Source organism: Vulpes vulpes, chromosome 12 (genome assembly GCF_048418805.1).
Source record: "Vulpes vulpes isolate BD-2025 chromosome 12, VulVul3, whole genome shotgun sequence".
NCBI lineage: Eukaryota > Metazoa > Chordata > Mammalia > Carnivora > Canidae > Vulpes > Vulpes vulpes.
The window spans coordinates 35,846,875-36,832,477 of record NC_132791.1 but is presented as its reverse complement, the minus strand read 5'-3'; the positions used below and the strand labels follow the sequence as shown (position 1 = coordinate 36,832,477).

Here is a 985,603-nt window from a genome sequence, read left to right as displayed (position 1 = left end):
TCCAGTGATTCTTACATGTATCCTATCAAACCTCAGCCTCTAACAGGACTCAATGGAGGTAAAAAATCCAAAAGGTACCTACAGTCTCCTAAACTTGTAGATGATAAGAGTTGTAGATGATAAAGGGCTGCTTACACAAATAACACTTCCAGTTCTCATTCTAGCCATTCAGAATCAGACTGCCCAGAGAAGGGCCTAGGAAGGTGTATCTCCCACCAGAAAGGCTTAGAGAACAGTCTACTAAGGTGCTTCTAAAACTCACATGTGTCAGAATCACCCGGAGCTCGTTAAAACAGATGCCAGTGCCCTCCCTGCCCACAGAGGTCTGGGATGGACCCTGGGAATTTTCATTTCTATTAAGTTCCTGGTTCCTGGATCACATTTGGAGTAGTACTGGTCCACTAGAAAAAACTTAAGAGCCAGCCACTTCCTGATATTTAGGCCTTTGGTATTGAGAATAATGACAAAACATAGATGCATTCATCAGTTATTTTCCCCAGTGAAATTGTTCTTTGTGCTCATTCACTGAACAGAACTTTCTGTGGAGAAGGATGGCTGGTGGGAAGTTCAGGCATTTTGCTGCAGACCTAAGAAGTCCCATTTCATTTGTGTGAAAGTAGCTGGATAAACATGCCCTGGAGAGCCCGTGTCAGCTTTTTTCATAAGCTTCCCAAGTGGTTCTCAGATTCAGGCAAGTTTGGGGAGTGCTAGCCCCTGTAAAAATGTTTTAAATATGAAACCAGCTGGGTTTTTTTTTTTTGAGACATTCACATTTATCTGTTGTTAGGTAAATTTGATGTGTGCATTTCCCCTATCACTCACAGTGGTGTTGCAAATCCACATAAGCTGATCATAGAAAAGACACACTGGGTCTGAGTCTGCACTGACTTGGAATTTCCACATTCTTCCTGGTCATTCTTTCATGATTTGCTGCTCACTTCATGTCTTGTGAGGGAGTTGGAGAAAGGTATGTCTACCTTGAGACACAACTATCTCAGTTGGAATTAATGTCAGATCTCATGCTTTTCTTATTTAGATAGGTGAGTTACACATGTCAGTACCTATCAGAATGACCAAGAGGTGCCACCTGGGTGTCTCAGTGGTTGAGCATCTGCCTTTGGCTCAGGTCATAGGGTGGTGGGATCCTATAGGTGGTGGCTCAATGGTTGAGCATCTGCCCCACAGGGAGTCTGCTTCTCCCTCTGCCTATGTCTCTGCCTCTCTCTGTGTGTCTCTCATGAATAAATAAATAAAATCTTAAAAAAAAAAAATAACCAAGAGGTGCACAATGAAATGCAGAGTCTTGTGTCCTGACACCAGAGATTCTGGTTCAGTTGTCTAGAGTGGGGCACAATATCTACAGGCATAAATGGCATCCTGCCCCACACCACTGTTGTTCTGCAGGCAGTCTTCGGGCCACATTCTAAGAAATCCCAGGTCAGACTTGGAACCCTTAGATTTGTGAGTGCCATGAAAGAGATTCAGTTAGTAGACATGGGTTGACGGCTAAGAAGGGAAGAGGAAGAATGAGCTTACTCTCACCTTGTAGTGCTAAGGTGTCCCAATGAAAAGAGTTGAAAATATTGCAGAACACACAGATCAATTCCTGAGCACTAAGCACCTTTTCTCTTGCCTTGGTTTTTCTTTATAGGAACAGCAAGGGATCTGAATTTATTATGTAGGAAAGAGATGGGAGGATGGACTTAACATACCCAGTCACAGAGATTTTGATGCCATCTGATTAGCATATGTTTTCTGTTCTTTTTTCCTTAGTTTCCTCCCCCAAAGTAGTTTCATGGGACCTAGACTGCCCTCTGCTGGCCAATAATAATAATAATAATAATTAAAATTAAAAATTAAAAAAAAGTGATGTATATTTTAACCAGTTAAAAATCTGACAAATTTCTGATAGTTTTTTATCATTATGCATAAACAGAGCTTAAGTTCCCCTCTTACCAATGGCATAATGCTTAAGCAACTGATCTTTTTTTCAAAGTTTTTTTTTTTTTTTTCAAGATTTTATTTCTTCATGAGGGACAGAGAGAGGGGCAGAGACACAGGCAGAGGGAGAAGCAGGCTCCATGCAGGGAGCCTGACGTGGAACTCGATCCCGAGACCCCAGGATCACGCCCTGGGCTGAAGGCGGCACTAAACTGCTGAGCCACCCAGGCTGCCCGCAACTGATCTTTTAATGAGTGAGTCATCTGGGACACATCTGAGTCACACACATCACATTGATACCCAGTGAAATAATGTGTAGATGATCTTCAGGAAGGGAATAGAGTTTCAGCTCTTCCAACAAAAAGCATGGTTGGGAGATCACACGTCATAGTTACCCACCTAGGACACGACTGGCCATTTACAGTGGCCACATACTTGTAGTATAGGAACAACACTATAGTCTCATGGCACCTTTCTGAGGCTAAAGGCTGGAAAGAAGTAGGTCACAGCATTTCACTTGGACAGTCACCTTCAAGAAATGCCATCTTTAGAGACAATAATTAAAGTTGCAAAGTATAGTAAAGCAGCTTTACTGAAGCATGATCTACCTAAAGTATAAAATTTAAGACATTTTGGTTAAGTGGAAAAGCTAATAGTTTAATTGATAAATGGTACTGCATAATTGGCCACTGTCTGGAAAAAATATCCCATCTAACATGCTCACCTCTGTGAATCTTCTCACCTCTTCCTTAATATTATGCCAAGCAGCTTCGGCATCCCCACCTCGTTTACTCTAGGCTATCATCACATCCAAGCTGCAAGGAGCTATCCCAGTGACATCTTAGGGTGGCTCTAGGTGTTGATGCTGAGTCACAGGAGGGTCCTCCTATGCCAACAAATGCTCCCCTTTTCCAGCCTTATTTTTGCACACCTGTTTCAGCACTCCTGAGATCACTCCCAGGAGTCTTCCCCTAATTCCGGCCAGTGCATGCTAGCCTCCTCTTTTCTCAGTGTGTAGACTGTTGCTCCCAGAGTAGGAGCTGCATTCTTCTACTGTCAGTCTGCTGAGCTATGACACTGCTTATCAGCCCAGTGGCAGTGAGAAGCAGCAGGCAGCGCTCAAGAAGCAGTAGTAGCCTTGGGTGACAGTCTTTGCAGGGTCTCCGAGCAGGGGAAGTGGAGAGAGGATTGACTGCTTTCAGATGGGATGACTTAGGGGGACCTGGAAGTTCAGGATTCTGAGCCTTGTCCACCGAGATGGCTCCACCCCAATTCTCTGGGCCCCACTTTTCCTGACTTTGACATAATGAAATTATCAAGACTGTTTAATTTTCTTTTTGACTTTGCCTCCTTGATGGATTTTGAGCTTGATTTCCAGCACAGTATACCCTATAGCTGCAAGAGATACAGATCTCCTAAATGCTGCCCTGGAGTCTCTCTGGTTCTCACAGTTTATGGTTGGCAAACCTGGAGCTATCTTTTTTTTTTTTTTTCAGGATATTCAAAACAGTTGCCAAAGCCAGTGAATGTCACAATCCTCATAATTACCATTTCCCTATACTGCTCAAGTGCCACTCTTCACCTGCACCTAATCCTAATCCCCAACAGATAAGAACTCATTGTGGTGCTCTGTCCCTCAATGACCACTGTAAACGGGGTCCTTGCCTTCGGACTTGTGGGTAATCAACTCCAAAATCCCATTCTGAAATTTCGTGTTCTAGGGCCATTTCCGGTACTAGCTTTCTTAGCCTGATACCAACAACAGGAAGAACCTGGGACAAAGACTTACATGTAGGTAGGTTTTTTTGTTTGTTTTTGTTTTTTGTTTTTGAGAACTGTGATCCCAATAAGCAGGAAATTAGGAAAGAAAAGCAGAAAAAACCAGTGCAAAGGTATATTACCCAGGTGTCCTCCTGCTTGGCAACTAGTGCTTGAGCCTGCTGGAATCAGCCAATGAGAAATACTCATTTGGGGAATAAAAGAGGGAAATGCTTATCTATTGGCTCCTGTCCCCTACACTTCTGGGTTTTGCAGGGCCAGATGCAAAAGTGAGTTTACAGGAAGTGAGAGGCAGCCTTCACTGAAAGGTGAGTCTCTGTCCACTTGATCTGTGCAAAGGCAGCCAAAGCTTGCATGGAAGTAGATGCTGTGTTTTGGCTAGAATTAAGAAGTAGGACCAGGAGGATTTTGAAGTGGTGTGCGCTCTGCCCACCCTCACTCCCTATGTAGCTTCTGCTCAATCCATTTCTTATCTCTCCTGAGGTCTTGCAACTGTTATTATATTCAAGAGATATTTATCACATCACGTTAAGCCTCGTACCCGGAGGCAGTGTATTCCTGCTCACATCTTGTGAGCCCAGGCCAGGTTCTTAAGCCTCCCTCACCCCCTTTGCAGAGGCAAAGCTTCTTCCTAAGTAGCTTCTTCACCTGACTTGGACAGTCCTTAGATGAGGCTAAGGATTATATATCACCCTAGTTTTGTTCAAAATGGCATTACCCATACTGATATTGTTTCCATTAATCTTGTTTTGTATGACATCCTGGAGGAGCACTGGAACATTTCTGTCTCATGCTGTCATTCTTATACTGGAATTCTGACACTGATTCTTTTAATCACAAGGCAATGGAAATGTCAGGTCCTTAAGTGAGAGAGGAGTCTAAAGGTTGCACTCTTTCCAGGTTACTTCCACATGGGGCCAAACACTATACAGACTCAAATGGTGTCAATTTTAGCCCCTGCTGAAGGCAGAATGTTTCTGTTGTTTCCATAGTCCTGTCTCCAAAGCTGGAGGTGGCTTACCCAGTGAGGATTGAAGACTGAGAAGAGCTCTGTCTACACACACAGCCCAGCCTCTGTGGTGGCCACAAGGCAAGCATTCCCTGGGTGAGGGAGGACCTGTTCTGACACATTATTTTCCCTCAGGGCAGAAAATCTCAGCTCATGGTGGTATCTTATTGCAGCTCTTATCTCATTTATGGCAGATCTCTCCCTGTGCTTTTATAAAAACATAGAACCAAGCAAGCACAATTTCTAACCAAAGAGGGACATTTTAACACTTTGTTCCTTGCATTACTGTATATGAGTGGCTGTTTCCTAGGAAAAGACTCAAGTGCTTCAAGTATCTTGTTTAAAAATCCATTGCAATAGTGTTAATCTCTCCTGCTTTGCAGGAAGAAGGATTTTCCAAGTGTTTCCCATAGCCACTGACATATATGACTGCAGTCAATCCATGCAACAAACCCAAGAGAAAGGCAGTGGTAGTCTTACATATAAAAGAACTGAGGCTCAGAATTCTAACTCAAGTTTTTCTGTATCTAAAACTCAGTCTCTCCTAGCACCATGCACACAGCTTTTCAAATAACTGGTATTTTGTGGATGAGGGACACAAGTTTCCAAGTCCAAAGCACATGACTGCCCCCCCACACCACTTACTAGCTTCATTATGTTGAATAGATTTCTTAAATACCCTGTGCCTCAGTTTCTTTGTTTGTAACATGAGCATATAATATTACCTACTTCATCTGTGTGATAGATGGTTGAGGACTGAATGAATTTACATAGTGAAGTTTTTTTCTTTTTCATAGTGAAGTATTTAAAATAGTGTTTAGCACGGGGCGCCTGGTGGCTCAGTCGGTTAAGCATCTGTCTGCCTTCTGTTCAGTTTGTGCTTGCTCTCAGGGTCCTGGGATGGAGCCCCATGTTGGGCTCCCTGCTCAGAGGGGAACCTGCTTCTCTCTCTCCTTCTGCCCCTTCCTCCCACCACTTGTGGTTGCACTCTCTCTCTCAAATCAATAAATAAAATCTTTTAAAAAATTAAAAATAGTGCTTGAGAGTGGGCATACCATATAGTTTAATAAAATCAAACCAAAGTTCTCAGATTCTAGGACTAGAATCAGTTCTTCTGACTTTTTCTCCAAAGTCTTCCTCTATGAAACATTTCTGAAATGGTAAAGTTGATGGAAAAATGAATTGTATTTTCCAAATGCTCAATGCATCTCTTTTTATAACATGAAACAGTGACATTTGGTTATTTTAAGACTGCATCCAATTTAGAATAATTCAAATGCATTCACTAAGAGACTATTTATTGTTCGTGCCAGAGAGAGAGCAGGAGATCATAAGTTTGGAGCCAACAGGGCTTTAAAGAATGGAGGTGGCAAGGTTGGGGAGATCAGATACGTGAAGGCTGAGCAGGCAGGACAAGACATGTTCTGTGAGGCTTTGGAATGATTATAGCTCATGCTTGTTCTACACAATTATAGTAGTAAAATGCTTGATTGCAAATGACAGTAACCTAATATGTACTAAAACAAAAACAAAAAAAGAAATTAATTTGTACATGTAATTGGTAAGTTCAAGGACACACTTCAGGCAGGACTAGATCTAGGAGCTCAAGCAATGTCATTGGGGTTTATCACTTTCTCTCTATCTTAAATTTCTCAGCTCTTATTTCTACTCCTATTTAAATGTTGCCTTTATTCTATCCTGCCATGAAAAACTCTTGGCACATTGTGGGAAGATGATTGCTGACAGAGCCAAGTATTTATCCTTCCAGGAAGAGGCGTCCTTTCTTTCCAGTATCTAAGTAGAAAAATCCAATAGAAGAACTCTGGCCTTACTTGGATCTTGTTCACTGTTAGACCAGTCACTGTGGTCTAATGACTATGATTAGGTGGATAGAGTCCCATGAGTGTCCTAGCCACAGTCCTTGCCATCCCTTGTGGAGTGGGAGAGGCAAGGCTCTGCATCAGAGATTAAACAATTCTCCAACTGAGGAAAATGCTGGCCAAACAAAACCCCATAGTTTTTTAAAGTACTATAATGAACTTATGGATCTAAACATATTTAATGTTTCAGCCATTAAAGTTATCCTTACTGATACTCAAATTGCCCACATTTTAGCCATTTGGAATCCCATCAGCTTGGCTTCTGAGTCCTTTTGGTGTAACTCTAGGATTCTCTGCTAGCATCCTTGCTTTCTGGGAAGTAATGTACAGGCTCATCCGGTAGGTTCCTTGCCCCAGCACTGAAATTGGCCATTGCCTTTAAGGAATCCTGGTTCCTTTGAGCAGGAGATAGAATATCAACACTATAGCCTAGGTGGCTGGGAGTTATTTTATCTTCTGAATTAACAAGAATGCCAAGTTATTCAATTACAATTTACATAAGTAATATGTAGACTCTGATAATTACTAATTATGTGAAAAGGCTCTACAGATTTTTATAAATTTTGTAGGGTATATTAGTTAGGGTTCTCCAGAGAAACAGAACCCAATAGTTTATCCATCCATTCATATTTATATATATATATAAAATACAAAATATATGTATATATAAATACTATATATATATATATATATATATATATATAAAGGAGATTTTTTTATGAGGAATTAGCTTATGTGATTATGGAGGCTGAGAAGTCCCACAATCTGCTGTCTGCAAGCTGGAGACCTAGGAAAGTCAGTGATGTAGTTCTAGTCTAAATCTGAAGGACTCAAAACCAGGAAAACTGATATTGTAGATCCCTGTCCAAGGAAAGGAGAAGACTGATGTCCCAGCTTGAGCAGATAGGCAGGAAGGAGGTGAATCCTACTTCCTCTGCTTTTTGTTCTAGTCAGGCCCTCAGCGGATTAGATGATGCCCATCCACAGTGGGGAGGGTAGGCTACTATAAAGAATCCACAGATTCGAATGTTGCTCTCATCCAGAAACACCCTTGCACACACACCAGAAATAATGTTTAATCTGGTCAGGTGGCCCAGGCAAGTTGACACATAAAATTGACATCATAGAGAGTATGTTTGACAATATGAGTATGTTCACATAGTTTTGTGGAATGCCCCCTAATGATCTAAGGAAGGTCCTCAGGGACTTCTTCAAAACACAGGCCGTTATCCTACAAGAGGGCTGAAGTTGAGGTAATGATGAGAGACCTATGGGGCTGCTGAATTGGTGGGACATGTTAAATGAACAGAGAAATTGAACCATGCTTTCAAATATAAGCCTAGAATTGAAGTCATTGGGCCTGATGCTCAGATTTCAGGCATTGATTGGTATGAGCAAGCTATTTCTCAGATGGGCAGCCCTATGTAATAGGCCTCAGGAGGACTGGCACTTAGGATTTATTGATTTAACAATGGTTCAACATTCACTCAAGTAATTTGGGATGCCAGCTGGTGGGAAACTGTCACACAAGCTGAAAAGACCCTATCATCTGGTCTGTATGGTTATTGTGTAGGTGAGCTATATAGGAAGCTAAATTTTAATCTCAGTGTGCTTAATCTGAGTTCAGTCAGTTATTGATTCTAAATTCAGATTCACCATGCTGTGATGACCTGATGCAATAATTTCCACCTTAGGGCCATTCCTACCAGGAGGTCGAAATACACCTTTGTGCTGGCCAAGTTCTCTTTTCCCTGGACATTGCAAGAGATTGTTCAAGTTGTACAAAGAGCAAGACTCGTCTTTATTAAATGATCATACCCCCTCCTCCCGTTTTCTCTTAAAGATATGGCATTTTATGTGCTTTCTAATGCAGGTCAACTAGAGGACTCTGGAATCTTTAACTGGGGAATCCTAGGTCTGGCACTAAGCATTTGTCCAATCTTATCACAGTTTCATTAAGTTGGCAGAAGGGACGGGCATGAATCCCATACATGATGGCTCCACCCTCATGATCTAATGACATCCCCAAGGCCCCCCACCTCCTAATATTATTACATTGAAAGTTGGGATTTCAGCCTATGATTTTGGTGGGGGACACAAACATTCAATCCATAATAATGTCCATTTTACAGCTTAGGAAACTGAGACCCAGACAGATTAAGTTAATTGAATGAACATTATGTGCCAGAAACTGTGCTAAGCATTTTACTTGGATTATTTTCCATACTTCCTCATGATGACCTGATGGTTTAAGACCTAGTGGTAATCCCCATTTTTTGTACGAGAAATCTGAGGCCTAGAGATTTGACAGACCATGCAACAGTGAATAGCAGAGTTAGACTTTGAACTACAGAGAGTTCAACTCTTTTTGAAGGGCCTTTTTTCCTTGGGCTTGATTAGCCTCTTGAAGCTTATCTCCCACGTAGCATTATATAAGCTGTAAGTTGTGTTTGGGAGGAGAGGACATCATCTTAAGAAGCCATATAAAACAATGGCTTCAGGAGAAAGAAAGGAAGAATGGCACCTGTTCTGCCTTTGCCCCTGGCCCAGGCAGTGTCCTCAGCTCCCTCTGTGGTTGGGAGCTCTTCCAAGGGAGGCTGAGAGGGCCACGCGGAGAACCCCAGTTCTAGGTTCAAGCCTCATGGGTGGTTTCCATGCAACAAATCCTTTCAAAACCCATAACCCAGAAAGGCTGCACTGCTTCTTGGTTCTGACAGCCTACTATTATTCCAGTAGCAATTTGTAACTGAGTATGTTTTTTTTTAATTTTTATTTATTTATGATAGAGAGAGAGAGAGAGAGGCAGAGACACAGGCAGAGGGAGAAGCAGGCTCCATGCACCGGGAGCCCAACGTGGGACTCGATCCCGGGTCTCCAGGATCGCGCCCTGGGCCAAAGGCAGGCGCCAAACCGCTGCGCCACCCAGGGATCCCACTGAGTATGTTTTTAAAAGAAGTCTTCTTTTCTCCTCCTCCTCCTCCTCCTCCTCCTCCTCCTCCTCCTCCTCCTCCTCCTCCTCTTCTTCCTTCCTTCTTCTTCCTTCTTCCTTCTTTCTTCTTTCTTCTTTCTTCTTCTTCCTTAGTGTTAAGGCATCTATAAATTAGGGGAGCCCAAACTGAGCATCAGGGAGGCATTGTGGAAAGACCACTGATGGAAGTCTCCATCAGATGGAAGGACCCCACATGTCACTTCTTTTTTCTTTGATCTTGGTTTCCTCATCCAAAATGATGTGTTAGGCTAGAGTTCCCGTCAGAACCTCTGGCTGTGGTCCTGAGATCACCTATAGCTACTCTATGGGTGAGAGGCAGCCCTGAGGGTGGCTTACTGAGACGTAGGTCAGTGCCCTTCAAGTTTTCCTTTGAGGCTTCCAAACCACAACTTCCGTCCTTTTGTAACCATTTCTTTCACTGGGAGGCTCATGCTGGCTGGTTCTCCCCATTTTTATTGTTCCTTTCTGCCATTCACCACCCACCTCAGTCACTGATGATGTTGAGAGGTAGCTTAGAGACTTCCTTGCCACAATGTCATTGTCATCCTCATTACCTTCACTGTCTGCATAATAGCTAGTCAACTTCCTAGGCTCTTGATCTCTGGTATTTTCATCTCCACAACCACAACTCAGACTGCAGTAGCCTGTCTCTGCTTCCATTCCATGGTCCCTCACTCTAACCAACCTCTAGCCAATACCCTTTGTTTTCCTGACGTATCTCTGGCAGCTTCCCATCCTATCCTGCCCCACGATTCATCCACTTGTGTGTTTTCTTCTTTCCCCCCTAAATTTGCCAACCATGCTGGAGAAAATCACACAGTAATGTGGATGTGTGCCATAACAATGTGTTTTCTAACTCCAGCCAAGGACTTAACGTTGCCCAGCAATACTTCTGTGTTCTCCTCCCCTTCCTCATGCCAGCTGTTTTGGACTCGTATGACAATCCTTAGTGCACCTGTCCCTCCCCTATGCCATCTCAATCACTTTCAGTAGATGCCCTCTCCTGTACGCTGGAAAATTCCTAAATTCCAGTCCTCCCCCCACCTGCCAACTTGGAAATTTCCTGTGAAAGAGATTTTCTCCTCTTGTGAAGGATTCATTTCTCCACTTGAAAGTTGGATTCTATCCCCTGTGACAGAATAACTTCCTGTGATATTAATTTGTGCTTGTTTTATGTTGCTTCCCTATCCCCACTCCCACCACTCTACCTTAGAGATATTTTATGGTCAGGTGAAAAAAAAGAGGTTGCAGGAGGTCCTGTTCTCTGCAGATACCCAAGCTTATTGAAAGGAGGAAGGTAGAGAAGGTTATATCCTGTAAAGGCAGGAAAAGGGGAGACTTATTTTCTGCACATCCAAAGGAGTGCAGAGATGGAGAAGAGAGAGAAATCCCTGCCAGTAATGGGGACTCAGTGGCAGTATGTGGGGAATATTGGGTTGTCTATGTGATAAATCTAAGAATGTTGACCACTGGCTCCTGGGCTCCAAGTCTACTTCAAAGCACATTGAGCCCCGTAGTCCTGAAAGGTGAGCATCTCTGTGCTTTCTGCTAACCACTGTCATTAACCAGAGAGGCCATCCAGATGTTTTGATGCTGTGCTAGGACCCTTGCATGATTTGAGGGAGGTGAGAGAGCCCCAGTATTGACTGGGGCTGAATTTTTTGCCAAAGAGTTAATTTGCTAAGGATCTATGAACTGAGTTGGTTTGCAAGTTTATGCCTCAACTCCCCTCTCAGACCTCAAGGACCTCACTCCCTCAATTATTGCCTCTCTCCCCTCTCTCATACCTCTGCTGCACCTCCTCTGCTGCTTCCTTTCCCTCAACATGTAAGCACATTCAGACCTCCCTCATCTTGAGAAGATTCCCTTCCCTGGTCCCCATGCCTTCCCTAACTATCTTTCCAACTCTGTCCTTCTTTTCATAGGCACCTTCTTGAAATAAAGGTCTACTTGGATCAGATCCATTTCATTCCTTCCACTATGCTGACTCTGGCTTCTTCACTCAGCACTCTATGGAACCACTCTGGCTAAGGTTACCAACGGTATCCTTTTTTGACCCTATTTCCACTTGCATCCTCTGTAGTAGGAAGTTGCCTTCTGGAACCTTCCTGTTTCTTTGTCATTTGTGACACTTCATTCTCTTTGCTTTCTTCCTTTGGTGTTGCCTAGAATCAGTGTAACTTTTCTTCCTATCTGTCTTAGAATGTTGGTCATCACAAGGCCCTTCCCTGATTCTCTTACCTCCCATGCATGCTCTATATATGCTCCAAAAAGAGTGACCACTTCTATAGCCATGGCTTCAATGACCATGTCCACGTGGATATGTCAAAAATATTTATCTTAAATCCAGATTTTTCTGAGCTTCAGATACAAAATTCAGTGGATTCCTGGACTCTACTTTGCTCCTCAGACCTAGAGAATTAATCACTTTCATCCCATCCTTGATGTGTTCCCTCTCCTAAATTCTATATACCAAAGAGTGACCTATTCATCTATTTTATTTTCCAAGCCCCAAAGTTGGAATTCACTCTTGACTCCTCCCTTCAGCTCATCTTCTAGCTTCCCCGATGAATGATCATATCCTGTCCATTTTATTTTCTAAATATTTTTTAATACCTCCCTTATATTCCATTCCTAGCAGCTCAGAGATTAGACCCTAATATCTACCTCCTTTTCCCATTCACACTTAAACTTTTGCAAGTATTTCAGTTGGCCTTCTGGCCCCTTATCTTATCCTCTCCTATTAATTATTTGCTTGTGATCAGTGTGATCTTTCTGAAATGCAAATTTTATTGTGTTACAGCCTTCCTAACACCTTCCACTATTCCTCAAGTCACAGAGTAGGGTTATATCAATGAGCATACTTTGGGTATAAATAACAGGGTATGTAACTAAGAATGGCTTAAGTCATAAAGGTTATTTTTTTTCCTTTCATTATAAGTCCAGAGATGTGTGGTCCCAGGGGTGGTTCAACAGCTCTGTAATGTCATGCTTACTGCTGGTGATATCACCATTCGTAACCACTAGATGGCTGCCACAGCTCTGACAATCACACTTTTAGAAGACAACTTCAACACACAGATTGAGAGCCCCGTGCTCTCTTCCTGAGTGTCTCTTATTTTATCATGAAATGAATGATATATTCCAGTACATGATCCCTTTCATCTCATTGGCCAGGATTGGGTCACATGGCCATGTCTGACCATAGAGAAGTTAGAAATGTCAGCATCTGGTACTTTCTACCAGCAAAGGAAAACAGACGAGGTTGGCTGGTAAGTAGACAACCAATAGTAACTGTCACAGCTTTCAACTCCTGGAGTCCTTAAATATGTTCTCTCTTACCTTTATACCTCTGTACATGTGGCTCCATCATCTGGAATATAACTCTGCATGTTCACACTACCCCCTTCATCTGGCTAATTCCCACCCCTTTACAAACTTCAGTTTAGGAATCACCCCACACCCCTGCATGATGGATTATATGCACATCTTGTATTCTAGATTACATTTACTTTACCTTGTTGTAATTCCAAATTTTGGTTCCTCCTAGTAATCTGCAAGCCCCTGAAAACAGTGACTGAACAGGACTTTCCCTCTATTATAGCCACAGTCCATTTTCTTTGATGAGACAGAAATATTTTTTAATAATCTCATTTATGAGTTTAAATATAAAGCTGCTACCTCTATGATTTTTCACCCCCTCCCCCATGGTTTTGTTAGCTGCCAGTAGCCAGTAGAGGGCACCCTGGCCTTTGACTAAAGTTCTCTTTTGTGATGCTTGGATTCCTTTAGAATTAAGCTTGCTTTTATTTGTTTTATTTTTATTTTTATTTTTATTTTCCCCCAAAGAGGGACTGATTTTGAGTTTCTTGATCAAAAGACTGAAATCATGCATTAGTCATCTAAACCTACATTTTATTTGCAGAATAAAATGGGCATATAGCCCATATGTCTAGGACATTCAGAATAAGGACATACCTTCAACTTACCTTCTGAAGTTTATTGCCAAAGTGATGCACATTCTAAATTCCCCTCCTTAGGCAGAGTTGACACAGCTGTTGAGTTCTTGACAGTAGCTGAAGTGGTCTGAAGAGCATAATATGGTGTCTTGAAAATGTACTAATCATTCACCAGATCCAAAGGCTGCTCCAGCCCCTCACGTTGTGGGAAATCACTTAGGCTGGGTTAACCTACAGTGATTTTGATAAGTTGCAAGAGTAAAGGTAAATGTTATTTCAGGACTGGGGCAGGGGTGGGATGAGCCTAGGTTAGGAAGTGAGAATAGTGTATCATTCATTCAGTCAGTCAGTTTTTCCTAATATTTGAGAAACTTAATAAATATTTGAGAAACTACCATGTGCCTGACATTATTTCAGTCACAGGGATATAGCAGTAAATGAAATAGATTAAGCGCTCCACCTCAGGGAGTTTACATTCCAAGAAGGGAGATAAACAAATAAACAAATGCATAACAAAGTATCAGGGAAAAAAATCTCATGGAAAAAAATCAATTAAGCATGCTAAAGGGTTAGAAAGAGGGAGAAGGTGCTATTTAGGTATATGCCATGGAGGAAAGAACATTCTAGACAGACGATTCAGCAAGTGCCACCACCCCAGTGCAGGAGAGTGCCTGATGTATGCAAGGGATTGAAGAGGCCAAAGGGGCTGGGACAGGGTTTCAAAGGGAAGGTGGTAGGAGATAGGTCTGAAAAGCAGCAGGGAGGGGCAAGGAGGTTTGGGACAGTTGAGAATTTCTCAGAGTGATGAGAAACCATGGGAGCAGAGAGACCAGCCAGGAGGTTATTGCAGAGTCCAGGACAGAGGGTCAGTGGCTGGACCATGGTGGCAGTGGCAGAGGTGGCATGCAGTGGTCAAATTAGGAAGTATTTGAAAGATTTTAAAGATAGAGTTTCTGGGATTGACAATGGATTGATTCCATAAAGGGTGTATATAAGAGAGAGAGTGTTTGGTCAAATCCAGGGTCTCATTTTTATCTTTCTTTTTTGAGGATGCAGTTTAAACCAAGGTCAAACCAGTCATCTATCTTCAACTCTTCTAACTCTTTAACAGCAAGCTTAGCACCAGACAACTGTTGTTTATGCTACTGTTAACAGTGAGGACCTCTGATTTCAGATAACAAGACCATGGCATGGGGACTTCCTTCATTGTTCTATAATTGATGGCAGTCTTTTGGTCAGGTTTGGATAATCTGTAAGATGTAACACTAGAGGTCTTACCTTGAATGCTTCTGTTCACACCCTGCCCCCCCGAAAACACACTCTTTTCTACTCTTTTATCTGGAATGCAGCATTTCAGTTTGTTAGCTGAAGCAAGCCACTTTGGAAAGGTTCATCCCTATAACCCAAGAAAGAGCATTTTCTATCCCCTCCTAGAAAGTACACTGGAATCTCAGTATGGCATTGTCATGATCTCAAGACAGGTTGGCAGAGAGCCTTGGTCAGGACTGATTATACTTTTGGGTCCTGTGCCTGTAATTCAGGGAGCTGCCACCAAGTGGCGCCCACAACGTCTAACAGGGTGGGCCTCCTCAGGCACCTGTAACACAGGAATAGAAAGGGCAAAATTCAGTCTCTCAATCTCTTTCAATCTCTCTCCCCCCCCCCCCCCAACCAAAGAACTTGCAGTTTATAGAAATGAACCTCATTAAAAACTATACTCAATAACTTGGAAAAAATAATAGCATAGTAACTCACAATGAAAATACCTGTCTTTCATACGCTTACCAATCTCTCCTCTGCTGCTCACTGCCTGTTTTAGATCCCTCCTGCTCAAGCCTCCCCTATTCTCACCAGAGCCTCCCAAAGGCATCCCTGCCACTCGCCAGCCATACCCGTTTATTCTTTTACCCCACAGTGATCTCTCCAAATTATTAGTTTGATCAAATCACTTCCTCCCTAAAAATGTTGCTCCCCTTGTCTATAAAATAAGCCCTGGGCTTTTAAGTCCTTCCTAATCTGGACCAAATTTACCTGTACCTTTGATCTTCTCCTACCCCATCGTTTTGACTCTGTTCTATTGATACTGGCCACGCTTGGATTCCTTTAGTAAGATTAGGACGTAAATTCAAGCCTTTGATTTTCTCTGTACTGTTCCTTTGCCTTGAATGCTCTTTCCTTTTTCCCTGAAAACTCCATATTGATCTTCCAGTGCTTGGCTCAAAGCACCTCCTCTAGAAGACTTTACACAGCTAGCTCCCTCCCGACAGATCCTCTCAGTGCTGTCATAGCATTTTTTAAAACCTCATGTGACTTTATTACAGTGCAGAAGCTAACAACCAAAGTCAGTATTTGTTAGGAGATTTCTGTGTGCAAGGGACTCCATGAAACCCTTTTCCCTGGGATCCCTGGGTGGCGCAGCGGTTTGGCGCCTGCCTTTGGCCCAGGGCGCGATCCTGGAGACCCCGGATCGAATCCCACATCAGGCTCCCGGTGCATGGAGCCTGCTTCTTCCTCCGCCTGTGTCTCTGCCTCTCTCTCTCTCTCTCTCTGTGACTATCATAAAAAGTTAAAAAAAAAAAAAAAAAAGAAACCCTTTTCCCTGACAATAAAATGAATATATGTCTCCCATATGAGACCGCTTGAGCATCAAGTTTTGTTTACATCCTGTAACCTCTCAGTCTTTAGTAATATATCAGAGATGCTTATAGTAGATATAGTATATATAATATATAGTAGATACTTACGAGGTGTCCATTGATAAGAGACTGAAAGAGATTTTGGTTTTGACCTTGTTGGTTCTCAAGCACCTCCTGATAATTGTAAGAATACTGGTAAGATTTTATATGAGTCACTATTAAAATTCTGAGAAGACTAAAATATGCCCCTTTGCACTGGGATGAGGTTCGGGGGAGCCTCATTCCCCATTGGCTACACCACAGTTTACTGCAGAGGGAAAACCAACTCACTCCTCGCTCATATTAAGAGCATTTCCAGTTTCTTGGCATTGATTTTAGATCCAACATGTTTTGGGTAAGAAGATGAAATGTAATCGAGTTACTCAGTGTGTTGTGAGGGCATATTTGCATGTATGCTAAATAAATAGCTCAATTATTTTCCCTTCTCTTTCTCCCTTGTGCAATTTAAAATGTTTTAAGGAGTTCAGGTATAAAAATAGAGTACAAGTAAAAAAGTTTTTCTTCACTCTGAAAAGTTGCAAGGGATGCTAGGAGTTTTTATTCAGTTTGTTGGAATTAAGAATGTCACAAATATAGGGAATTATGTGGATTCAGCTTTCTTTTTAAGCTTCTTTGGACCCAGAAGGATCAAACATCTGCAAACACCTGCTTTTTCTTGTAACTGCAGGGGAAAGTAGCTAATCTAAATTCCTACCATGGGAACTCTAGGATGTGAAGGAATAATTTTTCTATTATGAGAAAAAGTAAAAAAAAAAAAAAAGGAGATACTTACATGACAGGCTGATTGATAAATGTGTAGTCAGGCCCTTAGAAACCTGGATTAAGACTCTTAAACAGGGACGCCTGGGTGGCTCAGCAGTTGAGCATCTGTCTTTGGCTCAAGGTGTGATCCTCAGTCCTAGGCTGAGTCCTGCATTGGGCTCCCTGCAGGAAGCCTGCTTCTCCCTCTGCTTTTGTCTCTGCCTCTCTCTCTTTGTCTCTCATGAATAAATACATAAAATCTTTTTTTAAAAGACTCTTAAACAATGTAGGGAGACCAAAATTAATGCCTGTGAAAGGGTGGGAAACATTTACCCTTCTTCTGTTCTAGGTTCTTTGGCTGGTCTAATCATGAAATTGATATAAGATTAACTGATATAAGAAAAACAAGTACATTTCATAGCCTAGGAGCCACATCAAACTATGACAGTGGTAGTAGTCCAGGAATACAAAAGGAAAGGCCTTTTGAGAGGACTTGTTTGGAAAACAAACGTTGCCCTGTTATGCAAGATTATCTCTGGCAATAGCTCTCTTCCTGGTGCAGGCCCCTTTTCCAAAGTAAATTGAGGAGTTGAGTGGGAAGTAAAGAATTTTCCTTGGATCTGCTAGGTTTTGGTTGCCTCTAGCTCAAAATAATGCTCAAGCCAAAATGACAGATTTTGGGGTGACAAATTCTGCTCCACATCACCTGCCTCTGGGATGAGTGCCTCGATATGAGGAGAGCGATAGCAGTATAGCCTAGCACAGGGCCAGAGGGGAATGTTTAGTATAAAAACTAGGCCATACCATTCAAATGTCCTCCAAACAGAACCCAGGAATCTTGGACCTAAACTTCTCAAGACAGGAGACTAAAAATACTAGCAGGCCATGTTCCTGTCCAGGAGCCTAACAAGGACCCACAAATATCCATGTGAAATTAAGCTTTTCCCATCAATTCCAGAATCTGTAGAATCGATAGCAGCTACCAAAGGAAGCCGCTATTTGGCAAGCAAAGAGTACCCCTAGTGGTGGTGGGAGCACCTCAGAGGCCACTGCAAGGGAAGTGAAACATATGACCAACCTGGGAAGAGAAAAACTTCAGGAGACTTGGATTTCCACTCATTTTACTGGATGTGCAAGGGAAGCTGCAGTTAGGTTCCTCATTTAGGGATTAAGGAAGCATAAGAAATGTAGAAAAACACAAAACACTGAAAAAATCATCTTTAAGGTGTACAGCCCAGCCATTATCAATAGACATGATGGGGTTCATAGCGACTAAGCTGGTGTGTGTGTGCACTGAGGGGAAGTGTAGCTAAGCTTTTCACTACAGTTCTTGCTATGGTGTCCTATAATTTATTGTCTGCATGTCTGTCTCTCTTGCCAGATTATGAACTATTTGGGAGAAAGAAGCAAACATTATTTTTGTACCTCTAGAACCTAACCAAGAATTTAGACTGGTGGTTGATTAACAAATCTTAGTGAGGGGCATCTGGGTGGCAGAGTCGGTTAAGCACCCAACTCTTGGTTTCTGCTCCAGTTGGGATCTCTGGGTTGTGTCTGTGATCAGTGACGAGTCTGCTTGAGATTATCTGCCTCTGTTCCTCTCCCCACTTGCATATTCTCTATCAAATAAATAAATAAAATCTTAATAAATAAAATCTTAAAACGAAAACCAAAAAAATCTTGAATGAATCAATGAGTGCATGAATGAGGACATGGTTTGGCTCTCTCTGCCCCTGAAGTCTGACTCCACATGCAGCTTTTGTTGCCAAAGTGGGTCTTTGAGCTCTCCAAGCAAAGAAGTTCCCTGGGGCCAAACGGGAATTTCAGGGAAGACTTTTACTGGGGCTTATGCTCCAGGACCAGGGAGATAGGACAAAAGAAAGGGTCCTTCAGGCAGACTCCCCAGGCAAATGCCAGAGAAAGTTTTAAAAGAAGCTAAAGCAGGAAGGGAGTAACTTCTAGTTATATAGGGGCAAGGAGAGACACAGAAAGTTGTGCAGGCAAATGCAGTAGACAGTATGCTTCATCATGCATGGCATGTCTCCTTAGCATGTTGAATCTCCATCCTGGGTGTGATTTTTAGTAATATAATGGAGGAAAAGGTCAGTGCTGGGTTCCACCTTGGTACAGACTGGTTTGTCTGGGTCTTAGCATCTTTGTAGTCAAGTTTCTCCTTTGGTAAGCATTCTGCTTCTGCATTCCTGCAAGATAGGCTATTCCAGGGGCATAGGGTTTCTGCTGTCAAAGAATGAGGGGTTTCATGGTCAGGGCTGAAGGGACCAGAGTTCAGTCACTGCTGTATCTCAGTTCTAAAAAGTATTTCTGTAAAAGCTGAGAACGTTTACCACTAGCAGAGTCTTTTACACCTTAAAGGTGCAGGATTGAAAAACAATTGCTTATCTGTGCAGGTGGAGCTGGAAAAGACTGATTTATGATTGACAGGTCCTTTTGATGGGCAGAAGACAAAGACTTTTTTGACATGTGCCTTCAGATCCTTTCTGAAGGCAGCCCAGCCTCCTATGATGGAAGGACCAAAGCACCACTCACCTCTAATTCAACATTTTTATACAACAGTTCATGTGATTTTCAGGCTCTGGGAATGGAAGTGCCAAAGGTTGCTGAGGAGGAATGCATGTATGGCAACCCTGCAACAGCTTCCCTTGTGGAACCATGCATATCTATATGAAGTTCAGTATAGGTTAAGTAGGTTAACAATATATTTTTATTTTGTTTGTTTGCCTTGCTTTATTATAAGCTTGTTATCAACATTATTATCATCATCACCATCATCACTACCATCAAAACACGGGTGAGGGCAATTTAGGTTTCAAATAAGCAAAACATAAATTCAGGCAAGCCTATAAGCCTATTCAAGAACAGTTAGTAGAGGTAGTTTACACTCTTGAACCCAATCTCTGTGAGGATAGACATCAAATGGAGAGCTTGGGAGAGGTATCTTTTCATGATGAACATTTTAGTCTTTCATGAGGAACTCGGACACAGCTAGCCCTATGGATCAGCTATGGAGACTCCCTGAATGGGACCTCTGTTAGCAAAAAACCCACTCTTGTTTCTGGGACAATTATAAATTAGTTGACAAGTTTCTGTGATTCCCAAATGATGAGAACATTTTATCATGCTGCAGTTATTTTAGCCTGTGCTAGGGTAGAATTGTTTCCGTCCACAGCTGGTTTTCAGCACTTCACAATTCCCTACTCTGCTAAATTGCTTTATAAGTAATTAGATTTGAATGATTTAATTATGGTCATTACGATTTCTGTAAGGTTTGCAAGTCTCTAACATTTAAGCTTCTACAAGACATTGTGACACTTGCATCTCATAGAAGGAGATGAATAGGTATCTGGGTGGCCCAGGGAGCTTAGAATCTGTCTTACCCCAGCCTCTTTCCTCTGGAACTGGAAGGAGAACAGGATGAATAGAGGCAGAGGGCCTGCTGGGGCCTAACCTGTTTTCTGAGTTGACCAGCTTGCAGACTCAGATGGTTTCTCTCACCTGGAGTGTGCTGGCCTAAAGTTCAGCTCCCAGCAGAAGGGAGACATCCTGGGTTCCATTTTTTTCTTCAGTTCAAGGCAAGCCCAAGGAAGTGTCCCAAAAACAGAAGGGGCCAAATGCTGCAGGCAGCTTTGTAAGTAGGAGGTTATTGTTTACCTGAAGGAGCCTGTTGAGTCAGATCACCAGGCCACCAGTGTGGTGGAGCTAACAACAACAAAAAAGGAAGCATATGCTGCCACCAGAAAACAATACCCCAAAACTATGGCTTCCTATAAAGCCTTTTCATAAGAATCATATTGTCCCTGGATTTATTCTTCTGTAAACAGAGAAATGATGTGTATCATTAAATCAGTTCTGTCCAAAGTTAGTGTTATATTAATGATAGACCTTATAGTCTTTGGACTAAATCTGCTTTGTAGGAATCAAATAATTATATGGAAACATTCAAATGCTGTCTCAGTTATTGAAGCAGTGAACATGTGTTAAACATGTTTTTTTTTTTTTTTTTTTTTACTGTGGCTGTGCAAATCTGGCTAGTTATTGTAAACACCTGGGGAGCTTTCAGTTGGGCCCTTAGAAATCTGTATTTTTCAAAGTTAGCAGGCCTTTGCTGTGACTATGTCATGCTGCCTCTGTAAATAGGTGTTTTGTTTATGTTCCTAATTTAAGCACTTTTTTCTGTGTTTTTCTTCTAAATCCCAACTATTCTTTAGGCCCAGTTCATGTCTCTTATATCTGATGAGACCTTCTCTGAGTACCTGATTGAGCAAAGTGCTCTATTATCTGAATACTTACGGAATCAATTTCCCATCTTCCATCATTCATCATCCTTTGAGGTCTGTAAATCTGGTTCCCTCAGATCTGGGGACAATCAAGTGTAAAACTCTTTAAGATCTCCAAGAGATTAATGGCCATACAAATAGATGTTCAATATACATTTACTACTTTTTTAAAAAACAGAATTCTAAACCTAAATTGATTAATGTGAAACACTTCAGCTTTGAGGTTACTTAGAAATTTGCTAAGGAGAACATGAAATTACTGTGAAATTAGTGGTCTAAGTGGCAGTGGTGGGGATTCTTTTACAAAAGAAGCTTTCTAAGCCTAAGGCTGGGTAACACTAAAAGGGATTGGAGGCTCTTTCTGTGCAGATCTCAAAGGTAAGCCAGGCTTTAGGGTAGCTAAATAGATTAAGGGGCTGAATGAGAAGGTCCATATTTAGATTCTTACATGAAGTAGTGCAGTACAGGCAGTCTTCCCTTGCATGGCTCCAATATGCATAAATTTCAGTTACCAAAATTTAGTTAAATAACACCAGTCCTGCAAAAATATTTAAAAATTACCATAGTGTACTAAGTAATTGCAAAATAATTTACCATTCTGTCCAGGTGACAAATAACTATGTAAATAACATGCACATCATGATCAGTAACCAATCATGTCATGTATTTCAAAGTCTGCCAATGATTTGTCAATACACACCTGGTTTTCAGTTTGCACAGGCAGCAAAGCATATAGTTATGTTGCTTCCTCATCTCCCTGTGATAAACCCACATGACATTTAATAAAAATGGATAATTAAGAGGGATTTGACCAACAAAAATGAAAGGGCAACAAAGAAATAAAAAATGATAACCCTAGCAGTGAAATTTGAATCCCAACACAAATGGAGCCACAGAAGGATTATTGACTGTGGGAAGGTTGACACCGCTGAGAGATTTTAAATGGGCAGCTGTAAGAACTTAAGAAAGATGAAATTATGGATCTAAATTAAGAAAAGTGTTTATGATGTAAAGGATGAAAATACCCCCAGAGGAAATGGGGATATCTGGTAAAAAAAAAAAATTCACATTAAAGGAGCTCTCAGAAATATTTCTTGGAAGTAGGTCCTGTACAGAAAGGAATATGACAATTCATCAAACATATGAATGATGATTGCTCTATATCCTAAATTACATGATGAAAAGGAGAAGGCAGATACTGTTCAAACTGCCCTTAACAGATTTTTTTTTTTATAAACAAATACAACATTTTAATTTTCAAGGGGCAGCCCGGGGGGCTCAGCGGTTTAGTGCCACCTTCAGCCCAGGGCCTGATCCTGGAGACCCAGGATCGAGTCCCATGTCGGGCTCCCTGCATGGAGCCTGCTTCTCCATCTGCCTGTGTCTCTGCCTCTCTCTCTCTCTCTCTCTCTCATGAATAAATAAAAAAAAATCTGTAATTTTCAGCATTCCTGATGTTTTATATTACAATGTACTAAATAAATATTAGTTTTACTATTTCTTTTCATTTCCCTATCCACTTATAACCAGTAATAATACATTTTTTAATATTTTGTTAAATTCTTTAAAGGTCACAGAACAATTGTAATTTTTTCATTGATTACTAAGATTGCTTTGCATGCTTTCAGCTTATATGGTGATTTTTATAGTCCTGCACTGCCATGTAAAGTGAGTGAACAGTAAACTACCTGATTAAGTCAAAGTAGACTGTTATACATGAAGAATGCTTATTGTAATATCTAGAGAAAACACTAAAAAGAAAGGCACATTAAAATGGTACAGCCAAAAAGCTAATAGCTAAAAGGGATAATTTAGAAAACTCAAAAGGGAAAGTAAAGTTTTCTTTACTTATATCTTTGCTCTTTCCAATGTTCTTTCTTCCTTATTGATACCCCAAGATTCCTTCCTTTATCATTTCTTCCTGTTTAAAGAAGGGACTCATGGTTTGTTGCAGATGGGTGAAGGCTGAAGTCCAAGTTCCCTAGTTGACCTCCAGTGACATTTGGTGGGGGTGATTCCCTGTTAACTGCTGGGTGAGGTGGAAGCAGAGGACCCCTACTATATATGCCTCCACTTATAGCACCCTGGTACCTGTCATTAGTTTTGAGGTCTCTAGTCTGCCTGCCTTTTGTTCTATACCTTTTAAAGTCTTATTTTGTTTCTTTTATATGTAATATTAAAGATCTTTAGCTGTACTTAACATAAGAATAGGGAAAAGTATGTCTACTCCATCTTTGTAGATATGGAAATCTTAGAAAATATTTTAATGCAATGTAATGAAAACACACTTATCAAACTTTGTGAGGTGCATCTAAAATAGTACTTAGACATATATAACTCTAAAAACTTATATTAGGAAATAAAAATGATCTACAAGTGGTGATCTAAATCTCCACCTTAGAAAGCTAGAATAAACAGGGTAAATTAAATCTAAGTAAAGAGTAAAAGGAAATAAAGATAAAAGCATAACAACTGAACTAGAGAACAAAGCAATAGAAGAATTCATTGAAATCAACAGCTTCTTCTTTGACAACAAGTTCAGCAAAATTGATGAAACCTCCAGTTAGACAATGGATGAAAAAAAGAAAAAAAGACGCAATTTACCAGTACTGTCAGTTCTGCTATAACACTTGTTTCAAAATGTGATTTTTTTTCAATGCAATTGATACACTAAGGAGCACTTTGAGCATAATGCACTTTCACAGTTATTTGTGTGTCATTTTTCTCATAGTAAACAGTAGGTGAATGCAGAAAATTGCACCTAGCTGAACCCCAAGGTACCTAGGAATACATAAAATGCACATGTGTGTACATTTCAAACAGCTACCAAAGCTACCTCATTTCACCACATGTGTGATAAGCCATACCATCCACATCTGGAGTTAAAGGTTTTGGTCCAATTTTAGATAACTCTCACTTCATAATAACCCACCAGCTCCAATCCTTCTGATGCCCACTTCCACAAGCAAGCTTCAGATCTTTTCTCAATGTAAAGTGGCATATGTGTTATAATATTTATGTGTTTCTTTTTTTAATTTTTTATTTGTTTAGAGAGAGAATGAATTCATGAGCAGGAAGAGGAGCACAGAGAGAGAAAGAGAGAGAGAGAGAGAGCATCTCTAGCAGACTCTGGTGCTAAGTGCAGAGTCCAATGCAGGGCTCAATTTCATGACCCTGAAATCATGACCTGAGCTGAAACCAGTAGTTGGATGCTTACCCAACTGATCCTCCCAGATGCCCCTATTTGTGTATTTCTTAACTATTTCACAAATATACAACTGCTACTGTTTTTAATAAGCTCCTGACATTTTTTGTTGTTATGTTTCACTGACAAAGTTCTTAAATGTTGTACCCCATCCCTATTCTCCCCCATAAGCCTCATGGATTTTACTATTTAATTTTGCATAGCATAGTAGTTTTTAAGAATATATATGTAGCATTATAGAAAAACTGACTTTACTGGATATTTTACTGAATAATGAAATTTAATGCTTCAGGTAGCACAATCAGACATTATGTGCTTTCTGATATGTTGCAATTATACAGCATCACCTATGAAGACTTCTTACGAACAATCTTGAACCTAAAACTACTCAAGGCTTTAGATCTAACTTCCAGTGTAAAGAAAAACAGAGAACAGAGAATAAAGTTATATGACACCATGAAGAAACAGATAAATGCAAAATGTTTACGGTCACATGATTGGCTTAGTCTGATTAAATTCTTTGGAGAAATCAAGTATAAAATATGTATTTGGTATAATTGGGGTAATTTGTTAGAGAAAGGGTATTATGTGATATTTTGCAGTTATTAATTTTAAGAGCAATAACATTATTACCATTAAAACACAAAATATCCTTATTTGGGGGATATAGAAGCTTAAGTATTTAGAAGTGAGGTGTCCTGATGTTTGTAATTCTTTTAAAATACTTCAGCAATATATATATGTGTGTGTGTGTGTGTGTGTGTGTGTGTGTATATATATATGGAAATACATATGAAAATATAAAGTAAATATGGCAAAATGTTATGGGCAATTGTTAGACTAATCTTTTTACTTTTTGCACATTTGACACTTTTCATGTTTTAAAATTGTATAATTTTACAAAACTGACATGTAAGAGGAATTAAAGTATTTTTCACCTACTCATTTTATAGAAACTTCATGACTTTAGGGATCCCGCTGGATGTCAAGGTTAATATATCTTGCCTGCACCAAGTAGACACAGTCCATTCTCTCATTGCTCTTGTGTCTTCTGTTATAAAAAGTACTCAGCTCAGGCAGCCTGTGCCCATCTTTGGGATTCCTTGCATTCCTTCAGGATATAAGATTCCCATTGTATTCCCTTGTCTGGCCCCACAAGAGAAATACAGCATAACTTTCTCTCTCTTCCTTGGATTTTTTTCCTTTGAAAAAAAGGAACAATCAGATCAGAGCAAAATCTGAAAAAGTAAATGGAGTAGTGTTTAATAGTCACCAGGAGAAGAGATAATGTTCTAGAAGTCTGGGATTTAGAATAAAAGTCCTTTATGCCTGTAGCAAAGACTTTAACACTGATGAGCAGATCAAGGGGGAAGGCAGAGCCTGAAGAATGATTCCAAAATGTGTGTGCCTGCATTCTGCTTTCAGACAAAACCAGGCACAGCTCCTCTCTCTCTTCCAACTCCTTGACAACTAGGAGCTGTTGAATCTGAGCCAGGCCTGAAGGAAATAGATACCTGAGCGTACCAGACACAGGGGAACAGCTCATGTGCATGCCGTTGTAGCGATTATAGAGAAATCTCAGAGATAAAGGGCATGGGGGACAGAGAACCAGAAGAAAAGTTAAAGGTATTTAGGGATGATTACAGGAATTTTCTTTTTTGTATTTTTCTCTCTTTTAAATTTCATTGGAAGAGGTGATTAACTGTAGTGCATCCAGAAATAGTTTAAGCTAAACATAGCATAGCTGGCAGAGGCTGTTATAAAATAGAACTTGGGTGTGGGAATGATGCCTCTTGTAATCCTTCCCCTGGGTAAAGCCATGTCAATGCCATGAACTCAAACCAAGGTCAACCTTGAGAATAGAGTGTAAGATCTCATCTCTTTAATTCAGGGGGGAAAAGTTCATTCTTATGGGTATGCAAACTAAGTTAGAGGGCCCTTTTGTTTAATAACCATACCTTTTTAAGAAGTGAAAGAGACTGCTGTTAAGATTTAGTTCAGATTCCTGATTTTATGGTGAGAACTATAGAAATTAATTACCCAGGCTCACATAGCTAGTTAGTGGTAGAGGGTAAAACTATAAATTTAGAGCTCTTCTCCCCTATAGTATGTTGTTTCTCCCCATTTAGGATTCCCTTTCCACTGGATTATGACTAAACATAAACATAAGTAGAGTGTGATTAGAACTCAGATGAGACTGTATACTGGCCTAATCAAAACCTTGTAAAACTTTGGTTAGGTGCTTGGAAGTGGGGAGAAGACTACAGTTGGAAAGATATAATCTGCAAATTAATCAGTCTCTAGTTAGAGGCAGATATTGCCTTTTAGGTGGTATAATCTCAGGGGATGCTCAGAGAAGATTCCAGGGGTGCATTCAAGAAGGGCATTGAATCTGTGGATGCCTATGTGGAAGTAGAGAACAAGTATTTCTTGTAGGAGTTATGGAATTAGACCAAAAACCATTAGGAAATAGGAAATATGGCTCTGGACGCATACTAGAAATATTGGAGGAAATCTGATAAGACTAGAAGAAATATTTCTTCATATTAAAAGAAATCTTTCCAGCCTCTGCCTTACTTCAGTCCATTGTACAGGGGATTCCACAAAACATTTTTTTCCCCAATAGAAACTACATAGACAATTCTCTCTATTGTCTCTCTCTCTCTCTCCCTCCTTCCCTCTCTCTCTCCCTTCCGCCCTCCCTCCCTCCCTCCCTGCCTATCTATTTAGCTAGCTAGCTAACTAGCTAGCTAGCTATCTGGTACTGTTTATCTTCCAGGAATAAGTTTCCATCTGCTTGCGCTCATTTTCAAAGTAACATCTCTTCTCCTGGTGTCTACAAAGTAGGATACTAGCTTTCTATATGTCTGTCTATCTATTCTTAAAAAACAAAACAAAAAAAACTTTTATTTTGAAATACTTTTGGATATGCAGAAAGTTTGCAAAAATATGGTGAAGAATTTCCAAATATCCTTTACCCAGATTGCCAGCCTGTTAACATTTTACTGATTTGATTTATCTTTCTCTCTTTTGGAATCATTGGAAAGTACAATGAAGATATAATGCCTCTTTATGCCTAAATTCTTCAATGTGTATATCTTGAAACAAGAGTATTCTTTTACATAATCACAGTACTGTTATCAAAACCAGGAAACTAACACTCATACAGCTATCATCTAATCTATAGATATTCACATTTCATCAGTAGTCACACTAATGCGCTTCTGGCAAAAGGAAAATACAGTTTTCTGGCTTAGGACCAATCTAGTTTCACATGATGCATTTGGTTGTCATATATCTATAGTTTCCTTTAAGTTACTTGGTCTTTTTCATGACCATAGACATGTTTGAAGATTACTGGCCAGTTAATTTGTAGAATGTCTTTCAGGTTTGGTTTATCTGCTTTTTCCCCATGGTTAGATTCAGGTTATACCTTTTGGAAGTATTACCATAGAAATAGTGATGTATTTTTTCTCAGTATATCATCTCAAAAGGCAAAAAGCCTAAAACAATTATTGCCAAATATAATTATTTTCAAGTTCCATCATCCCTTCCCCATTTGTTCCCATAATTTCTTCCATATCTATTGGTTTCCACTGCAATAAAGAGACTTCTTTCTCATGTATATAGTTATGTATTTACAAGTATGATCCTATGGATTCTTACTGTATTCTGTGGGTTAGAATCTGTACTATCAATATTTATTTCAAGGCTGAAATTGTCCCAGGTTGAGTCTCTTTAAACTGGCCCCTAATTTTTTTGACATGTCCCCATATTCTTTTTGCACATCTTTACTTTCTGACCCAGCAAGATGTTCCCACTTGATCTTGTACTTTTTTAGCTCCAAGCTTACAATCAGCCACTTCTTCAAAGAAACCTGATTTCTTTCAGTGGAGAATTGTATTCAGAATCTAAGATTTGACTGTTTGTTTGTACTGGGAAGTCCCAAATGACACTTTTATAGGCTTTGCTTTTAACATCTCACTTCTAGGGAAGTTGCTGGGCTTTTCTGCTCCATAAGGCTCAGGATCCACTTTCCCCATCTCAGCTCTAGTGCTGTTTATCTTCTAGAAGGAAGCTTCCTTCTGTTTATACTCACTTTCACAGTAACATCTCTTGTCCTGTTGTCTACAAAGTTAGATGAAAGCTCCCCAGAGCTTTTTCAAGAAGGGCTTTTTTTTTTTTTTTTTTTTTTTTTACAGCCAAGTCCGACAACAATCATGTATTCTGAACCAAAACCTAAGAAATTGCCAGCTTAAAATGCTTGTGGGTAGAAGGTAGAATGGAACAAGGTAATTGAACTCAAGGAAGTCCTAGAAATTGTATTCATCAACAAATACAAAAACCTCACTTTTCTTTTTTACATGGGAACACAGACGAGAAGGAACAAAATTGGTACTATAAGAGGAGTTTAACATTTTCAAATACTTCTCATGTACCTATAGCCTGTTACCTTGGTCTATGTTTCCCAAACATTTTTCTGAGAAGATTTAGGGAATTCCTCTGCCTCTTATGCCTCTTTAATTCCTGGTAGTAAAACCCATAAGTTTTTCTCTCTTTCTCATCCTGGACATCTCAGAGCTGAATTAGGCCCTTGTCAAAGCATATGCTCTCCATACAAATTCTGAAATACTCTAAATATCAATCTTCAAAAAAAAGACCAAATACAGTGAGTGATGGTAGACAGAAAAAGTAACTAACATAACAGATATGTTTTATTTTCTCAGTTTTGAAAGTTTTCTCTGGCCAAGTCTGGCATTTTTATTATGTCTTAAAATTGTGCTTTGTTATCATTTCAGTTGAAAGCATATGTCTTTGTTTAACAATTTGTGTTAGTTGATGCTGGTTGTGTATCCTGAAACGTCTTCTTTGAGTGATAGCAGTTTTTATGAAACTCAGAAACTGGCCTTTCCTAATGCAGTGGAAACAGAAGCATAAAGAAGGCTTGTCAGAGCTGACTCCCAGCTCAGGGCTTGGGTTAATTTTAATCATAGCAAGCTATGCATCTTGTGTACTGTGTCCATTGCTGCCTTTAGCCTATATGGTAATTTTGCACAAATTAGAAGGTGCCTCGAAGGTCTCATACTCACAAGTAATTAGTTGGTCACTTCAACTCACAACTCATTAGCCAGAATTAGACATGTGACTTCACCCAACCACAAAGCAGTCAGGAAGTGTTGTCTCATTCACCATGTTCCCAGAAGCAGGGAGAACAGGGGATATTTGGCAATAAGACCAATGACAACTAAATGCTTCACTATTGGTTGTGATTAACCTATAGTTAATAAGCAATATTTTACTTTATTAGTGGTGGGTAAAATAGTAATGTTTCTGACAACATGTAGCCTTAGATTCTATGATAGCTTTTATGGATAGTAGTATGAGACTATTATTAGGATTTCTTCCTAGCTCACCATCACAAAGGCATTAAAAAATCCAAGTCTTGGTTCATAAGAACACTCATAGCCAATAAACTAATCCGGAAGCTCACAGAATATCTTTGTGGGAGCTGCTGTACCAAAGCTCTACCGTTTTCAGGTGCATAAAAGGAGCTATCCTTGGCCATCCCTGGTGTTCCATTGCTTGTGTTCCATCCTCTCTCTTTGTCCTGGATTCTTCTCCCATTTGTGGGCATTTTATGTGTTGCCTAGGCCCAGAGTGCCTGCCTTTCTGAGTCCTGGTGGTCCTGTGTTTCTTGCCATGATGCTGCTTCCCCTGAGACCCCGGCCACCTTGCCATGTCCACTGGAGTTAACTAGCCCTGTTTTAGGCAGGAACTGCTCTGAGGCCAAGGCTTAGGATCTGAGATCTGGGTATGACTGCCTATTATCTTACCCTGAGCCATAGTAGTGCTTGGAGGTAGCTCCTCCGGCTGTCTGCAACCCAAGCCAGGGCTGGTATCTGAGCCCTAATGCTGGTTTCCCATCTGGCTAGTTCCCAGGAATACTACAACTGGACTGTCCAATCTATTTTGTTCTAGTTGCAAATATCCTCCCTAGCCAACAAAATGTCCTGTTCTGGAATACCATGTGGTGACGCTGCAGAGACTGTGGCTATTAATGAGATTTCTCCCAGACTATTAATGAGCTTCTCCAATGGGAGAGAACCCAGGAGAGAAAGGCTGTTCCTATTGCCTGTGAAGCTTTAAACACTCTGCAAGGCTTAGCACTTGCCTTACAAACAAACCACTTACTCTCTCTGCAGCCCCATGGCAAACATTCCTATTCTTGCACGGTAGACTCCAGCCACACTAAGCTGCCTGAAACTTCCCACTTTCCAATATGCCAGGCTCTCTTTGAACTCAGGTCTTGCACCATCTTTTGTTTAGAGACTGTGTTACATCTTGCTCTATCCAGCTGATTTTTTATACATTCTCCAATGTAAGGCCAAAGGCTCCCACTTCTTGACACCATCTCTTACTTCTGTAGCCTTTCCCACCTTCCCTTTCTTCCAAAACCCCACTGAATTTCAGCCATACCCATGTCAATCTAATCATTGCAGTTGTATCTATCTTTTTTGCTGCGAGCTCATTGAAGTCAAGGGCCATGACCTTGCATTTCTGTGTATCTGGTCTGTAGCACAAAACCTGGAACATTAGAAAGCTCAGTAAATGTTAAATGGCTGTGGATCTGTGCTTTTGATGGAGAGAATAGGCATGCACCCTTGAAGGCTCCAACAGGGCCCTCTCAGTGGGAGTGGCAGGTAACCCCAAACCTAACACTGAACAAATGAGAGCAGGAAGAGGACCATGTTATCTATTTCAGCTTTTCTGAAGCTAGTGAGGAGGGAGGAAAGATGGGGCTCTTTTCAGGTACCATTGTATGCTAAGAAGCACTGAGGCTGATAAGATAAAAGCCTCAGCCTAGAGGAAACACTTGAGGGGCCCATGGTGCAGCCACAACTTCACTCTGGAACACCAGCTGCCCACTGGAAATATCCCAGACGCCTAACTTTGGGATGCCCAAAGCTGGATTCATCACTACCCCCCACTTCCTGGACTTTCTCCTTGGTAGGGGTCCTACCACACTCCCAGATGCTGCCAGAGCTAGGTATCTAGGTATCATTCATGGTGCCTCTCATGACCTTATGTCCCACATCGGGCCTATCACCAACACCTGTCGGTATTTTCACCCAAATGTCTTTGGGGTTCCACTTTTTTTTTTTAAAGATTTTATTTATTAGAGAGAGAGAAAGAGAGAGAGAGAGAGGCAGAGACACAGGCAGAAGGAGAAGCAGGCTCCATGCAGGGAGCCTGATGTGGGATTTGATCCCTGGTCTCCAGGATCATGCCCTGGGCTGAAGGTGGCACTAAACCGCTAAGCCACTGGGGCTGCCCTCCACTTGGTTTTAATTGCATCTTCTTATCTCTACTCCATTGGCACTGTCTTAATTCAGGCAACAATCCCTCCCAGACTTCAAACTGATCTTTCTGCCTTTAGTGTTAGCACAATGCTGCTAGGTGCTTCTCTCTCTCTTTTGAAAACTTTGGAAGCTACTTATTGTGGGCAGGATAAAATCTTATTTCCTTGGCATGAGATAGTTACCTATTGTGATCTGGCCTCTTCCTCAACATCAAGCTTTATTAGTTCAGATTCTTCAGCTGCACGTGGCAGAAAATCCTGATGCAAAGGACTTAAATTGCTGATCTCCTAAGTGGCAGACAGACGTCTAGAGTTTGTGCAAGATGACCCATTGGAGTATGAGAAAAAATACCACAACTTCTTAAAAGTAAGAAATCAAAGTTTGCTAATGTATTTTTTAAAGATTTTATTTATTTATTTATTCATGAGAGACACAGAGAGAGAGAGGCAGAGGGAGAAGCAGGCTCCATGCAGAGAGCCGGATATGGGACTCGATATGGGACTCAATCCTGGGTCTCCAGGATCACACCCTGGGCTGAAGGCAGGTGCTAAACCACTGAGCCACCCAGGGATCCCCAAAGTTTGCTTATATTTTAAATAAGAATTGACAATGGTTGTTTCGCTAAGTCTTTATGATGCACAGTAGCAATGAAATCTCCCATAGATCTAAGAGCCTTAAAGAAGAGAATCCAAACTGAGAAAGAATTGACCAAGTTCAGTCACATGTGCCTGGTTTGGTGAATTTATACTATCTGCATTTTGGGGGGGATGGTGGGATAGATAATTTTATTTTTAATTTTCTTATTAAAGTATAATTTATAAGACACCATAGGTTAGTTTTGCCTTTTATAGAACTTCTAGACTAATGGAATTAAATAGAATACACTCGTCTGTATTTATCTTTTTTTTTTTTTTACTTACCATAATGCTTTTGGGATTCATGCATGATATCATGAATTGGTATATGCTTGAAAATTTGTTTTCCAAAATGTTTATATTATTTTTTACTCTCACTAGTGGTCTGTGAGAGTTCAGGTAGCTCCATATTCTCACCAACATTTGGTGTCACTTTATTCAATCTAGTGAGATAGTTTTCCATTAGGGTTTACATTTGCATTTCTCTGCTGACTAATGATGTTAATTACCTTTCATATGCTCTTTAGCTATCTGTATATCTGCTTTCATGAAGTATCTTTTTAAGTATTTTATCCATTAAAATTTTTTTGATTGACTTTTGTTATTAACTTGTAGGAGTTCTTTATATAAACTACATAGAAGTACTTTATTAGATATACTTACTATAATTATTTTCTTCTAGTATGTAACTTGCCTTTACATTCTGTTATTAGTGGCATTGGGTAAGCAGAAGTTTTTCTTTAATTTTGGTAAAATAGGATTTATATATTTTTTCTTGTGAGGTTAATACTTTCCATATTCCATCTAAGAAACCTTCCCTGATTGTGAGGATACTCTCTTATACTTTATTCCAGTATAGAATGAGAGTGAAAAAGGCACATAACCTCTTAGTATTATTATGAAATCAATTTTAAGTTTATAGGTTCACTGAAAGGGTGTCAGAGGCCCTTAGTGGTAGCCAGACCACACTCTGAGAACCTATACTCTATATCTTTACTGATTTTTTGAGTCTACCCCTTCTATCAAGAGTATGAACATCTACAACTCTGTCAGATTTTACTCTATACATTTTAAAGCTCAATTATTTTGTGCATGCAAATTTAGTATTTTTATTTTTCCCAATGAATTGGCTCTTTGAATGTTTATCACTGCCAATACACTTTGTTTTGAGGTCTAATTTGTCTGATATTCAGTCTAGCTTTTAAAAAATATATAAATAATAATTGCATGGTATATCCTTTGTCATCCTTTTAACCTATCTATGGCTTCATATTGTTTTTATTAATCAAAGTATTTATTTATTTATTTCAAGTTTTTATTTAAATTCTAGTTATTTAACATACATGAATTCAGTTCAGGTATAGAATTTAGTGATTCATCACTTACATATAACACCCACTACTTATCAAAACAAGTGCTCTCCCTAATACTCATCACCCATTTAGTCCATTTTTAGCTTTTTAAAAAACACAGAAATAATAGAATTACATAGTATATCTTTTTTTCACCCTTTTAACTTATCTGTGGCTTCATTTTGAAGTACATTTCTTATAGGTAGCATATAGTTGTTCTTGTCCTCTTTTAACTATGACAATCACTTTAAATTTTTTAAATTAGAATGTTTAGTCGATTCACATTTAATGTAATTATTGACATGGTTTGGTTGAAGTCCAATGTCTTGCTATTTGTTTTATTTGTCCTGTTTTTGGTTTACTTTTCTTCCTTTTCTGATTTCCTTTGGATTAGTTGAATATTGTTTTGTGTTTTATTTTATATGCTTAGTTAAATTTTAATTATACCTCTTTGTTTTATTTTGTAGTGATTGCTTTAGGGATTAAAGTAGTCATCCCATCTCATAGTCTACCATGAACTAATGTATTTACCATTTCATATACAATTAAGGATCCTTAATTGCATATTTCCATTTATCTCTTTCTTTCGTGTAATTGTGGTCTTACATTTTACTTTTACATATGTTATAAACCACACACTGCATTGCTTTGGTTTGTACTTTATACATATAATTATGTGAACCTTTTTGACCTTACAGACACAGATTCATCTTCAGGTCAGGAATATTTCCTTCTATGGCTTATTTAATTGTGTTTAATGATGGCCTCAACTGCACTTCTGGGACTCTCATATTTCTCAATTTGCCTCAGTATACTAACCCTTTTACATTTTACCTCATGGCTTTCATCTTTTTGTATTGTAGCTCAGTTTTTGAAAATATTTCTTCCATTCATCTGCCTTGTGATTTGAATCTCAGCAATGATTTCTTTGTCAGTTTATTTATTGCCTGTATTCATCTAAATCATGTATTTCAGTGCTGAGAGCCATCTTTTAATTGTCCTTGAATCTCTATAATAACTAGTCTTCCTGTTCAGTTTGCTATCAGCCTTCTCCAGCAACTCTGTTTCACTAGAGGCTAGTTCAGAATGTTCTACTTGTTCTCTGCCCACTGACTGTTAGGCACCCTCATATAAAATTGTTATTTGATTTAATAGTTGTCTCACTTAGGCTCAGGTTCAGCTGTTGATGCATTTTAAGTGGGACCATCTCATTAACAAGGGAAAGCTTGGTGGTCTCTGTTCCTTTGAGCCAATAGCAGAACTTTATCATCCTCTGTGAGATGGCAGCACCAGGAAGAACCTTTGTGTTTCTCAGCCAACTTGGGGTCTCCTACCTTAAGAGTATAGAGAAGAAAGTTTACTTTTTCATCTACTAAGCATCTCAGGGGCAGGGAGCCCAAACCCACTAATGTGGATCTAGTTGCCCTTCTCTTGGTAGTGTTATTGGAATGAGAGATGGGGGTGCATAAATCTCAGGGATTAAGTTCTACTTCTGTATCCATATATTCTGATCTTTGATCTTAAGGGCTTCAACTTTATTTCTAGGTTCTTACCGGCTCAGGCGGAGGAAGTCCTGTATGCTTATTGAGCTCCATCTTCACCGTTAACTGCAGCCATTATAGTACTTATTGCATAATGCAGGAGAAGTAGCTAGGTTGGAATGAAAGGAGTCAGGACATATTCAAGCTACCATTCTTTCTGAATTTTCTACCCTAGAGACTATTGTTAAGCTGAAGAAAACTGACCACAGAGGTCACCAAGGTAACCATTATGTTCTCCATTGAGTGATATGTGAAGCAGTGTGATATAAGGGGAGACTTTGTAGTCATCCAGCCCTTGGTTGGAATCCCAGCTGTGCTACATACTCATAGTGTGCAAGTTACTTTTGGTTCATTAGCCTCATTTTTCCCTTCTATAAAATAAGAAAGATGAGAATTCTTTTTTTTTTAATTTATTTATTTATGATAGTCACAGAGGGAGAGAGAGAGAGAGAGGCAGAGACACAGGCAGAGGGAGAAGCAGGCTCCATGCACAGGGAGCCCGACATGGGATTCGATCCCGGGTCTCCAGGATTGCGCCCTGGGCCAAAGGCAGGCGCTAAACCACTGCGCCACCCAGGGATCCGGAGAATTCTTTTATAGAATTGCTGACTTTAAATGAACTAATCCATGTAAAGCTTCTCTTACGTGCAGGTATAGGGGTCTTGTAGGTTCCCTTCCTCCTTTTCCTTATTTTCCAGCTCATAGACATGTCTCATAGCCCAGAACAAGGATACCAAGAGGATTTCAGTTCCAGCCCAAGTTTTCCTATTTTAACATTTTCCCAGTTGTGTAGCTATGTAACGCTACACATGTTCTTGTAAACAGAAGTTCACCACACCCAGGATATCCTGAAACAAGAAGACTTGATGTCTTGCATAAGAAGTGTGATTTGAAGTAGAGAAAGAATATTTCCCAAAGCCTTGGGGTGAGCTCTGGATATAGCCTGGGTAATGTAACATGTAAAAGATAAACTGAGTCTGGTCAGGGGAAGAGTAAAGGCAAATGAAAGATGAATTGGGATTGGTAAAAGGATAGTGACAAGGATAGGGAAGGAGAGGAGAGGGAATGGAATCAAGGCAAAAAGTGTGGAGCTGTGCTGCCTTCCTTTTGCATATGCCTCACAGCGAGACAGTGTACAGCACCTGCCCCAGATGCATAGCATACAGGCAGAAAAGGCTACCAGTTAATGGTAACTTTCCTGTAACCAATAAGCCCATCAGACCATTAACATGCCCTGCATTCCTGAAGAACCCAAAAAGGCAACCTGCAAACTAACTGGTAATACACTCTACCCAGGGCCTCTCGACATTGTCCCAAATATTCTTATTCTGCCCTGCTCCCTATCTAGTCTTATGCTATCACTTCTGCTCCTCACCATTGTGCTCATTGACTGAATTTAGTTTCCATGGCTTGGCTCTAATGTTTGCTGAGGAGGCTTAAAAGTCATCTCTCCCATTAGCTCCCGGTGGTAACCCCATTCCAGCTTTAGTACCTGCTCTTAGAATGGAGGTTGACTATCAGTCTGGCCACTAAACTAAATTTTCCTTTCTAGTGTGCTTGATTATATCTCTTCTGTCCTTCCATGATTTAAAAATGTCCTTGTTTTAAAGTCTAATTTTTCCAATAGATAATTCCTTGCTGTCTACACAATCACCAGTATGATAATGATTACATTAGCAGTCTATTGATCACTTACATGTACTATTCATTATTTATAGCACTTAGAAAAGATCGTATTCTCCTATATAATCAGCAGCAGTTGTTCAGTCAGATTAGCTAATCAGTGTAAGTGAATGAAAAGAAGTCAGAATGTAGATAGAAGATGAAAAAGAAGCTGCAAGAGAAGACTGACAATTTGTGTCTTCAGGGAAGTCAGGGTTATTAGGTAAGAAAACCAGCTAGATGTTCACCACAATTAAGTTTCTTTTACATAATATTTTGCTTAGAGAAGGAAAAATTGAGATCTGGGGAAAGTCTCTTCTTTAACCATCTTCTGTTTATTAAAATACAAACAGTTCTTCTAGCTAAGAGACTAGTTCTACCAAGTTTCAAGCTGTCCAAAATATATTTTGTCTTAAAATCAACTTGTGTACTCCAAATTAATAACCTAACTTTCCACCTTAAGAAACTAGGAAAAAAGAGTGAATTAAAATCAAAGCAAATAGAAAGTAGGAAGTTAAGGATTAGAATAAATATCAATGAAATGAAAAACAAAAAAATAGACAAAATCAATGAAAACAAAAGTTGATTCTTTGAGAAAATCAACAAAATTACAATGTCATCTAGACCAGTGCTTCTAAACCAGGTTGATTTTTCTCCACAGGGCACACTTATCAATATCCAGAAAAATTTTAATTGTTATACCTTGGGTGTATATGCCCATGTGTGCATGCTATTGGCATCTCCTGGGTGGGTAGAGGCCAGAGATGCTGCTAAACATTCTACAGTGCATGACAGCTCTCTTTATGATAGAAATTTGGCCCAAATATCAATAGTGCTGAGGTTGAGAAACCAGGAAAAAAAGTTAAGTCACAAATTACCAAAATCAGGAATCAAAGAGGAGGCATCAGTACCAACTTTACAGAAATTAAAAGGATTACAAAGGCATTCTATAAAAAAAAAATTAAAAAAAACTTATGCTAACAAATTAGGCAATTTAGAATAGGAAGATTTATAGAAAGACAAAAATTAATGAAACTGACTGAAGAAGAAATAGAAAATCTGGGTAGACCTATTACAAATAATGAATTGGACTAGTAATTGAAAATTTTCCCTTAAAGAAAAGCCTAGGCCCAGATGTCTTTACTTATGAATTCTATAAAATATTCAAAGAAAAAAATACCAATTCTTCAAAACTTTTCCATAAATTATAAGAGAGAACACTTCCCAAATAATTCCAAAAGCCTAGTATTACCCTAATACCAAAGCCAGAAGAAGACATCACAGGAAAACAATAGACCAATATCCCTCATGAATCTAAATGCAAAAGACCTCAACACAATGAATCCATCTACATATAAAAATGATTATATACCATGACCAAGCAGTATTTCTTCCAGGAATATAAGGTTGGCTTAATATCTCAAAAGCAATGTAATATCATATTAGTTGAATAATATGTGTAAAGGTCAAAGCCCATACAATCATCTCAATAGATGATAGATGATTATAAAAAGCATTTGATAAAATCTAACACCCATTTGTGATAAAAACTTTCAATAAACTAGAAATAGAAAATGTTCTCAACTTGGTAAAGGAGTCTACAAAAACATCTATAGCTTGCATCATACTTAATGGTGAGAGATTGACTGCTTCCCCCTCTAACTTGGAAGGGAAACCACATATTGTATGATCCCATTTGTATAAAATGTCCAAAGATGTAGATCTATAGAGACACAAAATGGATTTATGTTTGCCTCTGGTGGAAATGGGGAATGACTGCAAATGGACACAAGGAATCTCTATGGGGTGATGAAAATATTCCAAATCCGGGGTGTGGTAATGGTTTCATAACTTTGTAAATTTACTAAAATTTAGATATTTGTATAATTAATATGGGTGTATTTTATGGTATCTATGTTATATTCAACAAAACTCTTAAGATATCACCATGTGGCTGTGGTGTATGTGCATACATGTGAGTGAGAACAATCATCTAAATTTCTGAGGGCTTGGGCCCTAGTCCTGGCCTGATAACTAATTAGCTGTCTCTCCTTAGAAAAATTATGTTATCACTCCAAATCTCAGTTTCTTTATCTGTAAACTGAAGGGGCAAGGATATTTGATGTCTAAGGCTTCTCCACTTCTTCTGACATTGTGCACATCTGTGTGCTTTCAGGTGAATTGCGGCTCATAGGCCAGGTAACCAAGGAAGAGATAGTAGGCTTCAGAAAAAAAAATGTTTCTCTGCTTTAGAGTGTAGGAAACTATTAGGATGGGAGCTGTTGGAGCTCAATTAGGGCTAGGTTACACCTTCACCATGGAGTGAGAACAGAGTAAGTAAGTGACTGGTTCAAGCCAAACCAGCTAGCTACTTAAGCAGCCTGGCCAGGATGAGAATCCATGTTACTAAGTCAATTTCCTTTCCCAAAGAAAAGCTGTCCTTTTATATATCTTTTACTAGGAGTTGGGGGAGGGTAATTTTGGAGGATGAGTAGGCAAGAAAGGACTCTCAGGTGCCTGTACATGTGGTTTATATCTTCATGCAGGTAGATGTGAGGCCAGGTCTGAGTCTGGGTCTGAGGATGGTGGGAAGGGTGTTGCTGTATATATGTCCAATATCTTCCTTACACACTGGTTAACACATACCTCCTTCTTCTACCATCGTTTTCCACTTGTCTCCCTGCCACTGTAAACATTAACTTCCAAGAAAACCTCTATTCATTATTCAACTGATATTTTATTCCTATAAAAGTCAAACAAAAAAGTTATCATATAAAAGTCAGAGTATAAAAAATTAAAAAAAAAAAAAGTCAGAGTATAGTAAACTCCCTGTAAATTCATGGCCTGATTTCATGGGTCCCACCCTGCTTTGTTTCTGGCTGTGAGCATGTGGGCCAGGTTCATTTCTCTCTCCTCTTTCACTGTTTACTGCTTTCCCATTGCTCCTCACCTCCAGGCTAGATCCCAGAGCATGAATTGGGGTGCCAATCTGTGTGCCACCTTGTAGCTGTGTTGTAGGTTAATTTCCTTAAATTGAGAGAATTTGGAATAAAAACTCTACTATTCATGACTAATGGTAAGAATAGCTGCCATTTACTAAGCATTGTGTGTCAAGCAGAATGTGAAGCCCTCTGTACGCATTAAAGCATCTACTTCTCAAAATAGCCTCATGGGACAGGCACTGTTATCTCCTCCTCCTGGTGAAATAACCCAAAGCTCAGAGAAGTTAAGTAGAGTGTTCAGGATCACATGAAATAAGTGATTGAGACCACCCAATCAGTCAGTCTGTTTCTAGAACTGAGCTCTTAATGTAACCAGTGCACCATCCTGCCCCTGAATTCTGTCCCACCCCAATCCAGTGTTATCCTTATGTTCAAATTCCTCTTCCATACCACTGTCAGCAAGCCATCCATCTTAAGCATGGCAAGGAATTCACTATCAGGGCATCTATTCTATACTGGTATAGCTTTCAGCTCCTTACACCGTTTATCCTAAACTTCCACACAAACATGTTATGACCACAAGACTGCCTTTCAAAATGAAAACAAACAAAAATCAAACAAAGAATCATGTCCCTTTGCCCCTTGAGTGTCCCTCCCCCTCAATGCTCCCAGTTCTTGATCAGTCTCTAAGTGATATGGTTTTGCCTCTCTCTTCTACCTGGATTTCTCTCTTTTGGACATGACCTAGGTCATCTCTACCCCCTCTTAAAATATGGTGTAGAATGTATAGCACAGAAAGAAATAATAACAATCACTTCCTCTCTCCAGTTTCTATGTTTTTCTGCTGCTGCTAAACCTTGCTTAGTTTTTAGTTGTCACATTATTTGGTTAATTACTTCAGGAAATCCGTTTTCATCTGTACATAGTTCAAATAAAATAGATTTAGACATTACAGCTAAGTACTTGGTTTGAGCTTCAAGAAATACTTGTTAAATGACCTTATGTATTCATTTCATCTAATTTCAGACTAATTGATTTCCTCTATGTCTACTTAAGCTTCCTGATAATTTTATTCCTTGATCTGATAATCCAGATTTGGCCAAAGGTTTTTTCTGGTCCTTTTAAAAAACTGTCCTTTCCCTTAGGGGAAGAAGAAACAAATAGACTTTCCTTGCTATGGAGCGTCTGGCTGAGCCGTGTGGCTGAGCTGAAGGGGATGAATCTTCTATGCTCATTCCTCTCCTGACTGATTGCCAAGCTGCATATTTGACCCAAGAAAATGTCGAGGAACTCTGCCCACTCCAAGTTTAGCCTTGATCTTGTTGAGCAGTAAGAATGTCTCTGTGTCAATGGCTAAAATTACCTAGTCATGCTATCTACTCCTGGCCTGCATTTTCCATCATCTGTTTATTTGTAGTGGGATCAGATCATCTTCCAAAGTGGGTCAAAACAGATAGATTCAACCCTACCCCCTGTTGAGGCATAATAATTTTCTAAATCTGCCTGGGGATTCAAATTGGTTCTGGATGCTTTCCTGTCACTTGGGTGGAGGGCTTGTCCCTAGCATTAATATTGATGGAAATAGAAATTATTGCTATCTATACAGTTTTTAACTGGCACTTAAAGTTGACTTTTAAAGTCCCACAAAGATTTAAAAAAATAAGAAGAAGGAAAATGCTTGCCAATTTCTGCAGTTCTTGAAGCACTCAAGCAGTAGGACATCTATGATGCCCTTAAATTGTAGGAACATTTCCCCAGCCAGGCCTCTGCCCTGTAATTCTACCTGAAAGCAACTTAATCTCTGTTTGAAGTTGTTGCCTTCTTCCTAAGGACCTACACAGAAGGTGATTCAGTGAGATGAAATCTGAGCTGGGCCTGGCATGCCTGATTTTTAACACATGTCTAAAGCATGTATTTAGCTGTCACGGAGAGATCTGACAGTTTATGGGAGAGGTGCTATGTACAAAGGACCAGCAGTGGGTATTCCCAGCACACACCCACTCAGAACATGTTGTGATCTGAGCTTCCCCTTTCCCCAGAGCCAAACACAACCTATGTAATAAGAAACAACCCCATTTACAAGACACCAGAATGAGCCATAACCATAGTTTTCTTTTGGGGTTTCCTACGAGGATATTGATACATGTAGAAACAAGTAACCATAAGCAAGTTTGCTCACCAAAAGTAGGTTTTTCCTTCTTGGACTAAAATAATGTAAGGGATATTTGATTGTAGTCGTTGCCACAGATTCTGGAACCAACCAAATTTCTTAGCATGGGGATCTCTCATTTATTGGGCTGTTTCTAGGTTTGGCTCCTAAGACTCTTCCTCTTATCACTGTTGAACACCTAATATGCATCCTCTAAACACAGGTCATTGTACTTGACTATCTTTTTCAGTCTTCACAAATACTATGTGAAGTAGGCACTATTAGCCTCTTTTAGAGGTGGCAAAAATGAAGCTCAGAGAAGATAAATCTGCTCCAAAGCCACACAGCTAGTGTGTTGGAGAGCTGACAAAGTAGCAAAGAGGTCAACAGAACCTAAGGCTTTCATCTCTAAAACCTATATGCTATAACCACTATGACCTAGTGCCTCTATTGGACCTTCTCAGGCCTGCTTCCTATACTGCCCCAGCCATCTGTCATCAAAATTAGGTGTTAAAACTATCCTTAATCATCTACTGCTTCCTCCAGGGAAATGAATTGTCGCCTAGAAAGAAATCCTACCATTTTCTCTGAGAAAGGATAAGCCCTGTAGGTAAGAGATGCTCACCCCAGTCACCAGCCACCCCACCCAGGTTCTAGCCAGCCTTCTAGAGAACCCCAGCCCCAGCCTACTATCTGACCACAGCAGCATGGAGAGGCCCCAAGTGAATGCTGCTCATCTGAGTCCATCAAACCTAGAACCATGAGAAAGAAAACCAAATTATTGTGTTAAACCACAGTGTTGGGAAGTTTGTTATACTGCCGAAAATAACCAGAATACTTTTATTAGTGAGTTATGTTCTCCCTAATTCACTTAATATCTCGTACGTAGTACCTAGTCCTAAAGCAGAAATATCTCCAACCTCCCCTAAACAAAAATAAGCCAAAAAGTTTCCAAACCCAGAAAGGATCACTGGCTACTCAATTAAATTTTGTTGTCACTAGGTTGAAGGGCAGTGAATGATTGGAGCTTTAAAAAAAATTCCTTATCAGCCTTTCACTCCCATGTTGTGACATAACACAACAGAGCAAGTCTGCTGGGGAAAGGGTGGAGAGTGAGGACTCAATTACTGTTTGTGTAGTTCATTCTTGACACTTATACTTATGACTTGTCCAGCGTGCTTTTGAATTTGATTTTTCTTGTTTTTTTTTTAGATTTTATTTATTATTTATTTATTTATTTATTTATTTATTTATTCATTCATTCATTCATTCATTCATTCATTCATAAGATACACACAGAGAGAGAGAGAGGCAGAGACATAGGCAGAGGGAGAAGCAGGCTCCATGCAGGGAGCCAGATGTGGGACTCGATCCCAGGACTCCAGGATCACACCCTGGGCCCAAGGCAGCTGCTAAAATGCTGTGCCACCCAGGCATCTCTGAATTTGATTTTTCAAATGAATTACTGGGACTGCTAGAGAATACTTCACATCCTGAAGAATGGTAGGATGTACATTCTCTGAATACCAGATGTGTCAGTAGTAGACAGAAATATGAGTGGGGAATCTTATTTTCAAATACTTCCTGTGCTCTAGGAACTATCCATGAATATCTCATTTGATTCTTATTCAAATACCTAAGAGAGTTGCATTTCTCCTCATTTTATAGATAGGAAAACTGATTTGGAGAGACTGTACTTTGAAGGTAACTGGAAGAGCCAGGACTTGAACCTCAGTCTGATTCTGATGTCTGTTCTCTTCTCACTCATTAGAGTCAGATACACAGAGCCCACCCACCCAATGTGATGTCACTATAGATGTCAAAGCAATAAGAAGGGGATAGCTGCCTCCTCCTCCTCCTCTCTGAGGCAGGGGCCATTCTGTGACTTCCCTCTGGGAGTGCATGGTCATCATTGAACCAAATGTGTGCTGCCTGGATATGCCCTTGTGCTACGCTCTGTTCTTCCCTCTATCCAGGTCCAGAATGCCAAGTTCCTGCCCCCAGGGTGGTGGTGTGGGGAGTGGGGAACACTAGTACCTGACAGTGCTGGTGCTCCCTGGAGTGGACATCACTCAGGCTACTGGCTCCTGGGATACCATCATGTTCCCAGGGGTTTGGTCATTCAGAGCACAGCCCTAGATGACCTCTTTTCATTCACAAAGAAAACAGAGGCCTTTGTGTATGAAGGTCCTGGTCTATATGGTGCTACTAATCTCTTTCCCCTCTTACTCCACCATATGTTCACACATCATAGAAAAGTCCTGGTCACACCTTACATGGACAGTCCTATACTTGTCATTATTTATAACTCTGTAACTGGACTAGAATTTCTTACAGTGCCCCTCTTTTACTCCAATGGTGACATACACTTCTTTTGCTACTTCAAGATAACTTACTTATGAGTTTTAAATATATCAATCCTAAATTTAACTCTTTCAATTCAAATTTAAATTCTTGGTAGCTTTCCTGGGCCAGGGGAGATGCAGCTGTCCATGTGTTGTCCTTCCTTCTTTACTCCCATTGCTCTGCCTTCCCATGCTCCCAGGCCTTGCCTGTGGCCCCTGTGCTTTTTGCACCCTCTGCTGAAGCATCTGTGGCTGGTGTAGTGTATGAATCTCCTCTTGGACCCCACTCCACCCCTGCCCAGCAACACCTCTTCTCAGTAACTCCGAGGCTCATGTTTTCTTTCATCAGCTTCTCCTGATTGCCCTTGCACCCTGAACCACCCAATGTTCTAGCTGGTATAGTGCTCCTTTTTACCATGAAAGATGAGGCAATCATTAGTGCTGTTCACCAAATATCTCTGAGTTATTCTTTCTGGGCCCCCTTTGAGTAGCTGGAGCCATAGGGTTCATTTGACCGACTAGCCAAAATGATCTGAGTCAAGGTAAACATTTAATTGTCTGGGCAAGAGCCTCCCAAATGCTCTTTCCTCTGCCAGGCCAACTAGCTATATCTAAGATGCTTATTGCCAAAGAGCTGACCTCCCTGCCAACTAGTGATGGTGTGTAGTGTGCTCAAAAATATGCAAATTTGGGGGGCCGCCTCACTGTCTCAGTTGATAAAGCTTGTAACTCTTGATTTCAGGATTGTGAGTTTGAGCCCCATGTTGGGGATAGAGTTTACTTAATAAAAAATTTAAAGAAATATAAAAATTTGCTAAGTTTCCTAAATTTTAAGGGCTGTTTGCTATAGGATTTTTTTTTCCACATTTTTTTCCATGCCCTACTGGAGGCCAGGAATACTTATGGAGTGGGGGGAGGGGAGCTATTTCAGGCCCTCCCTGTCTAATATACCATTGCTATTGCCACATTTTCTCTACTCTGGCTGCCCCATGGTGAATGAGGCACCCTGTGAAGTACTACAGTTCTCTAAGCCTATCTGGGTATTTGTGTCCTGTCTCCATCTGCTTGCTGGTTTTTGCCCTTGAGGTGAGGGGTGAGGCACGGAACAGGCCCACCCTTGGGATCTCCTCTCTTAATCTCTTTGAGGTTTCCTTTCAGCCAAGAAGAGGTTTCAACTCCTTCCTGGGCAATGAGAAAATTAACTTTGACATCACATTCTGCCTCCTTCCTATGGCTTCCTCCAGCCACCCTATGGCTGATTTTATAGGCCTGTGCTCTCATCTTCCAGACCTGCCTTGAATCTTCCAGCCCTGGCTTTTTTCTTTCAACAAACCGCAGCTCTTACATATCAGAAACACTCAGCTTTCACACATGCCTTACCAGGGACTTGAGGAACTCTGATTTGAAACTGAACATTGAGTTTTTCACTGAGGACTGTGGGTATAGAAAGCCATTTATAGGCAGGTAGAAGAAGATAAATAAAACAGATGTTTTAAAAATAAATCATTTGACATTGCAACTTCCTGCCCCACATCTGCACACTCACACCTGGCTCTCTTTTCCTATCATCAGAACTCTGGTCCCAGTCTGGCCTTGCCTCTCATTCATTCTCTTCCTGTGTCAGTAATGTCTCCTTTTTTACTGGCTCTGTATTCTCAACATTTAACCATCTCTATGTTTTCCCTGTTAAATTAAAAGAAGAGGTCATTAGACTGAGGTGCTTCTAATGACTTAGCATCCTATACAGCAAACCAAACCTAAGCCTGTAATGTCTCAAGGTTAAGAAATCAAAACCTTAAGACAAATGCTAACAGCTAAGGACTCTTTCCCAAATAAGGCAACTCCTTAAGCTTTGGCCAATCAAATAATTTCCTTGCTTTGCTTCTGTGTTTTCTCTATAAAAGTCTTGCCTCTAGCTCCTGCCTGTGGAACATTCTTAACCACTTTCGGCTAGTCACTGCCCAATTTGAATAGACTTTTTGCTTAAATAAACTCTTAAAATTCTTAATATACTTCAGTTTATCTTTTAACATCCCCATCAAAAAAAACTTACAAACAAAAAACTCAACAAAATTCCTGCCTAATTGTATGTCCATTTCTATCTTTATCCTGCATGGCATTTTTGAAAGAAGAGCATATTCATCATCTATTACTCCCAACTCCTTCCATTTTGGCTTTTGAATCCAGTGGGCATGTCTCCCTTGACCTCTCTCCCAGCAGGATTTGCTCATTTGACTTGTGGCCTCTTAAAGCTCTCTCCTCCCCTGGCTTCTTAAAGCTCTCTCCTCCTCTGGCCTAGGCTCTAGTGGGTTTCCTTCTACTTTGACCATTTGTCAGCCTCCCTAGTGAGCTCCTCCACCTCTGTACATACTTTTGAGGTTGCTGTTGCCTCGGTTCCAGTGGCTCTCTTTACTACTTGCATCTTCCTCCAAGGACTTAGAGACCACCAGACATGTACTTTGCATCTGCCTTCTGACCTTTAGAATTTCTTCTTTGCTTTCCTGGAAACTGGTGCTTAGACACATGCCTCTTTAGCCTTCTGATTGAAAGCGGGTTGAAGGCAGGGTACTCCTTGTCTGGGGAGTTCTGCACCCTCTCTTTGCTCCATAAATGATGATAGGGTGTGCTGGCATAGGTTTTCCATGCTCTGGGAGACCTCTCTTTGCCCAAGCATACCTTTTTTTCATCCCACAGTTTGTCGAAGGAATAAATGTAGAATCTCTTTCATTGTCCACTCCTTGATGGTAACAACCCTGCTGTTTCCCACGATAACTTGAAAGTTCTCTAGTCCAACAAGCACAAGATGTTTTGCTCTGAGGTCTCAAGCATTTCTTTCAGAGACAATTGCAGAATTTTCCTGTGGGGAAGAGAGTTGGGATAGAATACAGCCTCAGTGAGGCCTTGTCATTTGGGCCATGGCAGCCTCTGTGTTGGGTAAGGATTATTCTTAACAGCATTAGCCCTAGCCTCAAAACCTTTGCACTAGCAGTTTCCTTTGCCAGGCACACTCTTTCCTTCCCTTCTTCACTTTCTGTAGGGTTCTGCTCAAGGATCACAATCACACAACCCTGTGTTACCTAGCACCCCTTCATCACTCTCTAGCCCCTTATCTGACAATCCCCATTTTTTCCTTAGCAGATATCATCATCTAACACCTTTTAATCTATTTGTCTATTACCCTTCTCTTTCTGCTAGAATGTAACCTCCACCAGGGCAGGGATTTTTACACCTTTGTTCAGATGCTGTATTCCCAGCATCTCAGACAAGGCCTGGAATACTCAGTCCATGTTTGTTGAGTAGATGATTGAATGAAGGAATGACTGAATGAATCATGACATTTTCCATGAGAATAGGTAATTTTAGGCAGATTTTAAACTGCCCTAGATAAACCAAGCCAGAAATCTGGGATGCAACTTTGTTTTTCCTTTCCCCAACATTCAGTATTGTTCACTTAGTTCTACCTACTGGATATCTCTGAATGCATCCCCAAATCTCTGTCCTTACCCCAGCCCACATCCACATCATCCTTCAGCAGGTGACAGCCACAGCAGTCTCCTGCATTTTTTCCCTGACTTTAGGTCCTCACACTCCAAATCATCCTTCCCACTGTAGCTAGCATAGGGTATTGCTGACACACAAAGCTGCTAATGGAACTCCCTGGATTAAAAGACTTCAAAGCCTTCTCATTTCCTCCAGAGTCACCCCAATCTCTTTTGTGTAGCATACACTGCTCTCAAAATCTGACTTCCCTGCAAGCTGGTGTAGACACTCTGGAAAACAGTATGGAAGTTCCTCAAAAGATTGAAAATAGAGCTACCCTACAACCCAGAATTGCACTACTGGGCATTTACCCCAAAGATACAAATGTGGGATCTGAAGGGGCACCTGCACCCCAATGTTTATAGCAGCAATGTCCACAAGAGCCAAACTATGGAAAAGCCCATATGTCCATCGACTGATGAATGGATAAAGAAGATGTGGTATATATATTCAATGGACTACTACTCAGCCATCAAAAAAAAAAAAAAGAAATCTTGCCATTTCCAATGGTGAAGATGGAACTAGATGATATTATACTACATGAAATAAATCAATCAGAGAAAGACAATTATGTGATCTCACTCATGGAATTTAAGAAACAAAACGAGGATCATAGGGAAAGAGAGGAAAAAAATAAAACAAGATGAAGTCAGAGAGGGAGACAGACCATAAGAGACTCTTAAATCATAGGAAACAAACTGAGGGGTGCAGGGATGGTGGTATGGGGTAACTGGATGATGGTCATTAAGGAGGACATGTGATGTAATGAGCACTAGGTGTTATATAAGACTAATGAGTCACTGACCTCTACCTCTGAAATCAGTAATACATTAGAAGTTAATTAATTGAATTTAAATTAAAAACTGAAAAAGATCTTACTTCCATTGAGCTCTGCAGCCTTATCTCTAATAGATTCTCCCCTGGGCTCACCACTGGCTTTGCAATTCTCCACACCCACCCAACCCCCTTTCTTAACCAGGACTTTGGAGAGGGAAGTGTGCAGTGTGAGGGGGCCCTCTAACCTGAGAGTCTTCACAGACTCCAAACCAAACACAAATCATGCAGCTTCTGCTTCTTCCCTCTTCGTCCCTCTTCTGCATTCAAAGAGGGCCAACTGTTTCCTTTTGCCAGTGATGTAGTTATAACACTCCATTTTAATTATCAGCCTATTAGTCTTTCTCATCCATCAGACGTGAATTCCTGTAGACCAGGTCTTTTTATGTATACTTTGTATGCACAGCCTCAGAGGGGGCTTGCTTAGAGGAGAGGCTGGCTGAAAAGATCACGAATCAACATAATTTTAACAAACACATTCATGTCGTTTAAATAAATTGAAGGGGAAATGCACTAATCTTCAAAAGTGAAGGAAATCCAAGTTATTTTAAAATAACTCATCTTACTAATTAAACACATTCATATTTAACATTCCACCCTCTCCAGAGTATGCAATGTTATTGACAGTCTTATTTTATATTTGTGTACATACCTGCCTTTAAAAGTGACTATTTCCAGTACAGAGTGCAGAAAAATATAACTCAGCATCTTGAGAGCAATCATCAGAATAATGCACAAACATTTACATGTGGGCCTTTGAAAACTGAAGTGTGTTTAGCGTGTTGCTGGTGCAGGTGCAGGGCCAGTGGGGCAGCCCTTTCTCTGGGCTACCTCCCCAGCATCTCTCCTTCCTGCCCTGGGGTTGACGGTACTTAGAAACGGAAGTGGTTATACAGTCTCCAAGGTCTATTTAATCTTTGGCCTAGTTTTTGAATTTGCCAAAAAGGAGGCCAATTAGTTCCAGGTGTGATGCTGGGGTCTCTGATGTGGAACTTCCCTATTGGGAAGTTGGCTCACACCTGCCTACAAATGGCTTCCAACATCATTAGCAAGCTTCTCTCTTGCCTATGGGCTGGGAAGCGAATTCTGTTCACTGGTTTCATTTCAGAGTCAGTGTCCCATATCTCCTTGAGAATCAAGTATGCATTTGGTAATGTTCCTTTCAGAATGTGAGAATTCGATGATCTTTAGGTCTTACAAGTCATAAGCAAGAAATGATCCTTTGAAAGATTAGATCTCAAAGCACACTTTTATTGAAGGAAAGCATTTCCCTTTAACTAGCTAAAAAAAAAAAAGACATCTGTGTTGATAAAGCCACCCTTGCCCCCTCATTCACAGTATGGCTCTTTTTGCCCAAATGGGTGATTTGTCCCCAGAGAGAATGATGTAACAATTTCTTTCTCCATGAAGGAGCATAAAGTAAAAACCATGCTGAATTTCACATGCTGTAAAAACCCCTTGTTTAATGCTTCCCAGTGTAGAATGCTCATCTTATACACTCCGCAGTGTTCCCAATTATAGTGTTCCTTTTTCCAGCCCCTGGGAAAACCAATTTTACTATTAGTCGTATATACTTATGGATCCATGTTTTCATTCTCAACCAAGATTCATGGCAAATTCTCTCTCTCTCTCTCTCTCTATATATATATATATATATAGATAGATAGATAGATAGATAGGTAGGTAGATAACATTGTTCATTCTTCAAAAAGTTCCCTGTAGTATCAAATGTAACATGAAAATCATGGGGGTAAGAAGGCAGCCCCAACTCCCTAAATGCCTGTGGCTTACTTGGTTCATTTCCCCAACTCCTGCCAGGCCCTTAGTCCCTATGGTTTAAAAAGAGACCTGTGACCTCAGACTTGACCTTTGGGGAGATTTTCCCCACCCAGATATAAAGAGCATCTATGAGCAAAGCTTGAGGAAATGTGTTTAGGAGGTCGGACAGCTATGCCCCAAGAAATAAACTCTCATTCTCATGTCATATATAAAAGCAATGAACAATTTAGCGTTGATTAAGAAGTATTGGCATTCTATAGCATATGCAATGCACGTTTCAAAATGGAAGCAAGGGAGGCACCTTATTTGTAGCACTAGAGTCTAACTTAAGAATCAGGTGCATTTAAGAGCAGAATCATGGGGCAGTATATTTTCTGCTCCGTGAGGATCACAATTATTAACCAGGTACCACATTTTTATAAATATATAGATGAACTCCAAAGACCATATCCTTATGAGAGCTCTAGTAAAACTAGAATATTTTCATAGCATCAACAAGGAACAATGTAACTATAAACCACATTCTTAGAGTCTATCTGGGGCGTTTACTCTGGGCATCAAATTTTCTAAAATTCCCTAAGATCATTATATGAAGCATGCTTCTAATAAAGTAACCCCTAACCTTTAGAATGGAGGATAATATAAAACATAAAACAGTATGGCAATATTTGTGAAAGGAAAGATCCCCCTTAAGAGAGAGATTTTTAAAAAGGTAGCCCATAATATTGGTGATAGTTTGCTAAATAAAATATATGAATTCCTGTTTCAAGATTAAATTTATTTAGGAAAGTTGGTGTTTGGTCCTTTGTAAATGTTAGATGACAATAGTCCTGAGTGATATGCTAAAATTCTTTTGCCTGGAAGTTACTGAGAGTTTAAAGGCATTTGACATAGATTATCAATATAGCTCTGAACCTACAGGAAATTCTAGGAAGAATGGATCAGAAATAATGAGGAGACAATTGCTATGCCATTGTTCTTCCAAACTCTTCATATATAATTTAGCCACTTACTATTGGATAAATGATGTTCAGAAAAGACTTAATATCTGTGGGAAGATACATTTCAACAGTCTTCCTTCCAACTACAGAAGTCCTTCATTCAGTTAGTAGTAGTTAGTGATTTTGGAAACTTGGCACTCTGGTTATTTAATATCAAGGAAAAGAGTAAGACCTATATCATGGGAGGTTGCCAGTGTTTATGTCACAACTATATAATTACACATATCACACTCAGATTCTTTTGGAACAAGGTGGAACATTGGCACAATTTGATAAAATACTCAGGCATAATTGAGCAAAGATTTTTGTTTCAAAGTAAAATCGGTTTTCAGAAAACCTCTGATGAGGTTTCTATATTTGTACTTATTTATAAGGTTTGTTTACTTATGAGATTTTTTTCTCTTATAATCTTTCCTACTTTAGCTGAATTTAAAAGGACATTACTTGTTTGGGAAATGTGATATGCTCTAGTGATACCCTATATTCCCTATACTCGCGTATGGAAATACAGAAAATGTCCGCAGTAGTTAAGCAGGAAGATCTGTCATCTGGGGCATATAAGCCCTCCATGGATGATTTTGGACACACATGTATTTGAGCAGATGTTCTCTTCATTTTAAATGGTTTTATGATTAATGTTCCAGTAGAAGGCAAAGGTGTTTTCAAAATTTTATACACATTGGATGAGTCATCTTGCACGCATCATGTATGTATACCTTTAAGTCTCAGGAAAGACCTGGAAATTATTTGATTTATCCTGCATCATGTACCTTTGTTAGTCTAGAAGAATTTCCTCAAGTTCAATTCAGACCTGCAATTGCCTTTTTTATTTCTTTCCTTTTATTAACATATTTCCTTTATCCCTTTTGCTGTTTTGTTGTCTTTTCTTCCTTTTGCCTTCTCTCTGATTGGGAGTCTGTCTGGCTGTGGTATCCCACTAGCCACAAATCCTCCTGTTGGCCTACTCAAATATCTTGCTCACTCCCCTGTCCAATATTTCATACCCTTCCCAGCATTCTCTTGGTCTGGAAAAGCACTTGGCTTATTGGAGACCAAGACAAAGTGTGTTTGTCTTTGTTTTGGAAGTAAATGGAAGACAGTCTTCCAACAAATCAGTCTCATTCCCAACCTCTTTGTCTCCAGCTATGAGCATCTCCTTTCCAAAACTGAAAATAATAGCCTGTAACCCGACAGGTAAGGTACCCTCTAGGTTCAGATCGCAGAGTTTTTGAATTCAGCATTAATAAACCAAAGCAGTAGTTTTGAGTTATTAACCAGTGCGTTTTCTCCAAACCTTCCTTTAGGTATTCTTCCCCCTTTCTTTTTTTTTTTTTTTCTTCCCCCTTTCCATCACTTCCATTCAACAAGCAGATAACCTTAGAGGAGGGATGCAGTGGGGCTAAAAGCTTTCCTGGCTATGAAGTCCAGACACCTAAGCCCATTAACCAGTTTATGCTAGATGCCTCAGACAGGAAGAGCATCATTCAGGAGTCGCACATGGTAACTTTACTGATATCTGCCTCAAGAAACAGTGGCGTCCTTCCTCCTAGTGTCCCTAGATAAGAAAGTATTGCCAGGAATTAGAGTGGGGCTGGTGACAGAGGAATGTTACTACCAGAGGTCTGGAGTTTCCTGATCTATTCTCAGGGCTGGGAGCCGGAGGGAACTCAGCTCTTGCATTATTGTTTCCCTGTATTTAGCTTCATGTCTATATCAGAGCATGCTAGGTGTTCTCTAAAGGCCCACCTGGCCTGGTTTCCTATTTCTGAGTATGGTCACAGGGAGCTGCCAAAATACCAGAGAGGGAATTGTTCCTTGAAGCTTTTAGGCAGAAAGCACCATGATGGCCAGCCTCACTGACGGCTGTGTGCCTCAAACATGGAGTGAGAGAAGAGGAGAAAGCCACCGGACTATGTGGGCCATGTGGACATGAACACAGGCTGCCTCAGGACAACTAGCATAGAGAGATGCATTGAGGATGAGATGTTCCACCCCTCCATACAAATACCTCCTCTATTAGTTGGCATGTGTTCCTCACATTATGGGAGCCTGGGAAATACATTAAATTTTGTTTAAAAGTTTAAGAACTTTTAAAAGAATTTCTGAGTAGTAGATGAGATATATACTTATTATGTTCATACTTGCATTTTGTTGCAATTTTACAACAGTGATTTTAATTTATAAAAGTGACAAATTCTTATGATAAAAAATTATACACACTCACAAAAAGAAACAAACCAAAACACCATCCCATAGAGATAACCGATATTGAATGAATCTCATTGCAGGTATATTCTATAGGTAATCACAGATAAAAGGATGAATAAATAGATACATAGAAATTCTTTTATTAAAATGGAATCAAACTACATATGCTATATTTAAATAAGAAGGATTATACTTAATTTTACTTGAATTTAATACAACAAAAATGATAGTGAAGCAAAACTGAAGAATTGCTGTACTTCACATGATTGTTTCTTTACCACATGATGATACTAGTTCATATAAGATTACTTGAAAGTTAAGAGGGAAAACAGGGGATCCCTGGGTGGCTGCTCAGTTTAATGCCTGCCTTCGGCCCAGGGTGTGGTCCTGGAGTCCCGGGGATCGAGTCCCACATCGGGCTCCCTGCATGGAGCCTGCTTCTCCTTCTGCCTGTGACTCTGCCTCTCTCTCTGTGTGTGTGCCTCTGCCTCTCTCTCTCTCTGTGTCTCCCATGAATAAATAAATAAATAAATAAATAAATAAATAAATAAATAAATAAATAAATAAATAAATATTTTTTTTAAAAAAGAGAAAACAGGAGTTTTAAATCACTACGTTTTGTTTATAACAACAGCTTTAAAAAAAAAAGATTTTATTCATTCATGAGAGGCACACAGAGAGCAGAGATATAGGCAGAGGGGAAAGCAGGCTCCCAGTAGGGAGCTAGATGTGGGACTTGATCACTGGACTCCAGGATCACAACCTGAGGCAAAGGCAGACATTCAACCACTGACCCACTCAGGCGTCCCCTATAATGACAGCTTTTGATTTTATAAAGTATCACTTGTCTCCCTGATAGAAAACCTCAGATTAGTGTTTTTATACTTCTTCCCACTCTACCTCCCCCAGTTCCACATTTAGTTAAAATCTAGTTTCAGTGACTTTGGGCTTGGCCATGTAACCTGTTTTGGTCAATATACTGTGATAGAACATGACATTCGCCTCTTCTAAGCCTAAAGTTCTTTTTTTTTTTTAATATTTTATTTAGTTGTTTTAGAGAGAGAATGTGTTCACATGTGGAATAGGGGGAGGGGCAGAGAGAGACAGAGGGGGATTTCAGACAGACTCCCTGCTGACCATGGAGCCCCACGCATGTTCAATCCCAGGACTCTGAGATCAAGACCTGAGCAGAAATCAAGAGTTGGACACTTAACTGGCTGAGCCACCCAGGTGCCCCTAAGCCAAGGATTTTAAAGGGAATATGTGCTTTGGCTTGAGACACCTTCTTCAGCCCTCCACATGCAAATGGCATGTGTTCAGGAGGGGCTGCCCCATCAGTGGGGTTTCAGCAAGGAGAGAACATGTGGAGATGGATCCAGCAGAGCTGCAGCTCAGCTCCCACCCTTACCTCATGCAACTGAGATATAAACGTTTGTTAATGTAAGCCCATGGGATACTGAGTTGGTATGTTACAGCATCAAAAGCAGTAACTAATTTTTAAAAATTTTATATATTTATATTCTATCCTATAAACACAATTACTTCAATTATTAGTTTCAATGTAATATTTAAATAGTTTAATGTTAAAAAATAAATAAATAGTTTAATGTTAATTACCAATTCTATTACTAAGGCTCCTCTATTTCTGCATGATTTGTTTTGATTCATCTCTCAATTCACCTCAATTTCATCATCAAGTAGTTTCTTTCTAAAAGAGTTCATGATTACCATAGTTTGTGAATTTTTTCAAGTTTGTGGATACTTTCTTGTGGCTCTTCTCTACTCAAATACCAATTTAGCTGGGTATAATATTCTCATACTACAATTTCTTTACCTTAGAGTTTTGACAATAAATGTCAAAAGAAAACAGTAAGTTAAATGATGCGATAAAAGCATTCCAAGGCCAGGCTGATATTTGTTTCCCTATAAGTAACTTCACACTTCATTTGAAGTTCAGCTAAAAAAACAGGGTCTGTCTCTATGTGGATCTTTATATATCAAGGTTTTTAGATTCTTTTCTATTTCCAGGTTTTACATTTTATGGAAACTCCTTTATTATTGCTTGAATAGTTTTTTCTGTTTCATTTGTTGGATTCTCTACTTCCTATTATGTACATAATGGATCATTTCCTTTTTTTAAGCTTTAATTTATAAAAATTGTGGTAAAAAGGGGGATCCCTCGGTGACTCAGCGGTTTAGCGCCTGCCTTTGGCTCAGGGTGTGATCCCGGAGTCCTGGGATCAAGTCCCGCGTCAGGCTCCTGGCATGGAGCCTGCTTCTCCCTCTGCCTGTGTCTCTGCCTCTCTCTCTATGTCTATCATGAACAAATAAATAAATAAATCTTTTAAAAAAATTGTGGTAAAATATGCATAACAGAAAATTTAGCCTTTTATTCATTTTTAAAAAGATTGTATTTATTCATTTGAGAGATAGAGTAGAGAGACCATGATCAGGAGGTAAGGGAAAAGGGAGAGAGAGAAGCAGACACTCCACTGAGCAGGGAGCCTGAAGTGGGGCTCCATCCCAGGACCCTGAGATTATGACTTGAGCTAAGGGTAGAAGCTTAACTGACTGAGCCACCCAGGCACCCCACCTTTTATCCATTTTTAAGTGTACAGGTCAGTGGCATTAAGTTCATCCACATTGTCATACTAACATAAACACTCCAGTTCCAGAATTTTTTCATCTTGCAAAAGTACAACTCTCTACCGATTAAAAAATGACTCCATACTCCCTCTTCCTCCTACCCCTAGCAACTACCATTCTACTTTGTCTCTGTGATTATGACAACTCTAGGTACCCCATATAAGCAGACTCATACAGTATCTGTCCTTTTGTGACTGGCTACTTTCACTTAGCATAATGTCCTCAATGTGTCATGTGTCACAATTTCCTTCTTTTTTTTTTTAAGGCTTAATAATTAATTGTATATATCACAGCTTGTTTATTTGTCTATTTTGTCTCTGTGAATATGACAACCCTAGGTACCCCATATAAGCAGACTCATACAATATCTGTCCTTTTGTGACTGGCTTCTTTCACTTAGCATAATGTTCTCAATGTGTCATGTGTCACAATTTCCTTCTTTTTTAAGGCTGAATAATTGATTGTATGTATCACAGTTTGTTTATTGATAAACACTGATAAATACTTTGATTGCTTCCACCTTTTGGTCTTTGTGAATAATGATGCTCTTAACACAAATATCTATCAACATAAGCATTCTTTTACACCAATATCTGTTCAAGTCTCTGCCTTCATTTTTTGGGGGGTATATACCCATGAGTGGAATTGCTGGGTCATATAGTAATTCTAATTTTTTTGAGAATTTGCCATGCCATTCTCCATACCAGCGTGGCCATTTTACACTCCCACTAAGAATTAACAATGATTTCAATTTTTCCATACCCCTGTCAACACTTGCTGTTTTCTGGATTTGTTTGTTTGCTTGTTTTTAGACTATGAAGTGGTGAAGCATTCTTGACCTTTTTCTATGTGTATAGCATCTCTTTATTTGCTCTAACTTCGTTTTCATTTTCATCTACATTCATTGTGATGACTTCAAATCTTTCTTTCAAATTAATGAATTCAGCCACATCTGTTTTTTTCTTTGCTCTTATTTACTTGTAGGATATATTATGCTCTTGTTTTGATAATCCATTAGTCTCATTAGCTTGGCAGCATGCATTCCCAACACATTCGATAGTTTTACCATCTTTCTTTATTGAATTCAGATTTTTAAAAAATATATTAACAATTTTAACAAATTTCCAAGGAGTATCATTCTGGTTTTTTGGGACAAATTTTCTTTGAGACCAAGTTCATCATCTGTCTTTTGCCTGCTCTTTTCCTTCATTTCTTTCTCTTTTCTTTTTTTCCTTCTGGTATATGTGTAGAGTTGCCATGCCACTTCTCCTCTTTATATGTAATGTTTAATGTAGGCATCTCTAATCAGTCTTCTCTTTCTGCTGAAAGATAAGTACACACTCCTCACCATCTTCCCTTTTTTTCTGTCTACTTTTCTTCTTCTCTCAGCTGCAGTGAGGGATAAGGTGGCTTTCTGTTCATTTTTCTGTAGACTAAAGCATTGTAGGAGGGAGGAAAAAATGAGCTGGATGCAATCTTTGTCAAAGGACTTGAATTGTCTCTGTTTTAAGAGTCCATTAAGTGCCATGTAATAGCACCCATTTCTTCAGGAATATACCCCACTCCCATCCCTTTGGATTGTTCCCCCAGTGAACTCAGATCCCAAGCAGGACCTTTCACTTGGGAGTTGGGTCCTTAGGGCATGTAGGAGCTTTAAGTCTTTCCCTAGATTTTCCCTTGAGCTGCTTATTCTCTCATAATCTGCCTCTGTTGAAATTGGAATATATTTCTAAGAAGTACAGAATTTTGTCAATACTTCTTTTCTTTAGTATACTTTCTGGAAGGGTGGGGTTAGAAAACCACAAGGGATCTTTTGTTGTCTTTTTTGGCCTGACATTTTCTTAACATTCATATCATGAAGCTTAACTTCTTTTCTTTTTTGGCTGTTTTTATTTATTAATTTTAATGCATTTTGTTAAATACTATAAGATAAAGATCTTGTAATTAGGATTTGTCTCTATCTTTTCCTGAAATTTAATATATCATTTGAATTTCTGTTCCAGGGCCAAAGTGCCTCACCTGCATTCTAAGGAGAAGCAAGTTGCAGCTCATTAGCATCAAGAGGATGCTTATTAGAGCTTTTGTCAGCTACGCTGGCCTAACTTACACTGTTCACCTGCTGTGAATTTCAGAGAACCTTACACCCTCTCTACCAATGGATCATGAGAGGGGCTTGTTTTCATTTCAAATGCTGACATCTTGCACTTGATGTGGACTTTAAGAGGACCTTTTGTCCTCACCGATATCTGAAACCTCAGTTTTCTACTGACTTTTATTGACGGGGAGACTTGATGAGCAGGTGAGGATGGGAAGCAGGTGAGCCTCAGGAACAGTTATTTAGCTACATGGCAGCTGCCCCCTGGGAGGCTGGGCAGCAGGAAGAGAACCATGGCAGGGGATGTGGTGGGAAGGAAGACAAGCTAGATTCTCTGCTGGCCCCAGTTCTGTTTTGTTTGCTCAAGAGCCTTCTCTTCCTCTCTCAAGAGCCTTCTCTTCCTCTCTCAAGAGCCTTCTCTTCCTCTCGTATATACATCTGCTGTTTTTGCCCTCCTCTTACCCCCAATTCCAGAATCTTCAGTTCTGCTCAGTCCAGGTCCCATTCCATGAGAAGCTTGCATGCAGTATGTATACAGCACAACTCTTTTGAACACTATTGCATGTTACATTTGTATGTGATTATATACCCATTTTTATCAATTATTTTAACCACTTAACATGACTTATCTTAGTCTCTTGAACATTCCATGATGTTTGGATCTATAGGTCTTGTAAACAAGAAAATAAGAAAGTGCTTTTGATTCACAAAAGGTCACAACATTTAGTATGTGTCACAAGACCTTATTCACTTACAACTAAAATATCACAAGTGCCAAAGAGCACCAACATTTTCACACTGATCCAGAATGAAATGTTAAAAATCTTTTCTAATACGTGAGAAAAATTATACTGTACCTGAGTGATCTACCATGTCTGAAATATCTACACCTTTGGGGATCAAATAATTGAATTTGGAACATGCTGTAAAGGACTCAGAGTCCTAAAAATTCACATTGAGTCCTGGGAAAGGAAACAATCTCAGATCCCACATGGCTTGCTCTGCTGGTGCTGTCTGGGGCTTGCCAGACGGGTACCCATCAGACCAGGTCTTCTGGGATTGCCTTTCAGAGATCCCTTCATCACTTTACTTGACTGCAGTTTGAGACTCTCCCCTGGTTGACCTGGATGACTGCACAGGCAATATTGTGTTAAGTTTTACCCCCTAAAGATTGATTCTGCCAAGAACTTGAATTTCAGTGGCATTCTTCTCTCTCTGTGATAGGAAATCTAGAGGTCCCTGATTGGTGCTTGGGGCCAGTACAAAACAAGGGCTTTGGGTATTTAGCCACTCCCTTGTCCTCTGTTATTTTTTGAGAATTCTCCCAGGCAGATCTGGTGACATGGTCAGATTTTCATGGACGACCTAGTCACACATGATCATTTTTTTTTTTTTTAACTTATGATAGTCACAGAGAGAGAGAGAGAGGCAGAGACATAGGCAGAGGGAGAAGCAGGCTCCATGCACCGGGAGCCCGACGTGGGATTCGATCCTGGGTCTCCAGGATCGCGCCCTGGGCTAAAGGCAGGCACTAAACCGCTGCGCCACCCAGGGATCCCGATCATTTTGTATCTAAGGCTCTCTTAAAGGATAGTTTTGTGTCATGCCAGATACCATCAACAAGATTGTGACTCTGAATAAATGATTCCTGAAAAAAAAATTCCATGCCCTGTTGGTGTCCTCAGTAAGTGAGTAGCTCATTCCATCATGGGTAATATTTCCAGGGAAATATATTTTATGAGAGGGGATGGAGTGGGATAAGGTCAAGGTCTGAAGTCTGGACCCATTCTTCCTTTGATTCTAATAAGAATTGTAAGCATAATGAAATAACCCAAATCCCAAGCCAGGATTTCAGCCTGATGAGTAGGGTTTATGGGAGGATTAATTTAAAATAATGCATGCAAAGTATATAACATAGTTTCTGACACATACTAAATGTTCAATAATAAAAATAAACAAGGGTTTTTGGAAAGTTACTGTAATAAATGCATGTGTCTGTATGTTCAAATATATTTGTTACTTTAACCATTTGAATAAGTTAACCAATATGAAATGTGTAGAATATTTCCTAAACCAACGATGGAGGCTTGCATTTTTTTCAGCAATTTATAGATCACAGAGCTACCATCAGACAAGCCAAGGTTTGAACACAAGTGTGTCAGAGTTGGACACCAGTGTTCTAATTCTCCAAGTACCACCATTTCACTACTTATTTACTTGCTGAGCTATTCCACAGGCTGTCATAGGTTCTCCTCCACTCCAAGGGGTTTTGATGTTGACTATAAACCTAAATGCTTATTTTCTTTGTCTTATTTATTCCTCTTGACAGCGCAGTAAGGCAACTACTAATATTCTCATTTTACAGTCAGAGAAAGAGAGGTTCAGGGAAATTAAATCACACAACTCATAAGTGGCAGACCAGAATTGGCCAGGAATGTAACGCCAAAGTCCTTCATCTTCTTTTGACCTTGTCATACCATGCCCACACAATCATCACCAACCCACCAACGTGGAAACCTCTCCCTTGTGGAGCAGGATGGATAGCTACCAGGGTGAGGCCACCCCAACAGCCCCAGCTTCCTGGTCATGCATATGTTGGAGTCTAATTGAAGGGGAAGAGGACCAACCAGTGAGTCAGTGGTTTGGCTTTCTCAGGAAGCCTGCCTTTGACCCTCTGCTCCAGCCCATCCCTACTGAGATCCTGAGGCCTAACAGCCTCATAGCTGGAGGTGGGGCCGGCCTGCAATGGTCTGATGGATGATATTTGTTACAGTTCTAACAGTGGGTGTTATTGTTTTAGCACTTCATCTATTTCTCCTTAGATGGCGGGTGCTGAAGGTTTTTATCCTTGTCTTTTGGTTAACCTCTAATAAAGAGGAAGTTAACAAGCACCAAACACGTTTGGAAGAATTTCAAACCCAGTTAAGTGTGTACTGTAGTATGGTTTGATTTGTGGGAGAGGCATAATAAGGAATTCAGAATAAATCATATCTAACATGAAACCAGTGACTAAATTTAGATGCTTAACACCATGGAATGTGTAGTTGCCCACCCAGGAACACAGCTATCCCTGCAAATTCTTACCGTCTGCCAGAACTGCCTCATTCTCCAGATGTTCATTGACATCCCAGAAGTTTTTTTCCTCTAGAACCATGAAAGCAATAATCACCATTTGGGTTCCCATCCCTCCTTATTTGCTAAGAGAATTGTGTTACCTAAGGTGCTGCTGTCTACTCCTTGGTAAAAATGTTCTGTCTCAATGCAAAATAAATCCTCTGTCTCTGCACACTCTCATTTTCACCAGGCCCTGGGGAAAGGTTCACAGACCTGGTCTCAGCCTTAGTTTCAAGAGCTGTGTGTCAGTTCTAGTCCTCCTGTTTGTGCACTAAGTTGTTTCTTACCTTCTCCCTCCCCTGCCATGAGCCTATATGTTGGGTTCACCGGAAAGAAGGAATAGAACACTCAGCTGCTGCAGAGCTCCTATGTCCTCCAATCACTTTCTCCAACAACTGAGCAGTATGGAGGCTTTGTCAGTGTTCTTGTGGTCCTCTCTACTGCATTTTCTTTTTTTTTTTTCCTCTACTGCATTTTCAACAAATATCTATTAGACTCTTATTGTATGATATTGCCTTAAACTATTTTAATTTGGGGCTACTATCAACTTTTTCTTTATTTCCCTTCCAGATTGAAATTCTGCTCTTTTGTGTTCACGTTCTTGGCAGTCTCTGGCTTACCTACTGACTACACGTTTCCTCTCATTTGCTGGCTTATCACGTTAGCTCATTTTCAGTGAGTGTTTTGCTTCTCTGTATCTTCTTACTGAGGATGAAAGATGGTTTTCTAAAGTTTCCTTCTGGTTGCTATAATCATTTTCAAATTGTGGTTCCATCCTGTAAATCCTCAGAGTTAGGACTCCTCTCTACCCCACTTTTTTTTTTTTTTTTTTTTTGGTCTGGCAGGTGTATAGGCCTGATGTTAGTATTTTTCCCCTTTTCTTATTTTTAAAGGAGATGCAAAATTTTCCAAAAAGGAAGTTTGTGTTTTGTTTTTATCTTATCCTTCAAATGAGAGGCTGAACAGAATGTTAACATGCATAGCTTCTAGACCCACTCTAGGCTGAGAAATCTAAAGTGCTCCTGTGACGTTGACATTTCCTCACACCTCATTCCCACCACCAAACACTGACCCTGATGGAAATCCTAAAAGGCTGTAATTCCTAGTATGTGCTGCTGCTGGGACTGCTCCTGGGAAGCAACCTCAACTACGGTGATTTGCTTTGGGATGCTGCATCATCTGTGCTTTTTCTGGCATTCCCTTCTGTGACTGGATATAGGAAACAGATCTGAGCCAGGATGAAGAGGGGACAGAGGATGGCACCAGACCTCTGAGAGCATCCCCCACATAGAGAGATGGCCTCAGTTACCTGGTTAGCACATATAGTGCATCATTTCTGAGCCAGGGATCAGATATTGAGAGGGGGCAGGGACTTCTTACCCACTTCCCATCTGCTTTTCAGGGTAGAAGGGGAGGAGCAGCTCTGTTTCAGTGGTTATAGCACAGGAAATCATGAATTGTGTTTTTAATCCCATTTTGCCAGTCTTGCCATGAATGGAGATTGATCCAAGAATCTGAAAAAAAAGTTGTTCAGTTTCTGTTTTAGTGATGGCCTGGGTTTGTATTTTTTCTACATTAAAGACATGAGTATTTTATTGAATTGTTGGGAGAGGCTGAATAAGGGCCTTTAAGCCAAATGCCATTTTAAACCCAACTGTCCCCCAGTCTTCACTTCTTAAAAGTAAAAAAAGCCCTTTAGTCCAAAATATGGTTATGTTGATATCCTTGTAGATAACACATCATGTACCTGACAGGAAAGAAAGGTCTATTCAGTTGGGAGCAGTTCTCTAAGACAGGGAGGCTTCTAATTGAGGAATAGTTTTCCCATAACAAAGTTTCTCATTGTCTAGGGCAATGGCATTGACAGAAAGACTACATTGATGAAACCATCTGATCTTTTAACCCATTCACCCTATGTGGAGAGATTCTGTAAATTATAATGGTCTAATAGCAGAGCTTAGAAACACCTGAATGAGAAAGCCACACAACCCTGAGAGCAGATTGTGTTCTCCCCACTCAGGGGTCAGTTACCGTGGGATGCCGACCAATTTCCCTGTCTCCCCTGGGGATCAGCCCTGCAGATCATTTTAAGCATGTGCATCCAGCCCTCGATGACTTCATTACCAGGGGACACTTCCCACATGTGGGATGGGAGGAGGAGTACCTTCCTCCAGTCACTGGGATGTTGACAGAGTTGGGGCTTTGCTGCATGGGAACAGCGTGTGGACAAATGTTTGGCACTGGAACCAGGCTTGGACTCCAACACTGGAACTGCTGGAACCCAGCGACATCCTCGAGCCAAAACTGCAGAGTCCTCACAGCTTGCTTTACAAAACCCAAATTTAACAAGTGTCAGTCTAGACTCTGTTTGATGGACTGCCCTGCATACTGGTGATTTCACTTCAGGGCCTCAGGATGTGTTCGGGTGGGTGGAATAGAAAGATAGTGTGTGATTGCATTTGTTTCTGTTATCCTGCTACGTTTTCACCAGAACTCAGGGGCTCTGAGCCTGGTCATCTGTAGTTTTAGTAGAACAGTATAGCTGAGAGGCAAGATCAAATCAAAAGTATAAAATATCTTTAAAAGTCTTTTTGCTGAGGCCACAGACTGGTTTTTTAATGTGTTAATTAGAGGTTGGAGTGTGCTAATGAGAAGCTGGTGGCCATCTGTCTGTCTGTTCACGGGTGCTCTGTCACCTACACAGCTCTCAGTAGAGAATTACCTGTGAGAGAATGCTAATTAGACCTCAACAGGGTTGGTGTTGAGATTGTGTGGCCAATAATTGAAGCAATGTTCTCACAGAAATGATCGTTAAGAGCAAAAATATGTATGCTTGTATCTGTACATGTATATGGATTCTAAAAATACAGCTTGCTTTCCGTTATACAGAGCCTGGTTGTCAACTTTGTGAACTGCCTAAGAGTTTGTCATTTTCCTATATTTTTCTGTCTTATATCCATGTTATGTCTCTGCTCTACATTGAGAACAAGGAAGAGAAGGGAAGCCCTGCACTTGAGTTCCTGAGTTGATTGCTAGCAATGAGAATCTCTAGCCCTAACCAGGAGTTAAGTCCTCAAATGTATTTAGAAGCCTTCCATCTCCCAGGAGGCTGGAGTCTGTACTGATAGGATGGGGAACATAAGAGGCATAGAATCCTGTCTTATACATGTTATTCCTGACTGGAAACAACCAGGTTACTTCAGGTTAGGTCTAGAATTATCTCTGATGTTATTTGAATTCTCTGGTAAGATTTAGAGTCTTGGTTGGTTTCAAAATCTTGAGGCCATGCTTGACCAACTATCAAAGGTCAGCATTTTCTGTGGTAACAACTTCCAAATCTTAATTAGTTACTACAATAAATACTCACTTCTTATAGTTCTGTACATCAGCTCCAGATCTGCTGGTTTGACTGGACTTAGCTGGAATTGCCTCAAGGCTACAGGTTGAGTTCATATCTGCTCCATATATTTTCTCATTCTACAATCCAGGCTGATGGGGCAACTACTGTCTGTGACATTATGGAGGAGAGCTGAAGATCAGAAGGTGTGAGAGAAAACACCCCTCCTAGAAGCCTCTGCTCTAAACTGTCACATTGACACTTTCATTAAAATTCCATTGGTCAAAGCAATTAATTCACAAGGCCAAGTCCAAGGTCAATGAGATGGAGATGTATACTCTGCCTAGTAGGAAATATGGGCAAGTCACATGAAAAGTGAGTATTATGTTATTACAGGGACAGAACAAAAAGTTGAAAACATAATTCTGTCCTACCATACCAACTGTATATTAAGGGCCTAAAAAAATTTCAGAATTCACACCGAGTTTACTGAATGTTCTTAATTCATAGATAATATATTAACAGTACAATACTTCTCTCAATCATGGTCTCATTTAACTTAATTTTACCGGAGAGCTAGAAGAGTTCTTCTGTTATTCCTCACCCTCAACTTGATCTATCAGATTATGTATGTGCACTAGAAGACATATTCATTAGATTACAGAAGATTTATTATTTCTTCTCTTCAACAGTGTGTAATGGAAGTAGTTGGGATATGTTTTCATAAAAACATGAGTTTCAATCCAACTTAGGAACTAAATAACTGAGAGTGATCTTGGGCAATTTATTAAGCTTCTCCAGTCTTCATTTTTCTCACATGGAGAACACAGTAACTCCTTCACTGAATTGCTATGTAGATGAAATGAAATGACATATAAATTACTTATGTCTCTCGTAAAGATTCATTTCCTTTCCATTCTCCTAAATCTCATCCACCATCCAAGATAAATTTTAAACCCTGATGCCTTCCCTAAGTCCCTTTAGATTTCTCTGAATTAAATGAGCTCCTTCTCCTTTGAACTTCTATAGCTCTTAAGGGAGTGATCCATAAACTACTCCTGCATTTGTGAATGGATTTGAGGAAGTTCATGGACTGTTGTCCTCTCCTTTGGAATCAATGTGAAATTATGTGTGTATGAACTATATGCATATTTCTGGGGAGAAACAGAATAGCCTTTACCTGAACTTCAAAGTGCTGCTGGACCTGGGAGAGGTTCTGACCCATTGATACTAGATGAACTGGATAGGTCAACCATCATGATATATCATCTTGTATGCTGCTTATTGCTTCATGCTATTAGTGGTCCTTCCTTATCTTAATTACGAGCTTCTTGACAGTGAACAAACATATTTTCCCTGGTTTATGTATCTTCTGCAACTCATAGTACAAGCTGAATACTTGGTGAGAATTCAAGAAATATTTGTTGATTAATTACTTAGGTGAGAGTTTAATAAATACCACCACTGTGACTAATAGGGTGAATCCAAAATGTCAAACATTTAACAACAGTGCTTTCAGCATGCAGAGAAAAAATAAATTAAAAACAAAAGCAAACAAAAAACTCCGATGGTGGCAGAATTAGTCTATGAACTCATTTTGCCATGTGAAACGTTGTATCAGGTGTGATTGAAACACATCTCCTTACTTCATTTCCCAGAAGAAATGTGGAAGATCTTGATAATTATGAGGGTGTCTACAGGTTATTGCTGATAGAGGGAGGCCGTTGGAGAACTTGACAGTATGTTGGAATGTAACAAGTCCTATTAGAAAACTCCTAGCTCTCTTTGCAAAAAGAGTTTCTCCTGATCCATAGGTTGATGCTTAGATCCAAATATAATCTGAAGACAGGAAGAAAAGAAGAAATAAAGATAAATGAACTTGCTGAGTTTTTTCTTCCTTGCCTGGGAAGCAAAACAAATATAGGCTTGAGATCATTAACCAGAAACATAAGCACCATCTAAAGATATTTCTCAGAAATTGAATTTCTAAACATTTAAGAAATTTTACCCCATTGGAAGTACAGGGTAGGCTTGGGGGAGAAAGAAAGACTAGGAAATTCTTTACAGAAGATGCAAGCACATTGTCAAAAGTCAAGGAGCTCTTGCTGGTCCTCTGATTTCTTCTTATTGGTTATGACTTCACCAGTTCAAGTCTTTGATTCCCCAAGATTTGCACAATAATTTTAGGGGACATCATTGTCAAGTGCAGCGTGGCCATAGAATTCACAAGACACACTCCCTACATAAAAATTCACAAGCATACATTTTCGCAAGTCAATCCTCTAACACTTTCAGAAGGCCAGATTCCGTATGCCTAGCAACAATTCTATTTTTTGTGTGTTTTATCCTCCTTCTCAGCTTCCTTGCTAGGCTTTAGGGAATTAGCAGGACTTACCACCAATTGAATTGCAGAACTTTTTGGCCCATAGTAAAGCTTGCTATCATCAGGTATGTAAAATCTTGCCCAGTGTAGTCAGAAGTTAAAACCAAACCATCATAAACCTGCAGGACTTATGACCCTGAAAGCCCTGGGGGAATTTCCTGGACCAGACCTCAATGGAACCTTGCCCAAAACCCCAAATGGGAAATATATATGAACTGATTCCGTGCAGTGTGAAGGCTGAGGCAGCAGCAGAATGCTTTTATAGACTGATACAATGATAGATTAGTACACATTTAATCTTAGGCTAGGGGTTTGGAGGAGTCAGTCTTCCTCAGCCCCTCCTCTCTCTCCATTAATGTCCTGAGCATGGGTTTAATGGTAATGGGCATTTTTCTTTTGTGACACAATTATTCTATATTTAAGCCAATTAGAAAGTCATTCCATTAGGAAAAGAAGTGTCAGTGGGACACCACTGTGTAGTGTGAGGAAGATTTGTTACAGAATTGTAAATTTCTAGTTTAAGTGGGATTAGAGAAAAAAGAGAGATCATGAGTAGTTTACTAGTTATTTGATAACAAAAATAACTTACTACATTTAAAAGTATATAGATATCATTGACTTTAAGGAAGCCTGCTTACATACAAATTTTCAGAACCAATTAATCAGGGACTATCGTTTACATTACAAAATTTCTTTGCATTTTTGCTTAGGTTTCTATAAAGGGTAAGTTTCCTGGTTACATTTAATACTTGTTTGATTTGCAAACACCTAATAGATATATTGCTTTTCAACAATCAACATATTGTGAAAAGCAAGATGCTTTGCAAAAGTATTAGGACAAAAAGATGCCATGTTGAAAAATAGTTAGGATGTAAACACAGTGTTTTTGGCTACAGTTTATGAGTAAGACAGGAATTATAGGCTGTCTTGAGAAAAGCTGTAGAAACAGACCCATGTGGTTGAGCCTGTCAGTCTGATGTCTGGGGTGTACACATAATGAGGTATTTTGATCATGAAAATGATGTAGTTGCACATCCTAAACAGAAAATCCAGATAACAGCAAAGCTGTAGGGTTTAGCCCTCTTTGTTAGATTTCTTATCAGATTCTACATTCCATTTGAGCTTAAGCAAAAAACCAAAGCAAAAATTTTTTAAATTACAAGTCCTGAAGGAATATTAGATACTTCCTTTAGATAAAGAAATTGTCTCTAACAATGAAGGGTTCCTTGCAATTTGATATCTCTGAGACTTCCAACACACCCTTACCTTGACTTCCAGATATTTTAAATTATCTGACATTTCAAAGGCTCCAAAGAGGGGCAGTTGTAGCAGAAGACTTCTATGTCCTATTCCCATGATAATGGAATGGGAAGTAAATATATTTACATGTATAGTGATCCTGAAAGAAGAACTAGAAGCAGTGTAATTTTCTCCCCAAGGCATTGGGAAATTGCCCAGGGATCTCTCTTAATAGAGAGGTTGGTTACCTCAAGCCTTGCAATTTCCCTGATGTTTTCTTCTGGGACTTTTCTTCTCATCACTGAAAAATGCCCTGGAAGGTATTAGGGGTATGGAAAAAAACAAAAAACACCAAGCATCTAGGATTTGGAACTGTTTTGTTGTTAGAATGACAGTGAGAGTTCAGGGCTCCCTATTTACTTCAGAGTACAGACCCAGATTTCAGCTGCTTCTGGCTGTGTCCAAGATCTCCAATTACTTGGGCTATGGTGCCCTGTAAAACTTAGGTACAACTGGTTTGAACCCCATGAAATGTACAGTGGTATATCTGGTGTATTTTCTAACATATCTGGAAGTTCTTGATGATGATGATGATAAATAGTGATGGAGGCGGTAGTGGTGAGTAGGGGTGTGTGTGGCAGTGGTGGCAGTGGTTATGGCAGTGATGCTTTCTCTTAGTAAGCTCTGATTCTGAATTTGTATGTGCAGTGAAGTCTCTGAGCCATCTTGGATTTTCCTTCTGTTTCTTGAAAGCACCATATCATCACACAGTGCACAATTCCAATCCCTGCTTATCTAAGGTGCATTAACTCAGGACTGTGCATGGCAGTTTTCACTAAAGGTTTGGGACTAAGATTGAATGATATAAAAATCGAAAATGGAAACTTTATATTCTTCCTCTTAAAGTATTGTGGCAATTCCTAGGACGTTCACCTCCCCGGTGTTGCTCTCTGTCTCCAACTCAATCTTTGTTGTTCCCTCTCCTCTCCAGGTCATTTACTCATTCACTTTCCCTTCAATTCCTATTCATGTTTATATAGAGATCAGTTTAACTCACTCAGTTACCACCTTAGTTTTTCTTTAACTTCATTCCCCCCAAATCCATTAAGCTTGAACAAAGATGGTTCTTTTCCTCAAAGGAATTCTTTTATTTAGCGAGAGTTAAATAACTCTCTCCCCAGTGATGACATCCTCTATTAAAGTACCACAAGATAGCTTTAATCCATCACAAACATCCTTACTTTCACAAAGGGTAGGCTTTAAAAGTCTGTTATGGGTCCATTTGTTCCTAAGTCCTTCATGATTAAGGATCAAACTTTAAAACCAGGCATATTGTGTGTGTGTGTGTGTGTGTGTGTGTGTGTGCGCGCGCGCGCGCGTGTGTGCGCGTGCTACTATGTGTCCTTTTGGGCATCTTTTTGAAAAAGTAAACCACTTTTAACCATACTGAACTCCTATTGTAGCATGACCACCCTCCATTTACACTCAGTCTCACTTTACCCCATGACCTCTGCAAGTGATATCAGCAATACCTTAGCAACACAGTATTCACACAGACAGCCTTATCAACACTCACTCTGATGTCGTGCAAACTTGAATGGGCCTAGGAACAACGGAATCATAGGAAACATTGAGACACAAAAGGTTTGTGCAACAGACTTTCATAGTTAGATTCTTCGACACCCTCCTAGCCGTCTCCTGAATTAATATTAGGTTAACAGACTTTTGATGTTAAGACTAAATATTCCATTGATCACTTTCACTTGTCTCTTGATGACTGCTGCCCTTTGCTTATCCCCAAAGGGGATAACATTGTGTGATTTTCACTTTGTGTGATTTGCTCTTTGTCCTTCAAAATTGATCCAATAATGAATGACTCATCCCATGAATCTCTGGACATTTGTCATCTTGCCACTTTCAATTTTTTTTTAACTTTTGATTTTTGTTTTCATTGTCATCATAATCTTTTATTAGTGGTACTTTTAAAGTTCTAAATGCTTTTTGTACCCATCAGAAATTACACACTTATCAGCAATAATAGAAATAGAAGAAACCAAAGGTTGACAGAGCCTAAAATGACCAACAGGACCAATGACAGCATCTGCAGTGGCAGGCAGAGTTTGTAGTCTTTTGTTTTAGGGGATCACTTTGATTATGATATGGACATATACAAATTGAAAGTTTGTAAGTAGATTATGTCTGCATGTCTGTCTTGCTATCAAGCAGTCCCTGGAGGCTGGGTGAGTGATAGTGCCTGTCAGCCTGTGATACATAATTACCATGTCTAGTTTCCTTCTATTCTAATATGGACTCAATAATCTTATGCCTCAGTGTAGCTAGTCTGTTTCTCAAGGACCTCACCCTCAGGAGCTGGCAAAGGTCATGTCTGTCTTTCTTTGTTCATGGGTCTTTATCATTGTGAGGAAGTCTTCCTCACTCTTTCTTCAGAGTGGGGAGTGTGAAGAGGGGGTGGAGTGAGCATTATCAATATTTCTGCTGAAGTTCCATTCACTGTCCTTGTCTGGATGCCCTCAAGCACACAACTTTCCTGGTGGCCAAATTCCTCATGCCAGACTTTCCAAGTAAGATTTCCAGATTAACTTCTTCATTGTGGTCCTTGCTAAAATGATATGAATTAATATCAGGATTTGCAAATGCAGTTTTCCCTCTATTCCTCTCTATACAAGCCAGTCCCTGGTAGTAAAATAGATTCTATTGATTCAGTGAAAGCTTTGCTACTCCTCTGCTTCTCCATTACAGGGAATCACAAGGAGGGTGGAGAGGGTCTGAGTAGAGGAGCTAGATGTGGTCCTAGAGCCAAACCTTGGCTTGGACTGCTTGATATACTCAAAGACCTCAAAAGAGCTCTGCTCCACTAATTTTATAGGATTTTGCCCTATAACTTAACCCAAAAGATGCCAAGACTTTACAATAAATGGTTACCCTGGCAACTCAGGGAAACCCAGGATAAACCCAAAGTATGAAATCATTGTTTAGAATGTCCCTGGCCTACTCTTTCTAATTCTTGGTTAACGTTTTTTGGACAGGCTCTCTGTTGCTGAGGAGGAGGCCTGAAACTATACATGCTTCATAAACAGATGAGAACTCAAACTGCTTCGGAGGGGACCCAGCCTAACAGGCAGTGGGCCCTGCTTTGAAATTCATCAAAGTGCTTCATTTTGCTTTAATTCCATACCAAATCAAATGCAAACCTCTGCCTGTCTCTCTTATAAACTCTCAATCTGATACCAACTAGCAGTCTCTGCTCAATTGTTTTTTTCCTGAATATCTTGGTTTTGTTTTTGTTTGGTTGGTTTTTTTCTGAGAGAGAGACAGAGACAAAGAGAAATAGAGAGAGAGAGAGAGAGAGAGAGAGAGAGAGAGAAGCAGAGGGAGAGAGACAATCCCAAACAGGCTCCATATGCAGCATGGAGCCTGATGCAGGGCTCTATCTCACAACCCTGAGAACATGACCTGAACTGACATCAACAGTTGGATACTCAACTGACTGAGCCACCCAGGCACCCCTGTGTTCTTAAGTTTTAAAGATGTCACATGCACATTTGTTAGACCCATTTTGTTCTAGGAGTTATTATCCAGCAGCACCTAATACAAAAAACAAAGAAAATATATTAAATTGTTTGAGGTCATGATCAAGATTAATGTTTCTGTGGCATATATTTTCCACCCTTTTATATTAAGATTTATTTCTTATTTGTAGACAATAATACTTGCTCTTGCTTTTTTGTTCATTATGAAAATCTCTGTATTTATTGTAGCTTGTACTGTTCACACTTAAGATGATTATTGGTCTAGTTGGATTTAAGTTAACCATTTTGGTATTTGTTTTTATTTATCTTTGTTCTTTGTTTTTCTTTTTTTCTTTCCTTCTTTTGGACTTACTGAGAATTTTTCATGATATCATTTTATGGCTGTTATTGGCTTAAAAGCTTGTTTAGGTAGACCTTGTTGATTTACAGTACTTCTTAACTTTTCACACTCTATTTAAAAACGTTATAGCATTTCTTGTATAATGAAAGGAACTTATAACAAGCTATATTAACTTCTATCATCCTGTCCCATTTGGCAATTGTGTTCATACATGTTTAAATCTATACATTGTTATTATTTTTGCTTTAAACATACATAATGTTATTAATTCCATAATACACTGTTGCTAGTTCTTCATTATCTCTTAAATAAAACAAAAGTGGAAAACTTTAAAATATTTATCTATATTTTTATCATTGGTGGTGTGCTTCATTCCTTTGTAAAAATCACAGTTTCTATCTCTTTCATTTTCTTTTGCTCTAAAGGAACTTTAACAAATCATGTAATGCTGAAATGAACTTCTCTCTGAAATTTTGATTCTCTAAAAAATCTTGATTTTCCTTCATTTTTGAAAGTTGTTTTCCTGGATTTAGAATTTTAGGTTGATAGGCTCTCCTGCCCAAAAAAGAAGGTTTTCTTTTAGCACTTTGCAGATGTTCCATTGTTTTGTGGCTCATGTGGCTAAAGGACAAGAAATCTATTTCTTACCCTAGTTCTATTAAGTGATGTGTCTTCAAAAATTTGATTATTGTGCGCCTTGATAAGGTTTATTTTTTTTCTCTCTCTCTCTCTCTTTTTGAAAGATCCACCTTTGGGTTGAGCTTTGTGTATCATCAAATTTTTAAAATTTTAGCAGTTATACCTTCTAAAATGTTTATTCTGTCATTTCTGTCTTTTCTGGGACTCCAAATATGCATATGTTAGGCCACTTGCTATTGTCTCACAGATCACTGAAACATTCATTTGTTGGTCTGTTTCTATAGAAAATTTTTATCTTGGTTAAATGTATATTTTCCTCCATGCAATGTCTAATATTTTTTTTGTTATATTGCTGGACTTTGGGAGTATTATATCATCAACGGTCTAGATTTCATTGTCATCCTTTAAAGTATTAGCTTTTCTTCTGGTGTTTAGTTCAGTTTGTTATTCATTTTGATCCTCTTGAGACTTTTGAAAACTTTCCTTAAGGTGGTTCTAGAGTATCGTATACTTTAGGAATATTTTAACACCTAGGATGTAGCCTTTCTTGGGTTTCTACTGAGTACCCGAAGTTATAAAACAAGACTCATCACCTTGTATAGTTAGAAATAGAACACCTTCCAGCCCTGTGGGAGCTCTGTGAACCAGTCTGTCCATAGCTCCTGCAGTGCAGCTTCCCTAGAGGACTGCATTTTTACCCTAGGCATGCAGATATTATTATTCAGCAGAGACTCAGGTGTATCCATATGAAGATCTCTGATGCTGTTTTTCCACTTCTAGAACTTTGCCCTGTTGCTTCTGGTCACCTCAGTCTTCCAGAAGTCAGATTTCTGTTTTCTGTATTTAGCAAATCTGCCATGCTCTGCTTGGGACTGTAGTATGCCTTTTGGCAGAAAGCAAGCGTGATTTTAAGAGTCATCTCTTTTGTTTCTCATCAATCAGGGAGCAGAATCCTGATGTGCCTATTGACCCAGGACTGAAAACAGCTGTTTCATTCCCCACCCCTCACCCTCATCTTGTTTTCTAGCTATCTATTTGGGGAAAGTAAATCAAAGCTTTGCCACTTCTTCATAGTTGGAAGCAGACCTCAAATATGTCTTTTTACAGTTAGATTTCTTGAATCAAGACCTGAAAAAGGTTCACATATTACCTATAGAGGTTTTGTCTGTAAAAATCTCTTGTGCTCTGACTCATTCCCTCTTTTTCTTTTAATGCCATTTATTTCTTAGATAAACTGGATAGTTGTACTTTGAAATTCTGGATTTGACTGATTTCTTCTTAGTATTATCATTTAACTTGTCTCTGCTTCTGGAGAACTATAGTTAGATATAGAGAGTCAATGATTCAGGTGAAAATTTTTAGGCAATAATACTTCATCGGTATATGTATACTCCTAACATATTACATCATGAAGCAAATGGTATCTGGCATTCCAACTTTCAGTAATGCTTCGATTGATCATTGCATTCACATATCACCAGTCCAATCCCCATTATAAATTCTACCAATCAAAATGTTCCCTTTTAACTAATAGTTTTGGTTTTGGGCATTTGACATTATTTCATTAGGATCATATATCATATTTTTTAAATTCTATCATTCGTTCTACATTTAATTAGCTAGAATTCTATAGTAAGTACTTCTCAATGAAGTGTCTAAATGTCCTGCCATTTTAAAGAGCATAATGTTGGAATTTGGCAAGGAGAATTTGTAGAAAAAAGGCAAATATGGTATTGTATAAACCAAACTATTGTTAATTTTAGTAACATTTTGGTAGTTAGGATGGATTTTGAGCGGGCATATTCAAAGGAAATAATATAATTTTTCCATTTTTGCTTGTCACCAGGTATGATAACTTTAGTGACTCTGAAGATGACCTTGGAGGTAATACCAACCTACAGTTGCATGTTTTAAAAGTCTATTTAAAGGTATAAAAAGATATAAAAATAAAATAAAAAATTATAAGTATAAAAAGAATGGTTCTGCGAACTGGAAGAGACCTCAGAGAGCACTTACTCTATTCCTCTACTCTTGTTGATGCAGAAAATGAAGCTTGGAAAGGCTAAATGAAATAGAATAAAGTAGTGGCAAAGCAAAAGCTCTGAGATCATGATACACCTGTGTTTGTTTCTTGACTTCATTGCTGACTACCTATTTAAATTTAATGATGTCGTTTAACCTTTCAGGTTTTTATCTTCTTCATTTGGATCAGAAGGAATGGGCTTGAAAATTAGCTAATGAAGTCTTGAAATCTTAGACAACTGTAACAACAAAACTGTCACTTAAAATGTACTTAACAGGAGTGCCTGCGAGTCAGTTGAGACACTGACTCTTGATTTCTGTTCAGGTCTAATCTCAGGATCCTGGGATCCAGCCCTATGTTGGGCACACTCACCATGGAGTCTGCTTATCCCTCTCCCTCCCTTTGTTTTCACTCTCTCTCTCTCTTTCTCTGAAATAAGTCAGTAAATACAATCTTAAAATAAAATAAAATAAAACAAGATAAAATAAAATAAAATAAAATGTATTTAACAGACATTTGCTGAGAGTTTGTGTTGTACCAGGCACTATGTTCCATACTAGAAATATAATTTTTGTGGGAGGTAGAAAAATGAGCCCCAAGGATGTTCATATCTTAATCCTCAGATCTTATGAATATGTTACCTTACAAGGCCAAAGAGACTTTGCAGCTGTGAATGAGCCCTGGCTATCGAGGTATCCAAGTCGGCCTAGTGTAGGCACAGTGTCCTTCATATAACATGCAAAGGGAAGGTAAGGGAGTTGGAATCAGAGAGGGAGATGTGATGATGGAGGCAAAGGTTGAAGTGATATGGTCATGAGCAAAGAAATGCAGGTAAATTCTAGAAGCTGGAAAAGACAAGGAACAGATTCTCCCGTAGAGCTAGCAGAAGGAATACACCTTTGTCAACCCCATGATTTTAGTCCTGTAAAATCTATTTCTGACTCTTACTCCCAGAACTGTGATATAATAGATTTGTTTGCTTTAAGCCACTAAGTTTGTGGTTATTTGGTATAGCAGCAATAGGAAACGAATATAACTTTAAAGAACACAGTCCCTATCTTCAGGGACACTGTTATTACTGCTTAATCATTTCAGTTGGCTGATGTTAATCATTCTTAGTTTAGTTTTCTTTGTGCTACCTTGTTATTTCCCGATTACCAGCTGTCAGTACATCACCATCATGACTTATTACTATCACGTTCTATTACCTGACACCACACTTGTGATTTGGGGGGTTAGCATAAGGTGAATTACCGTGTTGCTACTGGCTTCAACCTCTCTCTGAGCAAGTTGTAAAAGTTTGTAAAAGTTACAAGTTTGACATACTAATTATATTTTTGAATATGCATTAAGATAAGACCATATCCACAAAAATAATTCTTTTACATGCCTCCTTCCCCTAACTTACTTTAGAAACCATCAATGATGCCCATAAGTATCTTGGGAAACTTCGCCATACTCCATTCAGCATTTAGGAGAATTTTCAGTTGGGGACTGTTAGCCTGTTTCAATGAGGCGTCGGTTAAGTAACATGACCATGAAACAGCATAGCAGTGATGGTGGAAAGATTCCAGGAACTTGGTTCCTTGCTGATCTATGATGTTATTAAGCATCAGTCTTTAATAAAGTCTCCTGAGAGCTAGTAGATATGTGTAATTTGGAAAAGGAGCATAGTTTCTTGAACTGTTTTGAACACTCCCTCACATGGTCAGTCCCTCTCAGTGACTGCTTACTAATACTTTTCTTGAATGAAGAACATTTAAAAAGAACTTTTTTTTTTTTAAAGAGATCTTATGTCAGCTTCAAACTCCTGGAATTTGGTGTTGATTTAGGTAAATTTGCCAAACTCTTGCATGTCCTAAGTAGAATGATGAACTAGAGACTGAGAAAGACACAACCCAATTGAACATATGACATGGTTCCTCCAGATTGTCTGTAGTTGCAGGAGTGAACTAGAACAGTGGACGGGGGCTCTCTATTGCAACGTCAGCAATTACACAGCTGATCAGACCAGGCAAAACTGAATCTGGCATGCCTTGGAGGGCTGCAGTTTTCATATTTTTTCCCCTCCATTTGGGGTAGGAGAACTTGTTAAAAAAAAAAAAACAGTGGTAACACTCAATACTATGACTTAAAACATAGTATAACATGCATGAGATACTATTTCAATGGTTTTACATATTAGTATTTGCATATTAATTTATTTAATTCTTACAATAACCCCACAAGGTAGATTACAATATTTCCTCCATTTTATAGCTGAGGAAAAGATTTTGAAGGGCTGAGTAACTTGTCAGTGACAGAGCTGGCACATGAGCCTGGTCAGTCTGGCTTGAGGGACTCTGTGTTTAGCTGTTCAGTTGTCAACATTGCAGCCCTAAAAGACAAATCTTCTGGGCCTAAAATTAGTTTTTGCTAGGCCAGATGATATATTTAGCCTCCAATTAATTGTTTAATGTTTTATTACATATATAATGCATGAAATAAATACCTCTGTACAACCATTCATTCATTCATTCATTCAAAGAAAGTAAAAGCCCCTCTTAGATATCATTTTATAATCCTGAACTACTTCTCCCTTTTCTAGGGGTAGCTATTATATCCAATTTTGTGTCTATTCTTCCATCCATTGATACCTAGGCCTAAGATGGGCCAATCATCTCATACACAACTACTAATATAATTTCTCCATTCCTGGGGTAGCAACTCATAATCCCTTCCAGCTAATGCATTCAGAAGTCATGTCACAGGGCTAAGGCTGTTGGAATCCATTATCTCCTAGTGTTCTTTATTCCTAAGTCCAAATTAGCTTTGACAAATGATTAGCTAATGATCTCTTTAACCACCATATTGAAAAGAATAAAGTAGAAATGTTAAATATATAGTCAATCTTTGTATACTTTAACAGCAAACATAGACGTATAGGTTGAGGTTAAGGGCTCTATTGCTGTGAGTAGTCATAAGGTTCTGGTTGGTATTTTGGCTTTAAAGGAAATTGTACATTAAAAGAACATTCTAGAAGGCAGCTCTTAGAAACTTTTCAGATTTGTAATGAAAATATTAAGCAATCAATTGCTTTTTCAGAGAACTTGACTTTTTTCTTTTGAAGTACTTTCATATCTTCCTTGAAATGTATTTGCTTTAGCTTAGCCTCTCTTGAGAAGTACTATAATGTAGATTCTAAAGCCATCATTTTCTCCGTATTAATAGCTTGGAAAGTCACTAATCGTTTTACTATCTTAGGATTGAATCAATAAAACCTCAGTATTCTTCTAGGGAATCTGTGGTTTATTCTAGGTATCTACTTAGAAAGAAGGAAGAACTGACGGGCATTGGAGGGTCTACCTCCCCTGCTGTGTGGGTTCACTAAGGACTTCATGTGTATAAGGCTAATAAATCAAAGGTGGAAATGGGATGAACACTTAACAAAGACAGAACATTCAAGTTTGAAGGACTTTCTAACTGTAAATGAAAATGTGGAAGCATGACTCAAGCTGGCTAAAATATACAGCTGAATGTGATTATTTTATTAATTATCTATAGCTGCTTAAATATGACACCATATATTTATTGAGGAAGTAGTTTATAAGATAAAAACTCAGATTTAAAAAAACTATAATTCAGGCATTACAATTCTGGACTTCAAGTTATATTACAAAGCTGTAGCAATCAAAACAGTGTGGTACTAGCACAAGAAGAGACACATAGTTCTCTTGTAGTTCAGTGGAACAGAATAGAAAATCCAGAAATAAACTCACAATTACATGGTCAATTAATCTTCAACAGAGCAGGAAAGAACATCCACAAAAAAAAAGACCATTTCCTCAACAAATGGTGTTGGGAAAACTGCACAGCTGCATACAAAAGAATGAAACTGGTAAACTTTCTTAGACCATACACAGAAATAAATTCAAAAGGGATGGAGGACCTAAATGTGAGCCCCAAAACCATAAAAATCCTACAGTACTTAGGCAGTAATTTCTTTGACATCAGCCATAGCAACTTCTTTCTAGATATGTCTCCCGAGGCAAGGGAAACAAAAGCAGAAACAAACTATTGGGATACACAAAAATGCAAAGCTCTTGCACAGTGAAGGAAACAATCAACATAACTAAAAGGCAAGTTATGGAGTGGGAGAAGATATTTGCAAATGCCATATATGATAAAGAGTTGGCATTCAAAATATATAAAGAACTTACAGAACCCAACATTCAAAAAACAAATAATCCAATTAAAAATGGGCAGAGGATGTGAATAGATAATTTCCAAAGAAGACATACAGATGGCCAACAGACATGTGAAAAGATGCTCATCATCCCTTATCATCAGGGAAATGCAAGTCAAAACTACAATAAGATATCACCTCATACCTGTCAGAATGGCTAAAATCAACAATACAAGAAACAACAGGTGTTGGTGAGGATGTGGAGAAAAAGGAACCCTCTTGCACTGTTGGTGGGAATCCAAACTGGCGCAGCCACTGTGGACAGCAGTATGGAGGTTCCTTAAAAAGTTAAAAATAGAACTATGCTATGATCCAGTAATCTCACTACTGGGTATTTACCCAAAGAATACGAAAATACTAATTCAAAGGGATACATGTTCTCCTAAATTTATAGCAGCACTATTTATAACAGCTAAGATAGGGAAGCAGCCCAAGTGTCCATTGATTGATGAATGGATAAAGAAGAGGTGATATATATATAATGGAATGTTATTCAAATATAAAAAAGAATGAAATGTTGCCATTTGCAATGACATGGATGGAGTTAGAAAGTATAATGCTAAGTGAAGTAAGTCAGTTTGAGAAAGACAAATACCATTTGATTTCACTCATATGTAGAATTTAAGAAAGAAAACAAAGGGGAAAATGTAGAGAGGCAAACCAAGAAACAAGCTCTGAACTATGGAGAACAAACTGATGGTTACCAGAGAAGTGGAGGTTGGGGGGCATGGGGGAAATAGGTGATGGGAATTAAGGAGTGTACTTTTTTTTTTTAACTTATTCATGAGAAACACAGAGAGAAAGAGAGGCAGAGACACAGGCAGAGAGAAAAGCAGGCAGAGGGAGAAGCAGGCTCCATGCAGGGAGCTCGACGTGGGACTCTATCCCGGGTCTCCAGGATCACACCCTGGGCTGAAGGTGGCACTAAACTGCTGAGCCACCTGGATGCCCAAGGAGCATACTTGTGATGAGCACCAGGTGATTAAAATAAGAACTTAAATAAATAATTTAAAAAGTTATTTTCCAGTAGCCTGTGGAATCTGCAAGTTAACCAAAAAGATGAAGATAGCACTTCAATATAATTTTGTGGGTTTTTTTGTTTTTGTTTTTGTTTTTTTTTGGGAGAGAGTGTGCATGTGCATGCATAAGTTGGGGTGAGGGGCAGAAGGAGAGAGAAAGAGAATCCTAAGGATCCACCTGCAGTTGATCTCATGACCCTGACTTGAGCTGCTTACCTGACTGAGCCACTTAGGTACCCCCGCTTGAATATAATTTTTAAAATTTACTCAGATCATTTTCTATTCTGATCCAGAAGTGTTTATATACATAAAATAGCGTGTTACAACCACTAAAAGAAAAAAAAATCCCAGAGTGTCCCCTAACACAGATGGTGCCACATAACTCTGTAATGAAGGGTAATGTTGTAGGATAAAGTGTTGGTCTAAGTACTCTTGTTTGTTTTCCCACGAGGACAGAATGAATATGGAATGTATGTAACATTATTATAAGACCACATGTGCTGCAGTGACTTGGCGCAAGGCAGCTGGCTTACAGGTGCTCTGGCAAGTTGTGCCGGGAAGGCTTTTTTTCCTTTTGTATTTCTAATATCGTGTGCATGAAATGATTTTATTATTAGTGTTGTGGCGGGGGGTGTGCACGTACCCATGGTGGGGTAGATACTGCAGGCATTCCCCCTGGGCTGAGCAGTTTATCTTTGAATGGAGTTTCCAGAAACAGGTGACAAACTGTTCTTTTTTTTTTTTTTTTTTCTTAAGAGGATCCTTTGTTGTGAATCATGTCAGAGATTGTTAGCTGGAGCAGCTCTCTTTTCCTTTGCATCAAAATTGAGAAAAGAAAGCTTAAGGACAAAATGCGCCCCAAAAATTACCTCAGAAAAGCCAGCTTCAGCAGTGGAGCACTAGTAAGATCATTTGGACCAAGGCAAGTGGGCCAGAAAAGATTAGCAAAAACTTGTATAAACAAAGAGGTAATTATTACACATTCTTAATAACGGTTAATCCAGAAGTGTCCCAGTGTTTGTTTTTGAATCAGATGTACACAGCTTCTGCTGCTGGAATGCAATCAGCCTGCAGCAAAGAGGTCCTGTACCAAGAGAGCCCAATGTGAACTATGTGGGAATGTAGAAGGCATTTGCCTTACCTACATGCCTCACCGCTTTGTCGGGAATGCATCTACTTGGAACATGGTCATCTAAGGGCGGTTCTTTTAGCTCATGAAATAAAGAGAGGAAGGAGTAAAAAAAAAAAAAAAAATAGCCACCCACACAACTGTGCTGAAATAAAACTGTTCTTCGTTAGATTCTGACCATTCCCCATTGTGCATTCTCGTTGGATGATGTAAAGTCGTTCGGGTGTGGGAAGCCATACCATGAAGCACAGGAAATGGTTTAAATCTTGGAAATGTTTTTAAGGTTAAATAAATGGGGAAATGACTATAGTTAAAGTTGCCAGCCACTTCAGAGTAATTTTTACTGGCAGGAATTTGTTGATTGTCAGTGTTCCTTTGAAAACATACACAACCAAGTTATCCTGGAATGGTTTGCTCCCTGGGTATAGGTTATGCTTTTTAAAGAGGCTGTGGTCAGTTCATTGATTTCTCTCAGACTCAACGCAGACTTAGGCAGCCTTCTGGGAATCAATCAGTGAGGATTAGATAGATCTTACTGATCTAATATTATGATTGGGATTTCTAGATGGATGATAATAAGCAAATGAATGTTTTAGGAGTTTTTGATAACTAACTATTGCTGCCTTCAGTCAAACCAATAGGGGCACCTGGGTGCCTCAGTAGTTAAGCATGCAAGTCTTGATTTTGGCTCAGGTCATGATCTCAGGGTCTTGGGATCAAGCCCCACGATGTGGTCCGCACTCAGCAGAGTCTGCTGGGGAGTCTCTCTCTCTTTCTCTGCCCCTTCCCCAGCACACATGTGTGTGAACTCTTTCTCTCTCAAATAAATAGGTAAATCTTTAAAAAAATACTTTAAAAAACTCCAATAGACACATATCTAAGCTGCTTTGATGGAGATGTTATACCAATTCCATCAGCTGCTAGATATGATGACTGCAAGGAAATAATGGGATGTGGGTCCTGATGACAAAATACGAATTTAAAGCAAGACTGAAAGTGAAGCTTATTGGTTAAAAATGCCTGAGTATTTGTAGCCAATAAGCTGTACTGTTCTGTAAGAAGTAGGGCAGCCCTGGTGGCCCAGCAGTTTAGCATTGCCTTCAGCCCAGGGTGTGATCCTGGAGACCCGGGATCGAGTCCCACATCGGGCTCCCTGCATGGAGCCTGCTTCTCCCTCTGGCTGTGTCTCTGCCTCTCTTTCTCTGTATCTGTCATGAATAAATAAATAAAATTTTTGAAAAAAAAAAGTAAAAGAAGTAGTAAAAATGCTTATTTCGCCTAAAACTAGCAGTTTATATGCAATCCTCATGATCTCCACAAAGATCTGGGAAAACCAGGCTTCTTGCCTTCTTGTTCTCTTTTGTCTCTGCAATTTCCTGACATTTGACTGCTTGATCTCCAAAAAATAATAATAATAATAATAAGGCAAAGGAATTAATTTCAAGGTACCCTTTTGTCATAGGTCAGAATCTTAGCCAATATTCTGTACATGTGATTCTTATGGTTTATGGCTCATATCGTATACAATTATAACTACATGTCAATGTTTCTCTTAGCCCCACTCATGTATTAATTCCTTAGGACACTCTGTCCTATTCAACTCTATTTCCAGTACCTAGAAGATTGCCTGATAAATAGCAAGCTCTTAATTCATGATTTTGGATAACTAAGTGAATAATAAAAGGTCATATATTTTTAACTATGGCTGAATAATTATGTCAATCCACTACTATGTCTAAATAACTTTAAAAACAGTTTTATTGAGATATAATTCACATGTAATAAAATTTACCTTTTAAAAATATACAATTCAGTGATTTTTAGTATATTTGCAATGTTGTGCCACTATCACTACTCTCTAAATTTAGAGTATTTTCATCATCTCAAATAGAAGTCGTCTACCCATTAGCATTTGTTTTCCATACCCACCTCCCTTTAGGCCCTAGCAACCACTGGTTTACTTTCTGTCTCTGTGGATTTGCTATTCTGGATATTTTATATAATTAGAATCATATGATATGTGGGTTTTTTTTGTGTCATGTTCCTTCCAGTTAGTATAATGTTTTCAAGGTTTATCCATGCTGTACCATGAATCAATATTTCATTTCTTTTTATGGCTGAATAATAACCATTGTATGGATATATCCATTCATCAGTTCATGGACATTTTGGTTGTTTCTATTTTGTGGCCATTATGAATAATGCTGCTATAAACATTCATGTCCAAATTTTGTGTGGACATATATTTTCAGTTCTCTTGGGTATATACCTAGTAATTCCAGTAATTACTGGGTCAAACGGTAGCTCTATCTTTAACTTTTGGAGGAACTGCTAAAGTGCTTTCCAAAGTGACTGCACCATTTTACAATCCCATAATATATGAAGAATCAAAATTTCCCCCATTCTCACCAATACTTGGTATTATCTGTCTTTTCTTTTAGCCACCATACTATATGAAGTGGTATCTCATTGTGTGTGTGTGTGTGTGTGTGTGTGTGTGTTTAAAATATTTCATTTATTTTAGAGAGAGAGAGAGAGAGGGAGCCAGGGGAGGAGCAGAGGGAGAGTGCAGAGCCCTTGCGGGGCTTGATCCCCTGACCCTGAGATCATAACTTGAGCCAAAAATCAGGAGTCAGATGCTTAACCAACTGAGTCACCTAGGTGCCCTTCTCATTGTGGTTTTGATTTGCATTTCTCTGGTGACTAATGATGTTGAGCATCTTCTTATGTACTTAATGACTATTTGTATATCTTCTTTGGAGAGATATCTACTAAAATCTTTTGCCCATTTTTAAATTGGGTTTTTCCTCCTTTTATTGTTTAGTTTTGAGAGTTCTTTATGAGATAAATGAATTCTTGATGAGATAAATGATTTAAAAATGTTTTCTCTCAATCTTTGGGTTTTCTTTTCACTCTTTTTGATGGTGCCCTTTGAAACACATAAGTTTCTAATTTTGATGAAGTCCAATGTATCTGTTTTTTTCCTTTGGCTGCCTATGCCATATATAGGAAACTGGTATCTAATTCGAGGTCACAAAGTCATATGTATTTTCTTCTAAGACTTGTGTAGGGGATCCCTGAGTGGCGCAGCGGTTTGGCGCCTGCCTTTGGCCCAGGGCGCGATCCTGGAGACCCGGGATCGAATCCCACGTCAGGCTCCCGGTGCATGGAGCCTGCTTCTCCCTCTGCCTGTGTCTCTGCCTCTCTCTCTCCTTCTCTCTGTGTGTGTGACTATCATAAATAAATAAAAATTTAAAAAAAAGACTTGTGTAGACTTATCTCTTAAGTTTAGGTTTTAATACATTTTGAGTTAATTTTTGTATATGGCATGAGACAGGAGTCTATTCCTTTGCATGTGGTTATTCAGTTGTCCAAGTATACTTTTAGCATATAGTGAATGTATAGTGAATGTATAGCAGTAGTTGAGTGGTGTTTGAGAACACAATAAGGTCTCAGTAACTCAGATTATGCTATAATTAAAACTAATGATAATTTGGATATTGACTTTTTGTGTTAGTTATAAAGAAATGCTTTACCAAGAAAATTATTAATAAACAATGTTAGTATACTTAGGACATTCTACTGAAAATCCAATAATAGCATCCATTCACTCTCAGATGTTATCTATAACATTTATGTTTTTATTTTAAAAATTATCGAACATCTTGGTTTAGTTGGGCTCTTTGAATTGCAAAGAACAGAAATGTTTACCATTAATGTAAAAAGAAAAGGAGTTTGCTAGCATGAATCTGCAAAGCTATCAGAATGCAAGTCTGGTGGCCATATTCTTAAGAGGGCTCTTTGTTACTTAGTTCAAGTTTGAGAAAGAAGGGCAGCCTTTTAGTACAATGTAGGAAGGAGATTAGCTTCTCTTGGTGGAATGTCCTGTTTTTCTTTAGATATCTCATTCTGAGACTAGAGTGCCTTAATGCCTGTCCTTTCTCTCCATCCTCAGGAATAAAATCATTCCTATTCTAGCAATGGAAATGGAGCACAGAGGACTTACATCTTAGAAGATGTGTACTTCATGGGAAGGATAAGTGCTGACAAAGACCAACAATTATGAAGAGACCCCAAGGGAGAAGCTCTCTACCCTGCTTAAAGAGTGGCCATATAGGATAACCTGAGAGGCTGGAATTAGAGTCCCCTGTTGTAGAAAGAATAGAAGCATCAGATCTGACTTCTCCCTACCTTTCCAACTCTGTATGGGTTCAGCATCATTTGATGCTGGAGTAAGAAATCACTAGTAGAGTTTTGGGGTGTTTGTATGTGTCTACCTGACCTGACCTGTTTTTTATGCCATACAGAGATATGGAAAGAAGCCAGGAGGGAGAGAGGTGATGTACTTTCCTTATTCCATCAGGCTTGATGCTTCTTCCATCAGTGGGGCATGCCAACCAATTAGTCAGGCCTTTTCTTTTTCTGACTGTTCTTCCTGCCCTCCACATTCCTTATCTCTGAGTTAAGGGGCGCTATGCCTGATTACACTAAGACCTATGGGGAATTGACCACTTTCCTTGTGGCTTGCATGTCTGTTTCTCACTAAACTGCTTTAGCTTCTTCTTGCTTCTGACTTTGCCTCCTTACCATCTCAATGCAATTTCTCTGATTCATAGATTCTGCATACTTATGGTTATCAATTTTTCAAAACAACTTGGCATAAACCCTGTCATCCTTGATGCTGCTTCATAGTCCCTGTGCTTTCTCTGAACGTCAGTTCCCATGGCTCATTTCCAATTCCTGCAAGAGGGAATGAGGTTGGACCAGCTCAGCCTTTCACATGAGATGACCTCATGTGTGTCTGACCAGCTTTCAGATTGTTTGTCTTTGGCTCTCTACCTTACCTGTAATGGCTGGGTCTTAGACTCATGTGACTTATAGTTGGCCATCTAAAGGCCAGAGAAGAGGATGGCCCATCTAGGAGAACCTGTGAAAATGGAAAGCCCTATGATTTTTTTTTAGATTTTTTATTTATTTATGAGAGACAGAGAGAGAGAGAGAGAGAGAGAGAGAGAGAGAGGCAAAGACACAGGCAGAGAGAGAAGCAGGCTCCAAGCAGGGAGCCTGATGTGGAACTTGATCCCAGGTCTCCAGAATCACACCCTGGACTGCAGGCGGCGCTAAACCACTGTGCCACCGGGGCTGCCCAAGCCCTATGATTTTTAAATCCAAAAACTGCCTACTATGGTATGGAAAACAAATATATGTAACTTCTGGGTAAGTATATAAAAACAAATGTAGATATGTTCCATTCTTTTAAAATAATAATTGACAAAAACCCCAGTAACCTGCTCATTCAAATTCAAACATTTCACAAATTCTCCAATTAGTTAATAAGATTCTTATATTTTTAGGAACTTAGGTATTTTAACCAACCAAATTCTGTAATATTATAAAAGAACCGAGTCTCTGTGTTTTTACAATTTTCTCTAATATTCCTCTTTTTTTTTCTTTTTCTTTTTTAATTTTTATTTATTTATGATAGTCACAGAGAGAGAGAGAGAGAGAGAGAGGCAGAGACATAGGCAGAGGGAGAACCAGGCTCCATGCACCGGGAGCCTGATGTGGGATTCGATCCCGAGTCTCCAGGATCGCGCCCTGGGCCAAAGGCAAGCGCCAAACCACTGCGCCACCCAGGGATCCCCTTTCTCTAATATTCCTATATAAGGACTCATTTTTTTCTGCCCCCACCCATTATGAAGTTCTTTTTTTTTTTTTTAGATTATTTATTTATTTATTCATGAGAGACACAGGCAGAGGGAGAAGCAGGCTCCATGCAGGGAGCCCGATGTGGGACTCGATCCCAGGTCTCCAGGATGACGCTCTGGGCCGAAGGCAGTGCTAAACTTCTGAGCCACCTGGGCTGCCCATGAAATTGTTTTAGAGGTCAAAGAATGTTATAGGCTGAATTGTGGCTCCCATCCCCTAATTCATGTGTTGGGGGTGTTCATACAGTCAGTTTTATTTTTGTTCCAGTGCTCATGAAATGACATTATTTAAGCATTTATTTACATGTTTTTGGCAATCCCTTTTCCCCTTTTACAATATAAACTCCATGAGGAGAGGACTTAACTGTCTTGGTCACTGCCGTCCTTGTAGGCACATAGCAAACAAATAAATATTTACTGAGTGAATGAATTGATAATGAAATCATTTTGGTACACCTTTATGAATGAGAACCTGGGATATTTTTTCCCTAAATATTAACACTTGACCCAGCTGATTATTCTTTTCTTCTCATGATGCTTTCTATATTTGGCTTTTAGAAGGCCCACGTGCTTTTAATTTAACCTTCTATCTTAAGGGTTGCTCCATCACCATCTCCCTTCCTAGGCCGCCTTTTTTTCTGGATATAAAGGTTGGAGCTTCAGGTCTCCAGTTCCCCATCTCTTCTGACAGAAGATGCAATATTGAATAGTGTTTAAGTGTGGAGATTCTTGAACCAGATTGTCTGCGTTCTAGCTCCACTATTTAAATAGAAGAATGAAGAATCCCTGGGTGGCTCAGCAGTTTAGGGCCTGCCTTCTGCCTAGGGCGTGATCCTGGAGTCCTGGGATCCAGTCCCACATCAGGCTCCCTGCATGAAGCCTGCTTCTCCCTCTGCCTGTGTCTCTGCCTCTCTCTGTGTGAATAAATAAATAAAATCTCATGAATAAATAAATAAAATCTTTAAAAATAAATAAATAAATAGCAGAATGAGTTTGGACAGGTGGATTAACCTATCAGTGTCCTGATTTGTGAAATGAGGATTGTAGGTACTTCAAAGCATTGCTGTGGTAGTTAAATGAGTAATATATGTAAAGTACTTAGAATGGTGCCTGGCACATAGAATGCACTTGGCAAATATTAGATACAGTTATTTTTTGTATTAATATCAATTTTTCTCATCCATAATCTCTCTGTAGGTGATTTTATCCAATCCCATGGCTTTAATAGCCCTGAACTGCCTCTCAGCTCCAAACTCGTCATAGAGACTACTGTGTAATAAGCAAGATTCTATAGATGGCCCCTAAGGCTCCTTTCCCTTGGTGTATACATCCTGTGTAATCTCCTCCCCTTGCATGTGGGGGGATCCTGTGAATATGATATATCACTCATTTTATTGGGATACTAATCAGTAACCTTGAGATAATCAAAAGGGAGATTATCTTGCGTGGGTCAGACCTAATCAGGTGAGCCTTTCAAAAAAGGTGAGGCATCAGAGAGATGCATTTCTGCTGGCCTAGAATACAGCAAACAATTACGATGTGAACTGCCCATGGGAGCATACAGCAAGGAACTGAGAGCAGCCACCAGTTGCTAAGAGCAATCCCTGTCTGACAGCCAGCAAGAAAACGAGGACCTCAGTAATACAGCTGCAAGGAAATGAATTCTGCCAACAACCAGTGAGCTTGGAAGAGGATCCCAAGCCTCAGATGAGAATCACAGCCCTGGCCGTCACCTTTATTTCATCCTGGTTGAGACCCTAAGCAAATGGCCCTGCTAGCCCATAATTGGAATTCTAATTTACAGAAAGTGAGAGATAATAAATGGGTGTTGTTTTAAGCTGCTAGATTTGTGACACAGTAATAGAAAACACATATACCAACTGCCAAGTTTACTTCTCTATGTCAATGTGGAGGAAGAATCTCACACTTCCCATATCCAAAAAGAACTTTTGACTTCTTTCCACTATTCTACATTTTCCTTCCCTCCTCTCAGTAAGTTGCTCAGGCCTAAAAACTAGAATGATCCTTGATGCCTCTCCTTCCTTCAGACTGCACAGACAGTATGTTCGCAAATCCTCTAGGTTCTGCCATCAACATGCAACCTATGTCGGACCACTTGTCACTGCCTCCCCTACAGTCATCTCCATCCAAGCCACCTCCATCTTGTGCCTGGATTTCCACAGTAGCATCTAGCTGCACTCCTCATTCCACGCAGTTAACTCTATCACTGAAGCCACAGTGAGTGTTTTAACGTAAATCAGGCCATGTCCCTCTGTGGGATGCACCCAGGGCTTGTCATGACACTCAGAATAAAATCCAGATTCCTCACCATGAGCTCAAGGGCCTGCATGGTTTGGTGCCTCTGATATCATTTCCCACCAATATCCTCTTTCCTCATTGTGCTCCAGCTACATTGGCCTTTTTGCTTTTCCATTATGATGCCAAACAAGGTTGCATTCCAGGACCTTTATAATTGTTTTTTTCCCTTTGCCTGGAACATTCTGCCCCATATCTTCCATGACTCCTTCCCTCATTTCATTAGGTTTCTGCCCAAATGTTACCTCCTCTGGCAGTCATCCCTGATTGTTCTATCTAAAATAGCCACCCCCTCCCCCTGCTATTACTTCCTATTTGTCTTCATTCCACTTAGTACTCCTGGCATTGTTATACATGGTATGTTCTCTATTTGTTAGTTTATTTGTTTATTGCCTATCTCCAGTGTTAGAATATAAGTTTCATCACAGCAAGGACTTTGACTTGATCACCACTCAATCCTTAGGCCTTATAGCAGTGTCTGACAAACATGAAGTAGGCATTTAAATAACCTTTAATGAATTAAGAGCATAGAGATATATTTGATAAATTTACCTTACAAACAGAATTGAAACTTTTACCTAAGAAAGTCCTGATCATGACAGTTGTTAAAAATAGGCATTGAGGAAACATTTCTTATTAAATTCAGAAATATTTGTGCTACCAAATTATATAATATTTTAGAGAAGTTTAATGCTATTGAAATAATACATGATATTGCTGATGTCATTTTTGCTGATGCAAGGTTATGAGGGTTGAATTCTAAGAGATAATGTCCTCATTATGTCCTCTTTTTTTTGGGGGGGGGGCCAAGGAAGAAGTGACTTTGGTAATCCAAATGCTGACATCAAAATTCTAGATCTGATCAAGACAGACATGAAAATGGGCCACTAATAAGACCATATCCTAGGTAAAATACAAACCACTTTACTAATCAATGGCAAACAGAGCTAGAAAATATACAAAATATATGTGATGTGGAAAATGGAGTTATTCCGAGCTCATCTCATATTTTAGATATCTGGACAGATCACAATTTCATAGTTTCTACACAACAAATAGATGCCATTATGATGAAGTTTGAGATGTTGGAAAGTTTTTCCCAAGATCAAAAGGACTTCAGTGATCCAAGATGTATCAGTGTTTAAGGCCAAATTTCCAGGTTTGGAATGATCAGTTCCTACACAGAGACATCCTCATCCTCTTTCTTCCCTTTCACAATGCAGCTGGTTTTAAAAGTTTATCAAAAATAGTCTCCACTAGGCTAATACTGAGTTAGCTTTTCTACAATGTAGTATATGGCACACTGATCATGAAGAAAGCCAGTACAATTTGGTGTTCTCTTTTCCATCTATATCTTAGGTTTCTACTCTTTCAAAACTATTATGTGTTCAAATAATGCACTTGTTTCTTTTTCCCTAGCATGTCATCTCCTTGCCAACTTAAGACTTTTTAAACCATGTAAATATCTCTTAATTTATGAAAGAAAAGTTTAATTGTTATTTATAATGTAATGTAATTTAGAATTTAGAATCAAGCAAATCAAATTCAACTTCCTTTGAAATCATCCTCAAAAGAAAAGAAATAAATGCAATACTTTCCTAAAGCTTTAAAATAGATATGAAAATATTTACTATTTACTAAAAAGGCCCTTTTTTGAACTCTAGTCAAGTATGGAAGTATGCTGTGAATTAAAAATCTGATCTGATAAAATGACACATAAATATTTTAGCAGGAATTTTGGTCCTAATGCCCAGGAGATGGCTGTAAATCTGCCTGCAATACAAAGCTCTCTCAAGTTTGACAACTTCAGAGAGCCAACTATTTGGGTATTAAAAACTCCTGCCCAGATTACTGTTAATGCTAATCCTGATGGAATTACTTAATAAGTATGATTTTTATCCCTTTTATAATGTCATAGCTGTATGACTGTTATATTACATGTCTTCACTTTGACTGGATTCTGGCTTTTTCTGTTGTGAATATGGATAGAAATTATGGTCTGTTTCTCATGAAGGTAGGTTTAGTTCTAGTAGAATGAACATTATAAAAGAATTATTTCTTTTCAGTGAATGTCAGTGTTATGCCCATGATCTAAAAAAAGAAATCGTAAATTTTATTTACAGAGACAGGGCAATATTTTTATTTTTAAGATAAAAAAAATCCATGTTGACCAGAAATAGTTCAAATAATCAAAGCTTCAGTTAACAAAGTGGTTAAGAGATGAGGGGTATCTGAGAACTTTCTAAATTGCACTGAAATCACACAATAGCTGTTGCCCTGGAGGTGGTGAGAGGGGGACAGACTTCCAGGAGCTAACAGGCTGGGATGAAATGTTCACAGACCAACAGAACATTAGCAACGACTCTCCCCTCATCACCCACCTTCCCACTCATTTCATGGATGAATAAAGAGCTATTCTTCATTCTGTCTCACTATTTGTAACAACATATGCTTCATTAGGTCACAGGTTAATAACCACATTAAAATACATGATACAATGAGCTACAGCAATAGTAATCTGCAGGGTTTAAATGGAGTCATTGGATTAAATGCCTCAGCACCTCCGTGCTTCCCTATTATTTTCTCATTAATTTTCATACTACTCCTGTCAGGGGTGGAAGCTATGATATCCATCAAGCAAATAAAGACATTGATGCAAGGAGAGAGCTGACCGTTACAAAAAAGTCCAGGTAGGAAAATGGCAGCAGACTCCAGATTTAAAGACTCTCTATTACTAGATCCACAATGGCACAATTGAACTTCACATTAAAAATAAGTACCTTTCCCTGAATAGAAACAGAACAGGCACTCTGGGCTTATGTTGGCTTCTTTTAAAAGAAGAAACTTTGTTTTGTTTTGTTTTTCACAGGGGACCTGAAAAGCCTTCATTGGAATTTGCTTTTTAATTACGTAAAATGTTCATTTTTATATTTTAAATGTGCACAGTTGGGCACCTTAGCAGTCAATTTATATGGTTAGAGCAGCACTATATGCATGTGTGGTCATCCAGGCCCTCATCCTCACACCTGGGCACCAATCCTACTGACCTCGGCACACAGAGCCCCTTACCACTCCTCCAGCAACTCCTAAGTTGTTTCTGACCTCAAGACCTGTCACTGATGCTTGCTTGCAAAATGCCACATCTTAACTAACAAAATTGGCCATTAAGACTCTCTACTAACTCTCTTTTTCTACCCTTTGCTCTCATTCATTCAATCATTTATTCATTCAGTGAATATTCATGGTTATCCACATATATGAGGCAATATTTTAGCCTTGTTATATAAACGATCACCTTTCATCCTCAGAGGAACTCACATTTAGTAAAGGGAGAGTAAAGAATTATTTAACAACTAAAGAGGTGAAATAATGCATTGGGGGTATAATGAGGGGACTGTAATTATATAAATAAAAAAAAGAAGTAGATTATTATATTGAAAGAGATTTTTAATATTGAAAGGAAAAAAGGATTTGGAAAAAGATTTAGCTGTAAGGGGCAAGCCTGGTTGGCTCAGTGGTTTAGCGCCTCCTTCAGCCCAGGGTGTGATCCTGGAGCCCCAGGATGGAGACCCGGGATCCCACACCCGGGCTCCCTGCATGGAGCCTGCTTCTCCCTCTGCCTGTGTCTCTGCCCCTCTGTCTCTCTGTGTCTCTCATGAATAAATAAATAAAATCTTAAAAAAAAAAAGATTTAGCTGTAAGGCTGTTTACCACAGGCTTATTTATTTCAGAACTTAAAAATATCATACGCCACTCTCCTAGTATGGGAAATAGGTTAAATAATTATGGGACGTTCACAGGTTGGGATATTAGGTAGTTTGAGTGGAATACTCCTAACCTCTTTCCAGTCTCTCTAGGAGTGAGACAGAATGTTTTCCCACCACTACTTCCTGGTTCTCCACCAGGTGCAATGCATGGAGTGTCTGATGATGGACTCACATGGAAGCTCTTCCTGCCCCGGGAGAGCCTTTCACAATGCTCCTTTCTCCTTCCTGCCCATGAGCTTTCTAGGAGGTGTAGTCTTTGATTGGTAGAGATGCACTTAAGAGGAACCAAACATAGACTATTATCCTTCCCACAAAAAGTAAAACCACTTGGAACAAGGATGGCTCCTCAATGTTGTGTTTGGAATAGGCTTTAGAGTGGACTGACAGTGAAAAACAGTGAAAAGGGATTCTTTCACAGAGCCTCAGGTAGGCATAGCATATTATTCTTCCATCAAGCTCCATCCATCTTGTAAGTGGAAATTCTTTTTTTTTAATATCTGATAGTACTGTTTTTCACTAGAGTTGTTGGTTTTCATCCTTTTTTTTTTTTCCTTCTGAATCATCATAGATATTTTAGGGAGAAGTTTAGAAAAGCCTTTTCAGGGATACATGCCATGAGTATTTAAAACCCACTGTTTTATTTGGCTTGTACAATTTTTAAAAATTCTTTCAGGCTGGACACCGATTCTCCACTTTGCCATAGGTTCTATCTACCACTTCCTAGTATCTGAAAATGGCTTGTTCACTTATTTAAATTCCCTTCCTGGCCATTGAAGCTATCAGTGTTTGCCCCTCTAGTTTTATAGGTATAAATGAAGTGGGAAAATAAAAACCCAACAACAGTCAGTCACCTGGACAGGTATTATGCTGCTATCAGGGATTTCTAACATTTCTGACTTAGAAGTCAGTAGGAGCCAATAATAACTTCATACAAGGAACCCTTAAGGAATCCTAGAATTTTCCATTCATTCCTATGTACAGGGAGGGAACTTCTTTTGTAGACCTGTAAAGTCTATCTTTAGTCCTTGAAAGGGAGAAAGGAATGTGAGGCCTAACAAAATTGATGTATATGAAAGGACTAGGAAATGCAAGCTATAAGGAGTGACACGTAATGGGAATTTTGCCAAGTAATAAAGCAATTGCCTTTCAAGCCAGGCACAGGGCCCAAATCAACTAGCTGAATCCTTCATGGTTCAGATCCTCTTCATTTTCTCTTTAACTCTCCATCTTGCTAGTCAACTCTGATGTTTTCCAAACATTTAGAAACTGGAATGTAATCCCAGAAAGTGAGGGATTTCCTCTGGGCAGCCACCCTGATCCTGGAAAGAAACAAGATTTCAGATTCCACACCCTCTTCCTGGAAAGCCCATTTCAGATTCCTTTCTGATAAGCCTTGGGGAATGCAGATGACATTAGGGAAGACCTAGACCTTCCCATCATTCACTGGAATCCCAAACAGTGAACCCTGCTGGTCTCATTTGGGAGAATTCTTAGATTGAACTATTTGGGGAGGTATAGAAGTATCTATGATCTATATTGACCAGATAACCCATTTTTTATTCAAATTGCTCATCTCTTTTGTTTCAAAAATATTAAAACACAGAAGGGAGACTCTGCTGCCTGGCAATATACAGTTTTAACAAGCACATCAGATGATTCTGCTGGAGATGATCCCCAGACCACATCTTGAGAAGCAATAAGACTTTATTAACCTGAAATGTATCTGCAAACTTTCCACTATGAACTTGCAATTATCCTTGATTACCAGGGCCCCAGGTAATATAAATCTGTTAATAGTTCAGAATTCTCCTTTTAGCCATCGATTCTAACAACTTCCCAAATCTCTACATCCTGACAGAATTTCTTCACTTGAACAATGAAGACAAGCATCAATTGGATAATCAATCCAAGTTCACTACTGAGATCAAGTTAGAATTCTTTAGGTGTTAAAGTTTCAAGGTCACAAAAATTTGAAAAGGAAAAATCAGTTTATTGAAACGACTTAATCTGGGGTTTCATCAATGGAAAAAGAACACAGGAAAGTAATTGGGAATGTAAGCTTATTTGTTATAAGAAAAGAAGAACAACAAAGAAATATATTACCTCTAATGAAGTTTAAGGAATGTAGTGGATTATGTAAAGATCACTTACAGCAATGGAAACGTAGAGTTGGTAAATTGAACAGTATTTCAAGATCATGTATATATACTTCTGTGAAATTTGTATCAATTATGCTAAATAAAACTGCATCCTAGATATACATATATTAAAAGAGTATAAAAATTGCCCTTATCAAGGTTAACAAAGGCTAGAGTTTTGACTATACATGATATTAATATAGTAAGTTATAATTACACATTTCTTTGTAGATTTTGGTAAGTTTGTGTATTAATTTTGTTTCATATCTTAAGGATCAAGGTTAAGAGGAAAATGGAACCCTGTTAAAAAAAGTATGTGGAAATATTTAGAAAAGTGCAAATGTTGCATAAATGAACAAATTCCTGAGATAATTTACAACTTTTACCCTTTTATGTTTCCCTGTAAGCTTTGTACTTTATTTTCTCAAATAAGTCTAGAATTCATTTAAGATGACTGTTAGTAAGGAGCTTTATAATCTCCAGTGAGACTATCACAGACTTTGAAAAGATTCCATATATGGCTCCATCAGTTACTAAAGTAATGTGCCCTTGTTTGCACAACCAATACTATAATTGGCACAGGTAGCTCTGGGAACACGTTCGTGTACTCTGAGTAGCAGTATCTGAGACACAAGGGTCACAGGAGATGCTGTTTGCTCTGTATCTTTTTCCACAAATTTATTATTGTTATTAATTATTATTATATTATTTTCCTTTTTAGAAAGGATGGAATTAGGCACAAATAGCATTTATTCCTGAAGTAAAGTTGTTACATGTTAAAGTTAAATAAATTAAGGTTAGACCTTTAATCCTCAACTTTCTTCTCTAGATTTTAACATTATTTTCACATAATGGTACATAATAGAAAAGCTTAAAAGCAAAAATGAAGGGGTGCCTGGGTGGCTCAGTCAGTTGAGCGTCTGCCTTTGGCAGGTCATGATCTCGGGGTCCTGGGATCAAGCCCCACTTTGGGCTCCCTGCTCGGCGAGGAGTCTGCTCCTCTGTTTCCCTCTGTGCACTCTCTTTCTCTCTCTCTCTCTCTCTCTCAAATAAAGAAATAAAATCTTTAAAAAAAGGCAAAAATGAAATTTAGTCTCATTTTCTTCCCCAGCCTAAAGGCACTTAAAAATTTAGATTGATCACATTTTTGTGATTTACTTCCTAATCAATTTACTTTCTTACACAACTAAATGGTTACAGCTAGTCTTTATCTTCTAGGGTTTTACAATTTTCTGAATTCTTGTGCTTCTTTTCTCTCTCCATTTGCCTCCATCCATCCATTCCTTAAATGAATGTGAAAAATTACCTACTCTGTGCCAAACACTCTGAGCACTGGGGATGCAGGGTGAGAAGATACAACTTTTGTTCTCCTGGGGGCTTACAGCCTAGTGGGGGTAAAAGAAGTAAACAATTGCAATATGGTATGTGATGGGCACAGTGATAGGGACAGCATAGCAGGGGAGGTATGAGTTGAGTGGGAGGGGAAGGAGGTCAAATAAGGTTTTTTGGAGAATATCCATTTGGTGATTGTTCATCTAGGACCATTTCAGTCTTGTTTTGTTTTGGTTTACTTCAAGTTTTTATGTACAACTCAATGGTCAACTAATCTTTGACAAAGCAGGAAAGAATATCCAATGGGAAATAAGTCTCCTCAAAAAAATGGTGTTGGGAAAACTGGAAAGCAACATGCAAAAGAATGAAACTGGACCACTTTCATACACCATACACAAAAATAAATTCAAAATGGATGAAAGACCTAAATGTGAGACAGGAAACTGTTAAACTTACAGAAGAGAACCCAGGCAGCAACTTCTTTGATATCGGCCATACCAAATTCTTACTAGACATGTCTCCAGAGGCCGAGGAGGCATCAGTCTTTTACTCCAAATAGCATCATTTCTTGCACTTTATAATGATAGTTTTTTGAAAGGTCTGTTGACCTTCTGGTAAGATTTCTCACATAATCCAGCCACCAAACTTATTTATCTTAAACAGCTATTGTGTTAAGCCATGGAGATTTAGGGCTTTATCTGTTACATCCCTTGCTTGATCCATATTCAGCCACTGAGGCTGAACCCTCTGGAAATCATGGATGAGGTCAAAGAGACTTGCCCCTCCCTCTATTACCTGCTCTTTGCTCAGAGTAAGAATTTGCATTTCTTATTTAAGTTACTTTATCTAAACTTCAATTCTGAATTTTCTCCCATGTCCCTTTTTCTGTCCTGACTTATCTCTGAAAAGTTTAAATACAATTTAAAGGGGAAAATACATGTTCAGGAAATTTTGCTATGAGAGATAGACACTATAAATCACAATTATAGCTTCCTTTATCAGTTATATTACTGTATCATTTTCTGCTAAGAGCTACGGGCTCATAAACCTGAGGGCATGTGTGGTAAAATTAGATGAGGCAGGATAAAAAACAATTATGGAGCTTTTCTGAATTTTGTCAAGGCCTGTAATAGTTTGTCTATGCAATTAGCCCGATTTCCCCTCAATATGGGCACTGTAATTTATTAGATTTCATGACTGCTTGAAAGTTGAGAGCCAAATCTGTGGCTGTGGCTCTTATGGAATCTGAATTTATATTAATTTCATCTTTGGCTCTGCTTTAAGGCCATATTCTTTTTGTTGTTGTTGTTTCCTATCTAATTTTCTTTCCAAATGGAAATATCTTTATTGTTTAATTATGAAGTCAATTCATACTTCAAGTAACAACATTCAACTAACATCAAAAAGCAAAGTAGAACCCGAAATATCCCAATGATTCTACCTTGACCCTTATTCCTCCAGAGTGTGAATGTTCTCACTACCTTTAATTAGATATCTTGACATTTTGTTTAAACAAATATCTTCATAGGCTGTCTTAAATTCTTCTGGAGCTCAGCAGTGTGCCCACTGTTAAAAAGAAACAACAGGCCTTAAATAGAGTCACTTTTGCTAAGTCCCATTCAGCAAACTAAGACATAGTGCCTAACCTATATTGTAGTTTCACCCTCTCACAGGAATATAACCTTTTACTAGTCAATCTAGAATTACCTGATGAGATAATTACTAGTGAAATAATCTACCTCACAGGCCCTTACTTTTCCTTAAAAGAAAGTGGCTTTGCCTGAAATAATCTACTCTTTGCTGTAACTTCTTCACCCCACCTCGTACTGCCTATAAAAGCCTTCCTTATTGTACAGCTCCTTGGAGATCCTTGGAGCTCCTTTCTATCTGTTAAAATGAGTTGTTGCATGATTCATGAATCATTAAACAAAGCCAATCAATTAAATGTTCAAATTCTGTTGAATTTGGTTTTTAACACCTCTAAATAATGAATAAGGATGCTTGTAGTAGTGCTTTCCAATCTACAGAGCACTTTCGAAAGCTTTAGTTCATTTGATCTTATAAGCAAATCAGCTGTATCTTCTAAAATATGCTTATTTTATTATTGCCAAAAGTCTCATTGATTTGACAGAATTTCATTTTCTTGCCAGTTTTTTTTTTTTTTTTTTTTTTTTTTTTTTTTGGCCAGTGTATCCAATTCAGAAAAAACTATGTCATTCTTCAAACTTTATGTTCCCATTCTCTCCAGTGGGTAGTGACATCATTGGTACTTGCATCTTAGAAGGACAACATAAGAATACATAGGACAGTAGAACAGTTAAAAATATATCAGTTGTTAATTGGATGTCAAAAGTAACAATTGTTTTCAAATTCTGTTTCATATAACAATTCATTTTACTTATGATTCTATGAGGCCTATTTTTACTAAGTTGTTAATGAAAAGCAAACAAAAATCATGTGCTCCCATGTGTTTTTTCCTCCATGTGTGATTTTTTCGAAACTAGCCAGAGACTGTTGATTTTCTGATTTCTTTTTCTAGCAAAACTGCAGGGGATTGTGTCCACATATATACCAATATTCCTTTCAGAATAAATCAAACGTAGGTAGGACTTACAGTGCTGCCTTTTATTGATACCTCTAGAGAAACGGAGGATAACATTTTAGTTCAAAAGAAAGAGGTCCATTTTCCTTTTGCTTGAACACTGATTCCAAATAAAAAAAGAAAAAGTGGTTAAAATAAGCAGAAACACTTGATATCCAGTCATAGGCAACAACAGAAAAGTGGAGTGTTGCTTAGGTACATAGATGACAGTCTTTTGCTTTTGTTAAATTGGGTAAGGCAATTTTATGACATGGAAACCCAGCTCCTGGGACTTATTCTGGAATTCTTGTGACATAGTCAAGAAACTTCAGATGCTGAGTTTTGAGTAAGTACTATACTTTACCCACCAGCTTTCTAGTGTACCTAGTGTGCCTGGGGGCAGAGAGAACATGAATAGCTATGTTGCTGGATGATGTCATAATGAAGCAAAACATACAAAACACACAGAATCCTCAGGTTTAAAAATGGTATCCTTTTATACAAGAACAAACCCTTAAAACAAAATGTTGCATTAGCTGACTGAGAACTATCTACTGAACCACTATTACTTTCTGTATAATAGTTTAAATGATATGTCAGAGCACACCATATCAGCATTTGAGAGAAATAAGGTTTCTGATCACTGACATACTCTGATGGGACTTTATGAAGCTAGTCCAAAATACAAAATACAAAATTCCTGTTTGCTCCTCACAGTGTTCATCGATGTGGTTTGCATTAGAATAAGTATTCACTGAAGTTTATCAAACAGTTGAGGGTCTGCCTTGTGGTAGTTGTTGAGGATAAAAACTGACCGTGACAGATACCGTGCTTACAAAGGGCTACTGAAATAATGAAGGACAAGTATTTTGGAGATACACACTTCTTTCATAAATGTATTTTGTGAAACTTGTGACTCCTGAAAGAACAGGGATGATATACTTTACTACCTCTGCGTATTTTCATAATAGCTAGTACAAAATGGAAACTGAATGTTATTGTTGATAGACCCTACTGAATTAGGGAAGAATTGTTGCCAAGTTCAGGTAAACTACTTTTAGTTTTTTGAAGGTCTCTGGAGAAGGTGGACGGAGTTAATGTCTATTTCTAAAAGTAACTTTCTGATTCCTTTATAATCTCTGTTGTCGTTTGCTGTGTTATTTGGACAGATCCTTCAACACATGCAGAAAGAATGACAATTTTTTGAAAAGGCTGTTATTATATAAGATTTTCTGCGTGATAGAACCACACCCAACAGGCCTCACCCAGTGGAGCTTATATATGTTCGTAGCCTTAGGAATGTTCAGTGTGTTAGATTCGGCCCCTGTTGGGCCGTCATATGACGCAAACGGTGACTCTGAAATGAAGCCATAATATATGGTTTAACCTCTTAACAGTTTGTGATGTCATTTTTTTATGTGGTAAGAAAAACAAATGCTGTCACATTTTATATTTGAGACTCCCGCAAGCCAACATCAGGAGATTAAGTACGCGCATTACTAACACACTATCATGGACTCAGTGTAAATGGATGCCAGGACAGCCCTGCAACCTCAGGCACTCCTCAGTAAGTCAGTGTTACAGAACGGAAAGATAAGTCTGCCGATAAGTCATAACCCTCCTGGGATTCTGTGTTTTCCCCTCAGAAGGAAGCAGAGGTAATTTAAAATATTTTGATCTGGACGTTAATTCACATAACTATGTTTATCTGGTTTCAGCTAATCTTTATGCTTTTAATTTAAAAATCCACAAACACAGTAGCTAAAAAGAAAGAAAAATCTGTATGTTCCTGTAAAAGACAAAATTAGACCGGAGATTAAATTAGGGTGGCGAATAAGTAAAACTGCTGGTTTCCAGTGTTTACTTTCTTGAAATATGGTTTTGAGTCATTTCTGTGAGATATAAACATACTACTTTATGTTTCCTATCATTTTTTTATTATGCACATAATTTAACAGTTTGTAATAGTTGAAGCCACATGTCTCTATGGACTGGAATATTGTTGAAACAGCTTCACTCAAGTGAGGAAACTTTTAACTGTATAATTCAGGTATGTATATTTTCTTTGAACAAAGTGTGTGACATTCAACTTGTCAAAAATGAACATTTTGCTTGACTGAACAGCTTTGCTCTGTGTTTTGCTTGTCTACCGAGGCAAATAAAGGCTGACAAGAAGGGCATTTCCAGCTAGTGAAATAACAAGGAGGGAATGAGGCACGATTTGAGCCAGTTATCAGAAAATTCCTTTCTTGCTGAACATTTTATAATGTACACGATATACTAACTAGAAATAATTTAGATAAATTGTAACTCTGGGTAATAGAATGTGCACTGCCCCCTTTCTACTGCTTCTAAGTATTTAGTAAAAAATGGAGTTTGTGTTCGAGTAGATATTCTGTATCTATCATTTAAATTATTTACTTTTTGTTTTCTTCTTATTGGGGAAACTTCAAGGTGATGATGAGAAACATAATTGGCTCTGTACCAAACTTTATTATATTTTTTAGAAGAATGAAGTATAGTTGGAAAGCTCTATCTATTCAAGAATTATATGGCCTATGGATTTTTTAAAAGACTTTTTATTTATTTATTCATGAGAGACACAGAGAGAAAGAGGCAGAGACACAGGCAGAGGGAGAAGCAGGCTCCATGCAGGGAGCCTGATGTGGGACTCGATTCTGGGACTCCAGGATCACGCCCTGGGCCGAAGGCAGGCGCTAAACTGCTGAGCCACCCAGGGATCCCCAGCCTATGGATTTTTATCTGGAGTTTGCCTAGGAATTTACCTGATTAGGCAGCCTCCCATCTGTTAGTGAATTTTGTTCATTTACTTAACCAGGCTTTTTTCTTAGTGGAAAAGGAAAGACACATTTTGGTCAGTTAATCACACTACTAAAAATGTAATTACAAATTAGAATAAATTCTCTGAAGGAAAGTAACAGAGATATATGAGTGCATATAAATAAGGACTCCAATGAAGATGTGGGATTAATAATGAGGTAACTAGAATGAGTGATGGGGAAGGAAAGGGACAGCCCCTACAAAAATTTCATTCTTGGGAGTACTATACCAATATCTGAGAAATAGCCAAGAAGGAAAGAAAGATTGGCCATGCCTTATGGTTTTGTGAGGGCAAGTAGGAAGAGGACCTGAAAACGTTCATTGGCTCTACCCTCTTGGAAGTAACTGGTGACTGGAGCAGGTTCTATATCTGTACAGTGATGGTGGCTGAATTTTGACTGGAATGGTTTGGGGATTAAATAGAAAGGGAAGAATAAACTGTATAAATAAAACCTTCAATAAGTAAGGTCATGGAGAAAAGTATGGGGTGGTTGGAGAGTGAATATATTTTTTGTTATACATGGCAGAGGCTGCACCATATTTAAAGATAGGATATAGTTTTCAGGGCATTGTTGAATATACCACAGAGAGAATGGAAAATTTAGAGTAAGTTTCCTTACTAGATGAAGGCAAGCGGGGAATGAGACCAAGGCACTATGGAGGGATTGGCCTCAGAAAGGAAACAGAGGTACACAAAATGGTTATGGATATATGTAGGTCCTGTGGAAAAGGGTAAAAGTAGAAGTTTTTCCTATTTGACTGATTTGGTTCTCTCTGAGAAGCTAGAGTTCTGCATATCTGTTGAAAAGGAGAGATATAAAGAAGGAGCTGGGTGGAAGTCTGGAAAAAGGAGAAAGTTTGAAATAGTCATTGTAAAAAGCTGGATAGTACCAGAGTGAATGGTCCAGGTAGTGTTGAGCCTAATGAGGTTGGTGAGATGATGCTATGGTGCTTATCTGTCCTATTCTGTGGCTCTCGCTTGCAAGGTTTGGCTTCTGTAGGGCAGGCACTGAGAAAGCAGATAACTAAGTTTGTTTTGAGTTGTGATGTGAAGAAAAGACCAAAAGGTAAGAGAGCAGAGAGGATTGGAAAGTGTTTTGGAGAGGCTAAGTTCTGGGGGAAAAGTATGCTGGATAAAAAGTTACAGGAACAAAGAGAGGGCCAAAGAAGGAAATAGGACATAGCGAGCAGTCAATGGAGTAGGAGTCCCACTTAAGTCAATAGGTAGACTACAGTGAGTCCCAGAATCATGGATTCTAGTGTTCCAATGGGATGGTTCTTTGAGAGTTCTGACTGGTGATGCCAAAACTCATCTTTTGCTGCAGGTCCCAGATGAAAAGGCTTGTGGCCCAGAGCGGAGGCTCTGGCAAGACTAGAGCCAGGGTGAGATGAAGAGCCATTGGTGGTAACTGGGGTCTTCTGATACCCTGTGCAGATTCTAATACCTGAGGGATGTGACAGTTCTCAGGCCTTTTGTTACAGTGAGGTCATTAAGATGTTAAGTAAAGACATCTGTTTTAAAACATCCTCCCTATGTTTTACGCAGTATCAAGGAAATTTGATCTTCAGTGGATAATGATTCACTCAGTTATTTCTTATACTATCAGTGATATTGGTTGGAAAGTAGTTCAAGAATCTATAGATTTCTGGGGCACCTGGGTGGCTCAGTTGTTTAAGCATCTGCCTTCAGTCCTGCTTCCAGCCTCCTCCCCTCCCCCCATCGTGATCTCTGTCACTATCTCTGTCAGATAAAATTTTTTAAAAAAATCTTAAAAAAAGGGAACTTATAGATTTTTAAGCAAATGATGAACAGTCAAGGAAATGAGTATTTGTTAACATTTGAGTCTAGTGTCAAGGATCTGGAGTCAAATCTCTGATATGGAGATGCTCTATGGAAGTGCCTTCTTCATATATAGAACGAATAATGCTTTCCTTCTCTTGTGTGGCTTTCCAAACACTAACTTTGTTCTCCGGTAGCCGGAGTGCATTTCTAGTAATGGAAGATTTCATACTTGGTGGGCAGTTTTCAGCAGCATTGTCTTAGCTGGTCTCCCTCCTTTCGGGCTTACTACCCTCTTTTTATCTTACACTTAACTGCCCCATTACTTTAAATTCCTGTTTAAATAGAGGCACCCCCCCCCCCTTTTTTTTTACCACATTGAAATGGGAATACATTTGTATGCTTCTCAAATGAGACATTTGGACAAGTCACTTAACTTTTCTGGGCCTTAGTTTCTTTACCTATTTAAAAATAAAAATATGTGTATTGAATTAGATGGCCAAGTTCTTTGGGATTTGGGTACATAGTTGGGCTAGAGTGACCTTCTAATGTTGAAAATTCTGTTACTTTATACCTCTCTAGGTCTGGCCCTAATCCTGATAGTATAGTCATTGAGTTACAGGATTCCTGTATGTCCAGTAGGAATATATGCACCTATCTGGAGGGCTGTTTAAAGATTTAATTCAGTTAATGCCACACGGTACACCAATGTGGGTTCCCTTTTATCTTCCAGCCTGGTGCTTTACCTTCTCCCACCCCACTATGTTAGGCCCACCAGCACACTAAGCAAAGCTTTGTCTTTTTCTGCTTAACCTGTGACTCAAATATCTTAGTAAGACAAACCACTTGCAATCCTCCACAGAACACTTTCCTCTCTCCAGCCTCCGCCTGTTTGTTCCTTTTATGTGTTTGGTAACTTGCTTTTAAAATATCTTACCCCTTCCTCCTTACCAACTGAAGTTGAAAATCTGGCCTACAACCCTTCAAACAAATTTTAAGGTTCTGAACTTCAGGCTTTGACTTTCTGGGATTCTAAGTTCAGAGAAAGATTTTTTTTTTTTCCACTTCTGATTTTCTCGAGAACTCAAATACACAAATAATGAGTACACAGATGAATTCTGAGAAGCAGCTCCTTGACTCTATACCAGGAAAAAGAAAATCATCCTATTCTGGACGCAAACCCTCACGCTGGCACATTTTGAACATTCACTTCCTATAGGCATTTCTGCCCTGACTATGCCTGTCGTGGTCAGCAGACAGTTTGCGTCCAGTCTGTTTATGCAATTAAAATGGGCAAGATCCAAATCTGTCTGGGTCACCGATGGGCTACAGCGCTTAAGCACTGTTGGCTTTAAGAATACGTGGCTTGAATGAATGGTTGCTAGGCAGGATGGCGGCGTCTTCATTTAATGCTGGGCTCATCCCAATGCGCGCACGTGGGAACTTCACAAAAGTTGTTTCACGAGCGCTGCGCTGAAGCCTCTTATCGCCGAGTTTACTGAAGTGGGGCCAGCTCCCCGCCTCTGTTAGCTTCACTGCCAAGGTTCGAGAGGGGTGGAGTGGCCTGCAAGACGGTTGGGAGAAGGGTGGGGGATTTGCTTTCTCATAAATATGCTTTGGGAGCCCGGCCCCCCCGGGGCGCCAGGTTTTCGGGAAGAAACGGACCCGGGTCCCAATGGCAAAGAACTGCAAAGGGCACGACGTTTGCTTTCTGTTACACAGAGAGCCCGGGGACCCCAAGTCTGACGCATAAGGGCACGGCCCCAGCAAGCCACTGGCACGAGACAAGCGGTCGCGGTCGCGGTCGCGGACTCAACCCATTTCTTGGGCTCCGTCCGGGTGACACTGGCTCTGGGTTCCCTGCGTCCCAACCCAGCCGTCGTGGGTCCCCGCCGCCTTCCAGCGAAGTCCTGTTCCCCCAGACCCAGGGCCCGCAACCAGGTCTCCAGGGCAGACTCGCCCTGCGTGCGCCGGGGCCGCGGCTCCGCGGACCACACCGCCCGGTCCGGGGCAGCGCGCCGCGCCGCGCGGGTTAGCGAGTCCGAAGCATCGGCCTCCGCGGCCCCCGAGGCCGGTCCAGGCACCGCGCGCAGGGACGGCCCCGGGGACTCGTTCGGGGAAGCGCCCGCGCCCGGGGGGAGCGTCTCCTTCCCGGTCCAGCGCCCTCCCAGGGCGGGCGGCGCCCCAGGTGTGCGGTGCTGGCCCTCCCTTGGAAGCGGATAAATACACAGAAGCCAGCGCGTAGCCCGCTCCGGTTTCCCGAAAGGCGCACGCAGTCGCGGCCCGCGCGGCCGGTGCCTGCTCCCGCCTCTGCCGGGCGGACACAGGAGGGGAGGAGCAGGAGCCGGAGGGGGTGCCGGGGGGGTGGGAGCGCGGACCGTCCCGAGCCAAGACAAGCAGCACATTCACAAATAACGCCCCCACCCCCAGCGCACGCTCCCATTCAAAGCAGCGGGGCTCGGCGGCCGCGGGGCGGCTCAGAGGACGCGCGGCCGAGCCCGGCGCAGCCCTGCCCCGCGGCGCACGCCCCAGGCCGCCCCGCCGCCGCCGCCCCGGCCCCGGCCGAGCCCTGCAGCCCGCGCGGGAGGCGCTGCCGCTTGCGGGGAGGGGTCTGGCCCGGACTCCCCTCCCGGCCGGCCGGGGGACCATGGCGCGGCTGGCTGCGCCCCGGCGCTCGAGGCTCCTGGCTCGCATCCTCGGCGGCACCTGGTGTCTGCTCTACGTCGCGGGACAGGTGAGGCAGCGCGCGCCGGGCGTCCCTCCCCCTCCTAGGACCTTCCTTCCAGCCGCCTGGAGCCGCGGGCCGGCCCCCGCGCGGACAGGTGGCACCGGGCTGGGGCTGGGGCTGGGGCTGGGGCTCGGGCTCCGGGGGCCGGGCCCGGCGTGCGGCTCGCGCCCGGGTCCTGCCCCCCGCGGGGCAGAGTCGGCGACCCCGCACCTCCTCCGCTCGGTCCTTAGCCGAGACCCTCCGTCCCGGTGGAGGCTCGGCCCCCGGGAACCTCCTCCTCGCTTCCGTCCTCCCCGGGACCCGGTGAACTTGTGACATCCGCGTCCTAGGGCCACCTGCGTCCGCGAGTCGGGGGCGGAGCGCGGTCAGGTGTGCAGACGCCGGCCCGGGGCTCCGGGAGCCTGGGCGCGGGAGGGAAGGAGGCTCCGGGCGGCGCCCTGGGCCTCGTGCTCGCCACGCCCCCTCCGGTGCTCCTGGGGGTTTTCCTCGAGCTAGAAGGGTGCAGCAGTTGGGGCGTTCTCCGGAGCGGGTGGCTCCGGCCCGGCCCGGCCCGGCCCCGGCCCCGAGGCGGAGCAGCAGGGCCCTGGGAGAGCGTGTGATTCACCGTCGGCTTGACTGTGGTTTATGACTGCAAGAGCCCTGGGGGGGCGGGGAGATGCTCAGGGAAGGGGCCGGGGCCCCGCAAACCTCCGATGCCTGTGATGTCTCTGGCATTAACACCTCCCAGAGTCTGTAGCTTTTGATTAAAACTCACGATTTAGGCAGTTTGTACATAATTTAGCCTACACAGATTCGCTTTTCACCCGACTCCTTGGGTAATTCTGGGAAGATGCCCAAACACTCTTGGCCGGAATAATGACCAGACAGCCTCCCTTTCCTCTGTTTTGCTTATGGAGACTTGTCCAAATCGGGGGATTTCCTCCCCTCCTCCCCTCGCTTTTACTTCACGTTTTGAAACTTGTTTCCCGATATCTCTTAATGGTCATCTTGACGGTGGTGGTGAGCTTTGAGAGGCTGAGCGAGGCCCAGGTTGAGAAGGGCCTGGAGCCGGGGTGAAGCCGAGAGCGGGGAACACGAGAATAAGCGATAGAAATTTTCAACAAGGAACACCTGCCTAGATTGGAGTGGGAAAGACCATTGCCAAAGCTCGTCTTAATTATTAGCAAGTTTCATTTCCAGAATACTTTGCTCCCTGGCAAAGCTTCTCAGAGGTGGCTGCACGTTAGGATCGCCCAAGGGAGCTCTTGAAACTCCCTGTGCTAGGGCCACACCCCAGCTGGATTACATCAGAATCCTCCAGCCCTTCGGCGGAGGGGGTGAAGGCCAGCGTCAGAATTTATGGAGCTCCCAGGTGATTCCATTGTGCAGCTGGGTTGAAAACCACTGTGTAAAAATGACCTGCCTCACAGTGACCTGTTTCGACAGAATCATGACCCCAGAAGGGAATTCAAAGGAGAACAGTAAAGGGCCTAAGAGAAGCTAAGGAGAGAGTCTTAACATCTAGCATCCAGTCCTGGCTGGGTCCTTGTGTCATTTTGGCCAAGGCTCTTAACCTTCCATTTCCTCATCTGCAGAAGGAGGGTGTCAGTGTATGTTCTCCAAGGTACTTCCAGCCTCAACAGCACCAGGCAGGTTGACAGCTAAGCCAAACCAGGGCAGAAAGCCTCAGTCTTATTTCTAAGTAATCACGGGGGTTAGTAGTTTTACCTTTATCCTTGAGATTTTGCTGACACATCTGATATTTGAATCCAGAAAAGATGCTAAAGAAGATGCTAAGACACATACTGTAGGATTTGTGTGTGTGTGTTGTTTTCTACTTCTTCACATCATTCATTCAGTGCCTCTTGATGTTCGGGACAAACTGATTTTTCCCTAGCATTACATACTTGTTCTTCCTTTTCCACTTCTCAACCAACTTTCTTCTGTATAAAGATGATAAAAGCAGATTTGAGCCTTTGGTGTGAGTTGGAAGTGGTTTATTGTTTAATTCCAAGTGAGTTTTTCTTGTTCCATTCGGCAGGGCTGCTCTCCACATGTGAGAAGCCTGACTAAACTTGTCAGAGAAGGGATAGAAAAAGAGTTTAAAGTGGTAGCTGGGTTCGGTGTCCTGGTGGAATGCAACACACCGTGGAGTTAATGCAGGCGACGGGCAGAAGCAGCTAGCTCATCTTGCAACATGGCTTAATGTCCTCATCTAAACACACGGGCATTATTTCTAATCACTGAATTAAGTAGACCAGAAACTTGAGGTTATTTAATATCAAGGAGAAATCATTCTATAAACCACAGCCAGTGCCAAATGATTTGAACATTGTTTGGAATGTATACATCGTTTAAACTGTGTTTAAATCAAAGCCCTCAGTACAGGAAAGTATGACTATCAGAGTTATCAGACCTCTGTGTGGATATTGTAGCCCTAGTAGAAGGAGGGTCTGTGTTCAAGAGCTTCTGACTCCCTAAGCTGAATTACACCTGAGCTATTTTTCCCAAAAGTCCAGAGAACAATCCTAATGCAAATAAAAATTTTGATTAAAAATTTGTAACACCAGCATTTCTCCTTTTTTTCCTCACTGAATTTCTGCTTTCAGTGGTTATTTTCCTTTGCTTCTGTTCTGACTGAATTACTCTCCTAACTTGCAAGATTCTTTTCTTTCCTGTGCAGTTGGAAGGCAGCTCACTCTAGGCTCTTATGAAACTGATTATTTTATTGATATCAATTTCATTTCATCCGTTGAACCCAAGTTCATCCCTTTGCTCAAACTGCTCCCAGGTAAGGAAGTAGATAATTAATGGTTTAAACCTGTGGAGGTTATCAACTGCTTAATGATTTCTGCAACCCATCTGTAGCAATCCACTGTAAAAATAAACAAAGTTATTGGACAGGGTTGTGGCTAGGTCAGCACAAATACATTACTATTGCTTAAAAATGTCACTTAGTACAAATTCATGTTCTTTTGATGGCATATCGGCAATAGCCCATTCATACGTTAAAATCGAATATTTTCATTTACTATGATATTCTAAATTGCATCGTTCTTAGGAATTGAGTAATGAAGCAAATAGTTCCAGGATGGCTGGAAAGAATTCATGCCTTTATGGGCACCTGATTTTCAACTAAAGATCTTAAAGAAAAGACTTTCTTGTATCTTTTATTATCCTCTTGTCGTTCTTGCTCTTGTATTATTTTTATTTGCATTTTTACCACGATGATTCTGTATGGTTAAAGAAAAAACAATTATGGGCTCATAGGAAAACACATCAAATTCTTGTTCTACTCTTTCTCCTCACCTCAGATCTCATGGCCCCCAAATAGCCTTTTTTTTTTGTTTTATTTTGAGTTATAATTGACATACAGTAAACTACATATACTTAAAGTATGCACTTTGAAGTTTCAATTTATATACATCCATGACACCATCACCCCAAAGTGTCCCGGTTACCCTTTGCAATCCTTCTGTGCTACCCTTCCTTGCACCCAACATCACTAAACAAACCTCAATGTGCTTTGTTTTAATATGGATTGGTTTGCATTTTCTAGAATTTTATGCCAATGTCACTATATAGTAGGTACCCCCACTTTTTTGATCTGGCTTTTTTGTACTCAGCCTAATTATTAGGAGATTCCCCTTGCTGTCGCATGTATCAGTAATCTGTTCCTAAGTAGTAGTAGGTTGCGTGTGTATATACCATAGTTTGTTGTCCATCAGCTTTCACCTACATTTGGGCAATGTGTTTCCAATTTTTGGCTGTCACATAAAGTTGCTGTGAAGATTTGTATGCAAGTCTTTGTGTGGATGTGTGGTTTTCTCTGTCTTGGGTAAATACCTAGGAATGGTACGGCTGAATCATTGGTAGGTGTATGTTTAAGTTTTTAAGAAAATGTCCACTTTGCAGGAGGTTGTACCATTTTCAGCTCTTACTAGCAGTATGTGCGAGTTCCAGTTTCTCTGCATTCTTGCCAACACCTGGTGAGGTCAGTCTTTTAGCTATGCAAGTGAGTACAGTATAGCTGGGGTTTTAATTTGTAGTTCCTTAATGATAAATGCTAATGAACATTTTCTCCTGGGTTTATTTAAAAATCCATATGTATTCTCTGGCAAAATTTCCATTCAGATATTTCACCCATTCCTTCCTGTGTTGTTTTCTGACCGGATTTTGAGAATGCTTATATATATCATGACTATCAGTCCTTTAATCAGATGTATCATTTGCAGATACTCTCTCCCAGTTTGTGGGCTTGTCTTCATTTTCTTGACTGTGTTTTTTTTGATGGGCAGAAGTTCTAATTTTGATGACTCTGAAGTTATTGAATTGTTTCTTGGTAGATTGTATGTTTCCTCTTGTTTTATTTATTTTTTAAAAAAGATTTTATTTATTTATGTGTGAGAGACAGAGAGAGAGAGAGAGGCAGAGACACAGGCAGAGGGAGAAGCAGGCTCCATGCAGGGAGCCTGACATGGGACTCGATCCAGGGTCTCCAGGATCCCACCCTGGGCTGAAGGTGGTGCTAAACCACTGAGCCACCAGGGCTGCCCTGTTTCTTCTTGTTTTAAAGAAATATTTGCCTAACTCAAGATCACAGAAGTTTTCTCCTAGAAGTTCTGTGGTTTTATGTGTTACATTAAATCTGCATTCCATTTGGAGTTAATCTTTCTATGTGGTATAAGATGAGGACCTAAGTTCATTTTTTGCCTATGGATGTTCAGTTGTTCTAGCATTTCTTTAAAAAGTTATTTATTTTTAGAGAGAGAGAGAGATAGAATGCACAGATGGGGACTGGTAGAGGGAGAGAATCTCAAGCAGACTCCCAGTGGAACCAAGGCAGGGCTTGGTTTCACTACCCTGAGATCATGACCTGAGTAGAAATCAAGAGTCAGATGCTAACCTGACTGAGCCACTCGGTACCCCTCTAGCATGAGTTTTTTTTTGTTTTTTCCAAAGACTTTCCTTTCTCCACTGAATTGCCTTTGCAATTCTCTGGAAAATCATTTGTCCATAGTCTATCTTTTGGATTCTCTATTGTAGGGAACTATATGTTTCTTGCCATGCCAGTTACACACTATCTTTAATACTGTAGCTTTACCATAAGTCTTGAACTGAGAAAGCATGATTCTTCCAACTTTGTCTTTCATTCTCAAGGATGTTAGGATGTTGACTTGGCTACTCCATATGAATTTTAGAATCAACTTGCCAATTAAAAAATACATGCAGGGATTTCATTTGGGGTGTTCTAAGCTATAGATCTATTATGAGAGAATTAGCCTCCTAACAATTTGAATTTTATGATCTTTATCTTTTTCAGTCTTTAATTTCTCTAAGCAATATCTGGTAGTTTTCTGTATACAGGTCTTACATATTTTTGTCAAAATATAATAAGTATTTAACATTTTTGATACTCTTTTAAATTTCACTGTTTTTAAGAAATTGTGTCTGGTTATTTCTTGTTAGTATATAAAAACAAGTGATTTTTGCATAATCTGCAACATTATCAAACCTGCTTATTAGTTACAGTAGCTTTTTGTTATATCCCATCAGATTTTCTGCACATATGACTGTGTCATAGAAATAAAAACCATTCTTCCTTACCAATCTGGATATTTTAAATTTCTTGTTTATTAACACCGATTAGAACACTGATTGCCTTTTCCTAATTTTAGGGAAAAATTGATATTTTACCATTAATTATGATGTTTGGTATATGTTTTTTTGTAGATGCCCTTTATCAGGTTGGTGGAGGTTCATTTTATTCTTCCTTTGCTGAGAGTTTTTATTAGAAATGAATGTTGGATTTTTGTCAAATGCTTTTTCTGGATCTAATTAGCACGTGAATTTTCCTTTGTCATTTGTTAATATGGTGAATTACATTGATTTTTCAGATGTTAACCACCTTGTATTTCTGGGAAAACTGTTTGGTGATTAATATATTAATCCTCATTAAAAATATCATTAAGGGCGCCTGGGTAGCTCAGTCGGTCAAGTTTCCGACTCTTGATTTCAGCTCAGATTGTGATCTCAGGGTCATGAGATCCAGCCCCATGTCTGGCTCCACATTCAGCAAGAATCTGCTTGGGATTCTCTTTCTCCCTCTTGCTCTGTTCCTCCCTCACACCTCTCTCTCTTGCCATCTCTAAGAAAAAAGAAAAAGATTATAAAAAATAAACAGAGATGCCTGGGTGGCTCAGTTGGTTAAGCAACTGACTTGTGATTTTGGCTCATGCTATTACCTCAGGGTGGTGAGATTGAGGCTTGAGTTTGGCTCCATGCTCAGTAGTAGAGTCTGCTTAAGATTCTCTCCCTCTCCCTCTGCCCCTCCCAGCCCTGTTCAATCTCTCCCTCTCGCTCTTAAAAAAAAAACAAAATAGAATTCTTTAGACTCAATTTACTAAATTTTGATTCAAAATTTTGCATCCATGTCCATGAAGCATACTAGTCTGTAGTTATCTTGTGATGTCTTTGTTTTTAGTATTAGTATAATGCTAGCCTCACAGAATAATTTGGGAAATTTTCCTCCTTCGGTTTTCTGGAAGAGTTGTGGCTGATTTCTTCATTAAAGTTTTGTAGAATTCAACAGTGAAGCCATCTGGATTTGGAGTTGGCTTAGTATAAAGATTAACTATGAATTTAAATTCTTGAATAGACAGAGAGCTCTCCAGGTAATCTATTTTATCCTGAGTTAGCTTTGGTAGTTTGTGTTTTTCATGAGTTTTTCTTTCATCTAAGTTGTTGAATTAATTGGCATAAAGTAGTTCATAATGCTTCCTTATTATTTCTAAGATATTATTAGAACATGGAGTTATATCCTCTATTATTCTTGATAATGGGTATTCTTTCTTTTGTTCAATCTTAGTGATTTATTAATTTTATAGATGTCTTAACCAGCTTTAGTTTCATAGATTTTCTCCATCGTTTTCTATTTTACTCCTTTCTTCTGTCATCTTTATTCTTTCTTCCATTTTGTATTTTGTTTGGTCCTATTTTTCTAATTTTGAAGGCAGATTCTAGGGTGATTGACAGGAGGCTTTTTATGTTTTTAAATATAGGTGTTTAGTGATCTAAATTTTTCCTTGGTGGTGTTTTATTGACATACCATACATTTGTTTTCATTTTTCTTTTGCTCCAAATATTTTCTAACTTCCCTTTGTTTTTTAAAAGACGTTTAATTTATTTATTCATGAGAGGCACAGAGAGAGAGAGAGAGGCAGAGACATAGGCAGAGGGAGAAGCCGGCTCCATGCAGGGAGCCTGACATGGGACTCGATCATGGGACTCCAGGATCACGCCCTGAGCCAAAGTCTCAACCGCTGAGCCACCCAGGTGTCCCTCTAACTTCTCTTTGATGTCTTCTTTGACTATAGATATTTTTAAATGAGTGGCTTAGTTTCTAAATATTTGGAGATGTTCCAGATATCATTGTTAATGATTTCTAATTTCAGTGTGTTCAGAGAACGCACTTGAAATAACTTGAATCTTTTTAGGTTTATTGAGAGCTGTTTTATGGCCTAGAGTATGACCTGTCTTGGTAAATGTTCTGTGTGTATTCATAGAGAAATAATCTTTCTATATATTTGTATCTTCTAAGTTTTCCTAGTCGGTTTGGATGTTGTTGGGTGGACTGCTCTATAAATGTCAATTAGATCCAGTTGGTTAGAAATATATTCTGTATATTTACTGATTTTTATATATTTAGTGTATCAGTTATTTAGAGAGGGATATTACAATCTCCCTCTGCTATTGTAGATTTGTCTATTTCTTCTTGTGGTTCTATCAGTTTTTCTTTTATTTATCTGACAGTTATTATTAGGTACATAAACATTTAGAATTATTATGTCTTTTTGGTGAATTGACCTCTTTTTCATTAATAAATGACCTCTCTATCCCTAGTAATAGCCTATGCTCTAAAATCCGCTTTGCTTTGTCTTTATTAGTATTAGATAATTGTTTTTAATTCTTTGAGATTTTTCACATGATAATTACCTCCATAGTCCTTATACCTTTACTGTGATTTTCCATATTCCATTAGATTTCCATTATGATATGATTTCTTAATTCTCTTTTGTATTATACTTTCACCATTCTTTCATGATCTTTTGTCACATTTTACATTTTATTAATATGACACTGAGTCAGTATTAATGAGCTAGAATGATCAGTACAGTATTAATGGTCAGTACTAATGGTCAGTGGCCAAGTAGTATATTATTATTTTTTCTAGTACATTTCGTATTTTAAAATCCAGATTTATTGAAGGACACCTGGGTGGCTCAGTGGTTGAACATCTGCCATTGGCTCAGGGCATGATCCCGGGGTCCTGGGATCGAGTCCCACATGCGGCTCCCCACAGGGAACCTGCTTCTTCCTCTGGCTATGTCTCTGCCTCTCTCTCTGTGTTTCTCATGAAGAAATAAATAAAATCTTGTTTTTAAAAATCCAGATTTATTGAGCTATATAATTCACATATCACATGATTCACCTATTTAAAGTGCACATATCATGCAATTCATGCAGATTTTTAAATTATATCGACAGATGTGCAACTGTTAACTGAGTCAATTTTAGAAATTCTTGTCCACTAAAAAGAAACTTTGTACCTTTAAATTATCACACCTCTACTTTCTGCCCACCTCCTCCAGCCTCAAGCAACCAATAATCTATTTTCTTTCTTTGTAGATTTCCTTACTCTGGATTTTCATATGAATGAAATCATATAGTATGTAAGCTTTTGAGATTGGCTTCTTTCACTTAGCATGCTTTCACTGTTTATCCAAGTGGTACCATATATCCTTATTTTATTCCTTTAGAGCTGAAAAAATTCTGTTGTATAGATAGATATACCATATTTTGTTTATCCATTTGTCTGTGGATAGACATTTGGGTTGTCTCTACCTTTAGGCTATTATGGGTAATGCTGCTGTGACAATACATGTGGAAGTTTTTGTATGGATATGTTTTCATTTCTCTTAGAAAAATATTGGGCAGCCTGGGTGGCTCTGCGGTTTAGTGCTACAGGGTGTGACCTGGAGACCTAGGATCGAGTCCCACGTCAGGCTCCCTGCATGGAGCCTGCTTCTCCCTCTGCCTGTGTCTCTACCTCTCTCTCTCTGTGTCGCTCATGAACAAATAAATAAAATCTTAAAAAAGAAAAATATTTTAGGCTTTGTAGGCACTCTGTCTGTCAGAACCTCTGCCTCTGTAGCCTGAAAGCAGCAATAGACAATATAAATGAATGAACTTGTGTTCCAGTAAACTATTTACCAGAACAGACAGTAGGCCAGATTTGGACCATGGGCCATGCATGGTTTGCCAGCTACTGAACCAAAGTTTCATGATGCTATGCCTTGGTGTGGGCTATTTAAATTCACCATTCTTGAATAAATCAATGCCCTTTTTGGAGAACATTTGTTTTCATATTTCTTTGATGAGTCCTTTTTTTTTTTTAAGATTTTATTTATTCATGAGAGAAACAGAGAGAGAGGGAGGGAGAGAGGCAGAGGGAGAAGCAGGCTCCATGCAGGGAGCCTGATGTGGGACTCGATCCCGGGACTCCAGGATCACGCCCTGGGCTGAAGGCAGGTGCTAAACCGCTGAGCCTCCCAGGGATCCCCCACTTTGATAATTTCTTTACTGGCACCTGAGGTGTTTACTTTTTGTGAAACTCCTGTTATTAAACCTTCTGGATCAACCATCTATCTTTTAAAAATCTTTTCTCTTGTCTTTATTATTTTTTTATACTTTTTTTTGTAGTGGATTTTTAAGTTTACAAAATACGTTTTTTATACTTAAAAAAAGATTTTATTTATTTATTTGAGTGAGAGAGATAGCACACATGAGCCAGGGAAGAGGTATCAAGACTAGAACTGAAGGCAGATGCTTAACTGACTGAGCCACCCAGGTACCCCCCCCCCCTTTTTTACACTTTTGAAAGATTTTCTCATATTTATTTTTCAACAGAGTTGTCTTTAGGTAAGGTTTCAACCAGTATTTGTACTTGTAGCCAAAGCTTCACCCCCCACACACACTTTTTTGCAGGACCAGATGCCTCCAAGTCTAAAGCCTTTCTGGAGTTTTACAGGCCAAGTGGTCTTGCTTCTCATCACTGTATCCCTTTGCAAGCAGAATTCTGCTAAGTCAGTTACAATTCTTCCACAAATTTTCCATATTCCAAAATTTATTGGCATCTTTTATCTGCTGTTGTCTCCTTTCCAGTTCTCTTGTCATCTTTATTTATTTATTGTTATTTTAGCGGACATTTGGGAGAGAATAGAGAAAATATGGTGTTCAATCTACCATGTTGAGCTGAAAGTTAGTGCTATTTTTCTTCTTTCATTCTTTCTATTTTCCTGTCCTGATCCATCTCTACACACCATTAAAACTCATTCTAGTTATTGGACGCACTTTTTAGAGACTCATAGATTTCCCACCATATATAAAACTTTGGTCAGTTTTACAAAAAAGATGGTGGACCTGAGGTCTAAAGACCCAGGTTCTAGTTCCTGGATTTACTGTCTATGCAGCGAGGAGTCAGACTTCTTCAGGAAAGGAAATGAGTGCTTACTGACTGCCTGCTAGTTGTTAAATGTGGTAATATGTACTTTCTCCATTCTCATGCTTCTCTTTTCGTTTTTAATCTTTCAATGGACTTACTGTCCATTTTCTGCTTAAATATATACAGCCAAACCTATTTGCTCACAAAGACAGCACAGAAATATTTTATTGTCTTACAAATTTTGATGTTTGGAGACAGTTTTATGAGAAAACACAGAGCTACCATGCTGTGAAGATCTGGCCCTAAAATATCACGTGTGGTATTAAAATGTGTTCTCTAAGGTATAATTGGGCTTGGTCTCTTTTGTGGTGGAGTATGGAGATGGGGTGAAGCAAATGGGGAAATCATGTTCAATAGTTAGTAATACCCTATCAGCTTTAATATTTGGTTTGACATGGGGATGAGCTCTAGAACATTATACATTTTAAAAAATGTGTGTGTGTGTGTGTGGGAGGATGGAATGGGTGGTATCAGGGCTACATACTTGTTTTTGGCTCTGCTCTTGGCTATGGGGTTATATAGCCAGAAGAAGACTTAGGAAGTCTTTAGTATTGTAGGTCACAAACTTTATCATGCATTAGTCACCAAAGATCACCAGACTAGAGCTGTGCAGCTAAAAGCCTGGAAGCTTTAAAATGCAGATTCCTGGGCCCCACTCTCAGATTCTCATGCAGTAGGTGAAAGATAGGTCCTAAGAGTCTGCTTTTGTGAGGTACCCCTTCCCCCTGACACGTATACCCATAGAAGTTTCGGATATAGTTGGACCAAAAGCCATATTTTGGAAGACACTGATTTGGTCTCTCCTATTTACAGAAGAGAGAAATAAGGTCCCAGGAAGTCGAGCGACATGCCCAGTTTATTAGTGGGAGCACTGGGAGTGGACCACACATCTCATGACTGTTTGTGGTGATTTTCCCACCGGAGCATACACTATTATTTTAGAGTCTAGTTACATCATGAACTAAAGATATGAACCACCAGCTTGAAGTGTCTTTATTTGTAGTAACCTCAGTTTTTTATAAATGGTTTTCAGATGTTTGGGAATAGCTCTGGGTCTCTGTCACTCTGCCTGCAGGGAGGAATGATTGGGGGTGGGGGTGGAGGGAAACCCTCCATCCTTACCCCCGCACGTAACCTGCTGGAAGCTGGCTTCTGTGTCTTTTCTCCTCGAGTCTCATGCCCCTGGAAGATTAACAGATACTTATTTAGAAAATCGTCCACAGCATCCAGGAACTTGACACTTGATGAAAGGGAGAGTACGTGCTGCTGAACACCTTCTCTACCCAAGTGTGATGTAGCAACTGTTGCTACATTCTTGGAGGAGAGGAAGGAAATGTTTCATGTGCCTATTATTTAGGATGTTCTTCCCATCTCTATCACAAACCAGCCAAACAAAATATACACATACTCTGCACTGAGTCATGCAGAGTCTATGATGTAGTACTATGTGTGGAAAAGAAAGAAGTTTTCTTCACTGCTAATAGTCATTGTCAAACATCTTGTACATTTCATGAAGAGTACTAATTGTGTATTTTCTTTCAGAAATCAGTTACAGAGAAATAAAGGGGTTTTTTAAACTACTAAAGAATATTTGTTGATATAATCTGAAATTCAGATTCTCAAATTCTCCTGTTCCTTATAAAATTGTGTATTATTCCAAATGGGCTAGATTTTGCCATGGTAACAAACAACCCCCAAATCATAGGGACTTAACATAGGAAAGGTGTATTTCCCCTTCAGGCTTCAAATTCCTTGTGGATTGTCAGGAGGGTTTGGTACTTGGGATCCACACTGGAGGCAGCATGCTTCCTTAGCCCCCAGGGCAGGGAAAGAAGTGAATTGCTCTGCTTTCCCCTGGCAGCCAAATGCTTCCAACTCAGAGTGACTACATATCACTTCTGCTCACATTTTATTAGCCAATTCAAATTAAAGAGGGTTGATAATGTAATGTTGCCATGAACCCAGACTTTGGGACTACCAAGATGCCTAGATGTTTGTTTCCTGACAGAAGTTTTCTAAAATCACTGCTTAAAATTACCTTGACTTATTCACTAACATTTGAAAAAATTTAGATGTGTAAAATGCATGTTGACAAATTTACACCTTAACCATTTTTAATTATACAGTTCAATAGTGTTAAAATGCATTCACATTGTAATGCAACCCATCGCCAGAACTCTTGCAAAATAGTTCTGCAAAATAAACTCTATACCCCTTATATAACAACTCCCTACTCCCATCCCCCCTGTCACCCATACTATTCGTTTCCGTCTATGAATTTGACTACTGTCGGGTCCTTATACAGGTGGGATCATAACAGTATCTTTCTTCTTGTGATTGGCTTCTTTCTCTTAGTGTGATGCCCTCAAAGTTCATACCTGTTGATGTATGTGTCAGAATGCCCTTTTTAAGGCTGAATAATAGGCCATTTTACAAATGTAGCACATTCTGTTTATCCAGTCATCTATCAGTGGGCCCTTGGGTTGGTTCCACATTTGACCATTGCAAATAGTGCCACTATGAATATTGGTGTTCCATTTTGTTTTACACAGGCTTCTTTTTTCTGTATAAAAGAGAAGCAGCATCTTCTTCAGACTTGTAGTTTGCTATTCAGACCAGTTAACAGGTATTTTAATTTAGAATAATGTTCTCATTTTGAGAATCTTTTGCCAGTGGTCACAAAAAAAGGTAAGCAAACTTTGACTACCCCCTAAGTGTTTAACTGAGTCAACAGATTAATGGATTCTTGTATTTGGTCTTGTATGTAATCTGCAAATCCTGACAGTTTTCAAGATAGGTGACAGCATAAGGCTAGGACATTATTTTTCCTCTGAAAAATCTAGGAACACGGCAGAAAATTACATTTCATTTCTTTTTGTATATCTGACTCAAATACTGTGTGTAGTGTGGTCAATATGAGTCATCATGTAAAATGTAGCCATGCAAACAAGTTGCATGTACAGCACAGTGTGTGCAGGGGCAGAGTAGAATTTTGGGAACAGTGCTGAAAGAAAAAGCAGTAGAATAGGATCCAAACTTTGCATACTAATTGCTAATGCATGGTTTTGGACACACTAGTTACAGAGCCTTTCTGAGTTTCATTTTCTTTTTGAATCTCTACAATGGAGAGCTTGGATTACATGATCTTAGTGGGTTAATACCAATTAACTGTAACTTCTAAAATGAATAGCAGTTTCTAAACTTTTCTAATATGACTTTTTAGCACAAAAATATTAACTCTGATTGAGTTTTTAGAAATGAACATCAAGTTGTGGCACTCTCTTGCTTAACACCTTCAGCCGATTCCTGTTGGCTTTGGATCAGTGTTTCTGAGACTTTTTTATTATTGTCTCTCTTTTTAGACATTTTAAAATACTTCCTCTTATTCCCCCACTACCCCCATAAAAATTTAATACCACGCGTAAACTGTTTACACGTGCTGTGACACTTTGAAGGGACTCGTTGTATTGTCTTCAAACTGTTCCTATCAGGAAGTATCCTCTTCTCCCCCATTCCCAGAATTCCCCAATTTTTCATCCACTTGGCATTATCACCCCCATTGAGAATATATGCTTTAGACTAAGATTGAAAATCCTTACTAGTCGTCCAGGCCTGGCAAGATCCATCCCCTGCATAGTTCCCAGCGTGTCTCTCCTTCCCTCCCCCCACCTCCCCTCCACTTCCCCTTGCTTACTACTATCTGGCTACTGGCCTCCTTTAAGTTCTACAAGGGCATCAAGCTTGTTGCTACTTAAGGGCCTTTGCACAGTTCTCTTTGCTGGAGGGCTCTTTATTTTTAATTAATTAATTTACACTCATCCATCTGTTCTTCAGCTACATGTCCCTTCCCCTGAAGAACCTGTCCCTCCACTCTCCCTGCCCCAGTCTGTTAGGTCTCTTTTGTGACTCTTTCATGATGCCCTATTTGTTTCAAGCACTTATAATTTGTAATGATGTACTTACTTTTATTTTTATTGTGTGTCTGTCATCCCAGTATATAGTAAGCTTGAGGCCGTAGACTGACTTACTTTCCTTCGTATATGTCACATCTAGTTCAGTGCCTGGAATAGCTGAAAACAGTCAGTGAAGGGTTTTTCAGGAAAATATACAGTGAGGAAAAAACACCTCTGAACTTGGTATTGCTTTTTACATGAGCGTATACACTCCTGTTGAGTGTCCTTACGAAAATGAGAAATAAAATGAATGCATACCTTATTAATCACAGCAGCACCCACGTATGTGTACCAGTTAAAGAAATATTAACTGCTGTAACAGTAAAATCCTGAAATCTTGGTGTTTTGACAAAATAGTGCTTTTTTTGTTGTTCACATAAAATCCAGTTGGCAGGGCTGAAAGGTGCGTGGGGGGTGGGTGTTGCAAGCAGTCATCCAGGGATTGCTCTGATGTAGCCTGTGCTGTCTTTAATGTGTGGCTTTCAAGGTCACCCTGACACCTATGACCAGGTGACCGAGGGGGAAGAGAATGTTGAGAACTGCATGGGAGGTTTTCTTGGGGTAATCTTAGGAGTGGAATGTATCACTTCTGCCCACGTCCATTTTTTGTGTTCCTGACGAGACTCAAACCTCCAGGAGGACCCCTATCCCTATGATCCCACCAAAGAATCCAGTCAGTCATGTGGCTGTACCCCCTAGCCAGGGAGGCTGGGGGTGGGGAGGACAACTGTGAACTTGGGACGTAACACAAGCTGGCCTTTGCCACAGTGCCCTTGGAAAGTCACACATGTGCAAGTGTGTAGTAGATGTCTAGACGTGTGTGGGTTTATAAATCATTGTCAGTAACTTAGAGGTCTTGGGAGTCTGAGACTCGGAGAATGGGAACCACGAAAAATAGGAGTATGTGAGTTTTATTTTGGAGGTTTCTCCCCTATAATTTTCAAAATTAGAAGATTAGATATGATGGACTGGGGAGGGAAAGGGGGAAATGGGCTATGAATTAGAAATGCACTGTATATAATAAACTGAACCAAATTTATCGCCATGCCACAACCAACCTTCCCAGGCTCTCTTGCCCAGCTGTGTTTGTGATAGTGCAGATTAGCATCTTGTCAGCTGAATGTCAGCCCGGGTGGGGTCCAGGCTGGCAGCTGGCAGCATTGGCCTTCATGAAATGGAGCCTTTTTGCCAGTGGACTGTTTTCAGTTCCTCAGTCACCTGGTAAGTCCTATTTCTTTTGATGACCTACAAATAAAAACGAGTTCTCCATTCCATGGGGCTGTTAATCAAATAGTGTCTGTTTGTTTAAAGAAAAAAAAAAAGGCCTATTGCATGTCTGGTTCATAAGACTACAAGGCGGTTGTAATTGATCTATGAAATCGTGATCCTATACTTTTCTCTGGGCCAGAGCTGACCCAGCCGTCCTGCAGGTGTCCAGTTCTAACCCACGCCATGTGATGGGAGCAGAAATATGAGCCTGGGCATTTCTCTACTGCACGGTTTGTGAGCCTCTCTCAACTGCTGTCCTTGGCAGAAAGGAAGAAAGAAAACAAGGATGAATGAATGGAGAGCTTGGGTGACTAGGAGGGCCACAGTGTGACTCCTGTTTGGTTGTACTAGGGAGCTCTGGAGACTTGTTCTCTTTTCCACTTCTGTCATCTATTGACCTCTGTCATCTACCTTTAGAGAAGCTGGGAGGAAGAGCAGCATTTGGAGGCTTACATCTTAAATTCTAAAATTTCAAACAAGTTATTTGGTGAATTGAATGTTTTTTAACAAGTGTAAACATTTTCCACCTCGTGCTTCTTTCAGTTCTTGTGTTTTTCCGTTTGTATCTGATATAGACTCAGATCAGTGTTGTCCTGCTTTCCCTCCCTTCCTTCCTTCCTTCCGAGAATGAGAGCAAGCATGAGAGAGTGTGCTCGTGTGTGAGAGAGCAGGGGAGGGGCAGAGGGAGCAGGAGAGAGAGAGAGTCCCAAGCAGGCTCCATGCCGAGGGGGAGCCCAAGTAGGCTTGATCCCATGACCCCGAGACCATGACCTGAGTGGAAATCGAGAGTCAGTCATTCAACCAACTGAGCCCCCAAGGCGCCCCTGTTGTCCTGTTTTCTGAGCTTCCGATGAAGCTAGAAAGTGTTGAATTGACATTATCAGAAAGTTGGGGGCAGCGGCGAACATTACCACTGAAGCAGGCCAGTAAGGTCACACTGGCATCTTTCCTGCTGCGTCAGTAGGATTACTAAAGAGGTTTGTGCTGAGGTTCCACTCAGGACCAGAGCTGGACAGGTGGCCTCCCAAGGCCAAGGTTTCACAGCTTGGTAAAACTTCACAGTGGTACTGACATGCCACGAAGTGGTGGCCACTCATTCCTCCTGGGTTTTACCCCAAATGGTCTCATTTAGAGCAAGGTAGCCGTGTAGAAGCTGGGTGGAAATGGCTCTATGGGATCCCGGCAACCACAGGAGTCTTGCAGTTACGTCTAATTTGAATCTGCCTGTGAAGAGCCTTAAGCGTCCCTGTGTTTGGGAACATGCCCTTCCCTGCTGGATTTTGTTCTAGGTCATCCCGCGAGTAGAAGATGACTGTTCAGAGGAATGCTCATTGAGTGGGAATTTGGGAGCCTGTCAGCCAACCATGAGCTCAAGCAGTTCTCTTTCCCTGCAGCTGGACTTGATTATGTCTTTAGCTGCCACTGTTAATGAGGCAAGCGCAGCATCTGCCGGGAGCTGGGCTGGCACTTCCAGGGCCGTCTGCCACCTTCCCATCAGTTGCTGCAAAGAGTGTCCAGGGTGTGGAGCAGATAAACCTGAATATTGGGCGTGTGATTCTTTGAAGCTGTTTTTGAGGGGGGAATAGAAAATGACTGAACTTGACATTGAGTGGCTTGCCAGCGACAGTGTATACCTCTTATAATTTTTGTGTACTGGTTGCTTTTGTTTCAGTTAGGAGGTTTTCGTAGGGGTAAGCTTGGTTTTGGTTGAAGGCATGGAAGATTCTAGCTCTGATTTTTACAGGTGCCTCCTATGTAAAGTCACTAGTTTCTTGGGTGATTTCTGAAGCTGGGACAGATGACACCAAATTATGTCATTCATTTTATAAGTCTGTTCTGTGTTTGGTGGATTTACTTCATTCATTTGGTAAGTCTGTTCTGTGTTTGGTGGGTTCCCTTTCACGCAGGCTATTCCAGAAAATGTTTGCATTTTGAATACAGCAATGTAAGTGGTCAGGTCATCATAACTAAAATACTCTCCATGTTGTTTTTTTTTTAAACAAATATAAAGTACTAGCTTTTTGGAATTTACTCAAGAATCCCTAATCTGAATAACTCCTTTTGTTTTGTGACCTGACATAGGATCGTTTCAAAACCCATTTCTTCAAGGGGCTTGACTTCTTATTTTCTGGATTTGATTGACTTTTTTTTTTTTTTTCAGATCAAACTCGATTGTTAAAATCTTCAAGAACTAAGTCCTATTGTGCATCTTGTTTCTTTCCAAAGTGCCCAATCTAGCATCAAGCCTAGTAAACCCTCCAGAGATTAAGTTATCAGTATATTTTGGCTGCTATAATAAATTACCACAAACTAAGTTGCTTAAGAAAACAAGAGAAATGGGGATCCTTGGGTGGCTCAGCGGTTTAGCGCCTGCCTTTGGCCCAGGGTGTGATTCTGGAGTCCCAGGATCGAGACCCACATCAGGCTTCCTGCATGGAGCCTGCTTCTCCCTCTGCCTGTGTCTCTGCCTCTCTCTCTCTGTGTCTCTCATGAATAAATAAATAAAATATTAAAAAAAAAAGAAAACAAGAGAAATTTATACCCTCACATCTTTAGAGACAGTAAACCCAAAATCAGGGTGTCAGCAGGCCTTGTTCCCCCCAGAGACACCAGGGAACAATCTGTTCCTTGCCTCCTCTGGCTTCTGGTTGCTGGCATTCTGTGGTATTCCTTGGCTTGTGGCTGCATCACTCCAGTACCTGTCTCTGTCTTTATACCATCTTCTTTGCACATGTCAAGCTGCTTTCTGCCTCTCTTGTGATGGCATAGTCTTCTCATCTCAAAATCTGTAACTTAACTACATATCTGCAAAGACTCTTTCTCTCATCCCTGGGCATGACATATCTTTGGGAGCCATTATCGGTCTATGACACCCTTGGATGGTTTCTGGATGATCTTGTGGCCACTCATTGGATCTTCATCAAAAGCACTTCACCTCAAGGATATCTGCTTCTGTTTTATTTTTGATGAACTGTTTGCTTTAAGTCATTTCTGTTTCATATCATCTTGTTCTTTATTCTTTAAGATATTATTTACAGTGAAAATTACTTTCCCTGCAGTAAGAATGGCTATGACCTTGACAGTCTGTGCCATTAATGATGAGTCTTACATGCTCTTTGGGACTGAGGACAAGGCATTGTAACTATCATCACTGAAACTAATGAAAAGCTGGGTGTGGTGGCCAGAGCAGGGTTATTGTGGATTTGTTAGTTAGATAGCATCAAAGTCTTGGCATTAACAATAAATTTAATAATTTCCATAATCTCAGTGTCAAGGATTTTACTTTCTAAGCTTTACTCCTATCTTTTGAATTTGGTTCCTCTAGAATACCTGATGTCATAATTCTTCAACTCTACTGAGACTTGTAAGCGCTTACTCCTACCACCCTTTCACTGTACCTCATTCACCTGACTTACCTCCCGGGCCAGCTCCGATGCTTTGCCAATCATCATTACAACCCCCTCAGTTTCTTTCTCCTCCCTTGATGCACTCACTTGACTAAACCTTCCCCCAAGTTCATTGTACCTATGCAGCTGGGTGTGGTCATTTCAAAGGGCCAGCAATTATACTATATTCCCCTTATCTATCCACTCTCCCACTCCCTCAAATTGACATTTTGCTGCTTTTCTCTTATCAAACCTCTCACAATATCTTCCTTCTCCCCACTTATAGCTTCTTTAATTGGGAAAATAAAAGCCATCCGAAGAAAATTTCCACATTTCTCCACCCACTTGCATCTAGTTGACATACTTTACCTTCTCTTCATTTGCAATGGGTAAACCATCCATTCTCCTAACAAAAGCCAGTCTTTCCAACTGATGTCCCAGATCTCATCCCCATTTGCCTATTCAAAGATACTGCTCTAATTATCTGCTTTTCTGCATCCGATTTCTCTTGTTCCTTCTCCTTTTTTCTTATATGCTAGACTTTTCCCACCAGCCCATAGACTTCCTGTTACTTCCGCTGTACTTAAAGCTTTCTCTTTATGTGATTTGCACCTTCATTTACCACTCCTTTCTCCACTTTTCTGTACATTAAAACACAAATGATCGCTTCCTCTTCCTGTGAAGCCTTTTACCACTTGGCCTCCAGAACAACACATTCTCCTTTTCTTCTTCCTATGGGTTTATTCCTCTTCTGTTTCCCTGCTTCTCCAGGATCAGGGAAACTCTTTTCTTTCCACATTCACTTCTTGGCAATCTTAATCAGTATCATGGCTTTAATTGCAAATTAGATTCCGATATCCAGATTTGTACCTGTAGCATACAACTTTCCTAACCTTCATCCTCCTCTATTCACCACCTACTTAGCATTCCTACTTGAATATTTAATAGGCATCTCAAACATAACATGTAAAACTGAGCTTCTGATCCCCCTCCCCACAAAAAAATAAATAATAAAGCAAAATATGCTACTTCCCCCATAGACATTCCCATCTTATTGGAAGCTAACTCAATCCTGTCATTTTCTCAGGTTAAAAACATTGGGGTTGTTTTTGACTCTTCTATTTCTGTCACACTGCACACTCACTAGTAATGTTCTGAGCTCCTTGTTTTATAAGTACAGAAGAAAGTCACTTCTTAAATCTTCAACATCACCATCTTGGTTCAAATGATCTCCTATTTGCCTGAATTATTGGGAAAGTGCTGGCCACATCATCTCAGCTTATGCTTACCTACCTTAGTCTCTTCCCTGTACAGCACCCACTGATCCTGTTAGACCAGGTCAGATACTCCTCTACTTAATACCTTCCAATGCCCTCCTGTCTCCCTGAGAGCAAGTGCTAATGCTTTAAAATGGGTTGTAATGGCCTCGACATCTGACTACCTCTCTAATCCTCTCATACCAGTTTCCTCCATCCTTACTGTTCTCCAGCCACATTGGTCATCATGTAACCATCATCATTCCTGCTCCTCAACATGGGAGGCATCTTCTATCTCAAGGCTTTGAATTTTTACGTGTTTATAAAAACAAGATGAATATATTGTCTTTATGCTCATTTTTACTTCCTTGGTTTGGGAACAAATATGAATGTGTAGGTGGTTTTTCTAAGGTAGTTTTTCTAATTTTTTTCTTGCGATTTGCTAAATTAAAAAAATACTTTGAAATGAATTGACATCTGAGACTCTTGTGTTCTATATAATTTTTACAGACTTATCTTTCCCCTTTGCAACAAAATAGTTGAAATTCTCATTGTCTTGTGCATTTTTGAAAATCACTGTGACTCACTTCTCAATTATGATTGTTTTATCTTTAACTCTGTGGGGTATCTCCCACACTCCTTGGCACCATAGAAATAGCAGAAAAAGATAGAAGGCACCCCTAAGTTAATAGAAGTTCACAGATGACAGGGGACATGTTAATGACCAAGTCTTCTCTCATCCAGAGCCTGCGAGGGAAAGAACACAGGCTGGGTGGTGACTCAACCACATAACTAGCATTATGACCACAGACAAACCCCATAACCTCTGTGAGTCTTTACCTTCCATATCTGTAAAGAGAAAGGGGCTGAACCAAAGGGATTGATCTCTGAGGGCTTTTTTAGTCCTAACAATCTGTGCATGTAGGCAAGAGTACCACTCAGGTCATAAATACCTGTTAAATTATATTGAGGTCTCTCCCCTTTCATACCTGCTCTTTGCCAGCTTTTATGTTAAAATTTTCCACCAAACAGGAACACCAGAGGCAAAGGACTTCCAGGCAGGTACCACCCTTTCTGATTGCCAAATGTCTCCCCAACCCAACCACTGCCTGCATGGATGGGCTTTTGCTAGAAATTGGCCAGCTTTAGTCCCCTTCTACAAATAAACTTTAAAGTACTCGCTTGAAGAGTGAGGAGCTGCCAGTGGTACTGGCAGTGAGTTTTATAATTATTTTTTGATGTTTTCCATGTGACTTTTGGTCTGAGGGCAGAGTGTTTGGTTGGGCTGTATTGATGGTTTTCCTATGGTCATGGTTTACACCTGCTGGCCATACAGGAAACTGTCGTAGGAGAGCTCCTTGTTCCTCTGGCCCTCTCCTAGCCTCGGGACATACTGACTTCCATGTCTGCAGCTGTAACCATTGCCAACCTGTCCATCATTATTTGTGTGTCACCCGTGGCTGCTGCTGAGGAGAGGCTTGGACTACTCAGCTTAAACAACCTGAATCCAGCCTTGGAAGGCATTTTTCCTACCATGATGTTGAAGATAGTGATGAAGGGTAACCAAGGGTAACCACATTGCTGTGAGCCAAGGTCTGGGTTGGCCTTATCTTTAATACTCACAACTGCTCCTCCAGGAGTGGCTTTAGATCCAGGTTGGGAAAGATGAAAGTGACCTAGGTGTTAATTAGCAAGCAGTAAAAGGTTGAGCTAAATTGGAACTCAGACCTTTCTGACTTCAAAGTGCATGTTCTCTCTTCTACTCTATCCTGCCTCTTAAATGTAGGTGGTGCTAAACTAAGATCCCTTATAGTTAATTTTGATGGGTTGACCAGGAGTCCAGATCTTTTATTGTGTATCAGTTCTCTTATGGGGGGAAAAAAGGAATTCTTATTTTTAAACAAACTTAGAAACTTTGGCAATATTAATCCTTTGTGTGTTGGGGGAATTGTTTTACTTGTTGATTTAGGTTCCATTGTTTGATCATTATTCACGCACATCTTCTAATAAAAGATGAAGATAATTGAAGTTAGTTGAGAATTCGCCTACTAAAATTGTTGGCTGTATTATATTTCCTCATCTCTTTCTTGCTTAAGATAAAAAACATCACCCCTCCCAACAAAATCATATAACTAGAAATTAGGAGAAGAGGGAGACTCTAATGCTTTCTTTTAAAACACATGGATCTTGAGATTTGAATAAAAGTGATAATATTTTACAATTCCTATCTGTTTAATTGTGACAAAGTACACCTGCTTGCTTTTAAGAAAAAAAGTAATAGAAGTTTAAGGAGGGAGGAAAGTGACGTGGACACCCGATAACTCTTCTCCAGTGATATTCTGATGAGTTAAGCATAAATGAATCAGAAACAGATGGATTTTTTTCCCCTTAAAATACACATGGGTTTAAAAACCAAGGGAAAATATGCTTGGAAAAAAATGTTCTTTGTTAAAGCCTAAATGTTTGAAATATAATTTAAAATTTTCATAGGATCCAGCAAGTAGTTGTGTGCACTCATCTCTAATTGAGATGGGGTGTGTGCATAAGTTGAGCATTTAAACTATTCTGTGGAGCTGCTGTCAGGGAGGCATAACAGTCCTGTAAAATGACATAAGGCACAAGGGCCTTATGTGCAAACTCGTTTCACATGGCTTCTTGGGTATTGAGTAACATGAATTTCATGTAATTTGATTCTTGAAAATTTCATAAGGTTTACCTCAACCTTTGTGTGTGAAAGTGGAAACAGTTTCAAAGGGATATATCCAGGTGCTGTGCTGGGCATCTTTACTCCCCATCCTTCTGCCAAGAGTGGAGTGTCATCTCCATGACCTTGTGCTCAACTGATTCTCCTTTACTTTCTTTGGTCATTGTTTCAGGTTTGATTGAGGCCAGTATTCCCTATAATTTGTTCTAGCTGCAGGTGTTCCTATGGATGTGGACTTAACTTTGACTTTACTGCAATCTGGCAAACTTCTGACTAGCAAGAGATGAGTTCTAGAAGAGATCACCCAGTCATCTTTCTTTGTCCAGGTCCTTCGTTGTTGACTGGAGTACTTGTGGGATCTTTGAGGAACTGTGGTAATGGTGACTTTTGAGAGCACACTTTTCCAAATTATGAAGCTATTTATCCCAAAGAGATGCACTACCTTCTCCTAATATTTCGGTTGGGTATATTACCCCTGTCCTAAGTTAGACATGGAGAAGACCCATGTTTTGGCAATTCATTAAGCTACTTTTCTGCCTAATGCCTCTGCTCCTGTTAGGAGGAAAAATATCCCTTACACTTCCACCTATGCTTGCTCCACACTGAACTCCCTAACATCTTTCCTTTCCTTTCTCACAAAAACCATCAGTTCCCACTTTTACTCTCCATTTTTATGGCTTGGTATCTCTGTATGTAATTTAGTCATCTGATTTCACAAAGACTGCCTTATTTTCCTTCAGTATTTAGAAAATTCTACAATTCCAAACCATTTTTGCTTCTTACATGGTCCATTCCCTTTTGCTGGCAAACTATTTCTTTCAGCATAAGTATTTCTTAATCTTGCAAAGACTTTCTTCATTAGATATAGTTTTTAACTCTTATAGTCAACATCTAGTTTTCAATTAGTTTCTTTGGTTCTTTTCAAACTAGTCTCTTCTTGGGTCCCTATTCATGACTTTCCTTACTTGTGATTATGTTCTGTACCATCCTCAATGTCTAAAATATCTTTTCACCTCATCAATGTCTTCATCTCACTCAAAAATCTTCAAGATTCTCTTTAAAAATAGAGATATTTGGCTGATAACAATGATGTATGACTTCTGATATATAAAATTCCACCTCAAGGGAAGCTGTGTTCATTTAATGAAAGAATGATTATAATGATTGTGATGAATCTAGCTGGGATTTCTATTTTTTCAGCTGGTTTTTAATGTTCTGCATCATTTACTTACGTAAAGCCCATGTATTGAACATACGCCATATTCTCATTAAGCACTGGGGATACAAAGATGAATAATATCTTACCTGGAAAGCACATAATTGGAAGAAGACAGGCATGTATAAGTTATAGTACAGTAGACTATATACTTTGAGGTTTAACTGAATCCTGTGGGCTCATGAACGAGGGAGTCATAAAGTCAGTTCAGGAAAGGGATGGTGTGAGTGATAAAGTGACATCAGACTCGAGTCTTCTTGGCTGAGGGAAGAATGTGGAGAATGAGGGTATTGATAGAGAAGAGCATTTCCAAGGCATGAGAAGTGTGAGGTGCGGGTGGGGGTAAGAATAAAACAGTAAGTGTAGTTAAATTGTAGACTGTGGTAAGACCAAAAACAGGACATAATACAGACTGGCAGATTAGACCAGATTTGTGAAAAATCTTTGCACAGTGGTAGGGAGTTTGATGTTAACCTAGGGTTATTGGTGGTTGTTTCATGCTTGTGTATGTGTGTATGTGTGTGTGTGTTTCAGCATGATGAAATGATTTCTTTTTAAGGTTTAACCCTTAGACCCTTGTGGAGGAAGGATTTGGGTAGGGAAAAGATCATTTGGGGAAATGAGTTAGCTTAAGTTTCCCAAGGATGTGGTGAGAGAAAATGAAGGCTTGAGCAGAGGCTGTGGCAGTAGGATGGAAAAGAAGGACAAACTCCATGAACAGAATTTGGTAGCAAACTGAATTCAGGGCCAGATATAGTGGGAGAAACAGCTGATGACTCTCACCTGCACAGCTTGGATGGATGGCAGTAGAGTTTAGTGAGACTGGCTTTTCTTCCTGTATCCCTATTTGGAGCAGGTAGGTAATTTAATTGTTGAGTTGGAATTGGCTGGGAGGCATCAAGTAGAGCTGCCTCGTAGGCATTTGGAGATGTGAGGTGGGTGCCAAAGAGGGAGGTGGCAATAGAAATAGCAACCTGCCATCTCCTTAGACTTCCACGGCCTGCAAAAGGTACTTTGTATATACAGTTGACCCTTGAATAAAACATGGGGTTTATGGGTACTGGCTCCCTTTCCCCCATTGTCAAAAATCCACATATAACTTTTGACTATCCCAAAACTTAATCACTACTAGCCTACTGTTGACTGGTAGCCTTACTGAAAACAATTACCACATATTTTGTATGCTATATGTATTGTATACTGTATTTTTACAATAAATTAGAAAAAGTGATTAAGAAAATCATAGGAGAAAATACATTTACAGCACTTCACTGAATCCATATAAGTGGGCCATGTAAGTGGACCCACAGCAGCTCAAACCCGTGTTGTTCAAGCTCACCTTGACACTTAAAGTTCTCTAGGACAGCACTGTTGATACTCACATTACTCTCTTCTCTTAGCCATTTTCACATTTTCTTGACAAATTGTTCCATTATTTTCTCCTCTGTGGCTCTAGATTTTGATGTTGATCTCTTTTGTAAAAAATAAGAGTTATTATTTTTGGCTTCAACTTCAGACCTTTTGGAGTGATAACAATTGAATTTCTTTATTCTATTTTCAAGTTGCAGTTCTTTGGCCAACCATGTCTTTGTATCATAAAAAGAGGAACCCAAGTGTACTTCTCTTGGCTTAGACATTATAAGCAGGTGATTTTGCAGCTGTTGTCTCTTGGAAATCATCCTGCTCTTCTCCTTATCTCATTGGGCAAAATGGAAACTCTCAAAGTCCGTGATTTTTAATTTGTAGTTATAGAAATTCCTGGTTTGATTTCCAACTAAAACAGCCAGTGTGGTAGTCAGAAAGTGTTACTTAAAAAGGCTTTAAGCATTAATCTAGTTTTTGAATACTTGTAATTTATTCCGTGATTGAAGAGACTTTACATGCAATTTCAGTATTGAATCAATACATTTTCTTAGTTGATGCAATCAACAGGGAGAATATCAAGCATATGTCAGACTTCATTTTTCAAAGATACTGAGATTTCAAGATAGATTCAGGAGTAATATCAATAACTAGTATGTATAATAATATGCAAATGTTTGTTTATTTAAAATATATTGGCTATGGATATTGTATGGTTCTACCCACCTATATGAGGTATATAATAGATAAATTCATAGATATGGGAAAACATAAGTTACTAAGGGGTGAGAGGAATGTAGAGTTGCTATTTAATGGATACTGAGTTTTTGTTTGGGATGATGGAAAAGTTGTGAAAATGAACAGTGATGATGGCTGCACAACACGGTGAATATACTTAGTGACATTGATTGTGCACTTAAAAATATTGCCTTTTCACAAATGGCAAGATCCCATCCTTTTTTATGGCTGAGTAATATTCCATTTCACACACACATATGCACATATTCACACACACATATGCACACACGCACACTCAACCACACCTTAACATGGTTGGACACAGAGGGCATTATGCTAAGTGAAATAAGTCAGACAAAGACAAATACTATATGATTTTACTTATATGTGGAATCTAAAGAACAAAACATAAAGAAACAAAAAAATGACCCTTAAATACAGAGAACTATGGAGTTACCAGAAGGAGGGCAAGTGGGGGAATAAGTGAAATAGATAAGGGGTAGATTAAGAGGTACAAACTTCCAATTACAAAATAAACGTTACAGAAATGAAAAGTATAGCATAGAGAATATAGTCAATAATATTGCAATGTTGTATGGCGACTGATGGTGACTACATTTACCATGGTGATTACTAAATAATGTACAGAATTATTGAATCAATATGTTGTATACCTGCAACTAATTATATTAATTATACTTCAGTAAAAAAAGTCTTGCATTCTCTAGATAAAGTATAAATATATATCATAAAATTGCTGACTGAGTGTAGCACAACTTATTCATCAAATTGGTATAATATCTAAGTTATTTGTTGATACTTAAGAAAATTATCAATATGATCTTCTGTTTAGTATATGATGTCTTAGTCTGAACTCTGATGTGACACAGGATACCTCATCAAACTCTTCCAAGTTCTCCATTAAAGCAGTGGTCAGTTAGGTGCCTGTCACTGGTGCTTTGTTACAACTGAATGATGACTGGTTGACATGCACCTAGAAGCCAGTCCTTCCCACATGGCCTGGAAACAATGATTACTCTGACTTCCATGGATAATGTTACTACCAACCCACCCTTGGTTACCCTTTACAGACACTGAGGCACACATGTCCTTGTGCGGCCACCTCCAAGACATTTCAGCAGCCAATGGAAGTGACTCACGTCTGTGCTGGCACCATTCCAAGGCCCATTACCTGCTCTATGGCTGGCATAGTTAGGTAGCTTATAATCTCAATGAAGGATGTCTTTTTACCAATTGGAATCGAAGTCTTTTACTATGTTTACCACCAGTATATGTGATCGCAATGTCAACTTTGGTTATTCACTTACAAGATGTTTTATATAAGAGAGTTTATAAGAATAATGTTCACTGAGTCGATTATAATGGTTTATTTCTTAGAGCTTAACATATTTTTCCTGGACTTGATCTAGATGGCAAGTTGAAGTCTTGGGTTTTGGGTAGTTCAGAGGTATTGCTATTGGTTTGGAGATGAGATAGAAGATTATTATCTCATAATGGGTTAATGCAGAGATTTTTTTTTTCGTAAATAATCTTTCTCTGAACCTCTTGGGAAGATAGTGGCAAGATTGCTTTTTAAATCATTTGGCTGTTTTATTTGGACATAGATGCACTTATTTTGCCTCTTCTTTCTTTGAACCACTTCAGAAATATGAAAACTGTGACAGCTCCTCAGATCATTCTTTAGAGACCTTCATCATGGTTCTAGAAATATGGCTTCTTGTTTGTGCTGTTTTGCATTAAACTTCATTAGCGTCCTTTAGAAAATCTGCTTCTACCACAGAAAACTTTTATGTGTGTTTATAATTCTTAGTACTGAAAGATGAGCTCAGTGTATATGTGAACAAGGAGAATGGAATGAAGTAGCGTCACTAATTTATTAAGTACTTGTTCAAATCAATTGTGACAGCCAAATCAACATGGCCCAGTTAATAGTACTTACCATCTATTGAGTCAGGTATGTTAGGCTTTTTACATAAATTCTTGCCAGAGTGATTATAAAACTTAGTATTCAAGTAGATGAACTTGTGTGAGAGTGGGCAGTGAAGAGTAAAATGATAGATTTCTCTGAAACACAGTAGTCAGCAGGTTGGCTTTATTATATATAAAATGGTATTTAAAAATATTTTTAAAACCTAAGAAAGAAAACTCATATTATTTCATATTAACTTAAAATTTTTAAATTTCTGTTGATTCTCTGAGTAGTAGAACAATTATCCAAGTAACATATGTACACAACTTAATTACATTGACATTTATTTCTCCAATATTGTTAGTATTCTTCTAAAGATTATTTATTTTTAAAAACATTTTATTTATTTATTCATGAGAGACACACAGAGAGAGACAGAGACATAGGCAGAGGGAGAAGCAGGCTCCCTCTGGGGAGCCTGATGCAGGACTTGATCCCAGGACCTTAGGAGCCAAAGGCAGACGCTCAACCACTAAGCCACCCAGGGGTCCCTGAAGATTACATTTTTTTTTAAAGATTTATTTATTTATTTATGATAGACATAGAGAGAGAGAGATGCAGAGACACAGGCAGAGGGAGAAGCAGGCTCCATGCAGGGAGCCTGATGCGGGACTTGATCCTGGGACTCCAGGATCGCGCCCCGGGCCAAAGGCAGGCGCTAAACCACTGAGCCACCCAGGGATCCCCAAGATTACATTTTTAAAGTATAGTTTTTATATAGAAATAGTTACCTCTAAACTTCTTTCAATTTGCATTTTTAATTAATAAATTTCAAATGACGGTCTCCTTCAAATGTGTCTTCTCTGTAGACCTTATTATTTTTGATAAAAAAATTTTTGAAAAAAAATTTTGCCAATTTATACACAGGTACCTGGTAAGTCAGAGAACATTCTAGTAAGTAGAATATATTCCCAATATTATATTTTTAAATAATTAGATGTAAAATTATTTTAACCTGAATGAGCTTATCCTCCTTGAGTCTCCATCTAGAAGACTTTTCTTTCACAAATATGTTTACAAAACTAAATTCATCAAATACTTTGCCACTATGATCCTTTTTAATATTTTGTTAAATTTAAGTGCTGTGAAATTTGTCTCATGCTCTTCTTTTCATTCTATTTAATGTAAAATTTCCAACTAAAGATAGCAATTCTGGGACGCCTGGGTGGCTTAGTCCGTTAAGCATCTGCCTTCTGCTCAGGTCATGATCCCAGGGTCCTTGGGTCAAGCCCTGCATCAGACTCCCTGCTCAGTAGAGAGCCTGCTTCTCTCTCTCCCTCTGCTGCATCCCCCGCCCTGTCCCCACTTGTGCTCTCTCTGTCAAATAAAGAAAATCTTTTAAAAAATAAAGATGGCAATTCTGGATTCCTTCAAAGGTATGTTCTCACTAGTGAAACTAATTCAAAGTACAATTAGAGAGTTTCAAATTAAATCTTGCACACTATCTGAGGTCTCATTTAATTAGTTCAGTTGCTTCCTTTCTTTTGTAGGAATTAATTTTAATGTCTTCCTGTTTAAAAGCTTTGCTTTTGGAATAGCACTTTGTTCAAAGCTTCAAAAACCTAACTCTTGGTATTTCATTTATACTTTTATTACTTCATTAAAGATTTCTAATGGATTTTTAGCAGAATGCAATAAAATTTAGAGAGTTTGTTTTCAATAATAGGTCAATACCATTGTAAGAAACTAAGGTTGACTTTATGAAGGGTCAATACCATATGTAAGAAACTAAGGTTGACTTTATGAGTTTTCTAAAATCTGATTAATGTTTGAGAGCAAGGAGAAAAGACCTACTACCATGTGGAAGTGTGTGTAAGCAACATCAGCTTTGCCACTAAAATTTTGTTTCTAGTTGCTTTGACTGTGTGTGTGTGTATACATAAACTATATAGTTAAATAGTTTATAGTTACTTAACTATAAAACTGTATACATATGTATATTATTAGACAGTTACATATAACTTTTGGGTTACTTTATAAATATAGCTATACATGTGTGTATGTATATATATATGTGTGTGTATGTATATATATGTGTTTGTGTATGCATGTATATTATAAAATATACATAAAATATATATGTATGTTAAAATAAAAATTGTTAGGCATTGTCCTTGTAACACACATGCATATACATACACACACTTGGTAATTTTGTAAATTACATCTATTTTGATTGGTTGACTATAACAGTTGGGCACTATTTTATTTTATTTTTATATTTTTTGAGACTGAGAGCACACATGAGGGTGGAGGGTCAGAGGGAGAGGGAGAGGGAGAGGGAGAGGGAGAGAGAGAATCTTAAGCAGGCTCTATGCTTAGCACAGAGCCCAGTGGCCATGCTCGATATCATAACTCTTGAGATCCTGACCTGAGCTGTAATCAAGAGTTAGAAACTTAACTGACTGAACCACCCAGGTGCCCCAGGACACAATTTTAAATCATTTCAAGTATATTTCTGCTCTATGTTTTTTAATTTTCTGAGAACATTTTTTGCCAGTACGCTCTGCTCTACTTAATTTGTGTTTATATTTACATCATGAAAATAAATACTTTCATTTTCAATGATGACCTTTGAACTGAGTTTGCCCTGCATAACAATGATATACACTATTATCAGCTGTTTCACTTAAGACAGAGTAAACTTCCCAAAGCTTCTTTCCCAGAAAGTATTTGAGGAATCCAGTATATGAGACCTTCTCTTAACTGACTTCTCTGAAGTATTTTGACAGTGATCACTTAACTGCTTGCAAATCAAAGCCAATAAGCGGAGCATTTAGTTAATTATATTGCTTTGTTTTTCTTTTGTGCACAAAAAAGACATTTGTGCAGTCAATGTGCAGAAATAAATGAGTAGAGAAACAGCTATTTTGCTTCAAAGTTATATATTACAGAGCCATGTATAAACACTTTATGTAGCTGCACACGCTGTACCATCATCTTCAGGTACCATCTTGGGAAAATAATTTTTGAAATAGAAGAAAGTCCGTGGTATTTTGATAGGGATTGCATTAAACGTGTAAATTGCCCTGGGTAACATTGACATTTTTACAATATTAATTCTGCCAATCAATGAGCATGGAATATTTTTCCATCTCTTTGCGTCTTCCTCAATTTCTTTCAGAAGTGTTCTATAGTTTTTAGGGTATAGATCTTTTACCTCTTTGGTTAGGTTTATTCCTAGGTATCTTATGCTTTTGGGTGCAATTGTAAATGGGATTGACTCCTTAGTTTCTCTTTCTTCAGTCTCATTGTTAGTGTATAGAAATGGACTTTCTTCAGAGAGTTAGAACAAATTATTTTAAGATTTGTGTGGAATCAGAAAAGACCCCAAATAGCCAGGGGAATTTTAAAAAAGAAAACCATAGCTGGAGGCATCACAATGCCAGATTTCAGGTTGTACTACAAAGCTGTGGTCATCAAGACAGTGTGGTACTGGCACAAAAACAGACACATAGATCAATGGAACAGAATAGAGACCCCAGAAGTGGACCCTGAAATGTATGGTCATCTAATATTCGATAAAGGAGGAAAGACTATCCATTGGAAGAAAGACAGTCTCTTCAATAAATGGTGTTGGGAAAATTGGACATCCACATGCAGAAGAATGAAACTGGACCACTCTCTTTCACCATACACAAAGATAAACTCAAAATGGATGAGAGATCTAAATGTGAGACAAGAGTCCATCAAAATCCTAGAAGAGAACACAGGCAACACCCTTTTTGAACTTGGCCACAGTAACTTCTTGCAAGATACATCCATGAAGGCAAAAGAAACAAAAGCAAAAATGAACTATTGGGACTTCATCAAGATAAGAAGCTTTTGCACAGCAAAGGATACAGTCAGCAAAACTAAAAGACAACCTACAGAATGGGAGAAGATATTTGCAAATGACATATCAGATAAAGGGCTAGTTTCCAAAATCTATAAAGAACTTATTAAACTCAACACCAAAGAAACAAACAATCCAATCATGAAATGGGCCAAAGACATGAAGAGAAATCTCACAGAGGAAGACATGGACATGGCCAACATGCACATGAGAAAATGCTCTGCATCACTTGCCATCAGGGAAATACAAATCAAAACCACAATGAGATACCACCTCACACCAGTGAGAATTGGGAAAATTAACAAGGCAGGAAACAACAAATGTTGGAGAGGATGCGGAGAAAAGGGAACCCTCTTACACTGTTGGTGGGAATGTGAACTGGTGCAGCCACTCTGGAAAACTGTGTGGAGGTTCCTCAAAGAGTTAAAAATAGACCTGCCCTACGACCCAGCAATTGCACTGTTGGGGATTTACCCCAAAGATTCAGATGCAATGAAATGCCGGGACACCTGCACCCCGATGTTTCTAGCAGCAATGGCCACAATAGCCAAACTGTGGAAGGAGCCTCGGTGTCCATCGAAAGATGAATGGATAAAGAAGATGTGGTTTATGTATACAATGGAATATTACTCAGCAATTAGAAACGACAAATACCCACCATTTGCTTCAACGTGGATGGAACTGGAGGGTATTATGCTGAGTGAAATAAGTCAATCGGAGAAGGACAAACAGTGTATGTTCTCATTCATTTGGGGAATATAAATAATAGTGAAAGGGAATATAAAGGAAGGGAAAAGAAATGTTGGGAAATATCAGGAAGGGAGACAGAACATAAAGACTCCTAACTCTGGGAAACGAACTAGGGGTGGTGGAAGGGGAGGAGGGCGGGTGTTGGAGGGGAATGGGTGACAGGCACTGAGGCAGACACTTGACGGGATGAGCACTGGGTGTTTTTCTGTATGTTGGTAAATTGAACACCAATAAAAATTAATTAAAAAAAAAGAAATAGATGTTGATGCTGTTGAGACACATTGAGATCTCTGGTGTTCACGTGGTCAAACGTTCATCATGGTGGTAAAGGTTGAAAAACATTCTGTTCCATTTACTTATTCATACTCAGTTGCATTTTGAAATGCAACCTCTGTACTTTGTTTCTTACTGTGTGTTTTTATTTTTTTTGAGCTCAGTGCTGTCAAAAGGATTCATCTCAATATTACAAAATATTACCAAAAAATTAAATAGTTGCAGCTTTCTACTACAATAAGTGATGAAACCACTATAACCAGAGTATTCAGACTACCCTCAGTGTGCTCACTAGTTCTTAGAACCACTCAGCCTTTATATCCTATACATAGTTCATCAAGTGGTTGGCTGGAATAGCAGTGTAGAGTACTCCCACCATCATTTGAGTGCAGGAGTAGCTGTCCCAACCGAATGGTATTAGGGAGTGCCATGGATACTGTCCTTATAAGTGAAGTATAATTTGTGTCAAGACAAGAAAGCATCTAGAAAACAGGATCAGTTGAATAGTGGGTGACTCTAGATTTAACCCTGCATTACAGTGAGAACTCTTTTTTTTAAAGCAGCTTTATTGAGGTATAATTGACAAATAAACTGTACATGTTTCAAGAATGTACAGATAGAATTGATATATTTTTATACATGTGCACATGTGACATTATCATCACAATCAAGATAATGATCATATTCATCACTACCTAGAAGTTTTTTTGTACCCCTTTGTAATCTCTCTCTGTTGACCCTCCCACCTTTCCCCACTCTGTTTGAGGCAACCACGTTGATCTGCTTTCTGTAACCATAGATTAGTTTGCATTTTTTAGGGTCTCATAAAAATGGAATCCTGCAATATACTTTTTTTTCATTCAGTGTAATTTTAAGATTCACCCTTGTTACATGTATCATTACTTCATTCCTTTTTATTGCATAGGAGTATTCCATAGTATGGATATATCACAATATGTTTAACTTTTCACCTGTTAATGGGCATCCGTGTTGTTTCCAATTTTTGTTTATTTTAAGTAGAATAGTGAGAATTCTTGACTGCACAAATGTCTCACATATTAGTAGATAAGACCATGGCAGAAACTTGAAGTACAATGTGGTCTATATTAGAAGACTGCAATATTAGAAGATACTAGAAACTAGTTAAACAATTTTGGCTTAATTATTTAATTTATTTATTTTAAGATTTATTTATTTTAGAGAAAGAGGAAGAAAGAGAGGGCAAAGAGTAGGGGCAGAGGGAGAGAGAAAGAGACAATCTCATTCAGACCCCCCACTGAGCATGCAGCCCTATGTGGGTCAGAGTTGTGAGATTAAGCCTGGAGCTAAAGTCAAGAGTTGGATGCTTAACCAACTGAGCCACTCAGATGCCCCAATTTTGGTTTAATTTAATGTAAATGTTAATAAAAATATTTTAAAAACAAAAACAGCACTAATAGTAGGACAGATGCAAAACTGGATGGTGTACCAGGACATTAGGTGTAGACCATGACTGTAATGTAATCCTCTACGAGGTTGGTTCTATTACCCATATTTATCATGGGAGGAAACTGAGGCTCAGGCTGTGGAAGCATTTTATGCAGGATCATATAGCTAGTTAGGTACATATGTATGATTCTGAATTTTTATCCCACCATAAATCACTGTCATTTTAGTATCTGAGGACCTTAAGTATACCATGAAAGGGTACAATGTCAAGGAATCCGATACTTGCATTAAATGTTTAAAAGGCACATACATGTGGAGCCATTATATTGAGTATAAGATGGTTGCATAAGAGGTTATATTATGACCACTGTTCTAAAGAGGGCTTCAGGATGCTGAGAGCAGGTGGTAAAAGTGGGGAACATGTTGTACTAGGGCCAGAGAGGGCAACTCCTAGTCAAGTTCTAGTGTAAGCAAGCTCAGTGAGGGGATAGAAGGGATGGAGGTGTTTGCCATAATGTCTTTCCCAGTAGGAATGGAAAGGCAGGTTAGTGGGTCAAGGAAAAATTAATTAGATAATTTCTACCATTAAGCAGGGCTTTGAACGAGAGTGAAAGTCTTTATTTATAGTTCAATGGGGAAGACATCCCAGGGCCCTAAGAAGAGGGCTGACTGTTGTTTCTGTGTTTCCTTTTCATTAATCAAGTATTGTAACTGTCTAAGACCCTTATTCATTGTTTGGAATCCAGCCACTCCAAACCTAGTTCTCAGGAGCATGGGCAAATGATATGTTTCTGTCGTACTCCTCTTGGGCAGGAAAATTGTAACCTGAGGACTCAGTCACCTCTCTTCTCTCTTGCTCTCTCTTTTTTAAAAGATTTTATTTTTTATTAGAGAGAGAGAGAGAGAGAACAAGTAGGGAGAGGGAGAACCAGGTTCCCCTTGAGCAGGGAGCCCGATGTGGGACTTGATCCCAAGACCCTGAGATCATGACCTGAGCTAAAGGCAAATTCTTCACCACCTGAGCCACCCAGGCATCCCTCATCTCTCTTCTCTAGGCCTGACGTGCTTGGTGTCCAAATATGTCCTGCGCAGTCTGCAGTAGCACTCCCAGCCAGTGTGTGGCATTAGTCTGTGCAGAGATGGCCACATGGGTTGTCAAGTTTCTGACGTGATTCCCTGAAGTGGTTCTGACAGGTCACCATGCCTTGTTTTGACACCATAAAAACAATGACTACCCCCAATTTTGTTACATGCTACCATCATGTTTGTGTTGGATTTTTTTTTTTTGGAGACACTCTAAAAATCAGAAAAGGAAAACAATGGCATATATAATGCTATAAAAGATACTTCTGTACCTTTCACCTAGAATGAATGTGCATTATATTTTGTCACATTTCTTCTCACTTTATGAAAATATTATACATTACAGATAGCAATAAAGTCCTCCTGGAATCTTTTTTTCCCAATCCTATTTCCATTCTTTCCTAGGGACACCTGCTACCATGAATTTCATCAGTTCCCTCATCCCTCTTTTTATACTTTTAATGACATATATACAGTTGGATGTATTTTAAAATTCTAAACATTTATATAAATTATATATATTACACTTCATGAAGCAATTTGTAACTATTTTGTGCCACACTATGCTTTGTGATCTAATCATATTGATGCATGGAGATCTAGTCATGAATTTTAATCACTGTTAAATATTTCCATTCTATGAATATATCAGAGTTTATGCATTTCTGTTGATAAACATTTGGTTTATATCCATCAGAGTCACAACAGAAAAGAGATGGCTGCACTCGTGCTGGGTAATTGAGGACAATTTAATAAAGGATTTGTTTACAACTCTGTGGGCAACATTTTAGAATCCAACAAGGGAGGGTACAGTATCCTGCAATAGCAGAAGTGCACTATGACCACCTGATGCATGACACAAAGCTGTTGTTCCGAGAGAGAGAGAGAGAGAGAGAGAGCTGTTGACAGAGGCCTGACATGAGCTGTATCCTTTATAGAGATGCAGCCACATGTTTCCTTGTGATCCCTCACAAAAAGGGATGCATTCTCTTTTATTCCTCTGAATTCTTGTTGGGATTCCCCATTCTCACAACTGGAAGAGAAAGGGCCAATGGACTCATTGCTGTAGTCCTTGAAGATTAACTTCTCACAATAGGACATCATGGAGAAGGTGGATTCTGGATCTAGGAGGGTAAAGAGGAGATACAGAACACACTTTTGTTTCATATAATTTGCTACTGCACACAGTGCTTCAGGGGCCATCTTTGTCCTGCATCCATACCCACCTGTCTAGAGTTTCTCCAAGGTGTACGTATAGCAATGGAGTTCCTTAGTCTTAAGAAATGAAGATTTTCATTTCATGCGTATTGCCATCTTTTTTTTTTTCTCCTAAATAGTTGTATTTTCATCAGCTCTGCACAGGAATTCCTTTTTCCATGCCCTCACTGGCACTTGGCATTTTATTTTTGACAGAATGGTGAGTTTGAAATGGTGTCAGAATATGGATTTTGAACATACCTTTTCTGGTTATCTGCGAGGTTGATTACCTTTGCTTATTTTTATTAGATATTTGAGTTTCTTTTTCTGCGTTCTACTATTCATATATATTGCCCATTTTTCTACTGAGTTGTTAGTTCTCATTGATCTGTAAGAATTCTTTATGTAATATGGATTCTAATCCTTCCCTTCTTATATATGTTGCAAATATCTCCTCCGAATATGTGGCTTATCTTATAATTTCCTTTATGATCTTCTAATATTTTGCATTTTATAAAGTTATTCATGTTTTTCATGTTAAATATTCAATTTTTTCTGTGTTAAATTTTAGTTTCTGTTTATGAACAATTTTCTGACCCCAATATCATTTATTTTTATTAAAGTTTTGCTTTTACTTGTAGGTCTTTAACCCATTTGGAATTTCTTTTTGTTTCCTGTGAGAGAGACATCTAACTTACTCTTTTCCCATTGAAAATTCAACTGCTCCAATATAATTTACTGACTAATCTATCTTTTTTTTTTCTATTTATGATGCCTTCTCTCTCATACTGTTTCTCTTACAAGTATAGGATTTTGTCTGGGGTTTCTATTCTACTGCATTATTCTTTTTGAATATTCCTGCATAGATACAACCATATTTTAATTACTACAATTTAGGGGCACCTGGGTGGCTCAGTTGGTTAAGCATCTGCCTTCCTTCGGTTCAGGTCATGATCTCAGGGTCCTGGGATTGGGCCTCACATTGGGCTCCTTGCTCATTGGGGAGTCTGCTTCTCCCTCTGCCCATCCCCCTGCTCATTCTTTCTCTCTCTCACAAAAAATTAATTACTACAATTTAACATGTTATATTAAAGACATTCTTCAGAATGTCTTCACTGTGTTCAAACCTCGGTTCTTTTGCATGAATTTAATTATCAATTTGTCAATTTTCATAACATTTTTGATTGGAATTATGCCAATTACCTACATTAATTTGTGTAGAAATAAAATCTTTATGATAGTAAATCATCCCATTCTTGAATTTGGTTATTTCTCCATTTAAGATCTTCCATGCCATTTGATCAAGTTTTGTAATTTTCTCAGAAAGGCTTGCACATCTTTGGTTGGATTTCTTCCTAATTGCCTCATTCTTAATTCCTGGTTATTATTGAGAATGAGCTTTTTTTTTCTGTTATATTTTCTAATTGGTCATTTTCAGTGTGAAGGAATGTTATGAAATTACCATGGAGAAATGTTATGCATTTCATTTATTACTTTTGTATCAGATTATGTTATTCTTTGCTTAAAGTCTTCCACAGGCTTTCCATCTGAGTTAGTGTAACATCCAAAGTCATTATGGTGACTTGTACAGATCCACTGTGATCTGGTCTCATGACCCCTTTTTGGGTTTATCTCCTTAGCTCCCCTATTCCTTTTATGAATCTATATACTATAACATCCTCTGCCTCCTCATTTTCTCCTTTACTATACTTTATTTTTCTTCTTAGGTCTTATTGCTAACTGGAATTTTGTTATTTCTTGGTTCTCTTCCTACTTCCCCACACTATAAGTCACCTCCACAACAATGCAGACTTTGCTTTACCTTCTGCTGTTTCTTCAGTATCTAGAACAGTGCTGACACACGATAAGCTCTTAATAAATACTTGGTGAATGAGTGAATACATGAATCCAGTAACTTTGCTGAATTCTCCATTAGAAAAATCAAAGACGAAGTACTAGAAATCTGACAGTCTACAAGTCACAACAGTATTGAAAGAGATGTACCTTATTGTGCCTTTCTTCCCAGGACCCTGATGTGAGTGCACATAATTGGCTAACAGAACACCTTAGTGGACACATGTTACTTCAACATCTTCTCTGAAGCCTTTGAACCTTCTTGTGTACCCCGGCCCTTCTTCCCATAGACTGAGCTGCCTTCCCTCAACACACTAGAAGAACATCCCTGGTGAACTTCAGTGTTTCCCCTAAATGTATATTCAGGGCCTCCACATCTGCTTTGATTGTACCCTTTGTAACACCGAGCTGCATGGCGATTTGGCCAATAAACTACAGCTGCGCTTAGGAGAAAGCTTGGTCACTACGTCCATGGAATTTCAGGTTGTTTTTGCTGCTCCTATTGATGGTTGGCAGTACATTTGTCACAAGGCACACAAATGCCTTTGTCCATTCCTTCATTTATTCATCCTATAACCTTTGATTGAACAAAGGGCATACTTAAGGCACTCTATAGGTTGTGTAGATTGTATGGTAACTGTGGTACACCCCCGACTCTTGGGCAGTTCATACGCTTACTGGAAATATTTAAAAAGTGTGTTCAGGGAAACCAGAGAAGAAGAGTAATTCTTCCTACCTGGAAGAATCTTGGGAGAGTTCACAGAAAAGGCAACAATGGAGCTTGGTCTTGCTTGTTAAAAGTTAAGTAAAATTTCCAAGAAGAGAATGAAAAACTATCTTTATAAAAGCAAAGTGTTTTTGATCTAGAATTTCACTTATAGCAATTTGTCCTACTGATGTACATGTGCACAAAGATTTACTTCATTGAATATTGTTCATAAAATCAAAATAATGAAAACTATTTAAATGTCCATTATGGTGGCACATGATGTAATGAGCACTGGATGTTATATACAACTGATGAATCACTGAACTCTACCTCTGAAACTAACAATACATTGTATATTAATTGAATTTAAATAAAATAAAATTTGAAAAAGAAAAACATCAAACTAAAGCAGTGCCTGGCTGGCCCAGTTTGTAGAACATGCAATTCTTAATCTTGGGGTCTTAAATTTGAGCCCCATGTTGGGTGTAGAAATTACTTAAAAATAAAATCTTTTAAAAATGTACTATAAATTGTACAGTTTTTCATTTATGCATAAAAATTTGCATGACATTTAATTATGATTTTATTTTTATGAAATATACCTTACAAAGATTTCTCAAAGGAAAAAAATGTCCATATGAGACTGGTATAATAGTGAATTTCAACAATATTAAGTAAATCTGTCTGCACTGATTTAGGAAGATAGAACATTGAATTTGAAAACACAACTCTTAAGTCTTAGAATAACACATGAAAGGAACATGATATGCTTATATGTGCATAGAAAAATTCTGGAAGGATACTGTTTTAGTTATCTATTGTTGCAAAACAAACCACTCCAAAGCTTAGTGGTTCCAAACAACCAAGGTTTTATGCTCTTGACTTTGTGCATGAAAAATTTGGGCAAGATTAACCTAGGAAGGCTTCCTGCTTCTCCAGTTAACTGGGGTCTCCCTTTGAGGTAGAGTGAATGGCTGGAGTTGGCTGGATGGCTTGAAGGGGACATCTGTCTGGATGTTGATTGGGTTTCTTGGTTCATTTCCACATTACATCCATATTTAATATGACTTCTTAACTCACAAGTCTGGTGTCTAGGCCAGGGTAGTTGGAAGATCAAGGGCTAGCCAGAGGAGTCACTCTCTGTCCCCTCCCATCTCTCCCCAAGGGGCATCTTCCTGTAGGAAGCATTGGCTTCCTCACAGCCTGGCAATCTCAGAGCAGGAAGGCTTCTAATAAGGCAGCTGGCTTCTCCCACAGTGAGCATTCTGAAAGGCCCAGATGGAAGCTGCAAGGATGCCTGTAACCTGGCCTTGGAAGTTCCAGAACATTACTTCTGCCACATTCTAGTCTTAATGCAAGTCACTAAAACCAGCCCAAATTCTAAAAATGGGAAGCCACCTCTCAATGGTAGATGAGCAAAGAATTTTCATCTGTCATTAATTGATCATAAATCTATTTCTTTTTAAAGATTTTATTTATTTATTTGAGAGAGGGAGAGAGTGTGTGCATGCACACATGAGTCGGGGGGAGGGGCAGAGGGAGAGGGAGATGCAGGGCAATGCCAGGCTCCATGTGGAGCTCCATACAGGGCTTGATTCCAGGACCGTGGAATCATCACCTGAGCTGAAGGCAGACACTTAAAGGACTGAGCCACCCAGGTACTCCAATCTTAAATCTGTTTTTAAGGTAGGTTAAAGATAGTCTTTATTTTGGTTTCTATATCTAAATTCAGTTATATGAGATGTTTGTTAATAGTAATTGCCTCTGGAGAGGGGCTCAAGGGTATGGAGTATTAGGGAGACTTATATTTTATTGTATATTTTTTTTTCAGAATGGTTTAATCTGAAAAAAAAATCATTGTATCTGTATGACATTTTTAATTAGAAATCAGCCCCCAAACATAGTCCTTCATAACAAGCTCAGAAGGCATAGAATTGTACTGTACTCAGCTTTTTAAATCATCCCTCAGTGTGCCCATGAAGCATTTGCTCTCTTGCACAAATAAAAGGGTTAGATCCTGAGAAGAGAGGAAGTAGAGGACCAGAGTTTTAGTCTAAGTTAATAACTTTAAGTTCTAGATGGTGGGGGGGGAGGGGAGGGAATTGAACACAGGTCTGTTTAGGGTTTTCACTGAAAGTGGAAATCACTCTGTACAGGAGAGGTTCATGTTTCCCCTAAACTTCCTGACTTCCCATTCCTTCTAGTTTAGCCGTTTGATGGTGCTGGACCTGGAATCTGTCATGCCCAAGGTGAAAAGGTCCTGGGCTGCTTTTGAACTTCTGAGCCCCCTTAGGGAGTAGAAAGAGCATCCAGCCAGCAAGACAGGGGCTAGGTGCAAATGGGTGTGAGCTCAGTTCAAAATAATAAAGACAAAGGTAACAGACAGTCAGAGAAAGATTTAATCCACCACCTTGCATGTCCGTGCCATGACTTTCTCCTCATAATGTGGAAGAGCCCACCGCTCAGACTGAGAGGTCTGTTTCCTGGGTCCTCTAGTGTTTGGTAACCTTTCAGGCTGTGGAGTGACCGAAGTGTCTCCTCCTTTCCTGAGACGTGGAGTAAGGGACTCTTTTGGCTCTACTGTCAGCAAAAGGAAAGGAAGACTTTTGCTTTTTTAATTTGCTTGGTTTGCTGAGACATGACTCTTAAAAAAATTCCAAATTTAGGATTGTGGTCATAATGGCTTTTGGGCTTCTAATTTCATGTTTCTTCATTCGATTTTTATTTTAAGAAATATATTTTTTTAAATTTTTGAAAGCTTTCAAAGGAGAAAAGAATTTTTTAAGTATTGGATGAAGTTCTTATAAATGACAACCAATACCATGGAAAAATCTGAATATTTCATTTTTTAAAAATCTCAATAGGCACAGTTATGCGTGAGACTAGAATTATGTAAATCAAATATTTTATTGGATAGAAAGTAGCATTTTTCATGAACCCATTTTACCTTTAGTGTTTTTTTTTTTTTTTTTTAAGATTTTATTTATTCTTGAGAGACACAGAGAAAGAGGCAGGATCCCTGCTGGGAGTCTGATCCAGGACTCAATCCTAGAACTCCAGGGTCATGACCTGGGTCAAAGGCAGACACTCAACCACAGAGCCACCTGGGTGCCCCACCTTTTAGTGCTTTTTGAAGAGATTATAATACTTTCCTTGGAGACACATGCCATCAGTGTTTTGCAGAGAGTTGACCCAGGTCTTAAAATCAATTATCCCATGTATAAAAAAAATGGCTTGAACAAAGAATTCTGATCTCATTCGTTTGTTGGGCTATGCTGCTTGGTATAAATAGTGTTGGTAGTAATAAACTATTGATAGTATTGATGGTAATATAGATTATTGGTAGTGTTGTATAATTGGCAATATTGTTGGTGCTGTGCTCTTCTCCATACAAAACAATTAGAAACTCTAGTGAGGTTTTATATGAGTTTGGCAAAAGAAAAAAAAAAAGATTTGAAAATAATAAAGAAAGTTTCAGAGGCACCTGGGCAGCTAGTTGTTAAGCATCTGCCTTTGGCTCAGGGCATGATCCCAGGATCCTGGGATTGAGTTCTGCATTGGGCTCCCTGCAAGGAAGCTGCTTCTCCCTCTGCCTATGTCTCTGTCTCTTTCTGTGTCTCTCATGAATAAATAAATAAAATCTTAAAAAAAAACAAAACAACAAAGTTTCAGAGTAAAGCAACTTATTCATGAGAAACAGTTCACTATAACAGTTTCAGTGGGCTTAGGTGCTGGCAGGCTTGCGTGATTGCAGGATGATTTCATGTCGTGCTCCCCTTCTCTGTTGGGACTGCCCAAAGCCTTCTCTGTGTTGCCAATTGCAGATGTTCTTTCCTTGGCTTGAATTGGAAAGTTCAGTATGGAGTTCGCTCTTTTTCTCTTTTCATTAACTTGCAACAATTAAAATCATCCTGCTTAGGTGCCTCTTACTAGTTACCACTAACACGCATGCTAATATGGCATGGCGATCAGATCAGATCATCTGGAACATATCTCGTATTTTTCTAGATTTTCATGAGAATGAAAACAGAATATATATCTATATCTATAGCTCTATATTTTAAATATATGAAAATAAATGTTCCAGAAGAACTCACAGACCCAAACACCATCACTGAGAAATACTATTGGAGAATTAGAGCCTAGAGGAGCCCACTATTATCTCCTTAGAATTCTATCCTCTGTCCCTTTCTGCCTTCCAGATACTCCTGGGGCTTCTTCTCTTTAATCCCCACCTGTTATTACTGCTGAACAGCCTGTTTTTGATACCAGTGGACTCTGACAGATATGGCCACCAGGACAAGGCTTCAAGGCTTCCATGTTGGCCTTCCAGATTTTTGGGCTTCTGACACCTTCATCCTCAAGCTGTCTCCTCATCTCTACTTCTCCAGCTACTGCTCTCTTGCCAGCCTAATTTTTATCTCTCCAGAGGTCAACCTCCAAAGGTAGGGGAAGCCAGAACTGTGATCTGGCTTTTGTTCCCCATTATAATAAGTTGATTAGTGTCCCGTCAAATTCATGTCCACCTGGAACCTCAGAATGTGACCTTACTTGGCAATGTGATTAAGATGAGACCATTCTGAATTGGAGGTTGACTGGTGTCTATAAGAAGAGGGAAAGACCATGTGAAGAAGGGGGCAGAGATGGGAGCAATGTAGCTACAAGCCAAGGCACCCCAACCACTGAGAATCACCAGAAGCTAGGAAGAGGCAAGGAAAGATCTCTCTCCACCCTCAACCCCCAGATTTCTTCAGAGGGAGCATGGCCCTGGCCACACCTTGATTTTGGAGCTTCTAGCTTCTAAGACTGTGACAGGAATACACTTCCATTGTTTTAAACCTCTCAGTGGGTGGTACTTATGGCCGCCATGGGAAATGAATACACCCACCTACCAAAAACACACTGATCTTACCCTTTATCTGCCTTTCCACTAGCTGGTTTGCTCTTTAGTCTTCCTTCTAAATGCCTCTTCCTTTGTTTTTCCTTTTTGTGTCTTGAGGCCTTTGGCCTCTTCCTAGTTAACACCACTATTTCAGAAGGGATGGGTAAGTTTTAGCGGTGGAGTACAGGCAGGCCATCATATCACACAAAACCCTCTTCCTAGTGCCTAAGAACAGCCCCACAGACAATACAGCTGCGATAAATGGTGTTAAGAGATCTGTTTTTCCATTAGACACTCAGATGAGATAATGGGGAAAAGAAGCAACTTGTAGAAACATTCCCTCTATCTTGGGAAATGCAGTCTTGTTTATTAAAGGCTCAAGTTTTGTGAGCAAGTTTATCACATTAATTTCTGTTACAGGAAGATTATTTTAGCTGATGTTTTTCTTCCAAGTAAAATTCATGGAGTGCTAACAATGTCTTAGGCTGGGTTTGGAGCCAAAATAATTTGCTTATCCTTAGATGAAGAATGGCTCATTAATTGGGCATTGGACAAAATGTTCTTTTCCTCTGTTTGTCCTTAATTACATTAATTAGCTGCAATTTTTGTGGCATTGTATGTTTTGTGCGTAACACATTCCAGGCGAGTTCAAGTAAGGTGACTTAAAAATTGGATTTGTATATCAAAACCCAAAACCCAAATCAGACCAAAACCCACATCTCTCCCATGCCAATGAAAAGGAAAGTAAGCCTTAAAAATTACATCTGAGCACATGTGAGATCTTGGCTGATATAAACAATATGTACTATTATAGAAAAGATAGCCCCGTTAAATTCCATGGGAAATTTGGGCTTGTCATGATTCTGGGCAGAAGTTGAGAAAACCCATATCAGCTTGGTATTAAAACTGTCATATTTAAAATCAGAGCTAAATCAAATTCTGAGTAGGCAGAAATGTAATTTTTTTTAAGTTTTACCAGAACCCTAAAAGTATGGAGTGGATTACCTTACAAATATTTTTCTGAATCAATTATCTTTCCTTAAATTATTCTAAAGTTTTCTGTCTGTAGGAATATTAACTCAAAAAAAATTACTCTTTGGGGGTTACCTGAGAGGCTCAGTGGTTGAACAGTGGACTCTTGCTTTCAGCTCATGTCATGATCTCAGGGTGGTTGGGTTGAGCCCCAAGTCAGGCTCCACGTTCAGCAGGGAGTCTGCTTGTCATTCTTTCCTTTTCCCTCTACTTCTGCTCCTTCCTGCTATCACTTTAAAATAAATAAATAAATCTTAAAAAAAATTACTCCTATCATACTTATAATTTCAAATGCCAACAAAAATTCTGTATGTGGTTTAAAATGTAAAAACCTTGAAAGGACTTCTAAATATCTTGAATGTGTTTAAGTTCTCAAAGAAGGTAAAGGAAAGTTGACTTTGTGCCTAGGGTTTTGCTGAACAGCATTTAGACTTTTGGCTATATGATTAATGTCATTTTTCATTTAGTGTAAGCCTTAATGTCATACTTTTCCCTTCATCTGCTGCCTTCAGGGTCTGCTACTTTTGGCTTTTCTGTATGATTATTTAATGAATGCTGTAGAAATAGATGATAGTGGTAACCCTTCTTTCCCCACCAACACCTTCACGGAGTATTTGAAATATATGACAGTCCTGGTAAATTTTTAATCTGACCTGTTTTCCTTTCTTATATTTTCCTCTTTCTTCTACCCTGACCCCTGCTTCCTGTTTAAGAGTGCAATGTTCTCAGTTTGATTTTCCAAGTCTGATCTGACTTAACCCATAAAATGGGTCTTTATGACCATCTGCTCACAGTGGTTTGGGTCCTGCTTATCTTTCGGCTCTATCTCAAGAGTCACTGAAAAGAAGTGTAGCATATTTGTTAGGGTGAAGTTCAGCTGTGATAGAGTACCCAAAGTATTACAGTGCCTTAAACAAGATGTAAAAATACATTTCTTTTCCTTATCAAGCATTGATGGTCCAGGCTGGTTTCTGGCTTCATGGTTCCTGGCTCCCTCTTTTTTGAATCTCCGTTGTATTGTCTTCAACACAGTTTTTAGGTTTGGTCCAGGATGGCTGCTCCTATTCCATTGTCATGGCTACTTTCAGTCCAGCAAGAAGGGACACAGGGATAAAGGAAGGCTTGCCCTTTCCATGAAGGACACTTGTGGGAAGCTGTATGTATCAATTGGCTTGCATCTTATTGGTCCAAACCTAGTCATATGGACATGCCTAACTGAGGGAGATATGGAAATGGGGTCTTTATTCCAGGTAGCTATTTGGCCAGCTAGGGACTTGGGATTCTATTACTGAGGAAGAAGGAGAGAAAGAATACCAAGGAATAAGCTGCAGTCTTGGTCACTGTTACAGAAAGAAAAGTCAAGATGCTTTAGGGAAGGTCTCAGACTCTGCCACTGACTATGCAACTTTCTCTCAGACCCCCTCTGGGTCTCAGTTTCTAATCATCACTTATTTTGTAAACATTAATTGATTTTTGCTTTGTGCACAGCACCATACTCAGTATGGAGTGGATAGGGAAGCACCTTGCACGGTGATTGGCATGTGGTAAATGCTCAACTAACAGGAGCTATGTTGGGTTTCTGTACTGTTCATGCTTTTCGTTTCCTGATCCTAATTTAACATGATTATAGTTCACTTGTACAAGTATTCACTAAGTGAATATCATTCTGGAAATGAATAGTTCAGTCAGGACAGAAAGTGGTTTTAAAGTGAAACACCATTTTATTCTTTACATTTTTTATTTAAAAAACTTTACTTTTCCCTTGTATGTTCTAATAGCCTTGGAAACATACTTTTCAGGCAACTTAGCATAATGCACCAAAGGGACTTTGGCCTCATTTGGTTCCTTTTTATTTATTTTATTTATTTTTTAAGATTTTATTTAAATTGGAGTTAGTTAATATATAGTATATTATTAGTTTCAGGGGTGGAATTTAGTGATTCATCAGTTGCATATAACATCCAGTGCTCATTATATCAAGTGCCCTCCTTAATGCACATCACCCAGTTACCCCAACCCCCCTCTCCTCCAGGTACCCTCCATTTTTTCTGTATGATAAAGAGTCTCTATGGCTTGCCTCTGTTTTTATCTTATTTTATTTTTCCTTCTATTCCCCTATGTTCATCTGTTTTGTTTCTTAAATTCCACATATGAGTGAAATCATATGGTATTTGTCTTTTTCTGATGAACTTATTTTGCTTAACATAATACCATCTAGTTCTATTCATGTCATTGCAAATGGCAAGATTTCATTATTTTGATGGCTGAGTAGTATCCTATTGTGTATGTACACACACACACCATTTTATCCATTCATCTGTTGATGGACATCTGGGCCCTTCCCATAGTTTGGCTACTGTGGACATTGCTTCCATAAACATTGGGGTGCATGTGCCCCTTTGAATAGCTATTATTGTATCCTTTGATAAATATCTAGTAATGCAATTGCTGGGTCATCGGGTAGCTTTATTTCTAACATGTTTTGAAGAACCTCCATACTGTTTTCCAGAGTGGTGGCACCAGTTTGCATTACCATCAACAATGCGACAGGGTTCCTCTTTCTCTGCATCCACACTAAAATCTGTTATTTCCTGTGTTGTACATTTTAACCATTCTGACCAGTGTGACGTGGTATCTCATTGTGGTTTTGATTTGTATTTCCCTGGTGAGTGATGTTGAACATTTTTTCATGTGTCTGTTGACCATTTGTATATTAAATTGTTCTAAGTATATATATAGGCTCTGCTAATTTTCACTATGTGAACTTGGACAAGTTTTCAATTTCTCTGAGCTTGTTTTTTTATCTTTCTGATAGGTATAATAACCATTCGTGAATTTTCAACTACTTATAAGGAGATGTTGAAGGATGGTGGTGCTACACTTGTCACTCTCTTCTTTTTGGTGCGACAGTTCTTCAATGATTGCATGCAGTTGCCTTATTCGATTTCAGCTTCAGATGCATTTTGCTCTCAAGCATCCTTTACCTTTGTGTGAAGTACCAGTGGTAGAAAGGAGATGCTTTGGGAACTTACTATACTGGCCTGTGACCCTTTAATCTGGAGGCTAGCCCATTCTGGCCAATTCCAGTGTCAGGGAGCTGTAGGGTGGAGCAGCATTCGTGTGGTTGCCTGGCTCTAGCCCATCCTGAGAACTCCATGAATCTGGGTTCCTTTTCAGGACTTTGGGGACAAAAGATAGAATTCCCATGTTAATGCTAGAAACAAAGTAACTCATTTTTTTTTAAAGACATGGGGGATTTTATTTTTTATTTTATTTTTTTAAATTTTTATTTATTTATGATAGTCACACATTGAGAGAGAAAGAGAGGCGGAGACATAGGCAGAGGGAGAAGCAGGCTCCATGCACCGGGAGCCCAATGTGGGATTCGATTCCAGGTCTCCAGGATCGTGCCCTGGGCCAAAGGCAGGCGCTAAACCGCTGCGCCACCCAGGGATCCCAAAGTAATTCATTTTTATACAGAACTTTATCATGTAAGGACATGTCTCCTTGCAGCAGGGAGATTGATTATGCTTACTATACAGATGACAAAAATTGAGTTTTGTAGAGGCTGAGCTAGCCAGAGATCACAAAACAACTGAAGGACAGAGCTGGGGATTGAATCCAGGTGTCCTAATTCCCAGGTCCCTTTTTATTAGGTGTGTCTTGATCTTCTCCTGGCAGACCAGATTGGGAACTACAACCCAGGCAAGGTCTTACCAGCCTCAGGGGATACCTGAAGGCCTGTCATGAGACCACACTCTAGGACTGGGAGGGTAAGGAAAGCTTGACCTAGAAATGTACTCTTCACTATGAATTTGCTTCACAGTGTATATCACAGGATACTTTCTGAATACTTTCCTGTCAGTCTTTTTTTTTTTAAGATTTTATTTATTCATTCATTAGAGACAGAGAGAGAGAGAGAGAGAGACTGACTGAGAGAGAGGCAGAGACACAGGCAGAGGGAGAAGCAGGCTTCCTGCAAGGAGCCTGATATGGGACTTGATCCTGGATCCCGGCTCACACCCTGAGCTGAAGGCGGATGCTCAACCACTGAGCCACCCAGCTGTCCCTCCTGTCAATCTATTTACATTTTTCATCCTGATCATTTGTTCGCTATCAAGTGTTAAGATCTTTATAGAAGTAAACCCTGGTTAGAGTGAGTTTTCTGACATCTCCTGTATCAGTACTATGCTTTACCTTATATATCCAGAATTAGAGCCAAAATCCAGGACCAGCTTAATGTGTGTAAAGAAAACCTCCTATATAGCATGATATCTGAATCATTAATGAGTGTAATTGTTACAGAGTGTGAAAATATGAGATCCTGGCAAAAGCAATACTTAATGTTCAGAGATTTCAAGTTCTAGATCTGTTTGTGATCTTTGTAGAGTTTCCTTGGACCAACTACATAATTTTCTCCATATGATATTTTTAAAAAATTTTGATATTAAAAAGTGATTCCTGATATCATTGTATATTTTTCTAAATTTCAAGTATGTTTTCATCTATTTTTCTTAAGAATTTTTTTTTCCTTTGAAGACAACCATGCACAGCATGTCGTTATTTCATTGGTTCAGCAGTGACGTCATACTCTAAGTACACATCCTTGTTGCCAAGTTTCCTGGTGAAGTAATTGTCAGTTGGTATTTCAGAACCCACATCAATAGAAACTATTTCTCATGATGTCACCCTGCATCAGGGCAGGGGTCCAGAAGATAGGATTCCCTTTGACCTTCAGGGCCCAGAACTGTGCAATTAGCTACCTTTTGGCAAACTGCCCTTGAGATAAGTACATGAGGTTAAGAGGTCTGTTTGAACAGTCCCATTAATGTACTTTTTAATTTTTTATTTATGATGATTTTTCCAATTCTATCCAGCTCCCTTTCTGAGGCTGTTTTTTTTTCCTCCTTTTTATTATGGAAAATTTCAAACATACAAAAGTCAAACATATAAGAGAGATTACTATGAAAATCCATATGCCTCTGCATTGATTCTGCAAACAACATTGTACTGTGTTTGCTTTGTCACATTTATTCATTCATCCCTCTATATGGGTGGAGTTTTTAAGCATCACTAGATATAGAAGAAGGCTAGCTGTAGACTATAGATATTTGGAAGTTTTAGGGGAAAATTAGAGCATAGCTATGAGTCCTCCAAGAAGATAGTTTATTACAGAAAGAGTAACTTAATACTCTTTAAGTTAATAATAGTAATTATTATTAATTAATAATATTATATAATAAAGATTATATAATACAATTGTTATAATTAACAATATAATACAGTTATTGTTAATTATATATTATATTAATTATTATAACAATATAATGCAATTATTATAATTATTGTTGAAGTAATATGGCAGCAGTATTGTTGACATCAGTGTACTCTCATGTCTGCATGTTGTTGACTACAAAGGGATAGACATTCAATTCAGGAAGCAAAGTTCTGATGGCTTCCTGCTTTCTAATGAGTCACTTCATTATGTAACATCAAGTAGTTCAGACTGAGATCCAAATTGAAGGACACTAAAACTGTTATGGCTCTTTATCCCTCTAGCCTAACAGAAATCTTTGTTGAAAGATTCCCAGGAATAACAGAATTCTATACCCTGTCTGTTCATTTTCCTACTTAAAAGCCAAATTAAAAAAAATCCTCAAGGATGACTTGCATAGTCATGCTGGCTCTCACTTTTCAATTCCCTTTCATGATATTTAGCTGTGCCTTTGACATCAAATAGATTCCTGTCCCACAAATTAATAGTCTTTAGTTTACTAAAACTAAAAACTAGTCAAACGTACACCATAAAAATGAGTCAAACTTTTACAAAGCATGAAAAAAAAATTGAAAAGTGAGAAAAGCATGTCCCTTCAACCACCCCGGTCTTTGAGAATTGATGAAGTTTACAAGGTTTGTTATTAGTGATACATTATGCATGGAAAAATAGCTTTCTGGGTAGTAAAAGTATTCTGTTGGTATCTTAATGTAACACTATATGCTCTGGGTGGCTTTAGTTAAAAATGGCTGCTGTCTTGTTTAGAAAATGTCATCACTGTGGGGTGCCTGGGTAGGTCAGTTGGTTGAGCATTTGACTCTCAACTCTTGATTTGGGCTCCAGTTGTGATCTCAGGATCATGGGATGGAGCCCTGCCTCTGGCTCGGTACTCCCTCTGGGAGTCGGCTTGGGATTTTCTCTCCCTATCTCTCTGCCCTTCCCCCTGCTTATACCAGCTGTTTATCTCTCTCTCAAAAATAAAGAAAGAAAGAAAGAAAGAAAGAAAGAAAGAAAGAAAGAAAGAAAGAAAGAAAAGAAAAGAAAGAGTGAGTCATCATTGTGTAGATTCTTTGCCTTTAAAACTCTTTATTTCCTGTAATCATATATTCTTCAAACTCTGAAAAGAATATTCCAATTGCATGATTCCATTTATATAACATTCTTGATAAGATCATAGAGGTAGAGAACTGATTAATGATTTCAGGACGCTAGCAAGAGGGAAAGAGGCAGGAGGTGGGTAGAGTTATAAAGAAGACAACACAAGTGATCCTGTATGGTGATGAAACTCTTCTGTTTATTGACTGTAGTGGTAGATACATGAACATACAGGACAATATTGCACAGAACTAAACAAATGAGCACCTGGGTGGCTCAGTGATTGAACATCTGCCTTTGTCTTAGGTTGTGATCCTGGGGTCCTGGGATGGAGTCTCCCCTCTAAGCCCTGTCTTGGGTTCCCTGCTCAGCCAGGAATCTGCTTGTCTCCCCCTCCTTCTGCTCCTCCCCACTCACATTCTCTCCCTCTCTCTCAAATGAATAAACAAATCTTAAAAAAATGGAGGGGAGGGGACACCTGGGTGGTGCAGTGGTTAAGCATCTGCCTTTGGCCCAGATTGTGATCCAGGGGTCCTGGAATTGAGTCCCACATCAGGTTCCTTGCAGGGAGCTGGCTTCTCCCTCTGCCTATGTCTCTGCACTTCTCCATGTCTCTCATGAATAGGTAAATAAAATCTATTTAAAAAAAAAAAAAAAGAACTAAACACATATATACACCCAAGTGAATGTAAGTGCACCTATGGAGATCTGAATAAAATAGGTATATCATATCCTGGTTATGCTACACTTGATCTTAGCCAAAAGGCCAAGAAGCAATAATATGCTGGTTATGATATTGTACTATTGTTATGTATACTATTGTACTATTTGTTCCCATTAAGATAAACTGTTTGAAGGGCATATGGGATGTCTCTATTATTTCTTACAATTGCATATAAATCTATAATGATCTAAAAATAAGTGTAAGAACTTTTATTCAATGACTCCTTTGGGAGAAATAATTTTGTTAAAAACAGAATTCACACGTTCATGTCATCTAGCTTTTCTTCCATCAAGAATTTTTACAATTACAATAACATATATTGGAGAACTTGGAAGTGAATTGAAATCACAATAAAGTGAAACTTAATTTTAAAAAATCTCATTGTAATTTTTATTTCTATTTTCTGATGTATATTTCTGTAGGACAGGCTCAGTTTCTTCCTTATGAACAGTACACAGAAGAATATGATTTTATACCAGAATAGAAGTGAACAATTTATTAGAAAGAAGAAATATGATACAACTAAAATCTAGCATATTTTATACTTTGTTCTCTAGAGAATATACTTACATTAAAGAGCAATTTATTATAGACCATAAAGGCATGCATATTGATTTCTCATTGATTAAATGCTGAATATTTGGTATTGTGGAATAAAAAATATTCCATCAATGTTAATTACTAACTGATGTGCTGGGTATAGACTGATTTTTTAAAAAATTAAAACAATCACACCACTTATTATTTAAAATTCATCTAATCATTGGAGACAAAGCAAACCAACTGAATCCTGGTAAAGATTGCTATGGTGTCCTTAAGGAAAATTCCATTAGACATAATTAATTCAAGTATTCAAGGTTTTGACAGTTTCTACAACTAAAATTATTTTCATAATTTCAGTTGAGTGGGGCTTGAAAAATTGGTTCTGTAAGAGTTGGAGGCCCCAAGGGTATGCAAGTACCCATCCAAGTGCATGTGGTTGACTGCTTCTCCAGGCTGCAGGAATGCTAGATAGCTTTGGTCCTTAGAGGAACCAATTCAATACCCTAGAAGTCAAGCCAAGCAGCTTTTTTTTTTTTTTTAATTTTTGCTTATGACTGCACAACTATTAGCCAAGGATTGCTGCCTGTCCAGTCATTGTATCTTCTTTGTTCTTCTCCTGCCAAATTCTGAACAAGTGAAAAGAAGCAAATTGATTTCCTCTTACTGAGTACCAATTTAGTGGAACAAAAGCTATTTGTTGTATTGTTGTAGCACTAGTTTAAAGTATACATATTTTAGGAATGCAGAAGCCCATCAACAATTTGTAGGATAGTTCCAGATAACATGGGCTCAGGAGAGCTTCTGAATATATGAAATGAGCACCTCAAGGCACAGTTCCTGCTTTAGCAAACAAATCTGTTGGGAAAACAGAGAAGGAATGAATGATTATAAACATTGCTGCATTGGAATGCTATGATGGAAGACGTATGTTGTTTATTTACTGATTTGCTAATTTTTTGTTTTAATCTTTTACTATAAAACAAAACACAGACACAAAAAAAATCACAGAAATTAAATATATAGCTTAATGAATTATAAGGTGAAAACTATCCAAGTCAAGAAATAGAACTGTTTCCATGAGCCACATGAGGCACAAACCCTTCCCTTTGGTAATAACCTGGATTCTGCCTTTTGTAGTAATTTTTTACTCCTTGTGTTTTACCATCAAAATATGATTGTGCAAATGTGAACCCATAGATAACATGGTTTAGTCCTGCACTTTATAAAATAAGATATGCCTTTTGGTTTTCTTCTCTAATCTATAAATCCACCCATCCCCCACCTCACTCTTTCTTTTGCTTTCATTTTTCCATCATAGAATGAGGGCTGTTTGACCAGTAGAGTTATCTATGCCCAAGTTTTGTTGATTCCCCACTCATACATAGTGAAGTTTGATATGGTCCTCTGTCCTTGATATTTCTGCAAACTGTCTATTATCCTAGAGACTGGATGAGACTCTGGTTCTAGGTTTTGGCAAGACTTTATCACTTGTAGCATACACTGTCTTGTCTTTTTTTGTGACTTTAGCAAATGATACTTAATGCTTATATCTCTTTATCCATTGAAGGCTGAAATGGTGATATTCTAATTCTAGCATTTCTTTTCAATTATTAGTTGGATTACATTTTATTTTATTTTTTAAGATGTTATTTATTTATTCATGAGGGATAAAGAGAGAGAGAGTGGCAGAGACATAGGCAGAGGGAGAATCAGGCTCCCTGTAGGGAGCCCAATGTGGGACTCAATCCCAGGATCCTTCGGATCATGACCTGAGCCAAAGGCAGATGATCAACCACTGACACCCACGTGCCCCAGTTGGATTACATTTTTTTTTAATTTTTATTTATTTATGATAGTCACACAGAGAGAGAGAGGCAGAGACACAGGCAGAGGGAGAAGCAGGCTCCATGTACCGGGAGCCGGACGTGGGATTCGATCCCGGGTCTCCAGGATCGCGCCCTGGGCCAAAGGCAGGCGCCAAACCGCTGCGCCACCCAGGGATCCCGTGGATTACATTTTAAAGAGATATTTCCTCTTGTCTTTTTTGATCATGTAGTAGTACAGTTCCTGTAAAAAAAAAAAAAAAAGTGCTTAGTATTTCCTTTTATTTAGCAGTTACCAAGATAATGACTTAGTTTTCAATTATCCTTTGGAAGTGACCAATATTTTAAAATTTCATTATGAACTCATGGATTCAAAGGTAGATGGTGTTGGTCCATTGGAGTTTTTATTATTGAAATTAAGATTGACTTAATTGAGATACTTCTCCAAAAGCCATGATTACTTTTTGTGAGAATGGTATTTCAGGACCATAATATGGGCCCTAAAGAAAGCTTATTGCTATGAGGTTAATCATTGTCTCTGGACTTTCAGTAGACGTAGATGGGAAATTAACAAAAACATAGGTATGAATTCATTCCTAGATTTGGAATTTCTGGGAATTCGTGGTATATTCCCCTTTATAGTTCTTGATGTGTGTGTGTGTTTGTATGCCATATTCTTTCCAGATAACTTATACTAACCTGTATTTATACTGTTACATTATTTATAATTTTATGATTAATTTAACTCTTTTTTGCCAATCTGATTTGCAATGGTTTGCTGTTCTATGTTCTTAATTTAGATTCATTTCTAAGTTCCTTAGTATAATTGTAATTGTAATTGCTTAAAGATGGGCAATAATAGTAATAATAACAACAATAACTACTAACATATCTTGATCAACTACTGTGAGTCACTCTACATAGCATTTACACTAAGTCTTCAAAGCAACCCAAATTAGATAGGTACCTGTTTGACTTTTTAAATGATGAAAATGGGATGTAGGATGTTAAGTACTTCCAATTAATCTATAATTGAATTTTTAGTTTTTAATTTTTAAATTTTAGTTTTCTTATCATACTCTACCTGATTTAGTTTACTTTTTTTTTTAAGTCTGCTTTTTCTTTCTTTACACAGGTCTTTTTTATGTCCTATTGAGGATATAAACTGTTTTTATGAAATATTCTTTTGGTTCCTTTAGCAAAAATGTTTTAAATGTATACACTTTTCTATATTTTCTCCAAATATTGTCTAACGTTCCTTATTTTGCCCAGGTTGTTTTTTTTCTTTGTTTTTTCACCCTGGGACAATAAAAGAAATCTATTCAGACTTGGTATTTGCCAACAGACTGGATATGTAGCTTGCTCTTGGCCTTGCTCACTGACTACTTGTGAGTCGTCAGATCTCATTTTCTGTTACACAGCTAGAGGGCAAGTTGCTATGCACTGCTCTTACTGCAGATATTGTTGAACATTTGTATAATATAGCTTCAGTTGTTGAGGAGGAATCTTCTCTTACTCTCCAGTTCTCTGAAACAGAACTGATTAATTACATCAAAGATTACACATCTTAGTATATATTGGGTTCATCATATCTGTGTCCTCCACCATCTCATGGTACTACACATCTTGATTCCACACTTCCCACTTTGCTGCTAGTGGTTCTTTGTGTGTGTGTGTGTGTGTGTGTGTGTGTGTGTGTGTGTGTGTGTGGCCCATGTGTGGTCTATGTATGTGTTTTCTTCCTGAGTATTGCAGTTTCCATATACATGTTGGAAGAGAAGAACTGACAGGATGGTATGAGAACAGCATGCTGGACCTTACAGATTTCTTATTCATGCTATAAAGGTATGGCTGCCCAACCTTCTGGTTAGTTCAAATGCTAGGTCTTCCACGAAAGGCTAGGCAAAACAGGACAGATGAAACTAAATCCCTACATCCCTTCAGATAGGCAAGTGTACTTTGTTTCAGCTGGTAAAGCAGACATGGGCTACTGAAACTTGATTCTTTGCTTACCTCTATTGGTAATGTAGTTCACAGAATTTTTTCCCATATTCTCACATTGTGTTCTTTTCATTTACTAGAGCTGGTTTGTGTCTGGATTTTCATAGAGATTTTAGTATAGTATTAGTATTGGAAGGGCTGTGTTACACACGAGCTAGCACCATGCCATTTTCAAACCAACATCCATAAATGAATTTTGATTAGTGGTTATTTTTGGAAGACTTCTACCATGTTGACCGTCCTTCATTGAGGTTTCAAACATAATTTCTTTAAATGCAGAATAATGTATATGTAACTCAGAGACATTTTATATAGGATTTTGTCTGCCCTATGTACTCTTAGTGCTGACTTTTAATTGCACTGACTCTTAAGATATTTTTTATGTAATTCACCATTTGTTTCTTTTGAAGCCTCTTTCTGAATTCTGCTTAAGGAATTCTGCATGATAAAGCTCTGTTCCTCCTCTGATAGCCTCATGATTAAATTATACTACCTACTGCTTAGAATTTTTTCTTTCCGTGTATATATAATTGTAATATAGAACAAATAGAACAGAAATGGAGTGTTTAAGTACACTTCCAGGTAAAATCAAATTTCTCCTTTATACTGGGAGAGTAAGCTTTAAGGAAAGAGGAAGGGACGTGTGATATTAGAGAATGATATTTTGGGGGAAATTTTTATCTTTCCTCAGCAAGGAATAAAATGTTTTTCTGGAATACTAAATGAGAATGAGTTATAAGCAAGGAAGATCTGAGATAGAGGAGGCCAATTTTGCCTTCATGAGGTACCTGGTTTCAGACACATCGTTCAGCCATATGTTAATAAACAACAAGGAATCATAGTAAATCAACACCCTTGGAAAGATTTAAGGTTTTATGCAGTAATAATCTCTCCTTTCCACATCTTACCTTTTTATCCAGAGCTAAAAACTGTACATGAAATTCTCTCATTAAATACTGTTTATTGTATAAAAAGGAGATCACAAGAAATATGTGAGGTAGAAATGAGGAAGAAAACCTAGTTGTAGATTAAAAACATATGTCTTATCTACCCATGAAGTTATTCATAGTGCTTTTAATAAGTTGTATGTAGTTAATTTTTGAAGTCTAATATTTGTAACTTAACGGTGAAGTAGAAAATGATGTTCTAAAGGAAGAAGTTATTTTAGCTATAAGCAAACTTTTGTTTATGTTAAGAATCTATATTGCTTGCTATATTAAAAAGTCTGTAATAAGGGCACCTGGGTGGCTTATTTGGTTAAGCGTCTGCTTTCAGACACTTTCAGCTCAGGTCATGATCTCAGGGTCCTGGATCCAGCCCCACATCGGGCTCCCTGCTCAGTGGGCAGTCTACTTCTCCCTCTGCTCCTGCCCTGGTCATGTTCTCTCTCTCTCTCTCTCTCTCTCTCTCTCAAATAGATAAATAAAATCTTTAAAAAATTAAAAATGCATAATAAAATTCTTAATAAAGGTAAAATTATGAAAATAATTCATATAGCACAACACTAACATGAAAAGATATGATGCTCGGTGCCTGGGTGGCTCAGTCAGTTAAGCATCTGCCTTCAGCTTAGATCATGATCTCAGGGTCCTGGGATCAAGTTCTGCATCAGGCTCCCTACTCAATGGAGAGCCTGCTTCTCCCTCTGCTGCTTCCCCTGCTTGTGCTCTCCCGCTCTCTCATGCTTACTCTTTCTCTCTCAAATAAAAAAAATATCCTTAAAAAAAAGAAAAGATATGATGCTGTCTATCAGTATATAAAGTTATATATATGTATATATATATATAACCAGTATATATAGCATATATATGTATATACACATATAACTATGTGTGTGTGTGTATATATATATATATATACACACACACACATATATACACATACATATACATATACTTCACCTCATGGACAGTTTACATAATTTCAGATAGAATTTGGTCAGGACCCAAGGTTTATTTTTTTTTTTAAATAAGGCACAATCACATAAACTTTTGTGTGTGCACCTTTTAAAAGATAAAATGATAGAGTAGTCATATCATATTATGTTGTATTACACTACTGTAAAGTACTTGGAATAGATATACACCTACTTAAAATAGAAGATTATTGTTTTTTTATTTCCACCAATGTCCTCTTTAATGCCCTCTATTTAGAAATGTTATGTAAATTCAAGGACTTACTTAGAGTATCCACAGAATGACTATACATAATAAAAAAACACAGCTCTCTTATTTGTATAATGAAATGAAGGCTTAGGGGAGCATGTGAAAACAAAGGAATATAACTGGGATTTTCATATAGACTGTATGTAAGAGTGTGTGTGTGTGTGTGTATGGCTTCATATAAAAAATTCAGTGACTTGGCATTATCCTATGTGACATTTTACTAATAAATGTTAAGTCCTCTTGGAAATTTATTTTCTTGGCCACAAGGAGGGCAATGTTAAAGGAAGACATTTTTGCCACATTTCTCTCCTATGTTCTGGAAGTGGTTTACATGCAGGGTCAATGACACAGCAACATATTTCTTAGGATCAGTCAGGAGAGGCTGTATTTTAGTTGCTGATTTATATCCATAGGTTCTAAGGCCCACTAAGGTTTAACTTGGTTTCAGTATCAAATGTCCCTGTGTCTGGTACTGGTGGCTCATTCTTTTAAAATATAAATTTAAGTACTTCCTTTTTACCTACCTATCTATCTGCCTACCTAATGAAAAAATTGGGACAGGTATGGATCACTGAGTGAGTAACCTAACCCTGAACTTCTGGGCTGACCACTTTCCTCAGCTTTCATTTCTTGGCTGATCTTCTAATTGTGTAGTCAGAGGCCTGTTGTACATTTCCACTTGGGTTTCAGGAATGATTTTTCTTATTTAATGTGATTTCATTGTCTTTGCCCAGCTCCCATTTTTTGTTTTAGACCATCAGTATTTCCTACTTCAATTTATATTTTACTATCTATCCAGTTACTTCAACAAACATCATGGGAGCTATCTTAGACTCTTGCTACATGAACCCATTATTTCCTACGAACAAGACCTCAAAGCCATCTCCTCCATTCTACTCTGACTGCGTTGTTGGCTGTTTTTCTGAACAGGATGCTATCCTCTTCACCTGGCCAATTACTCACACCTATGTAAATAATTATTCACACCCATTTTCCTGTTTAAAACTCACGTATAACTGACCACTGTCCTCAGGGTAGCTATGGAGGACAGACCTCATGGTGAACTTTCCCTCATGCTTTAATTTTATGCCTCGGTGATTCTGAGCCATGTGGGTGTTGAAGCTACCATACCGACCGCCTTCTGTGCCAATGCTGTTTCCAATGAACAGAATGACAGTCCCCTTCTCTACATGATGTGCTCTTTCTCACCCTTCAAGTTTCAGCTCCTGTGTCTTCTACAGGATGTTGTCGCTGGTTCCCCTCCCTTCCACCACTTAGATTGGATGAGGTGCTTCTGTATTCCACTGACACCATGTGCACTCACCTGAGTGTACCTCTGGCATTGCATTTGCCAAAAATTATCTGCTTATGTGTCTTCCCCATGATACTCCATGCTTCTCGAGGGTTGGAATCAGGTCTAATGCATTTTGTACAGCTCCTGGAGCATAGAAAACGATTAATTTTTTTAAAAAAGATTTTATTTATTTATTCATGAAACACACAGAGAGGCAGAGACATAGGCAGAGGGTTCCCTGCAGGGAGCCTGATGTGGGACTTGATTCCCAGACCCTGGGATCACGTCCTGAGCTGGAGGCAGATGCTCAATCACTGAGCCACCCAGGCATCCCTAGAAAATGATGAATTGAATTATATATACAATTATTAGTATGCCATGCTTTGATTAATAGATGTTTTCTTGAATATTTATATGTTTACTGTTTATTTATTATTTGTTTATTAACTTTTTTTTTCTTCGAGAGAGCATGCTTGATCTCACAACCCTGAGATTCATGAGTTGGAGGCTTAACCAACTGAGCCCCCAGGTGCCTGTCTTTGCTGTTTAGTAATTTTGCTTAGTGATACATGTATATCTTTTTACACATATGTACATATACATATAAATAAATAATTCTGTTTGTATATCAAGACTTTGATTTTTGAAATATGGCCTTAAGGCTGTTTGTTTTGTGAAAGGAAATTAGGTATAAGAAAATTAAATGTACCATCAGAACACTATTTTCCTCAATTGATTTTTTGGGGGGATGGGGTAAAGATACAAAAAATGTAGTCAAACAAACTGCCGAGTATCATTTTAACATTAAAACAACCTCTTTTCTGAAGCCAGCTTGTGGCTTTGAAGAATTATTCCTTGTCTTCTCATCTAAGAGCAAATTTCTTAGGATCTCCAAACTAGTGAATAGTTATGTGCCTTAAGTTTGTTTGGCTTGCTAACCTCCAAATGCCCGATACCTATCAATGCTCATTTACCTCTAATTTTAAATGGGCTTTTAAATCTAAGATACACATGGTCTTAGCCAATTAGAGGTCTGAGGAGTCTTAGAATTGGTCTATCATTAAATTAACCAATGAGTATGAAATTTAAAAAGAAAAATCCTTAATCCATAAAATAGCTGTGGTGTAAGTGGAAAGGTAAACATGTTCAGTATATGACTTTATTTATTAGAGTAATTTTTTCCATGTCAACAGCTGTTTTTAAAGTGTGGCCAAATTTAAGTAGCTCTACAAATTTCAATGGGGCTTTTATTCAATTTTATTTTCTAAAATTTACTTATGTCTTAGTGATTTTTCTGCCTGCATACTTAACTATGCCTATCCAAACGATAATTTGAACTACTTAAATGTGACCACCAATCAGGAGAAAGTCATCTTTTTTGTTTCTTACTTCATGGGGAAAGAAAACTAATTGAATGAGTATTCTTGGCACATCTTCCTTCTGGGATTTTAATCAGAATTAGATTAGACCTTCTCCCTAAACCCTCCATATCTCTATTCCATATTTTCGATCTTTCCATTTCTGTGTGCCACATTGTGGAGAATATTTGTTTTTCCTTTTCTATCTTTCAATACACTAATTCTTCTGTCACCAAACACAGCCACTGGATTTTAATTTTGGTAGTTAGATCTTTCATTTCTAGTACTTCCACTTGACTCTCTTTCTTTTTTTTCCAAATCATCCATGTCACTTCTTAGGCTCCCCAATTCCCTGGAGATCTTTTCAAGCTTGTCATTTACTTCATTGAACGTGGTGCTCATAGTTACTTTGGTAATTTTAGTATCTAAAGTCTGTACAGCTACAGAGTTCTTTCTGTTTGTTGTTTATGCTCGTTCTTGCTCATGTGGCCTTGTTTCCTGTGTTCCGCATTAATTTTCACTGCTTGCTTGCCATCAACCTTGGAAATTGCTGGTGTGAGCCAACTTTATGGTCTAGGATGAATGTGCCCTTCTTCAGAGGGGCTTTGCATTTTCTTCTACCAGCCACCTGAGGGCGCTCTCTTGTAAAAGCACCTACATATGGTTGAGTTGTTCTGATCCACTTAGGCTACCAGCACTCCTGGTGCAGATCTCCTCCACGGCCAGTTTGTGACCACACACGCTTAGATACAGGCTTTATGTCCGCTTTCTTCTCCTGTCCTGCCTAGCACTAGGCCATCTTTCTCTTTAGTCCCTGGAGGCAGACAGGAGTGGAGTGGGGTTTGGTTTTGCCTGAGGATGTAGCTACTGGGGCACTTATAAATCAGTGTGTAGACCTTCCGCAATGAGTTGGCGTGGGCTTCTAAGGGTCAAGAAGCAAAGGCTAAAGGGTGAAGTATTAGTGCACGCCCTGGGGGCAGAGGTGGCCAGATGCTTTTAAGAGAAAAAGCACACTACTTGCTTATATCTTTCCTATACTTATGATTGTACACTGTCAGTGCTAGTCAGCTTTTGGTGAATACATGTTCACCATCAATGTAGCATGGCCTGATATTAATTTTGTGATAAAGCCGTGAAAATCATACAGCAGTCAAGTAATTTAAACATCTAATTAGAGTTGTGGCCCTGCCAGACATGAAGACTATGAACAGAAGTTTAGGATAGGATAGGATAGGATAGGATCATGACTCAACTCAAATGGCAGAATCCGTTAACGTGTGGCCTGCTGACAAACCATTCCATTTGTAGGGAATAAAAGATTTAAAGGAACTCATCTGTGGAAATTTCAGGGTCATTCAGCCTCATGGCCACTCCTTAAAGCTCCTTCAGAATAAGCAGTGTCAGGGAATTGCCATTTGCCACTGAAATAGTAAAGCCAGTTCTTGGTATAATTACTTCCTTCGAACAGATTCTCAATTCTGGCTGTGTATTTCTATCATTTGAATAACTTTGGAGAAAACAAAACAAAACACCTCATTCTCCAGAGATTCTAAGTGGGTGAGAATGAAGCTAGGCTTCAATTTTATTTTTTTCTTTAAAGACTCCTTGGTGATTTTATTTATTTTTTATTATTATTTTTAAAGATTTTATTTATTCATGGGAGACAGAGAGAGAGAGAGACAGAGACACAGGCAGAGGGAAAAGCAGGCTCCATGCAGGGAGCCTAACATGGGATTCGATCCCTGGTCTCCAGGATCAAGCCCTGGGCTGAAGGCGGCGCTAAACAGCTGAGCAACCCCACCCCCACCTCCCCACCCCCCACCCCCCCGCCCAGGTCCTGGGCTGCCCTCCTTGGTGATAGCCAGGGGTGAGAATCTCTTCCTTAGGGAATATGCAGGTCCTTTAACCCTTAAAAGTTTAATATTGAATATAAGGAAAACAAATACATTGTATTAAAATTTTGCATTGTATTTGAGAATAAGCTCTGTATTCTCAATGTAGTTAGTGTTTAAGGCTTTTGTTAATGTTCAAGAGGATTTGATGTTATTTAATTGACTATTTGTGATTCCATTTTAAAATGCGTAATTAGGGTACCCCACGTCGGGCTCCCTGCATGGAGCCTGCTTCTCCCTCTGCCTGTGTCTCTGCCTCTTTCTTTCTGTGTCTCTCATGAATAAATAAATAAAATATTTAAAATAAAATGTGTAATTAGTTTTAGGATTTGGGATCTTGAAATGTAATAAGGCAATCTGGCTAAATTTATAGACATAATTGGACTATTAAAAGAGCTTGAGAGAGAGACCATATTTATGTCTGAATAGATTTATTAGGATTAATAACCAAGGAACATTTTGTTTGTTATTCAGACTTTGAAGTTTTTTAAAAAGAAAATCCCACATATTAAATTTTAAAATGTAGTTTGAAATGTTTATGGGGCTTAATAGTTTAATTTCATACATGAGACCAAATATCAATTAAATTTTCTCTTGAAGGTGATTTTAAATACATATTATTTGGTTTCTAAATAGATAATGCAATTTCTAAGTTTAATTGCTTGGGGAATACTAGAATTTTTAATTTGTAATTTTAGTTGATTGAATACTTTCAAAGTAGTCACAGGGTATTTTTTTTTTTTAATTTTCAAGAACAATTCTTAACAATACCAAAAACTTACTTTGACAATTGTAATTTTTCTGTTTTCTTCCCAAAATAAAGTTTTTTTTTTCCTATGTATAAAAGTGACACACAATTCAGAGTGCAGTAAGAGGCAAGGAATGAAGGGAAACACATTCGTAGCCTCAGTCTGAGGTGGTTAGTTTGACATATCCTTTCTAACAACTGGCTGGCTAACAGATGAGTTTAACTAATCTACGTATCTTTATCTTTCTGTCATCTATCTATTAATATTTGACTAAATGGGATGATTTTATATGTGCTCCTTTATAACCTTTTTACTTTGACAGTCTCTTTTGACTGCTTGTTCTTTTAACTTTTAACTATAAGGATTGCATTGTATTCATTATAGGGATTTACTATAGTTTATATGAGCAGTGTACCAATTAATAATGTCATTTTCCAACTTTTCTATTATAAATATAACTGTGAGGGACATACTTGAGTTTTTACTTTTAGGCCAGTGTTGACTATTTCCAGAGGAATCATTTCTAGAAGAGCAAATTGCTCTGAGTTATGAATCTTGGGACGTATTACCAAATTGCTCTCTAGATGATCCCCAGGCCTGCAGGATTCAGAGAAATGCACCAGTTCTTCTGAGAGAAGTTGAGCATTTTCTTTTGAAATGACTTAGTGGCTATACTCTAGTTCTGAGTTAGGTTGATAGTAGGGGAAGAGTTTGAATGTCTGGATCAAAATCCTAGCCTTCATGTACCCCAGCTACCTTTGATATTTTAATTGTCACTTAAATTCTCAATTTTCTCATTTTGTAAGAGAAGATAATATTTATCTTAAATCAATTCCAAGAGGGAATGGCTGTGTGAAAGTAGTAGATTGGAGCCTAACACACAGGAAGAGCTCAGTATATATAAATTTTCTCTCTACTTGGGTATGAACAATTGGAACTCAGTTGGTCCCTCCTAGTATCATCACTCTTTGAATTATATAAGAGATGGGGCACAATTTAATTGTTCAGCTCCTGCTAGAGACTTCACTCTGACATCTCTTTTTGAGTAACTGATGTTTAATAAAATTTTCGATAGAATGAAGTGGTCATCCTGTTTAGTATGGAAGCTTCTTGTACGTTTTTCATGATTGAAATACATTTTCACAACATTAAAACTTCCTTTGAAGAGATCACTAGCATTGCCATTTAAAATAGTTACAACAATGTGTCTTTTTGTATCCATATCATAAAATTTAAGTGGACGGATTTACTCTTAGGGAAAATAAAATCTTGATGAACACTGTATACTTCCAAGTATTGTTCAAAGAGGTATCTGGGCTGAGAAATAAAGGTGAGAATTAGCTTTCAATATACAAAACAGGGAGAAAATGATGCAAAAACATTTGCCTTATTGAGTTTGAGGAGATGCAACTTAGTGAAAAGAATTTTTCCTCTGAATGAGCAACATTGCATAAATTAGGTAATTATACATGGGATCCTTCAATCCCTAATTATCACTTAGGAAGCAAACTTAGAAATCATCTAGTTCAATTCCTTCATTTTACAAATGAGCAAGATGAGATCCAGGAAGGCCTTGACATATATTTTATTTCTTTCAAAAGAAATCTCTGGGGATTTTGTTTGAGTGCATTGCAGACACATGCTCATATTCTGCAAGAGGAAGCTGATACCTGGAGAATCTGAAATGAATTGGCAGTGACAAACAAGGATCCAGGCTAGGGACTCTTACACCAGTTTTCCTCTAACACTGGTCAACATGCATGCTGAATAGGCAGGAATAATAAAGGCTTTATTTCTCAGCCTGAAACTTTTCTTTTTTAAAAAAAAATTTTTTAATTTATTTATGATAATCACACACAGAGAAAGAGAGAGAGAGAGGCAGAGACACAGGCAGAGGGAGAAGCAGGCTCCATGCACCTGGAGCCCGACGTGGGATTCGATCCCGGGTCTCCAGGATCGCACCCTGGGCCAAAGGCAGGCGCCAAACCGCTGCGCCACCCAGGGATCCCTGAGCCTGAAATTTTTCAATATGAGAAGGAAAACTCAAAATCAATTCAAGTGGGAAAGCAATTGGCCAACAAATAACGAATGCATTGTTTGCAGACAGTTTTGTTGATCCTTGGACATTTCTACGAGGCTCTTGGAGTTCATGAGCGCAGAGAGATTTTTAGGGATGTAGTTTAAGGAATATTAGGATGCTGGTCCCATATTCCCAGTATTTCTACCCCAGGTGACTTGGCCATTAGAAGACACGCGTTTCTCTCACTGCCCAGCTGCACTGACTACAGATTCAGCAGTACCCTTTCTGAAATGGTGCAAGTCCAGGAACTATAGGAGGAAAAATCAAAAGAATAGTCCTGAGTATGTATGTGAGTGAAAAACAGTGGACAGAGGTGGACAACTTGATGTGAACAAATATCAGAAAGACTCTTATTGTGTAAATCCATGTTTTGGGGTCTTCTCCATTCTCTGTCCCCTGTGCTTGTCAGGGGTAAGACACCCACCCCCAGGGAAGACTGTATTGAATTGAAAGAGACTGGATCAGGGGATCCTTTTGACATTCTGCTCACTGCCCTTAAGGAAGCTGGAGGTGTCAGGTAAGCCCTCCCGTTTGCCCCCACCACAAACCCAAACTGAGAGTAGGCATGCAGCACAATAACTTGCTTCAAACGCCAGGTGTGTATGCAGTACTGGTATTTGGCCTTAAAAAAATTTATTACAGATGTCTGGGATTGAAGACTGTTGACTAGGTGCAAACATTACCTCATACTCCATTTGACACTAGCACAGTTGAGGGGGGGCAGATTATAAAGGTAAATAAAAATGTGCTAAAATGTAAACGTATGCTATTTCTTCAGCAAATTGGGTTTTCTTGTTATAACCATTTCAGAGTTTTATGAGTCAGATAATAGAAATCCTGAAATTAGGTACAGATTTTCAGCTTGTTAGGGGAACAGTTCCCACTAATCCTTTGAATATTTGATCCTCACAGTCTCTCTCATGGTCTTAGGGAGAATGGCTTCTTTAATGTCATGTCTCTTTTAGAGCTTTCAATCTCTGTAAATTTTACTGAGGAACCAATGATTGACTGTCTTTTTGCACGGAAAGATCTAAAGTGATGGCAGTAGTGAGCACACTTGGCACTTAACAGAGATTGGTGTTTTTGTCATTGCACTCTTGTCGATTTTTCCCATCCTCATGGTCGGTTCCCAGATGGTAAGCACCATATCACACTTGTTTTGGAGGACCAAGGAGGCAGAACACAGCAAACAATAGAAGCCATTCGATGACTATCAGTAACAAAATGGGGCTAAGGGGAATTAAATGCCATAGCAATCTGACCTCAATGTCATATTACATAGGTTGAGAAATGACATGCACATCTGATCTGTATTGGCTAAAGCCAGGAGGATTTAAAGGAAATATTTGGTTTTTTATTTTATTTATTTTTTTAAAGATTTTATTTATTTATTCAAGAGATTCACACAGAGAGAGGCAGAGACATAGGCAGAGGGAGAAGCAGGGTCCATGCAGGGAGCCCGACATGGGACTCAATCCCAGGACCCCGGGATCATGACCTGAGCCAAAGGTGGATGCTCAACCACTGAGCCACCCAGGCACCCCAAAAGAAATATTTATGAATGAAGGAATATTTGGATCATTTTGAACTGGTAGAATTATTAGCATGTTTGCAATGGGTTACTAAGCAGCCTTTTTAAAGGGCTGGAGAGGAGAAGCCTATCTTGGCTAATGAAATGACCTGAAGTGTGCCTGTAGAAACATCTACTAATGAAAGAATTGATTAACCCTGAAATCCTTGTCTAAGTCTGCCAGCAACATGTAGTGGTGGTTCCAAATGTCCTGACTTTGCTTTGGAGCTGTTGAAAACTTTGCTTGTCTCCCTTTCAAACATCAGTAGAATCAAGTTCCCTAAATGTGTTGCTTGACTGGCTGGAGTCGAGTGTGGACTCAGTCGTCAGGAGTTGAGGCAGTGGCTCTTGAAAGAGCTCTTGTATTCTTGTTAATCTTTCTGGGACAACCCAGGATATGCATCCTTGTCTTTGCTGAGACCCCCTCCTCGGGATCCCAGCCTGCTTCTGCCTCTTTCTTTCAGTTACACAGGTTATGACAAATATATTTTGGTTTACTAAAAGAGTAATTGCAAAAATCACTCATATTTCAGTTTGTGGTTTGTCATTTTGCATTGCCCGATGTTGACCACCGCTGTCACTATTCTGACATTTATGGCTCTGTTTCATCTTGGAAACCATGTGTGGTTATAACCAGGAGTTGGCAGTCACAAGAAAAGAGTAAAGTGAAGCTAGATTGGCATTGTTTCATTCTTAGAGATTCCTTTCAGAAGGTGACATAAGAAATACTAAATAGAGAAGTCTGACATGTTCAAGCCTGTTTACGGTGTGACCTGATTCTGAGTTCATATGCTGTACTGCAGTGACATCATTGTTGAAGTCACAAATATAACACTGGGTTTCAAAGATTAACCTTCAAAATTATTCTTTCCCACAATGAGCAGTAACCAGTTAATGCAGAATTAGAGATCAGATGGCTCCTATGTGAATAGCTCATAAGTATCTCTTTTTATTTATTTATTTTTTTTGCTCATAAGTATCTCTAGGGGTTATTATACTGATGTGAAAAATCACAAGTGTTCACACCATTCCATGTTTTATTAGTTACATAATTCTTTTATAAAATCCCTTATCGGTCTTTTAAAAAATCAATTTATTGGAGGTGGTGGCCAAGAGTACCATCATTTTTGAGTAAAAATGTCTGACTTCACCTGCCAAGAGTAGCCAATCTGCTATTAGGTCTGTTAATGATTTAACTTTCTTCTGCTGATGTCAGCATGAGTGTGTTACTGCTTTCAATTATCAGTTAGATCTCTGCTCTTGACAGAGGAGAATATACATAGATAATATATGTTAGAAAATGATTTTGTTTTTCATTATGAATTATGACTTTATATGAATCATGGTAAAAGTTTTATTTTGGTCTACTTCATTGTTTCTTAATTTTTTTTCATATTTCCCTCCAAGGAGCTTATTTTTAGACACTATTCTCTCTAATGGCTCTCCTTGTCCTACATGAAATTAAATACTAAGAATAAAAATATTTTGTTGCATAGGGTTTTATATACAGTCCCATGACTGAATTTTCACCCTCTTGGGAGTGAGGCACTCACTGAAAATGGATGGTTTATTTGAAATGAGCTTAGGTATAATAAAGGAATTTTAAAAATTTTCTTATTCCTTATGAAACAATTTTTTAGTGCAGAAAAATCAGAATGCAAAGCAAAAAGAATAAACTTATCCAATCAGATAGCCATTGATAACATTGATGTACATACTTGCAAATCCTTATCTTGATATGTTGTGTATCTTAGACAAACAAAAACACTGTACCGTATATAGTGTTTTTAAACTTGTTTTATTCATTTAATATTCTGTAAATATCATTTTTAGGCCAGAAGTAGACTAATACAATATCATTTTTACTGACTTCATGTTACATTGATTTGTCATAATTTATTTAATCAACACCCTATTGTTTGACATTATAGTGGTCTTAAAAATCATTGCATGATTGAAAATCATTTAAAAAGTCTCTACACTTTTCTTGTAACTAAAACATTTTGCACATTAATCCCTTAACATTTTTCAGAAGGAGAATTAAAAGCCATGTACACCACAGAACCTTTTTGTAAGAGTCTTATACCAGTTTCCATTCCTACCAGCAGTAATTGGGGTTATTCATTTTCCAACAATTTAAACAACAAAAAGTATTATGACTTTTTAAAATATTTCTTTTTTTGATGTGTACAACCACTGATTTTAGTAAGTTTTCCTTTATTTCTAGGAAGGATGGTTTGTATGTTTTTCATATATTGACTGCCCATCTCTATTTTGTTAGCCTTTTTCTTTTTTTCTTAAGATTTTATTTATTTGAGAGAGAGAGAGAGCAAGCATAAGAGAGAACAAGCAGTAGAGAGGGAGAAGCAGGCCACTCATGGAGCAGGGAGCCCAATGTGGGGCTCGATTCCAGGACTCTGGGATCATGATTTGAGCCAAAGGCAGCTGCCTAACTGACTGAGTCACCTGGGTGCCCCTTGTTAGCCTTTTTTGAACTTAAAATATTAGCATCTGATTTTTTCCTCAGCTTTGTACAAGGTCAGTGTAAAAAGAAAAGCAGTGACTGGATATAAGTTTACATTATGGCAAAACAAATATTTGTATTTAAGATATTGACTTGCTAAGTCAAAAGTGGTAGTATTTAAACAGAGTCTTTTTGGGGACAGGAGAAGATTAAGGGGATCAAGCAGGAACAACCTATACATTTAGGGTTTAGTAAAATAAGTGATCTTTCACTAAGGCGAAGATATCTTGTAAATTGCTTACATGGAACAGAGAGCCATGTATCTATCTGTAAGCCTACTTATGTGACAGGGTTGACCTTTTGAGAAACAGTTGTTTTGGTACTTGTAGTTGACCATTTATGTAGTTTAATCCACATTATTGATTCTTGCAAGTTTACATACTTCATCACTGAGATTTTTGGACTTCTTTCTTTTTTTTTTTTTTTTTTGTTCTCTTTATTGATTCAATGAATTAGATCAGCCCATTGCCACAAAATAGTAACTAATTTATGCTAAGACTCTCGGTGGCCATGAACATTACTCCAGAGGAATTTCAAGATCTGGGATTCTTTCCCACTTTTCTGACAGTAGATTTTTCTTTCAAAATATGTCATTGCATATATTTTATTGGCTTCACCTGAGCTGACGTCATTATACTTAACTTACTGTTCACATTTAATTAATTACTAAGCCCTATTTTCAACAAGAAGAAGAACCCAGAAACCAGATGATTCCTTTTTTCATTTCCATGACTTATTTATTTTAATAGCTGGAAATTTCTGCCTCTTACTCCCCAGTTCACCCATTCTCCTCCCCTTTGGCAACCACCAGTTTGTCCTCTATATTTGAGTGTATTGCTCTTTTTGTTGTTGTTGATTTGTTTTTGTTTTTTAGATTCTACATATAAGTGAAATCATATGTACTTGTCTTTGGCTTATTTTACTTAGCCACACATATTGCCATGAATAGCAAGATTTCATTCTTTTTTTATGGGTGAGTTATTCTATTGTGTGTATATACACCACATCTTTACTCATCCATCAATGGGCACTTGGGCTGTTTCCATATCTTGGCTATTGTAGATAACACTGTAATAAAAATAGGTGTGCATGTATCTTTCTAAAATTTTTAAAAAGATTTATTTATTAGAGTGAGAGCATGACAGCACAAGTAAGGCGGGGGGGGGGGTGGTAAGAGGGAGAATCAGATTCCCCACTGAGCAGAGAGCCCAATGCAGAGCCCAATCCCAGGACGCGGGAATCATGACCTGAGCTGAAGGAAGATGCTTGACTGAGCCACCCAAGCACCTCTGTATCTTTCTAAATTAGTGTTTTCATTTTCTTCAGATAAATACCTATTTGGGTATTTGGGTGTATGGTATGTTACTTCTACTTTTAGTTTTCTGAGGCAACTCTGTGCTGTTTTCCATAGTTGGCTGCACCAATTTCCATTTCTACCAGTAGTGCATGTAAGAATCCCCTTTTCTCTCCATCTTGCCAACACTTGTTATTTCTTGTCTGTTTTCAATGACAAAAAGAACTCAAAAAGCCAGATGATTTTTTTAAATGAAATATGAAGAAATGACCCCAAATTATTTCTTATTTCTAAGCTGAGCTATGTCTCTGGATAAGACCATTTGTTTGTTTGATGTTTTGAAATGATATGTCCTCAAAGGACTGATCATTGTAGTATTTTTGTTCAAAACCATGACATCGGTTCTCTGCCCTTTGGCATATGAGATAGTGACTGCTACCTCAACATTAGCAGGTAGCAAGGTTATAGGTAGATAGATACAGTCCCTTTATGGTTAGGACTCTTTTATCAAAACTCCCAGTAATAAAGTAGATGATAATACTATAAAAACAAGAATACATTAACTTTGGTTAGAAAATCCCACATCCTTTTGTGAAGACTTGATACTAAAATCTAATACAGGATAGAGTCAAACGTTGTATGGAATTCACATGTGGTTAGATGCTGCACTAGGAGTGGGTTGAGTACATTTATCTTCACAATAATATTATCACCCTTATTTAAAATGTGAGGGAATCAAATTCCCCATGACCTTGACCTCCTGACCAGTCTGGAAGCAGTGTCTATGTTCCTGCAATCCTTTGCCCTTTCCAGGATGATATATGTAAATGGACAGAAATACAATATTCATATAAAGCAGTGATAAACACAACATAGTTATATATATCAGCAGGTGTGTCTGAGAAGTGCCTGGAGAAAGGATTCTAAGTATCTGACTGGTTCAGGGACAATAGAGGAAGCACCTCAGGAGCCAGTGAGTTAACTGGTCCCAAACTGCAAACAGTTAACTGCTATTGTTAACTCAGTCCCAAATACCTTAACCTTTTGAAAAAGCCAGTCTTCTAAGGGGTGAATGGTCATGGCAAAGCTCCTGTCGCCCAGATCCCTCTCCAGGCAGCTCCTGTTTGAGTAACTCTAATTTGCCCTGTAGTGCCTGAGACCCTTAAAAGAGAACACGAAAGGCAACCTGGAAAACCTTGATTTCTGCGATTAGGGTTTCACTCTGTACAAAAGCTGGGAAAGCCTTCGTCAGCTCCTGGGTTTTATGATCGCCTTACCCCCAACCCTGCCCCCGCTTTACACATGCATCCGTGTGTGACTTTTGCTAGTTAGCTTCACATCATGTCATAGTCTGAACTTGGGCTGTGCTGGAAGGGAAGAACACTTTACATTCATTAAGTCTTCCTCCACCAGGTGCTTTCATATTTGGGTACTCCTCAGATTTTGTGGTTAGACTGTTTCACATGCTTGTCTGCCTTTCATCCAACTTCCTTTACTAAGTGAAAAGTAGTCTAATGAATTATTTGACTAACTCATGAACGTTTCTTGCTTCCTCTTTGGAGGTGCTTCTCTGGGAGCACAGACAGGTCTCTGTATCCCCAGTACTCTGCCACCATCTCTTTGCTCTCTTCCCCCTTGCCCCTTATCTCCTTTGGGATGGAGACCCTCAACCACCAAGAGCCCCATGCTTGATCTCTTTCTCCAGGAGAGGTCAAAACATGTGTTGCCTTTCTCTGCCCAGCTTCCTGTCCCACTTGATGTGGATTCTTACCCTTTCTGTGGTATGACACACTACTTGCTCATGGGACATGAGAGTGGGCATTGCAGACAACAAGGAAGATCCCCTTCCTACACATTCAACTTTCCTTGGTTACATAGCAGACCACTGTCTGGAGAGATTGAGGGGAGAGCAGAGTTCATGGCTGGAATGGGCACCTTTCTAGAGGCCATCATCCTATGAAAGTTTATCCCTACTTGCTACATTGTCTACAATTCTCATGTTTTAGAAGTAGGTGCTTTCTAATATATTGTTGATTGTAAACTATATTTAATGCCATTCATATTGTTTAATCTCTGCTATCCCTTTTGTTCTAGATGATTTTAAAAATTTCACCAATGATGGTTTTGTTAACTTTGTTTCTTTCCAGAAAAATATTTGTACTTGGTCTCTTTAACCTGTGGGAAAAACATGTTAGTATCCCATCTCTTATGAGGTAGAGGATGGAGAGATCACACAACTAGGGAGTAAAAATGAGATTAAAAACCAGGTTTGTGTAATTTCTAAAACCGTACGTGGTGCATTATCCATGCTGCTTTCCCCGATTATCAATGACCCTTTATTGAATTTGAAAATCAAACTGAATGGAAAATGGTAAATGTGGAGAGAAAAATATTAATTTATGTGAATTCATATATGATGTGTAGTTTACTAAGTGAATAGCCAATTTATGTGTTATAAGTAATCTATCCCAAAGCTGTATTCAAAAGATGAGAGAGGCAAATAATACACTCTTACCAGCATGGGATCTAGTTCTCTAGAGATTTACATGGCAGCTCTTCATTGAAGAGAAGAAGGATCATAAAAACACTGGTAGGTTATCTCGTCGGGTGGAGTTGTAAGAATTATGAAATCATTCAGAAGGGTGTAGCACCATCTGGCCTTTTATGAAGTTTGGGAAAGTGTGACATTCACTCCTATTCAACATGTGAAATTACATATTTTGTCATGACTATTTCTTTCATTTTTAAGATTTTTCTCACTGTGTGTTTTCTAGAATAAATGGATATTTATTGTGAAAGTAATTTCTGAAAGTCATGCCTTTCAGATTGCCCATAAATCACATAATAGGAGGCTGTCACAGCTCACAGAATTCTATTCAAATAGAAATTCTTTGGCTATTGGGAATGTGCTTACCTTAGTGTCTGTTGGTCGTAAATTTCCATTTTTGGGTAACCTCTTCCAATCTAATGTAAACTGGTAAGGTTCTGTCATTTTCAGAGATCTCAATGTGGTCACCATTATCCTTGATCTTAGTTACTTTTCTTTCTTTTTTTTTAATTTTTATTTATTTATGATAGTCACACACACACAGAGAGAGAGAGAGAGGCAGAGACATAGGCAGAGGGAGAAGCAGGCTCCATGCACCGGGAGCCCGACTTGGGATTCGATCCTGGGTCTCCAGGATCGCGCCCTGGGCCAAAGGCAGGCGCTAAACCGCTGCGCCACCCAGGGATCCCTTAGTTACTTTTCTTGCAGAAATTACATGGGTATGCTTGTTAATGGTATTAAGTTGGAGTGTGGTTGATCCCTGAAGTTTTTCTAAATCAGAATGCAATTTGGATCTCACTTTTATTATTGAAATTGACTATTACATTCTGCAAATTTTTGTTTGTTTTCTTTAGCATTTTGAAATTTGCAATTGTCTTTTTTTTTTTTTTTTAGATTTTGTTTATTTATTCATGAGAGACACAGAGTGAGAGGCAGAGACATAGGCAGAGGGTGAAGCAGGCTCCTTGAGGGGAACCTGAAGTGGGACTTGATCCTGGAACTCCGGGACCATGCCCTGAGCCAAACTCAGACATTCAACCACTGAGCCACCCAGGCGTCCCCAAATTTGCAGTTGTCTTGAACTTCATGACTAAAATTGTGCACTCATATCTTGTGGAATTTGGCTACCCCTTTGTTGAAGAATGGATACATCTAAGATATTCCTTAAGATCTGAGTCTCCACACTGATAGGAGTCATACTTCTTTTTTTTAAATTTTTATTTATTTATGATAGTCGGGGGGGGGGGGGGGCAGAGACATAGGCAGAGGGAGAAGCAGGCTCCATGCAGCGGGACCCCAACGTGGGACTTGATCCCAGGTCTCCAGGATCACCCCCTGGGCCAAAGGCAGGCGCCAAACCGCTGCGCCACCCAGGGATCCCCAGGAGTCATACTTCTTTGTCTTACTCACCTTTGTCTATTTCTTGAGATATCAGAGGTCTTCAGAAACTAAAGTTTGACTTTTTTAAAGACCCATAATACTACTTTCTGTGCTTCTTCTCATTATAGATTATTTTCCACCTTAGCAGAAATATCCCTTTAAAAAATTGTCATTGTATATAGTTGGTGTAAGTGATACTCAAAATATTTAGCCACTATTAGGGACACAAAATCTCTGGCCAGCTATAAGGGACATGGCTGTAAACAGCTGCGGTGGCTGTGTCCGTGTGCTCTGATTGAGTGACTGCTGGTGGGGGATATTTGTCAAGCATGTGTCTTGAATAACTTTGTCTTTTTGCTTTTTACTAACTGCACAGTATCATAGATCATAGAAAATGTTGACAGAGAGACCATTGCTATCATCGTTTAAAATGACACAGATGAAAGAGCAATTAGAAAATCACTTCCATGTCCTTTTCATGTGGACCTGTAATCATTAGATAGTTCAGCACAATTCAGAGATTTTTGGTGTATCCAATTCTACTCTTGTTTCATCTTCTGCAAATGCAGCATACTTCACAAATATTAATTCCTAGCACTTGTACATAAAGTATGAGTTAACTGCTCTATTTAAGATAAAGTTAACAAAGCAGGGAGATTAAATCTAAGTGCTGTCAGGTCAGTGGTAAACCCAGGATAAAGATTCAAAAGAAACATTTCATTTATAATCCTGATTTTTCATGTTCCTCTGAAGTCCAGACATGGGCTCTTCTAGGTAGACAGAAATGTTTATTTAAATATTTTAAAGTGATTTATTAAGATAGATGTGTCAGTATTTTCTGTATGTACGTGAGATCCTTGAGAGATTATACAAAAAGGAAATAGATGAGAACTCACCCTTTGTGGAACCAAAATTCCCTTTAGCTGAAAGCAGGCTTGGAGAAAGACATTTTGCTGTTTTTAAAGAGGCATGTAATCTCTATATTTATTTTCTTTCTTATACCGGAGACCCCTTCTCATAGTCAGTGTGTTGCTTAGCATCGCCTATGGGATTGTGAACTTTTTCCCCTTCATTTACTTCCTTACATAACAGAGAAAGGGAGGTGGAAGTTAGGGGCTAGTGATATCTTTTCCTTTAGCTGCAGTTTATATATATATATATGTATATATATATATACATATATATATTTATATATATTTATATTTATATATTTATATAAATAAATATAAGAGAGAGAGTTTATATATGTATGTATATGTGTGTGTGTATATATATATATATATATATATATATATATATATATATATATGCCTTTTCTTCATTAAGCAGCAGGACTCAGCTTCTTTCCAACACTTTCTTTCTGAAGGGCAAAAAAAGGGGAGTTGAGAACTACTGACAGAATGATTGCATCATTATCTGTTAGGACTGACAAAGGCATGGGAAATCAAATATTTTTAAAAAGATTTTATTTAGGGGCACCTTGGTGGCTCAGTGGTTGAGCCTCTGCCTTTAGCTCAGTTCATAATCCTGGGGTCCTGGGATTAAGTCCTGTGTCAGGCTCCCCACAGGGAGCCTGCTTCTTCCTCTGCCTATGTCTGCCTCTCTCTGTGTGTCTCATGAATAAATAAATATAATCTAAAAAGAAAAATTTATTTATTTATTTGAGAGAGGCAGGGGAGAGGAGCAGAGGGAGAGAGAGAATCCTCAAGCAGACTCCCCACTGAGCGCAGAGCTGGTTGGGGTTGCAGGGCTGTATCTCAAGACCCCAATACCATGACCTGAGCCAAAACCAAGAGTCAGATGCTTAACTGACTGAGCCACCCTGGTACCCCGGGAAATCCTATTTCTAATGGAAATAGGAAAATACTCACTTTGTGTAACTCAAATAACTGAGTATTTGCTTTGACCAGATGGATGCTAAGAAAAAAATCCTGCATTCTCTCTGCTGACAAAAGAAAGGCAGCCAGAGAAATGTAAAGCAGATAGGTTGAAGTGAAGAGTTAAAATGAACCTAAAGCCTCAATAAGAAGGAACTCATATTTTTGCCCAAAAGGAAGTTAAGTGCTTACATGTTCTAGTAGTGTCAGAAAAACCCTTTCATTTTAGGTTAATTTGAAATAGTTTGGCCTGCAGGAATGAAAAGACTGAAGATAAAATTTTAAGTAACTTTGGCTTTATTATTTTAAAGGTCATAGTAATTTGTTCTAATTCTAACCTTCTATTCTGCTAATTCCTTGTCACATTGTTTCATCAGAGAAAGTGTGCAAGAAAAGGCTTGCCAAGATGACTTCACTTAATAGAAGAGATACATTCAAAATCAGTAGTATGTGTATATGACAGGAGTTAGGATGCTAGCAACCTAAACATACTATACTAGGTAGGGCATATGGATGGAAGTGCTGGTTTGGGAATCAGATGATCCAGGTTTAAAGCCTGGCTCTCTCCTACCCCAGTGGACTTTAAACCCTGACTTTGCCTACCTCTGCCTCTTTTCCTCATCTCTAAATTGAAACAGTATGTGTACCAAAGGCACAGGGGTGGGGTGAGGACTAAAGTAATAAAAGTGCCTCAGAATAGTGGCCCAGCCCACAGCTGGCATTGCTCTAGCAATGTCACTTGTAACTACTGAGTTAGTATTATTCTTCTTATACTGCTAATAATTCTTATCTGTTCCTTTCTCCTGGGCAAACTTCTGGCTCATCTCTATTAAGTGATCACAATTTAAATTTCCAGTGTCCAGAGTGTGTTTCAGGGTATTTAAAAAAAAAAAAAAATCCTTTGCAAGCTTCCTGTTCTGCTCTGTCCCAACCAACAACCTGCCCAGGAGCCCCTCCCTCCACCCCCACACCCAGCCTTCATTAAAGGACCTGGCAAAGGATTAATAATGACAAGTACAGACCTTGACTTGTTTTTCATTTGATGGCTTTTGCTTCCCTGGCTCACAAGCGAAGATGTTAGACAAGATGGGTTTGGGGATAGCAGAGACCCTTTTAGTCAGGGGTGAAGATGATACTGATTGCGCCCCAATGTTATTTTCAGGTAAAGTAACTGCCTCTTTTGTTACTTGTTCAGAATGTGAGCAGAGCTGGAGATAAAACACAGGGATCCCTGGGCAAGGCGCAGTGCTTTCCTGGAGAACTTTACAACACACTGCACCGCAGTTTTGAAAGGTCATCATGGTGCTACTTAATATTCTTAATGTACTGGGTTTTGTTTTCTGTATTGAATCCCAAAGTGCTTTCAGCTGCTTGCTAGCTGCCAGCCCTTCCCCTGTCCACCCCCTCCACCCCCCTTCCCTGCCCGCCCCCCCCCCCCCCCGAATTTTCTACATTTTCTATTCCTTTCCCTCTCTCTCTCTCCCCCACCCATCTCCTCTACTTTCCCCTTCTAGGTCTTTATGCTCCACATCTCATTCCCTACTCCCTTCTTGCTACTACTCCCTGTTTTTGTTTTTGTTTTTTTTATGGAGACTGCAGTGATTCTGCAGTGTAAGCCCACAGTGGGTAATGCACATTTACTTTTGCCTTTCTTTTTGGTAACAAGCCAGAGAAAAATGGTGAGTATCCCCTTATTTACAAATAATATACACGTAATTCCATTTAATTGGAAATAGTTGAGGCTACTTTCTCAAGTAGCCTCCTTGCTACTTCAGATAAAGAACCTACCCAAGCTTTCCTCTGAGCAGGCATTTTGCCTAAAAATTGACTCTTTGATAGTGAGTCTCAGGGCAGTGTACATTCCAAGGTGCCATTAGCCTTTAGTGTGTGTGTCGAAAAGTAGCATAGAGATTTGGATGCATCCCAATCAGTTAGAGTCTAGCTGAAACTTGTACCAAGTATAAAAGAAAAAAATTAAATCAAGCCAACTGGTCTAAAAATAGATTCCCCAAGTAGAATTTGAAGTTTTTCATTAAGGACCTTTCTTGCATTTTGATATTAACTATAGCAAATTAGAGTGTTGGTTCCAAGTTTATAGAGCCCAGTTATCTTGTTGAACAAAGAATGGACTGACATTGGTTGTGATGAAGCAGTATTATGTCATATATATGGTGAGGGAATACATATGTATCCTATTATAAATCAGAACACTTGTCCCTCCTAAATATTCTAGCCAGGAAATTAATTCACTGGAAATCTTATTTACACATATGTTGGTAATGTTTATTACTTGTTCATTCTGTGTAAATGGCTCTACTTTTATTAAAGACAAGTATCTATATGAAAAGAAAAGTATTTCTCAGCAGACCTCTCAGCTCAGCGATGCCTGTACTTCACTGAAAATTATGAACAAGTGCTGGCTCTTGAATTAACACATGATTGTTTTGCACAGATGAAGAAAAAGTGCTAATATGTAACCTGAAGGGTTTTTTAAAGATCATACATGCAATATGTGATATATTCTAGCATTTCACAAATGGTGGTCAGTATTTTAAGAAAACATATTTTCCATGAAAATGGAGGCCCATGGAAAAATCACATCCTTCATACTGGATCTCTTGCCTTTCATTAAACTCTTGTATCTGATATGTCATTTGCAAATATCTTCTCCCATTTTGTAGGTTGTCTTTTAGTTTTGTTGACTGTTTCTTTTGCTGTGCAGAAGCTTTTTATCTTGAGGGTGGCAGAACATGAGAGACACCTAACTCTGGGGAACGAGCAAGGGGTGATGGAAAGGGGAGGTGGGTGGGGGGTTGGGTGACTGGGTGACAGGCACTGAGGGGGGCACTTGACGGGATGAGCACTGGGTGTTATACTATATGTTGGCAAATCAAACTCCAATTAAAAAATATACAAAAAAATAAACTTTTAAAAATCTTTAAAAAAATAATACTTAAGCTCCTGATGATTCAAATTAGCTACTACCTCCAACTATCTCCTACTGAAAATGCCATGCTGAAACCTTTGGCTTAATGTTACCTGGAGACACTGGTACCACTGTATATCTTCCCTTAAGAAAAACAAAAATAATATTCACCAATATAATAAAAAGTTGGGTCATTTTCCATTAATGAAAATTGGACCTTTTAGCCATCTCAGCTAGTCTTAGCCTTTTCCTTATTAAAAAGTTTCTTTAAGGGATCCCTGGGTGGCGCAGCGGTTTGGCGCCTGCCTTTGGCCCAGGGCGTGATCCTGGAGACCCGGGATCGAATCCCACGTCGGGCTCCCGGTGTATGGAGCCTGCTTCTCCCTCTGCCTGTGTCTCTGCCTCTCTCTCTCTCTGTATGACTATCATAAATAAATAAAAAAAAAATTTAAAAAAAAGTTTCTTTAAAAAGCCAATTTAACCCAATAAGTAGAAACAGACGTGTTAAAAGAATACGTATTTAACATATGCACATATGCTCACAAATATATGACCACATATGTACACACATATGTATGCTTGTGGAAATTCGAGCACCAAGTCATTTATTAATGGAAACCAATGCCTTCAGGGAAGACAAAGCATAGTACTAAGACAGAAACTAGTAAAAATGAGAAAAGTTGAAAAAAATATGATTAACATACACATGTAAAAAATGATAAAGGAGTCAGGGGACTGGGTAGCATAGCTAGGTACACAGGGGAAAGGCTGAAGAAACCGTAAGTAGCTGGTCATGAAAGTAACCCCAGGCTGTAGGTCTGTGATATCAAAGAACGTGTAGGAATGGTAATAGGCTCACAGATAAAGCTAAATTGATGGAGAGGCCTTTCTAGAAAGAAAGAAGGAAGTGAAGTGAGGATTCCTGGCTTCTGTATGTTGGGAAGATTTCCACAGCATTAGAGTGGTATAGCTATATATTTTTCCTTTTAATAATCGGATATTACCAGGTCATCTGGGGAAGGAAATGCTTCAGAAAAGCAAGTGGTAATGAGGGGGAAAGTCTTAGAAAGTCAGACTGTGGAATGGGTTGGTGGGTTCTTTATTAGTATTTAATTTCCTGTCTGGGAGGTAGGTTTCTGACTTTGTATCTTACAAGTGAGGTGACCTATCAGGCTCTTTGCTGTGACGTCTGCTGCTTTCCTGCCTGTTTTATCTCCTGGATGCCTAGAATAATCTGAGAAAAGACAACAGAGAGCAAGCATATGTTCAATACAAAGGCCCCATGAAATCTGTGAGCCTGCTGTGCATCAAGTCGATGTAATTCATTTATTTTTTTAAAGTGGTGATGATACGCTCTTTCCTCTGGATGACAAATTACAGAGCACATCTGAAAAGCCCTCTCTTTGGGGAAAACATTCTGCTGCTTTTTTATTCCTTGCATAGCATCTTTATTATGTATGATGAATAAAGAAAAGCAACATTGACTGAAGATCCCTAAAAAGAAAAAAAAAAGATATAAGAACTAGATTTGAATATATGATTATAATAATACACATACTGTATAGATAGTATTAAACTAGGAGAAGCAGTCCTTTGAAAGTGTTTTATAACTGTCTAAAATATGAATTATAGCTAGGTCTTAGTGTCTTGTCATTGTGTTGGGGTCAGAGTCTAGAACTGGTTAAGTCTATTGTAGCAGAGGCCACCAGGAAAGTTTCTGTCTATAGAATTTAATAGGGTAGCTGCTAATTCTTATTCCTCCCTAAGAAATACAACAAGAAAATAGCTTTACTTTTCTCAAAGAATACTTTTACTAGTTATTACAAACACTTTTGTTAGTCCTTGTAGTATCTTTATTATCCTTGCAATGGCTTTACCACTGATGTTTTAATATTATGATTATGATGTATTGATATTTGTCTTCAAGCCACCCAGCATCTTTATCGTCTTTGATTTCTTAGTGTCCTCCCTAGCCATTTCAGATACTTTGCCTGTCTCCTAAAAACCCCTTGTGTTCTTCCCTGCACATAATTATCTCCTTCTCTAATAAAAATCCAAGTCACCCAGACTGGCCACCCTTCTCTGCTCTTTTCTTTAGGTTCATCTATCTCTTCCATGAACTCAGAACCAAAGGGGAAGGGTGTCTCCTGCCTGAGCCAAGTCCCTTTGTCACCCACCACTTAGATGCTCTTTCTTCCTGCCCCAGTGGTCTTCCTATGTTCATTGTCTTTGTAGAGAATGTACTTCCTCCCAAAACTCCATGCTCATAGGAATTTATAGGTCCCTTTTAAGTCGGGAAAAACATTCGTTTGATTCAAATATTCATTTGTCATCATTCAGTGAGAATTTGTTGAATGCCTATGTATCACTTAGTGCTGGGTGTTTGTGAGTAACTGAAACATCTGGTTATCTTGAATAAAGAAGGAATATATTGGAAGTCTCTGAGGTAACCATAAAATGGATGGAAATGTTGAAGGATCTAGCTTGGAGATGACATAGGCCAGAGCAATTCAGGAGAATCCAGGTGGCAAAGACTATAGACAAATCACTTCCTGGATGAATTAACTTTAACCACCCTCAGCCTCTGTATCACTCTTCCCCAAATTTAAATTTTAAGGAGTGAGTGTCTGATTGATTTGAGACCCAGTGCCATCCATAGAATTGGAAAGATCTAGAAAATCTGGACTGACAGTCTCCCTGGGGTTGCATCCAGTGTGGGAGGAGTAGTTGTAAGGTGCTGTTCCTGGGAGAAAGAGAACGGGTATCAGGCAAAAATAATAGTTTATCACTGTCCCCACCAACATGTTAGGCAGCCACCATGCGAGCCTTGAGAATGGTTAAGTAAAGGAAAGCTAACACTTATGGAAAGGAAAATAATGATACAAATGGTAGAATGAATATCAATTTGTAATGATGAGTCAAACGTGAACAGATGTACACATACCACAAGGTATATAAGGGAAACAGTCCTTTTTCAAAGACGAAAAACTATAACTGCCAAAACATGAAATATGGCTAATCACACTGTCTTGTCCCAGTGAGAAGACAAGAGACTGGAGCCAGTCCAAGTTGAACAAGTTCCCGTGCTCAAGAGCATATGGGTAGTGGGGAGTCTAATGGAGGAAGAAGTAATTTTGAGACAATATAGAAAGCTGTTGATATGGGGACATAGAGAAGGTAGACCTAACCATAGGGTGGGCTGTTTCTGTGGTAGACAGGATGGTGCAGGGGTGACAAGGGCATTCTAGGAAGAGAGACCAGCTGGAGGACAAAAGCAACATGAGCATAAAACATATGTGGTGACATTGTGGAAAAGGAATTTGAGGGAGAGAGTCAGAGGTGGGTCTGTAAGGCACCGTTAGAGCTGTTGAGGAACACATTAGAGAGGGCCAGTAGCAGGAATGGAAAATGCCTGCAGGTTTAACAGGGAGGAAGCCAGAGGTGAGGTGGGAAAGGGTGGTGAATAGAACAGGGCGGGAGGAACCCTGGTATGGTGCCAAGGAGGGAACTAGAGGTTCATGGGAAGGGAGTGAAGGAGGCTACTGTGGAGAGAGATGGAGAGAAAGGAGCAAAGACAGATGGACTCAGAGCTGATGAGGACTGAGCAGTGATGTCTGTACTTTTACCTGCTGCAGGGTCAAGGTTGGTAGAGAGGGAGAGACTGAGCATACATAGGGGGGAGGGGTGGGTAAAGATCAGAATAGCAGGGAGGAATGTTGACCTAACATGGAGGGGATGGCTTGTCTTTGGATGCTGGAGCTCGGGACATAGGGATGGGTGTCCATATACCGAAGTCTGTGGCTGGGGGGGTGGGGGGAGGGTTGATGAGGACATTAGGGGAGGCTTTTGTGGATAGCCGCAAGAGAACACGAGGCAAACTTGGGAATTAAGAAAACCTAGGGTCCAGTTTTGGTCCCAAATCATAAAAGCCCAGTGACCTCTGGAAAATTACCTAGCCATTCCAAGCCTCAGTTTTTCCATTTATAGAAGAAAGGTGTTGAAGACCCTACCCCTAAATGAAAACACTGAGTATTGTCACTGATGCCCAATAAGGACTTCATAATGGTATCTATTAGTAGTCGTATAAGTTTGTACAAACATAGTCTTTAATGGATTACTTTATAATACACACGATCCCCTGATTTGGAGTTGAGTCTAGAGCCAGTGGGCCCCAGATCTGCTACTTATCTGCTGTGTGACCTTGGGGATGATAGTATTTACATCATAGGGTTATTGTAAGGATCAAATAAATTAATGTATATGAAACACTCAGTGACAGTTCTGTTATTGGTATTCTGATTTTTATTTAAGTTCCAAAACTACCCTTCAGTGTATATTGTCATCTGCATTTTGTAAGAGACAGCCTCAAAGTGCAGAAGAGTTAAATGGCTTACCCAGGGCTAGATATCTAACAAATGGCAGAGTGGGCCTAGCACCCAGATTCCCTGGCTTTCCACATTTTATACACAAGGCATTAACTATGACTTGTGACCCACCACCTACCTTCAACCTTTAGTACCTGCTCACTCATACTCATGATTGTTCATCATCATATACTCAGTCAGTTCTTGACCATTAGCTTCCAGGCTCCTCTATGGGGCCAGTCAACCAACTTTTTGTTCTGCCTTTGTGACCTGCTGCTGAAGCTCCAGCTCTTGACAGTCTGCATGCAGAAGAGATCCAAGGGTAAATATAAATTTGATTTGCCCAAGAGTTTTTCTACAAGTACACAATGGAGGTCGCAAATATTTAAGAGAGAGAAAGGATCCCATAATGCCTACTAAATGTCAACTATGTTTCTGTGAATGCAGTGAAAGATATCTGGCCAGTTCCAAAGATGCCGCTCATCTGCGCATGCTCTACCAATACATTGCTGCATTTCTTTCTCATCAGTACAGTCAGTTGTTTTACTGAAGTTCAATTCAGCACATTGGAATCACCCAAAGACTTGCCATTTGGATTGTAATATGGATGCTTGATGATAAATGTCTGACCCTGTTTCTGTTGTAGCAAGTCTGATGGGAATCGCAGTTCCAAACGTTCTCTAACATCGTGACCTTTCTTTGATGTGTCTTGGTGTGGCAGACAGATGTATTTAAGCATCAAATCCAAAGTATTTCAGACTACCCTTGTTCTTCGTAACAGGATTAGGAGACAGGATGGGCCTTCTGCACAATCCAGCTTTACCATATAAAAGAAAACATATATAAAAAGCAGATTCTCCATATTTAGAAACGAGGTTCTTTGGGGTCAGGTTTTATTTAATTTAAATACACTTAGGCTTTCCATTCAAAATGTATTTCCACTTCATGGACTTAACGAGTCAAACATTAGAGATTGAAAGGAGAATTCCAATAGTATTTTAAAACAATTAAGCTGCAGAATGTCAATATTTGGACACCTAAAAAGAAAATATTTCTTTTAATGAGTGTTAATGTAATCATTAATATACCAAAGAAAGGGTTCATAGAGACCATTGAATTCACTAATGTCTTAAAGAAGGGCAGTTTTAGTTCAACTGCTGAAGAAATGTTTTATTTCAGCTAGGAATAAAAGGATTTTATATACAAATCAAATGGTTTTACAAGATGGGAAGGATCTGGAGGGAGCAAAAAAAGAAAACCCTAAGCATCAGAAGTGTTAAACAGGGGATGTGCAGGCAGGAGGAGGAGAGGAAGATGGGGAAGAAGGTGCTCTCTAGGGGGGCTTCATTTTGGATCCTCTGCTGCTCCTGCAGGCGGCTCATTGGAAGCTGCTTCTGCAAGCAGAAAAGGATCCCTTACAGATAGCCAGGGCCACCTGACACATGGATGTGACCCTCACAAAACACAGAGCAAGTGAAGGCACAAAATGATGGGGGAACAGAGCAGGGGACCTGCTTCACGCCAAGAAGACAGCAGAAAGATGCACAGAAGTGAACCACATGAGTGCCACACAGAAAGTTTCTATTACGCTCAGTTATCTCAAACCCATAGGACAGGTGTCAGTTTTAAGCCAAATTTAGTAACCTGGAAGCTTAGAATTTTTCAACATCGCCTCTATCACCAGTGGGAATTTCAATGTTCATCCATCTCAGAGGGGCTGTGGAATGATCCTTCTGATAGATTCTGTGGTATAACAAAGGATAAGAATCTGGAAAAGTTACATTTTCTTGGGAAACGAGTGTCATTTGTTACGAGAAGACATACTGAGACAATAGGGTTTACAAACGTGTTGACTAAAGAAAAACAACTAAGTAGGAACCTGGGTGCCCAAGAAGTGAAGAGATGCAAAAATGTAACCCATTATCTGAAAAGATTTAGTGAACCCATTCATTTACCTAGCAGATATTTCCAAAGCACCTACTACGTGCTAAGCACAGTGCTGGGCTCTTTACATACTATGGCAAGTAAGGTGCTTGCTGACTTCGTGGAGGGTTCAGACCAACAGGCAAGTGTTGGCTGTGAACTTTGCTCTGTGCTCTCATGGAAAATCACACTATAACGAGACAGAGGGCAAGAGTACCTAACTGAGCTTACAGTGCATCGCGTAGGCGTCATAGGAGATGTGTGGCACTTCAGTGATCACTGAAGGAGAAAAGATAGGCAAGCACAAACACACCTAGAAGGCTGACTAGGACATGGAGGATGCCCAAAGGACCGCCCAGCTCAGTGGGGGAGTGGGCAGGAAAGGTAGCCAAAGGATGAGAGTACCTACTGTGAGCCACGTGCTTTCCATACGTTATCCTATTTAATCTTCAACATGACAGATTTTGCCTTCATTTTACAGATGAATAAAAGAGAACTGCAAGGAGAATAAGTGGGCCAAGGACATGCAGCTTCGTACCCACCCCATCTAGAATCCAGCTTCAACCACTGCTGTTCCTTCTGCCTTTGCATTTCCTGCAGATTTAAAGCAAAATAACCTTTTCCCCAAAGATGGCTATTTAAACCACAGACCAAATAGGTCTTTAGCTTTAATAATACCAGATCTTTTCTGTGGAAAGGTTTCATGTCTAGTACATAGTCACTCAACAAATGAGTGATAGGTATATGGAGTGTACGGTCTAAGGAACAAAATGACAAGAGTATACTGGAAGGTAAGGTCTTTGTTCCCTTGGATCTTCAGGGTAGCACTTAACTTTGAAGTGCATTTATTAAATCCACACCACACTACCTTTTCTTGTACTCATAATGAATGTGGAATTCATTGTTTCTTTCTTTCTTCATCTTTGGGCTCTAGGACTTTTTGGGGTTATAGTTAGTTTTCTATTGGTCTGTGTCTTCTACGAGTTGTAAAATCCATCTTGCTTGTAGAGTGTGCGAGATCATGCATTTGTAAATTCCTAGTCCTACTGTAAACTACACACTACTTGTAAAGTGCACTCCATATATATCAGTTGAGTGCAGTGGTGAGGTGGTAAATGTTGAACAACCAGTTCTCAGGGGAAAGAAATTGCTAATCTGTAGTGTTTGCTGATTCCCATAGTGTAAATGCTCCCCTGATTTCAAGCTAGTAATATGATGTGACTGACTGAAGACCCCAAGGAACTGTGTCAGAGGTTTGCAGTGTCTGATTTTTCCCACCGTTCATGCATGCTAGACGTCAAGAACCTCAGCCGCTTACTGGTGTAATAAGATAATTAGCAAGTGCTGTGTTTTGAGTACTGGCTGTCATTAAGGTCAATATAATTTATTTAATTGCAAATTTATATAACTTAATTTGTAATAATGGGTGTGTTTACCAGTTGGCTCACAGAATTCCTGAGCATGTAACAATTGGCCCTTCTGAGCAGATGGCAGCTGGCTCCAGCACACCACTGAATCCTAAGTGTCTAAGGCAAGAACCTCTTTGTGCTCATCACTGTGTTTGCAGTGCTTAGTATATGTCCTGGAATGCAAAAGATGTTTGGATCATCAATAAATGATGAATAATAATAATAAAAGAAGAATATATGCAAGTATAAAACCAAGTTGCTATTGCAATGTGAAATAGACCTTAGATGTATCACATATCCTCTCTTGGTCTCAGCTTCTTCATCTGGAAGATGATTTTGACTGACCTTAGTCTCCCCCCAGCTCTCATGTTCTACATGTTCTAATGGCCAGAAGCAAATTCTGTGCTTGTGCCAACTGTTTTCTTACCTGCATGCTTATATTGTGATGACATTGTAACTACCTCATTTAGGACTTGAGCCCTAAGTGAATGAGAGGTTCAGAACTTTATCTTGAATAGAGATGAAGACTACTTAATTTGCTTCTGTCTACTACTGAATCATTAGAACATTTGTCTAGATTTGCTTTAGCAGGGCATTGTCGTGTGCTCTTACATGTTTGGATTTAATGAAAAAAATCTGACTGATAGAAAAAAGAAAAACAGAAGGTCCTCACTTTCAGATGTTTAATAAAGCTTAAATGCTAATGTTCTGGAGTTATGAGCTTATTTTAAATTTTTTTAAATTAAAAAAAATTTAATTCAATTAATTTATATAATTTATTAGTGGTTTCAGAGGTAGACATCAGTGATTCATCAATTTAAGATAAAACCCAATTTTCATTATATCATGTGCCCTCCTTAATGTCCATCACCCATTTACTGAGCTTAAGGTTAATTTTGCTAAGCATTTACTTTGAAGGGGAGATCCTTTATTTTTTTATTTTTTTGTATATTTTTTTATTGGAGTTCAATTTGCCAACATATAGCATAACACCCAGTGCTCATCCCGTCAAGTGCCCCCCTCAGTGCCCATCACCCAGTCACCCCAACCCCCTAAAGGGGAGATCCTAATAAACACTAAGGATAAAGCCTTTACCATAGTTTAAGTCATTTAAGTCAGAAACTCATCTGATCCTAGAGCCCTTTTTCTCTATAAAACACACTAACAGTTCATGGGATACTGGTGCTCCGTGAAACCCATTTTGGAACATGCTGTTCTTGATGCTTCTCTGATAACTCGCCATGAATTGGAGCAGAAACAAATGGTTTTATTACTTGTTTATATATGTTGAATAATTTACAATTTCAAAGTTTCACGTGTTCCGTGATTAATTTAGAATTCTACTTTTCCAGGTGTTATCCTACCAAATCCATGAACCTGATCTGTAGTAAAAAAAACAAAAATTATGGTGTATTAGAGTAACCTCAAAGTGAATGTAGAAAGACTAAGACCTTTACCTCTTCCAGATTTCCTGAAGACATCCAGTAGTATTTGCCACCCCATTTACCTTATTTATAAAATGAGGCAGGCAGATTAGGTATGCCCCAGCGTGTAAGATGTGTATGTTAGCCATGTCACCAGTGCTCAGGGAACCCTGGCAATGAGGAGGATTCTGGTATAAAACTTTAAATACATTCAGAGAAGTAAGGGGGTGAGGTAGGGGGTGGGGTGGTGGTGGACGAGAGAGGAGTTTAATTAATCTAAATGTTCCAAAGTTTGAATGTTGACACACTAAACCACACTTAGGTCCAAGAGAACATAAAAAAAAAAAATTTCCCCTGGAGAATAGACTTGATTTACATGGGACTTCTTTCATTAAATTCAGTGAAGCCTGCAAAACTTGCTAATGAAGGAAAATTATGAAGTATTCTGGCTCAATTTCCTTACTCTTTCCATAATAATTTGGCCCCAGACCATCTCACATAGACCCTAAGGTAATCAGGTTTCAAAGAAATTAGCCCTTCATTCTTTAGCTTAAAATTCAAAGAAGTCTGTTTTGCTCTTATCAGAAAGATTATGAAGATATTTACAACTGGGTTGGTACTTTTACTGCAATGTAAGACATGTAGGTTATGTTAGACATGAGCTTTTGGCATATTTTTAGAATATATGCAGATATCTCCATAGAAATCTTCAATGCCTCTCTGAGGCATTACTGAATCTGTCAATTCTTAGGAAATAGGTCTCAAACAGATGTTTCATAGTAAGGTGGGATGGAGGAAGGAAGGAATGGCTGAATAAGTCTTTGCTGCTCAAGAATTTGGGATTTTCATGTTGCGCCTCCAATTTATCCTGTACTTTGTAGTCTGAGTGATCGATATTAATATGCAAATCTGATTAAAACTTTCTTTGAATCCCTTTAAAGCAGTCCCAATGCTCTTAGCATAAGATACAAACTCCAGCTGGGAAGCCCAACATACTTCCCATTCAAGAGGAGAGCTGCCACTCTCCTCTTGAATAAGTTAGGATGGGCTTTACTTTGGTTTTTAGTTATTCCATGGTATCACACAACTCTCAGGAGTTTAGCACAACACAGATTACTCAGGTACCAAGAACAGCTCAGGTAAGCGGCAAGGATTTGCTCATTGTGATTCACTTAGAGACTCAGGGACTCGGGCTACCTGGGCATCTCCACTGAATATTGCTGGTTGTTCCATTAGAGGAAAAAAGAGCCCTGGAGTCCCACGTCAGCGACTAGGTGCTCTGACCCTGAAGTGACACTTATGCTCACAACTCATGGCCATAACTAGTTGTAGGGTCTCATCCAGTCACAAGAGGAAGAGAGGGGTTAGAGACTGCTGAGCAGTACGAATGACTGCCACCAGCTTGAGATTTGTTGTTGACTCTCCTTTACAGATCTATACTCCAGATGTCATTAAAACCTCATCCATTTAGCTCTTCACACCCTTCATCATGTCACTAGATGTTCACCCAGGCAGTTCTTTCATTCATTCCTCTCTCTTCCTTCCTCCTCCTCCACATCGCACTGAGGCTCAGAATATTCTTCCCTTCTGTGCTTCCTCTTCCCTCTTCCTTTATAACTCAGTTTTTCCATTGTTTCATTCAGGAGGCTTCTCTCTGCACTGCACAAAGCTGGCTTATCAGTCCTTTCTCTGATCTCTAACACAAACTGTAACACATTGTATTGTACATGTGTATTTATCCATCTCTGTCTTGGATATGGGTAAATAAGCATTTCTAATTCACTGCTGTACTCCAAGTACCTTGTACAGTGCCTGGCAGAGAGTCAGTGAATAAGTACTTAATTAGTATTTGCTATTTGAGTGAATTAGTTACAAGAGATTCTTTATAGTGAAGAACTTAGCATTGCTATGGATACGAGAAATTTCTTATACTCTAGTTTTTAGACTTTCATTTAGTTAAAAAAAATGAGCCAACTCTAGGCTAGTTGGTGTATTTGATGAGGACAATTCAGAAAATGAATTTTAGATTTTTAAGTGGCTGAGAATATAACTAGCTGCTAAAGCTAGTGGTATCATGAATGAGGTTGAAAGGCAGCATGTGAGGGGCACCTGGGTGGCACAGTTGGTTGAGTGTCTGCCTTTGGCTCAGGTTGTGATCCCGGGGTCCTGAGATCGAGTCCCACATCGGGCTCCTGGCATGGAGCCTGCTTCTCCCTCTGCCTGTGTTTCTGCCTCTCTCTCTGTGTGTCTTTCATGAATAAGTTATTTAAAAAAAAATGCAGCCTGTAGGACGGAGTTAAAATTCAAAGTTAAGTATTCTAACTTACTAGACCCTTAAGAACATAAAGTCACTAAACAGTTCTGCTTGTTCTTAGAATCCAGTCTTGCAAATATAACTCCTCAACACAAATGTGTCAGCTTGCTTTAAATACATTATTTTCATTCTCTGAAAACTGAAAATAGAGGAAGAGATAGTAGAAACTTTTCCTGCTTTTCATTGTGCAATCTTCAAAAGAAACTTTCAACCTTTGCATCAGTCACATGGGAAATTTAAACTTAAAGTAAGAATAATTTTATTCCTCATTCCACAATTGATGGTGTGTGGTGAAGAACCCAAGGGGGCAGTTGAGAACACCAGTCTCTGTACATTGGCCTAGTCTTCAAACTCTGCCCCACAGTTTGCCAAGTTTCTCAGATGAAGCTCAAGCAATTCTAAGAATTAACACAATTGTTAAGGCAGATTCTTAAGGTTTAAGCATTAGGGATTAGCACTGAGCCTATGTAGAAAAATTGCCAGAAAACCAAGAGAATAATAGCATATAAGCAGAAAGAAAGTTTTCGTACCACACACAAACATACACACACAGACACTCATGCACACAAGCATGCATGCACACACGCACATACATACACTCACAATTATTTACATATATATTATATGCCTTAAAGTCTGAGGAGAAAAAAAAACAAAAAGTCTGAGGAGATTGTTACTAGAACATTAAACACCAGGGAAAATAATTTCATGGCTAAAGAATACATCCAAAGAAGGATTCAGAAACAGTCTAATTCTGGAAAATACTTGACTCAGACTGTGAGGACCTGTACTGATTTTCTTCAGAGCCGGAACTGGGAGAGATTAATTGTGAACCACAGTAAATAAACTGTGAGGCCAAAACTTAACATCTGCTGAAGGATAGGTGTCAATTCCATGGGATGCTTGGGATGAGAAAACCCTTGAGTATCTTCAAGGCTGCTTCTCTGCTTTCTCAGCCCAGGGAACATGTGCAACCTCAACAGGGTGGGAGAGCTGGCTTAGCCAACAAGGACTCCCAGGCTGAGATTTGTTCCATTTGGTCAGCATAATCCTAGACCTAAGGGGATTCTTTTTTTTTTTTTTAAGATTTTATTTATTTATTCATGAAAGAGACAGAGAGAGAGGCAGAGACACAGGCAGAGGGAGAAGCAGGTCCCATGCAGGGAGCCTGACGTGGGATTCTATCCCCAGTCTCTAGGATCATGCCCTGGGCCAAAGGCAGGCACTAAACCACTGAGTTACCCGGGCTGCCCTTGCTCATGAATCTTATGTGATTGTTGTATCTTGATATATAGTTACTTTGTATACCATATTTGTTTAGATGATTTTATAATTTCTGTAGGTAGTCAGTTTCTTTAAGACATGGAACATGTGTGGAATGACAACTAAATTTATTAATAACCTAGTGTCAGGTATTTTAGGAATGGTAAACAAATGTAAGAATAATAATGAAAAAAACTATTCCAAAAATGATATGAAAGTGCTGAGAAGTTCTCAATACTTTCTGGATAGCCTAGAACTAATGTTTGATGTTGGGACAAAACAGAAGTCCGAAAAGATCTTTCCCAATGATGAGGTTAAGTTGAAGGTAGTTTGGGAGCTGATGTTTATGAAAAATAATAGCTAACTTTTGTTTGAGTTATTGTCACAATATAATCATCAAATCAGTCAAATATTATCTAAGAATTTTAACAGAAAAATGTTTAACAACTTATATAACCTCTTACTGAGCCAGGGAGTGGTAGAGGCAAATAACTGTTATGCCCAGCGTGGTCAGAATGGTGTAGTTACTCCTTGCAAAGGGTGAAGGTCACTCTCATGCCCTTGAGAAAGAGTGGAAGATGGCAGGTTGGAATTTAAGTTCTCAGAACTAGGAAAGGCAGGTCTATGTGAAGTCACTGGCTCTGCCTTCTTCCTCTCTTAACTCTTTTGCTAGATAGGTCCTGAACCTGTCAGAGTTCAGGGCCTAACTGAAGTTTTCAGATAGAGAATGTACATGATAAGCAGCTAAGATTCAGTGTTTCAGAGCTCACAGGAGTAGTAAAGGTCACTGAGCCTAACTCTTTCATTTTACAGATGGGAAATCTAAGGCCAAAAGGGGTTCTGTGACTTGCCCAAGCTCACACAGCATGTGAGTAACACAAAAGCCAGACTCTTGACTTCCAGCCCAGTATATTTTCCATGACACGACACATGAGTCATCTGAAGAAAGGAGCCTAGAATTACAAGGGTGGGGTGCAATTGAAGAGAGATTTAGGTATGTAGCTTTGGCAGAGTGTGCTCCCTTTAAGACAAAGGAGTTATTCTGGAGAAAATGTCCCCAGTGTTAACATTTAGAAATCTGAAATACCCATTGGGATCCTCAGCTGTCAGGGCAAGAAGGTTCCTTTCTAAAAAAAAAAAAAAAAAAAAAAAAAAAAAAAAACGGAGAGAAAAACCAAAGGGCTACTAAAGATTGCAAGGGTTCTTGTGGGACCACAGTCACAAAAGCTGGCCTTGGTTTGTCACAGAGAACCTCACCATGGAAGGGTGACCTGCAGGCCTCTGTGGTTAGTAAGAAGGGTGGCTTTGGGAAGGGTAGTACGTTCTAACAGATGGCTCCCATCTGACCACCAAGTCAGAATGACTTTTATGAAAAGGCTGCTGCTTTCCAGGGTTTCTGACATGTGCATTCCAAACAGGATCAAGAACATCTGGAGAACTTGGAACCAGAAATGCACTTAGGTCATGGCCTCTAGGCAAAGAATCAGCAAACTGAGTCACCAAAGCCTCTCTTTCATGAAGCATTAGCTGAGGGTCTGGAAGTGGTGCTTAGGCGATCCCATGTCAGTAGAGCTCAAGTCTCATATGTGAACATTGCTTTCCAACTAAGGAATTTAAAAGTGGGAAGAAAGAGATCAGTCATAGATTTATAGGGGATGTTGGGACAGGTGGCAAAAGACCTGAGCCCTGAGCCCTTACAAATGTCTGTGGTGGGTATTAGGAGGAGAGGTGTGGGGGTATGAATTTCTTCCAAGAGACTTCTGAGATATTTTGATCCTCCATAGCATCTTCCACGGTTGATGGACTAAATGCTGTGAAGTGAGGGCTTTGTTTTTCTTGCTGTTCCATGTCTTTTCTGTGCCCAGGAAGAAAAGAAAAAAGAATGACAGAAACCCAATGTACATAGTAAAAATTTTCCCCTGAAATGGCATTTGCAGTAAAGGACCTTTCCAGTTAGGACTTGGAAAGAGAGTTCTCTTTCTTTCTGAGCTGTCTACCACCACCATCATCTACCCACACAGTTATCATCTTAGCTCATATACTTTGCAATTTTCCATTTTCTTGTTTCTGTCACTCTTAGATTCTAAGTACTTTACGGGTTTTATTACATGATCCCTTCAGCCCCTGGAATTGTACTTATTGAAAGACCAGAATCAATGATATTAATACATCAATAACTGCCAGTGATGGTTATAATTATAATAACAATTGTATGTGTGCAGCATTCTGTATGTGGCTTACAAAACACTTTCACATATATTGTATCATTTCAAAATTTGAAAGATTGTTGTCAAAATTTGTTGAGATTGGATGGTTTCCTTTGGGAAAATTGAACCTCCAACAGAGGCACTTGTCCTTGGGCTCTCAACTAATATCTGATGGAAATTTGATTCTAGCCCAGGTCTTCTGACTCCAAACCAGATACTTTTTTGATGATTTTTTTAAAAAAAGATTTTATTTATTTATGAGAGAGAGAGAGAGCCAGGCAGAGACGCAGGAAGAGGGAGAAGCAGACTCCATGCAGGGAACCTGATGTGGGACTCAGTCCCAGGTCTCCAGGATCATGCCCTGGGCTGAAGGCAGCGCTAAACCACTGAGCCACCTGGGATGCCCTACTTTTTTGATGATTAAGAGGATATCTTGATTTCCAAACTATGTGTTCAGAGAATTGACTGACCAAAGTTGTTGGTTTTATACATCATGAGAAGTGGGGGTATGTACAGCCTTGCCTTCAGTATTTATGCAAAATTTCAGAGCAACAAGGTTTTGTAAATTTTTAAATGAAGCAGCTTTATAATGGTAAAGACTAACTCAAAATCAAACCAACCCCCCCCCCAAAGTCAAAGGGACTCTAAAGCCTTAAATATGGAAATTCATGAGTAAAAAATTAGGTTTTTGGTCCCTGTTTTTGGTGACCAAACAGTATATCTTTATTAAGATCACTTAACTTTGATTTTCCCATCTGAAAAATGATGGAGTTGAACCAAATGGTGCATCTGTCAATTCCTGTCTTAGTCTCTATGGGCTGCTGTAACAAAATACTGTACACTGGATGGTTTAAACAACAAAAATTATTTCTCATAGTTTTAGAGGCCAGGAAGTCTAAGATCAAGGTGCCAGCACATTTGGTGTCTGGTGAAGACTATGGTTCACAGATTTTTATCTTCTCACTGTGTTACCACTTGGAAAGGGCAAAAAAGCTCTATGGGGTCTCTATTATAAGGGCACTAGTCCCACACATGAGGGTTCCACCCTCCTGACCTAATCACTTCCTAGAAGCTAAAGGTGTACCTCCTAAAACCACCATCATTTTAGAGGGTAGTATTTCAACATACAAATTTTGGAGGACACAAACGTTCAGTCCATAACACCATGACAAAATTCCATGTTTCGGCTATACAAATTAAAAGAGTTGGAAGGTAAGCATTTAATTATAGCTGTTCTAAACATAGTACTCATTTCTAGTTGGGGAACTTATCTTGAGCACAGAGGTATTCAGATGCTGTTAATTAGGATTCAAGAGATAAAGTTCACCATATACAAAACAGTTAAGAATTAGAAGCTAAGATTTGAAAGGTCACTTTTCATCAGTCCATATCTATGAGAAAATCAAGTAACTGGAAGACATGTTCCTCAAGGGTTTGAAATATATGCCCCTAGAGAGTTTTCTCAGGCCACCTTCCACAGATTACCATCAGGCAAGGGCACGGTCAAGCTCATTTGGTAAAACTGCATAGAGGATTATATTCTAAAAATAGGAAGTTTATTAAATACATTTCTTCATATCCTATTTATGCTATTGCCCCTCCTCGACCCAGGACCTGTGCCTGCAGGGCTATGCACACTTCCACTTCAGAGTCACTTCAAGGATGCCATTTCTCAGCAGGACCAGTGCTCTGCTGGTGAGTTGTGGGGCTAATAAATCACATGCAAAACCTGAAATCCAATGCTATGTGGAAATTAAGTGCTATTTCAGTAACCTCATAGGATGGATTCACAGTCATATCAAAGCATAATTTGGGAATGGAAGCCTTGCTTATAAAGGAAATGTTAAGCATAGCAGTGGCTCTTGTTCACTCCCAGAATTTCCTACAGGGCATCTATTTAAATTCTCTAGTGAGAGAGCTCAGAACCTAGAATTATTCCATCAGTAAAGTATTAAAATGGTCTACTGGAAATGAATTCGTGATTCATTCAAAGCTCAACAGTTTTAGTGCAAACTAGGTATTTGTGAAAGGCCCAGAAAATTGTAGGCTGAAATCTTAATGCAACCATCTCTGCATGTAAAGTCTTTTAAACTGTAGGTTTCAAAGCAAAGCTGTGAATGCTGAAGGACCATTTGGATCAGTGGAAATTCCTTGCAGAGGACTAACTAGCAGGGAGGCCAAGGCAGTGGAGGCTGATGATGGCTTGGGTCTGAATCATCCAGAATGGCATCAGCTGTTGCACCCAAACACACAGAACCGTTTACTCAGTTTCAGAATCATTTCAAGGAGTCTATGGAGCTTTTGAAAAATTAGCCACTCAGAAGGGCCTTCCCTTCTCTGTTATATTTTTAATGACTAAAATCTGAGTGGAGTGAACGTAAAGAAAACCCATGATAAAATTAATCTAGAGTGTAGACATCAGGAACAGTCTGTAGATGGTAATGGAAATAATATCAATAGTAACATAAGCAGCATACATTGAATATTTACTTCACTGCAGAATGTATGCTGAGATGCTACTCATTTCTTATGACATCCTTATGGGAGTGGGTATTAATATTCTGATGTTATAGAATTAAGGAAGTGAGCCTGGGAGAAGAGAAGCAGCATGCTCCAGGAAATATGCCAGTGAGCTCAACAGTCAGTATTGGAACCCAGATGTGTCTATGCTCATGTTCTCTCTCTTACTTGCTGGGAAAAGTCTAACCAAAGGCTGATAAACAACATGGAGGAAGTTGAGAAATGAAATCCATGATGATCTCATTTCATATGATGATGGAAATTAAATTAAATTCTAGCTTCTAGCAATTAATAGCCCTCTTTTCCTGATATTCCTGCCGCTACCTTGGGGTCTCTCAAAGCTTGGCTATTAACCATGGAGCAGAAACTTTTTGATACTAGAGCATATTTTATTAAGTGCCATTTATTCCAAACTGCTGGTGGCCCAAGGACTGTGACACTCATTTGGCATTACTGTGGGCCTCACTATGACACAGCAAGGTGGGTAGTATTCCGTTTTGCAGTTGATAAAAAACGTTTCAGACAATTTAAGTAATATTCCTAATATTCTGGACTCATAAAGTGCTGGGATGGCATAAGAGCTGAGGGCTGCTTGACTCTGACAATCTTCCCATGGGACATGACCTGTGTTTCTCAACCTACTATTTGAAACAGCTAAGACTTGAAAAAATAGAAATGTCTGGGTCTCTCCCCAGACCAGATAAAAATATCAGGATGAGGGATGACCTGGGCCTCAGTATTTCCCAAAAGCTCCTCAAAGGATTCTAATAAGTGGTCAAGATTGAGAACTATCTGCATCACTGATTAAGCTAGTTTATGGGATATAATAATCTCTTTAAACAGCACAATGACTGAATGATTAGTTTGGGTTTTTGTTTGTTTGTTTTAACTATAATAGATCTCTTCTGCATAGCCTTATATGCCAGGTAAATGGTATCTGATAGCTGATATTATCTGTTAATCTTTTAAGGATTTGAATAGGAATTTTCCTGGTATGAGGTGAACCTAAGAAGGAGAGTCAGAAGAGGTACAGCAAATGTCTGTCCATCCTGAGAGCTGCTTCATTCTTCTAGTAGATAAATGGAATGAGTAACCGTTGTGTTCGGGACTTATGTCTGTGAATACCAGAGTACCCAGTCCCCAGGAAGTCTTATAAGAGCCTTAGGTGGACTGAGAAGAAAAGTCTTGTCATTGTCCTGAACTTGCATCAGTGGGTCTGTACTCTTGATGTAATAAAAACAGGTAATTCTTGTCATAGTTTCCAGTATCAGTCTTCCTTCTGCAAAGCGATGGTCGGCATGGCATGACATGAACCCTGTTTTACTTGGGACTTATACAATGATGAAATGAAGGATCCTATGGGTAGATAATTTCTCCCAGCAACATTTGCAAGGTCCGTAACTAAAGAGACTCTACGGTTAACGTATTTCTTCTATTCCTTCCTACCCTGACCTCCTTCTCAACTCTAGACAACTCTAGTAAATGATTTTTAAAATTTTTGGATAAAACTGTTCTAGAAGAGACTCAGCTGTGTTTTTAAAGATTCCCTGAGGTGATTCTTTCAAGTCCCCAAAAGGTGTCATGTTAAAAAAAAAAAGTACCTAATGATTTGTGTTAGCAATTGGGATGTTAAATTTACTTCAGATTGGTAGATGGCTAGCAGAATGTGTTCTAAGTTTAAGTTGTCAGTGCTCTGTGTCAAGTTTAAAATTAGTATATTCAAACTGTGGAAGCTGGCTTTATAGGAGAATTTGTGACTGAAATGATAAAAATATTTTAAAAAATATGAATACATTGAAAGAGATAACAATGGTGTATATTTGCATACTTGTTGGATGGCAGATACTTAGCATGCTCCCATGTCCCTGAAGGACATTCCTAATTGATCATGATACGTTATCTTCTCTTTCTCTGGTTAGGCACAGACATGCACTCAGAAACATTCTCAGCACAGTAACCTATGCAGCAACTATCAATAGATCAGATTGGCCCTGTAGATAAGACCTATTAGAGCAAGTTATAGTTTGCAAATAATATTCATGCTTGTTACCTTGTTAATGTTGCTGTTCGCAAAGTTTAAAGCCCTATAGGATACAAGATGCAGGTGATTGTATAAAAGATGATAGGGCTCCTATATTCCTTTTGAATGATAGTAAATACTGCAATCTGTTTTGTTTCTTGTTTTTGTTTGTTTGTTTGAATATGCTTTCATGTTCCTAAATCCAGCAGGGGGAGTATCCTGCTTTCCTAGACTCTGCTTTTAACACCTGCTTTGTTTCAGTGCTGACAGTTTATTTTATAATCCCCCCAGATTGGAGGAGCCCATTGAGAAAAATCACATTAGGCCTTCGATCTTCAAGGGAATTAGAGCTCAGTTTCTGCACAACTGATAGAGTCCTATCTGTGGTACTTCTTGCTCTTCTCTTCCATTTGGCAACAAAGCCACATGGGCTGCAAGCATTTTCTGTTGGAAGTTCTATCTTTATAATTGAACATGAAATCATGATCAGATTTTCTTTTGTGTCTAGAAGGTCATGTGATCTCTCTGGGTACTAGATAAGCTTCAACTTTAGTAATTATATCCATCCTCCCAAATTCCAACTTGGTTTATATGGTTCTCTTTTTTCCTTTCCCCCCATTAAAGGAAAGATTGTGGCATTCCTGATAGGAGCAGGGTGCCTTTTCCTAGCATGTGGAGTAACGTCCCTTTGCTAATTGGCATCACACTTGTTAGATCAGTGCATAGGTTATGCATGCTTTATAATACATTACGAATACCAATATTTGTTGCCCTCAAAATTGTGCCTTACTGTCAGTGGTTCATGGGCTAAATATAGCCTATGACCTCTCTTTGTACAGCTCTCGAGCTAAGAATGGGGTCAGCATTTTTAAAACATTGTAAAACAACTGCTACAACAACAAAACCCAAACTACATACATAAACAAGAATATGCAGCACAGACTGCAAAGTCTACAATGTTTTGTAACTTGCCTTTTTACATAATAATTTTGCTGAGATCTGCTTAAGATGATTATAATAATAGTGATAGTATGAATGAAAACCCACTATCTAGTGCTTACTATGTAATGTCTTAAGTATTCTTCATGTTTAACTCAGTTAATCTTCATGGAGACCCTGTGAGATAGTGTGGTAGGAATACTGTAAGACTGTAAAAGGAATGTTGTAAGCCCAATAGTCCCTGCCTCTGCCATTCTTACTCTTGTGTGAACCCTTCCTCTTATGTATGGGCTGTATTTAGAGACATTTCTTTTTTATTTTTTATTTTTTTTTTATTTTATTTATGATAGTCACAGAGAGAGAAAGAGAGGCAGAGACACAGGCAGAGGGAGAAGCAGGCTCCATGCACCAGGAGCCTGATGTGGGATTCGATCCCGGGTCTCCAGGATCACGCCCTGGGCCAAAGGCAGGCGCCAAACCGCTGCGCCACCCAGGGATCCCCTGTATTTAGAGACATTTCTAATGAATAGCTATTTCCTTCTAACAGAATATAGCATGGGATATAAACTATGATGATGGGATATTACTGAGATTAGATTATAAAAGACTATAGCATCCTCCTTGGATTTTCTCTTGGGCTCTCACACCCTTCCTTTCTCTCCCTTTCTTTACCCATTCCTTCCCTCTTCTTCTTTTCCTTCTGAGGGTTGCCATGGAAGAAGCCAGATGCCATGTAGAGATGCTCATGTAGTAAGCCACCGAAGCCTACCGATTAAGCTCATGTGTGAACCAGGAAGCAAATCCCTCCACCCCAACTGAGCCTTCAGATGAGACCACAACCTCAGCCAACAACTTGCCTGAGAGACCTTATGAGAGATGTTGAGCCAGGGGCAGTCACCTATGCTGCATCCAGATTCCTGACCCATAGAAACTGAGAAAATAGATACTGTTTAAAGTCCTGAGTTTTGGGGTAAGCTGTTAGGTATTGACAGGTAAATACAGATGCTGGCAACTGGAAGTGGAGCTTTGCCATGCCAAATACATAAAATGTGGAGTGGTTTTGGAACCAGATAGTGGGCAGAAGCTAGAGAGGATGTAAGATTTTTAGGAGGACATTAATGAAAGCTTAAAGTACCTTGAACACATTATTCATAGAACTGGGGGCTTTAATGGCCCTGAGGGTGAGAAATTGCAGGCAAGTGAAGAATATAAGAGAAGGGGGGATCTTTCTCAGTGGCAGAAAGATTAGCAACACAGTGGCCTATAGTTATTTGGAAAATAGAAAGTGGGGCTAATGAACTGGCTGATTTACATGCAAAGTGTTGAAGATGCCACCTCATTTCTTCTTCCTAATAACAGTAACCTGTGAGAGGAAAGAGACTGAGGCATAAACAAAAAGAAATCAGGCCTTGGTGGTTTTGAAAATTATTTTCTGTGAGTGATGAATGATGCTAAAATAAATAGCTTCTAAGCAAAGATCAAGTGGAGGGTATTGTCAGGGAAACATAATCTAAAGATGAAGTTGAGGGTGTGACTGTAAACCTGTTCTTAAAAACTCAGAAAGATACTGTGTGCCTCAGTGTACTAGTTAGCCATACAAAAGGCTCTTTGAGGCAGTAAAAGGTGTATCCCGCATGTCCTCCTTATTACACAGCAGACCTCTGGGAAATTTAAGGCTGTTGTTTCTCAGACACCTCAGCAGTAACCCAGAAGGACAATTTGGAAGAGATCCATAATGTGGCTTTTGTTTAATGGAGTGAACTCCAGTAGATTCATAGAAGACTCACTAAGGCCTTATAAACTGTTCCATAGGCAGACACATGAAGGCTTGAAAGAAGGGGAGCAAGGACAGGGCAGAAGGAAGATATGCCTTTGTACACTAGGAATTCTACTGTCAGGAAGCGGACTGGGAGAGCTGTTCAGCTGCAAACACATGCTACTTTTCATTAATAAAAGGAAAGATGACTCAGAGAACAGAGCCATAAGCCCAGAGGATGTAGTTTAGAGCCATGGAGAATTATTCTCAGGCCTTAAGACCTAACCAAGGAGCTTTCAACATTTTCCTGGCTAGATTATAAATTTCCTATGGACTGTGACTCTGTTGTACCTCCTGTTCACCCCCATGTGAATTGGGAATGTGTATAGTGGTCAACCTATGCTGTCTCACTACTGTATTTTAGGTATGTATAGGAAGAGGAAAATTTCAGTTTCACAAGTCTAGATTCTTTATTTGAAGAGCTATACTCAGGAACTACATGTGTGGAGAGTCATCTGCAAATGGACCTGACTTCCATCCCAAGATTCTGGACTTGTGCTGTAATTGGATGAAACTTTTAGGGGCCTTGGAAGAGGTGAATCTATTTTCTGTGTAAAAGGGATGTGACTCACTGAGGGGAGTCAAACAGAAGACTGTGATAGGCAGCTTCTAAGAGTGTCCACATCTACTGACATTCATGTCCTTGAGTGCAAACAAGATTTAGTGACTCATTTTTAACAAATAGACTGATGCAGACGTGATGGGATGTGACTTCCAATCACAAGTTATAAAAAAGATTGTGGCTGCTCTCCTGGATGTTCTCCTCTTACTGTCTTTTGTGTTGCTTGCTCTGGGAAAGCCAGCTAGGGTGAGGAGCCCTGTATAGAGGGTGACACCTGCCAGCAACCATGTGAGTGAGTCTAGAAGGAGATCCCCCCCACCCCCGGTCAGGTAAGCCTTCAGATGAGAGCATATCCCAGGCCAACAATTTGACTGCTGAGAGACCATGAGCTGGAGGCCAAGCTAACCACAACTGGATTTCTAACAAAAATAAACTGTGAGATAATAAATGTTTGTTTAAATTGCTGAATTTTGGGGTAATTTGTTACATACCAATAAATAACTAATACAGATAGGTACAGCTATTATCCACATTTTATGGAAGAAATTGAGATATAGAAACCTATTCAGTGCCGTACCACTAATGAGGAATGGAGCTCAGATTTGAACTGAGGCAGTCTGGATCCAGATTCTGCAGATCTTTGTTTGAATTACAAAGATCATAAAGAGACTGAAGTAAAATGGATGAGAATGTACATTTCTTGAATGAGTGAATGGGGTTTGTAAGCATTAAGGGTCTCTTTGCTGGTGTGGGTATATGGGTTTTATAAGCACACATATGCACAGATATATTCACAATTAACATCTTTGGAAAGTATGGATGGTGCCTTCCGGGGACCTTATTGTCAGGTGGTACTGGGTACAAGCATGTATTTGTAAAAGAGTTCTTTTTCTGTCAAGTAGTATTGACTGAAAATCCCGACTAGCATTCTCCAGCAACCTGGGAATTCCTGAAACAGTCTTTGGTCTCAAGTACTCAACATTTAGGGAAAATGTGTGGGAGTAAGGTTAAAATCATGAAATAAGTCCTATAGCTGAGTTTCCCCTTCCATTAATATTTATAACATTGTACACATTATGAGAAAGATGTGGGTTTCAAACCACTTATTTAAGTAACTTTGGCACAAGGAAAGGATGGTTGTTGTGATGTTGCATGACCTGCTTAGAAAAAGAAACCATGGCATTATTCACTTTTGTGTTTAGAACCTTTAAAATATTTTATTAGTAGACTTTATTTATTTTTAAAGATTTATTTATTTATCTTAGAGAGAGAGACACACACACAAGTGAGCCGGTGTGTGTGTGTGTGTGGAGAGAGAGAGAGAGAGAGAGAGAGAGAGAGAGAGAGAGAATCCTGAAGCAGACTTCATCTGATGCAGGGCTGGATCCTAGGATCCTGAGATTATAACCTGAGCTGAAGTCAAGAGTCAGACACCTAACTGATTGAGGCATTCAGGCGCCCCTCGACTTTATTTTTTAAAGCAGTTTTATATTCACAGCAAAAATTAAGGTACAAAGATTTCCTTTATATTCTCTGACTCCCTCCCCCACTACACATGCATAGCCTCCAACTAATACCTCTTAAAAGTGAAGTCGAATCACCAAGTTCTCACTGAGAAACCTCCAATGGTGCCATCACATATACATAATACAGTCAGTTCATCAGGTATTAATATGCCTGGGACACATATATTCTCTTTGGTTCCAGGGCTGCAATAAACTGCCAGGTGATAACTTCATTTTGAAGAATTTAACAAACCTCGCTATTTTTATTTGTACTTTCTGTGTGTTGCCTTTTTGTGTGCAAAATGCCACCAGGAGACAAGATTTTGGAGACACAGCTCAGTAAATAGTGACACCTTTACTTCTTCTAACAGGGCTGGGGTGGGGATAGCAAGGTTTAAGGACATGGAGTAAGGGGGCATATGGCTCTCAGTGATAGAAGGCTGTTCCTTTCAGACTTCTGTGTTATTTTAAAGACCTCTTTCAGTTGTCAGCCTGTTTTCTTTAGCTCCTTAGACTAAGTGTTGACTGACAGAACGGGCATCTTGAAATGTTATGTCCACCTCGTTGTTGCTTCTGAGATGTCATTTTTGTTTGCTTGGTGATCAACTACTAGTGAAAGAGTGAGCAAAGCATCAATGACTTTGAACTTACTGGAGCTGTCACTTTTCTAAATCCATGATGATGTCAAAGAGAAAAAGATCGGTGCTCCTGTGGTATAACTTCAACCCAGCTTTTCTTCTCAAAATGCCTAGTGATCAGGGGATGGATCCAGTGCCACTCAAAAAGGGGTCTGTATACTGGTAGGGTCCATTTCACCTGTGAGCTTATTAAAACTATAAATGCCCAAGCCCTCTCCAAGTCTCTTTCATTAGTCAGGATCTCCAGGGCCAGGCCCAGCAAGCTGTGCTTTAATTGGTGATTCCTATACATACCAAAGTTTGAGAAGCAAGCTTGTAAGACTGAACTATAGGTTTGATTAACATTGTCACAGTTTTCTGAAAGCTGAAATCCAGGTTTCCCCTGCTCCCTAAAAATAGAGCTTTCATATGAAACCTTTCATAAACTGAAGTGGTATAAAGTGAAGCATATCCACTGCTTTCTGAAAGTTTGCATTACCACTTTGCTTTTACAAAAGGTTTATATTAGTATGGTAATGGCTTTTTTCATAAAAGTAAAAATCTTCTTTGGATTTCTTTTGTTTGGCAAAAGCAAGTGCTAATATAGGTCTTTCGTAAAAGCAAAGTGATGTAACAAGAAGCTTGGGAAAGCAGGGGGTACCTATATAACTTTTTCAGCTCTTCTGGCAAGAGTTACTTTGTTTACGGTAAATTTTTTTCTTAACACCCCTTTTTTCTTCTGTTCAGTAGTGATATTTGAAATGCAGTTTGCAAGGGATCATTTAAAAAGATGGAAAAAGCCTCAATGGAACAAATTTATTCTCCTAGAACTCTTTTTCTTGGTAGACCCTCCTGTAAATTTTGGCTGTTAGAGATTAATTTTCCTTTTCATTACACAAATGCGGCTAACTTCACTAATTGTAACAACTTCAGAAGTTAAATTTGTGTTAGAACTGAAATGTCTATCCCTAAATCCTTTCTTTACAAAACAAGTGATTGTTGTCATGGTTCCATGGGACAAACATAAACTTTCAGTGTCACTAGAAAACAATTATTAGCAAGCTCTAATAACCATTTATTATAGATAAAAAGTTATTTAGTTATATAACTTCTCAGATGACGTTCTTTAAAAGAAGATTAAGAGATATTCATCTATCTGGGGACTTCTCATTAATTGTCAGTTGAACTGTGCCAGGAAATTATCCTGCCATTTATATACTATTTTAAGTTTATTGCAGATGTAGAGCTTCATATTAAGGCTGGAACATTCTTAATCTTTCCTGTCTCTTCAGAACAAGAAGATAATAAACATTTCTGACAAACTGTAATCAGGAACTTGCTTGTTAGTTAATGAGCAGGTCAGAGGTGGTCATCGGGGACAGTCCTGAAGAATGTTCATAATGAGGACTGATTGGCTTAGACCTACAGCTCCATAAAAGTGGTGATAAAAGGCATGGTGTGGGTGCAAGGGGAGGGATGGGGAGATTAAAGAGAGGAGGGCTCTTCATGGCCTCGATGAGTCACAGTACTCACTCTTTCCTTGTTTTGCTCTCCTAGTGTTTCAGAGAGTCTAGGTTGCACCTAAACCATCCATCCTGCACTGATCACTAACTTGGTTAGGCTTGGTTTAGCACCTTCTCAGTGGCCCTGCAGGAAAGACCACCATAAACTAGCAGGAAAGAATAGAGATCAGATTTGGGCTTGGGTACTGACCTCTACCTTGGAGTAGGGGAAGTTAGAAGTATTGGAGCAGCTGGCCAGGAGCCATGTGGCAGCAAGGAACTCGCAGGAGGCAAGAGATTTTGTTCTGTGTCTCCTTTCCATTATCAATCTTGTGACTGATAACCGATGCTTTGTTCTTTAACAGAGGTGGGTACCACATACCATCTTTGCCTGCTACTGCCACCATATCCCCCCTTCTAGCTCACTACAGTGGGTAGGGATCATAAATGCTTCAATAATTCTTGCTTCTCTTACCTCGTCCTCCTCATTGTAGCATGAGGAAAACATTTTTTTAGTTGAAGAAGAATGTTTGTGTGATTAAGGCTGCATATGTCCTGAATCTGATTTTTATGTGTCATATAAGGTGAATTTCAGTATATTACATAGAAACAGACCCTTAATTACTAAGGCGTTCCATAAAGCAAAAGGAATTTTAGAAAAGCTAGCAACCGTTGTAACCAAAATATACATAGAAACATGATTTATACATATATGCTAAATTATTTCCCATTGTAAACACGAACCAGAATCGTCTCCTCTATTCATATGTACTCTGAAAATATTTTTTGAGCAGCTACTATTTGACTATTTTGATCCTGGCACTACCTTGCATGATTTGGCCCCTGTCCCTGTTGGTAAGTAGACATTGATCAAGGTCACCAGCCAGCTCATTGTCCTTCTCCCCAGCCTCTTCTCCCTTTTTTTGTTCCCCTTCCCTGGTCCTCTTTCCCTTCTCCCTCTCTCTTATGTTCTTAACATTTTTCATGTAGCTGAGTTACTCAATGGTATGTCTGGTTAAGTCATTCTAAAATGACTGCTTTCTGAAACTACTACTAACATTCATGGATTTCTAGATCTCTGTCAGGATAATTTACTATGTGTAGATAAAGACAGTGATTTACCTAGCCCAGTGGATTTCAAATTGTGGAATGCACTGGAACCACCTGGAGCGCTTGTTAAATCAGAGATTGCTGGGTCCCACTCCCTGAGTACCTGCTTAGTAGGTCTAGGGAAGGCCTCATGAATTTGCCTTTTGAATAACGCGCCAGCCGATACTGATGCTACCAGTCCTGGAACCACACTTTGTAAACTACTGACTTATGACATTATCTTAGGACAGTTTGTTAATGTGTCTCTTTTTGTGAAATAATTAAAGAAGAAAAGCTTGTGGTAGGACATTTTCTGGGGAATGAAAGACCAGATGGGGTTAAGAACCCTAAGATCTTTCACTTTCTCCAGACTGCCCTTAATCTCCAGGAAATGCCCTGTATCTGGCTCATTAACACTTAAATTTACATTCCTGTTGTTGGAGCCAGGGTAGCTGTTAGCTAAGGAATTTTATTTTCACTGGTGGGAATGGAGTAGTATTACTGTATATCTTCTCTTCAGATTTCTCCTGCTGGGTAGATTGTGTCCATCTGTGCATAATATTCCAGTTCAGGATACTTGTGTACTTGTTCTTTTTTGTTTGTTTGTTTGTTTGTTTTTGTGTGTGTGTACTTGTTCTGTTTCTTTGTGTAAAAATTCCAAATAACTGCTCATATGCCTCTTCGAAGGCTGTTTAATCTTTGGCAATGAAAGCAAACGGGAAATTTGCTAAATGATCTGGGCATTCAAATATACAGTAATGTAGAGACTTTAGGAGAAAGTAGTTGGTAAAATTTAATTGTTAAAGATAGCTCAACTTATTAAATGGTCATATTCAGGACCATAATAGCCAATAGCCAATAATAGATCTCTCCATTCTCCATTTGAGCCCTTCACCAAGGACATTCACTAATTACTTTACAAAATTAGTGAATGATATTCCAGATTGAGTTGGTATACTCTTCTCTTGAGTTAGGCCATGGTTTGGTAGCAAGATAGATTTACTCTTATGGTACCACATCAAAGGTAAGAAATGACCTGCTAGGGGCACCTGGTGGTATAGTTGTACAGTTAAGCATCTGACTCTTGGTTTTAGTTCAGGTCATGATCTTAAGATCTGGAGGTAGAGCCCTGCATCAGGCTCCATGCTCAGCATGTGGAGTCTATTTAAGATTCTCTCTCCCTCTGCCCCTCCCCACTGCACGCTGTCTCTCTCAAATCATCAATCAATCTAAAAAAAAAAAAAAAAAAAAGAAAGAAAGAAAAAAGAAATGACTTGCTCAAGTTTGCTAAATGCCATAAGTGTAATTTTGGCATATCATTCACACTTCCTTTCAAAGCTCTTTTAATTGTCTAAAGTCTACTTCAAATAGAGATATTATTGTATGAAAAAAATGAGATTTTAAGGAAGAAATGTTTCTTGCCTGTTGCCTGGATATAAGGCTAGAAGTATGACTCTAACTGAAATAGAAATGGAAAAAAATCTCTCAATGTGGTGTCTCCATCTTGAACTTTGAGACAGCCAGGTTTCATATATAGTCCACAGTTAGCTCTTAGCCTCACCATCCATTGACCTTAGTTTCAACTTTGCTCTTTGTATAGGAATAAACATCTACCATTTGTACCTCTTGAGTATACCCATTAGCCCAAGTTCCATTAAGGAGAGAGGCTGTCTTTAACATATGGTCTGTATTCCCTATGTAACATAACAAAATAAACACTCAATATGATTGTATTGGTTGGTTTCATCTTTTTATTTCAACTGAGATAATCATAAACTCTTGCTCTCTAACTCATGTTTTGTTTGTGTTCGCACTCCTTGTATTTTCCCTCCTTCCTTTCCTCTCTGAGTTAGAGGATAGAAACCAAAGCTAGCAACTCCTACTTGAACTTGAAGAATCTGTTTCTAGTAGTTTATATCTTTCCTGCTGCTTCAGTTGTTTCCTTATTGCCCTTCTCCCCCCCCACCCCTACCCTGCCCCGCCATTAACATACTTTTCTCTCTCCCTTCTTGAAAAACCACAGAAACTTTTTTTTGAATCTCTAACCCTTTGAGTGAACACTCTTATTTTTACCCTTTTTACTATCAACCTTCTGGAAAAAACAGCCACCCATCTCTTAGGACCTTGCATTGACTTCCTGACCCTTTTGCATCTCAGCGTCTGCCACATAGATCTACTGAATCTACTCTTTGAGAACATTACTCTTGACTTTCTGATTCCCAAACCATACCCTTTTAAGACATCCCCTGTCTCTCTTCATGCTCTCCTCTCTTGTCTTATCTGTCACAGAGCCGTCTCTAGTCCTGTTTTGAATTATCCTATCTCTATAGACCTTTCCATCTTTGAGTCATTGTCACCTAATCTTTCTGTTATTTAAATGTGGATATGCTCCAAGCTTCTTGTCCTATCCACTTCTACTATTTGCTTTCCACTTTCTTTCTTCTATTTGTTTCATTTGCTCACATGATTCAACTTTCACTTTTATACAAGTAACTCCTGCACCTTTATTTCAGTCTCACAATTTTTGACCAAGCTCCTGACCTATGTTTCTGTCTGGCCCCTGGGAATATATGTTTGGGTTTCTCACTTGGATTTTTATTTTATTTTATTTTTATATTTTATTTTATTTATTTTATTTTATTATTTTATTTTATTTATTTTATTTTATTTTATGAGGGAAAGAGAGAGGAAGGGAAGGAGAGAGGAGGGGCTAAGGGAGAGGGAGAGGAAGAGGATCTTAAGCAGGGGCGACACCCAGCACAGAGTCCAATGTGCAGCTCCATTTCACCACCCTTAGATCATGACCTGAGCTGAAACCAAGAGTCGGACCCTTAACTAACTGAGCCACCCAGGAGCCCCTCACCTGGACTTTAAGCATATATAAATATAAACTCATCAGTTTCTTTTCCTTTTCTCAAATAAATTTTTCTTTTGATTTCTATACATTCGTGAAGAAAGCCATGTTTCCTTGAGTGACTTTACCTTGAAACATCAGGATCATCTCTGACAATTTCCTCTTCTTCATCTAAATTATCAAGTCCTGATAGTTTTTCTTCCATCACTTCATTTTCACTTGTAGTCTCTCTACCCTGGCTCTGTCTGTCCTTAACTCATACTTGAACTATTGCTACCAAGATTGCACAGATCAGTTTGTTTCTGTTTTTCTTTATTTTCTAACCATTTGCACCATCCTGGTGACTTCTCATTTTATTTTAATAAAACAACACAAAAGTTGTAATCTTTGCTGCTCTAAAAATCTCAGTCTTTCCTCATGTCCTAACAAGTACATTTCAAACTCTTTGGCCTGGTAATCAGAATGTTCTAGTCAACTTGACTGTCCTATGATACCTAGTCTATATTCTGTGTTCCAGCTAGGTACTCTATTATTGCTTCAGGTTTGATCACAGAGACTTGTTGATTTTCCTAGACTATATAGGATGTTTCTTTTAGGTATTTACTGTGATTAAAATTATTTTAATAATTAAAACCATTAATATTTTATCAAAGAAAAAATTATGTTTAAGTTAACATGGTAATAAATAAAGGACTATAAAAAAAAAAGAGGGTTTTTAAAATCTCAAAGCTCTTCTTATAGTTCCAAGTTTCCTAGCTTTGACAGGGAGAGGAAAAATGGTATGTTTCAATTGAGCAGGGCCTATCTTTTCCTTTTGATAGTCAAGTGGAGTAGCAGAAAGGCCAGATTATGTCCCTGTACTATAGGGATTGCAGCGGTGGGGAGGCGGTATGGGGAGGAAATGTAGTAGCATAAGTTATCCCAGGAAAAGCAGGCCATTTATTTTGTCTGAAATATCCAGTTACTTGTATGATTTACTTTCTCACCATGTTGTCAAGTCTGTTTAAATGGTCACCTTCTGTGGACACCTGGGTGGCTCAGTTGGTTAAGCATCTGCCTTCAGCTCAGGTCATGATCCCAGGTTCCTGGGATTGAGTCCAACATCAGGCTCCCTGCTCCATGGGAGCAGCCTCTCCCTCTGCCTCTGCCTCTCATTCTGTCTCTCATGAATAAATAAAATCTTAAAAAAAATGGTCACCTTCTCAATGAGGCCCATCTTTGTCATTTTATTTAAAATTATAACCTTTTCCCTTGGGTACTTCTATTTCCCCTTTACCTTGCCTATTTTTGTTTACCCCATCCATCTCCCCACCTTCTAACATTCCTTAGAGTTTTTTAATTATGTTCATTGTCTGCTATCCCTGCTGGTATTTAAGCTTTATGAGGAGAGGTGTTATTGACTGTTTTCTTATGATAATGATCTTCGGATAATGTCTGACACATAGTAGGTGATTAGTAAATATGTGTTGAATCAAAGAAGTTAAATTATTCAACAAATAACCTTTGTCATGCTGAGTACAGGCTAAGAACTGGCTCTGATTATGGGGACCTACAGTGGAAAACAAAACAGAGTTGGTCCTTGCCCTGATCTAACCTTAGAGCCTAGTTAAAAAAGCCTATGCCAATATTACAATGAAATAGGTGAGTGTTTTGCTTTGAGAACATTGAGCTGCACAAGGGACATTTTGCAGGATGCTATTAAAGCTTCCTTGAACGGATGAGGACCAAGCTGAGAACTGAGGAGATTATGAGTTGACCAAGTAAAGAATGAGAAGGAAGAGGTTTTTTCCATCATATTTAAACATTATTAGTTCAAGGAACTGCAAGTAGTCAAATGGCTAGCCTATAGAAAGTGGAAGGCTGGGATCCCTGGGTGGCTCAGTGGTTTAGCGCCTGCCTTCACCCCAGGGCATGATCCTGGTGTCCCGGGATCGAGTCCCACATCAGGCTCCCTGCATGGAGCCTGCTTCTCCCTCTGTCTGGGTCTCTACTTGTCTCTCTCTCTGTATCTCTCATGAATAAATAAATAAAATCTTAAAAAAAAAAAAAGAAAGTGGAAGGCTGATATTGGGAAAGACAAGCAGGTAAGAGGTTAGAGAGGTCTTTTTAAATTGTTCTAAGGAGTTCACACTTTTCCCAAAGGCCAGTGGTCTCTCTCAGTACACACTCCATTAGCTTGTGTAATAGGATGGATTTCAGAGTATGAATGTCTTCCAGTTGATTTTGCTCTTCAATGGATTGGAAAAATACTTTGTAAAGAAGCATGTATTTGGACAGAGTATAATAGGTATAATATCACACTTTTATTTTTAGTATTTGTGGCTATAGAGCAGTCACAATTCTGACTATGGAATGTTTGGTTTGGCATTAGCCAACAGCTTGTTGTTTAAATGATACTCACATTTTGCCTAACACAGCACAGCACAGTTTAATGTTATTCTCCAGAGTAATCAGATTAGTGACACATATTGGGAAAGGAAAGAAAATAGTTTTAGGAGGTATTAGATATCTTTCTTAGTAAAACCTATTGCGATATAGGTCTCCTGTAATTAATATGTGTTAAAATCCTGCTTTCAGTATATAGGCCAAAGCCCAGATCATGTTATTGACATGGGTAGAGATTTGCCTTAAACTTTCTCTTAATGCTCTCCCTGTAGTTCCTTTCTTCTTTTAGAGTTCCGTATGTACACATTAATGTCCTGCAACTTTCTAGAGGACACTCTACCCCTGTTATTATGTGGCATTATTGGTGGTTCACCTAACCAGTCTCTGCTCTTTACCACCAACAGCCTCACAATTTACTCCTCCCTGTCTTATTTCTTTTGGATCTTCCTAGGTGATTTGTTAATTAATCTCTAATAATGCTCATTCATTCTGCTACATTTATGCTTACTAGCTCTCTTAGAAGTATTTGCATTATAGATGATGGAGGTATTAAATCCATTCGTACTCATGAAACAAGCTTCGGTGCTGCTGAGTTGGAGAAATCTTGTTCTAAGGCAAAAAAAAAAAAAAAAAAAAGAATGCACGGTGGGACTTGTATTCCCTTTAACTTGATCCTTACATGTCTGATACTTGGTCTATTTCTAAAGCCTGTTGGTTTTATCTTGATGATAAAACTTCACAAGACCTTTACTGTCTCCTGTTTGTTGACAGACTGCTCCATTTGGGGTGAAGCTGCTTAGTAGCATAGAGTAAAACATTAGTGCTATAGGTAGAGGAGCTCTGGTTCCTAATAGTCACAAAAACTGGTAAGTTGCCTAACTTATTGGAGGCTTGTTTATTTTTCCTCCTTTTCTAAAATGTACTTCTTCCATAACATATTAGATAAGTTTTAAATGATTATCAGGGTATTTCAAAACTACAAAGTGTACACAAATAGGAGACGGTATTTAAATACTTCCTTTTAGAGTTCCAAGGTTTTATTTGTATGTGATTTAGGGTGGCCGTTCAAATGAAGAATTCCAGCTTATTGCAACTCAAATACTGATGCATAAAATTTTAAAGGCTTATATTTTTATTTATTTAGTTAGAACTCACAGTTATAACTTCTTACTTGCCTGAAGTAAAATTGTTCCATATAAGAGAAATATATCTTCTCTGAATAGAATGTACAGAAATAGCATTTGAAGATTTATTACAGAAAGAAAACAAATGGTGCACAATTAAAATAGGCATGTTCTCCAGGAAAAATGTCTCTAGCAGGCCTCAAAATGCTGACTCTACTTTTGGATTTGTCTGGTCTGGCATATATACCAAGAATCTAAAGTATTTTAGGGTGATGCAATCTTTTATTTTAGTGATCATGATATGTGAAATCAAAGGGCACTTGGGAGAGTGTGATTCAAAACCTGGCCCAACAAGAGGCGGTATCCATGGGTGTTTGTGACCTGGCCTGACCCAACTGCTGGGCTGCTGCCATCATGGCCATTAATTATGCCCATCCATTACTGGAAGTGTCAGGCACACCTCTGTCATCAGGTAGACTTTCTGCTCATGCTACTTGTCTCTGTGAGACTTGGTTGTTCATTCCAGGGTGGCTATTAATGGGACAGCAGCTTGGGGACGTTTCAAAATGGAATTTTTGTCTGTTGCCCCTCTGGGCCTCTGGGGATCTTAGAATAGTCCATTCTCCCCATACTCCAAAGCCAAAACCAAAATCAAAACCAAAGCAGTTCCTGCCAGAATTTCAATTAATTAGGAAATCAAGAAGGCCTTAATCTCCTTGAAAGATCAATGTGGAAAGAAAGACTTTTTCACTTAAAATAAGTCTGATTTCAAAAGTATTAAATACATTGGTAATCATAATAGCTTTCAACTAATGGCAATTTAATATCTTATCTCAACCTGTAACTTTGATATCTTGCCTACAGGATTTCAAAGAGGGATGGAGAAAAGAGAAAGAGAAATCAACTGAATGAAGTAGCATGACCTGGAGGAAAGTAGCTTAGAGTCTGCTTGACTTGGGTTTGAATCTCAGCTCCACTGGTTCCTAGCTATCTGACTTTTACACTAATTTTTGACGTGGATTTTGATTTAGATAATGAACAGAAAACCCTAACTAGGTGCAAAATACATGTTTGTTCCACTTTTTGCAAAGGAATAAAAACATTATTGGAGAGACCATTGCTTAAATTTTCCTAATGCCATAAGTTCTCTCATGGCTAAAGGTCAGATTTGGCAGCAATTGCAAACTGACAAAGCTGTGAATTCCTAACATAAGTAAGTTAAAAAAAATGGATGGATCATCTGTTACAAAAGTCCTATAGTTCTCTTCAGAGGAGTAGCAAAGCACTAACCCTAGGGCCTAACCAGCTATTTGTGAAAAGAAAATGGAATCCCAGGACCTCAGGGATCACAGCAACAAGAAAAAGCTAGCACCAGCTAAGACAGAACTTCACAGAAAAAATATGACACTAAATTGTCTGGGTCATTATTTTAGGAACAAACTGTGTTGCTAAGTCAACAAAATGACTATTCAGAAGACTGAATTATGTTTGGCATATATATTTTATAATGTAATACCACGACGTGATTAAGATTTGGAGACATAAATAGTTATCTTTACTTATCTAGAAAAATCACCATGTGGAACATCACATTGACAGATTAATGGGATATTACTATAGTTTATTCTTATGAAGAATAATATCTTCCTATGTGTTATTTTAAAAAAATAACTTCTTCCTCAAAGAATTGTAATAAGTCAAGAGAGTCTTCTAATAATTTTGGTGGGTTCAAGAATTAGCATGAGTATATTATTATTTTATGAACTTTTCTTGTTATGAGATGGAGTTTCTTTCTGTAGAACAAACATTTCACACAAGGAGCTTTTATTCTTACAATGCATTGAGTGAACTAACCGAGTTAGTTTCCAAGGTTTTTACTGATGGGAATTTAAAAAATTTAGACTGGGAAAACTGTCAAGTTAACCCTGTGGAGACATGCATACATAAACACCTCTCCTTGAAACTTGATTGTTTCATCCCATTTCTCCTAATGACTGCCGTAGATCGAAGGGTGGTGTTAAAATTAGGATTTTACGATGCCCATTTATAAAAAAAAATTAACATTGTTCCTGAGTCAACTAAAGATTTGAGAAGGAAAGCAGGTTGATTCTGTGGATGTTTATATAGTAAACTAGCTAATCAGATGTTTGAATCTGATTTGTCTCCCTCCTTGGCATGTGGAAATAGGCAATTTTCCTTTTTAGGCATATGCTACTATACATTGCTATGACAAAATATACATGTAAAGGGTAGGGTTACCCTATATCCTTGTTTCCCCAGGACAGACATGATTTATGTCATATGTCTTGCTATTCTGTCTGGTTTCACACGTATCTTTTATTTTTTAACTAAGTGATATCATTAATGTCATATTGAAAATAAACCACGTTGTTCTACCACAGTCTCATTCAGTTGTGCATGAGATGCATTTGCAGTGAACAGTTTAAATTGTGATTAAGTGTGAGAGCCCACTGGTGATAACCTGCTTCTTTTCCCCAGTCCTTTCCAGAAGCAAGGTAAGTAACAGCTCACTTTCAAAAGCTGCAGGCTTTCTGATAAAAAATAAGCGCTTTTAGACCTCAGTAGATAGGGAGAGTTAACTACTCATGGCCTTAAGTTGTGATGGAAGAAGTTCTTGTTACTGGCAGCACTGCTGGCCACATGGTGTTCCAGCTTGCTGGGCTGCAGCCCTAGCCACAAGTATGCAGGGCCAGTGGGAAACAGTAATTATACATTAGGGTTACATGAAATAGGTGTGGGGAAATAGAAGTTGAGCAGTCCTGTCATGACGCATATAGAGACAAATCTGAGTACTTCATTTACTGTCTGGTACCATCTATACACCCATGTGTTTGTTTTACCCAGGTAGTGAGCATTTTTTTCAGAGTTATCAGAGCTAGCTAGCTCTTACAAGCCAAGTTGTTCACTATTTTCAACTGTTACTAGTTTCTTTCTGGAAGCCAGGTGAAATAGGAAATAATTTGGGGGAGATTATGTTTATGAAAGTCTGGAGATTTCATTTCTCTTTAGTGCCCAATAAGATATCCTGAAAGTCTGAGGTTTGGTTCAAGTTCTCATTTGTGCTACTGTTTTGTAACACTTTTATTAAAAATATTACAATAAACCCATTTTGACCCTAATGAGTTTTAAGTGTACAGTAATGAAAATATCCATTTCTCAAACAATTGATAATGGGAAACATAGAGAACGCTTATTGACATATACTGTCCACTAGGGGGGCTGTAGTGATATTAGTAACTATGAAACCAGATGGAAATCTAAAGGAGCATCAGGAGCTATTTCAGAAGCTATTGATTATGTTAAAGAGATTGTATGTGAAGAAGATGATTTAGCACAGAGCTTCAGAAAGTGCTCTTAACATCACTCTTCCCCTTCTTTGAGAATAAATGGCTGTTTCCCTGAGTTAATTTAACTCATTTATTTCAAATTATCTTATGCAAAAAGTAAAGCAAGAAGGGTTGTTAATGCATTGATTTTGTTAACAGGAGAAGAGTTTTGCAAATATTAAGTGGTGTAAATTTTATATCAGTGTCATCAGCTGCTTCAAATAGAAAAATTAAGCTAATTTCAATAATGTCTTGATTATTTCCATTCAATTTATGGAATAATGGTAAATATTTGAAGCTTAATTTTGTTGAAGATGAAACACTTGACAATAATGTAAGTGCTAAGGTAGATTCTGTTAAAATTCAAACGTGATGTGAGATTATTTGTTTTTTGCCATAATGATACAATTATACATGTTGGTAGAGGACCGAATCATCTTTAAAATGGCCTTGTTAAATTAAGCCTATAGAGCAAAAATTACTTGGAATTAGTTGGGGTGCATGCAAGTCATCAGTATGTCAAAACAAGCTGGTATTTTACCAATTGTGAAATTTGCCAAATTGACATCAGAATTACAACTTTCAAAATTTGTAAATATTTTGTGTGTACAGAGTTAGGATAATTGATATACAAAGTCAACTTTGATGTTGAATATAAGGACAGAACAAAACACTTCAGTGTGGTCATACATCCTTTTTCTCTTGGCTGTCCACATACCAGATATTAGGAATGTTTAAAACTTTGAAGAATCTCTGCATATCAACTTTAGTGTTTTATAATCACTTCGAATTTTTTTATAATGGACTATTTTAAATTTTGGTTATATGTTGTTTAAAATTAGTTGGATAAAGTCTTTGATAAAATTATTTAAGAAATAAAATGCTAAACTTTTTACCTCCACAGCTTTTAGTAATTGCAACTACTGGGGGAGAAAAGCTGGCAACCAGTAAAAAGTTGAAATTTATTTCTCCCTAAATATGGAAGGTACTGAACAAATTAAACCATGAAATCTTAAATGATATGCAAATTATAGACCACAGAAATAGTTACAGTTCATTTGCAGAAGTCTACCAAGCTTGATTTAGGAAAAATTGCTTAATATAGCAAATACTAGAAATATTAGGATTCTAATTCTGCCTGAATTTAGCAAAATCAATAAATTTCTACCAGCGGAAACTAACGAAGAACATTGCTTAGTGTTCATTATGTGCCAGTGACTTTTCATGGACAATCTCATTAAATCTTTATGATAGCTCTCTGAGATGGGTTAAAATGAGCTCTTTTCTGGTTGAAGACATACAGGGTAGAGTAGTCAAATGACTTGTTCAAGATCATTAGTAATATATGGGATCTGAAACCAGATATGCTTGATAAGAAAGTACCACCCTTCACTTACTATGCTCTACTGCTTCTGTGTATTTGGATCATATTAAAGAAAGACCTTACAATCCCAGTGGCTCATTGTTATAGCTTTTATTTAGTTTATGTTTCTGCACACCAATTGAAGTGGAAAGTTATATTTTGCGAATATTAAACTCATGAAATCCTGGAGTTTATTTATACTCAGTTGTTAAAGGGGTAAATAGTAAGATATCCTTAAAAGTATTGCAGCTCGGGGGAGCCTGGATGGCTCGGTCAGTTGGGGTTTGCCTTCAGCTCAGGTCATGATCTCAGGCTCCTGGGACTGAGCTCTGCACCTCTGGCTCCCTGCTTAGTGGGGAGTCTGCTTCTCCCTCTCCCTCTGTGCCCCTCACCCTGCTCATGTTCTTTTTCTCTCCCAAATAAATAAAATATTTTTAAAAAGAGTATAATAGCCCAGTTTAAGCCATGGTTAGTATGTAATACAGAGGGTGAGATTGTGAGATGATATCCTTCCAAGTTTGTGGTGATCAAGACTTCCACAGGAAAACCCCACCAGGAACCAGTGGAAATGTTTTGTGGTAGGGAGTGATAAAGCTAATTAAATAAGGATTTTTTTCTGCAAGGCAAAAATTAGGGGGAAAGCAAGCCACGAAACAACAACATGTGCAGTCTAGAAAACCTGATTGGCTGAAACAGTGTGATATAGACCAATCTTTTAAAAATATATCATGGGGGCAGCCTGGGTGGCTCCGCCTTTAGCACCGCCTTCAGCCCCCGCCGTGACCCTGGAGTCCCTGGAGTCCCTGGATCTAGTCCCAACTCAGGCTCCCTGCATGGAGACTGCTTCTCCCTCTGCCTGTGTCTCTGCCTCTCTCTCTCTCTCTCTCTCTGTTTCTCTCATGAATAAATAAATAAAATCTTAAAAAAATCAATCTATCATATATATACATATATATGTATATATATATATGTATATATATATATATATAATCTATCTCATGGGCAGCCTGGTGGCTCAGCGGTTTAGCGCCGCCTTAAGCCCAGGGCCTGATCCTGGAGACCCGGGATGGAGTCCCACGTCAGGCTCCCTGCATGGAGCCTGCTTCTCCTTCTGCCTTTGTCTCTGTCTCTCTCTCTGTCTCTGTGTCTCTCATGAATAAATAAATAAAATAAATCACATATCACAATTACGTGGGACTCTTAAAATAGTACATATTCATATGCCCCACAGAAAAGGACTGTATCTGAATTTCTCTGTCAGTGGGATTCATGCATGTTAAGAGCTTGAAGGTGATTAGGAATCACCAGGGTTAGGAATGACTAGGCTAGAATATTCTCAAGCAATAGGAAGCTGCTGCACTTGGTTAGTTGGGAAAAAATTACCCCAGGGAAGTAGTTTTTTTAAAAAAAATATTTAATTTATTTATTCATGATAGACACAGAGAGAGAGAGAGAGAGAGAGAGAGAGAGAGGCAGAGACACAGGCAGAGGGAGAAGCAGGCTCCATGCCGGGAGCCCGACATGGGACTCGATCCCAAGACTCCAGGACCACGCCCTGAGCCAAAGGCAGGCGCCAAACCACCGAGCCACCCAGGGATCCCCAGTAGTTGAGTTCTTTTTTTTTTTTTTAATTTTTATTTATTTATGATAGGCACACAGTGAGAGAGAGAGAGAGGCAGAGACACAGGCAGAGGGAGAAGCAGGCTCCATGTACCGGGAGCCCGATGTGGGATTTGATCCCGGGTCTCCAGGATCGCGCCCTGGGCCAAAGGCAGGCGCCAAACCACTGCGCCACCCAGGGATCCCAGTAGTTGAGTTCTTTAAAAAAAAATTGTGTCTAGATTTTTGGGATAATTACAACTGTAGAGTCTTTCTGGACTAGCTAGGTGGTTCAAGTTATTCTACCTCTTGTGCTAGGGCAAGTGAAGATAATTTGGATAAATAAGAATAATTCCAGATTTTAGTGAATTTTCCTAAAGTACATATTAAGATGATAGATAAGGAAAGAATATCATTTTTTAAAGATTTTATTTATTTATGAGAGACAGAGAGAGAGGCAGAGACACAGGCAGAGGGAGAAGCAGACTCCACACAGGGAGCCTGATGTGGAACTCCATTCTGGGTTGTGGGATCACGCCCTGAGCCAAAGGCAGACGCTCAACCGCTGAGCCACCCAGGCATCCCAAGAATATCATTTATTGATGATGAACAATTTTCCTGATATCAATACTGAGTAACCTGATGGTTATCTGTTTCCTTAGTCCTCCTTCATCCAGTTTCCTTTTTTTTTTTTTAAGATTTTATTTATTTATTTATTCATGAAAGACACACAGAGAGAAAGGCAGAGATGTAGGCAGAGGGAGAAGCAGGCTCCAGGCAAGGAGCCTGATGTGGGAATTGATCCCAAGACCGCATGATCATGCCCTGAGCCAGGGGCAGGTGCTCAACTGCTGAGCCATCCAGGCATCCCTTCATCCAGTTTCTAGTTAATTTTTATAACTGTATTATGCCTATTCTTATGTAATGTACCCTTCCACCCCCACTATAATTTACTTTTTATCATTTCCTACTTTTGTCACCCTTGGGAACCATTGCTGTCATCATGACCAACAACAAATATTTATTTGGCACCTGCTATGTGTAGGCTAGTGCATGAAGTATAAAAATAAGTCCAAGTCATTTCCTGTAGAGAAAGGACTTTGATCTAGTTTTGTAATAGAGGACATTCACCGAGACCAAGTGCCAAGTGGCTAAGGATCAAACAAATGGTCAAAAAAAGTAATTGCAAAGGCATAATTTGTGGGCAGATGCTACATGGAGTAGCTGGAGCTCAAGTTGGGTCTTAAAGGAAATATCAAGACTTGAGTTGTTAGAAATGAAGAGGGCTTCCAGCAAAGACCCAGAGGCAGTGAAGTTGATGGTTCTCTATGAAATAATGAATAGTCCAGGTGGTAGCATGGCTTTTTTTGTTTCTCTTTAGCCCTTCTGAGCTAGAATATTAGGAGTAGGCTTTATAACTTTTGACCTCTGTTTTGGTTCAGAAAACAATATTAATAATTTATTTAGCTGATTGTATTGCCTTTTTATTCCTCCACTACTTCCTTCACATCTTATTACCAAGTTATGAAAAGATTAGAAGTCAGGGAAGATGGATAAATTTGATTTTAAAATGCCAAGGCAAATCAGGGTGTTCAGTGATATTTCAACAGGTCCTAGAATCCTAGAAGCAGAGCTTGGAAGGGTCCTTTAAGAATATGAATCAGTCCCTTCATTTTACATTATCTGGATCCATCTAAGTCATCTCTGAAAATTATTAGCAGAGTCATACCTGGAATAGGGACCGACTGGCTCCCATTTCAAAACTCTTTCCTCTGAAGTGTGCCTTTCCCCAACTATGCAATATGAGGAAGTTATATTCCTTTCTTCAATTGTCAAACTAATTCAAAAGAGTAATCTGAAAGATTCCACCTCATTTTTACTTGTTACATTTCATTCTTGCTCTTGAATGTAAAGCAGCGGCAAACAGAGGTAGGGGGCCTGCTGTGTGAAGAACCCTGGGCTTTACTACAGGCTCTTCTGCCTTCTGCTGGCTGACAGCACCCGACACAAGTTCTGAGATCTCTGTGGGCCTCAGCTTCTCAATTGCAAAGAAAGAAGATTCTATTAGAAGTGCACTAACGTGCTGACTCTATGTGCTCTGAATTTCTTTTTTTTTTTTTCACGTTGGAAGTGTCACTTGCCAGAAAGTTGGATTGTGTCATGACTGAGTATATGTAGTTTGAATTGCAAGATTTATTCTCTTGCTAAATGTATACTGATGTGGTAGGTTATTCTACTTGTCAAGTGTTTCTTAAATCAGCAGTTGGAGTTGGCATTAGTGAATGGGCACCGATGACTGTAGCTCGAGTCTTAGCACAAAGAAAGTGATTTTGTCTTCTTTTGCTGACTCTAGGCAAATTCAGCAAGAAAGAAAAAATCTGCAGAGATGGTTTTGACGAAAACTTGGCATTTTGCTTTAACTCTGTCCACAAAGATACCCATTCATGATTAATGAATGCTTATTAAATTAGATGAATGGGGAGGTCCCAGAGGGAATTTCATTGCCCAAATACAAAAGCATTGCCCTTCCATAGAAATTCTCACGTATAGTGACAGGTCACAGCTTTCTGCAGTGAATTTAACTCTACTTTACCCTCATACATTGTAGTCCTCATTTTTTCATGGATCAGGCTATCTGTTACTGTTTTTAAACCTCACATTATTTTCTTCAGGTTGCCTAGGACTTTCCTACCCTCGGTTCTGACATGTTTCTGGGACCTATTTTTTTTAGATGCTCACCTGGCCTCTTAATTTTCTGTGTGATATTGACTTAAGTAAATTCAAATATGTTAGCATTCTCATCTCATGCAACAGTTTTGGAGATTAAAAAGTCCCTATTCTGAAGAGAAGAGAACAAGAAAAAAAAAAAAAGAGCTAGATTTCAGAGAAGCCATTTGTAATTAAAATGTAGACCATTAAAATCTCAGGGGAAAAAGATCTGTCATAGCCATTGTGGGGAGAGTCATCTTGTTCCTGGATGAGGGTTCCTGGATAATTTTCTCCCTGTGTTCAATTCCATCAAAACTAAACCACCAAGGATTTTTAGGGAAATGGCAAGTTGAGGCTAAATTATGGTAAGCGTATATCCTAAAAGAAATGTATCAGTTAAGATAAAGCTTTGGCTTCTGTGATGAAGAGACTCTAAAACAATAGTGAGTTATCTAAGATGACCATTTCTTTATGTCTTACATAAGAGTCTGGGTATATGGTCCCAGACTTCTGTGGTGGTGCTTCAATCTTGAGGGACACAAGGTTGTTTTGTTTTTTATCTTGTTGCTGTGCTATCCTCAATGCATGGCTTTCACCTAGTGGTTCAAATGAATGTTCCTGCCCAGGTCATCACATACACATTTCAGTCAGCAGGAAAAAGAAAAAGAGGTAGGCAAGCTCTTTATTGTTAAGGATATGACCCATAAGTTGCACTAGCACTTCTATTCTCATCCAGTTGACTAGAACCTAGTGGCATGGTCACATCTTGCTGGAAGGGAGGCTAGGATATATAGTCTTCGGCTTGGTGGCAGTGTGCACAGCTAAAAGTTGTTAGCATGGTAGAAAAGAATAACTGCAGTCTCTATCACAGGAAATAAGATTTATTGAAGACCTATTTTCTGCACTTAACTATTTACATAAATAATATTGATAAAAACAGTAATAACAGCAATAAAATCTACCATTTACAAAACTGTACCACTTCATTACTTCTATGTTACTTCATTACTTCTATGTATCTAATCTTCCAACAACTCTACAAGTTAAGCAGTTAGAAGCGAACAGGTTCAGAGAAGGAAATCACTGTACTCCAAAATGCATAGCTAAAACGTCTTTGGAATTGTAGATAAATTCTCTGATTCCTGGAGATCTCAGAAGGCCAAGATAAAAAGGTTGAGTTTTCTTTGGTAGGATATCCAGTAATTGAAGAAAACTTGATGAAACTTAAATCAGAAATGTGTTTGGAGGTCAAAGTGGATGGCAAAGTGGAGGGATGGAAGGCAGGGAAATGGCTTAGCAGCTATGTAGGATCATGCGCCCTTAGACCAAACTGACAAGGGTGGGGGATCCCTGGGTGGCGCAGCGGTTTAGTGCCTGCCTTTGGCCCAGGGCGCGATCCTGGAGACCCGGGATCGAATCACACATCGGGCTCCCGGTGCATGGAGCCTGCTTCTCCCTCTGCCTATGTCTCTGCCTCTCTCTCTCTCTCTCCCTCTCTCTCTCTCTCTCTGTGTGTGTGTGTGTGTGTGACTATCATAAATAAATAAAAATTAAAAAAAAAACTGACAAGGGTGAAAATAAGAATGCTGGACATCTGTGGGGATGTTACTAGGGGACATTGTAGGTGCCACACAGAAGACAGACACTACACCAGCTACCTGAACGAGAGAATTTCATATGAGAAGTGTTAGCGAGGAATGAATGAAACTACTAATTAGGTAGCAAAAAAGGGTGAAAAGCAAGGTCTAATATAGTGGTCCCCAACCCAGGATGGGTCTGCCCATCCCCCCATAGGTTTGGTAATGCCAGGAGACGTTCTTCACTGTGGGAACTTGTGGAGAGGAATCATTGGCATCTTGCGTGTAGAGGTAGGAAATGCTGCTGCACATCTTAAAATGTACAGGAAGAACCTCAATGACAAAGAAGAATCTTCCCTTAAGTGTCAGTGTTGCTGAGGTTGAGAAGCCCAGCTTTATTTATTTTATTTTTTAAAAATATTTTATCCATCTATTCATGAGAGACACACAGAGAGAGGCAGAGACATAGGGAGAGGGAGAAGCAGGTTCCCTGCAGGGAGCCCAGTGTGGGACTCAATCCCAGGACCCCAGGATCATGATCTGAGCCAAAGACAGACGCTCAACTACTGAGCCACCCAAGGTGCCCCAAAAAAACCTGCTTTAAGGTATGGAGCAGTTGTGACTACAGAAAGCAGCTACTAGACCATCCCCATGGCTTTAGAAATAAAGGGAAGTGAGTGGCATTATTGAAATTTAGGAGAAAGGGCCTTTTGGTTCTGACATAGACCCCTGAGGAGGTTGGGCACAGGTCAGCTGATGCTCATGGCCTGAAGGCAGAGGGGGTAGGGGGGAATGAGTCTAAGTGCTTGAGAAAATGCAAACTGGATCCAGCTGAACAGAGAGACAGAGTAGGCATATTGGTATATAATCAGATGGGTGGGGCGCAGGAAAAGAGGGATGAAAATGGCTTTGAGGTCTCATGCACAATCTTACTCATACTTAGAGAAGTATTGCCCCAGCCACTGGATTTGGTAAAAAAAGACGACTTCAGTTTTTAGATTCTTGACCTCCATGTGGAATCATCCAGCAGGTCATAGGTGGACTTTGGAGGGTAAGGCATGGACATAAAGGCATGGGTCCTCCCCTGGAGGTCAGACATGAAGCCCTGAAAGGAGATGAGATCAGCAAGGGAGAAACAGTGGGCATTGGACACATAATTGTCAGACTTGACCCATTTGGGAACGAGGCTGGGATGCAAACCCACCATGCCCCTGGCATCATTACCTTGGAAGTGTTTTTAGATTTTTTATCTGGAGAAGTTGCATCTCTGATAATGATTTTTCTTTTGTATCATTATATTTACCAGGCCATTAGTGGCTTTTGTCTCTGGGCTCTTCTTGAACAAAAATTTAATTTTTCATCCACTCACTTTTTGTTTGTAGCCTACCCATACTCTTTTTTATAACCCCACTCTGCCCATGTTTCCTTTATTTAAAAATGTGTAAATACTCAAATTTCATGATGACTTTTATTTTTTAAAGATTTATTTATTTATTTTAGAGAGAGAGAGAGAGAGAGAGAGCAAGCATGCATGTGAGTGGGGGGAAGGGCTGAAGGAGAGGATCTCAAGCTGACTCCCCTCTGAGTATAGAGCCTGAAGTGGAGCTCCGTCTCACAACCTATGAGATCTTGACCTGAGCCAAAACCAAGAGTCAGATGCTTAATCAACTGGGCCACCTAGGTGCCCCTCATGATGATTTTTATAATTAAGCTTCTTCATTTTACAAGGGGATAAAAAATAAGTGAATTTCCAATTGGTTTTATGCACACTGTAACTACCATATACTGGAACAGAGAAAAGATATTAAGTAAAAACTAAGGAAATTTGAACAAATATGGACAGTAATTAATAATGTATGGATATTGATTTCTTAAGTGTAACAAATATACTAATATAAGATGTTAATAATAGAAATTCAATATGGGGTCTATGGCAACTCTGTACTAGCTTCACAATTTTTCTGTAAATAAAAATAATCTAAAATAAACTTTTCTAGTTTATTTAGAAAAGGAGATTTTATTAATGGTTAAGGCTAGAAAAACAGAAAAGTGTCTCTAGCAGACATGAATAAATAAATGAATAAAATCTTAAAAAAAAGTAAAGATGGCTTCTCTTCTTTCTTTGGACATTGGTGTGTCTAGATATAATGAATAGAACTACACAATTATTTTATATCTGTGTGGGGATCTTGCTAATGATAAAACCATCATATAGAGAAGGGCAGAGCCAAGAGTCACAAAGAGAGAAAATTAAAGCCTCAGGAAACTATACCTGAAGCCTCCTATTTTCAGACTTCTTATTTTCTGGAACAAAAATGTCTTTATTTTTTCCTTTATAAAGAAATATTTAATTAATTAATTTAGAGTGAGTGACCAGGAAGAAGGGCAGAGGAAGAGAGAGGATCTTCAGCAGACTTCGTGCTGGGCATGGAGCTGACACTGGGCTCCAACTCATGACGCTGAGAACATGACATGAGCCAAAATCAACAGTCAGATGCTCAACTGCTGAGCCATCCAGGCATCCTCAAAATGTCTTTATTTTATAAGGCACTTGACTTGGGAGGCTCTGTCACTTGCAGGCAAAAGAAGCGCAACAGATACATTATCAATGTTTACATATTTCTCAACAGAAAATTTAATGGTCTCAGGCAGCCAGTGGAAAATTTTAGATTGAATTTTCTCATAGCCTAGTATGACACTGAATAAAAATTAAATCGTAAGGAGTTAAAATCTCATTATATATAAGATATATATAGGAAGTATAAAATATTCTTAAATTATTAAAATGAAGGTGAAATAGTCTCTTAAGCATTAACTAGTAGATTTTGATAGAACAAATACTTTAAGTTTACTTTTCAATTTCCTGATAAGTGGGTAATCCTTTCTGAAAGCAAGTATAGAGTTTAGTAAACTGCTTGAGTTTCATGTATCTTTATCAAATTATTGAATCCTTGAGTTGGGAGTCAATAATCTGCCACCTTCCAAAAGTGACTTTATGATAAGAATTCTCTTACAAGGAGAATAAAAAAAATTTATTGTCGAAAAATTCTAGCATTAATTCAGGTGACAAATCTTAAAAGGATATAGTTGCTTCCACATTAGAGAATCTTCTTATTTCCTCAAAATAAGGCCTCTGAAATAATACTGGATCTTTATGTTTTAACTCAGATTGTTGCAAAAAATGCTCTGGAAAGTCTAAACTTTCATATATCTAAGTGCTAATTTTCAGGCCAATTTTACCATTTATTTTGATGTTCAGACTGATTGCTTTCTATTACTGATGGTATTGATACTATTTACTGATTTGATTTAATTACTGATTTTATTGGTGTGAACTTTTTGTGATGTGTCAAACCTATTGAGGCCCAGAGGAAGATCTAAAGAGATGTTGTCACAGGTGACATAGGTCAGGAGCCTGACTCACCTCCATATAAGGGGAGGGAGTGGTGAAGGCTATGTTATCATAGCAAAATGATTGGGGTACAATGTTTGCATGTCAAAGAGCTTCCTTTAGTAAGATAAGAAAATTGTTTTATAATCCTGGTGTTGGTAATATGATCATTACCAATATGATATGTCATTATTTTCTATACATTGAAACTTCACTGCTTTTAAAAGTCATTCTAGGGGCACCTGGGTGGCTCAGTCGGTTAAGCATCTGACTCTTGGTTTCAGCTCAGATCATGATCGCCAGGTCATGGGATCAAGTCCCACATTGGGCTCTATGCTCAGTGCAGAGTCTGCTTCAAATTCTTTTATCCTGTCCCTCTGCTCCTCCTGCCCACACTGTCTCAAATAAGTAAAATCTTTAAAAAAATCATTCTAATTAGTGAAATCACTTTATTGAATCCCTTAAATATCCAGACTATAAAGACTGGTGATCATTTACTCTAGGTTGGAAGCTGCTGGATCACAGGGAGGAATTCATCAATGAAGAGAAGGGCAGAAATACTTGGAACATCTGGCTAGTGGTAGATCCCAAAGAACTATTCCAGTGGCACGTGTCAGTTTGGGCTACTTGGCTTCTGCTCCAGAATTGGGTTCTCTCCAGACAGTGAAAAAGATAAAAGGATACAACCTTTGGAGTGTCTTTTATACACAGGGAACTTCTGGATTAAATTGTCTTTCCTCATTACAATTAGGCTATTCATTTTATATTTTCTATTTAAATGGTATATCCTATATCCCTATCAAGTTAATATCCATGACACAAATGACATAAATAAAAGAGATGAGAAAAGGTTCTTGAAATTTTTGGAAAGAAGAGAGACTTTGTCAGGATTTTGATTCACATCTATATTCTAAGATAGCTACTCTCTTCCTCTCCCTGTTGGTTTGTTTACTATACCTTGTCTGCCTCACCAGATCCTGGGTGGGCCTCAGGAGATTTTTCTCAAACCTCTTTCGTTGACTGTATCTGTTGATATAGGGAAGCATCATGGAATAGTATAGTCATTTCCAATTTTTCTTTTAACAACCTTTGTCTAAATATCTTATGAGGTAGTTGAAGATATAAACAGATGAACATATCCTATGTTTAGAACAGGCAGAGTGCAAGTGACGTCACCTCCATCTTCTGAAAATCATTGTCATACTTGGTCATTAGAGCCAGGGAATTGGTCAGTCAATAAATATTTAATAATGACATTTGCAGACATGGCCTTTGCCTGTCCATTGCTTTCAGTCTGGATCAGAAAGCAGGTACTAAATACACAGGCACACAAGTGAATACATAAAGTCACCCCGAGATAAATGCCCTGAAGAAAAGAAGATGCTGAGCAAGACACTAGCAGGTACTTACTTTAGATTGAATGGACGGGTAAGGCTTCTCTGAGGCAGTGACATTTAAGCTTGACATAAAAGGACGAGTACAAGTTATGGAAAGATGGGGAGAGAATGTTCCACTCAGAGGACCCAATGTGTGCAAAGTGCCTGAGGGAGACAAATTTAGTGGTCTTAAGAGATTTGGAGTCAGAGGGGCTTGGTTTAGACTTCCGGTTCTGGGTCTGTGTTCAGCAGCTCTTGGGACTTCCATTGAGTTGTCAGCCTTCTTTGTGTCTCAGTTGCTTCAGCAGAAACGTGGAGGGGCCTCCTTGCAAGGTTGTTCTAGGGATTAAAGATGACTCCATAAGCCATTGTGCTCAGTGGGAGCTGTATTAAGCATAGCCACTGTCATCATTAGTTATTAGTTTACTTTTTGAGCAGCCTTTTTATGTTGTTTTTTAGTTAATCCAATTGTGTTTTGTACTAAGGGGCTTGGGGTGGGCGTCACATATTGGAAGTCATTACCAGAAATCTTCTGTACATGTAGAAAACTCTTAGCCCCAACTGAAGTAAAGTAATCTTCACCACCCTGTTGTGCTCCCATCTTTTTCAGAACTTACAGGTTTGAACATGGCAATCTAATTTTGAAATGGGTTATCTTTCTTCAAGCTCTAGCCCTTTGGTTTCTTCCATCTTTCGAGTAAATTTTAGGGAATCTTTTTATTTCTTTGATTCTTGCCTTGATAGTACTGGTGCAAAACCAAAACCCATAAAGTTAGGGGAACACCAAATATACAGTGCTATTCTTGCACTTCTGTGTGGAAGTGACATCTCAGAGCTCAAGGACTGTTGCCTGGGTGTGCAGGCTCACCTTCATGGAGAAGGGCCTTCGAGGGGTGGCAATTGTGCCTGGGGTCAGCACCTTTCTGATGAGCATAGTGTTGACTCTAGATTTTGTACTAGAACGTACAATGAGATGAAGAGGGCAGGAGAGGGAGGAGACATCTATTTCATTGTGCCTGATATTGCCCTTTTTTCCCCCCTCAGAAGTCCTCTTGGGAATTAGAATTTTTCATGCTCTTTCATTAAAGAGGTGAATTTGTTTCCAGAAAGTATAAGAAAATTGGCTCAGCATGTTTCATGTGTGACACTGTCTCAATTTTTAAAAACATGGGCTATTTTCTGATTTTATGAAAAGTTATATATGTAAATAATCACACAATATACCCTTCTTGTCAGTGAGTCTTGTCTCGTTCTGAATATAGTTTTTTGAATATTGCTTGTCTTTTTTGTTACCAAGAAAGAACAAAACAAAATAGAAACCGTGAAAGCCATTATGATTATCCATCATTCCCATGCTACATTCATTTATTAGTTCTTTGAACAAATATTTACTGAGCACTTAACGATATATGAGGCTCATGCAATCTTCAAGGATAAAACACCGGAAAAAAAAAAAAAAAAGGATAAAACACCGGCAAGACTCTGTTTTCTCTGGTCTGTGTCTTGCAAGCCATAACAATTATCAGACAGGGTTTTTTGAAGTGCAGGTGTCTTTTATTTTTTCTTTAACTGTTGATGTTCAGCTGTCACTGTTTATGACATGTTAGTCAACATTCTGATGGTGTTAAAAGTGTGGAATGAGGGCACACCACTTTCTTTTTTCATAATGTTCCAATAGCCTGTATATCTCTAGACATGAAAGGACAGAGATATTTATTTATAATGGAAATTATTTGTCCACATCTTTTCCACAGTGTATTTTTCTGATTATGCAAGGTACATCTTATCTATAAATGTACATGCATAGACATTGTATATATGTACATACACATGCATTGTAGAAAATTGAGAAACTATGGAAAAACCTAGGTAATAAAATTACCTGCAAGCCTATATCTAGCAGATAACCTCTGTTAATATTTTAGATTATGGTATGACATGTTTTATTCTATATATATGTGGTATATGGGTGTTGGGGAGTGGAAGTAATATTTTTTGAGTCTTATATTCTAGGTGCTATTATGCTAGGTATATACATTTTCTCATTGAATTACAACTGCCCTTGGAGGTGGGGAAACAGTGTTTTGTCCAATTTACAGATAAGGGGGCTTTGACTCACCCATGGTCTCTCAGCTATTAAGAGGTGGGGTTGCATGCACACAAAGATTATTTTTAAAAACCCTTTCTATCAGAGTTGTTTATTATCCAGATAGTTCATATGTATCTAGATACTTGGTAGGATGAGGATAAAATTAGAAATTGACATTGTTGGGGCGCCTGGGTGGTTCAGTCGGTTGAGCCTCAGACTCTTGATTTTAACTCATGATCTCAGAGGTTGTAAGATTGAACCCTGAGTCAGTCTCCACTCTGGGCATGGAGCCTGCTTGGGATCCTCTCCCTCTCTCTTTGCCCCTCACCTCCCACACGTGCGCATGCACTCTCTTTTTCCAAAAGAAAAAAGAAGAGAGAAAAAGAAATGGACATCATTCTCATTGAGGGTAGGGGGCGATAGGGGGATCTGTTTTGTAAGATGTGAAGTTTTTTCTTTCCTTCCTTTTATTTAAAGAAGCACTTAAAAAAAAAAAAAAAAAAAAAAAAACCAAATCCTTCTGTAATATAAATGAACTGGCCCAACTATTTATTTGGAACTTCTTACGAAGTACTGAAAGACATTTATTTTGACTTAAGGGCATGTGCCTGGTCCCACCTGGCTGTGCTGGAGAGAAGGGAGTGGATTTCTGGCAGGTGAGGCACCATACCCCAGTGGGGTGGCCTGTGACTCTTTGAGGCCTCAGATGCTACATCGTGCATCCTTCGAATGGATTCTAGTGTGCACATGGTCTCCACTGGGCAGCTTTCCTTAAAAAGCAGGGAAAAATGACAGGACTTGACCAAGATGCTAAACTAGTAACAGTGTCCTTTTGGTACCTCTGCATTGTCAGTTTACTTAAAAGTAGTTGTGTAGGTATTCTTGCAAACTTGAGTTGTAAAATAGAAATCTCTGGGCCTCACAATCTTGGGCCAGATTTATTCGTTCTGTTTTCGAAGCACTTGCTTATAACCGTCCTTCTTGTGTTACCTCTCCTGCATGTGGTGAACGCTGCCACACCCCAGTGAAAGGAAGTGTGTAAAAGTAGGGTCAATCTCGTTGAGCTTTTGTGGATTAAAGTTTTCTCATGGAAACTATAAAGGCTCATCTAAAAACCCTTCTATAAACTATAAAATAAGCCCCTAAGACCTACTTGAATGTCTATACATTAAATGCTTAATGTAGGTACAAAGACCAAAGTGATTTTTGCTTTTCTAGGGTTTCCTTCTGAAACTCCACCAAGTCTTTCAAAGTTACAACCACAAGGAATTCTAGATGCATGTTTCATCTGGATGTCACCTAATCGTTGTGGTGTTGTGTCTCAGAGCACGCTGTGCCTAAAATCACTGAACCTACACGTGCCTCTGGCAGTTTAGAATATTTATGATAGGGAACAATAACAAGGTAAATTAGGATGGAGCTCTGGCTTGGGTTTTAAATTTCCTAGATTTTACAAGTCCAAGCATTCTTTTGCCATCCTGACAAGGTTTAATACTCAAGATACGAGCTTGAAGCCCTAGTGAGGGTAATCAGATATTAACTGGGCTTTCATGTTTAGTTCCTGCAGAGTTTAAAAATATACTCGTTAATTTGAATTGCTACTATTGCAACATGCAGTTTTTGAAAATTTTACTGTCTGAGTGATTAACCAGATAATGATGGCAAAAGTACTTTCCCAGTATCGGCTACACAGACCGTAGGCCTCTGCTGTACATTCTCCCCTGTAAAGGTGAAAGGGGCCTTAGGAACTGGCGGATATTTAGAGTGGTGACATTATTTCCCTGTCACCAAAAGCAAAACCCTTTCTCATCCTTTGCCCTTCTCCTAAAATACCAATATCATAAAATGGTCTCTTAAAAAGTTTTTTTTTTCCCCAAAGATATGAAATGTTGATATGGAAGGAGAATTTTTCAGGAGGAAATCTGAATATTTGCCATTATGACCATGGGGACAGACTCGGGTCCAGTGAGGGCATGCCTGGCTGGCTGATAGCTTCTTTCAGACCTTGACCCTGACATTGGCTCCAGCAGAGCTGCCTACAGCAGTGTAGAGGTTAATGTCAGCCGTAGCTCGTAGCTCGCTGTGGAAAGCAGATGAGTAATCCCACCTTCGGAGGGTGACACTTCCTCACACATTCTCAGTATAAACAACTCGCAGGCAGCAGGGTATTTGTTGGCAAGGTACATTTCTGTGGGAGGTAGGGAGCAAAAGAAGAGGCAATAAAAAGAGACTTAGATAGTTGAAAACTACAAATCTCAACATGGCAAGCAGTTCAGAGCATGGTAGCTGGCCAAGAGGAGGAATTTTAAGTGCACAAACACACGTCTAATCTCTGAGACCCTCCAGGTGGATCTGCAGTGGGGGAAATGTCCTGCTGCATTTCACCTAGCACATTCTCTAGACCCCACAGAGGAACCCCTCTGGGTTTCTTCCCAGCCTTTCTGCTTGTGCTGTCATCCCTAGCTCTTTCTCCAGTGTCTCTTCTTTTCCTTTCATTTGTCTCCCTGCACATTCTTCTTGGAAGACCAGAGACTAACCTAAATATAACATTTCTTTTTGATGTGCACGATTGCCCCTTTCATCAACCAGGACTCTCATAACAGCTTAAGGGGCATCTGGAAATAGCCAGCGAGGCTTCACATTGTCTTTGTGGAGGAGAACTTTTATGGCTGTTAAAGGAGAGACCCCCAAACCCTACCCATCACCCCCCAGTAGGCAGGTAGTGGCTTCTAGAGAGCAGTCTTTCTGAGATCTGCAGAGATCATAATAGACTTTGAATTCTCCACATAAGAAATGACTCTGTGCTTACTTTTCTTGATGCACAGTATTGAATCAGATGGTTTTCCCCCCTCATCATGGGAAATCTATTAGAAGTATCATAATAGGGGACTTAACTATTTCCGTGTCTAAGCCAAATTTGGGAAATTGGTTATATGGTGCTAGTCTAAGGAATGGTTTCACAGAGATCGTAAATGAATGGATTTTTTTTTAAGTGCAAAAATCATGCAATGTTCACCCAACATCATTGCTAGAAGCGTGTTTCTAGGATGCCTCTGAAGATCCAGGGAGAATGGGCTCCAGGTGCATTTATAAATTTCCTTACCCAAGCTGATGGGGATTTGTGACTCAAGTAAGTGTTAAAATGAGGGAGAATTCATATAAGTGAATTCAGTACCTAGTTTCTGGACAGATCAGTGAGTGTGATCTTTTCAAAATGGTCTGTGGACTTTGGGTCATCCAGACCCAGTCTGTAATCATGCTTTGCCACCACCACCATGTTCTCTGAGCTCTAGTCCTACCTGCTGGACCCACCAAGTCCCTCTCTACCTCAGATCCTTTACACATGCCTTTCCCTCTGGCCCTGAAGGTCTTCCTAGAAACTCTTGATCTACTGAAATTTTCATCACTCCTGAGTACTGAGTTTTAATGTCATTTTTTTTCAGGCTGGCCATCTTCTTTGAGTCCCTAGTCTTATTTACCGTCCTCACATTATCCATCGTAATTGCCTACAGTATTTCTTTTTTAGAACACTTACCTCAACCATGAATGCATGGCCATCTGGATGGTTATTTTTCATTGCCTCCTTGGCTTGGCTAGAGTGTAAGTTATAAGAGCAAGGAAACCTCCTCTTCATCCTTGCTCATCATTGTGTCTTCAGCACTTAGCACAGAGTATGGTACATAGAAGTATCTAAATAAATATTCTCTGAATGAATGGATAGAAAAATGGATAGGTAAAAGAATGGCTGGTTGGGAGAATAGATAAATGGAAGAGAGGTTGAAAGAATACAAGTGCTTAAAATAGTAACCTAGAAATTTTTTGTTTGTTTGTTTCTACCTAATTATTAGTCTGACTTCAGTCACCGTAATTAAAAATCAGGAGATAAGCCCTCTCAACCCTAAATGGATCATCTGTCTTCTGGGAGGCTAAAAAAAAGCATTTCTACAAAAAGAAGAGACCAAATGGACATTGTCTTCCTGGGAGTCTTGTTTAATATCTAACAGCCCTATTCACTTTAGTCATTGTTCAATCATAAGATTAACCATTGAAGAGAAAATAATGTGTCTCATTGGTATATATGCCATTCGTTGTATTTTCAAAAGTAATGCTCCAATATTGCAAATATTCTGAACATGCTCCTCTTTCAATGAATTTAACTATAAATGAGGATTTTGAAATGAATGGACTTTTACTGGTGTAACATAAATGCTGGCATTGCTTACTTAAGGAAAACTATGTAAAATCCCACACCTTTGACCCATGAAATGGGTCTCACTGATTCTTTCCAAAGCAGAGAACTTGCTTTGTCTTTATGTGGGGCATGCACAGAGAGGCTATATTAAAATATTTTTGTCTGTACATCTATTGTATTTCTACACCATTTTATTTTATGAATAAGCCAAGGAGGAACGTTTGCCTCTCGTAAATCTTTTACAAGAACAATTCCAGCAAAAGAAACCGCAGATGTAACTGCCAGTTTTAAATTTCTAACAAATTACTCTGCCAGCCCCACGTGAGCTTCCAAGTTGAAAGCTTGCAATACTTGGAAATTTTATGGAGATTCCTGCATTTTAGCTTTGGGATGAACTTTGCCAATGATAAACTCATGTTCTTATTTAAACCTAAGGAATCATAGTGTTTAATGTTTACTTAAGACTAACCTCTGCTACTTTGTCCCTGTCTCCTATCTTGCCCTCCTTTGCTCCCTGTCTTCAAAAATATCCCCAGTTTTCCATTAGATTTGGTGCTTCATTGGCTTGGAGGGTATCACAAACACAAACTTTTTTTTTTTTTTTTTTTTTTTACAAACACAAACTTTTGATGTCAGAAGTCACATTCATCACATAGTCTCCCCTGAGTAAATTAATTATCCTCCTGGACTGTTTGCTCCTTGCACAGAGAGGATGCATGTCACCTTTGTAACTCTCAGTGCTGTACAGTGACTGGTGTCTTGAGGATCCTTAGTTACTGTTTGTAGAATTAAGCTAAACTGAGTATCTTTTTGTTGTTGTTATTTATGATACTAATTTTATGTCCCCTCTTTCATAAACATTTCAAAATGTATATAAACCTGCCACCTCTTAATACAGGGGGTTGGGTGATATGGAAGCAAGCATGTTCAAACCTAGTGACATTATGAAGTATATGGCGTATGTTACAATATGACTTGTGATATGACTTTAATAAGCTTTAGTGGAACATAGAATATTTTTCTCATGGACACTGATAAAGAAGTGAATAGTTTTATACAGAGACACATATGAACATGACATTAGGTTCAAGGACTCTGTATAAAAGCAAATACAAGGTCGACTCTTGAATGATTGCTCTTGACCTTGTAAAATCTTACTGAGGGATATTTGTGTATCCCGTTTTTTATACTTTCTAAGCTATAAAAGTGGGTTTCTACCTCACCTCATTAAATTTTGAAATATTACAGTTTGGAATTAAATAAAAATACAGAATTTGGCTTGATTTTTCAGCCTGTATTATAAATCTTTCTTTGGTACCATTTTAAGTTCTCTTTATGTGTGTTTTTTCCTCCTAACTCAAAAGTCCTTAACAAACCTTTCTTTTTAAAGAAAAGTTCAATTTTATTTATTGAATAAGTAATACAGTCACATGGCACAAAATACTATATAATAAGTCTTTTTTCCTCTGATCCCCGCCACCCAGTTTAGCTCCTTGGAATTAATCGCTATTGACTGTGACTTATGTATCTTTTCCAGCGTTAGTTTATATTTACCTATGCTTACATATACACACATGTGTTTTGTATGTGTGTGTTTACATACATGTGTGTGTATTTTTTTTAATGCAAGTGGTGGCTTACTGTATACCTTACTCTGCACCTGTTTTCACTTTAGAGTATATGTTCAATCCTTTAACCTGGGTCAAATATTTGTGTTACAGTGACTTTCCATTTGTGGGTTCATGTGAATGTCTGATGCAGGTTTGTTCAGTTACTGTTGTACGCAATTCACATAATCTGTAAAATGACCCTATGGACTAAGCCACGTGCAATATTTTGCTTTCTTTATTTCAAAAATGGATAAGACTCTGGCTTCTGTCCATTGAGGGTCACAGTCTCTGTGATTAACCTTCCTTATTAACCAGCTTCGGTTTCTGACACGTTGGGCAAGATGAAACACAAAACTACTTTAGGAAGCCGCCTATAGAAATTTGGCAAAGAAGCAAGAAATACCTATCATTTATTTCTTATTATATTCTCCCTCCTTAAAAGATATTTTTTATTTTTGCTCTGACATGTCTACCCTCCTGATTTCAGTCACTGATGCTTCTCACCACCCCCACCCCAGCTTTTAGACATTCTCAAGTCCTGTGTTACTTGCTTAGGATTCCCAATGCTGTCCTCCCACACTGAGTACATATGCGCATTACCTAATGACTTTCATATATACGCACATTACCTATTAACTTTTTGGCTTGTCCTCGCTAGACCAGAAAATGTCAGTGATGAGGAAACATATTTTCTTTTCCCCCATTTCATTTCTTTATCTCAGAAGGTAAAAAGCAGCTGTGTCACCTAAGGACTCAAACTGAAGGAGAGCAGAATGCCTGTAACAGTGGTAATAATGTTTCTGTGACTCAGACTCCTTTATAATGAGATGCTTAGTATCCTGTATTCTAGGAGTAGATTTTGGCCTTTTTTTTTTTCCTTTTTTTTTTTTTTTTTGGTTCAGACCATCCAAATTCTGTACTTCTAAGGCAGGGTGTGGGAGTCATAGAAGAAAGAAAAATGACTTATCTGAAAGTCTTGTTCCAACTGAAATAGTTGAACTTAACTAGTTGTGTGACATGAGACAAGCCATTCAGCCTCTCTGATCATCATCAACTACTCTGAGCAAAAGAGAGCATGTTTACTTTCATGCAGTCTTCATTTGTTTCCCATCGGCTTCTCATTTTTCTGATGTTTTGTTACATTTATTTGTATTGCAAATCCTGGGAGCCTCAGTTTTGGCTTCTGTGTAAAGCCATAAAGCCATACTACTCACCCTTTCTCTGACTCTCTCACGGCACTGCTGTGGGGGCCCAACAAGGATACTATGGGTGAGATACTGCAAAGTATCTGCAGGTAGAAAATAATGAACATGCTGTTTCCTTATATGTGATCTGATTGCTTCACATGACCCACTCCTGTTTCCTCTCCGAGGATCAGATGGGGCAGCTTCTGAGAAGCTAGAACTGTGCTATACACATTGTACTCACTGCATCCACACCCCTTGGAAATGAACTTGTCTGAAGTTGGTGTCCTGTCATTTGAAATTCGGTTCCTGTTGCCAGTCTCTTACGACTCATTCTTTTCATTTCAAGGAGATTAGTTTGTGGTCAGTCCAGTGGAGTCTGTGCAATTGATAAAATGCATTGGCCATTTCAGAGGCTCAGATAATAGAAAGGCTTTGAATTACCCAGAGGTAGTTCTTTTTCAGTTTTCAATGGAAAAATGACCGATCATTTGTGCACAGAATCTGAAGCCTAGGAAAAGGCTGTACAATATTTGCTTCCTCATTTCCCAGGAGATAGGACTCCTATCTAGTAGTATAGGTTACTGCTCAGTGAGTTGGGGCCAGGCATAAGTGATGCCTGGCAATCCAGATCACTGCTTTGGGGCACCTTCGTGCACAGTGGCAGATTAATAAAAAAGGAATGGGCATTTTGTGAACCACCTAGGTTCCCTAAAGAGACATGGCTAAGACAGGCCTAGGGAGAAGCTAGTAATTTAGGATAAAATAAAATATTTCATCTTCGTTTTCTGAATATTTCAGAAATGACCATTTCTGGGACGTTTCCAGTTTGTACTATTTTTTTTTTTCTGAATGAAAAATGTCATGGTAGGCTTGTGTGTGAATGTTAGGAAATCTGTTCATTTCATGCCAGTCTTTTCAGATAAAGGCCAATCAAATTTAACATTGAGTTGTCAAGTTACTGAACATGAAACTAGCTTACAAAATACCACAGGATGTATATGAATGCTGTTGATGTTATTGAGTAAATAATATAGTTTATAATGAATGAGGGACATTGTATAATAATCGATGATCCTTTTATTCAGCAAATACTTATTGTATGTTACCATTTATAAACTAATGTGTCTTAAGCCATCTATCCTTAATTGCAAATGAGCTTAGGAAGAAAATCAGAAATTTATGAGGAATAAGATATTTTGAACCATCTGTGAGTAAGGAGAAGAGTTACAGCATAAATACTTGGAATTAAGGAATTAAAGATTCTAAAACTGTGTAATGTCTAACTGAATAATTGTATTTTATCTATTCAATTTGTGGTATTTAGCAATTGCACATAAAAACAATTCTAATGCTTTTCAAAATTCAAGTTAAAAATTATATTTCTATTTTTCCTGTACTTTGTGGCCAGATACTTTGATGATACCCCTCAGTAAGAGATACTTGCTCACATTACTTCCTCCTTGAATTTCTTTAAATTTACTATCATTTTGTTCCATAGGCTGTTGAAAAGAAACCATTTGGCATAGCGTATGATGCCAAAACAAAAACCACTTTATTAAATAAATTCAAGTAATACACTGTATTGCTATTACACAAGATTCCATATTTTAAAAAATAAATTGGCACTCACCCTTTTATTTTGGGATAGTTAGCTAAGGGCAGACTCTAGTAAACCAGGAGGAAAATAGTCTACTATGAAATGAATAACTTAAATACATGTTCTCTTTTATCTATCATGTTGTGAAGTATTCACTTTCAATCCTGGATGAGATCACAGAGACTCAAAGTGTTCAAAACTGGGATAATTCCAGTGCTCTTTTTCTGTCAGTGGAGCCAATGCAGGGGAAAGGTCAAGTGGAGTGGGACACATCAGAATGGTGGAGGAATCACACAGGACAGAGCAGTAATCCCCAGTCATTGTGCCACAGGAAAGAGCTCGTGGGAATCCACACAGATTGCATGCTCTGATTTCATTCATTTCAAAAAATAATTGGACAAAGTAAACATTTAATAAAATAACTGGACAAAGTAAACTAGAATCATCTTTTGAATGTCTGTCCATGCATAACATTTTTGGGCTGAGTGGTTTCCTTGTCACAAAACACCCTCTTTTCTCACAAATTCTGCCTCTTGCTATTGCAGGGACATTTGGCTCTGCCCCTCCTTTGCGAGGGGGTGTTCTACACCAGAGCCAGGACTCCAATTTCCATCCTGGTTCAGAATCAGCAATCACAGGACTCACATTTTATCCTTCCATTGCCTTTCTCTCCCTTCATTTATGGCACCATGTATATTTTTATGAATCCTTTCCCTTTTCCAAAGTTAAAAGAGAGAAGTAGGTAAACACAGTTGCTCCTGCTGTAACTCCATATGGAAACCCACTTTCTCAATGAGTGAGTTGTAGATCTAAGAAGTGCACTGAGCTGTCTCTCTCAAGCTTTTCCCTCTGGGAATGTGCAGCTGGATGGGATTCTTAATTCAAAAGAGAAAAAAGGGAGGATATGTGTGTTGGGGGTGGGGTGCATGCAGTGGAATGATCAATGTAGTCTGGAGGGACACATAGGGAAAAATCTGCAAAATGTTAATCTCCACCATCCCAGATGATTCTCAGCCTATTCAATTTTAAATTTACAGTAGCATCCTAGAAACACTTGGAATTTGAGAAGTCAGGATTAGATGAACTTTCTGGCTGTTTTTTGTTTTTTTTTTTTGCCATTCACAATTTAGGAGTCCTATTTTATCAGAACCAATTCCAAAAGGCTAGCTGGAGGAACATAAAGTCAAAGTTCTATGATCATAATTTCTACATTCACATTTAAGAATCTAGTATATTTTTTATAAATTTATTTTTATTGGTGTTCAATTGCCAACATACAGAATAACACCCTGTGCTCATCCCGTCAAGTGCCCACCTCAGTGCCCATCACCCAGTCACCCCCACCCCCAGCCCACCTCCCCTTCCACCACCCCTAGTTTGTTTCCCAGAGTTAGGAGTCTCTCATGTTCTGCCTCCCTTTCTGATATTTCCCACTCATTTTTTCTCCTTTCCCCTTTATTCCCTTTCACTATTTTTTATATTGCCCAAATGAATGAGACCATATAATGTTTGTCCTTCTCGGATTGACTCATTTCACTCAGCATAATACCCTCCAGTTCCATCCACATTGAAGCAAATGGTGGGTATTTGTCATTTCTAATGGCTGAGTAATATTCCATTGTATACATAAACCACATCTGCTTTATCCATTCATCTTTTGATGGACACCAAAGCTCCTTCCACAGTTTGGCTATTGTGGACATTGCTGCTAGAAACATCGGGGTGCAGGTGTCCCGGCGTTTCACTGCATCTGTATCTTTGGGGTAAATCCCCAGCAGTGCAATTTGCTGGGTAGTAGAGCAGATTTTTAACACTTTGAGGAACCTCCACACAGTTTTCCAGAGTGGCTGCACCATTTCACATTCCCACCAACAGTGCAAGAGGGTTCCCCTTTCTCCACATCCTCTCTAACATTTGTGGTTTCCTGCCTTGTTAATTTTCCCCATTCTCACTGGTGTGAGGTGGTATCTCATACAGATATAAGATCTTTGAGAGTAGAGATTCTCTTCTGTTTTCACATTTCCTATGGCATGAACCATAAAGTGAACATTGGTGAATGGATAAATGGATCAATGAAAGGATTATCACACATAGCTTAAAATTAATGCTCAATGGCTACATTTCTGTGAAATCTCATTGGCTTCTTTGCTTCTTTTAACTTATAGACTTATACTCATTTTGGGTGTTTGTAAATGCTAAATTTCAAAGTTTGTATATAGTTTTGAAAACTTTGAGGCATTAGGTAGCCTCATATTTTCTAGAGAGATCTTTGAGTCATAGAATTGGAAAGAAATAACAAATAGAATTGTTGCTCATACCCAACAGAATTATGCTGGTATTCACAGATGGATTCATAAAGCCGTATTTGCTGTAGATCTTGTTGGTGGGCTCAGAATAAATCTGGAAACAAGGAGAGGGTTTGATAAAGACATGAATTTTTAGTAAATATCTTTGAAGCATTCCGAACCATGGGAAAAAGCAATTTCAAACTTCCAAGAGCTTCTCTGCAGCTGGGAAAGTAAATTCCTATAAAACCTTTTTCATGGTTAGCTCCAAAATATGAAGGCTGGCTTTAAACACTGTACTGACTCATGTCTTACCCAGAGGGACAGATTCTCAACTCTGTTGGGATGTGCCTGCAAGGATTTCCTGTATACAGAGATGGAACAGCTATTGCCTTTGCTGGCAATTTCTAATCATAGAGTAAGGAGACTGCATGTCTGTAAGGATTTAGGTTTTCATCTTTAATTACAGTGTGTTAACCTATCAATCCCTTTGCCAAGTTCACTTATTTGTACGTCTGCTTGCCATTTTCATGTACCATTGTGATCTTCATGCGTTTCATTAAATTGGCTCACTTTGAAGTTCAATGAATGAATGAATTTTTTTTGAAGTTCATTTAATTTAAAAGTAAACTTGATATCACAGCCATAAATGTAAAGTCAGTGACACAGGCCATGGGCCACAGGTAACCAAACATACACATGAAGTAAACGAAGCAGTGTCATTAGAGTCTATACACTGGTGTCTGTTCAAGTGTCTGTGGTTGAGGTCTGTTTACTCCTTGTTAAATGGGAGATTATCAAGTCTTCAAAAGAAGTTAAAAATAGGACCACCACAATGATCCATTCTCCTTTACTTCACCAAAATGATTGAATGAGATGCATAAAGAAATAAACTTGTTGACCTTATGATGTTATTTGATATAGTGTAACTATGTTCTTTTATATCCTCTTGCGTATTCTGGAAAACAATTTCAATATACCTAAAATCTTGGGTACCATCAGTAGCGAGGCATCCCACATCTCAGGAAACACTGCTGTATAATAAAGTAAGGCTTTCAGCACTGAAATTGATGCAGCAATAACAAAGTTGTTGAGCATCTATTTCTCATATGACTGGGCTGCTAGCGTCATCAGTTAACTAACTAGTTTTGAGTTACACAGGGAAAGGTAGTTATAAATGTTCATAACTTTAAGATTCAGAAGATAAGGTTATTTAAACCTGCTTAACTTTAAGGTGGCTTTAAAATACCTAAAATAATGATTTTATTCTTATTTTTTTATGTATCTACACTCCAACGCTCTTGGAAATACTATATGGTCCCTTTATGTAATATGTACCTACATGTACAGAATGCATATGATTATGATGAGACTAGCTCTTTAGTGAAATGCTGTTCCTATATATTTTTAGGTAATGAATGACTACTGTCCTTCTTGAAATATTTTGCTGATGTTTATTCTTTTGACTTCAACAGCACTTCCTGGGGAGATTTTTTAAAAATTATGGCTCTGTTCTGATAAGGTTAGTAACAGTGAGTTCAGTAAACAGGCTGTTAGTTTAGAAACTAAAGTATTTAAGAGTGTGGCTGACTCTCTGGATTGTAATCCCAGCTCTACCATTTAGTATCCATGTAACCTTGGTCAAGTTATTTCATCTTTTTGTGCCTGTTTTGTCATTGGTGACATGACAATAATAATAACAGTGTCTGCCTCATTTGTTTTACTTAAAAAGTTAATATAGATATCTAACGTTTAGAACAATGCCTCACATGCAGTAAACATTCAAAAGCATTAGCTAATGTTCCTACCCACTACTGATTACCCTACATGGCCTTTTGCCATGATACGAGATAAATACAAAAGCCACCCAACTACGTTGAAACCATGGTCATTGTCATTCCATTTTATATTTTAGTTAAGTATAAGTAAGTGGGTGACTTAGGTTAAGCATAAGAAGTTCCTGAGTTTGAGAATTACTGTCATGCTACTCCAAGTCTTCCTGGGGCCATTACACAATACGAAAGGGATATTATTCATAGGAAGGCTGGAGTAATACTCAGCACATAGAGCTGTCGGCGGTGCTAAGCTTTACAACAGCAGTAGGACATAGGAACTTGGAGAATCTAGTTTGGAGGCGTGCCACCACAGTGATTAAAAGCTTGTAAAATAAGATCTATGGAGGAAGGCTAAAGAAATTTGGATTGTTTACCCTGGAGAAGAGAAGACTTAAGGGTGATTTAGTGCTGTTATTGAAGCATAAGAGGATTCTTTTTTAGAGTTTCATGGAAAGCTCCTCTGTAGTCCTCCTGAGATCCAAACAGGAGGAGGTGGACTGACAGTGCAACACAAAGGATTTAGGGTAGGTAAGAAAAGCTTTTCAACAGGACATTTTTTAATAATTTGAAAGGGAGACTCTGTGTTTTTTCTAAAGGTTTTAGTAATAATCATTTGAAGTGGTTTGATCTGGTCCTGCCTTGAGGCATAGGAGTGGGTATTTTGCTGTAGAAGGCACCTTCTACAAATCACTAAAGGCCTGGCCGGCCTGCCTCTCAGAAATAGCTACTTTATTAAGATAACAACTCTTCCCATCAGCACAAATGTAAGTAGCCCCCAACAGTAAAGCCTACCTGGAAGGACTGCAATCTAGGTTTATTAAGTAGAAACACAAACATTTCAGTCTTGGAGATGAAAGCTCTCAGCTAGAACCATGACTAACCGTGTGTCCCCCTGGATCCCTCTGTAAGTTTTCTGAATTGTCAACTAGAAACTTTAATATATTCAACAAGTTTTCACTGAACATACTCTGTGTGGTAGTAACTGTGAAGTTCTAAGGATATAAAACAAGGAAGACATATTCTTTGCCTTCTAGAAGCTCACACTCTAACTAGGTAAGACAGGATGTAAAAAAAAAACAATTATAGTGCAGTATAATGTTGCCTTAGGAGCATTTTGCTCTGAGATCCTAGAGGAGACTGCCTAACATGGCCTTGTTGGGTCAGGGTAGTTTACAGTGGATGTGGCCCTTGATATAAATCTAGAAAGATGAGTAGGATTTACCAGATGAATTTCAAAACAAAAGAACAAAGCTGAAGGAGATTCCAGGCACAGGGAACAGCATGTGCAAACACATAAAGGTATAAGGAAGGATGGTTTATTTAGGCAATTAACTATATGTCTAGAGCTGCCCTACCAGTACAATAGTCATTAACCACATGTGGCTATTAAGACATACTTGAAATGTGGTATCTGAATCAAAATCTGCTGTGAGTGTAACATACACACAAAGATTTCAAAGACTGAGTACAAAAAAATATATTTCACTATAATTTTTATGTACTACATGTTGAAATGATATTATAGATATACTAAGTTAAAGAAAATATGTCATTAAAGCTAATTTCACCTATTTTGTATTACTTTTTTTTTGATGTGGTTACTAGAAAAATTTAAATTACTTATATGGCTCACATTGGCTGTTTGTGTTACACTTCTGTTGGAATGCTCTCGTCCAGAATATAAAGTTCTTCTGGAAGTGAGGCAAAGTGTGGGAGGTGAAGGTAGAGAAGTATTCATGGATTAGATTACTGTAGAGCAGTAGATTTAGAAATTTTGTTTGCAATTCACAATATAAAGTATATAATATACTGCAACTTATTACATATATATACATAATAAGCATAAACGTAATAGAAACATGCATAGAAACCAAAACAAAATGTTTACAAGTTTGCTCTGTTGCTTTGCAGTACTTTCTGATATTCTCTATCCTATTCTATTTCATATTCTTTCATTGCTGGTTAAAATCCATTAAATTGATCTTAAAATCCACTCATCTACTAATGGGACACAACTTATAGTTTTAAAAATGCTGAAATTTAATCTTCTCAACAAATCTGGGCTTTGTTTTTTACTTGCTGAAGTGCTTTTTTTCAGAACTGTGAACACTATTGGATTTTTTCCTTAGACTCCATTCACATGTTTAAGGTAGTTGGGTAGAAGTGAGGAAATGACCAGAATTAGACATGGGGTTGAAATCACTTTAACAGTCAGTAGGAAAGATCAGGGGGCTCTAAACTATGGGCATGGCGTTAGCAGTAAAGAGAAGAGAATCAGTAAAAAAGTGGTGAAAATTAAGGGAAAAACTAGTTGAAGGTCTATAGATGGGATTGGGTGGGCAATTGTGAGAGAGGAGAGTGTTAAAGTCTATAGTCTTTAGTTTCTGGTTTGAATGGCAAGATGGAGGTAGTGCCATCTGCAGTGATAAGTAATACAGACAGAGCCGGTTTGGGGAATGTAAGGAGTTTGGGTCTAGACGTATTGGTTGGAGGTATCTGCATGATATGTAGAGTTACCCATTGGGCCAAGTCATCAATGTTTAGCTTAGATATGAGACTTCAGGTACAAATTGGAGAACCCAAGGATGGTGTGTGGGATGAAAAGAGAATAGGGAGGAAGACTGAATTCTGAGAAATATGAACACATGAAAAGCCAGAAGAGCCACAAAGAAGGATAGAGTAGGAGAACATGATCTAGTGAAGCCAGGGAAGGAGAGAGTGTCAACGAGGAGTGGACAGCTAGTCATTTTTCTTTTTTAAAAATATTTTATTTATTTATTTAAGACACACACACACACACACACACACACACACACACACACAGAGAGAGAGAGAGAGGCAGAGACCCAGGCAGAGGGAGAAGCAGGCTCCCAGTGGGAGCCTGATGTGGAACTTCCCAGGAAGCTGGGATCACACCCTGAGCCAAAGGCAGATGCTCAACCACTGAGCCCCACAGCTAGTCAATATACAGAGAGTCAAATACTGGGAAAAGCTGGTCTGATTTGGTCTAGGAAGCTGTTTATCAAAGATGGTCCAATAGAAGCTTAGGATAGTGCAGTTGGGTGAAAAACTACCCAAAAAAGAACAGAGATAATGTACTGTATACAATTTTTCAAGAATTTTGGCTGGGGAGGGAATGTAAGATTAAGGAAAGATAGAGAAAGAGATCTTGGAATAAAAAATGCATGAAGAGATGAATAGCAGAAAATGGAGAGTGCAATCTTGAGCAAGTGTTTTGGTTGTTGGATTTTTTTGGTTTTTTAAATTTTAAGAAGGAAAAGGTTTGAGTATCTTTATAAGCTAAGCTAAATGAGTAAATAGGGAGAATTTGAAGAAAATCATGGGAGAGTTTCATGGAAAAAAAAAAAAAAAGCAAAGCCCCTCAGGAGATAAAGAGATCTTACAGCTGAACCAGAAGCCATGGAATGAAGAGTGAAGGGATAGGATTAAGCAGGGAGAATGGGGAAGAATGAGGGTTGTGGGGATATGTGATGAATTGCTGAGCAGAATAGAAGGACCCCCCCAGGGGATTGGACACTGTACAGCTTGTGGTACTGGTGGCTACACAGGACCCGCCCTTTAGCAGCAGTGCTCATCAGCCTGGGTCCAGGGGTGAGGAAGAAAGGTAGTGGGTGTATTTGGGATCAGAGTATTACCAGAAATTTAGAACCTGAGCTAGAAAGGGCAAGAAGAGAGAAGGAGTCAAGGAAATAAGGATCTTAATGAGGTCAAAGATCAAGTGGATTTGGAATAAAAGAGAAAGAAGAAAGGAGAGGACACTGTAGTTAAGATTTTTTTTTTAAGATTTTATTTATTTATTCATGAGAGTCACACATAGAGATTGAGGTAGAGACATAGGAAGAGGGAGATGCAGGATCCATGCAAGAAGCCTGATATGGGACTTGATTCCAGACTCTGGGATCACGCCCTGAGCCAGAGGCATACATTCAATTACTGAACCACCCAAGTGTCCCTGCAGTTAGGATGTAAGGTTTTGACATCAGTTTTCTGAGATAGAGGCTTTGTGCAGAATGGCATGTGCTTCAGTTCATCATAATCTCCTGAAAACAAGTGAGCAGGATGGGGAACCATAATTCAAGTTACAAAACTAATCTTTTGTTTGTTACCAGATGTTTTCAGGTCTAAAACATTTCAAAATTTGGTCATTCCAGAGATTATCCACGTAAGCACCTTTGAATTTATTTGGATAACAAGAAGTATGTGTATGTGTTTGCATATTCTCCCTTCTGACCAGATACTTGGAATGATGGGAATTCCTGCCTTATACAAAAGGATCTCCATAGTAAAGAAATAGTTAAGTGTAGTTCAGGATTCAGTTAAAAGGTTAGTAAGTGGTTATGTTAGTTTTACAAATTCTCAAGTGTGACAAATACTATGTACGTGATTAGACTATGATAAAAATGTAAAGAATGCTAATATATTCAGGGGACAGTAATGTCAAAGCTGATTTCAGACACAAGTGAAATGACATTTGTCAATGGTATTCTGTTTTTATGCATATATCTAGCAAAGCACAAGCAAACATACGAAAGGAATATGTGTGATTGAGAAATTTCCTGTATCAGGGTGTTCCCTTAAAAAAGTAGATAACTGTTGTAGGCATGTGCCAATACCTCAGAGCACAGCCAATGAGTTATTCGATATACTGTGTGTTCCAGGATGACTCAATTTGGGGAGCTTGGATGTCAGTGCTAGAGAGATCCAGTGAAGGGACTAAATAATGAGATTCATCAGCCTCACTTTCTGTGTCCCCCTTGCTAGAACGTGATCCTCAACTCCATCCCCATTTGAAAGGACTCTGAGTTCTGTTTTAATATAGAACAAGCTCAACAGTTCCAAGCCCTTGACAGTGCCAGAAACTTCCTTAAGCTCTTAGCTTTTCTGGCAACTGTTAGAACAAGAACATTGCCCTTTACATGGCCAAGCTTGTGTTTTCCGGGTGGTCCCAAAGCCATGGACCTTGGGGAGCCTACTTTTGGACTGTGTTTATCCTTCTTTTTCTTGTTTTTCAGGGAAATGATAGTTGCAAAAGCACACAATGGACAGATTGAAGGCCTCTCTGAGTATTTTTCATTACTTTCAGTGGCAGCTGTTGGCTTTTATGTTTCTTACTACTGTTATGCAAAGCATGATTTCATGTGATAGTCATGTTGCTGGATGTGTAATAATAGGAAGAAAGTAAATGTGACCCTCAAAAGTGAGTCAAAACAGAGCAACCCAATAATAGAGAGTGTCTACATCTTGTAAAGTTTTGATAAGTCCTACAGATCTTGACTCATTCTTCAGAATGAACATATTTTGCTAGTCCACTCTATGAACTATTTGTAGGAACTCAGATACAGTGGGTTTAGTTTTTAAAGTAGAGAATGTTATTTTTCTACCTGACAGATAATGTACCTTAAACATTGGTATTGCTAAAGATTGGTCATGAGCAGATATCTCAGAGTATGCATTGCTCATCCAGAAAAAAAGAAAGAAAGAAAAAACTTGGACCACCTGTAATTTTTTATCAATATGTTTATGGAAGGTCCACTTCTCTTTGAAGGGTTAGTAGCTATTAAACCGATAGTTTTCCACACCTATTGAGCTGTGAGAAGGGTGATGAATGGCTCAGTCCCCCAGTTCACTCTGTCAGGAGGTGACAGGCAAAACCAGCTGCTGGCTTAGACAATATCTCTCCTCTTTCCCAAAGACAAAATGTTACAGCTCCTTGTTAGTAGGGATTTTATCTGTTATACATTTGCAGCTTAGGGGCAATAGTATAGGTAATTTGGTATTCAGTTCCAGGTTGGTTCCTTATTTCGGAATTGAGATAATGAAGGTGATATGTAGATAGTTTCCCTTTGAGGAGATTCATAGAGTTGTCATTTATGGTCTTCATCAATGAATCACACTTAAATTGGGGACATTATAAGAGGTACAGAACAGGGACACCATGCCCATCACTACATAGTTTCCTTTCTTCCAAATTCCAGGACTCATGGATCTAACATAGCTACTGTCTACTCTTCAAGGTAACTCCCAAAGTCTATGATAGACAGCAATTCATAACTTGAATTGTGTTCACTGGGAAGATAAGTCTACATGGAGATGAGTGATTTAATCCAGATAGGCACCCAGCCTGGTAAGCATCACATCTCAACTGGTTTTGATGCCTTCTACTTAGTCACTTGAACTCCTGTAAAGAGCTGTTCTAGAAATCAATCTAGATGATATTTATAGAACCATTAGGATCGAAAGGGGTTATGTCTGGTTTTCATTTGTATTTACACACTTGTAGAGGAGATTACATGTCACAGTGGTGTTTGCAACTGGGCATTGTTGAAGGCTGTTGATAGGGACATCATGCATGTCTAGAAGCAGCACAGAATGCCCTCTTTCCTGAGTGAAAATGAGAATACTTTCACAAATAACTAAGTCACGCTGTTATTTTTTTTAAAACTTGCATGCATTTTTGATACCCATGGAACTGTATGGAGATAAGACATAACTTGAAGGAGCCTTGGCAAGATATAAAAAATAATGGGTTCTGATTCCCACTAAGTGAGTGACCTTGAGGAAATCACCTAATATCTGGGGCCAGGATGTCATTATTTGCTAAAGAAAGTGGTACTAGGTATAACTTCAGAATACACTTGGGGACTAGGAATCCTACTTGAGCATCCTCAAGAGCTATTTCAAGCTAATGCTCTAAGAGATGACTTTGCACAGAAGATCACTAGCCTGTTTTATGCTTGGCTCATGAAACTCTGAATTTCTTGCATTAATGGGGGTGAAGTTACAAGAGGAAGCAAGTTAATTTTTTTGGTGAATAGTATAAGTTGTTAGATTCATTTCTCGTTTCTTGGAGCACCTCAAAAAGTCCCTAAATTTTGAGCTGGGGACAGGAGGTTAAAAAATCATGTCTCTCTGTTGTGGTTCTGGCCAAAAGAGCCCACCAGCTGATGCATGCCATATCTCCTGTAATGACAGGCAATTCAGGCTTCCCTTTGGCTTAACAAACATCTTTTAGAGCTTCTAGGGTCATTTCCTTTTATAAAACTGTAAACACAATGCAGGAAGCTCCATCCAGGATGTCCAGGCAATGCCAAAGAATGTGGTGCTTGGTATGGAGATGCCTGCAAATAGATGTGACATAGCAGAGATAAAAGAGGATGTTGTCTGTTCTCAGTGACCACAGAGAAGGTTCAGCAGCAGTTGTAGAAGTGGGGTGAAGGGGGCTGTTGGCTTTTCAGAGGCCTTGTCTCATGCACTGCCCTTGAACTTGTGTGCTCTGGAGTTCATCCCTGGAATAGTTCAGAAAGGCTAGGTCTGGAGATTCCCGCTCTGCTGCTTGCATTGCATAAAACTTATAATTCCCTAAGGGTCTCCATGGGTCTGCTGTGTTTGCACAAGAAATATTCAAGGGTGGCAGTTGCTTCCTTCTTCTGTAAGGCTTCTTTTGCCTGACACTTCAGCCATTCTTTCTTTGGTAAATTTATTTCTCAACTTTGATTTCTTCTTATTCAGAAAGAGATGCTATTCAGCCACTCAGAATAAATTTATTTGAAATGAATGTATGTTCCTTACTTCCCTCCCTCTTTCCCTTCCTCCCTGTTTTCCTCCCTCCCTCTTCTTTTTCTTTCATCCTCTTCCCATCCTTCCCCTCTCCTCCTTTCCTTCCCTCCCTCTTTCCTTCCCTTCTGTTTTCCCTTCCTTTTTTCTTTTATAAAAATTCTATGAGGGGGAAAATAAATTACTTCCCTCTGAGCCCTGATGCAAATTTCTTTACTGCAGTGTTATAATGGTAATTGACATTTGTATCATTTCTTATTCTAATGAAAATACTGCAATAGCTATTATTCAGGTTATTAAAACTCCAATGTGAAGTATGTAAGGTACACTTGTATGCATTTTTGTAACTGAGCACTGAGTCTGAGGTCACAGTCAACGTCTAAAAGTTTTATTTGAAGCAAAAAAGCCATGGTAGTTCCCGTATGGGAGCCACGAAGTATTCTTAGGACTCATTCCACCCCACTGCACTCTTTGTGGAGATGGAACTCTGATTACTATGTAAATAAAATGAATTTCATATATATATTTTGATGAAGTCAGTTTCAATATAAAGGTCTTGTAAAAGTCAACTACATTGCTTTATAACACACCAAAATCATTTCGTTTTGGCATATACCTGGACTGACTGCATTGATTGATTCAAGAAGGAAAATAGTTTCATTTCTAGAGGAAGAAAGGGCAAAAAAATCATAGCCAGTATAAGAAAATGAATTAGGGAGGGAGAGTAACATCCTTGGCCTGAGCCCACCTTGGGAAGGCTATGTGACTCCATCAGGAAGCCTCAGCTCCTTAGACCCGGCCAAGCTTTTGGGGTATTTCTTCCCTAAGAGCTGACCTAATCTTGGGAAGTTCCTGCCAGAGGTAGTCTGTGCATGTAAAAGGTATTGACTGAATATTTAGTGATAAGCTATTTATTAAATCCTCAGGAACCCAAACTGGCATTTAGTCCATCTGAATTCCAAAGGATATAGTATAGTGTTTATACAAATAAACTCATCAAAGTAATGAGCAACTAAAAATGCTGCACAATTTGAACATCTCACATTGAATGCCCAATTAAAGAGTGAGGATATTACTTTTTTCTCTTTTATTGGGCTCTTGTTTGGTTTAATTTGAGTCTTCTCTCTCTTCTTTTTAATAAGGCTGGCTAATGGTTTATCTATCTTATTAATTCTTTCAAAGAACCAACTCCTGGTTTTGTTGATCTGTTCCACAGTTCTTCTGGTCTCTATTTCATTGAGTTCTGCTCGAATCTTTATTAACTCTCTTCTTCTGCTGGGTGTAGGATCTATTTGCTGTTTTTTCTCTAGCTCCTTTAGGTGCAAGGTTAGCTTTTATATTTGAGTTCTTTCCAGTTTTTGGATGGCTGCTTGTATTGTGATGTATTTCCCCCTCAGGACTGCTTTTGCTGTATCTCAAAGATTTTGAATGGTTGTATCTTCATTCTCATTAGTTTCCATGAATCTTTTTAATTCTTCCTTAATTTCCTGGTTGACCCTTGTTTGGTTTTCCTACATAATATGGCATTTAATAATTGTAACTTCCTCAAATCCTTTGAAACAAAGGTGTATTCCTGTGGTTTGGCCTTTTATTTTGTTCACTTTCTTTGTGTAGGTAGTTGAGCCCTAATAAAACCATTGCTCAATATAGGAAATATCTGGAGTATTTTATGAAATTTAGGTTATGGCCATTTTGACATGCTACCAGATTAATTCTGCACATATTGTTGAGATCCTTCTGTGGGCCAGATATCGTCTTCCTTGTTGGGTAGACATAAGTAAACAATGCTGATATGGTTCATATCTTTAAAGAACTTAAAACTTGCAGAAAAAAGATATGTAAGCAAACAAATGCATGGTTATGTGGTTATAAGTGCTATGGCAGAAATGATGAAGACACAGTGATAAAAATAATGCCTTGAAGGGGTGATCAGGAAAGAACTGAGAAGCTAAGCATTAAACTGTCTTGGGAAAGAATTAGAAGCACCCTTTCTTTGGATAGGAGTGCTTTGAAGAGTATTCCAATCAAAAAGAACAGAGCATTTCAAGACCTTTTAGAGGCTTTTACAGGCTATTGAGGTTGGTCACTGTGGCTGCCTCATGTGCCTAACTACAAGGATTTAGAGTTAGTGGCTGGAAGACAGAATTTTTTTTGAGTGAATCATGAGTCTTTATGTGTGTAGAGAGGAGCTGGGGATGATATGCACATTGTTGGAATATCATTTGTCATAATATGTGGAATGTGAGTTGTCAGAGAGTAGGAGAAAAATGGGCTAGCAAGGAGGTTTTTGCACTAGTCTAGGTGAGCCATTTGATGGCAGTAGTGATGGAAATGAGTGGTTCAAGATAAACTTGAAATTACCATTTGGTAGATTGCCTATGGGAGATGAGGCATATGGAGGGATACTGAATGACTTCCCATGATGTTGACATTTACTGAGATGGAAAGTGTGAAAGCAAAAACAGTCCAGGAGGAGGAAGAGGGTAGAGATTGAGCGGTCTATTTTGGATAAGCAGAATTCCACATGCTTGTGAAATGTTCAAATGGAGATAAGTAGTTGGATATAAAAATCTGAACTTTGGGCTGGGAATATAAATGTGGTAGTTATCAACATAGAGATGACATTTAAAACCATGGAGAGAAAGGCCAAAGGACAAAGATATGAAGGCCCGGGGCATATTAAAAGGTCAGGTAGAGGAGAAGGAGACAGAAACTGCTGCCAGAGAGTGAGAGAAATGAGAAGAGTGATGTTATGGAAGTCAAGGAGATAATGAGTCCCATTACTGAAAAGGGGTCCCTCAGGGCTTAGCAGTGTGAAGTCACCAGTGATCTTGTTGGGCGGTGGAGTGGCTGAGGAGTAACGGGGAGGCAGAGAAGTGTAGACATCAAGTAAATACTATATAAATGAAAATTAACTGTGAAGAAAAGTCAAGAAATGGAAGAATAGCTGAGAAGTACTATGGGACCCAAGGAAGATTTTTTAAATGTGTGCTTGCCCTCAGTAGGTGGATGAATAAATAAATTGTGGTACATGCAGACAATGGTATATTATTTAGCAATAAAAATAAATGAACCATCAAGACTTGAAGGAAATTTAAGTGTGTATTACTGGGTGAGAGAAGCCATGTGGAGAAAGCTACATACTGTATGATTCTAGACATTCTAGGAAAGACAAAACTATAAAAACAGTAAAAAAAAAAAAAAAGTCAGTAATTGTATAGTGGGGTGGGGGGGCTGGGGGAAAGAGATGAATAGGTGAAGCACAAAGGATGTTTAGGCAGTGAATATACTCTATCTTGTATTATAATGATCAATATATGTCATTGTGCATTTGTCCATACTCCTAGAATGTACACCACCAAAAATGAACCCTAAGTTAAACGATTGATTTTAGATGATTATGATGTGTCACTTTAGGTTCATCCTTGGTAAAAATTTACTGTTAGGGTGAGAGCACAGTATGCTTGTGTTGTAGCAGGAGATATATGGAAAACTGCATCTTTCACTTGATTGTATTGTAAACCTAAAACTGTTCTAAAAAAAGCCTTAGAAATGTGTGTATGCTGATAGGAGGCAGAGGTTGCTGAGGAGAGAAGGGGATAATCCCAGGAGGTGAGAAGGGATGGAAAGGGATTAGTGTCTTTGAAGAGTCTTCTTAGGATGCAGCCAGAGAAGATGTGGCTAATTCAGGCAATTTTGTAGGTGAGAAGTTTGGGCCTCCCTTTGGAGCTTCTAGTTCCACATGAAGTATGGGATGTTTTCATCTAGAGGTAAAGTGGTAAGAAGGGAGGGAGGTAGAAGATTTGAACACAGAGAGAAGATGTCAACCAGTTATATAGGAGAATAGAGGAAATGCAGGCCTACTACAGAAGTAAAAATAGTAGCAAAGCTGAGCTGTGCTGAGAGCTCATGCAGGGCTTGTGAATATGGAGTTACAGTAAAACCATTATAACAGTATACAGTATATTTACAAGCATGACTCATGATAGAGAATAAGGATACATTTTTAGAATTTTTAATATTCTTTATATTTTTAATTTTTCTCTCCCATTGTCCCTTTTATCATTGTGCAGTGGTTTAAGTTTTCTCTTTGCCTCAAAAAAAAAAAAAAAACAACTCTGGATAATCTGTATGCCTTCTAGGGAATAGGAGGTCCTACAGATATATAAAGTTGAAAAATACTATAGATTCAGTGACACCTGGGTGGCTCAGTGGTTGAGCGTCTGCCTTTGGCTCAGGGCGTGATCCCAGAGTCCTGGGATCAAGTCCCACATCGAGTTCCTCAAAGGGAACCTGCTTCTCCCTCTGCCTAGGTCTCTGCCTCTCTCTCTGTGTCTCTCACGAATAGATAAATAAAATCTTTTTTAAAAAATACTACAGATTCAGAAATTAGAATGTTGAGTTCTAGATATTTGTATTTCAGCCTTCAATCTTCATCCAAAGGTAAGATTTCTTTTCTTTCCATGCCTCCTCTGTTCCCACTCCCAGCCAGGGCCTTGCTGACTCTTATTTTCAGGCTCTTTCTGGGTTAGTGCTTAGGCAAAAAGGAGAAGAAAGGAAGCTCAGAGGGTTTCTGCTCTGCTTGACAGACGCACTTGTAAATGGGTATTTTTGGGCCTGGCATATATTTAAGTCTGTATCATCTTTGGAGGACATTTATGGGTTTTCCTAGAATCCCCTTCTAAGCCCTTCCAAGTGCAGCTCCTCTGATATAATCATATTCCATCCCTGTGACTACCTCTCCTCTCAGCTCCTAGGTTTCCAAGAGTCCAGTCCACAGATAGACTTGGTGGGAATCCCATTACCCTCCCAGTTAGCCCCTATAATACCTACAAGCCAAAGCGGCTTAAGGCTGGTCCTCTCTTTCATGGGCCATCTATGGCCTCAAGAAACAACAGTGTTTCCTTTGCTCGAATTAATTACAGAGTTGTGCATTCCATTTAGTCACCTCTCCTTGGCTTCTACATCAAAGTGATTTATCAGCTCATCTCTCCTGTCCTCAAGGTTTTTGGGACAGGATTCAGAACTGTTGTCCCCTGAGCCCTCATCTACAGGTGTGATGCATTGAGCTCTGACTAGTTCCTTAGAAATAACCCTGGCTAGTGTTGACACTGTAGGAAGTGGGTATCCCTAGACATTTTCTGTTGGTGGTGGGTACAAGGTTCAACATTCTGGCAGTTCCCACCAAACAAAGCCCCCACTTCTCAAAATGCATCCTGAGTCTTTTACTAGCATCCTCAGAGCTGGGGAAGTTGTAAATGTCATGGAATAATTTTCAGTCTTTTCTTTGAAAATTTGTATGCTCGTTAATACTTCATGTTGGAATTTTGTGTTTATCATTTTCTGATACCTCAAGTCAAAGTTCCGGTTTAATATCCTTTAAACCCATTTGTATATTCAAGCAAACCTTGGTACATAGCTGAGGAGCACCATTATGGAGGACATCTAGATTTAGTTTTTTTCAGGAAAGTAGTATAGACACATGAAAATTGGATGTTATCCCAAAGGCATGATTTTATTGAAGGACCTTAGAGTTACAGCTGGACCATAAGAATAACTGAAAGAAGAAAAAGACTGGTGGATAGTGAGGAAGTGGTTGGATTAGAAGTCACAATGAGGTTAAAAAATGTTGTAGTGGAGGTATCTGGCTGGATGAGCTTGGCAGGGATGAAAGATGGTTATAAAAGATTATTTATTGATTATGGAAAGGGCCAAAGAATGACCATGGGAGAGCACGGAAGAGATAGATTGGAGGAAATGGTAATTGTTGGTCAAATAGTGAGAAGACAGAGTGATGAATGGTTCATCTTCAGGATGGTCTAGTTTGTGACTGCTGCCTGGATTGGGAATAGATGGAAAGACGGACCCAAAGTAAAAGTCCTGCGTGAAAAAGGCATTGTGACCACAGAGTAGGTAGAAATGCCAAAGAGATAGGAGGTGGAGAGTAGAGAATGTAGATGGTGTGAGGCTTAAAGGAGCAGTGGTTTTTGTAAGACTGAAGGGGAGATGTGGTGCAGAAGTGAGAAGGGCCACCTAGAAAGACATCTACAAGATGCCTCAATCAAAATTTTAAGATGCCTTATGCATTACAGAGTATGATCATATCCCTTTTTCTGAACCTAGGTACACGACCTAAGAAGTTATGCTGTTTTGGAAAGGGCATAGTCAGCAGCCAGGAAACCAGGTTACTACAAGTTATGCTGTTTCTACAAATAACCGGCTGTGGGATCTGGAGCAGCAAGTCACCTAACCCTGAATGCCAAAACCCTACATTGAACCAGCAGCTTACAAAGCACTTTTGTAATCAAGTTGTCATTTTATAGGCATAACCACCCTATCTGGTACACTCTATCTTATCCGTTTTGCAATTAGGAAACTGGGGCCCAGAAGCATTAAGTGATTTGCCCAAACAGCAGGGTTGGACTTGAATGTAGATAATCTGGTCCAAGTCATGCGCCATCCATTTCTACTCTATGGTAATTCTGTCTGTTTTCACTCTAGACACAGCAGTGCCCATCTAGACCAATAAAATTTGTATTTTGAGTTGAAAAAAGAAAAAAAAACCCTTCTCTTATTATGTCAGCCTTGAAAATACTTTTAACTGAAATTGAAAACTATTAATATTTTATGTATTTGTGAGTCAATCTTTTTATTAATGATTTATCTGGCAACATCATACATAGGTTTAAGCCAAAAAAATATGTCTAGTTGTGCTTCCCACATGAAGATTACTTGGTAACTTGAACTGATCATTCTCCTGGAAATAGGAAAACATTGTACAGCCTGCTAATATTTCTGCAGCTTGCAGCTTTGTGTTAAGGAAGACTTTTGGAAGTCTTGTCTCTCAGATTTAGTAGGCAGAGAATGAAGGCCACTGAGATGCCAGCCAATCTCATGCTTACAGCTGTGTGTCCCTAAATGTATTAATTGCTTCCCCCCCCCCACATTTCATCACATTTTACTGTGAAATAATATTTTTTTTCAAACTTGTAACACAGATAACTCTTTTCCATTGTTTTTCTGCCTTATATTACTCTCACTTTATAAAACATTCCCAATCTTTAAGACTAGTTAACCATCCCACAACTGACCTTGCACATGAGAGTACGCAGTAGTCCTATTAAACATTTAACAAGACTCGATGAAAGTTGTATGCACATGGATCAGAGCAAAACTCTTTAAAATCAGTCTATCTGAATGATATATTTTTACGTATTTTCATGAATCTAGTGATTTTGTTGTTTGGTCAAGCTCATCTTCTTGAAGAAACTAAGATCAGGCATAGAATCTTATGACTGAGAAAGCAGTTTTCTCAGTTTGTTCATACCAAGCTGAAAAACAAAAATAGAAACCCCAATTTATGCTTCTTTGTATTTTTTATGTAATTTTAATAGTTTATTTTTTTAAATCATGATATAAGAGTATGTAATTGGTATTGGCATTACTTTAACCAATTGTCTGAATACGTTGAAGAAAAATCTGTGTATCTGTGAAGAAACAAGAATATATTTGGCATAGATAAACTGAATAAACTCTTTAGATGCACTCAGGGCATAAGAACAAGGTTAAGATTATTGAAGAATATAATAAAAGTTATAAATTGGTAGTTTAATATGTATTAAAGTGATTTTAATTTCTTATGATATGAATCATTTTTTGGAATACATCTGTTGGAGAAATTTTTTTAAATAAAAACAAAACCTGAGTAAGCATGTTTGAACTACAGTTATTTTTAATGTTGAACATTGAATTCACACTTTTTAGGGCAGCAGGCTTCTTTAAGGGCATACCAATGCCTTTATTTTGTCTGATAACATATAGAGCATAAAGGGGGTCGTACTAAATATGTGCCCATATTAGGTTTTGAAGGAGTAGAAAAGGTCAATTAAGGTGGACATTTGCAATTACTTTCTATCTTGACCAACCACCTATTTTAGCTTCTAAAGGACACTTGAGGCACATATCACCCTTCATATGCCCACTTGTAAAGCCTCCCCAAACCACATGGCCCCCCAGAGTGCCCATGAATCCCTGCACCTCTGGCCTATCTTTAGATGATCTCCTGCTGTAGTCTCCGAAGTTAGGCTTGTTCCTCCAATCTCCCTCTGCTTAGCTACTGTGAAGGAGCTGGCAGAAGGAAGAGGAACCAAGGAGAGGGCGGGGTATAGAAGGAAAAGGTAAAAGAGGATAAAGGGACTAAGGAAGAGTGTCTGGCCTTATTATCTAAAAATCCTTACATGACAAAGAACATGAGAAAATTGATAAGTAGGATAGAAAAACCCATAATTAAAAGTGAAAACCAATGTGACCAATGTTGCTAGAAACTTACACTCTGACACAATAACTAAGCAAAATATTGTTAGAAAGGGATTAAATAAATGGAGAAATTAAAAGCATGTCTATTGCAATAGTGTCATAGACCAACATATGGAACATAAGATTTGAGACCAATTAGAAAGATTTTTTGTTTTTTTTGTTTTGTTTTTGTTTTTGTTTTTTTTAAGGATTTGGGGCCAAATATTACCTCTTGTGTCTTTAGGTTTGACTACTCTTTCAGTCAATTTGCGAGGTCTTTAGGGGCATTAGAGCAGTGGTAGTCTGAGAAATCAAGGAGAATTGGGAAGTCAGTGGTTAAGTGTTGGTTCAGGCACTTGGAAAGCAGATTTTTCTTGTATAACTTCAAGTCTGAAGGTTAGAACTCTGTAACACTGAAATGATATCTCAAGATATTTATCTAACATGGGCTAAAGTCATTGAAGAAGAAAGTTATTGTGTTAGGAAATCTTTCAATGCCAATGAGACTAGGCCTTTCTGGATAAAAATGCCCATAAGCTTGACTATGGCATACATCACCCAAGAAAAATCTATGTCTGGTTTTAATGTTGATATTTAGCCTTTGGCTAGGTTCAAATGCTGTAGGTAATTTCAGGCTTAAACCCTCACTTGTGTAAAGCTCTGAAAAATCTCAGAGCACTTAAGAGTTATATGAAAGACAGACCTGCAGTCATCTGGAATTCTAATTCTAAACCTGGTGCAACCGGGGCTCTTTATGAGGAACAATTTGCTCTTTTGTGCCTGCTATTCGGAATTGTGTGAATAACCTTGTCCATAAGACATTAATTTTAAACAATGGTTCTGGATATTCTGTATAACTTGTAAATACAATTCCTGACATTAATGTTAGCTTATTTCTCCCACTTTCAACATGACATTCTTGCTTTAGCCCTAAAAATTGGGTTATTTATTATTCTTTTTTTCTTTTCTTCTTTCTTTCTTTCTTTCTTTCTTTCTTTCTTTCTTTCTTTCTTTCTTTCTTTTTCCTTCCTTCCTTCCTTCCTTCCTTCCTTCCTTCCTTCCTTCCTTCCTTCCTTCTTTTCTTTCTTTCTGGATTACTACCTTAGAAAACCCTTTGCCCCAATTTTCATTTCTATAGACCTAAACCAAAACAACACTCCTGCTTTCTCTGTACTCAGAGAATTCTAGATAGAAGTCAGTAAAGATGAGATAAAGCATTCTGAAAATTAAGAGAGGCCAATTAAAATATTCAGATTGGAAATGAATATTTGTTTTAATTCTTAAGAAGACTTTTCTCTTCCCATTTCCCATTACAAACAAACTTTGCTAATTCCCAAGCCACTTCACAGAATGTGCTCCAGTTCCTTACCATAGTGAAACTCAAGACTCTTATCTTGGGTTACTGCTTCACATACCAATTAGGTTAAGTGTGGTCTGTTCTTTGCAGTCAGATTAGGATGTGGTGATGGAAGAAGGAGAACCTAGCTTCTCAATAGTGTTCAATTCATAGGCATATCCAAAGCTGTGAAGTAAACCAATCAATTACAATAAATAGCTCAAGCTGACTTCCTCTCTCCTTCCCTCTCTTTGATGTTGAAGGCCCCAGTGTACAAAACAGATAAAAATCCTTACCATCATGTAATGTGCATTATAGTGGGGTGAGGCAGAAATATACACAATTAAAATGTATGTCTTGTCAGGTGATATTGCATGTTGGCAGGCAGGGGAGATGAATGAAGGGAGACAAGGACTACAGTCTTAACTATGATCATTAGGTAAGACTCTGCTAACAATTTGACATTTGAGCAAACCATGTGGGTATCTGGAGAAAGAGTGTTCGAAGCTGGGAAAGCAGCAAGTGTTCATATGCTGAACCATGAGAATGCTGGTATGTTTGAGAAAGAGCAAGGAGGTGTGAGACTGGAGTGAGAGGGGAAAGGAAACAATAGCAGACATGATAAAAGAAGGACAGATTATATAGGACCTTGTAGGCTCTGATTTTACTCTGAAGAAGATGGGGGCCCTCTGGAAATAACAGAGGAACTAATAGCCAGACTGTCTGGATTTCATTTTTTTTTTTTTTTTACTGTCTGCATTTCAATCCCACCTTTACCATATATGAGCTGTGTGATCTTCAGCACAATACTTAACCTTTCTGGGCCCCAGTTACCTCCTCTGTAAATAGGGATAATAACTGGACCTTCCTAGGGTTGTGATGACAAAATGAATTACTATAAGCAAAGCACTTCATACAGTGGCTAATAAATATTATATATGTGTTAAATATATGTGTTAACTGGTTGGCTCACTGTGCTGTTTGGAGAAATGACCATAGAGCCAGGGATGGGAGGCCATTGGAAGGCTCACTGTGCTGTTTGGAGAAATGACCATAGCAGCCAGGGATGGGAGCAAGGATAGCACTGAGGGGACTGGGACTATTTGTGTAATTCAGACAAGATGTAATAGTGGCTCAGAGCAGGGCAGTGCAGTGGAAGTGATGAGAAATGGTCAGATGAGGGCAGCCCGGGTGGCTCAGCAGTTTAGCATCACCTTCAGGCCAGGTCGTGATCCTGGAGACCTGGGATCAAGTTCCATGTCAGGCTCCCTGCATGGAGTCTCCTTCTCCCTTTGCCTGTGTCTCTGCCTCTCTCCCTCTCTCCCTCTCTCTCTCTCTCTCTCTCTCTCTCTGTGTGTGTGTATGTGTGTGTGTCTCATGAATAAATAAAGAAAATATTAAAAAAAATAAATGGTCAGATTATAGATGTTTGGAAAGTAGAATCAACAAGAATGGCTGTCCGATCAGATGTGACGTGTGAGAGGAAGAGGAGAGTCAAGGAGCATTCCCAGAATTTTGCCCTCAAAACTGTCATTTACCAAAAGGGAGGAAGAATATGTGTGAAGCAATTATTATTATTTTTTAAATCAGAAATTCTGATTTAGTCATATTAAGTTTGATCTGCCCCTTGGTCATCTAAGTGACATTGGCTAGGCAGACATTGTCTTTGTTATAGAGCAAAGCAAGCATCAGAGGAAGTCCAGATTAAGGGGAAGCAGACCTCCCCAGAGAAAGGGATTACCAAATAGAGGAGAGAAGCCTGCAAGCATTTGGCAGTTAAGTTACAGTTTGAAGCAATAGAACCTAACCTGAAATAAAACTGAATGACCAGCCACTTGAAATCTATTGCCTTTGCTTCACATAGAGGAATTTATAATGACTTTTAAAAAACAAAATAAACAGCCCAAATCGATTTCTTTAAGACCTATCACAAAATCCTAAATCTTCTTAAAAGTTAGATGACAATCTCCCCAGTGCTGCTCCTCTGAGTTCCATGACTATGATAACTACTTTCTTCTACCTTCTGATTTATTGTTGTAAAAATAAAAGACATTATTAAACAGTAAAATAATAACTTGGACTGTACACTCTGATACACAATCTTAAGTGATTAGTAACTGTATTGCTCTGTTTAATTGATTTAGGTGTACTTTAGAAAACTTTTAAATAATTTTATAATGACAAAGATGGTTATAGTTGATTAAAATTCTGCTCATGATAATTTTGGCATAAAGTTGGGCATTGGTCCTCGAATAAGGCCACTGTTATATTTTAATTTTACATGTATTAGCTTTGTCTGTTTAATTTCAAGTACTTTGAAAAGAGTATATATTTCTTGCATTTTATGATTTCCATATTCAGGACTTCTGATTTTGATGACTTATGATTGCTGATTGCTTGCAATTTTAAGAAGACTCAGACATTGGCCTGTTATCTAACTCCACAATCAACTCTTTTTGTAAAGCCATCTCCCAATCAAAAATCTCATGGGGCTGAGTTCATTTTGTTATTAGACATTTAATTCTCGCTTTGCTTGACTTGGGTTAGATAGCTACTTTGTTGTATAAACTTTGTTTTTTGCTTTTTTTTTTCTCATCTAGCACATACTAGAGTTAATTTTAGGCATAACCCTCTTTTTATTCCCTTCCTGAATACTTAGGAAAAAAAAAAAGGGTGGAAGCTTTTGGCCAGAAATTTTTCATGGCTAATTTCATATCAAAGCACTATCTTCTTGAATGTTTTAGCAAAATATATTTAGCAATGGATATATTTTATAGAGGAAATAAACTGTCCATTTTTAAAGCAATTGAGTTTTGTGCATAAATAATACTTGAATTGATGGACTATAAATGGGAGTGTTTAGCTAGATTTTAATGAGGAATTCTGGGTTATTTATTTAATTGATATTTTATATTTATATAATTATTTTATTTATATTATATATTTTATTTATTTTTATGTTACAGAGAGAGTAGGGAGAGGGGCAGGCCATGGGGGGGGGTGTGAGGGAGAGAATCTCAAGCTGACTTTGTGCTGTGTGCAGAGCCTTATGCAGACTTGATCCCAAGACCCTGAGATCACGAACTGAGTGGAAACCAAGAGTCTGATGATCAACCAACTGAGCCACCAAGGCTCCCCTCTGGGTTATTTAAAGTCAAATAATATGAAAGTGATGAGTTCTGCAAGTCAGCCCATACACTCATAAATTAATTTTTTTACATTTCTCTCCATAAAACATACTTTCATATCGGTAGACCTAGAACTTTCATTTTATGATAAAAATTTTGGATATTTTGATAAAAAATATGAAGTCTTCTATTAGAAGACATGTTTAAGTTTAGGATATAGAAAGTTATGTAGCAATTTAACAGATCATGTTGGGATAGGTGAGGTGATGGATGTATATGTAATTTTCTTGACAATATATTTTGAGTTTTCTGCAAATAGCAGAGGAAATATAAATTTCACTTTTAAGTAAAAGAAACAAGGTAATTTTTATCAGTGTCATATCTCATTTCCTAAAGTTCTTGGTCTTTTGCAATGAGAAGTTGTAGAAAATGCAAATAGTGTCAGCTACTCTCCTTTCAGGATGGAACAGAAGATGATTGGCTATCTTAGGAGGTTTCAGTGAAATAACAGTCCATCTATTCCTGATCTCTTTAGGCCCTTTTATTTATATAAAATAATTAGCCTATAGAAATTAAGGTTAATGAAATATAGTTAGGAAATTTTTATGGCATTTTTTAACATTAGTACTTTGATCTTCAGTTTGAATGCTTAGTTATTAAAAATTACTCATTCACACCCATTAGGATTGCTATTATAAAGAAAAAACCCCCAAATGTTGGCAGGGATGTGGAAAAACTGGAACCCTATGAGTTGTTGATGGGAATGTAAAATGGTGCAGCTGCTTTGAAAAATGGTACGGTGAGTCATCAAAAAAATTAAACATAGAATTACCATGCAATCTAACAATTCTATTTATGGGGTATATACCCCCAAAAATTGAAAGCAGGGACTCGGATATTTGTAAACCCATGTTCACAGCAGCATTAATTAGAGTAGCCAAAAGGTGGAGTCAACCTGATATCCTTTTATGGATGAATGGATAAAGAAAACACAGTATATACATACAATGGGATACTATTCTGCCTTAAAAAGAAAATAAATTCTTGTTCACTTTACAACATGGATAAAACTTGAAGACATTAATGCGAGGTGAAATAAGCCAGATAAAAATGACAAATATTGTATGATTCTACTTATATGAGGTGGTTAGACCGATCAAATCCATAGACATCGTAAAGTGGTAGAACGGTGGTTGTCAGAGGCTGGGGAGAAAGTGACTTGGGGAGTTAGTGTTGAATAGATGCTGCATTTAGTTGGAGAAGAGGAAAGGAATTCTGAAAACAGTATCATGGTTGCCCAACAATGTAAATGTACTTAATGCCACAAAACTGTGCACTTAATGTTTAAGTTGGTAAATTTTATGTCATGTATATTTAATCACGATGAAAAAGTTACTTGTAAAAGAAAACCTACTCCATTCTACTCCACTTGATATTTAAAATCCTTTCCAACTTTATCTTCTTTCCTTCATGTCCCTAGGATATTGAGATGTTTTCCTCCTGTTCTTCCTAACCACCTCACCCTTCTGCTTGGGTACACTTGAAATACCCTTTATGTCACTTTACCATCCTACCTACCTTTCCAGGTCCTGCCCAATGACATCTTCTCCATTAAGCTTTTCTCTCCAGCTGGAGAGAATCTCTTAAGTAGGTAGCATTCTGTGTGTGTGTGTATATACATAACATCAAAACGGTCAGTTGGGTAAATATATTAATCATCAACCATTCTCCCCACTATGCTGTTTTTGAAAAACATTTATTTGGTATTAGACATAATTCTTCACTTTAAAACTGGTTGCTTCTAGAATATATAATGGTGTCTTACCTATTGCATTGTTGTTAACATTATCTATTTTGTAAAGAGTCATACTGAAGTGTCATGATAGTACATTATCATCCACATTTTTGTTTTTTTAAAAAAGGAACATTGACTATGTGAGTCTTTGAATTAATAAACTTACATGGAGCCTTGAATCCTGTCCCTGTCTCTGGTTATGCTTCCTTAAGATCTTTGAACGCATCATTTAACTTCTCTCATCCTGAATTTTTCTCTGTGAAATCAGAATCTTCCTTATATCATAAGGATAAGCTGTAGTATCATCAGAGAGTGTTGGGGACACTTTTTAAGACATTAGAGAATCACAGATATTTTAGTCATGGTCCGGGATTCATTTATTAGCTGTGTAATTTCATACAAGTCACTTAATTATATTGATTCTCAGTTTTTACATTAGCATATGAGGGTAGCAGCCACACTGAGCTTATAGAGTAGTCTAACAGTAATTTGTAAACACAACATGGTATTAAAAATTAAAGGAACATTATAGGGGCACCGTGTGGCTCAGTCAGTTGAGCACCCAACTCATGATTTGGGCTTTGATCATGATCTCGGGGTCATGAGATCGTGCCCCCTAAGCTTCATGCTCAGTGGGAGGAAGTCTGCTTGATATTCTCTTCCTCTTCCTCTGCCCTGTGTATTCCATCCAGTACAGAGATAGTCCTTTGCCTTAAATAATAAAGGATAAAACAGAGGTCACAAACTACTGTAAGTACTGTGAATAGTGAGTGCTGGAGAGCTAAAAAAAAAAAAAAAAAATCATAAAGGTCCAAGGATAGTATCTCATGAAATCATCCTCTGATTGAGTTCTTTGGGAATGATCTATATCAGTTTTTAATCCCAATTTGATATTTCACCTGATATTTTTGTTTATTTATACATGTTTCTGGCATACCTCTTCCTCAATCAGATAGGGATTGTCTAGGAAAATAATCAATTGAAAATGTTTTCTGGGCATTGCCTGTGCTTGAGGCTTGGCTGTAGGGACTGTGAAATGAATAAGACATTGGCTTTACCCCCAGACATTTGGGGGAGACCAATACATAAAGAGACAATTCTAGTTCAACACAACACATGCCATAACACATGTGAAAGCACAGAGAGAGAATATCTCTCAGGGGAGGGCAGGGAAGGATTCACAAAGGAAATGGCATTTGTACTGAGTCAAAAAGGATAAGTGGACTGTGTCAAGCAGATGACAGTGGCTTAGAAAATGGGTTAAATGGTACAGTTGAGAAAGGGAAATGTGTGTATGCATGCACGCACATGTGTACATTTGTTCCAGAGTCAAACATGAATAATTTGGGGATTATCTACTATCCTTGGTCTAGACCTCTACTACTTAATTCTTACTGTGGATGACTGAGAAACAATTCCAATGACACAGGAGCTCCCAGAATAAGCTTTTATACCTGGCACTTGCAGTTTAGACTTTCCCAGTCTTTCCCCGATGCTCATGGTCCAAAGGACTCCTCGTAAGGAAATTTTCATTTGCTCTAGAATCCCCCAGTTCCACCTCCCACAAAGATAGTCTGGTCAGGATACTTTAGGGCCACCAACAGAATCGCAAGTTGCCAAAATAAATGTTTTCCATCAAGATTTCACACTTGAACTTAATGAAATAGACATTCTCCAAACTGTTTCTTTCGAGCTAAGTTTTTCTTTAAGATTTGTAATGAAAATATTTCATGACCTGTTGACATATTCATATGGTGATTTTCAAAAAGCAGATTTCGTTTACAAAATGGACTTGGCAACAAGTAGGAATATCTGGGAAGTTGAACAAGGCCGTTGACAGGGAAAATTAGGGCTGAATCATAACTGACATTGTTTTGCAGCTGTGCCATTTTTTCAGACTGACCAATGGGACAGAGTTTGTAGAGACCTTATGCTAATAATGCTGAGATTGGCAGCTAATGGCCGTTCATAATGGAACTGCATAGGTAGTAGCTCAGAAAAGGGAAAAATTCGGGCAGCCCCGATGGCCCAGCGGTTTGGTGCCACCTTCAGGGTGGGGTATGATACTGGAGACGGGGGATCCCACGTCAAGCTCCCTGCATGAAGCCTGCTTCTCCCTCTGCCTCTGTCTCCACAGGGAGCCTGCTTCTTCCTTTGCCTATGTCTCTGCCTCTCTCTCTTTCTCTCTCTCTCTCTCTCTCTGTATCTCATGAATAAATAAATAAAATCTTAAAAAAGAAGAAGAAGAAGGATAGTAAAGATGAAATCTCTAGCATTTTTCAAAGGAGCAGAATTAAAAATAAAATTTTCTTTATAGCCTCTGTTCTATATTTCCTTTATCTGTGTTCTTCAGTTAGCTTCTTCCACTGATTGAACTAATTGACTGAGAGATATCTAATTTAAATTTATAGTAGTAGTGCAGTTTTGAGTCGAATATACTTTGTGTTCAAACCAGGAGTTGAAAATTAATGAGGTATGTTCAAATTCCAGTGATACAAGGCAGCATACAAAATAATTCTAAAAATTAATCAGTTTCAAATATTCTTTTTAGGTCTATAAAATTTTTATTAGTTCCCTCATGTTTCTAAGTTTCTGCTCCTAATGTCAGTAGGCCAAAAGATATAATAAAGATATAAATATTGTCACTTTAAGTTCCCTAGTGACAAATATAACTCAAAATCTAATCAAATTCTTTAGATGCTGTAAAGTTTTTAACCATTCCTGGAAATGGTATCATAAGACTTTGCAAAGTGCGTGGTATTTGAGCTTTGGTCTTGGAAGAGAAAGAAATTACTGTTCAGTGAGGAAGAGATCACAGAGGGCTTCTTGGAGAAGGTGGTATTTGGGAGCTTGGGACTGGAAGATGATGGGGTTCACTAGGGAGAGAAATATGGGAAGCTAATTGTGCAGTGGGACAACTCCAAGAGGAAAGAAAACAAGGTATGTAATTATAAGTTGTGTAGGGTAGATGGAAAGATAAGAAGGTCCCAGCTGGAATCCAGGTTTGGAAGATGATGTAGTATTTTATTTTGTCAGACACTTGGAAAACATTAAGAGGCTAGTTTTCATTGGATAACATAGCTGGAGTAGATTTCAGAAGTTAGAAACTGAGGCCAAGAACTTCCCTCTTAGGACCACTTTTGTTGCATCTCAAAGGTTTTGGACTTTTTCATTTTCATTTGTTTCCATGTATTTTTAAGTCTATTCTTTGATTTCCTGGTTGACCCATTCATTGTTTAGTAGCATGTTATTTAACTTCCATGTGTTTATGCTCTTTGCAAATTTTTTCTTGTAGTTGACTTCTAGTTTCATACCATTGTGGTCAGAAAAGATGCATGGTATGATTTTAATCTTTTTGTGTTTGTTGAAGCCTGATTTGTGATCTAACATATGATCTATTCTGGGAAATATCCCATGTGCCCTTGGAAACAGTATGTATTCTGCTGTTTAAGGATGGAATGTTCTGAATATATGTTAAGTCCATGTGGTCCAGTGTGTTATTAAAAGCCATTGTTTCTGGGATCCCTGGGTGGCGCAGCGGTTTGGCGCCTGTCTTTGGCCCAGGGCGCGATCCTGGGGTCCCGGGATCGAATCCCATGTCGGGCTCCCAGTGCGTGGAGCCTGCTTCTCCCTCTGCCTGTGTCTCTGCCTCTCTCTCTCTCTCACTGTGTGCCTATCATAAAAAAAAAAAGCCATTGTTTCCTTGTTTATTTTCTATATAATCTGTCCATTGATGTTAGTGGGGTGTTAAAGTCCCCTACGATTATTGTATTATCATCAATTACTTTCTTTATGTTTATTATTTACTGTTTTATATAATTGGGTGTTCCCATGTTGGATGTATAAATATTTACAACCTTTTATCTCCTGGAAGTTTGAAAATAACCATTCTAATGGGTATGAGATGATATCTTGTGGTTTTAGATTGCACTTCCTGATGATTAACACTGAGCACGTTTTCATATATCTGTTGGCCATTTGTATGTCTTCTTTGGAAAAATGTCTGTTCAACTCCTTTACCTATGTTTCAGTTTTTGTGTATTTATTTATTTAAATGTATTTGCTATTGAGGTGTATGAATTTATTGTGTATTTTGGATATTAAGCCTTTATCAGATATGTGGTTTGTAAATATTTTCTTCTATTCCATAAGTTGCCTTTTCATTTTGTTGATTATTTCTTTTGCTGTGCAGAGGCTGTTTAGTTTGGATGTAGTTGGATCCAAAAATGGATGTAGCTCCATTTTTTTTTTGTTTTGCTTTTGTTACTTGTTTTTGGTGTCATATCAAAAAAATTATTGGAGGGGCAGCCCAGGTGGCTCAGCGGTTTTGTGCCACCTTCATCCCAGGGCGTGATCCTGGACATCTGGGATCCAGTCCTGCATGGGGCTCCCTGCATGGAGGCTGCTTCTCTCTCTGCCTATGTCTCTGCCTCTCTCTCTCTCTTTCTGTGTCTCAAATAAATAAATAAATAAATAAAATCTTTAAAAATATATATTATTGGAAAGACCAATGTCAAAAAGCTTTTCCTGTGTATTTTTTAGTTTTATGGTCTCAGGTATTACTTTAAGCCTCTAATCCATTTTGGGTTAACTTTTGTGATGGCATAAGGTAGGGGTCCAATTTCTTTTCTTTTTCTCTTTTTTTGCATGTGAAGATCCAGTGTTCCCATTTATTGAAGAGATTATCCCTTCCTTAGTAAATATTCTTGGCTACCTTATTAATATTGTATGTGACTGTGTGGGAGATTATTTCTGGATTCTTGATTCTTTCCCACTGATCTATATGTCTATCTTTATGTCAGAACCAAATTATTTTGATTACTATAGTCTTGTATATAGTTTGAAATCAGGAAATGTGATGCTGCCAGTTCTATCCCAGGATTGCTTTGGCTTTTGGGCGGTTTTTATTTTTATACAAATTTTAGAATTGTTTTTTCTACTTTTGTAAAAAAAAAATGTCATTGGAATTGGATAGGAATTTGAATGAGTCTTTAAGTGGCTTTGGATAACATATGTATTTTCACAATATTAATTCTTATGATCTATGAACATGGTTATCTTTCCATTTATTTGTGTCTTTTTCAAGGCGTTTCATCAGTGTCTTAGAATTTTCAGTGTATAGGTCTTTCACCTCCTTGGTTATATTCATTCCTAGATATTTTATTGATTTTGTGCTATTATAAATGCAATTGTTTTCTTTTAAAAGAATTGTTTTTAGTATAGTTGACATATAATGTTACATTAGTTTCAGGTATACAGCATAGTACATCATTCAGTATGATGTTAGCTGTGGATTGTCATGCATAATAACCTCTACTATGTAGGAGTATATTCCTTCTATACCCAATTTGTTGAAAGTTTCTAATCGATTTGTGTATGTTGAGTCATTCTCACATGCCAGGGATACATGCCACTTGATTATGCTGTATGATACTTTTAATGTGATGGTAAATTAAGTTTGCTAGCATTTTGTTCAGAATTTTTGCGTTTATAGTCACCAGGAATATTGGTCTGTAGTTTCTTGTAATGCCCTTATCTGGCTGTGGTATCAGGATAATGCTGGCCTTATAAAATGAGTTTGGGAGTGCTCGGTCCCTGTACATTTTTTGAATGAGTTTGAAAAGGATTGGTATTAGTTCTTTACACATTGGATAGAAATCACCAGTAAAACCCTCTTGTCCTGGGTTTTTCTTTGTTGGAATGGTTTTGATTACTGATTCAATATCTTTACTAGTTATTGGTTTATTCAGATTTTCTGCTTCTCCATGACTCAGTTGTGCCAGTTGTATATTTCCAGGACATAATTTCTTCTAGGAATCTATTTCTTAACCAAGGAGATGAAAGACATGTATGCTGAAAACTGTAGGACACTGATGAAAGAAAGTGGAAAATACTCAAATAAATAGAATCTAAGTTGTTGACATAGAATTGTTCATGATCCTTTGTATTTCTCTGGTGTCAGTTGTAATGTTTTCTCTTTCATTTCTGATTTTATTTATGGGAACAGTAATTGCCAAGGTTTTTTAAAGAAATCATCTTTATCTGAAGTATAATTTATGTAAAAGGAACACATTAAACATGTAATGGGTTTTGACATATGTATATATATTATGACATATGTATATATTATATAATCACCACCCAGATCAAAGGTCAGAATATGAGACGCCCGGGTGGCTCAGCAGGTGAATGTCTGCCTTTGGCTCAGGGAGTGATCCTGAAGTTCGGATGGAGTCCCACATCGGGCTCCCTGCATGGAGTCTGCTTCTCCCTCTGCCTATGTCTCTGCCTCTCTCTGTGTCTCTCAGGAATGAATAAATAAAATCTTTTTTTTAAAAAAAAAAAAAGGTCAGAATATTTTATCACTCCAGAAACTTCCCAAGTTGCTTCTTGCCAATTAATTCCTTCTTACTCTTGCTCCAAATAACCACTGATCTAATTTCTATTAGTTTTAGAAACTAATAGAACTAGAACTTCATATAAATAGAATAACATAGTATATACTCCTTTTATGTCAATTTCTTTTACTCAGCATGTTTCTTAATATACTTTTTTGAGATATACTGTACATATAATAAAAGGCATCTATTTTAACTATACATTTTGATGAGTTTTGATGAATATATCCACCTGTGTATCAGGTATACTATCAAGATATACAACATTTCCATCATCAAAAAATACTCCCTTGTCCACCTTCCTAGTCAGTTACCTAGTCAGTTATCTATCCCTACTCTAAGCAAACCCTGATATGCTGTGTCACTCTATGTTAGATTTGTCTTTTCAAGAGCTTGGTATCAATGCAGTAACATGATACATACTCTTTTGGGCCTAGCTTCTTTGGTACAGCATAACATTTCTGAATGTACAGCATTTAATTTTAAATGATATATACCTACCCTGGAAGTCTAGGGTAAGTATATATCATGATTTGTTGATCCATTCACCTGTTGATAGATATTTGTGTTGTTTCTACTGTTTGGCTATTATGAGTAACACTGATATAAACTTCAGTGTACATTTTGGAGTTATATATTTTCATTTCCTTTGGGTAAATAGAAATACAATTGCTGGGTCTGATGATAATTGTATATTTCACTTTATATGAAACTTCTAGACTATTTTTTGAAAATTTATTGTCATTTTATACTTTTATCAGAAATGTATAAAAGTTTGGTTGCCCTATATCCTCACTAACACTTTGTATTTTTTTTTCAAATTTTAGTCAATCTAATAGGCATATTGTGATATATTATTGTGGTTTTAGTTGGCATTTTCCTGATTGATGATGTTGAGCATCTTTCACATGAGTATTTGCTGTTCATGTGTCTTTTTTGGTGAGCCTTTTACAGACTTTGTAAATTTAGTTTTTGCCTTCCTATTATTAAGTTGTAAGAATTCTTTACATATTCTGGATATGAGCCTTCATCAAATATATTTTTATGGCTTATTATATTTTAAGGTTACTGCATTTTTTGTATACCAAGAAATCTCTGCAGACTCCCAAAGTGGTGAAAAATTTCTCTTATGCCTTTTCCAGAAGTTATATAGTTTTTAGATTTAGATCTGTTATCCATTTTCAATTAATTTTTGCATATGATGTAAAGTAGAGGTTGAGGTTTATTTTTTTCTCCAGATTAGTATCCAATTTTTATAGAAACATTTACTAGAAAGACAGTTCAGTCCCCCGTTGAATTATGTTGGTACCTTTGTAAAAAATTAGTTGTGTGGGTCATTTCTGGAATTTGTTTTGTTCTGTTTATGTTTATCTTTATAAACATATCTGTTTATACATTTATATTTATATCACACTGACTTGATCAATACTATATTATATTAAGTCTTGAAATGAGGTAGTTTAAGTTCTTCAATATCGTTCTTCCCTTTACAAGATTATTTTGACTAGTTCTTTGCATTTTCATATGAGGTTTAGAACCAGTTCATCACTTTATGCAAAAGTCTTGATAAGATTATAATTTGAATTGTGTTAAATTTATTGATCAATTTAGAGGGAAAGGAAATCCTAACACTTTTTGGTCTTTCAATTGATGAACATGATAAATCTGTCCTTTAATTTAGAGTTCTTTAATTTTTTCACAGCATTATTTTGTAGTTTTCAGCGTAGACAACTTGGATATATTCTGATAAATTTATTCTTGAATATTTATCTTTTAAAATATTATTTTAAGTGGTATTGTGATTTTTTTAAAGATTTTATTTCTTTATTAATGAGAAACACACACACACAGAGAGGCACAGACACAGGCAGAGGGAGAAGCAGGCTCCGTGGAGGGAGCCTGATGGGGGACTTGATCCCAGGTCTCCAGGATCATACCCCAGGCTGAAAGCAGCAGCTAAACTGCTGAGCCATCAGGGCTGCCCCTGGTATTATGTTTTAAATTGAATTTTCTAGAGTTACATGCTAGAAATGTCATTGATTTGTATATATTGACCTTATGCAGTCTTGCTAAATTAAGTTATTAAAACTAATAGCTTATTTTGGTAGATTTCTTAGTGTATTTTTGTTGACAATGATATTATCTGCAAACAGTGTAACAACTTAAAAAAAATCTATTTGTATATTTTGCCCTATTGCGTTGGCTAGAACCTTCAGAGTACAAGGTAGAATGATAGTGGGGAAAGTAGATTTTCTTGCTTTGTTCTTTATTTTAGGTGAAAGCATACTTCATATTTCATGAAGTATGGCAGAAGTTGTTGGTTTCTTTGTAGATTTTTAAGGATAGAGGAAGTTTCTATCTATTCCTAGTTTGCTGAAGTATTTTTTATAACTAGGCATTGAATTTGGTTACATTTTTTTTTAAGATTTTTATTTATTTATTCATGAGAGAGGCAAAGACATAGGCAGAGGGAGAAGCAGGCTCCCTGTGGGACTTGATCCCAGGACCCCAGGATCAGGACCTGAGCGAAAGGCAGACACTTAATCACTGAGCCACCCAGGTGCCCTGGTTACATTTTCTTCCTCTATAACTGTTAAGGACGTTATTTTGTACTCTGGTAATATGACAGATTACCTTAATTTGTAATTACTTCAACTGATTTTTTTAAATTCCTGAGACAGATCTCACTCAATCGTGATTGTCCTGTTTGTATATGCTGAATTCTATTTACTAATTTTTCAGAAAATTTTTGCAGGGATGTTCATGAGAAATATCAGTACATTTCCCTTTTTTGTAATAATCCTTTTCAGGTTTTGGTATGAGGGTTTTCCTACCTTCATAAAATGTGTTAGGATGTGTCCTCCTCCTTCTCTGTTTTCTGGAAGAGTTTACATAAAACTTAAATATTTGATCAAATTCACCAGTGGAATAATCTGGACCTGGATTTTGGGGGGAGGGGGACTGTGATTATGAATTCAATTTCTTGAGTAAACAGGGCTCTTGAGATTTTTAAAAAGTATTATGTTTTCTTTCTTGGTTAATCTTGCTAAGAATCATTAATTTTATTAATATTTTCAAGTAACTCACTTTGGGTTTTGTTAAATTTGTGCATTGTTTTCCATTTATTGAGTTCTACTCTTTTTTCTTTCTTTTTTTGGTTATATTTTGATCTTTAAATTTATTTTCTAACTTTCTAAACTAGAAATTTTGAAAGTGGACATGGAGATCATTGATTTTAAACTTTCTTTTCTAATATAAGTACTTAAAGCAGTATTTTTTTCCTACACACTATGTTAGCTTTGTCTCATAAATCTTATATTTTCCATTTTCATTAAGTTTGAAATAATGTCAAATGTCCCTTGTGAATTTTGCTTTGACCCATGGTAGAAAGTGTGTTATTTAATTTCCAGACATTTGCACGTTTTCTAAATATTTTATTTTTATTGATTTCTAATTCGTTTTTTTTTTTTTTTTGTCATCAGAGAATCTATTAAGACCTATTTTAGGACTCAGCATATGGTCTATCCTGGTATACTTTCCTGGGCAAACCTCCTATAGTCTCTGCTCATGCACAGTTTAGCCCTTTGCCAAGAACTCAACAGGGACCTATTGCCCCAACACACATACATTCTCACAGAATTCTGGATACCTTCTTTGTGCCTCTCTTTCCTCTGGTGTTCTGTCCTGCAGATTCCAACCAATTTGCCTACTTTGAACCCTGATGTATACCTTCTAATCCCTGCAGGACCACAGTGCTCTGCAGGACTCCAACTCACTGAACTGTATTAGGGAATTGAGAAATGCCCCTAAAGAGGTCGATTCTGGGGCTCACTTTGTGAGCTTCCCTTATCTCAGGGATCACACAGTGTTATGCTATCTGTTGATTAATGTCTAAAAACAGTTGCCTTATATATTTTGTTCAGTTTTATCACTTAAAGTAGGAGGACTAATTAGTTGAATTCATCATGCCTGGAAGTAGAAGTCCACTCCATGAGTTTTTACATGTCGATGATAATTTTGTGTATGTGTGCCCTTTATATTTGAAAGTCAGTGTTTCTGGATATGAAATCCTCACCTCAAAAAAAAAAAAAAAAGAAATCCTCAGCTCACATTTTCTGTCCTTGAATATTTAAATATGTTACTCTTGAAAAAGTATGATGATAATCTAATTTTCTTTACCATATACGTTACTGGCTGTTTTCTCTTCAATGCTAAGTGGAATTTTTTTTTTAAATGTAAAGTCCAAGAATCTCACTAGAATATGTCTTGGTTCCTCAGAAGATTAGTATTGTCCCATATGGGGTATGTTCTTTTAATAGGAAGCTTCCATAGTTTCCTTTAATTTCAAGAACTTTAAAAAAATATATTGTTTAGTTTTTTTGTTTTTTTCTTTTTCTTCTTGTGGTATTCTTCAGAGACTCATCCACATTTTGGATTTTCTTTGCCTATCTTCAATATTTGTTACTTCATCTTGAATTCTTTTTCTTTTTTTCCTCCTTCTTTTTTCATTTTAAAAGTTCTTTCCTTTTTATCTTGCATTTATATTAATATTTTATCTCTTGTCATAAGTTTTTGTTCTTTCTAACTTAATTTCTGATATAATTTTTCTTATAATTCTAGTTCTCTTCTGATATTTAATTTCTGAGTTTTCCTAATTCTCATTCAGGTTATCCTTTGTGTGTTGTACTACTTTTTTGTGTGTGTGTTGTACTATTTTCTTAGTATACTTTAGCCTAGTTAAATAGATAGCCTAGCTAGTTAAATGTTAACAGTTTTAAACTGTTCTGTTATGTTCTGTTATGCTTTAGGCATATTTTCTTTCTCTGTTACAGACTCATTCACTTTCTCCTGTTTTATTCAATAACTTTGCATGGAAGTTGACCTTGATATTTTTATGTTACTCATTTTTATGTCAAATTTGTTTCCCTGAACTTATAGAAGGAGCATCAGGGTAGTTTTCTAATTTTACAGAACTCCATCTTCTGTTGTTTTTTATGTGCTATTAAAGAATATGGCAAAAGTACAAGTGAAAGACTGCTTTTTAAAGAAGACATCTTTACTAGTGAAACTGATTTGGGAGTTATTTACATGGAGGCAATAGCTGAAATATTTGGGATGAATGAGCTTTCCAAAGAAACAAGTGAAGAAAAAATACAAAGGTCCAAAGCCAGAAATTGCTGAAAATCCATACTTTTTGGCAAAAGATGAAAAAAAGGAAGCAAGCAAGCTTGAGAAAGAAGGTATTCCGAATTTAAGAAGAGAAATGGGATGATGTCTTGGGAGTTAAGGGAAAATTGTGACTAAAAAGAGATGGCAACAGGATTTAAAATGATGTAAAGCAAGGTAGTAAAACTGGGGCTCAGTAAAATCACTGATACGATTGATTCAAGGAGGTGAGAGTAGCACGTGTGAAACCCTTATTTGACAAGTGTAGGGTTGAGAACAAGGGAGGAGTCAATGTGAATGGTAGAGTTGAATAAAAAAATTTTTCCCAAGATAGTTGTAATCTAATTATGTTTGAAAGCCAAGAGGAAAAAAAAATCTCTGAAGAGAGAAAAATTAAAGATGCTAAAGAGAGAAGATAAGTGAGAAACAAAGAAAACAAGAGGAAATGAAGGGATTTTCCTCCTGTGAGATATGAGGAAAGAAGAAAAATACATAAAGGGTAGACTTCCAGTTAAGAAAGCCAATAAACATATACTGAAAGATATTTAATTTAAAAAATAAAGATAGCAACTTGTTTTCTGAAATTTCCTAATTCTATTTATTGCCTTCCTCCATTTTCTTTGGTGACCTTCTCTTTCTTTCATGTCTATTTCCCTTTTCCTGCTCAATTTTGATTCCACTTCTCATAGTTTCTTTTCACTGTGGGGCACTGTCCTGGGAGGGAGTCCTGGATGCTTAGTTTTGAAGCTGCCCATAGGGGCCAGTCTGATCTACTCCCTAAGACCTTACCATGAGCCAGCCCCTTGTACTCACCTATTATTGTATTGATGAAACCCTTGTCAGTTTCAGCTTTTGTTCTGAAATTGGCTGGCTACATTTTATAGTAAATACCTGTTAGATATTTGGGATTCTTCTCTTCTCTGGTGTTTCAAATATCCCATTTTTTCCTCTGCACTCATCTCCCACACAAACATTGATACCATGCCAGCATTTTTTACATTGGTGGCTTATTCTTATCTGATTATAATTGGGGAGCTATGGGGATACCTTGTTACCTACTTTTAATATATATGTTGTCTATGTGATTTCTTTTTCCTTTCCTTCCTCCCTCTCTCCTTCTCTCCCTTTTGTCCACCGAGATGCATTGTCTTTTTAGGACCACCATGTTTCTGTCCTCTTTCTAGAGTTCCCGCATAGTACAGTTATTTAAAAATGGATTCTAAGCGAAATAAAATGCTGAGAAATGTGAACAATGTTGTTTGAAAAGTTTGAAAAACACTTGCCCTAGATAGCACAATCTTATCAAAATATCTGCTGGTTGAACCTCTTGTCAAGGCTCTTGTTCTGGTCCAGCATAGGTCCTGGGAAGGAGAATCATCCTGAATTTGTATATAAGGGCAGGAGGGTGGAGGTTTAAGAGATGCAGAGATAAAGTTAGGAAGACAGTTATTTTAGGTTGGAGTAAACAAATGTGCTATGTTCAAGTAAGAAAGCATACTTGAGAATCTATCTAATCAGAAAAAGAAAGGAAGGCCTCGCAGGCCCTTAGCTCTTGTGACAATATGAAAGGCTATACATCATGACTCTAGAGAGGATGGGGTTCCTTGTCTCACATTAGTGTAAGAAGGTTGATTCTATGTATGGATTAGATAGTGGTGATAAGCAAAACTCACTGTATTTAGGATAGGGATGGAAATATGTGGAAGTGTTTTATGTTTCTCTTGCCTATTCATTGAGTGCCTTTCGGGAAAGGTGTTAACATTTTTATTAAATATATCCTTTTTAAAATATACACTGAAGAAACTATTAGAAACTAATTATCAAGTGCCTGAGATAAAGCCATGGTATAATCATGGTCTTTTTCCTATACATCATTTACAAACATGACGGATCATGAATGCTTCATAAGAGTGGTTAAGGTAGGGAAGAAGTATTGGGTCATTTAGTTAGTGGTCACATCTGCATGAAGGAAATAGAATGATTAGTGGAAGAGTTAGAAGTGAGCAGTGTCTTAGATGATCAATATGATTTCTTAAAAGATTATATTTATTTATTCATGAGACACACACATACACACACACACACACACACACACACACACACACACACAGGCAGAGACGTAGGCAGAGGGAGAAGCAGGCTCCATGGAGGGAGCCCAATGCGGGACTCGATCCTCGGACTCTGGGATCACACCCTGATCCAAAGGCAGGTGCTACACCGCTGAGCCCCCCAAGCATCCCTGATCAATATGATTTTGACCAGCAGGATATGGTAGTAGGGAATAAAGGAAGAACAGAGCAGACCATCCAGCAGGAGGGGCTGGCTTGAACAAAGGCACTGAAGGCACCTTGCTCAGGCAATATCAAATAGACCAGTTTGGCTAGAATATGTGATGTGTGTGAGGCAGTTGTGAGAATTAGTTGAGAAAGCTTATGCAAATTATCAGGGGGTGAATTTCAGGTAGAGGAATCTGTACTTAATTTTGTAGATTAAAGAGATCTTCCAGAAGTTTTCAAATAATAGATGTACATGATCAGAGATAGAAGATAATTCTGTGTGCAGGGTTGGTCAGAGGATATAGTTCAGAGCTAGAGAGCCCACAGTTATAACACTTTTGAACTTGATAATGATGAAGTTGATTGGTTTTGTTTAAGTTTGAACAGATGCCTTTGACTATTAGCGTTCTCCTCCCTCTGTTTATGTGTACACACATCACTTTTATGTCTGTTGTCTGAAAAGTGGATTGTGTGTTGAGAAATGGCTTCTCTGTATTCCTGGGCTATTTCATAATAAGCAGAGATGCCAAAAAGTTCCAGGATAAAGAGATCTTTAATGATATATAACAAATTAGATTGTGGAAGGTCAGGAAAACACTTTTTTTTACTGGAAATTAAAGACATCTGGGTTTTTCATTGTAAATATTTTACATGCTTAGGACTAAGCTAACTGATAATTTTAGGGACAATTTGTAGTAAAACATATGACTTTCTAAGCTCATTACATGCTACATATATTTTTTTTAAATCAGAGGGATACCTATGATTATTGTTCTCTTAAGAGATGATAATATTTTCTGAGGATTTTTATGATGTCAAGAACATGAATGTTATTTTAAGAAATAATCTAAACAAGAGAATAGAGCTCAATTTTTTTTCCCTCTTTCCCCTCAGGCCAGCACTATGAATTTCTGGAAAATAAATACAAAATCATCTTAAGTTCCTATGGGAAGTAGGTATTACAGGATTACACTCCTTGCTTGATCAATAGTTTTATAGGGTAAAAATGAATATTTTAGGCTTACCAGCTATAAAGTATCTGTCATTATTGATTTATCAGAGCATTTGAGTACCTGCTATAAAAAGAGCAGTGAATGTGAACTGGGCAACCTTTTTGAAGTGAAATTTAGATGATCCTTCAACCTATATTCCATGGAATCATATTTAGGAATTTAAGAGCTAGAAGGAGCAGTAGATATCTTCTAGGCCAGTGTTCTGTCCCACAGGTGGTCTGTAAATAAGAATTTTTGAGGGCTGGGTGCCTAGATGGCTTAGTCAGTTGGGTGTCTGTCTTCGGCTCAGGTCATGATCTCAAAGTCCTGGGATCAAGCTCCACATTGGGGTCCTTTCTCAACGGCAAGTCTGCTTCTTCCTCAGCCTCCCCTCTGCCCCCTGGCTTATGCTCTCTCTCTAATAAATAAATAAAATCTAAAAAAATAATTTTGAGGGCTATATGCCATACCCCTTACTTTAGAAAAGCACATGGTTATTAGCATATTGAAGACTCTGGATTTTCCTAGTGATGAAGTTGATTTGACTTTTTATAACCCAAAGTTTCTCAAACTTATTTGATTGTGTGTGTATGTGTATTGTGTGTACACATTCAATAAATTCATGTGGAACTCATATTATTTAGAAGATGCTTTAGGAAACTAATTGTTCAATCTCTTCATTTTATGAGAAACTAAGAGGGAGTTTTATTCACTCTAGTTCACATGACTTTTCACAGAACTGTGGACCATATTTCCCAATTCCCATATTGCCACTTCTCTTTTCAATTACCTCATTGATCCACATGTGAAATACCATTAGCATTGTTGTAACTGTCCATTTCTTTTATTCCCTAGTTACTATTAACTTTGCTTCTACTGATAAAACCTTTCATAGAAATAAAAAGATGAAGTCAGAAACAAGTAACTATCCTAATTACAAAGATTCTATAGTGCTTAGCAAGAAAGGGACTGGAGTCTCAATCATCTCCTTTTTTATGCCACCTGTGCTTCCTATGTCCTGCATATATGCCTGCAGTCGAGGTACTGGATTGCTCCTGTAATTGCTGAAATGGGATTAATCATTTTTGCATATTCCATTTGTGACTCACCAGCACCCCCCATGCTTCTTCATCCTCCTGGGCCTGTTTGCCATTTTATCACTTACCTGATGCTTCAAAGTAAGATTAAACAGGAACAAAGTAGTAAAAGGTGATTTTATCTTAAAAGGGTGAGTTAGGGTTTACTCAGCACTTCTGTCCCTAAGGACTTTCATTTGGGAGAAAGAGGTCAAGGTTAAATGTTAAAATAGAGAAATAACAACAACAAAACAAAACAATAAAGCCCGTAGAAATATTCCATGGTAAAGAGTGGAAAAGAGAGAAGTGAACTCACAAATCAGAAACTCAGTTCTAGGGGCACCTGGGTGGCTCAGTAAGGCATCTGCCTTCAGCTCATGATCCTGGGATCCAGGCCCGCATCCGGCTCCGGCTTAGCAGGAAGTCTGCTTCTCCCTCTCCCTCTGCCCCTTCCGCCTATGCATACTCGCTCTCTCACTCTCTCAAATAAATAAATAAATAATCTGAGAAGCCTGGGTGGCTCAGCCATTTAGTGCCGCCTTCAGCCCAGGGCGTGATCCTGGAGTCCCGGGATTGAGTCTTATGTCCGGCTCCCTGCATGGAGCCTGCTTCTCCCTCTGCCTGTGTCTCTCATGAGTAAATAAATAAAATCTTTAAAATAATAATAATAGTAAATAATCTTAGGGAAAAAATAGAAAATCAGTTCTAGGCTCAACCCTTGTTAGGTGTGTGAATTTGTTCAAGACACTTGACTTCTCTGACTTGGTTACCTCACCTGTAAAACAAATGCAGTGGACTAAAGTGCTCTCTGACTTCCTTTCTAGCTCTAACCTTATGTGAGTCTGTGAACCGTGAGTGGTAATGGTCCATGACTTGATTGGTAAGGATAATCAAGATTTGGCTGTACTTGTTCAGACTGACAGTATCTTGATGGAATGGCTTGGAAAGAGAAGGAAAGGCAGGATCTTAGTTCATGTTTTTAGCAAATTCCAAGCTACGTACTTTTTTTTCACTTAATACGGCAAAATACAAATCACCTTATTGTTTGTGATAGTATATTTTTAAAGTTTTCATTTTATAAGGGACAGTACTCTTAATTTTTGGAGAATTCTAGGCTAGAGGGAAAAAAAGTTACTTGAAAGAGTATTACTCTATGAGAGCAATCACATAGCAACAAGAAAGCAGAAAGTAAACTGGCCTCCTAAAGAGTTCTTTGCAGACCTTACCCATAATGCCAAATGCAATAAAGGATACAAGCTGTTTCCATGGGGAAGATGTTGTAGAGAGATACAACCCATTAGAATGTATACATAGATATAATTCTATTTAAATTTGTGACATCTTATACAGCATAGCCATTTCTCCCTTTGGGAAAACCATACTGAATAGTCACGTAATCCTCCCTGGAGAGTAGGACAACAACAACAACAACAACACAACCACAAGAAACAGCCCTCTGGACCATGTCAGGGTTCTAAAAATTAGGGGAGCTCACTAAACAAATTGGCTGGGGGACAGGTTGAGTTATAGCAGCTGGATGTTCAGTTCTGTAACCAGACTCACGCTCAACTCTGCAAAATCAGTCAGGAGGTTCCTTGTTTATTCTCTGTGCAGAGATTTCTCATCTTAGAGCTCTACAGGGTGACTCTCATCACCTCCTCTCTTCCCTGGAAGCTTTCTGCGGTGTTTGGTGGAAGTTCTCCTCCCAGTCACTAGTCTGGCCAGCAGTGAGAGTGATTATGGGAAGCTTGGTTCTTCTTGTCTCACGGAGTTGAAAAATGAATCTCGTGGATGACAGTGAGCAAGGCGATAGAAGTTTATTAAGCAGAGATACAAAGAAAGCTCTCAAAAGTGAGAGGGGTCCGGCAGAATTGCCTCCAAGGGCTTTTATGGTCTATCTTTTATAGGAAACTGACCAAGGAACTTGGTAAATTTCTTGTTAATATCAGGGTGGATATTTCCGAACAAACTGGTGGACTTATAACTATCATAATAACAAACAAGATGTTCTTGTAAATATTATGAGCCCAAACAAGGGGTTCCCTTCTCTCTGGTTAATATCTCCTGCTTAACATTTTTCTACATCTGGGATTTCTGTGAGCCTAGTCAGGTAGCCCTTGGCCTTGAGATTCTTGTGCTGTCTTGGTTTGAGCAGGGACTATTGATAATACCTTAATATGATTTCTTTGTAGTCTGGTGAGTTTCTGTGATTCCTTAGTAGCCATTAAAGGGGAATACTCCCTAACATTTTGGAGCTAGGGAGCCAGGTTTATTTTTTCTATTTTTACTCTCTTATTTCTGTTTTCTTGGGATGGGTAGGAGCATGACTCTGGGACCTTTCCCTTATCTTTCCCTGCCTAGCCCCATCTGCCCCTAACTCATTCCTACATCAAGAGGGAGGCACTTGGAGGAAAGTAGAGGCATACTGCTGGAGGCTGGCATCTCCCTTGTGCCCGTTCTCGCAGCTTCTCAATGAAGGCAGCTAACCAGGAGAAAGAGAATGAACCTCACATGAATAGACATTTGTTTTCACATACAATGCTAAACAGGCTTGTGGGCCCATGCTGTTTTGCATCAGCAGATGCTTTAAGAATGCAGTGAAAACATCTTATAAAGTGAAAACCTATCATTTGTAAAGCTGCAAAGAGAGAGCTTTGTTTGCCCACACAGCATTTCTCAATGGAACCCCTGAGGCCATGAGTTTTTCAGGACAAGTTTCAACTCTGCTGAGTGCACATTTATTGTGTGAAGGAGAAAAGGACCAAATAAGCAGGGCATGCTATTGTGAATCTTGTAAAGACCGCATGAGTTTAAAATCTCTGTCTGTCTGTCTTTGAACTAGAGCCAAGTCACAATTACCTGTGATCAAAAGACAGAGTGTTGGCAAATTAAAATGGAATCCACATAATCTCTTCTTGACATTGAAAATGCCACCCTCACCTTCGCTTGTTTCGTTATTTGCAACAGAGCAGCCTACAAGTGGCAACAATTGTCCTTTTGAGTTTGGGGAGGAGGTTCTAGCCAATAGTAAAAGTGGGCTAAGTCTAGATAATAAGAATGAGCCTCGATGTCCAATTTGAATATAATCAAATAGACTGTGTAGATGGCCATAGTCACTTTTAAAGGGTGGAGAATTTCACGAAGATCCAGTAATTTCATGGAGTAATTTCATGAAGATCCAGTAATCCCCACATTAAACTTTCTTGACTAACAAGAATAGATTGTAAATTACATAGATTTGGGATTTTTTTTTAAATGCAACTTATTTCAGCCGTGTGTGAACAAAATTTCTTGTTTTTTTTCATTATCCTTCTGTACTCTCCAATCTTCTGTTCCTCTGTTCTTCTTTTATTAACTCTACATCTAATCTTTCTTGCATACCTAGAGCATCACACCTATCATAGGGGCATGAAGAGGTTGAGTGCAATATTTCTAAGCTATTTTGTGATTTGAGGATAGAATTGATCCACATAAGGTTATGCTAGTTTTCATTTCCCTTCATGATCTGTGAACTGGGTGGCTCCTAATCCAGTAGTTTTATATTGATTTCATGTATGTAAATTTTGCAATGTCTAAAACATTAATGTACATTTTAATTATATTAATACCAGAATTTACCTCTAACTTCTGCATTAAAAGCATTTCCTCAAGGGCACCTGGGTGGCTCAGTTGGTTAAGCGTCTGCCTTCAGCTCAGGTCATGGTCTCAGGGTCCTAGGATCCAGCTCCCTACTCAGTTGGAAATGTGCATCTCCTTCTCCCCTGCCCCTCCCCCCACTGCTCTCTTTCTCAAATAAATAAATAAAATCTTTTAAAAAAAGAGAGAGAATCATTTCCTCAAATGCATAAAGATGAAACAAAACTTCTTGAGTAGAAATCCACCATGAGGGACACCATTAAATGAGAATATTTTACTGTAGTGCTGAACATGGCAGCACTTGGGCAAAAAGGCATGGAAATTCTGGATGAATATGGAAATAATATGATTTTCATAGCCAAACACTGGGATTTGAGAAGAATATAGACCTCTCCACCCCCTTCACAGAAAGAAGAAAGAAAGAACATTTTAGAGACTTGAAAATAATTTAAGCAAAAAAATAAATAAATAAATAAATAAATAAAATAAAAAAACAAGAAGAAGTAAAAGAAAGAAAAGGAATATCTATTTCCTTGAGCTTCAGACCAGAAAGATTCATGATGTCCTGGCTGTTTCATGTGCTGCCTTTTTCCCAAACACTAAATCATCATTGTGAATATGATGTCAACTGCATGTCTTAAGACAGTAACTAGAAGACACGTATATAACCTGGAACAGATTAGAAAGTTATACCACCAGGTGTTAAATGCTGACCATTTAAGGGTGAGTCTGGACTAGCCCAGCTCTTCACACCCACAGCGCCAAGGCTCTTAAGTGCAGTTTCCTGCCACCAAACCACTGCTGATTCCTGGTGGGCAAATAGAATAAAACAGGGCCTGAAAGAACCCTGTCTTTAAACATAGAGGGAGTGGCTTTATACTTAGTGGTTTTAGAAAATAGGTCTTTATTAGACTAGAGCAAAGGATTTCCAGAGCTAAAGCCTCTTTTGAAGAAAGAATTTGTGGTGTTTACATTCCTCCAAGGCCCAAGAATCTTAAATTTGAGAGAAGTGGGCAAAAGTATTCACATTAACTATTAAAGGCAAGAGTTTGGGGTAGGGTGATCTTAATGATTGTTGGAGGCCAGAGCATGGAGAATGTTAAAAAAAATACTGGTTTGTGTTTAGTAATTAAGAGGTAGCAGAGCCCCCAGAGTCAGCTCTATTGCAGCTTCCTGCATTTACTTAAAAAAATGCATCTTCAATATCAAATTTGGTATTTAGAATTGTTTTTAATTTTATCCTTAGAATCTACTTGAAGATTAATAAACAGTGGATAAACTATCTAATGTCCTCTGTCATGAACTTTGGGTCAGAAGATTATCTAGCTTTTTTTTTTCTTTTTCATTGTATGATTATCTTTTGAAGCAAAACTCTTTTTGGTATTAAAATTAAAATTGTAAGACTGAATTTGCAGTTTTAAATTCACCAGCAGTTCCCCATGAAAACAATGGTGTGTACAGCGGGAAAGGGGACACATTTTATTGTTTTCCCTGGTGATGGTATAGAACTGGTAAAAATGTAGGGCCAAAATGAATTGATAGGCATTAGCCAATCTTGCAGTTTTCATCACAGCCCACCATCATGTTCAGACAATAACTTTAGAGAAAGTATCATGAAAGATTCTTTTCAGCTGCATATATAGATACCAGAAGTTTAGTATATCGAATACAAAATTTCTCTGCACAAATTTCTATCCCTTACATAATATACAGTTTGTTGGAAAAAATAAAATCTCATTATAATCATCCCTCCCTTTCATTCATATCTGTTTAGTCCTATATCTTGTATTTTCTTCTGTATTTTCTCTTTTCCTTTCTCATTGTGAAGGGATTGGGGATTCTGCAGACATGCAGTGATGAGAGACTCTGGTGCTCTATAAAGCACTGCCAGGAATCACTCAGAACTATTCTGGTGTTTTCTCCCATACCAAGCCATCCAGGAAGAGTTTGGAGCCTGTGCACATTAGCTCAGGGCACAGTTGACTGCACTGCTTCTTTGGATCATATGGTTGGCCAGTTCAGGGACATTCTGAAGAATGTAGGCTCCCTAGGCAATGAGTCACCCTCCTGCCTTCTATCATATAGCTTCAGCTTAGGACTTAAATATTTCCTCTTTCCTGAGGGTAATTTTAAGGCATATCTAGGTGATATCTTGACCATGTCTTCATAATTCAAAGGGTATGACTAAAAGGATGTCCCTGTCTTACAACTTACAGTCCTGGAAAAAACAGACTGATGATAATAAAAATAGAACATATACCTGAAATTTATACTAGACAATATTTTTAATTTTATTTTATTTTATTTTATTTTATGATAGTCATACAGAGAGAGAGAGAAGCAGAGACACAGGCAGAGGGAGAAGCAGGCTCCATGCACCGGGAGCCCGACGTGGGATTTGATCCCGGGTCTCCAGGATCGCGCCCTGGGCCAAAGGCAGGCGCCAAACCGCTGCGCCACCCAGGGATCCCCTAGACAATATTTTTACTTTCTCTATACCCAAAACATATATCCTAATTTTTAGCCCTGTGAATCCAGATCCCTGAGAATTCTTGGCTATTGGCAGCACGATCCTACTCTTGCTGTTATACAGTGCCCGCAGTCTTCTGACATCTGTGTGAGAGTGATTTATAGTTACACTCCTGCTGCCTCTTGCCCCTGCCTATAAAACTGAAGAGCATAGAGAGAGAGAGTGACAAACTGCTACCTTATTTTCTATCATTAGCATTATCACGTTTCACTGTTTTTGCATAAATTAGTTTTGTGAAAAGAGTAGAGAGATCTAGAAGGCAGAAAGAAGGAACATGGGCAGAAGAGGAGGTTAAATCCCACCATGCTCAGCCATTAAAGGCAGACAGTAAGCCCTGGGACACCCTTCCTTTATTCAGTAATATTTTGCTTTACTCTTTTCCTATAGACTACATTTAGTTACTCAATTTTCCTTACATCACATTCCTCCCCACTGGTGCCTAAGGGCTTCATTTATCTGACTATTTTCCATAGACAACTGCTGTTTGTTCTTGACTTAGATCTGAGGGTAGTTGGCTATGGACTTTCTAGTTCTCAGCTATCAGGCATCTTATGACTGATGGAGGTTTACTGATCATCAAGGAGAATGCAATTCACATTGATTCCAGGTAGATCAGGGGATCCACAAGAAGGCACTGGCGCTGAGACCTGTAGCCCAAGGAATGCTGTGGGTTGGGAAGGTATAGGACTAGAGAGCTTTAGAGAATCTTTCAGAGTTCCAGCCACTAGAGTCCAGGAGTAAAATCAAGATATTTAGCTCAAGGCATGAAACTTGAAGATAGATGATTTCCTGGGACCTCCTTCCTTTGCACTGTCTTCTGAAAGAGCCACAAATCCCAACTGGGACATCCTGAGCCAGAAGCTTTTGGGGGCCAGATTTGAGCTAGTAATTCATTGTGTATCTCTTAAAGGAAAAAAAAAACTAGTAGGAGGAATTGCAGGAGTGATCATGTTTTTCATTGTGACTACAAAGCTTGAGCACAGGCAGGAGGACTCTAGGCTCAGTGGAAATCAGCCCTTTTTGCTTACTAGGAAGAGCTACCTAAGAACACTTAGGATCTTACTTTGCTCTGCCCACTTACAGGAGCAAACCGAATCTGGCCACACTTAAGCAGTATAAGTTAATCCAACTCATTCCTCCATGGTCAAGTTGAGTTGAGGGAGGGGGAATAAAAATTTAGTTTTTGATCAACTTTGTTTAATAAACTCAAGTACAGCAAATACTTCTCTCATCTACCTCTAAATCATAATCTGGTATTAGTTTATGTGGAAAAAGTATGAACAATTTCATTCTCTAAAATGATGCTGTTTCCATGTGTTCATTCTTCAGAGTGAAGTGGAGAAATTGTTTCTTCAAGCTTTCCTTGCTTAAACACACACACACACACACAGGGCAAGAAAATTGACCATTTTCCCTTTAAATGAGATCGAAGAATTTTCTCCATCCTCGATCAGGGCCAAGTTCTCATAACTATCTGTACTATCTTCCCAATCATTATATGACAAGAATTGTTTTATAAATCAAGAGCTTATACTCAAGTTAGACACATTGAATTGTAATTTGTTTTAATATCCAAAACTAAAAATAATTTTTGCAGTGGGCAAAACCCCAGATGTGTTTTGTCAGTCTCCTTTTCACTTAATGGCTAAAGCTTTATGTATTTGAGGAAAATTTTATCCATGTGTTTCTCATTTATTTACATTTAACTCATCAGTATGTTTAGTATGAGTTATTTGATGTCCAAGAACCCTTTTTAACCATTTTATGTGCTTATTTTATATGCCTACGAAATGGGAAGTTATTTTATGCCAAAATGAAAGCAAACTACACGAAGTCTATCACCATCACTGTCAACAAATATTTATTCCTAAAATTTCAATCCCTAAAATCTGAACAAGGAATTTCTGAATAGTTCTGGGCTAGTCGATGTAATACCCATATCTGTTCTCTTCAAACTGTCTTGTGTTGTCTTTGGCTTTTATAGTTAAATACAGCCTGGTATAAACAAAGAATTTGGGGTCAGGGCCTTCATAAGGATACATGTCAAGTACTGAGCCCAAGGAAAAGCAAACACTAGCTATTTCCATGCAACTCTTTACTGATAGCGTTGGTGAACCCACTTTGCCTGCACTGCGCATCTCTACAAATGTGATCATCTTAGTTTGCTCCAGCTGCCATAGCAAATGCCATAGACAGAGTAGCTTTAAACAACAGAAATTTATTCCTCACAGTTCTGGATGCTCACAGGTCTAAGACCAAGGAAAACAGCATTGGTTTCTGGTAAAGACTTTTTCTGATTTGCAGACAACTGCTTTTTCACTGTACTCACATGGTGTACAGAAAGAGGGAGAGAGGGAAGGAGGGAGTGTGAGAGAAAATGCATGCACAGTTAAGCTGGAGTGCTCTGGTGCCTCTTCTTATAAGGACATTAATCCTATTGGATCAGAGCCCCCCACCTTATGCCCTCATTTAAACTTAATTACCTCCATAAAGCCCCTCTCTCCAGATATAATAATCACATTGAGGATTGAGGTTTCAACATATCAATTAGAAGATGTGTGGGACAAAAGCATTCCATCCATAGCAATGGTCAGTGATTAGAAAGAAAGAAATCTAATCATTGAGTTTCAAATCTGGTATTTCACCAAGGACACTATTTCCCCAATTGTTTTGTGTTTTCTTCCTCACTTGTGCCCATTTAGCCTTCAGTGTTAACAAACCAACGGGATCCTGTTGAAAGTACTTCTTTCATCTTGTTGATGTAGTGGAAAGTTGTCCATTTATTTAGCATGCTCATTGACTGGGCACTCTACCTCAGGCACTCTGTTAAGTCCCATGAATAGGAAGACAGGTAATGCATTCTTATGGTGATGCTCAGGCTGGTAGGGCAATTGGACACTGTAGTAGATGTTATTGGGATTTTGGCCATTCTTGCCCTGGCCTATCTGAATTGATTGTCAGGCAGGTGCAACCTGGATGTTCAGTAGAGTTAATATTTCCCAAAGGCTACCCCATTAACAGATGGGATACTTCAGCTCCAATGCCATCTGATGTATTGATTCTTAGATACATTCCACATGGTTTTCTAGTCATTTGAGAGGGATTGAGACCCAGTTGCACATAGCCACCATCTACTCTCACACATCCCTCATTGGGTTTTTTCTTTTTCTTGTCTCACTTTACCTCATCTGGCATTTTGAGGTCATCTGGAAAATAAACCACCTGCATCTAAGTTCTTGTTTTATTGTTTCACTTTTGGAGAAACCTAAGCTAAAGCACAAAGAATACCAGGAGTTACAAAAAAAGAAAAAGAGGATTTGCTATATAATGATATGAAATGTAACAGAAGTGTGCACAGTCAGAAGAGGCAGTAGCAGAACAATGACCAGTTATTTCTTTTGGTAAAGATTCAACATCCCTCTCTACAGTGTAAACCTTAGGAAGGCAAGGGTACCATCTATTTGCTCCTGTATCTTTAGAGCCTAGCACATGTCTAGCATATAAGATCTTAACATGTATTTGTTGAATGGATGATCCTTCTTTGTCAGAGTAAAATCTGAGGTTTAGAAAGGTACATAACTTGTAAAGCCAATCAATCAGTAATGATGGTGAATCACACCTGTTCTAATGTCTAGTTCAGGGCTTCTCCCCCAACCTACTCTAAAAGGATAAAGAGTGGGCTAGAAGGTTATAGGGATAAAGAAGTATGTAGTAGGGTGAAATTCTGAGCAATTATGGTATACTTGAGGAAACAAAGTGTTTTTTTTTAAAATATAATTGGATTGTAAAACATAAACGTTGGCTGGAAAAACAGAGATGAAGGCTAATAGGTCATGGTCAAGCAGGAAGACATATTAGGCCATACTAAGGCATTTGGGCTCTCACTGACTAGTGGTAGTGGTGGTAGTGGTCATAGGAGGGCAATCGTTTTATGGAAGAGTTTTCATTGGTAGGATATTTGATTACATTTTAGAAAAAATATCTAAGTTTTCTGTGCATTGAGAAAGATAGTTGGGAATGGGTAAGACTGGCAATCATAGAATAGATTCCAAATATGTTTAAGAAAATTAATAAGATTGATAGTGAGATGCATAGGCTGAGCTAGAAGAGAGAGTTCGGGTCAATGACTTGGCATGGGCAGCTGGCTGGTGCCAATTCTTGAGATGAAGCAAGTAAGAACATAGTATTATGAGAACTGATAGATCTTAAGTACTCATGGAGCATCCAAGTGGGGATATCTGGGCTCTAGAGAGAAATCTTTGTTGGAAATATATGTCTGGAGATGTAGGTCTACATGTGGTTGATAATTTAAAGCCATCAGGGTTCATGAAAAAAAATTAAATATTTAATATTAACTATTAATATTTAATTAAATATTTAATATTTAAATTTTGCTTACTAGATCCCAATCACTGTTCTGAATACTTATATTAACTCTATTTAACTAATACTAAAAATACTGATATTAAATAACTCTACTTACTCATGATAACCATTCTTAACTGTTAAAGATAGTAAATATTAACTCAGCATCTAACTCAACAGCCTTAAGAGATACTGTTATTCCACTTGTAGAGGAGGAAACTTAGACACAAAGGAGCTAAAATAACTTCCTCACAGTCATACAACTAGTGAGTGCTGGAGCTGGGCTCACTCAGTTTTATGAACAGAGAAAGAAAAAACAAGTGTTCCAACTGCAAAGAATGGAATTGGAGCCCAAGATTGATTAAGACTTACAGGGGCATCAAGAGAGGTAAGAGAAATTTTAGGAATAGGTGGAAATTTAGGAGATTGGGAAGAAAAAGATATTACTTGGGTCACATGTCAGTGAAAGAGCAAGCAACAAGAAGGCTAGAAGATACTCATTGGATTTCACATGGGGAAATAACAGCAGTTATTGGGGAAATAATAGTCATTAACAGCAGCAGTGGTTTCTTTTTTAAAATTAATTTATTTAGGGATCCCTGGGTGGCGCAGCGGTTTGGCGCCTGCCTTTGGCCCAGGGCGCGATCCTGGAGACCCGGGATCGAATCCCACATCAGGCTCCCGGTGCATGGAGCCTGCTTCTCCCTCCGCCTGTGTCTCTGCCTCTCTCTCTCTCTCTGTGACTATCATAAATAAATAAAAAAATTTAAAAAAAAAAATTAAAATTAATTTATTTATTCATGAGAGACACACAGAGAGAGGCAGAGACATAGAGGGAGAAGCAGGCTCCCTGCGGGTAGCCCGATGTGGGACTCAATTCCAGGGCTCTGGGGTCACACCCTGAGCTGAAGGCTCAACCACTGAGCCACCCAGGTGTCCCAACAGCAGCAGTTTTGATGAAATGATGACGGTTGGTCATTCAACTCAATCTCTGAGGTTGGGAGAAAGCTATGGGCAAAGCTATAAAGACCAAACAGCTTAACCGAGCTAGAGGAATGCATTCAGAGAATGAGTTTGAACTGACAAGTTCATGCAGCAAATATTATCTGAGGAAATTTAAAATGAGCCAGATTTTCTGGAGGCTGCAGCTACCTACCTACCCTGATGCCCAAATGGGCAAGCATTAGGCAGCAGTAATGCCAAAAAAGGAAGGAAGAAAGGAGGGAAGAAGGGAAAACCTGAGTGAGAAACATAGTAAAACATGAAAATTGATTTTATAACCTGTTAGGATGTTCTCAAAATTATTCTTTTTTTAGACCCCAATTATTGGCTTTTGTTATTGTTCATACATGAAGAAATGAAAGTGTTACCTCAGACTCTGGAGCTCAAAATATCAAGAATAAAAAGAGGATTCATGTTAAATCCCTTGCTGATGGGTATTGGCAGCCTCCAAGAAACATGTGGGAGAAAGTTCTCAAGCTCAGCGTATGAGTGGAATGACTTTTGCATATGCAGGAAAGAGCATGTAAAGACAGTGGTGAAGGTTGAATGTGGGAGATAGAAATCAGTGTAGGCAGACCTAATGAGGTGGAGACAATTCTTTCCTCGGTCGTGTTTTAAGGTAAGTCAGGAGAGTTTGGACATAAGATGCTGTGGTCAACTCTCTCTGTAAGGGAGTTTTGCTGATACTTGCAGTGAATTCATTAGTTGTCAATGATAATTGAATCAATTCAGGGTGTTTTTGCCTGGGAGAGACTCCACTTTCATTCTGACTTGCCAGGTTTTAAAAAACAAAGCTTTAAATCGGTCAGCTGAAATTGGTTTATGAATTGCTGGAAATCCCTAGATAGATTTCCATCAATTCAAAACATCATGGACAATCCTGTATGTGCAGTGGGCTTTGAGTTATTCGTGAAATCCTATTGAACATCTTTTTTGCATTAATTTAGTGATATTTCTCACTGACGTCAAGGTGATGAAAAATAACACTAAACCTAACTTGGCTGACTGTGGAGAACTTGGAACCCCACCAGGCATGCTGCAGGCAATTTCTGGAAGGCAGGCAGAGGGACCCGGCCTGCCTCAGAAACTACCTCAGAGATGAGCTTTAGAGAAGAATGAATCTACAATTATAAGAATAAAACTCAAAAATATTTAACTGCTGACAGCAGTTTCTGAAAAGTTATACAAAATATGAAAACCATGCACCAATAAAGTAGAAGGAGGCACACTTTTAAAATAGAAAAACCAGCATTTTATCTGTTTACCAATACTTCCAATACTTACCCTGTTTCGGGTACTTTTCCAGTGACTATGTCAATCTTAACACATTTAATTTTTTTTTAAAGATTTTATTTATTCATGAGAGAAATAGAGAGGCAGGGACATAGGCAGAGGGAGAAGCAGGCTCCCTTTGGGAACCCGATGTGGGACTCGATCTCAGGACCCTGGGATCACGACATGAGCTGGAAGCAGACACTCAACCACTGAGCCACCTGGGCATCCCAACACATTTAATATTCTTGATAACCCTTAGGAGGTGGGTACTGTGATCATCCTCATTTGGTAGGAGTGGTGGTATGGCACAGAGAGGAAAAGTAGCTTCCCTGTGGTCACACAGCTGGTGCTGAGCTGGGATGTAGACTTGGGGAGCCTGGCTCCAGAGTCCTGGCTTTCAGCTACCATGCCCACTCTGTCTTAAAGGAAAGGAAAAGAAACCATCTATTATCTCTGATACTCAGAATGACTCTCCCACAGGGTGGCTTCTCCTTAATTCTAGTTATAGGACATTATGCCTTACTAAAGCTTTTTTTAGTATTGTGGGGCTAGCCATCTCTTACACCAGACCAGCCTTGTGAGAGGAAGCAGAGGCACAGCATCAGCTCTCTTCCAGAGTGGGTGATGCTGCTTTCCTTCTCAGTGCAGCTGAGGTCTTAACTCTAGCACATGCTGAAAGATTACAAATAGGAATAATTTCCACTGTATAAACTGTGAACATAGACTTTATGGAAAATTTATAGAGCGCATAGTTCTAAGGGATTGTCTTCAGAGAATTAGCTTCCAGAAATTGTGAGAAGGAGAAAATGAGAAGGGAAAAGGTGTAAATAGCTTCTGTAAAGGATTCTTCTCTCGAGACATACATTTTTAGAACAAAATCACCACCGTGGCATACTTTGTTTATTTCAAATAAGATGTACATTTCTCACCGACTTGAGAAGCTATCTACACCCTCATGTTCATGGAGGCACTACTTATGATATAGGCAAGGCATGGCAACAGCCTAAGTGTCCACAGACCGATGAATGAATGAAGAAGTTGTCACACATACACACTGAAGGATGTTATTCAGCCATAAAAAAATGAGGAAATCCTGCCATTTGCAATAACATAGATGGACCTTGGAGGCATTATACTACGTGATATAACTCAGAGAAAGACAAATACTATATGACCTTACTTATATGTGGAATATTCAAATAACAACAACAAATTTATAGGAAAAGAAATCAGACTTATGGTTACCAGAGGCAGGAGGTGGGGGAAGAAGGAATCAGAAGAAAGTGATCAAAAGGTATAAACTTCCAGTTATGAGACCAGTAAGTACTAGAGCGATATTGTACAACATGATGACTATAGCTACACTGCTGTATAATAGGGAAGTTAAGAGATTAAAACCTAGGAGTTCTCATCATAAGAAGAAAATCATGTTTTTATTCTTTCTTTTATTTTCAATGTGTCTATATGTGAAAATGGGTATCAGCTAAGCTGATTGTCGTAATCATTTTACAACATATGTAGATCAAACCATCATGCTGGATGCCTTAAACTTATACAGTGATGTATGTCAAATATTTCTCAGTAAAATTAGGGGGAAAAAGATTTTCTGACATGAAGACTTTGATTACTGGGTTTTGTTTAGCACAAATTTCTGCCCATTTGATGGACACATTGCTTGGAAATGAGGTTCTTCATGTGTTATCATGAAGTCTCCTTATCAATTTTTTTCAGCCAATCATTGTTCTCCCAAGAATCATTTGGCTCATCATAGAGGGGGCTTGCATTCTACATAGTAGGCATCGTATTTAATAACCAAAAGAATAGGTCATTCTTATTAAAATACCTCATCCTTAGTCTAAACTTCTCTCCTTAGACTCTGGTATCCGACTGTCTATTCATCATTTCCACTCAGACTTCAGATTGAGGTCTCAAACTGAAAATCTCTAAATGACCATTCTCTTACCTGCAGGCTCCGCTCCATCTTAACTGAAGAGAATTCTTCAAATTGCTGAAGCCTTAACGTTTAGAGGCATCATGACATCTCGCTTTTTCTCACACCATCCAGTCCAGCAACAAATCCTGGCACCATGTGTAGGATATGTCCAACATTGAGTCAATTTTTTTATGCTTCATGCTACCATTTATTTGAACCACCTTCTTGGCTGCAGTGGTCTTGTCCCTCTACAGCAGCTAAAATGATCCAGTAAAAAAATGTCAACAAATGTCACTATTCTACTAAAAAGCCTGTGGTGGAAGGCTTGGAAGAGGCTTGGAAGCCTCTTCCTTCCAGGTGGATCTTGAAGTCCTTTAAAATGGCCTTTGTTGCCTCTTTTCTGACTACTTTCACCCTTTTTTCTCTGCTCCAGCCATCTGGCTCTCTGCTGCCTCATATGTCAGGCACACTTCTACCTTCGAGCCTTTGCATCGGCTGCTTCCGTTGACTAGAAAACTCTTCTCGCAGATCTACCCATAATGAATTCCTTCAGCTTCTTCTTACCTGAAATGCCACTTTCTAAAGCTGTTCACCCTGGCCACCTTTTTTTTTTTTTTTAAAAAAAGATTTTATTTATTTATTCATGAGAGACAGAGAGAGAGAGAGAGAGAGAGAGAGGCAGAGACACAGGCAGAGGGAGAAGCAGGCTCCATGCAGGGAGCCCGACGTGAGATTTGATCCCGGTCTCCAGGATCAGGCCCTGGAGAGAAGGCGGCGCTAAACCGCTGAGCCACCGGGGCTGCCCCTAGCCATCTTATTTTATTTTATTTTATTATTTTTTTAATTACTTTATTTTTATTTATTTATGATTATCACACAGAGAGAGAGAGAGTCAGAGACACAGGCAGAGGGAGAAGCAGGCTCCATGCACCGGGAGCCCGACGTGGGATTCGATCCCGGGTCTCCAGGATCGCGCCCTGGGCCAAAGGCAGGCGCCAAACCGCTGCGCCACCCAGGGATCCCCTAGCCATCTTATTTTAATTTTTTTAATTTTTTTTTTATTTATGTATTATAGTCACAGAGAGAGAGAGAGAGGCAGAGATACAGGCAGAGGGAGAAGCAGGCTCCATGCACCGGGAGCCCGACGTGGGATTCGATCCCGGGTCTCCAGGATCGCGCCCTGGGCCAAAGGCAGGCGCCAAACCGCTGCGCCACCCAGGGATCCCCTAGCCATCTTATTTTAAATGAGACGACTGCTCCTCCCAGTCCTCTCCCCCCCTCCTTTTTTTCCCATGACGCTCCTAATTTAGCAAATGGTAGAACTTATTTCTGACATTTATCTTTTAGTGTTTATTTCCCGTATTTAGAAAGTATATTTCTCAGGGACAGGGATCATTGTTTGCTTTGTTCATTGAAATATCCCAAGTGTCTAGAATAGCATCTGACAGAGTAGATGCTCAATAAGTATTTGCCGAGTACACAAACAAAAGAATTAACTTAAAAATGTGTGTTACATGGGACCTCTCTAATGAAAACATCCTTGGCTATCTTGCTTTTTCATTTCCTCATGGTTATCCACAAGTGTTACAAATTTATCCTAACTGTGTTTTGTTTTAATACTCGACTATTTAAAACCTCTTATTCTTTAAACCTTCATTTAATATACCTCCTCACAAAACAGTCCTAAAAATAGCATCCACCATTTTAATTAAACCCACCATGAATGTATCATTATCTAAAACACAAAAAATAAACTCCTAGAGAAACATCTGGCAAGTAGGGCTAGATTTGCTATCATTTCATGAGTTTTGTAAATTGCCTTTCTATTCTGAGAGTCAAAAAATGATAACTTGCCTATTGATGAAAAAAGAAGAGGAAGAAAAAAAACTATTAATGTTATCTGAAAATGCAGAAGATGAACAATTTTGGTTAACTCAATGATTCTTATTACAAAACAGATTTGCTACAAAAGGATTCCAACCTTGCCTGAGAAGATGTGCACTGGAACCAGAGGACCCAGTGTGAAATCTCCTTCTATTTTGATTTAAGATGCTAAGCAATAAACAGTTCTTGAAGCTACCAGTATCCAAGGACACAGATCTAGTGTTTTCCACCTTGTTTGAATGTTCAGTTTAGGCAACACATGGCAGCTGGACTCAATCCTGTTGTTAGGAACGTCCCTAAATGAAAGTGCCCGGTCATTACTCATGATCTGATTGGTATGCTTAGAGAAGTGGGCCAGCCAGCTTTCAGGCTGAGATCGCCTTTAATGGGGGAGAGGGAGAAAACTTTGGAACTAAGAGGCAGAAAACAAAGATAAACATAGAAACAGCATGGCCAAGTGTTAAAATCACAAAATGCAGATGGGACAGTTTTATCTCTCTATATTCAGCAGTTAGGATTAAGTGGGACCTGAAGGGTGCAATGTCATCTGCCCTGTTGGTCTGAGGGAGTGAAGACAATCGCTCCCAAAGCCCCCTACACTCATCAGCCTTTATTCAAAACTGTAATTGATTTGGAGGTACCTCCATTCCCAAGCTGTCTAGAATCCCCCTATTTCATAACTAAGAGATTAAATAGTATAACGTATGGTACTTCTATCTTGCCAATTCCTCGATTTTTACATGAACAGTATTTTAATATAATAAACGTATTTGTTACTTATGAAGGCCAGTATCAGGGAGTTGAGAGCATGGACTCTGGAGCCAGACTGGTCTCATCACAAAACTGGCTGTAGGACTCTGAGCAAGTTACTTAACTTATAATTTTTTCATCTGTAAAATGGTACTAATCATTACACCTACTTCATAAATTCATGAGAATGACATGAGTTAATATATGAAAAGGGGACAGCACAGTAGTAATAAACACTATATAAGCATTTGCTTTTATTCCAATGAATAACTATTATCAATAGTTAATTTTTTTTAAGATTTTATTTATTTATTAGAGAGAGTACAAGCAGGAGGAGCTGCAGAGGGAGAGAAATAAGCAGACTCCCTGCTGAGCAGAGAACCCGATGTGGGGCTGGATTCCAGGATCCTGGGCCAAAGGTAAATGCTTAACCTACTGAGCTACCCAGGTGCCCCAATACTGCTACTTTTGATTTAGGCTAGACATGATTATTTATACCTAAGAACTAGTTCTTGCCTTTCTAAATATCTTTAGTATAAGATTGTAACATATCTCAAGGAAGGAAAACTGATGAGGAGGGGTGCTGCTTCCTACTAATTTACATCAGTGGTTTCCAGAGAGGTCCAGGCCAGGCTGTTGACCTGGGAAAATGTACAGTGATAACATTGCCAGGTGTGGCATTCAGGGCGTGTGTACATGAGGAGGGACCAGATGCACTCCCACCTGCTTCTAATACCACCCTCACAAAAAGAGCATGCTAAGGTATTTGAAACCATTACACGGTGTGTTCTTTTAGCTGTGACAGATAAATCTTTTTAGAAAAATTTCATGAGTTCTAGGAACAGACTACTTTCCCATGGATTCACTATTATATATATCATCTTTGCCCGCATATTTTTTATCTATTGTTATATATTTACTCCCAAAGTTGGCAGTTTAAAACAACAAACTTTTATGAACTCACAGTTTCTGAGAGTCAAAAATTATGAAGTAGCTTAGCTATTCTCAGGTCATCACCAAGATGTAGGCTGAGGCTGTAGTCATCTGAGAACTTGACTGGCCTGAAGGATCCCCTTCCAAGTTTATTCACATGGCTCTTGATAGTAGGTCTCTGACTCAGTTCCTCACCACACAGGTCTCTCCATAGGACTGCTCACAACATGGCAGTTGGCTTTCCACAGAGTGAGTGATCTAGAGAGCATGTAGGAGAGCCCAAGAGGAAAGTCACTGTGTTTTTTATGACTTAATATCAGAGGTGATATATCATCAGTTTTGTTCAATTATATTGATCACTTACCAACCCTGGTATAAAATGGATTACTGGCCATGTAAGTACTAGAGGCTGGGAGCATTGGGACACTCGGCACTCTCTTTGAGGCTGGCTACCACAGCCATATTTAGCTTTTCAAGGGGAATTTTTATCTTCTTTTTATGAATAACACTATAGCCATAAAACAGTCTGAATTAAAAATAAAATGACAAAGGGCTCCCAGCTGGCTCAGTAGGTAGAGCAACGATTCTGGAACTCTAGATCTTAAGTTCAGGTCCCACATTGGGTGTACAGCTTACTTACAAAAAATAAATGACAGAAATTATATCTAAAAGCATGTATTCTTCATTAAGCATTGTGATTTTATCTACATATACATAACATTTTTGTATAAAGGTACAGTACACACATACACACACACATATACATGTACACGCTCATTAGAAATGCAGAATATTAGCCCTGCCCAGACATACAGGTTAGAATCTACATTTTGACCAAACCCTCAGATAGTAAATAGGGACATTGTTTGAGCAACACTAATATAGGATGCATTTTTAACTTTTTCACTCATAAAACCGATATAACCTGAAAATTAACAATGGAACAGGGCCAACAAAATTACCTATTCAATTAATGTTTGATACTCAAACTCTCTACTCTCTCTGCCCCTCCCCTAACTCCTAGTTCCTTTCCTACACATACTCTACACAGAAATGCAGTCTGGCCCTCCAGAATGTGAACATCAACCAAAGCTTTTTCTTTTTTGCCTCACAAGAAAATAGGTGGAGTACTACAATGACATTTCAAAAAACCCATGTTTTGAGATAAGGATTGTTTTTATTGATGGCAGATGGGACTAGACTTCCAAAGGATACAGTTGGCTCTAGGAAAAAGAAATAGTTTTGAAAATCATCAACTGGTATTTGCAAAATGTCATCAGGGACTTTCTTTCCCCCTCGCCTAAAACAAATACAGACAATTCTGCGTAAAGAGAAAGCCTATGTATAAAATTCAGCCATGTGTTTGAAATGATTCCACTTTTATGGGACAGCTTGAAGTGCCATGGCAGACAAAAATTTAAACTAATTTGTTTTTGTGGTATTAATGAATTTATGTTGGTCTTGTTGGCATCAGGATTCATACCCACCCACTATTTAATTACAGAGTCAGTCCCTAAAGGGGAAGCCATGTAGTAAAAGCAGTTATGGAGGCTTCAGCTTATTAAACCAACCACTAGAATATATTTTTTTCTCTGATTAAAAGAGTAATGCAAATTCATTGGCAAACACTTGAGGAATACCACCCCCCCAAAAAACTACAGAAAACAAGTTATTTGAAATCCCACTAAAAGATAACTACTTTAAAAAGAGAGAACGTCTATTAATGTTTTGACCTATATATATATATATATATATATATATATATATATATATATATATATATGAAATGTGTAAGATTCCTGCTATGAGGAAAAAGAAAAAATTAGTGTATTTTTATAATGTAAACAGAACTTGTGAAACTGGTGAGTGTCTAGGTGACCATTTCCTGCCATCTGTACGCTGAACTGACTTTACACACAATGTTTACAACCATATCAGTCTTAGAGCTCTTCAGTATATTTTTGCCACCTCCAAAAGAAACCACATACATTAGCAGCCATCTCCCAACCCCTGCCCCCACTGCCAGCCGCAAGTAACCACTAACCAACTTTCTGTCTCTATGGATTTGCCTATGACATTTCATGTTAATAGAATCACATAATATGTCATCTTTCATGTCAGGTTTCCTTTCACTAGGCATGTCTTCAAAGTTCATCCACATTGTACCATGAATCAATACTTTATTCCTCTTGATGGCTGAATAGTATGCCATTGTATAGCTATACCATATTTTGTGCATCCATTCATAAGTTCATAGATTGTTTCTACTTTTTTTGACTTTTATAAATAATAATGCTATGAACATTCATGTACAAATTTTGGTATGCACATATGTTTCCAATTCTTTTGTGTATATATCTAGAAGTATAACTAATGTGTCATATTAAACTCTATGTTTACATAGACTCCATGTTAAACTCCATATGTAACTTTATTTTAAAAAAGACTTTGTTTTTTTAAGTAATCTCTATATCCAGTGTGGGGCTAGAACTTACAACCCCGAGATTAAGAATTGTATGCTCTGCTGACTGAGCCAGTCAGGCATCCCTCCATATTTAACTTTTTAAGAAACTGCCAAACTGTTTTCCAAACTGACTGCACAACTTTGCATTCCTAACAGTAATGTATGGAGGTATTCCTCCACATTCTTGCCAAGACTTGTTATTGTCTTTTTCATTTTAGCTGTTCTGCTGAGTGTGAAGTAGTATCTCATTATTGTTTTGAAATTTGCATTTTTCTAATGACTAATGATGTTGAGCATTTTTTCATGTGCTTATTGGCCATTTGTATATTTTCATTGGGACGATGTCTATTCAGACCTTTTGCCCAATTTTATCTGCCTTTTTATTGTGGAATTGTAATAGTTCTCCATACATCCTGAAGACTAGCCCCTTATCAGTTAAGTGATTTGCATATATTTTCTTCTATTCTGTGGGTTGTCTTTTCACTTTGTTGATAATGTCCTTTTCACAAACATATCTAAGCTTTAGATTTTGATAAGGCCATTTTTTAGGAATTCCAACTGAACATGCCTGGTGTATATGAAATAGCATATGGATGACACACATACAATACAGAAAGTGAAGGCCATACTCAAACAGACCTTTCAAAGTTATTATTTCAATAGAATTTCTGAGTGCTCTAGATGTGTTATTTCAGGGGGATGAATGTATTGAATGAAGGAATATATATATATATATATATATATATATATATATATTCACAAAGGAACATTCTTTTGTACTGAATATATTTGAAATTCCTACTGTCCAATGTGAGAAACACTGTTGAGCAGAGGAAGTAGAATCTTCTCTTTTCTTATGAATTTGTTGGAGGGATTCCTTCACTTAGTTTTGTATTACTTGGAGAGGAAAGCATTTCACATTCTTAGAGTAGGTTCTATTTCTTGTTTAAAAAAAAATAGTAGAAATGCATCTGATTATTTCTTTGGGTGCTTGTGCTGAAGTGTTATATCTAATAATTCACTGCTTAATTTAAGGTCATGAAGATGTATATACCTATGTTTTTCTTCTAAGAATTTTATAGTTTAGATCTTTGATCCTTTTGTGTTAAATTTTCTATATGATAGTGTAAGGGTACAAGTTCATTCTTTTGCATGTGGATATCCAGTTATCCCAACATTTGTCGAGGAGACTGTTCTTATCCTCATTAGTTGTCTTGACACCTTTGTTATAAATCAGTTGTCCATAAATGTAAGGAGCTTTTCGCTATTGAATCTTTTCTCTATGCTGCTGCCAGTGGTTATTCTAAACTGTAGATTTTTAAAAAGTTTTTTTTTTAATTCCAGTTAGTTACCATACAGTGTAATGTTAGTTTCAGGTGTACAATATAGTGATTCAACATTTCCATACAATACCTGGTGTAAACTGCAGTAGATTTGATCATGTGTTCCTGATATTGAAGTATCTTCAATGGCTTCAATGGATTATAAAAAAAAGATTAGATCTCGCTATGTTCAGTGTGGTAGGAAGGACAGGAGCTGTGGAATAGGCATAGTTTTGAATCTTGCTCTGCCTTTTAATCAAAGTATGGCCTGTAACAAAATTGCTCAGTCACAACTAGAGTGTGAACCCCACATGGTTGGGGGCCTTGCCTGACCTGGTCATCACCAGAAGCCCAGCCTCAGCACAGTGCCTGATACATTGCCACGTTCAGAAAATATTCATTCAACAGTGAATGAACCTCAGTTTCCTCATCACAAAATGGAGATTACTATAACATATTCATAAGGATCTGACGGATGTTAAATTGTATAAGATACTCCAGTGGTCTTTATAATTTTTTCTTTAATATAGTCCCAAAAAGATGCACAAGTGTTAACAGCAAGTGTGATGAACTAAAGCCAAGTGAATATACTTGGCAACCACCATCCAGATCAAGCTCCCCAGAATCTTCCCCACAAACCCTTTCTTATCACTGCTTCTATCATCCTTCCCTATACATAGACAGGTCCTTTTAAGATTTGGTTCCAGCGTGACCTTCTCCCCAGAAATCCCTCTTGAGCACAATATCTTTCTAAAGATTTTTTGACAGGCTCTACCACACTGTATTTTACTCATCTCTTGTACTTCTGTCTCCCCTACTAATTGTTGAATCCACCACACATAGCAGCATCCCCACCACCTATGGTAGACATTCAATAAACACTTGGGGAATCAAATCAGCCGATGTCATTTTGAGCCTGTGGAAACAAAAACTATTTAATTTCAAGCTATTTATTATAATATTTTAGAAAACTTAAAGCAATGGCAGTTTGGAAGAATAACACAGAAATGGAAGAAGGCTGGGTGAACTCATGGTTTGGGCAAATGTAATATTAAGCAGTTATCCAAACAAACTCTATGTGGGTTTTAATTAGTTATCGCCGAATCTTTGAAAAATGCATCCATGGTCATGCCTCTGGGTGCAAAAGCAGTGTGCTGAAAACCCAGATTACAACACATAGTTGCTGTGTGAGACGATAGAGGGAGTTTCCTACACGAGCTATTTCAGTTTATCGTCAGCAACATGCATGATCGCAGCCAGTGTCTTTTGCCAACCTGGGTGGGGAAGGAGAAGTGACAAGGGAGATCTTTTAAACTGTGTGTCCACCAAATGCGGCACAGCCAGCAGGGAAGCATCTATGAGTTGTAAAGACAGCATTTCAGTGTATAACCAGGACTCCTTGTTAATAATGTGTGACACATGGCACAGCTGTGAGCATTTGGTGCCAGGCAGGGTGAGCTAGTGGGAAAGCATGCGGAGGAACCAGACCATTTAGACCTGAAGAGAAGCTTGTGCTGCTGGTAGGGGGAAAACAGGTGATAAAGTCATTTTCCTTCACAGCACAGGGAAATCACTTTGTGATTCACTCTCAAGGCTGCCAGATGATTGTGCAGCACTGCATCCCCGAGATAGTAGTTTCTGATGTCATAGCAATGTAAAATGGGCGTGGGTGTATTTGAATGGAGTGGGAGTGGGTTGGGGAAAAAATTAAAGGCAATTTTTAACAAATGGAGTGTGTGGATGTGTGTGGGGTGCATGTACAGTCACACACACATTTTAATAGAAGGAGAATACAAACATTTTCACCAGAGCCAAAATGTTCCTCTAGCTTGGTGGGCTTGAAACGTAATACGTCTAGTTTAGATGCTTGGCATGCTGCACGTGGAAAGTTTTCACATTTTGTCATCCTTGTTTTTTAAAGAGTCTTTGCTGTCAGGGACACCTGGTGGCTCAGTGGTTGGGCATCTGCCTTCTGCTCAGGGCGTGATCCTGAGGTCCTGAGATCGAGTCCTGAATTGGGTTCCTGTGGGGAGCCTGCTTCTCCCTCTGCCTACGTCTCTGCCTCTCTGTCTCTCATAAATAAATAAAATCTTTTAAAAAAAGAAGTATTTGCTGTCAGTGAGGAGCAGGTTAGCGACCTCGGGACTGGCTGGGAGAGGTGCATGCCAGTTTGGCTGTATACAAAGAGTCGGGAATGGTCACCAGGAAACCCATCATGGTCTCAGAAGTGCTGTTTAAAGCAAAGACTACAAGCACATTACCATTTCATTTTCTTTTTTTCCCCACATGGCAGGAATCTTAACATATGTTTCCCTCATGTTTCTATGGCAACAGTGTGGCAATGCAGTATATGAAGATTGGACCTTTACCTTTGTTTAGAAGAGGCATCTGCAAATAGATTACAGCTTAAGTAGATGGTCAATTTTAGATGTTTTTCATTAAGAAGTGGCAAGTTGCCTTATGGCTGCCAAGTTTTATGTACAATTTTAGTCTATCAGATGACTCATTATATAAAGTTATCAAGTGGTTTGTGTCATGGGGAGAGTTTGAGTTAGGTAGAAAGACATTTAAGCATACAGAGTCTCAAATACAGCTTAAATTTGGGGAGAATTCTATGAGACTATGATTTTAGAAGGATATGATTATAGGAAATCAGAAAATTGCTTTGTATTTCCCCTTAAGCTATTGAGGGGCTTCCAGGGTAGTGAGATTTTATTTACAAACAGAGCACCAGTGATAGTCATGAATGTCTTCTGTGTCGGTTGTAGAATTTGAACGGAAATACTGAATATGATACATGAATCACCGTCTTTAATGAAATAGGGAATCACTAGGATTTTACAAACTTAGCAAGTCAGATGAACAGAAATTCATGATTTCTTCCCACCCCCAATTCTTATCCTCCCTTTCCTAGCCAGCTCTAGCAAATACCTAAGAAGGTAGATATTTAGGCTAGAGGATAACCCTAATACACAGATATCCCCAACAAACTATAGTAGAAGGAAGGCAACCAGGAAAGGGTTTCTTGGGTCTTATTACAAGAATACCAAGACTCCAGGGGCACCTGGGTAGTTCAGTGGTTGAGCATATGCCTTTGGCTCAAGGGTTTCATGATCCCAGGGTCCTGGGATTGAGTCTTGCATCAGGCTCTCTGCAGAGAGACTTTCTCCCTCTGCCTATGTCTCTGCCTCTCTCTCTATGAGTCTCTCATGAATAAATAAATAACGTCTTTATTTGTTTAATTTTTAAATATTATTTTTTGTATATTTTTTATTGGAGTTCGTTTTGCCAATAAATAACTTCTTTTAAAAAAAAAAAAAAAAAAGAATGCTAAGGCCCCAAACTATTACCTTTTAAAAAGGAAGAAGCTATATTTTGCATGCATTAGGAAAAATATAAAAGTCTATTAAATCTTTTGTACAAAAACCATAAACTGTAAATTATAAATACCTCCCTACTGTTTTTTTCCAAATAACATGCAGAAATTTCTGATTTTAATAATGCATTATTTTAGCAGTGATATAATCTGTTTTATATCTATGTCTGGGGAAAATAAACTGTGGTCAACCTAACATAATATTATGATTAAAGGAGACAGAAAGCCCACCTGCTAAATATATCTTTCCCTCCGAACACAATTTTTAGTGATGTTGAACTGTAAAATCCTCAAAGCCTCTTGAAAGCAAATGGGCTTCCTGGAAGTTCATATTATCGCAGGAGTAAGATTCAGAGCCATAGACTGATAGAGCTGGAGCAGAATTTGTAACCATTTTTGCAATCTTTTAAAGATGAGAACATTGTAGTCCAGAGGGAAACAAGGGCTTGTCCCAGGTCATGGTTTGTTGGGGGCAGAACTGGAGACCAGATACCAGTTTCCTGAAAGAACTCAAGCCTCTGTCCCACCCCAAACATGACCTCCTTTTACCTCTCTTTTCTTTCCTCATTATCTTTTCAATTTCATCTCTTTCTGCAGGTATCTATCTTGTATTAATTCATGGATGAGGGGCGGGCCTATGAGCAATAAGACATAAGGATGGATATGTTTCTTAAGCTCATATGTTTATAAGGTTAATCATATTGACAATAAAATAACAAAATATTAAGCACATCACAAACAGAAGAGTATTTGTCCTTTATACAGTGCCAACTTTTTACAATAGAGGGCAGATGGCTGTTGAACTTCTCGTCAGCCCTGAGATTCTCTAATTCTGACTCAGAACTGCAAAATGGCGAGAGTATGGGATGGCAACTGGTATGCACTTTGTAGCCCATGGGAAGTAGTTTGAGGTCAAAAAATTGTTTCTTTTCCCCCTGGGAAACCAGGGGAATGTTTATCTAGGGAGGTGATTCTAGTAACTGGTTCTTTTCCCACACTCCTTGCTCTGAGTTCTCCTTTGTGAGCCCACGTTGGCCTCTTTGGGTCTCCCACACCAAGGTCTTGAGCAAGGCAGTAAATCCTACAAGTGAAGCTGCAGGCACTCACATCCTACCACAGGACATTGGCTCCTGTAGAACTTCTGACCTTCTGCCAATTTCTCGCCATCACAGCAGCCTCCCCAGCTACATTCTCTTCCTGTTCTATTGGCCTCCCTCTGCCACAGGTGTGTTTTTACTTTACTTCACCTTTTCTTGGAGAGGAGGAAGTATCATGGCTATCAAGCCATCTTCTTGAAATGGGGAAAGGAAGTATCTCAAGGCAAACAAACAAGTTAACATTTAATATTTAACAAGTACAGCCCCTACAGTCTCCTATTTTACAACTTTTATTTTCTTGATCCTTTTAACCAGTTGTCATGCTGATGTTAATTATGAAAGCCTGACCAACTGGACATGCACATTTGTCATGCCTTCCTGGATAGATTCAGACTGGCAGGGACTAGAATAGAGTCATTTGTTCCATTGTCAAATGAGGGTCAAGTCTTTCATAGGTCCAATTGCATGACTTCTCCTATATCACAATTTATCTCTACAGAGAAAAGCTAGTAAGTTTTTAAAGGACACTGATTTAGTGTTTTCAATGGACAGGAAAATACATTATCAAAATATTTAGAGCAAATTAAGAATACAGACTACTGAATAAGATCTAAAACCCAGCATGACCCAGACACGTAGGAGCATTTTTCTTCCAACAGACAGTGGTCTCCTCCAAATCCCTTAGGGTACAGTGAATAATCAGTTTCTCTACCACAACCTCTGAACATGAGCAGAGACAGCACAAGTGAGGGCAGTCCCCCTATGGTTTGGCAGCTTATGTCTTCATCATCAACTTTTCTGGACTTTCTTGAAAAGTAGCTGTCATTCCTGGCTCATGGTTTTACTCAATTCCATCAGAAACTAAAACCTGGGTGGCCTGGAAGCCTCAAGAGCATGTTAAGAAACCAGAGAAACCAGTGTCCCCAAAGTGTAACCAATCCTAGAAGTAGAAAATGTCTTAGAAAGGGAGTTTGGCCTGGCACCCTACTGGCCTCAAGAAAAACCCTCCTTTGGCTTCAAATCCTGTGTTCTTTCCACAGTATCACTCTACCCAAGGCATCAATCTTTGAGTCTTTGGGTCTTATTTATTTTGACTAAGTCATCTAAGGAAGTTTTGATATTTTACTTTTAACTTTTCTCTTCACATCTTACAGTGTAGTAAGTCATTTGGGGATTCTCTGGGAACAAACTGCGCAGTTATACCAATACATCTTTGGGAAATTTGTCTCTGAATAATATTGTTTTAAATAGAGCTGACATCTCCAAGAACATGAGCACAGCATTACTGACATACACATTCTGTGAATGCTGTGGGATCCTAGGGCAGAAGTGTAGTTAACCATTTGTGAAGGCTTCATGGAGAAGATCAATCTCTTGTGTGATGCAAGCAGCAAGTGACCCAGAGGGTCAGTAGAAATGAACTCAGAGGTCCTTTTCTGAGCTTTACTTTGAGTTTCCAAGTTCATCTCTGCTTGAATACTCTCTCCTAGTTCCTACTCATAGACTCTCCAGGGTTTCTAATTTCTTCTCATCTTCCTCCACTGGACCTTGTTGACTATGGCTGTTCTTTAGAGTAACCATCATTTCTCTCATTTCCCTTAATCCTCTTTCCCAAGGGATTTATGTTCTTACCAGATCTAGGATGATCACTCTGGAATAAGTAACACAAAAATGGAAAGACCATTGGGGTGTGTTTCAGAAAGCGTAGTTCACTCTCTGCATGACCTTGTAGGAGCCACCCCACTTCCCTAGGGCTTGGTTTCTCCATCTATAAAAATAGCTGGTGAAATCAGATGATCATAGTAGCAGTGAGTTCTTCAGAAGGAAAGTAAAGCACCTCAACTCTAGACTTCCATTTTGTAACATCATTGATAATTTCTCATTTATAAAATCACTTTTGATTGTCACTCAAGCTGTCTGCATTTCTATCTACTGAAGATAATTTTTCCCTACGTGTACTTCCTGCCCCCAGGGCAAAATACCCACCATTGCAAATGTAATCTTCCCATCAAACTAGATCTACTTCACTCCCTGTTTTCCAAAAATGATCTCCCTGGGGACCCAAGCCTAAATTATTATGGGATTTTTTTAATCCATTCTTTACTGTCTATGGCCATCAGTCACTTAGTCTGCCATGTTTCCTCTTAAAGTATCTCATGTGTTTATTTCTTCCTGTCTACTGTGTGTCTGTGTATGTATGTAGTAAAATATACACAACACGGAATTTACCATTTTAGCCCTTTTTAAGGATATGATTGGCATTAAGTTCATCCACATTGTCTGCAGCCATCACCACTTCCAGCCCCAGAACTTTTCCATTATCTCAAACTGAAACTCTTATTCATTAAACAATATCTTTACACCTCATCTGAAATAGCATGATAGAACATCTTGGAATGTCAGAGCTAAATAATTCAAGATCATCTACAACTACTGTTTGATAGGTCATATATGGCAACCACAACTCAGTTGAGTTACACTGTGTACTTACCTTCATCCTAGTAGTTCTGTATTATGTTACCACTCTCCTAGCTTGCATCTTTGGTTCTGACAACTCCTGTTTCCCATCTATCGCATGTAGTACTTAAGACTGAATCTACTTTTACTTTTCTTCCTTTCATTCCCTGCTCAGAAACTAGAAGGTTCACAGTCACATTTCACTCAAATATCAACTGGCCATCATTTTTGTTGCATGTCATCTATGTCAGGTTGGTGGCCCACCTGCTTCCACTACACACATACTTGTTTTGGTGGTTATAACATGTTTATTTTTGGTACCTGTGAGGTTCAGACAGGTTCAGGAAATAGCCCAGGATTATAGAGGTAGGATTCAGATTCTCTCCCAGAGGGCCCATATGATATAGTGAAGTACTGACTAGATCAGTAGTGAGGGGTCACCTCAGTTAGCTTTGCTCTAGCTCCAGATGGCCAGCCTGACTCTGGCCACTGCTCCTTCTATGTCTTCTGCCTTAACAACGGTATCTACCAGCATTATTGATTTGTGTGGGACAGGGCCTGAGCTAACCTTTTCATAATGTATTTCATTGAATTCTCATATTTATATTTTACAAACTTAACTACTAAGTATTAAACTAGTGATTTTCAATCTTGGCTGCACAATAAAATCACCTACGTGCTGTTAAAAAGGACCAGTGTTCAGTCTTTACCCCTTGAGCTTTTGATTCTATTTGCCTGGGATGAGACCCAGAAGCAACGTAACTTGTTCAAGGTCATGCAGCCAGTAAATGGTGAAACCTACATTCAAACCCAGGTCAATGTAGCTTCAAAACCCAAGCTCTTAATTCGAGTTCTCAACCCTAGTTGTGGATCAGAGTCACTTGTGGATCTGTAAAATGGCATTATAGGGGAATTTTGATGGGGGGGTAGGGTAAGAAGTAACTAAATATTTTTTTTAAAAACTAGGGGTGCCTGGGTAGTTTAGTTGATTGAGTGTCTGACTGTTGGTTTTGGCTCAGGTCATAATCTCATGGGTCAGGGGGTTGAGTTCCTCATCAGATTCCATGCAGTAGGAAGTCCGCTTGAAAATCTCTCCCTCTGCCCCTCCCCGCACTTGCACTCATGCCTTCTCTCTTTTTAAAAAATAAATCTTTTAAATAAATAAATACACGTAAATAGCCCCTTAGATGATTCTAATGGCCAACTGGAATTAAAAATATGGCCTTAGCCATGATGCAATATTACATCTCTTTAGATCTGATTCAACAAATGCGTGATTTCTTCATCCATTGATAAAAAGCCATTTGTGGGCAGGGTGGTATGTTGGAAAGTGTTGGGAGAATATGGAACAGTAACAACATTGTGTTGTTGAATATTAAGGAATGAAAATGGGGCATGTAATACTTTAAGTATCCTACATTTGCAAGCAATTATTGAAATAAACTCCCATTAAACCATATCTTTGCAAGCCTAATTTGGCACAATACAATTCTGATCATTCAATAGGAACTCCACATATGGAAGTAAGTATCCATCGTGAAAGGAAATAGGGACTATGACCTGAAGGGCTTTAGTGTAAAGATGTGTGAGTATTCTGAATGTAAGAACTGACAAGGACGTCCAGTGTGCTGCTACTTGTTTGAACTTCTACAGAGGCAAGTTTGTTGTTGCTGCATATCATGGGCACAATTTGATTATTAATATCATCAAGCTGATGGTTTGGGAGCATACATTATCCTATTTTGGCTTCAGATTCAATTCTGGTTATTGACAAATGGTGGGATAGGAGCCGAGATCAACTTTGCTGCAAGAAAGAGGCCCTAAGAGGATAATGTCTCTAAGGACCCTGTAAAAAGTACAGTTATATAATTTGTTGAGATGAGTTAAGTGGTAATTATCCTAATGTTTGACATTTACAGATTCTTCCCATAGTACTAGACGTTTAACTTAAGCACACATTTGACACTGAAGAAGTACTGTTCTATGTAATGTGCTCAAAACTTGCCAGTGGGTGTGGTGCTTTTTTCTTTAAAGTAAACAAACAGCCTGAGATTTACCAAAGTCATTGTAGAATACAGGGAAATGAATTCACTAGCACATTTCTAAAAGGTTATCTGCAAAATGTGATGATCTAATACATTTGAAAAGGGTTACCATATTTGTTGCCATTAAAATGTTAAGGGTATATTGTTTTGTTATGACTTCCACTCTCCCTAACTTTGGACATGTGGTGTTGTCTTCTTCAGGAGGAGCCAATTTCCTATTTAAGCAGTGCCCTCCATTCACAGGGTGCTATCCTAAGGGCCTACAGTCCCCTAAGAAAAAGAGCATTTCTTTCATTTAAAATAAGAAACCTAAGACAAAGCTTAATCTATTTAGTTCATTTATTTGCCACATGATCATGAAGCTAGGATGTAGAGACAAGCTTCAGAGTGTCTCACTTTACAACCCATGCCCTACACAACCTCCCTCTCAGGCCACAGCAGTTGGGGAAGAAGGAAGTAATAAGACAGTAAGTCAGGGAGGTTGTGCAGTGATCCTCAAATCTGGCTGCACATCAGAATTATGTGGGAAGCATATTTAAAAAATAAAGATTTTCAAGGAATATCCTTAGAGAGGCTGATTGTGTAGGTCAGTGTTTGGCCATGACATAGCACCTGCAGTCCTCCTCTCTACCAGCTGAGCTTATGCTAACTGAAATAAGTCCGACAAAGAAAATCAAATACCATACAATTTCACTCATAGGTGGAATCTAAAAAACAAAACAAATGAACAAACAAAAAGCAGAATCAGACGTATAAATACATATAACAAGCTAATGGCTGCCAGAGGGAAGTGATTGGGGGCATGGGAAAAATGGGTGACAGGAAGTGGGAATACAGGCTTCCAGTTATGGAATCAATAAGTCATGGGAATAAAAGGCCCGGTAAGGGGAATAGAGTCAATGATATTGTCATGGCATTGTATGGTGACTGATGGTAGCTTCATTTGTAGTAAGCATTGCCTAACTATAGAAAAGTTGAATCACTGTGTTATACACCTGAAACTAATGTAACATTGTATATCAACCATATTCAAAATTTAAAAAAAAATGAAGTCAAAGGTACACCTTGAAAGTCATTTTTGTAGTTTCTCCTGGGTGATCTTGATGTAGACGGTCAACACAGCATTCAGAAACCAGCATTTAAGTAAGAAGAAGCTGCATTCTCTAAAAAAAATAAAAAGGTGGCTACATTAAAAAAGTATGTAGGTCTTAGGGCTATAGCATGAATATTGAAAACAGCCACGACATTATAGTATGTCAGGGGAGACAGGTTGGTAAACCAGAGAGTGCAGGTAAAGTACTTTCTTAGAGGTAGGCAAGACCATCACGCCAATATGGTGTGGAAGAGAGAAGGACTACACCCATTTGTGGAAGCCAGCAAAGGCCTCACAGGGGGATATAACATGTAAGTGGGACTTTGCACTGTCTGTACAAAGGAAAATTAAAAAGAAAAGAAAGGAAGGATGGCGTCCCAAGCAGGAGGTTGTGAGATCAAAGGCTATGAAAAGCAAAGAAAACACGTATTGGGACAGCAGCTTGGAGGTGTGGTGTGGCTGGTCTCACACACTGGGGTAAGAGGTGAGACCTTGCGTGAGTAACCAGTGACCACTGGCATATTTAAGAGAGGCAGTGAAAGATGAGGGCTGCAGCTGAAAAAAATGCCTATGGTTGAAGTGCAGGGCTGGCTGAAACGAGTGAGGTTGGAAGGAGAAGGATGGAGACGGTGGGAGGCTAAGCAATAGGGCTGCATAAATGAATATAGAGAAAAGAGAAGGAGTTATGACACGCATCTGAGAGATCACCAGAAAGAGATGGGGGGAGGCAAGGAGTCAGAGAAGAGACCACAATTTCTACATCCCTATGGACAGTGATGGTAGCCCAGCTTTTGGGGGAACATCTGTGGTTCCTTGGAGGTGCTCAGTCTAATCCTAGGTTTTCTTTCCATTTTACTGGTGTAGCCCATCATTTTAAATAGAAAATATTAACATCAGTTTGAAGACAGGTGAAAAAATAATTTTATTCTTGAAATAATTATATTTATAGAAAGAGAAGTATGGTTTTTATTATTTTATTCGTGTTAAATTGGGATTGGTGGAAGCCTTGGGCCGTCCATATTCATCTTTGAAAAACACATGGGGATCTTAAAAAAAAAAACAAAAAAACCTTTTTAAATGTTTTCTGATAGACTAATGTTGAAAGCCCAAGCTCCATTAGTCCCACTGGTCAAACTTAAATCTCTTAACATGTAAGTCTTTCTGTAGTTGCTTTCCAGTAATAAAATGGGTGATGGAATTTTTAAGAAAACATTTTACAGTGCTGCAATAGATGAATTTTTCCACTGGGGTTTATATAATGACTTTGGAGAAAGCTAAAACAATGTATAAAATAAAACCCAGTGGAAGAAAAAAAAAATTATAAGGAATTCCCACCTGAAATGATGGAATGCCTCTAGTTTTAGAGTTCTGTATTTTCTTTCACTATCTATTTAATAATTAAAGGGCCCCTTTAGCAACCAGAATTTCCATTTTGAAGCACTTCATTCTAGGGTGCAATGAATTCCATTGGCAGAAAGCAATAACTTTTTCCAAATGTGGAGAGAGAAGCATTCAAAAGAGGTAGGTGCCCTGGCCCTAAGACTCCATCAAGTAAAGATGGGCAGGGAGGATTGTTCTTCCTGGCTGGAGGATTTCTTGTGGTAGGGATCACTTACTGCAGAGCTGAACCAACAATCAAGTCCTGACCTGCAAAATATTTGATTGTGTCTTGCAATCCCATAGAACCAGGTTTGGGTCCTTGCTGTGTGCCTTGTTGGCTGCATGTTCCTAGGCAACCGACTTAAATCATCTGAACCTCTTTTTCCTTCTCTGTAAGATAAGGATGATAAAATTCACCACATGGGAATATTGTCAGAACTGTGAAATATGTGTCTGCTTTGTAAATTAGAAAGGCTTACATAATTGTAATTATTATTAAAATTTTAGGGCTTTGTTACATACATAAACACAACCTGGTTTTGTTTTATCTTGCAAGTTTTCTAGGTAGCTATCTCCCCGATTATTTCTTTTTCATCTGTGTAGCCAACAGCTAACATTTTGAAGGCAGGGTAGGCTAAGTTTAGGGAATAATGAATGTAAGGCTCTAGGTTTGTAGGTTTATGTGGTTTGCATTTTCAAAATGAGCTATTTGCATTTTTTAAAACAATAACTTCCACTGCTGCAGTATACAAAGAAGCTGGTGTGTTACCATGGGATATGGCTTCTAATATGAACCATAGCCTCTCCCGTGGTACTCAACCTGTGGAAAACCAATTTTATGAAAACAAGTGTTGTCATATTATGAGTGTTCTTAAAATACCCAGATGAAGAAAGGAAGCACTGCAGAGACCCAGCAAGCTAGTTCTAGGAATCCCAGATTGAAAAGGAGGGTGGAGTTGTGCTTTCTGTAGCATCTTCATTAACTTCTGGTGGAGTCTAGCATTCCTATGAGATTATTTAGGAAATTTAAAATAGATTTTGTCTGGGGTGGTCGAATTGTCTAGAACTAGATCTAATGCTCTGCTTCGCATGAATTGCACCATAGCCATGAGGCTTGTATGTCCCCTTGAGTACGGTATGTGTACAGTTGAGAGTGCATATTTATGTATATAAGCATCAAAGTACATGCAGTAGGAAGACTGGAAATCAGGAGACCTAGATCTTACTCTCTCTGTCACTAAGAAGCTATGAGAACTTGAGGGAAATCATCTCACCTGCCTGAATTGAATTTCTCCCACATGAAAGATGGAGGGCAGGATAAGATGCTCTAATGTTTTATGGTCTTGTAACCAACTGACTCACTGATTCATTCAGAAAAACCTCAGAATTTATGGTATTTTTATTCTAAATTCAGTGTTTCAAAGACAAGCTTTTGTCAACCTGGCTTCTGTGGTCAGAAGGCATAGACTTCCCTAAGTCAGTATTAGATTCTCTACCCGTCATTGCCCTCTTCCAAAGCTGGTGCCTCGGGACATATACATCTGATTCTACAAAGTATCCTATACCTAAGGCAGAACTAATAACATCACTTGTCAGAAGATTTTAAAACATTAAGTATGTCTTCATTTGTGATGGAAAAAAGCTTCCTAAATTGGTTATGGAGAACAGAGTCAATGAAAGGGGAAGCCAGTTTTCTTCTGCTGTATTCTACTCCCTGCTAAACTTCCTATTTTGATGAACCCCCTTGAAAATCTACAGAAAAGTTTTCAACCCCTGTGGATTCAAATCCTCTCAAGAAAACAAGCTCCATCCGACTTTCAGGCGGCCAGAAAAATATGACTTAATAGATCCTAAATATATGCCATATTACAAGACCTTTGTTCAAAATAATACTCATAGCCATCCTGTGTGATTGCTGTGTGGATTATACTTTAATCTATAAACTTTACAAGGCAACACAAGCTATACATGTGAAATCATAATTTTGCCCACTGATACTGGGATACTGAATTTGAAATTCCACCCTAGAAAATTTCAAAGCTATATATTGCATTCCTTCCTCAAAATGGGAATGTGATCCTTCCCTATCTGTTTCTTATGATCTTTAGTCAATTGCAAGATATTGTATCTTGGTCTCTTTCTCTCTACAGACATTAGAATTTTTAGGTTCTGCAAGTTTAGGAGATCCTAATGATCTCACATTCAAACAGGCCAAATAAAAGTATATAATATTTTGAGCCTGATACTGTATATGAGAGAAATGTCTAAGTGGCATTCACCCATTCATATACTAACTATTTACTAGTATATTACTGGTATATTCTTTGTATAAGGCACTGCACTGGAATGAAATTAAGTCTTGGCCTATTCTTAAGAAATTAATAGCCTAATAGAGAAGTTAGGTTTAACTATAAAGGACCAAAATACAAAGTAAAAAGACCTGGGGCTGCAAGAGGAATATATCTGTAGAAGGAAAGGTTTCTAAGATTTCATAAAAGCTTTTTTTCCCTTTAATCTATGTGTTGGGGGTCACCAAGACCACCCTAATGTTTAATAATTTCCTGGAACTTACAGAACTCAGCATGTGGTCATACTCATGGCTATGGAACAAAGCAAAATCAAAAGGAAAGAGTGTATGTGGCAAAGTCCAGAAAAAACCAGGAGCAAGCTTCTATGGGTCCTCTCTCCTGGTGGAGTCACACAGGATAAAAAGGAAGCTAGCTGATACTCAGCACCAAAGGATTGGAGAGGGATGTTGGTCATATAGGGACCCTCTTCCTAGCACATTCCAGACTCCCAGAAGGAAAGCAGGTGTTCAATCTAAGTCATGTTGTTTGTACACACACTTGAGGCACAGTGAGCTATTCTTTGATCAGCTCTGGGAATCCAAGTTCTCAGATGCCAGCAGAGGACCAATCTTGTAAGCAGGCCTTTCAAAAGATAGCAGTGTTTGGGCTGGTAGATAATTTTTTGTACACCATCAAAAAATTATCAAAAAAAGTAGTAATGGAATAAAGGTCCCAGAGTAATTAACTACTTATCATTCATAGATTAGAGCTGCCCAAAATTGGGCTACTTGGAACACATTCAAAAGAAGGCAGAGTTCCATGTAATCATATCCTTCATCTTTTCATTTCTGTATCTCTATACACTATACGGTGAGCTCTGAATAAAGGAGTGGAGACTATGTATTCATTTAAATTTATTGTATGAGTCCAGTATGCTAAAGTCAAAAGGAGGTTTCATTTAGACATTCACAATGTTTCACCGAGTGTTTTGTGCCAGACACTGTGCTGAGTGCTGGCATGCCTTGCATGACCCAGTCAGAGCAGGTTCCTGACATCACAGAGCTCACATATGAACATTGGCATATTCCAATTCTTTAATATTAACTCCATGACCCTGGGCTCACAGAGAAGGGGAAGCTCAGAGGGAGAAGATTTGATTTCTCATTGCTTATGGGGAATGTGATCCCCTGGGGAAGTAGTGCCTTTTATAGCCTAGGGAACTCTAAGCCGGAGAAGAAGGCTCTGACAAAACAGCTCTGAATCAAAATAATTGACTTGATCAACATGCTATGCTGTGCCCTAGAATGCCAGACCAGTCTTTCTAGGACAGAGTGTCATGAGTTCTGCGGTTAAAGCAATTGAAACCAACACCAGTTCCATAGTTGGAAAAACTAGGCGTCCTCTCACTCCAGTCCAAGAACCCAGCTTGAGGCAGCACATGGTGCCTAGCAGCCCAATCACACAACTGCGGCCAGCACCTCCTCCAGGTACTCCTCCATTTCCAGGCTGGTGGCCTTCTCCTTCTGGAGACATTTCTTGCTGCCCTTGCCATTGTTGGCAAATTCCCCTCTTCTATACTGAAGCTAGAAGGAGGCATTCTCTTATGAACTAATCTAGCCCTCATCCAGACAGACTGAAGAATTGTTTTCCCACTTGCTGTCCACACAAGCAGCTATTCCATGACTGGGGTGTTCATGAATGGCACAATCCAGCAATGTGCCCAGCGACGGTTCTTTATACAACCTTGAGAAGCAGGTTAGATCCTTAAGCATGGTTGTGAGAAATCACAGTTGCTGTGTGGTGGGGAACTCTCAGGGAAACAAGTGGTAAGTTAGAAAGCCAAACTGGTAATGTTTGTGAGGCTACATGCACATTTATCCTGGTAACAATAAAACAACAACAACAAAAACTGATGTGACTTGCTTTTGGTTCATCCTGACTCAACAGATATATTTTTATGTGAAAGTTGTCTTTTTTCCCCCATGGTTTGAAGAGTGAATGACTTCTTAAACATAGCTGGGAATGCAGTCAAAAGAAAGGCATGACTCAAGAGCAAGAGGAGTGGACTGAGAATTCAGAATTATGGGTTGTGTTTAGTCTAACTATTGATTTAACCTCTGAGCCAAGTTACTTAACCTCTTGTTCTCAGGAACGCTTCTCCACCTCTTGTATAATAATTTTTGACTAACAGATGTTTTAACAACAATGTAAAAAAAAAAATTGGCAGGACAGTTGACTGACTCCAAATTGATTGGCTCTGTCCACAAGCACAGCTCAGAACCGTCAGACCTTAAGAGCAATGACATGACAGGATCAAGAGCTGATGCTGGCATTTCCTATCTTTCTCTATAAAAATCTTTGCTTATTTGTACTATGTTATGGTTCTCTCTCAAAAAACCATGAATGTCAGGAGTGATTTTCTATGCTTTGCTATGACATGTCCCTTCCTCATCAAACTCCTATCTGAGGCAAACAATAATAGTAAACATTTCACGAGCACCTTCTCCATGCCAAGTAACCCTGTGTTGGCTTCTTAGTTAGCAATACATTCCAGCCTCATCTACAACTTATGAAGTAGGGGCAGCCGATCAAAGTGGGGTACAAAGAAGGTCAATAATTTGCCCAAGTTCCTTAGCCGGCAAGAGACAGAGCTAGGATTTGCCACAAGGAGGTCCGGAGTCTAATATGCTTGTCTGTGACACTGGACTGTATCCTTAAAAGGAAGAATGACATTCAATAGGAAACCACAAGAGTCACATTACAGAGTCACCTTCCTAACAAGTGACGAAGACCAGGTGTATGTGCTGGAGTGAATGAGAGCGTAAACGACTGCACACTTTGGAATGAGACAGGCATGAGTTCAAATCCAGCCCCTGCTACTTTTAACCTCTTCCCTCTGAGCATCAGTTTTCTCATCTATAAAACTGGGGGACTAATACTGCCTTTGGGGATGATTTTAAAGATCAAAGGAGATCAGGTACATGGAGCACCAGTCGGTTCTGGCATCCAGGAAGAGGCTCAGGAGCCATTTGTTGTGCCAAGGATAAGGTAGTCTGCAGGTGGCAGTTTGACTCCACCCCTAACTGGGCAACACTGAGCCTGGATCAGACAGCGCTAAGTGCAGTTCATTCACTTTGCAGTCAGAGGGCTTAACCACCATCTACGCTCTGCCACCATCCAGGTGAAGGGAACCAGAGGAACCCGGGTGGGGGGGGGAGGTTTGGAACAAACTCCCCTCTCCATCACTTAGCAATTCCTTATGAGCTCAGGTCAACTGGCTCTAACTGAAGGACGTTAAAGAGCAGATCTGCAGCTTCTCCACCCTGAATACATCCTCCTTTCCCACAGCAAGCAGCTTCCCCTTCACTGTATATTTTATGGCGGTCGGTGGGTAGGAGCTGGGGAAGCAGGACAGTGTTGCTTAGCAGCGAATCTAAGAGCTGCCATGCGCTTTTGTGTTTCTCAAACCAGGGTTTTTGTCACTCTGTCCGATGGAATCATACTGGCGTTCCCCCTTGTCCGAACCCCATGGGTCAAGTGTAGGCGTGTGTGTGCTTTATAGAAGGGTCCCCGTCCCTTGCCTGGTGCCTGCTCGAGAGGATGGTGGCGGCTGGTTTTGTTTAACAGACACTTCATGCTGCAAATTCTCAAGTGCAAATCACCTTTTGTTTCTTTTATCCCTGGCAATCATGCAGGGCTGAACTGGAGCTTACATAATTCTTTCAATGAACACATTAAACAGACTCTTTCATTATAGATGTTAGAGGAACGAAAATCATCCGCACAAAGCCACATTTCCTTCACAAAGTTTTAAAAGAAGTGAGGGAACTGCCATGGAGGGAACAATTAATTTTGTTTCTGTAGGAAAATGGGGAGGAGGGGGGATGAAATATGTTTTAAGACTTTCGAAAAGATTTCTGGTGGGAACATTTAACAACTGAGTAAAACATTCCCTGGGGAACGACAAGGCTATTTGGACCTGTGTTTCCGTGGCAGTTTCTTATTATCTTCGGAGCAGATGAAGAGTAGAATTCCTCCTGCTTTTGAGAGCTAAAACTTACTACAGAGGCACATTTTGAGACTGGCATTTCTGTGAAAGCTGTGGAAGCCACCTGACATGTTCATAATACTGTCTGTCTCCTTGTGGCCAAACCTGCACAACGTTGGCTGTCAACACTTTCTTTTTCCTAGTTCCATGCCCCTTTCAGCCTTCCTGTGATTCCCCAGGTACTTTCCCATGATTTACTTTCATTTTTAGTTGAATTAAGACTAATTCTTGCAAATTTACTAGCTTTATTTTAGTGGCAGAGAATTTGCCAACTTTACCAAAATGAGAGAATTGATACCTTTGAGAATGAAATGCCAGGCCAGGATTGCCCAGCTCAGACTGGTACCTCAGGATCTTTGGTTTGGTTAGTGTTCCTCCCAAGACACCAGGTGGAAGACATTCTCTGTGTTCAGAATGTTGGGACTTTTGTGGCATTACAGGTAAACAAACCCAGACTCGGTATGATGATGGAGACATTTCTCCCCTAGTATTGAGAGCTGTCAGGAGGTCAGCAGGCTGTCTTGGAGAGATGTGAACCCATAGATAACAGAGGAGTCTAACAGTGGCTGTAAGAGCAGCTGTTCCAGGTGGGGAGGCGGGCAGCATCATTCTTCTGAAGGGTCTGCAATGCTGTTGTTTGGGTGGAACCTGATAATGCTAACAACTGAAGAGGTGAAGCCGCTCTCAGTGGTGTGGATGTGTTAAAAGTAGACTATTGAAGACAGAAGAGACTCCAGTAGCCAAGAAGAAAAGAAAAGAAAAACCATAAGGGTGTAGTAGTAACAAAAAGAGTTGAACCTTCTTGAATAATACTCTGTGGGTACTGTATTGTGCGGTTACTATCATGTTTTGTTTTCAGTGGTTGGCTTGAGCAAATGACTACATCTGTTGAACCTCAGTTTCTTCTAAATGACTCATGTTAATGACTCCTGACACTTTATAAACTGAACGGCATTTTTTTTGAGAAATAATTGATGAATATCACTGTATCAGTTTCAGGTATACAGCATGATGGTCTGATTTACATATACAGTGAAATTATTACCACAGTAAATTCAGCTAATCTCCATCTTCTTATATAGATAAAATAAAAAAATTGAAAAGAAAAAATTTCCTCATGATGAGCACTCTTATCTTTTAACAAATTTACTATTTATTATACAGCACGGTTAGCTACAGTCATGTCATACATTACACTTCTATTACTTGATTGAAAAGTTTGCACCTTTTGACCACCTTCCTCCAATGCCACTTCCCAACACCACCCTAATTTTTCTTTGATTCTACATATAAGTGAGATCATATACCAATGGAAATAAATTTATCTTTCTCTGACTTATTTCATTAAGCATTATGCCTTCAAGATCCATCTGTTGTCACAAACAGTAGGATTTCCTTTTTTATGGCTGAAAAATGTTCCGGTGTGTGTGTGTGTGTGTGTGTGTGTGTGTGTTTCTTTATCCATTTATTCATCAATGGACTCTTAGGTTGTTTCCATGTCTTGGCTATTATAAATCATGCTACTATGAACATGGGGGTACAGATATATTTTTGAGTTAGCGTTTTTGTTTCCTTTGCATATAATCCCAGAAGTAGAACTGCTGGACCATATGATAGTTCTATCTTTAATTTTTTGAGGGTTCTCTATACTATTTTCCATAGTGCCTGCGCCACTTTACAGTTCCACTAAATTCCCTTTTTAGCACACCCACACTAGCATTTGTTGTCTCCTATCTTTTTTGATGGTAGCCATTCTAAAGGTGTGAGGTCAAAGGCATTTTAAACATCATGTTAGTTTTATTTATTAATCCATTCGTAACTTTATGTAACTTGCAACAATCCACTCATTCATTGCATGATTATGGTGCTGGAACAACAAGAAATTATGTTTTAATTTCTAAGTCCATAAACAATACAATGAACTCAAATACAGAGAAATCTTTCGCAAAAATTAACTAAAACAGGGCAGCCTGGGTGGCTCAGCGGTTTAGCGCTGCCTTCAGCCCAGGGCTTGATCCTGGAGACCTGGGATCGAGTCCCACATCAGGCTCCCTGCATGGAGCCTGATTCTCCCTCTGCCTGTTTTTTTGCCTCTCTCCCTATCTGTGTCTCTCTCATGAATAAATAAATAAAATCTGTGTGTGTGTGTGTGTCTCTCATTAATAAATAAAGTCTTTAAAATTTTAACTAAAATAATGGATCATAGACCTAACATGCAAAACTATTAAATTTTTAGACTAAAACATACAAAAATAAACATAAAAAAAATCTGTGTAACCTTGTGTTTGATGATGAGTTTTTAGGCATAGCACTAAAAGTATAATCCATGAAAGAAAAAATCAATAAGCTAGATTTTGTTAAAATGAAATTCTTCAGCTCTGCCAAAGCACTGTTAAGAGAATGAAAACCAAAACAAGCCACAGAGTGAGAAAAAATATTTGCAAGACCTATAAAAAAAAAAGAACATATCTAAAATATGCAAAGAGGAGCACCTGGTTGGCTCAATGGTTGAGCATCTGCCTTCTGCTCAGGGCATGATCCTGGGGTAGGGTTTGAGTCCCACAATGGACTCCCCACCCTGCTTCTCCTTCTGCTTAGGTCTCTTCCTCTCTCTGTGTGTCTCTCATGAATAAATAAATAAAATCTTTTTTAGAAAATTAAAAAAATATACAAAGAGCACTTAACACTCAACAATAAAAAAACAAATGGGCAAAAGCTCTGAATAGACACCTCACCAAAAAAGATACGTAAATGGCAAGTAAGCATATGAAAAGGTGTTCAACATTATCCATCACTGGAGAAATGCAAATGAAAGCAAATGAGTTACCACTACACATCTATTGGAATGACTAGGGAGGGGATTGAGGAGGATGGGCAAAATGGGTGAAAGGGAGTAAAACAATTTGTAAGAATGTATTCTTATAAATTTAATTTAACAATTTATAAGAATGTATTATATACATATATAAAAAGAAAAAATTTCATGTGTAGCTTTTTATGATATTTGATTTAATACAAATGCAAAGCAAATTAATTCTGCTCTGTATTTCTTTCTTTTTTTTTTCCTCTGTATTTCAAAGTGGTTAAGACCCCACCATTTCCCCCCTCTCCTTTTAGATTCTAACTCTTTGAGGGCAGAGATCTGACCTTTGAGTTGATCCCAGCTTTTATTTACAGTGTTGCTTATGTATGCGGGTGCCCAATAATATTTATATAAGTGAATATTATGTTTTAATTTCTAAGAAAACATAGCCCTGAATTCAAGTTCCAGCTGGACTATTGGACAAGGTAGTAATCACTTTGAAACTTAGTTTCATCAACTATGAAATAAAAATAATACTGAATGTCTTATTGATTTGTGAGCATTTTGAAAAATTTCTACTGTAAACAGAACAAAGTTAAGAATCCAATAAATGGTCTTGAAGAAATTAGTGGCTACTGATTGATAAAGAGATGCCAAAGTAGTTCATAAACTCAGGGGGAAAAAAAAGAAAAAATGAAAGAAAGATGGTAGGTGGTAAGGTGAGAAGGTGGCATGACCCATCACTTAGCACCTGTTTGGCATGACCTTACTTTCCATCAGCCCATTCATTGCTTGAAAGCGAGTTGTAAAAAAAAAAAAAAAAAAAAGAAAGAAAGCGAGTTGTAGCCAGTCTGTCTACATTATTGTAGAAAGGGTATAATTGTTGGGAATTCCCTCTTCCTCACTGCTGTTGACATTGGTGAAAATACCCAAAAAGTGGATGTGCTTAACTTTTTATAAGTCTTGTTTTCACAACGACCCAGCAAGCAGAATAGGACTTTCCAGACAGTGGAGACTTATACACAGTGGAGACTCAGTTGGTAATTGTTGATTAATCCATTCCTGAGATTGTTCCAAAAGACCAAGGCAACCAAGAGAATTGTTAGCTAGGGGCCTGAGGCATATATATTAGCAGGCTTGAAAATGAACATGAGTGGTTTGCAGTTCTTACAGCACATGTCATTATTCTTGGAGCAACCACTCGATTCCACTACTTTCTATGGATCCAAGGCAGGAAGCTTGTATCTCTATATAATGTAGCAGATACTATTATTTTGACAATTTGTTACTGCTACACCTTAGGGAGATACAAATGAAGACCAATAAAGTACCACCAGACACTTATCTCTTATGGTTACCTACCATTCTCATTCTTCTACGAGACCATAGGACTGTTGAGCCCAGGGACTATATTTACTTCTGTGTCCACTCCCTCCAGCACAGCTCTTACAGTATAGTAGAAGCTAAATAAATATTTGTTGAAATAAAATAAGTTAATAAAAGATCAAAAGCTGCTTCACACATGTAAAGAAAGCTTAAAAACCTTTAAAAATTAGTAATATTTTTATAACAGAAAACCTGACAAACTTTAGAGTTAAAAATATAGTTTTAGAAGTGGAAGGAGTGGAATTTTTTTAAACAAAAGATGAAAAAGCTCACATTTTTAAATGTTTACATAGTATAAACAAATGGTACATCCTATTTTCAGCTTGGATTTGAAAAAGTTTATTTAACATTCAGTTACTGATACTTCACTGACAGAAGAAAATTATTAACAGACTATAGGAATTTATTTGGTAGCTGTAAAATAGAAAGGTCTCTTGAAGTCAAGTTTAGATACTGAAGTCGAGTTAAATAGGAATTTGCAAAAATATACTTAAAATATGCAACATTTACAAAGAACAAGCAAAATGGTGGAAGCATCCATGGGTTCTGTCTAGGAAAGACAAGAAGGGAAAATTATAAACTTTAAAGAATCTTACTTTTACTGAGTAAATAATTATTTATCTTATTTGGTTGTTTCACTTTTCCCAGGATATTGATAACACTTGATGGTTAGATTCCAGGCAGTGAGGCTTTAAAAATTAATGACTCATTAGCTAATCCTCATTATTAGCTAATTGTGATTGGTGACACATTTTTTTAATTGGTGACACATTTAGCACATTTAGTATTGTACTCAGAGGACACATTTAAATAAAAGAGTTTGGTGAAGCAGTTTGAAAAACATGAAAACATTTTTTATTAGTGATAAATTTGCCTAAATTCCGGTTGATTAAAGATAGAACTTTATATGTAATATGTATTAATATAATAACTTTATATGTATATGTATGTAATATGTGCTTACATTATATATCTTTTCCTCATCTACTCCCAATTTGGTATTTGTTTTAATCTCAAAAAGGAAAATTCATCTATATTTATTTCACTGGAGTTTCTGTTTTATGATTATCAGCTTGCATGGGAAGTGTTTAAGGAACACTGGGAGTTTTTAAGGGAGTTATCTTGTAGACAGTTAACCAAGCTTTGGAGTCTAGTTCCTTTGGGCCAAGGTACTCTACGAGGTTAGGACCTTGGAGATGAATCAGACTTTTCTATCAAGGAGCTAATACTCTGGAGTGGGGAGGGAGACAGACTTGCCTAGATAGAGGTGAGCTGAGTAGGAGCTAACCAATAGACATCTGTAGGTGGGCATGCAAGGCATTTGGAACTGAAAGTGTATAGGCATAGAGAAGCAGATGATCACTATGTGTTTGAACATTCACAAACCATTCAGTGATGCTGGAGCATTAAGAGCAAAGGAGGAAAGAGTTGGAGAAAAGGATGCAATGATAAGTAGAGGGCCAAAAAACTGCTTGGGGGGCCTTTAAAGATTTTCTTTGTTTATTTTGAGAGAGAGAGAGAGAGAGAGAGAGAGAGCAAGCATGGGAATGGGCAGAGGGAGAGAATTTCAAGCAGACTCCATGCTGAGCGTGGACACTGAGATCATGACCTGAGCCAAAATCAAGAGTTGGACACTGAACCAACTGAGCCACGCAGGTGCCCAGGTTTGGGGGGCCTTTAAAAGGAAGTTGGGTTATAATCTGTAGAAACTTGCTACTGAAATTATGGTTGCTGGACCACAGCATAAGCATCTTCAGGGAATGTGTTAGAAATGCAAATTTCAGGCCCAAACCCAGATGTCCTAAATCAGAATCTCTGTTATAATGAGTCAACGTCCAGTTGACTCTGGTGTACATTAAAATGTGAGGAATTGCATGAAAATGTAAAGAATTGTTACAGCGTGTTCTGCTAGAGACTTGGCTGGAATTTTTTTAGAAAGCTCACTCCAGCAGCAATACAGGCATTAGATCAAAGAAGGAATAAGATTAAAAACAGAGTGACTGGGGGCACCTGGGTGGCTTAGTGATTAAGTGTCTGCCTTTGGCTCAGGGTGTGATCCCAGGGTCCTGGGATCGAGTCCCACATCAGGCTCCCTGCGGGAAGTGTGCTTCTCCCTCTGCCTTTGTCTCTGCCCCTCTCTGTGTCTCTCATGAATAGAAAAAACAAACAAACAAACAAACAAACTACTAAAACCAGTGCTGTAGTAGTCTAGGGGATAGCTAACTACATCTGGAAATGTAAAGTAGGAAAGACATTTAGAAGACAGCAGTGTCAAAATTTGGCAGTTGAATTGTGTAGGGGGAAGATAAAAGATTCTAGGCACACACTAAAAGATTTCTAGCTTGGGACACATGGAAAAATGTGTTGCCAGTATAGATAAAGTCTGCAGGGGAAAGAGCATATCTGTAAAGGGTGGACATGATGAAATACTGAAATATTTGTTTGGAGGTACCTGTGGGACCTTTGGTTGTGGATGCTTAATAGGTAACTGGGTGCATATATCTAGAATTTGGGCTACAGATACATATTTTTGAAAGGTGTTATCTTATAAATGCTGTCTAAATCCATGGTCATGGAAAAAATTTCCAGGAATAAATCATAGAATAAGAAACAAGTTGTGTAAGGATAGAGAACCAAAGAACACCAGTGTTTAAGGGATGGACAGATGAATATCAAACCATGAGAGAGATTAAGAAGAACTTGAAAGGAGTGGTGTCATGGTTAAGGAAAGCAGAAGATAATTTCAAGCAAAAGATAGTGGCTAACCAAGTCATGATTTGTGGATGTAAGATGAAAACAGGGAAATGCCTATTATATTTGGTACCTAGGAAGTCATTGATGACCATATACAGAGGAATTTTAGTTGGATAATGATATCAAAATTCATGGTTGCTACTGGTCAAGCTTGTGGTGCCATTAAATGTAGTGAAGATTTATTTCTAGAAAAGTGGCTAAGAGGAAGGAAAAATGTTGGATACAGGAGCATAGAATAAAATAGTTATATTCTGTCTCTCTCATTCCTTTCCCTCCTCTCTTCCTTTCCTTTAAAACATTTCTTAAGATTTTACTTATTTATTTGAGAGAAAGAGAGAATGTGTGAGCAGTGGGGAGGAGAGGGAGGAGCAGAAGGACAGAAACAAGCAGACTTCTTGCTGAACACAGTTCAATGCAGGGCTCCATCTCAGGACCCTGAGATCATGACCTGAGCTGAAATCGAGAATCAGATGCTCAGCCGACTGAGCCACCCAGGCACCCCCTCTCTTTTTCTTTTAAATATGTAGAGGTAAACACAGAAAAGGGTCAACCATAGATAAATAATGACAATATGTGGATAGGGAGGAAGGAGAGAGTAATAATTAATGGAATAAGATCACAACAGGAATATTGGTGAATAGAATTCAGAGTATGGGTGGAGGATATTTGCCTTAGGCCAGAGAAAAGATATGTTAATCTGTGGGGCTAAGGGAAGCATGGGGATAGGGACATGTAATTTGGAAATGTGGTCATTTTAGAATATTCACATTTAAGGGACTTAATATTTTCTGTGAAATGGGAGACAATGATAGTCACATAGAAGGGAAAGCTGCTAAGGCCCAAAGGAGAATGAGGGGAAGAGCTGACTGTGGTGCAATTAGAGGTTGGGGAGGGGGGAGGGCATTTAAGGGCTGTATTTAAAATTACTCAACTTAGATTTTTTTAGTCTAGAAAATGTATTTTGGTAGTTTCTGCATTACCTAGTCCATCTATTTGATTAATAAGCAGATTCAAATGTGTGTGAATAATCTATCATCTGTAATTCTAATGCACAACCAATGAGGCCATTATTCAGGTGCCTAAGAACTGGAAAGTACTCCAAAGATGCCCAAAACAAGCAAACGAAAAGACTGTTGCATGACTACGGTCTCAAGGAAATAAATGTTGGCACCAATTGCTGGAGATCTATTTTTATCTACTATTTATAGAGGAAGTGGGGAATGACAGTGGAAATAATAGCAATAACTTTAGCTAATTAATCTACAGATTTGGAGTCAGAAAGACTCTCAGAATTTATATAAATACTTTCTTCAGGTCCTGTGCAAATGCTTATAGTCCCAGAATCTTCAATACCTACCAATTAACCAACTTCATCTCAGGACACTTTATTTAATTGTTTGAAAACTATTTTATCAGGATAACTTATGGCTGAATTCCACTTTCCTTAAACTAGATGTGCCAAATTTATTTTCATTCAGCAAATTTTGTACACATGCTAAGTTTAAGGTATTATTCTTGGACTTCCAGGATGATCAATAGGTCAGGGTCTCTGACTTTGATATCTTTATAGACCAGTAGGGGAGGTAAGACAAGTTCCCAAATGACCACAAGAGAGATGAAAATACATGCCATTAGCGAAGTAATAATATGTTGTACTTTTTTGTTTAAAAATGAGGTGCCAGGACTCATATCTCAATAAATTATGACATGTGTCTCCTACACCTCCTCCCCAATTCTGTTTACATTGGAATGTCCACATGTTTTTCCAGCCAAGTGAGTCAGTCAAGATGGAAATACTAATTTATTTGACTGAACATACTCTGCTAGCTTATATTGCTGGAAGAAAGAAAAGACCTCATTGGTAGTAATGTTACTACCAAACTCTGTTTGTATAGCACTTTATAGTTTACAAATCACTTTTCATATATTAACTCATGTAATCATCCCAACAACTCTGTAAGGCAAATAGTAATATTCTCCCCCATTTGCACATGAAGAACCTAAGACTCAGTTTAAGTAATTTACCCAAATTACCCAATAGGAAAGAGGTGAGCTATGCTATCCAGGTCACATGACTCCAGGTCTCAACTAGAAGAGCAAGACCTCTGGATTCAGTGGAAGAAAAAATATGGGTGCTTAAAGGGTATGGAGAGGACACATAAAGAAAGAGGGCTTTAAGGACTGATGCAATTTCAGTAGGAGGAAATGGAAGGAGGCCATTCTAGGTGGAGAGCATGACAAAATTCAAATTGTGGATGTAGGAAGTGCAGGATATAATCATTTAACAGCCAAGGCTCCATATATGGGTTTGAAAATAATCTGTTCAGAAGAGATGGCTGACTCTCTGAGAGCTAATAAAAATCCTAGGGCAAGAAAAAAGGAAGAAAAGATGCTCATGGACAGAGCCCTGAGATCACCTATGGTTAGTGGATAAGAAGCACAGGAGAAGCTACCAAGTGAGAAACCAAAGGAATGGCCAAAGAGTTACAATCATTCCCAACTATTATATAAACCAAGAGGGAGGGGCTTTCAGGAGAGAGCATATGATCATTAGGGATGATGAGAGAGGACAAGTGGATGAAAGACCAACTTGGTGGTCTTGGAAAGAGCAGAGGAGTGACAACAGAAGTCCAAATGTAAGAAGCAAGTAGATGGGAAAGGAGTGAAGATCAGGAAGGGGGTGAGGAGGACTGATGCAAGAAAATTCCCTCTCTCTCAGAAGTGGCCTTTCAAGTGTTTGAAGACAGCTCTCAAACCATCTTCTTCCCTTTGCCGGGCAAAATACCATTAATTAATTCAGTTGATTATCATTTGCTTTCCAGATAGTCACCATTGTATTTTCTCATTTAGAAATTGTTGGTTTGTCATTTGTCCTTAAAGTTTGGGATCTAAAAATTAACTCTGCATCCCATGTTCATGGTCAGTTGAGCATAGAGTAGAAGAAAGCTATTATATGTTGTATTTCTTATACTGTGTTTTTAACAGCAGCCCACATTTTAATTAGCCACATTTCACTGTTGATGCATTGGGCTTACAGTCTGATGATTCCATGTCATCCACATCCTATACTTACCAACTATTTGGAGAGACAGCCCAAACAGGGGAGACAGACACTGGAGCCCTGGGGTGGAAAGAGCATGGGACTGGCATCTGGAAATCTACATTGTAGTCTGGACTTTGACACATCAAATATATGCTCTTGGGAAAGTCCGTTATCTTCTTTCCAGGCTCCAGAGAGAGCTAGACTGGATGACTTTTAAACTTCTTTCTAGCTCTAAAAATTCTAAAATTAACAACTGATAAACAAATTGTCTTCATTGATTTACTACTCAGATATTTATAAAACTCAACATATATAGAGAGAGAATGGTTCTGAACCCTGGGACTTACAGACTCATGGTGGCATTTTGAGGCAGAAAAGTACTTTGCAAAAAGCAAGGAAGAATGGATGAAGAGCAAAGACTCAGATAATTCTTTCAAATTATTACCTCCCACAAGGTGTGTGGAAGGGCAGTGGCCTTGGGGACTTTCAAAATACAAAAATGAAGAAGAGAGCGACACCTGGGTAGTTCAGTCCATTATGCATCTGACTTCAGCTCAGGTCATGATCTCAGTGTGCGAGTCTGCCTATCTCTCTGTCCCTGCCCCTACTCGTGCTTTCTCTCTCTCTCTCTCTCTTTCAAAAAAATAAATAAAATCTTTAAAAAATGAAGAATAGAATCCCTCCACTTGGCATTATACTAAGAAGTAATCATTTTATGTCATTTCATAGTTATCCAAATTATCTGTGAAGAAACACAGTGAAGAGGAGACTAGAAGTGTATTACACTGAAACTTTTTCCAAGGACCTAGTATTTACAGGAACTACAGCCACTTATATTGAAGAAGATGATGTTAATAACACCATCCGTGATATGGCAATATCATTAGCTGGCTTTGATGTTATCTACCCTAAACACAAAATTAATGAAGCATACAAGAAATTTCTATCTAGCATTAAGCAATCTTGAAATTTCAAGATGGGTCACAAAATCAGAGGGACCTACTGAAAGATCATTATTTTTTTCCCAGAATATCAACTGTAAATCAATTCCTAAGTTTGTCTTAAGATTCCAATTTTCAGTAGACATGAACAATCTAAAGATTTTTTTTTTATTTTTTTATCCATGAGAGACAGAGAGAGAGAGATGGAGACACAGGCAGAGGAAGAAGCAGGCTCCATACAGGGAGCCCGACATGGGACTCGAGCCCGGGGCCTCCAGGATCAAGCCCCAGACTGAAGAGGGCACTAAATCACTGAGCCACCGGGACTGCCCAGATATGAACAATCTAGAAGGAAACCTACCCCCGCCCCCCCCCCACACACACACTTTGTGTGTTTCTGAAAGCAAACATGGGCTATGGAGATAAATTTCTCCCTTCCCCCTCCAATGAATACTACTGTGGTATTTCAGTTACCTATTGCTATGTAATAAATTAACACCAAACATGGTGGTTTAAAACAATAACTCTGTTATTATTACCTCCCATAATTTCATGGGTCAAAGTGGCTCAACTGGATGCTTCTTCTACTCCATGTGATATCGGTTAGGATTGCACTCATTTGGAAGCTTAATTAGACTAGAATGTCTAGGATTGTTTAGTCACGTATCTTGTACCTTAGTAGGGACAAGTGGAAGGCTGGGCTCAACTAGGACACTGGAATATCTGTGTCTCACCACATAGTCTTAAGACTTTTCCTATTCCACACAGCCCTCTCCATTTGGGCACTTCACATAGCCTCTTTAGCTGGGTGCCTGGACTTCATATTTGGTGATCCAGAACTCCCCAAGATACAAAAGTGAAAGCTGCTAGGTCCCAACACTCTTAGGCTCTAAACTGTCATGACACTACTTTTTTACCTTATTCTATTGGTTAAAGCAAGTCACAGAGCCAACCCAGATTTAGTGTGTATGTGGTGGGGGGAAGGTAGTTGGGGGTGGACACACTAAACAGGTTCATTAATTCTAGGAGGCATGGTTCAGTTGGGACTATTTTGGAAAATAGTTACCACTTGAGAAGTATTGGAAATGGATGCCAACATCAAGACCTAGACCCAGTTGAACATGACCTGGCTCCACTGAGCTCATTTTTCATAGAATAGAAAGTAAGGAAAAATATTTTATTGCTGGCCTTCTACTGATTTTTCTTTTAGTATAAACCCAAATGTGGATTGTGAAAATTGCCAGTAAAAAAATTATTTTTCATAATTTCATGGTCAAGTGCTTGCTTCAGCAACATATATAATAGTAATTTCATGGTCAAGAAGAAAGGTAGTGTGTGTGCATGGCGGAGGGGGGGCATATAATTGATGATCTCAAGGCTTTTTCAGACAGTGATTTATAAAAGATTCACATTTTCATTAGCTTAAATGATGAATATGACTTAATTTTGCCCTACCTTTAACTGGCCTTTGAGATCCTTGCAAACCCTTATACTTTTGGGCTGCTTCCATGGGTGGTACCTATGAACAAGTACTCTATACTCCCAGGGAAAGGCTACCATTTTCTTTCCTTTCCTGTTCCAGCCCTTTTGGTGATATCCACCATCAAGGCTTCTATGCCTAGGAATCTGAGCAGAAGCACCATGTAACTGCCTGCAGTGCTCACAGCTGATCCACTTCCTGCCACAGCCCCCTTTTCCTCCTGGCTATTCCTATCCCTTCTGCAGGTGCTGTTTTCTCCCCTGGTATAGTCCCTGTCCTGGCTGGGCACTCTTTCTGGTCCATGCCACTGATGTGCTAAACCAAGAGTGCCTACCTGTCAAATGGGAAAGCAAGCTTTCATGCTTTGTTACCTTTCATCTTTGGTTTTTAGTGCCACACCTTTTTGTTTTTTACTTAAAGACTCCCTGCACTGAGTGGAATCTGAGTAATAATCACTATTTTGCATGTAGAATTGTTCTTTTTTTTTCTTTGATATCCAAAGCTCTGTGTCTAGACCAAGCTGGAATGAATTCTCTTCCAAGAGGCTCCTCCATACTTCATGCAAATAGACTCATCATCTATCCGACATGCTTGGGTCTCCCATTTTTGAGTCACATTGAGATTTTTACTACACACGTACACACATACACATTCATCCATAAATATCACACACATACATGCCTATTAAGTGCTTTCATTTCCTTACAAAGATTATGCTTCTTTAATAGGAACAAACTATTATTAATATATGACACAGTAATAATACATTTATATGACAAATCTATTCTGGAGTCCGCTTCTGTTTCCCCAAGAAATGCATGGGCTGAATTTCAGAAATAACTTGGGAGTTGAGAGACAAAAGAGTTTTGAAGAACCAGCTGCCATCTGTGTGAAGTACATTGAGAATGACAGATAAGGGTGAGGAGAGAAGAGTGGACATTTAAGGAACGCTTGCTATGTGTGAAGTGTAAACCTCCCTATTTCTTGGTCATTTTCTTGAGATACTGAGTAAATATTTGAGATTCTTTATGTTACATAGACAATTTAAGTACTGATATATATTTCTCCCAATTTTTTGTGTTTACATTTCTTAAGAGATTGGGCCAGGGGATATGCCTGAGCAGGGTGGAGAGGGTGTGGTGAACTCACATATATCTGAGTTACACTACTACTAATACTACTAAAGCACTATCTGTAGAGCTGTGCTTTAAATATTTCTTTAAAGGGGGAATAAATCTACTTGGGTCCATGCTATCCTATTTTTTCTCTGAAATATTGGCACATGTTGATAAGACTTCTAGCCAGGGATAGAGAAGCTTCTAGAGTTCATGCACCAAGAAAGACTGATTTGCCCACAAAGTACTTTTACTTATCACCTTGACACTTTTATGTGTAATTACAGCCATTGAGCCAGCTGAATACAGTGAGTATCTGATGTACTATCTGCATTTCAGTAGCAGGACAAAGAAGTGTGCGAGAATAGGGATGAGCCTGGAGCTGGTATAAGCAGCCTGGGTGAGGACCCAGGAGGCAGAATCAGAGCTGTCTCTTATCCACCAATTCTGAGCATTGTTTCCTAATACTGCAGAGAATTAACTGAGACTTCAATGCAGAGAGAGTATAAAGAAAACCTAACAGTGTCCTCAACATTTCTTTGGCATCCTGGAGACCGAGTGGCCATTTTGCTGTAGATAGATAGGGATGGTGAATTGAAAACATTAGTTCCAATCCAATAGCACTTGGGGTCAGAAGAAGAGAAGCTGTGTTAGTTGAAATCCAGAAACAGATGCCAAGACCGGATTAGGAATGCGAGAGGTTTACTGGGGAAAAAGATGGGGGAGGCAGAGGAGGCCAGAAGAGCCTTTGACTGGACTGCAACTCAGCTGTCCCTAGTGAGGGAAAAAGATGACAGAAAGGTTGGGTAGGAAGGGTCACCACAGTGCAGTGCTGAGAAAGGTTTGGCCAGCCAGTGGGAAGTCCTGGAGCAGAAGTCGTCTGTCAGAAGATCTCCACATCTCTCAAGCATAGAGCTGCTTTGGTATCTGCTGTGCTCAGCCCTGGGGTGGGAGCAGCCGGTCAGCAACAAGGAGGTGGATTCAGAGTACATTTGGGGCACCTGTCGATTAAGCTTTCTGCAACAGGAGATCTGAGAGGCACATCTTTATGGCCACCCAAGAGGATTATGTAAACTGAGCAAGGGTGAAGAAAGAATTTCTGCCCTAATTACTCTTCATCTTGATTCAGAATTATGAGAGATACCATCACTTTCAACTCCTTGTAGCCAAGCAACTTTAGAAAAGCCAAGATAATAATGTTGATGTAAATAAACATTGCCAACTATACAACCAAAGATGATTGATTTCTACCACTGCAATGTGTATTGTAGACATCTTTATGTTCTTCCTTTTTTTAAAATCTTAAAATTCTCCTCTAACTGCTCAACTCCCTTAATTCTTGGCATTAATGAGTGTTTCCTTTTACATGGAAGATTTAAGGCATATCCTTAAGCACATAGAGATTTTAAGACCATCTCTGTCTCTCTTTTCTTTAGAAGATGTGACCATCATGTGTCCTTCTACCTAGGAGTAGAGCACAGGGAATCCCATCTTTTCTATTTTATAAATGTTCTTTCACTGTCTCAATGTAGATCTGAATCACAGCTGTTACCAGCTTTCTCAAGCCGAGTATCCTAACTTTGGAAATTGTTATCTGTTTTCCTCTTGGTAGGAATGGGGTATAATGTGTCTTAAAACGTTTGAAGAAGATAAGAAGAGAATTCTCAGCATATTTTGGTAAAGTTGCTACCTTCCTTGAATTATTTGGCTGTTTTGCCATCTTATATATGTCAAGGGCTATGTCTCAAGATCCACATGTTTTCTCTACCAGATGCCTAAGAAGGCGATGGATGTTTCCCCTCATCTGAAAAGATCAGAGGCCAGTGAAGAGGGTCTCCAAGATTCTTTCTAGCACTTCCTTTTCAGTGCTCATGTTTATAATCAGTTATGGAAATGCCACAGCTTACCTGTAGATCAAGCCCACATTATGCACAGGGCGTGCATACCCTTTGATGGTTTTCCTTCTGCTACTTTTTTTTTTTAGCACATTATTCTGTGAGGGTAAATTTCTCCATATGTTTTTGTTCGTTTCTTATTTTGTTGATATTGTTTTAATGACTCCTTGCCTTGTCAAGGTAGCTATCTACCTTAAAGATAAAGTAGATCTTTTTAAGCATTACTCCCCACCCCCCTAACCCCACACCATAAAGATTATTTTGCTAGGGTAATGGAGTTTCTTTTCATTGACATTCTGGGACAGATCTTTAAATTCAGCTACATCTGGTCACCTTGCCTCAAACCATATTATAGCTGTTGCTCTAAATCAGACCTGAACTAAGCACGAACATCTGTACCAGGAATTATGAGGCCCAGCTGAACACTTTGGACCAGTATGTTCCATCTCACTTCTTTCTGCTTTGACTGTTTAGCAATTATCTTTACAATCCTTAGAAATGGTAATTAAAGTTGGTAAAAGAACAAACAGAATACAGAAATGTTTTTAAGCTCCAAACACCAGGTATATAAACGTCAGTGGCTTAAATATGGTTATAAGAATGTTTTTATTAACTCCCCCCACCGATCTTCTTGGGGATCATATTTAGCCTTTCCTTAAGGGAGTATAATACTGCTAATCAGCTCACATAGTTGGCAGCCATTAGCTGGGGACACCTGAAGCCACCTCAAGAAACTTTTTATTTTCACAGACAAGCCTGCTGTGGCAGTAGGTATAGATAGGTATGTTGGCATCACAAAGTCTCTGTCTAAAGAGATTTAGTCACCCACCAACAAAACAACCAACAATACTTTCAAAGATAAGCAGATGGTTTTCTAAGTGGGCTCTTACAATGATGAAAGGAGTTTATTCAGTGAGGCTGCCTCTGCACTCTCTATACACATTTATGAACATGTGCACACAGAGTTGCTGATCTCAGCATAAGCTGATTGAGCCTCTTCTGACTGATGACTATGAATTTGCAGACATTTATAAATACTATTATTTTGGTACATATTCTCATAAGTCTCTGAAATACTTCTCCGTCTGCATTATAATGAGGAAATTTCTTTAATAAGATTATATGCTGATGATTTGTTTCTATCCTTTACATTCAAATTACTGTTTACTCAAATTACTATTTCCCCATCTTATTACATTAGAATATTCTTACCAGGAATGAAGCTATAGAGATTAATAGAAGGGGAGCCACTGGAAAGTAGCTACTTTCCACTACAATGGAAATTAGGCAGGATTGTTTTTTCCCATTGCATTTGGGTCCACTATAATAGCCCTAACAGGAATAGGCTTTCAAATGATTAATTTCCTTTCCCAAATCAAAGACCCTTGTTTATTGCAAAGTGGAATTTATTAATGTCAGGCAAACTCACTTTGTTACCAAATGTCAGGACATTTAATAAAGTTAGGAACATCTATATTTATTTTTATTTAGAGTCTACTTATTAGTATATTTAGTCCCCAGATTTCATTTGGGACTATTGTCATTTTGGGCTTAGTATATCAATATTTTAAGGGCTAGTGATAGGATATTTATCCTTTGGCTTGATTTCCTTTAAACCAGAAGTTACTCATACTTTTATATTGGGAAGAGATTTTCTCTTCTTTCCCTGGGTGTCTGAATCACTTTGATTTTGAGATCAGATGGTATTGATATTGGGCGGCAGGGCCACCTTTGGGCTCTTTGAGTCCATATATATTCTTATTTCCGCCTATTACTTGGTAGGGATTCTCAGAACTGGAGCTAGAGGTTTTCTGTGTCCAAGAAAACTTTCTATTCAGTTATTTATTCAATAAGCATTCAAGTGTCCCTTTTATGCCAAGAACTCAAAAGCCTTGCCCCAATCATTTCACTGTCCATTGGCATTCAAATACAGGTGTGCATTCAGACAACACAGGAGTCAATTACCTAAGTTGTTTGTTTAGACGATTATTCTAATTAGAATTTATAGCTTCACTATCTTAATTCTTAATAAACTATTAACCAAAATAGGGGAACAAATAGATGTTACAAAATCCTTTTGGTAGAAAAAAAATGTAACTGTAATTTTCAGTGCTACACTTTATAAGTAGTATTGAAACTGAAATCCAAAGCACGGGACATAAACTTGACTACATTTCAGTTTTCACAGAAAAACTAAATGAAGAAAAAAGAACAATAAACTGATAATTTGAGGGCACGTTTGTTTGTTTAAACCTCTATGATTTCTGCATCCCTTCCTCCCAGCCTGGAAGTCAATGGAGGCTTCTCCCAGAACATTACAGGCTGCTTCAAAGCTCTGGCCATAATCCACTCCTATCATCAACATTGCAACTTCTAGAGACATTTCAACTCTTCCTTAATGATGGTGGAGATTCCAAAATGTGAACCAGTTGCTGTGTGTTTTAATATTCCAAATCCTAGTCACAACCCTTAGAGCAAACTCATAAGAAGTAGGACATTCTGAGGGGGGAATCTTATCTTTTCTTCTACCAAATACATTCATTGTAAGCCAATAATCAGGAGTCAGAATACTAACCAGTATTCTCTGGAACCACTGTCAGTCAGGTCAGGCAGGGGAATGGTTGGTGCCAGGTTATGATGGGAGCAAGTGTGAATTAGAAGACAAAAGTACACATAGATATGGTTTGAGCTTCTACTTGTATCCTAAAGCCAAATACAAAACTTTTGTTATTATTCAGTGATTTTGGTTTTTCATTTTAAACTACTTTTACCTCCTTTTCCCTCTCAGGGGGTAGAGTATAGAGAATAGAGAGTTACTTGAAAGACTCCCTTGTTTCCTGTATTTACCTATGTCCCTCCCTAAAATCTCTTTATGTTTGATCGCTCAGCCCCATTACAGAGAACGTAAACCACAACAATAAATTGCTTCCATGCCTTCCTGGATCTAATGAGACTCTATTCTGGGAGCTGGTATTTCTACATTCCTTGGTTTCTCTAAGGAGTACTCTGGTGTGCCAAGGATCAGAAAGAGGAGTCAATGTTTGAAGCAGGAAATGAGACTGTAATTGGAGAAGCAATCTTCATCGTGCGGTACAAATTCTAGCGCATGACAGTCTTTGTGCTTTCTGAGGAGCAGTCCTCATGAAATCTAGAAAGCCTGTAGAAACAGATAGGTGTCTCAATCATGATTACTTGTTTCTTGCCCTCTTCCTGTAGATGAATAACAAGGTTTGAATCCACCAGAGACTTGAGGTTTTTAGAGACACTGTCTCTGACTCCTAATCCTAACATAGCCACTGGCCACGTGTAAAATTCCTCCACTTCTCACATTTCTGTTTTCTGACTGCAAAACTAACACCACTGACTCTAAAACATAATGGGCCACCAGTTTTGATGTATTTTTTATGATATGCTAACTACCTTATAACTGTAAGGGGAATTTTGACATCCAGGTGTAAAGTAACCTTTTTTTCAAATCAAAAATTGGGAAACCTGGTTCAACCCTGGGAAATAGAATTTTTTAAATGTGAGTTATCCTGGAAATTTTCAAGTTCGGGTCAACATTTAGTTGAATTCAGGGGCTGGGAGATTGAGAGTCCAAAGAGCCATAGGCTGTTTTTAAGAAACTAAATGTAATAAGTTGAATGCAATGTTGTCATAAATTATTTTCATGGAAAACCAATAAAAGAATGCCTAAAGGTGATGAAATGAAGTATGTCTGGATTGTCCTTGTTAATATTTTCTGTTGGCATAAAGGGGACGTTAGAGATAGATCCATGTTGCATGGTAAGTGTCACTGCTCCCCAGATGTTTCTTAGCTCTCATACCTTCGCATGCCCCATACTCTTCCCTTGGCAAACTCAACCATCCCAAAGTATCATCCACTCCCCCTATGATGCCAACACTTACATATCATCCCTAGACCAGTGTCTTTCCAGTGCACAAAGCTCACCTTCCTTTGCCCAAGGCCCCTCAGGCTCCACTTCTCTGGAACCAAAATCTGCGTCTGACTCACATAATTGCTCCTCCTGCTATATTTCCTGTTTGCTGTAAGAGCTACTACCCACTCCACTCTTAGGCTCAAATCCAGGCAGAAAATATAGACTAACCTGACAATTACCATCTTCATTCAGCTGGCCACCAAATCTTCTCGTCTTTTCCTCTCTTCTCACATCTTCATGAGTTCTCATCAGAATAATTGCAGTGATCTGAGACTGGTCACATCATCTCTGGTCTTACCTCCTCAGAGCCACCAGATTGCACTTCCAGACTCATAAGCCCCAGCAAGACTGGCCGCTACCATCTTTAAGTGAGCACGATTCATAAACCGGCCCCAGAGCATTATACAAAATCTGTCCCCATCCTGTGGCCTCATGTACCCCCACACTCGTGCCATGCTAGATTACTTAAAACACAAATAAAACAAGGTATCTCAGCCTTAACCCCTCTTCCCTCTTCCTAAAACAAGAATCTTCACTTCCCTACTCCCATTCCTCTTGTCCAGCAAGTAATAAATCCCCACTCTTCTTTTAAACCCACTTTAAAGTCTTTCATAATCCTTCTTGGGAGAGGTAATCACCCTTGCTCTGCATTCTCTGGCATCCTCTGCTTTCCAAGAAATTTTCATTGTATCAATTAGAGCACCGTTTGCCATAGTAACAAATAGTCTCTAACACGGACACATTCCAACACAGTGGACTGTTACTTTTTGATCATTTTACAATGTTAGGTAAGTGAACAGATCATGGGCTGGCCTTCCTGGGTATAGTCATTCAGGGAGCCAGCCTAATGGAACCTCTTACACCTTTAACCATTGATGTCAAGGTTTCCCTGAGGCTGTCTCCATTCCAGACAGACCTGAGGGTAAGAGATCCTGGAGGAAGGAATGTGGGAGATTTTTATGGCCAGGCCTAGAGTTTCACCTATCACTTTTACCAGCTAAAACTCACTCTTGGTCACTTCTAACTGCAAAGGAGGCTAGGAAATGTGCTCTAGGTGATGCTCTAGGTGATGGTGAAAAGATGGTAGCTTTTGGTGAGCGTCTAGTAGACTGTCATATCCATGTACTCGTTAGAAGAGAGTGCTCTGAAAGGAAGAAACATGTCCTATTTAATAAAGCTCCTGGCACTTGAGTAAATATGTGTACATATGAGTGAATGAAAAAAAATGAGTAAAAGATACTGCATTGGATTGATTGATTGATTTTTAAAGATTTTATTTATTCCTGAGAGACACAGAGAGGCAGAGACATAGGCAGAGGGAGAAGCAGGCTCCCACAGGGAGCCCAATGGGGGACTTGATCCCAGAACCCTGGGATCACCACCCAAGGGGAAGGTAGATGCTCACCACTGATCCACCCAGGCATCCCGCTACTTTGGATTTAAAGAATCATTTTAAAAATCAGCTTAAATAGAAGTGTAAGAGTTACATATTTACATATCTTTATATATTTATGTATCTCATTATATTCACACAGAATATAATAATTATTATTCATGGTTTGATAGATACAGATTTTTAAAAAAAATTTTTTTTAAAGATTTTATTTATTTATTCATGAGAGACATAGAGAAAGAGGCAGAGACAGAGGCGGAGGGTGAAGCAGGCTCCATGGAGGGAGCCCATGCAGGACTCGATCCCATGATTGCGGGTTCCCAACCTGAGCCAAAGGCAGATGCTCAACCGCTGAGCCACCCAGGATACAGATACAGATATTTAAAACTAACTTAATAATGACCAAATTAATTTGGGTACTTAACATTGCCTAATTAGTAATAGTGTTCATGAATAGAAGTTAAATTAGAAACAGATATGCACAAGATATCTATAGGGAGAAAATGGTTATAATTACATTTATCTAGCTTGTATGTTCTTATCTATTCCCAATATTAAATTGAATTTTAGTTTAATTAAGACTTTCTGCCTTGGTATCACAGAAAAGTATTGGGGAACTTGAGTATCTTGGTAAGAATTGTGAGTCTTACAAATGTGAATATTCTTGGGAAATACAAACAGGCAGAAATGCTTTTGAAAACACATATGCAGTTATGATTGAGAATTAAAGTATAAACCAAATGGATAAAGTGTTTGGTGATTTTACTTTTTATAGCATTGCATATTGAGTCTTTATGTTTGACACCTCACTTTGTCTTTTGGAGGATATTTTAGTCATTTTGCCTCTTTCTTTAATCAGTTTAACAAAAGAAACATGTCTTTTACAGGCACAAAAGTTCTCCCAAAGAAAATGCACATAAGTTGATTAGTCTCTTCAGATTTGAGCTTTTAAAAACTATGACATTGCATGACAAAGTGGCCACCATTTTGCATATTGGTGTTAGAATTCACAATAGCCTAGGATTGTTAGAGAAATGATTAATGAAATCTGAACTTTAGTAGCAATCAGCCATACATCAGTTCTTTTGAAAACAGTGACATTAAAATAAACCAATTCTAGGTCACTTTAAACTCAGGTTCTGATCTTTTTGAGAAAAAGTTGCAGAAGTGTGGCTATTCTTTATCTAGAGCTTGAAAAGCTGTGAGTAGTCCTGAGCACCGGACCCATGAATTTGAAATGCACCTGACGCAAAGTGGAGAACCCCTGAAAGCTTCCCTGATCAGGGAAGTTTCAGGGTCAAGACAGGTTTTGAAGTGTATGTAGGTACAGACTCAAGGAATGACTGACTCTGATGAGAAAAGAAATGAGAAATTTAATTTTAAGGGTAACAGGAATAAGTTAGGTTAACCAGAAGGTTACATTTCTAAGAATTCATCTGTAATTGTACCTCTCCTTGTTCAGTACTGGTTAATTCTTATGAAGCCATGCAGGAAAAGTAATAAGATAACCTCTCATTGACTGTGCCTCTTGATGCATATCAATATCAATATCCATTTTCTATTGCTGCCATAACAAATTACCACATATTTAATGGCTGAAAACAGTACATAAGTACTATCTCAAAATTTCTATAGGTCAGAAGTCTGGCAGGCATGGCTGGATTCCCTAGTTAGAGTCCCACTGGGCTGAAATCTAACTATTGGCCAAAGATGTAGTTCTCTACTAGGGCAAAGGTCCTCTTTCAAGCTCTCCATTGTTGGCAGAACATATTTTCCTCTCAAGCTTCCCACATGCCCCCCCTTGATCTTCAAGCCAAAAATGGCAGGTCAAGTCCTTGTCACACTTTGAAGCTTTTTGACTTTCTCTTCTGCCCTCAGCCCAGAATGTTCTGTTTGAAGGACTCCGATGATTGCATTGGGCCCACTTGGATTATCCAGGATACAACCCTATTTTGAAGTCTGCTCATAAGTAAACTTAATTACATCTGCAAAGTCCCTTTGCCATGTTGAATGATATAGTCACAGGTAGGAGACTAGAGAGTAAAGGGGCCCAAGATTCTGTCTACCTCCATGATACTATATTGTGTATAACAGAGGCCATTTAGATATAAATTACAGAAAATTCTATTCCTTTCCAAAGTGTTTAGGGATTAAAATTATTTTAATTTATTATGAATTATGAGAGACATTGAATAAGGCATAAAGTAATATCATGAACACCCACATATTCCTAATGACATTACCGATACCATAAAAGAGGTATAAAACTGAAAATGTTTAAAAATTAAATGTTAAACTAATAGGAAGATAATACAACACCCATTTATAATATCCATTACAGATATTATAAATATGGTCAAAGAATTTCACGTATGTTAAAAGCTTAAATTTTTAATTGTTCCTTGAGTAGAATGTGCTTTTGATAATAACTGTGGCTGTTATCTGTTGACTGCTTCCTCTAGGTAAGTAGCTGTACTCTGCACCTTACATGTATTATCTCCTGTCTTCTCAGCAGCCCACTCATGCTAATATCATTCCAGTTTACTCAATACAACGAGTAAACTGAGGTTCAGAGAGGTAGTGGGAGGCCTGGGTAAATTCACTGACCCTTGCATATGTAGTAGTTACTTAACAATTTGTTCTCCGCCAGAGGTTTGAGGGGCTCAGTAGAACAATGTGATAATAAAAAGAAAGAGGTTTTGGAGTCAGACCTGTATCTGAGTCCTCCTTTCATCACTTATTAACTTGCCAAATTCCTGAAACCCTGTTGCCTCCAGTTCCTAATTTGCAAAGTGTGGCTAGTAACAGACACCTCCTGGGGCTGCTGCAAGATAACATGTGTAAAGAACCTGGTATGTGATAAGATCCAGATAAAAGTTCTCCAGTACCTTCCTCCAGAGTAGCTAAAGTGCATCTGGTTCTAAAGTACTTGAATAATTCGGGAAGTCAGTTATGGACTTCTGCCAGCTTCTCCTTACCTCATAGATAATTTAATAGAACATCAGGGTCCACCTAGATGCTCATATCTATGGGACTAGGGATAGATCCCTGTGGGTCTGAGGTACCTGGGTGCCACATACATAAGGGTAGCCCAAGAGAATAAATCTACGCTTGATTTGGCCTCAAAGATAGTTTACAATCTCTGAATTTTGGCATCGTACACCAGGCAATTAAGAGGTGCCAACTTAGCAGTGGACTTTCCTGGCATCCATCCAAGGAGCCACATGCCAGAATATTCTAGTGGCTCTCGCATTAATATGTATTTGCGTGCGTTGTTTTTGACTGCTCTAATCGGACTTGAAATGAATCCAAGAAGTTTCTTCAACTCAGAGACACTCATTCCTCAGTGTCCCCTCCCTCCAGGCTCTGTCTGAAGGCTTAATTGGCTATCTTATCTCCCTAGGTATGCGGAGACCAAAGCCAGGGGGCTGTTTTCCTGAGGGAATTTACGCTAATTCGGAGAGAGAGCCTTCATGAAGATTTCCTGTCTGACCTCTTGAATAGTCACAAAACTGAAGACCCGGTAGAGTGCCTCTTTTCTTTATTCTTAGAAACACTGAAGTTCAAGTCGCTAATTCTGACTCGTGGTGGTGGTTGGTTTTAGCAAATGTGAAGAGGTTTGGATGGTATTTCCTCATGTCCATGACAAGAGGAAAGCAACGTGACACTTCATTAGACAGAATATGTGGGTCAACTTTCTACCCTTTCCTGGGTCTGGCAAGCTGCAAACCTTTCACTGGAGCGTTAGTTGGTTTGGGACAGCCTGTGAAGGATTCACATTAAAATAACTGATGTTTTGCCAGCGCGTCTGAACAAGAAATGGTAATAATTTAAATGAGTGAAGAAAAAAGGAGCTTTATATGTAAATTGTTTTATGAGTCAATGGAAATTCCACCATCTTCCCATACGGGTTTCTTTGTGGATATTTTTACTTCAAAGTGTTAGTCATATTTATTTCATGAAAGTTTGTTTCTCTGGTGGTGGTTTTGAAAAAAAAAAAAAGCAGAAAATTGAAAGTCTCCAAAATGAGCTCTGAAATGAAAACAAGTAGCACAGTTGAACAGAGATGTCAGGATTCAGGGTTCTCCATAACTGTGAATCAAGCCATTATTTGTGATTTGTACTTTATTGTGAGAATTGGAAGGATAACTTCTGAAAGTTTCAAGTGTGGCTCTTCATGGTGATGAGCTTGTGCTAGGAAGTGCTCACGGTAGAATTAAAGGAGCCCAGTGGATTTCTTGTGTACTCAGAAAATACTGATTTAGAACATGTTCAAAGCAAACATGCAAGTGGCTTTATTTCTACCTCCTCTACCCTGCCTCCTTACAGCCTCTCTCAAGAGGTTCTTTTGGGCACGTTTATCTCATAAACTTCTCTTTTAAATACTAAGTAAATCAGTTCTCATGGTAGCCACTCATGACCACCATCTTCTCCTGGACAGACATTCACATTCTTCTCAAAGCTTTGTGCCCCAAGTGTGGGCAGGAACAGTGGTAAAGGTTCCCAAGGGTACAATAATTAATTTTCAGATGGTTCATGCAGATACACATATATTTCTCAGTAAACTCAGAAAATGCAGAGCCTGCCTTTTAAACTTTTATTGTCTGCTCAAGGCTTTTTTGTGTGATCTACTATGGTATACACATTGCCACCTAAGTTTTATTACTTCTTTCTCAGAACATTATCTTGTAATTATGTTTTAATTTTGTTCCATTTGATGTTATGCAAAATCTGAGATATGTTAGCTCACTTTGGATTTGGTTTATGAAAAGTTCTGGTAAGTACTGCTACATGGATACCATATGCAAACCTCATGAGCAAGTCTAATTATTACATAATTTACACCATAAAGGAAATTGAATAATATGAATTATGGCCATAATGGAATTGTCATAGTGGTGCCACTAAAAACAATTTTTGTCACTTGGCAAGCATTGAGAGTTTTCACAAACTCTCTTATTGTTACATATTATAATATTGATTTACATCATAATGGAAACTGTTCATGCTGCAGAGTTTTCTCAAATCCACTGAGGTCACAAGTAATTGAGAGAGTGGAGGCATTTAACCTGACAGAGGAATTACCTACCAGCACAACTAGTCAGAACTGGGGTTGTATAAGAAAAACGGTAGGGAAGAGAAAAGATCAAAGCTTCCTGAATACCAGAAGCTAATCCAGTTTCGAACAAATTTGTGAAATTCTAACAATTTCTTTGGAGGGTGTATCTCTCTATCTGAGGACTTCTTTTGGCCCCTAGGATATAAAAATTTTAAAGTGTAACTTGATTTTCTAAATAAACATTAAAAGATGAATCGCCTCAGTGTTTGTGTTTGTTTAAGGGGAAGAGTTCAAACGTGAATTGCTACTTCTATCAATAGCCAGAACACTGAAACTCCTTTTGTGGCTTATATAAATTGAGTTTCTACTACATTGTGAGGAAGCTTTGCAGCATAATGGGGGAATCATCGATGAGAAAACTTCCTGGTATAGGTCACAAAAACCACTTCACACAGGCAAGTGGGTGAGAGGAAAAACAGCTGAGCCATAATCTAAGTCCTTCTTTAGTAGCCCAGTGACAGTCACGCTCATATTTCACTGCTCTTACCGGATTAGCAGCTCTGCTCCTTGAGATCAGGATGCATGTTCACTCTCACCTCCCTAACACCCACCCCTGCACTTGCATATGATAAACACTTGGTTGTGCCAAGTGTTGATGGAGAAAACCTATCATGACTATTCTCTCTGGCCCAATTGTTAGCATTTTTATATTGAAAGCATGGTAAGAATTCCATTACAGGCTATGCATGAAAAGGGCCTTATAAAATGAAAATCTGGGGCGCTGGGGTGGCTCAATTAACTATCTAACTCTTGATCTCAGCTCAGGTCATGATCTCAGGGTCCTGGGATGGAGCTCTGCATTGGGCTCTGTACTCAGCATGAAATCTGCTTGTCCCCTCCCCTTGCTCTTTCTATCTCTAAAATAAATAATAAATAAAATCTTTAAAAAACTAAATGTGAAGATCCTTGATAAATGCAAAATATTATTATTAAAATGGTATGAATGATTTCAGCTTTTAATAAGGTGATGAAAGAACATTTGGGATTATCTTCCATGATGTTTTTTCAAGCCACATGCAGGTTTACAACAAAGAATATGAATGCAAATAGATCGAAAATTTATAGTTGTATAAGTAATAAACTTATCCCCAATACGTATAAGATTTTGGACACAAGTGGCATGAGATGTAAGAAACACATTGTCACACTGTTGGGTAAAATGATTGCTATCCTCATTTTAAGTCTTTAATTTTTCTTCTCTCCTGCCCTTTCTTTATTCTTGCAAATAATTTTTGAGAACCAGAACAGCCTGACTTATAACTTATTTGTGGAACTCTTTTACCTAAAAGCTTCTTTCGGTCATTTTTGACCTTAAATAACACTTCCTCAACTAGGGCCTTTTGGCACAAATTGACTTTTACATTGCATTAGGAAAACTTTCTAGTTAGCTTTCTCTCCAAGGGCTAATTCCATGGGCTTCACTTTGAAAAGCAGTATAAGGGAGCCATTTGTCTTGAATCCACAGCAGGGCAACTAAACTCCTAATCATTGTCTGAAACTTTGCATGTATGTGATTTGCATTGTTTGCAGAAATAGGATGTTTGTCAAAGACTGTTATTCATTATTGGAATAGTTGGGAAACAGGTCATGTTGGCTTTGGTTGTCAGCTGGATACAAAATTATGATGATAATTAACATGAAATTCACTACAGAATGAGATTTCCTTCAGTATGTAATTTAGTGCAAACCCCAATCTGCCTGTAGCTTTGTGGTTCACAAAGTAGTTATTTAAGCTATTCTTGTACCTCGGTAGAAAATGGAAATCATTTAAGTAATTTCTTATTTAATAATAATTTATTATAAAATAAATCATCAGTTATTTCAATAGAGTGTTCGTTTAATGACTGCTAAAATAGAGGTGAGTTTCAGGAGGGATCCTCAAAAAGACCCTTTTTTTTTTTTTTTAAATAATCATATGTGAAAAGGGAGTTTGTTTTTAAGGTCAAGTCAGTAATTCTCCGAAACTCAACTGAAATAAAAAATGCAATTGATTAAAAACGGTTCTGCTTCAAAGTAAATTATTTTTTCTTCCTCGTTGGGGTGGGGGAACTGGTGGGGACAAGTATTATTTCTATGAACTGAAAAATGAGTTCAACCAACACATAAACACTTACATAAAATGGAATATAACCATTTCCATATGTTCTCTAGGTGTTCACCAGCCTCCTCCCCAACCTGCCAAGGGAAAGGAAACAGTGGAATTTAACTGCTAACATCTGAAGATAATAACTTAATTTGCTTAATTGTACTTCTACACTGGCTGCTATTTTTTGAGTATTTAGGGGACATAAACACAAGCAAGTGGCCCTGTGCCGAAAGCATTTAAGTTACTGAATGTGAGCTGTGACTCACTTTGTTCATCTCTCACTAGCATCTTCCTACCTGAACTGACTCTGCCCACCCTGGACAGAGTTGTCTTTTCCCAAAACTACAATTTTGCTTGAAGCATATTTGGCCTTCTCCTAGCTTCCTCTGCTCTCACAGAGATGTAGAAATGATGGAGAGTACTAGTTTAGGATACCAAACAATAATCAGAAAATGTGAAGTCATATAAAATATTCATATACTAAAGTTTAAAGTATTTTTTCCCCAATACTTCATGATCAGTAGAGTCAGAATGCATTAGATAAGTCTTGCAAATGCAGGCAAATAAAATATTTAAAACCCTCACAGGGTGACATATTATATATACTTTGCAGGGTGTTCTGATTTTTCCTCGGTGATATCATATTATGTAACTTGAAGTAGCAAATGTACTAGAAACCAAATCTAGTCTTCCTGTCTCAGTATATTTTCCCAAAGGATAGCCAATTCAAGTTACACCTCTGAGTGTGCCGCAAAAATCACAGATTGAATTGGAATGCACTTCCACTTTTAAAACACCTGGCTCTTCAATATCACTGCACATTTCTTCTCTGCGTAAAATCAGTTAATAAAAAAGGTGTTGGTCACTAATCAATAAGGCTTTATGAAGCTGTGTGCCATCTTGAGTGTGTGCATTTGCAAATAAATGTTAACTCCTACTTCTCTTTATTCCACAAAAACTTAGTGAGGGACTAGATTTGGTTTCTAGTAAGCACCTTACTAGGCATTTTATACAAATTTCTCAGGACAACCTGAGATAGGCAATAATAACTCCATTTTGCAGTGATAATGACCATTGGAAATGTAATTTTTGAAAGATACCACTCATAATTGTAATAAAACTATAAGAACAAAACTCTAAAAAAAAAGATATAAAACCTAGATGGGATAATCATTGAGAAAGTCAAAGATGAATAGCTTATTAATGGCATGTTAATAATGGCATGCTATACATATATATTCAATATTACCACCCATCAGGGGTATACAAATGAAAACAAGATACAGCATTTGATACCCATCATATTGGTAAAAAATTAAAAGAATTGACAAAGGCAGTATTAGTGAGGAAGAAATAGTGAGAACCACTCCTATATTGCTGTTGGGGTACAGATCAGTATAGCCACTTTAAAAGAGCAACTTCCAATGTCTATAAAGTTGAGTATATGCATATCCTAAATCCCACCAATCTTGTTTTAGAAATCTACCCTAGAGAAACACACAGATGTTCAACAAAGTATTGAATGTTATAGCCTAAAATTGAAAGAAAACCTTAAATATTCATTGGAAGGTAAATGGATAAACTACTTGTGGTTTATTCATAAAATAAAACACTAGAGAAGCAGTTAAAATAAATAACTAGATCTATATGTGTTGGATCAATCTCAAAAATATAATGTTGAGGGGAAAATGATACTACTTTATAATATACAATTTATATTAATTTTAGTATCACATAAATATTTATTAGATAATGTTTAGAGAAAATGATTATGTATAAAAACAAGGGTGGGAAAAATATGCCTCAACTTTGTAATGTTGGTTACTTTCTGCATAGAGAGTAAAGAATGGGATCAGGTTGGGAACATGTGCATGGTATACTTTAACCATATCTATAATATTTTATTTCTCAAAAAAGAATATGGTAAGATGTTAATATATGTTTAAATGGCTAGTGGTTGCAAAAAAGTTTACTTTATTATTCCCTGCACTTTTTATGTTTAGAATATTTTAAAATACATGCATAATAAAACCTTTAGGATGTCTGACAAAAGTCAGTACAAAAATGAATCCTGTTTTTATTAGCAGTGGTGGAACTTGCAATCATCGAAACATAAAGTGACAAAGCTCAGTGCCCAAGATTTAATATATACACTATTCACATTTTTGCCTCATAGCATAATTAAGGAGTAGTCAAATGTCTGACAACAGAATACAAAATCATGGGACCTCCTATCAGTTCATGAACTGCAACTCTAGTAAATAATGTCAGGATGATGAATCTCAGTATTTAAGGAGAGGGACTATTTCTTTACACTTGACCTTTGGAATTAACTGAAAAAAAAAATTATCCTGGGGGGGGGGATTTTTTTTTCTTTCTCAATTTTTAATTTCCTTACAGCTTATACAGTTCCTATCTGTTATCTATAATATATCCACCACCTGCTAGGATTCCAAACAACAAATAGATATCAGGAGTAATTATCTCAAAGACACTAGAAGTAATACAATGTGAAGCATTAAAAATCCCAACTCTCATGTGAGCAGATTCTTAAGACTAAACAATCTCTCAAATAAAATGTTAAAAAAATTTAACATCAGTTAGAAAATTATAAATAACATGTGTGAATTTTAGGACTCTGCTCAAGTACATTTTCAGGTTTCACACTGTGAGATCCTTCCCCAAGAAACTTTGTCAGTACTGGTGAAATTTCAGTATTAAACCAATTTTCCCTAGGTCACTCCAATGTTGTTCCTGTAAACTGGTATTCAAATTCCTGAGATAGTGTCCACTTACAGTTATCCTAAAGCAAGCCAGAATACTTTGAAATTAATATCAAATATCTTGAGTAACAGTTATAAATGTGAGGAGCCGACTCTTTGCTGCTTGACTTTGGAACTTCACAAAAAAGCATAAACTAACCAGGGGCTGTGATTTAAATTGCTCTGCAGAAAATCACTTGGGGCACCAAAGAATAATTTATTGCTTCCTTAATATAAAGAGCTAATTCATCTCATGAAAAGACAACTTTCAAAGAAGTTCTTTAGCTGCCTCTAAGGTGGTGCTGAAGCTGTCAGGAGGTATGAAGAGTTTCAATGCCTGTCTCTAACGGGTGTTGATGACTGAGCTGTGCGTGGAGGGTGGAGGTGCTGTCCATCAGTGGATGAAGGTGGCTATGGAGCGTAGTTGCCCATGCCGCCAGCAGCTGGACAAGGTCCCTTGGCACCAGACATCTGCACAGGGAAGTGCTGAGTAGAATCGGAGCGGTCAGAGGACAGCCTAATGGAGTCTTGTAACTGAGAGTCCAAATTCTATTACTTGAATTCAAGAAAATATGACAGAGTACTGTGGGGTGTGGGCAGGGGCCAAATGACCTTTTGATGCATAACATCCTCTTAGAGTTTATATGATCTTCTAATTGGAGAGACATGATTTTTTTTAGAGTCGGTGCTGCTATTTCTGAATAGGTAGAAATGTAGGCCTTTAAACTGAGTTTATTTTATTTTTTATTTTTTAAAAAATTTATTTATTCATAAGAGACACAGAGAGAGAGGCAGAGACATAGGCAGAGGGGGAAGGAGGCTCCATGTGGGAAGCCCAGTGCGGTACTCGATCCCGGGCCCCGGGGGTTAACAACCAGAGCCAAAGGCAGATCCTCAAGTGCTGAGCCACCCAGGCACCCCTTAAACTGAGTTTATAATTGAGCTGACCAAGGAAGCAAACATTAAAAGAACATTATTTACTAGCATGATATTGTTGAATAGCTATAATCTCTAAATGTTGATTTTAAAATTCTGTATACCATTTTACCTGTGTTAATAGGAACTTCTAAGTAAGAAGAAGGTCATGTTTTTGTTCAGCTTAAAAAAAAAGCATTGTTACTCAAAAAGTTTTGAAAGGAACACATTTTAGTTTTCTGTTGTGTTACTTTAAGTTTGATTTCAACTCGATGTTGACACAAGAGCAAAACGAATACCCAAAAAATAAAGATCTGTTATTTATATTACTTAAATATAAATATGTAGCTTCTGCTAAGTGAAAATACCTTTATCTACAATTAAATTGTTTTACCAAACTAAAAATGTGGGATTTGTTGTAAAAGTGTCACTTACAGAGCCTAAAACCTGAGGAGGGCTTGTGTTGTTGGGTTGAGGCTTTATTTCCAACTAGCCGTGAGACTTGAGGCAAGTCATATGTCTTCCTCAACCTCATTTTCCTGACCTTTAAGATAAAATATACTCTGGATATCTTTGCAGCTCTAGAATACTGTGTTTCAAATTAGATATTTGATGGAAACTTCAAATTCCTCACAGTTGCTATTTGGTGATATTTTTTGATGGCTACTCAAGGTCTCTTTCATGTCAGAACCAGTTTTGTGTTTCTAGAGTCAGATCTTCCTACCTATAATAGATTCACCTTCCTTCCCCAATCTCAATAAATACCCACAGTCTGCCTGTGCATTCTACATGTACCACTACTAACATATTTCAAAAGTTCCACTTTGCCCTTCATGTAATGAGTACTTGTATGTCAAAGCCAATTATATAGTTCAAGAGAGCTGAGTTCCTCACACACAGCTTAATGCCAAAACCCCTTAGTATGGTTCCTGTTGATCTTCAACTTTGCTTCTGACAACGTCCATTTAGACTTTCTTCACTGCAGCTTGCCAACACCACAATTTGTTCCCATATGCAATTATCAGCTCATTGCTTTGCTCATAGGGCCTCTTCTGCCTGGCATGTCCTTGTTCCCTCTTCTCTAGATTTTTCTTTATTAACTCAACTCAAGTCTCACTTGCTCCAGGAAACCGGCTCTCAAGATAGGCTTGTCTCTGCGAAATCCTAAGCATTCATGATCTTTGCTTATGGGACCAGCTGGGGCCCTATCTTCTCAGGCTGCCCAGAAGACTCTATGCAGCTGTGGAGAGTCCTTGGCTCAGGCCTCAGGACAGGCTATTGTCAGGATCTTAATCTGCAGGAATGGTCTGCCCACAGGGAAATATTAGTGCAAATCTGGGGGAAAAAAGCAGGAAATTATAAAATCTCAGTGGGTAGAGTATAGTGGAGGGACAGTGGGGAGGGGAAAGGCAAGTGGCGGTTTGGAGTACAAGGCAATCAGAAAATTCAGACTAGGAGTTAATTCTGGGATCCTATTCCAAGAATATTGTCCATTGGTCATAGAACCCCTCCTACTTTGCATCTCCACTTATCTTTCCATATGTATAGACCATCTGCTTTGGATATTTTTTTAGCAAGGACTATGTTTTATAATACTTTTCCCAGCACACAGAATGGAATCTTAAGCAGAGTAATAATAATAGTGACACAATGACAAAAAAAAATAACATTAATGAGAATACCAACTATCATTTATTGTCTACACCTTCTGTATCAGGTGCTGCCTAAAGCACTTTGCCTACACATACCTCATTAATCTTAGGAAGAGGATGCTATCCCCTTCTAACAGGTGAAGAAATGAAAAAGAAAAGTAACTTTCTCAAGGTCACAAAACTGATTTGTCACTTTAAAGAATACAGCAATGCACATTTGAAAAATAGAGATTCATCTCAGCAACCATTAATTGAGTATCTACTATATTTAACATACTCGTCTAGGTGCTACCAGGGAACATAAAGCTGAGTTAAATGGTCCTTACTCTCTAGGAGTTTAGGCTATCAACACTTTAATTCTAACTGTATTAGAATTAAAACTTGAAATGTTTTCTTTTTGAATAAGATCATCAGGGTAGTGGCAGAGTAGTAAGATTATGAGTATTGTTTTAGAATACCTCATCCTTTTAATAGCAAAGTCTTTAGAAATACTACTTGATTTATTTTGGGTTTTTTTTTTTTTTAAGGGTTGGACTTGATTATATATGAAGCAGGTTCAAAGGAGCTGCCGAACACACTAAATTTCAGGTGACTTTATTTTAGTTTGAATTAGATTCCCTCGTAGGGTTATTGCTTTGCACAGTCCATTGCTCTTTAATGGCTTTGAGTGGATATATGTTCAGAAGGCTGCTTGTCTCCAGTGTGAAAGTACAATTTAAGTAGATTGGTTTGCAAGTATGACTCGTTACCATTGCTGGTTGGTGTTCCAAGTTTCTACAGAGACAATTAATCTTCATGTATTACGTATTAGTTCCACAGTATGAATGAATGAGTGTGTGGAGAATATACCTAGGGAGCTGTATTAAATAAGTTGCTGCAAACAATGGTTGGTGTTCTGTGCTGAACTCCAATTTGATGTAATACTTACAAAGAGCAACAAAAACGGTCTTAGCTTTTTGAGTGCTTACCTTCTTGGCAACTCAAAATTTATGCCACCGGTGGGAATTTGGGATCCACTGAGTATGCCTTGAACATCCCCAAAAGGTGGGATGAGCACATACATTTGCTTCTCTTCTATGTGAAAGAAATTTTCCAGGGAAGATATTTCAGGGCCAGTATGAACAGAGGTGCTAGCGACCCAGGCTCTTCCATTGTTCTCCTAAATCATCTTAGCCTCTGCCTCCTAATCTTGAGGACGTCTTGTGATCCAAAAATGGCTCCCAGAGCTCCAGTCACTCATCGTTCAGGCAATAAGATGGAGGAAGGGACAAACAATAACGTGCTAATGTAGAAAAGGTATATACCGGCTGGCTCCCCACAGCTTTTCCAGAAGCTACCACTTTGTATTTCCTCTGAATTGCTAGCTCCCTGGCATGAACTTAGCTACATAGCCATGCCTAGGTGCAGGGGATTCAGGGTCATGTAGTCTTTTTTTTTTTTTTTAAGAATTTATTTATCTGACAGAGAAAGAGAGCACAAGTAGGGGGAGCAGCAAAGAGAGAGAGAGAAGCAGGCTCTCCCCTGAGCGGGGAGCCAGATGTGAAGCTAGATCTCAGGACCCTGGGATCATGACCTGAGCCAAAGGCAGATGCTTAAACACTTAACTGACTGAGCCCCCTGGTGCCCCGGGTCTGGTAGTCTTTATACTGGGCAGCTATATACCCAGTTTATTGTTGTTTTTTTTTCTTTTATTTAAACTTTATTTTATTTTAATTTATTTATGATAGTCACAGAGAGAGAGAGAGAGAGAGAGAGAGAGAGAGAGAGAGGCAGAGGGAGAAGCAGGCTCCATGCACTGGGAGCCCGACGTGGGATTCGATCCTGGGTCTCCAGGATCGCGCCCTGGACCAAAGGCAGGCGCTAAACCGCTGCGCCACCCAGGGATCCCTATATACCCAGTTTAAAGAGGAAGGGAGAAAACATTTTAGAGTGAGAAGCCAGTGGTCTTTCCCACAGTGATACACTTAGGTGGAATGATAATGGAAGTGAATCCCTAGTATATATACTGAATACAAAATTTATTTTGCAGTAGCTTCAAGATTCATGGGGGCAGTAAAATTGTTCTGGAATCAGATAGTAGTGATGGTTGCATAATATACAAAGAACCACTGAAGTGTATACTGTAAAAGAGTGGATTTCATGGTATATGAATCACATCTCAATTAAAAAACAACAATTACTGTGGTCTGTAAAGTTTCAATCTAAGAGGAATGGACACAGATGCAAAAAAAAATCTTTATTTCCCAGAATGGAAGGAGGGTAGTTCCAAAGAAAAAGCAAAGGTCTTTTCAGCATGGCTTATTGGTTCTCTTTGGTAGAAGGGGAACTGCCCCCAGGCCGTCCTCTCTGCCTGATGCTGGAGTGTGAGGGACATGCAGGATAACTGGTTGAACTTTGAAGCAGCTAGTGCTGATGGTGACAGTGATGAGTATGGCAACAGCAAACACTTATCTATCAGATGCTGGCTAGCTGTATTATGTATGTAATAATCAAAGTAATGAACACTTCAGATAATATCAGGATAATACTTATGAGAAAACTGAGGCACATATTGGTTAGCAAGCTTGTCAAGGTCACACCCTTGCTATGTAGTAGAACCTGATTTCAAATCCCAATGTCTGGCTCACAGTCCACACTCCTAATTGCTATACTACACTCTGAGGCTTTCTCCTGCTATCAAAAGTGATCCCTCCTAGTTAAAGCAAGAATTCTCCTTCTTGTATGGATTTTGTGATCTTTATAATGTGTATTTAAAATTAAATTTGATTATAGTTATCCAAGGTATTTTATGAACTAACACAGGATGTCTTCTGTTGTCAGGATTGCCTCATGCATTTTCATACTCAGTGCTCTCCTGAACTAATTAGGAACATGAGGGCAATTATCAAGACACACACACAACTGAAGAAGGTGACCTACTATACCAGGCTTGTTTTTAATTAGATACTTAAAGCACACATTTCCTTTGTCAAGCCTAATATGATGCAATAAGACAAATTTCTTTAATTTTTCCTTACTTCCAGATGATCCCATATGGTCCTTGTAAAGTATATGGCTTGCTTTTGAAAGGCAAAGCATCTTTTTAAAAACTCAAAGTTGCTTGCAGTTTTCTGAGCACTTGGGGTATGGGTGTTTATTGTACTCTTATTTCTATAATTAAACAATGAATGAAAATCTGAAGAGTTTATTTTTGACGCAGTTCAAAGCTTGGGCAGTCCTACCTTGGAGCAGAAATACTCTCTTTCAAAATGTATGACAATGGACCTCTTCTGTATGTAATCAGTGAAGGTGATATGTACAATACCTACTAAAACTTGGAGAAATTTACACATTTATAGAAGCATAAATTTGAGTGTCCTCTTTAGATGGGTTCTGCCTAATACCTATGAAATACGATGTTCTTGTGTTCTTTTTTTTTTAAGGTTTTATTTATTTGTTCATGAGAGACACAGAGAGACAAAGAGACAAAGCAGATGGAGAAGTAGGCTCCCTACCAGGATCCTGATACGGGACTCCATCCCAGAACCCCAGGAGCACGCCCTGAACCAAAGGCAGACGCTCAACTGCTGAGCCACCCAGGCATCCCTCTTTATGTTCTTATAGCATATATGATTCTACACCACCATTTACTTTACTCTATGACTATGTTAAGGCCAACACTGGAAAAAAATTATCCAAATCTCTTAATTGCAAAATCAGAATCACACATAAGGACATGTGATCTTAATAGAAATACAGTAAAAAGATAGTTTTAATGGGAAGACAGTAAGAATCTTACCTGGCTTCTTAAACCTGAGTGAATATCCATTATCCTCAAGGAAATAGAACCACTATTATACACTTTTAAAGCTGTTTTTGAGAGGGATCCCTGGATGGCTCAGCGGTTTAGCGCCTGCATTCAGCCCAGGGCATGATCTTGGAGACCTGGGATTGAGTCCCACGTCAGGCTCCCTGCATGGAGCCTGCTTCTCTCTCTGCCTGTGTCTCTGCCTCTCTCTCTGTGTGTGTGTGTCTCTCATGAATTAATAAATAAAATCTTAAAAAAAAAAAAAAAAAACAAGGGGCAGCCCAGGTGGCTCAGCGGTTTAGCCCTGCCTTCAGTCCAGGGTGTGATCCTGGAGTCCCGGGATCAAATCCCATGTCGGGCTTCCTGCATGGAGCCTGTTTCTCCCTCTGCCTGTGTCTCTGCCTCTCTCTCTCTCTCTCTTTCTCTCTCTCTCCCCCCCCCATGAATAAACAACAAAAATAAAATCTTTTAAAAAATACAACTATTTTTGAAAATGTGTATTTCAGAATTTATGATTTTGCCTACTCAGATATAGCATCAGATATAGATGTGGTGGCTATAAACGGGACAGTCACATACTCAGGTTTTCAAGAGAGTGACTTTGGTTGATTTTTGTAGTCAAATTTCATTTTATTTTGTGTTTTATATCACCCTCTGCACCATTTGTCCTGATGTATAAGGTAAATCTAGTACACGGTAGTGATTTGGGTACAGAATTGTCTCTGTTGTATATGCCCATTGCCTTATCCCCATTCTCTGGGAAGCATATACAAATGCGACCACAGAGAAGAGGGGAAAGGTGTGTGGTTGTAATCTAGCTCCTTACTCAGGGTCTTATTCATCCCACTGGTTCTTGGCAGAGATGAGATTTGTGGCCACTCAAAAGAATACTTGAGGTCCAACTCACCAAGCATTATCAGTGATAAACATTTTGGCCACGATGTTCCCTTTCTCTGATAATGGTGACTTGTATTTTGTGGAGCAAAGGAAGAAAAATCAATATTTCAAGTAATCACTCTACCACAATAATTTATGTGTAACACTCAGTATATTATACAAAAATGAATACGCCTGCTTTATTTACAGATCAGTTGACTTTGCATGTAATCTCATTGTTCCAGCTGCAGTTTTAAAGATTCCTGTACTATGAAACTTTCTATTATCTTGAGTTTACACTATGGAATTACATTTTACATAGTTGTAGCAAGCACAAGCTAATTATATAGCTTGACTAGGGGAGAAAAACATTTGCATTGTGATTTAAAATAAGAAATACTATTTTTCGGATAGGATTTAGTCATAAGGTAAAGTTGCCCTGTTGTCTTGTGTTCCCAATGATGTCTACAAGAGGGAGAGATGACTCATCATCTGATGAATAATTCTTCAAAGTAATGAATGCTGGCAGAAGGGACAGGCATTTGATATTCTTCGAATGAATTCTAAAGGTCATTCCACTTGCTGCATACATTTCTTGTCCTCTGAGCAACTGCTCAAAAAGGGTTTAAAGTCTAATATCAGCTTTGGTCTAAAATAGATATGCATGGGGGCACCCGGGTGGCTCAGTGGGTTGAGCATCTGACTCTTGATTTTGGCTCAAGTCATGTTCTCAGGGTCATGAGGTCGAGCCCCACATTGGACTTCATGCTGGTCATAGAGACTGCTTAATTCTCTCTCTCTGCCCCCTCCTCTCTGTCCCCTTTCCCCCCCCCTCTAAAAATAATAGTTATGCACACTAAAAATGATGCCAATGATCTCTACTTCATGAAACCAAAGAAGACACAGAGATCTGACCTTTTAATGCCTAGAAAAAGAAACTAATTTAAACAAGTTCTAGACTGGTGGGTATAGTAAAAGAGGTGGCAATTCCGTTCAAGTTTATCTAGGACCACAAGTATTTTCTACAGAGAACTTTCACATGTTTTTTTTTTTAATTACCAATATCAAAATATTCTATAGGCAGTTGAACAGCACAAGGCTTCAGAAGATCAGCTTCCTGTTTTCCAGGAGCCAGAAGAGAAGGAAGATATCCACTTTCACCTTGCCTACTGTTATGGGACTTTTACCATAGCAAAGGCCTAGCTCTGACCTACTGTGGAGATTAGGCAGTCTTTAGTAACTGAACAGTAGTCAGACAGAAATAGACTCAACCTACTCAGTAACAAACCTTTTTCATGTAGGAATGACAGCAAATTGACCAGCATTTTTACGACCTCTCTAGAGAAGAAAGAAAAATAGGAAGTAGCAGCATTATTTCTTGAAAGTCATGATTTCTGGCTTGAGAACTCATCCATATAACTAAAAATCACATATTGAATAGCTGGAGTGTCCCAAACTTGCTCAAGATTCAGAAAGAAATTAAAATGTAAGTGATAAAAGTAGTGTCAGTTAACTCCCAAAGGCCCTTTGTTCTCTCATTATGGCTGTATTACTCTAACTTTGCATTTAATTCCTAGTAGATTACCTGGTATTGCTATGGCTGATAGACTGTTAGGGGAGCCCCCATGATCCTCACCTCCTGGGTGTTTATGGCTTCATATAATTCCTTCCCTTTGAGTTTGGGTAGGACCAGTGGCTTGCAGTAACCAACAGAATATGGCAAAGAATGTCATTCCAGTGATTACATTACATAGGACTCTATCTTCCTAAAAGACTGACTTGAGAGGCTTGCTCTTCTTCCTGTTGGCTTTGAAGAGACAAGCTACTGTGAGTCTTACAGACACAGGAAGTGAATTCATCTAACAACTTAAAAGCTATGAAATGAGCTCTTTCCCAAATGAGCATCCAGATGAGAACCCAGCCCTGGTTGGCACTTTGCAGACTTGCAGAGGACCCAGCTAAGCCATGGTCAGACCTCTGATGCATAGGAACTATGAGATAATAAATATGTGTGTTGTGTAGCCTTTAATCTTGTGGCAGTTTGTTATGTAGCACCACAAACTAACATAGCTGCTTTCTTAAACTATAAAAGAGAGAGATTGGTACTTGGCTGAGGTATTGAAAGCAACAAGAGAAGAAACAATTGACAAGTAAGGAGACAAGAGATGTGAGAACATAGAACATACAAAATATAAGGAGAAAAGATATGGGTCTCTCAAAATCACATTTCTGTCTGAACCAATGTAGCATAGAAACTAGTAGCCTTTTATACCAGTATAACCTCTGAAAGCATAATTGAACAATAAATGGCATTCACAGTTATGACAATGAGTTTATAAGCAGCAACATATCAAGTAAAACACATTCTATTCAAGAAGCTAGAGATCTATGTAATACAATTGTGAAAAAATTTCATAATCATTGACATAGCACTGGATGTGTTTGATCACGGATCTTGGCATTATTTGAGAATTTGATATTTATCCTAGGATTAATTCAAAGAGATTGGAAAATAACAAAATAGTTATAATCAAAGAGTTACATGTGCCTTTCCCACAATGTGACATGTTATAATGATTATTAGAATATTGAGTAAGAATTTTAAGTTACAAATAAATACTTGAGCTTAAAATTAAACTATCACTTATTTCCATGTAGCCTGTAGACAGCATGGCCTCTGTTTCCAAGCTGGAATTAGAAACAATAAAGAATGCTGATAATGGTGGTGGACCATGCGTTGGTTTTCCCTTTGGCATATAGAATATGAGAGGGAGAGAGGTTCCTTGGTCTATGGAAGAACTAGTTAGGGAAACAACTACTATCTAATACTTACGTAAAAGGCCCAAACTTGATGCATATTTATATAACTGTGCAGTAAATCCTCTTGAGGCTTATTTTTCATGGTCTTCTCTATATATATCTCATGAGATTTGGAGTAGGAAGAGGTGGTATGAAATGTTGGAAATGCGCTGGACCATGCAGAAATCTGAAGCCTGTAAACTAGTTTCAGCTCAAACACACAACAGTCATGTTATCTGTCTGGGATTTAGAGTTACCAGTTGTAAAATGGGGTAATAGTCTCTACATAAAAGTAGATTATATACTATCAACCTCTTTGACAGACTCTTTGTAGGAAAATTTTGTTGCAGTAAATTTGTAAATGGTGTCAATTTCCAAAAAAGAAGAATCTGTCTAAAAGGTTTATGAAGGCCATAAAATGAAAGGTTTTGAAAAGAATCTCTTTATGTAATTTGAATATGGGATTGTATTTCAGTTTATAAAAGCACTTTTCATTGCAGATGATCATTTGATCCTCTTGGTTATCCTGGGAGGTAGATATTATCAGCATGTCATGTCAGCAGTGCTTCTTATTGCTTTGTAGTGTGTGCACACTCATGTATGAGCGTGCACACACAAACACACACATTATGGATTATTGAAGGACAGAGTTGCCCAGTGTCCCGTAACTGGTGAATGGTGGAACTGGACTGAAACCACACTTCTGACTAAATCCCATTCTATCTCTGGAGGACTTTGACGGAATGATTTTGCTTACTTATAAGAAGAAGTAGTCCTATGCTGAGAAAAAAGATGCTTCTGAGTCACCACACTTCCTTTTCATCAGCAGCTGTGTCATGTTCCCACTTAGGGATTCACATCTGGACTGATGTTGCAACCTACTCGCAGGCCTAGGGAACTGCTTTCTGTCCATGCAGAGTTGTAGGTAAGCAAGGAAGCCCTTGTCATCAGCCTCTTTCTAGTAACTCATATCTGTGGAGTCCATTCCTCATAGAAGATGGTAAAAACATGGTCTTGATCCTAGTCTCTGGAGCCCTGAAGCTAATTAGCTCACATGTAAAATATGATTACTCTCTGAAAAACTATTAGATTCCAAACAAAGAACAAAATTTAAACATGACCTGTCCATATGTTCATTTTGCAGATTATTCATTTTTAAAATTCTTTACTTAAAGATCTGAAGAGTTTAAATATCTAAATATAATAAACAAAATAGTAAGTTTGCACAAATTTGTACATAAGTATGACCCCTGTTTGGGGCCAAAAATAAAAATAAACTTAAATATCTGTATACACTTATATAAATGTAGAGAAACATGAAAAAAGAAGCTACCATATGAGAAAAGTTGGAACTTTCTGACTTTATTTTTTGTATATAGCTGGATTTTTTCACTTGTAACGAGGATCAAATAGTAATTTTGTAATTTAAAATTATCCAGTTAATATAAAATAAGAAATATGGGTTAAAGGAAAGGAGAGAGGGACGAAGGATGGAAAATGAGCAATCATTCTACAGCTGACGTGGATCGCACTCGCTTAGCTCATAGATATAATTTATCTTATTTGTCATAATGAAAGAAATGAGAATACATGCTATGTAATTAGGCAATATATTCATCCTGTACTTCAATAAATTTGCTTAAATGCCATTTTTACATTTCTGAGCTGTCTATTGCTTATATTACTGACATTAAAGAACATGAGATTTTGATGGATACTGTAGAGTGTGTATAGTGTAGGATAAAGCCATTCAATTATTCGTTCTCAAAGCCAGGTGCAAGGGTGAACACAATATAATCCCAACAAAAAATTTAAAAAAACCTAGGAGAGCTCATAGCTTGTTTACCAGGGATGGTCAATACTTGGCACTCCTACCACCTGTGCCATCACCCCCACACCCCTTGTAAAAGTCTCTGTGTTACGCTTGGCTCCTGAGAGAATATCCTTCAGGTTCCCTCTCAACCCTAGGCGTGGACAGTCACTAATGACTTGCTGGCATGGGCATCATGTCTGTAATAGAATTACACTTCTGGGGAAATTGAAGCCTCTGGGGTCTTTCTGTTTGGCTTGTCACTTGTAACGTTTCTCACTGGCCCATGAAAACATGAAGATGAATTTCACTTTGGAGGAGAAGGGATGAATGGGTGAAAATCAGTGGCAGACAACTTGTAGAGAATTTAAAGACTTATTTTTGAGGGAAAATACTGCAATAATTAGATCTGCCCCATGAGGTCTGTTGGTTTGTTTTTTGTTTTTGTTTTTGCCAAAGCTGTCCTAATGGATTCTGGTGACAAATTGTCAGGGATATTATAGAGGAGATTCATGGGCTAAACCCCTTGGTGCTTTCATTGCATCTTGTACATACCCTTTATGGTTTCTTTATGTCATTGTTTTAAATTATTTATCTGTTTATGTGCCTATTATACAATGACGATTAATCCATTGGACTTTGCTATGAGCCAGGCATCCCTAAGTGCTGTTAGTTCTTTTTTTTTCACTTAATATTTGCTATAAAGGTATAAAGCAGAAATGAATTCTATTTGACAAGTAAGGAAACTGAGGCGAAGGAAGGTTAAGTAACTTGCTTACATCACTATGTTAACAACTTTGTGCTCTTTACCACTGCACAGTACAGCTTCCCAAGACAATTAGCAGCTGAGTGATGCTTGGATGAGAATGGTAATAGGTTTGAGTAAGTAGGAAAAGCTGTCTCTTAAGTAAATCATTTCTATTTCCCACCAGCTAATTGGAGACAGGCGTTAAGAGGAAGGAATTAGTTCCACTCCACAGTTCCCAAGCTGAGCTGTGTATTGCCTCCAACAGAGGTGGGGGGTGACTGGCACAAGAACATTGTTCTAAGCGAGATCCTAGAGGAAATTACTCTTGAAATGGCTGTGAATAACCATATTGAAGATCGATTTGATATTTCATTAACTTACAAAGCATAATTATTAGGTAAATTTTGCCATTGTAATTTACAAACCAGCAAACTTCCCAGTTGATTTCAGCTTGCTCTAGAGTGGGCAAGGTGATGTCTAGATAATATTTTTCTTAAGATAACTGCCAGCCAAATACAAGTCTTTCTACTGAACCAAGTCCGGCAAACCTAAGAAGTCTTTTTTAAGTAACTTCAAAAGACAGGACTGAATACTTTTTTTCCCTCTAATTTTATTTTTTTAAATCAATACACAAGTTAGAGATATGATATGATATATAGGTATATCTTTCTCATTCCCTACGGACACATGTCCCTACAACTGTAAAGAGTAAAAGTCTGATATCAAGTAATTTCTGTTAGGATGTAACTCTTTAAGCCCTCAGAATTAATACATGGCTTCTACTCTATCATAGAACTGTTTGGCAATATATGAATTTTCTTAACTTCTCAAGTTTCTTTTATGCAGGCTAGGTTGTGGACTTTTAAGCTTTCCGAAAAAAACCACCCTTTGAAAACTTTTGTACCCTATCTCTAACAAGTATTATTCAATAAATCATTCTCAACGACTATGTCAAATAAGCATATTAGTCTATGTGTTATATTTAAACAGGCCTATTAACTGGCTGCATTTTGGCAGTGTGCCCAATTAAAGGTTGTCATAATGAATTTAGCTAGAATAGGAATGAGCCTGGTCAGGTTTCAAATGAAATGTCTGTTTTTGTATAAGTAACCTCTGAGGGAATCCAGCACTGCAAATTGTATAACGTGATATAATAGTCACAGAAGCTCAGAAATTCAGGAAAATGAAGTGCAGCATAGTCTTCCAACTATGTCATATATTAATCAAAATGGTTTAGTGTCAGCTTTTCCTTTCAAATTCCAGTGAATAAGAAGACAGCTTATTTTCATAAGGATATCATGATGTGTATGTGTATTTTAAGTGGAATGTTATATGAATGAGTTACGCTTGTCCGACCAGCTCCTTTTAATCCTTGACCATTTAAATGGAAAATCCATCTAAGCTGACTTTATTCCATGGAAGTCACTTTTCAGTGGGGGAGATTAGGAGCTGTCATTGTGACCAGCACACTCTTGCACTTTACAGAGAGTGCTGTATTATGCTTGTCTGAATTTTGTCCTTTATTTTGTCCATTAGAGTGGCTATTTCGGCCTGAGTTCAAGGCTTTTATTGATTGTTCCCAAACAGGGAGAGAATTCAGCTATTTACCAGATAAGAATTAATTTCTGGCCCTGCATCTGCGACAGCTCTTTCTAGATTTGAGTCCGTTAAATAAATCGTGAGGATACTGCTGAAGAATTATAATCATTATTTGAAACTTGACCAAAAGAATTTTTATATTAATTTTTAAAATTAATTTATTTTATTTGGTTTTCCCCAACCTATCTCTCTGGTTTAACAAACTGCTTGTTCTTTTTCGTTAGTGTTCATAAATGGAACACTGGGAAGACTGGTTCCGACCACCCACCACAAGGTGGTGCTATGCCTTTGCCTTGCCAGAGTAGTGGGTTGTGCTCTAACATACCCCTAAGGCAAAAGAGCCCATGCATTTTCTTGTTAACCTTCCTGCAGGTGTCAAAATAATCCAGATTTCCCCATGAAATCTGGGCTGATGTTACAAATAAGCAGATGAAAATTATCCTCTTACAATAGTTTTTACAGTGGTAAGGGGAATAGGAGAGGACTCCAAAAGAAATATTTAGATTATATATTTCTGCTGGAAAGTGCCAGTTGGGGACTGGGTTCAGTGAGGAATGCTTATGAATAGGCCTTGATATTTTGCCTGGGTGGCTGCTGGCCAGGCACTCATCTGGCCTGACAGATGGGGATGAGGGGAAAAAGAAATCAGCATGTGTGCTTGTCACTCCCTCCCATGACCCTCAGAAAATTGCTAGTAGGAGCTTCTATTAATGTGCCTCAGAGTTCCAGAGTCCCTGCTATTATCAGGCTCTCTCCTTCCCTCCAGGCTGAGGAGGACATGCCTGCTTTTTTTAGGAAGCTCAGACAATGGGGCTTTAAGAGTGGTGTCATCTCCACCAACAGAGAGCACCCATCCTGGCCTACTCTTTTCCTTAACCTTGAGATACAGACCTCAGTATAGGCCTACTCTTTTCCTTAACCTTGAGATACAGACCTGGCAGTTTCAGCCAACAGCCTGGACAAAATGGCCTGTTACCTGGTACAGGACAGGGCCTCTTAGTTGTGCATCACAACCCTGAGTTCAAAAAAGTTTTTTAAAGACTCCGGCCTTGGCAAAAAGACTTCTTCATTGAATCTAATTACCAGCTTAAAATGCAGTTGCCAGCACAGAGAACCAGCTTCCATGAATTTCCAGGCCTGCTTATTAAGATGTCACTTAAGACTGCAAATAATTGTGGTAACTGGCATCAATTCTTAGAGGGCTTTGTGAAGATTATTATTCCAGAGACTTGTCTTTCTTGAAATATTTTATTATACCCATATTCTCTCTCCATTTCTTGAAGTTATAATACCACATTCAAAAGGAGGCTTTGAAAGAAGACAGTTATAAAAGGGATTGTTAGGATCTTGCAATGGAAACTTTATTGTTATTTGAGTCATAATTGCACAACCAATCTCATGGTAAATGCAATTAAGATCTGCTTGTGCTGAGGCAAACTGGGTATTAGAGTTGTGATGTTTAATGTTGACGGGTTAGTCTTTCCTGAAAATGGTGCACTTTTCATGGTCATTTTTTTTTTTTTTCTCATCTTGCTCTCTTTATGTTTAATTAAGTCTGTTTAACTTTTCTAATAGGAATACTTGGATTGGTTGTTGCCCTTTCTACTCTTACAATGACTTATTCTATTTCATCCTTCTATATTTTAATAAATCATAAGACCTGTTCCTTTAAAATTTATTATTGAAATAAAGGCCATCACTTGGGGGTGCCTGGGTGACTCAGTTGGTTAAGTGACCAACTCTTGATTTAGGTCATGTCATGATCTCAGTGTTGTGAGATCAAGCCCTGAGTGGGATTCCGTTCTCAGTGCAGACTCTGCTTGTCCTTCTCCCTCTGCTCCTCCCTCCACTCATATTTACTTTCTCTCTCAAGTTAATAAATAAAATCTTTTTTAAAAAAAGAAGAAGAAGAAAAAGAAAGAAAAGGCTACCACTAGGAGCATATCAGGAAGACTGGAATCTAAATTGAGTTGCAAAAAAAAAAAAAAAATTTAAATAAATAAATAAATAAATAGAGTTGCTTTACAGTGGGGACCAGAACTGTTTATTTTGGTTTCTTCGAGTGCACTAAAATGATATCAAGTTGACTGTCTGAATTATGACTATTAACAGGTCAAATGTAATACACTGTGAACATATCATGAGTGTCTAATATTGAGGAAAGTATGGAGCTTGCTGATTCTCTTGTAAATTAATTTTTATAATGTTTTTTGGAGAAAACTAAGATTTTGGAAGCTATAATATTCTCCAATGCTCTTCTATGGTAAATGATAGTGACCTATGGTTTTTGGAGAAGACTTTTCTAAATTCCTTTCACTTGTATAATTTACAGATCACTTAGCTAATGTTTAGCACCATGTGTTTGGTAGGCTAAGAAAACATTTAGAAGATTGTGTTTAAGAAGAATTGATACACAAGAAAATATGAAAACAAAGAAAAGTACGCAGTACATAGTCTTAAGGTAAGGTAGAAAACCAACTTAGACCATTTATATACCTCTATTCCTAAGAGGTTTCATTTATTCAGTATGCATTTCTTAAGGAGTTTTTACCTCAAACACTGTACTAAGCACAGACACTTAGGAGATGATGCCTGCTTTCTATAATTCCTATTTTAATTTTAGATGTAATATGCTCAGGAATTACCTAACCACGAAAAGGAAAGATGTAACAAATATTTAGACCACATGTGCCAAAGAAATTAAGGAAGAATAAGATCAGTGGCCAGGGAATCATTGTACTAGATCTGGAATTGCCTTTTCCAGGGTTTCTTGTTGGGCAAAATAAATAAAGATGCTGGCTGTAGTTTGGGTTTTCTATTTCTCTCAGAGCACATTCCCGGTAGATTTAAGCTAGTCACAAGATTGTACTTGAACCTCAAGAGTCAGTGTAGATTTGTCCAGTAATTTAAGGTGAACTTGGTTTTCACTTGTTGAAAATAGTTTTTAGAAGGTGATCTTGTAAGTTGTGAGATGAAGACAGATAACTAGGAATTAACAATGACCTAGTCTCCAGTGGGTTGGGATAATAGGGAAGACTCACAGAATCAGTGTCATGGCAGACAAAGCAAGGGGATATGGAACATAGACTATGCAGGACAGAAGGAATAGCGATGAGGAGTTCTGGTTTGCTGAGACCTAGAAGCCAGTAATGGAGCTGCTATGAGAAACTTCTTTTCCTTGGATGAAGCCCTCCCCCACTCTTACACCCCATTTCTGTTCTTTTATTTTTTCCTATTAGATTTCAGATGTTACTCTAATGTTCAAATGTAGTTGAGAAGAACTAAACAGAAGAGGGTCCAAAAAATAGAAGAGTGAAAAGATAAATGGAAGGAAAGTCAGAATTACAATTTGCCACACATATTAAAGAAGTGGGTCTGTTTGGACAACCTTCTTATATAGGCACTTACACATTTTTTTTTTTTTTTTTTTTTTTTTTTTTACCGTTGACTGATCCCCTCAGTATGGGATTTGAAAAGCAGCTCTCTCTGCTATAACCCTGGGGGTTTTGCCAGGAGGACTAAATATCCTTCTTCTTTTCCTCCCAGCCCCTTACTGTTTCAATTGCTCTATTAAAATTGTTTGCACCCAACTTTCATCATCTTTCTTCTGTGATGAAGGACAATATACTTCATAGTTCTGTGTTTGTCCCCTTTACTCAGTATACTGCCTTTGATAGTATTCTATGATTAGCTACTTATTGCTATGGATCATAATAGCAGCCATAATTACAGCAGGGAAGAGCCATAGGATTTAGCTAGGGAAAAAAATGTAATCGATAAACCTAGTGAAGAGGGTAGTGAGTATGGTAATTAAATTGTAATTGAAAAAGAAAGGTGCTAAGAAGTGAGATATGTGGGAAGAGAAGAAGACTACTCATCGAACTTAGGTACTGAAATGATGACCTTAGGTTCCTAGGTTTTAAGTTATTTCTATTTTCTTCACTGAAATGAAAGTCATATGTTCATTTGGTAAGATGTTTAACAAATTGTTAGTTAGATGTCCATCTAGGATGATTTTCTCCATACATTTCTTTTTTCATTCTTGGATACTATTTTAGCTGATTCTCATTATTTCATGAGAAGTGAAAATGACATTTTTGAACTTTAGGAGAAAAAATCAATTGCCATATCACTTTTCATTTTCTATTTGGGACCAAATACATTTGTGTATTTTAGGACATTAAATGTAACCTGCCCTTGGTCTAAGTTTTATAACAAAACTCAAATCCCGGGGACTTTGCCACTCACCTACAGCATAGAGCTTTAGTTCTGTTACATCTTGTGTCAAGTTATCCAGATTTGCATTCTTCCTTCCACATACCCCCTCCCAAGACCAATCTAGTTGGCTGGGAAATAGATGAGCTACTGATTTGAGTAGCTTAAGAAATAGTGTGAGCTTATTTGTATTCTGAGGTGTGTGTCTGTGCACTTGTGTGTTTTATTCTTTGCCTCATTATAAAAGATGAGTTCCTGAAATTGGATTTCTGGGAAAGCTCAGAGATATTAATGGAATGTATGCAACCTCATTTGTAGAAACCCAACCATTGAAGCCCATGAGAGTAGATGGGCCACCTTGGAGATTCCTTGGTAAAATTTTAGAGAAAACAACCTTGTAGGGCAGGGATGCAGAAATATGAGACTATGGAAAATATCTGCATGAGTGATTTAGAGATGCTTTTGCTAAATCTTATTACAAAACATAACTGCATGTTTAGCTTCAATTTCTTCAATGGTCAATATCTCTTTAATTGCTACCTTTCAAAAGTCTACAGAGTATCATTGAAATATTGGTTGGTATTCATATATTATAATAAATGTTAATTTTATGCTGGGAAGGCATCTACCCTAAGAAATAAGAACCCCAAACCCCTAAAAGTTATACCAAGGAAAACAAGTCCTTTGTTGGTCTGTACTGTCACTTAATATAGGGTAGCAACCTTGGGTTGTTGTGCACATCACTTGACTTTGAATGGTATGCTATTGTAATTGTTCATTCAGGTAACCTGTTATGCCTCCCATGCTTTTTACTCTTCAGAAAGAAAAATGAAACAAGTATTAGAGTACTACTTTAGGGCTACTCAGTTTCCAAATGAGTTATGTTTAAGTTGAAAAGTAATAGGTTCAATAATCACCTCATTTTCCTCTTCTTTATGTGATCCTAGCAATAGAAACAAGGTAAATAAGATAGAAGAACTAATTAAGGAGGAACAGTCATGACGTCCTCTTTCAATGTGCTTTCCTTATTTTCCATAAATAAACTTGGTGTCCCTCAGAACTATATAATTTGCATTAATTAGAAAGAAATTAATACTATCTGATGCTGGACTTCTAGTCCTCACCTCTGTTGACTTTTTGCAATACTGCAAAACTTTGTAAACCTCTGAAATACTTTATCTGAAAAAAATCCTGATTGTGTCCCTCTGAAAATTCATCTCTATTTCTTGGTATACTTTAAGTTAAGATGTCAGGATTTTTTTAACTGAAAGCATAGACAGTTTATCAAATGGTGTTTTAGAGTTTGTGAAAAGAAATTGATTTCCCACAGAGAGTCAAATTTGGTCCAGAAATGAATTCAGCACATTGGCTTTTTAAAGGAAAGGCTTGGCTGTATCCATTTGGGAATCTTCTTGAGCAATAAATTTGATGATTTAGGCATGTACCTTCCAGTGTGTCTACTGTGTTGGATGATGTTGAGTTATCTCTGATTAAGGGGAACATGCTTCGTTATGCTAAGTTGCTTTCACCATTATTCATTTTTTAGCTGCTTTCATGTATTCTCCTGATATTCTCACATTAATAATAAGAGTCAAGTTGGATTTTGCCAAACATTTTTGGAAGGTTCCTAAGAACATTCCTCTTTTACTTTTTCTCTGCCTCTTCTTTCCCTACTAAAGACTATACAATATTATGTCTTTAGAAGGAAAAATGCACTCAAAAACTTTTCATCTTATTTTATCGAGGTAAGAGCAGGAATTTAAGGAACTAGCCTGGGATTTATGTATGAAAACTAATGAAGTAATGAGAAGAATACCATTGTATCCTATCCTAGTCTTGTTCTTATTTGGAATATATAAGCGCCTGGGGCTTGGGATCTTGAAGCCAGTATGATCCTGGCTCTGCAACTTATTGTCTTTATGTCTCTGGTTATATTATAAAATGCACTTACCTTTAGTTTCTCCATCTGTGAAATAGGAATAATAATATTCATATCATTGTTTTATTTCAAGAATTCATTGTGGAAAATATAGATGAAGCACTTAGTAATATCTGACACATATTAATTTATCAAAAATGGGTTTGTTCTCTTTTCAAATTTCATATACAAAAGTGATACACTTTCTAAATAGACTATTTTATTTTAAAAAATCATTCAGTATGACTTGCTGTGACTGTATTACTCAGGATTGTGATAGTAATTTTTATGATAGATAAAATAAATATTTATAATAAATAAATAGATGAAATTCATGTACTTTCCAGACAAACCTGATATTATAGAGGAAAAATGTTGGTGTTGATTCAGTTAGAACTACCTTAAGACTTTACTCACTTTACTTCTAAGATATTAAACCTGTTTGACCAAGAGAAATTTAATTAGTCTTCTTGGCTTCTTTAACTTAATAGAACAAAAAAAGGTAACACTGTATAAAGTTCAAAGAACTCTTTTGAGGGCAATCTATGTTAAATACTTAAGCTAGTGTTTGGGACATCATGTAGAACTGAGTTAATGTCAATATCCTTCCAATATATCCACTCAGTCTTCAGTGGAGCTAGTACATGGTCCTACAAATGAGGATCCCTGAAATATTTTAATTATCTTTCAAATTGATCCCATCATTGGGCTTCATCTAGTGCTTTAAGCCCATCTGCCACCAGAATATTATTGTCTCCCAAAACTGTCTTCATGCCCAATCTGAAGATACCCTCTTATTTGTCAAGAGCCAGACAAAAGCTTTCCTGACTGCCGGTGGAATGGATGATTCCTCTTCCACATCTCCACCACACCCTGAATACATCACAATTTAGCACTTGTAACACTTTTGTTCCCCTTATTCATTTGTGTATACACTTCTCTCTTTAAGACTAACTGTACTCCTTTGAGGCCAGGATCATATCTTGTCTAGTTTTGTTTTGTCTCTTTGTTTGTTTGTTTTGTTGCCAGTGCTTGGCACAGAGTAAACATTCAATTTTTTGTTGAGTAGGTCCAGTGGGTGGATGAATTGATGGATGGATGGATGGATGGATGGATGGATGGATGGATAAGAGAAATAAGCATATTGTTGGATAAACAACCATGAGAGATCTTTCTAGAGTGCCTAAAAATTAGCTAAATGGAACCAGAGATACTGCTTCCCAATAGCAGTGGTTATACACAAACTCAATTTTTTCATGAGCTACAAAGCTCTTGACTGTCAAGATCTCCCCAGTGGCAGGTAGCATCCTTTCTCAGCTTGCCCCTGATCAGGTTCTATCCAAGTTAAGACTTTGTTTCCAAAACTGCCCACGAGGCCATCCCCATTTTTGCTCTATAAAGAGAGGACAGTGAACTGGAGGCCTACTGTTAAAATCTAGCATTCCTAGTGCATCCAGGTGTACCTCATCCCGAGGATGCCTCCCTGGGGATGCTGAGAGAATGGGGGAGGAACTGCATTCACCTGTACACACCTCTTTCTGGACATGAGTTCCATGCTACATCAAGTACTGCTGTTGGTTCTTTCTCCAAGTTCCTTTAAGGAGAAAGTTGACTTGACAAAGGCATTCTTAAGCCTATTAAATGATTATTAAAGAATATAGCGTATATGTAATTGAAGAATTTGTAAAAGAAGGCAGATAACCACACCAAAAAGCCAAAGCTCAGGATAAATATTAGATTCGAACAGAAATTTCAGCATTGGAATTCATAAGACATAAGGTCCTAGAGCTAGGCCCTCAAGAGAATAAAATGCTCTTTTTTTTTTTTTTAAATTTATTTATGATAGTCGCACAGAGAGAGAGAGAGAGAGAGAGAGAGAGGCAGAGACACAGGCAGAGGGAGAAGCAGGCTCCATGCACTGGAAGCCCAACGTGGGATTCGATCCTGGGTCTCCAGGATCGCGCCCTGGGCCAAAGGCAGGCGCCAAACCACTGCGCCACCCAGGGATCCCAAAATGCTCTTGATTATATATTTATTCACATATAAATTTTAAAAAGATATGAGGAAACTGACAAGTTCACCTAAAAAAGTTAGAAAAATATAAGAGGGTACACCTGGGTGGCTCAGCGGTTGAGCGTCTGCCTTTGATTCAAGGTATGATCCTAGGGTCCAGGGATCGAGTGCTGCATCAGGCTCCCTAAGGGAAACCTGCTTCTCTCTCTTCAAAATCAAGGGCAGGGAGAGTACAGACTATCCTGAAAGGTTAGTCTAGAGGAAATGAGGATGAAATAAGCCACAAAATCAGAGGTGGTTAATCCAAGTGTGTCTCGGATTTGGCCTGAATTTCAGAGACAAACATTCTCAGTGAAAGAATCTGGTCAAAAAGGAGTCTCTGTTCTACATTTATATGTTATGATTGGCACTTAAAAGAAGACCTCTGTGTCTTTCATGGTTTCTATATATCCCAAAGAAACATTGAGAATTGATTTTGTGGGGGAAGGAGGGAATAGAAGAAAAAACTGAACCTAATAAATTACCCAATAGATGTAAACAGTAAACAGGAGAATCTGAGATCTTATCATCTTGAGCTGGGTGCTAAATACCATCTCTGAATCTTTTAATAAGAACATAGGGCAATATTAATAATGATATTTAGTATCTACTGCAGGCTAACCGCTGTTTGGGATTTTGCCATGTATTCCTTAAATAACCCTGTGTAATGGATACAATATGTGCTGGAGAAAATCAAGAAGTCTAGTGACTTCTGTGTCTAGCAAGTAGATGTACACAGATTTATAAGACTCCTAAGCCTCCTTACTTACCATTATTTCATATTGCTTCCAGAGAGAACCATCTGAACATCTAAAGACAGATTTGCCAGAAGTCTTCTGTCCCTCGGCATGTTGTGTTTGGGTTTAACCAGAAATTTACAAGGAAGGAGAATCTATTAGCTATTATAAAGCAAGTAGTGTCCAAAGCCAGCAGCCTGACTGCTCTGGATGATAACTCTAACACAGGACTTGAGAGGCACCATCTGTTCAGACTTGTTTGTTCTAGAATAAGCTGATGAGAACATCTCTCTGCTAATTTTTATCCACTATACACCGTAGCATTGGGGTGATGAGTGTGATTGGGTTGATACTGGAATTAGGCATCACAATAGGTAAAATGCCACATAATCGTTATACCAAAATCATTTTGTAAGGTTCTCACAGATGGAGGAGAGTAGGACCAAATCCACAGTGGAGCCACCAGTGTGAGTTGTGGACATGCCTTGCATCTCATCACAGGGCTCTCTTCCAAAGAGAGCTCAAGTTCAGCCTTGTTTTGTTAATGAAATATGACAGAATTATTGCCTAGGGTGGTATATAAACACTGATTTTACTCTTTTAAAACAATTAAAAAGTCATCAAAAGATTTTAAGCATCAGGTATAATTATACACTCTAGTACTCTTAGACACACAATTTACCAGTTTAATTGATCTCAGAACTAAGAAAGCTGAAAATGAAAATACACAGTCATTTCTTAGGATATGATTTTACAGTTCTTAGAATTTGTTTTCCAAAACAAATTTATCTTTCATTGTAGTTACTTTTAAATAAATACAATAATGGATTTACGTCCTCTCATTCTGTTTTGAGTTACCATCAAAAAAAATGGTCCGGTGTCACTTATATTTCATCTTTATTAGATGTTTTACAGTTACTGGGCTTTATTCTTTTCAAGATTATTATTAAAGTTATTATAATATTATTGACTATGTTCCTTATGCTGTACATTACATCTCCATGACTTAATCTATTTTGTAAGTCGAAGTTTGTGCCTCTAAATCCCATAGTTTGCCTGCCCACACCCCACCACCATCCCAACTCTGACCCACCTCTGGTAACCAACAGTTTGTTTCTTACATCTGTGAGTCTGTTTCTGTTTTGTTTATTTGTTTTGTTTTTTAGATTCCACATATAAGTGAAATCATATGGTATTTGTCTTTTTCTGACTTATTTCACTTGGCATAATAACCTCCAGGTCCATCCAAGCTGTCACAAATGCCAAGGTTTCATTCTCTTTATATGGCTGAATAATGTTCCACTGTGTACATATATCACATCTTCTTTATCAGTGTATCCATTGATGGACATTTAGATTGCTTCCATATATAGACTATTATAGATAATGCTTCCATGAACACAGGCATGCATAGATGTCTTTGAATTGATTTTGTTTGCTTTGAATAAACACCCAGCAGTAGAATTGCTGGATTGTATGGTAGTTCTATTTTCAATTATTTTTTTGTAATTGGCTGCACCAATTTAAATTCCTGCCAGAAATGCAAAGTGTGAGAAAGTGGTCCATGTAGCAAAAGTCCTTTGCATGGAGGTGTCCCATTTTCCCAGCACCATTTATTAAAAAGACTGTCATTTCCCCATTGTATATTCTTGCCTCCTTCATCATAGATTAATTGACCATGCATATGTGGATCTATTCCTGGGCTCCTTATGCTATTCCACTAATCTGTTTGCCTGTTTTCATGCTAGTATTATATTATTTTGATTACTAAGGTTTTGTAGTATAGTTTGAAATCAGGAAGTGTGATACCTCCAGCTTTGTCCTTCTTTCTCATGATTGCTTTGCTCTTTGGGTCTTTTGTGGTTCCACACAAATTTCAGAACTCTTTGTTCTAGTTGTGTGAAAAGTACCATAGATATTTTGCTGGCAATTGCATTGAATCTGTAGATTGGTTTGAGTAGTACAGACAATATTCAGCAATATTCTTCTAATTCATGAGCACAGTATATTTCTCCTTTTATTTGTGTCATTTTCAATTTCTTTCATCAAAAGTCTTACAGTTTTTAGGGTACAAGTCTTTTACCTACTTGCTTAAATTTAGGGGTTTAATTCTTAGGTCAGCTTTGAGAGATCTGAGGCACAGAGGGGTCAGGAAACCTGATGAAGTTCCCACAGGGGAAAACAGATTAAGATCTCTCTGATTCCAAAGCCTGTTCTCCCCGTAACTCCATGTTCTTCTCTCCTTGTGAATTCATTCACATTTTCTGGAGCAAGTAAATACTAGCCTTCTCTTCTGAAATTGTAAGTCTCGTGAGATTTCGGATCATGAGGCTTCTTCACAAAAGCCAATTCTCAGATTTTTACATGGAAACATCCCAGCATTAGGTTTGTGATATCCTATTGCTCAGCAAGGATCATCTTTCATTGCAGAAGCCAAAAGTTGGAAGCTCAGGCCAGGAAGGTGTCCTTTAGAGGCTGATATGCTTTTTGTCCTTGACCCCTGACTTCTTTGATTTGAGGCATTTGCCAGGTATACGATTCAATTTACTTTCTCGGAGCTGTGCAGGTGATTGACATGGAGCCAAGTTTGCTGGGTGTCCTGGAGTGTGTTTGCTGGCTGAGTCCTGTCTTGTTCTCTTTTTTCCTATCTCAATTTAATTTATCCTCCTTTCTCAAGCTGCTTCCCTTTATTGAAGCTCTCAGTAAAAAATCTTCTCTGTTCTCTTTTATTTCATCAAGTTCAAATATTATATTTTCTAATTATTGTATGTTGTCCCTTTCATCTCCATGCTCCTAAAACAATGTGTATGCTTCCAGTCTTGCAGTCTTGCATTCACCAAATAGTGTCAGAATGATCTGTTTACCAGTGCTTCCCTTAAACTTGCTTTATCTATTCTTACATCTCTAGTTTGTAGCCATTAAAAATATATTTGTCTACTCTTTGTTAAGAATATGAACTCCTTAAAAGCAGAAGTCATATTTACTTATTTTGCACCCTATCTTTTCCTTAGCTGGTGCTTGGCTATCTTAGATGGTAATTGGGAGTTTATCCCTGAAGTATCTAGAAATCTTTTGACCTAGATGGAATTGAAATTAATCCTGGAAGTGACTAGCCAGGAAGCAAAAGGAAAGGAAAGGAAGAAGGTAGGAGGGGCAGAGAGGAAAAAAAAAAGGAGAGGAGAGGAATAAAAGAAACACAGGATTACAACAATATTGTCATAGTCACAATAGCTATCAATTATTGAGTTCTTGCTAGGTTGTCAGATAGTATACTTTACAGGACAGTAGCTCATTCAGTGCTCTCAATAACTATGTGACATAAGTACTATTTTATAGGCGTTTAAAGCTAAGCCTTGAGTTCAGTAACTGGCCTAAAATTACGTAGCTAGTGGCCAAATTGAGATTAGATAGTTCAATACCACTCAGTTTAAGAGTAATTAGTGTGTGCCTACATATGTCCTGCATAATCTTAACGTTACATGATTCTCCCCTAGGAGAGGATAAAAGTTAAACTCCTTAATGCTAATGAGAAGTTGCATTCATAGCCTGGTGCTAGTCATTTTAGCGTACCCTGATAGCATGTATTTCATAGGCTTATTTTTTTTATCTGGCCTCAGCTCTGTGTTCCTTTTTATTTTTATCCTCTGAAAATTTCTATTCAGTTTACATATTTGTGTGAGTGTCAGGCCATTCTGAAACAATATAGAGTATAAAACAAAATAGAATAAATTTGGTTTTATGTTAGCATAATATGAGGTAGGATAAATAAACAGGGCATGATTTGGCCCCAGGAGGAAGCACTGTATGATGTCATGGGCATAAGTTTTGGAATCAGCACCTGTGAACCAGCTGAATGCTGGTTTTGCAACTTGCTGTATGTCTTTGGATAAATTAACTCCTCAGTGTCTCATTTATTAACTGTAAGGAGTACAAAACCCCAAAACACTTAGCACAGTGTTTTACATCTAATAGGTACTCAGTAAGTGGCAGCTGCTATTGTTTACAATAAATTGAAATATAAACGATTGTAACTTCTTTAAATCTGATAATATAATTATTATTCAGGTTAGGAAGAGGTTGTGAGTTCCAAGCGGCAGAGTTCCTCCATGACCTTGGGTCAGTCAGAAGCTTTGAAACTGCTTAACAAAATGTAGAGAAAGGAGCCCCCACGCCCCTGGCAGTAGGACTACTGGACATCTATGCTGGAAGCTCATTTCACTGAAGTGTGGGGGTTGTACCCGTGCACCTGCAGCCCATGAATCCTCAGATACAGGGCAATCACCACGTGTCCAGGCAGTCAGCCCCCTCGGGGCCAATGTGTTACTTTGCCAAGCTGAAATTTGAAGAATTTTATTTACTGTGTGCCAGACACTGTTTTAAGTGCTTCGTAAATATTTTAATCCTTATGACAGTGCTATGAGATAGGTGATATTATTAGCCTAAATTTATAGCCATTGAAACAGACACAGAGAGGTTAAGTAACTTGACTAAGATCACATAGTCAGTAAGTGACTTTAAATCAGGCGGTAGGAATTGATTTCATTGCAATAAATGAATAACATATCATAATAACTTTTATTTTACCTGGATAAGTTATGTTTAGAGGATGAAACATGAAAATTAGAAACAGAACTTGGTTGATGTTTAACTTTGTGTCTCTGGCCACAAATAGACCTTGATTTCTTTATCTATCAAATGGGGATGATAAAAATGAATGTCCTTACACCAGTGTTAGGAAGATGATGTCCTCAAAGATGTTTTTGAATTGTGACATGCTGCACAAAGGGAAGTATTACTTACTGAATATAGTTTAGGTTTATATTATTCCAAGGCATGTGCATGTGTGTGTATGTTTGCAAATTCAAATCTGCATCATACAAACTTGTAGTAACATGGTACAAGTTCCTTTTTTTTCTTTTTGAAATATTTGTTATGTTTGCTTACAGTTGGAAAAAAAATGCTTGTGATAGAAATTCATATAAAATGCATGCCAGACAGACTGGATTGTGATGACTAAAAGAAACCACTTGGGTTTATTATTATGCATTGCGTACATCATCACTAGAAACTTCTCTATTGTTCTGCTGAATATGGCACATTCATGCATTTTATGTTACTGCTGGAATGTGTAGTATAATGCCTTTTTATTATAGAATTAGTACCTATTACTCAGAGTTATTCGAGCAGTCATTTGAGACCATTATAAATATTTAGACCATAGAACCCAAACCAAAATCTGCTCAAACTCTGTGTTGGGATTTAGTAAATAGAATTTAATTCTATAAAGCCATAGGGAAGCCCTTATTAACTTAATTCTTGCATCTAAATAAATCACTTGAACTCAATTTCATTATTTTAAGCCATTCTAATTAATAGGTTGGCAATCTTTAAAAAAGCCAGTTTTAGCTTTGCTGATATAATTGTTCTTTTTATTTTTTAGTAACTGTTCTTATTGAAAGATATCCTCGTTCATTTAAACACATGTCCAATTGCTTCTTGCCAGATAATACTGACTTTTCTCTCTATTACTTTCCCTTTGCTCTATTTGAGTGACATAGCATAATGGACAATTAATTCTTTTTGTTAGTTGGTAATTTTGGTGGGAACCTAACATAAAATGTCTGCCAGCTTGCATGTAGATAGATGGTGGAAAAATTATAACTGCTCCGAATTATCTCTCTGAACCTGTGTCAGCCTCTCAAGGCTGTGGATCCTAAATATGGAAATGCCTTCCTAGTACAGAATATATGGAAAGAATACATATTTATTTCCACATATTATATTTATGTTTTTGTCTCTCTTTACAACAAATTCTGTTTTATAAGACTGCTATGTTGTGATCTCATCTCAAGCTTTAAAATAGGCCTGTCTGATGCCTTTTCTTCTCTTCTCTTTTTCAGCCTCTTTCTCTAAACATAACCACAATCAGGTCACACCAGTCCTCAAGAATAGGCCTGTGTACTTTCTGGCGAGCCAATGTCTATTTTCTTTCTTTGCTCTTCTTTTTCCTTCTATTAAGGCATATATATACATATACATGTATCTATGTATATATATACCATACAACATAAAATGAATATATATCAAAGATTTTATATAGCTCATTAATTAATGAGAGGAACCTATAAAATGTTACAACTTGTTTAAAAGAGAACCCAAAGAATATACACATCTGGGCAACCAGGAATGCTGAGATGAATTTATTAATGGATGCAAAACTAGTTAGTATCCACTGCAAAATTGGGTAATGATCAACTGCAAAATTCACCCAAATGATATACATTTCTGTGGATAAGAATCATTTGCCTTACTATCAGTTTTCTACAATTTACAGAACTGAAAATCACTCAGTGAACTGATCAGATAACCCAGAAGGGTGCACTGGACAGGACACCCAGAAGCCTTCCTGCCCATCTTAAATTCTTTCCCAATTTCTCCTGATACTCTGTTCCTTATATACTAATCAAGTACCTGGCCAGATATTGTGTCACAGTTAACTGCAGAAGAAAAGCCTGCCACCACAGAGTTTAAAACCATTTAGAAACAAAGAAACACAAATAAATATACAATTATACAATGTGATAAGTGCTATAAAGAAAAGGTGCAAGGCAGCATGAAAGATTATAACAAGAAGAGCAACAAGGGAGGTCTGAGGGAATGATATTGAAAACATTTTTAGGATGACCCAGAGCTGGCTGTGAAGAGACTAAGAGGGCAACATCTCAACTTCACAGACTAGTTAAACCAATCCAGAAGCTACAGGTCTAAATCCTGGAATGCTATTTGATGGTCCCCTGTTTTTAAATCCTCTCCAATTCATCTTTTATTTCCTTTTCTCCCAAGCAGCAAAATGTTGATTTGACCAATATTTCTTTATTCTTTTATTTATTTATTTATTTATTTATTTATTTATTTATTTATTTATTTATTTTTATTTGAGAGAGAGAGAGAGAGAGAGAGAGTATGAGCAGAGGGGAGAAGCAGAGAGAGAGGGAGAAACAGGCTCCCTCCTGAGCAGGGAACACGACACGGGCTTGATTCCAGGACCCTGAGATCATGACCTGAGCTGAAGGCAGACGCTTAACCAACTAAACCATACAGGCACCTGATATTTTTTTATTCTTAAAATGGCTTCAACTTTCTAATTGTGTAGCTTTTTTTGTTATTGTTAACTTCTGGATCAGCATTTATTCAAAAAAATCTGTGATCATGACCACCCACAAAGTAAGAAGCACATTGTTCCTTCTGCCCTCCATATGCAAAAACTAAAATAGTTATTTCACAAAGTAACACCCTTAATACAGTGGGATATTCTCAGCTATTTTCTGTTTTGTTTCTCTTTCCTGTTTTATTTCATCCTAGAGATGCCAGTCTCATGACCTGTTAAATTGATTTCATAAGCCAAATGGGCAGCCATGTAAAATTTGAAAAGTACTGTTCTAAAAGCAGAAGTTTTATTTATTTAGTTTTAGTATCTCTGTCATATGCCTTATTAAAAAGCAGCAAATTAAACAGAAACCCCTTTAGAATCTTATCCTGAACTCTGTCCTCTGGTTCAGGGATTGAGAATCTCTTGATCATTTTTCTGCAAAGGTCAAGCCTGGATTTCCAAACCAAACACTCAGGTATACATCACAATTTTATACCCTGAGACCAAATATCTAAACTTGTTTTAGTATATGTGCTGCCAAAGCGAGTACCAAATATCTAAACTTGATGTTAAAAAAGTTCCCTCCCCCATTTAACTTAGCTTTAGTTCCCAAGTATTCCATGTTTATTCAAATGCTTGGGCATTTGGACATGCCCTTCTGGTCTCCCATACCCTCTCTCCCTGTCATTCCTCTGGACAACTCCTACTCCATCCTTGAGTTCCAGCCTAGAAGACTCTCCCAGCAAGACTTGGGGGTTCTTCTCTGTTGCTTGTTCTGTCCTATTATGATGGCTATGGCCCTCAGGACCACCTCAATTTTGTACATTAAATGTGGGCAAGCTGTCTCCCTGCTAAGAATTCAGGATTCCTAAAGGCGATAATCAAATCTATCTGCTACTACCATGGGAGAGTGGGGTAGGATGAAAGCCTCTTGGCCCATCTCTCACAGGATCAAAGAGCTTCAAATGATATCATCCTCAACTAGGAATTTCTATACACAGTCTCAGATATACACTAAGAGAACGGAAAGATCCTCCTATTTATCTGTAGATCTTTGTTGTTATTGTTGTTGCTGTTGTTGTTTTACTGGTCATATGGCCTAGAGGGGACTATAAATTAATTTTTTCATGTTTTCCATCATTATCTACAAATAGCACAACTGTATTGTGTTTTCAAATTATTAATTTATAAAATGTAAAGATTTAAAATGTACCACAATTTTAGTCTTATTCTTTCCATATTTCTTCATTTTTGAAAATAGATATGGGAGCTTAAAAAACAGAAATGGGCTATACCACTGTTCACCTCTTAATTGGGTAACTGTGGCTTTGTTGAGTAAGTGAATAAATGATATATAGATCACATCAGTCTAATGTTGGGCAGGAAGTAAAGATTGAGGCCAGAATTATAAAATTGTCAATAATAATTTTCACCCTTCAGTGATGACATTTCTATGTGTTGAGGCCATGATTCAACCTCCTGGACCAACATGACTAAATTCCAACTGTGCCTAAGATTTTAAAATGAGTATAGATCATATTTGGCAATTGTTATTTATGACTAGTTAATGTTGACCAAACCAAAATAAAAAACAGCAATAAGAAAAACTTCATGAAGTAATATTTTACCCATCAGTTTTGTCAAACAGACAAAAATCCTGCTGGTCTTGATGGAGAATGGATTGATCAGGGCAGAAGTGTAATTTAAAAAGTTGTTACTGTAATCACTTAGTACAATCTTCTTTTTGTAATTTCATATACAATAGAAAATACATATGCAAATTGATGTAAGTCTTTGAAAAAATGTGTATAGATCAAAAGTACCAGAGGCTACTAAATTATATATTTTCTATACTATATAGTTAGAGTTTGAATGATCTTCCATCGGAAGGCAAGACAATCTCTGGCTGTAGAGCAAGTTTCACCTTTGTCACATGGATGATGCCCCTCAGTCAGGCCATGAATACTGAGACCGGAGAGACATGCTTTACATTCAGGCCCTCCCCACCCCAATTTTTTTTTCACATCAATCATAATGCTAACATGATTTAGGAGAGAATGACATCTGAAAGTTATATTTAAATTTTGCCTTTTTAATAAAATTTGTAGCTGATGGCCCTAACTACACATTCCTTGCCCTTAGAGATGTTATAATGGAATCTTATATATTTATGCTAATAGTAGCTAAAAACATCAACTCAGCCTGACTTTAAATAATGCAGTATTTAACCATTTGCAAACATTTTTAAAGGTGAGCATTTGATATTTTGGCAGAAATTCTCACACACATCCGACATCAAAAATTTGTTAATCTGCATGACTAGAACAAAAGAAACTGTAAACTACAAGCTTGGTTCTTGCCTGGAAGCTCTCATTGCAATCTGCTTAATATCCTTTCCACTTGGTTACATGATCAGCTATTACACTGCCTGAGCCAGCGAGTACTTGTTCTTTCCTTCTGACTTCAGACAAAACACATTTACAGGTTCATGATCTTGTCCCTGATGGTAAGGGACATTTTCAGGGACTGAATTCTAGTGAATGTCTGTTAACACAGGACCCTGGGTGGTGCGAAGTCTTTAAGTCACAAACTGCCAGCGCCCTCTAGTGTTACTTTTCCCGGGCACTTGGCCATTACTGAAGCTTCTGCTCTGATAAGATGCTTCCTGAAAAGGAGATAGGATGGAACTCTTGGGTCCAGTGATTTGGCAATAAAGCATATGAGTGTCTTTTTATTTTCTGTTACTCTATATCTATAAATAGAAAATGAGGGTATTATGTGTCTACTCTTTTTGGGATTATAATAAGCAAAACATAGTCCTTCACTATGTCTCTGCAGGAACTTAGAGATTTTTAAGTCAGCACATATGAGAACACCAAGGTTAGAGGAAGTTGTACCTGAAAGAGGGAAAAGACTCTAGGTCCAAGGAAATTTAATTGTAATTTTTAAAATTTCATTTATTTAATATAGTTAGATAATGTTTTAAGACACTCAAGTAGCTCTTAGTGATCTCTAGGCTAATTTTTCATGGTGAAATTATCTATCACCCCATATTTCTTCCTTCTCTAACAACCATATTTCTCTATTATGTTCATCCATCAACAAGAATCATATTTATGAAATAGATTTAAATTTTTCCTTTTTTAAAATGAAAAATCATGCTATGCATATGATAGTTATGCTACATGTTCTCATAAAAGGCATTCCAAAATCAAATGTGATTTCTTTTCAAGTATCTTACTGGAAATTACTTAAGATATTGGTTATTGGGAGGTGTAGCTTATAATGTGCTCATAGCAATAACATCCTTTTTTTTAAGATTTTATTTATCTATTCATGAGAGACACAGAGAGAGAGAGAGAGGCTCAGAGACACAGGCAGAGGGAGAAGCAGGCTCCATGCAGGGAGCCCGATGTGGGACTCGATACCAGGACCGCAGGATCATGCTGTGAGCCAAAGGCAGATGCTCAACCACTTAGCCCCCCGGGCGCCTCTAGCAATAACATCCTTTTGAGCAATTCAAACATTATGTTTTCTGGATCTATTCAAATATGGAACATCTTGATGGAACAAAATTTTGATCATAACAAAATTCACCTCACAGCCACTTTTGGACATCTGATGGCTGGAAATGCCAACCCAGTGTTATCAAAATATTTAGATTAATTTTAAAAATGCACTAGAACAGTTATGTGACATCTCACACAATCCATAAATGAAGTGAATCATGGTCTTTTGCAGAAACATATTTTGAATTTGTGCTATCGATGGCCATTTGGTGTGTATTGTTGCTGGCTATTAATCATGTTTGCAAACTTTTATTTCATAAAAACCCAGAAATATCAAAATTTGCTTATTTTATTTGATAAAGGACCAAAAATATTCTTAAATGTTTTAGAGAAAATTGTTTTAATAAAAAAGAAGAAAGAAGCAACACAAGAAAAGTGGCATTCTGGTGCTTTAATAAAACCACCATTTGCACCAAAAAAAAAAAAGAGAAAAGAAAAAGAAAAGAAAAGTGGCATTCTGTGAAATGTCATGAACACTGTAAAGGGGAAGATTCATATATATCTAACCCTGAAAGTAATTTCTAGAGACATTATTTTCTAGCTACCATGGATCAAGGGATAGTCTTGACTGAAAGAAGATTTTAACAAATTGAGCAACATACTGCTGGTTTTGACTTTCTTTATAATAACTATGCATTGAAAAATGTGAAAGAAAATATAAATAAATATATTTATAGATACTGCTTCAAGAGATAGTAGAAGTTAAATATGAGATGGTGGCTTGAATGATGAGATTTAAATGTTCTGTTCTCTACAAAAAATAAAAAGTTTTGTGACTCCATTAAAGTAATTAAACATTAAACATTTGAATATTAAAGTAATATATAAAATGAATCATTTTTAAGTTTGTTTTTCTTTAAGCATTTCATCAACAATTCTAGTAGTTATTGCCTCAACAAAAAGAGTTTATCTAAATTAAAAGTAATGACAAATTATAAGAACTGTGAGAGATGATCTAATTCAGCATTGTTGTCAATGTAAGAAAATCTATGAAAATCTTAACTATAGGAACCATTATTTTACAAAATGAAGGCAAGGAAAATTAAATGTTATGGAATAGACATAAAATCTATGAATTATGTATGTGTTTATTTTATGATTCATCTAAACATTGCTGGTCTATCAACAGAACCCTGACACATATATAGTAATAATTAATGTTAATCGTCTTTGATATCTCACTATCATTCATGAAAAACCCATAAAAACCCATCTTTTTCTTTTTTTAAGATTTTATTTTCTTATTTATGAGAGACACACAGAGAGAGAGGCAGAGACATAGGCAGAGGGAGAAATAGACTTCTTGTGGGGAGCCCCATGCGGGACTCCATTCCAGGATGCTGGGATCATGACCTGAGCCAAAGGCAGATCCTCAACCACTCTGCCATGCAGGTGCTTCAGCTTTACTCTTTTTCAATTTTAGTGTCGTGGAGGTTTATTCATCAAGGTGGGAAGGTAGAGTATTTTATTAAATGGTTTATTAACTTGATTCATGCCCTTTTAACTAGATTTGTGGTGTGAGAAGCCCCATGTGTTCCCTTGTACATGCTCTTGTGAAAGCTAGGGCTGACCTGTAGAGGGAGCTTCTGGGCACGATCCCAAGGCAGGGTCACCAGCACCTGCTGTCCCCACCAAGAATTCTGATTTGTCCACATCAGTCATGTCAGCTTCCACCAAGAGTGAGATTCGGAAGGTCAGTTTTGTCAATTCACTGGATGTTCGGGGTTGTGAATTCTCTTCTTCCTGACTGAGTCATTCATGAGAACAGAGTTCAGATCTCAAACCTTCAACAGAATACAAAGATTCTGTGGTAAAGCCCTAGGATCCTATCCCTCCTCTTATAATACTACTACTCCTGGTAAAACATTTTACTTTATTTTTATTTTTATTTTTATTTTCTACTTTATTTTTAAATAAATGCTTTTCCATGCATTATTACTTGAACCAAGGTGTGTCTCTTTTTAATAAAAGAATCCTCAATGCAACTTCATAAAAAAAAAAAGTAGCTGTGCTAAGTGAAAAAATGAGATCCACCGTATGTTGTTCCATTTCAGAACTCCTTGCACACCCTCAAGTGCGAGAAAAAGGTTGACTTTAATCTGAGGTTGAAGCATAGCATGAGGTGTAGTCATAGTATTTCATTTTAAGCAATTTGCAAGTGTGACTAGAAGTAGAAATCCTGCCAGGTTATAGCTGTTGATTGGACGGCTTTCATCAAACTAATTCTTTTACACTTGCTTTGGATGCTTCCAAAAGAAACACATGTAAGAGTATTAACAAGAGAAGAATTTAGGCATGAGGTATGAGAGGAGCAAACCCTACCCTACTTAGAAGGTTGGCGGCAACATCAAGCTCACTCTGACAGGTAAGCCCCTAAGCAAAGATAGTAAAGGCAGGAGCCGGCTTCCCCAGACTGATTTGGGCACGCAGCAGTAACACATTACTTATGGCCTCAGGTGGTAATCCTTCCTGCCCTCCTCTTTTTTTTCTCTCTCAAGAAGAAAAGCATTTCATAATTCTCTTGCTTTTTCCTTTAGTCTTTTATCACTCTCTTCTACTCCACCCTCTTGGTGAATGATGAATCCAGATATTAATATTTTTGTCTTTGTTAATTTCATTTTTTTCATTGAAATTTTAGATTATGTAGTATAGCATGGCCATTAAGAGCCAGCTGGAACATGCTGGCTTCGTTCCCACTTGGCTCTATCCCCTCTTCCCTGGGTGGCCTAAATTTTTCTTGGACTCCACGTTCTCATCTCTAAAATGGGAGTACTATTAGTGCCACTTCATTGGGTTGTTGAAAGTTGAATTAAGGCTATGAGGAAAACCAATAAAAATCCAAGAGACACTCTAGGTAGGTGACCAGGGAGGGCTCTTTAGGGAAATAACATTTAATCTGGGCCCTAAGGTAAGAGAGAAAAGAAGGGGCCAGTAGGAAATCTGTCTAAAGAAATATTCATGTCACACTGCCTGATTTTTCTCCCAATTAGAAAGTGAGTCATTGCACTCCACGGTAATGCTAGTTATTAAGATGCTTTCATGGTATAGACGCAGTCTATAAGACGCAGTCTTTATACCATGTGTTCTTTGTCACAGTCCTGTGAAGTTTAGATGAGGAAACAGGCTCAGAGAAGTTCATTGTTTTGCTCATGTGTTGTTCTTATGACATCACCATGGCTCCTCATCCTAGATGCTCTCATGCAAAAGCCTCTTGAGCTCTGAGGGAGTGGCACCACCTTCACTTCCTCCCCGCCATCTCTTACTCTAGAAATATTGGGATCTTGGATTTCCTTCTTTCTAGAGCCTGAAAGTCCTGCTCTTTTCAAAAGACTTAGCTAGTTGATCTCCATCTCCCTAATACTTACCATCATGTGTCTCTAATGAGATGTGTGGACAATCACAGACATAACTGGAGATATTTGAAGTGTAGTTTTGGTTCATATGCATCCAGCTCTTGCTCTCTTGCTCCATCATCTCTCCTATTAGTTACAAAAGCCACTTGCACCTGACCCTTTGGTCATTGTGCTTCATGATTTTAGCTAAGATGGATGGTGGCTTCACTAGAAAAGACAAGATTTCCAGGAAAATGTGGCTGTTGGCTAAATTCTTCATCACAGAAAAAAACTTCTCTTGATTTAGATACAGGAAGGTTTCCTTTCCTGTATCCTAAGAATGTACAGTGCAAAGAAACACATGTAGAACTGCAACTTCAGGGAGGCATAATTGCTAATGGCTAGAATTTGAAGTTCTTTTTAGCCACCAACAAGTTAAATCAGAATCAGCTCTTATCATTAAACTGGGAGAAGGAAGATAATTTGAAGAAAAATACAAAATAAGAAAGTTTAATCTTAACTCCTGACATTTTCAAAATGCTTGCTTAGTGGAAGTAGAGAAATAAATGCTTTTTTTATTTGAATCTTTCCAGCTAACGGCTGCCTTACAATTAATTAGTCATGTTCATAAAGTGAATCATAGGCTGAAGATACAAATCATAAAAGATATTTCCTCATTTTTCCCAACATATCCTACTCTACAGAAAATACAGGTCCTACCAAATATTAGTACCTCTTGTATAATCACATACATAATTTATCTTACATCACCTTGAAAAAGGCATTTTGTATAAGTTAATTTTGTATATTAAGTCCATGCAATTTAGCCACTAAATTTTAGTAAACATTATTCTGACAAATATATTGAGTGCTTCTTCATTTTTTATGATAAAGTTCATCATTCCTGCCTTTTTTAGAAAAGGTTATAAAATGACATGAAATGAAATATACAGATGTGAAGACTTTCTTTGATTGCAATTGATGTCAGTAATCTTTATGTATATTTATTTAACATTTTGATTTTCTTTTTTGTTGATTGGTAGCTTGAATCTTTTGCCTATTTTCTATTAGGTTGAATTTCTTTATCTTATTGATTTGTATGCACTCTTTATATATTCTGGAAAGCAGACATTTGCGCATGGAGATATCTTCTCTTAGGCTGTGGATTATTTTTTAATTTTTGTCTTTTTAGCATTTGGTGATATAAATTTTTAAATTTTTGATGCATTCAATTTGTCAGTTTTTTCTATTCTGATATTTGGTTTTATGTCTTACTTTAAAAACCCCTTTTGGGGCACCTGGGTGGCATAGTGGTTGGGCATCTGTATTTGGCTTGGGTCATGATCCCAGGGTCCTGGGATTGAGCCCCACATCAGGCTCCCTGTCGGGAGCCTACTTCTCCCTCTGTTTATGTCTCTGGCTCTCTCTCTGTGTCTATCATGAATAAATAAATAAAATCTTAAAAAAAAAAAAAACTTTTCTGTTTTAGTTTGTTAATATATTCTCCAATAATTTTCTTCCCATACTTTAAAGTAGTGGTTTTTATGTTGGATGTTCAATTAATCTGAAATTTATTTAATGAATAATTTGATAATAAAGATCTAATTTTATCTTTTCTAATATGGATTACCAATTTTCACATTTTCTTGTCCATATTGATTTATAATGCTATGTACGTCAAAAACCAGTTCCATATACATTCTCTATTTAGTTTCATTGTTCTGTTCGTTTGTATTTTGCCAGTATTACATTTCTCTAATTTGCTATAGGTTTATTGACTCCTACTATATTATTGTTTCTCAAACTTGTCTTATCTCTTCAGCATTCAATGTAGATTAGACTTGGCTTTAAAAAAAAAAAGCTGAAATTAGTATGGCATGGGCTTTATAGATAAAGATATGGATAATTTATATCTTCATATTTTATCCTCCTATCTATTAATTTAGTATATATATATATATATATATATATATATATATATATATATATATCCCTCTAGTTAAAATAATGGTTTTTTTTTTAAGATTTTATTTATTCATGAGAGACACAGAGAGAAAGAGAGACAGAGACAGAGACACAGGCAGAGGGAGAAGCAGGCTCCATGCAGTGAGCCTGATGTGGGACTCAATCCCAGGTCTCCAGGATTATGCCCTGGGCTGAAGGCGGCACTAAACCGCTGAGCCACCCGGCTGCCCAATAATGTTGTTTTTATTAAAGTTTCTTAATTTTTTCCATAATGATTTTGAGTTGTTTTTTAGTTTCATGCCAAAGTTCTTTAGAATTTGTAATATAATTATAAAAATATATTTTTAAAATCTTTATTGTTTTTGGGCGAATAGGACTTGATTGATACTGCGGTTATAATGATCTTATATCTAGCAATCCTGTTAAACACTTAGTTTTTTTTCTATATATTGCTTTTAGATTTTCTATATAGGTAAGCATATAAGCATATAAGGACTGAAAATAAGGGCAGTTTTGTATTTTCCTTTTCCATCTTTCATTTTGTAGTTCACTCATTTTCATTTCATTGGTTAGGGCCACCAGCCACATTGGCCTCAATTATTATTTTCATGGAGATGCTTTTAGTATTTTCCCATTATGTAGTTGCTTTCTGAGCATTTGTTAGGTTAAAATGTTTCATTCTTTATTTGTCAAGATGAAGTCTTCTGTAACTTTACTCATATTTCATTGCTTGATCAATCAGTTTTTGGTTAAGGTCTGATGATATCTTTCCTTATAATGATGGATTTATGGATTTCTTTTGGTAAAACTCTTTTCCTTTTTTCAGAATTTACTTTTTGTTTGTTTTTAAGTGTAAAGAGGTTCAGAATTTTTTATCTTCATGAAGGGCTGTTCTTTTTACCATTAAGTAGTGACCTGATAGTTATTCTGATAGTTGGCTGGATAGTAGTTTTCCTTAAATTCTATACCATGTGATATTTATATAGCTTTTCAATTGGTAAGATGTCAATTGCAGCACTTTCACCATGTAGTATCCCTATGTGTCTCATTTCTAGACACTATATTGGATTATTTGACTGTTATTTTTAAATCAAATGGGAGAAACTCTTCTTCTTTAACTGGTGAAGTTAGTTGAGTTACCTTAGTGACTACTAACATATTTTGATTTATTTTTTTCCACCTTATTTTGTACTTCCTATTTTTAATGTGTTTTCTCCTTTCTTATCTCTTACTGTGTTGATCATTTCCCTTACCCATCTTTTCCTGTTAATTGTTTTTCAGCAATATGTTTTACTTCAACCTTTCAGTAATTTCTCCTTCATCTTAGGCATGCATACTTCTTTAAGGAAAATCTAAGGTAGTAAATACTATGCTCTCTTCTTCTTCTTCTATTTTTTTTAAGATTTTATTTATTTATTCATAGACACAGAGAGAGAGGGCAGAGACACAGGCAGAGGGAGAAGCAGGCTCCATGCAGGGAGCCCGATGTGGGACTCAATCCTGGATCCCCAGGACCACACCCCAGGCTGCAGGCGACGCCAAACTGCTGCGCCACCCGGTATGCCCTCTTCTTAAAAAAGCCTTACAGTGCCTTAGTTTCAGCCTCATCACTGTTTAGTCTTTTAATTGCATTTTGTTTTTAAGCTTCCCATACTGGACACTATTATTGCTATTGCCATATATAACAATGTGATCACCTGTAAATTTATTTAATCTGCTGAAGAGTCATTATGTTTCTTCAGTATGTAGATTCCATAATTTTTTCACTTCTGGGGAAATCTCAGTCATTATGTGTTCAAATATTGACTTTCTAATTCTATTCTCTTATTCTAGGATTCCCACTAGATGTGTCTTCAAATGTCTTATTTATCTTTCACATATTTTAATGTAATTTGCTTATTTTTTTTCTTATTTTTATTTCACTATAAGTGAAATAAGTAAGCTGAATACTTCATGCATTTGCTTTTAGGTTTATCTTTTTTAATATCAGAGTTGTCTATAGATTTCCCTCTAATAATTTTTTTGCTACATTCTACATGTTTTGATATGTGATTTTTTTTCAAAAGATTTTATTTATTTGAGAGAGGGAGCATGTACATAAGCCACCAGGGAGGAGCAGGAGGAGAGGGAGAAGCAGAAACCTTGATGCTTGGATATATTCCAAACCTCTGAAATCATGACCTGAGCTGAAGGCAGACACTTAACCCACTGAGCTACTCTCCATGTGCCCCAATATTCAATATTTTTTATTATCATTTGTTTCTAAGTATTTTCTGATTTTGTTTAGAACTTCTTATTTAGAAGTTTATAAATTTCCAAATATATTTATCTTTTTGTTAGTGTTCTAATACAAGGTCAGCTATGTCTGCTATCTAGTTATTGGTACAGGGTTACATATATATGTCCTTTAGATTAATGGTATTTTAATAGTTGATATTTTTTTATATTTATATCCTTGTTTTATTTTTGTCTACTCTATCAATTCAATCAGGCTTGGTGGAATCTCCTACCCTGATGAAAAATTTATAATTTCCTTTTTCAAGTTTTACTCAATGTTTTCTTTTTATATTTTGGACTATATTATTAAATGCATGCAATTTTAAAAATTGTATCTTAAAACTTGTCTAAGTATTCTCTACCCTCTTTACCACTAATAATAATTTTACCTTGAAGTCTACTTTATTTCCCATTAAAATAGCTATTTATGATTTCTTTGTAGCATTTTCCTGTTAAAACTTTTACATCCTTTAACTTTCAACATTTTGTTTCCTTATGCATTAATTGTGTCCCTCATATAGGGTATGTTAATTTTGCTTTTGCTTTTGTTTTTATCTAGTCTGATCAATTTTTCTTTTAGCTATTAGCCTATTTGTATTATTCTTATTGTCATTTTCATTCATTTAATTTTCATTATTTCTCTTTTCTATTACTTAATATTATCTTTTTTTCATGCTTTATCTTATTTGCTTCATTCTGTGTCTTCCTTCAAGATTTTTTATTTATAATTAAGCTTTACACCCAACATGGAGTTCAAACTCATGACCCTGAAATAAAGAATCCCACTATTCATCAGTTGAGCCAGCCAGATATTGTAATCTGTGTCTTCCTTCAATATTTTGGAACTTAAGGTTTCTATTCATTTTGTCATCTTGAAAATTGTAATATGCATATCTGAGTTCCCTGTGTCAAGAGTTATTAAATATCTTTAATCACCTCACAAACAAGGCCATTTAAAATGCTCTACCCACAAGCATCCTCTTCCAGTTTGTTTTGTTTTTGTCTAGAATCTTAGTCCTAGTCTATCTTGATTTTATTTTTACTCCATGAATTAGTTAGTATTAGTATTATATACTGCAGTCAGTGTTTATTTCAGTATGCTCATTTACCACTTCTTTTCACCCTTTCTTCCTTCTTGAACCTTAATTCTGGAATCATTTTCATTCTCCATGAAATAGTTTAGAATTTTATGTATTGAGTAGGTACAGGAAATAAATACTTTCCTCCTTAGTTTGCTACAAAGGTTTATAATGTACCCCAATTCTTGAAGAGTAGTTTTCCTTGATAGAGTTATGGGTTGATAGTGATTTTCTCTCTGTACTCTCCAGAATTTACTACATTGTTTAGTCACCAATTGTGGCTATTGAGAATACAGCTGCCATTTTAACTGAACTCTTTGCTCTCTGCTTTTAAGTTTTCTCTTTGTCATTATTGCTTTGCAATGTTGTGTTGTTTTGATTTGCATTTCCCTGATGATGAGTGATATTGAACATTTTTTCATGTGTCTGTTGGACATTTGTATGCCTTCTTGAAGAAATATCTGTTCATCTGACCATTTCTTAACTGGATCTTTTGTTTTTTGAATGTTGAGTTTGATAAGTTATTAATAGATTTTATATATTTATCCTGCCCATCAGTACTTTGTGATATTTTGATGTCACAAAAGCCTCTTGTATTTTATCTCCTGAACCCTACTCCTCAACCCCAACCCCCACTTCCATGCTGGTCTACATGTTGAGTGTGACTTAATAAATACCTTCCCCCAAAATGAGGCACCAAATTGCTTTAGACCTGTTTGAAAAGCAAAGGACGTATCATAGCTCAAATTGTTAATGTAGTTTGGAAGAAGCACAGACATAAAGTAAAACCTCCTTTTTAAATATTCCATTGAGTCATTATTTATATATCATTCTGCTAGGCAAAAACTTACCTTGTCCTAACAAGTATCTCCATAATGGAAATAAATAATGTGAGTAAGCCTTTTTAAAACTTAGTGCTTAAAAAAAGTACATATTTATCCATTAGATGTATCTTTGATGAAAAACCTTCTACTATGCAATTCTTTGTTAGTACAGTGTGAATTATTCTTTGTATTTAAAAGTAATAAAATCACATTTTTTCTGGAATACTAAAAAATGCTGAACTATGACCCATTCAGATGATCCTCAAAGTATTCTAATTACTGGGTTTCTATAATAGCTCAAGAGAAATACTGCTTTGTTCAGAAACATTTTAAATAGTGCTAAGGATAATTAATGCAGAAAAGAAAAGAATTGGGGATCCCTGGATGGCTCAGCAGTTAAGCATCTGCCTTCTGCCCAGGGTGTGGTCCTGGGGTCCCAGGATCGAGTCCCAGGATCGAGTCCCAGGATCAAGTCCCACATCAGGCTTCCTGTATGGAGCCTGCTTCTCCCTCTGCCTATGTCTATGTCTCTGCCTCTCTCTCTCTCTGTATCTCTCATGAATAAATAAATAAAATCTTAAAAAAAAAAGAAAAGAAAAGAAAAAAATTGAATTTGACTCCTGGCCAGTTAAAATTAAATATGATCATTTATGGAATAGTTATTATTTTGCATAGTTTATCTAAAATCCCTAGGTACTTAGCTTGCTTTATTCTTGCCTAGGGTATATATTAAAATATATATTTGTGAATTGAAGGCATATGTTTCAGTTATGTTTATGTCTGATTGATCTTCTTTTTCTCTCTGTAATTATTTGCTATCCCAGATAGATGGGTACTGATTTCATGCTAAAATTTATGTTTTGAGAATACAGGTTTATGTTTGATAGGCACACAGCTACGTTCCCTTTCTCTTTTATAAAGAGAATGGTAGTGAGGTCAAAGTAGCAGCAGAGAGCTATAGGAGAGTATCTTTATTTTTGTAGTTGACATACAAAATTATATAAATTTCAGATGTACAGCATAGTAATTTGACACTTACATACATTGGGAAACATCACCACTATAAATCTAGCTACCATCTGTCTCCATACAAGGTTGTTACAACATTATTATCTATATTCCCTGTGCTGCACATGGCATCCTCATGATTCATTTATTTTATAATTGGAAGTTTATACCTTTGAATCCCCTCCCCTATTCCACCCACCCTGCTCCCCTTGGCAACAACCAATTCATTGTATGTATTTATGAGTCTGTTTCTGTTTTCTTTGTTCATGTTTTTTTAGATTCCACATATAAATGAAGTTATATGGTATTTGTTGTTCTCTGTGTGACTTATTTTGCTTATCATAACACTGTCTAGTCCAGTGATTTTCATTTTTGAGGTAACTTTATGTTTAATAGTGTTTCTGATTTTGAAAATATATTCATACCCTTCACCCCCGTAGCCCATCTCCCATTCACTCCCCCTCCTGTCCTTCTCCCGGCTTTGCCCTTCTTCTGATCACCGAGGTTTGAGATGACAGTTCTTCTCTGGCCTCCCCTCTTCCCATTCAGTCTGGCTTCAGTTCTTATAGCGTCTTCATTTCCCCTTTCTCATGCTTTCTACCAACTAAGAGTCTTCTCCATCTTTCCTAGATGGTTAGTCTTTGGTTTCAAGAGCTTCCCATTTCATTCTGGACATTTGCATTTCTATTCTTTCTTCTAAGGATTCTAACCATGTCCCTCTGCTATTTGTTAAGTCTTCACCTGCTTTAGCATAGCATGTAAGGCTCTCCTCATTCAGTCTTCACCTCTCTTTCCAGATTGATCTCCTCCTACTTGGTTTATCCATAGGGCTCTATGAAAACTTATTCACCAGGGATGACAGCACAGTGCCTGGGGCCCAGGATGCTCTCAGGATCATGAAAATATTGTGATTTTAATGTATTTTAAAATTAGAAGAAAAACGAACATGATGTGACAATAATCATGAATTCAGCCTGAATATATTTTGCTTTATACCAACACAGGTGTAAAATGTAATTTTTAATATGGTTTCTAATGGAGAAATAGGTCTACAAATGCAAAAGTGCCTAGGGCCATGGAAGCAATAATGTATCCCTGTCTGTGTACATTAAATTCTGGCCCCATTAAATTCTGGTAGATTTCTCATTGTTCCTCACACACTTTTCATGCTTTCTTGTTTTCATTACTATTATTCTCTGTACCTAGAAGTCATAGACTTAACCCATCCAATTTTTCTTAAGAAAATCGCACCTATACTTAAAAGCACCAATTGCTATTTTCCCTCATCTTCCCTACCCCCCATCTATCTTATATGTATCCTAAATCATGTGTTTTACATTATCATTCATTTTTAAACTCAGTAATGACTTACTGAACACCTACTATGCGTCAGGTTTTATACAGAAGTGTAAGAGGAATCAAACATCCAATTCTCAGTGGATTCTCATCTCAATGGGAGCAGAAATATGGAAAGCAAATAATTTACTAGATGATCCTATGATAATGCTGTAGTAGACGTATGTCCAGGGTGTCCCATAGATTGTAAACTCATTGGAGGTAAGCCTATCTTATTCTTTCATGTGGGGATGGCCCTTAACTTGGAAATAAGCTGTGTTCCTAATTATTTTTAAGCCCATAGCTCACTTACACACTATGTACATCCCTATGCAAGGTGGTGGTCTATTCCATAAATGGGCAGCAAACATGCCTATATATTTAAACCTCTGTCTCTTTTTCTTGTAGAGTTTATGCCTAAAATACTCCGGAGGTTCTCTGCTGCCTATTAAAAATTTAGCTTTAGAGTATCTTTTGAAACCTTCCCTAACACCCCAGGTAGCACAGATTTCTCCATATTTTCCATTCCCATAGAATGTTTATATGGCATGTATTATACAATATAATATATTATAATTATTTCAGAATGAGGCAGTAAAAGGTGTGGTTGGTAATTCCTTGAGGATACTGAAGGATACTTCCTTCATTTTTGAATCCAGAGCCTGGCCTGTAAAAGGGGCTCAAGGCATATTTATTAAGTAAGTCACTGAAAGAATAATGAAGTCAGTTTTTTTTGGAACTCAGAACGTATTGTCCATTTTACTATAGAGCATAAGGAGTTAACTCTTCTAGTCCAGTTTACAAATGACTAACCAATAACACAAATGAAGTAAAATCCAATAGTCATGTTCCACCTAAAAACCATGTATTGAGTAACAATATTTCTCTGCAGAAGTTATTCAAAATATCAGTGAAATATATAACACATCTTCTTTCTTAGAGAGAGGATATTGGCTTCAGCTTCTGCTGGCTGGTGGAAGTAGGAAAAAAGGCTTACAGACCTTAAGATCTGATGATGGTACCTATATGGCTTGGATTCCAAACTCTAGAAAGGTTGGCTATCAGCACATGGATTTAAAAGGACCAGAAAAATAGACCCTTGAGGAGGAGGAAACAGTGAGATTAGAGATTCCTTTATTTACAAAAAAAATTGCAGACCCCTGGCTGGCTCAGTTGGTAGAGCATCTGCCCCTTGGTCATAGGTTGGTGAGTTCAAGCCCCAGCTCAAGTGAGGAGCCTACTATTTATAAAAAAAAAAAAAAAAAAAATCCTATTTCTAATCCTCACTATCACTCCTGACCAAGGCAAAAGCCAAGCCCTCTTAGTCGGCTTGAATCTGTGTTCTTACAGAAGGCGAATTCTATTCCTTCTATTCTGTCTCTCTTAGGAAATAGATGTAGAGTTGGAATTGAATAGTTTCATTTTTATTTCTCGGTTTCCCTTAAAATTCAATCATTATCTTTAAACAGCAAGTGTGTGCCTCCTTACTGGGCTACTTCCTTGATCTTAGCATAACAAACAAGCATCTTTGAAAATTCTTAGCACATTTTGCAAATCTTAGTGATCCTTTTGTGCTTACAAATCCTGTCTATTTTATATATTCATCCTTGATTGTCTATCCCTCCTTCAGTCTTTGTAATAGGTCTTTCTTAATTTAAATTAACCACTGCCTCTCATGCCACTATGTCATGGTTGGCATTATCTTCAGAAAGCTGTCATTCATGACATACATATTAGGTACCAGTGCTTTGTAAAGTATTTCAAATGTATCATCTCATTTAATCTTTATTTCAAAACACACAAAAAATTGTCAGTTTCCTAGACAAATCTGTTTTCCTACCAAGCTTTCTCTAATCCCTTTATCTGTTTTATGTATTATCTATTTTTTTTTCTTGAAATATAATTGACATATTATATTAGTTCCAGGTGTACAACATGGTTCATTATTTGTATATATTGTGAAATGATCACCACAATAAGTCTAGTTATCCATCACCATACAATACAATTTTTTTTCTTGATGAGAACTTCTAAGACTCTCTTAGCAACATTCAAATATGCAATACAGTATTATTAACTCTAGTTGCCAGGCTGTACATGATTATATCTCTAGGATTTATTTATTTTGTAACTGGGAATTTTCACCTTTTGACCTCCCATCTGCTTTACATTCATCTAAAACACTTAAAATATTCCACATTGTCATCCGCCTTTGTAATGTCTTCCAGATCTTAACACTTAATACGGTCTGGATCTCAAACTCTAGAAAAGTCGATTATGGGCCCATATGAAGAGAAGGACCAGAACTAACTCCAGGGCTTTGAGAAGGAGTAGCTGATGGAGACCAGAGCCTCTTGTTGGTTTACATCTGCATTTTTCTTCTCCATGCCAAGGGCATATGCCGTCATCCTAAATGAAACTTTCCAGATATAGTGATGTCTCCATAGAATTCAGAATGACAGTCGGAAGCCAACGGGGAGAAGTGTGGAAAAAGGGCCCATTGGGGCAAAGAACAATGTGAGGAAAGATCTGGAAGCCAGAGAGATAATGGAATTCTTGAGGAAGCGCCCTCACCTGACTGGAACATAGAATCCAGAGGGGAAAACAGAGATGAATGTGTCCTGGCATGTATGGGTGTTCAGTAAATATGAATATATGAACCTATGAATGAGACTGAATAGAGATGTACCATAAAATCCATATTCCCTAAAATCTAAAGAGGAGTTGTTGCAAGAGGGCTCCATAGAGCCATATGGTTATCAGATGTCATCTGCAAACTGGAAAGATAATACAGAATGTTTCAAACATATATGCACTACTTTTTTCATCAAACAGTATTATGATTGGTTAATAAAAAGCAAGTTCAAATAAAAGGATTACTGAACTTGTGGTAGCCTTTTGTCATAAATTGTAGGCAATCGATGTTAAAATTACATGGATTCTCTTGCAAGTGACTGGGAATACAGTTTGTATTAAATTCTAATTAAAATGCTTTAATTTACTAATCTATTGAGGTAATTTCCTTCTCTACCTAGTTTGTTGAGAGTTTTTATGATGAAGAGGTGTTGAATTTCATCAAGTGCTTTCTCTGCATCTGTCGTGATAAATGTGTGGTTTTATCCTTCGTTCTGTTAATGTGGAATATGACATCAATTGATTTTTGTGTGTTGATGAAATTCACTAATCTGGAATACACACTTGTGTCTAATACGCTCCTCTTCTGGGGCATTTTCCTCTTCTCCAACCAGATGCCATTTATCAATCATATTTAACTCTATTAGTATACCACTTCCTTTCTTGTACCTTCTCACCAGACTGGACAAAGCTTTCTCACACTGGACTTGTCAGCTCCAGCTCTACCTTCCTTAATGTCTTTTTTGTAACCCCAGGAATATTTCTGCTTTTCTTTCAGGAGAGCTACTTAGAAATAACTATTGCTCACTCTTCCTACTGTCTGCTTCTCTGTACCCTTTGAAACTAAATCTTGCAAACATGTTCTGTATCACCATTTCCATTTTTGCTCATCCCTTCCTCCCTTAATCTCATTTTAGCTTTCCCCCCTCACCATTCCACCAAAACTATTTTTGCCAAGATGATAGTGGTTTCCACACGCTAAGCCCTATGGCCAGTTGCATATTCTGTGACCTGGCAGTAGCATTTGACCTGTTGACCAATAATCCTCCCTCCAAGGAATCCTTTTGCACTTGGCTTCCAGAACAACCATTCTCTTGGCTTTCCTTCTATTTCTCTGGCTGTTCTTTCTAAGTTTCTTTTACTTGTTCCTTCTCAAATCCAGTGCTCAAAACTTGGATTGTTTCTTTATTTATATGCATGCCTTTGGGATCTCAGCCAGTCTCGTGGCTTTAAATATGATTAAAACACTGAGACTCATAAAATTTCCCTCTGCTCTCAACCTCTCCCCTAAATTCCCAACTGGTGTATCCACCTGCCTACCTGATAGTTCCACTTGGATGTCTATGAGGGATCTCCAGCTGAGCTGAATTGAACTCCTGACCCTCTCCCCATGCTAGTTTGTGGCCACTCTATCCTCCTAATTACTCAAGCCAAAAAACCTTCAAGTCATATTTGACTCATCTTGGCCAGGCCTACAGCAAATTCTGTTGGTTCTACCTTCAACATATATCCTAAATCTTGTTCCCTTTACCCATACCACTACCACTCCAGTCTAAGCCAACAGCACCTCTGCCAGGAGGCAATAGTCTCCTAATGGATTTCCATGGCTTCATTCTCACTATTGCCTCGAAAGCTTGTTTTCAGGACAATAGTCAGAGTGTAATAGAGTGATGTTGTGAAAACACAAATCAGATCATGTCACCCCTTGGCTCTCCATTTCACTCAGAGTAAAAGCCAATGTTGGAACAGTGGCTGTAGGGCCCTATGGAGGTAAGTCTACTGTTTCTTCTCTGACTTTTCTCCCTGAATTCTTCCTCAATTCACTCTGCTCTAGCTACACTGGTTTCTTTCATAGTTCCCAAACAAGCCTGCTTCATCCTTTGTGCTTGCTGTTCCCTCTATTTAGACTGCTCTTCCCCAGGTATCCAGTTTGTGCCCTTGCCCAATTCGGATCCTCTTTGGTTGCTTTTTGATTTTTTGCCCCTCTCTGACTGCTATATTTAAATCACAATTTCCTATTCTGGGTTGCAACTCTCCATCTCCTTTGCTTGTCTTCTGTTTCTCCACTTATCATTTCTGTATCATTTATTCAGTTTTCTTGTTTATTCCACATGAAGGTATTGTTTGTCCTTTCCCTGCCACCCCTGGTGCATAAGTAGGCCCCAGAAAAGTGCCTGGTATATAGTTGAATCTCACTAAATATTTGTTCGTTGAATGAGTGAATTGGATAGAATACAATTTATAGTCAGACTTCTAGGGTTTGACTCACATTCCTTCTATTTCTACTCTGAATCATCCTGTCAAATACAATGTTTGAGTCACCAGGCCTATTTATCTTCCTGAATTTATATGACAGCAGTGCCACTATTTTCTCAAAGTTTTTTTGTCATCTTTATTTAGAGAAACAGCATCTTGCTCAAGTGTATATATAGTAGTACCTGTTAGAAAAGCCACTCTGGTTACAGAGAAAAATTGCTTGCCTATTTCAATATATTAATATATTTTATAAACAGAATATGTTAATTTCTTCTGGAAGGTTTTGGTAGCATACAGGTGAGACTTGAGGAGGATCATGACAAATTTTTATGATATTTTATAGTTCCCCAAAGACAAAGGTTAAGGCAGGCATTATGATTACCATCTCTGTTTCTCATCCAGGGAAACTTCAAGGTTTCTGTTTGTTGAACACAGAGCTGGTTGGTGCTACAGTTAAAACAATGACTTCAGACTGCAGAAACCAGGTATTTTACAGAATAAAACAGTAAGAACCTCCTTAGATTGCAGCACATAAATACACGCGTGCACGCATGGACACACACACACACACACACACACACACAGGTCCACTTAACCCAGAGAGCACCTTATTATTTTTATCATGAATTCACCATTCTATATTTTAACATAAGATAAAATTTCATTTGTAGCATCAAGGCAATACTCATTTGTGGTAGAGTAATTGGAAACTACAGAAATATGAAAAAATTAAAGTAAATTCTAACTCCATCGGTAAAAAGTAATAACCATAAACATTTTAATGAATTTTGTCTTATTCCTATGTATTTACCATAGGAGTTGTTTAAATAAAATTAGAATCATGCTATGAGTCTACATTTTTACGGTGCTTTTCAAGAGAATTAAAAGACCTTATTTACTGATTCATTCATTCATTCATTCATTCATTCAATAAATTGGGTACCCACTGTATGCCAGTTTTGCTAGACATTGGTTTGTTTCAGTGAATAAAAAGACTTATTCTCTTTCCCCTGAAAGGTTACAAAATTGTGAGGTGAGACAGGAAACAAAGATAAAGCATTACAAAATGTGAGCTGCTATGAAGAAAATGAACAAGGAACAATGAAAAAGGAAAAACAGCCCTTGAAAATATTATGAGAAAGAATGATGAGAGAGAGAAGCCATCAACCCCAAAAGGATAAGAAGTAGCCAGTTATAGGACATGCTAGCATTCACAAAAGAGGGAATGGCACAAAAGATGGAGAAAGGTCTGTATGGGTGAGAGGAATAGTGGTATGCTACATGTAGGGATTTGACTTTATTCTAAAAATTATGAGAAGTCCTTGAAATCTGTTAAGAATGGAAATGACATGCCCCAATGAATGCTTTAAAACTGTACTTGATGGTGATGAGCAGAAATGAGAAGCTCCGTTAATGGCACTAACACCTTGGAGTGGGCTGGTGGCAAGTCAGATGGAGAGAAATGGACCGATCTGAGAACTTATCTCACAGGTGGAGAAGACAAGACTTGCTGAAGGATTTGACATGGAGAGTGAGAAAAAGGAAGGAAACAAGGATGACTCTTACATTTCTGGCATGAGCAGCTGGGTGTCTGGTGGGCTGGTGGTGCCATTTACTAAAGTGGGGAAGTCTGGGAGGAAAACGTGTTGGCAGGAGGAGTGTGAGAGGGGGCGTAAGATGAATCAGGAGTTCAGTTTGAAACCTGTTAAATTTGAGATCTTTGGAAGACATCCAGGCAGAGATGTCAGAGAGGTAGTTTGATGGTAGCAGCTAAAATAGAAGTAGAAAAGGAAGAAACTGACATTTCTTGAGCAACTGTAAGAATTAGATACTGGGTATGTGTGGTTTAGCACTCCCCAGGCATTAGTAAACCTATTTAATAGAGCAACTAAAAATTAGAGTGGTCCTAAATGTGAATAGTGAAGGTACAAGGTCAAGAGTTGAATCTTACTTTGTCTGACTCTAAAATCCAGTTTCCATGCACCAAAATTGACAGTTGTTCTCATTTGATGAACATTTCACTGAGCTAGACTTGCCTAGATGAACATTCAATTAACCATACTTTAGGAGTATTTAAGAATATAGCAGTATAAATACTCATTTAGTATAGCAAATTATAAAATGTCTACCTGTGCATGATTTAGAAATAGATTTGTCCTCAAGCAATCCCATCACTGTACCTCCCAGTCTCCTATGAAAGGTGTCAAATACGTCACCACAATAGCTCAAACACCAAATTTTCCGTGGACCATATTTTTAAATAAATGCTTTATTTTTGCATTGTTTTAGATTCACAAAAACATTGCAGAGTTAGCGCAGAGTTCCCATTAACCCCACACCTAGATTCCCCTATGGCTAACATCTTATATTACTATGGTACATTTGTCACAAATAAGAAACCAGTATTAGTCCATTATTATTCATTAAATTCTAAACATTATTCAGATTTCACAAGTTCTCCCCTAATACCTTTTACTGGTTCGGAATCCCATCCAGGATACTACATTGTATTTAGTCATTATGAATCCTTAGGATCCTCTTGGCTCAGAGAGATTCTCAGACTTTCCTTGATTTTCATGACCTTGATAGTGTTGAGGAGTACTAGTCAGGTATTTTGTAGAATTTCTGCAATTTGAGATTGTCTAATGATTTTGTCCATGGCCAGGTTGGTGTTTGTGGGAGGAAGACCACAGAAGGGCATGCCCTCCTTAACGTCATGTCAAGGGTACTTTCTGTCAACAAGACATTACTTCATGATGTTAACTTTGATCATTTGGCTTGGGTAGTGCTTGCCAGGTTTCTTCGCTGTAAAGTTACTACCTCCATCTCATGGGGCATATTTTAAATGTCATGGATTTCCTTCATGTGCTTCTGGAGCTGACCTATTATACCTACATATGTATTGATTTTGACAATTAATAGAATATTGACTACTTGCCAAGCACGAGGCAAGAACTAAGGGATTCCCTTGAAACCACCCCATATGTAGTAGTAATATCTCCATTTTATATGTGAGGGGAAAAAAAACCTACTCAATCAGAGAGGTTTTGTAACTTGCCTACAGTGGCACAGCTGTCTACTCCAGCGGTGTGATTCTATGCCTATCTACAAGGGTGGAGCTGACCCCATGCTCTGCCTCCTGTTGATCTCTGCAGAGCTCATGACAGAGTAGAAAGGCCAAGCTGAGGGCCCTGAAGACTTTGTCAACCTTCTGGGAGTTTCTTCTTGTCTTTGGGGTTTAGTTCTTTGTTCCCTTGCTTTTAGCATTTGTTGTTGATGATCACAACTAAAGCAGAAGTATATTTGTGGGTGGGATGGCATTTTGCCAGGTTTCAACTCTTGGAAAAGAAGTCCAGAGTCTTTAACTTTAATCTCTTCAGATTCTAATGGAAATTATTTTTCCAAAGCCCTCATAGTGATTGCTGCTTTGCTGTTTATATTCCAAGTAATCAGCACCCTCACCCCCCATTCATCAGTGGTGTTTTGGTTGTGCCACTGACACACTTACGCGTCTAGCTACATCTGTACATGTCAGATTCCAGGGCCAGGTTAAATGCCTCTCAGTGAAAAGGTTCATACTGTTCACATCAAATGCTATTTCATCCTTAGCAGACCTACTTCCCCTTCCTGTGATAATGATGGAAAATGTGTGTTTGCACTTTTCATCAAAGTTGGGGAGACATTCCATCCAACTGTTATTTTTAGGTTGCTAAAAGAGATAAGAAGCTACAAGTCTGTCTCCTAAATTCAATATGTATTCATACAGCCAAGATTAGATCTATCAAGTTAATTTATTTCAGAAGTACAGAAATTAAATTAAAGCTTTGATATATTTTCAGGAGACTATGGAGAAAAATACACATATCATTCATACATATTCTTTTGGAAAATGCAAAATGCAATAGAAGCAATTGATACTCGTAACATTCCAGGGCTATTCAGTTTCCCATAATGTAATACGTCTTTTATCTTAAAGGACCGTAAAGGATATGGTCATGAAAATTTCATATTTATGTGCATCTACAATTACAGAAGTAATCATGTGTTAAAATTTTCACATTCACTCCAATGTGAGGAGCAGAATCTTTACACAGATAATCATTCTTCCAGAGGCTGACTCTTGTCCTATAAATCTTAAAATGGCCTACTAAATATTTAGTCACATTTTTATGTCTCTAAGTAAAAGCAGACCTGGATAATAAACAAATATCACTTGATGCTAATCTTTAATTTTATACCCCTCAGCTTCCACAAAGATGTCATGTATCCGAAGGTATGACCTCCATAGCAGACCACGATCCCTTCAGTGTGGGAGATGAACCACCCTGGAAGTCCATCCCTGAAATTGGCACCCCTTGCTTAGTGTCACCATATACCCAAGTGGAGTGATGTGACTTGGCATATCTGTTTACTAGCTCAGGAGTGACAACATGACAGTGGTATTTAAAGACACTGTGTGCAGAAAGGATTGATTTACTCTATGTTGGCACTCTTAGATCTGTTTGCATCTATATATCTGTTCTTATTTTTCCACTATTCTCATATTCTGTGCCCTACTGTCACCTGAGTTCTTTTGGCATTTTGGGAAGTGTTTGGTACTTTTTATATAAATGTTATGGAAAAAGCTTTTTGAGCTCTTCGGAGGAAAGTCACTATATAAATCCTATAAAACTAAAATATCTTCTTGTACAGAAACTCTTCTTGTCAGAAACCTAATACAGATCGCCTGACTGCCTCTGAGATACATATATTTGATTTCCTTCTCTGTCATATGAATGAAATGTGGGTATTTAGAAAAACTTAAGTAATCGACTGAATCTTTTTTTGTTGTACTCTGTTGCATTTGAAAAGATTTTGTAACTCCAACAAATTGTTCTATTTTATATAGAGCATGCATACTTAATGATAGACTGTTTCTTCCTTTGTCAAATTATTTTAGATAATAATTTGATAAAATTATTGATGCATCTTTTGGTTCAGACAAAGCAAGATTAAGTATAATTGCTCCACTAAAAAGTTATGATTGTTTCTCTATTTCATTCCTTGAACCTTTCATGTACTGGGCCATGAGCCAGGCACCCTAAAAGCATACCTGGGAAGTAGGAGGAAGGCCGAGATTCAGCCATTGCTCACACTTTATCGCCCTCTAGAGCCCAAAAGAAGGAGCTTCAGTCACTTTCCCTGAAGAAATACTTCTCTGAAGAAACCCACTATTTAAAGATGTATTTATTTATTTGAGAGAGAGAGCAGAAAGAGAGAGAGAGAGAGAGAGAGAGAACATGAACAGGGTTGGGGGCAGAGAGAGTGAATGAAGCTGACTCCTCCCTGAGCCCCATCGTGGGGCCCAATCCCAGGATCCAGGGATCATGACCTGAGCCAAAATCTACTGAGCTACCCACGAGCCGTAGAAAGCCATTTTTCATCTACAATTCTGATTTAGATTCAGAGTTTTAGAAGATGATGACTAGAGCTCTCTATGGGAATAAATACCGTACTGCTTTAAGAGATCTTAACTGAGTAATTGTTATGATTGTGTGGAAATTGTCTGAGATGCTCAAGATTCTTACATAAAAATTTAAAATGGTGTAAAGTGCAATAAAGAAAAAAAAGAACTAGTGCCCTGTCATTACATTTACAGTGATTCCATTTCTATGGTTTGCAGTGAGTGAGTGATTTATTTATAACTCACGGAAGAGGATCTGCGCAAATTGAACCAAACCCCTTTGTGCTAGCAGCCCAGTACAGTGGGAGGAACTAGGCTTTGGAGCCACACTTGGGTGTGAATCTTGCCTCTCCTCTCTAGCTGTGACCCAGTCTCTCTGAATATTTCTTCACCTGTAAAATGGGATAATGGGATTACCAGGAATGATAGATGATATCAGCACAGTGTTTGACTTGTAACAAGTATCAAAAAAAAAATTCCTTCTCATCCCTTCATATTATACAAAGAAGGGAAGAGTAAAAGAAAAACAATGATATAACCTCCATTGAGGAGAAACCTTGAAAATTGTTTTGAGATCACAAGGGCTAGAAGTTTCAGCAAGAAGCCAGTATTTGGAAAAAGGTTGTGATTCCCTTAAGTGATAGAAAACTTTTGTTGCACATTCATGTGAATTCTCAATATTGGTTTGTAGTGACTTGTGTTTCCAAACTATTGAAATGGTCTAAAATAATTAAGGAATATTTAGGGAGGCAGTCCTTAATTGACTACAACTTTAACACAATTCACTTTAATTCTTGATAGAGATAACTTCTTATAGGAATAAGCCTTAATAGTCCAATGTAAAGGAAATATAGAGGAATATTCCTATTGAATTTAGAACAGCATTTAGAACATTGGTAATAAATTGGTAATAATGTTAGTGTTTTCAGTAGGTTCTTAAGGTGTCTGAGTGGCTCAGTTGGTTAACTGTCTGCTTTCAGCTCAGATCATGATCCCAGAGTCCTGAGAGCGAGCCATACATTGGGCTCCCTGCCCAGTGGCAGGGTGGGATATGGTGGTGGTGGGGAATCTGTTTCTCCCTCTCTCTCTCTCTCTCTCTCTCTCTCAAACAAACAAACAAACAAACAAACAAACTTTTTAAAAGATGGATCAGTATGTTCTCTGCTCTCTAGAGGAGAGAAGCAGTTACAATAAAGTTGGTTAAGGATGCCTTGAGTCCTAGTGGTGTAACTGGTAATCTTTGTAGATTTTATTTTATTTTATTGTAATTTTATTTTTATTTTATTTAGCGATCCCTATAGATTTTAAAAGGACCAGATATGGCCTCTTTTTCCTATAATTTCCCCACCTTAGGTGTAAGAGTTATTTGTGTTAGAGAATCATGCTCAGAATTGTCTCTTTTTAGCATACATTAAAAATGAAACAATACTAGTGGGCATTATTAAACTAATTTATAGTAAGGTGTTACTGTTGGTAAGGATCTTCTGACTCACTTTCTTGTACAAAGGGAGATTGGAATTGCAAGAGGTGCAGAAGAGAAATAGATTATGGGGCACCTGGGTGGCTCTGTCAGTTAAGCACCCATCTCTTATTTCAGCTCAGGTCATGATGTCAGGGTCCTAGGATCAAGCCCTGCATCCCGCTCACACATTCTCTCTCTAAAATAAATAAATCTTGAAAAAGAACAAACCAAGAAAAGAAATAGATCAAAAGAAATAAAGACATCAAGATACCAAATTCAGAATGGGTTGTAGAGAAACACCATAGGCTCCATGTAAACTTGTCTGTTTTTACTTGTAAAAATGTGACTGGTGGTAAGTTCCTTACTATCTTCTCTGAATTGATAAATATCTCTATGTTTTTATTTACCCTCTCTTTCTTCACTATTAGGTCACAAGGCCTGTCTTCTGACCTCTCCTAATTTCACCCCACCTATGCCCTTGATTACATTTTCTTAAACTTCTTGTTTTACTTCATCAATGGTATCTTTTCCAGGTTATAGTAATCTTGCCATTTTTGCGACAAAGTTTTCTTTTCATCCTATTGATATACTCATTTCAAGTTTTCTCTAGCCTGAATAAATCAAATTGCATACTTTCTCTCTTGCAATTCATTAGAATTTGTATTCCTTCTGCTGTTCTTTCCTATGCTCAGTGCTTCTATGTCCTTGATGATCAGCTCACTTCATTTCAGCTTGCTTCCATCCCCACCATCTCTAACTTTGAGGATTCTCTCAAAGATTACCATTGATTCCCCCAGTTAACACATTTGATCATCTTTTTATCATCTCTAACAACTCTGAAGCAAAACAGAGGCCTTCTTAAAATTTTCTCCTCCTTCAATCTCTATGGCATTCTATTAGCTTTGCTCTCACTGGGCCTTTATGACCATATGTACACTGCACCCTCTCCTTCATCTCACCACACAAGTGATAAGCATGCTCTAAAATTCTCTCCTCAGACCTTTCCATGTCATCTTCTAAACTTAAGCCCATGTCTTCAACTATGACTTCTGGGTAGAAGAATTTCCCATCAAGATCTTCTGACCCATGTTTTATCCATAGCCCCAGGCCTGCATGTATTCCAAACCTTCCTGGAATTTTCTCCCCAAATTATCCACCATGGGTTCTTATGCAGCATGCCTACAGTGAAACTCATCCTCTTCCAAAGGAAGACCACAGTATCCCTAAGCTTCTCAGTACCTCCAGTATTATCCTAGTCAAGCAAGCATGGATGCTTAGTGCAATCATATTCCCTCCCCAATGAGAGGCCAGATGTATTATTCAACCTCTGAGACGATTTGTATTTTTTCTCTTGCCAGTATTGATGCCATCCTGATTAAGGGTCTCAGAACTTTTGCTAAATAAAAATTAGAAAATAAATTTTCTTCCATATGCCAATTTATAGCATCCTGCAAAAACACTGTGTTAAGAATTCAGAGGCTGGATTTGAGAAAGAATGCCAGATCAGCTGGCAATATTTACCAGGAGTATGGAAGGGAGAATGACAGTCTCTCTAGCATAGAATATTCCAAGAGTTTCCTAATTGGTCTTTTCACTTATAGCATATCCTTCATTTAACTGCAACTATACACCATTATGATCATTCTCCCTAAAACATAGCTATGATGGCTAACCACTATCTACCGTATTAGGGAATAACTCCCTGGCCCAGAATCCAGTATTCTCACATTCTGTGCCCTAAATCCCATCTACCCCTCCAGACTTTTGGCTCTTTTTCTGCAGCCAAACTCAGTTACTCATCCCTCCCCTCCCTGCCTTCTTCACTTTACTCAAAATATAGGATCCTTCATTCTTCTACCTCAACCCTCAAGTGTGAACTCATTTATCCTTTTTTTCCCCTTGAGACTTTTCCTGATTTCTCCACCTATCTGGATTTTCTCTCATTTCTTTTTTTTTTTTTAAAGATTTTATTTATTCATTCATGAGAGACACAGTGAGAGAAAGACCAAAGTGTGAGTTTATTTTTTATTTTTTTAAGAATTTTATTTATTTATTCATGAGAGACACACACGCAGAAAGAGAGAGAGAGAGAGAGAGAGAGAGAGAGGCAGAGACACAGGCAGAGGGAGAAGCAGGTTCCATGCAGGGAGCCCGATGTGGGACGCGATCCTGGGTCTCCAGGATCACGCCCTGAGCCAAAGGCAGGCGCTAAACCGCTTAGCCACCCAGGGATCCCCCTTTCTCTCATTTCTAAATCCCTGTGGTGCACTATAACTCTCTGCTACAAACAGGTAGTGATGATCAATTGGGGTGCTGTGTGAGAACCAGGGCACCCAAGGGACTTCTCTGCTCCTTCCTACTGAGTCATGTCCTCCCTTCTCTCTCACAGCTCCGCTCACTTGCTCTTTCCCTTCCACTTGACTGTCAGCTCATTGCCAGTAGGAACTGCACCTGTCCCTCACTTTGCTTCCTTGCAGTTTATGAATTCTCTTGCATAGTTTACTGCATAATGGCATTGGATTGAACTGTCATAACTATTAGAAAATAACTCTATATATTGCCTTTCATTTGCATTTCATTTAGAAGTTCTGAAATAGAGCTTATATCTGTCAAAAAGCCTGACCATCAAGGTAAGGGTGAAAAGCTGAAGTCAGGTGAACTCCTGCATGGCAGGAGTTGAATCAGGGAGTTCCTAACAGGGAAGCAAAAAGCTTTGAGCTATGTGGAAAGCTGAAATCCAAAAAGTCATTAAGAGAGTCTAGCACAGTGCTGTCCAAAGGAAATATAGTGCAAAGTATATATGTAATTTAAAATTTTCTAGTTGAAATTTTCAAGTGCTCCATAGCCCCATATGGCTTATACCTAACCTTATTGGGCATTGCTGGTCTAGGAATCACCCAAACAAAGGCACTATGGGATTCATGCAGAAACTGGAGTTCAGAACTCTGAATCTGGGAATTAAGGAGATGAGAAAACATGGGTCATGTTATAACTGGCACCTCAGTTGGGAAATCAGAGTGGGAAAAGTCAGTGGGGTCTCACAGGCTCAGCCTTAGTATTTGCATAACAATTGTTTCCAGAATTGGTATAGTGACCACATAAGCTGCTCATTCAAATTTTGAGAGCCAAGAAACAAAACCAACCCCAAGCACTGATTCTAGTCTCAGGCTCATGAGTGCTGCAACACCTACCTTTTCCTGGAAGGTTAAAGAAATTCAGTAGGTAATCATTTGAAAAGTTTGTGGGAACTTAGAACAAAGGATATTTACAAAGAAACTTGGCCAACTGTTTGCCTGGTTGGTTGAATTTTAAAAGAAGGATTTATGGGGTTGCCTGGCTGGCTCAGTCTGTAGAACATATGATTCCTGATTTTGAGATTGTGAGGCTAAGCCCCATTTTGGGTATAGAGCTTACTTTAAAAAGAAAAGGATTTATATTTGTGCTTAAGTCACTTGTTTTGTTGCAGATACATATTTATATATGACTATAAGATTAAGCGTAAAATCTCATTAAGGGAAATGGAAAAACAAAACCCTCATTTTGGCTCACAAATATCCCTTTCTCTCCTCTACACCCTTCTCTGCAGGGGAACGGACAACATAACCTCCATGAGGGTAGTCCATGTCTGTTTTGTTCTCTCTTGAGTTCCCAGGACCTAAACCAGTCAGGCACAAATCAGAACACAGCCCTTCTTTTGAAAAATTATTATTTATTTTTCATTTTTTTAATTAAATAAATGAGATTAAAGAGGAAGGAATATGGTCTGAAGTTCCTACTCAGACCATATTTGGGATAGCAGCATGATTTGCCTCTCTGAGTTTTTAAACTTTCCACTGAGCACCTGCAAGCAAGATTGCATTTCTTTCTTATCCTTTGACATCGTTTCATCCCCACCTTAGAAATGGAGTGTCACCGTTCATTTTGTCTCTGTTGAAATCTTCAAATCTTTTCAGACAAATTAGCAGAAAATTTTGTTCTTAAAAGAATGGCACGTTGTTGCTTTTACCATAAATTAAAATACAGTTCAATCCTGTGTCCCTCAATTGGTTGCTGTGGATAAATTTGAGACACAGATTAGACACAGATTTTGCCCTTGGGGAAACTGTAAACAATCAGGACTTTTATTTTTTTAATAACCATGTCACCCTAGAGCCATCTGGTGTATATTTAGAGTAATGTAATTTCTACTCTCGCTTGATGATACTGATGTTATACAGCAAATATATTGCCATTTTGAAAAATAATTGGGTTAATTTCTGCATGTAATCCAACAGTGATTTAATCTTTCATTTTGTGTGAACCACAATAAATTCTGAATTAGTTCCATTTTTAGAAAAATAGTCACAAAAAGAGCATACTCAAAGGCCAATGTGTATTACTGTATGGAAACTCAAAATGATTTTTAAAATATGTTCATCTGGTAGACTGGTCTTAGGATACCCAAATAGAGGGAAGGGAGACCATCAGATAAAAGAAAATTGGTATCTAAACAAATACTAATAGTTATCACTTCTTGTGTGCTTACCTATGCCAGGTATGTAGGACCAAAGAGACTTTACCTATGTCTTCTTGTTTAATTTTTGTGACAGTGCTCTAAATTATATGTGTGTTATTTTCCTCTTTATTAAAGGTAAGGAAAATGAATGAAAGAGAAATTAATTACTTGCTCGCATATTGACAGCTGCAAGATGACATAACTGACATGTCAACCAATGTCTCCCATTACTTTTCTATATGTTTTAATATGTGAGTCCTAGTAGAAACACACACACACACACACACACACACACACACGCGTGCGCCACCACCATCAAAATTAAATACCTCCAGTAAAGGAATGAGTAATTCAGGAGGTCCAGTATAACAAATGTTTGGTTGTGGATGGGAGACTTTCTAACTGATAGTTCTGCAAGACAATATGTACGTAGCTCTTTCTAAAGCTCAGTAATAGAAACTTCTTACCTAGGATGTGGTTAAACTTAGAAACATTCACAAAAGCACAAATTTTCTAGAGACTTTAGGCATGTATGTATTTTTCTGAGTATAGGATCCCATAAATTTAATCAGAGTTAATAATAATCTCAAAGAGATACGTGACAACCTAAGTTAAAAACAGCTGGATTAACAAGCATAAAGAGCAGAAAGTGTTGGAATCATGAGATGCGCTGTATTTTCTTCATAAATAACAAAATACATCCCATGTTTTACTATTAGGTAACCCCTAAGAGCAACTGGAGCATCTATAGCTAAAGTAGTTATCCATTTATGACATTTATAAAATGCATTAAGATACCCTAATGAGAAAAGCAGGATATAATAATGATCGTATTTACTCAAGTTTTGAAGAAAGGGGAATAGAATGTCATTTATTCATCCATTTCCCCCCACAATATTTATTAGTGCGCAAATACATATATCAAGCACTCATGTTCTACATGTTTTGGACACAGCAGTGCTGAGTTCCCTCTCCCGTGGAGTTTACTCAAGAGAAGGATGAGTAAGGGAAATAAACACCTAGTATTTATTTGGTGGGAAGTGTTATCATGAAAATAGCACAAGTGTGGATGATTTGATGCGGTGGTTTGGGAAGGTCTATCTGATTAGGTGACATCTAAGCAGAGGCCTGGCAAGGGAGGGAAGGAATGTGAGGACGCCAGGCCGAGGCTGGGAGGAGGCAGGTAGGGCAGGACTGGGGGAGTGGAGATCCAGAGTTCTGGAGAAGAAAAAACAGGCCTGTGGCAGAAAGGTCAGAACCCGTGGGACCTTGCAGGTTTGCTAAGAAATTGGGACTTTATGTTCAAAGAGGAAGGGGATAGAGTATTTTGTGCAAACGGGAAAATTGACCTGTTAGACTAGACAATTATTTTCCTTTTCCATGGCCTGGGGAAGATACTCCAAAGCTGATATGGTTATAAGTAGATCATTTCAAAGTCTTCTCATTTGTATAGTGGCCGAGTACACTCTGGCCACAAGTTAGAAGCTCCCTTATTTAAGCTTTATTGTATTTATTTGTTTTAAAGATTTTATTTGTTTATTTATTTATTTCAGAGAGAGAGAGAGTACAAGCATGAGCAGGGGCGAGGGCAAAGGCAGGGGGAGAAGCTGACTCCCCGCTGAGCATGGAGCCCAATGATGGGTTAGATCCCAGGATACTTGGCTCGTGACCTGACCCAAAGGCAGATAATTAACTGACTGAGCCACCCAGGCGCCATGAGCTCTGTTTTACTTGAGTATAAAATTTAAAGCATGTAACTTTAAAAATCTCTAGATGCCATCATTTCAGTATTTTCAAAAGTAGCAAATCCAAGCACTTAACGTTGCTCCCTATGATGACTGTGCAACAGGCCACCGTGGTAACAGCTGGAGGGGCGGGGGCTGGTATGTACTCCATCTCTTCTCTCTGAAAGCAGCATCAGATGAGAGACCCCGGCCGTGGATTACATGGTATATAAATAGATCAACTACCTACATTTGTTATTCTGGCCTACTGCACACTGCAGTAGGACTAGGAAGCCAAGGTATATCCAACAGGTCCAGGAGCCTCAGGCAGTTTCCAAAATACTATTCTACCTGATATTGAAAATGCTAATCTGAACATTAAGTAATGATCTGATTATCTGACAACATTGATCTTTAGTATAAAAAGGACTTAGTAGCCACTAAACTCTTCAATCAAAGAAAAGGAGAGCAAAAACCCCCTCCCAGGGACCCTTGGGAGGTAGGGAAAAAATGGGAGTAAGATTTGGGGTTGAAGGGGGTATCGGAGGCAAGCTGATGATTGTTGTGTTGCCATGGAAAACCTTGGGGCTGGCAGGACTTGGGCCAAAAGCTCAAAGCACAGCCAGAGCTCAGCAGCTTCCTGCATGTACAGCTGTGCCTATAAGGACTAGAGAAGCACGAGGGAAGCTGCCTGTGCTCTGGGATCACGCTGTTGAGAAAAATTACCCCCTGGGCTAATTCACGTTGTGTCCAAATCATGGAAATGTTCATCATTTCTCTTCCCAAGGCCAGCCACACCTCCCACCACAGTCGGGACAACCAGCCAGCACCTGATGCTGTATAAATTAGATTACAAACCATTATTTTCATTTAACTTGCACTATTCTATATAAATAAAATATGTACTTTGAAAAAATAAAAAAAAAATAAAGCAGTAGGATATAAATATCACAATCAGAAAATCACAGAGCTACTACAAGACTTGGACTCAATTATTTCAATCAAGTTCCTGAGCTGCAGTAAAAACATCCTCCATTAGGGGGCCTCATAACCCTGCTTTGGTCTGTGTGCCTTGTCACTATAGAGTGACAGATTCTCTTTCTCGCTCTCACCTTCAGTTTCTCTTTTTCAATATCTCCCTCGTTCTCACTGAAAAATGGATTAGTTGAGAATATGTTACGCGTATGTATTTTTTCCTACATGGTTGCGTAATTCTCAACATTTGGACAAAGAAAGTACCATGTAACACATGAAGGAAAAATCAAGAATGTGACACGTTTATGTACACACTCTGAATACTAATATCACCAGTTTCTGGATTTCTGGATAGTTTAGTGTGTATTGAGAAATAATGGACTATCACAAGTAACTGGATATTTTAAGGAAAGAGGTTTATTCCCCTGGAGAGACCTATTGGAGGAGAGAGTCTTACTTAACCCCCTTCGCTTCAGAAACAGAACAAGGAAATCGACTAAGTGATTTTTTCATTAATCTTGAGATAGGAAGAGTAAGTTGGAAGCAAAAAAAAAAAAAAAATAGAAATGATGGAGTTAGGATACTAAAAATATTCCCATTTGCACAAATCATAAAGGCACATTCTAGACTTGCCGAGTGGAAATTAGTGGCTTAGAAATGCATTTTTAAAACTGTCTGATCCTCAGCTTTTTGCCTGAGTTGATAGAAGGGTATCACTTCTGCTATTAGGAGTCTTTTGAATTTTTCTAAGTGATTTCATTTATTTTTTTGTCAGAGAGAGAGAAAAATCAAGAGAGAGAGAGAGAGAGAGAACAGAAGCGGGGAAACTGCAGAGGGAGATGGAGACGTTGGCTCCCCACTGAGCCAGTAGCCCAATGTGGGGCTTGATCCCAGGACCCTGGGATCATGACCCAAGTCGAAGACAAACACTCAACTCACTGAGCCACCCAGGCATCCCTGAAGTTTTTTGAATTTAATACAAAATGCTTCAAATGTATAGAATAATATAAAGAGATTACAAAAATCAATGTGCCCGTCCCTAAATTTAACGAATGTTAGCATTTTACCATATTTACTGGAGGTGTTTTTTTTTAATAGGTCAAGATTTTAAGAAAAAGAAATTAGGCTAGTTGGGCCTACTGCTAACATTTCATGCCTAGTTTGAAGATTTTTTATTTAGTGGAAATTCTTATGTGGTATTGCTAAAGCACTGTGAATCAAGAGTAATCAAACATGATATTTCTTGAAAACCCTAAGGATGCATAGCTCTCAAGGCTCCTCATGTTACCCTTCACCAAAAGCCAAAACCAAATGCATGCTTCAGAAACTATTAGTCTGAATATTCTCTGGAAGGACTAGCTCAGGGCAGAAAGGTTGGCCTGGACTCAGTGGTTGACGAGGACATGATTCATGGTTAGGGATGGGATTCTCTCAGGGACAGTTGCTGAGCTATTTGGAATCCCTGATCCATTTTCTAATGGGATCAATATTGTGAAGCTTCTCAAAAACATATTCTTCTTGAAAATAAAATGACATACCTATATTTATTTATATTAAGTACTTACTATCCAATCTTCTGTCCTGTTGTGTAAAAGTGTAAAATAATCATGAGGTAGACAAATGTTAACAGTTTAGCCTACATAAATTATCATTCAGATTCTAAGTGCCTGAAAAGTATCACAAATTAATATCTATGCTCCATTCAAACCTAATAATGGGAGTTATGGGGAAACAATGGTATGCCCTCCCTTGCCTCCCTCTTAAGGAGGGGCTGGAGGACACCAATGAGGATGCAGTTCTTTTGAGACCCCTAGAGACTAAGCAGGTAGGAGCATGGTTGTTCCTGGTGCCCAGGGAGAGCCTGAAGCAGAAGAGACTGTCCTTTCCCAAGACAAAGCAAAGACCCAGCCTTAGCAACTACCTTTTGAACCTTAGGAAGCCTAGGGATCCCCTCCCCTCAAGGAGGAGACTATGCTGCCCAGTGGCTCCATGTGACCTGGAAGGGCCTGCTCCATGTTGTTAATACCAGAGATGACTCCTATAGGAAGGCAGATGTGGTCCCAGGCCTTGCTAATGGAAAACAGGGTTTCCTGTCTCAGGGAGGCTGGGGAGTTTAATGGTTGTTCTGCATGCTTCCCAGAGAGCTATTAGTTCACAAACCGATTCACTGACAGGTAGTAGTAGAAGAAGCTACTTGTCTACCACCTGTGGCTGGTTTGCCACTGCTCAAAGGCTTTAAAAACCTAAATTGTATGAGTTCTGAAGGAACAGAAAACCCTTGTCAGGAGAAAATAATGATGAGTCACTACAGAGAAAGGTAATCCTGAGAGGGAACCCGTGTGAACACCCTAGAATAGCAGGTCTCAGTGAAGTAGAACTGATGGGAGAAATAAGAGAGGATCCTACCAAAAAATGCCAGAGAACTGTCAGAAAGACATAATTAGGGCACTACTAAACTAAACTAAGGCAGACTTTAAAATCAAAAACAAATATCCTGATCAGGAGAATGCTTATTACAGGGAGCTGAATTTGTAATGCGGAGGAGGCAGAGACATCCCTCCCCACCCCCACCCCCACCCCATATAGAGAGGAGGCATAAAGAAAACCATAGCCAGGAGGAAACGGATAGCAGACTGGAGGACATATTTAGGAGACATAACATGCAATAGGAGAATTTCTGGATAAAAAAATGGGGATAGGGGTGTAGATGAAGGAGAAGTAATAATAGAAAAAAGAATTTTCCTGAGCTTCAGCATTTTGAACATTTTGAGTCTTTAGGCTAGAGAAGTTTATGGAGCCGTGAGAGAAGACCTATGTTTTGACACTTTCTGGTAACGTTCTAAACTCTAGGGAAGGTGAAAGAAATCGTACAGTTGTCCAAACAGAAATTGCAGGTTAGTAACAAGGGGTGTGTTCCTTTATGGCGGAAGATTTCTATAAGCACTTATCCGTTTAAAAGTATTGTTTAAATTGAATGTATTTTCTAGTAGAATGTCAGCTGGGGTTTGGTTTTGTTGGTAGGAAGGGACTGGATAACGTGATTTCAAGGCTCACATCAAGGAAAACGGGTGTGTGAGGAGCCAAGAAAATGATGAGAGAAGAAACTTGTGTGAGGAAACTTGCCTCACTGGACATTAAATGTTTCTACAAAGCTACTGAAAACCAAAAGAATAGAACTGACGCAGACAGAGACATTAGTGCAACATAGTAAATGTCCAGAAATAGATGCAAACATATGTGAGAAATTACTTTTGACAAAGATGGAATTGCAGTTCAGTGGGAAAAGTTTGGTTCAGCTAGACAAAATTGGATAGCATTGCTGACATAATTGAGTATCCAACATAGGAGAAAACAAAGCTAAATGTCAGTCCGTATTACTGAATGAATTCCAGATCAATTAACAGTATAAATATAAAATACAAAATAATAAAAATATTAGAAAAAATTTCCAAACAAGACAGGAAATCATGAAGCCAAAAGAAAAAATACATTAAACTGTAGCTTTTTAAATTGGATGTTAAAAGATTCTATAAAAAGAAAAAACTGAGAGACGGGGGGAAAAGTTACAATGCAGATGGAAGACAAAAGGGATTTAATATTATTCCTAATATTAAAAGAATTTCTTGAGCTTAAGAAAACATATAACTCAATAGAAAAATGGGCAAGGAATATGGAAGTGGAATCCAAATTTCCTGTAGACATGCACATGCTCAACTTCATTTACTAGTCATTAGAAAACATGCAAATTGAATTAAAAATGAGATATTTTAAAAACCATCACATTGACAAAACTAAAAGAATAAAAGTATCCATTACTAGGCAGAATGTTAGGAAATGGGCAGTCTTACACATTGCTGGCTGGATATTTGATTGCCACCATTTCTGAAAGTCATTTTGCAATATCAAATAAAATTTAAAATATACATATGCTTTGACTTAGCCATCCAACTTTGGAGGATCTCTGAAAAGCAAGCATCAGGAGGTAAAGATGCATGTTACAGCTCATTTGCTTCAATGTCTTCCAGCACTCTAAACTGGAAACAAAATCAGCTTTTGCCATCAGGGAGAGATTAATTATGTCACATCCGTACCAGGGAATACTGCACTGCTATTTAAAAAAAAAAAAAATTATTGCACTCTGCCAACTTGGGGAGGTGTCCATGATGCAGTGATAAGCAAGAAAACCAAGTTGCAGTATGTTTCATTTTCAAAAAATGAGATTTTGCATATGTCTATATGTGAGTGTGCATGTCTGTATAGGTATAGAGAAGGTGGATGGAAGGATGGACTTTGAATGTTAATATTCCCTTGGAATAAAGGGAACTCTAGGTGGATGGAGATGACTCACTTTCCTTTATACATCTTTTGATGATTCTACTGGTAAAGATGACCATGTAGAAGTTTAGTAATAAAAATTTAAAAATTAAAGAAAATAAGACGATAAAAGTTTTATTTTATAAAAATAATATAAAAACCTAGGCCTATATTTTCTGAAATTAAAGCTAAAGCTCCCACTTTTTCCATTACTAAAGGAACTGTCATTTATTTCTCTCTAAAATGCAAGAATAGAAATGGCTTACCAAAAAAACCTTAAGTATATTCTCAATGATCTGGGCCCTTGTCTCTGGTTGCTCTGTGGTCATTCCAGAGAAAATGCCTGTTTCCAGAGGCCATCGAGCCTTTCTGTAGTTACAGCTTCAGTCTTTTCAACATGGGTCCAGCTGTCTTATTTCAGTAGTCGGAACTACTGTTCAGGATTTTCATTTTAACCTGATTATACGCTTTTTAAAAATGCTAGCTGAGGAGAGCAGTCCCAAAATTTTCAGAGATCTCCCTGTGAGTAACCATTCCACTAGAATTTCTCCTTCAAGCAGAGTGTTAGGGGAAGAATCACAGCCCTACTTCCCAGGTGTCAGAATGCAGCAAGCGCTAGTATGCATATTATCATCCCTTTTTCTAGGCCACTGTTCATATACAACCTTTGAAACACAATCCCCATTCCCATTGTGGGTCTTTGGCAACACAATCGCATGGCAATCCTTGTGCTGATCCCTCTGTATAACTTTTGCCTGGAGACTCCCTGTGGCATTACTGCATTGGGGTGGCAGTGTATCTCCCAGTGATTCAGAACTTGAGCTCTAGAGTCAGGCTCCCTAGGGTTGAATCTTACCTCAGCTACTCCCATGAGCTGTGTGGCCCCCTCCTCTTCCTCCACTGTAAAATGGGGTAGACAATAATGCCTCTATCACTGTTCTGTTATGAGATAATCTCTATAAAGCTCTTGATGGATGATATGCTAGTCATCATCATCATTATCATCATTTGAGGACTACAATCATTGAGAAGTAGCCAGCTTTTCTTTTACTAGTCTCTTACACAGCTGTATCTGTGCACCTATGCTTGACATTCTGATTAATGGACTTGAAATAAGAAGAAAGTACAGGAAGAAGAGAAATGTGAGAGCATCATTTTATATCCTATCAGCATGCCTCACTTTAAAAATAAAAACAAGCCACTAGGAAGATAGAATGCTTCAGCTATGTGACAAGAAGGGGAAAGCTTGATCTGCTCCTTATACGTTAAAATCCAATATAAAGGAGCTAAATTTGTCACATTATGCCGAACAAGAATTAAATTAGTCAGCTCCCCTTATCCTGACACCAGGGACCCAATTTTCAAAAGCCACCTCACCTTCCCCTGATAATCTGGGTATATATTGTTCCTATATTCCAAGCGTAATCTTACTGTTCTTGCAAGTGACATTACATTGATCTTCGATAGTGAAAGTTGCTATTAAAATGCTTGACTGAAAATTCATATTTCTGACTTGTGTTCATTTTTCCTTTTAATAGAACTTAACATTGTTTGAAGCTTGGTTGGGAATTACATCAACAAATCCAGGCTTTTGGTATTTTGGTGTTCTGGACATCCAGGGATATAAAAGGGTCCCAATCCACTTGCCCGTTTGTGGACTGTAACTGGAGGGAGTGAGCACTAGGAGGCGCTGCTACCTTCTTTACCCTGTGCCAGGCGCGGCCGGAGGAGTTGGCTAGCATCTTTCAGCTTAAAGCATGATGTGTGTATGCACATACTGAGACAAAAAGAATGAGGCTTTCAGAGTAAAAACAGATGAAACTCTCAGCAGGTTTCACATGTCAGTACTTAATTTCTGCAGAGTCAGAAAGAAGGCTTTGTTTTTTAGGTAGTACTCCTGTGACTAACTACTTACGTGAACTTCTCCTAGAAAAGCTTTGAGCTTTTCTGTGAATCCCCAGTGCATTTAGCATTTCCTATGAAATAAGGAATAGGCCTTTTACATCACAGGATATGTATGAATAAAGGTGTGAAATATGAACCAATCATAAATACTGTGGTTTCCTCTCTAAAGGAAATATCTATGTTTGCAAATCCAGAGACAGGTGAAAATGAGGACTTTGTCTTTTCATACTCGGTTATTAAATCTTATTTATTTGGATGCAATTCATCATTCTGTCAAAATCCCACCATCTCCCGGCCTCTTCTCCCACCTCCCTGCCTCTTTCCTGATTTCCAGTAGGTCCTCAATAAGCCTACCTACCATCTACCCTATTTGCCAAAAGACCCACGGAGTCTTTTTTACAACAAAACTGCGCAGGAGAGATTATAATTTGTTTCCAAATATGCTCGTGGTCTTGTGTCTCAGATGCCACTGACTTTTGCTTCATCAAAGGGCCCTGTTTTTGATTTTTCATGTCTATTTGGCTGTTTTCCTTGTTCTGTTCTAAAACGTGCTTCCAACCAAAGCATAATTTCTCTTGCTTTTATCATGAGATTTCATTTCTTAAAACTTCCTTGGTGACGCTGTACTCCTTTGGGCATAGTCTACAATCTGTACCTCTGTGTTGATGGTACCTCATAAGTGGCCTCAAGATGGTTTTTGTGGTGCTAGGACAAGGTCAAAGGACAGCAGGTTGGCCAGGAGGTTTAGCTGAGCATGAGGAGTTTGATAAAGACAGAAAATGCGGGATCCCTGGGTGGCGCAGCGGTTTAGCGCCTGCCTTTGGCCCAGGGCGCGATCCTGGAGACCCGGGATCGAATCCCACGTCGGGCTTCCGGTGCATGGAGCCTGCTTCTCCCTCTGCCTGTGTCTCTGCCTCTCTTTCTCTCTCTGTGTGACTATCATAAATAAATAAAAATTAAAAAAAAAAGACAGAAAATGCTAGGCAGGCAACAGATTGGTTGTAATTAGAAGGAGAGCAACATAGACACCTGTGGTCTTGACAGGGTTGCTTGGAGTTCTTCAGAGGCGAGTACAAGAAAGAAATCTGAGCGCAGGATCTGATGGGCCCTAGAACTGGAGTACACAGGTGCTTGAGGAGGTTTCTAAAAGTTCACTACAGATGTTCTCTAAAACACTACTCTAGAGGATGATAGTATAATGAAAAAAAAAAAGGTAGTTAATGAAATGAATAGAGGAAGACCAGAGAGTTGACGAGGTAGGAGAGAAACAGGGAAGTTTAGAGCTAATTCTGGAAGCTACTAGCCTCAGGCAGTTTTACTTCTAGCACCAGGATTCATTGCTTACATGTGTACCAGATGAGACAGCAGTGTTGCCCAGCAACCGTAGAAATATACAGCCTGGGGGCTGTGATGGTGACATCCCCTTGTCAGCGCTGCCTGTTCCCTGGGAACATTTTCTTTGATTCATTTTCCCAAGAAATTTCATTAAGGCATGTTCAAAGTAAGGAAGCTAAACCCCTACTGACTTTTAGGCCTCTTCTGCTCTTACACTTTATCTGTCAGAGAAGTCCCAGAGACAGCCGTACCTCTGCCCCAACCTTACTTATACATTTTATTGAGACTATATTTTTTATCCATTAAAAAATTATTTCTTAATATCTCCAACTCATTTTGAAACACACCCATAAAATAAACATGACTGATAGGTAGAAATTTGCAATAGATGATGGATAAGTAGGAGAGAAGTCAAATATAACACATTATTCGTATGGAAACTTGGGGAATTCTTTCAAATTTACTGAATGTTTGAAATTTTTCATACAAACATCTTCAAAAAACAACAACAAAATAGCAATTCTTCAAGAGCCCCCTACTGTGGACTAAAGGGGATCTAAAAAGATAATGCAAAAGGCAAGGAATTCCTTGAAAAAACAAACAACTCGATTCAAAAATGATCAGTGGACTTGAATAGACATTCTCCAAAGAAAATATGTAACTGGCCAATAAGCCCATGAAAAGATGCACAACACCATTAGTCATTAGAGAAATGCAAATAAAAACCACAATGAGATACCATTTCATACTTCTTATGATGGCTATTTTCCAAAATAAGTAATAATAACAACAACAATAACAGGTTTTGGAGAGGATATGGAGAAATTGGAATGTACATTCCTCATACATTGCTGTGGGAATGTAAAGTGGTGCAGCTACTATGAAAAAACTAGATTAGCAGTTTCTCAGAAAGTTAAGCATAGAGTTACCATAGGATCCAGCTGTTTCCATCCTAGGTATATACCCAAAAGAATTGAAGGCAGGGATTCAAACAGATGCATGTCTATGTTTACAGCGGTGATATTCACAGTAGTTGAAAAGTGAAAACACCCCATGTATCCGTCAACAGATGACTGAATGGAAAAGCAAAATGTGGTATATACATACAATGAAATATTACTAGGCCATAACAAGAAATGAATTTTTGATGCATGCTATCATATGGATGAATTATGAAAATATTTCACTAAGCAAAATAAGCCAAATATGAAAGGAAAAATGTGAGTCCACTTAAATGAAGTATCTAGCTTAGCCAAATTCAGAGAGATAGAAACAGAATCAAGGTTACTAGGGCTGGGTAGGGGTGGCAAGGAGCGATTAGTGTTTAATGGGCAGAGTTTCTGTTTGGGGTGATGACAATTTCTGGAAATATGTAGTGGTGATGGTTGTACAAACCTGTGAATGAATGTACTTAATGTCACTGGACTGTATACTTAAAATGGTTACAATTGTGAATTTCCCATTATGTATATTTTACCACAATTTTTTTTTAAAAAGCAAGAGTTCTTTCCCAAACAAAATGCATATCTAAATGAGAAGACAAGGCAGTGTGCTATTATGCAAAAGGAGGTAAATTTATAATTATCTGAAAGAAGAGAAAGAAAATAAGCTGGGGACAACAAAAGAACACTGTGGAGGAGGTGGGTCCTGTGCCAGATATCCAAGCAAAAGAATGGGGTTGGGAAATGCAAGGAGAGACTTGCCAAGTAAGCTTTTCATCTGCAGCTTTCCCGGCGTTCTTTATTCTTCCCTAATCTGTCCACCCTTGCCTCTTGCCATCTAAAACAGAGGTCCCACCTGGCAAAGACAAAAACGTTTCATGTGTGACCTGGATCTCCACACACCTTCCTTAGGACCTTGGACTCCCAGTGATCCTCTCCACATCATCAATCTCTCGCCTGTTCCTGCGTTCTTCCAACAGCACTCAAGTGTGCTCAGACTGCTCAAAATAAACCAACCAACAAAATCTACGAATCTTTCCTGGTCCTCTACACACCTGGGTGTCTCTCCCATCATTCTCCTCCCCTTTGTAACCAGACATCTTCACTTGCCATCTACACTTCCTTAATTTTTTTGCAGCACGTAAGCTCTTCTAAACTGGTTTCTCTCCTGATTATTCACTTGGATTACCACTGCCCAGGTCAGCAATGAGCCCAGTGAGCACTTCTGACTCCTTATCAGAATTGCCAAGAACAGCCAACACAGTTGTTGACTTTCTGTCCTTCACTTCCAGTAAAGCTGCCCTTCACTCTGTCTTCATTGCTGGTTTCTGTTTCTTGCACATTCTCCTGGCTCAATATCATGTTGTCATCTCTCCACTTTCACTCTGTAGATAATTCATCCCCTCATGGCTTAAAACACCATGTGTGTGCCTACCAAAGCCATAATCCCAGCCCAAACTTTGTTTACCTACTACCCATCTCTATTTAAATTTCTCATCCAGCTTCACAAACGGGGGGTGCTCCTCAAATGCAGCATACAAGACTCTGAGTGAGCATAGCCCTACCTTTTCTGCCCAACCTTTAACTCACTGAGTTCCTGCAACCATGTTCTTCTGATTTCCCAGTGTGCCAAACTAGTTTTCTCAGTAAATGGAGCCTACCAACACCTGAGCCATAAACTTTTATAAGATGAAAAAAATGTAAAATGCTCAGAAAAGTGGGAAATGTTGCAATTGTTATTTTCATCACTTAATTATTATACCAGTCTACTCGGGCAAAGAAAGGAACACAGAACCGTGATAGAAATCCATAATTACAGCTCTTTTCTAGTTACTGAAAGAACAAGCTATCTTTTTTTTTTTTTTTTTGATGACTATTTGGCATTTTTAACTCTTCAAGGAGTTGGAAATAATTTGATCATACCACCCCCTCTGGAAATCTTGGAAATTAGTTTTTAATCCATATTTTAAAAATGGAGAAAACTGAGGCTGGGCAGTTATCAAAGGAATCAGCCAATTCAGGGCAAATAGTCCCACTATTATGTATTGTTTAGCCTCGGGTGAAGCTTTAATTCCATTTCAGCTTTCCAGCTAGCAATGCTGGCATTGTGTAGACACCACCATACTTGCTAAAAATGGTGACTGGCCAATTAAAGCCCCCTGCTGTGTCTTCCACCCACTGAATTAGATTCCTTACTCTCTCATGCAGGACAAAGCAAGAATGCTTCAAGTACCAAATCATTTGGCAGTCTTTGATGGCATGAAAAACAACTGTTTGTATAGCAAAATATTTTCCAGAACTAGAAGCCCATAAAAATTACTGCCTTCTTTTTAATACACAGAAATATTCTGCGAGCATGACTCTCTCAGCTTTCTGCAGTATGGCGCCCAGAAGGGAAAAGGCCCTGTCCTCTTCCACTGTGGCATTCTCTACTTTGTCACCACGTTGGGCTACCTGGGTCCAGGACCTCCACAGTGCCTGCCCCCTCTCTGCCCATCCTCCCACCGACTGCACTGACTGTTGGCCGTCCCAGTGTAAGGAGAGAGCAAATCCAACTTGGCGAGGCTGGCCCCTCCCTGCTGATGCCGGGGCCTTGGCATTGCTTTTGCTGCCAGTCTGGTTGCTTCCTTGTTGCCTTTGGAAGCCTGCACTTTCTCTGTGGGTTTTGTGGTCGTTTCCATCCGCCAGTGTGGTCCCTTTCAGAGGCACTAGCGTGCCAGACCAGCCTATTTGAATTGGTGCCAGGCCACTTACTGGGGAGGTGAGGCCAAATCCCATATATTTAAAACTGTAATGCTTTGCTTGTCCACCTAGCTCCTGTCTCCTGAAGTCATTAGTTGTGGTTTTACTTTACTGTTAAAACACTCTTCTTTTTTTCCTTTCTCTCAGCTCTGGCTATTTTCAGCTCTATATATTTAGCAAGTTGTGTGTAGGTAGAGATTCTGCTGTTCTACTTAAATCTCTGTTTTTTTCTGTATGTGTGTGTGTATGTGTGTGTGTCCTAAGGAAAGAGAATGTGTTTCTTATTAAATGGGGGAGGAGGGGAGGGTGAAGATAGAGAGACCTGATGTTTGACTAGAACAGAAATAAGGGAACAGTGGCAGCCTGTCTGCTAACACAGGGGTAGGGAGAAGCCCACTTACATGGCCACAGGATAGATGTCCTCCTGAGCTTACGTTTCTTTGGGAAAATAGACCTTTGGTTGCTTCAGAGAGGCCTTCTGTGCTTCGTTTTGCTTGGCATAGTTCAAGGTTCTGAGAAAGTCATGGGGATCTCTTTGCATCTTGCCACGTCTAAAGCTTTGCAGAGATCAAGCATGATTGTACAGTGTAAGGCAGATAAATAACAACAATTCCATTCTGCAGTGGAATTGGGGGAGTTAAGTGATTTTCCTGACATCCCTTAGGAAGCTATAGACACATCTAGGAACACAACATGCGAATTCTAGTCTCAGACCTTGCACCCCTGGCCACATCACCCTGTCTTTATTTACTCTACAACTCTGCACACATGTTTTTTTGAGTAAATATTTGATTCTGGGGAGATTTAGGGTGGAACAAATTCCTAACCTTCGTCAGTGGAAGGTGCTGGATTAACAGGGCTTTTGACCAAAGTCTGCCATCTATCAGTATGTCACTGCAGTTTGAGCAGCATCTGTCCTTCTTCTTCAGGAGGCCTATGCCACAGTCCCAGCCGAACACATTTTTACCAAAAGCAGAAAGAGAACCCTGATACCTGTCAGTCATATAAGATATGTTTTTTGGAGGTACCCAAAATCAAGAATGGAACTCAAAGCACAGGAAAAATAACTTTCCAAGGGTGATAATAAAACAGCTTGCCAATGAGGGGTCAATGTGAGTGCTCCATGAAAGAAACATGGGTTATTGAGTCTCCAACATAAAATCTATGAAATTCACCCTCTGAAAAATGTGGGTTTCCCATCTGGCTTGAAAGATGCAGTTATAATATATGTGGTAGTTTTAGATATGCCAGAATTTGTAGAAACTGAGAATGTGACTAATGAGTCGTATGATAGATACAATGGAGCAAAGCCTACAACTTCATTTTAGATGGATCTTTCTAGAGTTATGGTCAAAATCCTAGAGAGTTTAAGAGCCTGATAGGAAACAAAATGAGAGCAGTGACTGGTGGCATATAAAGGAGCCACGAGCCATATGTGAGGGAGGAGTGGGAGCTGTGGGAAACCAGGATACCTATAATCCTTGTAAAGGGTGCAGTGCCCACAGCTCTAACCAGTGCTCCTCAGGCAGTATTACAGGCACGATGTGGTCAGGCTGTCTGATATTTTAAGAGAACATGGAAATCCTGATTTTTATGTAAATATCCCAATATTTAAATGTTAGCAACTAATTTTTTAAAATTTACAACACTGTGTTAGCCAAAGAAAGCATATTCTACAAGACACATTCAATGGATAGGCTGCCAGTGAATTTTTTTTTAACTCTTGAAGGTGACGATTTATGCGATGAAACACAGGAGCTTTTAGGGGGAGTTTGTAGAGAATCCGAGAACCAGGGGAGGTGCAGGGTGATTTGGTACAAGCCAGAGATTCACATATGCCACCTACCATGGCAATACATTGACTCACAAATAACAAGTCTAACAAAAGCATTTCGAACAGGAGAAGAAAGGAAACCCAGGAGAACTCATCAGGGTATGTGGGCTCAAAACATAAACTGGTCCTGGTTGGGTTAGGCAAGCAGGAGAGCAAGAGGCCACATGGAATATTTAGGTGGCTGCGGAGGGAGTATTTTTGACTTGCACACACCTGGGATCCACACCAAAAGAATGTCGTGTTTGAGCAGGTTAAGAGCAAAAGCTGGAACTAGCAAGTGAAACATAAGTAACAGCCTGTTACACATCTGATTAATGAGTTAGGCTGTGCCAGGATGGTTAAATGAAAGAGACAGGGAACTAGTATGCACAGGACTTGTAGCTCAGAGCTTTCCAACGTCAGTGAAGTATTGTTTCACTATTAGGGTCTTTGAAGGCATATGTTATGTATCTTTTACATCACTGCCCCCGGCATAGTGTTTGGCACATGAGAAGTCCAGTAAATAAGTGATTACTGAATATATTTGAAACCATAACAACATGATAGCACGTGAGATGCCAAAGGGGACACAAGTTCGTAATGACCCATCTGGTACCAAAATTAATGGCTCCTTGTCAGTGCACATACTACTCAAGGGAGGAGTTTTAACATTATCCAGTCTCCAATTATCCCCTCCTTGAATGTCTTGCTATCCTTCTTTCTTGATCTTACCTTTCTGAGATTCTGCGCCGTTAATGTAAATTACTGGCTCCTGCTGCTTCCTCCACATGCTTCTTCGATGTTGGTGTTAGCTGGAGCCGTAGTGTTCTTTCTACGATGTTCTTCGGTGATCTCCTCAATGTTTACTGGCTATTTGTTGACATCCCTACATTCCAGCCTGAACTCAGATTCCAAAATAAAATTTCCAGTTACTGTTATGGGCTGAATGGGTGTGTCTATCCCCTTACCCAATTCATACGTTGAAGCCCTGACATCAATGTGGCTGTATTTTGAGACAGACCTCTAAGGAAGAAATTAAGGTTAAATGAAGTCAGAAAGGTGAGTCCTTGATCTCATAAAGTTAGTGTACCTCCAAGTAGAGAATCCAAAGAGCTTACTCTCTTTCCATCTCCCTCATTCTCTCTCTCCTTGTCCCCCACCATCTCTGTCTCTCTGTCTGTGTCTGTCTCAGTCTCTCTCTTTCTCTCTCTCCACCTAGAGGAAAGGCCATGTGAGCACAACAGTGAGATAATGGCTGTGAGATAATGGCTGCCTACAAGTCAGAAAGAGAACTCTCACCCAGAAACCAAATTTGCTGGCACCTTGATCATGGACCTCTAGGCTCTGGAACCATGAGAAAATAAATGTCTATTGTTCAAGCCACCCAGGCTGTGGTATTTTGCTTTGTCATCCAGAGGTTGCCCGATCTATGTTTCAGGATCTTAATCAATTTTTGCCTGAGATTTCTCTAAATTGACCTCCAAGTCCCATTCCCTCTGGACTTAAGTTCATCTTGTACCTTACTTGAGAGTTACTGTTCTGAAACATCTGATTATATCCCAGCCCTCTTTTAAACACTTACATTTCCACCCAAGTCTAAATTCCTTGTTGCAATAGAGGAAAACCTCAGCTGAAGAGGTATATCATCCAGAAGAACCTGTTAGGGGTGGTAAAAGATGTGGAGGACGTCAAAAGCCAGGAGCACTGCCTAAGAAGTACCCTTACTAGAGATCCTGAGGAAGCTGAGCATCCCCCAGTGGTTAGCCACCAGGAGTGAGGCAAAGGACATTAGGAAGTATAGCATTTGAGTGGCATGGGAAATTTCCACTTCTAATTTAATGACAATTTTTTAATGACAGTTTTTAATGTTAATAATTTATTAAATTGAATTCCTTACTAACATTTCTTTTTTTAAAAAAATGTATTTTATAATCGTAAGAAACTTCACATGAGAGCTGCTACCCTCTTGACAAATATATTGGTACAATGTTGTGCAGCAGGGCTCTCCAGCTTACTCATCTTGCTTAACTGAAACTTAACTGAAACTGAAATGAGAGCAACTCTTCATTTTCCCTTCCCCTAGCCCCTGGAAACCAGTGTTCTATCCTTTGATTCTCTGAATTTGACTATTTTAGATAGTTCATGGAACTGGTTCATGTGGTGTCTGTTTTTCTGTGACTTGCTTATTTCGTTTAGCATAGTGTTCTCAAAGTTCATCCATGTTGTTGCATATGGCAAAATGTTCTTTTTTTAAGGCTGAATAGTGTTCCATTATATGTATTACCACATTGTCTTTATCCACTCATCCACTGATGGGCATTTGACTTAATGTTTATCATAGCCTATTTCCTCATACTTAATGAACGTCCAAACCAAAATCGGCCTTGTCATACAAATGGTGGAAGTAGGCAAATTTTGAAGAACCTCTCTCCCTCCTTCCCCAACCCCCCTCTCTATCTTTCCCTCTTACACAGACACACACACATACTGAAGTATAGGATATTGATTCATACTGAAGGCTCTGGATTTAGATCCAGACTCTCGATTTAAATTCTGGCTCCATTACTTACCATGTGACCTCGAGCAAGTGACTATTTTGCCAAACCTTTGCTTCTCTGTTAAATGGTTATAATAGTCTGTAACTTGCTTTACAAACTTGTCATAAGGGCTAAGTAAGGTGTAGTGCTTAGTACAGTGTCTGACTGATAGTAAGTACTCAGTAAATGTTTATGCTGGTATTAGCAGTAGCCACAATGATAGTATTTTCCAAAGATTTGTTTAAGGAAAAGTATTAATGAAAAGTGCTGTAAAATTCTAGGGCTCTAGACAGGCCAGCTTCCTCTCGCTCCTTGAATATACCAGGCACGTCCGACCTCAGGGCTCGTCCTCTTGCTGTTCCTTCTTCCTGGATGCTCTGCTGTCAAATATCTGCATTTCGTGCTCTCTTAATTCATCCATGTCTTTACTCAAGGCTCACTTTCCCAGTGAGGCCTACCCTGATCACCTCATCTGGATTTCAGTAACACCCCACCCAGCACCAAAGCCTTAGATCCCTCTTGATGATTCATTCCTTCTTTCGAATGCTTATTATTAGCACACGGTTTTTTTTAGTTACTCATCTTTTGTCGCTTTCTTCCACTACATGAAGCCAGGGAGTTTTGTCTGTTATATTCCCTAGCACTAATAGATTTTCAGTAAATATTTGTTGGATGACTGAATCAATAAGCTAGAGTAAAATATTCAGCATAATGCTGAGCACTCTGTGAACATGGTACATTCATTTAACAATCTGCTAAGAGTGTTGACTATTTTTTAAAAAGAATATACTAGCTGTTGTATTTATATGAACATTGAGAGATTTTCACAAAAATGCCTTATTAAAATAAACTACAATAGAATTGTTTTTGCATAAATGGTGTATAATTCTAAAAGGAAGGAGAACACTTAAATGTTTAAAAAAATGAAATTAAGAGAAAACTGTGTTAAACTACCAGTTATTATTATAAGTTTTCAGATATGGCACAAAACCAACCATGTTACCTGAACCATAACCATTACCCAGAAGGAAACCCGTGCTGTGAAAGATAGACCTAGCGGCTCCCAGCAAGAACACTAGGGAACTCACTGTGTTTTTAGAGCAATATTTTTGACATTAAAATGAAATAATTTAAATTTAGAATAAAAAACAATTAAAATTGAAAGCAAAAATAATATACTAATTTCATTATTAAGGAAACATTCAAATTTTAAAAAGCTTATAGCACTACAGCATTATTCTTATTACACATTTATATTCCAAACATATAATTTCCAAGAACAGCGAAAGCCACCCCTCTAATTGTGCACTTCTAATCGTCTTGTCTTCTGCCTAGAAAACATTGATTATTTTCTCATTTTTATTTCTATGCTAGCATAGCTTTCCCACCTAGGTAAATTGTGGTTTGGTGGGCAGATTATTACAGCAAGGGGATGAGTCCAGGAGGCCATCACCTTGCTGAAGTCACCATGGACCGGAGTCTGTCATCAGTCCAAAAACAACTATGGTTTTATAATCCAGAATGGATTGGCTGAGAACTGAATGAGACTTAGCAGCCAAACCAATTTAAGTAGATGTGAATACGGATATTCACTCATAATAAAGAATGATACTTTATGGGTTCCTGGTGTCATATAAACTGTCAAGGAAGGGTCAGGCATTCTCCCTATGGGTGAGCTCTGGGAATGTTAAAACTAGGATCAGAAGTTTGGTTTGTTGCGTTTTTATATATATAAAGCTAGCACAGAAGAATCTAGGTGTCTCTAAGGGGTCACCCCAGGGAAGATGACTTGTATCCATCATCTTCATTATGGTGGTAGTTTCACTTCAGGGACCATAGTGATTAACCCTACTGGCCATTGAGTATACATGACCAACTTCTGGCTCTTTGGACTTTTTCTATGTCTGTGTTTCATATCAATTATTCACTTGGTTGGGCCTGAGTTTGTCAAATAGCAATCGCATTCCAGGCCCAAGCTCCTTGAGATGACCACTTCTGGGTCCTCACTGATAGAACTGGATTGCCTCTAATTTTTTTAGTTCCCAACCTGCAGACACTGCACAGCAGGAACAAGCATGCTCAGCTATAGGGTGTATCGCAGGCCACAGCATCTTGCCACTACTGTATTTGATCTGACTTCTGTGTGCTCTAACTAAAGAATTGCAATATCATCTAGCTGGCATACCATGCAGGACCTTGTGACATCACTTTAGACGACTCTTCTCCCAAGTGCACTGGAGCTATTTTGAATCATGTCTGGGCTCCCAAGGCCAAGTTAGGTGCAGTGTCATTTGGGGACTATTTTCAGAGGCAATATAGTCAGTCATGCAGTGCTTTCTTACCTCATAGTATGGGTATCAGCCAAACTCAGTTCCAGATGGTATTTAAAAGGTAACATTTTGAGCTTTTATCTTTTATAGTTGTTACAGGTGAGAGAGCTGGTAAACAGAAGACCTGAGTCTCGCAAGTGGCCAAATTGAATTCAGATTAGTTCATACTCAGAAATTTATCAGAAACACATTTTTCTTGCCACCAGAAGAGAGGACAAATGGCAGGAAATGTAAAATTTGTGCATTACCATGCTTCAGCGCATGGCTTACAGAAATGAACTTGTCATTGTATTCAGATCCACAGGAGTTCTTAGTTAAGAGGCAAGCACTCTGAAAGCTACAGAAAAGAATAGACAAAATTCAATCTATAAACATTCTAGATGTAAAGAAATCAATTCTTAAACCATCTTTCTGAGTATTGTTTTTTATTTTACTTTTAGAGAAGTAGTGGGGAATTAAGTTATGAATTATAAGCACTTTTGCTTTTCTCAGATTACTCAGAGGCTATTTACCCTGTTTAAAAAAAAAATCTTAATCTTATAAAAGTAAGACACTGAGTCCAGAAGCCAAAATATTTTCTTGCGATGCCTTTGATACATGCATTCCTCTTTGAATGAAAGATTCCTTCGGAGTCTTCTTACTCTGAGGTCTAGTTTCTCATCATCTCACTCATCTCTATCAGCATAAACTCTGGAATCAACTTTATTTTTAAACATTTAGATCTACCAGTTTCTAAGTTGTATTTGACAAAATAAATGTGTAAATTTAAAACATGTAAGTATTATGCTGAGAACTAAAAAGCTAAAGATACTTCTATTAAATTTTCAAAATAAGCCAAGAAGATATGAACCTTCTGTTGCTATTACTAGCCACATTAGATTATGTGTCTTTTAGTATAAGCTTTGGAAGCTGAATATTATGCTGAACATTTGAAATGCAATTTACCTGGTGCTTCGGTCACTGTTTTTATTCTATTATCTCTTGTTTCCTTGTTACCTATATTCAGAAGTTTGTGTTTGGAGTCACTGGTACCTGTATTGATTACAAACACATCACTTGTGAACAAAATGTCCTCCTTTTGATATGTATTAGTCCATACATCACTGATCTTTTTCCTTTTGCTAGTTTCTTTCTACTTTGATTTTAATTATCAATTTTAACTCACAAAATCACAATAGCTCCACAAAAATACATATGATGAGATTTCAGAATTGCTCTTTTATGCCATTTGGTAAGATATTAGTTATTTAAAAATATTTAGGGAAAGAAGGAGAGGGGACATTGGCAAAAAAACTATGACACATGGGTGAAGCATTCCTGTCCTCTCTGGGCTGACAATGCCTCCATTCATTTCTCTACGCCCTAGGGAATATGTTCTTCCTTTCTTCTAGCCGTGTGGGTTGGCCAGAGAGAAAGAGGAAGAGAGAAAGGCAGTAGAGTCTTCTGTAAATCACCATATACCTTTTCAGCTGACAGACCAGTTCATTGTCAGTGTGTATTTTAAAAGGAGGAAAGCTGAAATAGATTCTTTCTAAATTGCACAGGGTGATTCCTTTCTTTAAAAAAAAATCTATTTCAAAAGATCTTAGTAAGATCTTTTGTCTGTTCTTGCCATTGGAAAGCAAGGCAATTCGGTGAAAGTTCACTGGATATTTTCTTATGTTCTTTTTCTGCTGTGGTACATAAAATTGAGTGTTGAGGTCCTTCAGAAATGAACCTATATCCTTCACTAAGCTAAACTTTCAGGAGTATTTAAAATTTCAAAGGACCCTATAGAGAAGAGATTGTCTACCTACAAAATGGTTTTTCTTATAGTTCTGAGATTCTGTATAAAACATTGTATATATATCCTGGTCTGCCTATATTATCACATAGACATAAGAGAGAGAGAAAACCAGATATGTGTTAAAATGTTTTTGGTCAACATTTATATAACAATGATAAATAATCCCTTCTCATGCTATGGAAAATATTCTATAGGATGAGGTAATATGAAGTGATATCATGCCAAATACAATTTTTGGCCTCTTGTTTTACAGTTATTTATATAAATATCATCTCTCTAGCTATATTATAAATTCCTTGAGGGAAGGGGTCAATTCACTATTGTATACTTCAAAGAACTTAGCATAGGGTCTCTATGTCATAAGTGCTCAATAAACACATACCAAATGAGGGAATAATATTAGGATCCTTCTGCAGGGATTCCTTGAGACCTTCTCTATAGGTTCTTCAAATAAACTTGAAACTTCGAGTCCTGGGAAAGTACATAAAACATCAAATAAAAATACCTGACAATTAAGCACCAGTAAACAAACAAACAAACGCCAAAGGGAGAATATATAATAGTTTTCTAAGAATGGGTAAGGTGCTCTCATTATTGATAAACCTGGTAGTAGTTTTCCATTAAAGCATAGAAATAATTAGAGCACAATTATCTCAGTCACTAATTGGTTTTGCAAAAAATGTCTCTTTTCATTTTATAACTGACCTACTTGAAACATGTAGTGAACCATAAAGGGCCACTTGCTTGGAAAAGAGTATGGATAAGACCCTTGCAGTTTTGTTTGGGTGCTGTTCAAGGCCAAATCCTAAACCTTTCCCAGAACTTGAACCAAATGGGAAGTGCTACCACAAACCAAAGTGGGAAACTCTGAGGAGAGATTATTTCCACTTCATCTTTTATTTTTTTATTTGTATCTCCCAGCTGCTTATTTAGATATATCCTACTTTCTCATGGGTGTGTTGCTGGCTCTGCACAGTGAATCTCAGGGACCAGGATTTTGGAACAGCAACTTTTAGGAGTTTATGTTCTGGTGCTGTCTGTACTAGACTCTTTCCCATGAGAAGCCAAAAGAATTTCCAGTGGGACAATTAAACTGGAATACAAACATCCACAAAGACAGAATTATCTTATTATCCTTTTCTTGAGCCAGGAAGTCTTTGTTGGGGAGTTGAATGCCTGATAAGGTCTTTATAGGGTGATTAGTGAATGGAATGAAGGCCAGCTAAGAAATATGAATATTAATCTAAGAATGATTGACTCCTAGGTAAGTCTTATTAATATTTCTATCATAATGCAGTTGACATATTACCTTATTGGGCTTTTTATTAAAAAATGCAATATTATTTAGACATAAGGACCTAAAACATATATACTGTTTTGAGGTGAGGTAGGGACAGCTAGCTGACCATCAGACTTTCATCTTAAGTCATCATGGGAAAGTAACTATCTAGTGAGGGACCACATTTTCCGGTCTCCTTGTATCTAATTAGAACACTGACTGGTTAGTGAAAGGAAATATGATGAAAGAGATGTATGTCCTTCTGGGAAGTACTGAAGAGGCAGGTGCATCTTCCCTATGGTGTTGTTCCCTGTTCTTCTGAATGAGATCTCTAAGACCCTAGAAAGAGGTGTGCCACAAGACAGACCCTGAGTTTCAGAATAACTCTGCGGTAGGGAAGTGGAAGCCCCCCCCCCCCCACAAACTGGGAATATCTGTAGAAGTCTGTATCAGGGGTAAGACATAAATGTTTATTGTGTTAATGGAATTTTGGGAGTTTATCTGTTCCATCACCTAGCATCACATTAACAAATATAGGACGTAAAAAATGTCCCAAACAGACATTATAAAATGGGAGATTTGTTCCTATTATCTTTGATGCTAAATATTTAGAATTTATCTAAGTGAAGGCATCTTTTGAGAGTCATATTAAAACTGCAGGATTTATAGATTTAGAAGGCACATATATTCCCTGAATGCTGACCTATTCCTATCCTCCTTTTCCCAGAAAATGGTTTTCCTGGCCACTGTTAAGGCCATCTTAGATGCTCATGTCTGTTTATAAAATCTACCCATCCCTTTCCTACCCATTTTCCACCCAGTTCCCATTTCCTCTATGAAGCCTTCCCTTATCACTAAAGGAGTCATTTCCTTTTTTGAGCTCAAAGCAATTAAAATATGTACAGAGTTTTGTAGTACCTCATATGCTGCCCAGTGAGAACACTCACATTATTATTTTTACTGAGTAAGGCATCATTTGTCTAAATTGTAAGGTAATGGAGGAACAGAGAATTTTTTTAAGGAAATGGGATTGGGATACTGGAAATAGACACACTTATCCTTTTGTTTCTACCAAAATGATTATAGGGAGGACAAAAGGGTCCAAGACATATACCTAACTGTGGTATTGACCTCTATAGTGGAACACTTTTAATATTATATACCAGAAGGGATATAGCAGCCACTGGGCCTTTTACTTTCCCACAAAAATTAAGACATTTATTAATATGCAAAGAAATAGAAAATTGGTCAGGAGTAATGCCAGTGTCTTTACTAATTTTGGCTACACAGACTTCTGGTTATAGTCATCTTCCAAATTTAAGAATGTAGGGATCCCTGGGTGGCGCAGCGGTTTGGCGCCTGCCTTTGGCCCAGGGCGCGATCCTGGAGACCCGGGATCAAATCCCACGTCGGGCTCCCACTGCATGGAGCCTGCTTCTCCCTCTGCCTGTGTCTCTGCCTCTCTCTCTCTCTCTGTATGACTATCAAAAATAAATTAAAAAAAAAATTTAAGAATGTATTTTTAGCTGATTTAGTACTTGGCATCATTCTTACTCTACCAGCGAGTGTCAATGGCAGCACCATTAGGATTGCAGGTTTTATGTGTTGAACACCCCTGAAAGTTGAAACCAGATTCATTCCACCCACGGTGCCAGCCATGTGGTAAGTAAACTCCATCCGGTTCCTTGGATGGGACCTAGATTTCAATGGACAATATGTAATGTGAAGGCTCCACAGTCTGCTACCCAATTTTGACTGATCAGTTGTCCACAGTTGAATATCGAATGTCTGCATCTTAATCATTGTCAACTGTGCAGAAAGACCCTTAGAGATTTTTATATACACTAAATTCAGGAAATTCTCAGGTATGCTTCTCTTAACAATGTAAGTCATGCCCCTTGTGTGCACACAAATCATAATTTGAAAGACCTGTTTAACATTAAGGCTTAAATAATTTGGAGGGTGAGTCCAAGATGAGTCCATGGAAGAGAAACTCTGAATGGAGAGTTTTCGGTATCTCACACTTGCATTTCAAAAGCAAGAACTATGAATTCCCTTGCAAGCAGTTTAGTCCAATTATTCCAAGTAGTTATGGAAAAGCTTGAATCATTAACCCAATCTCTAGATGGTTTATTTGAGACATTTTAAAAAATAATACATGATATCTAATGTTCTTTCCTCTGACACATTAAGCTTCAGATTAACATGATAATAATGCAACATTGTTTGGTTGGCCAATTCTTCATATAGCATGAAATACAGTACAAAAGCACACATGTGCAAACTGAGCTAATATTTCTTTCCTCAAAATAAACAACAGTTATTCATCTAGATTCTTTTCAATTACAGAAATTGATGATATCTTTATGTAAGGGGCTAGTAGTTTACTAGGAATTCTGCAATATTTGAATTATTTAAGAAGACAACAGAAATGGGTGAAAGAAAAGCAAGCTTTTACTTGATGCAAAAACAAAACAAAACAAAACAAAAAGAACAACTATCATACCAATGTAGGGAGAAAAAAAAAAGTCTGAAAAATTTCAGCAGAGGTTAATTTTTATTATATAATGAGTACATTAAAAACAAGAGTTTGGAAAAGATGTGATTTTCAGCCACTTTTCTAGTATAATTCTGCAATAACAACAAAAATGAAAATGAGTTGAATTGTTGCAAAGGAAGGAGGCTATCATAAAAGATAGTAAGTAGATTTACCTGTCATTTATTATATCATCCTGTTCGTAGCGCTACATTTGAGATTGTGTCAGCACTTCCATTATAAGCCTGTACTCAGAGGAATTTGGAATTTGGCCAACAAAAGATCATTCTGGACTAAAAGTTGGCACAGAAAGTTTCCTCCCATGAGCAAAAGTTGTTTTCATTATTTCTTCTTCATCGCAGTCTTCTTTTTTCCCTCCCTTTACAAAATTCCATAAAACTTCATCTGGTTGCTTTTAAGCTTGGCTATCTGAAGTAAAAGTTAACTATAAGAGAGCCAACCCAGTGGTTTGAAGACAATACATCTTTTGTCCATCTGGGCAGAATTTGTATTTGGTATTTTATATGAAGGAACCAATACTATTCAGTTGGGAGTATTTAGAGAAAGAGTAAAAACTAATTTCGAAAGACCTCTTAGTTATTGCCTCTAACAATGAAGTTTAAAGCAGTGAAATGAGAGTGAGCAAGAGCTTTTCGCTTACTCCCATTATCGTGCACATTACTTTATGGCTATTTATAAAAACTGTTCTTCACGGTACTCTGGCATCATTTGACACCCATCTACTTTACAGTTTTTATTGACTATAATTTACATACAAATAAAATGGACCCATTTTAAGTATATGCTTCTATGCGTTTTTGTACATGTATGTCACCTCCCAACTCCCACCAGCCGCAATCAAGTTTCAGAACCATTTCATCACCATAAAAAGTTGTCTCAGTCCATTTGCAGTTTCCCACCCCAGCCCTAGGCAACTGCTGCTCTTCTCTCTGTCACCATAGATTTGCCTTTTGTAGAACTTTAAGTAGAACCAGATGATATATGATTTCTTGTGTCTCTGACTTCTTCCACATAGTATGATGTTTTTGAAGGCCATCCGTGTTCTTGTATGTATCAGAGAAGTCCGATATTCCTTTTTATTGCTGAGTAGTATTCCATTGTATGAGTGTATCAGAATTTGGTAATGCATTTCTAAATCATGGGCATTTGAAGCTGTTTCCAGTTTGGGACTATTGCTAATAAAACTGCTCTACCTGTTTGTATTAGGTCTTGAGGTCTTGAGGCAGGCATGTTTTCATTTCTCTTGTATAAATGCATGGGATATGCACACATAACCCATGTGTTATTTTGAATTGTGAGAATATATGGATGTTTCTTAAATTTCTGTCATTGATTTTGCATTAAATTCTGTTGTTGTTACACTTATTTTCAACTCTTGTAAATATATTCAGCCTTATTTTATGACCTAGCTGTGCTGGTGAATGCACCATCTGCCCTTGACAAGAACATCTACTTGTTATTACCTGGAGTTCTCTATAGATGTCAGTTAGGTCAGACACTGTATGGGGTTTAAAAAATTTCTGTAGTTTTCCTGACTTTCAATCTTCCTGTCCTAATAACTGCTTATAGAGAACTTAACTCTTCATCTATAATTATTGACTGGTCTATTTTTGTTTTCGATTCTGATTTTGGCCTCAGTTGCTTTGGAGTTCTATTGTTAGGTACATAGGTGCATATACATTTATAATTGGTATATCTTTGGTTGACTCTTTTATCTTTTTAAAATGTTCCTCTTTTTCTCTATCAGTACTTTTGTATAACACCCGTTTTGTATGAAAGTAATACAGCTTCTCCAGCTATCTTGTGCTTATCATTTACATGGTATATTTTTGCTTAAAACATATCTTTTAAAATATTTATAATATATCTGTTGTAGACAACAGATCTTGGGAGTTTTTTGTTTTTGTTTTTTTAGATCTTCCTTTTTAAAAATCTAGCCTGACAATCCCTACTTTTTGGTTGTATTGTTTAGTCACTTCTCATCATAATGTTGTTATTGATATGATGATAGTTTAGAATGACATTTTGCTTTTCTTGTTGCACTTCTGTTCTGCCTTTACATCATTTTCTATAGATAAAATTTTTTCAGTATGCAATTTTAACCATATTTCTTTTATTTAGTTTTTCTCATTGCTCTAGGAATTGCAGTTAATATCCTTCACTTACCATAATCTGCTTGAGGTTGGGCAGCCCATGTGGCTCAGTGGTTGAGCACTGCCATCAGCCTAGGGCATGATCCTGGAGTCCCAGGATCAAGTCCCACGTCAGGCTCCCTGCATGGGGCCTGCTTCTCCCTCTGCCTGTGTCTCTGCCAATCTCTCTCTCTCTGTCTCTCATGAATAAATAAATAAAATTTTAAAAAATAATCTGCTTGAGGTTAACTGACTTCTGTTAAAATATAGTAACTATTTATTAATATAGCTCTTTCCCCCATTTTGTGTTATTTTGTCATTTTTTACATCTATAATAATAGATATGAAAATGTAATAATAACCCCCAATACAGTGTTACAATTATTTTAAATTAGTTTAAACAGAAACATATATTTTAAAGTAATTGAAAGAAGCAAATATTATATACACACACATACATACAAACGTACACACACACACAGCATTTCTGGTGTTCGTTCTTACTGGTGAATCTAAATTACAGTCTATTGTCATTTCCTTCCATTTTGAGAAATTGCTTCAACATTTCTTGTAGCATAGATCTGCTAGTGACAAATTATCTTACCTCAAAATGTCTGTACTTCACTTTCCTCTATTTTTTTTAAAGGTTTTCTTTTTCTAAGACTTTATTTATTTATTCATGAGAGAGAGAGAGAGACAGAGACAGAGACACAGGCAGAGGGAGAAGCAGGCTCCATGCAGGGAGCCTGACATGGTACTCGATCCCAGGTCTCCAGGATCAGGCCCTGGGTGGAAGGTGGCACTAAACCACTGAGCCACCTGGGCTGCCCCCACTTTCCTCTTTCTAGAATAGATTCAGGGAATATAGAATTCCTGGTTGACAGTTGTTTTATTTTTAAGCCCTCAGAATGCATAATACCAGTGTCTTTGGCCTCTGGTGTCTGATGAAGAGTGAGCTGTTAGTTATATCCTTGTTTCTTGTATAAGATATGTTATTCTTCCCTTGATGCTTTTAAGAACCATTGCATAATTTTTGCTTTTAGCATTTTAACTGATTTATCAAACTGTGTTTTTCTTTGATATGTCCTCCTTGGGATCTATTGAGCATCTTGGGTAATATTAATTAACCTAGCCCGTTAATTAATATTGGTTAATTTAATTGGTTAATTTAAAATTAGTTAATATTTGATAATAAATTTGGTAAGTTTTAGACATTATTTCTTCAAATATTGTTCTGCCCCATTTTATCTCTCTCCTTTTGAGATTCCAGTGACATGCATGTTGAAATGCCTCGGGTCTATGTTCATTTTTCTCTCTTTCTTTCTTTCTTTCTTTCTTTCTTTCTTTTTCTTCAAGCTGAATACTTAGATATTGCTTTATCTTCAAGTTGACTGGTTCATATTTCTTCTTAAATCTGTTATTGAGCATTTTTAAGTTCAAGTTTATGGTTTCTGTTAGATTGTTTTTATAATTTTTATCCCTTTGTTAGCATTATCTATTTTACTTAGTATATTTTTTGTTTAGGTATTTGAGCATATTTTTCTCTACATCTTTGAACATATTTATAATAGCTGCTTTAAAGTTTTTGCTAAATGCAACATATGGGCCAGCTTGGAGTCCATTTCTATTGAATATAGTTTTTAAATGAATATGGTCATTCTTTTCCTTGAATATCTAAAAATTTTTGGTTAAAATGTGGACATAGTAGATAATATTCTACAGCAATTCTGCATTCTATTTTATATTAGGAGGGTAATGGTGGTGGCAGTTTTCTTTTGCTTTGTAAGTAAGTAAATTTCCTGTATTGAAACATGTCTGAAATGAAATATTCTTCCCTCATAATATACAGATGCTACTCTCTTTGTTCATTGTTTTTTCCTTTTTTCTTCTTAGTATGACTTCCTAAGTATCTTCCTTGCATCAGTGTAATTTGGTGGCCATACAACCAAAAACAGGGCATAGGTACACTCATACAGTCAAGTCCATAAAATTTCCATTCTTATTATTAATCTACGTGTGGGTTCAGAACACATTTAATGGCATAACATATTCTTATGTGTCTCCAAGCTTTTAATTTTTGTCAGGCACATACAGGTTAGCAGTCAGCCAGGCATATATGGAGAATTTATTATCACAGTACTTCTGTAACTCTCTTACTTATAAAATCCTTACTCCCTTATATTTCTAGCTGCTCTGCCACAGGCCCCAAGTCAAGTTCATCATCTTCAACTGACAAAGCTGTAGATTTTTGCCACCCATGTTTGCAAGGGCTGGGAACACACTCATAATGAGAAGGCTATAAATTCACAGTTCTTTTTTTTTTTAATGTTTCTTTTTTTTTAATTTTTTATTTATTTATGATAGGCACACAGTGAGAGAGAGAGGCAGAGACACAGGCAGAGGGAGAAGCAGGCCCTATGCAGGGAGCCCGACGTGGGACTTGATCCTGAGTCTCCAGGATCACGCCCTGGGCTAAAGGCGGCGCTAAACCACTGAGCCACCTGGGCTGCCCAGTAGCAGTTTTTCATGAATAAACCCTTATCAAACTGTTGCAAGCTTAGGCTATTCCTAGTCCCTAAAATGGTTGTTTTAAATAATTTTATCTATTTTCATACTTATTTTCCATTGACAGAAATTGCCCAGATTCTTTGCAGTGCCCATTCCCATAGTCTAGACCTAGATCTATTTTATAACATGAAGTAAATTAAAGTAAAATTATCCTTTCCTTGAAATTCTTAGATAATCATTAGACACATACCTACCATGGATGAAAATGTTGGACAACAGTTACATAACTTTGACAAACTTTAAATTGTAAATACCCTTTGACCTAGCTATTCTACTATTCTATTTCCAGGAATTATCTTAAAGAATGATTCAAAATGTGACCAAAATTATAACTTCGGACATACTCATTGAAGCAGCATTTATAACAGTGGAAAATGGGAAAGAAACCAAATGCCCAACAATAAGGTTTTAGTGTTATGTATAAAATGAAATGCCATGCTTCCAGTATAAGTAATGGTATAGAGTCATAGTGTATGTTTATTACTGTATGAGCAAAGCAGGGCACAAAGCAATATAGCAATATAGTTCTACCACTCTCTCACTTTTTAGAGTTTGTGGGGCCAGGGAAACTAGAACAAATGGAAGAGAACAACAGGTTTGAGACTCAGAAGCAGGGCTTGGTCTGCCATCGATGAACCAGCCTGGTCAAGCCTGGGTCAGCTGGCTGAGCATCATCTAAGTCAGGAACTGGTCACTTGATAAATGGAATATTAACCCAAAGAAAGATCTGGATTTAGATGATTGATCCCTAAAAAAAAAGGTTTAGGTATCTGCCAAGAATCATTAATTACAATGTTTAGACCAAGTTCAGATCCTGGGCAGGGCTAGAGCAGATGAACAGCAAGTAATCAGCAGAAGTCTGGCCCAATTTGCCATCATGGGGGTAGTTACCTGAAAGAAGTAGGGTATATAGCAGTGTGATCAAATGGTAAGCAAAGCAGTTAAAAGGAAATTAGGGTAGCAGACATGTTCTCAGCCTTAGGGATTCAAGGCCAGTCATGGTCATTGAGGAATTGGAGGTGTCAAGACTAGAGTAGAATTAGCTGGGAAAAGAAGAAAAAGTGTATTTACTGAGGGAGTACTCAGTGCTGGATATCCCTTCCTGACTTATCTTATCTTTCAGCAACTCTGTAAAGAAGGTGAGATCTGTCTTCATTCACATTCTTCCCCAAACATGGCACAACTGATGTGCCAAGCACTTTCTTTAGGGATAAGCCAAAAGTCACAGAGCCAGAAAATTATAGAGCCTGGAAGAGAATTCAGGTCTTTCCGAAGAACCAATTATCCCCACTTCTTCATTCTGCAAAAAGATGAAAACAGGAAATAACTATCCTGTGGATTCTATGTAGATGCAAAGGGCATCCAGAAATGGACTGGATCACACTTACAGTGGATAAGTTCATAGGACTGTATGGTCACAAAGAAGGCAGGTTATTATAGTCAGGTTATCACAGAAGCCTTAAAGGATGACTGCCCTTTCTACCCTTGGAATCATTCCTTTGTGTTGGGATATGGCAGGTAGTGCCCAGATAGGTTAATAGGTAAGATATATCAGTAATAGAATGCCAGATGGTGAGGGTTCTGTACACCAAAAAGTAAGGAGATTGCTATTGTATAGATCAGGGTTGGCAATTTCTGTTTTGTTAAATGGGTCGCAAAGTAGATATTCCAGGCTCTACAGGCCATATGATACAGTGTCTGATGCAACTACTCATTTCTGCCTTTGTAACGTGAAAGCAGTTTACAAATAACTAAGTGTTCCAATAAAACTCTATTCAAAAAGACAACTGCAAACTAGAGTTGGTCTACAGGTTATAGCTTACAATCTATTCATCTAGAAAATTCATAGTGTCTACCACTGTGGAGGCAGATGTATTTAATAACTCGAGACTTGTTAACTTGTAAAATCATGTTAATTGACTAGACAGGCAACCATCATCTTAAAAACAAGGCTTCCTGGATCAAGGCCAGTGTAGTGGGGCTACTGATAACAAGAGAACTCCAGGTGCCTGGTTCAGAGGCAAACACTGAGAGGTACATAAAAAGGGCTCTGTGGTTATGAAGATGAACTCTGCTGACCTTGCTGTTATTCTCTGGATGTGCCAGAGTGAGCAAAGGAAGAATCACGGGGAAAATCAGATACTGAGAACCTCATGTGATATTTGGTCTTTTTTTTCTTCTTCTTTGCAAGATTGCAATATGGGCTCTGGCCCATATAGGAAGGAAAATACTTCTGCTTAACTAGTTATTGTCAGGATGCATTACTTTCTGCCCAGAGAGTGGCCTTAGTTCTAGACACTGCATGAGTTACTTACATAGACTACACAACTGAAAGATTTGCAAGTACTAAATAAGGAATACAGTGCTTCTAATCGGTCAAAAGTGGGTTGGGGGTAGAGTGAAGGAGGAGGTGATGTATTGTAATAGCCATATTAAATTGTACTAAACTTGAAATAACGGAGAAAATATTTCCTTAAAGCTAATAGGAAAAATCAGTTACCAGACCCAGGACCATGAATCTAAGTTGTCATCCAGCTGCATGGGCTTATGGAGAGAGTTCCTGCACTGAGGTTTTCATTATAAAACACAGAGGCATTATTGGGGATAAATGAACCAATATGAATGAAATACCTGTAATTGCCAACCTGAAATTTCACGCCAAAAATCATCTGAATCCCAGGTTGATGTGGAGTGGTTTTTCTTCAAGTTCAGAAAGCATCTACTTTATTAGTGGAGTGGGATACTTAGCAGAAGTATGTTTATAAACTTGAATTCTTCATGTTTTCTCTAATATTGGAAACAGAAGGAAAGGGAAGGTCTTCCTTGCATTGTTTGTCCTGAATCTACTTATTGTGGTCTTTTGCTTAATGTGCTAAAGATAATAGTAGTAGTGCCCAGCCACGTGGGTGAGGAGAGCCAAGATCCTGCCAGGTTCTGGTGGCCAATCTGGGAGTGTCTGACCAGGGTGGTTACTTTGTCTTATTCATCTGCCCAGACTGGTTCCATTCTCCACATTTGCACAAAGGAGTCACGAAGTCTAGCGGTGGTGGCGCTACCTGGTGGCAGGGCTAGAAGGCTGGGCCCATCTTGGACTTGGTGAGGGAGAAGGCTGTGTGGGGATGTTTGGGACCTTTCTAGCAAAATCTCCCAAGAGTCAGCAGGGTGCAGAGGGCAATCTGAGCTGAGCTCTGCACCCCCTTCTCCCCTATCCCAAGAGCAGAACTTTGCACAATGAAGTCATGTGATAAATAAGACCCAATAGAATACCAATAATAGGGGGTGGCCAACTAAACAAATGTTTTATGGGAATTCCCATGGGTCATACAAGAAGGAAGAAGTTGTGCCATGCTCCTTCTCACTTGTTGATATTAGATTTCTATGTCCTTCTTTGCTCTTCCCTCCTCCCCCTTTCCCCTTCCTCTACCTTCTCTTCCTCTCCTCCCTCTTATCAGTACCAACATCTGCTTAGATCACAGATTTAGCTGACTCTCTCCCTGCCACACCTCCTCTCATGCACTTGTTTCCCCTAGTACATATGTATGCCATGCTTCTGTTTCTTTTTTTTTTTTTAATAATTTATTCTCCCACAGAATTTTGGTCCTGAACATTTTTTTTTTTTTTTTTATGATAGTCACACAGAGAGAGAGAGAGAGGCAGAGACACAGGCAGAGGGAGAAGCAGGCTCCATGCACCGGGAGCCCGACGTGGGATTCGATCCCGGGTCTCCAGGATCGCGCCCTGGGCCAAAGGCAGGCGCCAAACCGCTGCGCCACCCAGGGATCCCGGTCCTGAACATTTCTTGTTATATTTAGCCATAACTATTTTATGTTTTTGCTTTTTTAAAGATTTTATTTATTTATTTGAGAGAGAGAGTGAGGGAGAGAAAACATATGAGCAGGGCAGAGGGATAGGGAGAAGCAGACCTCTCACTGAATAGGGAACCTGTTGTGGGATTCCATCCCACGACCCTAGGATCATGACCTGTGCTGAAGGCAAATGCTCAACCAACTGAAGCACCCAGGTACCCCCATGCTCCTGTTGCAATAATGCTTTTTAAATGTTGTCATGGTCACAGTAAGAATGGGTCATACATACAACTTTACCATCCAAAGGTGATGAGTTCATTAATTGTGACAATGAGGCCACATGTCAGAAAATCATCAGCTTTATCGAGGGGCCCCAGGGTGGGTGTAGAATTTACTTAAATTCTCATTACTTTGTCCCCTAATTGCCAGAGTAAGGAGAAGAAGATGGATGGCATTAAACTGAATTCAAGAGGGCACTGGTTGCTTCAGTCAGTAGAGCATAATCTCAGGATTGTGAGTTTGAACCCCACATTGGATGTAGAGATTACTTAAAAATAAAATCCTTATGGGCACCTGGGTGGCTGAGTTGGTTGAGCATCTGACTCTTGATTTCAGCTCAGATCGTAATCTCAGGTTCTCTTGAGATTGAGCCCTGCTGAGCAGGGAGTCAGCTTGAGGATTCTCTCTCTCTCTTTGTCTCCCTCTGCTCTTCCCCTTTCTCTCTCTCTCTCTCTTTCTCGCTCTGATAAATAAATCCTTTAAAAAAATAAAATGAAGTAAATCTTTAAAATAGCCTTCAAGAATGAACATTTTGACCTGCAACCGTTGTTCTTAGTCACTTTCGTATCTCCATCCCTTTTGAAAACTGCATTAATTTCATCTTCTTTATGTATGTGCATATCTATAACATTTTGCAAGCCACTTTAAACAGTTCATGTACACACTCCAAACTCACTCATGGATCTGAGGTTAATTTTTGAATGAGATGAATCTATAATATTTTAAATGCAATATATTTAGTAACACCAAATTTGCTATAGTTTTTTGTAATGTAATAACAAAAAGAAAATATATTTTACTGTGAAGAGACTTGTCCCTTATCACCTTAATTAAGTGATTAAACTTAGCATCACTAATAGTGGGCACCTTCTAATAATGATGCAATATAAGGTTAAATTCATAGTTGGTGAAGTACCCTGACTTATACCTAAAAAAAGTCTTTGGGCCTAACTCCTAAGTGACAGAAAATCCAGGAAATTAAAAAAACAAGTTAAATGATATTGATTTCAAGGAAACAATGAGACAAATTCAAAATGTGGAACATTCCCAAAAGCAACTAGTTTCGTATTTTGAGATGGTTAAGATCTTTAAAAACAAACAAAACAGCTGCACAGACTATTCTAGATTAAAAGAAACTATATGAACATAACAATCAAATATGGAGTGCAAACCCTGACTGTATTCTGGTTCAAATAATTTTTAAAAAAATTAGAAAGTTTTTGGGTAACAGTTAACAAATATTTAACATAAGCTAGATGTTAGATGATATTGGGGAGTCATTGTTATTTTTCTCAGGTGGGATAATGGCATTTAATATATAAGTTTATAGAAATTTTTTGTATTGTATACATTTTATTTTTTTAAGATTTTATTTATTTATTCATGAGAGACACATAGAGGGAGAGGCAGAGACACAGGCAGAGAGAGAAGCAGGCTCCATGCAGGGAGCCCGACATGGGACTCGATCCCAGGTCTCCAGGATCACGCCCTGGGCTGAAGGCAGCGCTAAACCGCTGAGCTACCCAGGCTGCCCTGTATATATTTTTTACATATGGATCTATACATGGATGTATATAAACACAAAGTACATATGACAGAATCTTAATGTTGCACTGTATTCTTTCAATTTTTTATATGTTTGAAATCTACAAAATAAAAATAAAAAAAATGAATTAAAGATTAACTTTTTTTAAGTATGGCATAAAGTTGTGTTCTTAGTCATGCATTTGATCAACTTTAGGTTTTTTTTGCTGGACTGCCTAGTCTGAATAATTCACAGAGCCAGAACCGAGCATTTTATAGTAGGTCACCATTGACCAAGAAATCATGGTGAAGCTCTTTGTTTCTCTCATTCATTCTAGAGGTGATTAAAGATCTGTGCCTTTAACTAAAAATACAGCATTTCTTTGGGAGACTTTGTATCTCTGAGGCTTAAATAATGCTTTCTGGCAAACACTGAAGTTGAATACTTTTTAAAAGAAAACATACCAGAACTGCCACTGGCCACCATCTCTACCACCACCACCACCAGCAGGCTGCTCTGATGTAATAAAAGGAGATACAAAAAAAGTTAAGGAAATGTTATCACCTGAGATCATATTTTCCAACTGGAATTCATTGAGAACTAACAAAGTTGGACTAACAGAGTCATGATGTGCCGGCATCCCCAAGTCTAATTAAGTCAGCCCGTATTATCTCATGTCCCACCCGGTGCAGTACTATGTAATGCCACAGATTACTGGGGATTGCCAAGGACTTACTGCACAGTATTAAATTGTATAGATAATGGCTTTTGGCATTTTTGTTAGAAGGGACTGGTTTCAATATGCAGTAAGGCAACATCGTTTTACTCTCAATGGTTAGTTCATCACCAGCTTCCCCACCCCCCCCCCCCCCCGCCTTTTTTTAAGTCCCGAAAATAGCTTACCAAAGATTTGTCATTTCCTGCCTAGAGAAAGTTCTGGAGTAGTTGTGTTTTTATAAATATCAGATGTGTAATCTCAGACATGAACTTATTATAACTAGCCCCAAGGCATTGTGAGCTGCGAGTTGCCACACAAAAATTAAAGGGGTCAAATTCAAGAGGGATGTGTGTCAAAAGGCTCTGGAAAATGGCACGAGCTTAATAAGCATCCCTCAGATGAACCTGTGATTGCGGCGGAATCTGCCATCTGTCTTGTGCTGGTGGCTGGCCTCCTAAATGCCTTTTATAGCCCCCCGGTAGTGAACAGGGTCCCCTGAGCTCAATTGGAAGAAAAATATATTAAGTTGGCTCCTCTTAACTGAAGGGAAAGGGAGAGACATGTTTAAATGACTATCTCTTGGGCTCTATTTACTCTGTTAAAAAATACTGTACCTGGTATTTCAGAAATAGGAGCTCTTTGAACCTCAGTCAGAGTCTTTCGGGGGTCATTTGGTATCCTTTTGGAGCAAGGGACTTGATGCTATTGTTTTATTGGTAGCATTTATCATTCAGTTCCACTTCCTATTTTACCTTTTTCTTTAACAGCATATGATAAAGTAGCATCATAAAAACAGGCCTGCAGGCCTGACTTAGCCTCCACTCAGCTAAGCCATCGTTTCTCGATTGGAGTCTGAGTCGGCTCCAAAGGGGGCTCAGGTTCTCCGGGCCAGGACACTCTCCCAGGGAAGCAATGAGAGCGGAGGTAACAAGTGGGATGAGGATGATGATTAGGCTAAAAAGTAAACTCCTGAGAGGCTAGAATTAAGGGGAGGGCATGGGATTCAGCAATTACACACAGGGAGCCAGAGACCAAATACGAAAAATGCCCAAGACCAGTGCAGTGTAAAAATAAAGAAATATGGGGATGCCTGGGTAGCTCAGTGGTTGAGCGTCTGCCTTTGGCTCAGGGGGTGATCTCCGGGTCTTGAAATCAAGTCCCACATCGGGCTCCCCACAGGGAGCCTGCATCTCCCTCTGCCTGTGTCTCTGCCTCCCTCGCTGAGTCTATCATGAATAAATAAATGAAATCTTTAAAAAAGAAAAAGAAATATGGTTCACGAGTCCTTGAGAGAGTCTTCCTTCTTAATTGAAAGTGATACCAGAAAACAAAAATCAAATGATGAAAAGGAAAGGTCTAAAATAAAAGGAGTGGGGAGCTGCTCTGAATTCAGTAACAGTAACTGTGAGGCTCAAGGCACTGAGTTTTGATTCAGAAAACCAGGTTCGATCAGCTCAGAATATCTGACTCCAGAGTGATGCCCACGGATGTGTGTATAGTTAACTAACTTTTATTAAGTGCTTACAGGGTCCAGGCCCTCGGTAGGTGCTTTATGATCATGCAAACATTTGTTCTTTGTAACACCCTTGAAGGAAGCGCTTGAAGGATTCTCATTTTCCAAGTATAAAAAACAAGACTGGGGTAAGCAGTTTGCTCAGGCACACACTTAGTGTCAACCAAGGACAATAGTCCCAGCTGTCATTTCTACTACGCAATATGTACACTCATCTTGTTTGGTCCTTGTAATAACTATGTGATATTAGCACTATTATTATCACCATTTTATAGATGGTGAAATGGAGGCTTGGAGGAGTTATAGGCAAGTTTCACAACGTCCTGCAGCTAGCAAGCCTGAGTGCCAGGATTCAAATCCAGGAGGTCTGACTGCAGTGCTTGGCCTCTGAGCTGCCACACTTCTGCCTCCGTATGTCGTTTTTCCTCTATAAATTCCCCTCGATGGCTATTTGTATCTTCTCCATTGGGAGGGAAAATGACTTAGTAAAGAGCATTCGATATATCTAAAGTTAGCTTTAAAGTTTTATATATTTTTTAAGATTTTATTTATTTATTCACGAGAGACACACACAGAGAGAGAGGCAGAGACAGTTAGAGGGAGAAGTAGGCCCCCTGCAGGGAGCCTAATGCGGACTCGATCCCAGGATTCCAGGATCACACCCTGGGCCAAAGGCAGGCGCTAAACCACTAAGCCACCCAGGCGTTCCAGTTTTAAAGTTTTAAAGAAGTGCCATACAACTACTATTGGAATGGCAGGTAATCTATTGCTATGTAGATAAAGGTATTAATAATCTTGTTATTAAAGAAGTTGTCACTTAGAACTGAACTCCTGGATGAGAAAAGATACCTCAGGAGCAGAGTGCAAGAAACTGGCTTGATTCTGAGTCCTGCCATGTTCTCTCTGGGAAGGCAGTCATGGGACCGTGATTAGGATGCCCTACTCTTTTCAAATTTGGAACTCTTAGCTTGCATCAAAATTGGCTGCAAAGCAGAGGCTGCCAAACCTGGGCGATAGAGCCCAGGTGTAAGAATCGGCAGGGGTCACAGATAACTGGAAGCTGCAAAAGCAGGCCCATGGACTCAGAGCCGAGGCTGATAAGGGCCAGAGAGGAACAGAAATCTGGAACTTACGAAATGAAAAAAAGATCCACACCAAAGCACACTGTTTGGTGAAACTTCAAAATGCCAGGTAAATTGGGACAGTCCTCAAATATTCCAGGGAACATGGAATCAGAATTATATCAGTCTTCTCATTAGCAGCATTAGAAACCAGAAGGCAGTGGAACAATGCTAATAAATAAAATTAAATAAAATTAAATTAAATTAAATTAAATCCTGTGCTTGGAAGGTTTATAATGAGAAAATGCTCTTTGAAACAGGCAATTTAATTTTTAACATTAAAATTTTACCAAATGTTTGTATTTTGTTCTCACTTTTATAGTTGAGCTTGTATATATTTATATTAAGGAGATAGATCTACATTAATGAGATGTCTTGGGCTTGAAGTTATCTGAATACCGTTCCCATAAAAGAAAGCTCAGGGCGCCTGAATGGCTCCATTAAGCATCTGCCTTCAGCTCAGGTCATGATCCCAGGGTCCTGGGATTTAGTCCTGATCACTGAGCACTGAGCACTCAGTCCCTACTCAGCAGGGAGCAGGCTTCTTCCTCTAACCTCTGCCTCTCTCTCTGCTCTTCCCCTGCTCATGCTGTCTCTCTCTCTCTCTCCCATAAATAAATAAATAAATAAATAAATAAATAAATAAATAAATAAATAAACAAACAAATCTTTAAAAAAATTTTTTTAAAGTTCATTTAATAATGGTAACTTAATACATAAAGACAGACAACATAGAAACTCACACTTTTGGACAGCCCAGGTGGCTCAGTGGTTTAGCGCCGTCTTGGGCCCAAAGCATGATCCTGGAATCCCTGAGATGGAGTCTCACCTCAGGATCCCTGCATGGAGCCTGCCTCTCCCTCTGCCTGTGTCTCTGCCTCTCTCTCTCTCCCTCTCTGTGTGTCTCTCATGAATAAATAAATAAAATCCTTAAAAAAAATGAAAAAGAAACTCACACTTTGGTCTTTCCCACTCACCAAGCATCCTCAAACAATGCCAAAGAATGGTGTATGGGAAGACTTTAGCATGGTCTGGGTAGACCCTAGGCCAAGCACCAGTTTTGACATTTGAAGTAATCAAGAAACGATCAAGGAATACCCACCTACAAAGTAAACACTGGAGATTAAAAAAAAAAAAAAAAAAAGTGCTACTTTCTTCTTTTGAGAGCGTGCCAGGCTTCCCACCTCAACTTGAGCTGCCTACCTTAAAGACCTTTCTCCGGACTCTCATTGCTCTCAGCGAGCAGAGCTCCTCGGCCTTCCAGCATCTGCTGGGGATGGTGTAGGCCTTCCTTTCCTTCATAGCCGGCCCATGGCCTCCCGGGTTTGGGATGCCCCCCATTCCCCCGGACCTGGGAACGTTGGCTGTCCCTTTTGGCCACACGTGCTACCGCGCGGGTCCCGGGAGCCGCCCTGCACTTCCGGACACGGCCAGCCGGGGGCGCGCGGGAGCCCCAAGGGAGCGGCGGGAAGCGCGGGAGGAAGACGGAGCTGAGAGCGGCCGCTGGGCGGGCGTGAGATCGCTGCCGCTGCCGAAACCAAAGAGGGTAGAGAACAGTCCTGCCTAATGAGGAGAATGATGACGTTTTTATGACCACTAATGGATTTCGCAGCAAGACTGCACTTCTTTCACGAGCCTGGAGTCCATTCGCAGTTGTGGCCCGGGCTTGGAGGAGCGCGCCCTCCTCTCCCGCGCTGCGGCGCTGCTCTCCTTTCCCGGGCTCGGCCTCTAGGGGTGACCCCCGGGGCCCGCGGCCCCCTCCTCGGCCCTCCACCCCGTTAGACAGTCCCTTTGCTGCACACCAGCGAAATGCACTTAGCCTTGGCCTGCGGAGATGTCAATCTCTCGGGGTCTCGTTATGCATCAGTGTAATATTTTTCCCCCCTGCCTAGATGTCCCCCACATGTCTCGTCATTGTTGTAAAACAGTGTGGACTTTCAAACTTTTTCTCTCTGTCACAGAATGCCTTGTTCCAACTTGTGCTCACGTACAAGCCGGTGTGTCTGTAAAGCAACAGGAACCTGAGGAATCCTTGAAGTGATGGTGGGAAGAAGGGGTGTGGATGCTTCTACCTCTCCCACCCCAACCTCCCACAGGCCTACAGGGCCTCAGGGGGCAGAGTTGTGTAAAAGCTACTTTTTTTTTTTTTTTTTTTTAGAAAAGAAAACCTGTTGACTCCTGAATGCTGCAAAGGTCTTATTTCCTCTGTGCTGTGCCCAGGGGTGTTTGTCATGTGATATTAACACAGGGAAACCTCAACTGAAATTCAGAATCAACAATCCTTCCCAAAGGTTGAGGTTCCAGTTTATCGTTTTGGTTTTTTTTTTTTTTTTTTAGATTTTATTTATTTATTCATGACAGACACAGAAAGAGAGGCAGAGACACAGCAGAGGGAGAAGCAAGTCCCCTGCAGGGAATTTGATCCGGGACTCAATCCCAGGACCCCAGGATCATGACCTGAGCCAAAGGCAGATGCTCAACCACTGAGCCACCCAGGCGCCCCAGGCTCCAGCTTATCTTGTACTATTAGTGAAGCAAAGGATTTCCTCCAAAACCCACCATTAAAAAATATAGAAGCAGGGGATCCCTGGGTGGCTTAGTGGTTTGGCACCTGCCTTGGGCCCAGGGCGTGATCCTGGAGTCCCAGGATCGAGTCCCACATCAGGCTCCCTGCAGGGATCCTGCTTGCCCACTGTGTCTCTGCCTCTCTCTTTCTCTCTCTCTCTCTCTCTCTCTCTCTGTGTGTGTGTACTCATGAATAAATAAATAAAATCTTAAATATATATACACACAAGCAGACTACTTACATGAGAGAAGAAACTACCTGTAAACACGGTTGGTGCTGCTAATTTGGACAAGCTTGTGGCACAATTTTTGTGTGTTTCGAGGAGGGGGGCTCTTTAGTATACCAATTATTATTCTTTTTTTCCTACAAATAGTATGATTCCAAAAACGTCCTGTGTTACTCATATGGATTTCAAGCATTTTCTGTAATTTATAGTTGCATTAATCCAAAATGACTTTCTCATGAGTCTAAATTAGTGAAGTCTCACTGTAAATTGTATTTATACAAAAAGATTGAGAAAATTGTTTCTTTTATGCCTCATAAATTGCATGCTTAAAAAGTATAATCGTTCAGAATAATGTGGTTTTAGTATTCTTTTTCCTTTCAGAACTAGTGGAATCAGGTCTGTATGTTTACCAATCCAGAGTATCAAATTGCATGCGATAACTAATATGGTTGCTATCACAGTGCCTGGAAACAGCGGATGCCATCAAAGTGGTAGCTTTTGGCCTTCTCTCCACTTCGGACCCAGTCTAACTCCACCCTGTTTATCCAGTATTGACCTATACCCTCAGCGTTTCCCCAGACCTGAATTGCTGAATGTCAGAGCTAGTTAAGAGTTGGCCTGAAGTCCTAGAAAGGTCATAGACCATAGAATCCTAATGGGATCCCATGTTGGAATCATTCACTGAAGTCATCATATTAATAAAGAATTGGTTCCTGCCCTCAGGATCCTCACAATATATTAGAGGAGGTTGAAAGGTGAATACTTATAAGACAGCATTATGAGAGCTGCAATAAAGAACTCCCTCTGCCTACATTGGGCTGTGACTGTGACTTACTGGCCAGGGAAGCATTTGCCAAGTTTGTGAGTGAGCACAGCACATCCCAGGGACAGAACAGAGTGTGGAAAGACAGAGAACATTACATATTGTTTAAATACCTATTGCATGCTGTCCTGGGCATTAAGGATAAAACAGCAATTAAAACCCAGGCCCGGTTCCCATGAAACTCACATCCTAGTGTAATGAGAGAATGTGCAGTGTTCAGGTAATGGCTAGAGGTTTCTTGTAAATGAGGGGAAGTGGTGAAGATGAGGCCGAGTATACCAGTTTCCATCTGAAGGGACTTGAACTTTAACCTGTAAGGTGGTTCCAGGGGTTGTCAACCAGTTTAGCCTCTGGAGGGCAGGATTGATTATGACTTCCTATGGACAAAATTAAAACCTGATGTTGTGTCTAAAAGTTCAACAGTGTTCATCCTGGCATTTGCTTGAGCCAAAGTCCATGAGCTGATTCCATGTCTTCTGTTGAGTTTGTATGAAAATGCTACATTATTGCTTGTAAGGGGATTTAAAGAGGAGAAAAGTTAAAGTGAGAGCAGGAGTCACAGGAAAAGACTATGAAGCTGTGGCCCTGTGCACTGGCCTTGAACTTGAACCTGAATTCCTGTTGCCTGCCAGTGGCTTCACGTGTGCACATGGCTTCACCTGAGGTAGCCAGATGGATAACAGCAAACGCTATGCCAAGATGTTCCCTCTGGGTACTTTAAACTTTCCTGGAGCAAAACAAGGCTTCTGTGCACAGCCTGAAAATGTGTAATTTGGGAACACATTTTTCACCCTTAGTTTGAAAAGAGGAATCAAATCTGTTGACTCTTGTCTACCCCCTGCCCACTATAGCCTCTCCCCATCTTAAAATTTCTTTTTTTTTTTTTAAGATTTTATTTATTTATTCATGAGAGACAGAGAGAGAGAGAGAGAGAGAGAGAGAGGCAGAGACACAGGCAGAGGGAGAAGCAGGCTCCCCATGCTGGGAGCCCGACATGGGACAGAATCCTGGGTCTCCAGGATCACACCCTGGGCTGAAGGCAGCGCTAAAACTGCTGAGCCACCTGTGCTGCCCCCCATCTTAAAATTTCTTGAAGGTACCCCATGTACAACTTTCTGCAAGGATGATTGATTTTTTTTTTAATGGCAGTCACTCTAATAGCTTCGTCCCTAGCAGAAACAGGGTTTTTAATGATATTTAAATGAGTGATGTACTGCTTCTGGCCACCGACCTCCAAAGTATGCCCTTCTGTTCTTTAGAGTACTAATACAGGGCACTGATTCATTCACACCGCCTTTAACCAAAGGCCTGGATTAAAAGTATAATCCATAGCTGCAGACAAGTAAAGGAACTTTTTTTATGCAGATTAACCCCTGGCTTTGCCCTGACCCAGTTCTCTATCCAGTAGTTCTCAAATTTTTGGCATGTATCAGAATCCTATGAACTCTAAAATGCAGATTGCTGGGCTACACTCCCAGAACTTCTGATTTAGTGGGTCTGGCATGGGGCTCAAGAATTTGCATTTTTAGCAGGCTCTCAGGCAATGCTGAAGAATCCCCTGGAAAACACTTTGCAAACCATTCATCTTGTATCTCAAATTTACCTGACCTACTGAAACAAATTCTTCAAGGGAGAGGCCCTCGATGTTGATCCTTTGCCCCCACTGACCCAAGTGCCTAGGTGATTCCACTCATTAGGAAAATTTAGCAAAGGCTGTTAACAACTTACCCCAGTTGAGTTACATGATCATTATGTCTGACAATTTATTTTAGTAATCAATTAGAGCAGTGGTTCTCAGTTTTGGATACATATTAGAATCACTTGGTGAGCTTCTTAAAGCATTGATCTTTGGGTCATACTCCCAGAGATTCTGATTCAACTGATCAAATTAAGCCTAGCCATCCCCCCTCCCCCTCGCCCACGGGGCACCTGGGAGGCTCAGTCAGTTATCATCTTTCTCAGGTCATGATCTCAAGGTGGTGAGACTGAGCCCTGTGTTGGGCTCCATGCTGGGCTTGGAGCCTGCTTACGATTCTCTCTCTCTCCTCCTCTACTGCCCCCACTCCACTCACATGCTCTCTTTCAAAGGAAAAAAAAAGCTCCCCCACCCAAGGTATTTTCCATGTGTATCCAGGGTTTGGCTAAAAGCCTGTTAGATGGCCTTTAGCCCCTTCTTTACCTAATTACTCTAGCATTCTCCCCAAATCCCCTCCTGAGGAAGTCTTCCCATATACTTCAACCCACAAGAGGGGTGAAGCGCTTCTCTGCAGAATTGATAATTCTGTCAAAACAGTTGATACAACACTTGGAATCACTGGGGACTTCGTGCTTTCTCCTGTGAGATGGTAAACTTCTTGAGGACAGACACCAGGTCTAAATTTTCCTGAAATCCCAGTGCCTTGACAAGAGGATTCAGTCAGTTTCTTTAGAATGAGTAAAAGGTTTGTTTTCTGTGATTCCAACTGCAGTAGAGCAGAGAGCAGTCTTGACTCTGCCACTTATCAGCTGGAGACATGGGACATGTTATCTTGCTTTAACTGAGCCTCTGTTTCTCTGTCAAATGGACACCTCATGGGCTGGTTGTGAGGTTTTGATGAGATTGATGTAAAAGCACATCTCATGAGGCAAACCATGCAAAAAGTGATTCAGACAATATGAGCTATTTTATGTTCTGTTCTATTTGTTGTTTTAACTCAAGCTGACTTGCATCCCCAGTTTCCTGGCCAAAAGAGGGTCACTGGCTTTGCTTTGCAGCCTATCAGCCTAAGTCCTGCTGAGCTACACAGCTTCTCATTGTCACCAACCAGCTCTCCTGGTCAGATGGGTCATGAAGACATTCCCCACAGTGGGTAGGGGCTGTGATGCAGCTTCTTTCTTGAGTGTGGGAAGATCCTGTTTTAGAGCTAATAAAATTTCTCATCTGAGGATCCAAATCAGGCAGATGTGCCTCCCACCAAAGTGCCTGGTCAGAATGCACCCTTGCCTTGTTTCTGCAGATGAGGAAAGCTTCTGGTTGGGATTACTACTTGGGCACTATGGGTATGAACTCCATCTGCCAATATCCATGTGATGGCTGTTACAAACTCCCCTGGCCCTTCATCACAGCCGGGTTCCCATATGCCCTGCATATTCCCCTGTAATTCCTGTGGCATCAGATCAGAGACTCCCACAAAGCAACCCCATTTTGGACGGGGGATACTAGTTGTCTCCCCTGGATTCTCTTTTCCCGCTGGAGGAAACAGCCAAATGGAGACCTCTCTGAGTGGTGTCGTGCTCTCCTGGGGGAGGGGCGAGTTGGTCAACCTATAATCACTCTTCTTACCCTTCTAATGCATCTATCTTGGTCTCTCAGCTGTGGGGGCGGGGAGGGGGCTTCAGCCTCACCTCCTGTGTTTTAGGATTCTCTAAGCAATCTTTTATTCTTGAACAGTTATTAGTTGTTCTTCTTTTGAATGGAGAGAAAAGTCAAGAATGACATATGTTGCCATCTTGATGACATCACTTCTTGTCCCAATTTGTTTCAAGGCCAGCGTAATCCTGATACCAGAACCTGGAAAAAAATTTATAAGAAAAAGAAATCACAAATAAATGTGTCTCATAAACAGTGACGTAATATTCTCTGACAATGTATTAGCATATCAAATCTAGTAATATCTAAGGAAGATTAATGCAATACTAGGAGTAAAATTTATCCTAGGAGTGCAAAGTTGATTAGACATTTAAAATCATTCGGTACAATATACCACAGTAACAAAATAAAAAAGAAAAACTATATAATCAGCCCAAGGGATTCATAAAGAGCATTTGACAACATACAACATCCGTTCATAATAAAAACTTTCAGCAAATTGAAAAGAGAAGGATACTTCCTTAATCTAATAAAGGGCATCTGTAAGAAACTGAAAATTAACAGCATGGTTAATCATGAAACATTAAGTTTTTTTCCTCCTTAGGTCAGGAGCAAATCAAGGATCTCTGCACCTCTATGTACTATATTTTACTATATAATCTATTCAGTACAATAAACAAGGGGGAAAAGATAAAAAGTGGAAAGGAAGAAGTAAAATTCTTTTTATTCACAGGCAATGTAGATGCTTATTCTAAAAATCTATGAAACATTATAAAATACCTCATAAGTGAATTTAACAATGTCACAGGATACAAATTCAATATATACAAATCCAGTGCATTTCTATATACCAGTCGCAAATAATTGGAAATTGAAATTTGAAAAATACTTTTTTAGGTAGCATTAAACATATGAAGTGCATAAAGGATACATTTAACAAAATATGTGCAAAACCTCTGCACTGAAAACCACACACACTGCTCAGAGAAATCAAGTAAGTCCTAAGTAAGTGAAAAGAAATGCTATGAGCGTGGATTAGAAGATTCAATATTGTTAAAGATGCCAAATTACTCCAAATTGATCTATAAATTCAATGCAATTCCATTTAAAATTGCAGCATCATTCTTTGTAGACAGTGACAAGGTCATTCTGAAATTTGCATAAAAATGCCAAAGCCCTAAAGCCAAAAGAATTTTGAAAGAGCAGAGAAAAATTAAGTAGGACTCAAACTACCTGATTTCAAAACTTATATTAAGGCCATAATAATGAAGTATAGTGTTGCTGTAAAGATAGACAAATAGATGAATGAAACAGAATTGGGACCAGAAATAGACCCACTCATATAATGACTTCTGATAAAATTGCCAAGGCAACACAATGGGAAAAGGAAAATCTTTTTAACAGGTATGCTGGAACACCTAGATAAATACATGGGAAGAAATAAACCTCAATCTTTAGCTCACGGTACATATAAAAATTAATTCAAAATTAATAATAGGCCTAACCTTAAAAGCTAAAAGCAAAAAGTGACAACATAGGAGAAAATCTTGAATGTCTTTTTGCTTGAAGTAGGCAAAGCCTACTTCTTAGACCCTCTACACAAACAGCATTAAATGTAAAAAAATAATTGTAGTTTATCAAAATTTATAATTTATTCTCATCAAAAGGCATCATTAAGAAAATGTTAAAGCAAGCCACATAGTAGGAGGAAATATTTGCAGTACATATATGTCAAAAGCCTTGTATCTAGAACAATTTCTACAAATCAATAATAAAGAGGCAAATTTTTTTTTGTAATGGGCAATAAGACTTGAATAGACACTTCAGAGAGGATAATATACAAATGACCAATAAGCACACAAAGTTCTCAAAATCATTATTTTTGAGGAAGATGAAAATTAGGAAGGATAAAATTAAAGATTTTGATGACACCAAGAGTTAGCAAGAACATGGAGTAATTGGAATCATTATCTTTTGATAATAACTATGTGAATTAGTACAACCACTTTAGAAAAGGTGACAATGTTTTTATAAAATCAAACATACACCTACAGTATGACCCAAATATTCTACTTCTGTGTATTGACCCAAGAGAAATGAAAACATAGTATCCACAAAAAGACATGTGCAAGAATGTTCATACCAACTTTATTCAAGCTTGCCTAATATGGCCATCAATAGTAAAATTGATGTCCCAAATGTCCATGAATAGTAAAATTGAGGGGATCCCTGGGTGGCTCAGCAGTTTAGCGCCTGCCTTTGGCCCAGGGTGTGATCCTGGAGTCCCGGGATCTAGTCCTGCATCAGGCTCCCGGCATGGAGCCTGCTCCTCCCTCCTCCTGTGTCTCTGCCTCTCTCTCTCTCTCTCTCTCTCTCTCTCTCTCATAAATAAATAAATAAAAAATAAAATCCTAAAAAATATAGTAAAATTGATAACCAAATTTTGACCTATTCGTATTTTGCAATGGTACTGGGCAAATTTAAAAAGAACTGATAGTACATACAACAATATGGGCAAATCTCAAGAATTATGTTGAATGAAAGAAGTCAGACACAAAATAGTATCTACTATGCTTGCAAGAATAATCAAATCTATAGTAATAGATATCAGAACAGTGTAAACAGGAGCGCTTAACTAGAAGGAGGCACTGGGGAATCTCTGGGGTGATGGAAATGTTTCAATTGTGGTGATGGTTATATAGCTGAATTTTTTTTATCAAAACTCATTTTTTAATCAAAACTCATTGTATATTAAATATGTGTGCATTTTTTTCTATATGTAATTTTTTTAACCTCAAAAACAAAAGAGAAAAAAAGAAAGGAAGGGAGGCAACAATTTGAGACTGGTCACTAGATTATTTTTAAAAAGGTCAAGTGTGCTTTGAATTTTATGGACACAATAAAATACATTTCATTATATATTGGATACTTAATATAAATAAGGCATCTTATATATTAATCAAAAATTGATTTAGAAACATTCAAGAGTTAGCACATTCCTTCTGAGTAATACATATTCACACATTGGCCCTGCATGGTTCCACTCATCCCTCTGCCTTAGTAAATGAAGGCTGTTGAGTCTGGTTTGCAGATCAGAGCTCCACTTTCCATTTACTTGACCTCTTTATGGTAGTTGATTATTTCCCAGAATGCATTATTCCTAATGTGAAACTTTTATGTGAGAATGTCTCTAATATAGGGCTACCTGCCATTATTTAAGTGAAATATGACCTGTTGCTTGCAGTCAGATTTCAATGCAAAGTTAACCTTGAACAAAAAATTGAGACCAGTTAAATAATTTTTTTTCCAAAAGCCCTATTTTTGCCAATACTGAGGGAAAAAAAAGAGCCAACAAAATTATATATTTAAGATCTGTTTAGCAAACAAAGAATGGTTATTTGGTTTGGAGTTGAGAAAAAAAACTTAGTAAAAACTGAGAAACGCTTCAAATTACTGATCCTTACTTTTATTGAGTTTCACAGTAGGTCATTTTTAATTACATGCAACTTCTCTCTAAACAGCAGTGACGCTCCTGTTTCTGTAATAACTGACTGGGCAAAAACCTTTGCTCTTCTGGAATTGCATTTTACAGAATCAACTGAAACATAAATAGAATTAGACTTATGGGTGTTTGGCATGATGTCATGGTGTGGTTGTGTTATTCTTGACTTAAATGATCTGTTCCAATGAATGAAGAGCCCTGTTAATGACCCCATGTAGAGTCAGTCCCTGTGAGCCTACTTTCTCTTTTTCTTTTGGGGATTTAGAAACTGCCCTTCCAACTCCAAGCAGGGGACTTTCAAGCGTTCTTTCTTCAGCAGAACTGAAAGTCTATCAGCATATGCAAGCATTTCCTCCTCCTCTCTATAGTAGGTAACAATATGTCAGGGATTGTCTTCTTTATTGATGCACATAATAAGGAACAGACTGTCAGGGGGTTCTACAGCCACAGAACAAGGCAGAGACAGACAATAATTACACTGGCTTGGGTATTCTAATGTTCATTTTTCTAGCCAAACGGACTCTAATCTGTTGATATGAGTGCCTTTGGGCTAATGTTAAAACCATTATAAAATGTCCTGACCTTGAGATTAAAAGATAAGGGGAAAGAGGTACATTTTTAGTTCAAATAACTCTAAGGAAAAAAAAAAGAAAAAAAAAATAACTCTAAGGCAATTCAATTAGGTAAATACATGTTAAGAAGAAATATAACTTGCTTACCAACCAGCCGAGTTGGCTTCTCAGTCACTCGTTCAACAAAGATTTTTAGCATGGCTTTAGATTGTGGGAGTTTAAAGATATTTAAGATGATTTTCCTATTTTAAAGTAATTTACAATCTAGATATAAGATAAACACACTGGAAAACTTAAATAATGGTATAAGGCTCAAATAACAGAACACATATGTAAAAGAGGTGTTACCAGTCGATAAACTTGCAAAAGATCATCATTAAGATGATTGTGCAAAATTTGAGAAGAAAATTGAATATCTAAGAAGAATTGAATCTTGTTTTTAACAAGTGCTTGCCTGGGTGTCATTTGAGCCACTGAATAGCACCCACGTGCTAGTTTTCACTTCTGTGGAGAACTCATGTGTGTTCTCAGTTTATAAGGAGCTATGATTCTTACTGAGAATGTGTATGTTTAACCAACAGAACTACCTGTTGTAACTGATCACAATTGGGTTGTAATCAGTTATGTTCCTATTTGTCTCTCTTTCTCTACTCTGTGACCCTGAGGACACTAAGTGTGACAACAATAACCAACATTTATCAAGCTTACTATATGCCAGGTATCATTTTAAATTTCAGGAACTTTCCATATATTAATTCATCTAGTCCTCCTAATAACCTGATAACATAGGTGTTATCCCCATATTTACAGATGAGGAAACTGAAACATGGAGAGCTTGAGAAACATACCCAGAAGGTATTTGTGTTAGACCTGGGACGTAAAAACAGGTAGTCTGGCTCTAAAGCTCCCATGTTAATCCCTACACAATATCATATCTTATCTAATCCCTCATCAATATCATATCTTATCTTATGCTATCTTATAAGAGAGCATCTTTAGGCACCAATAGCATCTTTGGTGCCTAAAGATGAACACATGGATGAAGAGTAATTTTTGTGTTTGTAAGTTTACTGGAAAGATATATCAGTAATCATGCAAATAGTAATTGAACAGCTCCAGGAAGAATCACTTGAGCCTAAAGGATACACAACACAGAGATGTCCCCCAGAAGTGGCAGTGTGTCCCCAACCCATGGATGTCTTAGGCTTTTAGTCACTCCCCCATCCCCTCCCATAGCTACAACCTACGTGTTAGCATGGGTGATTGTCTAGTCAAAGCTTTTTGCAATAAATAGAAACCCCTCAAACTTGCTCAAGTATTAAGTGTATTAAGAGAAATCTCATGGGTACAAAAGAAAGAAAATGTCCTGGGAGTAGAAAAGATACACGATCCCAGGAAATGGGGTGGGGGCAAGCAATCTCCTAAAATGCATCTGCTACAAGTATGTAGAGCCTATACTTTTAAATTTTATAGAGTAACTGACATTTCTTTATTTTTCTCTCATAGGAAATTAAACAGTACTCAAAATTAAGGCAGTGCTTGAAACCACTCACTGAAATAGGCAGTGGCCCATCTTTATCAGCAATACTCATCCAGTTATATACCCCGAGGGTTCTGGCCCAAACCAAAGATTTGTGCCTTTCCTTTGAACATGTTGTTCTTTCACTCATTTGTTCATTTGTTTATGTATACACTCATTCATTTGGAAACTTTACTGTCTTTTGCTTCCTGTTGTCATGACTGGCACAGAGCAGGGGGTACATAGTGGTGAGCCCAAAGGCTCAGACCATGACCTCTAACAGTTTACAGCCTAGTGACATCAGTACATAAACATGTCTTGGTGATTACTAAGTCTTGTTCTCATCTATAAAACAGGGTTAAAAACTGGCCTGCCCTATCTCACATGATAAAATGAGGCTTAATGTACATGAAATCCTCTTTCCAAGTACAAAAACTTAATCAGAAGGCTGTCATTTGATTAATTAATTAATTAACAGAAACAGAGATGGCGGCTGGAGCAGTTGACTGTTCCCTGGCTTTGAGGAGGCAGTCCCTGTGGTGCAAAGATCCTGGCTTTCAGAGACTGACATCCAAGTTTCATTTCAGACCTCACCACATACTAGCCAGGTCTCCTTGGGTAACTTACATAACCTCCCTGGGCCTCAGTGTTTTCATCTCTAAGAAGCAGCACATCATGCCTGCCATGCAGAGTATTTTTGTGGATCAGAGAGAGTTTGAAAACCAGCTGACTCAGTTCAGTCTTGAATAAATGCTGGCTCATATTTTCAGGATTCTGAGCTCTTCCAGGTATCAATCCAGGTATCAGGACTTTTGGCCTTTCTAGATCTCTTCCTTCTACCTCCCTCTCTTCTCTGTAATTCTGCTATTCCTTGCATCCGGTTAGCCACCTCCTGGCCTTACAATCACCACCTGCAGCCCATGGTCCAGATTGCTTACCCATTAGCATTCCACAGTCCATGGTAGCCTTCTTGGTTTCACCAGTGAAAACCAGCGTCTCTCCTACCACCCCCTTGGGGTCCTGCTTTCTGTGTGGGTGCTGGAGGTCTAATGTATCATTCCAGGAGTGAATTCTCTTGGTTCATTTGCCGAGTACCGAGTATATGCCAAGTATTTTATCCCTACAATAGTCCTGCAAGGTAAATGCTCCCCCACTCCCATTTTATAGACAGGTGGAACATTAGCCCCATATCACACCGTAGAAAGTGGTGAAACAAAGATCTGAACTTTTTCTACTGAATCCAATATCAAGTGCCTCCCTATAGACAAGGTAAATTACTATTAGTTGTAAAGAAATACAATCCTTAGGTGTAGCACCAAGCAAGCAAGTTGTTAGGAACTGCATTTCAAGAAATGTGTGGCTTTCCTTGAAGCAAATTAGTAAAATCAGTGATTAGCCAATATTTATCAAGCATCAGTTGCATGCCAGTGACTGTCCTAGATGCTCAGCATACACAAATAGATAAGCATGATCTTGCCCAAAGGTGTTCATGTAAAGGAGGAAGCAAATGTAGGGAGAATAGACAGGTGATCATGAATACAAGGAAGAAATCATTAGTTCAGACTGGATAGGGGATGGCATAGTCAGGGCATATTTTCCATGTAGGTTTTGGTGGCGCATGCTCACAGGCAGAGAGAGGGAAAGGTCCATAAAAGATAAATAGCATGACACCTGACAAAAGTGTGTGAATATAGGAGTTATTTTAAAAGAATGTAAGAAGGAATGTGACTACATAGAACAAAATATTCATGGAGAGAAATGAGAGATGAGCTTAAGGAAGTATGCTGGGGTGAGGCAAGATGATAGAAATGTCTTTGATGCCATACTAAAGCATCTGGAAGTGAGCCTATAACCAGTGGGCAGCCATAAAAAGTCTGTTCTAAAATAATGACTCTGGTGATGGATATGTTAACTAACCTCATTGTGGTAACCATTTCACAATATATACAAATATCATATCATCATATTGTACTCCTTAAACTTATACAATGTTACATGTCAGCTATATCTCACTAAGGCTGGAAAAGATAAAAATAAAACAATGACTGTGTGTCATTTAACCCCATTGTGTTGGCTTATGGTTTCTAAGATACCAAAGAACAACAAATCATGCCTTTCTCCTGGATCTGCCATCAGTAAAACTTTGGTATAACCCAATCTGAATGAACAATGAGCCTTAGTCCTGAAACATGACTTGGTTACAATATAATACACATGGTGATAAAGAATGCACTCCCAAGGAACCTAAGCAATATGAATGAATTATTAAGGTCTCTATGCTAATTTTGTCTCTGATATAGAGATTGAACTGTCCATTAAAGCAGTTCTAGTTCTAGAAAGAAAACCAGGAAAGCCACACTTGCCATTAAAAACCCCACATTTTCTCCCCTACTGCCATTTTTTCTACCATGAGTTCTATTTTAAACCATAATTTTCCTAAATCAGACACTAGAGTTTTAGAAGCTAAGCATCAGTAGCTCTGGCATGGTTCGGAATCTTCCTCAATCCAGCAATGGAACTAAAATGAAAATAAAATTATGGAAAGGGCAGATGCAGTATCTTATATCACTTTTATTACATTATATTTTAGCAGCTGAGACAGGAGGGGAGAATATTATAGAATCAGCTTGCTGCAGTCTCGCCTATAATTATATTTTTCCTTGATAAGGCATTGGCAAGGAGCCCACAAAAATATTGATGCGAAACCTGATCTCCTAGTGGTGTGGAATTTCTCTAGGCCCAGGATTGAGACTGAGAGGTTTTGGAAGTGTTTGGCAGCTATAGTAAATTCAGGAGCTGGAGGCAAGGAACAATCCCTCTAGCACAAGCCCAAAGTCAATATATTATATAACAACGAAAGGCATACTCCTCTCTCTACTTTTATGCTCTTGACTGGATCTCATCCAGCCTATGTATCCTGTATAGGTGTAAACATACACTTCAAACAATATTTGGGGAGAAGGGTGTGAGCCCTATAACATTTTCATGGTTTTATATTTAGGGATGAGTGTGTTACTTAGAGAGACGCTGATCCTGAAGGTCTCCAAAACCAAGTGGCAGTAAAAACTGTGTGCCCCTTGCTATCACATGATTTGACTTTTGCTCTCCCTTGCAGTCCTTTTTCTAAGTATCAATCCAATTCTTCTTTTCCAAAAAATATTTGCTACAATGTAAACATGCAGCATGAGTGGAGTTTGCTGAGGACTATGTATTTGTAAGTAAAGTTATCTTAAATTAGAGCCTAGGCAGCTATTCCCATAGAAGAAGCTAAAAGGCATTGCATGCCCTGGCCCACTGGAAGACCTTTCAGGGCGACTCTAAGGAGGCTGCTGTCGGGGTGAAAAGAACACAAAGTTAGGAACCAGACATACCTGATTTTAAGATCCCACCTCTGGCATTTAGATGCTGCATGAGCTTGGTATCTGAGTCTCTCATCATCTGTGAGGAAGGGATGAATAAAATGGGGTTATGTACACAGAGCTCCCATAGTTGGAGGAGCTCAATATTACATTCTTTTCCTTTCTTGCCTTTTCCTATCTTCTCTTCTCTTTCTACCTCAGAATATAATTATCTGCGCATGGAGTGAACAGAATGCCAGGAAACTTACCTCACAAATTACCTAACAAGGGATCTGGTTACTAAGGCTTTTAAATGGCTTCAAATGTGATTTTTTTTTTTATAATGTTGCCATCTATTTATACCATGCCACTTTTGCAAAAATGATTTGAGACAGCTTTTCAAATAAGATAAATGCACTAAGCTTGATAAAACGATAATAGAAAAAGATAAGGAAACAGGGACCAAATATTCTAAGCCAGTTGCTGTAATGGAGTATAACATTGGCCAGGAAATCCTTGGAAATTTTGATTACATGTAGCTTCCATTATCAGAAAAAGGGAAGATGACAATTTATATGAGGAGACAGTTTTGCCTGGTATTCAAAAAGCATTCTTATTTTGGTAATTTTCCTGGGACTATTTACAGGCCCCTTTGATTTTAATATGATAAGCGATTTTCTTAATTCATACTCCTGAGACCCCAAGTAGTATAGGTAGGCCTGTCCAAGGCAGCAGGATGTATGCAGAGTCTGTGGGGTCCCGGATTGGAGGTCTTAACTCTAAGGCCAACTAGCTTCATCACCAGCTTAGGGAAGACACTGTGTCTAGTGGAGATTTCTTAGGCTTTGAAGAGAAACCCACTGAGGCTCGGACCCAGCTTTGCTACATACCATCCCCTGAAGCCTTGGGCAACTTTGCTGAAGCTCTCAAATCATTATAAGGGAAATAATTTTAAAAAAGAAACATAACTAACACTCTATGTGCAAATGTATATACACATGTATATACATCTGTGCCCCACCCACAGGATTATTCCTGCTATATTACTTCATAATCATAAAAAAAAAAAAGATTCCTACCCCACCTGCTTAAAGTGCTGCTGTTTCCACTTTAATTCTGAAATGATACCCTCCTTCACTGGCTACTTTGTAAATTCAAAGTTCTCAGTCCTAATAGTTGGTGTCATCCAGTCAACATGTTGTTTGTTCAACATTTAACATCCTTACAAATCATTTACTAAATAAATCAGTTCATTCAGCTAATTTCTGCATTTCTTCCAAATTCACATGGCAGACAGAATAATCTTGAGCAAACAGAGTCTGTTATCAATTTAGGTCACAAGACTGAGGCTTGGTAGAAATTCAGTAGAATTTAAAAAAAAAAAAGAAAAATTCAGTAGAATTATATGACTTGTCTCTTTTGTTTATTTTTTAAATTTATTCTTATTTAAAGCCACTACCATTAAGTGTTTTCCTCTCTAATTCTTTATATAAAATAGTTTCTATTGTTCCAGTAGCCAAGACAAATCTTTGTGCATATAACCATCTGTGGTTCTTAAGTAATTATTTATATATTATATATATAATAAGAGCTTTTGATGATTCAGATCCCTTAATAACCCGAGGATTGTATAACACATTGCAAAACTATGGCAGTATCTCAGTATAATGACAGGCAATGGGGTGGTTGCCATAAGAGACCTGTAGAAGAAGAAATATTCTTCTTATCCATACGGCTCTGGTTCTAATGGGAAAGGAGCCACATATTTACATATTTGGTTTTTTTGCCTTGAACATATCCCTAAATTTGTTGCATTAAGACAACCCACGACAGGACAGTGAAAATATTCTAAGCAGATATTCAACTCATTTTGCTCTGGTTCTTTGTTTACTAATAACCTATGGGCTATTGAAACAGGAAAGGCAGTGTGTTCCAATCCGCATAACAGAGTTGCCCCATATTGTAATCATGTAGAAGTGTTATGCGTGTTTGGTTAACGTAGCCACGTTTGCTGAGGATAGATGACCCTATAATAAAGAGAATAGATTCTGGACCCCTCCTAGGCACTTCACATGTTGTAAGGCCCAATGCAAGACAATCTTACTATTATTCACTGTCACTATTAAATAACCTCATACTTTCTCACCTTAGAACCAAATATTCCAAAAACAAACCTTCAAAAATGAATATCCAAACTCTGTGGGCCATACCTATGTGAAGTGATATTAAAAATATGTTAATGGTGTTAGATTTTCAAAGTATTTGGATATCTTCCATATTTAAAAAAAAAATTTAAGTGCCTTCAGGCTTTCATAGAGTAACAAGATGCAGATTTGAAGGTTTACCCAATTGAATTTGGGAAGTTTATAGAAATTTTTCTGCAAAGATAAAAGAAAATTCTGGTCTCCTGATGTTAGCATCTGTAGGAATGACTAAATTGACTACAGATCTGTAGTCAATGGGGGAGACTAATTAACCTAGCATTGGCGGAGGAGACCTGAAGAAAGTCTCCAAAGCTCAGTCTCAGCTGAGTGAACAAGTTCAGGTGGTTTTGCATGATGCACAGCATGATTGGGTAGAATTGAACAATTTACTTAAACCTTGTCTCAACACTTAATGCCATAGAGTTTAAATAAATTCTAGTGATATGCCTGAAGAATTTGTGCTCCAAATAGCTGGACCTAAGGAAGAACTTAAGTTGCCTTTGGAGAGGTATTGTTTTGTTTTGTCTCTACAACAGGCTGTGACAAATTGTAAGCAGCTTGCAAGGATTATCAGGATCTTCAAATATTTTGCTTTTAAAAGGAAGTAATAATTTCACACACACACACACACACACACATTTACTGCAGGCAACAGTTTTTGAACCTAAAGTACTATCAGCCTTGTGCATGTGAATAAATCTAAGTTGAAATGGAGAGGTGGGGGAAATGGTGTGAATATTTGAAGTTACTCAAGAAAGATACTTAGGTATTTCTTTTTTTTTTTAAGTGTAAGAAAATTGTTCTAGAATTGTCAGAGAAAAAAACAGTACCATCTTTAAGAAATGATCTACAGGGCTAAATATTTTTTTAAAAAGGACCATGTGGTTTATATCAAATTCGCAGATGCTATAGCCTTTTACAGAGATTTTAATTTTTAAAAAAATTAGCCTGAGATCTAGTTTTACAGATAGGTGAAGCGACTTGACCAGACTTGCAAGCTAGTGCAAAAATTGGACTAGATGTTAGATTCCTAGTTTTGTTTATTCATACATAAATATAACTGTATTTGTAGAGATGTCGATTTTGTTGGGAATATGTAGGAGCAACAAAGCCCTAATAATGATAACTCCACCACTTATATAAATGTCCCATGTGTGTCAGGCACTATTCCAAGCCCTTTATTTTTATGAAGTACAAGTTAATGCAGGCCTTGGGGTCCCCATTATCTCTCCCCTGTTAATGTCCTCATTTCACAGATCAGGAAATTGAGGCACAGTGAGTTTACATAGTTAACCCAAGTTCACATTGCTGGAAAGTGGTTAAAAAAATAATAAAGGATTTAGACGCAGTCAAGCAAGCAAATTCTAGAGTCTACTGCATGCTTAGCTACCACACTATGAGCCAAAGTTTAGACTCTTTGTTTTATAGGATGAATGTATTTAACAAATAGGTTTTAGTATGATGCTAATGACTAGTGCTGCAGTTCGTAGAACACCTTCCCTCTGGATGATCTGCTGTGACTGTCTCTTAGAGAGTCTTCATTAGAGACTGGTAGAGTGCTGAATATATTACTGAACCTTGGGAAGTGGCCAAAGTACTTCCCAGTGAGATGGGAAGGTATATTCCACTGGGGCCGAGTTCTAGAAGCTCTGATAGGTTTAGGGGTGGACAAGCCTGTGGTAGGTTTGGGAGTGGGGCAAAGATGAGGGCACAAGAGGAAAGATTCCGCAGGATGCTGAGGCCCAGTAGTGAATACAGTGATGCAGTCATTTTTAATATAAATGCATGGTTGACTACCTTGACGGGGCCCTCAATGCTACCCTATCACTCTTCCATTTTCCATAGTTGTCTTTCTTTCCCTGGCATGCCACAGTGAAAACTTTGTTCTTTTTCTGATCTTTTCAAACCACTGACCCCAACTTGTCCACCTCGCTTTCTGCACAGAGAAAGTAGCCATCAACCAGAAAATCCCTTGGTCTCATAACCACGAAGCCACACATTTCCTGCATGGGCATCTACTTTTGGCTCCTTTCCTGCCTCAGCGGTCCCCCTCCTGTCAGCACCTGGCTTTCTACTTCCATTCACGATGCTCCTCCTTTCTGCCTGCCCAGACACCTCACATAACAGACTATCCTCCCATTATATCATCTTTCTGTACTCTCCTCTGGCTCCTTCCCACCAGCATGTAAAGATGTTTAAGACTGTCATCATTTGAAAAGCCATCCCTCCTTTCCCATCACATCCTTCCCCATCTTGTGCCCCATGTTTCTCGTCTACAATCAAACATCTTCAGAGAGTTGTCCTACCAACTGCCTGGGCTCCACTACTTGCAGTCTGTCATCAACACTGTCCAGTCTGGATTTTCTCCCTCCCACATTACTGAAATCCTCTGAGCTAGGTCTGCAATGCCCTCCTGGTTGATAAACACAGCGAGCACTTCAGTGCATCTTCTCTTCCTGTTGATCACTTCCTTCTTGAAATATATTAGTGATCTTGGAGGATAGCATCAACAGAGAAAAGTCTTAGGCTTTCCCGACACTACTGATTTCCTGATTATATTCTGGCTTTTCTCCTCTTTTTGGCAAGTACCTTTTTCTCTACTCATTTCTGGCATAACAGAGTTACTCAGAGTCTGTCTTAGGGTACCTTTCCTTCTCAGTGTGCACACTTGCTTCACATCACTTTTATCAAGACTCTCTTTATTATCTGTATGCTTATGAGTTTTGAATCTATGTCTCTGATTCAGGTATTGATCTGAACTATAAATCTAAGCATACGTCCAACTATCTCATAGTTAGGTGAACTCCAGACTTGCACATCCCTAGCTGTACTCATAATCTTTTCTTACCTTTTTCATCCCTTTTCTTCATCTTGTGTATCCTATTTCCCAAGTATTCACCAAAAGGTATCAAGTCAACTTATCTGTCACTCAAATCTGTTCACTTTCTCTTCATACCCACTGCCTCTGCTAATCTGCACCAGGCTCTCACTATCTCCCAATATCCGACTATTACATTCTCCTGACCAGTCTGCTGTGCTTGGTGTCTCTGCCAGTTCTTCTGCCAGGATGGTCTATCTGAAATACAGAAATGATCACTCTAGGTCCTATTTCAAACACTGTAGTGGCTCCAAATTGTCCTCTGGATTAAACCTGGATTCCTTACCTGATTTGCAAGGCTCTTTATGAGCGAGTTTCTGCTCATCTCTCCACTACTTATTCTTAGTACTCCTTTCTCAGGTTCTGTGGTCCAGCCATACTTAAAAATCTTTCCACCTTTGAAAGTTGCATTCTGTTTCTCTTATCTGAGCTACAAATTCTGATCTCCCCTTTAGCTCTGCAATGCTCTCCTGCATACTCTGTCTTCCTCTCATTCATCCTGCAGGGTCCAGATGCCAAATGACTTCTTTTAGAGAGCATTTTCTGGCCTTCCACACCCAGATAAATGGCCTTTCATAACCCTTTTGAATTCCTGTATAATGGCATTTATCACACTATATTATAACTCTCCCATCAGGCTTAATGAATGACTTATAAGTATTTATTATAAGTATCTATTAAATAGATACTTAATTGGATAACATAAGTAATAAAATTTTATATTTTCTCTGATGATTTTAGAAATCAAGTCAGTTAAACCTATCATCCACCACCTAAAAACCCTAAATCCATTACAGTTTTGCATAACTTCACTTTGTAGTTCAGTGGACCTTAATGAATAATTGTTTCCCCACGGTTTATGTAGATATAGAACAAAATATACCAAAGACAGAGAGGGATAAAGAGCTGAACTATGTGTGCATTAAAGCAAAGTATTATGTTAAATGAAAAAAATACCTATGGCTATGACGGAATTATGCGGCAAAGTATACACTTTGCTGATGTTCATTTTAGTTCAGTTAATATTTATGGTGCATAAGACCACATGAGGTTGTGTTCTCTCAGTGCTGAACTCTTTAGTGTGAAATACATTTTATGGGACAAAATAATGAATTAACTAAAATTCCATGCTGCCACACTTTTCCTCTTACTGCCCAAGCCCAATTTTACTCCCATTCCTTCCAATCCTACATGAGTCTTCTTACTCTAGCATCTATTCCAAAGACAAGTCCCCAGTGCAAAAAGGAGAGAAGCCCCAGGCACACTGACATGACAAGCTAATTATAACTTGGAAGATCAGGATTCTTTTTTTTTTTTTTTTAAGATTTCATTCATTTACTCATGAAAGACAGAGAGAGAGAGAAAAAGAGAGAGAGGCAGAGACACAGGCAGAGAGAGAAGCAGACTCCAGGGAGGAAGCCCAACATGGGACTGGATCCCAGGCCTCCAGGACCACGCCCTGGACTGAAGGCGGTGCCAAACCACCAAGCCACTGGGGCTGACCAGGATTCTTTTTCTTGATCATCCGTAAAGCAAGCTTCAGAACTGTTGGGGCAATGTGTAGGTCATTCCTTTTATTTCTCATCTCCTGATTGGTGTAGTTAAGTTTCAGACGCTGTTCACAAACATCACATCAAATGGTGGTATCCATTAGGGCTGCAGAAATGGTTAGGAAGAACCCGAGTAATAGGACAACGGGACCAAGAGGAGGGTCCTTTCCGGAGCTCATCTCGGTTTAGTTGCAACTCTCTGGCTTAGGTATTTATGTGAGAAAATGCCATCACATTTTACTTAGTAAATTATAGGTATATACTTCAAGCTTTCAGCCTTTACCGTTTTATCTTTCAAACTTGAACAAAGCTTGCCTAGCTGCCTATGGTTTAGTAAGCTATTTGGTGGAGCTACACTTCGAGCTTAGTGGAAGTCAGAGCATAATTCCCACTACTCTGAACATTTCTCATCCTTTTCAAATGGCATTCATACAAATGTGTACATTACATACAAATATGTACATTAGCTGGGGGATGGTTTTGTAGATCTTTTTAGTTCTCTTTTAGGAAAGCTTCCTCTGCCTAGATGTCTTAAGAAGTTTCCCGTCTCTTTCATTTCTCAAACCCAGTCCTAAGCCGTAATTCTTTGCTTTCCTTCTTCTCTTTTCTCCCTCTCTCCTTTGCATGTTAATATCTTAAACTGAGTCTTCCTGCTCCTGCATCTGAACCCAGCAGTGATCAATGAAGTGAGTATCAATTACGAGCACTCATCCAGCAGGAGCCAGTTTGGCTTAAAATCAACCTTCCTCGGTAAACCAAGAGAATACATAATCCTGATTGATTACTCCCAGAGAACATATTTGTGTCATTGGTAGTCAGTGCAATTGAAGTAAAAAGTTCTTCATTCTAAATCCTCCCTTGGATTTTACCTTCTCATATGTCTATGCCACAGGTAAACAGTTTGGGTAAAGAATGAGGAGATGAAAGCTTATTTCAAAGCTTTGTTACAGTAGTGAATGGGTAACACATCTGAGGTCCGTAAGCTTCTTAGAATTTGTCTTAGAAGATGTAATAAACTGTGATGCATTTGATCTAGCCCAGGATCTCTGTGCAGTTAGGCTTGAAAAGAATTTCCATTTACTAGGTCCTTGACTCTAATGCGGGTACTCCAAGTTCAATCTATCACAAAAACAGCTTTCCCTCTGAAGAATGTGGCAGTCACATTGGCTTTCTTGGGAAACAAGGTTCATAATTCTCTGTATGGAAGTCTCTGTGAAGGTCTTACGGAAGGCCTCTTGCTGGGGTCCAACTTTATTTTTTCACCTTTAGTACAGAGTACTCAATTATCACATTCTCCCCAGGATTACTTCATCTATTTTGAGGAAACATTGAACAATTGTCTGAAAGCGTGTCTATGAAATCTAGAACCTACTTTCCTTGTCATGAGAGTGGAAGATGTCTTAACTTAGGATTTCCCCCCTGCATACTGAATTTTTTTTGTTCAACTGAAATATCTTAGGCTCTGATGATATATTTTTGATTTGTTCCCTGCATCCTTCCCATAATAATTCTTTAGATCCTTAAAGGAGTATATCTAACTTTTCTTAGCTTTTGCTGTTTTGTACCATTTTAATAATTTGTATGACATCTCCTGGATCATGTCTGTATGTGTCTTTTAAATTTGGAACCTGTTATGGAGATGATGAGCAGGTGAGATTTACAAATAGGTTTTGTTTATGGTAATGATAGAATAAACTTTGGCATTTCCCACAGAGGGGACCAGTCTTGGGTATTTGAGATGACGAGGAATGGGGAATTGTTGAACTCCATTCCCTTTGGCCAATAACACTAATGCAGCAATAGTAAGGTAAAACCTTAGGGAGAGCATAGGTGGAGTAGGTGAGTGAGCAACACTGACTTGGAGATAGGAAGTACATCAATAGCACCAGGCACCCAGTCTAAGCACAATACATACTTGAAAACCAATGTCTGATACTTGATCTGACTTCAGAGCCCAGGGGTTCAGGAGGAAGCTCAGCAGGGGAGTTCAGAAGCTCTCTTGTCATCCTTTAGACAGAATTCATTTTTGTTGTTGTTGTTTTTGTTTGTTTTTTGTCCTGGAGGGCCTCTTTTGAGGTCCTGGTAGACATGCCTCTACTAAACTTAAAAGCATGGTTCTGGCACCTTGACAGACATGATGAGAGTGGCGGGGTGACTCAGGCCTTCCTCTCCTGTCCATGAAGATTGGTCTGCTTACCCAGAGGTGATGCTGTACTTTCCTCATCTACAGCTTCATTCCGATCTAGTTCCCTATATGGATCCAGGTCCCTGTCATGCACATTCACGGGTCAGACAGCATATTGGCCACCCTAAATAAGGAGGACACACAAGTTAGTGAACATGCATCTCAGAAGTAAGAGAATCTATTTCCATAGAAACTACCATTGGGCTCGACATTGCAAGTTTCACTGTCACTACACAGAACCATGAGCGGCAAAAGTGGTCCCTTACCATAAAACCTGGGGCAGGTGAGACCCAAAATCAGTGATGAGGAAAGAGGCAAAGATACCCCTCTAAGTAGTACACATACGGCAAAAAATAAATACAGCACAACTCAGAGACTTCAGACCACGTGATGGCCGTTAGCCTGGCCCTCCCACTTGGCTCCTACTGTCTTCTTCTGCCCCAGTCCTGGACACACCCAGCTTCCAATCCCCTCTGATATGGACTTTGCCTTTGGCTCTTGAAGACTACACATCCATTAGCTTTCTACTTCTTGGAGGTTCTTATTTATTTGATCAAATCTAATGAATACATCTGTGACTATTATACTACCATGTGCTGTACCAGGCTAACCACATTACAGATACTAATGTCTACACAGAAGAGGTGACCCTATTGCTCCCTCACTTTATAAATGAGTTTGTCCTTACTTGTGGCTCTTCATGTTCTGGGACCTGGCATATGGCCAGCTACCTGGGGAGCCAGTGTGGCCAGAGTCAGCATTATCAGTACCCTGTCAATGGCTCCCTCAGAGCAGCGTGGGTGGGCAGTGATCATTGTGTGACAGCAGAAGAACCAGAGCTCTTGCAGCTGGGCAATTTGGATTTTCATCCCCAGGCCAGCCACTTGGTAGCTGAGTGACTCTGGGCCTGTTCTAGTTTTCTCATCTACAAAATGGGAATCACATATATCTTGGAGGGTTATCGAGGGGGGGTTAGAAATCACATAGGGGAAAGTCTAGCACAGGTGCTGGAATAGATAGCAGGTAGGAAATGATAGCTACTGTTATCCTTTCTGATTCCTTTAAAAGTGTAGGAGTCCTTCTGTTTCATTAAATTGCACCTGGGAGAAACTTGAGAAGTGAAAATGACCTTAGGTTTTGGCCAATTCTTTTTCTTTCTTTCTTTCTTTCTTTCTTTCTTTCTTTCTTTCTTTCTTTCTTCTTTCTTTTCCTTCCTTCCTTCCTTCCTTCCTTCCTTCCTTCCTTCCTTCCTTCCGTTTATTTGTTGGGGGCTTTTTGAATAAGGAAAATATACCCAGAACGCTTTAGATTTTCTCAGTGGTATCTAGCTAATTAACAAGAGAGCAGCGCTCTCTTGAACCAGCTGGTTCTCTCCAGAACCAGCGCTACCTGATTCCTACATGAGTCTTTAACCATTACCACCCTCTGCTATTGCCCATGTGCTGGAAGGGCTCAACCTAACACTACCAGAGCCCGACACTGGAGATGATCTGTCAGAACAGAACAGAGACATTCTTCTACTTCTATTCATTTTCCAGTAGAAGCAGCTCCTCAACTCAGATCTCTCTCATCAGGTTTCTAGAATAAGAAAGCTATTGTTCAGAGGCAAACACACAAAGCCTCTCTGCTGCTGCCTGCTTACAGCCATGGTGGTTTCTTGACTCAATTCTTCCAAGCTTCGTAGAAGGTCATCTTGTTTAAAACAGAAACACACTGCAGTTTCCTTTTGTTCCATTTGTGTAAGTGGTCACTCCTCTCTTCTAGGGCAGGAGGGTACATTGGTAGGACATATTACTCTAGCTTATATCACATCTGTTCTCTCCTGATAATTTAGAGATTGAAAATTACTTCTTAGAGACAAGAAAATATTCCTGGGTGTGGGGCTAAAGTTGGACTATTTGATGTGCCTGGTAGCAGGCGTTTGGCCGTAGTAATATTGTTACCATATGGATGGATGCATAACTATTGAAAACTGGGATGAGAATTTCAGGGCGTTTTACTGGGACCACCAAGATGATGAATGACATATTTGATTCTAAAGAACTAAAGTGAAGAATTTCACATTTTAAATTGGAGTATCATGTCAAAATGAAAACCTTATTATAAATAAATGTATATATATATATGAACAAAATCTCTTTAGCTCTGGGAAGGATCTACAGGACACCGACATAGTTAGAATGTTTCAGAATTATTTAAAAAAACAATGAATCAGCATAGCTGTCACCATCATTTATTCCTTTCTTCCTCTCTAACGTAGCGCTGCTCTTTTTTCTCCCCTGAATGAAAATTAGATGGCCCTGGCTTGAAATATTGGACTGTTTGGGGGTTTTCAGGCCTTTTTGCTCATGATATTTATCATTGGGGCCACTGATTGGTGAACTGGACCCATCAGACTCAGTAGCTTTTTGTTTCAAGCCCTGCTTTGTTTTAAGCTAGGTGTTGAATGCAGCATCAGAGGTAAGCAAGCAGACGTTCAGAGGCAGATGTGGGCACATTCCCAAAAGTTCAGTGCCAAGGGCCCTGTGTTTCTTAACAGAGGTGACCTGGAAAGACTCCAAAAACAAGATGAAAAATACAAAGTTGAATTTAGTTAAAGGGAAGGAGAAAGGAAAGCATTGAAAACTTGAATCCCGTTAACTTGAAAAGTTGAGTTCTGGCCTTTTAAAAGCTTCCTTCCAAAACAGACCTGTGTTAGTTTAATCTCTGGCCAATTGTAGATTTAAATTGAGCTTCTCACACATATTAATCTTTTTAGGAGTGAAAATGGCCATTGTTGCTAATAGGGAACTGATTTAGTGTTTTCTATTCATAATGGACTTTTACTTACTTGGATGGTTAAAACAGAGACCATGGTTATTATTTTATTAATGAGTCCCTCGCCAAGCAGTCTGGGAGTGGAACACAATGACGAGGGCCAGCACACAAAGTCAGTCAGACCTGAACACGACGACTGAGCACCGCCACTTGGGAATGTCAGCTGTAATATCCGTGCCCCCTAACCTCACCGTTGTCATCTATCAAATGGGAATGTGTTTATAACATTTAGGGAGGCAAGTGGATGTAAAGTATAATGCTTGCAATATAGTAAGTAAATTCTATATGTCATGGACACATTAAATTGTACATTTAGAAAGCTATGAAAATGATCTCAGGTCCAACTGCTTCCTTTATTTTACACACACACACCACACACACACACACACACACACAAACAGGATAAAGGAGGGTGCCTCTCCCAGTATCATGGGGCCCATATATTGCAGAGCCAAGGTAAGAACCCAGGTCTTTGTCTTCTCACCATTGAAGCCATTCTGTATAGATAAGATAAGGCTATTTTAAATTTAATTACTATAAAATAATTATTTTATTGTATATAAAGTATATATACTATTGTTGTATGTACAGCAGCTCTATAAAATAAAAACCATCTTATGAAGCTATATTGTTTGTCACTCATTCTACTAAATCCTTACGTACATTGTCTCATTTAATCCTCATAATGACTCTGCATGGTCAGTACTACTGTGACACCCGTCTCTCACCGTTGAGGCAGGCTAAGGACAGGGAGTTTAAATAATTTGCCCAAGTCATACATTTACCAATGGCAGAAACAGTTTGAATGCAGGGGTTAGCCCTCTTCACTACCATGTGGACTGCACGTCAGTAATTGTCCTGAGTAAATGAGACACACATGGATAATTATCACACTTGTCTCCACAGGCAACTTGAAATATATTAAGACCACGCACAAGTAGACTTAGACGGCCATGTCCTGTTTGTCACAATTGATGTATTTATTTAAATGTCTGCCCAGAGTACACAGCTAGCTATAGCTTGCTCATAAGGAAAATCATGATTTCAGGTGTCAGAAGCTCTGTATTCAAATCCCTTTGTCTTTCTAGAAGGCTAATCTTGTGTCCTTACTGTTGCTGAGCCTCTCTTCCCTATTTTGTGAAATAAGAATGATGACTATCGGGGCACCTGGGTGGTGTGGTCAGGTAAGCAGTGGATTCTTGGTTTTGGCTCAGGTCATGAGATTGAGCCCCACATCAGGCTCTGCACTCAGCACAGAGTCTGCTTAGAATTTCTCATTCCCTTCCCTTCTGCCCTTCTCCCAGCTCCTGTGTGCGCGCACACACTCTCTCTCTCTGTCTCTTTCAAATAAATAAATAAATCTCTTTTAAAAAAATAAAATAACGATGACTCTCGAGGTATTACATTACATTATGCCTACATTTAATAAGGCATAAATGCAATTACTGGGTGTGTCCAAGGTCTCCCAAGAAGGCCTCTGCCTTAGCTGAAAGTGCAGATAGTAACTATTTGATACACTTTTCTAATTTTCCCTACCAGCTTTAGAAAATTAGACCTTACAACACATTTACCCATTTCTTTCAGGTTGGAATATGTTCATAGTAAAATTCAGTTGTTCCTGAGCATAGGCCCTATTCACAGAACTGCAGGCCTTCAGCCACTCACTGGGTTGAACATAACAAGTAGAATTGCTGCCTACAACCTCCTTGGTAAATTTGGCTTTCAGAGGAATGTCGGGCCCAAATTTAGTCTGAGAGAAGCTTCCTAACTTTCTTTGAGCCTAGACTTCTAAGGACAAAAAAGCACAACGTGGGAGTTAGCCTGCAGTAATCTAGGCTCCAGCACGACCAGAAATGGAAAATACCCCCAAAGAGTTGGAAGAGGGGGAGCACGTTTGAAAAGAGTTTTAACTAGTGTGGCAAATGGTCCGTCACACACTCTCCTCTCCTAGTTTGTTTTGATACATCCCCACCTGGTCCCCAGGTGTGTCGGAACCACAAAATGCTGTTCATGCTGCTGCTGGGGACCAGACTCATGCAGGGGAGGCCAGGCTGTGCACCTCGAACAATGGCTTTATTCTTTCAAGTGCCCGAAGAGAGGCCTGAGTACAGAAGGAGCTCTGCTGCAGGAGGCAAGGAAAGAAGAGAAGCGAGAAGAAAGAAAGAAAAGAAAGAAATGGTGTACTTTGACGACTTTGGTTCCAATGGAAAATAAAATCAGAAAGTAGGAAGAAATAAATCCCACTGGGAAAATGTGAAACCAGTCCTTTCCTTTTGTCCCCCCAGTGTACACCCCAGCCTGAAGTAAATGTCAAGGTGAATTGACTGCATATTGAGAAAGGAGAGGGGCGGGGAGAAAACTTTTGTCTTCGAAAACTCAGTTTATGTCTAGAAATACAAGACAGTTGCCAGAACGGAAAGTTGGGATTCCATCTTCCACATCTGGATTTGGAGGAATAAAGAAGGCTCTGGAGAGTTTGTTTTGGCGTTAATTATCTCACAGTGGAAACCATCATAACAAGATGGTAAATTCTGGAATTTCCACTTTTCCTTCACCTGAAGAGGGTATATGTGTTACTTTGGCCAGACAGAGACCTCACATTATTAGAGTATTAGAGACACGAGTGAATTGGAAAGAACAGTTTTCCACCTCATTCTTTTATGGAATTGGCAGGAAAACTTTACTAGTCTCAAGGCAAAATGCAGTCTGTGATATTCTCAAATTTTTCTATGAGGAGAAAGGTGGCGAGAACTTCATAGAATTTGGTCTGAGAAGAATTGGCAGGGCACCATATTTTATATATATACATACATATGTATATAAATAATTCCATGTATATGGAAAAAATATATATATAATTAAGTTTCTTTTTTAAATATTTATTTATTTGAGAGAGAGGAAGCAGGAGCAAAGGGAGAGGGAGCAGCAGACTCCCTGCTGAACAGGGATCAATCCAGGACCCTGAGATCTTGACCTGAGCTGAAGGCAGTGGCTTAGCCTGGAGCCACCCAGGCGCCCCTAAAATAAGTTTCTTCTATGCACCTTTTGGCAATGGAGAAACAAATTGTATCTCACATCCATGGGATGGGACTTGGTATTCCATTTTTACTCATTGCCCTGAAATAACTAAAATTGTAAAAAGACATTAAATAAAAAGTGGTCTACCTAAACACAGATTTTTCTGGTTTGAAATAAATGACTTGCATCTAGATTAATAAGGTGACGCAAGACACTACATCATCTGACAGAAGAAGATTTAAAGCAGGTCAGGTTCCTTGAGAGAAGAGAAAAATAACTTTTAAGATGAAAGACCAAAAAAAAAAAAAAAAAATCTGTGTGTGGTCCAAACCTCCCTGCTTTTTTTTTTTTTTAAACAATTTGCCAAAGGTGTTTAAGCTGTGTGGTGATAGTTTTCTTAAAGTTTTAATGATTGAATTATAAGGCATGATTAGTCAAATCTTTGACCATCTGAGGAATACATAAATAAGAACTTTTCTTTATTAGTGGTGTTTGAGTCTAAGAGTATTGGGAAACGTGATGAGAGAGGGCATTACACTTAGTAATGCCTGTTCTCAAGCAGGGGCAAGGGGGTGTTGGCATGTAACAGCACATTATACTTTTAAAATATAATTATAAATACTTAGTAAGTTTAGACCAAAACGGGAAAAACTGTCTGGCTAGAACAGGTCAGACCTCCCAGATAGCTTAAGTTTGACCTTCATCCTTGTCTACTTCTACTTCTATACTTGCAATGGGTCTACTGGACAAGACTTACTTCACCTGTGCCTTAGTCAAATCTTCTGAAGAGGATTATTTGCTATGTTAATTCTCCATTAAAAATATGTGCACTGGGATCCCTGGGTGGCGCAGCGGTTTAGCACCTGCCTTTGGCCCAGGGCACGATCCTGGAGACCTGGGATCGAATCCCACGTTGGGCTCCCGGTGCATGGAGCCTGCTTCTCCCTCTGCCTATGTCTCTGCCTCTCTCTCTCTCTCTCTCTGTGACTATCATAAATAAATAAAAATTTAAAAAAATTAAAAAAAAAATATGTGCACTGATCTTCCTGAACCACATTCTTTGAAGTAGCCAATGTAGTATAAGGGTAATTTTGTCACAAGAAAATTAGACTTTTTAAGGAAAGAAATTTATATAAATATTCTGTTGTATTTCTCTTGGTAGTTAGGGGCCAAAGGCAGTATTTTCAAATGTCAAGGATCACCTAGTTGTTCAGTTATAATCACTCTGAATTTGCAGCTTCTTTGAGAGCTATGAGAAATAATAGATGGGATTTCTTGTCCTAGCCCTATGTAGTTGGTAGCATTTAACAGCTTTTAAAAATTATTATTATGATAAGAACACTTAACATGAGATGTTCCCTTGCAAAAAATTTTGAAGTGCACAATACAGTATTGTTGACGATAGGTACAAAGTGGTGCAGCAAAGCTCTAGAACATACACTTGTTCCTTAACTGAAACTTTATGCCCATTGATCCTAATTTTCCCCTCTCTCATCCCCTAGAAACCACCATTCTACTTTTTGAGTCTATGAATTCGGCTATTTTAGGTACCAAATATAAGTGGAATCATGCAATGCTTGTCTTTCTGTAACAGGCATATTTCACTTACCATCGTGCCCTCAAGGCTCATTGTCTTCCAGGCTCATCCATGTTGTTGTATATCAGAATATCCTTCTTTTTTAAAAAAAAGACTGAATAGTAAGTATTCCAATTTAAGGATATACCACATTTTCTTCATCCATTCCTTCATCACTGGACATTTAGGTTATTTACACATCTTGACTATTGTGAATAGTACTGCAGTGAACATGGGGAATTCTAACATTACTTTAAGATCTTGATTTCAATTCTTTTGGATAAATACCCAGAAGTGTGATTGCTAGATAATATGAAAGTTTATTTTTAATTTTGGGGGGAACATTTGATCTATTTTCCATAGTAGTTGCATCATTTTCCATTCTTAACAGTAATGTACAAAGATTCCAATTGCCCCACATCCTGTCAACACTTGCTTTTCTTCTTCTTCTTTTTTTTTTAAAGATTTTATTAATTTATTCATGAGAAACAGAGAGAGAGAGAGAGAGGCAGAGACATAGGCAGAGGGAGAAGCAGGCTCCATGCTTATGCAGGGAGCCCGATGTGGGACTCTATCCCAGGACTCTGGGATCACGCTGTGAGCCAGTCAGACTCTCAACCACTGAGCCACCCAGGCATCCCAACACTTGAAATGATCTATAAATACTCTACCTTATTATAAGGATATTGTTCTCTTTCTTTCTTCTATCTAAATCCCAAATCCATATTCAGAGAACATGTCCTACCTAAGTCAGGTGATTCTTCATCTATTCTGCCTTGGCATTCTGCTATTGGCCTTGTCACATGGTATATTTCTTATGTATACACTTGATTTTCTTATGTATAACAGCCACCCTGACAGGTGTGACGTGATTCTTCATTGTAGTTTTTGATTTACATTTCTGATGATTAGTGACACCGAGCATCTTTTCATGTACTTGTTAGCCATTTGTGTATCTTCTTTGGAGAAATGTCTTTTCCAGCCCATATTTAAATCAGATTATTAGTTTTTTGCTATGGAGTTGTAGGAGTTCCTTATGTATTTTGGAGATTAAAATACATTTTATAAAATATTATAAACTATACATTGAATTGAAAACCTTTATCAGATACATGTTTTGCAAATATTTCCCCCATTTTGTAAGTTGTCTTTATACTCTTTTGATTGTTTCCCATGATGTTTCCCATGTGTACAGATTGTTTCTGTACACAGAAGCATTTTACTTTGATGTAGTCTTACTTGGCTGTTTTTGCTTTCATTGCTGTGCCTTTGGTGACATATCTATGAAATCATTGCCAAGACCAATGTCATGAAGCTTTCCCCCTATATTTTCTTCTATGAGTTTTACAGCTTTGGGTCTTATGATTAGGGATTTAATCCATTTTGAGTTGATTTTTGTGTATGGTGTAAGAAAGGGGTCCAATTTCATTCTTTTGCATGTAGCTGTCCAGTTTTCCTAGGACTATTAACCTTATCAATAATTATTTTTAATGTAAGTAGATTAAATTTTCCATCAAAAGACATAGAGAGGCTAAATGGGGTGGGGGGCAAGACCCAAAAAACCTTTTTCTTTAATCTCAAGTTCAAAATGCATAAAACGATTTATCCTCTATTCTGATTTTAAAATACAACTGTATCTTCTATGATGCTATATTTAGTGCATCTTTGAATAGAGAAATAGCATACTATCCAGATTGATGCTAACACCGATCTCTTTCAATATGGTAAAAAGTGGAAGAGGAAAGACACAGTGAACTTTATAAGATTACAGATTTTACTAATCAGGTGGGGAAAAGATAGACAGAAAGTATTTTGAAATGATCTATAAATACTCACCTTATTATAAGGATATTGTTCTCTTTCTTTCTTCTATCTAAATCCCGAATCCATATTCAGAGAACATGTCCTAAGTCAGGTGATTCTTCATCTATTCCGCCCTTGGCATTCTGCTATTAGCCTTGTCACATGGTATATTACTCTTACAGTGTCTACCTTCTCTCTGGACTGCAAATTTTTTCAGGTAATGGATTATGTTTATATTTTCTTCATAGCCCAGGACTCAAGATAATTCTGTGTGTAAGTGGTCATGTCCCTTTGTACTTCAGTAATGTATTATTCTATTTTTCAACCATATCTAAAAATGGGCAATTCTAGGGGTACCTGGGTAAACTCAATCAGTTAAGTATCTGACTCTTGATTTCAGCCCACGTCATGGTTTCAGTCAGGGTCATGAGATCAAGCCCTACATCAGGCTCCATGCTGGGTGTGTACCATTCCATATTAAGCAGTTTTGATTTTTTATTCCTTATAGGATATCATCAAAAGTTATTTTTTTATTAGTAATAAATACACAGGGTACAAAAAATAAAAGTTATAAAAGAATACATAGGAAAAAATATCCTCCTATCCCCCCAGTCACCTAATTTCTCTAGCAAGATGCAACTTGTGCTGAATATCTTCTTATGGATATCTCTCAGAGATATTTTATATGCACATAAACAAATACATATACTTGGTAGGCTATGATCAAGTCTACCAAAGGCCCTTAATGCTTCAAGAAATAAAACACAGCAAGCAGAAAATTCCTTACATGGTAAGTATCACAGACCGTTGAATGTTAGCATGCTATGTCTACCAGGAACTCCCAGAAAAGCAAGTCCTCCATTCTGGGTTCCTCTGATGTAGTGATATCCCACTTTATGTGGCCACCCCTAACCACAGAATATCACACATGCCTATATAGGGGAACATGGAGGCACCAAGGAACTTAACTCCTTTATACTCTTATCTCCTGTCTATCCTTTGTAGTGCTTCTTTAGTACAGAGGTAAAAATAATAGTAGTGGTAAATTGGTTAATACTTACGTAGCCTGCACTATGTACCAAGCATTAACCCAAGTATTTACTTTTCTAAGACATGTAAGCTAAAGTAAAAATCAAATATAAACCCAGACTCAAGTGTTCTTTCTCTTTAGTGATCAAACCTGGAGCTCTTAAGACCTGAAGGCCTAACGTAGCTTGCTATGAGGAATTTGCTAAGGAAATAGGATTGATAGCTTTACATAAGTTTTAAGTAAGTTCATGGACATCCATAATTGTTTATTGAGGATAAGGGGATGTTTCTTGACTCAGTCCACCAAATTAGGTTAGTATAAAAATGGGCAAGCGTACCCTCCATCTTTAACCTGGCTTTTAGCTGACTTTGGATCAAATATTTCATGGGTTAAATTTAGTCAGTAAGGATACCCATAAAATTCTACATTTGCTCCACCAGGGGGCAATGGAAGGTCATAGTCATAGCTCCACTTTTCGCAGGTTAGAGGCATAAAGTCAGTGGTTGGCATCCTTGTGTGTGTGTGTGTGTAATAGTCAATGTCTTTTTCTTCTAAAATAAAAATTACCTTATTTCTCCTTTTTATGAAAGTTATATATGCCTATTTCAGGAAAACTTAGAAGAGTTTTTATAAAGAAATATTGAAAAACAGTCATAATCCAACCTCACAAGAATGGAAATAATTGTTAACAGTTTGGTGTGTATCCTTCCAGACCTTTTTCTGTAAGCGCATATACCCTATAAATATTATTTTTCTTCTTTTGCCAGAATAGGATCACAGACTGCATACTTCTCCTTCCACAATACAATATATTATGTGTATCTGTTCCTGCTGTAAATAAATATTTATATTACCTTTTAAAATAGTTGTATCATATTCCCTTGTATGGTTATACCATAATTTAACTAGTCATCTACTGATATACATCTAGACGTAAATGCTTTGATAATATAAATAAATATCAGTATACATGAATCTTTATCTGTATCTCTAGTTAGTTGTTAGGTTCTTCAACAACTAAAAGGCATATATTCTATAAGTAAATTTATATCTTCATATGAAGACATAGTTCAGGAATTTTGCTGCTATTATAAATGGTCACTTCTTTTTATTTTAAATAAGAATCTATTCCTGCTGACACAATGAGATAATTGATGTACTATCTTATTCAAGATTTCAATTTTCTTCCATTTTTGAAGAGATACTAGTGCAAAGAAGAGGCAACACAGATGTAGAAGGTGGAAATGCTGTGTGTCTAGTTGATTAGGGATTGTAAACAGAGATTTAGAGTATGAAAAGAGACAGAACACCTTGATATTGCCGCAATATCCATACTGGATTCTACAGAGCTCTGGAAAGACCAGTTTTGGAAATGCCTGGGTTAGAAGTCAGGCCTTAGAGACCCTCCCTCTACCCTGCTTGTTTCACCTCCTTGACACTACTTTTCCTCTTTGTGATATGGTAGCACGTTACCAACTTTCCTGGGTGATATCAGAGAAAAAAATGAACCAAACAAATTGTTTGAAGATCCTAGAACTTCTAGAAGAAATATTTTAATGGTAGAAAGGTATAATGTGAAGTATATATACATTTAAAAATTTTAAAAGCCTAAAATAGTTTCATCAAATGACTTACCATGTCTTAATATGTATATTTTAAGAGTAGCAATAGAACATTAAGTTGGCTCAAAAATTAGAGGTGTTGTTTGCATCCATGTTGGCTGTTATTCCATACAAGGAAATATAACTAAAATTGTAATACTCCTTTTCAAATATAAATGAGAGCATGTTTCTAGACCCATTTTGATATATTTTTATAATGAGGAAAAGATACTGATAAGAAATGCATACAGATTCCCAAAATCTGTTTGACTTTCAACCAGTCTGTGAGTATTCCCACAAAAAGGGATGCATTCCTGAGCTTATTCAATAAATCTTTAAGTTTCCACCGTCAGTTCCCCTTGTAACACCGGACATTAAAAGGGTTGTTTGGATCAAGCTTAATTTTTTTTAACTTCCCTAACTATACTAAGTAGTGATTCCTACTAAAAAATTTTACTATCTCTGCCTTAAAAATTTCATGCATCTACTTAATGCATATTTTCCCTTCCAAAAAACCTTCTGTGCTTCATTTTGCACTACTTTCCAGAAGGTGTTAAAATGAATCAATAAAGTTGACACATATCAGGACTAGACTGTACGAAATAAGCTCCATCATCAGAAGAATAAGATAGGAAGAGGGTATGGTATCTAAAGCAAATGAAGAATTTTGTACAAAACTGCTAATTGGGCTCACAGAGAAAGAAAGATCTGTGGTCCGTTAATTCATGTTTCAGAAAGCATAAAATTTTCACATAGTATGCACATTGCAGACATCTGTGCTGAGATCTACTCTGAGTTTAAAAATCTATCACTCCCCACACAACTTGCCCTGGTGATTCCTCTATCAATTTCTCAGTGATGTTTGCATGGAGCTCTTTGAACACATATTAAACAAAATTATAAAGGCTGAGAGACCTTACATTTGTCATTGACTCCATCTCACAAGCTAGTATGTCAGCCATACAAGGACATTTTCTTTCAATTTACAAGAAGTTACTGGGTAAAATATGTAAAGAAATGCTTTTTAATAGAAAGGGCTGGAGAACATATGCCCTAATCAGAAACCTCCTTTGGAGGCTCTTGATTGAATATATGAATAGGACCACCCAGAGTTGCAGTTTTTTTCCCAGTAATTCAGAGGAGCCCTGTTGAAAAAATGAAAGTTTTGATTAAGAGCTTTAATTAAAAATATGCTGATATTACCAAGAATTGGTAATCCCTTTGGTAGAAGTGTTATTAACATTCCATTTTACTTCAACAGAAAATTGAAAAAGGATAAGGACTGAGTTCCCATGGCCCATGGATTCCCAGAGGGCAAGGAGTTCTAGATCAGGGTTTTATTAACCAGAGAATGCTTCAAATGCTTTTGAGAGTTCTTGGGGGGTATTTTGTAACCAGAGATTAGCTGTAAGTGTTCCTGTGACATTGCTGGACTTCTTCACTATTTCAAGTTTCCATAAGGATAACATTTCAGAATCTGAATCTAATTCCTCTTTCTTCATCTGAATTTTATTCTTTAGTTATGTATTTGTTCCTAAGTATAGTCGAACATGATGCCAAAAGCTCAATAGACTAAGTATTGCCAGCCATAAGATAGGATATGTATTTTATTTGTTTTTCCATAACATAGAATAAGAAAACATGAAAATGAAGAGTTATCATTACAATCTCACAACCTTCATCTCTAAAGTTAATATTCTAGTAAAATGATACAGCTATCACTTAGACCCTAAACCCTCCCACCACAACCCACCCTTTCCCCCTCACAACGGGTTAGATGCCAAAGGAGAATATGTTTTACTTTATTGTTCCTCAGTCTAAAGCTCCCTCTCACCCGGTTTTCCAAGGAAGCTATACTGAATAGTGAAGGAGAGCATCATTAGGTTTTGGACTAAATAGATCTAAACAGTTCATATGCCGGCTCTTCCATTTACTAAACATATGACCTTGGTCAAATCAGTTCATCGGTTTTCTCATCTGTTGAGTGAGGATACCAAGAACACAGTTAAGGTTGGTATGAGAAATAAATGAGAAATGTATTAGGTACCTTACAATGCCTGACATAACAAATAGTAAACAAATGCTAATTAACCTCAGAACTATTTTCCCTACATGTTGAATAGAATATGGAAGAAATGATGATTGGCTTCGATGGCTTTTCTGTACTTTGTTCCCTCCATGGGATAGATAATTAGAGCCCTTAAAAGGTTTCTTGTAGGGTTTTTTTTTTTGCAATTTTTATAGAGATTAAATTCACAAAACATAAAACTCACCATCTTAAAGTGTAAAATTCAGTGGTTTTCAGTATAGTCACAATGTTGCATAACCATCCCCACTAATTCCAGAATATTTTCATCACCCCAAAAAGAAACTCATAACTATTAAAGCAAGTCCTCCCCTACCCCAAACCCCTGGCAACCACTAATCTACTTTCTGTGTCTGTGGGCTTGCCTATTTTAGACATTTCATATAGATGGAATCAGACAATATATGGCCATTTGTATCTGGCTTCTTTCATTTAGCATAGTGATTGCAAGGATCATCATGATAGCATGTATCAGCACTTCATTCATTTTTATGCCTGAATAATATTCCGTTGTATGTATATACTACATTTTTCCATTCATCATTTGGTGGACATTAGGGTTGTTTCCATGTCTTACCTATTATGAATAATGCTGCTATAAGCATTCAGGCACAAGTTTTGTGTGGAACATGTTTTAAATTGGAACCATTAAGAATTTGCCTCCTAGTATCACAGCCTAGGTGGGAGAGATTATTGTCATTATCTAAAGTAGACATTCAGAGTCCCAGGGATGTGTTAAATTTTTGGGAATGAGAAAGTTTGATCCCTTCTCATGTTTTTAGAGTACTGTCACAAGCAGATATATAGTCATGCTATTCATCAATGAATTTTAGTTGATTTCAACTCAGTCATCATTCCATTTTTGTAATAACTATACACAGTTATATATCACACAAAGTTATGTGATGAAATCATTCACTGGTGATGTATGATTCAACATGTATTTCTTTTCCCAAAGATGATTCCACATCAGGGAAGAACAAAGAATAAGGTTAATGCCTAACACAAAAGATGGTTAGTAATGATGGCATTTTTCTCACCAGGAAGATACTTGAATCAGGATCCTGGCTTACTATTCACAGCTCTTCATCAATGAGGTGACTATATTCTTTGCTATCTATGCATCAAAATTATGCTCTTAGGTCTTTTTTCTATCTTTTCTGTACCTTTAGCTATTTTGATCATGTATGATATAGATTAAGCACAATTCATACTATTTTTAACCTTTCTGAGGGTGATATTCATTAAAGTGTTGGCATTATACCAAAAGTTCCCACCTGACAGGGTTAATATTCCCCCACACACACATACACATTATACATATCCTGCATTGACACCTGGGCCCAAGCCTTGTTGTGTAACCTTGGAAAAGTTAATTCACTGTTCTGAGCCTGTTTCCTCAGCTCTAAAACCATCATCATAAGAATATAAATAAAAATAATAATAATAATAATATAAATCCTTCAGAATTATCATGAAGGTTGGAGTTTCAAGCATCTAGCAAAGTATCTAGCACTTTATTAGTGCCCAATAAGTAGTAACTTTTATTATTGCTGTTATTTTCAGTGAGGAAAAAAACAGAATGTGGTTTCCTAGGCCCTACCTATCCATGGATGACTCATGCGTCTGCTAGAGCTTTCCTAGGATATACTCTGCCTTCCCCACCCCCAAGCCACTGCATTTATATGCTTCTTTTGCTCCATAGTTTTACCTCCAGATGGAATTGAGTTGAATTTAAAGCAAAGTTGAAACGATAGTAACTTGAAGGCATATGACCCAGGAGCTATACAAACACATGTTAAGTGAATAAGGAGCCAATTTCAAAAGTCCTCTCATGGTTTCTATGTACTGGGCTGTAGAAAGTCAGACACCTGGGCTCCAGTCTGCTTCTACCATTTCTAGATAGAAGAGTCAGGGAAGGGATCTTAAACTCACTGATCTTCAGTTCCCTTTTCTAGAAAATGGAACTGATGGTATTAGCACTTCAAGTTTGGGAATCTATAAATAGGTGGCACATTCTATATTAATGATGAGCAAAGGAAACAACTATAAAATTAGTGGAAATATTTTGATTATTTGAGTGACTGGTAGGGGGAGACTACTACTGGCTAATTTAAAGTGTAGCAACAGGGACCCTCACTGTGGCACTGCCCCATACAACAGATAACTGTCTTATATGAAATGCCAATAGCATTGTTGTTGAGAAACACTGCACCTTATAAATATGTTTTGAAATCTAACATTTAACATGAAAAAGTCACGTTAATGCCCACTGATAAATAAGTAGATTTGAGTAGGGAGAGACAGGGTTCCCTACCTATGTTCTGCGACTATCAGGTCTTGGGCATAATCCTAAACTTTCCATTTCCGCCATGGAAAAATGGACAAGAAAAATCTGTTTGTTTGTTTTTTTTCATTTCCTGTATTCTGCTTTCTTTGTCACCAGATAAATTAATAAATCTTGGGATCCCTGGGTGGCGCAGTGGTTTGGCGCCTGCCTTTGGCCCAGGGCGCAATCCTGGAGACGCGGGATCGAATCCCATGTCAGGCTCCCGGTGCATGAAGCCTGCTTCTCCCTCTGCCTGTGTCTGCCTCTCTGTGTGTGTGTGTGTGTGACTATCATAAATTAAAAAAAAAATCTTAATCTGGGTAAATCTCAGGAATTAATAATTGCTTAGAAACATAACTCAGAAAAATACTAATTGGAGTCATAAAATAAGGCTTCTTAAATGTGTTTTGAGTTTCATAAAATACAAGATGGTATTGCTTTTCCCCTGCATTTGATTTGGGTACCTACCCACATCATATTGTCACCAGGTTTACATTTTGCAGCAGTATTTGAATGGCATGAGAAGTAACCAAATCATCCATAATGTATCTAGGTTATCTTCCAATATGTACTTTTCTATTATAAAGAAAATTAAAGTCACATTATAAAAAATTTGGAAAGTAGAGAAAAGAACAGAAAACTCATCTATAATCATTCCACTCCCAAAACAACCACTCTGAAAATGTTGGTGTATTACCTTTTAGTGTTTTCTTACTTGATATATTCTTAATTTTTGACTAAGAATTTTTTTTCACTGAACATTATATCTAATTTTACATGACTCCTTTTGAAATTAGAAGCTATTGTTTGATAAATGTCTGTGGCTATAAGCTTTGGGAGGTGGGGATATTGTAGATTCTTCCATTTAAATGACTTTGAACTTAACGATGTATTGCTCCTTGAAGCAAATAATAAGGGAAATTTAATTCTTCAACATCTAGAGTTGTTTGTGTTTCACTCCAAAGCCACTTCTTTTTTCCAACTTTTAATCCCCTAGAGTACTTCAAGGAGTGGAACTCTGAAAAGCAACATCAAACTGATTTAGTTTTTGTTCAGAGAAAGATTCTAGTGCTGGACTTAGATATTTTGTGAGCAAATAAAGCTCCAGAGACTTTGTAGCTCAGTGAATAAAGGATTGGCCTTCAACCAAACCCAACTAGATGATTTTGGTGGTCTCAGCTGCATTTCCAGCAAGTTTTAGCCTGCATCACAAATTCATTATGCACAATTATGTGCAATTTGGCACAATTTCCTATCCCTGCTTAGGAGAGGCCCTCTGTTTGCGGCTGAGGAGGAGAATAAAATACTCGTTGTGCCTAGAGGGAGCAATTCTCTTAGGTCAAGGTTATATTACATGTAGAAAGAGATGAGGTAGAAGTATTGTCAAGCACAAAGAATCTAGGAATAAGGAGGTATTGGAGGGCAACTGCGTTTACCTTTTGAGATTCCTCACTTTAAGAATCTTTTATTCAAACAAAATTTTGATAATTCCAACACTGATGGGCACTGATTCTCTCTGAGCTATAATTGGCACAGGTGAGTTAAGATTCGTGAAATTATTCTACTCACTTAACACCAGAATATAGAGAAGGATGCAAAATCAGTTTAGAAGGTTGTTGGGGAAAAAATTCACAGATTTGATGAGGTGCCTAATAAGTTGGAACAGATATATTATGAATCTCTAGAAATCTCAAATATTTTTAGTATTGCAGTAATGCACAATAATTGTTTGATTGAACATAGGCCAACTCAGGAAATGAAAATTCAAGCAATTAACTTTTCTTTCCATAGAAAAAGAGGTCCACTTCTCTTACATTCCATATATCCAACTTGGATTTGTTTTAATTATTTGGAGAGAAGTATGCTGAACAGCAAAATGTTCTTTGCTTTGTGTTCTTATTCTTAAGGAGTTGGCATTTTACTGGCAAGTTCACTATGTGTCAGTCTAAGTAATTAGATTCCTGAACAAATAATCATAATCCATAATCAGAGATTGGGCTATGGGAGTCCATCATTAGTTAGGTCTGGGTGGCAAGGTAAAGCTAGCCTGGGAGTTGTGCTATCAATAAATTGTGATTTTTCCTTCTCTGAATGATTCTACAACAGTGGCTAGATTAACCAAACTACTGGACCTAGAGTTTGTTGGTAGATGGACATAACCTTAAATAGTCCCCTGCTTATGGCATTATCAGTAATTACGACTTAAATAATGAAACCCAACAAACTATAGATTAATATGAGCAAAAGAAATCCAACCAGGTAGCCAGAGGAAAATAACCCAAATAGGCATGATGTTGACATTTCAGCTCTTACTCTACCATGGATATTAAACACTGTCTTTCTTTAAGAATGAAAGGACTCAAGCTAGCCAGGGGTGCATAAGTTGATAACAGAACCTTCTCTCTAGCCTCACACCTGAAAGTGTTATTGAAGACGAAGCAAATGATGATGAGAATATCCCATCAAGAATATCCCAAGGCAGTTGGTTGAGTGGGAGCTCTAGCCATCTTTCCCAGGAAAGTCAGCACCCTTTCTGTCTCAATGAGGTGTTGACTGAGGGACTTACACCACTCCCACCAACTCACTTGTCAGGCATCCTGCCACAAATTGTTGGCAATAGCTACTATGATTCTTCTGAGGCCTCTCCTAAGTAAACGATCATAAAACTCAGTTGTGCAGGCAATCCAATTTCTTATTAGCCTGTTATAAGCCGACCAACATATACAGGAATTAATTAATTCTTTGGGAGACAGCATAGAAAGAACCTAGCCTTAGAAATCAGACTGACTTTCAGTTTTGATTTGCCTCTTTCAAGCTATGTGATTTTAATTAAATTACCTTCAGTTTTTGTGGTTTAGTTTATTCATTTGTATAATAAGAATAGATAATTCCTCATGTTTTTAGTAAGGAATGCTTATGAACCATTTAATATGGAACTTGGCACACAGCTACAATTACTACAGATGATCTTTAGGATCTTGCTATGGTACTTGTGGTGAATCTGTGTGATAGGTAAGGCAAATTATAACAATGTCATTCTGATTAATGCTTGAGGAAGGAGGAAATCAGAGCTGACAGCTCCTCCTTTCTAACGTATTACACCTCCAAGTAATACCTAGCCCCATGAGTTCAAGGGCAAATAAGAAAGGAAAATTAAAGAAGGAATAACTGAAGAAATGTAAACAATGGAAGTATAAAATAAAGAGTGCAGAGATGTCCTCTGGAGAAACAAAATTAAAACCACTGAAAATAGAAGAAGAATCTTAGTTTCTAGCAACACTGTGGTCTAGACATCCTAGATGCAAAACATTTGAAGATACTAAAATATTAAAATCAGGTGGTTTTTTTTAAGTATATCTGAGCTGGAACGTAAAGACTCAGTTTTAGAGCCTAAAACTGAAGAGAAAATGAAACCAGAGAGGAAAGCCTGAAGTGGAGCCATCTGCCAAGTCCTAATGGTCATATATTTACTGGGACAAGAGACATACAGTCTCAGAACCAGGGAAGAGCAGGAGGTGGGAGTAAAAACTCTGACACAAATCCAGGAACCCCCCCACCCACCCAAATGGCAGTACCTTCAGTAGGAAAAATTGCTTGGCAGAGGGATATCTTAATTCTTCTTGTCTTTACCTTGACTCTGAGTAGAATGGGAGAAAAAGAATTATTCCTACTGTGTGTGTGTGTGTGTGTGTGTGTGTGTGTGTGTGTGTAAGAGAGAGAGAGAGAGAGAGAACGCGATGTCTGCTCACCAACACAAGCATAGGGCTCCAAATAAGGCTCAGATAACAATTTGGGTTAAGGTGGGTCCATGCTGATAATGCCCCAGGAGTGGAAATAAGCCTTAACTCTCTCAAACAATAAAGTTTAATCTCTGATCTTAAAGAATCCCGAAAAAGAAAATTCCAAAGAATTTGAGCTTATAATCAAAACTCACTAAACCCAGATATGTCTTCATGAAGTATAATAAGCAAAAACAATGAACAATGTAAACAGAGCCCTGAAGCCTGCAGAGACTGGAATTATCAGATACAGAATAACATATCCATATTCTGTGACCCAGATATACTTTAGATTGGCACTGGCATGTATCCCCAGGATATATGTAAAAGAATATTAATAGCAGCAATTCTTATACTATCTCCAAACTGGAATCAACCTAACTTTTCCATCAACAATAGACTAAATAAGTGAAGTGTGATATATTTATTCAATGAAATACAGTCAGAGCTCTTAAAAATTAATGAATTATAGTTAATGCTTATCAACAAGGTTATTATCAAAAACATTGAGGCAAAAGGCAAATCATAGAAAAATGTATCAAGAGTATTTTTATTAATATAAATTTCAAAAGCAGAACATTATTTAAGAATGCATTCATACATTTATTTAAAAAACAACCATGGGTTAACACAAAGTTCAGTGTAGTGGAAGAAAACCTTGCAGAACCTATACACTGAGTGGAGACACAGAGATGTTCAGTATTTAAACTGTATTCAATCATATATGCACATTGTATACATTCTTTGGATGCATGATAATTTCACAATAATAAGCAAAAGCAAATAGCAATTAGAAGAAAGAGGCAAGACTTCGACTGAGTTAGAGGAAGAATTTGAGAGTCTTAAAGTGGGAAATGAACGAGAAAGAGAGAGAGAAAATCGAGGTCAATTTAGAGTATTGCTATGCATTTTGAGTATAATTTCCCTTTGGCATTTTTCTTGAGAGATAGTAATAATGATGTAAACTCCTTTTTATTTAATTTTGGATGCCAGAGTGAAGTTTCTTTGAGTGTAACCAATCAAGAAATAAGACAGTTCAAAATTATATGGATTATAGCCTACTTTGTTGTCTTTGTTTTGAATAGGTGTTTCGTGGTAGGAAAAAAATTGAACTTCCATGAATTATTTATATATACATGACTGAAGTCATCATCACTATGGTCCCCTACTTCATCATGTTCTTTTTAAAAACCCATTCTATTATCTTTTCTCATTACTCCTATGTACTAAAATTTTTATATTCATTCTGAGTATTATCACGTACTATTTCCTCGTTTCTGAGACACACAGGGTTTTCATTATTATAACTTCAGAAAGTTGGTGACATTGTATAATTAACACGTTTTAATTGTGGTATAGTGCTTTCTCCTCCAGAGAAAAAAAAGCTCCAGAAAATGTGTTTTTAAATTGATGATGTCTCTTAAATTGACAACCATGTAGAGTGAAAAAAATACAAAAATCAATAATCAACTCTTTTCCCTTTGTCTGATTCAAGTGTGAATGAATACATGTCCCCGTCCCTAGATTCACTGAATATTAAAATGGTACTATTTCCATGTAAAAGCAGTCCTTGTTTTTTGACATTTTCAAATGTCACTAGTTTATTCTACTCGGAAAATATTTATCTTTTCACTTACTAATGCAATGTACTTATTTAAAGATTTCTACCAATGTCCAAGCTGACAAAGGTAACAACCAAAAAAAAATTGAGATATAATAGTTGGGTTATAAACATATGAATTAGGATTTTGTTTAAGAAAGACATCTAACATACAGCTCCAGGAATGCATGAAGTTCAACCTTATTCATTTACCATGCACCACAATGATTTAGTTATTGGAATGAAAGTATGTTTGGAAAAGTGAATCTTTCAGATAATAGCAGATGGGACTTTTTTCAGAGAAATGACATTACATAATGGGAAGAAATGGAATTTGGCATAAAAAAACCTACCTGGGCTGGAGCCGTAGGGTTGTTATTTACTAGCTGTGAAATTCTGGGCAAGTTATAATATCTGAATCAGTTTCTTTTTTAAAAAAAAGATTAGGGTTTTTTTGTTTTGTTTTGTTAAAGATTTTATTTATTCATGACACACACACAGAGAGTGAGAGGCAGAGAGACATAGGCAGAGGGAGAAGCAGGCTCCATGTAGGGAGCCTGACGTGGGACTCCAGGATCACGCCCTGGGCTGAAGGCTGCGCTGAACCACTGGGCCACTGGGGCTGCCCCTGAATCAGTTTCTAAATCTCTAATAGTAAACATTATTTTAAAATATTACTATTGACTTTAAAATATTAACAATTTAATGAATAACTACAGGGTAGCAGCCATTGTTGTTCTGGGCATTTTATATATATTAATTCTTTTTTTTAAGATTTTATTATTTATTCATGAGAGACACAGAAAGAGAGAGACAGAGACACAGGCAGAGTTAGGGGTAGAAGCAGACTCCATGCAGGGAGCCCAATGTGGGACTCAATCCTGGAATTCCAGGATCACGCCCTGAGCAGAAGGCATATGTCCAAACACTGAGCCACCCAGGCGTCCCTACATGTATTAATTCTTAATCCTCAAAATAACCCCAAGAGTTATATTATGATCCCCCTCCCCAGTTTGAACAGAGACAGAAATTGAGGCACAAAGAGTGTACATAACTTTCATGGACACAGAGTTGCACAGTTAGTGTCAAAGCCATGTTTTGACTCCAGGCAATAAATGGATGGATGGATGGATGGATGGATGGATGGGCGGGCAGAGAAGTAGGCATAGATATGAATCATATGCATTTCTGTCTCATCGATATGAAACATCAGTTAATCTTCCATTGATAGGGCTATCACCATGAGTATGCTACTTATACAATGTTGGCTCATAGTGATGCTCTCGGGGTATGGCCTCCTGGTCCCATGCTGTCTGCTGTGGTGTGGGAGTATGTCCTTATGGAGACACCTGCAGTCCATGACAAGAGGAATGGTCCAAGGAACAACATATCTAGCAGTGGAACCATTTTTCTCCATATTTTATTTAGGCAGATTTTATCATCACCATTTTATACAAGAGGAAATTGAGACCCAGAAAGGCTAAGAGACTTGCCCAGTGTCTCACAACTTTCAAGGTCGCAGAGGCAGGATTGGCTGGAGTACAGAATTGGCTGCCTCTAAAGTTTGTTTATACTCTTTATGCCCACCTACGTGCTGCCTTGTGTGGTGGGTCAGGCCTGCAGATACAATGAGAAATTCTGGGTGATAAATATATTTGATTCAATTAGAGATCAGTGTATAAGTCCATGCTGTGATCATTTAGGCAACAGATATAATAAAATTTAGTATAGATATAATGAAATTGTAGACTTTGAACAGGATGAAAAAATAACTACTACTGAGACCTTAGGGTATTACTAATTTCATCCAAGATGTTGCAGGGAAAGCACAAAGCAATATTTCACTAATCGTTCAAACTGATATGTATTTCTTGTGCTTTGCTCTTGATTAACTTTGTTTATACCCCAAACAAAAGTTTGATTCTAGAGTTTCTGTTCTTCATTTGGAAAAAATATCTAAGTAGGGCAATGAGAGGATTTGGAACTGTAATGTTATAGAATAATCTAGAAACTGGTCAATTAACCACAGTGTTCATATAGAAAAGGAATTTGCTAAATTTATTATGTTTTAAGGAAGAGTTCACATTGTAAGAAAAGTTCATACTCTATTCACTAGGTGGTTAGCTTGGGCTCTTGAATCAGACTGCCATGGTTGAACTTTCAACTCTATCACTTACTATTCATGAGCTCTTGAGCAAGGTAATTAAATTTACTTTTCTCATCTATAAAATGAATATAGTAATAGTATCTATGTCATAGGGTTGTTCTATTAAGTGATATAGCCCATATACAGCACTTAGCAGGGTGCCTCATATATGCTGAGAGCTCAATAAATAATAGTTTTTATATTCATATTGATTAAGTAACAGAAATTGCTATAGTCTTCATTTTATTTATCATTACTATGTATCTAAGATGCATGATAGACTATATACTATGATATTTCCCTCTATTGGGTTTTCTAGGTGTGTTTATTTCTTACATAAGTGTGTTTACAGAATATCTTTAGTTTAAAGAAAGCACAGCACTTTCACATTGAATACAGCAATGCCAGTCTGAAGCAGACACAATTTTCTAACCAAATGGATGTAGATGGAGACAAAGGATATTGCTCTTGCCTTTTTTTTTTAAAGTGGAGAAATTGAGATTTAGTAATATCAAATGATTATGTCAATTCATAAAGCTAGCATATGACTTAAGGGAGATATTTAGAATGTAAATATTTTAGATAGAGCCATTTTAATAGAAATTGGCATATATTCATTCTATTTGGTACAAAATGCTACCTTGAAAACCATTGCTCAAGACATGAATGCTTTTTATAGGAATTCTTGATTGATTTTTTATGTATAATTCTTTTTTTATTAGCTATACTTGAGGAACAACCTATCAGAATTTAGAAAATAATTACTTGCTTTAAACAATACATGTCTCAGACTAATATCCTTAACTTTGCTCTTCTCATAGAATTTTGATTCATGTTCTTATGCCTTATGTGTATATGCATTAGCCATTCTGACCTTGTTCAAAGATCTTGATTTAGGTTTGCTTTTTTGATATAAAACTTAGCACAGCTATCATGCATTCCATCATTAGAATAATACTTTATGATTATACGCCAAATGTCTTTCTCCGACAGTTGGTATTTTAATAAGGGTGGAGTGCATTTGAAACTTATATCACATTGCAAACTGCATATATTGCCAAACCTTAAAAACACATTAGGCACAAGAGGGAGGTTTTTCCTTTTAATGGAATCTGATATTATCTGAGTTGTTACTCTTAGGTTTACTGGGTATTTTTATTTGCTTTATAAATACATGTTTGCTGAAGCGTAATATTTTTATTGTTGTGATAGGTTTTTGTAGTTCTTTGAACATAAATTGTTATACATGAAAGGATAGTAAATTTATAAGGTTTTAGAATCATGAAATACATGGCACAATAACATTATCAACATTTTTTATATGAGGTTCTGAATTTTAGAAAACATATTTCATGATCACAAATAAATGTGGGCATTAGAATGTGAGGAGGCAAATCTTACTCTAGTTTAAAATTTCTGCCTGGAGCCACATGCAGTTTGATGAAACCCAGAACTTAAAGAGTGGATATATTGTATAAGTAAAGCTAAGTTTCTTCCCTACAAGGGATCAGGGCTTAGTTTCGATATTAGATCTCTAAACGTACATGATCCATTCTCACCATTAGGCGCCACAGTGGGGAAGAGTTTCCAGGTAATTGTAAGATAGGCAAATTGTTTATACGTTATAGACAATGAGAATTTTTTATCAATGCAAGAATAGGCCTGGACAAGAAAGCAACTTAAAAGTTAATAGAGAATCCGTTAATCATACATCCCCAAGAACTGATTTAGAGAGATAAGACTAGTTTCATGGAAGTAGGAAAATAAGATTTGATTTTAATGTAGCATCTAGAACAATAAAATAATCTGGCAACTGACTTTGAGATGACAGCTCTCAGGTCTAAGTAGTGACAGCAAGAAAATCACTACATATAATCACCAAAGGAAGAGAGAAGAGACATAGGGAAGGATACTAATGGATAATTAGAAGGGTAAGTAGCATTCCATGGCTCATGCTCTTTTGGATTAATCACATTGTACATGTGAATGGCTGTGGCAGCTTACAAAACCCTTTCAAGTAAATATCTCATGTGATTGTCATGATCACCTTATGGGAAGTAGAGCAGGAATAGTCTATATTTTATTGCTAAGAAAAAACTGAGAGAGAAAGAAGGAATACCAGGTCCAAGGTTTTAGTAGTAGACTTGCATGAAGGTCTTAGTAGTAGACTTGAATGGAGGTCTTCAGACCCCGAGTTCAGGACCCTTTCCCTACCACACATGCAAATTCCAGATTTCACAAGTCTCATTTTCCTATATGACATGCATGTTCACCAACACACACACACACACACACACACACACAAACATTCTAAACTCTATCATCAAGGTCTTTTGATTTGGCTCTTAATTGAAGGCTTGCTCCCATTTATTACAGATATAATGCAGTATTGAAGGGTTTGCTTACATGTGGGGCTCTCTAAAATATATGCTTTCTGTACATACAACCACTTCCTGATTCCAGATTGAAATATGGGACAAATCATAATAAAATCATAACCATAGAAAAAATAACAATGGGACAAAGTAATAAACTATAGAACCACCTCACTTACTTATTCACTTGCTTGGGCCAGGGGCACATCATAAATGAAGTTCTGCCCAGCATGTTGGAGCTCCTCAGGAGACAGTGGCCTGGTAGTCAGGAAAGGCCTGAGGAATATCCCCATGATCCTGGGGGGATCCTTTGTCTTCTGGAACTTGCTGCTGTGACTTCTAAAATTATAGGATTAAAGTGGATTATTTCTAGAATCCATTCCCATCCAACTCAAGGATCCCATGACTCTTAGTTGAACCTCCCATTCCCCTGAATAATAATCATTAATCATTATGTCACGGGAATATGTCTGAATTAACTGTCTCAGCTGCCCTTTATTGAAAATTTACTCTAAACACCATCCTAACAGCTTTCCATTTCATGTGGGTTCTGGAATTCAACCTAGTATATACATGCAAAAGATATGTAGTATTATTTTATAAAATCATTTCACTTTGATAATAAGTCCCTCACTGCTGGATAGATAATGAGGAAACTTGTACTCACCTTATAATATCCCAACATCTCCTTTCAGCTTACAACAGTCCTTTCAGGTGTTCTCTCCTCCTTTTCTTCACAAAATAATATCTATACACAGGGTGGTTTAGCTCTGCCTTGAGGGGGCAAGCAGAAGAGTCAGAAATCTGCACACTAATTCTTGGGCTCGCATGCAACCTTCTGTTAGTCACCTCAGCATTGCCAACAGGAGAGCTTCTAGAATCAAGGGAGAAATTGGGGGTCTAAATTCAGTACTCTTTCCAACTTCATGCCATACCGAGGTATGCATGGACATCCTAGCCATAAATTCCATCCCTGTGCTCATGAAATGAAGTGGGCAAGGTATTTCTTAGCATCCTGAAGCCCCAGAGGGGTACAGCTACCAGCATCATGGCACTCAATCTGCAATGAGTCACCTGACTGGCTAGAGTATGACTCTTCCCTGAGGGAAAGCACCTTCTTTCTTCCCTCTTTCTAAGAGAGGTGGGGGCAGCCCAGGTGGCTCAGGGGTTTAGTTCTGCCTTCAGCCCAGGGCGTGATCCTGGAGACTGTTTCTCCCTCTGTCTCTGCCTCTCTCTCTCTCTCTCTCTCTTTCTCTCTCTCTCTCTCTCTCTCTCTCTCTCTCAATCTCTATGTGTGTTTCATGAATAAATAAATAAAATCTTTAAAATTTTAAAAATAAGAGAGGTGGGAACAGGCAGGAAAGATTGCATCTCTGCTGGCTCTGCAGTATCTGTGTAAGGCCAGAAATTAAAGGGAAAGGGACTGCTTTTAGCTCTGCCTTTGGCCTAGAGAAGAAGTCTTTAGCCAAATTAAAATGCAAGGACTGTTATTTGAGGACTGAAGGAAGTACTGTATATGAAGCTCAGGTGTCTGGCACGTAGTAAACACTCAATAAATGGTAACTATTTTGAGCTGGTTTTTTTCAAAAGCATAATGAGAGTGAGCGAGTAGAGACCTTGAATAAAGAAATCTTTCAAGAATCTTGGCAATATAACCAGAGAGGGATGTAGGAGTGAAGGGGGGAGGGGGGGGGCTTTTAAATTTTTACTTGTTGGGTTTTGGTTTTATTTTAAAGCCGGGAAGATATAACTTGATTGAAGTCACATCTCACACACTGACAATTTTCATGTTTTGTGTCACAATAAAAGAAACGCACCCAAACAGAAAAAAATGTGTCTTTCCAGACTCTTCTGATGCTAAAATACATTCAATCAACCCCTAGCGTCATCTCATCTCTTACCCAGCCTCTTCAGAGCAAACCTCTCCCCTACTTTACCTTTCCTCTTAAAATTGTTTTTTCCTTTCTTCTCCTCCCTTTATCTCATCCTAGTTCTTTATTATGTATATCACCTTCATCTCTTATTCATTAAGCCCTTCCTTCCTCTTCCTCTCTGGTCAGGTCACCCTCTAACCAATCCCATATTCACAATTTTTTTTCATCACAAAGGCTAGTAGGATCAAGACCACGGTGGAAGTAAAAATAATTGATGTAGCAGAGTCCTTGTGAAGGGTGGGATTGAGAGTCTAGGTGAAGGAATGAGCTTTGGGTTGCAGGACACTTGATTTCTCTGACTAGAGAAAAGCAGAAAGTAAGTGGTGTGGCAGAGGGTCAAGTCCTTGAGGGAGCTCCTGACCCAATGGCTTTAGTTTTTTCTGTGAAGAAAGAGATAAGATTATCTTCTGGGAGTAAGAATGGTGGACATTGGGGTGAGGGGTTGGGTAGGAATAAGATGAAGTAACAGGACACCCGTGGGTAGTATGGAGAGGAAGCTGATGGGGCTGCTGAGGAATCCATAGGCTTCCTCGAAAGCTCAAGAATAGGAAAAGGGAAAAATTGACTTTATGAGGGATGAGAAAATAAAAATATTTTTTTTAAAAGATGGGATAGGGATCCCTGGGTGGCTCAGTGGTTTAGCGCCTGCCTTCAGCCCAGCGCGTCATCCTGGAGTCCCGGGATCGAGTCCCACATCAGGCTCCCTGCATGGAGCCTGCTTCTCCCTCTGTCTGGGTCTCTGCTTCTCTCTCTCTCTGTATCTCTCATGAATAAATAAATAAAATCTTTAAAAAAAATAAAAATAAAATAAAAAGATGGGATAAAGGGGCAGCCTGGGTGGCTCAGCGGTTTAGCGCCACCTTCAGGACCTGATCTTGGAGACCCGGGATCAAGTCCCACATCCAGCTCCTTGCATGGAGCCTGCTTCTCCCTCTTCCTGTGTCTCTGCCTCTCTCTCTCTCTCTCTCTCTGTCTCTCTTGAATAAATAAATAAAAAATATTTAAAAAAGAGAGATGGGTTAAAGGCAAGAAAAGAAATAAACTCTGTCATGAGACAACAAATAAAAGGCATAATTACTATAAGGCGGTGTAAATGTGAGTGAGAAAATTAGGAAATGAGCAGCATTGCCCATATTTGTGTTCTTGGGCCATTTCTTTTACTCCACCATCCTGTTGAGGATTATATGCTTTCATTAAAGTCCCTTCCTGTTTTTCCATGCCACGGACATAAAGAAATCGAGCACATACTGAATGGGACAGCTAAGTTTGGGAGTACCCAGGGGCTGTTAAGAAATACTGACTATTGCTTTAGTTTCGCATTATTCTCATTTTTCTTTTAATCTTTGCTGTTTCCTTTCCCTTGTATGTTTTTCTTTCTTTATCCATTGAATCTGTCTTAAGATTGGTCACTATTTATTTCTGTCACAACCTTTCCTCCATTTATTCATTCCCGAAGCTTCTCTTTTTCCTTGATTTGTTAGTATAGGAATTCAGAGAGAAGAATATGGAAGAAGAAGGATTACAAAAGACAACATTGTAAGTAATAGACTGAGAAGTTGAAAGCATTAGAGTGAATAAGCAATTTATAAAACAGAAGATATGTCATGATTGGAAGAGAAGCAGAATGAGTAGAAGAAATGAGATAAACGTAGAAATAAAAAAATATTGAGGAAACAAGGGAATGAGAAAATTAAGGAATGTGTATAGTTTAAATAGATACTATAAAGCAAATTTAGATTTTGTATGCATTTCCTCCATCCCCCCACCAATAGCCCTAAGAGCTATTTTTGAGTTATAAATAATTTTTTACTTGTTGACTTTACTCTTCTGGTCATCTCTTCTGGGAAAAGAGCATAAAAAGTTGCTACTTTTTACATGAGGCAAAGAGCAGTTTAATGAAAAACTTGGGGAAGGAAGAAAGCGCACATTTTCATGAATAAAATTCCAAATGACTCAGTCAATCTGGAGAGTTCACGTTTTATATATTAGCGCTTCATTTTTTCAAAAAAGAATTCTCATGTTTTTCTCATTAAGGCTGAATTCACCTCCATTTCTAGCCATCCTATTTTCCTCACTTAATACAGTGCTTCAGGTGAATACATACCACAAACAAATGCAGCATGAGCCGTTGCAAAATGGAGTGAGAGAGGTTGCCCGTTTCTACCAAGGAGAACCCTTTGTTCTGAAACAGAGAACAACATCCCCATCGGACTTGATGGGAAACTCATGTGGACAGCATGTGGTTCCTGCTCATCCAGCTCCTTTGTCCCATAAGGTGTGCTAGCATATTTAAGTATTTATTTGGTTTTCTCTTGTTTTCTCTAGACCACTCAGTTCTCCTCCTGACTGAAATCATGCAACTGGAATGCATTTGAATGGGGGGAAATAATTTGAGTGAAATGATAATCTTCATATGTTTGACTCAAATAATGAAAGCTTACACTGAGTTTAACGTGGTTAGACTCTCTAGTGCCTGGCCTGTAGGCCATTGGCTGACCCAAGACAAATTAGACCTCCTTCACATAAGTGGTTTTAATATGTAAAAAAGATGGGGAAGAAGATACTTAGGCTAACTCATAAATTATTATTTTGTTTTGCCCATTTATCTTTTCCCTCAAGTTTAAAGATTTGTTTCTGTTGTGAAAAATTATTAAGTCTTTGTATCAGTTTTTGTAAGGTACAATAGTAGTACTAATAACAGCTACCAACTATTTAGTACTTACTTTGTGCCAGGTCCTATTTGGGATATTTTATGCTTAGTTCTATTAGCCCTGTTTTATAAATTATGAAGTTGGAACTTGGACAATTTCAGGTTCTTACTCAAGGTCACATGCCTATTCGGAACAGAGCCATATTTGAACCCAGGACATTCTGATTCCTCCACTTCATGCTGTCTGGTAATAGTGGGAGGACAGGGCCAAAGAAAAAATGTTCTTCATGTCCACAGAGAATGAGAAGTTTCCTTTAATGAAATGCATGCAGAAATCTGTAATTTATACTTGATGAGGGGCCATGGTGTCATTGGCTCTGTAAGGAAGAGGGGAAAGAAACTGAGCCCATTTAAAAAACTGTATATCACTGAGAGCTTATTTGGAGCAGGGGAGGAGAGAATTGGATTTTGACTCTCTTCCCATTCTCCTGGTGAAGTATTTTACCATAATCGGTAAGGACCATTTTAAAGACAGCCAAAGGATGAAAGAAAAAACATCAATGTTTGCACCTTTTATTTAAAATGTAGTGGTTTTAGTTGTTTCCTTTTTCCCTTCCATAGCCTGTAAAATACTGTTTCTAGACAGCTCAATGAAATATTTTTCCTGTACTATATCTTGGCTCCTTCCTGAAGGCTTCTGCTTTTTCAATGACTGCTGGCGTACAAAGGCGATAAACCAGATTCATGCAATGATTGTGTAGATTCTCAGCCACTAGAGAAATTTGACAGGTGGCAGGTAGTTTTGCTCTTCCTTGCAAAGTGGCTTGGAAAATGATCAGCTCTTACAATGAAGACCTTTCCATGATTATGCATGTGTTTTCAAGGCTGGCAAGGGTAGCTCAGATACAGAGATCTGTTGTCTTGAAAAACCTTATGAAGAAGACACCTTCCTGCTGTGAACTCCAGTAATGCTCACATTACCAGTTACCTGCCACATATCTTGGGCTTCTTACATATGACTTTCTAATTCAGAATTGGTTGGAAATTTTAATTTTGCCAGAATCTTGGCAGGAGAGATGACTCTAAACTCATGTCTAAATTTAGCTACTTTCCCTCTCAACTGTGGTAAGATGACTTTTTTTCTTTTTTAATAGCAAGAGCTGCTTTAGATTGGGAAGAGTAGGAGGAATGTTTGTTTTGGAGAACCTCTACAGGCACATGGAATCTCACAGTACAGAAAGGAAAGAAATATCACTATCTCCAAAGAAACAAAGGAGCCATAAACCCAAAGCCTGTTTAGGGATACGTTAATGGCAGGAAGGAGACCAGAGCTTCAGGATATATCCTGAATAAGTGCAAGATTGGATTATGAACAACATCACAGGGTACTTCTTATGGTTTCCTTGAAATTACCTCCCAGCCTTGCTGAACATCTATTGAGAAGAGGTCCCCACTAACAAAGTTCTAGTTTATGATGAACGATGTACATAATAACACAGCTCTTCCAGACTGACTGTCTTTGTTGGATGGATTTCCAAAGGACAATTTGATGCCAAATAGAAGGATGGCAAAAACACAGAGGGAGATGTGAAAGCTGCAATAGGCGTATACTGGAAATAGCATCTCAGGGAAGAGAGCATAGCTGACGGTGAATATGGAATGAGAATGCTGTGCTCTATCCTTACACATTTCTTTAAATGAGGTAGGAAGGGACAGCTAGAAAAGATTCCATTTCTGGGCCCACCATGTACCTACTATCCCTGTGGGAAGTTACATAAATACAGGGGGATGAGCTTGGTTTGCCTGTAATACAGAGTTGTAGACTTTTTCTGTGTGTATGAGCATTAAATAACTTAAGTTACAAATGCAATGAATATATTTAAATATCAAAAATGTTGCTGTTCTTCCATACTTTCTTCAATCCATTGTCTTTCCCTCACTCATCAGGGAACTTTCTGTACCAAATGCTCTTGGCTGTAGAGAGAGTGCTGGGGAGGGCTGATGAGAGGACATGACCATACACAAGAGGGCATAACCATGCCAGAATAAAGACTTTTTCTACTTTGACTACATGTTTGACTACATATTGAAATTCTGATTTTTGTTGGCAAGAGCTAGGCCCACGAGAGAGAAGTGTTTCTCTGACCTTACAGCCATTAGTTGGCCATGGAGATCGGTCAAGCCAGCCTCAGCCAGAACTGCCCAATTGACCCAGAAAATTATCAGAAAACTGTAGAAAGTGATAGCTATTTTTAAGTCACTGAGTGCCAGGATCATTTGTCACTTAGCAATAAATAACAGATATGAGACTTCTGAGGCAGTGGAACTGCCCTGATTGTCCCATTGGACTAAGGTTGAATCTTGAATTAACAAAATACTTGTCACAGAAAGCTGTTTTCAACAGAATGATGCTGTCTCAACTAGAAGTGACACATGTAAAGTAGTCATTGTTGCCATTGGAGGGAATTTCAAAGCTTGTGATGAGGCTGAGTTCAGGTATGGAGCAATTAAGAAAACTGCATTTCCATATGGCTGAATATCTTTCTATGCAAATTTAAATCCATGCTCCTGAAAAAAGTGTGGGTATGAATCACCTGGGCTAAATGCAGAGCTGACTCAACAGCTCTAGATGTCTAGATGTCTAGATGCTCTAGATTCTGCATTTCCAACATATTTCCCATTGTGCGGGTACTGCTGCTCTGTGGCCCACACTTTGAGTAGTAGGGCTCTATGTTACCAAATGCTTGGTACTTGATCATGATAAATAATACTTAAGTAATGTGGGCTCCTTCCTCCATCAGTGACTTCATCTCATTCATTGTTTGCCAGGAAGTCTTACAGGAAGATACTTGAATCCCCAAATGTCCTCATGTCCATTAGATATGAATTTCCTCCACCACTGGGACATGCTCCTTCCTTCACTCCCTGACATTTTATGAGCACATCTGCCATCCACTGATCTACTTGGATATCTCTTGTCCTTCTGGTCAAACCCAATCAGATTATTTTTCCCAGTTTTCCCTCTTAGTATTTCTGCTCCATTTGTCACTATCAGCCACTTCTGTACTTGGGAAACATTCTCCATTCATTATTCAGCTTATAGAGTTCTGATGCTGCTTCCAGATTTCCTGGATGTGCACTTTTATTCTCTTCATCTTCTCTACCACCTCCGAATCCTTTACTACACTCCTTGAAACCATTCTGCAGAAAACCACCTCCATGTACATCTTCTAAATCTATCCTTTGGACCTTTATCTCTCAATTTTTTTAATCTACTCAGTAGTAGTCATTTATTAAACTCCTCCTATTGTGCCAAACTTACTGATAATATAGAGATAAATCTTCCCCTTTAGGAGTACATAGTCACATGGGGAGAGGCTGCAGGCAAAATTTGGAAGGGCAAGCCATTTAAGTGATGCTATTGTAGAGATACTGAGTTCTTTTTCTCTTTTACCCACTGGAGGAAATATGACCCAACAACTTTTCCACCTAAATCCTTCCTCAGAATTGACCTCTTGCCTGTATTTCTTGGACAAAATTCCCTGGGCCTCTGGCTTTATCATCTATCCAGATTCCCACATTTGCCTCCAAGATGTAGTGTTGCTAGCTATCAATTGAGGGTAAAGATGGTATGACTCATTCCATGGTGAAATGAATCAAGTGTCTTCTCTGTAAGTAATGAGAAATTTACTTCTTATGAGTTTAAAAGATTTTGCTTTATTTTTATGTTACTCCTTCAATTGACTTTGAATAACAAATTAGGTACATTGCTTTAAAAAAGCATTGTGTGTTGATTTACCTTTAATTTGAACAATATGTAATAAGAAAAAGAAAGCTTCTTTCTAGCCCTTCCTTCTACAATACCTTTTTCATACAAGAGTCCCAAAAGCTTTTGTTAGCTGTAAAATGAATGTTAAGTTTTAACTTCAACTTTGAAAAGAATAGTTATCCACCTTTAAAATTTTAGTCATCTTTTTGAAAAGCACAAAATTAATTTTTAAATTCTCGATACATAATGAATTGTTGGTTTTCCCTATTCCAGTAGTATTTGGCTGACGTTTCACTATACGCTTGTCACATTTATAGTCCCAAACTAGCAACACATGGTGCAGGAAGGGAGTTATAGGCAATTGGTGGCAGGATTTGTTTTAAATGATGTGAGAATGTCGGTTACTCATTCTTGTTTCTCAAGCAGCGTTTCCCCACCTGCATCCTCTCTATTCCAAGCTAGAATGATAATAATAATTTTATGGCAGCACATAAATGCCAGTGAAGTCAAAGAATGTATAATAAAACAAGTATCCGAAAGCCATTAATTCATAATATCTGTGCTTAACTACTATTTTTTTTAAAAAAATCAGTGAAAAATTATTAGTTTGGTTCGAACTGCTTTCTTTTTTTGTTGTAGGAATAGTCTTCTTTCAGGATTCATTGTCTAAAATAGTTGTTTGATAAAAAGTGCTGAAAAATATTATTTTAAACAAAGTTGAAAATGTACTGTTGGTTGATGGAAAATGATCACTGGTTCTCCCATTGCAAAATAATGGCAACAAAATTACAAATTGCTGAGTGTTGAATCTTCGATTTGATATGGTTCAGCCTTTTAGCCCTCCGTGATTTCTCAACCATGATGGTTAGTGGTGAGGTAATTACTGGAGCCAGGCATAATTAGGGACTATATCACAGTAAAGACCCTGGGATACTCGGGTTTAGATTATTTCTCTGTTCCAAGGTAGCAGTGTGCCTCCCCACAAGTTTGCTGTCAGATTTCCTCATGCAAATTTAGAAATATTTCTCTCTTTTCAGTGAATCTTTACATTTTCCTGATGTAATAAAAGCCTTCATCTTCCTCTCTTCCTTCTTCTGTCCTCCCTCCCTTCCTCCCTCCCTCCCTCCTCCCTCCCTCCTTCCTTCTTCCTGCCTCCCTCCCTCCCTCCCTCTTTCTTCCTTCCCTCCTCCCTCCCTCCTTCCTTCTTCCTGCCTCCCTCCCTCCCTTCCTTCCTTCCTTCCTCCCTTCCTTCCTTCCTTCCTCCCTCCCTCCCTCCCTCTTTCTTCCTTCCCTCCTCCCTCCCTCCTTCCTTCTTCCTGCCTCCCTCCCTCCCTTCCTTCCTTCCTTCCTCCCTCCCTCCCTCTTTCTTCCTTCCCTCCTCCCTTTCCTCCTTCCTTCCCTCCTTCCTTCTTTTTCCTTCCCTCCTCCCTTCTTCACTCCCTCCCTTCCCTTCCATCCTTCTTTCCTTTCTTCCATTCTTTCCTTCCCTTCCTTTTCCAACTTTATCTAAAATTGACTTTATTTCTTATAAGCTTAGCCCATTTTCTGACCCAATTCAACATTTCCTCTTCACTTTGTGGCATTTTCCTTTGGATTATAGTGTATTCTGCATGCATCTTACCTTCTTTTATATTTTTATTTTAACACTTTAGGCCTCTTTAAACCAACTTCACAGGATTTCTTTACTATTTCATACTTCCTCTCAGCAATCTTTCTGACCTATTCTTGAGTATAATGAGTCAAATTTCTTTAAAATAATGTTTTTAGTATTCATTTTCCTTCCTTTGAAGCCCCAAGTTCTTTCCATTGCATAGTTACCTCTATTTTCTATGCTTCCATGGGCAAAAATCAAGGTGTCCAAAAGGGCAATTTTGTTGGTATGCATCCAAGGTCTTAGAAATAATGTGGAAGGCATGTATTTAAATAATGTGGAAAGGATGTTCAGGAAATATTGTAGATGAAGAAATAATTTCTAAAGAAAATTTTCTGTAACATTTACAGCAGGGTACCATTTCTATGTATTTGCATAGGACACATTACATATTTTATATTTGGAATGTAACATATAGAAAGAAAACCCTGTAAGGATAGAACTCAATATAAAAAATAATTATATTGTGAAATATTTTAAAAATATAAAATGCATAGATAAAACATAATATACATAAATGAATAATATAATGGTCATACACCTATGTGCCCACTTTCAAGTTTCTTCAGATTTACTATTTCACCATATTTATTGGACACACATTTTAAAAGATATAGAGCAATGATATCATTGAAATTACCTGTACAGACTTCTGTTATCTTGTTCCCCTTCCTTCCTTGCCTGGGGGCTATCATGTGTTGATCATTCTCATACATCATTTCTAAATTACTACCTAACATATAGGTATCTATAGATCATTTGTAGCATTATGCAATCTAAATTTTATTTAAATTGTTTCACTTAGTACATTACATTCAGAACTTGCTTTTTTATCTTAAAGTCATATTTTTGAAATTTATCTATGTCAACACAGGTAGTCCTAGTCCACATTTTTCATTGCAGTATAATATTCTAATGTATACATTAATATGTATCGATTCTCCCCCTGATAAGCATTTGACTTATTTTCAGTATTTTCTTGGTTATACTTTATATGTGTTTTATATTGTCTTTTTTATGTTGTTTTTTTATTATTGATTTTGGATTTGATTGCATTATGGTCAGAGAGCATTACCTATATGATAATGATTCTTTGCATTTTTTTTTGAGTCTTATTTCATGATCATTTTTGTGACTATTTAATATAGATTTGAAAGGATCTATTCAGAGTCTAGCAGGTGTGTGCAGGGATGTCAGTTGGTTTTTTACAATTTCTCTCTTTAATATTTTTGTTTGAACTACTCTTAATGACATGTTTTAAAATTTTTCCTCTAAAGTTTTTTTTTTATTTTTTCTTATAATTCTGGGAAATTTTTACTTTCTGGATTTTGAATCTCTATTATTACATACATTCAGAATTGCTGTGTTTTTCTGAAGGACTTGTCCTTTTTTTGGTATGCACTGATTTTCTTTATGCCCATTAATCCTCTTTGCTTTAAGTTTAATTTGTCTAATGTTTAACATAAGTAGGCCTATTTTATTTTGGATAATATTTGCCAACTAGTTTTTCATATCTACACTTTCAACTTTTTATGCTCTTGAGTTTTACATGTTTCTTATGAATAGATATTGATATTTTACTGTATTTATCTAATTTAATAATTTTTGTCTGCCTAATAAAGAGGTCAAGTCTTTACATTTATTTTTATTAATGGCTTATTTATATCTATTTGTACATTATTAATTTGAGCTTTATAGTTTCATATTGAACAGACTTTTTTATTGTTTCTTCTTTTTCTTTTCCCCTTCTTTTCCAGTTTTTTCTTTTTCTATGTTTCATTATTCTCCACCCTCCCACCCCTCCATCCCCATCTACTGTTTGGAAGTTAAATATTCCGTCTCAGTTTTTTGTTGCATAACATTAGATGTTAGCACCTGTATTTGATTTCAATCAGTTTATAATTAATATTTCTACACATTAAACAATTTAGATTTTTTTACCCCAATCACTTCCACCTCTACTTCCTTTGTTGCTTTTATTTTTTTAAGGAATTGAACAGAGTTTCAAACTTCTTGTGTAATTACTGAAAGCCTCTTCCAGGCTGTATATTGACCATCATCATCAATAAATTATTCCAAGAATTGCTTTCTATGTATCTTCTAGATGTAAGCTGGTTAACATATATGACTTAATTTCAATACAATCACCAAATTAAAAATTTGTATTGAGCATCAAGTATTGAACCAAGTGTACTGAGGTATATAAGGAAACCCTGACGTGGTTTCCTCTTCTATCTCATCAAAATAGGTACCTACATTCTAATTACTGAAATAATTTCACCCTAACTTAGTTCAGCCAATTGAACTGTAATTCTTGTTAGGAATTTGAGATCCATAATTCTTGTAGTTCCACCTGTGTTCTAGGTTCTTGGTAGTGTATATGCAATATGTAGGGAGAAAACTTTGACAAGCCCATTCATATAAAAATTATTTCACATTATACATTCTCATCAATATATTAACTTCTGAACACAGGAGTTAATTTTTAGTGAGTACTTTGCAAATACAGGCATAGATAAGCACTATAGTACTATTAGGATAATAAGTAAATGCCATTAGAAAAAGAATTGAAATTATAATCTTAAATTACATAGTTTGTAAGAGCATATATTTAGAGACAGATAAAGCTGAAGACTCCCACAGAGAGGCACAAATCTCTTCTTCACACCAATAGCTCTGATATTCCATTCATATGTAGTAGTTCAATTGTTCCAGAAAGGACTTTTAAAAAAGAATATAAAGGAATATGTGCAGTGAGAGAAAAGAAATTATAAATAAGTAGGTAATGAAGTTTAGGTAAGTTAAAAATTAGATTACTTAATTTAAGCCAGAATTTAGCAAAATATTTGCCATGATGCCCTGTGTATTAACTATTTGGAGTTGGGATACAAATGTGGCTCTAGACTTCCTATCAGCTAATGCAGATGGGGAGTGAGGGGATCTTCATATGATTCATAGTATCTATGAGATTTTTTTTAATTGCTCAGGATAAACATACCATTTCTGGCATGGAGACTAGAAAGTAATTTTTCCTCTAATCATGAAGCACTGAAATGTAGGGCAAAATAATCTCAACAACTAGCCCAGTGAATTCTGTGATGAGATGCACAGGGGTTTTCAGCGTAGACAAGTGGCTTCATAAATCAGCAAAGGCAGTCTGCAGTATTGAGGTCTAAAGTGATCTGAATTTGTCAGACTATCCTTCAGGCAACCTACATATTTCCCTCGGTCAGCCTTTGCTTATGTATTGCACAGCAGTAAGCATGAGATTCTTTACCCCATGGTAAGCATCTGGAGCGCAGCTAGTCCTCCCTGTTAGTGATAGTGAAGAACCACACACTGTAACAATCAGCTGCACTGAGTCTGGCCAACATCCTCTCAGAAGTGTTGACAAACTCCCAACAAGAACGCCTAAGGAGAAGTCTTCCTCACTTCCCCATGGAGGAAAACCAAGATACTTGTGTTCAGGACCAATGTTTTCTCGGGATGCAGGTTGGAGCTCACTTGAGCACACAGATAAATATATAAAAACCTCAAAAAATTCACGATGAAGCACCCACAGAACTTTAACCTTTACTAATGTAAGTAAGCCTGTCTTAGGGAACTCTCCAAGATAAACAGTTGCGTAACGTATGCCGAGATAACTGGAGGTGTTAATTTGTTTATAGTTGTTAACTATAGGCTCCATGTTGGGGTCATCTAGTGAAAATGATTGCTTTGGCTGTAAAATGAGTAATCTACATGAGCCCTTCTTCCTGGCAGTCATGAGTGAGCTGGGTCTCTTGCGGATCCACACCATTTCTAATTAATAACAGCAAAACCAAGCTCTGCAGATGAGGATCTCATTTATTTTATTGGTTCTGAAATATGGTTGGCACTTTTGACATTAGACTCATTTTTCTGAATACTTTCCCTGTCAGAACTCTGATATTTTAAAATCTGCTCTCTTTGCCCTTTCAGATTTTAAAAACCTTTTCAGTGTAATTGTTACCAAATCAGCAGAGAAAAATTTTTTTAAATTAGTAATAACACCCTTTTTACCAGTTTGCTAAATGTTGTTGTTTATTATGTTTACTTACTCTAGAATCCTGTTGTTAAAATTACTAGTATTGAGCAAGATGTTACAGAGTATAGTTGTTCTTTTTTTTTTCAGCAGACAGCCTGAGTGTGGTTTTCCTAACTCCCTATGAGAAATTATTCTTACTCATTATTTTTACAGGACTCAATGTTAATACTTGATTTACATTTCAATGGACAAAATGGTATATTGGGCACTACTAACAAGATACTTCTTTCACATATTGCTGTTATGGTTTTAATGAAATGTTAATTGAATTACCTTCACAAGACAAATAGAAAGCAATTCATTGTATATATACTGGAATTGGCTGCTGAAAACTTTCAACATACCAGTTTTACTAGACGTTTTGACTTGATGGCTCTTTAGACAAGTGTACACTCTCTTTGAGAAAAAAATTTAAAATCCCAGCTCTCTTTTTCTTTACCAAAAGTAGAACTATTTTCTTGGAAATATTTCATTTCTTTCCCAAACTTCATTACTAGCAGGATTTTACTCAAATTTCCAAAAAGAAAAGTCATCCTTGGATGGCTTGAATGAGAATGTTTGGAAAATTCTGGCAAGACAACCAAATTAAAAAGTCAGATATAAATAATTGAAATATGGGCTTCTCTGGCCATCATATTCATTGGCAGAGGAATTACTCACATGCCTAATACTTCATGCCTCTTCCAAAATCAATGTTTAGGAGTACATTTCTATCTTGAAAATCAATTTTCTTTAGTTCTTAAAAAGAACTTTCATTAGAAAGGGAGAGTGGTTCAGCAAAAGAGACCGTGACTGAAGACTCCGAAGACTATGCTGACAACAGTGATCCATGCCGATTATTTTTGTCGTTATCCCTGCTATTCACTAGTTTTGAAACTTCTATCATTGGCCCTGCATTCTGAGCTTCTCCTTCAGCCTACTGGTGTTGACTTGTCAAAACAAAGTTACAACTTAAAAAAAAAATAGTAGGCTAATTGAATTAAACCATCATGTATCTTGTAGAATGATACAAAAAATTTATTTTCACATTTTTGACTTTAAAGGATGCTATGCATAAGAAAAAATTAATCCTCTTAATTATGGATCAACGTGAGAAATATCAGCCTTCTTTCCTTCTTATTCTTTTTTTTTTTTAACCTATCTGCACCTTGGTGCCCGACTCCTTCCTTTTTCTAATAGCAAACCACTTCCAATATTTTTTTTTCCAATAGGAAGAAAACTTTTGCCTCTGCCAGTTTTAGGCTACATCTGGCCTGGTTCACATGCTACTCCAGGCAAGAACAAGGTTTATCTTTATCTACATTTGACTAGTCATTTCAGGACAGTATTTACTAAACACTTAGAACAATCCAGGAAAAGTGCTATATGCAAGGGATGTATATATCCCATCTTAGAGTGCTCACAGTATACTTGTGGGAATGTTACCAGGTGAACTGGGGAAACCCCAGCCCTGAGGCCTCGACTCAGCAGGACCCAAAGGAGTCACCAAAGGTTCTTGTTCTTCTTATGAGAAGGATTTCAAGGATAGACACACAGCACAGCAGTTGAGTAACACAAGTGGGAAAGTTTATTAAAGCAAAAAGTACACTCTCGAGATATGAAACTGGTTGAGAAAGAGTGAGAGAGAAAAATATTTGTTACAAACAATTCTGTTTTAAACTTACATGGAAAGTCCATTTTGTATTTTCAAGACAATAGGCTAAAATAATGGCCTTGAGTGTAGATATAAGAAAGTTGATAAGAAATTCAAAATAACTGGGGTGCCTGGGTGGCTCAGTTGGTTAAGCATCTGCCTTCAGCTCAGGTCATGATCTCAGGGTCCTGGGGTGGAGCCTCAAGCAGCAAGGAGCCTGCTTCTTCCTCTCCCTCTGGTGTTCCCCCTGCTTGTGCTCTCTTGCTATCTCTCTGTCAAATAAATAAATAAAAACTTAAAAAAAAAGAAAGAGAAGAAATTTGACATGACTTTATCTATTCTCTATCTCCAGATTAGTCATGACAAAGGCAAACCAACCCAGAAAATGCTTTGCAAATCTCCGTTTTAGACAGCATGAGACAATATGAGAACAGCAGGTCTGAAGCAAAAGAAAGCATTCTTTACATTACACTATTAAATGGAACACTTAATCAGCTTTTTTGCCAAAGGAGAACTTCCCATTTTGTTAAGTTATAAAGAGGGCTGTGGGAAAAATATCTGCAAACCAAAAGGATGTGGACCTGTGTCTGTTGACTGTGGTTGTTCTATAAAATGGTACTGAATCAGGATTTGTCAAAAAGAGTAACTCGTGGCCTTTGAAAAGTTGGTTGTAAGTAATTCTGTTTATCACTTAGTCTAAGGTTTGCTGTACCAACCTGGTGAAAAGTGCATTTTTTAGGGAGGATCTGCAAGGTGGTTCCCTCTTATTCCCTTGTCACTCCTGCTTTAGCCATAGGCCACTTCCAGGTGTGTGAGATTATTTCAGCTTGCACACATGGAAAAACAACAATAAGATTTTTTTTAAGATTTTATTTATTTATTCATGAGAGACACAGAGAGAGAGGCAGAGACATAGGGAGAGGGAGAAGCCGGCTCCCTGTGGGGGGCCCAATGTGGGACTTTATCCCAGGACCCCGGAATCATGACCTGAGCCAAAGGCAGACGCTCAACCACTGAGCCACCCAGGTGCCCCAACAATAAGATTGTAAACTATATTTCAAAATAGTACTCTTAGGAAGTCAGAGTGAATTTACTTAGGTTTAAAAACATGAAGTACACATTTGACCAGGAGTGCCTTTAAATGCTATCTTTTTTCACTAGAGGTAAAGAAATGAAAAACATGAGGATAGCTTGTCACTAGGCCACATCTTGACCTGCGGTGTATAGCATTCGAGATAGAATTAAATTCCCATGCTTTATTCAGAAATTAATCCACTGAGCAATAACAATATTTAATAAGAGGACTCATGATTAGGTCTATTCCTCTTCAAAAAAAGACTTTGGAATTTGCACTGAAAGTGACATAATGGAAATGGACCCATTTTCTGACAGGGCTTTTCTTTGCAAATATAAATAAATGGATAGTTGGAGAGGCAATGCAGAATCATTTCTGGAGGTTCTGGAGCAGTTCTAGAACAAATTACAGCCTGAATTGGATTCACCCAGATTTGTTACTTCTCAACTGCAAGTGAGCAAAGGGCTCTGAGCCTGGGTATCTAGAATTGCACAAGGGAGGCAAGTGTACTTTAACTAGTCTTCATTTAGCCTGGTTTAAATGGGACACAGTTTAGAATTTTTTTAGTGTGTATGACACAGATGCCTTTGAATGAGTGTAGTATGCCAGAAGCTACACTAAAATTTACAAATGTTCCATTTCTCTGTAGAGATCACGTATACCTGAAAGAGGAAATGCAAGATCCCAATAAACTTGTCTTCTGTCTCTGAAATGATGCCCTTTTATACTGGCCTTTCTCTAGAAGGAAATCTTTGATGCTAATCAGCATTTGAATCAGACCTTTGAGGCTGACAATTTCTAAGGCTGGATCTTGCCTCTTGGATGGACTTTCCTAGGTCATCTACTAGATCGCATGAGGTGAGCAAGATTGTCCTTCGTCCTGAAGGCACTCCTGTCCTTCTGGTTAAGGGGCAGGCCTGCTTCTCGGTGCTTCTGCCTTTCTACCATCTCAGGTGATGCTACAACAGTTGGTTCTCGTGGCCGAAAAAACTTCACTCAACATGGAAGTGGTCAAAGGGTTGACTGATCCTGGAATGTTACGGTTAGTCCCTGGACTAGCCCAACACAAAATTAGATTCTGGCTTTGTTAGTACTCCTTGGAGTTTGTTATTACTCGTGGAACCCAAGTCTATTCCACTGCAGTTGTCAGTTTTAACATTGTTTAGTGCAAATAGAATACAGGTTTTTACTTAAAAATTGTGCTCCCTACACAAAAATAGGCCTTTATGCTGTGACGATCTTAATTGGCAAGGTTTAATCATTCTGTCACATTTTCAAACCCTCTTTTAGTTCACTTGGTCAGTTTTAAAGTATATGCATCAGAACTCAGCACATTCCTAAAGAGAGGCCCTAAGAAGCGCATGTATTGGTTCTATATGTACTATTTGTATATTAATATTGATCTAGCTCTTATAGTTTCTAACAAGATCCCTGTTGATAATATTTACTCTCCATGCCATGCTTTTTTCTGTGAACCTGTGATCTCTTGGTTTTCAACCCATATGCATAAATTAAGCATTATCACTGGGCTCAAGTTTATTTAGATTTCTTATCTAATGTTTATTTCCCCTCTCTCCCCACTCGTTTACTCTTATCCACAAATGGTGTTCTTGAATGATTTCCCAGTGGTCTATGAAGTTAAGTTATGAACCTAGCTTGAGTTGAGAGTGCCTTGCTTCCTTTCCAGTATGATATTATCATCCCAAAAGGAAATCCTGCCTTTTGGTATCACTTTTTCTGGGAGAAAGTGGCAAATTCTCTGAGCTTAATAAGTATCACATTTCTTGAGTCCATGATGCCTTGATGAAAGATATGCCATTATTTTAATGCACCCTGAAAAGAAAAGGGCTGAAGACGAGGAGTTTAATAATAATGTAGTCTAAAAATCTTGGAGAACCTAATAACATAAGACAGCGTATTGTACTTGAGAGCTACATCTTTACTATATGAGTAAACAAAAAGACAAGTAAATCAACAGAACCACCATTTGGAAAGGACAGCCAGAAAACTTCTATTTCTCAATATTAACACTGAGTGGAGGAAGAAAAAAGTCTTCCCTGATTATTTGACCTAAAACCCAGTACAAACATGGGTTTGCAGTGTGAATTCACAAAAGTGATTGTAAGTGATTATTGAACTTACAGGGGCTGTCTCAATTTCAGACATGTTGAAATGTGTTTAAAAGAAGTTTGTTTTAGAATTAATAAAAGGACTGAATTAAAATTGTTTAGAGGTTGGTGCTGTTTATAGATTTGCCTATATTTTCTTAACTTCTGAGGTTTGGGTAAGCATCTTTACCTCATTGTTCTACTCCAAACTGGATTTCCAGATGTCTTATGGTCATTTATCACTGGATAAACCTCTCTGGGTTCAACTTGATGTTTTCTCCTAGCTTCCATAAAGATGGAACATTTTAGAGGCTAATGTCCATAATGAGGTGTGTACATTTGAAAGACCCCTGGAGCAATGCAATATTGTCCTGCTCAGGGCAGTGTACATCAAGATGCAATTGTCAGATGTAAAATGACACTGAAAATATATTTAGTCTAACAGCTGGCTTTGTGGTATTGATTTTCAACACTCTCTTTCCATCAGATACACAATAGACTATCATCTTACTAATTTTCTCAATTAAGTGGGATCAGACTCCTCATTCACATTGCATGGTTGGCTCTCAAGAAATACCCTGATGCTTCATGTGACATATGTGCGGTTGAATTACTTTATTACTGACCCATATGTCCTCCCATGGTATTAGAAAAAAATAATGTCATTATGATAAAATAGAAGTATGAGATCATGTTGAATTAAAATAACTTAAAAATGTTCCTCTTTATACTAAGAATGATCTGGAAACTTGTATACATTAGATACTAGATATATGTAGATTTTCCTGTACTTTGGTCTAGATCAGGTTTTTCTATTCTAAAATATTAGTCTAGTAATTACAGTTAATTAAATTTGGAAAATTCTACACACTTTGTTCCATGCTTAAAAAGTCACAATACACAATTGAGTATTAAATGCCCTGGGAAGCCCTATAGTAATGAAACCTAGTCAACTTTTTACAGTCATTTTGCCATAACACCATGTCTTTCTCCTAAAACCTATTCTCACTTTGCATTACATGGTTTAAGGTGCTGATCTAGATCACCATTATTCATTTTGACCCTATTAGCTATGATTAGAGACAGATAGGAGATGGATTAGTTGGGACCTTATGGACTGTTTTAATGGAAAGCCACTGAAGGGTTTTCTGTGAGGGAGCGATCTAATCTGATATGCCTCATTTATTCATTATTTCAACAAATATTTAATGAGTTTCTGTTATGTGCCAGGCATTGTGTTAGATGCTGAAGAGTGAGACTTGAGTGGTAGAGTAGATGATAAAACATGAACCAATAAAGTGATGTCCATCCCCAGGGTCAGAAGCTTAAGACAATATATTGGAGAAAAGTCACAGTAGGGAAATTCAGTTCAACACACAGCCTTTGTAGTACCACTTCAGTGCTAGATAGCTGTTCCCTCGTGGAGTTACAAAGATGGATCTATACTCCAGGCTGCTGGGGAGCCTAAAAACTCATGAGTAGAGCCACATCGTTTGATGCCAAGTGTGAGAAACATTTGTAGATCAAGAACTGAAGAAATCAGAGCTGTCTTTTCTTTGCCCTGAGAGAATTCACAAACTTAAGGATTGAAGGAGACCATAAATTTCTCCAGTAACCGCTGTAATATTTTTAAGTTACCATTCTAGAATATATTATGCTATAGCTTCAGAAAATAGTATATTTTATTATCAAAAGATTATTTTAAAAAGCATTAAAAAAAGAAAATTTAAATAAGCCAGAGCCATGGAGTTGGTCTGCTTAATGACAGAGACCAAGGTTTCCTGGGGTTGTCTCGGTTCCTGACAGATTTCTAGTGTGGGTCCTAGTGCAGATGGGGTCTTCCAATAAATTCCCTTATTCTAGGAGATAACTTGGGGAGGGATCCCTCTTCATGAAAGAATCGCAAATAACAACAACCCAAGCAATCTAATTAGATGCACTATAGCACTCTAAGTTAGTGGACATCAGTAAGAATGCATTAAAAAAAACACATCTGAAGTAAAAAAGAATAAACAAACAAATAAATAAACATTGCTTTACTTGGCAATGTGTTTTTTAGTTACTGGGTCTCAAGGCAGTATTTTCCACTATGTTCTTGTACTTAAATCTAACCCAAAGCCTTTAAGTTATAACAGGAATAACAATTTTAAGAAATAACAATTTTATTAATTATTGACATATTTCTGTAAGACTTTTTCCTAAATGTGTGGGCTGTATATTTGATCACTCTATTATATTTCAACAACTTGGTAATACCATTTTTATAGCAAGCATAGAAACATAATTCAGCCCTTTCCTTCAGTATGGTTAATCAAAACAGTTTTTCCTGGTATTTTTTAAAAGCCTCTTTTAACTTCAATTCTCAGTATTGGTAATGTCATGTTGGTTTTTAGGGTTTTTGTCAAATTTGGAAAAGCTTTATTTTACAGAATACTGGCTGTTTGTAGTACTTCTGTAGGTTTGTGGTCTCCAGACACAGGAATTCACAGATTCTGTCTTGTGCTCCCCATAAAAATGTATGATGCATTTATCATTGTATATAGAATAGATTTCTAACAGGAGTGAATTTCCATCTTGACTTGGTGTCAATGAAAACCAAATCCTCAGCTTAAAATTTTTATGTGTCTAATGAATGGAAGAATTTTCCACAGACTAGCTTCTGGTTCCATACATTCCAAACCTTGTTTCTACTCATTATCCACACACTTCTGGTGTGTACCCTTATGTCAGAGTAAGTCTCAGTAGGACCTCTGGCCTTGTACTTCTTGTCATGACACTGAGTAGGTCAATAGAATGAGAGTTTGAGGGTGCCTGGTAGCCATTCATATACCAGGACAGCTAACAATAAGCAAAGAGTAAACAATATCAATATACCTCATTAAATACAGACTAACTCTACTTCAATTTCAACTCCCTCTCAGCTGGTCTCACAAAGGCTCTTGATCCCTCCAGTGAAACTTGACCAGAGAGAAGGTACAATGAAAAAGAAATTGAGGCAGTAGGCTTAACCAACTGTGGTTTAAATATTTTGTTCCTGCAATGTTTTGTAAAACTTATGCTCCTGTGAACACATAGGGGCCCAAGGTCTTGGAGGGGCTTCTTACAGTTAACAAATTTGAAGCTTGAATCTCATTAGCTTATTACCTCTGAGTTTCATTTTTCTCTTGGTTCCAACTGATGGGTTTTTTATATGTACACTATACTATTTTTAATTGCTTGCTTTCCACTTGCTCAGTTTCTGCTGATGCCCATGGAGTCCAGTTCTACCTTCAAATTTCTTTTACTATGGCCTGTCAGCCTTCCTTTCTCACTGTTTACTTTTTTCCCGCCCAAAGGGGTTCCTTTTGCTTTAAGTACCAATGCCTAGAACAGTTGCCTATGACAGGGCTAGGGAAGAATGGGGGACAGTGTCACAGGCTCTGAATAGGACAACCCTGAGACATCCTCTAGTTCTACCATTGGAAAAGTAGGGAAGTGAGTCCAGGAACTCAGCTGGCTGCGTGGTGATATCTGCCTCTCTTGGTTTGTGGTAGAGAGAGCATTTAAAGAATACCACCTCTTGATGACTATGTTTCCCACGGTCTTTCCATCACAAGGAATCTTTTTCATTGCAACAGTGGTATACTACCTTTAAAATGCTCATAAATCCACCACTTTGGGAAAATGTGTTCAGGAAGAGGAAACTTTTTCTCTGACCTTAGCCATGCTTCTGAGAGCTTTTCCTCAATGAAAGGTATGGAAAGATCATTCTTACATAGAGGGGTTTGGGGACAAAAAGGACCCATGACTTGCATTTCTAGTAAGTATTTAAATACATGTGCATATGGAATATAGGATTCCTCATTTTTCAGAGTTGGTTACACCTAAGTGTAAGCAGTACTATTGCAAGCTGTCTGGTGATAGGTAAGTTTATTTTCTTCTCTTGTCATTCCCATGTAGATCATCTGCCAAATCCTTGCCTGCACCTAGATCTTCCTCGTATGAGTTTTCCATGCATCTACCCAGAAGGCTCATTCATCTAAAACCATGCTTATTTCAAATCTGCCTTTGCTCCATTATTTATTCTCACGTGAATACCACCACTTTTCTTTCATGCTCACTGCCCAGGACAAAGAAGTCCTTTAAACTTGACTTGTACATTGCCCTTTTCATTTAATTGGTCAATAAAATGTATCAGTTTTATGTTTGGATATCTCCCAAACCCACCCACTTCTCTCCATCTCGCTGCTACTATCACTAACGTGGCCTCATCGTTTCATGATGAAGTAAGGCATCAGCTCTCCAAATGGCCACTCTACTACCCATTTTACCTCCCTCATTTCTGGTCTAAATCATCTTTCTGTATCACGAATCTCTTCTTGCCCTTCCTCTGCTTAGAATTTCTCAGGATGAAGTTCAAATTTTTTCATTAGGATGCCTTTCAGCCCTTACCAACATTACCAGGCATTCTTAATGCCTCTCAGTCCATTAAATAGGCTGTGCTCTTTCTTTTTCCTAGATCTTTGCATCTTTTGGATATCCCCTCCTGAAATACTTTTTTGTCCTCCACCCCTCAACTCAGGTGCCATCCCTTCCAGAAAGCCTGTCCAGACATCAGGCCTCACTCAGCAGTCTAAATTAGATTCCCAGCCTTCCCTATGCTTACCTGGACCATGGCTGCCATTAGGCCATAATCACCAGCAGGATTGCTGTTGCTATTATCAGTAATAAGCAGACATTTACTGGATGCTAGTTTCTGTACTTGATATACATTCTTCATTAATCCTCACAAAATGTTGTAAGATTGATTTAATTAATTTATAATTTACAGAGGAGGAAAAAGGAAGCTGGGGCTCTGTGAGATTAATAAACTTGACCAACATGATACTTCTAGTAAGCAGTAAGCGTGAGAGCTGTGATTTTAGCCTGGGTTGATCTAGTAGATTCCAAAGCTAATGCCGTTACGTTTAGCCTAACTGCTGCCCATTTATTACACTTTCTTATAATCACCTTAAAAGTCTTTATAATAGAGTATTTTATTTTTTAGAGACGTTTTAGATCCATAACAAAATTGAAGGGAAGGTACAGAGATTTCCTGTATGCTCTCTGCCCCTACACATGCATAACTCCCCTATTATCAACATTTCCACCATAGTGGTACATTTGTTACAACTGATAAACTTTCATTGACATGTCATTATCACCCAAATTCCAAAGTTTACCTTAAGGTTCACTCTTGGCTTTTCTAAGCTTGATAGCTCATTTCTTTTTAGTAATGAGTAATATTTCATTTTTTTGACATACCGCAGTACATCCATTTACCTATTGAAGGGCATCTTGGATGCTCCAAATTTTGGCACTTATTAATAAAGCTCCTATAAAAATCTGTGTGCAGGCTTTTTTGTGCTTGTAAGTTTTCAACTCTTTGGATAAATACCAAGGGGCATGATTGCCAGCTTGTATGGTAAGAATATGTTAAGTTTTGTAAGAAGCTACCAAACTGTTTTTCAAAGTGGCTCTACCATTTTGCGCAGCTACCAGCAATAAATAATAGTTAATAATAGTTTGTGTTACTTCACATCCCCACTAGCATTTGGTGTTTTCAATGTTTGGGACTGTAGCCATTCCAATAGGTGTTTAAGGATACCTCAATGTTGTTTTAATTTGTATTTTCCTAATGATATATGAGTTGAAGCATCTTTTCATATGCTTAATTGCCATCCATGTATGTGCTTTAGTGAGATGTCTGCTAAGGTCTTTGGCCTATTTTTAGTTGTTCATGGTCTTACTGTTAAGAGTTCTTTATGCATTTTGTATAACAGTCCTTTATCAGATATGACTTTTGCAATATTTTTGCCCAGTACATGGTTTGTCTTTTCATTCTCTTGACCTTCTCTTTCACAGAGCAGAAGTTTTTAATTTTAATGAGGTCCAGCTTATCAGTTCTTTCTTTCTTTGGTGTTATATCTAAAAAATCATCACTAAACTCAAGATCATCTAGATATTCTCCTACATTATCTTCTAGGAATTTAGTAGTTTTGTGTTTTTACATACAGGCCTGCAATTCACTTTGAGTTAATTTTTTTGAAGGGCATAAGGTCTGTTCTGGATTCATTTTTGTGCGTGTGGGTGTCCAGTTCTTCCAACACCATTTGTTAAATGAACAATCTTTCCTTTATCGTATTGCCTTCGCTCCTTGGTCAAAGATCAGTTGAGTGTGTTAATATGGATCCATTTCTGAGTTTTCCATTGTTTCATTGATCTATTTGTTTGTTCTTTCACCTGTACCACACTGGGTTTCTCACCTATATTTCCTTTTCTCTTAAGAACTTTACAAATTCCTTCAATATTGGTTTGAGAAAGACTTTATTTCTCCTCACTTTTGAAGGATAATTTTTCAGGGTACAGATTCTAGTTATGCCCTTTCCTCTCAGCACTTTAAATATTTCACATCACTCTCTTACTACTTGCATGGTCTGTGGAGAAGTCCAATACAATTCTCACCTTCACTCCACTATAGGTAAGCCAAGTTTTTTCCCCTCTGGTTTCTTTCAAGAGTTTTCCTTTATCTTTGATCTTCTGCAATATAAATATAATATGCCTAGGTGTAGCTTTTTACATTTATCCTGCCCGATATTCTCTGAATTTCCTGAATCTGTGGTTTTGTGCCTGATGCGGCCATTCTCAGTCACTATGGCTTCAAATTTTGTTTCTTTTCCTTTTTCTTCTTGTCCTTATGGTATTCCCATTACACATGTGTTACATCCTTTAGAGTTATCCCATAGTTATTAGATATTCTATTCAGGGTTTTTTTTTCAATTTTTTTTCTATGCTTTGCACTTTTGGCAGTTGCTACTGAGATATGTATATTCTCAAGCTCAAAGATTCTTTTCTCAGCTGTCCAATCCAGTCATATACCCACCCAAGGCATTCTTTATTTCTGTGTTAGTGTGTTTGATCTCCAGCATTTCTTTTTTATTCTTTCATAGAATTTCCATCTCTGGGATCCCTGGGTGGCACAGCGGTTTGGCGCCTGCCTTTGGCCCAGGGCACGATCCTGGAGACCCGGGATCGAGTCCCACGTCGGGCTCCCGGTTCATGGAGCCTGCTTCTCCCTCTGCCTGTGTCTCTGCCTCTCTCTCTCACTGTGTCCCTATCATAAATAAATAAAAATTAAAAAAAAAATTATATATTAAAAAAAAAGAATTTCCATCTCTTTGCTTTCACTGCTCATCTGTTCTTACATGCTGTTTACTTTATCCATTAGAGTTCTTAGCATATTAATCATAATTATTTTAAATTCATGGTCTAATCATTCCAGTATCCTTTCCATATCCTGTCAGGTTCCAATACTCGCTCTGTCTCTTCAAACTGTCTTTTTGCCTTTTAGTATGCCTTGTAATTTTTTGTTGAAAGGTAGATATGATGCACTGGGGGAAGGACTATAGTAAATAGGTGTTTAGTTAATGTGGTAGTAAGATGTGGGGGCGAGGGGAGAAAGCATTCACCTATAATGAGGTCTACTTTTAGTGAGTCTGTGCCTCTGGACTGTGAATTTCACAAGTGCTTCTTAGTTCTCCCCTGCTTCATGGGATAGGATGCTAGAGTGGGCTGGAGATGGGTATTGCCTTCCTTCAGGCCAGTTAATCTCTAAAAAAACCCAAGCAGGTTTGGCTCTAGTTAAAGTTTCTCCTGAAACCAGACCTTGTTGAGAATAACAAAATGATCTGGTGTATTTCAAAATGGTTCTTTTTTCCTTCCCCCTGCCAAAAGCATGAGGAGATATTTCTGCTATTCATTCAAGAACCTGATTAAGTTCCTAGAGGTAAAACTCAAGTGTGAGGATCACCTGTCACTAGGTCCTCTTGGAGTTTTTGACTCTCAGAGTTGTTCTCATGAAGACTCAGCAATTTGTCCATTACAGTTTAGGTCTCCCCACCCTGTTGCTGGTTTCCATGGATGTTTCGACTCATGGATTTCTGTCCTAGTGAGTTCTGATTCTCTGTATCCACCTGTCTGTCTCTCCAATTTGGCAAATAGCAGTTTGCCCTATGACTGAATTTCTCTTATGGATCTAAGAAGACTTGTTGATTTTTTCACTTTGTTCTGCTTTTTACATGTTAGGGTGGAATGGCAGCTTCCAAACTTCTCATTTTGAGCTAGCTCCTCAAGGGAAGACAATGTGCCTAATTTCTCTGTCTCAGCAGTACCTAACACATTGAGAGCTATAACTGAAAAAATATGTTTAGTGGTGACACTGAGTGGTGAAAAAATAAATTAATGAAATAATGACTTCAGCATTCTAATGATACTGATTTATTGGATATAGAGATTTATAGTTGGTACATCTCTTCTCTTCTTACCACACTTGTCCCCTCCATCTCAGATGTCTGTTTCTTTGTCAACCAGGTCAATCTTGACCTTGAGTTGCTTCAGACATTTTACTTTCTTTACCTAAAGTTTAAGAATATTTATTATGTTACTCAAAGACATTTAATTAATATTTTTATTATGCTTTTTTACATGTATTAACATTGAGTATTTTTTTCTTTGGGTAGGGAGGATGGTTGTAATATATGAATCTTTCATGTAAGAACAAACTTTCAAGGAATTTCTCAAATGCAGCTCTACATGAAAAGATCAAGAAAAAGAAATAAAGATGAGGTTATGGCCTCCTGTCCCATCATTTTATGGGCTATAATAAAATAATGCTATATAATTTTCATAGGGTAGAGGTTATTTATTCTGTCTTTTCTCATAGGAACTTCTTTCAAGGATACTATTCTATTCCAACACAACCTATTTTCTCTAAATCTAAATCAACTAACTTTTATTTTGAGTATCTGAGATGAGTTGATGCTTTTTTAAGTTGCTATTTTACAGCAACTTCTCATCTTTTTACCTCATCGTTCATTTTTCAATTGGTATAATTAACTCTGGAATACTTCAAAGGCTTTCTCCTTTTTTCATTAAACAATGATGTATAATCATAACAACTAATAGTTGTGGAGGATTTTATGAATATTTCAATCTAAGAAGCACCATTCTCCCATAGCTCAAAGAATGCAGATTTAATGTTTTCTAGCTGTTTTGAACCCATGGGAATGCAGGTCTAAATCATATCACAGTTTTGTTTACCAGGTTTCCATCACCCTCTGAGGAGGTGCCCTGTTAATCTCAATCTGTTCCAGGCCAGATGATGAATTCACCCAGACTTTCCTTTTCAGCTACATTTCTCTCAACCCACCTAAGAGTCTTTCAGCAAATAGTCTGAGTATCTTAATCACTTTTTCTCCTCTGGTCACCCTCCTGTCAGGACTCTGGCATTGTGCCTAGTGGAGGAAAGAGAGCAAATTTTCATGTAAGCTCATCAGTGGGATTTCCATTAGATTTCTAGGTGCCACCACTGAGAGTTACAAAGTCTCCCATTACAGAAGCTAAACAAACTAGGTGTTTTCAGCATTCCTGACTCCCTTGATTGGAAAACCATTACTCACTCTTTATTCCATTTCCCCTTTTCCAGATTGTTTCCCATCACTCCACATACCCCACTCCCCATTTCCTTTGATTCATCTCTCTCCTTCTCTGCCTTTGGCCCCTGGATTTAGTCTTCCGTCACGTCTGGCTAGCAACCTTCTTAACTAGACTTTCCTGGATTCTCCCTCTTACTTTGTTTCCAGAGCCCAACTTTCCCCCTGGCCCCTACATACCTCTAATGTTTGCCTCTCTCCAGCCTCATGATGTTAAGTTTAAAGCTCAATTTTCCTGATTCCATCTTTTTCTTATGATACAATAGAGTTCCAACTATATTCAAACAGCAACAGAATTTTTTTTTTCTGAAAGCAAAGAATCACTTGACTTTCCAATCACATTAACTACAGCAAACTCCTTCTATTCCCTACCCTTCGGTGTCTATTCCTCACCTTCTACATGCTTCTGTGTTTTCACCATTTGCTTAGAGAGGTGACAACTCAATTGTCTCCAAACCCTGAGTCTCATGAAAGGATGGAAATGAGAGATGATAATGATGACAAAGGAAAATCAGGCAGCAGAGGGCAGGGGCATTTTCCCAACCTTTGTGAACATCTATGGTTTAAATTCCAGAATTAAATACAGATTTGGCCTTGGGCCACACTGTATACTAGAATTGCAAATTCTAGTTAGACCAAGCAAAAGCTGAGGTGAGAAGGGAAGATCCTTCTCAGATGAAGTGAAAGGGTCATGCCACCTTTGTGTTCCTGCAAGTATCCCTTCTGAGAGGGAGAAAGGAGAAAACTTAGAAAAATAGAAAAATGCATATGGCTCAATTTTATGTAAATGTTGCATAATGGTATCAGTTACTTTAAAGATCATTTCTAGCAGTGACTTAAATCTCAGATAAAGGAAACTTTAAAGGGAGTGACAGAAATAAAAGTAAAATAATGCTCATATCAATTAATTTAACCTCGTGGGTATTTCTCACCTGACAATTTCATAGCTCTGAATAGCTTGGTTTGGCTCTATTCCTTTTTGAGAAACAAAAATTTTTGGAAAATATTTCTGCTTTTATAAGCAGAGAAACATACAGAGAAGTTACCCAGCTAATTTATCATAAGTATCTTTAAACCAGATTATTTAGCTCTTGTTTGGAATGTTAAATTATGAACAAATTATATATCCATTATCAAATTGGCAAGGCATACAGATTGAAAACAATCCAACCATGTTTTAGATACTCCCCTACAAGGACATCTTTTCTTTGCCAATTCATGATGAAGGTTCAAGTCTAAAGTACAATCCCATTTTCCATTTCCAAAAGTCTGAAAGAAGAGAAATCTTGCAGCTACGGGTGAAGAATACCCTGTTCAAAGGACTTGTTCACCAAAGTAAAAGAAAAATGACATGCTTCATTGTTATTAGGAATGTTTTCCACTTCAGTGGAAAACTATTCACCTTTTACTATTAATTAATAGCCTTTAACTGATTAAGGAATCAGTGTTGTTAACATTAGTATCATATGCATTCTAGTCAAACTGTTTAAATGCATTTTGCCCCAATACAGTGCCTAGACCCTTAAACATAGAGTGAAGATTTGGGTTCAAGTCCTTATTCTGCCATTTAATAATGGTGTGTTCAGGAGAACATTTTGTTTTTCATCATTTGTAAAATAAGAGTTATAACAGCCTTTGGAAGGCTGTGAGGACTGAATCTGAGAATGAAAGTGAAAAACAGGTTTAAAACAACAAAAGATTTCTTTATTCACCCAACAAACATAGTTATTGAGTTCCTACTAGATATCAAGGTTTGCCTTAAGTACTGAGACAACAAAGATGGAAATTGAAACCCATCTCAATGGCACTTTGCCACCCAGAAAAGGCCATATCCAAACAGTTAAACAAGAGGATAATTGCTTTAATTAAAGTGTATTCAAAGTACAGGAAGGGAAGAAGAAGAAACTCAAACTTCCCTAAGAAAGTGGAGAAGAGCTTCACAGAGGAGATAAGCATTTGACTAACTTGAAGGATGAATAAAATTTTATCAAATGAACGAACAGTGGGAATTGATCCAAGGAGAAGAAAGAGACTGTGTGCAGACACAAAAGCATGAGGGAACATGGCACATTTATAACCCAGAGCTGAGGGAAAAGAGCTGAGCTCTATAATAGAGCAGTTCTATTTTAAAGGAAACAATTGAATGCAAGATAGGGTGAGAGAAGATGAGACATAAGGGTGGTTTCAGAGAGAGTAAGGATGAGAAACTCATGAAGAAGGAGAAGGAGCAGCCCAGAAGTAGGTGGAAAACCAGAGGAAATTAATGTTTTTTAAATTATTGGAGGAAAGAATTTTAGGAAGAAGGAGTGGCAAACAGTGTCAAATACAGCTAAGAGATCATGTAAGAAAAAGACTTAAATGTACCCATTGGATTAAAAGCCCAGAGATCCTTAGAATTCTTAATGAGGATCAATGAAGAGATGTAGAAACATTATTATAAAATTTTGAGGTGTGACTAGGCAGTCAGGAAGTGAAAATTTTGCTTCCCTGTAGCTAAGAGAAGAGAAGAGGATGCTGGAGAAGAATAATCAAGGTACTTAGGGTATTAGGAAATGTTGACTATTTCTAGCAGCTAGGCTATGAAAAGAGCCAGCTAGAACTAGGGAAGATAAAACTGTTGTAGGGAACCTTCCAGTTCAGGTGAAGCCTGGAATGTGTTTTTATGTTTTACACACACCCACATATATATATAGCAAACATAGCAAATATGTTGAATTTCTACAAAATACATCTTGGTGGTTTTATCAATTAAAATGTGAGTATACTTATCACAGAATCTGGTTGAGAAATAAACTCTAGAAACATGGTAAATTTTTAAAATTAAAGCTGGAACAGATAGCTGTACAGCCTTTAAGAAATATATTGAGTATCTACCAGGTGCCAGTCATTGTACTAGGTCCTAGTGATACAGTGTGGGCAAGGTAACTATAGTCCCTGCCATGCTCAAACTTACAGTGCAATAGAAAAGAAAGACACCAGAAAAAAAATATATTTAAAAAATTATTGAAACATAATTGTGTTCAGTTCTTTCCTACATATGCAATGTCATGTTTCTACCTTTCGACTTTGGAATATCACAACTATCCTCATTATTACCCATAAAGCTTTTTAATTTTATTCCAATTGCCTTCAACAGCCATGTACTTTGCATCAAATGTTTTCAGGTAATTGGCTAGGCATAAGAAGAAACAAGAATTTAGAAGATATGCATTCTGACGTAATGCAGCTTATAACTAATTGTGTAAACAGAACCTAAACCTTTCAAGAGTACAATGTCATAAATGATCACATATTAAGTTTAAATGAGGGATAAAAAACTGTTTGTAGGAGTACTATGGGTTTGCTGGGATATGCACAAAATGTATATTTTTAGTTGTTCTTTTAATTAAATGATCACATGAAATTAGAATTATAAGAGATCCTAATGATCAGGTAATATATAAATTTATTTTCTAGATAGGGAAACTAAGAGTCAGAGAAATGAGGAACTTGCCTAAGATCCCACAAACCTAATTTTAAAAATTGCAAGCCTAATCAAATACTTCCATTTACGCATTTAGCTGCCATTAAACATTAATCAATAGATTAATGAAGCAAGAAGACATTTATGATATAGGGTTAAAAATTTATTATCAATTTTCTGCAACATGCCTGTTTTAACATATTTTTCCTATACTCTCATTACCTGACATAGCCAAATTTAAGGTTTTCTAAGTAGACAGAGATAACATATACATATAAACAATGAGCATTTGTTTCTTTCCAATTCCTGTATGCTGCTTCTTTTATTCTTTTCAGATTTTACTCACTAGAATGTATATTATAATAAAGTACTGATGGTATCCTCCCTGAATTTAAATATAATACTTTTAATATTTCAATAATGAGTTTAATAGCTAATTAATTTTTTATAGCTGCCCTTTATTACGTTAGACAATTTTCCTTCTATACATAGTTGAGGTATTTTATTATGAGTAGCTATTGAATTTTTTAAATGATTATACCTAGATCTAATGAGATATTTGAATCTATTCACGTACTAAATTACAAGTAGGTTTTCCAAAGTTAATCAAACCTTATAATTTTTTAGTCAGTTCAACTTGATTATAATATCTTTTAAATTTTCTGGTTTTATTATAAGAAGGGTGAAATATCACTAAAAAGAGAGAGAAATAAAATATATCCTAATGTTATCACTTAGCTTTAAGAATTATGAATTATGAACATTTTGTTATTCTTGCTTTACTTATCCCCCTGTCACCCTAGTTTGTTTTCTTAGAGTGGATTATTTAAAAGCAAATCTCATATCATTTCACCTACAAATATTTCAGGATGCATCATTAATGATAAGATACTGTTAAAACAAGTAACAAGTATCCCATTATTGCATCCAACAAAATTAATGGTGATTCTTTTATAATATAACACCTTTTCTACATTCATAATCCCAGTAGTCTTAAAAGTATCTTTTTACATTCTTGTGTACCCTTCCAAATTATTACTTAAATAAGATCCATACATTGCAAATTGCGTATCGTGATTATGTCTCATAAGTTTTCTCTGTTCTTTTTTCTTTTTTAAAGATTTTATTTATTTATTTATTTATTTATTTATTTATTTATTTGAGACAGACACAGAGAGAGAGGCAGAAACACAGGCAGAGGGAGAAGCAGGCTCCATGCAAGGAGCCTGATGTGGGACTCGATCCCGGGTCTCCAGGATCACACCCTGGGCTGAAGGCAGGCGCTAAACCGCTGAGCCACCAGGGCTGCCCAGTTTTCTCTGTTCTGTAACAGTTACACACACACACACACACACACACACACATACTTTTTTTCAGGGTGTGAATGTGTTCGGGAATTTGAGTTAGTTGTCCTAGAATGCTCTGCACTCTGGATTTTGCTCATTGCTTCTTCATGGTGTCATTTCACTTACTCTTCTATCCTCCACTTATCCTGTTAACTGAAACTGAGATTTAGAAGCACAATTTAATTTAAGTTCAATATTTTTTTTAATTTATTTTATTTTTTTAATTTTTTTTTATGATAGTCACAGAGAGAGAGAGAGAGAGAGAGAGAGGCAGAGACACAGGCAGAGGGAGAAGCAGGCTCCATGCACCGGGAGCCCGATGTGGGATTCGATCCCGGGTCTCCAGGATCGCGCCCTGGGCCAAAGGCAGGCGCCAAACCGCCGCGCCACCCAGGGATCCCATAAATTCAATATTTTAGTCAGGAATACTACATAGGTGGTGCTGTGTCCTTCCTATTGCATCTTATTGTGAGGTACAAAGTATCTGATTGTCTCACTTAATGATGTTAAGATTGATCAGTGGACTCAGATGCGGGAAGCCTGCCTTCTCCATTGTCAAGTTCCCCCATCATCCTTTACCTAATGGTTTTCACATACATTCATGAGTATTGTCCACATGTATGATTTCACGTAGAGTTTCAAAATAATGGTGACCTAATATATCCTTCATGTTGCATTTGTTTACTAAATTGTTTTTCATAGAACCTTCTCTCATCAACATTTAAAGTACAATGAAACACAGTTCACACAGGAATGTCAGGATAAATGTTCATTTCTTCCTTTTATTCATTTTCAAGTTACGGGTTTTTGTCTTCACAACCACCTTTGATGGCCAGTGAGGTGTTTTTGTTTTTGTTTTGATGTTTTCAGTGTTACTATGGTTTTCTGAATTTTGTATTTTTGAGATGTTTCAGCCCAATATAGTTATTGTTTTTATTCTCAAATAATTCCATATTATGCCAGCAGGAGCCCCTTCACGTTTTATCCTCTGCCCTTTGACATGATTCCATTGATCTTTAAAAGCCTGTTACTTTCTGACACTACAGGATTTCCCAGGCTAAGCTTTTGTATTTCCTTCACAAGACATGACATTAGCCATTTCTCTAAGAAGCTTTGGTCCCTCTTATGAGGTAAGATGTGTTAATATTTAGTATGTAATTTTTGCATCTATGTTCAAGAATAAAATTGATCTTTTACACACACACACACACACACACACACGCATTGCCTTGTCTTGTCTTGTTTTGTTGTGATGTAAAGCCTCACAGAAAATTTAAGGAATGATTTCTCTTTTTTCTATACTCTGAGAGAATTGATATAAGAATGGAACTAGCTATTCTTTAAGTGTTTTTATTTACCTTATAAAATTTCTCAAGGTGGTGATTTCTTCTCAGAAACACATGTTTATTTACTGATTCTATTTTTTAAACAATTCGTTTGCCACCACCTCAACTGAGATTTAAATAAAAGAAGTAATTTTTGATATATTACATGGCATTTTTAAATGTTTTTTATTGGTAGAGTTATCTCAGCACATCTGGTACAACATATTGACTCATGATTTTTTTTAAGTGAAGTAGAGATGGAAGAAAAAAAGCTTCAATTACCCCAGAGCCTAACTCTTCATTCCCTTTTATTGTTGAATTGTTGTGGCTTCAAAGTATTGGTTGTAAAGTCTCTTTCCTCACACAACTTCCTGTCCCATTTTTCTTGGTTTCCATCGTGGTAGAATTATTTAAGACATGTTTATGAGATTTCCAACTGAGCTTTAAAATAGAAGATTGGCCACAGTATGATAGCCTGGCTATATTTTTTTGTTGTTGTTTCTCAGATACTGATTTTAAAAATGGGACAATTCTGTGTAAAGTTACTAAATCTTAAAATTACAGAATCTGAATTGTTGGTGCATTACAGCAAATAGCAAAAAAAAAAAAAAAAGGAGTTGCCTGTTGAACAAGGGCAGTGGGATGTTTGGTACAGTTGGCATTTTTAACTGGTTCTACAAAAAAATATTTTCTCAGCAGCTGCCTATTCAAATATGAGTGCAGTAAAGTTTCTAAAGCTCGTATCATAAAATTCTGTCACTTCATCAATTTTAAATTCTAATTCTTCAAAAGAGGTTTATGCCTCAAAGAAACTAAATCTGAGATGTCACATAAAATATCCTGATTAATGCATTTATCAACATCTGGCATACATAGAATGTTCTCCCTATTGATTGGTTCTAAAAAGTTACTATACTGGAAACATAACCTTTCAATAAAATGAGAATGTGTTCATTATATTCATATAATAGATTATTTTTTTGCAACATAAATAGCTTCTATTAATCATTTTTTTAAAGAAATAAGGGTTTCCATTTCTGCAAAGATGGAGTAACAGAGGCCAGGTTACTCCCATGCCTGAAACAAACCAAAACAAACAAAATGTATGAAATAGCAGTTTTCAAAATATTGGATATCAGACAATGAAGGGCAGTGACCTCCCAGTGATGGTAAACCAAGTAAGTTCTGTGACTGCTCCAATTTACCTCCTTGAGAGACTGTCCAGCCTATGGTGCAAAGGATAGGAACCTGGGCAAAACCTGGCAAGTTCCCGAAGCTGAGAAGATGATTTTTGAATTGGGAAGACCAAGATTTAGTTTACAGGACAGAGTACCAGTGAAGAGATATCTGCAGAGAGAAAGAATCTGGAGAACTGCAGAGGGTCCCCTCTGAATATCCAGAAGAGTCATGATCAGTGCCTGCATGTGAGAGAACTACTCACTGACAGGAAAAGAACTTCCTCAAAGCATTAAAGAGAAGAATACCTGAATATCTGGCACTCCTGCAGAATGGGAAATTATGCCTCTTCCCGCAAGACAGACTGGAAAAACCTCAGAATTTGCTGGTCTTGGGTAGAGTGCTAATAAAGTCTTACCTAGTAACAGGGAACATTTAGCCCTAGTCTTAAGCACAGCTCTGGTTCTGACTAACGAACCTTAAAAGCAAGACCCAGAAGGGTCAAACTGATTCCAAATAACTGCAACCTAGAAAAAAGCTTAAAAATGTTTACATAAACACAAAAATTTCCAGTATGCAATAAGGTAAAAGTCACAATGTCTGGCATCCAATAAAAAATAAACAGTTGTAGAAAGAAGGGGGAAAATACAACCCATGAAAAAAAGGAGCAAAATCAATCAAAACCAACCCAGAACCAACACACATGCTAGAATTAGCAGACAAAGATATTAAAATTTTTTAAAATTGTATTTCATGGGTTCAAAAAATGCAACAGAGATACAGAAGATGAAAAGAACCAAATCAGATTTTTTTTAAGATCTTATTTATTTATTCATGAGAGACACAGGGAGAGAGGCAGAGACATAAGCAGAGGGAGAAACAGGCTCCCTGCAGGTAACCCAATGCGGGATTCAATCCCAGGACCCCGGGATCACACTTTGAGCCAAAGGCAGAGATGCTCAACCTCTGAGCCACCCAAGCATGCCCCAAATCAGATTTCTAAAGATAAAAACTGTAATATCCAAGATAAAAGAACCCCTAGATGGGATTAATAACAGACTAGATGTTACAAAGGAAAAGATTAGTCAATTTAAAGATATACTAATAGATCCAAAATGAGAGCACCTGGGTTAGGTGGCCCTCAGAGATTTAAATACCTCCAATAACTGATAAAACCAGTAGACAGAAAATCGGCAAGATATAGAAGATTTGAACAACAAAAGCAACTAATTTGACCTAATTGACATTTATAATACTTCATCAGAATATACATTCTTTTCAGTTGTAGATGAAACAATTACCAAGTTAGACCATATTCTCCTCCATAAAACAAGTCTCAATAAATGTAAAAAAGATACAAGTCACACAAAGTATGTTTTCTAATTAGCATGTGATTAAATTAGAAATGAATAACAATAAGACCTCTGCAGAATTATTAAAATGTTTGAAAATGAAATAACCATTGCTAAGTAAGTCATTGGTCAAAGAAGGAATTAAGGGAAATTGCAAAGTATTTTGAACTGAAAGAAAGCAAAAACACAACATAATGAAATTTCTGGGATGATGCTAAAACATTAATTGGGAGGAGAAATAGCATAGCATGCATATGTTAGAAAAGAAGAAAGATCTTAAATCAATGACCTCAGCTTTCACTTTAAGCTACAAACTTAAGACTAAACAAGACCTAAAACAAGCAGAGGAAAGGAAATAAGATCAGAGCAGAAATTAATTTAAATTAAAGACAATAATAGAGAAAATCAATAAAAAATAATACAAAAATAATAAAGGATAAACATCTGACAATATTGACAAAAGAAAAAAGTGTTCAATTACCATATCAGAATGATAAAGGGGCTATTACAACACACTGCACATATTGCACAAAAATTAAAAGGATAAGAGAATACTACAAACAGCTTTGCTCCTCTAAATTCAGCAGCAGAGATAAAATGGACAATTCCTAGAAAATCCCAAACTACCTAAACTCATCCAACACGAAAGAGATAACCTGAGTAGTCCGGTATCTATGAAAGAAATTGACTTTATAGTTAAAATACCGTCAAAAGGGAATCTCCAGGCCCAGATGGTTTATCTGGAAATTTCTACCAAGCATTTAAAGAAGAAGAAAAAAAAACAAAGAAACCAAACCCACCAATTCTACACAATTTCTTCCAGCAGATAGAAAAGAAGAGAAAACTACCCAATTCATTTTATACAGCCAGAATGAACCTGTTACCAAAACCAGATAAAGATAGTAAAATAAAAAAGAACACTAAAGAACACAAAAATCTTCAATAAAGTATTACCAAATCAAACTCAGCAGTACAGAAAAAGAATACTATAATACAACCAACTACAGCTTATCCTGGAAATTCCAGGTTGATTCATTATTTAAAAAAAAATCAGCCTTAATAGTTTAAAGAAGAAAGAGCATCAGTTGGTACAGAAAAGGCATTTAGCAAAATTCAACATCCATTCATGACAGAATCTTTCAGCAAACTAGGAATAAAAGAGAACATCTACCTGATAAAGGGCATCAACAAAAACAGAAACCTACAGGAAACATTATACTTAATGTGAAAAGTTGACTGTTTTCTCCCCAGTGCTGGCAAGAATGTCTATTCTCACCATTCTTATTCAGTATTATACTGGCAGTGCTAGCTGCTGTGATAAATCAAGAAAAAGAAATTTTAAAAAGCACACAGAATAGAGAAGAAGAACAAAACTAACTCTGCAGACTACACAATTATGGTCATTTGTGTAGAAAATCCCAAAAAATTTACCAAAATCTCCTAGAAGTTTAAGTGAGGTTAACAAGATCACAGGACACAGAGCAGCACACAAAAATTAATAGTAACTCTGTATGCCAGCCATGTAAATTGGAAATTGAAATTGAAAACTAATAATATTTTTAAAGTAGGGATAAAATGGGGGATATTAAGTAGGGCTAAGTAACAAAACATGTACGGCGTCTTTTTTGCTAAAAACTAAAAAATGTGGATGAAAGAAATCAAGTTAAGGTCGACAAAGATGGAGAGGCATAGCTTGTTCATGGAAGGAAATACTTAACATAGTAAAGATGTTAATCCTTCCCAAATTGATCCACAGGTTTTATCCAATTTCAGTCATAATCCAAGGAGGATTGCTTAAATACATGGACAAGATGACACTAAAATGTACGTGGGAAGGCAAAGGAATTAGAATAGCTAAAACAACTTGAAAAAGAAGTTGAAAAAATTACATTACCTGTTTTTAATACTTACCATAAAGCTGCAGTAATCAAGACAGTGTGGTATTGGCAATGAGAGAGACACATACATCAATGGAACAGAATGCAAAGTCCAAAATTAGACCTATACAAATAGGGCCAATTGATTTTTGACAAAATTGCAAAGCAATTCAATGAAGACAGAGTAATCTTTTCAATATATTCTGTTGAAAAAAATTGGACACTTACATTAAAAAAACCCTTAACCTAAACCTTATGCCTTACATAAAAATTAACTCAAAAATGGATCGTATATCTCAATGTAAAATATAAAACTATAAAGCTTTCAAAAGAAAACAGAAGAAAATCCCTGTGACCTACAATTAGGCAGAGTCCTTAGACATGATACCAAAAGCACAATCTATTAAAAATAAAAATTAATAAATTAGACTTAATCAACATTAAAATTTGTTGCTCTCGTAGTACCAGTAGAACTGCTGGGAATTTACTCTAAAGAAATAGAAACTTGTGTTTGCACAGAAACGTGTACAAGAGTATTTATAGCAGCTCTGTTCATAGTTACCCCGAATTGTCCAGGATACCTTCAACAGAGGAATGGATAAGCAGACTGGTACATCTGTACCATGGAATATTAATCAGAAGTAAATAGACACAAACTATTGATTCACGTAAAAACTCCGATGGATCTCAAAGATGTTATGCTGAATTTAAGGGTCAGTTTCAATAAATGATCCCATTTATTTTACATTCTTAAAAAAAACAAGGAGGGTAAGCAGAGGTGGGGAAGAGGTCAGATGTGAACTGGGACTTTACCAGCAGAGGTGAAAGCTGAAACCTTCCAGAAGGATGAGCACCTGGGAGAGGAAATGTGGAGAGGTCACACATTACTGAACTCCTTCTCTGGCTCCTTCTCGTAATTCCCAGCCACCTTTCCATTGGGCTGGGTGGGAAACATGGCTGTCACTATTTTATTTCTTTGATTTAGACATGTTTAATATTTTGAGTACAGATTGCCACTGATGACACAGAAAGTACACGAACTTTGCAGTACTGGGTTTGAATCCTGGCACTATTACTAGCTGTGTGTTATTGGACAACTTTCTTAATCTTTCAGAGTGGCTCTTCTCATCGTTAAGAGTAAAATGATAATAACTTACAAGAATTTCACAATGATACAATCAAGTGTGTAATAAAATGGGTGTGGAATAAATGGTAGTTATTACAAGTATTACACTTGCTCAAATGCAGTATCTATCAATGAGGTATCACTTTATTGTGGAAGTAGACCACTATAAATGGTCAAGGATTTCAGGATATAATATTTGCAAGATGTTTCTTTCATCAGAATTTACTGCATAATACCAGCAGAATAGTTTTAGTATTAATTAGCCGAATGCTGGAACTGGTGATAGCTTTGTGATACAGAACTAAGTAGAGTAATGGTAGCCATTTAAATGTTATACTGCCTATATCTGTTAAACAATGTCATAAAATTGACAACTTATAACTGCATCCGGCTCATCTCCATTTCATTCCTCCCTGGCTCCCTATTAATTCTCCCTGGTGGTTTTCTTTAGGTAAAAGTGCAGTATATTCTCACTAGTGAATGAAATCTTATACACACACAAGCAAGCTTAAGCTTTGGAAAGTATATTTAGAATATTTGCCATTGTCAGAGTTTTGGGGAGGTCCCTAACATTTTCAGTCACGTCAAAACACTCTCTGTCTCTCTGATCTAATAATGTAGCATCTCCTGTGAGTTGTGCATACACATCACTGAATCCCTTTCTTCTAGATTGGGAAACAGACATGGACTTCTCTCTGAATAATGCTAAGTCATGTTTCTATGGCATTCAGACCCATCCTTTCTGTGGTGTTTATGTGGTTTCTGTATCATCCCTCTTTTTAGTGAAAGAAGCCATGATCTTGCGCCTGTTTTCCTGAAGCTCATTTCTCATCCACACATATGCTGTGCTCCCAGCTACCGTGGCATTCCCTTTTTCCTTTGTATCATTTTCCACCTTGCTCTGCTACGAAGAATGTCTTTCCTTGTCTATGTGAAAGACAACTGACACATCCCTTGGGAAGCCTTCCTGGATGTTCACCTATGAATTCACTCATTCTTCCTCTCTGTTTCTACAGTGTCTGGTACAGTTTCTATCACAGCCCTTATATTTTTGGTAGTTGATTGCTTTCTTGTCTGTCTGCCCACGTCATCTTGCTTCTTTTCGTATTCCTAACACCTATGCCAGCATCTTGCACAGAACAGATAATGTTTAATGCTCGTGAGTGACCAAGTGGGATTCCTTGCCCTCTGAAGATTTTTCTCAAGGTTAACAAGAACACTGAGTTATTACTGTTAATTGTAGAACCTTCTGGATGGTCCCACTTGTGCCTTCCAGACTTTGGTGTGTCCTGTGTCTAAGACCTTTGTATAGGATATAAAAACTCCTTCATGTTGTGGTGGCCAATTTCTTTAATTTCTTTCCCCTTCCTGGAAATCTCTTTAATTAAATTTTCCAAGTTCTTTTTGCTAGTGACCTAAAGGCCCCAAGGGATTACGTGTATAGGAACTAACCTGGCTTTGAGCCTAAAAATGGTTTATTGCTTCAGGGAGAGAAATTACTTTCTGGACAATTTAAACTGGATTTTCTTTCTGTGTATGTTTTAGATAATAATGGAAAAAATCATAAATTAACCAGAACCTAGAAAGAAGGCTTTACACTTGTTGTATGGCACAGGTCACCTGTGTAGGAAATGTGCATTTTAAGATATGCCAACAAAGACTTGATTACCTTGTAGTCTCTGGTCCTATTGATGCTCCTTTAGATCCTTACCCCCATCCCCATTAATAATTAAACATGTAAACACAGGTATTCACTCTCCCTCTTTCTTTAACATATCTTGAGAGAGAAGTAGCTGACATCAATTCATTATTTACTCATTCAACAAATTTAAATTGAAAACCTGTTAAAAGTAAGCACTGTACTAGGCACTTTGAAGGATCCAGTTCCTTGAGGACAATAGAATCACAATTGGCAAAATAAGAAACATTTGTAAAACAAGATTTTAAAAGGTGCTATGCCTGTGAGAAGTACAGGAATGTGCTTTTGGAGGTCACAGGTGGGGAAAGGCACATTTGCGTGAGCTGCCTGGTAGAAGATTGGATGTTGAAATCAAATCTTCTTCCAAGATAAGTAAGAAATCTGTGTCTTACTTGCAATGCCAGAACAAAATAGGATGGTTTGCATGGCTTCTTAAAAGAATTTGAAGATTTAAAATGTACACATATCTTCAGTCCCAAACTTCATATCTTCAGTTTTCCAGTGTAAAGTTAAGATAAACATATCCTTTAATAACATTTATCCTCCAAGTCCTTATCCCACGGGCTAATGAGTACAGTTTCGGTATGTTGATAATGCTGCTGAGAAAAGGGCAAAAATGTAACTCAACATGAGAACATTTGAGCTACTTGTTCAAAGATACGCTAAATTTAACCTCAAAGAAATTATTAGTTCATTGGTATCTCTGCATGTCTTCTAAAATAAGATCAATTTCCTTCAGTCTGGGATGTTTTAGATATGGCCTTGCTTAATGGTGAAGGAGTGAACAAGAGCTGAGCTATTAATGACCTTCCATTTCAAGACTCTCTGATGACCCTCCCAGCCAATGAAAGCACAAGCAAGTGAGTCTGGAAAACAGTCACCCTGTTGAACTCATGCTGTGAGAAAAGTCAAGCATTGCCCAGCGATTCAGTGCTTACTCTCGGCTAAACGCTGTGCTAAGCTAAGGGACTGGAAAGATGACTCTTGTGCAGTCCCTGTGAGAGCACACATAGCTTAGTGGGGCAGGAATGGGCATACATTACCATAAATCAAGACCTAACTTCAGCTCATAAGAAAAGTGACACAATTACTGCGGAGTAGGCAGTTCTCTGGGAAAGCTTGCATAGGAATGATGACATTTGATATTGAATAACAAACCTTAAAGTTGGAAAAAAAAATAGAAGAACCAAGACACCAAACATATATGACAAGAGAAAAACCCTACCCACATTGTCCTGCTCATTACAAAGAACTACGATGATTCGCTCACAGTCTAGGAAGAGATGCTTTAGATCATCCTTCTAGTGGTGATTTCTGTTGAGCCGTTTAGATGTACCTACCTAGGCTCATGAATAGTTGGGGGAGATCCCACTTTTCAAGTGGGATCTTCAGATTTTAAGAGGTCTCCTGACCCACCATACTTTCACACTGTCATGGTATTTGAAACTCCATGTTCTCCAGCATTCAAAGGTTATACCTTGGTCTTCAGTTGACTTCTTATCCAAATACCCATCAGAAAGTATTTGGTTGACCACTATGGTATGGATATTATTTGGCAACTGCCCCAAAGCAGTTCTAAGTTATTAAAAAGAAGAATTGCAACCTTTAAAAACATTACTGAAGCTGCTAAGAGGGGGTTGAAATTAGGAATTGATAATACCTGCTTTACAACTTGGCAACATGGGAAGATGTGCATCAAAAGCACACATTCAGTCTTATCATTGCCATTTCTCAACCAAATTTGCTACCCTATCTTAGAGTTTTGCTCTGCCAGCATGCCTCCCATACTCTTAGACAAGCATCAGAAGTTTATTAATCCCCAACCATTGCTACAATATCCAAGAGAACTTTCAAATCTCGAGAGAATTTGGCAAATTTTTTTAATTAAATAAATAAAAGCCACCTTCTTTCTTCACTATGGCCCTGTCACTAGTTGAGTATAGTTCTTAGTTTCACAGCAATATTTCTGAGTGGGTTTAAAAAGAAAACTTTATAGAGCCAAATTAAAAAGGGGGTAGGGGAAAGGTGTTATTACTGAAACAGGAGACCCTCAATGAAAATTTTCCCAGGAAAATTTTTACCCACCTGCGATAGATGGAATGTCAACATCAAGGGTATAATGCATGTGTTTTTCCCCTTAATATACTCCATTATTCCACCAAAGGTGTGGCTACAGAATTCCTAATTAGAACTCTTTGGTGGAGGGGCACTGAAGCTGAAGTTCTCAGAATCATAAATAGACCAGATGAGATGACCTTATTTATGGCACTACTTGATTAAGAACAAAAGCCCAGGGATGAGAGGGAGAATCCTTGCCAAGGAGTCAGTCCATGGGCTGGTGATATCATATCTGAGAAATCTCCATAACCCCTGACAGTGAAGAGCTGGGGTAGAAGACAACTTGTCAGATAGCAACTTTTCATCTTGCATATGAATTCTTTCTCCTCTCTAACAGAATACCCACATGTTCAACTTAAGTTAGATTGGCAAATCATCTCCTAAGTATAAGAAAACACCGTGTCAAAGGGGTATGCAAAACTCAGTACTTCTTTTGCATTTTGGAATTCAGCTTCTTGACTTCTTAGTGGCAACCATAATTGTGAAACTATCTACTAATAACAGCTACCATTTTTGTTTACTATGGTTAGGAGTTTCTCTAAGCATTTAAACACACTCTCTGCTTCTGCAGTAAAAACATCTCAAACGATGAGAGTTGAGGTAACACGCCAAGGGTTGGAGTAGTGATTAGGATAGAGCTCCAAGCCCAGGACTCTCATATTCAACCACGAGGTCATTCTGTCTCCTGTGAGGAAACTAAGGCCCAGAGACATTTCTACTTGCTTGATGTCACTTGGCAAGCTGGATTCATACTCTGGCCCAAACTTCCTAAACAGTTTGAAATAAGGAGCCCCAACCCCTTAGCAAATAAAGAATAGGCAACAGTTTATCTCTTTATTTTTTCGAAGGGAGGCTATTTCTTAATGAATCAGGTTGACATTATAAAAGATTTTATTATTTGGCTTGGAGAATTGTGGTATCTTGAAAAATTTTTATGACTTGATGTATGTATCTCAACTAAGGTCTTGCTCTGAAATTATAGCTCTCTTAAAAGACTTTAAGCATAATGGCTATGTCAATGCTTCTGTGATCATTGTTCCCAAATGGTCTTTTCTTCCACCTGCCAATCTAAGACCTATTTTGGAGCATATTGGAAAAACTTGGAATTAAAGAAATCTCACTAAAACCCAGTGCACCCAATTCTTAAGAATAGATTAGTTAAGAATGGATTTGGTAATCATGAGTTTGGGTTAGTAAGATTTCAGTTTAGATTTGTACTAATTGAGTTGCTCAGTTGCTGAATAAGGGTATACTCAGATACGCTTTTGGTAGATGCTTCCATGGATCATTCTAGGGACGATTCCTGCATCTTTGGAAAGAAAGCAATTTGATAGGGAGCAAAAACAAGTAGTCCAGCTATTTTATGTATATGTTGCTAAAATATTAGAGGTGGCATTTATATCACAGCAAACAAGAAAAGTCACCATACACAGACAAAGTATGTGTATGTAAGTAACAAGGCAAATAGTATAGAGCAAAAAGATATATGGCTTTTAAAAACCGTCACTAATGGATGCCTGTTGGATTCCAAACCTGCTTCTCTTAGCACAATTTAACTTTAAACCAGAGTAACTAACTGGCTTTCAGAAGTTCATGCTCAGGCAGGAGCCCAGGACCTGCCTTGAGGCTTGAAGCTTCAGAGTTAAGTACAAAGCCTTCCAGGTTACATTTTCCAAAACCGTGCAGTTAGCTAAAAAGTTTGCTTAAGCTTGTGTCTAAGTGTTGGCTCTCCTTTCTAAAGCAGGGATGGGGCCTGCCATGCCATTCAAGATGAATTCACAGATGATAAAACCCGCTCACAGTTAGTTCCCTCTCTCTTCCCATGACTGTGTTCAAGTGGATGTGGTCTGCGCTCTGTACATGGCAGAGAGTAGAGTCTCCATCCTTTTTCCATGCCTAGTCCAGGTCTTTAATGTCTCATGTTGCAAAGTTCTGCTGTGTTGGAGCTGTCAGGCAGGTTGCCACCCTCCTTTCTCAGCCTACTCTGCCCCCGGTTCCCCAGATACGTTGTTTCTTGAAGGTTACCTTTTGTTTTCAACATCTTATCGTCATCCAAGCATGGTAAAGCAATTTTAGATCATTATATAATTTTTGCACAAAATTCAACTGCCTTTTATGAAATCTGTTATTTACCTGGCATTGTACTTGGCACTAAAGAGAATACAAAAGATAGGTAACATGGTTACTGATGATTGTAAGGATCTCTCTTATGTTTAGTGGGAAAAAAAAAATCATCATATACAACAATTGCAAGACATCATACATTAGAACACAATGAAACAGTAGCATGTAAATAGGAGAAGGTGGATTATACTATATATTAAAATGAGGCAATAGACATGATTTTTGACCGTTTCGACTGTATTTTTCTTTAATGTGCATAAATAAAAAACCTCAGTTCTTTTGAATGCCTTCTTTCTTACTCATTCTGATCTTTAGCGTGTAATCCATAAAAGGCCATTGCTCCCTCCATAAATCTTCTTTAATTCAAAGCATAACTCTCAGAGCTCAAAAACTGAGCAGATTAGCTCTTGCTGCTCCTCACTGAAATTGCCGGTGTATAAACATCTCCCTCGGGTCACAACTGCAGTCGGCGTAAAAATAAATCAGAAGTCAGCTATAAGTTCCAATGATTTATCAATGAGTTTTTAAATGGTGTGTGTCTGAATTATAGCATTTTTACAAACCCCACCACTGATTGCTATTTTCATTAGTTCATAACATTTTTAGATATACATAAATATACATGCACACACGTGTATTTGCATCTATAAATTCTATATTTCATAATGGCATATTCTTTGCCACTAGATCAGCTACACTATTTTTGGAAACATTACTCTCTTTACTTGGAAATCATAACCTCTTAGTCAATCTAAATATGACTTCATAACTTTTATAGCTTTCACCCCATGCTTTTGCAAAACCTTATTGTGATTGCAAAAGAGCTCTGTGTGGTTAAGGGGAAAAAAAAGTCACTTCTCATGACATACCCTAAAAAATGTTTTGGGTTCCTCTTTGGTGTTGGGATCATGATGTGGCTGAAGTGTTTTGTGTGCTAGTGTGTGAGCGGGTAATCTAGGAGGTTCCATAAAGGAGTGTTTTTGAATTAAACTGAAATTTGACTCTATTGCTACTCCAGTCACTAATTAAATTAAAGTTGAGTCACCCAGAACAATGCTTTCAGGGGTTTTTGTACCCTGGAAAAAAGATTAACATTAATTTAAAATGCAGAGCATCATTAATTTTATTCATTAGGCATAAGTAATTCTCTTACTAATTCATCATTCCCTTTTAGGGAGAGGGGGATCTAAAAGTTTTGTTTCTATATTCACAATGCAAACTTTTTTTTCTTCATTCAGTGAAATTTCATCTTAACTCTCTATTGATCCAATTGTAATAAGTTTTAAAGCAGGGCTTCTTAAAGTTTTATATACATAGGAATCACTTGGGGATGGCTTCGAACTGTGCATACTGATTCTGAAGGGCTGGGATGAAGACTGAGAGTCTACATTTTTAACAATCATCAGGTGATGTGCCTCTGCTGCTAGATGACACTCTGAACACAAGGCTTTTCCAGTATCCTAAGCATTTATTATTGCCAGAGTTTATCAATAGCATTGTTTTTCTGTGACCCACACAGGCTTCCTATGGTATGCCCGAGTTCTCCTTCTAATGCCAAGTTCAGCATTTCTTAGTCCATGTTGCGTATGTAAAGGTTGCAAATCCAGAGGAATGGCCCCTTGTAGGGAATTGGAACTGATCTGGTTCTCACCTTTCTCCACGTGAGTGTCATACAGACTTTGGGAATCTTGTAGCTGTGTACTGAAAACCAAAACATGCTTTAGATACATACATTTAAGTGAGTTTGATGCGACTCCGACAGTCTCATCCCACTGACCTCGACTATTTCACTGACCTCCAAGCATCATAGAATAAAAGCAGCTCTGTGAACTCCTTTCTCCCAGAGATACTGAAGCAAGGCCAATACCAGAACAATGGCTGTCCTAGTCCCCCCCAAAACCCTCTTGCACCAGTGTAGACCCCTCCAGCTGAAGTGAAAATTGTGTACCTCAAAGGGGGAAACATCTGCTGAATGTAATTGAATAAGAGGAGCAAGAAGGCAATGTGACTTATACCACTAACCAATATTTGTAAGAACTATTCGCTGGGGCAGGAAGTGGGTTCAAATAGTTAGCCCTGTATGGTTTCGCCATAAATCATCTATATAGACATAAAATAACACACTGAATGGGTCATGTTGCATTTGCATATTCTAGGTCCCCACAGAGATGGTAAGGAAATGGTGCCAAACTGTCAAGGTGGGTGCCCTAATTACTGCATGTCAGGTAGACTGGGGCAGCTATGTGGAACAATTATAACATGTACTCAGCCAGAAGTATACATGTGCCACACCTGTGCCACCAGCCACTACTCACCTACCAGATGATACCAAGGAAATAGATTTCAATTAAGACAAACTTAGGGGACCACCTCAGGGTCAGAAATGCCCCAGAGGTGTTTTATTCATTGAGATGTTGAGTTTATAAGTCCAGAATACAAACACAAATGAGCACTGGTTATATGACTTGCAAGAATCCAGCACTGTCAGAGGCAAATCCCATAAAATATCCCATTTGTGGAAGAAGCTAAAAGTGTGCTGATGTGGCCCATTATTTACAAGTCTCTTTTGGACTAAGCTTGTGTGTTCATTCAGAGACAATTGTAAGCATCCTCTGAGATGTTTAAAGTTCCAGATTACTAGGATTTGGAACAAATTTCACTGGGTATAAGAATTTGTGTATGGGACACCATACTAGAAACTCCAAGTCTTAGAATTGGAAGCAACATCAGAGGTTATTAGTCCAAACTCCCACTCAAAGCTGGAATCCTCTCTGCCGCATTCCTTGGCAGATGGTCATCCAGACTCTGCCAGAACGTTTCCAGGGATGGGAAACATACCACTTTTCGAGACAACACAGCCCCCAATGATAACTCCAAGTGTTAAGACATTGTCGCAAATACAGAGCCCAAACTAGCCCTTCTTAAATTTCTACCCTTTCGTATAATTTCTGCTCTATGGAACTGTAAAAGACAAATCTTCACCTTCTTCTGCCTTGATGAAGAAAACCTCTCGGCTGCCCCCAAAGTCATGTCTGCTTCAATACAATAGCCTTTGTTCCTCTTCCTTGTATTCCCATGACCAACCCTCACCCACTCAAAGGAGCAGATTATCCGCACCCTAAAACTATGATCCCCAGAACTGAACATTGTAATAAGCGATCAAATCCTGTGCTGATGCAGAACTGTTGTTGTCTTGATAAGCTGGAGTTTTATTTCTATGCATGTGGCAAGCATAAAATTGCAAATTTTTCCCCTAGCCACAAGATCCTGCTTTTATTGAGTTTACAGAAAACAAAACAAAACAAAAATCTGTATGCTTCTGTATAAACAATAAATGGCAAAACACTGGTCTCTTCCTCATTCAATATTGGATAATAGATTTTTTTCCTTTTAATATAAATTTAGAATCTAACATATCCCTTGAAGGAGGCCAGCTCATTAACTTTGGCCTGTTGTCCTAGCAGATCAAGATTTTTTTTAGCTACTCAGCTGAGTGCTACCCACAGATTACATAAAAAATATCTTCCATGTCTTTAATCAAATAATTAATGAAAATGCCAAAATGACCGAGTCTTTCACATCTCTCTTATATCAGCATTGATTTACTAGCTTCACTAGACTTGGCAGAGAGCCTGGAACACAGCAATTGCTCAGTAAATATTTGTTGAATTGACTACACAGGTTTTCAGCCATCTGTGTATGCTTCAACTGGAATCTCATGTGGCTCATATTGTTCTATCTTTCCCATTACACATCACCAAAGATTATTAAATACTTTGCTAAAATCAAACAGTCATATATTAGAAATGAGTACTAGATTGAATGAGTAGACCCGATTGTCAGTACTTGTTTGCTGTGGGCCTCAGATAACCTTTCCTAGTCTTTGTTTCCACATGGGAATTGTTATTATCTGCCCAGATACCCATACAATTATTGTAAAGAGCAAAATATAATAAAATATATGAAGATCGTCTATAAATTACCAAGTCCTAGCTACATAACTGTTAGTACTCGTAATTATGTTATGTCATTGCTCTAATCTACTAGTTAGTCTGATATTGCTTAGGTAAAAAAAATAAATAAAAAGGTATAATTAGTTTAACATCATTTGTCCTTAATGCAGCCACACTGCATGCTAGTGATCAGCTCTTTATTTTTTTATGTGCTTACAAAGGATGCTCATAGGCAATCATTCTGGATCTGGAGCTAGCTGGTATTTAACCCACAATTCTCATTCTAATCCTAAAGCTTTTCTTCTCATGAGTCTTCTACGAATATTTTTCCTTTTTTAAAAAGCAGGTGGTGAGGCCGACAATGGGTGTATAAAATTACAGGAGTGATACTACGAAGAGCATCTTATTTCTTGTCTCTGCTGGGGCTGCTCATCATCTGCAGCATTTTCAACTCATGGTTCTTCTGTGAGCTCTCACTAATACCAGCATCTTCACTTTGGAGTTTTGGTGTCTTCAGATACCACCAGAAGTCCCCACCTTCATTTCCAACTTTGACATTGTGTTAGGTACCTGCACTATACTACAAAACTCAGGCTTTTTGTGTGTTTACTCAAAACATGCACCACTGTTTAGAAGGCACATAAGTATTCACATAAGGCATTTCTGTCTCATCTAGTGTGGACACATACACTATTTGAAATCTTTAAAATAATCCTGGCTAGATTTTTTTAAGTAACACACCTTCTGTTAATTTTGTTTTAAAAAGAAGAAAGCACAGATCATACAAAATGAGAATAACTGAGTAGGCCCTTGTAGGTCCTTACCATGCTGGCTGCAACTGGAAAATGAAACCAAAAAACTTCATTTGTATGGCTTTGTCACTTAAAGGTTGTGAACAGTTTTAGCGACCACAAATTGATTCTTCATATAGACTCTATTGAAAGCCCATTATGATCAAAATGATATCAGCGTTTGTCTTTCTTTCCCCTGTTGTCCTTTCAGGGGAAATGGTATGAAACATAACAGAATAATTTTTTATTCTCTCTGGCCCTGCCTGGAGAATTTTACATATGGACTATAATATAAATTATTAGAATTTCTCAGGGACTGCAATGAATTGATTTCATTTAATACTGCCATTTAAAAAATTTTTGTTTTGAACTTCCTTGATGGCACTGAAATTAGGGAAGCCAAATCACCTTTAATAGACTTGGTCTGGATGTATGTAAAGATGGTAATACACCTCGGAAAAAAAACGGGCAACCACTCCTACAGGTCAAATTAAAGGTACGATTTGAAAAGGAAGCCATGATTTTATAACCAATTTTATATTAATCCCAGAGATCTGAACAGAAAACTCAGTTTATTCACACAAAGCTAATTAAGCCTAAGTACTGGCTAGAATCTAAACTACACACTTAACAATAGACTAGAAGAACTTTCAAATAGTTCCACAAGTTTCAACAGAGTAACCCATAAAACTCTAACAGACCTGGTCCATAATTTGTGTATGTCCTGACTTATAGAACATGGAATTTCTACTGGGTTCAACACGGAATGTGTCCACATAATGCTTTGCTGTTTAGGGGAATGTTAATTGCAATCCTCATATCTTTCCACCAATCCAAAACAACTGTTAGAAACTATAAATTTTAGTGTTTCACACAGATTGGTTATGATGACAAGCTGTCTGGCAAGCAAATGCTAAACCTTTATGTAGCCTTCCAAACTCAGGAAAAGTAGTTGGTAGATCCTAGATTCATCAGCTTAAAAAAGAACAATCAGAGGGAGTGGTACACTTTTATACCTAGCCCTTCTCTTTGTTCCATCAAGACAGAGAGCTATTAAGAGGTTTTCAAAATCCCCTTATTTAAGAGTTCAGTGTTATACAAACCTTGGGCAAGGTCCTATAAAGTCATTTTCATGGAGCCCATGATAAGTTGGTAAAGAAGAAATGATAGTATTTCCAGAAGCCTAAACACACATTCCTTCTGTCCCACTTCACAACAATAAAAATTTAAAATCGATTTCGGCAAATTTTTATGGACACTTAAACTACGTATCAGGAACTATTCTATGGTGAAGAATAAGAAGATGAGATTTTTGGCTTTCATGGAGCCTGTGTTCCACTGGAGAAGTAGCATGGGATAGATGAGAACAGAAAATCTGAAAAAGAAAAGAAAATGTTCATCAGTAATAAGGGTTTTGATGAAAATAAACCAGGGTGATACAATCAGCATCTGAGAAGTTCCTGTAGAATGAGGGGAATAGTTAAAAGTCTCTGAGGGATCTCATCTCTAATCCATTCTCCTCCTTGAATACAGATTGAAATTTTTTATATCTATTTGCACGACTCTTTGATTAGAGTCCGAGTCCATTATTAGACTGAGAACTCCATGAAGACGGGAGCTGTACCTGGTTTTGCTCACCACTCCATCACCTGGCACAACTTCTGATACATGGTAGATACAAAGTACATGTTTGGAATGCATGCATACATTGAGAAAGTAGAGCCAGGGATCTTGGATACTGTGACACAATAGTTCCTGATACTGGCCAGCTCCATGATCATGCAATCTAATGATTCTTTTTATGATTAAAGAAAAAAAAAGCTATTGATTACTCACTCAGCTAAGATATATTGAGTACCTACTGTATGCAAAGTCCTGTACTAGATGCTTTAGGAAATAAAAAGGTAAAAATGCATGGCCTCTGTCCTTATAGAATTTATGTCTCCTTCAGTCTTTTCATAAATGAGATAAAAGTAGACTAAAGCAAGTATTCATTTATTTATCCAACTAAATAAATGTGCCAGACACCACTCCACAGTGAGTCCCTGACTTTACAAAGTTATGGTCTAATAGGAAAACCAGACTTAGTCAAATGTTCAAATATATAACTGCTAGCATGGTATGTGTTATGGAGAAACATACTGCTATGAGAATGTGTAATAGAGGTTGGGATCGGGGGAATCTGATCCGTTTGGGTAGCTAGGAGAATTGAAGTCCAAGGGCAGGTGCTGTTGGTGGGGAGAGGTATCCTAGGCAGACGTGGAAGTGAACTTCAACCTGAGAGGAAGTCTGTGAGGCCAAAATGGAAAGGAAGGAGGAACATCTTTGATAATATTTGACATTCTACTTTAAAGAATAGGTAGAAATTTTAAAATAGAGAACCTTGGATAAATCCAGAAGAGACAAGCCAATGAAATGGTAATAAAAGGTAACAGAATTCAGTGACAGAATAATAGATTTCTTAGTAGAATGGAGGGAAGCTTGGAGGGCTTGTAGTGATCTGGATGGTTTGAGGATTGAAAGTCTGAAGAAGATTGGGCAGGACCTTGCGTGCTAATAGAGGGACTGATGTAAGAGATGGTAGAGCCATTCCTGCCCCTTCCATCACCTCCATACCTCCCTACAGCAAGTGTCAGGGAAGGACTTGGCTCCGATCACCCCACCACAGCCCCCCAAGAACTTCATCCCCTTACTGTTCTGCTCTTTACCCAATATCATCATTCCCTTTCTTTATTTTTAAAAAATTATTTAATTATTTATTTGAGAGAGAGCATATGTGCACGAGCAGTGAGGGAGGGGTGGAGGGAGAGAGAATCTTAAGCAGGGTCTCCACTGAGCATGGAGCCTGATGTGGGGCTCAGTCCCAGGACCCTGGGATCATGACCTGAGCCAGAATCAAGAGCCAGACATTTAACCAATTGAGCTACCCAAGTGCCCTCATCATGCTCTTGCTTGCTTTAGGGCTCTTTTACTCCAAATCAGTCTTTTCTACTCAGGAGACTCTTCCTGAACTTCTACCACCTTGTTTCTCTCTTCATCTCCACAGACAAGCTTCCACACTGAGTGAATTTCCCTGTGTTGCTCATGAAGGCATCAATCCTCTGCTAATTGTCATCTATAGTACTACTCCCTTGAACAGTTCTTACCGAGATCACCCATGGTTTACCTCTTGGTTGTTCAGCACACACATTTCTGACCCCATGTTAATCTACATCTTTACTGTTGACTCCTCCCTGCTCCCAGAAACTTCCTCCTCTGTTAATTTTCAGAACCATGTCTTTTCTCTTTTCTTAGCCATCCGCATGGAATCATTTTCATTTAAACACATTCTCACACAGGGTTCTCTGGAAGCAGCCTGCAGGGTAGAGAGCTGCTAGAAGAAGGTGTGTTGGGGAGAATCCTTGGGAGGCACGCCCGGAAGAAAGAGAGGAAGGTGGGAGTGGGCTGAGAAAAATGCTGACCCACAGATGAGGCTGTAGCCAAGCCTGAGGGAGCTCTGGAGCTGGAATAATCCCTTAAGCCTTGTCCCACATTGCAGCCTGGTGGCTGGGCCTTTGGATCTGGGCATCAGCCAAGCATTGGCTGGGGGCCACCATCTGAGAGGGCTGTAATCATGGGCAAGGCAATTCCCTGTGGCCAAGAGGGATTCTCAAGGAGAGATATTGGCCTTTTCTGGGCACCTCACACCCTGCACATCAAAACTGACCTTATTACCTCCACTCCAATCCTCTTGCCAACCTACTTCTTAAATCTCCATCTTTGTTAGTGGCAGCAGCCTCCTCGTGACTGGATTACTAGGACCAGAGACAATCTCCTTTTCCTCACGTCACAATTCCAGATAGCCTCCATTAATATCTTTTGCATCATCCCCTCCTCTCTATTTCTGCTACTACTCTGGTCTGACCCTCATCTCTCCCTCCTGCTTCTCCCACTGGGACCTCTTTCCAGTCAGGAGAGCCTACAGTCTATCCCTCTGTTGTGGTCAAAGCTTAAGTTTCTTTAACAGCCCTCTGACTGTGCCAGGGTCAAGTCCGAGCTCCTTAGGATGTCACCCAAGGCTTGTTCTTAGCTAACTGGCTCTCCAGAATCTGACTTGCAGAGACTATTCTTGCGAGTTTAGGAAGGCAATCCACAACACCAAATAGATCATGTTATATTTGGAAGTGGTTTCCTCTCAGTCAGAAACAAAGCCGTTGGCCCAGAACAGTGATAAGCAAGGCATTTCATTAATGCCAGAATGAATCCCAGGGTGTCACATGACCTTTTGAGCTGACTGGCCTTGGCAAGAAGACAGTCGCTGCTCCTAGCTGGGCTCATCGGAGACCACATGTTGCCACTAAATCCTTACTGAGCATGACTTAGGCACCCAGCAGCTAACACTGATACACTCCAAGTGCCAAGGCCAGGAGCCATTCCTCGGGCACTCATGCAGCCCTGCCTGCTGACCCTGGCTATGCGCTGGCATGGGAACGAGAGGGACAAGGGCACCCCCAAGACAGTGAGGGCAGTGGGCAGGCTTGCCACCATGTGTTCGGTGCTGGGGTGCTGTGTCTTCTGTAATTCTCCTCCTCGGGCCAGATAACATGGAGCAGAATATAAATTCTTTTCATTGGCCTTATGTGACACGAAAGCATTCTTGCACATTTCTGGTCTGGATCTTGGGCAGGGGGACAGGAGGAGGAGGAGGGGGAGAGAGTTAGGACATGAATGATAGGAGAAAGGAGAGAGGGGGAGACTATCATCCCGAGCTTGTTATTTCTGAAAAATAGCTTCTGATGAAACCAGAGCCCCTCTCTGAAAAGTGCAGGCCAAGCTCTGCTTTCAGAGTAGCAAACCCCCCTTTTGATCTTTTGCTAGGAGCCCAACGCAGCCAGGGCCAACACCCCACGGACAGCTGAACCCGGCCTCCCAGCGCCGGGGGTGGTGAGGGATGTTTTTGCTTTGGTGTCAGCAGGACCTGATGGCAATACTTTGGAACTGAGGCTGGCTTCCTCCTCCTCTCCCCCCAGCCCCAGCCCCAGCCCCGTCCCCTCGCTCGGGTTTCAAGCCTGTCCTTTCCGAGCTGCCCTCTTGCATTCGCTTTCTTCTTGAGCTCCTGAATGTTACCCTAGAGGGGGCTGCAGCACCGCAGGCTTCCTCCTCGCCGCCACCATTTGCTGTTGTTGGCTGCGAGTCACCTGCCCGGCGCCAGCTCCTCGGCAGCCAGCGAGGACCCTGCGCTCCGCTTACGCCAACAGACGAGCCAGGCCAGGCCAGGAGAGGCTGCACCCTCCGGGCGCCCCGCACCCAGCCCCCAGCCCCCGCGTCTCATTCCCGACCCCATAGGCACGTTTCTCCAAGTGCGCACCTCACCAGTGCATCTCAGCCGGGCCGCAGCTGCCCGGCTCCTTTCCAGAGCCCTTGTGCCCTCCTCCCCCATCTCTTCTCACTCCCCTGCTGCACATGGGGAAGGGGTGGCAGGTCTTTTCCTTTTTTCTGCTTTTTTTTTCTTTATAAATGGATCCATATTCGTTTTCCGCAAAGTTCCTTTTAGAAGCTCCCTGAGCATGCATTCTGAGAGCATCTTAAGAAGCCCAGTGTCTTCTTCAAAAGGGCACCGCCAACCAACCTGCCAGGGACTTGCAAGTCCAGCATCGGTCAATTCCACATTCTGGCAACATGGTCACCCCTGGTGCCTTTTGCCTTCATTTTCCCTTAGGGAGAGGTTCCAGCGAGGCAGTGAAGAATGCCTAACTTCCTAACGACTCATTTTTTTCATTGTCATTCCTTCCCGAAGATATTCAGTGTTTTAGAAATATATGGCAAATATAAGTAAATGAGAAACATCATCAGAATAGCTAACTTTAAAGAAAATGGAATATTTATGTTGTACTTGGTTTGCAGCTGTGTCCTCAGACTCTCGAGTAATGCCTGGCTCCCAGACGCTTAATCAGTACTCACTGAATGAATGCCAGGCAACACACTAAGCACTTTACATTATTATCACATTTCAGCTTCTTACAGTTCTCTCATTTGGTTGATAATGAAATGGAGACGTAGAGAGAATGAATTGTGTGCCCAAGGTCCTATAATAAGAAAGTGGTTGACCCTCTGCCCCCCAGTGAGGTTTGAGCACGGCCTCTTCATCATTCTACTGTGCTGCTTCATGCCATCCAGTAATTTGCTATTTGTATTCAACTTTAAATCTTCCCTCAAAACCTGAGATATTATCACTGTAGCATTGACTAACCAGCCACTACAGATCATGCTTAGAATTCTCTTGCTTTTTAACATCCTCAAATAGCCTTCCTTTCATTATACTTGTTATTATGGGTTTTTTGTTTGTTTGCTTTGATGTGTATAGGCAGTTCTACCGTAGTGCAATAGACATTTCGGAGAAACCTTGCATCCTGGAGAATACACAGTAAAACTGATAGGATTTATAAGAAAAATAGTTCAGGGCAGGCCACTCAACATCCATGGAACTTTGGGCACAGAACATCCCCAGAAACAATAACAAACCTGTAAAAACACTAGCCCCATTTAAAAGATGTGTCTGATTCCTCACAAACACTACTAAAAACATAGGACTTTATCTTTAAAACACAAAGTAGAAGTAGCTTAATGGAAGGGGAGATGAGGAAGGCCTGAGCCTGCTGCATAATAGAGAAGAAGACAAAATGCACCAAGATGGGAGAAGAAGCAACAAGCACTTCCTGACAGAGTGTGGGTCCCAATAGACGAGAGGAAGAAGATGGAGCAGATAGCATGGGGGGGCCGTCTGGACTGCAGGCCCCTCTACCACCGCCCGGTGCAGGTGTGTTAGCACACCTTGCATACAGCAAGGGTTGGGGAAGTCACGGGCCACCCTGCCAACCTCCTTATGATTGTGATGTCACTCCTCCACCGATCACACAGGCCCTGACCTGTAGTACAGGAACATGTTGCTAGGGCTGAACTCTTCCTCCCCAAAGACAATAAATAATTAGAGAAGCAAAGAACCTATCTTATTTCTTTCACAATCCCCAGTGCTTAACACTTTCCATATCTCCAGTGCCTGGAACTCAGCACCTTTCCAAATCATATTAGTTTGCATTTCCCTATCTCATCAAAGGACACACACATATCCATGTATCTATATATGTTACCATATATCATCTATATAACTGTCTCTGATAAATATTTGAGTCCTTGCTTCAGAGGGCATTACAAGAGTTGGCAGTAGTATATTTTTCATATATATCCTTTAGCTTCAGATTTTGTGTATAGTATTAATTAAAATAAACTATTAAGTCATGATGGAATGCATATCATATCAACACTAAGGATTACTCAGTGCTAGAAAACATGTGGTTTGATTTTTGAATCATTACCATCCATCCACGTGTCCATTTATTCAACAAGCACCTCCTATGGGCCAGGCAGGACACTGAGAATTAGGATACAGTTATCAGTCTAGTGGGCTTAATTCACAAAAAATATTCTAGGTTAAATATTCTAGGGTAAATAAAAGTGACATTTTCCACTAGTAAACAATAGACTGTTCCAAATATATATCTCTTGATTTCAAAGCCAAATATTTCTTTCTTATCTTATAATATGTAGGCTTTCCTTAATATTGTCTCAAATTATTATGCTTACCACCTTGAAGAGATGATCATATTTTAGAGGTTTTTCCAGTAGTACCTATTGAGAAGTGAAAACAAAAGAGGGGAAAAAATCAAAAGGAATTTTGTTTTATTTTTATTTACCAGAATACTAGGAATTTCTTGATTTCAAAATCTATTTGACTACACTATATAATATTTTAGCTTTAGAAATATTTATTTATAAATATTTTAGTTTTATGACTACTCAAAGACCCAAATTAGCTACTCACCCAAGGTTGAGCAATTATTCATCATGGCCAATTAGAAATTAATATGTTGGAATATTGTCTAGCACTAGAAAGGAATGCAGTGCTGATAATGCTACAAAACAGGTGAACCCTGATAATGTTCTAAGTGAAAAAAACCAAGCATAAAAGGCAACATATTATGTGATCCAATTTATATTTCATGTCTACAAGACGTAGAGACAAACAGTGGATTAATTGGTGTAAGGAGCTGGGAAGAGGAAGGAATGGGGAGTTCATGCCTATGAGGCTTCTTTCTGGGGCAATGGAAATGTTCTAGAATTCGATGGTGGTGATGGTCACACAACTTGTGGACATAGGCAAAACTACTGAATTATACACTTTAAGAGGGTGGATTTTCTGGTATGTGTATTATATCTATTTAAACAAAGAAAAAAAGAGGGGGGAAATGTTGATTCCCTTCATCCTTCCAATAGCTGAACCTCTGTGGAGAAATCCAGACGAGTGAGAGATTCATGTGAGCTGGCAAATATTAGTTCTTAGTCACAAGGTTGCTATACATGTCTTACTTCTAATCAGTTTTAAAATAAGACAGGATTTCAGATCCAGTGTTCTCCCTCTGTTGGGGATAGAAAGGAAGATCTGGGAAATTCACCATGGGCTGGCATGAGAAGGAAAAGAATTCACTACAAAAAATACAAACAAAGCTAAAGCCTCATGTGTCATGACAGAAGATGAAGAATGGCATGATGCCTCTTCAAAGGCCTGCCGAGTTTGTGAAAGGAATTCTCTTTTTTTCTATAATAGGAAATGCTAAAGAGACAAAAAACTTGAGATATGTGTGTCCCTGGAGGCTTAGAACGTAATGATCTCAGCCTGGGAGGGATAACATTTTGAAATACAGTTTCTCCAAATGGTTGGACATAAAGTTTTGAACTATGTTACCTGGAACAAAAGGTCCTCAGTTCAGTTTTTAACAAAGTGTTTTGGTGCTACGCAAGTATGCAAATATTTAAAAGGCAAAAAAGTAGAATAATACATTTTGATGCCAGATTAAAAAAAAACTGAATATGGTAAATGGCTACCTTGGAATGGCTGGCCAATAATGGATATTATGCTAATACACACACCAATTGTCAATAAAGTTTTGGCTATAGGAAAAGAGCTGCTGGCTTTTCACTGTGGCCTCGGGTATTTCTTTTAAGATTTTATTTATTCATGGGGGGGAGAGAGAGGGCAGAGACACAGGCAGAGGGAGAAGCAAGCTCCCTGCAGGGAGCCCAACGTGGGACTCGATCCCGGACCTCCAGGATCACGCCCTGAGCCAAAGGCCGGCTCCAAACTGCTGAGCCACCCAGGGATCCCCTGGCCTCAGGTATTAAAAGTGTCCCCTTCATTAACACCCTTCACACATAGGACTTAAAATCTCTTCGGAAGACAAAAGCTAGAGTCTTATTCTAAAAGAACCATTGTATCCAAGAGCTTGGTTTAGGTTTTACAGAGAACATTATACCTGTTAGGATGTGTAATAAATGTGTATTTTCATCCACATAGCAAACTCCAAGCTTCAATCTTGCTGTAGTAAGATTTCCAAAGTTTGAGGACAACATGAGAGAGAGAAAACAAATATAACTTGCCATTCTCTGATATTGTGCCAAGCGATTATTTAAGGCTTAGGTCATATCTTCAACAGAGATTTTCAAAAGGAGTTATTAAAATTCAAGGTTGGGAGACGTTGCCTTTTCAAATGACCGCAGACATTAGCAGCTCAGTTGAATGTATGTCTTGTGCACGCCCAAAAGGAAGAAAAATTCTCAGTTGTGTTATCATAGTCTTTAATATATATTAAAGCTTTCAAATGTGCTAGATATTTGTTTTTACAGTCTCAGAGGAAGAGCCTAACTACAGGATTCCAAAATGGGTTTAAGAATTTACCTCCAGCTGCTGTGATAAGGAGGAAAACCTGATACTTTTTTCTTTTCCCTTTAAATCTTTTAATAACACGGAGCTCCTGACAGGTGGCTTTGCCATCACATATAAATTCGGTAGAACAAGAGGGCGCCACCTAGTGGCGGGCCGGTCGTTTGGTTGGTGGTGTCCGCCAGGAAGAGTGCAGGCCCCCGGGGCCAGGGAAGAGCAAACAGGCACTGAATTTCTACCAGGTCTTCTACCTGCCACAAGTCAGCACAATACTTGGCTTTTAGAACTTAGTAGTGGTTCCAGCTCTCTTCATGCCAGCCCCTCCCTTGTCAGAGCTGGTGTTAAAAAGTGTCGTGACATGCCTGTGCTTGCAATTTCTATCCTCACTGCTGCCACTGCCATCTGCTTAGAATGAAGGCTTTGGGGGCCTGGATATAGCTCTTTCCAAATGGCCAGCCATGCAAGGCTTTGAAAATCTGGCCTTTGATGTTTTTTATAGGGATAAGGAAACATATATTAAAGTCAGCTCTGCTGTACACACTAGGCCACATAACTGAGGCAATACTGAAGTTGTAATTTCATCTTCAGTATTGGTGGAGCTTAGCTGTTGCTGATGACATCATAGGAAGTCACTGATGAGCTGACAACTTTTTATGATCTAACTGAATGTACATTACTTTTGTCTTCTACAGTGTATAATGAATACCAGTGCTTATAGAAATGTAGAATTATCTGCGAAGGAAAACGGAATCTTCCTAGAAGTAGATTGAAAGGCAAAGCCAGTGAGATATTCTTTCTGGGGTTTTATCTTTGACTCCATAATCAGCCGTGGCGGTTATAGGTAGGTGGAAGTTGCAAGGTGGACTAGAGGGAGGGTAGGTAAGCAGACGGAGGCTAGAGATTATGGTTGAACAAATGACTTCATAAATCAGTTTGGGGTAAAGCAAAGGTCTGGTTAATTTGAAGTTCTTTTTCAGCCTAGGTGTGTACGGATTTTTCATTTCTTGATAAGGTATGGAAAGAGCTGCTGTATACTTGTGACCCAACTCATGGATTCAGTGTGCATGGCTTATAGCTCCGTATCATCAGAGCATAGAAACTGCTATATTAGAAGGAAGAAGCTAGGGCTTTCTCTGTGTATGAAGTTTTAAATATTGCCAGAATTTATCTCTATATGCCACAAGCAGAAATGAATCTAAAGTATAAAGTAGCAGACTCTTTGATTCATTAATTAGTTGTGGAATATAAATAAATAGTTGTGAAAGGGAGGTCAATTTGTGTTGTAACAATGATGATGTAGATTATTTTCAAATTCAACTAAAGAACAATTGTGTGGCCACTACTATAGATATGATATTGTTCTGGTGGGGGTGTACACCTGGAAGCCATTTCATGTAGAGGTAAAAATGGACTAAAGAAAGTTACAGGGGTTTGCCATGGAATCAAGAAAACATGAGAATGGCTACATGACTTCAGAGAATTTTTAGAATGTCCATTTTCTTATTTTACTGCAGTTAATGAGAGAAGGAAAATGACCATGAACCAAGAGTCAGGCTCTGTGCTGAGTGCTTTGTAAATGCTATTTCTTCTTATCATCAAATTGATTTTTTGAGCTAACAGGTAATATTTCCCTTTTATGGATGAGGAAATTAGAGCTCAGAGTGACCAATGAACTTGCCTAAGTTCATGCAGCTACTGAATGGAGAAATGGGATGTCCGGTCTTTCAGATTCCAAACTTGTGCTCCTCCAATGTTGATTTAAACGCAAACAGAAGAGAAAAAGTGCATATTATGTGTATGTAGAATCCTATTAATCTTCACTATTTTGAATTTCAGCCTTAAAGATAGAAAAGCAAGCTTTAAGGTTTAGCCTTCAAGCAGATTGCCAGTCTTTCAACTGTGCATTCCTTTTCTCTGTTGAAAGAATATTCACTTCTTGAGGACAAGCATATGTCTTTTGCTTTACCTAAATAACTAACAAAAGGATAATAGATGTAGGTGATAATAGTAGTGTGAGTAGGAGCCAAATAGTGTACTCATGTGTGAGCATAGATAAATGTCCTTAAAATTTTCACCCAAATGCAAAAATGCCATATTTAATGTCATACCTCTTACCAGTTAAAAAAAAAAAGTCTGAATTTACCAAGATCCTAATAATACCAGCAACCACTAGTACTATTAAGCACTTCCTTTATGCCAGATACTTCTCTACAACCTTTACTGCTTTTACTTAATTTTCTCAAAATAATTCAGTTGAGTAGGTTCTATGATTAACCTCCTTTTACATGTGAGGAAACTGAAATGCAGAGAATTTAGGTAACTTGCCTATGATCAAATAGAATGTTCTGGATCCAGGATTCATACCGAATCCAACTCCAAATCTCAAGTTCTTAAACTCTGTGCTGTTATTCAATAAACTAAATGTACAGACTCATTTTCCATGGGAGGGATGATTCCTGCTCAACCTTATGGGATTATTCTGATGGTGATAACCAGATTCTCTCTTCATTGGCTCAGTTTGGTGGCCCCTAAAAATACAAACTTTGGTTCCAAACCTCACCAACCTGTCACTATCATTATGCATCAAAGATAAGTTTTATCTTCAGGAAAAATGTATTAAGGTCATGAATAATAAAAACTTTGACCATGCTTCTCAAGCATGCAAAAGATAAATCAAGTTCAACATGATAAGAAAAAATCTTCATGATTCATCTATATTCCTAAATATAAAAATGATAACCTTGTGGTGCATCTTTTAATCAGAGTATATACAAAATAGTTCTTCAACACCCTGTTATTTACAAAGTGGACAGTTAATAGTAATCTTCAGTATTTCCTTTATCCTAAAGCCAAGTTTTGTCATTTCATTTTATTGATGGGAAAACTGAAGATTTAAAAGATTTGCCATAAACACAGTTTACCAAATGATACCAAAGAATAAAATGCTAGCTGAGACTCATATACGAAATACTGAAAGTATTCGATGCCCTACTTAGAAATATCCTTGAAATTTTTCCCCTCAGTTCAAGTTTTATAAAATATCTTTGACTGACTTAACTGGTATGTGTGTAGAAAGTCCAATATTTTTCAAAACCTACTTTTTAAAAAGTTACTCTTATCAGAATATCAGAATAGTTTTCTATGAATAATGAACCAATGCAAACTATGCACATAACACTGTGTCAAATGCTCTTTAGGCATTATTATGTTTATTAACCTTTATGGTAATCTTATGATATAGGTATCATTTCCCTTATTTTATTTTTTTTTTAAATTTTTTTTAATTTTTATTTATTTATGATAGTCACAGAGAGAGAGAGAGAGAGGCAGAGACATAGGCAGAGGGAGAAGCAGGCTCCATGCACCGGGAGCCTGACGTGGGATTCGATCCCTGGTCTCCAGGATCGCGCCCTGGGCCAAAGGCAAGCGCCAAACCACTGCGCCACCCAGGGATCCCTTCCCTTATTTTAAAGAAGAAACTGTGGTTTGGGAAGATTAGTAGCTTGCTCAAGATCATGCATCTAGGAGGTGATAGAGCCAAGGTTTGATTCCTGATCTGATCCCAGTTTTTTCTTTTCTTGTGGAACATTCCCATTGGCCCCATTGTGAGCACCTCCAGTAGGAAGGCAGAAGTTTTATAAATGTCCTATAAAGTGTAGAAAGGAAAAAGCAACTCCAAAGTGATCTGCTAGGATTGAAGTTCAGAAACTCTAGATGTGGGCTTAAGTGTAAGCCAGAAACTAAATCTCGCTCCCAAATTCTCAGTGGGAAGGTATATCCAGGGTTGGAAAAATGTTGACATAAATATTAGTCTGGATTTGTGCTAGCATATATGATTTTCCCAGCATTTAAAAATATGAACTAAAAATGTTCTGCTACTCTGGATTTATTTTTCTTTCTTTAAAATGTAAAAAAATAAACTGGTATGGGGGTTATAAGTGGGACTAAAATCATTTAAAAGTCCACCAAATTACAAAAAAAATGGTAATCACAAAAAGCCCAAGAGCAAGGACGCAGATGCAGACAGTCTGGACTAACATGTTTATCGTAATGTGAATATGAAGAAACCAGACCATACAAAAGGCCAAATGGGTCCATTTCAAGTCTGGTCTATCATTCAAAGCCCACTGAGGTACACCAGGCAGGTTGGTTCTGGAAGCAAATGGAATCGGCAAAGCCAGAATCCTTTATCTAAATACAGACCAAATGTATCTGAGTACGGGTATCTATTTCGAACAACTCAGATTCTAACTGATGTCATCTAAAATATAACACTCTTGATGTTAGGGGCAATAGTGTTTGTCTTAGAATCAGGCCTACCTTGGACTTTATCCAAAGAGAAAATTTAATTAAAACTACCTTGAAAATACTTTATTGTGAGGTGACTTCCCATAAAAGGCCACCACGGGGATAGACTAAAGACAGTCCTGAGGGGTGAAAGTTGCTTTAAAATTTAAAATTTAGGGTTACCTGGGTGATTCAGTGGTTGAGGATCTGCCTTCAGCTCAGGCCATGATCCTGGGATCCATGGTCCTGAGATCAAGTCCCACATCGGGCTCCTCGCAGGGAGCCTACTTCTCCCTCTGCCTGTGTCTCTGCCCCTCTCTGTGTCTCTCATGAATAAATCAATAAAATATTTTTTTAATTAAAAATTTATATGAACTTTTTTTTTTTAACAAAACTTTCCTTTTGCTGGAAGAGGAGGTGAGGCAATCACAAGATCTGGGCCACACAATCACTATGCTGATTGTTTACATACTTTCTGCCCAGTTTGGAACAATGGTAGTAGAGAGTGTTTTGAACTCTGTTTACCACAAGTAACAGAAATCAAAATAAATATTCAGTTGGCTTCATAAGGAAGCAAATATTTTCTGTATTATGTAGTAATAAAAGTCAGCGTGCACTGTAAATAAAGTTTGCTCAAGGGCTCTGTGAAAAAAAGCCAAATGTCGAATGACAGCCAGCATTTTACGACAGAGCAAAGAGAGCTGAGAAATTAGTCACAATCCCCCAAAGCTGAATGCTATAGCCTGTTTGGTTTGGTTCTCCTTTATTTTGTAGAAAGGGGAAAGTGTAAAGCGCTGGTAGGATTGGCTTCCTGCCCTTGGTGTCATTACTCATTGAAATAATGGGGAAAATGAGCGCCAAACCTATGGGGAGGAGAGGAGGGCCTAAGACGCCACACAGACCTCAGTTCAGTATTTAAAAGAAAGAAAAGAAATGGCATTGTCCCGAGGATCATTAACTGGGGAATCGGGCTGTTTGTTTCACCTGATGTGGAACAAAATGTCCCACAATTTTAAGTGTGTGTTCAGAGGCTCAGCAGGCCCCGGAGTGGATATGCCCTCATGGAACTTTCTGAATGTCTTTCTGTACATTCTTTCTTGAAAGAGAGTACCTTCCTTCTCAGAGTCTGACACACCTCTCTGCCAAATGAGTTGGCTTCCTTTCTCAACATGCATGCCCCTCAGGGGCCTGATGACAGGAGCCCTTTAAATGCACAAGAGTCCAAACTTTGATGTATAAAAAATTGCAGGTGTCAAGTCTGCGTGGTTGTGCCCTTGTGGGATGTGAACATTTCAGTTCACTTTAGAGTCCTCAATCAAAAGCTTTGAAAACTTTGGAAAACACTTTTCAGGACTCTAGCACAACAAGAGGTTTTACATTCTCACTGTCTTCTCTCTCTTTCCCTTTCTCTCTTTGTCCTTCCTTCTATATTAGACAAAGTATTGGACCAGCAAACAAGAGAGAACCGAAATCAATTAATAAACAAAACCCGAAGCCTCAATAATAAATCCTTTTATAAATTTCTGAATACCCAGTTAAGAATCTCTCTGGCTGTTTTGTTCTTTTATGATGCTTTTGTTGAGCTACTCAGGAAGAATGTCAAGACAGAGCCCTGGAGAAAGAAGTTTGGCATGGACAGCTAAGGCTCTGCTGCCAGCCGATGTGGGAAGGACACAGGGCACTGAATGAGCTAGTCATCCACTCAGTGTCCAGGGAAAATTATTGCTATTGTAATCGCAAACTGAGAAGCTTGAAAACTAGAACAATGAGACCGGGGCCAAATGTCACCACTGCCAGGAAGAAAAGGGAAAGAATTATAAAGGTCATGACCTATCTTTCAAAATTTTTACTTTCAAACTACCTAAAAAGAATTTAGAAAAATTATCTACCACAGGCACATTTAGAAGTTAGTATTTAAAACTTGCCATCATAAGTTAAAATAGTCACGAAAGTTGTAATACCTGGAGAATTATAAATACGGACAATTCTAGATGTTTTTTACTAGACTCTTCATACTATACCAATTAGACTTATAAATAGACTTATATCTGTTAAAAATATATACTCGCCATTTCTTTCATTCTCTTTTCTCTTTCAACTCATGTTATCCTAATGTAATGGATCTTATGATTGAAAGTTTTCCCCTTTCTATGATATAAAAAAGAACTAAAGCATAATCAACAATAATTACATTTTCTGCCAAAACAGAAATGTGTATATAAAATAAAATTTGATATTTGTTAAATTTTCTATGTTCACAGATCTCTAAGGTTTACAAAAGGTTTTTCTGGGTAGTGATCTTATTTCCATTATTAGCAGTATTTTAGCAATAATATAAATAATACAAATTTTGACATGCTTCATTGAAAATACTTCTCTAAATGGGATATATGGGTCCTTTTCTTTTCCCAAATAGTTCACCTATCAGTGGATAACCATAATTTATTGCTAGAATGAAACAGGGTTACTCATAAATCCTATTTCTACTATTCACATTTACTCACATCAGTGCTAAAGAACATTGATTACACAAAAAGAATGAATTTGAGAGTGGAAGGAATTTTGTAAATAACATGACTCAATTCTTTGAAATCCTTCTGAGTCAGATGCCAAAAATCACTTAGTAATTAACCTTCTAAACTTGTATTTAATATTTTGTCAGATAACAACTCAATTATATCATTTAAGAGCAAAGAATTATAAATGGTCTGACTGGCAAAATAATTTGTAACACTAAAGCCACTTACCTTCTCGGTTTCTGTTTTACCAAGACTTATGCAGTGATTACTAATTATACTTATTGTTCTTTTTCTTAGAGGCACCTTGTTTAACTTAATAAATTCAGGAAGAATTAGCAAATTGAGAGATAGTCAATTTAATATAGCTTTGCTAATACAATTTATCTTGAAAAATGGTACTATCACATCCTGTGTTTTAAATATATTATTATCAAAACCTTATAATCACAAATATCTGATATAATCAGATATCTTTATCTGATATATCTGATAAAGGACTTGTGTAAACAAGAATATATGAGGACTTCTCAGAATGTAGTAACGGGAAAACAAACAACTCAATAAAAATTGGACAAAAGATCTAATAGGCACTTTGCCAGAGAATAAATACAGGTGGCAGATTTGCACATGAAAAGGTGTTTCAGCAGCATTATTAGTAAAACCATACTGATATACTACTTCATGCTCAGTAGAATGACCAACATTCTAAAACCTGACAATACCAAGTGCTGACAAGAATGTAGAGAAACTGAAACTCTCTTACATGATTGTGGGAGTACAAAAATGGGACAGGTGCTTTGGAAAACAGTTTGGCAGTTGCTTACCTGAAATTAAAATACACACTTACCATAAAACCCAGCAATCCCATTGCTAGGTATTTACCAGAGAAATGAAGCTATATATCCAGGCAGTATATGACCGGGCAATTCTTTGTATAGGAATGTCTGTAGCAGCTTTATCTATAATCGCCCAAAAGTGGAAACAGCCCAAATGTCCACCGAGAAGTGGTCCATCCGTACAATGGATGTATATTCCATGCTAAAAAGAGAAGATTAACTACAAAGGGACACAAGGGAATGTTATGAGGTGATGGAAATAATTCTGTGTCCTGATTATCATGGTGGTTATACAACTTATATATGTTAAAACTAACAGAATTATATACTTAAAATGGGTGGGTTTTACTGTATACAAATTATACCTCTGTAAGCCTTATATTTAAAAACAAGAACCAAAAAAACTAAACCATTTCATTGCTGGCAGATTTAACTCAATTAATGGGAAAATATTTGCCATATGACTTAATCATCAAAGTCAGAGACAGTCTGACTTCATTTTTTAATGGAAATAGATGTGTTAATACTGAAGTACATAACACTTTTTAGTTCTAAGAGGACAGATTAATACATGCATTCATTCACACTCCATACATACTTACATACATACAAACATAAGAACAGACCATAAAGAGCTTCATGTGACCTGGATTAAGTTGATGCCCCTATGATCTACCTTATCAAACTCTCTTTGCTTTGCTGTCGCTCTGTGCCCTCTAAAGTGATTCCTTTTTTGACAATAGTTGGAGAATGAAAGAGGCAAGGTGGTTAAATGAAACTTATCATGATTCCCATTGCCCACTATGCAATACACCTGGATTCAGAATAACTTTACATAGACTAAAATATCACATTTTTAAAGCCATACTTTGGTTAAATGAAACTTATCATGATTCCCATTGCCCACTATGCAATACATCTGTATTCAGAATAACTTTACATAGACTAAAATATCACACTTTTAAAGCCCTACTTTGTTTTTGCAGAAAATTGCACAAAACAGGGAAAGATATGAACTCTAAGTGTGGGTTTATGGTACTTTCATCAAAGGAGGTTTCACTGAAACCAATATTTCGAATCATTCTTTTGTTTGGTGCTCCTAGTTTTATACTCTGGAGTAACACACCAACGTAAGTGTCAGGTACTTTCAAAAAGTCAAATAAATGTGCTTTCAAATGGGGGAACTGGGAGAGGAGGGTATTAGAACACCAAACCTGTATTTGCATTTTCCTGCAGTTCAGTTTTAGGAAAAAGCATATATGCAAGTTGAGAATATGGAAATTCTTCCTCTTACAACAATCATGTTTACATATTCCCTGGAAAGGCTTTGGGTACCTTCATACATACTTAATATGAATATAAAATTCATACATCAATTTTTTTGGTAGGAGAACCACATATAATAACCTGCTGTCGTTATATGCTGTGTAAATACATATATTTAGCCGAGCTCATCATCAGTTCAGAGATGATTTTATGTCTGTACTTTCCCTTTGATTTTACACTTGGAAAATGAAGTGCAACTCTACCTGTCTAAATGAGATTCTTGATGAAATGGTGATATGAATGGGTGAAAAACAGGAGTTACATTATTAAAGCCATTATTTGAGCAAGTTTCAGAAAAGCTATTGCCACTTACATAAGTACCAGCTTAAAATTTGTATGACTCAAACAGCTCTTGTGTAAATATATTTGTTTATCTAGCTACCCCAGAAAAGAAACCTTACAAATTTCAGCTCCATGTGTTATTAATTTACTATATCTGGACTTGTTTCATTGCATGTAATTCTTCAAGTTTGTAAAAATGAGAGATCAGTGATTTGATGTAAGTGTCTCAAATACATCCCAGGGATATACACCTATCCCTCTCAGTGACGACTCTGGTTTACATTTTATGCTACCAGGCCAGGAATCCAGAGAAAAATGTTCTAATCCTATTTTATCTCTCATTATCACTGGTTCTCAGTTTTTTCGAGTACCTTGTACTATTTCTCTTCCTTTTCAAGGAATGGAGCCAGCACTAATGAAAATTTAGAACTTCATTGTGTTTTACACACACACAAAATGGAAATTTGATGAAAATTGATTACTGATAAGCAAATAAGGAAAATGATGTCAAACTTAATGCAAAATCAAGCAAATTCACCCAGTTGTGTATTCAAAGATACATATAAGCTTTTTAGGCCTCCTAAACTGTCTTTTATTAATGCTTCAGACATGGAGGCAAGAGCTAAATAGAATTTTGTGTTTAATCTACTGCACTAAGGCTGCAATTTTGCCCCCTTTGCACAATTTGTAGGAAGTGGTTGAGTGCTATCTATATGCCCAATTGATTAGGATTTTTATTATATCACTTCCTATGGATCTCTGAAATTTATACTATATTGAAAACTGTTTAATCCATCAAGTTAAAATTACTGTTCATTGCAACGTAAGCTTTAGGTATGAGAAATTTAATATGGAACCTGATAGCCTCCTACTTATTAACAATATAATTTCTTGCAATGTTTTACTGCTTGCTTATAAATACATTTTTTGTTAAAACAGAATAGTGCATTCATAGTCATGACTGTATACAGGTACAAGTTGTTCACGTTTCTCAAACATTTGGAAGAAATACAAACAAAAACCATATGTTTTAAATATTCCACAGAATACCTTTCTCCCGTTTGTTCGTATGTCGCAAACGTTTTTTAAGCTGGTACTATTCCCAAGGAGTACCTCTTACCCTCCAGTTTTATGGCAAATATCCCTATATGTATTCATAAATGCATTTTTCACTTAAATGTAATTTTTTAAAACCTAACATTAGTCTCCTAATCTTTGTTTTTAATATTTAATCTTTAGAGCAGCCATTCATGCAAGTCTCGAAGTCTCATAAGCAGCTTATAAGATGCTAGGCAAACTCAAAAGGACATCTAGTCAACTCTCCTTTTTTGGACCAAAATGTTCTTAAACTGATCCAAACCAATGAGAATATAATCAATTTTCAAAAGCAGTGATTTGTAAGCATTTTTAGGCATGAACCCAATCTAATAATAGTTGTCGATCCTCTTCCCAGAAAAAAAAAAATATATGTATATATATACATGTGTACATATACCCACAAGATGTTGCATTAAATTTGACAAAGATCACCAAACCCATCCATGTGGAAGGAGTCCAAAGATCTTTAATAGCTTCTGTTTTTAAGTTTAAAGAAAGAGACCCAAGATGCTTGCTAGGTAAATTGCTTTGTTTTGGATACTTCATAATCCAAAAATTCTTATCTTTAACTAAAAGCCCTCCCATTTTGACTTGTTCTCTTCATAGAAGTCATAAAAAACAGCTAGTCACCATTACCTTTCATATTCTCAAAGCCATATTAACCACACCTTGGATGTGTCCCTCACCAAGATAAATAATCCCAGCTAAGTAATTCCAGTTTGGCTATACCTTTTCTCAGAGGCCTCATTTTTCAATTCTTAATCATCTTTGTTGACTTCCTCTGAATAGTCTTCAAGTTTTCCATACTCCTCTGAGATTGTTGAGCTAATAATTATTCCTCAGGCTGTAGCAAAGGTCTATGTAAATGAGCTCAGTGTTTAACAAGCATTGTGTAACCCATTGTCCTCATTGTGGTGGATGCACCCTCGTACTGCCATGTTGGGAATTCTAAACTAACAAATTGCTGCAGATGTCCTCAGTAGTACTCGATTGTTTGATCTACTAGATTTTCCTTCTGGGATACAGGATATATCTTAACCTGGCTGCCAAGGTTGTGAGCCACGCTATTCAGGCGGGAGTTTCCAGAATAAGAGCATTATTTACTGGCTGAACAAGGCAAAGGGAGGCCCTTCCCTTAGTACCTAACTGATCCATTTAAAACAACCTATGAAAAACTTGTACTACCTGATTTCTTTTCTTCAGTTAACACATCTCTATTTCATTTTCTTTTTGAGTTAGGGAGATTTAATTTTCTAATACCATGAACTGAATCCCAGTGCTCACACTTACTCACTTTAATTGCACTCGAAACCCTGGCTACCTCCTTATTCATGGAGATACTAGTTCAAAAGTCACCCCCTGCGAGTGACCACTCCAATTTCAGTTTGTACCCCAACTCCATCATGAGGCCGCTCCTGTTTTCTCTTTGTCAGAGCACTTACCACAATCTGAAATTACCCTGTTCATTTATCTGTTTCATTTTTTTTTCCCTGATCAGAGTCAGCACCTCAAAATCAGGGATCTTAGCTGGCTGTTTCATTCATTCCCATAGCATCTAGAAATAGTCCGTCCCATATGCCAGCTCCTCAGTAAACATGTTTTGTATGTGTATCTTTAAAGAAACTCTCATCCCATATTTATTACACTTCACAGTCATTAAGCTCCATGTCCTTATGAAAAACTTCTATTTTTCCATGTACTTTATGTACATAATGATTTAGTATGTTAAAGTGCTGTGGACTGTCCAGTTATTGAGCTAACTTAGAGGTTTTATTTCTAAAAATACCAAAAAAATGTTTTGAGAAATAAAAGGAGATGGAAATACTGACTCATCAGTTAAAGTAAAATCAAATTACAGGAATGTTTTATAGATATACACCAAGATGAAGAGAGGAATTTCTCTATGAGGTGTTTTCACTTCTAGAATATCCTTCCATGTTCTCCAGAAGGATGGGTTCTGAGAAATCTTCAACAGAAATACAAGACACCAAAGGAGAAGGAAGAACTGAAGAAAGCTATGATGCTTTTCTTTTCCCCTCAGGAAAAGTTACACTTTTCTGTGTGCAAAATACATGTCAATTAAAAGGTTTTTTGAAGAATCCCTTGGCCTGTCTGAGCTCACATATAATCACACAGTGGCGTAGCTGACAACCATCCTCCACCAGGGACAACAGGGATCTGCCTCTGTCTCCAATCAAATCTGTTAGAAGAGGTCTGGTTCAATGATCTCAGCTTCTAGGGTTCAGACCTATGAGTGAATTTGGCCCTGCTTTTCTTAAAGAGGAAAGAAGAAAACACCCTACCTCCTTGCTACAATGCTTAGGATGCTCATGAGATATTCAGGATTTCATAGAAGTAATTACAGAGTTTGAAAGAACTTTGAATGGCTGTTTTCATTGGACTTTGAATGGCTATTTTCATTTAAACCAATAGTTTTCCAACTTCTTTTAATGTGCCCCACAGGAAGAAATACATGGTACATGGTGACCCAGTTTACAGGCCACTGAAACACAAACATGCTTCTGAAATAAGTTTTATCAAACAATGCTACCCTAACTATATGAGCTACATTAAATATTTTCTATTCTCTGGACTGGTCCTTTTTTTTTTTTCCTTTTATTTTCAATTCTGGTTGTTACACACTATGTTGATTTCATGACCAACTGGTGGATCAAGCCAATAATGCTTTGAACAATAATGCTTCAGCCATTCTGCAGAATGGCAAATGTGAGATCTGAGCACTTTAGCCGGTTTTGTCCTAACTCTCTGTGTCTTTTCTCATTGGGGTATCAATCTCCAAACACAGCTATGGATTATGATAGACTCTCTGTGACTTCCACAAGATTTTCAGAGGACCCTTAAAAGAAAAAGACATGATCAAGGTTAATACACATAAACAAGACTTGAGCCAGAATATGCTGAATCAGTGAGGAGTCTCTGTCCAATGACAATGAAAATTCTGAGCAAGTTACAAAGACACTACTTCCCCATGGGTAATTTGTTTTTAAAGTCAGAGTTATAAAATTTTAGAGCTAAAATAGACTTTAGGAAATCTAGTCCAGCCCTTTGATTTTATGACAAAAATATTCTCATGCATGTTCTGAGAAGGTCAGAGCCTGGGTCTCATTCCCTTATCAACAATATTTTTAAAAACAGTATTTGCTGCCATGAGCAGATGTATTTTGAACAAACTGAACTTTTATGTTTTCAGAAATAACACAGGACAAAAATTTTTAATATTATAGAAACACTGGAAGCATTATTTCTATATTTTAGAAGTCACCATAATAACTGAATTGTAGAAGCTTCAATATGCATGATCTACACATCTACCTGAGACAGTTGTCCTTTGACCATGGATTTTGCCATTATTTAGACATTCAACAGATAGTATTTGAGAACCTAGCATCTGCTATTAAGCATCTTATCGTAAAATATAAAATGCTTGTTTCTTATACTACAAATTATGTTATCCAGGAAATAATACATTGTAAACAATGTGTATTTCATTGGTCAGAACTTCATTGGTACTTTATTGAACATATTTTATCTACCACACTGGATCCTAGTTTCTTGGTATGGGCCTAGATTTTTTTATTTCAATTCCTCTGTTTTACTCAGGATCCTATCCCACTAGTTATTTTATTTGTTAATAAGTATTTATTGGTTGCCTCAGATGTATCAAGCACTATTATAGACACTAGAGTTACAGAAGTGTACAGGAAAGATCAATACTCTGCACTCAGGGAACTTAACATACCAAGGGGACCCATCGTGACTCAGAAACCCCCAATTTGGCATTAACCAGAGTCTTTGGGAACCTATTAAACTATGTAAAATTTTACAAAAATTGATTTCAAAATCTCCAGTAGCACTAAGGAGACAAGTGTTTACGAAATTGGATTCATTTGGTTATTTAAAAAGTTGTGAGCTCAGTAGCTTGCATTGCTGGGTATTTTGAAGTACAATCCCTAAGTCAGATTCTTCTGTTTGATTTTAATCCCCACAAGCACATTATTAATAGCCAACAACAATTGACAAAGAAATGAGGAGGGAAGAGAGGGATAGAAGGAATGTGAGAGGTCAGGCTGCAGGGGAGGAAGATATCCTCAGAATGAAGCAAGCAAGTATAAAATTCAAGATTTGCCAATAATATTTTCAGAGTCATGACTACACACAGTCACAAGAAAACCTACTAATGCTCACAATTCAAATAGAGTTGGATCTAGCAGAAGTGGGGAAACTGTTGGCACTCTTTTTCCAGAATTGCATTGTTTTGATGTTCTGACTCAAGTCTTAAGCATGACATTTCATGATCGGCTAAGCCTCGGAGCAACCACACCCTATTCTTGGCAAAAATATATATCATGTTACATTACCAAGAAGAACACAATGGAAAGTTTTTAAAATAATAAATAAACAACACATCTTATTTATAAAGCTTGTCAAGATTCTCAAGGACTTGCCTCGCTCCATGGTAAAACCTCTGTTTGTTTGCTAAGATGGAGCATGCAGAGTAACTGCCTGAACAGCAAACTTCTTTTCAATTTCAGTATCTTCAGCCCCCAGCAAGGAGGGGGACTATCGTCTTTAGTGGTAAAAGTAGATCCAGGTTTTATGGCTGGAGAGAGTCCAGGGCACTCAAAGTGAAGCAGACGGTTGTGAAGAATTATTTATGGCAGATTTTGTGATGCCTGTGTCATACTCTGATTTAATAGGGGGGAAAATGAAATCTGAAGCAGAGTGAATTCAATTTCCAAATTTTACTAGGTGTACATGCAGGTTTTACACGAGGGTACTATCGCTACCCCCAGCTTCTTTTCATGGCTCTCGTTCTTTGGAAAAGTAAATTCTTCCTTGAACAGACCTGTGAAAATACTCTGTTGGGTCATCCACGTGAAGTCTCCAGGATAACACTTCTGAAGTCCACACAGTGGACCTGTTCTACAGTAATGCACACAGTGGATGACATCCCCATCTATAATGAGAATCTCACATTTCCATAGAAATCACCCCTCTGAAAGAAGGGGAAATTATTACAGAATCCTAAAGCAAATGGGACCACAGGTTACTTTTGCTGACTCTTCATAAAAACCTTCTATTGGCATGTGAGCAGTAATATTGGCCATTTAAAGATATCAAAACATTGTCATTTGGCATGGAAAATTAAATACATGTGTACAATCTAATTTTTTAATAAGTGTTCCTTTTAAGGCAAGTCCTGATTATTTTCCCATACCTCATCTCCAAAGGGAATATCGAATATAAGAAGGTTGCCTAAAGAATAAGCAAGATAAATCTTATAATTAAAAAACATAATATATAAATGTACAGATTTTAATAAATATTTTATTTTATATTACTTTTTCTCTTCTTCAAAAGTGTTTTATAATAGTAAATATATGTCACATAAAATTTATCATTTTAAATATTCATAAGAATATAGATCTATGTTGTTAGGTACATTCAAATTATTATACATTCACATCTACCACTCATCTTCAGTCTTTTTCATCTTTCCCACCTGAAACTCTATACCCATTAAACATGAATTCCCTATATCCCCCCAATCCAGCTCCTGATAATGACTATTTTACTTTGTCTCCATGACTTTAGCAGCTCTAGGTGCCTCACGTGAATGGAATCACACATATCTTCAAGTTTCATCCATATTGTAGCATAAGCCAGAATTTCCTCTTTTTTTAAAAGGCTAAATCATATCCCGTTGTGTGTATATACCCTATGTGCTTATCCATTCATTTGTCAATAGAAACCTTCACTGCTTGCACCCTTTGGCTATTATAAATAATGCTGTTATGAACATGGGTATGCAAATACCTGTTTGAGTCTCTGTTTTCACTTCTTTGGAGTATAGATTCAGAAGTAGAATTGCTGGATCCTATGATAATTCTGTTTAATTTTTGAGGAATCATACTTGTGCTTTTATTATTTATACATTAAGCCAACACTTGTTAGATTCCTACTGTGTGCCAGCTAGCCATGCCAAAAGTTGGGAATGAAGCGACAAGATGCAAAAACTGCCTTCACAGCTGATGGTCTAATGTTTGAGTAGTTTGCTGTTACTGTTCTTTTGATGATGGTAATGATTTGCCATTGATGCATTAATTCTCTTTCCCAGTCTTCTTGAGACCAGTAATATATTTGTACAGTATATGGCAAAAGTGCCCTCATGACCCCAAGCTTCACTCACTTGAGGCTTTGAGCAACTCAGACAACTAGAACCAGATGGAAATAGTACATTGTCCCATACGTCAGGTGACTCAGGACATTGCCAACCCCTCCCCCATATACATCATCTGTAATAGTAGCTTCAAGAGAATATCATTTCAGCTGAATCTGAAATTTGATTAATGGAACCTGTACAAATGAATGTAGTAGTATTATATGAATTCTACTAAGGTATTAAATTTGATTACGAGGGAACAAATTTTTCCATTCGAATGGCATTCTACCAATGGAAGTAACATATAAGAAATAATAATCCAGTGTGAATAAATGTTCCTAAATAATGTTAAAGTTTCTCCAAATAACTAAAGATAACAAAATATGAACCTAGAAAGGGTAGGATAGCCTTGGAAAGTTTGATAAATTATAGAGGTGACAAAAATGAGTTTAATCACCATAAGGATGAAGAAAAATATTGTTTACATCAGCATGAAATCACTCTCTTATTCCATCATCTCCTTCCAAATGCTCCATAGATGGCTTCCATTTTACAATCACAATGTTTTATTTTATACCCTTACATTCCACCTTCTTCTAAACAAATTGAAAGGTTATTTAGAGTAAAATGCAATGCGAAAAATACCAAACCACTTACATGGAATAACAAAATGTAAAAATCAAGAAAGAGTGATGACATTTTTTTTAAACTATAGGCTGAGGAAAGATCTAAACACTGAGCACAAATTTTTGTTCTGAGTTTCCTAGTAGCCGAAACAAAGATAGAAACTCAAGGAGTTATATAGCTCTCATTACCTAAAAAATGAAACATACTCATCTGTCAAAGCCATGGTTTTTTTTGTATTTGACCATTATATTCTAAGGATTTCCCAGAGGAAATCTTATATAATTGAACTACATAAGCAAAATTGTCCTAGATAATTTTAGATCTCGGGAGTATTGCATATACACATTTCTATATTAGCCATTAGTCAAAGCCAGAGAAATGATGTTTGTTCATAGAGACTAAGCTGACAGAAGACTATATATTTTGGCCTATTAATTAATAGTTTCACATAATCCTGCCACCAGGATATTATGTTAAAACATATGTTGTATTAAACACATTTCTTTCTTGAAAGTCGGGGAGGTAGGCAATCTAGGAGCATGATGATACTCCAGAGTATCAGGCAGCCAGGGCCCTTTTTCTGGTGCATAATATCACCTCCAGATTACCTCATGGTCCAAGATGGCTGTTCCAGTCTTCATATCATCATTCCCACCATACAGAAGAGGAAAGGGTGAGGGTGGTATGCCCCTTTTTAAGGACGTTATTTGGAAATACATCCATACCTCCACTTATGTTCCTTTAGTGAGAATCTTGTTACATGGTCACATATAGATGCAAGAGAGGCTAGGAAATGTCTCTCTTCTGGTTGAGCATGTACGTTTGTTAGCAAGGCAGCAAAAGAATAACAGATATTGGGAGACAGCTAATATTTCTGCCATAGATGTGCTATTTAAAATTTTGTCCCTTGAAATGTAGGTGTGACTTGAAAAAACTATCTGTTGAGAGCAAAAGTAGATGCATATGATTTTAGGAAACATTCTACTTACAAGGCCATTGGAGGCTGGCAAGAGCATTTTTATCACAATCTGAGTGATAGGAAAGCAAAGTGGACATAGAAGGTGAGGTGGGGGGATCCCTGGGTGGCGCAGTGGTTTGGCGCCTGCCTTTGGCCCAGGGCGTGATCCTGGAGACCCGGGATCGAATCCCACATCGGGCTCCCGGTGCATGGAGCCTGCTTCTCCCTCTGCCTGTGTCTCTGCCTCTCTCTCTCTTTCTGTGACTATCATAAATAAATAGAAATTTAAAAAAATTTAAAAAAAAGGAGGTGGGGCAGGGGTGATGGCAAAAGAAGATATGTAACAAAACACACAAACCAAAAGCTAGACCTGTATGACCATTTGGACACGGATGAACCTCTCTAAAACAGACCTTGCCAAAATCCTTACAGTCCTGAGCTTTGGATTTTTCTGCCTCTTTATTTTGCCCACCACAGACATGCCCCCACCTATATAGTTCTCCTGGAGGTATGATCACATGACATGCAGCAAATTTATATTGCTGGCCTTACATGCAAGAAACCTCAAGCCTAGGACTCATTCCCCTCCAGCTGCTCCCAAAGGCTTTTGTGATTAGCTCCCACCCTACAATCATATCTAAGGAATAGGGTTCTCTCCTTTATCCTTGGAATCCTACACAGTCTTTAACTACTACTTTCTGTGCTAGAAAACCAATGTTGGATTTTAACTCCTAGGAAATACGTGTGTAAAAAAGACAAATCTCTGGTTTCTTTTACCTGTTTCTCCTAATTGCATCCCATTTTCCCCCTCAGAGCACCTGCAGATTGGTAATTTTTTGTTGTTGTTGGCTTGTATTCAATTCTCTATGTTGTTACCCTGTATAATGCTTCTCCTTTTGCCATACTCCTTCATGAAAGTATTTTCAAAAGAAAGGCTCACCATAGGATATAAATATAGTGATTCAAAGGGGCACCTGGACCCCAATGTTTAGAGCAGCAATGTCCACAGTAGCCAAACTATGGAAAGAGCCCAGATATCCATCAACAGATGAACAGATAAAGAAGATATGCTTTATATATATAAATATAACATATATAATGGAATATTAGCCAGCAAAAAATGAAATTTTACCATTGGCAATGAGTGTATTGTGCTATAAGCAAAATAAGTCAATCAGAGAAAGACAAATATATGATTTCACTCATATTGGAAATTTAAGAAACAAAAGAGATGAACATAGGGGAAGGGAGGCATAAGTAAAATAAGATGAAATCGGAGAGGGAGGCAAACCATAAGAGATGCTTAACTCGAGGGAACGAACTGAGGGTTGCTGGAGGAGGTGGGTGGGAAGATGGGGTAATGGGGTAATGGGCATTAAGGAGGACCTTTGATGTAATGAGCACTGGGTGTTTTATGCAACTGAGGAATCACTAAACTCTACCTCTGAAACTAATAGTACACTCTATGTCAATTAATTGATTTTAAATAAAAAAAGAAAGGTCCCCCCATATTTTGAAGTAAGAAAGATAAAACTTTACCCACAAACTCCATGTCCTTTTCAGAAACTTAAAAAATAAACTATACTATAAATTATTTTAAATTATAGGTTCTTTTTCAGCTTTCCGTTATTTGATAGTTTTGATATTTCTTTAACTATGTTTACAATTGTAATATGAGGGGCACCTGCTTGGCTCAGTGGTTGAGCATCTGGGTGTGATCCTGGGGTCTTGGGATCAAGTCCCACATTGGGCTCCCTGCTTCTCCCTCTGCCCATGTCTCTGCCTCTCTCTCTGTGTCCCTCATGAATAAATAAATAAAATCTTAAAAAAAAACAAATGTGATATGAGATAACCTTTCTAACTTAACAGAGAAACCATTCATCTAGTTGGTATTAGCAACTATAAACAGCATACAACGGAAATAAAATTGAAGATTACACAATGATTTATTTTATTTTAGAGGAAGAGGACTGATTTTCCATGGTTTACCTGCTATTCTGAAATTCAGATTTTATTTTGCCTTTAATCTACATTTTTCTCAGTTTTCAGAGATCATATTTCTTTTGCAATTCTCTTGCTTGCTTTTATTTCTCTTTTCTTTTTTTCCTGTTGCCATATCTTTAGAGACAGCATATGTTCATCAATTCACATGTTAATTCGAGAAGCATTAATCTAATGTCAGTTTTGTACAAGGCTTTGTAGAGGAGCTATCTGAGCTATACCTTAAAGGTTAACAAGGATTTCAGCAAGACAGAGATGGCAGGGAGGACTTTCCAGGCAGGAGGGACAGTATGAACAAATACGCAGAAGTGGAAGCTCTTGGAGTGCTGGGATAATATCAGGTATTTCAATTGGGCTGGAGCATGACTTTCTATTATCCTGGGACTAGAAGCAGATCAGGGAGGTCCTTGAATGCCAAGCTGAGGAATTTGGCTTTTGCCTTTTACTCCTACTCTTTCTGTATTGTCTATAAATCTGTTAACACTCCTTCACCTTATTGTCTGGCTCTGGTATAATTATTTTATCTGTGAAGAATGATGTCATGGAAATAGTACTGAACTAAGAATCAAGGGCCTCAGATTTATATATTACACTTGGGTTTAATATATGGATATTACAACCATAATTCAAACCTCAGCAATTAAACTGGTATCTCTCTATGTCAAAAAGGCTACAAGAGACAGTTTATCTGTTTCCACAATATTTATCAAGCATTGCACACAGTAGGTGCTCAATAAGTGTTTGTTGAATTTAATTCAGTAACAAAGCTCTGTGATCCATGACATAGCCCAGGAATGTAGAAAAAGGGGAAAGAAGGGTGACTAGTTTGGAGGGGAATAATTCTATCCTCCCAATGTGGTTCGTTGCTGTACTGTGAGTTTGTTTGTATGTTTGTTTGCTTTCTTGGGGTGAGGGAAGAGAGTCCTAGAATTAGAATCTAAATTATCATTTTTTCCCAGAACATTATTAGAATTTTCAAACACACAGAAAGATTTAAAGACATATCCTTAAAGCCCTCCTGGTAATAAGGGGAACAGCTAAAACTTGAACTTGCTCCAAAATCTGGGTTCTTTTCTATTCTACTAAGTAGCCTCCAAAACCCCTCTCTGCTACTGGCCAGGGTCACAGATTCTAGCTGAGTATCTACTGTGTAAGAAGTCCTGAATTAAGCATTATAGGCCATAAAAAGAAATGTAAGCTGAGGCTCCTAGGGCGTTAGGCAACTCAAGATGAATCAAACCAAATTTTAAAATTTGTTGAGTTCTTTCTCTGTGTAACATGTAGTGCTAGAAGCTTCGTAGGAAGAGATCACTGAGAATGTGATTTGAGACTGTGAACAAAGAATTTAAAAACTTATTTCTTTCTCTTTAAGCAGCCTAAAATAGTGGGTCAGAGTGAGTAAAAGCCTTGGCCTTACATGTTCCTGCTTTCTCTCTGCTTACTCTGTCCTTCTCACCTGCAAAGCTTTTTCCCCTTTCTTATCATCTCTTAAAAGTCTCTGTATATCTCAAGGTGTTTTTTTTTTTATTTCTGTTTCTTCCCTTTTGGTCCTCCTTACGGAGTCCTCCAACTAGCCATAATATCTCTCTTCTCTGAATTCCTGCAGCCCTCTGCTCTACCAAGAGGTAGTGTAGCTAGTGGTTAAGAACACAGATGGCCTCTGAGATCCTGGCATTTCCCCTTGGAGGATATGTGATCGTGTAAAATTATTGAATTCTCCATGCCTCAGTTTTCAACTCTGGTAAAGGGGATATATCAGTCAAGGATTCTGATTCAGAGAATATAATTTCCTCTTGCTAATTGAAGCAGCAAGTGTTATGTTATAAAGGAATCAATTAACTCACCAAGAAGTCGGAATTGCCAACAACAGAAAAAAAGACTCTAGTTTGAGCTTTCTGAAGACTCCTGTGCTACTCTGCAATGACAGATTGCCACAGGAGCTGCTGCCTCTTCAATAACCAGTAAATCACCAGCTGACTGGAAATACAACATTCTCTGATCCAGCTGCTGAACTGCATGGCTCAAGCTTCCCTCTTGTCACCCACAAAGGTAGTGACAGGTTGGCATGGTTGCAAACTGCATTGCTCTATAGCCATTCTGATAAGTAGAGAACCCAAAGTGTGGTCTCTACCTCACTTCTTTTAAATCTTGTGAGCATGATCTTGTGGGCTGCCAAATCCAAATTATATCTGGTACCCTAGCTGCAAGGGAGTCTGGGAAATGTAATTTCTAGGTTTCTGGCTTCTCTGTTTCAGGAAGGCACTCACTGGGAGAAATGTTGACTGCTAATCAACCGTTAATCTTATCCATTTGAGAATAATAAATGTACCTCCCCCATTGGGTTGTTGTGAGGATTACATGAAATAATAAAGTACTTAAGGACAGTGCCTGGCACACAGGAGACTCTCAGTAAATGCAACTCTTTTCATCAGTCAACATCTCAGCGAGTTGTCCAGACAGAAGACTTTAGATATAGCTCCAAATTCCCACCTACTACTAAGCAATGTTGATGAATCCACTTACCATATAAGAGCACCAGTTTTGCTACTTACAAATTGAGGATAATTACTATTCGCTACCCTACGGAGTTTCTGCTCACATCACATGAGCTCATGCATGAAAGATGATCGGGAGCTATAACGAACATTCCAAATGCTTTGGTGCTAAATGGATATTAGGTAAATTGGAGAGGTCCAGACTCCTGCTCAAATTCCAGCTCTGCCCCTGAGAGGAGAAGTGGGCTTCCTATAGTTTTATCTTATTCATCCCCACACCATGTTTTCCTCCTTTTAATTTTCAGAATTAGCCAGGGAAATTGAACAACTTCCACGCATGCCTGTGAGGATAGTAAGGCTCAGGAGCTGCCGTTACCACCTCCTGCAAGAGGGGAGATGAGGTCCTACCCAGCTCATCAAGGCTCCCCACCCCTGAGTTCTTTCCAGAAGACTCTCTGCCCTCTCCATTCCAAGTACTGCAACTGGAGGGCCAAGCGAGGAGGCCCAACCTCAAGAAGAGACAGGTGGTTCTGGCGTGAATGCTGTAATGCATTCTCCCCAGGGAGAGAAATTCTGAGAGTTTAGCTCACTCTTTCCTGCCATAAAGCACACTGAATGTTAACAGCTTGCTCCTGTCCAAGCTGGTGTTTTTTAAATTAAGTATTGTTAAATCCATACCATTTGGAATGATGTTTCAGACAGCCTTGACACTCTCTCTCTCTTGCTTCTGCTTTCATTTCACCTAATATATTGTACAGGGAGCCAGTTACCAGTATTATGGCAGCTGTGGCCACTGCTGCTGCTCAGACACTGGCAGACGGCTTTAATGTAGATACCTGAAGAGGGAAAAGGAGCTCGGCCAACGCCTTGCTCCCATGCTAAGGGGCTTTTCCCGGGCCGCCATGAGTAAGGATCTAGATCACCTAGGGTTTTATGTTATTTTTCCTTGGCACTGGAAAAAGTTTTAGAAATGACAAAGGTGGGAGACTGAGAAACTGTAGATTAAAATAAGATACTTTCCATTGTCAGGTAACATATACCCAGAGTAAAAGCTGGGTAGCCTGCCTTTGGCTCCTTTACCTTCACTCCAAACATCACCCTCCAACCCATATGAGACCACTGCCAGGGTGTGAGTATGAAGGTGGATATACACACACAGACATATGCATATATATGCATATCCATATGTGAATGTGTGTATATGAAAGAGAGTGATTTAGGGTCAGAAGGCCCAATTTGAAGGCCAGTACTAGCCAGTGGGTCCTGAGGCAAGTCATTTAAGCCCTCTGAGCCTCAGTTTCCACATATATAAAATTGGGTGAGTTCTTAACCAACTTCACAGAGTACTCATAAAGGTCAAGTGAGACTGTGGATGTGAAACCATTTGCAGCCTTTCAAGATATGACAAACTTCAGTAATTATCAAAATTAGCTCATCCCCCAAACGCACCCCAATCACCTTTACCCAACTTGATTTTGTTCTTCTTTTCCTAAAATTACAGTGAGCTTGGAGTTTACCCTGCAGTGTGTAATGTTTGACCTTACAATTGCTTTTCCTAGTTTTTCTGGGCATCCCCAACAGGAAAGGAAATGCTATGAGCACTGGGACCAGAAGCATGAGACATTGTGGTGGGCATCCTCCAGGCATTCAGCAGATAATTGAGGGCTTGACTTTAAAATATCATAATATCCAGAGACTATATTGAGGTGAAAGTGCCCATCATGCTATACATCAACATGTCCATCAAAACTCCAAGGCAAACATCTCGGACTTAAAATATCTAAATGATATCTATTTCCAAGGTAGGAAGGATTCTAGATGAGTATACTAGTAGCTACCAGTTATTCTCTGAGCATGCCATTTTTTCCCCCTATTCTTCTGCAGATGATATCATATCATTATCCTTGTTGCTACTATTTCTTCTCCCATCACCTGTTTATCCTTTTGGATCTGCCTATTGAGTGATGGTTATGTGTGAAGAGGGAGAAAGTAATGTTCAGTAAAATATTCTATTTTATAGAACTAATTGGAACTCTTTAACTAATGACTGGTAGAAGACAGAACCCTGTAGCAGGAAGCTCCAATGTGTAAAGGAGAGATACATAACATAGCTTTATGAATGAAAGTTTATTTCAATCAATCCATTTCTTTAGTATTGTGATTTCGGGTAACACCAATCAAGCATTTTTATATCTCCTCATGAGTTCTCTTTAGCTTGTGAGCATTAGCTGTTTTTTTTTTTTTTTTTTTCAGATTTGTAAAACTAGTCTGTCTGAAAGGGAACAGCATACTTCAAAATAGGACCTCTTTGTTATGAATTTTTACTATTTATTTTCCTGAGTAAGGGACAAGGTGGATCCTTGTATTCCCGGACTTTCCCAACAGGTTAAAAATGGGAATTTTAAAGTTCTTTTGTCCATGATATACCATGGGAAGTTAAGTAACCTGACATTGAACAAGCTGCTTTTCTTCACCTTTCTGAAAAGCAGGGCTGCAGGTATGTATGTATACAGGCAAACCTGCCTGTATTGCCTGTATTCACATGCCCATTATGGCTTGATCAGGTTTTCCATAGCTGTGTGTTTCACGACTCTTCTTAGTACTTTTTATTAATGAGAGGAACGTCTCCTTCCTCCTTCATATGTATTTCTGGGCTATCGGGAAATCTACAAAGGAGAAACTTCCTCATGACACACCTATGGAAATGGAGGGTCAAGTTTGCTAGTTCATTCTTTCCAACACTCAGTGATTTTTTTTTGTTTAGCAGATAAGGGGAAAGACGTTCTTGTTTGACACTTGACACTTTCCTAAAACTGTAATAAAATCCTCCTCTAGTAGAGTCAAATCTTGATTGCTGGTGGATTAGCCAGACTTAGAAGCTTCCTGACCTTCTCTTTGCTGTGGCTGGCCTTGTCCTCATTTCACTGCTCATTAGCACTTCCTCCAGAGCGTCTCCCGTCCCAGCCTCTTGCAACAGTAGAAGGGAAGAGGAGGTAGTCTCACTTGGCCCTTTCTGCTGCTGCATTGTAGCTGCTCTGATAAAGGACACGGATAAGGAGGAGGCTGAAACGGTTGGTTAAAAGGTTTGGGGATTAACTGAGGATTTAACTCATCCTGTCTTTCCCTCCCCCTGCCACAGCAGATAGTTGAGAGTTGGCAGTGTGTCAAAACCAGGCTGTTCCTCAACCCCAAATTTCAGCCCCACTCATCCCAGAGTCTTTGTTAAACAGCTTTTTTTTTTTTTTTTTTAAACCAGGGGATCTAAATTTCTAATTGTACCTTTAGTGTAGTAAACCCTGGACATTTTAAATCGTCATTTTACAAAGTAGCAACTTTCTCTCCTGCCCCCCACCGTAGATCAAGTCATTAATACCCAGAGTAACTTATATCACCTTATTTAGGTTTAGTGAGGAACTCCCCCAAACTTCCACAGTCTCCCTTTTCCGAGTCAAGGGAGAAAACAGAGGAACTTTACAGAAGAGGAATAAAGCAGTTGTACAGAACACGTTGAAACAGCACACTAAGTCAGTTTTTGTCTATGGCTCTTTCCCTTTATGGCATATGTTATATATTGACAGGGATTAAGTTTCTCTCCTGAATGGAACAATACAGAGTCACAGGCAGCTACTGTACTTTACAAAGCAACAGGCACCAGCACAAGCAAATGGCAAATGGAAAGGTATCTCACAAAGAACCAACCAGGTTAGTTAAAAGTCGAGGGCTTTGCTTCATCTTTTGCAACTCTGCATCTTTTGCATTTCTCTTCTGGCTCGGCCGTGTGCGCTCTGCTCTCCTTTCTCTTTCGTCCCGTTCCCCGTTATTTTTTTTTTTTATTTTTATTATTTTTTTTATTTTTCTTTTCCTTTCTTTTTTTTTTTTTTTTTTTTGCTCACACTGTTACACTTTCTCTGTCCCCCCCGGCTTTGTTATTCAGCATGTCTGATTAGCAGGAGCCTGATTGGCTGGCTGCCGGCTCCGAGAGAGATTCCATTCAGCTTACCCCCCACCCATCCACCCACCCACCCACCCTCGGTCAGGAAATGTGAGCGGGGCTGATGGAAGCTGATAGGCAGGGCTGGAGTGTTAGCACCAGTACTGGATGTGACAGCAGGCAGAGGAGCACTTAGCAGCTTATTCAGTGTCCGATTCGGATTCCGGCAAGGATCCAAGCATGGAATGCTGCCGTCGGGCAACTCCTGGCACACCGCTCCTCTTCCTGGCTTTCCTGCTCCTGGTAAATGCCTTTTCATTTCAATACGTTGCTATTGCCACTTAGTCTGGGTGCTGTCGGGGGGTCGTGTGTGTATGTGTCTGCGTGTCTGTATCTTTATCTGCAAACACCAGGTAAAATAATTTTCCCGGATTTAAAAAAAAAAAAAAAGGAAAAACTTCTTTCAGAACTTTAACCCCATCTTCCCAAGCAAAATAAAGTCTGCAAGACTTTGTGGGATAGAGAGGTATGTCATAATATCGAGACTGGAGCTTTAGGATATGCTGCATAGAGTTCGTGAGCTGGGGACTGTGTATTTAAATGGTGGTGTGTATGCTTGGAATTTGGGTAACAGACGTTGTCCTGAGATCAAACTCCCTCACGGTGGTGTTCCTGGAATTTTTGAAGGGTGGGCTGTAAGGGGCTTTCCTCCTACTGCCTTTTTATGAATCCTACCCCCTCTGTGCACATGTGCTAGCGAACCAGGTAAAAGAGGGAACGAGAGCCTGTTTGCAGCCAACCCAGATTATAGCTCATAATTACTGTAAGTCCTCTATGGATACAAGTTAATGCTAGTATTTATGAATTGAGGATTATGGTCTTTGATCTCAGATCTGCTTTTAAAGAAGAAGAAAATGCTGACTTTTTTGTGTGGCTGCTTTCCATAGTCACAGTGATAAGATGCTCTGCTCTTGAACATCAGCACACACTGCATTTTTGACTCAAAGTAAATGTTCCGTTGTGACTCATACTTGGTTTTACGGGCAAAAAATGAACATTTACTGTCCAAAAAAAATCTACACTCAAAATATTAATAGCAATGCACATTTTTTTAAACCAGAGTGTTCTGGGCAGGCAGCTTCATAAACCTCATCTGAAGGTTCGGTTCCAAAATTTGCACACACAGATTCCAAACAAATGTGATTGTAGCTCTCCTTGTCACATTTATGGCATGCCAGCACTTCCTCAGATGGTAATAAGGCAAGAAGGGCGCAAGGTAAAAACGTAATGAATATATAAGTTGCATTGATTTGCCGATGCTAAAGGAATGTTTTGTTCTGTTAGACTCTGACAAATTTGATCTGCACTATAATTTTGAAGAAGGGAAGCAAGCCATTTGGTACAAATTGAAAAACTCCACAAAGATTCATCAGATAGAGTAATCAGACAATGTTTAAATATTTTATACATTCCCACTTCTTATTTGCATCACTGTAGCCAAGAAATCATAATGCTGCACTGCAAATGCTATAAATATAGAAGTGTATTTTCAGGCTTTCAAAGATACTTAAAGGCAAACTGAATTTTAAGCATGAATAGACCACGTTTTAGCTGTTGTGAGGAATATGAAAAGCAGAATGTTTAGGTGTGCTTTATGGCTAGGGGAGCAAGCAATTTATGAAAGGTGTCTCATTTTTTCCATATGGGACGTGTTACTTATATACACACCATTAGTTTGCCTCATCTTTCCTTCTTTGTGATTTTTTTTAAAAGTGTGTGTTACTTCCCCCATTTAATTGCATCATAAAGCCAATTACCAGTACACATTTCTTTTTTGGTATCTTCATACGGAAATATGATCTCATTATACTTTGGAAAAACTGTCCCATTCAGGAATAGACTGTTTTGCTACCCATTTGGTAACTACATTATATCCTTCTTTGATATCTTGAATGTTCGTATATGTACTTGAGCATATAATTAGACTTATGTGGGGAAAAAAAGAAATGTTTGTTTATATCAGATTTAAAATACAAAACATGCTTTGTTTAAATCACAATAATTGTATTATGAGTATAAAATAAAATCAAACCCAGGTTTGGTTTAGGTCTGTATTTAAACGAATTAGGATTCTGAGAGTCACAAGAAAAAAAACTGACTGGTGCACGCCAAGAGATATCCCTGTGCAGAGTAATGACAGCAATGGTCATACCTTCCACGGATCATGTGTCTGCATGTGCCAAACACCAGGCCAGTTGTTTGAAAAGCATGTCAAGGAACCTGCACAATCATCTTGCAAAAAGGCATTTTTAAACCTATTTCGCAGAGAGGGAAACAAGCTTATATTTGAACTCAAAGGTCAAATAATGAAGAGAAAATAACTTGTGTGCTTTGTACTGTGGTTGTAAAATATTTAGCAGTGATGGAAGCAATGACGTAAATTGGTCCACCGTCTTTGTTGGAGATACTTTGGATTTTTGCCTCATCGTGCCTGTTAAATATTATGGGTACCTGTTATGTTTGCTCCTTAACTGCCCCCTTCAGCTCGTAAACCAAAAATTAAATGATTGGCCTAAGACAAAGTGACCTGGAGCTTCATCTGGAGTTGACTTAGAACAAGAAGTGTGACAGTGTCTGCTCAACCTTTGGTCTGGATGGAGAAATTGAACTAGGTGGCTTGTTTTTCCCATAATCATCTTATACATTAGAAGAGTTTGTCCACTCTTAGAATTAATTCATGTAACTTTTGAAGATCTCTTTAACTTTATTGGAAAACATCTTGTTTGTTTAGTGGCAAGTCCAGTTTCTACTTCAAAACAGCGCTCATTATCACCGACCGCTGAATCATCTGTATCGCAGCTTGAGTCTTGAGGGTGTGCGAATAGCAAATACTGTTCACCCTCAGTCTTGTCAAAATCCTTTCGCCTTGGAGCCTGCTTCTGAGAGAATGAGGTCCCTGTGTCTTTTGTATCATATTTTTATGCAAAGCTCATACATCATAGACTTCTTTCTTACTCTGGATGCACAGGACAGTACTAATGAATGATCAAGAGATTTCCTCCTGATATTCGGGTCAGATTAAATCACATCTCCCAGCTTCCCCACTCTTCCCACCCTGTTCCCCTCTTTCACTCTCCCTCCTTTGTCCCAACTGTGTAGCTCAAAAGGAATGTGGCAAAAACCATGACCGGCCATTGACATATGTGTCCATCCAAACTTGAAGTCAAATCACTTCTTGTCAGAAAGGCATTTAATCAAATTTGCATTTGCTTTTTGTTCCTTTTAAGTGGTTTTAAGCTCTTTCGCCTGCTATTATGGGAGTTGCAAGAGTAACACTCGGAATTATAATAAAGTACATGTGTTTTTCTGTTGAATTTCTTTTTCTTCTCTGCACTAATTTATACATGGAAACTAGTCAAACACAATAGCCCATTCCCTTCATCGCTCTGGCACTGTCCTCCACTATTATCTAAGTGGATCTATCTTGGATGGCGAGAAGCACCATTAACTTGTGGGATGAATGTTAAATCCCTTATTTACAGCAGATTGTGGGCTGCTCCAAAAAGGGTGGTGTGCACACGTGTGCACACACACACACAAGTACCTTTCTATAACTGTTCACTCTACATCTATTTGTTTTTCGCACACCTAGATTGTCTTTAAATCAAGCTGAAGAATTTTTCACCTGCACCTACAGAACACAGTGAGACATTTATTTATACATGATTTTCTTCATGTTTTCGTGAAGTTTCTTGTCTAGACATGGTCAGCTACAGTTTCGCTTCCTCAGACTCCTGTTTTTAGTGTTTCGGTCTATTCAGGACCACCTTCTGGCCCCCATTCTTATTTTCATATGAACCAGTTCTATCGCTTCATATAAGTTGAGGAAAGTGTGTCCAATAGTGGTCACTAGTGAACTACAAAAGAATTCTATTACACCAGGGAAGTTTTCCTTCAAAGACCACATGGATATTAAAGACTTTTGAGAAAAAAGATAGAAAGTGAATAAGTGAGCATATTTATTTGTGCATTTATATAAATGTTAGTACATATTGATTCTGCTTTACCTACATGTGTGAATAAGGTGGAAAGCAGTCCCCTAGCACATCATGGAGTAGTCTATTACTCAAACTTAAATGCTACACAAAGTTCGAATGATAACAAAATTAAGGTCAGGGTTTGTGTAATTTTAATCAGTAAAAAGTGATTAATCACTGTACCTGTTACTCATTAAAAACAAAACAAAACAAAAAACCTCACTAATGTTTTGGTGTTTTGCACAGAAATTATTTGGATGAGACACAACCTGGTCACTTGGTTCTCCCCTTTATTATTGCTTAATCAAAATAAAATTTTAAACTCTCTCAGGAACAATATAGTGTTCTCTGAATGTCTGCATTTCCTGCAGCATCTAGTAGAGTGCCTTTTTTTAAGATTTTATTTATTTATTCATTCATGATAGACATAGAGAGAGAGAGGCAGAGACACAGGCAGAGGGAGAAGCAGGCTCCACATAGGGAGCCCGACGCGGGTCTCAATCCCGGCACCCCAGGATCGCGCCCTGGGCGAAAGGCAGGCGCTAAACCGCTGAGCCACCCAGGGATCCCCTAGAGTGCCTTTTGCATACAGGCATCATAGCTGTTTGTGAATTAGTTTAAGGGAGGAAAGGACTTACAGAGGCTGTTACTGGGTTTGCTGATTCTCCACACACTTGGTGTTTCCTTCATGTGTATAGACCAGTTTCTCTGGTCAAGTGACAGCTCTGCTTTTAATAGGTCTAGTTCAGTTTCCAGGTCTAATTATTTACATTTCTCTCATCTAAGTGTTTCATTCTACCCTTCCCTCGTTTCTTGAGGTCTCATGAGTAGAGTGACCCAGAAGTGACCTCTCCTAGCATGAGGACCCTAGTCTTTTCTTGAGAAAGAGCATTCCTTGAATCATCATGAATAACCTACTAGTTAAGTGCATTGAGATAATTGCAGGAAAATGTGTCTAAATCAAGTTTTACAGGCCTCCTGTTTTTACTAATTTTCTTCTTTTAGAGAACTGGCTTCCAACTTTGTATTTTCACCAGAATGAGACAAGTTCATGTCATTTTCTGTCTACATCATAAAAACCATACCATGTGGTTGAATTTTGGCTTGATTGGCAGTACTGGCTCATGAGCGGCTTAGGACTGGCATACCAGAGGTGATGTAAGTCCTAAAGGATCCTAATTGAAATAGGCCAGCACAGCTGTGTGGGGAGCCTGCCTGCTAACTGGGGTAAGCTGTTGGTATCAACCCCTTCTTTCCATGAGCTCAAAAATAAATGACTAAATCTCCCCAATTCCCGAACTTCAAGATTAAAACCTACATTGAATAAAGCTTAACTGTTTTGGTTTCTCCTCCTGGGGATTTTGCTAACTGGAGCACCCAGCATGGAGAGAGCAGTTAGGAGTTTTCTGGCCATGACAAAAAGCTGTCCTGATGATAGTAGTCTGTGGCCACCAGTGACCTCTGGCTTGATGTTTGTTGGATTTCTAGAGGCTGTGTTTATAAATCACTTTGGATATTTTCTTGTATTTACTAATGGTCTCTATTTCAGTCATAGACATATACCTTATCTCTTTAACTACTACAATGTTCTCTAGAAGAAATACCATATTTTCTACTTGACTACTCCCTTCCCAGTGTATGGCTAGCATTTAGTAATTGTTTGTCAGAGGCATAAATAAGTAATTGTATTTCTGCAATATTTTAAGATGTTATTATTTTTCTAGTTCTTGGGCTTCCTTTCATTTATCTCTGTCATTGTACTTCTCCTACTGTGCTTACATTTCTGTTCACTCCACAAAATTGTGGGTGACAGCAGGAGTGACTTGTCCTTCCCACCTCTGTTGGAATGCCTGGAAATTAGATCTCAGTGAATGTCATTCAGTGAATGAAGAAAAGGATGGATAAGAATGACTTGGCAAGAAAAGGTGAGAAGATGAAAATACAAATAAGAAGGGAAAATGTGAACACCCACTTCACATGTGAAGCATTCCACTCGTTCTGGTTTTGGTAAGACCAAGTCAACAGTATAATAATTTCTCAGGAGAAGATAAATATTTTGTTTCTCTCTCTCTTAAACATATACATCTATATAGTGGACAACAAGTGAATGACAATTCTTTTGCTGTTGATAAATAGAATGAATTTTGCATGTTTCATGTTTTGTTTAACCCATTTGGTTCTCAGAGATCCCTGGGTGGCTCAGCGGTTGAGGTGCCTGCCTTTGGCCCAGGATGTGGTCCTGGAGTCCCTGGATCAAGTCGCACATCAGGCTCCCTGCATGGAGCCTGCTTCTCCCTCTGCCTCTCTCTCTGTGTCTCTCATGAATAAATAGATAAAATCTTAAAAAAAAAAAAAGATAGGGCATTAACCCATTTGGTTCTCAAATATTTTTTCTTTTATGAAATTTGTTCTTAGAAAGAAAATGATGCTTAGAGTTGGCACAGTCTTATAAAACTAGAAGGTAGCTATAAACTCTCAGTTTAGCAGAGATAACACTATGGATTCACTAAGTCATATGTTTTTACGACTGGACACAAAGATAAACTGTACTTCCCAGCCTTCTCTGTGATTGGATAATGCCATGTGACTGACCTTTAGTCGGTGGAACAGAGTTAGAAGTGACAGGTGGGACTTCTAGGACTCACATCTGCCATGTAATCCTCCAAGCACTTAGCACTGTCTCTCTTTACCCACCTACAGGATGCAGAGACTCCAGTAGAGAACTTCAAGACATTAGGGAATGACAGGGCCACCCAGTGGAAGGCCTGGATCCCTGAATTATTTCATGGAGCAGAACCCCACACTGTCACTTTCACAGAATTCCATTTCTGAACATTCATTTACCCACTACCAAGAAATAAACCTTTGTAAACCTTCGTTTACCTTTGAGACAAGGTGTTGTTTGTCATACTTAAATAAGATATGCTTCAAATTTAGATGCCATGCATGCTAGTACTCACTTGTAGTCAATATTAATTCCACTTCCCATTGATTATATAGAAAAATTGAAATGAGAAGATGCCATGTCATCTTCACGATGATTTAATCTTTGTGGTGTGCAACCTACTGCATACCTCGAGTATTTAGCATGCTCTAAGGTATGCAACAAGTTGTACAGCACAAAAACTGCAGGAAAAATAGGAAAATGAAGCCATGCTCATTTTTCAAACATAGAATTTAGGAATTAGTGGCACATAAAAAATGGGAAAAAGAACCAATGGAGGCAGGGCTGTAGTAAATAGTTGGAATCTTCTGGAGCAGAGCAGGACCTATCAACCCAGCCAAGGACATAGAATCATGCAGACTCAAAGGGAAGGTCAATTAAACAGAAAGAGATATGGAGAAGCAGAAGCTGAGGCATAATACCAGTGCTGCTCTACAGATAGAATGTCAGTAGATAAAGGAATGAACAAGTGATAGTAAGGGGAACAGACTCACAAATGCAGAAATCCCAAATGTTTCACACAAGCAACATCCAAAGTGAAACACACTTCTGTGTGTGTGTGTGTGTGTGTGTGAAACACACTTCTTGAATGTATCTAGTTGCAACTATATTGGAGATTTTTTTTCTTGCAGGTGTCTCAGGTGGCATGAAAGAGTATTGGTTTTACAGTGTTACCATCTGGGCTGTAGCACCAGTTCCATCTCTGTGATCTTGCTCTAGTCATAGAATTTACTTCAGCTCTGTCTCCTCATTCAGGGACCGTTCCTGCTTATTTCACCTAACTCTCCAGGATGTCATGAGAGACAAAGGCGGCATTAAATGTTGAAGTGTTCTATAAACTCCAGAGTACTGTAAAACTTCAAGTGATTACTTTCATTCATGGCATTTATCTGTCACCAGCTGTCTACCCAACACAGAGCCAGGCTCCATGGTAGATAGGGATACAGTCTTTGCAATGAACAGCTTGGTAGTTCACTGGACATTTTGTTGTAGAGTTATTTTTAAAATTGTTCGAAACAGTCTTCTGTAGGGAAGAGTTCTGTGATGGGCATTATTATTTTCAATTGCCCCACAAATTGCCTCATCTTGTAAGGAACTCTCCTGTACCTGCATAGACACTATCTGTTTATTTCTATCCATGTATAGGATTAAATGTAAATTATGGCTTTCCACTGATTGTAAATTATGGCTTCCCACAGATTATTAACATATATTATCTGTATGGATATTATCAGACAGTATTTGATTTCAGAAATTAAAATCTGTTTCCAATTTCCATAGTTCAGAATATCAATTTTTGTAGCTGAACACACTAGAACAGGATTTTAGTTAAGATAAATTCTTTAGGGAAAAACTTTCATCCAAACAAATTCTTACCAGCCGTAAGAATTACCATTAATTAGAGGTGAGCAGTATCTAGGGCATTTTTATCTGCCCCACTATAATGGGGACATCATGCTGGCAGACTTCGATCTGATGTGATTTCTACTACATCGTGGTTACTTTATAATGGCCAAAAAAAAAAAAAATCCATGTAAAAAATAAACATTTCATTTAGGATCACATTTCTGTAAGTGCTATTGCTCTAGTGGGTTGTATCTTGCTTCTTCACCAGATTTTTCTCTACAAGTCTTATTAAAAATAGATTAATTATAATAAAACCAAAAGGCCTTATGCATGGAAAAGGTGGACAGTTGAAATAAAGGGAATAGCAGAAAAATCACATGTGTGAGCATACACCATTTATAATATAGGAGATTTATTCCACTTCTGAGGCAAGAAATTGCAAGACTCTAATAGTTTCACCACCTGTGAATTATTTGGGTGCACCTCATAAGCGGGTTCTTTCTTCTATTTGTTTAAAGAAATAAGTGGTATGTTCGCCAATTCTACACTACATTAATTTTCACAGAGTTTCCATTTTCATCTTCATTGCTTTTTCAGATTTTTTTCCAAAGCTTCTGCCATTCTCCAACTAAAGCTTTGGGTATTTTTCCCCTTCAATTTTTGTCCGGGGACTTTCTCTAAGTCAATTCAGTCTGTTGGCATAAATGTTGGGACAAAAGAGGGAAGGAGTTTGATAACCTAAGACATCCTGACATAAATTCCAAGAGCCCTAAAGAAATGAGACAGGAAATTATGAGCAACCTATAATAAATTCAAAGTATCCAATAAAATAAATACACCTCACTTGGTTCCCATCATAAGGTATGGTACGGTGTCCAGTTTCTCAGCCTGCTCTGCCGGCTGCATCTCAGTCACCATATGAAGTGTGCCAGAGTATTGTGCAAATATTGTACTTCATGCACAGATCCAGAAATGAAAAAGCACAATGGAAACAATAAGAGAATTCCCACTGTTCAGGTGCTGAAGGGAGATTTCGAGGAAAGGTTTTTTGGTTTTTTGTTTTTAATAGTCTGTTTTTTCATTATAGTTGTTACAACCATTTGTCATTGAGACCAAATATAATTTCCACACTTTTATTTTTACTTTGTGGCTCGTAGCCAGTCTGAGATAACAAACATGCTTTGATATTACCATTACAGAGTGAATTTCATTGATATTTGCATCCCCAAGACACAAATTCGTAGCATGTTAGAACTGAAAGAAATCTTTAAGATGGCATAAAATGTGATCTTAATTGACTGGGGATCGTGAAGGCAAGAGTTTGGTTTTATTTTCTCTTGGAATATATTTATATCCCCCCTACCAAAGAGTTTGATCTATACAAAGTGTTCAATGTGAATTTGTTGTTTGAATGAATGAATGAACTACCTATTCCCACCCTTTGATTTTGCAGATAATTGAATGTAAAATATAAATGTTTGCAAAGAGATTTGAGACATATTTGCCAGGAAAACCTAGAAGCTGGGATCCAGATCCTGGAATCTGGAACTCTTTCCTTTGAGTCTGTACTCCTTTGTTTTTTATTTGTTTTTAGAAAGAGGATGTGAATGGAGATTGGGGGGGGGGGTGGGCAGAGGAAGAGAGAGAGAGAATCTTAAGCAGGCTCCATGCTTTTTGCTCAGTGTTCAGCATGAGGCCCAATGTGAAGCTGGACTCAGGGCTCCATCTCACAACCCTGAGATCATAACTTGAGCCAAAATCAAGAGTCAGACACTTAACCAACTGAGTCACCCAAGAGTCTTTACTACTTTGAAAAAAAAGTTCATTCTCTTTCTATTATGGCTTCTGGGACCTTTAGATAGGAGTCAGCCAAGCTGGCCATAGTAGAAAGGGGTTGAAATGTTGAAATGTTGAAATGTCTTATGCAGAAGAAACTGAGTAATCAATCAATGAAGCTGCTGGAAAATAATCTTGAGTAAAAATTTAACGATCATTGTTGGTTTATAAACATTGAGATAACCTAGCAAGAAAAGGCAGCTCCGGTGGCTCAGCTTAGCACTGCCTTCAGCCCAGGGCATGATCCCAGAGACCCGGAATCAAGTCCAACATCGGGCTCCCTGCACGGAGCCTGCTTCTCCCTCTGCCTGTGTCTCCGCTTCTCTCTGTGTGTGTGTGTGTGTGTGTGTGTGTGTGTGTGTGTGTGTGTCTCTCATGAATAAATAAGTAAAATCTTTAAAAAAGGGGGTGGGGGACTGAAGTCTGTAAAACTTGTTGCTCACCCTAGACTTGTATCATATCAATGGGTTTTATTTCTCTTGCTTTCCATATCAACAAAAAAATGTGAAAAATTTGGTGCTGTGTGAAAATAACTTCACATAGGACCTTGCACATGGTAAATCACCAAAAAATGTTGGTCCCTTCCCTTCCTTCAGTGCAAATTAGCATATTCATTGAGAACCTGCTGTATGTCAGGCACTGTGCTAAGTCCTGGTGATATATACTGTGTTGAGCAAAATGAACATGGTTCTAAAGATGGGTCTTTCCACCTAATATGTCAGAAAGGATTGAGATGGGGAGCGGGGAGAACAGGAATGAATTGGCCAGCACTTTCCATTGGTTTTATGTTGCTGTCATGATATTATTTTCTTTAAACTGTGTATTTAACTATTGCTGATGTAAGGGGGTCTCTGCCTAAAGAAATAGACACATTAATTCATTATTTATTGTGATTTGAGAAAGAATGTGTAGAAAAACTCTAAAACTCTAAAGATTTATATTTAAGGTCATTTCTTTGAGTTATGCTTTTTTTATTTTCTGGAATCCTCTTTTTTTGGTCATACTGAAATAAGCTTAGTGCACATATTACTTAGTCTCTGTGTTTATTGATACATAAATATCAATTGTCTTCTTGTCTTCTCCATATTAGAACTCAGCTTAAAGTAGGCCTTCATTCAAGTAAATAAAAAGCCAATCACTAGCATATAGAGCACTAATGACAGATTCTTCCTCTAAAGGTTTAGCTTGCTCTGCAGAAACCATTTGTATGCAGGACTTTTATAAATCCTTGCGCATCATGCTGGTGACCAATCAGCAAGTTCTCAGCTCTCTGCTGGGAGAGGTTCTGATTTTCCAATACTTCTGTCCTGTTCCTGTTCCTAGCCCCACCATGAATCTAAGGCAGCCATTCTTACCATTGATAGTTCTAGTTGGCCAACTTCAGTTTGGTGGAGCTGGGACTCATATCAGTGGGACTGTTTTGCCTATGGACTCCAGGATCTCAATTTTAAGAAACCCATCCAGTGGTTTGTGTCCATTTTTCAGCTCTAAATAAATGAAAACAGTGGTTCCCAGACTTTTGGATTTTGCAGACCATTAAAATTTCTAAAGTAAATAATGATGTGTTTGCAGGTAGATAGGAAGTATGGGAAACAAATACAACATTTCTATTTTTTTTTAAATTTTGTTAAGGCCATCAATAAAATAAACCTCTGTCACCTTAGTTTCATAAATGAAGAGAGTACTTGCTTCAGTGTGAGAAGCACTTTACACATGTCAAGTGTCTGACTCTTGATTTTGGCTCAGGTCATGATCTCAGGGTCATGGGATCCAGCCATAGGTCGGATCTGCTCTCAGTGGGGAGTCTGTTTGGGATTGTGTCTCTCACTCTCCCTCCCCCCTCCCACCCCCCCAGTCTCTCTGAATGAATGCATTAATTAATTAATTAATTAATTAATTTTTAAAACTTTAAAAAAAAAAAGAAGGAGAATCTAAAGTGAGTCTTATGGGATCAGTGGAAATTCACCAGGCAGACAGGGGAAGGGAAGGGAGCATTTGAGACAGAGGGACCTGCATGGGCAGAGGCACAGGAGAAGTAAATTCCAGTGGCTGGAGCATAACTAGTTCATGCAGGGCCTTGAATGCCATGGCCAGGAGTGTTGACTCAAGTTTGTATTTTAGGAAGGCAGTGTGGTGGACACATGGAGTAGAGAGGCCTGCCCCTGTGGAAGACTGTTGCTTCTCTCCTGGAGAGAGGCTGGTGAAGGCCACAGCAGCCGTAGGAAAGTGGGGGGGGGGGGGTGTTGGTGGAGGCGCCCAGGTGTGTATGGCTGCCTGGGTATTGGCAGGAAAACCTGTGGTCTCCCTTCGCTTTACTTGAGGCCTCAGAGGTCCTTAAAGCTTCAGCTGTGCCTCGACTCTTCAGGCCTCAGGGCTCAGCAGACAGATCTTAGCCTGGCACCGAATAGGTAAGTGTGCCACACACACACACCTTAAGTGTGTGCTGAAGGAATGCGAGAAAGAGTGAACCATTTCATTCAGGGCCTCCCTGATTCTGGAAGACCTTCCAAGGCACCAAATGCAGCAGTATCCCAAATGTTAACTTGCCCTCATTCTCTCAAGAGTGAGATTTAGGCTCAGCCTCTCTGCAGAGATTGCTACAATGTGCTGACAACTCTTTCTGTGCTCTCGGTGTACCTTTCCAAATAAGTAGAACCTGTTTCAGAGGGGGTACCCCTGGCTTTTTGAAATCTTTGTGGCCCTGACATAGTGCAAAGCCAATAACGTGGCCATCACTTTTGTACCTTAGGTGATTAGTGTAGTCAGAGACAGCAATATTTCCCTGTGGGTGGGTATTTACCTGTTTTCTCACCAAACAGTGCCCTATTCAACACTTCAGATTCATGTCACCATGATAAATCTCTGCGGGAAGCCAGCAAATCCCTTCACCCTAATTCTTGCAGCTCTCCACATTATTGAATGTGGGCCCCACGTGTGGACTTCTCTTGGGAAGCAGGTGAAACTCCAGTAAAAGGTGCAGCATTAAGGATGTACATTTTTTTAAAGATTTTATTTATTCATGAGATACACAGAGAGAGGCAGAGGGAGAAGCAGGCTCCCTGCAGGGAGCCCGATGTGGGACTCGATACCAAGACCTCGGGATCATAACCTGAGGCAAAGTCAGACAGACACTTAACCACTGAGCCATCCAGGGTTCCCAGGGATCTACATTTAAGTCACCTGCCCTGATTAAATATGAACTGTGGTCTTCAGAACATAAGCCATATCTAAAATTCATAAACTCATCATTTTACAGCAAAAACATATTGTGACTGAGAAAAAATAACCCATAAGTTCTATTAAAGAAAGTGTAAGTTAAATGTCATGTACATTTTTGATACTTTTTTCTTTATGAATCCAATTGCTAAGGCGTTGGATTTTTAATCAGGCACTAGAATCCTGTGAGACTATAATTTCTTCTTTTCCTAATTATGAAGAGTCTCCTGTGTGTGCACAGCTCTTTACTCAGTATTAGTACAAAATTGATTATAGCTTGGCCTCACCTCATAAAGTAGATTTGCTTTGGAATAGCATCAAACAGGTATTTGTTTTAGACCATACAGCCCTTCTGACTTTCATTCTAACTTTGGACATCTACCACTTTTAGTTTCCTTCTTCCTCCCAAAACCGACTGCAAACAAGCTAAAAATCTCTTCAGACTTAGCAAAGGGGGAAAAGGGGGATTTTTAGTCTCCTCCTAGGTGCCAAGCTCTGTGCTATTTGTTGACATAGCTTACCTCAGATAAGCCTTACCACAACTCATGTCACAGATAAGAAATCTGAGTATAAAAGCCAAAAGAGTGGTTTGAAGTCCTGTGCTTTTGGTGTATGTACGTTCAATTCTTGTAGCAAACAAATTCTATTAAAATCTGCAGTTCACAGGCACCGGGCTGGCTCAGTGGTTGAGCATCTGCCTTTGGCTCAGATCGCGATCCTAGGGTCCTAGGATCAAGTCCTGCATCAGGCTCCCTACAGGGAGCCTGCTTCTCCCTCAGCCTGTGTCTCTGCCTCCCTCTGTGTGTCTCTCATGAATAAATAAATACAAACTTTAAAAATAAGTAAATAAATAAAATCTGCAGTCAGACTATTTTCCATGTTGTTGGAACTCTGTTTTTTGGACCCTGTTAGCAGGAGCCTCCCCCAACATGCTGAGTGATTTTCAGTTTCAGATCCAAGTTCATTAGAGTTCATTGCTTGTACCATATTTCATCGATCCTAAGATACACAATTCTTTTCTGATTTTAGGAACTTAGTTGCTTCTCATAATTGATAGCGGTTGACAGTTTCATGAATGCTTGTTTTATTCTAAATGGCACATAAAACAATCACGTGACTTCAATTGATATCATATTGTAGCCCATGGAATACCATCTCAGGTCTTTCCACTACTTAGCTGATGGAAGCAAAGCAAGGCTGGGAACTCAGATGCAGAAATAAGATTAGGGATCCCTCCCTCCTCTCCTTCCTCCTATTCACCATCCATTCACCAAAAACAGATAATTCCTGTCTTTGCTTGCCAATCTGAGAACTTGAGAGTTTACATATTGAGCTAGCTCACTTCTATTCTATTCCATAACCAGGACAACCATCTCCTGGCTAGGTCTTCATTTCTTCCTAATGTAGGTAGGCCTCAGCGATCTTATCTGTAAGCAATCTGCTGTAAGGCAGTAGCAGTTCCTGATGTTTGGTCAGTACCAGAAGCAGCTGAGCTCTTGTTAGAGTTACAAAGGCCCAGACTCCTCCACCTCCAGTGAGTCTGGGTGCCCGTGTACTTTATTAGCTCTCCAGGTGATTCTGATATACACCAGTTTGAGACAACTGGTATCAATCCTGGTTCCACCATCATGACCTTTCTGTTTTGTTTTTTTCTATACTTATATACTTTATATATTTAGTATATATTTATATATTTAGTATACTTTATTTACTAGTTTTCTTCTCAAAACAGTGATCAACAGTAGCATCTACCTCAAAGGATTATGATGACGTTTAATAAAACATTTCATGCAACATACTTAGCACAATACCTCAAACATAGAGCAAGTACCCAGTAAACATCAGCAGTGATGGCTCCTTTCTTCCCAGGCTGAAATTTTTCTCTCACTCCCAGAAACTATTCTCTTCTTTTCCTGGATCCAAAGCAACCGATAGCTTTGCCTGGTAACTAATCTCCCTCGCAATCTCAAAGAAAGAGGCTGAGAAAAAAATTAAGGTCCCTCTTAGTTGAAAGATGAGGATGGGTGGTCTGAAGCCAGGGAATCTGATACAGAAAAAAAGATGAAGGTTGATTCCAGAAAGTCATCCTGTGAATTCACTATAAATACTTATCTAATTCAGGATTCTAACCCTCCTCTGCATCAAAGTCACGATGGGAACTTGGAACCTAAAAATGGCTGGGTGGCCACCAGCCTCTCTCCCCGAAGAGATTCAGATTCAATTGGTATAGGAAGGGCAGAGACATTGGCAGTTTTTTTGAGTTCCCAGGAAATTTAAAATGTACCAGATTTGATAACCACTGATCTAATTGAATATTTTAAAGATTCTAAACACCTTGCACCTGTTAGGGGATTTGTCTCTGATCTTTGAAGATGCATTGGGGCGCCTAGGTGGCTCAGTTGGTTAGCGTCTGCCTTCGGCTCAGGTCATGATCCTGAGGTCCTGGGATCAAGGCCCATGGTGGGCTCCCTGCTCAGGGGGGAGTCTGCTTCTCCCTTTGCCCCTCCCCCCACTTGTGTTCTCTCTCGCTCTCTCTCAAATAAATAAGATCTTTTTTTTTTTTAAGAAAAAGATGTTTTATGGATACCTCCTTACCCAAAATAAAACTTAGGAGCCCCTTTTCCCTAAAATAGGGATTCTATACCAGTTCAAAGAATTCATATAATTGATGTGAATGCCCTCTATAAGTTGTAAATATGTGTGCATGAGAGAGCAAGAGGGAGAGGGAATTGTGATGCATAATGTGAAGATGATTATCCTGTTACATTACATAGAATGCATAGAGGGACCCAGAACTCTCCTGGGTAATAGGATGTAGTGTAATCTGAAGGATCATCTACCAGCCATTTGAATGTATACACTATTCAAAAATAGGAACCATAAACATTTTATACAAGTTAGAAATTAGAACCTTCCTGAGTCTGACTTGAAGAAACAAAACAGATACCCTGAGGACAGTTCATCTTCAGCATATACTAGTCACCTAATTTTTGATTTTCTTTATTTTCCTTTTTCTGGATGCCCTTTATGTTAGAGTAAGTATTTGATCTTGTTTCCACTGCTCTCCTGACAGCCACATTTATCGCCTGTCTGGATGAGTTATCCATCCTTATCCTGCTTAATGAGACATGAAGTTTCTAAATGCCTCTTAACTGTTGAGGAAGTAGATGTTAGGTGGATTTCTTTTTAATCCTTTTTACAGCAACTCTTCATCCACCAACCCTAGTAGTTGTTTTTTCCTAACATGCCCACAAATCTTCTGTGCCTCATAGGACTATTATGAAGATCAAATGAATACGTGTAAGGACTTTGAAACTGTAAAACTCCAATAATAGCGTGCCCTGCTTGAAAACCTTCGTTGGCTTAGCTGTCAGCCTACTCAAGGACCATCCCCTCTCCTGGATCTCAAAGCCCCATCCTAGACTCCCAGTCCAACCTTATCTATTAGCTGTTTTGGGTCACTGAGAGCAATGCTACAGAGGAACTGAATGGGAAGCTGACTGAGACACCAGCTATGTACCATATAGATGATGGTAAGACACGTCCGATTTAGGGTACCTGTTGATGGAATGGAAAAGAGGGATCAGAAAGGAGATACACTGCCAAAGTAAAATATATACTACAGGCAATTGTCTGGGTATGTGTGTGTGTGCGTGGGTGGTGTGGGCCAAGGCAGAGCACGGAGAGCTTGGAGGGAGGGGAAATGTTGTATAGAAAGGTTTATATATTTAAGTGTGTTTAAGAGGAAGGATAGAGGACTGAGATACTGAGTTTGGTTTGGGACATACTGGCTTTAAGGTACTAATAATGCATCCAGGTTAAATGGGAATGCAATCCTGGAGATTAGGGTAGAGGGGTTTTTTGTACTGTGGGCAAAGAGAAGAAGGTTCAAGAGAAGGGAAGCTGGTAAGAGCAACGAAAGAGGAGAGAGGGGAGAACCGTGGGGATTCCAGCATTAACTAGTCAGGATGAGTAAGAAAAGGCAGGGGAGGAACAGGCCAGGAGTCACTGCCAAAGAAGCCAGGGGAGCATATCCCCCAGCAAGGTCTGAGAGAGGGCCAGGGGATGTGGTGAATTCCTGGATCCTGATGAATTTCAGAGGAGCCACGTCACTCATGTGATGGAGCAGAAGCCAGATTGCAAAGCGTTAAGGAATTTGGGGGTATTGAGGAAGTGGGTGCAGTGGACATGGATTAGCCTTTCAAGAAGTTTGAGAAGTGAAAGAGAAGGAGGCAGGAGACAGTTGAACTCTCACCACTGACAGTGGAAAATAAAGCCAGAAAACAAAAAGCGGGAGCCGTGAGATAAAAGTGAGCTTGGTTTTAATAAAAAGAAGAGAAAGCGCTTTAGTCTTATAGCTCAAAGAATGCTGATAGCAGCCGTGTGTGAAATTGATTTCTGAGGCCCAGCACCAGAGACAGGGAGGCTGTGAGGCAAATGGGGTAGTAAACCATGATTTAGCACCTTCACTTTCTGTGCTTATTACAAAACAGGCTTTAAAAAAGATGCCTGTGGTGCGTCTCAGCAATCTTGGTATTGTCTGTGGCCAAGATCCATTTTAATATATTCCCGAGGCATTTTAGCCATTAGAACATTTCTTTAGACATCTGTCTATTAACTTTTCACATTGCTAAACATGGCTAATGCAATACATAGACATAGTATTTCTACTACTAAATAGTAATAAATGGTGCTGAAGGAGAAAGAATTATCCTTGCCGAAAACCAAAACATGACAGACTCAAAATGCTTGCACATTGAAAGCAAAAATATAAGTTTAACAGATTCTCAGAGAAACAGTGTTTGCTTCTGCTTTATTAAGCCTTGAGGGTCAGAGAGGGGCTCACAAGAATCACAAAAAAATATATTATGTCCCATATGCTAATAAACCTTAAATAAGTGGCTTTTGCTAAGGACTCCTTGATGTTGTCACTCAGTTTACAAATGAATGGAAGATTGTATTATTTCCCATATGTATGATGCTGAATGATATTTTTCAAATATGATTTTAAAATGCTATCAGGACAGGGAATTTAGCCAGCTCAAAATTATAAATACCTGTCATGAACTTGAATGGGAGATAGGAAGAGACAACTGGCATAGATGTCTCTAATCACCAATATTATTTTCCATCTCAATACAAGTAGATCTGTACTGTTTGCAAATAATAAGGACAAATTAAAATTGACAAAGACAAAGCCTCTTAGAAAACACAAGTCTTTCTAACAGTGATTTAAAATAAGGCACTGCTGCAATCAATTTACTATGTACAATATGAAAGAAAAATTACAGACCATTATGTTTATAAAATATATGATTATTTAACTAGAGAATGCTTGTCCTGATTGCTGTAGTTACAACCAAAACCATACCAAGGCTGTACCAACTGACTCTGTTGCTTTGATGAAAAACCTAATGTGTTGAAAAAATATCTGTAAATCTAAATACCAAAAAAAAATAATAATAATAACCACTAAGAATTATACTGGTAGAGAACCACAATAAGAGAGTTTTTCTTCTAATACAAACTATGTCGTGAAAATTGCCAAGAATAGTCATTATAGTAAAGAAATATTATAAGAAGAAAACATTCCTTAACACTTGGATGGAGAATAAGTCAATACAGAAACTACAAACTGCCAAAGAAAGCTAACTTTTATCTCATCATTTGGGAAACTTTTGCTTACATGTGTTTATCGATTTTTTTAAAACTAGCATACATTTATTATTAAAAAGTGCAGAGTATAATTTAGCTTTTCTTTTATTATCGAGAAATCACTTTAAGGATTTGGCTGAGGTTCCGTATGCTAATAAATGTATTAGCAAAGAAAAGGAGTTCCAAACAGAGATTCTCTATTTCAAGAATTAGTTACTTTGCAATAAAACAATTCTTACAGCTGAAGGAGTAGGATAATCTCTAATTTTGTTTAACAATTGTACTGATCAACACTTTCATATTTTAGTACTTTTGCTTTAAAACTAATCTTGAAAAAAACTAATCTTGACAGCAATCCTATGAGTTAAATGGAGCAAAAGTTCATGTCTCATTTAATAGGTTACAAAACTGATTTGTAAAGATGGTTAAATGAGATAGTCTAATTTAGAATCAAAGACTTTTTCAGGCTCTGGATGTCTTAGAAAGTGACCAAAATTTCTCGTGAAAGTGGTTGTGGCACAGAGAGCCAAGTTGCCTAAAATACCGTAATGGCAAAGTCAAAGCATGTCCAAAAGAGCACAATGACCAAATGTTGAATCCCAGCCTGTGGCTCTCTTTAGAAGTTTTGCCATCAGTATTGTTCATGTCCATCCTCTGAACCGTTTTAAAATTAAAAGTGTTCACAAAAAAAAAAAAAAACCTAAACAAAACAGTTAAACACTAAACATCCACTGAACATGGATATCTGTGTCCAGCCCTGTGTTAGACATTAGGGTTGTAAGGCTGAATATCACATATTCCCTCCCTTCAAGGGTTCATATCAGTATTTGCCTCTATTAATTTCTCTTAAACATCAGATCTCTATGATCTAAATGTTGAAATTTATTATTATACGGAATCTAATGGAAATATGATCTCTGCAGTCTGGACCCCTTACTTTAAAAATTGTAGCAAAACCTGCTTCTCTGAAATCATTTTGCCTGATTACTTCTAATCAACATTAAATCTTCCTGAGTTCTATGGTTACCTGTCGTGTGCTAAGTTTTGCCTTCCTGAAAATATGATTTAATACATAGCCTTTACTTTTCTATAGGTAAAAGCCTATGCCTTTAAGTCAAGACTCCTTCACCCACCATCTCTCATTCCCTCCTCCTCCTGGCACACTTCCTTCACACAGCACTTCTGTCCAGGTCCTGCAGAAGTGCCATAAAATAATGTACTCAATGATCAGCTTTAGCAGATAGACATCTAGGACTTGGGTTTGGCCAGATTAAGGCAAGATGTGACAGGTTCATCATCTTTCAGCTTTACACATTTTGGATACATTTAAAGTTGGCCTAAAAAGACATATGAATCAGCAGAAATGTGATTGACTTTTTTTAACATGAGTCATGTTAATTTTTTTCCTCTTCCATTTCCTTGCCTATCTGTAGCCTTTGTGTACACACACACACACACACACACACACACACATATTTCCCACTCTGTCTTTAAAGAATCTGAATGTATATGAATGAGCACAAAAGCTGACAGCCATTATGAATTAGACACTCAACTACGACTTGTCCTTGCCTGTCTCGTGTTAATTATTCATTCAACAAATATGCATTAAGACTGATTACATATCTGTGTACTGGGAGTTCAAAGGCATATTCATCTTTGTCAGGGACCTTAAGAAACACACAGTCCCTTCCTGGGGATGGATGTGTAAACAAGTAACTACAGCACAGTGGCTGATAAATGCTAACACAGTCGTGTGTATAAAGTCCTAGCAACATGCTCCAGTTAACACAGACCAAGGCAGTGATTGATTTTACTGGAGATCAGAGAATGTTTCACTGGAAGATGGCACCAGGGCTCCATCTCAAAGCAGGAGCATGCATACACAAGTTGGAGAAAGTAAAAAGATGTGAGGAAGATAGAGAGGAGGGAGGTCTAGGCCATAGCAGGACCATGAACAGCATATCACCAATACCAAGCAGTTTGTCTTACAGTGCAGCAGTGCCCAGTTCCCAGGGCACAGAGGATAAAAGTGATCAGAAACAGCAGAAATGAGTCTCACATGTTAATTTAGGGTGTTGTGTGCCTCACTAGTAATTTGGCCTTTACCTATACCCAGTGGTTCTTACCCCTTTTTTGGAGAATCCAATGAAACCTATGAATCCTCTTTCCAGAAGTATGATAATAACACACACTCAAAATGGCACATACGGTTCTGAGTCCTCATAGCACATCTGGAATCCATTACTGGATGCCACCAGCTGTAGACATGGAACCATAGAAAGTCTCTTAGCAGGGACTGAACAGTCTAGCTCTGTATTCTAGAAAAAAAAAAAAAACTGGCAGCAGTGTGTGTAGGACAGGCTGGTGGGGGGTCAAAACACCAGATGAAAAAGCCTATTGCAAAATGCCAGGCATGAGGCCTTAGACCCAGAATGAAGACAGTGCAAGGAGGGATGGAGAGGGTAGTAATGGAAAAGAAAAGCATTTCAGAAATGAAACTGACATAGCTTGGTGTCTGATTAATGGTAGAGGATGTCGAGCATCAAATATTTTGTTATTGTTTGTGTTTATCTTCCCACTAAATTATAAATCCTCTGAAAGGTGTTGCTGTACCAGGCTCAACCCAGGAGTGAGCAGAAGCAGAGACATAAGCACGTACGATTAAAACTTAACATTCAAGAGAAAAATAAGTCCTCCACCAACCAAGAGGCAGAGGGTCCGTGGGACTCTGGAGCTGATGGAGAGTTGCTAGTAGACACTGAGAATCAAATAAGGACCTGCTGAAATTGTTAATTGGGAGGGAAAACCATCATATCAGACCAGCAAGTGAACTTGCTGGTTGTCATCTATACCTTACTTACAAGAGTTTCTTGCCACAGAGCCTCTAGTGGGGTATAGATGCAGGAGAGATCTGTTGACTATCAGCATGAGTCTATATTAAGCAATTATGATACTTCTGGATTCCTGGCACGCTTGGTTGGTTTGCTTTACATTGGCTATGGAAAAATATTCTCAGGACCATAAGTAGCTCTTCAAATTTGATTTATTTTCAAACTGCAGAACTTGTGAAACTATTCCAGTTATTCAAGCTGCTACCTCTAGCTACAGGTTAAAACCAGAGGGGAATTTTATCTACTAAAGATACAGAGATATGGTAGTTGAGATAACAATTGCTTTTAAAAACATGTTTCTGAGCTACAGGTGTAGTGTTTTTGACAAAATTCATTTCCGTGTGTGTGTGTGTGTGTGTGGAGGGCACATAATTGCACATAATTGAATTGGAGAAAAGAAGTCCCAGAATTTCACATCACTTGAAAATTTTAAGTAACTAGATCTTTCTCTGCCCCCATCTCTGTTCCCCTTCTTTTATCTCTCCCAACCCCAACCTATGCTTATGCCATGCCCTATGTATATTTTTGAGCAACAAATAACAAGTAAACAAGTAATCAGTAATCTAGGATTTGAAACAGAACATACTTCCAAAGCCGTTCACCATCTATTAAATGTCTGTCCAAATGTCTTGCGCTTTCTTCTAAATGACATGTATAATAATTTCACTGATAACTGAGGTAGCTCAAAAATGCAAGCATAATACCTGCCTTCGAAGAATTTGCAATCTACTTGGGAAAATTGCAGTTGGTCAGTAACTGGTGGGTAAAATGATAATCCCAAAGAGCTACAATGTCCTGTTTTAAATATAACTCATTCTGGGCAGCCGTGGTGGCTCAGCAATTTAGCGCCACCTTCAACCCAGGGCTGATTCTGGAGACCCAGGATCCAGTCCCACGTCAGGCTCCCTGCATGGAGCCTGCTTCTCCTCTGCCTGTGTCTCTGCCCCTCTCTCTCTCTCTCTCTCTCTCTTTCTGTCATGAATAAATAAAATCTTTTTAAAAAATTAAATAAATAAATAATAAATAAAACAAACTAATTCTATACTAATTCTTGCAAATTGATAATGCCTGGATGGAATACCAACTAATTGCAGATTAAGCAGGATGTTGAGATAATGAAGAGTTTATCATTCTTTAACTTTTTCTGGGCATAAGGAATTGAATGCAAGCAAAAGTAGAAAAAAATATATAATATCAAGTCAAGGAGAATATTTTGGATTTCAATTCCAAACATTCATCCTGCAACATCCAAATGGCTCTTGAGAGAGAAAGCACCCTATCATGAGTATAGGAATGGAGCCTAAATTACATCCCAAATCCTGTGAAGCTTCATTCAGAATCAAGGCAGTACATTTTTTTTCTTGGCCGAGATGACAACAACCAGGAAGAGTTGGGGGAGTTCTAAAATCTGAAATTTGATAGTGGCAGGAAGTTAGCTGGTGATTTTTTTGCAGCTTCTCTGTTATCAACTATAGTTTGAGTTTTTGTCCATCGGACTCCAAGCCATATTAACTTCCTAACTTTCTAGTTTCCTCAACAAGTCACAAAGTGAGCCTTCTCTCTGTCAAGAATTCTTTCTCCATGATTCCAAACCCCAACATGTGCTTTCCAGAGCCTCAGATGTTTCGTTAGTTCTACAGATGTTTTGTAAATGCATTCCAACAGAATTTGCCAGGGCTGCAGAAGGAATCTATGGCTGATTGGAGTCACAGTTTGGACAGGGCTTGAGTTAGATGAGATGGAACCGGAAACTGAAACTTCGAACTGGCTCACCAGGAAGTCAGGAATTCACAAAAAGAGCGGAGAAGGAATTTTATTTCAGGGGGTGTTTCAAACATGCCTGTTTTGGGGAGTGGAAGGGTGTGGAAGCCCCCAGAGCTGATTCTTCACTGTTTTACTTGGTGCTTGGCCTGCATATTATTTTACGCTGGGGATTTTTTATTTTCTAAGTATAGAAAAAACATCAACCAAGATTAGCAGCTTAATTTTCAGAACTCCAGGTAAAATGGCTTTTTTCACACTTGTGACATAACATAAGGACTTTGAAATATCCCTACAAGTGCAAAGGGCCAAGAACATGATGACTGTCAGCACAAACATGGGAAACAATGGTTTTTAAAAAGATTTTATTTATTTATTTTAGAAAGAGCATGAGCGGAGAGCAGGGGCTGGGGAGGAGCAGAGGGAGAGGGACAAGCAGACTCCCCACTGAGCATGTGCCTGACATGGAGCTCAATTTCATGACCTTGAGATCATGACCTGACCTGAAACCAAGAGTAGGTTGCTTAATTGACTGAGCCACCCCGACACCCCAGAAATAAATGATTTTTAAAAATTACTACAGTTTGTATAGGATACAATTCTCCTATTGTCCATTTTTCCTTTGTGAAAGAAATGGAGTTACTGGTTTCAGCCTTCTGCTCCTAATTGCACAGCCCTGAGGTTCAGGAGCAAACTATTAAAGCAAATTATTATAGTGGAAAAAGAAAACCAGACTGACAGGGTCTTTCTAGTAGAAAATCTCTTTATACACATGTATGGTCTGGAAGATTATAGTCTAGAAGATATATATATATACACACACACGTGTATATACATATACTGTATACATACATGTTTATGTATGCAGTATATATACAAAAGTTTTTATCCAAACTTAGAATTTGGAATCTCTATTAGAAAGAATGCATAATAATACTTATTTCAATATTCTATCAGGATCAAAACAGAGTATCTCTATGTGCTAAGTGTATGCTTTTAGAAGAATAGAAACCAACAGTGATAGAATATTTTACTATGCTTTTCCTCAAGATAAGCTGACTCAAAATACTCAGACCAGTTGCAAATTTCCTGAATACTGGTCTTTGCTCATATCAGCAATTACTGATTTTAATTCAGCTGGCTGTGAAATTGTATTCTGGTGGAGCTCTCCAAAATGCCCAGAGGTTTCTCAGCAGTTTCTTAGATGAGCTGTAATCCAGCCTTGTCCTTGGAAAGAATACAAAAAAAATCAAGTTACCATAGCTCTGAAATGAAAATCTCACTGAAGCATTTGACATTGAGCAGAGGCAGGTTTTTGTTTCCTAAAAAGTAACAAAGCTGTCTCAATTCTATCTCCAAGTTGTTATTCCCAGAATAAGAAAGAATTCTGAGTACAAAATTAATTTTTAAATATTTATTTATTCATTTTAGTGGGGAAGGGTGCAGGGAGAGGGAGAGAGTCTTTTTTTTTTTTTTTAAGATTTTATTTATTTGTTCATGAGAGACACAGAGAGAGGCAGAGACACAGGCAGAGGGAGAAGCAGGCTCCATGCAGGGAGCCCGATGCAGGACTTGATCCCTGGACCCAGAGATCACACCCTGAGCTGAAAGCAGACACTCAACCGCTGACTACCCTGGAGAGATAGTCTTAAGCAGATTCCGAGTTGAACTCAAAGCTCCATGTGGGGCCCAAACCCATGGCCCAGGGATCACAACCTGAGCTGAAACCTAGAGCTGGCTGCTCAATCTACTGCGCTCGAAAATAATTTTTTTTAAAGAAAAACATTAGTTCTATTTAAAAAAATTACGTACTGAGAAATGTTTCTTCAAATGGAAAGGAAGGTAAAAATTTCAAGCTAGGCAAAGCAAAACAAAAGGTGATCAGATAACAGGTGTAAAACCTGGCTCACCCAGATACTAGCCATGTGACTTGTCCGGAGAGGGATTTATATATTCGCAGCAGAGTTGAAATAATTAACACTAACATGCCAGAAAGGACATCCAGTACTTTACATATGTTCTCTTGGTTAAACCTTCGTGATCACCCTAGTACGGGAAGTACCAATGTTCCCCTTTTACAGCTGCAGAAACTCAGTCAAAGAGATCTGACAATCCGAAGGCAAATTGACTAGGATATGACTCGTAAGGTCAGTGTGAGAGCCACAGCCGAGCACTTTCTCCTGTGGGATGATGTAGGATGTTCAAGCTCTCTGAGCCTCAATCTTCTTGTTAGTAAAATAAGGGGAGGGGGAATCCAACCTGACATGGATCACTGTGAGGATTAAATGCAGTAATTTGGGTAGATTCTGGCTTACTTGCTGGCACATAGGTTCTTAGTAAATCTCAGCATTTTTCCCCTCACCAGCAACCCTCCAGGCTCAGGTGCAATTAGGTGCCCTCCCAAAATTGGGAAAGGTGTATGCTAGGGTGCACTCATGAACAGGTACAGGGGAAGAAAAAGGAAGCCAGGTGCCCAAAAGTCTTTCTGAGGCCTGCATAGCTTTTACACCGTGTTACAGAATTGACTTTTCTTCTCAGTAGCAGGGGACAGGTTTCATGCAGTGGCCTCTGAGAGACCATGCACTGTGTCACTGGCAGTTCATCATATCCCCCAGCAGTGCAGCTGTGATAAGAACCAGATGATCTGAATTTCCTAAGCAAAGCCAGCAGCAAATATCTGGGAAAGCGCATGCCTCAGTATCCACATGCTCTGCTCTTTAAGAAAGTACATCAAAAAGCCAATGGACTTTTACAAGAGCCCAGTTACAGCTTAACGTCCGTGAGCTCTCAAATCAGGGAATCGCAACCCCTAACACGTGAAGTTGGTGAAAGAACCAGTATTCCAAATTGTCAAAAAAGCCACAGATTAGATAAAATTTATAGAGACCTGATATGTGTAGGAGAGTTACAAATGGAATCTGCAGATTCATTTTCAAAGCTTGGTATAGGGACAGGATGTTTCTGTGTGTAGATTTCTCCACTTTGCATGGGCTCGCCCCCAGAAAAATGGTCCTCTCATTACTGGGGAGGTTGCCCCCTCTTTTTAATTTAGAAGAATGTGACATCCGTTTGTGCAGTCACATGCATAGCTCCAGATGGCTTAAGCTAAATGCTGTCTTGGAGGAGAGGAAAACCAGAGACTCTGGTGCCTTTCTGCTGATCTTGAAATAGTAAGAATGGCTCTTTGCCTCGTCTCGTAACCCATTTTGCTGCATTTGAAGATCTGTTGGTGTTTGAAAAACACTTTGCTTATAATGTAACTTCATCTGTTCTGTGACTCCCATTTTACAAAAACCTGTATCACCCATTCCCTCAGCTCCTACCTCTGTTTTTATTGTGTTCCATATAGCTTGACCTCTTGTTACAACATTTGGGAAAAATATTTTCCAAGGCCTCTGTATATACATGAATAGAACTGCAGAGTCTTTTTACTGCTAATTTGTGCTTCATCCTACAATATTTTTCATAAGTCCTGCATAACCCGTCCCATGACCATAGAAGGTCATCCTAAGGTTCAGTGTCTATTGGGCAGTGAGATGCAGGGAACACATACTTCACATGGTTACTCCAAGTGCTTAACTACTTATAGCCATCAGGCTTAAATCTGTTCACCTGAGACTTGGTTACTGATTTCAAAGCAATTGGCTCTGAAACCAACTGCAAAACAAACAGTTGAAAAATCATGATTAGGTAAACCAGCAATGGCGAAGAAATGACACCATCCTGAGGTTAATATACTCAGAGAACCTATTCTGATCTTTGAATACTTCTAAGATGTACGTGATCATCTGTGGCCACAGCCTACATTCTAGGCAGTTATCACTGACTGAGGCTTAGCACCTCTCAACTGGCCAGAGCAATGCATGGATGGATGCTGAGAGTTGATTGCTGAGTTTTCTTACAAGAAAGTAGTTGATTTAGCAGTCATCATCAATGCTACATATAAAGGTCATCATGTGGCACCAAAGATACAGAACTCTAGATCTGGATTTTTCTCAATTGAATAACTCGAGACAAATACTCAATTTTCAAATATTATAGAGCCAAGATGCAGGCCTTTCTTCTCTCAGCGTTTGCTGGATTTCTAAAATGCTGGCTCAAAAGAGGTACCCATTGTCCATCTTAACCCATCCATCCACTGCAAAGTAAAATGAGTGCTGTAATAAGGGTAGGATTTATAATGAATTTTCTCAAATTTAGCATCATATGCAGTTTTGATCATTTCTGATAAATCTGATGACACTTGGAGTCTTACTTACAGAATTCAGTGGTTGCCATTTCGTTCTTGGTCAATTCATAGCAAATGCTCACCAACTCACCTGACACTGTTGCTGAAATGCCCTGCAGTGGGGTCAGGAGTAATCTCTTGGTCACTGTGTTGTATAGCATCTGTGAGCTTGTTTCTGAGATACTGAGATTAAAATATTATATTTAGGGATGCCTGGGTAGCTCAGTGGTTGAGGGTCTACCTTTGGCTCAAGTAATGATCCCACAGCAGGCTCCCCACAGGGAGCCTGCTTCTCCCTCTGCTTGTGTCTCTGCCTCTCTCTGTGTGTCTCTCATGAATAATAAATAAATAAATAAATAAATAAATAAATAAATAAATCATTAAAAAATAAAATATTATATTTATGTGACAGAAATCCAATTGGAAAGATTGTCCAAGGTATATTTTCAAAGCTTAAACTTTAGTTTCAGAAACAACCATCATTGCTTCTAGGCAACTCATTTTCTAGTTCCTTATTATTTCTGCCTCAGTTTCTCTTGCTAGGTGCAATTCAAAGTTAAGACTTAAAAGAAAAGCCTACTGTGGTAAAGAGGAACGCACATTTCCAAACAAAAGAGAGTAAGCTCCAATCCCATCTGGACCAGGCACAAAAGTTGTTTATACTGAGGCCCTCTTAAAAACCGTAATAAGCTGATGCTGGTAGGTCTTAAATGACCTGAAATGCATTGCTGCATTGGTGTTTCTGGTTGTAAATGTAGAAATCTGGCACAGTTAAAGAGGAGTAAAATCACGTTCTATAACATTAAACATGGATTCAGTTGACATGAATTATGTTTATTCCACTTGCTAAAAGACAACTTGGAGAATCTTCCAGTTTGAGAAACAGGCCCATGACTTACTTCTGGGTTCATGTGTGATCTGTTTCAGAGCAGCGTGGGCAGTTTGTATGTCTAGTTGTACTGAAAGTTGTAACTTATGATGAGGTAAGAGATTTAGTCTGTACAACCTCACCTGAGAGCCATTTTAGTGCTTCTTTGGACAAGGTACATGAAAATAAACCAAGCATCTCAACATAGACTTTGAAACAATTTCTCTAGAAAAACAACATCTCAGCTATACATTATTTCCAAAACATCTTAGAGAGCGGCCAGAGGGAAACCTCCCAAGGCTTTGGCATTCTAGTGTTCTTATCTCACATGGAAATGGAGTTCACATGTGAATACTGCGTGTGGATTTTTCTTTTTATGCAGTTGTGATCATTGGATAGTATCGTAATTTGTAATCACTCATCTTACTCATTTTAATTATTTCATGAATCCTAGCATTTGTGATGTTGGTTTTCATCTCAGACTTATTTAATTTGAATAAAGTGAGGGACATTGCATTGTACAAATGTATGTTTGTCACAAATAGTTACTGCATCCAGCAAATACCATAGCTCTCAACAGAACTTCTTCCAGTCACACAGAGAAAACTTAAAGGGAGCCAGAAGATGCACAATAAACTTGTTAAAAATCTGAGGAATGAATTTAATGGATATGTGGACAATGTATACTTCATTGCCAAAGAGTCTTTTCTTCCTCAGTATATAATTAAGTTCTGGAAACAGAGTGCCCCATATTGCCTTGATTAAAGATTGATTTTTATTAATCCTAAAAACCAGGCTTGGGAGCTCAGTAAATACTTCCTTTAGAAAGAACAGACTCTGAGGTAACCAGTGTTTCTTTTGCCCATCCTGTTCCACATTTTATAGGGTCCTCGAACTACTGACAGGTCATATCACCAGGTAAATGCAATGTGGCAGGTGGCTGGCTGGGAGGTTCTGCTGTGGGAACATCCGGGTGTTCAGAGAGCTGATGCCTTAGGAGTACAGTGTCTCAGCTAAACCCAGTAGGAAAAAAAAACACTAGTTCCTTCCCAGAGCACCTTCTACAACCTTTCAGAGTGCACATGTGTTTATAAATAATGTTAAAAATAAATAATGTTAATAAAAGGGGCAAATGCATATACAGTGCTAATTTAAGCCCTATTAGCTTCTGAAAGATGGATGTCTGTGTGTATTTTTATTGTGATAAAATGTATAAAATTTACCATTTTAATCATTTTTAGGTGCACTGTTCAGTGACATTAGGTACACCTAAAGGCTGTACTCTCATTGCTGTACAACCATCACCACTGTCCATTTCCAGAATTCTCTTCATTTTCCCAAACTGGAACTGTGTGCTCATTAAAAAACGATTGCCCATGCCTCCCGTGCCCCTGACCCCAGCAACCACCATTCCACTTTTTGTCTTTATGCATCCAACTATTGGAGGTGCCTCATATAATTTTTGTTCCTTCTGTCCTTTTATGCTAAGCTTATTTCTCTTAGCATGATGCCTTCAAGGCTCATGCATGTTGTAGCATGTGTCAGAATGTCCTTCCTTTTAAGGCTGAATAATGTGCTGTTGTGTGTATATATCATATCTGAGTTATGCACTCAGCCACTGATGGACATTTGGGCTGTTTTCAACCTTATGTGACTTTTATATATGAACTGTTAATTCTCATAATAATAGTCTTTATTATCCTTATTTGCTGATTAAAATCTGAAGCATAAAGAGGTGACCGATAAGAAGCCCTGGCGACAGGGCTAAGTAGTCTTTCAGTCCCTCCTCTTAACCAACATGCCATCCTGGGCTAACCCTTTTCAAATGACTTCTGAATCTATGAATCTAAATAAAGCTCATATTAGTTAGACAAGCCTTGATGCAACACCCTGAGGTGGGGTTTCTAGCTTTGCCTGTTCAGGTTTTAAAAGGTCCAAGGAGTCGTCAATTTGACAACAGAGCAGCCCCATAGCAACTGATCCATAAAGAAGCCTACTACTGCAAAATAAAGTTTTCTGAGGGGCTAGAGGATGTTCTTTCCTTTTTCAGGAGCCCCTTCTGTGTGATAACACTTTGCATTTAAACAGGTAGGCCTTGAGAGAGTGATTAAAAACAAAATTAACAACAACATCAATAACAATACAAATTACCACTTGTAGACCTACTATGCCCTGGTTACTTTACTTACATTAACTCAAGTTCCCTCAGTGCTTCATAAGAGGTAACCCTCCTTTTCGCCTCCATGTCTCATCCTTTCACGGTATTTATTGCACATCGCCTGTGCTCTCTCTTAGAGGGAAAACTGAAGATGAAATTGTCATATTGTCTAACATGTATATCTTTCTTATGGTTTGTTTTTTTTCCCAAATCTAAATAGTTTTGGAACTTTAATGTTTTTCATAATTATGTCCTTGATTGATACCAGAAGATGCCATCTTTAATGTTTGGATATCATGTTTAATTTACTCAGTAAAGTAATTTGACCCCAGTTTACATTCACTATTTGTAGAACCATTGCTATGGACTGAATTGTGGCCCCCACACCAGTCATATGTTGAAGTCCTAATCCCCAGTGTGATGGTAATGCAGATAAGTAGTTGGGATGGGGTCATGAAAGTGGGGTCCTCATGATGGGATTAGTGTTTTTAGAGGAAGAGACACCAGAGAACTTGCTCTGTTCTCATTCTCTCTCTCTCTCTCCTCATACAAAGTGGAGGCCATGTGAGCACACAGTGAGAAGGTTGCCTTCTGCAACCCAAGGGGCCAGGAGCCACCCATGCTGCCATCCAGAACTATGAGAAAATTATTTTTTATTGTTTAATCCACCCAGTCTGGTATTTTGCTATGGCAGCTTAAGCAGGCTAATATGATTGTGCATGTATGTATATGACATTCTCGATTTATAAGAACATAATTGTGGGTAATATTTATTCATGTTCTACTCTGAAACTAGTCCTAGGCTAAGTTCATTTAGCCAATCTTCTTACAGAGTATGTGTGTGTGTGTGTGTGTGTGTGTGTGTGTGTGTGTGTGCATGTAGTAGCATGGTTATAATATTATCCCCATTTTATAGAAAGGGAAATTTTAGTGTAGGCGGGTGGTAATTTAATTGTTCAAGGACACTTAGTAAAAACAGAATCCATATACCAACCCAGGCAGTTTCTAACTCCAGAGCCTATGGCACAAATTTTATCTTTGCCTCTTATGAGAAAAGTAAGGCTTAACATGGAGACGGGTACATAAACAGTTTTCTATATAGTAGGTGCAGATTTCACTAGGAAGCCTGTCAGTAACAAGCAAATCTGTGAGTGTCAAGAGGCAGTCCCTGCGTTACTGAGGTTACTTCATGTAGTTATTCTAATTAACAAGTCTGAAATCTGGAAATGATGTTCCTCCCTTAAAAAAAATGTGTCAGTTGTATGAGTTGTTAAACTTTGGAAGGTTATGCTGATAAACACATTTCAAGCTTCTCAGAGCAGAAACATCTCTGAGAGCAGTTTCTCTGTTTTCACAAAGCAGTAGTAGATGAGTAGACTTATGCTCCTTGGGCAAAATTGTGACTTCCGTGCAAAATGTGGCTTCGATGTATCTACCCCTTACCCAGATTCCTATTTCTTGCTCCCTGTTTTAGTTGCTCCATTATGCAATCTCTGTCCCTTTCAGGCATGACCCTAGGTCCTTAAACTTAAAATCAAATATCCCTCTCTGCAAACATACACACATTATTAAATTGGAAAGAATCTGCTTAGTGTTTTCATCTCCAGCAAGGCTACCATATATAGACATACAGAACACCCACACTTTAGGACACATTTCACGGGTCACTGGGGACATGATACTGACCATCCTTTTTTTCTCACAGAGCTCCAGGACAGCACGCTCTGAAGAGGACCGGGATGGCCTGTGGGATGCATGGGGCCCATGGAGTGAGTGCTCACGCACCTGCGGGGGAGGAGCCTCCTACTCCTTGAGACGCTGCCTCAGCAGCAAGTAAGTCCTGCACCCCCCTAGTATGAGTGGGGAGTTTGTAAGACCCAGCAGTAACAGGTTCAGTGCATACTTTTGTGGTTGGGAGTATGCAGAGCATTTGGTCGCACATAAATCCAGATGAAAGGAAGTTACCAGGAATTAAATCTATGCATCTATAGCTCAGTTATTAATATACTTCTATGTACTAAGCAATATAGAATTTATCTCATTTACCAAGCAAATTTTATCTGTTGTCATGTTATTTTTTTAAATTTTTTAAAAGATGTTATTTATTTATTCATGAGAGATACAGAGAGAGAGAGAGAGAGAGAGAGGCAGAGACAGAGGCAGAGAGAGAAGCTGACTCCATGCAGGGAGTCCGACGTGAGACTTGATCCTGGGACCCCAGGATCACAACCTGAGCTGAAGGCAGACGCTTAAACCCTGAGCCACCCAGACGTCCCTCTGTTGTCATGTTAGAACCAGAAAGAGGATTTGTAATTAGAAATGGACCTCATGTATTAAAGCTTTATGATACATTATGCTTATTGAATCGCCTTAATTATACTGGCAAAACCAGCAACCATTTTAACATTAACACCATATGAGTTTATGTTGGATTCCAGTGCTATCAAGCACTTTGCAAATGACTGATATGTGGGTTTGGTGTTTTGATGTCATAATGGATGGAAGTTCCCTAAGGTTATTCAGTTCAGTGAATGATGAATTTTGCATATGAGGAGATTTGGAAAAACAGAAACTGCTGTGGGAATTGGGCATGGGAGTGAGAGCAGTGGTGAAGGTGGATAGTGGCTAATGGTTGCTAAGCTGAAAGTAAAGGCCTGAGGCATTGTACTTGGAAGAATAATAATTCAGAACTGTATCTTGAGCTGTGTGGTCTATGACTAGATTTTTCTCCAAACTATAAAATACAAAGCACAATAGTAATATTTTTTAATGAAAGAATTTTATTTGATGTTGAAAATTATTTTATGTGACAAATAAGATGTTTGATTAAAATTGCTGTATATTATAAAACATGAAACTGAAGAAGGAAAAAACATACATATATCTGCTGATTCTTCTAGGTTTTTCATGAAGAGTGGAAAGTAGTAAGATGTAGGTTCAGAAAAATGTCAACATACTCTAATGAGTAAAAATTTCTTGAATTCAAAGTTCGAGTCCCATTCCTTTCTGTGTCATCCAGGCCTGCACATGATCTGACAGGTCTTCCTTTACTGAATCCACTGATAACTGGAGAGCATTTTGGTTCCAGGCAGATCCCAGTGGAAATGATGTACCCTGGGAAACCTGGCCAAAGGGCATATCCTATAAGAAACCAGATCAATTTTGCTGTTTAACCACACTGGTGTTTGGGTCTACTCAGAAGATGGAGCTATTGGATTGCATCCACTAGCATGTTTGTCATCTTTGGAGGCCTGCTTCATATCAAGCCAGATCTCTGAGCTGATTAGGAAAAAACAGACCTTTCACTTTTATGATTCACCTCTTTTCTTAAGTCTTAAATATCAAAAACTTCCTACATCTGCACTGCATGATGCTACATGGTGATAGTGCCATGAGATATAACTGATAACAAACATACATCAGCAAAGCCAAAATGTACAAATTTGAAATGTTCCTATTATACAGTTTTTTCAAATGGCCATGTTTGAATATTCTATAGGGTTGAGCCAGAACACGTGTCTCACAAAACTGGTAAGGAGTGTATGAGAACTTTCATACTGGCTCTCTGATGTGAATGCCACATTGTGAGACTCTTGTACTGAATAAGACACCAATGTGCAACAAAAGGGATGGATAAATTACAGTCACAGGTAGAATTTTATCATTCCGCAAAGCATCAAATATTGAATGTTATGTGAAATTCACAATTACTGCTTTTTCACCTAGTAAATTAATACTCTAATTGTTAGCATTTTATTGAGATACTATTGAGGATATCAGTTGTCATCTACTCACAATGCATTGGAAAAGTAAAATGTAACTTATAAAAATGTAAACATATAGGCTGTATGTCTTCATTTGACTTTCAAATATTGAAAAAATATATATATTAAGTAAACTCATACTAGGCTGGATAGGAAGCTAAAACAATGAGGGGAGGGCAGACCAGCAGGTTTCTGTGGATGGTCATCTGTGGCCTTCATATTCATTTGGAATAGCTAATCAGCTTAATGGATTTTCTTTCATCTCCATTCTACATTTAGACATTCAAATTTAATTTGATCACCTTATACCCTTGAGAAAGATCAGAGGTTATGAATGTATATGTCCTTAGAGGTCCTGTAGAATACATGTTATAGTCTACTGGTAAGCATTCAAATTCAGCCCAAATAAATCCTATCCACCTGTTGAATTAATTTGCCAGACCAATTTTCCAGCCTGGTGATATGTTCTCACAGATCTCTTTTAGCTCTGATATTTTTAAGTCTATCAGCTAATAATTATTCTATTCCAAATATGATAGAACTGTAAAAGCAGTTAAAATACTCAGATGTTATGGAATAAAGGACAACTGTTCAACTTCTGGAATTAATTATGTGCTGTGATGGATGGGGAGCTTGTGAAGAGGCTTGGTTAACTTTCTGAGTTTGAGAACATCTTCTCTGAGTGATCTTTTGAAGAGTCCAGGAAAATAAAAATCAGTGGAGGGAAAGCAGAGTGAAACTATGGACAAGCATTAAATATAAAATCCTTCATTCTTCTCACTGGTGGTGTTTGATGCTGGAGAAAAAGCCTTGACCCAGGGAGATACTGAGCAGAATCTTTTCTTTGGCTTTTCCCCTATCCTTTTTATTGGCTCACAGAAAGTAAGGAGGGCTTAATTTCCCCAATCTCTGATATTGGAGTATTGATAATTGCCTTTACTTGCAACCCTGGTTTGACCAATAAGAGAAGGCTATAAACTTTCTTTCTACAACCTTTACTAATTTCCATAAGATTACTTAAGTTTCATTGAATAACTCTGATAATGCAACTTTTTTTTCTCCCCAAATTTTTATTTAAATTCTAGTTAGTTAACATGTAGTGTAATATTAGTTTCAGGAATAGAATTTAGTGATTTATCACTTACATTCAACACCCAGTTGAATATATGACTCTCGCTAATCTTACATCACTAATTCTGCTTTCATTTTTGCATCAAAATGTCTGGTTTGGGTTTTTTTTTCCTAATTAGAAAATAGAATATATGTACTTGTACTTGATGACGGTTCTTTATTTTTAGTGAATTAAATAGTGTACCAACTACCTTGAGAAGCTGCTGCTTTTCTCTACTTCTTCACTTTCCCCCACCAAATACTCTGAAATAACATTTTTAACAAATGCATTTTTCTGACTGATCTAGTAGTGTTGCTTGTTTAGTGGAAACTATTCTTCTTCAGCCTAAATTACTTAAGCATATAGTTTTTAAATTTGATACTAAAGATCTGTCTCTGAGAGCTCTAGCTTTGTCTTCAGCCAGTTAATTTAAGTTTTCCCATAAGGAATTCCAGATGCATAAAGCACTTAAGAATACTGTGTGTAACATCATATGTACCACTGTACTACGTCTGTGCCAAGACCAAGGTCAAAGGGGTAAATGGCAGTTCATTTGAAATGGCAATGAGTCAGATAGCTGGATGCTCTTACGTGCAGTGTCAACCTTTATATTGGTGCCTGAAGAAGACTTAAAGGTCTTTTATGACATTTTTTACTTTCTGAAATGCCAAATTAACCTCCAGACTAACAAATAGTATGGATTAATAGATTAATATATTAAGAGTAAGAATATTTTGTTAAATCCCAACTGATTAAATGAAGGGCTTATCAAATTTATATATACCCAAATAGCAAAAAAATGGCTTGCTTATAAAGGATGAAAGCATTTTTTAGAGTTAATAAATTTTGCATTGAATTTTTTTAGTTGAATATAATTTTTGGAGCTGAATAAAATTATTAGATGAGTAAGAAATAAAATCATCACACTGTGGAAGTACCTAAAAAAAAGAAGATTATGATATCATCACACTGTGGAGGTATCTAAAAAAAGGAAGATTATGATATTATTCCAAAGGGATGTGGCTGCCAAAATGTTGTCAATATAAATACGGAAAAATTAAAATAAACATCCTCAAGGAGTCTTATCTCACAGTAATGGGGAAGATCATTCAAACTTGTCATTTCATAATTGTGCTAAGGGAAAGTAAGTTAACTCCTCAGAATTTTTTTTTTTAGGATTTTATTTATTTATTCATGAAGACACAGAGAGAGAGAGAGGCAGAGACACAGGCAGAGGGAGAAGCAGGCTCCATGAAGGGAGCCCGACGCGGGACTCGATCCCGGGTTTCCAGGATCACATCCTGGGCTGAAGGCGGTGCTAAACCTCTGAGCTACCCGGGCTGCTCCTCAGAATTTTTAATTGCAAACATAATTTTTCTCCCATAAAAATATTGATACTTACAGTAATATAAACTAGTTAGCAAGTAACTTCTACACCATAAAATAATAAATACCAAAAGAAAAATTTTAACATTAAGATTTGGCTTCTTAAATATTTTTTTTCTTTTAAAATCATTTCATCTCTATCATAACATCCAATTAAGGTTCACAGTACTTGTTTTAAGAGGTTTTAGAACTTTCAGCTAAAATGAGCCGTAAAGCAAGATTTATCTGTTATTCATCTAGTGTTGTATGTTATCAGCCTTGTGTTCATTGGAAATGCTTGAGTTTTTGTTTAAAGGAAAGATATACAAGTTCAGAATGGATCTGATTACTCTGTCATTTATATGAGATGCTCTTTTCATTGTGTTAGGGAAGATTTCACACTTCAGATGTTTAAGAGTTTGTGGTTGTCTTCCTTTTACTTTCCAGGTTAAAGCCTAATCTCAGTGTATTACCAGGACTTCTAATCATCCAGATCATATATCTTTAGAGGGATGATTTTTCCCCCTAAGATCTGGTCTCCTTTCAGGAGAATACACTAAGTCCAAAGACTGAATGTTTGGAACCAATTTATGGCCTATGTTACCCCATAAACCTGTTTGTTAGAATAAAAAATGGTTGGCAATATGTTTGATGTCCACAACCTTTACTAGCCATATTGGGAATTTGTAACTCTTGGCTGTCTTTTTTCTGTTTATTTAAAAATTCTTTATTTGGCTAGTTCAATAGCCCGTGTGAAGTTTTTATTTCTCTTCAATTTTCTTTTTTTTTAAACTATTAAGATACCATTGACATAAAAAGAACATATATTTAAGGTATATAACTTAATGTTTCAATGTATTTATACATTGTGAAAAGATCACCACAAGGAAGCTAAATAACTTATCTATCACACCTATATAATATATAGATTACTGTATGTGCATGTATATGCTGAGAAAATTTAAGAGGTATCTTCTTTCAACTTTCAAGTATACAATACAGTCTGGTTAACTGTTACCACCATGCATACATTAAATCTCCCAAAGTCACTCATCTTCCATAACAGAAACTTTGTACTCTTTGACCAACACTTCCTCATTTCTCCCTCTCCTCTGCTCCTGGTAAAATACCATTATACTTAGGCTCTGCTTTTATGAGTTTCACTATTTTAGATTCCACTTATAAGTGAGATCATGCAGTGTTTGTCTTTCTGTGTCTGGCTTATTTCACTTAGCATAATATCCTCCAGATTCTTCCATGGTGTCACAAATGGCAGAACTTCCTTCTTTATTAAGACTAAATAATATTCCATTGCATGTGTATACCACTTATTCCTCTGTAAGTGGACATTTAGATTGTTCCCATGTCTTGGTGATTATGAATAATGCTGCAGTGAAAATGGGTGCGGCTGTCTTTTCAAGATCCAGATTTCATTTCCTTTTGATACATAAACTTAGAAGTGCAATTGCTGAATCATATGGTGGTTGTATTTTTTTTTTAATATTTTATTTATTTATTCATGAGAGACTCCGAGAGAGAGGCAGAGACATAGGCAGAGGGAGAAACAAGCTCCTCCAAGAGAGCCCATGTGGGACTCGATCCTGGGACGTCCGGGACCACGCCCTGAGCTGAAGGCAGATGCTTAACCACTGAGCCACCCAGGTGTCCTATAGAGTTTGTATTTTTTATTTTTTGAGGAATCTCCATATTCTTCCATAATAGTTTTACCAATTTACCAATTTGCTTCCTATCAACAATGTGCAAAGTTTCCCTTTTCTTCACATCTCACCAATACTTGTTACTTTTGCCTTTTTGATAATAGTCATTCTAACAGGTATGAGCTCGTATCTCACTGTGGTTTCGATTTGCAGTTCCCTGATGATTAGTGATGTTGAGCACCTTTTTATGTGCCAGTTGGCCATTGTATATCTTCTTTTGAGAAATGTCTGTTCAATTTCTTTGCCGAGTTTTAGTTAGATAATTTGGTTTTTAACAATTGATTGTGAGAGTTTATATTTTGGATATTAACCCTTTATCAGGTATATAGTTTGCAAATATTTTCTCCCATTATGTAGATTGCCTTTTAACATTGTTGATTGTTTCCTTTGCTGTATATAAGCTTTTTAGTTTCATCTAGTCCCACTTACCTATTTTTGTTTTTGCTGCATGTGGTTTTGGTGTCATGACAAAAGTCATTGCCAACACCAATGTCAAGAAGCTTTTTTCCCTATTTTCTTCTAGCAATTTTACAGTTCCAAGTCTTACTTTTAAGTATTTCATCCATTTTGAGTTGATTTTTGTATTCCTGTGAGAATAAGTGTCCAATTTCATTCTTGTAAATGTGGGTATCCAATTTTCCTAACATCATCTATTGAAGAGATTATCTTTTCCCCATTGTGAGTTCTTGGCACCCTTGTCAAAAATTAGTTGACCACATATGTGTGAATATACTTCTGAGCTCTTTGTGTTTTGTTTTGCTTTTTTAAAGATTTTATTTATTCATGGGAGACAGAGAGAGAGAGAGAGAGGCACAGACATAGGAAGAGGGAGAAGCAGGCTCCATGAAGGGAGCCCGATGTGAGACTCAATCCCGAGACTCCAGGATCATAACCTGAGCCAACGTCGGACGCTTAATCACTGAGCCACCCAGGTGTCCCTGAGCTCTTTGTTTTGCTCCATTGGTCTAAATGTCTGTATTTACACAGGTCCATCCTACTTTGATTACTATAATTTTGAAATATGGTTTGAGGGATCCCTGGGTGGTGCAGCGGTTTGGCGCCTGCCTTTGGCCCAGGGCGCGATCCTGGAGACCCGGGATCGAGTCCCACATCAGGCTCCCGGTGCATGGAGCCTGCTTCTCCCTCTGCCTGTGTCTCTGCCTCTCTCTCTCTCTCTCTCTCTCTCTCTCTGTGACTATCATAAATAAATTTTAAAAAAATTAAAGAAATATAGTTTGAAATCAGGAAGTGTGATGCCTCTAACTTTTTTATTCTCTCTAGGGATTCCTTTGGCTATTTGGGGTCTTTTGAAATTCCATATAAATTATAGCTTTGTTTCTCTATTTCTGTAAATAATGCCATTGGAATTTTGATAGGAAGTGTATTGACTCTATTGATCACTTTGAGTATCACGGACATTCTTCCAATCTGTGAACATGGGTTATCTTTCCATTTATATATGCCTTTAATTTCTTTCATCATTATTTTATAGTTTTCAGGGTATAAGTCTTTCACCTAATTGGTTAAGTTTATTTCTAAGCACTTTATTCTCTTGGATGGTGTTGTAAATGGGATTTTCTTAATTTCCTCTTCTGGTAGTTTGTTCTTAATGTGTAGAAATGCTGTTAATTTTTATGTTGACTTTGTATCCTGAAGCTTTATTGAATTTATTATTTATCGTAGTTTTTTGTTGTTGCTGATTCTTTAAGTTTTTCTACATATATGACCATGTAATCTGCAGAGAATATTTTATTTCTTCTTTTCCAACTTGGATGCCTCTTATTTCATATCTAATTGCTGTAACTAGGACTTTTGGCTCTACATTAAATAGAAGTGGTTAAAATGGGCATTCTTGTGTATACTGAATTTTAGAGGAAAGGCTTTCAGGTTTTCCCATTATTTTGATGTTAGCTGTGGGTTTTCAAATACTACCTTCATTGTGTTGAGGTAAGTTCTTTTTACACCTATTTTTAGAGGTTTTATTTTTTTTTATCATGAGCAGATATTGAATTTTGTCAACTTTTCCCTGCATCTACTGAGATGACCATGATTTTTACATTTCACTCTGTTAAGGCGGTGTATGACTTTGATTGATTTATATATGTTATACCACCCTTGCATCCCACAGATAAGCCCTACTTGGTCATGGTGTATAAACCTTGCAATGTGCTATTGAATTCAGGTGACTAGAATTGTATTCATGATTTTTGCAACCATGTTCATTAGGGATATTGGCCTATAGTTTTCTTTTCTTGCAGTGTACTTGTCTGGCTTTGGTATCAGAGAGATACTGGTTTCATAAGATTAGTTTGGAAGTGTTTCCCCTTCTATTTTTTGGAAGAGTTTAAGAAGAATTGGTATTATCATTTTTTAATGTTTAGTAGAATTCACTGGTGAAACCATTAGGTCCTGGCTTTTCTTTGTTGGGAGATATTTGATTTTTGATTCAATCTTCTGATTTCTTATTGGGCTGAACTAGAAAAAGAAGAACAAACTAAGTCCACAATTATCAGAAAAAAGGAAATAGTAAAGATGAGATCAGAATGAATCAAATAGAGCTTAGAGGGACGCCTGGGTAGCTCAGCGGTTTGAGCACCTGCCTTCGGCCCAGGGTGTGATCCTGGAGACCCAGAATCAAGTCCCACATTGGGCTCCCTGCTTCGAGCCTGCTTCTCTCTCTGCCTATGTCTCTGCCTCTCTCTCTCTCTCTGTGTCTCTCATGAATAAATAAAATCTTAAAAACAAAACAAAACAAAACAAAACAAAACAAAAAACCAAATAGAACTTAGAAAAATTCAACTAAACTAAGAGTTGGTTTTTTTTTTTTTGAAGTGATAAGCAAAACCAACAAACTTTTGGCTAGACTAAGTGGAAAAAAAGAGAGAAGATGCAAATAAAATCAGAAATGAAAGAGAAGGCATTACAGGCATGCCTCATAAATTAAAAGACCATAAGGGACTATCATGAACAATTACATACCAACAAATTGGATAACCCAGAAGAAATGGGTAAATTCTTAAAAATGTAAAACCGTCTGAGAGGGAATCTTCTCAATTTTCATTCATGGAGCTAATAAATATTTACTGAACATCTACCCTATATAGGCAAGTTACTAGGTAATAACTCAGGATAAAAGGCCCAAAGGTCCCCTGCTTTGGGGGATTTACCAAATTATTAAGTTTCTATTTGAGTTTCTGCTGATTGTAATTGCAAAATATTTTAAGAAGAGAATTTCACCCAGTTCTGTAAATAGGTAATACATATGTGGCGATGGTGTTAACCCTAGCTGTACTTTAGAATCACCGGGAAATCTTAAAAAAAAAATCTAGGCCCTGCTGAAAACCAATTAAATTCAAATCTCTGGGGTGGAGCCCTAATCACAATAAAATATTTTAAAGCTCTCCAAATAATTTTAATGTATATCCAGTGTTAAAACTGCCACTCTATTGAAGAGAAAGGATTTTCTGATAAATTTGTATATGTTTCCATTCCTCACTCAAGTTTCTATGAAATGATCCAATTAGTAGCATGGGAGGAAAGTCTTGGGCACCAGCGTATCAGGACATAGAAGTAGTGATTGTTCCTGCCCTTCTGCAAGCCAAGGGAATACCTTTTCTGAATGGTTACACAGTTGTCTAGTATTCATCAAGGTCAACCTGCCCAAATTGGCAAATAGACTAAGTAAGTTCTCAACTTGCCTTCCATTGCATTATTAAGCTTACATGTATGACCCTTTATGCCTCCAGGTTGTTAGTAAATGACTAAGTTAACGCCCAGTGACTGGAGTATTTTTTGCAAATTCTCTGGGATCCACCTCCCTTCAGTTCATGAAATTTCTTATCCATAGAGTAGAGTTTAACTTTCTACCTTCAAATCAGCATCTGTCATTACCCTGAATAGGCTCCCTAAGAGTACTTGAGTTCTGTTATCTCTGCTTGGGCCCAATTTGTGCAGTAGAAAAGAGCAGTTTATCTAACCCTGTTTTGTTTAGTTTCAACCAATGGGGCAGAGGGGATTGGCAGGAAGGAAGGGGCAAGGGGAGGAAAGATAAAGGGAGAGAGAGAGATTGATAGAAATTAAAGGGATACCAGATATGACGAGCTAAAGATAAGAGTCATCAGAATTGTATACATTGGGGGAAGGATGCTTTACCTGGAGACAGAAAGAATAAGTATATAATACTAAGTAACATCATATTCATGTGGGATCATTAGCTGCAACCTTACTACATATGCCAACCTTAAGTAGCTGTATAGCCAATCCTATCTCTAGGTTTTGGACTAGAGGTCAAGATTGAGATCCCTTCCTAGTGAGAGAGAGGCACTACTTGGGAGCCTGGCTCTCATAATAGTGTGTTTCACTGCCTCCCTGAGAACCTTTAACCTATTTTGTAGACTATCTCCTTTATGCTTTTATCAAACTAATAATTTTGAGTCTTAGCGCCACTATGTTCTAGCTATGTGACACTGGATTGGGTTTGTAGTTTTTCTGGGGTTTCGTTTGTTCATCCATGATGTCAAGTGGATAGTGCCTGGAACAGAATAGCTGTTCAATAAGTATTTATATCCAACGAATGTCTAAGATGTCCTTCAACTCTAAAATTGAATGTGTGAGCCTGAGACAGAGAGCTTTTCTCCTCCACATATGCAGTCAAAACCCATTTTGCTGCCAGATAGGAAGAGGAACAAAAGCTGCTCTTAATATGAATGGTTTTAAAGAAAAATGTTGTTATTCTCCAGGCCCCCATCTTGCAATGGACATCTGGGTGATATGGGCGGATTGAAGAACTTTTGTCTCTAGCCAAAATAATTCATAAATTCCCAGCTCCAGGGTTGTATCGGGTGAGGTTGTGAGAGTCCTAGAGTTTCATAATATACATTTTCCTCATGGGGAAGATGGAAAAGTTGGACTTGATGTTGCTAAAACACATTTGTTTTTATTCTCATTCTTCGCCTCTTTTGGCTACTGAGCAAATGTAAGATCATTTGCAAAGCTTATGGCATGTGTGTATGTATAATAAAGTGCGTGTCCTTCCTGCTAGTGAATCTCGAGCCAAAGGCAGGAAGCCCCCTGCCCTGCACCCCGCCATCTTCCAGAGGGAGCAAATACATCGCAGTGACAAATACAACTTAGTAAATATGTGAAAATAAACAGTCTGGGGGAAAAAAAGCCAGAGTTTCTTTCCTCTGGTAACTATTTTGTTTCATTTTACACTTTTCATCTTCATTTTATTGTAGAAAGCTTCTAATCAGGTTTCAAGATTCAAAACCTAGAGCAAATACTCAGTCAACAGTTCTTCATGGCCTGAAATTCCCCTGACAGCATTTCCTTCTGTTCTCTGTCATCGCTCTTCCCACTTGCCTTTCCTTTCTTCCTCCTGTCCTTCCTCCCTCCCTCCCTCCCTCCCTCCTTCCTTCTTTTCTTTTCTCAAGAAATGCTTGTGGAGTATAACCCAAACACCAAGCACTTTGCTAGGCGCTAGGGTTCAGAGATCAAAATCTAGAGTGTGGGGGAGAAGAGTAAATTAAAGAAACCAAAAATATGGGGGTTTTTTTAAGTGAAAAATGGTCCTGGACAATGGCAGGACTGTCCTGGTCCTTTAAAATGCTAACCACACTGCTTTTAGTCTCTCCACCTCTTCTTCTAATGAGCCACTTACCTCCAATGCCCCTCCATGTCCAGGCCCAGCTAACAAAATTCTTGATGTGCTTTAAAGTTGCATCCTCAGCAGTGTCCCTTAGTCTCACTTTGCTATACTTATAAGTCCTTATTGTTCACACCACTTTGAATTACCATTACATAAACTGGCATGTGTTGTGTTTATGTGGACAGTACTGTCTTCCTCTATACTATCAGCTTATGGGCACTGGTTTTATCTTGCTTTTCTTTATATCTTCCTGCCTTGCACAGAGTAGATACCTATCCAGTTCAGGGTTGGATAAATTTACTGAAGAGAATATTAAGGCCAAGAACCTACTGTAGGCTCCTTCTTGAGTAACCCTTTCTCCCATCACACTCTTGGAACACACACGGCCCATATCAGACATTGCACCTAATATGGTGCCTTCTCTCTCACCAGCTTGTCCCTTTGTCCAGCTCCTTTTGGATTTAGTATCCAGATCATACCCACTAGCTACTGACTATGAAGTATACTGTTGTGTGTTTTAGGTGGACTCATATCTATTTTTTTCCAACTAAATTATAACTTCAAAAGAGTCAGGTCATCATTTTTCTGTTTTCCACAGTACCTTGCATAGTACTGGTTCAGATTAGAGGCTCAATAAATGTGTTAAATGACTATAAATCTGAAAGCATTATACAAAAGCTTCTTAGCCAGAAACCCTGCACAGGGGCTCATTTTCACTGTCAGACTGCTTATTGTACATTTTCTCATTAGATTTTCTGAGCAGCGTGCTTGGAGCAGTTTCTGGCTTCATTAGAAGTTAGGCATGATCATTATGGTTTACACTGTCATTGTTCTTGCTTTTTTCTTTTTTGATTGCATGAGTGTACTCCTCATTTTCATAACCTCAGCCCATATTTGTGAAAACTCATGCTTTGTTGTAGCATGTCTGTCTTTGAAGAACAGGCAGAGATATGTAAAATCATACTTGTTTGGAAAAAAAAATTGGCAGAGATTTTTCTAGCTATAATTTAGAACATCCCAAACACTCATAATAGCAAATAAACCAACTTGAAACTCTCCAAAATTCCGTCTATAATATCCTCATGTGAGTCTACATTTTAATTTAGCAATTCTGTAGCCTCTTAGCTGTTGCTAGAGAATCTGTAAAAGTCAATGAAGATTTCCTTAATTTCGTAAGGTAGAGAGAAGATCAAGCAAACATAGGGGATGTCTTCTCAGAATGTTTTCCCCAAACCTCCATCATTTCCATTCATACTGAATTTGTTCTCTACATGAAGTTTTAGTAACCCCTCTCTATATTCATAAACCAGGGTCTCTAAGCTGGCACAGCATTCAGAATGTTTTTATAATGAGAGATTAGTAGAGAGCAGAGGTGTTGAATTATAAAACTAAGGTTACAAAAATATGTTACCTATGCCAAAGAAACACTTTTAAGTCAAGGCCTCCATTTATAGCACCATTTTAAAATTTGGGCCTCTGTTACCCCCTATTCTGTTTAAAATTGCTTAGAAAATTCAGCTTTCAGGCCAACTATTCTTTTGGCTTCTTCTTAATGTGCCTGAGCCACATTAGAGCCTCTGGCAGATTGAGAAGAGCTAGTGTGACACCAGGGCTGTGTCTATTCCCAGCCAGCTCACCTACTGATGGATGATGCCTGGCAGCATGCCTTCTTGTTGTTTGTTGTATTATTACGACAGAAAGCATTTTCAAAAGCTACATTTATCAAGTTGTCATAATAGTTTGGCTTGTATATCTATCTACTCAGAAAAAAAAATAAATCTCTCCCTTAGCACTAATCTGTTCGAGCCACGTGATGTATCACATGCACAAGAGGCAGTGCCAAATGAATAGGCCATTCTGCATGAGATTAGGGAACCTTGCAACTCAATGCTGAAAAGAAGAGATATTTTTTATGCATGCTTTTGAAAGTCCCATAGCACCAAAGACCTATCTCTCCCATGTTTCAAGGGTACTTTTCCTTGCTGGCTGTATGTGTTGCAGATGCATTATTTCCAGAATTTTGGTGGCTTTGTCTAAGGAAGGAGATTTAACCTCAAAGAGGAAAAACATTGTCTGCTGCAAAGGTCAAAGACACCTTTTATTTTTTTTTCAAAGACATCTTTTAACTTTTTAAAAGTTTTTATTATTATTCATGAGAGACACACAGAGAGAGGCAGAGACATAGGCAGAAGGAGAAGCAGGCTTCCTGTGGGGTGCCTGATGTGGGACTCGATCCCAGGACCCCAGGATCTTGCCCTGAGCCAAAGGTAGATGCTCAACCACTGAGCCACCCAGGCATCCCAACACCTTTTAATGTTTAAGGTTGGTTTCTCATTGGCAAGTATCACCAGTTTAAGTATTACTTGTTTGATTTTTTAAGGTTTTATTTATTTATTTGAGAGAGAGATAAAGAGAGAGAGATCATGAGGGGAGGGGAAGCAGAGGGAGAGGGAAAAGCAGGCTCCCTGCTGAGAGGGAAGCATGATGTGGGGCTCGATCCCAGGACCCTGAGATCGTGATCTGAGCCAAAGGCAGCGGCTTAACAACTGCCACCCAGGCACTGTAAACATTACTTGTTATGAAGAATTTAGTGAGCAGGTTTCTTATTACTTGAGCTAGGTGGTGGTCTGGGAGCTCATGGCTGTTGCAGGTTAGAGTTAATTGTTTGACTCTTGATTTTGGCTCAGGTCATGATCTTAGGGTCCTGAGATCAAGCCCTGAGTCAGAGCTTGAGATTCTCTTCCCCTCTCTTTGCCCCTTCCCTGCTCTCACTCTTTCTCACTCTCTCTCTCTCAAAAAAAAATTATTTCAAATCTATTAACATTAATACAGCACTCACTGGCAATGCATACTAGAACATCTCCAATTGTTCAGAATTGAAGTATATAATGAATATATAATAGAAACACGGTTATCTGTAGATAGGTTTTTATTGAGATATAACTGACATATAACATTGTACAGGTTTAAGGTATGCGATGTGTTGATTTGTTGGTTTTTATTCCCATTTTTCTCATCTCTTAGCCCCTTCCCTTTGCAATCATCAGCTCATTCTCTGTATTTATAGGTCTGATTCTACTATTTATTCATTTGTTTTGTTTTTTAGATTCCACATATGAGTGAAATCATATGGTATTTGCCTTTGTCGGTATGACTTATTTTTCTTAACATAATACCTTCTAGGTCCATCCATGTTGTTCCAAATGGCAAGATCTCATCCTCTGTGATGACTGCATAATATTCCCTTGCATATATATGTCACATCTTCTTTATCCATTCACTAATCAGTGGATACTTAGGATGCTTCCATATCTTGGCTATTGTAAATAGTGCTGCAATAAACAGAAGGATGCCTATATCTTTTCAAATTGGTGTTTTCCTTTTCTTTGAGTAAATGCCCAGCAGTGGAATTATTGGATCTTATGGTATTTCTATATTTAATTTTGTGAGGAAACTTCCTGCTCTTTTCTATAGTTGCTACACCAATTTATGTTCCCACCAACAGTGCTCAAGAGTTCTTTTTTCTCCACATCCTCACCAGTACTTGTTATTTCTTATCTTTTTTATTTTAGCCATTCTGATGGTTATGAGGTTATATCTCATGGTGGTTTTGATTTGCATTTTTCTGATGATTAATAATGTTGAGCATCTTTTCATGTGTCTGTTGGCCATTTGTATGTATTCTTTAGAAAATGTCTATTTGGGTTCTCTGCTTATGTTTTAGTGAGATTTTTTTTTCTTTTTCCTTTATTTTTTTTGGTGTTGTTGTATAAATTCTTTATGTATCTTGAATATTAACTCCATATCAGGTATATCATAAAAATTCTAAAGCATACAACATGTTAATTTGATGCATCTATATATTGCAGTATGATTACTAGTTCTTTATTAGCTAACATCTCTAATATGTCACATAATCATTTCATTTCTATGGTTGGAAGAATTAAGATCCCTCTTAGAAACTTTGAAGCTTATGATACAGTATTTTTAAATCACTATGCTGTGCATTAGATTTCCAGGACTTATTTATTTACTAGTTGCAAGTTTGTAAACTGCATCTCCCTAATTCCTACACACACACACACACACACACACACACACACACACACCCAGTACCTGATAGCTACCATTCTACTCTGTTTTTATGTAGATACGTTTTGAAGAAGGGGTGGTGCTGAATTTGCTCCTCTTGCTGAAACTAAGCACCACACAAATAAAATTTGCACATGAACAAGGCTCATTTTTATTCTCATGAAAGATATTCTAAATTAGAATTAAATAATTATTATAGGGATGCCTGGGTGGCTCAGTGGTTGAGCCTCTGCCTTTGGCTCAGGGCGTGATCCTGGGGTCTGGGGATTGAGTCCTGCATCCAGCTCCCTGCATGGAGCCTGCTTCTCCCTCTGCCTATGTCTCTGCCTCTCTCTGTGTGTCTCTCATGAATAAATAAAAAAAATCTTTTTAAATAAATAAATATTATAAACATAAAATGCAGGGCATTAAAGAATTACTTTTTTAAAACAAACAAGTGAAACAGAGCTAAAGGAAAGAAGAGAACACAGGACTTAGGAAACCCACCACAGTGGCATGACCCCAACTCCTTTTTCTACACCCTGTAAGGCAAGATCACCACTAACCATCTGTGATGCATAGACTGCACGTTCTAAACCTTAGTTTTTATCATCTGGTTTGACCCATGGATGAGGACAGTGAGCATCTGAGGATAGCTTTACACACAGGGTCCAGAGGTTCACGTAACTTCCTTTTTAATAGCTAAGTTGATTGGTATCAAGTGTTGTTTCCTCTTACAGTAATTTGTCTGTGGAAAATGAAAAGCAGCCCAATGGTGCATTTGCACTTGGTCTTCTCAAGTGTTCTCAGAATTTGTTATTCCTCTTGAGGACTTTGTTAAAAAAAAAAAAAATCCCAGAAATGTAGAAGTGCTTTAAATGGCTCCTTGGGGACATCTTCCTGCAAGAGAGTTCCAGTGAATACTGCGAGGCTCAAATTGAAGTAAGGGAGGAAAACCTGCACCAATACTACCCAGAGCCCTGGTTCCAGCTGTAAGTCTTCTTGTCTTGTCTCAACTATGCTCCTTTTAGGATCCACAGTCTGAAGGACCCCAGAGTCCTTCTGTCAGCTTCAACTGCCAATGTGGTTTTATACCTGTCCTCTTGTGAAGAGCTTCTGGTTTCCTTCTGGATAACTAAAAAGAGAGAGATGAACAGAGGAATGGTAGTATTTTAAAGTTCTTTGCCCATGTGTCCATATTTGAAAGCCAGGAGGTATTCCAAGAAATAGAATAACCTGGTTGGTTCATACTGAGCAGCACTCTTGAGCAGTATTTAAGAATCCTGGAGTCTTTTTTTTTAAAGATTTTATTTATTTATTCATGAGAGACACAGAGAGAGAGAGAGGCAGAGACATAAGCAGAGAGAAAAGCGGGCTCCCTGCCGGGAGCTTGATGCAGGACTCCATCCTGGGACCCCGGGATCGACCTGAGCCCAAGGCAGACGCTCAACTACTGAGCCACCCAGGTGCCCCAAGAATACTGGAGTCTTAAACACATGGTTACCACACTTTCCTGAAACACTTTCCTGACACCAAGGATGAGTCTGGTTATAGCCCCAGAAGAATCTGTTGGCTTAGGAGGAGATAAGAAGAATTTTGAGGTAAAAATTGATGTTATGGGATCCCTGGATGGCTCAGTGGTTTGGTGCCTACCTTTGGCCCAGGGTGTGGTCCTGGGGACCTGGGATCGAGTCCCGTGTCAGAATCCCTGCATGGAGCCTGTCTCTCTGTCTCTCTCTCTCTCTCTCTCTCTCTGTCTCTCATGAACAAATAAATAAAATTCTCATGAATAAATAAATTTTAAAAATTGATGTTATGCCCATTTTTAAAATTCTTAGTGAGGGATAAATTGAATATGCCTCCCTATGTTAAAGACTTAAATTATGTAAGTGGGAGGATGGGGAAGTAGGGGACAATAAAATGCTAAAGCCTGGAAAGGGAGCTTCTAATTTTCCATGGTAATTCATCTCTTCAATGGTTGTCAAATTATGGTAATTGAAACAAAGATATCAGGATTTTAAGAACTGGAAGAGTTCAGATGGTTTGTTGTGTGTTAATTAGAGACCAATAAAGTGTGCCTCAAGCTTACACTAATCTCATTATAAGTGAATTAAAGTCTGAATAATTCACAAAGAATAGCTTGTCATTGAGATGATTTCCATTTTTGAGAGAAGGAATTAAGTCAAAATTAATACATGACTGGTTAGAAGTAAAGCGCTAAAATAAATAAATAAACACATAGAAAGAACTTTCCATACAAATCTGGTTTGGAATATATTTGAATATTTGTGTTTTGTTCTTTCATACTTGAACCAGTTCTGAGTCCTTAACTGGCACAGCCCTTAGCTCACTGGTGAGCTAAGTCGTGAAACCCTTCTATAGTTTACATCAAGAGGATGCATTTATTTAAAATCTCTGTTATCAGTTATAACAGAGATTGCTTCGGAACCCATTGCTTGCTATGAAACTTGCTTCGGAAACCATTTTGGATTGAAATCTCTGCTTGTTTTCATTCCTAGAGGTGAATTTTATTTTGTTTAAATGTGAAGAAAACCATTTGGCTGTTTTATATTAACAAACTGTTAAAGAAAGGGAGAAAATATTTTTTACTGCTTGATCCCCAATTGAGGCTTTTGTGCCTAGATAAATGCCTTGGATGAAGAAATTCACACTTGGCATGAATCAAATCCTTGTGGTGGAATAGTCACTTCATTAACTTAAATAAAATGTATATTTTGGTTTAATCAGTTTGAACTTTCAAAAAGTATAAGCTTCTCTTCACCGAAGTTCTTTCATGTTACTTTTTATAGAGGAGCGTGGTTCTCTTAGAGATGTTCCCGATGTACAATGTGTGTTTAGGTATCCTTTACTTACTAGAAGTGAATTTACCAGAACTGAAGAGCAGCTGATAAATTTATATGGTAACAATTAGGTGCAGGTAACCCCCGGGCCAACTCTCATCTTGGTTCCCCAGATATCATCTAGTACCTACACATCTTAAGCAAATCTTGTTCCATTTTTTATTGTTTTACATGCTTTAGAGTTTGGGAAATCTGGGTTCCAGACCCTGGTTCTCTCATCTCAATTTTTTCATCTATTAAATGGGAATGATGAAAACTTGCAGAGTTGTTAGAAGCTTCTTAATAATGTACACAGACTATGTATGGGCCAGATACCTGTAGAAGGCATTCAATATATCAGAAGGGCTAGAATTACTGTGGTTACCCACAATTTGATAATGTTTTTCAGTAATGAGGACCTTTCCAAAATCCAGCATGACTGCTTTAATATCATTTGTTAGTCAGTTAAATGAAATAAGCTCTTGAGCACCTGAGTAGCTCAGTGGTTGAGTGTCTGCCTTTGACTCAGATCTTAATCCTGGGATCCTGGAATCCAGTCTTGCATCAGGCACCCCGCCAGGAGCCTGCTTCTCCCTCTGCCTATGTCTCTGCCTCTCTCTTTGTGTCCCTCATAAATAAATAAATAAATAATCCAAAGAAAGAAGCTCTCACTAAATAAAGTAATACTGTATACAAGTAAAGGGAAGGGTTAATTCAGGGGAAAGATAAAATTATTTGCAAATCAATCTGAGGTGTTAGACAATTACAGGATATTTTTTGGAAATTGAAGCAAGTGTTATTCTTTGTTTTTGTGTTGGTTTTTTTTTTTTTTTTGCTAAATAATAAGGATTTAAAACAATCTTTTTATGATGTGCTTATAGCTCCTATTTTTCAAGAATGCTTTTAAAACATGTGTTTATAGTTGAAAATACATGGGGAAAGGCTCGTTTAAGTTATTGAAGCAGGTATTTTTCTGCTTTTTTGTTTTGTTTTGGTTTGGTTTTTAGTAAATGATATCTTGATAATAACCCCTTGGCATTTGAACAGAGCTTTTATAAATTATCTCAGCTAGTAATCACAGCTTTGTGCCCTACCATTCCAACATATATTTGACAGCTGAGAAGGGTTAGACACTGAGAGGGCAACAGGCTTATGCAAGAACTGCAAAGTCTACAACCTACATCTTCAAACTCTTAATTTAGAGTTGTTTTCATTATTCCTTTCAGGGGGATAAGTCTAGGAAAGAAAACAAAAGGAGGTGAAAAACATAGAGCTTTAAGGTCTTAAAACCTTGGTGGTTCCCCTTTGTCTATTGCCAAGTTCAAAATTAGAAGGTATTTCTCTCATCTATAATTCCCCACATAAACCCCAAACTCCAATAAAGCAAAACTATATCTTTTTATACCTCTATGCCTTTGCCTGTGGTTTCTTCTCCACATATCCTTAACACTTCTTCAATATCTATTATATTTGTATAGTTATTATGCAATTAATGTATCAAGTGTCTACATAATATTTACTGTGTGCTAGGTACCACTGGAAGTACTTCACAAATATTAACTCAGTTAATCTTCATGATAATCCCAGGAGATAAATAATATTATCCCATTTTACAGATGATAAAACTGAGATATTGAAACTGCAGAAGAAATCAAGATTCCAAAAAGAGCATTCTGGTTTCAAAGTGGGTACTCTTAACCATTATACCATGTCACATATGTACTCAGAACTTCAAAACTGAAAACTTATCATATCCAGCCAAGACCAGTGTCTAAATGGCATGCTACCAGAGGCCTGTGGGTTGTAGAATTCATTACCTTGTAAATTTACCATCAACTGGAGCCTAGTTATCTTTTTAGCCTCAGAAACCTGGTATTTTTCAGCAATCATACCAAGAACAGATCCTTTTCTTGAAGGTGGACTCAACAATGCTTTGACGCATGAGATTAATGTTTCAAACTAGAATGCTAGTTTATGTATTAACTTATGATGAAAAATAGGACTACCACATGTACCAAAATACCCACGTCAGCATGACAAGCACACTCTGCCTCTCAGTAGTCCCGAGAAACCAGATCACTCTTGGCAAGTTGCTTGGTCAACGTGGCATTGTAGCAAGGGGTATTCCTGGGATGAATACAACATTAATTGGCATCAGCTAAGTTAGCATGAGGTATCTATATCATGATAGCAACAGCCTTGCCAATGGGACCTGGAGGACATGAAGTTCATTGGCCTTTTGCCTGGGACATTGCTAGGCTGGGCACTAACATCCACTTATCTGTGTCATTCTCTTCTTTTCTATGATTGTAATGCCTGGCCAGCCCTTCCTTTCCTTTCCCACATTCTATTGCTAATGCGTGTTATTTTGTCAGACTGTTCATAGTCAAGTCTTGAGGCCTGGGACCTTTCTATCTCTTTAAGACAGTCTTGGTGTAATTATATTTTCAGATGCTATTCTCTATTTGATGAAATCCTTAAGACCTAATACAAATACCATCTAGTTTTTCCTACACTGAATTATAACGCCATGAGTGGTTTTCTTAATACCAAAGACAAAATCATATTCAATCTTCTTTGTATTTCCAGAAGTAAGTGCATAGCCTAGCACATAATAAAAGCTCAATGGATATTTGCAGAACAAACAGGGAAATTAGGAAGTAGTAAATCATCATGATTATGAGTGTAAGCTCTGAAGCTGGATTGCCTGAACTTCATAGCTCATCTCTACTACTTAATACTTATGGGATTTTGGCAAGTTACTTAACATCCCTAAGTTGTAGTTTTCTCATCTATAAAATAGGTATAATAATGGTACCCTATCTCCCAGGGTTCTTGAAAAGATTATTTTATTTTATTTTATTTTATTTATTTTTAAAGATTTTATTTATTTATTTATTCATGAGACTGGGGGGTAGGGAGGGAGAGAGAGAGAGAATGAGAGAGAGAGAGAGAGGCAGAGACACAGGCAGAGGGAGAAGCAGGCTCCATGCAGGGAGTCTGACGTGGGACTCGATCCTGGGTCTCCAGGATCATGCTTTGGGCTGAAGGTGGCGCTAAACCGCTGAACTACCCAGGCTGCCCGAGTTTTCTAAGGAAGATTAAATAAATTAATACATATAACAAACCTAGAAATGTACCTGGGATTTCATAACTATTAGTTATTATATAACCATTCTCTCAGCATTTTAGATTATATTTTTACTTGTTTTGTAAAAAGTATGACTTATTTTGCAAATAGCAAAGTACTGCTGTCCTTGTTTTAAGTGTCATCATTGAATATTTAATCAAGAATTGTTTTTGTTCACAAAAATTCAGTAAAATGGAAACTCCCATGTAGTGCTGATGGGAGTATGGAACGGTACAACTTTTATGGAATGCAATTTGGCAATATTTATCAAAAGCCTTATAAAAGTTCATTCCCTTTAGTCCAGTAATTCCCCTTCTAGAAATTTATCTATCCTACAGCCACAGTCAGAAACTTGGATAAAACATATACACGGACATAGTTTATCACACTATCATTTATCATGCCCCTAATTGGAAATTACTTAAATGACAAGTCATGGAAGAATAATTATACAAATTATGTTACCTTATTTAATGGAATAGTATGTAGCTCTCAAAGCTATGTCTTTAAAGTTATTTAACAGTAAGGGAAAATGCTTCCAAAAATTTTAAGTGGAAAAAAAAAAACCCCAAACTACAAGATGGTATAGGTGATGCGATTTCCTTCACACTGAGAAGAAATCAATAAAACCAAAATAGTAGTGATTATCCTTAGATGACACAACTATAGGGGATTTTGTTTATATAATCTTTCTTTCCCAAAACTGCTACAATGAGCCTGTATTTTAGAAATAAAAATAATTTATGTGTTTTCATGGTATTAAGTGTGTCATTTTAAGACATGTTGAATAGTAAGTCTCACTTTTACCATATTCCAGATCTACACTTTTTTCAGTGAAATATCTCTTCAGGTTTTATACTAGAAGTAATTAGGAAGACAGGATTCACTTTCAGAAAACCTTGCCTTACTTACTTGGTTAAATAAGCACCAATTGTAAGTGCTTATTGTAAAAAAATTTTGAAGCAAAACAAAGGTTAAGTTTCAGCCCTCATGGAAAAATCAGTTTGCACGTACAACTTCTTGAGATCTGCTGTTTAGTGTTTGATAGGAACTTCTCTAAGCACATTGTTACTCAGACGAAAAGAAAAGAAACACTTGTACATTAGAATTAAGAGAAAATTGCTTTTATAAGCAAATTGTTTCAATTTTGAGCCTTTCACAGGTAGTAATGATTTTATTTCTCCTTTGTCATGTAGGAGCTGTGAGGGAAGAAATATCCGATATAGAACATGCAGTAATGTGGTAAGTATTGAGCTCCTGTGATTGTGATCATGTATTTTTTAAACAATTGAATAATGCTAAGCAGTTTTATGTATCCTGAACAAGAAATTAATTACTGTTTCGGTAAGAGTTATTTGTCTCACACTATAGTGATTATGCAACCTTAAAAAAATAGATATTTTTAATATTCCTTAATATAAACTTTCAATGAGTTGGCCAGATTTCAACTAACTAGACTATTTCAAAACAGGGACTCTGTACTTCTTTTCTGCTTTCTGACTTTTCACATCTAAGTCTCTTGAGAACCAAGTAGAGGAATGATAAAAGGGAAACCACTGGGGTCTTGTGAAATAGATATTAATCAAACTCAGATTTGACAAATTCATTCATTCATTCAACAAATACTGTTCAGTGCCAACTATGTGTGAGGCATTACACTAGTCCAAGGAAAAATAACATGTGGTCACTGTCTGGAAACATCTGTGATAAAGTAAGATGCAGAGAGAGAAGATAGATGTGCAAATAACCACAATCTAGCACAAAGTATGACAAATGCTATAAGAAAAGTATAAAATTCTTTGTGGGTTAAAAGTGGAGAGGCATCTGAAGGCTCTTCAAGGAAAAAGGATCTGAGGTGGGGCTTAGAGGACCGGGAGGGCTGTGACTGATCCACAGTGAGTGTGAGGGGGTGACAGCCAGTCCAAGTAAAGGGGACGCAATGGGCAACTTTGGATCCAGAAATGTTCAAGGTGTGCTCTGTGTACAAATTTGGATAGGATTGTGCCTGGCAGTATGGAAGAAAATAATTGAAAGATATTCTGAGGTTACAACTTGAACAGATTTGAATGTTAGTCTTCCAAACTGATATTAATTCAGTGAATAATGGGGGATCACTAGAGGCTTTGGAGCAAGAGAATGATATTATAGTCTCTTTCACTTCAGGGAGATGAATTCTGTAACAATATGAGGGACACTCCAGAACAGGAAATGAGTGGGGAGCAAGATACAAACAGGGCTTACACCAGAAGGAAATAGGTACGTGACAGATAAAAATTAAGGTCACTTTGCAAGACTTCACAAGTAATTTAAATTAGAATGATGAGTTGAAGTGAGAATAAAGGAAACAGAGAGGTGTATACATATTTAGCCCTTGGGCTGGCCCATCCTCTGTTAGAGGAGCTCTTTTCTCCTCTATGGGATTCATATTTTCCTCATTCCATTCAGCTCAGCTACCAGCTCCTCAGAGGAGTTTCCTCGACCACCTTATCTGATGTGCTTGTCCCACTGCCCAGTCCCACCATCTCTCACAGCAATTAGTCTGCCTCCTTTACAGTACTTTGACTTTCTTTGTAGAACTAATCTCTACCAAAGTTTATATTCTTTGATTACTTGCTTGTTTTCTGTTTCCACACTCTAGAATGTAAACTCCATGAGGATAGGAGCCTCATGCCTCATGTTCGCCCCTTTATCCCCCATGCCTGGAAATGTTGACTCACACATATTAAGCACACAATAGAAATTTGCTGAATTTAAATGGATACTCAGGCCTCTGAAAGAATGGTGGATACCATTATCAAAACCAGGAGCGTTGGTAGGAGGTTTGGGAGAGGAAAATGACCAATTTGATGTAAGAACACTAAAGAGTTTGACTTGCAGGCCGGTATAGGTGGTAGGTGGTATATTCAACTATTGCAATGGGGATTTGGCCTTAGGAAAGCGATCAAGGCATAAGCCACAGAAAAACACAAATAAGATGTATAACATTTGAAGACTTAGAAACAGTTCCTTAGGTAGAGCATGTAGAATCCTAACCAGAGAGAAGCGCAGAACCTCAGTGAATGTCTGTATTCAGACAGAAAGAGAACATGAGGGCAGCCGGGTGGCTCAGCGGTTTAGCGCCACCTTCAGCCCAGAGCGTGATCCTGGAGACCTGGGATCGCGTCCCACATAGGGCTCCCTGCATGGAGCCTGCTTCTCCCTCTGCCTGTGTCTCTGCCTCTCTCTCTCTCTTTCGCAATCTCATGAACAAATAAATAAAATCTTAAAAATAAAAGAGAGAACATGAGAGGCAGGTAAATCACACAAGGCATCATGAGAGAAGTAGCAGAAGACATAAGAATTTCTAAAGGTGTTCAGTAGGATGAATGTTGCCAAGAGGTTGAACACCAAAAAAAAAGGGCTGCTGGGGCAACTGTTTCTATAGTGTACTAGGGACAAAATCAAGATCACAGGAGGTAAAAAAAAAAAAAGTATCAATGAGAAGATGGAGTTAATGGGTATAAGCTATTCTTATGAAACATTAACAGAGCATTAACAGACTCCATCATTGGTGGAATCACATAGAGGTAGGTGGGTAGTTGGTTTGTTTGTACTGAGGAAACCTTGAGAGATAAGTTGATCTAAAAAGGAGAGATTGATGACATGAGGAGGTCAAGGGATACTTGAAGTCCCAGGCCCCAAAGGAGACAGCGGGTGACAAGAAGAGGAATCTTGGTGGGACACCTGGATGGCTCAGTGGTTGAGCATCTGCTTTTGGCTCAGATCATGATCCCAGGGTCCTGTGATCCAGTCCCACATCAGACTCCCCATGGGGAACCTGCTTCTCCCTCTTCCTATGTCTCTGCCTTTCTCTCTGTGTCTCTCATGAATAAATAAAAAAAATATATATATATATTTTTTTAAGTGAAGGAGGTGAGTTGAACCCGAAGCAGTCAGCATGAAGACCTACAACAGCTACTGGGGGAATCAAGTGGAAGCCAGCAAAGCAAAATAAAAAAATTGTTGGATGGCAAAGAGGCGGTTCAGATGTCAGCTTGATCTGACAGCAAACAAGATCAGAAGGGCATAAGGACTTAGGCCGGTGGTACCGTGATGCACTGGGGCAGGTATAGAGATGACCCACAGCTAGAGTACAGATGAGATGGGCTGAGAGAGACCAAGATGAATGAAAAGTATAAATATTTTTAACGCACAACCAAGGAGAGCGCCAACAACTAGAAGGCATGATCATTGGGAGTCAGAGTAATGGTTTGGTGGAAAATTTTGCCTAGTTCATTTCTGTATTTTCACTGAGGACACCAGGTGCCACATGGTTCAATTGCTGTTTGGTTAAAAGAATCAAATCTGTAGTTCTTGAATTTTTAAAAAATGGCCCTGACAGAGTTTGTTTTAGAAATGGTATAAAAAATGTTTATAAAAAATGTTTAATGGAAATATACTTTAGCTCATTGGTTTTCTTTACTATCCCTTTTAATTTAGTGATATCTTATATATCAGTTCTTTTCTTAACTACCATGATGTTATTTAAAAATCTTCATAATGTCCATTCTAGTCGTTTATAGCCTTTAAAAGAGTGGAAAGGGTCCAAACTCTCCTAAGTAGATGAATGCCTAAAGCATCATGAGCAGATGTCTGCCTACCCTTTCCCTAAAGCTCTTCAGAAACAGCCCACAAAAAAAAAAAAAAAAAAAAAGAGAGAGAGAGAGAGAAAGAAAAAAGAAAAAAGAAAAAGAAAAAAAGAAACAGCCCACAATTTCTTTGCTATCATTATGAGCACTTTTGTGGACAGATGTAGGCTAAGACTCTGACCTAATTTTATTTTAAACCCATAGTGTTACATGAGCCAACTCTTTACAGCTTGTACAATCAAACTGACCCTGAGTTTTTTATGAGAATCTAAAGTCTTCAAATCATTTGAAGATTTTTTTTCTGGCTTTTGGCCACGACAGAAGCAACATTGCCAAAAAAATAAACGAAAAATCTCATAAGAAAGAATCTTTTCATAATCACATTACAATTTCTCAAACTATGAAGTTCAGGGCAATTCAGTTGTTAAATATTCCCCTTTTAAATACTTGTTTTGGAAAAACTCAAGGATCTCTTTTCACCTAAGCCTCCAGGGTCAGCCCTTAATCCTTGACAGCTTCTTGGGGCTCTTCTGAACCACTTCTCCAAAGATTCACCCTCTTTTTCTATTCTTTGTAGATGCTGCCTCTGACATTTCTTTGGGTTCTTATTATCTGAGGCTGAGGAGGAGAAAGCATCTCCTCACTTTTCTAGTTTTTTTGCATTGCCTGAAAAATCAGTTCACTTCCTTTTACAGTTTTCTTGTTCATCACTCTACAGACAGGGTGTGTCAGTAAAGAATGTTCCCATGACGTTTCCCTAGTTCTCATAATCATGCTACCTTCTTTTCTTTTTTTAAAAGATTTTATTCACTTATATGAGAGAGAGAGCAAACAAGTAGGGGCCTGGGGTGGGGGGCAAAGGGAGAGGGCAAAGCAGATTCCCCATTGAGCAGAGAGCCTGATGCGGAGCTCCATCTGAGGACCCTGAGTTTGTGACCTGAGCAGAAGGCAGACATTTAACCAACTAAGCACCCCCAGGCTACCTTCTTGTACTGTCTCTAGCTGTTCCAAGTAGACTATTTCCTTTTCTAAGGACAAAGTGCATCCAAAACTTTGGATTTCACAGTCCCTGCTCTTGTCTAGAAAAGTGGCAGGGGCCTTCTGGAAGGAAAGACTAAGGCTACTAATGGGAAAAACTATAGGTGTCAATTAGCAAACCACTCAAGTGGGTCACATAGGTCTCAGGTCTTCCCTGGGGCCCTCAAAAAGGTTTCCTTAGGTCACATCTTCATGTTTTTTCAAATTAGATCTCAAATCTGAGACCCTTGATCTCAACTAGGCATTTTAAATTGACTTTCAATGTGTTTAGACTAATATCACATTACTTATAAACTGTTTCTTTGTCACCATCCTTAATCTTTACCAGAGTTGATGTTTAGGAGACAGTGACCGTACTGAGCAACAAAAGAGCCAAGGTGCCTGTGGTAGCTGATGGTGCTCTTAACTTCTTTATTAAGGTTTTATTGCTTCACTGTCACACTTTACTATTCTTAAAAAAAAAAAAAAATCTATGAGACTAAAGTTGGTTGGAAAGCCACATTTCTAAGCCAGCTTCTCTGAGACACTGGTAGGTCATTTTATGAGGCATGGTACCAGGTATGGTCTGGGAAAAGAGGTACTCACCTATGCTGAGGAATGTGAACTTACCCCCAAGTGTTATTCCGCAAGGGGAATTCATAGCCTCTGAGTAAGGGTGATGGGCATTGTTTGCAAGAGGACCAGAAGGCTGACAGGAAGGGGGTTGCTCACCCCTTCTGTGCATTTCTCTTCTAGGCCCAGACCCAGTTAGTCTGAGTCTGAAATACATGAAAGGAAGTGGAGTTTTCTTAACCTCAAGTAATAAGTTTCTTACCTGAGAAAGAAATTCTGAGGGAAAGAATGTTGATTTCTTCTTAGTAAATGTTCAAAACCCTCCCCCTACTCCAGGGGGGCTTCCAGAGGGTGCCCTGGGCATCCAGAGTGGTCCTCTGAAAGGCTGACTAGACTCAGTAGCACCGGACCTACGAATGGTATTTCCTGCTGGATTCATTCATGATTCCCTTCTTAATGACCCATCCAGCTGAAAAGCAGGAATTTTTCCTATAATCTTCCTTGAGAAAGAGAGCACTCTCATTTTAAACTCTGACAGCACATGTCTCTTCCAAGTAACTGTATTAGGTCTCCAATTGTAAGTTAATATAACAAAATTGGGGCCAGCCTCTCCTATGCTTACGCATGTGCATTTAGCCTGGTAATGGCAGTCTCTGAGAGGCCATCAAGATGTGTGGCTGGGAGGTGAGAGTGATTTAAAGGACACACTTCATTTTTCAGCCCTGTGGACACAAAGGATTAAAAACAGTAATCACTAAGTACGGCAGCCACTCAGTAGTTATGTGCTTTTGAAACAAAATTCGTTCATCTGTGTTTTCTTACCTATAAAAATACCCTCCATATATATATCCAAAGAATGTTTGATAATACAATGTTTATGGTAGTTTAAAAATTGGAAACAAATGGAAGGGGGCTGGTTAAATAAACTGGTATGTCCACACCATGGAGACTATATAGTCACTAAGAAGAGTAAGTCAAGGGGCACCTGGCTGGCTTGGTGATTGAGCCTTTGGTTCAGGTCATAATTCTGGGGTCCTGGGATCAAGTCCCACCTTGGGCTCCCTGCAGGGAGCCTGCTTCTCCCTCTGCCTATGTCTCTGCCTCTCTCTTTCTGTGTTTCTCATGAATAAATAAAATCTTAAAAAAAATAATAAGCCTCTTATGTATGTATAAGCCTTTCAGATTTTTCTGAGACATATGAAGTATAAAAGAAGCAGATTGTGGAGTAATATCTTTAATATGATCTCAGTCAGTTTTTAAAATCCCCAAATTGAGGTATGTCTGGGTGTGTGACATACCACAAAGTCTTGAAGGGCACATATCAAACTGATCACAGTGCGTATGTTATGCAGAGAGAGATTTTGAGTAATTTAAGAAGGACTTTCCTTTCTTTACTCTGTATACTTTTGTAGTACTTCAGATTTTTTTCAACAAACATAGATTCTCCTCTTACAGGTATAAATTTAAAAATATAAAAAAGAAAATAAGGTTAGGGCAAAATATTTTGAAAGCCATTGGATATACATTTATTTTTGAAACATTGGGAGGGGGAAACACCTCACAGAGTTTTTCTGAGGACGGGGAAACATCTAAAAAGCAGTGAGCATGGTGCCTGACTCAGCAATGTTGGCTCTGCCTTCCCTCAGTCCTTCTCTTCAATTCCTCCTTCCTGTGGCAAAGTACTCTTTCCAGGAGAATACACTATTTATAAAAAGTGAAAATTAGATCACTTTAAATTCCTGAAGGTCGGCCTGTGTGGAGCCATGGAGAACTTTTCTTGATTTTTTTTTTTTTTTTTTTTTGCCAAGTAAACAGGTTCCAGGTACTCTGGAACAAGAATATTAGTCCTCATCTCTGGCCTAACTACAGGCTTATAATGTTCCTTCTTTTAGGTGAAGTATAGGAAAACAGACCTCCTTTAAAAAAAAAAAAGATTTATATATTTATTTTAGAGAGGAGAGCAAGGGGGGAGAAGGAATGAAAAATTCACTGCTCTGTGGAAGGGGAGGAGCAGACAGAGAGAGAGAATCTTCAGCAGACTCCCTACTGAGCAGGGAGCACAACACGATGCTCGATCTCAGGACCCTGAGATCAGGACCAGAGCCGAAATCAGGAGTCTAATGCTTAACCCACTGAGCCACCCAGGCGCCCCAGAAAACAGACTTTCTATGCAGTGCCCACTCCCTAGGCTGGACAGTTACGTCTCTGGCAGCTATAAAGCTTGGCTCTTCTTTGGCCAGACAAATGTTTGGTTGGAATTGCTATATATTCTCAGGAACATATCTCAGGGGACCAATCAATATCCCCCCCTAACAAGTCTAACTTACCACAGAGCTAGAATGAATGTAGAATGGCAACTTAACTACTTGTAGGGCTTTGTGGTTTGTGTGTGTGTGTGTGTGTGTGTGTTTTTTCCCTTTCAGCATTGAGAGTCAACTACTGCTGAAACAAAGGGATGTTCTGTAGGGAATGCATTTTCAGGAACATCTTGATCTTCTTTACTTGGACCATAATTCTTTCTATGTATGCTGAAATTAGTAACAAAGGAAAATAATTTTTAAGGGGCAAGAAGTGATAAGTGACTTGTATTATTTCTCTGAAGACAGAGTCCCTGTCTGACCTCTGTTAGTACCAATGCTAACCAAGCCTTGACCGTCCTGCAAATGAATTAATTTCTAAGTGCAAGTATACAGCATACTATGTGGATAACTCGTGGTTGATTTTGGTTCAAAACACATCATTTCTCTTTCAATAGTTAAACACTAAGCATTTAGAATAAATGGTTGAAAATATCTGCAGCAATTACTCCAGGGGAAAAAAAAGCCCTCATATTTTATGACTAACTGTTTTATCATTTGTGGCATAAAGAAATAAACATTTTTTTAATGATTCACAGATTCCTTCATTTGGTGGATCTGGTGGATATAGATCTCTCTGCAGTGCTTGCTGCCAGGCAGCTAGCCAAGTTTTTTTGGATTTTTCCTCCCCAGTGGATTGGGCCCTTCTGCTTTTCTTCTCCCCTAGGCCTTCTTTTGACTGCTGCACACATTTCTTTTCTTTTTAATGCTTTTTCTGACATGTCTTTATTGGACCCCTCCGAAGTCTCTCTACTTTTCCTTTCTCCTTAATGTGTTCTCTTAATGTGTTTCTTATCCTCTGCCTCAACTTTTTACTCTCTGGGAGGGGTGTGATAGGAACATGACTCCATGGAGAGAACACGGCTGGGCAGCTCTGCTGTTGCTCACTTTGTGGTTGGGCAAGCTCTTTGGACTTTTCACAGCCTCAGTTTTCTCAATCATGAAGTGGAAATAAGAGGCATGTTCACTTCCTTTACAAAAATCCATGCAATGATGTAAATACATGGAAGACATGCAATGAATTTTCATTCCTTCTGCCACCTTATATGGCAAAGATGATGGTGAGTGATGGTCTGCCAAAAGAGCTAAATTCCCCAGCTGAGGATGATTTAGCCCTTGTTCCTAACTCAAGATAACGTAAAGAACTCCAAATCGTTATGACTGATTTCTACTTATTGGCATCCTTCTGGTATATTTAAAGGCCATAGGGGATTTACCCACCTAAGTTGGTCGTCGTTAGTCTATTCTAAGCCAGCGACATCCCATGGAGACTGTCAGAAGGAGCGTTGACAATACTTGTGAATAGCCTTTTAGTGACAGGAGCTGGACTCCCTGAAGTCATGTGTTCTAGTTCACACATATGATGCTAAATGATAAGAACACAGAGTGCCTCACATAACAGATATGTTTTTTTTCCTATGGATTGATAGCTACATGTCACGCAACTGCTTTCTTAAGGCTGTTGGTATGAACAGGAATGCCTGCTTGGTCAACCCAGAATTTGTTTCCTTCAATATCATTATGATCATTTGTCATATTGAGGAAAGAGATCAGCTAGACCTTTTGCAGGTATGTGTCTTGTTACTCATGGTAAAGTACTAGCTTGATAGATTTTTGAAAGGAAGAAAAATCCTTCATTGATTCACCTGATGCTGGGGACTGAAGGATTGTCTATCATTTTCCTACTGTTGGGATTTATCTGACCAGAAAAGCTGATATGAGTCCCTTTCGCGGCTGGCAAGGATCTTTCTCCTCTATGTGCTGGCATCTCTTTTGAAAATGACTAGAACACTGATCATTCACCTCAAAGGATCCCGGCCAAGTCATAGATCTACAGAAGATTAGAATTAGAAAGGAATGTGTTCGTTTTGGATATCTGCCAGGTACCAGGCCTAGTGCTAGTGACTAATTCATTTAATTCTCACACCATCTTGAAAAGTATTACCCTGATTTTAAAGATAAAGAAATTTGAAATTTAAAAAAGATAAAATACTTTATCTAGTGATGCTGCTAGGTTTGTATAATGCTGAAAACCATGCTTATCTCAGCATAATGCAAGAGGTAAATCAATGATCTAGAGTGACTCGTTTTAGCAAATAACAAAACTAAAATACAAAAAGGTTAAGGTTCAAACATTTTTACAACATATACTTTTTTTTTTAGCAAAAGAGATACTCAAATAAGTTTACTGTAGCAATTATAGTTCTTCAAAGCTAGAAGCATATGAACTGTTGAGAATTTTAAATGAGCAAATCAAATGCAACAGAAAAGGCAAATCTAAGTATCCTTACTGAAAACATCCCAATTCCCTCTTCTTTGAGCTTCTCCTCCTGTCAAGAGGATATAAATTTACTGAGTCAATATTTCTCAAAACCTACTCTCTCAAGTCCTAGTTTCTGAATTACACAAAATGTATGCTGGCCTCTGGTGACCCAGATAGAAGCTCAAAGCAGGGATTTTACAGTGACTTTGAAAGAAATTACTACTGCAGTTCTTCCCTTGGCAAAGAGCCTCATGGAATGAAACTAAACAAGCTGCCATGCATAGGTTGCTAACGTGCAAATACTTGTCTGTGTTCAGCCTGCTTTCCATGAGACTAGAAATGATAAGCAGCATCAAATCTTCCAATTAACACCAAGATGTGTTGAAACTCAGGCAACATAAATTCTTACACTCTTTCCTCTGAGAAATCACTCACAGACCTTTGCGCTAAGCCTTCTGAGCTAAGGCCATTATTTAATTAGTCAATCCACTTTCTGACTGTATTGCATTTCTAGGAATCTTTTCTTCATTTGTTTTTCTCTGCATTTTAAACATCCCTTTTCTTTTCAAAGGAAATTGTGAAATTTAAAGAGGATATCTTGGAGGTTTGGCTATATTTTTTCTTTATAATCTTACAATGAGCAAAGCTACACATGGCTCCTAGGATGCATTTAGTTGAGGCTTCAAATTCTGTTCAAAGTCTTGAGTGAAATATGGTCATCACAGAAGGAAGGGCAAGGGAAGCATTATGTGTTCACATCCTTGTCAAACAAATGTGCTTCAGAGCTCATTCAACAACAATGTCCTATAATGTGCCATTCTCCTTTTCCCAAGCAATATATTCATTACCAAAACTCCTGCCCTCCCCAAACCGAAGATTTTATTTTTTCAAAGATTTTATTTACTTCTTCATGAGAGACACAGAGAGAGGGAGAAGCAGAGACATTGGCAGAGGGAGAAGCATGTTCCATGCAGGGACCCCAATGTAGGACTTGATCCTGGGACTCCAGGATCATGCTCTGAGCCAAAGGCAAATGTTCAACCACTGAACCACCCAAGTATCCCCTTAAACCAAAGATTTTAAATCATATATCACCATATTTCACAAAGTGGAATTTATAACTTTTTAATTTTTCTTTGTCTTCCTCAAAATACTGCTAGGGGGATCCCTGGGTGGCGCAGCGGTTTGGCCCCTGCCTTTGGCCCAGGGCGCGATCCTGGAGACCCGGGATCGAATCCCACGTTGGGCTCCCGGTGCATGGAGCCTGCTTCTCCCTCTGCCTCTCTCTTTCTCTCTCTCTCTCTCTCTCTCTCTCTCTCTGTGTGTGTGTGTGTGTGTGTGACTATCATAAATAAATAAAAATTAAAAAAAAAATACTGCTAGGAAATATTTACTTTGAATGGTTATAGATCCTGAAATGCAATTTGGACAAACCTCTTGATCCTTAGGACTGGATTTGGAAACAATTTTCAGACGACTTTCTGTGGAACCACCTTGACCTCATTGTTGGGTGGTGAAGGCTAAGCAGCCAGGTTTCTATGAACATCATCCCTAAGGCATCTTACTTGCTTTATTGATTAGCATCTTACATAAGATTCTTGGAGGGGATGAGTGAAAATAGCTCTGCAACAAAATAAGAGTATGAAACCCCCTGCTTCATAATATCCCTCCTAAGAGATCTTCAAGCTTCTGCTTATTTCTAGAGAAGAAATGTATCCATCTTATATATATTTGTGTTATAGCTTTGTAAAGCTAATTGCCAAAAGAGTTTCTTATAAACTGATGTATACTTTCCTATGAGTTTCATTCAACTTCAGTTATTAACTCTGTACATGACATTATGCTAAGGAGCACATGACAACAAAAAGATTTGTATATGACAGTGTATTCTCAAATGTTTTAGTGAAATTGGAGGCAGGAAGACAAGAAAGACAAAAATGCAGATATTTACAATCCATGCAGAATAAAATGTGAAAGAAAAATGTAAGGAAACAGCTAAGAGAATTTCAGATCAAGCTATTATTCCCTCTGTTTCCAAACAAGTAACAATGTCAGATAAATTATAAAATGATAAAACCAATGACATAGAGTTCAAAAGCAAGATTAAGATGTCCGTGGACCAAAAGTGGAACATACATGCAAGATGGTGAGCAGTGCTGATGCCACAGGCATTTGGGCTTCATAATTAGAAATAAGCAAAGATTAGCCCCAGCTCAACTCCTATGGGATAACCAGGACTAAATTTACTTGTACAGGAGAAGGAGCACCTAAGCCAGGTAGAGAACCTCATGTCTGAAGCCTGGATGGCCTCTTTATGTGGACAAAAGCTCAACTTTGGTTTGGTTTTAAAGAATGACATTTTGCCTGGGATGAGAGCTTTATCTGAAACAGTAGATCTAGAGAGGCCAGTGGACATCATGGACTTAAACTACCAAAGGACACTTTGGCTCTCTGGATTTGCAATTTTCTCATTATGGATTAAAACTCAAAATTCCAGCATAACAATCAGCTTCTGAACTGGGAGCTGTATGAACGACATGGAGATAATAAAAAAACTTAAAAAAAAAAAAAACCTTTTAGAGCAGACAAAGACAAAGAGGAAAAAAAGAAAAGCAAAATATTTCCATTAAAAATAAGTCTACAAATATTTCAAATTTCAAAATTTCAAAAAATTCCAAAACACATTAAATAACCATATCAAGAAAGTCAACAAAATTAATATTCCCTCCCAATAAAACTTGACAAATGTAACAGTTTGACAAAGACTTTAAAATTGATAGAGCCGATCCTTATTATTTGTGGATTCCAATAATCGTGAATTCACCGTTTCTTTAAAAGTTTATCCCTGGTCATTTGCAGACATGTGCAGAGTGGCAAAAAATTTCGGTTTTCCAGCCAGCACATTCCCAGCTGAGGTGGTGCCTTCTTGTTTCAGCCCTCATACTATAAACAAGTGTCCTTTTCACAGTCTACGTAATGCAAATTTTTTACATTTTTGTGCTTTTTAATGGTGATTTTTAAAATGACCCCCAAGCATAGTGCTGAAGTGCTGGTATTTCTAAGCATAAGAGGGCTGTGTGATGTGCCTTATGGAGAAAATGTGTTACATAAGCTTTGTTCAGGCATGAGTTATAATGCTCTTGGCTAGGAGTTCAATGTTAATGAGTCAATAGATATTAAATAAGGTGTCTTTAAACAGAAACATACATATAACAAGATTATGTATTGGTTGGTTGGCCAAAATGTGACCAAAGATTCATTGGAACTGTGAGCAATGATAGTATTTTCTAATTCAGTGTTTATGTTGACTTGATAGAAAATAACACCATGAATAATGAGAATTGACTGTGTGTGTTTAAAAGGAGCACATTAAAAAAAAATAACTATTGAAAATAAACAGGAAATGAAAGGGAAAATCAGGTAAAAATGAAATAATAGATTGATGAACAAAGAAAATAACTATTAGAAATTTTACAATAAAAGAATATTGTAATTGAAATAAAAATCTCAGTAGATGACATAAATTCCCTACTGTACACAAAGAGATAACTAGTGAATTTGAAGGTAACATTTAGAAACTTACCCAAAATACAGCTCAAAATTCCAGATACCTGATATGATAAGAGATAATGAACAGATAAAATATTCACTCTCTATGTGCATGTAATAGGAGCCTCCAAAGAAGAGAATAGGGGTATGACATTTCAAATATTCCAGAAAGGAAATTTTGAGGACAAGAGTCTTCAGACTTGAATTGTGATGTAAGTGCTGAAGAGAAAAAATAAAATACACACCTACACATGTCATAGTCCAACATCAGAAGAATAGTCCGACATGAAAGGAAAGGGGAAAATACTGAAAGCTATCAGAGAAACAACAGATCACCCATAAAGGGATGAAAATTAGACTAATGGCAGAAACTTCTCCATCACATGGAGTCCAAAATATAATGAGTTAATATCTTTAAAGTCCTAGTGGAAAAGATGTGTCAGTGTAGAATTTGGTACCCTCAACTATCTATCAAGAGTATAGGCAAAAACCAAGACATGTTTTGATATACAAAGACAAGAGAGTTCACTACCCATGGGTTTTCACTAAAATAATTATTACAGGATGAATTTCAGAAAGAAAAAGGAGGACTCTAAGAAATCATACAAGCATACAAGAAAACAGGGATGAGCCCAAAGGGGTGTGAAAATGCATCTGTGTATGCATGTATGTTTCATTACTAATATTCCTGGTTTTCCATTCCTAATGAGCATATGGAAGTATTGAACTTTTCTAACCCCTCAAATTTAGGCAGGACCATATATATGAGTAGCTTTGGCCACTGAAATGTGAGTTGAGATGTATATTATTTTCAGGAGGAAGCAATAAAGGGTCAGTTTCATAGTGTCCATGGTCATTTCCATGTGTTCCAAAACCTTGCTTCTCAAAGGGTGGTTTGGGGATCAGCAGCATCAGCCCCAGCTGGGCTCATGTGAGAACTGGAAGAATCCCAGGTTCCATTCCAAGTTTGCAGAATCAGAATCTTCACTGTAATGGGATCCTCAGATGACTTGTCTGTACATTAAAGTTTGAGAAGCACTGTTCTGTCAGATAATACATCCTCTCTCAGTTTGGGTCATTGAGTTCTCCCCATGGATAACAGCTGGTGTAGAGTCAGAGATTCTATGAATATTGAAGGAAATCTTTGCTGAAGGAAGCCAAATAGATTTTGGAGATAGTTTGCATTTTCAGAATCACCTAACCTGGGGCACTTGGGTGGCTCAGTCAATTAAGCATCTGCCTTTGGCTCAGGTCATGATCTCGGGATCCTGGGAACAAGCCCAGCATCAAGCTCCCTGCTCAGCAAGGAACCCACTTGAGATTCCGTCTGCCCCTCTCCCACTTGTGCTTACCCTTGCACATTCTTTCTCTCTCTCTTTCTCAAATAAATAAATAAAATCTTAAAAAAAAATTCATCTAACCTATCCTGGCAGCTATAACTAAGGTGGTGGTAGGCAGAAGGGTTCCCCAATAAACCCATGCTCTAATCCCTTTAACTTGTGAATATGTATTATATTAAATAGCAAAAGGAATTTACCAAAGTAATTAAGGTTATAGACCTTAAGAAGAGTAGCCTGAATTATCCAGGTGGGCCTAATCTAATCACATGACACCTTACAAGCAGAGAACTTTCAACATCTGGAGGCAGAAAATATATTACAAAAGAAGTTAGAGAGACTGCCAGCAGAAGAAGGCTTTCATGCACTATTACTGGCTCTGAAATGGAGGGGGCCATGGTCAAGGACCATAGAGAGGCCTCGAGGAGAGTGTTGGCCTCTAGCTGGCAACTAGCAAGGAAAGAGGGACTTCTGTCTTACAACCCCAAAGAACTGAATTTGGCTCAAAACCCGAAAGAACTTAGAAGTGGGTTCATCTCCTGGCTTCAGAAAGCAATTTAGCCTTTCCAACACCTTCTTTTTAGCCTTGAGAAAGAAACTCTAGGTAAGCTAGGGGCCCAGTCAGCCATACTCTACCCGGACTTCTGTTTTCCAGAATTGTGAGATAATTAGTGTTTTAAACACCTACGTTTATGTTAATGGTTAAGGTAGCAATAGAAATTGAATACAGTCATGGAGCGCCTGGGTGGTTCAGTTGGTTAAGCATCTGCCTTTGGCTGCTCGTGATCCTGGGGTCCTGGGATCTAGCCCTGCTTTAGCTCCCTGATCAGAAGGAAGTGTGCCTCTCCTCCCTCTGCCTCTCCCACCCACTTGCTGGTGCTCTCTCTTTTTCTCAATAAATACATAAAATCTTAAAAAAAAAAAAAGAGTGAATATAGTCAGTAAACCAACTATTGAACACAACTTTGTTTCCATTTAATGTTTGTATATTAACAGTATTGCAGTGTTCAGTATAAATGAAGATCTTTGTTGTATTTGAAAGGATAGAAACACCAAATAAAGTGAGATTTTACAAAATTCAAGTTGGTTATTAAAAAAATTTAAGAATCCATCAAAAGAATGGAAATACAATCTATAATTTCCAAACTAGCAGAAGAAATGCTAGAAAATAAAGAGAATAAAGTTCTGCCAACTTAAAATAAGTTAGAGAAGAAAGGAAAAGGTAGTAAAGAAATGCCAGAGTAAGCAGAAAATACAAAACAAGATGGTGGTTGTTCAAACTTAAAGCAATGCCACAGTTTTCTGCAGTAATTGTTTCAGTTCTCAGCCCACAACAATTACACATGTTCTTTTGGTTCCATATCCTTGCCAATGCTTGATATTATATGACTTTAACTTTTGTCTAATCTTGCGGGTGTATGTCTGGAATATACCCAACTCAGTCAAATATATTATACATTTTGCATACGTCTGGTTTGGGTTTGCTAATGTTTTGTTCAGGTCTTTTGCATGTATGTTTATGAGTAATTTTCTTTCATATACAATCCTTATCTGGTTTTGATAAAATGAATTAGGAAGTGTTTTCTCTTTTTCTAGTCTTTGGAAGACTTTATTTTAGACTGTGATTGTCTGTTCCTTTCATGTCTAGTAGACTTTGCTTGTAAAGTCATGAGCAAGACTTTTTTTCTTTGTGAGAAGATTTTTAATCATTGATTGAGTTTCTTTAATGGCTATATGAAGAAGAGCCTGGTAGTAAAAAGAATGAACGTTGGGGCCACGCTAGTCATGTTCAGTCTCAACATTGAGTTATTAACTCTGTAAAACACATTTAACTTCAGGATGCCTAAGTTGTCCTAGCTATAAAATGGAACACACGGGAGGGTCATGAGGACAAATGAGTTGATATACGTAATCCACATACGACAGTGCTCTGTCCACTGTAAATACTACATAAACATTTATTTTTATTGTTATTATTTCTCTTTTTTCTTGAATGTTTTTTTTCCCTCTTGAATGGTTTTTGCCTAAGACAAAATTTTCAAATTTGGTGGCCTGAAGCTGCTCATGCTTTTCTGTTACCATCTTTTTAACTCTTAACTGGGTCTGCAGCCCTCTTCCTTTTTGGATCTATAATAGTGTTTGTTTGGGATTTCTGTTTTCTTCATCTTGCCATTTAATAAAGTTTTCAGAAATTATCTATTTTATTCATATTTTCAAGTGGCCAATCTTTGGCTTTGTTGGGCTTCTGTATTTTCTGTTTCATTGATCTTCGTATCATTTGCATTTGTATCATTTATATTTCATCTGCTTTCTTTGGATTTATTTTATTGTATTTTCCCTAATTCCTTAGGTTTGATATTCATCATCTTAAATTTCAGACTCTCTTGTTTTTCCTTTATAAATGTTCAACCAAATACTGCTCTGGTTGCTTCCCACAGTGCAATAAAGGGAATTTCATGATAAAGTCCCAGGTATTTATAACCTGAAGCAAAAATAATGGAAATTTGAAAGTTATTTACAAGTCTACTAACTTCCAAATATATGGCAGTTTTAAAATCATCTTTATTGTTCTCTAACAATTATATTGTAATTTTGTTAAAAGTAATTTTTTTACTAAACTTCTTTGAAGTTTGTTGAGATTTGCTTTATGACTAATATCCATGTGTTGTTGGGAAGAATATGTAGCCCTTGATCTGGAGATGTAATATATATTTTGTAATATATATCTCTTCCATATATATCAATCAAGCATTTTGAATGTGTTTTTCAAATCCTTTATTTTAATGATTTTCTTAACCTGGAGTGAAGGATTTTTGTAATATTCTACTTCATTGGTTAATTTGCCAGTTTCACCTTGTGATCTGCTTGGACCAATTCAAACATGTCTTATTACATATATAAGCATTTTAAAATGGTTTTATCTTCCTAGGGAATTTAACATTTATTCATAATGTAGTAACCATATTTATCAGTAGTAATGTTTTTGCCTCAAAATCTGTTTTGTCTGATACTGTTATAGCTAGTCTACTTTTCATTATGTTAGATATATTTCATATATCATTTTCTATTCTTTTACTTTCAATGTATCTTTATAGTTAAGTTTATGAAAATCTCATGCAAACATTTTTTTTATTGCAATCTGGTAATCTTTGCTTTCTTCACTCTGTTTGCATTTACTATGATTAATGATAAAATTGGAATTATTTCTATCAACTTATTTTGGGATCTCTAGTTCGTACTTTTGTTGTGCCCAAGATTGCGAGTCCGAGAAACCACCAAGGAGCGGACACCGATGCAAGCACACGAGGGTTTATTAGCAAGCTCAAGCTCGAGCTTGGGTCCAAGTATACCCGACACAGTGGAGCAGGGACTTGGACCCCGAAGTAGGTTACAGCTTGGTTTTTTATAGGCTGGTCTAGGGGATTTTCAGAAGGAATGGAGGAATTTCTCAACTTCTGTTTACATTTTGATATGGGGCTTTCAAGGGCATTGAGCTCTGTTCTTATTCTAATAGGGGCTTTCTAGGATGTTAAGCTGTAAGCTGTTTTCTTCCTGTAACTGAAGTAATGTAAATTTCAGCTCTTATTCACAGGGGCCTGGGATGGCTGTACTTGTGCTAACGCTGAACTTGAGGTGGAATGGCCTTGATTTTTCTGGGCCTCCACACTTTAATATTTCTTTTTTTCCTTTTTACCTTCTTTGAACTATTGAGACTTTTTTGTTATACTTTTCTGTCTATTGGTTTTAAAGTCATATATCCATTGCCATTCTTAGTGGCATTCTTCCTAAATCTCAATATGCATACTGAAAGGCTAAAGTAGTATCTGTACCTGCCTATCAAACAATTTAGGTCTTTTATAACATTTTAACTCTAATTACCCTCTTTCAAATTTACATGCCTTTGTCGTCAAATGTTTGGGCTCTGTTTTTATTAACCCCACAGGTTAGATGTTTTATATAGTCAATGCTTTATATAGTCAGCCTATCTTTATTAACACCACAGATTAGATGCTTTATATGGTCACGGTTTATTTAGATATATTTGAAATTTTCCATTTTCTTTGATCCCTATTCTTTCTTAAATCCTAGATATTCAAGGCTCATCTTTTTTTGTCTGGAGTACATCCTTTATAAGTTCTTTCAGAGAGGGTTCAATGGAAATAGTGAATTTGGTTTTCTTGTTGTTTGTGTAAAATATCTGTATTTAGTTCTCTTAAATATTACTTTTACTGTGAAAATAATGATCTCCCCTTAACACTTTGAAGAAGTGTGCATTAATCTTCAGTTGCTGTTGAGATGCCAATTGTCATTCGAATTGCTCTTCCTTTGTTCTGTTACTGCTTTTATAATTTTACCTTTATCACTGGTAATCTGAAGTTAGCTGATTAATATCACCACTTATTTATCCTGTGTGATTTTCATTGGACTTTCTGGTGTGGGATTTGTATTTTTAGTTATTTGAAATTATTTTTCCAAGAAAAGTCTTTGAAAGTAGTTTTCTCACACTTTGTATATCTTTGCTTCTCTGTATTGTGTCTTCTGTCATTTCAACTCTTCCTTCATTTAACATGTATCTCCCTTACTCTCTAATACGCTTTTTGTTCCATTTATGAAGTTTCCAAAGCCTTTCTGTATATTTCATTTGTGTACATTCCTTTTTAACATTCTTTTTAAGAATTTTCCTTAAGCATATTAAATTTGACTTTGTATTCTGTATCTGACCATTTTACCATATGAATTCTTTGTGTTTTCTTATTTTTGCCATCTCCTTTTCTCCTTTCTTATTTTTTCATCTCCTCTTATTTTTGCCACCTTGTTTCCTCATGTGTTTTTTTGATATTTCTATGTGCTTTCATGATTGCTGGAATTTAGGACAGCTTTTCTTATAGCGTGGGTTAGTATGTATACTTCCTGGGAGAACTTATATTTTCTTTTGAGGGAGATGAAGTTGGAATGGGGTGGTGATCAGTATGAATCAAGACAACTTTAAACAAAGTTCTTCAAGGTCCACTCTGTGTGAATTGTGTCCCAAATTCTCTTGAGTCCTGTTATTAGGAATTCTGTAGGAGACTTTTACCCCATCCCTCACTGGCAAGATTCCTTATCATTTTTCTCTGTGAAGCTGAGTGCTTTTGTTTTGTTAATGTCATCCCATTTTATTTTATTTTTTTTAAATAAACTCCATTGAAAAAAAAATAAAAATAAATAAATAAACTCCATTGTTCACAGAAGTTTTAGGTTTGTGGCAAAATTAAGCAGAAAGTACTTAAGTTTCCCATGTGCTTCTGCCCACCATGAGCATAGCCTTCCTGACTATCAACATACCCCACTGGAGTGGGAATGCATTTATTACTATTTATTTACTTATTTAGCATTTATTACAATCAATTTACCTACATTGACATATAATCACCCAAAGTTCCACAGCTTACATTACGGTTTACTCTTCACGTTGTATATTCTATGGTTTGAGCAAATGTATAATTTTATATGTCTACCATTGTAGTATCATACAGAGAAGTTACAGTACATCAAAAATCCCTATGCTCTACCCGTCACTCCATTCTTCATAACCCAGAAACCACTGATTTTTTTATTATCTCCATAGTTTAGCCTTTTGCAGAAACTAAATGGGTCCCCCCCCACCTTTTCCTAGTTTACTGTTTCTCTGAGGCTTTTGTCTTAGGTCTTGGCATTGGAGGGAGACCTTGACCCTCTTCCACAATTTGTAGTCCAGAGATGTTATCCCCTGTACTCTGCTCTTAATAGGCTATGGAAGTGGAAAGCTCCAAACCACCAGGAAACCAGCAGATCCCTTTAGGACATCCATCAATTTCCTCTCTGGATTCATGCTTTCTCATTGTCTTTGTCTCTGAGGAAAACTCCTTGCTAACTCAGCTGTCCATTTAACATTTTTTTTAAATTTTATTTTTATGAACTGTAGTATTTTTAGGTGTTCTGTAGGAGGAAGCTTCCTCAAAGTATCTACTACTCCATGTTGTTGCATCTAGAAGTCCCTTAATCCAATCAGGGATTTGGCATAAATTTTGTGCCAGGCTCACAGTAGGCCCTTAGTAAACCAAGATTAAATACAAGGTGGTAAGTCCAAGAATGAAAGTGCATACAGGGTGCTATAGCATCACAGAGGGAGTTGTCTTGCACAGGCTGAGGATTAAGGAGCTGTTGAAGAAGATGACCAGGATGCAATACTTGAGCCTCAAGGTGTCAGCCAGGTGAATATGGAAGCCATATTGAATAAACTTAGCTAAGGAACTCAGCACTGAGGGAATGGTGGATATTCAAATATAAAGTGTTGGGAGGTTGGAGAGAATTGGTAGAACTGAAGCTCTAGAAGAGTGGAGCTTGGTCAGCTCCTGCAGAAACCTGCTGAGGTATTTGTGGCATTACCATACCACACTGAACAGGAAAAAATAGACTGAAAAAGTTCTAAATTATATTGACAGTGTGCAGTGTAAGAAAGCATTTCCATGGCTCTTTCCCTCACTGCCTTGTCCAGATTCAGGCTTAAAGGGAAACAAAATATGGGGTACTTGGGTGGCTCAGTCAATTAAGCTCTGGTCCTGGGGTCCTGGGGTCCTGGGGTCCCAGGGTTGAGCCCTGCATCAGGCTCCCTGCTCAGCAGGGAGTCTGCTTTTCCATATCCCTCTTTCCCTGCTGGTGCTTTCTCTCCATCTCTCACATAAATAAATAGAATATTTTTTTTTAAAGGAAAACAAAATAGGAAGGGTGGTCATCTCTGTCTAGAAATTATCTTCTAATTCTGAATTGTCTGCTACTCTTCCTGTAATCCTATAACTTGATGTATAGCCTCGGTACCTACCATCCTCCTTTAAATGGTAAGCATCACAAAGGCAAGGAGTATATCTGACTTTTTCCTGTAGCCTGGTATTTGACAAGTGTCTTTATGTTTTTTGAATATACATAATTAATAGTCATTGGGAATGACTAAGTAGAAAGCAGCATTTTTCATCCAAAACTACTCTAGATAAGTTGAATCTATTTGCATCCTTCTTTACTTTTACCTACTGCTGCCCACTAAAGGAAATGGAAGCTTTACAGACAGAGGACAGGAAAATCCACATTGGAGCAACATGCTCTTCAGGATGAGGCTGGTGCTGAGAGACCATGCTTTAAGTTTCAAAGGACAACCTGAAAACACTAGGTTTTAGGGGTCAGAAAATATATTTCTCTAATTCCTTTTTGGTTTCTTAAAATATGTCCATGGTCCAAGATCAACAAACTAAGAAGTATGAGCACATAGGAACAAAGTTGAGTGTTGTCATCCATTAAACTTATAACCCAGTAAATTTGGCACATGATATTGTTTGATTAGATTCATATGTTAAGGCATTCAGATAAGTCACTTTAATTAAAATGATGTTTAAATAACTGAATAAAGTAGTTTTAGAGGCAGCAAGACAATGGGAAAGGCAAACCTGGATGAAAAAAAAAAGCAGTCTGAGGTCCCTCTGAAGGCCCCCCAGAGCTAGGTAGTTCATGAATCGTTTCTCATTCTGTGGTATTAGAATAATAGCAATACCATACATTTGTTCAGTACTTACTATGAGCCCATATAGATTTAAATGTTTTACTTGTATTAACCCATTTATGTCCCATTTACCCACAAAACTATCATATGACAGTACCAGCCTCCTTTTGACCAGTGTAAATCTGGAGACCCTAGGCAGAGATAAACTTTTCCCTTTTGTTTAGGAGCTGACTTCTTTCACTGTGTTCTGAAAATGGAACCCAACAATCCAATATCAATGGCTGTAATGGGAATTTGACAAGAGAATCATTATAAGAGCAATGATGGACCTGTCCTTTTGGGCAGGGTAAAAAGGAACCTGGGATAGGAGAGAGGGCAGAGATATAATTAGTGGCACATGTTGGTCCTAGGCCCCTAGGAAAAAAAGAAAGGGAAAAAGGAAGGAAATTTAGAAAGGGAACTGGGAAAAGATAGCAAACAACTTCTATGTCCTTACCTAAAGAGTGCCCAGAGGCATCAAGTCATTCACAGTACTGTGTTACCTGCCTCCAAAAAGGATTGGGTGATTAGATGCAGTGCTAGAAAAACCAGACAGCTGTCAGGATTCAGTGACAGCCAAAATGAAGCAAAGCTGGCAGGCAACATCAGGTGGTTTGTTAGAGACTGTGAAGAGAAGGTGAAGCGAGAATGCTGGGGTCTCCTCTCTCTTTTTTTTGGGGGGGGGGGGGGGATGGTCTCCTCTCAGTTGTCCAACATGGAATTTATCTTTGAATTGCTCTAGACAGTGTCTTTTTCCATTCTTCTTTCAAGTGACTGGCATAAGCACCACATGCTCCAGAAGACAATTTCGGTCTTCATATTTTGTCCTTTGTAATATGTCAAGCTTTATTACCTTTTGCAATAAATAGAAACATAGTGAAATTGTTACACAACAGGCCTGAGCAATAGTAACAGTTTAGGTATTTACCTGCTAAAATGTTCCCCTTGTACTAGTTTTTCCTCTAGATCTGACTCTCTACCACAGATATTTTGGTAAATGCCATCTGAAAATAACAACAACAAAAACTATGTAATTGTGTGTTTATAAAATGAAATTGTCTGCCATGTTCTAAAAAAGATTACAAATTGCCACTTAAAATATGCTAATTTAGAAGGGGTGGGGGAGGACATTTATTTTAAACTATAAAAAATAGTAAAAAGGGAGAAATGCTGATTTAAGAAAAGATACTGCTAAATTGGAGCTAATTCAAAGAAAGGGACTAAAAATAATAAAAGGCCTCAAGGAATGAATATTTTCAAAATTGAGAGAATTTAAGAGTCTAACATGACAAACTACAACCAGTCCTACAAATACCTCTGGGGAATTGGATTCCAAGAGTCTGCATTGTTCAAAGGAGAAAAAATAAAAGCACTGAAATAAAAGCTACCCAAAGGAAAAAAAATGAACTTTTAAAACTAAATGTTTTAAATGTTTTTACTTAGATCAGCTCTCCGATGCCTGGAGTCATTAAAAACTAGCCAGGCAAAGCATTTGTTTTCAGATAACAAGCTCTAATCGAGTAAGTAGGGTGTGGTTAATGATTTATTATATCATACATTTTGAATCTCTTATGTCTGGACCTGAATAACACACTGGAATAGTTTAGAGCTATTTTATATACCTGTAACCAGTATTCACTTAGTAGGCATAGAATAGGGCACACCCAAAGCTTGAATAAACTAGAGAGTTCCATATTATTTTACAGGGTCACAAATCTGTAAAGATGTTCTTTTATGGAGCATAAACCTGATCCATAGTAAAGCATTAAAATGGTTAATGATTAATTTTTGTAGGGATGTATTTCCCTTAAATATATGATTTTCCAAGAGTGTTGACAGTTTGGAAGGGGAATAAAGAAAATCTGCAAATCTTTTACACTAGGAAAAAAAAGAGAACAAAAACAAGGACTTTAAAAATATATCTTGTATATATGAAAGTCTAGTGTCCCAAGAAAGTCTGTTGGCATTTTCAAAAAGGAGGAAGAATGAGCCAAGAATGGCCTCTACCTACTATAGCACCACCCTCCAGAATCGACCCCATTTTCTGTTCTTTGCACTCACAATGATGTGTTAGAGATTTAAATATTATGCTCTTGAAATATAATAGAATTGTCTCCATACAGACTGTCTAGACAGGGCAGGGATGTCTGTTTAATTTCATTTTACGTAGCAGCTAACAGTCTTTTACAAATAAATGCTTTTGATGACGATGTTGATGTTACTATAAGCAGGTGGCCAAAATTTGGGGGGATAAAGCTTGATACCTTAACATTAGCACTTTATAGTGCATGCATATAACATGGAGTGCTATATAAAATTTACAAATGTCTGGCTATTTATTGAATAATAAATAATTTCAGCACATTTTATGTTTCTTAATATTACCTTGTTAAATTTGTTTATGTGGAGGAGGAAATATCAATCTGCCTATTCAGAAAACAGGCTAGAATCCCTACTCACTTTTCCTAGTGTCTGAAATGCACAAGTATTCTTGTACATTTGTATTTTAAAGAAAAAAATTAGATGTCCCATGAATGAGAAAGCCAACAAGAATTAGATTTCCTGCAAGATTTGAAAAAATAGAAGTGGAGTTTCTACAATGAAAAATAGCACCTCTGTTCCATTTATTTAATGTTAGACACTCATTCTTTCAACAAATACTTGAGTCCTCGTATATAAGAGTGAGCCAGTCAAAGATTCCTGTCCTTCTGGAACTTATGCTTTAGTGGAATGAGACAGGCAATTAAAAATGAGCATGATAAAGAAGTAAATTATATGGCATACTTGAATGTGATTAAGTGTGATGAAAAAAAAAGACCAAAGTTGAGAGGAGAAAGAAGAATCGGAATCAGTAGTGGGAGGGGATATTGCGGTTTTACAGAGAGTACTGGGTTTAGGTCTATTTGAGAAGATGATATGTGAGCAAAAACTTGATGGAGGTGAGGTAATTATCCATTTGGAATCTGAGCAAAGAAAATGCCAGGCAGAGGGAGTAGATAAGGCTTGTGTCCTAGGGTAAGAGCATTCCTGTAGTGTCCAAGAGAGAGCTGGAATCCAGTGTGGCTGGAGCCAGGTGAGTAATGAAGACAATAGGAGGTGATGGGGCCAGATCTTCACCTCCATCCGAGATGAAGATTTTGTCTTTTAGCTGAGTGAAGTGGGGAGCCATTACAAAGTCGTAGCAGAAAGTTTACACAATGTGCTTTATGCTTTAATAAGCTCATTCTGGCTGCTGCATTGGCAAAAGTCTCTAAGAGAGCAAGGGCAGAAGACAGGTGATTAGTTAGGAGAGACTATGGTGGTAGTGCAGGTAACATGATGGTAGTTCAGACTGGGTTGTGCTCAGATTCTGCACACTTTGTCTATATAAGTAATCTTTCCGAATGGATTAGATGTGTCAAGGATGACTCTAAGGCAGTGGGTCATAAAGCATGGTCATCAAACTAGTAACACCAGAATCCCCAGGGAACTTGTTAGAAATGCATATTCTTGGGCCTCACCCCAGATCTACTAAATCAGAAACTCTGGAGGGTGAGCCTCTGCAACCTTGGGTTTTTCACAAGCCCTCCAGGTGACTCTGATGCATCCTCAAGTTTGAGAACCTGAGAAAAGGGTAGAGTTGACTGTGACTGGGCAGGATCTGGGGAGGGAACAGATTTGGGCAGAGGAAAAGGATCAGGGGTTCAGATTTGGACATAGGGAGTTTGTGATGTCCTCAACATCCAGATGCTAAGGAAGCCCTTGTATATTAAAGCCTGAAGCTCAGGAGAGGAATCTGAGTTGGAAATAAAAACTGAAACATTGGTTATGTTTCAGTACCATGTGAGATGGTATTTCATATTTTTTTATGGTATTTCACCGTAACTCTGGGTTTTTTATGTGTTTCCTTATGATTATCTTTGTAATTTTAATTTTTATATTTTATTTCATTTAAAGTTTGTTAATATACAGTGCAATATTGGTTTCTGGAGTAGAATTCAGAGATTTATCACTTACATACAACACACAGTGCTCATTCACAATAAGTGCCCTCTTTAATACCTATCGCTCATCTAGCCCATCCCCTACCCACCTCTCTCCATCAACCCTCAGCTTTTTCTCTATTATAAAGAGTCACTTATGACTTGTTTTCCTCTCTCCTATTTCCCCCCCTTCCCATATGTCCATCTGTTTTCTTTCTTAAATTTCACATATGAGTGAGGTCATATGGTATTTACCTTTCTCTGACGACTTATTTCACTTAGCATAATACCCTCTAGCTCCATTTGCATCATTGCAAATGGCAAGATTTCATTCTTTTTCATGGCTGAATAATATTCCATTGCACACACACACACACACACACACACACACAACCACTCCTTTATCCATTCATCAGTCAATAGACATCTGGGCTCTCTCCATACTTACCTGACAGGGGAGATACCATTTTCACTTTAACTTTGAATAAAAGAAGCAGAAAGCCAAGTAATAGAGACAAAAATATATAAACGAGGCAGCCTGCCATCTATTTAAGTGTGCTAAGAGATTTGAGAGCTTTGGGAGTATGTTTTCCAGAGCCTCCATCCATTTATTGTGAAGGAAACTTGTAATCTTTTTCTATTTTACCATGTACTTTGAGAATTCCTAATATTTCAAGGGCAAAACTTAGAACTAGTAAGATTCTCTAAAGTCATCAAGTAGCTGAGAAATTTCTATCTATGTTTTTATCATGAATAGCAGTCCCAAATTGCTGGCAAATGGAGCAAATGCCTTACTAAGCAACTCTGTTTTCTTGCATAGCAACTTTCATGAGGAGTGAGTGCTTAGGGCAGGGTGAAGGAGAGAGAAAAGATTCAGAAGAACAGTGGCAAGATAGGGAAGTACAGTAGGAAGCAAAGATTTTTTTTTCCATTACTACAGTTCATGTGGCCACCCAAATGCGCTTTGCAGTGTTTTCTTGATATTATCAAGTATGAATAGTGTCTCTGTAAATAGAACCACAGAATCAGAATATGGCACTCATATATGTTCACTGAAATAGCAAAAATTAGCAGAGAAGGCCAACCAATGAAGGACAGAGGTAAAGCAGAGACATGTCCCTCTGGAAAGAAAATGTCTTCTTTACAAAGAGAGAAAATACAGAAAAAGTCATGCTTCTCCTGATACTGAATCTATCTTCTGTATATTTTTTCAAAAACCATTTTAAAGGCCTTTCAGGCGCTCCCACCTTAACTGCTGAGATAGAATCTTTTACATTTCACCCAGTGAGTAAACTCTGGAAAGCCTAACTCTCTTTCATCCCACAATGTAATCTGATCCACCTATCATCATCAGGGGACATCTGGGATCCATCTTATCTTTCCCACTGGCTAGTTGATTAACCAGAAAGTGTTTTGAATTGGATTCATCTATGGCAGAACTCCATGGACTTTATGAATTATAATGGGAGCAAATAAAAGGTCAGACTATATTTCTGTGCTTTTAAAGGAGAAAATTCTGCTATGGTTCAGAATGACTGCTTAAAAATTGGAAAACTATTATATTGTATTAGTGGCTAAATACAGTAACTCATGGGATCATCTGACTATTTAAAATAAAATATATTTTTTTCAGAGTGAGGAAGTCCTAACTCAGGAACCTGACACACAGTTGTTAATCCACAAGCATACGACAGTTAATTGGAAATAGACAGAAGGCCAAGGAAAGTGTTCGATTGCTCTTTCTTCCTCCATTTCTACTAGATGGTATTTCTAGAGACATAAGAGAGGCTGGAAGGGAAGGATCTTTAATCCAGTGCATCCTTCTCACACCATGTTTCTTGCCAGGTTCTTGTGTTTTGCCAGGGACATGTGTTTTGTTCAGTTAGCCACTAGAATTTTTGGTAATTTTCATTGTTTGTGTCATTACTATCTATAAGCCAGGTTCAATGCATAAATATATAAGTAATTGATTTGTTTTCTTCTTTGTTTTAATTATCCCCATTGAAAATTCATGATTTCTACTACTAAGGCTTTATATATACAAAATCACATTGCATATATCCAATACATGCTACATTCAGGACAACCTAAGGAAAACCACATCTCATGGGCAGCACTGATGACCTATGGTATCATAAAGCATATTTCCAGAAGCTAATATTTCAAGGAGGATGCCCAGGATAAGACATTAAATATTTTCCAAAGCAATTAGGACATCAGTTTCTAAATCTGATTTCTAAGAATATTAGGAAGGATGGTGGTCTCTTGAACCAAATTATAATTAAAAACTAAAAATTTTGTACACGGTGGATCTCTATACAAATGAGAGCTGTTCTGTTGCAATTATTATGATCATACTGGTGGGACAAGAAGCTGTGATGACTGTGCTTGAGTTTCCATTCCTGCAGCTGGGTGATCCCAGATGTATCAGGGGTTCAATGAGGGTCTTGAACTATGCTTGAGATGTTTTGGGTTCAACAAAGAAGCTTTTGCCAAATCCTTCTTCCCTTAATTTTTAAACATGTGTATTTCAAGGGAAATTTGATTCATATGTTTCTGATTCATTTACACTTAAATCATCAAAATGTTATTTTGTAAGAGCTATTTGATGTCCAAGAAGCTTTCTGAACCTGTTTTATAAGTCCTCTTAAGTCCTTTTTCTTAAAACAGGAAGTTGCATTTTGCCAAGTACAAATAAACTAAAACATTAAAAAGGTTCAAGTTCAGTTTCCAGCTCTGAACTCCAGGTTTTAAGTACATTCTCAATTTAGCAAAATGTATTTTCCCACCTCTACAAAAATATGGGTGGAAGAAAAGACAGTGATGATAAAAATGAATAAAGGTATTCCCGAGCATTTATTTTTCTTAGAGACATTTCTCCAGTTGTGAAAGTTTATAATATCTATAAAAGGTACTCTTGCAGCTGTTAGCTACAGGTCGGTTGAGAACAGGACCATCAGTCTGCTCCTTGATTCTCTGTTGACTGTGTTACAGAAGAAAAAAAACCTAAAAGTGTTAATATTTTAACTTTTTACTTATTTTACCTTTGAGTGCCTTTGAGCCTTATTTATTTTAGCAAAGATGGGAAGACTCAACACATTTGGTTGAATAGAAGGGACTCTAAGAGGTTCTGCAGTTTTATGTCTGTACTAAGACTATGTAACATCAATTTAAAAATATAACTGACACTCCTCTCAGAATTGGATAAATGCAGAAAATGATCTCTGGTTCATACTAAGAGGTCTCTTAATTATATACTACTCTCATGACTTCAATGCAGAGGTCATTCAGCCTGACCCTGTAATTCCCTTACAGCTGATTCACTTTCATTTCTAGAAAAGGGAGGAAAAGGTTAATTATGAGAGGGGTTGGTGAACATTCTAAACAACTTACCCCAACTTTCTGCTTTCTTTTGTATTACTGAGAAATCAGGTGATTCTTGGGATGACAGGTATGATGCAACTGAAAACACTTCAACATCATTAATAAGGAGTGCCTCAGTTGATTGAACATCCAACTCTTGAATTTGGCTCAGGTCATGATCTCAGGGTCATGAGATCAAGTCCCCTGTCAGATTCTGCACTCATGGGGGAGTCTGCTTGAGATTCCCTCTCTCCTTCTCCCTCTGCCCTGCCTCCCCCACTCATGTTCTCTCTCTCTCTTCCTGGCTTTCTCTCCTTCAAAAACAAACAAAAAATAAACATTATTAACTAACCTATCAGTTCTGCTCTGGGAGCTCACATACAGGGTCCACCAGGGAAACATGCTGATCATAGATAGCAGGTTATTTTAACAGTCTCTGTTGTAGCTCAAATGGGGGAACTTTAGGAAGAGAATGTGTAGACTGGCGGACAATGTTCATTCATAGGTTTATTTCAAGACAGAAGTAAGTAAGTGAGGTCTAAGCAGAGACTGGTAGGATTTGTAAACAAGTTGTGGTCTTGTTTTTAATGTGAGCCTGTGACAGGTGACTGTTAAAAATCTGTCTTCACTCCTATTTTGGAACACATGGTCTGAAAGGAGCTAGCATTAAAACATTTAAATTCAGAGAATCTGTGTTACCAACATACAACTAACCTGTTGTGTGATTCATAACATAGTTTTGTAGGGTGTGGTTTTTGTTTTATTTCTCATGATGAATAACTAATTATCACAAAAGACAAAGTATAACACATGCTTATTGATTGATCTTTAAAAATTTTAAACTGTTGCCTATCATTTACAAAATTAATAAGTAATGAATTTTAAATACACTTTTCTCAGGCAATATTTGAAATCACTTAAGCCTCGTTGGGTAGTGATGGGTATTATATTTATAAATTATTTTTTCTTTAATACTATGTTTTCATTCACTCCAAGAACATATATGATACTAGCAGTAAACTACCTTTGAGATATTATATTATACTTTAAGCTATTTTATGTTCATCTTAAGTAAGTGTTTAAGTGCTTATCCACCATCTTGCCTAGAAAGAATTTATGCTGCTCCAAATATTAAAATCTTATATGGGGTCCCTGGGTGGTGCAGCAGTTTGGCGCCTGCCTTTGGCCCAGGGCGCGATCCTGGAGACCCGGGATCGAATCCCACATGGGGCTCCCAGTGCATGGAGCCTGCTTCTCCCTCTGCCTATGTCTCTGCCTCTCTCTCTCTCTCTCTCTCTCTCTCTCTCTGTGACTATCATAAATAAAGAAAAATTGAAAAAAAATAAAATCTTATACGCTACTTAATGGTACCACTAAAGTTTGGGGGAAAAAGTCAGGAATTCCATTTTAAGAAATAGAGTAATACTATCCTCACAATGCTTCTTTAAATGTAAAGAGGTTTTCAGAGAAAGAAACCTTATTCTATGTAGAACCCTCAAAAATTATGATGTAGTAACCAAGACATGCTAAAGGCCACATCCAAGCCTCTATTTGAGATTTTTAAAAATTATAGTTAAAACCTTTCAACACATGGATTCTTTTTAAAAAAAGATTTTATTTACTTATCTGAGAGAGAGAGAGAGAGAGAAAGCACCAGCAGGAGGAGGGGCAGAGGCAGAGGGAGAAGCAGGCTCCCCACTGAGCAAGGAGCCCTATGTGGGGCTCAATCCCAGGACCCTTGGTCATGACTTGAGCTGAAGGCAAATGCTTAAATGACTGAGGCATCCAGGTGTCCCAATAAATAGATATTCTATAATATCCCATAGTAAATCCTAATCTGAACATGTGGAGAATGAAATAAATGTATCCAAAAGCCTTTTCGAGGGATAGGTGATGCTTGCCTTTTTAAAGTTGAGTATCATTTGCTTTCACTAAAATGTATCGTGTTTTAGATAATAGCCATCATGAGTTATAGTTTTAATTTTAAAATGCCCTTTATAAAATATACATTTAAAACATTTTTATTTTCCACTGGTCTCTGCCAATGTGATTTAAAATTTAAATTCAGAGGATCTCATTATTCTCCAGCTTTTTCTCTTCAGTGGCTTCATTGAATAATCATAGTAATAGCTACCATGTACTGTCTTCATTATGCCAGTATTTAGCTGACATAAGCCCAGGAAATTCTCACAGTGACCTTGAGGGCTGAGTAGTATTATTACCTCTCATCTGAACAAAAGGAAACCTAGTCTCAGAGAGACCCCTCTATCACAGCCTTGCTCCCATCTGAGAAGTCCAAACCTTTCTGCTCTGCTGTGTTGCGAAAGAAATTAAGATATAAATGCTCTTTTCTCTTTTTTTGTCCCCCCATATTTAATTCTAGATGCTGTGCAAAGTTTTGTACAAACAGTCCTACAAAAATGTTTGAATGAAATTATCATAACTTTATGCTGCGAGTTGCTATAGTCTTGTCATAGGTTTCATTATTAGAACTGAAAGCAACAGGCATGTGTTTGACTAACCCTCTGGCTTCAGTAAGTTCTACTTAAGTTACACGGAAATCAAAATCGTATTTCATTGTAGAGGGATCCATGGATCATTCAACATCTTTCAGAAAATATATTTCAAGCTGACAACTTTCCCAACTAATATCAATTAGATCGATCTCAAGCTGATGACTTTTCCATTTATTTCAATCCAAAAATATATTTCAAGGTGATTACTTTCTCAAATCTTTACACTTTTCACGGCCAAAGAATCATATGATTGATTCTCAGATGTTATGGGAGTGTCCATCTGTAACAATCAGGACATTTGTTTTGTTGTCTAAGATTTTGACAAACCACATAGCTGCTCCAGTTTTCTGTTTGGGCTACCCTCTTAACCTGTATGTGCCTCCTTCCTTTCTTTTCCAGGACTGCCCACCAGAAGCAGGCGATTTCCGAGCTCAGCAATGCTCAGCTCACAATGATGTCAAGCACCATGGCCAGTTTTATGAATGGCTTCCTGTGTCTAATGACCCTGACAACCCATGTTCACTCAAATGCCAAGCCAAAGGAACAACCTTGGTTGTTGAACTAGCACCTAAAGTCTTAGATGGGACTCGATGCTACACAGAATCTTTGGATATGTGCATCAGTGGTTTGTGCCAAGTAAGTGCTGACTTCTTTCCATTCTATTTTTCCAGAGGGTCCTAGTGTCTTTGAGTAAATAGCTTTTGGATAGTCCTGCTATCTCAATCATCCAGCTTTACTTTTTCTAGAATTTATAAAGGATGATAGATTTGAAAATTGAGGTTTACTTGCAGTTGAAACTACAAATGTTGTAGTTTGTGTTAAGGAAAAGAGGTCTAGAATTGTTTTTTCATTCTTTGAGTCTCAGCTGAATATGAAAGGCTAAAAGTTCTTGAGTGTGTGTGTCAGTTTTGTATTAGACTCCGAAACTACTTCTACCTTGGTTATCACTGAAATGTATTTGTATGTGCCTATGGGGTGTATGTGTGTTTCTGTGTGAAATTGGAGGCATCAGTTTTCATTTACTTAGAGTTGCTGAATCACTTGGGTAAGATTTACTCTAAAATCTCCAAGTAAACTCTGGGCAAACTTATTTCTTCATTATTGTAACTCTGATTTTGTTGAAAGCTTGGGCAAACTAATGAAAGGCATGGCAGTGTGAGTTAAGGTCAGATTTCATCCAGGCAAGTCTTTAAAATAGGGATAGTGAAGACGTTTGATTTCTGGTGTCAATTTATCAGTTAGGTAGGGGGTTAGTAAAAAGAGAGAGGTAGTGTATATGATGTATTTGCCAGCTTTATATTAAAATCGACTCTGGATTAGGATGACTAGCCTAGTTTTTGGAGCAAGCAGTTGCTATAATTTCCTATGTGCTATACCTGACCATATACTTTTTTATTTCACTAAGTACACATTTTGAGGATCTTTGCCTCTCCCAAAACAATACTGGTTGAAATTTTTCTCTCCCCAGAATCTCTAATAGCTAGCAATAAAAGAAAAAACATAAAATATATTTCAGTAATTTGTTGTTTCAAATCCACGTTTGTTTAAAACCTAAACCTATATTCTTATATAAAAGGAATAACTGTAATGTGAATTACTACAAGAAATTTGAGGTGTCCTGCATGATTTTCTGTATATGAGAGATGAGACAGACATGCTAAACCTTCATAAAATCTAAAATCATGAGACAGGGAAATTGTGGCATGTCCAAGCACTTCTCAGGAGGATAGAAATGTTGTATACATCTCAGCAGATTACTTTATATATAAGAGATATGTAAATTTCAGATACAAATATGAGTATAGAATCTTACTATTTTAGATATAGGAAAAGCCTAAGATATTATCTATTCAATATCCTAAAAAGGCATATATTTGAATATTGCTTGTGATATTGGGTGCTTGCTTCCTTCTCTGGGATTTTCAGTGGTATCAAAATGGAATTATGAAATCTGTAAAAGCTTTGGGAATAATAGAGGATTGTAAAGCAAATGCATATAAAAAAGAGGCTGTGTTGTAGGGAATGGCAAATAAGATAATAATAATACTTTATGTGTGTTTACTATTGGAGTAAAGCCAGACAGATTTCCATTTTATAAATGAAAAAAAAAAAAAAAAACAGAGTAATTCCATGGTTTTCTGAAAGTTACATGATTGAACTTGAAATGGGACTAAATTTCTGGTCTCCAAAGCTGTTTGTATTCTATTACACTGATGAATGGACCAAAATAAACAAGACAGGTCAGCAAATTAGGTTTCATTTATTTCTGTGGCATGGGAGTTCAACGTGGCCTCTTTCTTTCCTAGACTAATCCTGCCAGCTGGCTTCATATATGTTGGCAACTGAGAAGGAATCGTATCTCAGAAGTAAAAGAATGAATTTTATATAAGTAAATATGGAGTACTAGTGCTGGACATTTGGTTACAAGTATAAGCAAGCAAACCTCCTTTACTTCAATTCTTATGAGTCTGACTTGTTAGATTTGGGGTGGGGTGATAAATGTAAATTAGAGAGTATCTGAAAAGAATATCTGAAAAGCAATAGCATGGTACAGGAGATGAAATAACACAGGTTGCATCTGGGCACTAACACACAGTTTGGCTAGAGATCAGCCCCCACCCCCCTCGCCCCCCACCAGAATGCAGTAAGAAGACAGAGAGGTAGTTTGGGAGAAAATCATGGATGCTTGAATGGCAGACATGACTATGGCGAATAGTAGGTGGCCAAGAAAGTGTTTTAGAGGAGAAGAGACCTAATCATAGCTCTGCTTTAGAAAGATTAATATAGCTACAGTTGTAGGACTTTGAAGTACAAGGTCCTAAAGCCAAGGACTCCAGCTGAAAGGAGACCTGTAGAGCAGCCAAGGTGAGGCGAAGTATGAGTCTGGGTTAGGGCAGTGACAGCAAGGAAGTAGTAAGAAAACTAAGCCTAAAACCAGGAAGGAGTTTTCATTTTGATCAAAACTAGGACAGAGGGTAGAGAGCAATAAATCAAATTAATCATTCTCAAGGGATCAAAATCTACAACTTAATATGAATTTGTAATGGATATAATTCTGGATCCTTGCTACCATTACTGTGATAAGCCTGTATTTTCATGATTAAAGCCTTCTTCAGTTTTATAAAAAGAAAAGGAAGGGACAAATGATAGCAAGATGATAGAGAAATAAAGATGGAATATTTAAATGCAATGTATACATTTTTCAAAGGACAAGAATAAAGTTAGTCATGATAAGAAAAGCACTCATTACTATTTAAATACATGCATTCTATTCTACTTAGAAAAAAATCCTTTATTTAGCTTGTATCTATGTATTGGTGATTCATATTTTCAGTCTTTGATAAGAAACATTAAGAAAAGGCTATATTTTCCTAATTTTTGAAAATGTCAATTTTTGAAAAGTGTGAAGTTTTTCACATTGAACAGCTTCTCCTGGTTTCCTGAAAAAAAAAAATCACCTTCTCTGCTCTATTTCCCCTTCTCTTCCATTTCTATCACATTTGTTGGGGGATTCTTAGCACTTTCTCTGGCTATGTTTTTGCCTTAAAATAACTTTTTTGGCAAGCTGTTTCAAATATTTTTGATGCTGGACAGATATAAATTATAAACTCTAAGGAAGCTAATGTCTACCTTTGGACAGAGCCTTGCTTTGATAGCAAATGACTGTATAACAACAGAGACTTGTCATTTTAAGTACTAATTACTTCAGTTATACTGTTTAATACTCAAGAACCACTTCCTCAACCTGCCCTTTAACTATTAAACTATTAAGTACAACTGTGGAGTCCTTGCCCTTTAGAGCCAGGAGATACCTTAGCAATCCATAGAGGAGGAAACTGAGACTGGAAACTGTCCCAAGGTCATGATTGAGTGGGTTGTCTGTCTTTGTTGTGTTATTTGCATTAGGAAAATTCTAGAATCATCAGCATTTATAATAATATCTTATTCTTAGTAATATTAGAGCATCCTATTAGGCAGTATACTCACTCTAGTAGTAGTGGTAATACTAATCATAAAATAAGTTCTATTTTTGAGTGACTACCACATCTAGGCATTTTATGTCTATTTTTTTCTAATATAATTGACCCTCAAACAGCATGGGTTCAAACTCTGTGAGTCCATTTATACATGGATTTTCTAATAAATACATTAGAAAAATTTTGGAGATTTGCAACCATTTGAAAAAACTCACAGATAAATTAGGTGGCCTAGGAATATAAAAAATTTTAAGGAAATGTTATGTCCTGAATGCATGAAATATTTGTAAATGAAGTCTATTTTATCACTTACCTAAGGCACAAATCTATTATAAAAGTTAAAATTTATCAAAACTTATACACACAAACACAAATTATACAATATCTCTTCATTTTTGATATTGAGTGTTAGTAATACCTACATCACCTACAGTGTTTTGTGTCAGTAAGGCAATATTGTTGTAGACGTTTCATCTTATAAACAGGTGACATAAACTTACTATATTGATAAATGCAGTACAGCACTGAAAAGGGATTTTCCTTATGATTTTTTAACATTTCCTTTTCCTTAGCTTACTTTATTATAGGGATACAGTACATAATACATATAACACATGAAATATTTGTTAATCAACTTTATATTATTGGTAAGGCTTCTAGTCAAGAGTAGGCTCTAAGTAGTTATGTTTTTGGAGAGTCAAATGTTACACGTGGATTTTCAACAGCACAGGGGATGAATACCTCTAAAGTTTGAATTGTCCAGGGTCAACTGTATTTACAACTCTACATATTAGGCAGCATCTTCATTTCACAGATAAAGAACTAAGACTCTGCTATAGCACTAGCCCAGAGGCATTACGTTCTGTCTGACTCTAAAGCTCCTGCTCCTCTTATAAAGCTAGGTGGACAGGAACCATCCAATGTTCACCAATGGTTCCCAAACTAGGCTGCATACCAGAATCACTTGGAGAGCTCTTAAAAGATCCAACTCTTAGTCCTCATCCCCCAGAAACTCAGATTTATTAGTTTTCTGTATATAGAACACTCTCCTTATGATCCTTTGTTTGACTAGATTTATGAACCACTTATAGGTTGAAAAGCAGACAGGATTTAAAGTCAAAGGACATGGATTAGAATCTGGCTCTTCTTTTATAATCTTGACCAGCCTTCCTGAATTCTATTTTTCAGTCTGTGGGAAATAAGATTGTCTCGCAGACTGTTGAACACTGAGATAATTCATGTAAAAATGCTTAACTGCATAACACTATGGAAATACAGAATATCCTGAACATTTTAACTTGCAAAATATATTGAAGTTGTGGTTCCCCTTATGATATATCATACCCCTGTAACAATTCAAAAAGGTTCTGGAAGGATAGAAAGTAAGCAATTCTTGTTCTGCTAAGAACATCAAATAAGCAAAGGAGAACTTTCATCATGTACTTCACCATCATCATTTCATAACTGAAATGTTAACAAGGACATAGTAAGAACCTGATTTCAGAATCAAGGACCATACTTTAATTTGAATATACTTTGCCTTATGAGAAAGTTACTACTCTGTACTTAGGGTTTTTTTTCCCTCCAGAGCACAGAAATTGTTGCAGTGCTTCACAGACCAGCATTTGGAAAACACTGTCTTTGAGATCTAGTCCAGCCCAGGGAAATATTGCTACTAGGTATGATTTTCCCAGGATCTTACAGCCCGTTAATGGTAGGCTAGAGGTCAGAGAATGTCAGTGTTTATCAACATTTTTTACTATGCTCCCTGTGTAATTTCATCAGCATATCCCATGGGCCAAGATTTTGTTCAGCTTTAACACTATCATTTATACATGAAAACAAACAGGTTTAGTGAATATATCTTTTCAAACCAAACTTCTCCTTTTCCCTCCTGCCCTAGAATCTGATCCTTGTTCCTGACAGGTCATCATCGTATTGCTGTCCCTCTCCACCTGAAATACTGGGATTTTCATTTGCTTGTTGTCATTCAAAATTAGATGAAGTTGGAGATAAGACAGATCTGGGGCAAGAAGGGGGGCGGTGGGGGGCAACATTTGTCATCCTGTGAATAGTTAGGAGCAAAGTCTCTGGAGTCAGACTGCCTGGTTCTAATTTAGGCTTCACAACTCATCGGTATGTGACTTGGAGCAAGTTCCTATGTCTCAGCTTCCTCATCTGCAAAATGAGGCTAAGATTTGTAACTACCTGATAGGACTACCATGAGGACTACCATGAGGACTAAGTAACCAAATGTTTAAAGTGCTTACTATAAGCTTGATAAATCCTAGCCTGTAGTAGCAGTGTAGTAATCACAGTAGTAGTAGTAATAGTAGTAGTAGTAGTAGTAGTAGTAGTAGTAGTAGTAGTAGTAGTAGAAGTAGTAAGTGGTACCCAAATTACTCCTTGCCATTGACTTTTTCTCTTTTTGAATGCATGGTTTAATGCAGTTATACATACAAAAGGGGATACCACTTCCCAATGAATGAACAGACCTTCTGTTAATTTCCTATTGCAACCTTCTTTTACTAATAGCTCCACATTGTACCATTATCAACTCCTGATCCAGGGTAGTGAATTGCATCCTGTCCAGAGTTAATGAGCCATCACAAATAGGATCAGCTCTATTAGTACTGCTGTTATTCATTTATTTTCATTATCCAAATTGCCCCATTTATATTTGCTATAAAGCACAAAGCTGGTTTCTGTTTTAAATGTATAAAAGTGAGTAGCATAACTTTACAGATAGAACATCTGCTGCTGTTAAAAATAATTTTGAGGTTATTTTGAAGTCACATTCATAAAAGTGTACTTTATATCTATAATTAATGAAATTCATCAGTTGACACCTAATATGTGTATATCAAAGACAAAATGCCATTATAACCAGCTCCTTTGTAATGAATCTACATATTTATAATATTGCTTATTGCTATGTTAGAAAATAAACCATTTCAAAAAGGAAGAGAAGAATTTCTTTTAAAGTAATGCCTTATAGAATATTGTTTTTAAATGAATAATACAATTTAAAAATAAGCTGTAAATTGGATCATGGAGTTTTGACATCTGTACTATGGCAACATTACAATGAGCCGTGCTTCTAACAAAGAAGTTCTTTCCATTTTTAATAACTCCTGTGGTGAGTAGTTAGAAGTGAATTAAGTGGAATGATTATTTCTCCATCTCTGTCTGTGACCTAAGTCACTAGTATCAAATGTCTACCAGTTATTCTAGGTGGTGATGTCAGAAACAAGGAGTTAACCGTTTTCCTTCTGTGTTTTTAAATCGACTTCCATGTGGAAGCATGGTGTTACTTAAAAGATAAAATGTGCATTCTTTCTTTCTATCCCCTTTGCAGAATACAATACAAATTTACTTCTTACTAGTTAAATTTTGGCAAGTTACTTAGTTTCTGAACATTATTCATTTCTTCTCTCAAAAACTACTAGATGTTGGGTACTGAGGATGCAAAGTTAACTAAGATCTCTTCCCTCCGAGTGATACCTTTGTAGGGTTACTGTGAAAAATTCAGTTACTTTTCTAAAAAAAATCATTAATTTAACAAATATTTACTTAAGAATTACCAGTGTTTTTGCTCGATGCTGAAGATAGATGAATGGAAAGAGAAGAAAAAAACAGTCTCTGAATTTACACTCTGATGAGAGATATGACAAATAATACAGAAAATTACACTATCATCACAATACTACATGTCCCTCTCTGAATACAAAAAGTACCCTTGAGTCACCAGATTATATTCTCACTGTAAGTAGGGTGTTCTTTGTAAAATACAGATTTGGTTTCATTTCTTATCTGCTCAAATCATTTCAGTTGCATTCTTTTGCATCAGCGTAAAGAAAAACCAATTTCTTTTCTTTTTAAAAATATTTAATTTGTTTATTCATGAGAGACACAGAAAGAGAGGCAGAGACATAGGCAGAGGGAGAAGCAGGCTCCCTGCGGGAAGCTGATGTGGGACTCAATCCAAGGACCTTGGGACCATGCCCTGAGCTCAAGATAGATACTCAACCACTGAGCCACCCAGGCATCCCAACCCAAATTTCTTATATTGGGTTTCTCTACTGGGTCACTTACAACAACAGAAATTTAGTCTCTCACAGTTCTAGAAGCTAGAATTCCAAAATCCATGTGTCCTCAGAGCCATGGTTCCTCTGAGACTCTGGGTCAAATCTCGTTGCCTTTTCCTAGCTTCTAATAGATGGCCTTCATCTTCCCAGGGCCATTTTCTCTCTCTGCCTACCTCTTTGTCTTTACATGGCCTTCTCCTGATGTCTCTGGTTTTGCTTCTTATAAGATCACCAGAAATATGGGATCAGAGCCCATTCCAATTGAGCATGACCTCATCTTAATTTGGTTATTTCTACAAAGAGGCTCTTTCCAAATAAGATCACATTCACAGGTAACAGGGTGAGGGAACAGTGAAAGACTTAAGTATCTTTTTGGGAGACACAATTCAACCCACAATAGCATGCATCCCTGTTAATTTGAAAGTAGTGCAAACATCTACATAGATACATACACATATATCCATATATACATAAATTTTTAATAGTGTGTAGGAGCCACAATGAGGGAAATTTAGACTGTGGTAAATAGGCGGAATATTTAACCAAGACACAAGATCAAAGAATGCCCAGAGGAGAACTGAAAATGCTCTAACCAGTGCCTAGACTGAAGGGATAAAGAACTAAAGAGAATGTCAGGGCCTATGTCATGAAGAGACATGAAATGTTTAGTAAGAAGATTGGGGACTTGTAGTGTTGAGGGCAAAAGAGTGCCTTTGAAATAATTCAGGCAGGTGAAAGATAAGGGAAGATGTGTATTTCAGAAAGGTACTCTATCTTTGGTGAGAGCAATAGATTGGAAGAGGGCAAAAATTGGTAGTGGGATGAGGAGAGATTTTAATACAAATTAGAGTTAGAATTCATGGACTTGGTGACTTGGTTAAATGCAGCAGGAGAGAAAAATTGAGAGCTGAAGATAATGCCTGGTTTTCTAGTTTGAGCAATGTGTGGTGCTGCCATTCATTGAAATGAAACACAGGAAAAGAGTCACGCATTGGTTTGGAGCAGGGATGAGCGATGAGAAGAAAACGCATGCACAGTGTACTGTCTGTCCTGTGATATTCACTCAGTGACTTTGCATCCTTCCTCCCTCCCTCTTAACTCTGTCTTCTTAATGAAAGGTGTGTTTCCATTAAGTTTGTATAGTCATAGGCCTACTTGGGCATGATTAAAAATTTGTCAGGTTAACCTTTTCTGTGATCATGCACCAGTTAGGTGACAAGTCAAACTAAATATTTGTCTCTTTCAGGAAAAACTGAAGTCAAACTAGTGTGTAGCATTTTGAAGTTCCTCAAGGTATCCTTTCTCTTTGAAGAGCTTAGAGATATTAAAGCGACATTCCATAGGTCCTCATTCATCTCATGATATTTCCTTCCTGCCATCCCAGTGAGGTCTGTTTTTTATTCATGTATCCTGTCTACTCATAGAAAACATTTCTCTATTATATGGGAATTTTTTTCCATCTTGATATTCAGTTTGTGAGGTTGGAAACCTTTCTTCCTATAGCATATATAGGAAAGCTTTTTTGAATGTTATATCCATTTAATTTTTCCGTTGAAATTAAGCATGGGCTGGGAAAGACAGGATTGATTTTGTTTTCCCAAAGAGATTCAGCTAAGTAGATGAAGACAGAGTAAATCTAACGTAGAAAAAAATTTCAAATTTTATCCTTTTTGGTGCTATATAATCTGCAGAGTACACTGTACATATCAGCACGTGCTTCTTGTGCCAATTCTTTGGGATGTCTTTATCATTTCCATTTCATAACTGAGGGGATTGAGGCTCATAGAAGTTCATACAACCAGAAACAGGCAAAGCTACATTTCAAATCCCATCATCTCTATTGTATGTCACTCCATCGTCTGGGAAAAGATATTCTAACAGTGAAGCATAATATCAGTAAAGATACCTCTTTGCTATTAGGTGTATGACTGTCTATTGCTCAGATAAGGAACTCTTTGGCCTGGGAATTCTGTGTTCCATTAAATGAAAGCTCCACTAGGATCTGGCAACTTTCTTGATCCATCCTATGATGCCTTGTTTCACAGATGATTCTTTGGACCACTTCCTTGCAAAAATACTAAATGTGCTAAATTTTACCTACGTATCTTTAAGAGTGTTTCACTATTGTTAGTGACTAAAAAGTGCAAGGTTCCCCAAGACTACCATCACTTTTCACACCAGCTTCAAGTTTGGTATCTCTGAGACTACCCTCAGGTTTGATAATTCACTGTAAAGACCCACAGAGCTTATTGAAAGCTGTTATAGTTACAGTTTGTTACAGCAAAAGAATAGTACAGCTACCTTGGAAAACAGTCTGGCAGTTCCTCAAAATGTTCAACAGAGTTACCATATGAACAAGCAATTCCACTCTTGGGTACAGACCCAAGAGAAAAACACACAAAAAAATTGTACCCAATAATTTATAACATTATTCATAATAGCTAAATAGCAGAAAACGACCCAAATGGCCATCACCTGATGAATGGATAAATTAAATGTGGTCCGTCTATATGGAATATTATTCTACAATTAAAAGGAATGAATTTACTGATACATGCTATAACATGAATGAACTTTCAGAGCAATATGCTAAGTGAAAGAAGCCAGTCACAAAAGGCCACATATTCTATTATTGCATTTCTATGAAATGTCCAGAATAGGCAATTCTATCAAGACAAAAATTAAATTAGGGGTTGCCTAATGGGGAGCAACTGCTAATGAGCATGAGCTTTCTTTTGGGGGTAATAAGGATGTTCTAAACAGACTTTAGTGATGGTTTCACAATTCTGTGAATGTACTAAATAAAACAATTAAATTGTATACTTTAAATGGATGGATATTATGGTATGCGAATTATACCTCAAGAAAGATGTTTTTTAGATATGGTTCAGAAGTCTATGAACTAAATCTAAAGACTGTTATCTTGAAGAGTGATCTGATCTAACTCTTTGGCAGAGTTATTATGACTAATCCATTAGTCTACGTGGGTGTCCCCTTCATTCATTATTGTTCTAAGAAGTGATTTCTGACCCTAAGTATTTATATGTATTAAAACTGATTTAGAAACTGGCACATAACAGGTTTTTAATGAATATACACTGAATGAATGGATACTGATATTAAGCTGGAAGTTGGGACAGCCCTGGTAGCGCCGCCTTTGGCCTGGGGTGTGATCCTGGAGACCCGGGATGGAGTCCCACATTGGGCTCCCTGTGTGGAGCCTGCTTCTGCCTCTGCCTGTGTCTCTGCCTCTCTCTCTCTCTCTGTCATGAATAAATAAATATAATCTTTAAAAAATTTTAGCTGGAAGTTGCACATCTTTCCTTTCTTTTTTATGGGAAATAAGTTTGTACTTAAGGTCTTTTTCTTTCATTGTAAATTCTCAACCAAGCATTATTTGCTTAGGGGTATCAGATATTAACACTGCTACTTAATTCACTGAGTGATTTCACAGAAAGCAGAACTGAAAAGACAACTTAAAATCTTGCAGTATGATCCTTCTATTATATGTGTGAGATATTTGAGATCTAGAGAAGTTCAATCAAATTTTTAATTAGGGCTGCCGTGTGGTGCTGAATTATACTCAATGGGAATATGAAGACACTCATGATCCCTGCCTTCAAGAGGCTTACAGCCTTAAGTTGATGAGGCTCAAACATGAATAATTATAATTAGCAGCAGCATGTGGAGGGAGGAAGAACTTGGGTTTTGGACTCGAACACAAGTCTGAAGTCTGACTTCTAAACTTTTACTATCTGTGTGATCATGGAGTAATTTATCAGGTTCTTTAAGCCTCATTTTTCTCGCCCATAAAAAAAGAGATAATAATGCCTAATATTAATAAGAACTGGTTTTTACTGAGCAACTTACATGCTGGGCACTGTGTTGTGCAAGCACTTTGTGTATGTTATCTCCTTGAATCCTCACGTAAACCAATGGTGGTGGGGGGTGCATATTCCTACCATTTTTATGGAGGAAGGAAATGAGGCTTAGTGAGATTAAGTATTGTTGACTCATTCCATTTATTGAGCATCTAAGGTGAGGCATCTCGCTAGAAACAATATACTCCATGTACAGAATGCGATGGGAGCAGGTAGGAGGAGTGGTGGATCTCAGTTTTGAGGAGGTTGGAAGGTCTTGATTTCCCTCGTCATGTTGCCCTCTTCCCTGGTACCCAGTGTCCTACAGGGAAACATTGTAGGTGAATTAATATTAATTCCCTTCTCTTGCACCTGTTATTCTCTTGTTTACTTTATCTTTATATTAATCATCATGACCATCTAGTCAGTTAAATTAAGACCCCACCCCTACTACTGACTGGCAAACACTGTATCCAAATCATTCTTTGTGTTTTGCCATTAATTTGCTCAATATAAGACAGTTGCATGGACAGATCAACAACTCAATAAATCTCTGTGTTGACTATTTTTGTCTCCTGATGACCAAACCCTCCCTAAATCACACATATTATTCATTCTAAATGTCTTTTTTATCTTTTAATTTATTTGGGTCTTGTTCTCATATCCTTGAGGCTGTGAAGCAATGTCCATTTGTGTAAGTTTATTTTTTTTTGTTTTATGATATTAGGCTAGAAATACTTTAGAATTTAGGGTCTCCTGCCATCCATTCTTTATTTACCATGGCTTAGGAGATGGCCCATATCCACCCAGAACCTTTGCCATCAACATAACTGTTGATTTGCTTAGTACATCACCCAGATTCTCTGGATGAACTCTCATTGCTGAAGCCCTTAGATCTTTCCTGGGATTAAACTCACAATATGCAAAGGCCATAAATATCAATCAGGATTCCAGTGTGAGGTAGTTTCTTTCCCAGATATATATTAGAAAATAGGTCTGGAGATTGTTTTCTCCTATAGGATGTTCCATGGCTAAGCTAGATGATCTCCACACACAGTTTTAATTAGTTCAATTCTCTCCATAGATAAGTTTTAGGTCATAAAATGCTAGTCTTCCCAGAAACTTGAAATGTAAGGTTTAAGTGTATGAGAAATTTGTAAGATTTGAAACTTTGCCTTAGGTTTTACAAAAAAAAAAAAAAAAAGTTAGGTCAGAATAGCAAAGTAAAATTCAGGAAGCCGTTTTGAAACGGAGTGTCTGAAGACACTTCCTATAATTGTTTAAAAATGAAAGGCAATTAGTAAGTAATTATATGCTGGCTGATTGGCATATTTCCAAGGAAATATCAAGAAAAAGGCATAATTTTTAAAATGTTGTAGCTACTTTAATTGTCAAAATTCTTAATAAAAACAATTTAAAGCATTAGATACCTTCCAGATTATGAGCCGTGAACATAATTTTACCCAAGTTTTAACGTACTCATGGTTGCCAAAGACCCTCTTGGAACACTCCTAGGAAGGGCAGCTTGCCAGCATTAGGAAAATCCACCCAGGCACCTAAAATTAGTGTAATATACCCCACCTGTCCTTTCGAGTGCTTTTTGGTTAGACTGCCTTGAGGAGCTCAAATCAAGAAAGGTACAAAGTGTTTTTCCTGTGAGATGCCTATTTGCAATCCAAGGGAACACTTAAGAATCTGAAAAATCTAGACAGAAAGGCAAGAAATGATTGGTGTGGTTAATAGAACAGAGAGGCCAAGACAAATTCAAAGGCCTTGGGAAATATTTTGAACCTGTACGAAAAGCTAATCACGTAACAATGGCTTTGAAAGAAGCTTGGAGATCACTAGCTCCTCATTCTGTTTTTGAAAATACTGAGCATCAGAGTAGGCATGTGACTTACCCAAGATCTCCGAACAGGCAAGTGATGGTAGTTCAAACTTGGAGGGCTTCTGGTTCCAAGTCCAGTGCTCTTTAATCCGTATTAAGTACAAGTTCTTTTTGTGCTTTTATGTGCTTTTATATGATTTTAAGAACCTTTAGAGTTTAAAGCATTCTTTTGAATTAGACTATTCATTTTGTTAGTCTCTTTTACCATTATTGAGTACATTTCAGTCCCTGAGCTAAATTTCTCTCCCTTGTGGCCAAATTATCACAGAACATTCCACTCACTTAAAAATAGTTGTACTATAAAAGAAAATACAAGTGGAAAACCGTGCCAACAATAAACATTTTTAAAAAACTTCACACACACTGCTTCCATTCCTGCAGAAATGCCAAGTGCAAACCTACTGCACCTGCAGGCTATGGCAATCACACAGTGGCCAGGACCTGGTGACTGGCTAGTCCCTTATGCCCTTAGGTTTATGATTTAATTTGAATACAACTTTAGTTTCTTTTGCCAGCAGAGTTACAGGTGATTTAAAGAAACAAGTATTTTAGGGTAAGAGTGGGGAGGAGGAGTGGGCTGGTAAAGGAGGCTTGGGAACTAGTGGCAAAGTCACATTAAAATGAAAGAATGTAACCAGTGTATCATTTTCCCAAGCTCTCACCTCCTGCATTCTTGACTACTGTCCTTCTCTTTGTCTGCTAGGGTTCTCCCGGTAGGGAGAAGTTCTCCCCTCTGAGTGACTCTCAGCTTCTAAGGCAGAAACTTCAGTATCATTGATGGTTAATAGAAAGACTTGTTAATTTGATTCTCCCAATTGATTCTCCCATCCATACAACAGGGTTTTTTAATTGAGTAACATTGTCTGTGCAGCCATTTCCACTCCAGATTTTTATGTGACCTAGCTAGGGAAGGATTTTTTTCTTCTTTTTATGAAGAGTGTTTGCAAGGGCATGCTTTGCTTGGGTAAGGGATACAATTTGGCTTGGTAAAGCAAAGACATACTCAATGGTGACATGAATGCAGCTCTTCTGGCCTCTGCCCTCTCCTTCCCCCACATGTACCTGGGGAGACAGGCATGTGCTTAGCAGGAAGTAGGATCCCACCAGATCAGAGGAACGCTGAGTTTCTTCATGCACAGGCTTTTTTTTTTAATCCAGAGAAACATTTTTATGATCATTTAACACATGCTTTCTTAGGCAGCGTGTATGTAGAATGGTTTCATTGGGCCTATGTAGATCTAGCCTGGTATTTTCCCAAGTATTCTCCAGGTTTCTCTCTAATTTGGAGTATAGTTTTAGTTTTCTACCCAGGTGATTTTCGTAGCTCTAAAGCAGAGGTTGCAAACTAGCAATCCTTCAGCCAAATACATCCCCCACTGACAACTTTTATTCAGTGCATGTAGTGTTTTTTTGTAAAAATTTGAATTCGTTGCCAGTATGGAAATATATTTCTGATAAAGCTTCTGATTCACAACATATCCTTTAAGAAATCAGATCTGCAACATGACAACCATTTGATAAAGCTGAGTAGTTGCTGCAGCTTTGAGATGACATGGACACTTCCAGTCCCCTTTCTCTACCTGCATAGGCTAGACTCTGCAGCTATGTGTATCTCTGACTCTCCCCCAAAGGATATATAGTCTAGATGTTTCTAAGGGCAAGGGGAAAGAATTAGTGATTATCATGGTAATTGTAAGAAGAATAAAATAATCCATCCCATAAACTGTGCACAAACCATGCCAGACCCTGTGCAAAGTACTTGACCTGCCATTTTAACCTCACATGGACACCATCTATAACCCAAAGGGTTAGTTTGCTGCCCTAAGGTCATATAACTTGTGAGTGGCTGAGTTAGGATTTGAACAGGGATGTGTCACACTTTAAGACTTGTACTTTTCATTTTATCATAACCATCTTGCAGAATCATACCTTCCTCCCAAGTAACCCTTCCTGAATTTCAGACCTATAAGCATATACAACTGGATGCCAAAAATTGGGGGCCCTATGCATCACTAGTTTTCCAGCTTCTGTCAGGAAGAGGCAAAGGGAGAAACTTGGTTCTCACTGGCAAAGCTTCTACCCTGATTTTTGTCCTCTACCTGAGGAATAGCTCAGATGCTAAAGCATGAAGCCATTCTCTTGGATAAAAGGAACTCTCGGGAAAATTTATTTTAAGTTTATTTGAGGCCACATTAAAGGCTTTAAAAAGAACATTTGAATACAAGGAAGGAGCACTTACTCAAGTGTTTTAAAACCTTAAGATAGGAAAAAATGCACATAACCTGTTCTGATGGTTATTTTAAAAGGAAAAAATGAAATTTCCTATACTTGAAATTACATATCTTATTTATGTTATCTTTCTTCCCCTTGATTCCAGCCTTGTATGATCTTTAAAGGTTACTGCTTTTTAAATCTAGAATGTTGTTGATTTACTATTGGTTTCCTTTGACATTATTTTCCTTCACTTCCACTTCTTTTCTATGGAAGTTCTCAAAACCTTTAACTCCTTTGATTTTTTTTCTCTCCCCTCTTACAAATGCTCTACAAATACATCTTAACAAAGTTTCCTCCTATACACTTAGTTTCAGGATAGGAAAACATATGCCCCCTCCTAGCAAAATCTATATCCCTCTTTTCTTTTGGTTACAAGCAATAGAAATGCATTCAGTTCAATCAAAATCCAAAAGTGAGATTATTGAAAGTATAGGATCAGTGATAGAAATATCAACTATTTATTCTGAAAACCAGTTACTGAGAATTTAAGATCAAAGGATAAGCCAAGGGCCAGACTTTAGGAAGCACAGGAACTATGGAAGCTTTAAGGTCCTCAGCATAGGTCAAAGATAGATAGCATAAATAGAAGAACGACTTCTGTCTTTCTCTGTTCTAGTCACTTTTTTTAAATCCCAGGGAAGACAATCCGGTCTAGTCTAGGTGATTCTATTATTAAAAAGATAAGCCATGGCTAGGGGATGGAACAATGAATACAATCGTGGGCCACTGGGGACTTCTTAGGGATGCTATCTATGTATGACTGTGGATGTGGTGACAGTTTCATAAATTTTTATTTGCTTGTCTCTTTCTAAGTCAGGGATTCAGTCTGCACAACAGTAGATTTTATTGTGTGTGAAGCTTCTGCGAGATATAGTGACAGTATTGACATAGGCTCTTAGTTAAAAGCCTAGAACTTTAGTTGTTTAGAGATTCAGTCTGAGAAATATCCCAGACCTTTTCCTGTAATAGGAAATGATTTCCTAAAGCAATAGTTCTGTAAGTTGCATTAACATTCTACCATGTTCCATGATTATTAGTGATTTTCACAGGGTCCTACAGTGTGAGCTCGTGCATAAAAAAAAAAATGTCCTTCCTGGTTATAAATAGATATGATTTTGCTACTGCCTGCTGCCTGTGAGAGAATAGGTACCCCCTGAGTTTTTCTGTTCCCTGGACAGGAGGTGCATCTTTCATCCTTTAGTGGGTGAATCTGATGGGCTGGAAATGCTCAGAAGTTAATATTGATAGACAAGCCATGGAAAACCTCTGTCTTGGTTCATCCTAAAATCTTTTTGTACTAGGACAAGATGAACCTTCTGCTGCAAACATGAGCCTTCTCTCTTCTTCAGCCAAAAGTTCGCCAGGGTTCAAACAATGCTTTAATGGATTCCAGCAAGACTTCTGTGGGGCTTTAAGGAAGAAGTTTCTGGTGTGCAGCCTGGAGGAATGTGTCTAGCACAGTACCAGCACTAGAATCAGGACCCACCTGGCTTCAAGCCCCAGGCCAGCCTTCTAGTCTGCTTCCGATTTGGGGGGGCGGGGGGGGGATAGACTTGGCAGCTTGCCTTTATTGTTCCAAAGTAGTGCTGCCATTCCTTAGTTCACAGCTCACATCTCACCTCCTCCATCAACCCTTCCCAGGCTGATGAGAAACCAGTCCCATCTGTACCCCAAAGCTAGTACATAAGACCTTTTATTCTCCCATTCAAGCAAATAGAGACAGACAATTCTCGGTTGTCCACACTGATAAAGGAGTATGTTCCTGTAGATAATCTGTTATTATATCTAGCCTGTCGAGACTTTTCTTCCTCATAGAGAGGTGTTTGACACATGGAGATACGTAGGTCAGACATTGAAGAACAGCAAGAATAGGCAGTTGACGAAGGGCACAACCAATGTGTTCACTGTGGTGAATTCTGTTTTTGATACCTGCTCTCTGAATAATCCCATCTTCCTTCTTTATCTTAGACTAGTGGGCAACTTCAGAGAGAGCAAAATAAGTCACTTGAATAATGAATAATAATATTTCTATGTAAAATGAGAGCTCCATTTTGAGTTTTAAAGAAGAGCAGAGAATCATTTAAAAAACACACAGTAACATCTACTTTCTGGCCTTTTTCATTTCTTCAGCTTCCACAGCCATATTTGTTGTTATAATCAATGGTAGTGAGAGCTTCTCCTGTTGGTAAACTTTAAGAGCTTTACATTCTTGTAATGAATTCTCATAAGCTTGTAGAGGTGTGATTGGAACCATATTACAGAAGAAACCAGGACATCGAGAGATGTGAGAACATGGGCAAGGTCATGCAACTAATAAGTAACAGAGCTTGCGTTCAAATTCAAATCCCTCTGATTCCAAAGCTACTACACTATACCATACTATAATACTCTGTACTATATACTACACTACACATATTATATTACCCTATACTATATTATACTACACCACACCATACTATCCTATCCTAGAGTACACTATACTATATTACCCTATACTATATCATATTATAGTATGTGTACTATACTATGTTACATATGTATATATACTACACTATACTGTACTACCCTATTACTATACTACATTTCCCTGTAACTATATATTACACTACATTACACCTCACTATACTACACTACACTGCACTATACTAGACTACGCTATACAGTACCATATTACCTTATAGGATACCATATTATATTATACTGTCCTATACCAAACAATTGGGATGGTAGGGTCCATATAAAGCTTGCTCAGTGGAAGAACAGGAAGTACAAACACATGGAGTTTTGTCCATGTCCACATAGAAGAAGACCAATAGAACCAGCTGGTATTACAGAAATGACACCACTACAAAGTTGTGTTCTCAACAACTACAAGCAAACATCAGAGCATATGTTTACTTATGTACATGTATTTATTTACCCAGTTCTATCTCTGTATTAATTATTTGTGCCTGTCCTTTTCTACCTCGTGTGTGTGTGTGTGTGTGTGTGTGTGTGTGGTAAAATATACATAGCATAAAATTTAGTGCTTCAATCATTTTTAGGTCTACAGTTCAAGTTCATTGGCATTAAGTATGTACACATTGCTGTGTAACCATCATCGCCATCCATCCCCTGAATGTTTTTATCTTCTCCAGCTGAAACTCCATACCCATTAAATAGTGATTCTCCATTCCCCCTCCTCTCAGTCCCTGAGAACTATCTTTCCACTTTCTGTCTCTATGAATTTGATTATTCTGGGTCTCTCATGTAACAGAAACTATATAATACTTGTAATATTGGTCTCTTAGTTCACTTAGCATCAAGTCTTCAGGGTTCATCCCTGTTGTATTATGGGTCAGCTATTCCTTACTTTTTTTTTTAAAGATTTTATTTAGTTATTCATGAGAGACACAGAGAGAGGCAGAGACACAGGCAGCGGGAGAAGCAGGCTCCATGTAGGGAGCCCGATGTGGGACTCGATCCTGGGACTCCGGGATCACGCCCTGGGCCGACGACAGACGCTCAACTGCTGAGCCACCCAGGAGTCCCTATTCCTTACTTTTTATAGCTTGAATAATGTTCCATTGTATGATCTGTTGAAAAAAAGATAAACTGAGGCATATTAAAAATATTGCATTTATTTGGGCATTTATTGATTAGAATCAAACGGTAGCACATTGGACATGAGGGGGAGCACTCACCGACAGGAACCAGGGAAGAAACTTACTTAAAGAAGGTATAGAAGCAAAGACAGGAAATTATTTGATTGGCTATAACTTAAAGCCTCTTTGGCTCTTAGTGATTGATTATCCTTATTATTGATTTTGTAACCTTGAGGCATGTATAGGCTTAGATTTGGGTTTGCTGATGTAGGCTCCCATGGCATTAGAGCCCCATCAGTCTAATGGCCTCCTCGTTTAATTAATTCAACCGTATATACCACTTCTGTTTATCCATGCATCTGCTGATGGTCACTTGGATGGGAATGATGCTGCTACAAACACACGCCTACAAATATCTATTCGAGTCCTAGCTTTCAGTTCTTGTAGGTGTATTTATATCCAGAACTGGAACTGCTGGATCATGTGGTGATTCTGTGTGCCATTTATTGGGGAATCTCCGTACTGCTTTCCACAGCAGCTGTACCACTTTTCATTCTCATCAGCTCTGCCTACTTCCCTCTCACCCAACTTCTAGCTTATAAAGCTCTCTAAAACATGGCTGTGACTTTTCAGCTGTTAACCTTCCAACAGCTAGGACAATACAGTCCCATAAAGGATGTGGAGTAAAGGACTTGCTCATTGTGATGGAGATCGTGTTGCTGAAACTTCTTCAGCTTCTCTAGGCAGTTTACAAAGGTTTGGGCATGGAATTCCCAGAGCCTGAGTTCTTCCCCTACCTTTTCTCCCTGTGCAGCTTACAAGCTCAGAGAATAACCATGAAGATGGTGAGATGCTACCTGCAGGAAAGAAAGTAGAGCTGTGCCTCTTTGCATACCAATGAGGTGTTTTAGAGAGCTCCAGCCTGCTGTGTATGCAGGTGTTGATTTATGATTGTGTGTACATGTTTGGCAGGCTGAATCCACGTCTGCAATTTAAATGACCACTTAAAAAATGGAGGCTTTTCTTGCAATCTAATTAGACCCAATGACTAGCATTGTAGTTGAGGAAGCAGTTCCATCTAAAGGGAAGTTCTGATCCCATTGCAAGAGAAGGGGGACTTGTGGAACCATCAGATAAGCACTAAGTCCAGGAATGTCACCTGGACCATATACACACTTGAAAGCAATGCATGATTCCATTCAGTAGGGGATCCTGCCCTCATTTTAGGAAATTTTTACAGAAATGGGATAGACAGCTTTTGATTCAGGCCCAGAGACAGAACTGTTCTTTCAGAAGCAGAAGGAGGATGCTGGCTTCCCACCTAACTAATGCCTCCCATGGTCCTCATTTTGTACTTGCGCTTCCCCTACGACAGGAATCCTGAAGATTTCTGGAGCTAAAGCTGCCAACATTCCCATTTTTTGGAATTACATGAGGTTGTCAAATAAAAACTAAAATGAAAATACTCTGTTCACATGCTTCTCAAATGTTTTTATTTTGCCTTTGACAGAGAGGGTCGGGGCTGCATGCAAAGTGTTTTTGATATCAGAACGCATCCTTTTTGCCTCACGGGTTGGCCTTTGACCCAGGCTAGGTGGAAGAAGCAGAGGCAGTTACCATTTGTGTGAACTAGGTGTTCAAGCCAGTGTGCCTCAGAATTGGCTGTGTGTCATCCTGGGCTTTCTTCTTCCTGACACTGCATGGTACAAATCCAAAGTTCACCTGGAGGTCATACTCACTGGTCACTGGCAGGGCTTGTGAGGTCTCTGCTGGGTTAGGCCGCCCAGCTGTGAGCTGTGTTTTGGGCTGAGTTCAGTTTCTTTCCATACTCTCCCTCCTCGCTGCCCACCTTCCCCCTTCCCCTTTGTCTTGCCAACTGCTACTGGAGATGTTTTTCCCTCTGTTTAAGGTAATAACCAACTTAGTGCCAAAGCCAAGCTACAAGCAAGCATTGAAAATAAATTTGCAGGGGGTTTATTTTCATACTGTTGGAAAAAGTCTTGGAATCTTTTTTGGAATTATTGGTCTCCCTAGAGACTGCCCTTGGGAAGCATCTTCCCTTTTTGAATGCCCTAATAAGCTGGGGCTAAGAAACAAACTGAGTGAATATTGATACATGGTAGGCTAGGTTTTAAAACAGAGTGGTACAAACTTTTGCTGAAAAACTAGGTCTTAAAATAGTGTATTCTTATGGAAGCAGCTGCCACATACACATGGTACCTCCCTACCCCTCTGAATATATACACTGTTGACTTAAAAAGTCCTCTGGTGCATTAGGTGACCCAGTGTGATAGGAATAATGTCCTAAAAAGAGGTTGGAGGGGCACCTGGGTGACTCAGTGGTTGAGCGCCTATCTTTGGCTCAGTTTGTGACTGGGGTCCTGGGATCAAGTCCTGCAGAGCCTGCTTCTCCCTCTGCCTGTGTCTCTCCCTCTTTCTTTCTCCGTGTCTCATGAATAAATGAATCAAATCTTAAAAAAAAAAAAGGTTGGCACCCCAAGTCTGCCATCTTCTAGAAATGTCACAAAGAAAGTTGCCCACATTTGTCATCTGTGCAGTCAGTTTGTGTAAAGATTCATGAACACAGCAAAACACCTGACAGTACCTGGCCCATAGTAGGCACTTCCTGGGAATTGTGATTCTTTCCCTCTTCACTAGTTATTTATTATTGTCTCTTCTTGACATCAGATTTGATAAGTGAAAAGTGCCCTTTGCCACAGTCTACAATTTCTTAGTATAGTTTTCCACTCTTCAGAGTAATGGTAGCTAACAGTATTTATTTTCTACCTTCCTGTCAACTCTGATGCAACTGCTATTCACTAGTTACAAAATGTAAGGCTTCATGGACTTTAGATGGGAAGACCACACCTAGCTAAGGCAAACAACAAGGGAAATCCATGTGTCCATGGTCTTGACACCTTCCTTAGAAAGAATTTTAAAAATCGAGGTTATAGATCATCTGAGAACTTGAAGCCCACATGTTCTGAACAGCCCTGTATTCTTAAAAATTACCATGCTGATATTAGCAACTGTTTTTGTCTACTCTTTGATAAATATCCAGTAAGTGATTCCTTGTGACATGCCTGCACCTACAGAAAAATAGTTTAACTTTAATAAAAGTGGAATTTTAATGCAGAAAATGGAACGAGGTCAAAACCATGGAAAGGATCCATTTGACATGATAGGACTTGAAAAACTTAAAAATCAGTGGTTAAATGATGTTTTTTCTAGAAAATGTGGTATTTGATAGACTCAGCCTTACAGAATTTGGGGACTTTTCATTTTAGATTCACATAGATAAATTGATAAAGACACATTGCATATTTTAAAAATATAAACCAATTTTCCAAAATTTATGTGACTTCTACATAATACACACAGAAGAAACATTAATTTGTTTAGTATAGCCAAATTGTGATTGTTGCATGAGTCATGAAAATTTCTGCTCTTCTTTACCCATGGTGTACCAGGAAGCAATGAGATGAGGACTCTGAAACAGGCAATTGGCTATATTTATAGAAGTTAGGAGGTAGCACATAGATAAGCTTTCTGTGCTATTTTTCAGGTAGTTTTAGAAAACTGGCTAAAACCCAATTATAATCATTGTAAAACTTGAATTTTTTAAAAGATTTTATTCATTCATTCATTCATTCATTCATGAGAGACACACAGAGAGAGGCAGAGACATGGGCAGAGGGAGAAGAAGGCTTCCTGAAAGGAGCCTGCTGTGAGACTTGATTCCAGGACCCCAAGATCATGACCTGAGCTGAAGGCAGATACTCAACCAGTGAGCCAGCCACCTAGGTACCCAAAAACTTGAATTTTAAAATACTTCTAAATTTAAGTGGGAATTTAAGTTTATTCTCAAATTAGACATATGCTGAGTGTTGAATTCTGGCAAATTTGATATACATAGTTTCAGCTGATTTTAAACTAGAACTATTACAGGAAAGAATAAGAGTTCATTTTTATGAGTGTGAGTGGGTGGCTAGTGGAATTTTCTTAATGGGAAAAAATGTCTGCCGTCATTTCTTTTTATCTCAGGGCCTTTGAGTGAACTTGTTTTTGTCCAAAATGAAAGAAGGGACAGTTTATTTTTGCCACAGTCAATACTGTAGTGATTCAGCAAAATGCAACTGATTGTCGAGAACGCACAAGCCTAGATAGAGTTTGAAAGGGTGGCCAAGGGCAAAACCATCAGCCTTTTTTCCCACCCAGTTTAGTCACCACACCCAGCAGCTAACCTTCCATTAGACTCAGGAAACTTGGGGCCCATTAAAAATCAGCAAGTCCATGCTGCTCTTAGGTCTTCATGACTGCTATTTTATTGGTGTATTGCTAATTCTGATGAAGAAACACTTCAAATTCCCAGTTTCAAGTGGGCTACTTTTCCTTTAAAAGATTTTTTTTAACTGATTTGTTTTGGCTTGCACATTCATATTTCAGGTTTGTTCCCCATTAAAACAGATTTTGAGTATTTCTTATAACAATTGGATTTGCTGAGCACTCATTTTCTTTCATTATATTCAGCTGTTACAGTAACATATGGGTGCAGGCTCCCATGGAGAAAACAGGACCCCCAACTCTTGTTCTAGCCCCTGAAAAAAAATTTTCCCCAGATTTCAGGTTTTAGAAGATGAAACTTGAGAAATCTCCTTTGTGTTGAATGCATTTAGTGATTGTCCCTCCCTTATCCATATTTGAAAGTGGCCCCAAATAAACCAGATTAGTGGTGAAGAAGTAGAGAGCTAAGAAAGGATATTTCAAAAATCCTAAGATTACTTGTTCCAACTTTGTGAAGAAAGTCCATGGTATTTTGATAGGGATTGCATCGAACGTGTAAATTGCCCTGGGTAGCACAGACATTTTCACAGTAAGAATCTGAAGCATTCTCCTCTCATTTGAGTGGGCTGTAGAGGACATGGCTTGCTACTCCACAGCAATTCCAGAGAGACTTTTTACGTTTCTATCAGAATCCTTAAGAAGTCCCAATTCTCATCTCCCAAGCTCGCTGCTATTTCCATTGGCTACTTTCACAAGGTAGAGGGAAGTTAAAAAAAAAAAATTCATCTGGTCTGCCCTTTAAAGGCAAGTCTATTTCTTCCACAGGATTGAGGTTGTTATCTTACTTTATATTTGCTTTTCTCAAAGCCAGATGAACTAAAATGGACCTGAGCTTTTACAACCTTGACCCTGTACCTAGAGCTGTGAGACAACCAGTCTACAGGTGCTCAGATCACAAAAGTACCCTTTACAACTTCAGACACATTTTCACATAGGGAAGCAAATACCTCCCATGTACACAATGACCACATATCCCCCCCCAAAGCAATTAGCACATGTGGCCCAATAACTATGAGGACTACAAAATACAAGATTTGAGAATAGAATTGTCCCAGAAATTCCAGAATATATAGTTAGAGTTGTTCCATGGCGGACTGGCTAGTAATCTCTTTATATAAGTATGAAATCTTTACAACAAGTATATAAAGTAGATCTGATTATCCTCTTATAAGTCAAGAGAGAACTGAATCTCATACTGAGAGTGTATGATATATTCAAGCAAAGGTAATAAATCATCACATCCAGATTGAGTCGTTTGATTCCCCCTATGATGATACCATGCTGCCTCTCTCATGACTTGGAGGTATACAACATGTGGATTCTTGATATAAGTAATGATGTTCCATGGTAAGAAATGGCCAGGGTGGTGAAAGTCTGGATAAAAGGCTGAGATGAGGCACTATGGTACTGTTGGTCTTAAGTATAAAATTTCTAGAGAGGGAACAAATACTCTTAACAATTATAAGACTTGTGATAGAACTGAGGATCATGTTATGGCCTATTTGTTCCATGAGAGAGTAAAACAATCATCTTTTTTTTTTTTCTTCAGTAAAAGAAGTTTACTATCCCATCCAAATATTTTCTGATATGACTTGTTCCTCTGGGAATAATCTTACATTAACAGTCTTTAGTTTCTCAAGCTGATCTGAAAATTTTCTGCCTTGTGCAAGTATTATAGCCATATGGGACAGAATGTGGAGGTATTTAACAGATGATGTTTTTATGTAAACTCTGTTTTGATCAACTTTATCAGGCTTTATTTTAGGACATAAATGGCAATGGAGAATCCAGGAAAAGAAAAGGAAATAAATATATAAGCTGAGAACATTTTTTACTGACTTTGAATCAGAATACTAATAGTATCATTCAGAAGCTTCAAATTAGTATAAAGTAATACAGTTTGGGAAGTAACCAGGAATTGATATGAGGACCAAGGAATGGTGGAAGCCTTTCTGGCTGGGGATCTGAGTTGCTTGGAAAGTGACAATGGGAAGAGACCTATTTTGGGAGAAAGATATGTCCCTCTTTACCTTTTCCATCATGTCTGTTCTTAACACACACTTAGAAACAGCACACTACTGCTCTGGGAATATTGACTTCAGATAACATATCCAAACAGGTAAATGAGAACTTTATTGCATACAGAATTTTGCTGAATTATGGTCACATCTGAAATGTTGAACTCTTTAGATGTAAAATTTCACAGAGTTTTCCAGAAATATGTGTATGAGTAAGTTCTAATCATCATAGCAGAATGGTTACTTTGTGGCGACTTACTGAACAGACACATTCCAGTAAGATCCACATTTGTACCAGGGCAGAAGACCAGCTGCTATCTTTTTTTCTCAACAAAGGACTCTTGTGTTTGAACAAAAACTATGTATTGTATGCCCAGCAGCAGAAGGGAGTCTGAAGAGTGATGTCAAAGTATACCATGATGTCACCACAATTCACAAAGAATTACAGTTAATGCCATGTGAAGTGAGGCCAAATTCAACACTTTCCCTCTTGGGTACTCCACAGGCTAAGAGACAGAAGCAAGGCCGGAGGTCACGCCTTTGTATAATTTTGTTTCACATTCTCCAGACACCCTAATTTTGGAAGCAGTGAAGAGAAGAAGACAGCCTGTTAAAGAAAAGTCCGCTAACCATGTGCTGAGAATGAATTTTAGTCTATGTATGCACAAATGTCTGTACTAGTATAATTCCTAGAATTTCTGCTGGGGACTACAAGACAAACAAATTTAACTAAAAATGATATGCAAGAAAAAAATCCAGATGCTTTTAGTAATAAATTTACACAAGCATTTGTCCCAGACCCTGAAATAAATAAGAAAGAAGCAAAATAAATTAGATAGGAGCACCCAAGAAATTTAATAAGTATTGGAAATAAGACTTAGCTATTCTCTTTTTCCCTTTCAGGGTGTGTTTATCCAGCAATTAAGTAGATTAAATTCTTGATCTCAAGAAAGGCAGTGCTGGAAAACTCTTAAAAATATTTGCAACCTAATAAATTCACCATTCGTTCTATCAGCTGTCTCAGACTTCTAATATTGACATGTCCTTTTTCTTCCACTTACTTAATAATATGAAGAGATAAACACCAGTGGTGATTGCCAACATCCCTAGAACTACAGAATAAGCAAGCTGATAAGGAGCACAGGAAAATACCTGTAGCTCAAATAGTTAAAAAAAAAAAAAGAAGAAAGAAAGAAAGAAAGAAAGAAAGAAAGAAAGAAAGAGAAAGAAAGTAAGAAAGAAGAAAAAAAGAAATAGGACCCTTAAAAAACAGCACCTGGTCACATCTAATTGCAGTAAGTCTTCCTTTAGACTTTAACCATGGAGATGGTTGAAGTCCCTACCCTTTGATGAGGGTGATGGGTTGGTTGGAGGTAGGGAAGGACTATGGTTCTAATCCAGCCAGATGACCAGCCAAAGGGCTAGAACCCACACAGAGTAATGGGAAGAGTCAGGCCTAAGACTATCCAAGCTAAAGTCTCTTAGGAAGAACCAAAAAGTCAGGTGCTCAGGAGATCAAGTATGAAGGGGGCTTCTAGGTAGAGTTGGTGTCAGAGCTGTGGTATAGAGCCTAGAACACTGTGCCTGGTGGAAAAGAAATAAGAGGGAGACTCACTCACAAATAATAAACATTTATACCCCAAGGCATTTTTGGGGTGGATAGTTTGAATTTTTTAATAGTGGATAAAAGACTAGAGACATACCAGGCAAAGTGAGAAATGGAAATTAAAGTGGAGATTACAGTGCTATATAATGATGCATCCATAAAGATCTTTTTCATTTTGACAGCTCTCTTTTGGTCTTCGGAATTAGTGGTAGAGAGTTTAAGTGGTGGAAGCTATTTTTATGTTCTAGAGTGGGATAAGGAGGAAGCTTCTTTGAAACCATAATATATCCTCCTCCCCCGTGGCTTTGCCTATATACAGAATTCATTCATTCATTCATTCATTCATTCAACAAATCAACAAATGTTTATTAATTGTTATATTATTGGACAATAGGACCTTGTGTTATATTCTGGTAGGAAATAGAAAATAAACAATAAACTTAATAAGTAAATTATATTATAAAAAGAGTGCCATAGGATTAAGAACTTGGGTCTGGGATGCAGCTTTAGATGGTCTGGGCAAAGTAGGGCTTATTGAGAAGATGAATGTTTCCAGCAACAGCTTAAGGGAGGCTTTAGAGGTGTCTACAGAAGAATGTTCCAGTCAATAACTGGCAATAACCAGTGCTGTCCTAAGTCAAGAAAGTGCTTCCTGCGTTTGAAGAACAGCAAGGATAATGATCCAGAGGGAGATGAAGTCATAGAGGTAACTCAGATAATACAGGAGCTTGTGGGCCATTGTAAGGACTCTGGTGATTCCAAGAGGAAATTGAATCATCCCACCAGTGACTGGTAAACCTAGAGAAGAGACTGTCATGTACTGGGAAGATCCTTCGGAAAATCTTTGCCTGGAAGAAGAGAATTAATGCCTTCATGTAATTTTTTTTCTGCATTGTGGTATATTAGAGCGTAAGAGTGCTACACCTCATCCATTTGGCCTAATAACCTGTGGGTATTTATCAGTATTTCCCTGTGGCATGTGTGTGGCTGTTGAAAAAAAGCACTAATTTTTTTAAACCAATTCAATTGCTCTCCCCAAAAAAGAAATCCTGCCCTTTGAAAGTATATTTTCAGAGCTACTGAATGCAAAGACACTACTTTTTTCTTGGTGCTCAATCTTAGTACTTAGGGCTGTAGGCTGATGTTGCTTTTGGCAACAAGCTGTGGCTGCCAGAGACGTGTTCATCCTCATTCTTCCTGTCTGTTCATTGCCCTTCTAACCCCCAAGAGGAACACAATACATCATGGAATAGAGGAATCACTCATTGATGACATAGTGCTACTCAGCTTGGATTTCAACTCTGGCAACACAAATTCCCAATAATGTGATCTTGGACAAGTTGTTGAACCTTTCTGAGTCTCAGTTTTATTTTCATTAAGTAGTTTCGTCTATTTTGTAAAATAGCCATAGTTAACCAGGGATAGTATAAGGATAATATCAGGGATATTAGGAGAATTGAATAAGGTTAACTAGTTTACTGTGGTGATCATTTTGAAATATATATAAATATTGAAACATTACATTTTATAACTGAAACTAAAGTTTGTATATCAATTATATCTCAATAAAAAAAGGAATTAAGTGACAAGATGTATATAGCAAGTGTTTGGCAAACACTAGTTTACTCTCTTCTCTAGGTGGCTTTCCCCTCTTTCTCTACCTCCGTATCACTATGACCTTCAGTCTTAGAGACCTCACTCCTTTTCTGGTTTCACCTATTTTGAGGAAATTATCTGATTAAACCCATTCACCCTAGATTGGGACCATGCCTATTTATGTGTATTCCCCACAGCACCATAAGAGCCACGTAATGCCTTATGCTCAGTTGGTTTGGTTTAATTTAAGTATAATCAACAACTTAATGTGTTACTCCTCCCAAGGGTACTTGAACAACAAACAAAGGAGTAAACCATTGGTTCTCAACTTTGTAACACAAAGGTGTTCTTTATTATTTTTTTCCTATGGGCCTTGTGTTTTGGAAGTTTCCATCTACTCAAAACACTACATGTATTAAATAATAATTTGTTTTCCTATTTTATGACTTAAAGACCTGAGTATAAGTGAAAAATAAATGCAATAAAGATCAGGATTCAGCTTATTTGTATAATGAGATGGCTGGGGTTTGGGGGACCTTATGTGGTTTTATTGCAGGTAAATATATTTCCATTAGGCTTTGAAAATGCTAAACATAGCTCATGGACCACTATTAGCACCTTTGTGAATGGCCAGGGATTTTGTTTTCTCATACTGAAGAAGTGTGAAGCACAGTATAGATGGGAGGTGTACCTTTCCACGTACTCCCTTTATGTGTTTTCAAGTCACATAGCACAGATGAAGCCACCTATTCATCCCTGTGCCTAAGTCCTGCTCTAGTGGCAGTGATCTTGATAAGAATAGTCAAGCTTGTTATCAGCATTCACCTTTGCCATAATAAATATCATATAGTGTGTCTTTCCATGGTTCAAAGACATCCTACTTTAACCTGTAGTAGGGAATCCCAAGTTGGAATTTTGGTTTTGTTAGTTATTACCTGTGTTACCTTGGAGGAAACTGTTTGTTTTCTATGAACCTGAGTGTTATAATTTGTACTTGAAATCATTCAAATCTTAAGAGAATGTTAATTTTTTCCCAAGCCATACAGTATTCAGCTTTATTAAAGATACTTTTCATAAGCATGGTATTATGGACACTGGCAAACAATCATTACCAATATACAACAACTTTCTAACTCCCTTCTTCATTGGACTACCAAAATCAGAACAGCACTACAAAACCCAATGAAGTCTTCATTTGGTATTCTGAACAGGGAAAGTTTAGTCAGGGTTGACATTTCATAATTAGCATATTGTTTAACAACTTTTCATAAGCTAACCCTGACTTTCAGGAAATGAAATGAAAATGGCAAAATTATCTATCTGAATTGTTAAGCTAAAAAAGGAATTCTTTTGGGGAATCCCTGGGTGGCGCAGCGGTTCGGCGCCTGCCTTTGGCCCAGGGCGCGATCCTGGAGACCCGGGATCGAATCCCACATCGGGCTCCCGGTGCATGGAGCCTGCTTCTCCCTCTGCCTGTGTCTCTGCCTCTCTCTCTCTCTCTCTCTCTCTGTGACTATCATAAATAAATAATAATTAAAAAAATAAAATAAAATAAAATAAAAAAGGAATTCTTTTGAGGGATGCCGTCTCAATGGTGACACTTTAAAGTCTAGATTGCCTAACATACTGAGAACCACTTCTTGGGGTCAGGTTCCAATAGGTCTCTAGATTTAAGGGAGTCAAGGCTATGATGAAGGCAGAGAAGGAGAAGAGGACATAAAAATGAATTTTAGCTTTTCCATACCACAAGGTATCTGTGCCAAGGTGGCTAATATGTGTCAACCTCAGGGAATCCCTCCTCCTGGGAACCATGAGGAAGTTTCTCAAAACTAGAAGGGAAAAGTATTTTCCCTGTATCAACCTAGCTTCAGAGATACTCTATTAGTGATATATGCCCTTCCCCCAAAACAACAATTAAATGTTCTATGTGCTAACAACATATCTTTAAAAAAAAAAAGTAAAACAGTTTTACATTTTTATAAAACTTGATAAAAGATCATATTTCAAACTGTATAGTCACACAGTTACCAAAACTACACACACCTCATGGTGTTGGATCAAGATTCAAAATGATCACCAGAGTAAACTAGTTAACATTATTCAATTCTCCCAATATCCCTGATATTATCCTCATACTATCCCTGTCTCCAGCCCCTTCAGCTTTCTGTGCCTGATCAGTTTTGGCATCTCTGTTTTCCACAGAGTTATTCCTATCCTTGCCAGCATCAGCTTTCCTCTTAACCTTTTGGGTACCTTCTCTCCCTTCTTTGCAGGGGTCTTTTTAAGCTTGGGCTCTGGCTTTAGATGAGCAGGTTTAACATATAACCTTGCAGATTTCTTTGGCTCATGCTTCACCTTGGCTTCATATCCTTTAGCATCCCCTTCAGCCTTTCTCTTGGGCATGGTGGCAGTGGCGGTAGGATATAGGACCTGGATGTGGGGATGCAGCCACATGTGGCCTTTTGTCAATCCAGGGGTCAAAAGAGAGATATTTGCATTGCATCACCCAAAAGAGACCCAGTTCATTTCTCTAACTCCGGAATAATAAATTGGTGTATAGTCTCCTCCAATGACAGCCATAGTCTGTCTGAGTTTGGCTTCTAGAGTACAGTATTGTAGAAGATTTGGAGCTACATAAAATCTCAGTGGCAAAGAGTGCTACAGTTGATTAGCAATGTCTGTCATGGGTCCTGGCAGGAAAAATAGCTGCACACGTGCCAAATTTTTGTCAACCCAGCCCTATGTGTTATAAAGTCTATTCGCAGATTAGGTCTGACCATCACAATGCTCTGTATCTGGATGATTTGTTTTGGCTACTTAAAATTTGCTTTTTTCAAATCCTCTCTGACTGTTAGGATCCAACAAAGATTGTTGAAGAGCCAGTTCTTTGAAAGGTCTTGTATGTATTTGCTCAGTTGTTATTGGGACATTGTTATATGACATTGTCTTTCAGAAAACTCACAGCAGATATATATCTAGGATTTCAATACTGTGAGTAATTATGGTTCTCCTGAGCCAGTTTGTCATTTATTCATTACATAAATATTTATCAAGTGTCTCCTGCAAGGAACACATTATCCTATACATTTTCTAAAAGATCCAGTAAATGCTGTAACTCTTGGAATTGTTCATGTTTTCCTCTCTTTTAGGAAGCTCATATCTAGATATGTAACCCCCATTTAGCAAATGTGTAGGACTTCATGGTATGCATTCTGTATAATTCTCTCCTTTTTGGCTTTAACTCATCTTTCTTATTTTTCTCCTTACCCCATATTCCCATTTGTGCTTATTTTTATTTTATTGTTTTGTATTATATGTATGTGCTATAAATATTTTTGAAAAAAGGTAAAGCATGGGGATCCCTGGGTGGCTCAGCTGTTTGGCCCCTGCCTTCGGCCCAGGGAGTGATCCTGGAGTCCTAGGATCTAGTCCCACATCGGGCTCCCTGCATGGAGCCTGCTTCTCCCTCTGCCTGTGTCTCTGCCTCTCTCTCTGTCTCTCTCTCTCTTTGTCTCTCATGAATAAGTAAATAAAATCTTTTTTTTTTAAAGGTAAAGCATAAGCAAATCAATCAATGTAAACTCTTTTGAAGATAAGGTTGGAGATACACTGTCTTCCCTATTAATGTAAATAATAAATGAGTTATAATACATGTAACAGCACACTCTTCCCCATAAAGTTCTATCTGAATTAAATAATTATAAATAAGAGCAGCTGTGATCAGATTTGCAGCATTTAGTTTTCCATATTTGTCTTTCCCCATGCTGAAAATAAAGGGATTTAAAAGTTTCTTACCTCATGGTGTTGGATCAAGAAAAGCTTGACATCACTGGCTCAGTATTTGATGCTAGAAGTTGAGGTCCTTTTGGGAAACCATTTGAAATGTGGCCAGTGTGAACCCATCTAAGCACGTCAGTTTGGGCATGGATTATGTTTATTTACATTCTCCAAATTATTCAGATGATAATCTTTCTTTTTCCTGTGGCTCCGAGTGAAGACATTTTATTATACTTATTTCAGTGTCTAGAGAATTTCAGTCTTGCAGTCTGCCTGTTTACCTGCTGTCAGTTCTGTAAAACTAAGGGAGAGACCCCTATCAGCACATAGAATAGCCCTGATGCCTAAAACCTGCATGACATGCTTGAAGTCTGCCGTGGTGCTAAAGCACCAAAAATGTCTTGGAGCTTTGACTTTTTATGTCACCTGAGATAAGTTTTATTAAAAAAAAAAAGCATCACTGTGGATACAGAGGCGGTTAGACCACTGTATCAGGTTGACACCAAGTAGCAGAATATGAATAAAATACATTAGACCAAAATACTCAGCTAGTTTTCCACCCTTTGCAAAAAAAATTCTATGTAGTTGCCAAAGTTATGAGTGGTCATTATCTCACTTTAATGTTTTGTCCAGAATGGGGTGGGTCTGGGAACTCAGTGACCTGAACATTGCCTCCCATGACATTTCACTAATAATGAGTGTAGGTGCACTTGGGAAATAGTCTTTTAAAAATACTAGCCCTTTACTGTAATTCTTGTTCATGCAGCAGGACAGAAGTTTCAGTTTGACCTGTAGTTGTCATTTATGATACGCCTGTTCCTCTGTGTACACAGATACAAACAAGCACACGTATACACATATATTCACATTTTTGTCTACGTGTGTGTCAATGACTGCAGTCTAAGGCTGCTTACCTGTAACCTACAATGGCTTTAACAAACCATTATGTTTGCTGTGTGTTTCATTGATTCACCAGCATTCACCATGCTTGTCAAGTGTCACACACTGTGCCAGACAGCAGAAATGCAAAGATTAATGGAATGTGGGCTCTCAAATAGCCCATGATCTGGTATAGAAACAGACATATTAATAGATTAAACTCAATATAAGTTATTCAACTATTTGAATTGGGTGTATACAAAAGAAACGCCAAAGCAATAATGGTTTAAGCACATAAAAGATTACTCTCGCACAAATAAAAAAAGAAGTCAAGATATGATCAGTCTAAGTAAGGTTAAAGAACCAGGCTCTTTCTTTCTCTTCTGCCCTCCTTACTGCAGGGCTTCCATTCTCAGGATTGTCTCTTTTTCAAAACAGCACCTGGAGCCAACAGGAAGGAAGGAGAGTAGCAGGCAGGTGGGGTCATCTAAGTCAGCTTCTTTTAAGTAGTTTTCCCAGAAGTCGCATACAACATTTCCACTTTTATTTCACTAATTATAATTTGATCACAAAGCCAATGAAAAATGTATTCTTTTAACTGGACATGTTGCTACCCCAAATAAAATTGGAGTTCTGTTACTGAGAAAAATAAGATGGATGTTGGGTGGCAACCAGTAATCTCTGGAGTTCTGAACAAATGGCTGAGGAAGCACAGAATAATAAAGCCATTAAATCTGGAATCTAGATAGGCATGTTTGAGGAGGAGACACTTAATTTGGGATTTGAAAGATGAATAATAGGAGTTTGCTAACTAAAGAATTGGGGGAAAGCATGTTAGGCAGAAATAGTAGTATGTGCAAAAGCGCAGAGATCTGTCATTATAACTGCCAAATAAACCCATTTCTGTATTTCTTTGTTTTCTTTGTTATTAATAATAGCTCTCAAAGTAACAGTTTAATTAATCTGTTATTCCAGATCAAAAGATTGAGATAGACTGAGATATGTCAATAAGGATTTTCTTGACATAACTGCAAACAGTTTTCCATTTAGACCAAAATAGGAACATTTTATCTGATGATAAAGTATTCCCATGTTTTAAAAATAATTGAGTTAGAATATTTTGGCATCTTAAAAAGGAATTGATACAAAGGAGCGAAAAAAGTGGATCAGGGATATGTTTGTCTCTTCAACTCTGAAGTTAAACAAAGCCTAGTTAGAACCCACTTGGTTCATATCCTGAGGTCTATAAACCTACATTGAGGGCACTAAGTTGGTGGTCTGGTCAAGTGAGCCCTAAAGTATGTCACCTTCTATTTAGCTGATCCTAATAGATTGTTACTTTGGATCTGTAAAGCAGGATTGTTCTTTTCTTAAAATGGCTTTGGAGCCATAAGAAATCTTTAGGATTTAGAGAGATTTTCATAGTAATCTCCTATTTGGCTTCTTTAGAGATATCAAAGACCAGTAAAAAATTTCCAGAGAAAGTTAAATCCTTTGAGAAACTCGAAATTTCTTTAAGGAATAAACCAAGTTATATTTGAGATACCTGAGAGTATAAATATCCATGCCCCTTGCCCATCACCCTTCCATAGTGCTGAGTATCTTGTCAGATTAAATTCATCTCTTTCCAAACCCAAAGAACAACAGATGAGTCATTGATTCTTTGCATACTGCCTAAATTAGTATTACCATGTTTTTTTCAAAGGACTTGACCCTTCTAAGCCAAACAGATGGTTTAGCTTCTGACATTTTTTGTTTTTGTTTTTTGTCAACTTGGGTTTTGGGTTACTTTCTAATTAGCTGGTACCCACACTTGACTAAAATGTGCAGTACACCTCACAGCAACACCTCCCTTTTGTATAGTTAACTCTGGCACCTCGTCCATATCTCAGCTTAAAAGACTCTTCTCTGGCCTCTCTAACTATACCAAATTCTCCATATTTCATGTTCTTAGAGTATCATTTATCTGTACTTTATAGTTTGCATCATGATTATCATTTTACACTTTTTGTGTATGATGATTTGAATAATATGTGCCTCCTAGAGGAGACTATTAGACTCTTAGGTCCCATGAGGATGGGTGCTTATGTGCTTAAACTCACCTTTCGATTTTGCTTCTAGCACGGTGCTTGGCGCATGGCAGATCTTGATCATTGATGGCTAGAGGATTAAATTATTTTTAATAATTGGTGGTGGTATATAAGTTACTTCTGCACCCCCATTTCACACTGTGTTCAGAATACAAGTGACTGCAGAATTATTCAACTCGTATGTGGATTCATCTACAGATTAAATTTTTGAAAATAATTTTATTACAGCTACATAGAAGCACATCAATGAAATTTTAAGCCAGCATGTGTTGGTTCTGCATGGATGAAATTTGGATGATATTCTAAAGTGACTTCACTGCAACATGTGAGCATACTGAGGTGAATGGCAGCTTGATCACAATGAGCCCATAAGGACAGACCCAGCCCACCTTTGCTCCCCACTTAAAAGCTGGGCACTATGTTTTCCTGACATCTTTGTATTTCAAAAAATGTATAGTTGTTGAAGGAGTTACTGCTTTGTCATCGATGTTAAAAATGCTTGTATGCCTGTGTATAAAAAATACATATTACCATATTTGAAAATATAGCACATATATAATGCAGTGCTAAATAATTGTAATTTTTAAACCTTGTTTAAATTGCAAACATGTGTTTGCAATTATTAATTAAAGGTACAAAAAAGGAAAGTCAAGCCTCAAAGAAATGTCAATTAACAATTAGATTTTTGAAAGACACAGTGAATTGCAGGGACTTTTGGGAAAGAAGCCTCTTCAGATGTCACCATAGTTCTCATTTTATTTGTGTCAAAGACAGTAGTTGAAGTTGTTTGCAAGTGGAGTCTTTCGATATTAGATCTAACTAGAACTATAGAGGTACAAACTGATGCAGTTTGGATTTGAGTTTTTTTTAACTTGAACTGTAGAAAGGAGAGAGTAAAAGTACAAATAGACTTGGCCCACATACCTGATAAGTGCTTGTAATTGTTGTTAAGCCTGATTTGGACTAAGCATAAATGTTTTATTAGATGTGTTCAGAACTCAGCCACGTATTATCAAAGTGACCTTGGCAAGACTTAGGGCCTCGGTTTTAAGTGGAGTTATCTTACATAATCGTTCTCAGGATTAACAAGGTACTTGTCTTGTGCCTAGCAGGACACAGCTAGGCAAAGAGGGCCTCAGGATTGGTTGTCTCTGCCGCCTGCCTCATCGACCCTCCTCCCCCACCACACACATACAGTAATCTTGCTTCTGTTTGCTCATTCTTTTTTTTTTTTTTAATTTTTTTTTATTTTTATTTATGATAGTCATACAGAGAGAGAGAGAGGCAGAGACATAGGCAGAGGGAGAAGCAGACTCCATGCACTGGGAGCCTGATGTGGGATTCGATCCTGGGTCTCCAGGATCGCGCCCTGGGCCGAAGGCAGGCGCCAAACCGCTGCGCCACCCAGGGATCCCTGTTTGCTCATTCTGTGATTGTTTCTCTTTTCTTAGTTGAAGTGCTAGCTAGAAAAGGAACTATTTTAGGGCAGCCTGGGTGGCCCAGCGGTTGATTGTCTGTCTTTGCCCCAGGGCTTGATCCTGGCATCCCAGGATCGAGTCCCACAACGGGCTCCCTGCCCCATGGGGAACCTGCTTCTCCCTCTACCTGTGTCTCTGCCTGTCTCAGTGTCTCATGAATAAATAAATAAAATCTTAAAAAAAAAAAAAGGAGCGATTTTCATTATCATTCAGCAGCATTGGTGGTTCAGTGATAGAATTCTCGCCTGCCATCATCCTTCAGCAAATACCTATTGAGGGCTTACAGTTTGCCAAGCACTGTACTAGTTGCCTGGTACATCAGTGGACCTAACATACAAAGCCCCTACTCTTACACAGCTTACAGTCTAAGGGAAAATATGGAACATGAAAATAATCCACAAAATTTTTCCTTTCATAAGTGTATTTTTTAATTTTAGTGACACATAATTATTGACAGTGGGAGTGATTTTTTTCCAAGATTTTATTTATTTATTTATTTGACAAATAAATAAAGTGTACAAGTGGGGGTGGGGAGGGGAGAGGTGGATAGAGGAAAAGGGAGAAGCAGGCTGCCCACAGAGCAGGGAGCCCAACTCGGGGCTCCATCCCAGGACCTGAGCCAAAAGCAGACGCTTAACCAACCTAGTCCCATAGGAGTTATCTTTTAAATTAAGGCTCCATGATATCAGTAGGTCAGGGTCTTCCTCTCTCCCTTACCTTCTCCCCTGCCTGCCTCCATTCTCTCTCTCTCTCTCTGTCTCCCTCCCCCACCCTTCTTTCTGTTTATATATTTGAACTGTAAAAACATCTTTGTCTATGCTCTGCTTTTTCTTCCTTAGCTTGATTGAAATTCCAGCTGAATTCATTCCCCTCTACGGGAAGCATGTTTTATGCTTCCTCCAAAATGAAGCGAGGTCATTTAGTGGTGATGGGCCTTGCGATGGATCCCTGAAGTAGGCATCTGGTTGAATCACCCATCTCTCTCTCCTATTAGATTGTCGGCTGCGATCACCAGCTGGGAAGCACCATCAAGGAGGATAACTGTGGAGTCTGCAACGGGGATGGGTCCACCTGCCGGCTGGTCCGAGGGCAATATAAATCCCAGCTCTCTGCAACCAAATGTAAGATGCCACAAGAGATGGGGCCATCTTCGGGTTTGTTGGTTAATTAATCTCTCCTGGTTTAGTGCTGGCTCCCCTCAGCAGCTGGGAATGAGGCCACCACCAAAATGAAGATGAATCTGAACATACTATAGAAAGCTTCATGTTCCTGCTTTGTGTATTACTTTAGGTAGAACAAGTCAGGTAACCCATTGCAACCCTTTCTTTTGTCATGCAGCAGGAGTGAACTACACGTGGATCAAAACACACTCTATTTACAAACATAGACATGCAGTTTGCTGCCCAACATGAGGACAGACTGCGTCCAAGCCTCTGCCTGATTCAGTCTGATGTGCCTGATGGGATTTAGCAGGGAGAGTATGTAAATCTAAACAAATTCACTCCTACCACCATGAAATCATTCTGTCTTCATTTACAGAGCGATCTTTGGTGCTGAACACAGGTTCTTTCAGAATTAATATTGGACGGTGATTTTTTTAAATTTTTATTTATTTATGATAGTCACACAGAGAGAGAGAGAGAGGCAGACACACAGGCAGAGGGAGAAGCAGGCTCCATGCACCGGGAGCCCGACGTGGGATTCGATCCCTGGTCTCCAGGATCGCGCCCTGGGCCAAAGGCAGGCACCAAACCGCTGCACCACCCAGGGATCCCCTGGATGGTGATTATATGAAGCCATTTATTAACTTATGTCTTACTCTGTATACTAGCACAATAAATATATGCTTCCTCTGTAATATGTGCTGGGAAATTTGCATGATCATCTCATTTTATCCTTATAACAATCTTATAGCAAAGCATTGTTTATCCTTATGTTATGAATAAGATAACTGAAGCTTAGTCAGATTATGTGACTTGCTCACAGTCACACAACTATAAGATAGTAGAGTCAAGATTCAAGCCCAGAGTCCAATTCCAGAACCTAAGCACTTACTCATTTCATTTCTCTGGCCTGTCCCACAACCCTGCTGATTATTTGCACGGTGGGACACTTTAAAGCAATTAGATGGAATAAGACAAGTTACTTCAGATTTCTGCCCAACTGGGTCTTGCTTGGGTAGATTGCACATGTTCTAGTGATACCTAAGATAACCTCGCAGTCACACAGTGATCCAGATCATTTTACAAAACACTATCCTTTGTGACCATCACTGCTCTGGGTGCTGCATCAGAAAAAAAAAATAAAAATAAGGCAACTCTTGTACTCAAAGACATACATTTTTAGAATAATTTGACCTTGTTTGGCATACTGTCTCCAGATTTTGCCCCTACCCAGAATCCTTAATAGATTTGACTGAATGTCTTTGCACATGGCTCCCCTAGCTTGGGAACTGAGAATAATATCTTTTACTGAATGTGGCTTTGTTCTCCTTCTTTGTTGACTAGCTGGAAAAAAACAATTGACATTTGGCAGAGTCTGTGGCTTTAAATGGGCTTGTAGGTCAAGAAGAAAGGCAGTATACACTAAAGAAACATTCCCAGAAGTTAGGAAAAGGCAGTTTGTTCAAAGGCAGTTTGTCCAAAGCCAGTTCTTGGGAAGAAGAGGTAGTAGCAAGAAAGACTAGGGACTTTTAAACACAAGAAACATTAGAGGTACCAGCTTTAGTGAACTCTACATTCTAACACCCCTGCTGGCAGTGAAAAATGTGAATTAGGGGGTGGGGGAAAGTCTGGCAGAGAGAATGAAGGATGAGGTAAGTTAGACATTGATATAGTACATTCAGGTGAGATTTTTTTTCCTTTCATGTGTTGGTAGCTTCTTCTATAAGATGAAAAATTTAAAAATTTGGAAGATGAAAACTAGAGGATAGAGGCACAATTGTTTTGTAAATTTCTGAAGTCACGGTAAGATATTTGGGGAGGAAGTTACATTTAAAAAGTCACTTTTGTAGAACACTAAGAAATCCTGGAAGAGCTAAAATCTTGCTAATTATTATTATTATTTAAAGATTTTATTTATTTATTCATGAGAGACACAGAGAGAGAGGCAGAGACATAGGCAAAAGGAGAAGCAGACTCCCCACAAGGAGCCTGATGCAGGACTCGATCCCGGATCCCAGGATTAGAACCTGAGCCGAAGGCATCAGATGCTCAACCACTGAGCCACCCAGGTGTCCCAAATCTTGCTAATTATTTGTCATGTAATTGATCAATGCTCATTATCTAGGAATCTAGGAATTTCTGCTAGGCACAGAAAAAGGAGATGACTGCTTTTGTGTAGCAACTGCTATATAGCAGGCTTAGGGATAGGGAATCCTCCCTCCTTTCGCACTCATGCCCTCTGCCTCAACAGTCTGCCTGGATAAATATTCCTCTTACCCTCCTGTTAGGGAGTCATCAGGGACCCTGGGGCTTGACTCACTGGAACAATGTGGAGAAGCTCTGAAAGAACAAACTGAAGCAAATTAAGAGCCATAAGTCACCCCCAGATCTGCAAATAGATATTTCAATGAAAAGTGCTCTATTCAAGACAGAGAATAGGTTAATTATATCATACACAACCTGATGATTATCCATAATGACAAAATGCAATTGATTCATTTACCTTAGCACTGATGATGCCTCATGACAAAATGATTTATATCAATAAAGCCCAACATATGCATGCACCTCACCACAATCTATAGCAGATGCTGAACAAACTGCCTCGTTTATGTTTTCTCCACCCCAGAAGAACCTTCCACCCTATATTTACAGACTGTGGGGTGACCCACAGGCAGGGAAGATTAGACTGCTCTGCGGGGCCCAGTGTGCTGGCCAGGTGAGCAGTTCTCCACCCGTGAAGGCCTGGAGGAGTGGTGCCAGGTCTCTCTCCTGTGCTCTGCCAAAAGGCACTGCAAGCCAGCCACATGCTCTTTTCAAACTCCTAGCAGTCGGATTCCCCACATTGAACTCATTTTCTTCTGAACTTATATCCAATACTTTTTTTTTTTTTTAATGTTATCAAGCCTTGGGGGAACAAAGAGAAAACAGAAGAGTGGAGAAAGACCATGGTGGGAAGTGCCAGAAGGAAAACGAGAAGTAGGAGGAACTTATCCAAGGGCTGCCATTTGCTGGCAAATAATAAAGAAACCATCTTTGTATCAAAAGACAGAGTAATTGCCTAATACAAATACAGACAAGAAAGAGAGCTAGATCAAGGCACATTTTTCTCCCTTTTTAAAGGAAAATGCTGTCCACTGATAGCATTCAATCTTTCCACTTTTCCTAGTCACTTTTTTCAACTTCCTGCCCCCCCCCAAAAAAAGAATAAATTTAACTAACATTAACTTTTGATTCTTGAAATCAAAGGCTCACTTTCTTGCAAATTATATTGGCTTGTACCCTATTACATATTTTCCAAGTATATGCAATATACTTATAACTAGAGCCAGTCTATTTGCTATCAATTTAATGTCTCCAGCTTTGCAAACCTGTCGTATGAATTTGTGTGTTTTGAAATCACCTGGATATCTCAAAATTCCTGAGGGGCAGACAGCAAAAAAACTAAATAAAATGTGTTGTCTGTCATATGGTGGTAGGAGTCTTAAAAAAAATAAAGCAGGGAAGAAGAACAGGAGATAGGGCTGGGCTGCCAATTAAGTGTTACAGGGAATTGCAACACTAGATAGGTTAGTAAGAAGAGTACACACTGATAAAGTGGCATCTTGGAACCAGGTTTTAATGTCACCATGCAAAAGTCAAGGGAAAGAGAATTCTAGTCATAGAGAAAGTCAAGAACAAAGGCCTTACTTAGGTAAATGTATTCTTGACATATTTCTTGAAGTGCAAAGAAGCTGATGTGACTTAAAGTAAGTTTAAAAAAATCCTACAGGAAATGATGAAGGCAGGAGGATTGAAAGGTGGCGTGAAGAATGCCACAGATATTGTAGGCTTTTGTAAGGATTTTGGCCTTTAGTCAGAATGAGATGAGAAGTCACAGGAGGATTTTGAGCGGTGGAATGACTTGATTTTTTTTTTTCAAAAGGATTGCTCTATCTACTGTGTTGAGAGTAGACTATAATTGATCTAGCTATGGAAGTACAAAAGCAATCAGGAGGCTGTTACAGTAAGCCAGCCTTGGAATGATGACGGCTTGGACCATGAGGGAGATGGAGGTGCTAAGGAGTGATTTGATCTGAATTTACTGCATTTCTTTGACTCTAAGACCTCACTGATTGAAAGATGTGCCATTATTTTATGCCCAACTATAAAAGAAAGAAAACCTGCTATAGAAATTAAGAAACTATGACACAATGCCTCCTGATCACTAAGGGTTTTTACATGATAGTTAAAAGATCTACTTTAAAGGTAGATTTTTTTTAAAACCATGTATTATACATACAAAGAACCTGAAATAAATCAATAAATTGGCAAATAAAATTGAAATAAACTTTTTCTCCAACTTCTTTTTAATAATTTTGGACTCAATTTTCACATGGCATGGTGGTACCTGTAATACACTATTTGAAAATGAATCTGCAAAAGAAATAAAATCCACTGGTACCCAGCTATATTGAAGTATAAATGACCCACAATAAACTGGATATTTAAAGTGTTCAACTTGTTTACATATCGCATACACCTGTGAAACCAAACATACCCATCATCCCAAATGTTTTCTTGTGCCCCTTATAATCCTTACTTCTGCTCTCCTGGCCCTGTGTTCTGGCAACCACTGGTCTTTTTGTCACTATAGATTTGATTGCATTTTCTAGAACTTTACATAAATGGAATTATACAATATAAACTATTGTCCAAATAGCTTCTTTCATTCACCGTAATTGAGATTCATTAATATTGTAGCATGCATCAATAGTTTATTTTATTTTATTGCTGTATGGTAATTCCGGTGTATGGACATACCACAGTTGGTTTATCTATTCACCTGTTGACGGGCATATGGGTTGTTTTCACTTGGGAGGTCTTATAAATAAAGCCGCTATGAACATTCATGTTCACATTTTTATATGGGCATATGCTTTCATATCTCTTGGGTAAATTCCTGGGTAGCTAAATGGCTAGGTCATATGGTAGATATATATTTGGCATTTTAAGAAACTGCTAGACTTTTTTCCAGAGTAGCTCACTATTTTGCATTTCTACCAGCAATGTGTAAGAGTTTCATTTGCTCCACATTCTTGCCATCATTTAATATTGTTAGTATTTTTTATTTTAGCCATTCTAATTGGTTCATATTAATATCCCATCATTGTTTTAATTTGCATTTTCCTAATGACTAATGATGTTGACTGTTTTTTCATGTTCTATTAGTTTCCAGTTGCTGCTGTATCAGATTGCCATAAATTTAGTGTCTCAAAGCTATACATTTATTTTATGGTTCTGGAGAGTCAGAAGTCTGAAATGGGTCTGGCTAAAATAAAATTACAATGTTAAGCAGGGCTATGTTCCTTCTGGAAGTTCTAGAGACTAATTCATTTTCTTTGATTTTGCCTTTCTAGCTTCTGTTATGTTATCTATGTTCTTTGTTGTCTTCAGAGCCTGCTCTGTAAAATCTTTAGATCTCCTACTCCAATCTCCTCTTCCGCCTCTCTCTCTCTCTCTCAATTTGAAGAACTCTTGTGAAAAAATAAATAAATAAATAAATAAATAAATAAATAAATAAATATCAGCTTTCACCGAGCAAAACTTTTAATTTTTTTAAAGATTTTATTTATTTATTCATGAGAGACACAAAGAGAAAGGCAGAGACATAGGCAGAGGGAGAAGCAGGCTCCATGGAGGGAGCCCAAAGTGGGACTCGATTCTGGAGCTCCGGGATCACACCCTAAGCCAAAGGCAGACACTCAACTGCTGAGCCACCTGGGTGTCCCCAAATTTTTAATTTTGATGGAGACTAGTCATCATTCTTTTCTTACTAGGACTATGCCTTTAACATTGTATGTAAGAATTCCTTGACTAATTACAGGTCACCAATTTTCTCTGATATTTTCTTCTAAACGTTTTACATTTTAGCTTTACTATCAATGACCTATTTTCAGTTAATTTACGGTAAGTTAAATCTTGGTACTATTATATATATATATATATATATATATATAATATATATATAGTTTAATTTGGGAAATTATCAGGATGTCTAACTTTTCCAGCCCTGTTTGTTACAAAGATGTCTTTTTCTCTCTTGAATTGCCTTTAAAACTATGTGAAGGGGGGATCCCTGGGTGGCTCAGCGGTTTAGCACCTGCCTTTGGCCCAGGGTGCAATCCTGGAGTCCTGGGATCGAGTCCCACATTGGGCTCCCTGCATGAAGCCTGCTTCTCCCTCTGCCTGTGTCTCTGCCTCTCTCTCTCTCTCTGTCTCTTTCATGAATAAATAAATAAATAAATTCTTTAAAAATAAATAAATAAAATAAAACTATGTGAAAAGCCCACTGGCCCTTTGTGTGTGGGTCTCTTGGACTCTATTCTGATCTATGTGTCAGTCCTTCACCAAAACCACATTCTCCTGATCATTATAGCTTTAAAGGAATTCTTAAAATCAAGTAATTTGATCCCTCCAAATCTACTCTTCTTCTCAAACTCATTTGGCTATTCTATAATAGTTTATTTGCTTTCCATGTAAATTTTTCAATCTGCTTGTCCATATCTATAAAAAATCTTGCTGAAATTGTGATTTATAATTTTGTTAATTCTATAGATATGTGGAAAATTGACATTTTTACAATGTTAAGTCACTTAACCTATGAGCACTGCATGATTATCCATTTCTTTGGGTCTTCTCTCATTCCTTTTCTAGGCCTTTATAGTATTTTAGTTAAATTTTTACCTCTTTTATTTTCTTGTCATATTGCATTGGCATTTTATTTTTTATTTTAATTTTCAATTGTACATTGCTAATTTATTTTTATGTGTTTGCTCTATATTTTGCAAACTTGCTAACTCACTAGTTCTGAGAGTTTTTGGATTTCCTACATAAGCTATCATCTTGTTTTACAAATAAGGATGGTTTTACTTCTTCCTTTTCATATTGTAAACCACTTATTTATTTTTATGGCCTATTCCACTGGCAAGGATGTCCAATATGATGTTGAAGAGAAGAGGCAAGAGAGGGTATCCTTATTTCATTTCCAATCTTAAGAGGAAAAGCATTCAATTTCTCACCTTTGAGGATGAAGTTAGGTGTAGGTTTTTTTGAAAATCCCTTTTATTACATTAAGGAAGTCCTTTTTTATTCCTAATGTACTGAGAGTTATAATGACTTGATACTGAATTTTGTCATGCTTTTTCTTCCTAAAGTGATACAATCATATGGTTTTTCTTCCTCAGACTTTTATGTGATGGATAACATTAATGATTTTCAAATAAAAAACCAGGCTTCCCTTCCTTGGTTATAGTGTATTAATTCTTTATATAGATTACTGGATTTGAATTACCAGTGTTTTGTTTGAAGGTTTTTTTCCATCTGCATTCATGAGAGATAGTTGTCTGAAGGATACTTTTTTTTATACCATCTTTGTCTAGTTTTGGTAGCAGTGTAATGCTAAGCTCATACAATGAGTTGGGAAATGATTTCTCTTCTGTTTTTTTGAAAAGACTGCATATAGATTGTTATTTCTTCTTTAAATGCTTGGTAGCATTCACCATTAAAATTCTCTGGGCCTGAAAATTTGTGTGTATGTGTACTTAAGTTTTGAACATAGAGTAAAGTTGTAGTAAATATTTTAATGTCTATCCTGTGTTTTGACTGATTGGATTTTTCTCTGCAGCATGGGCTGTAATTTTTTTGGCTTCTTTGCATGCCTGGTAATTTCTGACCTGATTCCAGATATTACAAATTTTATCTTGTTGGATACTAGATATTTTTGTATTCCTGTAAATGTTTTTGAGTTTTGTTCTAGAGGCAATAAAGTTACTTGGAATAAATTTGATCCTTTTGGGTCTTAAAATTTAGTTGGCAAGACCAAAGCCATGTCTGGCTGGTGCTAATTATCCCCTGCTACTGAGGCAAGACCCTTCTACTGCTCAGTGTCCCAAAATTATAAAGTTTTCTAGGATGGCTGGTGGGGTAAGATAGTAATTCCAAGCCCTATATGCATGCCATGTAGTCATTTCTACAATTCTTTTGTGTGGTTATTTCCCCAGCCTCAGCAAGTTTCTTTATATGCATGTCCTGATTAGCATGGGTATGCTGCTGGATACCCAAAGAGAATAATGTTTTTAATTATATAGTAGCATATATTATTAGCATGCCACATAAATATTTTTTATGTCATGTAAATATTTTTCCCAGTTTTGTTGAGAAGTGATAGATACACATCACTGTATAAGTTTGAGGTGTACAATGTGATGGGAGAATGCTCTTAAATCTCTAGAGTTGTTTCTCTGTGTATCCCCTTTTCTCTCTGGTAATCTGCCATTCAAACTCTAGCCACCTTGATCTTCTTGGATTCTTAGCTTGGTCTCCTCAACTCAGGGAATCCTCCAGGCTTGCAGTTCTTACCTCCTGAGAGGCGGCTGGGAAAGTCTTTCAAAGTAGGAAGTCAGGACAATGTTAAGGCTCACCTACCTCGTTTCTTGATTCTCAGAGATTGCTGCCCTTTTTACTTGATATTCAGTGTCTCAAAAGCCAAGTATTGTGTGTGTGTGTGTGTGTGTGTGTGTGTGTGTGTGTGTGTGTTTTAATAGCTTTCTGACGTTTTGGTGATCTCTAAGCAGATAATTAAGTCTGGGCACTTATTCCATCTTGTCAGGCACCAGAAGTCTTGATGCTGGGCTCTTAACTCAGGTTTGCAGCTGCATACAGAGAGCCAGCTTTTGATTCCTACTTTGGCAATGTTATAAGCACTGTGGGGATTCTCATTTCCCTACAACCCCCATAGCTATTTAGTTCCAAGAGACTAAATAAGTGTGTTCCACTATTTTCTTAGAATTTTCTTCCCAGCTGCTGACACCCATTTTGCAAGTTTGATACTGGTTGTTTCGGTGTGTGCAGGCAAAGATAATTATGGCAGGATTACTGCCTCGGTGAGAAAGAATATCATGCACTATTGATTGTGGGATGCATTCTGATTTCACATACATTGAAATGTAAGAGATTGTTCCTCTTAGAATCCATGAAATATGGTATTTTGACTCTTGTGGCAATAGGATTTTCTAACTGATTAGATATATGAAGTCAAGGATGACTCTAAAGTTTTTGGCCTGAATAACTGTAAGGATGAAGTTCCTAACAGTCAGGAAAAATCCATCTTGTTTCACCCAACAGTCAGGAAAGATCCATCTTGTTTTACCTGTTTGATAGTCAGGAATGTCCTCCAGTATGTAATTACTGATAACCTCGGGGGGGATAGTGAAGGGCTCAAATGCTTAGCTTCACCTTATTTCATTGGTTATATTCTAAGACTAATAAAGTTGGCATGAAGATAAAAAATATATTACTGAAACCTCCTCAAGATTAGCAGACTACTATTTTATGTACTACTATTTTTATGTGTAGCCAACCACATTAATGAGGACTCTTTTGTTTTAAAAACTTTGAGTTTCTTTTGTAGACTTAGATGGAAGACTCCTTAAAAACATAAACATCAACAGGTCTAAAAATAAAGCAAACTTGGATATCAGAATAGGAAATCCTCAGAAATTATCATTATCACCTTTCTCTGATACAGCATTGAATGACATGGAGAAGTCCACATATGATGATATTGAAAAATAAATCTAAAACTTTTAATAGAAAGCTATATGTGGAATACACATATAGCTGTAGATTTTTTGATGAAATATTTTAGGTACAATCTTTAGAACAATTTTCTTGAGAAAGGGCATTTGTAACCAACCCACATTTGTGAAATGACAGCATTTATGATTCCCATGGAAAGTTTATAAATTTAATTGAGAAAGAGGTTATTACCTGATCTCTGAAGCAGGTCTTTCAGAATTGCTGATTAATAACCTAGAAATATGTCCTGAAGATTGGCATTATGATTTTCTCAAAAAGCCAGAATAGATGAGGCCAGATATATTTGATCATAGAGCAGTGTGCCTTTGTGGAGTGGAGCACCCAGAGGAAGGCAGGGCACAGTGAGAGACGGTGTACCCATCTGTCCCACCAACCAAACCTATAGTATTAATCACTAAGGAGGCGGGTGATAAAGCCTGCTTACACATTCTCAAATGTCTTAAACACCATCCTGTGTTCACTACTATAATAGATGCCAAATAGAAGAATCTCCTAGCCCATCCCTAATTATTGAGAATTTATCCCCAAATGAGACTATTATTAATACATATCCAACTCAGAATGGATTTTTATCAAGTAGAATATGAAATTAGTTTTTTCCTATCTTTTTTTGGTCAAATTAAGGTCACCATTTCTAAAATTATATTTTGAGATGTATCATCTGGTATTAACAGATGATATATATTTTTAAAAATTCTGTGGGTTAACACTTTGGGGGGATACACTGGATAAAATCAAATGAAATGAGGTTCTTTGGTTCAGGGCTTCTGAGAAACCAGTGTGCTTTATGAGTTTTCATGGACAGGGTATAGCATGTGATATTTTAACACAGATTTTATCTTAGGTCTCTTCTTCTTGGACCATTTTGTGGGGCTGCTGCTTTGCTTGTCTTTCTTGTCACTGAATCTCTGGTACCTAGGATGGGGCCTGACACTAGGAGACACTCAAAAAATATTTGTGGAATGAATTTGCTGACTGCCAGTTGTCCATCAGCCCTTCACAGCACCATAGAACAGACCAAGACTCTTCATACCTCTTGTGCCATGTGCTGCTGACTCTTCAAGTTTGTACCAGCTTGAGTTGCTCCCTATTTCTCTTGGACCAGAGCAGGTGCAGAGGAGCATCAGGAGGCATCCATTTTTGCCTAATCTACTGTCTCCATCGTAGCTTCTTCCCCTAACACCTTTCTGGATTTCTCCCCATCTTCCTTGGTGAGCATTCAAAAGTTAATGCATCAGCCAGAAGCTAGGGTTAATGCCCCAGCATGTGGAATGTGAGTAGCTTCTCAACAGAACAAGAGGGAGGCCCCCTGAGTAGTGTGTGGGTCAGAAGTCTGCCGCTGAGCATTGCAGAGCCAAACAGAAAGCTTCCCCTTTACTTGCACTTTATTTGACCTGTGGATAAACAAAGACTTTCTATTTCCAGAAATCCCATTGTCTTAACTGCTTTGAGTTTCTTTTGTAAACTTAAAAATCCATGTCTTTATGCAAGACATTTAAAACTCAATGGGCCCAGTCTGAACATTTTTTGTTCCTTTTTCTATATTCCCCTTACATGCTTTGTGTTTGTATTCCACAAACTCTTGGCTATCTGAAATTCAGCCTTTTCTTCAACAATGTATGACATTAAAAATGGCTAGAAGGTTGTAGTGTGAGTAGAATATTCAACATTGTAAAGAACCTGATAAATGTAACTTCTTTAGGGAAAGAATTGAGAGCATATGATTCTTCTTTCTCATTCTTTCTCATTCAACTGGCTGTGTGCTGGGGCCTTGGAGGTTTTAAAATTATAGTAAAAATAAACAGTCTCTCAGTTCCTGTCCTTAAGGAGATTTGCAAGAGAGCGAGGAAAGTGATATTTACAAAATGCCTCCTGTGTTCCAGGCTATACATCTATATATTGACACCAATATCTATATCTTTTTACTGCAATATTATGAGGTAAGTGTGGTTTTTCCCTGGCTTACAAATGAGGAAACTAAGGATCAGAGAGGTTAGGGAACTCCTGAGATTCATTTATTGAAATCAGATTCTCCTAAAGACAAGATAGTGTTAAGTTTCAGAACACCAGGTATCTTTTAGGATTACTCTTACTGAAACTAAATTTTTCCAATGAGAGTATGATAATATATAATATCCTAAAAATACGTGTGAAACAGAGAATCCCACAGAGCTGCTGACTATACTGGTGAATTTTAAAAATACCTGCTTTTTCCCTTGTCTTCTGAAATGCCCTCTTCTTTTTTGACTATACGCTACTCATTATACTTCTCAGAACCTACATTTTGTCATCATCAAATGGGGATAGTAGCATCCTCTTTGCCTATGTCACAAGTTTTGGGTGAAGAAGTAAATGGTATAATTTATTTTTTTAGCTTAAAGATTTATATTTTATGTCTGTAGTATTTAAACTCCAAAAGGCAATGACAAATCAGTGAAATGTCAGAACAATGAATCTGAACTTTTAGACTATTTCTTTGTACTGATGTGCTCAAACTACTACATACACATTTGTTGCAAGCTACCTCCGGTATCAATCACTAAGGTAGAACTCTGTCCAAAGAAATCCCAGGGACTTAGAATAGAATGAATTCTGATTGAGTTCTCTTTATTTTTCTTCATCCCCATTATTTTTCTGTTTCATTTTTTAAATTTAAATTCAATTGAATTTAAATGGTATAATTTAGAAAGTGAAACTTCAGTGGCATGTAAATGAGAGTTATTGCTGTCACAGATGTCACAAGGGAGAATGCCTGTGATATGTTTGCAATGCATAGAAAATATCCTTAATTAAAAAAAAAAAGTAGGTTTGAGGACTGCTTCCAATGAATTAAGGTTCAGTTTGCAAGGAGGATAAAAGTAATCCATTTCTAAATTATCCATGATTCACCCCCAAAATAATTTTTTTTTAAATTTTCAAGCAAAGAGAGTATGGGGTAAGGAGGAAGGTTCCTAACCATTCTGGAGGCACTTGCTATATATAGTATTAGATGTAGATAGAGTAAAGAATATTAAAGAACTGGGAGGCGTGATATCTGCCCTTGACAGATTTAACAAATGCAAACAAACATATTTTCTCCTATTCTTATTTGTTCTTCTAATCCAAGATAGTTGCTTTGCTAGAAAGAAATTTAGATTTTGATATAATATAGTCATCCTTTGAGCATTAGAGTTTATTTTCATTTTGTAACCTGGAGAAATTTGGCAAGGTGAAACCAGGTTTTAAAATCAGAAATGGAAACTTGAAATTTCATTTCTCAATATATCAAAATTTATGTACATTTTTAAGAGGCCAGATCCCCCAGAAGTTAACTAATGACCACCTTCACTGGCATGCTTTATTCTGAGGAAAATGGACATTTTGATTCCCAAATATCAGCGTTCCTATTTCAAATGCTTAAGAGAAGATTGTCATTTGAGGGAGTCTAGAAGTCAGTGCCTTTACATAGGAGCAATCAATAATTTTGTATCAAATTATGTGATTTTAAGATACCGCCTTGTTTCTTTCTAGTGGATGATACTGTGGTTGCTATTCCCTATGGAAGTAGACATATTCGCCTTGTCTTAAAAGGACCTGATCACTTGTGTGAGTAAACTCAGTTGTTTTCCTTTGGGTATTGGGAATTTTAGTCATTATTATTTTTTGTTCCCAGAAGAGATTCAAATACAGAAGTGCAAATCTTTTTACTCTGCCATAGCATGATATTTTGAGTGCTTCTGTTTATCTTTTGGCTGCCTGATGAGATAGCAAAAACCTCAGGGTAATTATCTCTAACCACACTCATCCTGAAAAATACAAAATAGATGCTCCCAATAGGTTTTTCATGAGTTAAGCATATGTTTATGCTTTTGTGTCTATTATTTCTCATTTTCTCTCTTCTTCCTCTCCAATCAATCTGTCTTTTTCTTGCTTTGCATCTCTTTTTTTCTTTCTTCCTTCCAGCCTTCCCTCCCTGTCCTTCATTCTTTCTTTCTTCCTATTCTTTTATTGCATTATTTTATCAATTCAGTGGAGCACAGAAGCACCAAACAACCTTAACCATGGATTTAAAGAAAACCATGGCGGTATAAGTAAACATCCCATGTATTAAAGACAATACAAAGCCCTTATATATTGAAAATTGGGTTAAGGATTAAAACCCTAATATCTCAGGGTTAAGGATTGAAACCCCAAAGATCAAATGGGAGCATGGCCCCACTAGAATTTAGAAAGAATTGATATCTTCAGTCATGCCAAGGCAGTAGTACACAGCCACATCTTTCCTTTTTTATTTTTAGCATTTAGTATTGTTTAGATGTAGACCTGTAAATTACCAGCAGAAAATTATAGGCTGTAAACCAGGGAAGGGGTATAAGAGGATACATTGTATTTTCTACAAAATTCAGTTCCACTGAAAGAGTTCATTTCAGCTGATCCCTTGAGCATTTCGAATCTCCTCCACTGTGACTGTTCCTGGATTCCTAAAGAACCATCTATCATCTTCTGTTCTTTTTCTCCTCCCACACACATGCCTATGAAACCAATTTAGGTAGCAAGCATTATCTTTTGGCAATTGGATTATAAATGAAATAGTTCCAGAAAGACAAACAAGAGGAAGATAAATTGGAGCCTGTGAAAGTTCAGATAGCCTGCTATAGTCTTTCTAAAAATAAAAATAAATACGTTTCATGGGAGAGGCGGGATTTGAGGGGTCATGTGAAAGAAAGGAATAAGTAAGGTACAGTTCAGGCAAAGCCAGAAGATGCTGGTAAGTCACCTTATATGGATCCAAGTTCTTTTCTAACCCTAAACAACCCCCCCAAAATATAGTGTTCACATGTCAAGGGATGATGTATGTGTGTACACTATCACTACTCAAATGATTTGCTTTTCCCCTGGAGGATTGGACAGAGGTAACTGCTCATATAACAACCCTACTCAAAAACAGTATTTTTCTGAGCAGTGACAGGCCTGCTCAGAATAAAACATCCAGGCAGAGATCATCACCAAGTGGGGGACTGACTCCTCATTGCAGAAGAAGGAACCCAAAGGAATAGATTGAAGAAGAATTGATTTTTATAAATGTCTGAGTCTCCTAGTTTTCCTAATTATGTGATCACTAAGAGGCTAAAGAATGAGCCTCATTTTGGTTTAATTGTCCCAAGAATTCAATGGATGAAGTGGCAGATGATATTTATCAATGATGGAAAGCAAAATGGAATTTGCTTTTTTTTTTTTTTCACAACAGACATACTGTTGACAACATATATGTAGCTTAGGAACTTTTGGTTTTGTTTGTGTATCTGGAATACAATGTAATATATAATATGAAATTAATATGTGAATAAAATGACATCCTTTTTCTCTTGCCATCCTTTCCACTTAACTCCCAGAAGCTGGTCTGATATGGGACTAACCTGAAATGTTTAGGGCCAAACCAGAACAAGACCAGTCTGGTCCAGCTGCAGCTTATCTTCAATCAGAAGCTATGAGGCTTGGTGACAAAATTGAATCAGATGCTCAGATCAGACTTAGACCCTCAGGATTTTTCCAAAACCAAGTTGGTTTATGTGTTGGGGATATGTCTACAAACTAGTACACATACACAGAAGGCAGCTTGAGGAATGAAGGCTAGAAGAAGAAGAGCCCATGCTGTTGACTTTCCCCTGATGACAACTGCTGTGGTTTCCTTCCAGTTCTCCCTTATGAGCCTTATGTCCTTCTGTGAGGAGCTCTGGACTCAGGGCCAGGAGGATGGAGCCTGACCCATTCCAGAAAAAAGTCTACACAGACTTCGTCTGAGGGTCGTGGCCATTTCATTGGACACTAATATGCTTCACCTGTTGGTATTCCAACCTGGAGTAGACAACACTTAGAATAGCTTAGTATGGGTGCTTGAGTACCTCCAGAGGTCCTAAAATTGTCCCAGAACCCCAATTTGTAAAATGTGGTAAAGGAGAGTGATTCAGATTGAATGTGGGATAGGAGACCCAGAGCCTCACCTGGCACTCTGTCCTTCTGCTAAAGAACCACTGCAAAACTAAGGGTGCTTATGCAAGTTTTAGAAGCCATTAGACCTAGTCTATCTCTCTTCCAACTGTGGGGAGTTATTCTAAATGGTTTCTTAATCACATGAGAATTTTATCTGCTCTGAGATACACGGCATAATTACCATCACCTCCAGCTTGCTATGATTTCCTATAACAAAAGATGTTTCATCGCCTTTGTCATTGGCCAAATTGAGATCAGAATGCTCCAGGAATCAAGAAGTTCTTCTTTCTCTCTTAAGCACTTACAAAATATCATATATGTACATAACACTGTATTAGGTACCCTGCAAGATTTTAAAAGAGAGCTAAAAAGAAGTGACTTCCTTGTCCTCGTTACTATCATTTCTTCATTGAGAGCCACAGACACACAGTAAGAAGCCAGATAGTACAAATAAACACAAGGTAATGCATGAATATAAAGTCACACAGGTGCTGAGGGAAAATCAGAGAAGCACCCTGGATCTGACAGATCAAAAAGAAAACTAGAGAGTATTCTATTCTAGATGGAGAGCCACAGAGGCTGAAATCAATAAGATAGATATGGGAGATAGTTTAGTTAAAGGAATAGGATTATGGGAAAGTGGGATACCCAAATGAGGCCATCAGGGAGTCGAAGATTTTTTGACCAGGAGCCTTGAATGCTTGGCTAATGAGTTTTAAAATAATTTCATGGGCAACATAAACTCCTTTGTGATCCAGAGGTGCCCATAAATTTTGTTTATATCACAATTTCAACTGTGTCAACAGTATAAAGGACGATACTTCTCCCTTACAGAGCTGTAGACTGTTTTATGAAATGTGCTTGTATGTGGGCTTTGGTAGCCCTGGGAACATCTTTCTCTCCTTTACATGTGTTTGGTTGTGTAGATCTGGAAACCAAAACTCTGCAGGGAGCTAAAGGTGAAAACACTCTCAGCTCGACAGGAACCTTTCTTGTGGACAATTCTAGTGTGGACTTCCAGAAATTTCCAGACAAAGAGATACTGAGAATGACTGGACCCCTCACAGCAGATTTCATTGTCAAGGTAAGTGCCTTTGGGTACCTTGTTTTCAAGCCATATCCAAACTGTCACTTATGATCTCCTGGAGAGAGAGAGAGAGAGAGAGAGAGAGAGAGAGAGAGAGAGACTGAGACTTAGGGCTTGGGCATAGATTTGGAAATGTTTAATTCAAGGATGTTGAGGTACATCCTGGACTTTTCAAGAACATATGATATTTTTAAGTCCTAAGAAAATCGTTATGTGTGTGTATATATCATTTAATAAAAAGACTCAAAGACCAACACATCATTAGTTGGAGGATATAAATTGTTTTTAAAACAAGTTAAGATATAGTCATTGACCCATATAAGGTGTTCTCAGTCAAAAAGAAAAACAAACGAATGATCCATACACTCGGTTATACTTCTAATTGCAAGTTCTGTTTTCTCTTGTCCTGGCAACAAGACTAAGTTGTTTCCTATCAGAGCTTCCCTGCTCTTCAAGGTAATATAAAACACACTGCTGGAAGCAACATATACATTCTGTAGGAGAAATGTACACACTAGAAGAATGTTTGGGAATCACAATCAAATAAAACATATTTTTTCCTTCAGTAGGTCAGAAGGACCTGAAGGATTTCAGCTGTAAAGCTGTAAAACTTGTAATGTGTCCAGGACTCCATAAATTTTTCATCATGGGACCTGGAGCCAGAGGACATTTGATTTAAGCTAAGACTCAATGACCCCATGGCAGCTGGAAGTAAGAATGCGTATAGGAAAATGGGATCGACAGTGAAGTTGGATGGAAGAAGGGTTCCAGAACACTGTTCTCTGTCTCCATCTGCATGGTAGTTCTTTTTAATCCAGTCCAGATGCCAGCCACATTCATATGAACAAGAAGCTACAAACCAGCGGAGAGAGCTCACAATAGAAATGATGCTATAGGTGGTTAAATCATTTCATTTAAATATGCAAACCAGTACAATACTGAGAGATGTCTTTATTTTTTTAAACCCTTCAAGGGCTGCTGAATAAACCATTTGTATTCATTTCCCTAGAGTTGCAACTCTTATACATACTGAATATATAGATTAGAATTCAAGTAATATTATTCACATGTCAGGATTTGACAGCATTGCCAATGCATTTCATACATCTAGCTGCCTTCTGCACATCACCACTTGGATATCCCATACGCGCAACCAGCACAATGTGTCCCAAACTGGACTTTTCTAGCCTTAGACACCTACAAAATCTTCTTCATTTCCTATCTTGTGGAATAATATGCTATTGACCTGGCCACATCAGAAAGCTTTGATTCACACCAATTTCCTGTACTCCTATTCACCCCTAGATAGTTGTTAAACTTTTTCAGTTCTACCTTCATGCCATCTCAGAGCCATTCTTTATTGTCCCTTCTTGCCTCCACTATCTTAAATTAGGCCTTTGTATTTTTTTTCCTGATCATGTGATGTGCATCCTTCCAAGGCTGCAACCCAGTGAAAGAAAATGACTTTCTGAGCCACAAGAGGATCTTTTTTCGGTCATGGTCCAGCCTTCACTAGAACTGCCAGCTTAGCTCTACTTTTGAAAGCAGCTAAAGTATAGCTATAGCTATTCAGTTTGTGCCCATTCTAGAACTCTAGAGCATCTAGAACATCATAGAGAAAAGTGACTAATGAGTACCTAAGCACCAAAGTAGTAGAACGGTTGTGATTTCCATTTGCATCAACTAGAGTATTAGGCACGGATAATGTGTTCATATGTTGTTCTGAACAGGCTGGAGCATCATTCTGTGCATCATTCAGCAGCCAAGGAATGTAGGACACCTCCTGACTACCAATCCCATGCCGGCTTGTCTGAGGCAAAAGTTTCTACAACATCAGTGAGAGAAAAGAACAGCTAAGACTCACAAATTATCCTTTTCCCAATCGAGAAAAAAAAGATTGGCATTTCGTAGTGCATCAACTGGGAGATCACTTTGTGTACTTGATATCTTTCATGCAATTGAAATGCCTCCTTGATTCCTGTGATTTTGCATGGACCTAATGTTCTTTCATTACCCACACACACATTTGCCCTGCCCCGTGGCTCTATCATGACAGTGCAATCAGTTGCTATGGAAAGTGACCAGTTTTTGTCTTCTCTTTTCTTTTCAGTGTGAGAAGTCCTTATATTAAATTAGAAACACTGAATCGTTGTAATTATAGGAAGAAAAGCTTGTTTCAGAACATTCTTTTTCCTTATTAACTTAAGGAAGCCAAAATTACATATGCCAGATGTGTTTAGCTCCCTAAAACTAAATTCGAGTGTGTCAAACTGAAGCTTTCAACATACTCTTGAGAACAAGAACCTGATGTCTGAGGATTTAGGGTGTATAAAGCTCCAGCGCTAATGATAACAAAGGTCCCAGGCACCCAGAATTAATAAATCCAGAAACAAGGAACATGGCAGCTCATCTCTGTAAGCAACAAAGGCCATCAAAGTTGAACATCAGGTTGGCTCCTGTATTTTAAACAGTTTTCCTACTTTAAAATGAAAAATTAAGAAGATACAGAGAAGAGCAGTAAAAGGCCTCTACTAAAGATAAATACCTATGCCTTCACAACACTAATACTAACAGAATTACTTGGAATCATGAAAAGAATGGCAGCTTTCAAGCCACTGCAGACCTGAATTCAAATCCCAGCTCTGCTATTCCTTTGCTGTGCAGCCCTGAGCAAGTCACTTAATCTCTCTGAGACTTATATCTGTCGTTGTAATGTAAATATGGGAGATAATACAGAGTAATTCTAAGATTAGATTTCTTATAAATAAAATGTACCCTGCAAACAGTAGAAATGTAGTAAGTGCTGGTTGTTGTGGTGGTTGTTGGCTGCTATTAAAAGAAGGTGCCTATAGGGAAGAGAGACCCAGGAATATTATCAGTGTAGAAAGAATCAAATGAGATTATGTGGTCAGAAGTTTGGATACATCATGACTGTTTTTATCTATTTGAAATAACAATATCACTGTTCATTTCAAATTTGGGCATACAATCTCAGCATTCACGGTCATTGTACATCAATTTCATTGGACTCTTTAGGAGCAATATTCTTTCTAAGCTCCTTGTTTTTTTTCTCTTCAACATAGTATTTACGAACACTTCCTCTTAACACCAAAAGTTCTTGACATGCATTCCTTACTCTCAGAGCATAAGGTACTTTTACCATTAACTTCTAGCAAGCTGAAAATTTGAACTGTTCCATCTTTTTCCTTTTTTTAACAGATCAAAAACGAAGCCCAGACACTGTACAGATATTCTAGAACAAAGTTTCTCCAAGGATTTTAATGTTCTATCCTCCTCATTTTTTGTTTTTTCCTCCACTTTCCTAGGACTTAGTCTGATTTCAAGGTCCCCAAAAGGGACCTGTGCAAAGGAATCTATCTCTCTAAGCCTAAATAAATCTTCTGGTCTTTTTATTTTTTCATGGAGCTAGTGTTCAAATGAAAGTCTTCTTCTAATACCTTTCCAGCATGGAAACCACACATCCCAAGAGAGCTATAGGCTTTTGTGAGCTAAAAAAAAAAAAAAAAGAAAAAGAAACCACCTTTACAAAGAATGTGATTAATACTACATCCCTGAGCAAGCAATTAGGTATCTTGTATCTGACACATAGGATTGAAAAATATTAATCTGTAGGCTATGCTCCCCTTTTGTGAAAGACACTGTATTGCTTCAGCTGTTTTTGCTTTAAAGTAGGGGATTGTATCACCGTTTATTCTAATTAGGAAAGATCTTGATGTTCCATTGATCAGAATCCCAGCATAATACAAGATATTCTATAGTTCTCTCTCCTTCTTCTTTCTCCTTTTCCAGCTCTTGCAGATTATCTGAGGCACATTTCCAGTATTTTCATCCAAAGTCCAAAACTGGCCTGGGGTTTAACACTTACTCCCTGTGTTCCAGTGCTCCTAGATGTTTAATCCAGTTGTTACACTCAGTAGCAGAAAAATAGGCTGTCTTTTAAAAAAAAAAAATCTGAAGGCCAAATCCATCGGTATATCCTAGGTAGAGAGCAGTTGGGACCACAGTTAGGCTTGAAAATGTTAACAAAAACTTAGACCGCATGATGCGCTGATACTCCCCTACTGTCTTGGAGTAAGAGGTAGCCCTCTTGGTTGTTCATGGAACTTCTGTTAGTATAATAAATAGTCCAAGCCTTGTCCAGTTGTCTCAGTGCTATATGACATGTCATTCTGTCTTTGTGAAATCAAGGCATTGCTCCTGTTGGGTACTTTCATCTTCTCTTTTAGATTGAGTATGTTTTCACAACCTTGTACTTTTAAGAACTATTAAAGGATTATTGCCTCACTTCCCCTCTCTTAAAACACAAAGGAGTTGTAATTTCCATAAGGACTTGTATTCCAAGTACTTGCTTTTATAGAGTAAGTTGGTATTTTTCAAAGTTTGGTACTTGGACTATCAATGTTTGCATTGCTCTTGCATTGCAGGAGCCCAGGAATTTGCATTTTAGCAAGCTTCCAATTGGTAATTCTGCACATTAAAATGTATGAATCACTAAACTGCCAGGAAACACCATGTATGAGTGGGCAGAGCCATTTAATTCTTTAATTCTTTTTTCTTTTTTTTTTAATATATTTTTTTAAATTTTTATTTATTTATGATAGTCACAGAGAGATAGAGGCAGAGACACAGGCAGAGGGAGAAGCAGGCTCCATGCACCGGGAGCCCGACGTGGGATTCGATCCCGGGTCTCCAGGATCGCGCCCTGGGCCAAAGGCAGGTGCCAAACCGCTGCGCCACCCAGGGATCCCTAATTCTTTTTTTCTTAATTGGAGACAGGATCTTTCCTTTTTTGCAGCATATGCCATTTATAATTTTCTTAGAACCAATTGTCTATTTCTGAACCTACATTTAAAAATCCACATACAGGGGCTCCTCGGTGACTCAGTTGGTGAAGCATCTACCTTCAGCTCAGGTCATGATCCCAGGGTCCTGAGATCCAGCTCCCTGCTGAGCAAGAAGCATGCTTCTTCCTCTCCTTCTCCCTGTCCCTCCCCCTGCTTGTGCTCTCTCTCTCTCAATAAATAACTAAAATATAATAAATAAATAAATAATAAAGAAAAAATCCATATACATATATATAAAAATCCACATAATTTTTCCTATTATATACCAGAGAAGTTGGAAATAAAAGAGGGAAAAGGAGTAAGTGGCCTGGAAAATGATCCTATTAGACTCCTAAGTAAAGACACTGAGATCCCTTCTTCTGTGAGAACAGAACTGAAAAGTGATGGTCATGATGGTGTATGGTTGATGGGGAAGATCAATGATATTTGCTATGCCCATTTTTCTCCCAGGACAGTTATTCATGCATCTTCTAAAACCATGTATACCACTGTGCATTCTTTCCAAAGTTGCAGACCAAGTTGCAGACCTCCCTGTCATACCAGTTTCTCTCTTTGTTTTTTGGTTGTTTTTTGTTGTTGTTGTTGTTGTTGTTGTTGTTGTTTTTGAGTTTCTCTCTTTTATCTCCTGCAGGTCCACAACTCAGGGCCCGCTGACAGCACAGTCCAGTTCATCTTCTATCAGCCAATCATCCACCGATGGAGGGAGACAGATTTCTTTCCTTGCTCAGCAACCTGTGGAGGAGGTAATGGTGATCACTTACCCGATGGACTGTTGGCTTCTGTGAAGGAAGACTTAGCTTTTATGAAAGTAGTACCTTCATCATGGAAGAAATTTAGTGCTGTGATGGGTCAAGTTCTTGATTTTCAAAGGGGCCAAATCTTGAAGCCTTCCTATACCTCAGTCTAGAAGCCCCATGAATGTTTTCTGTCTGGCCAGTCTCATTAATGGAAACCGCCTTGACTCTATTCTGTTCCTTTGAGAATAAACTACTCCCACCTGGTTGAAGAGAACTTACCTATTCAGAAGTCAAGTGGAGAGTGTTTGTCAGGCCTACTACCTAGCATGATGTGTCCAAAAAGAATCAGAAAATAATTTAATTAAAGGAAATACTTTATTACAAAAGAAAAAAAAGCCCCTCCACTGTAAACTTAGACTCAGTTATTGTGAAGTTCTGTCCCATCATCTGAGCAGTAAATGGAAGGCCACGTGACTTCTTTATTCATTAAAACACATCTTTCCTGAAAAGTCACCAAACAAATTCCTATCTCTGCTCCATTACATCTGCAACATGCACAGCAGAACATGGGAAAGATATTTTCCCCCATTTTCTTTAATAATTACAATGGTTACATAATAATTGCTTAATTTATTTAGCCATATCCCTATAGAAGATTTAGTTCATTTAAACTTTTCTATTATAATGTAATGAATAACTTAATACCTAAGTATTTTTCTCCTTTCAAATTATTTCCTTGGAATAAATTCTCAAGAGTGAGTTTCAGAATTTTTGTGGCTATTGGCATATATTACCAAAATTCTTTCCAGAATGTAATAAGCAGTGTATGAATAGTTCATTGCCAACTGAGCCAGTATTTGCGGATTATAAGAATTGTTTAATTTTGCTGATTTAATGAGCATAAAATTGTATGTATGTTCCTTTAAAAACTAGCACATTAAATAAATGCTGGCTTCATCTGCATAGAAGCCTGTTAATTGGATGGTGTTAAATAACTAATCCACATGGTTATCACTAGATTATTTTGACAAGAGAAAAGAAAGATGGCACCTCAAAATGAGACAAATTATCATCTATTAATTTTTTAAACCATAAGAACATATGAAATAATTCATCTTCATCTGCATAACGTGAACAAACCACTGAAAATGAGATTCTATAGAGTAGTGTTAGATTTTAGCTTAAAAGCAGTTAGTCATAAAAAAAAAAAAAGCAGTTAGTCAAAAATACCTTCAAGTGCTTTTACTTGGTTGTTAAATAACTATTAATTCAACATTCTCAGCATTTCAACAAAATATTGTTTCCATTTGCTGTATCTGTCCTGAAGAGAAAATTACTTTGTTTAAAGATAAAATGCCAATTACTTTGATGTTTCATGAGAATATGTTGCTTTGATACAGCTATTAATGACTAGCATAAGAAATAGTTTCAAAGAAAGAAATCCAAGCAAATAATTACTTTTCTTCTTTTCTTTTAAATGAAAACTGTATTTTGTGAGAAGTAACAATTCAATAATATGCCCTGTATGCTAGTTTTACATAGAGCTGCTTTTGGAGTATAATTTCAGTAATCTCGATGATGCTTTGCTATATAGTAAGGCAACTAATGTTAGATTCATATATATCCAAACCTTCTCATCCTTATTTTCCTCACATCTGAGTGAAGAAGTGGAAGCATTAGTGGTCTTCAAATGTTTTGAGCAATCAAACCCTTTCTTTAAAGGAAATCTTACTAGGAAGTCCAGATAAAAGGAGTATTGCTCAGAATAGAGATATGAGCAATGTAGAAACCAGCCTTCCTCCCACTTTGTGGACCACAGTTTGAAAATATTAATGAAAAAATGATCTCTAAGTTCCTCCTTATGTTTCTAGTTCCACATTCAATGGCTTGGCCATTTTGCTAAGTGTGAACAAACAATTGCTACTCCAATTACTTTGTGAAATGTTTGAAAACACAATTATCTGACCGTTTTGGTCATTTATATCATTTTTGTTCTAAACCTTCATTTCACACACTCTTGGATAGCTTGACCACAACCTTTGTAAGCTGACAAATTATGATTTTTAAAAAACATAATCTGTTATATAATTTACTTATCACCTATGCTCACATTAAAAAATATTTAGTATTTAGTAGTAAATACTACTACTATAGAATTCTGTCCTTGAGTAGAAATTATTGTATGGAGGGCAGCCCTGGCGGCTCAGCCATTTAGCGCCCAGCGGTTTAGCACCGCCTTCAACCCAGGGTGTGATCCTGGAGACCTGGGGTCGAGTCCCACGTCAGGCCCCCTTCATGGAGCCTGCCTCTCCCTCTGCCTGTGTCTCTGCCTCTCTCTGTGTGTGTGTGTGTGTGTCTCTCATGAATAAATAAATAAAATCTAAAAAAAAAAAAAAGAAATTATTTTATGGAAATTATAAATTACAATTTTGAATTATAAAATGATTAGTTTATCATAACATTATCTGCTTTAGAGTATAGTATAATTGAAAAATAAAAGTATATTTACTTATTTAAAATGTCATTTTTCTCTTTGATTTTCTTATAAAATAAAAAACTTAATGGAACATGTGTTCTTACCTCTTAGTTTCCATGCTTTTCATCTTTACAGTAAAATTGTTAAAAGGTCTTTTTTTAGGTCTTTAATGAACAATTAACTTTTGCGGGTGGTCTGAGAACACAGCCTCAAGCCAGGAAATCTGGTTTATAAGCCTCCTTCTGATTTCCTAAAACCTTTTGCAAGTCTTTTAATTACTCTAACTCTACCTTTCTAACCATATCTAGCAATAGCAATATTCAACCACCTGCCAGGGAGAATGTATTTTGGAAGTTGGTTAGGGTTAGAATGATATAAAAGCCAAAGTTAAAATAAAAAAATTCTCAATGTGCATTTATTTTTCACACTAAGAATCTCTGTCTTCATCACCACCTCACCAAAAATGCACAGGACAGGAAAGGCAGATGAGAAAGATGCAACACATTATGAGTGGGACTTGGTACTCAGCAATGCTATTTTTTAAAAGAACTCTCTCAACAGTGGAAATGTGTGCACAGAAACTAAAAAATATCAGCTAGAGACTTAAGGAGCAATGACAAAGGATGTTAGGTGAAGCAGAAATTGAACATTAGAGGAGTGTTGTTGTTGTTGTTTTGGAGGGATCCCTAGTGGCTACTGTTAAGGATCTTCATTCTCCATTTACTCAGCCTAACCAACTCAGGTTGAATTTAGACAAAAATAATGTTCCCAGGCAGCTGGCAGGACCTGATCTTATGCTGCATTCCATTGTCCCCCATTCATCCAGGGAAGCAGTATTAGGGTTTAGTTCATTTTATTGATTGATTTGGGAGTTTATTTGCCCTAGATACAAGGGACGCAATTTTACATCCTTGCATGAGATGGTTGGCAAATAAATACTGATCATCTTTTTTGGATACAGAAATTAGAGTTATACTTTCAGGTTATACAAAGCAAATTAATAATAGTACTTACAGCACAGTCTTAGTCACCCAGCTCTGCCATTCTGTGGTTCAAACCTTATAGTATAATTTAATTATTAAAATATGAGTGGAGGAGATCCCTGGGTGGCTCAGCAGTTAAGCACCTGCCTTCGGCCCAGGGCATGATCCTTGAGTCCCGGGATCAAGTCCCATGTCGGGCTCCCTGCATGAAGCCTGCTTCTCCCTCTGCCTGTGTCTCTGCCTCTCTCTCTCTCTCTCTCTCTGTGTCTCTCATGAATAAATAAAGTCTTAAAAAAAAACTATAAAAAAATAAAATAAAATAAAATATGAGTGGAAAAATAATATTTGAGGTCTGTAAAACTTAATGGGCCTTCCATTTATCTGTCTTTTGTCCTAGAAATTACTGAGGTGTTGGGGAAGAATTTCCATTAATGTGGGATGGCCAAAAAGCATAATGAAATATATTGCATTATATTTGATGGTGGTATGTGCATTTTAAACTTGCCTGGATGGTTTGCCACTGCAGGTTACCAGCTGACATCGGCTGAGTGTTACGATCTTCGGAGCAACCGTGTGGTTGCTGATCAATACTGTCACTATTACCCGGAGAACATCAAACCCAAACCCAAACTTCAAGAGTGCAACTTGGATCCTTGTCCAGCCAGGTCAGTCAGATTTACCAGTTTATTTATCATAAACATAAATTGAGTTCCAACCAAGCTTCTTAAATTTTTCAATTAAAAATAAGTATTGTTGTCCAGTGTCCATTCCTAATCATCCATTATTGGTACCCATGCTCCTTGCTCTTGAAGCTATATGATGCCCTCTCAAGGTCTACAGATTTTCCCCTTGTGGAGCACCCTTCAGAGTTATCTTCTCTTCTGATTTCTTTTTCTTCTGGTACTTCTAACTCTCCTTAACAAGGTCTGGGCCATGTGATGGCACAGTGTTCTCAGGATCCTTTCCATTTGACTCTGTCCTTGATCAGTGACATGATCAGAGTAGACCATATTTAAGGATCACAACTGACCCATTTTTAGCCAGGAGTGGTCAACAACTACAATTGTAACTTAGAACAGTTCTAATTTTTTAACAGACATAGCCTTTGTTAAAGAGAAAGCAGAACTTATTGTCAACGGTCAAATTTTTCTAAAAGATCTTTTTTAATTTGAAACTTTAAAGAGACACTTGACACTTTCATTATCGTTGCTTTTTGGAAAGCATGATTGGCCCTCAGTTAGATTTAAGAATCATACTGACAGGGGCACCTGCATGGCTCAGTGATTGAGCATCTGCCTTTGGCTCAGGTCATGGTCCCAGAGTCCTGGGATCAAGTCCCACATTGGACTCCTCATAGGGAGCCTGCTTCTCCCTCTGCCTGTGTCTCTGCCTCTCTCTGTGTGTCTCTCATGAATGAATAAATAAAATATTTTAAAGAAGAGAATTAGACTGACAAATATCTCAGATGATGAGTAGTCATAAAAGTACAGGTCAGCAGTCTCTGTTCATGGTAGGACATTTGCCTTTGTAGTTGCAACACTTCCTGGTAAATCTCTTTACTAGCTTCCTTATCCTCAACATATGAGAGAAGATACAAAAAATTCTTCTTCTATAAACTAATCATGAACAGCAAAAGATTAAAAAAAATCCTTTCCCAGTCTCCTTGGATTTCTGAGAACACCTCAATATTATTTTTAAATCATAGTTTAGTAATTATATAAACATAAAATCCAAATTTAAATAGTTGAAATAGTACATGAGCAATGTGCATGAAAATTGCTCTTTTTGAAGTTTTTGTTTTCTGCTGTTAACTTTCTAAAATGTATTTTCTTGTACTCTGTCTCACATTCATGAATTCTAAATTCTACTTGTGATGCAATATTGCCTATTTCATGTACTTAGCTCATAAAACTGAACTTAAACAAATTTTCATTAAAGACACAAAAAATCAATATTTTATAATTATATAATTTAGGTGAAGTTTAATTTAGGTTCCTATTACACCAGAAAATTATGTATTGAAAATTGGATATGGAATAAAAACTGAATAAGGTGTTAAAATTTTGCTTGGACTTATTTTAATTTCAAAAATATTAAGAGTGTGAAGCATTTTTAGCCAAGATAATTATAATTAATGCGATTCAACACTATTTTTAAATTACTTATTATACATCTTTATATCCATACCAGAAGACTAGTGTGTGAAAAGCATAGTTATCCTAATTCAGACAGGTCCGCTCAGCTGGAGGAAGACTTTGAAAGTCTTTACACGCTTTCATGAAAACTTATGTGTGAATTTCTATGAGAAATGAGGGATTCATTCCCACAATTGGGGAATAAGGTTCCATAAAGAGATGGCCATGGAAGACATTTGTGAGACAAAAGCATTTTGTTAACAATTTTAAGAAAATGTTGATAATTTACTCAATTTTTTTTTCTGGCTTCTGATTTTTATCTATCTTCTCTGTTGGAGTAATATTTGTGGCCTATTTCTTATTATCCAAAAGCAAAAGGCCATGTTATAATGAAAGAGGTTCACCTGTGAAATTTATGCTTTTTCTGCATCCTTGTTATTTTAAAACATCTAATACAGCACATGTATAAATGTTGGGACAGGTGGCTATTAAGGAAAAAAAAAGAAAATGGAAAAAAGAGAAAGAAAAAGAGGCAAATGTCAGGAAGCTGGGTTTTTTTTTTATTTTTTTATTGCAGAGGTAATTAAACAAAGCTGGAAAAATTAAGACTTAGCAGTAGGAGAGATTTAAGAGGAAACTGCTTTAGGAAATGTAGATTTGCTGCTCCAAGGTTAAGATACTTCAGGATCACTGGGAAATTCATTGCACTTATTTGCATATCTGGAATCAAGGCAACTTTTCTAAATTCAGAAAGAAAATAGAAGTGATAGTCTGAGAGAAGAAGGTACTATATAACAAAGGTCTGCCCTCCCATTAGACATAGCAGAGGCAAACCCTTAAGAAATGGCTTTCTGACTACAGATTTAACTGCCTGTAAAATCAGGAGTGACACAATGACATTAAACTGTCACCTTTGTATCCCAAATTAGAAACCACCTAAAGGGAGAAATGTAGATGTTCTTAGTACCAAGGGTCAGATATTTTTGAATTCCAAAAGAAACTTATTTCATCTAGCACTTGAGACACTGGTTTACTTTACCTGTATGAGACTAGGATTTGGGGCCTATTATATGTTATTTGAAAGCAAACTCCCTTTCACATGGCTAAGTTTATTGCCTGTCAAGGCTGGGAAGTACCATGGACAGCAAAAAGTGCACTAAATAATTAGTCTGTAGCCTTAGATTTATTATCTTACCTTTCTGGACCTCAGTTTTCTCACCCACAAAATGGGGATGAGAGGGTTGTTTGTTGCATTAAGTTAGTGGTTTTCAGACTTTGCCTACAGAACCTGTTATTCCACAGAGTTGCTTCACTGAATTTCATTTGATATATTTTGAAGTGTTTTTAAAAAATAACTCACTAGAAGTTTATATACTCACACACATTAAACTAATTTTAACTTATTCAGGCTTATAATTTAACTAATTTTAACTTAAATTGGAAGAATTGTTGTAACAGTTGTAAAAATGTTGTATCACCAAAGTAACTACTCTTTGCCCTCATCCTTGAATTCTTCAGCATGTCAACATAACTGAAAAATAAGCATCCTAAAATTGCAGGGTGAGCTATAGAAACTGCCACCATTACCAACTGTTTCTCTGTGATAATAGGAATTCTCTCATTGCTACACATCTAAAACCAAAACAAACAGAATAACCTGGCTGTGGTGACCATTCTCTATAATCCTTGATATCCAATTTTTTTCTGCCTACCAAAATAGCCTCATTGTGTGCACTAATTTACTTTCTAATAGATAAATATTTACAGTTGAACTAGTGAAATAAATGACATTATTTAGTCATTTCACTCACTGACAAGACCCACTGGTTCACATGGTTGTGATTTGGTTCATTGAATGGTTTTTGAAGCTAGAGAGATTGTTGGCATCTAGCTCATGTTTTCAAAGTAGTTTTTATGTTTTTACGGCCTTTTTTCTGATGCTTAAATGCTAACTAAGAAATGTCAATGAGTTAAAAGCCTATAATGAAGACAATAAACCTCACTAATAATCTCCAGTGCCCACAGGTAACCAGTTTAATGCTTTTGCTATATTTCTTTCTAGTCTTGTCTATAGTCTTGTCTATAGTCTACATAGATGAGATCATACTGTGAGCAATGGACACTTGTAATTCAGTGATTTAGCATTCTTGGTTTCCACTATTCTAAACCAAGCCTGAATATCCATGACATGTAGTAATTTGACATTTTGCTGAGGCAAGAATATGAGTCCCTTGTACTAGTAGACCAACATTTCAGCCTACCTGGCTGCCAGAAGTTCCATCCCAAGAGAGTTTCTGTTGCTCTCTGCTGGTGTCTTTTATGCAGTCATTTTTATGAAGTGGTAAAATACTTTGTTTCCTAGCCAAAAGTGGGCTTGAAAAGGAAGCCAAAACTTAACACTTATAATGGAAGGAAAGAGAAAGTGAAGTTAAAAATTTAATGGCTTTTAGCTAAAATTGAGAATGTTTCTCATTGGTGACCCAGAGCTATGACATCACTAATCCCATCATATGCTCTCTCCAGTGTTCTGATGGCAATCCCCACTTAGGCACTCCCAGAAGTTTAGAGGCATACCCCTCCTATAAGTCAGGGATCTACTGCATGATTAATTGGTTTTCCACTGTGTTCATTTAACCCTATCATCCCATGTAGCTAAAACATTTAGAATAAAATAAAATGTAAAACCTTCTCTCATGCCTGCCATGCCATTATCTGACTTCCGTCTCACACCACGGAGAAATTTTTTTGATCCCTTTTTCGCTGTTGTTTGTGCAATGCTTTGTATGATCTTTGCCTCTCAGGTGAAGGGTAAAATCCATCATGTGGCAAGAAAGCCTCCAAATGTATGCCTATGGTTCAGCAACAACTAAAAAGGCATAGTTTTAGTTCAGCTAATAAGCACCTAATATTTCCAGAGTAGCTTTAAATGTAAACTATGCTACATTTGGCCTTATATATCTCAGTCTCTGAGACTGGAATGACGGTTAATGCTGTCTGGGGGAAATTGTGCAAGACATTGTTTGTGAGAAGATCAGAGAACCACCTTTGCAGATTTTTTCTGGCATGAATCTCCAGTTTTCCCTCCAAGGCAGTAATGAAGGGGGCTTAAATTGGCAAGGATTGGAAAAGTGAAAAAAGCTCTCACTCATCACACTATCATGGTCACAATCATTAGCAAACAAATCCTCTTCTAGCCGAAACTGCATCCAGATTCCCCCTTCCCTCAAGGAATTCAGAGCAACAGTCCTGAGCAAATGCCCAAACTTGTATGCCCGGAGCGGCAGGACTTGGTGAGTTCCAGTGGATGATTTTGTCCAGCTCCATTTAATTTGACAGCAAATTGCCTAAGTCATCCCTGGCTGTGATCCAAATTGTGAACAAAATCTCAGATTGAATCTTAATGCAACTTGAAACAAATAACCTGCATCGTGAGAGCCATTATGAGTAGTAGGCATGTAAAAACCTGGTCACACTAACTTGGTGACTAACTAGTTCAATGGCAATACAGCCTGGTGGTTAGGAGGGGAGCTTTGGAGCAAAAAGGCCAGTTTGAGAATCTGGTTGTACTAGTCCTACAGCTGTGTTCTAGTTGAGTAGCCTTTGGCCAGTTCCTTGTTCTCAATGAGTCTCGGTTTTTTATCCTGTGAAGTGAGGAAAATAACAGTACTTGCCTCACAGAGTCATCATGAGAAGTAATCATGAGGAGTAAATGCCCTGATACATTTAAAGACCTTAGCAGAATGTCGGACACATGATAACCACTCAAGAATGTTAGTTGCTACAGCTATTATGACTAGATCATGATTATGATAATCTTGATGTTACCTCAGAGATAAACTGCTAAACTTTCCAGAAACCAGCTTTCTCCTCCATGAAAGAAAAAGATGGGACCCCAGAATTCTGTATGGGCCTAGAAGTGGAGTTTGTTGTTAACAGGAAGAGACACAAATTCCTAAAAAAATATCTTCATCAAAGTAAATCACATGTATCAGATTTTTAAAATACAGCAACCATGAGAAATTAAGGTAATTAGCATCTCCATAAATTGCAGTGTGCAATTGCCTAATAATCCCCACATAACCAACTGTGAGACATTGCCATTTAATTTAGATGGGATTAATGCCATGTCTCCAAAAAAGGAGAACTCAAAGTAAGGACTAGAAAATGCTTGCTTCGTTAGCAATTAAAGTATAATGAAATGTTTTCCTAATCTTGGAAGTCTTTTTATTTTGGTACAAGAGGTAAGTGATTTAGAAAAGCAACAACTTCCTCTTAATCAACCTCATTTGAATACATTGCTCTGAGAAGCTAATGAGTAAGCAATAAGTAAGATTACTATAAAACCCCATGTCCATTTTCATTTATTATCTATAAGAAGGAAAAAAAGCAGAGTTCTGGTTCTTCTTAGGATGTATGATCATACCCTTCCCAAGTTTACAGTCATGCCACACACACACACACACACACACACACACACACATCATCATCATCATCATCATCATCATCATCAGATAATCAGCTGTCACTCTGTTATTGGGGCAATTCAATCCTTCTACCAAACCAGCTCATTACTACTAATAACGATAATCACTTTTTATATTACATCTCACACATTTTAAAAGTGTAATTATTTATGCAATTCTCTTAATTAGCTTGTGAGTTAATGGAACAGGTATTATCATCTCTTCCATTTTAACCTCAATCTATCATTTAGGCTTTACTAGCTAGTAACTGCTTTACTTAGCTTCTCTAGACTCAAGTTTTGCCATTTGTAAAATGAGTATAATATTCCTGTAAGAGAGTAGCTGCAAGGATTAAATGAGATAATACACATAAAGCTCTCAGCACAGTGCCAAGCACTCAACAAAAGTCAGCTATCATTATCAAACTGAGAGCCAAACCTATAAAATGACTTGCCCAACCTTACTTCTTTATGAAGTTATAAAGTGCTTTTACATCCATTATCTCAATTCAGTTTTGTAATCCCTGGGAGGTTAGCAGGACAGAGATTACTGTCTATATTTCCAGATAAATAAACTGAGGCCTAAAGAGGTTGAAGGATCTGCTCCAGATTAAATTGTGCAAACAAAAGCCGGGTTGTAAATCTAAGTGCTTTTAGTTCCAGAGTTACCTCCATTTCTATGTAAACTCAGTGACCCAATTCATGTCACGGATACCTTGTTCTTCATGATGCCTTTAGCACCCCATAATATTTGATTTAAGTCCAACATAGACCCCCACAACCAATACAGAACTGACAACCACATCAATGCAATGTTTGGTCCTCTGCATCTTTAAAATGACTACACACTCAAGTTAAGAAAGCCTCTTTATATAAGCATAAATACGGATGTTTACTCAATCCAAACAGTGACCCATCACTTCGGGAAAGTAGAGGAAGAGTAAACAAAGCCCAAGGAAATATTAGTCCCACTTACTTAAAAGCAGTTCAGAAATTGCATTCATTAGTATCAATTATATCAAAAATATTAACCACAGAAATATCAATGTGAGGAAATATTAATATATGGGGTCAAATAATCAACAACTCTCCAGTGGTTTTATAGCAAAAAAATGAATCTGTGCCTTAAAAATGTTTTCAAGTCCTGGATGATGAAACAGGATTCTTTTGGTCTGGTTCCAAAAAGTCAATGAATGTTGCCTAGTAGGTGCCGTGGTTTACAAAATAATTGTGACCTATTTACAGAATAGTTTCTCATTTGCTGGATCCCATCTTGCTTAGGGGAACCCACGGTCCTTTAAGAAGTCACCAAATTATCAGAGTAGGAAAGATTTTGAGATGATCACCTAGTTCAGTAGTTTTCAATCTGGGGTCCATAGAGCTGCAAGTTCTGCCTTCAGCAGTAACTAGAAAGAAGACAAGTGAGATAGAGCTCCATGAGATGAGTTTCCAGGCCCCCACTGTAACTTCATCTTAAAATTCCTGATTTCAGCTGATACTTAGATGTGGTTGAAGTTCAAATGTGAAGCACTCAAGATCGCATAGAAAGAGTGACAGGGAGGAGAACTGTCTATCCAGCTCCTAGCTCCCCAGGGGGTCTGTTTCCTTATTATACCATGACCTTTTGTGCTCTACCACTCAAGAAAAAGTGAAAGCTTGAGTCTTTTCCAACTTTAGTTACATTTCTCCTGCCCCATCCAAAACTTAGGAAAAGATTGGCTTCTGTTGCCCCAGAGCTGTCAAGAGGAGATGAAATACTCTCTTCTGTGCCAGAGCTCCCTCCACCACCCACAATTTCATTCATTTTTCTTAATTGATTGACCAACTTGTATCAGATCCAATGCTTAGTACCATGGCAAAGGCAAAGAAAAATCAACTAGCATCTGGCCCCAACACTGCCCAGAGAGACTTGCAGAGTTACAGAGCATCATGATATCTGAAAGACACACAAGTCAGGAAAGAGAAGATCTTTTCAAGCTGTCATGGCTATTTCTGGGAGATAACCAGTGGAAGAGATGCAGAGGTAAGCCAAGCAGGCTGGAAGCACAAGTGTCATGAAGCTGTCATCTCTCCGTCTCAGTTGGCCCAATCACCTCTGTTACCAGAGTAGCCTTCCTTAACTGCCAACTCCACTCCCCCCCAAATTTATCTGCCCCCTCACACAGATGACAGAGCTAGAGGAGGGCAAGGAGTGGGACTAAAAATGTGCAGTGAGTGACAGTCTACTCGGGAGTTTCTTTGACCTTGTTTGGTTTATTTGCTTTGATTCTGGATGGTACTGCTTGTCTGTGTGTCTACATACCAATAGCATAACTTCATTGAGTGGATATACATGAAATGCCTCTGCCTAGAGCATGGTGTTAAGAGATCCAGTAGAGAACTGATATGGATCCTGTCCCATGGTATTAAACTAAAGAAAACTTATACATAATTAGAATTTAGTAGATAGTTAAAAGTGATGAGCGGTATTAGTGCAATGGATGTTTGGAAGAAGAAGAGAGAATTTCTGTTCTGAGGGAAATTAAAAGACAGGCTTTAGAAGAGATAGCACTTGACTAAGAAATTCCACTGGGCATCATGGAACCACTTAAGACTTTTGAGCTGGGAAGTAAAATATTGGTTACTGTGATGGCAAGGAGCAAGTTGGGCTGGAGGAGGCCATGCCTGCAGGCAGAGAGAGATCTGTTAGCTGACCACTGCAAAAGGAACAAAACTTGTATCACAAGGAAATGTGCTTGGCAGACCTCATAACTGGCAGAGCTGTGTGCAAGTAGGAAGCATGGGATCGAGAAGCAACATAGATGTCCCAGAGTGTCTAGCCTGGGTGGCTGAGAGGAATGTCGTGTTCTGAACACTAACAGTGATCACCGTTTTCAGGGGAAGATAATGAACTATCTGGACACATTGAGCTTGACAAAGCTAGAACATGTCCAGCTGTCAGGAAGTCAGCAATGAGGCTCTGCAGCTCAGGAGAAGAGGCAAGATGTCATTAGAGACTCACAGAAAGGGACCCTTAACACTATGAGAAGGACTTGTTGTGGGTCATTTCCATTATAAAAGGAACCCAGAACTCCACAAATTAGGCTCTTATAGAGTTAGTTCTTTTTTTCGTATATTTTTTTATTGGAGTTCGATTTGCCAACATATAGCATAATACCCAGGGCTCATTCCATCAAGTGCCCCCCTCAGTGCCCGTCACCCAGTCACTCCATCCCCCCACCCACCTCCCCTTCCACTATCCCTTGTTTGTTTCCCAGAGTTAGGAGTCTATTAGGACTTTTCTTGGAGAGAGAGATTTACTAAACAGTATGAGTCTGAATAGGGATTGATCTTAAAGCCATTTAAAGTCAGGGATATTGTTCTAAAGTAGCTTCTGAGGTTATTTCAGAACAGATTCCATAATCTTTAAGCAACACCTGGGATTTGAGGTGATGGCCTCATTTCATCCATTTATATCATATTTTTAAATGTTCCTGTCTTATACTTTCCCAGGTTCGTATTTTGTCTTGCATGACTATTCTAATTCCTGTGATTATACATTGTGCAAAACTCAGAAAACAGAAAAATGTAAAAATACAAAGGCAAACACCAGGAACTAACAACTGTCTTTGGTCTTTTCCTAACATATTTCTGTGTACATATGTATGTGTAAATATATATAAATAAATATATGTATTTATAAACATACATAAAATATGCAAATAAATGTACATATAAATAAATATATAAATATATATGTATTGAGACAGACACATGTATATGAACAATGAAAATGATTATGTAGATTAATGAATACAGGAAGTTTCTTAGTATTGTGGCTCACATGGCATGTGAACTACTTTGCATTGAGTTTTTTTCACTTGACATTACATTTGAACATTTTTATGTCATTAAAAATGGTTCAAAAGGCTTCATGTTTATGACCACATAATATTTCATTACATGAGCCTATCTTAACATTGAGGCATTCTCCTAGAGGTGTGTACTGTGAGAGAATGAGGTACTGTCTTTTTTCTCCTTACAGCACTTGAGTCCAGAATGACCTCATCCTCATCTCTCATTTTTTCCCCACAATCTCTGATGTTGGGGAGTCCAATGGAGTCTGGTCACTGCCCAGTGTAAGAAGTACATTAAGTGATCAGAATAGTTAAGGCAATGGAGAATGGGTGGTTTTACCCCAAACCAACATCTTTTTTTTTTTTTTACATCTTCCCTTGTGATCATTTTTTTAAATTATTTTTGCTTCCTCACCACTCCCCACGTCATGTCTAAATGCATGCATAGGCACATACACACATACACAGAGACACACACAAACCAGGGCATAACCATGGGAAGAGCTTCTTAAAGTGCCTAAATGGCATCCTTTTCATCATTCCTCAATATGTACATTTTCCCTAAGAAAAAGACCAAGTGTCTTAAAGGTAAGCAAAGGAAGCAATAGGAAGGCCTACACTTAGGCCAGAGTGCCTACCCTCCTGTGACAGTGTGGTGAAAGACCAGGGCCATGGCATGAACCCCTAGAGAGAGCAGAGCTCATGTACATGAGCATGCATTAATAAGACTGGACAGAGCACCATTGTTTTGATATCTCTGTTTTCACAGGTGCCATAGAATGATTTTATGAGTCTTCACCATGACCCATGCCATAGAAAGACAAATATAGCTATAGTTTTGCTGAATCCAGGTTTAGAGATCCTTGTGCAAACAAAAACACAATTTCAAAATCAGTCCAAAGCAAAGCCCAACATCTTGAACTGTATACACCCCCTGTTATTCTCCTTCTTCTCTTTTAGCCTGTTTTCTTCAATATCAGGACCTCCATTTTAAATATCATCAGCTGATAAATCAATTGGCAGATATCCACAACAATTCATTCTAAGATTGAGGATAACAAATCATGGTATAACATTTTTCAGAAGAGGAGATAAACTATTTTTTATTTAGAAGGTGGTGTTAAAAAAAAATGTGGTGTAGGCATGAGTAAAAATACTAGGGTTAGCTCAGATATAACTGCAAAGTCAATTTCAATGATTCGATGTATATCCAAAGTTACTAGAAGAACTTTGGAAGGTTGAATTCTTTAAAAATATAGCTCTTTTTAAAAAGAAGATTCCCACGGGACACCTAGGTGGCTCAGTGGTTGAGCGTCTCCCTTCAGCTCAGGGTGTGATCCCAGGGTCCTGAGATTGAGTCCCACATCAGGCTCCCCACGGGTAGCCTGCTTCTCCCTCTGCTATGTCTCTGCCTCTTCCTCTGTCTCTCATGAATAAATAAATAAATCATTAAAAAATAAAATTTAAAAATTCTCTTAATTACTAGACATAAGAATTATTGGAAAAGGATCATAGGATTATAATAAAAGACAGGATTAGTCTTTCACAATTTTTCTGTCAGAAGAAAGCAAGAAAGAAGAGGAAGTTTCTTTTCCAACTTGAAAAAACAGGGAGAAAAATTTAATGTTAGGATTCACTCCATTTTTCTGTTAGAGCTGTGGAATTCTGACCCTCCTCAAAAGGCAGCATCCAGTTTCATGAATATTGTTATTTTAGGATAATACACATCCATATTCAGTGAAAACTTAGCCATGCAAATGAGTATGAAAACTTTAATCATATAGATAAATATAGAGCATTTAGTCATGTAAGATAAACAAGTAAATTAGTACACCAATGATTGTCTCTCCTGGGAACAAATCTTTCAGAGCTTTGTTTCCCATTATCTTTTAAAGTTAACTTCTCTCGTGTATCCTCTTACCTTTCAATAATTTCTTCAGAAACTACCTTCTTTATCACTCCCTCTTTCCTCCTTATTAATGATGATCTATAGTCAGTGCTGCTTTTTATCTGATCCATAGTATACCAAGCTCACCCATTTTACCCGAAAGTTTTGATTTGCTAGCCATCTAAACGGAATGCATTATGTCCTCCTATATCAGAGAATGAGATTAAAACTGAAGCCTTAATGTATTTATTTAAATATAAATATCAGCATTTATATTGAATGTGGATATATAAATATACATGCATCTGTCTATCCCAGGGATACATAGAGAATAAATGAGTTCCTTCAGTATTCAAAAGAGAGACTTCCTATCGTTTGTCAGTTGCAGAATAAGTATCTTCTGCTCAGGCCCTACCATATTCTGTCCTGGGGTGACAGCTGTGTATCAAGCTTTCTCTGTCTCCCACTCTTGATGGAGAGTCTATTACACTAGCCCTTTTATCTAAGACCAATTATTCATAAATCTTCCACAAGCCAGGGGACTGTGCAAGAAAATCTTGCCAATTGGAAGCTTTAGTTGAAATCAGTGGGGTAGATTTAGTATAGTTTGTTAGAGTCTGTAAGGCCTCTGGGGACTTTCAAATAGCCTATAATATCATTTCTTATGTATCCTTTAGCCATATGGCCTATAATGTCATTTCTTATGGCTCCTCTAGGCTCTATCTCTGAATCTCACATGTTTCCCAGGGCACTAGGAACACCAACAACAGGGCACTAGTACACCAACAACAGTCATGGCCATCACAACCACCACTGTAATAGCAGTTAACACAATATTACATTTTTATGACCACAAAAACAATTTTTTGTATTTTTTAATCTATTTTAACTGCTCTACCTTTATTTTGATAGGAAACTTGCTTTTGTTGCTAGTTGCCTACTACATCTGCTAGTTCTCCCTCCCTTTAAAACAATAGTTCAGTGACTGCCTTCCAGATACAAACTAAAATTTTTAAATATGCCAAGAGAAGAAACCTATTTGCTAAGGCACGTTACAGAGTTATGTCAATTCCCAGGTACATACTCTTAATACATAGCTCTCTCTTTCATCAGGAGTGAGACTGTAACTGTAATTGCTTGCTAAGCATCTGGAAGGAACATTAATAATGATGATAATAATGACCTCATAGGATGTATAATTTGGTGGATAAAAGAACATTTACAAGCTTATTGTGTCATAGTTAATGATGAAGTGCCAAGTTTTCTTGCCACCACCCTTTCCAGTGGTATTTCCTGCTTGGATCAGAGAACTAATTATAATAAATGGTGCCCTTGCGAAGAACTTGCCCCATCCTCAAGTATACCCTAGTATAAAGATACTGAACTGTTTTAGTGTTGTTTTCAGAGACAATTTATTAATGTTGTTTTGCATTTGTCTAATAAAATTTGTATAATGTAATCATTTAGTGTTTATTTTATTGTGTGTACCTTCTACTCAGAGGGTTGGCATTATTGTTCCTAACAGTGACGGATACAAGCAGATCATGCCTTATGACCTCTACCATCCCCTTCCTCGGTACGTAAATCAACCATCCTGATGCTAGAATTAGTAAATCAGCCTTCTGCTTCTTTTATATATATATGTAGATATAGATTGTGTATTTTTCTGTAAAAGTAAGATGGTAGACAGTATATTTTGCAACCCATCCTGAGCTCTGCTTTTGAATAATACTGGACTGCTCAGACTGTAAGTTTGTCATTCAAAAACCACTTTAAGATAGGATCCTATTACATTGAAGAAGAGGATGCAGTAATTCACTCTGATTAGATACAGTGTATGGGTTATGTTGTGTCTTTCTTTCACTCCCTTTGTCCTTTTGTTTCTCTGCAATTGGACTCTAATCATTAAAGCCCTGTTGCTAACTGCTAAGCAAACACTGCCTGAAGTACTATCGCAGTACTGCAAATGTGGGATTCCAGATGTGGTATTACTCGGCATAGGGGCTTCAAATATCTTCTTTGTGTTCCAAAGAAATTATAATTTGTACAAATGTACAAAAAGGCAATGTTTTCCTATCCTTATTGTCCCTATAATTGTTCAGGGACATTTTTTTCCCCAAAACATCAAATTCCATATACTGTGTTGCTTTTGTAAAGTACAGTCTTTTTTTTAACTAGAAAAAAAAGATGAAAATGACAGATGAACTTTTAAAAGAACTTGTTCCCTTTATTAATATATTCATAAGAAAACTGGAGAGGCTGAAAAATACGCTAGCTACTAAGTGTATGGTCTGCCACATTGAAAACAGCTCCTCAGACAGCAGAAAGTAGAATCGGGCTTGACTAGGAGAGGACTCTGCTCTGTCCTCTTTGCTCACTTGGACTCTAGGGCATCAGCTGCTATTTAGAACCTAGAGTTTCAATCAGATCACAAATGGTGCGAATAATCCATGGTAGTTTTCTGAATCTCAAACCAAACAAATCCCAGAAAATAATTTTATTCTGAACTGCAAAATAAAACAAAGTTTGATGGAAAATCTCCAAATACTTCATGAAATGGAATCCAAATAGAAGCCCTTGAGGTCACTGAGTTCAGTTCCCAGAGATGCTTCTCTGTCCTATTCCTTCCCAGCCATCACACCCATATGCCCTACAATTATACACATATGTATTTACACAAACATGCATATATGTGTATTTAGTGCATATGTCTTCCCACATGGGTGTACACATAGAAAGATATTTAGACAATACATGTACACCAGTGCAAGCTGTCACCCAGCCTCTACGTAAATACTTCCATTGACTGGTAGAGAATTTGCTTTTCACCATGCCAATGGTAGCATGTAGAGAGGGGAATTGGATTTATATTCCATATAGCTGTTTAAGGGTTTTTTTTTAAAGTTCTTCCACTATGGGATTACCTCATTAGTCAGCTCCCTCCCACTTTTCTATGACTATATTGATAAAGATGATAAATGACTTTAGAATGCTACTGATATATCATTTGATCCAGAACCAAACTTATATAATAAATTCTTCTTTAAAAAAATGGAATGAAAATATAAAAAGATTAAATTAACTGAACCAAGATTTCATTCAATTTCAGTTTCTGTATCTGTAAAATAAGTATCCATAGGACACACACATCTGTTTGTGTGAAGGCCATATATTTTGCAATAAAAGGAAAGTTGGGTGTCAGGGCTAAGCAACTCAAGTTTATGTTTTCCTTGTAATAGTACTCCTAAGTTTCTTTCATATCTATGATCTCTCTTGTTTATATTTCTCTGGTATGACTAATGCCTGTCTTAGGATAAACTTCATTTATTATAAGTTCTAATTTCCCCCAAATGCCAGAAGCCCCGTATTCTCAAAGGCGGGTTGAAATAAGCCTCCTTAATGTTATCCCATATACACATTGGCGTTGGCCTGTCCATGCTGACGATGGAGAAGGACAATCACAAATAAATAGACTACATTTCATCCTCCTTACACTTCTGTTACTGAGCTAATTCTAAAGTTAAAGATTCTGCTTACTTGATAAAGTCTTAGTATGAAAGCGATTTCTACAAATATGTTTTTACAAGAAGAATTGAGTCTCAAAAATGACCCATAGTTAAGAACTGAGGCTCAAAATGATTCTCAGATGGCAGCTACCTTCTGATTAAGGCAGAAGGCTTTACATATTGAAATTATTTCAATAGGCTTTAGACCATAAGTGTAGATACAAAGCACAGTTAATGAATTTTTAGATTATTTTTCTTGTTTTCAGTCTCAGACTGGAACACATACCTGAACCTAATATAAAAATGTCATCTGATGAATTATCTTAATTCATAATTAATTTATACAAATTTTCCACATCACTCTTAATTTTGACAATCTCTTAAATACTGTGTGTTTAAAATTTTTTAATTTAAAATTTAAAATTTAAAAAATGAAAAGCCATCAGAGTTAAAATATGTGCTATATGAACTCATTTTTTATTCTTCCAAGGAAAGGATTCTTGGATATGTTTTTAACTGATGCTTTTTCTCAGCTTTTATTATACTTTCTTTAAGGCATTCAGACATATTTTGCCTTGAAATTCCACATAACCCTATTATTATGTCAAGATTCACACAATAATTTTTCACATATCAAACTATAGTGGTATGATGGGCCCATACTATAAATTCTTAGAATAATATTAGCATCATTTGTCTTTCTGTGATCACTGACATTGAAAAGGATACTTATTACTGTTTGTCAAATTATACCACGGGTCATGACCAAGTGTTGAGACAGAAATTAATCACTCTTTCTTTAGAAGGGTCAAGTTTAGGGACATTAGAGTACCAATTAGAAAGTGTGCTCTTTTTATAGCATCTTAATGTTCTAAGAGATTAAATATACATTCAGAAACATATTCCCACTTCACTGTCAGATCAAATCTAATGTGAATATGTACTTACATATTCAGCCCAATTTCAATTCTGAATCAGACCCCTTATCCATATCCAGAGGGAAGCTCTCCAGAGATTTACATGGAGATAAATGAGAATTGGTCTTACCCTTTTGGAAGAGAGACCCTCTACAGAGCTACTTCGTTCTCTTGAAAGGGATCATAAAGTCTCCTACGGGCTAAACAGAAAAACCTCAGTTTCCCCATAATACCATTTTCTTTTGCATCTCCTGGGGAAACATGCATAGGAAAATATTGTACTTGGCAGCATGTTTAGGCTGTTGGCAGTAGAGATAACAATTGTTGCCTAGACTCAAACAGTGCAGAGAAAATGTGGAGGGAAATCCTTTATTAACTGGGAAACACACATTATCCAGCCTCATGCAGAAGAGAAGTCAGGTTCCCAATGTACATAAAATCCTACTTATAGAATAATTGATGTCTCCACGGTATGCCTATGCAATATTTTTACATTTAACTTTCAAGTAAATCGACTTGGTGACATTTTGTTTATCTCTCATTAAAATTATATCTCTCCTAATTCTAAGAGAATCTTAAAGTTTCTTAGCAATTCTCATCAACAAGCAGAATATATGCAAGAAAGACAAGCTTGGTCTGAATGTTTCAATTTTTAAAAATTCTGCATTCTCTAAATCAGCAGAAGGAGAAAAGAGAATCAGGCAAAGATCTCTCTCTACATCCGGTTCCCAATGCTTCAGAGCTGTGTAGGGATCTAATAAATCAATGGAATTCTCTTAAATGTTATTGATAATATTGTAATTTTTTCCCTTACTTAATCCTGTCTTTAGATTCCAATGCCATCAGCCTTCCAACCTGAACCAAACTTTCTTCCCAATTCCAACAGTGCTTTATTTGGAGAATGCTAACTGCCAGTAACCCTCATCCGATAGGGAAAAAGAAGATAATGCCTCACATTTTTACTTCTGCTGCTTAGTGTAATGATGGCATAGTTTGAACATCAGAGTTATGCTAAATCTGTATAGTCCCAAATTGTGCTGAATCCACTATAGAAGCAAGGAAGAGGGAGTATTTGACTTACTTTGATCTATCTTGAGCTTCTCATATTAAAGTATCTAGAAGATAAGTAATAAAATATTGAATTGAAAATAGGAAATACCAGCCTAGGTGCAAACTATTAGTGTTAACTGAGTAACCAGTTTTAGTCTTGACAAAGATATTTAATGGGATTTAGTAAGTACATATGACATATATATGCAGAATATATATTTATGAAATATAAAGTAACAAATATTATACAGAGAATACATATTCAAACTATAGGGAGAAGGACTGAACAGCCCCTCTTCTGAGTAGGTTACAGACAGCATGGATAGCCCTGTGGACAGGTCTCAAAACAGTAATTTCTTACATTTGTGTAGAGCTTCAGGGTTTACAGAGAACTTTCGCCAACATTGAACACTTTACTGAAGCTCATCAGATTTTAGGCATTAGGTGGCTTTCGGATCTCTTGGCCAGAACCTCTCAGAACCTGATTACCCCAATAGGCACTGGGAATGGGGTTGGTCGGAAAGGTCACTGAGGAGGTTTGGCAATGTGCATGTCCGCCCTGATGACTCCCCTTGCTTCTGTAGGTGGGAGGCCACCCCGTGGACCGCGTGCTCCTCCTCGTGTGGGGGGGGCATCCAGAGCCGGGCAGTTTCCTGTGTGGAGGAGGACATCCAGGGGCATGTCACCTCAGTGGAAGAGTGGAAATGCATGTACACCCCTAAGATGCCCATCGTGCAGCCCTGCAACATTTTTGACTGTCCTAAATGGCTGGCACAGGAGTGGTCTCCGGTAACTGTGCCCTCTTTCTTTGTTCATTAGGAGAGTAAGTCCACTCTTCCCTCTCATCATCATGACCCCACCAGCTACTCTGTGCAGCTCCCCACTTATCTTGAGGTGTCTAGAAGCCTACCAGTTTAGCTTCTGACGTAGGCTTGCCCCAAAAACAGCATAGCCAAAAGTAAATGAGTAAATATATATAACTTATTCAAGTTACTTCAAGAAACCTCTATCACTTGTGACATTCCTTCAAGTGGCAGAGAGAGGCAAATGACTGATCCTGAATCTCTAGAAGATGCTCTGATGATAGACCACAGTTTGGTTTTATTTTTTATTTCTTATATTTTGTCTATATCCAAAAAGGGTCTGAGCATATTTAAATTAGAACTGTATGTACTATTTATTGAAAAAAAAAGATGAAATGGAAATGACAAAATAATTAGAATGGGATAAAGTAGTATAATTAAAACCCAGAACATTCCAGAATGATAGGGAAACTTGCAGCAGCTTAAATAAGATGTTATTTGGGGTTTCCGGCTGCTAATGCAAAAGGTTTGAAATGGCAAGAGATAGAAAGTTGAGGAGGCAAACCACTGTGCTCTGAGCAAGAGATGGCAAGACTTCTCCCTTCACTATAAGGCTTTGGGGTAGCAGGATCAGAGCTGTGATGTTTCTGACTAGACTTATGCTCCCTGGTGTATCTAGAAGCACTGGAGGTGCCATCTGCAACTGGCCTTTGGATCAACTAACTCCATGAAACATTTTTGACCATGTCAGTATAATCAATTGGATCAGCCATGCTGCAATATAAATTCAAAATAGCAATTTGCAAAATGTTAATGTCCAATGTGGGAGCTAGCAAGGTGACTAAATAAAATTAAAATCCAGTGTTAGTAATCAAAATTGAGCACATTCTACAGTTTCTTTTCTCCTTCTTTTCACTGCTTGGTTTGGGACTTGGCACACAGTGGATACTTAAGGGATGCTGCCTAACTAATCTAAATCTAAGAAATTGAAAGTGATTTAATTTTCAGCCAGCTTCACCCTAAATAGCCAAATAGAACAAAGACTCTATGAATGGTAAGAAATGGTACAAATCTACTGGGAGTCCTTATATAGAAACAGCCCTTTAAAGAGTCTCAGGTGAGAAACAAGGCAAAGTAAACAAGGCTTTGCTATGAGTCTCTTCTTTCTTGCATTCTCCTTCCAGTGCACGGTGACATGTGGCCAGGGCCTCAGGTATCGGGTGGTCCTCTGCATCGACCATCGCGGAATGCACACAGGAGGTTGTAGCCCCAAAACCAAGCCCCACATTAAAGAGGAATGCGTCATACCCACTCCCTGCTATAAACCCAAAGGTAACTCAACAGGTGCTCTGTCACCAGTCTTTTCATTGTTCTGTGTCTTTGAAAACCATTTGAAACTCCTTGGAATATTTTTAAGTATCCCAAGTGTTCCTAGTATCTATTTTGTGTAGCTTAGACTCTACTAAATGGGCTTAACTCTTTCAAAAAATCTTTCAAATCATTTTGCTTGCAAATTGTTATTAAGTACTACATATATCATAAAGCTGTTTGAAGACTATAGCTGAAAAGTATCAGCTACATCTGTTTAAAAGGAGTTATCATACAGATATCAGAGAAATACATGTGTGATATACTAGCCACATTTCTTGCTGTTAAAAATAAGGTGGTGAATTTAATGTCTACTTTGTGAAGCATCAAATATATTAGGAGGCTTCATACTTCAAATTGCTGAAACAGAAAGGTGTTGCTGCTTATACTGTAAATGAAAATATGAAGATGAGACTAGATTCTGGAATCATAATTTGAAATGAAAGTCTGGAATGAATCAGGATTTAACAGATACTATAAATAATTTATAAAAAGCAAATTTTAGAAAAATTCTACTTAGTGAGCAAGATTTATTATTATTACCTATTATAATTTCTCGGATTGGCGTGCATGACTAATTGGACTTCTTTGCTAATACTTCTCTCATCTGTGTCAAGAAAATAGAAACTGCCAAAGTGCAAAACATTCAGAAGTAGAGAACTCCTTATTATAAGCTACCTCCTATTTATTAATATTAAATATGATTCTCTTTTGCTTTTTAATTTATTTCTTTAACCATTACATTTCTTGGAAAATCAGCCACAGTGTAGCTCTTTATTATACTATAGGTTGCCCTTGGTGGAAGTGAATGGCATCATGAAATCTAAATGATTTAATGGAAATAAACCCAAAATACCCGAAATCCTGATTAATTGTAATAAATACATCTCTCTTTCTCTTTCTCTTTCTGAGACTAACTTACCTCATCTGTAGAATGGGGCTAATAGTAGTAATTACTTTAGAGATCATGTGAGTATTCAATGAGATATAGTGCAGCCAGGGTGCTTAGCTCACTGCCTGGAATATAGCAAGTTCTCCACAAATGTCATCTTCAACTCCTAACTATCCTCGTCATCCTCAAATATGGGAGGAAATGTCCACCAGCACCTCTGACAGGATCCACTTCAAATAGACAGTAAAGTATCGCAGGCCTACTAATAGTGCCAAGCTGAATGTTTCATCACTGAAACAGAAATGGCTCACACTGTCAGATATGGTATTGTTGACTGAATCACTTAGCTGGAAGAGGTGGGCCAAATGTAAAGTGATATATGCATAGGTACCATGTCACCATGTTTAAATGTTAGCAAATCCTTCTGGTCTTAGCAGTTTTATATTTCACACTCACTTTGTTTTCTGACTAGACACAATTGCTGCACGTAGAGGACAAGAAGTGATGCCTCTAACTTAAAATAGTCAATTATTTATTAGCTATCTTTACCAAGCCACTTCAGAGAAAGAAAAGCAGTTTGTGGTTAACTATCAAGAATAAAGTCTGGATTTTCACAACTAAGTAGTGAATCTGGCTCTCTAAACATCATTAAAATGCCATATAATTCTATGGTGTATGCATATAGAGACATATTTCTTTCATCTTTACAATTATATGTCATAAAATCGTGATAGAGCTTCACTGGCTCATACTATAAAGGCAAATATGCCTATAAATGATCCTAATAAATATGTCAAAATGGGAATCTTGGCAGTTACTTCTGTAGGAGCAGTTATAACCTCTCTTTCTTTTTCTCCTTCATAGTTTTTTTTTTCCCCCCAGGAAGTAGTTAGGAAGCTTGTCCTGAATCGTGTGGTCAAAGCTAGATAAATAGGTAAAACAGTCAAATTGTGGCTTCTGGACCCTACACTGCTCATATTCTGTCAGTGAGCCTTGGGGTGATACAGAATGAGTCAGAGATCTAAAGCAACGTTTTGTGAATTTCAGAGTGGCAATTTTGTTTGTTTTTGACAATATGGCATAGATCACACTTCACCGAAGGGAAAAAGAAAAGTCAGAATGTACTAAAGTCTTACAGTATAATTTATTGTACTTTGTGTTTGTCTTAAAAAATAAATATTTTTCTATCTTTGTAACAGGAAATAGTGAAAAAATACTTTAATGACTCTTCATGTACATGTCGAGCCACCGTTCCTAGAGTTATGACTCTCCTAATTAAAAAAACCTCTCCTTTGCTCTTCAAACTGATAAAAGTGAAGCATAAAGACTAGTAGACTGGTATTACTAAATATTCTAAAATATTCTGTTTTCTTGATATAACCATCATTCAAAGCAGAAATTTACCTAAAAACTTATCATTTGCAGTTATCAACATAGTTTCTAGGTAGTGCAAAATCAGGAACTGGTGAAGAGATAAAAGAATTTCCCTCAAATTCCAAATTGGTTCTAACCTCTTCTCTTTTGTATGCATGCACTTAATTCTCAGAGAAACTTCCAGTAGAGGCCAAGCTGCCATGGTACAAACAAGCTCAAGAGCTAGAAGAAGGAGCTGCTGTGTCAGAAGAGCCCTCGTAAGTTTTAAAACCACAAGATGTTTTGCTTTTCAAACTGACTGGGCTTAAGAATGTAGTCTCTCACTGAATGTGGCTTCCCTGGGTTTTGAACCGGGTGTAATACTTTTGCCAACGGTCAAATGAGCCTTTCAGGCTGTCAAAGTAGAGATTTATCAGCTTCAAAGTGTTTCTCAAAACATTTGATTGCATGTTTGCTCTCTAAATACTTTTTGGTTTTAAAGTAAGAAAATGAAGGGAAAGTGCCTACCCTCTTCTCCAAAATCTGACCTCCTCTTTTCCAAGAGGCTAAAGGTGAGAAGGCCCAGACTCCCTCTGATGATATAATACAGATTTGATGTGAAAGTCTGGGCAGTTTTTCACATTCCTTATATCCTTATATTCCTTATATTGCTTTGTAATATAGCCACACACAAAAAGTAAAGCATAGGCAAAATATATCTGAGGGCAAAAGAAGTATATTAGCTTTTCTTTTCCCTTTCTTGCTGTGATTGAGATCAGATGGATACTAATCATTACCCCACTTGATCACAGTCCCTCTGCTCAGTTTTATCAAGGCCATGAAGTTTGTAAGACCACCAGGCACGGGTTTTCCAGATGCTTCAGAAGAGGAAACAAGGATTAAAGACAATCATGGATTAGACTGATTGATTAATTAGTAACTATATCCTTAGTACTAGAAAACACTGATAGGTATATCTGCTGCATCATTTTTAAAAATAAGGGAAAGCACCTTAATGATCTATTTCATTTATGATCAAAGCAGTTTCTCAGAGTGATGATTTTATGGGTTAATTTGTTAAATAGAAGCCCTAGGCTCTATATTGGTGCATTAGACACATCACCCACCCTCCAAGGATCTCAGAGTATAGCATGTAGATATGAAATGGTTTCCAAATTCAACCATAGTTTAAATTTTACTATTGATATAAATTAACATTGTAGTCTATAGATTCAAAAGCAATATATAATTTTCTCAGATCCATCCTGTTTGAATCTAAATCTGACATGGTGTGCCAGAGCACAAACTGTGACCCCTAATCACACCATAAACAGCAGAAGATTGAAAAAAAAAATGTTTAAATACAGATTGGTATGACCAAAGTTCATTTGTAAAGAAATGAAATTTGTTTTTCAGTCACTTGGTTTCACATTAGGCAGTGCACTTCTGACTTTAAAGGACAATAAGCAAAATATAAATTATTTTTGTACTATAAAGTTACTAGAGTATCTTTTTTCCACTTTTTTTGAGAAATGACTTTTTAAAGAAGCAATTAGCCATTGCAGAACTTTGGAGGAAAGATAGTGTTTAAATATCACAGTGCAACCTTTACATGAGTACATGAAGACTTAAAACTTTCTGTTTGTCTCCTGCCAATACCTGGCTGGACAGGCCTTCTTGCTGCTGGAGAGGAAGTAAGGAGTTTATTTTAGAGGGGGATTAACTCTTTATCTACTAAGGTTCCATTTAAGACACAGAAAGATGCTGTATAATTGGAGCTGGTTGTTCCTTATATGTATTCTTAGGTAAGGTACATTTAAAGCCAGGCATCTATTATTTTATTAAATAAACTCTGCTCTCTGGTGCACAGTGTTTTGTCATTTGGTCTAAAGCATAATCCTACATACAGTACTGCATTATAACCGATGTTAAATAATAAAGTTGAAATTAAATCAAAACATTTTACATCAATAATTTAACATCTTTCCCATTATTAGATATCTCTGAAATGAAAGTATTAAGTGGAGTTTAATGCCCATGTAGAAGGATTACATAGACCATAGTTAACTATGTTTTCTAACGAGTGTCTTGCACTGAAGGTCTGACTAAGATGCATTATGTTTCACTTTAATCTTAATAAAATCCCTAAAGTAGTTAACCACATAGTTTTCACCATTGAAACTATAGCCATATATTAGATTATTAAATTTTACTCTTGGTGTAATGGAATTGCCATCTTGGCATGATTAATCTGAATTGAAGTAGATTGTAATTGGAGCACTGGTGCTGGGTAAAGGAAATGTATACTATTATGCTCAGAACAATAATTACTTTTATACCAAAATGAAATAAGTGACAGCTGTAGAATAATGTAATGAAAGGTATATGGTTTCCACATCTTAATACACTTTACATCTTTAGTGCACTGAACCCTAGGAAAGGTCCTACATGTCACATTATTTTTTTATTGATTTTGAATTTAAAAAACATAATTTTGCATGGTCTTAATTCTTTCTTTTTTAAACCACATAGACTAGTTTCTAAATGTATGTAGCAACCTATAATTACTCTCCATAGTATAATGAAAAAATGATATACTGTCAGCAAGTCTTTCCTTCCCCCCAACCGAAGAGACTCACATTGCTTAAATTAAATGGTAATGTTTAGAAGCTGTGGCCATCACTTCTGAACTGCTCAGAGAAGCATGAAGAGTGGTCTAGAACTATTATCTCTCACTTTGGCCCCAGCTAATGTAGAGAGTTTTGTAGTAAAAACAGTAAATATCATTTATTTCCCCTTATATAAAAGTATTATCAACAGCCTGTCTCATTAAATAATATAGGAAAACCAGTAGCTTAAAGTCTTTAGCATATGGAGCTACTGTTATTGAATATTAGATGCTTGTGGTAACCCCAAAATGAAAAAGTAATAATAATCGGTTAGCTCTCTGGCCAAAGATATGGTGGAAAGTAACCTCTCTAACATATGTTTAGAAAAAAACTCTGATTAAAAAGTAAACACTGAACCTCCAAGAAATAACTAAAACTTTATAGAACAGAAGCATGTACCAGTATGGCTGTGCCAGTGAGCTTTCAAATGCCGTGCAGAAGATACACATGCTGGTATCGGTCACATAGAATACCTGAAATAAGTATCGCAATTAGGTCACCTTATGGGAATGCCCTTCATATATTGAACTCATTCTATAAAGCTGTAGCTTTATTCAGAAATCCTCTTAGATGTTGTTGTTGTTGTTTTTCTAGCAACAGACAGGTTTATTTATGATGTATTTGATTCATATGGTGCAAAGGTAGGAATTTTGTGATGAATATATTTTCGTGGTATTAAAAAAAGTATCTCCTAACCCACTTGGGAGAGTCATACCCTCTAAGTGGCCATGGTTTGTCTTGATCCAGGCACATGTTTTTATCAGATTTTTCTGACAACCAGCAGCAAGAATCTGTAAGCAAGGTATCTTTGTCTCTCCTCATTGAACAGGACAGTGTGAACAAGATCCAGCCATGTACTAAGTCATGTGGGGCTTTAGCCAGTAAAGCTGATCAAGCACAGACAATCTTATAAATAAATACAGTAAGGGTGAACGTGCCTCTGAGGATGCTTGCTCAGATCATAGAAATCCCTGCTACTCAATTAACACAGAAGGCATTATGGTTAGAGAGAGACTTCTAAAAATAATAAGATTCTGGTCTGAATTGCATTTTTGTGAGGCTAAGAGCAATGCCATTCCAGCACCAGGAAGGGACAGATGGGAAAATAACTGATGGAATTCTCTTTTGCTGTTATGTGAAGTGTCCTTTTGAATTTGCCTCCAGCTGATGAGAGTGTCATTTAGGATTCATCATTTATTTTATTTTTCTTAAGTTTCATAAGTTATGAATTTTCTTTTATTTTTTACAATGCTATATTAGTTTCAGGTGTATAATAGCTTCAGGTTATATTAGTTTCAGCAGTTCAACACTTCCATACAACACCCAGTGCTCATTACAAGTGCACTCCTTCATCCTCATCACCTATCTCACCCATCCTTCCACCGACCTCCCTCTGGGAACCATCAGTTTGTTCTCTGTAATTAAGGGTCTGTTTCTTGATTTATCTGGGATTGAAAATGTCAGACTGAGCCCAGTTGGTTGCTTCCCTGTATATCCCCAGATATATAGGAATAGCTTTCTAGGTATTTTTTAAGCCCTCAGAATTTTACTTTTATTTGGTAAGGGATCAGAACTACAATGTGGTAGTATGATTATGTTCATGAATCAGGTGGAAGCTAAGTAAATTACTGACTTGATTTCCCATCTCCTATATATAGCTTATTTTCAGTCTCTGTTGAGTTATATCCAGAAACATGACAACCACCTCAAGCCGAGTACACATAGTGACCACTTTGACAGCTTAATTTCTTGAACCAAAACAATACTACACTGTCCTCTAAGACACATAAAGGCAGCACCGTCTACTGTTCCTATTCAGGAGGTTAATCAGTTGGCCTGCCTAACGAGCCTGACCTAACTTGGAATAGGAAGGAAAAGGAAATTGTTCATTTCCTTAACTCCTTCAGGCCACTAAGAGGCCACTCAATGCTCTGGAAGGTGTAATCTTTTCAGGGAGGCGGGCATAAGAAAAAGCTATGGCCTAGATGCTCCAGATGTTCTGCCTCTCTCTTTTTAGACTTTCTGCTCTCTGAACCAAGTCATTCCAGAAAGAGGAAGGAAGAACTAATTGGGTACCTAGGGGAACCAGTTTTCTCCCAGATTTATTTCAGTTGCCAAAAGTTGTACTTGGATGGCTCTGAGCAAGCACTAGGAGACAGGTGATTACTTTTGACACTAGGTGACCAACACAGCTATTTTAACCAGCCAACCTTCCTGCAGACATTGGTGCATACCAGGTGGACAGCCTTGATGGTGCCATCCTCTCAAAAGCAGGATTGGGTGGTCCTCTATGTCTTGATCTTGCCCTTAAAAAATCTTGGGTTATCTCATCAGATATTCAGTTAACAGCTTTATTGCATGGTTAAGAAAACATTTTTGTGCTTCAGCACAATAGTCAGGCCTTAAATATATTGCCATAAATAATCTTGGTGTAAGCCATTTAAAAAAAGGAAGAAGAAAAAGGAAAGCAAGCAGGCCAAAGGCAGCAGTAATATCTGGATGCCAGATGGCATCAGCTTAGTGATGGGGCTGATTCAATAAGAAGCAAAGGGAAATTCCTGTCATGCATCTGTGTGAACAGAACCCACAAGGAATTAGATACAGAAAGAAAAGCCAATAAGAGTCGCCATAGTGACCCTGTAGTCATTAAATGCCTTGTTTACCTTGTTGGAAACAGTATTTATATATATAATATTTAAGCTTTTGTTTACATTAGTCCATATTTATACCCAGTAAGTTGTCTGAGAATGTGAATGGCTTAACTCAGTGGTTAAGAATGTGAATTCATATTTTTTTTAAAGTGGCTAAAAATGTTAATTGTGTGACATGTGTTTTTATATTTTCCCCCAAAGAATATTCAAGGAATCAAACCTCAGTAATGGATCCAGATAGTTTTGCTGTTTATATCCTCAGTACAAGGTGCCTGAATTATTTTCTCTTCATGCATCTCAGGCCACAGAAAATAAAAAGGAATATATATGTATGTATATCTTAAGAATCAAAAGTCATCTCATCTAAGTCAAGCAGTTTAAATACTATCTGTAGATCATTAAGCCAACTTCAGGGATATTCAAGCAGAATAAGGTTTAGCATTAGAATTACAGGATGAAGAAAGCACAAGAGTTCTTAATTTTGAGAAGCTATAGCCCCATACTGGCTAGACTGAATCAGCCCCTACCCCGCAATGGTCATGACCTTGCTCACTTTTAACTCCTTCCTCTCTAGCCTCCTTCCCACATACCCAGATCCTTCTCTTCCATTATATCCTCTGCAACAGCATGCTTAATACAAGTTCTCTGGATGTTTATGTACTTTAGATGACTGTAGAGAGTCAGTAGACCTGCTAAATTGTTCAAATCCCTTAATGAAAGAAGATAAATTTACTCATAAGTCACCTACTTTGTGCCAGTTACTGATAAAGTAAACCTGGTAGTCCTTGCCCTCAAGAAACCTTAAGTTCATTATCACAGGAATGGTAGGATTGTGTCCAAAATGCTGAATATTGGTCAGTTATCCACAGATTGAACAAATGAGCTAGCTGTATTTTTTAATGCAATTTGATTTTAAAAAATGTAATTTGATGTCTGAGTATGCACAGTGTGATAGTATTACTGGTTTAAAAAGAAGTATAGGGGAATTATTTATTGAATTCCCAAATTCTCTCCCTTACTGCATATTCCTCTGAGTTAAAATACTGCAGTGGTTAAGCTAGGACATGGTAATTCACAAATATGAACATAAATGAGAGAAGAATGCAATATACATGGAAAGGATTTGGAGGATGTTGACATGAATGGATCTTTGGCAGATTGTGATAGAACTTATCTGAATCTTTCACTAAAAAACCAGTTCATGAGGAAGGATTATTGGATATTTTTATATAGCCAATGATCATATATTTGTATCACCATATGTACTTCAGCGATTCTTACCTATACATTGAGAACAGGGTGCAGAAACCATAGGTAATTTCCTAACATTTAAATTTTTTTCAATACACCATGCTGTCAACTATGTGAGTTGGTGAGGGGTAAGTCTGTGTATTTGTGTGCTCAAACAAGGACATAGCCCTGCTGGGATCAAAGTAAAAAACTAGTTTAATTGTTGATCAGCCCTCCATGCAGAGCAGCAACATGCACCAACAGTGGTGGATTGTGGGCTCCAGCGACAGACTGGCCAGGTGTTCATCTTGGATCCAGCACTAATAACAGGAGACCCTGGGCAAGTCACTTAACCTTTTGGCTGCAATTTCCTCATTTGCGAAATGAGCATGATAACAGCATCTACATCATAGAGTTATTATAATGATTAAGTTAGTATATATAAAGTAGCTGGTATGCAGGAAGCTGCATACATGTTAACTGGGGTTATGATTGGGTTTTTTCCAGCATCATGCATCTTCCCAGGGAACCTGTAGGTAATAAAAATGTATAATAATCACTTCTTTACAAATGGAGAAATTGAGGCAGAAGTTGTATTCACTGGTATGTGAGAGAAAAGTACCATTTAACCTGAAATTCAGCCAGTGGTTCCCCAGCTAGCACCACCATCTTGCCTCTCTTCTGTACTCCTGAGGCTTTTTGCAGAGTCACTTGTAAGCATCACACTTTGAATGTAGCCCAGAATTTATTCTAAAGGACAAAGCTTAGTTACCTTTATTTGAATAAAAAGGGAACCTACAGAGAATTGCAAAAATTAATAAGGAAAGTTTAGAAAATGCTTGGGTAGAAAAGCATCCTCTCTCAACTCTAGGTTAAACACAGTCGATCCCCATAGACTGTTCCCAACATGCACCAAGACAGAAAAATCAATAACAAATTCAACAGAGCAGACAGAGCCATTTTTATGTAGTCATTAGAAAAGCCTTTATTGCAAACCAAGAAGTTCTAAATTTATCAGCCCCTCCCAACATCTCCACTTATTGCTCATTCTGTAGCTACTTTCAGAAAGCTAAATCTGAACTATAGCTCAGCTGAGCCCCAGAGAGTGACAAAGACAAATTAATGGGATCCGTGTGTGCCAAAATAAAGTATGGACCCTGTCACCACCAATATATGTTAAGTCCATTAAGGTCATTTTTAATGAACTGAACTTTTCATTGGAAAGCCTTGCCAAACTTGTTGAATTAAAGGAAAGAAACCTTTACAAAATTGCAAAATAAACCAATTTCACTCCACATGAAGAAAAAAAATAGTTCACGGAAAGTATTCTGAGTTTATGATATTTTAGATTTTTATCAAAATCGGGGAAAATGATATGGATTAAAAACTCCATTCTTGTATTAAGTTGAGAATTACAAATGCATTAATAGCATTGTAAGCAATAATGGTAGGTTAGTCCCTGGAACATGACTTTTTAAATAATCAGACTTGCCTCAAGGAAGACCCAACTTTTAAATTATGTTCTGTGTATATAGGTCAGAAAAGCAATAGGAGAGAAAGATGGTCTGAAACAAATGTCATAGCCTGATTTTTTATTTGTGAAGAGAGTAATTTGGCTCCATTTGTATCTGCTACATACAGTTAGTGACCTATCTTTTCTTTTTTTCCCAAAACTCTGTGCATATTGAGTATTAAAGAGGAGACAAAAAATGGGAGCTCTCTTTGGGTTCCCCTGACATAGGAACAACTCCAAAATATCTCAGAGCCTTCCCTGGGGTAGCTGCTTGTATGATAAGGCAACATAAGATCAGAATTATGTATAAATCACTGAAGGCAGCCCCCAAACAGTCTTCTATAAAACAGCCTTTTTATTGAGATTAAAGTGTGATAGACACAAGATTTAAACTTGCCTCAGCTACATGATAACCTAATATCCCTTCAAGATGAAATAAGACCAGCACATACTGCCTAAGTACAGCTATAAGAAACTACTAAATCTGGGAGCAATAACTTTTTTTTAAAAGACCAAAAGAAACTTCCACAAGAGGAAAAAGTTTTTGTTTGCTCATGCTAATATCTAGAACGGAGACGTAAGATTTAATTGCTTTGAATTTTAAGACTCTTGCCTTTTTAGCTTGTTTTCAGCCTTTGGACCCAAGAACAAACCCAGAAGCAACTCACTCATAATGTCAACTCTCACCATTCTATGTATCTACTCATTTACTCATTTAAAATTGTATATTTGTTGATTATGTACTATATGAAGTTCTGCCTTCACAGAGGTTTGGCATAGTAAGGAAGATAGTTATTACTAAAGACTCACATTTGATTTTCAGAAACTGATAACTGCTATTAGTAAATGAAGAGCTGCTCTAAGAGAGTCTAAGAGGAACCCCAGCAGGTCTGGGGGTCAGGAAGTCTTCTCTGAGAAGGAGCTTGTCAACTGAGGCCTGGTGGATGAGTGGGAGTTACTCCGACCTGAGAGAAACAAGGAAGATCACCCAGGAAGTGACCCACCTGCCAAAATCTTGAGTCAGGAAAGAATGACACACATTTAAATAAGAGAATATAGACTAGTATGGCTGGAGGCTAGTGACCAGGGGGAGAAGAACAGGAAATGAAGCTGGCTGGAAAAGTACATAATGCAGCCTTTGTAAGTAGTTTGGCTTTACTTCTGGATGTACTGAGAAACAGTTAAAACTTTACATTTTAAGATCCCCCTAGCTACAGCATGAAGAATGGCTTGGTAAAGTCTAACAGAGAAAGGAAACAGACCAATGGTTATTGGGGTAGTCCAGCAGATGATAGGCAGTAGCTTCAGTAATCTTGGCTTATGTGGCCACCCTATAGCCAGTATGATGACATGGTGAAGAGCTTGGATTCTGGAGTCACCTGTCATGGTTTTGAATCCTGATTCTGCCCTTTATTTAGCAATATGATATTAGAAATCTCTGTGCCCTAATTTTATCGTCTAGAAATTGGGATGAAAATAGTATTGTTAAAATATAATTTTCAAAAAGGCAAAATCATGATCCATATGAGTGCATGTCAACATTTTTATTTAACTCCTAAATTATTAAGGGAACCAGTAAGATGTTAAAATTTTTTCAAATGAGAATTGGATTTTAAAAAGCGTGTATTTTCTACCAGACAAAAATCCTTTGCATTGACAGGAAAAAAAAAAAAATTTCCATCACTATGGACTGGAAACATTCGTGTCATCACGGCCCTCTACAAGGAAACTTCTGTCTAGCCAAAGACAAACAAAGACTCATACCTCATAGAAGTAGACAACCTCCCACCCTGTAAGTCTGCTAGGCAATGTCAGCATTCCATTGAAATGTTCTCTTTTGCCCATTTCACAACATTTCTGACAGTATCCATCTCCGAGCAATGTTATAATGAGTTAATGTAACTCATTATATGAGTTACATTATATGTAATGAGAAAGGCTTAAAGTACATCGGTAAACATTGGCTATTGTTGTTGTTATATCAAGGTGGTGGCAGTGGAGATGGAGAAAAGTAAATGAATTTCAGATACATTTTTAAGGGAGAATTGTAAGAATTGGGGAACCATTGGGTAGTGAGAAGTAAGGAAAAACGAGGGGTCAAGCATAACTCCTAAATGTGTACTCAAGCAGTTGGATGGCCAGTAGAGTCATTTGCTGTGATGGAGAAGATTGGAAGAGGAATAAGATACTAAGGAGGGAGATCAAGAGTTCCATTTTGGTCATTTGGTTGGAGATGTCTTTGAAATATCAAAGTAAAAATGTCAATCAGGAGAGAGAGCAATGTGCAATGGCTAAGAACATGAAACCTACCAACTGTGTGAATAACTTCAATATCCTCATTCATATAGTAATTATGAAATGGAGATTATAATAGTTCTTAATCTGGCTGTCGTTAGGATTTAACACCTTTTATTTATAAAATACTTAGAGTAGTGCCTGGCACATAAGAAGCACTGGATACGTTTTTGATAAATAATTAGTTTTGTTGAATTAGTGTTTACTCCTTTGAAAGAATAATGGCTCCCTAGCACAAAACTTACCAAAAAAAAAAAAAGAGTTTGGGTATAAAGCTCAGAAAAAAAAAAAGTCCAGACTACAGATGAAATACTTCGAAGTGGTGCATGAAACCAAGAATCACTGAAAACATCAGAAGACAGCTCCAACAGAGTTCCAAGGCACTGTGACATTTAGAATTCAAGGAGAGAAGAAAGGTCTAGAAAAGGAGACTGAGAAGGAATTGACCAGAAAAGAAAATAAAGCCAAGAGTTTGTCATCATGTAAGTCAAGCGGATAAAGTAATTCAAGAAAAAATGACATGGTCAGCTGTGTTGGATGCCACTGGAAGCAAGATAGTTGAGGGCTCATTTGTTGGGAAGAGCAGATACTCTAGAGCCAGGATCTTCAGAAAGTGATTATTACCTGTCTTTCTGCTGGCTCTTCTCTTAACTATTGAAGAACAAACTCCTGATGGTTAACAAGATACCTCCTTTAGTAAGACTTTTTGTCATACTTTGTCAGGAACCATGTTGAGAAAGATAGGTCAGAACTGCAAGATGAGTTTAACAGAGTCCTCAAGTATGAGGCTGTCAGCTTTGACAGAGCCCCTTAGTCTCTGACTCATTGGAACTCTGAGAGAACTCTGATACCCCGCAGCATTTCCTTCTAGTATAAAGTCCCTTTGAAAGGAGAATGTGCCCTTTAATGCAGCCGGGCTTTCTTTTCCCACTTCTAGCACTGAGCGTTTCTGCAAGAAAGTCAAGGAGGCATTTTTGCAAAGGCCAGCTGCCTCTCAAAGAACCCAAAAGGGCATCATTCTCATGAGAAAATGAAGTTTGCTTCTTGGAAAAGGCCACTAAATATAGTTCTCCCAGCACTGCCTTAGTCTCTTTGAAATTGGGTCCTTCCTCCATATTTATTTATTTGTTATTGGTCAGTGACATCTGATGGGATGGTGACTGAATTTGTTTCTCAAATAGATGTATTAGTGGTTGATTCAAAATCTTCATTGTGTTTTGTTATTTTAATTTCTGTAATTCGTTTATGCTTGGTTTTACAAATGAATCACCCTACAGTGACATAAGACTCTCAAAACCCATATATAATACTTAAGGATTTGAGGAACCTATGAAAAAAAGCAGTGATATCAATGTTTTGTGGATCGATGTCCTGGAAATCTTTAAAAAATTGTGCTTGAAGACTTTAATATGAGTTGCATAACGAGGATGAATTGCTTGCAGCTCCAGAGAGTTGTAAGCTAACAACAGCAGTTGAGAAATATTTTCATAATTCCATATTTAGGTCAAGTATCCTTGACTAAAGATCTTTCACAATAAGTTAGATTGTTATTTATTTGGAATGATTTAGGTGTGGTTCTAAGTGAATGGAGAGGCCTATTTTGGATAAGTGTTCTCCCAAAACTTTATTGCCCTAGCTATATTTTTAAAGAATCATTTTGAAGGTTGTCTTGGTGTCATGTGCTTTACAGTTAATTCTAAAATCCCTAAAGTGATTCATTAAAGAGTCACCTTCCCTTTGTAGTGTTCCAAAGGTTTTTGTTTGTTTACTTATTTGGGAGGGTTTTGAAAAAAATCTTTTACTTTTTTGAGAGACACTAAATAACTAAAGTTTATATGAGGTCTTTTGATCTCATATAAAATTGAGAAGGATGAAAGAGGTGTCTCCTGTTCTACTTTCCAAGTTTTCGTCCCACCCAACAGCAATTTCTTTTGCTCTCATTTCTAAATACCTCTTCAGTTCAGATGTCAAAATGCCAAGCTTTGATTTAGGAAACTGCACCTTCTCCTAAAGATCTTACTCCATTAATGTCTCAAGGATTGCTCAGAACCAGGAGGAGAACCAACTTTTCAAAACTAAAGAAAAAGGATAAAGAAAAGAAGATTGCATTCAAAATAGATGAGGCAATGTAGAATAACAACATCCTTATCAATAAAGTATGGTGACTTTTTTTGCTCCCAAATGATATATTTATGTAAAAGACTCTCTGGTTAATTTAGGGTAGAATTATTTGTACTGTATTTTATTTTTCTAATATACTATTTTCCAGATCCTTCTGTGGCCACTAGATAAATGATACAATTTCAGAAAGGGAAAAGCCATGATTCTCGTGCATATATAAATTGAACCTCTGTCCAAGATTTCATCTACCTCATTAATTAATGAGGGTATCAGGAAAATGTTATGACCAATTCAAAGGAGATTTCGAAGAACCATACATATTTAGGCAAATAAGATGCAGGAATGGATCTACAAGTAGATGTAAAATAGGTCTGTCCACAGGACAGCACTCAATTGAATTCCATTAGCCACAATTAATCTGCATTTCTGTGGGCAAGAATCATTTGCATTATCCATTTTCTGTCATTTGTAGAGCGGTAAAATAGCTCCCAGTCAGAGAGACTGAAATAACTAGGAAGGATGCACTGGACAGGGTGCCCACTAGCCTGTTGGGTCACTGTTACATCTTTTATGATTTTTGCCTATACTATTCAGTTCATTCCACCTTCTCTCCTCACCCTGAAATTGTATCACCACTCTCATGAACAAGCATACACCAAAAGAAAGACGGCAAAGAAATCCACAAAGCCTATCAGACTTCTCACTGAAATTTAGTAAGATCGAAAACAAAACCAAAATTAAGTATTTCTCATGTGATTTCCTGCAAGTTTTAGTTTGCATTTTGGAACTAGAGAATGAGGTGAGGCTGGTAGAAGCATTACGATAACACTCCTATAAAGCTATTCTTATTTTGAAGAATCCCAATGTTCTTTTTAAACAAACTGTATATGAGAGAGGAGAGGAAACTAAGAAGAGAAAAGATAAAGTAAAAAATCCTAGGGGTGGTTGTTACTTGGTAGAACACGCAACTCTTCATCTTGGGGTTGTGAGTTCAAGCCCTATGTTGGGTGTGGAGCCTACTTAAAAGAAAACAAAAAACAACTTAGTTAAAAGACCACATGTGCACAGAACTGGAGCTGAATGCTGGCTATGATCTGCAGTGACACGAGATTAATTAACCAAGAGTGGATGGTTTCTGTTTAGCACTACATTAATAAAGTGATAGTTTTTATTATTTTGGTCCATGCTCTGACTTCATAATAACCACATATAAACTAAACCACATTGGGATTTTACAAGTGAATTTGATTATCACTGTTTTCTGTTTCATAAAAGGGACTATGATAATAACTCCAATTAAAGGGTAAGCCTTTTGTTAATGAAACATGAATGATTAAGCTTGCAAATTGAAGACCAGACAGAAGTATAAATCATCTATTTGCCAGGTTTCTTTTTTAATTTCCTGGAGATGGGAAAACTAAATGCAGAAATGCTATAGATCTTCTCTGAAGTTAGAGCCTATCTCGGCAAGAGCTCACGTATCCAGTGATTCTGCATTCATCCCACAACAGTGCTGCTAATAAAAAGAACTTTAAAAGTACCCAAATTAAACTTCAATAACAAGAGCTTTTTTCATGAAACACTTGTACATCAAAATAACTTTGTTTAAAAAAAAAAAAAAACTACTGACTCCATCTTAAAGGTCCTGCTTTAAGGATTCCAGCTCAGCAAGTACTAATCAAACCAAGTCTCCTAAACCTTCCACTGAGACCTCCTCGCTCAGTCGCCTGCCCTCTAACCGACCTTGCTTCTTCCCACTTGTGGCCAGTAAGCTCAAGATAGTAAACACAATGTTGGGAGATCTAGGGATGTGGGGGAAAGTTTTGCATGAAACACAGTTATTATTCACTTGGCTATTTGCTGTATTAGATATTTTTCTTTTGAAATATGATCTCCTGCCTTCAACAAGAGAGAATTTATTATATCATACAGTGTATGCACTAGAGAAATTAAGATGCCTGCCAAAAGACAGCACTGCTTAAAAGCCAAATCATTTTTAATTGGTGTGAACTTGATGAAGACCTAAGGATAGTGGGTTGAAAGATAAGCCAGAAAGGCTATTTGACATTTGATAAGACTCTCACTTGGGAGACATAAAATAGATGTTTATTGTTTTTGCTATTAACCCTAAAGGTCCAGATAATAAAAAACAGACAAATGCATGTGTGTATGCCCCATACACGCACACATTTATTTTCATTTAGACTGCTTCAAAGTAAGGTTCAAGCATTGCAATGGGTTCATGAGGTTCCAGAAATGTGCCCTTTCTACTTTGTGTGCTTTTGGTATATATCTTCCTGGTCCTGGAATAAGACCAAATGCAAAGTGATTGACATGATAGGCAAGGAGAGCAGAGGGTTTGGTTTGTAGATCATTTAGATTCTAGATTTCATTTGAACTCACTTTGGAAGATAAAACATAAATCAATTTAACTGCTTTTCATTCTTAGAAACTTATATATGTGGAAAAGATAGAAACCAAGACTTAAGTTTAAAGATCATTTATGAATCTTAGTGTGCTTGGTATCTCCACTAAAGGTCCTAGAGCAGGACTTGGGAAACTACAGCCCACAGGCCGAATTCATACCTTTCTCCTACCAACCTCCCTCCAGGTTTTTTTATTAAAACAAACAAACAAACAAACAAACAAACAAAAACCAGGTTCAGAGACTAGGTTTGCATGCCTCCTCCCTCCTTTTTTTTTAATAAATAAAGTTTTATTGGAACACAACCACACCCATTTGCATACATATTGCCTATGACTGCATTCACAGCATGTTGGCAAGACTCCTTGCAGCAACAAAGACCCAGAAACAAGACCCACAAATATTTTCAGTCTGGCCTTTTACAGAAAAAGCTAGCTGATCCTCGTTGACTCATAATGGTCTCTGAAGATAGCTATTAGGGGGTGACAGAAATTTTCCCAGCGTAGGTAAAGCTAATAGGGTGCAGTGCTTTTTGAGATCTTGTCACTTTTTTATTTGAAAATAAAATTCATTCCTACATTACTAAATAAGAAACATTATTCACACACTATTGTCACAGTTGGCTGACTTTTCCTTTGCTTTTGGGTTTTTCTTACACACAAAATAGTTTAATATGCATTTTCCTTTATGTCTACACCTGGATTGTAGCATTCAGTGTTTGTGTATTTTTCACTGTTCTTCTTCCAGGAGCCAAACAGGTATATGTGAATGTGTAATAAGAGGGTTAAAATTATTTTGATGGCAGAGTTGGCTTTTATATTTATAAAAAGCTCCTACAGGTGGCATTATTTAAAGAGAAGGAGACTAAGTTTTTTAGGATACTATTTTCCCCCCAAGTTCTCTGGGTGCCAGAAAATAGATCAAGAATTCAAAAACAAGAGAGGGAGGTAACATTGTAATGAGAATGTCTTGAGAATAATTCTGGATGGCTCTTCCTCCCTCATCCACCTTCCTGACAAGGTTGTATGTAACCTTCATTCTCTCCTAGGGGATGGCTCTTCCAGGCCTTCGACACCGTGAGCTGTTGGGGGTTGGAGGAGTCTGGCTCTCTTGGCCAGCTCCATGCACAGCCCAGGCTCAGGCAACATCTTTGTTATGATCCTTCCAATTTGAAAACTTGGATAGGGTTTCCTGCTAGAATTTTTATTTCCCTAAACTAGATATGAACCATTTGCACTTGCTAGGATTTAATGCCATAATCTTATCAGTTCTTTCGTTTTCTGCCAAAGTCAAGGTTAGGAGACCAGGTTTGCATGCCTCCTCAGCACTAGTCTCTGTGAGAAAGCAGTAGGATCATGGAAAAATAAAAACGTTTTATTCCAAAGTTATTTTTCCAGATTATTATACTAACTTTTTGAAAATCTTAGTGGTTCCCTCTTGGGCTTTTCTCCCTAGGTCGGTCTCAAGGTCATTGCAGTCAAAGCCATTGTAGATTAGTGGGAAAGAAAGTCTTTTTTTGGAATTTGGATATTGACCTGTATTATAGAGAAAACTCAGAGGAAAACCAAATTCTCACTAGTGTGGCTCCTCTGAGGGGCTGGGGGGAAAAGAAGCTGTTGAACAAACTTGAATGCAGAATTTCTTGTTTACTGTGACACGTCTGTGGATTTAAATTTGTAGCACAGCTTTTCTCTACGATATAAAAAGTATTGTAGTCCAGACTAATTCAAAGAATGTGTGAGGAACAAGACTCTGCTCCATTCTTGGAAACTTACAAAAAAAGAACCTCTTTCTATATATAAATAAATCTTGGGAAGCACATTGAACAGAAAAGCAAAAGAAAGTTACAGAATATGAGATCCAGACCAAAAAAAAAATTTTTTAAAAAACCTTCCTTAAATATCTCCAAGGGCTTATTTTGTGATAGTTTTTAGGATCAGTATTAGTCTGCTGTAAGAATAGCCAGCATCTTGTGGAAGGCACAAGTGCTGGGATTTAGAGAGAGAGAGAGAGAGAGAGAGAAGAGAGAGAGAGAGAAGAAACCACCGATTTCCTGCTTTGAAGAGCTACCACTGTGGGTGCAAAGCAGGGAGAGAGCAGGTGGTCTGTGGCTGGAATGTCTTACAGCTGGGAGTTCATATGACCCAAAAAAACCAATCCAGAAACTGGCAAACGAGCTCATGAACTAAACAGAAGCACCCATCGCGGGACAGGGTGTCAGAGCCCTGAGCACATCCCAGGACAGCGCTGGGCAGTGGCGACAGGTGGGATGCAGCCCCCCACAGCCCCCACGGTCTCCTGCCTGGGGCTTCTCATCCTGTCCTCTTGCTTGCTTGCTGACTGCAGGTTCATCCCAGAAGCCTGGTCGGCCTGTACGGTTACCTGTGGTGTGGGGACCCAGGTGCGAATGGTGAGGTGCCAGGTGCTCCTGCCTTTCTCCCAGTCCGTGGCTGACCTGCCTGTTGACGAATGTGAAGGGCCCAAGCCAGCCTCCCAGCGTGCCTGTTACGCAGGACCATGCCATGGGGAAGTTCCTGAGTTGACCCCAGAAGAGACAGATGGCCTCTTCGGTGGCCTACAGGACTTCGACGAGCTGTATGACTGGGAATATGAGGGCTTCACCAAGTGCTCCGAGTCGTGTGGAGGAGGTAAGAAGGGGACTCTGGCCCAGATCCCCACCATCTTCTTGTCCTTTTTCTATAACCTCTCCCTGCAGGAGACTGTGTCATGTGACTGCCTCTAGCCCAGGAATGATAAGCAGGGGGCGGAGGGGAGGAAGCCCTTCTAAATGTAAAGCACACGGAATGAAACCCAGATGTATTTCCCTTTGGGCTCGCGTGGCGCTCAGGCTGTCAGCTGTGAGTGGCCAACACAACTCATGCTTTTACTTTCACTTGTCATTCTGATGTTTTGCAATGTATCCTGGTGCATCTGACTGAGAAACCCAGTTGACACTGACCTGGCAGTGCTCTCGACATTCAGTTTTATTTATCTCCTTGCTTCAGTGCATGTGGTATGGACCAAGGCCCAAGATGACAAAACATTCTGCTCTTCCCCAGAATAGGTTAGAGTCCCTCTGATTTACTCAGCTGATTTCCCAAAGCAATATCCCTTTACAAAGCAAAAAAGGGTCTACAAAGGGCACTTAATACTGTGGTCACCTGGAACTGGACAGGACTTTAAAGTCTGACCCCACCGCCATTTCACAGATGAGAAAACGAAGATCTAAAGAAGCTGAGTGACTTGAAATCACACAGCTAGTGAGGGGCAGCTGCGATTAGGCCTGCTATTGATCTGTTTGCCTATCTAGAGTCTTTCTAGCGCATGACACTTCTTTAAGCATTTAGAGAATCCCTGAGGCTTTCCCCTCACGAATATCATTTAACTAATGATAAATGTGTCCATGTACATTATCCTGGTTCTTTAGGGATATTCCACGGTGATCACAATAGACTCAGTGATTCTTTATTTCAGGTGTTATAAAAGGGTCATACGGGAAGAGGAAGGCATCTAAGTCAACAATAAATTCTTTAAGATTATGATCCTTCTTACACTCTAAAAAAAGACATCAGGTTCATAATGCCACTGCCTCCCACATCCACTCCCAAGAGAGATTTTGATAGGTGAGGAAATGCTGGCTAATTTCCTGCCAGACCCCTCTCACTGATTATCAGTAACCCCTTTTGCTACATTAAGGTTCTGCATTGCCAGCAAAGTTTCTCAACTGTTATTTTTTAAAAAGTATATTAAAATTACTTTCCAAAACTGTTTTTTGAACCATGACATTTTGGAAACTTTTTAAAAGGCGTCTTTGGTCATTACAGAGAATGTGCAAGTACATGTGCCCCAAATGTTCACAAGCACTTGAAAAGGGATGAATAGTGAAACAAGCACATACTAGCAAAGAATCCCTTTTCTCCATCGGATCTTTTAGCAAGCATGTAATAGTTTTGACCTTGAGGTTCTTGTTTGTTTCTAAGTCTTCCAGTTTCAAACCATGAAATTCTTAAGTGTTTTAATGGAGGGCCCTGTTATTTTTAAAACCTAAATCTTTCCATCTGATTCTGGAAGAGCTTCCTGGAACTCAGCTAATCTCTGTTCTTGAGGGGTTCTCCAGGTCCACTGAGGACATCTTTTCTTCCATGCTTATGAAGGGAGACTGTTAAATAAGCTTTGATGATCTCTGAGCCTGGGCAGGAGCTGAGAAGTTAGGTAGGAGGACCACAGCCGATTGCCACAGTGGCTTCTTTCCAATATAATGAGGAACTCAAGAGTTCAGATGGTGTGTGTTTATCCCCAATTTCCACAATCACCTGAATGGAATGATCATTATCTCTAGTCTGAAATGAATGTGCTTTGGAAAAAAAATTGACTTGTGGTCTCTCAGTTATGGTTCTCAGTTACAAGTCAAGCCTGGAACACTATGAGCAGATGGAAAAACTAGACACAGTCGTGGAATAATAAATAACCAGATACCTTTATCTTTGAGATTCTAAACACTCTGCTGATCAACCAGAGGTATAAAACTCAAAGCGTAGAGAGCATGTGGAATGTTTTTCATTTCAAATGTTTTCAGAAGATAACTAATTTGGAAATAAGATTTGGACATTTGATATACAATTGATCTCTGCCTGTAGGAACTGAGCATCTTTGTACAACATAAATTGTACATCCTTTATATCCAAGGCAGGGTAAAGTTACTGAAATGTCTTATGGCTTTAACTGTCGACAACTGTGCACACTTACCTACACTTATGTAACTGTGCCAAGGTAATATATTTACACCTAAAATGTTAGAGTTGAAAATTCCAAAGTGGTGAAAATATGCTTGGGTTATATGGTCCATATGATGCCCATATGCACTAAAAAAATCATTTCACTGTATGGGACATGTATATTTTGAAGTCAGTGTTTGGCAGTAACATTGTATTATCAACTTTGATCTTTCACCAAAATACAACCCACAAGGTTATATATATTTTTAATCATTCTTGCTGAAACCAACCAAAAACATGCAGGATTAACAGATAGACTTTAAATCAATTTTGGATTGTAAGCCTGGTCAAGCTAATTTCATTGTCTTCTCTATCTCAAGAGCAGAAACTGGATAGACACAGAAGTAACCTTTCACCTAGCAGAGGTAGCAACCAGAAGGAACTAGTTAGTAATTTAGGCTATAGTTGGTGGCTGTGTTTCCCCAAGCTGTCATCAAATATCATGTAACAATTATGCTATTCTGGCAGATATAAACACTGAAAATCCCTTTTTCTGGAAGATTGAGCCTAACCTGCTCAGATATGTGCCCTGAATCCCACTATCGTCTCCTTGTTATATTTTAATTTCCCCGTATGTGAGCAGCTAATAGGTGTGGTCGAGGAGAGTGGCTTTGAACCTGAACAGCTTTATTATATTGAACTCCTAGATGGTAAAATCAACATTAAAATAGACCTGAGGGAAAACTTGAAATTTATTTCAGCAAGAATGAAAGGTGAAGTCTTGTACCTGCTGCTCCCCTGCCTTTGCTTCTGTCAAGAAAGGAAAACGCAAAATTGTGAAGTACTATACTTAAACATGTGTTCTGTGTTGGTTTAAAATGTCCTCTAAGTGCATATACTAGCCTGTTTGGAAATAGCACGCACTTGATGAGCTAACTTCTCACATCCTGGCCCCACACCGCTGGGCCAAGTATGCTGTGACCTCACAGGTGAGGTCTTCACATGCCCTCCCTCCTGCAACTTCCCACACTCCCATTACAGGGCAGCTCCCTCCCTCCATGTTCCTTACCCCAGGCATGCCTCTACTACCTCCTCTGGTCTAAACAGCACTATGCTTAGAATGCCCTGCCCTTAAGGCATTTTGTTCATCATGCCACAAAAATGTATTGTGTGTTGACCACAGGGCTGGTCCCAGATACTCCTTAATTATGACAGAGCTCTGTCCTTACTTTCCCTCAGCACCCCAGGCCCCTCCTAAGAATGCCTAGGCAACTGGCCCCTATGGCAATGGCCATTTAACATGGTGTCAGAGGCCTAGTATTTTGTTTTATAATGTTAGATTCAGATTTAGTGACTCTGGAATGCTCATTAATCTTGGTACCTACCCACCTCGAAGGTGATTTTTATCTTAGGCGAGGATTTATTGGTTTGGGGTAATATAAATTGGTATTCCACATATCTAAGAGAGGACTATACTGATATCCTTTTAGAAATGCAAGCCCTTGGGATCCCTGGGTGGCGCAGCGGTTTGGCGCCTGCCTTTGGCCCAGGGCGCGATCCTGGAGACCCGGGATCGAATCCCACGTCGGGCTCCCGGTGCATGGAGCCTGCTTCTCCCTCTGCCTGTGTCTCTGCCTCTCTCTCTCTCTGTGACTATCATAAATAAATTAAAAAAAAGAAAAAGAAATGCAAGCCCTTGCAACACTTGTCCTTTGCAGTCTTAGAAGAACCTAAGTTCTACAAACTAGGAAGTCACAAACTAGAAACAGAGCACATCCCCTACACATCCCCACACCTGAAGCATTTTCAAGTAGGACAGGTGACAAGGCCTGTGATCACTGCCTGCTGACATCATTGACTCAGTTTCATAAAATGTTCAGTAGCTGGAAAAAAAAAATATATATATACTTTATTTTAGAGCAACATTTACAATCTCTTGAATATTACCAGGTAGGAAAATGAACTAAAAACCTAATTTCTAATATAACCACAGCTCTAGGTTTTGTATGGAAGAGTTAGCTTCATCCAGCACCTTGTCGTCATTACCTTAATAATGCCAGACTATTCCAGAGGGAAGTATCAGTGATGATTTCAACAATTTCTTGTGAAATGTTTTGCTATATCATCATACCATAAATTTCAAATGGCTCATCCCAGCTGCAACCAAGAGAGCAACACCCTGTCACCAGCATTACAGAATATGATGGGACAGCTTAAATGTCTAGTGTAAATCGCAAATGCTCCACCCTGAACTGGCCAGGATAGATTTAAATTACATTTCAAAGCTCAAAGGTTGGAAAAAAGAAAATTTACCTCATGGCCTCAAGGTAAATACTGTGACTGATTTTTTAAAATGTTTGATTCATCAGACTTCTGGGAAGAAATAAAGGTGATTCAGATTCTGGCTCTAAAATGTCACTTTTTAAATGGTGGTCTTGCTGAATGACCTCAGCATTAGACCATTGACTGGAGTCATAATTCCTTGAAGAAATGTGGAGAAGATGGGAAGTGTGAAACAGCAAGGCTAGTGAGTGTGAGGCAATGGTACTGTATTAGGTACTAATTGATAAAGCAAGACAGAAATAAGAACAAGAAAATGTAAATTTATATATAAAACTATGTGAGTTGTGACATACTTTGCCAAAACCATATACAAATATTTAACTACAGATAGATATATTTAGTTTCACATATATTTATATACACAGCTATGTATGACTGAAAGCAGAATATTAAGAACATGTTGTCTTGCCTCTTCTTTTTTTTTTTTTTTTTTTTTTTTTTTATCTTGCCTCTTCCTTACACTGACCCTGCTGAAATTATCCCAGATAAATGTCTAGGAACTTCCTACCATTGATCAACTACATAACCTTAGCAAGTTTTCCCAGCTTTCTAAGCCTCAGTTTCCTTATCTGTAAAATGGTATAAAAATAGTCCTTACCTCATGGAGTTGTGGAGAGAATTGCATGGTGCATGTCATGCTCTTAGCATTGATACCTGGCTCATGATGTACAACTCATAGATTTCAACTCTCATTTTGACTGTGGGCACCAGAATGAAATTTCTGGTCATTACTGTACCCAGCTAAATGTTCCCTTGCTCCATGAAGATTTCCATAAGGGGTCCTGCACACCATCTTGAAAGACTAGCCAGTAACTCTATGCCAATCACTGCTCAAACTCCTGTTTTCTTAGCTCCATGTCAGAGACATGCCAGTGTCATTGGGAACATTGGTTCCCATAGATGTAGAAAAGATTGCATTTCATGGGTTTAGTCATTGTGCACCTTGTTCTCTTTCTCTGTTCTGACTTCCAAAGCTGTCCAGGTCACTAAAGAAATGAACTAGAATCAAAAGGAAACCAGCAAAGATTGGAGTCGCCAGTGTGAGGCCCCAGGAGAACAGCAGTTTACAGAATATTAGATATTAAAACACAGCTCGTGGCCTCCCTTCCAAATACAGCAATAGCCTGTTGATTAAAATATTACATGTGCAGGTCTTAGGGACATTTTTTCTTGTCACTCTGCTTTCCTGCATTAAATTATCACATTTCAACTTTGGCAGCTCTATAACTTTGGTGGCATTTTTTGAAGCTTTTCATCACTACTGGTGCAAGCTTTCCCATTAAGGAGGTTGCCCTCCTCAAGAGGCATGTTTATAGAGGCACAAGCTCATGAGTCCTTACTCTCTGATGGAGCGATGCTTGACAAGATGGGCAGCCCTGGGCTTTAAGCTGCAATCTCTGACATGCAGCCAGAGTCCTACCAATCACAGAGGCCTCCCACCAGCTGCCTTGTCTACACTTCATCACTGCACACACGCCCACTCTGGCCTGACAGTGTGATTTGTACGCAGGTGTCCAGGAGGCTGTGGTGAGCTGCCTGAACAAACAGACACGGGAGCCTGCTGATGAGAACCTGTGTGTGACCAGCCGCCGGCCCCCACAGCTCCTCAAATCCTGCAGTTTGGATCCCTGCCCCGCCAGGTAAGGGGCACAGTGCCTGCCCTGCTACCCAGGAGCATGTTCAGAGTAGGGTGCATCTGTCTGTGGGCAAGACCAGAATGCTTATTGTTCAAAACCCAGTGTTTTGAAAACCAATTAGCATCAGTTAAAACTTTTAGTCAAATCCACTTAAATTTAATTGAAACCAGGACTTTGGAATTCTAGCCCAATGGTCATGCTCAGAGTCCAGAAGACTCTATGCACTGGAATGAGCCCCATGGCATGACGGGAATGTGCTCGTGCTGCACTGCTGTTGTCTCCTGAAGGGAACTTGAAGCAACCACAGACTTCAGGATCTCTGCCATTTTTAGCCTGGGTCCCAAACCCTCACACCATAGTAATGGATTACAGAGTATAAGAAACTGAAGTGACTGGGTGGTATAATTGATCCACTGTGAAATCTGTATGCACACAGCATGCAGATTCATTATAGCATGCTCTGGAGTATATGTGTGTCATTCCACATGCATAAAATCAATTGAAGCATTTCATTGTTCGGTCCTGCCTGGGTCTCATTTTTACCCAACCTTGAGTCTTAATCAATCCAATCACTGGTTTAGTCCACACAATTTTATGGTGTCTTGAGAGACTTGCCTGCAGATACTTCTTTGGAACAAATCTCTGTGGAAGCTAAACCATTTTATCAATGATTCTGGTTTCAAAGAGAGATGTTTAAAGAACCAAAGCCAGATTTTCAGGTCTGCTGATGGGATGAAGAATGTTCTAAGATAAGGTCATATCCTAGCTATAAAGAGGAATGCTTTTTCAGAACAATATTTCTTCTGTTCCTACAAAGTAACATGGAAGAAGCACTGTGTTGCCTTCAGGAATGGACAATAATTTGCGGATACAGCTTGACTTATTTCTCAGCAAAATGCCTTCCTTTGGAACTTAAAGGGTCCAGACTACAGGTCATATCAGGGCACAAGCTTATAGTGACACTTCTTCTGGTCACAGAGGTGTCTCATATAGTGATCTAAATGGGGGAACTGGCAATCCCTTTTCCAACACAAAAGTGAGGAGGGCCACTGGTGCCATCTTCTCCACAGCAACCAGAAAAGCAGTCAGCCATTGCTTGGAGCAGCACCCCACCCATAAGAAGAGCAGTCAATAAAATAGATTCAAGGGCTAGACCCAGAAAGAGCTAGATTCAGTGCATGGAATCCTGAAAGACGTCTTTCCTCTCCCTGTTCAACCTAGTCACACATCTCCAACCTAACCTCACAGTTCTCCAGTTGGGCAAACCTAACTGCACAGGCAAGGGATACTAACCCTTTCTATTTGACTACATTCTTTCCAAATTGGAAAAAGCAGAGTAGTTTTGGCATGGACAGCCTATATGGGCCTTGGCTAGGAAGTCCAGAGGTTCTCATCTTAGCTTTGTCACCCACGAGCTGTGTGGCATTGGGAAAATGTCTGCCCTTTTTGTTTCCACGTCTACAAAACGAACAGGCTGTATCTGAGGTCACTACATCCTGCTTAAATATCCCGTGACTCTTTGTTAGTCTATAGGCAGACGCACTGGACAGCTACTGCTGTGGGCTGGTAATTGATGTCATTTCTGTTCCACTTATTTACCGTCACTTTAAAAACAAGCCTAAGTGTCTAACCACATTCCAGGGCTGTAATGACATCCAAATGCTGTGATGGGCTGAGGAGTCGGCACCCGGGCCCAGCTGAAGATCTTGTGGGATTTGCAGCCACTAAACACGATCCTCCCCGGGCAGCAGAAGGGATAGGACACAAGGTGTTATTTCCCATCCTCAAAGTACAGAGCACAGTTAAATTAGATGAGCTTAATTTGCTCTGTAACCTTTATATTGACTCCCAGACAAGGACTCTTGTTAGGCTTAACTTTATTGCATTTGCTCCAGATAAACTTAGTACTTTGATCTTCTACCAGCCAATTGTCAGACTGACAGGCAAGACCTCTCTTACAGGGCACAGCCAGGGGCTTTGGGGCCAACCAGCCATAGTTGAGTGTTTAAAGACTGATGCTAATGAAAACGACAGAAAGGGCCAACATACAGTGGCCTGAGATGACTCATACTCTTCATCTTGTGTTAAAGGGCCGAAGTCAAATTTTCATCTTAAAAAGGGAGAAATGAATGGAGATGCATCTCCCATGAGATATTTCAAAATGTTGTCAGGGGGAAAACAATCTCTCATTCGGAAAAGAGGTATAGACGTACATGGAAGAGAAAATGGGTCTGGTAGGGACATAATAGCATGTTGTTTTCCCGAGCACCTTCTGTTCAGTTTCATTTAAATCTTTAATTCTTCTTGTGCACAGATCAGTGATCCCTGCACATTTTAGAGTATCCTCTGATGGGCTCTTGGCCTGCACTGATGTCCATGTGTTCAAAACACGATAGCATTTTTCTCTGGGACATGCAGAAATGATGTTTCTAGTCTTGTTCACCGGGCTTATGTCACTGAGAGGTGGCTGCTGGTTAAGATAAGTAGCTTTCCCAGGCAGTTGTCAGTGCTATGCAGGTTAGGGAACCACTTTTCCTCTATGTGTGGTCAGAGTTATCAGATCAGAGAATGCCATAGACCTGGAGGGCATGTCCCATCTGGGCTGTCTTTCTGAGATTAAATTTACCTTCTCCTGACTTAGTCTGGGTGGCTAGCAGAGCCGGTATCAGAAGCACGTACCCAGCTTTCTCCAGGTTTAGATGAATACAGTCTCACACCCAGCTATCCACAGCAAGAAGGGTATTCTCAAGCTGGAGGTTTTCTTATAATTCCAATTTGTGTGTGTGTGTGTGTGTGTGTGTGTGTGTGTGCGTGCACGAGTGTGAGTGTGCATGAGCATGGACTGCCAGCATTTTGAGGGCACTTTAAAAAAAATAGTAGTTATCTATTGAAGAGGACTATATTTTAAAGTCCTCACTATCAACTCTGTGTCCAAATCCTCCTCTCTTATGAAACTAGCAGTTGGCATTATGTCTGACACACAGCAGGTGCTTAGTAAGTGTTTATTGAATACATGGGCATAACAGACAGGACCAAATGTATAAGGAGTAATATTTAGATCCGAGTATTAATGATAGCTGGGAAGACACCAGTGCTGTGTATCTCTACTGCCCATCCACCTATCCCCTCTCTTCCACCCACAAGACGATGCTGAAAGTGCTATTATTAGAGTCCCTTCTGTAACTTTAAAGCTTTAAATACCAATTCAATATATAAATAGACTTAGGATAAGGAATCCTTTATGTTAGGAGCCATGTATAGCACAGTATCCCCAAGATAAGAGTAAGAGAGCAAACTTTAATAGAGGAAAGAATGGACATAATGGAGGCTGAGTGAATTGTTAGCATTACCCAAGGAGTAGTTTGATTGTTGGGAGAGACGGAAAGTAGTACATCCCCCTTAACAACCTTGCCTAAAATTGGTAAGAAATTAGGACCATTTTTACTTGTGAGCTGACGATGAGAATATTGCATCAACGTTAATAGCAAAGAGGTTATAATTACAAGGAAGGAAAATTATTTTTGTTACCTTTACCACCATCTGAGTTATTGGTGTTGAGAAGCCCCTCCACCCTGCTCACCTTCATGGGTGAGTTAGACCGGTTTAAGGGAGAAATGTCCAAAAAGGAACTAAAATCAGTCATTAGGAAAAAGGTTGGTCTCCTTTTCCCAAAACGGAAGCTTTTCCCAAAATGGAAGCTTTTCCCAATATAGAAGCTTTTCCCAATACGGAAGCTTTCTGAATATTATAATTATGTAAGTTATTATACATGAATATTCTCATTCTTTAAAAGTCAAATGCAGCAGAAGTAATCAAGGAAGAAAGACACATATCCCCTTTTTACCACCATACTCTATAGTTCCAGAACCTTCTTCTCCCCAGAGATAAACCACTATTAATGATTTAGTATATACCTTTCAGACCTTTTTCTGTGAATTTATATACATATATGAACATGAACATCTATTTATATACATATATAGGTTTTCTTCCCATTGGAACATATTATGGATATTACTTGGAAACTTGATTTTTCACTTAATAATGTGTACTAAAAATCTCTCCCATCCTTGAGACCACCAAAATAAAATCCAGCAGATAAATTTCGATCTGTGTTCAGATACTGCTCTCTTATGATTAGCTTCATACATGACCTTTAAGAGGCTATATACCTTTTTGAATCCTCAGATTCTTCATCTCTAAGATAGGATCATAGTGGGAATGCAGAAAAAAATTCTCTTTTTCCTCTCTTTCCTTTCTTGGTGAGCAATACTTTTAGTTTGAAATAAAACATAATTTTTTGTATTTAGGACTTAAATTTGATTAGATTTTTCTCTCTTATTTAACTAAGTCTTATTAAGTTTTACTGACCATCTCCCTGGTTTATTCTAGCAATGACATGAGCAGCCCAAAGAGAGCCAGAAAGCACTACCTTTAAAAAAAAAAAAAAGAGCATGACTGTTATTAATTATAAGCATTTGATAGCTTGGCCAGTGTGTGTTGAAAAGATTTGGTAAACGTACGTGGAGGAGGGGAAAGAAATAAGCAATGAAAGCCAGATGGCTGAAAATGAAGGAAATTCCAGGCAATTTCTGCAGCTTTGTTCTAACATACTTTTTAAACTAAACTTTTATTTCTGTGCAACAGAGAACAGCTGAGTGGTGCAGAATAGATAAACAGTGATGGGGGAAAAAAAAGCCCGTAATTCCAGGAACAGGACTTGGTTTCTGCCCCTCGCCTCAACCTCAGTCTCTTTTCTCAGACCTAGGGTGGTACCTCGAACCAGCAAGAACTATAAAAGAAGTTTGAGAATCCCTATTTGAGACGAGAGAGTTAAGAAAAACGTCTTAAAGGTCACAGAGTCTCCTCTTTAAAAGCAAACTTCAGAATGCCTATTTTATTATACACTAACAAAATCCATGCGTACTAGCAGCAAATGATTTCCAATTTCTAATTTTCTTTTATATTGGCCTAAAATGGCTAGAGCAGAAGGTGTTGCCTTTTTACACAACCACGTTTTAATTTATTTGATGGGGCTTTCAAAGTTTTGCAGGCACCTTCCCCTTTGACAGCTTGTTTTAAGGGTTACTGTTTCAACATGCTCTCCAAATATTGGTTTATCTTCTGCTGTGTTCCCAAAGTTTCCATATGCTGCCTTTTGGCTCTGTCCATGCTAACTTTTAAGCACTTCAAGCATAAGCACACCAAAGCTCACTGGCGTCCACAGAAATTGAGTCCAGATTTAGGGGCCATATTCAGGCGCCTTTGGAGAGTTAATGCTATTACTATCGTCATCCTCCTTGGTAAATCCAGATGCATAATTACACCGTCTCTCTTTTCTTCCATTGATGGACAAGTTACAATAGAGGAACCTGCCAAGACCTTTTTCTTAACTATTGGACCTGATTGGCCCAATGGCAGCCTCGTTTATTTCTCTCCCCAGGAATGTGTTGGCCCAGTGATCAGAATCATTCCCAGCAGCATTTTGACATCAACAAGGATAAACGTCACATATATGCTTGCCTCAGGGCTTCAATCTCCATTTTTCATGAAGAGAGCCCTTTCCATGTTTGCACATCACCTGTTACATCAACCCCCAACCTCCGTGAAATGAGGTTGGATGGTATTAGAAATTGTTTCTGTATGCATAGATTTATTTAGTCATTGCATGAATCTGGGGTAAAAAACAAAAAAAATCAAGGGATCAAGTCTACCTTCCCATCATATCACATGAAAACACAAATGACTCATTCTAAAAAAATAGAAACATCAGCTTTAGGAAAATCCTTTCAGTTAAGTCCTGAAAGGGAAATTTCCCTGGTTTCTTAACATCCGTATAATTAGACAGCCCCTTACACCACATAGTTCTGCCTGGACTCTGAGAAAGTTCTTATACAGACCATTGATGAAGTTAACCTTCTGCACAAAAAAAAAAAAAAGGCAGAAAATGTTTTATATCTCAATTCAGTCACAAATGAAAGTACACCAGACATCACCAGAGATACGACAGTCTGCTTGTATTTGGCCCTCAGAGATGAAGAGAAAACAAAATCTGTGACCAGTTAGTGGAAGAGGAAGATTTCAAACCATAACTGCTGTAAATGAGGCAAGGACACAGTTCTGTGGAAGCTGAGGTTGAGGGAAGGCTTCCTGGAGGAGGCGATGCCTGGGCTGAATCATAAGGCATAAGTAGGAGTTGCCTAAGATGAAGGAGAAAGAAGAGAGATGTTGCAGGCAGAAGGAAGGCATGAGCACAAAGAAAAGGCAACAGTGGAAGCTGGTATTAGAGGGTAGGCAGGGGCCAGATCCAGGATATCCCAATAGGCTAGGTTAAGTTGTTTGGACTTTATATCTTAGAGGCAGTGGAGAGCCATTGAAGGGAGTTAAACAGGTAGAGCAGAACAGTCAGATGTGCTGGAAGAAATGACTGGCTGCTCACCCAATAGAACTAAAGTGCTAACGGTGGCTAGCTTGTATTTTATGATAGGCATCTGCACCTTTTCTCCTGTAGAGTCACAAAACAGTGTGTTCTATGTGATCCACAGCGTTACATTTTCCCTGAAAGTAATAATGATCTCTTGCCTGGAAAAGGTTAGCATTTTCAGCACTCTCACAATCAGCCCAGTATGGTGTGGACTCAGCCTATCCTCCTGGCAGGAGGATAACACCCCAAGCAAGAGTATCATGAAGGAAACAATGACAGGTGCAGCTGGATGATCCCTAGTCCTTCCACCCCATTGTATGATTCTTTGAAGGTAATGATAATTATCCACAGAATTGAAGCTCTTCAAAACCAAAAGATGAGTTCTATTAGGAAAACACCTTGAGTGAAATTTAAGTTTTCAAGATAAAACACTTCTATTAGTAAAAAAAAAGGGGGGGGGGGAGCTAGCCTTAACTATAAATTAAGGAGCCATAAAAGTCTATAGGGAATAAGACTTAGATTTCCATAAGAAAAAATTAGGCAAGAGCAGTGAAACTTGGCAGTCAGGATGGTAGAACACTAAAATGATGAACATTTTAAAAATATTTCAGTGGTATCTGTCCATGTGTAAAAGAGTAGAAAATATTGGAATCCCTTGGTTTAGAATTTTATAGTACCCTTTAAAATAACTAGAATTTCTCTTTATTCAATCCTCCATTAAGCAAATTTACTGAATGCCAATTGTGTGCTGGGCATTGTGCTGAGGATACAGTGATGAAAAAAACCCACTTTGTTCCCTGAAGTCGAGTCTGGGTAATGGTCCTGAAAAAACCATTGCATATTTCTTATCATGGCTACTTTTAAGTGCTGCCCTTCTAAAAAGAGTTATTAAACTAAACATCCTCCCACATTCTTCACTGCTCCAAGAGCTGACGTATCTGAACCAGTCATCAATCCCATTGCATGTAAGACCATGAGGATGGAAATATCACCACCTGATAGCTTCCTGTTGTAGATATAGTGATGAAACATTGGAGTTTTACAGTTCACAAACCTTCCAGCTTACAAATCAATCAACAGAAGTAGAGTGGAGACTCCCAAAGTAAATCTTTTTCAGTTTTGTTTTGTTTTTTTGCCTTTTCCTATAAACCAGTGTTTCTAAAGTCTGAAGTAATCATTTAAAGGCAAGCAATAATTTGGCCCATGCTTTGAAATGAGAATTATTGCTGCCTAAAGTGTGCCCGATGCCTTCTTTGGAAACTTTGAACGAAGGCCTCATATGCAATTTGAGATGGAGAGCTTTACTGTGACCTTAGTGTTAGAAATCTGCTATGTTACTCTGTTCCTTAAACTTGGAAAACAAAGTAGGAAAAAGACTTAAGAAACAGATAAAGAAAAAAAGGCATTTTTTTTAAAAAAGGAAAAAGATATTTAAGCAACATAAAAATGAAAGACCCAAAAAGAGAATGCCCTGGTTTGTGCCCAATTACCTGGGGGATATAGTTGAAAAACAGTTTATTCTTCTGAAAACATTATTCTTGTCATGGCCCTGGCCCAAGGTCAGGCAGTTCTTAGGTTAATCTACCGTGGTTACAGAAAGATCTGTCACAGAGCAAAGCCCAGCCAACTTTCCTGTGGTGAATCAGTGTTCTTCCTTAACACCTGAATTTTCCCATTCCTTTGTTTCTTCATCATTTTGTCTTCAAGGACTAGGGCTTCAAGGAATTTCTATATTTATATTAGTGATACGTTGAAGCTTAGAATGATTGGAATTAGATTAACAGAGCTCCCAGATCCACAAGATGCTCATTGCTTTCTCATGCAGCTTTTATTTCACTTGTGCAGTGACTGTCCTTGAGGCCTAGACAGACATGGACACAGGCCATAGGCTGCATGCTAGGACAGCTGAAAGTGGTGTGTTCTCTTTAACTCAGTGCTATGGACCCCGGGTCCTGAGTGGATGGACATAACTGCCTTCCTGGCTGGCCAGAGATAGCTCCTCAGGTGATTCAAAGAGCCAAAAAGGGCCTTCTATTGGCTGTGTAGAACCTGATACTTATTCAACTATCAATAATGTTTTATATACCAAAGCCATGATTTGCTTTGGTACATGCCTCTGGGAGAGGTAGCTCATGATCATCTTAGCATAATTTTTTTAAAAATCAGACACCATATTTTTCCTAATAGGAATCTTGGTCACAACGGATCTTGATTTCAGGATAAGAACCAAAAGGAAACTTGGTGATGCCAAAATTCAGTATTCCCCACCAGGAAGAGGAAGACTGCCTGGAATAAGGGAGAAATCATAAGTTTTTGAGATCAGACAGTTGTTGGCCTCCTCATTTGCTTTGTGGCATTAGGCTGGCTACTATAACCTCTTTAAGGCTGGCTTGTCCTTAACTGTAAGACAAAGATAATTGTCCAAACCACAGACAGGGGTTGTAAAGATGATCACGTGTGTAAAACAACTCAGCCAGTTCCTACTTCGTGAAACAGACACTCAAAAAAATAGTTTTCCATCCCTTTTAGATCCCTATGCAGGAAGCCATACAATTTAAGAAAGCCTTTGTATTTATTTTATAGTTGCTACAGTTTATTCCTAAACTTTCTTAACCAGCTAGAGAGGAGCAGATTAAAGGGGAGGGTATACATAGAACCTAGCTCCAAGCCAGATTTCTGTATAGCCCTCGCTGGGTTTCTTAGGTAGCTCTGGAACAAGAATCAGAACAGCTGGTTCTCATGGATTCCACCAAGCCTACCAAAGGTAGCTGTTGTTGGGACATTCCATTTAACTTTAACACCCAATCCAATATGGTGTGTTTTTTCTAAGAGCAATAATAAGATGACGATGATGTGGGAACAGGGGAGATAGAGTCCAAATATTCCTAAAAAGTGAATATCCTATATGATATGAGTGAAGAAAGTAAGACCTGTGGGCAAGGGAGGTGTGAGTACTGGAAATGAGCAGATGTGTCCTTATGGTCAGAAAAGCCTTTAATGAGTCAGGAAGCAATCAGAAAGCTTATACAAATAATGTTATTCCTCACTAGTTGTCTCCTCAAATATGTGTGGGAAAGGAAAGAAAGAGAGGAAGGAAGAAACTTTAAAAAAAAATGAAGGAGGGATCCCTGGGTGGCGCAGTGGTTTGGCGCTTGTGTTTGGCCCAGGGCGCGATCCTGGAGACCCCGGATCGAATCCCACATCGGGCTCCCGGTGCATGGAGCCTGTTTCTCCCTCTGCCTGTGTCTCTGCCTCTCTCTCTGTCTCTCTGTGACTATCATAAATAAATAAAAATTTAAAAAAAAATGAAGGAAAGAAGTAAAATCTAACTCAAGGTATAGATAGGGTATAGGGCATACCTTGCTAACCTTTGTAGGCCATCTTTGAGCAAGATAGGCTTTCCCTAACAGCTTCCATTTTGAGGAGCTTACAATATACAATGTGTTTATCACTTTACATACATTATTTTATGTAATTTTCCTCATATTTTTATGAGGATTTACTCTTCCTATCCCAACTACACCTGAGGAAACTGAGTCTTAAGAGGGATCATGTAACTAGCTGGTGGCACGTTCAGATTTCGAACAAGCTCTGTTTATTTCCAAAGCCATTACTAAAGAGCTTGTGGTTCATTCCTTGCCTCTGTTAATGATGTTTATATATTCTCCATCCTTTCCTTCCATCCCTCTTCCATCCCTTTAACCATGCCTCCCTCCATGCCTCCATCCATTCATCCCCTATCTTATTCTAGGCATGGGAATTACCACAGTGAAAAGAACCAGTCCTCTAGTCCCACTGAAGTTTATAACCTAGTGAAGATCAAAACAAGTTAACAGGCTCTTCATTCTTTACCTCCAGCAGATAACCTTCATCTCATAATCTCAGTTGCCTGGGGTAGAAGTAGACTCGCCAGTGTTTAAGGGACAGTGAAAAATTCATTATGGCACATGCTTCTCAGATCAAAGTCAATATATAGGAAATGAACCATGCTAAAAGAGAGACTGAGTAGACCTAAAGTGAATACCTTAAAATCCAGACTATGTCATTAGGCAAAGCACTCAGGTCCAAAAAAAGCAAAAAAGCATTTTTATGAAGAAATACTAAGTCATCCAGGAAGATCAGCCTGGGCCCATGAATCTGGAAGCCATTGGGTGGCTATCTCAGAGCTTTGCCTTTTTGCTCTGCCACTACTAACAACCACTGGGTTAGTTTATGTGTAATTGATGGTTTGTTCATGTTGTTAACGACCAACACCATTACTCTCTTACACATGTGTGTTCGTGCACATACACACACGTCTGTTTCCTCACTGCATCTCTGGTCCCTGACTCCTTTTCTACAGCACTGTCTTCTCTGACTCTTTCCTAGCACCTCTTTTCTCTCTCCCCCAGACTTAATTCTAATTACTTTGCCCTTGGACTACCCAAAACCCCAGATGACTCTTCTCTACCACTTGTGCAGGGCCTCAGTTCTTTTAACCCTTTTTCTTCCACCCACCTCTCATTTATTCAGTTCTACTCAACTAAGAATTAGGAAAGCAGAACTACCTAAACTAATTCACCCTGAAGCGTAAGTGACTGATCCCAGTCATTCATTCCAGCTTTAAGCCCATTGGCATGGTAGTGTAAAATCCGAGATAATATCATACAATTTACTCACTCGTTGGCCTTGGCAGATGCTTTAACTTTTCAGAACTTCAGTTACTGTATCTTTAACTCTTGGATAATTGTTGTGAGGATATGTATATTAAGTGCTTAGCATAGTATTCAGCACATATTAAGAACTCAATAATTAGTGACAGGTATTAGGTATGTTTTTTGTGGAGTTTTTTTCTCTGTAAGAAGTTGTACTTGGATTGGAGGATGAGGGTGGTATGTGTACACTTTAGAGAATGAGGGTTCTCACCTTTTTTCCTGAAGGAAGCAGAGATAAGCTCTGTTACAGAGGCAAGGGGATGCCTAGTGTAAATCAAGAATACCAATTTATACCTTGTTATATAAGCTCTAGCCCCTGGAGAGTGGGCACTTTCTGCTGGTTAGGGGAGAAGCCAACTCAGTTCAGTAAATATCTATTTAATTCTTGCTGTGTTGTAGGGTCTGAAGAAACAAACACACCTAAGACACAGACCCTGGGGCTAGGCACTAACATTTGTTGGTGGCTAGGACACAAACAGATCATTACTATGCAATCATAATGGTCATGGTAGAGATTAAATGGTTATTGTCTGTGAACATTAATAAGAGTTACCTAATTCAGATCAAGGAAAGGGACCTAGAAAAGGTGACCTCTGAGCTGAGTCTCTTGTTCTTAATAGATGTTCAGGTATTTTTTCCTGAAATTCTAATTAAACATGTAATTGTACTTGGATATAAACATGACTACTTGGCTGTTCCCTCTAAGGTCCCAATTCAGGTATTTCAAAGGCCTTTGGGGCAATGTTGTGTCCTGCCTTTCTGTCCCTTCAGCCTTCCAGATAAGCCTAAAAATGCTTGATTCCTCCCTATTATAAAAATATCTCTAGTTGCTCTCAATTAATTACCAGGGAGCTAATACATTTATGTTCCATAACCACAAAATACAATAGCAATGAAGCCAATTGTTTAAAATAGGCCAGGTTAATTTACTACCAGCTTTATTGAATCACTGTCCCTATGGGTAATACTGCAACTTGAAGCCTAATCGTCTGTAAGTTCCATGTCCTCTTAGGTATCATGCTACCCTCAGATAGCCTTGATGGCTCAGGAGATCGAGAAAGGACCTAGAATATAAGGCATTGTATTTGTGTTAGATCTTCAGGCAGTGGTGGAGAACTCTTGAAAACAGAAGTACCGCTTGGCTCATATAGTCCTGCCATTTCCCATTACAATTTTCAGTTGTAAATTCAAGGTTACGAACCCTTAGATTAGACAGTTTTGCAAAGTTCTCTGAGTTCTGTACAACTTGGTATTGTGTAAATACAAGATACTAAATTATTACTCTCTGTTATTTCTTCTTTTAAACCACTGCTTCATCTCTTGCCATATGAGATATTTCAGAGAGTTGGTTTTCAGGGCGCCGCTGTCCAATTGGTCCTCCAAATACTTGCTTATTGTGCAGATGCCATCAGAAGATTCGCTTAGCACACAGAGACAGCAGCATTACAGAGAAACCTCAGTTTGGGAACTGACCCTCAAATTGTTTTGCAATTTTAAGGAGTTAACAAAAGGGAAATTTATACCCTGGACTTGGTAAAAGCCCACATGCCAAATATGGAATTCTCCTTTATTAGAATCAAAAGTGTATGTGGGAGGACTCTGTAGATCATTGCTGAATATGTCCAGGGTGCTCTCTGAGAAGTTGAATTACGGTTCCTAATGATAGAAAACGAACCTTATATATCACTGATGCATTTACCAGGGAAATTCCCTGGGATTAAAAAAAAATCTCTGCTGGTGGTCTGTTACGCACCCCACCCCTACCACACCATACTTATCCTGCCTCGACTCCTTCCCCAGGCTAGCAACCCAGAAAAATCAAAGATTGCAATGCCCACAGTGTATACAATTTTAAGCTTTTTTAGGCCATGGAAAATCACAGAAGGAAACTGTTATGAACAAGGTATTTATTGATGTAAAATTCACCACAACTAGACAGATACCATTTATCAATGCTCTTTTTGTGAGGAAAATGATGCCAGAATTATAATGTGGGGGAGAGGCTGATAGTGGAGCCAGATCTTCCTCATAAGATGCACCCCACTGTCAAGCTCAATTTTTTTGGCACTTTTTTTTTTTTTTTCGCACTAATGGTAGGCCATTTTGTTTGCAACTGGGGGGAGACAGTAAGATGACAGTTGGGCCAGGAAAGCTTCCATTTGTCTCCTTTTTATCCTAGGTTACCAGTTAGGCACTTCCATGAACCTTCTGAAGGCACATCCCAGGCACACCTAGAAACACCTTATGTGAAAATGGGCATTGTCATGTATTTTCTCCTTAATTTAATGGAGGTTGACAATATAACTGACCCATGGTGGAGTGAAGTGAAACCACATGTGGGCTGGATTGACCTTCCCTTGATCTAGAAAAGAAAAGTGCTGTTTTCCAGCTCACCCTTGCATACTTAACTCCTCCAGGAGGGTAGTTCTTCAGAGCAAGGTTGGCAAGAAGTAGACTACTTTTCACCACACATGGTCTTGCTGCAGCTGTGTATCTATCTAGGTCTAAAATGTAGGCCCATGGATTGTATTCCTTTCTCTTGACATAAAGGTAGTGTTGAAATCTTATATACTTGGCTGTGATATAGGATATCTTCCTGCATCTTTTCATACTCATGTGTGTAACATTGCCTTTCCAATTTTTTCTCTGAGCATAAGTTAACTCTAAATCTAAGCCTATCCCAACATTTATGCCAGTTCCATAATTGTTTAATTGTTTGCTACTTATCACATTTGAGAACCTGGAACCCTCCAAATGGACAAACCCGTGTCTGACATGGATGGATTTTCTGAGCATCAAATGTATCCGGTTGTTCACACACACACAAAAAAAAAACTCTCTATCTAAAAATCAATTGAAAAGATGAAGCATGGGTTGGGTTTCCAGTCCTTTGGCAGGTAATGCTGATGGGTAAAGAGACTTCACCGTAAGTCCACAGTCTTCAAGTAGCATTGGGAATCCATGTTTGTAATGGCCACCAATTTTGCCAATCAGTTATTGAAACCTGGATTCTTTCACTTTGGTGACTGAAGGATCATGGTCACATGAGGAACTTGGTGGACATTAAATTCTCATCACTTCCCAGTCTGCTCTACTAGCACTATTAGTAGTACCAAAATATCATAGGGCTTTATTCTTTACACTCAAAAAAGCCACAGAGTGGCAGGGAGATTGGCTGATAAACTTGTCATCTGGAATCTAAAAATTTGATAAATGAGTCTCCCTCAGTAACTGGGGTTGCAGAATACCAGAATGTAACTTGGCCCCAATTCCCTTATATTACCTGTGAAGAAAGTGAGGCCAAAGATATTAAGTGACTTGACCAAGTAGCCATGCCTAGCAGAGCTCAAACTAAAAGCATGATAAATAATGGTCCCACCTTTTAACTGTTTATTACAAACAGGTGGAGTCCAAAAATTGGTATTGGTATATCTCATAATTGAGATCTAGACTCAGATTTCCTAAGTTCAAATCCTGACTCTGCTACTTAACAACTGTGTGTCCTTGAGCAAGTCACTTCACCCCCTCTCTATTCTCATTTCCTTATCTGTAAGATGGGAATGAAATAATACCTACCCCAGGGGTTCTGAGGTATCAGAACCCTTGACATAACCTATCATATGTAAGGCACTTATGTGAGTGCCTGGTTATTGAAGAATAGATTCATCCATTTAGGAATTTTCCAGTGCTAAAGGTGCACTAAGAAATAGAATCAGGGGGGCACCTGGGTGGCTCAATGGTTGAGTGTATGTCTTTGGCTCCGGTCGTGATCCCAGGGTCCTGGGATTGAGTTCCACATCAGGCTCCCTGGAGGGAGCCTGCTTATCCCTCTGCCTATCTCTCTGCCTCTGTGTGTGTGTGTGTCTATATTTATTTATATGTAAATAAAATCTTTAAAAAAAGAAGAGATGGAATCAGGTGACAGAATAGGAAACCCAGATTGGACATAATATACTCTTAAGAAAGATTTTTTTCTCTATATCTCATTAACACTACAGAAATAAATTGAGTATTTTATGTATAGCTAAGAAGATACTAGTTACTTCAGGTAAAAAAATCTTTTATCCTTTCCAAAGATAGATATATCAATCAAGAAGAAGAGCATTCCTTCCTCTTTGAGAGTGAAGAACAGTAGGTAAAGTGTCAGGTGGGATATGAATGGAGAAGGAAAAAAATAGCTGCATTCATAGAGCATGAGGATTCTGCTAGTAATTTAGTATGAATGAATAATAATCAAGAATTAAGAATTCAGTTAACCTCTATGTGGCACGGGGCAGAAACTCTCGAAGGTCTTTTGGAAGTCATGGATTCCAGTGCTCCTATTCAGAATTTAGTTACTAGGTTGCCCCACTATTTCTCTTTTCCTAACTGGGAAAATGGGTGGCAAGCTCTGAGGATCTGAGGGCAGCCAGAAAGTTCTCTGTGGCCTGGGAAATGTTGGGCTGCATGAAGCTAAACCCTTAATTATTCTAAGTGTGGGATAAAGCAAGCACAACCAAATGGCAAAATAGTTCCTCCAGTTTGAATATAGTGGTAGCAGTAATTCCAAGAAACCACAAGCCTCATTCTTTCTGTTGGTCTCTCTTGGGTATGAGAAATAATACTATAACAATAATGACAACAATAATATTGATGGTAGCTGCTAGGTGGTATTTTGCTCCCACTACTTATACAAACTACAGGCTAATAGGTAAGAACAGACTTAAGAATTCTAGAAACAGAACACTTAGAATGGAATCTTGGCATATATATATATATATATATATATATATACACACACACACACACACACACACACATAGTACATATATATATCCATATACATATATGCATAATAATAATACCTATGTCTCAGGTTTCCATGAGGATTAAATGAGTTAGAACATGTGAAGTTCTTATAACAGTACATAGTACATAACAAGCATCCCATTACTACTGGAAGCTATTGTTGTCATTGTTGTCCCATTTTACAGACAAAGCAGTTGGCATTCAAAATTGGTAACATGCAAAAGGGTTATAAAACACAGGTGGAAGTACATTCCAACCCTAGTCTGCTGGAATCCAAAGTCTGGATCAGACTGATTCTTTGGCATCATACTCATGTGCCTCCTACTTGATGAACATAACTCAGGGATTTAGGGCAATTCGTCACTGCTATTCAGATCCAAGTGTGTTTAAAAATAGTGTTCCAGGGATGAAAGTGCTAGCAATAAATGAGCATCATGGATAATCAAAAACAAATGAGGGGTTTAATAAGCCAATATAAATCCTAATATGAGGATTTAAATTTATTCAGACTTTAGCCTGGTAATAATCCCTTTAACTCACCCTGTGATAACAAAACATCAAAGAGTGAAACATACATTTGATGTGAAGAGATCTTTGAACCTAACTTGAAAAATAATTTTAGGTCATTTTTGTGTGGTCTCTTATGAAAACATTTGTGAAACACCTCACTCTTACTCCTCAAGTAAATAGCCTTCAGGGCTGGAAAGTGCATGGGCTACTGTTCTCCGTGTTCTATGGATGGAACATCTGTGTGTGTGTGTGTCTGTCTGTCTGTCTGTCTGTCTTTCCCTGTGTCAGTCCAGCACTGAGAGAATTAATCACACCCTACATTAATAGCTAACTGCATCCTCTCTTGATTCCTCACACATCAAACTCTGGAGACTGAGACACTGTGGGCAAAGTCCCAATGACAAAGGTGACTTAAGCTCACTACAGTTCAAACTCACAGCTCCTAGGACACTGCTGAATGATATATGCCTCATCGTGAAGACTGGGTGTCCAGCCTGCTCCCTTCCCATCCATCCTAAGGGTTGCCAGGCTTTGGTGAGAGTTTCAATAGGCCCATGGCACAGGGTAACACAGACACAGTGCTTTAAGCTGGCTCTCCACCATGTTTAATCAGATCACAAATTCAATTCAAACCTAGCTTGGCAGAGGAAAACAAAAGTGAGCCATTTCCTCTGGAGAGATCTCCCAGCCCAGGGCCTGGTCCTGGAGACCCGGGATCGAGTCCCACGTTTTGCTCCCTGCATGGAGCCTGCTTCTCCCTCTGCCTGTGTTTCTGCCTCCCTCTCTCTCTCTCTCCCGCTCTCTCTCTCCTTCTCTCTCTCTCTCTCTCTTATGAATGAATAAATTCTTGAAAAAAATTTTTAAAAATTAAACTGCTCAAAAGAAATGACTTGAAAGAGTGTATTAGTTTGCTGTACTACTATACCAAAGCACCACAAGCTGAGTGTCTTAGGAGAGGAGAAATTTATTCTCTCAACAGTTCTGGAGGCTAGAGTCTGAAATCAAGGTGTTGGAGGGCCAAGCTCCCTCTCTGTCTCTGAATCCTGTAGGGGAAGGATCCTGCCTTGCCTCTTTCTAGCTTTGGGTACTTTGTCAGCAGCCTCTGGTAGATGCATCTCTAACTTGCTTCACATGGTCATTTACCTGTCTGTCTCTGTGATCAGATTTCCCCTTGTTATAAGGACACTAGTCATATTGGATTAGGACTCACCCTATGACCTCATTTTAGCATGATTATCTCTATAAATACTCTTTTTCTAAATAAAGTTACATTCTGAGGTACTGGGAATTAGGATTTCAACAGACCTTTTGGGGAGAAGAAAATCCATAATTGAGGAGTTTTAGTAAGGAATGCCACCTGCAACTCAACAAATAGATGGAGATCTTTATGGCCTGAGTTGATGGATGTCAAACAGTCCCCTTAACCGCAACATCCTTGATCCCAAGTCTTAAAAGCGTTATATTCTACTTGGGACAATAACTAGAGAAAAACATTTAAGCTAATAGAATGACATCAAATAAGATGCTCTACCTTCTTAGGCTTCTTACAACACCAGGTAGTCAGTGTTGTGAAATGTAAACATGGATCAAATGACAGTAAATTTGATAAGGTGGCAAAGAGAATACAGTTGATACTGGTTGGAATAGATACTGGGAATAGAAATCTTCCCCGAAAAAGAAGGGCTTGAATCAGACCTTGGGGTAGAAACATGGACAGCATTCTAGGCAGAAGTTGGAAGCAGATTCAAAGATGTAAACAAAGGAAAATGGTATTTTGGGAAGCCAACACATGGTTAAGCTTGGCAGAAGCTCACTCTGTCTGAGGGAGGTAATCTGAAAAAAGGGAGTTCATCTAGCAGCAGAAGACCCTCAGTGTGAAGATGTTAATCAATTAAGATAATGTAGAGAAAAATAGGAATAAAAGCCAAAAGATAGTTGGAGGAAGAGAAAGAAAACCAACACAATGACATTTGTGTTTATGATCTTAGTAAATCCTCCTCTGATCTGACCAGAAGAACAACCCTGTGATTATTTTCAGTAGGAAATTTCCACCTAGAATTCCAAGCAAGCCAACTAAAATCTCTAACTCCCAAGGGCAGAATTGATTTTGCAAATCATCTCCCCTTCCAACCTGTTTCTCAGGAAGTTCATATCTGAATTTTAAACAGCCAGCAGAAATTCTCCCTCATTATAATGTGCTATCACCTAGAAGACAGGGTGAAAATGGGAAGGAGAATTTAGATGTTAACTAAATCAAGCTGCTTTTTAGGTAAATAGGCACAAGGGCATTTCTTTGACAGTGGGATATCATAGAGGTGTTAGGGGTATGGGAGGGAAGGCTGAAGATACTGTATACATTTGGGCCTCGTTTTGGTGCCATTTGCTGTTTGATATGCTCCATGAAGGAGGTAGATTTAAAGCAAATGGCATGCTGGTAATGAGATAGTAAATCTATATGTAGCTGCAAATGGCATTTTTAAGGCTATTCATTATTTTTTTAAAAAAAGACTTGACAAGAATTATTTGCAATGTTAACAGCTATTTTTTCTTTTCTTTACCTTTTCTTTTAAGACACGATTTGAAAGGTAAGGCAAACCCTCCTAGATTAAGTAGTCACTTTGACCACACTATTTTCCAGTGGAAATGAGTGCTTTGCCATCTCAGGTGTTTGGTAATCCTGACTATAAATATTTTTATGGAGCCAAAACCTCATGCCAAACCAGCTGACTTCAAGAGAAGCATGGATGTATCTCCTGTTTCCTGAGCTGTGCAAGCTACTCTTTTACAGAGAGCCCTGATTCTCATGGTGCTACTTATCATATATGCTTTTGGTTCATTTTTGGCCTTCAAAATATTTTTACTCCCTATTACCTAATGCCTCCTTTGATCTTTTCATTTATCTTTTCCTAGCCCACTTTAAGGAGTTTTCTAAAATACAGAGGTTGTATGTGCAGATACAAATCCATCTGCTATGGCGTGTAACTGTTTTTCTAATCCTGTCTATCTTCCTGTCTGTGACCTTCACGATACCCTCCTTTGTTTCTAGCAGGGTAGAAGAAGTTAAGCTGAGTTCCCTTCCCAACTTTGGGGAAATCACTTGTCTCTTTGAGCCTCAACTTGCTTGTCTATGAAATGGAGATAGTAATGCCTGCTTTGGGTACTTCCGAGGTAGGAGGATCAAGCAAGATCACATAGATGAACAGACCTTATAAATTGCAATCAGCTGTATAAATGTAAGTGGTTATGAGCTCCATGCTTCCTGTCTTCTGAAATTCTCTAGTACTCATGGTTCAGTCAAATCATTTAGCAATTAGCTCATTGATATCACCCAACATTGTTTGCTATGTTTCCCGGGCATTTGTCAGTTCTCACCATCTCTGCTGAAAGCCCATTGAAGATCATGAGCACATTTCCCACTTCTGGATCTGTCATAATGCTGAGCAGTGAAGGCTTAAATGGTAAGTTAATGAGGGCAGGTCGCAAACGTCCTTTTCCTCAGTGTCCATAACATATGGCTACTGTACCTGTTTCACTCCAGGAAGAATCCTCAGTCTACTCATTTAATCTCTCTCCTCACAATAATCACCCATGCATTTAACAAACATTTGCTGAGCACCCAATAATAACAGTTCACAGTAGATAATGTTTAGAGAGCCTTTAATCTATGCCACTGTGCTTAAGGCCTTTTCCATAGATGTTCTTATTTAAATCTCATGATGACTATTTGAAGTGGATATTGCTATTATTCTTATTTTAGATATGAGCATACTGTTAAGTAACTTACCCAACACTGGACAACTTAGAGAGTGGCAGAGTTCAGTTCATTCATGGATGATGCAGTTACAGAGCCCAAGATCTTCTACATTATGCCACAAAGCCACCCTGAGCATCTGTGATGTGCTGGACACTGCAGTAGCACTGGAGATATTAAGGAGATATTATAGGTCACACAGCCATTGATACCTTTGTGGAGTGCAGAGTCTAGTTAGAAAGACGGACTTGTAGACAAATACCTAATGAAGGTGAGTCCATGGGATGAAAAGAATGCCTTTAGGAGGAAAGAGACATTAGCATGCTGCAGAAGGAAATGTCTAGCTCTGCTTCATAGGAAGCATATCAGAAAAGTATTGGGAGGAGGAGGATATTTAGAATCTAACCTGAGAGTCAGAAGAGTTTGCCAGCCAGAGAAGATGGGTGCTCATCCAAGTGTAGGGGTGACCTGAGATTAATCAGAAAGGTATTTTCAAACTCCTTGTGAAGCACACTATAGGCCAGCCAAAGAATTGAACCCTGGCTTGTGAGTAACTGGGAGTTAAAGAATGTTTTTTATAACTTTTATTTTAAAATAGTTTTAGTTTTTAAAAAAAGTTACAAAAATAATAAATAAAAATTGTAAAAAGTTACAAAAATAGGAGACAGGTCTCTCTTACCATTTCTCTTGGTTCCATAGTCATTCACATTTGGGGACCATCTGAGAATAATTTCAGGCAATACACCACTGCATTTTAACTTCAGTGTTACTACCTAAGTATAAGGATGCTCTCCTAAATAACCTCAATATAACCATCAAAACTAAGGAATGGTGGGATGCCTGGGTGGCTCAGTGGTTGAGCATCTGCCTTTGGCTCAGGGTGTGATCCCAGGGTCCTGTGTTCAAGTTCCACATTGGGCTTCCCCCAGGGAGCCTACTTCTCCTTCTCCCTGTTTCTGCCTCTCTCTGTGTGTCTCTCATGGAAAAATAATTTTTTTTAAAAAATCTTAAAAAAAAAAAAACTAAGAAATGGCATTAATTTGGTACCATCATCCACCAGTTGTCCCAACAATGTCCTTTATATTTATAGATCCAAGATCCAATCCAGGGCTACATGTTACATTTGGTTGTCATGTCTTTTTTAGACTTCCTGTATTTGGGACAGTCTTTCCCTGTCTTTCATATTCTAGATATTTTTGAAAGACTCTAGTGCAATTACTTCATAAAATGTCACTCATTTTGAGTTTGCTTGATGTTTCTTCATGATTTTTAAATTTTTGACAGAAGTATGCTGCATTTTTCTCAGTTCATGATATCAAGAGACCGTGAATGATGTTGTGTCCCATTCATTTCTGATGATGTTGATTCATTATTTGGTAAGATGATCTCAGCCAGGTTTTCACTGCAAAATTAATAAGGACAGGGGAAGCCTGGGTGGCTTGGCGGTTTGGTGCCTGCCTTCAGCCCAGGGCATGATCCTGGAGACCCGGGATTGAATCCCACATCGGGCTCCCTGCATGGAGCATGCTTCTCCCTCTGCCTGTGTCTCTGCCTCTCTCTCTCTCTCTCTCTCTCTCTCTCTCTCTCTCTTTCATGAATAAATAAATAAAATCTTTAAAAAAATTAATAAGGACATTGCACTTATTATAAGTAACAAGTGTTTTTATGGGGAGATAACCTGAAACTAAGTAAATACCCTATTACTTATCGACCTTTTCACTGACCAGCATTATATTCATTGATGGCTCTTGCCTGAATCAGTTATTATTACAGTTGATAAACAGCAGGCTTCTAAATTCTATCTTTAAGATTATTGACCTAATTTTATTAATTTTATTATTGATGGCCTTCTAGATTATTACTAGGCACTCTAGAAGATAGAGCTTTCTCATCTTATTTATCCGTTACTATCAAATTGTCCCAAACATGGCCAGTAGGAGCCCCTTCAAACTGGCTTCTGGATTCTTTTGACATATACCCTGTCATTCTTTGAGCACTTCTCACTTTTCTGGCACAACAAGATGTTCCCGGTTCACTTTTTACTTTCAATTCCCCTGCCCCAGAGCCATTTCTACAGAAACTGATTCTTCAGTAGAGAATGCTGTTTAGAATCTAAAATCTGGGCACTTGGTGTGCTTGATTTTACTGAAGTGTCTTTGGTTTTAGGCCTCTCAGCAGAGAGATGTAGGTAATATTGCATGTATATATGTATGTTTACATTCATTTATACCTGTTGATACAACTGTGTCCATCTATGTACCAATCCATCTGTTAAAAACTATGAGTTCATACCAATTTCAATAGCAATCCAATTCCACAAGGCTTATTTTAGTCATACCACTTGTCATTTTTGCAACTCCTTTCTCCAACAGTAAGAAATCTGCCTCCCATTCTCCTTCATGTATTTATGTATTCATTCAGTCTTCCCTCAATGTGTGATCTCCAGGGCCCCTGGCCCAGTGCTAAGCCCTGTCACATGCCATTGAACCACTCCACACTAAGCCTCATGCTAAAATTCAGTTCCTAAAAAGAGGAAGAAAAAAGAAAGTTGTGGTAGGGAGCCAGTTAGAAAATTCAACTCCAAACACATAGTGTCCCCTCGCCCCCAGTGGGTACATTGAACCAAAGCTGAGCCTGGATATACTGGTCTCCACCCCACGGAAGCTTGGCTCATGCTTCAATTGAGGTTTTTAATCAGAGGAAGTAAGTGGCCAGATTCACATTTTGGAAGCATTGGGCTGTATAAATTGGAAACTGGGAGATATAGAGATAACCTGGGAGCCACCAGTAATAGCCCAAAACCTTAAAGGGGCATCTAGTCCTAAACAGGGTCCCAGTTGGAAAGGAGGTTTTCTTTGTCCTACCTTAGGCTTTCCAGAGCTGGCCATGCTCCATGGAGTCTGATTTATTATTGCTTAATTGCTTTCTACCTCCTGACCTCAGAGACATTCTAAAGGAAACAGATATCTTTGTGGAACTTTAAAAAATCATGGGATAGAAATGTTAGGTAGAAATGTCAAGTTGAAGGATTGCACACAAGTTTAAAGAATGCGTCTAACAAATAATTGAAATTTACATGGTGTTTTGCCTCTCAATAACTACATCTTTAAATTTTGAATAAAGAAACAAGGCCTACTTTGCTGCAAAAATACAGGGTAAGGGAAGGTTCTTAGGGCATATGTTGGGGTGGGGAGAATCTACCATTAAAAATTATGTGCATTTATACCAGCAACCAACGAGTTGCTGGAGGCAATGGCCAATTCCTTCTCTAAAAGGGTAGGGGAGAGAAACCTTGGCAACTCACAACAAGCCCTTGTCCAAAAGAAGTAAGAAATTCCTCCTTTTATATAACTAATACAAACATAAACTGCTAAGAAGTGCCAACCACTATGGGTCCCTGATTGCCCACATTATCTCTGATGGCCATCTTTACAAAAAACAAACATATCCTTGAGTGGACCACACTCAGCCTTTGCCCATTTGTTGCCAAGTACCATTGCTGCTTCACTGCAATAACAACTCCACATATATTCATAACCTGGGCTGGCATCAGTGTGCTGGTTTCTATTATTTAAGAACAGACTGTCATTTGTCATTTCTGAAGTTATAAGCACCAAGGATCCTAGAATTGCATCTTGGATCAACGTTGTACTGTCTTTTCATCATAGAGGTCTATTCATCATCCTCACCCTGAGGCAGTATAATATTTCAGCATGCAGGAGCCAGGCTACCTGGGTTTGAATCTTGATTTTCTTGTTTACTAGCTGTGTGACTTTGGACAAGTTACTTGACCTTTCAAAATCTCTATTATGTCACCCTGTAAAATGGAGGAACTTATAGTACCTTGTTCATAGGGTCGATGTAAATAAGAAGTGAGTTCATATATGTATCCCACATCTTGGATGAGCTTATCTCTGAGTCCTGCTAGGACCTCTGTGAAAGAAGCTGGGATGATGCAGAGCTGGGGCTTATAAATCTATGTGGTGGCATCTGTGATGGGGAGCAGCTCCATTCTCAGCACCTTTGTGTCCAAGTCATAGTAGACTTGGATGTGATGCATGTGGCATTAACATCTATGCGAGACCTGAGAATATGCATTCTAGGCCATGACTAATTAATCATTTAACTTCTCCAGGCCTCAGCTTTTTGTTATTAAAAGGCAGAGAATAATAGTACCTCCCTCACAGAGCTGTGGAGAGGATTATAGGAAACAGTGAGTTTACAACAACTAGCACAGTAGCTGATTCGTTGTAAGCTCTGTATAAAGGTTAGAATTACTGTTGTTATTGGCAGTAATGTGTGATGTCAGCTAGATGGCTGTCACATCATGTCTTAATGGCTTGTGGCTAAAGGGTATCTGCCCAGGCCAAGGCAAGGGGCTGGCCAGACCTAGGCAGAGTGACAGGATCAGCATGCAGTAGGCTAGACATTGGGCAGAACTACAGTACCAACAGGAAAACAAAATGGGAATTCAGAAACCAATGCTAAAATTTTAAATCCAATTATAAACACAGGCCTACCCAAGTACATCTGACGTTGGACAGAGGGCAGGAAGACTAATCCCAGCCTTGAGGGGTGGGAGGTAACCCTCTGTCTCCTGTCTACCCTTGGTCAGGAGACCACGTGTTGGACAGCGTCCAGCCTGACACAACAGGGCATCAGCTGTGATCTGTCAGCTTCCAGAGCCTTTCCTATAAGGAGGTTTTGACAAAAAGGACAGGAATATGAAGAAGGTCAGAGAGTGAAAAAGGCAATAAAGCAAGAGAATGCTGGAAGAACTAGAGTCTCCATAACATTTTGGCCAAGGGCCTAACCATGAAGCTAAACACCTGAAGCCTGGAAGCTGAAAGAAAACATAGTGATCGTGTTTACCATCTTCCTTATACAGAGCCAGGGTTCTTTAGCCAAAACCATCAGGGCAGATGTGTTTTGGAATTCAGAATTTTTTATACTTTAGAAATATGTTAGGATTACTGTAACATAAATTATGTATTACCCCTAGTAAGTTCTAGGGGGAAATGCCATAATCCAGCAGTCTAACATTGCCGCAGTAAAATGTGTAAATATTTGCACTAAGTGAGATGCAGCCTATAAAGGCATCATGTCAATTCAGGTTCAGTCCTGTCACCAAATAGTTTGCACCACACTAAAGAAAACTTTGTGGTGTTCAGAGATTTGGGGACTTTGAAATTGCTGCTGGCAGTTGTTCAGTGAACATAGCTGAAATGACTGACCAGTCAAGTATCTAAACCAAAGGTACACACACAGTTCATTGGGGTTCTACATGCTTGAGTCACCTCAAACTTACCAAGCATCTATGTTCTAGGCACCACTCTACATACAGAGGTTACAGTGATGTACTGGTTTTGTATCGCTGCCATAACACAGCACTACAAACAGGGTAGTATAAAACAATAGAAACATATTCTCTCACAGTTCTGGAGGCATACATGAAGGTATCAGCAGGGCCATGCTCCTTCTGAAACCTGTGAGAGCAAATCCTTCCTTCCTCTTCTAGCCTCTGCTATCTGCTGGCAATTCTTGACATCCCTTGGCTTATAGATACATCACTGCAATCTCTGTCTCTGTCGTTCCATGACATTCTCCCTGGGTGTCTCTTTCCTTTCTTAGGAAAACACCATTCACACTGGATTAAAGGCCCACCCTACTCTAGTATGATTTCACCTTAAATGGTTATATCTGCAATGACCCTATTCCAAATAAACTCATATTCCAAATTATTGGTGGTTAAGACTCCAACATACCTTTTAGGGGTATATAATTCAACCCATAACAAGTGCTAAACCAAAATAAACATTGCCTCCTGCTCTCATCAAGGTAACAGTGGAGCAGGGTAGTCAGATTACAGATGCATTGAGCACAGCAAAGAAAACACTCAACAGAGTAACAGTAAGAAAAAAAATTGTAAACCATCTATAAAGAACTTATCTTATAAAGATAAAGAACTTATCTCCGTAACATAGGAGGAACACCTACAACTCAATAACAACAACAAAAACTAATAATCCAATTTAAAAATGGGCTCAAGACTTGAAAGACATTTCTCCAAAAAAGACATAACAGTGGCCAATCAGTATATAGAAAATGCTTAACATCACTAATCATCAGAAAATGCAAATCAGGGGCACCTGGGTGGCTCAGTTGGTTGAGCATCTGCCTCTTGATTTTGGCTCAGGTCATGATCTTAGGGTCACTAGATTGAGCCCCACATTGGGCTCCACACTAGGCAGAGCCTGCTTGAGATTCTCTCTAACCTTCTCCCTCTACCTCCCCCTTCTCGTGCTCTCTCTCCTCTTTCTCTGTAAAAACTAAATAATAAATAATAAAAGAAAATGCAAATCAAAACCACAATGAGATAATCACCTCATGCCTGTCTGCATGGCTATCATCAATAAAACAAAGGTCTACAGGGACACCTGGGTAGCTCAGTGGTTGAGCATCTGCCTTCAGCTCAGGATGTGATTCTGTGGTCCAGGATCGAGTCCCGCATCAGGCTCCCTTCATGGACCCCGCCTCTCCCTCTGCCTATGTTTCTGCCTCTCTCTTTGTGTGTCTCATGAATAAATAAATAAAATCTTAAAAAAAAAAAAACAAAGGATACAGTGTTGGCAAGGATGTAGAGATATTGGAACACTTGTGTATTGTTGGTGGGAATGCAAAGTGGGTGCAACCAGTGTGGAAAACAGTATGAAGGTTCCTCAAAAAATTAAAAATAGAACTACCATATGAGCCAGCACTGAGGATTTATCTAAAGGAACTGAAGTCAGGATCTCAAAGAGATATTAGCACTCCCATGTGTGTTCAGTGTAGCACTATTTACAATACCCAACATGTGGAAACAATCTAAATGTCCTTGAGCAGTTGAATGGATCAAGAAAATGTGGTATATTGCATACAGTGAATACTCTTCAGCCTTAAAAAATAAGTCTGCAATGTCTGACAATATGGATGAACCTCAAGAACATTATGCTAAGAGAAATAAGCCAGTTATACAAGAACAAATACTGCATGATTCCACTTACATGAAATATCTAAAAGAGTCAAATTCATAGAATCAAAGAATGGACGTTGATTGCCAGGGGCTGGAAAGAGAGGGAAATGAGAATACTCATCAATAGGCATAAAGTTCTAGCTAAGCAAGATAAGTAAGTTCTAGAGCTCTGCTGTACAACATTGTATGTATAGATGACAATACCATATTGTACACTTAAGAGGGTATCTTACGTTCTTACCACAATAAACTTCTTTTTAAGTGTTGAGAATTTCCAAAGGGGGAGATATTAGTGAGACTCCTAAAGTAGGCATATTTTACCCAGTTGAGGGCTTCATCCCTGAGGAAGTACCATTGTCAATGAAGACATAAAGATGAGTAAAAGCCAACCAGGCGAAGTAGGGGAAAAGCACTAATGCCTGCATTCTCCGAGCTCCTTTCCCCTATCATCACTGAGCTTGTGGGGAAGCCAGGCCCCCAGAATTCCAGAGAAGGCCTGTAAGTGCCTCGCAGGCTGAGAGCCACAGCCAGTCCTGCCCCCAGGCTGACTCCTCCTGGCCCGCAGCACTGCCTCAAGAAGTAGCCAAAGGCACAGAATGTATGAAGGTACTATCAGCAGCCAGCTGGACCCAAGGCTCAAAGTTGTAGCCCCTATGCAGGGAAATGAGGGGAAAGTCTCTATTTCTAGCCCCCTTTTTATTTTCCTTTTGGCCTAAGTTGATTTAAATACTTTCAATCAGCAAAGTACTTAATATTCAGATAGCTTCTGCTGACCTCCCCCCTTGGGAAGGTAATGTACTCTTATCATGGGTAAGCAGATATGTCTGTTTTGTGAGTTTGATGAACAGTGCTGAAGTGACCTTATGGCTGCCAAAATGCTTCTGCTTCAAGTTCCCAGTGACTGAATTTCTGCCAGAGGTGGAGGCAGGAGTGGGAGCAGTAGAAGTGCAGAGCCTGTACTGTGACAGCTTTTAACCTTGGACAACATCCACTGTGTAGGCAGCTCCTTTATGAGACACACACATTGTGGTCATCGGTATTGAGCATGGTTGTTGGATTTTATTTTATAGCCACGGCATTTTAACATTTCACTTAAAAGTCGGGGGTTGGGGGGAAACACCTTTTTTTGAAGCACAATAAACATAGAGAAAAGTGCATAAATCCTACATATATGGCTTGGTGACTTAACAAAATGGATCCAGATCTAGCACCCAGATAAAGATAACATCCCAGAATCCCTTCCCCTCAGTCCCTCTCTTCTAGTTACTGTGCACCAAAGTTAACCATCATCCTGATTACTAACATTAGAGATTAGTTTTGGGTTTTGAACTTGATATAAATGAGAGCACAGGATGAATTTTTTGCTTTTGTGGCTTTCCTCAATTTGATGTTTGTGAGATTCATCTGTGTTGCTTGTTGTTATAGTTTATTCTCACCATTCAGTGTTCTTGTACAACTATATCATAATTTTTTTATCCACTCAACTATTGATGGATATTTGTAATGTTCCCCATCTGGGCTATTATAAATAGTGCTGCTTTGAATATTCTTTTATCTATCTTTTGATGAAAATATGCATGTTTAGAGGGGAGAGTATGCTTGTATTAGTTGTCTGTCGTTGCATAACAAATGTCCCCAAATCCCAGTAGCTCACAATAAAAATAAATGTTTTTTACCTCTCACCATTTAATGAGAGAGGCATCTGAGAGCTCCTTGGAAAGGCAATTCTGACTCAAGGTCTCTCATGAGGGTCCGGTCATCTGAAGGCTAGACTGGGTCTGGCAGATCGGCTTGAACTGTAGCTCAGCCCTGTGACTGGTGAGTTGGTGCCAACTGTCGGTGAACAGCTTTAGTTTCTTTGCATGTGGATTTTCCTGAAGATTGTCTGAATGCGCTCACGACATGACAGCTGGCTTCCCCTGGAGTGGGCAAAGAGAGAGCCAAATGGAAACTATATCCTTTTAATGATTTAGCCTTAGAGGCCACGTAGCCTTGCTTCTGCCTCATCCTAGTCATTACAAGTGAGCAGCTAAGTTCAGCCCAGACTCAAGGCTTCATCTTTAGAAGAGAGAGGTGGCAAAGAATGTGTGGATATACTTCAAAACACGACATCTTAAAGCTAGGAATTACTCAAACTAAGGATCTGAAAATAAGTTTATAGAAATTCACACAAGGATCTAAAATAAATATATATTCAATCCAGCCTCACCTCTTCTAGTCACTTAAAATGTTGTGAATGTTTATAGGACAATTTTCAAAGTATTTCCAGGAGACAGTGTGGTACAATAGAACAGAAAATGCCTTTGGAGCCAAATACACCCGTGTGAATCCTGGATTCACTATTTACTAATTGTGGGTTTAGGGCAAGTCAACCTCTTAGATTTTCAAATTTCCTCAGTTATGAAGTGGGTGAAATCAGTAGAGCCTATCTCATGTGGTTCTGGAGGTAATTAAATGAGATAATGGGTATAAAGCTCCCATTGTGCTGGTAGGTCCCTTCCATTTGCTCATTTATTCAGAAATTATTGACCATGTACATTAACTATCTAGAAGGGCCTATAATGAACATTGTGAGTGATACAAAACGGATGCAGACACAGCTTGCCTTCAAGAGGTATAAGTTCCAGTGGGGCCCGTGACATGCAGAATAACTATAATGTAATTGAAAAAATGATCCATGTCTGGAGCAGGTACACATCCTTTAAACATGGATCAAATTTGGATACGTAGGAATGGAAGACATGTTGAAGAATAGATAAGGCAAGGACAAAAAGTATTGCAAATTCCAAGTAACAGCTTGAGTAAAATCAGAGCTGGCGAACCAGGGGGCGTGAGTTGAGAATAATGAAATTGTTTACTACCCATATGACTTAAACACAGGATAGACAAAAGGAAGTAGTGGAAATAGGGGTTAGTAAGGTAGTTATGTATTAGAGTAGCAGAAAGAGATTGAAAGAGTATGTCCTCAGTTTTGCGGTCTGATGAAAAATGTTGAGGCCAAAGATTTTTAAGCCAGTTTTCAAGGCTAGCTATAAAAATCTAGGAGGGCCTAGCTACTGAAGGGTCTACTTGGCATGCTTTTCTTGGCTAACTTCTGTTTGTAGAATTTTTGTGCCTCACATTGTAAAGAGAACTTTCCAAAACTGATCATTAAAGAATACTTCCTACTCGAAGCCCAAGTGACTGAGCTTTTTCCTTATCATTCCCATTTTGGGGGCTGCATCAAGAAAGAAACGGAGTGGTATTATTTTATGGGCCCTCAGCTCACTGTAAATGTACTTCTCAAGACTTGGCCATTTGGAATGGCCAATTATGCACTCAAGTCCTCTCTGTGTATTTGACTTCTACTTCCAGATAATGAGCCATTCTCTCCACTTATTTTCCCTCAAGAAGACTGATCTATTTAGCAACCTTTACTTTTGTTACATTCCCCAGTCGCAAGCAGTGATGATATTTATACATAAGACAGAGACATTTCTATGCTATGTTGGAAGTTTAAAGGAAGTTGGAGCCAATGACCTTTCACTTTGAAGCCAAAGAAAAACAAGCACACATTTTTTAGTCTTGCTAAGAATGGGGACCAGACAGATTATGAGCAAGGCTGTTCAATGCATCGTGCCCAAAACCTTTCTGTGCTCAAACCTCTGTCAGATCTAACATATTGCTTTATTTTGATGAAGTTTGTATAGTTCATTGAAATTGACATGGTTATGACCTTTCTTGGTGATCTTGTGGGTAAAAATGGAGGTTGTATTTTATCACCCTCTTTGTGTATTCCAAATGAATTCTAAAGCATGTTGGAAAGGATGTGTTCTAGGCTTGGGATAGAATTCCTAGCCAGTTGTATGCTGAAAATTCCCACGTTCCTAAGGTATGTGTTTCTACTCTATTAGCAACACTTGACATCATGATGTTCTCTGCACAGGTATAAGGATGTCCTCGTCCTCTCTGATTTCTTCCCAGGTGGGAAATTGGCAAGTGGAGTCCATGCAGTCTCACCTGTGGGGTAGGCCTACAGACCAGAGATGTCTTCTGCTCCCACCTACTTTCCAGAGAGATGAATGAAACTGTAATCCTGGCCGATGAACTGTGTCGTCAGCCCAAGCCCAGCACGGTGCAAGCTTGTAACCGCTTCAACTGCCCCCCTGCCTGGTACCCTGCACAGTGGCAGCCGGTGAGTTCTGGGGTTACTCAATACTAGAGTTTGTGTATATAACTCTGATTCAAGGCAGTGGGACATTCTCTTCAAGGAATTTTGTCCCATTTAAGGAATGTTCAAGGTCTGCTTCTCCTTCTCTCCTAGTACTCTCTCAACCTTATTCAAATCCAGATATTTTTATTATAAATACTGTGCTCTTTCTATGGTTCCACACCATTGTCCTCCAAAAGCAATTCAAGATCCTTCTGTTAAACCAAATATAGTCATAATAAAGTTTTTACCAAACTCTGAAAACATTTGTTAAAATAAGGACAATGTGGTTGGTTTTCCATGTAGCTAAATTTGTTCTGAATTTGTGCCCTTTCTAGTTTTTTGCTGTTTTAGGATTCTAAGAGGCCAGGGTGCTAGGCAATGACTTTTCTCTCTCTTTTTTTTTTTCTCTTAAATATTATTACTTACCAAAATAAAATTAGAAGTCAAATCAATTCCAGAATTTTAAAAAATTTTCCTGGTCCTATGAATTCCAAAAGTCTAGGAACTATTGTTTTAAAGCAGGGGTTGACAAACTGCAGCCCAAAGCCAGATCCATCTCACAACCAGTTACCGTAAATGAAGTTTTATTTGAACACAGCCATGCCCATTCTTTTATATATTGTCCATGGCTGCTTTTGCACTAGAAGGGCAGAATTACGTGGTTGTGACAGAGACCATTTAGCCTATAATACCTAAAATATTCACTCTGTCCTTTACAGAAAAACTTTACTGACTCCACTGAAAGGCATGCATAATAATAATTCTCAACCATTTTGTAATATTCTATCTCAAATTAATATATATTTCTCAAACTTCAGTTAAATAATTTTTTGCATGCCTCTAAAAAAACCCAGAAATTTTAGATTATTTTTTTAATTAATTTATTTATTTATGATAGTCACACAGAGAGAGAGAGAGAGAGGCTGAGACATAGGTAGAGGGAGAAGCAGGCTCCATGCACTGGGAGCCTGACGTAGGATTCGATCCCGGGTCTCCAGGATCGCGCCCCGGGCCAAAGGCAGGCGCCAAACCGCTGCACCACCCAGGGATCCTGAAATTTTAGATTATTTGGATAGAAACTTATTTTGCGTTTCTTCTCCATGAGGATACCAGATGTACCTATAAAGTGACAACAATGGTCACAAAAAGTAATCCTGAAAGGTGAGGGGGACATGCACCCCAGTTTTACTAAAACAGTTTTTCACTCTCAAAATTATTCCAATTGGGGCGCCTGGGTAACTCAGTCAGTTACGTGTCTGACTCTTGGTTTCAGCTCAGGTCATGATCTCATGGGTTGTGGGATGGAGCTCCACATTGGGCTCCACTCTCAGGGGAGTCTACTTGAATATTCTCTACCTTTGCCCATCCCTCTATTTGTTCTTGCTCGCTTGCTCACTCTCTCAAAATAAATAAATCTTTTTAAAAAATTTAAGTGTGTCAATTAAAATGATAAATTATATGATTATCCAATTGAGAGAGCACAGCAGCTTACACACCCTTGCCTTAGTGCTGCCATTTCTATTCAGCCACGCATCAAAGGTCACTTTTCTACTGTCACTTGGCAGAGCCCGTTCCTTCTCTCTGCCCATCTTGGGACTATGATTTAGTAAAGCATTCAAAGAATCAAAGAGTAATCAGTGAAAAAAAAAACTCTAAAATAAAAGCATCTGGAAAAATAAATTGTTTCCTTTTACAACTTAAATATATATGTGGCTAAGCTCAAAATACCGTGCTACTATGTGATGGTTTGTGGAAATCAAAGGATGTTATGTATTTTGAATGCCTATGTACCAGTGTTCTGTTAAGAAATATTATTACACACCTAACTGAAGTTAATCCTCATAACAACCAGTGAAAAGTAGATTTTATTATCTTCATTTTGGATTTGAGGAAACTGAGGCTCATACAGGTGGCAAATTTAGGGTTGGCCATCAACCCAGTTTTATGTGATCCTTTCCACATACCTCATTGTTGGAGACTACTATGGCTGAAAGAGCCATCAGGGATTACATATGAGTCCCCTTGTTTTACACATGTTGTAACTGCAGCCTAGATATGGCCTTGCCAAGATCATAAAGCCCGGTCAAGACCCAAGGTCTCCTGGTCCTAGTATACTTACACTGTTAGTTTTAACTAGAATGAACCCATGACCTCAAACTGCACCACTAACTAACTAATGCCAACCCTAAGGCAAGACGAAGAATCAACCCAAATCAACCTCCACTGCTATAGTAAGTCACTGTATTATTAACTCATATCTCTCTATTAGGTACATAGTAAGTTCTGGGTTACATGTTTATTGAATGAAAAAATGCATAATTAGGTCATATCCACATCCCCTGAAAATTCTGACTTTATATCTTACATGTTTGTTTTATGGTTATGGGTTCTAATGTTGACCTAGCAGTGAAACTCAATGAAGCACCAACTTCTTTTTATTTTTTTAAGATTTTATTTATTTACTTATTCATTCATTCATTCATTCATTTTAGAGAGAAGGAAAGCACCTGAGAGCAGAGGGAGGAACTAGGGCAAGGAGGGAGAGGGAGAGAATCTGAAGCAGACTCTATGCACTGAACATAGAGCCCGATGCGGTGCTCCATCTCACAACTGTGAGATCATGACCTGAGCCAAAACCAAGAGTCAGATGCTCAAGCAACTGAGACACTCAGGTGCCCCCAACGTCTTTTTAATAGCCATACATGTTGCTAAATAATGGCAGTGACCTATGACTTTTTTTCCTCAGTTTTTAGAGCATATCCATTTACATGACCTTTTTTGGTCTATTGCTACCACCAGCACCCCCATGCCCAGTGTCCCTGTTTAATACAGTGGATTTCCAAAAAGTCAATTATTCTTCCATTTTCCATCTCCTAGGCCTGTTAAGATATAAATTTATTTTGGAAACTTCTACTTCTTTCCATCAGGGAGAGGCCTTTGAGGTTGAGTCAGATTTAAGTCCATTTTTCAGGTCAGGAAACTAACAGCAAACAGCTTTTTGAAGTTCATCCAATGAGCTACTAACTATACTTTATTAAGACCTTTTGGAAGTATCTTCTTTATACCTAATACATCGTAATTATGAAATATATTCAAACATAACAAGAAATAAAAAACATAGAAAGTGAGAGCCACCAGTGATTCTATCCTCTAGAGAGAACCTCTGTTAGGCAAGTGATGTGCAGGGTCTGTTTTAAGAATCCTGTCATTTTTAGGAATCCTTCTAAACCTAGAAGCAACCACAGACTATTCTTCTTATATAATTTCCTAGAATACTCCTTCTTTAATTAAGCTTCGTTAGATAAAATCAGCTAATGGCAACCCCTTGTTAAAGGAAAGAAAGTCATTGTTTATGCCATATGGTGAAATAAGTCAAGAGTAACTTGGCGGGGGGTGGGGGGGGGCTCCAAGCTAATTGGCTATTGTCTTAGGACCCCACTTAGTAAAAGATACCAGCTGTTCACTGTCCATTTGCCTGATTAGCCCTCTGGTTCCTGGGTAGTCCTTGTTGGGACAAAGGAACCTGCTGTGCACTCATCTGCTTTTTTCTATTTAAAGCTACTAGAGGATAGTTCTGAGGTCTCTCATCCTTCAACACCCACCTAATAGTCTTCCTTCATATGAAAGAAAAACAAATACAGTCTCAAATGCTTCATTCAAAGGAAGGCATCACAACCTGGTGAACATTGGCTTTTGAGAGGAGAAACTCCTCCTCCTTGCTCTTGGAATCCTGGGTTACCACTGACCTCTTTTCTTCCTGGAAAAAATAAAAAGCACAAATGACATGAATTGCCAGATAGAAATGCAACCTCTTCTGTCTTTTGCAAGAGCATTTGCCTGACAAATGACAAGTAGCCAATATTTACACATTCTTCAGGTCTGGAGAGGACTAGCATGCAGTCCAGGTATATATGTTAAAATTTTATTTTAGAAATAAGTAGAAACAAAACAAAAATCTAATTCTAGCTTTGGCTTAGAGGGCCTTCTTTATTTCAGCTACCACTTTACACTGCATCCCTTGGTTTTTATCTCTGATCTTGTGTGAACGACTCATTTATCTTTATCAATTTAGCTTTAGTACCTTGTTGGTTTGTGTTTACTTGAATTTTGAAGCATATAGTTAGTGCATAGGTATCCTGATCTTCTCAGATTTATTAAACACACTCATCATCATCATCATCATCATCATCATCATCATCATCATCATCTCTGGTGTGGGCTATGTATTACTTTATATACACCTCACCAGGGATCATATCCCTCTGGTGTGTTACAGCACCATGACTAAGAACGATTGTTATATATGCCATAAGTCAATCTGAGCCACTGATCATGACAGTATTCTGCTGGAATTTTTTCAGTGACATTCTGTTGCCATATAGTAAAACCAAATTGCTTAGTCAGGCCTTCGTTCCCCTGTACATCTGCTCCTGCCCATCTTCCACCCTGCTCTCTCACCCTGCATGTACAGTCCTGTCTGCCTGTGCTTCTCCCTGCCCACAGGCATTCCCTTCCCCTCTGTCAAATTGGGTGGGAGTCGCACCTCTTCTACCAGGACTCTTCCACTGTCCTCCTACACTGAAGCCACATGGTATCCCTGGTCAGTGCTGCTCAGTGAACAGTCACATACTACCCTACCTAGGCAGGCACTTTCTCATGACTTCTGAATTAAACCATAAGGTCAGTGAGATGGAGACCAAGTCTCAGTGAGACCCCATAACATCAGAGCAGGTATGTAAAGCATAGCACATGGTGCTGGCAAGTTGCATGACAAGTCTGCCAGTCTATTTATTGAGAACCTGCCCCATTTCAAGACCGCCTCATTTTAATAAGAGCAGTACTTACTATGTTTCAAACACAGTTCTAGGTACTTTACATATTTAACTCATTTAATCCTCTATGAGACCATTCCTACTATCCTATGTGACCATCCTACCGCTCTCCCCATTCCACAGATGAGGGTCATAGAGCACTGTGAAGTTCACAGGAATTCCATTGTCAGATAGCAGAGCTCTTTCCCACGTTTTTGTCTTTTAATCTCTACAACAACCCTGCAAAGACACTCAGAGAGGTTGTCCTTGCCCCAGGTCACATAGCCAATAAAAAGCAAAGGGGGCCTATAAGTTTCAAAACCCATTATCTTTTCCACTCTGCGATTCAGCTTCCCTAAGACTTTTTTACCAGTTGCTTGAAAGTATTAAATTGTGAGGAAATCTGACACCAGCCCTAAAGTCAGGAGTTTACATAAAAGTCATTCTTTGTTGCCTTATCCAGGGCAGTTAATCTGTGCATGTTTCCTGTTGCTCCTATAACAAATTACCACACATTTTAGTGGCTTAATACAACAAGAATTTACTATCTTATAGCTTTGGAGGTCAGAAGTCTGAAATCAGTTTTACTTGTCTAAAATCAAGGGGTTGGCAGGCCCAAGTTCCTTCTGGAGGCTCTAGGGGAGAATCTGTTACCTTGCTTCTTCCAGCTTCTAGAGGCTGCTTGCTTCCTTGGCTCATGGCCCCATCTTCCATCATCAAAGCACTTCACTCCAACCCCTGATTCTCTCTGACTCTCATCCTCCTTCTTTCCTCTTAGAAGGAACATTGTGACAACACTGAGCCCACCTGGATAATCTAGGTAATCTCCCCCATCTCTACATGCTTAATAACGTCTGCTAAATTGCTTTTACCGTGTAAGAAAACATATCACAGTTTCCAGAGATTCTGATACAGATATCATTGCTCAGCCTACTACAGTCTGGACATAGATTGTGGACTAAGCATTAGTCTTTATTGGCATAAGATCCTTGAGATTAAAATCTGCCTTCTACTACTACTCTACTCACCACTATCTGTAAGCTTCGTATGCATCAGTCTCTATTAATTTTCATTCTAGAAAATAAATGAAAAGAGAAACAAGAGGAAAAGAGATAGATGCTCAAAGGGTTAACTGAAATGAATTAGGGAGTCCACTCTGAAGCATAATTTATATTTCTCTGTATTATGCATGTTTTATGATCAGAATTGTGTCCACCCAACTGTTCACACATATTGCACACATCTGTGCAGAGAAACAATCACCATGGTCCTTATTTTCTCCTTTGCTTAATACTGAATATGTGGCCATTTCCTTATAATTTTTTTCTAAATCAGGGTTACAATACAAAATGCCTATAGTTTAGCTGTATAGGCTAAACTATAGCCTATTCAGAAAAAAATGAGAATTCATTTTTTTCATTTTTTAGATTTAAACACACACACAGAAAAGAATGATTTTGGTCTGGATTCGAGGGCTGAAGATTGGCAGAAACAATCAATTGAGTCATCAGTTTTGTTACATTCCAGTGACTAAAATATAAATCCTCATAATTTAGAAACCATGCTTATTTAACATGTTGTATCCAAGGAGGAAAAAAAAAAAACTACTAGGATGTTTATCTCATTTTTAGTAGTGTGTTTTGTAAGGAAATGGACACTTGATCCTACCTTTAGAACCAACAATAAATGTAAGCAAAACAGAGATTAGAAGTAAAATTTCACATGTGCAGTGTTTTCATTTTTACTTATTAGCAGAACGCTCTTTGTAATAATTGCCCTGGATTTTAGTGAGTGTGTAGCCGTATGTTTCACAGAGTAACAGGAAAATTAAGCCCAGAAGATACACTATACTTTCAGGGTGAGGAAGCTCAGTTGATATTAGATGAACAAGGTAATTCTAATCCATAAAATGGTCAAGGTAAAAATTTTGTTCTCATTGAATCATTTTGAGTGAGATTCCAGTCCTCATGTTCTTTGTTTCTCTGAGCCCTAATTGACTGGGGCTCAGTGTGACCTCTGTTGTATACCAAGCACTGTCTCGAACTGCCTTTTGATCTTCTCAGTCTCACATATCACAAAATTACCTCAAATTCCAAAGATCTGATACAGAATTCAAAACACAGCTACCCACCACCCTTGCCAGCAGACCCAGTCTTCCTTCCTGGGTCACACCACCTTCTAGCATGTTCTCTAGTCCACGGCAAACCAAACCATTACAAAGAGCCTTTTACTTGGTGTCCCTGCATTATCTTATTTCTCATCCTTTGTGTCCCAACTTGGTATCAGTGGTTCTTTACTACAGGCCCTCTGTTGAACCTTTAAAATATTTATGAATGCTGAGGGCCCCCAAATAGATGGTATGGAGTGTTATTTGGACTCACTGGACCAGGAAACCTTTTCTCCTTGGTACACCAATTAATATCTCACAAGGCTGTACTCTTTAGAACCCATCAGCCTTCATAGCCTGAATCATTTTCTACAAATTGGATCATGTTACCCTCTACTGTAAAATCTTTAATGACACCCTATGGTCTTGAGATTTTGTCCAAATATACCCAAGGCCCTTCACTATGTTCCCCTCACCTGGCTTCTCAGTCTGGTTTCCTGACTGCAGCTTCCCCATGAACTCTGTGCTCCACCTTTTCAGGTCTCCTCAAAGATGCCATGTTCCTTCACACCATGAAGGGTCTGTGCACGCACAATGTGACTCTGCCAGCACTCCTTATCTCCCTGGCCAACCCCTCATGTGTCCCCTCTGTAGAGCCTTCCCCAATTTTCCATGAAGACTTTAGTTATCTCTCCTCTGTATTCCCTCTTTTGTAAAACTGATCACATTCAACAATAATTTTTTCTCCCTCACTGGACTGCAAATACATGAAGCTTAGTGTAACCAGTTTTTGGTTATCCTACACTCCCAGCACCTAATATGGTGCCTGGCACTAGGAAGTACTCAGTAAGTGTTTGATGAAAGAATGAATGAGTGGACGAAGAAAGGAATGTAATGAGTTAGAAACTGCAGGCAGAGTACATTATGTTGAAACTAGGAAGCTGACCTTAGAAAGAACATAAACATTACTTTGTGTTAGGGCTTAATAACATGACTAAAGGGACCACGGAAATGAACTCACCTCTCCGTAAATGGAGCTACATGAAGTCAAAGGTGTCAATATAGGCAGAATTTATTAGTGTGCTGATCATGGGAAAATCTTTAAAAATACAAGACACTTAGGCCACTGTAATTTTATATAGAAACATAACTTTTAGGGCCACCTGAGTGGCTCAGTTGAGTAATCATCCAACTCTTGGTTTTGTTTAGGTCATGATCTCAGAGTCTTGAGATCAAGCCTCAGGTGGGAATCCATACTCAGCACAGAGTCAGCTTGGGATTCTCTCTCCCTCTCTCTTGCCCCTCCCCTCCTCAAAAGAATAAATGAACCATTAAAAAAAAAAGAAACATAACTTATAAGTTCTCCCCTCATTGTATATTTTTTACTTTTTTATAAAACTAATGAACCTATGGCCATAAATTGTGAAACACATATGGCAGCAAAGATAAGCAACATAAGTACTATTTTTTTGTTCTGTACTTTATTTATGGCACATATTTAAAAGTAATACCCCTTACTAGAGATCTACCTCTTCATACCACAATATTATTTTAAATGATTCATAAAAGCAAACATTTTTCATTTAGTTTTATTAAATTTATCTTGCTGTTCTATTTTTAAAATTTTCTTTGCATTCTGCTTCTCACTTCAGAACTATCAGCCTCGTCAGGTAATCCCAACATGTTTACAAAGTTGTCACAGACTTCAGAAACTTTAATAATTTGAAATTTTATCTATGGTTTTTAAATTTTTCTAAGAACACCTTTTCGGCAATGTAAACACACCAAGGAAATTTTTTGAGCCAAGATGGACTAGTGTTTAAGAGCAAATCCCTGACAATATTAACTTAGCTAGATAGTTGTCTACCATATGTAGACGTGGAAGGTCACAGCACCCAACAGAGTACACGCAGCATCTGGCTAAAACCCCCATTGCTGACTTACTTAGAAGCAGCTTCTGGTTAACGATAAAACAGTTCGATAAAAGGTATATGTTCAGCCCATCAGCGGGCTGTTTGTGTCACGTCTTTTAAACATCTGGATTTTTGGATCTTTTGTTCATCTAATCATCAATTCAACAAACGTTTATGAAGTGCATGCTCTTTGCCAGATGCTACACTAGGCACTAGGGAATAGAAGGATGATGTGCATTCCCTTTCCTCAAAAGATGCATAATCCTGTGTGCATGCAGGGAGGCGGGAAGTGGAGGGGGAGGTGCGTGGGGGCGGGGGGGCGGGTGCTGGCAGGCACATAAACAACTAGCCCTTATAGGAGACTCTTAGTACCCTTCCAGGTTAAGGCAGAGTAGGAGGTGACTCATTCTTTGAGCCTTTGAACTGGGCCTTCAAAGGTATCTTAAAAGCTTCTGGATAGGCAAAGAAGCAAAGGGCATTGCTCACAGAATGAACAATGTGGTCACAGGCCTGAGCAGAGAAGGCATCTGTGTGCCCAGGGAAGGGCAAATTGTCCCATGGCAGGCCAGCAAAGAACATGACTGAGCTGAGCTGCCAAGTGTAAGGGCTCTCAAGGGCATTCTCAGGAGTCTGAGCCTTATAACCTCCAGGGTGTTGAGAATTTCCTAAAAGTTTTCTGTGTAGATCAAATTCCCAAACAACAAGCTGATGTTCTTTATATTTTCTCGTAGCTGCTTTGTCACCATATTGTCACAGACTTGCACACAGCACTGATGGGAATCACCTGAGAGTCTGTCCCTTAAATTGCAATGCTATCTGCAAAATGATGACCCAGCTAGGTTATGTTTCATGAGTGGTCACCCTCTATAGCACAATTTTATTACATCTCCACCCTTAAAATAAGACCAATTGTTTTTGCCATAGATTTCCTCAGTGTGAAAGAGAAAAATCACCTGCATTTCTCCTTATTGTCACATTGACCAAAAGGCTCTACCTGAGTGGCTTGGATCAGAGAGCTCTTCTAGTGCACCTATCTGTCTGTTTGGGAAGCATTTATTCAAATTGAATGGAAGCCCATGTGCCTTCTTAGATATTTAGGGAAAGAAGACTTTAGCCATCAAGCATTGAAGAGATCTGTAGTCCTACATATCCAACATCACTAGTGAAGTGCCTAAAATGTCAGTCACCAGATGACAGAAACTTCAAGAGCATGTTCTTTATGCCTCACAGACTCAATAGGACTCATGGGGAATTCGATTGTGAATTATAATCAAAGGAGTAGAAGAAAAGTGTTTTGATGTAATGTTGAGGTTTAGGCGATAATGATATTATGAATCAGCTATTACTTCTCTCAAAGAAAAATACACTGCATTTTCACTACAGTGTAGACACCATACCTAAAGTCTCATTCCTCCAGCATCAGTTATAAAATGTCACTCTACTGTTTAACTTATACACAATTACATTTTTACTAGGAAAAAAAATCATTAATTAAAAAAAAATGGGGGCAGCCTGGGTGGCTCAGCAGTTTAGTGCCTGCCTTGGCCCAGGGCATGATCCTGGAGACCCGGGATGGAGTCCCATGTCGGGCTTCTTGCTTGGAGCCTGCTTCTCCCTCTGCCTGTGTCTCTGCCTCTCTCTCTCTCTCTCTCTCTCTCTCTCTCTCTCTCTCTCTCCCCCTCATGAATAAATAAATAAAATATTTTTTTAAAATAATATATTTTTTTTAATGGAGAGAGTGTGGAAGAAAACTAGAGATGGAGACAACCAATCCTAAGGTCTCTTATTTGAGATGTAACTATCACAGTGGGGCAAGTTTGGGGCTTTGTTTTTTGGTTTTGGGTTTTTTTTTTATTTTTTAAAATTTTATTTAAATTCAATTTGCCCACATAGAGTATAACACCCAGTGCTCATCTCATCACGTGCCCTCCTCAGTGCCCATCACCCAATTACCCCATTCCCCCCACCGACCTCCCCTTCTGCAACCTTTTGTTTGTCTCCCAGAGTTAGGAGTCTCTCATGGTTTCTCTTCTTTTCCATAATTTTTCCCTGAGGGAAAGTTTTGAATGCAATTCTAAAACATTAATATGAGCAACAAGAACCAAAATTCCTTCCTGCATAGAGTTAATAGGATAATGGATGATAATATTCAAAGAGATGAAAGCTATTTAAAAGAGCTATTTAAAAATAATAAACAAAAAGAGGTTAATAGAATAGAGACTGTTTGGCCATTCTAGCGAGGTGGTTGAGGATACAATCTCCATGCAGGTAAGAATGAAATTAAACCTGAATAATTAGAAACACTCAGCCATGTGAAGAGTAAGAGGAGAGTGGGGCTGGGTGGAGAGAAGAACAAGTGCAAAGGTCCTGTGGGAGAAACAAGCTTGGCATGTGGGAGGAACAACACATACACAACACACACAAAACCAGTGTGGCTGAAATATGCAGGGAAAAGGGAGAATTGTATGAGATGAAATTGCAGAGGTGTGTCAGGTTCCTCTTGTTCAGTGCTAGAACCAAGAATCTAGAACCATGCTTGGTACTAAAGAAATTTCTGTCAAATGAATAAATGAAGTTAAAATTTGAGACAGGGTGTCTCAAAAGTTCCTTCAGGGCAGGAACCAGAACATTTAAGGCTTTGGAGGTCAGGGTTAAAAGAGTTTGGATTTTATTCTAATCACAAGGAAAAGCCATGGGAATTATATGATCTGATTTGAAAACATCATTCTCGCTTCTGTGTGGAGAGTAGACTTAAGATATGCTGAATATCTTCCACGGCTCTTGTAGATCCATCTTACCTTCTCCATCTGTGTCTCAGGAGGCTGACCTGTATAGACTCCACTTTCTGGCTTCTAGTTGTGTTGAACCAATGGTATTTTCAGCAGGCTGTCAGAAGGAGAGCAGCTGTCTTCAAGTTGAGTACACCATCCATATCCTGCTAGGACCTAACTGAGAAAATTAGAGACTGGTTAGGAGGCTTTGTGGTAGTCTAAGCAAAGATGATGATATCATAATTTATTATTTGTTGTGGAGGTAAAGCTTATTTATTTTGGAGGGATATCTGAAAGTATTTGCTCACAGATTGAGTATTAGGGAAGAGATGGCAAGAAAAAGGAAACACTCAAGATGTTTCCTACTGAATTCAGACATTTCTGTCCTGAATATGGAGCCATCAAATAAAGGGGGAAGGCTGAGAGGAGAGAAGATTTGGGGCAAGGCCAGAAGGGCAAGATCACAGGTTCCATTTTGGACATATTTAGGTCAAGATGCCTGTTTGCATTTAAGTGGACATATTGAGTAAGCAAAGGGGAGAAGTCAGAGCTTAAGATTTAAATTTTTGACTCACCAGGACAAGCTTTGTTTTTTTTCTAGACAGTACAATTTGAACAAAATTACATTAAGTTCATGGAAGAATTTTAATAATTCATAGAATGGAAAGAATTGTGGAAAACACAGTCCCCAAGTTTGGCAGATTTTAGGAATCAGTAATGCACATGGTTAGTTGTATAATTATAAAAGAGTCCTGAAGAAAGGCTGAACAGTAAAGTTATAACTAATCTGATGATAGAATAACTGGATGGTTGGAAGTGAGGATTCAATAAAAAGACAAGAAGGCTAAACCTAAGAAGTCATGCAAAAGACTATAAAACCAAATTGAAACCTTTAGCTGTCCATATAACAAGAAGGCATATTTTAAGTATATGGAACTCTTAGCCACCAATTTAAATTTCCCCTAACCACCAACTTCAATTCCACAAATATTGATGATTTACACTCGCAGAAGGCACTGTGCTAGGCAGTGTGGGTACAAAACTCATTGCAGAAGTAAAATCTTTGAGACCTTATTGAAGTGCTACTAAATGGGAGCTAAAATTAAGTTTTGCTTCTGCAAAAAATGAAAAGGCCAGGGAGTCATCACAATGAGCCAGAGAAGCCAAAGGCCTGGCCCACTCACAGCTTGAAGCATTAGCTCTGAGGCTGTAGATTTTTCCTCAAATAAGGCTAAACAGCAAGCTAGACCAGTCCTTGGAAGGAACTTTTTGGATCTGTGATGAGTCACAACTGGCTGAAGACCACCTTCTTCAGTCTACATACACACTCAGCTTCATGGCAGAGCCTAGAAGCTGTGTTCAAATGTAGCCTGTTGGCTCCGAAGTCAAAAGGTCTAGGGAGAACACATTTTCAGGGCCACCACAGTGCCCAGATGAACTATTTGAGAATGTTGGTCCCCGACCTGAAACATGGACATGCTCCTGCCCATCAGAGATAGTCACAGAGTGGAGGCTGAGGATTAGAATTGCAAATTTGCATTGCAAAGCACCACCCCTCCAGTGGAGGAGAGACTGAGACCAGGTTCTGGCAGGCTGGTGCTTAGGGGGCCTGGGGCTCTCAGCAGGAGGCAGCAGCAGAATACTCTCCCACTGCAAAGGGAGAGGAGCTCCTATAGCCACAGGAAAGAGAAGCTGTGCTTGGGCTCCCTCTCCAACTGGATGGGCCACCCCAGCTCCAGAGCAGGTGCTCCATAGGAGGTGGGGGAATGTTGCATATAATGGAAGTCTACTGGTTTCTGCCCCTGAGTGGCCTTAATTGAATCACTTCTTTCCAGCTTCAGCTTCTTTATTTGTAAAGTGGGGCTAAAATCTACCTCCCAGAATTTCTGATTTAATGGATCTGAGATGGGATCCATCTAGGCTTCAGTAATTTTAAAAGCTCCCAAGTGATTTTAAAGTGCATTCAGGGTGGGAACACAAAAAGAAAGTGACAGTTGGATCACAGCAGCATTCTGACCACACTCAAGGACACTACATCACCATCCTAACCTTGACCATGAGCACAAATCCCTCTTGCAGTCCAAGTAAGCCCACTGAGCACAGACACCTCTGAGAGACCACTGCTAGAGCAGGAGCTACTCCTTCAGCAAAAACTTTCAGGTTTGTATACCCAGCACTAACCTCCCAGTGAACCCAAGGGCAGCAGGTGGAAAAAAGAGGACCATTCTGGAAGAAAGCAGAGCACACTCTAGAATGTTGACAGTAAAGTATCCCCAGCACAGAGTAGTCATCAATTGCTGATCTAAAAATGACTAAAGTTTAGATCCGACTAAAAATAACAGAAAACCCAATGACTTAAATAAGAGAGAAAAGTATTTCTCACTTGTATAAGCCCAGATTATCCAGGGTCCATGTGGTAGCTTCACAGTCGGGAAGATAGGCTACTTCCATTTGTTTGCCTATCACTCTCCAAGACGGGAGGTTAAATTTTAGACTTCATGTTCATATTCCAGCCAGCAAGGAGGAGAAAGGGACAGGGTGGGGGTGGGGTGTCACACACTCATTTTGTGGTCATTTCCCTGAAACGGCACACCACCTTCCATGTATATCCCACTGGCCAGCTCTTAGGCACAAGGCCAGGTGCACCTTCAGAGCAGATTGACAAATATAGTCTGTATGCTGGAAAGTCATGTGCCCAACTAGAAATTGGGGGTTCCTTTGCTACTGCAAGGGAGGGGACTACTGGGACAACAGCCAACAGTCTATGCCTGAAATCGCCTCCCTTGCTCCTCATGCAACTGGATTATAACTATTCAGTTACATGTAAATAGTGTGTTTGACTGGAATCCCACTGAAAACCACTGAAATAAGACTATTTTCCTGCATCCCAAATTCCAGGGACTCTAGTTCCCACTGCCCTGAGAAATCACCAGTCCTACAAGAAAAGTGTTCCAGGGGAGTTCTTCAGGAAACCAGGCCTTACCTCTAATGTGCTTCCTCCAGTAGTGAGGCAGAATGGATGTTTACACGTGGAGAGAAAGTCTTGCCTTCTGTGCAGATTAATTCCTGCAGATTTACACTGATGGCAGGCGCTCTCTCCTATTCCTTCTGGAGGCTGAACAGATTACTTTCACTGGGTCGTAAATATGTTTAACACCCTATTATACTAACCTTTTAAACCAGTTGTCTTGGGTGGCTGCAAATATAGTTTAGGAACAACTTTCTATGATTTAAAGGCCCTTGAAATTCCTGGATGCTCTAGTTAAATACTTGAAATTAAGATTGGAGGGTATAGATCTTGTGACAAACTTCATTTCAAAGAAAGGAAGCAAAATCCTTTGGGTTGATTCTTAGTTTTCTTCTTCTTCTTTTGTTGTTCCCCCCCCCCCCCCCCCCACACACACACACACACTCTTTTCTCACCCAAGGCTAAGATAAGAACTGGCAGACAAACATACCACTGTCCTACGTTTAGATGGACTTTTTATTCCTTCCCCAGTGTTCCAGGACCTGTGGAGGGGGCATCCAGAAGCGTGAGGTTCTTTGCAAACAGCGCATGGCTGATGGCAGCTTCCTGGAGCTTCCTGAGACCTTCTGTTCAGCCTCTAAATTGGCCTCCCAGCAAGCCTGCAAGAAAGATGACTGTCCCAGCGAGTGGCTTCTCTCTGACTGGACAGAGGTACGTATGTATGCTCCTTGGAAGGAGATCATAAAAGAAGCATAAGGAAGAAGAGGAGGTACCCCAAATTTACACAAACAGAAGATGAGAACAGAACAAAATAATCCTCCTAGCATTTCAGAACTGTATTTTTGTAACCATTTATCCCATAATGTACAACCAGCTTTTAACTAGGCTGCGGGGACCTGAAGTAAGCAGCCAGCCATTACTCAACAATCAGAAGCATGGAATTGTAAACAGGTTCCTCATGGAACAAAACCTAGCTTTGTCTGGCCCAGAATTCCTGTCAGAAGACTGTGTTGTTCTACCTTTATCCCCACACCCACCTTTCCGACCTCCCGGCACCTCCTCCTCCCAGATGTTTCTAGTCTCTACTCAGGATGGGCAAAGCCTCTCTCATTATTCCCTTCCAAGTTACTGGACAATAAGGAACATGATTTATTAAGAAAAGAAGGCCAGGGAAATCCTGCCTCTTTACTGTCAGTTTCCTGGCTCCAGGACATTAACAACTTCCCAGCAAGAGAACTTGATTTCCCCTGCTGCTTGCATTTGGGGGGATGATTACATCAGCATCCACCATTCCTGACTTACCTCATAAGTTAGGATATACCCCCAACTCACTTACTTTTCTAAATAATTCCTACTCTAACACTAGCCTAAATTAAGTCATTTACACCTAGCTTTGACTTGTTCTCAGCCCCTATACCACTACTGTGAATTGTGTACAACTCCCCCAGCTTCATAGGCATGTGTGTCTTCCATAAAGAAGTCCCCCTAAAAGTATTGCCTCATATGCAGATTTAGCCAAGAACAGAATCGCCAGGCCTGAAGTGAAAATCTTGGTGTAAAAAGCAGATTCAAGACCCTGTCCTTTCTTGCATTTAACCACTTGCACTGGGCTTGCTGATCCCATTGCCTTCTTGGTATCGTGTGCATATGTGTATGTTCTATGTATTCTATGTATTCAACAGGATGGGGCTTCTGGGGGTTGAAACACTTCACAAGGACGCTTGCTTCCACAGAGGGAAAAGCTGCCTCTGAAGATTAAGAGGCCACCTCTTTCAACCTGGGTTCTTAGAATTCTTGCACTTTATCTAGAGCTTTATAGATATAAAGTTCACTCAGGTGGTGTTTACTAAGGGCATCGCAAGAATGAGGTAACCTACTTCACCACAGGTTTTATATTTGGCAATAAAATTGCCTTCTGGTGCCTCACCCCAAATGTCCCAGAAGAGAAATAGGTATGATTATTTTTTTTAATTTTAAGAACAATTGTCTTTCAGTAGGATAAAGGATTAAAAGCATGTAAAATAAGTGTGTGTGTGTGTGTGTGTGCACATGTGCATGAACATGTAAGTGCCAGTTTTTCCATGGAATGTTGATTTGAGGTGTGGTGTTATGTAAGAAAAATCATAACAGAACTAACCATGTAGGAGAGTGCACTGAAGTAAGTGGCTCTAGATGAAGACTTCCTTCCAGGGGCACATTGTAAAAGGTGTCCTTCTACGAATTCTGTCGGTGATAGTTGTCCTGAGTGGAATGCTGAGGAAGGGACTTGTGCGTATTATCATGGACCTGCCATGTTCCTGGAGTTTGTGGCCTCTAAGCACATGGGACACAGAGAATTCAGAAAAGAATTCTTTCAGGCTTGCAGATTTGAGGCAGGGCCCCTTGTTTTTAGGCACTAAGGAAAGGTGACTGCTCAAGTGAGGTGCTCTGAGTCCCTTTAAGTATCACAGACCTTTGGAACCCTGCCGTGTGTGCTCAGGAGTTGGACTCATAGAGGCACTTGGGTGGCTCAGTTGGTTAAGCATCTGACTCTTGATTTCAGCCCAGGTCATGATTTCAGGGTCGTGAGATTGAGCCCCATGTGGAGCTCTGCACCCCATGTGAAGTCTGCTTAAAATTGTCTCTCTCCCTCTCCCTCTGCCTTTCAAGTGTGCACTCTCTCTCTCAAAAAAAAAAAAAAAAGAGAGAGAGAGAGACTTAAAGGCAAATTTAGGTTCTCATCCCGACTCTCCTACTTACTGGCTCTCTAACCTTGGGCTAGTTATTTAACCTGTCTGAGCCTCACTTTGTGTATCTGAATATTGGAGATAATAATGTCCACTCATATGGTTTTTGAGAGGATTTAGATAAATGATGCATATAAAGCTTTGTGCTTAGTAAAAGTTAACCCTATTAATGTTATGGTCCTCTTCCATCCCTGCTCATTGTCAGGAGGAGAGGAAATAAAAGGAAGCACTTACCTGGACTGGCTAGACCCGGGGTCATGGCCTAGGCTTCCCACAGGCTCTTCCAGTCTTCCTAGGAAGAGAAAGTCACACTTTGGGAAGTAGGACTAGTTAGCCCTTATGCGTGGAATGTTCTTAGGTTCTGGGTTATCTGGGCTGATGTGTAGAAATTCCAAACATTGGGGAGGGGCTGGGAATGGAGGGTAGGAATCACCAGTTCACTGGGATTCAACTCAAGCTGGTGCCATACAAATGTGCTCCCGGGGGTGTTCACAGAGGCTCATATTGGCCCTGTCATCCAACAGCCCTTGCCTTGGCCCTGGTGCTCTGATTGAGATGAAACACGCATTCCACATCCCCTGCCCCCAAGACTCCCCTTGGAGAAAGGAAGACCTGGATGATCTATGGGTGTTTTTCATCCTCAAGTATCTGGGCTCAATCTTATAGTTACTGCACAGAATCCCTCAGAGACAGAATTAAGCCAAAATTTTAGACACTTCAAATAAAATTACTTTCAGATTCTATTCTGAGAATAAGACCCCTTAAAAGGTTTTACTTCTTTTCTTTAAAAGAATTCCTTGCATCTCTGGAAAGAGATGGCTATCATATATTTTTAAATCATATTTTTATGAAAGTAATTTCCCCCAAAAAATATAAAAGAAATTAAGGTCAGAGTAGTCAATTTTAGAGCTAGAAGGAACATAGAAGATTCTATAGCCTGGTGGTTCTTTTAAAAATTAAAGCCACAGAGGCCTCTTTTCAATTGAAATGTTACTATAAAGCCAAGAATCTAAAACAGAAAAAAATCAGAGCTGTTTTGGTTGAAGTATGGTCAAGGGCCCCAGATCTCCATAGGTTGGATCTCCAGATCACCCGAAAGCCTCTGAATCACTTCCTCAACATAGAAGAGAGTTTGAAAATCCCTCCTCGTGCTTAGTTTTCTTTTAGAGATCTGGAAACTGAGCCTCAATAAAGAACTAGACTTGACCAAAATCATAAACCAATCTTCAGAGATATAGTCTATTTTTCTGCTTGGCAGGACTAAACTGACCATGCTTTTAAATTTTCCAGGCTCTTTGCCTCCATCCCACCTGATCCCAGGATTTGGGGCTATCATTTACAATAAAATAAGAGATGGGTAGAATCTGGAATCCACCATCATCAGGAAACAAAAGCAATGGGTTTCCTACCTCCATTTTTTTGCATCTAAAATGTCTTTCAGGGTGGCGTATATCACAGCACATTGCATGGAGTAGTTCATTTCAGCGGGTTAACATATAACACTTGAAAATATAAAATAATATTTTGGGGCTTAGTGTCATTTTTCAAGTTAACGTGGCACACTGCCATGACCCTAGTTCAGGTCTTTATCATCTCGAGCCTGGACTACTGTGGCAGCTCCTTAACTGACATCCCTGCCTGCCATACATCTCTTACTCCCTTCCCTCCCGGACACTGTTGCCAGATTAACCTTCTCAAAACACCTCTTTCATCATTTCACTCCTCCCTCCAATGGCTCCTCACTGCCTTGTGGACCAATTCCAAACCTTCTGTCTGAAAATTAAAAATCTCCAACGTCTGGCCCCAAACTACCTCTTGAGCTCCTGACACTCTCGACTTGTTCCCTCTGTTCAGTCAGACTGGTTTAGCTCTTCCTCGAAGCCTGCCTTGGATTCTTGCACTGAACTCTTCAACTGTCGCTCTGGATATTCCCCTGCCTCCCGTGCTTTTCCCTGGTTTCTACATGCATTTGTACTTTACTCACCTTCAGAACCTCAGCTGGGAAATCACTTGTGCACCATCAACATTCAACCATTGCTAGCATTAATTTTGTAATACTTCACTTCTCTTGTAGTTTTATATTTCTACTAAATTCTTATATTACTATCTAATTCTTTGAACAGCTTTATTTTTTTAAGATTTTATTTTTTAAAAAAGATTTTATTTATTTGAGAGAGAGCAAGAGTGATTGGGTACACAAGAGAAAGAGAGAGCACGTGAGAGAGAGAGCATGAGGAGGAGCAGAGGGGCAGAGGGAGAGGAAGAAGCACACTCTCCGCGAAGCAGGGAGCCCGATGTGGAACTTGATCTCAGGACTCTGGGATCATGACCTGAGCCAAAGGCAGACACAACCAACTGAGCCACCCAGGCACCCTGAACAGCTTTATTGAGGTATAATTTACATACTATAAAATTCAACTTCACATTGTTTTCAAGGTTTATCTGTTTACTACATACCCAAAAGAACAACAGTCCTTTTATGGTAGAATAATATTCCACTATATAAATATACCATATTTTTGTTTATCCATTTACCAGTTGGTGGACATTTGAGTTGTTTCCACATTTTTCTCTGTTGAACATTCTCATTCAAGTCTTTGTGTGAATGGATGTTTTCACTTCTTTTGGGTAGACACCTACAAGTGAAATTGCTGGGTCATACTGTAAATTTATGGTCATCTTTGTAAGAAACTATCAAGCTGTTGTCAAGAAGGCTGCACTATTTTACATTTCCACCAACAAGATAAGAAGGTTCTGATTTTACACATCTACATTTACAATAACATTTGTTTCTGTCTGTTTTTATTATGGCCATTCCAGGGGATATGAAGTGGTATCTCATTGTGGTTTTGATTTCTATCTCCCTAATATGATATTTCATTTCAAAAACACATTTAGATTCCCCCATACACACTCATTTGATGACAGCCCCTTGAGGTACAAACCACCTTGCACTTTTTTTCCCAGAGTTTCTAGCACCCCAGCTCAGACAAAGAGATGTATGACAGTTATCTGATGCTTAACATTAAAATTATATTTGTGAAGGAAGGAAGAACATAATTAGCATTGAGTGTCATTTCTGTGTGTGAAATTTAAACTATATTATCTCATTTAATTCCCAACCTTGCTGGGGTGCCTGGGTGGCTCAGTCATGTAACTGTCTGCCTTTGGCTCAGGTCATGGTCCCAAGATCCTGGGATTGAGCCCCATGTTGGGCTCCTGGCTCAGCAGGGAGCCTGCTTCTCCAGCTCCCCCTGGCTCATGCTTGCTCTCTCTCTCTCTCTCACTCAAATAAATAAATAAAATCTTAAAAAAAAAAATCCCTACCTTGCAAAATAAGTGTACAAAGTAGAAACAGACTCTGAGTTGCCAACTGGTAAAATACTAAGCTGGGATTTGAACACAGGGCTCTATGACTCTGTAACTCTAAAGGCCAGGCCACATAAGTAAAAACAGGTAGAGTGTCTACAGGAAACTTGAGAGCAGAGAAATCTTGGAATGTGTTTACAATATGGCTGTGTCTTCCCAAAGTGCTACATACTTGATATTTCTCTCTTTTAGTGACTGTTGCTTTTTTAAGCAACTTTTCTCGCATTTTGGTGAGTTTGAGAGTCCATACAAAACCCATTAGCCTCTAGTTCCTGCATTTACGTACATGTGGACCCTCTTTCCTCACCAGTGTTCCACAAGCTGCGGAGAAGGCACCCAGACTCGAAGTGCCATTTGCCGGCAGGTGCTAAAAACCGGGGTCTCGGCCATTGTCAATTCCTCCCTGTGCCCTCCCCTGCCGTTCTCTTCATCCATCAGGCCCTGCATGCTGGCAACCTGTGCACGTGAGTATGTCTGAGCTCTGGGGACAGGGGGACCGAACCCACCACCCAGGAGCAGCTGTGGCCACATGGTAGCTTTCCTTAAACCCAAGGCCAGAGGGAGGTTGTCAGGCAGTAGAGCTCGAGGGCAGCAGCAGGCTGGTGAGCTCAGCTGGAGATGGAAAAGAAATCTTAATTACACGTGGCCAAGCAGAATTCTCTTCTCTGCTGGAAAAACAGTTTGCAGGGGGTAGTGCAAAGTTCACTGGCTGGCATAGAGAGATCTGGAAGCTGGAGTCAGCATATTACCGATGAAGCCTAATGCTGTCCACTTGGGGGTTTTAAAATGCCCTAAACAGCTTTGTTATGTTTAATATTAATCCCTGGAGTTGTAACACCTCTGGGCTCTCCTCCCCAAGTACCCTGCCCCCCCCCCCCCCCCCCCCCCCGTGCTCTGCAGAACACGAAGGGATGTGGAAACGGAGAGCAGCCTCCTTCCCTTTGTCCCCTGCCTGTTTTTATGATGCTTGTTTTCTTTGTTTTTAAATCCTTCTAATGAGAGGAACTGCCTCTCCCCCTGGCATCCCCCTCCATCTAGAGCCTGCATGTCAGCTTCTAGGGGTAGAAGGCCCCAGCAGGGTGATAGCAGGTTGCCCCCCCTGCACCCTGGGCGGCAGCCTGGCGGTCCACAGCTGGTAGCCGCTTCCTCCCCGCAAAGCCTCAGGCCTGCGCCTGGACTGAAGCCTGAAGCCCTTTGTCTCCCTCCCCGGCTCCCCGGCTCCCCGGCTCCACGTCCCTCCTCTCCCTCTCCTCTCCGCCCCGCGCTCACTCTCGTGTCTCTCCCCGTGTCCCCCCCCCCCCCCCCCCCCGTGGGCTTCCCTCCCACTGCCTCGGTGGCAGGGCCCGGCCGGCCGTCCAGCAAGCACAGCCCCCACATCGCGGCCGCCAGGAAGATCTACATCCAGACCCGCCGGCAGAGGAAGCTGCACTTCGTCGTGGGGGGGTTCGCCTACCTGCTCCCCAAGACGGCGGTGGTGCTGCGCTGCCCCACGCGGCGCTTCCGCAAGCCCCTCATCACCTGGGAGAAGGACGGCCAGCACCTCACCAGCTCGGCGCACGTCACCGTGGCCCCGTTTGGCTACCTGAAGATCCACCGCCTCAAGCCCTCCGACGCGGGCGTCTACACCTGCTCGGCGGGGCCCGCCCGGGAGCAGTTTGTCCTCAAGCTCATCGGGGGCAACCGGAAGCTGGTGGCCCGGCCCCTGAGCCCGAGGAGCGAGGAGGAGGCCCCGGCGGGGAGGAAGGCGGGCGCCAAGGAGGCCCTGCAGACGCACAAGCACCTGAACGGCATCTTCTCCAACGGCAGCAAGGCCGAGAAGCGCGGCCCGGCGGCGGACGCGGGGAGCCGCTACGACGACCTGGTGTCGCGGCTGCTGGAGCAGGGCGGCTGGCCCGGGGAGCTCCTCGCCGCGTGGGAGGCGCACGACTCGGGCGAGCGGAACGCGTCCTCCGAGGAGGACCCGAACGCGGAGCAGGCGCCCCGGGCCCTGCCCTTCACCATGGTCACCGAGCAGAGGCGCCTGGACGACATCCTCCGGAACCTGTCCCAGCAGCCCGAGGAGCTCCGGGACGTGCACCGCAAGCACCTGGTGGCCCAGCTGGCCCAGGACATCTTCCGCAGCCACCTGGAGCACCAGCACCGGGACGCGCTGCCCCAGCCCTCGGAGCGGAGGCTGCCCCCGGCGGCCGTCCCGCCTCGCAAGCACATGTCGGGCCTCAGCAGCGCGCTGCGGACCTCGGCCCCCGCCGGGGAGGCCGTGGGGGGCCCTCGCCGGCCGCACCGCAAGCCCATCATCCTGCGCAAGATCTCGGCCGCCCAGCAGCTGTCGGCCTCCGAGGTGGTCACCCACCTCGGGCAGACGGTGGCCCTGGCCAGCGGGACGCTCAGCGTGCTTTTGCACTGCGAGGCCATAGGCAACCCGAGGCCTACCATCAGCTGGGCCAGGAACGGAGAAGAGGTTCAGTTCAGTGACAGGTGAGCCTGGCAGCCACGGGGCTGGGGAGGGGGGCCGGGGGGGGGGGCAAGGGGCCACATGTCGCCGCCGGGGGTGCTCGCTCGCTCGGCTCTTCCTTCCAGGTGGTTCCAAGGGTAGGGCTTAGAACCCCGGGGCCTCGGGCCTGGCAGCCTGAGTTTCAAGGCACCAATAGGCCTGCTGGAGCCAAGACCAAGTATTTAATGTCTCTGAACTGTATGCTGTCCTCCTCCTAAGGTAATAGTAACAGTGCCTATCCACCCCAGTCCCCGTAGGGTCCCAAAGATTAATGAGATATTCTCCAGCTAGCTTTGAACTTTTGGCAGAAAGCTATCATTCCAGGCCAAGGCGTTATTACATTACCACTCTGTGAGATGGCCCACTGAAAAGCTTATCCATCAGAATGCTGTCTCCGTGTGTGGTCCCTCAGGGCTGGAGAGAGAGTGCAGCCAGCACCTGCTGCTCCCTGTGGGTGAGCCCATCCTCTGTCTGGGCCCGACAAAGCTGTTTGTTCCAGAAAGCTTTTATTCCCAGTCAGACCTGTGATTAATTATCCTAATATCTCATGGTGTCTCTGTTTTGATGTGTCATTGCAAGGATGACAGCATGTATTACTTACTGATTTCCTTGGGCCATGGCCATTTATAATGTAAAATCAATAGTAGTGGTAGAAGTTATAACAATAATATTTTTGAACACTATGTGCCAAGAACCGTGCCATAATTCCTGCATATATTCTCTTTTAATCTTTATAGTGGCCCTGACAACAATAATAGCAAGCATTAAGTGAGTAGCGACAATCTGCCAGGCTAATGGGGTCTTTGTGTGTTTATTTCATTAAATTCTAACTAAGCCCTAAGAAGTGGGTACGTTTTTTTTTTTTTTTAAGATTTTATTTTTATTTATTCATGAGAGACACACAGAGGCAGAGACATAGGCAGAGGGAGAAGCAGCCTCCCCTCCAGGAGCCTGCGGGACTTGATCCCAGGACCCCTGGATCATGACCTGAGCCCAAGGCAGACGCTCAACCACTGAGCCACCCAAGTGCCCCGTGGGTATAGTTTTTATCCACACTTTACAGAAGAGGAAACAAAGCCTAGGAACTGGCTAAAGATCTTAATAGTAGGTGGCAGAGCCAAGATACGTGACACAAATAAGATAGGCAGTCAATGGGAAGAATCATATATTCTGGATGAGAGAGGGATCTTTAAGGTCCTCTAACATAGAGTCCTCGTTTTAAATTTTTATCTTCTCTTAATTCATGTAGAATGCTATTTTCATTAAGTATAATACCAAATACTATTACTTGGCAATCCTTGTACCTAGCTTGCTAGCTTTGGGTAAAGGAAAGAAAGGAGCGAGGATTTATTGTGCCAGGCACTTTGCCAGGTATATTTATATGTAACTGTATTTCTTATTCTAACAGTCCACAAGATTGACATTATCCTCCAGTTTCACATAGAAAATCAAGGGTTAGCAGCTCACCCAAGAAGATCACACTTTAGTAAGAGCCAGACCAACGATTCCATATCAAGTTTGTTTGAGTCCAAAGAGTACACAGTTTGGTCTCCTCTTCTGAGACTGGGGAACAAATGTGACTTTGTCTTGCCTGCCTACATCTTTTGTGCCTTTGAAACGTCAATAATATTGCCTCTCAGCCTTAGTACTTATAGGCCAAGTACCTTTAATAACAACAATAGTAAGTATTTTTCCTGTGTACTCTTACTACGTGCCAGACACGGTAATCAGTGCTTTAAAGGCGGCATCTTATTTAATCTCCAAAAATAACCTTACAGTTTAAACACTATTATTGTTACCACAACAATATTTCTCACCAATGAGAAAGCTGAGACACAGATGTGGGAACCCACACAGAAGTGCCGGAGACAGGGTTTGAATGCAGGATTTATTGCACCAGGCATTTTAAATGCACACCTCAAGAACCTCTCCTCTTGTGTGCTGCTTGGTTTTCCCCAGCTCACGCTTTCATTGGTCAGCTAATGGCTAGGGTTCCTGCAGATCTTCCTAGAAATCTTTACAACAGATTTTGGGGTCAAGCTGAAGTTGGAGTAAATCCCCTTGAGGTCATGGAGTCGATGAAAGGTAGCCCCAGTGTCAGATCCCCCAGGATGACGGGTGCAGGTGAAGAGTGGTGCCCTGGTGCTGGGGTGGATGGTGCACTCGAAGCCTATTAGTGCACCGTCCTACCTACTGTGACCAAATCATGTCATCTTCTCCACCAGCCAGTCAGCTTCTCAAGTGCAGGTACCATTTTATTCCTAGACCTCTTGTCCAGGATTGCGCTACTGGGATGGAAGGGAATAGCATTTGGCTATACACAGGAAAAGATGGGAATTAATGTTTCTTGACTCACCACAGACCCAGTGCTCTGTGCTAGCAACTTTTTCATAGCCATCACCCTTGGTTAATGGCCACCACAGGGTACAACATAGGAGCTGCTATCCCAATTTCAGAGATGAGAAAACTGTGGCCCAAAGTAGTTTGGGAGCTTGATGATGTTAACTCGCAAAAGGCAGAATCAAGAGGGCAGATTTGAACCTAGGTCTGCCCAACTCTAGCCCATGCTGTTTTGAGTGAATGAGTAAGTTCACGATTCCATGCATCTATACTTCCCTAGAGATGCCAAGTTGCTTCAAAACCCTTGCTATTGTTTACCAGCTATTTCCAAGGTCCCTTTCTTCCTCCTAAAAGCTATAGACAAGGCAAACCATTGGAAAAGAGAAAAGGGGTCCCCAGGGCTCTGCTGTGCCTGGAACTTCAAAGGAGAACATGGAGCCCCTGGCTGACTCAGAGGGGAATTTTCTTGAGTGCTAGAGATATATTGTATGAAGTTCAAGGGTCACAGCCCATCTGGGTCACATGGTGACTAAAGATAGGATGCAGAAGGAGTCAGATCTTGCCAAGGCCCTTCACTTGGTATGACCTTAGTACCTTCATTTCAAAAGCAGGGGAGTGGCAGGGAGGTTGTACCAGTTCATCTCTGAGGTCCCTTCTACCTCTTTCACTCACTGACAAAAAGCCACAGAAGACAAAAACCCATATGCTGATGGGGATTGGGGAAAGCCTTGAGCACAGGAACTTCAATCTCTGTCGCATGAGCTGTTTCTGAGCCCCCTCCACAAAATGGGGGTTCACCAGTTGCATGAGTTTGGGACGTATTCACTTAAAGCTGAACAGATGTACTTTGCTGCTGGATTTTACTTCTATTTTTTTAATATAATGCTTGATATTTTTTCTCATTTTTATTATAAAAGCAGTAAAAGGACTGTAAAGCAATTCAAATAATACCTAAATCTATAAAGTACAAATGCAAGTCTCCCTCATCCTCCCACATTGATTCCCCAGAGTCTGTCTCTCTTAATAATTTGGTATACATCCTTTTGGAATTTTTATATATTTTATTGCATTATATATAAAACACATATACACATGTATGACTTGGGTTTTTTTAATGGAATATTACTCATGTTTAGAAATTTCATGTGGTTTCTACTCAACAACATGTCTAGAAGACATTTCATTATAGTATGTAGAGATCTGCGTCACCATTTTTAATGGCTGATTACTGTTCCTGAATGCATTTAACTATCCCCCAATTGAAAATTATTTTGGTTTTTCCATTTTTTTAAACTCCTTTAAGCACTCCAATGTGTGTTGTGACTGTCCAAGTGAATAATGCAGTATGCATTATTTTCCAAGTAGTTCTTTGATCAATGAACAATTTTTTGCCCTAGTCATCTCAAGGATACCAAGAGTTCTTGAAATACCACTTAGGAAACATTACTTTCACCTTTTAATTCTCACCTCCTTGGGTACTCTGTGTCTAGCTCTAATGTCTTTAAGATGAAGAGGGTTCCATGGAATCTTACTAGAAAAAGACACATGGGAGCCAGGTGCTAAAGATACCGAAGGTGCTAGACTAGGGCCAGTCCTGGCTCTTCAGTCACAAGGACATTGGTGGCAGCATGGGTTAGGAGTAGCATTAAGAGGAAGAGCACATGAGGCATAAGGGCAAACAGTTTTACAGTTTTTGCCACTCTCAAGATTTTTCTAGATCTACCCTTGACAGAGCTTTCCAATGCAAGTTAATGGCACCCGGTAAAGAAAAATATGAGATTTGGGATACTGATCTCTGATGTCATAATTTCTCCATTTAACTTAGCCGGCCAAAAAGAAATATGACTGGAGCTTTATTTTCTATACAGTTTTCCAAGTCCTGTTGAAAAAAAGAGAGTGAATATATCTGCACAGAGTATGCAGGAGCACAGAGCTGCCATTGGGACTCCTTTGCTATGGGCCATTGGTGACCTCTCTGTGTTGGGTTTCATTGCTTGTCATCATTCCTGTGTCCGGTAGCAATTCAGAAATGCTCATTTATTTTCACACAGAGATGTGCTGAAATGCCCAGTGCTGTAGTTCAGTTAGTCTGTTTTTGCTTAGTACCAAATCCATCTTTCTGAAAGAATCTGCAAGATTCAGCTGGCTATTGGTTTGTAGGACTTTGCCATGTGTTAAAGTATACTCTTAGTAACCTGAGCCAGCCAGATAGGTCAAGAGATGAAGAAAGTAACTAAGGAGAAGTCTACTACTTCTTTGGCTTTTCAGTATGCCAAAGTTTTATCTGAAAGAAATTGCTTCTATGAAAAAATCACTATCAAGTCAGATACCAGTGTATCTCATATATATAATTTACTAGTTGAAATGAATTCACATGCCAACTTATCAAGCAATAGTTTATGGGATGTTATTGAATATACTATGATAGACTGGTTCATCATAATCCCCTGCTTCTCCTTTCTTTCATATAACATTCCCATGGATCCTCAGAGCCGGACCCTCAGTCAGATACTGGGGATAGAGGAAAAAAAGACTCACTCCCTATCAGTGAAACTCAAAGTCTCATGTGGAAGCAGTAGAAGTAAATGCAGTGTTCAAGCGCTAAAAAAAAATCAGTATGGATATTTATTCACTCCATAAGAATTTATTAACCTATCTATTATATGCCATACACACACACCTAGTCACTAAGAAGGACTATTGTGAATGAAAAAGTAGTCTGCATTCCCTTGCAGTTTACACACATTTAGATTTCTGCTCAAATTTGTGCATCAGAAAGGCCTTCCCTGGTCACTATCTAGAAGAGCAATCCTCATCACCCTTTATCCCTTTAACTCTGCTATTTTATTCATAGACTTTTACCACCATCTGATACATATTTATTTGTTGACTGTGTGTTCATAAGGGTAGGGACTTTATTGCTGTATCCCCCTGTTGGGAATAGTGCCTGGCACCAAACAGATACTAAATAGTGAGTGAATGAATGAATGAAGCAAGACAATAAACACAGAAAAATGCACAAGCATCAGGTGGTGATAAGTGTTGGACAGAAAATTGAAACAGGTGATAGGGAATGATTTGGTGTCCACTTTAGATGGGTATTCTGAGGAGGTTACCTATAAGCCAAGATGGGAATGATGGCCAGTGTCCAGCAATATGACATCAGGAGAAGAGCACTCCTGCATAAGGAAAGAGCAATGTGAAACTCTCAAAGTGAAATGAGTTCAATGTGTTGAAGGAACCCCAAAAGAAGCTCATTTGGCTGGGCTGTGGTAGGTGGAAGGTAGAGGTGATGTGGCCTGAGGCCATGAGGTTAATAGAAACCAAGAGAAGGAATCTAGCTTTTAGTCTGAGTATCACAGGGAGAGTTTGGAAAATATTAGGAAAGTAAAATGATCTAATTTCCATTTTTACGGACTCACACTGTCTACTTTGTGGCAAGTAGATTGTAGAGGAAAATGAATGGAAGTGGGGGATCTAGTGAGATATCCTTCGCAATCACCCCTTCGATTCCACAAATATATGCTTGGCATTAAAGACAGTGGTAGGCACCAGACCATGAGACAATAAATCAAAGTCTCTGCTCTCTAGAAGCTAAGAAACACTGAAAGGCTGGTATGGAATAAAATAACTTGAGCCCTGAGTTTGTTTTAAACTCCAGTGGAAAAAATGCTTCTCTTAAAACTTCTAAATGTTTAGGGATGCCTGGGTGGCTCAGTGGTTGAGCATCTGCCTTTGGCTTAGGTTGTGATCCCAGGGTCCTAGGATTGAGTCCTGCATCAGGCTCCCCACAGGGAGCCTGCTTCTCCCTCTGCTTATGTCTCTGGCTCTCTCTCTCTGTGTCTCATGAATAAATAAATAAAATCCTTTAAAAAAAAAACCCAAAACTTCTAAATGTTTAAAAGTGAATAGAAAAGGCCTTCCCAAGCTCGTATGCACAATGATTACCAGGAACTTGTCAGAAAAGCAGATTCCCACATCCTACCTTACTCCATAAACACCCTCTACAGCAGTGCCCCATAATTCTCACCCTACAAGCACCACAGGTGACTCTGAGACCAGATATTCAAGGACTGCTGTTAAAAAACATGTTGAGCGAGAAAAGGGGAAGAAAGTGAAGCTCACTTGCTATTATTAGTTCTGTTAAAAGACCTAGTGGTGGGAGATAGAACTCCACCCTGAAGGTGACACTTAGGAATTCCAGGCACCTTCCCTTCCTCCCTGCCTTCCCCCTAATATACTTCCTTCAACCCACACACTGGCATGTGGGTTTAGATTGAGTTCACACAGGTCCTTGGAGTTGAGGCAAACCACAAAGTGCCTGGGGTGTGATGAGAGCAGACATGATGGAAGTTAACAGACCCCAAATCTGTCAGTTTGGGGGGAACGTTCTGGACTGGGTAGAGGTTAAAATAAGCAAGTGCGGCCACTTGGTTCAACCTGAAAATAAAGAAGAACTAGACTTTCCAACTCAGCCAGAAAAGGAGTGATTTAGAAACTTATGTTCACAGGGCTGTGATGCTGCTTGATTTAGAAAACAAGAAAACTTGGCCTCCTTCTCTCTTTGCCTTCATTGCTGAACCCATAGCTCTGTGAACCTGTAATTAATTGGCTGTTTTCACCATATTGCTGCCCTACAAAGTACATCAGGAAAGAAGTTTTAGAGCCTCACCTCTGGGGTCTCATGCATTAATGGTATCTGAGTGGCTTGAAAACCTTAATACGATAGCCCTAGAGTAGCCAGCCCATACCCTGGAAATATTTTGTGTACAGGAGGCTGTTTTAGCTGCCTCCCCAAGGTTGCTAATTATGAATTTTTTTAAGTTCCACCTAATATTCTCTCTCAGCTTATTATAGATTTGGCTTCTCTCTGTCCATCTCATACATACTCTTTGTGTATGTGTGTGTGTGTATGGTTCAAAGAGTTAAATATATGGTGCCTTTTCTACTTTTTTCTCCAAATTTTTAAAGTCCAGTTAGTTAACACAGTGTAATATTAGTTTCAGATGTAAAATGAGTGATTCACCCCTTGCATGCATCATCCAGTGCTCATCACAACAAGTGCACCCCTTAATTCCCATCACCCACTTAACCCACCCCCCAGCCACCTCCCTTCCAGTAACCCTCAGTTCTCTATAGGTAAGAATCTGTTTCTTAGTTGCCTCTCTTTTTTTCCCTCTATGCTCATTTGTTTTGTTTCTTAAATTCCACATAGGAGTGAAATCATATGGCACTGTCTTTGACTTATTTCATTTAGCATAATATTCTCTAGCTCCATCCACACTACCAAGATTTCACTCTTTTTTAGAGCTGAGTAATATTCCATTGTATGTATATGTATGTGTGTATTTATATATATATAATATACATATATATATAAAATCTTTATTCATTCATCAGTTGATGGACATCTAGGCTCTTTCCATAATTTGGCTATTGTTGATGGTGCTGCTATAAATATCACGGTACATGTATTATCCCTTCAAATCCATATTTTTTGTATCCTTTGGGTAAATACCTAGTTGCTGGGTCTTAGGATAGTTTTATTCTTAACTTTTTGAGGAACTTCCATACTGTTTTCCAGAGTGGCTGCACCAGTTCGCATTCCCATCATAAATATAAGAAGGTTCCCCTTTCTCTAAATCCTTGCCAACACCTCTTGTTTCCTATGTTGTTAATTTTAGCCATTCTGACTGGTATGAGGTGATACCTCATTGTGGTTTGATTTATATTTCCCAGATGATGAGTGATGCTGAGTATCTTTTCATGTGTCTATTAGCCATCTCTGTCTTTCTTGAAAAATGTTTGTTCGTGTCTTCTGCCCATTTTTTAACTGGATTACTTGTTTTGGGGGTGTTGTTTTTTTTAATATTTTATTTATTTGAGAGAAAGAGTGAGCATGAGCAAGGGAGGGGCAGACGGACAAGCAGACTCCATGCTGAGCATGAAACCCCCACATGGGGCTCAATCCCCAAACCTTGAGATCATGACCTGAGCTGAAGTCAGACCCTTAACGTACAGAGCCATTGAGTATTGAGTTTTTAAGTTATTTGTGTATTTTGGATATTAATCCTTTATCAGATATGTCATTTGCAAATATCTTCTTCCATTCTGTAGGTTGCCTCTTGTTTTGCTGTTTCCTTTGCTGTGCAAAAGGTTTTTATTTTGATGAAGTCCCAATAGTTTATTTTTGCTTTTGTTTCCCTTGCCTCGGGAGACCTATCTAATAAGAAGTTGCTACAGCCCATGTCAAAGAGGTTACTGCCTGTGTTGTCCTTTAGGATTTTGATGGTATCCTGTCCACCTCATATTCTAAGGCTGCATGCAATATACTTTCTTGGAAAGAGCTCCCTGCCCCCAATAAAAAAGTTGTTTCTTGTTTGTTCCAAAAGAAGAAAATGGTCTCTGAAAACACTTATCTAATCTGAACTCTGATCAGGATCCCATACAGGCTAAGCACATCTTCGTTAGAAACCACCCACTTGGGATCCCTGGGTGGCGCAGTGGTTTAGCGCCTGCCTTTGGCCCAGGGCGCGATCCTGGAGACCCGGGATCGAATCCCACATCGGGCTCCCAGTGCATGGAGCCTGCTTCTCCCTCTGCCTATGTCTCTGCCTCTCTCTCTCTCTGTGACTATAATACATAAATAAATAAAAATTTAAAAAAAAAGATTTTATTTATAGAAACCACCCACTTGATTTGTTTCCTACTTCTCTGGTATTCTTTCTCAGTCTGTGTATTTCTCTTCTGCTACCTACCTCTTATCTACCCTCTGGGAGTCTCACTCTGTATACACTAATAACCCCCAAGATTCCAGACTTCCCCTAGATGCCAGTGTTTCTCATGTGTCCAGCACCAGTCCAAGCCTCTCTTCTGCACAGCAGCCTACAGGACATCCTTACCAGATGCCCCACAGAAGTCAACTCTGTATATCTAAAACTGAAGTCAGGATCTCAGGAAAGAGTACTCCCACCTATCCAGCTTCCCAAACCAAAATATTTCTGGACTGTTCTTGCCCCTCAGTGGTTCTCATTCCTCCACCTTTCTCCGTTCTCTTTGCCTCTACTTTGGTCCCTTGTTCACTTTAAATGATTTCAACGGCCCTCTAAACTCTGTATTCGCCTTTTCTAGATTAGGAGTTGGCAAATTACAGTCAGTGACTTTAATATTTTTTACAGGGTTATTAAGAATGGCTTTTAAAGGGTTATTGTAAGAGCTATTGAAACTGAGCCCAGAGTTATTGAGTCAACTTGCTCGAGGTCTCACACCCAGTAAGTGATAGAGCTGGGATTTGAACCCAGGTTATTTGAAGGGTTATTTAAAACAAACATGAAATAGAATATACAACAGGTACTATAGGTGGCCCTCTAAAGACTAAAATATATACTATCTGTCCTGTTATAGAAAAAATTTATTGACTCCTGCTCTGAATCATTTGATATGCTACTGCCAGAGTATCTTTCTAACAAACCTGTCCATGCTGCTCCCATGCTTAAAATTCTTTTAATGGCTTGCCATCACTTGAGGATAAGTTCCAGGTGCCTTAGCATGACTTGTAATACCTTCTATCATTTGACGTTTGTCTCTCTCACTTGCTTGATCTCTTACCATACCCCCCACCTCACCCTTCTGAGCTATGCCTTTCAGAGTACAAAATTATTTGCTGTTTATGAATTTGCCCGGGGCCTTAGATCTGCCTCATCCTACCCTCTTCCTTACCAGAAGCGTATCCCCAAAGCTCGGTTGAACTGGCATAATAGAGCTAGAATTTGAATCCCAGGATGACCCCTTCCACGACCCACATAGTACCCTTATACATTGTACTCATCTCAGCCCATCCTACCACTGCGTGTTAGAATTCACTATTTGTTTTTCTACAGTACCTTCTGGATTATGTTAAACTTCCTCCAGGGCAAATGCTTAAAAATGTATGTCAATTTCTCCACAATTCCAAAAATACAATAGACACTCAACAGATGATAAAACTGAGGGATGCATGAATAAAGGAATGAACTGTAGTGATTCTCAGGGAAGTTTCTTAATTCCTGGAGACTGTAATCTACAGGTTTTGCATAATCTGAACTTCTTGTCTTTAACATGCAATTATGGCAGAGTTCCAGAGTGGTACCCACTCCCAATGAAACATTCCTGCCCTGTCCACATACTCTCCTTTACAGAAGTGTCAGGAAACCCCGAGGTTCTGTAGCACACACTACAATTTGAAAAGCCCTGCTAGAGAATGACTACCAAGAATAAACACCTTGTGGTATCCTATCTCCCATCACATCCAGACCAATGAAGAAATCATCATCATCATAATTGTTAACACTTATTGACCAACTGCTTTGAGCTGGATGCTGTTCTAAGTGTTTTACAGGTGTTTGTTTATTCTTACAATAATGTTTTGGGGTTACTATCCCAATTTTACAGATACTAAAATTGAAACACAGAAATGTTAGATAACTTGCCCAAAGTATTACACTTCATAAACAGTGGAGCTGGGATTTGAACTCAAGAAAGTCTGGCTCCAGGGACTATTTCTTTGTGTTGATTTTAACCTTAGTTGAATCCATGGACTTGGCCATTGTTTTAAAAAGAAGTCACTGGGGTCAGCTAGATCTAGCATAAATTAACATTCTATCTTCTAGCCAGCTGGCTTGCAATCTGTGAGGCTTTCGTTTTTATTTGGCACATGTGTGTTAGGGAAAGCCTTTCTTTTATTTTCTATCACTCTACCTTTATGCATACATTCCCAGATAGAAATATGAATAGTACTAGGCACATAATAGGTACTCAGTGAGCCCTGTAATTGTGCATATGCATTTGCATCTCTGTATATGTTTACAGCATTGTTACACATGCATGTGTGCATCTAGAGACCTACACCACAAGCAGGGTAAAGCTAAACTGCTTCTTGCTTTTCAGTTACCCTGCATAAACACTGAACACTTATTGGGCCCCCCTACCCTTCACTACGCTGAGCTGAGATTCAGGCAGAAGCTAACTCTGGTTTGCATGTACACTGGTCAGAGGGTCTCACAAGTAACTCTTCCCCACATCTAGCATGTAATATGGGCAGGTGTACATTCAGTATTCCTACATCTGAACCCCAGTCCAGAAACAATACCTGTAAGGGCCTGCTGACATCCTTATAGAAAAGAAAATCCAAATTCTCTAAAATTGGCACTGGAAGTCAGATTACCAAATTGGGAAGGAAAGCTGGCAGAAGGGGCACCTGGGTGGCTCAGTTGGTTAAGCATCTGCCTTTGGCTCAAGTCATGATTCCAGGGTCCTGAGATCAAGCCCCATTTCCCTCCTGAGCAGGGAGCCCACTTTTCCCTCTCCCTCTGCCCCCCACTTTTGCTTGCTCTGTCTTTCTAATGCTCTCAAATAAAAAAATAAAATCTTAAAAAACAAAAGCAAGCAAGCAAGCAAGATGGTTGAATATCGATCCTTTCCCTGAGAAAACCTAAATCCTGCTGATAGCCCCACACTGGCAGAGAAGTCCCGGCTCACTATTCAACACTTTGGCCCAAGACTGAGCTACCAGTCAACATAATATGCATAATAAATAATAAGCTAATAAATGGCTTAAAGCATTTAAACAAGACTTTCCTAAAGGTTATGGGATTTTTCAAAGGAAATGCAGGTGAACAAGAAGAATCGTGTGAAACTAGATACTTTGAAGAAAATACTGATTCCTTCTTAGGGGTGAAAAGTGGCTCACAGGTAATATTCTGTCTACATGGAATCCTAGGGAAAGGGCTAATGCCAGGGAGTTTCTGCCTTTTAACCCCTAAGACTGTTCCTGTTTCTCCTTCTATCCTGGGTCTGCCTGATTTATGCTCATCATGTCTGACTACCCTCTTGGTTAGGAAGAGCAGTCTGAGCAGCCTGATGACATATAGAGGGCAGCCCACAGTGGCGGAAGGACAATAGGGCTAGATATGAGCAACTTAGGCTGGGATTCCCATTCTGCCACTTCTTGTCTATGCGAGTCCACTTTAACCCCTCTGAACTTTGGTTTGCTCATTAGCTAAGTTAAGACAATTTCACCTGCCCTTCAGTAGAGCAATGGTGTGTAGAACAGATAATATCTATAAAGAGCCAGGCACTCGTATAGAGTATCTATAATCATTGGCATATAGATACAAAGTCATTATATCACACCATCTTCCAGGACATCACAAAATAAGGAGGCTTATTCTCATTTTGAGGAACCTAGGAACAACCTGGCAGTTGTTCAAGGAGTTGAGATAGAAAGGTATGTAGGAAACATAGTGTGATGGATAATTAGCCTAAATCCAAGCACTAGGAGAGGATGCTTATTATATTCTTCTAACATTTTTTTTTTTGCTACTGTTTCTGTTCTGGTAAAAGAGAGAAATCTATGCTCTCTATGCTTATAGTTCCCAGACAGTATTGGACAACTTTCCAAAGTGGTGTTGAATAGGAGATGAATTAAGGAGTATTTGGAAGGCTTCGGCCTGGGCAACACAGAGTGTTTACAGATGGAAACTTCTCAGAATGGAAGAGAGAATCAAATGGGAAATGCCTCCAGGGTCAATATCAGGACCACAGCTGTGAATAACGCTACATGTAAAAGTCATAAGCACATGAAATACAATTTCCAAGTTTGCAGCGACCATAAAAACTGGAAGCAGGGCAGATAGAGAAGAAATCAGTTTCAGTTTGGTTTGGCTCATTTCCTTTGTAGAACTAAAGGCAGTGGGGATGACAAATGTTTTTCCCCGTTGAAAACTGGACAAATAGCAAGTCAGAGGAAAGGGGGCCATCCCAGTAAATACATAAGCCTGGGGTTGGGGTGGGGGAGTATTGAAGGTCAATATAAAGTCACAGAGCATCAGAGGACACAAGACAGTGACAAGCAGGTGGCACAAGTGAGGCACTGACTATTCCCTTACAGATTAGGAGGGTCTCCAAAGATCCCCCTAGTGGTTAATTAATTCTTCTTAGAAAAGCAATCAAGAAAGAAAGAAAGAAAGAAAGAAAGAAAGAAAGAAAGAAAGAAGAAAGAAAGAAAGAAAGAAAGAAAGAGAAAGAAAAGACAATCCTAAAAAAAGGCATAGTTCTGAAAAGGTGGTTAACATTGTTCTATAAATGAAGCACTGAAACAAACCAGAAGCGAAAATTCTTCCATATTCTAGGATTCTAGGTCCAGGTCAGTGAACTTTTCTTGTAAAGGGCCAAATAATAAACATTTTAGGCTTTGCAGGTCATCCTATCTTTGTCCCAACCGTTCATTTCTGCCATTGTAGCATAAAAGCAGTAATAGAAAGCCGTTCCAGCGGCATGGTGGCGCTCCAATAAAACTCTATTGACAAAAGCAGGTGGCAGCTGACCAGAGTTTGATCCTTCTCCCAGGTAAATAGGAAATCAAGTCAGAGTCATTTCATGCAGAGGTTGATAGTTCAAAATGAATTACCCAGCTAGCAAATAAAACTACAAGTATTACCAAATTCAAGATTTCATGAGTTGCTAAAGAGAAAGAAGTTGAAGAGTTTGGCAGAAAGTATTAGGACAGGGTTAAGAATGTGTGGTCAGGTGGCCTTTCCCATTCCAAGAATATTTTCTATACTTCCACCTGGAGCAATCGCGAAGCTTCCAGCATCAAATAAATTTTGGTTGGCAATTGCATTAAAAACAACCAAAGCTTTAAAAAGCTGCTCTAGCCAAATGGTGATATGAAACTCTTCATGAACCTCAAATCTGTTCCCCAAAATATCTGTACAAATCAAAACTCTCCCTTGCAAGTCTCTAGGCTACTATAATTTTTGGTTTCAGGAAAAAAAAAAAAAACAACTCTTGCTCACAGAGGAGGTCTTCTCACAGCATTTTTTTTTCCTTCAGCTTTAAGCTATTTAAAATCTAGAATATTCTTGTTAGTGATTATCCATTTCCCTGAGTAACTACAAACTTTGGCATAAATTACCCCCCACCAAAAATGAGGCCAAACCACATGCCTTCCAGTTATTTAAAATCCAGAATATTCTTGTTAGTGATTGTCCATTTCCCTGAGTAACTACAAACCTTGGCACAAATTACCCCCCACCAAAAATGAAGCCAAACCACATGCCTTACTATTAGGCCCCAGCGGATGCCTGGATATGGTTTTTTTAAAAGGTCAAAGGTCACTACTCATTCCTGATTCTACTATGCACTAGCTGAACAAGTTAATTCTCTGAGCTTTTGCTTCCTCTCTCAAAAGGGATGAAAATATCAATCTAATCACATGACCATGAGAATAAAATTATAGAAAGCTTATATACCTGTGTAATAAGTACCAGCCCTTACTGTCCCTTTGTGGTAGATTTGATGATCCTAATCTTAAAGGTTCCAAGGCAGGGGGAAAAAATCTGCATTTCAGGGTAAGTAAAAGTCGTCAGCAGCTCCTCCCAGGAGTTTGGAGCTGATGTTCTCTGCACAGCCTTTCACCTCACATATTTGCTTGTAAGCTCACTTTTTCCCAAATTTCATTCCTTTATTCTCTATATCTTTTTTGTTTTTGCATGTTCTAACATTTCAGTATATAGTTCATAGCTATATGAAAATATGTAGTTGTACTTATTTAGAGATTTCTGAGTCAAGACTGAAGCTGAGCCAGTTGCCAACCCAGTGTGCCATACGGCCTCAGCCTCTGCTCCTCTTTTCCACCCCCACCAAGGTAAAGGTACTGCAGCTCACTCCCTGCTTGCTCACACGGCAGACTCCTTGTCCCTCCCTGTGCACCTCATTGATGTTTTTATTTATTTATTCATGAGAGACATAGGCAGAGAAAGAAGCAGGCTCCATGCAGGGAGCCCTATGTGGGACTCGATCCCAGAACTCCAGGACCACGCCCTGGGCCGAAGGCAGACACTAAACTGCTGAGCCACCCAGGGATCCCCCTCATTGATGTTTTATTCCTGGAAAGCTCTACATTTCTCAGTCATTTACCCTTGTCAGAACAGTTTATCACAACATTCAGAATACATATGCTCAGACTTGGAGAATGAATCATAATGGCGATGAAGCACAAGCAACAACCTGTGCTTCCATAGGTTTTACCACATCAGGCACTCATCTGCATTCTTTATTTATGTTTTGAGAGAGAGAGAGAGTGCTCGCAGGAGTGGTGGGAAGAGAAGGGGGAAAGAGAGAGAATCTTAAGCAGGCTCCACGCCCAGAGCAGAGTCTAAAGCCAGGCTCCATCTCATGACCCTGAAATCATGACTTGAGCCAAAACCAAGAGTCAGAAGCTTAACTGACTGAGCCCATCATCTATATTCTTTAAACACCTGAGCTCAGGTAGCATACACACAACAATCCTAGATAGGTGCTATAATTCTCCTCATTCTACAGATAAGGAAACTGTGACACTGTGAGATACATGACCTGCCCAAGGTTACAGAGTGACTAAGTGGTAAAGCTGGAGTTGGGACCTAGGCAGTTTGCCTTCAGCATCTGCGCTCTTAACCACTATGCTGTGTTGTCAGTAGGAACATTTTTAGCTTCATTTCTCTGAAGATAACTAAACAAGTATCTATTCAGCATGCTAGCCCTGTACTGAATACTGAGGAGGGAATCATGAAAGAAGAAAAAGAGTCTCAGCCCTTGCAGTATTTCCAATCGAACTAAAGAAACGTCATAGAATAGAAAGAGTTTTATAGTACAGTTTAGAACAACTTTGAAAGATCAGGAAAGGGAGAAATCCCATGGAACATGGTAACACAGGACATAGAACTTGACTCATTCTTAATGGAATGGGAGAATTTGGAATGATAGATGGGAGGAGAAAGAGCATGAATTCATCCCCAAGGTAATGACAAAGAGAGTCAAAGAAGCCACCTTGACTAGAGAAACAAGTTAGTGTTGGGATGTGGGATAGGTAATTTTGCAAAGATGAGTGGAAGATACTATTCTAAAGAGAAAAGATTTTCCTATAATCTCCAGCATCCAGTCCTGTGTTGAGACCTAACATGGATTTAAGAATGCTTGCCTGTCGGAGCAGAAGGCCTGAGATGGTGCAATATGATGACCCAGGTAGCAGATGGGTATCTCTGTGTCCAGAGCTTTAAAATTTCCTCTTGAAAAGGAGGAGTTCCAAAATGGTAACATAGGTTAGCACCACCTACATTATTTTTAAAAATACCAGTTTTTCACTGCATTTGATGTTGAAGCTGATTTTTTTTTTTAGCTTAGAAAACAGTAAGAATGGGTCTTACTGCTTTATTTGATCCTCATAGAAACTGTCTGCAGTACTATCCTCAATTTGAAGAAAGGACTCAGAGGCTCAGAGCTGAAAAGTTCACCCAAGACCTCCACATGCCTCTGTTTCTTCTGATTGAAGTCAGAAGCCTTCCTCTCCACAGCAGCTTCATTTGGTCATGGAGGTCACTTTGAGAGATAGCCCTCAGACAAGAAAGTGGTGTTCATAGTTGAGCCAAGGGTTCAGGAGGCATCACAATGCCACCTCACTCACAGAATGCTAGAGACTTTCTTTAGGACACCCAGAGCTGCCTTTTTTTCAACTCAGCACACTTTCTCACTGTACATGACAAATGCAGAGGAGAAAGCCTCACCTCAAGGAGCTTGGACTTGGTAGGACTGGCCCATGGACACTTTGTCTGGGTCCTACTCACAAGGTGGACAAGGGCCGTACTTACGTAACAAAACAATTGTTTTTACTCTCTTAGCAGCTAGAATGCTCGGGAAGACAGGCTGTCACAAAGCAGCTCACAAGTAAAGGCCATCAGAAAAGCAAAACTCCTTTATTTTCCAGCTAACTGTATGATCAAAGAAATAAAGCAGTAAGTTTTAGCTCAGTAAACCAAAAGGGAAGTGGGGCATGGGTATGGGAGAAAAGCAGCTAGTATTAATATACCTAATGTGACCACAGGACCATTTTCTGTGTAGGCCTTAATTATGCCCCATTCCATGTCCCCTCATTCTCTGATTCCTTAGATTCCAAAACAACCCCAGAGAGATCTTTCTGGTTTTGCTTGGAAAGCAGCTCTATGTTTCTGTGTCTGCGCATTCTAAAACAGGCCTGTCAAATCCGAAGACGAAATTCAAGCTGACAGAAATCAGCTACTAACCAATTAAGTTAAATTAATAGAGCAGACGCCTGAAATACAAAGAAAAAATTTTTTTCCAGGAATCTCTCTCCCTGGATGCCAGGCTAGATAGAGTAGATGAAAACCAATCTCAGGCTTCACAGCGAAGCCCTTTCCTTTGCATTTGTATTTCCTAGAGAGCCCTTTATGGGAACCAACTCCAGAACTGCTGCTCCCCCTGGTGGCAGCCTCCAAACCCCCATCTAACAAAGTTTAGGACATACCAAAGACCTGATAAATTGAATTTAAAAAAGAAGAGTGCTAGACCAAGAATCTCTATTTCAAATTCAACTCTGCAAACAAATAACTCTGTAGCTCCTTTGAGCTAAAGAGTTCAGTTTTATGAGTGTAAATAATTTGTAAGTATATGTAATAAGTTCAGATTCTGTCCCCTGTAGGTTTTGTCTTAAATTAATATTTAAGACTGTTTTTATGAAGGCAAAGACTTAATCTTCTTTGTCTTTGTATATACATTTTATGGAATAAAAAAGCATGCAAATGGTAAATCTCAAGGTCTAGGTTCATTCCTTTCCACTCCCACTATTCCCATCCTAATACAGACCTGTTTGGCTTTTAGCCTGGTGTGAAGGCTCTCCTCTTCATCACCTCTGTGGGAATATTTTCCAAGCTTCAGACCTGCTCAGAAAGCATTATGGCTCACTCAGTAGTACCTGTGCCTGGAGGAACTACTAACCGGTACACCCACCTTTAAAAATGGGTGGTTCAGGCTTGGCAGTGGGTTTTGTACCTCCTGCATGAGATCAGGCAGATAGAATGGCTTTATGGGGAAAAAATGATCTGAATATGAAGATCTAATAAATTGGGGGCTACAGAGAATTGGTTAATAGCATGTGCCCTTTCCTCCCTTTCTGACAATCTTTACCACTCCTGTCCTTCCTCTCATTTAATTCTTCACTCAGAGTGTCCAACATTACCAACAAAAGCATCATTGGAAATGCCAAAAGATGGTCCGAAACTTCCTTATATACCTTAGTTTTACAGCTTCTGCTGCTGAGTGGGAAAACCTACTTCAGCTGGATTTTAGAAGTTGATAAGCTGAAATGTAGGAAGGTGAAGGGATTTGCCTGTGGTGACTATTTAAACAATAGCAGGGCCAAAATAAGGTTCAGAAGGCCAGTCTCCTAGCCTCCTGCTCTGAGTGTTCAATTCAAGAAACCTTTTTGAAGGGAAGAAAGAAGGGGTAATGGTTTTAGGGATGCAGCTATCCCAATGGACTTGGGAATTTAGCAAATTCTAATCCTTGACTTTTGAGAGCAGTAAAACAATAACAACGGACTAAACTCAATCATTATGAGTAGTCAGTTCTATTGAAATTTTATTAAGCCTGCTTTTATTATTGCTGTTTGGAAATCATTATGGAGGCATACATGTTCCTGAGACATCATAATGACTTAAATCATAAAGTAAATTTTTAATTTTTTTAAATCTGAAACAGCCTAAATACCTGAGGAAATTTAGCGACCATAATATGTTGTATCTGTTAAGATTCTCTTTTAAGATAGTGATGTTATTACATATTATGTGGTTTATCAAAGATAAGAAGTGTTATAGTCATCTTTCTCTTATTAGCTTCTTTGAAACAGACTAACATGTACTCGTCTGAGAAAAATCACTTCACATTTAATGAATGTGTGAGTGAAAGAGTGGATGCGTTCTACCCCAGTCTCTCGTGGCCTCCCTCCCACCCCTCACAAAACTCCAGCTAAAGTCCAGTATCACTTTTGTGGTGACTGTCCTCAACAGTTGTGGTGATGGTGTGGAATGGCACCGAATCAAACACAGACCATCCAGAAACTTCCCTTTAGCTGAGGTTTTCTATTTCCTTCCCCATTTTTACCAGAACCGAAGTAGATTGAGGACTGATACACATAAAAGGCTTATGTGCCTTATGCTTTGCCTCTTTCCTGCCTTTCCTCTGACAAGAGGTAAGAATAAGCAATGCAATTGGCCCAAGGCCAAAAATGGAGTTGAGAAGCATGGTCCATTGCCAGACTGGTTGCCCACCTGAGAATAACTAAGAGCTGACAAGAGGCATTGCCGACGTGCTCATACCCATAGAGTCTGGAGAGGACCCCAACAGGAGAGATAGTGAAGAAAGAAAAGAATTGTATAGTGGGGGAGAACATGTTGCTGGGGCAGGAGGTCCGACTCCTAGTCTTAATTTTACCACCAAGTCTTGTGAGTTCTTCTAACATTTTCATGCTTTCCCTCCCAACCTTTCCTAAAAAATGACCCTTGTTTAAAGCTTACTTCCTGCAGGTAGATGTTAACATGATATAAGGTGAACAGATCTTTGGGTCTTTTGAAACCAGGGAGGTGAAAATTATCACAAAGATGGAAATGACTGACTCTAGAAGCCCATAAACCAGCTGTAAGGCATTGCTGTGCCACTGAATGGTTTGCTGACGTATGCTGGCCCTTGACAGGTCCGGGCACTAGATCTCTGAGCTTCCTGTCATGTCCACCTCCCTGCCCTTCTGGATTCCCACCTCCACCTACACGATCCAGTTGTCATCAACCTTACCAAATCGCTGAAACATCTGCTTCAAGTCATCATTAGTCACTAATCTGCTTAACTGCCATGATGTAGCAGATGGTTCTTAGAATGGCATACATCCAAAGAAGAACAAACAGACTAAGATTGGAGCAGGTTTTGAAGCTCTTGCTAGGATGAGAATTACTCACAATGTAATTCTTATAATTCTTTTCAGGAAAAGCAAAGTGTCTGAACTGGATGGTGATTATTCTGAAATTCTCTACCATTGCCCTGAAGGGCAGGCTTTGCCTTCATTTTATCGGGCACCTTCTCTACAAAGGGTCCTTTATTAAGTATTATGGGAAACAATAAGATCTGGGTTTTATACCCTATAATGTTTACAGTCTAATGAAGGTAATAGATGTATATATGACTACTGAGAATTGAGAGGTAGTTAGACATACAATTTCCTTCAAATATATACACCAGGATCCTCTCACCAATATTTGACTCTTGGCTTCCTCTTACACACCTCCAAGCCTTTACTCCAGATGCCTTACTCCATGTCTGGAAGCCCTGCCTACTTTCCACCATCCAACCAAGCTGTACTCCTCCTTTATGATTTTTCCTTTTCCTTAATAAGCCTTTCCCAAATCCATCTGCACCATTCATTGTAACGTCCCCTCTCAGCCATGATGTGGGTGTTATATGTATTCAGCAAACATATGCTGTCGACTCCAACTGGTATTTTTAGATCAAATAATCAACAAGCTGCATAGGTAATCAAAAGCCTCATTTGGGGTTGCTGTCAGAATTACATCAATCAAAGTGGCAAGAAAGCCCGGGTTCCTGAGTGTCACTGTGGCTGGTTTGTCTCAGTTTTAGAACAGGGTTCCAGGAGCACATCAAGTGTCCGACTCTTGATCTCAGCTCAGGTCTTGATCTAAGGGTCATGAGTTCAAGCTCCATGCTGGGCACAGAGCCTGCTTTAAAGGCCTACTGCCTTACCAGTATTGAATGCCAAAAAGGAGTCAAATGACCTGATCAGGTCTCCATTTCTTTTCTGTTGCTCCAGGATTCTTCTACAGCCAGATGATTCCTTACAGATCCTGGCACCAGTGGAAGCTGATGTGGGTTTCTACACTTGTAATGCCACAAATGCCTTGGGATATGACTCTGTCTCCATTGCCGTCACATTAGCAGGTAACTTGAAAATCTTGTGTAGTTCAATTCAGAATGAAACCATTATTGAGTGTGTGCCTACCACATGCCCAGCAGGCCCAGGAACACATAGATTGATGAGATTCATACCCTACCTCCAGAGAGATTATAACCTATAGTTAAAATTAAATGGAGATGAGGTATATTAGGAGGAAGAATGAAATAAGTACTATAAATGATAACCTGAATGTGCAAGAACATTCATTCCATCTGGGATATATTAGAGTCAGAATGAGTGGATTTTGATAAGCAGAGATGGGGGAAATATTCCAGGAAGAAAGAACAACATGAACAAAGGAGTTGTGTACAAGTTCCATGTTAAGGAACACCAGTCATGACCTGAGATCATTGAATGCTCTTTTGAGATCCTGTCATTTCTGTGTTACACCTGTTGCAAAGAAGACTTTAAGACTCACAGGTAGTTAGAATTCTGTGGTCAGGATTTGGAGCAGGAGTGTTCTGTCCAATTCTGTTTTATTTCAACCTCTCGTTCTACTGCACCTGCCAATACTTTCCCTTTATCCATAGGGTTAGAAAACATTCTACACATGATGACTTAAGAAAACTGCTGTGCAGAGTACAGGGCCTCCTGAGGTTGTGGTCTTGTCATCATGTACTTTATAAAACCTCTCTTAACATAGGACACAATCCTTACCTTTGAAACTAAAAAAAGACCTTAGGTACCAACTGTACCAGTGCCCTCATTTCTTAGAGGCCAGCTCACCTGAGGTCATGTAGTCACTCAGCTAGTTGTAGAGATAAGGGGACTGGGGCCTCCTGAATCCCAGCTCATTGTTCCCTCCACTTCCCCAATGATCCTCTCAAAGTACGATCCTTTTACTCAGATCTGGGCCATGCAGTCTTTCTGGCGGTATGTTGCATGTGTTCATATTTATTCTTTTCAATTGCTGCTCCCGTCAGATGATTCAGTAGATGCTAGAAAAGCCAACGTCACCCCACACTGACCTCATCGGTCCATGCTAGGATTATGTTGTCACACTGTTCTCTAGTCACACATGCTACTCCCTTGCATATCTGTTTAGCAACAGCATTTCTGCCCCCATGACCTAAGGCTGCTCTGGAAAGGGACCTTTAGCAGGAGGCTTTCCAGGGAAGATAAAAGTCAGCAGTGAATAAGGCAAGCTGAGATTACCCTGGGGTGGATTAAAGACTGATATTATTAATGCCCCCCCCCCTTTCTAGTGAGTAGAACATTTGCTTTACTCCTAATGTATTCCAGTTACGGTCTTTATTCCCCTCTTTATACAGAGTCCAGATGCTCAGCACCAATCTCCTAAAATCTCTTCTGCCTTCCACACTTCAACCTGCCTTAGCAAGGGCACTGCTGACATCCTTCCAATTGCTGGCAAATAATGGCTTTTACAGGATTAAGTCTCTTGTTTATGTTTATCCAGATATGGTTCAGCTCCATTACAGACTAAATACCCTTTGTTCACCTGAATTTAATACGATTAATGGAAACCTGTCTGGAATGAAGTAAGGCAATTGTAACATCAGACTTGTCTTCAGCTCTTTGAAGAAGCCCTATTGGAGGCTGCCAAAGTGTTCAAAGCCAGGAAAGAAAGAGCAGCCAAACAGACACTGGGGAATGGGAGGAAGAGGCTGGCTGATGAAGTAGATCACAACCACCACACTTAGGGCTTATGGGACTATGTCCTTGAATTTCAGTGCTGGGCTTTGTTTAGGTCTGCTGGTGAATCTAATAGTCCCACTAAAAAATAAGCTTCAAAATGTATTTTAATGAGTTGCCTTAAGATTGCATTTGTGTCTTTAGCTGGGATTATCATCTATACTCATGGCATACCAGATCCTATTCTTCTTCTTTTTTTAATTTATTTATTCATGAGAGACAGAGGGGGTGGGGGGAGGCAGAGACACAGGCAGAGGGAGAAGCAGGCTCCATGCAGGGAGCCTGACGTGGAACTGGATCCCGGGTCTCCAGGATCCCACCCTGGGCCAAAGGTGGCGCTAAACCTCTGAGCCACCGGGGCTGCCCCCAAATCCTATTCTAAACACACCCCCCACCAAGTATTGAAGGGCCTTTAGCAATAACTAAGGCCTGAGTTTTATGCTCCATGATGCTTAGAGACTAGTGAAGGCAACAGATGCATACAGGACTACCTAGAATGGGGAGGTACTTATAGTTTCCTTCAAAGGTATGTTTCAAGATCCTGTGTAGTGATGTATAAAATACCACCCACTTAATACACTACGTTTAAGGGAAAAATGAGTGTCAAGCATTTCTGAATTTGTTTACCCATTATACTTCTTCCCTTGAACAAACCATATAACCTCACTGAGTGTTCATTCTCATCTATAAAAATGAAATTAATAATATCTTATGGGATTGTTGTGTATTAAATGAGATGGCATGTGTGAAAAAGCACTTAGCCCAATGCCAGTCACGTAGTTCACACTCAATAATCGCTGCGTTTTCTTTCTCTAGCTTTTCTAAAATGAAACACATCCTGAAAGCAATTCTAAAATGTGTAAAACATTAGTCCAACTTGGCTTCCATGTATTTTTCATTAGAAGTCTTCACACTGAAATTTTTCGAGTTTGGATTTAGGAACCAGTTCAGCTCACTTGCAATCTAATCTTCATGGTAAATCTCTGTGCTTCCATACTTCCAAAAACATTGCAGTTTTTGCTTTGGCTTCTGTATGGATTTTAGACTAGAAGGGGGGAAAAATCTTTTTGAAGTTCAAGATACTCAGGTGTCTCCATGATTTTGTAAGGAAGGTATAAATTTTGGTCTTCCAGTGTGCCTGAGATTGACCAGAAGTGGGGAAACTTGTTCATAATAATTCACAAGAGCAGGCACAGCAAGACAATTAAGCCTGAGGGCTCAGTAGCCTGTAGTCTGGATTGGAATCCTGGCTCTGTCACTTCCTGACTGTATAATCTCGAGCAACTTCTTTGCTCTCTCTGACTTGGCTTCTTCATTTGTTAAATGGTAAAAGAAGTAGTACTTGATTCAGACATTTGGGTGAAGATTGAGTACATTCATTCATATAAAATGCTTATAATTGTGCACTCAATATTTGTTAGCTACTATTATTGTGAAGATAATGCACAAAACAAAAGCCAAGTTATTTTTACAGTAGGGGAGACTCCTTTTCAGAAACCAGAATGCTCACAAATGCTTTGTAGAGTACCTCACCTTCCATATCTCCATGCCAGCCTGGGAAGTTGAATTAACCATCTGTGAAAGGCTAGACTTCCTGGATTCAGAGCCAGGCAGACAGCTTGTGGTAGGGAATATTTCACATGGCCCTGTTGTATGCTCCTTGGCCCACAACCAGACCTCTTCCATTGAGTTGTCCCATCCTCTGGATTGACTGTGTTGTCAGTTCTGCCTCTCAGATTCATTTTAGGTCCATCGCTACTCTGTACACAATTTTTCTTTAAATATGTAAACACCATTCAGCTTCAGGCATGCTATTACTGCCAAACCCTTCCTTGGTCTTCCATATTTGGGCTTGTAAAATATTATCTTTAGTATCCTTTTGTTTTTCTCCACACTCATCCATTATATATTGATTTATCTGTAAGTCTCAGAGATTTGAGAGTACTTTGCAAGTATTTTGCTAGTGTGTCTCTGCTTGGAAATGGCCAGCATTTCCTTGTCACCCTCACTGGTTCAGAATGGAAGCTCACAGCCCAGGTAAACACAGGGCCTCAAAATTCCTTCCTGTCCTGAACTGATTTAAGTAAATACCTCTTTCACTGATCAGAATGTAGATGACAGTAACATATAGTGGATGGGATGGCAATAAGGGGTAGGAAGGAGTATAAGAATGTCCCCAAAATATCACATCCCTAACATTTTGAAGTATTGATTGCTGTAAACCAGGTATAGATGATTCTAGGTGAAGTAGGGTTTCAAGTGTGCACAGAGATGGGCACAAAGACGGGAGAGCCATTGTGACTAGTCAGATTCAACACTCAGCCAGGTTGCTCAGAAACCTTCCCATCTGAATGGCAAAGGCAGGGTTTTGAAGGAAAGCAGTAGTTTCCTGGTAAATTGTTTCAGTCTGGATCCATGGAGGTTAGCTCTACTTACCAATGCAGATGAGTCCTATCCAGGTGTAGACCATGGATGAGGTCATAGCCATAAGGGAAACGTTTTTGGTTGTCATTGATTTTATAAGATCACAAAAGAGATACTGTAAGGCCTGCCTGACATCATCACTGGAAAATGAGAAGAAGATGAGGGATGAGCATATCTTTCATTGAAAGGAGAGAATACAGATGAGCTCATCTGAAGTTTTCACAGGAAGAGAGAGACAGAAAATATTTCTCCTTTCCTGGCATGCTTTTCTGCTTTTTTATGAGTTGAATAGCTGACACATACTGTGTCTAATAAAGAGATCACAGAAAATAAAATAAAAGGAAAATAAAAATAAAAGGCAGTTGTCCTTGAAATTCATCTTTCTCTACCCTCCCCATCATGATTTAGTAGCTGTAATAAAAGGCAAGCAGTTTTCTAAGGTTCTTATAACATAAGTCATTTCAGATTGGCATTTCTGAAATTTTTATCCAGCAATTCTATTAACCAGAGGTGGACTTTGCTTCACAGACAGTTAGACTCAGAGAGGGTCCTGCCACCAGTGGCAAAGACAAAAAGGAAGGTTTTCTCCAGTGTACTAGATCAAAGGGAAAGGTAGACAAGTTTGGCTATATTTCATATGGTGCTCTGAACAACAGGGTAATGGCCATTGACTAATCCAGCCTGCCATCAAGGGATTTTATGTCCTTAAGTTTTGTTCAGTATCTACAAATGTGAGGCATGCCCACTAAAGAGCCCTAGCTTTTATAGAATAGATAAGAATATAGCAGGAGAATCCTACTAACTTCCTCTGCTCCTCAGTAGACTAAAGGAAACAAAGAATTACCAATGATCCAAGCTAGCCCATCTCAGATTCTGAAAAAGTGATTCTCAAAAAAGTCTATCCAAAGGAATGAGGGAAGGATGCATGGTTGGGGAGATAGTGGAATATAGCATATCCTGGGTTAGTCGTTTCTAGGAGAGGCTGCAGCATTACATGATTGTACTATGTATGAGGTCCCTTTTGTCGAAAATTCTGCACTGGAACATGTAAAAGCAGTGAGGACAGCAACACTTGCTGCCTCAGTTTTCCAAGGAATTATCAACTTCAACTGAATCATTAGAAGAGGTGGCATGGCATGCTGGCATTGGCAAAAGATATCTTTAGAGAATGGTATTGAAAACTATTGAGAGAGGGGAGGGAAGCCATACAGCCTGGGAATGTTCCAAAGAGGAGTCTAAGCCATGACCATTTTCAAAAGACCCTGCAAAAAAAAAAAAAAAAAAAAGACCCTGCAATATTTACGCTAAAGTCACACCAACTGAAGGATAGCAAGGCCAAAGAAATTTCAATTCCCTCTCATTTTTTGTGCCAGATAATTAGTAGTCACAATGGTTTTGGCTCAGATGGTGGTCTCAGGGTCCTGAGATTGAGCCCCACATCTGGCTCCATGCTAAACATGGAGTCTGCTTGAGATTCTCTCTTCCTCTCCCTCTTCACCTCCTGCTCTCTAAAATCAATCAATCAATCAATAAAAAAAGAATCGATAAAAAGATTTATTGAGATATAATTCACATATTACATAGGTCAGCTGTTTACAGTATACAATTCAATGGCTTCTAGTACATCCAACAGCATGCTCTTTTTAGAGCATTTTCATTATCCCAAAAATAAACCCCAAGCCTCTTAGCCATGAGTCCCCAATCCCCCCATTTCCCCCTGCTCTAGGCAACCACTTATACACTATGTGTCCATTGATCTGCCTGTTCTGGATGTTTCATATCAATGGAATCATACAACACTAGTCATTTGTTACCAACTTTCATTTAGCATAGTTTTTCAGCATCATCCACAATGTAGCATATATGCTAAATTTTTTATGGTGGAATAATATTCTGTTGTATGAATATACCACATTTTAGTCATTCATCATTTGATTGATATTTGGATTGTTTTTACTTTTTGGCTTTGTGAATACATTGTGAATAATGTTGCAGTGAACGTTCATGTGCAAGTTTTTGTATGGACATATATTTTCCTTCTCTTCCACCTCCACTGCCATATACCCTCCTCTTCCACCTGGAAGTGGAATTGCTGGTCCATGGGCCACATTTGGATTTAACTTTTTGGGAAATTACCAACTGTGTTCCAAAGTAGCTTCACCATGGTACATTTCCACTAACTTTTTGGGAAATTACCAACTGTGTTCCAAAGTAGCTTCACCATGGTACATTTCCAGGGTTCCAGTTTCTCCACATCCTCAACAATGCTTATCATCCTTTTTTTATTACTATTATAACCAGGCTCACAAATGAGAAGTAATATTTCACAGTGATTTTAATTTATATTTCCCTAATGATTAATGATGTCAAGTATCTTTTTTGTGCTCATTAGTCACTTATATAATTTTTTGTTGTGGTTATAACTTTGTTAAAACAACACAAGTATATAATCTGACAGTTCTCTAGGTCAAGAGTTTAGTATAGTCTCACAGGATAAAATCAAGATGTCAACAGCCTGCATTCCTTTCTGAAAGCTCTAGGGGAGGATGTTTTTTTTTGTTGTTTTTTTGTTTTTTGTTTTTTGCTCAGTTGGGTTGTTGGCAATACTTAGTTCCTTGTAACCTAGGACTGTGGTCCCTGTTTCGTTACTGACAATGAACTGAGTGCCATTCCCAGATTCTAGAGGCTACTGTATTCTTTGGCATTTGGCTCTCTTTATCCATCTTTAAAGCTAAAAATGGTGGACTGAGCCCTTCTCATGTTGCTTCTTTCTGACAAACTTCCTATGTCTCCCTCTTCTGATTTTAAGAGCTCATATGATAGGCTGGGCCCACCTAAATACTTAAAATAATCTCCCTATTTTAAGGTCAGCTGATTAGCAGCCTTAGTTTCCTTTTTGCCATGTAGCATAACATAGACAGTTTTTCCAAAAGTTAGGTTGTAGACATCTTGGGAAGGACAGAGCATTATTCTGCCTACCATACCCTGTCTGAAGGGCACAGCTCATTTTCATCAAACTGTTGCCATAGAAAAATCCAAATTTAATGTATATAGACTTTCTAATTTTTCCAGAGAAGCCAAACCAAAGGGCACATGCGCACACGCGCGCGCGTGCACACACACACACACACACACACACACACCATTTTTAATTCCTCCATTTTTAACTGAGCCCAACTAATTCAAACTTGTGAAAGCTTATTTTCAAGCTAAACATGTCTGTGCTGTGAACATAGCCTGGAGGTTGCCAGTACCCTCTGGTCAAATCTTCCATTTTCTGTATTCTCTGATCAGATATTGCACCACATTTCCCAGTGTAGTCAGCGTATTACGCAAAGTGTAATAATTTATTTTATTAGATTGCACTAACTAAAACCAGGTAATGATTTGGATGAAAGAGAAACATTTATTTTTTACTATTACAAAAAAAGGAAGCTTATTGTAATAAAGGAGCAAGTAAGATTCTAAGGAAAGTATTTGCCTCATTACAAAATTTAGAAGCAGATTTAGAACTATAAATCCATGTCCTTATTATAAACAGAGGGGTTTTAAGTAGATACACACCAGGTCTCTTGAAGACCTAAGAGTTCTATGAATTTCTTACATACAAATCAAAAACAGCAGGCCCTCTGCCACCACCACTACCAGCTATAATAAACTCCCCTTACCTGAAATTCAAACATTTACAAATTTACTTCCTTTATCTTTGGGAGACTAGATGACCAAATTGCAAAGAAGTACAGCTTTTGCCAGTGATGTCTTGGAAAAATAACAAGTAAGAGGAAAGGTTCCCAGAGGACTGGTGATGAGAAAGGGTACCAGGCAACAGAGTGGACTGAAAGGTCTGATGCCAACTCTCAGGTCAGGATGTCGAAGTGAAGGAGACCCTACATGAGAGACAGCGGGATAGAAAGGAGTTAAAAACCCCTGAGCTATAAAATGTGAAAGGCATTTGGAAGGAGAACCAGACTAAGAAAAAAAATCATGCATTTCAATATAACTATTATCTGTAACAAAGCGACTCTTGTTGAAATTGCCAGGTAGCCAGATCCTGAAAAGTTTCTGGCTAGCATGGGATGGTGACTGGTAATACTCAGTAATCGTCATTACTCATTTCAGATGTATAAGATGTTGTTGGTCTTTATAAGGGCTTTCATGGAATCACACTGATCATGATCCCTTAAACATTATTTAACTCACAAGTCTCAAATTCTTCAACTGGGAATTCTCACTTCAGGGGGGTTTTGCAGATTAACGCCAGTGGCCATTGTGGGAAACCTATGATAACTGCAGAGGTGAGCATCTCTTAAGGAATTGTTTTGATATTCCCACTTATTACAAGGCATTATTCATTGATTAAATCTGGATTGAATGCAGTTTGTTTAGTTTTAGATGTTGAAAGTGTGTGAAATGTATAACACCTCATTGCTGTTTATTCTAATATTTTCATTAGTGGATGTCACTACCTTATTCACCTTCTCTGGAGTTGAAATTTGGGGCCGCTGTGGATACCACAGCTGGCTTTCTGAATAGTGATGTGGGGGTCCCCAGCAAGTCAGCCTGGCATACTTGGTCTCACAGCCTCTCTGCAAATAGCTACTTTCTTGGGATCTCCAATGAGACCAGCACTGGGGTGATGTTTAAGCTCTCTGTGTCTATCAGATGCTGATGGTAGTTTCGGGAGTATCCTTACTTCTTCTAATTATCCTGAAACCTTCACAGTTCTTCAATATAGAAGCAGTTGAGCTCCTTCTCAATAACAGATTTGATCCTACTCCTTTTTCCTGTCCTTCTTTCTTTTCTTTAAATTTTTCCTTTCTGTTTTCTTAGTTCGTCAACACCCGTCATAACATTTTTTCTTTGTTTTAGCAAAGCTGATACCAATGATCACTAACATTTATTCCAACCTCACACTGTGCTGTGGAATCGCTCTAACAGTTTCACGTGCATGGATGTACTTATTCCTCTCTACAGCCACAGAAGTAGAAAACCAAAGCAAGAAGAGATTAAATAACTTGCCCAGTCCTCATGCATGTAACCCATAATCCATACCTGAGTGGTTCCCTAGCAGGACTCTGACAATCACTAGTTGACACTTCAGAATCTCAATCCTTGCTATTTGGTAGTCTCCAAACCTGCCACCTGCTGTGCCTGTTTTTGTTACAGCCCTGTACCCCAGCCATCCTTAACATGTCTCACTCTGCCTGGGGACACATGCAAGTGCACACTTCCTAGCATAGATTACCTCCAGCTCCACAGTTAAAATCACAAGTCTTTGAAGTATGATTCATTTTCATTTTTTTAGGGTTTTATTTATTTATTCATGAGAGACAGAGAGAGCACGAGGCAGAGATATAGGCAGAGGAAGAAGCAGGCTTCATGCAGGGAGCCCGATGCGGAACTCGATCCCGGGACTCCAGGATCATGCCCTGAGCCAAAGGCAGATGCTTAACTGCTGAGCCACCCAGACATCCCACGATTCATTTTTCAGTGGCCAGTAATGGCAATCAAATGATATGTGTGACTCAATGTCAGAAGAATCAAAAGAAAATCCATTTGATTCATTTAATGAGTCAATAAATATTCACTAAGCCTGGGTTAATTAACATTTGCTAACTACTATAACAAACCAAACCACAAATAATGATGGCTAAAATATGATAGGTTATTTCTTGTTCACACAAAGTCTAAGTAAATTAGTGCTCAAAAGGGATTTTGTAGGTTGAGTCAAGAAGTGGCATTCTTCTCACATCCCAGCAGCTAGAACTTGGTACCTTGCTTATACCTTCCCAGCAAAGAGGCTGGGAAATGACCTAGCTGTATGACCAGGAAGAAGAAAAGAGTTTGGTTAGTAGCAAATCAGTATCAGCCATGGATTGTAAAATGGAAGGCATCATGCTGTTAAAAACAAAATTCCTCTTAGCAGAGGCCTGGACTTGGGCCCTGAGAAAAAGTTACTTACAATGCTCTCTGTTCTTGGCTGCACTCAAAAAACAAACCTTCCATCTCCTCTGGCTCCTCTCTCAATCACCTTTATGCTGGGCCAAAGATATTTTTCAGGCACATATGTTCAGATTTTTTTCCCATTGGGTTTTGATTTTACCCAGAGTCACACATGCAGGAAAGAGGCATGAGCCAGAGCCCAGATTATACACAGGAATGTATTTCTGAGCATTTGCTCCTGGGCTGCTCATTTGTCCATGCCTGTCTCTCCACTGGATCATCCTTCAGGGTAAGGACAGTGCCTGGATGCCCAAACACCTTTGCTGTAAGGGCATCATGATGTAACACATTGTTGGATACTGACACACAAGGTTTAGCTATGCCTCACATTCACCCTTTGGACAAGGGATGCCCTCGCTTACCAGTAGTGAGGCTCTATTTCCCCTGTTCCACGTTACTTATAACAGGAACCATAATCCAATAGCTAAGGGGTATGAGGTCTGAACTGAACAAAAACGATTCTCTTAATGCTTCTATTTCTGGGTACAACTCTCTCAGCCTGGCTTTTTTCCTTGTATTAGTCCCAATAAATGGAAACACTTTCCTCTGTTTCCATTTCTTTGTTTTTCTTAGGCATATAAAATGAGGCATAACCTCCTTCTGTATAGCTCTTACTCATCTGTAACACGAATTCATAGATTAAATGAAAGAATCATCTATAAACCCTATCAGTTCACATCAGGTAGCAGCACACATGCAATCTGCAGGCTGAGCTGACTTGCAGAAGAGAGTAGCCACCAGCAGTGCATGCCCACAGGCCTGACAGCCCAGGCATGGCTCACACTGCAGACGCCCTGCTATCACGGCCTACTCTTGAGGCCCAGCCCACTCTTGTGGTACTTACAGCATGCAATTACCTTTTGTGTTTTTTTAGCACTGCCTCAGCACAAGCATATAATTTATCACTTCACTCTCTCTCTACATCTCTATTTTTTTCTTCTTAGGTAACCTCCATAATTAAAGTCAGACTCATTAATGTGACTCTAATCAGACACAAACCTAGGCATGGCATCATATAGCAGCATTCACTTATTAAGTCATCATCCAAGTGTTCTATAATAGGCTCATATTTTTGTTGTTATTGTTGTTGTTGTTAGTTGACCATTAAAATCAGAGCTCCAACTTGAAAATCTCAAATAGAGAACTAGTAGTGTTCTCTCAGAAGAAATCTCCCAACTCACCAGGAATCAGAGAAATCAGTTACAGAAAAACTAAAAGGGTGTAATTTGTTGATAATCAAACCTGGCTGTGTATCAGAATTACCTAAGAACTTGTTAAAAATAGAGATTGTAGCTTCCATCCCAGAACAGACAACTCTATCAGGAGTCTGAACTTTGTCCTGGAGAAGCCTCTGCTTCTGCATACTGGCATGGGATGGTTACATACACTGGATGAAACCATCTTCTTGGCAACCATGAAGGAGCAAATCAAAAGGCACTTGAAACTCTCTCATGGCTGACTTGTTCTTGGGACAGGGAGAACCTTCATGTCCCAAGTCAAAGTTGTGACCCTGTGTACTGGTTTTAAACCACCTGAGATTCAAATGTAGTAGATCCAGAATGGGACTCAAGAATAGATACAAGTTTTCTCTAATCTATATAAGAGGTTGAGTGGTTAAAAAGCATTCTTTTCACTGTATATTTCCATTGATTATAAATACTTGGGTAACTTTGTGATTTGTCTTAACAATGGATCATGAAGGTAATGAGAAACACACAAGTAGCCTATGCTAACGACAGCCCTTCCAGTGATAGGACAAAAGGCCATTACTTTTGAGCAAAAGCTCAATATAATTAATTAAGAGCTGGATTTAATTCAGTGACATTTGAATTTTATAGCTATACACTTGCAGCTATAAAAACCACCTTTATTATTATTAAAATTCCTATAGGAAAAATAACCTAGTAATTGTGAGTCTGAAACTCTCTGGTCCCTAACCTACTTTTCTGCATTGGCGCAGTTGTTTTTATTACATGGTGAGGCAATGTGTAGTAGAGCAGGACAGATTATGTTTTTAATAAGTACCCTGGGAGTTCTGAGGCAGCCAGTCCACAGGCAACGATTTGAGATCCCCTATAATAAGCACTGGACTTTAGGTAAAAAATCCAGGGTCAAGTTTAGCCCTACTCAGTGTAGTTCTGTGGCTTTGGACAATCCATGAAGCCTCCCTGAACCTAAGTTTCTTGATTGCATAAAAGAAATATTTTACCTGCCTTGTTATGAGAGCAAAACCAAATTCAGATAATACACGTAGCACACCATATGCACACATATTTTCACTTACTAGATATTTATTGAGGACCTACCATCTGCCAGGACTAGGTAGTAGGAATGAAAAAGAGGACAAGAGAGATGTGATCTTTTATGGAGGCTACGTGATGAGGGATGGGGGGACAGAAAATACACAAATGAATTATAAATTCTGATAATTCTTTGCTTATAAAGAAAATTAAGTTGGTGGTGAGATACGTAATGATTGGCCAGGGATAAGGGGGTATGTGCTTTAGATGGAGTGGTTAGGAAAGGCCTCACTAGGAGATATTACTTGTACTGAGCAACCACAGGAAGACAGTGATGTAGAAGTCTATAGCTGGAGGATGGCAGGGGAAGGGAAGAGCCATGGTAAATGAGCTGATGTTTTAGAGGAAGGGAAAGGAGACCAGTGTGACTGGAGCAGTGATAGACAAGGACTGTGTCCTCAGTGAGGTAGAAGAGGTTGACAGATGATCATATAGGGGACACAGATGGTCAAGAGCTTAAAATTTTGTTCTAATTGTACTGATAACACACTAGATAATTTAACTCAAGCAGTTAGATGGATTATCTTATTTGTGTTTGAGAAGGATCACTCCAGCTGACACAAGTAGTGAAAGACAAGTGGAAGTGAGACCAGTTAGGCTCTGAGCAGTGCAGCCAGAGAAGGTAGCAGCTTCAGATCCTAGTGACAAAGGGGATCACAGGATTAGATTTAGGGTATATTTACCAGTTAGAGCTGGAGAGCTTCCTGCCAGTAGGGAGGTAAGGTATATAACCCAAGATTTATCAGTGTCATTGCAGCGGTGTCCCTCTATTATCACCCTGCATTACTCTCAGAAACCGTAGTACAAAGTCATTCATCTTCACATCAAGTTATACATAGTCTCAAATATATGGAATATAGGTGAAATAAGGGGAAGATCCCTAAACAGTCAAAACAGATATGGAGAACCTGTGCACATCGTCAAAACTCACTCAAGTTTCTGCCTTTGACCATAGTTTTAATGAGCCTAATAACGTAGAGCACAATTAAAAGGGGAGAGGGGAAGAAAGAGGGACAGCTTGTAACAGGAGGCTGTGTGACAGTGCAAGCAGGAATAATGGATAAATAGATGAGGGATAAAACAAAAAGTAGAAAGTAGAAAAAACAGGTTAAAGGGTTGAATTGAATTATGGTCTTCTTCACAGTTAATGAAGGCACAGAAGAATGAAAACCATCACAGAGTGTCCTATATAACATGGTTAAAACAAAATCCATTTGCCTTACAAAGAATTAAGTACAAGGTATATAAAAATGATTTCATGTGGACCCTTATTTCCCCAGGGTGCTCAATAAATGATTCTTTTCATTGTATTTTGTGGTCATGTATACAAAGTGCTGGATTTTTCTCCCCAGCTGATAAAGGTCTATTAAAATGTAATGTATACAGAACTTCTACTCCTGGGAGGATGGCATAGACCCACTTTTCCCCATCCTTCTTGCTAAATACAACTAAAATCCACAGAGATTACACATGAAACAACCTGAAGAAGACTAAAAAGTGGAGAAGAGAGCTAGAGGCTTTGGGAACTGAGTAACTACACAACTGTTCCTTCCTCAGGTTTTCTTTTAGCCTTTCAGTTCCCAAACTTGTAGCTGAAGAAGCCAGCCATTAGGAAAGGCAATAAGAACACGTACAAAAGAATGCTTCAACCAGAGACTGCTCTTGCTAGCCAAGGAACAGGAAAGGAGTGGCCTAACAAGACAGAAAACTTTTGGGAAGCTCTACTTCAAAACAATATACTGTATTCCATTGCCACCCACACCAGCAAAAGCTGCATGGGGAACCTAGACGCCACCTCATCAGACTGAAATGATGTTCTGCAGTACCCCCACAGACCCGGTGTCAGAGAAGACAGATTTCATCCCCACAGTGTAATGAGGAAAGCACATGGAGAACCTGGAATTTCATCCTCACCCTGCAGCACCCTCCTTACCCTTTTCTCTGGGGTGGTGTTACAGAAGGCCCCTCGGAGGGTCAGGACTTTCACCTACCACCCAGCAGCCATAAGGTGCCTCCCATGGTGGGATCACTAGAGACTGTGTGGGGAGCCAGCAGTCCCACCCCTGCTTGGCAGTAATGAGGAGCCCCTCCACTTGAGTAACAGAGGAGGCCAGGTGGAGAATCTGGACCTCTACTTCCACTGGGCGGTAATAAGTTGGCCCATCCCTGCTCCCCCACCTTAGCTGTTGCAGAGTAAGCCAGCTAAAACAGTAGGCTTAAATAAGATCCAGATTTGCATAACATACTCTGAAAATGTCCAGATTTCAACTGAAAATCACTCAGCATACCCCAAACCCACTTTCACCACTCTTACTCCACATTCTTATTCAGTTTCAGCACTCTTACTTGGTGCTGGAAGTTCTATCCAGTGAAATAATGCAAGAAAAGGAAATGACAGGCATACAGATCAGAATGGAAGAAATAAAACTATTTGCAGATGAAATGATCACCTACTTAGAAAATACCAAAAAATCCGCCCACAAAAAGTCCTAAACCTAGCATCTAAGTTCAACAAGGTCACAGTTTATACAAAAATCAACTGCATATCTATATGCTATCAATGAACACTGAAATTGAAAATACAATATAATTTGCCATCCCTCAATAAAATCAAAATAGATATACACCTAACAAAATGTGTACAGAACTTATATGCTAAAAATCACAAAACTCTGCTGAAAGACATTAAGGGAGAGCTAAATCAATAGACATACAGTATTCATGAATTGGAATATTCAACACAGTTAAAAAGTACTAATTCTCCCCAAATTGATATAGTAGTTTAATTCCTATCAAAATCCCAGCAAGATTTTATGGTTGTAAATAAGATTATTGAAAACCTATGTTGAGTAAAGAAACTAGAATAGCAAAGAAGAATAAAGTGGAAAGAATCAACCTACCCAATTGCAAGATTAATTATATAGTTAAAATAATTTAGACTGGGACACCTGGGTGGCTCAGCAGTTGAGCATCTGCCTTTGGCTCAGGGTGTGATCCTGTAGTCCAGGGATCAAGTCCCACATCAGGCTCCCTGCATGGAGCCTGCTTCTGTCTCTGCCTGTGTCTCTGCCTCTCTCTCTCTCTCTCTTTCTCTCTCTCTCTCTCTCATAAACAAAATCTTTTTAAAAAATAAAATAATAAAGACTATGTGGTATTGGTAGATGGATAAATGCACAAAACAGTAGAACAGAAGAGAGAACTAGAAACAGATCCATAAAAATATGCCCAACCTATTTTGATAAAGGTACAAAACAGTATGATGGAAGAAAGATAGCTTGGTGGAGTAACTGTACACCCATAGGCCAAAAAATGGAGTTTGATTGAAGTCTCACACCTATACAAAAATTAACTCAAAATGCATCAAAGGCTTCAATGTAAAATGTAAAACTATAAAACTTTTACCAAAAAGGAATAGGAAAATCTTCATGATTTAGGTCTAGATAAATAGTTTTTAGACTTATTATCAAAAGCAAGATCCATGAAAGGAAAACTTAATAAATGAGACTTTATCAGAGTTAAGAATACCATTGTTCTGTGAAAGATCCTGTTTAAGATGATGAAAAGCTACAGAAGTGGGAGAAAATTTTTGCAAACCATATATCTGACAAAGGACTAATATCTAGAATATAAAGAATTCTCAAAACCCAACAAAAAAATAATAATCCAATTAGAAAATCCTCAAAGGACATGAAGAGACATTTCAACCAAGAGGATATAAAGATGGCAAATAAGCACATGAAAAACTATCCAACATCAGTAGCCATTAGGGAAATGAGAACTCAAACCACAGTGAGGTATCGCTATACACCTATCAGCATGGCTAAAATTAAAACTAATGACAACACCAAATGCTGGCAAGGATGAAGAGAAACTGGATTGTTCATGTACTACTGATAAGAATGTGAAGTGATACAGCCACTCTGGAAAACAGTTCAGTTTCTTAAAAAATTAAACATGCAACTACAATATGACCTAGCAGTGGCACTCCTGGGCAATTATCCCAGAAGAATGAAGACTTATGTTCACACAAAGACTTGTACAAAAATGTTTGTAGCAGTTTTATTTGAATATATACAATCTGGAAACAACCCAGATATCCTTCAAACAATGAATGGCTAAAGAAACTATGATAAATCTGTACCATGGAATACTATTCAGCAATAAAAAGAAACAAACTATTGATAGACACAACCATGGTAGCATGAGTGACCCCAAAGAATCTCCAGAGAACTATTGATTGGAAAAAAATATTTTAAAAATATTACAGTATTATATGATTCCATTTTTATAATGTTCTTAAAATGACAAAATTATAGAAATCAAGAAGAGATTAATGGTTGTCAAAGGATTAAGGCAGGGTTGGGGACAGCATTTGGGCTCCTGTAGTGGTGGAAATACTCTGTAGTTTAACTTTATCAGTGTCAGTGTCCTAATAATGATACCATAGTTTTTAAGATGTTACCATTAGGGGGATCTAGATAGCACACGCGATTGCTCTGTATTATTTCTTACAAATACATGTGAAGCTATAATTATCTCAAAGTAAGAAAATTAATTAAAAAAATAAGCCGGGGGTAGCCTGGGTGGCTCAGCAGTTTAGCACCACCTTCAGCCCAGGGCATGATCCTGGAGACCCAGGATCAAGTTCCGCATCAGGCTCCCTGCATGGAGCCTGCTTCTCCCTCTGCCTGTGTCTCTTCCTGCTTCTCTCTCTGTCTCTCTCTCTGTCTCTCTCTCTCTCGAATAAATAAATAAAATCTTTAAAAATAATAATAATAAGCTGGGGTGCCTGGCTGGCTCAGTCAGTGGAGCATGTGCTTCTTGACCTCAGAGTTGTGAGTTTGAATTCCATGGTGGGTATAGAGATTATTTAAAAATAAAATCTTTTAGGGCAGCCCGGGTGGCTCAGCAGTTTGGTGCCTGCCTTCAGCCTGTGGCATGATCCTGGAGACCTGGAATAGAGTCCCACGTCGGGCTCCTTGCGTCAAGCCTGTTTCTCCCTCTGCCTGTGTCTCTGCCTCTGTGTGTGTGTGTGTGTGTGTGTGTGTCTTTCATGAATGGATGAATAAAATCTTTTTTTAAAAAATAAAAATAAATAAATAAAATCTTTTAAAAAAATAAGCCCTTAAAAATAGGAGATATAATGTCATTTGTAAATGTGATGATAAAATGCACAAATCATCCCAGCTTGTTAGATACTATGCTCATCCTCAGATTCTTCAATATGTGTTCTTTTCCTGACAATTCTATGGTGGATGAGTGGGTAGGTGGATGATTTCTATATCATGCGGTTAACAATTTTTTCAAAGGAAAACATGGTTAGTGGGAAAAGCCTGGGAATACCAGTTGTTCATTGTGGGTCATCCCATGGTTCAAGGGAACACCTCGCCCACAGCCACCATCTAGTAAAATCTCACATTCCTTCTCACCTTCAGGAAAACCACTAGTGAAGACATCACGAGCGACTGTGATCAACACCGAGGAGCCTGCAATCATAGTTGATGTGGGAAGCACCATCAAAACAGTGCAAGGAGTGAATGTGACAATTAACTGCCAAGTTGCAGGTGAGAAATGTATTCATGTGTTAATTCATCTGTTCAAATATTAATGGAGCCTTGTATCAAGCTAGGGGATACAAAGATAAATATAGATTCTATTCTCCGGGACTCAGGGGTAGTAGGAAAGCTAACCCAAGAATTTCAGTCACCCTGAAAATGGACAGTGCTACAGAGGTTTAGAGGAAAGATGAATTCTGGCTGGGACAGAGGTGGTTTCTTATTTCAGCCTTGCATACTACAGGTGCAAAGGTGGAAGCAAAGCGTGTTCCAAATAGACAAAAGAATGTGAAAAATTCATGGAAGTAGGAAAACCTCAAGACTGTAAGCGAATAGTATGTGCTTTGGTCTGGCAGGAGCCCAGAGTATAGAAATGGTGTGGAGGGGCTTAAACTTTAGTAAGGTGTGTTGCAACTGTGGCATGAAAGACCTTAAACGCTTGGCCAAGGAGTTCAGAAAAAGGCAGAAGAGAGTGACACTGAGGAGCCATCCTTCCAGAAGAGCAAGCCAATAGCAATATGTAAAATGGATTGAAGATAGGAAATACTGGGACAGAGAGACCAGTTAAGAAGTTGTCATAGTAGTTGGGACACCTTCCTGGTTCAGTGGGTAGAACATTTTATGTTCTTGAGCTTAGGGTTATGAGCTCAAGCCCCGTGTTGGGTGTAGAGATTACTTAAAACTAAAATCTTAAAAAAAAAAAAAAAAAGAAAGAAGGAAAGAAAAAGCTGTCATAGTTTAGAGAAGAGATAATGAAGGACCAAACTCAGGGCAGTGGTAATGGAAAGGTAAAGGGTAGAGTAACATCAGAGAGATGATGACAGAGATAGGACCAACAAGAATCTGGAGCTTCTTCTCATCAGAAGTGGGTAAGAGTCATTAACGAAAACAACCAGTGCTATTAGGAGTTGTGATATAGGAATTGCTTCCCAGTTGGCCTTGCAAACTCAGAGGCCTATAGAGAACAGAAAGGGAAGTGGGGGAGGAGTAGACAAAAGGAGGTGGTAGTATGCTCTTTAAAAGGGTATTTACCAGGGATCCCTGGGTGGCTCAGCAGTTTAGGGCCTGCCTTTGGCCCAGGGCATGATCCTGGAGTCCTGGGATTGAGTCCCACATCAGGCTTCCTGCATGGAACCTGCTTCTCCCTCTGCCTGTGTCTCTGCCTCTCTGTCTCTCTCTCTCCCTCTGTGTCTCTCATGAATAAATAAATAAAATCTTAAAAATAAATAAATAAAAATAAGAAGGTATTTACCTTCAATTAAAAAGCAAAAAGTCATCAACACAGAGCCAAACAAAGCCCGGTGGCTAAATCTCCCTCCCTATGGACCACTAATGGGTGCCATCTACCCTAAGGGTCTTCACTTTCACAATGCAAAGAAATGAATGGCTATTGTGCCAGGGCCCATCTACAATCCCTTGATTGCTGTCCTTATCAGCTGTACCCTCCTGTGGCACACCCACAGCTGGGTTCCCTGATTATACCCAGTGGACAGACAGTGGCACCCCTGCTTTGGGACTTTCTTTTATCTTAAATCTCTGCTTGTGATTTATAGGTCACATAACTCAGTTTAGAATAAATAGGAGGAAGATCTTAATCTAAAGCATGCTGTTTCCAAAGAATTGCCAGTCTGGTTTTCTCTGAAATATCCTGGTAGCTCCAGGAAATCAGAACCATAAATCTCTCTCTGTCATCATACATTAGCTTCTTTCTGTAAAGCTTCCCTTGGCCTGCATATCCACCCTCATCAGTGAAACCTGCCACACCAGATCCCTTCAGGCCCTGCCCTTGCAGATAATGAGTCAGACAAACCCTCAGACAGGGCTTCCCTCGAAAGAGCTGCCCTTTGTGCAGGGACTGCTGGTACAGGCAAGGCGTCTTGTGCAGAACCATCCTTCCCCACCCAATCACTGTGAACACACGCCTCAGAGACCAGACACTGCCTGGAGGTATAACAGACCATGCCAGATCTCTTCCTGAGTGCTGAGATTGGTAGGAGTAAAAGAATGGGGAGCAAGAGGCAGAGCAAGGAAGTGGGCACTTAAATTAGGAGATTGAGAGAACCAGAATCCAGGTGAGAAAGTGTCTACCATGGGGAACCAAGGACACTAAAACTCGCTTTGGCCAAGTTCTTTCATGCCATTTGGTGCCCTGTCTCCTTGACTTCATCCAGAGACTTGTTCTTGGTGATTGCTTCGTGAGATCTCAGGTTGTGCCCAGTTTTTGGCCTGGCCATGCACAGTACAGTTTTTATTTTTATTTTTTTTCATAGAATCATTGGTGTTAATCATGGCTAACTGAAATACATCTGGGTGTCTCTGTCATTATGCCTTTTGTTAAATAAGACATTTATTCAAAGTGGTGGACAAGAGTCTGCTTTTGATTGCACAGTAGAGCATGAATTTGCTGAACAAAGAAATCATCCTTGAGCTACGTCTCCAGTCAAAATACTGAGTGTTGTAACACTCAATGGCAGTAGGAATTACTTTTACAAATACAACTGGCTCATTGCTCTCTTTTGGTGTAATTTTAATGGCTATTTTATAGTCTATATTAAGAATATTACGTAATTTATGTAGAGTAACTCATGTACTTATACATTTGAGTTGCTAGCTATTTCTCATTAAATAACTCTTTGCACATAGGTGCTTTCAGCTTGTAAGATGCAGCTTCACAAATTCTTCCCAACCCTTAAACATAACAAATATTAAGCCATGAGTATGATGAGCATTCTTTTTGAAAGGTGATCCAATCCAGTCACTCCTATACTTTTTCTCTATTTGAGAAGAGTTCAAAAGGCCTAGTAGGAGATAAAGGGTTAGGGGAGGAGGGAGTATTTCAGTCATTGGGACCAGTATGTACAAAGGGCCTGAGGTAGCAAGAGCAGGCTGCCTCTAAAGGAGTAAAATGGCTGGGGTGGCAGTAGTATAGATAGCAGAGAAGAAAGTAGCATAACATGTGGCTGGAGTGTGGAGGAGAGCAGACAAGGGCTAGATCTTACATACTCTCATAGATTATGGTACAATTTGACATTTTGTTCTAAGAGCAAAGGAAGCTTTGGAAGGACTTAGGAGATAAAATTATCAGGACTGGTGATATAGAAATAGTTGATCAGTGACAGGCAGTATATTCATTGGCATAGGCTAGACTATGGTAATAAGTAGACCCCCAAATATGTCATGGATCAAACACAATAGAAGTTTATTATTGTTTACCTGAGAGTCCAAAGAGCTGGCTGCCCCCCACAGTCAGGGTCATGGAATGCTTGTGGATCTATTATTTAAAACTCGTGCCCTCCAAGTTCTCCTCAAGGGTTATCTCTAACTTGTCAACCAGAAGAGGGGAAAGATAAAGCTTGGAGGATGGTTGGGAAGGTTTTTAAGGGCCACACCTGGAAGCAACACACATTAACACTTCTCACTGTCCCTCTTGATCACATGGCCACTCCCCACTATAAGGGATACTGAGCAATGTAGCCTAGATGGGCACCCAGGAAAAAGAAGGAAACAGGTTTGGTGGTGAACAGCTATCAGTATCTGCCCCATTCAGTATGGAGAAATGTGGAAGGCTGAAAACATCCTTTCCAGACTTCCATGGTTCTTTAGAATAATTGCCAAAGCTGACATTTAAGTTACTATAGTCTTTTCTCGCACCAAGCTATCGAAGACACTTCTAAAGTGCATCATGTCAAGGTGCACAAGATACTGCACCTTGAAATGCTGCCAAGCTTCCAGGATGCAAGCAGCCTTCCAAATATAACAAGCAGGCTGGTTAGCAAGAGTATCCTGTCTGGGATTTTAAAAAAGAATATTATAGCATCACCCTACCTGGTCGCTCCATGGAGATTAAAGGCACTAATCCCTACAATCCTATCAAGTTAGAACCCATTACCACCCGACTCATTTATTGATCCTTTCAAGCAATATAGAGAGCATTGTGTTGTTGATAAGATATGCCACCAAGGGGGAAAAGTAAAAACAGAGTTTTTTCCTCCCCTGTTTTAGACACAAATCATACCAGGGAGTCCAGAGTGTGGAGCCTATCCAAGTAACTTGTCAACAGCACAGTTTTGGACTTTGGTAGAGTATATTTTCTGACATTTCTTTCAGTAAAATGTGTGGTCACATCACAACAGCCTAAAAAAAAAAACCCACCCACACCCTGACCAGCTTCTCAACAAGAAAAGAACTAACAAAGCCAGCACATATGGGTTCTAGAAACCCCTTCTAACAATAATCATGGTGTTACAGCTATAGCAGAAAGGTTAATTCTCAAAGTAGAAAGTAAGACTCTGACAGTTCAGAAACAACAGTAGAGCATTTTCTGACCTTTTCTGAAGAGGCAGTTGGATACAATGGCAGGCAGTGTGGGGCACAGGTTAGGATGGGGATCCGTGGCATCGAATATATGAGTTTGGATCTCCACCCTGCCATTTGTAGGTCACTGATTTGGCCATGGAGTGAGGAGTAGGGAGAGACAGAGACTCTGTCCCCTTCACCAGTCCAGGACCCAAACTAACATCACTTTAGACAGATTTTTTAATCTCTTTGAAAAATGTAATTATCTTTATAAAATGTTTGGCTTATAGCAGAATGTTCTTTCTCCTCTCCTGACATGCTCAGGATATTTTGCACAGCTCCTGACTTGTGTGTGCTCCCTGAGTTCAGGTACTCTGAACGTCAACATTGGGCATGGGTATCTGCTACCTTTTCAAGGGACTCTGTCTTAAATAGTGGCTGGTGATGTATTCTAAAGGCTCATTATCATCTCTTGAGAGAAAAAGAAAAAAGAGCTCTCTGAGGCCTCGCTGCTTTTTCCTCTATCTTTTCTCTATGTTTATAAGATGTCAGAGTCTGTCAGGAAAGGGACTAAAACTATTCTGAAGCACCTTGTTGATGTTATCCTCTGCCCACAGTCCCAAGCAGGAAGCCCCCAAAATGTGACACCAGACACAACTCCTCCATCAGCGAATTCTTGATGCAGGTCCCTGCTTGAGTGAGCCTGACAAATATTTGCTAATAAATATATTAAAGAATGAGTCCTACATAATTTCTCTGCCTTTGCTGCCATCATTTCTCTGATTTTAGCTGTACAGAGATTGGAGGCAACGTCCTTCTACCCTCTGCTCTCCTGAACATTTGCATTTCTCCCATGAGCCCCCCAACCTGCTCCTGGAAAATTCAGTCCTTTTGTAAGCACCCTGTCTTACCGTGGCAAACACTCCTATTTCATGGGGGACATGAGGCAGAGTGATTAAGAGAACCGAAGAGGCTGGGACCCAGTTCCTGGGAAATGGCTCCAAGTCTCTCAGGGCCTGGGTTCTCTCCCTCCACCTCTTGTTTCTCACCTTCCCACCCCCACCCCGACCCCCCCATTTCTTCTCTTCTCCTACATGTCTCTGCCTCTGGCTATCATGCAGGACCATGGGCCCTTCCAGAGAAGGACACGCTGGGAGCAGCAGGAAATCTTGCTGCAGAAATGTCCATGTTGCGAGATCCTCACAGGTGTTGGTGCTGGAGACGCACACACCACCCCCTCAGCACAGTGGTGGACAGTGTTAGATTAGATCCCCTGTTTGCTTAGTGGAACCAAAGACCCATTTAGTCCAACTCCCTTACTCTACCTCTCTTGCTCTAGAACAGCCCTCAGTCCCACTGGGGACTGTGTGCTCACTGCCCACAGCACTCTTCCAAAGATTGAGCCAACATACATGCTGCACATGAGTGACTCATAGCAAGGGAAATACTTGTGGAAAATAATTTGTAGAACGTCGCTTTTCCTTGTGCTTTCAGGAGAGAAATGGCAGGGAGTGTTTTCTTCAGCTGACCTTTCAGAGACTGTCTCTTGAATGCTGTGGATTTCTTTTTTTACATAAAAATTAAGCTCATGTTCCTAAGTCCAAGCTGGCATAGCCAGGCATGTGATGCTCTTGCTCTCCCTAGTGGTGCTGCAATGAAAAATCAGCTCTCTGCCTCTTACCTGCATCTTTTGTCCAGGTATATTCAGAGGCTGTGCCAACCTGGGCCTCCTCCTGCATTTGAGCAACAGATGTCCTGAGACATGCCTCTCCCCGATGTGACAAGCACGCAGTATCCAAGTCTTCACCCCGTTCAGTAGCCCTGCCTCCTCCTTCTAGCCAGTTTAGTGATCCTTAGTGATTCTCATTAAATTATTGGTAATTGGAATAAAAGAGAAAACTGGAGAGTCACTCCTCTATTCTTTATAATAGGGAGGAAGGCCCTACAGATTGGCCAAGCACTTTCACCACCCCGTTGCACCACTGTTCTAGGCCTGCCTGAGGCAGCAGAGCAGCCAGGAAACCAGTGAATTCCCAGAATGCAGTTCGTCTTTAGTGAAGGAGTGTGAAACCACCTTCCCACCGCCACCCCACTTTCTCCTACTGGGAGCTCAGGAGGAGCAAGTGCCCGGGGGTGGGGGGGGGGGGGAATTGAGGCTGCTACTGAGCTGGGTGTTACGGAGTAGACTGCTGGTAAATTCAGTTCATCAGATTCAAAGAAAAGGAACAGATACACAGGTAATCCCTTGAAGATGTCTCCAGTAGGAGACCAATATCCTCTATCTTCACCAGCAGGCTCTATCCTCACCAGCAGGCTGCCCATTAAAGGCAACACTGCCCTTGCCCCAAGGGCAGAATCTAGCCCCAGTTCAGAAAAGCGCAGGACCAAAGGCCAAGCCTTGACCCCCATTTGCCAGGATTTGATATTATAAACATACCCTGGATACACACCCAAGAGCTCTGAGTAAACTTTTTGAGCTAGACCAGCAGGCTGGGTGGTACGAGGAATGGAGCTTTCTGCTCCCCAGAGACCTGTGAATTGATGCCACAGATTTTCTGTCTCCTCACTCACTCAGAGCTCAGCCTGCTACAGAGCTTCCTATGCAGACTCTCTTAGAAGGCTTGTCCTGAACCGGGGCTTGTTTACCAGCATGGCAACCACAGGGAAACCTAAAGAATTAAGGCTGTCCCCTTGTCTTAGCCTACTCAGGCTGCTATTACAAATTATCCATGGACTAGGTGGCTTATATGTCTGAAATGTATTTCTCATCTTACTGGAGGCTGAGAAGTCCGAGCTCAATGCAGGTCCTACTGAGAGCTCTTTTCCTGGATTGCAGCCAGCCATCTTACTGTGTACTGACTGAGAGAGAGAGAGAGAGAGAGAGAGAGAGAGAGAGGAGAAGGGGAGGAGAGAGGGGAGAGAGGAGAGGCCGCACTAGCTTTCTGGTCTCTTCTTACGAGGGCACTGATCCCATCATGACAACCTAAACCTTGTCATGACCTTACCTAAACCTAATTACCTCCAAATACTGTACCATCAGAGGTGGTTAGCACTTCAACACAGGAATTTGGGGAGGAACACACTCAATCAGTGACACCCCTAGAGGACAGAGCCCAGCTTCCAAAGACAGGTACTCAGTCCTAACTCGTGCACACCCTTCCCAGCCCTCTCCCACAGACAACAAAGATGGACTGAGGAAAGAGCCGACTACTTTCTTTTTGTCTCTTTCTTTTGTCTCTTTCTCTGTGGTGCTACTGACCACAGCTCTCTGTTCTCTCGTTCTAAGAAAGCACAAAGGCTCCAAAAAATACAGGCATGTTTTCTATATATCATGTCAATTCTGGTATGGTTCCAGCAGCTTTCATTTGTCTAGTTCATACTAGACAAGATACTAATACTTTGTAGCTTTTAACTTTTTACTAAAGTGTAATATCTGTATAGAAAAGGATACATATCATAAAGGTGCCAAGCCCCCAAACCAGCCCTCGGGTCAAGAAGAAGAGAATTACCAGAGACCAAGCGCCTCATCCCCACCTACTGACAACTCTTCCCTGTTTGTCCTTCCCTCTCACAGGAGTCACCATCCTGGCTGCTAACAGCACAGATTGATGTTATCTTATCAGTTTTTGTTTTTCACTTACAGAAATGAGATCATACAGAATGTAGTCTTTTGTGTCTAGCTTTTCTTAGTGCTTATTTCATGTGGTTGTCAGGCCTTTACTTTCACCAATGGATACATGTGGTTCTTAGCCTTATCCAAGCTTTCTCCAAAGAACTTGGGTACTTTCCTTCCACCTCGGCAAGTGCCCTTTACCAGTTGCCCCCTTCCTGTGCTGTGAATTGGCCTCTCTTCCTACCTCATCAGTGTGAGTTAAAAGGCAAAAGACCTCCAGACAACAGAGACGTCACAGGCATTATTTAGTGTGGCCAGAGGATGGTGGAGATGCCCAGGCAGATGCTTCCTGGAGAGCAGCCCCTGGGACAGTCCGCCAAGTGGCTCTAACTCCTCCAGAGTCACCTAAATGTGTTTAGCTGATGAGTTTATATATATATATATATATATATATTTTTTTTTTTTTTTCCTTCCTAGGTGTGCCTGAAGCTGAAGTCACTTGGTTCAGGAATAAAAGCAAACTGGGCTCCCCTCACCATGTGCACGAGGGCTCCTTGCTGCTCACAGATGTGTCCCCCTCTGATCAGGGCCTGTACTCCTGCAGGGCAGCCAATCTGCATGGAGAGCTGACCGAGAACACGCAGCTGCTGCTCCTAGGTAAACAGCTCGAGGGCCACTGCCCAACTCACACTCCACTTCCCTTTTCCCCTGATCCAGTTAAGTACATAAAAGCAATATCCCTTCCCTTCTTCCCACATGAGGGCCTTCCAGTAGGAAAAACACAAATTTGGGGGCCGGGCAGATGTCATTTTGAACACCGGCTCTAATGTTTATTCACCACATGACCTTGGGCTACTCACTTAGCTTTACTAAGCCCTAGAAGCTGGTCTTGATGTGGACACATGACAAGGATCCCCTGTCTAAGGGGAGGCAGTTGTTAGAGCTAAAGAAGTTATTTTTAACTCCTTCTGTGTTAGGGACTTCTTTGAAAATCAGATGAAAGTTATAGATCATCCCCCTCCAGAAAAACTCATACGTACAAAATTTTTCATGTAATTTCATAAAGTTCATAGTCCAGCCCACCTAAAGTCTACACAGGCAATTGAATTTAAAATTAAATTCAAAAAAATAATAAAAATAAAATTCCACACAGGCACTCCCCTGACTTAGTCCATTCAGGCTGCTAAAACAAATACCACAAACTGGGTAGCTTATAACAAGAGAATTTTATTTCTCGCAACTCTCAGGGCTAGAAGTCCAGGATCAGGATGCCAACATGGCCAGTTCTGGTAAAGCCCCTATTCTGGGTGCAGACTGCTGGCTTCTTGCTGTGTCTTCCCATAGCAGAAGGAATAAGCCAGCTCCCTGGGGTCTCATTTATTGGGCACTGATTGCAATCGTGAAGGCTCTGCTTCACCTCCCAAAGGCCCCATCACCTTGGGGGGTTAGGACTTCACATATGAATTTGAAGGGACACAAACATTCAAAATATAGTACCCTCAAATATAAGAACCCTTGACTAAAGAGTCCAACGCAATTCTTGGCATAACATAGATTTTAGAAATAACAACCACTGGGACACCATCCAGTATTCAGTGTTGCCCAGTGCTGGACTCAGCCGTGTAGGGACAGTAATCCTTTTATCCCCTGGAATAGGGACCCTGGGCTTATCTTCCCCCACAGAGTCTGGAACTTTGTGGGATGTAGTAAAAAAAAAATCTTGTTTTTGTCTTACCTTTTTTTTTTTAAGCAACAATTAGATCCCTCATGTTAGTTTTCTCACTAAGAGAAAGCTATCATTCTAAGAAAAAAAAAAAAAAAGAGGAAACTGTGAGCAATATGAAGAATCACACGCCATACATACATACACATACATACATTACAGACCTCCTCGGGGAAAAATAATTAAACTTTGGACTTGTATTTCTATACCCCCAGTTGATGATAGACCAAAGCCTAGGGTCCCTAGCCCCTGCCCACTCAGGTTTCAGAGAGGCCCAGGTGGGTTTTCATCTCACCAGTGGCTGCATAAACCTCCAGTCATCTTAGAAAGCCACAGAAAAGCAGCTCAGTGAAGGACGTCATTTGTTCTGTGTTGGGTTGCATCTGGCTGAGCTGTGTGCAAGTCTGAAGCCCAGAACCCCGGGCCCGGTTGCTGTTGCCCCACACTGAGCTATGGTGCTTACTGTAGGCTTTTCCTCCATAATAAGCCTTGCTTGGTGCCTGCACTGACAGAGATGAAAGCCCAGGATGTGCAGTTGCTACTGTAGCTCTGTCAATGAAGTGCGCACGATCTGCCAGCCAGCTCTTGCAGGGCTGCAACTGTAAAACAGCGTGACTGTGAACACAGAGCTAGACGAGCATGACGCCTTCCCCTTTTCATCAAATGTGATGCAAAAAAAAAAAAAAAATTTGTGGTTTGACTCTTAAGTTTAGGGCTTTTCTTCATCAGAAGCCATGGTTTATTAAGCCAAGTATTTTTAGTTTTCTAGATGCCTTATGAACACAGAAAAAATCTTTTCTTGTATTTTAATCAGCCAAAAATGTTGCTTAATTTTTAAACACGGACTTCATGTATAAAACAGGTTTCACACCAGGCTCTCCAACTTAACCTGTGGTGTGGAGACTTGAAATGTAATGAGACTTTCATTCCTTTATTCCTGTAGCCATTGAATGAATATTCATTACATATTGCCTCTAGGTTTCATCTCAAGCATTAGGATATATTTAAGAGGTGACCTCCGACCTTGGGGAATTTACAGTTTCCCCTGGAAGATCAAATGGGCATACACTAAAGAAAAACAATATGATTAATGCTCTAAGGGCATTAGGAGAGGCTAACATTTGGCCCAAGAAGATTTGATGGTTTTGAAAATGGGACATAGCCTCCCTTTTTGGCTTTTAGGAAATAAACAAAGGTTTTCTTGAGTTTAATGTTCTTTTTTTTAAGATTTTTTATTTATTTGAGAGAGAGAGAGCACAAGTGGGAAGGCCAGAGGGAGGGAGAGAAACTCAAGCAGACTCCGCACTGAGCAGGGAGCTTGACAAGGAGCTGGATCCCACGACCCCAAGATCATGACCTGAACTGAAACAAGTGCTGACACTTAACCAACTGACCACTCAAGCATCCCTTCAATTAAAATTCTTGAGGGAATATTCTGTATTCAATTACAATATTCTCAAGACAGTATTAAAAAAATGAGTGATGGGCATTAAGGGAGGCACTTACTGGGATGAGCACTGGGTCTTGTGTATATGTAATGAATCACAGAATTCTCCTAAAACCAGTAATGCACTGTATGTTAGCTAACTTGAATTTAAATTTTAAAAATTAATTAATTAAGTTTTTAAAAAATAAAAAGGATGAGAAGAAGAGAGTCTAGATTGGAGTAAACTGCTACCATCAGTTCCTAAAATCTTGGTATTTCAGAGTAGAAAGAGATCTGGGAAATGATGAATTTCCTCATCCTCTTATAGACAAGGAAACAGGCTCCGAGGAATTAAGTGACTTGCCCAAGCTAATGAATGACAGAGCCACAGCTCAAACAGAGGGTCCCTGGGCCCAGACATGATGTTTTCACCCTATACCATATAAAGAATATTTTTAAATTATATATAACATATATAATGTCTTTATAATTTTTAAACGTATATGTATTAAAATCTCAAGCTCATCATTGTTTTCTGTATGCAGTGGTCTTTTGCAGTAAGGCAGAGTAGACGGTATATTTTTTTTTAAATAAATTAATTTTTATTGGTGTTCAATTTACCAACATACAGAAAAACACCCAGTGCTCATCCCGTCAAGTGTATTTTTTTAAGATTTATTTATTTATTCATGAGAGACACAGAGAGAGATGCAGAGACACAGGCAGAGGAAGACACAGGCTCCCCATAGGGAGCCAGCTGTGGAACTCGATTCCAGAACCCCAAGATCACAACCTAAACGGAAGGGAGACATTCAACCACTGAGCCACCCAGGCATCCCAACAGAAGGTATATTTCATTTCTGAAGCAGACTCGAAGTCATCATGATTTATTTGCCACCCTTAACAAGTATCTGCAAGTATCTGACAGGGTGATAGACACATAAGAGGTCCTCACTGAACACTGATGAAATGACCATCAGTTGAAGAAATACTCCTTCATCCCCTGAGATTCCATCAAGTCTCTAGAGAAAAAGATGGGAGCCTGCCTTGTTAGACATGGGAAGCCCAGGCAACAGGATTCTCCTTTTCCCAGAGAATCTGGAATCCTCTCACTACCAGGTTCCCTCTTTATTTGTCCAGTGAAAATGATAAGCCGCTATAATTCCCATTTTTTCACTTTGGGCTCTGATTAACCAGACCCTTGATGACTTCAGCCCTACTACTCCTTCTAAGATTTGGAAGAAAAAGTCATCCCTGTCCTGCTTATCTGGTCCTACCTGAGCATAAAATCCAGACCACTAAGCGGATTAACTTCATCAACTTCACAAATAAACCTTTTTCTTTGTAGAAAATGCCACTCATTAAGTAAGAAATTCCTGGGTCACCCAGATGGTGCAGTCCATTAAGTACCTGATTCTTTATTTTGGCTCAGGTCATGATCTCAGTCGGGGTCATGAGATTGAGCCCCATGTTGGGCTCTGTGCAGGGCATGAAGTCTGCTTTAGATTCTCTCTATCCCTCTCATTTTCCGTGTGCCTCTCCCTCCACCCTCACATGTGTACATGCTCTCTCTCTCTAAAATAAAAAATTCCTGTGGTGATGTATCCATATCTGTGGGGATTATGAAGTGCTCTAAAGGATGCCGTAAGAGTTAAATGGAAAAAGAAATGAAAACTATTTAACACAAGACTTGGCATATAATAAATGCTGAAGAAGTGTTGGCTTTTAAAAGTATTTTTATAATATGGTTTAATTTGCCTACACATTTATAGGGACCCAGTGGTCCTGTGGTATAAAGTGGTATACAGTAAGGAACTCCTAAAATCAACACGCCTGATTCTTATTACTGATCTTATTGGTTTGGGCATCAAATATTAAGCTTGAAATTCAGACTCATCTTAATAGGCACACCTTCTCTGTGGGAAAAAAACGATGCTGAATGGCAACCATAATAATGCCTGCCTTACACACATGCCCACCTCTCCTTCCCCACTTAATACAGCCTTCATGCTTTAATCTGCCTGACTCCCCATCTGCCTTCCCATAGATCCCCCCCAAGTCCCCACGCAGTTGGAAGACATCAGGGCGTTGCTTTCAGCCACTGGACCGAACCTTCCTTCAGTGCTGACATCTCCTCTGGGAGCACAGCTGGTCCTGGATCCTGGGAATTCTGCTCTCCTTGGTGAGTCCAGATCTCTGGAACATTGGGCAGAAATCCAGGGCTGGACAGGATTTATGGATGGGTGACTGCTTGCAGGTGGGGGGGAGAGGGCAGTAGCGGGTGGCCAACAGGAAATCACTAAATTGCCTACAGAATCCAGACTCACCAGTGGAAACTTGGCTGACTTGCCATGTGAGGTGAGTGCAGACCTTAGTCTGGACTCAAGTTTGTCTAGATTCCAACATGGCTCCTTTCTGAATCCTCCTGGGTTAATGCCACAGTCCAGATCCTCTCAATCAGATTGACTCACTGAACAGTAAGTAAAAAGCAAAGCAGTAAAAATACCTTCTCTATCTCCTCTCCCCTTGCCACCCCTACCCTCAGAATGCCGCCATGACCTTCTCACAACTAAGCTAGAGCTATAACCAGCTCTCAAGGAGAGAAAGCTAGATAATTCTAGATTTAGGCTAGCTTCCTATATCCAGGGCCTGAAACCAACCAGATGGACTCCTCAAGCAAGTGTTTAAATAACTTTACCAAGTACAGCTTCCCTGGCATCTGTCAATGGGAACTTTCACCAAGTTATTGTCCACATGGCTGGTGCTCACTGGTAACAGAGAGAGGTTTGCAGGAGCATCCATGTCCTGATACCTTCACACCAGAATCATGGAGACGCCACAGGACCCTCAAGGTGGAAGAGAATAATTATCTGCCTTCAAAGGCCTGGAAACAAAAACCAGTCTACAAAATGGAGGAAATCTTCATGCTAACTCTTTGTGGTGCCAAATGTTAGTAATGGTAACTAAAAGTATTCCTTTGGCTCAAAGCTAAAAGTTTCTCTTTTCTCTTCCCCATCACCCAGCAAGGAGCAAGAGGCAAAAAGGTACTAGTCATACTGGTGATTACTTATCAACATGGCCACAAGGATTGGTATCTCTCGGATTACAAACAGAAAGATTAACTTCAGTTTTCATTATCATCTAAAATTAAGAATGCTCATAGTATATGAGCATAAGCTTATAATTTTTCTATTTCTGATCTGATCCTAAAAATAAGGCACATATAATGACAAATAGCCCTATTCCATCTCCCATAACTTAAACAAACTTGGCATTGAGTTTTTTCTACATCATGTTAATCAGAATTCATAGAAGTTTCAAACTGCGTTTTTTTGGCTTATAAATGGTAAATTTATTCCAAATTAAGTGTGAGCATTGTAAACTTTTATTTTAGACTCATCACTATGAGAAATTGTCATAAATATTAATCATAGCCCAGTCACTAACAGAATGTGCAGCAATTGTTTATTTTCAAGTTCAGTAACTCTTGGGTCATTCAGGTGCCATTCAGCATGCTGGAAAAATTAACCTGCTCATATTTTTTCCATGATAGTTTTACTTTCTTTTGCCCTTTCTCTGGAATAATATTTTGTCTTATTGTAGCCATGAGCAATAAGAATTTATTGTACTGTATGCCGCTGCATTCCATCACTAGTTTATAGTGCTTTGTTACCTTAGACTGGTATTTAAATCTAACAGTTGAGAGACATCATAATACCCTAGTTCACATCCAGACTGCTCCATTTTAATGCAACAGTGAGTCAGTAACCATAAAGTCTCTGAACGCAACTGCTTAGGCAACATGGACTCTAGTGGTAAATGTTGATGCTTCACCAGCACTGTAGAAATAGGAGGGTTCTACATGGAATTGTGGAGATGAGTTAAGAAATAATGCCAAGTATCAAGACTCTAAGAAGTTAGTCATTTGAAACAGACCAGGGCCTAACTAATGCTTTGGAGCTGAGCACAAAAGGTTGGGTGGGATTCACATATGCAGCAAGGAAGGGAAATAGGCATTGAGGGAATAGAAGATACCATCAGCCTGGTGTTGATAATGTGTGGGATATATATCAGGTATCTGTGCAGAAATAGCTATAAAATAGCACTGCTTTAAAAGTGATGATGGGCAGTTAAACTGTGTTAGAAACTAGGTCATTTGAAGGAACAAGGCTTGGCCAGAGCTTGTCCACTCCAGTTGAGCTTGAACCCTCACCCCAAGAATTCTAACACCCTCCTCCATCTTGAGCCTCCCCAGCTATTGACTCATCCTGATCTGGTAGTCTGGTTGCTCTTTTTGGACTGGTTCCCATGCCTGGCTCCTGTTGGTAGCCCTTTTACACCATGTTGCCTGCTCTGGGTACAAAAATAGGTCAGGGAGGCAAGTCTGTGTAGGGTTGCTGAGAGCTTAGAATGGTAAACAGTGTCAAAATGTGGAGGACCTTGATTATTAGACTGGAGAAATAGATTTACTATGTGGGACAGATCTTTAGGGGGTTTTTAAGTAGGAGAATGATATAGTAAGAGTAATATTTGAAAGAATTAATCTGGTATTCTGTAAGAGTAATCAATAGCAGGAGCAATTTAAGGAAGAAGCCCTATTTTGAGCCTAACGATGTTCTAGACCAGGATGGAAATAGGTGGCCATGATACTGTTAATTGCCCCTTCCACAACCCACACATGTCCAATCAATCATACTATCTTTTTCATTTAGCCCAGGTGCTGCCTTGGAATTCATTCTAACATTCCCACCAAGCATGGTGGCAGTCGATATATAGGATAAAAGCCATTTGCCAATCCTGTTGTGGCCAATAAATAGTGACATTCCTGTGTATTCTCCAATTGATGAGATTAGTTCTCTGAATCTGTTGGCTCTGACAGATTCAGAGAACTTCATGATTCTGTGGCACAGGTAGGGATAATAACTCATGGACCTTGATTCTCATGTTTTCATGGAAAAGAGAAAAGAAGGGAGATCGGCATTTTTTTTAAAGCCATATATTAAAGCTAACTCTTCTCTGTTAAGACCCAAGTGTTGAGATTCCCATTACGTGATTTTATTCCAGAAATGACTATTTTAGTTGACAGACATTCTGGTATTGATTTCACTTCAAGCCATTGTGGGAACTTTCAATAAGGAATGTACATCGAGCAACACAGGCATAGGGCCCTGTAGGCCTCACTTTCCATAACTGTAAGTGAAATCTTGGGACCAGGGAATCCATTTTTGCTCTCACACGCTTTGCTGTATGACACAGACATGGAATATAGCCAGTGGAGGCTCAACTGAGCAGAGTGGACCCAACCTAACCAGTTCCATCTTCCTAGACAAGATGGGTGCTAATTTTCTGTCCATATTTTACAGCTTTTCTTCCTGCTGGGAGGCCTGAACTGTGCCAACTGCTATAGAGGGCAAGGTCTATGCCACCTTCCTTTCATGGTCTGAGTCTAGGTCCCAGGGCTCCAATTTTAGAGCAGCAGTATCTCAGGCCTCCCCATAAACCTACACACTTTTGCAGTCTTCTGTTCAATTTTGGGGGTTTTCTAAGACTCAAAATTAATGACTCACAGTATCATTTATAGGGCATTAGCATTAGTATTATGCAAAAACTAATGTTTGCTAGTCATTTGCATTCATTTATGAGTTGCCTGTCAGGTCCTTTGCTCATTTATTGATAGGTATTTATCTTTTTTTTTTTTTTGATAGGTATTTATCTTATTTTAATGATTTATAAGATACAATACATATTTATATATGTTGGACATACATTTGACACAAAAGTTTTTTAACAGCCTAAGAAAGAATTGGCATTGGCATAAATGAGTAACATATATTTAAAGTCTAAAGTTTGATGTTCTAATACATGGATATACCTATGAAACCATCACTACAGTCAATGTAATGAACATATGCATCATCCGCAAAAGTTACCTCAATGCCCTTTTATAAAATCATGCCTTGGGGCACTGGGTGAATCAGTGCTTGAGCATCTGCCCTTGGCTCAGGTCGTGATCCCAGAGGTCCTGGGATCGAGTCCCACATCAGGCTCCCCACAGGGAGCCTGCTTCTCCCTCTGCCTATGTCTCTACCTCTCTCTGTATGTCTTTCATGAATGAATGAATGAATGAGTAAATAAATAAATAAATAAATAAATAAATAAATAAATAAATGACTTTTGTAAAAAAATCATGCCTTCACACTCTTGCCCCACCAAATGTCTACCCCCAGCAACCCTCGATCTGCTTTCGGCATAGATAAATTAGATTAGATTTCTAGAATGTCTTATACAAGGACTCATACTTTGGGAGGAATGGCTTCTTTCACTCAGGATAATTATTTTGGCATTCATCCATATTGTAACGTGCGTCAACAGTGCATGTTCCTATCAACTAATGTTCCATTGTAGAGATGGACTACAGTTTGTTTAATCACCTACTTGTTGAGGGACAGCATGGTCATTTCCAGTTTCTGGTTGTTACAAAAGAAGTTGCTATAGGTATTCATCTACTCATCTTTGTATGGACTTACACTTTCATTTCTCTTGATTAAACACCTAGAAGTGACATGGCTGGATCACATAATAGGTGTTTGTTTAACATTTTAAGAAACAGCCAGACTGTTTTCCAAACAGTCTTCCAGACTTTTTCCAAAGTAGTTGGATTACTTTACATTCCCACCAGCAGTGTCTGACAGTTTAGTTTCTCCACATTCTCAAAAGTACTTGCTACAGTCAGTCTTTTTAATTCTAGACATTCTGTTAGGTCTGAAGTGGTTTCTTTTTGTGATTTTATTTTGTGTTTTCCTGATAGGTAATAGTGTTGAGCATCTTTTCCTGTGCTATTTGCTATCCTGATTTCTTGTTGGGTGAAGTGTCTATTCAATTTTTCCCTGTTTTTTTAAATTGGGTTGTTTGTTTACATATTGAATTTTGATAGTTCTCTATATACTTTAAATTCAAGTCTTTTATCAGATAAATAAATTTCCAAATATTTTGTCCCAGTCAGTGGTTGTCTTTTTACTCTTCTAGTGTCTTTCAAAAAGCAGAATATTTTAATTTTGATGAAGTTCAACCTATTCATTCTTTTCTTTTATAGGTGGTTCTTTTGCTATTGTATTCAGGAAATTTTGCCTACTCCAAGGTACCAAAGATCTTCTCTCATGTTTTCTTCCAGAGGCTTTATATCCATATTGTATAGATTTAGGTTTAACAGTTAGGTCTATCATTTCCTTTGAGTTTGTTTTTACCTAAGATGTGAGGTATATATTGAAGTTCATTCTTATGCATATGGTTATCCAAAGTGTTCCACTACCATTTGTTGAAAAGGTTATTCTTTCTCCGCTGAATTGCCTTGGCGCCTTTGTGGAAAATTAGTTGTCATTATATGTGTGGGTATATTTCCAGACCATTCTGTTTCAGTGATATATTTGTCTCTTTACACCAATACCACACATATTTATAGTCTCTATACACCAATACCACATTCTGCCCAACAACTTATGAATCATGAGGCTTTCCAGCCTGGCTGATAGGAACAGGTGCTATTCTGTACCAGAAACTGCTACCTCTAACTCTTTCCCTTTTTTCTGCCTCTGGTAGTCCTTTACATGCATACAAAGATGGGCGTTTTACTGAATACTCAAGGGGGATCTTCAGCAGATTTTAGGAATTCATTAATTCATTTCCTGTCTCTGTGCATTCCTCTCTTCTCTGATACTCCTTTCTGTAAGCTGGAGTCACCTTGTCCTCCCTGTGCATTCAGGTCCCTCTCCTAAACTCACGAGTCCACTGGGCACCACCTGGGTTTCCCTGTGTTGCAGCCTGGAAACTCTCAAGGCACTGAGCTGCAGCAGCATTATTCTGTTTCCTATTTCTTAGGGATCAGTGTCCTTCACTGCCTAATGTCCAGTGTCTTGAAAACCATTGCTGCTTATACTTTGTTCATTTTTTATTATTTTAAGCAGAAAAGCAAATTTAGTCTCTTACTCCATTTTGAAACAGGCATACAGATATATGTATATATATGTGTGTGTGTATACATATAAATTTTATATACACACACATAAATGTATATGTTTTAAATATTTGCCTAGACTAAGCTGATACCCAGATTTGGCAATCACATTCTAGAATTATTACATAAACACTTTTAAGAGATAATGCCTCACGGGTGGCAAACTATAATCCCTGGGCCAAATCTAGATCGCCACTTATTTTGGTAAATAAAATTTTATTGAAAAAAAAAATTTTTTATTGGCATACAGCCATGCCCATTTATTTACCTATGTATTGTCTATGACTTCTTTCACTCCATAATGGGAAAGCCAAATACTTGTGACAGAAACCATATGGCCCAGGAGCCTAAAATATTTCCTTTCTAGTCCTTTACAGAAAATGCTTGCTAATCACTAATCCATCCACTTCATTATGTAAAAGGATACCAAGGTCTACAGTGGTGATCACACATCTGTTTCTGAGGAGGAAACTCAGCCCCATACTACTCTGTCCTCTATCCTGTCACCAGATTAGGCTTTCTCCATGAAGTAAAAGAGCCTAAAAGAAAAATGCAATGCAACAAACCTAATTTATAGTAGTAGAGATCTTTCTCAGGAAGATCAGGAAAGAGAAAATCTGGATTATAAATATCCCTAGATTTTTTTCAAAATTAGATGACCTTGGGTGCTTCCAGGAACAAAACACACAATTATATATGGCTTACAAAAAACAGCTCAGTCTCTTATCTCAGCCTATATTATTAGGTCCAGAACCTATTAGGATGTCTCTCAGAATATATCCACAGGATTTGGCCTACCCCCTTATATTTAGTCCCAAACTCTCCTTCCTCATGAGTGAGCAAGCCGTGATGCCCCAGTCAGAGGGACTCCTGGCTTCTGTATCAGAACCTCATGTCATGCTAGTTCCCCCAGAGAACCAAACAGCCCAAACCTTTCCTTGTCCCTTGTGATTTACCAAGAAGAGAGAGATTCAGGCATTCAAAGCTGGGTTTGCAAAGTAAAGTTTTTCCATGAAAGAAGTTATTGTGCCTGGCCCCTCTCCCCAGCCGGGAGCTCAAGGGTCACAGCCAACACACACAGCAGCCTCTCAACAGCATCAGCAGGCTCCCCACAGTCCTGCATGGTAACAGTTCCACTTCTCAGAGCCCTTTCAGTCCTGGAGAAGCGAGGCAGTGAGGCCAAGGCCCACACACCACAGCCAGGTGGTGGTGTTTTCCTTCTGACCACCTGAAATGGGCAGCCTGCACATTTTCTTCTCTATCCATTTGAAGTGTTGAGAATTGCACAGCATGGCTGGTATCAATGTAGTTCCTACAAATCATACCACACCGATGAAGGAGCTGTGGCTGGAATATGTAGGACCCAGGTCTGGAGTCTAAGGTGGAATTCATAATCATTGTTCTCATGTAAACCCCTCAGGGTAGGAAGATATTTCAGAAAACAGTTGAATAAATATTAATGTTCAGAGTTGAAAGCCTTAGTAAAGGGCCTAAGTAGCCAGTACCTCAAAGATAGATCAGTTTGCTCATTGAATAAATATTTATTGAGTGTCTATTATGTGCTAGACACTATGCTAGGGCCAGGAATAACAGTAAATAAGATAAACAAACCCAGCTGTCATTCACTCACTCAAAAAAAAAAAAAAATATTGAGCATTTACTATGCATTAGGCACTGGCCTAGATCTGAAGATACAATAATGACCAAGCACCCTGCCCTTGGCGATTTGAATTCTGTTGGAGGCACTTTGAGTTGGGTTGAGAGAGTTGTTCAAGAATACTGTGATCAAAAGAGCAAGAACTGGTGCTTTGGGGACATCTGACAGGGCATCACAGTTGGTCTGAACTTTAGGCAAGCTTTCTTGAGGAGGGGATATTTGAGCTGAGATAAAAAGACAGGCTGGAAGTTACCCAAGTGAAGACAGAGCATTCCAGACAGAGACCCAGAGCTTTTGAAGGCAGAGGAAGCAAGAAAGCCTTGAGCATTTAAGGAAGCATCACAGCAGTAGCTAGGGGGAGCACAGCCTAAGATGAAAGTAGAGAGAGAAGTAGAAGCTGGCACTCTGTGAGCCCTGGTGAGACTTTCACACTTTGCACTAATTGCAAATGGAAGTCTTCAAGTGGTTTAAAAGCAGGAGAGAGACATCATTTGATTTGTGTATTTAAAATCTTGTTCTGAAAAAAAAATAAAAATTTAAAAAAAAAATAAAATCTTGTTCTGGCTACTGGGCAGGGGATGGGCTCCAGGGAAGAGACTAGATAGAGTCCACCATTTAGGAAGTATTTCAGGTAAGAGAGAACCATGGGTGAGAGTAGAAACTGGAGAGAATGGAAAGAAGTAAAAAAAATTCAGGGATGTGTAGGCTGCAACACCAACAGGAAGTAGGTTAACGTTGGGGTGGGGGCAAAGGTAGCCCATACATTTCTCTGTAAAACTCATGTACCTCCTATGTGCTGATGACACATTGCAGACTACTCAAGTCAATGTGGTAGAGTACAATGGAGAACTGCCTAGGTGTACAACTATAGAAAGTGTTGTGAAAGGATAGTCAAAGCTTCTGTTATTAAATCCTGGTTCAGGGATCCCTGGGTGGCGCAGTGGTTTGGTGCCTGCCTTTGGCCCAGGGCGCGATCCTGGAGACCCGGGATCGAATCCCACGTCAGGCTCCCTGCATGGAGCCTGCTCCTCCCTCTGCCTGTGTCTCTGCCTCTCTCTCTCTCTCTCTCTCTCTCTCTCTCTCTCTCTCTGTGTGTGACTATCATAAATTAAAAAAAAAAAATTATAAAAAAAAAAAAAATCCTGGTTCATTTCCTTAGTACACACCTATCCAGTCTCCACTCAATGCTGGGTCCTGTGCCCTCTCCCAGCGTTGGAGGACCTCAGAAGCAGTGGGAGAAAAAAAAAAAGAAGAAGAAGAAGCAGTGGGAGAGAGAGAAAAGACAGTCCCGGGTGAGAAAAAGCTCTAAAGAGTTGCAGAAAAAGCCAAAGGGAACAGGGGAGGAAAGACCCCTTATTCTAGTGAAGGGAAAATCAGAGCAGGCTTCGAAGAGGAACTGTGCAAACTCAGTCTGAAGTGATGAATAAAAGCATTCCAAGCACCGATGCAACAGCCACATACTGAGCAAGTATGGGCACCACGTTCTGTTCTCTGTTCTGGGCACCACAGAAGGCACTAGGGATGCAGCAGAGCACAAAATAAAATTCCATCCTCTCACACAGCTTTCATTGCACTAAGGGGAATAGAGAGTAAACACAATGAAGTAAATGACTAGTGGTATAGAAGGTATGGAAGGTATAGTATATTAGATAAGTGTTCCGGGGAAAAATAAAGCAGGGCAGGAAGGATAGATAGTGCCTATGTGGGAACGAGGATGCATTTTTAAATTCGACTGGCAAGACAGGATTCATGAAGAAAGCTGTCTTTGAGCAAAGACTTGAACATGAGCTGTTGAGCCTCGCATGTGTCTAGAGGAAGAGAAGAAGGGGGGAGATGAGGGGTGGGGAGAGGAGAGGAGGCAGTGGAAGGGCCATGGCAAGGACATGCCTAGTATGTTCAAGGAACAACAAAGAAGCTAGTGTAGGAATGGAGTCGTTCGGGTTGTATGTGGGAGAGAGAAGATCAGAGGCGTAACAAGGCCGAAGGCAAATTGTGTAAGGCCTTGTAAATGATCATGTTAAAATAACACTGAGAGAAAAAAACTATAAATGCCCAAATTTATAAACAGACTCAATATCGCATGGAGCATCATGAGCTTTTCCAGGATTAGGCGACGGCAGGCAGAAGTGATTTCTTTTATTGGAAACCATGTGGCCAACTGAATATTATATAGCTGACTCTAGTAAAACAGAGGTTTATCAGGCTGGCTCTGGTACAAGCCAATATTGCTGACTTAATTTGACTCACATGTGTTGGGCACCTGCTACATCTACCTGGCCCAGAGCTGGGCTTCTGCAGGCACGTGCCTGGCCATTTCCTTCATCTAGGAAAAGGTTCCCAATTGCACTAGAAGTTTTAAAACTAAGAAGTTTTAAAAAAATACCCCCTGAGGCCAACTAAGACAGAATCTCTGGGGGGTAGAGGTCCGCATCAATACTTTAAAAAACTGATTCTCAGAGCTTGCATGTGCATTAAAAGTCACTTGACATCTTTTTCTTCTCATGTTGAGGCTGATGTGGGGAAATGGTAGGCTTTATCATTTAAAAATTTTTAGCCTGACATTCAAGACTCCTTGCTATTCTATTTGTTTAATTTATTTATTCATGAGAGACAGAGGCAGAGGGAGAAGCAGGCTCCCTGAGGGGAGCCCCATGTGGGACTCGATCTCAGGACTCTGGGATCTCGACCTGAGCCAAAGGCAGATGCTCAACTACTGAGCCACCCAAGTGCCTCTCTATTCATCCTTCTAACTTATTCCTATCTCAAATAATTCCTCGATCCAATCAAAATGTTCCCTAGTAATTGCCATGGCATTGAGCCTGCCTTGCATGGAATGCCAGCTAAATCCGGGAAGTCCTCAAGGCACAGTTCAAGCCATTCTGTGAGGCCTTCTCACAGTGCTCCAGCCTGAACTGATCCCTCCTTGCTCACCTCCTGAGACATCTACTCCAGACCAGTGTTGGACAAGCTTTTTCTGTAAAGGACCATATAGGAAGGAAATACTTCACACGTTGAGGGCTGCAAGATACTTGTTGCAGTGACTCCACTCTGAGTTATAGAGTAAAACAACCATAGACAATAAGAAACAAAGGGGTGGAGCTGTGCTCCAGTAAAACTTTATTTACAGAAACAAGGTTGGGTTTGGTGCTCAGGCCATTGCTAGTCAACCCATGCTCTAGACCACTGATAGGAAACCAAGTCTACAACATTTTGTATTATTAAAGGTATTTCTCATCTGTGTCATGTCTCCCAACTAGATTTTAGGTCCTGGGGAGAAAAGAGGCTACATAAATGTTCTCAGATGTGGGATACCTGGATGGCTCAGTCAATTAAGCATCCAACTCTTGATTTTCATTCATGTCATGATCTCAGGGTAGAGATTGAGCACTGTATCAGGCTCCATGCTGAGCGTGGAGTCTGCTTAAGATCCTCTCCCTCTGGGATCCCTGGGTGGCGCAGCGGTTTGGCGCCTGCCTTTGGCCCAGGGCGCGATCCTGGAGACCCGGGATCGAGTCTCACATCGGGCTCCCGGTGCATGGAGCCTGCTTCTCCCTCTGCCTGTGTCTCTGCCTCTCTCTCTTTCTCTCTCTGTGACTATCATAAATAAATAAAAAATTTAAAAAAAAAAAAAGATCCTCTCCTTCTGCTCTCTGCTCTGCCCCTCCCTTGCTCATATGCACACACATTCTCTCTCTCTCTCTCTCTCTCTCTCTCTCTCTCTCACTCACTCTCACACTCTCTCTCAAATAAATGAATAAATACTCTCAGGTTATTTAAAACAGGGTTACATAGCAGGACCTTGGCTTAGAAAGTCTCTTGAGTCATTTCCATCTCATTTCTACAATAATTATAACTTTATCATCTGTCCCACATACTTCCATCCTCACCCCACCCTGTACACTTCCTGATTATTCTGATACAGATTGGATCAAGCACTTCCTGCACCACCATTAGGAGACAAGCTACACACCAAAGGTTAGTCAGTACCCTAGGCCACATCTGTTGGGAAGCCACTCTTCATATGACTGTTTGGAAGACTAAGATCGTCACTGTTTCCTCTCTAAAGATAGTTGTGGGAATGGCAAGTTCTGATGGCCAACAGTTAGGTAAAAATGAATCCACAATGAAAGCCTGTCCCACCAGAAATGCAGTCACAGCAAGAAAAGTGATGCAGAGAAAAGGGGGAAAAAAATAGGAGAGGGCTAGCATACTTGAGGAGAAGGAAAGAAGAGAAATTTACCCTGACCTTTTTTGAAGAGACACAAGTTGGCATTTGTTTCCTCATTTATAGTGAAAGCCTGAGGTTTATATCACAAGGAAAATGCTTTTGATTTGCTATAGCTTTGCCCACAAAAAGAATATACTTTGCTATTAAGAAGAAAGGTCAGTATTTGGTGTTTGTTTATGGCACATGCTTATGCACTTTTGTCTTTTCTTTTTAATAAAATCCACAGTAGAGAAGAGAGACCCCATGGGGATGGCAGGAAGCTCTATAGCATATATACTATAAAACTAAATCAGTATTTCAGTGGGCATTTATGAGGAAGCCACAGGAAAGAGTACTGTGGTTCTTTAGATTGGAGTGAACATCCATAAATTTAAAAAGACACCAGAGCATAAGCGACACTTAAAATAGTTGGACACAGAAAGCAAAGCAGTAAATCTCCCTGCCTAGCCACTGTTCCAAGCCACAGCAAGCATCCAGGCACAGGCTTATTTTAAGACTCCAAGTAGTCAGGAAAAGGGGACCTTGAGAAACTTACACTTGCTCCTGCCCTTTCCTGGCACAAGGACACAATTCCCAGGCCCATCTGCCCTCCCCACCATGTTTAACAGGAATGACGTGAATGAATTGGATGTCCCAGAAATAGACAGGTATTGAAAGTCCATCAGTGGGAAAATGAGGAACTCTACACTTTGCCTAATAAATCCTTCCTCCAGCCTGAACTGGCTTTTGAAAACACCAACTCTGGTTCTGCGCCTTCTCGCATCTGTGTGGTACTAGAGGCAGTTCTACAGTGGTCCCAGGGCCCAGAGGCAGATGATAGAAGGGAAGACAGGATCATGACCTAAGGCCCCTGCCTTGGTTCCCAGCCCACCTTCAGTGGAAAGGACAGTACTAGTACCTCATCTAGAAGACCCATTTCTAAATCCTTAGCATCTGCTTCCTTGTTTGTAAATAATTTATCTCAGTCCATTTGGGATGCTATAACAAATGCTATGGAGTGGGTGGCTTACCAACAACAGACATTTCTTTCTCAAATTTCTGGAAACCGGAAGGCCAGGTTCATGGTGGCTGCATGGTCATATTCTGGTGAAGGCCCTCTTCCTGTTTCATAGCCAGCACCTTCTTGCTATGTCCTCACAATCTGGAAAGGGCTAGGGATCTCCCTGGGGTCTCTTTATAAGAACGCTAACCTTTCCATGAGGGTGCTGCTTTATGATCTATACCCCTCCCAAAGATCCTTTGTCCTAACATCATCACACCATGCAGTAGGATTTCAGCATATGAATTTCAGCATATGAATTTGAACCTAACATTCAGACCGTAGCAGTAATGCCGATCTTGCTGAATTAATTCTACTAAATGTTCGATGAGATATCATAACCAACCTGGCCAGGTTAGTACTTGGTACAAAGTGGATGCTAAGAGATGCTGAGTTCTTGCCTCTATCTCCCTTACTTCCCCATTGAATCTATGAACTAAGAAGTCTATTCTCTTCTTCACTGTGCTGTCTAGCACAGGTTCTTCCTTATAGGACCAGAACATGTGGCCATTTTAAGTGTAAACTACTGGCTAAAAATCATTCAGGGGACAGGTGCCTTACTGAAGGCTTCATTCTATGCCAGGCACTGGGTAGGAAGAGAGAAGCACTATGTATGCCCCCTGACATCAAGGCACTTCTTATCTAGTTAGAAAACATCAAAACAGAAAGAATGGTAAGAAAGCAGTGTAAGTTGATGAGGAGGAAGAATAAAAAGAGTCCTGAATGGCTGCTCTGTGAATTTACAAAAAAAAAGACCAAGGTTTCAGTTTTCTCCTGAAAGCTCTATTCCCATCTCTCCATAGAAATCCCCTGCTTTCTGTTGGGACCCTTCACATGCACATTAGAGTTTGCACAGCACGGTGGTTCCGAGTGCGGACTCCAGAGTCAGAATGCCTGGCTCAGCCACATGGTAACAGCTGTATGACCCTGAGCAAGTTCTGGAAGTCCTTTCTGGCTTTGACTGTAAAATGGAGGTAATAACTGCATATACCTCCAGGGCTTTTGAAAGGAGTAAATGAGGTAATACATATAAAGTGCTTAGAATGAGCTTTGGCACACAGTAAATGCTCAGCTAATGCTAGTCATTATTATCTTGGCAATACATGCTCTTGCCCCAACACTCCCCTCCTCAAAGTGGAGGAACCAGGAAACTTAAGGATGCCCTGGGGATACTGTATTATATGCTTGCCAGTTGCGAAAAGAATAAATCTTAACAGGTCTTCCACAAAACAGAAATGGTAATTATGTGAGGTGGTGGAAGTGTTAGCTGTGGTGGTAGTCATTTTGCAATAAATAAGGGTGTCAAATCAACACATTGTACACCTTAAACTTACACAATGTATATGTCAATTATATCTCAAAAGAGCCAGAAAAGCGGGGAGAAAATGCCCTTGGAAGCCAGGTCCTGAAGGCAAGGACCACCTTTTCACTAACTTACCCATTTTATGCTATTCGTATTTCCTTTATATATTTACTAGCTAATTTATATATTTACCAAATAACATACTTTTTAGTCAAATTCCCTTTGACAATTTCAACCTATCTCAGATAAATTAAACAAAAAGAGGAAAAAGTTTGTGTCCACTACCAAACCAGAAGCTTGAAAAGGGCATGAACTTTGGAATAGGACTTGAACAATGGTCAAGTCACATAACCTTGTCTCTTCCTTTCTCATGAGTAAAATGGGTTGCTAACCCATCTCTCAGGACTGACTTGAGAGTCAAATGAAATTGAATATGTAAAAACATTTTGTAAACTCTAAAGTACTCTATAAAACTAGTTGCTGGCCTGATCCTGGGGCTAGAGGTAAGGATGGTGTAGTAAAGGTAGGATTTCTAGGACCCCAGGGAGAAGGCGAAGTCTCAGGAGAGATTCTAGACCATTGGTGAACCCCTTGCTTCCACCTGAGAGCAGTTTCCTTACTTGTTCCTCTTTGCTACATACTGGAATGTAGATTACACTGTTGGTTTTTTAAGGGAGCTTGGAGAGGATGCGGACTCTCCTGGAGAGTGTTGCTCATAAAATACAGAGGGCTCACAGCACCTGAGTTGACTTCATGGGGAAATGGGACTTGAGCAACACCATGAAGGATATATGGTATTAGGCCAAGAAAGGAACACAGGTGTGAGTTAGGCATCCGTTGTGGGGGCAAAGGACAAGGTTCTGTTCTACATCCAGTGCTTGGCCCATGGAGTCCAGATGCCTGGACTCACTTGTGGTTTTTTTGTGCAAACAGAATGAAATGGAATGGAATCAGAACTAAGCCAAGGTCTTGTCTTAAATCAGTCACCTGTTGCCACTTGTAGAGGTTTGCAATCTTTGATCTTTCCATGTGTTATGCCTGCTGAGAGTTCAGGAAAAGTTGGGAAAAGCTGAGTTTGGCAGATATTATGGAAATCAAGTTTGTTTAACCTCTTACCAGAATTAGTTTCAGTTTCTTCTATCTTTTGTGAAGCAGAAACACCCAGCTTCTGCTTTATAAGACCTTTTTGTCTCCTGGATAAGAATTCATGCCCAACACACACACACACACACTCCTTAACTTCTCTTGGTTGCCCATGGGCGTTGGCCTTGACATTATACTTTCAAGGTTTCCTTAGACCTTAAGGCTGTTAGAGTTTAAAAATAAAAAAGCAACCCATTTTTTTTAAAGCAGCCCATTTAATTGCCCTTTGCTCTTGAAAGGAAAACAAAAAAAGAGGACAGTACAGTTTTTTTTCATGGCATCAGTTTTAATATCTTTTTGTGTGTGTGTCAAAAAAAAAAAAAAAAAGACTTTCCAGATACACAAGAAACTGGGAATTCTAGTTCCCTGTGAGGAGAGTAACCTGGTAGCTGGGGGAAAGGCAGAAGGGGGATAAGATACCATTGGTATCTTATGGGGAATAGCACACCATTCAGTTACCCTTTAAATTTTGAATCAAGTATATGTATTAACTATTCAAGAATATATGAATAAAATCTGGACTGGAAGCCTAGCTTAGTTCCACAAATATTCCTTACAACTCTACTGTCTGCCAAGAATTCCACATCTTGACCATCACTCAGCTTATGGTCTGGGTCTCCCATTCTATGGATACATAGGACAAACAACTTGGGAAAACACCCTGCCGTTTGCTGATAGAAAGGAGAGCAGGGCAGTGAGCTGGAATCACATTTCAACACCCTTAAAATCCCAATGAGGTATACATAGTTGGGTTTTGATTTTGTTTCACTGTTTTCATGAGCATCCTGGAAAAGATATTTTGCCAAGATACCCCCATGCCAGGTCGCAAGTAACATTCCTAAAAACAGAAGAAGATTTGCACTGTCTCTGAAAACCTATACAGCTTAAAAAGGATTTTGTTGACCATATACTCTTCCCCAGCCACTATAGGCTATCAGAACAAATCTTGAAAGTAGATTGGGCCAGTGGTAGGTTCAGCGCCCCCTCCAAAAAAAATGATGATAATAATAATTGTACTCTATTCTAGAAACATAACCTAGTAATATGTCTGTATCTATTTAAAAGTTCAAGCTCTTTCATCATTCACCTTTAATACTTTATCTCTGAAAGATATGTAGAAAGACAAGCTTCATTCCAAAAACATCATTCTGTCAAGAACCTTTTTATGTGAAAATCCATTATGATTATGGAATTCTCCATTTCTCTGTTGGCAGTGCCTGCTCAGAAATAATGAGCTCCCTGTAACTTTTGTTGCCAGGAGATAAGACCAAAAATTCATTCAAGGCCCTTTCTGGAACATGGCAGGGACCATTGTATCAAATGTGTGACTCTTTGAAATGGTATCAAGAGAGATAAGCCAGCACATGCCTGTCTGTTGTCCTGCCAGCTTCCTGAGCCCAGAAAAAGAATTTAGGCCCAGAAGAAAATGACCACAGTGTTCCTATATGAACAATAAAGACTGTACTGCCTCTTAATTCTTTTCCTGTAATCCTGCTGTTCTCAACTTTAATGAACTTTTGCGGCATCTCAGATCCTTGCTTGAAGCCACAATTCAGGGAGTGACTCATCACAGTTAGCTCTGAATGCATGTCAGGGACATAGAAAGGGCCTCAAGATTTTTCTTTGAAACACAGTGAAATCATTTGCAAAATGGTATAGTTACGAGAGAAAAAATATTATGAAAAATTGAATTGGAAGTAAAATAAAAACTTTTCTTAAGAAGTCTTTACAGAGTTTTAAATATAAGCTTTTTATATTTAATAAACCAAAAACCACATCCTGTCCCAAAACTTTTTTTTTAGAGATTTTATTTATTATTTATTCATGAGAGACACAGAGAGGCAAAGGGAAAAGCAGAGGGAGAAGCAGACTCCCTGCGGGGAGCCTGATGTGGGACTGGATTCCAGGCCCTGGGACCACGACCTGAGCCAAAGGCACACGCTCAACCACTGAGCCACCCAGGTGCCCCTGTCCCACAACTTTTGAAGAATTTTCCCTCTTTCTCCAACCAGATTCTCCTCTGAAAATGTCTATTCTGTCCATTAAACACTACAGATAAATCAAAGCCTGGAACATAGTAACTTTGTTTTATTCAAATACTGCTGCTGATTTTTTTTTCTCAGATCTTTAAAAATACTTAAAATCTGATTAAACACACGTGAAGTGAAACTCTAGTGACCCCATGTCCTGAGCCATCGGCAATTTTATTGCTTTGGGTACTCATGTTTATCAATCCTCCAAATCCTGAGGTCTTGGCAGATGGAAGAGGTTTTCCTCTCACACATGTTTTATTTCTTGGTTTGGTATAAGAATTGCTTTTTTCATTACCATACATTTGCTTTGACATAATCTTATTTTCACAAAAAAGTTGGAAATACAAAGAACTTTTTCTACCTGATCCAAATGAGTTGACAACACAATACCCCATCACCCAGGGTACATTTCCTTCAAGTTGTGCCAGTTGTTCCAATAATGTCCTTAATAGCAAAAGAATCCATCCCAGATCCCACACTACATTTAGCCTTCATGTCTGTTCACTCTTCTTCAATGTGGAGCCATTCCACAGGCTTCCTTGACTTTCATGACCTTAACCATTTTTGAAGACTGTGGGCCTGTTATTTTAAAATATGTTCCTCAATTTGGATTTGTCTCAGGCTTCCTCATGATTAGATTCAAGTTATGCATTCTGGCAGAAACATCACAGAAATGATGCTGGACTCTTCTCGTTATACCTGATCACGTGATCATGATTGCCATCGTACCATTACAGTTGATGTTACTTCCAATCACTTGATTAAAGTTGTATCTGCTAGTCTTTTTCATTGTAAAGTTTTCCTTTCTTCCCTTGTAATATTTATTTTGAGAAGAGATTCTTTGAGACTATGGTAAATATTCCATTCCTCATTTAACTTTCAATTTATTCATTGACTTAATTGTATCTGCATGCATGGACTCAGAGATTCCTTTCTTGTTGAATGGGCTACAATCTAGTACTATCCTCTTTTATTTTGATGTAAGAAATTTCCCAGATTCAGCCATTAGAGCTCCTTTAAGGTGATTCCTATACCTATTGATATGTCCGTATTAATCTTTGATAACTTCATTACTCTCTGGCTCATCTTGAACTTTGTCTTGGAGAATAGTATATTTAGAAGCCAAGATCTCTATAGCACAGATCTGTTGCTATTGGAATATCACTGCTCTCATTCCTTTCAGTGCAGAGAAATAAAGACCTTCTGTTTACGTATATGCATACACACCTGTGAAAACACACTTGTTGTATTTCTATGTCTATACACTGGGATCCATGAGTCCTCCCTTGCATCTCCAATTACTATCCAACACTACAGAATTCACCCTATATTTTACCCTTTCAATATTTCCAATTATTGCAAATCTGGCTCCCATACCCTCATATATATATTTACTTATTTAATCAGACCCTCTCAATATAACTAATCTCCTGTCACTACTGTCTCTACCCCCCACAGTTGCAGTTGCAGTCTCCCCACTTTGGTTCTGATACCTTCACCGGGCCATCACCACAACCTTCATGTAGACACCCTCTTCACCCTGCTCAGGCCCAATGCCCCAGTAGGGTCTACCAAGACTACCCTCCCCAAACCCCTCTGCCTATGAATGCTGCTGCCTTTCACTTCACCTGTTGGCTTTTAGACTGAATTGTTTATGTAAAGAAGGGAAAAGGGAAAGAAATGGCTGGTGTAAGAATTTCTGAACAGAAATCAAATTGCTTCCAGGTTTAGAAGATAGAGGGTAAAAGAGCTAGAGAACAAAAGTGGGCTCTGGACAGTATCCGGTCTCTGTATTCTGTGTTGCAGGAAAGATCTGCTTGGCCAGATCACTGCTTACTGCCCTCTGAGCAAGGCACTTTTGACAACATCAAGTCTTATATGGTTGGGGAGTGCTAGCATGCTTTATGTTTCTGACTTTGAATAAAACAGTGTTATCTATCATTGGTACACTTTCCAGCCCTGCTGTCTAACACAGGAGCTCTTTTTTTTTCTTCTTTTTTTATGGAGCTCTTAACCTGGAGCCCTTGAGCTTTGAGGCTATAAGCTCCCTAGCATATGTGTAAATGAACTTTTCTCGAATGTAAGAACTTACAACTTTCTTCTGGTTCCCAAAGAGATCCATGACCCAGCAGCATTGACAATTTGCTTTACATTAAAAACTCAAAAACAGGACAGCCCCGGTGGCGCAGCAGTTTAGCGCCGCCTGCAGCCCAGGGGTGTGATCCTGGAGACCCGGAATCGAGTCCCATGTTGGGCTCCCTGCATGGAGCCTGCTTCTCTCTCTGCCTGTGTCTGTGTCTGTGTCTGTCTCTCTCTCTATCTCTCTCTCTCTCTCTCTCTCTATATATATATATATATATATATACACATATATATGAACAAATAAAATCGTTAAAAAATAAAATAAAAATAACTCAAAATCATTCAATCTTACTAATAAAGAAATGCAAATAAAAATTAGATAATATTTATTGAATATGATGGGATTGATAAAGATGAAAAACATTTACAAAATGTGTATTAATTTCCTATTGCTGCTATAACAAGTTTCTACAAGTTTAGTGGCTTAAAACAACACAAATTTGCTCTCTTATGGTTATAGAAGTCAGAAGTCTGAAACAAGACTTATTTGGCTAAAATCAAGGTTGGCCAACCTGTGTTATTTCTGGAGTCTTTATGGGGAAATCTATTTCCTTGCCTATTCCATAACCTAGAAGCTACCTACATCTCTTGGCCCTTCTTCCATCTGCAAGGCTGACATCTAACAACTTCTTTACATCTTCTCTCTCTGACTTTGACCCCTCTGCCTTTCCCATTATAAGGACTCTTATGATTACATTGTACCCATCTGGATAATCCAGGATAATGTTCCATCTCAAGATCCTTTCTTAATCACATCCATAAAGTCTCTTTTGCCATGCAAGGTAACAAATTCATAGGTTTCAGGAATTAGAATGTGGTTATCTTTAGGGAGACCACTATTCTGCCTACCAACCACAATATCTAAGAATGAGTTGGCATGTACTGCCATGCATTGTTGCCCAAAACATAAATTAGTATAACATTTCTGGGGGGCAATTTGGCAATGCAAACCAGTATTTTTTAAATGATGCTTATTGATCCAGCAATGCCACCCTAGTAATGTAACCTAAGGAGATATTTGGATACAAAGATTATATATACTAAGAGAGTTACTATAATATAGTTTATACTAGTAAATATTGGAGACAACATAATTATCTATAAATGGAGAATTGATTAAATAAAAGTTCTGGGGATACCTGGGTGGCTCAGTGGTTGAGCATCTGCTTTTAGCTCAGGTTGTGATCCCAGGGTTCTGGGATCAAAACCCCACATCAGGCTCCCGAGGTGGAGCCTGCTTCTCCTTCTGCCTATGTCTCTGCCTCTCTCTGTGTGTGTCTCATGAATAAATAAAATCTTAAAAAAAAAAAAAGTTCTCATGCATCCACATACAGAATCTTGAGCAGCAATTTAAAAGAATGATGTAGACCTGTATCTTTATTGGTGAGAGTATGCAAGATTTATCAACCTATCCAGTGATATTTGTACACATGTATGATTAGATGGCAGGAATAACATTCATAGTGATTAGGATTGTTTTATTCTCATATTTTTCTGAACTTCTAATCTATAATGAACATTCACTAAATGTTTTTAAAACAACAAATTACTTAGCAAAGAAAGTATTGAATTCATCTTTCTTCTCTTGTGAAAATGGCCTTTGCCTTTGGAGGTAAAAATACATCCTGCATAAGTGTTTGTTTAATAGTTTTACTACACTGTGTGTTCTTAGTGTATAGAAACTCTAATGATCTCATAGCCTAGACTGGGGTTGGCCCTAGGGCCAAGTCTAGATTACCACCTATTTGTAAATAAGGTTTTAGTTGGGCACAGCCACACTCAATTCATTCCCTTTTCGTTTATATGTTGGCTCTGGCTGCTTTCAATTTATAATGGCAGACTTGAGTAGTTGGGACAGAGACCATATGACCCACGAAGTCCAAAATATTTATTATGTGGCCTTTTACAAAAAAAAGTTTGCCAACTCTTGCTCTGGATTTTCTTATCAACATTGACAAAAGAATCTTTCTGCTGCTTAGTTTTTAAGAAATTATTTTGACAAAGAGATAGCAGCATGTGAACACCTAATTGGTAACACTTTTCTTTCATGCCATCCCTGCAAGAACGTAATCCAAAAATGCATTGTAGGAGGAAAAAAGTCTCATTACTATACGGAAAGTTTATTCTTTTTCCATTTCCTGGAACTTTGCAGCTTTAGTCTTTAGAAAGCTCCAGGAACAAAACTCTAGGGATATGCACATTTTAATATGGATTGTAGGTACCCAGTGAGGATACAGAATAATAGGCATAACCTGTCCCCATGCTGTGTGTTTTTGCTCTGCTCAAGCACAGACCTTTAGTATTTCATATCTCTGCTGTCCTTGGAATGCCTTTGAAAAGCATAGTAGGAACATTAGTTCTCACTTCCATCAATTGTACAGAAATTAGGTAAACAGCCCTCTTTCAAAATGCATCTTTCAGTCTAGACCATCTACCTTCACCTGGTGTGAGTGCTTGGAGAATAGCAAAGCCCATAAATAATGAATTCAATCAAGAAGTTGTCTGTTCCCAGCAAAGCACCATGCACTCTGCCTCATCCAGGGCTAGTGTGCCCAGAATCCCCAGTTTCCTAAGGAGATTGCATTGGTTTTAGGGACTCCGAGTCCAGATGATTCTTTCCAAGGTCAGAATTGGCCCCGAGGATCTGAACCCCACTTCTCCCTTAAACCATCAAGGAGCCCACTAACTGTTTTAAGGGAGTCTCTGGACTATATAGGACCAAGGCAGATCTGAGAACCGAATGCAATAAGGACTAGAATCCGAAACAAATCAGTACCAGAAATGTATGTTGCAAGACAAGGAGCAGGCATTTGGATAGCCACCTCTGCCCTTCAGATCCATGTCCCACTGCTGTCATGGCCTTTCCAGTCAGAGTTGTAGGTGTCTGACCTCCTCTTCATAGGACATCTCCATTTATGGACCCTTTGCAAACTACACGTTCTTCCGGCCTGGCTGCCAAAGGCCAGACATCACCTGCCAGAACACATTATGACACCAGCAGAGCTAGCCAGCAGTGTCCTTGCAGACACTCTCCACCGACCCCCTCCGCTCTCTCTACTTTCTTCCTCCCCATGGCACACAGCCCTGCTTCAGCCTGCCTGCTTAACCCTCCCCTTATTCACCTCACCCACATTGTTTATTATTTTCTTTACTTTGTTGAGGAGTTTCTGGAGCCTCAAGACCCAGGAGGCTTATATGGGAATAATAAATTCAGGCAAAGTCCTCCGGCTCCCCTAGCAGCTCCACCCCTACCGCTCACTCTGGAATTCCTTGCTCCTTCCTGTGACTTGCTGCTGAACTCTGTGGCGTGCCCCAGTCGGGCCTCTAAGGATACCTGCTATGAATATTAGCCATTCTTCACATCCACTGCTGTTCTGTGGCTTTGGTTCAGAACTGAAATGGGGTGTGTACAGGGCTGCAAGTGAAGGCTCTTTTTTTTTTTTCTTTTCTTTTTTTTTTTTTTTTTTTTTTTTTTGCATGTGTGGGTTTTTATTTATTTTGCAAAGGCTCTGGCCCATAAACGAGCCAAACCTAGGCTGAGTTCATGAAGGCATGTTGGCTCTGAGCTGCCCCTGGCTTTTGTTTTTTCCCTAATCTGGATGTTTTCTAGCTGGCCTCGCCATTGGCTGGAGCCAGGGGGTGAAGAAGGCTATATTCCTCAAGGGAAGAGAATATACAGAGAGCCTGAAACTGCCTTTTCTTTGTCACAGCGGGTAGCACCTTGATTATTACAGAATACTTCTTAAAAGCCCTGAAATACTGTCCCCTTTTGGACCAAAGGTTTAACATCAGTCTCATTCCTTGCAGATTTTTTACTTCGTGGGTGTAACCTATAAACATACACAGAGAGGAGAGTTCTGACTTGGGACCCTGCACAAAAGTATAGTATGGCCCAAGCGTGATCCACATTCTGAGGTTCATTAAAAGGCCATCTCACTAGTGGACTGAAACTCCCTTCCTCTGCTCCAGACAGCCTCCAGCCAGGCCTCCGCTGGGGTCACCCCAGTCTTTCCTCCTGCAGGCCGGGTAGCACCTGCCAGCAGCCTGAGGGTAGAGTCAACCAGGGACTTATAAACCCAGAAATTTGAAACTTAAAAAAAATGCTGATGTGTTTTTAAAGGTGTGTTTTATGCCAAGAGCCTGCTGGCAGAGACAGACACATGGGAACTCTGTGTATTATCCACTTGAGATAGTTTCAATCCCCTTCAACACTAATGTGAATTTAAAGAAATTAGACCGGCTTCTGAGAGCACCACCCCCCATGGCCCCAGGTAGCCCAGTCAGCCCTGGATAAGCATGTTGTTCAAACTCTAAGTTAGACAGTGAAGTTATATGTTTATAGCCAAGACTGTGTGTGACAGGACATTCTAAGTAGCGTTCACCTACCTTCCTTACCTGTAAGAGAATAATCCGATTCTAAGGTTATGGATGAGGGCAGTAGCCAAGCAATAACCAAACTATTTTGGATAAAGCAAGTCTTTAATCAAGTCATAAATCTGGATGGAGCTACTTTTCATGCTGAGAAATAGATCAGGTTCTTACACCAGATGCCCAGGAGCATGGAGACATTAGCATACCCCCTGCCAGTGGAAACCCAAAGCTTGCCCTAGGGGTAAAAAGACATTTGGGGAATGGAAACTGGGCTTGTCTAGTTCCTTTTTTCCAGGAATGTTTTAAAGTTCGTTTTCTTTGGGCAAATGTACACGGGAATAGTCTTGGCCTGGTTATTTGACCAGCTTTTTGGGAGGTCCCAAAAATCGGAGTGAAAATTAAAGTTGTGTGTCTTCTCCCACAGCCTTCTGGGGTCCAGCTGACAAATGGGGAGTAAGGAACTGAGTTTTTTCCGATATGAATTAATTATGTCTCTCAGCCTGCTGCCTAGTGCCAGTTCCATGCTGCTTTAGAGACCATCTCTCCAAATCAGGGAGACACCGAACCTGACTAGATCAGGGGAAGCACCCAGAAAATGCAGTGGGGCGGCCTCCCTGTCCTTGTCTGTCACCCCACAGCCTTCTAGTGAGGCCAGTATAAACTATGTACCATGCGCAGCATGGAGATCCCTCCATAAATGTAAATGGCTGAGTGTTTTCCAGTTTTGTAAAATTAAATTAAGGACTCCCAGACTGACTACACCAAGTGCCAAGTTTCATCCCAGCACACATCATTTTTATAGTAAGTTTTAACTCCGTGAAAAATACAGGATTATAATGGAAATGCTGACAGGCCTGGAGCCAGCTCATGAAGTAATAATGCCACGTCTTTAATATTTTTACACAGCACGTCCTGATCTGCCACGGCTTTCTTTTCCTTTAGATAGCAGTTAAATAAGTGAAACCCTCCAGAGCACTACTTTTTTCTCCTCCTCTTTTAGATCGCGTATCCCCACTTTCAAACCATTCTTCCTTATGGGCCTCTGTCCGTCTATTTACATTTTTTGTTCTGTACAATTGGTTTATCAAGCTCAGGTGCCTTTTTCTGAGCTATTTGGCTGGAAAGGGAGGAGAGGAGGGATAATATGGACCCTGAACTCTTGTCATCTTCTCATGGAATCTAGGAGCTCATGGAATTCAACTCTGGATGTGTGGCACCCTCAGGTGATGAGCAGCTAATGAATGCCTGAGTTGGCTTGATCTACCCTACAAAGAAGCACATAAATAAGCTGCTTGCCCCTCTCAGCAGACCAGATATCCTGCTGATTTTCAGCCCTTCTGTTTAATAAAAATACCACTAATTAATGACCATTGTGAGCTCAGAGCCGCTTTCACTTTCCACAGGGTCCCTCCAAGGCAGCCCTATCTCACCATCTTTAAAGCAAACCAGCATCTTCCAAAGGGTGCAAGGCAGTGGATGCCAGGACCACCAGGATTCCCAGTTTTCTACCCCCATGTTTCCCTCATTTGTTGAATCAGCCTGTTTTCCTGAGTGAAGCTACTTTGGTTACAGAAACCAATGTGAAACAGACAAAGATGAAGAATGTCAGTGAGGTCAATTTGACTTAATCAGCGATGTCAACTAGTGGCGGGTTGCAGCTAAACAACTCCCAGAGGATGCCATTTCATATTTAATTTGATTTTCTTATTGTGCACATCTCCCTCATTCTAAACTTTTATCACTCTCCAGTCAATATATTTAAAAAAATAGTAGGTGAAACTGGGAGAAAAAACCCTCACACATGTATGAATCACACCTGGCTTTGACTCAATTTAGAGCCACGGTACACCAAGGAATGGAGGCCTAAAGGCAATATTTTCTTTCACTGATTATAAAGGATTGATAGACGCTTTCTGCTGCCAGAACTCTCATTAGCTAGGCAGGCTTCCCAAGCACTGCTTCCTCCTCAGACACCTAACCACCTCAAGACCTGTCATAACTGAGGTCTGAGGAAAGAGAGCACTGCCATTCCATGCTGATTGACTGTTTCCTTGGGTAGGCGTTGAAGTTGGGAGGTTGGAAATGGTCAACATTGACATAGCTGGGAGAGAAACATAAAAGGAGATGCTAGACCCTGCATGAGACGTTGTTTAACGTCCTCACTAAAGCAGAGGGGACAGGGAAGTGGTTCATTATTGAGTCTCTCTGGAGGTGTAGAACACGTTTGCCCCTGATTTGGGTGTCCTTGTAAATGGAACACAGAGAGATTGCTCACCTTCAAGAAATGATTGATATTTCTTTTACTTTAACAAATGAGAAATGTCCGTGACAGAAAAGAACCCCCGTTACAAGCCAGGTTTTCTCATTAGCAGTGAAACATGAATAATTATTCACTGGGAACATATGCTGTGGGAATTCATGTTAGATTTCTTATTTTGACTATCACGGTGGGCAAACCTCAGAGACCACTGTGTACACATAGAGCCATGCACATAAATACATACATAAAAGCACAGAGGCCTATACTACATGTGTGCAGAGGAAGATACCATTTCTGGATACAAAGTAAGTTTTTAAGGAGAAGGAGCTATATATTGAGTTAAAAGCATTGAAAGTTTAGTGATAGAAAAGGCAGGTGGCCAGTAATTTTATTCATTTGTTTTAGTTATAGCTAGTTTATTTTGGTCTTGACTTTAACTATTGAAAGCAGACTTTCCTAACAGCATTTTCAAGATGAGTAGTCACACTTACTAGAAATACATTCTCTCTGGTCCCTATATAGACATGAAGGGAAATGCAATAACCCATATAGCAGGACACAGTCCCAGTAAGGAAAGAATAATTAGGATCGTCATAGTTAGGATATACATTCAACAACCTAAAACAGAGAACCAAAGTTCCAGAAGGCATTCCAAGCTTGGTCTAACAACCCACCACGCCATCTAAGGACCCAGGCAAAAAAATATTTAAAATCCTATCACTCTGACATCCTGGAGTAGTGCCCTTATCCAACTAGGCCAAGATGGTTTGTTCTACATACATATTCTCAATAACAGGATGGAGGAAGGAGGAAAAAGAGAAAGTTTGTTCCTTTAAAAGCATGTCCCAGGCAGTATACATATCACTATCCCTCTCATTTCACTGAATGCAATCGTATGTCTGTCCTATATCTTATTTCAAGGGGTGATGGGAAAAGTCTCTATTCTGGGCAGCTATATACCTAACCAAACTTCAGGGTTCTTTTACTCCAGGAAGGAGAGGACACTTATGATGGGATCACTAGCAGTTTCAGCCATACAGAACAACTGAACTAAAGGTTGAAATCAGGGATGATAGAAGTACAAATGAAAGTGATCCCTGACTTCAGTGGGGCTAAATGAATGAAGGTGAACCCAGCAGTAGGAATTTGTAAGTTGGGCAGATTATAAAGCATTTGAGGAAATATCTGAAAGTAGCAGGCTGGAACAGCAATTTTTTTTTAATTTGCCAAACACTCATAGAAAAAGCATACAGGGACGCCTGGGTGGCTCATCAGTTACGTGTCCACCTCTTGATTTCGGCTCAAGTCATAATCTCAAGGTCATGACATCAAGCCCTGTGTCAGGCTTCACACTGAGTGTGAAGCATGCTCAGGGTTCTCTCTCTCCCTCTCCTTTTCCCTCTTCCTCTATCTCTCTGCCCGACTCCTTCTCTAAAGAAAAAGAAAAAAAGAAAGCATAACCTGAATAAGCAGAATATGTGAAAAGCAACTCTTTAGACTCTGAGTTGTTCATGATGATCCATGATTTAGACAATGCAAATATGTATCTTCCTTTTTATTATGGATAATTTTGCATATATGCAAAGTAAACACAGTAGCATAAATCACCCAGCTTCAATAAACATGCTGCTATTTCTATTTCTCTTGTACTTCCACCTCCTTGCCACCTCCTCCCCAATTAATTATCCAGGGCGTGATCCCAGAGTTCCGGGATCGAGTCCCACATCGGGCTCCCCATGGGAAGCCTGTTTCTCCCTCTGCCTGTGTCTCTGCCTCTCTCTCTGTGTCTCTCATTAATAAATAAAATCTTTTTTTAAAAAAAGGAATAATTATACACATTAAAATGCCCAAATCTTGGGGCACCTGGGTGGCTCAGTTGATGAAGCATCTGCCTGAGGCTCAGGTCATGATCTCAGGATCTGGGGATCAAGCCGTGTGTCGGCCTCCCTGCTCGGTGAGGAGTCTGCTTCTCTCTCTCCCTCTGCCTCCCACCCTCTGTCCCCACTCATGCTCTCTTTCTCTCTCTGTCTATGTCTGTCTCTCAAATAAATAAATAAAGTCTCTAATATCCTTCTCTACTAATTGTCATCCCTGTAATTTCTAGATATGTTTCCTCTGATTGAATTTTATCTTGGTTATAAATCACATTTTTCTGCTTCTAGACTTATCAAGTAATATTTGATTCAGTGATGGACACTGTAAATTTGTGTAATTAAGTGTCTGGATTTTGTTGTCTTCTACAGATTGCTGGATATTGTTCTGTTAAGTGGTCAAGTTATTCAAAGTTTAATTTTATCATTTTGAGGATTCTTATTTAAGCATGATTAGGGCAGCTCTGAAGTAGTGTTTATTCTAGGGCCCTTCTAGGGTCTCTATTGCATGCCCCAGATGATCAAGGATATTCCAATCTAGCTGGTCTTGAACTTGAAGGTCTCCCAGCCCTATTTGAGCTTTGGGAAATATTAAGCTTACCTACTTAGTTGGTCTTTGTTCAGTCTTAGAGAGTTTCACTCTGTGCATTACATCTTTCATTGAGCAAATTATCAGCATGAATTTATGCAGACTTCTGGATATGCAGACTTCTTCTATGTAGCACTCTTATCTCCAAAATTCTCAACAATTTCCAGCTGCCTCAGCCTCTTCAACTCTGTTCTTTATCTCATCAATTCATCCAGACTGCTGTGCTCTGCTTGGGATAGTCCTCTGCTAGGACTTGAATTATGTACCCCCCCCCCCAAAGATATTGAAATTCCAAACCCTCTGTGCCTGTAAACCTATAAATGGGACCTTATTTAGAAATAAAGTCTTTGTAGGGCAGCCTAGGTGGCTCAGCGGTTTAGCGTCAACTTCGGCCCAGGGCATGATCCTGGAGTCCCATAATCGAGTCCTATGTTGGGCTCCCTGCATGGAGCCTGCTTATTCCTCTCCCTCTGTGTGTGTGTGTGTGTGTGTGTGTGTGTGTGTCTCATGAATAAATAAAATCTTTTTTAAAAAATAAGGTCTTTGTAGATGATGATGTTAAGATGAGGTCATGAGGGTGGGTTCTAATCTAACTGGTGTTCTTACAAGAAGGGGAAATTTATACACAGAGATGCTCAAGAGAGAACTCCATGTGAACATGAAAGCAGAGATTGGAGTGATGCATCTATAAGCCATGGAATACCAAAGGTTGCCAGCAAACCACAAGAAGCTAGAAAAGAGGAATAAAACAGATTACGCCTCACAGCCCTCAGAAGGAACTAACACTGCTGACACTTTGATCTCAGACTTCTAGCCTCCAAAACTGTGAGACAATAAATTTGTTTTGTCACCTAGTTTGTGACACTTTGTTATGGCAACCCTAGGAAACTAATATACCCTTAAAGGCTGTAAGTTCACTAACTGTCATGCCATCTCCAATTCTCTGTTAAGCCCATCTGGTGAATTTTTCATTCTTGTACATTTCAGCCCCAGCATTTGTCTTTGTAGTTTCCACTTCTCCACTGAAATACTCTATCTGTTCATTTATTATGAGTGTATTTTCCTTTAAGCCCGTTAACATATTTATCACAGTTGCTTTAAAATCACTCTACTTATTGAAACATTTGCACCAGAGAATTCATGGGTCACATTTCTTCTTGTCTAATGTTTATTGTATACAGAACATTATAAATGGTCTATTGTAGAGACTCGGGATTCTGTTATGTTCCCTAAGAGTGTTTATTCTTGTTCAAGTGGACAGTTAACTTAGCTGAACTCAAAGTCCAACCTGTGTCTTCCCTGCAGTGAACACAAGTGTATTTTCTACTCTGTTCTTTCAGCTTTTAGCTGCTTCTTTTGCTGGGTCCCCTGCATTTTGTCTACTAACAGTTTGGGCAGGATTGATACAGATTTTGAGGTTTATTCTCCCTGTGACTCTTCCAGGATTTTCCCCCTTAACTTTTCAGCTGTTCTAAGACCCTCCAGACTCTCCTCTGGCCTTTTAAGCCAACTCCCTGAGTGGGCTTTGAGGAATTTCCTCGGGTAGAAAGCTACAAGCTGGCAAATGACACTTGTTGCAGTTCCTGAGTTTCTAGGATAGACTCCCCTCCTGTTTCTGTCACTGGTTTTGGTCACTTTTCAGTGCTTTTATAATGTTTAATGAGGGGTTGTTGTTTAGATTTTATGATTGTTATTTGTAGGAAGGTTAGTCCAACCAAGTTATTCACCATTACTGGAAGCTAGAACCCCAGTCAAGTTGTTTTAAGAGTTTTCTGGTCATGATCTATTCCATTCTTGTGACATTTGAAGGATTCTTCTTAATAACCCATGGTTATCAGGTTGTGGATGTTGGTTCACTTCTAAAGATTCAACACCAAAAAATAAAAAAATAATAAAAAAAATATTCAACACCCAGAGATAAATCTTCTCTTAAATTCAACAAATGGGTGTGCATAGCATTGAATGATATATTGATTCTATTTCTGATTTTATTAATTAGCCTTAATTAGTTAGAATGAGTTTACCTATTGCCTGAGCAGGGAGTTGGGAGGATTGTGGGAAAAATGTTTGTTTATTCAGTTATTTTCATAAACAAATGAAGCTATTTATTCATTACACACAAATTCTTACTAATTGCTTATTTCTTAACAACTAGTTTCTTTCATCTGTCCCCTTTCTGGATTTACATGATATCACATAGTCTCAATTTTCCTCTTATCTTTTAGGCCATTTCTTTTCAGACTACTTTAATACCTCCTTTAATCACTGAATGCTGGAGTTCCCCCACTGTTTTGTCCTGAGACTTTCCTGATCTCTTTTCATTGAAGACTTCATCCATACAAATCTATGAAAATGGTTCCCAAATTTTGTTTCTAGTTAATATCTCTGACTTACTTACATTTTTATCTTTGCCATCTTGATGGATTTTTTCTATCCTGTGGTTCCATCACAACCTTTAAGTCAGTATGCTTAAAACTAAACTCCTCTATCTCCAGGGGTGAAGATAAGCAATAGCTTCTCTTCCTGGCTTACCTATTTCTGTTAATAGTCTCACTAGTGTTCCGATCTTAAAGGCTTTTCCTCATTTTCTTCATCTCTGTCCTCCTCACATCCTGTCAGAGCTACCTCTGCAAATATATTTCATTTCTTACCACATCTGAACTGAATTATATATCTTTTTCTCAAGCCAGTGTATCTTGCAAAGAACTACCTTAATATCCTTTCTAAAGCCAACCTAGATTAGATCACTCCCTCTCTTCAGAAACCTACAGGAGCTCCCAAAAGACTAGATTCTGGCTGTCAAGATCCTCTTTATTGCAACTCCCACATACCATGCCAACCTCATTATGTTTTCTATGTTTCAGCCAAGTCAACTAGTCTTTTCTTCTAGCCACACAAGTTTTCTTATCTTTGTACCTTTGTTCACACTGCTTCCTCTAGGCTGCCTTCCCCTTCCTACTCTCTATGCCTGGTCTCAGTTTACCTTAGTCCTAAATAACCTTCATATATAACATCTCTTCCATGAGCTTTGCATTGGCATAGTTCAGTTTCACTACACATTGATCAAAGCAATATAGATTGGTCTATTTTACCCTTGGCAATTTGGCTATCTCGGGGCAGGAAGAAGAGGGATGAGGATAATGAGTCTAAGATGATATTGAGAAATCTAGGAATCTTAAAAGCACATTAAAGATCATCTAGTTCAGTGATTATCAATTGTGGAATCTCCTCACGCAGAAGCCCAATATATTCTTTTGTGATTGAAATGGTAAGAGAGGCCCCCAAGCCCTTACTTCATGCAGGTTCCCTCTCAAAGGCCCCTCCTCAGATACTTCTGCAGACACTTAGGGCCTCAGAGAACTATCAGTTACAAAACCACTGACTAATTTAATACTCTCACTTACAGATTAGAAAACTGAAACCAGAAAACCCTATCAAAATCTAGCGTTCTCTTTGAGAGTAATGAATCTGAGTCAATGCATTTGAAAGTAACAAAATTGCTTTTCTTTTTAAAACTTCCTACAAAAGTGATCTTGATCCTGATAGGTTTCAGAATGAGAGGCATTACTGGGAAGGTCGCTGATCAGACATCCACTTCAGTGGCTGCTCCTCGCAGATCTTTTTCAAGTTGAGTTTTAGGAATTTCGTATCATGGCAGCCCTCATGCCTAGCTTTGGAAGGAACTCTGCCCCATTTCATTCACACTGGGAGCACCAGGCTGGAAGGCCCTGGGAACATGTCCAAGACCCAAGATCCAGATAGGCCAAGAGAGATGTCCTGGCTGCTTACTATTGCCTCTGATTCCAAGAAGGAGGGAGGATTATAAATGTAAATTGTTATGCAAATGAACCTCTTATTTAGCTGACTAGGATTCCTGGCTCCCAGTAAGTAACTTCATCCACCATATAAAACAGCCTGAGGCTGCTACTGCTCTTTTTTCTGCTTAAAAACTCTGTCAGAAAATCAATCCTAATGGAGTTGGAAAATTGAAGATTAGGGCTAAATATAAGAGATTTCCTTGCCAAATATCTCATGTTTCCTTGGAAATAGCAAGGTTCTTATTTATCAATTTTGAATATAACCTCACCAGGGTTCTTGTCCCCATTGACCAAACAATGATTCCTGGAACCAACATCTTAACAGTATATGACACCTTTTTTTTTTCCTTCAAAGCAGATGTGATTGAGACATACATTGGCCTATTTAAGTAAGTCTGAAAAGCTATACTGGTTTCAAGCTACACTTTTTAAATCATGCTATTTGCCTAAATAAATGTAGCTTTCCTGCCTCTTATTAGAAAATGATTTCGGCATCTGATTCCAGACTACATTTGGTACATTTGGAGGGGGCTGGATACTGCTGCTCCCAAGAAATCCTCGACTGATTTCTATACACTTCTCCCTAAGGTCATTCTTATCCGATTTTGTGACAGGAGCAAAATGATACCACCATGGACCTTATACCACAGAGATGCCTAGATCCCACCAGGAGCATGCAGGGAACCTGCTCCTCCTATGTATCTGAATAGGAAGATACAGGTGATCAGCACACAGGTAGAAAGTCTGCCCTACCCCAAGCCTTGGATCCATGGCCTATGGGAATTGTGGAAATCTCTTCTCCCTAAGTATATCAGTTAGCTATCACCACATTAAGAAATAATAACAATAATAAGACTCAGTGGCTTAAAATAGCAGTAATTTATTCTTACTGATCTTAAGTTCAGCTGATCTAAACTGAGTTTGGCTGGGGTGAATTTGGCTGTTCTCCACATTTCTTTCAACTCCCTCTTGGGATCATCAGGCCAGTCCAAGCATATTCTATCGGTGATAGCAAAGGCACATGATCACAAGCAAAAATACACAGCCTCTTGAGGTTTAGGTTTGGAACTGGTATACTAGCACATCTGCCTCATTTCTTTTATTGTGGTTAAATACTCATAACATAAAATTTACTATTTTCAATATTTTTAAGTGTTCAATGGCATTAATTATATTCACATCATTGTGCAACCATCACGCTTTCCATCTCCAGAACTTTTTATCTCAAACTGAAACTCTGTACCCATTAAAAAAAAAAAATTACCCATGCTCCCCTTCCTCCAGCCCCTGATAATCACTATTCTGGTTTCTTTCTTCTATGAATTGGACTATACTAGGTACCTCATATAAGTGAAATCATACAATAATTGTCCTTTTGCATCTGGCTTCTTTCACTTAATGGTTCAAGGTTCATCCAGATTGTCATACATATCATGCTTTCATTCCTTTTTAAGGCTAAATAATATTCCATCATACATACATGTCACATTTGTTCATCCATGTATCCATCTACTGATAGACATTCAGGTTGTTTTCACCTTTTGGCTATTGTGAATAATGCTATGAACATTACTGTACAAATAGCTATTCAAGTCCCTGCTTTCAATTCCTTTGGGTATATACCCAGAAGTGGAATTACTGAATCATTATGGTAATTGTAATTTAATTTTTTGAGGAACCTCTATACTGTTTCCCACAGTGGCTGCACCCTTTTTCATTCCCACCAGCAATGCACAAGAATTCTAATTTCCCCAAATCTTCACCAATACTGGTTATTTTCTGTTGTCATTTTTGTTTTTTTAAATAACCATTCTACTGGATGTGATATATATCTCATTGTGGTTTTGATTTGCATTTCTATAACAATTAGTGATGTTAAGCATCTGTTCATGTGCTTATTGGCCATTTTTATATCTTTGGAGAAATGTCTATTCAAGTCCTTTGCCCATTTTTTAGTTTGGCTGTTTATATTTATTACTGAGTTGTAGGAATTCTTTATATATTCTGGACATTAATCCATTACCAAATCTATGATTTGCAAATATTTTCTCCCATTCTGTGGGTTGCCTTTTCACTCTGGTGATAGTGTCCTTGGATGCACAAAAACTTTCAATTTTGATGATGTCCAGTTTGTCTTTTTTGCCCTGTGCTTTTAGTATCATATCCCAGAACTCATTGCCAAATCCAATATCATGAAGCTTTTGCTTATGTTTCCTTTTAAGAGTTTTGGGGGATCCCTGGGTGGCTCAGCAGTTTAGCGCCTGCCTTCTGCCCAGGGCATAATCCTGGAGTCCCGGGATTGAGTCCCGCATCAGGCTCCCTACATGGAGCCTGCTTCTCCCTCCTCCCATGTCTCTGCCTCTCTCTCTCTCTCTCTCTCTCTCTCTCTCATGAATAAATAAATATTTTTTTAAAAAGAGTTTTTATACATTTAACTCTAAGATTTAAGTTTTTGATCCCTTTGAATTAATTTTTGTATATGGTGTGAGGTAAGTCTACAACTTCATTCTCTTGCATGTAGATATCTCGTTTTCCCAGCACATAGAGTGGTCCTGGCATCCATGTTAGAAGTTGTTTTTAGCATATAAGCAAGAGTTTATTTGAGGGCTATTTTATTCCATTGGTCTATATGTCTTTATGCCAGTACTGTAATGTTTCAATTACTGTAGATTTATACTAAGTTTTGAAATCAGGAAGTATGAAACCTCCAAGTTTGTTCTTCTTTTTCAAGATTATTATGGCTATTCAGTATCCCTTGAGATTCCATATAAACTTACAGATGGATTATTCTATCTCTGAAAAAAAGAGGAAAAAGTCATTGAGATTTTAATAAGGATTATACTGAATCTATAGTTCATTTGGGGTATTGACATCTTCACTATATTAATTTTTCTAATCCATGAATATAACATAGTCTCCACAACATTTTATAGTTTTCAGTGTACACGTTTTCCATCCTCAGTTAAATTTATTCTTAAGTATTTTATTCTTTTTGATACTATTGTAAATGGAATTGTTTTCTTAATTTCTCTTTCATATTATTAGTATAACATCTGACTCATTTTATTGGCCAAAGTAGTCACATGGCCAAACCCAAAATCAGGAGGTGGGAAAGTACAGCCCACCTATCATCAAAGGCCACTGCAAAGTTACATGGCAAAGTGAATCGATACAGGGAGGAATTAAAAAAAAAAATACAGGGAGGAATAAAGAACAGGGTTCTGTAACAATGATGTTCCATACTGAACTTCTTATAGTCAGTTTTAGCATTATTTTTCCAGGGCCCTTCTTCAAAGTAGTCTGCTATAAGCACTTCAACGAAACAATTGCTATGAAAATGTAAAAAAGGAGGGGGATAGACGGGGGGGTGGGGGGACAAAAAGAATGAGCAGACAAAGGAAGAAGATAACAAGGTGCCTAGGTAAAACTGCTGATGCCCAGCTGAACAGGTAGCAGGCATGAGGAAAAGAACACATGGTAAGGAATCAGAAGGCGTGTCACTTGATCTTGAAGTGTCTTAACATCTCAAGGCCTCAGTTTCCTCCTTTCTCACAAGGCTAGACAACATCTAAGGACCTTTCCTATGTTAATTCTGCATCCTATACAAATTCTAACAGTGTCTCCCCCAATATTCAAAAGACCCATAGCTAATACCATCCTCAGTGATATTTCCCCTGTGGTCAGGAACCTTTCCCCTATGGTCAGGAACAAGACAAGAAGAATGTCCACTCTTACCATTACTACTTAACATAGTACTGGAAGGCTTAGCCTCAGCAATCAGACAACAAAAAGAAGTAAAGGTCACTGAATTGACAAAGAAGAAGTCAAATTTTCACTATTTGAAGATGACATGACACTCTATGTAGAAAACCCAAGACTCCACCAAAAAATTGCTAGAACACATACATAAATTAAGCAAAGTCATATGATATAAAATCCATGTGCAGAAATCTGTTGCATTTCTATATACCAGTAACAAGGCTGCAGCAAAAGAAATCAAGGAAAGGAATTGATCCCATTTACAATTGCACCAAAAATAATAAGATACCTAGGAAAGAAATTAAAGAGGACACAAATGCTCATGGATTAGAAAAGCAAACATTGCTACAGTGTCTGTACCACCCAAAGCAATCTACACATTTAATGCAATCCCAATCAAAATGCCACCAGCAGTTTTCACAGAGCTAGAACAAATAATTCTAAAATTTGTATGGAACCACAAAAGATCCTGAATAGCCAAAGTAATTCTGAAAAAGAAAAACAAAAGTGGAGGCATCATGATTCCAGATTTCAATCTATATTACAAAGCTATAGTCATCCAGACAGTATGGTACTGGCACAAAAAGACATAAAGATCAGTGGAGCAGAATAAAGAACCCAGAAATGGACCCACAACTGTATGTTCAACTGATCTTTGACAAAGCAGGAAAGAATATCCGATAGAAAAAAGTCTTTTCAACAAATGGTGCTGGGAAAACTGGACAGCCACATGCAGAAGAATAAAACTGGACCACTGTCTTACACCATGCACAAAAATAAATTCAAAATGGATGAAAGACCTTAATGTGAGATAGGAAACCATCAAAATCCTAGAGGAGAACAAAGGTAGAAACCTCTTTGACCTCATCCATAGCAATTTCTTGCTAGACACATTTCCAGAGGCAAGGGAAACATAAGCAAAAATAAACCATTGGGACTTCATCAAGATAAAAACATTCTGCACAGAAAAGGACAATCAACCAAACTAAAAGGCAGCCTACAGAAAGGGAGAAGATATTTGCAAATGACATATCTGATAAAGAGTAAATATCCAAAAGCTACAAAGAACTTATCAAACTCAACACCCAAAAAATAAATAACTCAGTTAATAAATGAGCAGAAGACATGAATAGACACTTCCAAAAAAGACATCCACATGGCTATCAGATACAACATCACTCATCATCAGAGAAATACAAATCAAAACCACTATGAGATACCATCTTACACCTGTCAGGATGGCTAAAATTAACAACACAAGAAACAGGTGTTGGCAAGGATGCAGAGAAAGAGGAACCATCTTGCACTGCTGTAGGAGTGCAAGCTGGTACAACCACTATAGAGAACAATCTTCAAAATATTAAAAATAGAACTATCCAATGATCCAGCAATTGCACTACTTAATAGGTATTTACCCAAAGGAGACAAAAATACAGATTCGAAGGGAGACAACACACCCCGATGTTTATAGCAACATTATCAACAATAGCCAAACGATGGGGAGAGCCCAAATGCCTGTCTACTGATGAATGGATAAAGAAGAGGTGATAATCTACAATGGACTATTGCTTAGCCATTAAAAGGAATGAAATCTTGCCATTTGCAATGACATGGATGGAACTAGAGTATATTATGCTAAATGAAATAAGTCAGAGAAAGACAAATACCATATGATCTCACTCATGTGAAACTTAATAAAGAAAACAGATGAACATATGAGAAGGGAGGAAGAAAAAAAGGAGAGAGGGAAATAGCCATAAAACACTTTTAATGATAGAGAACAAACTGAGGGTTGATGGAGGGAGTGGGTGGGGGATGGGCTAGATGAGTGATGGGTATTAAAGAGGGCACTTGTTATGATGAGCACTGTGTATTGTATGTAAATGATGAATTACTGAATTCTATTCCTGAAACCAATATTGCACTGTATGTTAACTACCTAAAATTTAAATTAAAAAAAAATAAAAAGTAAACATCCAAATAAATTTTCTGTGGAAGATAAGTTGTGGAAGACACAACAGCAAATTCAGCAAGTACTCTGAATTTAGAGAAAATTAGTTTTTTTCTCACAATTGCAATTAGTTTACTTTAATAATTCTGGGTAGAGGGATGCCTGGGTGGCTTAGTGGTTGAGTGTCTGCCTTTGCTCAGGGCGTGATCCCGGAGTACTGGGATCGAGTCCCACATCAGGCTCCCTGCATGGAGCCTGCTTCTCCCTCTGCCTGTGTGTGTCTCTCATGAATAAATAAATAAAATCTTAAAAAAAAAAGCCTGGGTAGACATAATATGTAAGTTTAATATTTTAGAATTTTAATATATCAAAATATGTTCAGTGACTATGAAGATAAGTTTATGTCCAATGCTTGGTAAGAGTTGTTAGAAGGCCAAGATTCTTAACTGACAGAAAAATGAAATCAATGTTTACAAGTATTTTCCTAGATTCTGTTTCAAAACTTAGGCTTGAAAATCACATAAACAGTAAAATAGTGGCAAATATTAGACCTTAACCAATTAAAGTTTGATTCTTAACTATTACTACATAGAATTTTTTTTCCAACTCGCTGCATTTGAAGAACTGATTTCTCTTAGTATAAAAACAGTTTAGGAACTAATTAACTTGAAAAATGTTCAGTGAGTGAATATTAATTCCTTCATTTTTAAAAATGTTAGTATGAGGATATAGAAATAGGTACTTTGTGTACTCTAAGAATTTTTACTTAACTGAATGAATAATAGTCACCTTCCCAAAATTCCTGGGTAGAAACATACTTTGGCTTGGAAATGGCAAGCATACAAAAAGTGCCATAGGTAGAGAGTACACTGTATGCGTGGCTTCTAAGCCACAGAGACTAAAACAACTCATCAGGTATATATCCCGTTTCACTTTATTAATGTCTTCTCTCTCTCTTCCTCTCCTTCTAGGCTGTCCCATCAAAGGCCACCCTACCCCCAATATCACCTGGTTCCATGGTGGTCAGCCAGTTGCCACTGTCCCAGGACTGACACATCATATCTTGGCAGCTGGACAGATTCTCCAGGTTGCAAATCTTAGTGGCGGGTCTCAAGGGGAATTCAGCTGCCTTGCTCAGAATGAGGCAGGAATACTTGTACAGAAGGCCTCTTTAGTGATCCAAGGTAAGAAATCCTTCAGGCTCTGCTGCCGGGTTTATTTCTTGAATGAGAAAGTCCACCTGAGAATCTAATTCTCAAATGAAACAAAGTGATTTCTGATTTCAATGGTTCCTAGGGCATGAAAATCAAAGTTGAACCATGTTTCCATATGATGAGGCCCTTCAGAAGAGCCACCAGGCACCATCCCAGCAGACTCTGGAAAAATCAGAGCTGCTTTCTTAAACAGGCCCTTCTACTTCATAACATTGCTGCCACTGAGGACCAAGGAAACACTGTGATATATCAAAGCCAAAAGAGTTTCATTTTTGTTTGTTTAATAAGAATTTCACATACACATGTGTGCAAAGTAGCCTATTAAACTAATGCATACACGTTTTCTCTGTTGGCTTGACTAAAAAAAAAAAAACAAACAAACAAAAAAACCTCTTGATCTGAATTGCTTGGTTATTGCCTCCTCTACCAGAGAATCAAGCTGGTACCAGTACCTCTTTATCGTGCTAAAGAGTCTTCAGCTGCAGTCGCGTGCTTAAGTGTTTTGCAGGCACCTTTCTGTGACCCCATCAAAAAACAGACTGTGTGGCTCGTGCATTAACTTTCTAGGAACACGGGCAGGTGAGAAAGCCCTTGGGAGGAAAAATAAGCAAGGAAGACAAACCATGAGAGACTCCTAACTCTGGGAACAAACAAAGGATTGCAGAAGGAGAGTGGGTGGGAGATGGGGTGACTGGGTGACAGCCATTAGGGAGGGCAGAGGATGAGACAAGCACTGGGTATTATACTGTATGTTGGCAAATTGAATTTAAATTAAAAAAAAAAAAAAATTAAAAAGCCCTTGGCAGAGGCTTGGCTTTGGCTATACCAAGAAAGAGTTGTGAATGGGCCTAAAACAGTAAGAAACAAACCCAAACTGGGCCTTCCTTTGGAAATTAAGTGAGGCTTTCAAGCTTTCCATGAGCTATTTCTACCTGTGGCCTATTTATGATTATTTTTAGGGAAAGCAAAATTCTATTGCATGCATTCTAAAATGAAGGATTCTTTGGGAAGGGACAGAATTTTGTACCAATGTAGCACATGAGAAAGGAGATTTTTCTGAGCAAATGGATTTTCCCTTTAAGCATCCTCCCCTGCCATTTGGCTTTCCAGACAGGAAAGTAAATGTTCCATTTTCTTGCCAACCAGCCATTCTCTGCTGAAAACCAGAAGCCAGTGCCTATCTGCAAGATTTGTAATATACGACCTTGCAAATAAGCACTCCCAGTTTACCAGCCCACAGTTATTTTTAACAGCTTTCCTACCAGTGAGTCCCAGACCCCCAAATAGAAAATTCTAAGAAATTGAATTTCTTCCTGACGTCATAATCTCATATAAATGAGGGCTCTCTGGGTAGGCTGGGGTTTTTTGGGGTTTTTTTTTTTTTTTGGTAACATTTACAAAGTCCAACTCAAATGTACACGTATAAATATGATTGTAAAGTATCTGATATTTTTGTATCTCTTTGTTGGAAAAGAAAGTCCAACTGGTGACCCACTAGAAAGAAAAAATACTTTAGAAATGTATTTAAAAATAGGGACTACAGCCACTGATTAAGTACTCTCTGTGTGCCAGCACCGGGCTAGGCCCTTGCTTTCATTATACCCAGCCCTCACGACTTTGCAAGGTAGGGGTTTTGTACTCGCTTTATGGATAAGCCACCAGAGGCTCCTGGACACCATATCACTTGCCTGCCTAAGGACAGAGTCTCATTCATAAGAGCTCCTCATGCCCACAGAACATAGGCAACAATGCAATCTTCTTTTCACCTCTGATTCTCCTTCTATGACAGATTACTGGTGGTCTGTGGACAGACTGGCAACCTGCTCGGCCTCCTGTGGTAACAGGGGCATTCAGCAGCCCCGCCTGAGGTGTCTCCTGAACAGCACAGAGGTCAACCCCACTCACTGCGCAGGGAAGGTGCGCCCTGCTGTGCAGCCCATCGCCTGTAACCGGAGAGACTGCCCTTCTCGGTGAGTGTAGAAGATGCTGGCTTAGGCCTCCCCAAAGCTGGGCCCCAACCTTTAGCCAAGTCAGTGGCTAGCCTTGGTCCAGCACTGCACAGGAAGAGATGTGGTGTGCCAGCAAGGGGGCCTGCCATCCAAGGCACTTTTTTCTAGGCACAGACTTGTCAGGTCTCTCCACCCTAAAGAAGATACCCCTCAGAATGGCTCTCCTCCCTGGGCAGTTTTTGTCCTCACCACTCAGGCTAAGGGCTGCCTGGGGCATCCCAAGTGCCTGAGAGGTTCTGTTCAGGGAGCAGGGGCATCCCAGGCCCTAGCCAGCCCTAGCTCGCATCCTGCAGTAAGAAGCTTGCTCTCTGTTTTGTTTGTGAGATGACAACTGTGTTTGTAGTTGAGGTCCTGAGGGGATAGGGGTTCCTTAGGGCCTCTAAGAGTCCCTCCTCTTTCTTCTAACTTCAAAAATTGTGCTAATTGGTACTCTGGTTGAGGTGAGGAAGTCTTGTCCAATTTTTTTTCTTCAAAGCGTTGCATCCTGCTAAAGTCAAAATAAATCTTCATTTTCCATAGTTGCCGCCATGTTGGATATGCATTCTCTGCCTCTGGCCCCAGAGTGACACCCACCGCCGTGTCTGCCTCTTGTAGCTTTGAGAAGCCGGGTGTCCCATAGAGCACCCTACCCCCACTTTGCAGACAGTAGCTAAAGGGATAATGGATGGACTTAGAGTTGGCACCGGTATGGCATCCAGAGCCTGGGGGGACTTGGCTGGGCCTTGCAGTGCCCCCTTCCTACCTATCCGTGGGACTTTCCTACACTACTTAGGCAACCGCTTTGTGTTTTGCCAGCTGAGTCATAAGGAGCAGCTGAAACCAGGAGAGACTCAATGAAATATGAAACACGCTCATTAATATCAGCAGTTTGACTTGCTGACGGGAAGGTTTCCATGGGAATGATTAATGTCCTTTTATACCCTTCCTGAACTGTAACATAGCCATACCTCTCCTTTCTCAAACCCCCCACCCCAGCTCCTGAAAAATTGCTGAAATGTATATTTGGAAATAAAAGTTGATTGAAATGCAGGCCTGACATTCACCGGGGATATATGGGGCTGGAAGACTGCCCTCGCCAAGCTATTTGAAATGAAGACGAAGTCTTGGACATGCCAAGGACTTTTTGATTTGCCGTGGTGATGGTCAGAGTCAATCAGCCTCATTTACTTCTGCAAATGAAATAATGGCCATGTCTGCTTGGATTTCAGTGCCCCCAGGAGCTTTGTAACACCTATGCCTGCTTCCTAAGTGGCTCTGCTCCTGTGGGTTGGAGATCTGCATGCAGTCATCTCTCTCCAGGGCAAATGGAGCAGGGAAGTTCCACCAAACTAAATAAGTCACAGATCCAGATCCAAAAGGAATTTGCTCCCTGGCTCTGCTACTTGTCTCTCCCAAGAGCCAGATGTGGCACTTCTGGACCGGGAAGTGGCCACAGGTTCATCTTTGACTGGTGTGTCCCTGCCAGGCTTCTCAGGCACCTCAGCAGCCTTATCTGAACACAAACAAGTGTCACGCTGGTTGTCTCTGAATAGTCTGAGAAGTCCTGCTTTGACCCAGCTGGCCATTCAACCATTTCATTTAGATCAACCTTGTCTCAAGTATTAAAACCCAAGAATTATCTTTTTCCCTAGATTGCATAAAATGTCTGGAAAGCCCTAAAGCTCTTCTATTTCCCCCAAACTGTCCCCCTTTCCCCTTCTCTTTGAGAACTAGCCCACAGTGCAAATATGCACAGGGAACTCCTCCAGGTTTGTATCTGGACCAAGGATTTCGGAGTGTTTCCCCAGTTCCAGCCTGGCTTTATGAGAAAAGCCATTTGCACAGCCTTGGTCAGTCTCACTTCTGAGCATCCAAATTTGTAGTTGGAACCTAACATCCTGAGAACGACATTCTCCACATATGCAGCCCTCTAGGAGGCATCAGACCTGTGCACTGTGACTCATGGAGGTGGGACACTGCTCCACAGAGCCAGAGGGAACTTGGCCCTCTTCAGACTGCTTTTTCAAGATGCACCTGTGCAGTCAATTTCCAAAGAGTATTTTTTTCCTGTGGCCACCAGTACAAATTACCACAGACATGGTGGCTGAAAAGAATAGATAATTTATTTTCTCACAGTTTTGAAGGCTGGAAGTCCAAAACCATGATGTCAGCAGGGCTGCACCCCTTGCAACTTTCTCAAACCCTGCAACTTCTGTTGGTTCCAGGCATCCCTCAACTTGCAGCCATGTTAATCTAGCCTCTGCCTCTGTGGTCACACTGTCCCCTCCTCTTTTCCAATTTCTCTTTCTCTTACAAGGACATTTGTGAAGGCAGATAATGTAGAATAATCTTATCTCAAAATCCTTAATTATATCAGCAAAGATCATTTGTCCAAATATGGTAACATTCTTAGGTTCTGGGGATCTGACGTAGATCTTTTGGGGGACCATTTTCAGCCTTCCACTCCATGTATACCATGAAAAGGGCCATGCCCCAGAATTAGTACCTGTGTGGTGAGAACAAGGGGATGTACAGGTTCTTTTTTCTGAGAGTATATGCCTGAACCTTTGCACCTGCCCTGATTCTTCTTCCTCTCCCCAGATGGATGGTGACCTCCTGGTCTGCCTGTACCCGGAGCTGTGGGGGAGGTGTCCAGACCCGCCGGGTGACCTGCCAGAAGCTAAAAGCCTCTGGGATCTCCACCCCTGTGTCCAATGATCTGTGTACACAACTCGCCAAACGGCCAGTAGACACCCAGGCCTGTAACCAACAGCTCTGTGTAGAGTGGGCCTTCTCCAGCTGGGGCCAGGTGAGTGGATTTTATTTGAAAGGTAAATCTAAAGGTACAGACCCTGCCGCAGTAGGAAGTAAAATGCCACCACTGCCAAATCCTCTGTGATCTCACACGCTTCACATCCCATCTGTCAATCAACTCACCTGCCCAGTATCCATCCCAAAGCTTAGAGTTTCTGATCATTCTCTAAGACAAACCTACCTCCCACAGCCATTATACTTTCCCTATTGATTTCCTTCCTCCTGAGCTCATCCCTTTTTCAGATCATCAGCAAATCCTCAACAACCCCTTCTTCAGACTCATTTTCTGTAAGGCCACCTCTTCTCACTGGCTGTTCTATGGTTGATGATTTAAAGCTCTGATGAGATCCATTTGGGGGCTGAGTGAGGGGTTCTCAACTGGGCTACACAATTAGAATCACTGGAGAAACTTTTTTAAAAGACCAATGTCAAGGCTGCACCTCCCTGAGATTCTATGTCAGTTGTTCAGGGGTGGGATCGGGGCATGGGCAAGTTTTAGAAACTACACAGAAGATTCTGGTGTGCAGCCAGAGGAGAGAAACCACTATTCCAAGTCAAGAAGAGTTGAAGCCTAGCTAGATCACTTTGAAACCACCAAATCCTTTCTCAATTCTCAACCAGAGGACAGCCAAGAAAGTCCCAGGTTAGCTCAATACACAGCAGAAGTGGGGACTCCTTAGACCCCAGTAGGGAGGGAGCCTCTTTGGTATATAGGACTCTCTCCATTTGGAAAGGAAATTTTGTTTGGTTGTGATTTTAAAAATTAACACAAACTGAAGATTCTCCCTGGGGAAGAGCAAACCTGAGCAATGACAGACACTATGCCACGACAAAGCAGCCTCAGAGGGATGGGAGGCACTGAGGCGTCTTCCCGTTGTTCTCATGTCATTTCTGGGCCAGGTAGCACCAGGTAGGAATCTACATTGCAATTAGAGGCCTAGGCTTTCCCCAGTGCAGGTACATAGACCCTCTATTTAGACAAAGAGGAGTTTTATTACTCATCTGACCACTTCTCTGTTTTAGAATGTTGCTGTCACTTAAAAAAAAAAAAAATTCAATGTGGTGCTTAGGGGAAATGACATAATTGTATATGCTCCATTCCTTTCAGAATCTGTGTTCAAAACCTACTGGGGACCTACTCAGCACCTATGAGCTGCCTGCCAGGGCTGATGACCAGCTAGTACCCAGCCCACCAGCTATATGGTAGCAACTCTTGTTTGTCAGAGGCTGGCACTGACTGGTAGGCTGACCATTCTGATCAGTCAGGCAGAGTGTGTGATTGGTGTCTGAAACATGCCATTAAACTTGGCCTGCTGGGACAGCCCAAAACCACCACAAGGCTCTTAATTCTTTGTGTGACCATATGAACTAATGTGACTGGATATTTTGGGCAGCTAGCAACTCGAAACTTGTTGGAACTGGCTATCCACACATTACTGCACTCACGTTCCTCTGTCCCCACCCTGAGGTATGTTCTTTGGAAAACAATCACTTGGAACTTCCCGTTAGGTTAATATACTGTGGCCATCTCTAATGAAGATCAAATGTTATTTGGAGGAACTCTGGCCACAGAATTCACTTGCAATCCATAAGCCATTTGTGTCTCAGGTGAGTCTGGGGATATAATGCTCAAAGCTGGCCAATCAATAGCCAGCTCCTTTTTGGCACCTTCACCAACCCCCACCCCCCTCCCCCCGCCTTTATTTCCAGTGACCTAATGTATGTGCTTCATAATCAAAGAGGCATGAGCTGCTTTTTGCTCTGATGCCTGGGGGATATCATCTTTCCCTTACCTGGAAAAGCCCACTTCTGCTAGCTTTCATTCAGCCCAAGGCAGCTTTGCTTCTAGGCCCTCAAGGCTTACTGACAGTTTGTGAAATTACAATTGGGAACAGACCTGGCTACACATGGGAGATGTTTCTATGTTGTACCACTGAGGTCACTAAAGGGGACATACATTGTGCACGCTGATCATCTCTCAGTGATTACTTTTTCTAAAAGAGAAAAAAAAAAAAAAGGTCCTTCTCCCTTCCTTCCCCTCAAATAACACTCTTATCTCCTTTCTTCTATAACTCTCTAGGCAAGTATGTCTCATGCTTTAATGTGAATCATGTTGTTAAAGAGGCAAAATCTGATATGGCAGGACTGGAGCAGAGCTTTGGATAATGAATTTTTTTTTATTGAGGTATAATTGACATATACCCATTATATTAATTTCAGGTGTACAACATATAATTTGACATCTGTATATATTGCAAAATGATTCCCCACAACAAGCCTAATTAAGATCTGTTACTATACATAATTAGAAATAAATTTTTTTCTTGTGATAAGATTTTAAGATCGACTCTTAACTTTAAAATAGTTAATACAGTATTATTACCTGTAGTCACCATACTATATATTACATCTCCATGACATATTTATTTTATAACTGGAAGTTTTTACCCTTTGACCCCCTCCACATATTTCACCTATCCCCAGCCCCCACCTCTTTAACCAGGAGGAGGAGTCATTGCTTAGAGTCTACATATGAAATCACACAGTACTTGTCCTTGTCTGCTTTATTTGACTTTTATGCCTTCAAGGTCTACACATGTTATCACTAATGGCAAGGCGTCATTCCTTTTTATGGATAAATAATATTCCTTTGTGTGTGTATGTACCACGTTTTATACATTCATCCACTGATGGATACTTAGGTTGTTTCCATATCTTGGCTCTTGAAAATAATGCTGCAATGAACATGGAGATGCATATATCCTTTGAAGTTAGTGTTTTCATTTTTTTGGATACTCAGAGATGGAATTGCTGGGTAATAGAGTAGTTCAATTTTTAATTTTTGAGGAACCTACATACTGTTTTTTATAGTGGCTGCATCACTTTACATGCTCACCAATAGTGCACAAGGGTCCCTTTTTGCCACATCCTCACCAACACTTGTTATTTCTTCTTTTTTTGGTACTAGCTATTCTAATAGGTACGAGGTAATATCTCCTGCTGGTTTTGATTTGCATTTCACTGATGCCTGGTGATCTTGAGCACATTTTCATGTACCTGTTGGCCATCTGTATATCTTCTTGAGGAAAATGTCTATTCAGATCCTGTGCCTTTTTAAAATTGCATTGTTTGGTTTTCTGAAATTGAGATGCAAAAGTTCTTTTCGTATTTTAGATATTAACCCAAATATGATTTGCCATATGCTTTTCATGTCAGATTCAAAATGTAATTGCCAAGAAAGATGTCCAAGAGCTTACTGCCTATGTTTTCTTTGATTTCTAGGATTTCAAGAATTATGTTCAAGTCCTTAATCTATTAATCTATTTTGAGTTAAACTTTGTGTATGGTTTAAGAGTAGTCCAATTTCATTGTTTTGCATATGGCTGTCCAGTTTTCCCAGCACAATTTATTGAAGAGATTGTCCTTTCCCCATTGTATATTTTTGGCTCCTTTGTCATAAATTAATTAATCATATATGCATGGGTCTGATTCTGGGCTCTCTATTCTGTTCCAACTGTGTGTCTAGTTTTATGCCAAACCACTCTGTTTTGATTACTATAATTTTTTAATAGTTTGTAAGCAGGGTACATAATACCTCCAGCTTTTGGCAATTGTTTTGGCTATTTGGGATCTCTTGCAGTTGTATACCAATTTTAAGATTGATTTTTCTATTTCTGTGAAAAACACCATTGGAATTTTTACAGGGATTGCATTTAATCTGTAGACTGCTGAGTAGTGTGAACATTTTAACAATATCGATTCATCCAATCCATGAACACAGAATATCTACTTGCATAATCTTCAATTTCTTTCACTAATGTCATAGTTTTCAGTTTATAAAAAAAATTTATTCCTAGATACTTTGTTCTTTCTGATACAATTATAAATAGAATTGCTTTAATTTCTCTTATAGTTTATTATTAGTCTAGAAATACAACAGACTTTTTGTATTGATTGCGTGTCCTATAACTTTGGTTTATTAGTTCTAATAGGTTTTTGGTGCTCATTAGCATTTTCTATACAAAATGTCATCGGCACACAGTGACAGTTTTACTTCTTCCCTTCTAATTTGGATGCCTTTTATTTCTTTCTCTTGACTAGTTACTCTGACTAGGACTTCCTATGCTATGTTGAATAAAAGTGGCAAAACTGGGCATCCTTGTCTTGTTTCTGATCTTGGAGGAAAGGCATTCAGCTCTTCACCGTTGAGTATGATGTTTCCTAGGGGCTTGTCATAGGAATTATTTATTATGTTGAGGTACATTCCCTCTATGCCCACTATTTTTTGCTACTTTATTTTTTATTATTGAAGTATAGAAGACATACAATGTTATATGAGTTTCAAGTACAACATAGTGATTCCACAATTTTATACATGACTCCGTCTCACCACAATAAGTATAGTTACCAGCTGTCATCATACATTACAGTATTATTTACTATATTTCTTTATGATTAACTTTTCATGTCCATGATTTGTATATTTTACAAGTGAAAGTTTGTACTTCTTAATCCCCTTCACTATTTTGCCCATCATTCCACTCACCTCCCCTTGAGCAACCAATAGTTTGTTCTCTGTATTTAAGTGTCTGTTTTTTGTTTTGTTTTTTAGATTCCACATTTAAGTTGAATCATATGGTATTTGTCTTTCTCTCACTTATTTCATTTAGCATAATATCCTCTAGGTCTGGCTGTGTTGTTGCAAATGGCAAGATTTTGTTGTTTTTTATGGCTGAGTAATATTTCATTGTATAGATATATACCACACCTTCTTTATCCATTCATCAGTGGACACTTGAGTTAACTCCATATTTTAGCTACCATAAATAATGTTGCAATAAATATAGAGGTGCATATATCTTTTTGAATTTGTGTTTTCTTGATCTTTGGGTAAATACCTAGTAGTGCAATTACTCGATCATATGGCATTTCTATTTTTAATTTTTTTATATCTCCTATACTGTTTTCTACAATAGTTAGACTAATTTACATTCTCACCAGCAGTGCACAAGGGCTTCCTTTTCTCCACATCTTTGCCAACACTTGCTATTTCTTACCTTTTTCATACTAGTCATTCTGACCAGTGTGAGGTGATATCTCATTATGGTTTTAATTTGCATGTCCCTGATTAATGATGTTGAACATCTTTTCATATGTCTGTTGACATCTGTATGCCTTCTTTGGCAAAATGTCTGTTCAGCTTCTCTGCCATTTTTTCATGGGTTTTGTGTGTATGTATTGAATTGTGTAAGTTATTTTGGATATAAACCCCTTATTGGATATATTATTTGCAAATATTTTCTCCATTCACTAGGTTGCCTTTTTATTTTGATGATGGTTTCCTCGGCTGTACAATGCTTTTTTACTTTGATGTAATCTCAGTAGTTTATTTTTGCTTTCCTTTCTTTGAATAAGGATACCTAGTCATAAATACATTCGTAAGGCTGAAGTCCAAGAGATTACTGCCTGTTTTCTTTAAAGAGTCTTATAGTTTCAAGTCTCAAATTTAGGCCTTTAATCCCTTTTGAATTTATTTTTATGTATAAGAAAGTGGCCCAGTTTCAATCTTTTCACATAGCTGTCCACTTTTTCCAGCACCATTTATTGAAAAGACTATCTTTCCCTCGTTGTATATTATTACATCCTTTCTGTAAATTAACCTATATAGATGTGGTAAACTTTCCAGTCGATCTGTTCCACTGATCTTTGTGTCTGTTTTTGTGCCAGTGCTATGCTGTTTTGATTATTATAGCTTTGTAGCATATCTTGAAATCAGGAATTGTAATACCTCCAGCTTTGTTCTTCTCTCTCAAGATTTGGGTATTCTTTGGTTTTTTTGTTTGTTTGTTTGTTTGTTTTTTAAGATTTGGGTATTCTTTGAATATTCAAGATCTTTTTTGGTTCCATACAAATTTTAGGAATATTCTAGTTTTGTGGAAAATGCTATTGATATTTTGATAGGGATTGCATTTAATAAGATTGCTTTGGGTGGTATGGATATTTTAACAATATTCTTTCAATCTATGAGCATGGTATACCTTTCAAATTGTTCATGTCATCTTCAATTTCTTTGATCAATATCATAGTTTTTAGAGTACAGATCTTTCACTTCCTTAAATTTATTCCAAGGTGTTTTTTTGGTGAAGTTGTAAATGTTATTGTTTTCTTAATTTTTCTTTCTCCTACTTTATTAACAGTGTATAGAAATGCAGCCAATTTCTGAGTATTCATTTTGTAGCCTACAACTTTACTGAATTTATTCTAAGAGTTTTTGGTGGAGTCTTTGTGGTTTTCTACATACAGCATTATATGTCATCTGTGAATAGAGAGTTTTATTTCTTCTTTACCAATTTTTATTCCTTTTATTTCTTTCTCTTCTCTAATTGCTTATAGCCAGAACTTCCAGTACTATGTTGAATAAAAGTGGTGAAAGTGGACTTTTTGTCTTTTCCTTATCTTAGAGGGAAAGCCTTCATTTTTTTTACCATTGAGTATGATGATAACTGGGTTTTTCATACATAGCCTTTAATATGTTGAACTATGTTCCATGTGTTCCTTCTAAACGCACTTTGAAAACTTTTATCATGCATGGATGTTGTATTTTATGAAATGTTTTTCCTGTATCGAGATTATCATATGGTTTTTATTCTTCCTCTTTTTTTTTTTATTCTTCCTCTTTTTAATGTGATGTATCACATTGGTGATTTGCAAATATTGAACTACCTTTGCTTCTTTGAAATAAATTCCTCTTGAGTATAGTGAATGATCCTTTTTTAATACAGTTTTAAATTCAACTTGCTAATATTTTGAGGATTTTTGCATCTATGTTTCCCAGGAATGTTCACCTACAGTTTTCTTTTTTTGTAGTGTCTTTTGTCTATTTTTGGTATCAGAGTAATGCTGGCCTTGTAAATAAATTTGGAAGCTTTCCTTTCTATTTTTTTGGAATAATATGAGAAGAATAGGTACTAATTCTTCTTTAAAGTTTGGTAGAATTCACCTATGAAGCCTTCTGGTCCTGGAAAATTTTTTGTTGGGAATTTTTGATTACCAAATTCAATTTCATTACTAGTAATTGGTCTGTTCAAATTTTCTATTTCTTCCTGCTTCAGTTTTGGAAGACAGTATGTTTTGGGGATCAATTTCATTACTAGTAATTGGTCTGTTCAAATTTTCTATTTCTTCCTGTTTCAGTTTTGGAAGACAGTATGTTTTGGGGAATTTACCCATTTATTTCTTCTAGGTTGTCCAATTTGTTGGCATCTACTTTTTCATAGTATTCTCTATAATTCTTTGCATTTTGGTGGTGTCAGTGGTTGTTTCTCCTTTTTTGTTTCTAATTTTGAGTCCTTTTATTTCTTGATGACTCTGAGTAAAAGTTTATCAATTTCATTTATCTTTTCAAAGAACCAGCTCTTGGGGGATTTTTTAGGTTTGGGGGGGTTGAGGTGTTTTGCTTTTTTTTTTTATTAGTTTCCACTTATTTCCACTCCAATGTTTATTATATTCTTATTTCTATTAACTTTAGAAAAAGATCAAAACCCAGTTTCCTGAGGTATAAGGTTAAATTGAGATTTTTCTTGTTTCTTATGATAGGCTAGTATTGCTATAAACTTCCCTCTTACAACTGCATTTACTGTGTCCCAAAGATTTTGGACTATTGTGTTTCCATTTCATACACCTCCATGTATCGTTTGATTTTTCTCTTTATTCATTGACCTATTAGATGTTTAGTAACATGTTGTCTAGCCTTGATGTGTTTGTGTTTTTTCTGGTTTTTTATCATACCGATTTCTAGCTTCATACCATTCTGGTTGGCAAAGATATTTGATATGATTTTAATCTTTTTAAATTTATTGAGACTTGTTTTGTGGTCTAACATGTGATCTGTCCCAGAGAATGTTCCATGTGCCTTGAAAGGCATGTGTATTCTGTTTTTGAATGGAATGTTCTGTATATCTTTTAGGTCCATCTGGTCTAATGTGTCATTCAAAGCCATTGTTTCCTTGTTGATTTTTGGTCTGGATGATCTATCCATTGATGTAATGCAGTATTAAAGAGCCCTACTATTTATTATTATATTACTGTCAATTTCTCTTGTTACGTCTGTTAATATTTGCTTTGTATATTCAGGTGCTCCTATATTGGGTGAATAGATATTTACAATTGTCACATCTTCTTGTTGGATTGATCCTTTTATCATTATGTGATGCCCTTATTTGTCTCTGGCTACACTCTTTGTTTTAGTCATTTTGTCTGATATATATTTTTCCATTCCTTCACTTTCAGTCCATATGTTTTTTGGTCTGAAGGGAGTCTCTTATAGGCAACATATAGATGGAACTTTTTTCAATCCATTCAATCACACTGTATCTTTTGATTGGAGCATTTGGTCCCTTTACATGTGATTATTGATAGGTATGTACTTCCTACCATTTTGTTTTTCTATTTCTTTCCTGTTCCCTTCATCTTCTGCTCTCTTTCTTTATAATTTGATGGCTTTCTTCAGTGTTATAGATTCCTTTCTCTTTATTTTTGTATATATATTATAGATTTTTAATGTGTAGTTACCATTGAATTCATATATAACATCCTCGATGTAGTCTTTATTAATTTGATGATCACTTAAGGTCAAACACAGCCTAAACACTAAATCTTTACTCCTCCTCTATATTTTATGTATGTCATATTTTACCTCTTCTTATTTTGGGTAGCCCTTGACTAATTTTTGTACTTATAATTTTGTACTTATAATTGTACTGCTTTTCTGTTTTAACCTCCACACTGGCTTTTTAAGTAATTATCTATTACCTTTACTATCTATTCATTTTTACCAGTGAAGGTTTTTTTCTAGTATGACCCCTTATTCCCACTTAAAAAATTCCCTTTAATATTTCTTGTAGGGGATCCCTGGGTGGCACAGCGGTTTAGCGCCTGCCTTTGGCCCCGGGCGCGATCCTGGAGACCCGGGATCGAATCCCACGTCGGGCTCCCGGTGTATGGAGCCTGCTTCTCCCTCTGCCTGTGTCTCTGTGACTATCATAAATAAATAAATAAATAAATAAATAAATAAATAAATAAATAAATAAATAAATAAATAATCTTGTAAGGCTGGCTTAGTGGTGATGAACTCTTGTACATTTTGCCTGGAAAACTATTTTTCTCTCCTTCAATTCTCAACAATAACTTTGCCAAGTATTCTTTGATGTGGATTTTTTCCTTTCAGCACTTTGAACATATGAAGTTTCTGCTAAAAGATCATCTGATAGCCTTATAAGATTTCCCTTGTATGGAATAGTTTGCTTTTCTCTTACTGCTTTTAAGATTCTCTAATCTTGGCCATTTTAATTACTACATATCTTGGGTGTGAAACTTCTTAGGCCCATCCTAGTTGGAGATCTCTCTGCTTCCTAGACCTGGCTGGGTAGGAAGTTTTCTGTCCTCTCCTCATATCCTTAACCTATTCTTTTATATATATAAATATAATTTTTGCTCTTCAGCTTGGTTGCTTCCATTACCCTTTCTTCCAGATCTCTGGACCATTCTAATCTATTGATTCTCTTTAGTGTATTTTTCATTTCAGTGATTGGGGATTCTTTTTATATTTTCTGTCTGTTTGTTGAAATTCCCATTAAGCTCATCTGTTTTCTCATGTCTGATAAGTATCTTTATCAGACATATTGCTTATCTCTGTTTCTTTTTTTTTTTTTAAGATATTTATTTATTCATGACAGACAGAGAGAGAGAAGGGCAAAGACACAGGCAGAGGGAGAAGCAGGCTCCATGCAGGGAGCCCAACGTGGGACTTGATCCCGAGTCTCCAGGATCACACGCCGGGCTGAAGGCAGCGCTAAACCACTGGGCCACCAGGGCTGCCCATTTCTGTTTCATTTAGCTTTTTGTCTGTGGTTTTGTCTTGTTCTTTCATTTAGCACATAATCTTCTCATTTTATCTAACTCTGTGTTTATTTCTGTGTATTAGGTAGGTCACCTACATCTCCTGGTCTTGAGAGTAGTGGTGTTCTATAAAAGAGATACTGTGGTGCCCTATAAGACTATTCCCCCAGCTAACCAGAACCAGTTATTCCAGGTGTGTCCCCTCTGTGGGGGCTGTGTGCACCCTCTCCTTGTGGCTGAGCTGTGATTGCTTTGGGCATGTTGGTGGGTAGGACTGGCCTTCAGGTCAGCCATCTACAATGATCTGCTTTGCCTGATGTGAGCCCACTGGGCAGGATTAAAGCTGTTCAGCTGCAGTCACTGTGACCATGCTGGTGGCTGGGGCTGGTGCCTGGCTCTTTGCATTTAGCCACAGCTACAGGCACACCACAGGACAGGGCTTTCTCCCTATGCAACCAGCTAAGAGCCTCAGCTGCACAAACTACACTGGTGTAGTCTATCCACCCTCCTCCTGGATAGAACTCACTTTAGAGTTGCATCAGTCCCTGCCTCTGCCAGGTGAAATAGGGCAGAAGCTCTTTAGAAGGACACCTGTCTTGGCAAGTGGGTTGGGTGTGCAGAAGAATGCTAAGGTGGGGGCATTTGGTGCTAGCAAGGTAAAGAGGATGTTAGCTGGAGACCCCAAACATCCAGTTAGAAGATGTCAAGAAAAATGGTGCCCACAAGCACTTTTGTTCCCAGTTAAATCTCCTGCAATTCCCTGCACTTCCAGCACACATTCTAGGATTGGTCAACAAATCTTCAGGTGCTTTTCAAACTGCTGCTTCTGTGCTGTGTCTTAGGCCATTATTTAGCATGCTGGCTCTTTAAAGACAGGGGCTCAGCTTCCTGTCACCCTCCTGCTCTCCTGGAGCTAAGCCTGATGATTTTCTTTTTTCTTTTTTTTTTAATTTTTATTTATTTATGATAGTCACAGAGAGAGAGAGGCAGAGACATAGGCAGAAGGAGAAGCAGGCTCCATGTACCGGGAGCCCAACGTGGGACTCGATCCCGGGACTCCAGGATCGCGCCCTGGGCCAAAGGCAGGCACCAAACCACTGCGCCACCCAGGGATCCCAGCCCTGATGATTTTAAAAGGAAAACTTGTCTTTCCAGTGCTGGTCTGATCCCCCTCACTTCTCCATGCTTGTGATAGCCTCCCCATTTGTGGTTAGTCACCCTAGGAGTTTGACTCCTGATCATCCATCCTACCCTTTTTGATGTGCTCTTCTCTCTGACTAGCTGTGGGAGCAGTCTTCAGGTTGTTTTCAGAGTTAGTTGCATAAATGCAGTTGTAATCCCCATGTGTCCATGGGAGGAGATGAGCTCAGGATCCTCCTGCTCCACCATCTCCAAATCAAGAGTGCCTTGTAAACAAGACACACAGCAGGTCCTCATAAAGGTGCAAATCTGGCAAGCCCCCTGGGAAGAGACGCTGCTGTATTGTGACTCTGAGTAAGTTAAAAGAGTAGCAAAGCCTCCACAAGAATTGGTTTGCTGTTACCGGACATGAGCCAGACTCCTTGTGGATAAGTCAGGACAAAGAGCCTCTATAGCCCAGGTGTTTCTCCCTTCTCTGCCCACTTTGTTGAGACTTTTTATCATAAATGGGAAGTGGAATTTTGTCAGATACTTTTTCTGCTCCTATTGAGATGATCATATGATTTTGATCCTTCATTCTGTTAATATAGTGTATCTCACTGATTGATTTGTGGATGTTGAACCATACTTACATCCTTGGAATAAATCCCAGTTGATTGTGGGGCATCATCTTTTCAGTGTACTGCTGAATTTGATTTACTAATATTTTGTTGAAAATTTTGGCATCTATATTTATCAGAGCTATTGGCCTTGAATTTTCCTTTCTTGTATCCTTTTCTGGTATTAGTATTGGTCTCGTAAAATGAGTTTGGAAGCATTCCCTTCTCTTATGCTTTTAGGAAGTGTTTGAAGAGGACTGTTATTAATTTTCCTTTGAATGTCTGGTAGAATTCACCAGTGAAGCTATTTGGTCCTGGACTTTTCCTTATTGGGAGGTTTTGATTATTAGTTCAGTCTCCTTACTAGTAATCAATCTGTTCAGGCTTTTTCTCTTTTTTTTTCATGAATCAGTCTTGGTTTCTAGAAATTTATTTCTTCTAGATTGTCCAATTTGTTGAAGTTCTATAATAATAATATACTCTTATGATCCTTTATATTTTTGTGTTATCAATTGTAACAGGTTTCATTTCTGATTTTGAGTCCTTTGTTTTTTGGTGACTCTAGCTAAAGTTTTGTCAGTTTTATTTTTTTCAAAGAACCAACTCTTGTTGTATTAATTTTTTCCATTTCAGCTCTGCTCATTGTTATTTCCTTCAACCTGCTAACTGCGGGCTTCACTTGTTCTTTTTCTGTTAACTCTAAAGTTAGGTTGTCTGAGATTTTTGGTTCTTGAGGTTGGCTTATGTTGCTATGAAATTTCCTCTTAAAACTGCTACATCCATTAAAAGTATTTATTCTTTTAATTTCTTCTTTGACCCCTTGGTTATTCAAAAGCACACTGTTTAATCTTCACATATTTGTGAATTTTCCAGTTTTCTTCTTATAATTACTTTCTAATTTAATTCCACTGTAGTCAGAAAAGGTGCTTGATTTAATTGTAGCCTTCTTAAAATTTGTTTCATGGTCTAGTATATGATCTATCCTAGAGAATGTTTCATGGGTACTTCAGAAGAATGTGTGTACACACACACATATACTTATTAAGTCCATTTGGTCTAACATGTTTAAAGTCAATGTTTCATTATTGATTTTCTGTCTGGATTATCTATCCATTAATGTAAGTGGGTTGGCATAGGGGACTTTACTATTTCCCCTACTATTATTAACTGTATTACTGTCAATTTCTCCCTTTAGATCTGTTACTATTTGCTTTAAATATTTAGGTACTCCTATTTGGGGGTATAAGTATTTACAAATGACATGTCCTCTTGTTGGATTGACCTCTTTATCATTATGTAATATTAATCTTTGTCACTTTTTATAGTCTTTAAGACTTAAGTGTATGTTGTCTGATACAAGTATAGCTACCCCTGCTTTCTTTTGCTTTCCATTTACACGTATTATCTTTTCCATCCCTTCACTTTCAGCGTATGTCTTTACATCTGAAGTGAGGCTCTTATAGGCAGCATTTAGATGGGCCTTGGTAGTGTTTTGTTTTGTTTTTAATCTATTCAGTCACCCTAAGTCTTTTGCTTAGAGCATTTATAATTGATTTACACTTAACATAATTATTGATAGGTGTATACTTACTACTTTTTTATAGTTCCTATCTCTTCCTTTCTGATGACTTTAATGATATGCTTAAATTCCTTTATCTTTATCTTTTGTGTATCTACCATAGGCTCTTGCTTTGTGGTTACCATAAGGTGTACATATAACAACTTCTATCTTTAACAATCTATTCTAAGTTGAAATCAACTTAATCAACTTAAGTTTGATTCCATTCCATTATCAAAGTTAGAGTTATTTCCATATATTTAGCTTTACCAATGAGCTTATTCTTTCATATGTTTCCTAGTTACTAATTAGTGCCCTTTTAGTTTAAAGCTGACCCTTTAATATTTTTTGTTCATATTTATTTTTTTACATAAGATTCTTTCATGTCTTTAAAATTGAACATCATCTTGTGAGATTTCTTTTGCTACTGAAGATGTTTTTATTTTCTAATTCAAATATAATTAACATATCCTCTTTTAATATTTTTGGTTTGGTTTTGTTTTGTTTTGTTTTAGAACATCTTAAATTTTTAATCCTTTCTTTACAGGTTACCTAGACGACTTTTGATTAAGAAAACTGTAGAAAGTAGTAACTGACACAAGCAAATGCCAGGCGGCAGCACATATCAATTTTCCAGAGTCCTGCTTTGCCGGGTGTCTGAATGCACTGCTTGGGGTCTCCTCTCACGGTCGCTGGAGTGGTGGCAGTTTAATCCACAGGTTGCTTCTCCCTGTATTTCTTTGTAAACTCTTCAGTGTTCTTACAGAATTTTTTATGGTCCTAAGAGTATTCTTCAGCTAGGCCAGCCCAAAGTGGGTGCTCCGGTGCTATGAGGGACTGGATTACCTGGTCGGTTAGGGTTGCTGGCTTCTAGTTTTGAGCACTAATTACTGGCAGACAGACCTGCCCCTTTTCATTGATATTCGGGTGATAGATCTTTGTTTTAAATGTGATCTTCGGTGGTTTGAATGGGTACTCTGCTGGAAAGTTGATTTCAATTCTTAAGGTCCCCTTATCATATGGAGGGTTGTCAGGAACAATAAGCCCTGGCCAAGTCAATAAATTAGTTTCATCAACCTGATGTTACAGAAGTTTTTCATTCCACATTTGCAGATTTCTTCAAGCTCCTTCATCAGCCTCCTGCTGGCCATCATCCTGGATCCGGTGCTGCTGCTTTCCCCTAACATTTGTTTTAAGGCTGGTTAATTGTTAATTGATAGTGAACTCTTTAGCTTTTGCCTGTCTAAAAAAACTCTCTCCTTCACTTCTGAATAACAACTTTGCCAGGTAGAGGATTCCTAGTTGGAAGTTTTCCAGCTTAGTTGGTGACTAGCTAAAGTTGCAGGTGAGAAGACAATGACACAGTATACTCAATGTTTTTGCAAAGAAAAATCTGCTGATAGTCTTATCAGGGTTCCCTTGTATGTAGCAGGTTGTTGGGGGTTTTTCTTACTGCTTTTAATATTTTCTCCTTATCTCTAACTTTTGACATGTTAATTATAATGTGTTTTGGTATGGGTCTCTTTGGATTCATCTTTGGCATTTTCTCAGTTTCCTGAATCTGATTATCTGTTTCCTTCTCCAGATTAGGGAGGTTTTTAGCTATTGTTTCTTAAAATAAGTTTTTTGTTCCTTTTTCTCTCTGCTCCTTCTGAGTCCTCTATAATGCAAATGTTGGTCCATTTGTTGCTGTCCTGTAAATCCTGCAAGCTATCTTCAGTTATTTCATCCTTTTTTTTTCTCTGATTGGATGAGTTCCTCTAAAATTGGATGAGCCCTATTTTTGAGGTGACGGAACCTTCTGCTTCATGTAGTTTGTTGTTGAATCCCTCTAGTATTTTTATATGTTTCAGTTACTGTGTCTTTCAGCTCTTTCACTTCTATCTGGCACTTTCTTATACTTTCTATCTCTTTTTGAAGTTTCTCACAATGTTTATCTATAGTCATCCATGCTGAATTTCTATAAGCTTTAAGGTGATGCCAATGTTACTGGTCCAACTGCCACCCTTTAAAGAGTATCAAGACTTGGGACATTACAAATTATAGGGTACTGCTTGATCTCACAATCCTATTGATATTTTCCTATTGGTGACAGTGCTGAAATGTGCTTCAAACTATGGATGCCCTCTACACCTCCACATTCCACTCTTGTGAGAATGAAAATGGTAATTATTTCTTACAAGAAAATCCTTTTGGAACAGTGTCATGCAAATATCTGTCTTTCATGTTCCTACCTCTTTGAAGTCTATGGAAACCATGCTGATTTTAGTCTAAGTAGAACTAAGACCACTTTCTCAGCTCTAACAACCTGGCTTCATGTAATAATTCAACTTTCTTTTTTTTAACCCAACATACGTTTATGAGGCACCTGTCTTGGGTGGCAACTATGTTCCATAAAAGCATGTGTGAAGGAATGAAACTGAAAGCAGCCCCAGAATGTTTGCATGAAAACCGGTGCTAGATCATGAGGAGTCTTGTATGCTCTATGAGAAATTTGGATTTTATTATGAATGCCACCTTGTTTGGAGGGGGAGAGAACTCACACTTTTAAGAGTATATATTCAGCAGTATAGTACTGAGAACTGAAAGACTAGAGAAAGAAACCTAACGTAACAAAGAAATGGTGCTGATATAAATGAAGGCAATGGCATGACTTCAGTGGTGCTTGGTTATCACAGATGAGGAGGAAGCTAAAATGATACATTTATAAATGGACTCAACAATTAGGGATAGAGAAATAAGAGAATTAATTAAGAAATTCTTTTGAACATGTTTAGTCTGTTTAGATATTTTCAATAAGCTGTTGGATGTAGACCTGGCACTTAAAAGGGTAGTATAACTCAAGGAGAGGGAAAGCATGAGATGAAGTAAGGCGCAGGTTAGAACCTTCAGGAGCACCAATTAATCTGCAGAAACAGGAGGGGGGAAAAGATAACCTAATGAGTAGAAAAAGAAAGTATATTCACAGAAGGTAACAAAGGAGTTTCCAGAAAGAAGGAAGGATCGGAGGTATCAAAATGTATCAGAAAAAACAAACAAGGAAAAGTAAACATTAGCCAGTACCCAGGGGAACTTGAGTGACAGACAGTTACTGGTGACCTGTGAAGGGCAGTGTTAGTATGTCAATAGGCACTTAAATCAGGAGTGAGTAATTTCCACTGTGGTCAAGGGGCAGTGACATCAGTAAGATGACAGACTAGGTAGCCCTAAATTCCCATTCCCCTACGGAAACATCAAAGAACAACCAGAAATTGGCTGAACTAATCCTATAGGAGTAAAAGCCTACAAGGACAAAGCAAACACCCACATAAAAATCCACCTTTTAAAAAGTAGGAAATTTTGTGGCACTTTCACTCATGCTTTCCCACCCTCTCCCCAGATGGCATAGTCTTGGCATAGAGGCATCGGCAGTCCATTTCCCCCTTCAATCCATGTCAGGGAACTACCTGAATGAATAGTCTGTCTCAACTAAGATCTCAAGCTGGGGGGAAGAAAGGCAGCCACTGCTTCTGAAAGTTGTAGGGGGACTACAGACCTGTAGACATCTGGGGCAAGAGATTACAGATAAGGATATTAAAAAGGCCATCAAAAGCCCTGAGAACTTGGGAATGAGATGCCTTAGGAAATTAAGACATTAGGAAGCAGATATATGGACAGAGAAATTGAGAAAGCTACATGCAGGCCCAGGCAAGATATATACTCAGAAAAGACCTGAGCATAGCCTAAGTTAGGCTCAGAGCACACCCAGCTAATCAGGGAAGGAGTGCCCAAGCAGAGAGACCTATACAAAAACTGAGCAAGATGTTTTTTCAAATGTTATTTAAGAAGGAAAGCAGGAAAATTCACAAATATTGGAAAATTGGAAAATACCTGAGACAAGTGAAAATAGGGGGAGCAGAGAACACAGTGGTCAGAGCAAAATTTATATTTATAAATGCTTACATTAAAAAAGAAAGACTTCAAAAAGCAACCTGACTTTAGGCCTTAAGGAACTAAAACAACAAGAGCAAACTAAACCCAAAGCTAGTAGAAGAAAGGAAATAATAAAGAGAAAAGTGGATAAATATATTATTTATAGATAAAAGAAACAGAAAAATCCGGGGCACATGGGTGGCTCAGGGTTTGAGTGTCTGCCTTTGGCTCAGGTTGTGATCCCGGGGTCCTGGGATCCAGTCCCACATCAGGCTCCCTTCTCCCTCTGCCTATGTGTCTGCCTCTGTGTATGTGTATGTGTCTCTCATGAATAAATAAAACCTTTAAAAAAAGAAATCTATGAAACTATAAGTTGGTTTCTTCTCCAAAATGGACCAACTTTTAGCTACCTGAGAAATAAACAAAAAACTCAAATTATTAAAATCTGAAATAAAAGTGATAACACTAAATCTGTACTATGAACAATTGTACACCAACAAATTGGATAACTTAGATGTAATAGACAAGTTCCTAGAAACATACAACCCATCAAGATCAAATCATGAAGAAGTAAAAATATGCATAGACCTATAACTAATAAGGAGATTTGTTCAGTAATCAAAGACCTCATAAAAGAGAAGCCCTGGCCCAGATGTCCTCACTCGTGAATTCTACCTAATACTTAAAGAATTTATGCCTAAGTTTATTCTTCCTAAAAATTGAAAGAGAAAGAATACTAACACTCCCTAAATCATCCCATGAGGTCAAGATTACCCTGATAGCAAAGCCAGAGGAAGACAGTACAAGAAAACTAAAAACCAACATCCCTCTTAATTATTGATGCAGAAATTCATGTAGTGAAAAGATACTCTGTATGATTTCATTTTTTTTAATTTATTAATACTTGTTTTGTGGCCTAACATGAAAAAAATGTATATTCTGCTTTGGTTGGGTTGAGTGTTCTGTATAGGTCCCTTAGGTCCAACTAGACTTAGTCTTGCTAAATTCTTTTTTATTGATCTTTTGTTTGGTTGTCCTAGCCATTATTGAAAGTAGAGTATTTTAGTGGCCAATTATTGTAGAACTGTCTATTTCTGTTGTCAGTGTTTGATTCATGCATTTTGGGGGTTTGGTGCTTCTGCATATATGTCAACTAGTAATTGTTATATCTTGGCCTTTATCAATACATAATTTTCTTCTTTGTCTCTTACAACAGTTTTGACTTAAAATTTATTTCATCTGATATTAGAATAGCCACAACCCTCTTTTGGTTACCACTTTTGCATGAAGTATCTTTTCCATCCTTTTACTTTCAGTGTCTCTTGTAGATAGCAAAGAGTTTGATTATTTTCTTCACCTATTAAGCTAATATTTTCCCTTTAATTGGGGAAGTTTTTCCCCACTTGAAATAATTACTGATAAGGAAGGACTAACTTTTGCAACTTTGGTATGTCTTATAGCTCCCTCCACCCCCCCTTCCTCCATTCCTTCCATTACTGCAGAATCCTCAACAAAATACTAGCAAATGAAACATAGCAGCATATTAAAAGGATTACAAACATTCAGGTAGGACTTATTTTTATAAGGATGGTTCAACATATAATTCTTAACCACTATAATGTACCATGTTAGCAGAATAAAAGGAAAAATACACATGATCTCAAATGATGAGGAAAAAGCACTTGATGAAATTCAAAATCCTTTTAGGATAAAAACTCAACAAACTAGCAATAAAAAGAAACTACCTCAAAATAATAAAGACCACATATGAAAACCCCACAGCTAAAAGAACCCATAGCTATCATAATCAACAGTGAAGACTGAAAACTTTTCCCTAAGATGAAGTACATGACAAGAATGCAATGTCCACCACTTCCACTTAACATACTATTGGAAGTTCAATTAGTCAAGAAAAAGAAAAGCCATTCAAGATGAAAAGGAAGATGTAAAATTATCCCTGTTCATAGAGGACATGACTTCATATGTAAAAACCCTAAGATCCCAATACCACTACCAGAATAAACCTCTTAGAGCTAATAAATGGATTCAATATAGTTGCAAGGTACAAAAATCAATAGAAATCAGTTGCACACCCATACATGAATTATAAATAATCTGGAAAGGAAATTAAGAAAATCATGCTACTCAGCTATCAAAAAGAAAAATGTTGTCATTTGCAATGATTTGGATGGAGCTAGAGTGCATTATGCTAAGTGAAATAAGTTAATCAGAGAAAGACAAATACCGTATGATTTCACTCATATGTGGAATTCAAGAAACAGGTGAACATTCGGGGGGGTGGAGAGAGAGAGAGAGAGAGGGAAACAAATCATGAGAGACTCTTAACTGTAGAGAACAAACTGAGGGTGATAGAGGTGGGTGGGGGATGGGATAGATGGGTGATGGATATTAAGGAAGACATTTGTTACGATAAACAAGGTGTTATACGTAAATGATGAACCACTGAACTCTACTCTTGAAACCAATATTGAACTGTATGTCAACTAACTAGAATTTAAATTTAAAAGAATAAATTTGACTCTAAAGTGCCAGAAACAAAAAAAAAAAGAATATCATAATAGCACCAAAAAATAGTTATAAACTTAACCACGGAGGTGAAAGCCTTGTACATTGAAAACTATAAACCATTACTAAAAGAAATTAAAGAAGAAAAAATGAAATGACATCCTGTGTTCATGGATCAGAAAACTTATTATTAAAATGTTTAGTAGGGCTCAAATTGATCTAGAGATTCAAAATTCCATGGACTTTTTTGCAGAAATAAGAAAATCCAACCTAAAATTCAAATGGCATATCAAGAGATCCTGAATAGCCACAAAAATTCTTGAAAAAGAACAAAATTGGAGGCTTCATACTTCCTGATACCAAAACTTACTACAAAGCTACAGTATTCAAAACAGTATAATTCTGGCATATGGTCCAAAAGAATGGAATAGAGAGCCCAGAAATAAACTTTTGTATATATAAGATGAAGTGTGCCAAGATTATACAATGAGGAAAGAATAGTCTTTTCAACAAATGGTGCTGGGAAAACTGGATAACCACATGCAAGAGAATGAAGCTGGATCCTTATTTTAACTATATATGAAAATTAACTCAAAATGGATCAAAAACTTTATCCTTACATTTAAGAGTATAAACTCCTAGAAGAAACATAGAGAAAAAGCTTCATAATACTGGATTGGCAGTAATTTTTTGGGTAGGACACTAAACTCACAGTTAGCCAAAGAAAAATTAGATAAACTGGATGTCATCAAAATTGAAAGCTTTTCTAATAAAAAAAAATTGAAAGCTTTTTTTCATCAAAGGACACCATCACCAATGAGGAGACAACCCACAGAACAGGAGAAAATACTTGCAGATCATAAATCTAATAAAGGATTAATATCCAAAATATAGAGAGGAGAACTAGAACTGACCAATAAAACACAATGCCTAGAATACACATTTCTCCAAAGAAGATATATGAATGGACAATACACACAGGAAAAGATGTCCAACATCACTAGCAATTAGGGAAATGCAAATTAAAACCACAATGTGATACCACTTCACACCCATTAGGATGTTATACACAACTAATAAATTATTAGAAACTATATCTGCAACTAATGATGTTCTATATATTAGCAAATTGAATTTAAATTTAAAAATTAGATAACAAAAAATAAATAAAAATAAAAAATAAAAATTAGATAACAAATGGTGGAAACATGGAAAAACTGGACTCTGTGCGCTGTTGATGGGAATGGAAAACAGTATAGCAGTTTCTCAAAATACTGAACATAGAATCACCATATGATCCAGCAACTCCACTCTGGGTACACACTCAAAACAATTGGAAAGATATGAACAAATATATGTACACTAATGTTCACAGAGCATCACAGTGGCCAAAAGGTGCAAAGAACCAACATATCCATTGACAGATGGATGGATAAACAGAATTTAGTATAGACTCACAATAGAAAATTACCCAGCCTTCAAAAGGAAGGAAATCTCTATATGCTACAACATAAATGAGCCATGAAAACACTAGCTAAAAGAAGCCAGACATAAGAAAATTACAGGCTGATATCTGCTGAACATAGATGCAAAAGCCCTCAACAAAATTTTCACTAACCAAATTCAACAGCATATTTTAAAAAGTCACACACCATGAATAAATGATATTTACCTCAGATGCAAGGATGATTCAACATCCACAAATTATCAACATGATACACTACATCAACAAAATGAAAAATAAAAATCCTATCTCAATAGATGCAGAAAAAGCATCTAACAAAATTTAATACCCATTCATGATAAAAAGAAACTCTTAACAAAGTGGGCATAGAATGAATGTACCTCAGCATAATAAAGGCCATATATGATAAAGCCCACAGCTAACATCATTCTCAGTGGTACAAAGATGAAAGCCTTTCTTCTAAGCTCAGAAATGAGAGAAGGACGGCCACTCTCCCCATCTTTATTTAACATAGCGTCAGATGTCCTAGCTAAAGCAATTAGATAAGAAATAAAAGGCATCCAAATTTAAAAGAAAAAGTGTCATAGTTTGCAGGTGGACACGCTATTATGTATAGAAAACTCTAAGGACTCTATCAAAAACTGTTATAATAAATTCAGAAAGTTGCAGGATACAACATTAATATACAAAAACCAGCACCAAACTATCAGAAAGAGAAATGAAGAAAATGATCCCATTTATAATTACATCAAAATGAAAAATTATGAAAAAGTTTAAGCAAGAAAGTGATTATTGAAAACTAGCAGACATTTATGAAAGAAATTGAAGAAGACACAAATAAATAGAAAGCTATGCTGTGCTTATGGATTGGAAGAATAAATATTGATAAAAGGCCCACATTGCCCAAAGCAATATATGGATTAAATATAATCCCTATCAAAATTCCAATGGCATTTTTCATAGAACTAGAACAAATAATCCTAAAATTTGTGTGGAACTACAAAAAAAAAAAAGAAAAAAAAAAAACAAATAGCCAAAACAAACTTGGCAAAGAACAAAGCTGGAGGCCTCATGATCTCTAATTTCAAACTATTTTAAAAAGCTATAGTAATCAAAAGAGTAAGCTATTGGCATAAAAACAGACATCTGTCAATAGAACAAAATAAAAACCCAGAATTAAACTCATGTATATATGGTCAATTGATTTACTACAAAGGAGCCAAGAATATATGGTAAGGAAAGGACTGTCTCTTTAATAAATGAGGTTGGGAAAACTAGACAGCCACATACAAAAGAATGAAAATTAACCACAATCTTACACCATCCACAAAAATTAACTCAAAATAGATTAAAGACTTGAATATAAGACCTGAAATCATAAAACATAGGCAGGGGCACCTAAGTGGCTCAGTTAAGCATCCGACTCTTGATTTGGGTTCAGGTCATGATCTCAGGGTCGTGAGATCAAACCCTGTGTTGAGCTCCATGCTGAGTGGTTTCTCTCTCTCTCTCTCTCTCTCTCTCTCTCTCTCTACCTTTCCCCACCCCTCACCCAAGCTCCCTTGCTCTCTCTCTCAAAAAACAAAAACAGAACACAACAAAACAAAAACATAAGCAGCAAGGTCCTTTGACATAGGCATTGACAGTGTTTGGGTTTTTTTTTTATTGATACCAAAAGCAAAAGCTTCAAAAGTAAAAATGCTTATTATTAGTACTACGTCATACTAAAAAGCTTCTGTACAGCAAAAGAAATCATCAACAAAATGAAAAGGGAGAATGAAAATAGGAGAAAATACCTGCTAATCATAAATCTAATAAGGGCCTACTATCCAAAATATATAAAGAACTCATGCAACTCAATAGCAAAAAAAAAAAAAAAAAAAAAAATCCAATTTTTAAAATGAGAAGATCTAAAAATATCTTTTTCCCAAGAAGATATACAGATGGCCAACAGGTACATGAAAATGTATCTTGGTACATAATCTCAAATCATCAGCAAAATGCAAATCAAAACCACAGTGAGATATTACTTCACACCTGTTAAAATGGCTATTATCAAAAAGACAACAATTATTGGCAAGGATATGGAGAAAAGAAAACCCTTGTACACCACTGGTGGAAATAGAAATTGGTGCAGCCGCTATGGAAAACAGTAGGGATGTTCCTCAAAAAATGGGAAATAGAACCACCATATGAACCAACAATTCCACTTCTGGGTAGAATTTCTCCAAAGAAAGTGGAAACACAAACTCAGAAAGACATATATACTCCTATATTCTTTGCATTATTTACAATAAACAAGAAATGTAAAAAACCAAAATGTCCAACAATGGATGGATGTAGTATGGTATATAGATAATATATAGATTATATATATAGATTTCATGTGATATGTATGTAGAATCTAATACACACAGACACACACACACACAATGCACAGAATAGATTGGTAGTAGTTGCCAGAGGCAGGCAATTAGAAGATGAGAGAAATGGGTAAAGGGGGTCAAAAAGAAAAAAATAAAAGTTTTAAAGATTTCTGCTTATAATTTTAAGGTTAACAGCCCCCCTTCAGACCCTTGGAGTCCAAAGATCCCCAAGAGCTTTTTCTCCAAAGTGACCTCTAAGGCATGTCTGTTCCCTTACTCTACCCAAATAGCAAATGTTGGTTAAGGGCCTGCTGCCTTTGTGCTTTACGGACATGTTGTTGGTATGGGATTTCCCATGACAGTTTGGCTCTGGCAACTCTGGAAGAAGCTGAACACTCTCTATGAGCACCTAGCAGGAGAATATGAACAGGGACTAAACTATACATTCTGTTCAGCTGTGTTGGATTTAACCTGGAAAAAAACGAAGCCAAAGAAAGGAAAGAAATGATGGACTTGTTAATTTGCCTGAATTTAGCAAGAAAACAACAAACCAAATTGCCCTGTAGACTGAAGGAGCACTTAGAGTTCTTCTGCTCTAAGGCTTACCACGCCACATTCTTGTGCACTATGCCAAGAAACCTTTGATATGGTTCATCTGGGGAGGGAGTGGACCTTCTCTGACTGGCTCTTTACTACCATTAGCCATTTGCTAGCAGAATGCTTCTAGAAAAGCTAACCATTCCGCCATGGCACAGAGAACAGAGAAATGTGCCAATGAATGTCCTTCAGTTAACACAAAGAGGGGTGAGATGAATGATCTGAAGGCCTCAAAATGCTCAGGACTCTGCATCCCATACAGCTTGAGCATTGCAGCCACACACAACCCCCTCCAACTTGGCTAACATTACCCATGTCGCCTTTATCTGCCCCCCAGTGCAATGGGCCTTGCATCGGGCCTCACCTAGCCGTGCAACACAGACAAGTGTTTTGCCAGACGCGGGATGGCATCACCTTACCATCAGAGCAGTGCAGCGCTCTTCCGAGGTAAGAGAAAGCTATGGACTTCCTTTCCCAAGCCCCTGGGTCAGTGGCATGGAAAGATAGCATGAGTGGATGTTTCTCCTCCAACATCCCAAGGTCCTTGTGGTCAGATACCCTTCCCTTTCCCCTCCTTCTCCCAGGCCACTGTTCTCCCTAGAGATAGATGCTTTGTGGTGGCCTTGCACTTAGTGAATGGAACAGGCTGACCTCTCCTCTTTCAGAGATAAAGAGTACAGATGGTGCTGTGCCTCCGAGGGTGGCCTGATACCACGGGAGATTGGCACGAGCCCCAAGGTGGGCAGGAAGTGAGGTCCACGTGGTGGACATCACACCTTAAGGTCTCCAGCAGCCCCTCACACTTGTTGGCCTTCTGCAAAAGTTATGCTGAAGTGAAGGCCCTGATCCCTGGGTCTAAACCTATCATTCCGGGGCACCCAGGTGGCTCAGTGGTTGAGCATCTGCCTTTGGCTCGGGTCATGATCCTGGGGTCCTGGGATCGGAGTCCCACATCAGGCTCCCCTGCAGGGAGCCTGCTTCTCCCTCTGCCTATGTCTCTGCCTCTCTCTGTGTCTCTGATGAATAATTAAATAAAATCTTTCTTAAAAATTTTAAAAATAAAATATACTGAGCAGGCCCAGTGCTAGATGGCAGTCCCCATTTCCTGTCATACTTGCCTGTAGAGGTTCCCCTGGGGTGCGGGCCTACCATCCCCACCCAAGGCCCCAAGCCTCTGCCAGCCTCCGTCCTGGAGAGAGTTCATTCTCGGATCATGCAGTGATACAGACTTTGTGGGGAGGAGCACACAGAGGCCCAGTTAGAGCAAGCGGCCTTCTGAGATCTTAGAACAGAGATCAGAAGCCACCTTTGGGAGCACCAGCAGTTCTTGAGGAGCTGCCCGGCCTTGGGTTTGCAACACTGTTTTCCCATCTGTTCCCCGATCCCATGCCCACAGGGGCAGACCCTAACCCTGCCACCCTCCTCCTGCAGGCCCGTGAGCACTCAGAACTGCTGGTCAGAAGCCTGCAGCGTACACTGGAGGGTCAGCCTGTGGAGCCTGTGCACGGCAACATGTGGCAACTACGGCTTCCAGGCCCGGCGCGTGGAGTGTGTGCACGCCCACACCAACAAGGCAGTGCCTGAGCACCTGTGCTCCTGGGGGCCCCGGCCCGCCAACTGGCAGCGCTGCAACATCACCCCATGCGAAAACAGTATGTTCCGACCCCAGGGAGCTTTCTGCCAGGTCCCCGCAGGGCATCAGGTGCAGAGGGCCATGCCTGGGGCTGACCCCGAACCTAGGGCACTAGATCGGGTTTCCCTAGGATTGTGAGCCAGGGCCAGGGTTGGGTATTTTCAGAAGGGTGCATGCAGGTAAGCCAGGACGTGTACAAGGACGTGTGTCCAGGCCACAAAAGGTGGCTGAGTGTGCCCCAAGGCACCGAGCAAAGCCAGGTGCTACTGGCCAAGTCCTAGATGAAATCAGCCCCCGGCTCACCCGCCGTACTTGGCTGGTACCCGGGAGAGGACCACCAGTGCCTCCTGGGGCCCAGGCCACGAGACAAAGTACTGTCCGCACGATAGGAGCACGCAGAGTGCCTCCTGCCCGGCCGGCCCTGCAGCCGCGTGGCTCTGCTTCTCACAGAACAAGGACCTCTGCGCCTCCTCCTTCCCGCCGCACAGGCACCCACCGGGACCGTGCGGAGCCGGTGCCCTCCAGATCTGACACTCATTCCCTCTCTCCTCCCTCAGTCGGGATCCTCCTCCGCCCCACACAGGCATTTATATCCCAGTTGCGTATTTTTCCTTCCTCTGGACCCAAAACAAATTGGAGGGGAGACAAAGGCAGGAAAGGGAAGGAGAGAAAGTATAGGCAAAGAATAAGAAATGTTAAAATGTCGCAATGCAGCTATCTGCTAACCTCTCCCAGCATGGGATTGCCGATGCCCTGGGGGCACCTTGTCCCTTTGCTTATACACTGGGGAGAGGTGACCTTTGTTCTCTGGGTGGTGCCCACCCACCTTTGTGTCAGGAGCCCGCCACCATCCATCCTCACATCCCCGACTCACGATGTTAATCGCAGATGCGCACCGCCCGACTCAGCACCAGCATCTCAGCACCGTCTGGCCTGTGGCCCTTTGAAGAAGCATGCCCAGGCTCCGGTGCAGCCTGCTGGGGGCGGGGGGGGGCTGGCGTAGGTGCCCACGAATGCCAAGCTTCCCGGGGCACAGGCGGCGGGCACTGCGTGGCATGAGGCCATCACCCCGGCCGCGCTTGCACGCCTCATGCAAGTGGAACAGAATTCAGTCCTCCGGGGCCGGGCGAGGAGAGGCCCCAAGGCGTCAGGGATAAAGGCGGCCCCGAGGAGAGGGAGATGAGCAGCACCCCCAAGGCAGCAGGGCAGGGGCCGGGGGCACCCGGGAGGCACGTGGCGGAGTTCCCGCAGAGCAAGAGCAGGCCCAGTGCTAGATGGCAGCGGCCCCTCCAGCGCGGGAGCCCCCCCAAGGCCCCAGCTCACCCCTTCTTGTGTCCGTTTCCCAGTGGAGTGCAGAGACACCACCAGGTACTGCGAGAAGGTGAAGCAGCTGAAGCTCTGCCAACTGAGCCAGTTCAAATCTCGCTGCTGTGGGACTTGTGGCAAAGCGTGAAGACGCGCCGGGAAGAGCTCCACGCTGGCCACGCAGGACTCCCGCCACCACCTCGGACAGAACTTAAGCTTTCTTCGTTTATTTATTTATTTCCCTCCCCGCCCCCCCCCCCACTCACACCCATCCACCCCCCACCCCCCCACCCCCAGACGTGAGGACCTCGCTCGTCCTCTCTCCCAGTTAGCTGGAGGACAGAAGGTCGGGGAAAGACAAGGAAAGAGGCCGAAAGGAGCCTGCAGAGCGGACGCCGTCCCAAACCCAGGTCCCAGACAGACCGAGGAAGAGGGAAGCTCGCTCCTGGGGACAACAGGGAGTCAGAGGCCGGAGCAGACGAGAGGGCAGGGGGGCCCGCCGCGTTCGCAAGGCACCACTGCTACAGACTGGGGACAGCCAACCGTGTCTTTGCCGGCAGCACACGGTTGACAAAGGAGCGTGCTTCCAATTCGGTCGTCCTGTGCCTCGGCCTTGGGACGAGCGGGCAGGGAGGGGAGGACGCCACAGCGAGGCAGTGCCCAGGCCAGAACTCCACTCTTCTGGTGGGGGAGCGATGGGAACTCAAAGCATGGACACCAGCAGTCAGGAGGAGACAACCAGGTGGGCCTCAAGCACCCTGCTTCAGAAAGCCAGCTGGGGGTGGGGAAGGGGACAGAAGCAAAAAGAACCCTGTGCACACTCCTCAGTGGGCAAGTACAGGTAGATGAAGAGGAGGGAGCAGGCAGGAGGCTCAGGGAAGGGGCACTCGGAACTGCGCCGCACCATCACAGAGGGCACAGGCCCTGGGGGCCCATGCTGTGTGGGAGAAGACATACCCTCCTTGGGGTGCAGGGGAGTCCCCACTCCCCATGCCATCTCAGTCAACTCTCTGCTTGTACACCCATAGCAAAGCTAGCAAGACATCACGGTCTAGCTATGCAGTCAGGCCACCCTGGCGTCTCTCCCTAAATCAAGAGTTCCACTCCTCCCCCTGCCCCAACTCAGAATTAATAACCACTGATGTGGGCCAGGGGGATTTGGGGCTTGAATAGGCTGGGTTTTCAGCCTGTATGGCCTATGCTACTCCACTCAAGGGCCAGGGATTGGGGTCAATTTGCCAGAGTATCCATCAGGTATTAGTAGCCACTTCCAAGGACACGGGGTGGGATGGCTGGCTTGCGTGGGCCTTTCTAGGAGCACAGTGAGAGCTGCCCTCCTATTTACACAGCAGCTCGGGGCAGGGTGATGGGGTGTGGTGGCAAAGCCATAGGTTAACTAAAGCTTGCAAAAGGGTCCCCAAAGGCTTTTCAACCTGTTTCCCCCACATAATGAAATACTATGAACATTCTAAGAATTAATATCCACCAGTTTCGGTAATTCAGTGAGCAAGGCAGCACACACTCTTCTAGAAATGCCCATCTGCTAGAGTAAAACAGCTGTAGCCAAGTATAGTGGCAAAGCTGAATTTCTGGAACTATTTGGCAAATTGCTCTTTCAACAGAGGGGCTTCGGGTGAGTGGTTTTGGCCACCTCCCCCTGAGTGAACACCACTCAATAGCCAGGGCGACACAGTCACCATCATCACTCACCCCTTGGATAAATTGTGCCCCCATACCAACTCGCAAAATGCCACTCACCCCGGGGCTGCCACTGATACCCGGGCTGTGTTTTCCAGCCCACCTGGAAGTCAGAGACAGGGGGAAAGACAGTATTAAGCTGTGTCCTCCCCAGGCGAGCTATGGACAATTAAGGTTGGGACTCTTTCTTCCTCACCACAGTGGGCTCTAAGAAATCATGTTCCTAAAAATCGGTGTCATTTTATTTAAAATAAAAGAGAATGTTTTCTATGTCTGTATATCTTTTGTGAATATTTATTAGGATTTCTTGTATAAAAAAGTGCAATATTAATAATTGTACATTGTCATCCAGAAAACAGAATATTTGGGGAACTTTTTATTAACTTCCTGCGGTTATGTTCCTGTAAACTCAGTGGTAATTATTGTATTGTTCCTATTTTTAACAGAACCTGATGTTTAATTCCAGATCCATTCACTGTGTACAGAATAGGTTGTAAAGCTAACGTGGGAGGACAGGGCAGTAAGAGGAGATTCACTTGTGACACAATAGTTATGCATGGGATGAAGACGACAGATTCCATCCTACTAACTGATGTGGTTATTTTTCTAGTTCAATAGCCATGGAAAACCAGTGGCCAATATTTATGTTTCCTAATTAGCAGGTGTCCTCCAGCGCTGCCTCGTGGGGGGCTGCAGAGGTTGGAGTGGGTGTCAGAGCGAGCCTGGAGGACCTAGGTTTGGGGTGGGAAGTAGAGCGCTCCTTGCATGAGGTGAATGTACATTTACTGTTTGTTCTGTGAATCGTGACTCAGCGGCAGCACAAGATTATTAGAGCGGCTGAACAATGTGGCAGGAGGCACTTCCTCCTCTAAAAACACAAAACTGTATTTATATTTTTTGTACAGATAATACAGCTTATTTATTTAAATCTTGTCATCCGTGTCTCTGTTAAGCCCAGCCTTCCTGTCTTGTTCTGCTCAGGGGGTGAAGATGGTTCCCAGCCACCTGCGTGTGCTCGGCTGACACAGAAGAATTGCAGTTTTCAGCTCTGCCTGGGAAGCTGAGGGGCCTTGTGCCCAATGGGCCAGCTCTATAAGGAAACCCAAAGGTGCTACATTTGTGGATGTGCACATATGTGGGCTGAGTATGGCCCTTGACCGTCATCTCATTTACAGCCGTGCACAGTAGGAAGATGGGAGCCACGGTACCTTCAAAAAGAATAGGCATCTCTGGGGGCAGGTGGCTCCAGGCCGGGTTCCCTGGCGACATGGGTGTGCACAGTACAAAGCAGCTGTGTGCTGCAATCTGGGGTGGACACCATTAGTAGGAGCTGACATTTATAGTTCATTACTACATTTCATCCTCACATGAGCCCCAGGATTATCGCCATTTGGATATGGATAGACAGAGGCCCAGAGAAGCCCAGCACCAGCCAGCCAGTGAAGAGGGATCAAACTCCTAGAAGCCTGGCTTTTTAGCCAGAGCCTTTTTCTTACCCACTATGCTGTTTCCAGCTCTTCTGTATAAGAGCCCACCACACACAGCTATCTTCATGTGCACCATTCTTTCCTACTGCTTGGAGGCTTTGTAGTTGTCACTTTCTCATCCCCTAAAATCAATTCTCATGGCATTGTAGGGCCCCAAGCTCCCTATTTTTAAAGCATTTTAATAGAAACAAAGCTACGGTACAGAAAAAAGCACCGCCTGGCCTGTGGCCCTTTGAGTAGTATTGTAGAGTTCTTCATCATCTGGCTCCAGTGGAAAGGCAGCGGGTCCCAGGCCCAGAGGATGTCCACACAAGGACCTTTGTGGGAGGCATTTCAGAGGACCCCCAGCCTCAAAGCCCAACTCCAGCCATTTTTCTAGCAAATCATCACAGTCTGTTAAGCAGTATAAAAATAAACCAGAAAACTCTTCCTGAAATTCCAATTATTTTCTAAGGAGTTTAAGGTTTTGCTTTAAAGAAAAAGCCAATACTAGAACTATAAATACTCACATACCAACAACCTACAGAGACCCCAGGGGAGGAAGGGGGGGAGGGGATGAGTCAGAGATGCCAGAGCAAAAACCCAGGAAGTTTCAAATGGTGGGAAGGGCTCAAATAGAACATATGGAAGTTTTTCCAGCCAAAATCAGAGAGCTCAGCAAGGGAGAAAAAGAGAGATTCCTAGAAGGATGCCACCAACCACAGTGTAAAAGTTTGGAATCTCAATCACAGGCCAGGCCTGGGGTTAGAAATCCCCATCCCAGTGGCCCCTTCTTGGCCTCTGAAGTTTCCAGGCCTTTGACAAGATGAGCCTGGGGAATCTGGGGCCCATCTAGACCAGCATGATCAATAATCACCAACGCTTATCCATGCCTCAGTTTCCTCACCTTTAAAAAGAGGATACTGGAATGCCTGGATGGCTCAGCAGTTGAGCATCTGCCTTTGGCTCAGGTCCTAATCCCAGGATAGAGCATCCAGTCCCACATCAGGCTATTTGTGGGGAGCCTGCTTCTCCCTCAGCCTGGGTCTCTGCCTCTCTCTGTGTCTCTCATGAATAAATAAAGTAATTAATTAAATAAAATAAATAAATAAATTTAAAAAGAGGATACCTCACAGGATAGGATTTCTGTAAGAAAACTAGTGGTTAATTTACATTGAGGAAATCTGTGATTGTTGATGTGTCACTAAATGTTAGCCACTATTGTCATCCAAGCTACCTTGAAGACAGGGAGATGAGAGCCAGAGCCGGCAGCATTTGTGCTCTTTCATATTTTTTTAAGATGTATTTATTCATGAGAGACACAGAGAGAGAGAGAGAGAGAGAGAGAGAGATAGGCAGAAGGAGAAGCAGGCTCCCTAAGGGGAACCCAATGTGGGACTCGATCCCAGGATCATGACCTGAGCCTAAGGCAGACACTCAACCACTGAGCCATCCAGGTGGCCTGGCCTCTTTCGTGTTCTCATTGTCAGCTTTGAAAGACTGTGCCTCTATTTCCACTTTTGACTGAGAAGGACATCAGTCATTCCTTCAAAGTCCAATACTACACAATAGCATAAATAAGAGCAGCATTAGTGAACAAAAATCTGTGTCTTGGAAGATAATAGAACAGCCCATGTAACCAACTCACTAAAATGTTCACATACGTTCAGAAATACTTCCCAGGACAGACATCATTTTGTAATCCCAATGTACAGTCTAGTTTTGGTTCAGAATACCCAAATTTACACATAGCTGCCAATTCCTTTGATTTACTAAAAATCACAGAGAGATGTTCATTCAAGAACAAACATACGTGTAATGTAAAAGCTAAAATTACAGATATTTTACTTACCAAGTGGTAGCCTTCCTCACAAACATGCTACTATCCTCTTACCTCCTTCTACCAATAAATTCAAAGAAAATAATCTAATTTACTAACAGTTCTCAGCTAGAATGAGACAAGCTAGAGCTCAATAATCTATTTGTGGGCCTCCCTAAAATAGGCAAATTCAAAAAAAAATATCCACAAAGGATAAGGGGATTGTGGGGTGAAGAGAAGGATGAAGCTCTTGGAAATAATCCAATGAAAACTGACATGTTGGGTGAATTACCCAAGAAAGGATAAATCAGGAAAACAAGGTGAGATCCCCTTGGTTTGGTCTCTCTCTGTCCCTCATTTTGTTCAATGAACAAGCCATGATTTAAGGACTTCAGGATTCAAACTCACAATACACTGAATGTGAATCAAATCAGGGAAGGTTATCTACCCATATCACATACTGCCAAGTAGGAAAATACTGGTATGGACTCAAGCCTTAATCAGTACAGAATTGAATGCTCAATGATCTACCCATCCTGTAAAACTAAGATGAACCCAAAATTATTGTCTATCCCCACCCACCTGTGCTGTCCACTTGGAGATGCTTTTACAGGTCAAAGGTATACAAGCCATTCAGAGATTGTTATCTTTGGCTGAAACCTAGCTTCTAATTCATAGCACCCCAAGGTTTTCAACTGTTTGTTGCTACCTCTAATATGGAAGGCAGAGACTTTGCTCGCAAGACCTGGGCTGTCACCTTGCCTGTCAACTAGAGGTTTATAGCTTTACTCAGATGGATTCTGTGAAGCACCTGGTCCCAATCAACCACATGTGTCACGCTTCTGATAACACAATATACAGATGTCACTCACTTCTGTGTTTTCCAAAAGCAAAATCCATCTTCAACCAAAGATTTCCCAGGCTGCTCCTAAAGATGGAGTTTTTATATGTGTAAACAGAAATTAAATGTGCAGTTTTATATGAGTGAAGAGAAAGCAGACGGTGGGGAATGGTTCTCCTGCTGAACATAAATAATGTTTGTTTAAGCAGAATGCTTAGGAGGGCCTGAGAGATTGCATGGTCAGCATCCAGACCAGAAAGCATGCCTGGGAAAACCTGCCTCCTTCTCCAAAATGACATAAACAGCCCTCCTCCGGGTCTTTGTGATGGCCAAGGCTGACCTTGTTACAAATCCCATAAAGGATAGAAGACAAGCTGTGAACAGCTTAGTTACCAGGTGAGCAACTCCAGGAAATATTTAATGGTCAAGGCAAGGAGCATGGTGATGAAATGTGTCACGGGCTTGATTTTCTGCTCTCCAATCCTCCCCATCATTTTTTTAAACAACAATGAAGGGCCAGGAAATGACTTAGCCGAGGTCACTTGAAGAATAGTGAGGTTGTTTGGTCAGTCATGCAGGTCGTTCTGTCCTAGAGCTAAAGCTCAGCATGTCACAGTACCAGGGCAAAGAGCAGGTGCCAGGTCGATGGGCCAGCCATTCCTGAGCTGAATTTCTTCACCTCCGAGGCCCTTCCTATTGGAATGGAGATACTCACAGGAACCACCTGAGAGCAAAACCACCATAATTTCAACCCTCCATTCCCTCTGCAATGGGAAGGTCTAGACTCTACACCAGGGTCTTGCTGAGATGGAAAACCACCAAATCCTCATCTGGTCCTGGTGGACCTCATCCTACATCCCACCTCCCACCCCCCACCCTGCCAGTTAAGCCTTTATTTCTTCTCATCTCCTCCCTGATTTCTTCTCCTATCACTTACCTTCCCCTTCCCTCAGTCTGAGAAACTCTTGCTAAGCACCAACTCTGTGCTGGGCCCAGGCTGGGCCCTGGGGACACAGGGCTGAAAGCCAAGTCCTCATTTTCAGGGAGCTCAGAGTCAAGTCAGGAAAGTAGTCATATTCTTACCACAAATGCCAACATGTCCTACTCTAACTATGACGTCCCAAGCTTGGGGGAAATCTCCAGCTCAGCACGCAGGGATTGCTCCTTTTATTCCTAATCGTCTCTCACCGGGACTTCGCAAAGGTATCCTGTTGGAATAAACCCACTCCCCACACAGCAGCTAGAACTATCATTATACTGCCTACAAATACACCAGTGTAAGCTGATGCACATGTGAAATTAACTTAAATCTACACCCTAGAGGCAGTTAGATCACATTTAATTACCCAATCATAAATCCACCCTCCAAAACTGACCACTGCAAGCCTTTCAAATACTGTTATCTAAATCTGCTACAGAGGGTTTGTTCATTACAATAAAGTTCATTAATTACACACCAATGAAATGAAAGGTTCTAAAGGGCCTGGAAAGGGTACACAGCACCACTGCCCCTGTACCAACAATCTAAGAATCCAGCAAATCCAATAGCCTAGAGCCCAAAGTCTATAATTGTCTTTGGTTCTGTCCCACCCCCACCCCTACCCCCATATCATGCTTAGTTTAATTTGACTAGAGAAGTTTCGGGTTGATCTCACCATAGGGACATTTGCCTTGGACTAACTGTCAGAGTGTCTAGGGTTCGACACTAGGACTTATTAATGAGTTCAAAGAGCAGGTTATAGGACTGTGTTGGGCCAGTTTGCTAGCATGTATGCCACAATTTGGGCTGGGATTGTTTTCAGCAAAACATACCACCTTAGGGAATGATGTTGCATAGATGGAGACACAGAGCTCCAGCATCTCTGGATAGAGCTACCCATTTTACCAAGATAACCCAGAAATCAGTGATAAGCCAAAATGGCTTAAATCCATTCACAAAGAGATCATATCAAAAGACGGTTTGGGTTATACTGGTCCTCTGTTTTAAAAGCTGCTCCACCATCCCACTGTTGTCAAGATAAGGAATGGACTCCTTAATATGTCCTGAGGTGCCCTGCAACCTCATCTCTGGTCACTGTCTCTGGGTGACTGGCCTCAGTTCCTTGAAAGCTCCATGATCCATTCCCCTTCCCCTTCTTACCTTCCCAGAAGCCCTGGAATACTAACCAACACACGCACTACCACCTACTCTCCCATTGTGACTCTCCCATTGTGTTCCTTTCTTGGAACCCAGGACAGGCAAATATGGAAGCTATAAATTGCAACCCAATAAATAAATAAATAAATAAATAAATAAATAAATAAATAAATAAATATAAAATGTTTATAACATAATGCTTCCTCCAGATTGCTGCATTTTAGAACTTTTTCTCCTCACTGCCCTGCAGCAAAACTGGAAAGCTGGGCCTCTCAGCCCTTTGACAGCCCACAAAGATGGATACAGTCTGAGACCCAAAGTCAAAGTCAAAGGCAGGGAATCCTGTGTTCACAAAGCTATCTCTCCCTCTCTGGTCCTCTTTTCTTCCCTCGTAGCACATATTCACTTATTGCAAGGCCAGGTTTGGATTTGTGGCAGAAAAATAGAACTACAATTATTTACAACATCCCCTCATCTTTTATTACTAGACTATAATTGACATACAACGTTTATTAGTTTCAAGGGTACAACATAGTGACTCAACAATTCTAATATATTAGTGCTCACCATGTTACATGCAGTCACCATCTGTCACCGTACAATGTTACCACAATATTATTGACTATATTATCCATGCTGTTCTCATCTCTGTAACCTATTTAATTTATAACTGGAAGTTTGTATTAGTCTCCTTTATTCCACTCATCCCCCCCAACCACCTACCTCTGGCAACCACTAGTTTTTCCTCTGTATTTAAGAATCTGTTGGGTTGTTTTTTAGATCCCACATTTGAGTTAAATCATACGGTATTTGTTTTTCTCTGACTGACTTATTTTCTCTTAGCATAATACCTTCTAGGTCCATCCAAGTTGTTGCAAATGACAAGATCTCATTCTTTTTTATGGCTGAGTAATATTCACCCATAATGTGTGTATACACATACACACACATACACCCCCCACATCTTCATCTTTGGACACTTGGGTTGCTTCCATATTTTGACTACTGTAAATAATCCCACAATAGACACAGGGTGCATATATGGTCAATTAATCTATGTCAAAGGAGACAAGCATATACAATGTGGAAGAGATAGTCTTTTCATAAATGGTGCTGGAATAACTGGATTGCTATACACAAAAGAATGAAACTGAGCCACATTCCTAAACCCCACACAAAAATAAATCAAAATGGATGAAAGACCTAAATTTGAGACCTGAAACCATAAAACTCATAAAAGAAAACATAAGCAGTATTCTCTTGGGCTTAGCAAAATATTTATGGATATGTCTCCTAAGGCAAGGGAACAAAAGCAAAATTAAACTATTGAGACCAAAATTAAAAACTTTTGCACAGCAAAGGAAATTGTCAACAAAACAAAAAGGCAACATAGTAAATGAGAGAAGATATTTTCCAAATTATATCCTATAAGAGGTTAATATCCAAAATATTTTATAAAATTGGACAACACACACAAAAATCTGATTTAAAAATGGTCAGAGGACCTGAATAGATATTTTTCCAAAGAAGATATCCCAATGGCCAACAGACATGTGAAAAGATGCTCAACACCACAAGTCATTGGGGAAATGCACATCAAAACCACAAGGAGAGATCACCTCACACCTGTCAGAATGGCTAGTATTAAAAAGACAAGAAATACGGGCACTTGGGTGGCTCAGTTGGTTAAGTGTCTACCTTTGGCACAGGTCATAGTCTCAGGGTCCTGGAATCGAGCCTCATGTCAGGCTCCCTATTCAGTGAGGAATCTGCTTCTCTCTCTCCATCTGCCCCTCCTCCTCACCCCCGCTCATGCTCTTTCTCTCTCTCTTTCTCTCTCTCTCTCAAATAAATAAAATCTTACCCAAAAAAAGACAAGAAATAACAAGTGTTGGTTAGGATGTGGAGAAAAGAGAACTCTCATGCACTGCTGGTGGGAATACAGATTAGTGCAATCACTATGGAAAGAGTAGGGAGATCCCTCAAAAAATTAAAGAAAGAAACACTATATGATTCAATAATTTCACTACTGGGTATTTACCAAAGAAAACAGAAACACTAATTTGAAAAGATATATACAATATCCACTCTTCTAACTAGATCCCAAAAAAGTGACCTTTGTTCTGCTGAAAAGATGA

The 985,603-nt window shown here is 38.7% G+C and overlaps 1 protein-coding gene and 1 pseudogene across 3 annotated transcripts; one reads left to right on the top strand and one right to left on the bottom strand.

The window, feature by feature from the left end:
- Positions 1 to 106,634: 106,634 nt before the first annotated feature.
- Positions 106,635 to 978,130, top strand: ADAMTSL1 (ADAMTS like 1). Of its 3 annotated transcripts, XM_072728197.1 has the most exons (30): positions 106,635 to 106,780; positions 353,416 to 353,535; positions 632,381 to 632,508; positions 655,518 to 655,563; positions 687,835 to 688,071; positions 725,889 to 726,015; positions 739,207 to 739,281; positions 742,593 to 742,750; positions 748,250 to 748,361; positions 752,341 to 752,479; positions 765,661 to 765,711; positions 770,193 to 770,397; positions 771,596 to 771,743; positions 774,218 to 774,302; positions 791,275 to 791,576; positions 797,497 to 797,626; positions 828,766 to 828,976; positions 844,096 to 844,275; positions 849,970 to 850,123; positions 851,000 to 852,134; positions 873,179 to 873,306; positions 891,138 to 891,266; positions 899,644 to 899,823; positions 904,363 to 904,497; positions 943,462 to 943,674; positions 945,494 to 945,674; positions 948,294 to 948,501; positions 972,904 to 973,013; positions 973,998 to 974,218; positions 975,546 to 978,130. In XM_072728197.1, the coding sequence occupies exons 1-30, from the start codon at positions 106,694 to 106,696 to the stop codon at positions 975,650 to 975,652; spliced, it is 5,442 nt and encodes a 1,813-aa protein (XP_072584298.1). In that variant the 5' UTR covers positions 106,635 to 106,693; the 3' UTR covers positions 975,653 to 978,130. The 3 variants fall into 3 exon arrangements, with proteins under 3 accessions (XP_072584298.1, XP_072584299.1, XP_072584300.1); XM_072728198.1 differs by lacking the exons at positions 106,635 to 106,780; positions 353,416 to 353,535 and adding an exon at positions 599,663 to 600,034; XM_072728199.1 differs by lacking the exons at positions 106,635 to 106,780; positions 353,416 to 353,535; positions 765,661 to 765,711 and adding an exon at positions 599,663 to 600,034.
- On the bottom strand, positions 962,409 to 962,894 carry LOC112922001 (ubiquitin-conjugating enzyme E2 L3 pseudogene; annotated as a pseudogene).
- Positions 978,131 to 985,603: the final 7,473 nt, after the last annotated feature.

Bases quoted from the DNA above. Each gene is read 5' to 3' on its own strand.
- ADAMTSL1 (XM_072728197.1), top strand. From the start codon at position 106,694: ATGGCGCGGCTGGCTGCGCCCCGGCGCTCGAGGCTCCTGGCTCGCATC. The intron at 828,977-844,095 runs GTGAGTTCTGGG...TTCCTTCCCCAG, and splicing joins ACCCTGCACAGTGGCAGCCG to TGTTCCAGGACCTGTGGAGG. The intron at 850,124-850,999 runs GTGAGTATGTCT...CCTCGGTGGCAG, and splicing joins CATGCTGGCAACCTGTGCAC to GGCCCGGCCGGCCGTCCAGC.